Source organism: Prionailurus viverrinus, chromosome E3 (genome assembly GCF_022837055.1).
Source record: "Prionailurus viverrinus isolate Anna chromosome E3, UM_Priviv_1.0, whole genome shotgun sequence".
In the NCBI taxonomy this organism is placed as follows: Eukaryota; Metazoa; Chordata; class Mammalia; order Carnivora; family Felidae; genus Prionailurus; species Prionailurus viverrinus.
Window position 1 is genome coordinate 18,424,847 of NC_062576.1, and position 1,118,606 is coordinate 19,543,452.

Genomic DNA, 1,118,606 nt, shown 5'->3' on the forward strand with positions numbered 1-1,118,606 from the left:
GCATCCAACTCTTGATTTTGGTTCAGGTCATGATCCCAGGGTCATGGGACTGAGCCCCTCATCAGGCTCTGTGCTGAGCATGGAGATTAGGATTCTTTCTATCTCTCTCCCTCTGCTGCACTCCCCCCACTCCCACCAGCCCTCTCTCTCTCTCAAAAAAAAAAAGAAAAGAAAAGAAAAGAAAAGAAAAAAGGAAAAAAAACTAAAAAAAATAGCTAAGTTGATCCATTTTTCCATTTATAGTTTCTGGTATTTGCCTTACTTTAGAAAGTATCTCATTCCAAGTTTGCAAATATTCTTTTTTCCAATAGGTGTATCATGCATACGTGTGTGTGTGCTTGTATGTATGTATTACATGTAGCTGTTGACCAGCTGAACACCATGGGCAAGCTTCCTAACATTGCTAAGCCTTGGCTTTCTCATCGTAAAGTAGGGATAATGCTGATTTGCTTTTGCTATTGATAAGTTTGAACTAGATAACTTTTGAAGGCCATTAAATGCTTGACCCACTTAGAAGTTATTCAGAAAAGGGTAGCTATTGTTATTTTATATTATGGTATTATCTATTATGGTATTTAACATTTTAGCATAATTCTTTGTGTATCTGTCTCTTTTAGTAAGGATTTTCATTGGTAGGAAATGTGGCTTCCTCAGTGCCTAACCAAGTACCTGGCATTTAACAGGTGTTCAAATGTTTGTTGAATGAATGAATGAGTTGATTGAATAGGTGAATAACACAAGATAAAATCAAGAAGTAAAAGAGAAAGAAGGGCTAATTTTATCAAGCAGTCCTGATATGAAATTAAACACTAAACTGAAGTCAAACTAGGGTAGAAGGAAACTTATTAAATTTGTAGGGTCTCCTGTCCGAGGATAGGCTCCAACAGAACTGAGTTTCTGCTGATTGAAACTGCAAATGTTCAGGTAAAAGCGCATTTTTCGAGGGAGAACTTCCATTGGCGGATTTTACTTTCTAGGAAGTCAGGGATCCACCATTGTATTCCCCGCCTGGAGAATAGTGCCTGGCCGCTCAGAGATGTTTACTGAATGAATATCTGACTGAATGAAAGCTTGCATCAGATTTTCAAAGCGGCCTGTGACTCCATAAAGTTTTAGAGCTCAATAATATAGAAGGAAAAAAATCAAACAGATCCCTAAGAGCTTTTACCTGGGCCAGAGCTCGGAGAGGAATCTATCATTATGGAGTGATGGAGGAACCCCTCCCTCGATTCCTTTCAAAGGAATGGGTGGTTTCCCTTCTCAATTGGCTTTCTGATTCTCACATTTGTAGATTCTTACATTTGTATTCAGGCTTGAATCATAAGCCAACTTCTGCCTCCCACTATCTGTGTGACCCTGGTTAAATTATTGAAGCTGTCTAGGACCAGTTTTCCCCAGTAACACTCACCTTAAGGGCCTGATGAGTGGATTACCAAACCAGAATTTAGCTATAATGCTGATGGATTACATTGCACAACCAATTGTGTGTCTTCTTGGGCTACCCCCGCCCCAACTTTTTTTTTTTTTTTTTCTGTGTAAGACATTTGTTTACATCCATTTACCCTGATTCTCAGGCCTTGAGGCAGTTCAATGCTTTAACCAGTTTGCCTCTACTGGTCCGTAGAATTGGTTGATTGGACTACATAAGTAAATATTAATTATGGTCATTTACAAGAACTGCTGTCCAAACATTCCCTGTTGCTCTGCAGTACAAGAATAATAAAGGGAAATTCACATTTGTTGACTTCCTATTGTGTACCACCCTGGGCACTTTCATGCCTTATCTTATAACCCTGCAAATTAGACTTGTCATTAAGTAGAAACATTGACAAAGTTTTTGCTATATGGATACTAATTTTGTGCCTGGACCCCAGTAGACACTAAAATATAATTCTTGACTAAATAAACTTTCTTTTATCTTTTAACCTAAATTTCACAACCATTCAGCATGGGCAGATGTGCTCCCAACCTTAAAATGAAACCAAAAATTGGTGAGTTCTCAGTGAAATTGGCCTGTAAGAAGCTGTTTTCAAGGGGTGCCTGTGTGGTTCAGTGGGTTAAGCATCTGACTCTGGCTCACAATCTCACAGTTCATGAGTTCGAGCCCCACGTCGGGCTCTGTGCTGACAGCTCAGAGCCTGGAGCCTGCTTCAGATTCTGGGTCTCCCTCCCTCTCTGCCCCTCCTCTGCTTGTATTCTCTCTCTCTCAAAAATAAGTAATAAGTAAACATTAAAATATTTTTTAAAAACCCAACAAGCTGTTTTCAATACATTAGTCAGTAAATATTTATTGAGTAAATACTGTACTCAAACTATGAAAACTGGGGCTTGTGAGAGCATACAATTCGAAGAACTGTGGTAGAGGCTGGGGAGACAAAACTGAGACTAGGGAAAGGTGACCTCACTGGCTCCAACGGGGCTGGGTGTGGCTGAGAGTCAGATGGGCAGAGACTTTTACAGGTTTTCAGGAGAGATCCCTTGGCAGGATCTAGCAAGGAGGATTTGGTGAGAAAGGACTAGATTCGGTGTTGGGACACTTGGGCTCTAGTTCTGGCTGAGGTTTAACTGGTTGGGAGACTTGGGGCAAGTCCCTTAACCTCTCCAGACATCAGTTTAGCACCCGGAAAATAAAGTGGAAGTGGGGGTGGTTATTGTGGAACTTGCTCAGTTATTGAGTGCCTTCCGATTCTTAGATTTTAAAATTCTCTGTCGGCCACACTTCTTTTTCCTGTGAGAAGAAAATACTTCCTATGCTTGGAATTTCAATTAAGTTGATCAATGGATTCGTCACTCACTATACTCTACGAGACTGTGCCATAAATTCACTCACACACACACACACACACACACACACACACCCCAAGGTTTTTTTTTTTTTTTAATTATGTTTGTGGCAAAATATACATAACATACATATTTACCATCTTAACCTTTTTTTTCTTTTTTTGAGAGAGAGAGAGAGAGAGAGAGAGAGAGAGAGAGCGCACATGCATGAGCTGGGGGTTGGGGAAGAAGAGACAGAGGTGGGGGTAGAGAGAGAGAATCTTAAGCAGGCTCCATGCTAGGGGCTCAATTCCACAACCCTGGGATCGTGACTTGAGCGGAAATCAAGAGTTAGATGCTCAACTGAATGAGCTGCCCAGGGGCCCTCCATCTTAACCATTTCTGTGCATCTTTAAGTGCAGAAATCCAGTAGTGTGAAGTATATTCATTACCATCATCCACCTCCAGAATTCTTTTCATCTTGCAAAACTGAAACTCTGTACCCATTAAACAGTAACTCCCCATTCCCATTTCCACACCCCCCCCCCCAGCTCCCGGTAACCACCATTCTACTTTCTTTCTCTGTGAATTTGACTACTCTACTACCTTAAATCGATGGAATCATACAGTATTTGCCTTTTTGTGACTGGCTTATTTCACTCAGCATAATGCCCTCAAGGTTCATCCAGGTTGTAGCATGTATCAGAACTTCCTTCCTTTTAAAGACTGAAAAATATTTCACTGTATGTATATACCATATTTTATCTATCCATTCATCTGTTGATGGACCCTTGGGTTGCTTCCACCTTTTAGCCCTTGTGAACAATGCTGCTATGAACATGGGTATACAAATATCTCTTAGAGATTTTGCTTTCAATTCTTTGGGGGTATATACCCCAAAATTAGACTTGCTGGATAATATGGTAATTCTATTTTTTAAAGATTTTATTTTTATTTATTTAAGATGTTTCTTTTGGAGAGAGAGATGGCTCGAGCAGGGGAGGGGCAGAGAGAGAGGGAGACCAAGGATGTGAAGCAGGCTCCTCCCTGTCAGTGCAGAGCCCAATGTAGGGCTCAAACTCACAAACCGTGAGATCATGACCTGAGCTGAAGTCAAACACTTAACTGACTGAGACACCTAGGCACCCCAAGGCTTTTTTTTTTTAAGTAATCTCTACACCCAACATGGGGCTCAAACTCACAACCCCAAGATCAAGAGCCAGCCAAGCACCTCTGGTAATTCTATTGTTAATTTCATTTTTCAAGTTTATTTACTTTTGACAGAGACAGAGTACCAGCATGAGCTGGGGAGGGGCAGAGAGAGGGAAACACAGAATCTGAAGCAGGCTCCAGGCTCCAAGCTGTCAGCACAGAGCCTGACACAGGGCTTGAACTCACCAACTGTGAGATCATGACCTGGGCTGAAGTCGGACGCTTAACTGACTGAGCCACCCAGGGGCCCCTATTTTTAATTTTTTGAAGAGCCACCATTCTGTTTTCTGTACTGGTTGTACCATTTTAAATTCCCACCCACAGCACAAAAGCATTCCAATTTCTCCTCTTGCTAACACTTATTTTCCCTTCTTCCTCTTTTTTTTTTTTTTTAATAGTGCCCATACTAATTGCTGTGAGGTGTATCTAATTGTGGTTTTCATTTGCATTTCCCTAATGATCAGTAATGTTTAGTATTTTTTCATGGGCCTATTGGCCATTTGTATATCGTTGGAGAAACATCTTCAAGTCCTTTGCCTATTTTTTAAACCAGGGTTTTTGTGGTGGTTGTGTTGAGCCGTAAGAGCTCTTTATATATTCTGGATATTATTTAGTCTTTAGCAAATACGTGATTTGCAAATACTTCCTCCCATTCAGTGGGTTGCTTTTCACTCTCTTGTGTCCTTTGATGTACAAAAGTTTAAAAAACATTTTTAAAGTTTATTTCTTCTGAGAGAGAGAGAGTGAGGGGGGGGGGGGGGGGGGGAATTCCAAGCAGGCTCTGTGCTGACAGTGTGGAGCCTGAGAACTCATCAACCATGAGATCATGACCTGAGCTGAAACCAAGAGCTGGATGCTTAACCAGCTAAGCCATGCAGGCGCCCCCAGAAGTTTTAAATTCTGATGTAGTCCGATTCATCTTTTCTTTCATTGTCTGTGCTTTTGGTGTCATATCCAAGAAATCGTTGCCAAATCCAAGGTCACGAAGATTTCCTCATGTTTTCTTCTAAGAGTTTTATAGTTTCAGCTCTTACATTTAGTTCTTTGGTGCATTTTGAATTAACTTTTACATACGGTGTAAGGTTAAGGGTTTAACATGTGGGTCTCTAGTCTTCCCAACACCATTTGTTGAGAAGACTAGCTTTTCCTCCTCATTGAATGGTCTTTGCACCCTTGTTGAATATTATTTTACGATTTAGGAAAGGGTTTGGGGCTATAAACTTTTGGGAAGCGGGGTGGTACAGGAATGACATGGTCTCTGTCTTAACAGAGCGTCAGGAGAGTTGAATATTAAGATTTTGCTTCACGGAGCATTTATTTGTCGAGTGCACTTGCACTCAGTGCATACCGGGCCCATGTTTTCCCACACTTTGCCTCTTCAGCTTCCCATCCAACCAGTGAGGTAGGTAGGATGAACCCCCACCCCCTTTTTTTTTTAATGTTTATTTATTTTTGAGAGAGAGAGAGAGAGAGACCCAGTACGAGCAGGGGAGGGGTAGAGAGAGAAGTAGACACAGGATCTGAAGCAGGCTCCAGGCTCTGAGCTGTCGGCACAGAGCCCGATGTGGGGCTCGAACTCACAAACCGTGCGATCATGAAGTCGGACACTTAACCGACTGAGCCACCCAGGCACCCCAGGATGAACCCCTTTAACAAACTCGGCTCCCCAAAAGAGCACGGTTATGGCTTATGCAGAGGCAGGCACAAAGTTAGGATTTGAATCCACGGTTCTTGGCTCCATGCGTCTCGCTATTTCAGGTGTTCTCATCTCTAAAATCTGGGCAGAAGTGAAATAAGACAGTCTTTATTGAGCAGCCCTGCAGCTATCCTACGCATTAAGGAGTCGCTAAAACCACAGTCCAAGCGTGAAGTGTAGACGTTACGTCCGCAGAGAAGAGCCGAACCCAAACAGCCCAGAAGGCCAGAGTCCTAGGATTGGAGTCCCGCCCCCGGGCGGACCCCAAATTCTTACCCGGAACCTGGGCGCGGCTGGGCTGTGCGACTGGCGCGGGTGGGGGACCAACAACAGAAAAATGCCCGCGACCGGATTGTCGTTGAAATGCCCCACAGTGTCTCCGGAGTGAGGCTTTCCAGTTCTAACAACGTCCCTGGAGTCAGCGCCTTTGCCTCTCTCCCTGTCACTCAGCTACCGCGGGGTAGTTTCTTCTCCGTTGCCCCTTCCTTACCTTTCCTCTTGGTACGCCCCCGCCCAGTCTGGGAGAGGCCGGGCGGCCGCCCGCGTGGCCACTGCGCATGCGAATCCCACGGCGAGGGTGGGGGTGGGTGAGTGGGAGCACGGACCCCGCCCCTTCGCTGCTCCACGCGTGACGTCGCGGGGGGCGCCGGCCTCCGCCCGGCTCCGAGCGGTGAGAGCTAGCGGCAGGCGGAACCGACGCCGCAAGACCGGGAAAGGGATGTTGCGGGTGTTGAGTTCATGCAGGAGGGGCTTGGGGCGGGGGGAGGGGAGGCCCAGGGGCACCACCAGCCGCTGACCTCAGGCTCTGCCCTCCCCCTTCGCGCTTCCTCCCTCTTTCCAGATGTGTCGGGACGGGAGGCAGGGCAGGGGCTGGGCCTTTGGGACACCTGTATTTCCCTGGAGCCTTCCTTCTCCCCCCACCCAATATGTTTATCCCGTCTTCCAGATGTTCCTTTTCATAATACTGTTGCTTCTTGCTTGGCAAAGGGCACTCTCTCTACCTGGAAGCAGAAAACGGGTTTCAGACCTTGGCCCTGCCCCTCCTCTGTTAAAGTCCCCGAACCTCAGTTTCCACCACAGTGTTTTTTGCTTTGCTTCACCTAGTTTTAAAGATCATTATGACACAGAGAAACAGAAAGAAAATGGACATTTGTTGCGTCCCTGCAAGGCCCAAGTACTGTGCAAACTGCTTTATTTGTCACATTTAGTCCTCATTATTTGGTGTTCTTAGAACCACCCTTCACCCTCCTTCCCTTCACAGATCCTTAAGCTCACAAAGGTTAACAGATTTTTCTCACATAGCCAGTGAGTGGCAGAGGAGGCTTCAGACTGAACAGTTTTTGCTCCAAAGTGGAGTTCTTTTCATCAGACACTTCCTTTGTCTAGGCTATTGGCTGGAATTGTTCTTCAGCCAAACCCTAACCCCAGAACAGCTGCTTCCTCAATTTCTCCCCTTGAGAACTCTCCATTTGGGTTCCGTTTTCGAGCACAGTGTGCTCTACTTTGCTTCTGCATTGATCACATCAGAAATGAAATACAGCAGACATTTTTTGAGTGGTGCAGGGGGATGAATACTTGGAGTCAAGAGCCTTGGGTTCTTGTCCTGGCTCTGCCACTATTGGCCGTGGAGCCTTGAGCAAGTCCCCTGTCTTTTCAGTGCTTTAGCTTCCCTTTGAATAAAAATGGGTAAGTGCCTTCTGACTCTCAGGCTCTTGTCCAGTTCTTCCTTCCTGTCCTCCAGCAGGCTCTCCGTGGAGGCCCGGACCCCTCTCCTCCCCATGGGCAGCTGCCAGGCAGGGCACAACCTGCATCTCTGTCTCGCCCACCACCCACCTCTGGTCTGTGCCACTTTGATCCTGCTGCTTCTTGGCCTTTCAGGCCTGGGCCTTGGCAGCTTCCTCCTCACCCACAGGACTGGCCTGCGCAGCCCTGACATCCCTCAGGTGAGTACCTTCATCCTTTCCATACAGGTCTGCTCATGCTGCTAATGTCTCACCTCTCACCTTTCTTTTGCACACAGGACTGGGTCTCTTTCCTGAGATCTTTTGGCCAGCTGACCCTGTGCCCTGTGAATGGGACAGCCGCACGGAAGTCGCGTGGATCTCACGTTGTAGGCTTACTGACCACCTTGAGCTTCGGAGATGGTCCAGACAGGAACAAGACCCAGACATTCGAAACCCAGGTCCTGGGTAGTCATATTGGATTGAAAGGTGAGATCAAGGAGGAATAGGGGTTGGGCATCAGAACACTTAGGGGTGGGCCCTGTCTCTGACCTCCCCAACCTGGTGACCTTGGGCATATCCCTTGGCCTTAGTCACTTCTGCTGTAGTAAGGGCTAGATACTTTCAGTGAACAAGTGTTTTCTTTCTCCCCTTCCGGCTCTGAGGTGGGTTTGTTTGTTTGTTTGTTTGTTTGTTTTTAAGAGAGTGAATATGAGTGGGGGCGGGGGAGGGGGGGAGAGAGGGAGAGAGAGAGAGAGAGAGAGAGAGAGAAAGAGAAAGAAATTCCTAAGTAGGCTCTGACACAGAGAGTGCAGAGCCTGACATGGGGCTCAATCCCATGACCTTGGGATCATGACCTAAGCTGAAATCAAATCAGACAAAGCCATCCAGGTGCCCCTGAGGTTTTTTGGTTCCATCCTTGGAGGTGTAATGAGATGGGGTAGATTTGACCTAATGTTTTTTCTCATCCTTCTTGATCTCTACCGCTTTCTCCTATTGGAGGCTACCTTCTTTCTCCTCGGGGATATTCAAGAAGCATGTCCTCCTTCAATTAAGCAAGTGTCCTAAGTTTCTCTTTTGTTCTTACCACAGCTCTATGTGCTGTGGACGATACAGAAAAAAATTAGGCATCTCCATTCCCACAGAGCTTAGAGTCATCTGGGAAAATGATAAGAGAGAGAGCGAGAGCGAGAGCGAGTGTGTCAGTTTATTCCTGCATGAGATTTGGCCTCAAGTTCCTTGTCTGAAACTGGGGAGATGAAAAGGGAGGAGAGAAAGGTGGAACTGTCTGGCTTCTGAGGTCCTTTTCGACACTATCATTCTAAGCATCTCTTGTGAATTACATATGTAGCTGAGTGTGTCGCAGGAGGAGGTCTCTTATGTCCAGGTATACATATGTGTGATCAAAGGATGAGAATAAAGGCAGGTGTCTGATATATACAGACTTGGGGTGATTTTTCCTGTGCTTTTTATTTTCTAAATATATATACGAGAGCTTTGTTGAGATATGATCACATACCATAAAATTCACACATTTAAAATGTACAATTAAATGGCTTTTCACATACTCACAAAAGTGGGCAACTCTCACCACTGTCAATTTTAGAACATTTTCATTGCCTCCAAAAGAAATCCTAAACCCATTATCAGTCACTCCCCTTTTCCTCCTAACCTCCCAGACACAGGCAACTACTAATCTTGCTTTTTCTGTAGATTTGCGTACTGAACATTTCATACAATATGTGGTCTTTTGTGACTGCTTCTTTCAACCAGCATGTTTTCAAGGTTCATCCATGTCGTAGCACTTGCCAGTGCTTCATGTTTTTATTGCCGAATAGCGCTCAGTGTATGAATAGTCCATCTTTCATTTATCCATTCGCCAGTTCGTTGACATTTGGATTGTTCCTACTTTTTTACTATTATGAACAATGCCGCCATGAACATTCTCATACAAGATTTTGTGTGATCATACCTTTTCATTTCTCTTGAGGAAAATGAAATACTAAGGAGTGGAGTTGCTGGATCATACGGTAACTCTCTGTTTAATCTTTTTTTTTTTTAATGTTAATTTTTATTAGAGAGAGAGAGAGCGCGCGCATGAGCAAGGGAGGGGCAAAGAGAGAGGGAGAGAGAGAATCCCAGGCAGGTTCCATTCTCAGCTTGGAGGCCAACACAGGACTTGATTTCACAACTCTGTGATCATGACCTTAGCTGAAATCAAGAGTCAGACACTTAACTGATTGAGCCACCCAGGTGTTCCCATTAAATCTTTTGAGGAGCTTCCAGGCTGTTTTACAGCAGTGAATGAGAATTCCAATTTCTCCACGTCCTCACCAACATTTGTTATTGTCGGTCTTTTTTATTCCAACCATCCTAGGCAGTGGGAAATAGTATCTCGCTGTGGTTCTGATTGGCACGGCTAATGATACTGAACGTCTTTTTTTCATGCACTTATTTGTCTATCTCCTTTGGAGAAATGTTTATTTGGAGTTTGTGAAAAAATAATTGGATAATTTGTCTTATAATTATTGACTTCTAAGAGTTCTTTTTTAAAAATTTTTTTAATGTTTATTTATTTTTGAGAGAGACAGAGACAGAATGCGAGTGGATTAGGGGCAGAGAGAGAGGGAGACACAGAATCCGAAGCAGGCTCCAGGCTCTGAGCTGTCAGCACAGAGCCCGACGCGGGGCTCGAACTCACAAGCTGTGAGATCGTGACCTGAGCCGAAGTCGGACGCTCAACCGACTGAGCCACCCAGGTGCCCCTATAAGAGTTCTTTATATTTTCTGGATACAAGTCTCTTATCTGAGGTATGATTTGCAAATATTTTCTCCCATTCTCTGGGTTGTCTTTTCATTTTGTGGATGGTGTTCTTTGAAGCACGAAGGTTTTAATTTTGATGAAATCCAGTTTATCAATTTTTTCTTTTGTTGCTTGTGCTTTTAGTGTGTTGGTTTAGCAGGCTTTGCCTAACTCAAGCTCACTAAGATTTACTTGTATATTTTCTACTAAAATTTTGTAGTTTTGACTTTACACTTAGCTCTATGATCCATTTTTGAGTTAATTTTTGTGAATGATGTGAGGATGGGATCCAACTTCATTGTTTGCAAGTGGCTATTCAGTTGTCCCAATATGTTTTGTTGAAAAGACTATTCTTTCGTACTGAATAATTTTGGCACCCTTATTGAAAACCAGCTGAGCATGGATGTATATATGAATTTATTGCTGGACTCTGAGTTCTATTCCATTGATCCGTATGTCTATCCTTATGCTAGCACCACACTCTTTTAATTACTGTAGCTTTGTATTAAGTTTGAAATCTGAAAATGTGAGTCTTCAGGGTGCCTGGGTGGCTCAGTCAGTTGAGCATCCAACTTCGGCTCAGGTCACGATCTCACAGTCTGTGAGTTCGAGCCCCATGTGAGGCTCTGTGCTGACAGCTCAGAGCCTGGAGCCTGCTTCAGATTCTGTGCCTCCCTCTATCTCTGCCCCCCCGCCTCAAGTTCTGTCTCTCTCTGTTTCTGAAAAATGAATAAACCTTAAAAAAAAAAGAAAATGTGAGTCCTTAACTTTGTTCTTCTTTTTAAAAATTGTCATTATTCCAGATTCCTTTAATTACTATATGAATTTTAGGATCAACTTCTCCAGTTCTGTTTTTGCAAACAAGCCCTTGTTCTTTTTATAATGGTTAGAACCAGAATAATATCATGAGAGATTACTCTGGACAAAAATAAAATGTAACCCACCTATGATTGCATCACCTAAGTAATAATTATTGAGCACCTATTATGTAGCAAGCATGGGGAATATAGAGATGTATAAGACCCGGGTCCTCACTCCAAGCTGCTTACAGTCTAGCAAGGATACAGACATGAACAGAAGTAAATACCTTTCTTTCTTTTCTTTCCTTTTAATTTTTATTTGAGAAGGAGCTAAAGCATGTGCACAAGTTGGGGAGGGGCAGAGGGAGAGAAAGAATCTCAAGCAGATTCCCTGCTGAGCCAAGTTGGGGCTCAATCCCACCACCCTGGGATCACGACCTGAGCTGATATCAAGAGTCAGATGCTCAACCCACTGAGCCACCCAGCCTCCCCTAAGTAAATACCTTTCAATGTATGTAGTAGCTCACAAGATACAGTGGAATAGTTAGGAGCCTGCCAAGCAGGGATAGTGAAAACAGGCTTTTCCAAGGATTCAGTGCCTGAGCTGGCTTGAGGGAGGTTTAGGGCTTTGCTCTTCCAGCCAGAGGGACAAGCACATACAAAAGTATGCAGATGGGGACCGTAATGGCATGTTTGAGAACTTCAAGGGGTTCATTTTGGTGCAGGGGAAGGAGTGTTGAGTGAGTGGCAACAGATGGACTGGAGAGAGCAGACAGAATCCTATGGAAGGTCTTATGTGCCAAGCCCAGGTAGTTGAACTTTAGTACGTTGGGCAAACTCACAATTTTAGGCAGAAAAATAGTAGGGTTTTGTTGTTGTTCTTTTAAAAGATCACAGTCTGTTGGCTGATTGTCTGGTAGGAATGCGCCCAGATGGAGGAGGACCAGTTAGGAGGTGGTTGCAATAGAAAGATGATGAGAAGGGGCACCTGGCTGGCTCAATTGGTGGAGTCTGCGGCTCTTGATCTAGGGGTTGTGCGTTCAAGCCCCATGATGGGTGTAGAGATTACTTAAAAAAAATTAAATAAAATCTTTTTTTTTAACATTTATTTATTTTGGGGAGATAGAGCGAGAGAGAAGCAGAGAGAGGGGGAGACACAAAATCCAAAGCAGGCTCCAGACTCTGAGCTGTCAGCACAGACCCTGATGCGGGGCTCAAACTCATGAACCGTGAGATCATGACCTAGCCAAAGTCAGATGCTTAACCGACTGAGCCACCCAGGCACCCCTAAATAAAATCTTTGGAAAAAAAAAAAGAAGATGATAAGAAAAACTGAGCTAAAACAATGCTGTGAAAAACCGGGACTGATCTAAGAGACATTGGCAGTGTGGGATTGACAGGACTTTAGTAATTAATTTGATCTGGAAAACACTGAAAAAGGGGCATTCTCTTAGCAAATTTTACATGTACATTTCTCAGTTCTCATTATGATATATGTACTGGTTTCTATTTCTCTTTTTTCTCCTTATGACATCATTCTTTTTTCTTACTGCCCAGCCTGAATGTTATTATTTTAATGGATGTAAGGTGATCCATTAAGTGGCTAGGCCATCACTTGTAATGCTTTTCCTAGTGTTAAACATCTCTACTGTTTCTTATTTTTTGGCATTTTTTGTGAAATCACAATAAACATCTTGGTATACGTGGCATTTTTCTTTTGAATCCTTACCTTAGGATTAGTTTCTACAAGTGGTATGACTGAGTCCAAGGGTATGGACCTTTTTTTAATGGACAAATTCATTTTGTTGTGGATTTAGAGCACATAGAAGTATACAAAGCAGGTGTAAAAATCTTCCTTGCCTCAGGGTGCTTGATGGCTCAGTTGGTTAAGTGACTGACTTCGGCTCAAGTTATGATCTCACAGATCGTGGGTTTGAGCCCCCCATCGGGCTGTATGCTGTCAGCATGGAGCCTGCTTCATATTCTCCATCTCCCTCTCTCTCTGTTCCTCCCTTGTGTCCCCCCACCCCCTACTCTCTCTCTATCAGAAAAACAAAACAAAAAATCCTCCTCATCTCCCCTGCACAGTCCACAGTTTGATGGGCATCTTCCTAGTCCCTCTCTGTACCCATTTGAAATTATGATAGAAACAGCCAAATTGTATTTTTCTGAAAGGTGTCACTCATTAAAACTGCCCATTTCCCCAAATCTTCAGCAATTCTTATTATTATCAGTCTTTTTAATTTTTACCAATTTAATGAGCAAAGGAATTACCTGATTGTTTTAATTTACTTTCTCCCGATTATTAGTGAGGTTGAACATCTTTTGGTTTATTGGCCATTTTTGTGCCTCCGTGAATTTCCTGTTCATATCCTTTGCCCATTTTACTTTTATTTGTCTTGCGGTTTTGTGGGGGGGGAAAAAAAGAAAAAAATGGTTTACTTTTATCTTCTTGATTTTTAGAAGATCCTTTTACATTCTGTATAGTAAACCTTTTTGCCAGTTAAACATAGGTATTTTCATCCATTCTGTTACTTTTTTTAAGTTCTCTTTCACTGTAGAGAAGTCTTTAACTGTTATGAGTTGTTTATTGCTCTCATTCTTTACTCAGGCTTTTAGGTCTTGTGTCTTTTTTAGGAAGGACTTCCTCACTTTAAAATTAGAAAATAGGGGCGCCTGGGTGGCTTAGTCGGTTGAGCGTCCGACTTCAGCTCAGGTCACAATCTCGCGGTCCGTGAGTTCGAGCCCCGCGTCGGGCTCTGGGCTGATGGCTCAGAGCCTGGAGCCTGCTTCCGATTCTGTGTCTCCCTCTCTCTCTGCCCCTCCCCCATTCATGCTCTGTCTCTCCCTGTCTCAAAAATAAATAAAAAACGTTAAAAAAAATTAAAAAAAAAAAGTTGGAAAGTTTAAAAATAAATAAATAAAATAAAATAAAATAAGAAAATATTCTTCTGTATTTTCTTTGGGTTTTGTTTTGTTTAGTTTGTTAGTATAGGTCTTTAGCACATCTGGGCTTTATTTTATAGTGTGAGATGAGTCTAACTTTTTTTTTTTTTCCACAAATGGAAATCGTTCCAAATTCACTGACTAAATAGGCCATCCTTTTCCCGCTAATTTGAAATGGGGTGTGAACCTTTCAATGGATTTTGGTACCTAGTAGAAAGCTACTTTCTTAAAAAGGACAAACTAGTTTATACAGACTGACATTGGCAATGTGTATCTGCCCCAGTTTCACTGCAGCTTTGTGAGTACTGGTATGATTACTTTATTGATTGTAAGCTGACTTAATTTTTTGTTTATATTGGTACACAGTTATTGTCATTTCTCAATGACATGATGATGGCACATAGAGTACTTTATTGAATAGCCTCAATGCCCAAACACCTGGTACTGTAGGAAGCCTTAGAAATGAATGTAAGTCTGAAGATGGATGGCTTCCAACCCACCCTCCATTTTCTTCCAACCCCTCTCCTGTGTCTCTCATAGGATCCTCTGCAACAGAGCTGGTCCTCATTACAGCCAGGGTGACCGCAGAGAGGACCCCAGGAACCTGCCTGTATTTTAGTGCTGCCCCAGGAATCCTGCCCGCCAGCCAGCCCCCCATATCCTGCTCAGAGGAGGGAGCAGGAAATGCCACCTTGAATTCTAGGATGGCTGAGGAGTGTGTCAGGGTCTGGAGCCACGAAGGCCTTGTGCTCACCAAGCTGCTCACGTCGGTAAGAACCTCAGGTTGTTGGGGTTTCATAGACTGCCGTGCTGAACGCTGTGTCTTGAAGGCTTCTGGAGGCAGTTTTACCTAACAGAAAAAGGCATAGGGCCCTATAATTCTGCCTCAGAGGGGGTGTGACCTTGAGCAAGCATCTGAGCCTCTCTGAGTTGTAAAAATGGAAACATCATCTGTAAAATGGAAAACATAATATTATCTCCTGATTCCAACAAATAAAGATGAATGAGAATTAATGTCAAGTGCTCAGGACAATGCCTGGTACATAACAGAGATTTGGATAAACGACAGCTATTACTATTAACTTGTCTTTAAACAGAATAAAGGAATTTGGAAGCTGTAAGAAGGGGCAGAATGGGCTAATTGCTATCATAGAGATGTGAGCAAAGTGTTATTCAGACATGGAGTAAGGAGCAATTAACCCTAACTTGAACATTTATGGAGAGTGCTTCACAGAGAAGGTGGCATTTAAGAAAGGGAATTGTGTACAGTAGTTTATAATGTACCAAGTGCTTTCAAGTTCATTATCTCATTTGATCTTAAAATAGCCTTTTGAGGTAGCTGTTATTATCCCATTTTACAGATGAGGAAACAGGCTTAGAGGGAGCGAATTGCCCAAGGCCACACAACTGGTTAAGTGGCAGACACAGGATTGCAACCCCTGCCTTCTGACTGTAGTCCCAGGCTTTGTCTGCCCTTTCACGGTGACCCTTGAAGAGGAGGAAGATGTGGATAGAGAATGCAATAGAGGGGATTCAGGAGAGGGGGAACGCATTTCAGGCAAAAGGACCGGCACAAACACAGGCCTAGAGATTGAAAAGTGCTCGGCCTTCGAGGGCACTCCATGCTGAGGGGCTTAGGAATGACTGAGGGGAAGAGACAGAAGGGATGCAGAGGCCTGATTATGAGGTACCGTGATGCCAGGCTAAAATGCTACAACTTGACACTGTAGGCCAGGGGGTCCAGTGGTGCTGTGTGGGAGGAGAGAGACCAGTTAGGAGGCTGCTGTGTACTCCTTCCTCACACTTGCAAGGACCCTGGTGAGGAACATCACCTGGGAGTTTAGAACCAGAGAAAATACTTGTTTCCAGACCTGGCCCTACTTGAACATCTTTAAAATGTGGATAGTAGTGGACTTGCCTACCTCTTGGAGACATTGTGGGATTTCACATAAATGGCTGGGCAAGAAAGCAGTTTGTAGACCATCGAGACAATTAGCTTATACAGAAATTACATTTTCTCTTTGGGTTCTCCTTCTCTCCTGGATGTAGAGAGCCCTCTCCCCCATGGGGGCTTCTCTCTGTAGTTCTTGGCCTGGGGATAAGATGTCTTCCCAGGGGAAGATTCTCCACCCTCCCTCTCTCATTCATGCCTCCTTCCCTTCCTGTGCCCATCCCTAGGAGGAGCTGGCTCTGTGTGGCTCCAGACTGTTTGTTTTGGGCTCCTTCCTGCTTCTCTTCTGTGGCCTTCTCTGCTGTCTCACTGCTGTGTGCTTTCACCCGCGCCGGGAATCCCACTGGTCTAGAACCCGGCTCTGAGGGCGCTGGCCTAGTTCCCAACTTGTTCTCAGGTAAGGTTCTTTGCCCCAGTCCTGTGGGAGTAGGGGATGGAGTAGGGGTGGCAATTATAACTGAGATAGAGTCATTCCTTAATAATATGGTTTGGTTTTATTTTTGAACTTTATGTAGATGGAATCCCATGCATTCTTTTGTGACTGACTTCTTTCAGTTAACATTCTGATTTTTAAGATTTCATGCATAGCTGTAGTTCACCTCCAAGTTTTTTGGTAACAGTGGGAGTCAAGAGGGTTCAAATTTGATGATGCATCCTGGATGCGAATTAGGGTTGTCTTGCTTTTGTCCTGACATCCTGATACCCATTTTTATGATGCAGCTTTTGTAAAACTCAAATTGAACAGCTCAAAAGGATTGGTGATGCCCATTTACTAGGCACATACTTTGTGCCCGAGCATTTTACATACACCTCTTTTCCATCAGCCTTCACTGCATTTAGAAAAAGTTGATTCTGCTAACAGGATCTTTGGAGGAACACACCTCACAAAGGTAGCAGTGGGTGGGGGACATATTGGCTAACCATTTCATGTGTCAGCTCATTAAAGAAAAAATTTTTTCTGTAAACAAGTCTCACTCTGTCAGATGGATCTCACATAATATGCAAGTTACCTATTGTGCAGCCAACTCTTAAACTATTCTCAGCTTCAACAACTGGCTGCTGTGCCCTAGGAAATAACCTGGGGAGAAGCGGCAACTGCCCAAGCCCAGGGAGGGGCTCTGGCCAAAGGAACTGGATTGCTGAAAATCAACCTTGCTTATTTTGCTCAGGGCTAGACTTCACTGCCCTATCCATCTGCCTGGGATGGGAGATGGTGGAACTCTCTTAGCCTTTCTTAGATCTGAGTGGACTGGGAAAGGAAGCCTCTCTGGCTCCTGGCAGATCCTGGGGTCCTGAAGTTATGCACCCCAGTCAAGATAAGTGCTTGTACCTATCTCTAGCTGCCATTGCCTCTGCTCCTTACTTTGCAGCCATCCCAGAGCTTCCCCCAAGGGCCCTGTGATCTGCCCTGGTTTTTAATTTTCTTTTTCTCCAGGTGTGAATCAACTTCTCTGGCCTTTGTTCTGAGTTCGAAGAGATGTTACAAAAAATGGAGAGCTGGAATGTGGGGGGAAATAAAAGGCTTTTTTGCCCAATGTCGCCCAGGGTGTTTATTGGGGATTGGATGGAGGTGGGAATTTCAGGGCAGACAGGTTTGGGGGACTTTACCTTGTTGAATCTTCAGTTTGGGATAGAGGCTGGCAAAGGGCGTGGATTACTGCAGCTCTATCCTCCTTTTGCCTTTGGAAAACACCTTTTGATCGCAGCTCTGCCACTTTATGTCTTGTTTTCTTGTATGAAATAAGGTTGATAGTTCCCACTAGTTGATAGAATTAGGTGGGTATGGTCATGGAGATGCTCTGACATAAAGGCTTTGTGACCTTGGGCAGGTCATGCAATTGTGAGATGCCTGCTTCCCGAAGGGATTTGACAGACTGAGTTTTCCTAGCAGATTCCTCGAACTTAGGAGCCCACGTCCTGGCTGTATGGTTACTAACCAGAGCAGTCCATTTTCCCGCCTTTTCCGAGCCCAGCAAGCCTCCCTCCCTTGCCCCTCCCAACAGCTACCCTACACGCAGGCGCAGATCACGGCTTCTTCTTTCCTTCCACTTGCGCCCCCTCAAAGCTTCCCCTAGCAACAAGCTCGGGCTCTGCGCTGAGGAGGAGCGAACGCATGCGCCGAAGCCCTCTCCACCGCCAGTTGTCGGACTGCGCGCTGAGCTCCTCCCCCTTCAAGCCTAGCCCTTCTCCCCGCCTCCTTCCATCCCAGGGTCCGCGTGGCGGGGCGCGCGCGCACTCCGGCTTGGTGGCTGCACATCTCCCTGGCCGCGGCAGTAAGGATAGAGGGGCGGGGCTATTCACTTAGGGCTCCGCCCCCTTTGGCCCGGCGTCCCCACCGCGCCTGCGCGCTCCCGCCCGGTCTCCATCTTGGAATTGGGAGGAAGAGAGAGAGGGAGACCGGGACGAGACCGGGGCTGTGGTGCGGAGAGAGGCTGAGGCTGAGAAGAGGAGAGGGAGAGAAGGCGCGGGGACCGCCCATAGCTACAGTCTTTCAGCTGCCCTCAGGAGAGGAAGGGGGAAAGGGAGGAGACCGGGGCGGGAGTGAGGGCTGTCACCCTCGGACCCCGGCGTGAGAGGGGCCGTGCGGCCGGACGTCCTCGGGGTGGGCCCCCTGTCGGTGGCCGAAGACCTGGGGCTCAGGCCCTTCCGTCGTGAATTTCCGGGCTTGACTCCTCGCTTCTCAAATATCCGGGTATCAGCCCCTCAGATCCCACATATCCAGGACTCGGGTCCTAACCTCTCTAAACCTGGGGCTCCGTTTCATAGGATTTCAAATATCGGGTTCAGGTCCCTGCGTGCACCAGTATCCGGGGTTCATTCCCCACGCGTTCAGGTATCAAATTCAGCCTCCGTTCGTTCAAATATCTGGGGTTCAGACCCCACAATCAGAAATCCGGGATTCAGCAACTGTCGCCCTCGCGGAGGAGGAGGACTGGACCGCGAGGTCAGATCAGGTTGTCACCCCCTCCCCTCCAGGGGAGGCTTCCCGGGCCCGCCCCTCAGGAAGGGCGAAAGCCGAGGAAGAGGTGGCAAGGGGAAAGGTCTCCTTGCCCCTCTCCCTGCTTGGCAGAGCCGCTGGAGGACCCCAGGAGGAGGCGGAAGCGCTGGGGCACCATAGTGACCCCTACCAGGTGAGACGGGGTGCAGGGGCGCGGGTCCCTGTGTCTAGCATTGAGAAGAAAGCGTGCTCCTTTTTGAGGAACTGGGCCTGGGTAGGCCCTCTCCTCAGGATGAAGCCCAGTGGGCCAGTGGTCAGCCTCTGGCTAGCCGTGCCTTCTGCTGCCACCTTGTTCCTCTTCCTTCATAATATCTGTTTCATGGGGGACCTCAGGTGACAGGGTCTTTGATGTCATGGGGGTCACGCCCTAAGTTGCTTGAGCTAATTAGATGGGTTTGCACTCTTTTGCTCTTCTCCCATGTTCACTTTGTCCCTCACAGCTACCTGTTCTCCATTATACCTCTTTCTCCTGATTGCTCTGGGGTGTTGATTCCCTTGCCTCTGATCTCTATGATGGGTCCACTTAGCTTTTTTTTTTTAGGCATGATCTGGTTGGATTTCTTGTCCTTTGAAGGAAGTGTGTGTGTGCATTTGTGTTTGGGGATGCCTGGCAATATTTTCCCCCACCTGTATTGTTACCTTCCAACCTCCTGCTGATGGTGATACATTTGTCAAGCGGTCTGTCATTTACAAGTGTTTTATATCTGTTCTCTCATGTGACACCCCCCCCATTCACCCTGTGGGGGCCTCTTTTATTGCCGTCTTCCCATTTTACAGTTGAGAATATTGAGGCTCAGAGAGGTTGCTCAAGGTCACACAGTAGCAGAATCAGGATTTGAACCCAGGTTCTTGATGAAGTTTTGCCCCTGCTCCATACCTGTCTCTTGCCGTCTCTTCTTGGCCAGGGGTCCAAAGGGGAATGAGTTGGGGTGAGATAGAAGAATGGGGGGTGGGGTGGGGAGAAGAGCTTCCTTTTTAGGAGGACTGTACTCAGAAGCTTTCCCTGATGGGAAGCTCTGGCTCCTGTCTTCTGTCTCATGGATTTTTCTCCCTACTGTGACCTTCATCTCTACCCTGATTCCAGTCTTTGGTCTAGGTTCCTGAGAGGGTTCTGTCTTTTGACAAATGATAGCCATAGTGGTGTCTCTTCACAGTTAAAGCCAAGCTGCTGGGGTAGGATGATCCCCAAAGTCTTAAGTCCTTTTTGTGGTGACCCTGGAGGCAGGGAAGGAAAAATCCATATGCTGAGTGTCTGCATAGTGTTCTTAAGGATGAGATGTCATTAAAAATCTCACAACAGTCCTATGCTGTAATCCGTTTTACTGAAGAGAAGACCAAGCATAAGGAACTTACTCAAAACCCTGTTGCTGTATGTTGTCGATGAGGTGTACTGTTAGTGTAGTTTAGGGACAGACAGACTTGGGTTTCCCCATCTGCAGAATGGTGATAACATTGTCCCTTGAGAAGGTGGCTGTGATTTAGCACAGACCTTGGTAATTGCTCAAATGTTCATTATTTGAGGAAGAGGCCCCGTGTGATATTTTGTTGGCATCCTTACATGTGGCCTATGGTCCTGGGTTGACATTCTGGGCTGGGTGCTGGTAAAGAGGTCAAGAAGATTCCTTTGGCAAGTTGTGAGCACCTGCCTTTGTGTGTGGGTGTGTGGTGGGGGTGAGGGGTGCTTGGCAGGGTTGCTGGCAGGAGAATGGAGAAGGGGGCCGATTCTGAGCAGCTTGGGAGCTGCTGAGGGCTTGGCTGAGGGCAATCAATCAATCTCCTAGGCTATTCTGAGCCCTCTGCACCCTGGGGGCCCACCGGAGAGTCAGGCTTACTTCTTGCCCTCCAGCTTCCAGTTGGGCTGAGACAAAATTAACAACACAACAGGAAACAAGGCCCGACAGAATATAATTACATGCTAAATTGTTAGGTGCTTTAAAGGAGCTAGAACTCTGCCCTAGGAGTCCAGCTCTGCTGAAGGCTCTTTTGTGCCTAAATTCCAACAAGTGCTTAGCCAGGAGCTTGGCCTGGCATTCCCTGGGGAAAAGGGGCGGGGTCCTTGGCTACCAGGTACTGCAGGCTCTTTCTCTGGGTGTTTGGCTGGGTGCTCTAGGAGCTCTCCCCAAAGGCTGAAGTGGTCAAGGGAGGCTTCCTGCAGGAGGGGGCTAAGAGAGTAATAAGCACACAGGCCTGACTGGAGAGAAGGTCCTCTTCTCTGACCTTGAAGAAGTCCTCCTTCCTTTCTATGCCTCAGTCACCTCATCTGTGAAATGGTGATCACTATCCTGCCCTGCTTGTTTCATATCGCTGTTTTAAAAACAGTGGTAGAGGACCAGCTTTGGATGTCACTTAACCTTTCTGAGCCTGTTTCCTCGTTGCAAGATAAGGGTACCCCGATAGTAATACCTCACAAGGTTGTGGCAAGGGTTGAATGAGAGAGATGCATGTAAGGTGCTTACTGTACATGCTCAATAAATGTTATTTGTACACCACAAATGTCCTGTACCTGTGTGTGATGCATATGCAATTGGACTGGTCAAGTAAGACAACCCAGGTCACAGAGAGGTCCCCAAAGCCAGCCACCATTTCTGTCCCTGTCCTTCCCATCCTCCCTGCCACAATGTCCCTAGCTCTTTTTGAGAGCAAGTCTTCTGGCCCTTCTGGGCCAATACCCACTTCTAACAATGGCCGGATTTCCACTACCTCCGGCCTGGCCGTTTCCTGCTCTCTTCCAGGGTGTGAGAGGTTGAGGGAGGAGGGGGCCTCGACGCCAAGGGGAACAGGAAGGTGCCTGGAAATATTTGGGGTATGGGACTTGTGGGACAGGACACTTGGGAATCTGGGGTTCTGTCTAGGAGGTGGGATCTTTTATTCTTGAGGGGAGAAGTAGGGGGGTTGTAGGGAAATGGATCTGGCTGAGGGGGGTGGTGAGGATGCTTAGCTCTCAGTCTTCCTAGCAGTTTTAGGGACTCCAGGGACCCGGCCCCCGTGCTCTGGTTGCTAGGGCAACTTCATTTTTTTGGAGCTTTGATGTTGTTCCTAATCTCCCCCCTGCCCTTCCTCAGCGGTGCCTCCCCCTCATCAGGGAACTAGGGGAGGAGAAGGCAGAAATTTGAGGGGTCCCTGCCTCTCTCTGAGTGTCTCATCTTCGCTGTAAGGGTCCCCTCTTCATTCTCCAGGTCAGGCCCCACTCTCAGGGCCCCCAGGGGCCATCATGCCAGCTGGGGGCCGGGCCGGGAGCCTGAAGGACCCTGATGTGGCTGAGCTCTTCTTCAAGGATGACCCTGAAAAGCTCTTCTCTGATCTCCGGGAAATTGGCCATGGCAGCTTTGGAGCCGTGTACTTTGTAAGTTGGGGCTTAGGAAAATGGGGTAGGGATGGGCACTGCATTCTTCTTCCCCCTGTGGACCTCCAAGCCTCCTTCTGTGCTGCCGTACCACACCAGCCTTTCCCGCCCTCTCCTTTTGGGCCAAAAAATCTTCCTGCTGCCCAGTTCTCACCAAGGGCTTTCACCAGCTTCTGGTCTGGTCTTCTAGGCCCGAGATGTCCGGAATAGTGAGGTGGTGGCCATCAAGAAGATGTCCTATAGTGGGAAGCAGTCAAATGAGGTGGGTCAGGTTTGACAAGAATGGTAAGGGACAGAGCAGGGGACCCCAGGCTCAATGTGCGGGCTGAGTAAACCTCTTCTCCCCTGACCTCCTCTCAGAAGTGGCAGGACATCATCAAGGAGGTGCGGTTCCTGCAGAAGCTCCGGCACCCCAATACCATTCAGTACCGGGGCTGTTACCTGAGGGAGCACACGGCTTGGGTGAGCTAGCCCACTGAATCTGGCCTGATCTTTGCCCCCATCCTTGTCCTGGTCCAGTCTCTTAGTGGGCCCTGTTCCAGGTGCCATTATGGGGACCTTGGAAGGGAGGAAGTCTCTCCCAACCTCTTTAGTCCTCAGGCAAACCCATGGACAACAATGTCTCCAGAAAGAGAGGCTGGTTTGAAGAGAGTCATAAACTGTTAGTAGTTGGAAAGGGGCATATGGGCTGGAGGAAATGGAGATATAATGGGGCTTTGAAAGGATTCAGATGGGAGTTGTGGTATCTTGTCTCCCCTTCCTAGGGGAGGCCCTGACTAGGAACTCTCCCACCACCACCACCATGTTTTCTCAGTTGTCCTTCCTCTTTGTCTTCACCCTGGAGGTAATGCCTGAGTGAAGGATAGGCAGAGAAGCTCTCTGTTTGGATCTCTGCCCAAGAGAGGTGGGCCAGGGGTGACCAGATGTGCTTATCTCTGACCCTTCACCCTTTCTTAGCTGGTGATGGAGTATTGCCTGGGCTCAGCTTCTGACCTTCTAGAAGGTAAGTGGCTCTTTGGCCAACAAGTGGGAGAAGTGAGAAGAGCAAAGAAGCTGTTGGGAAAGGGATCAGGGGAGCTTGTTCCAGCCCCACCCTTGGGCTCCCTCAGTTTGATGTTTTTCCCTCACTCCCCAGTGCACAAGAAGCCCCTTCAGGAGGTGGAGATTGCAGCTGTGACCCATGGGGCCCTTCAGGGCCTGGCTTACCTGCACTCCCACAACATGATCCATAGGTACAAGGAACATTGACAATGGCTGGGAGGGGGTGCGCTCTACACCACTTATTCAGCTGGGCTGCAGCCTTCTTGGAAACCTGGTGCTAAAGCCCCTTGCCCAGCCTTCCTGAGATGTATGCCTCATCCTTGTGCTTCATCTCCGGCAGGGATGTGAAGGCTGGAAACATCTTGCTATCAGAGCCAGGCTTGGTGAAGCTAGGGGACTTCGGCTCTGCATCTATCATGGCACCCGCCAACTCCTTTGTGGGCACCCCGTACTGGTGAGTGGGATGGTGGTGAGTGGAGGGAGCCCCTAGGATGTTGGGAGCAATAGTTGGCAGAGTCTGGGCAGGTGATAAGCCTCTTTCTCCTGACCATTCTCCCAGGATGGCTCCAGAGGTGATCCTCGCAATGGATGAGGGGCAGTACGATGGCAAAGTGGATGTCTGGTCCTTGGGGATAACCTGCATCGAGCTGGGTAAGGACGACATCCTCTGTTTCTTCATCCTCTTTTCTCTCCACTGCTTTCTCTTTCTCTGTCTCTTTCCATCCCCATACCATTTCATCCTCAGGCCTCCAAGCTCCTGTCCATTTTGACTGTACCCTTGACCCCCAAGTCAGGCAGCTGTCAAATCCTGCCAGTTCTTAGACCTAAGGATATCAGAGCATTCTTTTCCTGTCCACTACTCTAGTTTTACTTTTTTTTTTTGAGTGCTAGCTTTGTACCACGCTATGCTAGCAGGTTTTGGGGGTATAGCAATGAATGAGGTTCTTGGCCTTGTGGAACTTACATTCCAGTTGGGGAAACAGATGTGTTTTCTTTTACTGGGACAGAAGCTGAATGGAGGTTACAGGAGCAGTACAACCATAAAGCAAGAGACTTGATCTATTTCAGGGGCTAAGGAATATCTTACAGCAGATATCTAAGCAGAACCATAAAGTAGATAATAGCTGTTTGAAAGACTATAGGGAAGAGCATTCCAGATAGGTAAGAGCAGGCATGCGGAGCTGAGACTGGCTTCAGTTGTTTGAAATATTGCCGGTAATGCCATGTAAAGAGCAGTGAATGATAAGGCCAGAGAGTAAGGCTCACGTGAGTTCATGAGGCCTTGAAGCCTGTCCGGGTTCTCGTCTCTGCCAGCCTATGCTACTGAAATTAACTATTAGTGAGGTAATGTTTGTAAAGCCTCCAACACAGTGCCCGGCACAGACAGTTGCCCAAGAAAAGAGATGCTGTTAGTCTCTCTTATCAACAACTTCCTGCCATGATCTTTCCTACCTCCAGTCTCTTCTTCCCTCCAGTCTCTCTTATGTCAGAGAGATCTGCCCTAGCCGGGTGCTGTTGCTTCGCTCCCCTCCTCAGAGCCATCAGTGCTCCCCATTCCCTTCAAGACCTATGCCATCCCTGTGCTTCCTTCCACCAAGCTAAAAGCCCCGCTTTCTGAAAGTTGGCTCTCACCTTTGTAAGCTCCACACCCTGAGTGTGTCATGAACTTTTCCACTTTCTTAACTTGGTTTGTATTTTGTCTTCTGCCCGAAGTCCGAGATTTGGACACGCCCTTTCCCTCCATGTCCACATATGTGCATTTGTCACTCGAGACCACAGCTGGGCAGGTGATGCAAATACATTGGAACAAGCCAGGTAGAAGAAAAATATAGAGCTGTCCATTTTATTCCTACTTTTTGGTAGAGATGTGGATGCCGAGAAATATTTCTCTGTTACTGAAAGGAAACCACCAGTCCTGGTTATAAGCAGATAGTGCGTATCAAAGAAGTAATGTGAAAAAGATTATGGCAAACTGGAGACTGCTATTGCTTTGCTCTAGCCCATCGTTATGCGTGAGCGTCGGCTCCTTTTCACCACATCTAAGTTTTTAGAAGAAACCGGACATTTCGGTTATTATTACTAAATTGCTAAGTTGGAATGTAATTTAAAAATTGCTATTTGGGCCAAAAACATAACAAAACATTTGTCTGGGCCTCGAGGAACTCCTGGCTTGCAACTTCTAATCTAAGGCCCAGCTCCAATATCCCTTTTTCCAAAAGACCTGCCCTTAATCCCCTGCACACCTACCAGCTTGAGAACCCACATGCACTCCCAGCTTCCCAACCATTTTTCTGTCTCCCTCTTGTAACTTGATAGTACTTGTTGAGTTTTACTTAATCTTTCCTGTTAGGCTAGAGGTTCCTTGAGGACAGAGCCTGTCTCTTGTTTTTCCTTATCTTTCCCTTAACACTTAGCAAGTTTTTTGCTCTTACTTGGCACCTAATAGAATGTTAGTTGGGCTGATAACTGCTTCTTTCTGCCTTTGATCTCTATTCCATTGTGTACAGGGGAGAGGATGGGTGTTACATTTTATGGAGGAAATTAATTGAGATGATGAGAATTGCTCAGGGCCATACAGCAAGGAAGTCAGGGAGCTGGGGTGTGAACCCAAATCCTCTGATTTCCATTCCACTCCTCTGCCCATCTGCCACCTCTCACCTTCTCCCTGTTCACCTTTCTCTGTAGCGGAACGGAAACCACCGCTGTTTAACATGAATGCGATGAGTGCCTTATACCACATTGCACAGAACGAGTCCCCCGTGCTCCAGTCAGGACACTGGTGAGGACTGGGATTCCTGGGCCCAGGGGTTAGGCCATAGGGTAAGGCTGCCTGGCTTATGGCCTCCCCCCCTTCCTCATCCTCCCATGACTTCTAGGTCTGAGTACTTCCGGAATTTTGTTGACTCCTGTCTTCAGAAAATCCCTCAAGACAGACCAACCTCAGAGGTTCTTCTGAAGGTAAGGGCTCACTGGCCTAGCATTCTCCTAGAACCGTTGCCTGTTAGAACCACAAAACCCTTCAGTGAAATTAGTGATTTCCCAGCTCTTCCTCCACCAAGAACTTCATGTATGAATTCCCACCTGCATTCCCAGTGCCCAATGGACTCTGTGTTTTGCAAGATTTTGTCTACCAGACTGTCTTTATTTATTAAGTAATAATTTGTTTTCCCATCTTTTGTTAATCAAAGACGTATATAATTGCCAGCCAGAGCTTCTGGTCTGCGTGCGATAACCAGGGTTACCACACTGATCTGATGTAATTCAAGCCAAAAGCCTGGGTAGCCTTGTCATGGGTAAATGTATGATTTCCCTTAGGTGTGTTTTGAGATATCAAAAGTAGAGGGGCCCCCATTCCCTTCACAGATCCGTGGGGCCTAAGGAGCCCTAGTTGGGAACTGATGTAGACAGTCTAGTTTGACCTACTTGTTTTGTAATTGTGGGATACCTTATGAAATCCAGAGAGGCCTCATGACATGTCCAGGGGCACACAGCATGTTGATAGAGGACCTGGACTAGAATCCAGATCTCCTGACTGTTCTTGTCTGTCAGCTGTGCTTGGAGGAACAGGAGCCTGTCTGGGGAGGGGTGATTGGGTGGTGAAAATATGGGGGTAGGGCTTACCTAGCACAAGGCCAGCATCAGCTCCTGGTGGGCATGGGCCCCAGGGAAGTTCCTCAGGCCAGAGGGAGTGTCAGGGCCCATGGGATATTTGGGGTGGGGGTAGGTGCTCTGCAGCAGGCCTCAGTGTTCTCTCCCCTCAGCACCGCTTTGTGCTCCGGGAGCGGCCACCCACAGTCATCATGGACCTGATCCAGAGGACCAAGGATGCCGTGCGGGAGCTGGACAATTTGCAGTACCGAAAGATGAAGAAGATACTGTTCCAAGAAGCACCCAATGGCCCTGGTGCTGAAGCCCCAGAGGAGGAGGAGGTGACCCAGCTTACCCTGCCACCCTTTTTTCCCCACTGTGTTTTGCTTGCCTCCTAGCAGCTGCTTGGCTCACCTTCCTTCTCCTTCCTCCTGCCCTCTGTCTCCCTGTGCTATCTCCATATACATACCCCTTATCCTTCCCCTTCCCTGCCCAACAGCCTGCGCCCTGTCCACAGGAGGCCGAGCCCTACATGCACCGGGCTGGGACGCTGACCAGTCTAGAGAGTAGCCACTCAGTGCCAAGCATGTCCATCAGCGCCTCCAGCCAGAGCAGTTCAGTCAATAGCCTAGCTGATGCCTCGGACAACGAGGAGGAAGAAGAGGAGGAGGAAGAGGAAGAGGAGGAAGAGGAAGGCCCTGAACCCCGAGAGATGGCCATGATGCAAGAAGGGGAGCATACAGTTACCTCCCATAGTTCCATCATCCACCGACTGCCGGTACGCAGCTCACCCTCAGGAGGCCTGATGGTGACAAGGCCGAGCCCCAGCTCTCCCTCCCAAGTGTGATTGCTCCTCCTCTAAGTCAGACTGGGTCTCCAGGGATCTCCTCTTGGGCCCAGTGGCCTCTGAACCTTGGGCATCCCTTTCACCTTCCCTTCCTCTAGGGTTCTGACGACTTGTATGATGACCCCTACCAGCCGGAGATGACCCCAGGTCCTCTCCAGCCACCCGCAGCCCCAGCTCCCACCTCTACCACCTCTTCTGCCCGCCGCCGGGCCTACTGCCGCAACAGGGATCACTTTGCCACCATCCGTACTGCCTCCCTGGTAAGTGTAGCCATCCTCCCTCAGCCTGGATGCCCCAAACTCTTAAGTCCAGAGATGATTTGTTTTTCCCCTCTGGCACTGGATTAAGTTCAGATTCCGCTCTCACTTTTTGTTGCCGTCTTTCACTTTCTCCTCTCCTTGACCCTCTCCATTCTCTTCTCCCAACGGACTGTTTTGGTCACATTGCCCGATGTGGGTATTCCTAGTTTGATAAACTCTTCCTCCGTTTTCATGGCTAGGCTTAAGTAGCATGTCCTGGGGTGCCTTCCCAGGCTCTTGACCAGCCAGGTGTATCACATCCCTGTGCTGTGGTGCTTCTAAATGACATTATGATAGGTGTGCTGGATTTTATGCTCCTGGAGGGCAGGAATAGTGGCCAGTGTCTGCCTCATACCATGATTGGCTCTCAGGCTCACACACATGCCTGAGTATTTCATCCTTCCAGCTCCTCTGGAGAGAGAGGGTATGATCCCAGTTGAGAGATGAGGCAGTGGTGACTCAGACATTCTGCTTGTCCAAGGCACTTGCCGAAACACCTTTGGTGGTTTTCAGATTCTCAAATTAAGCAAGACTGGTTTTCCTAAGATCAAGTCATGGTAATGTTTTTCTCAGTTCACAGGAAAAGATGGGTAGACTTTTCATAAAACACAGTCTTTCATCCATACTTTGAGTAAACCTTTAGATTTCATTCTTGCTTAGTTGCAAACACCAACATTAATTCCGTTATGGGCCAGTGATTGGTCTAGTATATTCTTATGGGACAGCTCTTCAGATCCTGTGATGCTTAGTGCTTTGTTGTACTGTGTAGAGAGGTCCAGGGTTTCCTGGACCTGACTTCCGGTCCCTGATTTCCAGGGACTTGGCCACCTGGACTAGTTGGAGTTGTGCCCACTTGACAATGGGACCTGAGCTCCAAACCTCAGATGTGGACATCCAGGCCCAGTGTTCTTGATACTCCCAACATCTCAGGGCCCAGATCCCAGCTGCATACCTGGGCTGTAATGAGTCCTCAGTGTTTGCTGAAGGGGAAGAAAAACAGTGTTTGTTAGTTCAGAGTGTTCTAGACACTATGCATGTATCAGGCGTAATCTCCACAGCTTTCTATAAGGAGGTGGTATTGTCCCATTTAGCAGATAAGGGAACTGAGGCTAGTGTCATTAACTTGCTTGAGGTTACCTGGTTAGTAAGTGACCAAGCTGGGGGTTGGGCCCAGGTATGTTTGACTTTGAACTAACCTGAATTGTTGCCACTTTTGCATCGGGCCCTGCGCGCGGCACCTTTTATCGACTCATTCAGTGATATCAGCGTGTGAAATAGACTGTATCTCCATCATCCAGTGGAGGTGGCAGACTCAGAGGGGCTACGTGTGATGAAGGCACCAAATGAGAACCGAACCCATGAGTCTGAAATCCGTGTTCACCAATAGAGCATGAAAACCGTGTTAGTAATGAGATGAGGCCAGGACTGAGCCCCACTTCTCATCCTCTGTCCTGCCCCAGGTCAGCCGTCAGATCCAGGAGCATGAGCAGGACTCAGCCCTGCGGGAGCAGCTGAGTGGCTATAAGCGGATGCGACGACAGCACCAGAAACAGCTGCTGGCCTTGGAGTCACGGCTGAGGGGTGAACGTGAGGAGCATAGCGCACGGCTACAGCGGGAGCTTGAGGCACAGCGGGCCGGCTTTGGGGCTGAGGCAGAAAAACTGTCCCGGCGGCACCAGGCCATTGGTGAGAAGGAGGCACGAGCCGCCCAGGCCGAGGAGCGAAAGTTCCAGCAGCACATCCTTGGGCAGCAGAAGAAAGAGCTAGCGGCCCTGCTGGAGGCACAGAAGCGAACCTACAAACTTCGGAAGGAGCAGCTAAAGGAGGTGAGGTGGGGCTGCAGCAACGGACAGGGCCTGTGTGGTGGGTGAGGTGCCCTGACTCCCTGCCCTCCCCATGGCCTTGCCCAGGAGCTCCAGGAGAACCCCAGCACACCCAAGCGGGAGAAGGCCGAGTGGCTTCTGCGGCAGAAGGAGCAACTCCAGCAGTGCCAGGCAGAGGAGGAGGCGGGGCTGCTGCGGCGACAGCGTCAGTACTTTGAGCTTCAGTGTCGCCAGTATAAGCGCAAGATGCTGCTGGCCCGTCACAGCCTGGACCAGGACCTGCTGCGGGAGGTAGGCCACCCCACCCTCCATCCCCCTCCCCACAGCACAGGCACCTATTTTTCCCTCTACCCTCTTTCATGCTGTGGTTTGGCTTCTCTTCCACACCCCTTGTTTCCTCGTGCCTGTCACCCTGCTAGAGCTCCCTGGGCTTCCATTCCCAGGCCAGCCAGCAGCTTGGCTCCTTTACACCCCTCAGCTCCCCATGCTCAGCTCCCTCTGCCAGGGAGTTCTGGGGCTCTCTTGACACCAACAAGGCTTCCTGACTGAGCTCTGGGCCCTGCCTCCCTTCTGCCTCAGGATTTGAACAAGAAGCAGACCCAGAAGGACTTGGAGTGTGCGTTGCTGCTGCGGCAGCATGAGGCCACGCGAGAGCTGGAGCTACGGCAGCTCCAGGCTGTCCAGCGCACACGGGCCGAACTCACCCGCCTGCAGCACCAGACAGAGCTGGGCAACCAGCTGGAGTACAACAAGCGGCGTGAGCAAGAGTTGCGGCAGAAGCATGCAGCCCAGGTTCGCCAGCAGCCCAAGAGCCTCAAAGTACGTGCAGGCCAGCGTCCCCCGGGCCTCCCGCTCCCCATTCCTGGGGCTCTGGGACCACCCAGCACAGGCACCCCTAGAGAAGAGCAGCCCTGTTCATCTGGCCAGGAGGCAGTCCTGAACCAAAGAATTCTGGGAGAGGAGGAGGAGGAGGAAGCAGTTCCAGAGAGAAGGATTCTGGGAAAGGAAGGGGCTACCCTGGAGCCAGAGGAACAGAGGATATTGGGGGAAGAATCAGGAACCCCTATTCCCAACCCACAAAAACATAGTTTGATTGATGAGGAAGGTTGGGGTCTGCCTGAGGAGGAGATAGAAGAGCTTAGGGTCCCATCCCTGGCGCCCCAAGAGAGGAGCATTGTGGGCCAGGAGGCAGCTGGGGAATGGAGGTTATGGGAGAAGCAGGACGGGAGCCTCCTGGATGAGGAATTTGAGCTTGGCTGGATCCCGGGCCCAGCGCTGACCCCAGTCCCCGAGGAAGATGAGGAAGAGGAAGAGGGGGCGCCAATTAGGACCCCGAGGGATCCTGGAGATGGCTGTCCCTCACCAGACATCCCCCCTGAACCCCCTCCAACACGTCTGAGGCATGGCCCTATTAGCCAGCTCCCTGGACTCCTGTCCCATGGCCTCCTGGCTGGCCTCTCCTTTGCAGTGGGATCCTCCTCTGGCCTCCTGCCCCTGCTACTTCTGCTGCTGCTCCCACTGCTGGCAGCCCAGGGTGGGGGTGGCCTGCAGGCAGCGCTCCTGGCCCTTGAGGTCGGGCTGGTGGGCCTGGGGGCCTCCTACCTACTTCTTTGTACAGCTCTGCACCTGCCCCCCAGTCTGTTCCTCCTCCTGGCCCAGGGCACTGCACTGGGGGCTGTCCTGGGTTTGAGCTGGCGCCGTGGCCTTATGGGTGTCCCTCTGGGCCTTGGGGCTGCCTGGCTCCTAGCCTGGCCAGGCCTGGCTCTACCTCTGGCAGCTCTGGCAGCTGGGGGCAAATGGGTGCGGCAGCAGGGCCCCCGGATGCGCCGGGGCATCTCTCGACTCTGGCTGCGGGCTCTGCTGCGCCTGTCGCCTGTGGCCTTTTGTGCCCTACAGGGCTGCGGAGCTGTGGGGGACCGAGGCCTATTTGCACTCTACCCCAAGACCAACAAGGATGGCTTCCGCAGCCGTCTGCCCGTTCCTGGGCCCCGGCGGGGTAATCCCCGCACTGCCCGACACCCGCTAGCCCTGTTGGCGAGGTTTTGGACCCTGTGCAAGGGCTGGAACTGGCGCCTGGCACGGGCCAGCCAGGGTTTAGCCTCCCACTTGCCCCCTTGGGCTATCCACACACTGGCCAGCTGGGGCCTGCTCCGAGGTGAGAGGCCCAGCCGTATCCCCCGGCTGCTGCCCCGTAGCCAACGCCGGCTAGTGCCCTCTGCCTCTCGCCAATCAGCGCCCGGGACTCTAATTGGGCGGCGATCCCGACCCCGCCAGTCCCGGGCCCTGCCTCCTTGGAGGTAACCGACTAGCTCTTCCCCTGCCCGAATCTTAGAGCATCGAGCACTTTATTTCCCACTACTCAGTGATGTTTCTCCAGTTCCAGTCCTCTCCTCCCTTTCACCCCTCCCTCCTTAGTACACTTCCCCACCTCAGCCCAGTCCTTTGGACCTCTAGACAGGCAGCCTCCTCCACCAGGAGTCCGGAAGTTACACTTTGTGTTCTCCTGACACTCCTCCCCACCCTAAGTTATTGCTGTTCTCCCACTGTGTGTGTGCTCATCCTCACCCTCATCAACTCAGGCCTGGGGCCAGGGGTGGCAGTGGGTGGGAAGTCATGTTTTTTTTTTCTCTCTTTGATTTTGTTTTTCTGTCTCCCTTCCAACCTGTCCCCTTTCCCCCACCAAAAAAAGAAAAAGACAAACACAAATAAAATATCTGAGCGGAACTGTACCTTTGGCCCAGGCTGCCTCTGTCTGCTTTGTCCTGCCGCCTAGCCTCCCCGGTATGCCCCCAGTCTGGACCCTTGGCCCCCAGTTCCATGACCTCTTCACCCCCATCTACGTTATCTTAACCCCTTTCACTCCTCAGCCTCATCCTCTCTGCCTTCATAGCTTCGTTGCACCATGACCACCACCAGCTCAGAGGTCTGGGCCCCTGTTGAGCTTCCACAGAACTTCTTGGCCCCACAGCTCCCCTGTTGGTGGGTTCTTTTCCAGAGAGTGTCCTTAGGTTCCGGGACCTTTTGTCCTTATAACCTGCCTTTTGTCCCAGCCCCTTCCCTATGTGGTTCCCTTCTGGGAACTGAATATCTCCCCTGGCATTAATTAGGCTTTACCCTAGAGGGCTTGGGGAAGGGACTGCAAACTACAGTAGGGGGTGGTGAGTTTGGGGGGCCAGGCAGAGAGTGGGGCATGGAAATGGGGTTGGTTGTGGGCTTGGAGTGGGAGCTGAGTGTCTAAGGGGCTGGGCTGGGACGTGGAGATCTGGTCAGGGTAGCAGCTGCTGGCCCATTGAACCTGTCAGGCCCTTTCTGGCCACCTCCTTTGCCCCTTTCCCTTACGTGGCCCTAGATGGGGCCACCCCATCTTATCCATTTCTCAGCTCGGAGCTTATCCTCCTTCCCTCCCTCCCACCCTAAGGTGTTGAACCTGGGACTTTCTCTGTCTTTCCTTAGCTGTGTCGCTCTCTTCCATGGGTGTGTTATGTGACTTGATTTTCTCACTCTTGTGCACGTTCTGTATCTGCTCACTTGGTTTCTGTCTCTGGGTTGTATTTCCTCTGTCTTTGCATGGTCAGAGCTTCTTGTGTGTACTCCGTACCCTAAAGATTCTCAGTTCTCTGTCCACGAATTCTCCTGCTGTTTCTTGTGTTTTCTACCCAACCCTGAACATGCTCTTGGAACATGCTCTTGTTTACTTGTATCTCTTGCCCATTGAGAATCTTCCTGATCTCTCTTCAGCACAATCCCATCTCTCCATGTCTGTCTGTATACAGCTCCCCCCGCCCCCTCTGTCTAACATGTTTTCTGTTTCTCTCCCTCTCCCTGTCTCTGCTTCTGTCTCCTCTCCTCCTCTCTCTCTTCTCCCCTTCTCCCCTGGTTGTTCCTCCTCCTCCTCCTCCTCCTCTCCTCCTCCTCCTCCTCCTCTCCCTTGCCCCCATCTCCCCTTGGTCCGTCCACTGCATAGTCTAAGGAGCTGCAGATCAAGAAGCAGTTCCAGGAGACGTGTAAGATCCAGACTCGGCAGTACAAGGCCCTGCGGGCACACTTGCTGGAGACCACACCCAAAGCTCAGCACAAGAGCCTCCTTAAGCGGCTCAAGGAAGAACAGACCCGCAAGCTGGCGATTCTAGCCGAGCAGTATGACCAGTCCATCTCAGAGATGCTCAGCTCGCAGGCGGTGAGGCCTGGGGTCCAGGGAGGGAGCGTGGTGGAGGCTGGCCTTTGTATTCCCGCCTTGGTTATGGGAAGTTGGAAGTGGGGGAGTGCGGGGAAAGATGGGGCTTTTGTTCTTGGGGGAAACTTGGATACTCTCCCACTGTTAGTATTCTCCACAATGGTTTTTTTTTATCTCTCTTGAGTATTTTCTTAAGGTCTTGACAAAGCCAGCCTGACTACTCTACCAAGAACCACCAAGGAAAGAGTGGCTATAATTGTTTCCTGGGCCTGAGTTAGTTTAATGTGTGAACAGGGAGCAAATCAAAATGATCGTGGCCCTTGGGCCGATTTACCCAGACTTCTGAGGATTTTGAAGATTGCTGTTCTAAAAGTGATCACACAACAACACTGGAATGGGCCAATTAAAAAATACCCATAGCGTAAAAAGTGACAGTGCCCCTATTCATTGCCATTCTCTCACCCAATCCCATTCTCTGACCCAATCTCAGTTAACTGTTAATAATTGTATTTTAGGTTTTTTCCCTATGCATATTTGAAAGATTACACAAAATTGTAAACAAAAGTAGGATTGTGTTGTACATACTGCTCTCTTCTTTTTCCACCTAGTATTTCTTGGACATTTTTCCATGTCAGTACACCTATCTCATTTTTTAAACAGTGTAGAATTTTCCATGGTATGGACGTACCATAATTTATTTAACCCATCCCTTATTGGTGGACATTTAGGTTGTTTCCAGTATTTTGCTATCACAACGCTTCAGTGAACACCTTCGAGCACATGTGCAAGTATACCTGGGGGATAAATTCCTGGAAGTGTAATTGCTGTGTCACAGGGTATGGCGACCTTTCATTTTGATAGATGTTGAGACTGGCTGCTTCTTGAAACCTTAGGGCCCAGGCCTACCTGGGGCAGGGGAGGATTGCGGGGGTGGGGGAGGAGGCCCCTAAAATTAGTTCTCCCTGTTTGCCAGCTACGGCTTGATGAGACCCAGGAGGCAGAATTCCAGGCCCTTCGGCAGCAGCTGCAGCAGGAGCTGGAGCTGCTAAACGCCTACCAGAGCAAGATCAAGATCCGCACCGAGAGCCAGCATGAGCGGGAGCTGCGGGAGCTGGAGCAGAGGGTAGCTCTGAGGCGGGCGCTGCTGGAGCAGCGGGTAAGGGGGCTCTGGCACCAAGAGGCGCTGGGGAGGGCAGGCTCCCCACCTCCTGCCCCTGGATGCGCTAACCTCTTTTCTGGGTGTCCCAGGTGGAAGAGGAGCTGCTGGCCTTGCAGACAGGGCGCTCCGAGCGAATCCGGAGTTTGCTCGAGCGGCAGGCCCGTGAGATCGAGGCTTTCGATGCTGAGAGCATGAGGCTGGGCTTCTCCAGTATGGCTCTGGGGGGCATCCCAGCCGAGGCTGCTGCACAGGGCTATCCTGCTCCACCTCCTGCCCCTGCCTGGCCCTCCCGTCCTGTTCCCCGGTCAGGGGCACACTGGAGCCATGGCCCTCCTCCACCGGGCATGCCCCCCCCAGCCTGGCGTCAGCCCTCTCTGCTGGCTCCTCCGGGTCCCCCAAACTGGCTGGGGCCCCCCACACAGAGTGGGACACCTCGTGGTGGAGCCCTGCTGCTGCTAAGAAACAGCCCTCAGCCCCTGCGGCGGGCAGCCTCAGGGGGCAGTGGCAGCGACAACGTGGGCCCACCTGCTGCTGCAGTGCCTGGGCCTCTGAGCCGTAGCACCAGTGTCGCTTCCCACATCCTCAATGGTTCCTCCCACTTCTATTCCTGAAGTGCAGGGTGGATGAGCAGATGAATGGGGCAGGGGCAGGGGCAGGGGTGGGTGGAGCCGGTTCCTGGAGGGCTGTAAGCTTGAGGTCCACCCACAGGTGGGGGACAGGATGTTGGCTCCAGCTCCCCTTAGACCTCCTCATCTCATGAGCTTCTTGGGCTGGCCAGTGGCCCAGGGCCAGCTTGGGCCTCGGTGCCTCAAGGCTGACCAGGAGCCCTTGCCTCCCCACCATGGTGCCAGGGTCTCTCTCCATCACAGCCTTGGGAAAGGAGGGAGATGTGCGTGTCAAATATTCATCTGGTCCCCTGGGGGAGGGGAAGGGTGGGTCTAGATATATTATATTCAGAGAACTATACTACCCCCTGTAATGGGGCCATGGACTGGGGATGCCAGGCCCCCCAGACCTGAGGTGTGGCAGAGCAGGTCTGGGTGGGGAGAACAGAAGGAAAAGGCCTTCCTAGGAAAGGATCAGGATGTTGTCTTGGGGTCAGGATGCCTGGTCTCTCCATTCCCCTGTTGCTGTCTGATGTCCTGTGCCGTTTTGTCCTTTATCTTTTTTCTTTTTCTTTTTTTTCTTTCTTTCTTTTTTTTTTTTTTTTTTTTTTTTATTGAGATCAGAGCTGGGGCAGGGGAACAAGGGAAGGACCTTGGAAGGGGCTGCTTCCAGACCTGGGGGCAGTCGTGGGAACCCCTCCCAGCTATGGGGTTGGCACAGAGCCCCACAGCAAGCTTTTAATAAACTGTTGGTTATTCTAACAGACCCCAGGACTCACCCTTTCTGTCTAAAGTGTGTATTAAGGACCGTTCATGGGAGGTGATAGTGTCATTTGTATTTAAAAAGAGAATTTATTGGGATGTGTAACTAAAAATTTCAGTGATTTTAATGACTTCGGGTAGGACTGGATCCACAACTTTAAAGGAGGTCATCCATCTCCTGACTTCTGCTTCCCTTTGTTTTGACTTCAAAGATTTCAAAAGGTTCGCTTCACACCAGGCTCCTGGCAGCTCCAAGCCTGTATCTTCATAGCAATCTCAACAGCAAGAATGCCAGCAAAGTCCTAAAGTGACTTCATTGGCTCAGTCTGTAGCCAGAGGCCTGGGGTACTCCTGACCAGGTCTACACCCTGTACCCACCCCTTAAAGGCTAAAAGAATTGGCTCAGGGACTAAATGGCTGTTTCCAGGGGGAAAAGGAAGACGTATACACCAGCTGTCCCCAAGTTCTAAAATTATGTTCCTCACATTCTTCTTAAGGCCAGTTACTCAGACCTTCCTCCCAAGTAGGCATTAGGTTTGATAGCTAAAAGCGTGATGATAATGAGGGCCCTGCTGGTCAGGCTGGAGGAAGAAGGGTAGGAGCCACCCTCTTCTCTGATAGAGCCTGGTGGCAGATTGGATGGCAGGGTCTGGAGGCTGGGACTTCCTTTGGAGAACCTGAGGGAAATGAAAGGGAATGGGGTGGGGTAGGGAGGCAATGGCTACTCATCTTCCTGGCCCATGGTATAGGGGTAAGAGAGGGGACCGGTTTTTTGTTTCACTATTTTTTAAGTTTATTTATTCATTTTGAGAGAAAGAATCTAAAGCAGGCTTTGTTCTGTCAGCACAGAGCCCTACATGGGGCTCAATCCCATGAATCATGAGATCATGACCTGAGCCCAAACCGAGAGTTAGTCACTTAATCTTATTTAAGTAATCTCTACACTTCGAACTCAATGACCCCGAGATCAAGAGTTGCTCCTCCCAACTAAGCCAGGCACCCCCCGAGTGGGGACCAGTTTTGACCAAGTGATTCAAACAACTCCTTTATTGAGTCTTAAAAAATAATCCCTGTAAACACCTTAAACTGAGAACGTGAAGCTGAGAAGTAGGATCCCAACAATTTGTGTCCTTGAAGAAAGTCCTCTGAAGAAAGCGGCTTCTGCTCTGCAGGCACAGATTGGAGTGGGGGGTTGGCGGGCAGCATATCTGCTTTCTACAAGTGGAAAGCCTCCTGGGAAAGGTGAGCTCAGTTACTCTCCCCATCACTGCTGATGATGCCACGCATATGTGACCAATCTGGGGGTGGGGGGCGGGGCTGTTCATCCTCTGAGCCCAAAGTCCGGCGGTATAGCTCCCCTGGGGGATCTGCTTCTCCTGAAGGGTTCCAAGCTGTGCGTCTGCGTGGCCGACCTAGATTGGGAGGCAGGAAAAGCAGGAGATCAGTTGTCTGAGAAAACCCTAGCCCCACCTCTTGGGGAGTGGAAGGCAATCCCTCACCTGAACCACTGATGATGTTGGTAATGTCCAAGGAGGCTACCTCAGCCGCCTCCTCCCGCTGCTCCTTCAGGGCCCGACACTTCTCTAAGGAAGGATTGCCTGGGGCAGAAGAGGCTCATGATCCTCTCTTCCCCAGCAGCCAAGGCCCTCTCCCACAGCCTCCAGGGCACACCCGGCCTCACCCTTCATGCCCAGGGCTTCCAGCTCTGCCCGGAGGACGCTGAGGCGCTCCTTGTGTGAGCGGCAGGGGCCCAGAAGCTTCTTGTAGTTTCGATGGGCACCACAGGCCCGAATGTAGCGCTTTAGCCTCATCACGGCTGGGTGGTCCTCACCACGGCGACCGGAGCCAGCCTGGCAAGGAAAAACAGCAGCTGAAGGCCAAACCTTCAGAGTTTGAGACGAGGTCTCCGTCTTCCCTAAAGGTGGCCTCCCAGCCCATCTTCACCCTCACCTTCCTGCCTTTGGACTGCGGACTGCCATCTGTGGAAGAGGAGGAGGAGCTTCGTGCCCGGCCTTTCCTGGAGCTTTTCTTGGAAGAGCGGTTCCCCCTCTCCCCCTTAGGGCTATCCTCTGCCTCACTGTCACTCACCTCCCTCTCTGAGTCACTCGCCTCACCACTGATACCGCCCGCTTTGGCTGTCTTTCCAGCACCTTCAGCAGTTGGTTTCACCTTTCTCCAACTGTCTTCCCCATCCTCACTGCTTCCACTCTGCCTTTTCCCACCTTTCTGCGGGGTCCTGTCCTTGCTCTTTCTCTGCACCAGGGGCTCTTCATCTCCCCCGCTGTTATCCCCACTGCCTGCTGCTGCTTTTTCCTCTTCTTCCTCTGTTTCCCCCAAGTCTCCTAGTAGCCTGGCTGCCCTGCTTTTCTGCTCGCAGCTCCTCTCCTCCCAAGCTGACTTTTTCCCTCCACTGCCCCGGGCTCCAGTTTTCCAATCCTTTTCCTCTTTCTCTCTGTTCTCTTTCTTCTTGGCTATGGTGTCTTCCTCCTCACTGTCCTTTGCACTTTCCTGGTGGCTTTCAGCACCTTTCTTTCCCTCCGCCTTCTTTCTTGTCCTCTGGGCAGGTTCCTCCTCACTGTCCTCACTCTCTTCCCTGGCCAGCTTCCTACTGGCTGAGGTTTTGCCCGGTGCCTGCTTATTCTTTGTCACAGGTTTCTTCCCAATCCTGCCTCTGGACTCCTCCTCGTCCCCTTCCTCATCTTCCTCACTGCTCTCTTCCTTTGAGACCTTACTTGTTCTGGCAGAGCCCTCTTCCTCCTCCCCACTGCTCTCCTTCACCTCCCTCTCTAATCCAGTCTTTGCAGCCAGGTCCCTCTGCTGTTCCTCATCACTGCTCTCCTCAACTGCTTTCCTTGAGGCTCGCTTTGGACTCTCCTCCTCTGCTGAACTGACTTCTGCTGCCATCCCATTCTTTGCTGAGAGGCCAAAACAGTCTGGACTGGAGGCTGCAGAGCTGGGCTCTGGAATATGGAGAGAAAAGAAGGTTGGGATGGGTTCCTCCTGTCCCTTCTCCCTCCACTTGGGATTGGTTACCTCTGACAGATGGAGGGAAGGGCAACAGAAAACACAGCTATCAATCGGTCCACCCTATTCCTGGTTCCTGACTCACTGGCCTCGTACCCTCATCTAATGCTTTGGGATATAATGCATGCACGATACTTTTTGAATGAACCAACTATACAAAAGTCACTAACCTGACTCCGAATCGAAACGGAACCTTTTTCTCCCAGGGCCACTGCTGGGGGTGGGAGGCCTCTTAGCCTTCTTGGCAAGATCTGGCCTCTCTTCCCTGGCACCTGCTTCATCCACCTGCGTGGGCGCAAGAGGTCAAAACGTGTAGGAAGGTTGTGTTCCCTACGCCATCCCAGGCCCCTCCTCCTCAGCAACAAACCCCGCCTCCCGCGGCCCAGGCTCGCGCCCACACCTGCACTTTCAGCAGCTCCTTCTCCACCAGCCGCTTTAGTGCTTGCTTCTCGTCGGGTTCCAGGTGGTCGCGGCCCGCGTGAGCCAAGAACCTCCGCCGCACTATGGAGTGCGTGAGCGTGCTGCGGAGACATGTGTCAAGACGGAGTCCCCGTCCCGCCCCTGCCCTTTCCAACCCCAATTCCAGTCTCTAGTGCACCTGAGGTCCGGGCGGCCTCGGAAGAAGCTACGGATGAACTCCTGCATCTCGTTCTCCCGCGCCATTTTGCTCCACCTGGGATTGGTGGCTCCCGCCTTTTTTTCTTCTCGGCCTCCGTCACCGCGTTTGACAGGAGCTTGCGCACTCGGGAGGGTCGTGACGCGGTGAGGGGAGGGACGGTTGGGGGTCGGTGGCGGGTCGCTTGGACCGAGAACTTTGCCAGACAAAACTTGTTTTCCTCGGGTAGTTGGAGGGTCTCGCGGCTCCTTTTCTTAGGACCAATCGTTTTTTCAAGTTCTCGTTAGAAACCGACTGGGCGCCCGCAACCTTTGGGTGTAACGTAATCAACCTGCGACACTGCCTCCTCTCGTGGTCACAGGCCCTAGCTAGGCGACTGTGATTTCGAAAGACAGATGGAAAAGGATATCCTCGCCTGAAAACTAAGAATCCCTGGAGGCAAGTCTTGCGGCTTCTGATTGCTAAGCACATCTGGAACCAGTAAACGTGCCTCCGTCGTCCGCCATCTTTATGACCTCATCGCGTCGCTGCGACGCCATCTTCAGCGTAGTCCCTGGAAGCAACGTTCCTTTCCCGGTGTTCCCTAAGAGGGCAGCCCCTGTGTTTAAGATTCCTGGGCGCAGGGTACGCCGGGAGTTGTAGTCCCAGCGGACACAGCCTTGCGAAGTCTCCGGAAGTGGAGGCGTGAGAAGCCGGGCTGAGCAGGCTCCGGGTAGCGGGACGCCCGACTCCTGCTGGGGCACTGCTCCCGGGGCAGGTCATGAACGGGCCGGCGGACGGCGAAGTGGACTACAAGAAGAAGTACCGGAACCTGAAGCGGAAGCTCAAGTTCCTCATCTACGTGAGTGCCGGCGTGAGAGGTTGTGGGGGGTGAGGCCTGGAGTCTGTAGGACCTCAGTTTACCCACGTGTAAAGGGGAGTGGAGTGAGCTGTCCCCAGGTCCCGGGCGTCTTTACGGGTGGCCGTTGGCTCAGCGCCCCACCTTGCCTGTGATACAGGAACACGAGTGCTTCCAGGAGGAACTGAGGAAGGCGCAGAGGAAGTTGCTGAAGGTGTCCCGGGATAAGAGGTGGGACACGGTGGGGGTGGGGGAGTGGGGGGAAGGGGAATGCCTGCGGGTGATATGGCTCCTGTGGATCTACATTCGGACCCTGTCCTTGGAATTAGGCCACAAATGCATGGCGCCTTCCTTGGGGCTGTTGCAAGGATCCAACGGGCCGACTGGACAGGACAGGGTTCCGGGAGAATGTTACTGGGATGGCAACAAACACTCTTGTTCTCCCCGCCTCTTCCCTTAGTTTCCTCCTAGACCGACTTCTGCAGTACGAGAACGTGGATGAAGATTCTTCTGGTGAGCAAGGTCATGAAAAATTGTTGGAGGACATGGCTCCTGGCACTTCAGCAAGCCTCCTGGGCCCCTCCTTTTAGGCTGCGGAGGCTGGTAAAAACCTCCGGTGGTTCTTAAATCTATCGGTTATCCTTCACTCAAGCATTTATTGCTTTGCACAGGGGATACAGTGGAATTCGCATTCTGGTTGAGGGTGATAGGAAAGCAAAGCAGCTAGGGTCTCAGATGTGAAAGGAATAAAATCAGGGTTGTATGGTAGTGATTGGAGCAGAGCAGGGGTTGATAAGCTTTTTCTGTAAAGGACCAGGTAATAAATAGTTCACGTTTTGCAGAGCTGTTGCAGCTACCCAGTTCTGCTGTGTTGGTGCAAAAATAGCCAGAGGTGATCTGTAAATAAATGAGCTTGGATGTGTTTCAATAAAACTGTATTTATTGACACTGAAATTTGAATTTCATGTAATTTTCACATGTCATAAATAGCATTTTTTTTTATCCCTGCCCCCAGCCATTTGAAAATGTAAAAGCCATTCTTAGTTTGCAGACCGTGTAAAAGCAGGTGACAGGGAGCGTCAACAGTGCTCAAGAAAAGCCTTTTTCAGGAAGTAATATTTGAGCTGAGACCGAGATAAGAAGCAGAAATCAATCTTGGAAAGATAGAAGGGAGAGATTTTCAGGTGGAAGAAATGACAAAGGCAGAGGGAAGAACAGACCAGGCTGTCTGGAGAGCAGCAGGGCTGAAGCATGTAGTGTTTCCAGACTTTGTTTTGAGCGTGGGACTCATTACATCAGACCAGGTCCCTCCGTGCATACTTACTTATAAAACAATTTAATGAAAAAACAATGTTAAGATCATTGTATACAATTTGTTCTGTTGGTGTGTAGACTTTTTTCTTTCTTTCTTTCTTTCTTTCTTTCTTTTTTTTTTTTTTTAAAAACTTAATGCTGGTTGCAAACCAATCAATTGACTTGATGACCCCACTAATGGATTGAGACCCACAGTTTGAAAAAGTACAAAGGTGGGCATTTGTGGTCCCGTTCCAGGGTCCGGTCCATGTAACTCATTTGAAATACGGTCACCTCTTCCCCATGGTGCCTTTAAACACTGGTCTGGAGCAGGGGTGGTCAAGCAACAGTCAACGAGGCTGTTTGCTTTTCTAAGTAACGTTTTATTGGAACACACGACGCCCATTTGTTTATGTATGATAGGATGGCGGATGATGCGTGAGATCAGAGAAACAGGCAGGAGCCAGCTCGTGTAGGTCAAGGCAAAACGTTTGGCTTTTTATTGTTTCTCATTGTCTATCTACTCCTTTCCTGAGATCTTCCAGTTAGTTTGCTGTTTGAGGGGGGACTTCGGGACAGGAGCTATGAGAAAACCAGCAAGTTCACGGTCACAGTGGAGTGAATCTGAGGGGTGACAGCCACAGCTGTCAGCCACCACTCCTATCCGGGAAAAGCCCACAGTCTGGTCAGGGAGACACCCACACACGACACATCTTAGCACAGTGTGAGGAAAACCATGACAAGTGAGAGTAGCGAGTTGTGGGAGAGCCCGCAATTAACTGAGCCTGAAGGATTCCAGAAGGATTCTTCCCAGAGAGGTAGCATTTAATCCGCTTCCTAAAGGATCTCTCTGAGCAGGGAAATTGGGAACAGCATATGATCACTGGCCTCGGGTTTTTTTGTTTCTTAAGTTTATTTCGTGTGAGAGGTGGGGAGGGACAGAGAGAGAGCCCCAAGCAGGTTCCACACTGTTAGCGCAGAGCCCAATGTGGGGGCTCGAACTCACAGACTGAGACCATGACCCAAGCTGAAGTTGTCCGCCTAACCAACTGAGCCACACAGGTGCCCCTGTCAGTTATTTGGAAGTGAACCATGGGCCTTCGAGGTGAAGTACAGAACCGAGAGATGAATTTCTTTTTGAGAACATAGGTGGGCATGATGTGGATAGTACAATTTGGTTGGGAGACCAGAAAGGTAGGTTGATACCAGATTAAGAAGCACTCCGAGTGCTTGCAGGCAGTGGGGAACGTCACCAGGAAGGCCGTGATCGACTTTACCTTTAGATCATTCTGGAATTGAAGTACTCAGTGGGTGGAGGGAGAGGTGAGATCACTTAGAGGTGATTTTGATGGTGGCCCGACCTAATAAAGGCCAGTGGTCTAAAGTGGTCAAGGAGTCAGAGATGTGGGTTCAAGTCCCAGCTCTACACTTTGCTCTCTGAGCCACAGTGGCCTCCTATGGAAAATGGATGTGATGCCCTCAACTTCCTCCTTGGTTGGTTATGAAGACAGGGAGTAACAGTGACCCAGAACACTCTTTCAGAGCCTGGCACACAGTTAAGTGCTTGACAGATGTGTTATGATGGAGTCCAGGCAGGAAGTCCATTGTCAAGGACGTTTCAGGAAGCTGGAGAGGCTGTGGGCCTCCCAGCATAGCATGTATGTGCCATCTGGGGAGTCAGGTTCCCTGGGGCCCTTCCATAGAGTTGAGATTGCACCTCTCTGAGGTAGACTGGAACCCCCCTCCCCCCCGCTGCCCCACTGATCAGCCCTCCCCCCTCACAGACTCAGATGCCACTGCATCTTCAGATAACAGCGAGACAGAGGGAACACCCAAGTTGTCGGACACGCCAGCCCCCAAGAGGTGAGAAGAAGCCATCGTTCTTCTCTGGGGGTGGAGGGTAGGGGGGGTACCTGGGCTTCCTAGCTGCTTCTGACCAGCCCCCTCCCCTGTCCTTTCTCCAGGAAGAGAAGCCCTCCACTGGGGGGTGTCCCCTCCCCCTCCAGCCTCTCCCTGCCTCCTTCAACAGGGTTTCCCCTTCAGGCCTCGGGGGCCCCCTCCCCATACCTGAGCTCGGTGAGTTGGGGTCAAGGGTGGGAAGTATAAGTGAGATGCCTGGGAAGAAGGTGGGCATCGTTTGGGCAGATGGGCTTCATGAGGGGTGAGGCCGGCCCAGCCCTGGGGGCGTCTGTCTGGGTGTGACCAGCAAGCGTTCCTTGGAGGGGTGTGAGTCGGGGCTGCCCGCTTCTCTCTGGCGTAGGAATGGGGGACAGACGTGACTGAGGAGAGCAGAGCTCAGGACAAAGTCCTGCTGCTGTCCCCTCCCCTTCTGTTCTCAGGAGCCACACTCATCACCATCTCTTGTTTTTCCATTCTTCCTCCTGTTTGCGTTTCTTCCCTTCACCCCCCACCCCATCCACTCCATTTCCCATCTCCATCCCCTTGACTCCTGCCTGCAGCTGGCTTCCCCCACCTACCCCCCATTCCCTTCCGACTACCTGGCCCTGCAGCTGCCCGAGCCCAGCCCCCTGAGGCCCAAGCGGGAGAAACGGCCCCGCCTGCCCCGGAAACTCAAGGTACCCTGATTGGGGAATGTTAGGGAGGGGCCAGGATGGCAGCAGGACAGCCAGCTGAGGGAGGCTCAAGACAGGGGCTGGGGCCTGTCCAAAAACTTCCAGGGATTGATTTAGGGCTGCTGGGGGCCCAACCCAGGGCCAGGCGCCGAGGGCCAGGTCAGAGAAGTGCTGGCCCATAGGCTTGGTGAGGAGAAAAATGAGGGGTAGGACCAGCCTTGTGGGACTCAGAGTGAAGACTCCTGGAGGCCAGTCTCGTTTTTCATAGCTGTTCTGTGATGCCAGGCAGTCCCAGGGGACAGGCAAAGTCAAGGCTGCACCAGTTAAAAACCACGTGACCGTGAGCAGGTCTCTCTGACCCTCTAGATCTCCAGTTTTGCGTCTGTAAATGAATGAGTGATGAACAAGGGTTTCTGGAGCACCAGCTATGTACCAGGTACTGTCTTAGGTGCTGCAGATGCAGTAGTAAACAAAAGAGACAAGAAATCCCTGTTCTAGCAAGAGCGGGGGAAAATGGACCCGATAAATCGGTGCCAGTGCTAAGACATGGACCCAGGTGAAGAGCATGGGAAACTCCAGGGTAGATAGGAGCTGATACTTATGGGGGTCTGGTCTGGGACGGTATTCGGTCAGAGGCTTAAAAGAAAGGAGAACCAGCCATGCAGCTCTCTGGGAAAGTGTTCCAGGGAGAACAGGCAGCGCGAAGGCCCCGTGGAGGGTGGGTGTTTGGCTTGTTCAGGGACCAGGAAGGAGGTCGGTGTGGTCGGAGGCAAAGGAGGGGTAGGTGGGAGAGTGAGTAGATCAGAGAAATAACCAAGGGGCAGGATTGTGGAGAGCTTTCTGGGTATCGTAAAGATTTTACTTGTGCTGCGAATAAAGCGGGGAGCCATGGTAGAAGGTCGGGCAGAGAGGAATCTGCTCCAGTTTACGTGGTTCGCTGCTGTGTGGAGAGTGGACTGGGGAGGGGCTGGGTCAGGATGGATGTGGGGAGACCTCCGGGGAGGCTCCTGCGGGGAAGCGGGTAGAGCCGCTGAGAAGTGGCTGCTGGATCGATTTCAAAGATTGAGCCATGGGAAGACCAGCACGGCCTGTGGGAGAGAGCAAAGGCAAGGGCGAGTCCAGGGTGTGGGTCCCGAGCCAGGGAAGAAGTGGGCTAGCCTTTCTCTGGGACCAGGAGATCTGGGAGGAGCAGCTTTGGGAGGGAAAACGAGTTTGGTTGTGGATGCATCAAGATGTTGGCTGGAAATGCCAGCCAGACAACAGAGGAACGTGAGCCTGGGGCTCGTGGGTGCGCGTTTTGAAGTCATCAGCGTGGAGGCGGGCGCGATTATTGGGTGAGAACGTGGATGGAGAACAGAAGAGGCCTGAGCACTGAGCCCCAGGAGAGATGGGGCACAGAGGACACAGTGCCCTCCCAGCTCTGAATCCAAGTGGAATTCAGACTGGGCAGGACAGCTTTCAAAGTGGGTAGACTATAGACACAAGGCCCTGGAGCCAGGAGCAAACTGAAAGGTCGCTTTGTGGCGATTAGGAGTGTGGGTTTTGGAGTTCACATCTCAGCTGTGTCTCTTACTCCTTCGGTGACCTTGGGTCTTGAGCCTGAGAAATGGGTAGATAATGCGTGATAATGCTGGCCCTTCGATCTCCTTGGCAGGGATTTTGCTTCTCGTCTGTAGGGCAGGATGGTGGAGAAAGCAGGGGTCAGCGAAGCCTGGAGCGGATGGGTAGGGGTGTGGCATGGCGGTTTGACGCTTTCTAAAGTGCTGGGTCCTGAAGAGCTAAGTTCTGATCATACCAGCACGAGAAGGTTGGTTGAGAGAGGGGCTGGGATCTGTTGCTGTGGTGGAGGAAGGGATAAGTCGGGGAAGGCCTCCAAGAAGAGGTCATGTTTGGGCCCAGGGAAAGTGAGATTTGGAAATTTGCAGGCTGAGCAGGAGTAGAAGGAAGACGAGAGACATGGTGAGAATATTGTTTGGGCTGACGCAGGAGTGAGAAGAGAGAAGGACGTCGGAAGGAAAGACAGGGTGAGGTGGGGCCGCAGAAGGCCTGGGTATCCAGAGCCAGGATGTCCTATTAAGGGGTGGGGGTCACTGAACTTTCTGGTGACTTCGTCTGAGGAGACAAGAGACAGGCACAAAGACAGGAACAGGTTAGTTAGGAGCCTGGGCCTCAGTCAGACAGAGTGGGTTTGAGTCCCAGGTCCTCCAGGCACCCACCTTGTGACATTGAGCAAGTCATTTGCCCCTCTGAGCCTCGACTTTCTTCTCTGTTCAGTGGGGTTAGTGTAGGATAAAATGAGTTAAAGAAGAGAAAACACGTAGCCCAGTGCGTGGTCCCTGGTAAGCTGTGGGTAAACAGGAGTGCTCTCGGTCACACAGAGGCAGCCGTTGAGTAAGGCCAAGCAGGTGTGGGCTGTGGGGACGAGGGTGGGGATCCAGTGGTGGCAGCCAGAGGAGGGAGGCTTCCTCATGGAGCTGGGCCTCCTGTCTATCACTGGTCCCAGCAGACTCTTGTACCTGGAGGCACCGACCAGGAGGTAAAAGCCACCGCCACCCCAAGGACAGCAGCCTGAGGGCTGAAGGTGTGAAAGCAATCCCAGGGACCACCGTAAAGACACATATAAGCGCTTCCTGCCACCCCGACCTGGGGCCAGATGGGACACACTGCCCACTGGGGTCCCAGGAGCCCTGTGCCTTAAAAGTCTCCCTTTGCAAGTCTCAGATTCCTCCTCTGGCCCATGACCTCCCCTCCCTTCGAGGGTGTTCGGAGTGGTCAGAGACTGTTAATGGAAATCACCTGGCACAGAGCAGGTGCTCAGTTTGTGCCCACAGGCAAAGGGTGAGACCCCCCCCCCCCCCCCCCCAGAGCTCTCTGTGGGGAGGACATCCGGCGACGGTGAGGCTGGAGGGTCGGGCAGGACAGAGGCCACTTCTCAGCCTCAGAGGACAAAGCAGGACTTTCGGTAAATAGAAAAAGGCACTCCAGGTGGAGGGACCGGCCTGTTCTCAGGCACGCCTTACCACCTGTCCCAAGGGCAGCGAGGAGCCTTTCCCTTGTGTGGAGGAGTGACGTGCTCAGGTTTGTGTTTTAGAGAGCTCACTCTGGCTGCAGTGTGGAGGAAGAGCTGGCTCTGGGAGAGGCTGAAGGCAGGGAGTCCAGTTAGGAGGCTGGGACCGTAGCCCAGGTGAGCTGTGAGAGGAGGGCCTGGCCTGGGCCAGCGGCTGCGGGTATCCCAAGGAGGGGCCCATCCAAGATATAAGAGGTAGAAACCTCCCGCTGGGGGTGGGGGGGTGCAGAGACCTTGGACACCCTCCACCTAACCAGTGAGTCCCGAAGTAAGAGGGAGGAGAGGAGGCCAGTGCTGGCAAAGTGGGGTCTGGGGTGCCCAGAGGTGGGCGGGCAGGCAGGTACCGGAGGCTGACTCTGACCGGCTGTGAGTGCCAACACAGGGGCAGCCAAGGTGCCTCCCTGGAGAGGGCAGGGCCAGGCCTTCCCCTCCTGGTTTCTGTAAGACCCCTCACCACCACCACCCTCATCACCGCCTCCATCACCACCCCTCACCTCCAGGCACTTGCTGGTTCGAGGCTCAAGGGGCTGAGGTGGGGCAGGCCCCTGATTCCAGCATTGGCCGGCCCGGCTGTGTCCACTACCCCTTGGATGAATCTTTGCCCCCTTCCCCATCCCCCAGAACTGCCTTAGGAGGCACTGCCAGCCCCCTGGATTCCAGTGCCTCCCTGACAAGCCCACCCTGTGTTTCTTCCCCCTGCTGCAGATGGCCGTGGGACCCCCTGACTGCCCTGTGGGAGGGCCGCTGACTTTCCCAGGCCGGGGTTCTGGGGCTGGGGTGGGGGCAGCCCTGGCCCCACTGCCGCCCCCCAAGATGCCTCCCCCCACGATCCTCAGCGCCGTCCCTCGGCAGATGTTCAGCGACGCGGGCAGCGGGGACGATGCCCTGGACGGGGATGATGACCTGGTGATTGACATCCCGGAGTGACACCCCCACCCCCACCCCCGGCCAAGCCCTTGCCCCGTGCCCAATGCCAGCACACACGAGCCCCCGGCTTCCGCAGAGACGTTTATTGACGCCCAGTTGCCATGCTGCGGCCACTGACACAATCAGAAAAGGCGTAAACATGCACGAACGTCCCCTGGAAGGTGGGTCCCCACTGGGGAGGGCACAGGCCCTGCCCTCACATCCCAGCCCCATCCAGGGGACAGTTATTTAAATGAGTGGCCAGGAGCACTGCCACCTCTCCGAGAGGCAGAGACCTTGCGGTGGCCCCCCACTTAAAAGGGCAGCTGTACAGGGCTAGGTTGGTTGGTTGGTTGGTTGGTTTTTAACGAAGATTCTGTATTAAAGGAGTGGCTCTTTTTTGTTTTTCGTCCTCTTTTTTGGAAACATTCTCCTCCTCCAAACCCCCCCCAATCCGACCTCCTCCCTGCGGGCCGAGGGGGACGGGGCAGCCTGGAGAGGCAGGAGAGAGGAGCGCAGCCCCCTGCAGGTGTGCACAGGATGGGTGTTTGCATATTTGCGTAGTAGCGAGTCAGGCAGGAGGAAGTTTGCATATGTGAATATAGATCTCCACGGTCCCTCACGAGAAGACAGACCCACAGTCACGCAGACTCTCACAAAATAAGACAGGTAGTGGGGGGCGGGGCTTCCACCCCGTGTAAACGTGCAACACACTCGTGCGAAGGTTGGGTACTGGACCTGGCCCCGGGGGAGGGGGGGGCCCTGTGCTGGGCAGGTGTGGTCCCGCTCAGGCCGAGGGCAGAGCCCCGGCCGCAGGGGGCAGCTCGCTGGTGAGGGTGTGCCAGCGTTCCAGGGCTGCGTCCGGCTGCTGCAGACAGTCACGCCAATGCTTCCGGGCCTCTCCCCGAGCCCCAGGCCCCAGGGACACGCCACCTGGGAAGCAGGGAGAGGCAGGCAAAAGCAGGGCCCATCTCACTGCGGGTCTGCGCCCCCCCACCCCCATCAGCGCCACCCGGCAGGCTTCCCTCCTCACCGATGAAGTCGTTCGATTTGCCGATGTCATAGTCCCAGACTGTGACTTCCAGAGTCTTGCTGGCCAGAGCAGAGAGCTCCATCTCATAGAAGAAGTCCTGGGGCAGAGCAGGCCACATCTTCCCTGAGGCCCTGGCCCCTGTCCCGAGCCCCAGCCCCCCTTGATTTCTGAGCCCTGCCCCACTTACCTCGTTAAATTCTGGATTGAGAGTCTTCTTCTTCACACACGTTTTATGCTTGGATTTTTTATCCACGTCAGGCCTCAGGTACCTGCCGAGGAGGGGGTGGCGGAGGAGTGGGGAGGTCAGGGGCAGGTGAGGCCCCGGGGGAGGATGGGGCAGAGGTCAGGCTCCCTGGGGAGGGAGGGGTGGGCTCACGTCTTGACGTAGGGGTCGGAGTAGCCGTTGACGTCCATGGCGGCCAAGTGGGCGCAGCGCACGATGCCCACCAGCAGCCCCCGGCGCCGAGAGCTGTAGCTGAGACTCAGCAGGATGCGCCCACGCTCTTCCAGCAGCCCGGAGCCCTGCTCTGCCTGTTCCAGCTGTGGGGCAGATGCAGGGGTCAGCCTGCATCCTCACCACCCCCCACCCAGGTGTGGTCCCTGTGAGGTGCCTCACCTCCTTCAGGTAACAGGAGATGCCCCTCAGCGCTGCTGACATGGAGGAGGGTGAAGCCAGCTGAGGGGGCAGAGAGAAGGTTCTGGAAACCGGCCTCCCCAGGGCCCGCTCCCCCCACCCGGCACCCCACAGCCCCACACAGACCGGGACCTGGCGCTCAAGGCAGATGTTAAAATGTTTCTTCTGTGAAGGCTTGAGGCGGCGGAGGGGTACTCTGATCTCCCCAATGAATTCATTGTGGCTCAGCTTGTCCTCGTCACAGACGGAGATCCTGGCAGGGAACTGCAGGGTCAGGGCCCCCTGGCGTACCTGAACCTGCTCCAGTGTGGGGAGAAGGGTCCTCCGACCAAACTCTGAGCACCTGAAGCCAGTGCTGGCTGTACCCTAAATACTCTGCGCCTCGCCTGTCTCACGGGCCGTGTGGTGAGCACCAGGCCCGGAGCTTGAGAAGGGTGCTTTGATTTGCTCTGTTCCTCCACCCCTCCCTTTCCAGCTGCCCAGGCCATCCCCGGTCCATCAGGACCTGCGCCGCCACTGTAGGAAGCCCTCCCGGATCTTGAGGCCCACTACCCTCCACTGCCTCCACTCAAGAGCCTGGGGACAGGATCCAACTGAATGTGCCCAGGGCATGCACTGGTGGATGTGGGTCACAGGTTCAGTATGTGAGGGCTAGAAGGGCCTTGAGCAGCCTTGCGCAGCGGGACAAGGATCCCACACCTCCTCTGACGCTCGTGTCCTTTTCTGCATGGAGCCGGGGAACCAGCCTGGGAGGAATACGGGAGCCCAGCCATGAAGCAATGGTTGCTTTTAGTTCCATGCGTCCCCTTCTGCAGCCCCCTGCACTTTCTTTTGTCCTGATGCTCTTGAGGAGCTATGTCACGTAGGGATATTTATACCCCAGCTCTGCCACTTGCTGGCCACCTATGTGACCTTGGACAAGTCACTTAAGCTCCCTCTACCTCAATTCCCACTCCCATAATGAGTACCTACCTCCCAGAACTATTGGGATCAAGGGAAATAAATGTAAAGACGCATAGCCCAGGGCTGGGAGCACTAGTGAGCACTCAGTTATTGGGCCTAATTCTCTCCCATCTGAAAGATGGGCCAGCCTTCCTGGAGTCAGGTCTGTCCTTCCCTCCAGTCTGCCTCACAGCCAACATCAGGGCGATCTCCAAAACACAACCCTGACTGTGCGCCTGCCCCAGTACAAACCTTCCCCTGGTTTCCCAATTTGCCAAGAGCGCCGATAAAGGTCTCCCAAGCCTGGGTTTTGCTGCCCTTCACTCAGGTCGGGGACTACACCCCCCACAGCTCCCTCTCCTGGGCTGATGGAGCAGGTTTCCTGTCCTGATGGATGTTAGGGAGACACAGGCAACAGCATGGTTGCTACACAGGTCTGACTTGTCAGGGGCTCGGAGGAGGGGTCTCGGTGACCAGAGAAAGCTTCCAGGAAGAGGCACAGCCTACATTTTGAGTGGGATTTAGTCTGGCCAAGAGAGAGGAAGCAGGGAGCACTTTCCATGGAAGAGACACAACAGGCAAAGGTCAGGAGCATAGAACCTGACCACTCCGAAGACAGCAGTCCTCTGTTGGAGCAGCAGTAGGAGGAGATATTTGGGGAACAGGAATGCCAGGGAAACCTCTGACCTACTGCCAAAGGGGATGGGGAGCCCGTGATTGTTCTTGAGCATCTGAGAGGCACTTAATGGGAGGCAGATCAACCAAAGAAGGTGCCAATGACAGCTGTCCCAGAGGACAACTGAGATGGAATCCTTGGTAACAGGGAGAATGGAGCGCTCACCTGAGCACCTTGTGGGTGATGTCATCATCCGTGATCCCACTGTACGTCAGATCTTCATTCCACACGGGATTCAGCGTGTTCCTCTGAGTCTTAGTTTTTAGCTTATTGGCCTGAGGTGTGGGGGCAAACGTTCTCAGGACATGTCCCCCTGACCCGTGGAGGCTGAAGGTAGGGGAAGGTTGGGGGCAGACCCACAGGCCGAGTCAGGCTAGGGGAGGAAGGAGGACGTTACCTTGCAGGCTCCAGGCAGCAGGTGCAGCTTGACGTAGGGGTCGGCCAGGCCATTGAAATCCATGGGCTTGAGGCCCTGCAGGGGAGCGGAGGGAAGAGGGCTGTAGGCTCCCAGCCCTCCCTCTCTCCCTCCCTCCCTCCCTCTGCAGAGTGGTTGTGGAGAGTCAAGAAGAAGGGTGCTGGGGGATAGGGGGAGGAAGAAGGAGAAGGGATCCAGCCCAGGGAAGGAAAGGTGGAAAGTCACCCCTCCCAGGGTGCGAGGCAAACAGGGCCAGGGCTTGGGGGCGGGGAGAACCCACCTTGGCCCTGAGGATACTACAGTGCAGAGTGCAGGAGGCCTGGTCGTAGAGAAGGTCAAACTCCAGCATGCCCAGGGCGGCTGCAGAAGAGGGAAGAGTCAGTGTGTGAAGACAGGTGTGTGAGACCGGTGGGCAGACGGGCTGTTGTGCTGGCGGTGAAGGTGTGTGCCCGGCTGTGTCTGTCAGCCTGCGAGTGTGTGCGCGCATCTGGGTCCCTGGCTGGGCCGTGACTGGGGCTGTGTGGGTGGTTGAGTGTCTCAGCAGAAATATTGAATATTGAGCCTTGCTGAAACTGTAGCCTCCACACTGACTGCAGCCGTGGTGGGCCCGCCTCCCCCAACGCGCCCAGCAGGGCCCCAGCCCCTTTCCACAGCCCTGAGGTGGTCCCCCACCCCACCCCACCCCACCCCCTGTTAGCCCCAGGGCCCTTCAAGCCCCCAGACTCACTGGTATCATCCGAGTCGTAGCTGTCCACCTCGGCTCCCTCCTCGGGCGTGGTGGCCCCAAGGAGGGCTGCAGGGGGGGCCAGGGCCAGGGGGGCCAGACGAGCAGGGGCCTCCCTGAAATCCCTGCCCCCGCCTTCGGGTCCTGGTCCCCGGCGGGGGAAGTAGTCAGAGATCTGCCGGATGGGCCGGATGGGCCCGGGGCACACGTTGATGGCCATGTGCTCCTGGATGTTGATGGTCATGCGGTCGCCCCTGCGGCCCCTCATGCAGCACCCTTGGCTGCGGGAGGGAGGTCCAGGAGAGCATGAGCCCAAGACGGACTCCTCATACCTGCTGGCTGCTGGCTGAGGGCCAGGCGGCAACCTCCCCAGTTGGTGGGGCCCTCACCGGCCTCCCTTCCCAGGTGTCCAGGGAGAGGGTGGCCTGTGCCAGCTGGTGGGCAGGCAGGAGGCCTGGACCCTCCAGACCCCAAGCTTTGCTCTTCAGGGGCTGGCCTGCCAGCCCTCCCCCCCACCCCATAAGTCCTGGCGCCACCTCAGCCATGCCCACATGCCTTTGGATTGTCCCTATGTCATCTTCCCAGCTCCTGCCCCTCCTCCTGGTCGGCCGTCTGCCCCCCCACCCCACCCCTGGGCTCTGCCTGCTGGGAAGCAGCCCCACAGGCCCCCTCCTCTATCTCTCTTAAGCTCTGTCCATCCCTCTGCACCAGGCGCTCCTCTGGACCGGGTGTCACCTTCCCTCTAGGCTTTCATTGCCCACTGCCCCTTCATTCAGCCCCAGGACCTGCCTGCCTGCCTGCTTGGTACCACCCCCCCCCAACCCTGCAGCCCAACCCCGGGACCCCTGCCTCCGATGCCTCCTCCTGAGACTGGCTCTCCAAAGAGGAGCCAGAAATTGCAGCCTCCGGGGAGCTAAACACCCCATCGGCACAGAAGCTAACACACACGCTCGCTGTCACCCTCACGCCCCCCGGCGGCCCAGCCCTCTGCACCTGTGTCTCTGCCTCCAACAGGTGCCCAAGCACTGGGGGGATGGCGGGTACAGGCTGGGCGGTGGCAGCCGGCGATTCCCGGGGCGGCCAGCGAGAAGAGCGCGGAGTCCGGTGGTGAGAGCCGAGAGGGAGGGAGGGAGAGCAGGAGAAAGTGCGAGGAGGAGGGGGTGAGCGAGGTGGAGGCGAGGAAGCAGCCGGCGCAGGCGGCGGGGGGCGGGGAGGGGCGGCCGGAGGCTGGGGAGGGGGCGGGACTCTCCCGCCGGCGTCCGCCGGGCACACTTAGGGGAGCACGCGAGTGCACACACACACACGGGCACTCCCGCGCACACGCCTGCGCCCACGTGTGCACGCTCGCACACATGCACAAACCCACCCCGGAGAACTTCGCATGCACACACTCGGAGACACACGGGCTCCCTGCGCCACCGGGAACCGGCAGCGAGAATTGCCCGGTGTTCCCCAACTCCCCGGGGACCCGGGCCTCCGCCCCCGCCCCCGCCCCCGCGCCGGGCCCGCGGCCCTCTCTGCCCTGTGGTCTCCTCGTTTCCAGGCCGGGTCTGCGGGGCCCGACCACCCGCCTGGTTGCCATGGCGACGCCCGCTCCTCCTCCCCCTTCCCCCCCCCCAGTAGCTTCACGCCCCTCCCCCACGGAGAGCGTGTCGGGGAGGGAGTAGGTAATCAGGCCCCCCCCATCCCCAGACCCGTAGGGGCGGGGCTTACAGTTCCGCAGTGACCCAGGGGTGGGCAGGGGGAGGGGATCTGATCCGCCCGCGGTCTCTGGCCTGGGATCTGGGGGTCCCCGAGCCAGGCTTGGGGAGCCTCACCGTCTGAGGGAGGAAACAGGTCCGAGCCTCTTCTCTGTTGCCGTTCAGGCGTCTCTCCTTGTGGCCCACCCTAGCCTCTGAGGGCCGGGGTCCCCTTCTCAGGGATGGCATCTCCCTTGGGGATCCACCCTCCCTCACCCCACCCCCTGCCATCTCCGATTCTGTCCGTCAGGCGGGAAGGGCCGTCCGGCTTCGCTCTGAATGCCCCTGAGCCTTGCAGTTCAGCTCCACACCAGCCTGCCATTTCCCACCTGAACCCTGCCATCTGCCTGTCAAACTCCAGCCTGAGATCTTTGCTCTTCTTTGCCCTGAACTCGCCATCCCCCAACCCCACCCGCGCCATCCCTGCCCAAGACTGAGTCCTCAGAGTTCTCACAGTGGCCGTCAAGGCCTTCCAGCCCAAGACCCTGGCTTCTCCCATCTTGTCACCTCCGTGACCTTTGACTGGCTGGCAGGAATGTTCTTGCAGTTCCTAGAACACACCTGGATCCCTGAGGTCTCTCGACCTTTGCTCACAGGACCTCCACTGCCTGGAAGACCTTCCCTTCCTTCAGGGGTCACCCTGGGTCACCTCTTCCTTGGAGCCTTTCTGGAGCACCCCCACCACACCCCCTAGCTCCCAATGTGCTATCTTAGACTCAGTTCTCACCACCCTGGTTTGTCATGTCTCCCCCACCCCCCACCAGGGAATGCCATGGAGGCCGCCCCAAGCAGGCCTAGCACTAAATTGGCCTCCGTAAGTATTGTGATTTTAAAGTAAGAGAAACGTGGCTGCACAGTCATGTGAATATACTCAACAGTACTCAACCGTATGCCTGCAAATGCTTAAGACGGAAATATTGTTGGGGTGCCTGGCTGGCTCGGTAGGTCATCCAACTCTTGATCTCGGGGTCGTGAGATTGAGCCCCATGCTGCGCATGGAGTCTACTTCAAAAAAGAAAGAAAGAAAGAAAGAAATACCGTTATGTGTATTTTTTTAACGCACGATTTTTTTTTTAATGAGAGAAAAGCAAAGTCAAACCACACTGAGATAGCACTTAGCACCTACCAGATGACAAAACTCAAAGCATCTGTTAACACACAACGTGTGCAACGCTGTGGGTAAATGGGCACCCCCATCTGCGGAGGCCATTCTGACGGTGGATACCAAGATGACGAATACACAGACTCTTCCACCCAGAGATTCCGCTTCTAGAATTTTATCCTATAGATAAATCCTAGAATTTATCCTCATGCTGGCCCATGAGCAAAACCGTTGGAGTTCAGGATTATTAACCACAGCGCGTTTACAACAGCAAAAGACTGGAAGCAACCTAAGTGTCCACAGGCAGGGGATTCATTCAATCAGGGATGACACAATTTCATACGATGAAATAGTATGCAGCCAGGACAAAGAAAGAGGCCCCTGTGCTTGTACTTGTAGAGTCATCATGCGGTCTCAAGTTAACTTAAAGTAAGGTGCAAGGCAGCACGTACAGAATGAGGAGAAGAGAGTTCATATATGTTTGTTTATGTGTGCCTAACTTATCTTTGGAAGGCTGCCCAAGAAAGTGGTAACTACATTGACCTCTGAGATTGCTGCGAGGGAGGTTTGGGCAGGAATAGGAAAGACTTACTTTCCATCCTTTGTACCTTTTGAATTTTGTACCGTGCACATATCCTGCCTATTCAAAAGAATACATTAAAATAATATGTATTTAGGGGCGCCTGGGTGGCTCAGTCGGTTGAGCGGCCGACTTCGGCTCAGGTCATGATTTCACACTCCGTGAGTTCGAGCCCCGCGTCGGGCTCTGTGCTGACAGCTCAGAGCCTGGAGCCTGTTTCAGATTCTGTGTCTCCCTCTCTCTGACCCTCCCCCATTCATGCTCTGTCTCTCTCTGTCTCAAAAATAAATAAACGTTAAAAAATATTAAAATAATATGTATTTAAAGGCAACCATCAGGCTTCCTTCAGGGATGTCCAGGATCAGAGAGGAAGTAGGACTCGGAGACCCTGTCCAGGACCAGAGCCGGCAGGTTTGGAGCGAGGCAGATCTGGGTCTGCGTGAGAGGAGGGGCAAGCTGGACAAGAAGCCAGCGGTCCTGCCTCCTCCACTGTGGCCCCTTTTCACAGCTTAGCTCAGGCCCAGAAGCCCAGCTACACAAAGCCTTATTGGAGGAAACAGGGATAAAGCTGGAGCTCAAGCCAATAGCAGGGGAAATGGCAGACAGTGCTGAGCCCCGGCATGTTCACAGGTGGAAAGGTTCTCTTCCATCCATTTAGCCGATAAATATTTATGGAACACCTACTGTATACTCTGGTGACAACTGTGACCAAGATCAATGATCTCTAGCTTCACGGCCTTGTAGGGGAGGCAGACAAAGAGACACCTCCAGTGCAGTGAGATTGATGCGGTGACGGGAGATGGTCAAAAGGCCGTGGGAGTTCCCTTCCCAGGGGAAGTGTTTTCTCAGCTGAGACCCGGGAGATAGGAGAAGTCGGCCGGTTCAAGTGCAAGGGCAAGCGTGTCGTAGGCACAGGCGTGTGCAAAGGGTGGCATGTGCCAAGGGAGGGAGGTCGCGGCAAGAGCTGAGGTGGGGAGGTGGACAGGGCTGGGCAAGAGCCTTGCAGGTCAGGGTAAGAAGTTCATAATTCACTAGGCATCACGGGAAGCCATTGGAGGGCTTTAAGTGGTGGGTCCGAGTGTTCTGGTTTGTTCTCCCTGAGGGAAGAGTGAACAGAGAGAAGTCAACCAGTCTACAGGCTGTTGAAATACCAGAGGAGGCATGGGGTTGACAGTGGGCAGCAGCGGAGGGGGAGGGAAGTGGGCGAACTTGAGATTCATGTTGGAAAATTGAGCCAACAGGTCCTGATGATGGCTTTGTCAGGAGGTGGGGGGGGGGGGGGAGGGAGGGAGGGAGGGAGGGGTTGACCTGACTCCTGGGTGTTTGTGTGGAGCAGAGCATCTAGATGAACAATGAGACCATTCACAGCGTTGGAAAACAGGAGCCAGTTTGTGATAGGAGAACCAAGAACTCCACTTGGGATCTATTGAGTTCGAGATGGTTTTGGACGTACAGAGACACGAAGCAGGAAGTTGGGTAGAGGAGGCTGGAGCCCAGAGGAGAGGACTAGGCTGGAAATATACATTTGTGAGTCACCAGCATATAGATGGTATTTAAAGCCATGAGACTGAATGAGATCACCTAGGGAGAGAGAATATAGACAGGAAGGAGAAGGTCCAAGGCTGAGCTGGCTGGAGAAGGAGGAACCCTGAAAACTGGTGAGGCAGGGACAGGCACACCCTGCTGAGAGACAGACAGAATGGACAGAGGAAGTAACCTTTAGATTTGGCAAGTTAAAGGGTCATTTGTAGACTTGGCAAAAGTGGCCTCAGTGGAGTGTTGGGGACCAAACCAGGTTGGGAGGGGTTGAAGAATACATTAAAGGTGAGGGAATGGAGACAGCGAGTGTAGACAGCCCCGAGGGGTTGTCCGTCTATACTCTGAGTTCTCGCCCCTGTGATCCCTGAGGTCAGAGACCATCCCCTGGCGATTTCTACTGAAGCCATACATGGAGCCCAGCACATAGCAGGAGCTCAATACATGTACCTAATGACTGGATGAATAAATGAACGGATAATTCACTGCCTGTGTCTAAAGGGCCTTTCCTGGTAGAGAGGACAGCTGTATCCTTTTGGGGCAATTGAGAAAACTGTAAGATCCACGCCAATGGCCAAAGGCTCTGGACCCCTTCTCCCAGCTAAACGAGGGAAAGGATGGGGAGCAGTTGCACACAGGCCTGGGGTGGGAACCCTGCTCCACCCCCCCCACTCCTCCCCCCAGCCATCCCCCTGCTCCTCCCATGCCTGTGACTTTGGGGAGAGAAGTGAAGGGGAAACAGTCCCACAGGAGGTCCCATAGATGTTAGTCTGCCTCTTCCCCCCTCCCCCCCCCCCCCCCCATTTTCTTCTCTCTGGGCTTTATGGTTTAGGAAATAGAAGTTGAGCACGGCAAGGACCTCCCAAGACTAAGGGGAGGAGAATAGATGGGTAGACCCTGAGCGCAAGAAAGATGAGGGGTGGGGATCCAGTGGAGGGGGGTGCCTCCATCGTAGGGCAGAGGACGTCCCAACCCACCACAGACCCATGCCTGGTGTGGGGGTAAGTCCTGGAACTGCCACTGTCAGAGATTGTTGAACAGGCAATTGTGTAGTCGGAACTGAGGAGACCCTGAAGTGTCCTTGGGCTTGAGTGGGGCGGGACACATCTGTGACAGACAGGCCCACCTGCCAATCCGAGGGGAGCTAACTCTTAGAGGCTGAGACGGGCCTGCAGGACGGAAAGTGGCTGTTGGGAAGTGACAAATAAAAAGCAGGGACTGGAAACGGGAAATGGGAGGGCCCTTGGGGGAGCCCACCCAGAGAGCGGAGCCTACGAGGGCTCTGTGGGTGACCAAGAGACCCGCGTCGAGATGGGCGGGGGGAGGGGGGGCGGGGGGGTTCCTCTGACAAACCTCGCGCCTGCAGTACCTTTTCCTGCAGCACCTGCGGGAAGAGGCGGGAGGAGGGCTTGGAAGGGCTGGAGCCGGGCCATCCCGGGTGGGAGGGAAACAGACAAACGTGGACGCCGCTGCCACCTAGTGGTACAAGCCTGTTATTTCTCTTGGCTGCCAACCCCAGGGTCTTCCTCAACGGACCCCTAAGAGATCCCTAGGCCCTTGAATTTGGTGACACAAGGCAAAGGGGAGCGTCCGAGAGAAAGATGCACACCCCTGGGAAGTGTGCATTGCCTACATTGCTTTCTTTGCTCCTCTTTGTCCCTTTTCTGTATAATGCAGGCAGGCTTGCTGTGATGGGTAAGTAAGTCATCTGTGTTAAGCGGTGGATCCAGGGGTAACTGGAGGTGTTTATCCCTGCCCTCCCTCCAGGAAGAACTGGCTGCCACACACAAATGCACCTCTTCTTCGTCCCAGCTTCCAGTACTTTCTCCCCTCAACCCGGAGTTCCTGATCAGAATGGCTCCAGGCTGTGACATCACAGAGCCCCCACCCCTGTCACAGGAGGAGAGGAGTCATGAGGCTGTGGCTGTGGGCTTGGGTGTGGGTGTGGCTGCTGGGGCTGGGGGCCATAGAAACAGGTGGGAAGCTGTCCCGGGAGCCGCGGGAAGGAGAAAGTCTTGGGGGTTAAAGGGCCAGTCTGCCCGAGGAGCTGGGTGGCCAAGGCTGGGCCTTCCTCTTGCCCTCCACATTTCTCTCCATCCAGCATGGGCCTTCTCATGGAGAGCTCAGTTGATCCTTGAGAGGTTCCTGGAACAAAACCAAGCCCCTCCATAGCCACACTAAGGCCGTGTGGCCTGACAGGGTCCTGGGTTGGCGTCAGCTTCTTGGGGTAGAGGGCATGGGTCTGCTGGATTCTTGAGGTAGACTTTGCTCCCTAGCACCCAGCCCACAGAGGGCCAACACCTTGACCCGGGGAGCAGAATCTGTGCTCTTCCTGGACAGACCTGACTTCTTTGATTACCCGGACTCAGACCAAGCCAGGCTCCTGGCCGTGGCCCGGTTTATTGGAGAGAAACCCGTCATCTTTGTTAACTCAGGTATGAACCAGCTTGAGACGGCCTCCTTCCTTGCCGGGGTCTGGAGAAGAGCTGCCCTTGGCCCTCCAATTGGAGGTGAGTCCAGGGTCCCCATCTCCCCCTTCTTGTCTAACAGGATACAACTCTGAGTTCTTCTATCACATCCTAGTGGGTGCTCTGGTAGTGGCCTTCCTCTTCCTCCTTTTCCAGTTCTGCACACACATGTAAGCCCCCCCCCACCCCCGGCCCCTACCGGCCTCCCGCCCCACCCCAGCTTTCCTTGGGAGAGGCTGAAGGACCCCAAAGCCTAGGGAGGCAGGGCGTGGCCTCCCACTTCTGATCTCATACCCCATAGGAGCTGCCAAAAAGGGGCCTAAGGAGCCGGACAAGGGCCTTGCACTCTGCCCTGAGTGCCCAAACCTGCCCTCCTTTCCCGCTGATGAATAAAAGTCTGCTTTTTTCTTCCCTGACTGCTCGGTAGCCATCCAGGGGGTCCTGCCCCGTCCTGTGGTCATCTGTGCTTTCTGTCCCCAGACCCCCCCCACCCTTCCCAGCACCAAAGAACTGGGTGAAGAGGGCCTTGGTGGCGTTCACGCAGATCGTCTTTATTAGCGGTCTGTAAAGCACCTCCCAGGGTCCCCTGACCCCAGACTGGAGGAAGCCTTGAGAGGTCTGTAGCACCAGGGACATGCCAGGGCCCGAGGGCAAGATGTGCAGCCTAATGGGGAAGGGACTGGGTGCCCCTCGCCCGCCCCCGGGGTTGCTCAGCACTGGGAAGGTTGGGGGGTAGCAGCCACCTCCCTCCCCCCATCCCTACAAACTAGTATGAATTTGGGCGAATAAATAAAATAAATAAGTTTCCTTAGGCTGGCCTTCCCTAGGGAGGAGCAGTGGAGGCAGCTAGCCCCAAGCGAGGCCTGGGGTGGGGGTGGGGGGGATAGTTAGGGTGTCCCCTCCCTCCCAGATGGTGGGGAACCGAGAGGAGTCTGCAGCAGGGGGGCTGGGATGGCCTTGACAGCAGGGCCTCCCCCACATTCTCCGAGTCCTGGTCCCCTTGAGTCAGTCTCCCCACGGCCCTCTAGCCCTCAGTGGATAGGAAGTGATGCCCCCTTCCTCTGGTCCTTTGCTCCCCCCAGAGCCCCAGGGTTGGTGACGGGAGAAGGGGGGCCGCGCAGGAAGGGGCTTGCTACCCTCAGCTCAGGCACTGCTGGGAGAAGAGGTTCCCCCTCCCTGCCTTCCTTTTCACCTGGTCCCTGACCCTCTGCCCCTGAGGGCTGATGTCCCGCCCCTCGGCCCCTTCAGAGTCCATCTGTCAGTCCCCGGGCTGTCAGGGCAAGAGGCCCCTGGCTCCCACCCCTTGCCCAGCGGCCCCAGAGCCCCGTCCCCAAGGGGTGGGATGGGGAGGGTCCCCCGGCCCCACCCTCAGTCTTGGGTCTGACAAGGGGAGGGCGGAGGGGAGCCCCGGGGCCTGAAGAGGCGGCAGGCCCCGCGGCAGATGAGGAAGAACCAGTAGAGCTGGGGGGCCAGCAGCAGCGCGGCGCCCAGGTTGACGTGGGCCGGGATGGCGAGGGGCACGGCGAGCAGCGGCAGGCCGGCGTGCCGCCCGTAGGCCCAGTACAGGTAGGGGAAGAGCAGCACCCGGCAGCAGAGAAAGCTGATCAGCATCAGGGCCCCGTTCACCTTGTGCAGCAGAGTGTGCTGCCGCTTGTACTGCGGGCGGGCAGGGGGCAGAGTGAGCGGGGCGAGGGGCTCCACCCTCGGCCCACTGCCCCCACTCAGCCCCCCAGAGCCCTGCCTCCCCCGACCCCAGCCTGTAGCCCCTCCCAGGTTTGCCCTCCCGTGGGGCCCGCTACACCCTCAGGTACCCTCTCACCTGGATGAGGATCTTGCCAAGGCAGACGAAGGGGGTGCTGATCTCAGCCATCAGCAAGCAGCCTAGAAAGAAATCTCCCTTGCCCTGACGCCACACCTGCGAGGAGAGGAAGGAAATAGCTTGGCCTCACCCTGGACTCCCTCCCTGTCTCCTCTTGGCCACTTGCGGAGATGCTTGACCCTGAAAGTCTGAACACGTGCGTATAGCGGCAAAGCTGCGAGCATCACTCACTGTATCCCTCCAACCGTCATCCTGCAGGTGAGATCGCTCACCCTTATATCACAGATGAGGAAACTGAGGCTCAGAGACATGCAGCCACAGGTCCCAAGCACCACGGCTGGGCATGTCCAGCCCAGGCCAGGCTGACCCCATACCCTCACGCCGTTTGGGGCCGGTCTGGTGCTCGGGAAACCCTCTGTGGAGACTCTCCCGAACCTGTCCTGCTATTGAGACCCGGCCACAGGGCTTCCCCGGTTCCCACTGGCATGAGCGGGACAGGAGACCCTGGCTTTCTACACCCCGACTCACCACCGACAGCGGGAAGCATACGAGCACCATGACGGCGTGGTGGAGCACCATGAGGAACTCCTTGTGCAGGTAGCCGCGTGCCACGGCCCAGGTGCTGCCTGGGGCTCTGGCCCCCCCTTCGTCCCCTCCGTGCCCCTTGACCTGGTGCTTGTGCCAGTGACAGAGGAACATGGCGTAGATGTCATAGATGAAGTAGGGCACTGCAAATTGCGTGTAGGCAGAGGAAAGCCAGTGTCTGTTGGGCAGAGAGAGAGAGAGAGAGAGAGAGATCAAAGAGGAAAGGAGAGGGACAGAGCAGCCACCAGGTGCCACAGTCAGCACTGGACGTGCCACATGAGTCAGATCTCAAGTGATATTCACAACAACCCTGAGGCGAGAGTGGACTCTCGAGTTACATGACGGAACCCAAGGGTAGAGGGCAAGAAACTGGCCCAAGGTCACACCGTCACACCGCTGGTAGGTAGTAGTGCTGGAATTCAAACCCAGACTGTCTGATCTCAGAGCCCACCCATTTTTCATATTCATTCATTCATTCATTCATTCATTCTTCTCTCTCTCTTTCTGCAATATGGTAGGCAAGAAAAGGGAAAAGATACCCAAAGACAGCCACAGACCATAGGGCAGTGTGAGAGTGAGAAAGCAAGTTCCAGCAAGATATGAGAGACAGCTGAGGTTAGGACAAATAACGGCAGAAGAGGCAAGAGCAGTGGAGAGGGATCATAGTGGCCGACATCCATTGACTGCTTATTACAAGCAGGCGCTGTCCTAATAGCTAAAACCCTTCACATACACAGACTTACTCCCTCCCCACAAAAAACTTCATACAAAGTAGGTATGGTTATCACCCCCATTTCAAAGACGACGAAACTGAGAGATTAGGTAACTTGGCCAAGGAATAACCATGAGAGAAGTCTGGTTTCACAGCCTTCACCTACAGCCCCACTGTCTCTAGAAGATTCGAGACAGGTGTCACAGACGGGCCTTTGCTAGGGATTTGGTGGTGCTTTCAGTGCTGGTTGTTCCGCCTGAATGTGGTCCAACCTCTTGTTTTTTCAGGTACAGCCAAGCACTAAGGCGAACACGCTGAGCGAAAGGAGCCAAGAGCAGAGAAAGTTCTGTGTACTTTGGGAGTAAACAAAAATGAAAAGTGCATGAATGTGCAACATTGCATTTTTCTTCTTGACTCAGCATGTTGGACACTGTCTCTTCAATCCTGTAGCCCTGTGGCAGCTCTGAGGTGGGAGTGGGAGATCAGGGAGGTAGGGCCCTGGGAACTCGCCCAGCAAGGCAGAGGGATGAAAGCAAAGTCAGCCAGAGTGATGCAGAACGAGAGTGGAGACAAAATATGAAGAGCTGCTGAAGGGAGAAGGGGAATGAGGCCGGGGGAGGGGGGGGGGCGGGGAACGGGGGGCGGTAGCGCAGCGAAGGATGGGGTGAGATGAAAACAGAAAACAGAATGCAAGCCCTGGGCCAGACTGGCCTGGAGGAGGACAGGCAGCCCAAACTGTCCCAAGAGAAGTTACAGTGGGAGTGGCTGGGAGAGCTGGCCCCAGGAGCTGAGTGGCTTGTGGGGAGGGAGGACCAGGACCGGCGCTGCACCCTGAAGAGTTAAGCCCATCCCCACCCTCTCAGCAGTTAGGTGCTCAGAAGTAGGAACAGCTGTTGTCCCCGCATTAACCCTGATCTTGGACACCCACCTGAGGATTAAAGGGGGAGGGACGAGAACAGACCTGAGTTGGGGGAAGGAAACGTAAGAGCCGAAAGGTGACCTCTGTGTGAGGAGGCGAGAGCAGGATAAGCCTGGGAATCCAGGCTCATCTTAGACCCAGGGGTGGGGAAGAAGCGAAGAGGGCAAGAGGAACCCAAGTCACCAAGATGTGAAGGAAGACTTAAACACCCACTGTGCGGCAGCCAGAATTGCTCTAGGCATTTGACACACAGCTCAGTTCCTCCTCATGGCAGCGCTTCCCGGAAGGGATGTACCTCACCCCACAGATAAGGGAACTCGTCTGTAGAGAAAGAGGGGCACGCCAGGTCAGGGTCATCCAGACAACGTTCCTGTGGCCCCAGAGTCACCAGAGAAGGGGGTCAGGGCCAGAAGTCAGGCGTGGGGGGTCTTCAGCGCCCTCCCAGGCAATTCTGCAGCAGCCCGTGGGTCGCCTGGAGCCGGCCCGTCAGCACCACGGACAGGGCCCCTCTCCTTCCTCTGGCCGCCCCACCTCCTCAGGCCTGGGCTTTTTTGGCAAGCACCGGGCACTGCAGCAGCTACCAGTGCCAAATTTGGGCCTCTTCACCCTTCTCCTCCCCCTCCCCCACTGCCTAACCATTAGTGGCCTTGTCTCTGTCATCTCTCTCCTCTGGACTGGACACCTGGGTTCTGGGAGGAGGTGAGGGGTGAGCCCAGCATGAGGAGGAAGGCACCCCATGTGGGTGCTGGTTAGAAAAGGGGTCTGAGGGATGTAAGGGTGGGAAGAAGTCGGGAGGGAAGGACACACAGGACCTACTAGTATGAGGGTATGAGAGGCCGGGAAGCCTAGGGGCTGCTTTGACAATCCTTTCTGATCGCCACTCCTTCTCCTCCTAGTTCTGACCTTTAAGGACAGGACAAGGATAAATTTATCCCTGGGTGTTGAGTTGCAGCTAACGCAGTTAACTTGCTCAGTCCCAAGTGAAGGGCTCGGGGACCATTGAATGAGTCCCGTAGAAGACCTGGGGTACTCGGGAGTCACACGCACACACAGGCTGCTGGAAACTTGGGCAAAGGCGGTCTCATGGCACTTACTGGTCATCAATGATGTGCTTGCAGGAGGTGGAGACGATGTAGCCAGCTGTGGAGGCCATGACGGCTTGGACAGAGGACACTAGCCTAGGGCGAAAGAGGGAGCCATGGTAGACAAAGGAGACGCAGATCTCAGTTTCTCCTCTTTACTGTCCACTTACTGCGCTTTGGACTCAGGTCACCTCTCGGGCCACTCTCTGCCCATCTCTGCCTGAGGCTGGCTTGCCCAGGGCTTCCCCCAGCCTCAGGCTAGGGGACTTGCCCAGCTGCTACTCCTCAGTCCACCCAACTCCTCACTGCCATCTTCCTTCCCTCAGTTGTGGACACTGAGTCGCCCTCTTCTCATGACCAGGGAGGTCATCTTGAGGTGAGACGGTGCTGATAACAAGGTCTCTTCCCAGGGAGAGGCAGGAAAGGGACAGCACTGGATGGCAAGGGGGAGCCCTGGGCCTGTTCTTGCAACATTCAGCCACCCAGTCATGCCACTCATCACCTGGCCCCTCAGTGACCTCAAGTTCCCCCTGGCCACTTTCCCACTCACTCTTTGAGTGCCCCCGTGCTCCCCTCCTCAACTCGGGCCCTTATTCTGGGGTTGTACTGAGTTGAACCATTCACTCCTCTGTCCCTTGTGCCCTCAAACATATGCCCTGAACAACAAATACACAGCTCTCTGCCCCTTGCCGCCTTCCCTATATCTTAGAGGAATGTTTCAGTCACACGCTGGCCCTGTTTTGGAGGCTGGGAGGGTGAGTGGGGGAAAGGAAGGAAAAGCAGTCTGGATACTAGTAGACCAGATGGCTGGGTTTGGACGAGGTCTCCTGGGACGGCGAGTAAGGCAGTGAGGGAGGAAGGAAGCTTGGAGATAAAGCCCACCAATCACTTCAGGAACCCCCAATCCCCCATGAGCCAAGGGTCCAGGGAAGGATGGGATCCCTTCCACCCCCATAATGCTTGAGGAGGGGAGAGGGGCTGAGACGAAGGGAGGCAGTTTACCTGGCTGAGACAATGACCGCGTCGGCCTCCTCCCAGCGCAGCTGGGGCAGCCGCTGGAGCGTGTTCTTGGAGAGGAGGAAGAGACCGGGGAACACCACCCCCCCAGCCACCATTGGGGTCAGCATGGTGGCTCAGGCCTCAGGCAGGGAAGCGAGAGGCCGTGAGGGGGCAGGGAGGCCGAGCTGAAGGGAGTTCGAGGTGGAGAAGGGACACCAAACCAGGGAAGGAGAGAGAAAAAGAAAAAGGGGCACAAAGGGGACAGGGCGGGGACGGGATGGGGCAGGCGAGTCAGACCAGAGGAAGGGAGAATGGGAGTTAGATGAGACTGGGGAAATGGGGAGAGGCTGGGGAGAAGGAGGATCTGGGAAAGGGAGCGGGAGGAAGCTGGCCAGAGGGCTGGAAGCGAGACGGGAGGAGAGGACTTGGTCAGAGGACAGAGAGGGAGAGGGTACCGGAGGAGGAGGATGCGGGTGGGGGAGGGGAGGGAGAGAAGAGGCAGGTGGGGAGGGGGGGCTTACGTGGAGAGGCTGGGAGGACCCGAGAAGGCGGGGTGGGACTGTGGTGCCAGCCCTGAGAGGGAGGGAGAGAGAGGGAGGGAGGGAGGTGGGAGGGAGGGAGACAGAGGAGTGGCCGGGCAAGTGGTCAGCGGTCAGCACTGCTCTCCTGCCTCTCGCTGCTGCCACGGTCCCCGCTGCCCGGCCCCAGAGGCTGCACGGGGCATTATAGAGAGTTCGTGCCCAGCCCCCTGCCCCCTCGGAGGGGAGGGGGAGGGGGAGGGGGAGTCACCAGCTTGGGGAGGGCGGGGGAGGGGTGGGGAATGATGGCACCGACCAGACACCAAGAAACCGGACCTGCAGCGCGTCTCCCATGCAGCTCTGAGCCACAGCAGCGGCTGCGACAGAGATGGGGGGAGCAGAGAAAGAGGGAGGGGGAGGCCCTTAAAGAGACAGCAGCTGCGGCGCAGGGGGCTGCTGGGGACAAGGGCCAGGGGAGGGTCAGCTCTCCTCTTGGGGAGGAAGGTGGCCCTGGGCTCCCTGGCTAGCTGGGAGGGGGCTCTGAGCCGTCAGATGGGGGCTCGACCCTGTTTCCCACCAGTACATTTGCAAATGCCTACCATTTCTTCCGCTGCCAATGCCTCCCGACACTTGTCCCTCAGTGACCACCTGGGGTCCCAGTTTAGGGGTGTCCCTCCAGCAAAGAGAAAAAGAGGATTCCCTGGAGGAGGGAGCAAGACAAAGTGGTGCATCTTGCTGTCTCTGAAGGATGAGTTTAAGGACGCATGGGAATAAAAACACCTCAACACAGCATCCTTTCAGGCTCTGAGACCCCCCGCCCCCCGCCAACAACACATCCTTCATTCCAATGGGAAGAAGAAAATTCTAGGTATACATGAGGTGTCTCCTGACTGCTGCAAGACTGCCCTGTAATCTTGTCTAACTATCGTAATAGCACCGAGGTGACAGCACTTATCCCCTTTTTACAGGTCAAAAAATGGTCCTGAAGCCTTCAGTGGCCCTCCCCAAGGTCCCATAGCTAAGAAGAGGCAGCAACCTTCTCGTGCTGGGTGTCAGAGTGGCTGCAGGGTTTGAAGAAGAACACCTGCCTCTCTGAAAACCCACCTGGAGCACAAGGACGCCCTGCCGCTGTCCTTCAGGCTGCCTGGCCTCTCCTGGCCTCCCCTAAGCACTGGTCACTGTGCTTTTTCTTCAGGTTTATCATCTTCCTGGCTCCCCTTCGTCTGCGACTTCACAGAACAGCCCAGTTTCCCAGAAAAGGACCTCAAGGATTAGCTGGTTCGAGCCCCTCATTCAAGCACAAGGAAATCAAGGCCCAGTGATTTGTGTGTCCAAAGCCCAGCTGGAACCCTCTGAGCGGCTTCTCACCCTTTCGTGCTGCCTTCCTGGAAGTTGGCCTTCCTGGCCTGCACCCAACTGTCCTACGGACTTCTGCACGATGTGGGGCCTGTACCCACACCATACTTTCGTTTCCAGGCCTGCCCTAAGGTGCACCTCAATTAGCAGCCCTAAGATTTGCTTTTGCCTGTCCTCAGACCATTCCATTTCCTCCCCAAAAGAGAGGCAAAGGGCTGGATTTGCAATTTTATGCTGCCCTCTAGTGGCACGAGGAAGGAACAGATCCTGAGAGGTCTCTGGCCTTAGGCAGAAGTTGGGGACAATTTAGAGACAATAGTGGACCCAGCTTCCTGACTCCAGGGCTTCCCTTCAGGGGGAAAAGAACCCAACTTTTTTTTTAAGTTTATTTATTTATCTTGAGAGAGGGAAAGAGAGCAGGGGGAGGGTCAGAGAGAGGGGAAGAGAGATTCCTAAGCAGGCTCAGCACTATCAGCACAGAGACAGATGTGGGGCTCGATCCCATGAACTGCGAGATCATGACCTGAGCTGAAATCAAGGGTCGGAGTCTTAACCGACCGAGCCACCCAGATGCCCCAGAACCCAACTTCTTGAGTGTTCACTGTGTGCTGGGCATGAGGCAAGGTGATTTATGTTCATTCTTATGTTTGATAGACAAGAAACAGGTTTAGAGATTTAAGAAACAAAAGACAAAAAAACCTGAGCAAGATAACACAGCTACGAAAACTGGCAAAACTGGATAGCTCCAAAGGCAAAGAGTAAAGCCACTGAGTCTGGGGGAGGATGGGCACCATCCTGGGGGATGGTAGGGCACCATAACTACTGGATTGAGCACGGCAAACTTGGCCAAGTTGTGGCTTCTCTGCAGATGACATGAATTACAGCAGGCAGAGACACTTTTCTGTCCTCCAAGAATTCACCTAGACACCCAAGTGAATTCTGCCTTCTGCCGGCTCTCTCTCCTACCTAAGTTTCCATGATAGGTCACATGTACATTAAGCTGTGTCAAACAGGTCAAAAATTTGCAGTGTAAGGGCCCCAATCCAGCCCACAGGCATGCTTTGTTCGGCTAGTATAGAGTTGCCAATACAGAATTTTCTGAAATTCCAAGTTATGTGTCAGTGTTTGAAAATTAGGAGATTTCCCACCAAAGCTCAACTTCCTTTAGGAAAGAATCCAAAGGCCAGACGACATGGAGCCCACGTTCTAGGTCCATACTATCTGGCTGGAGCTGAGCAGCCGCTGCCCCATTTGATGAGCTCACCAGTCCTCACGGAGCCTGTGGCCTTCGTGTGACTTGCAGGAGTCTGCAGCCCCGACTTCGGAGACAGGAACTCAACCGACTCAACTCAACCCAACATCTCCACAAGGACTGGATGGTGGGTGTTCTTAGTAAGCCCGTTTACAAGTGAGGGCTCTGAAGTTCAGAGAGGTGAAATGACTTGCGAAAGATCCCAGAGCCAGGTTTTTTTTTTTTTTTTTGACTCATCTCCCCTGGTGCGCGTGCACGCGCACACGCACGCACGCACACGCACACGCACGCACACGCACGTGCGCACGCGCGCATACTGGGCTTCTGCTCTCACCACTGACTCTTCCTGAAAGCAGGGGATCAGCTCCACCAGCCCTGGCCCCAGGAAGGGTGCCCTCACTCTGTCCTCTTACTTGGACGCCACCAAAACAGCCTCTGGTCTCTCCATCCGCAGGTGGGAGTGGTTCTGCAGGCCCCAGCAGAGGACAGTGAAGCTCAGTGGGAAGAAAATGCAGCCCAGTACAAAGAGCAGGGGCATGCCTGTTGGGGAGGGGGTAGAGAAGGTGAGAAAAGGTGACCATGAGAACGCCTCAGCACGGTTGGCGTCCCTCAGCCCCAGACCCCCCTTTCACCCCAATCACTCAACAGCCCATGGGATCCACCCATCTGTAAGCACCAAAAACCACCAGGCATCTCTCTTCCCTAATCTCTTTGGGACCTTTACTGCTCTTTAAATGTCCCTCATCCAGGGCAATTGGACATCCTTTTTTCCTAATTTTTTTTTTTTTTTTTATCAACCTGTTCCAACAATTTCAAGCAGTTTCCCTGTCACCCTCGAAGCTGGTCTATACCTCCCAGTCCATCTCACACCTTAAAATTTCTTCTCTTCATCCTCAACCCTAAGGATGTGCCTGCTCTTTCTTAACTCTACCCCGTCCCATCTTCTGCCCCATCCCCAAGCTCTTCGGGTCACCTCTCCCTTCTCCTAGGTCCTCACCTCTGAGGGGACGAGGTGGAGGCTACGGAGGAAGGCTGATGATTCTCATCAGCGCCCGGAATTCAGAAAAAGGAAAGAGGGTGTTCACATCGTAAAGATATTGGAATTTTAAAACTAACCTTTTTAAAAAAAAAGAAAGAGGAAGGCCAAAGCATTATCCCATTGACAAAGGGGGAAAAAAATCAAGAAACAACAGAATCCCTGAAAACAGACGTATTTACATATATGTTATTTTTGTCTGGAAAAGCCTCCCCTCCCGTCCACTCCAGGGAGGGGAGGGGTGGAGAAAGCCCAGGGGGGAATGCAGGGAGTTGGGGCCGCCATCCTGCATCCCTTAGGCAGCAGTGAGGGGACCTTCTTTTAGGATACAAGGAAAGTGTCAAACTGCAAGGGCACGAGGCTGAGGCGGCTCTGCTCTGGGGAGGCAGTTGCAGAGGGCGGGAACTTCCCTCCCATTGGTGGACTGGTGGGCGGTTTAGACCATGCTATCCTCCCATTGGCCCACTCTTGACACCTGTGCCCTATCATATGCTTGCTGGCAGCGGGTGGACTGTGGGGCCTTCTAAGGCAGAACTGACCGATTAGAACTGGCCATGGCTCAGTGGACAGCTACATTTCCCCCAGAGCTAAAAGAGGAGTAAGGAAAGGGGAGGGAGAAGATAACACCCTAAGTAGTCGTGGCTTTAAAAGGCAGTACAGTATAGGATAAGAGTTAAGATGGCAATTTCTAGGCTGGGACCATCTGGGCTTCACATTCAGGCTCCGTGTATAATAAAAGAAACATACTGTATGAATCCACTTGGATGAAATTCAAAACAGGCAGAATATCTTCAGTGAAAAATCAGAACAGCACTTAACTTGGTGGGAGGTATTGATGAGAGGGGACCCCAGCGGGCCTTCTGAGAGATTAGGAATACCCTTATGTTGATCACGAGTGTATACATGGATAAACACGTCCAAGGCATACCCTTAAAATGGTGTGCGCTTTATTTAAATTAAGCTGGAATTTTATTTTATTTTATTTTATTTTATTTTATTTTACTTTATTTTTTTATTTTGAGTGTGTGCAAGCACATGTGAGAGGGAGAGGAGTAGAGGGAGAGAGAGAGAGAGAGAGAGAGAGAGAGAGAGGGAGAAAAAGAGAGAGAATCCCAAGCAGTCTCCCCAAGCAGTCTCCCTGACTCGGGGCTTGATCCCATGCCCCTGGGATTATGACCTGAGCCGAAATCAAGAGTTCCACGCTTAACTGACCAAGCCACCCAGTCGTCCCTGGAATTTTAAAAATGCTAAACAAATTTAGGCTCTCCCATTCCCTGAATGATTGTGGGTCAATTTCTGTGGGTCAATTCTTCATTTGTGGGATAATAATAATTCCAGTTTGTTAAATGCTACTTATATGGCATTTACTATGGGCCAGACACTGATCTGGGCTCTTAAAAATATCAGCTCATTTCCTCATCAACAAAGGAACAGCTTTATGAGTTGTTTTCTATTGTGTCTACTTTACAGAGGCACAGACAGGTTTGGTACCTTGTCCAGAGTTACACAGGACGTGAACAAAGTAGGATTTTTAAAATCTTATTTTCTGAATGCATTGGTCTCTATAATGTTAAGCCGATATAGAAAACCCATAAACTCATTTTCCTAAAGGAACTGCAAGATTAAAAAAAAATAACTTCACGCCAGTCACAGTTTCAGAACTTATCTCTGTTAATGGTTCTTGCTTCCTTAGCTACTCCGTCGGTGGAGTGTACAACTCCTGATCTGGGGGTTGTAAATTGGAGCCCCACGGGGGTGTAGAGATTACTTAAAAATAAAACCCTTAAAAAAAAAAAAAGTTAAGAATTTTTTTTTTTTTCCCTCAAGAACCTATTGCTGTCCCCTTGGGGGCGATATTACCCCTGTTGAAATGCATTAGGGCCATCACACCAACTCGTGTTCTGAGCCACCTTTACACACACCATCTCAACATCAGTGAAATAGTATTAGTCTCATTGCACACCTGAATACTGCGAGAAGCTATATTAATTATCGAAGTTTGAAATGCCTGGTAAGTGGATGGGGAATCCAGAGACCTGCGGAGATCCTAGCTTAGCCACTTAATTATCTTCTCCAAAACTTTGCTTCCTCACATGGAAAATGGTGGGGTCGGTGCAAAGAAATTTTGTCTAAACCTCGGGGTTTTGTCGGTTTGTCTGTTTGTTTGTTTTTGCCCTATTTAACCTAACAGCAAACATTTACACAGCCTACATATCAGGCACCCATCGGTGCCCTTTACATACACTAATATAATCCTTGCAATAACATAAGGAGGAGATGCCGTTATCACTTCCCTTTACAGAGGAGGGAGTTGAGTGAGGCACAGAGAGGTTGCAAGACTTGCTCAAGGTCACATCGGCAGTTAAGTGGCATAGCTGGGATTTGAACCTAGTTAGTCTAATTTCCAGAGGACCTGCTTTTAACCATGTACTTTAAAGGGAAACGTCTTCTCACTACCGAAAATAGAAAACCAATATCACTTGTAAATAGAAGGTAACAAAAAATAAATGAAATGAAAAACAAACAAACTCATTCTAACCTTCTAGCTCGATATTTTCACCTGCTCGGAATTCTGAGCCGGAGGCCTACCCCTCTCTCTCTGTTAAAGACAAGACATGGCGAGATAAGCCCGGAGAGAGAGGTGTTAAAGGGCTTCTGGCAGCAAAACGAGACTTGCTCCTGGAATAATCAGAAGCGTCGAAAAGGAGTTGGAAAGAGAAGAGCTCGCGCGCTCGCTCTCTTGCCGAGGGGCGCAGCGTGGGAAATAAACCCGAGATGGGACGCATTCCACACACCGTGGTCCTTCGCCTGGGCCTTCTAGGAGTGCCTGAACTTCCCGGAGGAGGACAGCGCCGGCCAGTTCCGCGCAGGGGTGCGGCCCCTGCCCACGCGCCTCCTCGGACAGCGCCTGCCGAGAGGGACGGCGTGGGTGGCGCTCCCCGGGTGCCAGGCTCGCGGGACCCGCTCTCCCGGCCCAGCGTGCTTCCTCAGGTGAGTCTCTCGCCCCCGCGCGGTCCTCACACACCCGTCACACAATTCACCCGGGGCCTGGAGTTTACCGTTTCCTGCTACTTCAGGCTCCCGCGACGGCCCTGGGAGCTGTGCAGGTGTGATATCATCGAAGGCTGTGAATAAGTAAACAATAAGCAGCCAGAAGTGGCCTGTTTCCCACATGATACCCGGGGAAGGGTCCAATTCCCCCTACCCGTGCTCTGGAAAGAGTCCCGCCCAGCGGGCCAGAACATTTATTATTTAGTGCTTTTATTGTGCCTGTCCCAGGCTAGGTACTGCTCTGAGCAAGTCCAGTCCCCCCCTTTATCTGTGCGATAGAAAAAGCTGAGGGGCACAACAGGGGCATTGGGAGTGAGAAAACCAAGAGTCTAGCCAGGCTTTTTTTTTTTTTTTTTTTTTTTTCCTCCCATAGATGGGCTGTGTGACCTTGGTCAAGTGTCAGAACCTCTCTGAGCCTCAGTCGTACACACACAAAGTCCCATTGCCCGGGCTCAAATCCTAGTTCTGTCACTCAGTAGCCAGGAGAAGTTGTGCAAGTGACTCATCTCCTCTTAGGATGAGGACAGGGCCAGGAGCAGGGCTGCTAGGATTAGGGCATGAGAAGGGTCTAAAGCACAGCTCCTATGTGGTGCCTTGTAAGTACTGTGATATTCATTCCTAGTTGTTCCGGTTATATATTTTTAAATTCTTTTTTTAATGTTTATTTTTGAGAGACGGGGGGAGGGGAGGGGCAGAGAGAGAGAGAGAGACAGAGAATCCCGAGCAGGCTCTGTGCTGTTAGCACAGAACCGGATGCGGGGCTTGAACTCACGAACTGTGAGATCATGACCTGAGCCAGAATCAGGGTTCGGAGGCCTAACTGACTGAGCCACTCAGGCACCCCTCATGAGCCCTTATTCTATGCCAGGTAGTCTACATACCTTTCCTTCGACCATCACAAACCCTCTGAGGCTGTTAGGTGATCCCCGCTTTCCAGATGAGGAAGACTGAGGCACAATGAGGTCGACTGACTTGCCCAGGGTCACTGAGACACACGGTGGCAGACCTAGAATTCAAACCTAGATCTTGCCTGGCCTAAAATTCTTTTCCAACCAGGTCAGGATTCTTTTCTATCTCTACAATGGAAATAATGATTGCTGCCACTCAGGTCTGCTGTTAGGATTCAGGAAGATAAAGTCTGGGAAGAGGCCTTGACTAATGGCTGCTCTCGCTCTGGTTACCTCAACTTCTTATTCCCCCAGGGTACCTACTTGAGCAAAGGCCTTCAATTTTCCTGAGAAGGAGGCTGAGGACCTCCTCTTAGTCTCTGCGAGGCAATATTGTCTGATGTCCACAGGAGGGGCTGAAAGTCCAAGATCAGAATCAGAGCTGCCAGATTCCGTTCCCACGCCCGAGCCCAGGCCCGCCCAGGCTTCCTTCATCTCCTGGGTGTTCAGTGGGTCTCAGGTCTCCCGCCCAGCCCATGACCACTGAGAGTACATCGTCTTTTTGTCTCCTTCCCAGGGGCAGAGCAAAACTCCATGCGATCATATCTGACACCCCCAGCTTTGAACTTCAGGGAGAAGGAGACCTTATGGCTATTTGACTATTCTGAAGTCATTTTCTCCCTGCCTCCAATAGGGAGGGCAGAGGTGGCCTTGGCAGAGTGGGGTGCCTACATCACCCATCTTATTGGTTGGTCTTACGGCGAGCAGGCCCGGTGCACTGTCCACCATCCTGCATAATGTATGAGCCCCTGGTAGGAACAGAATACCATCGGCAGTGAGTCTGACCACTGCAGGCCACGGACGTGTCCAGAAGCCTTGCCAAGGCTGACGTCTCTCTTGGCAGGAAATGAACAGAGGGCGGGAGTGGGTGTCACCTGAGACTTTTCCTGGGGCTGGGGTGGGGACGGGCCTCATCTTGGGCCTTGGGGTTTTGCAAAGAAGATGGGGCAGACAAGAAGACAGTCCCAAGAAGGCAATCTGCCCCTGACTTAGAATCAGCAATGTGACATTGGGGACAGCTAACCCCCTGTCTTCTGGGCTTGAAGCTCCCACTGAGAGGGCTGGGGAGGGCGGGGGGGGGGGGGGGGAGGGTGGTGCTGGGCGGGACTCTGTCAGTGTGGTTGAAGGTGAGAAGGGAGATTTGGGAACCAGGGACACAGACCCTGGTGATTTCTGTGGCTGTCTTGTGGTGCAGGAGATCCCCAGGGGCAGCAGTGTGGCAAGGTACTTCGGGGTGGACAACGTGGACAAAAGTAGGTACACGGTGGCACTGCTTTCAGGGGAACATGCCCAGATACAGTAATCATGGAGGAAGTCTGTGGCCTCCATGGGGGAGGCGTGCTTCCGTGAGTGTCCACGAGCGCAAGCATTGTTTGCGTAGAACCAGAAAGGTCGGGAATGAAAAGTGGGAGGCCCGAGTGGCTTGAGAGCCAAAGGAGGTAGGGCATCTGGATAACAACACTTCATTGTTGGATGGCATTGGATTTGATTCATTCACAGAATCAGTGAGTACTCACTCGAGGCCCCCAAGACCACAGGAACTGCCAGGGCTTGGGATATGGGGATGAATCAGACCCAGGCACTCGCCGTCTAACCGGGGAGCAAAGTGGAGAATTCAAATAGCTTGTCATCAGTGCTGGGACAGCGGTGCATATATGGTGCTATAAGCAGCCACCTCCCCGTGAAGTTGGCAAGAAGACCTCCCTGAGGCAGAGGCTGGAAGGATGAGGGAACTCTTCAGAGGGAAACAGGGGAAGGGTGTTCTAGGCAGAGGGAACAGCATCTGCAAATGTGTGGAGCTGTGAGACCCTCTGCACTGGTTCAGGAAACTTGAACAGGTCCTACGGTAGAAATTTGGAAGAATGATTACATATTGTTATTTAGTTATGGTTTTACAGATTATCTGATTCCCCTCCCCTAGTAGAATGTAAGCAACATGAGGGCAGGAAATTTGTCAGCTTTATTCTCTGCTAGAGTCCCAGAGCCTAGATATGCTGTGAATGAACAAACGGAAGACAAAAGGGGCCCAGGGTGGATGATGTTGTCAGCTAAGCACTTGGGCTTTATCCTGGAGTCGGCTGGGGAGCCTCCGGAGGTTTAAAATAGAAAAGGGACATGGTCTGGGGTGCCTGGGTGTCTCAGTCAGTTAAGCGTCCGACTCTTGATTTCCCTGCAGGTCAAGATGTCACCGCTCATGAGTTTGAGCCACGCATCAGGCTCTCTGTTGTTAGCACGGAGCCCGGCTGGGATCCTGTCCCCTCTCTCTTTGTCCCTCCTCCACTCATTCTCTCTCTCCCTCTTTCTCAGAATAAATAAACTTTAAAAAAGAGACAAAAGACCTTTTTTTTTATTTTTTTAATGTTTATTTTTATATTTGAGAGAGAGAGAGAGAGAGAGAGAGCACAGGCAGGGGAGGGGCAGAGAGAGAAAGAGACCCTGAGACAGAACCCAAAGCAGGCTCCAAGCTGTCAGGAGAGAGCCCGACTGGAGGCTCGAACCCAGAGCCATGAGATCATGACCTGGGCCGAAGCCTGACGCTTAACCAACTGAGCCCCCCAGCCCCCCGGAAAAGGGACAAGATCTGATGTGGGTGGGAGGAAATCACTCTGACAATTATGTGAAGGTTAAAGAGGCCCGCTGAAGTCTTAAATTAGGACACTGTCAATAGAAATGGGTGCGGCCAAGTTGGGGAAAAAAAAAAAAAAAAAAAGAATAGCGGTATACAGTTAACAAGTAGCTTTGATTTTTACAACATCCCCGTAAGGCAGGCGTTTCCCGGTTTTACAGACTCAGCGAGGCTCAGTGACTTGGCCGAAGTCACACAGCACGCTGCTGGTGTAGCCCCGGGTGTCAGTCTTTTCTTTGCAGCGCCGCCGGACGCCGCACAAGATGGGGGTCCGACTGCGGCAGGTGGCAGCGGGAAATCGCCACTTCCGTTCAGTAACGGCGGGAAAACCTGGTCGACCACGGCTACGAGGAGCTGGTGACCGCAGAAGATCTGGCCGGGGAAGAACGGCTGGGAGAAGGAATTTGGGTCTCGGCGGCCGCCGTAGGAGCGGCGCTCGGATCCCCATGGCAACGGCAAGAAGCAGCGGGAGCTTCTGGGCGGTGCTGCCGCCGCGGCGGATTGGATGAGCGCGGCGCGGAATCCGTGAACTGCCCGCGGCCCCGCGGGTGCAGGTGGTTGGGGACCAGCGGACGGAGGGGGCCCGGGTGTGGGGACAGTCAAGGGTGTGGCCAGGGCCAGGCTGGGGCCTGCGAGGGGGGCGCCGCCCCGAATCCCCCGGACCCCCGACCCCACTGTCCCGACCAGTAGCCATCGTTCGGCCTCAGTTTCTCCAAACTGGGCGGGGGGTATCGGGCACCCCAGTCCAATGGCCCCTCTCAGCCTCTGAGACCCAGGACTTTCTCTCCTCTGCAGCTCCTGGACTGACCGGCGCTGTCCTGCCCCATGGACGTGAGTCCTAGGCCCCTTACCCTTTCCCGGAGGGACCCCCTAAGTGCCTTAAACTCGCCCTGACTTTGCCTGCCTTCGAGCCCGGACTGGACAGGGGGCTCTGTACCCAACGTAGACCCTTCGAGCTCCGGAGGAGAGCTGTGAGACAGTGCCGGGAATAGACTTCCCACGGAGCGCACATTCCCGCGCTTCTTGGCAAGATGAGATGCTTGCCAAGTAATCAAGGAGAAGAGGCATCCCAGGCTGGAGGAGCAGCTCGGGCAGAGCCTCGGGGGTGGGAGAGAGGGTAGGCGTTTGGGGAGCTGCTGGGACTTCGGTATGGCTGGAGTGGAGAGGAGGAGGGAGGCTGAGGTGGGCAGGGCTAGCTCGGGGCTTTGTCACCAAGATAAGAAGTTTGGACTGAGTCACTGGGAGCCATTGAAGGACTGGAAGGAAAGGACAGATACACAACACAGCTGGGATGGGAAGGGGCAGAATTGCGGGTTGTGAGACAGTCAGCGGCCAGTAATGTGGCCTAAGGGACAGTAAAGTAGTACAGAGGAATCAGAGACAATAGATATGTTATGGAGAGGCATTCTGAGAGGAAGAGCAACACATCTTGGAACATTCTAGAATGATCAACAGGTACCGATGGTGCTGAAACGGGGGCGACAGAGGAAGGTCACATTTGGGGAACAGGATAATGTAGTCCCAATGACTCTCTCCCCAGCATCTGATGGCTGTTCCTCCCCTCTTCCCAGCCACCTCCGGTGTCCCTCCTGGTATTTTTGCCTTCCTGCAGCCCCTCCCACCTCCTTGTCACCCCTTCCTCCTGTGCTTGTCCAGGCCTCCTCTAGCCCGTGGAACCCAACCCCGGCTCCCGTCAGCAGTCCCTCCCTGCTGCTCCCCATCCCCGCCATCGTCTTCATCGCTGTGGGCATCTATTTGTTGCTGCTCGGTGTAGTGCTGCTGACGAGACACTGCCTGCTGGTGAGGGGCCTGGTGGAGGCTGAAGGGTGGGCTCTGGGGAAGAGGAGGCGGTCAGTCGGTGCCCTCATCTGCAGGCCCTTACTCTGAGGCTCCTTTGCCATTTAGTCCCCGCATCTGTACCTATCACGGTCCCTCCTTTCCTGTCCCCCCCCCCCCCCCCCCCCCCCCCCCCCCCGCATGCCACCTGGCCCGCATCCTGAGTCCTTTCCATCTCCTAGGCCCAGGGCTGCTGCACGGACTGCAGCTCCCCCTGCAGGAAGCAAGGCGCTTCCCGGCCCCAGGACTGTTGCTGGACCTGTGCGGAAGCCTGCGACTTCCCTCTGCCCAGCCCTGCCCGCTGCCTGGATGCCTGCTGCCCCCAGCCCACCGAAGCTGTGAGTTCTTGTCCTGTCCCTGGCTCCCCGAGCCCCGACCTGGGCGCGCTCTGTGCGTTTTTGTGTTGTTGTTGTTCAACAACGTTGATTGCTGAGCACCTGCTTTAGGCCAGGCCCCGTTCAGGATCCTGGCTCAGTGGGAGACAGCCCAAGACACCATATACAGCACATCACATACTTTTCTGGTGCTGAAAACTACTTTGAGAGAAGAAAATAGGGCGGCAGCTGGAGAAAGGTGAGTACCATGTAGGGCACACAATGGCTTCCGAAAACGGAAATATAAACGACCCCTCTCACCGCTCCTTCTGTTCACTGAGTGAGCACTACATTCCAGACAGTGTGCCACTTTTACTGGCATTATTATTTTCTCAGCAACCCTGAGAGCTGGGTATTTTTTAAACATTTATTTATTTTTGAGAGAGAGAGAGAGAGAGAACGAGTAGGGGAGGGGCAGAAAGAGCCGGAGACACAGAATCCGAAGCAGGCTCTAGGATCCGAGCTGTCAGCACAGAGCCCGACATGGGGCTCGAACTCACGGACTGCAAGATCATGACCTGAGCCGAAGTGAGATGCTCAACTGAGCCACCCAGGTGCCCCTGGGTATTATTTTTAATGTTTATTTATTTTGAGAGAGAGAGAATCCCAAGCAGGCTCTGCATTGTCAGCACAGACCCTGACGTGGGGCTCGATCTCATGAATCATGAAATCATGACTTAGCTGAAATCAAGAGTCAGACGCTTAAACGACTAAGCCACCCAGGCGCCCCAAGAGCGCTGGGTATTTTTTAAAAAGCTATATAGTACTGATTATGAAAAGCATTGATTACAGTGTGCGTGTCGAAAAACATAGAAAGTACAAGTCACTTTATAAACCAGCTCCATAACCAAGGTTGCTACATTTTGTGTACATCCCTCATATACTAATATGCAGTACTATTCCTGCTATATTATGCCATTATTTGGTAAAGATGGGGTCATACCACACATACTGTTTCATCACAACTGCTACTTGCCCTTTTTACCTGGACATCACACCTTGACCCCCTAGCTATGCCTGTGTGTGTAGATAGTTAAGTATTTTTATCCTGTTTTTGCAGGGGGACAAGTTGCCTCCAGGAGGTTCGGTCAGAGTCTTGCAGAGCAAATCGCTCCATTGTGTGTTGAAACAGAATCCTCAGGGAGGAGCCTTGCTCCCAGAGGCCAGGCCATTTTTGCCTTTGTGGGTTTTACGATGTTAAATGTAACTGACCACCTTCCTATTTGGGGCTCAGATTTAGACAGCAAAGCTCTTGCCTTTGAAGTGGTGACCTTCCCCAGGAGGAAAGAGGGAGGATAAAAGACCCAGCAAATTCCTAACTTGTGCGGACCTTAGTTGGTTAAATTCCTGGGAGAAGTTGTGAGTTTTGAAATAAATTATGAGGCAAGGGGCTCTCCTTCAAATAATCTGCTTTTGGTTTCTGAGGGGTAGCCGGGAGAGGAGCCCAGGACTGGGGGTAAGAGGGCAAAGGGGAAAACGAAGACCCAGGGTCCTAAAAACTCCTATTTTATAGGAAATGCTGAATTACAAAGTGATTTCTGGCCCCCTCTCCTGGCGCGGGGGGGGGGGGGGGGGTGGGGGGGTGGGTGGGGGGAGGGAGGTTGCCCTTTGCCCCTTCTGTCAGTCTGGGCCTTTCCTCCCTGGTCAGACCCGTGAGGATGGAGTGAGGAATTCTGGACCTGGAGACCTCAGGGCCTGATCTTTCCGGCTTCAGCCAGAGCCAGGAAGGAAGGATTCTAGAATGACACAGAGCAGGGCGGATCATTCTGTCCTTGAGCCGTCTCTGTACGAAGTATAGTAAAGTGTCTGTTCTTCAGTTTCCTTATAGTAACAAGGACCACAAATATTACAAAGCTCTTGCCTACTTTATAGCTGTCTGAAACTGAGGCTTACAGAGGCTTGAGTGAGTCACCTGAGGCCTAGGCCAGGACACAAACCCAGGTGTCTTTTCCTTTCTGGGACAAACCTGCCTGCTCTGCTTCTTTCACAAGCACGTGGCAAGGATCTCATTCATTCACTCATTCATTTATTCATTCACTTATGTATTCACCTACCAAAGATTTATGGAGTCACTGTTGAAGCCCTGTGCCAGGCCCTAGGGGCTCAGCAAAACAAGCTGGACACGGTCCCGGCCGCACAGGGCTTCTATTCGAATGAAGGGCAGAGAAGAAAAAGTAGGCAGTTATGCTAGACCATGAGAAATGAAGTCATACAGCGCAGTGGTTGGTTCTCAGCCCTGTGTGTGATCAGAGGCACATATGAGACATAGAAAACCACGCGTCCAGGCCCCACACTCAGTAGGTCTGGGATGGGATTGGAGTTTGTGAATCAAAAAAAATTTTTTTAAATGTTTGTTTATTTTTGAGAGAGAGAGAGAGTGCGAACAGGGGAGGGGCGGAGAGGGGGACAGATGATGTGAAGCAGGCTCTGCGCTGACAGCAGAGAGCCCGACGTGAGGCTCGAACACATGAACCGTGAGATCATGACCTGAGCCAAAGTCAGACTGCTCAACCGATTGAGCCACCCAAGTGCCCTGGATTTCGTGCATTTTTAACAAATTAATTAATTAATTAAACAAACCCTGGGGCACATCAGGGTTAAGAACTATTGCTCAGGGCAGTGCCTGGGTGGCTCAGTCTGTTGGGCGGCCGACTCTTGATCTTGGTTCAGTTCTTTTTTTTTTTTTTTAATGTTTATTTTATTTATTTTTTTAAATGTTTATTTATTTTTGAGAGAGAGAGACAGAATGCGAGTGGAGGAGAGCCAGAGATAGAGGGAGACACAGAAGCCGAAGCAGGCTCCGGGCTCCGAGCTCCGAGCTGTAGGCACAGAGCCCAACACGGGGCTCGAACTCTCAGACCACGAGATCACGACCTGCGGCAAAGTCGGCACGCCCCCCTCCCCCCACCCCTGCCCCCGGTTTGCCTCCATGCTGGGCACGGAGCCTATTTAAAAACCTGGGGGAGAGAACGGGGACAAGAATATCTGCCTGCCATTGAGTGTTCACTGTGTACCAGGCATTGTCCTTGCCGCCATGAGCCTATGAAGGAGGCACATTTGGATGAGAAAACTGAGGCTCGAAACATGAATTAGCCAAACCTGGGCCTGAATTCGATTCACATCCGGGCCTGAGCTCTAACCACTAAAGATGGCTGGCCTTCCCAAAATCAAAGTGAGAGAAATCGAAGCGGAAAGAGCCTAACACACAAGGGTTAACGGTCTTGTGGCATTCTTGCCTAATGTACTGAAGTAGCAGATTCCTTCGAGAAGCCACATGGCTGCTTGTGAGAGTCGAGAAATCCATTAGACAGTTATAAATGACTAGCCGTAAACCCTTCCAGTGGACAGAGCCCAGAAATACTTTTCATACCCTCTCCTCTGAGCTGATGGCAACGGAGCGTCTCTCAGCCACCAGTCCTGTGTAGGGAGTGACGGTGTGGTCCTCCAAAACCCCACAGAGCCCGCTTCATGCCCAGACTGGGAGTCCCCAGGGAGGCCCCAAACCACCCCAGCATCAAACACAAGGGAACCACTTCAATCTCCCTTCCACCATGACACCTCTAGCCTCCTTCTTGAGAGACAATTCTGCTGGCACTACACCAGCCCAGTTCAGACCCCTGTCCTTGCAGCAGGCAGATCCCCTCCCCTCACCGCAGCCCCTACTGATATCTGATCTCACCAGTCATCTGACACCGCACCCCCAAACCTCAGCTGTTTGAAAGGTCATTCCCCTATTCCTGGCTTGGCCTGGTGTCTGATTGAGCTGTGCAACTGTGACTGTCACTAGCTCTGCCTCAGGCCTCCAGGAGCCAATCTCCTGTCACATCCTGGGTGTGTCCCACCCCAGCCACTTGGCCTGACTCCAGTCCATGCGTGAAGCAGTCACAGATCACCCTTGTCACAGGGCAGGAAGGGAGACATAGGACAGTTCTCCGTTCTTGTCACTAAGGACATGCTGTTCCTAGTTCCCAAGAGACAGACCCTTCTGATTTCCTTGAAGCCCTCTTCTTTCTTCTTTGCCCAAAGAGGGGGAAATGATTTGATTTATCCACTCATTCAACATTCATTTGTTTCTCACATACCTACTGAGCGCGAGTACCCGTGCTAGGCCAGTGGTGACATGAGATAAACTGTCCCTGTCCCAGCAGACCCAGAAAGAAGCTGGTATTCCTGGCATTGGTGTTGAGGGGTATCCCCCTCTCTAAGCCTCCATTGCCTCTTTTGTAAAGAGGCCCCCTGTGCAAGGTTCTGATACATAAAAGAGAGGTGACTCTGTGTGAAACACTAAAAAATTTTCTTAGATCTGTACGTTACCATTCTCAAAGACAATTGAGATTTTTTAAAAGTCATTCATGAATACAGTCTGTGCCTTGCGTGGAGTAGGCGCTCAGAAATGATGAACGAGATCCTGCAATCTGGTCTCATGCCAAGGAAGAAATTCACAAAACCAAGTCATTTTCATCATGGACAGAAAATGTGTGCTTTCCCCGGTCTCCTGGCTTGGAATTGAATGAGGCCACAAGGATATAGTAGAATCATCTTGGAGCTGAACATTGGGACTTAATCAAACAGGACTATTTGGTCCTCAGTCTCCTTGTCTATTAAACAGGAAGAAGGAAAGAACCGCCTGAACTCAGTTGTTTGGAACACTGCCTCCTTGCTGATTTAATAGCACAGGGAATTGATTTGTTCCCAAGAATGGTAGACGGTACCCTCTGTTCCACTGGGCAAATGGGACTCTCCAGGCCTCTCTGTTCCCTTCTCCCCTGAGAGGGAAACAGCGTAGGGCACTGGTCACCCTTCCTCCTGCCCACCGCCCTCACCCCTTTCTCCTCTCCCTCAGGGTTGGGCCTCTCGCTGCCCTCGCTGCTGCCCACTCTGCGACTGTGCCTGTGCGTGCCAACTTCCTGACTGCCAGAGCCTCAACTGTCTCTGCTTTGAGATCAAGCTCCGATGAGGACCCGGAGTCCTTGCCCTTTGGGGAGCGGCCAACCTCCTGGGCCCACATGTCCCTTTCCCTGAGGGGCGACTGGACACCCTTCTCTAGGCCACAAATGGCCTGCCCAGCTCATCAGCCCGGGAACCAGCTGTGGAGAGCCTGGCATCCTGCAGAGCAGGACTCAGAGAGCCCTTGGCCCGCTGGACTGCAACCCCTTTGGGGGGCCAGGAGGGAGAGGGGCTAGTGCTCTGGCAGGTGCCCCTCCCCGCCTCTCCTCCTCCCCACATAAACTGTTAAAATTGAAGGTGAGGGTGGGAGACACTACTCACCACAGACCACATTATGGGACAAACTTGAGCCTTGAGCGTCAGGATATAGGGGTACCACAACCACACCTTGTCCACGGACTCTTGGTTATTTTGAGGTGAGTGTAGTGCCTGCAGCTGCTCTCCCGCCAAAAGCTTGGTCTCCTGAGAATCACAACAGCCATCATCAGGGCCCAGAGGGGAGGGGGTTGAGAAGGAGGCAGAGAGGGCCACAGATCTGAGTCCCCTTTCCTCTCCTTCCCTCCCCACAGATCCCTGGCAAAGACTGATTTCTCTTGACAACCTTTGAGGGCCTCGGGCTGGATTTCCAAGGAAGAAATTTCCTCAGATGGACGGGTGAGTGGGCAGGGGCCCTCCCCCTGTCCCCCAACTAGGGCAGGCCCAGCGCTTCCTCCCCCTTCTCTCACTTTAGGCCCCACGCTGGCCTGAATGTCAGGGGCTTCAGGTTTCCCTAAATATAGGACCCTGCCAGGGGATCCGTGGCAAGGAAAGGGCAGGGGTCACCGGAGAAGGTTGGGGACATTGGCTGGGGGGGAGGGCAGGAGCTGCCTTATAACCCAGCCCAGAAGCGGCCTGGCTCACTCGCTGCTGACCAGGCTCTGCCCGCTCCTTCAGCCTCCTCGCAGGTGGGCGCCAGCAGGACGCCGCAGGGTTGGGGTTGGGCCTAAGGGGTCCAGATTAGGAGGGGAGGCTTGGCTGGTAGGATGAGGGACTCGGAATGTATCTGGGGGCCGACCGGCTAGGGACAGGTTTGAGTCTGGAGGGGGAAGTCAGGTCCCAGGGAGACGTTTGCGCGGGGACTCTGGCGCTGCATCTCCAGACTCGCTGGGGCGAGCGGCGGCCGGCCGGTTCCGCCGCAGTCTGGCTGTGGATGGCGGCGGAGGCCGCAGGCGGGTCTGCGCCGGCCCGGGCGGAGAGGGCGTGCGCACGCACGGCGAGGCCGGTCCCCCGCGGCCGCGAGCCCGACCCGACCCGGGCAGCTGGGGCGCCTACACCGGCGCGGGCGGGCCACCCGGAACGGCTGCCGCCCGGCCTCCGCCCCCCCGCCAGCCCCGCCGCCCTGTCGTGTTCCTCCCGGGGCAGCCACTCGCCGCCCTTTCCCCCCGCCGCTCTTCCGCCTGGGCTGGTGACCCAGGGAGGGGCGGCCCCGCGCGCCAGAGCCCGCAAGTCGAGCCTGCAGGCGAGGCCGGCAGACGCCCAACCTCCGGGTTCTGTCACAGTGTGACACACGCTGCATCAGCGCAGGCCGGAAGCTGGGGCTGCCCCGCGGCCGCGCGGCTGGGCCTAGACCGGGAGGCTGAGCCTCCGTCCTTTCAGGCTCTTGCACCCACTTGCCCCCACCTCCCTTCCCATCTCCTCCGGGGCCCCTAATCGGCTGAGTCACGGCTCCCCAGAACGCGCCAACTGGGGGGAGAAGGGAGACGGCGGGTGGGGGGGTGGAGAGCCCAGGCGACCCGAAGGATGTGGCCCGAGTCACGTCCTAGGGGGCCGGGGGGTGAGGGGGGGGGGGCAGGGATCGTGTTCTCGTAGCGCTGGCCCCGCCCAAGCGCCGCCTCCGGGCTTCGCCTTTCGGGGGCGGCCTCTCCACCGTTCCTCTCCTGCAATTGGACGCCAGCGCTCTCCCGGCCCCCTTCAAGGGAAAAAACCCGGCGGAGGCTGGCGCGGTGCCTTTATAAGCCCGGCGCCACCTCCCTGCTTCCCGCCCCCTGCGCCGCCCCCTCCGGAGCTGAGTAGGCTGCGTTCCGCTTGGAACGCGCCGCAGAACCAGGGTGCTGGTGACGACTGCCGCGTTCGCTCCCTCAGTCCGCTCGCCGGCCCGTCGCCCTCCACCGCCGCACCCCGCAAACCCGCCCCCTCCCGTGCCAGGTGAGCTCCCCTCGCCGTGTGCGAAGGTCAGGGACCCTGGAGAAGGATCCTGGGGGCAGTGGCCGGTCGGGTCGGAGCCCACCCCCATTCCCCCGTCCCAGCATCTCCCCCCGCCCCACTACCTCCCACATACATGCTCCCAGCCCGGACTCCTCAACCCTCTTCAGCTTGAGTTTCCTTGGTTTGCTGCGCAATGCAGCGACTACGCGCGCTGAGTCATGGCGGAGGAGGAAGCAGGACGAGATGAAGGGCCATTCCTTTTCTCCTTTTCTTGCTGGGATCCCAGGTGCAAAGGATTACGGCCCCTTGGCCTCTGCGGTGATCCTAAGAGGCAGCGAGGGGGTGGGGGCCAGCTCGTATACTCTCAGGGCTTCCGAAAGCGTGGTTGGTCCCTGCCCAGGGAGGTGGGACCCCCCTGGCGAGGAGGGGAAACCCCTTGGAGGCGCGTGCTGCTCAGTTAACACTTTCCGTGCCTTTACTTATCTGGTGACCTTGATTGTGAGCCTGGAACAGCTGCAGCCGTGCGGGCAGACAGGAGCATTTTCAGGGGAAGGGGTGGGGCCGCTCGCCTCTCTACAATTCTCTTACCCTGTATGAGCAATGGGATCGGTAAACCTTACCCCGTTCCTCCCCCTTGGGCTGGGCTTCCTCTGCTGCCCTTTCCTGGGCTTCCCGTTACCCTCCTGCCCTTTTTTCTAACACCCTTTTCCTAAGGCCCTCCCCCAACCCTGGGAGGAGAAGCTTGACCTTGGGATGTCCTTGAGGCTTTGGAGCCTGGGCGGGCCCTGGAATCTTGGGTGGATCCCGTACAGCAGTCAGAAGATCTGGGTTCTAGTCTCAGCTCTGGCCCTTGGTTTCTGTGGGACTTGAAGCCCAGAGCTTTCCCTTCTCTGGGTCCTTCTGTTGGGCCCTCTGCCTGATGTGCGACCTCTAAATTCTAAAATACTCCGGTTCGGTTCTGCTTCTAGGCAAGGTGACCCCATGGCAGAGCGCAAGCCAGAAGGGTCCAGCTTCTACATGACCTGTCTTTCCATGTCTCTGGCCTATTGCTTTACCACAGATGCCAGTACGCAACCCCACCCTAAGGTGGGAAACACCCAGCAACAAACAAAGTGAGGGAAGGTACAGGAGGCAGGCCTAGTACAGGGAAGTTGGGTGTAGGGGAGGCTTGGGCACAGGAAGTGCCCCAAGACCTGCCCAGTGTGGACTAGGGGAGGTAGGGAACCTTTGTCCTGACCTCCAGGCAAGGGGCCCTGCTTGTGGGGAGACCATGGGAAGACCCAGCTAACCATTCCTCCCCTGTCTGCCTCCTTTGGCCAGGAACTGACCGGCACCATGCCCTACCAATACCCAGCGCTGACCCCAGAGCAGAAGAAGGAGCTCTCTGACATCGCTCACCGCATTGTGGCTCCGGGCAAGGGCATCCTGGCTGCAGATGAGTCCACTGGTACGGGCAGGACACAGTGGGAGGAGGGCCCAGGGTTGAGGGTGACAGGCTGATCCTCTTATTTTTATACGATGTCCCCTCCTAGGGAGCATTGCCAAGCGGCTGCAGTCCATCGGCACCGAGAACACCGAGGAGAACCGGCGTTTCTACCGCCAGCTGCTGCTGACTGCCGACGACCGTGTGAATCCCTGCATTGGGGGTGTCATCCTCTTCCATGAGACACTGTACCAGAAGACAGACGATGGCCGCCCCTTCCCCCAAGTCATCAAATCCAAGGGCGGTGTTGTGGGCATCAAGGTGAGGGGGCTGGGTCTCAGGATATGAGATGGATCTCGGGGAAAGAAATCAGAGTGGCAGGCCGGGGTGGGGGTGGACATTGGGTTGGGAGCCTGGAGACGTGAGTGGAGTCTGCCCCAGGCCACCTCCGAAGCATGTGTGAGAAAAGCCAGAAACGTATGGGAACTGCTTGGCTTCTTTTTCTTTTCTTTTTTTAATATTTTAGTTAAGTAATCTCTATACCCGGTGTGGGGCTCGAACTCACAACCCCAAGATCGAGAGTCACGTGCTCCCCCGACTGAGCCAGCCAGGTACCCCTGCTTGGCACTTTTCATCCTCGTAACTCCAAGAGCAAGGCGTTCCCCTTGTACAGACTAAGACCCAGAAGCTCCAGGCAGTGAAGTGTTTGGCTCGCAGAGTTAGTAAGTGGTGGCAGTCCAGGCTTTGTCCAGTAACCTCCCCGTGTATTTTCCTTCCTAGGCCCAGGTATTGTAACTAACTGAAAACATTTGTAAACCGTGAGGTATCACTTAAGATTAAGTAAAGTGAGGGGCAGAGTGGAGTACTAGAGGTCACTCCTCCTATCTTATGTTGTTGCTGCCCCCCCCCCACCCCAACAGGTGGACAAGGGCGTGGTACCCCTGGCAGGAACGAACGGGGAGACTACCACCCAAGGTGAGGACCGTTGCCTGCCCTACGGACTGACTCACCCAGGCCACCAGCCCTCTGGGTGCCGAGGTTGAGTGGGGAGCCGCCTGCCCCCTCCTCTGCTGTGCTCTGACGATTCTGTTCCCTCTCCAGGGCTGGATGGGCTGTCTGAGCGCTGTGCCCAGTACAAGAAGGACGGAGCCGACTTTGCCAAGTGGCGCTGTGTGCTGAAGATTGGGGAACACACCCCCTCAGCCCTTGCCATCATGGAAAACGCCAACGTGCTGGCCCGTTATGCCAGCATCTGCCAGCAGGTGGGCCTCCAGTTCCCCAGCAGGCCACCTCCCACCTCATTTGGTTCCAGAGTGTCAGCTAGCCTGCCACCCATCTGCCAGGATACGTACCTCCCCCAGCGCAGTTGTTCTGGATCTTCCCCAAGCATCAGGCTCGGGCCTGTGGAGGACACTCGGGGGCTCTGTGAGCAGAGGGGCAGAATAGGGATTGTGTGGGTGTCTTGGAGGAGATGCCTATTCCCTACAGTCTGCTGAGGGCCGTGAGGCCATGAGTCGCTGTCACCATGGCATGGAGATAAGATCTTGGCTGATAGCTGTGGAGAGCTATGGGTGGGCTTCAGCTTAGAAGGCCTCATGGCCACCCTGTCCCTCACCCCACAGAATGGCATCGTGCCCATCGTGGAGCCCGAGATCCTCCCTGATGGGGACCATGACTTGAAGCGCTGTCAGTATGTAACCGAGAAGGTAAGTTCCCTGCCTGCCTGGGCAGTATGGTGGATAGGCGACTGGGCGAAGGGCTGTAGGACTGACCCCTGTTCCCCCTGCCTCCCCCGCCTCGATCACAACCGACTTTGGCCCTGCTCTGCTCTAGGTGCTGGCTGCTGTCTACAAGGCTCTGAGTGACCACCACATCTACCTGGAAGGCACTTTGCTGAAGCCCAATATGGTAACCCCAGGCCACGCCTGCACCCATAAATACTCTCATGAGGAGATTGCCATGGCAACGGTCACAGCTCTGCGCCGCACGGTGCCCCCCGCTGTCACTGGTGAGACCCACGTCCTCATCTTGACCTCTGGGAGGTAGATGAACTGTGCCCACAATCTTTACGCCCATTTGGTCTGACTTCCAGCTCAGCTTCTAGGGGCTCCTACCAAGCCCTGAGTCTCTGACTATATCTGCTTCCCCCCCTTCACCCCTTGTTCTACAGGGATCACCTTCCTGTCTGGAGGCCAGAGTGAGGAGGAGGCATCCATCAACCTCAACGCCATCAACAAATGCCCCCTGCTGAAGCCGTGGGCCCTGACCTTCTCCTATGGCCGAGCCCTGCAGGCTTCTGCCCTGAAGGCCTGGGGTGGAAAGAAGGAGAACCTGAAGGCTGCCCAGGAGGAGTATGTCAAGCGAGCCCTGGTAAGGATGGGGGCAAGAGGCGGGCGGGGTGCCGGGGCGGACGGGATTCTGATGAGACCTCACTCTGGCTCCTCTCCCCTCTTAGGCCAACAGCCTCGCTTGCCAAGGAAAGTACACCCCAAGTGGTCAGGCTGGGGCCGCAGCCAGCGAGTCTCTCTTCATCTCTAACCATGCCTACTAAGCGGAGGTGTCCTAAGGCTGCCCCCTCAACACTCCAGGCCCCGTCCCCTCCCACACTCACTCTGGAGGAGGGGACTTCACCCAGGGCTCCAGGCTGCTCTTTCCCATCACTTTTGCCTCCCATGTGACATTGGTGTGTGGTGTTGTCTGTATATGCTAACTCCACTGCTCTTTCCAGCCCACTGCCAATAAACATCTATTTAAGGGGGAGTGTGCCGTCCGTGTCTGGTGTTCAGGACCGGGGAGGGCCAGGGGAGGTGGCAGAGCCTAGGAGAAGAAAGATCCCTTGTTTCCTATTCTTCCTTCCTGGGCAGGAGAAAAGTGAATGGGTTGGGAGAGGACCTTCCTGCTTTGTTTTATGCTTGCCCAGGGCTTCAAGAAGAGAGCTCGTGACATTTTCTCCCTACCATCAAGCTCCCCATCCGCTTTTACCAGCAGCACCTGATAAGGCTCACGGTGGGGGGGAGTATGTGTTAGGCTCAGTCTCACTTTTAGACCCAGAACTCCCAGGTGCACAAGGCCCCTGTGACAAAAACAGCCACTAACCTAAGCCAACATTTCCTGAGTGGTATGAGCCAGGTGACAACGACATGACACCACGCAAGTGATCTGTATGAGTGGGTGTTGTTATTCCCATCTCCCGCTTAAGTCCGTGCTGCCTGAGGTTGCACTTTCTTGATGAAGACAAGATTATTAATGCCTATGTCCTTAATCTGTACTGTTGAGCTTGTCTGTTTTCCCATCTCAACAGGAGATGGGATTAGAACTGGTTTCTTAATTAATCTTCCTTGGACCATGGAACCGCCTGAAGAACCTGGAATTTATTCCAACAACCCCCTCAACAACACAGATTGTTCAGCCCCCTCAACAACACAGGGCGCAGGTTCCAGGTTAAGAACTGGGCCAAAGTAGCTGCTGCGTTCCGTGAAGCCAGAATGAAGGCCCCGTACTTAACGCCTCTGCCACACCTTGAACCCTTTCCCAGTCACCCAGGTTGGGCTGTAGCAGTAACTGCATCAGGTCTCTTGAGCTGTTAAAGGCCCTAGTTCTAACCAGGGATCTTAGTGAGTCCTGCCACTTCCTGAATTTCCCTCTGGGCCCTTGACTGTCTGAGCTCCCTTCTGGAGGGAAAAAAATAACGTTGACTTTTGTGATCTCTCTGGACCTACTGAATTCCTGTAGTGATGTGCATAGAACTGACTTAACCTAGGACTTTTTAGGAGTTTAAGACCTTGGTCATTTCCTTCAGTGCACATCTGCATCTATTACCTACATACAAAACCAACCCCACTCCCAGTGCCTCTCTCAACTTTGGCCTCGCTTCTGTGCCTAGCCTCACTCAATACTCTGAAACAAAGTGTTAAGGAAAGCAAATAAAAATTGAAGGGCAACAGAAGATAGCAAAAAGGAGTTTTCAAAAGGGAGCAGCATGTGCAAAGTCTCAGACACCAAGTATGCTCACAGACCAGTCACTTCCCCAAATACCAGTGGCGGGGGTGGGGGGTGGGGGGTGGGCTTTTTATACTAACGGTGAATTCCAGAACGTGTGATAGGTGGAGATACTAGAACTAATTCCTTAAAAAAAAAAAAAAAGGAATAAAACTTGCAGGCAACAGGAAGCAACTGAGGGGTGTTGGGGGTGGGGTACTGTTCTGGAATTGGGGAGGTCATTTTGACTGAGGCCCAGACTCGGTGTGGGCAAGGTGGACTCCTGCCTCTAACTTCGGAGGTCCTCTACGGCAGAGATTTCTCTGGGGCCACGGAAAGAGATTTGGACAGGATTCTTCCAGCCCCTGAACAAATGTTTAGGTATGCCTACTGTGCCAGGCCTCGTTCTAAGCACCAGGGCTGCAAGGGTGACCCTCAGGGATGGGTAGGCCGACTCAAACAGGTAAATAAAAGCGTGTCACAAAATTACACGGCGGCCCCGCGGCTCAGCTTGCTTCCCTAACGGAGATGGGAGTGGGGCGGACTGAGGCGTCCATCAGCTCGCAAGAGGCGGGTCCACCGGGCCCCCGGTGACCTCCGCCCGCGCGCTGCCCACATCCGCTTCCTTCGGCTCATCCCCACTCCTCTGCTCCGGGAGGTGGGGGTAAGGGCGCGGCGCGCGAGGGGGAAGGTGTGTATGACGCCACATCCGGCGCGCGGCGGAACTGATCTCCCTTTGCTTCCGCGGCGGGGCCGGAAGTAGAAGCGGCGGTGGCGGCGGCCCAAAGCGGAGGGAAGGAGGAAGGCAGGCAGGGAGTCCGGGAGCCGGAGCCGGAGTCGCGGCGGCGGTAATAGGCTGAGACCCCTCTAGGCCACCGTCCCGAGCGCGGGATCGCGGGGTTCGGCGGGAGTTAGCGGGGAGCGGCCAGGGCCGTGGGACGCTGGGGGTCCCGGGGCCGATGTGAGGGGAGGTGGGGGTGGGGGGGGCCGGGCCGGCTCCAGAATTTAGTTGCCTCCCCCCCCACCCCACCCCCCCCGCTCCCCCTACGGACGCTCTGATCCACGGACTCGTCTTCTCGTTCCTCAGGAGACCCCTGTGCGGTGCGGAGGGGGCGGCGGCCCCGGCTCTGACCCGCGCCGGGGGCGGGTGGTGGGCCATGGCGGAGATCAGCGACCTGGACCGGCAGATCGAGCAACTGCGGCGCTGCGAGCTCATCAAAGAGAGCGAAGTCAAGGCCCTGTGCGCTAAGGCCAGGTGAGCCTGGTGGCCCCGCTGCCCGAGGGGGTTCCGGTCTGGGGCAAAGCCAGTGAGAACTTGGGGCCTGGATCATCCTGGCATCTTTCCCAGAGAGGAGCAGAATAGGGCCACTTCCCTCGAGCAACCAGCCTGTTGGGAGAAGACAGACCTGGATAAAGACACCGAAAGTATGAAGTGACGCGTTTTCAGTGGTGTTAGAGAGTCATAAGATACTTAGGAAGCTCACGGAAACAACTTTACCTGCCGGAGGAACAGAGGTTTCTTGGAGGAACTGAACTTTGGGGATAAGCCCAACCCTTGAGTTCTGTGGGAAGTAGGATGATGTAGTGGTTAGGAGCTCAGGCTTTGGAATGTGATGGTTCTAGGTTGGGAGGTGAGCTCTGCCACTTACCGGCTGTGTTGGTGATCTTGAGGTCCCTGACAGTTTCTTCATTTGTAGACTGGGGATAATAGTACTTACTAAGATGGCTGTGACGAGTCAGTAAGTTGGTGCGTGGGGTGGGCTTAGCATAGTTCCTTGGTACAACGTAAGTGCTCACTAATCCTTAGGTGTTACTGTTGTTACCGTGTAGGAAGAGGGCATTGCTGATATGGACTGAAGTCATCAGGGAAGGCTTCTAAGAGAAGGTGGCCTGGAAGGATGAAAATCATTTGGCTGGCTGATGGGAGCAGGGCCAGGGAGGAAGGACATTCGTAGTAGGATGAGGGCGGGAGTGGAGGCCCCGAGATGTGTGGGCACCAGCAAGGAGACCACTTAAACCTGCCTCCCCTAAGGTACTGTTTGCAGCTTGCACCGTGCCGGAGAATTGTAGGGAAAGAGCCAGGAGAACCACCGTACGTTTGTTGAACAGCAGGCCCACGGTTCCACAACAGGCCTCGTACTGGCAAGGAACTTCCGTCTTCCTCACAGCAGTTTTGTGAGGTCAGGACTATTTGCTCCATTTAACGTGACTCCTGGAGGCCTGATGACTTGACTGAGGTCACCCAGAGAGAACGTGGCGGGGCTAGGTTCTGAACTTGTGGCTCTCAGACTTTTGCTTGGTTTTACTTCACACAGACAGACTCATAGCAGTGAGACGAGGCCTGTTTGGTGAACAGGCAAGGCCCTTTTTTGTCTGTGACTGTGTTTTGCCGTTTGAAGAAAATTTCCCTGACTGGAAGAGCCCCAAGATGTTTTTAGTCATCCCTGTTCTCTCTGTCTTGAGTGGCATTTTTAGGAACTTAAACCAACTGTTGCCTGGCACTGTTCTTTTTCCTGTTAGACTCATCTTGCCCAGAGGGCCTGAATTGATTTGGTGGTGAGGATAGCTAATGCTCAAATAGCACGGTGGAGTTTTCAGAATAACAGAGAGGTAATTTATTCCGTCTCCATTGCTCTTGGCAGCAGCCCTGTGGCTTCGTCAGGTCAAGCGTGAGTGTTTCACAGAAGAGGAAACTGAGTCTCTGAAAAGATAATGTCTTGCCTGCAGTTTCACAGCTCGTTGGAGGGGAGGTTCATTTTGGATCCAGATCTTTCACTGTACTCCATGCTCATTGACAGCCAAGCAGAGACACTTAAACTGTGTACAAAGCACTGGGGAGCTATAGAGGACTGAGGAGTGGGAGAGTCCCATCCAGCCGAAACTGAGAAGGGCCTGGGAGGTACTGGGCTGAGGCCCAAGTTGGCCAGTATTATCTTGGGCCCATTCTGAAGGGGGAACAACTCTTGCACCTGGCCATGGCCTCCTGGAGACCCACCAGGGGCCCAGCCAAGGCTGAAAGTGTCAGGAACCTCCCTTTGCTCACAGGGTACATAGTCTCAAACCCTTGGAACTAGAGAGGCCTCAAGGCCGTTCCCCTTAATCTTGTGGGCTACAGAGGTCTGCCCCTCTGTGTGTGGACTGAACTCAGTCCTACTAAAAATACCAGTACAGGAAAAGAGCAGAGGGTTTGAATCCGGTGGTTTTCAATATGAGTCCCAGCTTCGTCACCTATAAACGATGTAATCCTGGTCAAGTCTCTCCATCTCTCCAAGTCTTTGAAGTCCTTACGGAGCTCAGATGAGATTCTGCATCTGTAGGGACAGGGGCTGGCACTTTGGCAGGCATTTTCTAAAGGTAGCATTCGTTGTGGAAGTAAAGGTGGGCGGGTGTGACCCCTGAGAGGGCGGATGATGTGCTGTGAGTGACAGAGCTGGGCTTGGAGGCTGGGCCCGGAATCTGTGGATGAGGCCGGCACAGATTCATAGGAGATTGGGCTCCTGAGTTCAGTTCATTCACTCTCCAGCTTCGTGACCGTGATCCTGCCCCCTTTTTTCTCTAAGCCTTGGTTTTTCTGTCGAGGAGGGAAAGAACCTCCCCGAGTCCATTGGGGAGGTCATCATAAGCAGTTGGTGTGGAACAGTGCTTCACGCCAGATGCGTTCCTAGCGGGAGGGCCTGGTTGTTGGATGGCCGCTCGATCACTGCCAGTGCCTTCCCCTGAACGTCCCCCCATTCCCAGAAAGCCAAGCAAACGCACTTCCCTCAAGCCACCTTTTTCATAGAGAGCATCTTCAGGGCCATAGGTGAAAGCATCCGTTCTCGGAGCTCAGGGAGCTGCTTGTCTCCTAGGAGGAGGCTGGCAGAAAAAGGCCAGTGCCTGGGCACCCCCCACACCAGAGTAGCTAGGTGGCAGCGCCAGGCTGCCTGAATTATATCCCACCTGTATGACCGTGGCCAGTTTATTCGCCTGAGCAGTGGGTGTCACCACAGTGCCCGCCTTGGGGGGTGGCCGTTGGGTTTGTGTCATCGACACCAAGCTCTTACTACGGTCCTGGGGTGTGGCGTGAACTGGAGCGGTCACTGCTGCCATCATCACCAAGGGTGAAATCTGGAAACGTGGCACCGCTTACTTCGCTGTGTGTGTGTAGCTGACAGAGTGGTTTCACGTCACGCGCTCTCGAGTAGTAGTAGACTTCACTGCAGGGAGGAACGAAAGAACAAAGTTGTCGCTCCCTCTAAGTAAGGCAAAAGCGCATCACTTTGATGGTGTGTTTGATCACTGGGTGCCTTTGGACAGTCTGGGGAAAGCCTCCGTGACGGGCGGAGAGGAGGCTCAGCCGGGGGCACGGTCTCGGAGCGCTCCAGGCCAAGGGAGCAGCATGAGCAGAGAGCTCTCTGCGTGGAGAGCGGGTCTGTTCTCTGGAGCGAGCACTGGATGTGTGAAAGAGGGCAACAGGGAGGGTCAGGGCTTGAAAGGCCACTGTCTCCTTGGAAAGGCTTTGAATGCCGCAGCAAGAGTTTGGGCTCTGGCCTCTTGGCCTTGGGGAGGCCTGCAGTCAGCCCATCCTGGGGATATTGCACACCTCACTCCTGCCCCCTAGAGGTTCAAGGCCCACCTCAGATCCTCCCTTCCAAAAGATGAGGAACTGGGCTGGGCTGAGCTGGGCTGGCCTGGCTGTGGTGACCCTGGTCTTCTCCTGTCCCCAGAGAGATCTTGGTAGAGGAGAGCAACGTACAGAGGGTGGACTCGCCAGTCACAGTGAGTACCGCGTGGCCTTCCAGAGCCTAGGCACATGGCCGTTCCCCTTAATCTTGTGGGCTACAGAGGTCTGCCCCTCATCCCTGAGAGCCCGGAAAGTCCCGTGTATCCCTCTCCCATCTTCAAGGGAGCTTTGCTATACGAAATGGATGTTACGGGAAGGGTCTTTTGAGCCGATGGGGGGATACTCTTGGTCAGGGCAGAAGGACTCTGAATCTGGTGAGTGATTCTACCCCACGCGTTTCTGTGTATTCTGTGTCATTAGTAGCTTTATTCCGGGTTCCTTGAGGGAAACACGGAGAGGAAGGGGCCAGGTCCTCCAGAAGCTACAGGCCTAGCTCGAGAGACCTAGTTTTAGCTCTTGCCCACAGAACAGCTGGCACTCAGTGCGGGATGGGGGGTGATTCCAGAGCAGACGAAGTCCGGGTAGGAGAGTAGATTGGTGGCCCTGAGAAGTTGAGGTTTCGCTGGGAGCGATAAGGAGCTACTAAAGCACTGGGTGTTCTGAAGGCCAGCCCCTGGAGGCGGAGGCTCTCCGGCTGTGCGAGTTCCGACCCAGCTCTGCTCACTTCCTAGGTATGCGGCGACATCCACGGGCAATTCTATGACCTCAAGGAGCTGTTCAGAGTGAGTGTGGGGAGACTCTGGGACAGGTGACCTGGGGGGTGACTGGAAGACCCCTTTAATTGAGAGTGGAAGCTTTGACTTGGGTGAGTGAGAGGCCTCCTGTTTGGTGGGCCCTCTGTGAAAGAAGGGCCTCAAGTTGACCGGCACATGGGCTGCCACGGCGGGGGACAGGTGAGGATCGAGCAAACCCTTCTCCCCCCGCTCCTCCCTCCCCAGGTGGGTGGCGACGTCCCTGAGACCAACTACCTCTTCATGGGGGACTTTGTGGATCGTGGTTTCTACAGCGTCGAAACGTTCCTCCTGCTGCTGGCACTTAAGGTGGGAACCTGGGCTTCCGGTGCCCACACCCGGGCCGCCTCCGGCCTGACCTGTGTCCTTCCTGCCCTCGTCTCCTTCTCCATCCACCCCCAGCTCTGAGCCGTCCTGCTGGTGTTCAGCTTGCCCGGGGATGGGCAGAGCAGCTTTCCTTGGCTCGGGGCATCTGATGGGGTTCCTGGAGGAGAAGGCGGAGCTGCGCCATTGGAGGGGAGGGAATAGAGGCTCCCCGTGCTCGGAAAGTGGCAGGGTGTTGAGTTCACCTGGGTGCGGTATCCGTTGGTAGGCCAGATGACAGAGCACCTGAGGGTCTCGGTAAGGACTTAGTGGTGAAAGGGGAACCGATAGGTTGTAGTTGATGGGGAGGGGTCAGCCTCAAATCCCCTAGAGGAGGGACCAGGGCCTGTGAGGTTGGCAAGAGATGGCATGACTCTGGGCCGGGGTAGTGGTGAGGTGACAGGGTGGGCAGGTATGAGGAGATCTGGGAAGGGCCGGTGGGGCTGTGAGGGAGGGACAGAGCCCAGCCCCCAGCCCTGGATCGGTGGCCCCCTCCAGGTTCGCTACCCTGACCGAATCACCCTGATCCGGGGCAACCACGAAAGCCGCCAGATCACCCAGGTCTACGGCTTCTACGACGAGTGTCTGCGCAAATATGGCTCGGTGACCGTGTGGCGCTACTGCACTGAGATCTTTGACTACCTCAGCCTGTCGGCCATCATCGATGGCAAGGTGGGCCGGCTACCCCTCCCGCGGGGATCGGACTCACGGGGGAAGAGGCGCTGGGCTTAGCCGGCCTTCACTCCTTTCATGTCCCCCTGTAGATCTTCTGCGTGCATGGGGGCCTCTCCCCGTCTATCCAGACCCTGGACCAGATCCGGACGATTGACCGAAAGCAAGAAGTGCCCCATGACGGGCCCATGTGTGACCTGCTCTGGTCTGACCCTGAAGGTGAGGGCAGGCAGGCAGGGCAGGGTGGCTCTACCCTTAGTGTGGCAGGAGACTGAGGGGGTCTTGTAGCTAAAGCAAGCGCCTTGAAGAGACAGGCCAGGCGGGCTTAGGGAAGAGCAGAGTGGAGCTGGTCTTCACTGGTGTCTGCACTTGGCCGGCTTGCCCCCTGGCACCCTCAGAGAGGAGGAGGAGGAGTGTGGGCAGCTGGTGCTCGTGAGCTCGGAGAGGGGATGGGTGTGTATTTCATCGCTCAGAGGCTTGTTTGGGACGAAATCATTGGCCCCCTGAACCTGAAGGGGCTTCTGCAGAGTTCACACTCCGAGAACGACGGCCCCACGAACGTCCCTCATTTTGTGGGGTTCCCCAGCTGGTACAGAGCAGAGCCAAGACTGAACGCTGAGTCTCCCAAGTACCAGTCCAGAGCTCCTGCTGTAACACGCACAGCCTCCGCCCCCTCACTGCCGTGCCCGCCTGCCTGGCCACTGCTCCCAGGGCGGCCAGGACAGCCCTTGTTGTCACCTGCTGGACCAGTGTGGTCATTATAAGTGTCTTCTCTCGCTTTTGTGTGCACCTGTTTGGCCTGTAAGTCACATGGTCACTCTGGTTATGGGGTAGCTCCAACCGTCAGAAAATTCTTTCTCCTTTGGAGCTGATTTTCTCCAGCATTTGCTGTCCTGTCTCCAGGATACCCCAGAACACAGGCCGTGTGCTCTGGCCCCGTGGGGCTTGATTGAGAGAGGGGGACAGGATGGTCTCTTTCGAAGGGCGGTGGGCACCAGAGAAACCTCGAGGACACCCTCTCCCCCCATCCCTACCTTCCTTTGCCTCAGACACAACAGGCTGGGGCGTGAGCCCCCGTGGGGCTGGCTACCTGTTTGGCAGTGACGTGGTGGCCCAGTTTAATGCAGCCAACGACATTGACATGATCTGTCGCGCCCACCAACTGGTGATGGAAGGTTATAAGTGGCACTTCAATGAGACTGTGCTCACTGTGTGGTCGGCTCCCAACTACTGCTACCGGTGAGCTGCCTGGGCCAGGGAGTGGGGGTGGGGGTGGGGGCCTGGGCTGACCCACTCCTCTCACACCACTGCCCTCCGCTTCTAGCTGTGGGAATGTGGCAGCCATCTTGGAGCTAGATGAGCATCTCCAGAAAGATTTCATCATCTTCGAGGCTGCGCCCCAGGAGACCCGGGGCATCCCCTCCAAGAAACCCGTGGCCGATTACTTCCTGTGATCCCTCCAGCCCCTCTGGCCCTCGGACCACTGTGACTCTGCCCTCTTCTCCAGACGGAGGCTGGGCGTTGGGGGGTTGTCTCGGCTCTGCTCTCCCCCCAGAGAGGGCACTTCGAGGGTGAGGACTTTCTCTGGAGATGCTTGGAGCTTCCGCTCCATGCTCCTCTCCTTTCTCCCCACTTGAACCATGATGTTTCCAATAATTTTTTGTTTTTCTTTTTTCCTTTTTTTTTTTTTTGTTTGTTTTTAGATAAAAAAATTTTGAGAGAAAGAAAAATTCTAATAAAAGGAGAAAAATGGTCTTTGGGTTTGTGTCAGACTCGATTGGTATTGAGCAGCGATGCCGGCCTTGGGGCCTGGGGTAGACCTGAGGACCTTGACTGCCCCAGAGCCTCCTGGTCTGCATCCAGTGACAGTGACTTCTGGGAAGGCTTCCGCCGTGCCAGGCAGAGGGCTGGGTTCTCAGAAGCAGCCTTACTTAATTCTCAAAACAGGGAGGGTCAGGACATTCACGTTTCCCCACTTCCCTGAAGAGGAAACAGCACCAAAGCCGGTTGATTTACATGCACGAGGTCATGCAGCTGGAAACTGGCAAGTGTAAATTGGGGCTCGGGTCTCCCCACAAAACCTTTGCTCACCCAGCCCTGCCCAGGGCTAAACACCATTAGCCAATGTTTCCAGAGCACTGAGGTCTTTTTTGAGTTTTATTAACAAAAATACTCTGGTCCTGAGAACAAACTGGTGTGGGTTGTCCTGGGGCGAGGGGGTAGAACTTGCAGAGCCCAAGGCTGAGGCCCAGGAGGAGGGGGTGCTGGGCAGTGGCCCCATTTGGCCAGGCAGAGCCTCCCTCCATTCACACCGAGGTGAGAGCCTGGAAGGGGAAGCTGGCCCCAGCTGGACTCCCAGCAGCTTAGCCAGAGCTTTGAAGCCAGGGTGGGTGGGAGTGAAATCAAAGTGTGAAGTGGGGTGGGGGAGGCCCCCCCGGGCCGCCATTTGGTGTGGGGGATGGGGCCAGTGGAAGTGATGGGGCTGCAGGCCTGGGGGAAGGGTGGCGGAGGTCTGGGACCGAGGACAGGGAGGGAGGCAGAGGGGCCCAGCAAGAGCTCAGTACATAGGTTTGGAGCCCATGTCCAGGTAAGCCCCAGGGCCGGGGTAGGGAAGGGGGAAGGGGCCCCCCTGGAGGAAGTGCGAGGCGAAGGGGGCTGGGGGTGCAGCTGCTGGGTATCCTGAGCCCCCGGGCCCAGGCTGCAGCTCCAGGAATGCGGCCGAGTAGGGGGCCGGGCGCCCTGAGTCCGCAGCCTCAGGGAAGCTGGGGTTCCTGAAGTAAAGAGGAGGTGTCAGGACAGGACGCAGGGCTCCCCGACCTGAAACAGCCCGACTCTGCGCCCTCGTCCCACTCGCCTGGTTGGAAGGTGACTGGGAGCCCCGTGGAAAGCGGCAGGGTGCAGAAGGTAGGCTTCGGCACTGGAGCCGCCACACGGAGGAGCCGGGGCCTGGACCGCTTCGCGGGGGGCTGGGGCCTGCTCGGGATCTGACTCACGGACATCCCCCCCCAGTGTGGAATCACAGGGGCCCCCTGGTGCATCTGGGGAAGGCAGAAGAGAGAGGTCGGGCTAAGGAGGAACAGCATCTGAGGACCGGCCCCCATCGCTATTGAGACTACGCTCACCTCCACTCCCATAGGTCTCTGTGGCCACTGGCTCTGGGCCCCTCAGTTTCCTCTTCACACGGGCATCTCGCTCCCTAGAGGACAGTGACGATGATGATGATGATGATGATAGTGGTGATGATGATGATGGTAATAATGGCACTTACCAGGTGCCAGGGCTTTCACCCTCCCAGGGCCCTTGTTAGGGAGGTGCCATTATTATACCCATTTTACAGATGAAGGAACTCAAGGCCAGAGAATTAAGGGACTAGAAAGGGCAAAGTATCTCCCACTTAAACCTTGCCAGTGGTTTCCTATTGCCTTCATTGCATTTGGGAAACTCCTTCCCAAGCTAGAAGGCCAGGGCGTGGGCTGAGGCCACCTCCCCATCACCGGCTGCCTGGCAGCCATCCTCTGGAATCCTCTCGTCTGCCCCTGCTCACCTGTTCAGCTCATCCCTGGCTCAGTTCACGCTCTTGTCTCACGTCCTCAAGGAAGTCCTCCGACTTCCCCCGGCACTACACCACCACCCTCATAGCATCTGTCAACTGTTCTGCTGTATATTTGTTAGGGTGACCCTTTGATTAACGGCTGTCTCTTCTGCCTGACTGTACACCCCTTGAGGGCAAAGAACAGCTCGACTGAGAGAGCTCCACTCAGAACAGAAGCCAAAGTCCTAAATCAACCTTCACTGTCCAACAAAGCCTGGCTCCTCTTCGCCTCTCACTTGCCTCTTCGCCTCTTCCACTCCAGCCGCACCGCAGGTGTGCTCCTACCTCAGGGCCCTCGCCCATGCTGTTCCCACTTCTTGGCACGCTGTGCCTCAGATATCCACTTCCTTCAGGACTTTTTCCTCCCATACTTCCTTCAGGACCTGGAACAGGCTTCTAATCTAATAAATACCCCACTCCAGTCTTTCCTGTCTTCCTTTCTTTCTTTCCTCTTCAGAACTTCTCCCTAACACATTATATTTTACTTATTTCTCATGTTTACTTGTCTACCCTGCCCACTAGAGTGTCAGTCCCATAAGGGCAGGGGCTTCATTTCTTTTCTTCATGATGGATCTCCGGTGCCTGGAACTGTGCCCGGCACACAGCAGGTGCTAAGACAAGTATCTGTGGGATCATCGAGCGAATAAGTGTTTTTCCTTACTGTTGTGTTCCTGGCTTCCAGCACAGTGCCAGACACACAGTGGGCCGTCCATAGACGTTTGCTGAAGGAAGGAGTGAATGAATGAGCAATGCCCACCTCTTACAGTTTCTGCCATTCTCCCGGAAGCCCTTGGCAAAGGGATTGGCTGCGATCTTCAGTTGTGTGATCTGGGGACACACATGCGGAGTCAGAGCTCCCACGGCCTGGGTGGGGCCCCCCACCCCCTCCAGCAGGGTCACTTACCCGCGGGTTCTGATAGGCTGTCACAGAGATGAATGTGGTCTCGGGGAAGCGGAAGGAGGCAACGCCCCCCCAGTGTTGGCTGCAAAGCTGGGCTGCCCGCACCAGGTGTATGCGGGGCTGGTACTTGTGCATGGAGTGCAAGATCAGCTGAGAGGGAAGAAACGAGATGACTCCCCACCCGGGGTCCCACCCCCAACCCCCAGCCTGTCCCAGCCAGGGCCTCACATGGCCATGGGGGTCCAGCGTGCTGTTGGTGAGCTTGACACGATGGAAAGACACGGGCTGCCGCATCCAGTGGGCACCGGTGGCAGGAGAGTCAGGGTGAATGTAGACGCGGTCAGGCAGGCGGGGCTCGGCCTTGCCACTGGGCTCCCAGCGCCGGCCCTGCCAGCGGTAGCGAGCCCCATCCACTGGAACCACATCCAGGAGAAACAGGTAGCGGGCCTCGGGGTCCAGCCCAGTGACTGATATTCGGCAAGCAGGGAACATGCGCCTGGACAGGGGAGGGGATGGGAGAGGCCTGGCGCGACCCGCCAGCCAGGGGTGGGCGCAGCCACCACCGGCGCTCACCCGGTTTCGTCAGAGAAACGTTGAGAGAGGTGGAATTAGAATCCAGAGGGCAGGGTCTTTGAGCCGGAAGTGACGGGACAGACAGGTGATCTGACCGGGGTCACACAGATTAGGAGCAGAGCCAGACTCTGGACTCCTAAGCCCTCAAACTCCATCTGCAGAAGCAGTGGTGACACGCTTCTGTCCCTAAAGTCTTGCCAAGAGCCTACTGCTCCCCACTCTGGTCTCCTCACCTAGTCTCCAGCACCACAGTCTACACTGCTGGACACACCTGCTTCAGGAAAACAGTGTCCTGCCTTCAGCGGGACCGAGGACTTACCACGCTCAGGCCCGAGCTCCTGGCTCACAGGCCACACGCCATGCCTCCAGGGCGACCCCAGACCTAAGTCACATACTGACCCTGATCCTGGCCAGATTTCTCTGAATGCTGGTCACTGGCTGGCCCTTGACCCCAATCGTAGTCTGAACCCTGGCTCCAGTCACAGACTGACCCCTGATCTGGGCCACATATGAATTATACTATAACCCAGCCAGACTTTCTGACCCAGGCCCAGACTGACCTAGGACCCTTGCCGTAGGTTGGTCCTTAAACCAGCTACAGACTCCACAGACTGACCCTTGACCTTTGCCACAGCATGACCCCTGATCCTGCCGTAGAGTAACCTGTGACCCAGGCCACAATCACACCCTGAACTTAGGCAGCGCTCTAGACCCTCTAGGAACCCCCAAACCTAGCCCCTTCACCAGGAACTCTGCCTTTCCCAAAAGACCCCCACCAGGAGCACACTGGGCCCTTTGACCCTGGCCCAGCCCCTCACCTCCCAGCTTTGGTGATGATCATCTCTGTTCCCACGGAATTGAACTCTTTCCACAGCTCCCGGTTCTCCAGGCTCAGGCTGACTCCAGGGAGCGAATGAAGGGCGTCTGGGGCTGGGGGGGCCGGCTCAGTGCCCAGGGCTGGGGGCAGCGGGGGCAGGGGTGGGGGAGCGGCCAAGGTGCAGGGAGCAGCCTCAATCCCGGAGAGGAAGCAATCCAACTTGGGAGTGTCCAGATCTGGAGATGGGGGAGGAATGAGAGCCAGCAGAGGGCCACAGCCCCCCACGGCCTCTACACCGGAGCTGGCCCCCATGCTCACCAGGGTAGCGGTAGCCCTCTGCCAGAGCAGGCGGGAAGCTGGAATCTGCTCCCGGCTGGGGGGGCCCAAGGCGGTAGCCTGTCCCCAGGGAGGGGTACAACTCTCGTGGATGGTACATGGAGTAGTCCTGTCTGGCCTCAGGTCACGCTGCCTAGAGTCCCCGGGTGCTGAGAGATGCCCCCTTTATAGCTCACAGCTCAGCCCCTTCCAGACCCAGGATCACAGCCCCTCCCCTATTTGGGGCCCTGGAGTGGGGCTGGGTGGAGACCCCTGGGGCCTGGAAGGGGTCCAAGAGGGGGCCGGATACCTGGGTACCCTCCCCTTCTCTCCCCCCACCCCAGGCTTCATTAGCCCCGACCCCCTGCCCCCTCATTACATAATTAACTCCTCGGCCTGATTGATCCCCGGGGCTCGACAGGGACGCAGTTTGGCGCTTCCGGCCAGCTGGTCCCCGTTCCCACGGGGGGAGCCCCGGCTAGGGATAAGCTACTGAGGGGCGGGGCCTGGACCCTGGGATGGAGTCCATAGAGTCCCGGGGCAGACCTTGGCGCCCCACACTTTTCTAGCAGGTGACCCCCACCCCCTCCATCCCCCTTCACTTGGAGGCCAGAGCTTGGAAGGGATGAAGCATGACCTGAGGGAAAGAGCAGGGCTGGAGGGACGCGGCCTGAGCTTATTGTCACGCGGGGCACTGGGGACCTCGAGGACTCCGCAGCCGAGGCCTGAACCCTGTAGTCCTTCCTGCTTCCCATTCTGAAAAACCTCCACCCTCCGCCGAGTCTCCGAGGTGCCGAAGCACCCACCGCTCGACAGCCACTGACGGCTGGCGCCTGGGTTTCCCAGAAGGTCCCGCGCTGGGGAACCCTCGGAACTACGCTTCCCAGCAGGCGCAGCGCCGAGACTCGGTGCGGAGGAGACGGACGGACGCGGCTGGGGCCGCTGGAAGTTGTAGTGGCGGCGAGAGGGGCGGTGAAGCCGGCTGCGCGGTTGCCTCCCAGGAGAGCTCGCCCCTAGGCGGCGGCAAAACGCTAAAGCTGAGAAGGCGCAGATCAGCCGAGGTCAAGGCCTAGGGAGCCAGAGTGGGCTCGGGAATCTGCACGGACAGTGAGATCGGTCCCGGGTCTCAGATGGCTGAGTCTCCGGAGGGCAGGCTCCCGGCTTTGACCGCAGTGCCTACTCCATGCCTTGTGGGGGCCCAGAAAAGAACAGGTCGACGGAGGAAGGAATCTGCATTTGAGTCCCCCTTTCCCGGATTCCACGTGAGCCTGGGGCTGTCTCCACTCCATTGTTTTATTATGTACAAACGCTACAGAACAAGGGGAGCAGACACGCGTGGGGTAAAAGGGGCCCGGTGGGAGAAGTTCACAGGGCAGACGGTGCACTGGGGCCAGGAGAGCAGCACACAGGCCATATCTATAGGGCAGGCGGGGCAGGAAGGGGTTAAAAACGAGATCCAAGCCAGCCAGATCGCAGGGAAGTGCGGGGGTGTCGTCCTCCTTCTGAGCTCCCCCCAAGGTCACAGTGCATGCAATAAAATATATGTACAGGAGCTGGATCCGTCCTCTGCAGGAGCCCTGAGGGTCCAGAGCTCCCTTCTCGTGGAGGGAAGCCAGTGGCGCCCCCTGGCGGTCAGGCCGGGCTCGAGCCACATGCGGCAGGAGCAGGGGTCAGTCCCAGCCGTTGTCTTTGATCATGTGGTTGAGTTCAATGATGTACTTCCCCTCTTTGTACTTCTGGCTGCTCTCGAAGGCCTGTTCCTGAAAAGAGGGGAGAGGACGGCATCTCTGGAGCAAGGGCTTTCCCAAAAGGGATCGGGTTGGGGAATAGATATGACTGGCCCCATTTTACATATAAGGAAACTGTCATGCAGAGAAGCCAAACCACCTGCCCACAAGACACACAGCTGGTAAATGACAGAGCCAGGTTTCTCACTAATGGGACAGACAGAGCTCTCTGAATCACCGGTACTTTTTAAGTACTAATGTTGGCTCCAACAGAGAGGATATGGAAGTTTCTAAAAGATCCGGGGATTACAAACTGGTAGCCTGAAGGGCAATTTTGGCCTACGCAGGTGTTTCATTTGGCCATCAGAGAGTTTAGTAAAAATAACTTAAAAATACTAGGATATAGGCAGGCCATGCTTACTCCAGTTTGCTACAGACCCTCCTCCCCCACTACCCCAGATCTATGGTGCCTCTTTTGCAGACCCACAGTATGCGCTTGGCCCTGCAAACCCTTGAGTTTTTGACATCTGGATTAGGCCATCTCTTTATTTTACAGAGGTCCAGAGAGGCCGAGCCACCTGTCCGGGGACACAAAGCACAAATCTGTGGCAAGGCCAGGCGTGAACTCACATGAGGGCGGGATGCCTGCCTCTGCTGGGGGCATCCACCTCTCAGAGGCACCAAAACTCCAAGTGAAGCCTGAGGAACCAACCATGTCCCCTACAGTTGCCCCTACAGAGCATCTTTTTTTGCTGCATCTAATCTGATCCCCATGACAATTTTGGGTGCCAGGTGGTGGCTTCATCCTCCACAGCCAGATAAGGAAATGAGACTCAGGTAGTGAAATCAGACCCCGGATAGCAGCTGTGGCCATGAGGGCAGGGAAAAGGAAGCTCATGGACCCAAGTTCCATGTCACTGTGGGGTCTGGGGCAACTTCTCTGAACCTCTGAATGACAATGGAAGCCAGTGGCCGAGGATCTGGAGTTAAAAACAGACAGACAACAAAACACGCAACCAGGATTCTGGTACCTGTTCTGTTCCTTACCCGTGGTGTGACCTTGGGAAAGTTACCTACCATCTCTGGGCCTTCCTTTCTTCTGTAAAGTGGAGATAATTACAGACTCTGCCCACAGGATTGTTGTAACAATGAAATGAGATAACATATGCCAAGCACATAACAGTGCGTGGCACGTAAGCATTCAATAAATGGTCGGTCATTCTGCTGATCGCCTCATCTCTAAAATGGGACGCATGTGCACGTGAGGGATGGGTGGAGAGAAAAATTCTAAAAGCCCTTGCAAGATGTGACAGAAGAGGGCATGGTCAGGGGATGAAAAGACAGTCTGACTTGAGTGAGCTGGGCCTGTACGCTCCGGAAGGTTACCAGATGACTGCTTGTGAGGAGGAGGGGAAGTGAGGTTGGGTCAAAGGCTTGCCTGGGGTCAGGGGTCACGGACTCACATATTTCCAGCCCAAAGTCGTCTTGCAGTTCTCGCAGTGGATGTCAGCCACAGCATGGAGGCCTGTCAGCAGTACCCGTTCCTCGGCTGGCCCGCAGCCCACGTTCACCCTGCAGGGACATGGGGGCAGTCCCAGGGAGGGTCCCGCCATCACAAAGCCCCCCGCTAGCTTGTATCCAACTGTGTCTGTTCTTAGCATCCAAGAGAAGGGCGATCACATCAGCTTCCAACCTGAATCAGGGGACTCTGGGAGTCTCAGCACGATGCCAGGGGTCACAGGTCACAACAGAGGTCAGGGAAAGAAAGAAGGGGGACCAAATACTCACACAGAGTTGAAGAGGTAGGCACGCCCCTGACTGCCCTGGAAGGACTAAAGGGTGGAGGGAGAAAGGAAGGGAGTCAGGGCCATTGGTGGGAGAGCTGCCAGGTAGCCCCTCTCGCCTCCAACTGGGACCTGGTTACCTTGGAGATGAGGTCGTCGTGGTTGGCCAGGTGAGCGCGGCAGTGGGCACAGCTATACCTCCGGTGACAATCATCCAAGTAGGCCTGAAACGTCTTGGGCTTTGAAATACGCACCATGGCGGGGGCCGGGGGCAGTGGCCCCACCCGGGGAGCGGCCCACGGGGAGCAGAGGGAGCCCAGTGCCTGCCGGGGAGGGAGTGGGCTGTCAGGACCAGGGCCACACATACGCGGGCACACCCAGGGCCATGGGGACTCTCTCCGTCACACTTGGCTGCTGTCTCCTCTCCCCAGAGGCAGCAGCTTCTCCAGGGGCCGGAACCGGCTCAGTTTTGACTCACTGAGGAGGCCTCAAGTTGCATCACGGGGAAACTGAGGCTTGGAGAAGCCTGAGGTGAGTCACGCATCTAATTCCGGCCTCACCCCTGCGGACCTGGCAGTTGAAGCTGGAGGAAGGGGCTCTGGCATGGATGAGCTGTCAGTTCTCATTTAGGGGGAGTATGGAGGGGTTAGGAGCTGGAGGGTCCTTAGGACCTCACCTGAACTGCCAAGGGCGGGGCGGGGCGGGGTGGGGGGTTAGCAGCTCCACTTGAGGTACAAGGGAGTTCACCTGGGGAGAGGGTCCCTCACCTGGAAGAGGCAGAGGCCCTCACTGAAGGTGGAGGGTCACCTAGGAGGGGAGGGGCTCTTACCTGGGGCGGGGGGGTGGGGGGCGCAGAGGCCCTGTCTATGCCGAGGGGCTCTTACCTGCATCGCGGAGCCTTACCTGAGACCCCGGGGCTCACCTGGGGCGCGGGGGTGGGGGGCGGACGCCGGGGGAAGGGGGCAGTCCTCGCTGGCGGGGCGGGGGCTCGGGGCGACGCGCAGCCCTGACGATGCGGGCCTCACCTCGCCTGGGCGCGCGGGGGCCCGGTCCGCCGAGGTGGCCTGGCCTGGGAGTGGGGGGCGCTCCTGGTGGGCGCCGTCCCCCCCGGCCCGGGTTCGCAGCCGCCGCGACTTGTTTACACCGAGACCAGCTGCTGCCGCCGCTGCGGCGGGAGGGGGAGGGGGCCGGCCTCTGGTCCCGGCGGCCGCCGTGGCCAATCGGCGCGCCGCATGCAAATGAGGGGGCGCGTCACACCGCGGCCAGCGCAGGCCTCGGCTGCCCTTCCCCCTGCTCCGGGCTCCGGCCGGCCCGGAAATGCGGCTGCGGCCCGCAAGCCAGCCAGACAGCCCCGCGGCCCGGGTCTCGTCGCCCTTCTGGCCTCCCGCGGTCCTTGAAGGGGCGAGGATCTGCGGTGCCAGACCTGGCTCGGGGTTAGGTGTCTGGACGCACGTCCCCGGGGAGATAATAGCCATAATTATCTGCATTTAACCACCCGGTGCCCCACTCTCTTAATCCCCGCAGCAATCCTATGAGGCAGCTTTTGTTCCCCATTTTACGGGGAACAGAGGTCAAAGAGGTCTAGCTACGCTCCCGAGGTTATCCAGCCGGGAAGAGGCAAAGTTGGAATTCTCACTTTGGTCCGATTCCACCGTCTTTGCCATAGCACCCGGGACAGGCTCCTGGAACGGAAGAGCTAACGGTGCCCGTCCGTCTGTGTTAGATCTCTGGGAGCCGGAGCCTGGGAACAAGCCAGTTCCTACTGCTGAGCATCACCTCTTCCAGGCAGCCTCCTCTGATGCCCCTGCCTCTGCAGGCTGAGTTAGGTGTCTGCTGTGGGCTTCTCACGTGACTCTGAACGGGAAAATGTGTGCGTCTGCCCTAGGAGACTTGTCTTGTTCCCTGCAGTGGCCCCAGTACGTAGCCTGGTCTAGAGTAGTCAACAAAGGTTTGTGAAACATGTGATTCGTTCAATGCATAAGGTTCTAGGGTTGGAGAGGGTTGAGGAGTTTGGGGAACTTCTGGAGTAGATCTGGAAGTGAAGGTTGGGAAGGCTGAAGCAGCAGATGAGCAAACCCTAAACTCAGCCTCTGAGGCCATGTCCACCATCTGCGGCGCCATGAGCGGATGAAGTCCCTTGTCCTGTGCCTGTGTCTTAAGGCTCTTCATAGCCTCAAGAGAATGGAACCTGTGGCCCCGAAGGGGCAGGAGCCTTGCTCCTTCCTGCAAGGGACATTCCTGAGGAGAGTGGAGGCCAGGCTGGCACAGGGTGTGGCATTACTGGGCCTGGAATGTGGTGGAACCAGTGGGTCAAGGTGGTTAGGGCCCCAGACTCTGGCCCTAGGCTGGCCTCTTCTGCCCTAAGTTGCCCTCTGCAGTCTGCTAGGACCTCCTCCCACCCATGCCCCCCAAACACCACCACATGACTGAAAAGAAAATATTTATTGAAGAAGAGAAATAGAGGAGAGGGTGAGGGCCTCCGGGCTGTTAGGACGCCTGGGCAGCTCCTCCATGGTTGTCCAGGTAGTGCCTCAGGGCTGTGGGATAATCTGTCATGACGCCACTGGCCCCCAGGCCATAGGCCACTTCAAAATCCGACTCTTCATTAAGGCACCAAAAGACCACCTGCGTGGGGAGGGAGGGGCTCATAGTTTCAAACAACTTTACCTGGAGTTTCCCCTTGAATCCAGATGGTGGGAGCTCTCCTCCTCTGCGGAGACCTCCCGGCAGTGGGATGCTGGAGTGGATTGTTAGTCCGGATTTTTTTGCAAACTGGTTATTAAACACAGCCATTATTAAATATTAAATTGTATAAACGTGTAATTCAATAAATTACTTTAAAAACGAAGGTAATAAATACTCAAAACTCATCACTTCCTAATGATTTTACTACATTTTACTGTTACCTACGCTCTGGCGGTTGTGCGCATCTGCTGAATGTGTAAGGTGGAAATAGTACCCAACTCTGTGCTCAGTGACTTCATGTTGGTGGCCTGAAATCGGACAAGGTGAGAGGATGCACACCCAGGGAAATAAATCGTCTATTGCTCAAATCAGAGCATTTTGTTCCCCCTCCCCTGGAAAGCCGGCTGTGAGGTCTCCAGGCCTGCCCGAATCTGCTGCTGCTCTGTGTCTGTCCTGCCTCCTGAATCCTCTCTCGTGGGCATGGCGGTAGGTAGAGATGGTGTCTGTACCCTGGGCAAGTCACTGGACCTTTCGGTTTCTTAACGTGACAAATGGGAACGATGGGCCAACCTCCAGAGTTGTGGTGAAGGCCCACGGAGTGGAGGCGCTGTGGAGGTGCTAATCTGAAAGAGGCGCGTCCTCCCCATGCCTCACTCACCCCCACCTCCGGGCTGTGGAGTGCTGCTGGCCCGTCAGCCAGCTGGTCCACCCATCCCACTGCTGACGCCTCAGCCCAGGACCAGTCAGCGGCGGCATCTGCCTCCTGAGATTCTCTGCTCCTACCCTGGCGCCCATGATCGCTTCTCCACATCGTGGCCAGAGTGACCCTTAATCAGACTCCACTGGATCAGGTCTCTGCCCTGCTTCAGGCCCTCCAAAGCTTCCCGTCCTCCAGGCTGAAGTCCAGGTTCCCTACTGAGGTTCACAGGCCGCCTGCCTCAGCCTCGGCCGCCTCCTCCAGCTCCCCTCGCCCCACGCCGCGGCCTGGTGGAACCTCTCTCAGCTCCTCCTCCTCCTGCCGTGGCCTCTTGCTCCCCGCAGCTTTCCCACAGGCTGAGCCTGCCTGAGATGCTCTCCTTTCCCCCTCCGTGCGAGCCAGCTCCTCATTTCTTCCAGAGGGCCTCCTGTGACCCCACAGACCACAGTGCTGTTTCCTTTCTGTCCACTTTGGTGCCTGTGAGTGCCCGTTTCCTTCCTCTGCCCCTGATTTGACTCCCTGCTCCACCCCTGGTACCACAGTGCCTGGAATGTAGTCCATTCTCAACAAAGGTTTGCTAGTTAAATGATCAAAGTGGATGCTCAGGGGAGGGGCCGGGCCGGTTTTTTTTCCCCAGCCCCACTCACCCCCTCCTCAGGAATCAGGACAGTAGGTTCAATGCAGCATCATGGCGATAATGGCTACACTTGTCAAGCCATTACTAAGTACCAGTTAAATGTACCATCACCCCCATTTCACAAATCAAGAGACTGAGACTCCGAAGGTGACCTGCCCAGGGGACCCAGTTAGTCGGTAGCAGAGCTGTTCACTGGAACGCTGTGCTAGGCCCACACTGTGAATCACCCACTTGCTGAGGGCGTGGAGGTCAAGCCTCACCTGCACTCCTCGCTGCTCCAGGTGGTGGATCAGACTTCTCCTCATGATTAACCTAGTGGGGAGAGGGTGGCAAAGGCCACGATGAGAGGGGACTAAGAAGGGCAGTGGCAGGTCTCCACGGGGACACGCCATCCAGCATCCTCACCCCCTCACCATTTGGAAATCACAGCTGCCAGCTGGTTCAGCCCAGAGCAGGAAAATGGGAAGTAGGTCCTGCAGAGAGGTGGAATCATGATCAGCCCCCTGCGTCTCACTCTGTCACAGGAGTGGGGTGGTAGTGACCCCTGACCGGTGTTACCCTGGCGCCTCTAGAAGCCCATATGAAAAAGTCACCTGTTGTTTAGTGAGATTCTTCTATGTGCACATCTGTGCCTCCATACTTTGAGAGTGTGCCCTCCCTCGCTGTTGTACAGAGGAGGAAACTCAGTTTTGGAGAGCTAAAGTGACTTGCCCAAGGTGTCGCAGCAAATCTGTGGTGGGGTCAGGGCCAAGACCAGAACCCAGCTTGATTCTCAAGCTAGATGCACAATCTAAAGGTCCCCTGGTTGGGCCCGACCAGCTTCTTGTGACCAGACAATACTCCAGTGAGTCGGCTACTTGCCCATGATTGGCCCGCTCCAGGGATGACTTTAGAGGCCCTTTGCAATGTCCCAGCACAGGTTTTGGGGTCAGACCCAGGCAAACCCAGGCCCTGCGCTTCTAGCTGTGTGGCCTTGAGCAAATTACAGAACCTCTCTGAGCCTCAGATTCTCCATGGGTACTGAGGGGGCGGTGTCATGATTCTAGTACCTTCTGGGTTGCCACAGATAAAGCTCTAACCAACCAAAGGATGTGAAAACACTTTGCAAACACTGTATGAGAAGGTCTGTACACAAAGTTTGGTAGTCTAATGATGTCTTTGTAGCAAGAGATTGTGGGGGCTGGCTGAGAGCTTCCCTCAGGATAACATAGGGGGGAAGGAAGCCTAAGAGCTGCCACAGAGTTCTCAGAAAGGGAAGGGAGGGGCCAGGCTTCAGAGTTGGTGAAGTATCCAAATTTCTGATACTTTACCCAGCTGTTACTTTGTTAATCCCACTCTCCCAGCAGGAAAAAACTTGCTTTTCCTTTTGAGAATCAGAGAATACTATAATTGATTGATATCTGTCTCCCGGCCAGACTATAAGCTCACCGAGGGCCTTACTCCACTCACACTGGGTTTATTTACTAGTGTCACTGTGCCCAGAACAGAGGAGACATTCAATAAATATTTGTTGGATGAAATGGATGAATACATGAATACTCTGTCCTCAAACCCATCCACATCAACACACATTTGCATAGAATTTCAAAGGGTTCGAAGAGGAAGCCTCCTGGCTCCTCAGTATTCATGAATGCTCCTGAAAATCCTTCTCTTCAGGGGACCCTGGGGGGATCTCCTTGAGGGTGGCCAGGGAGCTGGGGACCCCATGTAGTGGGGCTTGAAGTGGGGGGAGTCTATTTGAGGACAAAAGCATCTGGGGGCCTGGGGGAGGATGTAGAAGGCAGGCAGGGACCTTGCAGGTACCTATTGATGATGGTGGGCAGGAAGCAGAAGAAAAACCTCTCCGGGATGGATGCAAAGGGCAGCAACCCCAGGTAATAGAGCAGTAACAACCAGATAGCTCGGCCGATGGTGAAGGAGAACGGCATCTCGGGGTTCTGGGAGGCAAGGGGAAGGGAGAAGAGGGTCAGTCTGCTCCCAGGAAAGCAGAAAGGGGACTTGGGCTGCAGGGGAAACAGCGCTGGACATTCAGGAAGGTCCACCACCTGCGGGATCGGAGCTGTATGTCGGCCCAGCGTTCAGGCCTGACCGCACCCTCTGGGTCTCCAGCAGCAATGCCTGTGCTCCCCCTGTCCCCACCCCTCTCCTCTCGGCATCCTACCCTTTGAGACTCTGCTCAGGGCTGGTTCCTCCACAACACCCCACACCTGTCCAGCCTAGGCCCCTGGAGCCTCCAGCGCCTGGGAGAAGGGGCCGCTGGAGCAGGGAGGGAGCAGGGACTCACAGCAGCCCTGCACTTCTTCATGACCGAGCTCTTCTCCGTGGCCCAGACGGTGATTTCATTTCGGTCAAAGTGCCTCACCAGGCCTGCTATCTGGGAGGAGGAGAAGGAAGAGGTGAAGGGGAGTCAGGCCTCTCTCCAGCCCCAGGTCCCTTCCCACCCCAGCCCCGCAGCAGCACCACCTTGTTAATGAGCTCTTCGTTTTCCTCTTTGATCTCCACGCTCATGGGCATCCGAGGGAACCTCTGGAACACGTCCTCCAGACTCACCATGTGCCGGTCCGACCCGTGTGCAAAGCGACCTGGGTGGGTTGTGGCAAGAGGGATCAGAGGGGGATGGGCGGGGTGGGAGCCCAGGGGGAGGGGGACGAGTCCCAGAGGAGAAGGGAGGGCAGGAGGTTGAGGCCAGGACCCCACTCGTGAGGTCACACTCTCACCTGGTGAGAAGTAGACCTCCAGCTCCTCCTTGTAGAGGGGCAGCTCCTGGGGAGAAGAGGGAGCATGTCACCAGGGGGCACGCGTGGAGGCACCGTGGCTCTCTGGGTAGAGTGGGGCGGGGGCTGGGGCAAGGCCCACCTCAAAGTCCAGGCTGCTCACGTCCCTGTTCACGCCTGACTGGCGGGACAGGTTCTGGTCGTGAGATACCACCACCACGCCATCTCGTGTCAACTGGCAGTCAAGTTCCAGGAAGTCTGATCGCTGGGCCAGGGAGCTGTGGGAGTGAAGGTCAGTGCGGAGAGGCCCGGGGGAAGGAACAGGACAAACCACAGGACAGCGGGGAGGTTTAGGGGAGCGTGGGCCAGAGTTCACGGCAGGATGGGCAGGCTGTACACTGCACACCTCCAGAGGGCCCCGGTCACTCAGACTAGGAAGTGAGTGGCGCCTCCTGGTGTCTCGCAGCTCACAGCTGGCAGGTGCACTCACTTCTCCATGGCCTCCATGGTGTTCTCCAGTAGTTCTCCAGATCCTGTGTGGGGCAGCTGGGTGGGTCCCAGGAGCCTGGCCTCCCTCCTCTCCCCTCACCCCTGCCTCTTCTTCCCCCTTCCACGTCCTTCCCTGCCGTCCTGCTCTCCTACCTCAGGCTCTGCCCTCTTCCTGACAGCTCGCCGCCTGGACCTCCCCCACTGCCGTCCACCCTTGCTGGCACCTTGCTGTCCTTACTCCACCCTCAGCAGTCACCATCACCATCCTCCCGCCCAACCGCCGCCCAGCGTACCTGCTCGGTGGGCCCCCAGGCGTGGCAGGAAGACTGGAGCCCAGGGTGTGTGCAGCAGGCGAGGCCGGCGCAGGAAGAAGATGGACAGCATGGCATAGCTGCCCAGGGCGGGCAGGGCGTAGGACAGCAGAGAGCTCATGGTCACGCTGCCTCTCTGGGCTCCCGCTGCCACACACTCGGCTGCTCCTGATGGACTGTGCTGCCTCTGCTGATTGCCTGGCCAGCGTAGGCTGGCTCCACTGCTGGTAGCCACCACACCCCTGGGACCTGCTGAGCCGGCTCTTGGCCTGGGGCCAGGCTGCAGGGCTCAGCCGGGGAGGGGGTACAGGCAGGAGAGGTGCCCGGCAGCTCTGGCTCTCACGCCTCTAGATCCTCCACGGACCCCAGCACCCCTCTCTCCTCGGCCATGCTAGGGAAACAGCCCCCACCCCCACCCCAAGCGCTGGGTCTGCTACAACCTTCCCCCCTCCCATGGGTGCTGGTGGCCGGGGTATACAGCACACCACCCCTTGCCATTTCCAGAGAATCCAGGGGTGTGTAGGATGTCCCTGAGTCACCCCCGAATCACCCCAGCCAGCGAGATGGGAGGCCATTTGGGAGGGGAGAGGACAGTGACTAAGGGGAAAATTGACCCCACTCTGTCCAGGAGTCTGGCGCTCCTCACACTCCCATCTTCAACCCTGGCCACCCGGGGAGCCAAGGAGCATCAGGACTGGGGAAAGCCACCCCGCTGGGAAGGGGCTGGGCAGGCGAGTCAGTCCTCAAAGTAATGGTTAGGGTAGGGCATCGGCGGATACAGACAGAGCCAGGGCCATCATATACACGTTTCTATCTTTATATATTAGATACAGGCACAGGGGTGGGCAGGGGCACCAGGCTCTCCTCGTGCCCCCAGCCCCACTTCTGTTCGCCCACACACACAGGCAGCAGGGGGTGTTAGATGTGGCAGCTTTGGGGGAGGGGGTTTCGGCCTGGGCCCTGCTCCTCAGGGATACTAGCCCTTGAGCCTCAGGAATATTCCTTCGGGGGAAAATGGGGCGGGGTTTTAGTGGGTCAGGGCTTGCCCTGAGTCCCTTACTCAGCGTCCCCCATCCCCTCACTGCCCTTCAGGAGGTCCTGGGACAGCCAGAGCCCTTCCATTCCAGAACTACCAGAGACTGGGATAGCCGGGGTAGACAAAGGCAAGCTGCAGAGGGTAGTTTGCGTGGGGGGCCACCTAAGCCCCTCAGGTCCTGGGAGGGACAGGGGGGTGGGGCGGAGGGAACCTTGGCCTGCCTGAAGCAGGAGGCCAGAGCAAAATCAGGGAAGGTGGCCAGGCCCGCCCTCCGCCCTGACCCGGTCTGCCGGGGGGGTCTGGGCGGGGCACAGTGTCCATTTTCTAACAGTCCAGCAGGGGAGGGGCAGGCAGGAGGCAGGGCCTAAACAGAAAGGCAGGCAGGAAAGGAGCCATTAGCACCCACCAGATGACCTGCCAGAGCCCTGACCTCAAGTCCCCTCATTTGTTCCTCACGGCTGACTGGGATGTGTCTTGTTTTCCTTGACTGCGAACGAGGATAACATCGGTGCCTATCTCAAGGGACAGCCGGAGGGCTGAATGCGTTAATACACATAAGCCTCTCGGACCAATGATTAGTGCCCTATGTTTGCTCTCGTCATCAGGGCTCTCCCCAGGAAACTGAGGCACTGACAAGTGAGGTATCTTGCACAACATCACACAGCTCTTACTAAGGGGCAGGGCTGGAATTTGAGCCCAGGTGTGTGTGCCTTCCTTCCACCAAGCTGCGGCTGGCGGGAAAGGTGGAAAGGAGACTCGAGGAAGGAGCCCTGCGTGGGTGGTGAGCAAACCACTGACCCGGGCACCAGGTGTGAGGAAGCCTGGCATCTGGGTCAGGCCGGGTGCTGGCTCCTCCCAAAGCAATTACTGCCCCACCTGCCTCTCTGCCCATACCGGGAGAGCCGAACTCTGGCTGTCCCTCAGATGGGAGAGAGGGGCCTGAGGTCCCTGAGGGGGCTGGAGGGTGCAGGGTGTTGCCCGGGGGGGAGACTTTGGGACTAGGGGAAAGGAAGATGGATGTAAAGAACCTGTGGCCCCCAGGTCTGTGGCCCGGGCAGGCTCTAGCCTTTCTGTGGCCACCATGCACACGCCTCATTGGCGTGAACAAGCTTGTGACTATATGGAGGCGTGCCGGGAGCACTGGCGTAGGCTGAATCTGTGCGTGGGCTGTGGGGAGCACTCACCAGGCCTCAAACTGCAGAGGTGTCTGTCCAGTTTAGGGGGCCTCCAGTGCCCCAGGCTGGAAGCGGGCCGTCTCCTGGAAGATGAGCTCCTTCAGCCGCTCCTTGGGTAGATCATCCAGCTCCATGTCGAAGGTGAAAGGCTCCTCGGCCACTGGCTGGGGTAGTAAAGAAGTCAGGCCCAGGCCGGGTACTGAGGGTCGCCTACCCATCCATCTACCCACCAGCCCTGTTGCTGGTGGCTGGCCCACCTCATCCGTTGGGTCGTAGTACTGCTCCAGGTAGGGGTGAGCCAGTGCTTCCTCCACTGTGATCCGTTTGTTGGGGTTAAAGGTCAACATCCGGTCTAGCAGATCAAGGGCTAGGTAAGGGCAAGAGTCAGGGGTCAAAAGGGAGGCTGGAAGAGTTCCCAGAAGCATTGCTTTGCTTCTCATGCCCAGGTTTCTGTCTACTCAGCCAGGGGCTTGGCTCATGTTCCCTCCTCTGCACTGTGTGTTTACCCCATACCGACCCCCACGTCTCTCTCACCTTTGGCATCTGACTTGGGAAAAAGCTTGGCCCAGGCCACCTTGGTCTTGGAGGGCAGAGACTGTAGGTAGTTTCGGGCCTTCATGTTGATGATACAATTCAAGTCCTCCTGGGATGGGGAGCCCAGGATCCCTGTGGGTAAGGCAGGTGCCTTTTTGAGAGTTCTCCTCTCCCTTCTGGGAACAGAAACTAGAGAAACTAGAGTCCCCACCATCGAGCTCTAGGCCCTGACAGTTAATCTCTCAGCCAATACTATGGTGATGAAGGGCAAGGGATCTGGATTTGGGCAGTCGTTATGTTCAAATTCTGATGTTAGCACTTCCTAAGTGTGGGGTGTAGCCTTGCTTTTCCCATCTATCGAATGGGGATAGTACCTGTATCTCATCGAAATACTGTGAGATGCTGTAGGGGCTCCACATGTGGTGGTACCTGGACTATAAAGAAACGTCACCTCCCACTAATCTCCCCCCACCCCCACTCAGCTGGCCAGGCCCCCCTCACCCAGAATGTGGTTGAGCTGGTCCAGGTAGTGCTTGCCAGGGAAGATGGGCCTGTTGGAGAGCATCTCAGCCAGAATGCAGCCCACAGACCAGATGTCGATGGACTTGGTGTAGCCCTGGGGAGGAGGAGAAAGTAGTGGGCTCCTAGGCCAGCTTCAGCAGGGCCCTGCTATTTGGGCCAAGCCACGACTCCAGTCTAGACTTAATACCAGCCACGGAGGCAGAGGGCACAGGCCTGGAGGAGTTAATGCTCAGCCTCTTTCCAGAGCCTAAGCACCAGAGTCATGTGACTAGGCCTGGGGGCAGACTTCCTGTATCTAGGGGTCATGCCTGGCTCAGAGGTGGCTCTAGAGCTCTCTGGAACCTGGTCCCTTTCCTTCAGGCACGGGTGGCCCCTTTACCTTGGAGTTAAGCATGATTTCTGGAGCCCGGTACCAGCGTGTGGCCACATATTCTGTCAGGAAGCCAGTGTGGTCATGCTCAGGATCGGCAATCCGGGCCAGGCCAAAATCACAGATCTGGAAGCCAACCCAGGCTGCTAAGCTCGGTGCCTAAGGCCTCCAAGGCCCAAGAGGTCACCTCACCACGCCTCTGCCCACAATGTTCCCTTTGCTTGCGACGTTCTACTCAAGCGGGCCGGAATGGCCGCCTGGAAGCCCCAGACCCACGGGAAGAAGGGACAGGTACCTAATCCTCTGACCTTAAGGTCGCAGGTGGTGTTGATGAGCAGGTTAGAGGGCTTTAAATCCCGGTGGAGCACGTTGGCTGAGTGGATATACTTGAGGCCCCGCAGGATCTGGTAGAGGAAGTAGCAAATGTGGTCGTTGCTCAGCTGCTGGCTTTTGAGCAACTTGTACAGGTCTGTCTCCATCAGGTCCTGCACAATGTAGCTGAAGATGGCACCGGAGACCCCCCACGTGGGGGCAGCAGGAGACACTTGGTTAAGAAGAACAGGCTCTGGTGACTAGGCTCTACGTCCCCTTCCAGCTAGGACTCGAAAGATCTGCCAGCCCTTATCACGAGCTGGACAAGGCCCAGACTCAGCAGTTGGGCTCGGGCCCCCTGCCGCATCTCAGCTGGGAGCGCTGAGCAGAAGTATTTCAATTCTGTAGCCTCAGTTTCCCTCCTGGGAAAACGGGGATAACACACTGCAGGAGGCGGGAGAGCTTCACAGTCAAGAGCAATGCTCTGGAGTTGTCCTGCCGGTGTCTGAGACCCCCACGCCACTGCTCATTGGCCTTATGACCTCACCCTGGCTGCACCTCTAATTCCTTATCTGTAAAATAGGGGAAAGAACGGTTCTTCAGAGAGTCGTTATGAAGATTCCGCGAGATGACCCTCAGGACTGTCTTTTAGAATCAGCCTCAAAAGGGCCTTCTGAAAACGTGTGGCTCAATCCTGCTGTTTTAAGAGACAAAGAGGCCCAGCAAGATGCAGTGCCTGATTTAAGGTCACACAGCAAGCTGGGGGTGACTGTGGAGGTTTCCTGCCCACAGCTTGTGGTGGGGGCTGCAGACAGTGCAGCGCAAATCCCCACATTTGAGTGGGGAACTGGGACTAACCGGGGGTGGGCTGGGTGGGGAGAGGTGATGGGTGCTACAAGCTGCTAACAACAGAGCCTGGCAGGAAGTGGACAGCGAGCTAGGAAAGCAATGTGGGGGTGGGGGGAAGGGCAACAAAGGCAAGGCTGTCCCTCCCTGGGCAAAGTGCAAGTCCACAGGTGACTGGGGTGCGGCTCTGAGCAGGAAGTCCCAGAGAAAGAAGGACAGTTCTCATCTGGGGGAGGGTAGGAGGCAGCAAGGGTAGCACTTGATTTTAGGCTTTCTGAGGCTCAGTTTCCTCATCTTTGAAATGGAGCTGATGACCCATCTCAGACAGCAGTTGGGAGGTAGAACAAGAAATGTCAAAGTACTGGGGATGCACTGCACTTGACTCATAGTAGGCCCTCAAAAAAGGGGCAGTTCTCTTCCTTCCTGCCTTCCTTCCCGTCTGAGGACCCAGAGAGAAAAGAATCATCGTCTGTTAAACAAGAACTGACTGTGGGCAGAGGCCGGATCACGTCACAGAACTGCAGATGTCAAAAGACAAAGCTCCCATAGAGCCCAGCCCTCCCCTCCCTCCCCTCCAAATGAGGCAGAGCATGGAGAACAGACTTGCCCAAGGCCACACAGCCTGTCTGCGGCAGGCAGGCCAGGATCCACCTCGGGCCTCCCAGTCGTCTTACACTCTGTGGCCTCTTTTCTGCTGGCAAGTTTCATTCACTGGGTTTGTTTTGGAGTGTGGCAGGGAAGAAGGAAACAGAAAGAAAGCCAACGTTCTCCCAGCCCAGCTCTGAGGCCATGCCTGGCCAGCCATCTGGCCAAGGTGAAGGATACACATCCCTCATGGCTTCCAGGGTGGGCGCCCGCAGAATGTCCCGGATGCCAATGACGTTCTCATGGTGGAAGCGCAGCAAGATCTGGATCTCCCGCAGTGTGCGCTGGCAATAGGTCTGATGCTCGAAGGGGCTGATTTTCTTGATGGCCACGCGAGTCTTGCGCACGTGGTCATAAGCTGAGCTGAGGGGGCCAGAGAGATGCTGTCGGTGTGGCCTTACATAGGGGGCGTCCAGGCCTGGGGGCCCCACCCAGGCCTGAGCAGGGAGGGGAGGGAGCAAGAGAGGATTCTGGCCAAGTCATAAACAATGCTGGTTCCTTCCTGCTGTGAAGGCCTGGGATCTCCAGGGAGAAAGCTGGGGACCAGCCAGGCAGCCCTTCAGTGACTTCACAAACAGAGGAAGAGACTGACCGCTCACTGACTTCCCCTTGCCTCAATCCTGTCCATTCTAGTTGCCCTGACCTCTCATCCTCCCCTATCCAGGATGGGCTCCCTCAACCCAAGACAGGTCCAGGGGGTGGGACGTGAGTGGAGGATGTACAGTGAGGCACACACAGTGAGAAGGAGGGAGTCATAGGAGAGACCGGAAAGAAGGGCTGAGACAGACACGGGTGTTAGGGCGAGGCACCTGGGCAGGAGAGCTCTTCCCAGATGAACAAAGGCCCAGAGCACACAGTGGGGATGAGAGAGCTCACAGATCCCTCCTAAAAGTTGCAAGCGGGCACTCCTGGACCCCTCATGGCTCACTGGGCCCCTGGCCCCAGGCCCAAAGGCCTGCCCCACCCTGTCCAGCCCTGAGCTCCGCTCTTCTCTCCCAAACTCTTTGGCAGGCCTTACTGGGAGAATCCAAGGCATCCTCTCCCCAGAGTAGGGTCCTTCGCTCGCTCTTCGCTGACGATATCACCTCCCCAAGAATACTTAGTTTCTCCGCCTCTCCCCGAGTCCGTAGGGTCCCCGAGGGCCCCACAGCTCCCCCACGTACACTCAGATGCCCCTCCCCTCACAACGGAACGGGCGCTTCTGCGGCCTCCAAGCCCCCTCCCATTAGAACGTACGCAGCGCCGCTCCCCCAGAAAGCAGCCCAAGGCCCCCTCCGTGGGACTCCCCCCAGCCTCCCGAAAGCCCCCGCCTCCTCAGGACCCTGGGAGTCTCCCCGGCCCAGAAGGCCCTCGGCATCCCTCCCGGTCCCCCATCCTCAGGAGCCCCCTCCTCCCGGAACGCCCCCTCACCTGACCATGCCGTACGCGCCCTCGCCGATGTACTGCAGCTGCGTGTAGCGCGGGCCCACGTCGAACGGCTGCCCCTTCACTACCTCCACCTCCCCCGAGACCCCCGGGCCGACCCCATCAGCTCCCCCGGGCTCCCCGCCCCCGCCCCCCTGAGCCGCCGCCGCCGCCATCTCCACTCCTCCCCTCCCGCCGGCCCGCCCGCCTCCCCCCGGCGGCCCCGCCCGAGGCCCCGCCCCTTCCCGCCCGCCCTGCCACCCGCGGAGCCGCGCGCACCAGGCCCCGCCCCCGCGCGCCCCCGCGCCCGCCACGTGACCTGCGCCCGAGCGCGCCCGGCTCACCCCCTGCTCCGCGTTGGTCCAGCGACCCCCGCCGCTCCGGCTGCTCCAGGCAGTCTAGGGGCTCCCGGGGGCCGTCTGGACACGTCCTGAGGCCTCCCGTCGAACGCGGAGCAGCCGGCAGGTCCGCCCGGTGACCTTCCCCAGAGCCACCCTGCGAGTGTACACGGGCCCGGGGACCGGGACAGAGTCGCCTGGCCCTGCCAGCTCTGCTGCAGCCTGGGGCTCGAGATAGAACCTTAAGGGAACCCTCCCCAGAGCTCTGGAGGGTGGCCTCCCCGAGCCAGGCTTCTTCACGGATGTGGCCTGCCTTTCACAGACGAGGTCATTGAATGACGCCTGAGCCGGGTCTGGTCACTGGGAGCCCGTCAGACGACTGACCGCTGGAGAACCCAGGGGCCCAGGCTCCCAGCCTGACGGCGTACTGACCGAGGCCTGCGGGAGTGGGCTAGGAACTTGGCCTCTCCCAGCAACCGGCCAGTGCCGGAAGTGAGGACAGATAACCTCAGCCCACCTTTACGTGGAACTGCCGCAGAAAGTCACAAAAGCTGCGTGCGGTGTTGGTTAGGTTTGGTTAAAACACACTATCAGCCTTTTCCCCAAAACAGCAAAAGAGATAAGCTTTGTTGTCGTTGGACTTGACAAAACCGGGATCCTGTCAAGATCAGCTTTTGATTTGGTACCAGACTTTGTAGTTTACACCATACTTTGACCACTTGAGTTTCTTCCACAGGACAACCCCACACTACAGGTGTCCACCGAGTTTCTTAGCAGGATGAGCAGGGACCACTTCTGCCTTGCTCTTTACTGTACTGCCCCTCCCTTGTGGGGCACTCAGATATTCAAAGCTTTTTGACCGGATGAATCAAATTTTACACATGGGGAATCTGAGTTGGGGAGTTGAGACTCAAAATGGTATCTTCTGACGCAGAAGCAGAGGCTCTTTTTTATTCCTTCCTATCTCCCAGAATCATAGACTTAAAACCAAAGAAAGGACCACCATGTCCACCCCCCTCACTTCACAGAAAAGATGTGAGCTGAAACTTCACAAAACACATCTCTCAGGCCTCAGAAAGTAATCACGTTGGGTTTTTTTTTAATCCTTTAGAAGCTGGGAGTAGATCCTTATATGCATTACAGATCAAGAGACCAAATGGAACAGTAATTATGCTTCTGAAATGGCTCATAATTAGATCTACAGCCAGGCACTGTAGTGCAGATTAATGAGACTCAGTTGCTGCTTCCCAATAGCCCAGGAGTCGGTGAAGGTTTAAGAGATGCTAATTAGATCAATGTTTGGGGGAGGTTTTTGTTTTTTGTTTTTTGTTTTGTAGTTATACATTTGATAAGCTATTGCATAGCACTGTGTGCAAAGCTCTGAGCTAGGCACTGTGGTTGATGAAAGGTTACTATATAGCTGTGAATTCGTGGTTAAGAGCAAGAGCTCTCTGGATTTCCTGGGTTAGAATCCCGTCTTTACTCGCTGTGTGATCCTGGGCAGATTACTCCCTGGCTTCTCTACCCAAAGAGTTCCTAATCTATTGAAGAGACAAGATGCACATACATAAATCAGTGAAATGCAAGATAGATGGATATAATATATGGTGTGGGAGCTCAACGGTGGGAGAGATCACTTTTTTCTAGAGAAGTAAGAAGGGAGTTAAGGGGGAGGTACATTTACATTCTTGAAAAAGAAGTACGGTTTCAGAAGGTCAGGATAGAGGGAAGGCGTCAAGAAGGAGCTGCATGTGCCCTGACATATAGGCAGGAGCTGATTTGTCCAGTGTGGCCGCAGTATAAAGGACTGAAGGGAGTTCAGGCTGGAGAGGTAGGTTGGGGCCAGACTGAGGAAGGCTTTGGATTCAGGCAGGGAGTTTGGATGTTACTCAGTAAGCAGTAAAAGCCTTTTGCCAGATCATTTTGCAACTGTGGGAGAATATAATGACTCAGAGAAAACACCATGGAGCCAGGTTTCCTGAGTGGGACTGGCTTTCCCGGCAGAGGAAAGGCTGGTGCATCGGGAGGGGGTGTCTGCCCCATCAAGCGGTATCGGAGAGTGTCTTTTTAAGGAGGGTGACTGAAATCCCCCTCTAGTGGCCGAGGTTGGTACTTCCTTGGGATTTCTTGGTCTATTTCATAGATTGGTATCTGACTAATAAAGACTGAACAGCTATTCTGCTGCAGGCACTTTAATGTACTTTATCTTCTGTCCTCCTCACAGAAGCCGTATGAAGCAGATACTCTGAACGTTTAAAAGGAACACAAACCCAGAAGCTTACTGAACTACTGATCTGGAAGGAGCTTTAGGAATAATTTTCTCCATCAGACAGTTCATTACCTCACAGCTCACTGCACTGTTAGAGGTTTTCTAACGACTGCCGCATATATGGCTTAGTTCTAGCCTCTGAATCTACCCAGACCAGGTCTTTTTTTTTAAGTTTATTTATTTATTTTGAGAGAGTGAGAGAGTGCAAGCTGGGGAGAGGGACAGAGAGAGAGAGGGAGACTGAGGATCCGAAGAGGACTGTGCAGTGACAGCAGAGAGCCCGATGTGGGGCTCAGACTCATGAACCATAAGATCATGACCTGAGCTAAAACCGAGAGTGAGAAACTTAACCGAATGAGCCACCCGGCGCCCCTACCCAGATTAAATGTTAAACCAGTCCTTATTTGTGTTGTTAAGGTCCCAAGACAGGCCAGTGGGTAATTTGCGAGGGAGTAACATTTGAAGAGCGTTATTGAACATTAATTAACGAGGGAGTAACATCTGAAGAGCACCAGTGAATGTTCCCATTTCTACCAACTCAACCAGTTAGCACAATCCAAGAAGGCAGCCAGTGTTCAGGAATAGGAGTCAAAACACATTTAATAATTTATGAAGATTTAAGAACTAGGGTTTTTTTTTAACCCCCAAAACCTCTGATAGAATTTTCTTGTTTGTTTCGACACTTCTTCATATCTCCGAGATGAACTGTACTCAAACATCCCTCCTCTGGCATAAGCATTCTGCAGATGATTATCCCTTCTCTGAAATCTTTGTGGTCAGCACTGCCTGCCCCACTGGGCTCCTTCCTCGACAGTGTCACCCTTGGTCACATCATACTCCTGTGCTGTCAACTTTCTCCTTTATGGAAACGTCTGTCCTTAGCATCGTCTTTGCCCTTAATCCCAGTTGCAAAGTTTCAGCGTTTGCTGGACGGCTTCACCTGGAGGCTTGCTGGTACTTAAAATTCAGCACATCCTGTGAAATGTGCCCTTTCTACTTCAAACCTGCTTGCCTTCCAGATTGTGCTTGTGGCGGTGAGTAGGGCCACAATGCTCTCAGCGTTGAACCCAGATATTGTCTCCTTTTTCCACTCCTCTCCGTATCCAGCCAAGTCCTTGCCAATTTATTACCATCGGCGTTCCCAAGGCCATCGCCTCTACTGTTGATCAAACTCAAATTTCATATTTTAATTTTTTTACTTTTTAACTTTTTAGATGTTTTCAGAACTTACCAAAAAGCGGCAAAAATAGTTCAAAGAATTTCCGCATACCCTTCATCAATGCTCTGCAAATGTTAAGTGTCAATAAACACAATACGATTATTTTTTTTTAGCACAATCCAATTATTAAAATCAAGACATTAACATCAGTAGAGTTAACCTATAGATTTATTTATTTTTTTTCAGATTTTGCCAATTGTCCCACTAACCTCCGTTTTCTGGTTCAGGATCCAATTTAGGATCACATGTTGCATTTAGTTGTTATGACTCCTTCATTTCCTTTAATCTAACAGTTCCTTAGCCTTTTGTTTTGTTTTACGTTTATTTATTTATTGTGGGGGAGAGAAAGTGTGAGCGGAGGAGGAGCAGAGAGAGAGAGAATCCTAAGCAGGTTCCAAACTGTCAGTACAGAGCCTGACGCAGGGCTTGAACTCACGAACCTCGAGATCATGACCTGAGCTGAAATCAAGAGTGGGAAGCTTAACTGACTGAGCCACCCAGGGGCTCCCAGTTCCTTAGTCTTTACTATTATATTGTCCTATTACTATTGTATTGATTTAGTCTCCTTTCGTCAGCCCTTATAAGGTTTGTATCAAGCAGGAATCTTCCATGCTTTTTTTTTTTTTTTTTTTTGAAAGAGTGAGGGGCACCTGGGTGGCTCAGTCGGTTAAGTGTCCGACTTCGGCTCAGGTCATGATCTCAAGGTTGGTGGGTTCGAGCCCCGCGTTGGGCTCTGGGCTGACAGCTCAGAGCCCGGAGCCGGCTTCGGATTCTGTGTCTCCCTCTCTCCCTGCCCCTCCCCCACTCTCACTTTGTCTCACTCTGTCTCTCAAAAATAAATAAATGTAATAAAAAAATAAACAAATGTAATAAAAAAATAAACAAATGTAATAAAAAAATTGAAAAGAAAAGAAAGAGTGGGCATGGTGGGGGAGAGGAAGAGAGAATCCCAAGCAGACTCTGCACTGTCAGCACAGAACCCAACTCGGAGCTCGAACCCATGAACCATAAGATCATGACCTGAGCCAAAATCAAGACTTAGAGGCTTAACCGACCGAGCCACCCAGGCATCCCATGCAGGAATCTTTCAGTAACAAGAGGTCAAAGACCCAGCTCAAACCAACTTAAACAAGAGAGGGAATTTATTAGCTTACTGAAAAGTTTAAAGGTAGATATTAAGGTGCATTTGGCTCAGGGACTCAATATCATTCAGATTTGGGTCCCAGCCCTAAGCTCTGCTTTCTTCTGAATTGATTCCTGTCTCAGGTGGTTCCTCTCATGGCATCAAGAATGCCAGCAGTTCTAGATTTATGTCTGATTTTTTCCCCCAGTAACTCCAGCAGAGGGAAAAGGTGACCTCTCTCTGTCTCCTTGTACCAAAAACTTCAGATTTGACTCCCATTGGTTATTGGTTCTGCTTGGAGGCTGTACAAATCCCTGAACCAAGGGGCGCCTGGGTGGCTCAGACAGTTAAGCCTCCGACTTCAGCTCAGGTCATGATCTTATGGTTTGTGGGTTTGAGCCCCATGTCGGGCTCTGTGCTGACAACTTGGAGCCTGGAGCCTGCTTCTGATTCTGTGTCTCCCTCTCTCTGCCCCTCCCCTGCTCATGCTCTGTCTCTCAAAAATAAATAAATGTTAAAAAAAAAAAATCCCTGAACCAATCAGTGTGGAACTGAGGGTTTAGCTATCTCTACTTGTGTCACCTGAACTAGGCTGGGGAAGGGATGGGTTTCCCACAGCAAACTGGGGTCCTAGGGGTGTCTGGGTGGCTCAGTCGGTTAAGCGTCCAACTTTGGCTCAGGTCATGATCTCGCGGTCCGTGGGTTCGAGCCCCGTGTCGGGCTCTGTGCTGACAGCTCAGCGCCTGGAGCCTGCTTCGGATTCTGTGTCTCCTTCTCTCTCTGCCCCTCTCCTGCTCATGCTCTCTCTCTCTCTCCCTCAATAATAAATGTTTAAGAACATTTAATAAAAAAGAAAATTGGGGCCCTAGCCCCAGAAAGTGCTGACCAGGCAGAACAGCAGTGTTCATTACAATGTTCCTCATTAGAAATTCTTAATTCTTCCCATTAACTATCAAATAACGTCCAAATTCCTTTACCAACATCTAAGACCCTACTTACTTTGATCCAAATCTATTTTTCCGGGCTCACTTCCTAGATGAACCTTTTGCTCTGGCCAAACTGGACTTCTCACTGGCATACATCCCTGCTTCTGTACCTCCGCTCATGCTGCTATTTTGGATTCTCCTTAGGTGGCATGGGTTTTTCAGTAAAAGAAATCCTTTCCAGTTCCAGAATTAGCTCAAATACCACCCTCTTATGAGATGCTGCACCTGCCACACCTGTACGTGCTGTATCTATACTTCTTATGTCTTGGGGCAAACGTCAGCTTTGCATTCTATTTCCTTATGTACTCACCCTGCCCTCCCTACTAAGTTGTAAAATTTCCAGAAGGCCACAATGCTAGTGTCCCTATTTTTATTTTAAATGTTTACATTAAACAATTTTTTTAATGTTTATTTATTTTTGAGAGAGAGAGATAGTGGTGGTGGAGGAGGGACAGAGAGAGAGAGGGAGACACAGAATCCAAAGCAGGCTCCGGGCTCTGAGCTGTCAGCACAGAGCCCCACGCAGGGCTCGAACCCACCAGCCATGAGACCATGACCCGAGCCGAAGTCTGACACCTAACCGACTGAGCCACCCAGGCCCCCCTGGTGTCTTTATTTTTAAACTCTCTCTAGTATCAAGTAGTGTTTTGTACTCAATAGATATTTGTTGGATGAGGGACCTGAATATCTATGGTGCATATTAAACCTTTCATCAGCTGGGATGGCGCTTTTCTGGATGAGTGCAGGGTTGACTCTGTTCCTGTTAAAATGCAGCATCCAAAATAGAATACCATTTTCTATATGTAGCCTGACCAGTGGGAGTGCGGCAGGAGTATTGCTTCCCTTGCATTGGACCAATATTTTATCTACCTCCACACAGTGACTCTCCCTGAACCCCCAGTCTGAAATATATGCTGTTTATAAGCCTCCCTCACGGTGTTCTTTTCTTGCGTGGAACTTATCACAATTTGTTCTTGCCGATCCCTTTGCGAGGTGACGGAGGGCAATGACTGTAAGTGTGGGGGCTGCAAGGTTCCTTTTCTTCCTGCTTCTGCGAATTTACTTCCCAGAACTGTGGAGAAATGAGGTTAGCTCCAGAAGCTTGAGTTCTATTATTTCAACACACTTTTATTGAGTTCCTTTGTGCCAGGGGGCAATGGCTACATTGGAGGGGGAACCTGCGTGCCTCCCGAGGGGCTCGCACGAACCTTGTGAGGTAGATGTCGACCTTTTGCTCAAGACCACACATGGGATAAGTGTCAGGCCTGGGACTCAAACCCGTGTCCCTCTGACTCCAGGATGGAGGCTTCAAATGGTGGCCCAAGGCCATATTCAGCTCGCAGATGCATATTGCGTGGCCCATGTCATTTTGCTTTCTTTTAATCTGAACCAAAGCAAGGAGCGCCTGGGTGGCTCAGTCAGTTAGGCATCCGACTCTTGGTTTCAGCTCAGGCCGTGATCTTACGGTTCGTGAGTTCGAGCCCGACGGTGGGCTCTCTGCCCCTCCTCAACTCATGCTGTCTCTGTCTCTCTTGAATAAATGAGACAAAACAAGCCCAAAAAGTCCTGAAAAGCAAAACAAAAATACACATTCTGGAATCAGACTGCCTGAGTTTGAACCCGCTCACCACGTAGTGGTTTAACTTCTTCCTCAGTTTTGTCACCTGGAAAAGAGGATACAGTACTTACTTCATAGGGATGCTGAGACTGAAACACTTTTACGTATGAACTTTTTGAAACCTTAGTTTTATCAAATGCAAATTTGGGATGATAAAATTGATGCTGTCTACTTCACCAAGTTGGGAGGTACAGTAATAATATTTTGGACATATTTGAATATGCAGGTCTCCAAACCGCAAAGGATATTCCCATGTTACACGTCTCTGTGCCCCCTCATGGGATTCTCTCTCTCCATCTCTTTTAGGATTGCTTTTTGCATGATCTTTTTCCATTCAGTTACTTTCAACTTATTTGTATCTTTCTGTTTTATTTGTTTTTTGTTTGTTTGTTTGTTTTAGAGAGAGAGAGAGGGCACAAGTTAGTGAGGGACAGAGAGAGGGAGAGAGAGAGAGAGAGAAGCAGGGCTCACCTGAAACGGGGCTTGAGCTCACCCAATGTGGGACTGGAACTCCCGAGAGATCATGACCTGAGTCAGAGCCCCCCAGGTGCCCTCAACCTATTTGTATCTTTTAATCTAAATTTCCCTTATTGTTTTATTTTGCATTGAGTACATATTGTCATATATCATTTTTTTCTATAATTTTTTTTTACTGATTTTTCATTTACTTTCTTTTTTTTTATTGTTTTTTTTTTTTTAATTTTTTTTTTCAACGTTTATTTATTTCTGGGACAGAGAGAGACAGAGCATGAGCGGGGGAGGGGCAGAGAGAGAGGGAGACACAGAATCGGAAACAGGCTCCAGGCTCCGAGCCATCAGCCCAGAGCCCGACGCGGGGCTCGAACTCACGGACCGCGAGATCATGACCTGGCTGAAGTCGGACGCTCAACCGACTGCGCCACCCAGGCGCCCCTTTCATTTACTTTCTTAATGGTTGCTTTAGGGCTTACCATATGCATATTAACTAATCAGAATCTACTTTGAATTTATGCCAACTTAATTCCATGGGGATATAGAATGTTACTCCTATGTCACTCTATTCCCCCTTCCCGTTTTTATGCTGTTAGTGTTAACACATATCACTACATGTTTCAAACCTGACAATACATTGTTATACATTTTTATCATTTTATGTCATTTTAAAAGCTGAGAAAAGAAAGAACAAGTATATATTTAGCATTTCCTTTTGTTTGTTTTTTTTTTTCTTTTAAGTAGGCTCCAACACCCAGCAGGAAGCTCAATACAGGGCTTGAACTCACCACCCTGAGATCAAGACCTGAGCTGTGGTCAAAAGAAAGGTGCTTAACCAACTGAGCCACCCAGGCACCATTTTATTTAGAATTCCTTATATTTATTCCACCATTTCTGGTTCTCTTAGTTTGTTTCTGTGGGTTCGCGTTACCATCTGGCATAATTTACTTACACCGATACAACTTTCATCCCACCCACCTTCTTTGAGATGTTGTTGTCAAATATATTTTTATGTGTTTTTATATATACATTTGTATATGTTATAGACCCAACAACACAATTATACGCATATTGTTTTATACTATTGCTTTTAAAATCATTTAAGAGAAGAAAACAAAAATATGCATTCGTACTGACATAATGACATAATCACCTTAATTGGTACTTTTGTTTTTTGTGTGTGTGGATTTGAATTTCTGTCTGGGTTTACTTGCATTCGGCCTGATATATTTCTTAGTATTTCTTGTAAGGCAGGTCTGCTAACAAATTTTCTCAGTTTTGTTTATCTGATAATATCTTAATTTTTATAAAAGTTTTAAAAGTTTTTTATTTATTTTGAGAGAGAGAGAGAGAGAGAGCAAGTAGGGGAGAGGCAAAGAGATAGAATCCAGGGTAGGCTCCACACTGTCAGTGCAGAGCCAAATGCAGGGCTTGAACTCATGAGCCATGGGACCATGACCTGAGCCAAAGTCAGATGCTTAACCTATCGAGCCACCCATTTTACCTTCATTTGTGAAAGATAGTTTTGCTGGATATAAGATTTATTGGTTGATTCTTTTTCTTTCAGTACAGTTGATCCTTATTATTCACAGATTCTCTATTTGAGAATTGCTTACTTACTAAATTTTATTGCGCGTGCTCCCAGCTGAGGTTGAACAGAGTGATGCTCTGCCCTCTTATTTCAGCTCTTATAATAAACAAGTGTCCCTGTCGTGGTCTAGTTAGTGCCATGATTTTGCATTTCTGTGCATTTTATTGGTGTATTCACTGTTTAAATATTTCCCAAAATAGTGTTGAAGTGCTGTCCAATGTTCCTACATGCAAGAAGGCCATAATGTGCCTTAGGAGAAAAATACACGTGCTAGAGGAGGTTCATTCAGGCATGAATTATAGTGCGGTTGGCCGTGAGTTTAACGTTAGTGAATCAATAATATATATTAAATAAGGTGTCTTTAAGCAGAAACACACATAAAACAAGGTTATACAAACTTTGAAAAACATGAGTTTGAACTACACAAGTCCATTTGCACATGGAATTTTTTTCAATAAATAGATTAGAAAATTTTTTGAAGATTGAAATTTACAATATAAGAAAACTCGTAGATGTCCAGCTTTAGCTGAGGTCACGATCTTGCATTCATGGGTTTGAGCCCTGTGTTGGGCTCTGTGCTGACAGCTCAGAGCCTGGATCCTGCTTCAGATTCTGTGTCTCCTTCTGTATCTTCAGATTCTGTGTCTCTGCCCCATCCCTGCTAGTGCTCTGTCTCTCTTGGTCTCTCAAAAAAATAAAATAAATGTTAAAAAAATTAAAAAATAAAAACACATAGATAAACCATGTAGCCTAGAAATGCCAAACAATTAAGAAAAAGTTAGGTGTTGTAAGAATATAGTATAATACATGTAACATATAAAATATGTGTTATTTATATTATTGGTAAAGCATCTGGTCAACAGTAGGCTTCCCAGTAAAGTTTTGGAGGAGTCAAAAGTTATACATAGATTTTTGACTCTATGGGAGATTGGCATCCCAACATCTGTGCTGTTCAAGGGTCAACCTTATATTGATCAGTTGACAAAAATATTGTGACCAGAGGCTGGCATGAACTTAACCTTGTATTTCCTCCTAAGAACAGCGATTTAGTATTTGCTAACTCAGTGTTTGCAGTGACTTTATAGAATATAACTACCATGAACAATGGGACTCAACTGTACTTTGAATATGTCATCCTACTGCCTCTGGCCTCCATCATTTTGGATAAGAAGTCAGTTGTTAATCTTATTGTAGATGCTTTGCATGTGATGATTTTTTTTTTCTCTTAATGTTTCCAAGACTTTCTCTTTGTCTTTCAGTGCTCTTACTGTAATGTTTCTGGGTGTGGATCTCTTTGTACTTATCGGTACATACATCGGAGTTCATTGAGCTTCATATTTTAGCAAATTTGGAAAGTGTTTAACCAAGTTTTCTTCAACTTTTTTTCTGTTCTTTTCTCCTGTCCTCTGGTACTCTTATTACATCTATGCTGGTATTCTTTTTTCTTTCTGATGTTTATTTATGTATCTTGAGACAGAGAGAGAGAGAGAGAGAGAGAGAGAGAGAGAGAGAGAGAAAGAGAGAACATGCAGGGGAGGGGCTGAGAGAGAGAAGGGGAGAGAGAGAATCCCAAGCAGGCTCTGAGCTTCCAGCATGGAGCCCAACACAGGGCTCAATCTCACAAACTGGAGATCACTACTTGAGCCGAAATCAAGAGTTGGATGCTCAACCAACTGAGCCACCCAGGCGCCCCTATATTGGTATTCTTGAAGATGTCTCACTTTTCTCTGAGACTCCGTTCATTTTTCTTCATTTCATTTTCTCTCTGTTCTCTGGATTCCATAATCTCTATCTATTTATCTTCAAGTCTTCTGATTCTTCTGCCAGTCCAGACCTACTGTTGAGTAATGAATTTTCCCTTTTGATTAGTGTACTTTTCAACTCCAGAATTTTTATTGTTAAAAAATAATACTTTCTACCTCTTTATTGATATTCTCTATTTGATGAGATATTGTCGCCATGCCTTCCTTTGTTTCTTTAAGCATGGCTTTCTTTTGTTCTTTGAACATTTTTAGAAGGGCTACACTGAAGTCTGTTAAATCTGACATTTGGTTCCTCTCTCAGTCAGTGTCTGTAACCTGATCTTTTGCTTGTGTATGGGTCACGCTTTTCTCTTTCTTTGCATGTCTCATAATTTTTGTTGAAAACTGGACATTTTACGTAGTACATCGTAGCAACTCTGAATACCGATTCCCTTCTCCCTGCCTGGGTATTGTTTTTGTTGTTGTTTGCTTGTTTGTTTGTTCCCTGACTTGACTCCACTATTTTGGTTAGGCATATTCCCCACCCCCAGTGGGAAACATTTGGTTTTGCTTCTCAGAGGGCATAGCCTTGGGCAAGTGCGCAGTCACTTTGGGATGATAGTAATTGTAGCAGGCTCTCTTTGATGGTGTCTTTCCCTGACTTCTCTGTTAAGCTGTCCTCTTCGTGTGGTATCACACACTAACAGTTAGGCTCCACTAATTACTGACTGATGGCTCTAGTGTTTGTGACAGTGCCCTGGGGCATATATTACATAGCATTCCGACCCAATTAAATTGGGGAGGGGTAAATTTGAGGCTGGTCTTTGAAGTTTGTCTTGACCTCAGGAGGGTTTTTCTTAGCAGTCTCTTTCCCAGGTTCTCTCTGGAGGATTAAATAGCCTATGGTTTAGCCTAGTGGGGAGCTATTGGCTTGGTTTTGTTTTTGAGCGTGCCCTTAGGCTTGAACTTTCACATACCTTGTCTCAAATAAAGTCAGTTCCTTTGTAGAAAGTCTCAGGTGTCTTTTCTTATGGACTGCCTGTCCCCTGGACGATGAGAAATGCTGAAAGCTTTCTCCTCCTTGTGAGATATGATAAGACTTGATTGGGAGCTTACGGGAGAGGGAACTGTATCTTTTTTTTTTTTTTTTGAAGATTTAATTTTTTTTAATGTTTATTTTTGACAGAGAGAGACAGACAGAGCATGAGCGGGGGAGGGGCAGAAAGAAAGGGAGACACAGAATCCGAAGCAGGCTCCAGGCTCTGCACTGTCAGCACAGAGCCCGACACGGGGCTAGAACTCACAGACCGCAAGATCATGACCCGAGCCGAAGTCGGAAGCTCAACCGACTGAGCCACTCAGGCGCCTCTTTTTGAAGATTTTAAAGTAATCTCTACACCCAGTGTGTACGACCCTGAGATCAAGAGTCACATACCCCACTAACTGAAACTGCCGGGCACTCTGGGAATCTCTTTTTGACTACACGGACTCAAAATGGAGTTTCCCTCGAGCTGAGCTGGGGACAGAGAGGGTGAGAAGCAGGGAGGGAATTGGTTGTGGCTCCTATGCTGCAGACTCTCCCTATTTTAAGTTGTAGGAGGTTTCCTTAAATAAATGGGTCTTCATTGGCTATATGTCATTAGGACAATTTCCAGAGATTTTATTTTATTTTAATTTAATTTAATTTAATTTAATTTAATTTTAATTTTAACCAGCTTTGTTTTGGGGGGTATTGGGTATACAGAGCTCCTCACATCATCTCAAAACTTTGATCTCCCCCAGGTTTTATTTCTTTTTCTATGTTAATTTTTTTTGAGAGAGAGAGACAGTGTGAGCAAGGGAGGGGCAGAGAGAGAGAGAGAGAGAAAGAGAGAGAGTCACAGATCCAAAGCAGGTTCCAGACTCTGAGCTGTCAGCACAGAGCCCAATGAGGGATTCAAACCCACAAACCTTGAGATCATGACCTGAGCCAAAGTTGGACGCTTAACCAACTGAACCACCCAGGCACCCCTCCCCCAGGTTTTCTTTTTAAGCTTTTTGGTTAGTCTATTGTTTGTCCTAACAGTTGTCCACTAACTTAGGCACCTGCAAAGTAAAACACTTGTCTGTAAATGCTTTCAGCAAATTACCCCTAGGGAGAAGTTTTTTCATTCTGAGCAAGCTCCAACTCCAAATATAGCTGGCCTCGTTAAGTGTAATCTTCCAAGGAACCACAAGACAGTGCCAATAATGACGTTTCTTTGGGAGTAAGACCCAGAAAGAGGTCTGGCTCTGTACTGTTTTCTTCATTGACTGCCAGGTTGCATTGGGGATGTGGTCTGTTTTTCAAGGTTGTAACAGAGCTGGAGAGTGGGGGATAGGACTAGGGCAAGTTAAAACGTCACAAAGTTCACTGTCCTTACTAAGATTCAGCCATTTTTCTTTAATGAGCATTCCTCAAGTGGCTGTAGGCCTTTGGTTACTTTCCAGAGTTCTGAAGAAATTGATTCTGGCAATTTTTGTGGGCTTTTTCATTGCTTTTATGTAGGTAGGAGTGAGTTTGCACAGGTCCTTTCTTTGCTATTTTTGATGACACCACCAAGATGAACATTTAATTAATGTTAATGTTCAAACTACTATAGATTCACTAAATTCTTGTGCTTGTGCTCAGGTTTCTTTATCTGATCTGCAACGATGTCCTGAAAGATTGTGTTTATTCCTTGAAATCAAGGCAGAAAATCAAAGGATACAAAAATGCTAATTCGAAGGAGCACAGGCATCCCAATGTTTATAGCAACACTATCAACAATAACCAAATTATGGAAAGAGCCCAAATGTCCATCGACTGATGAATGGATAAAGAAGATGTGGTATATAGATAAACACACACACACACACACACACACACACACACACACTGGAATGCTACTCAGTGATGAAAAAGAATGAAACCTTGCCATTTGCAACATGGATAGAACTGGAAGGTATTATGCTGAATGAAATAAGTCAGCCAGAGAATAACAAATACCATGATTTCACTCATACGTGGAAGTTAAGAAACACAACAGATGAACGCAGGGGAAGGGAAGGAAAAATAAGATAAAAACAGAGAGGGAGGCAAACCATAAGAGACCCTTTTTTTCCCTTTTTAAATTTTTTTAATTTACATGCAAATTAGTTAGCTATAATGCAACAATGATTCCAGGAGTAGATTCCTTAATGCCCCTTACTCATTTAGCCCATCCCCCCTCCCACAACCCCTCCAGGAACCCTCTCTTTGTTCTCCATATTTAGGAGTCTCTTCTGTTTTGTCCCTCTCCCTGGTTTTATATTATTTTTGTTTTCCTTCCCTTATGTTCATCTGTTCTGTGTCTTAAAGTCCTCATATGAGTGAAGTCATATGACATTTGTCTTTCTCTGACTAATTTCGCTTAGCATGATACACTCTAGTTCCATCCATGTAGTTGCAAATGGCAAGATTTCATTCTTTTTGATTGCCAAGTAATACTCCATTGTATATACATACCACATCTTCTTTATCCATTCATCCATCAATGGACATTTGGGCTCTTTCCATACTTTGGCTGTTGATAGTGCTGCTATGGACATGGGGGTGCATGTGTCCCTTCGAAACAGCATCCCTGTATCCCTTGGATAAATACATACTAGTGCAATTGCTGGGTGGTAGGGTAGTTCTATTTTTAATTTTTTGAGGAACCTCTACACTGTTTTCCAGAGTGGCTGCACCAGTTTGCATTCCCACCAACAATGCAAAAGAGATCCTCGTTCTCTGCATCCACACCAACATCTGTTGTTGCCTGAGTTGTTAATGTTAGCCATTCTGACATGTGTGAAGTGGTATCTCATTGTGGTTTTGATTTGTATTTCCCTGATGATGAGCGATGTTGAGCATTTTTTCATGTGTCAGTTGGCCATCTGGAAGTCCTCTTTGGAGAAGTGCCTATTCTTGTCTTTTGCCCATTTCTTCACTGGATTATTTGGTTTTTGGGTGTTGAGTTTGATAAGTTCTTTATAGATTTCGGATACTAACCCTTTAACTGATATGTCATTTGCAAATATCTTCTCCCATTCTGTCGGTTGCCTTTTAGTTTTGCTGATTGTTTCCTTGGCTGTGCAGAAGCTTTTTATTTTGATGAGGTCCCAGTAATTCATTTTTGGTTTTGTTTCCTTTGCCTCCAGAGACGTGGTGAGTAAGAAGTTGCTGTGGCCAAGATCAAAGAGGTTTTTGCTTGCTTTCTCCTCGAGGATTTTGATGGCTTCCTGTCTTACATGTAGGTCTGCCATCCATTTTGAGTTTATTTTTGTGTCTGGTGTAAGAAAGTGGTCCAGGTTCATTCTTCTGCATGTCGCTGTCCAGTTTTCCCGGCACCACTTGCCGAAGAGACTGTCTTTATTCCATTGGCTATTCTTTCCGGCTTTGTCAAAGATTAGTTGGCCATATGTTTGTGGGCCCATTTCTGGGTCCAATTCTGTTCCATTGATCTGAGTATCTGTTTTTATGCCAGTACCATACTGTCTTGATGATTACAGCTTTGTAGTATAGCTTAAAGTCCAGGATTGTGATGCCTCCAGCTTTGGTTTTCTTTTCAAGATTGCTTTGGCTATTCGGGGTCTTTTCTGGTTCCACACAAATTTTAAGATTATTTGTTCTAGCTCTGTGAAGAATGCTGGTGTTATTTTGATAGGGATTGCATTGAATATGTAGATTGCCTTGGGTAGTATTGACATTTTAACAATATTTGTCCTTCCTATCCAGGAGCATGGAATTTTTTCCCATTTTTTGGTGGCTTCTTCAATTTCTTTCACAAGCTTTCTATAGTTTTCAGTGTATAGATTTTTCACCTCTTTGGTTAGATTTATTCCTAGGTATTTTATGGGTTTTGGTGCAATTGTAAATGGGATCGATTCCTTGATTTCTCTTTCTGTTGCTTCATTGTTGGTGTATAGGAATGCAACCGATTTCTGTGCATTGGCTTTATATCCTGCAACTTTGCTGAATTTAAGGATCAGGTCTAGCAGTTTTTTGCTAGAATCTTTTGTGCTTTCCATACAGAGTATCATGTCAAATGCGAAGAGTGAAAGTTTGACCTCCTCCTGGCTGATTTGGATGCCTTTTCTTTGTGTTGTCTTCTTTCTGAAGCGAAGACTTCCAATAGTATGTTGAATAACCGTGGCGAGAGTGGACATCCCTGTCTTGTTCCTGACCTTAGGGGGAAAGCTCTCAGTTTTTCCCCACTGAGGATGATATTAGCGATGGGTCTTTCATGTATGGCTTTTATGATCTTGAGGTATGATACTTCTATCACTACTTTCTTGAGGGTTTTTATCAAGAAAGGATGCTGTATTTTGTCAAATGCTTTCTCTGCATCTATTGAGAGGATCATATGGCTCTAGTCCTTTCTTTTTTTTTTAAATTTTTTTTCAACGTTTATTTATTTTTTGGGACAGAGAGAGACAGAGCATGAACGGGGGAGGGGCAGAGAGAGAGGGAGACACAGAATCGGAAACAGGCTCCAGGCTCTGAGCCATCAGCCCAGAGCCCGACGCGGGGCTCGAACTCCCGGACCGCGAGATCGTGACCTGGCTGAAGTCGGACGCTTAGCCGACTGCGCCACCCAGGCGCCCCATCTAGTCCTTTCTTTTACTGATGTGATGAATCACATTGATTGTTTTGCGGATATTGAACCAGCCCTGCATCCCAGGTATAAATCCCACTTGGTTGTGGTGAATAATTTTTTATAATGTATTGTTGGATCTGGTTGGCTAATATCCTGTTGAGGATTTTTGCACCCATGTTCATCAGGGAAATTGGTCTTTAGTTCTCCTTTGTAGTGGGGTCTCTGTCTGGTTTTGGAATCAAGGTAATGTTGGCTTCATGGAAAGAGTTTGGAAGTTTTCCTTCCATTTCTGTTTGTTGGAACAGTTTCAAGAGAATAGGTGTTAACTCTTCTTTAAATGTTTGGTGGCATTCCCCTGGAAATCCATCTGGCCCTGGACTCTTGTTTTTTGGAGAGATTTTTGATTACCAATTCAATTTCTTTACCGGTTATGGAAAACCACAAGAGACTCTTAAGCATGAAGAACAAAGTGAGGGTTGCTGGAGGGGAGGGAGGTGGGGGGAGGGGTTACATGGGTGATGGGCATTAAGGAGGGCACTTGTTGGGATGACCACTGGGTATCATATATAAGAGACGAATCACTGGGTTTTACTCCTGAAGACAAGACTGTGTTGTAGATTAACTAACTTGGATTTAAATAAAAGTTAATTAAAGGAAAAAAAAAGGCAAGTGAAGTCCTAAAGGTTCCCCTGTCTCACAATGTTGTAACCTTATTGTAACACTGAAAAAGGGAAGTGAGTACTCCTCACTGCTTCTGCCACTTGGTGTTCACAAATTATTGGAAAGAATGTCGCATCCAGAACCTTGTCAGGGTGATTAATACCAACATAATCAGTGAACCATCTTACCAATTACTTTTGAAAATGTCTTGACAGTCAGAATATTTGCCCGTCCCCAGTCCTCTTCCTATTTTCCAAAAGGTCTCAGAGTTTGTCTGCAATGTTTCCAAAACCGTATCTTTCTTTCCTCATTGTGGGGGATGTACTGCATCCAAATCTGAGTCTCGAACATTTCAATTGAGTTAATGTTCTCTTATCATTCTTCACTTCTTTGGGGCTTCATTTTCCTCCTCACTACAACTTTGGACAATGTTAATATTGAGCATCATTCTCCTTATAAAGACAAGCCAAATGAGAGTTGAAAAGTTCTGCTTTCTCTTGGTCATCTGTTAATATTACACCATCTACCCTAAGCCATGGGCCCATTTCTTCCTTCTTCTTGCTCCAAATATAGCTATAAAAACCCTTTTTTTGTTGTTGTCTATAGCATGTTTCACAACCTCAGCTGATTCTGCGTTATGGCCATCCGGACACTAGTCTTACAGGTTTATACCAGCCTTCTGTGTTTATTCACACGGTTCATTCCCCACCCCCCCCCATGTTATACTGTATCTCACACAGTTTTGGCTACATAGATATTCCCAGGTGGCATCACTGTAACTATGTAAATGCTATCCACAGCTGAACCATGTAGAAGAAGGTGGTTCTTCTGTCCTTTCTCATAGAGTCTCCTATGCAGCCACCCTTGTCCCTTTAAATGCTCCCTCACTGCTTCCTCATCAAGATCTAAAAGGGATGAAGGGGTGACGATTTTTCTTTGGGGGAGATGAATATTCTTAAAATGATCATTAAAACCTCACATATTAATTTAGTATTGGAATATAAAGAAAAAGATTTAGTACATGTAGTAATTGTTCATTAATATAGCCATCGACGCCTCATTCATGCACTTATGCATAAACTAGCCATGCAACTTTTTCCCTTGGCTTTTGTTTCTTTATTACGGCGTAACAAATCATCACAGGGTTTAGTGGCATAAAAATGACTTCTTTTTTTAAATACTCACTGATTCTGTGGGTCAGGAATTTGGAAAAGGCATTTATCAGGAAAAGCTTGACTCTGTTCCGCAATGTCCAGCCTCAGCTCCTTGACCTGAACAGCAGGGGGCGACTCTAACAGCCAGGGTTTGGAGAGCGACGGCTGGAGGACCCCCTTCCAAGATGGCTTCTTGACTTGTCTGCCACCTGGACAGGGACTGTCAACTGTAGTACCAATGGCTGTCCTTACTAGCCTGGTTATGGCAGGGGAGCTGGACTTCTTCCCCGGGAGTTCCGGACTCCAGGAACGAGCATTCCAGTGAGCAAGGTGAAAACTGCATGGCCTTTAAAGTCTCCTTGGAAGTCTCATAGCATTTCTTCCACCACACTCTGTTTTAATTGCAGCAGTCACGGTCTGCCCAGAGGAAGGGGAAGGACCTTGGCCACACCTATGTTAGGAGTGTCAAAGGATTTATGGCTCAGAAGAACTGCTCAGCCAACCCACAGAATTGTAAGCCAAATAAAACAGTATTGCTTTAAGCCATTAAAAAAAAAAATTATAGCCCAGTTTTAAACATGCTTCAACTTTACAAATAATTATTTATAAAGGTCAGGTATATGTCCCTGGCTGGATGGTGGCCAAACCAGTGACCAGAAATATTTATTTTATTTTATTTTATTATTTTTTAAAGAATTTTTTTATATTTATTTATTTTTAGAGAGAGAAAAAGAGAGAGCACACAAACGGGGGAGGGGCAGAGAGAAGGAGGGACAAAATCCCAAGCAGGGTCTACACCATCAGAGCAGAGCCTGAAATGAGGTTTGAACTCACAAACTGTGAGATCATGACCTGGGCCGAGATCCAGAGTTGGACTCTTAACCGACTGCACCACCCAGGTGCCCCAGAAATATTTACTTTAAACATTTATCCTTTTGATCAATGAAGCCATCTTTGCATAAAAAAATAAATGTATGCTTCTTATAAAAACTCAGACGTGTGGAAAGTGAGAAAATTCTCCATCTCAATTTGGTTTCTTTCTTTCTTTCTTTTCCAAAGTTACATATGCACCTGTTTAGGAATGCTGTGTGGCTTATTATAAAAACCAGGGTCCTCTATCCTTCGTTTCCTGTTCCCCAGAAGCACCACATTCAACCCCTTTGGCGGATTCCTTTGTATTCTCTATATATATAAGTAGTGTGCTCATTTGCTGCTTCTTGATTTTTTTGGTTTTGGGCATTATCGGTGATCATTTTGAAAGTTGAGACTTTAACTCTTTCATCTTTTCTAAACTTCCGGTCTTCAGCATCTCCCCCACCCCCCATGTTACTCTATCGCACACGGTTTTGGCTACGTAGATATTCCCAGTTTGCAACACTGTAACTATGTAAATGCTATCCACAGCGCTGAACCATGTAGTTACTTTTCTTTTCCTGCACTTCTTGTCTGCCCCCCCCCAACTTTCCCTGCCACTAAGTTAATAATTACGTCCTGTTCTTATTGTTTGTTTGCATTGTACCAACAACACTAATTCAATCTTAAATTCTGCTTTGAGGTGTAAATATCTCATGACGTTCAAGCACATTAGATTTCTATTGGTTTTATTTTCTAAAAAATACCCCTACGCAGCCTTCTGACCTGCTTCCAGCTGGGGTGGTTATTCTCCAGGCTTGCTGCATAGCGGGTCCTTGAGAACTCTAATCACCACCTGCTGAGACTTCATTCATGGTTTTCTTGAGTTGGATCCCTGCTTTTCTGGATTCCATATCTTCCCCTTTCTTGCCTCATCCCTTGTTTTGGTGACTACATTCTCTAATACTTTAATAAGTAAGAGTGCATTTTGGAGACTTGGTTGTCTAAAAATGTCTTTATTTTACTTTCATACTTAATAGCTTGGGTAGAGAATTCAAGATTGGAAATCATTTGTCCTTAGCATTAAAAACAATTTTTTATAGTGCTTATTTATTTTTGAGAAAGAGAGAGAGAGCATGTGCGTGAGTTGGGGAGGAGCAGAGAGAGAGAGGGAGACACAGAATCCGAAGCAGGCTCCAGGCTCTGAGCAGTCAGCACAGAGACTGACGGGCTTGAACCCACAAACTGCGAGATCATGACCTGAGCCAAAACTGGATGCTTAACTGACTGAGCCACCCAGGCACCCCTGTCCAGCTATGTCTTCTGTTGTCAGCTTTGAGAAATCCAGTTTCATTCTGGTTCATGACTTTTAGAAAATGGTTTTGTCTCTCTGGAAGCATGTGGGGGTCTTCTCCAGCCCCAGTGTTCAAAATTTCCTGGTCTCAGGGCACCTGGCTGGCTCAATCGGTAAGCATGCAACTCTTAATCTCGGGGACTTGAGTTTGAGACCCACAATGGGTGTAAAGATTACTCAACAAACAAACAAACGAACAACAAACAAACGAACAAATTTCTTGGTCTGGATCTGTTTCCCTTCACTGTGTTGGGTCCCACCAGTCTGGAAATTCATTTCCTACATATTTTTTCTTTATTTTTTTTAATAGTAGAAATGTGTACTAAGAAAGCCTATCACTTAGGGGCACCTGGGTGGCTCAGTCGGTTAAGCGTCCGATTTCAGCTCAGGTCATGACCTCAAGGTCTGTGGGTTCCAGCCCCGCATCGGGCTCTGTGCTGACTGCACAGAGCCTGGAGCCTGCTTTGGATTCTGTGTCTCTCTCTCTCTCTACCTCTCCCCCGCTCATGCTCTGTCTCTCGCTCTCTTAAAAATAAACATTAAAAGAAAGAAGAAAGAAAGAAAGAAAGAAAGAAAGAAAGAAAGCCTATCACCTAGATCAAGACGTGAAAGATTGCCAGCATCCCCAGAAGCCCAGTCTCAAAACCCAGATGGGTCCCTCCCCTGGGGGTCTAGTGACCATCATGACTGTTTTGATGACCATCTTCTTGCTTCTCTTGGTAGGTTTTCCTCCCATGGATAGATCTCTAAGCAATCAGTTTAGTTCCACCTGCTTGGGACTTTATAAGAATGAACTACACGTAACATAAAATTGACCACCTCAGCCATCTCCAAGTGTAGAGTTCAGTGGTGTTACGTACATTCACATTGTTGGGCAGCCCATCTCCAGAACTCCTTTCATCTTCCCCAACCAAAACTGTACCCATTAAACAACTCTCCCTTCCCTTGTCCCCCCCCCCCCCCAGCCCCTAGCAGCCACCATTCAACTCCCTGTCTCTGAATTTGACTGCTCATATAAGTGAGTCACATAGTGTTTGCCTTTTTGTGACTGGCTTATTTCCCTTAGCATAAGGTCCTTGAGGCTCATCATTGTTGTAGGATGTGTCGAATTTCCTTCCTTCATAAGGCAGAATAATTCATTGTGTGTGTGTGTGTGTGTGTGTGTATCATATTTTGTTTACCCACTCAAGCAGTTGGTCTCTGTTCCTTGTGTATTGCATGCTTTCTCAAATGTCTGGTGAATCCTGGGGGTCTGTTCATTCTTAATCGTGGGACAGTTACAAGGCCAGCTGAAAGCTCTACACACGTGGGCAGGCTTCTCCCGTGGCCTTCATCGCAGGGACCCAGCCGGCCAGATCCTCTCCCGAAAGTTCTTCCAACTTCCTCCTGCCTGAAGGTGTGTCCTTTGTGGCTTCTGCAAAGAAAATCCGTTGACTTATTTTTTCCACTGCCAGCTCCAGATGCTGCTTTCTGGGTTCTAGTAAACCAATTACCACACGTCCATCTATTAACTGGCTTTGAAAATCGTGTCCCTACAGCCTTCCCTCCCAATCCCATGGTGGCTGTAGATTTCTGGCATTGAAAACATCTTCTTACTGCCATGTTCATTATCGGGCCAGAGCAGAGGTAAATACCTGTGTTGAACACACCATTTTTCTTTTTTTCTTTTTTTTTTTAAATTTTTTTCAACGTTTATTGATTTTTGAGACAGAGAGAGACAGAGAATGAACGGGGGAGGGGCAGAGAGAGAGGGAGACACAGAATTGGAAGCAGGCTGCAGGCTCTGAGCGGTCAGCACAGAGCCCGCCGCGGGGCTCGAACTCACGGACCGTGAGATCATGACCCGAGCCGAAGTCGGATGCCTAACCGACCGAGCCACCCAGGCGCCCCGAACACACCATTTTTAATCTGAAGCGTTCCAGTTTTTAACAGGAAATCTTTTCTTTTCTTTTTTTTTTTTTTTTAATTTTTTTTCAACGTTTATTTATTTTTGGGACAGAGAGAGACAGAGAATGAACGGGGGAGGGGCAGAGAGAGAGGGAGACACAGAATCGGAAACAGGCTCCAGGCTCTGAGCCATCAGCCCAGAGCCCGACGCGGGGCTCGAACTCCCGGACCGCGAGATCGTGACCTGGCTGAAGTCGGTCGCTTAACCGACTGCGCCACCCAGGCGCCCCCAGGAAATCTTTTCTTGAAGTATAAGATAGACATCCGGTTTGTTTGCGGGAAGTTGTCTGATTCTTAAGAAATTATTTAGGAGTTCAGAAGAGAAATAGCTTCATGGAAAAACCGGGATTTCGGGGATGCGGGTGGGGTTTGATTAGGTAGGAGGAAGTGATGAGAAAACCAAATGCAGAAGACAGTGTATTTGCCTGAAGTGAAGGGGTCAAGAATTAGAGCTGTGTGTTGAAGAATCGACAGAGCAAATTATGAAGAAATCCCGAAGGCTTGGATAACAAGATTGGATTTTCTGCCAGGAGAGAGTATTCTGTCATGTTACTCAGCTTCAGGGTGTTGCAGGAAAACATTCACACATTTGAATGTTGATGAGGGCATTTACAAAAATAGGCAAAATGTGACCATTTGTACCGTTTCCCGATAAGCTCCCCAGTTGGTGTTACTGATGTCATATGATTGCACCCGGTATAGTGTGGGTGAAAAAGTAGAGGTTCAGGATGTCAGGATCGTACCTGATGTTGGAGCATTGGAAGTGGGTTTGAAGGAAAAGGAAAAGGTTACCAAGGGCTCCGCGGTGCTGGAGACGCAAATGTGAAACTCCTTTGCCAAGACGTGCGGTCACCTTTAGGTTCCACGATGGATTCGAGGTGGAACTTATCTGGCGCTCGTTTATTGAAAAGAGGAGATGGGACCAAGTGTAGAAAACAAAAGGATTTATCATCCTCAACAATCAGCGGAGGCTGATGGTGAACCTTTTGAACATTTGCCTGTAAATGTGCATGCTGTCATGTTATAACACAATTTTAATTTCAAGTCAAAGCACAAGGTTTTCTTCCCTTGCTCAGCGGACAGATCTTTACAGGAAAAAGCAAGCTGTACGCGAGAAAAAGCATGTGCCAATTCTGCTTGAACCAACAGATGGAATTAATGGTTGTGTGGGTCCTTTTAGCATTACTCAGCGTCAGCATTGTCCCTTAATCTTTCGTGTGTTTCCTGGGTTCGGGCTTGGTTTCGAGGTGTTTTACAAACGTTGTGAACCCTGCCATCCCTCATCAGTGTCAAAAGGACGAAGTAGAAAGTGTGCAGGTAGCAACAAATAATTGTAAGTCGTAAGAAAATGGGGAGGGGTCATGCGTACATGAGATGAATTTCTCCCCAATAGAAGTCCATCCCGAAAAACAAAGATCTCATTATGCAACCCGAAGAAATGTGTCATTGAAGTTAATCGTCAAGAAAAGAGGAAAGGTGATGGCCGAACGCCACCAAGGCCTATTAGCTTGATGTTAGTTCAGGAAGCTTACAGGCTCCCAAGTTCCTTCTGACACGGACAGCATCCAAATCCAAATCCAGGTGGCAAGAGTGGATGTGTGTAGCTGCGAGGAGGTCACTCTGACACTGAGATAAAGGGGGAGGAGGTTTTCTTCTGCCGCGGATGTCAACAGCAGTGTTCTAGAAAATATCTGCAAGGAGGGGACAGCTGGGTGGCTCAGGTGGTTAAACGTCTGGCTCTTGATTTCTACTGAGGTCATGATCTCACTGTTCATGGGATCGAGTCCTGTGTTGGGCTTCTTGCTGACAGTGTGCAGAGCCTGCTTGGGATTCTCTCTCTGCCCCTCCCCCACGAGTGCACGCTTTCTCTTTCTCAAAATAAATAAACATAAAAAAAAAACATCTGGAAAGAGGGTAAGAGGAGCTTGTTTTAGAGTTTGAGGACTAACACATAGTTCTGTTTCATGAAAATGTATCTAGGCAACACAAGCCCAACCCCCGCTTACCTCCTTACGAATAAAGGGACATGTGAATAGCACTTCAGGATCTAGCCTATTTCTAGTTTAATGAGCTTCTTTAAAAAAAAATTTTTTTTTTAATGTTTATTTTTGAGAGAGAGACAGAGAGTGAGCAGGGGAGGAACAGAGAGAGAGGGAGACACAGAATCCGAAGCAGGCTTCAGGCACAGAGCTGTCAGCACAGAGCTGGATGTGGGGCTTGAACTCATGAACTGTGAGATCATGACCTGAGCGCAAGTTGGATGCTTAACTGACTGAACCCCCCAGATGCCCCTCTAGACGAATGAGCTTCTTAGTTACCAAAACTTCTTCTTCCAAATGGGACATGTAAATAATATTTATTGAGACTCCATTGTGTACAGGGCACCTGGGGAAGCAAAGGTAAGACTTGATCCTGTCCCAAAGGAAGTTACACCCTAAGTGGGGAATACATGTATGTAAATGGTTCATTGTAATACTTTATAAGTGTAGTTATACACTATATTATTATTATTATTATTATTAATTATACTGTAGTATCATGCTGGAAATATCCAGAGGGTGCCACGGAACACAGGAGAGTCTTCCTGGAACGGGTGATGCTTGAGTGTAGACCCACAGAATGAGAAAGGCATACCAGGGAAAAGGGAGGTGAGAGGTAGCAGAGGGCTTTCAGGTGGATATATAACCTCTGGCTGAGTGACTCAGGGGTTAGGTTGCGGAGGGCCATCGGTGCTCCATTAAGGAGTTTAGACTCTATTTGGTTTTAGGCAGTAAAGGTCATGAAGGTTTGAAATGGGGTCCGCCTTCAGATTTATTGTTTAGGTATCGTATTCGTTTTCTATTGCTGCCCTAACCAGTTACTACAAACTCAGAGACTTAACACGAATTTATTGCCACGCAAATTCTGTCGTTCAGCAGTCAAGGTTGGCTCCACTGGTTTCTCCGCTCTGGGATTCACCAGGCTGAAATCAAGGTACTGGCCGGCCGGACTCGGGAGGCTCTGTGAAGAATCTGCTCATTCAGGTAGTCGACGGCATCTAGTTCGTTGTGGTTGTAGTATGGCCGTGGCTCCCGTTTCCTGGCTGCTGTCTGCTGTGGGCCACCCTCTGCTCCCAGAGACCTCACTCCTGCGCTCGCACACAGCCCTCCAGCCCAGAGCCTGCAGCACCACGTGGAACCTCTGACTTCCCCTTGTGCCTCATCTCTCTGGCTGCCAGCTGGGAAAGTTCTCTGCTTTTACAGGTTCATATGATTAGATTGGGCTCTCCTGAATAATCCAAGATAATCTCCCTATTTTAAGGTCTGCAGACTTGGTTACATTTGCCAAGTCCTTTTACCTATGTAAGATAACATATTCACAGGTTCCAGTGGTTAGGTGTGGACCTCCCTGAAGGGGCATTATCCACGTGGACATCCCTGAAGGGGCATTATTCTGTGGCTTCTATAGGGCAGAGTTTCTCTCACACCCATGTTGTGCCCCAGCACCTGGTTTTCCTCCTATCTCCCTGGCTGCTTTAAAAAACAAAAACAGGGGTGCCGGGGTGGCTCAGTCAGTTCAGCGTCTCACTTGGGCTCAGGTCATGATTTCGAGGGTCAGGAGTTCAAGCCCCGCGTCGGGCTCTGTGCGGACAGCTCAGAGCCTGGAGCTTGTTTCGGATTCTGTGTCTCCCTTTCTCTCTGCCCCTCCCCCACTCACGCTCTGTCTGTCTGTCTGTCTCTCTCTCAAAAATAAATAAAAACATTTAAAAAAATAAAAAGCAAAAACAAAAAATCAGCTTCATTGAGGTATAATTTATGTCCACCCATTTTATGTGTTCAATTTAATGACTTTTAGCAAATTCATGGGAGTCATGTGACCATTATGACAATCTGCTTTTAGAACATTTTCATCTCCTCAAAAAGATTTCCCATACCTTTTCCAGCCCATCAGCTTTCTCTTTTTATTCTCTTGCTTAGGCGCATCTTCCCTTGAATGCTTATGTTGGCCAGGACTTTTTTGGCTGTCTGGGAAATACCTACACTTAGGATATTCTTTACCAGGTGGGCAGGAATACACATTAAGCTGCTGACATTGCACTTGAAGCTAACATTGTATGTCAAGTATAAAAACAAAAATGTTTCCAAAATCTATAAAGAACTTAGCAAACTCAACATCCAAAACACAAATAATCCAGTAAAGAAATGGGCAAAAGACATGAACAGACAGTTTTCTAAAGAAGACATCCAGATGGCAAACAGACACATGAAAAAATGTTCAGCATCACTCATCATCAGAGAAATACAAATCCAAACCACAATGAGATACCACCTCACACCTGTCAGAATGGCTAGCGTTAACAACTCAGGCAACAACAGATGTTGGCGAGGATGCGGAGAAAAAGGAACCCTTTTGCATTGCTGGTAGGAATGTAAACTGGTGTAGCCACTCTGGAAAACAGTATGGAGGTTCCTCAAAAAATTAAAAATAGAACTACCCTACCACCCAGCAATTGAACTACTAGGCATTTATCCAAGGGATACAGGTGTGCTGTTTCGAAGGGACACATGCACCCCCATGTTCATAGCAGCACGATCGACAATAGCCAAAGTATGGAAAGAGCCCAAATGTCCATTGGTGGATGAATGGATAAAGAAGATGTGGTATGTATATACAATGGAGTATCACTCGGCAATCAAAAAGAATAAAATCTTGCCCTTTGCAACTACGTGGATGGAACTAGAGTGTATTATGCTAAGCAAAATTAGTCAGAGAAAGACAAATATCATATGACTTCACTCATATGTGGAATTTAAGATACAAAACAGATGAACACAAGGGAAGGGAAGCAAAAGTAATATAAAAACAGGAAGGGGGACAAAACATAAGAGACTCTTAAGAACAAACTGAGGGTTGCTGGAGGGGTTGTGGGTGGGGGGATGGGCTAAATGGGTAAGGGGCACTAAGGAAGACACTTGTTGGGATGAGTAGTGGGTGTTATCCATAGGGGATGATGAATCACTGGAATCTACTCCTGAAGTCATTATTGCACTATATGCTAACTACCTTGGATGTAAATTTAAAAAATAAAAAGAAATAATTTTTTTCTCTTTTTTAGACAAAAAAATTGTTGACATTTGTTACCTCGGGGTAATGAGAATGCAGGGTTGGCAATGGAAGGATTAACTTTTTCTGTTTTTTTTTTTAAGTTTATTTATTTATTTTGAGAGAGAGCGCAAGTGGGGGAGGAACAGAGAGGGAGAGAGAGAACCCCAAGCAAGCTCTGTGCTGTCAGCGCAGTGCCTGATGTGGGGCCCGAACTCACAAACTGTGAGATCATGACCTGAGTGGAAATCAAGATTCGGACACTTAACTGACTGAGCTGCCCAGCCACCCCTAACTTTTTCTGTATTTATTGTTGAGGATTTAATATACAATGAGCATGTATTGCTTTTAAGATGAAAAGTTCTGGGGCCCCTGGGTGGCTCAGTTGGCTGAGCAACCGACTTCAGCTCAGGTCATGATCTCGCGGTTTGTGGGTGCGAGCCCCACGTTGGGCTCTGTGTTGACAGCTCGGAGCCTGGAGCCTGCTTCCGATTCTGTGCCTCCCCCCTTCTCTGCCCCTCCCCTGCTCACGCTCTGTGTCTCTCTCTCAATAGTAAGTAAACGTTAAAAAAAAATTTAAGTGGTAACAAAATAAATTGACAGCAGGAGAGCTCTTATCTCTTTCATTGAATGACAGGAAAACACAGCATTAAGGAACATTTTAGTTCCTTAAAATGGGGAACAGAGTAAGGCCACATGTAGTCTTAAAAAAAAAACAGTTTTATTGAAATACAATACATAGTATATAAAGTTTACCTTTTTAAAGTTCAGGCGACTAGGTGACTCAGTCAGTTAAGCATCTGACTCTTGATTTCAGCTAAGGTCATGACCTTACAGTTGGTGGATCAAGCCCCGCGCGAGGCCCTGTGCTGAGAGCTCGGAGCCTGCTTCAGATTCTCTCTCTCCCTCTCTCTCTGCCCCTCCACTGCTCATGTGCTCTCTCTCTCTCTCTCGCTCTCTCTCTTAAAATAAATAAACTTTAAAAAGTTCAGTGGTTTTGTTCTTCACTACATTCACAAAGTTGTGTATCAATCACGACTACCTAATTCCAGATTTTTATCACTCCAAGAGAAACCCCACACTCATTAGCAGTCATTCCCCGACTCCTTCTTACACCCCGCATCTCTGGAAACCATGAATCTAATTTTTGTCTCTAAAGATTTGCCTATTCCAGACAAGACACAAGTGAAGTTTTTTTAAACCTGATTAGTAATTTCTGGAGTCTATTTTTACAGATGGCTTTTCTTATCAGCAATATGAAAGGGATTTAAAACATAGTACCTGACCCCCAAAAAGTTATTTTAGGTTCAACTGATCTATTTCAGTTTCTATTTAATTAAAGCCAATTTGTTATTAGACACCTAGGGGACGTCACTACTACCAATCTTATAGAAATAAAAAGAATTATGAAGGAATACTATGAACACCTGTATGCCAATACATTAGATATCTTAGACGGAATGGATAAAGTCCTCGAAAGACAAAAACTGGCAAATTTCAAAAAGAAATCGAAAATCTGAATAGATCTATAACAAGCAAAGAAATTGAACTGGTAACCAAAAAACTTCCCACATACAAATAGAAACTCAGGTCCAAATGGCTTCACTGGTGAATTTGAACAGACATTTAAAGAGGAATGAATACCATTTCTTCATAAACTCTTCCCAAAAATAGAAGATGAGGGAGTACTTGCCAACTTTTTCTATGAGGCCAGTATTACCCTGTTACTGAAATTAGACAAAGACGTCAAACAAAAAAACACACCAAAAACTATACATCAATATTGCTTATGAATTTAGAGGTGAAAATCCCAACAAATACTAGCAAACGGAATCCAGCAAGTATAAAAAGGATAATAGACCATGACCACGTGAGGTGTATCTCAGCGATGCAAGGTTGGTTTAACATCTGAAAATAAATTGATGTCACAGACCACATTATTAGAATGAAGGAAAAAACCTACATAATCGTCTTAATATATGCAGAAAAAGCCTTTGCCAAAATCCAATACCTTCTCATGATAAAAACAGGCAACAAACTAAAGATAAAAGGGAACTTCCTCTACCTGATAAACGACATCTACAAAAATCCTACAACCAACACCATACTCAATGGTGAACGTTCAGGAACAAGACGGGGATGTCTACTCTTGCCACTTCTGTTTGATATTGTACTGGATATTCTAGCCAGGGAAATTAGGCAAGAAAATGAATTAAAGGCATACAGACTGGAAAGGAAGTAATAAAACTACCTCTATCTGCAGATGACATTATCTTGTATGTAGAAAATGCTAAGGTATCCACTAAAAATTAGAACTACACCACTAATCATCAGGGAAATGCAAATCAAAACCACAGTGAGGCATCACTGCACACCTGTTAGGATGGTTATTATAAAAAAAAATAAAATAAAACTGGAAATAACAAGTGTTGATGAGGGTGTGGAAAGATTAGAACCCTTGTGCACTCTTGGGGGGAATGTAAAATGGTGCAGCCACTATGAAAACAGTATGAAAGTTCCTCGAAAAAAATAGAATGACTATATGATCTAGCAGTCTGACTTCTGGGTATTTATCCAAAAAGAATTTAAATCAGGAAATTGAAGAGATATTTGCACACCCAACTCCACTGCAGCATTATTCACAATAGCCAAGATCTGGAAACAACCTGAGTGTCCACTGATGGATGAAACGGGGTGGGGGTGGGGGGCGGGAAATGTGGTATATACACACAGTGGAATATTATTCAGCCATGAAAAAGAAAATTCTGTCATATGCTACAACATGGGGGAACCTTGAGGGCATTACATAAAGTGAAACCAGTCATAAAAAGACAAATACTGCATGATTCTACTAGATGAGCTGTCTAAAGTAGTCAAATTCATAGAAACAAAAGGGCTGAGGAGAGGAGGAAATAGGGAGTTATTATTAGATGGGTATTAAATTTCAGTGATCCAAGATAAAAAGAGATTTGTGGTACAACCCTGTGTTTATAGTTAACAATACTGTACTATACACTTAAAAATTGTTGACAGTAGGTCTCATGTTAATGTTTTTCACTATTGTAAAAAAATTGGGGGTTGCCTGGGTGGTTCAGTCAGTTAAGTGCCTGACTCCTGGTACCAGCTCAGGTCATGATCTCGTGGTTGAGGGATCAAGCCCTGTGTCGGGCTCTGTGCTGAGTGTGGAGCCTGCTTGGGATTCTCTCTCGTTCTTTTCTGCCCCCTCCCACTTACATGTGCACGTGCACTCTCTTTCTGTCTCTCAAAATAAGTAAATAAACATTAAAAGTTAGTTAAAAATTAATAAAAATTAAAAAAACTAATTAATGGGTCGGTCCAAAGTTGTAGGATGCAAGGTCAATATGTAAAAATCAATTATAATATGGTCACTTGCAATGAATGATCCAAAAGGAAATTAAGGAAACAATCAATTTATAATAGCACCATTACTCAGCCATCAAAAATAAGGAAATCTTGTCATTTGTAAGGACATGGATGGAGCTAGAGTATAAATACTAAGTGAAATAAGTCAGTCAGAGAAAGACAAATGCCATATAATTTCACTCATATGTGGAATTCGAGAAGAAAAAAACCAGATGAACATATGGGAAGGGGGAAAAGAGAGAGGGAAACAAACCACAGGAGACTCTTAATGATAGAGAAAAAAAACTGAGGGTTGATGGATGGAGGCGGGTGGGAGATGGCCTAGATAAGTGATGGGTATTAAGGAGGGCACTTGCTATGATGAGCACTGGGTGTTGTATGTAAGTGATGAATCACTGAATTCTACTCCTGAAACCAATATTGCACTGTATGTGAACTAACTAAAATTCAAATTTAAAAAAAAAGGAAAAAAAGAATAATGTAATTGAAAAGAAATTTAACAGAAGAAATACAAAACATATACTCTCAAAACTTCAAATAATTGTTGAAAGATATTGAAGAAGATCTAAATAAAGGGAAAGACACTTCATGCTCACGGATAAGAAGACGTAACATTGTTAAATCGATTTACAGATTAAACACAATCCCTATGTGTTTAACACCCACCCCAGTGGGTTTTTAAAATAGAAATTGGCAGGTGCATTCCAAAATTCATATGGGAGCTTAGCAGTCCTAGAATAGCCAAAATAATCTTGAAAAAAAAAAAACAAATTTTGAGGACTCACACTTACCAATTTCAAGACTCACTACCAAGTTACAATAAGCAAGACAGTGTAGTACTGGCATAAAGATAGGCACATGGATCAATGGAAGAGAATATAGAGTCCAGAAATGAACCCATATATCTATGGTCAATTGACTTTTCACAAGGCTGCCAAGACAATACAATGGGAAAAATACTGTCATTGAACAAATGGTTCTAGCATAACTGTAGACACACATGCAAAAGAATGAATTTGAGCTCCTTACCTCACACCATATACAAAAACTACAAATCAATCAAAAGCCTAAATGTAAAAGCTAAAACTATAAAACTCTTGGAGGAAAATATAGGGATAAGTCTTCATGGCCTTGAATTTGGCAGTGGTTTCTTAGATATGTCACCAAAAGCATAAGCAACAAAATAAAAAAAAAATACATTGGACTTCATCAAAATTAAAAATTTTGTTCTTCAAAGGACACCATCAAGAAAGTGAAAAAACAACTCACAGAATAGAAAACGTTTGCAAATCATACATCTTATATAGGACTTATATCCAAAACATATAAAAAACTTACAATTCAGTATTTAAAAGACAACCCAATTGAAAATGGACAAAAGATCTGAACAGACACTACTACAAAGAAAATATACAAGTGGCCAATAACACATGAAAAGATGCTCAACATCATTAGTCATTAGGGAAATGCACATAAAAAGCACAATAAGATTCCATTCATACTTACTAAGGTGGTTATAATAAAAGAGTTGAATAATAATATGTTTTAGGGGCACATGGGTGGCTCAGTCAGTTGGGCATCTGACTCTTGATTTTGGCTTAGGTCATGATTGCATGTGGTTCATGGGATCAAGCCCTGCATTGGGCTCTGCGCTGACAGTGCAAAGCCTGCTTGGGATTCTCTCTTTCTTTTTCTCTCTCTTCCCCTCCCTTGCTCATGCAAGTGCTCTCTCTCTCTCTCTCTCTCTCAAATAAAACAAAAAAATAAAATAAAATAAAATAAGAAAAAAATAACAAGTTTTGGAAGGTAGGGATCACCAGTCTATCTTTTTTGTGAGCAAGGAAGTCTTTACATGAAGCCACCCCTAATGACTTCTTCTGGTCTCATTGGCCAGTTTGAGACTAACGATCATTTCTGAACCAATGAGGTTCAGCATGAAGAATAGAATTTCCATGATTGAATTAGACTCATTGTTTGGAGTGGAATGGAGGTTTAGGTAGGCAACCATCATAGCACCACTATAGACTTCCAAAGGGAATTCTGGTTCCTATTACTGGAGTATAGAATGGATGATGACCAGGCAAAAAAACAGATGTCTACGGCACCATCAGAAACAGCTGGGATGTGGTGAGAAAAACTTATATACTGGACTCTGCTCCTAACTTATTGGGTGATTTTAGAGATTACTTCACTCTTTAGCCCTGTTTCTTCAAATGGAATTATTCTTTCTAGCTTTTAAATAGCCCTGCTACTGAATATATATATATATCTCCACATAGCATATACATAGCTATATATATATATATATATATAGCAATATAGCCTTCTAGCAATAAAAAAAGGCACACATGCTTTTCTGCAACTCTGATAACAACATAAGAGCAACTTTTGTAAATACCACTCAAAATCTCTTTACCCTAATATTTATGTGCCGTGAGACTCCTATAGCATCAGAAACGTAGATGATTCATTGACAATAGCCACCTAAATCATGCAGTTTAGTCTGTGTTTTTGCCTGCCAAGGACTATTCTTTCTTCCGCTCTGATTTTACTTTGGGAAAAATTTTGTTCAGACTCTGTCCAACTGGTCTCTGGGTCTTGGTTTCGTCACCCATAAAAAGAGGCAGCTGGGCAAAGATCCCTTCTAGTGTTGGTGTCCCAAGATTCCATCGCAGAGCCCCTAAGGGAGGCTACAGGAGGAATCTGTATCACTTGGAGAGACCCTCCCTGGGGCTGACAAAGCTTTGGGATAAAACCCCTCTCTAGAGCTAACGTGCGGTGAATTTGGTTTGTCAATTCCAAAATGGAAGTTGATTCGTGGTGGGTCTGGTTCTTGGAAAATGCAGCAAGGTGGAAATAAATCAAGCAGGAGTCTTCTTTGCTGAATGTCCTTTGTTTTATGTACATATCACTTCTGCTTTTCAGATCAGTCAAACCAGGCCCCTGAGCCTAGCTAGCAGGCTATCTCACTTGACTCTGAGAACAGAAGAGCCTGGAATGTACCCAGCTTCAGGCACAATTAGATTGAGGGGCTCAGCACGGTCACTGAATCAACCTGTATCTTTTTCTTTCCTCACCTTTCACTCCCACTTGGTTTTCCTTTGTTGGCCTCATTCTCAGGAAGGCTTTCCTCTCATAGTGACAGAAATGGCTCCAGAAAAAGACCCAAGGCTGACATTGATTGGGTCTACTGGACCAGCCATAATGGACAGGCACAAAACCTAAGATCCACCAACCCACCCCATGAAGTGGATTCTATTCTGAAGAGTAAAGGAGGAATCTTGAAATGGGGTTGACATGTCAGATCTGTGCATTAGGAGCCTGGTTAAGGGACAGGGATCGGGGGCAATGGAGGAGACTGGAATTGAGATTTGCTAGCAGGCTCTTGGAATCATTCTGGGCAGAAGCGAGGAGGGGTTGAACTGGGGTAATGGCAATCGGATGGAGGAGGGACCGAGCAGGAAATCAAATGGGTGAAGGTAGAGTGTGCGTGAGTTGGTGGTTGGTTAGCAGTATTGGGAAAGGAAGGAGGATTTTATTGAATGCCAGCTGCGTGTTGGGCCTGTGCTGGGGAAATAAAACAATCTGGTGGAAGAGTCAGACCTGTAAACAATTATTATGCAATATACAAATTGCCATGATAGAGGAATGCACCAGGGGTCACTAGCATGGGGGGGGGGGGGAAGAAATCACTCTGGGAGGGGCTGTGTGGTGTTAGGGAAGGCTTCACAGACAAGGGAATTTTGACCCGAGTCTCTTTTATTTTTTATTTAAAAACAATTTTTTTAATGTTTATTTTTGAGAGAGAGAGGGGAGACAGATCGCGAGTCAGGGCAGGGCAGAGAGAGAGGGAGACACAGAATCCGAAGCAGGCTCCAGGCTCCAGGCTTTCAGCACAGGGCCCAACGCGGGGCTCAAACTCATGAACTGTGAGATCGTGACCTGGGCTGCAGTCAGAGGCTTAACCGACTGAGCCACCCAGGTTCCCCTAACCTGAGTCTTAAAGGATAAGTAAGGCACATAAGAGTTTGGTAGCAAACGTGGAATAAGAGATTTCAGGCCTATGCCAAGGGCAAAGAAGAGAGTCCAAAAAAATTGTTGCCCAGGAAAACCACATTCAAACTAAAGACACATTTAGTTTTGTTCATATAATATTTTTAGAAATTTTTGAATTAGTTGCCAACATTGAAAGATCTGGAGCTTTCCTATAAAAATACATAAATCTAACTTGTCTTGAAAAACCAGAAGGTTTATGGGCACTTGGGTGGCTCAGTCGGGTAAGCATCCGACTTCAGCTCAGGTCGTGATCTCACGGTTCATGGGTTCGAGCCCAGCATCTGGCTCTGTGCTGACGGCTCAGATTCTGTGTCTCCCTCTCTCTCTGCCCCTCCCCCCCTCTCAAAAATAAACATTTGGGGCACCTGGGTGGTGCCCAGTTAAGTTAAGCAGTGAACTTAAGCATCCAAGTTCAGCTCAGTTAAGCATCCAAGTTCAGCTCGGGTCACGATCTCACAGCTCATGGGTTCGAGTCCTGCATCAGGGTCTATGATGACAGCTCAGAGCCTGCTTCAGATTCTGTGTCTCCCTCTCTCCGTACCTCCCCCACTTGCGTTCTTTCTTTCTCTAAATAAATAAATACATAAATAAATAAATAAGGAAGGAAGGAAGGAAGGAAGGAAGACCAGAAGGTTTAGCTCAGCGTCTGAATTCCCTTGTGGTAGAAAGGTCAAGTGCAGCCACACCCCCTCCATTCCCTATCGTAATTCACCTGGCCCTTATCAACTATTCATCTTACCTGCCCAGTCCTCTGCATCCGATTAAGGATGACTGCAAGCTCTTTGTCACTCTCCGCATCAAAATGAGTTAGGGACGCCTGGGTGGCTCAGTCAGTTGAGGATCTGACTTCAGCTCAGGTCATATCTCGCAGTTCATGAGTTTGAGCCCTGCGTCGGGCTCTGTGCTGACAGCTTGGAGCCTGGAGCCTGCTTCAGATTCTGTGTCTCCCTCTCTCTCTGCCCCTCCCCTGCTCACGCTCTGTCTCTGTCTCTCAAAAATAAATAAACATTAAAAAAAGATTAAAATTTAAAAAAAAAGAACCAAAAGGAGGAGTTAATTTCCTCTCCCCTGGAATCTGGACTGGTCGTGTGACTGCTCACCCAGTAGAATGTAGTAGAAAGACCCCGTGTCAATCATGGGCTTACCATCTTGGAGGGCTCTCTCTTGGCACACTCCCTCTCAAAACCTTAGAATAAAGAGAGATAAAGAAGTGGTTGTAGTTTGGGACTAGTTTACCCTGCAACAGGTAACTGGACCAGCCACCTGCTCTCCTCCCCTTGTAGACATCCGAGGGTCCAGCCTCCGGACCGGAGGAGGGAGGCAGCATGTCATCATGAACAGCAAGGCCGGAAGGGGAAGATCAGGAAGGGCTTTGTACATCGTGCTGGGGGAGTTTCAACTTTTTTTGCTTGAGGAGATGGTAGCGTTTTGTAAGGTAGGCATATTATGACCAGGAAGGTGACTCTAGCAATGGCATAAGAGAGCGGACAGTCACTAGACAGGGAGCTAGGGCGATGGCCCAAGCAACACAACTCAGGCCACGGTGCTGGGCACGGAGGGAAAGGGAGAGATTCAAGGTCAAGACTTCCTCCTCTGGGAGGCCCTCCCTTGAGGTGCTAACAGGTCGAGCCGGGGAGTCGTCAGTCAGAACCAGGGAGCACAGGCGGCAAGTTTGGGCCACAAAGACAGATGGGGGCGGGGGGGGGGCGTCAACATTTGTAGTTGAAGCCGCAGACATGGATGCGATGGGGTGGGGAGTTTGGGAGCGAGGAGAAGCAGCCAAGTCCTGGGAGCATCTTGCAAGTTGAGCAAAGGGAGCCGCTCTGCAGGGGGTCGAGAGAGAAACCTGCAGAGCAAAGCAGAGAAGCAGGAGGGGGACCCCAAGGCAAGAGTCCAGAGGGAGGGAGTAGTCAGTGGCATCAGCTTGGCGGCCTCACCACCAAAACGTCTGATTTCACGATCAGGAGGGCATCGGTGGCCTTGGCGAGGGCGAGGCGATGTCTGGTGGTGGGAACCGCAGCCAGTCTCACGTAGGTGCCAGAGTAGGAGATGAGGAAGTGGAGGCCGTGAGTGTAAACAGCTCTGTCAAGAAACTTGATGGTGAAGGGTAAGAATGAGATAGGGAAGTGGTTTAGAGGTTGCCAAGTTGAGAGAGCTTCCCCCCCGCCCCCCAGAGGCACAGGGGACTTAAGCCCGTTGGTACACGGCGAAGAGAGAAGGTTGGTGGAGAGTAGGACTCGGCTGTGCGGGAGAAAGAGGGACCGAGTGAGGTCACTAGGGCAAAGGGAAGGAATGCGTCCCAAGGAGGAGGACTCAGCCTTGGGCCCAAGTGGGACGTCTGTGTGATTACAGTGTCTGGCTGGTCAGAGGAAGTGGAGGTGCTGTCGCTGGTGGGATGGGAGCGGAGGGTTCAGAAGAGTTCTCACCTCTTTTCCCCATACAATAGGAGCGGCGATCATCTCGAGGAAGGCCGCCTGGGCAGATGGTCGGCAAGAAGCGACTGGCAAGGTTAACTTAGGCCAGAGCCTGTGGCCACGGCGCCCTTAGAGCCTCCTGCTTAAGGTCAGGGTTGGTTCTCCGATGTGGGTTAGAGCTGAGCCTGGAGGCAGTTGGAGGACCACAGCCGAGAGAAGGCCTGGGGGGCCACAGGGGCAGGGGCCAGGCTACCGGAGTAACGCCCTGCAAATGAGGCCCCACCACTTCTTTGCTTAGAGACTTGTGTGTGCTTCCCCTGGTCATTTTTTTTTTTAATGTTTATTCATTTACTTTTGAGAGCGAGAGGGAGGGACAGAGAGAGAGGGAGAGACCCCCCTTTTTTTTAATGTTTATTCATTTACTTTTGAGAGCGAGAGGGAGGGGCAGAGAGAGAGGGAGAGACCCCCACGCTGACGGTGCAGAGCCCCACGTGGGGCTCGATCTCACAAACCATGAGATCATGACCTGAGCCGAAATCAAGCGTCAGATGCTTAACCCACGGAGCCACCCAGGCGCCCTGCTTCTCTTTGTCTTGGCAGCAAACTCCTCGAGAAGTCATGAGTTGAGGACCCTCCGGATCTGCTTCTTGCGGATCTTCCCAGCTTCACCACCTTCCCCTTGACCCCAAGCCCCCAAGGCTCCAGCCATGGCCAAGAGCTCCACTCCAGTTTGTCAACCCACCGGCCTTGAGGGGTTGGATTTGAATGCCACTTTGTGTGCTCTTGGGTGGGTCACTTATCTCCTCTGAGCCTCGATTTCATCATTTGGAAAAGAGGGACAGCAAAACACCTGACAGGGTTCCCGAGACTCCTCAGGGACAGAATGTTAGTGCTGCACGGGGGACCTAGTACTGCTTGGAGCAGTCGGGACTCTGGGTTGTAAGTGACAGAACCGAATATAAAAAATCTCCTGCGGTTGATTTGTTTCTATCAGGATCCACGGGACAGCCCAGATATTACAGTTGATTGATGTTTTCAAAAATCTCTTATACCGTTTCCCCTCCTTTTCTTTGAATGCCATTCATTTGTTGAATGACAAATAACCTGGTTTATTTGTCCCATAGGGTTTTCACACATTTCTAGATTCACACATTTTCACATGCAGATTTATGTCATTGCACCCCCCATGGTGTCATTTACCCTGGTTTTCTATCCCTCCCCCCTCCCCCCCCTCCCCCCCCCCCCCCCCCCCCCAGTATTTCATACAAACTAACTGTTAGATCTAGGGAATCGAGTAGATCCAATAGTGAGGTTAAGATTGACTGCTGAAGTCCTTTTTTTTTTTTTTTTAATTTTTTTTTCAACATTTATTTATTTTTGGGACAGAGAGAGACAGAGCATGAACGGGGGAGGGGCAGAGAGAGAGGGAGACACAGAATCGGAAACAGGCTCCAGGCTCTGAGCCATCAGCCCAGAGCCCGACGCGGGGCTCGAACTCACGGACCGCGAGATCGTGACCTGGCTGAAGTCGGACGCTTAACCGACTGCGCCACCCAGGCGCCCCTGAAGTCCTTTTTTTAATGTAATCATGTAAACGTGAACATAACTTGGGCATTAGATTGCGTTAAGAAATTATTGCTAGCTTTTTAAAGGTGTAATTGTGTATTACATGATGGTATTGTGCTTAGGTGGAGTGAAAATCCTTATCTGGCATACAGGAACGTGGATGGATTGCAACACACTATGCTCAATGAAAAAAGTCAGACCCATACTGTATGATTGCATTTGCGTGGAACATTCCAGGACAGGCGAAACTACTCCAGACTGATAAAGAGCAGATCAGTGGTTCCTTGGGGCTGAGGGTGAGGATTAATTGTAGAAGGATATGAGCCAGCTTTTAGGGGAGATGGAAGTATTTCACATCTTGATTATGGTGCCTATTACTTGGGCATATACATTTGTCAAAACTAATTGAATCATGCCTTTTAAAAGGAATGTGTTTCATTGTATGGAAAGAAAGACGTATTTTATTGTAAATAAAAGCGATTTTAGAAGGAAAGAAAGCATTCTAGGATAAGAAGAATCCATTCAAAATGGTTACAAAACTATAATACACCTATAATATACCTATACTTATAATATACTATATAATATAAACTATTATATACCTATGGCAGAGAGAGAGAGAGGGAGACACAGAATCCGAAGCAGACTCCAGGCTCCGAGCTGTCAGCACAGAGCCCGACGCGGGGCTCGAACCCACGAACCACAAGATCATGACCTGAGCCGAAGTCGGACGCTCAACCGACTGAGCCACCCGGGCACCCCTGAAATACTTAAGTTTTTATTTAAGTATTGAAATGCTATGACGTCTTGGATTTGTTTTAATAGACAAATATGTCTATTTGTTTAATAGACAAGACAATAATGTGGAAGAAGAAATGAATCAATACTGGGTACCTGTTAATAATTGTGAAAGCTGGGTGATGGGTACGTGTTCTAGAAAGTGAGCAGTGCTGTGTACCTTTTAGCGGTTAGGAACTATCACTCTGCTTGGGCAGCAGGACATGCAAAGCTACGGTTCTCCAGGTCTGTCCGACTCCATCATGCTCTACAGTCTCTTTAGGGCCGTCCTGTCTCTCTCAGAGTGGGTGTACCCATCAGGACCTCTTTCCGTTGTAAGTGTCAGAAATCCGACTCAGACTTATTGGCTTATGTGGAGAAAGGAACCTATGCCTTATGTGACAGAAAGGTTAAGGGGTTCAGGCACAGCTCGATCCAGGTACTCAAATGACGCCAAGAACATGTTAGTCTTCATATCTTGCTTCTGGAGGTGTCTGTGTGGGCTGATTCGGGCCAGCTTTTCCTATACGGTGACAAGATGGTCACTGCTAGTGCCGGGCTTATAGCCTATTGGCTTACTGACCCCCAGTGGAAAGTGGGCTCTTTTTGCCAGCAGCTCCGACGCGTCTGCTTCTGATCACATGGCCTTGAATCCAGCGGCCCTCCCTGAACCAATCAGAAAAGATTGCTTTGACTGGGGAGCTGTGGCCCTGTGCCCACCTCGGACCCCCTCTTGAAGTTTAGAGACTGCCAGTGTGGAAAGGTTGGTTCCCCAAAGGAAAAGGACGCTAAGAGGCTGGGCCAGAAGCACGCCACAGGCACACTGTCCCAACGCCCCTCTCAGGGAGCCGTCTGCCCCTCCTTAGGTACACGAGGAGCCTCGCGGCAGGGCCTTCACCACCCACCACTGGACTGCCTCTCGGGCTTGCGTTCCCCGGACACCTGCTTCCCCGTAGCTGGTGCCACTGGCCTCACATCTGTCATCTGCGGCAGCCCCATACCTGTCCGTCCCACCACACGCCGCACACCTGCTGGGATGTGCAAGCGGCATCTGCGGTTCCCAGCCTGTCCCTCTGTAGGCCTGTCAGGCTCTCGCTTCCGGGGGCCATGGTCTTCAGGCCTCTGGCCAGTCCACTTGTCTCCTGCCGGGAAGCGGGGCACTCCAGGGCCGAAGGCAAAGTGTGCCTGGGTCCTCCGTAAAAGGGAGGTGGTATCTGTGTTATAGGGATGAAACGATTTCCTCAGGATGGACGGATGGGTTTCCTATGCTAAGGATGTAACATATTTATAGTGTTGAGACAGCGCCTGGCACACAGTAGGCGCACAGTAAATGCTGGCTGTTATTCTCCTCACTTCGGGTGGAGACGACCCGTGGCAGTCCCCGAGCATCCCCGTCCAGTCCGGTCCAGGCCAGCCCAGTGGCAGGCTCTCAGGTACAACACCACCCATAGGTTTCTACAATTTAATAATGTGTAGAACACTTTTACGAGTTTTGTCTCATTGGAGCCTTACACCTCTGTGAAGAGGGCAGGTCGCACGGTCTTTGTCCCCCATTTGCAGACGGAGAAACTGAGGTTGTCAGAGGTCAGACCTCATGCCCGAGATCGTGCCGCCAGTCCTTGGTGGAGGTGGGATTTGACCCAGTCCCTCGAGGAATCACATCACTGGGCCTTTGCTCGGCTGCCCCTCAGCCCACAAGGCCTCCTCCAGTCATGCCTCTTGGCCCCCCTCCCACCTTCTCAGGCCCAGCCCGGTGCCCTGAAAATAGTAAAAATGATAAGAGCCCACACTTCTTAACCACTTGTATCTCTCGGGACGAAGTGCATAAGGCTTTGCTTTCCCCATAACCTCTTGAGCTGGGTATGAGTCTTACAGAGGGGAGAAACTGGGGCTGAAGGAAGTGAAATAAGCCTGCCCGGGATCACTCAGCAGGGGCAGCCAGGAGCCCAACTCAGAGAGCAGTCTGACTCTGGGGAAGGCTTCTCGTACCCTCTGCAGCCTCCATGATCCCTTCTCTGAGTCCAAGGATGACAGTGGACTCCCCCTTCCTCTTGAGCAGGAAGTCGGGCTTCTTCCTCTGCTTAGCATCCTTGGAGCCGTCGTTCGTTCGCTCCCCTCCCTCCAACAGGCTGAGAGCTCTCTGCGGGGCAGGCACCTGACCCTCCCTGACTCATTCACCTCTGCAACCCCGGGCACGAAGAAGCCTCCGTGATGCCAGAGTATCTCATTCGTTCTCCGCGAGGCAGGCGGGGCGGAGGCGCTCCCGGATGAAGACACGAGAAGCGAGAGGTGGTGACCCTCCCGAGGCCACCGTTTGTAAGTGCAGGAGCCTGGACGAGCCCCTCCCCCTCCATTCCTTGTCTGGCGGGGGCGGGGGTGGGGTGGGGGGGTTGCGGAAGGCAGCTCAGCCTTAGCTGGGGGTGGGCGGTGGGGGGTGGGGGCTGATGGGCGCTTCTACGAACGCCAGGGACAGGATGGTGAGTGGGCTGGGAGCGGACTGAGGGAGGGAAGAAGGAACAGGGTATTTTTGCATTTTGACATTACAAAAGCGCCCATGAGATTGTCAGCGACTGGCCGGCAGCATCTGTTTGGGTTCGGAATTGGCAGGCGAGGCCGAGCTGGGCGGAGGGAGGGCGGCCGCGGGCGGGGGGCGGGGGGGGGGAGGGGGGCGGTGCCTCCGCCCGGAGAAGGGCTATCCCCTTTAAGAGCTCCGCCCAAAGGGGCGCTGCCACCCCGAAGGAGGCGGGCAGCCGCCGCTTCTCATTCATTGTCTTGACAAGAGCATCCTCAGCGGGCAGTCTCTGGCTCCGCCGGCTCCTTCCTCCTCCTCCTCCTCCTCCTCCTCCTCCTCCTCTCCCTCCTCCATTTGGGGGTGGGTCACTCATCTCTCAGCGGCAGGTAAGCCTGGGTCCCCGGGCAAGGGACTAGGCATCCCTGCCCCGGGCCACCTGTGGGGCCGGCGTCAGCTTGGCGGAAGCCGGCTGTGGGGGCGGCCGGGCTGTCGCGCGCCGCCCGGGGGTGGGAGAGAGCCCACCGTCCGCGCCGCCGTGGAGGGGACTGGCCCCGGGGGTGGGCGTGCGTGGGAAGGCCCATCCGCGTGTCCCAGGGCGCTGTGAGCAGGCCAGGGTGAGGGACCACCGCAGCCAAGATGGAGGTGGGGGAGCCGGGTGCCTGACGCTCCCCGGAACGGGCATCGGGGGTGGGGGTGGGGACAGGGTGGGGTGCGCCGAGCAGCTGCCCTGAGCCTGGAGACAGGAAGGGGTTGAGAGCAAAACAAGAAAAGACCAAGTTCCCCTTTCCGCGGTTTCTGGGCCTGGTACCTGCGGTGGGGGAGGAGGCAGGGTGGGGCGCCGGCTTCCTGTCCCCCAACCTCGGTTTTGGGGCTCCCCTCTCCCCAGGCCCAGGTCTCTCACCTGGGACTGATCCCCCTGTGTCCAGACTGCTCCTTCTCACAATGCTCCTCACCTGCTCTCTGGGCAGGTGGCCCTGGAGCCTCCTGGAACCTCCCAGGCCAGGCCGGGGGGTGGGGGGGGGGTGGGGGTGCCTGGGTGAGAAGGGGTGAAGCTGGGCGGGTGGAGTGGAGGCCTGGCAGGGCGCCCTCTGAGCCGGCAGCGTGGCCCCGCGGCTCAGCAGGAAGGTGATGCAGGTGGGCGTCAGGATGGGGTCTGGAACCTGGGGAGCCAGAGGCAGTCCCCTTGGCTTTAATCGCTCTCCGCCCAGCCATGGTGGGGGAACCGTCTTCACTGGACCTCAGAGAAGTCAGCGCCGCCTCTCCCTGTGGATAGTTTCAGTGCAGGTGGAGACAGTATTTAAGGGCACCTGCTTAGGCAGACTCTAGAAGCAGAGGTGTGGGAAGGAGATAGTAGGACCCAAGCCATCTGCCTGTTTCTGGTGTCCAGAGACCTGTTGGGGAAGCTGTCTTGACCCCAAGGACCTGCCTCCCAGGCAGGCCCGCACGCTGCTTCCCTGTGTCTGTGGAGCCCGGTGCCAGCAGGCGATGGGGGGCCAGCCCTGTCCCTGCCTTCAGGAAGCTCCCCATGTAGGTGTGAAGGATGTGAGGCCTGGCCGCTGTGACTGAGCGAACCCACCCTCCAGGCTATCTACACTGAAGCCCCCAGAGTGTGGGAGTGAGGCCTCAGAGAGGAAGGGCTGTGTCCATCAGCGGTCGACAAATCGACACTTGGTGCTACCCCACACCAGGCTCTGCCCTAGAGGCTGAGGGTACAGACGTGAGGCCTGGGGTGGGTAGAGAAGGTTGGCCTTGCAGGTTAGCCGGGGGGTGGGGTGGGGGGGTGGGGTGAGAAGGGGTGAGGAAGGCGAGCATGAGGGCAACAGGATGGCAGTTATGGTGGAGGGGGCAGGGAGCCCAGGGAGATGAATTAGCTGAGACCTTAAAGGCCAGGCGGAGGGGTGTTCTGGGGGGCACAGAGGACACTCTAAGGTCAGAGTTGACCTGAAGCTCCCTTCAAAGCCCTCAAACCCCACGTTCCCCGCCCCCCAGGATGAGCCGGCAGGTGGTCCGCTCCAGCAAGTTCCGCCACGTGTTTGGACAGCCAGCCAAGGCCGACCAGTGCTATGAGGACGTGCGCGTCTCACAGACCACCTGGGACAGTGGCTTTTGTGCTGTCAACCCCAAGTTCGTTGCCCTGATCTGTGAGGCCAGCGGGGGAGGGGCCTTCCTGGTGCTGTCCCTGGGCAAGGTGAGCCCCTGGAGCAGCAGTGTTCCACTTGAGGGGGCCTCTGGCCATCCAGTGGCCCCTTGGGGGTCCTGATGGCTGTCGCTAAGCCTCCCCGGGCTGCAGCGTTGTCATCTGTAAAACTGAGCTGGGCCACATGAGCCTTACGCCTCCTCCAGCTCCTACATGTAGTGGTCGCATGGAAACTGGAGCTCAGATGACACCAGAAAGGTCACACGGCGAGTCCTGCAGACCCAGGGCCTGGTCTCCCAAGCCTGATGCCCCTGTGGAGCACAGAGAGGGCTCCGTGGGGAGAGGGGAGACCCAGCAGTGCTCTCAGGGTAGGGGTGGCTCTGGGCCTGGGCCTGCTTGAGCCCTGGCCCCCCCCTGCTGCAGGCAGGGAGGATGTAAGAGGCCCTCTCTCCTCCCCCAAACCTGCCTTTCCTCTGGTCCTGCTCACAGCCACCCCCATCCGCTCTGCTGACCCCCACCCCCAGCACACTCCTGTGCTCTTGGGGGGTGAGACAGGAAGGGGAGATCGGCCCTAAGATGTTACCTTAAAAGGGCCGATGGAAGCAGAGAGAAGAGGAAGTGGTTATGGGGTGAGAGCTGGGTGCGCTCTTCACACAGGAAGCCTTGCCGAGGCAGCAGCCGTCCCCGGAAGCAGCCGTTTCCAAACCTCTGCTCCTGCCTGGGGCCAATTATGACGGCCTTTCCTGGTCCCTGTCCTTTTGGAAGGACCCATCTCCATCCCCATCCCCACACTTCCTTGGGGAACCTTAATCTTAATGCAACCTCCCTTCCCTAGAGCCTTGGCCTGTCATCCCCTGGAAGCTTCACTCAGGGAAGGGGGCGGGGGCCAGCCCCAGGGCATAGGTGAGATGTCAGGACCTTGGCCAGGGTCTAACACTAAGGCAGGACCAGCGGCCGGTGTGGCATCCCCTTCCTGCACTACTTGTGGCCAGCCCTTCTGAGCTGCCCGGACAGGGACCCCACTGCCTTCCTCTGTGCCTCTCTGAAAGGGTCTGGGGAGGTTGGATCAGGTTTGGAGAGCAAAAACACCTCCCTCAGAATCCTGCTGTGCTCTCTAGACTGGACGTGTGGACAAGAACGCGCCCATGGTCTGCGGCCACACAGCCCCGGTGCTGGACATCGCCTGGTGCCCGCACAATGATAATGTCATTGCCAGTGGCTCTGAGGATTGCACAGTCATGGTGAGTGGGGGGGGGGGGGGGACACGGGGGCCGGGAGAGCTCCAGCACCAGATCTGATATTTGGAGCCCCCAAGTCTCACTTGCCCCCTCTCTGCAGGTGTGGGAGATCCCTGATGGGGGCCTGACGCTGCCCCTGAGGGAGCCTGTCGTCACCCTGGAGGGCCACACCAAGCGCGTGGGCATCGTGGCCTGGCACCCCACAGCCCAGAATGTGCTGCTCAGTGCAGGTGCCTGGGGGAAGAGGAGGGGTGGGCTGGTCACGTGACAGCGAGGCTCGTGGCTTCTGACAGTGGGGATATCACCCAGGTTGCGACAACGTGATCCTGGTGTGGGACGTGGGCACCGGGGCGGCTGTGCTGACGCTCGGCTCGGACGTGCACCCGGACACAATCTACAGTGTGGACTGGAGCCGAGATGGCGCGCTCATTTGCACCTCCTGCCGCGACAAGCGCGTGCGCATCATCGAGCCCCGCAAAGGCACTGTTGTAGCTGTGAGTTGCCATGTATCGTGCCCCTTGACCCTAGGACATTTACCCTTGTACACACCACCAGCCGGGTCCCTAGATGCTGCCCTCCCTTGCTCTCACCTGGAGTCTGGTCATTAGGATGAGTGTGCGGGTACTGACTGACCACCTCCCTTTCCTTCCAGGAGAAGGACCGTCCCCATGAGGGGACCCGGCCTGTGCGCGCCGTGTTTGTATCTGATGGGAAGATCCTGACCACAGGCTTCAGCCGCATGAGTGAGCGGCAGGTGGCGCTGTGGGACACGGTGAGTGCCGGGTGGGGAGCGGCGATCAGGCAGGACTGGAGGCTTAGTCCCCGCCCTGCCACTTGCATGATCCCACACAGCCATGGGCCTCAGTTTACCCTCTGTGGGATGGAGGTTTCCGCTGGTTGTTCTGTGAGGGCCTTCCCCGAGTCCCTGCCCGGTGGGCTTCACAGGCCTGACTTGGACCAGCTCCTTGTTCCCTGTCTCACCCATCTCTACAGAAACACCTGGAGGAGCCACTGTCCCTGCAGGAACTGGACACGAGCAGTGGCGTCCTGCTGCCCTTCTTTGACCCCGACACCAACATAGTCTACCTCTGTGGCAAGGTGTCCCAGTCGGGCAGCGGCTCGTGGAGGGAGGAGGGGGGTCTGGGGCGGGGGGCGGGGGTGGATCTTGGAGAGGACCAGGCAAGAGGGATCTGTCGGTGCTGATCCCAGGGTTTGCACGCGCCACCTGCAGGGTGACAGCTCCATCCGGTACTTCGAGATCACTTCCGAGGCCCCATATCTGCACTATCTCTCCATGTTCAGTTCCAAGGAGTCCCAGCGGGGCATGGGCTACATGCCCAAACGCGGCCTGGAGGTGAACAAGTGTGAGATTGCCAGGTGACTGACCCCTGCCCCTGCCCCGAGCATGCTCCCTGGGCTGTGCTGACCCCGTGCCGACCTTGGATTCCAGCCGCCCCCATGCCGCAGGCGCTGCTCACCTTCTCGTTTCCACAGATTCTACAAGCTGCACGAGCGGAGGTGTGAGCCCATTGCCATGACAGTGCCTAGAAAGGTGATGCTCCCATGTCCCTTCCTGGGCTGCGGGCCAGGCACTGACCTCACACACTTGCTGTGTGGTGGTGGTGTGGCCCAAGCACTCACTTACCCAGCCTTGGCCTTGCCCACAGTCGGACCTGTTCCAGGAGGACCTTTACCCACCCACCGCGGGGCCTGACGCTGCCCTCACGGCTGAGGAGTGGCTGAAGGGCCAGGATGCCGGGCCCCTCCTCATTTCCCTCAAGGATGGCTATGTGCCCCCAAAGAGCCGGGAGCTGAGGGTCAACCGGGGCCTGGACACCGGGCGCAGAAAGGCAGCACCAGAGGCCGGTGGTACCCCCAGCTCGGTGAGAAGTGGACGGGAACCTGGGAGGCAGGACGAGAAGACCTATAGGGCAGGGGCTGCTACTGATAGATGGAGTCATTGTCCCCGTGGAAGGTGGCTGGTGTTTGGGCCCCCTCACACTCACAACGTTGGGGATCCTTTGGGGGCCGGGAGTGGGTGATCCTGAGGCCTCAGAAAACAGGTTTCAAGCTTATTGGCCTGCAGCTGTCTGGGCAGCAACCAGCTGAGAGACAGAAGGGCCAGGCCCTGGGGCTCTTGGTAGGGGGGTGGGGGGCTGCCAGGGTCAGGGGAGCCCGGGATGGAGCTGGGACTCACGCAACGATGGGTCCCCCAGGACGCCATACACCGGCTGGAGGAGGAAATGAAGAAGCTCCAGGCCACCGTGCAGGAGCTACAGAAGCGCTTGGAGAGTCTGGAGGAGACAGTCCAGGCCAAGTAGAGGACCTGAGGGCCTCAGCTGGGGCCACAGCATCACCTCCCTCCCTTCCAGTCGTACCCTTCTCCCCAGGCCACGATGGCAGATAAAAAATAAAATGGCTTTATTTTCTGGTACCTCTCAGACTCTGATGGCCACCTGAATGCTGGGTCTGCTGAAATGACCTGCCCTTGAGCTTCCCCCTCAGTTACCTTGTGAGATTGGCCCATAGCAGGAGCCGGGGAATGCCTCCAAATACCCTAGACCACAGGAACAGGCCTTGGTGGGTGGGAGCCCCCATGCTGATGTGGGCTGCGAGCCTACTCTTTTCCAGCTCCTTCGCAGAGCTGGCAGGGTCTGAGCCGCTCAAGACCCTTGCCACGGTTACTCAGGATTTGTCTTTTCTAGTCAACCACAACAACACACCACCTTACTGTCAGTATCAGTATGGCTGGTGGGGAACTGAAACTGACGTGACACTTACACAGCACTGACATGACATCTTTCAAACTGCAAGCTTGAGGGAGCAAAATCAGGGGATCTTTTGTGAGGAAAAAGCTTAGAACTCAACCCTGTTTTACAGGTGAGGAAACTGAGGCACAGAGCAGGAGAGAGGGGCTTGCTGAAGGCAGATCTGGAGGCATGAGCTGTCTCTCCTTCTGGTCCCCAGCCTTCCCTGCGGTGCTGCTGCCTCTCAACCCCTTTCTCCGGTTCCCAGCAGATCCTCCCCGGACAGAAGAGACCCGTTAGGCCCTATCGAGTGGGGGCTTACACGTGGGTTTCTGATGCCCACCTTAGTGGGCGACCTCAAGCTAGGGCGCGGTTATGAGGGATGGCTGTCCTGGCCACAGCAGAGCTTTCTTCATCCCACACAGGGAGCCCAGCAAGGACCCAGCGCCTCATCCACAGTCCCCGCCCTTTCTTCAGCTACCTAGTTAGACAGGCAGCTGATAAGACATCCCTGTCCATCCATTTGGGTCTCAATCCCTTTGCAAGCCATGTGACCCTGGGCAAGTCACTTCCCTCCAGGCCTCAGCTGCTCTCTAAAGTGGGGAGGGTTGTTAGCAAGGCAGCTCTGTGAACGTAATGGGTGGATCCAATCAGGGGTGTGATAAAGAGAGAATCAGAAAATCTGGAACCTGGGCCCCTGAAAGTGACGTTCCTTCCGAGCCTCTCCTGCACAAGGGGGATGATGCGCCCTGCTGGCAAAGTAGGCTTGAGTACTCTGAGTCACTAGTTCCCCTCCTGGCCCGAGGGATCTGGAAAAGTTCGGGAAAGGATTACAGAAACCCAGAAGGGTTAACCGTCACCACCAGGACTTCTAGCTTTACCAGCCCATTCTCCCTCTGATAGGAAAGAGGCAGGTATGAGGAAGGATGGAGGTTACTTAGGGGCCTAGAAATTGGCCCTGAAAACACAGGGAACAGAGTGACGGGAGGCTTGAAAACCGCAATCCTTCGCTCCTGAAGGGCCCTGGTCCCATCTGGGTTACCTGCTACCCACCTGGGTCCTGGGGACCTCATCTGTGCCAGGCCTTATCAACCCTGGCACCTGTGTTTAAGATTGATACTAGGGGCACCACGTACCCCAATCTGATGGCTCAGATGGCTTTATTTTCCCTTAACTCTATCCCAGCTCCTGTCCACAGCTCCATTCCTGAAGGCCTCATGGTCTCTCCAGGAGCAGTTGTGGCCACATCGAGCCCTGGGCTAACGGGGTCACTGGACTTTCTCCAGTGGGCCAGAAAGCATCAACGTTCCAGGTGTTGGGGAGACCCTGCTGTGGTACCACATGCTGTGAGGCTACCAAGGGCTGGGTAACCTGCAGGGAGGTGTGGAATCCTCCATCCACCTCTGACACTGGGGTGATGTTGAGGAGCGGGGGAGGTCTGTTACGTTGGCCAGTGTCCTGAAACTCTGGGTACTTTTTCATCTGTGCGCCTTGAAAACTGGCAGAGGGCAGGAGCCCCCAGTAACGGCCGATGAATAGGAGCAGTATTTCTAGGGCTCTACCAAGACTTACAGAGAAGGTTTGTGTGGCCTGCCCTGGAAGAGACTTCATTTTATAGGTGGGGGCACAGAGGCCTATGGATCTACTTAAGAAAGCAACAGAGCTCACAAGAAAGGAAACAAACTGAAAGTCTGTTGAGGTACAAAGTCTGTTGCCCTTAAGACTTTGCTTCCTGCCTTCCATTTATAACCAAGAATAAAACGACCAAGAAATAGAAACAAAAAAAAAAATGAGACTAAAAAAAAAGAACAATAAAATTAACAATAAGAGGTAGAGCGGTATCTTAGGCTAGTATGCAGTATGTAGTTCAGATTTCAAACTTAAAAATTGATGCTAAGAGTATCGGATTGATTTTTGCAATTGCATTTAAGTACGTTGTATGTATGTGTACGTGTGCATACGTTACATATATGTGTTTAATGTATAAATATGTGTGTGTGTGTACATATATACACACACACGCACACACAGATATCATTTAAGCAACTGAAGTGTCGGGGGAGGGATCCAAATCCAGGTGGGTAAATAGGTTTGAAAAGCAATAGAATGAAATTTTCTACAAGGTTCCGCAGCTTGAGGGACTGACCTTCACCTCAGTCTGTAAAGCAGTGCCTTCCGCAGGCGGTCATTATGAGGGTTGTAGGCGTTCCGTTCCTATCGGTCAAGCATCTGGAATGATGCCTGGCATTGTAGTCAGCTCTCAGGAGTGTGGATAGAAGTAAAATGAACCTGGCCTTGATCCTCACTGGCTGGGAGAGCGCGGAGGGCCCCTGCCCTTTCCTTCAGGTGAAGAAATCCCTGGCGGAGAGCATGTCACCCCCTTCCTGTTGCAGGTGGTACTCATGCCTATAGGGCAGAGTCAGTAAATGCTCTCGAGTGAGTAGGCGGTTGGCCCAGATCAGTGTTTCCCACGGAAGGAATGTGAAATGACTAGGTGGCACACAGATGTTTGAAATTTTAATAGTTAGGTATTTATTGTAGCCTGTGTTAGAAGAAACTCCCAGGTAGCACGTCAGACCCGAGTACTAAAAAAAAGCGAGTTGATTTAAAGAAATGTTACGCTGAACAGGTGGTATGTGAATGTCATGAAAATTTCAAAAGCAATAGGGATTGACCGAAGACTGCGAAATAGGTCTTCCCAAATCTGAGATTTTTGATGCTTTGGGTTTTAAACAAAGTCAGGATACACAAAGAGAGGGGCTATTTTCTGGGTTTGGGCAACAGAGGACTGTGGTGGGGACAGACAGACAGACAGCAGCACTAGGTGCACAGCGTCAGTGTAGAGGCGACCACTGTTCACCTTTTGGTGCCTACTCTGGGAAGTCTCGATATGTATACTGTACACGTATGTATATTCACGTGTACGTGGATGTACGCATTCATCTAACAGAATTGGGAACATTCTGTACGTAGAATTCTGTAGCTTGCTTTGTTCACCTGATAGCGTAACCCCAGGTTCAGTGTTCTTACACCGAAACCTTGTTGTGTTCATTCTTGACTATTTCCTTAGGGTAAAATCCTAGAAGTGGGATTGCTTGGTCATCGCGTAAATAGAACTCTTCAGCTTTGAGTACCAGCAGCCGAAGTGCCTCGTGGCATGGCAGTGACAGTTTACAGTTCTGGCGGCTCAGGTGCCCTCTTTCTCATCCTCACCAAAGCCGGGTTCTATTAAGCGGTTTTGTGGCTGATTTGATAGCAGATTTACTGCTTGCTGTTTCTGCTTTCATTTTGCATTTTTGGGTTTCTTTATTTTGTATATTCAGTGGTCACTTGGCTCTTCGGTGAACTGCCCATTTTTGGCCTTTCTTCTGGGATATTAGGAATTTTTTCCTTACTGATTTGTAAGTTCTTTATGTTTTAAGGATGTTACTCTGTGATGTCACAGGTACTTTCCATCGCTTAATATTTGCCTCTTATGTTTGCTTATGATATCTAAGCTTACTGTTGCTCATGTGGTGAAGGCAATACTGTATTTGATCCATGCTGTGACACACGTTCTTCCGTCTTTGCCATCAGCTGTGATTTATTCTCGATGTGTCCCGCGGTCACTGCCAAGTCGTGTTAGAGTTGTCATTACCTGTGCAAGTGGATGTGGTCATTGTTGCTTGCGGCATGGCCGGAGGACTACAGCGTCAGCTCTTGGGTGCTTCTGGCCACGTGCCTTTTAAGGGCCATTTGCAGAAGGAGCACAAATCCTGATGCTGTTGGAGAACCATCCATTGATCCCTCCTGATGAGATCGAGAAAGGCTCAGTAACAAAACCTGCACCGGAGGGTCGGTAGCGTGGAAGGAAATCTTGGAGAGGATGACGGTGATCTCTTGGGGATGCAGCCTTGCCAATGCCCTTGGCGGCCCGAAGGTCCATATTGTGTGGAAACTCACAGATACCCCAAAAGGGAAGCCTTAACCCTCTTATTGCATTCATCCATTCCCTTTCAATCCGTTTAAATAAGCACAAAAGGGCTTTTGCCGGAGCGTCTGGCGGCTCAGGCAACAGAGCGTGCAACTCTGGATGTGGTTGTGAGTTCAGGCCCCACGTTGCACACAGAGCCTACTGGAAAACTAATTAAACAAACAAGTAAACGGGCTTTTTCCAACAAGCACAAAATTAAAATTGTAAGCAATAAGAAAAACATTAAGCTAACTAACTGGCAGTGTTTCTTCTTTCTTTTTTCAGTCTTATAATTGATAATGTCTTAGATGAAATATGGCATATAGTTCATGGAGAAAAAGTTTAAAACATAGAGATAAATTAAAACACACACACACACACACACACACCAGAAATCGCCAGTTCCCTAGTACTCGTCTGTAGATACGCACATACACGTGTTCACGGGCACGTTGGCTACATAGGTTTTTGGCCTAACATTTTTCCCTTCACGGTGTCTTGAATATCTTGGCATGTCTGATCCTTGTAGTTCATGTCTGAGATGACCGGTTAGCGTTTCCTTGTGTGGATCCACCATGTTCAGCTGGGCTCCCAGGGGTGACAGAATTCTAAGCTCTGAACCAGGTTGCCCATCTCCCTTTGGAACTCCCCATCAGCAGTGCCCACTAGTTCTTTGACCCTTAGTCTTCTTAGCAGTGCTCTGTAAATCTTCTCGTGTTAGCCACTCTGAAGGGCAGATCAGTGACATCCTTTTCCTCCCAGAAACCACGGGCAGTCTTCTAGATCTGGAGACCGGAAGGAGACGCGTGTTGGAAACATTAGGAAGCGGGAGTCGTAAGGACTCGTGACCGGATACGTTTGTGTTCTGTCCCCACCTGTTACGTTTGTGCACCTCGCCGTGGTTTGGGGCCGCTGCACGTGGCTGCAGAGGTCTCTCCCTGGCTCCCACCACCCGCCTCTCTAGTTTCTCCTGTTTCTCCGCTGTTCTCCAGCCTCCCTACCGACTTTGTGACTGGAACATTCCAAGGCGGTTCCTGTCCAGAGCATTTCTGTCTGCTCTTCCTCCTGTCTAGAACGCCTTTTGCACAGCTTTCTCCAGTTGTGTAAGGACCCAACTCAGCCCATTCCCTTTTCAGAGAGGCTTTCCCTCTCACATTCTCTAACGTAGGTCCATCCGTCCTCCATGCTGTTGTCCTTCATCTGTCACAAGCCCTTCCTTCTCTTTGTGTCTGGTTCACTACCGTATCCCCAATGGCTGGCACGTAGCAGACCCTCACCAAAGATGGCTTGACGGAATCAGTAGTATTAACTTGACGGAGAATACGGTTGAGAGGAGGGGAAACCTCTCCTTGTCATCCAGAGGAGGGCGGTAGTAAGTCCAACGCAGAGCTTGCGGAGGGGGGCGACTCGATCAGCTCTTCGGCAGGTAGGGCTGCTGGGCATTGGAGTGAGTGCCTTCTTTGTGGTGCATAGTCAGGCAGTGGCTTGGTGTTGTTGAAGGATTCTGGCATCGGATGTCAGGGTTGACCAGGTCAGTTCCAAGGCCGCCTCCAACCCTTAGGTCCATGTTTGATGTTCGCATCACTAGTCTGTGGTTCTTGGACTGCAGATACGGCCTTTACCACTAGATGGCACTAGGTGATTCCTTTGAGGCCGGGGCTCCTCAAATCCGCCAACAGTGAGAACAGCATCTTCTTTTTTTACTTATTGAAGTATAGTCGACATACAATGTGACATACAATGTGCACACATTTCAGGCGTGCAACAGAGTGATTTGACAAATCTACATATCACTCAGCACTCACCACGGTTAGGTGTCCTCACATCTGTCACCGTACTGTTATAACAGTATTATCGACTGGATTCCCTATATTCCACTTTTCATCTTTGTGCGTTACTTACAGGACTGGAAGTTTGTACCTCTTAAGCCCTCCTTGCCTATTCTGTCCATCCCCCCGCCCCCTCTGGCAACCACCACCTTGTTCTCTGTGTTTCAGAGTCGATTTTGGTTGTTCGGAGAACAGACTTTTCATTGCATTTTACCCCAAACACCCACTTCAACAAAAGCTTCACAAAACCGTCTTAACTCTTACAGTGTGGAATGCATACTGATATTTTCTTTTTTTTTAAATTTTTTTTTAACCTTTATTTTTTTGAGATAGAGACAGAGCATGAACGGGGGAGGGTCAGAGAGAGGGAGACACAGAATCTGAAACAGGCTCCAGGCTCTGAGCTGTCAGCACAGAGCCCGACGCGGGACTCGAACTCACGGACCGTGAGATCATGACCTGAGCCAAAGTCGGCTGCCTAACCGACTGAGCCACCCAGGTGCCCCTGATATTTTCTATTTCACTCTATTCGACTGCATTTTCACAGATGAAGACTTGCAAACTACTACACTGATTTTATTATACGGATGGGTCATAATTCATCGTTTGAAAAGCACCGTTTTAGACAGCTGAGCCTGTTCACCCTTGGAAAACTTGGACAGTCTGGGCCCGTAGCGAATCGTGTCCCTTAATGAGTACTTTGTGCATTTCCGTGCTGACTTGCTGCCTCGAGAAGCCAAAAGTATGTGCTTCCTTATGTGTGTGTGTGTGTGTGTGTGTGTGTGTGTGCGCGCGTGTGCAGCTGTGTGAACGTGGACATGAGAGAGACTGGGGGGGATAGGTTTGTACAGGATTAGCACCGACCACAGTCAAGGCAGCGGTAAGCCTTGTCAGTGGACGTAAAGAGAAGGTATCATATCTGCCTCTGGGAGCTCAGACTCTAGCTGGGTAACAGTCACTCACCCCTTCCCCTCTCCACTTGTTCATCAAGAAACACGGAAATGAGCTCATACACTCAGGATATCGCTTAGGATGCTTCAGGGTGTAGCAGGTAACAGAAGCCTGACTCCGTTTGGTTTAAGCCATAAAGACATTTGGAAACTCTCAAAATGTCTGTGGAGAGGTAGAGCGGGGTGCAGGCCCACAGGGGCTCGGCCTTAAGGATCCAGGTTTCTCCCATTACGTGTCCTTGTCCTAAGGCTGGTTCCACTCATGGTTGCCAGAAGACCTTAAGTGGTCATTGGGGTTTCAGATCCCTGGCTTAGAACACTAGAGCTTTGATTCCCTGTCGTGTGGCCTGAGGAGAGGTTAGGTTACTGTAGCATTTTCCAGGTTGTAGTGCATGCCAGAGAGGGTAAGCTACAACGGCAAAATTTTCTAGGTTGTAGCTGTTCTGTTTGTTTGTTCCTGGTTTTCCCTTTTACTCCTTAAGGGACGTGAAATGACAGAGCCGGGGGAAATACTTAGGGAGTCATTAGTGAGTTTGACAAAACAATTCTAGATCTTTCCTGTGGATCCAGAACTTCTGGTTGAGTAGGGTTGTCTGAATAGTCCTGGCCAGCGAGTTTGCCGAGTGAATGAACGGTTGCACGTCTTCTGGGTGAGGGACGAGGTGAGGTTATATGCTCTCCAGGGTCCTGGGAGAGGAATTAGCAGTCAGAATAAAGAGAGGTGACACATGGCCGCCGTGGGAAGGGTGAGAGGAGTGTAAGTGAGCACCTCGGCGGATGGCTGAGTCTGTTTACATGTGTAACGGAGTGCTAAATGGGAGTGTGTTGGCCTTGTGAAGTAGATGGTTTCCCTCCTTGACCTGGTTCCCGAGAACCTGAATCCAGTGACGTCTACTCACCTGCCTCCTTTTTATCCCTTCCAGGTTTGCGGTAAACATTGGCTACTGGCATGACCCTTACATCCAGCATTTGGTAAGACTGTCTAAGGAGAGGAAGGCCCCCGAAATTAACAGATGCAAGTGATCCCCTCCCTTCTCACTATTCCCTCATCAGCTGAGAGGCCTGGGGTTTTAGGGATTCATTCGTTTTTCTTTTTTTTACACAGTACAAATTTATTATCTTACAGTTCTGAAGGTCAGAAGTCAAACATGGGTCTCACTAGGCTAACATCAAAGTGTCATCAGGGCCGTTTCTTTTGGAGGCCATAGGGGAGAGCCTATTTCCTTTTCTTGTCTACCTTCTAGAAACCACCTACATTCCATGGAAGATGGCCCCTTCTCCATTGCAAAGCCAGCAGTGTAACAGAGGGATTCGTTCTGAACATGAGAGTTCCAGCGTTCCTTCTCTCCGGTAGTATATGAAAGTGCTTACTTCCCAACATCCTCACCAACACAGTGCATCATGAAACTTTTCATCTGTGTTAATCCGATCCATGAAACATGGTGTCTTACAGTAATTTTATTTTAGATTCCTCTTATTTTGGGGTGAAGTTGAAGATCATTATGATTATTTCTTTAATATCTGTTTTAAATGTTTATTTTGAGAGAGAGCGAGCGAGCGAGAGTTCACTTGCTTGCAAGCAGGGAGGGACAGAGAGAGAGAGGGAGAAAGAGAGAGAATCTCAAGCAGGCTCCATGCTGTCAGCACAGAGCCCGATGTGGGGCTCAAACCCTTGAACCGTGAGATCATGACCTGAGCTGAAATCAGGATTCGGACACTTGCTTAGCCCACTGAGCCACCCAGGTGCCCCAAGATCATTTTTATATGTTGAAGAGCCATTTATATGTCTTTTACTGTGAACTGTCTGTTCATGGAAGGAATGACTTTTTTTGGCCTTATTAAAGTGATAGTAACCGTGTTAGGCTGTACAACTCATTTCTATCAAGGCAGTGAAAGGATTTGAGGCAGGAGGGTGACTTAGTCTCAGCCAGATTGAGAAATTGGCCAAATGACCATCGTTCTTGTGGGTGCAGGGCATCTTGGCCCTAAAGACGGATCCTATGGGTAGTTTCAATGAGAAATGCAAAGAAATTTTAAAGTGGTGCTTCCTGAGAATAAGGACATGGTACTTACTTTGAGCTGAGGGTGAAACCAGGCATCAGTAAGATTGGACAAGGCCTGGCTAAGAGGCCTTAAGCCTCCCTCCCGCACTCTTGAGGACACTTTCCTAACAGACGCTGCAGAGGCAGGGCCCCACCATGGTGCCCTGGGTGCTGGGGGCCATGGGCAGCAGGTCAGCCCTACGGCCTTCTTCCTCTCCCTGGGTTGGCATCGCTAGACTAGGCCCCATAGTAGGAGAGTGCTTCCGAAACAGCGTGTGGGGAGCATTTTTAAAATTTTTCCAATGTCCAGTCCGTTGTGGGTGATACTCTGTAACCCACGGTAAAAAGGATTTACTAGAAAAGTAAAATGGAAGAGACATGTAACGTTTACTTATTTTTGAGACAGAGAGAGAGACAGAGCATGAACAGGGGAGGGTCAGAGAGAGAGGGAGACACAGAATCTGAAACAGACTTCAGGCTCTGAGCTGTCAGCACGGAGCCTGACAGGGGGCTCGAACTCACAGCCTGTGAGATCATGACCTGAGTCAAAGTCGGACGCTTTACCGACTGAGCCACCCAGGCGCCCCAAAAGAGACATGTAAAAAGACAAGCTCAAATTATTTACTAGTAGAATCCATAGACACGAAATCCCTATGTCAAATTGCAGTAAGTGTCTAAATGCCACTCACATTTTGTTCTTAAAGTAGTAATACTGTAAGCAGAAGGGCTTTAGAACACAGATCAATTTCATCTTCCTTTCACCCTCTTTTATTTCTTGTCTCCTCGGTTCCAGCTTCCCACGCCAGAGCTTCACAAGTCGGTTTATTAGGCACCATTTGCCTGTGCACCGCCCCCCGCCCAACCCCGCCTGTGATGTTTTACAAACATCGAGGCTCTAACCCGCACAGGATGGACACGAAGGGAGCACGGTAAGAAATATGGCTGTCTTTGCTTTGACATTTATCTGCCCCATTTCCTGACCCCAGAATACTTTCCAGACAGTCTCCCAATTTTGAGTTTCAGCCGAATTCTGAGTAGCTCTCACTTAGCCACAAAAAGACACATTTCTAAGAGGGACATTTAGATCCCATGTTTTCATGTAAAATAGTTTTCTTTCATATGTGGAATTAGGGGGCGTTGCGGTTTCCTTAAGGTAGTTGATCCAACCATTAGATAGATTGTGCTTCTTTTGGTTCACATGGCTTTAAAAAAAAAAAAAAGGAAGAGAATTTGAAAGTCGTTACTTCTCCCATAAGGTCTATGGATAACCTAAACCGCGACCCCTGAAGAAGGGCAGAAGGGTTGCCTTTTGTCCTCCTGGTGTGGTGAACTTGGCAAGGCTTATTTCCATCATCACCGAGTCATGGCTTGTCTCTGTCTCTCTCTCAGGATACGTTGCTCGCGTCCATGGCGTCAGTCAGCTGATAAAGGCATTTCTACGGAAGACAGAATGTCCCTGTCAGATTCTAAATCTTGGGGCTGGGATGGATACCAGCTTCTGGAGACTCAAGGTAAATTAAAAAATACCGCCCCCTTGTTTCCCCAATTGTTTACTTTTGTGAAGGTTCCCACCGGGTTCAAAAATGTCAGGGGCGCCTTGGTGACTCTGTCGGTTGAGCACCCGACCCTTGACTGCGGTTCAGGTCACGATCTCTCGGTTTGTGGGTTCAGGCCCCGCGTTGGGCTCTGTGCTGACGGCACAGAGGCTGCTTGGGATTCTGTCACTCTCTCACTCTCCCTCTCTCTCTGCCCTTCCCCCATCTCTCTCTCCAAATAAGTCAATAAACATTTTTTTAAACGCTAGAAATCTATTCAAAAGGAATGCGGTGACTGCCTGTCTCGCGTCCCTGTCCCCATCTGCTTGCACCTGCTGTGCCACCACTGTCAGCCACGTACGTGATGTCACCAGGGCCCTAGATATGTACCTTGCTTCTGAGCTCCTGCTGTTACAAACAGGGCTTTCGATCAGAATCCTTGTATACATTCTCTGCGTGTGTGCAAGAGCCCTGCCAGTGGAGTAGCTGAGACCAGGGGCCCGTGCATTTGCCGTTTTGACGACAACAAAAGACTTCACTGTCGTCGTGACGGTGTCTTCAGTATAGCTTGGAGATTTGCAAGGCTGGGTGATGGTAGCATGACACATAGCCCTTTTAAGTTTATTTATTCATTTGGAGAGAGAGAGAGAGAGAGAGAGAGAGAGAGAATCCTAAGTGGGGCTTAGATGCGGGGCCTGTCCCACGGAGCACGAGACCGTGACCCAAGCCGAAATCCAGAGTCAGAGCCCAACTGCCTGAGCCATCCAGGTGCCCCTCCATTCTCTGATTTGGTCCCTCACCTCCTTCGTTAGGGTTCAAGAGCAGGTATCATTACACTCCCTCACAGAAGAGGAAATGGGTCCAGTCAGTGGCAGAATCAGGACCACAGGCCTGGTCTTTGATTCCGGGCTGGAATTGTAGCACCAAACCTTTTCTCTACAACGATCTCACTGATTGCGTTTTCTTTTTTGTAGGTTTGTACAGATCTCTCTTGGTTCTTCTGTCAGGTCGGTCATGTGGCAGTCGTGGGTACGTGCATTTCCCCAGATTCTTGCAGGAGTACACCAAGATAAACTAGAGCGTGTGGGCCTAATGCGACCTGAGTGTGTATTTTGTCCCTCATCAGCTCACCCGATGAGGTCTTTGGTCATCGGTGCCCCCAGCCTCTCTCTCACTGAGGCCAGAAATCAGTGGCCTCAGCACAGCCTTAGTATTAACCGGTTGCCTCTGCATTCTTCATTCAGGATAAGATAGCTAACGTTTCTGAAGGGCGTGCACATCCATGACCTTGGGAATGAACATGAGCGCTCTGCAGGTGGGGGGAGGGGGTTACCCAGATGGGGCAAGGCGGGCTCCGAGAGCTTGTGCCGTCCCCAGGTCGGACAGCCAGTGGCACTGGAGCTTCCATGCTCCAAACGACGGACTGCAGTTCGTCCACGTCCAGATTCCCTCCTTGTTCTCTCCAGAGAGCCCTGCAGCTGCTCGGGGGTGGGGTGGGGGTGGGGGACTCTTTGCTATAGGTCGGCGGTGCCTCTGGGCCTCAGAGACCACGGTGTGGTGGAAGGAACTGGAAGAGAATGCAGTGGCAGAAGGTGTGCAGTGTGAACAGAAGCCACGGGAGAAACTCCTCCTTTGGGCTTGACACCCTTTTCAACGTGGTCCCGTGGTTTGCTTTCTCCCCCCGCCGTGTAGGTGGGTTAATCATTACTAAATCTGAGATTTTTATTTCTGAGCACGGTACACTGAAGCTCATGTGGCCCTTCCAAGAAAAAGGTTATCTGTGAGGAGCGAGGAAGGAGAATAGTGCAGGCTCTGAAACATTTGGTGGAGTTTTTTCGTTTTGATAATGACATTAGTCGAAAGGGTTTTAAAAAATCTAAGTTTCTTTTTAGAAAAATGATGCTCGTTTGCTCTTTGGAGCAGGAGCTGAACGGGCCAAATTTAGGCTGCCACCTATGTTGGTAAATAAAGTTTTACTGCGACACAGCCAACTCCCAGTTCCTTCCATCTTCCCTATGGCTGCTTTAGCCCTACGGCGGCAGAGTGGAGAAGTCACAGCAGAGACCGTCTGGCCTGCAAAGGCTAGAGTACTGGCTGTTGACAGCACGTTCGCTGATCCCTGTTTTTGAGCTCTGTGTGCTTCTGTAAAAGAGGAGGGGAAATCTCGTCGGCTAGTCTTGTTGTCTCGGGCACCTTCCACCTGGGAGGGTCCCCTGGCTGCACCAGCAGAGGCTTGGCTGTGGGTCACAGGCTTTTGGCTGCCGCTGTGTGTGAGCTCGTTCTGTATGACGTCAGGCCCCAAGACCATTGGGACAGTTGAAGCCTCCCACCTTCAAGCAGCGGGTGAGAGTAGGGTGCAGGAAAGCCAGGACAACCCCAGACAAAGAATAAAGGGTGAGTGACACCCTTTAAGGGACCTCAGCTTCTTGGTGTCTCTTGAATCCTATTTCCACACGGCCAGAGGATCAAGGACGCAGGGGGTCAGTCTCAATATGGCAGCCTGTGCAGCGGTCGGCCACGTTGGATCTCCTTTGAGCCTACGGGATACTCTTCGTCACGGTTGTCCCCGGCTGCCCTCCGGTAGCTATCCACGGTCCTGGTTGCCTTCCATGCCTCCTGTGACGTGCGAGCTACTGGCGAGTGGAGTGTCGGAAGGGCTCAGGGAATGCCAGAATACAAAGTTGAAGCCTCATGTCCCACAGCCATTTGTTGCCCCTTTCCCAAAGGCAAGAAAGAAGATGTCTGTTCCTTAAAAGCTCCAGGTGTGCCTTTTGGAAGCTTTCCCTCCATGGTGACCCCTTAATCGGCATTCTTAAGAGGGCAAGTAGCTGATGAGTGGGCAAGCTGTTTAGAAAGTCAGAAGTCCTAGACGAGCTACAGGATCGTATGCTGTCCTTCATTTGCTTTTGTTCTCCAGGCCTCGAATTTTAGCGTGTCCTTAACTTCATATCGTCTGAGTGAAATCCTTAGAGGGTGTTCTGGAATTTCCTAGCAAAAGTCATCTTCTGGTATGCTCTAAACGTTTCCTCCAAATACCTTCGGACAGCTTTTTACCCGGCCCTGCCCTACACACGGGCAGGGGAGCGCGGCAGCACCGAGAGAGAACGGTTGAGATCGGTGAGCGTGTCTCTTCTGATGGGTCAGGAGACTGTCTTTGTCTCTGTCTTCCTGTCTCCCCCTTCCTCCCTCCCCCTCTGTCCCCCAGACCAGATCCCCTGAGATTTTCCAAGGGCTGAGGGGTAGCTGGCTCTCACAGTTCTGACACTTGCCCTTAAGGTCACCTCCTACTGGAAAATGCTTGCTGGTGATTGCAGCCCCCCACTCCCCCGCCAACATGCTGTCTTGGGGGGCCGCTCCCTCTCTGTCCCTGCTGTCCATCGCTCGTTACTGTGCACGTAAATGGTGTTCTGCGCAGTTGCTCAAGTCAGAAAGAGGGGTGTCATCCTCACCCCAGCTCTTCCTTAATCCCGGCCCACACCTGTGAGGCCCACCACCGGGTTCTGGGCACCAACCATTGTCTTTTTCTTGGTCTTTCTTTCCACTTTAAGTAAGCGGCTCTGTACTTGTGGAATGTAAGTACAGGTGGATACGGAGGCGTTAGAAGAGCGCTTTGGGGGGGCGCCGGGCAGGTCACCAGGTTGTGGAGCGCCTTGTTTCTTTCCCCAAGCGTCAGGGGCGTCGGGAGCTGCTGCAGGCAACACGCAGGGTGTCGCTGAGAGTCCAGACAGCGGTGTCCTTACAGTGTGTGCAGTTGGCGAGCTGAGGAGGAGAGAATGCGTTCGTGAATACGCATCGGGGCTGAGGGACTGGTTGGACGTGACAGAGAATGTGCTAGGATGGCCAGGGGGCCAAGGGGAGACCAGTCCGGGGATGCAGAAGGGGGAGCAGGGTCGTGTGTGTGTGTGTGTGTGTGTGTGCGCGCGCGCGCGTCTGCCACGTTTTACTGCAGCCCTCAGTAAAGACAAATGTACACCCCAGGCCAAGACCTAATTCTAAGTACCCTTGTCAATAAGGTTTTTAAGTTTATTTATTTAACTTGAGAGAGAGAACGCATGGGGGAAGGGCAGAGAGAGAAGGGGACAGAAGATCCAAAGTGGGCCCTGGCCCCTACGTGGGGCTCAAAGTCACGAGCCGTGAGATCATGACCTGAGCCAATGTCAGACACTTAACCGACGGAGCCACCTCGGCGCCCTGTCCCCGTGACAGTCAATGATAAAGGCACACACGTGGCACTTACTAAGGCAGGCCCTGTTCTGAGTGTCCCTTGTGTGTCCTTATTTCCTCATTACTCCTCACAACCCCGTGAGGTGCTGTCCCTGTCTCTGCTTCGCAGAGGAGGGAAACTTGGCCCAGGGAGTGGAGTGACTTTGGGGCCTCGCAGCAGACAGGCGGTGGAGCTGGGATTCGAACCCCCGTCCCCTGCTCCAGAGCACCTGCCCTTTACCACCCGCTGTATCGTCCCCTCACAGAAAAAAGTAAACGTGTCACAAAACAGTACTCATCCCCACTGTGTGCGATGCTACGGGATATTTGCTGTTTTATTCCATTTTATCCCTCAAATGCTGGTCAGCATTGGTGTCCTGACCCTCTCTGATTCATCTCGATCTGCTTTTTGGAAAATTCTGTCAGGTCCTACTCCCCCAGCGCCTCCACATACCCCCACCTCCATCCCAGGCACTGCTCCCCCAGTTCAGGCTCCCCGTGACTTCTTCCCTGGACAGCTGTGAACCCCTGACTCCTGTCTTCCATCCAGTCCCCACGCGGAGACCACAGTCATCTGGAAAATACATCTCTGCCCATATCGTTCCTGGATGTCAAACCCTTAAGTGCCCTGATGCTCTTCGGGGCCTAGTACTCGCTCGGTACATGAAGGTGGTCAGTAAATGTAGGAGTGAAAACATAATTCTAAAGCTTACTGCGTGTTTTTCCTCAGGATTGAGATCTTCTCCCAAGTAAATATTGTGAAGTGGACTTTCCCGTGAGAGTCACGAGAAAGCTGCACAGCATCAAGTGAGTATGGCTTTGACCACAGGAGAGAGCCCGGTAGGATTCAGGGGCAGCGTTCAGGAGGTGGCCGGTCTGAACGCCAGACACCTCATTTTAGGGGACTCTTCTCTTTCACCCCCTTCCCACTTTCCTTCTGGCCCCAAGATCCCCATTCCAAACTGTCTTCAAAATGAAATATCCCCTCCCTTGCAACTCTTCTGTCCATTAACGTAATTCTCTGAACACTTAATAGAAATGACCTATAGTGGTTTAATTTTAATCTGAAATTTAAAAAAGTGTTTTAATGTTTAATTTATTTTTGAGAGAGAGAGAGGGGGAGACAGAGTATGAGTGGGGGAGAGGCACAGAGAGAGAGAGAGAGAGAGAGAGACAGAATCCAAAGCAGGGCCCAGGCTCCAAGCTGTCAGCACAGAGTCCGATGTGGGGCTCGAACTCATGAACCGTGAGATCATGACCTGAGCCAAAGTTGGACACTTAACCGAGTGAGCCAACCAGGCGCTCCGATAATCTGAATTTTTACGTGTGCTCCGGCTACTTCTGTACCTCCAGAGCATAGAAAGGGGCCTGGCTCAGAGCAGATGTGTAGTAAATAGCGTTTGAATGAATAATGGGAGGCCAAATTGGCCATTTACTATATATGAGATAGTATGGGGGCCACCCTGAGTCCATGTTTTAAGAATTCTGCAGTTATAGATGACGAGTTTGTGAATCTTTGCTGAGAGCTTTTGGAGCACCATGTGAAATGCTTCACTCAGATGATCTCATTCAGCCCTCAGAGCCGACTCGGGAATGACATGCTTTTATTAGCAGTTGAGGAAACCAAAGCCCAAAGAAGTTAAGCTAATTTCCATAAGGTTACCTGTTGACAAAGGGGTAGAGCTGAAATTTAAACCCCGACCTCAAGCCCAAGGTCAGATTTTCTCAGTGGTTTTTCACGTATACTTCTTCCCCTTCTTTTTAAATTAGTCATTTAAACAAAATCTTAAGTCTTACATTGAAAAAAAGTTTTAGTAAACATTAAAACTTTCACCTTGTCCTTTAAAGATGTGTAATTCCCACAAGCTAGAAATAGTTTTCAAGTTTTGTTTTTTTTTTCTAACTTACCCTATGGAAACAAGTTTTCCCCTTTTCCAAATACAAGATTATATTACACGGAATGTGCATTTTATCTAAAAAAAATTTTTTTTTAGTATTTATTTATTTTTGAGAGAGGGAGACAGAGTACAAGCTGGGGAGGGGCACAGAGACAGGGAGACACAGAATCCGAAGCAAGCTCCAGGCTCTGAGCTGTCAGCACAGAGCTCAACGCAGGGCTCAAACTCACGAGCTGTGTGCGAGGTCATGACCTGAGCCAAACGAAGTTGGATGCTCGACTGACCACCCAGGCGCCCCACGTAGTGTGCATTTGAGATGCGCTATGGCATCTGACGCTGTGCAGCCACAGAATACGACCTAGCTTGTTAGGACACCAAGTCAAATAAGAGCAGGTGGGCTCTCACTTAAGCCTAGAGGAGGTTTCTGGGGTGAAAGATGTGTGTATGGTGGTTGCGATACTGAAATCGGCTCTCTGCTGTCTAATTTTTTGCACATTCTGGAGGAGAGCATAGTCATCACAGAAATGTACTGAACGTCAGGTCTGAGTAGGAATCGGTTTGTTTAGTTGTCTGTGATTAATAATGGTTAAAATTTTTAATTGAGTGAGCAGAAGCAGGAAACGAGAGATGGCTTGGAAAACACTGGAACGTTTGGAAACATATCGCTAGCCTATCTTTTTTTTTTTTTTTTCAACGTTTTTTTATTTATTTTTGGGACAGAGAGAGACAGAACATGAACGGGGGAGGGGCAGAGAGAGAGGGAGACACAGAATCGGAAACAGGCTCCAGGCTCTGAGCCATCAGCCCAGAGCCTGACACGGGGCTCGAACTCACAGACCACGAGATCGTGACCAAGCTGAAGTCGGACGCTTAACCGACTGCGCCACCCAGGCGCCCCTCGCTAGCCTATCTTTGGCGATTTCTACGTCTTGAGTGTTTCATGATCAGTTTGTGACTTGACATCAGGTTCGGAGTGTAATGCTTACTGACCTACTCTGACAGCTGACCCACTGAATTTTTCATGTGTGTGCCTAGGGTCAGACGTGATTAAGCAGCAGGCCCTCTGGAGTCGCCCTTGCTTTGAGCAGTAGCGGTAACTATTGGCCATTTCGGTAGTGGGTGTTTGCGTTTTTTCACTAACTAAGCTACTTGACTCCTTTCTCTCTCTTTCCCATCTTCCCATAGACACAAGCCTTTCTTATTACAATCCATTATAGAATTACATTCAGAGGACACACTGCAAATTGGCAAGTACCCTTAACCTAAGTAATACAGTATGGGCTACCTCTCTGCTTTTCTCCCCCTTTCTTTTTAAAGATGGTGTGTGTGTGTGTGTGTGTGTGTGTGAGCCTGCACGTCTGAGTCTGCGCGTGTGTGCACATGAGGTCACAGGGTGTATACTTCTGCATCACATTTACTGTGAAGGAACTTGAAACAATTTTTTGTATGGCCCCTCTTAGATGTCCATAGGTCCCAATCTTAAATCTTTTGAAAAACATTTCAGTGAGTTGCAAACATTTCAATATAGGAGCTTTTTCCCGAACATCTTTTCCTTGGAAAAATCCAGTCCGGCAGCCTCAGACCCTGACTCCTACATGGCTGCTTCGCTGAGAGGGAATGCACATCCCGACCACTGTTGTCTCGTACCTGACCCGCTTCACCTGTTACGTTAGGTCCTTGGCCCCGGGGTTCAGTTTTTCCCCGTAAGTTTTCAGTATGAGTGTTTCCAACAACTCTTTCCTCCCCTCTGAGCCTTTAAAACTAAGATCACAAACACTCTTCCAGAATGTTCCATTGTGTTCAGTGTGTGTCTGACAGAGAAGTTCAAGGGGCTTATTAATAATTCAGGTCAGAAAACATGCTCAGAGAGGATGGCCTTAGATGGTGGGCACAGATAACACAGGAAACGTCAGGCAACTAGACAGGCCTCTACACCAGCACAGTGCCCTCGTCACGCTCCTAGCGAACAGACTCCCACAGAAACGAATATCTCCTCCATCCTTTGTTTCCCTCGTACAAATTTTGAGTAGAAACTCCTCAGGCTTTGCCGTTGGCTGGCACATCTGCTTTCTCTACATTGTAGCCGTCATACTTTTCTGTGTATTTGGTTAATATTTGCGTCAGAAGGATTAGCTGTAATGAAAGGGTTAGCCCTTTGCGTTGCCTTCGACCCATCAGTGTAGAAACAGGTCAAGTAGAAAGTAAAGACCCTGCGTAATCTCTCCCCCCACCACGATAACCACCGTGCAGGGTGTTTTCTCCTGTGGATGGACAGTGTACCTAGAGGCAGGTAAATATCACGCCTAAGAAAATACACATGTGAATAGAATCCCGTGCCCGGCCCGCAAAAGGTTCAGTCAATTTTTGTTGAAGGAATGTATGCGTATATTGAATAAATAAATATATACGATGTAGATCAACATGCATTTGTTGAAAGAGTGAATCTATACTTCTATAAATAAATAAATACAGTTTTATGTATAATTTTAGTAAAGCGAATCATTTACACGTACTGTTTTGAAACTTGTTCTTCGTGCATCCTAGTGAATCACGGCTGTCTTCATGTTGCCATATTAGATCTACCTCGTTACTTCTGGTGACTTCGTAGTACTCCTCTGCATGGAAATTCCATTTTACTTAACGTATTCGCTACTGATGGTCCTTTAGATTGCCGCCTTCTTTATGGTTTCCTGTGAAACAGTTTTGTAGAAAGCCTAGTTATATGTGCATATTTGCAGGAATTGCCGGTTCAAAAAATTGTACCTTATGAATTCTAATAGCTACTGCCAAGCCGTGCTTCAAGACCCTTTCGACTCATTTGTATTTTCACTAGAGTAGATGAGGGTTCTCTTTCTCTACACCCTCACTAACACTGGCTACTACCATTTTAAAAAATTCCTGTCTGCCAAATCTATGAATTAAAAAATTTTTTGTAACTTTTTTTGTTTGTTTTAAATTTTTTATAACTTTGAACGTGCTAGTGAAACGGAGTACCCTTCCTTCCTTCTGTTGGCCTGTGGGATTTCTTTGTAAATTTCCTTTGCTCATATATTTTCCAGTTGCGTTGTTTCATTTTCTTTTCAATTTATAGGAATCCTTTACAACATAAAGCAGTGTTCTTTGATGTAAATCCCTCGTCAACTGTTGATTGGCAGATTTCTTTCTTAGCCTTTCACTTGGTTTTTAACTCTGGGTTTGTGTCTCGTGTAGGCAAATTTTCTAGTCCTGGCCTGGATAGGTTTTGATCTTGCCATCATACTGGGAGAGGGACAGTTGAAATAATAATTAATGAAAATACACGTGAGTGAAAATTTGAGAAAAGTGATAGGCGATGATAACACTGACACATTTTCATTGAAAAATTGCCCTATTTCATTAAACCTTTGAGGCTGTGATTGCAAGAATCGCACTATTTATTTACCGTCAGGAAAGAAAAGGTGCTGATAAGTTAAACCGAAACGTTATTGACTGATGCATCCTCATTTCAGAAATGTGAAACTGAGAAAAAATACGCATCTTGAAATTGATCATTTCTTAAAGCTGAAATATGCATGAGGTGAAACTTAAAAGTATCTAAATGGGCACACAATGAAAAGTCAGTCCGAATGAGTAAATCAAGGGGGACGTCTGGGTGGCTCAGTCAGTCAAATGGCCAAGTCTTGATTTGGGCTCAGGTCAGGATCTCACAGTTCATGAGTTTGAGCCCTGCACTGGACTCTGTGCTATTAGCACAGAGCTTGGGATTCTTTCTCTCCCTCTTTCTCCACCCTTACTCCACTCTCCCTCCCTCCCCCCCCCCCATCTCTCAAAATAAATAAGTAAATGAACCTCCACGTACCCATCACTGAACTTTTAACTGTGGCCAATTTCATCCGTACCAGTGGTTCTAAAAGTGTAGTCCTGGACTAGTGACATCACCACTGCGGAGCATTTGTTGGAAATACAGATGTCTAGCTTTTGAAAGAGTTTGAGAAAATGTCTACTTCTGGAAGATCTGCTACATCAGAAACCCGGGGGGTAGAAGCCATCAGTCTGTTTTAACAAGCCCGCCAGGTGATTCTGATGACTGCCAAAGCTCCAGAACCACTATAGAAACCATGCTGTCCGATCTCTGTGGGAGTATTGTCAAGCAAATGTTATCATTGTATCTGTAAATACTTTAGAAGCTATTTTCTTTTAAACATAGTGTCTCACAAATTGGCACGACATTTAGAGAGTGGCCAGCCGATCGGTACCAATAAATAGGTCACCCTTTGACCTCCTAATTCTACTCCTAGAGACCTACTTAACCGGACAGGTGCTTCATGAGGTCTATACAAAGATGCTCATCGCACTGCCTCAGATGGAGAAAATTTGGAGATACCACAGGCCTAATCGTGAGGGCTCGGCTGAGTAAGTCGTTTTATCCACTGATGGAATGCTGGGAAATCATTACAGACGATGATGTCATCGATATTACTGTTAAGTAGGAAAAGCAGTTTTCAAAAGAAGAATTGGCCCTGTTTTCTTTTTCCTGTGTGATGTGTGTGTACGTATTTGTGTGACAGAAAACGTGCTTATGTTGTGTGTATGGGTTTATGTTGTATGTATAGAAGAAAGACTGGAACGTTCTATACGAAAACATTACTAGTTGGACGATGTGATTTTCGTTCATTCCACCCTCCTCCTTCCTGACTTTTTTTTCCTTTTTGCGGTGGGACATGTATTTCTGTATTGGAGAAAAAATAATTTAATTTTGAAAAAAAGATCCATTGAAATGATCAACTCTGGATGAATTTCTGTTGAAATGATAATCGCTTTCCAGATGGACACCTGTGGATTCAAAGAGCTATGCCATTATTGGAGCAGATCTCCGAGATTTACCTGAACTCGAAGAGAAGCTAAAGAAATGCAACATGAATCTACAGTGAGATCTTGTTTTAACCTGTTACGCGTTTGTGATTTCATGCGAATGCGAAATAAGGTCAGCTGAAAGTGCAGCATGAGACCCGTGTTCCGTTTTTAATTCTGAAATGTTTATCACTTCATGGCTATGAGGGAGGTTTTCTAAGTTTTTGAGAGGCAATGTTTCTCCTGTTTTCACATCAGAATCACGTGTATTGCTTTTATAACGTACCGATGCCTAATACCATAAAGTTTGAGAGAAGATAATTATATGTATAGAAGCCTATAACTGCAGGGTGCCTGGGTGGCTCAGTTGGTTAAGTGTCCAACTCTTGATTTCCGCTCAGGTCATGATCTCACGATTGATGAGATCCAGCCCCATGTCAGGCTTTGCGCTGACAGCTTGGAGATTATATTAAGTATGCGTGTGAAAGCAGTTGAACAGCAAGTGGCACATAAACTATAATCTGTAGATTATTACAGTTGCAGTGGTAACCAGCAGCAACCTGCTGCGAACGTAGAAACACACCATTTGGGCAAACGTGCTAAATAGCCAGGGAAATAATCACTTACAAATCAGGAGAGCTCTTGGGATGCCTGCGTGGCTCAGTTGGTTAAGCATCCAACTTCTGATTTCGGCTCAGGTACTGATGTCCTGGTTCATGAGATTGAGCCCCACATTGGGCTCTGTGCTGACAGAGCCTGCTTGGAATTCTCCCTCCCTTTCTGCTCCTCCCCTGCTTGCCCTCTGTCTCTCTCAAAATAAGTAAATAAACTTTATTTTTTTATTTTTTTTTCAACGTTTTTTATTTATTTTTGGGACAGAGAGAGACAGAGCATGAACGGGGGAGGGGCAGAGAGAGAGGGAGACACAGAATCGGAAACAGGCTCCAGGCTCCGAGCCATCAGCCCAGAGCCTGACGCGGGGCTTGAACTCCCGGACCGCGAGATCGTGACCTGGCTGAAGTCGGACGCTCAACCGACTGCGCCACCCAGGCGCCCCAGAAGTAAATAAACTTTAAAAAAAATTAATCAGGGGAGCTCTTGATAGGCAAGTTTGCCTCACTTATGGAGATCTACAAAATGCATAAGGAACAGCGGCTAACACAAGTATTAGAATTACATCCATAATTCTCTAGGGTTCATTTGTGCTGTGTTTTCCTCCGTGGGCTGTTTTTGCTTCGCTTAGACTTCTCTTCTGAAAAGTATCAATCCTGTTTTTAATATTGGCGAAGCTACCTCTTAACTACACTGTAAACGTGTTTCACTTTTCATTTTCAAATAATTCAAATTTGTAAAAAAAAAGTTGCAAAAACTGTACAGGAAATTCCCACGTGTCCTTCTCCACCTGGCTTCCCCCCATGTGGTAATACCGTATGTAATAGTCGGTGCCTTTTGCATTAAAAAGGTTTTTGGAGGGTCACGTGGGTAGCTCAGTCGGTTAAGCATCCGACTTCAGCTCAGTTCATGGTCTCGTGGTTCGTGGGTTCGAGCCCTGCGTCAGGCTCTGTGCTGACAGCTTGGAGCCTGGAGGCCTGGAGCCTGCTTCAGATCCTGTGTCTCCCTCTCTCTCTGCCCCTCCCCTGCTTGTGCTCTGTCTCTCAAAAATAAATAAACATTAAAAAATTTTTTTTAATCAATAAAAACGTTTTCGGAACTGTTTTTCTCTAATTACCAACCTATTGAGGTTTTGAAACTTTTTTTTCCACTCACTCACTTTTTCTAATCGTTCCTATTGATATAATCTCGGGTTTTAGGCTTAGTTTAAAAAAAAAATTGCTTACTTTAAACTTCCTTTTAATGTTTTTCTTTCTGATTTTCAACTTCATCTGCAACTTGGACTTCATTGTCTATCCTCTGGATTTAGTTCTCTCATTCTTTGTACCATGACCCAGTTGGGTCCAGAGAGCATTGGTAGATATATACATATATATGTGTGTGTGTATTTGTATACACATACATATATTTTTATTTTAGAGAGAGAGAAAGAGAGCATGTGCAAGTCAGGGAGAGGGGTAGAAGAAACGAGAGAGAGAGAGATAAGATCCCAAGCAGGCTGCATGCTCAGCATGCAGCGCAACACAGGGCTCAATCCCATAACCCTGGGATCATGACCTGAGCCGAAATCCAGAGTCAGATGCTCAACTGACTGAGGTACCCAGGCGCACCTGGATATATATTTTTAATTTCTTTTAGTGTTTATTTATTTTTGAGAGAGAGTGCGAGCACGAGCCGTGGAGGAGCAGAGAGAAAGGGAGACACGGAATCCGAAGCAGGCTCCAGGCTCTGAGCGGTGAGCAGAGCCCGATGTGGGGCTCGAACCCATGGACTGTGAGATTATGACTTGAGCTGAAGTTGGATGCTTAACCGACTGAGCCACCCGGGCACCCCTGGATGTATATTTTTAAGTCACTTGAGTTATACCACATTTCCTTGTCAAAAAAAGAAAAAAAAAAAAAGGAAATCCTGATAAACAGTAACAGTGGATAGTTGGGACTGTCAGGTCAAAGCCAGCAGCATTTGTGGGTAGCCTTTCTCTCTGGTGATCATGAGTCCAGGCACTGAGTCTAGCTGCATGGGTTACATTCTGACACTAGCGTACACGATGTTCTTTCCAGCAAATTTCTTGGGTATTTTCAGTTCAGACAATTTACTTGTTTTGAAATTCCCCGCCAATACAAATAGGCAAAAATAACCTACTTGCTTTGTGAGAAAACTAGCAACCAGCCATGAGGAACAGCAGCGTAAAGGGGCAGAGAAGGAGGAGGACAGTAAAGGAGTCAGAAGGAGCAGGAATAAATCAGCAGAGCTCACATAATTTAGGGCTGCCTGTGCTCCCTTCCAACATGTAAAGCTTTTAGAGATTTCTGTAGGAGTTGATTGCTTTTCCTCTTTCGTAATTTGTTCGTTACTCCGGGTCTGGTAACTCAGACCGCATACTAGTGTGTCATTTGCTGAAGATGGTTGGTGTTGTTTTTAATTCTTGATGATAAAACTCTGTGTAAGAAGAATTAGATTCTGTTGAAGGGACAGCAGTATTTCTGCATTTTATCAGTCAGCTTTTGACGTGTACCAAAATCTCTGCAGCCTCAGCGGTCTCGAACAACTCACAATTCAGAGCAGTTCACAAGTTGCTCGGGATTGTGTGAGTTGACCATTTGGACTGGGCTTAGCTGGGCGGTTCTTCCACTGGAGCCGGCTGCCGCTGAGGTTCCCTGGGGTTCACTCCTGTAGCTGAGATCCCCTGGGGTTCCCTCCTATGCGGATGCCTCATTCTCACGCACAGGGCCTCCCCTCCGATAGCAAGCCAGCTTGGGTTCATTGCCACACTGGTTCAGGCTTCTGAGCAAGAGGGCAAGGGCCAGCGTGCAAGTGATTTTCAGCTTCCGCTTGCGTCGTGTTTGCTACTGTTGTGTTGGCCACAGCAAGTTACAGGCCTAACCCAGATTCCAGGGGAAGGGAACTAGACTACCTCGGAGCAAGGGGTCTGCAGGGCCACCCTGTCACCATGTGCGGGCATGCCGGGGGAGAATTTGGAGCAAGCCAGACAAAACCTTGCTCAGTGCTCACGTTGTTACGGTCTGAAACTTTGGGTCACAACAGGGCTCTCCACCTCTTAACGCCCTGATAGTTGACGCGCTATTCGGGGCTTCTCCTCTTCCTGCGGCGTGCACCCCAGGGTTTTCCTGCCCTGCCAGCACCATCCGTGGCTGCCGTTAGAGTCCCGATTTGATGAATACATACTTATGTGCCTTTTTCTTCTCTGAAGTTGCCAACACTACTGATAACGGAACGAGTGCTGGTTTACATGACTCCGGAGCAGTCGGCCAACCTTCTCAAGTGGGCAGCTAACGGTTTTGAGACAGCTATGTTCATAAACCATGAACAGGTAAAAGGAAGCTCAAGACCTCTGCGTGCTGTATGCGTTCGCGTGCTGGCTAACCCTGAGCAACCTCAGTATAAATTTCCACTCACTCTTTTCCTTCCACCTCTGGCCACACACACATCTCCTTTTTAATCGATTCTAGCAATTCCCAGCGTTCCTGATTTCTTAACTTCCTGCAAACTCGCAGCCAGGGTTTTTGGAACTTCTCTCTTGGTCTTTACAAAAACTTTGTAAAGTTCACATTTACCGTTGTATTAATTACAGAGTCATAGATCGCGATGGAAGGAATTTTGGCTAACATATGGGTGTCAGGGTAGCGAACCCTGATCCCTTCCGAGGCAGGCAGGTGATGCAGTGGGGGAAGTTGGCCAGGTGTAAGGCAGACAGGAGTGCTGGGGACTCTGGTGAACTACAGTTCACCCCTGCTCAGTGCCACCTTGTTCCAATGTGGACATGGGAGCCTGGAGTTGAGAGCCCCCAATTTTTCAGGAGAAGTTACAGTGTAGAATTTTACTGTAAAATTCCTAATTTGTAAGATCCCCGAGTTTGGCCCGCTGGTTGCCTGTTTTTCTCCTCTGATCTGGTGGGAAGAGTTCTGTTTTAGAGCTTTGGAAATACTCAGCGTGGGTCCGAGTCCTGGCCCTGGCTCTTATGATTGGCCGGGTGCCCTTAGGCAGAATTGTAGGGTGGTTGGGAGTCCATGCTCTGGAGGTAGATTGCCTAGCTGTGTGACCTGGACAAGTTTCATAACCTCTCCGTGCCGTCTCTTTATCAGGAAAATGAGAATAATAACAGTCTCGACGTTAATAGGGTGTAGTGAGGAGTAAGCGAGTTAATTTGTACAGGAGCGTTTTCAGGATTGCCCGGCTGCTGAGCAGGTTATTAGCTGTTATTTGGATCTTTCTGAGCCCCAGGTCCTTGTTTTTGTTTTCAATTTGTTTTTAAAGTTCTCTACTTATTTTGAGAGAGAGCATGAGCAGGGAAGGAGCGGGGTGGGGGTGGGGGTGGGGGTGGGTGGAGAGAATCCCAAGCAGGCTCTGCGCTGGCAGCCTGGAGCCTGACGCGGGGCTTGATCCCACGAACTGTGAGATCATGACTTGAGCCGAAATATGGGTGGGATGGACGCTCAAGTAACTGAACCACCCCGGTGCCCCCGCCAGGGCTTTGTTTCTAAAGGGATAACTTCTCTGGACTATTATGGGAGTTCATGAGATGATGTGTAGTGGGGGGGGGCACGTGACTGAATACGTGGTGGCTAATTTCATTTTAAGTTTATTGATTTTATTTTTTTCATCTCATTTTATTTTTAAATTCCATTACGGATGAGAGCAGTAAAGGCTTCGCCCCGTGTCACATAATTATGGACAGATCTAAGGCTAGACCTTGGTTGACTTTCTCACCCCTTCATGCTCCAGGCCACATTCCCGTAGAGGTGGTTCTCGGTGGAGTTTTCTTCCTTCCCTCTGTGTAACTGGGGGCATTCCTCAGACTCAGTCTTCAGTCCTGGTGAGTGGACATAGTGGTAGCTGGCCTCATCTGGCTTCTGTAAGTCCGGGGAATCTGTCTTTGCTTGCAGGATACCAGGACTGGGGAAAATGAATTCTGCTTGCTTTCTTTTTTAAATTTATCTTATTTTTTTTAGCGTTTGTTTATTTTTGAGAGAGAGAGAGAGAGGGTGCGAGCAGGGCAGGGATAGAGGGAGAGGGAGACACAGGATCTGAAACAGGCTCCAGGCTCTGAACCGTCAGCACAGAGCCCGACGCGGGGCTCAAACTCACGAACTGTGAGATCGTGACCTGAGCCGAAGTCGGCCGCTTAACCGACTGAGCCACGTAGGTGCCCCTGAATTCTGCTTTGTTTTCACACATTGTGGGTGTTCACCCTGCTCTGTTCACCTTGTTTCATTCGTGCATTCTCTTATTCAACATCATATAGCAATGGTGGATGAAGTGAATCTTGACCACGGACCCAGTCACTTGGGAGCAAGCCTGGGGATGTGTCCGTTTTCACTTAATTCAGCAATTTCCTAACAAATGCAAACCATCAGCCTCCTCAGGTGTACTAATTGCTCACATGCTTTCCGTGATTCCTAATCAGTATTTTAAAATGACAGAAACCACATGAATGATGAAAAAAAAATTTTTTTTAATATTTATTTATTTTTTAGAGAGAGAGCGAGCAGGGGAGGGGTAGAGAGACAGAATCCCAAACAGGTTCCCTGCTGTCAGCACAGAGCCCAGTGCGGGGCTCAAACCCACAAACTGTGAGATCATGACCTGAGCCAAAAATCAAGAGTCGGTGGCTTACCGACCGAGGCGCCCTGAGTGATGCAGATTTCAGTACTGATATAATAAGGGTAGCGAACTTGTAGAAGTTGCTTGCTATATAGCAGGCACCTTCCATGAGTGTGACCTGTATTAACCGACTTGTCACAGTAACCGGGATGTGGCGGGTGTGGCCGGTGAGGGGACCGAAGCACAGAGGGATTGGACAGCTTGCTGCCCACGGCCGCACGGCCTCACGGCTGGTAAGTTTCAGGCCAGGATTCAGACCCAGGCAGGAAGACGACGGAGCAGGTGCTCACAGGCACCCAGTGTGACCATCCGTGCCACGTAAGCCTCACACGTCCACGGAGAGAGAGTGATGCTGCTTCTTGCCTGCCACCGTTGTCACAGGAGCTCTGGGAATCATTTCGTATAGTAAACTGTTGACGTTTTGGGACAAAGTAATAATAGTGCGCAGTGTATCACGTACGTTTTGTGACATTTGTGCGTATAGATACGTTAATGGTTTTTTTGAAGTGGTAAATGGGGGGCACATGGGTGGCTCAGTCAGCTAAGCATCTGGTTTTGGCTCAGGTCATGATCTCACGGCTCATGAGTTCGAGCCCCACGTCGATCTCTGGGCTCACAGGTCGGAGCCTGGAGAGCCTGCTTCGGATTCTGTGGTTCCCTCTCTCCCTGCCCCTCCCCTCATTCATGCTCTGTCTCTCTCGAAAACGAATAAACGTTGTAAGAAGGGGGTTTTAAGTGGTTTCTCATTAGATAAGTAACACCACATGCAAAACTTCAAAAAAACAATCAAATAGTACAAAAGGGTATGCAGGGAAAGGTAAGTCTCTCTTCTACCCCGGACCTTAGTGAGTCCTCCAACCTGGGAAGCAACACTGCCAGATTCCAGAATTATTCTGTGCATATGTAAATGTAGCTAGAGATTTTTTTTTCTTAAGGGCAGACAGGAGCATGTTATGCACATCCCTCTGTACTGTACTTTTCGAGAGTCTGTTATCTGAGAATCTTTCCACATCTGTATCTGTGTCTGTATGTGTGTCTACATCTGTACCTACCTCTACTTGGATGTCCTCTTGCTGTTTTCATGGCAATGCAATATTTCATTAAACGACCATGCCACAGCTGCTTTAACCCCAGCGGATGGGCATGTGAGTCCTTTCCGTCACAGGGCCCGTTACACATCATGCTGCGGAGTAAACCCTCTTGCACCTGGCGTGCACGTGGGAGTCTACCTGTGGAGCAGCCGGTCAGTGGTCTGACCGGCTCCCAGGCCGAGCGCACACCGCCTGGTTGCCCCGCAGGGGGCGGCAGCAGACGACGCTCTCGTCGGCCCTGCGTGCCGTGCCTGCCCCCAACTCCGCTGACTGCACTGGCTATTAGCAAACATCGGCCTTGACGGCTCAGAAACAGAATACTGTTGTCTGATTTTGCGTATTCGAGGAGCCCTTCTGGCATTGCCCAGCCTCCTCTTTCCCTTCCCAGGTGAACACGGACGACCGGTTTGGACAGATCGCGATCGAAAACCTGCGGAGGCGACAGTGTGACCTGGCGGGAGTGGAGACCCGCAAGCCGTTAAGAGTCACAGGTCGGAGAGCAGGGCGGGGACATCCTTTGGTACCCTTAACCCCCCAGGGAAGGGCACACTCCCTTCTCAGATCAGAGAATGTGAGAAGCCCTGTCGAGTGCCCACCTGTACAGGCAGCTGGGGTTCCACGTGGCCCACTGGTTCGTCACGCTAAAGAAGTCCAAGACCTGGGCCGCCGTCTTGGTTTGGAAAATACACATTCACATTTCCCATACCCTATTATTCCAAGTTTTCAGTATGCATATTTTCAAACAACATGAAAGTAGAGGGCACGGTAGGACGAAAACCCATGTCCCATCAGCCAACTTTGGTGAGTCACATCTTTCAATATTGTTTTATTTATCCCCATTTTTCGTCGGTGTTGTCACTGGAATATTTTAAGGCACTTCCAGAGAGTATAGCATTATCCCCATAAATACTTGCATGGAATAACCAGTAAGCATTTTCTTCCCCCACCCCGGGATAATGGTAACATCATTATTGAACCTCACACATCAGCCGAAACTCCTCCGTAGCACCTACTCCACAGTCCGTGTTTGGATTTCCCCAGTTGTTTCAAAAAAAAAAAAAACAGAAAAAAATTCTATAGGTGGTGTGTTTGAAACAGGATCCAAACACGGTCCAAACTTTGTACTTGACACGTCCCTTACGTTTCTTAGAATCTGTAATAGAGACTTTAAATATCTTTTATTTATTGTTTTTTAGTTTCTTTGGTTTTTTCTTTTTTTTTGCTGAAGAGACACCACCCACCCCTGCCCCTATTAAATAGGTGAGATATGTCACCTTACCCCTCGAACGCATTCAAACACTCTTGCTCACGGAGGAGTTCCTTCCTTTATTTCTCTTTAAATATACATTAGTGACTTCTCTCCCATGATAACAATGCATGTTCGGTGTAGAAAATTGGAAAAGATAAAGAAGAAAGATGGGGGCTGGGACGGGCTTTTGAAAAAGGAGTCATCTGAGACAAGTTCTCGTGTGCTCCAAGAGTGCCTTGGATTTGTGCAACAGTGCCTCGTACCTTGCCTTTTCTCTCCGCTGCACATTCTAGAAAGAACGGCTCCTGTCGAATGGGTGGGAAACAGCATCAGCCGTCGACGTGATGGAAGCGTACAGCAGACTGCCTCAGGCTGAAGCGAGCAGGTGCGGACTGGCGGGAGTTTAGTTTCACGGCGAACAATTCTGATTGATTAAAGGCATAACTGTCTTCAATGTAAACACAAACACAAAACAAACCTCAAGCCTCCAACCCTCACTAGATATATTTTGAACCATGTTAATCTGCTAATACAGGCTAAACCATAGCACCTTGAGAGGAACTCATTAGCCACTAACGGAGATAGAGTTTGTGCCCGAGCAGGTTATTTTGGTCAAAACGAGCAGTCACAACTGTCGCACGCACTCCCAGAGCACCCTGTGCGGTGGCAATTCTGCACAATCCCTGTGTTTTGGAGGAGGGAGATGACATTGCCCAAGGGCTTCTGAGGGGGAAAAGTCTGCCTGCAGATTTTTTCTTTGAACTTATTTTTATTTTCAGAGAGAGCACGCGAGTGGGGAAGGGGCAGCGAGAGAGGGAGGGAGGGAGAGAATCCCAAGCCGGCTCTATGATGTCAGTGCAGAGCCCGAGGTGAGGGCCTTGAACCCATGAACTGTGAGGTCGTGACCTGAGCCAAAATCAAGAGCCGGACGCTTAACCGACCGAGCCACCCAGGCGCCTCTTTGTGTGTATATTTTAAAGCTTCTATTTAAATGCTCTTTTGAAAAAAATCATACAAGCACATGATAAAACAAAACAGAAGACGACAGTGTGGAGTACAAAGACCAACCCTTCCATCCTGCTCCCCTCACCACGAGCCTACCACCTTCTCTCAAGAGACAAGTGCCCTTGCCTGTGTCTTCCAGAAGTGAGCTATGCATGTGGAAGCACGTATGTCCCCCACTTGCTCTTTACGTAGATAGCAGCGCACTCTGCACGTTATTTACTCTACAGTTTGCTTTTCGAATTCCACGGTGAGCCATAGAGACTGTTCCAGGTCGGTGCACACAGACCCATCGCGTTCTTTCAGATAGCTGCATATCCTCCAGTTGTGTGAGTGCGCCGTAACCTCTTGAACCCAGCTCTCCTCGGTTACAGCTATGATGCAGCTGTGAGGCTGCAGTCAATATTCTGGAATGTACATCTTTGTACATACAGGGTAAACTCTTAAAGGCAGAACTGCTGAGTGAAAGGGTGTACATTTTAAATGCGGGGTGGGGGAGGCACCTGGCTGGCTCAGTCGGTAGAGCATGCAACTGACTCTGGATCTCAGGGTCGTGAGTTCAAGCCCCACATTGGGTGTGGGGCCTAGTTGAAAAAAAAAAAAAAAAAAAGGAGGGCGCCTGGGTGGCTCTGTCAGTTAAGCATCTGACTTCGGCTCAGGTCACGATCTTGCGGTCCATGAGTTTGAGCCCTGCATCAGGCTCTCTGCTGACTGAGGGGGAAGTGGGGGGGGGGGGGGGGTAAGCATCTGCATGATGAAACAAGGCGTTCCTTGAAACTGGCAAACTCTTGAGGCCCCCGTGGATGTTCTAAGAAAGGACAGGAGCAGACAGTTGCCACCTGCCTCCTGTGGGAATTCTGCAGTCCTCAAACTGCCTGCAGGGCTTGGGGCTTCAAGGGTTCAAGGAGGTTGTGCATATTTATTACTAACGTGGGATGTGGGAGAGAGAACACTGATGTGAAACCTAGTCTAGTTAAAGGTTATCGAGCCCAAGCAACATTTCTGAAAGTCTGAAAGTGAAGCTGAAATATACGATAAAAGCCAATGAGGAAATATTACTAAGAATAAGATTGTCAGGGTTCCTGGGTGGCTCAGTTGGTTAAGTGTCCAGTTTTGGCTCAGCTCATGAATTCACGGTTCAGGAGTTCAAGCCCCATATTGGGCTGTGTGCTGGCAGCTCAGAGCCCGGAGCCTGCTTCAGATTCTGTGTCTCCCGCTCTCTCTGCTCCTCCCCTGCTCACATTCTCTCTCTCTCTCTCTCTCTCTCTCTCTCTCAAAAATAAAATAAACATTAAAAAGAAAAATGAAAAAAAAATGAATATGATTATCTAATAATTCTTAAAAAAAAAAAAAACCCTCCTACTCTTAATAAAAACTTCTGGTCCTTAAAAAGAACAACAACAACAAAAAAACGTGCTCTCAGAATCTTCTACCTGCAGGTGGCTGTCATAATTTAGAAGGATGTTCTGACATGGGCTGGCATGGCACCATTTTTCTAAGCTATGCCAGCTCCTGTCTGTGGGAAGAGACAGAAAGTCACCCGGGAGCAGACTGCTGGTCTTCAGGGGCTCAGGTGAAAAGACCTGCCGAAGGTCATGGAACGAGAAGCAAGGACACAAGCAAGGAGGCTTAAGAGAAACCTCAGTGCAGAAGGGTTCTGTCTTTCCCGGCGTGCTGTGGGGTGGGCGGAGACGGAACGGGGTTGAGGCCGAGTGAAGGGATGTGTACAAAGGGTCCCAGGCCTTCTGGAAGAAACCCCCAGCCCCAAAGTTAGGGAAGCCTGTGAGAGACGAAGTGCGGTGGCCCCGGCCGAGGTCCCTGCAGGAAATATCCCTCCTGCAGGGCAGAAAAGTCCAGGCTGGTAACAGGCCACCTCAGGGCCTCAGGGTGGTTCTGACAGGTCTGGTCACCGTCACTGAGACGCTAAGTCCTTCAGGAGCCAACTCAGCCCAGAAGTGGAGGATGATAGCATGAGAGGCAAGAAGTGGAAACTCTAGGCTGTTGCTGGCAGGGCCTGTCCCATCAAGGACACCGTCACAGCAGCGAGCGACAGGCCCGCACGCAGCCTGCCCGGGACCCGTGACCAGGCTGCAGTGCCGGTGGACCGGCCAGGCCAGCCAGCGCCTCCCCCACCCCACCCCGACACCTGGCACTTGAAAGCAGGACAGCCCCATCTGAACTTCACAACATGACACCGAAGTTCCAGATCCCCTTTTCATCACCGTGCAACCCAACTGCTTTTCTTTCCTGCTCGGGACCAGGCCGATCAGTCTCATCGTGTCTCAGATCATACATACAGACGTACGGACACAGATCTGCTTCAGTTCTCGCCGATGAGGCTTTGTTTTGTTTTCCTCTTTAAGCAAAGCACTTTAAGAAGATTTTATTTTGTTACCTGTAACAGATCTTCACTGAGGACTTCTGTTTTCTCAGCTCTGTGGGGAAAAATGAAAAGCTCAGAGTCAGAAATCCACAAATGCAAAGGAACTCGTGAAATTTAATAATTACTATCCCAGAGTTTAAAACAACACAGCTAGGGACGGACGCCTGGGTGGCTCGGTGGGTTGAGCGCTCAACTCTTGACTTCAGCTCAGGTCATGATCCAGGGTCGTGGGATCAAACCCCACGTCGGGCTCTGTGTGCAGGGTGGCGCCTGCTTGGGGTTCTCTCTGTCTCCCTCGGTCCCTGTCTCCCCCCGTTCCCCGCTTGTATATGCATGCTCTCTCTCTCTAAAACAGAAAAATAAAAAATAAACAAAACAGGCAGAAATGAATGATAACGTGGGGAGAAATTCCACCAATGTTGACATCAGAGGGCTCCTTGAGCAAAACCAAAGAAAAAAACCAGCAAACAAATGTCTGCAAAGAATAGCAACCCCACACAAGAACAAAGCCTCAAGACCAGGGGCTCCCAGACCTGGGCGTGTATAGAATCACGAGGGTGGGGAGTGTGCGGATTTAAAATGCCAGTTTCCAGGCCTCACCTCTGTTCAAAAGCAGGTCTGGAATAAGATCCTGCTTCTTTATTATTTTTTTTTATTTTTATTAAAAAAAAATTTTTTTTTCAACGTGTATGTATTTTTGGGACAGAGAGAGACAGAGTATGAACAGGGGAGGGGCAGAGAGAGAGGGAGACACAGAATCGGAAACAGGCTCCAGGCTCTGAGCCATCAGCCCAGAGCCTGACGCGGGGCTCGAACTCCCGGACCGCGAGATCGTGACCTGGCTGAAGTCGGACGCTTAACTGAGTGCGCCACCCAGGCGCCCCAAGATCCTGCTTCTTTAAGAGGCCCTCTCCTCCCAGAATTCCACGGCCGAGACCCACAGGCCACCCCTGGAGAAAAGACTGCTCTAGAGGCGCCTCGCTGGCTCAGTCAGTAGAATGTGCAACTCTAGATCTGGGGGTCATGAGTTTGAGCCCCACATTGGGCATGGAGCCTACTTAAAATACATTAAATAAATAAATAAATAAATAAATAAATAAATAAAGACCGCTGTAGAGAAGCTGAACCTTCAGTTCCTAAAACGATCATTTCTGAGCTTGACAGCCTTACTGAAACAAGTTTGTCACAAATCCAGGAACGTGATTCAATACTACACACACAAATAGTAACAACTGAGTATTCCTTCCTTCAGGCATCTCATCTTTACTTTAAAAAGAAACAAAGTATCAAAGTATTTTCACAGCTTTCTCCCACTCATGCTTTCCAATTATTATTAGCTAGGTAGACCTTTCCAGAAAGCCGACCTGGCGGCCATCGATCGGCAGAGGAACAGCCTGAATTGCTCGAGCCTCAGTTGCCAGATCACGGTACTTTCCGAGGACTCCTCTGCAGCCCAAAGGGGCAGCACTGTTGCTGTACGTAATACCCAGAATGATGGCACTCGAGGTGCCATAGTGGGACTTCTGGTTCAAACAGTGATTTAAGTCGAGTCATTGGACACCCCTGTAATCAAGTCATTTGATTACAAAGCAAATCAATGTATTATTTATCCTTTTTTTCATTTTACCAACTAGACCCTTTGCTTTCAAGTTAGAGGTACTTTACCTAAAAAGGTATCTGGAGACTGAAATCTATGTGGAACATATTATATGAAAATGTTAACATACAGCTTGAAAATAAGTGGACACTATGTTTCCCGCCTTTATGGACACTCAGCCACATATTACACTGATAAAATTAATTTTAGAAAGATATCCAATATCTCTTCTTAATCAGATTTATTTCTGGGCTTTCTAGTCTGTTCCATTTATGTATCGTTTTTATGCCAATACCATCCTATTTTGATGACTACTGCTTTGTAATATACAGCCGACCCTTGACCAACATAGGAGTTAGGGGTGTTGACCCTGTGCAGTGAAAACTTGGCACGTAACTTTTAACTCCCTGATAATTTAACTACTAGTAGCTACTGTTGACCAGAAACGTCACTGAGAACATAAATAGTTGGTTAATATGTATTGTATGTTATGTGCATTGTTTAATGTATTCTTACAATAAAGAAAGTTAGAAAATGTAATTACTGGGGCGCCTGGGTAGCTCAGTCGGTTGAGCGGCCGACTTCAGCTCAGGTCATGATCTCACGGTCCGTGAGTTCAAGCCCCACATCGGGCTCCGTGCTGACAGCTCGGAGCCTGGAACCTGTTTCGGATTCTGTGTCTCCCTCTCTCTGACCCTCCCCCGTTCATGCTCTGTCTCTCTCTGTCTCAAAAATAAACGTTAAAAAAAAAGTTTTTTTTTAAATTAAAATAAAAAATAAAAAAAAATGTAATTACTTTTTAAACTTTTTTAATGTTTATTTACTTTTGAGAGAGAGAGAGAGAGAGAGAGAGAGAGAGCGCGCGCAGGTGAGGGACAGAGAGAGGGAGACAGAATCCAAACCAGGCTTCAGACTCTGAGCTGTTAGCACAGAGCCCAATGCAGGGCTCAAACTCACGAACTGCGAGACCATGACCTGAGTCGAAGTTGGACGCTTAACCGACTGAGCCAGCCAGGCACCCCTAGAAAGAAAATGTTATTAAGCAAATTGTATGGAAGAGAAAATACATCTACAGTATTGTACTGTAAAAAATCTGCATATACGTGGGCCCATGCAATTCAAACCCACGTTGTTCAAGGATCAAGGAGTTTGAAATCGCGAAGTGTGACGCCTCCAGCCTCGTTCTTCTAGCTCAGGATTGCTTTTGCTGTTTCAGTCGTTTGTGGTTCCATGTGGATTTGACAATTGTTTTTCTTTTTTTGTGAAGAACGCCATTAGACTTTTGATAGGAACTGTACTGAAACTGTAGACAGCTTTGGGTAGTATGGAGGTTTTAATAACATTAAGTCGTCTAAACCATGAATACAGGCTATCTGGGAAGATTACTTTTCGTGACGAATCATGAGTCTGGAAAGTAACATACAAATTGGGGGGGCTCCTTCACACTGAGATACCCCCATTGGTCTATGCTGTCCCCACCTTAATTTTAGGGAACCACCATGGTCCCTACCTCCCCCGATATGTGCTCCAAATGACTCGATCTTTCTCATCACTGTGTCTGGTCCAAGGCTCAGCCCAGCAGCCCTTTCTATGCTGAACTGTTTGGGAGTGTTCATCTTTACCAGACAATTTGCCAGTAGAATTTTGACCCAGGGAAAGTCTAGCAATTACTCAGAATACTGGCCACGGTGCCCATTCAAAGAGTCTATTAGCCACAGAAACTTGGTTTTTACTGAGATGTGATTTTTTTTTTAAGTTTACTTAGTTATTTTGAGAGAGACAGGGAGAGTGTGACTAGGGGAGGGGCAGAGAGAGAGGGAGAATCCCAAGCAGGCTCCTCGAGATCAGTGCACAGACTCTGATGCAGGGCTCAATCTCACAATCTGAACCACGAGATCATGACCTGAGCTGAAATCAAGAGTTGGGACACTCAACCGACTGAGCCACCCCGGCGCCCCTGAGATGTGATTTCTGATCAGATTTTAAAAATTCATGAATAAAGAAAACAGGGAGAGCAATATGTTAAGCTTATCAAGGCACCTAGAGACAACACAAGCCAACGAGTAAAAAAAAAAAACACTTGCTAAATCAGATTGTTTTCAATCAGACATTTTGCTCCACAGACCTAAACTTTTTGTATACGGGTCTTTTTTCAGCTTCGTCAGAGCCTTCTTTGTGTCCAATGTTCTGTGCTTGAAAACACACTTGAATGTTTCCTGTCTGTAACTGGGAAAACGACACAAAGCAGGAAAGCACTTCCGGCTCACCATTTTACTCTGGGGTTTGTTTTTTCCTATGCAAGCCACTGTGCAATCTCACTAGTCATTCCAACAAGGCTTACATAGGGCAGGATTGTTAAATTTTTTACTTTTTGGTAAAACATTAACTTTTTCCCTTGTAATCCCCAAAACCTACAAGCGGCAGGGCCGTGCAGGCCTTGATGTCTTTCCCGGTTCCCTTGACTGGTTGTGGTAATGGCCAGCCTTTCAGTCGTGCCTAACGGGAGTCTCACTCTTACTGGGCCAGAAGAAAATGGAAACGCCCCCAACCTGAAGCAGTTCCACTTACCCGGAAAGACACAGATGCTTACGCTAGGGCACAGGGTCAAAGGAAAATCTCCAACTGGCGTGACAATTTCCAACTCTAATTGTGGACTGATTTCTGGAGAAGTTTCTGCCATCGGTACACTCAGATGCCCAACGCCACTAATGTGAAACACCACCCTGTTTCCCAGGATACAGACTACTGCACGTGGGCTGCGTCCACCTGCATAACGCACGTATTATGGGACCGTGGAAACAAATGCTCAAGTCCACACCTTCAATGCATGCTGTGATCTGCCAAGCACTGTGCATGACTGACCTCTTTCCTGCGAGCCAGACAGATCCACGGGGGCAGAGACCAAGTCTATCTCGGCCATCACTGCCCCCTTCCCCGGAGCACCCGGCTTGCCATGGCCACCTGCCTGCCACACCATTGCGGGTGCTTCGTAAATACACACTGAATGCATTAATGAAAAAGCAAACGGCTGTCCCAACAATAGAGAATGGTTTGAAAAAAAGGTCTTTGTAGATTTCAACAGAGGTAGCAAGAAAAAAATTCAATAGCAGTAGGCAGAAAAGCAGACGTGTGCGTAGAATTGCCTTCCACAGTAAAATCCAAAGCGACTAAAATTAAAACATGATAGTGCCTTCCAAAGCTAATGTGGTGTCTTTTTTTTTTAATGAAAAAAACACAGCAAGTAAACTACCCATATTACCAGGGGTCAGCAAACTATGGCCCACAGATCCAATCTAACTCACTGCCTATTTTTGTATGGCAAGCTAATGGTTTTTACTTTAAAATGGCTGGGGGTGGGGGAAAGAAACTCCAAAGAGGAACATAAGTTCGATGCGCGAGGACGATACGAAAAAAAAAAAAAAAGTGAGACATGGAGAGAATTTTTAATAAACTGATTTGAAATGCTGGTTACCTGCAAATATTTAAGTGCATGTTTGAGAAAGAATATAAACTATGACCAATCAATTGAGGCGTCTCAATACGGTCTACAGGGCAAAGACATACATGGTCACGGACTGCAATGAAATTTATATTCGCAGGGAAATGACAGCGGCCAGATGCATTCTGCCGGGAACCAGATTTTGAGCAACGCTGTCCTCTCCTGGTACAAGCCTTTACAAAACCCACTTGAGCCTCTGTGCCCAGTCTGGACACACTCGTCTGATTTCACAGTGAGCCAGGGAACTACTGGGTGACTTTTTCCTGTTCTGTCTCATTAGATTAGCTGTCTTCTTAAATTTCTGGGCAGTGACCTGAAGTCTACCTAACTGGATTTTAAAAGTAAAGGAACCCTATGACACTTTATAAAAATGAAACAATTTGTTACACATTCCAAAAGTAGTTTTAAAAGACTTAAAAGAGGGTTTATAGACTTCTAAAGGCAAAGTATGGGAAAAGAAAACCAGAAGACCCCCGCATAACACTGAAAAGGAAAAGGGTAGTTTTCAGAGGGAAAATGATCAAAGTATTTTGGTAACAGGATGGGTGAAATATACCTAATACCTATTTGTATATACTTAACACATATACCTACATACATATTTGCCTTCATATTTATAGCTTTCCTAAGATTAATACCATTTACTTTTTACCTTAAACAAGGATAACAAAACCCTGATGGCTCTTAACTGAATCTCTATATTATTATTTGAATTCCAGTCAATAAGATGAAAGGTTATATTCTCAGATAAACGGAATTGGGTTTTATTGTCTTCCTACGCACGTAAGCTTATCCCACAGCTTTTTGTTTGGTCAGTTGGCCTTTTTCCCCCTCTGGCACACGAAATGGAATCTAGTTGCTGTCCCTGCTGTAACCATGTGCTCCACCAACAATTTCTGCTCGTGGCAAAGTCGGAAGGAAGCTCGCTGCCGGGGACACTGTGCAAGTCCCTGCAGTGGTCTCCCCAGGGGAGTCATTTAGATAGGAAACCTGCTTGGGCCTGAGGGCAGCTGAGTTTGACATTTCAAAATGTACTGAAGCAGGCAGAAATATGTGAGACATATTTTGTAAAGGATCTCAATGCGGACAAAGCATGTGGAGCTAAATCCTATCGGGGAGGGGGGGTGGTTCTGGGATGGGGATTCAGTATACTGCCACAGCCGGGCAAGAAGTCAGGTGGAGGCGAAAGGCCATACATAAAAAAATGTAAAGCAGAAGTGCCAAAGGCAAGGCCACACGAATTCAGGGCTCGGCTCTGACTCGGTGCCGCCGTGGCCACCGGCAGGGAGGCACTCCGCATCTTAAGCCAGGTTGTGCAAGCTCTTTTCCAAATGCTTCTCCAAAAGTCAGCACATTTGGACTTTGAAAAGCACGTTTCCATAAAAAGCGGGTTATAAATGATCATTAAGCTCTCAGTCCAGGACCCGTTGGGCTTACGGCTTATCTGAAGTGCTGATTACGCCTACAGCTTATCTAAAAGGCAGTCCTTGTAGGCGCCTATTGATTTCTCTGAGCCACTGTGAATCTAGGCAACAGTAGTAAAAAAAAAAAAAAAAAAAAAAAAAATCCAAGAGGTAACAGCGATTCTCAACCATAGCTACACATTATAATCCTGGGGGCTTTAAAAATACTACAGGTGATTCCATTTTTTTTTTTTTTAATATTCATTTTTGAGAGACAGAGAGACAGAACACGAGCAGGGGAGGGGCAGAGAGAGAGGGAGACACAGGATCCGAAGCAGGCTCCAGGCTCCGATCTGTCAGCACACAGCCCGACGCGGGGCTCGATCTCACTAACGGTGAGAGTGTGACCCGAGCCAAAGTTGGAGTTTAACTGACTAAGCCACCCAGCCACCCCCAGATGATTCCATTTGTATGAAATGGCCAGAAAAATCAAATCTACAGAGGCAGAAAGCAGATTAGTGTTAACTGAGGGCAGGGGTGGAACTGGGCACTGACTCTAAAATGGCCTAAGGGATCTCATCGGGGTGAGAGAACTTTTGTAAAATCAGACTGTGGTGACGGTCACACGATGCTGTCGGTTTGCTAAGAAATCACTGAGTTTTGGGGGCGCCTGGGTGGCTCAGTCAGTTAAGCGTCTGACTGCGTTCGGCTCAGGTCATGATGTTGCAGTTCGTGAGCTCAAGCCCCACATCAGGCTCCATGCCGACAGCTCAGAGCCTGGAGCCTGCTTCGGATTCTGTGTCTTCCCCTCTCTCTGTTCCTCCCCTGCCTGCACGCTGTCTGTCTGTCTCTCTCTCTGTCTCAAAAATAAACATAAACATTAAAAAAGGAAAAGAAAGAAAGAAATCACCGAGTGTTGCACTTAAAACATTCAAATTCTATGACATCCCAAGGTGGTTTCAGAAAGATTAATACCCGGGCCCCAAGCCGGAATGACCGAATGGAACCTCTGGGGGTAGGGCCGGGCATTCTGTTGTAAAGCTTCCCCGGCCATTCCAAAGTACGGCGAGGGTTGAGAACCCCCGAGGGAGGAGGGTCAGAGGACCGAAGCTGGCAGGTGGCGCGGTAATCACCAGGACGCGACAGAAGGAGGGTCCAGCAGTAAATGGCTGGCAGTAGCAAAAACAGAGGGGCTCCCATAGAACGGGCCGCGGCCGCACCCTTGCTGGGTCAGTACTGCCTGGAACGGGGTCTGATGTGTGTGACTCACAACCGAGCTCACGCTCCTGCCTTTGCAGGCTGAGTGATAAGAACCCGACGGCTGGCGGACTCTTAAGGTTCACCGCAGGCAAAGAAGGAGACGGAATGCGGTACGAGCTGAGTCAGGGCTCTGGGGTCAGACAGATCTGACTTGGGAGTCCCAGTGCTGTTGCTTGGTCGCTGCAAATGAGTGCCCATGCCTTCCACAGTCAAATGGGAACGATGGTCATAATAATGCCACCACCACAGTGATCGTTTAGCGACGCCATTCATCTCCTTCGGCTCATTAACGTGGTCCCGGGTGAGGGTTCACGGAGCGTCAGCTGTCCGGAGCAGTACGACAGACGACCGCCACCTTCAGATAACCCCCAAGCGAAGTCTTATCCGTGGAAGGCTTCTGCAGTGACCAAGCGTTCTAGCTTCTCCCAGAAGTTACGGCCGAGTGCAGGCCACACAAAGGTAAAACCACAACAGAAGCGGGCAGCCCGTTCAACTACAACAAAGAGTTGGCTGGGGTCACACTGCGTGGGCTGGAGGCCCCCAAAGACAATCACAGGCACGTAACGCACAGAAACTCAGAGACCTAGTACGTGGTGAGTTAGCAAAAACCCTTCATCGAAGGATCAACGTCTCAGTCCTCTGTGCCTGTCGCCGCTGGGAATGAGACTATACAAATGCCAGCCCTGGTGGTTCTCAGGTGTGCCTTCCCAGAGGGCCAAAGAACTCTCTGGACAGAAACCATCTTAGGATGACCTTGCTATGAGATGTGGAGATCTTTATTCATTCAGCCGGTATTCGTGGAGCCCTCTCTAAATGTCAAGAACTGGGGAGGCTAGAAGGAGAGAAATGAGCCGCAGTCCCCACCCTTGGGAGCTAAAAAGAAAGACAGAAATGTAAAGAACCAACTTTGTTCCAAGTTTCTGGGAGCAGAGAGAGAAGCAGAATGGATTGTGTGGCCAGGGAAGGCTTTACAGGGAAGCAGCCTAAGCAGACCCCAACAGGATGGGAGAGGGAATGCGCAAAGGGTCCTACACTAGGGCACAGAAGCAGAGGAGAGGGGGGCCTGGCTGAAAAGAACCAAGAACCAGGAACCAAGGGGCAACAGGGAGCCACTGATGGTTTCTCTGTCCTGGAGTGGCATCAGATTTGAGTTTCAGAATGAAAATTCGGACACTGGAGGACAGGCCAAAGGTAGGAGAGTATTTGAGGGCCTCTGCAGTTATTCAGGGAGTGAACAAGAACACAGGCAGGAAGCCCTCCCAGTCCGATCTGGGCCGATGCCATGCTGCTATTTTTTTTTTTTAATTTTTTTTTTCAACGTTTTTAATTTATTTTTGGGACAGAGAGAAACAGAGCATGAACGGGGGAGGGGCAGAGAGAGAGGGAGACACAGCATCGGAAACAGGCTCCAGGCTCCGAGCCATCAGCCCAGAGCCTGACGCGGGGCTCGAACTCACGGACCGCGAGATCGTGACCTGGCTGAAGTCGGACGCTTAACCGACTGCGCCACCCAGGCGCCCCCCATGCTGCTATTTTAAAAGAGATGGTAGGACTGAGTCACTGACTATAAACCATCAACTTGAAAAACGCTTTAAAAAGTTCAAAGAAAACCTATAAAATGTGGAGGTCTCTCTGATCAGGAAATAAATCAGAATAGAAGCTAGAATTCATGGACATGACTCAGGTAATCACCCAGCTTTCCAGGACTAGATTAAGCTTGCATTCGTACATTCCTCTCTGTTATGAAAGCACTTTGGCATAATTCTTTCATTTTATTCTCTTACACGTACCCTTATGGGGCAATTTTTATCCCTATCTCACGGGTGTGGAAACTGGGGCAGCCACCCGTTAAATAAATGACATGGGAACCGAAGCCTCTGGACCCTCAGGAAGAGCAGTTTTAAGGTCCCTGACCAAAGCGGACTCTCTCCTCATTTGTTTTCACGCCAGATTCTGGTCCCAGCTCCACCACCAACTAACCTTAGGCTCTAAAAATACAACTCGTGACATTCCTGTACCTCACTTTATTTACGTTTGCATCAACCATCTCATGCAACTTTTAAGAGATTGCAACAAAACAGAATATTTGTGAGAAAAGAGAATATTTGAAACCTTCAAAGCTGTGCTTTGCAAATGTACGGTCGTATCTGTATAAACAACAATAAATGCTACATATTTTTCAAGGCATGCAAGGCAGAGAATTTGGAATAACTGTGGATCCTCTAAGTATCTAGGAGGAGAACACAATGCAGATGTAGCCCAGAAAGTTCCATGATCAGCATGGTGCAGAAAATGAAGGGAAAACATGTTCACCTGGAAAACTGGGGTGCGGTTCTTTGGCTGGATGACGGCGAGATTCTGGGTGGACAACACCATAAGTCTTCACTTGCCCTTTTTTAAAGGTCAAAGAAAAGAGTGTTCCAACACCGTGGCTTGATGGAGGGAAGGATGCTATTGATGACTCAAAACAGAACGCGAATTTTTTTTTTTTTTTAGCCTTAAAAAGAGGCTTTTCCCCCAAAGGATATTCAGAATGATGAAATGGTCCCGGAGTGGAACAGTACGGCCCATCGCTGCACTCGACCCCACAGGGTGTCATGCATACTTTGCCGCTAACCTTTTCACTCAGTCAGTCACTGAGCAAATATGTGTTGGAGTCCCTTCCATGAGCCATCGCGGCCCCTGCGCTGACTGGGCACAAGGGCTGTCAAGGAAAGTAAGCGATTATGCTCCAGCGCAGTGAGTGAGGCACAGGGCCTCCGAGAGGAGAGGGCTGTCGTCACCACCATCACAGCTAACTAACGTTTCCTGAGCTCATACTATGTGCTTGGCACTGGTCCAGGTGCTTCGTAAGAGGTAATCCCCTTGACATTGGCGGTAACATCCAGGGGGTAATAAGTATCGTTACCTCCACGTTAGGTAGGAGGAAACGGAGGCACTGAAAAGTGATGTGCCCCGCTCCAGGTTTCACGGGAGGGCGCTGAGTCTGGGCAGTTTTGCTCCCGAGATCCCGTTCTTCGCCTCTGTGTTCCGAGTGCTTTGCACGTGGGGACCCACTGAATCCTCAAGATAACTAAGCCATCGATGCTATCACCATACCCATTCTGGAGATGAGAAACCTAGACGCAGAGATGATGATAACTTACCAAAGGTTAGAGGTGATGGGAGGGCATCTGATGCAGGCCTGAGACAGCAGGAAGGTTTTCTGAAACTGGTGATGGCTCTTGAGACCTACTCCGTGAGCTGGATGTAGAAGCTTGGGTGCTGAGGAAGGGTATGTGAAGGCAGTGAGGACGGAGGTGGGAAAGAGAGCGCGGGAAGAACACACGCAAGGCGATAACGGGGGTGGGAGAACCCCGGGCCCTGGAACCCCTCTTAAGGCTTGGGTGCGTGGGGCCTGCTGGAGCCTGAGGGGGAGCGGGAGGTCAGGGCCGCCCACCACGGAAGGAGGGCAAGGCACAGCTGACGACACCCCCGACCCTGGGACCATCCGAGGCTCAGACAGGCAGAGCCTGCTGAAGAGCGGTGGCAACGACCGAGAGGAGGAGCGGTCCCTGCCGGCCTCTGCACCTCAAAATGAGTATCGGGCACTGGTCCACTACCGTAGGGAGGGCACGAGAGCTGAGGAGAGTTCTAGCTCTCCTGAGGCAGGCACACAAGTCCTACTAAGTTTGGGGGTAAGGCAGGACAACCGAGATAAACAAGAGCCGCCAAAGGAGACATTTCCATCCGACCCTCAAATAAGCGGAAGCCTGTGGCGAACTGAATGCGCCCAGAGCCACAGCAGAGCCCAGACTCCTGAATCAACAGACTAGCAGAGCTGAGTGCCTGCACGAACAGCCTGACACAAGAGGTGTGCCACTCTCAGTGTCCACACGTGGCTAGTGTCCCGCCAAAACTCACCACAGGAGAAAAATAGAAACCATGCATTATCAGGACCCACAGTCAATGGAACTAGATCCAAAGACGGCCAAGATGTTGGGATTCTTTTGCAGGAACTCAATTACGGTAAGTACCTTAGAGCATCTAGTGAAAAAGGCAGGCCGAATGAGTAGATGAGGGGTTTCATCAGAGGTTTGGAAGTTGAAAGAAATTATCCAAACCAGGGGCACCCGGGTGTCTCAAGCCAGTTAAGCGTCTGACTTTGGCTCAGGTCATGATCTCGCAGTTTGTGGGTTTGAGCCCCGCATCGGGCTCTGTGCTGACAGCTCGGAGCCTGAAGCCCGCTTGGGATTCTGTGTTTCCCTCTGTCTCTCTCTGTCTCTGTCTCTGTCTCTCTCTCTGCCGCTTCCCCGCTCGTGCTCTGTCTCTCTCAAAGATAAATAAAAACATTAAAATTTTTTTTTTAAATGACCCAAATGAAAATACAGAGAGGAAGAAATTGGAACAATATCCAAGAACAGTGGGGCAGAGAACTACTGAATACCCAGTGGCTGGAAAGTATCCAAATTTAATGAACAATACCAATCCACTTATTCAGAACTCCCAGAACTCCAAGCAGGATAAACACAGAGAACAACACACCTAAAAGGATCAAGGTTGAAGTGTTGAGAAAGAGAAAGAGAAAATCTTGAAGGCAGACAGAAAAAAAAAAAAAAAAAAAAAGAGGCACTTAACCTGCAGGGGAGCGACACAGGAGTGACGGCTGACTCATCATCAGAAACACTAGGACCAAGTGACAATCGAGTGGCATTTTAAAGTGCTGAAGGAAGAAAAAACGAACAATCCAGTCAACCTGCAATTGCACACCAAATGCCAATATTTCAAAGATGAAGACAAAACTAGTAACGTTTTTATAAGTAATCTCTACAGCCGATGTGGGGCTCGAACTCACGACCCCAAGATCAAGAGTCGCGTGCTCTACCAACTGAGCCAGCCAGGCAACCCTAAAATCATGACATGTATCAAAGAGACAAAGGCTAAAGAGACCTCATCTCCTGAAGACCTCACCACGGCACGGTCGTGCGGAGGGGAGGGAGAGGGAGGCGGAGAAGGAAAGAATTTAGGCATCTGCCAGCTATACTGGACCAGTCCGGGTGGGGATAGCTCTTAGGGAAGGATGATGCCAGCGCTGCCTCGTCATGGCCGTCTACAGTGCCGGTCAAAGGAGGGCTGTGAGACTGCACCCAGGCACCCTGGGAAAGAGAACCAGACAGACTGACAGTGACGACAGAAGGATGTACCAAACAGTCCAACTACGGATGTTTTTTTTTCCCCCAGGCTAAATGTTATTCTTGATGTCACGCCTTAAGCTTCACTGTGCGGGCACATGAGGCACAAGAAGTGTTTGTTAGAGATTTCTCTACTTTCTAGTAAAGTATTAGGAGAGTTTAGCATAAAGAGAAGACTGGCAACTTTCAGCTTGCAGCTTTTAACTTCTTAGGTCTCTGACATCTTGGGAGAATAAGGAAAAGTTCTGGTTGCAAGTCGGCTTGGCAATTTACAGTTAACTATTTCCCAGCCTTGACACTTTTGACATTTTGGTCTAAATAAGTCCTTCCTGTGGGCTGTCCAGAACACTGTAGAATGTTAACAGCATCCCTGGCCCTTACACGCTTAAAACCCAGTGGCAACATGTCCCCCTCTCCCCAGCAGGGACAAGCACAACCATCTGGAGACACAGCCAGATCAGGGGGCGAGGAGGACGGCAAAACTGCTTCCGGTTAAGAACCACTGGGATAAAAAAAAAAATCTTTAGGGCTGCCAGGAAGGCTAAAAGATAGCAGTCTTTTTGTGTGAAAGTCAACGTAACTCAGTCACATTAATAGGACGGGAGGCTTGCAGGAAGAGGAGGGACGCTGCTCTGACTGTGTAATGGCCTGTTTTATGAGTGCTATTCCCGACGATGTCCATTTGGGGGAGTCCTATATCCTGAGAAATGAAAGAACACAGAAACTTGCTTCACTGCTTTTCCAAAGACCGTTTCTTTGCTTAGTGTCCTAGGACTTTTTATGAACTGGTGACAGATTTTTTAATTGCCAAGAACTCTGTACCTTTTTCTCAGTAGCTTTTTTATTTTTATTTATTTATTTATTTTTAATGGGATATACGAGCCTTTCTGAGGATTTTCTTACATCCTATTGTCCTGCCTTGGACAATGAGCGAACAAATAAAACAGCCCCAGGGCTGCTTCTTAATCAGTCATCTGGGACTTTTTCTGAGTGGCTTTTAGTATCATCTTTTCTAATTCCCAGATTTTTTTTTTTTTTTTAAATACCTAACATTTCAGTGGACTGTAATGAGAGAGAAGAAATACACACGTGTTCACCCGGTCACCCGAAACGAAAATGTCTCCCAGAATGTCTCAAGTTCACAAGAGAATTTTCCTACCCTGGATAATTTCAGGAACCTACTGGTGGAGACAAGCTGTTGTGCTATAGCATATTACTATGGTAGTTGTGTTCCTAAGGATTTATGAAAAATCCCAAATTATTCGGTCAACGCCTACAAAGTCAGGAGGGAAAACAGAACGAAGCACGTTCAACTGGCACCGGAAATTCAATGGCATCACTGGGCAAAGCGTCCCATTCCATCTGGATATCACTTGAACGGGCGCTGGTCTTTTCTCATCACGCTCTTAGCAGCATGAACACCTCACACAAGTTTACCTCCTTTGCCACCCACAACCCAGAAGAACAGAAAAATACTCCTGAAAGTGTGAGTTCAGAAGGTGCTGGCCCCTTGTGGGCGGGTGAGGTGGCTAAGACAGACAGCCCAGAGCACATCTGCTGCGGGTCAAAGCCCCGTCCACCACCTAAAAGCCGCGTAAGTGTGAGCGGGTTACTTCGTGTCTCCGTGCCCCCGTTTCCTCGTCCGAAAAGTGGAGACGTTAAGAATTTCCAACTTCCAGAACTGAGTGGATTACAAGAGATGATATACGCAACGAGCTAATTCCTAGAAAGCTCAAAATGTGGTCTTTGTTGTTATGACGTTAAGTGGCTGAGAGTGTAGACTCTGCAGACAGACTTGCTGGTTCTGTGACCTGGGACAACCTAACTGAAGCTCTCTGGGCCTCTGCTTTCTCACCTGTAAAAGGGGATAATACAGCACCGATTGTGGTATTAAATGAGTCAACCAAGACTAGCACTTGGGAAAAGGCCTGGCAGATGGGAAGCACCCAAACACACGAAAGCTAGCAGTGTTACAATTATTTTCTTTGGAAGGATCTTCCTGGCAGCAGTGTGGAAGGTGCGTGGAGGGCTGGGGAGGGAAGACACACTGGTGCGCAGGGAAACTGAGGAGTTGAGAATGAAGAGACCGGAGGGAGAATGGCAGATCCAAGTGAGAATAAGGAGCCCCCCACCCCCCACCCCCCGCCCTAAAGCAGCGGAGAAGGAGGGGAGGCGACAGAGAGCTATTACAAAGATACAACACGCAGGACTTGGTGACGTGGCGTGGATGGAGAGGGAGAAGGAATCCCCTAGAATGGCCACCACGTTTCCACGCTGAGTGACCGGCTAGACAGCGAGGCTCTTCAACTGTGGAGAAAATCTGGGAGCCTCTGAGGTTGGGGTCAACACGGTCAGCTCCGGAAATGCCGGATTTAAGGGGTCGATTGAGCGTGCAGTGGAGACGTCCGGTGTGTTTCTTGCTATGAGGTTCCGAAGCACAGCAGAGGCGCCCGGAAAGGAAACTCAGAGCGTGTTAGCAGGAGCAGCAAAAAACACTGCTTTGGGGGAGTTTGCTCGGAACGCAGATCTGGGGAGAAGACGAAGGCTAAGCACAGAAGCCTTAGGGGCAACGCAGCGCAAGAGCAGCCCAAGAGCAGAGAGCAGCAGGGAGGCCGGGGAAGAAGCCCAAGAAGCCGGGAGTGTGGGCCACCAGAGCAAGGATGAAGGACCGGCCGAGAATGCAGAGTGTGGCAGGGAGGGCAGGAAGGTGTGAGGGCGGTGGCTCCCGGGAGCCAAGACGCAGGGCGCCGAGCGCACACAGAGAAGCAAAGGCACGTGAAGAGAGACGCGAGCCGTCGCAAACCTGAACATCGCGAGTGGCAGAAAAGAGCCAGTGGAGAGAGGGAAGCTGGAAATGCAGAGTGGCCAGAGGAAGGCCGAGGAGGGAAGCCCCCGGGGAGGGCGAGAGCGGTGTGCGAGCGGGAGGTAATGACCTTGACGGCAGGGAAGGTGGCGGCAGCAGGTCTTCTCTGGGAACTGGGAGGCAGGTCATCAGGCCCAGGAGAGTGGGTGTGTCTGCAGAAGGGGTGGAGTAGGTTTGAGGGAAGTAAAAGTCTGGCAAGAAGGCTTAGGAAAACGGGACGGGAAACTGCGCCAAGGGCTGGAAGGCAGCCTTTAAAGCCCAGCTGAGCTTGGAGGCCGTGACAGTTGGGCCGGCCTGACCCTCCACGTGAGACGATCTTTCTGGACCACGCCCTGCATCCCAGGTACAGGCGCCAAGAAGCCCCAGATGAACGAGCCTGGCTGTGGCTCTGCGCAACAGGTGAAGGAAAGAGGCCGGCTGGACAGACGGCTGGAAGGGATGTGAAAGACACCCTCTGTGACTGACTGAGGGCAGAGAAGGAAAGGGACCCAGCAAAGCACAGAGGGGGACTGTTCAGGAAAGGAATCCAAAAAGACAAGAGACTGGAGGATGAGGTGGACGATTTGGGTTCCAATTTGAGAAATGGTTCTTAAAACGCCAAGGCACATTTCTTTCTGGAAAGGAATGCCAGTTTATATTCCCACCTGTGTATGGCTGTATGACGGCCTTCGTCAGTTCTCCCAAGACAGCAACATATCATCATTTTGAGCTGTGCCAGTTTAGTAAGTGAAAAATGCAGTCTCAGAGCTTTGGGTTTCTTCGGTGAGTTACAATTTTGAAATGAGTCTTATATACTTACTGGTCATCTGTATTGCATCTGTGAGCATTCTGTTCATGGCATTTGCTCACTATAGTGTGCTTTTTTGAGTGAGTGAGAGAGTGAGAGAGAGAGAGAGAGAGAGAGAGAGACAGGTTAGTGTAGGAGAGGGGCAGAGGGAAAGAGATAGAGAGCAGGAGGGAGGGAGGGACTGAGGAAGGGAGGGAGGGACTGAGGAAGGGAGGGAGGGAGGAAGAGGAAGAGAGAGAGAGAGAGAGAGAGAGAGAGAAAATCTTAAGCAGGTTCCATGCTCAGTGTGGGGCCCAACATGGGACTTGATCCCATGACCTTGGCATCATGACCTGAGCTGAAATCAAGAGTCAGACGCTCGACCAACTGAGCCACCCGGGTGCCCCCGTCGTGCACTTCTTTCAACTGATCGATAACACAGCTTTATACATTAAAGAATTTAATGCTCCGCTGTGGCTGCTCCTGTTTCCACCCAGTCATTGGCCATAATTTTAATTATGAGACAGGCAGACAGAAGTTTAATTCCTGTGTCGTTAAGTTTATAATGGTGGTTTTATTTGCGTGGTTATCTTTTATTGTTCATTCTCTGTACTTTTATGCCAGAGCGTGAAGAACTTTCCATCTTTTCCTCCGTTCTGGGTTCTGGGTTTTCACTTGAAACTCTTCATCCATTTGGAATCGACTTTGGCCCCTAATGGTGAGGTACAATCTACCCCGCCTACTTTTTCCAGTGCTAACCTGTTGTTTCATACTGTTTCCTCCCTGTCTTCCGACGCCTCCTTACCTCATGCCGCCTTCTTAAATCTCCCAGGGCCGGTTCCCAGGTGGTAGCAGGAACCCCGTCTCACCAGCGTGGGAGCGCAGCCGGGAGGCTCAGGCGGCCAAGGTCAGACAGAGAGCCGGGGGACCACACGGACTCAAGTCCAGTTACTCTTTACTAGACTCCAGCTGCCCCACAGGAGTCTTCGTTTTCTTAAGCCCTCACCTAAAAGCTTTGAAAACATTATGGAACGGACTCACTATCAAAAGAAGCCGATTATTCAGGGAAAGTAATTTCATGTGATCGCCAGATCTCATCGTGGAGAATACCCCATCTCAGCTTTTCTGGGGAAGGCTCTCACAGACGTCAAGTGTGTGTTCTGGAGAACAGCGGAACACCACCCACCTACACCGGAGGTAGACACCTGTAAACAGCGCTTCTCCACAGATGTGTTTCTAGCGTGGGGGCCGTGACTACACATCTCTCCAGGAACTAGCCCGGGGTTCTTGGCCTTGGGCTTGAAGGGGTCTGTGGAGTCCGTGAAATTCTCTGCCAATCTGTGTGTGTGGATTTTTTTCGCGGGTGAAGAGGCCGTCAGAACCTCCATGTAACATCTACAGGGAGCAAGGTTTCTATTCCTAAAGACTGTTCTAAGAGTCAAAGGCTGCAGTTAAGTCCACTGCCCTGTGACCTGCTGATCACTTCTTTAGAAGTTATATTAACATATGTTGCCGGGGCGCCTGGGTGGCTCAGTCAATTAAGCATCCGACGTCAGCTCCTGTCACGATCTCGCGATCTGTAGGTTTGAGCCCCGTGGTGGGCTCTGTGCTGACAGCTCAGAGCCCGGAGCCTGCTTCGGATTCTGTGTCTCCCTGTCTCTCTGCCCCTCCCCTGCTCACATTTTCTCTCTCTCTCTCAAAAATAAAAACCTTTTAAAAATTAAAACTAACGAAACAAATAAAAACCTATTGCCACATAGGCTGCATTTCAAATTTCTCTACCAGTTCCTTCCTCAGTCCAAGTGCACTGTGATTGTTTTCTCCATACGGTTAGGCTACCTCAATTCAGTATTCTGCCTTTAAGCCACACGCCTGCCAATCTTATGACTGAGCCTTGGAACAAAGGCTCAAACATCAGACACACTACAAGGTGTGTGGCTCCAAAAGCAGAGGCAAAATGCTTGTAGATTTCCACTGCGAACCACTCAGATGAGGACATTCGCATTTAAACACGAGTTCACCTGACCACATTTCTGGAACGCCTAATTAGGGTGAAATCACACGCCCTTTAGACAATATTGCTATAAACAATTATACAGCTACACATTATTTTCGAGTCTAACCAATTAAATGAGGGATGAAAAAGAAACTGCTGAAAGACAAGGAAAAGGAGAAATAAAAACATAGATAATACATACGTAGAAATTCAAAGAAGTCACAAAAATGATCAGCTATGACTAATTTAGCACATCTTTATTTAGTACATAAAGATATAGACAGACATGAACATCACTCACGTTTGCCAACTGAACTAATCAGGCACTCTTCCAACGACAACAGAGCCCTCAGGAAGCACGGAATACCTTTGTGTGTAGAAAGAGACGTGCCAGGCTCATGGGAAAGGACATCAATCCTCCCCAAAGTTTAGTTCACAGATATGCCAGGCCATCAATGCCTGGGATTTACTTATTTTTGGGTCTCAGGACCCACCCCATAGCAGGGACCCACTAAATATATGGATTAATGTGCTCTCGACAATCATAGAATCACAATCCTAGTGTTGTGATCACAATCATAGAATTTTTCTAGGAACTAGAAACGATACCAAAATTCACTTCTACACAGAAATGGGAGACAGCAACTGAAAAAGGAAAGCCAAAGGAGCCCAGCTCTGCCAGAGTGAGAACACATTACACATCCACAGTTATTATTGGCACAGTGTGGTGTCGGTGCACACAAACACACCCACCCGAAGCCACGTGTCAATGAAAACAAAGTCAACAGAAAGTCGAGGCAGGTGTGAGAATTCTATGGTTCAAAAAAGAGAAGCGTGTGAAACGAACGGAAAAGCGAATAATCACTGCGTCACCGATTTCAATAAATAACATCCAGACATAACCCGAATCACGCCAACCCCTCCCTTCTTCGCCCCTAAAGCCACGGTGCTCAATAGTTTCTCACGTCAGTCCCATGCCATTGTCCTGCTCTGGGGGCCATCACCTCTCCCTTAGGCTGCTGCGATCGCTTCCTGCTTCCTGACTCGTCTTTCCCTCGTGTCCCTTCCCCTTCGTCCACAGTCCTGGCTCACCTGCCACCACAGGACACCTCCTCAATCACCAGCTTGGCTTCCTCAACCTTCTGCACATATGGGCTCCCCCAATTCTACTGCAGTGGTCCTCAAACCACGATCCCCCAAAACTGGCCCGGAAGCTTTCGAACAATGGTCCTCCACCGATGAGCACAAAGGCCGATCGATACCGCCCGTCTCTAAAAGTTGACGTCCACGGTCACAGGTGTTCGTGTGTTTTAGTCCAGCCATCTTGGGGTTGTCTGAGGAACGTTACACATCCTAGCGTGTCCAAGAAGGTAAAAGCCGTGAGAGTAGTGAAAAGGTTCTAAGGGGAGATGAACAAGCATGATGCAAATTAAGGAAATGATACGCTTCACCGTGAGAAATGACGCCTCCACCGATTTTCCCATACAAATATGGGACACGTTCATTTCAACCTTAGCAGAAAAAATTAAAAATTGTCTACTTTGGGGAAAGATGGCTGTCAGTGTTTATTAAGCAAAGAAAATAAGGGTACACTGGTTTTAAACCTTGCTTACTAATGTTGATTTATTTTGAGAGAAGAGAGAGAGAGAACAAGTTGGGGAGGGGTTGAGAGAGGGAGAGAGAGGATCCTAAGCAGGCTTCAAGCTATCAGCGCAGAGCCTGACACGGGACGGGGCTCGAACCCATGAACCGTGGGATCATGACCTGAGCCGAAATCAAGAGCTGGTTACTTAACTATGAGCCACTTAAGTCCCCTGACTTTAGAGCTTCAAAGCTTTTAAGAACCAACTTACTCTATCTATTGGATGGAAACGCATCCAGAGGCTTGTGAATTTAACCACCACAATTGCTCTGGACTTAAGAACATATGGATCTACAAACAGCCATTAGTTCACTACCTCATTGGAAAATAAGAGCTGGACAGACTTTTCCCACTGCCGGCAATCAGACAGTGTCGCCTTGTTCCAATGTATAGTAAACAAACAAGCAAACAAACAAAACATGAAGTTAAAGGACAAAATGGTCAGTGGGTTAGGTTTCCCCCGAGAATTTTTCTTCTCCCTGGGAATCGTCTACCACCCATCACCCCTACCTTCCTGTTCTCAAGATTATTCAAGTGTCACATGTCAGAGAAGGCTTCACGGAACCCTGGGCACGTCTCAGCGACCCCATGGCAGCGCCCACGCTACATCTATCCTGCACCCACCGTACCCAGTGAAGTAGAAGTACTTTCGTGTATTTCCCCAAGGTACCGATGCGCATGGGTTCGAGTGGCCAGTCCTGTCTATGCATCAGAGTATCCAGCGACCAGGTGAAGTCCAAGCTGGTAGACTTATAAATGGAGCTGGTCATTGCTTAGAAGAATTTCTGTGCAGTTCTGAACGTTTATTTTCATTTGAGTACCTTGTCACTCAGTCTACCGCTTATACTATAAACTCTTTAGGAGGCAGAAATTTAACGAACCCATTCAGAAACGATAGAAAAACTGCTAATGAAACATGAATGGAGAGATCAAGTGGACAACTAGGCCCAAGTATCTCTGATAAGGCAGACACGTAAAAAAGAGAACTGTGAGAAAGGACAGAGAGAAACATGCTGGGACCAATCAAAAGGAAGGAGTCTAGGCAAGTAATTAATAAGGTGTAATTCACAGGGAATAGCAAGACGTCAGAAACGAGTCTTAAAACCTGGAGAGAGCTGAGATGAACTTAATATTGTTTTCGTGTCACTGGCTACAAAGAGGCTCCTCCTATTCAAAAGCAGTTTCTTCTATAATCCACAGGGTCGGTCGGATTTTCAACAGAATCCGCTTTATTTTCTGACTCTCGTATCAAACCTGTACCTAGTCGTGAATGTGTTCCCTCAAGATTCTGTCACTGCACTCATTACGTGATGTACCTGAGGAGAAGAATGTGAACTTGTTTACCTTGTCATGTGTAAATAAATCAAGGTGTGGCATTCCTACTTCCTAAGGCCTGCTGGAACAAGTACAACCGGCTGTATTCAAATTATCTGCTTGTAGGTCTCTCGCCCCACTCCAATTCCTAGGAAGCCGTTATCTTTTTAACCCCAGCATTTGACAGGTTCTCAGCAGACAGGTGTTGAACCGAACCAGGTGATTAAAAAACGAAATTGACAACTGGCAATTAAATGACCAAATAACACATATAGAAAACTCATCAAGAAATACAAATATGGGACACATTCATTTCAACCTTAACAGAAAAAATTAAAATAGGTCAATTTTTTAGAAGACAGCATCTACAAGTCAGCACAGCGTGACGGTGAAACGTGACATTCATCATATCACGCACGGTGACATACGATCCAGTGTAAATTATTTGCCGCACCGTAACTCAATGCCAGCACTATCGTTTCGAAGACAATTTAGCAACACTAGGACGACATAAAATGTCCTACGAACGTCATGATTTCATCAGAAGAAAATAATTTAGAGAGAAATAGCTATGACCATTAAAATTTGGATTGGCCATGTCAGACCAAAGTGGAAGCCCAGTGTCCCACGTATGGATAAAATCCAGCTCAAGCTAACTAAGCCAGTTGGAAGACAATTGTGAGTCCAGGTTAAAAAAAAAAAACAAAAAACAATTCAAACCGTAAGAGACTCTTAAATACGGACAACAAACTGAGAGTTGATGGGGGGTTGGGGGTGGGGAGAGGAAAGCGGGTGATGGGCCTTGAGGAGTGCACCTGTTGGGATGAACACTGGGTGTTGTATGGAAACCAATTTGACAGTACATTTCATTAAAAAAAAAAAGAAGAAAGAAAAAACCCCGCAAGTTTGAACTAATAACTAAGGCCACCGAGAGGCAGAGACCAAGTCAGAGACGGTCCAGAGGCAGAGCTGCCAGATGGCAGGGAGAGCCTGGATATAAAGAAGATGGAGGAGAAAGAGGGGGATCGCAGGTGACAGAGGAGATGCGGTTCCGGCATTCAGTGCGCCAGGGCGGGTGTCCACAAACTCTTCCTGCAAAGGGCCAGGCGGTAAATAGCATGGGCTCCGTGGGCCATACAGTCACCGTGAGATCTGCTTGACTGTGCTGCTGCAGTGCGTGGCTGTGATCCAATGACCCTTTTTCACAAAACAGGCAGTGGGCAGGATTTGGCCTACAGGCCAGAGGTTGCTGACCCACGGCCTAAGGAATACAGGGAAAGAAGGCCAATTTGAGGATGCAGTTCATGAGCTGAATTTCAGCAGGACTTTTAAACAGAGAAGTTCAAGACAAAGATCAATCTAGAGATGAAGAGATTCCAGGACTAGAGACATAAAATTAAGGAGCACCCAGAGGGGTTCAGTCGGTTAAGCATCTGACTCTTGATCTCGGCTCAGGTCACGATCTCCCGGTTTGTGAGTTTGAGCCTCGCGTCAGGCTCCGCCCTCACAGCGTGGAGCCTGCTTGGGATTCTCTTTTCCTCTCTCTCTGACCCTTCCCTGCTTGTGTGCGCTCCCTCTGTCTCTCTCTCTCTCCCAAAATAAATAAACTCAAAAAAAAAAAAAAAGACATCAAGTTGAAAGTCATCAGCCGTGTGGCGGTAGGTATAGGGATAGGACCAGGGATACGGTCTGAGAGGACAGAAGATGAGGCACACCTCCCAGTCCAAATACGGGGGCGGACATGCAATGGCACTTCAGATCACTGTGGCCCTGGAAAGACAGGGACATTATAATCTAACCCCCCTTAACTCAAACTTTTTAAAAAAGGGGGTCCTATTTTGACTTGGAGTTCTCAATCCCTTTTCCAAAATAAATAACGTTAAACTTTCAAATTCATAGATGAGAACGAAAACTTCCCACTGGCTAGAAAATAAGGCAGTGCTCCAGTGTTTTTTTCTTTTGAAATATTTTACACTCCAAAATTATATAATAGGGGGTATAGCTCAGGGGTAGAGCATCTGACTGCAAAATTATGTGACATATACGTAAAGCACAACGAATAATGATAAAGCAAATGTCCCATCCCCATCTCAAGAAAGCGTTCACTACCAAAACACCACGGTCCAACTTTTCATTCGGTAAGAATCAGTCTCGCAGCTAGAGGTCAGAGCAGGCAGCCCAAGGCCAGATGAAGCTTGCAGATAGATTTTCTCTGGCCTACGTCCAGCGGTTTCTTTTCTTTTCCTTTTTCATTGCTGATATTTAAGTATCAATAAACTTCACACAAAAAAATCACCGTTCTGGAGTATCCTTAAAAATGAGAAGGTGGGTGTTCAAGCACCCACATTCACCATGTCAACAGGTAGCTAGACTTGCCAAGAGCAAGCAAGCCCGTGCAATGAGCTAGTTTTGCTATTCCTCGCCTCTTCTACTGCCCTACAATTACCTTCCCTTCGCTTATTAATTTTACCTGCCTAGCACTTGAGTCTGTGACCCCTAGTTACAGAACATCATTGTGGTTTCTCACTTTCTGGAGTAAGGGGGCATTACCTAGAGTGAAAGGCAAAACAAAACAAAACAAAACAAAACAAAACACAAAAAACCATCTCAGACTCTCTCAATAGGAGCATTACTGCTGACTAAACCAGCTCCATAACCCCTTATCCATCACTTTGAAATCTAAAAAACAAGGTTTTTGGGTAACTTATTTGGTAACAAACTTGACCTGAACTAACATGAAGCCATTTACAATCTTTAAGTGTTCCATATAGCATGAAGTACCTTTATATTTTCACTCTAGAAATATTCACATATTCAACAAAGGGCTGCTGACCCACACCATGGATTATACAGTAACAGCATATGTACATTTTAACTTTTCTAAAATCTGAAAAAGGGGCGCCTGGGTGGCTCCGTGGATTAAGCGTCCGACTTCGGCTCGGGTCATGATCTCGAGGTCCGTGAGTTCGAGCCCGGCGTCTGGCCCTGTCCTGACAGCTCAGAGCCTGGGAAGGGGGCAGGGTGGGGGGGTGAGGCCTGGGGAAAGCTTGGGTCCAGACCCCAGAGGACGATGCTCAGCGGGGCCGGGACAATGGGCGGCGGGGACCCGCGCTGGTGGGGGGTGGGGGGGGGCGGGACCCGGGAGGCCGGCCCGCCCCGCTGTTCCCGGGGGCTTGGGCAGCGGCTCCGAGCTGGGCGCCTGGCCGCTGCGTGGCGCAGGCTTCGTCCCTGGCCCGCAGTGGACCCGGTGTGGAGCGGGCGGGCGGCCGGGCCGGAGCACGGGGCCCCGCGGGGCAGCGGGCCCGCCCCAGCCCGGGACACGACCCCGACCCCCGGTCCCCGACAGGCACGCTGCCGGCCGGCCCGGCAGGGCTCACTCACCTGCCCACGGTCTGGTTGGCGAGCTGCATCGTGCGGTTCAAGGGCAGCGGCAGCGGCGGCCCGCGGGGCTCGGACCTGGCGCGGCTACATCGCTTCCGGGCCGAGGCGGCAGTGGCGGCGGCGGCTGCTGCTGCGCCTGCTGCAGGGGCTGAGTGGCGGCGGCTGCGCCGGCTGCGGTGCAACTGCGGCGGCTGCTGCGCCTGCTGCGGGGGCTGAGCGGCGGCTGCCGCGGCGACTGCGGCCGCGACAGCGGCGGCGGCGGCTGCTGCGGCTGAGCGGCGGCTGCTGCTGCGACGGCTGTGGCGGCGGGTGAGCGGCAGCGGCTGCTCCGGCTGTGGCTGCTACTGCGGCTGCCGCCGCGGCTGAGCGGCGGCGGCTACGCCGGTTGCGGCTGCTACTGCGGTGGCTGCGGCGGCTGAGCGGCGGTTGCTGCTGCGCCTGCTGCTGCGCCGGCTGCGGCTGCTACTGCGGCTGCGGTGGCGGCTGAGCGGCGGCGGCTGCGCCGGCCGCGGGTGCTACTGTGGCGGGTGCGGCGACTGAGCTGCTGCTGCGCCGACTGCGGCTGCTACCGCGGCTGCTGCGGCGGCTGAGAGGCGGCGGCGGCAGCTGCTATGGCTGCTGAGGCGGCTCCGGGCCGGAGCCCCACCCTCGCCGCGTGACTTCCAGTGCCGCCCTCTGCCAGGCTCAGGCGCCGCGCGCGGTCTGACCCCGCCGCCCTAGCCCCGGCCGCCCCCCCACCCTGGCTGCCCCGCAGACGCATGGAGCCCCCCCCCCCCCCACCCCGTCCAGGCGCCGCCTGGGTCCCGACTCCCGACCCCTGCTAGGCGGGGCACCGGTGGGTGGGGGCAGCAGGCGCCAGCGGCGTGACCCTGCGATCCTGGCGGCCGGGAACAGCCACACCCGGGCTTGGGGCGCTCTGGGCACGGGGCGGGACCCGCGAGGGGGGCTGGGGGGCGATGGTGGGAGACGCGAGGGGTTGGGTAGGCGGTTGCCTCCGGATGCCCCCTTTAGGACTGTGCGGACGCGCGGGTGTAGACCTGTTTCTACCTCCTAGGTGGATGGGTGCTGGCACTGTGCACATTTCATGTCAATTACAAGAAATTGTTACCTGGAAACCACAAGCTGCAGAGCGCTGTGTGCTTTGATTGGACTTCCCGGGAAAGTCCAAGGCGAGAGGCATTTTCCCCCGCAGGTGCTCACAGGTACCTGGGGACCCCCAGGGATGGCCGCGGGGCAGTGGGGGGAGGGTAAGGGATGGGAGGTCGTGGGCAGGGCTCTCGCGGACCCTAGCAGCCCCGCGTGCGGTGTGGCGTTGCCTAGAAACGCCTGATTGTGATTTGATTATTAGCCTCGCGCAGGCCTCCCTCTGGAGACAGTTAGCGGGACTGTCCGACTGCGCTGGACGCTTTTTGCCGAGCGGACCAGGTCAGTTCTGTGACCCGCAGCGATGTCCTTTTCGTTTGGTGGCCTGGGCCATTCCCTAGAGCAAGTGGGTGGCAGTGTGGCTTCCTTCACTGACCGCATCTCGGAGGTCATCAAAGATGTGCGGGTGGAGGGAACCGACAAGGTGGGAGAAGGACCTGACTCTGACCGAAAAGAGAGTCAAGTGAGTCGGGAAACCTTAAGATCGGAGAATCAGAGACTTAAAAGTCTTTGTAGTCACCTGGAAGAGAAGTATGAAGCCTCGGAGCTTCAAATAAAGCGGCAGACTCTTAGCTACCGACATCAGCTGCAACAGAAAGAGGTAGAAATGAAACTTCTTAAAGTGAGACACATAGGGCTCAAGAACCAGTTGCTGGAGCTCCAATCAGCCCTTCAATCCACCACAGCGTCACCTTCCTTGGGTTACGGTATCAACTACTTTGCGTCAGCTTCCCCGGGGGATGACCTGGACTTTGCTGACCTCATTTGGTCACAACAAGAAATAAGCAGACTGTCAAATGAAGTTTTAAGACTGGAGGCTGAAGTTAGCCATCGGAAGCATTTGTCCCAGACTTCAGCACCGGGAGCGAATAGCGCCGAGCAAAATGAAATCTACAAACTGCAGGTTACCATCAGGGAACTCGAACAGAATCGACAGGAGGCAATTGATGACCATCAACTTGAAAAGGCAGTACTGCAGAACGTCTATCAACAGACACTGGCAGAGATACGTCGCAGGTACCATCAAAAGTCAAGAGGCTATGAAAAAAGAATCAAAGAACTGGAAAATCTGTTAGAGAAGGACGACTCTGGACTCAGAGCAGCTGATGAGTCTGTCATTGAGCATATGCAAAACACCATTCAAGTGCTACAGACTGAAAAAGCGGAGTCTACCAGGAAAATTGAAGAACTTGAGGACACCGTCAAAGACATCAATAGCAAATTATCTTCGGTAGAAAGTGAGAGAGACGCTTTAAGGAGAGAATGGGACCGGATACATGAGGAAAAGAAAGAGAGGATTGAAGAATGGGAATCGCAGCCTTCCGTGTTGAGGCAAAGTGATACAGTGACGGAAAAGGAAAGAGTTCTTTCCGAGAGTACAGCGGTGGAAGAAGCGTCTGGACTGCGGCAAGTGCTGTCCGATGCGGAAAAGGAGATGACGCCACGGTGTAGCTCAACCCAGGGTGACAATCTCATTGGAGACGATCTGAAACTTGAAGAGCCACTCTACGTTTTAGAACAAGAAAACTCATTAGGTCACGGACGGGAAGCACTTCAACTGGCACTTTGGAAAGTGAGCCATGAGCAGGAAGTGATTGAACGTACGGCTCCAGGAGGTGTGAATTTGGATTCAGAAGGAGAGCATTTAAGACGTGACTTGGAGGCCGACGGACAAAAATCCACTCAGGGTAGGGCCGAGAAGGAACTCCCAACAGCAGAGCTGGGGGACTTCGATGGACAGAAACAAACCACACAGCCCAGGGTTTGGATGAAAGGTCAGCTATCAGAACCACAAAATGAAGGCAACGGCATCAACGGCAACGTGGAACACGATCTCAATGATGAAAAGAGAGCTTGTCCATGTGAAGAGGAGCAAATGGACAGAGCTAAAGACTTAGATGCGCAAAACGAAGAATCACCTCAAAGTCAACTGGCTGTTAATGATTTGCATCGGTCAGATCCGTCGCAAACACATACTTTAAACATCCCGAAGGAGAACGTTGAACTTAAGGAACATATTAAACAAGACGAGGAGGAATCTGCTAGAGCTGAGAAGGAGCCAGCACAGTCTCTTAATCAAGACTCTGACAATACTGTTGAAGATGACTCACTTCCACGGAGGGAAACGACGGTTAGAAAGTTGCAGCAAAGCCTTTCAGAAATGGAAGAGCTGAATGGCAATTTAAAGAAAGCTGCTTGCAATCTCAAGGTGGAAAATGGAAAGTTGGTTTTGGAGCTTGAAGACGTAAGACGTCGGCTGGAAGAAACTACTGTCTGTAACCGTAAGAATTCTCTGGAAACAAAATCTATTACGCGGGCCTTAAAAATAGAAAAAGGACAGTTAATCGTAAAATTGTGCCGGGCTGAAAAGAAGCTGTTGGAGGAAACAGCCAGGTATGAGCAAGCTATTAAAGAACTGACCAACACGTATCACTTGTCTAAGTCCTCCTCCCACTTAGAGCAGGAGTGTTTAATTCAACGCAGTCAAGAGAAAGACGATGAAATACTACAACTCAAAAAGAGTGTTGAGCAGATGGATGCCGACCATAGAGACACTAAGGAAATGCTCTCCTCTGCTCTGGAGGAGCATAAGCGATTGACACAACTTATTAAAGAGAAAGAAATCTGTATTGAAAAACTTGAGAGAAGGCCAGAGCTCCAGGAGCTATTAGAGAAGTACGTCCAAGTCGTAAGAGAAAACGAAATTTTACAGCAAACCGTGGAGGAGCAAGACGTTCGTCTTGCATCCGCCAGAGAAGAAAATGAATTTCTGCAAGACGAATTGGAGTGTCTGAGAGAACACAGCCAAACCGTACCTGTGGTCGACCCGCAAACGCAAGACTGTATCATGGAACTAGAATCCGAGGTGTATCAGCTGAATGTAGAAAGAGTCTGTCTGGTAGACGAAATCAAACAACAACAAAAGATCATTGAGGATCAACGCCAGGCTAAGCTGCAATGGCTTCGTTCTTTACAAGACCAGAAACGGAAGGTAGATGATCTAACACACCAGCATGAGCAAATGAACATTCAACACGCTCAGCTCCTTTTAGCGAAAGATGAGGAGATTAAGATTTTGCAGAACACAATAGAGGAAATGAAAGCCCAGATCCTTCAAAAACCCAGCACATTCCTACAAAACATTCTGATGTTTCTCAAGTAACAACGATTCAGCATCTTCCTGTAGAAAAACGGAAGTGAAAAGCATGATTTACCTGAAGCTGAAACTGAAAGATTAAGTAAAAGGAACAAAAGGCCAAGAGTTGGAGATTAAAAATAAAAAAAAAGAAAAAAAAGAAAAGAATTGGAGATTAAACTCCTCACTGAAAAGAACATCTGATTAACTGAACAGACTGAACACCCATCCAAAGAGGAGACTGGTAAACTAACTCAGATTATCCGGCAAAAAGATGTGGAGAGAGACGACCGCCCCAGCAGGACGTCTGTGGCTTCCTACAACCAGAATGTGGCAAACCTTCAGCAGCAATTGCAAGGTATGCTTTGGAAAGAGAACAAGTATTAGCTGCCTTACAGGAGAACTAGGGAAAACAGCAATCTGAACAGAGAGTACCACAAAATGACAGATAGAATGGTTGCCAAAGAAGCATATCTCATGAAGCTGTAAGATGAAAATATTCACTAGAATCGAGTCTAGCGACCAGGACGTGTTTAGAGACACGATTCAGAATTTGTCACACGTTATTCAAGAAAAAGACACTGAAGTGGATGCATTAAGGCAGAAATGTCAGGCTTTATTGGCAATTTTGCCAACATCCGGCACTGCTGATGAGGTGACAGGTGTCAGTATCGATGGGGTCAAGGAGCTTCTACAGGAACGGGACAAATTAAAACAGCAGGTTAAGATCATGGAAGAATGGAAATAGCACCTGATGACTTCGGTACGAAATACGAAGCGGGAGTCACCCCAGCTTCAGAAACCTCTTCAACAACTTCAGCCGAGGGTTCTGACAGTGACAATAATCCTAGACTACAGATGACCTGTATTGGCCTGGTCCAGAGTCACGAAGGAAACGAAATCAAACGAAAAAAATTCCGAGACAGGACTGACACAAATGCAGCTCAGCACCGCGGAGCTCTGCAATGGCAAGGATCTGCTTTTAGGGAAATTCGCCATCATTTCGTTCCAGCCCTCCACCGAATCATCCGAGTCAGCAGGCTCTCTTAAGGCAATTAAGTCTGACGTATCGAGTGAGTCTTCTCGATTGCTCCATTAGGAGGCAGATGAGCTCAGAAAGTCAATGCAGGAAAAAAGATGCCACAATGAGAACCCTCCAGGACGATAACCAGAGATTGTCTGCTTCGACTGCTGCCCCTTCAGAACTGGAAAGAAAACAACACGAACACCCCGACTCGGAGATCAAGCAGCTCAAGGAGAAGCGAGATGTTTTACCAAACTTACTTCAGGAAACACAGCTCCTGTTTTCCCAAAGCAGAAAACGTGATGAATTGCTTCCCCTGAACGAGACTTTCACCGGCGACGTGGGTGAAAAGGAACTATTGAGGCAGGCAGTAACAAATCTGAAGGAGGCTGAGTACTGGCTTTAGAAAAAGTACCACCATGTCTTAAAACTACCCTTGGATCCACACCCAGAAACACAGACGGGATTTCCCAAGCCACGGCCACTGCTGTGTCTCTGATTAACCCACCTGGACCGGAAACGGATGGGGGTGGGCATCATCTTCTAAATGCTGTGACTGACACTTTACCCACGTAAACACCATTAATACTGTCACCTGGGAAGAGGACTGACCTGGCCAAAGACCTTTCAAAGCAATACAGGATTCTTAAGCCAGAGAGGAGACAGTACTTGAAAGAAACCAAGTCACTATGCGTGTGTACCTTATCACAAAATGGCCTTTTGCGAAATGTAATAGATTTATAGTTTTGGTTTAACTTAAATAAAAATATTCTTAATATTTGAAGAGACTGTCTCTTAAGGACTGCAGAGGTATTCACCAAACTGAAAACAGTGGCTACTTGTGGGGCACCTGGGTGGCTCAGTCGGTTGAGCGTCCGAAAAAGAGCTCAGGTCTATAGGCAGGAGGGAGCAGGAAGAAGAAAGTAAAAAAAAGGTGGGTTGGTTATTGCAAGGTTCCTTTCCTTTAGGGGATGTAAGGGGCTTATCATGCAGATGACCTGACTCATGATGATCAGGCTAGTCAACGGTTTAAGGTTCCCTTTCTGGGAGAGCCAAAAGTGTAATTACGTTAAGTCTTAGTTTGGTGGAGTGGGACTTAGCATAAGCGACTCCAGTTTGGGTATGCTGTCTTGTCTTTAACACTCTCAAGGTGGGAAGAACCAGCACTGGAAAGGCTCGCCCAGTTGCCACTAGAGAAGGAGGGGCATCTGCTTCAGAGCTCTGCACTAAAGCACCTGGCTCTGCACTAAAGCACCCCTAAAGCACCAGGGGTCAAGTGGGGCCTTAAGTACAGTCTACGCTTTCCTTACAAAGCACATTCCCTGGTTCAGGGCTGAATGTGCCAGGGGAAAGAGACACATTTTCCTCCAAGAAGGAGCCCTCCCATTGCCAAGCTGTGTGGCCAAGGGGTTGTGTCTACCCAGAGGGGGCACATCTTGCAAATCCACTCAAAGGCATTATAGAAGCTAGCAGCAAGCCTGAGCTGTACCACCCCTGCACTGCTGTGGCCCTGAAAGGGCGGGCCTACGCCAGGCGACTCCATCTTGTTCTGTGTCCTTCACCTTGACCACACCTCCTCCCCTCGACTCCATCTTGTTCTGTGTCCTTCACCTTGACCACACCTCCTCCCCTTGAGTAAACCCTCCCTCACCTGCCGGACCCTTCCCCAGGACCCCTCCCCAGCCAATCGGCTGAGGCCATAGCCATTACCTCACCAACTGCCCCCAGGTCCCAATAAAACCTTTGTCCTTTTGAAACTCGCTCTCTGGGGAGCCTGGGTGGCTCAGTCGGTTAAGCGTCCGACTTCAGCCAGGTCACGATCTCGCGGTCCGGGAGTTCGAGCCCCGCGTCGGGCTCTGGGCTGACGGCTCAGAGCCTGGAGCCTGTTTCCGATTCTGTGTCTCCCTCTCTCTCTGCCCCTCCCCCATTCATGCTCTGTCTCTCTCTGTCCCAAAAATAAATAAACGTTGAAAAAAAAATTTAAAAAACAAACAAACAAAAAAAAAGAAACTCGCTCTCTTTCCCTGGTATCTCACCGCTGCGTCGGTGCAGGTAGGGGATTGAGCTCGAGCTAGCTCGAATAAAGGCTCTTTGCTTTTGCATCGGACTCGGCTCCCTAGTGGTCTTTGGGGATCACGAATTCTGGGCATAACATTTGGGGGCTCGGCCCGGGATCCCCAAGACCCCCAAGGGACCCCCGACCCGGAGAGCCTGACTGGCCACGGTTAGTGTCTGTTTGTTCTGTCTTTTCTGTGTGAGCTCATTTCTGGAATTCTGGTAGTGCCCGACGCGGTCTAAGTGGACGCACCGGAGGACCACGGGCCGGGAGTTTCGGAAGACGTTCCGATTCTCCCTTCTGGAGGGACGTGGAATCCCCTCATCTGTTTCGGAGGGACGTGGAATCCCCTCAAAGGTCTGAGACGAGGCGGGTCGCTCCCGCTGGTCGGCGTGAGGCCGTCGTCTTTGGAGGGACGTGGAATCCCCTCATCGGTTTTGGAGGGACATGGAATCCCCTCAAAAGCTAGCTTTCCGTTTTGCTTCCATGGAGTTGGAAGACTTTGTAGGGGCCCTCTGTTTGTCTGTTTTTGGGTTTCTCTGTTTTGCTCTGTGGACTTACTGGACGGACGTTATGGGACAGACTCAGACTACTCCTCTAAGTATTATGATTGATCACTTTAAGGATGTGAGGGGAAGAGCTAACAACCTCAGTGTGGAAGTCCGAAAGGGTCGGTTGCAGTTTTTTTGTTCAAGCGAGTGGCCAACTTTCAATGTCGGATGGCCACCAGAGGGGACCTTCGACCTCCCTACCATCCACTGAGTCAGGAATATCATCTCTCAGCCTAAGACGGGCCATCTTGATCAGCTCCCTTACATTATCACTTGGCAGGACCTTGTAGAAGCCCCACCCTCTTGGCTTAAGCCCTTCCTAACCCTGATCCCTCCGGAGCCAAAACCCATTCTTGCTTTGCAGGAGACAGAGAAGAGGAAACGTCTTACCCAGCCTTCAGCACCCCTCTACCCTGTCCTACAGGGGGGTACTGAAGAAGAATTAATTTTTCCTCCCCCATATAACCCCTCTAGGATGCCGGAAGAACACCATCCTCCCCCTCCGGGGCAGGCAGACGCTGTTCCGAGAGCGGGAGGCGGAAACACTCCAGGGGGAAGCCCGCCCTTTACCAGACAAAGGGCTCAGAGGGAGCAATCCCCCTCCGCCGCTGACTCTACTATTCTGCCCCTGCGAGCCACCGGACCCCCAGACGCGGAGGGGAATCAGCCCCATCACTATTGGCCTTTCGCCACTAGTGACCTCTACAATTGGAAAGCTCAGAATCCTAAGTTTTCCGAGAAACCGGCAGGGCTTATTGATTTATTAGACTCTGTTCTTTTTACCCATCAGCCCACGTGGGATGATTGCCAGCAGCTTTTGCAGGTCCTGTTCACGACTGAAGAAAGAGAAAGAATCCTCAATGGGGCCCGAAAACTAGTTCCGGGCGCAGACGGGAATCCCAACCAGGCTCAGATAGATGCCTCCTTCCCCTTAACTCGGCCCCAGTGGGATTTCAACACGGCAGAAGGTAAGGAGAGGCTCCGGGTCTACCGCCAGACTCTAATGGGGGGTCTCCGAATGGCTGCTAGAAAGCCAACCAATTTGGCCAAGGTAGGAAATGTACAACAGGGAAAAGATGAATCTCCGGCTGCCTTTTTAGAAAGGATCATGGAGGCATTCCGTACCTATACCCCCATGGATCCAGAGGCTCCGGAAAGCAAGGCAGCTGTTATCATGGCCTTTGTAAACCAATCGGCCGCAGACATTAGGAGAAAATTACAGAAAATAGATAGACTAGGAGAAAAAAGTCTGCAGGACTTACTGGTGGTAGCCGAAAAGGTATATAATAACCGGGAGCCTCCTGAGGACAAGCAGGCTCGCGCCATGGCGGCTGCCAGCAGTAAGCAGACTCGAGACCTGGCCAGAATACTGCTAGCTACCACTGCTGACTTCCCCGAGGAACGAGACCGCCGTCTCTGGCAGCTGGCAGACGACGCAAGAAAAGGTAAAGGAACCACCAAGAGGGGGAAGCAGAGGCTGCAGAAGGATCAGTGCGCATACTGCAAGGAGATAGGGCATTGGGCCTGAGATTGTCCGAAAAGGGCCGGCGGGAAGGGAAGCAAGGCTGATCGAGTAAAAGTCCTAGAGCTGGATGAACTAAGTGATTAGGGGAGTCAGGGTTCGGACCCTCTCCCCGAACCCAGGGTAACTCTTAAAGTGGAGGGGACCCCTATTGACTTCCTTGTCGACACCGGAGCACAACATTTGGTCCTCCTCACCCCGCAAGGAAAACTAGCTAGCAAGAAGTCCTGGGTACAAGGGGCAACTGGTATGAGCCAGTATTCATGGACTACCCGAAGAACAGTCGATTTGGGAACGGGCCGGGTATCCCACTCCTTTATGGTAATACCAGAATGCCCCTACCCGCTGTTAGGACGGGACTTACTGACCAAGATTGGAGCTCAGATAACTTTCAGACAAGGGGGGCCTCAGGTCACCGATGGCAAGGGCCACCCCATCCAGGTCCTGACCATGAAACTGGAGGATGAATACCTCCTCCACCAGGAGGCGCTCCCGAGAGAGGATAATATAGACAGATGGCTACAAGAATTCCCCTCGGTTTGGGCAGAGACAGGGGGGATGGGACTAGCCGCTCACAGGACCCCAGTCCTGGTAGAGCTCAAGCCAGGAGAGAGTCCGGTAAGGATCAAACAATACCCCATGTCTCAGGAGGCCCGGAAGGGGATCCAGCCACACATCCGGAGACTACGAAGCCTAGGGGTACTAGTTCCTTGCCAGTCTGCCTGGAACACCCCCTTACTGCCGGTCAAAAAGCCTCACACAAATGACTACCGACCGGTACAAGACCTCCGGGAAGTAAATAAGAGGGTCGCGGACATACACCCAACTGTTCCCAACCCATATACTCTCTTGAGCTCCTTAGTGCCCTCCAGGGTCTGGTATACTGTACTAGATTTAAAGGACGCCTTCTTCAGTCTGCCGCTGGCACCCCAGAGCCAACCCTTGTTCGCCTTCGAGTGGCATGATCCGGAGGAGGGCTACAGTGGACAACTCACCTGGACACGGCTACCTCAGGGATTCAAAAATTCACCCACCATCTTCGACGAGGCACTACACGAGGACCTGGGTGAGTACAGAAGGGAGCACCCTGGCCTCACCCTTCTACAGTATGTAGATGACATCCTGATTGCTGCCGACACTGCCAAAGACTGTGAGCGAGGGACCCAGGACCTGCTGGCTACCCTGGGGGCCTTAGGATACCGCGCATCCACGAAGAAGGCTCAGATACGCAGGGAGAGGGTAAGTTACCTGGGATATATCCTGGAGGGCGGACAGCGGCGGTTATCAGAAGCCAGAAAAGAAACTGTCCTAAAGATCCCTACTCCCACCTCCCGAAGAGAAGTGAGGGAATTCCTAGGATCAGCCGGCTACTGCCGCCTCTGGGTTCCAGGTTTTGCTGAGATCGCCAGGCCCCTATATGAAGCTACCAAAGAGGGGAAAACATTTAAATGGGCTGAAAAAGAAGAAACTGCCTTTAATCAGTTAAAAAGGGCCCTCCTAAGTGCCCCAGCCCTGGGCCTACCGGACATTACGAAGCCCTTCCACCTCTTTGTAGACGAGCATAAGGGAATAGCAAAAGGAGTTCTAACTCAAGCCTTAGGCCCCTGGAACCGTCCAGTGGCTTACCTGTCTAAGAAACTAGACCCAGTGGCTGCCGGCTGGCCGCCATGCCTAAGAATTATTGCAGCGACAGCACTCCTAGTCAAGGATGCAGACAAACTGACCCTAGGACAGGAGATCTGGATCACGACCCCACACGCCATTGAAGGGGTCCTGAAACAGCCTCCAGATAGATGGATGAGCAATACACGTATGCCTCATTACCAGAGCCTCCTACTCAACCCTCCACGAGTGCGGTTCCACCCCAGTGCAGCCCTCAATCCTGCAACCCTGCTGCCCGACCCTGACCCAGGTGCTCCATTACATGACTGTGCGGGAATCCTGGAACAAGTACATGGATTCCGGACGGACCTGACCGACCGGCCCCTCCCCGATGCCGAGGCTACTTGGTTCACTGATGGCAGCAGCTTTGTGCGAGGCGGACACAGGTATGCGGGTGCAGCGGTGGTCACCGAAACCGACACCGTATGGGCGGAGGCTCTACCCTCCGGAACGTCAGCCCAGCGAGCAGAGCTCATAGCCCTCACCAAGGCGCTGATGCTGGGAGCTGGAAAACGGCTCAACATCTACACAGACAGCCGTTATGCATTTGCCACAGCTCATATTCATGGGGCAATTTATCAGGAGAGGGGGTTACTGACGGCAGAAGGACGGACTATAAAAAATAAGCAGGAGATACTTGACCTGCTTACGGCCTTATGGCTTCCTGCCAAGCTAGCCATTATCCACTGCCAAGGGCACCAAAAAGCTGATAACCCAGTAGCTAGAGGTAATCGAAAGGCTGACCAGGCAGCCAAGGCAGTAGCCCTTACTCCAGTCCCCACCATGACCATACAACTACCAGACCCGGGAGACCCAGTTTTACCAGACCAGCCCAAGTACTCCCAGGAGGAATGACAGCGGATCAAGAAACTCCCCATGGCCCAGGAGATAAAGGGATGGTGGTATACACCTAACAAGGAGCTCGTGTTGCCAGACCGGCTCGGAGTCTCAATATTAGAGCACATGCATCGGTCTACTCACATGGGGGCCCAAAAATTAAAAGACTTAATCCGACAGGCCGGAATTAAGATTCACCAACGGGACACCAAAATAGGGCAAGTTGTATCTGCCTGCAAGACCTGCCAACTCACCAACGCGAGGGCCACATCAAATAAAAAAGGAACCAGGCTCAGAGGCACCAGACCGGGAGCCCAATGGGAAGTCGACTTCACTGAAGTCAAACCAGGAAAGTATGGTTTTAAATATCTTTTAGTATTTACAGACACCTTCTCTGGCTGGGTGGAGGCATACCCAACCAAGCATGAAACGGCTCAGACGGTGGCTAAGAAGCTACTAGAAGACATCTTACCCAGGTATGGTTTTCCTGCCCTGGTAGGATCAGACAATGGACCAGCTTTTATCTCGCAGGTAACACAGGCAGTAGCCAAGGCGGTGGGGGCAAACTGGAAATTACATTGTGCTTATAGGCCCCAGAGCTCAGGACAGGTAGAAAGAATGAATAGAACCCTAAAAGAGACCCTTACCAAATTAACCATGGAGACTGGCGGGAACTGGGTGACTCTCCTACCGTACGCCCTTTACCGGGTTAGAAACTCTCCTTACACTCTGGGTTTTACTCCCTACGAGATCATGTTTGGCAGGCTACCCCCTGTTATTCCCAGCCTTCGAGCTGAACTTATTGCTGAGTTTAAAGATCAAGAACTTTTTCTTTCCTTGAGCGGGCTCCAGAGGGTGCACGAGGACATTTGGCCGCGCCTCCGTGCCATCTACGAGGCTGGCCCGATCCCGACACCTCATCAGTACAGGCCGGGAGACTGGGTCTACGTCAAGAGGCACCACCGAGAGACTCTCGAGCCGCGCTGGAAGGGACACTACATCGTGGTGTTGACAACCCCCACCGCTCTCAAGGTAGACGGCATCGCGACCTGGGTCCATCACACTCACGCCCAGCCAGCGGACCCCTCCTCGATCCGGAAGGACTTCGTCACACGATGGGCCATCAGTCGGGACCAACACAACCTGCTCAAGCTCAAGCTACAGCGCATTCGACCCACCTAATATTGGTAACTCTGTTATCTCTGCTTGTCATTGCTCATACGCCCCCCCAAAACATCACCTGGCAGATCACAGACACCAGCTCGGGGACAATACTTAATCAGACCTCCCAGAGCCACCCCAGGGACACTTCCTTCCCAGAACTTTGCGTAAACCTCCAGACTCTGTTCTCCTTGTCACCATAAATGCAGCCGGTCCCATGATTGGGTCCGTAACCTACATGGCAAGGGGGGAATGAAAGGGCGGGCCTACGCCAGCCGACACCATCTTGTTCTGTGTCCTTCACCTTGACCACACCTCCTCCCCTGGACTCCATCTTCTTCTGTGTCCTTCACCTTGACCACACCTCCTCCCCTTGAGTAAACCCTCCCTCACCTGCCGGACCCTTCCCCAGGACCCCTCACCAGCCAATCGGCTGAGGCCATAGCCATTACCTCACCAACTGCCCCCAGGTCCCAATAAAACCTTTGTCCTTTTGAAACTCGCTCTCTTTCCCTGGTATCTCACCGCTGCGTCGGTGCAGGTAGGGGATTGAGCTCGAGCTAGCTCGAATAAAGGCTCTTTGCTTTTGCATCGGACTCGGCTCCCTAGTGGTCTTTGGGGATCACGAATTCTGGGCATAACAGCCCCACCGATCTCTACTACCCCTCAGAACATGGAGGACAGGTTCCTATGGATCCCATCCCCGAATCAGGCTTACCCTGACAGGTCACCTGAAGAGCAACCTTTTGTTCATTATGAATCACAAATCATTTCTGAAATAGGAAGCTGCCTAAAGGCTGGCATGAGCTCCCCGTGAACTGCTGTGGATGTTCAGGGACATCTTTGGGCAGAATACCAAGCCTCGCAGCAGTCGGCCCCTGTTCAATTAAGAGAACAGAGGACTGATAAATGTTCGGTTTACTTGCATCCCCTCAAATATCCAACACGAGGGAGAGAAGAATCTCATACATTCTGAAGTAACTTAAACTCATTAACATTGAAAAAAAGAAAGAAGGGAAGAAAGCATTCTGCAGCAATGAGCTGACACAGAGAACAGGGATTTGGTGACGTCACACAACAAGCCAAAGATGTGGCTCAGAAATGACAGGAACCCACTCGGGATACTTAAAAGTATGACCGCTCAGCTAGCTAGCTAACCAACTAACCAGACAGGCAAACCAGGACCAGGAGATCAGTCTCAAACACCCTGTGAAGTGAGGATGGACGGTTGAGTTCTGTTCTCAATGTGAAACCCGAATGAATTATCCTGGAGGAGGGAGAACTGCTATCAATTAAACAAACAATATGCTGATAAAAGAGCTGTGTGATGATAACCATTAAGCACATTTATTCAGATGCTGTACACACATTTCATGCCCTCTGTTCAAGACATAGGCTCCTCATCTGTCACAGTCACACACACATGATGTACGTACTTGCTCTGATGCCAGCAGATACAAAGCCCCTCTCCCTCGGCACGCACACCACTCACCCGAGACCACCCAGGGAAAGGGCCTCCACACGCCGACCGCACGTGCACCTTCATCCATTCCCCCGCCTCAGAGCCACACGTACCAGTCGCCAGCCTCTTCATGCCTAGCAAGATGATGGAACGTTCTGCAAAGCTGGTGGGGTCACTCTACTCCTCAGGAAGGTGCCACCTCCTGTGGCCTTGTGTGGCCCCTGGCTTGGGTCATGGCACTGCAAGCACTGCTCTGCTCCCCCTTAGGGTGTAAGGACCCTGTTGACCTGAGGCTCCAGGTTGGCCATCCACAAGTCAGTACCTGGGATCTATCCTAGGCTGTGAGGACCCGGGGAAGACACAGGAAGACACCCACTTCTGTCCTCTGGGAAGTCCTGCTGCTCTGTTCTCTGTGAAACAGAGAGTTATAAATGCAGAAGGAACCAGCCAGACTGGGGATATAAACAAGGGCAGCAGGCTGGGTGGCCCCCCGTGAATGAAGCCCTAGGCCCCATTTCAAGAAGACAGATGCTGCCCAAGCCCTAGATTAGAAGAGAAGCTAGAAATAGGATTTTCAAAGGAACGCTCCTCATTAAAAAAAAATGCTATCAGGACACATGGGTGGCCGTCAGCTGAGTGTCTGACTTCGGCTCAGCTCATGATCTCAATGGGGATGGGTTTGAGCCCCACATCAGGCTCTGTGCTGACAGCCCAGAGCCTGAAGCCTGCTTTGGATTCTGTGTCTCCTTCTCTCTCTCTGCCTATCCTCTACTCACGATCTGTCTAAGAAAGAAAGGAAGGAAGGAAGGAAGGAAGGAAGGAAGGAAGGAAGGAAGGAAGGAATAAAGAAAGATGTTGAAATGAAAAAAAAAAATAAATTTTAGAAATGCTATCAAATTCTTTAAATCTCCCCTTTTCCAAGATAAAACAAATCTATTTGCAACTTGGTCTGTTGTCCCAAATATCTGGTGAATCATAGCTTTTGCTGTACTTGAGGATGCTGTTTTGGTTAATCTTCATCATTAACAGCTCTTCTGGTCATTGCACGTGGGCGAAAACTTCATGGTCACGATGTTTCTGATGGGGCTTTCCACACATGACGACTGTCTTGGACCTCAGCACAGAAATAAGTTTCATGCTAACCTGTGCTCCTTCCAGAGTTGTCTTTTTCTCTACCCCCAGTGTACCCACCTGTACCCTGGACTCACCGCACTGACCTCTGCACTGACCTCATGGTAACACAGATGTTGAGGAACGATGGGGCCTTTTACACTTTACAGGATCTGTTGATTGTCATCCACCCAAAGAACCTTCTCAAACATTTGTAATACAGAAGGTCCAAAGAAGAGCTTGACGGGTTCGGGGAATTTCTAAGGAAGGTGGCCTTCTTAAGTTCCCAAAAGCCTTCTAGGGTGGCATTTGCTTTTTCTGTTCACAATACAGTTCTCAGTTTATTGGGCTGAAATACTGCCCAGACTCTGACGTCGGACCCATTTCTGAGGTGGACTTAACCGAAGTAAAGGCTGGCATGGAAGGTGTAATTTCAAAGCATTCATTTACAATGAGAAATACAATTGTTCATTCAAGCCCAATGGCCAGCACCATCTTTACTGTAGAGAAAGCCACATGGGAAGCCAAACTATAACTAAAAGTTTGCCGATGGGGGGAAAAAATGAATTTGATTCACCTCAAACGGAGTAGCCACGCTGAGTCTGGCCAGAAGCCAGGGTCTCTGGCTTCTCATTCATCTGCTAAATGTCACCATGCGTTCTCAAGAGAAAGAATACTCTAGGCAAAATCACACTTTGTACCGAAAGGCTTTTGTCCCAAATCTAAACCGTGTGGCCCATTTTAGAGGCAGGCCAAGGTCCTACTCCAGGGTAAGCAATTCTTCCTCCCTGGCCTCTTCTCTCACATTTACTGCTTGATTTCGGGGCTCGTGGAACACCCAGAGACACAGCGCTCAAGTTCCCCTTCAGAAGAAGCAAACTGCCGTGGCAAGAATATGAATCACTGACAGCCTCCATCTGGCAGCTCCTCCCAGGTACTTAGATTTGAACCAAGGTAACGCTTTGTGTGGGTTGGTCCTTGGCCAAGACTGAGAAGTATGGCAGTACTAGGGGCTGGTCATTTCTGCCCAGTGCAGGACTCCTCTAATGGGCAACCTGGGCTCTGGAGCACCCTCTACTCTGGAAGTCCCCTGGGATTCTGGACATTCTGGACAAGAGACGGGAACTCCTTGAGAGGAACAAGACATCGAGAGGACCCAAGGAAGAGGTGACCTGGGCTTGCCTCTCTATAGCCCCAGAAGGATGTGCCGGCGCCTTGGCTGCAAAGACTCAGACCTCAGTGATGAATAGTATCTTTATTCCAAAGTCCTCTGCTGGGATTGTGGTGTCCTGAGCAGGTATTTTTCCAGTTTCAGTGAAGCAATTCCTTCAAGAAACAGTCTAATGGTATTTCCAAATCCTCCAAGCTGGGTAACCAGGGGGATTTTATGAGACATATTTATTCTACAATCCAGCATCTCACAAGACATCCAGAAGCTTCTTGTAAGCTGCCTCTCCTGCCTGCCTCCCAGGCAGAATTCTCACGTTGCTTCTCAGACATGAAAAATAAAATGAAAAAGCTCCTGTTGTGCAGGATGAAACCGTCTGAGCTGAAAGGTTCCTGCTTCCACCCCAGCCAGTTGGTAGACATGCCTGTCTTCCACCTCCGTCCTGTCTGTGTAAGTCCCCTTGTGGCTGGGAGCCTTTCTCTGCCGTGGTCAACCCGACTTTAGTCTGCAAGGCCGAGGCCGTGGTTGAAATGTAACACAAAACTACCCTACTTCTATTTTCATTTCTATCAGACCTTTCTAATGATTCCTTCTTGAACTGACGCTTAAATGGCTAAAGACTGATCATAATAGAACATTTAATTGTTGACTTGTCTAACTCTCTCAGCCCTAATGAACTATTGTGTTTTCACTGAGCAGCTTACATGGTGTTTTCTTCCTGTCACTGAAGAGAGCAAGGGGGCTGAGGCAGAATTCAGATGAGCCCATGCTCACTTGGTGTTCTCATCCTAGTCATTTTCCATCCGACAGCGAGGAACAGAGCCCTCTGGAGGGAGAATCACAGAGTTCTGGGGAACAAGCTTTCGGACATGATCACATGCAGGTCCTCAGAGAGGAAGAAGGCGGCTGAACAGGAGTTACCAGAGACCATGTCACCCTGTTGGGATTCCTAGACGGGGTGCAGGCTCTGCGTGTTAAAGGCTGGTGTTGGAGCCACTCCAGTTACCTTTCTTCTCACAACCCCTTCTCACTGCCTATGGTGTCACCTCCGTGCCATCCCCCGGGTGCCCACCACCCTCCCCTGTCACCAGATCATTCCAGAAGCCTCTTGACTGACCCGTGTTTATCCCAGCTTCACTACAGTCTGCTTCCAGCACAGCAGCAAGAGGTCTTTCATGTCCCTCTCCATCTGAGGACCCTCCAGTGGCTCCCAGCTCACTTAGAGGAAAGCCAGGGTTCTGACCACAGCCTCCACCCCCACTGTTCCCTCTAACGTCGCCTCTTAGCGCTCACCCTTTGCTTGTTCAGCTCCAGCACTACTGACCTCGTACCTCAGATATTCTTCACACGCTTCCTCTTTAGGGCTTTTCACTTGCCATCCCCTCTACTGGAACAGAACTCTCCTGGAAACCTGCGGGGTTCACTCCCTCATACCTTTACCCAAATGTCATCATTCAATGGGGCCTCTACCCCTTACATACTCCCTAGCCTCCATCTCTGTCTTCTTTTTCTCCATAGACTTTACTACTGACACACACTTTAGTTCACCTACTGATTTTGTTTACTGTTGATCCACCTGACTGGGATCTTAGCTCTAGGAGGGCAAGGATCTTCCTCTGTTGTTTTCACTGCTGAATCGTCAGTGCCTAGAAAAATGTCCAGCACTAATTAGGTGTGCAAAGACATATTTTTTTGAGTGACTAGAGTTCATAAATCAATGTAAACATGCATAAATGAATGAACAGGCATTCATTTCTGGCCACGAATGCCAACGGCCAGAGTCTACTCTAGGCCAGAAGCCTGGACGTATCTGCACTTTGCATCCTAGGATTCTGGGCATAAAGAAATCTTCCAATGGGAGACGGCGATGCTAAAGGCAGAGTGAGATCCAGAGCTCAGAATGAGCCCCAGCCTTCCAGCCAGAAGCGCTGATTTAAGCCTAGGGCAACATGATGGAGGAGGAGGGGATGTGAACCTGAGTTCAAAAAGGCCCTGCTTCACAGCATGAGAAGGGACAAGTGGACTCAAGGAGCTTCCCTGGAGGCATCAGATAAAGACAGTCCGGTGAGTGGAGGAGGCATCACTGTGAACACCCCTTGAGTCTGGGGATGCTCTGGGAGCCTGGGGATGGTTTTGGCTGTTAGAGCCCAGAACAATCCAGGACAATTTTCCAGAAGGAGAAGAGGGGACGTTGGCTACCTAGGACCATGTCCTTTGTATAGGACCGATTCAATAGAATCGTGGGGCCAAGGACAATGACTGAGACACATCCCTCTCCGAAGGCTTCTGGAGAGGGGAGTTCCATTTATCCCCTGTTCGCCAAGTCTGGGGTTTCAAACTTCTTACAAAAAAGTAGTATTTCTCCATGAGACTTCGACATTTGAGAACCTCAGTCAGTTCAACCCAACACTTATGTATTCATCAAATTTTCAAGGTACGCACATTTTACATTCTGACAGTTGTGTCAATCCGCCCACCAGAAAGTGTGTACCGATTTATATTGTCTGTTTCTCACGCCTTACATTGAGTATCTCTTTCTACCTGCTTTGAGGGGAATCCTATTTCCCAGAGACTTGTCTGCTTGATTTATCCTTCCAAAGTTCTGGTCCTTGATTTGATTCATCAATTCCACAGACTTTTTGCTTTGTGATTAATGGAGGCTCGTATCTTTATTAATTTCTTCCACCACTTTTTATTTTGCTGTTCATTTTCTAGCTTAGTTTGAATTCTTCATCCAATTATTCTCAATCTTCCAACGTTTTAAGCGTATTTATGTTAGCAGTATCAGCTTTAGATGAGGAATTTTTACTAAGAATAACTTTAGTCCCATCCCCGTATGTATTTGTATACAGTGGTCTCATCATCTTAAATGTCTAGTCTGTCTTTTCAGTATTGATTTCCATTTTGACAGAGAAGCTATTTTTTATTTTGTTTAACTTCCAGATGGCTATCATTTATCTTCATTTAGGCACAGTCTTGCTATTAATGGGATCAGGAAATCGAGTTTGTAAAATTTTCATTTGGGGATTGGTTGTGGATTTCTTTGCCTGTGTATGTACATTGGATCAGTCAGGATGGGTTAGGTTAAGCTGCAATGAACAACTAAATATTCTCAGTGCCTTAACTACCATGGGTAAGCTGGGTGTTCTTCTCATCATGTCCATTTAAGGACTGGAGAGGATAGAGGCTCCACTTTGACAACTGCTTCCATGATCACAGGGGCAAAGAAAAGAGAACCTGGCTCTTAAAGCCACTTCTGTGTTCATTTCATTGGCCGAAGGAAGTTCAGATGCCAAGGTTCCACACAGCATGGATGTCTTAACCTCCCAAGGGAGGAGGACTGAGTATTTGTGAATAAACATTCTATCATATGCATTCAACAGATACTTATAAAAGACTGTGGAGACACCTCCTGCTATATACCAGAATTTGTCATAGACTTTGGAATCCTAGCAGATATTGTCAGTTGATGTCCTGCCACCCCTTCTCATCCCTGACCCTCCTGTTATCATCCACTTTCCAGCCAGAGGAGGCCATGTGACCCAGATGTAAGTGGAAGTTGGTGAGGTTCCTAGGAAAGCTTTTTTTTTTTTTTTTTTTGCTTTTTTCTTTTTCTTTTTTAAGCTTTTGTTTTTCTGATGTTGGTGCTGCCTGGTCTTCTTCCTCCTTCTTCCTGTCTTGAGTGCTAATGTTGAGAAAGGCCAAGAGAATGCCAGAAACATTTGCCTTGACATTGTTGAGCATCTAAACCAATGTCAGCAGCTGCCTACTCACAGATTTCTCATATGAAGAAAAAGGTAGCCTCGTGTTTGTATAAACCACTGTGGTTGGGTTTCTTGTTACTTGCATCTGAAAGCATTTCTGAGTCATAATCGAATTCAGCATGTAAACAAGACAATTCCCATCTTCAGTGAGAAATAATCCATTAGCAGTATTGTTATGAAATTATAGAAAATACGTTCATTGGTCTCTGCCCCCAGTTCCTGCACACAACTCCCAAAAGCCTTGTAATTTCCTAACCCATCAGAGCACTAAGAGCTTCTTTTGTTCCAATATTTGAGATTTGATCCCAGTTCCTGACACAGTTCCTAAATTCCCCGGAATTTCCTGGGTGATAGCAGTGCCTTTTGTTCTAATGAGAAAACTCTGGATGGGCTAATGGGTGGCCCCTGGATGGGGGCTGGTTACTAGAGAGACCGTGATTAGAAGCTGGGGATTTTCAGCCCTACCACCTCTCTCTGTGCCTTGCCCCTCCGACCATTCTCCACAGAGGAAAGAGGGATGAAAACGAGTCAATAGTTGTTCATGCCAACGTGATGAAGTCTCCATAAAAATCCAATGGCACAGGGTTTGGAGAACTTCCGTGCTGGTGAACAGGGTTGGTGAACCCTCCCAGAACTTGCCCCATGTATCTCTTCATCTGGACAGTCCTCTGTACGCTCTACCACACATCATCTTTGTCAATGTAAATCAGTGTTTCTCTCAGTCCTGTGAGCTGTTCTAGCAAGTAACCGAATTCAAAACGGGGGTGGTGGTGGTCATGGGAACCTCTGACTAGCAACCAGGTCAACATAAAATGTGGGTAATCTGAGGACCTACCACTTGGAAATGGCATCTGAAGTGGGGGGCAGTCTCGTGGGACCGGGCCCTTAACCTATGGGTTCTGTGCTACTCCTGTTAGGGTCGGAATTGAATTGAATTGTAAGATACCCAGCTGGTATCATGGAGAATTGCTTGGTACCAGGGGGCGGGAGGGGAACACGACACATCTGGTGTTAGAAGTGTTGTGAGTGTGGTCGTTGTGTGAGAGTAAAGGAGAGAGTCACAAGAAGAGTGCGTTTTTCCTCCTCATCTGTGGACAGCTGAAAAGAATGCTAAATATGTATTCTAGATATGTAAAAGAATTTATACGGTCCCAGATGATCAAAGGTGTTCAAATATGTGCTAGGAGACAAAGTAAGATTGTCAAAATGTTGAGAATCGTTGCACAAAGAATCTATTTTTTCCCAACACATAGTTTTCTCAATTGTTATAGGTGCAACGACCACACTAACAATTACTTAGCCAACTCTAATTTTCACTGGTATCAGTGACTCACCACTGTTATTTTTACAACAGCTTTATGGAAACTAGAATTCACATACCATATAATTGACCAATTTAAAATGTACCTAGTTCTTAGTATATCTGCAGAGTTGAGCAACTATCCCCACAATCTATTTCAGGGTGTTGGCATCACTCCAACAAGAAACTCTATATCCTCTCAGGAGAACTCCTTATTTCCTCCCCACCTCCCCCAACCCCGCTTGCCCCTCCTCCATCCCACTTCTGCCCACAGCCCTAGGCACCCACTGATCTCTTTTCTGTTTCCACGGATTGACCTCTTCTGGACATTTCATATACGTGGAATGATACACACATCAGGTGGTCGTTCAAGATGAGCTCCGCCCACTTACATGTTCTCACAGTTCGTCCGTGTTGTAGCACACATCGGCCCTTCGTTTCTTTTACTCCCAGTTATTCCATTGGATGAGTACAGCACATTTCTTCATCCATTCGCTGGACGTTGCAGTTTTTTCCTTTTTTTCTATGATGAATAATGCTGCTACAAACATTCACGTACAAGTTTTTGTTTGAACACCTGTTTTTCATTCTTTGGGGGTATATACCTGTGAGTGAAATTACTGGATGTTTAACTTTTTGAGGAACTTCCAGGCTGTCTTCCTAAGTGGCTGCACCCTTTTACATTTCTACCAACAGCGCATCACATTCCTATTTCTCCTATCCTCTCCAATGCTTGTTATCATCTGCGTTTTTTATTGTAGCCATTCTAGGAAGTGTAAAGTGGTATCCTGTTGAGGGTTGGATTTGCATTTCCCTGATGACTAACAATGTCGACATCTTTTCACATGTTTATTGGCCATGGGTGTATCTTCTTAGACTGAGTTTTTTGCCCACTTTTTCCATTTTTTAAAAAATGTTTTATTTATTTTTGAGAGAGTCAGAGAGAGAGAGAGAGACAGAGATAGAGAGAGACACAGAAGCTAAAGCAGGGTCCAGGCTTTGAGCTGTTAGCACAGAGACAGATGTGGGGCTTGAGCCCACAAACCGTGAAATCACGACCTGAGCCAAAGTTGGACGTTTAACTGACTGAGCCACCCAGGCATCCCTTTTGCCCATTCTTTTTTTTTTTTATTTCAAAAAAAAATTTTTTTTCACCGTTTATTTTTGGGACAGAGAGAGACAGAGCATGAACGGGCTAGGGGCAGAGAGAGAGGGAGACACAGAATCGGAAACAGGCTCCAGGCTCTGAGCCATCAGCCCAGAGCCCGACGCGGGGCTCGAACTCACGGACTGCGAGATCGTGACCTGGCTCAAGTCGGACGCTTAACCGACTGTGCCACCCAGGAGCCTCCCCTTTGCCCATTCTTAAATTGAGTTATTTGTTTTTGTGTTTTTGAGTTGTAAGAGTTCTGTATCTATATTAGTACAAGTTTCTTGTCAGAAATATGATTTGCAAAAATTATCCCCCATTCTATGGGTTGTCTTTTCACTTTTCAACTATGTCCTTTAAAGCACAAACGTTTTTTAATGTTTACTTATTTTGAGAGAGAGTGAGAGAGAGAGTGCATGAGTGGGGGCAGGAGCAGAGACAGAGGGAGAGAATCCCAAGCAGGCTCCATGCTGTCAGCATAGAGCCCGACGTGGGGCTTGATCTCACGAACTGTGGGATCATGACCTGAACCGAAATCAAGAAATGCTTAACTGACTGAGCCAGCCAGGCACCCCAAAGCCCAAAATTTTTAAATTTTGATAATGTCAATTACCTGTTTTTTTCCTTCTGCTGTGTTTTTGGTGTCAAGGCCACAGAGATTTACATCTATGCTTTCTTCTAAGAATTTAATAGTGTTAGCACTTAACATTTAGGTCTTTGGTCCATTTTGAGTTCATTTTTACCTATGGTGTGAGGTAGAAGTTCAACTTCATTCTTTTGCATGCAATATCCAGTTGTCCCCACACTGTTGAAAAGACTGTTCTTTCTCCCATTGGGTTGTCTGGATGCCTTTGTTGAAAATCAATTGGCTCTAAATATGATGGTACATTTCTAGATTTTCAATTCTATCCCATTAATCAACATGTCTTTCCTTACACTAATACCACACTATCTCGATTACTGTAGCTTTCCAAGAAGTTTTTAAGTCAGGAAGGGTGAGTTCTCCAACTCTGTCCTTCTCTTATAAGATCTGCTTTGGCTATTTTGGGTTCCATAAATTCCCATATGAATTTTAGCATCAGCCTGTCAGTTTCTGCAAAGAAGCCAGCTGTGGTTTTGATCAGGATTTCATTGAATCTGTAGATCAATGGGAGAAGTGCTGCCATCTTAACAACATCGTCTTCCAATCCAGGAGTCTGTTTATTTAAATCTTGTTTCATTTCCTTCAATAATGTTTTATAGTTTTAGTGTACAAGTTTTGAATCTCTTTTTTAGTTAAATGTAATTAGTATTTTATCTTTTGATGCTGTTGCAAATGCAATTGTTTTTTCTTTGGGGGGGGGTTAGGTTTATTAATTTATTTTGAGAGTGAGAGTGCGTGAGTGGGGGGAATGCAGAGAGAGAGAATCCCAAGCAGGCTTAGCATTGTATGTGCAGAGCCCAACGCAGGGCTCCAACTCAAGAACCAGGAGATCATGACCTGAGCTGGTCTATAGCCTGGCCCCCTGAGGCTTGGAGTTGAACAACGAAATTGAACAAAACTAAGCAAAACGTTGGGGGGGGGGGGGGGGGGGTTGGTGAACGAAAGTGTAAAAAGCAAACATAGAAACCTCAAGGGGAAGTAAAAGTGTTTTCAGACACACACAGAAAAGGAGTGTCCCCACGTGCTCTGGCCAAACCAAACGCCCCCTTTTACTCAACTGTTGAAAACAAAGAAGAAGAAAAAGCGATGAAAAAGTCACACTTTCATACCCCTTCTCGGAAGAAACAGTCAGCGGGGACAGGACGGCTCACTGCCCTGAAAGACCTTGAAAGATTTACCCCAGATAACACAGCACACCATGATCAACCTCCAGAGGCTCTCAAAACCACTACAAACTCCGGTCTCTTCTGTCATTTCATCATCGATCGTTTCCTGTCAAGCATTGAAGCCATACCAGAAAACCTGGACAAGGATTTGCTCCCCATACCAAAGTGAGAAAAGCTGTTTGGAAAGCCCCCCCCCTTTTTGTTTTTCCATTTGCCCAAGGCCTTTCCACAATTCTTTCCTCCCGGTTCCAAATGTCTACAGGTCAAGAACTTGAGCAGTCCGGTCCACAGGGGCCACGGTTGGGAGACGGCACACCCTCCAAAGTCCCTCCAAGGGAGTCCCGAGTCTCCCTAAGCGGCTCCGATGGGCTCTGATCACCCCTTCCTTATTTACTGCCATCAGGCACTTGGAGGTGGACAGTCGGTGGGCAGCGGCCGGGCGACCCGGAAAGGCTGAGAATGCCGCCCCCCAGAGCACCGCGCCCGCCCGGCCTCGGGCACACCATTTAGCCGAGTTTTCACCCAAGGCAAAGCCCCGGGAGAGGGGGGGAGGCCCGGGGAAAGCTTGGGGCCAGACCCCAGAGGACGACGCTCAGCAGGGCCGGGACAATGGGCGGCGGGGACCCGCGCGGGGGGCGTCCCGGGAGGCCGGCCGCCCCGCCGTTCCCGGGGACTCGGGCGGCGGCCCCGAGCTGGACGCCTGGCCGCGGCGTGGCGCAGGCCTGGTCCCTGCCCCGAAGCGGACACGGCGCGGAGCGGGCAGCCAGCCCAAGCACGGGGCCCTGCGGGGCAGCGGGCCCGCCCTGGCGCGGGCCACGACCCCGACCCCTGGTCCCCGGCCCGCGTGCTCCCGGCCGGCCCGGCACGGCTCACTCACCTGCCCACGGTCTGCTTGGCGAGCTGCTTCTTGCGGTTCAAGGGCAGCGGCAGCGGCGGCCGCGGGGCTCGGGCCTGGAGCGGCTACAACGCTTCCGGGTTGAGGCGGCGGCGGCCGTTACTGCGGCTGCTGCAGGGGCTGAGCGGGTTAGGGTTAGGGTTAGGGTTGAGCGGCGGATGCCGCGGCGACTGCGGCGGCGCCGGCGGCAGTTGCGCTGGCTGCAGCTACTACTGCGGCTGCTTCGGCGGCTGAGCGGCGGCGGCGGCTGTGCTGGCTGCGGCTGCTACTGCGGCTGCTGCGGGGGCGGAGCGGCGGCGGCGGCTGCGACTGCGGCTGCACTGGCTGCGGCTACTACTGCGGCTGCTGCGGCGGCGGGGGCTGTGCCTGTTGCTGCTCCTGCGGCTGCTGCGTCGGCGCCGGCTGCGCCTGCTGCTGTGGCTGCTGCTACGGCAGCAGCGGCTGCGCCTCCTGCGGCTGCTACTGCGGCGGCTGAACGGCAGCCTCGGCGGTGGCGGTCACTGCGGCTACTACTGCGGCTGCTGCGGCGCCTGAGCGGCGGCGGCGGCTGCGGCTGCTACTGCGGCGGCTGCGGCGGCTCAGCGGCGGCGGCGGTTGCGGCTGCTACGGCGGCTGAGTGGCGTCTGTGGCGGTGGCAGCTGCGCCGGGTGCGGCTACTACTGCGGCTGTGGCTGCTAGGGCGGCTGAGCGGCGTCTGTGGCGACGTCGGGGGCTGCTGCTCCCGGGCCGGAGCCCAGCCCTCGCCGTGTCACTTCCAGCGGCGCTGCCCGCCGGGGGCCGCGCGGGGCCGGGCTGGCAGAGGAGCGCCGGGCTCGGGCGCGGCCTGGCCCCGCCGCCTGAGTCCCCTCCGCCCACCCACCTCCTCCCCCCACAGCAACCCGAGCCACTCCGCAGAGCGCGCAGAGCCCCGCGTCCCGGCGCCACCGCGGGTCCCGACTCCCGGGCCCCGGCTAGGCCGTGCACCGGTGGGAGGGGGCGGCGGTTCGTGATCTCGCGGTTCCTGAGTTTTAGCTCCGCGCTGGGATCTGTGGTGAAGGCTCGGAGCCTGGAGCCTACTTCGGATTCTGTGTCCCCCTCTCTCTCTGCCCCACCCCTGCTTGTGCTGTCTTTCAAAAATGAATAAACGTAACAAAAAATTTAGCGACGCCTGGGTGGCTCCGTCGGTTGAGCGTCCAACTTGGGCTCAGGTCATGATCTCGCAGTTTGTGAGTTTGAGCCCCGCGTCGGGCTCTGTGCAGACAGCTGGAAGCCTGGAGCCTGCTTCAGATCCTGTGTCTCCCTCTCTCTCTTGCTCTCTCTGCCCCTTCCCCGCCCATGCTCTGTCTCTGTCTCTTAAAAATAAATGTTAATAAAAATACTTTTTAATTTAAAAAAACAGTGGCTACTTTTTTTTTTGCAATAATTTTTTGATGTTTATTTTTCTTGTTTGAGAGTGAAAATGGGGGAGGGGCAGAGAGAGAGAGAGAGAGAGAGAGAGAGAGAGGGAGGGGGGACCTGAAGCAGGTTCTGCGCTGACACAGGCGGGGCTTGAACTCCAGAGCTGAGAGGTCACGAGCCACAAGATCACAAGGCACGAGATCACAACCTGAGCCAAAGTCAGATGCTTACACTGACCGAGCCACCAAGGCACCCCAAAACAGTGGTTACTTGTGACCAGGGTAGACATTGGTGGGTTTGGAGGCTGTGGCCAAAGGAAGACATACACGTACATTTGTCTCTATGGGAGGAGAGTATTCTCCAACCGCTTTGTTTGGGTGGAGGCCCACTCAATGTGGTCTGCTTTACAAGTAACAGCATAAATGGGCTGAAGTAAAATCAACAACAAGGAATATGTTGCCTCCAGAACCCCCAAAATACGGAAAGATTGGAGACTTGTATGTCCTCAACAAACCTGTCCAACAAATGTCCTCACGGTAGGATGTCATACCTGTGCTCCCGGAGAAAGATGGGTAAGTTAAGATCCTGCCTGCAAAGATGACATGTGATAGCAGAAGGGTTTGGGTGCCCTGTGCATAACAAGGTAAAACATGTCCCCTTCAAGGTCAAGGGAAAGGTGGCCGACAGGACATTGAAATCGGCGCTGAACAGAACCTATTAGCCAAATCTATAAGAAAGAGCAAACTATTCACCGTCTTTTAAATCTGTTGGGATCCCAGGTGTTTTAAGGGTAGCAGGGTTTATACGGATAGAACTATAACTGAAAACAGTGGCTACTTATGGGGCACCTGGCTGGCTCAGTCGGTTGAGCGTCCCACTTCGGCTCGGGTCACGATCTCGCGGTCCGTGAGTTCGAGCCCCGCGTCGGGCCCTGTGCTGACGGCTCAGATCCTGGAGCCCGTTTCGGATTCTGTGTCTCCCTCTCTCTGACCCTCCCCCGTTCATGCTCTGTCTCTCTCTGTCTCAAAAATCAATAAACGTAAAAAAAAAAAAAGAAATAAAAAAAAAATACAATAAAATCTGAAAACGTCTGAATTCCAAAACTCATCTGGTCCCTAGGGTTTTGGAAAAAGGACCGTGGGCCTGCTGTACTTTTCACATCCACGTTTAAGACAATAGACACACACGGCAGGGAGGAGTGTAATAATATTTGTACATGGATCTACACTTGATTGATTACGATGGCCTCTACCTACATTTGAGAAACAGAAACAGAATCATAAAGGCCAGACATCTCCAGTCCGACAAGACTGCCTGGTGTGCATACTGACTCTGGGACCCTACACCATATACCCATGTCCAATCTCGGGGGCAGTGGGCTGTCGCGGACACACTGGGAACCACGACCACAGACATCGTTTCCACTTAGAATAACATGCTGCCTTCACGTGTAAACCAACGCCATAAGGCCACACGTGAGCACATCTGTTTAGGGTTCATTTTGGTTCAGCGAACCACGGGCTTTCTTCACTCACCTATAAACAACCCTGTTTGATTTCACAGTAGGTAATACAGTGGATGACCAGGCCACGGAAGCTCGGATTCAGAAGTCGTGGGGAGAACACATTCCTTTCCTCCTCTGCTCTATGCAGAGGCTGGACGGGTTCCACTCAGACTGAAGCGAACCAAGCACAGCCACCTCCCCTGGAAAAGGCGGAGGAAGTCAGGGCGTGGAATAGGTGGCGGGTGGAGGGAGAATGTTACCGCTGATAGAGCGAGGACACTGTTTGCGAGGCCGAACACAGAAAGGGCCGTCTCGCGGAAGGGAGACAGATGCGTCGTGGCAGCAGAGGACTCCCCTGGGACTCACGGGCAGAGATGCCTCGGACTCACATTGCCCCTAACGGAACGGGCTACCTCTCGAGGTAGAGACTCTGCTGCTCCTGGAGAAGGTAGATAGAGACCTGTGAGCGGGGTGGGTCCGCAAGGAACGTACCACAGCAGGACAAGCCAGGTAGGGACCCGGGCACACTGGACGGTCGATGCCCCACCCAGACGAGACAGCACCTACGCAGCTGCAGCTACGACCACGTGTACTCGCGTCGCGAGGGCGCGATGCCAGGCTTCGCTAGGTCTTGCAAGATTTGAGAAGAAGCTGGAAGTCCAGGTTTCCACGTGAAAACTCCCAAGTGTTCAGTATGGCCCAATGATTGTCATCAAGACTTCCACACGTAAGAAATAGACCAAACAGAACACATCTTCACCCTGCAGGCAAACATCACCCATCTTGGGTTTTCACGATTCACATATCCAGCATCTCAAAGGACTCGACCAGGCTTTCCCAACCTCACCACTCTTGACATTTGGGACCAGATGATTCTGTGCGGCGAGGCTGTCCTGGGCGGTGTAGGCTGGTCAGCAGCATCCCCGGCCTGTGTCGCCAGATGCCAGGAGCACCCCACGCCCGAGCCAAGTCACGACAAAAACAAAAACGTCTCCGGCCATTGCCAAATGTCCCCCAGGGGGCCATCCCTGGCGGGAGCCCCTGCACTAGAGCAACATCCAACTCTCAACTTCCAGGATTCTGTGGAAGCGTCGTCACACAGAATTCTAACACGGGGTTTCTTAAAGAAAGAGTTGCCTGGGTGAAGTGAGGATTTCTCCCTGCTTTGGAGGCAGAACCCTGGTTTCTGATGAACGGCAGCGCTCTCGTTAACTAGCCCGATGACCTCTTTGAGTCCTCGCTTCCTCATCATTAAACCAGGAATCCATAACATCACCTCTGGGAGTTGCTGTGGACAAGGCAGTGAGAGACTTGACTCAAAAGCATCTAGCCCAGCAAGTCAGCAAGCACCAAAGACATTTCATCCACAGGAACCCTTCCCTGGCGGGCAGCCGGCCCGGTCTCTACAGTCGGAAACACACGGGATCCGGAGTCACACCCCGGGGCCCAAGTCCTGCCTCGGCCACTCGCTGGCCGGGCAGACAACGGCAGGTCATTTTTCCTCTCTCTAAACCAGAAATGATAACAAGCACCAGTAGGTGAGACCAGGCCAGGTGGTTCGGTACAGCGCTTGGGAAACCAAACCAGGAGAGAAGTACTGATGATGGCTACTCTCGGATCTCTGAAACGTTTCTGTAAAGGAAAGGACGAGCTCGTCGACACATCCAAGAACTGAGAAGGTAGTAATGGGAGGGTGGGGCGCAGGAGGAAAAAGAGAAAAATCAGCGCAGGAATCTTCACCTCCCCAACCTTTTCCACAAGCAACTGCCCACTGGTGACCCACAGACCGAATCTGGCCACAGATGTGTTTTGTTTAGTCCCGCTCAGGGTCCTGGTGGTCGTTTTCAATTGGCATTCAATGCCACCTCATCTTCATGAAAATCCAGATTTGAGGCCTTTCTCAACAACTCCAAAGGTCGGGCCCGACAGCGGGCCCATATTCTCACCTGGCCCTTTGGTAAGACAGGCGCCGTCGGGTCCCCCACGGCCCTCACCTGGTCCAAGTCGCTCTTATTTTCTTCTTATTAGCCTGGCCCCCTGAGGCTTGGAGTTTGCAACCCTGACTTATCTAAAGGCTACTATCTAGGAGAACATTCAGGCCTCCAGGGAGAGCTTCCATCTTGGCAGAAGCCGACACCCAAAGAGACACTCCCTTCCAGAGCCTCACCCGCATAGTCAACTCTGCTATTAGGCCCCAGATCCCTGTCCTCCTGGACTCATCGACCTCACAACCAAATGCGCAAGTTCCCCACCTTGGTGCACCCCTGCCTCCACACCCTCCACGCCAACTGCCATCCGCAGCTACTGGCTTCTCTGCGTCAGGGATTTCCAAAAAGCTCTTTCTTTCCTTTTAGCAGGACTAGAAAAGACCACACTTCCTGCCTCCTGCTGGTAAGAACACCCCGGTTATCTTGCGGGGGAGGGGGCTCAGCACCCTCCCATTCTAGGCCCCTGTGGCTTGCGTGGGGCTGACTCCATTGCCATGTCCAGGGAAAGGCAACTGACCCCATCAGATACCTTCAGAGTCTATCCTGGGGCTCTGGCCACAGTGAAAGGTATTCTTTGTCCCTCTGGGACTTGAACTGAAGACGTTGGAAGCCGGGGGGTGGAGGGGTCGGGGTGGGGGGGCGATTCCTGCTTATCGACACAGCTTCCCTAAAGAGTGGAACCCCTGGAGCCAGCCCTGGCTGCAACTATATTGCTTTTGGACTCTTTTCCTCACATAGGAGCCAATCAAATTTTCAGCTTGGCTTATAACAATTCCAGTTGGTCTGGTTTTGTGGTTTTTTTTCTTTTTTCCTCATTGAGACAGGGAGCGGGGAAGGGGCAGAGACAGAGAAGATCCCAAGCAGGCTCCCCGCCATTGGCACACAGCTTCATCCCAGGAAGTGTGAGATCATGACCTGAGCTGAAATCAAGAGCCGGATCCTCAGCCAACCGAGCCACCCAGGCGCCCCTCGAGGTGGCTTGACTGACAATCAAAAGAGACCTACGCGGCACCTGGGTGGCTCACTGGGTCAAGTGTCTGACTTCGGCTCCGGTCACCATCTCTCGGTTCGTGGGTTTGAGGCCCGCGTCAGGCTCTGTGCTGACAGCTCGGAGCCTGGAGTCTGCTTCGGGTTCTGTGTTTCCCTCTCTCTCTGCCTCTCCCCCGCTCCTGTTCTGTCTACCCTCTCACTCAAAAATAAATATTTACCAAAAAAAAATTTTTTTTAATCAAACAAAAAAAAAGGGACCTACTCAATACAACAGAAGTTTGAAAGAAGTGTTGAAAGATAGAGGGGAAAGCCTCTGGTCAAATTTTCTCCTGTGTTTTTTTGTTTGTTGTGTTGTGTTACCTCTCTCCTTCCAATAAGAGTAGAGTTTCACTTAGTGTGTCAGCCATCCCTCTGTAAGGACTTACCTCGTGGTACATAATCATTTTTGCTTGCCTATCTCTTCCACACGTCTGTGGAGCCCCTTCAGGGCAGAAGCTGCGTTTGTATTCACTTGGATTCTTTTCTACTTTCCACAACGGCACATAATTTGGGCTCAATAAGGGTCTCTTGCACGGATGAATCAGCCATCCTAATTCTCTTCTTTGGGACACCCCACTCAAGAGACCACTGCATCATCCTCGCGCCTGTGATACACAAACCATCTCCCGAAACAGATTCATGCACCCATTGTCCACACACTGCATCATGAGAACTCAACTTCTTCTAGCCGTTACGAATTCTCCCACACGTCCATCCCACAGAACCTCACTGTGGGGTGACTCACGAGGTCCTCATTGTTGGGAAGAGAATACTTCCTCGCAAGACACCACTCAGAACTCTATGCATCCATCACAGACACAATGGGCGAGCCACTCACACACAGAATATCACTCCTGGCTGCGGGGGGTGGGGGGGGGGGAGGTAACTTCTCTGCTTTCTACCTTTCCTCTTGACCCAAATACCCCCCAAATCCCAATCCTGATGCCTACGCCAATAACACACAATTACAATTCTAGGCTCTCTCTTGCCTCCGTTTTTCCTCCCTAGTCCTTCGTAATTCTTGACGTGCAAAAAATACAAACTTGTCGAGGGAATCAACAGCAGTAAAGCCAAAGCTTCCCCAGGAAACAGTTTTGGCTCTGGGAGCAGAAATTGCCACACCCCTGACAGCTCCGTAACAGCTGCTGCTTCCACTGGCATCTAGCAATAAAGATTTTCAAACAGAGTCAAAGGTCAGGGCCAGAATTAACAATCCTACCACGAATCACTATTTATCCAGCTTTCATGTTCCCATTCTTGGGCTCACACCACCGGAGCGAGCTGGTAAGAACTAGATGTGTGCTGGATTGACAAATGTTTATGGAGAATCGACCCTAGGACAGGAGCCACAGCAGAGCTGGCCAAGGAAACAGAAAGATGGCAAGGACTCTCAAGGCGTTCAGTCTAATGGAGAATACTAACAAGTAAACAGGCGTTGCATTATAGAAAAGCAGGCGCTATGTGGACGTATGTAAGTGGCCAGGAGAGGGACTCCCCATCCACGTTGGAGCATCAGAGAAGGTCTTTTAGAGGCAGTGACCTTTGCCTGGACACCTAAAGAATGAGTAGGAGGCAGGTATAGGGCAGGTGAGGCGAAAGGAGCTTTGGAGACTTCCAGGCAGAGGCTAACAGGGAAGAAGGTTCGGCGGCCTCTGGCAACCGAAAGGAGCCACATACGGCTGTAATTCGGAAGCGCGAAGAGAGAAGCTGCTACGGAGGAAGCCGGAGCCAAAGAGACCCTGAGTGGCTTGATAGCTTGAAACGTCTCACAACTTTGTGCAAAAAGAGCAAACGCCCCTTTCCTCATGAGATGTGCAAACTGGCCAGAACGACAATGTGACAGATGGGTCTTGATAGTCACTAAATACTGATTTCACAATGCATGTTACTGAGAATGCTGGGGTGGGGGGAGGAGGAGACAACTCCTAAGGAGTTATCTTGTAACTCATTCACAGATGCCTGCTTGAAGCTTTGGGCCCCACGACTATTCCGTCTGCCTTCCCCTTGGCACTCGTTATTTCTATCATTTTCCTACAAATGACAGAAAAGTAGGCACCGCTAGGCTGTAGGGACAGGGATCCACTCTGGAAACAGGATAAGCGCACACGAAGATAACAGGGTGGGGGTAGCAACGAAATTGAAAACTGAGCAAAAGGTTGGGGGGGGAACGAAAGTGTAAAAAGCAAACATAGAAAGCTCAAGGGGAGGTAAAAGTGTTTTCAGACACACACAGAAAAGGAGTGTCCCCACGTGCTCTGGCCAAACCAAACGCCCCCTTTTACTCAACTGTTGAAAACAAAGAAGAAGAAAAAGCAATGAAAAAGTCACACTTTCATACCCCTTCTCGGAGGAAACAGTCAGCGGGGACAGGACGGCTCACTGCCCTGAAAGACCTTGAAAGATTTACCCCAGATAACACAGCACACCATGATCAACCTCCAGAGGCTCTCAAAACCACTACAAACTCCGGTCTCTTCTGTCATTTCATCATCGATCGCTTCCTGTCAAGCATTGAAGCCATACCAGAGAAACCTGGACAAGGATTTGCTCCCCAATCCAAAGTGAGAAAAGCTGTTTGGAAAGCCCCCCACCTCTTTTTGTTTTTCCATTTGCCCAAGGCCTTTCCACAATTCTTTCCTCCCGGTTCCAAATGTCTACAGGTGAAGAACTTGAGCAGTCCGGTCCACAGGGGCCACGGTTGGGAGACGGCACACCCTCCAAAGTCCCTCCAAGGGAGTCCCGAGTCTCCCTAAGCGGCTCCGATGGGCTCTGATCGCCCCTTACTTATTTACTGCCATCAGGCACTTGGAGGTGGACGGTCGGTCGGCAGCGGCCGGGCGACCCGGAAAGGCTGAGAATGCCGCCCCCCAGAGCACCGCGCCCGCCAGGCCTCGGGCACACTTCGCCCAAGGCAAAGCCCCGGGAGAGGGGGGGAGGCCCGGGGAAAGCTTGGGGCCAGACCCCAGAGGACGACGCTCAGCGGGGCCGGGACAATGGGCGGCGGGGACCCACGCGGCGGGCGTCCCGGGAGGCCGGCCCGCCCCACTGTTCCCGGGAGCTCGGGCGGCGGCCCGAGCTGGCCGCCTGGCCGCGGCGTGGCGCAGCCCTCGTCCCTGGCCCGCAGCGGACCCGGCGCGGAGCGGGCGGACGGCCGGGCCGGAGCGCGGGGCCCCGCGGGGCAGCCGGCCCGCCCCGGCCCGGCCCGCGCCCAGACCCCGACCCCAGGTCTCCGGCCCGCGCGCTCCCGCCCGGCACGGCTCACTCACCTGCCCACGGTCTGTTTCCTGCGGTTTAACTGCCTCTTCACGGCGGCCGCGCCAGCTGCGGCCCGCGGGTCTCGGACTGTGCAGCTCGGGGGACGGCCTGGCGGGACTACATTGCTTCCCGGCCGCCGGCAGCAGTGGAGGCGATGGCGGCTGCTCCGGGGCCGGAGCCCATCCCTCTCCGCCGGGTCACTTCCAGCGGCGCCACCAGCCGGGGGGCCGCGTTTGAAGTGTTTCTTCATGGCGGCGGCCGCGGCGGCCCGCGGGGCTCGGGCCGGGGAGGTCGGGGGACTGCCTGGCGCAGATACATCGCTTGCCGGCGGAGACAGCGTAGGCGGCGGCGGCGGCGACGGCGGCGGCAGCGGAGGCTCCTCCTCCTCCCCCTCCCGGGCCGGAACATCGCCCTGGCTGACGCGGGGGACGGCCTGGCGGAGGTTCGTCGCTTCCAGCCGAGGCGGCGGCGGAGGCGGCGACAGCGGCGGCGGCGGCCGCGGCGGCTCCTCCTCTTCCTCCTCCTCCTCTTCCTCCACCTCCTTCTCCTCCCAGGCCGGAGCAATTATGCCACAGGGGTCTAGATACTTGAGGGTGTAGTGAGGGCAGTATCGTGAGCAGAGACATGTATTAAACACCTGGAAGCACGAGGCTCGAGTGTATTTATTCATTCGTTCCACAGAAATTATTGAGCGTATCCGTTGTGCCAAAGCCTTCTTTTTTGAATGGTTGGTGGGTATTCAGTTATTGGGAACACATGATGAATAGGACTGACGTGGCGTCTGATGGCAGCACCACCTCGTCGGAAAAGACAGGAAGCAAATAATTCCCCGTGAAATACACAATTACGGTTTTGTGTTGAGTGCTGAGAAATACGGCATGCCATTCGAGTTTGTAATTTAGGCAATAATGTTGAAGCTGAGATCACAAGGCCGAATGCAAAACGGGGATATAGGAGGGTGTTGGGGCAGAGCAGGGGAGTGCGAACTGTTAAAGGAATGGGTAGAATGCCCTTGAAGCTGGGGCCACTAGGGAATGTAGGTGGGGAATGCCAAGGTTTTGGGTTAAGGCTCGCACTTTTTGTAGGTTCTTGGAGACTAAGCATAGTGATTTAAAACATGGACCTCGGGGCCAGGCTCTGTCAAGCTGATCCTAGCTCTGCCGCTAAACCATTCTGCATCAAGTTTCTTGATCGGGCTCTGCTTCTGATGCTGCGTCTCCCTCTCTTTCTGCCCCTCTCCTGCTCATGCTGTGTCTCTTTCTCTCAAAAAATAAATAAATGTTTAAAAAAAATTAAGAAAGAAAGAAAGAAAGAAACCACAGATGCTCATGTCCTACTCTAGACTCACGGAATCAGAATCTGCTGGGATAGGTCCTGGGCTATAAAGACTGGGCGTGTTTCCCATCTGGACGCATTTCATTGAAGCTTCTTTTGCACTGGCCTTTCCCTCATCTGAAAAAAACACGCAAAAAGATTGTGAGAATCTGTAAGTTAGTGTTTTAAGACATGTTGTAGGTCTCTCTCCTTCAAGATCCGTGATATCTTCACCGTAATGTGTTAAACCCTTCAATCTTGTCAAAAGGATCACGTTATTAAACAGGGATTCCTTGCGTGAACCGTGGGCTGTCTGTCTCTGAGTTTTGAAGTGGGGGGATAACAATGGTAACCCGCCTTCGGGATGTGAGGATTCAATGAGATCGCAGACACGAGGCAGTTAGCACGGATCTGGCACAGCATGAAGCCTTCAATAAATTGTTACTACTGGTTTTGATTTCCCTCCATTCCGAACACTGTTTGGTTGAAGTTACTGAATATGTCATCCCTGTGGATCAGGCTGGTTCCCCCCGCCTCAGGTTACGGCCATAACAGCCCTAATTTAACACAGGAGCCAGTTAGCTTCCCAGGACTCGTGCGGTTCTGTTACTTGCCTTGCAGGTTGTTCCCTCCTTCCTTTCAGAGCCCTCCCAGGGATAGTGGTGATGTGAACGGTGTCAGACGGCTGTCGGCGGGATTAAATGTGGCGCGCTCCCCACAGTGCCTGGCACGTGGCAGGGGTCGAAGACTGGTGGTTATTATCAGCACTGTCCCAGTTGTCATCGTCAGTGCCGTGACCATCAGCATGGGCCTGTGCTCTCAGTCCTGCGGTCCTACAGTGAGAACTCTTCTGAGCGGACATTCTGGGCTTATGCTTAAAAATTCCATGGGATTCCGCAGGTATTTTTCCAGCGCTTACTGTGATCGCTAACTCTCATCTCCCCTCTCCTTGTCTTCTCCGTCCTGTGCTGCCCGCCCAAGGCAGTTCCCTCTGTTGTTTACCCCTGACCCCCTCTCCCCAGACCCTCCCTGTGTCCTGGGAAATTCCCACTCCTTAATCGCCAGCCTCGTCTCTTTCCTCAGCCTCTCCTTAGCCATCTCTTCCCTCTCTTTGCTTTGACCCTGGTCCTTCCCCGGGGATATCCTTTTTTGAAGTCCTCTCAGATGGTGCCTCTGTTTTCTCTAACCCCGGGGTATGAGATTTCAGGATCGGGGGTGCAAGATTTGTGTCCTTGTTCTTTGACCCCCCCCCAACCCCCCGTTTGTTTGAGATCCATGGTCCCCACGTGCAGCATCCTCTCTTCCTCCTCATTACTGTTTTCTCCTGGTTATTCACCTGATTCGTGGACGTCTTGGGTGCCTGGCCCACAGTCCTCCTGTCTGTCTCGACCTTCTTGCCATCAGCCGAGTCGGCTTCACGGTGCGTGTGGAGGAACCAGGCTACGCACAGGGCACTCGTTTTCTGGAACGCCCCGTCTCTAGTGATCACCTCTTCTCATCCATGTCTGTCACCATCGCCGCGGTGGCACCCTGCGTTTCCGCCCTGGTGCCGCGCCGCCTTATGCGTGAGCAGCGCGGCCTCTCTCCACCCCTGATCTCTGCTTTCCACCTTGCTTGGTCAGTTATTTCTGCTATGTCCTCAGGGTGTTTTTCCTTAGGACCTGAGGGGTTTGGGTGTTTTTTTTTTTTTCCTGTCCTTTTGATGCCCTCTAGGCTGGTATCTCTGAGTAGAGCTTAGAGTTTCCCCTGAGATGGCCCCCTGAGAAGGACAACGGTGGGCACAGACTTGTAGGAGGCGAGGGAGGGAGACCTGTGGATGTCTCTGGAAATGGTGTCCCAGGCAGAGAGCAGGCAGGGTAGGAAGCCCCATGGAGGGAGCAGGCCTGACTTGTTCCAGGAAGGACCAGGCCAGCATGAGGGAGAAGGAGGAGGGCTGAAGGGGTCTTAGGGACTTGTGGTGGTGTCCGATGGAGACTTTTGAACCGAAGAACGAGGTGACCTGACTTGGGTTTTAATGGGATCACTCTAGCTTCTCTGTTGAGAGCAGCCTGTAGGGAGCAAGAACGGAAGCAGGGAGATCAGTTCATAGGCTGATGGAATATTCCAAGACAGAGGTGCTGCTGTCTTGGGTCAGGATGGGAGCACTGGAAGGGCTGAGAATCGCCCAGATTCTGGGTACGTTTTGAAGGAGGAGGTGATGGGATGTGTTGACAGATCGGATGTGGGTGAGGCCAGTGAGTGAAAGAAGAAGCCAAGCCCTCTGGCTCATCTCAGATGTGGCTCCCACCAGGAGGCCCCTGACACTTGCACACCAGGCCCAGCCCCTTCCGTGTTCTCTGTGCGTGTCCTTGGCGGTGGTCAGTCTGGCTGCGGCGTAGGCGTAGTGTTGAACGTTTGTCTCCCCCCGCGAGAAGAAAGGTGCGGGGAATGACCGTGTCTGCCTTAGCCACGTGCCCGCTAGACCCATTTCTCAGGCGGCAAAGTGACGAGGAACTGAATGCCGATGCTCAGGGTTGCACTTCCTGATGAGGTCTCAACATTCTGCTGTTCTGTTTCACTGGATTTCAGTGGTCTGTCTGTCTTAGAAACCAGGCCAGGGGCTGTAAGACTGAAATCCTGTTGTAAAAATTACACAAGTTAATCTGATTTCAACCGAATCCAAAAATGTCCCCCTTGAGGTGCAGGTGGGTCACAGGATCACCTCCCTGGAGAGGCGGCATTTTCCCAAGGGCCTAGGCCTTTCCAGCACACGGATTGCATCTTTGCAGCTGTGCCCAGAGAGCAGCGCTTGAGAGATTGATCTGAATATTTGAAGGTGGGGGCTGCTGCTTTCCATCCTCCGAGAAGATGTGTCACTTTAGAATTGGAATATTCTGGTGAGGATAAATTAGCTGCCCAACTTGCCCATCAGGAAGGTCCCGTAAATCGTGGATTTTCTGCAACCCTCTCCTCATGTTTTCAAAAAAGGAACACGGGGGCCTTGGTGGCGCAGTCGGTTAAGCGTCCGACTTCAGCCAGGTCACGATCTCGCGGTCCGTGAGTTCGAGCCCCGCGTCGGGCTCTGGGCTGATGGCTTGGAGCCTGGAGCCTGTTTCCGATTCTGTGTCTCCCTCTCTCTCTGCCCCTCGCCCGTTCATGCTCTGTCTCTCTGTCCCAAAAATAAATAAACGTTGAAAAAAAGAAAAAAAGGAACAAATTAAATTTTGGAAAATATCTATGAAAAACAATGATTTCACATCTAGAATACTAATTTTTTTTTAATGATTATGTTTTTAAGATTTTTTAATTTTTTAAACATTATTATTATTATTGATGTTTATTTATTTTTGAGGGGGGAGGTGGAGGAGCAGAGAGAGAGAGGGTGAGAGAGGCTCCATGCCATCTACGTGGAGCCCAGTGTGGGGCTCGGTCCCACAAACCATGAGATCGTGACCTGAGCCAAAATCAAGAGCCAGGCGCTTAACTAACTGAGCCACTCATGTGCCCCTAAGATTTTATTTATTTATTTTTTGTTATTTTTTTTAACGCTTATTTATTTTGAGAGAGAGCGTGAGCGAGCGAGCGAGCGAGCGGGCGAGTGTGTGCACGCCGGGTTGAGGAGGGTGGCAGAGAGAGGGGGGGAAAGAAAGAATCCCCAACGGGCTCCATTCTGTCAGTGCAGAGCCTCATGCGGGGCTTGATCTCACAAAATGTGAGATCATGACCTGAGCTGATGTCAAGAGTCAGATGCTTAACTGACTGAGCCACCCAGATTCCCCCCCCCGCACCCCCAAGGTTTTGTTTTTAAGTAGTCTCTACACCCGATGTGGAGCTCAAACTCACAACCCTGAGGTCAAGAATCACATACTCTTTGAGCCAGCCAGGTGCCCCTTAATGGTTAATTTGTTAAAGGGCCAAAGTGAGTACTTTTCCCCAACTCATTAGTCTAATTTGAATATACTGTACATATAATTTTTTGTCTCCTTTTTTTGTTGTTGTTGTAATGGCTGAACAGTATTCTACAATGTGGTTTTAGTTTATGGGACTGTTCTTCTGTCCATTATTTGGGTAGCTCTGATTTTGCTCTTAAAACGGGGCTGCGATAAACATCTTTGCATGTGCGTTTCAGGTTTCCAGTGAGATGGATTTCAGGGGAGAAGCCTTTGCAAAGTGGTCCTTGAAAGAGGTTGTGTCCGTTTCTGTTCTCATGGGAAAAGAGATGCTAAACACAGAGTATTCTCAGTCTCTTAAATTGTTTGTCAGCTCGCAGGTGGATAATACCTCTTAAAATGTTTTATTTTATTTAAAAAACTTTTTTAGTATACTCACTAGTAAGACTGAGTATTTTTATTTTAAAAAATTTTATGTTTATTTTTGAGAGAGTGAGAGAGAGAGAGAGCAAGCGGGGATGGGGCAGAGAGAGGGAGAGAGAGGATCCGAAGCAGGCTCTGTGCTATTGGCACAGAGCCTGACGCGGGGCTGGAACTCACAAACTGTGAGATCATGACCTGAGGCGAAGCCAGACGTTCAACCGCCTGAGCCACCCTGGTGTCCTAAGACTGAGCATTTTTAGCTCTTCACTATCTCTGATATTTTTTTACAGGACGCCTTTCTCCTTATATTTTCCTAACTGGGTTTTTGGTTTTTTGTTTCATTTATGTTTTTATTGGTCTGTAAGAACTTGTCATATGTATGGTAGTAGTCCTTTGCCTACGTATGTGTTCCATTATTTTCTCTCAAACTGTTGCTTGTCTTTAAGTTTGGCTTGTACCATACGTTTCATGATGCAGAAATTCTGACTCTTTATGGTGCCAAATCTGACAGTCTAACTTTATGGCTTGGGGCTTTTGGGTAACGTGTTATGAGACCATTTTCATTCACTGCATTTTCAAAAGAAAAGCACTTGTATGGTTTTGGCTTCTATTGCTTAGAGCATTCATCTATCTTTATAATTTTGTATGTTAGAAGTTAGCAGTTTTTGTTCCTACACTGTCCGTTGATGGTCTGTATCCTCCATTGATTTGAAATATCACTTACATACTAAATTCTTATGTATACTTTATCACAGCAATGCGTAGATCATTCTTGACTTCCAGGCGGAATTGCTTTTTTCATTTCGATGCCTAAACATTTTCACTTGCGAAGTGTTAGTCGTGACTTGCCAAGAGCTCCTCTAGCTTGGGGTAAAACAGGGTTGTATCAGGGACTAGCACAATCTCCTTAGTTCATTTGAGCAGCTGTGCTCCAGGAAGAAAGAAAAGAAAGCGATACTAACCAAAGCATGTGTTTGAGTCCGTGGAAGCAATAGCTTTTCAGGGAGTCCCACCCTGTAGACTTCCACATACTTCTCATTGGCCAGAATTGGGCAGGTGACCTCACCCCTAGCTGCAAGAAAGTGTGGGAGGGGAGGATTTCTCACGGGGCAGATTGATACCTCAAACAAAATGGGGGTAAGGAGGAAGGGGTAAGTGGATATTGAATGGGGAACTGGGAGGGTCAGCTATATCGCTCATCTTTCTTGTTCTTCAGAATTTCCCCAGGTATTCTTAAGAGACAGAGGGAGAGGGGAAGGAAGAAAATGGAGGTGGGAGAGCAGGGGTGAGAGGGTGATGATTTATAAAATAAAATGCTCAGGTCTTTAGTGTTCAGTTTGATGAGTCTTAACAAGCGTATATGGTTGACTCTTGAACAACATGGGTTTGAACTGCACTTATATGTGGTTTTTTCGATAAATGCAGTACGGTACTCTAAACGTATTTTCGTTTTGATTTTCTTAATATTTTCTTTCTTTTTAATGCTTATTTATTTTTGAGAGAGACAGCGTGCACGAGCAAGGGAGAGGCAGAGAGAGGGAGAAAGAGGATCCAAAGTGGGTTCCACACGGACCGCAGAATGCCCGATGCGGGGCTCGAATCCATGAACTATGAGATCGTGCCCTGAGCTAAAGTCAGACACTTAACCAACTGAGCCACCCAGGTGCCCCTCTTAATATTTTCTTTAGCCTACTTTATTGAAAGAATACAATATATAATAAATCTAACGTACGAAATACATGTTAATCAACTGTTAAGACTTCTGGTCAACAGTAGTCAATTTGTAGTGAAGTGTTTGGGGAATCGAAAGTTATATTCAAAGTTTTGATTGCACAGGAGGTTGACACCCCAACCCCTGTGTTGTTCAAGAGTCAACGGTGTATCTGTGTACCACCGCCCAAAACAAGATATAAAATATATCTGAAACTCTAGAAACTTCCCTTGTTACATCTTTCTAAATAGTCTCCTTACCCTCACCAGTCATCTTCTGGTTTCGAAATCTGTGGTAGATTAGATTTGCCTGTTTTCGAATGTCATAGAAATAGGGTCATACAGTATGTATTCTTTTGTCTTCATTCACTCAACTGTGTTCCTTGAGATTCATCCATGTTGTTTGCGTTATCAAAGGGAAAGCCAGGGGCGCCTGGGGGGCTTGGTCACTTGAGCTTTTGACTCTTGATTCCGGCTCAGGACATGATCTCACGGTTTGTGGGATTGAGCCCCATGTCTGGCTCTGCATTGACAGTGTAGAGCCTGCTTAGGATTCTCTCTCTCTCTCTGTCTCTCTCTCTCTCTGTCTTCCCCACCCCCTGCTCCTCCTCTGCGTGTGCATCCACGCACACACACAGTCTCTCAAAATAAATAAACATTAAAAAAATTTTTTAAAGATAAAGCCAGATAGTAGTTCACGTGGTGAGGACAGAGTTTAATCAGTAATTAACTATTCCAATAAGGAAAAGAGTCCAGAGTGAATGAAATTCAACTTCAATTTGTACAGAGGAGATTTTAAAGAGAGAATGAGGGAGTAAAGTTGGGGGTGAATAAAATCAGAAGTAAAAAATTACAAAAGCCAGAAAAGGTATTGGTTCATGTGAAACCACCTGGATTTGCTCACTGGGAGACAGGGACCTGATCTTTCAGTGTTGGCTAGAAAAAGCAATGGATGCTTTGGGCAGCCTTGAGTTTTCTCGGGCAGGCACTAAGGGGTACCGGAATCATCCTAGGGGTGGAGCCTTGAGCTGTTAAAGTCTTCATTAGTGTTTGTTCGAGTCTCTATACAGTAAGTCAAGGGTGAAGCCTAGTTGAGAAGAGGGCTCGAGGAACCTGGCTAGAGTTTGGTCAAGGAAAGAGTCTTTGTCAGTGTAAAGTAGTTTGCTCCTATACATGTATGAATACACCATAATTTGTTCGTGCGTTCTCCAATGATAGGACATTTGAGTTGTATCGAAGTTTTTGGTCATTGCAAATAGGCTACAAGGGACGTTCTTATACATGTCTTCAATTTCTCTCAAACAAACGTCTAGGAATAGAATTGCTTAGTCACAGGGTGGGTATATATTTAACTGCTAGACTAATTTCCAAAGTGGTTTATCGCTTTGCACTTCCCACCAGCAATATATTGAAACTCCAGTTGCTCAACATCCTTGTTAGCATTCTGTATTGTCAGTGAGGGTGAAAGAGCATCTCGTTATGGGTTTAAATTGCATTTCCCTGGTGACTAATGATCTTAGGCATCTTTTTGTGTGCTTATTGGACATTCCTACATCTTTCGTGAACTGTCTGTTCAAGTCTTTTGCCCATTTTTGTTGTTAATGGTTTTTGGTTTGGACTCATTGGAATTTATTCTATATTCTGGATAGGAATTCTTTGTCAGATAGATATATTGTACGTATACATACATGGGTAGGAAAATTCAAATTGAAAACATTGCCAATAGCATCCAAAAACCTAAAGTGGGTAGGAATGATTATAATGAAAGACGCAAAACACCTTTACACAGAAAACCGTAAAACATTGTTGAGAGGAATTCAAGAAGACTGAAGTAAATGGGAGATACACTTTGTTCATGCATTGGAAGATTTGATGTTTTGAGATTCCTGTTCTCCCTGACTTGATCCGTGGAATCAGTGCAATCACCGTCAAAAATCCTAGCCATCTTTCTTTTTTTTTTTAGAAGAAATTAAGAGATTGTTTCGAAAATGTATATGGAAACGTGAAGGGTCTTGAATAGCCAAAAAAGTCTTCAAACGAAGAGCAGAGTTGAAGAACTTAAACTGCTTTAATACTGCTTAATTTGAAGACTTGCAGTAAAGCCACAGCAATCAAAGTCTTTGGCATAGAGATAGATCAGTGACACAGAATAAAGAGTCCCAAGAAATAGACCAAACACAAGTACTGTTGGTTGATCTTCACCTAGATTGTCAAGCCAATTCAGTGGGCGAAAGGGACGTCTTTTTAATGACTAATTCTGGGTAAAGTGGAAATTCAAGTGGAAACAAAATGGACCTTAGCCCCTACCTCGTTCTGTACACATTAATTTGGGATGGATCGTAAACCGAAATATAAAAGCTAGAACCATAAATCTTTTAGATGAAACCATGAGAGCATATGTTGACAACCTTGAGGTAGGCAAATGTTTTGGATACAGAACCAAAAAAAGCACTAGTTACAAAGGAAAAATGGATGCACTGAGAAAATGAACGGGCAAGACAGACTGGGAGAAAATATTCAGACTACATGTGCTTAAGTGTTTTATTTTTTCCAAAAGAACTTTAGCATTATTCAGGCCCATGACATCCTGTTACTCTATTCTGTATTCACTGGGTTTTTTGTTTGCTTAAGTCAGATATGAGACACTGTACCATGGGAACTTTCTGATTGACTTCTCCTACTTAACTCACCCTCTTGTGAATGTTGGTTCCTTTTTCATAAATGCCTTGCCCATTAGTCAATGAGTACTTACACTGAAGGCACTAGATTTTAGATCCTATTCATCCTTGTAAAGTCATTGGGTGTTAGCTGAAGCCAAAAGGCAATACCAGTAGCCTCTGTTGGGAAGAAACGATAGCGTGTGAGTTAATTGAGGCTCAGTTTTGTTTTCTTTTCTTTTGTTTTTACCTGATTCAACACTTAAGGCCTTGCGGATCTACTTAAGAAAGCAACAGAGCTCACAAGAAAGGAAACAAACTGAAAGTCTGTTGAGGTACAAAGTCTGTTGCCCTTAAGACTTTGCTTCCTGCCTTCCATTTATAACCAAGAATAAAACTACCAAGAAATAGAAACAAAAAAAAAAAATGAGACTAAAAAAAAGAACAATAACATTAACAATAAGAGGTAGAGCAGTATCTTAGGCTAGTATGCAGTATGTAGTTCAGATTTCAAACTTAAAAATTGATGCTAAGAGTATCGGATTGATTTTTGCAATTGCATTTAAGTACGTTGTATGTATGTGTACGTGTGCATACGTTACATATATGTGTTTAATGTATAAATATGTGTGTGTGTGTGTGTGTGTGTGTGTGTACGTATATACACACACACGCACACACAGATATCATTTAAGCAACTGAAGTGTCGGGGGAGGGATCCAAATCCAGGTTGGGAAATAGGTTTGAAAAGCAATAGAATGAAGTTTTCTACAAGGTTCCGCAGCTTGAGGGACCGACCTTCACCTCAGTCTGTAAAGCAGTGCCTCCCGCAGGGGGTCATTATGAGGGTTGTAGGCGTTCCGTTCCTATCGGTCAAGCATCTGGAATGATGCCTGGCATTGTAGTCAGCTCTCAGGAGTGTGGATAGAAGTAAAATGAACCTGGCCTTGATCCTCACTGGCTGGGAGAGCGCGGAGGGCCCCTGCCCTTTCCTTCAGGTGAAGAAATCCCTGGCGGAGAGCATGTCACCCCCTTCCTGTTGCAGGTGGTACTCATGCCTATAGGGCAGAGTCAGTAAATGCTCTTGAGTGAGTAGGCGGTTGGCCCAGATCAGTGTTTCCCACGGAAGGAATGTGAAATGACTAGGTGGCACACAGATGTTTGAAATTTTAATAGTTAGGTATTTATTGTAGCCTGTGTTAGAAGAAAATCCCAGGTAGCACGTCAGACCCGAGTACTAAAAAAAAGCGAGTTGATTTAAAGAAATGTTACACTGAACAGGGGGTATGCGAATGTCATGAAAATTTCAAAAGCAATAGGGATTGACCGAAGACTGCGAAATAGGTCTTCCCAATTCTGAGATTTTTGATGCTTTGGGTTTTAAACAAAGTCAGGATACACAAAGAGAGGGGCTATTTTCTGGGTTTGGGCAACAGAGGACTGTGGTGGGGACAGACAGACAGACAGCAGCACTAGGTGCACAGCGTCAGTGTAGACGCGACCACTGTTCACCTTTTGGTGCCTACTCTGGGAAGTCTCGATATGTATACTGTACACGTATGTATATTCACGTGTACGTGAATGTACGCTTTCATCTAACAGAATTGGGAACATTCTGTACGTAGAATTCTGTAGCTTGCTTTGTTCACCTGATAGCGTAACCCCACGTTCAGTGTTCTTACCGAAACCTTTTTGTGTTCATTCTTGACTATTTCCTTAGGGTAAAAGCCTAGAAGTGGGATTGCTTGGTCATCGCGTAAATAGAACTCTTCAGCTTTGAGTACCAGCAGCCGAAGTGCCTCGTGGCATGGCGGTGACAGTTTACAGTTCTGGTGGCTCAGGTGCCCTCTTTCTCATCCTCACCAAAGCCGGGTTCTATTAAGTGGTTTTGTGGCTGATTTGATAGCAGATTTACTGCTTGCTGTTTCTGCTTTCATTTTGCATTTTTGGGTTTCTTTATTTCGTATATTCAGTGATCACTTGGCTCTTTGGTGAACTGCCCATTTTTGGCCTTTCTTCTGGGATATTAGGAATTTTTTCCTTACTGATTTATAAGTTCTTTATGTTTTAAGGATGTTACTCTGTGATGTCACAGGTACTTTTCATCGCTTAATATTTGCCTCTTATGTTTGCTTATGATATCTAAGCTTACTGTTGCTCATGTGGTGAAGGCAATACTGTATTTGATCCATGCTGTGCCACACGTTCTTCCGTCTTTGCCATCAGCTGTGATTTATTCTCGATGTGTCCCGCGGTCACTGCCAAGTCGTAGTTAGAGTTGTCATTACCTGTGCAAGTGGATGTGGTCATTGTTGCTTGCGGCATGGCCAGAGGACTACACCGTCAGCTCTTGGGTGCTTCTGGCCACGTGCCTTTTAAGGGCCATTTGCAGAAGGAGCACAAATCCTGATGCTGTTGGAGAACCATCCATTGATCCCTCCTGATGAGATCGAGAAAGGCTCAGTAACAAAACCTGCACCGGAGGGTCGGTAGCGTGGAAGGAAATCTTGGAGAGGATGACGGTGATCTCTTGGGGATGCAGCCTTGCCAATGCCCTTGGCGGCCCGAAGGTCCATATTGTGTGGAAACTCACAGATACCCCAAAAGGGAAGCCTTAACCCTCTTATTGCATTCATCCATTCCCTTTCAATCCGTTTAAATAAGCACAAAAGGGCTTTTGCCGGAGCGTCTGGCGGCTCAGTCAACAGAGCGTGCAACTCTGGATGTGGTTGTGAGTTCAGGCCCCACGTTACACACAGAGCCTCCTTGAAAACTAATTAAACAAACAAGTAAACGGGCTTTTTCCAACAAGCACAAAATTAAAATTGTAAGCAATAAGAAAAACATTAAGCTAACTAACTGGCAGTGTTTCTTCTTTCTTTTTTCAGTCTTATAATTGATAATGTCTTAGATGAAACATGGCATATAGTTCATGGAGAAAAATTTTAAAACATAGAGATAAATTAAAACACACACACACACACACACACCCCAGAAATCGCCAGTTCCCTAGTACTCGTCTGTAGATACGCACATACACGTGTTCACGGGCACGTTGGCTACATAGGTTTTTGGCCTAACATTTTTCCCTTCACGGTGTCTTGAACATCTTGGCATGTCTGATCCTTGTAGTTCATGTCTGAGATGACCGGTTAGTGTTTCCTTGTGTGGATCCACCATGTTCAGCTGGGCTCCCAGGGGTGACAGAATTCTAAGCTCTGAACCAGGTTGCCCATCTCCCTTTGGAACTCCCCATCAGCAGTGCCCGCTACTTCTTTGACCCTTAGTCTTCTTAGCAGTGCTCTGTAAATCTTCTCATGTTAGCCACTCTGAAGGGCAGATCAGTGACATCCTTTTCCTCCCAGAAACCACGGGCAGTCTTCTAGATCTGGAGACCGGAAGGAGACGCGTGTTGGAAACATTAGGAAGCGGGAGTCGTAAGGACTCGTGACCGGATACGTTTGTGTTCTGTCCCCACCTGTTACGTTTGTGCACCTCGCCGTGCTTTGGGGCCGCTGCACGTGGCTGCAGAGGTCTCTCCCTGGCTCCCACCACCCGCCTCTCTAGTTTCTCCTGTTTCTCCGCTGTTCTCCAGCCTCCCTACCGACTTTGTGACTGGAACATTCCAAGGCGGTTCCTGTCCAGAGCATTTCTGTCTGCTCTTCCTCCTGTCTAGAACGCCTTTTGCACAGCTTTCTCCAGTTGTGTAAGGACCCAACTCAGCCCATTCCCTTTTCAGAGAGGCTTTCCCTCTCACATTCTCTAACGTAGGCCCATCCGTCCTCCATGCTGTTGTCCTTCATCTGTCACAAGCCCTTCCTTCTCTTTGTGTCTGGTTCACTACCGTATCCCCAATGGCTGGCACGTAGCCGACCCTCACCAAAGATGGCTTGACGGAATCAATAGTATTAACTTGACGGAGAATATGGTTGAGAGGAGGGGAAACCGCTCCTTGTCGTCCAGAGGAGGGCGGTAGTAAGTCCAACGCAGAGCTTGCGGAGGGGGGCAACTCGATCAGCTTTTCGGCAGGTAGGGCTGCTGGGCATTGGAGTGAGTGCCTTCTTTGTGGTGCATAGTCAGGCAGTGGCTTGGTGTTGTTGAAGGATTCTGGCATCGGATGTCAGGGTTGACCAGGTCAGTTCCAAGGCCGCCTCCAACCCTTAGGTCCATGTTTGATGTTCGCATCACTAGTCTGTGGTTCTTGGACTGCAGATACGGCCTTTACCACTAGATGGCACTAGGTGATTCCTTTGAGGCCGGGGCTCCTCAAATCCGCCAACAGTGAGAACAGCATCTTCTCTCTTTTTTTACTTATTGAAGTATAGTCGACATACAATGTGACATTAATTTCAGGCGTGCAACAGAGTGATTTGACAAATCTACATATCACTCAGCACTCACCACGGTTAGGTGTCGTCACATCTGTCACCGTACTGTTATAACAGCATTATCGACTGGATTCCCTATATTCCACTTTTCATCTTTGTGCGTTACTTATAGGACTGGAAGTTTGTACCTCTTAAGCCCTCTTTGCCTATTCTGTCCATCCCCCCGCCCCCTCTGGCAACCACCACCTTGTTCTCTGTGTTTCAGAGTCGATTTTGGTTGTTCAGAGAACAGACTTTTCATTGCATTTTACCCCAAACACCCACTTCAACAAAAGCTTCACAAAACCGTCTTAACTCTTACAGTGTGGAATGCATACTGATATTTTCTTTTTTTAAAAATTTTTTTTAACCTTTATTTTTTTGAGATAGAGAGAGACAGAGCATGAACGGGGGAGGGTCAGAGAGAGGGAGACACAGAATCTGAAACAGGCTCCAGGCTCTGAGCTGTCAGCACAGAGCCCGACGCGGGACTCGAACTCACGGACCGTGAGATCATGACCTGAGCCAAAGTCGGCTGCCTAACCGACTGAGCCACCCAGGTGCCCCTGATATTTTCTATTTCACTCTATTCGACTGCATTTTCACAGATGAAGACTTGCAAACTACTACACTGATTTTATTATACGGATGGGTCATAATTCATCGTTTGAAAAGCACCGTTGTAGACAGCTGAGCCTGTTCACCCTTGGAAAACTTGGACAGTCTGGGCCCGTAGCGAATCGTGTCCCTTAATGAGTACTTTGTGCATTTCCGTGCTGACTTGCTGCCTCGAGAAGCCAAAAGTATGTGCTTCCTTATGTGTGTGTGTGTGTGTGTGTGTGTGTGTGTGTGTGCGCAGATGCATGAACGTGGACATGAGAGAGACTGGGGGGGATAGGTTTGTACAGGATTAGCACCGACCACAGTCAAGGCAGCGGTAAGCCTTGTCAGTGGACGTAAACAGAAGATATCATATCTGCCTCTGGGAGCTCAGACTCTAGCTGGGTAACAGTCACTCACCCCTTCCCCTCTCCGCTTGTTCATCAAGAAACACGGAAATGAGCTCATACACTCAGGATATCGCTTAGGATGCTTCAGGGTGTAGCAGGTAACAGAAGCCTGACTCCGTTTGGTTTAAGTGATAAAGACTTTTGGAAATTCTCAAAATGTCTGTGGAGAGGTAGAGCGGGGTGCAGGCCCACAAGGGCTCGGCCTTAAGGATCCAGGTTTCTCCCATTACGTGTCCTTGTCCTAAGGCTGGTTCCACTCACGGTTGCCAGAAGACCTTAAGTGGTCTTTGGGGTTTCAGATCCCTGGCTTAGAACACTAGAGCTTTGATTCCCTGTCGTGTGGCCTGGGGAGAGGTTAGGTTACTGTAGCATTTTCCAGGTTGTAGTGCATGCCAGAGAGGGTAAGCTACAATGGCATTTTCTAGGTTGTAGCTGTTCTGTTTGTTTGTTCCTGGCTTTCCCTTTTACTCCTTAAGGGACGTGAAATGACAGAGCTGGGGGAAATACTTAGGGAGTCATTATCGAGTTTGACAAAACAATTCTAGATCTTTCCTGTGGACCCAGAACTTCTGGTTGAGTAGGGTTGTCTGAATAGTTCTGGCCAGCGAGTTTGCTGAGTGAATGAACGGTTGCACGTCTTCTGGGTGAGGGACGAGGTGAGGTTATATGCTCTCCAGGGTCCTGGGAAAGGAATTAGCAGTCAGAATAAAGAGAGGTGACCCATGGCCACCGTGGGAAGGGTGAGAGGAGTGTAAGTGAGCACCTCGGCAGATGGCTGAGTCTGTTTACATGTGTAACGGAGTGCTAAACGGGAGTGTGTTGGCCTTGTGAAGTAGATGGTTTTCCTCCTTGACCTGGTTCCCGAGAACCTGAATCCACTGACGTCTACTCACCTGCCTCCTTTTTATCCCTTCCAGGTTTGCAGTGAGCATTGGCTACTGGCATGACCCTTACATCCAGCATTTGGTAAGACTGTCTAAGGAGAGGAAGGCCCCCGAAATTAACAGAGGCAAGTGACCCCCTCCCTTCTCACTATTCCCTCATCAGCAGAGAGGCCTGGGCTTTCAGGGATTCATTTGTTTTTCTTTTTTTTACACAATACAAATTTATTATCTTACAGTTCTGAAGGTCAGAAGTCAAACATGGGTCTCACTAGGCTAACATCAAAGTGTCATCAGGGCCGTTTCTTTTGGAGGCCATAGGGGAGAGTCTATTTCCTTTTCTTGTCTACCTTCTAGAAACCACCTACATTCCATGGAAGATGGCCCCTTCTCCATTGCAAAGCCAGCAGTGTAACAGAGGGATTCGTTCTTAACATGAGAGTTCCAGTGTTCCTTCTCTCCGGTAGTATATGAAAGTGCTTACTTCCCAACATCCTCACCAACACAGTGCATTATGAAACTTTTCATCTGGGTTAATCTGATCCATGAAACATGGTGTCTTACAGTAATTTTATTTTAGATTCCTCTTATTTTGGGGTGAAGTTGAAGATCATTATGATTATTTTTTTAATATCTTTCTTAAATGTTTATTTTGAGAGAGAGCGAGCGAGCGAGAGTTCACTTGCAAGCAGGGAGGGACAGAGAGAGAGAGGGAGAAAGAGAGAGAATCTCAAGCAGGCTCCATGCTGTCAGCACAGAGCCCGATGTGGGGCTCAAACCCTTGAACCGTGAGATCATGACCTGAGCTGAAATCAGGATTCGGACACTTGCTTAGCCCACTGAGCCACCCAGGTGCCCCAAGATCATTTTTATATGTTGAAGAGCCATTTATATGTCTTTTACTGTGAACTGTCTGTTCATGGAAGGAATGACTTTTTTTGGCCTTGTCAAAGTGATAGTAACCGTGTTAGGCTGTACAACTCATTTCTATCAAGGCAGTGAAAGGATTTGCGGCAGGAAGGTGACTTAGTCTCAGCCAGATTGAGAAATTGGCCAAATGACCATCGTTCTTGTGGGTGCAGGGCATCTTGGCCCTAAAGACGGATCCTATGGGTAGTTTCAATGAGAAATGCAAAGAAATTTTAAAGTGGTGCTTCCTGAGAATAAGGACATGGTACTTACTTTGAGCTGAGGGTGAAACCAGGCATCAGTAAGATTGGACAAGGCCTGGCTAAGAGGCCTTAAGCCTCCCTCCCGCACTCTTGAGGACACTTTCCTAACAGACGCTGCAGAGGCAGGGCCCCACCATGGTGCCCTGGGTGCTGGGGGCCATGGGCAGCAGGTCAGCCCTCCGGCCTTCCTTCTTCCTCTCCCTGGGTTGGCATCGCTAGACTAGGCCCCATAGTAGGAGAGTGCTTCCGAAACAGCGTGTGGGGAGCATTTTTAAAATTTTTCCAATGTCCAGTCCGTTGTGGGTGATACTCTGTAACCCACGGGAAAAAGGATTTACTAGAAAAGTAAAATGGAAGAGACATGTAACGTTTACTTATTTTTGAGACAGAGAGAGAGACAGAGCATGAACAAGGGAGGGTCAGAGAGAGAGGGAGACACAGAATCTGAAACAGACTTCAGGCTCTGAGCTGTCAGCACGGAGCCTGACAGGGGGCTCGAACTCACAGCCTGTGAGATCATGACCTGAGTCAAAGTCGGACGCTTTACCGACTGAGCCACCCAGGCGCCCCAAAAGAGACATGTAAAAAGACAAGCTCAAATTATTTACTAGTAGAATCCATAGACACGAAATCCCTATGTCAAATTGCAGTAAGTGTCTAAATGCCACTCACATTTTGTTCTTAAAGTAGTAATACTGTAAGCAGAAGGGCTTTAGAACACAGATCAATTTCATCTTCCTTTCACCCTCTTTTATTTCTTGTCTCCTCGGTTCCAGCTTCCCACGCCAGAGCTTCACAAGTCGGTTTATTAGGCACCATTTGCCTGTGCACCGCCCCCCGCCCAACCCCGCCTGTGATGTTTTACAAACATCGAGGCTCTAACCCGCACAGGATGGACACGAAGGGAGCACGGTAAGAAATATGGCTGTCTTTGCTTTGACATTTATCTGCCCCATTTCCTGACCCCAGAATACTTTCCAGACGGTCTCCCAATTTTGAGTTTCAGCCGAATTCTGAGTAGCTCTCACTTAGCCACAAAAAGACACATTTCTAAGAGGGACATTTAGATCCCATGTTTTCATGTAAAATAGTTTTCTTTCATATGTAGAATTAGGGGGCGTTGCGGTTTCCTTAAGGTAGTTGATCCAACCATTAGATAGATTGTGCTTCTTTTGGTTCACATGGCTTTAAAAAAAAAAAAAAGGAAGAGAATTTGAAAGTCGTTACTTCTCCCATAAGGTCTATGGATAACCTAAACCGCGACCCCTGAAGAAGGGCAGAAGGGTTGCCTTTTGTCCTCCTGGTGTGGTGAACTTGGCAAGGCTTATTTCCATCATCACCGAGTCATGGCTTGTCTCTGTCTCTCTCTCAGGATACGTTGCTCGCGTCCATGGCGTCAGTCAGCTGATAAAGGCATTTCTACGGAAGACAGAATGTCCCTGTCAGATTCTAAATCTTGGGGCTGGGATGGGTACCAGCTTCTGGAGACTCAAGGTAAATTAAAAAATACCGCCCCCTTGTTTCCCCAATTGTTTACTTTTGTGAAGGTTCCCACCGGGTTCAAAAATGTCAGGGGCGCCTTGGTGACTCTGTCGGTTGAGCACCCGACCCTTGACTGCGGTTCAGGTCACGATCTCTCGGTTTGTGGGTTCAGGCCCCGCGTTGGGCTCTGTGCTGACGGCACAGAGGCTGCTTGGGATTCTGTCACTCTCTCACTCTCCCTCTCTCTCTGCCCTTCCCCCATCTCTCTCTCCAAATAAGTCAATAAACATTTTTTTAAACGCTAGAAATCTATTCAAAAGGAATGCGGTGACTGCCTGTCTCGCGTCCCTGTCCCCATCTGCTTGCACCTGCTGTGCCACCACTGTCAGCCACGTACGTGATGTCACCAGGGCCCTAGATATGTACCTTGCTTCTGAGCTCCTGCTGTTACAAACAGGGCTTTCGATCAGAATCCTTGTATACATTCTCTGCGTGTGTGCAAGAGCCCTGCCAGTGGAGTAGCTGAGACCAGGGGCCCGTGCATTTGCCGTTTTGACGACAACAAAAGACTTCACTGTCGTCGTGACGGTGTCTTCAGTATAGCTTGGAGATTTGCAAGGCTGGGTGATGGTAGCATGACACATAGCCCTTTTAAGTTTATTTATTCATTTGGAGAGAGAGAGAGAGAGAGAGAGAGAGAGAGAGAGAATCCTAAGTGGGGCTTAGATGCGGGGCCTGTCCCACGGAGCACGAGACCGTGACCCAAGCCGAAATCCAGAGTCAGAGCCCAACTGCCTGAGCCATCCAGGTGCCCCTCCATTCTCTGATTTGGTCCCTCACCTCCTTTGTTAGGGTTCAAGAGCAGGTATCATTACACTCCCTCACAGAAGAGGAAATGGGTCCAGTCAGTGGCAGAATCAGGACCACAGGCCTGGTCTTTGATTCCGGGCTGGAATTGTAGCACCAAACCTTTTCTCTACAACGATCTCACTGATTGCGTTTTCTTTTTTGTAGGTTTGTACAGATCTCTCTTGGTTCTTCTGTCAGGTCGGTCATGTGGCAGTCATGGGTACGTGCATTTCCCCAGATTCTTGCAGGAGTACACCAAGATAAACTAGAGCGTGTGGGCCTAATGCGACCTGAGTGTGTATTTTGTCCCTCATCAGCTCACCCGATGAGGTCTTTGGTCATCGGTGCCCCCAGCCTCTCTCTCACTGAGGCCAGAAATCAGTGGCCTCAGCACAGCCTTAGTATTAACCGGTTGCCTCTGCATTCTTCATTCAGGATAAGATAGCTAACGTTTCTGAAGGGCGTGCACATCCATGACCTTGGGAATGAACATGAGCGCTCTGCAGGTGGGGGGAGGGGGTTACCCAGATGGGGCAAGGCGGGCTCCGAGAGCTTGTGCCGTCCCCAGGTCGGACAGCCAGTGGCACTGGAGCTTCCATGCTCCAAACGACGGACTGCAGTTCGTCCACGTCCAGATTCCCTCCTTGTTCTCTCCAGAGAGCCCTGCAGCTGCTCGGGGGTGGGGTGGGGGTGGGGGACTCTTTGCTATAGGTCGGCGGTGCCTCTGGGCCTCAGAGACCACGGTGTGGTGGAAGGAACTGGAAGAGAATGCAGTGGCAGAAGGTGTGCAGTGTGAACAGAAGCCACGGGAGAAACTCCTCCTTTGGGCTTGACACCCTTTTCAACGTGGTCCCGTGGTTTGCTTTCTCCCCCCGCCGTGTAGGTGGGTTAATCATTACTAAATCTGAGATTTTTATTTCTGAGCACGGTACACTGAAGCTCATGTGGCCCTTCCAAGAAAAAGGTTATCTGTGAGGAGCGAGGAAGGAGAATAGTGCAGGCTCTGAAACATTTGGTGGAGTTTTTTCGTTTTGATAATGACATTAGTCGAAAGGGTTTTAAAAAATCTAAGTTTCTTTTTAGAAAAATGATGCTCGTTTGCTCTTTGGAGCAGGAGCTGAACGGGCCAAATTTAGGCTGCCACCTATGTTGGTAAATAAAGTTTTACTGCGACACAGCCAACTCCCAGTTCCTTCCATCTTCCCTATGGCTGCTTTAGCCCTACGGCGGCAGAGTGGAGAAGTCACAGCAGAGACCGTCTGGCCTGCAAAGGCTAGAGTACTGGCTGTTGACAGCACGTTCGCTGATCCCTGTTTTTGAGCTCTGTGTGCTTCTGTAAAAGAGGAGGGGAAATCTCGTCGGCTAGTCTTGTTGTCTCGGGCACCTTCCACCTGGGAGGGTCCCCTGGCTGCACCAGCAGAGGCTTGGCTGTGGGTCACAGGCTTTTGGCTGCCGCTGTGTGTGAGCTCGTTCTGTATGACGTCAGGCCCCAAGACCATTGGGACAGTTGAAGCCTCCCACCTTCAAGCAGCGGGTGAGAGTAGGGTGCAGGAAAGCCAGGACAACCCCAGACAAAGAATAAAGGGTGAGTGACACCCTTTAAGGGACCTCAGCTTCTTGGTGTCTCTTGAATCCTATTTCCACACGGCCAGAGGATCAAGGACGCAGGGGGTCAGTCTCAATATGGCAGCCTGTGCAGCGGTCGGCCACGTTGGATCTCCTTTGAGCCTACGGGATACTCTTCGTCACGGTTGTCCCCGGCTGCCCTCCGGTAGCTATCCACGGTCCTGGTTGCCTTCCATGCCTCCTGTGACGTGCGAGCTACTGGCGAGTGGAGTGTCGGAAGGGCTCAGGGACTGCCAGAATACAAAGTTGAAGCCTCATGTCCCACAGCCATTTGTTGCCCCTTTCCCAAAGGCAAGAAAGAAGATGTCTGTTCCTTAAAAGCTCCAGGTGTGCCTTTTGGAAGCTTTCCCTCCATGGTGACCCCTTAATCGGCATTCTTAAGAGGGCAAGTAGCTGATGAGTGGGCAAGCTGTTTAGAAAGTCAGAAGTCCTAGACGAGCTACAGGATCGTATGCTGTCCTTCATTTGCTTTTGTTCTCCAGGCCTCGAATTTTAGCGTGTCCTTAACTTCATATCGTCTGAGTGAAATCCTTAGAGGGTGTTCTGGAATTTCCTAGCAAAAGTCATCTTCTGGTATGCTCTAAACGTTTCCTCCAAATACCTTCGGATAGCTTTTTACCCGGCCCTGCCCTACACACGGGCAGGGGAGCGCGGCAGCACCGAGAGAGAACGGTTGAGATCGGTGAGCGTGTCTCTTCTGATGGGTCAGGAGACTGTCTTTGTCTCTGTCTTCCTGTCTCCCCCTTCCTCCCTCCCCCTCTGTCCCCCAGACCAGATCCCCTGAGATTTTCCAAGGGCTGAGGGGTAGCTGGCTCTCACAGTTCTGACACTTGCCCTTAAGGTCACCTCCTACTGGAAAATGCTTGCTGGTGATTGCAGCCCCCCACTCCCCCGCCAACATGCTGTCTTGGGGGGCCGCTCCCTCTCTGTCCCTGCTGTCCATCGCTCGTTACTGTGCACGTAAATGGTGTTCTGCGCAGTTGCTCAAGTCAGAAAGAGGGGTGTCATCCTCACCCCAGCTCTTCCTTAATCCCGGCCCACACCTGTGAGGCCCACCACCGGGTTCTGGGCACCAACCATTGTCTTTTTCTTGGTCTTTCTTTCCACTTTAAGTAAGCGGCTCTGTACTTGTGGAATGTAAGTACAGGTGGATACGGAGGCGTTAGAAGAGCGCTTTGGGGGGGCGCCGGGCAGGTCACCAGGTTGTGGAGCGCCTTGTTTCTTTCCCCAAGCGTCAGGGGCGTCGGGAGCTGCTGCAGGCAACACGCAGGGTGTCGCTGAGAGTCCAGACAGCGGTGTCCTTACAGTGTGTGCAGTTGGCGAGCTGAGGAGGAGAGAATGCATTCGTGAATACGCATCGGGGCTGAGGGATTAGTTGGACGTGACAGAGAATGTGCTAGGATGGCCAGGGGGCCAAGCGGAGACCAGGCCGGGGATGCAGAAGAGGGAGCAGGGTCGTGTGTGTGTGCGCGCGCGCGTCTGCCACGCTTTTTTACTGCAGCCCTCAGTAAAGATAAATGTACACCCCAGGCCAAGACCTAATTCTAAGTACCCTTGTCAATAAGGTTTTTAAGTTTATTTATTTAACTTGAGAGAGAGAACCCGTGGGGGAAGGGCAGAGAGAGAAGGGGACAGAAGATCCAAAGCGGGCCCTGGCTCCTACGTGGGGCTCAAACTCACGAGCCGTGAGATCATGACCTGAGCCAATGTCAGACACTTAACCGACGGAGCCACCTCGGCGCCCTGTCCCCGTGACAGTCAATGATAAAGGCACACACGTGGCACTTACTAAGGCAGGCCCTGTTCTGAGTGTCCCTTGTGTGTCCTTATTTCCTCATTACTCCTCACAACCCCGTGAGGTGCTGTCCCTGTCTCTGCTTCGCAGAGGAGGGAAACTTGGCCCAGGGAGTGGAGTGACTTTGGGGCCTCGCAGCAGACAGGCGGTGGAGCTGGGATTCGAACCCCCGTCCCCTGCTCCAGAGCACCTGCCCTTTACCACCCGCTGTATCGTCCCCTCACAGAAAAAAGTAAACGTGTCACAAAACAGTACTCATCCCCACTGTGTGCGATGCTACGGGATATTTGCTGTTTTATTCCATTTTATCCCTCAAATGCTGGTCAGCATTGGTGTCCTGACCCTCTCTGATTCATCTCGATCTGCTTTTTGGAAAATTCTGTCAGGTCCTACTCCCCCAGCGCCTCCACATACCCCCACCTCCATCCCAGGCACTGCTCCCCCAGTTCAGGCTCCCCGTGACTTCTTCCCTGGACAGCTGTGAACCCCTGACTCCTGTCTTCCATCCAGTCCCCACGCGGAGACCACAGTCATCTGGAAAATACATCTCTGCCCATATCGTTCCTGGATGTCAAACCCTTAAGTGCCCTGATGCTCTTCGGGGCCTAGTACTCGCTCGGTACATGAAGGTGGTCAGTAAATGTAGGAGTGAAAACATAATTCTAAAGCTTACTGCGTGTTTTTCCTCAGGATTGAGATCTTCTCCCAAGTAAATATTGTGAAGTGGACTTTCCCGTGAGAGTCACGAGAAAGCTGCACAGCATCAAGTGAGTATGGCTTTGACCACAGGAGAGAGCCCGGTAGGATTCAGGGGCAGCGTTCAGGAGGTGGCCAGTCTGAACGCCAGACACCTCATTTTAGGGGACTCTTCTCTTTCACCCCCTTCCCACTTTCCTTCTGGCCCCAAGATCCCCATTCCAAACTGTCTTCAAAATGAAATATCCCCTCCCTTGCAACTCTTCTGTCCATTAACGTAATTCTCTGAACACTTAATAGAAATGACCTATAGTGGTTTAATTTTAATCTGAAATTTAAAAAAGTGTTTTAATGTTTAATTTATTTTTGAGAGAGAGAGAGGGGGAGACAGAGTATGAGTGGGGGAGAGGCACAGAGAGAGAGAGAGAGAGAGAGAGACAGAATCCAAAGCAGGGCCCAGGCTCCAAGCTGTCAGCACAGAGTCCGATGTGGGGCTCGAACTCATGAACCGTGAGATCATGACCTGAGCCAAAGTTGGACACTTAACCGAGTGAGCCAACCAGGCGCTCCGATAATCTGAATTTTTACGTGTGCTCCGGCTACTTCTGTACCTCCAGAGCATAGAAAGGGGCCTGGCTAAGAGCAGATGTGTAGTAAATAGCGTTTGAATGAATAATGGGAGGCCAAATTGGCCATTTACTATATATGAGATAGTATGGGGGCCACCCTGAGTCCATGTTTTAAGAATTCTGCAGTTATAGATGACGAGTTTGTGAATCTTTGCTGAGAGCTTTTGGAGCACCATGTGAAATGCTTCACTCAGATGATCTCATTCAGCCCTCAGAGCCGACTCGGGAATGACATGCTTTTATTAGCAGTTGAGGAAACCAAAGCCCAAAGAAGTTAAGCTAATTTCCATAAGGTTACCTGTTGACAAAGGGGTAGAGCTGAAATTTAAACCCCGACCTCAAGCCCAAGGTCAGATTTTCTCAGTGGTTTTTCACGTATACTTCTTCCCCTTCTTTTTAAATTAGTCATTTAAACAAAATCTTAAGTCTTACATTGAAAAAAAGTTTTAGTAAACATTAAAACTTTCACCTTGTCCTTTAAAGATGTGTAATTCCCACAAGCTAGAAATAGTTTTCAAGTTTTGTTTTTTTTTTTCTAACTTACCCTATGGAAACAAGTTTTCCCCTTTTCCAAATACAAGATTATATTACACGGAATGTGCATTTTATCTAAAAAAATTTTTTTTTAGTATTTATTTATTTTTGAGAGAGGGAGACAGAGTACAAGCTGGGGAGGGGCACAGAGACAGGGAGACACAGAATCCGAAGCAAGCTCCAGGCTCTGAGCTGTCAGCACAGAGCTCAACGCAGGGCTCAAACTCACGAGCTGTGTGCGAGGTCATGACCTGAGCCAAACGAAGTTGGATGCTCGACTGACCACCCAGGCGCCCCACGTAGTGTGCATTTGAGATGCGCTATGGCATCTGACGCTGTGCAGCCACAGAATACGACCTAGCTTGTTAGGACACCAAGTCAAATAAGAGCAGGTGGGCTCTCACTTAAGCCTAGAGGAGGTTTCTGGGGTGAAAGATGTGTGTATGGTGGTTGCGATACTGAAATCGGCTCTCTGCTGTCTAATTTTTTGCACATTCTGGAGGAGAGCATAGTCATCACAGAAATGTACTGAACGTCAGGTCTGAGTAGGAATCGGTTTCTTTAGTTGTCTGTGATTAATAATGGTTAAAATTTTTAATTGAGTGAGCAGAAGCAGGAAACGAGAGATGGCTTGGAACACACTGGAACGTTTGGAAACATATCGCTAGCCTATCTTTTTTTTTTTTCAACGTTATTTTATTTATTTTTGGGACAGAGAGAGACAGAACATGAACGGGGGAGGGGCAGAGAGAGAGGGAGACACAGAATCGGAAACAGGCTCCAGGCTCTGAGCCATCAGCCCAGAGCCTGACACGGGGCTCGAACTCACAGACCACGAGATCGTGACCAAGCTGAAGTCGGACGCTTAACCGACTGCGCCACCCAGGCGCCCCTCGCTAGCCTATCTTTGGCGATTTCTACGTCTTGAGTGTTTCATGATCAGTTTGTGACTTGACATCAGGTTCGGAGTGTAATGCTTACTGACCTACTCTGACAGCTGACCCACTGAATTTTTCATGTGTGTGCCTAGGGTCAGACGTGATTAAGCAGCAGGCCCTCTGGAGTCGCCCTTGCTTTGAGCAGTAGCGGTACCTATTGGCCATTTCGGTAGTGGGTGTTTGCGTTTTTTCACTAACTAAGCTACTTGACTCCTTTCTCTCTCTTTCCCATCTTCCCATAGACACAAGCCTTTCTTATTACAATCCATTATAGAATTACATTCAGAGGACACACTGCAAATTGGCAAGTACCCTTAACCTAAGTAATACAGTATGGGCTACGTCTCTGCTTTTCTCCCCCTTTCTTTTTAAAGATGGTGTGTGTGTGTGTGTGTGTGTGTGTGTGTGAGCCTGCGCGTCTGAGTCTGCGCGTGTGTGCACATGAGGTCACAGGGTGTATACTTCTGCATCACATTTACTGTGAAGGAACTTGAAACAATTTTTTGTATGGCCCCTCTTAGATGTCCATAGGTCCCAATCTTAAATCTTTTGAAAAACATTTCAGTGAGTTGCAAATATTTCAATATAGGAGCTTTTTCCCGAACATCTTTTCCTTGGAAAAATCCAGTCCGGCAGCCTCAGACCCTGACTCCTACATGGCTGCTTCGCTGAGAGGGAATGCACATCCCGACCACTGTTGTCTCGTACCTGACCCGCTTCACCTGTTACGTTAGGTCCTTGGCCCCGGGGTTCAGTTTTTCCCCGTAAGTTTTCAGTATGAGTGTTTCCAACAACTCTTTCCTCCCCTCTGAGCCTTTAAAACTAAGATCACAAACACTCTTCCAGAATGTTCCATTGTGTTCAGTGTGTGTCTGACAGAGAAGTTCAAGGGGCTTATTAATAATTCAGGTCAGAAAACATGCTCAGAGAGGATGGCCTTAGATGGTGGGCACAGATAACACAGGAAACGTCAGGCAACTAGACAGGCCTCTACACCAGCACAGTGCCCTCGTCACGCTCCTAGCGAACAGACTCCCACAGAAACGAATATCTCCTCCATCCTTTGTTTCCCTCGTACAAATTTTGAGTAGAACCTCCTCAGGCTTTGCCGTTGGCTGGCACATCTGCTTTCTCTACATTGTAGCCGTCATACTTTTCTGTGTATTTGGTTAATATTTGCGTCAGAAGGATTAGCTGTAATGAAAGGGTTAGCCCTTTGCGTTGCCTTCGACCCATCAGTGTAGAAACAGGTCAAGTAGAAAGTAAAGACCCTGCGTAATCTCTCCCCCCACCACGATAACCACCGTGCAGGGTGTTTTCTCCTGTGGATGGACAGTGTACCTAGAGGCAGGTAAATATCACGCCTAAGAAAATACACATGTGAATAGAATCCCGTGCCCGGCCCGCAAAAGGTTCAGTCAATTTTTGTTGAAGGAATGTATGCGTATATTGAATAAATAAATATATATGATGTAGATCAACATGCATTTGTTGAAAGAGTGAATCTATACTTCTATAAATAAATAAATACAGTTTTATGTATAATTTTAGTAAAGCGGATCATTTACACGTACTGTTTTGAAACTTGTTCTTCGTGCATCCTAGTGAATCACGGCTGTCTTCATGTTGCCATATTAGATCTACCTCGTTACTTCTGGTGACTTCGTAGTACTCCTCTGCATGGAAATTCCATTTTACTTAACGTATTCGCTACTGATGGTCCTTTAGATTGCCGCCTTCTTTATGGTTTCCTGTGAAACAGTTTTGTAGAAAGCCTAGTTATATGTGCATATTTGCAGGAATTGCCGGTTCAAAAAATTGTACCTTATGAATTCTAATAGCTACTGCCAAGCCGTGCTTCAAGACCCTTTCGACTCATTTGTATTTTCACTAGAGTAGATGAGGGTTCTCTTTCTCTACACCCTCGCTAACACTGGCTACTACCATTTTAAAAAATTCCTGTCTGCCAAATCTATGAATTAAAAAATTTTTTGTAACTTTTTTTGTTTGTGTAAATTTTTTATAACTTTGAACGTGCTAGTGAAACGGAGTACCCTTCCTTCCTTCTGTTGGCCTGTGGGATTTCTTTGTAAATTTCCTTTGCTCATATAGTTTCCAGTTGCGTTTTCATTTCTTTTCAATTTATAGGAATCCTTTACAACATAAAGCAATGTTCTTTGATATAAATCCCTCGTCAACTGTTGATTGGCAGATTTCTTTCCTAGCTTTTCACTTGGTTTTTAACTCTGGGTTTGTGTCTTGTGTAGGCAAATTTTCTAGTCCTGGCCTGGATAGTTTTTGATCTTGCCATCATACTGGGAGAGGGACAGTTGAAATAAAAATTAATGAAAATACAAATGTGAGTGAAAATTTGAGAAAAGTGATAGGCGATGATAACACTGACACATTTTCATTGAAAAATTGCCCTATTTCATTAAACCTTTGAGGCTGTGATTGCAAGAATCGCACTATTTATTTACCGTCAGGAAAGAAAAGGTGCTGATAAGTTAAACCGAAACGTTATTGACTGATGCATCCTCATTTCAGAAATGTGAAACTGAGAAAAAATACGCATCTTGAAATTGATCATTTCTTAAAGCTGAAATATGCATGAGGTGAAACTTAAAAGTATCTAAATGGGCACACAATGAAAAGTCAGTCCGAATGAGTAAATCAAGGGGGACGTCTGGGTGGCTCAGTCAGTCAAATGGCCAAGTCTTGATTTGGGCTCAGGTCAGGATCTCACAGTTCATGAGTCTGAGCCCTGCACTGGACTCTGTGCTATTAGCACAGAGGCTGCTTGGGATTCTTTCTCTCCCTCTTTCTCCACCCTTCCCCTGCTCTCCCTCCTCCCCCCACCTCTCAAAATAAATAAAGTAAATGAACCTCCATGTACCCATCACTCAACTTTTAACTGTGGCCAATTTCATCCGTACCAGTGGTTCTAAAAGTGTAGTCCTGGACTAGTGACATCACCACTGCGGAGCATTTGTTGGAAATACAGATGTCTAGCTTTTGAAAGAGTTTGAGAAAATGTCTACTTCTGGAAGATCTGCTACATCAGAAACCCGGGGGGTAGAAGCCATCAGTCTGTTTTAACAAGCCCGCCAGGTGATTCTGATGACTGCCAAAGCTCCAGAACCACTATAGAAACCATGCTGTCCGATCTCTGTGGGAGTATTGTCAAGCAAATGTTACCATTGTATCTGTAAATACTTTAGAAGCTATTTTCTTTTAAACATAGTGTCTCACAAATTGGCACGACATTTAGAGAGTGGCCAGCCGATCGGTACCAATACTTAAATAGGTCACCCTTTGACCTCCTAATTCTACTCCTAGAGACCTACTTAACCGGACAGGTGCTTCATGAGGTCTATACAAAGATGCTCATCGCACTGCCTCAGATGGAGAAAATTTGGAGATACCACAGGCCTAATCGTGAGGGCTCGGCTGAGTAAGTCGTTTTATCCACTGATGGAATGCTGGGAAATCATTACAGACGATGATGTCATCGATATTACTGTTAAGTAGGAAAAGCAGTTTTCAAAAGAAGAATTGGCCCTGTTTTCTTTTTCCTGTGTGATGTGTGTGTACGTATTTGTGTGACAGAAAACGTGCTTATGTTGTGTGTATGGGTTTATGTTGTATGTATAGAAGAAAGACTGGAACGTTCTATACGAAAACATTACTAGTTGGACGATGTGATTTTCGTTCATTCCACCCTCCTCCTTCCTGACTTTTTTTTCCTTTTTGCGGTGGGACATGTATTTCTGTATTGGAGAAAAAATAATTTAATTTTGAAAAAAAGATCCATTGAAATGATCAACTCTGGATGAATTTCTGTTGAAATGATAATCGCTTTCCAGATGGACACCTGTGGATTCAAAGAGCTATGCCATTATTGGAGCAGATCTCCGAGATTTACCTGAACTCGAAGAGAAGCTAAAGAAATGCAACATGAATCTACAGTGAGATCTTGTTTTAACCTGTTACGCGTTTGTGATTTCATGCGAATGCGAAATAAGGTCAGCTGAAAGTGCAGCATGAGACCCGTGTTCCGTTTTTAATTCTGAAATGTTTATCACTTCATGGCTATGAGGGAGGTTTTCTAAGTTTTTGAGAGGCAATGTTTCTCCTGTTTTCACATCAGAATCACGTGTATTGCTTTTATAACGTACCGATGCCTAATACCATAAAGTTTGAGAGAAGATAATTATATGTATAGAAGCCTATAACTGCAGGGTGCCTGGGTGGCTCAGTTGGTTAAGTGTCCAACTCTTGATTTCCGCTCAGGTCATGATCTCACGATTGATGAGATCCAGCCCCATGTCAGGCTTTGCGCTGACAGCTTGGAGATTATATTAAGTATGCGTGTGAAAGCAGTTGAACAGCAAGTGGCACATAAACTATAATCTGTAGATTATTACAGTTGCAGTGGTAACCAGCAGCAACCTGCTGCGAACGTAGAAACACACCATTTGGGCAAACGTGCTAAATAGCCAGGGAAATAATCACTTACAAATCAGGAGAGCTCTTGGGATGCCTGCGTGGCTCAGTTGGTTAAGCATCCAACTTCTGATTTCGGCTCAGGTACTGATGTCCTGGTTCATGAGATTGAGCCCCACATTGGGCTCTGTGCTGACAGAGCCTGCTTGGAATTCTCCCTCCCTTTCTGCTCCTCCCCTGCTTGCCCTCTGTCTCTCTCAAAATAAGTAAATAAACTTTATTTTTTTATTTTTTTTTCAACGTTTTTTATTTATTTTTGGGACAGAGAGAGACAGAGCATGAACGGGGGAGGGGCAGAGAGAGAGGGAGACACAGAATCGGAAACAGGCTCCAGGCTCCGAGCCATCAGCCCAGAGCCTGACGCGGGGCTTGAACTCCCGGACCGCGAGATCGTGACCTGGCTGAAGTCGGACGCTCAACCGACTGCGCCACCCAGGCGCCCCAGAAGTAAATAAACTTTAAAAAAAATTAATCAGGGGAGCTCTTGATAGGCAAGTTTGCCTCACTTATGGAGATCTACAAAATGCATAAGGAACAGCGGCTAACACAAGTATTAGAATTACATCCATAATTCTCTAGGGTTCATTTGTGCTGTGTTTTCCTCCGTGGGCTGTTTTTGCTTCGCTTAGACTTCTCTTCTGAAAAGTATCAATCCTGTTTTTAATATTGGCGAAGCTACCTCTTAACTACACTGTAAACGTGTTTCACTTTTCATTTTCAAATAATTCAAATTTGTAAAAAAAAAGTTGCAAAAACTGTACAGGAAATTCCCACGTGTCCTTCTCCACCTGGCTTCCCCCCATGTGGTAATACCGTATGTAATAGTCGGTGCCTTTTGCATTAAAAAGGTTTTTGGAGGGTCACGTGGGTAGCTCAGTCGGTTAAGCATCCGACTTCAGCTCAGTTCATGGTCTCGTGGTTCGTGGGTTCGAGCCCTGCGTCAGGCTCTGTGCTGACAGCTTGGAGCCTGGAGGCCTGGAGCCTGCTTCAGATCCTGTGTCTCCCTCTCTCTCTGCCCCTCCCCTGCTTGTGCTCTGTCTCTCAAAAATAAATAAACATTAAAAAATTTTTTTAAATCAATAAAAACGTTTTCGGAACTGTTTTTCTCTAATTACCAACCTATTGAGGTTTTGAAACTTTTTTTTCCACTCACTCACTTTTTCTAATCGTTCCTATTGATATAATCTCGGGTTTTAGGCTTAGTTTAAAAAAAAAATTGCTTACTTTAAACTTCCTTTTAATGTTTTTCTTTCTGATTTTCAACTTCATCTGCAACTTGGACTTCATTGTCTATCCTCTGGATTTAGTTCTCTCATTCTTTGTACCATGACCCAGTTGGGTCCAGAGAGCATTGGTAGATATATACATATATATGTGTGTGTGTATTTGTATACACATACATATATTTTTATTTTAGAGAGAGAGAAAGAGAGCATGTGCAAGTCAGGGAGAGGGGTAGAAGAAACGAGAGAGAGAGAGATAAGATCCCAAGCAGGCTGCATGCTCAGCATGCAGCGCAACACAGGGCTCAATCCCATAACCCTGGGATCATGACCTGAGCCGAAATCCAGAGTCAGATGCTCAACTGACTGAGGTACCCAGGCGCACCTGGATATATATTTTTAATTTCTTTTAGTGTTTATTTATTTTTGAGAGAGAGTGCGAGCACGAGCCGTGGAGGAGCAGAGAGAAAGGGAGACACGGAATCCGAAGCAGGCTCCAGGCTCTGAGCGGTGAGCAGAGCCCGATGTGGGGCTCGAACCCATGGACTGTGAGATTATGACTTGAGCTGAAGTTGGATGCTTAACCGACTGAGCCACCCGGGCACCCCTGGATGTATATTTTTAAGTCACTTGAGTTATACCACATTTCCTTGTCAAAAAAAGAAAAAAAAAAAAAGGAAATCCTGATAAACAGTAACAGTGGATAGTTGGGACTGTCAGGTCAAAGCCAGCAGCATTTGTGGGTAGCCTTTCTCTCTGGTGATCATGAGTCCAGGCACTGAGTCTAGCTGCATGGGTTACATTCTGACACTAGCGTACACGATGTTCTTTCCAGCAAATTTCTTGGGTATTTTCAGTTCAGACAATTTACTTGTTTTGAAATTCCCCGCCAATACAAATAGGCAAAAATAACCTACTTGCTTTGTGAGAAAACTAGCAACCAGCCATGAGGAACAGCAGCGTAAAGGGGCAGAGAAGGAGGAGGACAGTAAAGGAGTCAGAAGGAGCAGGAATAAATCAGCAGAGCTCACATAATTTAGGGCTGCCTGTGCTCCCTTCCAACATGTAAGGCTTTTAGAGATTTCTGTAGGAGTTGATTGCTTTTCCTCTTTCGTAATTTGTTCGTTACTCCGGGTCTGGTAACTCAGACCGCATACTAGTGTGTCATTTGCTGAAGATGGTTGGTGTTGTTTTTAATTCTTGATGATAAAACTCTGTGTAAGAAGAATTAGATTCTGTTGAAGGGACAGCAGTATTTCTGCATTTTATCAGTCAGCTTTTGACGTGTACCAAAATCTCTGCAGCCTCAGCGGTCTCGAACAACTCACAATTCAGAGCAGTTCACAAGTTGCTCGGGATTGTGTGAGTTGACCATTTGGACTGGGCTTAGCTGGGCGGTTCTTCCACTGGAGCCGGCTGCCGCTGAGGTTCCCTGGGGTTCACTCCTGTAGCTGAGATCCCCTGGGGTTCCCTCCTATGCGGATGCCTCATTCTCACGCACAGGGCCTCCCCTCCGATAGCAAGCCAGCTTGGGTTCATTGCCACACTGGTTCAGGCTTCTGAGCAAGAGGGCAAGGGCCAGCGTGCAAGTGATTTTCAGCTTCCGCTTGCGTCGTGTTTGCTACTGTTGTGTTGGCCACAGCAAGTTACAGGCCTAACCCAGATTCCAGGGGAAGGGAACTAGACTACCTCGGAGCAAGGGGTCTGCAGGGCCACCCTGTCACCATGTGCGGGCATGCCGGGGGAGAATTTGGAGCAAGCCAGACAAAACCTTGCTCAGTGCTCACGTTGTTACGGTCTGAAACTTTGGGTCACAACAGGGCTCTCCACCTCTTAACGCCCTGATAGTTGACGCGCTATTCGGGGCTTCTCCTCTTCCTGCGGCGTGCACCCCAGGGTTTTCCTGCCCTGCCAGCACCATCCGTGGCTGCCGTTAGAGTCCCGATTTGATGAATACATACTTATGTGCCTTTTTCTTCTCTGAAGTTGCCAACACTGCTGATAACGGAACGAGTGCTGGTTTACATGACTCCGGAGCAGTCGGCCAACCTTCTCAAGTGGGCAGCTAACGGTTTTGAGACAGCTATGTTCATAAACCATGAACAGGTAAAAGGAAGCTCAAGACCTCTGCGTGCTGTATGCGTTCGCGTGCTGGCTAACCCTGAGCAACCTCAGTATAAATTTCCACTCACTCTTTTCCTTCCACCTCTGGCCACACACACATCTCCTTTTTAATCGATTCTAGCAATTCCCAGCGTTCCTGATTTCTTAACTTCCTGCAAACTCGCAGCCAGGGTTTTTGGAACTTCTCTCTTGGTCTTTACAAAAACTTTGTAAAGTTCACATTTACCGTTGTATTAATTACAGAGTCATAGATCGCGATGGAAGGAATTTTGGCTAACATATGGGTGTCAGGGTAGCGAACCCTGATCCCTTCCGAGGCAGGCAGGTGATGCAGTGGGGGAAGTTGGCCAGGTGTAAGGCAGACAGGAGTGCTGGGGACTCTGGTGAACTACAGTTCACCCCTGCTCAGTGCCACCTTGTTCCAATGTGGACATGGGAGCCTGGAGTTGAGAGCCCCCAATTTTTCAGGAGAAGTTACAGTGTAGAATTTTACTGTAAAATTCCTAATTTGTAAGATCCCCGAGTTTGGCCCGCTGGTTGCCTGTTTTTCTCCTCTGATCTGGTGGGAAGAGTTCTGTTTTAGAGCTTTGGAAATACTCAGCGTGGGTCCGAGTCCTGGCCCTGGCTCTTATGATTGGCCGGGTGCCCTTAGGCAGAATTGTAGGGTGGTTGGGAGTCCATGCTCTGGAGGTAGATTGCCTAGCTGTGTGACCTGGACAAGTTTCATAACCTCTCCGTGCCGTCTCTTTATCAGGAAAATGAGAATAATAACAGTCTCGACGTTAATAGGGTGTAGTGAGGAGTAAGCGAGTTAATTTGTACAGGAGCGTTTTCAGGATTGCCCGGCTGCTGAGCAGGTTATTAGCTGTTATTTGGATCTTTCTGAGCCCCAGGTCCTTGTTTTTGTTTTCAATTTGTTTTTAAAGTTCTCTACTTATTTTGAGAGAGAGCATGAGCAGGGAAGGAGCGGGGTGGGGGTGGGGGTGGGGGTGGGTGGAGAGAATCCCAAGCAGGCTCTGCGCTGGCAGCCTGGAGCCTGACGCGGGGCTTGATCCCACGAACTGTGAGATCATGACTTGAGCCGAAATATGGGTGGGATGGACGCTCAAGTAACTGAACCACCCCGGTGCCCCCGCCAGGGCTTTGTTTCTAAAGGGATAACTTCTCTGGACTATTATGGGAGTTCATGAGATGATGTGTAGTGGGGGGGGGCACGTGACTGAATACGTGGTGGCTAATTTCATTTTAAGTTTATTGATTTTATTTTTTTCATCTCATTTTATTTTTAAATTCCATTACGGATGAGAGCAGTAAAGGCTTCGCCCCGTGTCACATAATTATGGACAGATCTAAGGCTAGACCTTGGTTGACTTTCTCACCCCTTCATGCTCCAGGCCACATTCCCGTAGAGGTGGTTCTCGGTGGAGTTTTCTTCCTTCCCTCTGTGTAACTGGGGGCATTCCTCAGACTCAGTCTTCAGTCCTGGTGAGTGGACATAGTGGTAGCTGGCCTCATCTGGCTTCTGTAAGTCCGGGGAATCTGTCTTTGCTTGCAGGATACCAGGACTGGGGAAAATGAATTCTGCTTGCTTTCTTTTTTAAATTTATCTTATTTTTTTTAGCGTTTGTTTATTTTTGAGAGAGAGAGAGAGAGGGTGCGAGCAGGGCAGGGATAGAGGGAGAGGGAGACACAGGATCTGAAACAGGCTCCAGGCTCTGAACCGTCAGCACAGAGCCCGACGCGGGGCTCAAACTCACGAACTGTGAGATCGTGACCTGAGCCGAAGTCGGCCGCTTAACCGACTGAGCCACGTAGGTGCCCCTGAATTCTGCTTTGTTTTCACACATTGTGGGTGTTCACCCTGCTCTGTTCACCTTGTTTCATTCGTGCATTCTCTTATTCAACATCATATAGCAATGGTGGATAAAGTGAATCTTGACCACGGACCCAGTCACTTGGGAGCAAGCCTGGGGATGTGTCCGTTTTTACTTAATTCAGCAATATCCTAACAAATGCAAACCATCAGCCTCCTCAGGTGTACTAATTGCTCCCATGCCTTCCGTGATTTCTAATCAGTATTTTAAAATGACAAAAACCATATGAATGATGAAAAAAAATTTTTTTTTAATATTTATTTATTTTTTAGAGAGCGAGCGAGCAGGGGAGGGGTAGAGACACAGAATCCCAAGCAGGTTCCATGCTGTCAGCACAGAGCCCAGTGCGGGGCTCAAACCCACAAACTGTGAGATCATGACCTGAGCCAAAAATCAAGAGTCGGTGGCTTACCGACCGAGGTGCCCTGAGTGATGCAGATTTCAGTACTGATATAATAAGGGTAGCCAACTTGTAGAAGTTGCTTGCTATATAGCAGGCACCTTCCATGAGTGTGACCTGTATTAACCGACTTGTCACAGTAACCGGGGTGTGGCGGGTGTGGCCGGTGAGGGGACCGAAGCACAGAGGGATTGGACAACTTGCTGCCCACGGCCGCACGGCCTCACGGCTGGTAAGTTTCAGGCCAGGATTAAGACCCAGGCAGGAAGACGACGGAGCAGGTGCTCACAGGCACCCAGTGTGACCATCCGTGCCACGTAAGCCTCACACGTCCACCGAGAGAGAGGGATGCTGCTTCTTGCCTGCCACCGTTGTCACAGGAGCTCTGGGAATCATTTCGTCTAGTAAACTGTTGACGTTTTGGGACAAAATAAGAATAGTGCGCAGTGTATTACGTACGTTTTGTGACATTTGTGCGTATAGATACGTTAATGGTTTTTTTGAAGTGGTAAATGGGGGGCACATGGGTGGCTCAGTCAGCTAAGCATCTGGTTTTGGCTCAGGTCATGATCTCACGACTCATGAGTTCGAGCCTCACGTCGATCTCTGGGCTCACAGCTCGGAGCCTGGAGCCTGCTTCGGATTCTGTGGTTCCCTCTCTCCCTGCCCCTCCCCTCGTTCATGCTCTGTCTCTCTCGAAAACGAATAAACATTGTAAGAAGGGGGTTTTAAGTGGTTTCTCATTAGATAAGTAACACCACAAGCAAAACTTCAAAAAAAAAATCAAATAGTACAAGGGTATGCAGGGAAAGGTAAGTCTCTCTTCTACACTGGACCTTAGTGAGTCCTCCAACCTGGGAAGCAACACTGCCAGATTCCAGAATTATTCTGTGCATATATAAATGTAGCTAGAGATTTTTTTTTTTTCAACGTTTATTTATTTTTGGGAGAGAGAGACAGAGAGCAGGAACGGGCGAGGGGCAGAGAGAGAGGGAGACACAGAATCGGAAACAGGCTCCAGGCTCTGAGCCATCAGCCCAGAGCCTGACGCGGGGCTCGAACTCCCGGACCGCAAGATCGTGACCTGGCTGAAGTCGGACGCTTAACCGACTGCGCCACCCAGGTGCCCCGAGATTTTTTTTTTCTTAAGGGCAGACAGGAGCATGTTATGCACATCCCTCTGTACTGTACTTTTCGACAGTCTGTTATCTGAGAATCATTCCACATCTGTATCTGTGTCTGTATGTGTGTCCACATCTGTACCTACCTCTTCTTGGATGTCCTCTTGCTGTTTTCATGGCAATGCAATATTTCATTAAACGACCATGCCACAGCTGCTTTAACCCCAGCGGATGGGCATGTGAGTCCTTTCCGTCATAGGGCCCGTTACACATCATACTGCGGAGTAAACCCTCTTGCACCTGGTGTGCACGTGGGAGTCTACCTGTGGAGCAGCCGGTCAGTGGTCTGACCAGCTCCCAGGCCGAGCGCAAACTGCCCGGTTGCCCCGCAAGGGTGGCAGCAGACGACGCTCTCATCGGCCCTGCGTGCCGTGCCTGCACCCGACTCCGCTGACTGCACTGGCTATTAGCGAACATCGGCCTTGACGGCTCAGAAACAGAATACTGTTGTCTGATTTTGCGTATTCGAGAAGCCCTTCTGGCATTGCCCAGCCTCCTCTTTCCCTTCCCAGGTGAACACGGACGACCGGTTCGGACAGATCGCGATCGAAAACCTGCGGAGGCGACAGTGTGACCTGGTGGGAGTGGAGACCCGCAAGCCGTTAAGAGTCACAGGTCGGAGAGCAGGGCGGGGACATCCTTTGGTACCCTTAACCCCCCAGGGAAGGGCACACTCCCTTCTCAGATCAGAGAATGTGAGAAGCCCTGTCGAGTGCCCACCTGAACAGGCAGCTGAGGTTCCACGTGGCCCACTGGTTCGTCACGCTAAAGAAGTCCAAGACCTGGGCCGCCGTCTTGGTTTGGAAAATACACATTCACATTTCCCATACCCTATTATTCCAAGTTTTCAGTATGCATATTTTCAAACAACATGAAAGTAGAGGGCACGGTAGGACGAAAACCCATGTCCCATCAGCCAACTTTGGTGAGTCACATCTTTCAATATTGTTTTATTTATCCCCATTTCTCGTCAGTGTGGTCACTGGAATATTTTAAGGCACATCCAGAGAGTATAGCATTACCCCCATAAATACTTCCATGTGAATCTCCTACCAGTAAGCATTTTCTTCCCCCACCCCGGGATAATGGGAACATCATTATTGAACCTCACACATCAGCCGAAACTCCTCCATAGCACCTACTCCACAGTCCGTGTTTGGATTTCCCCAGTTGTTTACAAAAAAAAAAACAGAAAAAAATTCTATAGGTGGTGTGTTTGAAACAGGATCCAAACACAGTCCAAACTTTGTACTTGACACATCCCTTACGTTTCTTAGAATCTGTAATAGAGACTTTAAATATCTTTTATTTATTGTTTTTTAGTTTGTTTGGTTTTTTCTTTTTTTTTGCTGAAGAGACACCACCCACCCCTGCCCCCATTAAATAGGTGAGCTATGTCACCTTACCCCTCGAACGCATTCAAACACTCTTGCTCACGGAGGAGTTCCTTCCTTTATTTCTCTTTAAATATACATTAGTGACTTCTCTCCCATGATAACAATGCATGTTCGGTGTAGAAAATTGGAAAAGATAAAGAAGAAAGATGGGGGCTGGGACGGGCTTTTGAAAAAGGAGTCATCTGAGACAAGTTCTCATGTGCTCCAAGAGTGCCTTGGATTTGTGCAACAGTGCCTCGTACCTTGCCTATTCTCTCCGCTGCACATTCTAGAAAGAACGGCTCCTGTCGAATGGGTGGGAAACAGCATCAGCCGTCGACGTGATGGAAGCGTACAGCAGACTGCCTCAGGCTGAAGCGAGCAGGTGCGGACTGGCGGGAGTTTAGTTTCACGGCGAACAATTCTGATTGATTAAAGGCATAACTGTCTTTAATGTAAACACAAACACAAAACAAACCTCAAGCCTCCAACCCTCACTAGATATATTTTGAACCATGTTAATCTGCTAATACAGGCTAAACCATAGCACCTTGAGAGGAACTCATTAGCCACTAACGGAGATAGAGTTTGTGCCCGAGCAGGTTATTTTGGTCAAAACGAGCAGTCACAACTGTCGCACGCACTCCCAGAGCACCCTGTGCGGTGGCAATTCTGCACAATCCCTGTGTTTTGGAGGAGGGAGATGACATTGCCCAAGGGCTTCTGAGGGGGAAAAGTCTGCCTGCAGATTTTTTCTTTGATTTTATTTTTATTTTATGAGAGAGTGCGCGAGTGGGGAAGGGGCAGCGAGAGAGGGAGGGAGGGAGAGAATCCCAAGCCGGCTCTATGATGTCTGTGCAGAGTCCGAGGTGAGGGCCTTGAACCCATGAACTGTGAGGTCGTGACCTGAGCCAAAATCAAGAGCCGGACGCTTAACTGACCGAGCCACCCAGGCGCCTCTTTGTGTGTATATTTTAAAGCTTCTATTTAAATGCTCTTTTGAGGGGCGCCTGGGTGGCGCAGTCGGTTAGGCGTCCGACTTCAGCCAGGTCACGATCTCGCGGTCTGTGAGTTCGAGCCCCGCGTCAGGCTCTGGGCTGATGGCTCGGAGCCTGGAGCCTGTTTCCGATTCGGTGTCTCCCTCTCTCTCTGCCCCTCCCCCGTTCATGCTCTGTCTCTCTCTGTCCCAAAAATAAATAAAAAACGTTGAAAAAAAAAAATTAAAAAAAAAAATGCTCTTTTGAAAAAACTCATACAAGCACATGATAAAACAAAACAGAAGACAGTGTGGAGTACAAAGACCAACCCTTCCATCCTGCTCCCCTCACCACGAGTCTACCACCTTCTCTCAAGAGACAAGTGCCCTTGCCTGTGTCTTCCAGAAGTGAGCTATGCATGTGGAGCACGTATGTCCCCCACTTGCTCTTTACGTAGATAGCAGCGCACTCTGCACGTTATTTACTCTACAGTTTGCTTTTCGAATTCCACAGTGAGCCATAGAGACTGTTCCAGGTCGGTGCACACAGACCCATCGCGTTCTTTCAGATAGCTGCATATCCTCCAGTTGTGTGAGTGTGCCCTAACCTCTTGAACCCAGCTCTCCTCGGTTACAGCTATGATGCAGCTGTGAGGCTGCAGTCAATATTCTGGAATGTACATCTTTGTACATACAGGGTAAACTCTTAAAGGCAGAACTACTGAGTGAAAGGGTGTACATTGTAAATGCGGGGTGGGGGAGGCACCTGGCTGGCTCAGTCGGTAGAGCATGCAACTGACTCTGGATCTCAGGGTCGTGAGTTCAAGCCCCACATTGGGTGTGGGGCCTACTTGGAAAAAAAAAAAAAAAAAAAGGAGGGCGCCTGGGTGGCTCTGTCAGTTAAGCATCTGACTTCGGCTCAGGTCACGATCTTGCGGTCCATGAGTTTGAGCCCTGCATCAGGCTCTCTGCTGACTGAGGGGGAAGTGGGGGGGGGGGGGGGGGTAAGCATCTGCATGATGAAACAAGGCGTTCCTTGAAACTGGCAAACTCTTGAGGCCCCCGTGGATGTTCTAAGAAAGGACAGGAGCAGACAGTTGCCACCTGCCTCCTGTGGGAATTCTGCAGTCCTCAAACTGCCTGCAAGGCTTGGGGCTTCAAGGGTTCAAGGAGGTTGTGCATATTTAGTACTAACGTGGGATGTGGGAGAGAGAACACTGATGTGAAACCTAGTCTAGTTAAAGGTTATCGAGCCCAAGCAACATTTCTGAAAGTCTGAAAGTGAAGCTGAAATATACGATAAAAGCCAATGAGGAAATATTACTAAGAATAAGACTGTCAGGGCTCCTGGGTGGCTCAGTTGGTTAAGTGTCCAGTTTTGGCTCAGCTCATGAATTCACGGTTCAGGAGTTCAAGCCCCATATTGGGCTGTGTGCTGGCAGCTCAGAGCCTGGAGCCTGCTTCAGATTCTGTGTCTCCCTCTCTCTCTGCTCCTCCCCTGCTCACATTCTCTCTCTCTCTCTCTCTCTCAAAAATAAAATAAACATTAAAAAGAAAAATTAAAAAAAATGAATATGATTAATAATTCTTAAAAAAAAAAAACCCTCCTACTCTTAATAAAAATTTCTGGTCCCCAAAAAGAACAACAACAAAAAAAACGTGCTCTCAGAATCTTCTACCTGCAGGTGGCTGTCATAATTTAGAAGGATGTTCTGACATGGGCTGGCATGGCACCATTTTTCTAAGCTATGCCAGCTCCTGTCTGTGGGAAGAGACAGAAAGTCACCCGGGAGCAGACTGCTGGTCTTCAGGGGCTCAGGTGAAAAGACCTGCCGAAGGTCATGGAACGAGAAGCAAGGACACAAGCAAGGAGGCTTAAGAGAAACCTCAGTGCAGAAGGGTTCTGTCTTTCCCGGCGTGCTGTGGGGTGGGCGGAGACGGAACGGGGTTGAGGCCGAGTGAAGGGATGTGTACAAAGGGTCCCAGGCCTTCTGGAAGAAACCCCCAGCCCCAAAGTTAGGGAAGCCTGTGAGAGACGAAGTGCAGTGGCCCCGGCCGAGGTCCCTGCAGGAAATATCCCTCCTGCAGGGCAGAAAAGTCCAGGCTGGTAACAGGCCACCTCAGGGCCTCAGGGTGGTTCTGACAGGTCTGGTCACCGTCACTGAGACTCTAAGTCCTTCAGGAGCCAACTCAGCCCAGAAGTGGAGGATGATAGCATGAGAGGCAAGAAGTGGAAACTCTAGGCTGTTGCTGGCAGGGCCTGTCCCATCAAGGACACCGTCACAGCAGCGAGCGACAGGCCCGCACGCAGCCTGCCCGGGACCCGTGACCAGGCTGCAGTGCCGGTGGACCGGCCAGGCCAGCCAGCGCCTCCCCCACCCCACCCCGACACCTGGCACTTGAAAGCAGGACAGCCCCATCTGAACTTCACAACATGACACCGAAGTTCCAGATCCCCTTTTCATCACCGTGCAACCCAACTGCTTTTCTTTCCTGCTCGGGACCAGGCCGATCAGTCTCATCGTGTCTCAGATCATACATACAGACGTACGGACACAGATCTGCTTCAGTTCTCGCCGATGAGGCTTTGTTTTGTTTTCCTCTTTAAGCAAAGCACTTTAAGAAGATTTTATTTTGTTACCTGTAACAGATCTTCACTGAGGACTTCTGTTTTCTCAGCTCTGTGGGGAAAAATGAAAAGCTCAGAGTCAGAAATCCAGAAATGCAAAGGAACTCGTGAAATTTAATAGTTACTATCCCAGAGTTTAAAACAACACAGCTAGGGACGGACGCCTGGGTGGCTCGGTGGGTTGAGCGCTCAACTCTTGACTTCAGCTCAGGTCATGATCCAGGGTCGTGGGATCAAACCCCACGTCGGGCTCTGTGTGCAGGGTGGCGTCTGCTTGGGGTTCTCTCTGTCTCCCTCGGTCCCTGTCTCCCCCCGTTCCCCGCTTGTGTATGCATGCTCTCTCTCTCTAAAACAAAAAAATAAAAAATAAACAAAACAGGCAGAAATGAATGATAACGTGGGGAGAAATTCCACCAATGTTGACATCAGAGGGCTCCTTGACCAAAACCAAAGAAAAAAACCAGCAAACAAATGTCTGCAAAGAATAGCAACCCCACACAAGAACAAAGCCTCAAGACCAGGGGCTCCCAGACCTGGGCGTGTATAGAATCACGAGGGTGGGGAGTGTGCGGATTTAACATGCCAGTTTCCAGGCCTCACCTCTGTTCAAAAGCAGGTCTGGAACAAGATCCTGCTTCTTTATTATTTTTTTTTATTTTTATTAAAAAAATTTTTTTTTTCAACGTTTATGTATTTTTGGGACAGAGAGAGACAGAGTATGAACAGGGGAAGGGCAGAGAGAGAGGGAGACACAGAATCGGAAACAGGCTCCAGGCTATGAGCCATCAGCCCAGAGCCTGACGCGGGGCTCGAACTCCCGGACCGCGAGATCGTGACCTGGCTGAAGTCGGACGCTTAACTGACTGCGCCACCCAGGCGCCCCAAGATCCTGCTTCTTTAAGAGGCCCTCTCCTCCCAGAATTCCATGGCCGAGACCCACAGGCCACCCCTGGAGAAAAGACTGCTCTAGAGGCGCCTCGCTGGCTCAGTCAGTAGAATGTGCAACTCTAGATCTGGGGGTCATGAGTTTGAGCCCCACATTGGGCATGGAGCCTACTTAAAATACATTAAAAAAATAAATAAAGACCGCTGTAGAGAAGCTGAACCTTCAGTTCCTAAAACGATCATTTCTGAGCTTGACAGCCTTACTGAAACGAGTTTGTCACAAATCCAGGAACGTGATTCAATACTACACACACAAATAGTAACAACTGAGTATTCCTTCCTTCAGGCATCTCATCTTTACTTTAAAAAGAAACAAAGTATCAAAGTATTTTCACAGCTCTCTCCCACTCATGCTTTCCAATTATTATTAGCTAGGTAGACCTTTCCAGAAAGCCGACCTGGCGGCCATCGATCGGCAGAGGAACAGCCTGAGTTGCTCGAGCCTCAGTTGCCAGATCACGGTACTTTCCGAGGACTCCTCTGCAGCCCAAAGGGGCAGCACTGTTGCTGTACGTAATACCCAGAATGATGGCACTCGAGGTGCCATAGTGGGACTTCTGGTTCAACCAGTGATTTAAGTCGAGTCATTGGACACCCCTGTAATCAAGTCATTTGATTAGAAAGCAAATCAATGTATTTATTATCCTTTTTTTCATTTTACCAACTAGACCCTTTGCTTTCAATATAGAGGTACTTTACCTAAAAAGGTATCTGGAGACTGAAATCTATGTGGAACATATTATACGAAAATGTTAACATACAGCTTGAAAATAAGTGGACACTATGTTTCCCGCCTTTATGGACACTCAGCCACATATTACACTGATAAAATTAATTTTAGAAAGAGATCCAATATCTCTTCTTAATCAGATTTATTTCTGGGCTTTCTAGTCTGTTCCATTTATGTATCTTTTTTATGCCAATACCATCCTATTTTGATGACTACTGCTTTGTAATATACAGCCGATCCTTGACCAATATAGGAGTTAGGGGTGTTGACCCTGTGCAGTGAAAACTTGGCACATAACTTTTAACTCCCTGAAAATTTAACTACTAGTAGCTACTGTTGACCACAAACATCACTGAGAACATAAATAGTTGGTTAATATGTATTGTATGTTATGTGCATTGTTTAATGTATTCTTACAATAAAGAAAGTTAGAAAATGTAATTACTGGGGCGCCTGGGTAGCTCAGTCGGTTGAGCGGCCGACTTCAGCTCAGGTCATGATCTCGCGGTCCGTGAGTTCAAGCCCCACATCGGGCTCCGTGCTGACAGCTCGGAGCCTGGAACCTGTTTCGGATTCTGTGTCTCCCTCTCTCTGACCCTCCCCCGTTCATGCTCTGTCTCTCTCTGTCTCAAAAATAAATAAACGTTAAAAAAAATGTTTTTTTTAATTAAAATAAAAAATTTAAAAAAATGTAATTACTTTTTAAACTTTTTTAATGTTTATTTACTTTTGAGAGAGAGAGAGAGAGAGAGAGAGAGAGAGAGAGAGAGCGCAGGTGAGGGACAGAGAGAGGGAGACAGAATCCAAACCAGGCTTCAGACTCTGAGCTGTTAGCACAGAGCCCAATGCGGGGCTCGAACTCACGAACTGCGAGACCATGACCTGAGTCGAAGTTGGACGCTTAACCGACTGAGCCAGCCAGGCACCCCTAGAAAGAAAATGTTATTAAGCAAATTGTATGGAAGAGAAAATACATCTACAGTATTGTACTGTAAAAAATCTGCATATACGTGGGCCCATGCAATTCAAACCCACGTTGTTCAAGGATCAAGGAGTTTGAAATCGGGAAGTGTGACGCCTCCAGCCTCGTTCTTCTAGCTCAGGATTGCTTTTGCTGTTTCAGTCGTTTGTGGTTCCATGTGGATTTGACAATTGTTTTTCTTTTTTTGTGAAGAACACCATTAGAATTTTGATAGGAACTGTACTGAAACTGTATAGACAGCTTTGGGTAGTATGGAGGTTTTAATAACATTACGTCGTCTAAACCATGAATACAGGCTATCTGGGAAGATTACTTTTCCTGACGAATCATGAGTCTGGAATGTAACATACAAATTGGGGGGGCTCCTTCACACTGAGATACCCCCATTGGTCTATGCTGTCCCCACCTTAATTTTAGGGAACCACCATGGTCCCTACCTCCCCGGATATGTGCTCCAAATGACTCGATCTTTCTCATCACTGTGTCTGGTCCAAGGCTCAGCCCAGCAGCCCTTTCTATGCTGAACTGTTTGGGAGTGTTCATCTTTACCAGACAATTTGCCAGTAGAATTTTGACCCAGGGAAAGTCTAGCAATTACTCAGAATACCGGCCACGGTGCCCATTCAAAGAGTCTATTAGCCACAGAAACTTGGTTTTTACTGAGATGTGATTTTTTTTTAAGTTTACTTATTTATTTTGAGAGAGACAGGGAGAGTGTGACTAGGGGAGGGGCAGAGAGAGAGGGAGAATCCCAAGCAGGCTCCTCGAGATCAGTGCACAGACTCTGATGCAGGGCTCAATCTCACAATCTGAACCGCGAGATCATGACCTGAGCTGAAATCAAGAGTTGGGACACTCAACCGACGGAGCCACCCCGGCGCCCCTGAGATGTGATTTGTGATCAGATTTAAAAAATTCATGATAAAGCAAAGAGGGAGAGCAACATGTTAAGCTTATCAAGGCGCCTAGAGACAACGCAAGCCAACGAGTAAAAAAAAACACTTGCTAAATCAGATTGTTTTCAATCAGACATTTTGCTCCACAGACCTAAACTTTTTGTATACGGGTCTTTTTTCTGCTTCGTCAGAGCCTTCTTTGTGTCCAATGTTCTGTGCTTGAAAACGCACTTGAATGTTTCCTGTCTGTAACTGGGAAAACGACACAAAGCAGGAAAGCACTTCCGGCTCACCATTTTACTCTGGGGTTTGTTTTTTCCTATGCAAGCCACTGTGCAATCTCACTAGTCATTCCAACAAGGCTTACATAGGGCAGGCTTTTTAAATTTATTACTTTTTGGTAAAGCATTAACTTTTTCCCTTGTAATCCCCAAAACCTACAAGTGGCAGGGCCGTGCAGGCCTTGATGTCTTCCCCGGTTCCCTTGACTGGTTGTGGTAATGGCCAGCCTTTCAGTCGTGCCTAACGGGAGTCTCACTCTTACTGGGCCAGAAGAAAATGGAAACGCCCCCAACCTGAAGCAGTTCCACTTACCCGGAAAGACACAGATGCTTACGCTAGGGCACAGGGTCAAAGGAAAATCTCCAACTGGCGTGACAATTTCCAACTCTAATTGTGGACTGATTTCTGGAGAAGTTTCTGCCATCGGTACACTCAGATGCCCAACGCCACTAATGTGAAACACCACCCTGTTTCCCAGGATACAGACTACTGCACGTGGGCCGCGTCCACCCGCATAACGCACGTATTATGGGACCGTGGAAACAAATGCTCAAGTCCACACCTTCAATGCATGCTGTGATCTGCCAAGCACTGTGCATGACTGACCTCTTCCCTGCGAGCCAGACAGATCCACGGGAGCAGAGACCAAGTCTATCTCGGCCATCACTGCCCCCTTCCCCGGAGCACCCGGCTTGCCATGGCCACCTGCCTGCCACACCATTGCGGGTGCTTCGTAAATACACACTGAATGCATTAATGAAAAAGCAAACGGCTGTCCCAACAATAGAGAATGGTTTGAAAAAAAGGTCTTTGTAGACTTCAACAGAGGTAGCAAGAAAAAAATTCAATAGCAGTAGGCAGAAAAGCAGACGTGTGCGTAGAATTGCCTTCCACAGTAAAATCCACAGCGACTAAAATTAAAACATGATAGTGCCTTCCAAAGCTAATGTTGTTGTTTTTTTTTTAATGAAAAAAATACAGCAAGTAAACTACCCATATTACCAGGGGTCAGCGAACTATGGCCCACAGATCCAATCTAGCTCACTGCCTATTTTTGTATGGCAAGCTAATGGTTTTTACTTTAAAATGGCTGGGGGTGGGGGAAAGAAACTCCAAAGAGGAACATACGTACGATGCGCAAGGACGATACGAAATTCGAGTTTCGGTGTGCACAAATCAAGTGTGACTGGAGCACAGCCAGGCTGATACGTTTGTGCATCATCTATGGCTGCTTTCACACCACAACGGCAGGGTGGCGTTACTGCGACAGAGACCAGACGGCCTGTGGAGCTCAAAATATTTCCTCTCTGGCTGCCTCCCAACCAGGCTGCCAACCCCGGCTGCACACCAGTGATCCTCACGGGGTGTGGTGCAAACCTCGCAAGGAGGCTTTCTGGAGTCACTTTGAGGACTGGTACGTGAAGCCGGTCTGGAGGCGTGTAGCCGGCCTCCTCCGAAGTCCCGCCTCACGTTTGAGAAGCTGCTGCTAAAATGAACGGGGGCGGCTGACTCTGATGATACAGTCCAAATGTGAGGCACAGCCCGATGCTGGTGACGTTGGTGACGGGCGGAAATCAGAAGTGATGTCTCTCCTCCCCCTACCCACCTCCACCCACTCCCCTCCCCAAAACCCACTGAACTATTGTAACTATTGTTCTCTTCCCGATCCTTACCGACACACCAACGTCAGGACAAGGTCTAAATAAATACAACCGCCTGGGTCAGGCGTCGGCTCAGGTCACGATCTCACGGTCCGTGAGTTTGAGCCCCGCATCGGGCTCTGGGCTGATGGCCCAGAGCCTGGAGCCTGGTTCCGATTCTGTGTCTCCCTCTCTCTCTGCTCCTCCCCCGTTCATGCTCTGTCTCTCTCTGTCTCAAAAATAAATAAACATTAAAAAAAAATTAAAAAAAAAAAAAAAAGAAAAGAAAAATACTACAGGTGATTCCATTTTTTTTTTTTTAATATTTATTTTTGAGAGACACAGAGACAGAACACAAGCAGGGGAGGGGCAGAGAGAGAGGGAGACACAGGATCCGAAGCAAGCTCCAGGCTCCAATCTGTCAGCACAGAGCCCGACGCGGGGCTCGATCTCACTAACGGTGAGAGTGTGACCCGAGCCAAAGTTGGAGTTTAACTGACTGAGCCACCCAGCCACCCCCAGATGACTCCATTTGTATGAAATGGCCAGAAAAAGCGAATCTACAGAGGCAGAAAGCAGATTAGTGTTAACTGAGGGCAGGGATGGAACTGGGCACTGACTCTAAAATGGCCTAAGGGATCTCATCGGGGTGAGAGAACTTTTGTAAAATCAGACTGTGGTGACGGTCACACGATGCTGTCGGTTTGCTAAGAAATCACTGAGTTTTGGGGGCGCCTGGGTGGCTCAGTCAGTTAAGCGTCTGACTGCGTTCGGCTCAGGTCATGATCTCGCAGTTCGTGAGCTCAAGCCCCCATCAGGCTCCATGCCGACAGCTCAGAGCCTGGAGCCTGCTTCGGATTCTGTGTCTTCCTCTCTCTCTGTTCCTCCCCTGCCTGCACACTGTCTGTCTGTCTGTCTCTCTCTCTGTCTCAAAAATAAACATAAACATTAAAAAAGGAAAAGAAAGAAAGAAATCACCGAGTGTTGCACTTAAAACGTGCAAATTCTATGACATACCAAGGTGGTTTCAGAAAGATTAATACCCGGGCCCCAAGCCGGAATGACCGAATGGAACCTCTGGGGGTAGGGCCGGGCATTCTGTTGTAAAGCTTCCCCGGCCATTCCAAAGTATGGCGAGGGTTGAGAACCCCCGAGGGAGGAGGGTCAGAGGACCGAAGCTGGCAGGTGGCGCGGTAATCACCAGGACGCGACAGAAAGAGGGTCCAGCAGTAAATGGCTGGCAGTAGCAAAAACAGAGGGGCTCCCATAGAACGGGCCGCGGCCGCACCCTTGCTGGGTCAGTACTGCCTGGAACGGGGTCTGATGTGTGTGACTCACAACCGAGCTCACGCTCCTGCCTTTGCAGGCTGAGTGATAAGAACCCGACGGCTGGCGGACTCTTAAGGTTCACCGCAGGCAAAGAAGGAGACGGAATGCGGTACGAGCTGAGTCAGGGCTCTGGGGTCAGACAGATCTGACTTGGGAGTCCCAGTGCTGTTGCTTGGTCGCTGCAAATGAGTGCCCATGCCTTCCACAGTCAAATGGGAACGATGGTCATAATAATGCCACCACCACAGTGATCGTTTAGCGACGCCATTCATCTCCTTCGGCTCATTAACGTGGTCCCGGGTGAGGGTTCACGGAGCGTCAGCTGTCCGGAGCAGTACGACAGACGACCGCCACCTTCAGATAACCCCCAAGCGAAGTCTTATCCGTGGAAGGCTTCTGCAGTGACCAAGCGTTCTAGCTTCTCCCAGAAGTTACGGCCGAGTGCAGGCCACACAAAGATAAAACCACAACAGAAGCGGGCAGCCCGTTCAACTACAACAAAGAGTTGGCTGTGGTCACACTGCGTGGGCTGGAGGCCCCCAAAGACAATCACAGGCATGTAACGCACAGAAACTCAGAGACCTAGTACGTGGTGAGTTAGCACAAACCCTTCATCGAAGGATCAACGTCTCAGTCCTCTGTGCCTGACGCCGCTGGGAATGAGGCTATACACATGCCAGCCCTGGTGGTTCTCAGGTGTGCCTTCCCAGAGGGCCAAAGAACTCTCTGGACAGAAACCATCTTACGATGACCTTGCTATGAGATGTGGAGATCTTCATTCATTCAGCCGGTATTTGTGGAGCCCTCTCTAAATGTCAAGAACTGGGGAGGCTAGAAGGAGAGAAATGAGCCGCAGTCCCCACCCTTGGGAGCTAAAAGGAAAGACAGAAATGTAAAGAACCAACTTTGTTCCGAGTTTCTGGGAGCAGAGAGAGAAGCAGAATGGATTGTGTGGCCAGGGAAGGCTTTACAGGGAAGCAGCCTAAGCAGACCCCAACAGGATGGGAGAGGGAATGCGCAAAGGGTCCTACACTAGGGCACAGAAGCAGAGGAGAGGGGGGCCTGGCTGAAAAGAACCAAGAACCAGGAACCAAGGGGCAACAGGGAGCCATTGATGGTTTCTCTGTCCTGGAGTGGCATCAGATTTGAGTTTCAGAATGAAAATTCGGACACTGGAGGACAGGCCAAAGGTAGGAGAGCATTCGCGGGCCTCTGCAGTTATTCAGGGAGTGAACAAGAACACAGGCAGGAAGCCCTCCCAGTCCGATCTGGGCCGATGCCATGCTGCTATTTTAAAAGAGATGGTAGGACCGACTCACTGACTATAAACCATCAACTTGAAAAACGCTTTAAAAAGTTCAAGGAAAACCTATAAAATGTGGAGGTCTCTCTGATCAGGAAATAAATCAGAATAGAAGCTAGAATTCATGGACATGACTCAGGTAATCACCCAGCTTTCCAGGACTAGATTAAGCTTGCATTCGTACATTCCTCTCTGTTATGAAAGCACTTTGGCATAATTCTTTCATTTTATTCTCTTACACGTACTCTTATGGGGCAATTTTTATCCCTATCTCACGGGTGTGGAAACTGGGGCAGCCACCCGTTAAATAAATGACATGGGAACCGAAGCCTCTGGACCCTCAGGAAGAGCAGTTTTAAGGTCCCTGACCAAAGCGGACTCTCTCCTCATTTGTTTTCACGCCAGATTCTGGTCCCAGCTCCACCACAAACTAACCTTGGGCTCTAAAAATACAACTCGTGACATTCCTGTACCTCACTTTATTTACGTTTGCATCAACCATCTCATGCAACTTTTAAGAGATTGCAACAAAACAGAATATTTGTGAGAAAAGAGAATATTTGAAACCTTCAAAGCTGTGCTTTGCAAATGTACGGTCGTATCTGTATAAACAACAATAAATGCTACATATTTTTCAAGGCATGCAAGGCAGAGAATTTGGAATAACTGTGGATCCTCTAAGTGTCTAGGAGGAGAACACAATGCAGATGTAGCCCAGAAAGTTCCATGATCAGCGTGGTGCAGAAAATGAAGGGAAAACATGTTCACCTGGAAAACTGGGGTGAGGCTCTTTGGCTGGATGACGGCGAGATTCTGGGTGGACAACACCATAAGTCTTCACTTGCCCTTTTTTAAAGGTCAAAGAAAAGAGTGTTCCAACACCGTGGCTTGATGGAGGGAAGGACGCTATTGATGACTCAAAACAGAATGCGAATTTTTTTTTTTTACCCTTAAAAAGAGGCTTTTCCCCCAGAGGATATTCAGAATGATGAAATGGTCCCGGAGTGGAACAGTACGGCCCATCGCTGCACTCGACCCCACAGGGTGTCATGCATACTTTGCCGCTAACCTTTTCACTCAGTCAGTCACTGAGCAAATATGTGTTGGAGTCCCTTCCATGAGCCATCGCGGCCCCTGCGCTGACTGGGCACAAGGGCTGTCAAGGAAAGTAAGCGATTATGCTCCAGCGCAGTGAGTGAGGCACAGGGCCTCCGAGAGGAGAGGGCTGTCGTCACCACCATCACAGCTAACTAACGTTTCCTGAGCTCATACTATGTGCTTGGCACTGGTCCAGGTGCTTCGTAAGAGGTAATCCCCTTGACATTGGCGGTAACATCCAGGGGGTAAGTATTGTTACCTCCACGTTAGGTAGGAGGAAACGGAGGCACTGAAAAGTGATGTGACCCGCTCCAGGTTTCACGGGAGGGCGCTGAGTCTGGGCAGTTTTGCTCCCGAGATCCCGTTCTTCGCCTCTGTGTTCCGAGTGCTTTGCACGTGGGGACCCACTGAATCCTCAAGATAACTAAGCCATCGATGCTATCACCATACCCATTCTGGAGATGAGAAACCTAGACGCAGAGATGATGATAACTTACCAAAGGTTAGAGGTGATGGGAGGGCATCTGATGCAGGCCTGAGACAGCAGGAAGGTTTTCTGAAACTGGTGATGGCTCTTGAGACCTACTCCGTGAGCTGGATGTAGAAGCTTGGGTGCTGAGGAAGGGTATGTGAAGGCAGTGAGGACGGAGGTGGGAAAGAGAGCGCGGGAAGAACACACGCAAGGCGATAACGGGGGTGGGAGAACCCCGGGCCCTGGAACCCCTCTTAAGGCTTGGGTGCGTGGGGCCTGCTGGAGCCTGAGGGGGAGCGGGAGGTCAGGGCCGCCCACCACGGAAGGAGGGCAAGGCACAGCTGACGACACCCCCGACCCTGGGACCATCCGAGGCTCAGACAGGCAGAGCCTGCTGAAGAGCGGTGGCAACGACCGAGAGGAGGAGCGGTCCCTGCCGGCCTCTGCACCTCAAAATGAGTATCGGGCACTGGTCCACTACCGTAGGGAGGGCACGAGAGCTGAGGAGAGTTCTAGCTCTCCTGAGGCAGGCACACAAGTCCTACTAAGTTTGGGGGTAAGGCAGGACAACCGAGATAAACAAGAGCCGCCAAAGGAGACATTTCCATCCGACCCTCAAATAAGCGGAAGCCTGTGGCGAACTGAATGCGCCCAGAGCCACAGCAGAGCCCAGACTCCTGAATCGACAGACTAGCAGAGCTGAGTGCCTGCACGAACAGCCTGACACAAGAGGTGTGGCACTCTCAGTGTCCACACGTGGCTAGTGTCCCGCCAAAACTCACCACAGGAGAAAAATAGAAACCATGCATTATCAGGACCCACAGTCAATGGAACTAGATCCAAAGACGGCCAAGATGTTGGGATTCTTTTGCAGGAACTCAATTACGGTAAGTACCTTAGAGCATCTAGTGAAAAAGGCAGGCCGAATGAGTAGATGAGGGGTTTCATCAGAGGTTTGGAAGTTGAAAGAAATTATCCAAACCAGGGGCACCCGGGTGTCTCAAGCCAGTTAAGCGTCTGACTTTGGCTCAGGTCATGATCTCGCAGTTTGTGGGTTTGAGCCCCGCATCGGGCTCTGTGCTGACAGCTCGGAGCCTGAAGCCCGCTTGGGATTCTGTGTTTCCCTCTGTCTCTCTCTGTCTCTGTCTCTGTCTCTCTCTCTGCCGCTTCCCCGCTCGTGCTCTGTCTCTCTCAAAGATAAATAAAAACATTAAAATTTTTTTTTAAAATGACCCAAATGAAAATACAGAGAGGAAGAAATTGGAACAATATCCAAGAACAGTGGGGCAGAGAACTACTGAATACCCAGTGGCTGGAAAGTATCCAAATTTAATGAACAATACCAATCCACTTATTCAGAACTCCCAGAACTCCAAGCAGGATAAACACAGAGAACAACACACCTAAAAGGATCAAGGTTGAAGTGTTGAGAAAGAGAAAGAGAAAATCTTGAAGGCAGACAGAAAAAAAAAAAAAAAAAAAAAGAGGCACTTAACCTGCAGGGGAGCGACACAGGAGTGACGGCTGACTCATCATCAGAAACACTAGGACCCAGTGACAATCGAGTGGCATTTTAAAGTGCTGAAGGAAGAAAAAACGAACAATCCAGTCAACCTGCAATTGCACACCAAATGCCAATATTTCAAAGATGAAGACAAAACTAGTAACGTTTTTGTAAGTAATCTCTACAGCCGATGTGGGGCTCGAACTCACGACCCCAAGATCAAGAGTCGCGTGCTCTACCAACTGAGCCAGCCAGGCAACCCTAAAATCATGACATGTATCAAAGAGACAAAGGCTAAAGAGACCTCATCTCCTGAAGACCTCACCACGGCACGGTCGTGCGGAGGGGAGGGAGAGGGAGGCGGAGAAGGAAAGAATTTAGGCATCTGCCAGCTATACTGGACCAGTCCGGGTGGGGATAGCTCTTAGGGAAGGATGATGCCAGCGCTGCCTCGTCATGGCCGTCTACAGTGCCGGTCAAAGGAGGGCTGTGAGACTGCACCCAGGCACCCTGGGAAAGAGAACCAGACAGACTGACAGTGACGACAGAAGGATGTACCAAACAGTCCAACTACGGATGTTTTTTTTTCCCCCAGGCTAAATGTTATTCTTGATGTCACGCCTTAAGCTTCACTGTGCGGGCACATGAGGCACAAGAAGTGTTTGTTAGAGATTTCTCTACTTTCTAGTAAAGTATTAGGAGAGTTTAGCATAAAGAGAAGACTGGCAACTTTCAGCTTGCAGCTTTTAACTTCTTAGGTCTCTGACATCTTGGGAGAATAAGGAAAAGTTCTGGTTGCAAGTCGGCTTGGCAATTTACAGTTAACTATTTCCCAGCCTTGACACTTTTGACATTTTGGTCTAAATAAGTCCTTCCTGTGGGCTGTCCAGAACACTGTAGAATGTTAACAGCATCCCTGGCCCTTACACGCTTAAAACCCAGTGGCAACATGTCCCCCTCTCCCCAGCAGGGACAAGCACAACCATCTGGAGACACAGCCAGATCAGGGGGCGAGGAGGACGGCAAAACTGCTTCCGGTTAAGAACCACTGGGATAAAAAAAAAAATCTTTAGGGCTGCCAGGAAGGCTAAAAGATAGCAGTCTTTTTGTGTGAAAGTCAACGTAACTCAGTCACATTAATAGGACGGGAGGCTTGCAGGAAGAGGAGGGACGCTGCTCTGACTGTGTAATGGCCTGTTTTATGAGTGCTATTCCCGACGATGTCCATTTGGGGGAGTCCTATATCCTGAGAAATGAAAGAACACAGAAACTTGCTTCACTGCTTTTCCAAAGACCGTTTCTTTGCTTAGTGTCCTAGGACTTTTTATGAACTGGTGACAGATTTTTTAATTGCCAAGAACTCTGTACCTTTTTCTCAGTAGCTTTTTTATTTTTATTTATTTATTTATTTTTAATGGGATATACGAGCCTTTCTGAGGATTTTCTTACATCCTATTGTCCTGCCTTGGACAATGAGCGAACAAATAAAACAGCCCCAGGGCTGCTTCTTAATCAGTCATCTGGGACTTTTTCTGAGTGGCTTTTAGTATCATCTTTTCTAATTCCCAGATTTTTTTTTTTTTTTTAAATACCTAACATTTCAGTGGACTGTAATGAGAGAGAAGAAATACACACGTGTTCACCCGGTCACCCGAAACGAAAATGTCTCCCAGAATGTCTCAAGTTCACAAGAGAATTTTCCTACCCTGGATAATTTCAGGAACCTACTGGTGGAGACAAGCTGTTGTGCTATAGCATATTACTATGGTAGTTGTGTTCCTAAGGATTTATGAAAAATCCCAAATTATTCGGTCAACGCCTACAAAGTCAGGAGGGAAAACAGAACGAAGCACGTTCAACTGGCACCGGAAATTCAATGGCATCACTGGGCAAAGCGTCCCATTCCATCTGGATATCACTTGAACGGGCGCTGGTCTTTTCTCATCACGCTCTTAGCAGCATGAACACCTCACACAAGTTTACCTCCTTTGCCACCCACAACCCAGAAGAACAGAAAAATACTCCTGAAAGTGTGAGTTCAGAAGGTGCTGGCCCCTTGTGGGCGGGTGAGGTGGCTAAGACTGACAGCCCAGAGCACATCTGCTGCGGGTCAAAGCCCCGTCCACCACCTAAAAGCCGCGTAAGCGTGAGCGGGTTACTTCGTGTCTCCGTGCCCCCGTTTCCTCGTCCGAAAAGTGGAGACGTTAAGAATTTCCAACTTCCAGAACTGAGTGGATTACAAGAGATGATATACGCAACGAGCTAATTCCTAGAAAGCTCAAAATGTGGTCTTTGTTGTTATGACGTTAAGTGGCTGAGAGTGTAGACTCTGCAGACAGACTTGCTGGTTCTGTGACCTGGGACAACCTAACTGAAGCTCTCTGGGCCTCTGCTTTCTCACCTGTAAAAGGGGATAATACAGCACCGATTGTGGTATTAAATGAGTCAACCAAGACTAGCACTTGGGAAAAGGCCTGGCAGATGGGAAGCACCCAAACACACGAAAGCTAGCAGTGTTACAATTATTTTCTTTGGAAGGATCTTCCTGGCAGCAGTGTGGAAGGTGCGTGGAGGGCTGGGGAGGGAAGACACACTGGTGCGCAGGGAAACTGAGGAGTTGAGAATGAAGAGACCGGAGGGAGAATGGCAGATCCAAGTGAGAATAAGGAGCCCCCCACCCCCCACCCCCCGCCCTAAAGCAGCGGAGAAGGAGGGGAGGCGACAGAGAGCTATTACAAAGATACAACACGCAGGACTTGGTGACGTGGCGTGGATGGAGAGGGAGAAGGAATCCCCTAGAATGGCCACCACGTTTCCACGCTGAGTGACCGGCTAGACAGCGAGGCTCTTCAACTGTGGAGAAAATCTGGGAGCCTCTGAGGTTGGGGTCAACACGGTCAGCTCCGGAAATGCCGGATTTAAGGGGTCGATTGAGCGTGCAGTGGAGACGTCCGGTGTGTTTCTTGCTATGAGGTTCCGAAGCACAGCAGAGGCGCCCGGAAAGGAAACTCAGAGCGTGTTAGCAGGAGCAGCAAAAAACACTGCTTTGGGGGAGTTTTCTCGGAACGCAGATCTGGGGAGAAGACGAAGGCTAAGCACAGAAGCCTTAGGGGCAACGCAGCGCAAGAGCAGCCCAAGAGCAGAGAGCAGCAGGGAGGCCGGGGAAGAAGCCCAAGAAGCCGGGAGTGTGGGCCACCAGAGCAAGGATGAAGGACCGGCCGAGAATGCAGAGTGTGGCAGGGAGGGCAGGAAGGTGTGAGGGCGGTGGCTCCCGGGAGCCAAGACGCAGGGCGCCGAGCGCACACAGAGAAGCAAAGGCACGTGAAGAGAGACGCGAGCCGTCGCAAACCTGAACATCGCGAGTGGCAGAAAAGAGCCAGTGGAGAGAGGGAAGCTGGAAATGCAGAGTGGCCAGAGGAAGGCCGAGGAGGGAAGCCCCCGGGGAGGGCGAGAGCGGTGTGCGAGCGGGAGGTAATGACCTTGACGGCAGGGAAGGTGGCGGCAGCAGGTCTTCTCTGGGAACTGGGAGGCAGGTCATCAGGCCCAGGAGAGTGGGTGTGTCTGCAGAAGGGGTGGAGTAGGTTTGAGGGAAGTAAAAGTCTGGCAAGAAGGCTTAGGAAAACGGGACGGGAAACTGCGCCAAGGGCTGGAAGGCAGCCTTTAAAGCCCAGCTGAGCTTGGAGGCCGTGACAGTTGGGCCGGCCTGACCCTCCACGTGAGACGATCTTTCTGGACCACGCCCTGCATCCCAGGTACAGGCGCCAAGAAGCCCCAGATGAACGAGCCTGGCTGTGGCTCTGCGCGACAGGTGAAGGAAAGAGGCCGGCTGGACAGACGGCTGGAAGGGATGTGAAAGACACCCTCTGTGACTGACTGAGGGCAGAGAAGGAAAGGGACCCAGCAAAGCACAGAGGGGGACTGTTCAGGAAAGGAATCCAAAAAGACAAGAGACTGGAGGATGAGGTGGACGATTTGGGTTCCAATTTGAGAAATGGTTCTTAAAACGCCAAGGCACATTTCTTTCTGGAAAGGAATGCCAGTTTATATTCCCACCTGTGTATGGCTGTATGACGGCCTTCGTCAGTTCTCCCAAGACAGCAACATATCATCATTTTGAGCTGTGCCAGTTTAGTAAGTGAAAAATGCAGTCTCAGAGCTTTGGGTTTCTTCGGTGAGTTACAATTTTGAAATGAGTCTTATATACTTACTGGTCATCTGTATTGCATCTGTGAGCATTCTGTTCATGGCATTTGCTCACTATAGTGTGCTTTTTTGAGTGAGTGAGAGAGAGAGAGAGAGAGAGAGAGACAGGTTAGTGTAGGAGAGGGGCAGAGGGAAAGAGATAGAGAGCAGGAGGGAGGGAGGGACTGAGGAAGGGAGGGAGGGACTGAGGAAGGGAGGGAGGGAGGAAGAGGAAGAGAGAGAGAGAGAGAGAGAGAGAGAGAAAATCTTAAGCAGGTTCCATGCTCAGTGTGGGGCCCAACATGGGACTTGATCCCATGACCTTGGCATCATGACCTGAGCTGAAATCAAGAGTCAGACGCTCGACCAACTGAGCCACCCGGGTGCCCCCGTCGTGCACTTCTTTCAACTGATCGATAACACAGCTTTATACATTAAAGAATTTAATGCTCCGCTGTGGCTGCTCCTGTTTCCACCCAGTCATTGGCCATAATTTTAATTATGAGACAGGCAGACAGAAGTTTAATTCCTGTGTCGTTAAGTTTATAATGGTGGTTTTATTTGCGTGGTTATCTTTTATTGTTCATTCTCTGTACTTTTATGCCAGAGCGTGAAGAACTTTCCATCTTTTCCTCCGTTCTGGGTTCTGGGTTTTCACTTGAAACTCTTCATCCATTTGGAATCGACTTTGGCCCCTAATGGTGAGGTACAATCTACCCCGCCTACTTTTTCCAGTGCTAACCTGTTGTTTCATACTGTTTCCTCCCTGTCTTCCGACGCCTCCTTACCTCATGCCGCCTTCTTAAATCTCCCAGGGCCGGTTCCCAGGTGGTAGCAGGAACCCCGTCTCACCAGCGTGGGAGCGCAGCCGGGAGGCTCAGGCGGCCAAGGTCAGACAGAGAGCCGGGGGACCACACGGACTCAAGTCCAGTTACTCTTTACTAGACTCCAGCTGCCCCACAGGAGTCTTCGTTTTCTTAAGCCCTCACCTAAAAGCTTTGAAAACATTATGGAACGGACTCACTATCAAAAGAAGCCGATTATTCAGGGAAAGTAATTTCATGTGATCGCCAGATCTCATCGTGGAGAATACCCCATCTCAGCTTTTCTGGGGAAGGCTCTCACAGACGTCAAGTGTGTGTTCTGGAGAACAGCGGAACACCACCCACCTACACCGGAGGTAGACACCTGTAAACAGCGCTTCTCCACAGATGTGTTTCTAGCGTGGGGGCCGTGACTACACATCTCTCCAGGAACTAGCCCGGGGTTCTTGGCCTTGGGCTTGAAGGGGTCTGTGGAGTCCGTGAAATTCTCTGCCAATCTGTGTGTGTGGATTTTTTTCGCGGGTGAAGAGGCCGTCAGAACCTCCATGTAACATCTACAGGGAGCAAGGTTTCTATTCCTAAAGACTGTTCTAAGAGTCAAAGGCTGCAGTTAAGTCCACTGCCCTGTGACCTGCTGATCACTTCTTTAGAAGTTATATTAACATATGTTGCCGGGGCGCCTGGGTGGCTCAGTCAATTAAGCATCCGACGTCAGCTCCTGTCACGATCTCGCGATCTGTAGGTTTGAGCCCCGTGGTGGGCTCTGTGCTGACAGCTCAGAGCCCGGAGCCTGCTTCGGATTCTGTGTCTCCCTGTCTCTCTGCCCCTCCCCTGCTCACATTTTCTCTCTCTCTCTCAAAAATAAAAACCTTTTAAAAATTAAAACTAACGAAACAAATAAAAACCTATTGCCACATAGGCTGCATTTCAAATTTCTCTACCAGTTCCTTCCTCAGTCCAAGTGCACTGTGATTGTTTTCTCCATACGGTTAGGCTACCTCAATTCAGTATTCTGCCTTTAAGCCACACGCCTGCCAATCTTATGACTGAGCCTTGGAACAAAGGCTCAAACATCAGACACACTACAAGGTGTGTGGCTCCAAAAGCAGAGGCAAAATGCTTGTAGATTTCCACTGCGAACCACTCAGATGAGGACATTCGCATTTAAACACGAGTTCACCTGACCACATTTCTGGAACGCCTAATTAGGGTGAAATCACACGCCCTTTAGACAATATTGCTATAAACAATTATACAGCTACACATTATTTTCGAGTCTAACCAATTAAATGAGGGATGAAAAAGAAACTGCTGAAAGACAAGGAAAAGGAGAAATAAAAACATAGATAATACATACGTAGAAATTCAAAGAAGTCACAAAAATGATCAGCTATGACTAATTTAGCACATCTTTATTTAGTACATAAAGATATAGACAGACATGAACATCACTCACGTTTGCCAACTGAACTAATCAGGCACTCTTCCAACGACAACAGAGCCCTCAGGAAGCACGGAATACCTTTGTGTGTAGAAAGAGACGTGCCAGGCTCATGGGAAAGGACATCAATCCTCCCCAAAGTTTAGTTCACAGATATGCCAGGCCATCAATGCCTGGGATTTACTTATTTTTGGGTCTCAGGACCCACCCCATAGCAGGGACCCACTAAATATATGGATTAATGTGCTCTCGACAATCATAGAATCACAATCCTAGTGTTGTGATCACAATCATAGAATTTTTCTAGGAACTAGAAACGATACCAAAATTCACTTCTACACAGAAATGGGAGACAGCAACTGAAAAAGGAAAGCCAAAGGAGCCCAGCTCTGCCAGAGTGAGAACACATTACACATCCACAGTTATTATTGGCACAGTGTGGTGTCGGTGCACACAAACACACCCACCCGAAGCCACGTGTCAATGAAAACAAAGTCAACAGAAAGTCGAGGCAGGTGTGAGAATTCTATGGTTCAAAAAAGAGAAGCGTGTGAAACGAACGGAAAAGCGAATAATCACTGCGTCACCGATTTCAATAAATAACATCCAGACATAACCCGAATCACGCCAACCCCTCCCTTCTTCGCCCCTAAAGCCACGGTGCTCAATAGTTTCTCACGTCAGTCCCATGCCATTGTCCTGCTCTGGGGGCCATCACCTCTCCCTTAGGCTGCTGCGATCGCTTCCTGCTTCCTGACTCGTCTTTCCCTCGTGTCCCTTCCCCTTCGTCCACAGTCCTGGCTCACCTGCCACCACAGGACACCTCCTCAATCACCAGCTTGGCTTCCTCAACCTTCTGCACATATGGGCTCCCCCAATTCTACTGCAGTGGTCCTCAAACCACGATCCCCCAAAACTGGCCCGGAAGCTTTCGAACAATGGTCCTCCACCGATGAGCACAAAGGCCGATCGATACCGCCCGTCTCTAAAAGTTGACGTCCACGGTCACAGGTGTTCGTGTGTTTTAGTCCAGCCATCTTGGGGTTGTCTGAGGAACGTTACACATCCTAGCGTGTCCAAGAAGGTAAAAGCCGTGAGAGTAGTGAAAAGGTTCTAAGGGGAGATGAACAAGCATGATGCAAATTAAGGAAATGATACGCTTCACCGTGAGAGATGACGCCTCCACCGATTTTCCCATACAAATATGGGACACGTTCATTTCAACCTTAGCAGAAAAAATTAAAAATTGTCTACTTTGGGGAAAGATGGCTGTCAGTGTTTATTAAGCAAAGAAAATAAGGGTACACTGGTTTTAAACCTTGCTTACTAATGTTGATTTATTTTGAGAGAAGAGAGAGAGAGAACAAGTTGGGGAGGGGTTGAGAGAGGGAGAGAGAGGATCCTAAGCAGGCTTCAAGCTATCAGCGCAGAGCCTGACACGGGACGGGGCTCGAACCCATGAACCGTGGGATCATGACCTGAGCCGAAATCAAGAGCTGGTTACTTAACTATGAGCCACTTAAGTCCCCTGACTTTAGAGCTTCAAAGCTTTTAAGAACCAACTTACTCTATCTATTGGATGGAAACGCATCCAGAGGCTTGTGAATTTAACCACCACAATTGCTCTGGACTTAAGAACATATGGATCTACAAACAGCCATTAGTTCACTACCTCATTGGAAAATAAGAGCTGGACAGACTTTTCCCACTGCCGGCAATCAGACAGTGTCGCCTTGTTCCAATGTATAGTAAACAAACAAGCAAACAAACAAAACATGAAGTTAAAGGACAAAATGGTCAGTGGGTTAGGTTTCCCCCGAGAATTTTTCTTCTCCCTGGGAATCGTCTACCACCCATCACCCCTACCTTCCTGTTCTCAAGATTATTCAAGTGTCACATGTCAGAGAAGGCTTCACGGAACCCTGGGCACGTCTCAGCGACCCCATGGCAGCGCCCACGCTACATCTATCCTGCACCCACCGTACCCAGTGAAGTAGAAGTACTTTCGTGTATTTCCCCAAGGTACCGATGCGCATGGGTTCGAGTGGCCAGTCCTGTCTATGCATCAGAGTATCCAGCGACCACGTGAAGTCCAAGCTGGTAGACTTATAAATGGAGCTGGTCATTGCTTAGAAGAATTTCTGTGCAGTTCTGAACGTTTATTTTCATTTGAGTACCTTGTCACTCAGTCTACCGCTTATACTATAAACTCTTTAGGAGGCAGAAATTTAACGAACCCATTCAGAAACGATAGAAAAACTGCTAATGAAACATGAATGGAGAGATCAAGTGGACAACTAGGCCCAAGTATCTCTGATAAGGCAGACACGTAAAAAAGAGAACTGTGAGAAAGGACAGAGAGAAACATGCTGGGACCAATCAAAAGGAAGGAGTCTAGGCAAGTAATTAATAAGGTGTAATTCACAGGGAATAGCAAGACGTCAGAAACGAGTCTTAAAACCTGGAGAGAGCTGAGATGAACTTAATATTGTTTTCGTGTCACTGGCTACAAAGAGGCTCCTCCTATTCAAAAGCAGTTTCTTCTATAATCCACAGGGTCGGTCGGATTTTCAACAGAATCCGCTTTATTTTCTGACTCTCGTATCAAACCTGTACCTAGTCGTGAATGTGTTCCCTCAAGATTCTGTCACTGCACTCATTACGTGATGTACCTGAGGAGAAGAATGTGAACTTGTTTACCTTGTCATGTGTAAATAAATCAAGGTGTGGCATTCCTACTTCCTAAGGCCTGCTGGAACAAGTACAACCGGCTGTATTCAAATTATCTGCTTGTAGGTCTCTCGCCCCACTCCAATTCCTAGGAAGCCGTTATCTTTTTAACCCCAGCATTTGACAGGTTCTCAGCAGACAGGTGTTGAACCGAACCAGGTGATTAAAAAACGAAATTGACAACTGGCAATTAAATGACCAAATAACACATATAGAAAACTCATCAAGAAATACAAATATGGGACACATTCATTTCAACCTTAACAGAAAAAATTAAAATAGGTCAATTTTTTAGAAGACAGCATCTACAAGTCAGCACAGCGTGACGGTGAAACGTGACATTCATCATATCACGCACGGTGACATACGATCCAGTGTAAATTATTTGCCGCACCGTAACTCAATGCCAGCACTATCGTTTCGAAGACAATTTAGCAACACTAGGACGACATAAAATGTCCTACGAACGTCATGATTTCATCAGAAGAAAACAATTTAGAGAGAAATAGCTATGACCATTAAAATTTGGATTGGCCATGTCAGACCAAAGTGGAAGCCCAGTGTCCCACGTATGGATAAAATCCAGCTCAAGCTAACTAAGCCAGTTGGAAGACAATTGTGAGTCCAGGTTAAAAAAAAAAAACAAAAAACAATTCAAACCGTAAGAGACTCTTAAATACGGACAACAAACTGAGAGTTGATGGGGGGTTGGGGGTGGGGAGAGGAAAGCGGGTGATGGGCCTTGAGGAGTGCACCTGTTGGGATGAACACTGGGTGTTGTATGGAAACCAATTTGACAGTACATTTCATCAAAAAAAAGAAGAAGAAAGAAAAAACCCCGCAAGCTTGAACTAACTAAGGCCACCGAGAGGCAGAGACCAAGTCAGAGACGGTCCAGAGGGAGAGCTGCCAGATGGCAGGGAGAGCCTGGATATAAAGATGATGGAGGAGAAAGAGGGGGATCGCAGGTGACAGAGGAGATGCGGTTCCGGCATTCAGTGCGCCAGGGCGGGTGTCCACAAACTCTTCCTGCAAAGGGCCAGGCGGTAAATAGCATGGGCTCCGTGGGCCATACAGTCACCGTGAGATCTGCTTGACTGTGCTGCTGCAGTGCGTGGCTGTGATCCAATGACCCTTTTTCACAAAACAGGCAGTGGGCAGGATTTGGCCTACAGGCCAGAGGTTGCTGACCCACGGCCTAAGGAATACAGGGAAAGAAGGCCAATTTGAGGATGCAGTTCATGAGCTGAATTTCAGCAGGACTTTTAAACAGAGAAGTTCAAGACAAAGACCAATCTAGAGATGAAGAGATTCCAGGACTAGAGACATAAAATTAAGGAGCACCCAGAGGGGTTCAGTCGGTTAAGCATCTGACTCTTGATCTCGGCTCAGGTCACGATCTCCCGGTTTGTGAGTTTGAGCCTCGCGTCAGGCTCCGCCCTCACAGCGTGGAGCCTGCTTGGGATTCTCTTTTCCTCTCTCTCTGACCCTTCCCTGCTTGTGTGCGCTCCCTCTGTCTCTCTCTCTCTCTCTCCCAAAATAAATAAACTCAAAAAAAAAAAAAAAAAAAGATATCAAGTTGAAAGTCATCAGCCGTGTGGCGGTAGGTATAGGGATAGGACCAGGGATACGGTCTGAGAGGACAGAAGATGAGGCACACCTCCCAGTCCAAATACGGGGGCGGACATGCAATGGCACTTCAGATCACTGTGGCCCTGGAAAGACAGGGACATTATAATCTAACCCCCCTTAACTCAAACTTTTTAAAAAAGAGGGTCCTATTTTGACTTGGAGTTCTCAATCCCTTTTCCAAAATAAATAACGTTAAACTTTCAAATTCATAGATGAGAACGAAAACTTCCCACTGGCTAGAAAATAAGGCAGTGCTCCAGTGTTTTTTTCTTTTGAAATATTTTACACTCCAAAATTATATAATAGGGGGTATAGCTCAGGGGTAGAGCATCTGACTGCAAAATTATGTGACATATACGTAAAGCACAACGAATAATGATAAAGCAAATGTCCCATCCCCATCTCAAGAAAGCGTTCACTACCAAAACACCACGGTCCAACTTTTCATTCGGTAAGAATCAGTCTCGCAGCTAGAGGTCAGAGCAGGCAGCCCAAGGCCAGATGAAGCTTGCAGATAGATTTTCTCTGGCCTACGTCCAGCGGTTTCTTTTCTTTTCCTTTTTCATTGCTGATATTTAAGTATCAATAAACTTCACACAAAAAAATCACCGTTCTGGAGTATCCTTAAAAATGAGAAGGTGGGTGTTCAAGCACCCACATTCACCATGTCAACAGGTAGCTAGACTTGCCAAGAGCAAGCAAGCCCGTGCAATGAGCTAGTTTTGCTATTCCTCGCCTCTTCTACTGCCCTACAATTACCTTCCCTTCGCTTATTAATTTTACCTGCCTAGCACTTGAGTCTGTGACCCCTAGTTACAGAACATCATTGTGGTTTCTCACTTTCTGGAGTAAGGGGGCATTACCTAGAGTGAAAGGCAAAACAAAACAAAACAAAACAAAACAAAACACAAAAAACCATCTCAGACTCTCTCAATAGGAGCATTACTGCTGACTAAACCAGCTCCATAACCCCTTATCCATCACTTTGAAATCTAAAAAACAAGGTTTTTGGGTAACTTATTTGGTAACAAACTTGACCTGAACTAACATGAAGCCATTTACAATCTTTAAGTGTTCCATATAGCATGAAGTACCTTTATATTTTCACTCTAGAAATATTCACATATTCAACAAAGGGCTGCTGACCCACACCATGGATTATACAGTAACAGCATATGTACATTTTAACTTTTCTAAAATCTGAAAAAGGGGCGCCTGGGTGGCTCCGTGGATTAAGCGTCCGACTTCGGCTCGGGTCATGATCTCGAGGTCCGTGAGTTCGAGCCCGGCGTCTGGCCCTGTGCTGACAGCTCAGAGCCTGGGAAGGGGGCAGGGTGGGGGGGTGAGGCCTGGGGAAAGCTTGGGTCCAGACCCCAGAGGACGATGCTCAGCGGGGCCGGGACAATGGGCGGCGGGGACCCGCGCTGGTGGGGGGTGGGGGGGGGCGGGACCCGGGAGGCCGGCCCGCCCCGCTGTTCCCGGGGGCTTGGGCAGCGGCTCCGAGCTGGGCGCCTGGCCGCTGCGTGGCGCAGGCTTCGTCCCTGGCACGCAGTGGACCCGGTGTGGAGCGGGCGGGCGGCCGGGCCGGAGCACGGGGCCCCGCGGGGCAGCGGGCCCGCCCCAGCCCGGGACACGACCCCGACCCCCGGTCCCCGACAGGCACGCTGCCGGCCGGCCCGGCAGGGCTCACTCACCTGCCCACGGTCTGGTTGGCGAGCTGCATCGGGCGGTTCAAGGGCAGCGGCAGCGGCGGCCCGCGGGGCTCGGACCTGGCGCGGCTACATCGCTTCCGGGCCGAGGCGGCAGCGGCGGCGGCGGCTGCTGCTGCGCCTGCTGCAGGGGCTGAGTGGCGGCGGCTGCGCCGGCTGCGGTGCAACTGCGGCGGCTGCTGCGGCTGAGCGGCGGCTGCTGCTGCGCCTGCTGCGGGGGCTGAGCGGCGACTGCGGCGGCGACAGCGGCGGCGGCGGCTGCTGCGGCTGAGCGGCGGCTGCTGCTGCGACGGCTGTGGCGGCGGGTGAGCGGCAGCGGCTGCTCCGGCTGTGGCTGCTACTGCGGCTGCCGCCGCGGCTGAGCGGCGGCGGCTACGCCGGTTGCGGCTGCTACTGCGGTGGCTGCGGCGGCTGAGCGGCGGTTGCTGCTGCGCCTGCTGCTGCGCCGGCTGCGGCTGCTACTGCGGCTGCGGTGGCGGCTGAGCGGCGGCGGCTGCGCCGGCCGCGGGTGCTACTGTGGCGGGTGCGGCGACTGAGCTGCTGCTGCGCCGACTGCGGCTGCTACCGCGGCTGCTGCGGCGGCTGAGAGGCGGCGGCGGCAGCTGCTATGGCGGCTGAGGCGGCTCCGGGCCGGAGCCCCACCCTCGCCGCGTGACTTCCAGTGCCGCCCTCTGCCAGGCTCAGGCGCCGCGCGCGGTCTGACCCCGCCGCCCTAGCCCCGGCCGCCCCCCCACCCTGGCTGCCCCGCAGACGCATGGAGCCCCCCCCCCCCACCCCGTCCAGGCGCCGCCTGGGTCCCGACTCCCGACCCCTGCTAGGCGGGGCACCGGTGGGTGGGGGCAGCAGGCGCCAGCGGCGTGACCCTGCGATCCTGGCGGCCGGGAACAGCCACACCCGGGCTTGGGGCGCTCTGGGCACGGGGCGGGACCCGCGAGGGGGGCTGGGGGGCGATGGTGGGAGACGCGAGGGGTTGGGTAGGCGGTTGCCTCCGGATGCCCCCTTTAGGACTGTGCGGACGCGCGGGTGTAGACCTGTTTCTACCTCCTAGGTGGATGGGTGCTGGCACTGTGCACATTTCATGTCAATTACAAGAAATTGTTACCTGGAAACCACAAGCTGCAGAGCGCTGTGTGCTTTGATTGGACTTCCCGGGAAAGTCCAAGGCGAGAGGCATTTTCCCCCGCAGGTGCTCACAGGTACCTGGGGACCCCCAGGGATGGCCGCGGGGCAGTGGGGGGAGGGTAAGGGATGGGAGGTCGTGGGCAGGGCTCTCGCGGACCCTAGCAGCCCCGCGTGCGGTGTGGCGTTGCCTAGAAACGCCTGATTGTGATTTGATTATTAGCCTCGCGCAGGCCTCCCTCTGGAGACAGTTAGCGGGACTGTCCGACTGCGCTGGACGCTTTTTGCCGAGCGGACCAGGTCAGTTCTGTGACCCGCAGCGATGTCCTTTTCGTTTGGTGGCCTGGGCCATTCCCTAGAGCAAGTGGGTGGCAGTGTGGCTTCCTTCACTGACCGCATCTCGGAGGTCATCAAAGATGTGCGGGTGGAGGGAACCGACAAGGTGGGAGAAGGACCTGACTCTGACCGAAAAGAGAGTCAAGTGAGTCGGGAAACCTTAAGATCGGAGAATCAGAGACTTAAAAGTCTTTGTAGTCACCTGGAAGAGAAGTATGAAGCCTCGGAGCTTCAAATAAAGCGGCAGACTCTTAGCTACCGACATCAGCTGCAACAGAAAGAGGTAGAAATGAAACTTCTTAAAGTGAGACAGATAGGGCTCAAGAACCAGTTGCTGGAGCTCCAATCAGCCCTTCAATCCACCACAGCGTCACCTTCCTTGGGTTACGGTATCAACTACTTTGCGTCAGCTTCCCCGGGGGATGACCTGGACTTTGCTGACCTCATTTGGTCACAACAAGAAATAAGCAGACTGTCAAATGAAGTTTTAAGACTGGAGGCTGAAGTTAGCCATCGGAAGCATTTGTCCCAGACTTCAGCACCGGGAGCGAATAGCGCCGAGCAAAATGAAATCTACAAACTGCAGGTTACCATCAGGGAACTCGAACAGAATCGACAGGAGGCAATTGATGACCATCAACTTGAAAAGGCAGTACTGCAGAACGTCTATCAACAGACACTGGCAGAGATACGTCGCAGGTACCATCAAAAGTCAAGAGGCTATGAAAAAAGAATCAAAGAACTGGAAAATCTGTTAGAGAAGGACCACTCTGGACTCAGAGCAGCTGATGAGTCTGTCATTGAGCATATGCAAAACACCATTCAAGTGCTACAGACTGAAAAAGCGGAGTCTACCAGGAAAATTGAAGAACTTGAGGACACCGTCAAAGACATCAATAGCAAATTATCTTCGGTAGAAAGTGAGAGAGACGCTTTAAGGAGAGAATGGGACCGGATACATGAGGAAAAGAAAGAGAGGATTGAAGAATGGGAATCGCAGCCTTCCGTGTTGAGGCAAAGTGATACAGTGACGGAAAAGGAAAGAGTTCTTTCCGAGAGTACAGCGGTGGAAGAAGCGTCTGGACTGCGGCAAGTGCTGTCCGATGCGGAAAAGGAGATGACGCCACGGTGTAGCTTAACCCAGGGTGACAATCTCATTGGAGACGATCTGAAACTTGAAGAGCCACTCTACGTTTTAGAACAAGAAAACTCATTAGGTCACGGACGGGAAGCACTTCAACTGGCACTTTGGAAAGTGAGCCATGAGCAGGAAGTGATTGAACGTACGGCTCCAGGAGGTGTGAATTTGGATTCAGAAGGAGAGCATTTAAGACGTGACTTGGAGGCCGACGGACAAAAATCCACTCAGGGTAGGGCCGAGAAGGAACTCCCAACAGCAGAGCTGGGGGACTTCGATGGACAGAAACAAACCACACAGCCCAGGGTTTGGATGAAAGGTCAGCTATCAGAACCACAAAATGAAGGCAACGGCATCAACGGCAACGTGGAACACGATCTCAATGATGAAAAGAGAGCTTGTCCATGTGAAGAGGAGCAAATGGACAGAGCTAAAGACTTAGATGCGCAAAACGAAGAATCACCTCAAAGTCAACTGGCTGTTAATGATTTGCATCGGTCAGATCCGTCGCAAACACATACTTTAAACATCCCGAAGGAGAACGTTGAACTTAAGGAACATATTAAACAAGACGAGGAGGAATCTGCTAGAGCTGAGAAGGAGCCAGCACAGTCTTTTAATCAAGACTCTGACAATACTGTTGAAGATGACTCACTTCCACGGAGGGAAACGACGGTTAGAAAGTTGCAGCAAAGCCTTTCAGAAATGGAAGAGCTGAATGGCAATTTAAAGAAAGCTGCTTGCAATCTCAAGGTGGAAAATGGAAAGTTGGTTTTGGAGCTTGAAGACGTAAGACGTCGGCTGGAAGAAACTACTGTCTGTAACCGTAAGAATTCTCTGGAAACAAAATCTATTACGCGGGCCTTAAAAATAGAAAAAGGACAGTTAATCGTAAAATTGTGCCGGGCTGAAAAGAAGCTGTTGGAGGAAACAGCCAGGTATGAGCAAGCTATTAAAGAACTGACCAACACGTATCACTTGTCTAAGTCCTCCTCCCACTTAGAGCAGGAGTGTTTAATTCAACGCAGTCAAGAGAAAGACGATGAAATACTACAACTCAAAAAGAGTGTTGAGCAGATGGATGCCGACCATAGAGACACTAAGGAAATGCTCTCCTCTGCTCTGGAGGAGCATAAGCGATTGACACAACTTATTAAAGAGAAAGAAATCTGTATTGAAAAACTTGAGAGAAGGCCAGAGCTCCAGGAGCTATTAGAGAAGTACGTCCAAGTCGTAAGAGAAAACGAAATTTTACAGCAAACCGTGGAGGAGCAAGACGTTCGTCTTGCATCCACCAGAGAAGAAAATGAATTTCTGCAAGACGAATTGGAGTGTCTGAGAGAACACAGCCAAACCGTACCTGTGGTCGACCCGCAAACGCAAGACTGTATCATGGAACTAGAATCCGAGGTGTATCAGCTGAATGTAGAAAGAGTCTGTCTGGTAGACGAAATCAAACAACAACAAAAGATCATTGAGGATCAACGCCAGGCTAAGCTGCAATGGCTTCGTTCTTTACAAGACCAGAAACGGAAGGTAGATGATCTAACACACCAGCATGAGCAAATGAACATTCAACACGCTCAGCTCCTTTTAGCGAAAGATGAGGAGATTAAGATTTTGCAGAACACAATAGAGGAAATGAAAGCCCAGATCCTTCAAAAACCCAGCACATTCCTACAAAACATTCTGATGTTTCTCAAGTAACAACGATTCAGCATCTTCCTGTAGAAAAACGGAAGTGAAAAGCATGATTTACCTGAAGCTGAAACTGAAAGATTAAGTAAAAGGAACAAAAGGCCAAGAATTGGAGATTAAAAATTAAAAAAAGAAATAAAAGAAAGAAAAGAAAAGAATTGGAGATTAAACTCCTCACTGAAAAGAACATCTGATTAACTGAACAGACTGAACACCCATCCAAAGAGGAGACTGGTAAACTAACTCAGATTATCCGGCAAAAAGATGTGGAGAGAGACGACCGCCCCAGCAGGACGTCTGTGGCTTCCTACAACCAGAATGTGGCAAACCTTCAGCAGCAATTGCAAGGTATGCTTTGGAAAGAGAACAAGTATTAGCTGCCTTACAGGAGAACTAGGGAAAACAGCAATCTGAACAGAGAGTACCACAAAATGACAGATAGAATGGTTGCCAAAGAAGCATATCTCATGAAGCTGTAAGAGGAAAATATTCACTAGAATCGAGTCTAGCGACCAGGACGTGTTTAGAGAAACGATTCAGAATTTGTCACACGTTATTCAAGAAAAAGACACTGGAGTGGATGCATTAAGGCAGGAATGTCAGGCTTTATTGGCAATTTTGCCAAACTCACCGTGACAATAATCCTAGACTACAGATGACCTGTACTGGCCTGGTCCAGAGTCACGAAGGAAACGAAATCAAACGAAAAAAATTCCGAAACAGGACTGACACAAATGCAGCTCAGCACCGCGGAGCTCTGCAATGGCAAGGATCTGCTTTTAGGGAAATTCGCCATCATTTCGTTCCAGCCCTCCACCGAATCATCCGAGTCAGCAGGCTCTCCTAAGGCAATTAAGTCTGACGTATCGAGTGAGTCTTCTCGATTGCTCCATCAAGAGGTAGAGGAGCTCAGAGAGTCAAAGCAGGAAAAAAGATGCCACAATGAGAACCCTCCAGGACGATAACCAGACACTGTCTGCTTCGACTGCTGCCCCTTCAGAACTGGAAAGAAAACAACACGAACACCCCGATTCGGAGATCAAGCAGCTCAAGGAGAAGCGAGATGTTTTACCAAACTTACTTCAGGAAACACAGCTCCTGTTTTCCCAAAGCAGAAAACGCGATGAATTGCTTCCCCTGAACGAGAATTTCACCGGCGACGTGGGTGAAAAGGAACTATTGAGGCAGGCAGTAACAAATCTGAAGGAGGCTGAGTACTGGCTTTAGGAAAAGTACCACCATGTCTTAAAACTATCCTTGGATCCACACCCAGAAACACAGACGGGATTTCCCAAGCCACGGCCACTGCTGTGTCTCTGATTAACCCACCTGGACCGGAAACGGATGGGGGTGGGCATCATCTTCTAAATGCTGTGACTGACACTTTACCCACGTACGACACCATTAATACTGTCACCTGGGAAGAGGACTGACCTGGCCAAAGACCTTTCAAAGCAATACAGGATTCTTAAGCCAGAGAGGAGACAGTATTTGAAAGAAACCGAGTCACTATGCGTGTGTACCTTTTCACTAAATGGCCTTTTGCGAAATGTAATAGATTTATAGTTTTGGTTTAAGTTAAATAAAAATATTCTTAATATTTGAAGAGACTGTCTTTTAAGGACTGCAGAGGTATTCACCAAACTGAAAACAGTGGCTACTTGTGGGGCACCTGGGTGGCTCAGTCGGTTGAGCGTCCGAAAAAGAGCTCAGGTCTATAGGCAGGAGGGAGCAGGAAGAAGGAAGTAAAAAAAAGGTGGGTTGGTTATTGCAAGGTTCCTTTCCTTTAGGGGATGTAAGGGGCTTATCATGCAGATGACCTGACTCATGATGATCAGGCCAGTCAACGGTTTAAGGTTCCCTATCTGGGAGAGCCAAAACTGTAATTACGTGAAGCCTCAGTTTGGTGGAGTGGGACTTAGCATAAGCGACTCCAGTTTGGGTATGCTGTCTTGTCTTTAACACTCTCAAGGTGGAAAGAACCAGCACTGGAAAGGCTCGCCCAGTTGCCACTAGAGAAGGAGGGGCATCTGCTTCAGGGCTCTGCACTAAAGCACCCCTAAAGCACCAGGGGTCAAGTGGGGCCTTAAGTACAGTCTACGCTTTCCTCACCAAAGCACATTCCCTGGTTCAGGGCTGAATGTGCCAGGGGAAAGAGACACATTCTCCTCCAAGAAGGAGCCCTCCCATTGCCAAGCTTGTGTGGCCAAGGGGTTGTGTCTACCCAGAGGGGGCACATCTTGCAAATCCACTCAAAGGCATTATAGAAGCTAGCAGCAAGCCTGAGCTGTACCACCCCTGCACTGCTGTGGCCCCTCCGATCTCTACGACCCCTCAGAACATGGAGGACAGGTTCCTATGGACCCCATCCCCGAATCAGGCTTACCCTGACAGGTCACCTGAAGAGCAACCTTTGGTTCATTATGAATCACAAATCATTTCCAAAATAGGAAGCTGCCTAAAGGCTGGCATGAGCTCCCCGTGAACTGCTGTAGGAGGCAGATGGTTGCCAATTAAGGTAGGACTCGGCCATCATGGATTCAGCAGGGCTTTAAACGGGGTGCCTCAAACAGGCTTTGTTCACGCGCCGAGAGGCTCCAGCTCTAAATGCCGAGGCACCTTCGCCCTGGCCTGTCCTTGTTGTTTCCAGAGCTGACAGAAGCCCAGCTGTGGATGTTCAGGGACATCTTTGGGCAGAATACCAAGCCTCACCGCAGTCGGCCCCTGTTCAATTAAGAGAAGAGAGGACTGATAAATGTTCGGTTTATTTGCATCCCCTCAAATATCCAACACGAGGGAGAGAAGAATCTCATACATTCTGAAGTAACTTAAACTCATTAACATTGAAAAAAAGAAAGAAGGGAAGAAAGCATTCTGCAGCAATGAGCTGACACAGAGAACAGGGATTTGGTGATGTCACACAACAAGCCAAAGATGTGGCTCAGAAAAGACAGGAAACCCACTCGGGATACTTAAAAGTATGACCGCTCAGCTAGCTAGCTAACCAACTAACCAGACAGGCAAACCAGGACCAGGAGATCAGTCTCAAACACCCTGTGAAGTGAGGATGGACGGTTGAGTTCTGTTCTCAATGTGAAACCCGAATGAATTATCCTGGAGGAGGGAGAACTGCTATCAATTAAACAAACAATATGCGATAAAAGAGCTGTGTGATGATAACCATTAAGCACATTCCTTCAGATGCTGTACACACATTTCATGCCCTCTGTTCAAGACATAGGCTCCTCATCTGTCACAGTCACACACACATGATGTACGTACTTGCTCTGATGCCAGCAGATCCCTCGGCACGCACACCACTCACCAGAGACCACCCAGGGAAAGGGCCTCCACACGCCGACCGCACGTGCACCTTCATCCATTCCCCTGCCTCAGAGCCACACGTACCAGTTGCCAGCCTCTTCATGCCTAGCAAGATGATGGAACGTTCTGCAAAGCTGGTGGGGTCACTCTACTCCTCAGGAAGGTGCCACCTCCTGTGGCCTTGTGTGGCCCCTGGCTTGGGTCATGGCACTGCAAGCACTGCTCTGCTCCCCCTAAGGGTGTAAGGACCCTGTTGACCTGAAGCTCCAGGTTGGCCATCCACAAGTCAGTACCTGTGATCTATCCTAGGCTGTGAGGACCCGGGGAAGACACAGGAAGACACCCACTTCTGTCCTCTGGGAAGTCCTGCTGCTCTGTTCTCTGTGAAACAGAGAGTTATAAATGCAGAAGGAACCAGCCAGACTGGGGATATAAACAAGGGCAGCTGGCTGGGTGGCCCCCCGTGAATGAAGCCCTAGGCCCCATTTCAAGAAGACAGATGCTGCCCAAGCCCTAGATTAGAAGAGAAGCTAGAAATAGGATTTTCAAAGGAACGCTCCTCATTGAAAAAAAATACTATCAGGACACATGGGTGGCCGTCAGCTGAGCGTCTGACTTCGGCTCAGCTCATGATCTCAATGGGGATGGGTTCGAGCCCCACATCAGGCTCTGTGCTGACAGCCCAGAGCCTGAAGCCTGCTTTGGATTCTGTGTCTCCCTCTCTCTCTCTCTGCCTATCCTCTACTCACGATCTGTCTCTCAAATAAATAAATAAATAAATAAGTAAATAAATAAATAAATAAATAAGATGTTGAAATGAAAAAAAAAATAAATTTTAGAAATGCTATCAAATTCTTTAAATCTCCCCTTTTCCAAGATAAAACAAATCTATTTGCAACTTGGTCTGTTGTCCCAAATATCTGGTGAATCATAGCTTTTGCTGTACTTGAGGATGCTGTTTTGGTTAATCTTCATCATCAACAGCTCTTCTGGTCATTGCACGTGTGCGAAAACTTCACGGTCACGATGTTTCTGATGGGGCTTTCCACACATGACAACTGTCTTGGACCTCAGCACAGAAATAAGTTTCATGCTAACCTGTGCTCCTTCCAGAGTTGTCTTTTTCTCTACCCCCAGTGTACCCACCTGTACCCTGGACTCACCGCACTGACCTCTGCACTGACCTCACGGTAACACAGATGTTGAGGAACGATGGGGCCTTTTACACTTTACAGGATCTGTTGATTGTCATCCACCCAAAGAACCTTCTCAAACACTTGTAATACAGAAGGTCCAAAGAAGAGCTTGACGGGTTCGGGGAATTTCTAAGGAAGGTGGCCTTCTTAAGTTCCCAAAAGCCTTCTAGGGTGGCATTTGCTTTTTCTGTTCACAATACGGTTCTCAGTTTATTGGGCTGAAATACTGTCCAGACTCTGACGTCGGACCCATTTCTGAGGTGGACTTAACCGAAGTAAAGGCTGGCATGGAAGGTGTAATTTCAAAGCATTCATTTACAATGAGAAATACAATTGTTCATTCAAGCCCAATGGCCAGCACCATCTTTACTGTAGAGAAAGCCACATGGGAAGCCAAACTATAACTAAAAGTTTGCCGATGGGGGGAAAAAATGAATTTGATTCACCTCAAACGGAGTAGCCACGCTGATTCTGGCAGAAGCCAGGGCCTCTGGATTCTCATTCATCTGCTAAATGTCACCATGCGTTCTCAAGAGAAAGAATACTCTAGGCAAAATCACACTTTGTACCGAAAGGCTTTTGTCCCAAATCTAAACCGTGTGGCCCATTTTAGAGGCAGGCCAAGGTCCTACTCCAGGGTAAGCAATTCTTCCTCCCTGGCCTCTTCTCTCACATTTACTGCTTGATTTGGGGGCTTGTGGAAGACCCAGAGACACAGCGCTCAAGTTCCCCTTCAGAAGAAGCAAACTGCCGTGGCAAGACTATGAATCACTGACAGCCTCCACCTGGCAGCTCCTCCCAGGTACTTAGATTTGAACCAAGGTAACGCTTTGTGTGGGTTGGTCCTTGGCCAAGACTGAGAAGTATGGCAGTACTAGGGGCTGGTCATTTCTGCCCAGTGCAGGACTCCTCTAATGGGCAACCTGGGCTCTGGAGCACCCTCTACTCTGGAAGTCCCCTGGGATTCTGGACATTCTGGACAAGAGACGGGAACTCCTTGAGAGGAACAAGACATCGAGAGGACCCAAGGAAGAGGTGACCTGGGCTTGCCTCTCTATAGCCCCAGAAGGATGTGCCGGCGCCTTGGCTGCAAAGACTCAGACCTCAGTGATGAATAGTATCTTTATTCCAAAGTCCTCTGCTGGGATTGTGGTGTCCTGAGCAGGTATTTTTCCAGTTTCAGTGAAGCAATTCCTTCAAGAAACAGTCTAATGGTATTTCCAAATGCTCCAAGCTGGGTAACCAGGGGGATTTTATGAGACATATTTATTCTACAATCCAGCATCTCACAAGACATCCAGAAGCTTCTTGTAAGCTGCCTCTCCTGCCTGCCTCCCAGGCAGAATTCTCACGTTGCTTCTCAGACGTGAAAAATAAAATGAAAAAGCTCCTGTTGTGCAGGATGAAACCTTCTGAGCTGAAAGGTTCCTGCTTCCACCCCAGCCAGTTGGTAGACATGCCTGTCTTCCACCTCCTTCCTGTCTAAGTCCCCTTGTGGCTGGGAGCCTTTCTCTGCCATGGTCAACCCGACTTTAGATCTACAAGGCCCAGGCCGTGGTTGAAATGTAACACAAAACTACCCTACTTCTATTTTCATTTCTATTAGACCTTTCTAATGATTCCTTCTTGAACTGACGCTTAAATGGCTAAAGACTGATCATAATAGAACATTTAATTGTTGACTTGTCTAACTCTCTCAGCCCCAATGAACTATTGTGTTTTCACTGAGCAGCTTACATGGTGTTTTCTTCCTGTCACTGAAGAGAGCAAGGGGGCTGAGGCAGAATTCAGATGAGCCCATGCTCACTTGGTGTTCTCATCCTAGTCATTTTCCATCCGACAGCGAGGAACAGAGCCCTCTGGAGGGAGAATCACAGAGTTCTGGGGAACAAGCTTTCCGACATGATCACATGCAGGTCCTCAGAGAGGAAGAAGGCGGCTGAAGAGGAGTTACCAGAGACCATGTCACCCTGTTGGGATTCCTAGACGGGGTGCAGGCTCTGCGTGTTAAAGGCTGGTGTTGGAGCCACTCCAGTTACCTTTCTTCACACACCCCCTTCTCACTGCCTATGGTGTCACCTCCGTGCCATCCCCCGGGTGCCCACCACCCTCCCCTGTCACCAGATCATTCCAGAAGCCTCTTGACTGACCCGTGTTTATCCCAGCTTCACTACAGTCTGCTTCCAGCACAGCAGCAAGAGGTCTTTCATGTCCCTCTCCATCTGAGGACCCTCCAGTGGCTCCCAGCTCACTTAGAGGAAAGCCAGGGTTCTGACCACAGCCTCCACCCCCACTGTTCCCTCTAACGTCGCCTCTTAGCGCTCACCCTTTGCTTGTTCAGCTCCAGCACTACTGACCTCGTACCTCAGATATTCTTCACACGCTTCCTCTTTAGGGCTTTTCACTTGCCATCCCCTCTACTGGAACAGAACTCTCCTGGAAACCTGCGGGGTTCACTCCCTCATACCTTTATCCAAATGTCATCATTCAATGGGGCCTCTACCCCTTACATACTCCCTGGCCTCCATCTCTGTCTTCTTTTTCTCCATAGACTTTACTACTGACACACACTTTAGTTCACCTACTGATTTTGTTTACTGTTGATCCACCTGACTGGGATCTTAGCTCTAGGAGGGCAAGGATCTTCCTCTGTTGTTTTCACTGCTGAATCGTCAGTGCCTAGAAAAATGTCCAGCACTAATAAGGTGTGCAAAGACATATTTTCTTGAGTGACTAGAGTACATAAATCAATGTAAACATGCATAAATGAATGAACAGGCATTCATTTCTGGCCACGAATCCCAACGGCCAGAGTCTACTCTAGGCCAGAAGCCTGGACGTATCTGCACTTTGCATTCTAGGATTCTGGGCATAAAGAAATCTTCCAATGGGAGACGGCGATGCTAAAGGCAGAGTGAGATCCAGAGCTCAGAATGAGCCCCAGCCTTCCAGCCAGAAGCGCTGATTTAAGCCTAGGGCAACATGATGGAGGAGGAGGGGATGTGAACCTGAGTTCAAAAAGGCCCTGCTTCACAGCATGAGAAGGGACAAGTGGACTCAAGGAGCTTCCCTGGAGGCATCAGATAAAGACAGTCCGGTGAGTGGAGGAGGCATCACTGTGAACACCCCTTGAGTCTGGGGATGCTCTGGGAGCCTGGGGATGGTTTTGGCTGTTAGAGCCCAGAACAATCCAGGACAATTTTCCAGAAGGAGAAGAGGGGACGTTGGCTACCTAGGACCATGTCCTTTGTATAGGACCGATTCATAGAATCGTGGGGCCAAGGTCAATGACTGAGACACATCCCTCTCCGAAGGCTTCTGGAGAGGGGAGTTCCATTTATCCCCTGTTCGCCAAGTCTGGGGTTTCAAACTTCTTAGAAAACAGTAGTATTTCTCCATGAGACTTTGACATTTGAGAACCTCAGTCAGTTCAACCTAACACTTATGTATTCATCAAATTTTCAAGGTACGCACATTTTACATTTTGACAGTTGTGTCAATCCGCCCACCAGAAATAGTGTACCGATTTATATTGTCTGTTTCTCACGCCTTACATTGAGTATCTATCTCTTTCTACCTGCTTTGAGGGGAATCCTATTTCCCAGAGACTTGTCTACTTGATTTATCCTTCCAAAGTTCTGGTCCTTGATTTGATTCATCAATTTCACAGACTTTTTGCTTTGTGATTAATGGAGGCTCGTATCTTTATTAATTTCTTCCACCACTTTTTATTTTGCTGTTCATTTTCTAGCTTAGTTTGAATTCTTCATCCAATTATTCTCAATCTTCCAACGTTTTAAGCGTATTTATGTTAGCAGTATCAGCTTTAGATGAGGAATTTTTACTAAGAATAACTTTAGTCCCATCCCCGTATGTATTTGTATACAGTGGTCTCATCATCTTAAATGTCTAGTCTGTCTTTTCAGTATTGATTTCCACTTTGACAGACGAGCTATTTTTTATTTTGTTTAACTTCCAGATGGCTATCATTTATCTTCATTTAGGCACAGTCTTGCTATTAATGAGATCAGGAAATAGAGTTTGTAAAATTTTCATTTGCGGATTGGTTGTGGATTTCTTTGCCTGGTACGTACATTGTATCAGTCAGGATGGGTTAGGTTAAGCTGCAGTTAACAACTAAATATTCTAGGGCCTTAACTCACATGGGTAAGCTGGGTGTTCTTCTCATCATGTCCATTTAAGGACTGGAGAGGATAGAGGCTCCACTTTGACACCTGCTTCCATGATCACAGGGGCAAAGAAAAGAGAACCTGGCTCTTAAAGCCACTTCTGTGTTCATTTCATTGGCCGAAGGAAGTTCAGATGCCAAGGTTCCACACAGCATGGATGTCTTAACCTCCCAAGGGAGGAGGACTGAGTATTTGTGAATAAACATCCTATCATATGCATTCAACAGATACTTACAAAAGACTGTGGAGACACCTCCTGCTATATACCAGAATTTGTCATAGACTTTGGAATCCTAGCAGATATTGTCAGTTGATGTCCTGCCTCCCCTTCTCATCCCTGACCCTCCTGTTATCATCCACTTTCCAGCCAGAGGAGGCCATGTGACCCAGATGTAAGTGGAAGTTGGTGAGGTTCCTAGGAAAGCTTTTTTTTTTTTTTTTTTTTTTTTTTTTTGCTTTTTTCTTTTTCTTTTTTAAGCTTTTGTTTTCCTGATGTTGGTGCTGCCTGGTCTTCTTCCTCCTTCTTCCTGTCTTGAGTGCTAATGTTGAGAAAGGCCAAGAGAATGCCAGAAACATTTGCCTTGACATTGTTGAGCATCTGAACCAAGGTCAGCAGCTGCCTACTCACAGATTTCTCATATGAAGAAAAAGGTACCCTCGTGTTTGTATAAACCACTGTGGTTGGGTTTCTTGTTACTTGCATCTGAAAGCATTTCTGAGTCATAATCGAATTCAGCATGTAAACAAGACAATTCCCATCTTCAGTGAGTATTAATCCATTAGAAGTATTGTTATGAAATTATAGAAAATACGTTCATTGGTCTCTGCCCCCAGTTCCTGCACACAACTCCCAAAAGCCTTGTAATTTCCTAACCCATCAGAGCACTAAGAGCTTCTTTTGTTCCAATATTTGAGATTTGATCCCAGTTCCTGACACAGTTCCTAAATTCCCCGGATTTCCTGGGTGATAGCAGTGCATTTTGTTCTAATGAGAAAACTCTGGATGGGCTAGTGGGTGGCCCCTGGATGGGGGCTGGTTACTAGAGAGACCGTGATTAGAAGGTGGGGATTTTCAGCCCTACCACCTCTCTCTGTGCCTTGCCCCTCCGACCATTCTCCACAGAGGAAAGAGGGATGAAACGAGTCAATAGTTGTTCATGCCAACGTGATGAAGTCTCCATAAAAATCCAATGGCACAGGGTTTGGGGAACTTCCATGTTGGTGAACAGGGTTGGTGAACCCTTCCAGAACTTGCCCCATGTATCTCTTCATCTGGAGAGTCCTCTGTATGCTCTACCACACATCATCTTTGTCAAAGTAAATCAGTGTTTCTCTCAGTCCTGTGAGCTGTTCTACCAAGTAACCGAATTCAAAACGGGGGTGGTGGTGGTCATGGGAACCTCTGACTAGCCACCGGGTCTACAGAAATTGTGGGTAATCTGAGGACCTACCACTTGGAAATGGCATCTGAAGTGGGGGACAGTCTCGTGGGACCGGGCCCTTAACCTATGGGTTCTGTGCTACTCCTGTTAGGGTCAGAATTGAATTGAATTGTAAGATACCCAGCTGGTATCATGGAGAATTGCTTGGTACCAGGGGGCGGGAGGGGAACACGACACATCTGGTGTTAGAAGTGTTGTGAGTGTGGTCGTTGTGTGAGAGTAAAGGAGAGAGTCACAAGAAGAGTGCATTTTTCCTCCTCATCTGTGGACAGCTGAAAAGAATGCTAAATATGTATTCTAAATATGTAAAAGAATTTATACGGTCCCAGATGATCAAAGGTGTTCAAATATGTGCTAGGAGACAAAGTAAGATTGTCAAAATGTTGAGAATCGTTGCACAAAAAATCTATTTTTTCCCAACACATAGTTTTCTCAATTGTTATAGGTGCAACGACCACACTAACAATTACTTAGCCAACTCTAATTTTCACTGGTATCAGTGGCTCACCACTGTTATTTTTACAACAGCTTTATGGAAACTAGAATTCACATACCATATAATTGACCAATTTAAAATGTACCTAGTTCTTAGTATATCTGCAGAGTTGAGCAACTATCCCCACAATCTATTTTAGGGCGTTGGCATCACTCCAACAAGAAGCTCTATACCCTCTCAGGAGAACTCCTTATTTCCTCCCCACCTCCCCCAACCCCGCTTGCCCCTCCTCCATCCCACTTCTGCCCACAGCCCTAGGCACCCACTGATCTCTTTTCTGTTTCCACGGACTGACCTCTTCTGGACATTTCATACACGTGGAATGATACACACATCAGGTGGTCGTTCAAGATGAGCTCCGCCCACTTACACGTTCTCCCAGTTCGTCCGTGTTGTAGCACACATCGGCCCTTCGTTTCTTTTACTCCCAGTTATTCCATTGGATGAGTACAGCACATTTCTTCATCCATTCGCTGGACGTTGCAGTTTTTTCCTTTTTTTCTATGATGAATAATGCTGCTACAAACATTCATGTACAAGTTTTTGTTTGAACACCTGTTTTTGATTCTTTGGGGGTATATACCTGTGAGTGAAATTACTGGATGTGTAACTTTTTGAGGAACTTCCAGGCTGTCTTCCTAAGTGGCTGCACCCTTTTACATTTCTACCAACAGCGCATCACATTCCTATTTCTCCTATCCTCTCCAATGCTTGTTATCATCTGTCTTTTTTATTGTAGCCATTCTAGGAAGTGTAAAGTGGTATCCTGTTGAGGGTTGGATTTGCATTTCCCTGATGACTAACAATGTCGACATCTTTTCACATGTTTATTGGCCATGGGTGTATCTTCTTAGACTGAGTTTTTTGCCCACTTTTTCCATTTTTTAAAAAATGTTTTATTTTTGAGAGTCAGAGAGAGAGAGAGAGAGAGAGAGAGAGAGAGAGAGAGAGAGGCAGAGATAGAGAGAGACACAGAAGCTCAAGCAGGGTCCAGGCTTTGAGCTGTTAGCACAGAGACAGAGGTGGGGCTTGAGCCCACAAACCGTGAAATCACGACCTGAGCCAAAGTTGGACGTTTATCTGACTGAGCCACCCAGGTATCCCTTTTGCCCATTCTTAAATTGAGTTATTTGTTTTTGCGTTTTTGAGTTGTAAGAGTTCTGTATCTATATTAGTACAAGTTTCTTGTCAGAAATATGATTTGCAAACATTATCTCCCATTCTATGGGTTGTCTTTTCACTTTTCAACTATGTCCTTTAAAGCACAAACATTTTTTAATGTTTACTTATTTTGAGAGAGTGTGAGAGAGTGCATGAGTGGGGGCAGGAGCAGAGACAGAGGGAGAGAATCCCAAGCAGGCTCCATGCTGTCAGCATAGAGCCTGACGTGGGGCTTGATCTCACGAACTGTGGGATCATGACCTGAACCGAAATCAAGAAATGCTTAACTGACTGAGCCAGCCAGGCACCCCAAAGCCCAAAATTTTTAAATTTTGATAATGTCAATTACCTGTTTTTTTCCTTCTGCTGTGTTTTTGGTGTCAAGGCCACAGAGATTTACATCTATGCTTTCTTCTAAGAATTTAATAGTGTTAGCACTTAACATTTAGGTCTTTGGTCCATTTTGAGTTCATTTTTACCTATGGTGTGAGGTAGAAGTTCAACTTCATTCTTTTGCATGCAATATCCAGTTGTCCCCACACTGTTGAAAAGACTGTTCTTTCTCCCATTGGGTTGTCTGGATGCCTTTGTTGAAAATCAATTGGCTCTAAATATGATGGTACATTTCTAGATTTTCAATTCTATCCCATTAATCAACATGTCTTTCCTTACACTAATACCACACTATCTCGATTACTGTGGCTTTCCAAGAAGTTTTTAAGTCAGGAAGGGTGAGTTCTCCAACTTTGTCTTTCTCTTATAAGATCTGCTTTGGCTATTTTGGGTTCCATAAATTCCCATATGAATTTTAGCATCAGCCTGTCAGTTTCTGCAAAGAAGCCAGCTGTGGTTTTGATAAACATTTCATTGAATCTGTAGATCAATGGGAGAAATGCTGCCATCTTAACAACATAGTCTTCCAATCCATGAGTCTGTTTATTTAAATCTTGTTTAATTTCCTTCAATAATGTTTTATAGTTTTAGTGTACAAGTTTTGAATCTCTTTTTTAGTTAAATGTAATTAGTATTTTATATTTTGATGCTGTTGCAAATGCAATTGTTTTTTTTTTGGGGGGGGGGGTTAGGTTTATTAATTTATTTTGAGAGTGAGAGTGCGTGAGTGGGGGGAATGCAGAGAGAGAGAATCCCAAGCAGGCTTAGCATTGTATGCGCAGAGCTCAACGCAGGGCTCGAACTCAAGAACCAGGAGATCATGACCTGAGCTGGTCTATAGCCTGGCGCCCTGAGGCTTGGAGTTGAACAACGAAATTGAACAAAACTAAGCAAAACGTTGGGGGAGGGGGGGGGGGAATGAAAGTGTAAAAAGCAAAGATAGAAAGCTCAAGGGGAGGTAAAAGTGTTTTCAGACACACACAGAAAAGGAGTGTCCCCACGTGCTCTGGCCAAACCAAACGCCCCCTTTTACTCAACTGTTGAAAACAAAGAAGAAGAAAAAGCGATGAAAAAGTCACACTTTCATACGCCTTCTCGGAAGAAACAGTCAGCGGGGACAGGACGGCTCACTGGCCTGAAAGACCTTGAAAGATTTACCCCAGATAACACAGCACACCATGATCAACCTCCAGAGGCTCTCAAAACCACTACAAACTCCGGTCTCTTCTGTCATTTCATCATCGATCGCTTCCTGTCAAGCATTAAAGCCATACCAGAGAAACCTGGACAAGGATTTGCTCCCCAATCCAAAGTGAGAAAAGCTGTTTGGAAAGCCCCCCCTCTTTTTGTTTTTCCATTTGCCCAAGGCCTTTCCACAATTCTTTCCTCCCGGTTCCAAATGTCTACAGGTCAAGAACTTGAGCAGTCCGGTCCACAGGGGCCACGGTTGGGAGACGGCACACCCTCCAAAGTCCCTCCAAGGGAGTCCCGAGTCTCCCTAAGCGGCTCCGATGGGCTCTGATCGCCCCTTCCTTATTTACTGCCATCAGGCACTTGGAGGTGGACGGTTGGTGGGCAGCGGCCGGGCGACCCGGAAAGGCTGAGAATGCCGCCCCCCAGAGCACCGCGCCCGCCAGGCCTCGGGCACACTTCGCCCAAGGCAAAGCCCCGGGAGAGGGGGGGAGGCCCGGGGAAAGCTTGGGGCCAGACCCCAGAGGACGACGCTCAGCGGGGCCGGGACAATGGGCGGCGGGGACACGCGCGCGGGGGGCGTCCCGGGAGGCCGGCCCGCCCCGCCGTTCCCGGGGGCTCGGGGGGCGGCGGCCCCGAACTGGCCGCCTGGCCGCTGCGTGGCGCAGCCCTGGTCCCTGACCCGCAGCGGACCCAGCGCGGAGCGGGCGGGCGGCCGGGCGGGCAGCCGGGCCGGAGCGCTGGGCCCCGCGGGGCAGCGGGCCCGCCCCGGCGCGGGCCACGACCGACCCCTGGTCCCCGGCCCGCGTGCTCCCGGCCGGCCTGGCACGGCTCACTCACCTGCCCACGGTCTGCTTGGCGAGCTGCTTCTTGCGGTTCAAGGGCAGCGGCAGCGACGGCCGCGGGGCTCGGGCCTGGAGCGGCTACATCGCTTCCGGGTTGAGGCGGCGGCGGCAGCTGCTACTGCGGCTGCTGCGGGGGCTGAGCGGCGGCGGCGGCTGCGACTGCGGCTGATCTGGCTGCGGTTACTACTGCGGCTGCTGCGGCGGCGGGGGCTGTGCCTGCTGCTGCTCCTGCGACTGCTGCCGGCGCCGGCTGCGCCTGCAGCTGTGGCTGCTGCTGCTACGGCAGCAGCGGCTGCGCCTCCTGCGGCTGCTACTGCGGCGGCTGAGCGGCAGCCTCGGCGGTGGCGGTGACTGCGGCTACTACTGCGGCGGCTCAACGGCGGCGGTGGTTGCGGCTGCTACGGCGGCTGAGTGGCCTCTGTGGTGGCGGCAGCTGCGCCGGGTGCGGCTACTACTGCGGCTGCTGCCGCGGCTGAGCGGCTGCGGCGGCTGTGGCTGCTAGGGCGGCTGAGCGGCGTCTGTGGGGACGTCGGGGGCTGCTGCTCCCGGGCCGGAGCCCATCCCTCGCCGTGTCACTTCCAGCGGCGCCGCCCGCCGGGGGCCGCACGGGGCCGGGCTGGCAGAGGAGCGCCGGGCTCGGGCGCGGCCTGGCCCCCGCCGCCTGAGCACCCTCCGCCCACCCCCCCCCACCCCCCCCGACCCCCCCCAACCCCCCCCGCAACCCGAGCCACTCCGCAGAGCGGGCGGAGCCCCGCGTCCCGGCGCCACTGCGGGTCCCGACGCCCGCCCCCCCGGCTAGGCCGTGCACCGGTGGGAGGGGGAGGCGGTTCGTGATCTCGCGGTTCCTGAGTTTTAGCTCCGCGCTGGGCTCTGTGCTGACGGCTCGGAGCCTGGAGCCTGCTTCGGATTCTGTGTCCCCCTCTCTCTCTGCCCCACCCCTGCTTGTGCTTTCTTTCAAAAATGAATAAAGGTAACAAAAAATTTAGAGGCGCCTGGGTGGCTCCGTCGGTTGAGCGTCCAACTTGGGCTCAGGTCATGATCTCGCAGTTTGTGAGTTTGAGCCCCGCGTCGGGCTCTGTGGAGACAGCTGGAAGCCTGGAGCCTGCTTCAGATCCTGTGTCTCCCTCTCTCTCTTGCTCTCTCTGCCCCTTTCCCGCCCATGCTCTGTCTCTGTCTCTTAAAAATAAATGTTAATAAAAATACTTTTTAATTTAAAAAAACAGTGGCTACTTTTTTTTTTTGCAATAATTTTTTGATGTTTATTTATCTTGTTTGAGAGTGAAAATGGGGGAGGGGCGCAGAGAGAGAGAGAGAGAGAGAGAGAGAGAGGGAGGGGGGACCTGAAGCAGGTTCTGCGCTGACACAGGCGGGGCTTGAACTCCAGAGCTGAGAGGTCACGAGCCACAAGATCACAAGGCACGAGATCACAACCTGAGCCAAAGTCAGATGCTTACACTGACCGAGCCACCAAGGCACCCCAAAACAGTGGTTACTTGTGACCAGGGTAGACATTGGTGGGTTTGGAGGCTGTGGCCAAAGGAAGACATACACGTACATTTGTCTCTATGGGAGGAGAGTATTCTCCAACCGCTTTGTTTGGGTGGAGGCCCACTCAATGTGGTCTGCTTTACAAGTAACAGCATAAATGGGCTGAAGTAAAATCAACAACAAGGAATATGTTGCCTCCAGAACCCCCAAAATACGGAAAGATTGGAGACTTGTATGTCCTCAACAAACCTGTCCAACAAATGTCCTCACGATAGGATGTCAGACATGCGAGGTCATACCTGTGCTCCCGGTAAGTTAAGATCCTGCCTGCAAAGATGACATGTGATAACAGAAGGGTTTGGGTGCCCTGTGCATAACAAGGTAAAACATGTCCCCTTCAAGGTCAAGGGAAAGGTGGCCGACAGGACATTGAAATCGGCGCTGAAAAGAACGTATTAGCCAAATCTATAAGAAAGAGCAAACTATTTACCGTCTCTAAATTTGTTGGGATCCCAGGTTTTTTAAGGGTAGCAGGGTTTATACGGATAGAACTATAACTGAAAACAGTGGCTACTTATGGGGCACCTGGCTGGCTCAGTCGGTTGAGCGTCCCACTTCGGCTCGGGTCACGATCTCGCGGTCCGTGAGTTCGAGCCCTGCGTCGGGCCCTGTGCTGACGGCTCAGATCCTGGAGCCTGTTTCGGATTCTGTCTCCCTCTCTCTGACCCTCCCCCGTTCATGCTCTGTCTCTCTCTGTCTCAAAAATAAATAAACGTAAAAAAAAAATAAGAAATAAAAAAAAAATACAATAAAATCTGAAAACGTCTGAATTCCAAAACTCATCTGGCCCCTAGGGTTTTGGAAAAAGGACCGTGGGCCTGCTGTACTTTTCACATCCACGTTTAAGACAATAGACACACACGGCAGGTAGGAGTGTAATAATATTTGTACATGGATCTACACTTGATTGATTACGATGGCCTCTGCCTACATTTGAGAAACAGAAACAGAATCATAAAGGCCAAACATCTCCAGTCTGACAAGACTGCCTGGTGTGCATACTGACTCTGGGACCCTACACCATATACCCATGTCCAATCTCGGGGGGAGGGGGCTGCCGCGGACACACTGGGAACCACGACCACAGACATCGTTTCCTCTTAGAATGACATGCTGCCTTCACGTGTAAAACCAACGCCATAAGGCCACACGTGAGCACATCTGTTTAGGGTTCATTTTGGTTCAGTGAACCACGGGCTTTCTTCACTCACCTATAAACAACCCTGTTTGATTTCACAGTAGGTAAATACAGTGGATGACCAGGCCACGGAAGCTCGGATTCAGAAGTCGTGGGGAGAACACTTTCCTTTCCTCCTCTGCTCTATGCAGAGGCTGGACGGGATCCACTCAGACTGAAGCGAACCAAGCACAGCCACCTCCCCTGGAAAAGGCGGAGGAAGTCAGGGCGTGGAATAGGTGGGGGGGGGGGGTGGGGGTGGGGGTGGGGGGAGAATGTTACCGCTGATAGAGCGAGGACACGGTTTGCGAGGCCGAACACAGAAAGGGCCGTCTCGCGGAAGGGAGACAGATGCGTCGTGGCAGCAGAGGACTCCCCTGGGACTCACGGGCAGAGATGCCTCGGACTCAGGTTGCCCCTAACGGAACGGGCTACCTCGCGAGGTAGAGACTCTGCTGCTCCTGGAGAAGGTCGATAGAGACCTGTGAGCGGGGTGGGTCCGCAAGGAACGTACCACAGCAGGACAAGCCAGGTAGGGACCCGGGCACACTGGACGGTCGATGCCCCACCCAGACAAGACAGCACCTACGCAGCTGCAGCTACGACCACGTGTACTCGCGTCGCGAGGGCGCGATGCCAGGCTTCGCTAGGTCTTGCATGATTTGAGAAGAAGCTGGAAGTCCAGGTTTCCACGTGAGAACTCCCAAGTGTTCAGTATGGCCCAATGATTGTCATCAAGACTTCCACACGTAAGAAACAGACCAAACAGAACACATCTTCACTCTGCAGGCAAACATCACCCATCTTGGGTTTTCACGATTCACATATCCAGCATCTCAAAGGACTCGACCAGGCTTTCCCAACCTCACCACTCTTGACATTTGGGACCAGATGATTCTGTGCGGCGAGGCTGTCCTGGGCGGTGTAGGCTGGTCAGCAGCATCCCCGGCCTGTGTCGCCAGATGCCAGGAGCACCCCACGCCCGAGCCAAGTCACGACAAAAACAAAAACGTCTCCGGCCATTGCCAAATGTCCCCCAGGGGGCCATCCCTGGCGGGAGCCCCTGGACTAGAGCAACATCCAACTCTCAGCTTCCAGGATTCTGTGGAAGCGTCGTCACACAGAATTCTAACACGGGGTTTCTTAAAGAAAGAGTTGCCTGGGTGAAGTGAGGACTTCTCCCTGCTTTGGAGGCAGAACCCTGGTTTCTGATGAACGGCAGCGCTCTCGTTAACTAGCCCGATGACCTCTTGGAGTCCTCGCTTCCTCATCATTAAATCAGGAATCCATAACATCACCTCTGGCAGTTGCTGTGGACAAGGCAGTGAGAGACTTGACTCAAAAGCATCTAGCCCAGCAAGTCAGCAAGCACCAAAGACATTTCATCCACAGGAACCCTTCCCTGGCGGGCAGCCGGCCCGGTCTCTACAGTCGGAAACACACGGGGTCCGGAGTCACACCCCGGGCCCCAAGTCCTGCCTCGGCCACTCGCTGGCCGGGCAGACAACGGCAGGTCATTTTTCCTCTCTCTAAACCAGAAATGATAACAAGCACCAGTAGGTGAGACCAGGCCAGGTGGTTCGGTACAGCGCTTGGGAAACCAAACCAGGAGAGAAGTACTGATGATCGCTACTCTCGGATCTCTGAAACGTTTCTGTAAAGGAAAGGACGAGCTCGTCGACACATCCAAGAACTGAGAAGGTAGTAATGGGAGGGTGGGGCGCAGGAGGAAAAAGAGAAAAATCATCACAGGAATCTTCACCTCCCCAACCTTTTCCACAAGCAACTGCCCACTGGTGACCCACAGACCGAATCTGGCCACAGATGTGTTTTGTTTAGTCCCGCTCAGGGTCCTGGTGGTCGTTTTCAATTGGCATTCAATGCCACCTCATCTTCATGAAAATCCAGATTTGAGGCCTTTCTCAACAACTCCAAAGGTCGGGCCCGACAGCGGGCCCATATTGTCACGCGGCCCTTTGGTAAGACAGGTGCCGTCGGGTCCCCCACGGCCCTCACCTGGTCCAAGTCGCTCTTATTTTCTTCTTATTAGCCTGGCCCCCTGAGGCTTGGAGTGTGCAACCCTGACTTACCTAAAGGCTACTATCTAGGAGAACATTCAGGCCTCCAGGGAGAGCTTCCCTCTTGGCAGAAGCCGACATCCAAAGAGACACTCCCTTCCAGAGCCTCAGCCCGTAGTCAACTCTGCTATCAGGCCCCCAGATCCCTGTCCTCCTGGACTCATCGACCTCACAACCAAATGCGCAAGTTCCCCACCTTGGTGCACCCCTGCCTCCACACCCTCCACGCCAACTGCCATCCGCAGCTACTGGCTTCTCTGCGTCAGGGATTTCCAAAAAGCTCTTTCTTTCCTTTTAGCAGGACTAGAAAAGACCACACTTCCTGCCTCCTGCTGGTAAGAACACCCCGGTTATCTTGCGGGGGAGGGGGCTCAGCACCCTCCCATTCTAGGCCCCTGTGGCTTGCGTGGGGCTGACTCCATTGCCATGTCCAGGGAAAGGCCACTGACCCCATCAGATACCTTCAGAGTCAATCCTGGGGCTCTGGCCACAGTGAAAGGTATTCTTTGTCCCTCTGGGACTTGAACTGAAGACGTTGGAAGCCGGGGGGTGGAGGGGTCGGGGTGGGGGGGCGATTCCTGCTTATCGACACAGCTTCCCTAAAGAGTGGAACCCCTGGAGCCAGCCCTGGCTGCAACTATATTGCTTTTGGACTCTTTTCCTCACATAGGAGCCAATCAAATTCGCAGCTTGGCTTATAACAATTCCAGTTGGTCTGGTTTTGTGTGGTTTTTTTTTTTTTTCCCGTCATTGAGACAGAGAGCGGGGAAGGGGCAGAGACAGAGAAGATCCCAAGCAGGCTCCCCGCCATTGGCACACAGCTTCATCCCAGGAAGTGTGAGATCATGACCTGAGCTGAAATCAAGAGCCGGATCCTCAGCCAACCGAGCCACCCAGGCGCCCCTCGAGGTGGCTTGACTGACAATCAAAAGAGACCTACGCGGCACCTGGGTGGCTCACTGGGTCAAGTGTCTGACTTCGGCTCCGGTCACCATCTCTCGGTTCGTGGGTTTGAGGCCCGTGTCAGGCTCTGTGCTGACAGCTCGGAGCCTGGAGCCTGCTTCGGGTTCTGTGTTTCCCTCTCTCTCTGCCTCTCCCCCGCTCCTGTTCTGTCTACCCTCTCTCTCAAAAATAAATATTTACAAAAAAAAAATTTTTTTTAATCAAACAAAAAAAAAGGGACCTACTCAATACAACAGAAGTTTGAAAGAAGTGTTGAAAGATAGAGGGGAAAGCCTCTGGTCAAATTTTCTCCTCTTTTTTTTTTTGTTTTGTTGTGTTGTGTTACCTCTCACCTTCCAGTAAGAGTAGAGTTTCACTTAGTGTGTCAGCCATCCCTCTGTAAGGACTTACCTCGTGGTACATAATCATTTTTGCTTGCCTAACTCTTCCACACGTCTGTGGAGCCCCTTCAGGGCAGAAGCCGCGTTTGTATTCACTTGGATTCTTTTCTGCTTTCAACAATGGCACATAATTGGGGCTCCGTAAGTGTCTCTTGAACAGATGAATCAGCCATCCTAATTCTCTTCTTTGGGACACCCCACTCAAGAGACCACTGCATCATCCTCGCGCCTGTGATACACAAACCATCTCCCGAAACAGACTCATGCACCCATTGTCCACAAACTGCATCATGAGAACTCAACTTCTTCTAGCCGTTGCGAATTCTCCCACACGTCCATCCCACAGAACCTCACTGTGGGGTGACTCACGAGGTCCTCATTGTTGGGAAGAGAATACTTCCTCGCAAGACACCACTCAGAACTCTATGCATCCATCACAGACACAATGGGCGAGCCACTCACACACAGAATATCACTCCTGGCTGCGGCGGGCGGTGGGGGGGGTGGGGGGGGGCAGGTAACTTCTCTGCTTTCTACCTTTCCTCTTGACCCAAATACCCCCCAAATCCCAATCCTGATGCCTACGCCAATAACACACAATTACAATTCTAGGCTCTCTCTTGCCTCCGTTTTTCCTCCCTAGTCCTTCGTAATTCTTGACGTGCAAAAAATACAAACTTATCGAGGGAATCAACAGCAGTAAAGCCAAAGCTTCCCCAGGAAACAGTTTTGGCTCTGGGAGCAGAAATTGCCACACCCCTAACAGCTCCGTAACAGCTGCTGCTTCCACTGGCATCTAGCAATAAAGATTTTCAAACAGAGTCAAAGCTCAGGGCCAGAATTAACAATCCTACCACGAATCACTATTTATCCAGCTTTCATGTTCCCATTCTTGGGCTCACACCACCGGAGCGAGCTGGTAAGAACTAGATGTGTGCTGGATTGACAAATGTTTATGGAGAATCGACCCTAGGACAGGAGCCACAGCAGAGCTGGCCAAGGAAACAGAAAGATGGCACGGAGAATGGAGGCGTTCAGTCTAATGGAGAATATTTACAAGTAAACAGGCGTTGCATTATAGAAAAGCAGGCGCTATGTGGACGTATGTAAGTGGCCAGGAGAGGGACTCCCCATCCACGTTGGAGCATCAGAGAAGGTCTATTAGAGGCAGTGACCTTTGCCTGGACACCTAAAGAATGAGTAGGAGGCAGGTATAGGGCAGGTGAGGCGAAAGGAGCTTTGGAGACTTCCAGGCAGAGGCTAACAGGGAAGAAGGTTCGGCGGCCTCTGGCAACCGAAAGGAGCCACATACGGCTGCAATTCGGAAGCGCGAAGAGAGAAGCTGCTACGGAGGAAGCCGGAGCCGAAGAGACCCTGAGTGGCTTGATAGCTTGAAACGTCTCACAACTTTGTGCAAAAAGAGCAAACGCCCCTTTCCTCATGAGATGTGCAAACTGGCCAGAACGACAATGTGACAGATGGGTCTTGATAGTCACTAAATACTGATTTCACAATGCATGTTACTGAGAATGCTGGGGTGGGGGGTGGGGGAGGAGGAGACAACTCCTAAGGAGTTATCTTGTAACTCATTCACAGATGCCTGCTTGAAGCTTTGGGCCCCACGACTATTCCATCTGCCTTCCCGTTGGCACTCCTTATTTCTATCATTTTCCTACAGATGACAGAAAAGTAGGCACCGCTAGGCTGTAGGGACAGGGATCCACTCTGGAAACAGGATAAGCGCACACGAAGATAACAGGATGGGGGTAGCAACGAAATTGAACAAAACTAAGCAAAACGTTGGGGGGCGGGGAACGAAACTGTAAAAAGCAAATATAGAAAGCTCAAGGGGAGGTAAAAGTGTTTTCAGACACACACAGAAAAGGAGCGTCCCCACGTGCTCTGGCCAAACCAAACACCCCCTTTTACTCAACTGTTGAAAACAAAGAAGAAGAAAAAGCGATGAAAAAGTCACACTTTCATACCCCTTCTCGGAAGAAACAGTCAGCGGGGACAGGACGGCTCACTGCCCTGAAAGACCTTGAAAGATTTACCCCAGATAACACAGCACACCATGATCAACCTCCAGAGGCTCTCAAAACCACTACAAACTCCGGTCTCTTCTGTCATTTCATCATCGATCGCTTCCTCTCAAGCATTAAAGCCCTACCAGAGAAACCTGGACAAGGATTTGCTCCCCAATCCAAAGTGAGAAAAGCTGTTTCGAAAGCCCCCCCCCTCTTTTTGCTTTTCCATTTGCCAAAGGCCTTTCCACTATTCTTTCCTCCCGGTTCCAAATGTCTACAGGTCAAGAACTTGAGCAGTCCGGTCCACAGGGGCCACGGTTGGGAGACGGCACACCCTCCAAAGTCCCTCCAAGGGACTCCCGAGTCTCCCTAAGCGGCTCCGATGGGCTCTGATCGCCCCTTCCTTATTTACTGCCATCAGGCACTTGGAGGTGGACGGTCGGTGGGCAAAGGCCGGGCGACCCGGAAAGGCTGAGAATGCCGCCCCCCAGAGCACCGCGCCCGCCCGGCCTCGGGCACACCAGTTAGCCGAGTTTTCGCCCAAGGGAAAGCCCCGGGATAGGGGGGGGGAGGCCCGGGGAAAGCTTGGGGCCAGACCCCAGAGGACGACGCTCAGCGGGGCCGGGACAATGGGCGGCGGGGACCCGCGCGGGGGGCGTCCCGGGAGGCCGGCCGCCCCGCCGTTCCCGGGGGCTCGGGCGGAGGCCCCGAATTGGCCGCCTGGCCGCTGCGTGGGGCAGCCCTGGTCCCTGACCCGCAGCGGACCCGGCGCGGAGCGGGCGGGCGGCCGGGCCGGAGCGCGGGGCCCCGCGGGGCAGCGGGCCCGCCCCGCCCCGGCCCGGGCCACGACCCCGACCCCTGCGCCCCGACCCGCGCGCTCCCGGCCGGCCCGGCACGGCTCACTCACCTGCCCACGGTCTGGTTGGCGAGCTGCTTCGTGCGGTTCAAGGGCAGCGGTAGCGGCGGCCCGCGGGGCTCCGGCCTGGCGCGGCTACATCGCTTCCGGGCCGAGGCCGCGGCGGCTGCTGCTGCTGCGCCTGCTGCGGCGGCTGTGGCTGCTGCTGCGGGGGCTGAGCGGTGGCTACGGCGGCGACCGCGGCGGTGGCGGCGGCTGCTCCGGCTGTGGCTGCTAACTGCGGCTGCTGCCGCGGCTGAGCGGCGTCTGCGGCGGCGGCGTCTGAGGCGGCGGCTCGTGCTTCAGGACCGGGTCGGAGCCCCGCCCTCGCCGCGTCACTTCCAGCGGCGCCGCCCGCCGGGGGTCGCGCGGGGCCGGGCTGGCAGACGAGCGCCAGGCTCCCGCCCCCCAACCCTGGCCGCTTCGCCGAGCGCACCGAGTCCCGCTCCTGGCGCCGCCGCGGGTCCCGACTCCCGCCCCGGCCAGGCGGAGCACCGGTGGGACTGGGCGGCGGTTCGTGATCTCGCAGTTCCTGAGTTTTAGCTGGCGGTGGGCTCTGTGCTGACGGCTCGGAGTCTGGAGCCTGCTTCGGATTGTGTCCCCCTCTCTCTCCGCCCCACCCCTGCTTGTGCTCTGTCTCATACAAACACACTACTTACAAACAAACTACAAACACACTACTTACCTAGAAAATGTTTTAGAAGGCCAGTATAAAATATGTAACGAATGTCTTCGGTATGTGTAATAATGAAACGCAGGTGAACCACCCCAACTTGAGAAATGATTGAAGGGCCTAAGTAACCCTTCCCTTCCAGTGTTGTATCCTCTCCACTGTCTAAAGGTCACAAGTGTGGTGATTCCTGTCTCCCTCCCTCCCCCGCCATTCCTTTATTTTTCTGTTGAGTGTTTTATCATATATATGTATCTCTTAACATCCGTTTTGCTTGGTTTGGACTTTATAAAAGTGTTACATCCCTTCTTTCACTGAATATTATGTCCTTAAATTCAGCCATTGACGCTTGTAACTGGCAGCTCTGGTGCCATTTACACTGCCATGTCTGTCACCATCGCCGCGGTGGCACCCTGCGTTTCCGCCCTGGTGCCGCGCCGCCTTATGCGTGAGCAGCGCGGCCTCTCTCGACCCCTGATCTCTGCTTTCCACCTTGCTTGGTCAGTTATTTCTGCTATGTCCTCAGGGTGTTTTTCCTTAGGACCTGAGGGATTTGGTTTTTTGGTTGTTTTTTTTTTTTTTCTGTCCTTTTGATGCCCTCTAGGCTGGTATCTCTGAGTAGAGCTTAGAGTTTCCCCTGAGATGGCCCCCTGAGAAGGACAATGGTGGGGACAGACTTGTAGGAGGCGAGGGAGGGAGCCCTGTGGATGTCTCTGGAAACGGTGTCCCAGGCAGAGAGCAGGCAGGGTAGGAAGCCCCATGGAGGGAGCAGGCCTGACTTGTTCCAGGAAGGACCAGGCCAGCATGAGGGAGAAGGAGGAGGGCTGAAGGGGTCTTAGGGACTTGTGGTGGTGTCCGATGGAGACTTTTGAACCGAAGAACGAGGTGACCTGACTTGGGTTTTAATGGGATCACTCTAGCTTCTCTGTTGAGAGCAGCCTGTAGGGAGCAAGGACGGAAGCAGGGAGATCAGTTCATAGGCTGATGGAATATTCCAAGACAGAGGTGCTGCTGTCTTGGGTCAGGATGGGAGCATTGGAAGGGCTGAGAATCGCCCAGATTCTGGGTACGTTTTGAAGGAGGAGGTGATGGGATGTGTTCACAGATCGGATGTGGGTGAGGCCAGTGAGCGAAAGAAGCCAAGCCCTCTGGCTCATCTCAGATGCGGCTCCCACCAGGAGGCCCCTGACACCTGCACACCAGGCCCAGCCCCTTCCGTGTTCTCTGTGCGTGTCCTTGGCGGTGGTCAGTCCGGCTGCGGCGTAGGCGTAGTGTTGAACGTTTGTCTCCCCCCGCGAGAAGAAAGGTGCGGGGAATGACCGTGTCTGCCTTAGCCACGTGCCCGCTAGACCCATTTCTCAGGCGGCAAAGTGACGAGGAACTGAATGCCGATGCTCAGGGTTGCACTTCCTGATGAGGTCTCAACATTCTGCTGTTCTGTTTCACTGGATTTCAGTGGTCTGTCTGTTTTAGAAACCAGGCCAGGGGCTGTAAGACTGAAATCCTGTTGTAAAAATTACACAAGTTAATCTGATTTCAACCGAATCCAAAAATGTCCCCCTTGAGGTGCAGGTGGGTCACAGGATCACCTCCCTGGAGAGGCGGCATTTTCCCAAGGGCCTAGGCCTTTCCAGCACACGGATTGCATCTTTGCAGCCGTGTCCAGAGAGCAGCGCTTGAGAGATTGATCTGAATATTTGAAGGTGGGGGCTGCTGCTTTCCATCCTCAGAGAAGATGTGTCACTTTAGAATTGGAATATTCTGGTGAGGATAAATTAGCTGCCCAACTTGCCCATCAGGAAGGTCCCGTAAATCGTGGATTTTCTGCAACCCTCTCCTCATGTTTTCAAAAAAGGAACAAATTAAATTTTGGAAAATATCGGGGCGCCTGGGTGGCGCAGTCGGTTAAGCGTCCGACTTCAGCCAGGTCACGATCTCGCGGTCCGGGTATTCGAGCCCCGCGTCAGGCTCTGGGCTGATGGCTTGGAGCCTGGAGCCTGTTTCCGATTCTGTGTCTCCCTCTCTCTCTGCCCCTCCCCCGTTCATGCTCTGTCTCTCTCTGTCCCAAAAAATAAAATAAACGTTGAAAAAAAAATTTTTTTTAATTTGGAAAATATCTATGAAAAACAATGATTTCACATCTGGAATACTAATTTTTTTTTAATGATTATGTTTTTAAGATTTTTTAATTTTTTAAACATTATTATTATTATTGATGTTTATTTATTTTTGAGGGGGGAGGTGGAGGAGCAGAGAGAGGGAGGGTGAGAGAGGCTCCATGCCATCTACGTGGAGCCCAGTGTGGGGCTCGGTCCCACAAACCATGAGATCGTGACCTGAGCCAAAATCAAGAGCCAGGCGCTTAACCAACGGAGCCACTCATGTGCCCTTAAGATTTTATTTATTTATTTTTGTTATTTTTTTAACGCTTATTTATTTTGAGAGAGAGCGTGCGCGAGCGGGCGAGTGTGTGCACGCTGGGTTGAGGAGGGTGGCAGAGAGAGAGAGGGAAAGAAAGAATCCCAAACGGGCTCCATTCTGTCAGTGCAGAGCCTCATGCGGGGCTTGATCTCACAAAATGTGAGATCATGACCTGAGCTGATATCAAGAGTCAGATGCTTAACTGACTGAGCCACCCAGATTCCCCCCCCCCCCGCACCCCCAAGATTTTGTTTTTAAGTAGTCTCTACACCCGACGTGGAGCTCAAACTCACAACCCTGAGGTCAAGAATCACATACTCTTTGAGCCAGCCAGGTGCCCCTTAATGGTTAATTTGTTAAAGGACCAAAGTGAGTACTTTTCCCCAACTCATTAGTCTAATTTGAATATACTGTACATATAATTTTTTGTCTCCTTTTTTTGTTGTTGTTGTAATGGCTGAACAGTATTCTACAATGTGGTTTTAGTTTATGTGACTGTTCTTCTGTTCATTATTTGGGTACCTATGATTTTGCTCTTAAAACGGGCTGCGATAAACATCTTTGCATGTGCGTTTCAGTTTTCCAATGAGATGGATTTCAGGGGAGAAGCCTTTGCAAAGTGGTCCTCGAAAGAGGTTGTGTCCGTTTCTGTTCTCATGGGAAAAGAGATGCTAAACACAGAGTATTCTCAGTCTCTTAAATTGTTTGTCAGCTCGCAGGTGGATAATACCTCTTAAAATGTTTTATTTTATTTAAAAAACTTTTTTAGTATACTCACTAGTAAGACTGAGTATTCTTATTTAAAAAAATTTTATGTTTACTTTTGAGAGAGTGAGAGAGAGAGAGCAAGCGGGGATGGGGCAGAGAGAAGGAGACAGAGGATCCGAAGCAGGCTCTGTGCTATTGGCACAGAGCCTGACGCGGGGCTCGAACTCACAAACTGTGAGATCATGACCTGAGGCGAAGCCAGATGTTTAACCGCCTGAGCCACCCTGGTGTCCTAAGACTGAGCATTTTTAGTTCTTCACTATCTCTGATATTTTTTTACATGACACCTTTCTCCTTATATTTTCCTAACTGGGTTTTTGGTTTTTTGTTTCATTTATGTTTTTATTGGTCTGTAAGAACTTGTCATATGTATGGTAGTAGTCCTTTGCCTACGTATGTGTTCCATTATTTTCTCCCAAACTGTTGCTTGTCTTTAAGTTTGGCTTGTACCGTACATTTCATGATGCAGAAATTCTGACTTTTATGGTGCCAAATCTGACAGTCTACCTTTATGGCTTGGGGCTTTTGGGTAACGTGTTATGAGACCATTTTCATTCACTGCCTTTTCTTTTAGCACTTGTATGGTTTTGGCTTCTATTGCTTCGAGCATTCATCTATCTTTATAATTTTGTATGTTATAAGTTAGCACTTTTTGTTCCTACATTGTCCGTTGATGGTCTGTATCCTCCATTGATTTGAAATATCACTTACATACTAAATTCTTATGTGTACTTTAGCACAGCAATGCGTAGATCATTCTTGACTTCCAGTCGGAATTGCTTTTTTCATTTCGATGCCTAAACATTTTCACTTGCGAAGTGTTAGTCGTGACTTGCCAAGAGCTCCTCTAGCTTGGGGTAAAACAGGGTTGTATCAGGGACTAGCACAATCTCCTTAGTTCATTTGAGCAGCTGTGCTCCAGGAAGAAAGAAAAGAAAGCGATACTAACCAAAGCATGTGTTTGAGTCCGTGGAAGCAATAGCTTTCAGGGAGTCCCACCCTGTAGACTTCTACATACTTCTCATTGGCCAGAATTGGGCAGGTGACCTCACCCCTAGCTGCAAGAAAGTGTGGGAGGGGAGGATTTCTCACGGGGCAGATTGATACCTCAAACAAAATGGGGGTAAGGAGGAAGGGGTAAGTGGATATTGAATGGGGAACTGGGAGGGTCAGCTATATCGCTCATCTTTCTTGTTCTTCAGAATTTCCCCAGGTATTCTTAAGAGACAGAGGGAGAGGGGAAGGAAGAAAATGGAGGTGGGAGAGCAGGGGTGAGAGGGTGATGATTTATAAAATAAAATGCTCAGGTCTTTAGTGTTCAGTTTGATGAGTCTTAACAAGCGTATATGGTTGACTCTTGAACAACATGGGTTTGAACTGCACTTATATGTGGTTTTTTCGATAAATGCAGTACGGTACTCTAAACGTATTTTCGTTTTGATTTTCTTAATATTTTCTTTCTTTTTAATGCTTATTTATTTTTGAGAGAGACAGCGTGCACGAGCAAGGGAGAGGCAGAGAGAGGGAGAAAGAGGATCCAAAGTGGGTTCCACACGGACCGCAGAATGCCCGATGCGGGGCTCGAATCCATGAACTATGAGATCGTGCCCTGAGCTAAAGTCAGACACTTAACCAACTGAGCCACCCAGGTGCCCCTCTTAATATTTTCTTTAGCCTACTTTATTGAAAGAATACAATATATAATAAATCTAACGTACGAAATACATGTTAATCAACTGTTAAGACTTCTGGTCAACAGTAGTCAATTTGTAGTGAAGTGTTTGGGGAATCGAAAGTTATATTCAAAGTTTTGATTGCACAGGAGGTTGACACCCCAACCCCTGTGTTGTTCAAGAGTCAACGGTGTATCTGTGTACCACCGCCCAAAACAAGATATAAAATATATCTGAAACTCTAGAAACTTCCCTTGTTACATCTTTCTAAATAGTCTCCTTACCCTCACCAGTCATCTTCTGGTTTCGAAATCTGTGGTAGATTAGATTTGCCTGTTTTCGAATGTCATAGAAATGGGGTCATACAGTATGTATTCTTTTGTCTTCTTTCACTCAACTGTGTTCCTTGAGATTCATCCATGTTGTTTGCGTTATCAAAGGGAAAGCCAGGGGCGCCTGGGGGGCTTGGTCACTTGAGCTTTTGACTCTTGATTCCGGCTCAGGACATGATCTCACGGTTTGTAGGATTGAGCCCCATGTCTGGCTCTGCATTGACAGTGTAGAGCCTGCTTAGGATTCTCTCTCTCTCTCTCTTTCTCTCTCTCTCTCTGTCTTCCCCACCCCCTGCTCCTCCTCTGCGTGTGCATCCACGCACACACACAGTCTCTCAAAATAAATAAACATTAAAAAAATTTTTTAAAGATAAAGCCAGATAGTAGTTCACGTGGTGAGGACAGAGTTTAATCAGTAATTAACTATTCCAATAAGGAAAAGAGTCCAGAGTGAATGAAATTCAACTTCAATTTGTACAGAGGAGATTTTAAAGAGAGAATGAGGGAGTAAAGTTGGGGGTGAATAAAATCAGAAGTAAAAAATTACAAAAGCCAGAAAAGGTATTGGTTCATGTGAAACCACCTGGATTTGCTCACTGGGAGACAGGGACCTGATCTTTCAGTGTTGGCTAGAAAAAGCAATGGATGCTTTGGGCAGCCTTGAGTTTTCTCGGGCAGGCACTAAGGGGTACCGGAATCATCCTAGGGGTGGAGCCTTGAGCTGTTAAAGTCTTCATTAGTGTTTGTTCGAGTCTCTATACAGTAAGTCAAGGGTGAAGCCTAGTTGAGAAGAGGGCTCGAGGAACCTGGCTAGAGTTTGGTCAAGGAAAGAGTCTTTGTCAGTGTAAAGTAGTTTGTTCCTATACATGTATGAATACACCATAATTTGTTCGTGCGTTCTCCAATGATAGGACATTTGAGTTGTATCGAAGTTTTTGGTCATTGCAAATAGGCTACAAGGGACGTTCTTATACATGTCTTCAATTTCTCTCAAACAAACGTCTAGGAATAGAATTGCTTAGTCACAGGGTGGGTATATATTTAACTGCTAGACTAATTTCCAAAGTGGTTTATCGCTTTGCACTTCCCACCAGCAATATATTGAAACTCCAGTTGCTCAACATCCTTGTTAGCATTCTGTATTGTCAGTGAGGGTGAAAGAGCATCTCGTTATGGGTTTAAATTGCATTTCCCTGGTGACTAATGATCTTAGGCATCTTTTTGTGTGCTTATTGGACATTCCTACATCTTTCGTGAACTGTCTGTTCAAGTCTTTTGCCCATTTTTGTTGTTAATGGTTTTTGGTTTGGACTCATTGGAGTTTATTCTATATTCTGGATAGGAATTCTTTGTCAGATAGATATATTGTACGTATACATACATGGGTAGGAAAATTCAAATTGAAAACATTGCCAATAGCATCCAAAAACCTAAAGTGGGTAGGAATGATTATAATGAAAGACGCAAAACACCTTTACACAGAAATCCGTAAAACATTGTTGAGAGGAATTCAAGAAGACTGAAGTAAATGGGAGATACACTTTGTTCATGCATTGGAAGATTTGATGTTTTGAGATTCCTGTTCTCCCTGACTTGATCCGTGGAATCAGTGCAATCACCGTCAAAAATCCTAGCCATCTTTCTTTTTTTTTTAGAAGAAATTAAGAGATTGTTTCGAAAATGTATATGGAAACGTGAAGGGTCTTGAATAGCCAAAAAAGTCTTCAAACGAAGAGCAGAGTTGAAGAACTTAAACTGCTTTAATACTGCTTAATTTGAAGACTTGCAGTAAAGCCACAGCAATCAAAGTCTTTGGCATAGAGATAGATCAGTGACACAGAATAAAGAGTCCCAAGAAATAGACCAAACACAAGTACTGTTGGTTGATCTTCACCTAGATTGTCAAGCCAATTCAGTGGGCGAAAGGGACGTCTTTTTAATGACTAATTCTGGGTAAAGTGGAAATTCAAGTGGAAACAAAATGGACCTTAGCCCCTACCTCGTTCTGTACACATTAATTTGGGATGGATCGTAAACCGAAATATAAAAGCTAGAACCATAAATCTTTTAGATGAAACCATGAGAGCATATGTTGACAACCTTGAGGTAGGCAAATGTTTTGGATACAGAACCAAAAAAAGCACTAGTTACAAAGGAAAAATGGATGCACTGAGAAAATGAACGGGCAAGACAGACTGGGAGAAAATATTCAGACTACATGTGCTTAAGTGTTTTATTTTTTCCAAAAGAACTTTAGCATTATTCAGGCCCATGACATCCTGTTACTCTATTCTGTATTCACTGGGTTTTTTGTTTGCTTAAGTCAGATATGAGACACTGTACCATGGGAACTTTCTGATTGACTTCTCCTACTTAACTCACCCTCTTGTGAATGTTGGTTCCTTTTTCATAAATGCCTTGCCCACTAGTCAATGAGTACTTACACTGAAGGCACTAGATTTTAGATCCTATTCATCCTTGTAAAGTCATTGGGTGTTAGCTGAAGCCAAAAGGCAATACCAGTAGCCTCTGTTGGGAAGAAACGATAGCGTGTGAGTTAATTGAGGCTCAGTTTTGTTTTCTTTTCTTTTGTTTTTACCTGATTCAACACTTAAGGCCTTGCGGATCTACTTAAGAAAGCAACAGAGCTCACAAGAAAGGAAACAAACTGAAAGTCTGTTGAGGTACAAAGTCTGTTGCCCTTAAGACTTTGCTTCCTGCCTTCCATTTATAACCAAGAATAAAACTACCAAGAAATAGAAACAAAAAAAAAAATGAGACTAAAAAAAAGAACAATAACATTAACAATAAGAGGTAGAGCAGTATCTTAGGCTAGTATGCAGTATGTAGTTCAGATTTCAAACTTAAAAATTGATGCTAAGAGTATCGGATTGATTTTTGCAATTGCATTTAAGTACGTTGTATGTATGTGTACGTGTGCATACGTTACATATATGTGTTTAATGTATAAATATGTGTGTGTGTGTGTGTGTGTGTGTACGTATATACACACACACGCACACACAGATATCATTTAAGCAACTGAAGTGTCGGGGGAGGGATCCAAATCCAGGTTGGGAAATAGGTTTGAAAAGCAATAGAATGAAGTTTTCTACAAGGTTCCGCAGCTTGAGGGACCGACCTTCACCTCAGTCTGTAAAGCAGTGCCTCCCGCGGGGGGTCATTATGAGGGTTGTAGGCGTTCCGTTCCTATCGGTCAAGCATCTGGAATGATGCCTGGCATTGTAGTCAGCTCTCAGGAGTGTGGATAGAAGTAAAATGAACCTGGCCTTGATCCTCACTGGCTGGGAGAGCGCGGAGGGCCCCTGCCCTTTCCTTCAGGTGAAGAAATCCCTGGCGGAGAGCATGTCACCCCCTTCCTGTTGCAGGTGGTACTCATGCCTATAGGGCAGAGTCAGTAAATGCTCTCGAGTGAGTAGGCGGTTGGCCCAGATCAGTGTTTCCCACGGAAGGAATGTGAAATGACTAGGTGGCACACAGATGTTTGAAATTTTAATAGTTAGGTATTTATTGTAGCCTGTGTTAGAAGAAAATCCCAGGTAGCACGTCAGACCCGAGTACTAAAAAAAAGCGAGTTGATTTAAAGAAATGTTACACTGAACAGGGGGTATGCGAATGTCATGAAAATTTCAAAAGCAATAGGGATTGACCGAAGACTGCGAAATAGGTCTTCCCAATTCTGAGATTTTTGATGCTTTGGGTTTTAAACAAAGTCAGGATACACAAAGAGAGGGGCTATTTTCTGGGTTTGGGCAACAGAGGACTGTGGTGGGGACAGACAGACAGACAGCAGCACTAGGTGCACAGCGTCAGTGTAGACGCGACCACTGTTCACCTTTTGGTGCCTACTCTGGGAAGTCTCGATATGTATACTGTACACGTATGTATATTCACGTGTACGTGAATGTACGCTTTCATCTAACAGAATTGGGAACATTCTGTACGTAGAATTCTGTAGCTTGCTTTGTTCACCTGATAGCGTAACCCCACGTTCAGTGTTCTTACCGAAACCTTTTTGTGTTCATTCTTGACTATTTCCTTAGGGTAAAAGCCTAGAAGTGGGATTGCTTGGTCATCGCGTAAATAGAACTCTTCAGCTTTGAGTACCAGCAGCCGAAGTGCCTCGTGGCATGGCGGTGACAGTTTACAGTTCTGGTGGCTCAGGTGCCCTCTTTCTCATCCTCACCAAAGCCGGGTTCTATTAAGTGGTTTTGTGGCTGATTTGATAGCAGATTTACTGCTTGCTGTTTCTGCTTTCATTTTGCATTTTTGGGTTTCTTTATTTCGTATATTCAGTGATCACTTGGCTCTTTGGTGAACTGCCCATTTTTGGCCTTTCTTCTGGGATATTAGGAATTTTTTCCTTACTGATTTATAAGTTCTTTATGTTTTAAGGATGTTACTCTGTGATGTCACAGGTACTTTTCATCGCTTAATATTTGCCTCTTATGTTTGCTTATGATATCTAAGCTTACTGTTGCTCATGTGGTGAAGGCAATACTGTATTTGATCCATGCTGTGCCACACGTTCTTCCGTCTTTGCCATCAGCTGTGATTTATTCTCGATGTGTCCCGCGGTCACTGCCAAGTCGTAGTTAGAGTTGTCATTACCTGTGCAAGTGGATGTGGTCATTGTTGCTTGCGGCATGGCCAGAGGACTACACCGTCAGCTCTTGGGTGCTTCTGGCCACGTGCCTTTTAAGGGCCATTTGCAGAAGGAGCACAAATCCTGATGCTGTTGGAGAACCATCCATTGATCCCTCCTGATGAGATCGAGAAAGGCTCAGTAACAAAACCTGCACCGGAGGGTCGGTAGCGTGGAAGGAAATCTTGGAGAGGATGACGGTGATCTCTTGGGGATGCAGCCTTGCCAATGCCCTTGGCGGCCCGAAGGTCCATATTGTGTGGAAACTCACAGATACCCCAAAAGGGAAGCCTTAACCCTCTTATTGCATTCATCCATTCCCTTTCAATCCGTTTAAATAAGCACAAAAGGGCTTTTGCCGGAGCGTCTGGCGGCTCAGTCAACAGAGCGTGCAACTCTGGATGTGGTTGTGAGTTCAGGCCCCACGTTACACACAGAGCCTCCTTGAAAACTAATTAAACAAACAAGTAAACGGGCTTTTTCCAACAAGCACAAAATTAAAATTGTAAGCAATAAGAAAAACATTAAGCTAACTAACTGGCAGTGTTTCTTCTTTCTTTTTTCAGTCTTATAATTGATAATGTCTTAGATGAAACATGGCATATAGTTCATGGAGAAAAAGTTTAAAACATAGAGATAAATTAAAACACACACACACACACACACACACACACACACACCAGAAATCGCCAGTTCCCTAGTACTCGTCTGTAGATACGCACATACACGTGTTCACGGGCACGTTGGCTACATAGGTTTTTGGCCTAACATTTTTCCCTTCACGGTGTCTTGAACATATTGGCATGTCTGATCCTTGTAGTTCATGTCTGAGATGACCGGTTAGTGTTTCCTTGTGTGGATCCACCATGTTCAGCTGGGCTCCCAGGGGTGACAGAATTCTAAGCTCTGAACCAGGTTGCCCATCTCCCTTTGGAACTCCCCATCAGCAGTGCCCGCTACTTCTTTGACCCTTAGTCTTCTTAGCAGTGCTCTGTAAATCTTCTCATGTTAGCCACTCTGAAGGGCAGATCAGTGACATCCTTTTCCTCCCAGAAACCACGGGCAGTCTTCTAGATCTGGAGACCGGAAGGAGACGCGTGTTGGAAACATTAGGAAGCGGGAGTCGTAAGGACTCGTGACCGGATACGTTTGTGTTCTGTCCCCACCTGTTACGTTTGTGCACCTCGCCGTGCTTTGGGGCCGCTGCACGTGGCTGCAGAGGTCTCTCCCTGGCTCCCACCACCCGCCTCTCTAGTTTCTCCTGTTTCTCCGCTGTTCTCCAGCCTCCCTACCGACTTTGTGACTGGAACATTCCAAGGCGGTTCCTGTCCAGAGCATTTCTGTCTGCTCTTCCTCCTGTCTAGAACACCTTTTGCACAGCTTTCTCCAGTTGTGTAAGGACCCAACTCAGCCCATTCCCTTTTCAGAGAGGCTTTCCCTCTCACATTCTCTAACGTAGGTCCATCCGTCCTCCATGCTGTTGTCCTTCATCTGTCACAAGCCCTTCCTTCTCTTTGTGTCTGGTTCACTACCGTATCCCCAATGGCTGGCACGTAGCAGACCCTCACCAAAGATGGCTTGACGGAATCAATAGTATTAACTTGACGGAGAATACGGTTGAGAGGAGGGGAAACCTCTCCTTGTCGTCCAGAGGAGGGCGGTAGTAAGTCCAACGCAGAGCTTGGGGAGGGGGGCAACTCGATCAGCTTTTCGGCAGGTAGGGCTGCTGGGCATTGGAGTGAGTGCCTTCTTTGTGGTGCATAGTCAGGCAGTGGCTTGGTGTTGTTGAAGGATTCTGGCATCGGATGTCAGGGTTGACCAGGTCAGTTCCAAGGCCGCCTCCAACCCTTAGGTCCCTGTTTGATGTTCGCATCACTAGTCTGTGGTTCTTGGACTGCAGATACGGCCTTGACCACTAGATGGCACTAGGTGATTCCTTTGAGGCCGGGGCTCCTCAAATCCGCCAACAGTGAGAACAGCATCTTCTCTCTTTTTTTACTTATTGAAGTATAGTCGACATACAATGTGACATTAATTTCAGGCGTGCAACAGAGTGATTTGACAAATCTACGTATCACTCAGCACTCACCACGGTTAGGTGTCGTCACATCTGTCACCGTTCTGTTATAACAGTATTATCGACTGGATTCCCTATATTCCACTTTTCATCTTTGTGCGTTACTTATAGGACTGGAAGTGTGTACCTCTTAAGCCCTCTTTGCCTATTTTGTCCATCCCCCCGCCCCCTCTGGCAACCACCACCTTAGTCTCTGTGTTTCAGAGTCGATTTTGGTTGTTCAGAGAACAGACTTTTCATTGCACTTTACCCCAAACACCCACTTCAACAAAAGCTTCACAAAACCGTCTTAACTCTTACAGTGTGGAATGCATACTGATATTTTCTTTTTTTTTTAATTTTTTTAACCTTTATTTTTTTGAGATAGAGAGAGACAGAGCATGAACGGGGGAGGGTCAGAGAGAGGGAGACACAGAATCTGAAACAGGCTCCAGGCTCTGAGCTGTCAGCACAGAGCCCGACGCGGGACTCGAACTCACGGACCGCGAGATCATGACCTGAGCCAAAGTCGGCTGATTAACTGACTGAGCCACCCAGGTACCCCTGATATTTTGTATTTCACTCTATTCGACTGCATTTTCACAGATGAAGACTTGCAAACTACTACACTGATTTTATTATACGGATGGGTCATAATTCATCGTTTGAAAAGCACCATTTTAGACAGCTGAGCCTGTTCACCCTTGGAAAACTTGGACAGTCTGGGCCCGTAGCGAATCGTGTCCCTTAATGAGTACTTTGTGCATTTCCGTGCTGACTTGCTGCCTCGAGAAGCCAAAAGTATGTGCTTCCTTATGTGTGTGTGTGTGTGTGTGTGTGTGTGTGTGCGCGCGCGTGTGCAGCTGTGTGAACGTGGACATGAGAGAGACTGGGGGGGATAGGTTTGTACAGGATTAGCACCGACCACAGTCAAGGCAGCGGTAAGCCTTGTCAGTGGACGTAAAGAGAAGGTATCATATCTGCCTCTGGGAGCTCAGACTCTAGCTGGGTAACAGTCACTCACCCCTTCCCCTCTCCGCTTGTTCATCAAGAAACACGGAAATGAGCTCATACACTCAGGATATCGCTTAGGATGCTTCAGGGTGTAGCAGGTAACAGAAGCCTGACTCCGTTTGGTTTAAGCCATAAAGACATTTGGAAACTCTCAAAATGTCTGTGGAGAGGTAGAGCGGGGTGCAGGCCCACAGGGGCTCGGCCTTAAGGATCCAGGTTTCTCCCATTACGTGTCCTTGTCCTAAGGCTGGTTCCACTCATGGTTGCCAGAAGACCTTAAGTGGTCATTGGGGTTTCAGATCCCTGGCTTAGAACACTAGAGCTTTGATTCCCTGTCGTGTGGCCTGAGGAGAGGTTAGGTTACTGTAGCATTTTCCAGGTTGTAGTGCATGCCAGAGAGGGTAAGCTACAACGGCAAAATTTTCTAGGTTGTAGCTGTTCTGTTTGTTTGTTCCTGGTTTTCCCTTTTACTCCTTAAGGGACGTGAAATGACAGAGCCGGGGGAAATACTTAGGGAGTCATTAGTGAGTTTGACAAAACAATTCTAGATCTTTCCTGTGGACCCAGAACTTCTGGTTGAGTAGGGTTGTCTGAATAGTCCTGGCCAGCGAGTTTGCCGAGTGAATAAACGGTTGCACGTCTTCTGGGTGAGGGACGAGGTGAGGTTATATGCTCTCCAGGGTCCTGGGAGAGGAATTAGCAGTCAGAATAAAGAGAGGTGACACATGGCCGCCGTGGGAAGGGTGAGAGGAGTGTAAGTGAGCACCTCGGCGGATGGCTGAGTCTGTTTACATGTGTAACGGAGTGCTAAATGGGAGTGTGTTGGCCTTGTGAAGTAGATGGTTTCCCTCCTTGACCTGGTTCCCGAGAACCTGAATCCACTGACGTCTACTCACCTGCCTCCTTTTTATCCCTTCCAGGTTTGCGGTAAACATTGGCTACTGGCATGACCCTTACATCCAGCATTTGGTAAGACTGTCTAAGGAGAGGAAGGCCCCCGAAATTAACAGATGCAAGTGATCCCCTCCCTTCTCACTATTCCCTCATCAGCTGAGAGGCCTGGGGTTTTAGGGATTCATTCGTTTTTCTTTTTTTTACACAGTACAAATTTATTATCTTACAGTTCTGAAGGTCAGAAGTCAAACATGGGTCTCACTAGGCTAACATCAAAGTGTCATCAGGGCCGTTTCTTTTGGAGGCCATAGGGGAGAGCCTATTTCCTTTTCTTGTCTACCTTCTAGAAACCACCTACATTCCATGGAAGATGACCCCTTCTCCATTGCAAAGCCAGCAGTGTAACAGAGGGATTCGTTCTGAACATGAGAGTTCCAGCGTTCCTTCTCTCCGGTAGTATATGAAAGTGCTTACTTCCCAACATCCTCACCAACACAGTGCATCATGAAACTTTTCATCTGTGTTAATCCGATCCATGAAACATGGTGTCTTACAGTAATTTTATTTTAGATTCCTCTTATTTTGGGGTGAAGTTGAAGATCATTATGATTATTTCTTTAATATCTGTTTTAAATGTTTATTTTGAGAGAGAGCGAGCGAGCGAGAGTTCACTTGCTCGCAAGCAGGGAGGGACAGAGAGAGAGAGGGAGAAAGAGAGAGAATCTCAAGCAGGCTCCATGCTGTCAGCACAGAGCCCGATGTGGGACTCAAACCCTTGAACCGTGAGATCATGACCTGAGCTGAAATCAGGATTCGGACACTTGCTTAGCCCACTGAGCCACCCAGGTGCCCCAAGATCATTTTTATATGTTGAAGAGCCATTTATATGTCTTTTACTGTAAACTGTCTGTTCATGGAAGGAATGACTTTTTTTGGCCTTATTAAAGTGATAGTAACCGTGTTAGGCTGTACAACTCATTTCTATCAAGGCAGTGAAAGGATTTGAGGCAGGAGGGTGACTTAGTCTCAGCCAGATTGAGAAATTGGCCAAATGACCATCGTTCTTGTGGGTGCAGGGCATCTTGGCCCTAAAGACGGATCCTATGGGTAGTTTCAATGAGAAATGCAAAGAAATTTTAAAGTGGTGCTTCCTGAGAATAAGGACATGGTACTTACTTTGAGCTGAGGGTGAAACCAGGCATCAGTAAGATTGGACAAGGCCTGGCTAAGAGGCCTTAAGCCTCCCTCCCGCACTCTTGAGGACACTTTCCTAACAGACGCTGCAGAGGCAGGGCCCCACCATGGTGCCCTGGGTGCTGGGGGCCATGGGCAGCAGGTCAGCCCTACGGCCTTCTTCCTCTCCCTGGGTTGGCATCGCTAGACTAGGCCCCATAGGAGGAGAGTGCTTCCGAAACAGCGTGTGGGGAGCATTTTTAAAATTTTTCCAATGTCCAGTCCGTTGTGGGTGATACTCTGTAACCCACGGTAAAAAGGATTTACTAGAAAAGTAAAATGGAAGAGACATGTAACGTTTACTTATTTTTGAGACAGAGAGAGAGACAGAGCATGAACAGGGGAGGGTCAGAGAGAGAGGGAGACACAGAATCTGAAACAGACTTCAGGCTCTGAGCTGTCAGCACGGAGCCTGACAGGGGGCTCGAACTCACAGCCTGTGAGATCATGACCTGAGTCAAAGTCGGACGCTTTACCGACTGAGCCACCCAGGCGCCCCAAAAGAGACATGTAAAAAGACAAGCTCAAATTATTTACTAGTAGAATCCATAGCCACGAAATCCCTATGTCAAATTGCAGTAAGTGTCTAAATGCCACTCACATTTTGTTCTTAAAGTAGTAATACTGTAAGCAGAAGGGCTTTAGAACACAGATCAATTTCATCTTCCTTTCACCCTCTTTTATTTCTTGTCTCCTCGGTTCCAGCTTCCCACGCCAGAGCTTCACAAGTCGGTTTATTAGGCACCATTTGCCTGTGCACCGCCCCCCGCCCAACCCCGCCTGTGATGTTTTACAAACATCGAGGCTCTAACCCGCACAGGATGGACACGAAGGGAGCACGGTAAGAAATATGGCTGTCTTTGCTTTGACATTTATCTGCCCCATTTCCTGACCCCAGAATACTTTCCAGACGGTCTCCCAATTTTGAGTTTCAGCCGAATTCTGAGTAGCTCTCACTTAGCCACAAAAAGACACATTTCTAAGAGGGACATTTAGATCCCATGTTTTCATGTAAAATAGTTTTCTTTCATATGTAGAATTAGGGGGCGTTGCAGTTTCCTTAAGGTAGTTGATCCAACCATTAGATAGATTGTGCTTCTTTTGGTTCACATGGCTTTAAAAAAAAAAAAAAGGAAGAGAATTTGAAAGTCGTTACTTCTCCCATAAGGTCTATGGATAACCTAAACCGCGACCCCTGAAGAAGGGCAGAAGGGTTGCCTTTTGTCCTCCTGGTGTGGTGAACTTGGCAAGGCTTATTTCCATCATCACCGAGTCATGGCTTGTCTCTGTCTCTCTCTCAGGATACGTTGCTCGCGTCCATGGCGTCAGTCAGCTGATAAAGGCATTTCTACGGAAGACAGAATGTCCCTGTCAGATTCTAAATCTTGGGGCTGGGATGGGTACCAGCTTCTGGAGACTCAAGGTAAATTAAAAAATACCGCCCCCTTGTTTCCCCAATTGTTTACTTTTGTGAAGGTTCCCACCGGGTTCAAAAATGTCAGGGGCGCCTTGGTGACTCTGTCGGTTGAGCACCCGACCCTTGACTGCGGTTCAGGTCACGATCTCTCGGTTTGTGGGTTCAGGCCCCGCGTTGGGCTCTGTGCTGACGGCACAGAGGCTGCTTGGGATTCTGTCACTCTCTCACTCTCCCTCTCTCTCTGCCCTTCCCCCATCTCTCTCTCCAAATAAGTCAATAAACATTTTTTTAAACGCTAGAAATCTATTCAAAAGGAATGCGGTGACTGCCTGTCTCGCGTCCCTGTCCCCATCTGCTTGCACCTGCTGTGCCACCACTGTCAGCCACGTACGTGATGTCACCAGGGCCCTAGATATGTACCTTGCTTCTGAGCTCCTGCTGTTACAAACAGGGCTTTCGATCAGAATCCTTGTATACATTCTCTGCGTGTGTGCAAGAGCCCTGCCAGTGGAGTAGCTGAGACCAGGGGCCCGTGCATTTGCCGTTTTGACGACAACAAAAGACTTCACTGTCGTCGTGACGGTGTCTTCAGTATAGCTTGGAGATTTGCAAGGCTGGGTGATGGTAGCATGACACATAGCCCTTTTAAGTTTATTTATTCATTTGGAGAGAGAGAGAGAGAGAGAGAGAGAGAGAGAGAGAGAATCCTAAGTGGGGCTTAGATGCGGGGCCTGTCCCACGGAGCACGAGACCGTGACCCAAGCCGAAATCCAGAGTCAGAGCCCAACTGCCTGAGCCATCCAGGTGCCCCTCCATTCTCTGATTTGGTCCCTCACCTCCTTCGTTAGGGTTCAAGAGCAGGTATCATTACACTCCCTCACAGAAGAGGAAATGGGTCCAGTCAGTGGCAGAATCAGGACCACAGGCCTGGTCTTTGATTCCGGGCTGGAATTGTAGCACCAAACCTTTTCTCTACAACGATCTCACTGATTGCGTTTTCTTTTTTGTAGGTTTGTACAGATCTCTCTTGGTTCTTCTGTCAGGTCGGTCATGTGGCAGTCGTGGGTACGTGCATTTCCCCAGATTCTTGCAGGAGTACACCAAGATAAACTAGAGCGTGTGGGCCTAATGCGACCTGAGTGTGTATTTTGTCCCTCATCAGCTCACCCGATGAGGTCTTTGGTCATCGGTGCCCCCAGCCTCTCTCTCACTGAGGCCAGAAATCAGTGGCCTCAGCACAGCCTTAGTATTAACCGGTTGCCTCTGCATTCTTCATTCAGGATAAGATAGCTAACGTTTCTGAAGGGCGTGCACATCCATGACCTTGGGAATGAACATGAGCGCTCTGCAGGTGGGGGGAGGGGGTTACCCAGATGGGGCAAGGCGGGCTCCGAGAGCTTGTGCCGTCCCCAGGTCGGACAGCCAGTGGCACTGGAGCTTCCATGCTCCAAACGACGGACTGCAGTTCGTCCACGTCCAGATTCCCTCCTTGTTCTCTCCAGAGAGCCCTGCAGCTGCTCGGGGGTGGGGTGGGGGTGGGGGACTCTTTGCTATAGGTCGGCGGTGCCTCTGGGCCTCAGAGACCACGGTGTGGTGGAAGGAACTGGAAGAGAATGCAGTGGCAGAAGGTGTGCAGTGTGAACAGAAGCCACGGGAGAAACTCCTCCTTTGGGCTTGACACCCTTTTCAACGTGGTCCCGTGGTTTGCTTTCTCCCCCCGCCGTGTAGGTGGGTTAATCATTACTAAATCTGAGATTTTTATTTCTGAGCACGGTACACTGAAGCTCATGTGGCCCTTCCAAGAAAAAGGTTATCTGTGAGGAGCGAGGAAGGAGAATAGTGCAGGCTCTGAAACATTTGGTGGAGTTTTTTCGTTTTGATAATGACATTAGTCGAAAGGGTTTTAAAAAATCTAAGTTTCTTTTTAGAAAAATGATGCTCGTTTGCTCTTTGGAGCAGGAGCTGAACGGGCCAAATTTAGGCTGCCACCTATGTTGGTAAATAAAGTTTTACTGCGACACAGCCAACTCCCAGTTCCTTCCATCTTCCCTATGGCTGCTTTAGCCCTACGGCGGCAGAGTGGAGAAGTCACAGCAGAGACCGTCTGGCCTGCAAAGGCTAGAGTACTGGCTGTTGACAGCACGTTCGCTGATCCCTGTTTTTGAGCTCTGTGTGCTTCTGTAAAAGAGGAGGGGAAATCTCGTCGGCTAGTCTTGTTGTCTCGGGCACCTTCCACCTGGGAGGGTCCCCTGGCTGCACCAGCAGAGGCTTGGCTGTGGGTCACAGGCTTTTGGCTGCCGCTGTGTGTGAGCTCGTTCTGTATGACGTCAGGCCCCAAGACCATTGGGACAGTTGAAGCCTCCCACCTTCAAGCAGCGGGTGAGAGTAGGGTGCAGGAAAGCCAGGACAACCCCAGACAAAGAATAAAGGGTGAGTGACACCCTTTAAGGGACCTCAGCTTCTTGGTGTCTCTTGAATCCTATTTCCACACGGCCAGAGGATCAAGGACGCAGGGGGTCAGTCTCAATATGGCAGCCTGTGCAGCGGTCGGCCACGTTGGATCTCCTTTGAGCCTACGGGATACTCTTCGTCACGGTTGTCCCCGGCTGCCCTCCGGTAGCTATCCACGGTCCTGGTTGCCTTCCATGCCTCCTGTGACGTGCGAGCTACTGGCGAGTGGAGTGTCGGAAGGGCTCAGGGAATGCCAGAATACAAAGTTGAAGCCTCATGTCCCACAGCCATTTGTTGCCCCTTTCCCAAAGGCAAGAAAGAAGATGTCTGTTCCTTAAAAGCTCCAGGTGTGCCTTTTGGAAGCTTTCCCTCCATGGTGACCCCTTAATCGGCATTCTTAAGAGGGCAAGTAGCTGATGAGTGGGCAAGCTGTTTAGAAAGTCAGAAGTCCTAGACGAGCTACAGGATCGTATGCTGTCCTTCATTTGCTTTTGTTCTCCAGGCCTCGAATTTTAGCGTGTCCTTAACTTCATATCGTCTGAGTGAAATCCTTAGAGGGTGTTCTGGAATTTCCTAGCAAAAGTCATCTTCTGGTATGCTCTAAACGTTTCCTCCAAATACCTTCGGACAGCTTTTTACCCGGCGCTGCCCTACACACGGGCAGGGGAGCGCGGCAGCACCGAGAGAGAACGGTTGAGATCGGTGAGCGTGTCTCTTCTGATGGGTCAGGAGACTGTCTTTGTCTCTGTCTTCCTGTCTCCCCCTTCCTCCCTCCCCCTCTGTCCCCCAGACCAGATCCCCTGAGATTTTCCAAGGGCTGAGGGGTAGCTGGCTCTCACAGTTCTGACACTTGCCCTTAAGGTCACCTCCTACTGGAAAATGCTTGCTGGTGATTGCAGCCCCCCACTCCCCCGCCAACATGCTGTCTTGGGGGGCCGCTCCCTCTCTGTCCCTGCTGTCCATCGCTCGTTACTGTGCACGTAAATGGTGTTCTGCGCAGTTGCTCAAGTCAGAAAGAGGGGTGTCATCCTCACCCCAGCTCTTCCTTAATCCCGGCCCACACCTGTGAGGCCCACCACCGGGTTCTGGGCACCAACCATTGTCTTTTTCTTGGTCTTTCTTTCCACTTTAAGTAAGCGGCTCTGTACTTGTGGAATGTAAGTACAGGTGGATACGGAGGCGTTAGAAGAGCGCTTTGGGGGGGCGCCGGGCAGGTCACCAGGTTGTGGAGCGCCTTGTTTCTTTCCCCAAGCGTCAGGGGCGTCGGGAGCTGCTGCAGGCAACACGCAGGGTGTCGCTGAGAGTCCAGACAGCGGTGTCCTTACAGTGTGTGCAGTTGGCGAGCTGAGGAGGAGAGAATGCGTTCGTGAATACGCATCGGGGCTGAGGGACTGGTTGGACGTGACAGAGAATGTGCTAGGATGGCCAGGGGGCCAAGGGGAGACCAGTCCGGGGATGCAGAAGGGGGAGCAGGGTCGTGTGTGTGTGTGTGTGTGTGTGTGCGCGCGCGCGCGCGCGTCTGCCACGTTTTACTGCAGCCCTCAGTAAAGACAAATGTACACCCCAGGCCAAGACCTAATTCTAAGTACCCTTGTCAATAAGGTTTTTAAGTTTATTTATTTAACTTGAGAGAGAGAACCCATGGGGGAAGGGCAGAGAGAGAAGGGGACAGAAGATCCAAAGTGGGCCCTGGCCCCTACGTGGGGCTCAAAGTCACGAGCCGTGAGATCATGACCTGAGCCAATGTCAGACACTTAACCGACGGAGCCACCTCGGCGCCCTGTCCCCGTGACAGTCAATGATAAAGGCACACACGTGGCACTTACTAAGGCAGGCCCTGTTCTGAGTGTCCCTTGTGTGTCCTTATTTCCTCATTACTCCTCACAACCCCGTGAGGTGCTGTCCCTGTCTCTGCTTCGCAGAGGAGGGAAACTTGGCCCAGGGAGTGGAGTGACTTTGGGGCCTCGCAGCAGACAGGCGGTGGAGCTGGGATTCGAACCCCCGTCCCCTGCTCCAGAGCACCTGCCCTTTACCACCCGCTGTATCGTCCCCTCACAGAAAAAAGTAAACGTGTCACAAAACAGTACTCATCCCCACTGTGTGCGATGCTACGGGATATTTGCTGTTTTATTCCATTTTATCCCTCAAATGCTGGTCAGCATTGGTGTCCTGACCCTCTCTGATTCATCTCGATCTGCTTTTTGGAAAATTCTGTCAGGTCCTACTCCCCCAGCGCCTCCACATACCCCCACCTCCATCCCAGGCACTGCTCCCCCAGTTCAGGCTCCCCGTGACTTCTTCCCTGGACAGCTGTGAACCCCTGACTCCTGTCTTCCATCCAGTCCCCACGCGGAGACCACAGTCATCTGGAAAATACATCTCTGCCCATATCGTTCCTGGATGTCAAACCCTTAAGTGCCCTGATGCTCTTCGGGGCCTAGTACTCGCTCGGTACATGAAGGTGGTCAGTAAATGTAGGAGTGAAAACATAATTCTAAAGCTTACTGCGTGTTTTTCCTCAGGATTGAGATCTTCTCCCAAGTAAATATTGTGAAGTGGACTTTCCCGTGAGAGTCACGAGAAAGCTGCACAGCATCAAGTGAGTATGGCTTTGACCACAGGAGAGAGCCCGGTAGGATTCAGGGGCAGCGTTCAGGAGGTGGCCAGTCTGAACGCCAGACACCTCATTTTAGGGGACTCTTCTCTTTCACCCCCTTCCCACTTTCCTTCTGGCCCCAAGATCCCCATTCCAAACTGTCTTCAAAATGAAATATCCCCTCCCTTGCAACTCTTCTGTCCATTAACGTAATTCTCTGAACACTTAATAGAAATGACCTATAGTGGTTTAATTTTAATCTGAAATTTAAAAAAGTGTTTTAATGTTTAATTTATTTTTGAGAGAGAGAGAGGGGGAGACAGAGTATGAGTGGGGGAGAGGCACAGAGAGAGAGAGAGAGAGAGAGAGAGACAGAATCCAAAGCAGGGCCCAGGCTCCAAGCTGTCAGCACAGAGTCCGATGTGGGGCTCGAACTCATGAACCGTGAGATCATGACCTGAGCCAAAGTTGGACACTTAACCGAGTGAGCCAACCAGGCGCTCCGATAATCTGAATTTTTACGTGTGCTCCGGCTACTTCTGTACCTCCAGAGCATAGAAAGGGGCCTGGCTCAGAGCAGATGTGTAGTAAATAGCGTTTGAATGAATAATGGGAGGCCAAATTGGCCATTTACTATATATGAGATAGTATGGGGGCCACCCTGAGTCCATGTTTTAAGAATTCTGCAGTTATAGATGACGAGTTTGTGAATCTTTGCTGAGAGCTTTTGGAGCACCATGTGAAATGCTTCACTCAGATGATCTCATTCAGCCCTCAGAGCCGACTCGGGAATGACATGCTTTTATTAGCAGTTGAGGAAACCAAAGCCCAAAGAAGTTAAGCTAATTTCCATAAGGTTACCTGTTGACAAAGGGGTAGAGCTGAAATTTAAACCCCGACCTCAAGCCCAAGGTCAGATTTTCTCAGTGGTTTTTCACGTATACTTCTTCCCCTTCTTTTTAAATTAGTCATTTAAACAAAATCTTAAGTCTTACATTGAAAAAAAGTTTTAGTAAACATTAAAACTTTCACCTTGTCCTTTAAAGACGTGTAATTCCCACAAGCTAGAAATAGTTTTCAAGTTTTGTTTTTTTTTTCTAACTTACCCTATGGAAACAAGTTTTCCCCTTTTCCAAATACAAGATTATATTACACGGAATGTGCATTTTATCTAAAAAAAATTTTTTTTTAGTATTTATTTATTTTTGAGAGAGGGAGACAGAGTACAAGCTGGGGAGGGGCACAGAGACAGGGAGACACAGAATCCGAAGCAAGCTCCAGGCTCTGAGCTGTCAGCACAGAGCTCAACGCAGGGCTCAAACTCACGAGCTGTGTGCGAGGTCATGACCTGAGCCAAACGAAGTTGGATGCTCGACTGACCACCCAGGCGCCCCACGTAGTGTGCATTTGAGATGCGCTATGGCATCTGACGCTGTGCAGCCACAGAATACGACCTAGCTTGTTAGGACACCAAGTCAAATAAGAGCAGGTGGGCTCTCACTTAAGCCTAGAGGAGGTTTCTGGGGTGAAAGATGTGTGTATGGTGGTTGCGATACTGAAATCGGCTCTCTGCTGTCTAATTTTTTGCACATTCTGGAGGAGAGCATAGTCATCACAGAAATGTACTGAACGTCAGGTCTGAGTAGGAATCGGTTTGTTTAGTTGTCTGTGATTAATAATGGTTAAAATTTTTAATTGAGTGAGCAGAAGCAGGAAACGAGAGATGGCTTGGAAAACACTGGAACGTTTGGAAACATATCGCTAGCCTATCTTTTTTTTTTTTTTCAACGTTTTTTTATTTATTTTTGGGACAGAGAGAGACAGAACATGAACGGGGGAGGGGCAGAGAGAGAGGGAGACACAGAATCGGAAACAGGCTCCAGGCTCTGAGCCATCAGCCCAGAGCCTGACACGGGGCTCGAACTCACAGACCACGAGATCGTGACCAAGCTGAAGTCGGACGCTTAACCGACTGCGCCACCCAGGCGCCCCTCGCTAGCCTATCTTTGGCGATTTCTACGTCTTGAGTGTTTCATGATCAGTTTGTGACTTGACATCAGGTTCGGAGTGTAATGCTTACTGACCTACTCTGACAGCTGACCCACTGAATTTTTCATGTGTGTGCCTAGGGTCAGACGTGATTAAGCAGCAGGCCCTCTGGAGTCGCCCTTGCTTTGAGCAGTAGCGGTATCTATTGGCCATTTCGGTAGTGGGTGTTTGCGTTTTTTCACTAACTAAGCTACTTGACTCCTTTCTCTCTCTTTCCCATCTTCCCATAGACACAAGCCTTTCTTATTACAATCCATTATAGAATTACATTCAGAGGACACACTGCAAATTGGCAAGTACCCTTAACCTAAGTAATACAGTATGGGCTACCTCTCTGCTTTTCTCCCCCTTTCTTTTTAAAGATGGTGTGTGTGTGTGTGTGTGTGTGTGTGTGTGAGCCTGCACGTCTGAGTCTGCGCGTGTGTGCACATGAGGTCACAGGGTGTATACTTCTGCATCACATTTACTGTGAAGGAACTTGAAACAATTTTTTGTATGGCCCCTCTTAGATGTCCATAGGTCCCAATCTTAAATCTTTTGAAAAACATTTCAGTGAGTTGCAAACATTTCAATATAGGAGCTTTTTCCCGAACATCTTTTCCTTGGAAAAATCCAGTCCGGCAGCCTCAGACCCTGACTCCTACATGGCTGCTTCGCTGAGAGGGAATGCACATCCCGACCACTGTTGTCTCGTACCTGACCCGCTTCACCTGTTACGTTAGGTCCTTGGCCCCGGGGTTCAGTTTTTCCCCGTAAGTTTTCAGTATGAGTGTTTCCAACAACTCTTTCCTCCCCTCTGAGCCTTTAAAACTAAGATCACAAACACTCTTCCAGAATGTTCCATTGTGTTCAGTGTGTGTCTGACAGAGAAGTTCAAGGGGCTTATTAATAATTCAGGTCAGAAAACATGCTCAGAGAGGATGGCCTTAGATGGTGGGCACAGATAACACAGGAAACGTCAGGCAACTAGACAGGCCTCTACACCAGCACAGTGCCCTCGTCACGCTCCTAGCGAACAGACTCCCACAGAAACGAATATCTCCTCCATCCTTTGTTTCCCTCGTACAAATTTTGAGTAGAACCTCCTCAGGCTTTGCCGTTGGCTGGCACATCTGCTTTCTCTACATTGTAGCCGTCATACTTTTCTGTGTATTTGGTTAATATTTGCGTCAGAAGGATTAGCTGTAATGAAAGGGTTAGCCCTTTGCGTTGCCTTCGACCCATCAGTGTAGAAACAGGTCAAGTAGAAAGTAAAGACCCTGCGTAATCTCTCCCCCCACCACGATAACCACCGTGCAGGGTGTTTTCTCCTGTGGATGGACAGTGTACCTAGAGGCAGGTAAATATCACGCCTAAGAAAATACACATGTGAATAGAATCCCGTGCCCGGCCCGCAAAAGGTTCAGTCAATTTTTGTTGAAGGAATGTATGCGTATATTGAATAAATAAATATATACGATGTAGATCAACATGCATTTGTTGAAAGAGTGAATCTATACTTCTATAAATAAATAAATACAGTTTTATGTATAATTTTAGTAAAGCGAATCATTTACACGTACTGTTTTGAAACTTGTTCTTCGTGCATCCTAGTGAATCACGGCTGTCTTCATGTTGCCATATTAGATCTACCTCGTTACTTCTGGTGACTTCGTAGTACTCCTCTGCATGGAAATTCCATTTTACTTAACGTATTCGCTACTGATGGTCCTTTAGATTGCCGCCTTCTTTATGGTTTCCTGTGAAACAGTTTTGTAGAAAGCCTAGTTATATGTGCATATTTGCAGGAATTGCCGGTTCAAAAAATTGTACCTTATGAATTCTAATAGCTACTGCCAAGCCGTGCTTCAAGACCCTTTCGACTCATTTGTATTTTCACTAGAGTAGATGAGGGTTCTCTTTCTCTACACCCTCACTAACACTGGCTACTACCATTTTAAAAAATTCCTGTCTGCCAAATCTATGAATTAAAAAATTTTTTGTAACTTTTTTTGTTTGTTTTAAATTTTTTATAACTTTGAACGTGCTAGTGAAACGGAGTACCCTTCCTTCCTTCTGTTGGCCTGTGGGATTTCTTTGTAAATTTCCTTTGCTCATATATTTTCCAGTTGCGTTGTTTCATTTTCTTTTCAATTTATAGGAATCCTTTACAACATAAAGCAGTGTTCTTTGATGTAAATCCCTCGTCAACTGTTGATTGGCAGATTTCTTTCTTAGCCTTTCACTTGGTTTTTAACTCTGGGTTTGTGTCTCGTGTAGGCAAATTTTCTAGTCCTGGCCTGGATAGGTTTTGATCTTGCCATCATACTGGGAGAGGGACAGTTGAAATAATAATTAATGAAAATACACGTGAGTGAAAATTTGAGAAAAGTGATAGGCGATGATAACACTGACACATTTTCATTGAAAAATTGCCCTATTTCATTAAACCTTTGAGGCTGTGATTGCAAGAATCGCACTATTTATTTACCGTCAGGAAAGAAAAGGTGCTGATAAGTTAAACCGAAACGTTATTGACTGATGCATCCTCATTTCAGAAATGTGAAACTGAGAAAAAATACGCATCTTGAAATTGATCATTTCTTAAAGCTGAAATATGCATGAGGTGAAACTTAAAAGTATCTAAATGGGCACACAATGAAAAGTCAGTCCGAATGAGTAAATCAAGGGGGACGTCTGGGTGGCTCAGTCAGTCAAATGGCCAAGTCTTGATTTGGGCTCAGGTCAGGATCTCACAGTTCATGAGTTTGAGCCCTGCACTGGACTCTGTGCTATTAGCACAGAGCTTGGGATTCTTTCTCTCCCTCTTTCTCCACCCTTACTCCACTCTCCCTCCCTCCCCCCCCCCATCTCTCAAAATAAATAAGTAAATGAACCTCCACGTACCCATCACTGAACTTTTAACTGTGGCCAATTTCATCCGTACCAGTGGTTCTAAAAGTGTAGTCCTGGACTAGTGACATCACCACTGCGGAGCATTTGTTGGAAATACAGATGTCTAGCTTTTGAAAGAGTTTGAGAAAATGTCTACTTCTGGAAGATCTGCTACATCAGAAACCCGGGGGGTAGAAGCCATCAGTCTGTTTTAACAAGCCCGCCAGGTGATTCTGATGACTGCCAAAGCTCCAGAACCACTATAGAAACCATGCTGTCCGATCTCTGTGGGAGTATTGTCAAGCAAATGTTATCATTGTATCTGTAAATACTTTAGAAGCTATTTTCTTTTAAACATAGTGTCTCACAAATTGGCACGACATTTAGAGAGTGGCCAGCCGATCGGTACCAATAAATAGGTCACCCTTTGACCTCCTAATTCTACTCCTAGAGACCTACTTAACCGGACAGGTGCTTCATGAGGTCTATACAAAGATGCTCATCGCACTGCCTCAGATGGAGAAAATTTGGAGATACCACAGGCCTAATCGTGAGGGCTCGGCTGAGTAAGTCGTTTTATCCACTGATGGAATGCTGGGAAATCATTACAGACGATGATGTCATCGATATTACTGTTAAGTAGGAAAAGCAGTTTTCAAAAGAAGAATTGGCCCTGTTTTCTTTTTCCTGTGTGATGTGTGTGTACGTATTTGTGTGACAGAAAACGTGCTTATGTTGTGTGTATGGGTTTATGTTGTATGTATAGAAGAAAGACTGGAACGTTCTATACGAAAACATTACTAGTTGGACGATGTGATTTTCGTTCATTCCACCCTCCTCCTTCCTGACTTTTTTTTCCTTTTTGCGGTGGGACATGTATTTCTGTATTGGAGAAAAAATAATTTAATTTTGAAAAAAAGATCCATTGAAATGATCAACTCTGGATGAATTTCTGTTGAAATGATAATCGCTTTCCAGATGGACACCTGTGGATTCAAAGAGCTATGCCATTATTGGAGCAGATCTCCGAGATTTACCTGAACTCGAAGAGAAGCTAAAGAAATGCAACATGAATCTACAGTGAGATCTTGTTTTAACCTGTTACGCGTTTGTGATTTCATGCGAATGCGAAATAAGGTCAGCTGAAAGTGCAGCATGAGACCCGTGTTCCGTTTTTAATTCTGAAATGTTTATCACTTCATGGCTATGAGGGAGGTTTTCTAAGTTTTTGAGAGGCAATGTTTCTCCTGTTTTCACATCAGAATCACGTGTATTGCTTTTATAACGTACCGATGCCTAATACCATAAAGTTTGAGAGAAGATAATTATATGTATAGAAGCCTATAACTGCAGGGTGCCTGGGTGGCTCAGTTGGTTAAGTGTCCAACTCTTGATTTCCGCTCAGGTCATGATCTCACGATTGATGAGATCCAGCCCCATGTCAGGCTTTGCGCTGACAGCTTGGAGATTATATTAAGTATGCGTGTGAAAGCAGTTGAACAGCAAGTGGCACATAAACTATAATCTGTAGATTATTACAGTTGCAGTGGTAACCAGCAGCAACCTGCTGCGAACGTAGAAACACACCATTTGGGCAAACGTGCTAAATAGCCAGGGAAATAATCACTTACAAATCAGGAGAGCTCTTGGGATGCCTGCGTGGCTCAGTTGGTTAAGCATCCAACTTCTGATTTCGGCTCAGGTACTGATGTCCTGGTTCATGAGATTGAGCCCCACATTGGGCTCTGTGCTGACAGAGCCTGCTTGGAATTCTCCCTCCCTTTCTGCTCCTCCCCTGCTTGCCCTCTGTCTCTCTCAAAATAAGTAAATAAACTTTATTTTTTTATTTTTTTTTCAACGTTTTTTATTTATTTTTGGGACAGAGAGAGACAGAGCATGAACGGGGGAGGGGCAGAGAGAGAGGGAGACACAGAATCGGAAACAGGCTCCAGGCTCCGAGCCATCAGCCCAGAGCCTGACGCGGGGCTTGAACTCCCGGACCGCGAGATCGTGACCTGGCTGAAGTCGGACGCTCAACCGACTGCGCCACCCAGGCGCCCCAGAAGTAAATAAACTTTAAAAAAAATTAATCAGGGGAGCTCTTGATAGGCAAGTTTGCCTCACTTATGGAGATCTACAAAATGCATAAGGAACAGCGGCTAACACAAGTATTAGAATTACATCCATAATTCTCTAGGGTTCATTTGTGCTGTGTTTTCCTCCGTGGGCTGTTTTTGCTTCGCTTAGACTTCTCTTCTGAAAAGTATCAATCCTGTTTTTAATATTGGCGAAGCTACCTCTTAACTACACTGTAAACGTGTTTCACTTTTCATTTTCAAATAATTCAAATTTGTAAAAAAAAAGTTGCAAAAACTGTACAGGAAATTCCCACGTGTCCTTCTCCACCTGGCTTCCCCCCATGTGGTAATACCGTATGTAATAGTCGGTGCCTTTTGCATTAAAAAGGTTTTTGGAGGGTCACGTGGGTAGCTCAGTCGGTTAAGCATCCGACTTCAGCTCAGTTCATGGTCTCGTGGTTCGTGGGTTCGAGCCCTGCGTCAGGCTCTGTGCTGACAGCTTGGAGCCTGGAGGCCTGGAGCCTGCTTCAGATCCTGTGTCTCCCTCTCTCTCTGCCCCTCCCCTGCTTGTGCTCTGTCTCTCAAAAATAAATAAACATTAAAAAATTTTTTTAAATCAATAAAAACGTTTTCGGAACTGTTTTTCTCTAATTACCAACCTATTGAGGTTTTGAAACTTTTTTTTCCACTCACTCACTTTTTCTAATCGTTCCTATTGATATAATCTCGGGTTTTAGGCTTAGTTTAAAAAAAAAATTGCTTACTTTAAACTTCCTTTTAATGTTTTTCTTTCTGATTTTCAACTTCATCTGCAACTTGGACTTCATTGTCTATCCTCTGGATTTAGTTCTCTCATTCTTTGTACCATGACCCAGTTGGGTCCAGAGAGCATTGGTAGATATATACATATATATGTGTGTGTGTATTTGTATACACATACATATATTTTTATTTTAGAGAGAGAGAAAGAGAGCATGTGCAAGTCAGGGAGAGGGGTAGAAGAAACGAGAGAGAGAGAGATAAGATCCCAAGCAGGCTGCATGCTCAGCATGCAGCGCAACACAGGGCTCAATCCCATAACCCTGGGATCATGACCTGAGCCGAAATCCAGAGTCAGATGCTCAACTGACTGAGGTACCCAGGCGCACCTGGATATATATTTTTAATTTCTTTTAGTGTTTATTTATTTTTGAGAGAGAGTGCGAGCACGAGCCGTGGAGGAGCAGAGAGAAAGGGAGACACGGAATCCGAAGCAGGCTCCAGGCTCTGAGCGGTGAGCAGAGCCCGATGTGGGGCTCGAACCCATGGACTGTGAGATTATGACTTGAGCTGAAGTTGGATGCTTAACCGACTGAGCCACCCGGGCACCCCTGGATGTATATTTTTAAGTCACTTGAGTTATACCACATTTCCTTGTCAAAAAAAGAAAAAAAAAAAAAAGGAAATCCTGATAAACAGTAACAGTGGATAGTTGGGACTGTCAGGTCAAAGCCAGCAGCATTTGTGGGTAGCCTTTCTCTCTGGTGATCATGAGTCCAGGCACTGAGTCTAGCTGCATGGGTTACATTCTGACACTAGCGTACACGATGTTCTTTCCAGCAAATTTCTTGGGTATTTTCAGTTCAGACAATTTACTTGTTTTGAAATTCCCCGCCAATACAAATAGGCAAAAATAACCTACTTGCTTTGTGAGAAAACTAGCAACCAGCCATGAGGAACAGCAGCGTAAAGGGGCAGAGAAGGAGGAGGACAGTAAAGGAGTCAGAAGGAGCAGGAATAAATCAGCAGAGCTCACATAATTTAGGGCTGCCTGTGCTCCCTTCCAACATGTAAGGCTTTTAGAGATTTCTGTAGGAGTTGATTGCTTTTCCTCTTTCGTAATTTGTTCGTTACTCCGGGTCTGGTAACTCAGACCGCATACTAGTGTGTCATTTGCTGAAGATGGTTGGTGTTGTTTTTAATTCTTGATGATAAAACTCTGTGTAAGAAGAATTAGATTCTGTTGAAGGGACAGCAGTATTTCTGCATTTTATCAGTCAGCTTTTGACGTGTACCAAAATCTCTGCAGCCTCAGCGGTCTCGAACAACTCACAATTCAGAGCAGTTCACAAGTTGCTCGGGATTGTGTGAGTTGACCATTTGGACTGGGCTTAGCTGGGCGGTTCTTCCACTGGAGCCGGCTGCCGCTGAGGTTCCCTGGGGTTCACTCCTGTAGCTGAGATCCCCTGGGGTTCCCTCCTATGCGGATGCCTCATTCTCACGCACAGGGCCTCCCCTCCGATAGCAAGCCAGCTTGGGTTCATTGCCACACTGGTTCAGGCTTCTGAGCAAGAGGGCAAGGGCCAGCGTGCAAGTGATTTTCAGCTTCCGCTTGCGTCGTGTTTGCTACTGTTGTGTTGGCCACAGCAAGTTACAGGCCTAACCCAGATTCCAGGGGAAGGGAACTAGACTACCTCGGAGCAAGGGGTCTGCAGGGCCACCCTGTCACCATGTGCGGGCATGCCGGGGGAGAATTTGGAGCAAGCCAGACAAAACCTTGCTCAGTGCTCACGTTGTTACGGTCTGAAACTTTGGGTCACAACAGGGCTCTCCACCTCTTAACGCCCTGATAGTTGACGCGCTATTCGGGGCTTCTCCTCTTCCTGCGGCGTGCACCCCAGGGTTTTCCTGCCCTGCCAGCACCATCCGTGGCTGCCGTTAGAGTCCCGATTTGATGAATACATACTTATGTGCCTTTTTCTTCTCTGAAGTTGCCAACACTGCTGATAACGGAACGAGTGCTGGTTTACATGACTCCGGAGCAGTCGGCCAACCTTCTCAAGTGGGCAGCTAACGGTTTTGAGACAGCTATGTTCATAAACCATGAACAGGTAAAAGGAAGCTCAAGACCTCTGCGTGCTGTATGCGTTCGCGTGCTGGCTAACCCTGAGCAACCTCAGTATAAATTTCCACTCACTCTTTTCCTTCCACCTCTGGCCACACACACATCTCCTTTTTAATCGATTCTAGCAATTCCCAGCGTTCCTGATTTCTTAACTTCCTGCAAACTCGCAGCCAGGGTTTTTGGAACTTCTCTCTTGGTCTTTACAAAAACTTTGTAAAGTTCACATTTACCGTTGTATTAATTACAGAGTCATAGATCGCGATGGAAGGAATTTTGGCTAACATATGGGTGTCAGGGTAGCGAACCCTGATCCCTTCCGAGGCAGGCAGGTGATGCAGTGGGGGAAGTTGGCCAGGTGTAAGGCAGACAGGAGTGCTGGGGACTCTGGTGAACTACAGTTCACCCCTGCTCAGTGCCACCTTGTTCCAATGTGGACATGGGAGCCTGGAGTTGAGAGCCCCCAATTTTTCAGGAGAAGTTACAGTGTAGAATTTTACTGTAAAATTCCTAATTTGTAAGATCCCCGAGTTTGGCCCGCTGGTTGCCTGTTTTTCTCCTCTGATCTGGTGGGAAGAGTTCTGTTTTAGAGCTTTGGAAATACTCAGCGTGGGTCCGAGTCCTGGCCCTGGCTCTTATGATTGGCCGGGTGCCCTTAGGCAGAATTGTAGGGTGGTTGGGAGTCCATGCTCTGGAGGTAGATTGCCTAGCTGTGTGACCTGGACAAGTTTCATAACCTCTCCGTGCCGTCTCTTTATCAGGAAAATGAGAATAATAACAGTCTCGACGTTAATAGGGTGTAGTGAGGAGTAAGCGAGTTAATTTGTACAGGAGCGTTTTCAGGATTGCCCGGCTGCTGAGCAGGTTATTAGCTGTTATTTGGATCTTTCTGAGCCCCAGGTCCTTGTTTTTGTTTTCAATTTGTTTTTAAAGTTCTCTACTTATTTTGAGAGAGAGCATGAGCAGGGAAGGAGCGGGGTGGGGGTGGGGGTGGGGGTGGGTGGAGAGAATCCCAAGCAGGCTCTGCGCTGGCAGCCTGGAGCCTGACGCGGGGCTTGATCCCACGAACTGTGAGATCATGACTTGAGCCGAAATATGGGTGGGATGGACGCTCAAGTAACTGAACCACCCCGGTGCCCCCGCCAGGGCTTTGTTTCTAAAGGGATAACTTCTCTGGACTATTATGGGAGTTCATGAGATGATGTGTAGTGGGGGGGGGCACGTGACTGAATACGTGGTGGCTAATTTCATTTTAAGTTTATTGATTTTATTTTTTTCATCTCATTTTATTTTTAAATTCCATTACGGATGAGAGCAGTAAAGGCTTCGCCCCGTGTCACATAATTATGGACAGATCTAAGGCTAGACCTTGGTTGACTTTCTCACCCCTTCATGCTCCAGGCCACATTCCCGTAGAGGTGGTTCTCGGTGGAGTTTTCTTCCTTCCCTCTGTGTAACTGGGGGCATTCCTCAGACTCAGTCTTCAGTCCTGGTGAGTGGACATAGTGGTAGCTGGCCTCATCTGGCTTCTGTAAGTCCGGGGAATCTGTCTTTGCTTGCAGGATACCAGGACTGGGGAAAATGAATTCTGCTTGCTTTCTTTTTTAAATTTATCTTATTTTTTTTAGCGTTTGTTTATTTTTGAGAGAGAGAGAGAGAGGGTGCGAGCAGGGCAGGGATAGAGGGAGAGGGAGACACAGGATCTGAAACAGGCTCCAGGCTCTGAACCGTCAGCACAGAGCCCGACGCGGGGCTCAAACTCACGAACTGTGAGATCGTGACCTGAGCCGAAGTCGGCCGCTTAACCGACTGAGCCACGTAGGTGCCCCTGAATTCTGCTTTGTTTTCACACATTGTGGGTGTTCACCCTGCTCTGTTCACCTTGTTTCATTCGTGCATTCTCTTATTCAACATCATATAGCAATGGTGGATAAAGTGAATCTTGACCACGGACCCAGTCACTTGGGAGCAAGCCTGGGGATGTGTCCGTTTTTACTTAATTCAGCAATATCCTAACAAATGCAAACCATCAGCCTCCTCAGGTGTACTAATTGCTCCCATGCCTTCCGTGATTTCTAATCAGTATTTTAAAATGACAAAAACCATATGAATGATGAAAAAAAATTTTTTTTTAATATTTATTTATTTTTTAGAGAGCGAGCGAGCAGGGGAGGGGTAGAGACACAGAATCCCAAGCAGGTTCCATGCTGTCAGCACAGAGCCCAGTGCGGGGCTCAAACCCACAAACTGTGAGATCATGACCTGAGCCAAAAATCAAGAGTCGGTGGCTTACCGACCGAGGTGCCCTGAGTGATGCAGATTTCAGTACTGATATAATAAGGGTAGCCAACTTGTAGAAGTTGCTTGCTATATAGCAGGCACCTTCCATGAGTGTGACCTGTATTAACCGACTTGTCACAGTAACCGGGGTGTGGCGGGTGTGGCCGGTGAGGGGACCGAAGCACAGAGGGATTGGACAACTTGCTGCCCACGGCCGCACGGCCTCACGGCTGGTAAGTTTCAGGCCAGGATTCAGACCCAGGCAGGAAGACGACGGAGCAGGTGCTCACAGGCACCCAGTGTGACCATCCGTGCCACGTAAGCCTCACACGTCCACCGAGAGAGAGGGATGCTGCTTCTTGCCTGCCACCGTTGTCACAGGAGCTCTGGGAATCATTTCGTCTAGTAAACTGTTGACGTTTTGGGACAAAATAAGAATAGTGCGCAGTGTATTACGTACGTTTTGTGACATTTGTGCGTATAGATACGTTAATGGTTTTTTTGAAGTGGTAAATGGGGGGCACATGGGTGGCTCAGTCAGCTAAGCATCTGGTTTTGGCTCAGGTCATGATCTCACGACTCATGAGTTCGAGCCTCACGTCGATCTCTGGGCTCACAGCTCGGAGCCTGGAGCCTGCTTCGGATTCTGTGGTTCCCTCTCTCCCTGCCCCTCCCCTCGTTCATGCTCTGTCTCTCTCGAAAACGAATAAACATTGTAAGAAGGGGGTTTTAAGTGGTTTCTCATTAGATAAGTAACACCACAAGCAAAACTTCAAAAAAAAAATCAAATAGTACAAGGGTATGCAGGGAAAGGTAAGTCTCTCTTCTACACTGGACCTTAGTGAGTCCTCCAACCTGGGAAGCAACACTGCCAGATTCCAGAATTATTCTGTGCATATATAAATGTAGCTAGAGATTTTTTTTTTTTCAACGTTTATTTATTTTTGGGAGAGAGAGACAGAGAGCAGGAACGGGCGAGGGGCAGAGAGAGAGGGAGACACAGAATCGGAAACAGGCTCCAGGCTCTGAGCCATCAGCCCAGAGCCTGACGCGGGGCTCGAACTCCCGGACCGCAAGATCGTGACCTGGCTGAAGTCGGACGCTTAACCGACTGCGCCACCCAGGTGCCCCGAGATTTTTTTTTTCTTAAGGGCAGACAGGAGCATGTTATGCACATCCCTCTGTACTGTACTTTTCGACAGTCTGTTATCTGAGAATCATTCCACATCTGTATCTGTGTCTGTATGTGTGTCCACATCTGTACCTACCTCTACTTGGATGTCCTCTTGCTGTTTTCATGGCAATGCAATATTTCATTAAACGACCATGCCACAGCTGCTTTAACCCCAGCGGATGGGCATGTGAGTCCTTTCCGTCATAGGGCCCGTTACACATCATACTGCGGAGTAAACCCTCTTGCACCTGGTGTGCACGTGGGAGTCTACCTGTGGAGCAGCCGGTCAGTGGTCTGACCAGCTCCCAGGCCGAGCGCAAACTGCCCGGTTGCCCCGCAAGGGTGGCAGCAGACGACGCTCTCATCGGCCCTGCGTGCCGTGCCTGCACCCGACTCCGCTGACTGCACTGGCTATTAGCAAACATCGGCCTTGACGGCTCAGAAACAGAATACTGTTGTCTGATTTTGCGTATTCGAGAAGCCCTTCTGGCATTGCCCAGCCTCCTCTTTCCCTTCCCAGGTGAACACGGACGACCGGTTCGGACAGATCGCGATCGAAAACCTGCGGAGGCGACAGTGTGACCTGGCGGGAGTGGAGACCCGCAAGCCGTTAAGAGTCACGGGTCGGAGAGCAGGGCGGGGACATCCTTTGGTACCCTTAACCCCCCAGGGAAGGGCACACTCCCTTCTCAGATCAGAGAATGTGAGAAGCCCTGTCGAGTGCCCACCTGAACAGGCAGCTGAGGTTCCACGTGGCCCACTGGTTCGTCACGCTAAAGAAGTCCAAGACCTGGGCCGCCGTCTTGGTTTGGAAAATACACATTCACATTTCCCATACCCTATTATTCCAAGTTTTCAGTATGCATATTTTCAAACAACATGAAAGTAGAGGGCACGGTAGGACGAAAACCCATGTCCCATCAGCCAACTTTGGTGAGTCACATCTTTCAATATTGTTTTATTTATCCCCATTTCTCGTCAGTGTGGTCACTGGAATATTTTAAGGCACATCCAGAGAGTATAGCATTACCCCCATAAATACTTCCATGTGAATCTCCTACCAGTAAGCATTTTCTTCCCCCACCCCGGGATAATGGGAACATCATTATTGAACCTCACACATCAGCCGAAACTCCTCCATAGCACCTACTCCACAGTCCGTGTTTGGATTTCCCCAGTTGTTTAAAAAAAAAAAAACAGAAAAAAATTCTATAGGTGGTGTGTTTGAAACAGGATCCAAACACGGTCCAAACTTTGTACTTGACACATCCCTTACGTTTCTTAGAATCTGTAATAGAGACTTTAAATATCTTTTATTTATTGTTTTTTAGTTTGTTTGGTTTTTTCTTTTTTTTTGCTGAAGAGACACCACCCACCCCTGCCCCCATTAAATAGGTGAGCTATGTCACCTTACCCCTCGAACGCATTCAAACACTCTTGCTCACGGAGGAGTTCCTTCCTTTATTTCTCTTTAAATATACATTAGTGACTTCTCTCCCATGATAACAATGCATGTTCGGTGTAGAAAATTGGAAAAGATAAAGAAGAAAGATGGGGGCTGGGACGGGCTTTTGAAAAAGGAGTCATCTGAGACAAGTTCTCATGTGCTCCAAGAGTGCCTTGGATTTGTGCAACAGTGCCTCGTACCTTGCCTATTCTCTCCGCTGCACATTCTAGAAAGAACGGCTCCTGTCGAATGGGTGGGAAACAGCATCAGCCGTCGACGTGATGGAAGCGTACAGCAGACTGCCTCAGGCTGAAGCGAGCAGGTGCGGACTGGCGGGAGTTTAGTTTCACGGCGAACAATTCTGATTGATTAAAGGCATAACTGTCTTTAATGTAAACACAAACACAAAACAAACCTCAAGCCTCCAACCCTCACTAGATATATTTTGAACCATGTTAATCTGCTAATACAGGCTAAACCATAGCACCTTGAGAGGAACTCATTAGCCACTAACGGAGATAGAGTTTGTGCCCGAGCAGGTTATTTTGGTCAAAACGAGCAGTCACAACTGTCGCACGCACTCCCAGAGCACCCTGTGCGGTGGCAATTCTGCACAATCCCTGTGTTTTGGAGGAGGGAGATGACATTGCCCAAGGGCTTCTGAGGGGGAAAAGTCTGCCTGCAGATTTTTTCTTTGATTTTATTTTTATTTTATGAGAGAGTGCGCGAGTGGGGAAGGGGCAGCGAGAGAGGGAGGGAGGGAGAGAATCCCAAGCCGGCTCTATGATGTCTGTGCAGAGTCCGAGGTGAGGGCCTTGAACCCATGAACTGTGAGGTCGTGACCTGAGCCAAAATCAAGAGCCGGACGCTTAACTGACCGAGCCACCCAGGCGCCTCTTTGTGTGTATATTTTAAAGCTTCTATTTAAATGCTCTTTTGAGGGGCGCCTGGGTGGCGCAGTCGGTTAGGCGTCCGACTTCAGCCAGGTCACGATCTCGCGGTCTGTGAGTTCGAGCCCCGCGTCAGGCTCTGGGCTGATGGCTCGGAGCCTGGAGCCTGTTTCCGATTCGGTGTCTCCCTCTCTCTCTGCCCCTCCCCCGTTCATGCTCTGTCTCTCTCTGTCCCAAAAATAAATAAAAAACGTTGAAAAAAAAAAATTAAAAAAAAAAATGCTCTTTTGAAAAAACTCATACAAGCACATGATAAAACAAAACAGAAGACGACAGTGTGGAGTACAAAGACCAACCCTTCCATCCTGCTCCCCTCACCACGAGTCTACCACCTTCTCTCAAGAGACAAGTGCCCTTGCCTGTGTCTTCCAGAAGTGAGCTATGCATGTGGAGCACGTATGTCCCCCACTTGCTCTTTACGTAGATAGCAGCGCACTCTGCACGTTATTTACTCTACAGTTTGCTTTTCGAATTCCACAGTGAGCCATAGAGACTGTTCCAGGTCGGTGCACACAGACCCATCGCGTTCTTTCAGATAGCTGCATATCCTCCAGTTGTGTGAGTGCGCCCTAACCTCTTGAACCCAGCTCTCCTCGGTTACAGCTATGATGCAGCTGTGAGGCTGCAGTCAATATTCTGGAATGTACATCTTTGTACATACAGGGTAAACTCTTAAAGGCAGAACTACTGAGTGAAAGGGTGTACATTGTAAATGCGGGGTGGGGGGGGCACCTGGCTGGCTCAGTCGGTAGAGCATGCAACTGACTCTGGATCTCAGGGTCGTGAGTTCAAGCCCCACATTGGGTGTGGGGCCTACTTGGAAAAAAAAAAAAAAAAAAAAGGAGGGCGCCTGGGTGGCTCTGTCAGTTAAGCATCTGACTTCGGCTCAGGTCACGATCTTGCGGTCCATGAGTTTGAGCCCTGCATCAGGCTCTCTGCTGACTGAGGGGGAAGTGGGGGGGGGGGGGGGGTAAGCATCTGCATGATGAAACAAGGCGTTCCTTGAAACTGGCAAACTCTTGAGGCCCCCGTGGATGTTCTAAGAAAGGACAGGAGCAGACAGTTGCCACCTGCCTCCTGTGGGAATTCTGCAGTCCTCAAACTGCCTGCAAGGCTTGGGGCTTCAAGGGTTCAAGGAGGTTGTGCATATTTAGTACTAACGTGGGATGTGGGAGAGAGAACACTGATGTGAAACCTAGTCTAGTTAAAGGTTATCGAGCCCAAGCAACATTTCTGAAAGTCTGAAAGTGAAGCTGAAATATACGATAAAAGCCAATGAGGAAATATTACTAAGAATAAGACTGTCAGGGCTCCTGGGTGGCTCAGTTGGTTAAGTGTCCAGTTTTGGCTCAGCTCATGAATTCACGGTTCAGGAGTTCAAGCCCCATATTGGGCTGTGTGCTGGCAGCTCAGAGCCTGGAGCCTGCTTCAGATTCTGTGTCTCCCTCTCTCTCTGCTCCTCCCCTGCTCACATTCTCTCTCTCTCTCTCTCTCTCTCAAAAATAAAATAAACATTAAAAAGAAAAATTAAAAAAAAATGAATATGATTAATAATTCTTAAAAAAAAAAAACCCTCCTACTCTTAATAAAAATTTCTGGTCCCCAAAAAGAACAACAACAAAAAAAACGTGCTCTCAGAATCTTCTACCTGCAGGTGGCTGTCATAATTTAGAAGGATGTTCTGACATGGGCTGGCATGGCACCATTTTTCTAAGCTATGCCAGCTCCTGTCTGTGGGAAGAGACAGAAAGTCACCCGGGAGCAGACTGCTGGTCTTCAGGGGCTCAGGTGAAAAGACCTGCCGAAGGTCATGGAACGAGAAGCAAGGACACAAGCAAGGAGGCTTAAGAGAAACCTCAGTGCAGAAGGGTTCTGTCTTTCCCGGCGTGCTGTGGGGTGGGCGGAGACGGAACGGGGTTGAGGCCGAGTGAAGGGATGTGTACAAAGGGTCCCAGGCCTTCTGGAAGAAACCCCCAGCCCCAAAGTTAGGGAAGCCTGTGAGAGACGAAGTGCGGTGGCCCCGGCCGAGGTCCCTGCAGGAAATATCCCTCCTGCAGGGCAGAAAAGTCCAGGCTGGTAACAGGCCACCTCAGGGCCTCAGGGTGGTTCTGACAGGTCTGGTCACCGTCACTGAGACTCTAAGTCCTTCAGGAGCCAACTCAGCCCAGAAGTGGAGGATGATAGCATGAGAGGCAAGAAGTGGAAACTCTAGGCTGTTGCTGGCAGGGCCTGTCCCATCAAGGACACCGTCACAGCAGCGAGCGACAGGCCCGCAGCCTGCCAGGGACCCGTGACCAGGCTGCAGTGCCGGTGGACCGGCCAGGCCAGCCAGCGCCTCCCCCACCCCACCCCGACACCTGGCACTTGAAAGCAGGACAGCCCCATCTGAACTTCACAACATGACACCGAAGTTCCAGATCCCCTTTTCATCACCGTGCAACCCAACTGCTTTTCTTTCCTGCTCGGGACCAGGCCGATCAGTCTCATCGTGTCTCAGATCATACATACAGACGTACGGACACAGATCTGCTTCAGTTCTCGCCGATGAGGCTTTGTTTTGTTTTCCTCTTTAAGCAAAGCACTTTAAGAAGATTTTATTTTGTTACCTGTAACAGATCTTCACTGAGGACTTCTGTTTTCTCAGCTCTGTGGGGAAAAATGAAAAGCTCAGAGTCAGAAATCCAGAAATGCAAAGGAACTCGTGAAATTTAATAGTTACTATCCCAGAGTTTAAAACAACACAGCTAGGGACGGACGCCTGGGTGGCTCGGTGGGTTGAGCGCTCAACTCTTGACTTCAGCTCAGGTCATGATCCAGGGTCGTGGGATCAAACCCCACGTCGGGCTCTGTGTGCAGGGTGGCGTCTGCTTGGGGTTCTCTCTGTCTCCCTCGGTCCCTGTCTCCCCCCGTTCCCCGCTTGTGTATGCATGCTCTCTCTCTCTAAAACAAAAAAATAAAAACTAAACAAAACAGGCAGAAATGAATGATAACGTGGGGAGAAATTCCACCAATGTTGACATCAGAGGGCTCCTTGACCAAAACCAAAGAAAAAAACCAGCAAACAAATGTCTGCAAAGAATAGCAACCCCACACAAGAACAAAGCCTCAAGACCAGGGGCTCCCAGACCTGGGCGTGTATAGAATCACGAGGGTGGGGAGTGTGCGGATTTAACATGCCAGTTTCCAGGCCTCACCTCTGTTCAAAAGCAGGTCTGGAACAAGATCCTGCTTCTTTATTATTTTTTTTTATTTTTATTAAAAAAATTTTTTTTTTCAACGTTTATGTATTTTTGGGACAGAGAGAGACAGAGTATGAACAGGGGAAGGGCAGAGAGAGAGGGAGACACAGAATCGGAAACAGGCTCCAGGCTATGAGCCATCAGCCCAGAGCCTGACGCGGGGCTCGAACTCCCGGACCGCGAGATCGTGACCTGGCTGAAGTCGGACGCTTAACTGACTGCGCCACCCAGGCGCCCCAAGATCCTGCTTCTTTAAGAGGCCCTCTCCTCCCAGAATTCCATGGCCGAGACCCACAGGCCACCCCTGGAGAAAAGACTGCTCTAGAGGCGCCTCGCTGGCTCAGTCAGTAGAATGTGCAACTCTAGATCTGGGGGTCATGAGTTTGAGCCCCACATTGGGCATGGAGCCTACTTAAAATACATTAAAAAAATAAATAAAGACCGCTGTAGAGAAGCTGAACCTTCAGTTCCTAAAACGATCATTTCTGAGCTTGACAGCCTTACTGAAACAAGTTTGTCACAAATCCAGGAACGTGATTCAATACTACACACACAAATAGTAACAACTGAGTATTCCTTCCTTCAGGCATCTCATCTTTACTTTAAAAAGAAACAAAGTATCAAAGTATTTTCACAGCTCTCTCCCACTCATGCTTTCCAATTATTATTAGCTAGGTAGACCTTTCCAGAAAGCCGACCTGGCGGCCATCGATCGGCAGAGGAACAGCCTGAGTTGCTCGAGCCTCAGTTGCCAGATCACGGTACTTTCCGAGGACTCCTCTGCAGCCCAAAGGGGCAGCACTGTTGCTGTACGTAATACCCAGAATGATGGCACTCGAGGTGCCATAGTGGGACTTCTGGTTCAACCAGTGATTTAAGTCGAGTCATTGGACACCCCTGTAATCAAGTCATTTGATTAGAAAGCAAATCAATGTATTTATTATCCTTTTTTTCATTTTACCAACTAGACCCTTTGCTTTCAATATAGAGGTACTTTACCTAAAAAGGTATCTGGAGACTGAAATCTATGTGGAACATATTATACGAAAATGTTAACATACAGCTTGAAAATAAGTGGACACTATGTTTCCCGCCTTTATGGACACTCAGCCACATATTACACTGATAAAATTAATTTTAGAAAGAGATCCAATATCTCTTCTTAATCAGATTTATTTCTGGGCTTTCTAGTCTGTTCCATTTATGTATCTTTTTTATGCCAATACCATCCTATTTTGATGACTACTGCTTTGTAATATACAGCCGATCCTTGACCAATATAGGAGTTAGGGGTGTTGACCCTGTGCAGTGAAAACTTGGCACATAACTTTTAACTCCCTGAAAATTTAACTACTAGTAGCTACTGTTGACCACAAACATCACTGAGAACATAAATAGTTGGTTAATATGTATTGTATGTTATGTGCATTGTTTCATGTATTCTTACAATAAAGAAAGTTAGAAAATGTAATTACTGGGGCGCCTGGGTAGCTCAGTCGGTTGAGCGGCCGACTTCAGCTCAGGTCATGATCTCGCGGTCCGTGAGTTCAAGCCCCACATCGGGCTCCGTGCTGACAGCTCGGAGCCTGGAACCTGTTTCGGATTCTGTGTCTCCCTCTCTCTGACCCTCCCCCGTTCATGCTCTGTCTCTCTCTGTCTCAAAAATAAATAAACGTTAAAAAAAATGTTTTTTTTAATTAAAATAAAAAATTTAAAAAAATGTAATTACTTTTTAAACTTTTTTAATGTTTATTTACTTTTGAGAGAGAGAGAGAGAGAGAGAGAGAGAGAGAGAGAGAGAGCGCAGGTGAGGGACAGAGAGAGGGAGACAGAATCCAAACCAGGCTTCAGACTCTGAGCTGTTAGCACAGAGCCCAATGCGGGGCTCGAACTCACGAACTGCGAGACCATGACCTGAGTCGAAGTTGGACGCTTAACCGACTGAGCCAGCCAGGCACCCCTAGAAAGAAAATGTTATTAAGCAAATTGTATGGAAGAGAAAATACATCTACAGTATTGTACTGTAAAAAATCTGCATATACGTGGGCCCATGCAATTCAAACCCACGTTGTTCAAGGATCAAGGAGTTTGAAATCGGGAAGTGTGACGCCTCCAGCCTCGTTCTTCTAGCTCAGGATTGCTTTTGCTGTTTCAGTCGTTTGTGGTTCCATGTGGATTTGACAATTGTTTTTCTTTTTTTGTGAAGAACACCATTAGAATTTTGATAGGAACTGTACTGAAACTGTATAGACAGCTTTGGGTAGTATGGAGGTTTTAATAACATTACGTCGTCTAAACCATGAATACAGGCTATCTGGGAAGATTACTTTTCCTGACGAATCATGAGTCTGGAATGTAACATACAAATTGGGGGGGCTCCTTCACACTGAGATACCCCCATTGGTCTATGCTGTCCCCACCTTAATTTTAGGGAACCACCATGGTCCCTACCTCCCCGGATATGTGCTCCAAATGACTCGATCTTTCTCATCACTGTGTCTGGTCCAAGGCTCAGCCCAGCAGCCCTTTCTATGCTGAACTGTTTGGGAGTGTTCATCTTTACCAGACAATTTGCCAGTAGAATTTTGACCCAGGGAAAGTCTAGCAATTACTCAGAATACCGGCCACGGTGCCCATTCAAAGAGTCTATTAGCCACAGAAACTTGGTTTTTACTGAGATGTGATTTTTTTTTAAGTTTACTTATTTATTTTGAGAGAGACAGGGAGAGTGTGACTAGGGGAGGGGCAGAGAGAGAGGGAGAATCCCAAGCAGGCTCCTCGAGATCAGTGCACAGACTCTGATGCAGGGCTCAATCTCACAATCTGAACCGCGAGATCATGACCTGAGCTGAAATCAAGAGTTGGGACACTCAACCGACGGAGCCACCCCGGCGCCCCTGAGATGTGATTTGTGATCAGATTTAAAAAATTCATGATAAAGCAAAGAGGGAGAGCAACATGTTAAGCTTATCAAGGCGCCTAGAGACAACGCAAGCCAACGAGTAAAAAAAAACACTTGCTAAATCAGATTGTTTTCAATCAGACATTTTGCTCCACAGACCTAAACTTTTTGTATACGGGTCTTTTTTCTGCTTCGTCAGAGCCTTCTTTGTGTCCAATGTTCTGTGCTTGAAAACGCACTTGAATGTTTCCTGTCTGTAACTGGGAAAACGACACAAAGCAGGAAAGCACTTCCGGCTCACCATTTTACTCTGGGGTTTGTTTTTTCCTATGCAAGCCACTGTGCAATCTCACTAGTCATTCCAACAAGGCTTACATAGGGCAGGCTTTTTAAATTTATTACTTTTTGGTAAAGCATTAACTTTTTCCCTTGTAATCCCCAAAACCTACAAGTGGCAGGGCCGTGCAGGCCTTGATGTCTTCCCCGGTTCCCTTGACTGGTTGTGGTAATGGCCAGCCTTTCAGTCGTGCCTAACGGGAGTCTCACTCTTACTGGGCCAGAAGAAAATGGAAACGCCCCCAACCTGAAGCAGTTCCACTTACCCGGAAAGACACAGATGCTTACGCTAGGGCACAGGGTCAAAGGAAAATCTCCAACTGGCGTGACAATTTCCAACTCTAATTGTGGACTGATTTCTGGAGAAGTTTCTGCCATCGGTACACTCAGATGCCCAACGCCACTAATGTGAAACACCACCCTGTTTCCCAGGATACAGACTACTGCACGTGGGCCGCGTCCACCCGCATAACGCACGTATTATGGGACCGTGGAAACAAATGCTCAAGTCCACACCTTCAATGCATGCTGTGATCTGCCAAGCACTGTGCATGACTGACCTCTTCCCTGCGAGCCAGACAGATCCACGGGAGCAGAGACCAAGTCTATCTCGGCCATCACTGCCCCCTTCCCCGGAGCACCCGGCTTGCCATGGCCACCTGCCTGCCACACCATTGCGGGTGCTTCGTAAATACACACTGAATGCATTAATGAAAAAGCAAACGGCTGTCCCAACAATAGAGAATGGTTTGAAAAAAAGGTCTTTGTAGACTTCAACAGAGGTAGCAAGAAAAAAATTCAATAGCAGTAGGCAGAAAAGCAGACGTGTGCGTAGAATTGCCTTCCACAGTAAAATCCACAGCGACTAAAATTAAAACATGATAGTGCCTTCCAAAGCTAATGTTGTTGTTTTTTTTTTAATGAAAAAAATACAGCAAGTAAACTACCCATATTACCAGGGGTCAGCGAACTATGGCCCACAGATCCAATCTAGCTCACTGCCTATTTTTGTATGGCAAGCTAATGGTTTTTACTTTAAAATGGCTGGGGGTGGGGGAAAGAAACTCCAAAGAGGAACATACGTACGATGCGCAAGGACGATACGAAATTCGAGTTTCGGTGTGCACAAATCAAGTGTGACTGGAGCACAGCCAGGCTGATACGTTTCTGCATCATCTATGGCTGCTTTCACACCACAACGGCAGGGTGGCGTTACTGCGACAGAGACCAGACGGCCTGTGGAGCTCAAAATATTTCCTCTCTGGCTGCCTCCCAACCAGGCTGCCAACCCCGGCTGCACACCAGTGATCCTCACGGGGTGTGGTGCAAACCTCGCAAGGAGGCTTTCTGGAGTCACTTTGAGGACTGGTACGTGAAGCCGGTCTGGAGGCGTGTAGCCGGCCTCCTCCGAAGTCCCGCCTCACGTTTGAGAAGCTGCTGCTAAAATGAACGGGGGCGGCTGACTCTGATGATACAGTCCAAATGTGAGGCACAGCCCGATGCTGGTGACGTTGGTGACGGGCGGAAATCAGAAGTGATGTCTCTCCTCCCCCTACCCACCTCCACCCACTCCCCTCCCCAAAACCCACTGAACTATTGTAACTATTGTTCTCTTCCCGATCCTTACCGACACACCAACGTCAGGACAAGGTCTAAATAAATACAACCGCCTGGGTCAGGCGTCGGCTCAGGTCACGATCTCACGGTCCGTGAGTTTGAGCCCCGCATCGGGCTCTGGGCTGATGGCCCAGAGCCTGGAGCCTGGTTCCGATTCTGTGTCTCCCTCTCTCTCTGCTCCTCCCCCGTTCATGCTCTGTCTCTCTCTGTCTCAAAAATAAATAAACATTAAAAAAAAATTAAAAAAAAAAAAAGAAAAGAAAAGAAAAATACTACAGGTGATTCCATTTTTTTTTTTTTAATATTTATTTTTGAGAGACACAGAGACAGAACACAAGCAGGGGAGGGGCAGAGAGAGAGGGAGACACAGGATCCGAAGCAAGCTCCAGGCTCCAATCTGTCAGCACAGAGCCCGACGCGGGGCTCGATCTCACTAACGGTGAGAGTGTGACCCGAGCCAAAGTTGGAGTTTAACTGACTGAGCCACCCAGCCACCCCCAGATGACTCCATTTGTATGAAATGGCCAGAAAAAGCGAATCTACAGAGGCAGAAAGCAGATTAGTGTTAACTGAGGGCAGGGGTGGAACTGGGCACTGACTCTAAAATGGCCTAAGGGATCTCATCGGGGTGAGAGAACTTTTGTAAAATCAGACTGTGGTGACGGTCACACGATGCTGTCGGTTTGCTAAGAAATCACTGAGTTTTGGGGGCGCCTGGGTGGCTCAGTCAGTTAAGCGTCTGACTGCGTTCGGCTCAGGTCATGATCTCGCAGTTCGTGAGCTCAAGCCCCCATCAGGCTCCATGCCGACAGCTCAGAGCCTGGAGCCTGCTTCGGATTCTGTGTCTTCCTCTCTCTCTGTTCCTCCCCTGCCTGCACACTGTCTGTCTGTCTGTCTCTCTCTCTGTCTCAAAAATAAACATAAACATTAAAAAAGGAAAAGAAAGAAAGAAATCACCGAGTGTTGCACTTAAAACGTGCAAATTCTATGACATACCAAGGTGGTTTCAGAAAGATTAATACCCGGGCCCCAAGCCGGAATGACCGAATGGAACCTCTGGGGGTAGGGCCGGGCATTCTGTTGTAAAGCTTCCCCGGCCATTCCAAAGTATGGCGAGGGTTGAGAACCCCCGAGGGAGGAGGGTCAGAGGACCGAAGCTGGCAGGTGGCGCGGTAATCACCAGGACGCGACAGAAAGAGGGTCCAGCAGTAAATGGCTGGCAGTAGCAAAAACAGAGGGGCTCCCATAGAACGGGCCGCGGCCGCACCCTTGCTGGGTCAGTACTGCCTGGAACGGGGTCTGATGTGTGTGACTCACAACCGAGCTCACGCTCCTGCCTTTGCAGGCTGAGTGATAAGAACCCGACGGCTGGCGGACTCTTAAGGTTCACCGCAGGCAAAGAAGGAGACGGAATGCGGTACGAGCTGAGTCAGGGCTCTGGGGTCAGACAGATCTGACTTGGGAGTCCCAGTGCTGTTGCTTGGTCGCTGCAAATGAGTGCCCATGCCTTCCACAGTCAAATGGGAACGATGGTCATAATAATGCCACCACCACAGTGATCGTTTAGCGACGCCATTCATCTCCTTCGGCTCATTAACGTGGTCCCGGGTGAGGGTTCACGGAGCGTCAGCTGTCCGGAGCAGTACGACAGACGACCGCCACCTTCAGATAACCCCCAAGCGAAGTCTTATCCGTGGAAGGCTTCTGCAGTGACCAAGCGTTCTAGCTTCTCCCAGAAGTTACGGCCGAGTGCAGGCCACACAAAGATAAAACCACAACAGAAGCGGGCAGCCCGTTCAACTACAACAAAGAGTTGGCTGTGGTCACACTGCGTGGGCTGGAGGCCCCCAAAGACAATCACAGGCATGTAACGCACAGAAACTCAGAGACCTAGTACGTGGTGAGTTAGCACAAACCCTTCATCGAAGGATCAACGTCTCAGTCCTCTGTGCCTGACGCCGCTGGGAATGAGGCTATACACATGCCAGCCCTGGTGGTTCTCAGGTGTGCCTTCCCAGAGGGCCAAAGAACTCTCTGGACAGAAACCATCTTACGATGACCTTGCTATGAGATGTGGAGATCTTCATTCATTCAGCCGGTATTTGTGGAGCCCTCTCTAAATGTCAAGAACTGGGGAGGCTAGAAGGAGAGAAATGAGCCGCAGTCCCCACCCTTGGGAGCTAAAAGGAAAGACAGAAATGTAAAGAACCAACTTTGTTCCGAGTTTCTGGGAGCAGAGAGAGAAGCAGAATGGATTGTGTGGCCAGGGAAGGCTTTACAGGGAAGCAGCCTAAGCAGACCCCAACAGGATGGGAGAGGGAATGCGCAAAGGGTCCTACACTAGGGCACAGAAGCAGAGGAGAGGGGGGCCTGGCTGAAAAGAACCAAGAACCAGGAACCAAGGGGCAACAGGGAGCCATTGATGGTTTCTCTGTCCTGGAGTGGCATCAGATTTGAGTTTCAGAATGAAAATTCGGACACTGGAGGACAGGCCAAAGGTAGGAGAGCATTCGCGGGCCTCTGCAGTTATTCAGGGAGTGAACAAGAACACAGGCAGGAAGCCTTCCCAGTCCGATCTGGGCCGATGCCATGCTGCTATTTTAAAAGAGATGGTAGGACCGACTCACTGACTATAAACCATCAACTTGAAAAACGCTTTAAAAAGTTCAAAGAAAACCTATAAAATGTGGAGGTCTCTCTGATCAGGAAATAAATCAGAATAGAAGCTAGAATTCATGGACATGACTCAGGTAATCACCCAGCTTTCCAGGACTAGATTAAGCTTGCATTCGTACATTCCTCTCTGTTATGAAAGCACTTTGGCATAATTCTTTCATTTTATTCTCTTACACGTACCCTTATGGGGCAATTTTTATCCCTATCTCACGGGTGTGGAAACTGGGGCAGCCACCCGTTAAATAAATGACATGGGAACCGAAGCCTCTGGACCCTCAGGAAGAGCAGTTTTAAGGTCCCTGACCAAAGCGGACTCTCTCCTCATTTGTTTTCACGCCAGATTCTGGTCCCAGCTCCACCACCAACTAACCTTAGGCTCTAAAAATACAACTCGTGACATTCCTGTACCTCACTTTATTTACGTTTGCATCAACCATCTCATGCAACTTTTAAGAGATTGCAACAAAACAGAATATTTGTGAGAAAAGAGAATATTTGAAACCTTCAAAGCTGTGCTTTGCAAATGTACGGTCGTATCTGTATAAACAACAATAAATGCTACATATTTTTCAAGGCATGCAAGGCAGAGAATTTGGAATAACTGTGGATCCTCTAAGTGTCTAGGAGGAGAACACAATGCAGATGTAGCCCAGAAAGTTCCATGATCAGCGTGGTGCAGAAAATGAAGGGAAAACATGTTCACCTGGAAAACTGGGGTGAGGCTCTTTGGCTGGATGACGGCGAGATTCTGGGTGGACAACACCATAAGTCTTCACTTGCCCTTTTTTAAAGGTCAAAGAAAAGAGTGTTCCAACACCGTGGCTTGATGGAGGGAAGGACGCTATTGATGACTCAAAACAGAATGCGAATTTTTTTTTTTTACCCTTAAAAAGAGGCTTTTCCCCCAGAGGATATTCAGAATGATGAAATGGTCCCGGAGTGGAACAGTACGGCCCATCGCTGCACTCGACCCCACAGGGTGTCATGCATACTTTGCCGCTAACCTTTTCACTCAGTCAGTCACTGAGCAAATATGTGTTGGAGTCCCTTCCATGAGCCATCGCGGCCCCTGCGCTGACTGGGCACAAGGGCTGTCAAGGAAAGTAAGCGATTATGCTCCAGCGCAGTGAGTGAGGCACAGGGCCTCCGAGAGGAGAGGGCTGTCGTCACCACCATCACAGCTAACTAACGTTTACTGAGCTCATACTATGTGCTTGGCACTGGTCCAGGTGCTTCGTAAGAGGTAATCCCCTTGACATTGGCGGTAACATCCAGGGGGTAATAAGTATCGTTACCTCCACGTTAGGTAGGAGGAAACGGAGGCACTGAAAAGTGATGTGACCCGCTCCAGGTTTCACGGGAGGGCGCTGAGTCTGGGCAGTTTTGCTCCCGAGATCCCGTTCTTCGCCTCTGTGTTCCGAGTGCTTTGCACGTGGGGACCCACTGAATCCTCAAGATAACTAAGCCATCGATGCTATCACCATACCCATTCTGGAGATGAGAAACCTAGACGCAGAGATGATGATAACTTACCAAAGGTTAGAGGTGATGGGAGGGCATCTGATGCAGGCCTGAGACAGCAGGAAGGTTTTCTGAAACTGGTGATGGCTCTTGAGACCTACTCCGTGAGCTGGATGTAGAAGCTTGGGTGCTGAGGAAGGGTATGTGAAGGCAGTGAGGACGGAGGTGGGAAAGAGAGCGCGGGAAGAACACACGCAAGGCGATAACGGGGGTGGGAGAACCCCGGGCCCTGGAACCCCTCTTAAGGCTTGGGTGCGTGGGGCCTGCTGGAGCCTGAGGGGGAGCGGGAGGTCAGGGCCGCCCACCACGGAAGGAGGGCAAGGCACAGCTGACGACACCCCCGACCCTGGGACCATCCGAGGCTCAGACAGGCAGAGCCTGCTGAAGAGCGGTGGCAACGACCGAGAGGAGGAGCGGTCCCTGCCGGCCTCTGCACCTCAAAATGAGTATCGGGCACTGGTCCACTACCGTAGGGAGGGCACGAGAGCTGAGGAGAGTTCTAGCTCTCCTGAGGCAGGCACACAAGTCCTACTAAGTTTGGGGGTAAGGCAGGACAACCGAGATAAACAAGAGCCGCCAAAGGAGACATTTCCATCCGACCCTCAAATAAGCGGAAGCCTGTGGCGAACTGAATGCGCCCAGAGCCACAGCAGAGCCCAGACTCCTGAATCAACAGACTAGCAGAGCTGAGTGCCTGCACGAACAGCCTGACACAAGAGGTGTGGCACTCTCAGTGTCCACACGTGGCTAGTGTCCCGCCAAAACTCACCACAGGAGAAAAATAGAAACCATGCATTATCAGGACCCACAGTCAATGGAACTAGATCCAAAGACGGCCAAGATGTTGGGATTCTTTTGCAGGAACTCAATTACGGTAAGTACCTTAGAGCATCTAGTGAAAAAGGCAGGCCGAATGAGTAGATGAGGGGTTTCATCAGAGGTTTGGAAGTTGAAAGAAATTATCCAAACCAGGGGCACCCGGGTGTCTCAAGCCAGTTAAGCGTCTGACTTTGGCTCAGGTCATGATCTCGCAGTTTGTGGGTTTGAGCCCCGCATCGGGCTCTGTGCTGACAGCTCGGAGCCTGAAGCCCGCTTGCGATTCTGTGTTTCCCTCTGTCTCTCTCTGTCTCTGTCTCTGTCTCTCTCTCTGCCGCTTCCCCGCTCGTGCTCTGTCTCTCTCAAAGATAAATAAAAACATTAAAATTTTTTTTTAAAATGACCCAAATGAAAATACAGAGAGGAAGAAATTGGAACAATATCCAAGAACAGTGGGGCAGAGAACTACTGAATACCCAGTGGCTGGAAAGTATCCAAATTTAATGAACAATACCAATCCACTTATTCAGAACTCCCAGAACTCCAAGCAGGATAAACACAGAGAACAACACACCTAAAAGGATCAAGGTTGAAGTGTTGAGAAAGAGAAAGAGAAAATCTTGAAGGCAGACAGAAAAAAAAAAAAAAAAAAAAGAGGCACTTAACCTGCAGGGGAGCGACACAGGAGTGACGGCTGACTCATCATCAGAAACACTAGGACCCAGTGACAATCGAGTGGCATTTTAAAGTGCTGAAGGAAGAAAAAACGAACAATCCAGTCAACCTGCAATTGCACACCAAATGCCAATATTTCAAAGATGAAGACAAAACTAGTAACGTTTTTGTAAGTAATCTCTACAGCCGATGTGGGGCTCGAACTCACGACCCCAAGATCAAGAGTCGCGTGCTCTACCAACTGAGCCAGCCAGGCAACCCTAAAATCATGACATGTATCAAAGAGACAAAGGCTAAAGAGACCTCATCTCCTGAAGACCTCACCACGGCACGGTCGTGCGGAGGGGAGGGAGAGGGAGGCGGAGAAGGAAAGAATTTAGGCATCTGCCAGCTATACTGGACCAGTCCGGGTGGGGATAGCTCTTAGGGAAGGATGATGCCAGCGCTGCCTCGTCATGGCCGTCTACAGTGCCGGTCAAAGGAGGGCTGTGAGACTGCACCCAGGCACCCTGGGAAAGAGAACCAGACAGACTGACAGTGACGACAGAAGGATGTACCAAACAGTCCAACTACGGATGTTTTTTTTTCCCCCAGGCTAAATGTTATTCTTGATGTCACGCCTTAAGCTTCACTGTGCGGGCACATGAGGCACAAGAAGTGTTTGTTAGAGATTTCTCTACTTTCTAGTAAAGTATTAGGAGAGTTTAGCATAAAGAGAAGACTGGCAACTTTCAGCTTGCAGCTTTTAACTTCTTAGGTCTCTGACATCTTGGGAGAATAAGGAAAAGTTCTGGTTGCAAGTCGGCTTGGCAATTTACAGTTAACTATTTCCCAGCCTTGACACTTTTGACATTTTGGTCTAAATAAGTCCTTCCTGTGGGCTGTCCAGAACACTGTAGAATGTTAACAGCATCCCTGGCCCTTACACGCTTAAAACCCAGTGGCAACATGTCCCCCTCTCCCCAGCAGGGACAAGCACAACCATCTGGAGACACAGCCAGATCAGGGGGCGAGGAGGACGGCAAAACTGCTTCCGGTTAAGAACCACTGGGATAAAAAAAAAAATCTTTAGGGCTGCCAGGAAGGCTAAAAGATAGCAGTCTTTTTGTGTGAAAGTCAACGTAACTCAGTCACATTAATAGGACGGGAGGCTTGCAGGAAGAGGAGGGACGCTGCTCTGACTGTGTAATGGCCTGTTTTATGAGTGCTATTCCCGACGATGTCCATTTGGGGGAGTCCTATATCCTGAGAAATGAAAGAACACAGAAACTTGCTTCACTGCTTTTCCAAAGACCGTTTCTTTGCTTAGTGTCCTAGGACTTTTTATGAACTGGTGACAGATTTTTTAATTGCCAAGAACTCTGTACCTTTTTCTCAGTAGCTTTTTTATTTTTATTTATTTATTTATTTTTAATGGGATATACGAGCCTTTCTGAGGATTTTCTTACATCCTATTGTCCTGCCTTGGACAATGAGCGAACAAATAAAACAGCCCCAGGGCTGCTTCTTAATCAGTCATCTGGGACTTTTTCTGAGTGGCTTTTAGTATCATCTTTTCTAATTCCCAGATTTTTTTTCTTTTTTTAAATACCTAACATTTCAGTGGACTGTAATGAGAGAGAAGAAATACACACGTGTTCACCCGGTCACCCGAAACGAAAATGTCTCCCAGAATGTCTCAAGTTCACAAGAGAATTTTCCTACCCTGGATAATTTCAGGAACCTACTGGTGGAGACAAGCTGTTGTGCTATAGCATATTACTATGGTAGTTGTGTTCCTAAGGATTTATGAAAAATCCCAAATTATTCGGTCAACGCCTACAAAGTCAGGAGGGAAAACAGAACGAAGCACGTTCAACTGGCACCGGAAATTCAATGGCATCACTGGGCAAAGCGTCCCATTCCATCTGGATATCACTTGAACGGGCGCTGGTCTTTTCTCATCACGCTCTTAGCAGCATGAACACCTCACACAAGTTTACCTCCTTTGCCACCCACAACCCAGAAGAACAGAAAAATACTCCTGAAAGTGTGAGTTCAGAAGGTGCTGGCCCCTTGTGGGCGGGTGAGGTGGCTAAGACAGACAGCCCAGAGCACATCTGCTGCGGGTCAAAGCCCCGTCCACCACCTAAAAGCCGCGTAAGTGTGAGCGGGTTACTTCGTGTCTCCGTGCCCCCGTTTCCTCGTCCGAAAAGTGGAGACGTTAAGAATTTCCAACTTCCAGAACTGAGTGGATTACAAGAGATGATATACGCAACGAGCTAATTCCTAGAAAGCTCAAAATGTGGTCTTTGTTGTTATGACGTTAAGTGGCTGAGAGTGTAGACTCTGCAGACAGACTTGCTGGTTCTGTGACCTGGGACAACCTAACTGAAGCTCTCTGGGCCTCTGCTTTCTCACCTGTAAAAGGGGATAATACAGCACCGATTGTGGTATTAAATGAGTCAACCAAGACTAGCACTTGGGAAAAGGCCTGGCAGATGGGAAGCACCCAAACACACGAAAGCTAGCAGTGTTACAATTATTTTCTTTGGAAGGATCTTCCTGGCAGCAGTGTGGAAGGTGCGTGGAGGGCTGGGGAGGGAAGACACACTGGTGCGCAGGGAAACTGAGGAGTTGAGAATGAAGAGACCGGAGGGAGAATGGCAGATCCAAGTGAGAATAAGGAGCCCCCCACCCCCCACCCCCCGCCCTAAAGCAGCGGAGAAGGAGGGGAGGCGACAGAGAGCTATTACAAAGATACAACACGCAGGACTTGGTGACGTGGCGTGGATGGAGAGGGAGAAGGAATCCCCTAGAATGGCCACCACGTTTCCACGCTGAGTGACCGGCTAGACAGCGAGGCTCTTCAACTGTGGAGAAAATCTGGGAGCCTCTGAGGTTGGGGTCAACACGGTCAGCTCCGGAAATGCCGGATTTAAGGGGTCGATTGAGCGTGCAGTGGAGACGTCCGGTGTGTTTCTTGCTATGAGGTTCCGAAGCACAGCAGAGGCGCCCGGAAAGGAAACTCAGAGCGTGTTAGCAGGAGCAGCAAAAAACACTGCTTTGGGGGAGTTTGCTCGGAACGCAGATCTGGGGAGAAGACGAAGGCTAAGCACAGAAGCCTTAGGGGCAACGCAGCGCAAGAGCAGCCCAAGAGCAGAGAGCAGCAGGGAGGCCGGGGAAGAAGCCCAAGAAGCCGGGAGTGTGGGCCACCAGAGCAAGGATGAAGGACCGGCCGAGAATGCAGAGTGTGGCAGGGAGGGCAGGAAGGTGTGAGGGCGGTGGCTCCCGGGAGCCAAGACGCAGGGCGCCGAGCGCACACAGAGAAGCAAAGGCACGTGAAGAGAGACGCGAGCCGTCGCAAACCTGAACATCGCGAGTGGCAGAAAAGAGCCAGTGGAGAGAGGGAAGCTGGAAATGCAGAGTGGCCAGAGGAAGGCCGAGGAGGGAAGCCCCCGGGGAGGGCGAGAGCGGTGTGCGAGCGGGAGGTAATGACCTTGACGGCAGGGAAGGTGGCGGCAGCAGGTCTTCTCTGGGAACTGGGAGGCAGGTCATCAGGCCCAGGAGAGTGGGTGTGTCTGCAGAAGGGGTGGAGTAGGTTTGAGGGAAGTAAAAGTCTGGCAAGAAGGCTTAGGAAAACGGGACGGGAAACTGCGCCAAGGGCTGGAAGGCAGCCTTTAAAGCCCAGCTGAGCTTGGAGGCCGTGACAGTTGGGCCGGCCTGACCCTCCACGTGAGACGATCTTTCTGGACCACGCCCTGCATCCCAGGTACAGGCGCCAAGAAGCCCCAGATGAACGAGCCTGGCTGTGGCTCTGCGCGACAGGTGAAGGAAAGAGGCCGGCTGGACAGACGGCTGGAAGGGATGTGAAAGACACCCTCTGTGACTGACTGAGGGCAGAGAAGGAAAGGGACCCAGCAAAGCACAGAGGGGGACTGTTCAGGAAAGGAATCCAAAAAGACAAGAGACTGGAGGATGAGGTGGACGATTTGGGTTCCAATTTGAGAAATGGTTCTTAAAACGCCAAGGCACATTTCTTTCTGGAAAGGAATGCCAGTTTATATTCCCACCTGTGTATGGCTGTATGACGGCCTTCGTCAGTTCTCCCAAGACAGCAACATATCATCATTTTGAGCTGTGCCAGTTTAGTAAGTGAAAAATGCAGTCTCAGAGCTTTGGGTTTCTTCGGTGAGTTACAATTTTGAAATGAGTCTTATATACTTACTGGTCATCTGTATTGCATCTGTGAGCATTCTGTTCATGGCATTTGCTCACTATAGTGTGCTTTTTTGAGTGAGTGAGAGAGTGAGAGAGAGAGAGAGAGAGAGAGAGAGACAGGTTAGTGTAGGAGAGGGGCAGAGGGAAAGAGATAGAGAGCAGGAGGGAGGGAGGGACTGAGGAAGGGAGGGAGGGACTGAGGAAGGGAGGGAGGGAGGAAGAGGAAGAGAGAGAGAGAGAGAGAGAGAGAGAGAAAATCTTAAGCAGGTTCCATGCTCAGTGTGGGGCCCAACATGGGACTTGATCCCATGACCTTGGCATCATGACCTGAGCTGAAATCAAGAGTCAGACGCTCGACCAACTGAGCCACCCGGGTGCCCCCGTCGTGCACTTCTTTCAACTGATCGATAACACAGCTTTATACATTAAAGAATTTAATGCTCCGCTGTGGCTGCTCCTGTTTCCACCCAGTCATTGGCCATAATTTTAATTATGAGACAGGCAGACAGAAGTTTAATTCCTGTGTCGTTAAGTTTATAATGGTGGTTTTATTTGCGTGGTTATCTTTTATTGTTCATTCTCTGTACTTTTATGCCAGAGCGTGAAGAACTTTCCATCTTTTCCTCCGTTCTGGGTTCTGGGTTTTCACTTGAAACTCTTCATCCATTTGGAATCGACTTTGGCCCCTAATGGTGAGGTACAATCTACCCCGCCTACTTTTTCCAGTGCTAACCTGTTGTTTCATACTGTTTCCTCCCTGTCTTCCGACGCCTCCTTACCTCATGCCGCCTTCTTAAATCTCCCAGGGCCGGTTCCCAGGTGGTAGCAGGAACCCCGTCTCACCAGCGTGGGAGCGCAGCCGGGAGGCTCAGGCGGCCAAGGTCAGACAGAGAGCCGGGGGACCACACGGACTCAAGTCCAGTTACTCTTTACTAGACTCCAGCTGCCCCACAGGAGTCTTCGTTTTCTTAAGCCCTCACCTAAAAGCTTTGAAAACATTATGGAACGGACTCACTATCAAAAGAAGCCGATTATTCAGGGAAAGTAATTTCATGTGATCGCCAGATCTCATCGTGGAGAATACCCCATCTCAGCTTTTCTGGGGAAGGCTCTCACAGACGTCAAGTGTGTGTTCTGGAGAACAGCGGAACACCACCCACCTACACCGGAGGTAGACACCTGTAAACAGCGCTTCTCCACAGATGTGTTTCTAGCGTGGGGGCCGTGACTACACATCTCTCCAGGAACTAGCCCGGGGTTCTTGGCCTTGGGCTTGAAGGGGTCTGTGGAGTCCGTGAAATTCTCTGCCAATCTGTGTGTGTGGATTTTTTTCGCGGGTGAAGAGGCCGTCAGAACCTCCATGTAACATCTACAGGGAGCAAGGTTTCTATTCCTAAAGACTGTTCTAAGAGTCAAAGGCTGCAGTTAAGTCCACTGCCCTGTGACCTGCTGATCACTTCTTTAGAAGTTATATTAACATATGTTGCCGGGGCGCCTGGGTGGCTCAGTCAATTAAGCATCCGACGTCAGCTCCTGTCACGATCTCGCGATCTGTAGGTTTGAGCCCCGTGGTGGGCTCTGTGCTGACAGCTCAGAGCCCGGAGCCTGCTTCGGATTCTGTGTCTCCCTGTCTCTCTGCCCCTCCCCTGCTCACATTTTCTCTCTCTCTCTCAAAAATAAAAACCTTTTAAAAATTAAAACTAACGAAACAAATAAAAACCTATTGCCACATAGGCTGCATTTCAAATTTCTCTACCAGTTCCTTCCTCAGTCCAAGTGCACTGTGATTGTTTTCTCCATACGGTTAGGCTACCTCAATTCAGTATTCTGCCTTTAAGCCACACGCCTGCCAATCTTATGACTGAGCCTTGGAACAAAGGCTCAAACATCAGACACACTACAAGGTGTGTGGCTCCAAAAGCAGAGGCAAAATGCTTGTAGATTTCCACTGCGAACCACTCAGATGAGGACATTCGCATTTAAACACGAGTTCACCTGACCACATTTCTGGAACGCCTAATTAGGGTGAAATCACACGCCCTTTAGACAATATTGCTATAAACAATTATACAGCTACACATTATTTTCGAGTCTAACCAATTAAATGAGGGATGAAAAAGAAACTGCTGAAAGACAAGGAAAAGGAGAAATAAAAACATAGATAATACATACGTAGAAATTCAAAGAAGTCACAAAAATGATCAGCTATGACTAATTTAGCACATCTTTATTTAGTACATAAAGATATAGACAGACATGAACATCACTCACGTTTGCCAACTGAACTAATCAGGCACTCTTCCAACGACAACAGAGCCCTCAGGAAGCACGGAATACCTTTGTGTGTAGAAAGAGACGTGCCAGGCTCATGGGAAAGGACATCAATCCTCCCCAAAGTTTAGTTCACAGATATGCCAGGCCATCAATGCCTGGGATTTACTTATTTTTGGGTCTCAGGACCCACCCCATAGCAGGGACCCACTAAATATATGGATTAATGTGCTCTCGACAATCATAGAATCACAATCCTAGTGTTGTGATCACAATCATAGAATTTTTCTAGGAACTAGAAACGATACCAAAATTCACTTCTACACAGAAATGGGAGACAGCAACTGAAAAAGGAAAGCCAAAGGAGCCCAGCTCTGCCAGAGTGAGAACACATTACACATCCACAGTTATTATTGGCACAGTGTGGTGTCGGTGCACACAAACACACCCACCCGAAGCCACGTGTCAATGAAAACAAAGTCAACAGAAAGTCGAGGCAGGTGTGAGAATTCTATGGTTCAAAAAAGAGAAGCGTGTGAAACGAACGGAAAAGCGAATAATCACTGCGTCACCGATTTCAATAAATAACATCCAGACATAACCCGAATCACGCCAACCCCTCCCTTCTTCGCCCCTAAAGCCACGGTGCTCAATAGTTTCTCACGTCAGTCCCATGCCATTGTCCTGCTCTGGGGGCCATCACCTCTCCCTTAGGCTGCTGCGATCGCTTCCTGCTTCCTGACTCGTCTTTCCCTCGTGTCCCTTCCCCTTCGTCCACAGTCCTGGCTCACCTGCCACCACAGGACACCTCCTCAATCACCAGCTTGGCTTCCTCAACCTTCTGCACATATGGGCTCCCCCAATTCTACTGCAGTGGTCCTCAAACCACGATCCCCCAAAACTGGCCCGGAAGCTTTCGAACAATGGTCCTCCACCGATGAGCACAAAGGCCGATCGATACCGCCCGTCTCTAAAAGTTGACGTCCACGGTCACAGGTGTTCGTGTGTTTTAGTCCAGCCATCTTGGGGTTGTCTGAGGAACGTTACACATCCTAGCGTGTCCAAGAAGGTAAAAGCCGTGAGAGTAGTGAAAAGGTTCTAAGGGGAGATGAACAAGCATGATGCAAATTAAGGAAATGATACGCTTCACCGTGAGAAATGACGCCTCCACCGATTTTCCCATACAAATATGGGACACGTTCATTTCAACCTTAGCAGAAAAAATTAAAAATTGTCTACTTTGGGGAAAGATGGCTGTCAGTGTTTATTAAGCAAAGAAAATAAGGGTACACTGGTTTTAAACCTTGCTTACTAATGTTGATTTATTTTGAGAGAAGAGAGAGAGAGAACAAGTTGGGGAGGGGTTGAGAGAGGGAGAGAGAGGATCCTAAGCAGGCTTCAAGCTATCAGCGCAGAGCCTGACACGGGACGGGGCTCGAACCCATGAACCGTGGGATCATGACCTGAGCCGAAATCAAGAGCTGGTTACTTAACTATGAGCCACTTAAGTCCCCTGACTTTAGAGCTTCAAAGCTTTTAAGAACCAACTTACTCTATCTATTGGATGGAAACGCATCCAGAGGCTTGTGAATTTAACCACCACAATTGCTCTGGACTTAAGAACATATGGATCTACAAACAGCCATTAGTTCACTACCTCATTGGAAAATAAGAGCTGGACAGACTTTTCCCACTGCCGGCAATCAGACAGTGTCGCCTTGTTCCAATGTATAGTAAACAAACAAGCAAACAAACAAAACATGAAGTTAAAGGACAAAATGGTCAGTGGGTTAGGTTTCCCCCGAGAATTTTTCTTCTCCCTGGGAATCGTCTACCACCCATCACCCCTACCTTCCTGTTCTCAAGATTATTCAAGTGTCACATGTCAGAGAAGGCTTCACGGAACCCTGGGCACGTCTCAGCGACCCCATGGCAGCGCCCACGCTACATCTATCCTGCACCCACCGTACCCAGTGAAGTAGAAGTACTTTCGTGTATTTCCCCAAGGTACCGATGCGCATGGGTTCGAGTGGCCAGTCCTGTCTATGCATCAGAGTATCCAGCGACCACGTGAAGTCCAAGCTGGTAGACTTATAAATGGAGCTGGTCATTGCTTAGAAGAATTTCTGTGCAGTTCTGAACGTTTATTTTCATTTGAGTACCTTGTCACTCAGTCTACCGCTTATACTATAAACTCTTTAGGAGGCAGAAATTTAACGAACCCATTCAGAAACGATAGAAAAACTGCTAATGAAACATGAATGGAGAGATCAAGTGGACAACTAGGCCCAAGTATCTCTGATAAGGCAGACACGTAAAAAAGAGAACTGTGAGAAAGGACAGAGAGAAACATGCTGGGACCAATCAAAAGGAAGGAGTCTAGGCAAGTAATTAATAAGGTGTAATTCACAGGGAATAGCAAGACGTCAGAAACGAGTCTTAAAACCTGGAGAGAGCTGAGATGAACTTAATATTGTTTTCGTGTCACTGGCTACAAAGAGGCTCCTCCTATTCAAAAGCAGTTTCTTCTATAATCCACAGGGTCGGTCGGATTTTCAACAGAATCCGCTTTATTTTCTGACTCTCGTATCAAACCTGTACCTAGTCGTGAATGTGTTCCCTCAAGATTCTGTCACTGCACTCATTACGTGATGTACCTGAGGAGAAGAATGTGAACTTGTTTACCTTGTCATGTGTAAATAAATCAAGGTGTGGCATTCCTACTTCCTAAGGCCTGCTGGAACAAGTACAACCGGCTGTATTCAAATTATCTGCTTGTAGGTCTCTCGCCCCACTCCAATTCCTAGGAAGCCGTTATCTTTTTAACCCCAGCATTTGACAGGTTCTCAGCAGACAGGTGTTGAACCGAACCAGGTGATTAAAAAACGAAATTGACAACTGGCAATTAAATGACCAAATAACACATATAGAAAACTCATCAAGAAATACAAATATGGGACACATTCATTTCAACCTTAACAGAAAAAATTAAAATAGGTCAATTTTTTAGAAGACAGCATCTACAAGTCAGCACAGCGTGACGGTGAAACGTGACATTCATCATATCACGCACGGTGACATACGATCCAGTGTAAATTATTTGCCGCACCGTAACTCAATGCCAGCACTATCGTTTCGAAGACAATTTAGCAACACTAGGACGACATAAAATGTCCTACGAACGTCATGATTTCATCAGAAGAAAACAATTTAGAGAGAAATAGCTATGACCATTAAAATTTGGATTGGCCATGTCAGACCAAAGTGGAAGCCCAGTGTCCCACGTATGGATAAAATCCAGCTCAAGCTAACTAAGCCAGTTGGAAGACAATTGTGAGTCCAGGTTAAAAAAAAAAAACAAAAAACAATTCAAACCGTAAGAGACTCTTAAATACGGACAACAAACTGAGAGTTGATGGGGGGTTGGGGGTGGGGAGAGGAAAGCGGGTGATGGGCCTTGAGGAGTGCACCTGTTGGGATGAACACTGGGTGTTGTATGGAAACCAATTTGACAGTACATTTCATCAAAAAAAAGAAGAAGAAAGAAAAAACCCCGCAAGCTTGAACTAACTAAGGCCACCGAGAGGCAGAGACCAAGTCAGAGACGGTCCAGAGGGAGAGCTGCCAGATGGCAGGGAGAGCCTGGATATAAAGATGATGGAGGAGAAAGAGGGGGATCGCAGGTGACAGAGGAGATGCGGTTCCGGCATTCAGTGCGCCAGGGCGGGTGTCCACAAACTCTTCCTGCAAAGGGCCAGGCGGTAAATAGCATGGGCTCCGTGGGCCATACAGTCACCGTGAGATCTGCTTGACTGTGCTGCTGCAGTGCGTGGCTGTGATCCAATGACCCTTTTTCACAAAACAGGCAGTGGGCAGGATTTGGCCTACAGGCCAGAGGTTGCTGACCCACGGCCTAAGGAATACAGGGAAAGAAGGCCAATTTGAGGATGCAGTTCATGAGCTGAATTTCAGCAGGACTTTTAAACAGAGAAGTTCAAGACAAAGACCAATCTAGAGATGAAGAGATTCCAGGACTAGAGACATAAAATTAAGGAGCACCCAGAGGGGTTCAGTCGGTTAAGCATCTGACTCTTGATCTCGGCTCAGGTCACGATCTCCCGGTTTGTGAGTTTGAGCCTCGCGTCAGGCTCCGCCCTCACAGCGTGGAGCCTGCTTGGGATTCTCTTTTCCTCTCTCTCTGACCCTTCCCTGCTTGTGTGCGCTCCCTCTGTCTCTCTCTCTCTCTCTCCCAAAATAAATAAACTCAAAAAAAAAAAAAAAAAAAGACATCAAGTTGAAAGTCATCAGCCGTGTGGCGGTAGGTATGGGGATAGGACCAGGGATACGGTCTGAGAGGACAGAAGATGAGGCACACCTCCCAGTCCAAATACGGGGGCGGACATGCAATGGCACTTCAGATCACTGTGTCCCTGGAAAGACAGGGACATTATAATCTAACCCCCCTTAACTCAAACTTTTTAAAAAAGAGGGTCCTATTTTGACTTGGAGTTCTCAATCCCTTTTCCAAAATAAATAACGTTAAACTTTCAAATTCATAGATGAGAACGAAAACTTCCCACTGGCTAGAAAATAAGGCAGTGCTCCAGTGTTTTTTTCTTTTGAAATATTTTACACTCCAAAATTATATAATAGGGGGTATAGCTCAGGGGTAGAGCATCTGACTGCAAAATTATGTGACATATACGTAAAGCACAACGAATAATGATAAAGCAAATGTCCCATCCCCATCTCAAGAAAGCGTTCACTACCAAAACACCACGGTCCAACTTTTCATTCGGTAAGAATCAGTCTCGCAGCTAGAGGTCAGAGCAGGCAGCCCAAGGCCAGATGAAGCTTGCAGATAGATTTTCTCTGGCCTACGTCCAGCGGTTTCTTTTCTTTTCCTTTTTCATTGCTGATATTTAAGTATCAATAAACTTCACACAAAAAAATCACCGTTCTGGAGTATCCTTAAAAATGAGAAGGTGGGTGTTCCTGCACCCACATTCACCATGTCAACAGGTAGCTAGACTTGCCAAGAGCAAGCAAGCCCGTGCAATGAGCTAGTTTTGCTATTCCTCGCCTCTTCTACTGCCCTACAATTACCTTCCCTTCGCTTATTAATTTTACCTGCCTAGCACTTGAGTCTGTGACCCCTAGTTACAGAACATCATTGTGGTTTCTCACTTTCTGGAGTAAGGGGGCATTACCTAGAGTGAAAGGCAAAACAAAACAAAACAAAACAAAACACAAAAAACCATCTCAGACTCTCTCAATAGGAGCATTACTGCTGACTAAACCAGCTCCATAACCCCTTATCCATCACTTTGAAATCTAAAAAACAAGGTTTTTGGGTAACTTATTTGGTAACAAACTTGACCTGAACTAACATGAAGCCATTTACAATCTTTAAGTGTTCCATATAGCATGAAGTACCTTTATATTTTCACTCTAGAAATATTCACATATTCAACAAAGGGCTGCTGACCCACACCATGGATTCTACAGTAACAGCATATGTACATTTTAACTTTTCTAAAATCTGAAAAAGGGGCGCCTGGGTGGCTCCGTGGATTAAGCGTCCGACTTCGGCTCGGGTCATGATCTCGAGGTCCGTGAGTTCGAGCCCGGCGTCTGGCCCTGTGCTGACAGCTCAGAGCCTGGGAAGGGGGCAGGGTGGGGGGGTGAGGCCTGGGGAAAGCTTGGGTCCAGACCCCAGAGGACGATGCTCAGCGGGGCCGGGACAATGGGCGGCGGGGACCCGCGCTGGTGGGGGGTGGGGGGGGGCGGGACCCGGGAGGCCGGCCCGCCCCGCTGTTCCCGGGGGCTTGGGCAGCGGCTCCGAGCTGGGCGCCTGGCCACTGCGTGGCGCAGGCTTCGTCCCTGGCACGCAGTGGACCCGGTGTGGAGCGGGCGGGCGGCCGGGCCGGAGCACGGGGCCCCGCGGGGCAGCGGGCCCGCCCCAGCCCGGGACACGACCCCGACCCCCGGTCCCCGACAGGCACGCTGCCGGCCGGCCCGGCAGGGCTCACTCACCTGCCCACGGTCTGGTTGGCGAGCTGCATCGGGCGGTTCAAGGGCAGCGGCAGCGGCGGCCCGCGGGGCTCGGACCTGGCGCGGCTACATCGCTTCCGGGCCGAGGCGGCAGCGGCGGCGGCGGCTGCTGCTGCGCCTGCTGCAGGGGCTGAGTGGCGGCGGCTGCGCCGGCTGCGGTGCAACTGCGGCGGCTGCTGCGGCTGAGCGGCGGCTGCTGCTGCGCCTGCTGCGGGGGCTGAGCGGCGGCTGCCGCGGCGACTGCGGCCGCGACAGCGGCGGCGGCGGCTGCTGCGGCTGAGCGGCGGCTGCTGCTGCGACGGCTGTGGCGGCGGGTGAGCGGCAGCGGCTGCTCCGGCTGTGGCTGCTACTGCGGCTGCCGCCGCGGCTGAGCGGCGGCGGCTACGCCGGTTGCGGCTGCTACTGCGGTGGCTGCGGCGGCTGAGCGGCGGTTGCTGCTGCGCCTGCTGCTGCGCCGGCTGCGGCTGCTACTGCGGCTGCGGTGGCGGCTGAGCGGCGGCGGCTGCGCCGGCCGCGGGTGCTACTGTGGCGGGTGCGGCGACTGAGCTGCTGCTGCGCCGACTGCGGCTGCTACCGCGGCTGCTGCGGCGGCTGAGAGGCGGCGGCGGCAGCTGCTATGGCGGCTGAGGCGGCTCCGGGCCGGAGCCCCACCCTCGCCGCGTGACTTCCAGTGCCGCCCTCTGCCAGGCTCAGGCGCCGCGCGCGGTCTGACCCCGCCGCCCTAGCCCCGGCCGCCCCCCCACCCTGGCTGCCCCGCAGACGCATGGAGCCCCCCCCCCCCCCACCCCGTCCAGGCGCCGCCTGGGTCCCGACTCCCGACCCCTGCTAGGCGGGGCACCGGTGGGTGGGGGCAGCAGGCGCCAGCGGCGTGACCCTGCGATCCTGGCGGTCGGGAACAGCCACACCCGGGCTTGGGGCGCTCTGGGCACGGGGCGGGACCCGCGAGGGGGGCTGGGGGGCGATGGTGGGAGACGCGAGGGGTTGGGTAGGCGGTTGCCTCCGGATGCCCCCTTTAGGACTGTGCGGACGCGCGGGTGTAGACCTGTTTCTACCTCCTAGGTGGATGGGTGCTGGCACTGTGCACATTTCATGTCAATTACAAGAAATTGTTACCTGGAAACCACAAGCTGCAGAGCGCTGTGTGCTTTGATTGGACTTCCCGGGAAAGTCCAAGGCGAGAGGCATTTTCCCCCGCAGGTGCTCACAGGTACCTGGGGACCCCCAGGGATGGCCGCGGGGCAGTGGGGGGAGGGTAAGGGATGGGAGGTCGTGGGCAGGGCTCTCGCGGACCCTAGCAGCCCCGCGTGCGGTGTGGCGTTGCCTAGAAACGCCTGATTGTGATTTGATTATTAGCCTCGCGCAGGCCTCCCTCTGGAGACAGTTAGCGGGACTGTCCGACTGCGCTGGACGCTTTTTGCCGAGCGGACCAGGTCAGTTCTGTGACCCGCAGCGATGTCCTTTTCGTTTGGTGGCCTGGGCCATTCCCTAGAGCAAGTGGGTGGCAGTGTGGCTTCCTTCACTGACCGCATCTCGGAGGTCATCAAAGATGTGCGGGTGGAGGGAACCGACAAGGTGGGAGAAGGACCTGACTCTGACCGAAAAGAGAGTCAAGTGAGTCGGGAAACCTTAAGATCGGAGAATCAGAGACTTAAAAGTCTTTGTAGTCACCTGGAAGAGAAGTATGAAGCCTCGGAGCTTCAAATAAAGCGGCAGACTCTTAGCTACCGACATCAGCTGCAACAGAAAGAGGTAGAAATGAAACTTCTTAAAGTGAGACAGATAGGGCTCAAGAACCAGTTGCTGGAGCTCCAATCAGCCCTTCAATCCACCACAGCGTCACCTTCCTTGGGTTACGGTATCAACTACTTTGCGTCAGCTTCCCCGGGGGATGACCTGGACTTTGCTGACCTCATTTGGTCACAACAAGAAATAAGCAGACTGTCAAATGAAGTTTTAAGACTGGAGGCTGAAGTTAGCCATCGGAAGCATTTGTCCCAGACTTCAGCACCGGGAGCGAATAGCGCCGAGCAAAATGAAATCTACAAACTGCAGGTTACCATCAGGGAACTCGAACAGAATCGACAGGAGGCAATTGATGACCATCAACTTGAAAAGGCAGTACTGCAGAACGTCTATCAACAGACACTGGCAGAGATACGTCGCAGGTACCATCAAAAGTCAAGAGGCTATGAAAAAAGAATCAAAGAACTGGAAAATCTGTTAGAGAAGGACGACTCTGGACTCAGAGCAGCTGATGAGTCTGTCATTGAGCATATGCAAAACACCATTCAAGTGCTACAGACTGAAAAAGCGGAGTCTACCAGGAAAATTGAAGAACTTGAGGACACCGTCAAAGACATCAATAGCAAATTATCTTCGGTAGAAAGTGAGAGAGACGCTTTAAGGAGAGAATGGGACCGGATACATGAGGAAAAGAAAGAGAGGATTGAAGAATGGGAATCGCAGCCTTCCGTGTTGAGGCAAAGTGATACAGTGACGGAAAAGGAAAGAGTTCTTTCCGAGAGTACAGCGGTGGAAGAAGCGTCTGGACTGCGGCAAGTGCTGTCCGATGCGGAAAAGGAGATGACGCCACGGTGTAGCTTAACCCAGGGTGACAATCTCATTGGAGACGATCTGAAACTTGAAGAGCCACTCTACGTTTTAGAACAAGAAAACTCATTAGGTCACGGACGGGAAGCACTTCAACTGGCACTTTGGAAAGTGAGCCATGAGCAGGAAGTGATTGAACGTACGGCTCCAGGAGGTGTGAATTTGGATTCAGAAGGAGAGCATTTAAGACGTGACTTGGAGGCCGACGGACAAAAATCCACTCAGGGTAGGGCCGAGAAGGAACTCCCAACAGCAGAGCTGGGGGACTTCGATGGACAGAAACAAACCACACAGCCCAGGGTTTGGATGAAAGGTCAGCTATCAGAACCACAAAATGAAGGCAACGGCATCAACGGCAACGTGGAACACGATCTCAATGATGAAAAGAGAGCTTGTCCATGTGAAGAGGAGCAAATGGACAGAGCTAAAGACTTAGATGCGCAAAACGAAGAATCACCTCAAAGTCAACTGGCTGTTAATGATTTGCATCGGTCAGATCCGTCGCAAACACATACTTTAAACATCCCGAAGGAGAACGTTGAACTTAAGGAACATATTAAACAAGACGAGGAGGAATCTGCTAGAGCTGAGAAGGAGCCAGCACAGTCTCTTAATCAAGACTCTGACAATACTGTTGAAGATGACTCACTTCCACGGAGGGAAACGACGGTTAGAAAGTTGCAGCAAAGCCTTTCAGAAATGGAAGAGCTGAATGGCAATTTAAAGAAAGCTGCTTGCAATCTCAAGGTGGAAAATGGAAAGTTGGTTTTGGAGCTTGAAGACGTAAGACGTCGGCTGGAAGAAACTACTGTCTGTAACCGTAAGAATTCTCTGGAAACAAAATCTATTACGCGGGCCTTAAAAATAGAAAAAGGACAGTTAATCGTAAAATTGTGCCGGGCTGAAAAGAAGCTGTTGGAGGAAACAGCCAGGTATGAGCAAGCTATTAAAGAACTGACCAACACGTATCACTTGTCTAAGTCCTCCTCCCACTTAGAGCAGGAGTGTTTAATTCAACGCAGTCAAGAGAAAGACGATGAAATACTACAACTCAAAAAGAGTGTTGAGCAGATGGATGCCGACCATAGAGACACTAAGGAAATGCTCTCCTCTGCTCTGGAGGAGCATAAGCGATTGACACAACTTATTAAAGAGAAAGAAATCTGTATTGAAAAACTTGAGAGAAGGCCAGAGCTCCAGGAGCTATTAGAGAAGTACGTCCAAGTCGTAAGAGAAAACGAAATTTTACAGCAAACCGTGGAGGAGCAAGACGTTCGTCTTGCATCCACCAGAGAAGAAAATGAATTTCTGCAAGACGAATTGGAGTGTCTGAGAGAACACAGCCAAACCGTACCTGTGGTCGACCCGCAAACGCAAGACTGTATCATGGAACTAGAATCCGAGGTGTATCAGCTGAATGTAGAAAGAGTCTGTCTGGTAGACGAAATCAAACAACAACAAAAGATCATTGAGGATCAACGCCAGGCTAAGCTGCAATGGCTTCGTTCTTTACAAGACCAGAAACGGAAGGTAGATGATCTAACACACCAGCATGAGCAAATGAACATTCAACACGCTCAGCTCCTTTTAGCGAAAGATGAGGAGATTAAGATTTTGCAGAACACAATAGAGGAAATGAAAGCCCAGATCCTTCAAAAACCCAGCACATTCCTACAAAACATTCTGATGTTTCTCAAGTAACAACGATTCAGCATCTTCCTGTAGAAAAACGGAAGTGAAAAGCATGATTTACCTGAAGCTGAAACTGAAAGATTAAGTAAAAGGAACAAAAGGCCAAGAATTGGAGATTAAAAATTAAAAAAAGAAATAAAAGAAAGAAAAGAAAAGAATTGGAGATTAAACTCCTCACTGAAAAGAACATCTGATTAACTGAACAGACTGAACACCCATCCAAAGAGGAGACTGGTAAACTAACTCAGATTATCCGGCAAAAAGATGTGGAGAGAGACGACCGCCCCAGCAGGACGTCTGTGGCTTCCTACAACCAGAATGTGGCAAACCTTCAGCAGCAATTGCAAGGTATGCTTTGGAAAGAGAACAAGTATTAGCTGCCTTACAGGAGAACTAGGGAAAACAGCAATCTGAACAGAGAGTACCACAAAATGACAGATAGAATGGTTGCCAAAGAAGCATATCTCATGAAGCTGTAAGAGGAAAATATTCACTAGAATTGAGTCTAGCGACCAGGACGTGTTTAGAGAAACGATTCAGAATTTGTCACACGTTATTCAAGAAAAAGACACTGGAGTGGATGCATTAAGGCAGGAATGTCAGGCTTTATTGGCAATTTTGCCAAACTCACCGTGACAATAATCCTAGACTACAGATGACCTGTACTGGCCTGGTCCAGAGTCACGAAGGAAACGAAATCAAACGAAAAAAATTCCGAAACAGGACTGACACAAATGCAGCTCAGCACCGCGGAGCTCTGCAATGGCAAGGATCTGCTTTTAGGGAAATTCGCCATCATTTCGTTCCAGCCCTCCACCGAATCATCCGAGTCAGCAGGCTCTCCTAAGGCAATTAAGTCTGACGTATCGAGTGAGTCTTCTCGATTGCTCCATCAAGAGGTAGAGGAGCTCAGAGAGTCAAAGCAGGAAAAAAGATGCCACAATGAGAACCCTCCAGGACGATAACCAGACACTGTCTGCTTCGACTGCTGCCCCTTCAGAACTGGAAAGAAAACAACACGAACACCCCGATTCGGAGATCAAGCAGCTCAAGGAGAAGCGAGATGTTTTACCAAACTTACTTCAGGAAACACAGCTCCTGTTTTCCCAAAGCAGAAAACGCGATGAATTGCTTCCCCTGAACGAGAATTTCACCGGCGACGTGGGTGAAAAGGAACTATTGAGGCAGGCAGTAACAAATCTGAAGGAGGCTGAGTACTGGCTTTAGGAAAAGTACCACCATGTCTTAAAACTATCCTTGGATCCACACCCAGAAACACAGACGGGATTTCCCAAGCCACGGCCACTGCTGTGTCTCTGATTAACCCACCTGGACCGGAAACGGATGGGGGTGGGCATCATCTTCTAAATGCTGTGACTGACACTTTACCCACGTACGACACCATTAATACTGTCACCTGGGAAGAGGACTGACCTGGCCAAAGACCTTTCAAAGCAATACAGGATTCTTAAGCCAGAGAGGAGACAGTATTTGAAAGAAACCGAGTCACTATGCATGTGTACCTTTTCACTAAATGGCCTTTTGCGAAATGTAATAGATTTATAGTTTTGGTTTAAGTTAAATAAAAATATTCTTAATATTTGAAGAGACTGTCTTTTAAGGACTGCAGAGGTATTCACCAAACTGAAAACAGTGGCTACTTGTGGGGCACCTGGGTGGCTCAGTCGGTTGAGCGTCCGAAAAAGAGCTCAGGTCTATAGGCAGGAGGGAGCAGGAAGAAGGAAGTAAAAAAAAGGTGGGTTGGTTATTGCAAGGTTCCTTTCCTTTAGGGGATGTAAGGGGCTTATCATGCAGATGACCTGACTCATGATGATCAGGCCAGTCAACGGTTTAAGGTTCCCTATCTGGGAGAGCCAAAACTGTAATTACGTGAAGCCTCAGTTTGGTGGAGTGGGACTTAGCATAAGCGACTCCAGTTTGGGTATGCTGTCTTGTCTTTAACACTCTCAAGGTGGAAAGAACCAGCACTGGAAAGGCTCGCCCAGTTGCCACTAGAGAAGGAGGGGCATCTGCTTCAGGGCTCTGCACTAAAGCACCCCTAAAGCACCAGGGGTCAAGTGGGGCCTTAAGTACAGTCTACGCTTTCCTCACCAAAGCACATTCCCTGGTTCAGGGCTGAATGTGCCAGGGGAAAGAGACACATTCTCCTCCAAGAAGGAGCCCTCCCATTGCCAAGCTTGTGTGGCCAAGGGGTTGTGTCTACCCAGAGGGGGCACATCTTGCAAATCCACTCAAAGGCATTATAGAAGCTAGCAGCAAGCCTGAGCTGTACCACCCCTGCACTGCTGTGGCCCCTCCGATCTCTACGACCCCTCAGAACATGGAGGACAGGTTCCTATGGACCCCATCCCCGAATCAGGCTTACCCTGACAGGTCACCTGAAGAGCAACCTTTGGTTCATTATGAATCACAAATCATTTCCAAAATAGGAAGCTGCCTAAAGGCTGGCATGAGCTCCCCGTGAACTGCTGTAGGAGGCAGATGGTTGCCAATTAAGGTAGGACTCGGCCATCATGGATTCAGCAGGGCTTTAAACGGGGTGCCTCAAACAGGCTTTGTTCACGCGCCGAGAGGCTCCAGCTCTAAATGCCGAGGCACCTTCGCCCTGGCCTGTCCTTGTTGTTTCCAGAGCTGACAGAAGCCCAGCTGTGGATGTTCAGGGACATCTTTGGGCAGAATACCAAGCCTCACCGCAGTCGGCCCCTGTTCAATTAAGAGAAGAGAGGACTGATAAATGTTCGGTTTATTTGCATCCCCTCAAATATCCAACACGAGGGAGAGAAGAATCTCATACATTCTGAAGTAACTTAAACTCATTAACATTGAAAAAAAGAAAGAAGGGAAGAAAGCATTCTGCAGCAATGAGCTGACACAGAGAACAGGGATTTGGTGATGTCACACAACAAGCCAAAGATGTGGCTCAGAAAAGACAGGAAACCCACTCGGGATACTTAAAAGTATGACCGCTCAGCTAGCTAGCTAACCAACTAACCAGACAGGCAAACCAGGACCAGGAGATCAGTCTCAAACACCCTGTGAAGTGAGGATGGACGGTTGAGTTCTGTTCTCAATGTGAAACCCGAATGAATTATCCTGGAGGAGGGAGAACTGCTATCAATTAAACAAACAATATGCGATAAAAGAGCTGTGTGATGATAACCATTAAGCACATTCCTTCAGATGCTGTACACACATTTCATGCCCTCTGTTCAAGACATAGGCTCCTCATCTGTCACAGTCACACACACATGATGTACGTACTTGCTCTGATGCCAGCAGATCCCTCGGCACGCACACCACTCACCAGAGACCACCCAGGGAAAGGGCCTCCACACGCCGACCGCACGTGCACCTTCATCCATTCCCCTGCCTCAGAGCCACACGTACCAGTTGCCAGCCTCTTCATGCCTAGCAAGATGATGGAACGTTCTGCAAAGCTGGTGGGGTCACTCTACTCCTCAGGAAGGTGCCACCTCCTGTGGCCTTGTGTGGCCCCTGGCTTGGGTCATGGCACTGCAAGCACTGCTCTGCTCCCCCTAAGGGTGTAAGGACCCTGTTGACCTGAAGCTCCAGGTTGGCCATCCACAAGTCAGTACCTGTGATCTATCCTAGGCTGTGAGGACCCGGGGAAGACACAGGAAGACACCCACTTCTGTCCTCTGGGAAGTCCTGCTGCTCTGTTCTCTGTGAAACAGAGAGTTATAAATGCAGAAGGAACCAGCCAGACTGGGGATATAAACAAGGGCAGCTGGCTGGGTGGCCCCCCGTGAATGAAGCCCTAGGCCCCATTTCAAGAAGACAGATGCTGCCCAAGCCCTAGATTAGAAGAGAAGCTAGAAATAGGATTTTCAAAGGAACGCTCCTCATTGAAAAAAAATACTATCAGGACACATGGGTGGCCGTCAGCTGAGCGTCTGACTTCGGCTCAGCTCATGATCTCAATGGGGATGGGTTCGAGCCCCACATCAGGCTCTGTGCTGACAGCCCAGAGCCTGAAGCCTGCTTTGGATTCTGTGTCTCCCTCTCTCTCTCTCTGCCTATCCTCTACTCACGATCTGTCTCTCAAATAAATAAATAAATAAGTAAATAAATAAATAAATAAATAAGATGTTGAAATGAAAAAAAAAATAAATTTTAGAAATGCTATCAAATTCTTTAAATCTCCCCTTTTCCAAGATAAAACAAATCTATTTGCAACTTGGTCTGTTGTCCCAAATATCTGGTGAATCATAGCTTTTGCTGTACTTGAGGATGCTGTTTTGGTTAATCTTCATCATCAACAGCTCTTCTGGTCATTGCACGTGTGCGAAAACTTCACGGTCACGATGTTTCTGATGGGGCTTTCCACACATGACAACTGTCTTGGACCTCAGCACAGAAATAAGTTTCATGCTAACCTGTGCTCCTTCCAGAGTTGTCTTTTTCTCTACCCCCAGTGTACCCACCTGTACCCTGGACTCACCGCACTGACCTCTGCACTGACCTCACGGTAACACAGATGTTGAGGAACGATGGGGCCTTTTACACTTTACAGGATCTGTTGATTGTCATCCACCCAAAGAACCTTCTCAAACACTTGTAATACAGAAGGTCCAAAGAAGAGCTTGACGGGTTCGGGGAATTTCTAAGGAAGGTGGCCTTCTTAAGTTCCCAAAAGCCTTCTAGGGTGGCATTTGCTTTTTCTGTTCACAATACGGTTCTCAGTTTATTGGGCTGAAATACTGTCCAGACTCTGACGTCGGACCCATTTCTGAGGTGGACTTAACCGAAGTAAAGGCTGGCATGGAAGGTGTAATTTCAAAGCATTCATTTACAATGAGAAATACAATTGTTCATTCAAGCCCAATGGCCAGCACCATCTTTACTGTAGAGAAAGCCACATGGGAAGCCAAACTATAACTAAAAGTTTGCCGATGGGGGGAAAAAATGAATTTGATTCACCTCAAACGGAGTAGCCACGCTGATTCTGGCAGAAGCCAGGGCCTCTGGATTCTCATTCATCTGCTAAATGTCACCATGCGTTCTCAAGAGAAAGAATACTCTAGGCAAAATCACACTTTGTACCGAAAGGCTTTTGTCCCAAATCTAAACCGTGTGGCCCATTTTAGAGGCAGGCCAAGGTCCTACTCCAGGGTAAGCAATTCTTCCTCCCTGGCCTCTTCTCTCACATTTACTGCTTGATTTGGGGGCTTGTGGAAGACCCAGAGACACAGCGCTCAAGTTCCCCTTCAGAAGAAGCAAACTGCCGTGGCAAGACTATGAATCACTGACAGCCTCCACCTGGCAGCTCCTCCCAGGTACTTAGATTTGAACCAAGGTAACGCTTTGTGTGGGTTGGTCCTTGGCCAAGACTGAGAAGTATGGCAGTACTAGGGGCTGGTCATTTCTGCCCAGTGCAGGACTCCTCTAATGGGCAACCTGGGCTCTGGAGCACCCTCTACTCTGGAAGTCCCCTGGGATTCTGGACATTCTGGACAAGAGACGGGAACTCCTTGAGAGGAACAAGACATCGAGAGGACCCAAGGAAGAGGTGACCTGGGCTTGCCTCTCTATAGCCCCAGAAGGATGTGCCGGCGCCTTGGCTGCAAAGACTCAGACCTCAGTGATGAATAGTATCTTTATTCCAAAGTCCTCTGCTGGGATTGTGGTGTCCTGAGCAGGTATTTTTCCAGTTTCAGTGAAGCAATTCCTTCAAGAAACAGTCTAATGGTATTTCCAAATCCTCCAAGCTGGGTAACCAGGGGGATTTTATGAGACATATTTATTCTACAATCCAGCATCTCACAAGACATCCAGAAGCTTCTTGTAAGCTGCCTCTCCTGCCTGCCTCCCAGGCAGAATTCTCACGTTGCTTCTCAGACGTGAAAAATAAAATGAAAAAGCTCCTGTTGTGCAGGATGAAACCTTCTGAGCTGAAAGGTTCCTGCTTCCACCCCAGCCAGTTGGTAGACATGCCTGTCTTCCACCTCCTTCCTGTCTAAGTCCCCTTGTGGCTGGGAGCCTTTCTCTGCCATGGTCAACCCGACTTTAGATCTACAAGGCCCAGGCCGTGGTTGAAATGTAACACAAAACTACCCTACTTCTATTTTCATTTCTATTAGACCTTTCTAATGATTCCTTCTTGAACTGACGCTTAAATGGCTAAAGACTGATCATAATAGAACATTTAATTGTTGACTTGTCTAACTCTCTCAGCCCCAATGAACTATTGTGTTTTCACTGAGCAGCTTACATGGTGTTTTCTTCCTGTCACTGAAGAGAGCAAGGGGGCTGAGGCAGAATTCAGATGAGCCCATGCTCACTTGGTGTTCTCATCCTAGTCATTTTCCATCCGACAGCGAGGAACAGAGCCCTCTGGAGGGAGAATCACAGAGTTCTGGGGAACAAGCTTTCCGACATGATCACATGCAGGTCCTCAGAGAGGAAGAAGGCGGCTGAAGAGGAGTTACCAGAGACCATGTCACCCTGTTGGGATTCCTAGACGGGGTGCAGGCTCTGCGTGTTAAAGGCTGGTGTTGGAGCCACTCCAGTTACCTTTCTTCACACACCCCCTTCTCACTGCCTATGGTGTCACCTCCGTGCCATCCCCCGGGTGCCCACCACCCTCCCCTGTCACCAGATCATTCCAGAAGCCTCTTGACTGACCCGTGTTTATCCCAGCTTCACTACAGTCTGCTTCCAGCACAGCAGCAAGAGGTCTTTCATGTCCCTCTCCATCTGAGGACCCTCCAGTGGCTCCCAGCTCACTTAGAGGAAAGCCAGGGTTCTGACCACAGCCTCCACCCCCACTGTTCCCTCTAACGTCGCCTCTTAGCGCTCACCCTTTGCTTGTTCAGCTCCAGCACTACTGACCTCGTACCTCAGATATTCTTCACACGCTTCCTCTTTAGGGCTTTTCACTTGCCATCCCCTCTACTGGAACAGAACTCTCCTGGAAACCTGCGGGGTTCACTCCCTCATACCTTTATCCAAATGTCATCATTCAATGGGGCCTCTACCCCTTACATACTCCCTGGCCTCCATCTCTGTCTTCTTTTTCTCCATAGACTTTACTACTGACACACACTTTAGTTCACCTACTGATTTTGTTTACTGTTGATCCACCTGACTGGGATCTTAGCTCTAGGAGGGCAAGGATCTTCCTCTGTTGTTTTCACTGCTGAATCGTCAGTGCCTAGAAAAATGTCCAGCACTAATAAGGTGTGCAAAGACATATTTTCTTGAGTGACTAGAGTACATAAATCAATGTAAACATGCATAAATGAATGAACAGGCATTCATTTCTGGCCACGAATCCCAACGGCCAGAGTCTACTCTAGGCCAGAAGCCTGGACGTATCTGCACTTTGCATTCTAGGATTCTGGGCATAAAGAAATCTTCCAATGGGAGACGGCGATGCTAAAGGCAGAGTGAGATCCAGAGCTCAGAATGAGCCCCAGCCTTCCAGCCAGAAGCGCTGATTTAAGCCTAGGGCAACATGATGGAGGAGGAGGGGATGTGAACCTGAGTTCAAAAAGGCCCTGCTTCACAGCATGAGAAGGGACAAGTGGACTCAAGGAGCTTCCCTGGAGGCATCAGATAAAGACAGTCCGGTGAGTGGAGGAGGCATCACTGTGAACACCCCTTGAGTCTGGGGATGCTCTGGGAGCCTGGGGATGGTTTTGGCTGTTAGAGCCCAGAACAATCCAGGACAATTTTCCAGAAGGAGAAGAGGGGACGTTGGCTACCTAGGACCATGTCCTTTGTATAGGACCGATTCATAGAATCGTGGGGCCAAGGTCAATGACTGAGACACATCCCTCTCCGAAGGCTTCTGGAGAGGGGAGTTCCATTTATCCCCTGTTCGCCAAGTCTGGGGTTTCAAACTTCTTAGAAAACAGTAGTATTTCTCCATGAGACTTTGACATTTGAGAACCTCAGTCAGTTCAACCTAACACTTATGTATTCATCAAATTTTCAAGGTACGCACATTTTACATTTTGACAGTTGTGTCAATCCGCCCACCAGAAATAGTGTACCGATTTATATTGTCTGTTTCTCACGCCTTACATTGAGTATCTATCTCTTTCTACCTGCTTTGAGGGGAATCCTATTTCCCAGAGACTTGTCTACTTGATTTATCCTTCCAAAGTTCTGGTCCTTGATTTGATTCATCAATTTCACAGACTTTTTGCTTTGTGATTAATGGAGGCTCGTATCTTTATTAATTTCTTCCACCACTTTTTATTTTGCTGTTCATTTTCTAGCTTAGTTTGAATTCTTCATCCAATTATTCTCAATCTTCCAACGTTTTAAGCGTATTTATGTTAGCAGTATCAGCTTTAGATGAGGAATTTTTACTAAGAATAACTTTAGTCCCATCCCCGTATGTATTTGTATACAGTGGTCTCATCATCTTAAATGTCTAGTCTGTCTTTTCAGTATTGATTTCCACTTTGACAGACGAGCTATTTTTTATTTTGTTTAACTTCCAGATGGCTATCATTTATCTTCATTTAGGCACAGTCTTGCTATTAATGAGATCAGGAAATAGAGTTTGTAAAATTTTCATTTGCGGATTGGTTGTGGATTTCTTTGCCTGGTACGTACATTGTATCAGTCAGGATGGGTTAGGTTAAGCTGCAGTTAACAACTAAATATTCTAGGGCCTTAACTCACATGGGTAAGCTGGGTGTTCTTCTCATCATGTCCATTTAAGGACTGGAGAGGATAGAGGCTCCACTTTGACACCTGCTTCCATGATCACAGGGGCAAAGAAAAGAGAACCTGGCTCTTAAAGCCACTTCTGTGTTCATTTCATTGGCCGAAGGAAGTTCAGATGCCAAGGTTCCACACAGCATGGATGTCTTAACCTCCCAAGGGAGGAGGACTGAGTATTTGTGAATAAACATCCTATCATATGCATTCAACAGATACTTACAAAAGACTGTGGAGACACCTCCTGCTATATACCAGAATTTGTCATAGACTTTGGAATCCTAGCAGATATTGTCAGTTGATGTCCTGCCTCCCCTTCTCATCCCTGACCCTCCTGTTATCATCCACTTTCCAGCCAGAGGAGGCCATGTGACCCAGATGTAAGTGGAAGTTGGTGAGGTTCCTAGGAAAGCTTTTTTTTTTTTTTTTTTTTTTTTTTTTGCTTTTTTCTTTTTCTTTTTTAAGCTTTTGTTTTCCTGATGTTGGTGCTGCCTGGTCTTCTTCCTCCTTCTTCCTGTCTTGAGTGCTAATGTTGAGAAAGGCCAAGAGAATGCCAGAAACATTTGCCTTGACATTGTTGAGCATCTGAACCAAGGTCAGCAGCTGCCTACTCACAGATTTCTCATATGAAGAAAAAGGTACCCTCGTGTTTGTATAAACCACTGTGGTTGGGTTTCTTGTTACTTGCATCTGAAAGCATTTCTGAGTCATAATCGAATTCAGCATGTAAACAAGACAATTCCCATCTTCAGTGAGTATTAATCCATTAGAAGTATTGTTATGAAATTATAGAAAATACGTTCATTGGTCTCTGCCCCCAGTTCCTGCACACAACTCCCAAAAGCCTTGTAATTTCCTAACCGATCAGAGCACTAAGAGCTTCTTTTGTTCCAATATTTGAGATTTGATCCCAGTTCCTGACACAGTTCCTAAATTCCCCGGATTTCCTGGGTGATAGCAGTGCATTTTGTTCTAATGAGAAAACTCTGGATGGGCTAGTGGGTGGCCCCTGGATGGGGGCTGGTTACTAGAGAGACCGTGATTAGAAGGTGGGGATTTTCAGCCCTACCACCTCTCTCTGTGCCTTGCCCCTCCGACCATTCTCCACAGAGGAAAGAGGGATGAAACGAGTCAATAGTTGTTCATGCAAACGTGATGAAGTCTCCATAAAAATCCAATGGCACAGGGTTTGGGGAACTTCCATGTTGGTGAACAGGGTTGGTGAACCCTTCCAGAACTTGCCCCATGTATCTCTTCATCTGGAGAGTCCTCTGTATGCTCTACCACACATCATCTTTGTCAAAGTAAATCAGTGTTTCTCTCAGTCCTGTGAGCTGTTCTACCAAGTAACCGAATTCAAAACGGGGGTGGTGGTAGTCATGGGAACCTCTGACTAGCCACCGGGTCTACAGAAATTGTGGGTAATCTGAGGACCTACCACTTGGAAATGGCATCTGAAGTGGGGGACAGTCTCGTGGGACCGGGCCCTTAACCTATGGGTTCTGTGCTACTCCTGTTAGGGTCAGAATTGAATTGAATTGTAAGATACCCAGCTGGTATCATGGAGAATTGCTTGGTACCAGGGGGCGGGAGGGGAACACGACACATCTGGTGTTAGAAGTGTTGTGAGTGTGGTCGTTGTGTGAGAGTAAAGGAGAGAGTCACAAGAAGAGTGCATTTTTCCTCCTCATCTGTGGACAGCTGAAAAGAATGCTAAATATGTATTCTAAATATGTAAAAGAATTTATACGGTCCCAGATGATCAAAGGTGTTCAAATATGTGCTAGGAGACAAAGTAAGATTGTCAAAATGTTGAGAATCGTTGCACAAAAAATCTATTTTTTCCCAACACATAGTTTTCTCAATTGTTATAGGTGCAACGACCACACTAACAATTACTTAGCCAACTCTAATTTTCACTGGTATCAGTGGCTCACCACTGTTATTTTTACAACAGCTTTATGGAAACTAGAATTCACATACCATATAATTGACCAATTTAAAATGTACCTAGTTCTTAGTATATCTGCAGAGTTGAGCAACTATCCCCACAATCTATTTTAGGGCGTTGGCATCACTCCAACAAGAAGCTCTATACCCTCTCAGGAGAACTCCTTATTTCCTCCCCACCTCCCCCAACCCCGCTTGCCCCTCCTCCATCCCACTTCTGCCCACAGCCCTAGGCACCCACTGATCTCTTTTCTGTTTCCACGGACTGACCTCTTCTGGACATTTCATACACGTGGAATGATACACACATCAGGTGGTCGTTCAAGATGAGCTCCGCCCACTTACACGTTCTCCCAGTTCGTCCGTGTTGTAGCACACATCGGCCCTTCGTTTCTTTTACTCCCAGTTATTCCATTGGATGAGTACAGCACATTTCTTCATCCATTCGCTGGACGTTGCAGTTTTTTCCTTTTTTTCTATGATGAATAATGCTGCTACAAACATTCATGTACAAGTTTTTGTTTGAACACCTGTTTTTGATTCTTTGGGGGTATATACCTGTGAGTGAAATTACTGGATGTGTAACTTTTTGAGGAACTTCCAGGCTGTCTTCCTAAGTGGCTGCACCCTTTTACATTTCTACCAACAGCGCATCACATTCCTATTTCTCCTATCCTCTCCAATGCTTGTTATCATCTGTCTTTTTTATTGTAGCCATTCTAGGAAGTGTAAAGTGGTATCCTGTTGAGGGTTGGATTTGCATTTCCCTGATGACTAACAATGTCGACATCTTTTCACATGTTTATTGGCCATGGGTGTATCTTCTTAGACTGAGTTTTTTGCCCACTTTTTCCATTTTTTAAAAAATGTTTTATTTTTGAGAGTCAGAGAGAGAGAGAGAGAGAGAGAGAGAGAGAGAGAGAGAGGCAGAGATAGAGAGAGACACAGAAGCTCAAGCAGGGTCCAGGCTTTGAGCTGTTAGCACAGAGACAGAGGTGGGGCTTGAGCCCACAAACCGTGAAATCACGACCTGAGCCAAAGTTGGACGTTTATCTGACTGAGCCACCCAGGTATCCCTTTTGCCCATTCTTAAATTGAGTTATTTGTTTTTGCGTTTTTGAGTTGTAAGAGTTCTGTATCTATATTAGTACAAGTTTCTTGTCAGAAATATGATTTGCAAACATTATCTCCCATTCTATGGGTTGTCTTTTCACTTTTCAACTATGTCCTTTAAAGCACAAACATTTTTTAATGTTTACTTATTTTGAGAGAGTGTGAGAGAGTGCATGAGTGGGGGCAGGAGCAGAGACAGAGGGAGAGAATCCCAAGCAGGCTCCATGCTGTCAGCATAGAGCCTGACGTGGGGCTTGATCTCACGAACTGTGGGATCATGACCTGAACCGAAATCAAGAAATGCTTAACTGACTGAGCCAGCCAGGCACCCCAAAGCCCAAAATTTTTAAATTTTGATAATGTCAATTACCTGTTTTTTTCCTTCTGCTGTGTTTTTGGTGTCAAGGCCACAGAGATTTACATCTATGCTTTCTTCTAAGAATTTAATAGTGTTAGCACTTAACATTTAGGTCTTTGGTCCATTTTGAGTTCATTTTTACCTATGGTGTGAGGTAGAAGTTCAACTTCATTCTTTTGCATGCAATATCCAGTTGTCCCCACACTGTTGAAAAGACTGTTCTTTCTCCCATTGGGTTGTCTGGATGCCTTTGTTGAAAATCAATTGGCTCTAAATATGATGGTACATTTCTAGATTTTCAATTCTATCCCATTAATCAACATGTCTTTCCTTACACTAATACCACACTATCTCGATTACTGTGGCTTTCCAAGAAGTTTTTAAGTCAGGAAGGGTGAGTTCTCCAACTTTGTCTTTCTCTTATAAGATCTGCTTTGGCTATTTTGGGTTCCATAAATTCCCATATGAATTTTAGCATCAGCCTGTCAGTTTCTGCAAAGAAGCCAGCTGTGGTTTTGATAAACATTTCATTGAATCTGTAGATCAATGGGAGAAATGCTGCCATCTTAACAACATAGTCTTCCAATCCATGAGTCTGTTTATTTAAATCTTGTTTAATTTCCTTCAATAATGTTTTATAGTTTTAGTGTACAAGTTTTGAATCTCTTTTTTAGTTAAATGTAATTAGTATTTTATATTTTGATGCTGTTGCAAATGCAATTGTTTTTTTTTGGGGGGGGGGTTAGGTTTATTAATTTATTTTGAGAGTGAGAGTGCGTGAGTGGGGGGAATGCAGAGAGAGAGAATCCCAAGCAGGCTTAGCATTGTATGCGCAGAGCTCAACGCAGGGCTCGAACTCAAGAACCAGGAGATCATGACCTGAGCTGGTCTATAGCCTGGCGCCCTGAGGCTTGGAGTTGAACAACGAAATTGAACAAAACTAAGCAAAACGTTGGGGGAGGGGGGGGGGAATGAAAGTGTAAAAAGCAAAGATAGAAAGCTCAAGGGGAAGTAAAAGTGTTTTCAGACACACACAGAAAAGGAGTGTCCCCACGTGCTCTGGCCAAACCAAACGCCCCCTTTTACTCAACTGTTGAAAACAAAGAAGAAGAAAAAGCGATGAAAAAGTCACACTTTCATACGCCTTCTCGGAAGAAACAGTCAGCGGGGACAGGACGGCTCACTGGCCTGAAAGACCTTGAAAGATTTACCCCAGATAACACAGCACACCATGATCAACCTCCAGAAGCTCTCAAAACCACTACAAACTCCGGTCTCTTCTGTCATTTCATCATCGATCGCTTCCTGTCAAGCATTAAAGCCATACCAGAGAAACCTGGACAAGGATTTGCTCCCCAATCCAAAGTGAGAAAAGCTGTTTGGAAAGCCCCCCCTCTTTTTGTTTTTCCATTTGCCCAAGGCCTTTCCACAATTCTTTCCTCCCGGTTCCAAATGTCTACAGGTCAAGAACTTGAGCAGTCCGGTCCACAGGGGCCACGGTTGGGAGACGGCACACCCTCCAAAGTCCCTCCAAGGGAGTCCCGAGTCTCCCTAAGCGGCTCCGATGGGCTCTGATCGCCCCTTCCTTATTTACTGCCATCAGGCACTTGGAGGTGGACGGTTGGTGGGCAGCGGCCGGGCGACCCGGAAAGGCTGAGAATGCCGCCCCCCAGAGCACCGCGCCCGCCAGGCCTCGGGCACACTTCGCCCAAGGCAAAGCCCCGGGAGAGGGGGGGAGGCCCGGGGAAAGCTTGGGGCCAGACCCCAGAGGACGACGCTCAGCGGGGCCGGGACAATGGGCGGCGGGGACACGCGCGCGGGGGGCGTCCCAGGAGGCCGGCCCGCCCCGCCGTTCCCGGGGGCTCGGGGGGCGGCGGCCCCGAACTGGCCGCCTGGCCGCTGCGTGGCGCAGCCCTGGTCCCTGACCCGCAGCGGACCCAGCGCGGAGCGGGCGGGCGGCCGGGCGGGCAGCCGGGCCGGAGCGCTGGGCCCCGCGGGGCAGCGGGCCCGCCCCGGCGCGGGCCACGACCGACCCCTGGTCCCCGGCCCGCGTGCTCCCGGCCGGCCTGGCACGGCTCACTCACCTGCCCACGGTCTGCTTGGCGAGCTGCTTCTTGCGGTTCAAGGGCAGCGGCAGCGGCGGCCGCGGGGCTCGGGCCTGGAGCGGCTACATCGCTTCCGGGTTGAGGCGGCGGCGGCAGCTGCTACTGCGGCTGCTGCGGGGGCTGAGCGGCGGCGGCGGCTGCGACTGCGGCTGATCTGGCTGCGGTTACTATTGCGGCTGCTGCGGCGGCGGGGGCTGTGCCTGCTGCTGCTCCTGCGACTGCTGCCGGCGCCGGCTGCGCCTGCTGCTGTGGCTGCTGCTGCTACGGCAGCAGCGGCTGCGCCTCCTGCGGCTGCTACTGCGGCGGCTGAGCGGCAGCCTCGGCGGTGGCAGTGACTGCGGCTACTACTGCGGCGGCTCAACGGCGGCGGTGGTTGCGGCTGCTACGGCGGCTGAGTGGCGTCTGTGGTGGCGGCAGCTGCGCCGGGTGCGGCTACTACTGCGGCTGCTGCCGCGGCTGAGCGGCTGCGGCGGCTGTGGCTGCTAGGGCGGCTGAGCGGCGTCTGTGGGGACGTCGGGGGCTGCTGCTCCCGGGCCGGAGCCCATCCCTCGCCGTGTCACTTCCAGCGGCGCCGCCCGCCGGGGGCCGCACGGGGCCGGGCTGGCAGAGGAGCGCCGGGCTCGGGCGCGGCCTGGCCCCCGCCGCCTGAGCACCCTCCGCCCACCCCCCCCACCCCCCCCAACCCCCCCCCCCGCAACCCGAGCCACTCCGCAGAGCGGGCGGAGCCCCGCGTCCCGGCGCCACTGCGGGTCCCGACGCCCGCCCCCCCGGCTAGGCGGTGCACCGGTGGGAGGGGGAGGCGGTTCGTGATCTCGCGGTTCCTGAGTTTTAGCTCCGCGCTGGGCTCTGTGCTGACGGCTCGGAGCCTGGAGCCTGCTTCGGATTCTGTGTCCCCCTCTCTCTCTGCCCCACCCCTGCTTGTGCTTTCTTTCAAAAATGAATAAAGGTAACAAAAAATTTAGAGGCGCCTGGGTGGCTCCGTCGGTTGAGCGTCCAACTTGGGCTCAGGTCATGATCTCGCAGTTTGTGAGTTTGAGCCCCGCGTCGGGCTCTGTGGAGACAGCTGGAAGCCTGGAGCCTGCTTCAGATCCTGTGTCTCCCTCTCTCTCTTGCTCTCTCTGCCCCTTTCCCGCCCATGCTCTGTCTCTGTCTCTTAAAAATAAATGTTAATAAAAATACTTTTTAATTTAAAAAAACAGTGGCTACTTTTTTTTTTTGCAATAATTTTTTGATGTTTATTTATCTTGTTTGAGAGTGAAAATGGGGGAGGGGCGCAGAGAGAGAGAGAGAGAGAGAGAGAGAGAGGGAGGGGGGACCTGAAGCAGGTTCTGCGCTGACACAGGCGGGGCTTGAACTCCAGAGCTGAGAGGTCACGAGCCACAAGATCACAAGGCACGAGATCACAACCTGAGCCAAAGTCAGATGCTTACACTGACCGAGCCACCAAGGCACCCCAAAACAGTGGTTACTTGTGACCAGGGTAGACATTGGTGGGTTTGGAGGCTGTGGCCAAAGGAAGACATACACGTACATTTGTCTCTATGGGAGGAGAGTATTCTCCAACCGCTTTGTTTGGGTGGAGGCCCACTCAATGTGGTCTGCTTTACAAGTAACAGCATAAATGGGCTGAAGTAAAATCAACAACAAGGAATATGTTGCCTCCAGAACCCCCAAAATACGGAAAGATTGGAGACTTGTATGTCCTCAACAAACCTGTCCAACAAATGTCCTCACGATAGGATGTCAGACATGCGAGGTCATACCTGTGCTCCCGGTAAGTTAAGATCCTGCCTGCAAAGATGACATGTGATAACAGAAGGGTTTGGGTGCCCTGTGCATAACAAGGTAAAACATGTCCCCTTCAAGGTCAAGGGAAAGGTGGCCGACAGGACATTGAAATCGGCGCTGAAAAGAACGTATTAGCCAAATCTATAAGAAAGAGCAAACTATTTACCGTCTCTAAATTTGTTGGGATCCCAGGTTTTTTAAGGGTAGCAGGGTTTATACGGATAGAACTATAACTGAAAACAGTGGCTACTTATGGGGCACCTGGCTGGCTCAGTCGGTTGAGCGTCCCACTTCGGCTCGGGTCACGATCTCGCGGTCCGTGAGTTCGAGCCCTGCGTCGGGCCCTGTGCTGACGGCTCAGATCCTGGAGCCTGTTTCGGATTCTGTCTCCCTCTCTCTGACCCTCCCCCGTTCATGCTCTGTCTCTCTCTGTCTCAAAAATAAATAAACGTAAAAAAAAAATAAGAAATAAAAAAAAAATACAATAAAATCTGAAAACGTCTGAATTCCAAAACTCATCTGGCCCCTAGGGTTTTGGAAAAAGGACCGTGGGCCTGCTGTACTTTTCACATCCACGTTTAAGACAATAGACACACACGGCAGGTAGGAGTGTAATAATATTTGTACATGGATCTACACTTGATTGATTACGATGGCCTCTGCCTACATTTGAGAAACAGAAACAGAATCATAAAGGCCAAACATCTCCAGTCTGACAAGACTGCCTGGTGTGCATACTGACTCTGGGACCCTACACCATATACCCATGTCCAATCTCGGGGGGAGGGGGCTGCCGCGGACACACTGGGAACCACGACCACAGACATCGTTTCCTCTTAGAATGACATGCTGCCTTCACGTGTAAAACCAACGCCATAAGGCCACACGTGAGCACATCTGTTTAGGGTTCATTTTGGTTCAGTGAACCACGGGCTTTCTTCACTCACCTATAAACAACCCTGTTTGATTTCACAGTAGGTAAATACAGTGGATGACCAGGCCACGGAAGCTCGGATTCAGAAGTCGTGGGGAGAACACTTTCCTTTCCTCCTCTGCTCTATGCAGAGGCTGGACGGGATCCACTCAGACTGAAGCGAACCAAGCACAGCCACCTCCCCTGGAAAAGGCGGAGGAAGTCAGGGCGTGGAATAGGTGGGGGGGGGGGGGGTGGGGGGTGGGGGGAGAATGTTACCGCTGATAGAGCGAGGACACGGTTTGCGAGGCCGAACACAGAAAGGGCCGTCTCGCGGAAGGGAGACAGATGCGTCGTGGCAGCAGAGGACTCCCCTGGGACTCACGGGCAGAGATGCCTCGGACTCAGGTTGCCCCTAACGGAACGGGCTACCTCGCGAGGTAGAGACTCTGCTGCTCCTGGAGAAGGTCGATAGAGACCTGTGAGCGGGGTGGGTCCGCAAGGAACGTACCACAGCAGGACAAGCCAGGTAGGGACCCGGGCACACTGGACGGTCGATGCCCCACCCAGACGAGACAGCACCTACGCAGCTGCAGCTACGACCACGTGTACTCGCGTCGCGAGGGCGCGATGCCAGGCTTCGCTAGGTCTTGCATGATTTGAGAAGAAGCTGGAAGTCCAGGTTTCCACGTGAGAACTCCCAAGTGTTCAGTATGGCCCAATGATTGTCATCAAGACTTCCACACGTAAGAAACAGACCAAACAGAACACATCTTCACTCTGCAGGCAAACATCACCCATCTTGGGTTTTCACGATTCACATATCCAGCATCTCAAAGGACTCGACCAGGCTTTCCCAACCTCACCACTCTTGACATTTGGGACCAGATGATTCTGTGCGGCGAGGCTGTCCTGGGCGGTGTAGGCTGGTCAGCAGCATCCCCGGCCTGTGTCGCCAGATGCCAGGAGCACCCCACGCCCGAGCCAAGTCACGACAAAAACAAAAACGTCTCCGGCCATTGCCAAATGTCCCCCAGGGGGCCATCCCTGGCGGGAGCCCCTGGACTAGAGCAACATCCAACTCTCAGCTTCCAGGATTCTGTGGAAGCGTCGTCACACAGAATTCTAACACGGGGTTTCTTAAAGAAAGAGTTGCCTGGGTGAAGTGAGGACTTCTCCCTGCTTTGGAGGCAGAACCCTGGTTTCTGATGAACGGCAGCGCTCTCGTTAACTAGCCCGATGACCTCTTGGAGTCCTCGCTTCCTCATCATTAAATCAGGAATCCATAACATCACCTCTGGCAGTTGCTGTGGACAAGGCAGTGAGAGACTTGACTCAAAAGCATCTAGCCCAGCAAGTCAGCAAGCACCAAAGACATTTCATCCACAGGAACCCTTCCCTGGCGGGCAGCCGGCCCGGTCTCTACAGTCGGAAACACACGGGGTCCGGAGTCACACCCCGGGCCCCAAGTCCTGCCTCGGCCACTCGCTGGCCGGGCAGACAACGGCAGGTCATTTTTCCTCTCTCTAAACCAGAAATGATAACAAGCACCAGTAGGTGAGACCAGGCCAGGTGGTTCGGTACAGCGCTTGGGAAACCAAACCAGGAGAGAAGTACTGATGATGGCTACTCTCGGATCTCTGAAACGTTTCTGTAAAGGAAAGGACGAGCTCGTCGACACATCCAAGAACTGAGAAGGTAGTAATGGGAGGGTGGGGCGCAGGAGGAAAAAGAGAAAAATCATCACAGGAATCTTCACCTCCCCAACCTTTTCCACAAGCAACTGCCCACTGGTGACCCACAGACCGAATCTGGCCACAGATGTGTTTTGTTTAGTCCCGCTCAGGGTCCTGGTGGTCGTTTTCAATTGGCATTCAATGCCACCTCATCTTCATGAAAATCCAGATTTGAGGCCTTTCTCAACAACTCCAAAGGTCGGGCCCGACAGCGGGCCCATATTCTCACGCGGCCCTTTGGTAAGACAGGTGCCGTCGGGTCCCCCACGGCCCTCACCTGGTCCAAGTCGCTCTTATTTTCTTCTTATTAGCCTGGCCCCCTGAGGCTTGGAGTGTGCAACCCTGACTTACCTAAAGGCTACTATCTAGGAGAACATTCAGGCCTCCAGGGAGAGCTTCCCTCTTGGCAGAAGCCAACATCCAAAGAGACACTCCCTTCCAGAGCCTCAGCCCGTAGTCAACTCTGCTATCAGGCCCCCAGATCCCTGTCCTCCTGGACTCATCGACCTCACAACCAAATGCGCAAGTTCCCCACCTTGGTGCACCCCTGCCTCCACACCCTCCACGCCAACTGCCATCCGCAGCTACTGGCTTCTCTGCGTCAGGGATTTCCAAAAAGCTCTTTCTTTCCTTTTAGCAGGACTAGAAAAGACCACACTTCCTGCCTCCTGCTGGTAAGAACACTCCGGTTATCTTGCGGGGGAGGGGGCTCAGCACCCTCCCATTCTAGGCCCCTGTGGCTTGCGTGGGGCTGACTCCATTGCCATGTCCAGGGAAAGGCCACTGACCCCATCAGATACCTTCAGAGTCAATCCTGGGGCTCTGGCCACAGTGAAAGGTATTCTTTGTCCCTCTGGGACTTGAACTGAAGACGTTGGAAGCCGGGGGGTGGAGGGGTCGGGGTGGGAGGGCGATTCCTGCTTATCGACACAGCTTCCCTAAAGAGTGGAACCCCTGGAGCCAGCCCTGGCTGCAACTATATTGCTTTTGGACTCTTTTCCTCACATAGGAGCCAATGAAATTCGCAGCTTGGCTTATAACAATTCCAGTTGGTCTGGTTTTGTGTGGTTTTTTTTTTTTTTCCCGTCATTGAGACAGAGAGCGGGGAAGGGGCAGAGACAGAGAAGATCCCAAGCAGGCTCCCCGCCATTGGCACACAGCTTCATCCCAGGAAGTGTGAGATCATGACCTGAGCTGAAATCAAGAGCCGGATCCTCAGCCAACCGAGCCACCCAGGCGCCCCTCGAGGTGGCTTGACTGACAATCAAAAGAGACCTACGCGGCAACTGGGTGGCTCACTGGGTCAAGTGTCTGACTTCGGCTCCGGTCACCATCTCTCGGTTCGTGGGTTTGAGGCCCGTGTCAGGCTCTGTGCTGACAGCTCGGAGCCTGGAGCCTGCTTCGGGTTCTGTGTTTCCCTCTCTCTCTGCCTCTCCCCCGCTCCTGTTCTGTCTGCCCTCTCTCTCAAAAATAAATATTTACCAAAAAAAAATTTTTTTTAATCAAACAAAAAAAAAGGGACCTACTCAATACAACAGAAGTTTGAAAGAAGTGTTGAAAGATAGAGGGGAAAGCCTCTGGTCAAATTTTCTCCTCTTTGTTTTTTTGTTTTGTTGTGTTGTGTTACCTCTCACCTTCCAATAAGAGTAGAGTTTCACTTAGTGTGTCAGCCATCCCTCTGTAAGGACTTACCTCGTGGTACATAATCATTTTTGCTTGCCTAACTCTTCCACACGTCTGTGGAGCCCCTTCAGGGCAGAAGCCGCGTTTGTATTCACTTGGATTCTTTTCTGCTTTCAACAATGGCACATAATTTGGGCTCCGTAAGTGTCTCTTGAACAGATGAATCAGCCATCCTAATTCTCTTCTTTGGGACACCCCACTCAAAAGACCACTGCATCATGAGAACTCAACTTCTTCTAGCCGTTGCGAATTCTCCCACACGTCCATCCCACAGAACCTCACTGTGGGGTGACTCACGAGGTCCTCATTGTTGGGAAGAGAATACTTCCTCGCAAGACACCACTCCGAACTCTATGCATCCATCACAGACACAATGGGCGAGCCACTCACACACAGAATATCACTCCTGGCTGCGGCGGGCGGTGGGGGGGGTGGGGGGGGGGAGGTAACTTCTCTGCTTTCTACCTTTCCTCTTGACCCAAATACCCCCCAAATCCCAATCCTGATGCCTACGCCAATAACACACAATTACAATTCTAGGCTCTCTCTTGCCTCCGTTTTTCCTCCCTAGTCCTTCGTAATTCTTGACGTGCAAAAAATACAAACTTATCGAGGGAATCAACAGCAGTAAAGCCAAAGCTTCCCCAGGAAACAGTTTTGGCTCTGGGAGCATAAATTGCCACACCCCTAACAGCTCCGTAACAGCTGCTGCTTCCACTGGCATCTAGCAATAAAGATTTTCAAACAGAGTCAAAGCTCAGGGCCAGAATTAACAATCCTACCACGAATCACTATTTATCCAGCTTTCATGTTCCCATTCTTGGGCTCACACCACCGGAGCGAGCTGGTAAGAACTAGATGTGTGCTGGATTGACAAATGTTTATGGAGAATCGACCCTAGGACAGGAGCCACAGCAGAGCTGGCCAAGGAAACAGAAAGATGGCACGGAGAATGGAGGCGTTCAGTCTAATGGAGAATACTTACAAGTAAACAGGCGTTGCATTATAGAAAAGCAGGCGCTATGTGGACGTATGTAAGTGGCCAGGAGAGGGACTCCCCATCCACGTTGGAGCATCAGAGAAGGTCTATTAGAGGCAGTGACCTTTGCCTGGACACCTAAAGAATGAGTAGGAGGCAGGTATAGGGCAGGTGAGGCGAAAGGAGCTTTGGAGACTTCCAGGCAGAGGCTAACAGGGAAGAAGGTTCGGCGGCCTCTGGCAACCGAAAGGAGCCACATACGGCTGCAATTCGGAAGCGCGAAGAGAGAAGCTGCTACGGAGGAAGCCGGAGCCGAAGAGACCCTGAGTGGCTTGATAGCTTGAAACGTCTCACAACTTTGTGCAAAAAGAGCAAACGCCCCTTTCCTCATGAGATGTGCAAACTGGCCAGAACGACAATGTGACAGATGGGTCTTGATAGTCACTAAATACTGATTTCACAATGCATGTTACTGAGAATGCTGGGGTGGGGGGTGGGGGAGGAGGAGACAACTCCTAAGGAGTTATCTTGTAACTCATTCACAGATGCCTGCTTGAAGCTTTGGGCCCCACGACTATTCCGTCTGCCTTCCCGTTGGCACTCCTTATTTCTATCATTTTCCTACAGATGACAGAAAAGTAGGCACCGCTAGGCTGTAGGGACAGGGATCCACTCTGGAAACAGGATAAGCGCACACGAAGATAACAGGATGGGGGTAGCAACGAAATTGAACAAAACTAAGCAAAACGTTGGGGGGCGGGGAACGAAACTGTAAAAAGCAAATATAGAAAGCTCAAGGGGAGGTAAAAGTGTTTTCAGACACACACAGAAAAGGAGCGTCCCCACGTGCTCTGGCCAAACCAAACGCCCCCTTTTACTCAACTGTTGAAAACAAAGAAGAAGAAAAAGCGATGAAAAAGTCACACTTTCATACCCCTTCTCGGAAGAAACAGTCAGCGGGGACAGGACGGCTCACTGCCCTGAAAGACCTTGAAAGATTTACCCCAGATAACACAGCACACCATGATCAACCTCCAGAGGCTCTCAAAACCACTACAAACTCCGGTCTCTTCTGTCATTTCATCATCGATCGCTTCCTGTCAAGCATTAAAGCCCTACCAGAGAAACCTGGACAAGGATTTGCTCCCCAATCCAAAGTGAGAAAAGCTGTTTCGAAAGCCCCCCCCCTCTTTTTGCTTTTCCATTTGCCAAAGGCCTTTCCACTATTCTTTCCTCCCGGTTCCAAATGTCTACAGGTCAAGAACTTGAGCAGTCCGGTCCACAGGGGCCACGGTTGGGAGACGGCACACCCTCCAAAGTCCCTCCAAGGGACTCCCGAGTCTCCCTAAGCGGCTCCGATGGGCTCTGATCGCCCCTTCCTTATTTACTGCCATCAGGCACTTGGAGGTGGACGGTCGGTGGGCAAAGGCCGGGCGACCCGGAAAGGCTGAGAATGCCGCCCCCCAGAGCACCGCGCCCGCCCGGCCTCGGGCACACCAGTTAGCCGAGTTTTCGCCCAAGGGAAAGCCCCGGGATAGGGGGGGGGAGGCCCGGGGAAAGCTTGGGGCCAGACCCCAGAGGACGACGCTCAGCGGGGCCGGGACAATGGGCGGCGGGGACCCGCGCGGGGGGCGTCCCGGGAGGCCGGCCGCCCCGCCGTTCCCGGGGGCTCGGGCGGAGGCCCCGAATTGGCCGCCTGGCCGCTGCGTGGGGCAGCCCTGGTCCCTGACCCGCAGCGGACCCGGCGCGGAGCGGGCGGGCGGCCGGGCCGGAGCGCGGGGCCCCGCGGGGCAGCGGGCCCGCCCCGCCCCGGCCCGGGCCACGACCCCGACCCCTGCGCCCCGACCCGCGCGCTCCCGGCCGGCCCGGCACGGCTCACTCACCTGCCCACGGTCTGGTTGGCGAGCTGCTTCGTGCGGTTCAAGGGCAGCGGTAGCGGCGGCCCGCGGGGCTCCGGCCTGGCGCGGCTACATCGCTTCCGGGCCGAGGCCGCGGCGGCTGCTGCTGCTGCGCCTGCTGCGGCGGCTGTGGCTGCTGCTGCGGGGGCTGAGCGGTGGCTACGGCGGCGACCGCGGCGGTGGCGGCGGCTGCTCCGGCTGTGGCTGCTAACTGCGGCTGCTGCCGCGGCTGAGCGGCGTCTGCGGCGGCGGCGTCTGAGGCGGCGGCTCGTGCTTCAGGACCGGGTCGGAGCCCCGCCCTCGCCGCGTCACTTCCAGCGGCGCCGCCCGCCGGGGGTCGCGCGGGGCCGGGCTGGCAGACGAGCGCCAGGCTCGGGCAAGGCGCGCCGCCTGGCCCCCGCCCCCCAACCCTGGCCGCTTCGCCGAGCGCACCGAGTCCCGCTCCTGGCGCCGCCGCGGGTCCCGACTCCCGCCCCGGCCAGGCGGAGCACCGGTGGGACTGGGCGGCGGTTCGTGATCTCGCAGTTCCTGAGTTTTAGCTGGCGGTGGGCTCTGTGCTGACGGCTCGGAGTCTGGAGCCTGCTTCGGATTGTGTCCCCCTCTCTCTCCGCCCCACCCCTGCTTGTGCTCTGTCTCATACAAACACACTACTTACAAACAAACTACAAACACACTACTTACCTAGAAAATGTTTTAGAAGGCCAGTATAAAATATGTAACGAATGTCTTCGGTATGTGTAATAATGAAACGCAGGTGAACCACCCCAACTTGAGAAATGATTGAAGGGCCTAAGTAACCCTTCCCTTCCAGTGTTGTATCCTCTCCACTGTCTAAAGGTCACAAGTGTGGTGATTCCTGTCTCCCTCCCTCCCCCGCCATTCCTTTATTTTTCTGTTGAGTGTTTTATCATATATATGTATCTCTTAACATCCGTTTTGCTTGGTTTGGACTTTATAAAAGTGTTACATCCCTTCTTTCACTGAATATTATGTCCTTAAATTCAGCCATTGACGCTTGTAACTGGCAGCTCTGGTGCCATTTACACTGCCATGTCTGTCACCATCGCCGCGGTGGCACCCTGCGTTTCCGCCCTGGTGCCGCGCCGCCTTATGCGTGAGCAGCGCGGCCTCTCTCGACCCCTGATCTCTGCTTTCCACCTTGCTTGGTCAGTTATTTCTGCTATGTCCTCAGGGTGTTTTTCCTTAGGACCTGAGGGATTTGGTTTTTTGGTTGTTTTTTTTTTTTTTCTGTCCTTTTGATGCCCTCTAGGCTGGTATCTCTGAGTAGAGCTTAGAGTTTCCCCTGAGATGGCCCCCTGAGAAGGACAATGGTGGGGACAGACTTGTAGGAGGCGAGGGAGGGAGCCCTGTGGATGTCTCTGGAAACGGTGTCCCAGGCAGAGAGCAGGCAGGGTAGGAAGCCCCGTGGAGGGAGCAGGCCTGACTTGTTCCAGGAAGGACCAGGCCAGCATGAGGGAGAAGGAGGAGGGCTGAAGGGGTCTTAGGGACTTGTGGTGGTGTCCGATGGAGACTTTTGAACCGAAGAACGAGGTGACCTGACTTGGGTTTTAATGGGATCACTCTAGCTTCTCTGTTGAGAGCAGCCTGTAGGGAGCAAGGACGGAAGCAGGGAGATCAGTTCATAGGCTGATGGAATATTCCAAGACAGAGGTGCTGCTGTCTTGGGTCAGGATGGGAGCATTGGAAGGGCTGAGAATCGCCCAGATTCTGGGTACGTTTTGAAGGAGGAGGTGATGGGATGTGTTCACAGATCGGATGTGGGTGAGGCCAGTGAGCGAAAGAAGCCAAGCCCTCTGGCTCATCTCAGATGCGGCTCCCACCAGGAGGCCCCTGACACCTGCACACCAGGCCCAGCCCCTTCCGTGTTCTCTGTGCGTGTCCTTGGCGGTGGTCAGTCCGGCTGCGGCGTAGGCGTAGTGTTGAACGTTTGTCTCCCCCCGCGAGAAGAAAGGTGCGGGGAATGACCGTGTCTGCCTTAGCCACGTGCCCGCTAGACCCATTTCTCAGGCGGCAAAGTGACGAGGAACTGAATGCCGATGCTCAGGGTTGCACTTCCTGATGAGGTCTCAACATTCTGCTGTTCTGTTTCACTGGATTTCAGTGGTCTGTCTGTTTTAGAAACCAGGCCAGGGGCTGTAAGACTGAAATCCTGTTGTAAAAATTACACAAGTTAATCTGATTTCAACCGAATCCAAAAATGTCCCCCTTGAGGTGCAGGTGGGTCACAGGATCACCTCCCTGGAGAGGCGGCATTTTCCCAAGGGCCTAGGCCTTTCCAGCACACGGATTGCATCTTTGCAGCCGTGCCCAGAGAGCAGCGCTTGAGAGATTGATCTGAATATTTGAAGGTGGGGGCTGCTGCTTTCCATCCTCAGAGAAGATGTGTCACTTTAGAATTGGAATATTCTGGTGAGGATAAATTAGCTGCCCAACTTGCCCATCAGGAAGGTCCCGTAAATCGTGGATTTTCTGCAACCCTCTCCTCATGTTTTCAAAAAAGGAACAAATTAAATTTTGGAAAATATCGGGGCGCCTGGGTGGCGCAGTCGGTTAAGCGTCCGACTTCAGCCAGGTCACGATCTCGCGGTCCGGGTATTCGAGCCCCGCGTCAGGCTCTGGGCTGATGGCTTGGAGCCTGGAGCCTGTTTCCGATTCTGTGTCTCCCTCTCTCTCTGCCCCTCCCCCGTTCATGCTCTGTCTCTCTCTGTCCCAAAAAATAAAATAAACGTTGAAAAAAAAATTTTTTTTAATTTGGAAAATATCTATGAAAAACAATGATTTCACATCTGGAATACTAATTTTTTTTTAATGATTATGTTTTTAAGATTTTTTAATTTTTTAAACATTATTATTATTATTGATGTTTATTTATTTTTGAGGGGGGAGGTGGAGGAGCAGAGAGAGGGAGGGTGAGAGAGGCTCCATGCCATCTACGTGGAGCCCAGTGTGGGGCTCGGTCCCACAAACCATGAGATCGTGACCTGAGCCAAAATCAAGAGCCAGGCGCTTAACCAACGGAGCCACTCATGTGCCCTTAAGATTTTATTTATTTATTTTTGTTATTTTTTTAACGCTTATTTATTTTGAGAGAGAGCGTGCGCGAGCGGGCGAGTGTGTGCACGCTGGGTTGAGGAGGGTGGCAGAGAGAGAGAGGGAAAGAAAGAATCCCAAACGGGCTCCATTCTGTCAGTGCAGAGCCTCATGCGGGGCTTGATCTCACAAAATGTGAGATCATGACCTGAGCTGATATCAAGAGTCAGATGCTTAACTGACTGAGCCACCCAGATTCCCCCCCCCCCGCACCCCCAAGATTTTGTTTTTAAGTAGTCTCTACACCCGACGTGGAGCTCAAACTCACAACCCTGAGGTCAAGAATCACATACTCTTTGAGCCAGCCAGGTGCCCCTTAATGGTTAATTTGTTAAAGGACCAAAGTGAGTACTTTTCCCCAACTCATTAGTCTAATTTGAATATACTGTACATATAATTTTTTGTCTCCTTTTTTTGTTGTTGTTGTAATGGCTGAACAGTATTCTACAATGTGGTTTTAGTTTATGTGACTGTTCTTCTGTTCATTATTTGGGTACCTATGATTTTGCTCTTAAAACGGGCTGCGATAAACATCTTTGCATGTGCGTTTCAGTTTTCCAATGAGATGGATTTCAGGGGAGAAGCCTTTGCAAAGTGGTCCTCGAAAGAGGTTGTGTCCGTTTCTGTTCTCATGGGAAAAGAGATGCTAAACACAGAGTATTCTCAGTCTCTTAAATTGTTTGTCAGCTCGCAGGTGGATAATACCTCTTAAAATGTTTTATTTTATTTAAAAAACTTTTTTAGTATACTCACTAGTAAGACTGAGTATTCTTATTTTAAAAAATTTTATGTTTACTTTTGAGAGAGTGAGAGAGAGAGAGCAAGCGGGGATGGGGCAGAGAGAAGGAGACAGAGGATCCGAAGCAGGCTCTGTGCTATTGGCACAGAGCCTGACGCGGGGCTCGAACTCACAAACTGTGAGATCATGACCTGAGGCGAAGCCAGATGTTTAACCGCCTGAGCCACCCTGGTGTCCTAAGACTGAGCATTTTTAGTTCTTCACTATCTCTGATATTTTTTTACATGACACCTTTCTCCTTATATTTTCCTAACTGGGTTTTTGGTTTTTTGTTTCATTTATGTTTTTATTGGTCTGTAAGAACTTGTCATATGTATGGTAGTAGTCCTTTGCCTACGTATGTGTTCCATTATTTTCTCCCAAACTGTTGCTTGTCTTTAAGTTTGGCTTGTACCGTACATTTCATGATGCAGAAATTCTGACTTTTATGGTGCCAAATCTGACAGTCTACCTTTATGGCTTGGGGCTTTTGGGTAACGTGTTATGAGACCATTTTCATTCACTGCCTTTTCTTTTAGCACTTGTATGGTTTTGGCTTCTATTGCTTCGAGCATTCATCTATCTTTATAATTTTGTATGTTATAAGTTAGCACTTTTTGTTCCTACATTGTCCGTTGATGGTCTGTATCCTCCATTGATTTGAAATATCACTTACATACTAAATTCTTATGTGTACTTTAGCACAGCAATGCGTAGATCATTCTTGACTTCCAGTCGGAATTGCTTTTTTCATTTCGATGCCTAAACATTTTCACTTGCGAAGTGTTAGTCGTGACTTGCCAAGAGCTCCTCTAGCTTGGGGTAAAACAGGGTTGTATCAGGGACTAGCACAATCTCCTTAGTTCATTTGAGCAGCTGTGCTCCAGGAAGAAAGAAAAGAAAGCGATACTAACCAAAGCATGTGTTTGAGTCCGTGGAAGCAATAGCTTTCAGGGAGTCCCACCCTGTAGACTTCTACATACTTCTCATTGGCCAGAATTGGGCAGGTGACCTCACCCCTAGCTAAGAAAGTGTGGGAGGGGAGGATTTCTCACGGGGCAGATTGATACCTCAAACAAAATGGGGGTAAGGAGGAAGGGGTAAGTGGATATTGAATGGGGAACTGGGAGGGTCAGCTATATCGCTCATCTTTCTTGTTCTTCAGAATTTCCCCAGGTATTCTTAAGAGACAGAGGGAGAGGGGAAGGAAGAAAATGGAGGTGGGAGAGCAGGGGTGAGAGGGTGATGATTTATAAAATAAAATGCTCAGGTCTTTAGTGTTCAGTTTGATGAGTCTTAACAAGCGTATATGGTTGACTCTTGAACAACATGGGTTTGAACTGCACTTATATGTGGTTTTTTCGATAAATGCAGTACGGTACTCTAAACGTATTTTCGTTTTGATTTTCTTAATATTTTCTTTCTTTTTAATGCTTATTTATTTTTGAGAGAGACAGCGTGCACGAGCAAGGGAGAGGCAGAGAGAGGGAGAAAGAGGATCCAAAGTGGGTTCCACACGGACCGCAGAATGCCCGATGCGGGGCTCGAATCCATGAACTATGAGATCGTGCCCTGAGCTAAAGTCAGACACTTAACCAACTGAGCCACCCAGGTGCCCCTCTTAATATTTTCTTTAGCCTACTTTATTGAAAGAATACAATATATAATAAATCTAACGTACGAAATACATGTTAATCAACTGTTAAGACTTCTGGTCAACAGTAGTCAATTTGTAGTGAAGTGTTTGGGGAATCGAAAGTTATATTCAAAGTTTTGATTGCACAGGAGGTTGACACCCCAACCCCTGTGTTGTTCAAGAGTCAACGGTGTATCTGTGTACCACCGCCCAAAACAAGATATAAAATATATCTGAAACTCTAGAAACTTCCCTTGTTACATCTTTCTAAATAGTCTCCTTACCCTCACCAGTCATCTTCTGGTTTCGAAATCTGTGGTAGATTAGATTTGCCTGTTTTCGAATGTCATAGAAATGGGGTCATACAGTATGTATTCTTTTGTCTTCTTTCACTCAACTGTGTTCCTTGAGATTCATCCATGTTGTTTGCGTTATCAAAGGGAAAGCCAGGGGCGCCTGGGGGGCTTGGTCACTTGAGCTTTTGACTCTTGATTCCGGCTCAGGACATGATCTCACGGTTTGTAGGATTGAGCCCCATGTCTGGCTCTGCATTGACAGTGTAGAGCCTGCTTAGGATTCTCTCTCTCTCTCTCTTTCTCTCTCTCTCTCTGTCTTCCCCACCCCCTGCTCCTCCTCTGCGTGTGCATCCACGCACACACACAGTCTCTCAAAATAAATAAACATTAAAAAAATTTTTTAAAGATAAAGCCAGATAGTAGTTCACGTGGTGAGGACAGAGTTTAATCAGTAATTAACTATTCCAATAAGGAAAAGAGTCCAGAGTGAATGAAATTCAACTTCAATTTGTACAGAGGAGATTTTAAAGAGAGAATGAGGGAGTAAAGTTGGGGGTGAATAAAATCAGAAGTAAAAAATTACAAAAGCCAGAAAAGGTATTGGTTCATGTGAAACCACCTGGATTTGCTCACTGGGAGACAGGGACCTGATCTTTCAGTGTTGGCTAGAAAAAGCAATGGATGCTTTGGGCAGCCTTGAGTTTTCTCGGGCAGGCACTAAGGGGTACCGGAATCATCCTAGGGGTGGAGCCTTGAGCTGTTAAAGTCTTCATTAGTGTTTGTTCGAGTCTCTATACAGTAAGTCAAGGGTGAAGCCTAGTTGAGAAGAGGGCTCGAGGAACCTGGCTAGAGTTTGGTCAAGGAAAGAGTCTTTGTCAGTGTAAAGTAGTTTGTTCCTATACATGTATGAATACACCATAATTTGTTCGTGCGTTCTCCAATGATAGGACATTTGAGTTGTATCGAAGTTTTTGGTCATTGCAAATAGGCTACAAGGGACGTTCTTATACATGTCTTCAATTTCTCTCAAACAAACGTCTAGGAATAGAATTGCTTAGTCACAGGGTGGGTATATATTTAACTGCTAGACTAATTTCCAAAGTGGTTTATCGCTTTGCACTTCCCACCAGCAATATATTGAAACTCCAGTTGCTCAACATCCTTGTTAGCATTCTGTATTGTCAGTGAGGGTGAAAGAGCATCTCGTTATGGGTTTAAATTGCATTTCCCTGGTGACTAATGATCTTAGGCATCTTTTTGTGTGCTTATTGGACATTCCTACATCTTTCGTGAACTGTCTGTTCAAGTCTTTTGCCCATTTTTGTTGTTAATGGTTTTTGGTTTGGACTCATTGGAGTTTATTCTATATTCTGGATAGGAATTCTTTGTCAGATAGATATATTGTACGTATACATACATGGGTAGGAAAATTCAAATTGAAAACATTGCCAATAGCATCCAAAAACCTAAAGTGGGTAGGAATGATTATAATGAAAGACGCAAAACACCTTTACACAGAAAACCGTAAAACATTGTTGAGAGGAATTCAAGAAGACTGAAGTAAATGGGAGATACACTTTGTTCATGCATTGGAAGATTTGATGTTTTGAGATTCCTGTTCTCCCTGACTTGATCCGTGGAATCAGTGCAATCACCGTCAAAAATCCTAGCCATCTTTCTTTTTTTTTTAGAAGAAATTAAGAGATTGTTTCGAAAATGTATATGGAAACGTGAAGGGTCTTGAATAGCCAAAAAAGTCTTCAAACGAAGAGCAGAGTTGAAGAACTTAAACTGCTTTAATACTGCTTAATTTGAAGACTTGCAGTAAAGCCACAGCAATCAAAGTCTTTGGCATAGAGATAGATCAGTGACACAGAATAAAGAGTCCCAAGAAATAGACCAAACACAAGTACTGTTGGTTGATCTTCACCTAGATTGTCAAGCCAATTCAGTGGGCGAAAGGGACGTCTTTTTAATGACTAATTCTGGGTAAAGTGGAAATTCAAGTGGAAACAAAATGGACCTTAGCCCCTACCTCGTTCTGTACACATTAATTTGGGATGGATCGTAAACCGAAATATAAAAGCTAGAACCATAAATCTTTTAGATGAAACCATGAGAGCATATGTTGACAACCTTGAGGTAGGCAAATGTTTTGGATACAGAACCAAAAAAAGCACTAGTTACAAAGGAAAAATGGATGCACTGAGAAAATGAACGGGCAAGACAGACTGGGAGAAAATATTCAGACTACATGTGCTTAAGTGTTTTATTTTTTCCAAAAGAACTTTAGCATTATTCAGGCCCATGACATCCTGTTACTCTATTCTGTATTCACTGGGTTTTTTGTTTGCTTAAGTCAGATATGAGACACTGTACCATGGGAACTTTCTGATTGACTTCTCCTACTTAACTCACCCTCTTGTGAATGTTGGTTCCTTTTTCATAAATGCCTTGCCCACTAGTCAATGAGTACTTACACTGAAGGCACTAGATTTTAGATCCTATTCATCCTTGTAAAGTCATTGGGTGTTAGCTGAAGCCAAAAGGCAATACCAGTAGCCTCTGTTGGGAAGAAACGATAGCGTGTGAGTTAATTGAGGCTCAGTTTTGTTTTCTTTTCTTTTGTTTTTACCTGATTCAACACTTAAGGCCTTGCGGATCTACTTAAGAAAGCAACAGAGCTCACAAGAAAGGAAACAAACTGAAAGTCTGTTGAGGTACAAAGTCTGTTGCCCTTAAGACTTTGCTTCCTGCCTTCCATTTATAACCAAGAATAAAACTACCAAGAAATAGAAACAAAAAAAAAAATGAGACTAAAAAAAAGAACAATAACATTAACAATAAGAGGTAGAGCAGTATCTTAGGCTAGTATGCAGTATGTAGTTCAGATTTCAAACTTAAAAATTGATGCTAAGAGTATCGGATTGATTTTTGCAATTGCATTTAAGTACGTTGTATGTATGTGTACGTGTGCATACGTTACATATATGTGTTTAATGTATAAATATGTGTGTGTGTGTGTGTGTGTGTGTACGTATATACACACACACGCACACACAGATATCATTTAAGCAACTGAAGTGTCGGGGGAGGGATCCAAATCCAGGTTGGGAAATAGGTTTGAAAAGCAATAGAATGAAGTTTTCTACAAGGTTCCGCAGCTTGAGGGACCGACCTTCACCTCAGTCTGTAAAGCAGTGCCTCCCACGGGGGGTCATTATGAGGGTTGTAGGCGTTCCGTTCCTATCGGTCAAGCATCTGGAATGATGCCTGGCATTGTAGTCAGCTCTCAGGAGTGTGGATAGAAGTAAAATGAACCTGGCCTTGATCCTCACTGGCTGGGAGAGCGCGGAGGGCCCCTGCCCTTTCCTTCAGGTGAAGAAATCCCTGGCGGAGAGCATGTCACCCCCTTCCTGTTGCAGGTGGTACTCATGCCTATAGGGCAGAGTCAGTAAATGCTCTTGAGTGAGTAGGCAGTTGGCCCAGATCAGTGTTTCCCACGGAAGGAATGTGAAATGACTAGGTGGCACACAGATGTTTGAAATTTTAATAGTTAGGTATTTATTGTAGCCTGTGTTAGAAGAAAATCCCAGGTAGCACGTCAGACCCGAGTACTAAAAAAAAGCGAGTTGATTTAAAGAAATGTTACACTGAACAGGGGGTATGCGAATGTCATGAAAATTTCAAAAGCAATAGGGATTGACCGAAGACTGCGAAATAGGTCTTCCCAATTCTGAGATTTTTGATGCTTTGGGTTTTAAACAAAGTCAGGATACACAAAGAGAGGGGCTATTTTCTGGGTTTGGGCAACAGAGGACTGTGGTGGGGACAGACAGACAGACAGCAGCACTAGGTGCACAGCGTCAGTGTAGACGCGACCACTGTTCACCTTTTGGTGCCTACTCTGGGAAGTCTCGATATGTATACTGTACACGTATGTATATTCACGTGTACGTGAATGTACGCTTTCATCTAACAGAATTGGGAACATTCTGTACGTAGAATTCTGTAGCTTGCTTTGTTCACCTGATAGCGTAACCCCACGTTCAGTGTTCTTACCGAAACCTTTTTGTGTTCATTCTTGACTATTTCCTTAGGGTAAAAGCCTAGAAGTGGGATTGCTTGGTCATCGCGTAAATAGAACTCTTCAGCTTTGAGTACCAGCAGCCGAAGTGCCTCGTGGCATGGCGGTGACAGTTTACAGTTCTGGTGGCTCAGGTGCCCTCTTTCTCATCCTCACCAAAGCCGGGTTCTATTAAGTGGTTTTGTGGCTGATTTGATAGCAGATTTACTGCTTGCTGTTTCTGCTTTCATTTTGCATTTTTGGGTTTCTTTATTTCGTATATTCAGTGATCACTTGGCTCTTTGGTGAACTGCCCATTTTTGGCCTTTCTTCTGGGATATTAGGAATTTTTTCCTTACTGATTTATAAGTTCTTTATGTTTTAAGGATGTTACTCTGTGATGTCACAGGTACTTTTCATCGCTTAATATTTGCCTCTTATGTTTGCTTATGATATCTAAGCTTACTGTTGCTCATGTGGTGAAGGCAATACTGTATTTGATCCATGCTGTGCCACACGTTCTTCCGTCTTTGCCATCAGCTGTGATTTATTCTCGATGTGTCCCGCGGTCACTGCCAAGTCGTAGTTAGAGTTGTCATTACCTGTGCAAGTGGATGTGGTCATTGTTGCTTGCGGCATGGCCAGAGGACTACACCGTCAGCTCTTGGGTGCTTCTGGCCACGTGCCTTTTAAGGGCCATTTGCAGAAGGAGCACAAATCCTGATGCTGTTGGAGAACCATCCATTGATCCCTCCTGATGAGATCGAGAAAGGCTCAGTAACAAAACCTGCACCGGAGGGTCGGTAGCGTGGAAGGAAATCTTGGAGAGGATGACGGTGATCTCTTGGGGATGCAGCCTTGCCAATGCCCTTGGCGGCCCGAAGGTCCATATTGTGTGGAAACTCACAGATACCCCAAAAGGGAAGCCTTAACCCTCTTATTGCATTCATCCATTCCCTTTCAATCCGTTTAAATAAGCACAAAAGGGCTTTTGCCGGAGCGTCTGGCGGCTCAGTCAACAGAGCGTGCAACTCTGGATGTGGTTGTGAGTTCAGGCCCCACGTTACACACAGAGCCTCCTTGAAAACTAATTAAACAAACAAGTAAACGGGCTTTTTCCAACAAGCACAAAATTAAAATTGTAAGCAATAAGAAAAACATTAAGCTAACTAACTGGCAGTGTTTCTTCTTTCTTTTTTCAGTCTTATAATTGATAATGTCTTAGATGAAACATGGCATATAGTTCATGGAGAAAAAGTTTAAAACATAGAGATAAATTAAAACACACACACACACACACACACACACACACACCAGAAATCGCCAGTTCCCTAGTACTCGTCTGTAGATACGCACATACACGTGTTCACGGGCACGTTGGCTACATAGGTTTTTGGCCTAACATTTTTCCCTTCACGGTGTCTTGAACATCTTGGCATGTCTGATCCTTGTAGTTCATGTCTGAGATGACCGGTTAGTGTTTCCTTGTGTGGATCCACCATGTTCAGCTGGGCTCCCAGGGGTGACAGAATTCTAAGCTCTGAACCAGGTTGCCCATCTCCCTTTGGAACTCCCCATCAGCAGTGCCCGCTACTTCTTTGACCCTTAGTCTTCTTAGCAGTGCTCTGTAAATCTTCTCATGTTAGCCACTCTGAAGGGCAGATCAGTGACATCCTTTTCCTCCCAGAAACCACGGGCAGTCTTCTAGATCTGGAGACCGGAAGGAGACGCGTGTTGGAAACATTAGGAAGCGGGAGTCGTAAGGACTCGTGACCGGATACGTTTGTGTTCTGTCCCCACCTGTTACGTTTGTGCACCTCGCCGTGCTTTGGGGCCGCTGCACGTGGCTGCAGAGGTCTCTCCCTGGCTCCCACCACCCGCCTCTCTAGTTTCTCCTGTTTCTCCGCTGTTCTCCAGCCTCCCTACCGACTTTGTGACTGGAACATTCCAAGGCGGTTCCTGTCCAGAGCATTTCTGTCTGCTCTTCCTCCTGTCTAGAACGCCTTTTGCACAGCTTTCTCCAGTTGTGTAAGGACCCAACTCAGCCCATTCCCTTTTCAGAGAGGCTTTCCCTCTCACATTCTCTAACGTAGGTCCATCCGTCCTCCATGCTGTTGTCCTTCATCTGTCACAAGCCCTTCCTTCTCTTTGTGTCTGGTTCACTACCGTATCCCCAATGGCTGGCACGTAGCAGACCCTCACCAAAGATGGCTTGACGGAATCAATAGTATTAACTTGACGGAGAATACGGTTGAGAGGAGGGGAAACCTCTCCTTGTCATCCAGAGGAGGGCGGTAGTAAGTCCAACGCAGAGCTTGCGGAGGGGGGCAACTCGATCAGCTTTTCGGCAGGTAGGGCTGCTGGGCATTGGAGTGAGTGCCTTCTTTGTGGTGCATAGTCAGGCAGTGGCTTGGTGTTGTTGAAGGATTCTGGCATCGGATGTCAGGGTTGACCAGGTCAGTTCCAAGGCCGCCTCCAACCCTTAGGTCCATGTTTGATGTTCGCATCACTAGTCTGTGGTTCTTGGACTGCAGATACGGCCTTGACCACTAGATGGCACTAGGTGATTCCTTTGAGGCCGGGGCTCCTCAAATCCGCCAACAGTGAGAACAGCATCTTCTCTCTTTTTTTACTTATTGAAGTATAGTCGACATACAATGTGACATTAATTTCAGGCGTGCAACAGAGTGATTTGACAAATCTACGTATCACTCAGCACTCACCACGGTTAGGTGTCGTCACATCTGTCACCGTACTGTTATAACAGTATTATCGACTGGATTCCCTATATTCCACTTTTCATCTTTGTGCGTTACTTATAGGACTGGAAGTGTGTACCTCTTAAGCCCTCCTTGCCTATTTTGTCCATCCCCCCGCCCCCTCTGGCAACCACCACCTTAGTCTCTGTGTTTCAGAGTCGATTTTGGTTGTTCAGAGAACAGACTTTTCATTGCACTTTACCCCAAACACCCACTTCAACAAAAGCTTCACAAAACCGTCTTAACTCTTACAGTGTGGAATGCATACTGATATTTTCTTTTTTTTTAAATTTTTTTAACCTTTATTTTTTTGAGATAGAGAGAGACAGAGCATGAACGGGGGAGGGTCAGAGAGAGGGAGACACAGAATCTGAAACAGGCTCCAGGCTCTGAGCTGTCAGCACAGAGCCCGACGCGGGACTCGAACTCACGGACCGCGAGATCATGACCTGAGCCAAAGTCGGCTGCCTAACCGACTGAGCCACCCAGGTGCCCCTGATATTTTCTATTTCACTCTATTCGACTGCATTTTCACAGATGAAGACTTGCAAACTACTACACTGATTTTATTATACGGATGGGTCATAATTCATCGTTTGAAAAGCACCATTTTAGACAGCTGAGCCTGTTCACCCTTGGAAAACTTGGACAGTCTGGGCCCGTAGCGAATCGTGTCCCTTAATGAGTACTTTGTGCATTTCCGTGCTGACTTGCTGCCTCGAGAAGCCAAAAGTATGTGCTTCCTTATGTGTGTGTGTGTGTGTGTGTGTGTGTGCGCGCGCGCGCGTGTGCAGCTGTGTGAACGTGGACATGAGAGAGACTGGGGGGGATAGGTTTGTACAGGATTAGCACCGACCACAGTCAAGGCAGCGGTAAGCCTTGTCAGTGGACGTAAAGAGAAGGTATCATATCTGCCTCTGGGAGCTCAGACTCTAGCTGGGTAACAGTCACTCACCCCTTCCCCTCTCCGCTTGTTCATCAAGAAACACGGAAATGAGCTCATACACTCAGGATATCGCTTAGGATGCTTCAGGGTGTAGCAGGTAACAGAAGCCTGACTCCGTTTGGTTTAAGCCATAAAGACATTTGGAAACTCTCAAAATGTCTGTGGAGAGGTAGAGCGGGGTGCAGGCCCACAGGGGCTCGGCCTTAAGGATCCAGGTTTCTCCCATTACGTGTCCTTGTCCTAAGGCTGGTTCCACTCATGGTTGCCAGAAGACCTTAAGTGGTCATTGGGGTTTCAGATCCCTGGCTTAGAACACTAGAGCTTTGATTCCCTGTCGTGTGGCCTGAGGAGAGGTTAGGTTACTGTAGCATTTTCCAGGTTGTAGTGCATGCCAGAGAGGGTAAGCTACAACGGCAAAATTTTCTAGGTTGTAGCTGTTCTGTTTGTTTGTTCCTGGTTTTCCCTTTTACTCCTTAAGGGACGTGAAATGACAGAGCCGGGGGAAATACTTAGGGAGTCATTAGTGAGTTTGACAAAACAATTCTAGATCTTTCCTGTGGACCCAGAACTTCTGGTTGAGTAGGGTTGTCTGAATAGTCCTGGCCAGCGAGTTTGCCGAGTGAATAAACGGTTGCACGTCTTCTGGGTGAGGGACGAGGTGAGGTTATATGCTCTCCAGGGTCCTGGGAGAGGAATTAGCAGTCAGAATAAAGAGAGGTGACACATGGCCGCCGTGGGAAGGGTGAGAGGAGTGTAAGTGAGCACCTCGGCGGATGGCTGAGTCTGTTTACATGTGTAACGGAGTGCTAAATGGGAGTGTGTTGGCCTTGTGAAGTAGATGGTTTCCCTCCTTGACCTGGTTCCCGAGAACCTGAATCCACTGACGTCTACTCACCTGCCTCCTTTTTATCCCTTCCAGGTTTGCGGTAAACATTGGCTACTGGCATGACCCTTACATCCAGCATTTGGTAAGACTGTCTAAGGAGAGGAAGGCCCCCGAAATTAACAGATGCAAGTGATCCCCTCCCTTCTCACTATTCCCTCATCAGCTGAGAGGCCTGGGGTTTTAGGGATTCATTCGTTTTTCTTTTTTTTACACAGTACAAATTTATTATCTTACAGTTCTGAAGGTCAGAAGTCAAACATGGGTCTCACTAGGCTAACATCAAAGTGTCATCAGGGCCGTTTCTTTTGGAGGCCATAGGGGAGAGCCTATTTCCTTTTCTTGTCTACCTTCTAGAAACCACCTACATTCCATGGAAGATGACCCCTTCTCCATTGCAAAGCCAGCAGTGTAACAGAGGGATTCGTTCTGAACATGAGAGTTCCAGCGTTCCTTCTCTCCGGTAGTATATGAAAGTGCTTACTTCCCAACATCCTCACCAACACAGTGCATCATGAAACTTTTCATCTGTGTTAATCCGATCCATGAAACATGGTGTCTTACAGTAATTTTATTTTAGATTCCTCTTATTTTGGGGTGAAGTTGAAGATCATTATGATTATTTCTTTAATATCTGTTTTAAATGTTTATTTTGAGAGAGAGCGAGCGAGCGAGCGAGCGAGAGTTCACTTGCTCGCAAGCAGGGAGGGACAGAGAGAGAGAGGGAGAAAGAGAGAGAATCTCAAGCAGGCTCCATGCTGTCAGCACAGAGCCCGATGTGGGACTCAAACCCTTGAACCGTGAGATCATGACCTGAGCTGAAATCAGGATTCGGACACTTGCTTAGCCCACTGAGCCACCCAGGTGCCCCAAGATCATTTTTATATGTTGAAGAGCCATTTATATGTCTTTTACTGTAAACTGTCTGTTCATGGAAGGAATGACTTTTTTTGGCCTTATTAAAGTGATAGTAACCGTGTTAGGCTGTACAACTCATTTCTATCAAGGCAGTGAAAGGATTTGAGGCAGGAGGGTGACTTAGTCTCAGCCAGATTGAGAAATTGGCCAAATGACCATCGTTCTTGTGGGTGCAGGGCATCTTGGCCCTAAAGACGGATCCTATGGGTAGTTTCAATGAGAAATGCAAAGAAATTTTAAAGTGGTGCTTCCTGAGAATAAGGACATGGTACTTACTTTGAGCTGAGGGTGAAACCAGGCATCAGTAAGATTGGACAAGGCCTGGCTAAGAGGCCTTAAGCCTCCCTCCCGCACTCTTGAGGACACTTTCCTAACAGACGCTGCAGAGGCAGGGCCCCACCATGGTGCCCTGGGTGCTGGGGGCCCTGGGCAGCAGGTCAGCCCTCCGGCCTTCCTTCTTCCTCTCCCTGGGTTGGCATCGCTAGACTAGGCCCCATAGGAGGAGAGTGCTTCCGAAACAGCGTGTGGGGAGCATTTTAAAAATTTTTCCAATGTCCAGTCCGTTGTGGGTGATACTCTGTAACCCACGGGAAAAAGGATTTACTAGAAAAGTAAAATGGAAGAGACATGTAACGTTTACTTATTTTTGAGACAGAGAGAGAGACAGAGCATGAACAAGGGAGGGTCAGAGAGAGAGGGAGACACAGAATCTGAAACAGACTTCAGGCTCTGAGCTGTCAGCACGGAGCCTGACAGGGGGCTCGAACTCACAGCCTGTGAGATCATGACCTGAGTCGAAGTCGGACGCTTTACCGACTGAGCCACCCAGGCGCCCCAAAAGAGACATGTAAAAAGACAAGCTCAAATTATTTACTAGTAGAATCCATAGACACGAAATCCCTATGTCAAATTGCAGTAAGTGTCTAAATGCCACTCACATTTTGTTCTTAAAGTAGTAATACTGTAAGCAGAAGGGCTTTAGAACACAGATCAATTTCATCTTCCTTTCACCCTCTTTTATTTCTTGTCTCCTCGGTTCCAGCTTCCCACGCCAGAGCTTCACAAGTCGGTTTATTAGGCACCATTTGCCTGTGCACCGCCCCCCGCCCAACCCCGCCTGTGATGTTTTACAAACATCGAGGCTCTAACCCGCACAGGATGGACACGAAGGGAGCACGGTAAGAAATATGGCTGTCTTTGCTTTGACATTTATCTGCCCCATTTCCTGACCCCAGAATACTTTCCAGACGGTCTCCCAATTTTGAGTTTCAGCCGAATTCTGAGTAGCTCTCACTTAGCCACAAAAAGACACATTTCTAAGAGGGACATTTAGATCCCATGTTTTCATGTAAAATAGTTTTCTTTCATATGTAGAATTAGGGGGCGTTGCGGTTTCCTTAAGGTAGTTGATCCAACCATTAGATAGATTGTGCTTCTTTTGGTTCACATGGCTTTAAAAAAAAAAAAAAGGAAGAGAATTTGAAAGTCGTTACTTCTCCCATAAGGTCTATGGATAACCTAAACCGCGACCCCTGAAGAAGGGCAGAAGGGTTGCCTTTTGTCCTCCTGGTGTGGTGAACTTGGCAAGGCTTATTTCCATCATCACCGAGTCATGGCTTGTCTCTGTCTCTCTCTCAGGATACGTTGCTCGCGTCCATGGCGTCAGTCAGCTGATAAAGGCATTTCTACGGAAGACAGAATGTCCCTGTCAGATTCTAAATCTTGGGGCTGGGATGGGTACCAGCTTCTGGAGACTCAAGGTAAATTAAAAAATACCGCCCCCTTGTTTCCCCAATTGTTTACTTTTGTGAAGGTTCCCACCGGGTTCAAAAATGTCAGGGGCGCCTTGGTGACTCTGTCGGTTGAGCACCCGACCCTTGACTGCGGTTCAGGTCACGATCTCTCGGTTTGTGGGTTCAGGCCCCGCGTTGGGCTCTGTGCTGACGGCACAGAGGCTGCTTGGGATTCTGTCACTCTCTCACTCTCCCTCTCTCTCTGCCCTTCCCCCATCTCTCTCTCCAAATAAGTCAATAAACATTTTTTTAAACGCTAGAAATCTATTCAAAAGGAATGCGGTGACTGCCTGTCTCGCGTCCCTGTCCCCATCTGCTTGCACCTGCTGTGCCACCACTGTCAGCCACGTACGTGATGTCACCAGGGCCCTAGATATGTACCTTGCTTCTGAGCTCCTGCTGTTACAAACAGGGCTTTCGATCAGAATCCTTGTATACATTCTCTGCGTGTGTGCAAGAGCCCTGCCAGTGGAGTAGCTGAGACCAGGGGCCCGTGCATTTGCCGTTTTGACGACAACAAAAGACTTCACTGTCGTCGTGACGGTGTCTTCAGTATAGCTTGGAGATTTGCAAGGCTGGGTGATGGTAGCATGACACATAGCCCTTTTAAGTTTATTTATTCATTTGGAGAGAGAGAGAGAGAGAGAGAGAGAGAGAGAGAGAGAATCCTAAGTGGGGCTTAGATGCGGGGCCTGTCCCACGGAGCACGAGACCGTGACCCAAGCCGAAATCCAGAGTCAGAGCCCAACTGCCTGAGCCATCCAGGTGCCCCTCCATTCTCTGATTTGGTCCCTCACCTCCTTCGTTAGGGTTCAAGAGCAGGTATCATTACACTCCCTCACAGAAGAGGAAATGGGTCCAGTCAGTGGCAGAATCAGGACCACAGGCCTGGTCTTTGATTCCGGGCTGGAATTGTAGCACCAAACCTTTTCTCTACAACGATCTCACTGATTGCGTTTTCTTTTTTGTAGGTTTGTACAGATCTCTCTTGGTTCTTCTGTCAGGTCGGTCATGTGGCAGTCGTGGGTACGTGCATTTCCCCAGATTCTTGCAGGAGTACACCAAGATAAACTAGAGCGTGTGGGCCTAATGCGACCTGAGTGTGTATTTTGTCCCTCATCAGCTCACCCGATGAGGTCTTTGGTCATCGGTGCCCCCAGCCTCTCTCTCACTGAGGCCAGAAATCAGTGGCCTCAGCACAGCCTTAGTATTAACCGGTTGCCTCTGCATTCTTCATTCAGGATAAGATAGCTAACGTTTCTGAAGGGCGTGCACATCCATGACCTTGGGAATGAACATGAGCGCTCTGCAGGTGGGGGGAGGGGGTTACCCAGATGGGGCAAGGCGGGCTCCGAGAGCTTGTGCCGTCCCCAGGTCGGACAGCCAGTGGCACTGGAGCTTCCATGCTCCAAACGACGGACTGCAGTTCGTCCACGTCCAGATTCCCTCCTTGTTCTCTCCAGAGAGCCCTGCAGCTGCTCGGGGGTGGGGTGGGGGTGGGGGACTCTTTGCTATAGGTCGGCGGTGCCTCTGGGCCTCAGAGACCACGGTGTGGTGGAAGGAACTGGAAGAGAATGCAGTGGCAGAAGGTGTGCAGTGTGAACAGAAGCCACGGGAGAAACTCCTCCTTTGGGCTTGACACCCTTTTCAACGTGGTCCCGTGGTTTGCTTTCTCCCCCCGCCGTGTAGGTGGGTTAATCATTACTAAATCTGAGATTTTTATTTCTGAGCACGGTACACTGAAGCTCATGTGGCCCTTCCAAGAAAAAGGTTATCTGTGAGGAGCGAGGAAGGAGAATAGTGCAGGCTCTGAAACATTTGGTGGAGTTTTTTCGTTTTGATAATGACATTAGTCGAAAGGGTTTTAAAAAATCTAAGTTTCTTTTTAGAAAAATGATGCTCGTTTGCTCTTTGGAGCAGGAGCTGAACGGGCCAAATTTAGGCTGCCACCTATGTTGGTAAATAAAGTTTTACTGCGACACAGCCAACTCCCAGTTCCTTCCATCTTCCCTATGGCTGCTTTAGCCCTACGGCGGCAGAGTGGAGAAGTCACAGCAGAGACCGTCTGGCCTGCAAAGGCTAGAGTACTGGCTGTTGACAGCACGTTCGCTGATCCCTGTTTTTGAGCTCTGTGTGCTTCTGTAAAAGAGGAGGGGAAATCTCGTCGGCTAGTCTTGTTGTCTCGGGCACCTTCCACCTGGGAGGGTCCCCTGGCTGCACCAGCAGAGGCTTGGCTGTGGGTCACAGGCTTTTGGCTGCCGCTGTGTGTGAGCTCGTTCTGTATGACGTCAGGCCCCAAGACCATTGGGACAGTTGAAGCCTCCCACCTTCAAGCAGCGGGTGAGAGTAGGGTGCAGGAAAGCCAGGACAACCCCAGACAAAGAATAAAGGGTGAGTGACGCCCTTTAAGGGACCTCAGCTTCTTGGTGTCTCTTGAATCCTATTTCCACACGGCCAGAGGATCAAGGACGCAGGGGGTCAGTCTCAATATGGCAGCCTGTGCAGCGGTCGGCCACGTTGGATCTCCTTTGAGCCTACGGGATACTCTTCGTCACGGTTGTCCCCGGCTGCCCTCCGGTAGCTATCCACGGTCCTGGTTGCCTTCCATGCCTCCTGTGACGTGCGAGCTACTGGCGAGTGGAGTGTCGGAAGGGCTCAGGGACTGCCAGAATACAAAGTTGAAGCCTCATGTCCCACAGCCATTTGTTGCCCCTTTCCCAAAGGCAAGAAAGAAGATGTCTGTTCCTTAAAAGCTCCAGGTGTGCCTTTTGGAAGCTTTCCCTCCATGGTGACCCCTTAATCGGCATTCTTAAGAGGGCAAGTAGCTGATGAGTGGGCAAGCTGTTTAGAAAGTCAGAAGTCCTAGACGAGCTACAGGATCGTATGCTGTCCTTCATTTGCTTTTGTTCTCCAGGCCTCGAATTTTAGCGTGTCCTTAACTTCATATCGTCTGAGTGAAATCCTTAGAGGGTGTTCTGGAATTTCCTAGCAAAAGTCATCTTCTGGTATGCTCTAAACGTTTCCTCCAAATACCTTCGGATAGCTTTTTACCCGGCCCTGCCCTACACACGGGCAGGGGAGCGCGGCAGCACCGAGAGAGAACGGTTGAGATCGGTGAGCGTGTCTCTTCTGATGGGTCAGGAGACTGTCTTTGTCTCTGTCTTCCTGTCTCCCCCTTCCTCCCTCCCCCTCTGTCCCCCAGACCAGATCCCCTGAGATTTTCCAAGGGCTGAGGGGTAGCTGGCTCTCACAGTTCTGACACTTGCCCTTAAGGTCACCTCCTACTGGAAAATGCTTGCTGGTGATTGCAGCCCCCCACTCCCCCGCCAACATGCTGTCTTGGGGGGCCGCTCCCTCTCTGTCCCTGCTGTCCATCGCTCGTTACTGTGCACGTAAATGGTGTTCTGCGCAGTTGCTCAAGTCAGAAAGAGGGGTGTCATCCTCACCCCAGCTCTTCCTTAATCCCGGCCCACACCTGTGAGGCCCACCACCGGGTTCTGGGCACCAACCATTGTCTTTTTCTTGGTCTTTCTTTCCACTTTAAGTAAGCGGCTCTGTACTTGTGGAATGTAAGTACAGGTGGATACGGAGGCGTTAGAAGAGCGCTTTGGGGGGGCGCCGGGCAGGTCACCAGGTTGTGGAGCGCCTTGTTTCTTTCCCCAAGCGTCAGGGGCGTCGGGAGCTGCTGCAGGCAACACGCAGGGTGTCGCTGAGAGTCCAGACAGCGGTGTCCTTACAGTGTGTGCAGTTGGCGAGCTGAGGAGGAGAGAATGCGTTCGTGAATACGCATCGGGGCTGAGGGATTAGTTGGACGTGACAGAGAATGTGCTAGGATGGCCAGGGGGCCAAGCGGAGACCAGGCCGGGGATGCAGAAGAGGGAGCAGGGTCGTGTGTGTGTGCGCGCGCGCGTCTGCCACGCTTTTTTACTGCAGCCCTCAGTAAAGATAAATGTACACCCCAGGCCAAGACCTAATTCTAAGTACCCTTGTCAATAAGGTTTTTAAGTTTATTTATTTAACTTGAGAGAGAGAACCCGTGGGGGAAGGGCAGAGAGAGAAGGGGACAGAAGATCCAAAGCGGGCCCTGGCTCCTACGTGGGGCTCAAACTCACGAGCCGTGAGATCATGACCTGAGCCAATGTCAGACACTTAACCGACGGAGCCACCTCGGCGCCCTGTCCCCGTGACAGTCAATGATAAAGGCACACACGTGGCACTTACTAAGGCAGGCCCTGTTCTGAGTGTCCCTTGTGTGTCCTTATTTCCTCATTACTCCTCACAACCCCGTGAGGTGCTGTCCCTGTCTCTGCTTCGCAGAGGAGGGAAACTTGGCCCAGGGAGTGGAGTGACTTTGGGGCCTCGCAGCAGACAGGCGGTGGAGCTGGGATTCGAACCCCCGTCCCCTGCTCCAGAGCACCTGCCCTTTACCACCCGCTGTATCGTCCCCTCACAGAAAAAAGTAAACGTGTCACAAAACAGTACTCATCCCCACTGTGTGCGATGCTACGGGATATTTGCTGTTTTATTCCATTTTATCCCTCAAATGCTGGTCAGCATTGGTGTCCTGACCCTCTCTGATTCATCTCGATCTGCTTTTTGGAAAATTCTGTCAGGTCCTACTCCCCCAGCGCCTCCACATACCCCCACCTCCATCCCAGGCACTGCTCCCCCAGTTCAGGCTCCCCGTGACTTCTTCCCTGGACAGCTGTGAACCCCTGACTCCTGTCTTCCATCCAGTCCCCACGCGGAGACCACAGTCATCTGGAAAATACATCTCTGCCCATATCGTTCCTGGATGTCAAACCCTTAAGTGCCCTGATGCTCTTCGGGGCCTAGTACTCGCTCGGTACATGAAGGTGGTCAGTAAATGTAGGAGTGAAAACATAATTCTAAAGCTTACTGCGTGTTTTTCCTCAGGATTGAGATCTTCTCCCAAGTAAATATTGTGAAGTGGACTTTCCCGTGAGAGTCACGAGAAAGCTGCACAGCATCAAGTGAGTATGGCTTTGACCACAGGAGAGAGCCCGGTAGGATTCAGGGGCAGCGTTCAGGAGGTGGCCAGTCTGAACGCCAGACACCTCATTTTAGGGGACTCTTCTCTTTCACCCCCTTCCCACTTTCCTTCTGGCCCCAAGATCCCCATTCCAAACTGTCTTCAAAATGAAATATCCCCTCCCTTGCAACTCTTCTGTCCATTAACGTAATTCTCTGAACACTTAATAGAAATGACCTATAGTGGTTTAATTTTAATCTGAAATTTAAAAAAGTGTTTTAATGTTTAATTTATTTTTGAGAGAGAGAGAGGGGGAGACAGAGTATGAGTGGGGGAGAGGCACAGAGAGAGAGAGAGAGAGAGAGAGAGACAGAATCCAAAGCAGGGCCCAGGCTCCAAGCTGTCAGCACAGAGTCCGATGTGGGGCTCGAACTCATGAACCGTGAGATCATGACCTGAGCCAAAGTTGGACACTTAACCGAGTGAGCCAACCAGGCGCTCCGATAATCTGAATTTTTACGTGTGCTCCGGCTACTTCTGTACCTCCAGAGCATAGAAAGGGGCCTGGCTCAGAGCAGATGTGTAGTAAATAGCGTTTGAATGAATAATGGGAGGCCAAATTGGCCATTTACTATATATGAGATAGTATGGGGGCCACCCTGAGTCCATGTTTTAAGAATTCTGCAGTTATAGATGACGAGTTTGTGAATCTTTGCTGAGAGCTTTTGGAGCACCATGTGAAATGCTTCACTCAGATGATCTCATTCAGCCCTCAGAGCCGACTCGGGAATGACATGCTTTTATTAGCAGTTGAGGAAACCAAAGCCCAAAGAAGTTAAGCTAATTTCCATAAGGTTACCTGTTGACAAAGGGGTAGAGCTGAAATTTAAACCCCGACCTCAAGCCCAAGGTCAGATTTTCTCAGTGGTTTTTCACGTATACTTCTTCCCCTTCTTTTTAAATTAGTCATTTAAACAAAATCTTAAGTCTTACATTGAAAAAAAGTTTTAGTAAACATTAAAACTTTCACCTTGTCCTTTAAAGATGTGTAATTCCCACAAGCTAGAAATAGTTTTCAAGTTTTGTTTTTTTTTTTCTAACTTACCCTATGGAAACAAGTTTTCCCCTTTTCCAAATACAAGATTATATTACACGGAATGTGCATTTTATCTAAAAAAATTTTTTTTTAGTATTTATTTATTTTTGAGAGAGGGAGACAGAGTACAAGCTGGGGAGGGGCACAGAGACAGGGAGACACAGAATCCGAAGCAAGCTCCAGGCTCTGAGCTGTCAGCACAGAGCTCAACGCAGGGCTCAAACTCACGAGCTGTGTGCGAGGTCATGACCTGAGCCAAACGAAGTTGGATGCTCGACTGACCACCCAGGCGCCCCACGTAGTGTGCATTTGAGATGCGCTATGGCATCTGACGCTGTGCAGCCACAGAATACGACCTAGCTTGTTAGGACACCAAGTCAAATAAGAGCAGGTGGGCTCTCACTTAAGCCTAGAGGAGGTTTCTGGGGTGAAAGATGTGTGTATGGTGGTTGCGATACTGAAATCGGCTCTCTGCTGTCTAATTTTTTGCACATTCTGGAGGAGAGCATAGTCATCACAGAAATGTACTGAACGTCAGGTCTGAGTAGGAATCGGTTTCTTTAGTTGTCTGTGATTAATAATGGTTAAAATTTTTAATTGAGTGAGCAGAAGCAGGAAACGAGAGATGGCTTGGAACACACTGGAACGTTTGGAAACATATCGCTAGCCTATCTTTTTTTTTTTTCAACGTTATTTTATTTATTTTTGGGACAGAGAGAGACAGAACATGAACGGGGGAGGGGCAGAGAGAGAGGGAGACACAGAATCGGAAACAGGCTCCAGGCTCTGAGCCATCAGCCCAGAGCCTGACACGGGGCTCGAACTCACAGACCACGAGATCGTGACCAAGCTGAAGTCGGACGCTTAACCGACTGCGCCACCCAGGCGCCCCTCGCTAGCCTATCTTTGGCGATTTCTACGTCTTGAGTGTTTCATGATCAGTTTGTGACTTGACATCAGGTTCGGAGTGTAATGCTTACTGACCTACTCTGACAGCTGACCCACTGAATTTTTCATGTGTGTGCCTAGGGTCAGACGTGATTAAGCAGCAGGCCCTCTGGAGTCGCCCTTGCTTTGAGCAGTAGCGGTACCTATTGGCCATTTCGGTAGTGGGTGTTTGCGTTTTTTCACTAACTAAGCTACTTGACTCCTTTCTCTCTCTTTCCCATCTTCCCATAGACACAAGCCTTTCTTATTACAATCCATTATAGAATTACATTCAGAGGACACACTGCAAATTGGCAAGTACCCTTAACCTAAGTAATACAGTATGGGCTACGTCTCTGCTTTTCTCCCCCTTTCTTTTTAAAGATGGTGTGTGTGTGTGTGTGTGTGTGTGTGTGTGTGAGCCTGCGCGTCTGAGTCTGCGCGTGTGTGCACATGAGGTCACAGGGTGTATACTTCTGCATCACATTTACTGTGAAGGAACTTGAAACAATTTTTTGTATGGCCCCTCTTAGATGTCCATAGGTCCCAATCTTAAATCTTTTGAAAAACATTTCAGTGAGTTGCAAATATTTCAATATAGGAGCTTTTTCCCGAACATCTTTTCCTTGGAAAAATCCAGTCCGGCAGCCTCAGACCCTGACTCCTACATGGCTGCTTCGCTGAGAGGGAATGCACATCCCGACCACTGTTGTCTCGTACCTGACCCGCTTCACCTGTTACGTTAGGTCCTTGGCCCCGGGGTTCAGTTTTTCCCCGTAAGTTTTCAGTATGAGTGTTTCCAACAACTCTTTCCTCCCCTCTGAGCCTTTAAAACTAAGATCACAAACACTCTTCCAGAATGTTCCATTGTGTTCAGTGTGTGTCTGACAGAGAAGTTCAAGGGGCTTATTAATAATTCAGGTCAGAAAACATGCTCAGAGAGGATGGCCTTAGATGGTGGGCACAGATAACACAGGAAACGTCAGGCAACTAGACAGGCCTCTACACCAGCACAGTGCCCTCGTCACGCTCCTAGCGAACAGACTCCCACAGAAACGAATATCTCCTCCATCCTTTGTTTCCCTCGTACAAATTTTGAGTAGAACCTCCTCAGGCTTTGCCGTTGGCTGGCACATCTGCTTTCTCTACATTGTAGCCGTCATACTTTTCTGTGTATTTGGTTAATATTTGCGTCAGAAGGATTAGCTGTAATGAAAGGGTTAGCCCTTTGCGTTGCCTTCGACCCATCAGTGTAGAAACAGGTCAAGTAGAAAGTAAAGACCCTGCGTAATCTCTCCCCCCACCACGATAACCACCGTGCAGGGTGTTTTCTCCTGTGGATGGACAGTGTACCTAGAGGCAGGTAAATATCACGCCTAAGAAAATACACATGTGAATAGAATCCCGTGCCCGGCCCGCAAAAGGTTCAGTCAATTTTTGTTGAAGGAATGTATGCGTATATTGAATAAATAAATATATATGATGTAGATCAACATGCATTTGTTGAAAGAGTGAATCTATACTTCTATAAATAAATAAATACAGTTTTATGTATAATTTTAGTAAAGCGGATCATTTACACGTACTGTTTTGAAACTTGTTCTTCGTGCATCCTAGTGAATCACGGCTGTCTTCATGTTGCCATATTAGATCTACCTCGTTACTTCTGGTGACTTCGTAGTACTCCTCTGCATGGAAATTCCATTTTACTTAACGTATTCGCTACTGATGGTCCTTTAGATTGCCGCCTTCTTTATGGTTTCCTGTGAAACAGTTTTGTAGAAAGCCTAGTTATATGTGCATATTTGCAGGAATTGCCGGTTCAAAAAATTGTACCTTATGAATTCTAATAGCTACTGCCAAGCCGTGCTTCAAGACCCTTTCGACTCATTTGTATTTTCACTAGAGTAGATGAGGGTTCTCTTTCTCTACACCCTCGCTAACACTGGCTACTACCATTTTAAAAAATTCCTGTCTGCCAAATCTATGAATTAAAAAATTTTTTGTAACTTTTTTTGTTTGTGTAAATTTTTTATAACTTTGAACGTGCTAGTGAAACGGAGTACCCTTCCTTCCTTCTGTTGGCCTGTGGGATTTCTTTGTAAATTTCCTTTGCTCATATAGTTTCCAGTTGCGTTTTCATTTCTTTTCAATTTATAGGAATCCTTTACAACATAAAGCAATGTTCTTTGATATAAATCCCTCGTCAACTGTTGATTGGCAGATTTCTTTCCTAGCTTTTCACTTGGTTTTTAACTCTGGGTTTGTGTCTTGTGTAGGCAAATTTTCTAGTCCTGGCCTGGATAGTTTTTGATCTTGCCATCATACTGGGAGAGGGACAGTTGAAATAAAAATTAATGAAAATACAAATGTGAGTGAAAATTTGAGAAAAGTGATAGGCGATGATAACACTGACACATTTTCATTGAAAAATTGCCCTATTTCATTAAACCTTTGAGGCTGTGATTGCAAGAATCGCACTATTTATTTACCGTCAGGAAAGAAAAGGTGCTGATAAGTTAAACCGAAACGTTATTGACTGATGCATCCTCATTTCAGAAATGTGAAACTGAGAAAAAATACGCATCTTGAAATTGATCATTTCTTAAAGCTGAAATATGCATGAGGTGAAACTTAAAAGTATCTAAATGGGCACACAATGAAAAGTCAGTCCGAATGAGTAAATCAAGGGGGACGTCTGGGTGGCTCAGTCAGTCAAATGGCCAAGTCTTGATTTGGGCTCAGGTCAGGATCTCACAGTTCATGAGTCTGAGCCCTGCACTGGACTCTGTGCTATTAGCACAGAGGCTGCTTGGGATTCTTTCTCTCCCTCTTTCTCCACCCTTCCCCTGCTCTCCCTCCTCCCCCCACCTCTCAAAATAAATAAAGTAAATGAACCTCCATGTACCCATCACTCAACTTTTAACTGTGGCCAATTTCATCCGTACCAGTGGTTCTAAAAGTGTAGTCCTGGACTAGTGACATCACCACTGCGGAGCATTTGTTGGAAATACAGATGTCTAGCTTTTGAAAGAGTTTGAGAAAATGTCTACTTCTGGAAGATCTGCTACATCAGAAACCCGGGGGGTAGAAGCCATCAGTCTGTTTTAACAAGCCCGCCAGGTGATTCTGATGACTGCCAAAGCTCCAGAACCACTATAGAAACCATGCTGTCCGATCTCTGTGGGAGTATTGTCAAGCAAATGTTACCATTGTATCTGTAAATACTTTAGAAGCTATTTTCTTTTAAACATAGTGTCTCACAAATTGGCACGACATTTAGAGAGTGGCCAGCCGATCGGTACCAATACTTAAATAGGTCACCCTTTGACCTCCTAATTCTACTCCTAGAGACCTACTTAACCGGACAGGTGCTTCATGAGGTCTATACAAAGATGCTCATCGCACTGCCTCAGATGGAGAAAATTTGGAGATACCACAGGCCTAATCGTGAGGGCTCGGCTGAGTAAGTCGTTTTATCCACTGATGGAATGCTGGGAAATCATTACAGACGATGATGTCATCGATATTACTGTTAAGTAGGAAAAGCAGTTTTCAAAAGAAGAATTGGCCCTGTTTTCTTTTTCCTGTGTGATGTGTGTGTACGTATTTGTGTGACAGAAAACGTGCTTATGTTGTGTGTATGGGTTTATGTTGTATGTATAGAAGAAAGACTGGAACGTTCTATACGAAAACATTACTAGTTGGACGATGTGATTTTCGTTCATTCCACCCTCCTCCTTCCTGACTTTTTTTTCCTTTTTGCGGTGGGACATGTATTTCTGTATTGGAGAAAAAATAATTTAATTTTGAAAAAAAGATCCATTGAAATGATCAACTCTGGATGAATTTCTGTTGAAATGATAATCGCTTTCCAGATGGACACCTGTGGATTCAAAGAGCTATGCCATTATTGGAGCAGATCTCCGAGATTTACCTGAACTCGAAGAGAAGCTAAAGAAATGCAACATGAATCTACAGTGAGATCTTGTTTTAACCTGTTACGCGTTTGTGATTTCATGCGAATGCGAAATAAGGTCAGCTGAAAGTGCAGCATGAGACCCGTGTTCCGTTTTTAATTCTGAAATGTTTATCACTTCATGGCTATGAGGGAGGTTTTCTAAGTTTTTGAGAGGCAATGTTTCTCCTGTTTTCACATCAGAATCACGTGTATTGCTTTTATAACGTACCGATGCCTAATACCATAAAGTTTGAGAGAAGATAATTATATGTATAGAAGCCTATAACTGCAGGGTGCCTGGGTGGCTCAGTTGGTTAAGTGTCCAACTCTTGATTTCCGCTCAGGTCATGATCTCACGATTGATGAGATCCAGCCCCATGTCAGGCTTTGCGCTGACAGCTTGGAGATTATATTAAGTATGCGTGTGAAAGCAGTTGAACAGCAAGTGGCACATAAACTATAATCTGTAGATTATTACAGTTGCAGTGGTAACCAGCAGCAACCTGCTGCGAACGTAGAAACACACCATTTGGGCAAACGTGCTAAATAGCCAGGGAAATAATCACTTACAAATCAGGAGAGCTCTTGGGATGCCTGCGTGGCTCAGTTGGTTAAGCATCCAACTTCTGATTTCGGCTCAGGTACTGATGTCCTGGTTCATGAGATTGAGCCCCACATTGGGCTCTGTGCTGACAGAGCCTGCTTGGAATTCTCCCTCCCTTTCTGCTCCTCCCCTGCTTGCCCTCTGTCTCTCTCAAAATAAGTAAATAAACTTTATTTTTTTATTTTTTTTTCAACGTTTTTTATTTATTTTTGGGACAGAGAGAGACAGAGCATGAACGGGGGAGGGGCAGAGAGAGAGGGAGACACAGAATCGGAAACAGGCTCCAGGCTCCGAGCCATCAGCCCAGAGCCTGACGCGGGGCTTGAACTCCCGGACCGCGAGATCGTGACCTGGCTGAAGTCGGACGCTCAACCGACTGCGCCACCCAGGCGCCCCAGAAGTAAATAAACTTTAAAAAAAATTAATCAGGGGAGCTCTTGATAGGCAAGTTTGCCTCACTTATGGAGATCTACAAAATGCATAAGGAACAGCGGCTAACACAAGTATTAGAATTACATCCATAATTCTCTAGGGTTCATTTGTGCTGTGTTTTCCTCCGTGGGCTGTTTTTGCTTCGCTTAGACTTCTCTTCTGAAAAGTATCAATCCTGTTTTTAATATTGGCGAAGCTACCTCTTAACTACACTGTAAACGTGTTTCACTTTTCATTTTCAAATAATTCAAATTTGTAAAAAAAAAGTTGCAAAAACTGTACAGGAAATTCCCACGTGTCCTTCTCCACCTGGCTTCCCCCCATGTGGTAATACCGTATGTAATAGTCGGTGCCTTTTGCATTAAAAAGGTTTTTGGAGGGTCACGTGGGTAGCTCAGTCGGTTAAGCATCCGACTTCAGCTCAGTTCATGGTCTCGTGGTTCGTGGGTTCGAGCCCTGCGTCAGGCTCTGTGCTGACAGCTTGGAGCCTGGAGGCCTGGAGCCTGCTTCAGATCCTGTGTCTCCCTCTCTCTCTGCCCCTCCCCTGCTTGTGCTCTGTCTCTCAAAAATAAATAAACATTAAAAAATTTTTTTAAATCAATAAAAACGTTTTCGGAACTGTTTTTCTCTAATTACCAACCTATTGAGGTTTTGAAACTTTTTTTTCCACTCACTCACTTTTTCTAATCGTTCCTATTGATATAATCTCGGGTTTTAGGCTTAGTTTAAAAAAAAAATTGCTTACTTTAAACTTCCTTTTAATGTTTTTCTTTCTGATTTTCAACTTCATCTGCAACTTGGACTTCATTGTCTATCCTCTGGATTTAGTTCTCTCATTCTTTGTACCATGACCCAGTTGGGTCCAGAGAGCATTGGTAGATATATACATATATATGTGTGTGTGTATTTGTATACACATACATATATTTTTATTTTAGAGAGAGAGAAAGAGAGCATGTGCAAGTCAGGGAGAGGGGTAGAAGAAACGAGAGAGAGAGAGATAAGATCCCAAGCAGGCTGCATGCTCAGCATGCAGCGCAACACAGGGCTCAATCCCATAACCCTGGGATCATGACCTGAGCCGAAATCCAGAGTCAGATGCTCAACTGACTGAGGTACCCAGGCGCACCTGGATATATATTTTTAATTTCTTTTAGTGTTTATTTATTTTTGAGAGAGAGTGCGAGCACGAGCCGTGGAGGAGCAGAGAGAAAGGGAGACACGGAATCCGAAGCAGGCTCCAGGCTCTGAGCGGTGAGCAGAGCCCGATGTGGGGCTCGAACCCATGGACTGTGAGATTATGACTTGAGCTGAAGTTGGATGCTTAACCGACTGAGCCACCCGGGCACCCCTGGATGTATATTTTTAAGTCACTTGAGTTATACCACATTTCCTTGTCAAAAAAAGAAAAAAAAAAAAAGGAAATCCTGATAAACAGTAACAGTGGATAGTTGGGACTGTCAGGTCAAAGCCAGCAGCATTTGTGGGTAGCCTTTCTCTCTGGTGATCATGAGTCCAGGCACTGAGTCTAGCTGCATGGGTTACATTCTGACACTAGCGTACACGATGTTCTTTCCAGCAAATTTCTTGGGTATTTTCAGTTCAGACAATTTACTTGTTTTGAAATTCCCCGCCAATACAAATAGGCAAAAATAACCTACTTGCTTTGTGAGAAAACTAGCAACCAGCCATGAGGAACAGCAGCGTAAAGGGGCAGAGAAGGAGGAGGACAGTAAAGGAGTCAGAAGGAGCAGGAATAAATCAGCAGAGCTCACATAATTTAGGGCTGCCTGTGCTCCCTTCCAACATGTAAAGCTTTTAGAGATTTCTGTAGGAGTTGATTGCTTTTCCTCTTTCGTAATTTGTTCGTTACTCCGGGTCTGGTAACTCAGACCGCATACTAGTGTGTCATTTGCTGAAGATGGTTGGTGTTGTTTTTAATTCTTGATGATAAAACTCTGTGTAAGAAGAATTAGATTCTGTTGAAGGGACAGCAGTATTTCTGCATTTTATCAGTCAGCTTTTGACGTGTACCAAAATCTCTGCAGCCTCAGCGGTCTCGAACAACTCACAATTCAGAGCAGTTCACAAGTTGCTCGGGATTGTGTGAGTTGACCATTTGGACTGGGCTTAGCTGGGCGGTTCTTCCACTGGAGCCGGCTGCCGCTGAGGTTCCCTGGGGTTCACTCCTGTAGCTGAGATCCCCTGGGGTTCCCTCCTATGCGGATGCCTCATTCTCACGCACAGGGCCTCCCCTCCGATAGCAAGCCAGCTTGGGTTCATTGCCACACTGGTTCAGGCTTCTGAGCAAGAGGGCAAGGGCCAGCGTGCAAGTGATTTTCAGCTTCCGCTTGTGTCGTGTTTGCTACTGTTGTGTTGGCCACAGCAAGTTACAGGCCTAACCCAGATTCCAGGGGAAGGGAACTAGACTACCTCGGAGCAAGGGGTCTGCAGGGCCACCCTGTCACCATGTGCGGGCATGCCGGGGGAGAATTTGGAGCAAGCCAGACAAAACCTTGCTCAGTGCTCACGTTGTTACGGTCTGAAACTTTGGGTCACAACAGGGCTCTCCACCTCTTAACGCCCTGATAGTTGACGCGCTATTCGGGGCTTCTCCTCTTCCTGCGGCGTGCACCCCAGGGTTTTCCTGCCCTGCCAGCACCATCCGTGGCTGCCGTTAGAGTCCCGATTTGATGAATACATACTTATGTGCCTTTTTCTTCTCTGAAGTTGCCAACACTGCTGATAACGGAACGAGTGCTGGTTTACATGACTCCGGAGCAGTCGGCCAACCTTCTCAAGTGGGCAGCTAACGGTTTTGAGACAGCTATGTTCATAAACCATGAACAGGTAAAAGGAAGCTCAAGACCTCTGCGTGCTGTATGCGTTCGCGTGCTGGCTAACCCTGAGCAACCTCAGTATAAATTTCCACTCACTCTTTTCCTTCCACCTCTGGCCACACACACATCTCCTTTTTAATCGATTCTAGCAATTCCCAGCGTTCCTGATTTCTTAACTTCCTGCAAACTCGCAGCCAGGGTTTTTGGAACTTCTCTCTTGGTCTTTACAAAAACTTTGTAAAGTTCACATTTACCGTTGTATTAATTACAGAGTCATAGATCGCGATGGAAGGAATTTTGGCTAACATATGGGTGTCAGGGTAGCGAACCCTGATCCCTTCCGAGGCAGGCAGGTGATGCAGTGGGGGAAGTTGGCCAGGTGTAAGGCAGACAGGAGTGCTGGGGACTCTGGTGAACTACAGTTCACCCCTGCTCAGTGCCACCTTGTTCCAATGTGGACATGGGAGCCTGGAGTTGAGAGCCCCCAATTTTTCAGGAGAAGTTACAGTGTAGAATTTTACTGTAAAATTCCTAATTTGTAAGATCCCCGAGTTTGGCCCGCTGGTTGCCTGTTTTTCTCCTCTGATCTGGTGGGAAGAGTTCTGTTTTAGAGCTTTGGAAATACTCAGCGTGGGTCCGAGTCCTGGCCCTGGCTCTTATGATTGGCCGGGTGCCCTTAGGCAGAATTGTAGGGTGGTTGGGAGTCCATGCTCTGGAGGTAGATTGCCTAGCTGTGTGACCTGGACAAGTTTCATAACCTCTCCGTGCCGTCTCTTTATCAGGAAAATGAGAATAATAACAGTCTCGACGTTAATAGGGTGTAGTGAGGAGTAAGCGAGTTAATTTGTACAGGAGCGTTTTCAGGATTGCCCGGCTGCTGAGCAGGTTATTAGCTGTTATTTGGATCTTTCTGAGCCCCAGGTCCTTGTTTTTGTTTTCAATTTGTTTTTAAAGTTCTCTACTTATTTTGAGAGAGAGCATGAGCAGGGAAGGAGCGGGGTGGGGGTGGGGGTGGGGGTGGGTGGAGAGAATCCCAAGCAGGCTCTGCGCTGGCAGCCTGGAGCCTGACGCGGGGCTTGATCCCACGAACTGTGAGATCATGACTTGAGCCGAAATATGGGTGGGATGGACGCTCAAGTAACTGAACCACCCCGGTGCCCCCGCCAGGGCTTTGTTTCTAAAGGGATAACTTCTCTGGACTATTATGGGAGTTCATGAGATGATGTGTAGTGGGGGGGGGCACGTGACTGAATACGTGGTGGCTAATTTCATTTTAAGTTTATTGATTTTATTTTTTTCATCTCATTTTATTTTTAAATTCCATTACGGATGAGAGCAGTAAAGGCTTCGCCCCGTGTCACATAATTATGGACAGATCTAAGGCTAGACCTTGGTTGACTTTCTCACCCCTTCATGCTCCAGGCCACATTCCCGTAGAGGTGGTTCTCGGTGGAGTTTTCTTCCTTCCCTCTGTGTAACTGGGGGCATTCCTCAGACTCAGTCTTCAGTCCTGGTGAGTGGACATAGTGGTAGCTGGCCTCATCTGGCTTCTGTAAGTCCGGGGAATCTGTCTTTGCTTGCAGGATACCAGGACTGGGGAAAATGAATTCTGCTTGCTTTCTTTTTTAAATTTATCTTATTTTTTTTAGCGTTTGTTTATTTTTGAGAGAGAGAGAGAGAGGGTGCGAGCAGGGCAGGGATAGAGGGAGAGGGAGACACAGGATCTGAAACAGGCTCCAGGCTCTGAACCGTCAGCACAGAGCCCGACGCGGGGCTCAAACTCACGAACTGTGAGATCGTGACCTGAGCCGAAGTCGGCCGCTTAACCGACTGAGCCACGTAGGTGCCCCTGAATTCTGCTTTGTTTTCACACATTGTGGGTGTTCACCCTGCTCTGTTCACCTTGTTTCATTCGTGCATTCTCTTATTCAACATCATATAGCAATGGTGGATAAAGTGAATCTTGACCACGGACCCAGTCACTTGGGAGCAAGCCTGGGGATGTGTCCGTTTTTACTTAATTCAGCAATATCCTAACAAATGCAAACCATCAGCCTCCTCAGGTGTACTAATTGCTCCCATGCCTTCCGTGATTTCTAATCAGTATTTTAAAATGACAAAAACCATATGAATGATGAAAAAAAATTTTTTTTTAATATTTATTTATTTTTTAGAGAGCGAGCGAGCAGGGGAGGGGTAGAGACACAGAATCCCAAGCAGGTTCCATGCTGTCAGCACAGAGCCCAGTGCGGGGCTCAAACCCACAAACTGTGAGATCATGACCTGAGCCAAAAATCAAGAGTCGGTGGCTTACCGACCGAGGTGCCCTGAGTGATGCAGATTTCAGTACTGATATAATAAGGGTAGCCAACTTGTAGAAGTTGCTTGCTATATAGCAGGCACCTTCCATGAGTGTGACCTGTATTAACCGACTTGTCACAGTAACCGGGGTGTGGCGGGTGTGGCCGGTGAGGGGACCGAAGCACAGAGGGATTGGACAACTTGCTGCCCACGGCCGCACGGCCTCACGGCTGGTAAGTTTCAGGCCAGGATTCAGACCCAGGCAGGAAGACGACGGAGCAGGTGCTCACAGGCACCCAGTGTGACCATCCGTGCCACGTAAGCCTCACACGTCCACCGAGAGAGAGGGATGCTGCTTCTTGCCTGCCACCGTTGTCACAGGAGCTCTGGGAATCATTTCGTCTAGTAAACTGTTGACGTTTTGGGACAAAATAAGAATAGTGCGCAGTGTATTACGTACGTTTTGTGACATTTGTGCGTATAGATACGTTAATGGTTTTTTTGAAGTGGTAAATGGGGGGCACATGGGTGGCTCAGTCAGCTAAGCATCTGGTTTTGGCTCAGGTCATGATCTCACGACTCATGAGTTCGAGCCTCACGTCGATCTCTGGGCTCACAGCTCGGAGCCTGGAGCCTGCTTCGGATTCTGTGGTTCCCTCTCTCCCTGCCCCTCCCCTCGTTCATGCTCTGTCTCTCTCGAAAACGAATAAACATTGTAAGAAGGGGGTTTTAAGTGGTTTCTCATTAGATAAGTAACACCACAAGCAAAACTTCAAAAAAAAAATCAAATAGTACAAGGGTATGCAGGGAAAGGTAAGTCTCTCTTCTACACTGGACCTTAGTGAGTCCTCCAACCTGGGAAGCAACACTGCCAGATTCCAGAATTATTCTGTGCATATATAAATGTAGCTAGAGATTTTTTTTTTTTCAACGTTTATTTATTTTTGGGAGAGAGAGACAGAGAGCAGGAACGGGCGAGGGGCAGAGAGAGAGGGAGACACAGAATCGGAAACAGGCTCCAGGCTCTGAGCCATCAGCCCAGAGCCTGACGCGGGGCTCGAACTCCCGGACCGCAAGATCGTGACCTGGCTGAAGTCGGACGCTTAACCGACTGCGCCACCCAGGTGCCCCGAGATTTTTTTTTTCTTAAGGGCAGACAGGAGCATGTTATGCACATCCCTCTGTACTGTACTTTTCGACAGTCTGTTATCTGAGAATCATTCCACATCTGTATCTGTGTCTGTATGTGTGTCCACATCTGTACCTACCTCTTCTTGGATGTCCTCTTGCTGTTTTCATGGCAATGCAATATTTCATTAAACGACCATGCCACAGCTGCTTTAACCCCAGCGGATGGGCATGTGAGTCCTTTCCGTCATAGGGCCCGTTACACATCATACTGCGGAGTAAACCCTCTTGCACCTGGTGTGCACGTGGGAGTCTACCTGTGGAGCAGCCGGTCAGTGGTCTGACCAGCTCCCAGGCCGAGCGCAAACTGCCCGGTTGCCCCGCAAGGGTGGCAGCAGACGACGCTCTCATCGGCCCTGCGTGCCGTGCCTGCACCCGACTCCGCTGACTGCACTGGCTATTAGCAAACATCGGCCTTGACGGCTCAGAAACAGAATACTGTTGTCTGATTTTGCGTATTCGAGAAGCCCTTCTGGCATTGCCCAGCCTCCTCTTTCCCTTCCCAGGTGAACACGGACGACCGGTTCGGACAGATCGCGATCGAAAACCTGCGGAGGCGACAGTGTGACCTGGCGGGAGTGGAGACCCGCAAGCCGTTAAGAGTCACGGGTCGGAGAGCAGGGCGGGGACATCCTTTGGTACCCTTAACCCCCCAGGGAAGGGCACACTCCCTTCTCAGATCAGAGAATGTGAGAAGCCCTGTCGAGTGCCCACCTGAACAGGCAGCTGAGGTTCCACGTGGCCCACTGGTTCGTCACGCTAAAGAAGTCCAAGACCTGGGCCGCCGTCTTGGTTTGGAAAATACACATTCACATTTCCCATACCCTATTATTCCAAGTTTTCAGTATGCATATTTTCAAACAACATGAAAGTAGAGGGCACGGTAGGACGAAAACCCATGTCCCATCAGCCAACTTTGGTGAGTCACATCTTTCAATATTGTTTTATTTATCCCCATTTCTCGTCAGTGTGGTCACTGGAATATTTTAAGGCACATCCAGAGAGTATAGCATTACCCCCATAAATACTTCCATGTGAATCTCCTACCAGTAAGCATTTTCTTCCCCCACCCCGGGATAATGGGAACATCATTATTGAACCTCACACATCAGCCGAAACTCCTCCATAGCACCTACTCCACAGTCCGTGTTTGGATTTCCCCAGTTGTTTACAAAAAAAAAAACAGAAAAAAATTCTATAGGTGGTGTGTTTGAAACAGGATCCAAACACGGTCCAAACTTTGTACTTGACACATCCCTTACGTTTCTTAGAATCTGTAATAGAGACTTTAAATATCTTTTATTTATTGTTTTTTAGTTTCTTTGGTTTTTTCTTTTTTTTTGCTGAAGAGACACCACCCACCCCTGCCCCCATTAAATAGGTGAGCTATGTCACCTTACCCCTCGAACGCATTCAAACACTCTTGCTCACGGAGGAGTTCCTTCCTTTATTTCTCTTTAAATATACATTAGTGACTTCTCTCCCATGATAACAATGCATGTTCGGTGTAGAAAATTGGAAAAGATAAAGAAGAAAGATGGGGGCTGGGACGGGCTTTTGAAAAAGGAGTCATCTGAGACAAGTTCTCATGTGCTCCAAGAGTGCCTTGGATTTGTGCAACAGTGCCTCGTACCTTGCCTATTCTCTCCGCTGCACATTCTAGAAAGAACGGCTCCTGTCGAATGGGTGGGAAACAGCATCAGCCGTCGACGTGATGGAAGCGTACAGCAGACTGCCTCAGGCTGAAGCGAGCAGGTGCGGACTGGCGGGAGTTTAGTTTCACGGCGAACAATTCTGATTGATTAAAGGCATAACTGTCTTTAATGTAAACACAAACACAAAACAAACCTCAAGCCTCCAACCCTCACTAGATATATTTTGAACCATGTTAATCTGCTAATACAGGCTAAACCATAGCACCTTGAGAGGAACTCATTAGCCACTAACGGAGATAGAGTTTGTGCCCGAGCAGGTTATTTTGGTCAAAACGAGCAGTCACAACTGTCGCACGCACTCCCAGAGCACCCTGTGCGGTGGCAATTCTGCACAATCCCTGTGTTTTGGAGGAGGGAGATGACATTGCCCAAGGGCTTCTGAGGGGGAAAAGTCTGCCTGCAGATTTTTTCTTTGATTTTATTTTTATTTTATGAGAGAGTGCGCGAGTGGGGAAGGGGCAGCGAGAGAGGGAGGGAGGGAGAGAATCCCAAGCCGGCTCTATGATGTCTGTGCAGAGTCCGAGGTGAGGGCCTTGAACCCATGAACTGTGAGGTCGTGACCTGAGCCAAAATCAAGAGCCGGACGCTTAACTGACCGAGCCACCCAGGCGCCTCTTTGTGTGTATATTTTAAAGCTTCTATTTAAATGCTCTTTTGAGGGGCGCCTGGGTGGCGCAGTCGGTTAGGCGTCCGACTTCAGCCAGGTCACGATCTCGCGGTCTGTGAGTTCGAGCCCCGCGTCAGGCTCTGGGCTGATGGCTCGGAGCCTGGAGCCTGTTTCCGATTCGGTGTCTCCCTCTCTCTCTGCCCCTCCCCCGTTCATGCTCTGTCTCTCTCTGTCCCAAAAATAAAAAACGTTGAAAAAAAAAAATTAAAAAAAAAAATGCTCTTTTGAAAAAACTCATACAAGCACATGATAAAACAAAACAGAAGACGACAGTGTGGAGTACAAAGACCAACCCTTCCATCCTGCTCCCCTCACCACGAGTCTACCACCTTCTCTCAAGAGACAAGTGCCCTTGCCTGTGTCTTCCAGAAGTGAGCTATGCATGTGGAGCACGTATGTCCCCCACTTGCTCTTTACGTAGATAGCAGCGCACTCTGCACGTTATTTACTCTACAGTTTGCTTTTCGAATTCCACAGTGAGCCATAGAGACTGTTCCAGGTCGGTGCACACAGACCCATCGCGTTCTTTCAGATAGCTGCATATCCTCCAGTTGTGTGAGTGTGCCCTAACCTCTTGAACCCAGCTCTCCTCGGTTACAGCTATGATGCAGCTGTGAGGCTGCAGTCAATATTCTGGAATGTACATCTTTGTACATACAGGGTAAACTCTTAAAGGCAGAACTACTGAGTGAAAGGGTGTACATTGTAAATGCGGGGTGGGGGGGGCACCTGGCTGGCTCAGTCGGTAGAGCATGCAACTGACTCTGGATCTCAGGGTCGTGAGTTCAAGCCCCACATTGGGTGTGGGGCCTACTTGGAAAAAAAAAAAAAAAAAAAAGGAGGGCGCCTGGGTGGCTCTGTCAGTTAAGCATCTGACTTCGGCTCAGGTCACGATCTTGCGGTCCATGAGTTTGAGCCCTGCATCAGGCTCTCTGCTGACTGAGGGGGAAGTGGGGGGGGGGGGGGGGGTAAGCATCTGCATGATGAAACAAGGCGTTCCTTGAAACTGGCAAACTCTTGAGGCCCCCGTGGATGTTCTAAGAAAGGACAGGAGCAGACAGTTGCCACCTGCCTCCTGTGGGAATTCTGCAGTCCTCAAACTGCCTGCAAGGCTTGGGGCTTCAAGGGTTCAAGGAGGTTGTGCATATTTAGTACTAACGTGGGATGTGGGAGAGAGAACACTGATGTGAAACCTAGTCTAGTTAAAGGTTATCGAGCCCAAGCAACATTTCTGAAAGTCTGAAAGTGAAGCTGAAATATACGATAAAAGCCAATGAGGAAATATTACTAAGAATAAGACTGTCAGGGCTCCTGGGTGGCTCAGTTGGTTAAGTGTCCAGTTTTGGCTCAGCTCATGAATTCACGGTTCAGGAGTTCAAGCCCCATATTGGGCTGTGTGCTGGCAGCTCAGAGCCTGGAGCCTGCTTCAGATTCTGTGTCTCCCTCTCTCTCTGCTCCTCCCCTGCTCACATTCTCTCTCTCTCTCTCTCTCTCAAAAATAAAATAAACATTAAAAAGAAAAATTAAAAAAAATGAATATGATTAATAATTCTTAAAAAAAAAAAACCCTCCTACTCTTAATAAAAATTTCTGGTCCCCAAAAAGAACAACAACAAAAAAAACGTGCTCTCAGAATCTTCTACCTGCAGGTGGCTGTCATAATTTAGAAGGATGTTCTGACATGGGCTGGCATGGCACCATTTTTCTAAGCTATGCCAGCTCCTGTCTGTGGGAAGAGACAGAAAGTCACCCGGGAGCAGACTGCTGGTCTTCAGGGGCTCAGGTGAAAAGACCTGCCGAAGGTCATGGAACGAGAAGCAAGGACACAAGCAAGGAGGCTTAAGAGAAACCTCAGTGCAGAAGGGTTCTGTCTTTCCCGGCGTGCTGTGGGGTGGGCGGAGACGGAACGGGGTTGAGGCCGAGTGAAGGGATGTGTACAAAGGGTCCCAGGCCTTCTGGAAGAAACCCCCAGCCCCAAAGTTAGGGAAGCCTGTGAGAGACGAAGTGCGGTGGCCCCGGCCGAGGTCCCTGCAGGAAATATCCCTCCTGCAGGGCAGAAAAGTCCAGGCTGGTAACAGGCCACCTCAGGGCCTCAGGGTGGTTCTGACAGGTCTGGTCACCGTCACTGAGACGCTAAGTCCTTCAGGAGCCAACTCAGCCCAGAAGTGGAGGATGATAGCATGAGAGGCAAGAAGTGGAAACTCTAGGCTGTTGCTGGCAGGGCCTGTCCCATCAAGGACACCGTCACAGCAGCGAGCGACAGGCCCGCAGCCTGCCAGGGACCCGTGACCAGGCTGCAGTGCCGGTGGACCGGCCAGGCCAGCCAGCGCCTCCCCCACCCCACCCCGACACCTGGCACTTGAAAGCAGGACAGCCCCATCTGAACTTCACAACATGACACCGAAGTTCCAGATCCCCTTTTCATCACCGTGCAACCCAACTGCTTTTCTTTCCTGCTCGGGACCAGGCCGATCAGTCTCATCGTGTCTCAGATCATACATACAGACGTACGGACACAGATCTGCTTCAGTTCTCGCCGATGAGGCTTTGTTTTGTTTTCCTCTTTAAGCAAAGCACTTTAAGAAGATTTTATTTTGTTACCTGTAACAGATCTTCACTGAGGACTTCTGTTTTCTCAGCTCTGTGGGGAAAAATGAAAAGCTCAGAGTCAGAAATCCAGAAATGCAAAGGAACTCGTGAAATTTAATAGTTACTATCCCAGAGTTTAAAACAACACAGCTAGGGACGGACGCCTGGGTGGCTCGGTGGGTTGAGCGCTCAACTCTTGACTTCAGCTCAGGTCATGATCCAGGGTCGTGGGATCAAACCCCACGTCGGGCTCTGTGTGCAGGGTGGCGTCTGCTTGGGGTTCTCTCTGTCTCCCTCGGTCCCTGTCTCCCCCCGTTCCCCGCTTGTGTATGCATGCTCTCTCTCTCTAAAACAAAAAAATAAAAAATAAACAAAACAGGCAGAAATGAATGATAACGTGGGGAGAAATTCCACCAATGTTGACATCAGAGGGCTCCTTGACCAAAACCAAAGAAAAAAACCAGCAAACAAATGTCTGCAAAGAATAGCAACCCCACACAAGAACAAAGCCTCAAGACCAGGGGCTCCCAGACCTGGGCGTGTATAGAATCACGAGGGTGGGGAGTGTGCGGATTTAACATGCCAGTTTCCAGGCCTCACCTCTGTTCAAAAGCAGGTCTGGAACAAGATCCTGCTTCTTTATTATTTTTTTTTATTTTTATTAAAAAAATTTTTTTTTTCAACGTTTATGTATTTTTGGGACAGAGAGAGACAGAGTATGAACAGGGGAAGGGCAGAGAGAGAGGGAGACACAGAATCGGAAACAGGCTCCAGGCTATGAGCCATCAGCCCAGAGCCTGACGCGGGGCTCGAACTCCCGGACCGCGAGATCGTGACCTGGCTGAAGTCGGACGCTTAACTGACTGCGCCACCCAGGCGCCCCAAGATCCTGCTTCTTTAAGAGGCCCTCTCCTCCCAGAATTCCATGGCCGAGACCCACAGGCCACCCCTGGAGAAAAGACTGCTCTAGAGGCGCCTCGCTGGCTCAGTCAGTAGAATGTGCAACTCTAGATCTGGGGGTCATGAGTTTGAGCCCCACATTGGGCATGGAGCCTACTTAAAATACATTAAAAAAATAAATAAAGACCGCTGTAGAGAAGCTGAACCTTCAGTTCCTAAAACGATCATTTCTGAGCTTGACAGCCTTACTGAAACGAGTTTGTCACAAATCCAGGAACGTGATTCAATACTACACACACAAATAGTAACAACTGAGTATTCCTTCCTTCAGGCATCTCATCTTTACTTTAAAAAGAAACAAAGTATCAAAGTATTTTCACAGCTCTCTCCCACTCATGCTTTCCAATTATTATTAGCTAGGTAGACCTTTCCAGAAAGCCGACCTGGCGGCCATCGATCGGCAGAGGAACAGCCTGAGTTGCTCGAGCCTCAGTTGCCAGATCACGGTACTTTCCGAGGACTCCTCTGCAGCCCAAAGGGGCAGCACTGTTGCTGTACGTAATACCCAGAATGATGGCACTCGAGGTGCCATAGTGGGACTTCTGGTTCAACCAGTGATTTAAGTCGAGTCATTGGACACCCCTGTAATCAAGTCATTTGATTAGAAAGCAAATCAATGTATTTATTATCCTTTTTTTCATTTTACCAACTAGACCCTTTGCTTTCAATATAGAGGTACTTTACCTAAAAAGGTATCTGGAGACTGAAATCTATGTGGAACATATTATACGAAAATGTTAACATACAGCTTGAAAATAAGTGGACACTATGTTTCCCGCCTTTATGGACACTCAGCCACATATTACACTGATAAAATTAATTTTAGAAAGAGATCCAATATCTCTTCTTAATCAGATTTATTTCTGGGCTTTCTAGTCTGTTCCATTTATGTATCTTTTTTATGCCAACACCATCCTATTTTGATGACTACTGCTTTGTAATATACAGCCGATCCTTGACCAATATAGGAGTTAGGGGTGTTGACCCTGTGCAGTGAAAACTTGGCACATAACTTTTAACTCCCTGAAAATTTAACTACTAGTAGCTACTGTCGACCACAAACATCACTGAGAACATAAATAGTTGGTTAATATGTATTGTATGTTATGTGCATTGTTTCATGTATTCTTACAATAAAGAAAGTTAGAAAATGTAATTACTGGGGCGCCTGGGTAGCTCAGTCGGTTGAGCGGCCGACTTCAGCTCAGGTCATGATCTCGCGGTCCGTGAGTTCAAGCCCCACATCGGGCTCCGTGCTGACAGCTCGGAGCCTGGAACCTGTTTCGGATTCTGTGTCTCCCTCTCTCTGACCCTCCCCCGTTCATGCTCTGTCTCTCTCTGTCTCAAAAATAAATAAACGTTAAAAAAAATGTTGTTTTTAATTAAAATAAAAAATTTAAAAAAATGTAATTACTTTTTAAACTTTTTTAATGTTTATTTACTTTTGAGAGAGAGAGAGAGAGAGAGAGAGAGAGAGAGAGCGCAGGTGAGGGACAGAGAGAGGGAGACAGAATCCAAACCAGGCTTCAGACTCTGAGCTGTTAGCACAGAGCCCAATGCGGGGCTCGAACTCACGAACTGCGAGACCATGACCTGAGTCGAAGTTGGACGCTTAACCGACTGAGCCAGCCAGGCACCCCTAGAAAGAAAATGTTATTAAGCAAATTGTATGGAAGAGAAAATACATCTACAGTATTGTACTGTAAAAAATCTGCATATACGTGGGCCCATGCAATTCAAACCCACGTTGTTCAAGGATCAAGGAGTTTGAAATCGGGAAGTGTGACGCCTCCAGCCTCGTTCTTCTAGCTCAGGATTGCTTTTGCTGTTTCAGTCGTTTGTGGTTCCATGTGGATTTGACAATTGTTTTTCTTTTTTTGTGAAGAACACCATTAGAATTTTGATAGGAACTGTACTGAAACTGTATAGACAGCTTTGGGTAGTATGGAGGTTTTAATAACATTACGTCGTCTAAACCATGAATACAGGCTATCTGGGAAGATTACTTTTCCTGACGAATCATGAGTCTGGAATGTAACATACAAATTGGGGGGGCTCCTTCACACTGAGATACCCCCATTGGTCTATGCTGTCCCCACCTTAATTTTAGGGAACCACCATGGTCCCTACCTCCCCGGATATGTGCTCCAAATGACTCGATCTTTCTCATCACTGTGTCTGGTCCAAGGCTCAGCCCAGCAGCCCTTTCTATGCTGAACTGTTTGGGAGTGTTCATCTTTACCAGACAATTTGCCAGTAGAATTTTGACCCAGGGAAAGTCTAGCAATTACTCAGAATACCGGCCACGGTGCCCATTCAAAGAGTCTATTAGCCACAGAAACTTGGTTTTTACTGAGATGTGATTTTTTTTTAAGTTTACTTATTTATTTTGAGAGAGACAGGGAGAGTGTGACTAGGGGAGGGGCAGAGAGAGAGGGAGAATCCCAAGCAGGCTCCTCGAGATCAGTGCACAGACTCTGATGCAGGGCTCAATCTCACAATCTGAACCGCGAGATCATGACCTGAGCTGAAATCAAGAGTTGGGACACTCAACCGACGGAGCCACCCCGGCGCCCCTGAGATGTGATTTGTGATCAGATTTAAAAAATTCATGATAAAGCAAAGAGGGAGAGCAACATGTTAAGCTTATCAAGGCGCCTAGAGACAACGCAAGCCAACGAGTAAAAAAAAACACTTGCTAAATCAGATTGTTTTCAATCAGACATTTTGCTCCACAGACCTAAACTTTTTGTATACGGGTCTTTTTTCTGCTTCGTCAGAGCCTTCTTTGTGTCCAATGTTCTGTGCTTGAAAACGCACTTGAATGTTTCCTGTCTGTAACTGGGAAAACGACACAAAGCAGGAAAGCACTTCCGGCTCACCATTTTACTCTGGGGTTTGTTTTTTCCTATGCAAGCCACTGTGCAATCTCACTAGTCATTCCAACAAGGCTTACATAGGGCAGGCTTTTTAAATTTATTACTTTTTGGTAAAGCATTAACTTTTTCCCTTGTAATCCCCAAAACCTACAAGTGGCAGGGCCGTGCAGGCCTTGATGTCTTCCCCGGTTCCCTTGACTGGTTGTGGTAATGGCCAGCCTTTCAGTCGTGCCTAACGGGAGTCTCACTCTTACTGGGCCAGAAGAAAATGGAAACGCCCCCAACCTGAAGCAGTTCCACTTACCCGGAAAGACACAGATGCTTACGCTAGGGCACAGGGTCAAAGGAAAATCTCCAACTGGCGTGACAATTTCCAACTCTAATTGTGGACTGATTTCTGGAGAAGTTTCTGCCATCGGTACACTCAGATGCCCAACGCCACTAATGTGAAACACCACCCTGTTTCCCAGGATACAGACTACTGCACGTGGGCCGCGTCCACCCGCATAACGCACGTATTATGGGACCGTGGAAACAAATGCTCAAGTCCACACCTTCAATGCATGCTGTGATCTGCCAAGCACTGTGCATGACTGACCTCTTCCCTGCGAGCCAGACAGATCCACGGGAGCAGAGACCAAGTCTATCTCGGCCATCACTGCCCCCTTCCCCGGAGCACCCGGCTTGCCATGGCCACCTGCCTGCCACACCATTGCGGGTGCTTCGTAAATACACACTGAATGCATTAATGAAAAAGCAAACGGCTGTCCCAACAATAGAGAATGGTTTGAAAAAAAGGTCTTTGTAGACTTCAACAGAGGTAGCAAGAAAAAAATTCAATAGCAGTAGGCAGAAAAGCAGACGTGTGCGTAGAATTGCCTTCCACAGTAAAATCCACAGCGACTAAAATTAAAACATGATAGTGCCTTCCAAAGCTAATGTTGTTGTTTTTTTTTTAATGAAAAAAATACAGCAAGTAAACTACCCATATTACCAGGGGTCAGCGAACTATGGCCCACAGATCCAATCTAGCTCACTGCCTATTTTTGTATGGCAAGCTAATGGTTTTTACTTTAAAATGGCTGGGGGTGGGGGAAAGAAACTCCAAAGAGGAACATACGTACGATGCGCAAGGACGATACGAAATTCGAGTTTCGGTGTGCACAAATCAAGTGTGACTGGAGCACAGCCAGGCTGATACGTTTGTGCATCATCTATGGCTGCTTTCACACCACAACGGCAGGGTGGCGTTACTGCGACAGAGACCAGACGGCCTGTGGAGCTCAAAATATTTCCTCTCTGGCTGCCTCCCAACCAGGCTGCCAACCCCGGCTGCACACCAGTGATCCTCACGGGGTGTGGTGCAAACCTCGCAAGGAGGCTTTCTGGAGTCACTTTGAGGACTGGTACGTGAAGCCGGTCTGGAGGCGTGTAGCCGGCCTCCTCCGAAGTCCCGCCTCACGTTTGAGAAGCTGCTGCTAAAATGAACGGGGGCGGCTGACTCTGATGATACAGTCCAAATGTGAGGCACAGCCCGATGCTGGTGACGTTGGTGACGGGCGGAAATCAGAAGTGATGTCTCTCCTCCCCCTACCCACCTCCACCCACTCCCCTCCCCAAAACCCACTGAACTATTGTAACTATTGTTCTCTTCCCGATCCTTACCGACACACCAACGTCAGGACAAGGTCTAAATAAATACAACCGCCTGGGTCAGGCGTCGGCTCAGGTCACGATCTCACGGTCCGTGAGTTTGAGCCCCGCATCGGGCTCTGGGCTGATGGCCCAGAGCCTGGAGCCTGGTTCCGATTCTGTGTCTCCCTCTCTCTCTGCTCCTCCCCCGTTCATGCTCTGTCTCTCTCTGTCTCAAAAATAAATAAACATTAAAAAAAAATTAAAAAAAAAAAAAGAAAAGAAAAGAAAAATACTACAGGTGATTCCATTTTTTTTTTTTTAATATTTATTTTTGAGAGACACAGAGACAGAACACAAGCAGGGGAGGGGCAGAGAGAGAGGGAGACACAGGATCCGAAGCAAGCTCCAGGCTCCAATCTGTCAGCACAGAGCCCGACGCGGGGCTCGATCTCACTAACGGTGAGAGTGTGACCCGAGCCAAAGTTGGAGTTTAACTGACTGAGCCACCCAGCCACCCCCAGATGACTCCATTTGTATGAAATGGCCAGAAAAAGCGAATCTACAGAGGCAGAAAGCAGATTAGTGTTAACTGAGGGCAGGGGTGGAACTGGGCACTGACTCTAAAATGGCCTAAGGGATCTCATCGGGGTGAGAGAACTTTTGTAAAATCAGACTGTGGTGACGGTCACACGATGCTGTCGGTTTGCTAAGAAATCACTGAGTTTTGGGGGCGCCTGGGTGGCTCAGTCAGTTAAGCGTCTGACTGCGTTCGGCTCAGGTCATGATCTCGCAGTTCGTGAGCTCAAGCCCCCATCAGGCTCCATGCCGACAGCTCAGAGCCTGGAGCCTGCTTCGGATTCTGTGTCTTCCTCTCTCTCTGTTCCTCCCCTGCCTGCACACTGTCTGTCTGTCTGTCTCTCTCTCTGTCTCAAAAATAAACATAAACATTAAAAAAGGAAAAGAAAGAAAGAAATCACCGAGTGTTGCACTTAAAACGTGCAAATTCTATGACATACCAAGGTGGTTTCAGAAAGATTAATACCCGGGCCCCAAGCCGGAATGACCGAATGGAACCTCTGGGGGTAGGGCCGGGCATTCTGTTGTAAAGCTTCCCCGGCCATTCCAAAGTATGGCGAGGGTTGAGAACCCCCGAGGGAGGAGGGTCAGAGGACCGAAGCTGGCAGGTGGCGCGGTAATCACCAGGACGCGACAGAAAGAGGGTCCAGCAGTAAATGGCTGGCAGTAGCAAAAACAGAGGGGCTCCCATAGAACGGGCCGCGGCCGCACCCTTGCTGGGTCAGTACTGCCTGGAACGGGGTCTGATGTGTGTGACTCACAACCGAGCTCACGCTCCTGCCTTTGCAGGCTGAGTGATAAGAACCCGACGGCTGGCGGACTCTTAAGGTTCACCGCAGGCAAAGAAGGAGACGGAATGCGGTACGAGCTGAGTCAGGGCTCTGGGGTCAGACAGATCTGACTTGGGAGTCCCAGTGCTGTTGCTTGGTCGCTGCAAATGAGTGCCCATGCCTTCCACAGTCAAATGGGAACGATGGTCATAATAATGCCACCACCACAGTGATCGTTTAGCGACGCCATTCATCTCCTTCGGCTCATTAACGTGGTCCCGGGTGAGGGTTCACGGAGCGTCAGCTGTCCGGAGCAGTACGACAGACGACCGCCACCTTCAGATAACCCCCAAGCGAAGTCTTATCCGTGGAAGGCTTCTGCAGTGACCAAGCGTTCTAGCTTCTCCCAGAAGTTACGGCCGAGTGCAGGCCACACAAAGATAAAACCACAACAGAAGCGGGCAGCCCGTTCAACTACAACAAAGAGTTGGCTGTGGTCACACTGCGTGGGCTGGAGGCCCCCAAAGACAATCACAGGCATGTAACGCACAGAAACTCAGAGACCTAGTACGTGGTGAGTTAGCACAAACCCTTCATCGAAGGATCAACGTCTCAGTCCTCTGTGCCTGACGCCGCTGGGAATGAGGCTATACACATGCCAGCCCTGGTGGTTCTCAGGTGTGCCTTCCCAGAGGGCCAAAGAACTCTCTGGACAGAAACCATCTTACGATGACCTTGCTATGAGATGTGGAGATCTTCATTCATTCAGCCGGTATTTGTGGAGCCCTCTCTAAATGTCAAGAACTGGGGAGGCTAGAAGGAGAGAAATGAGCCGCAGTCCCCACCCTTGGGAGCTAAAAGGAAAGACAGAAATGTAAAGAACCAACTTTGTTCCGAGTTTCTGGGAGCAGAGAGAGAAGCAGAATGGATTGTGTGGCCAGGGAAGGCTTTACAGGGAAGCAGCCTAAGCAGACCCCAACAGGATGGGAGAGGGAATGCGCAAAGGGTCCTACACTAGGGCACAGAAGCAGAGGAGAGGGGGGCCTGGCTGAAAAGAACCAAGAACCAGGAACCAAGGGGCAACAGGGAGCCATTGATGGTTTCTCTGTCCTGGAGTGGCATCAGATTTGAGTTTCAGAATGAAAATTCGGACACTGGAGGACAGGCCAAAGGTAGGAGAGCATTCGCGGGCCTCTGCAGTTATTCAGGGAGTGAACAAGAACACAGGCAGGAAGCCTTCCCAGTCCGATCTGGGCCGATGCCATGCTGCTATTTTAAAAGAGATGGTAGGACCGACTCACTGACTATAAACCATCAACTTGAAAAACGCTTTAAAAAGTTCAAGGAAAACCTATAAAATGTGGAGGTCTCTCTGATCAGGAAATAAATCAGAATAGAAGCTAGAATTCATGGACATGACTCAGGTAATCACCCAGCTTTCCAGGACTAGATTAAGCTTGCATTCGTACATTCCTCTCTGTTATGAAAGCACTTTGGCATAATTATTTCATTTTATTCTCTTACACGTACTCTTATGGGGCAATTTTTATCCCTATCTCACGGGTGTGGAAACTGGGGCAGCCACCCGTTAAATAAATGACATGGGAACCGAAGCCTCTGGACCCTCAGGAAGAGCAGTTTTAAGGTCCCTGACCAAAGCGGACTCTCTCCTCATTTGTTTTCACGCCAGATTCTGGTCCCAGCTCCACCACCAACTAACCTTGGGCTCTAAAAATACAACTCGTGACATTCCTGTACCTCACTTTATTTACGTTTGCATCAACCATCTCATGCAACTTTTAAGAGATTGCAACAAAACAGAATATTTGTGAGAAAAGAGAATATTTGAAACCTTCAAAGCTGTGCTTTGCAAATGTACGGTCGTATCTGTATAAACAACAATAAATGCTACATATTTTTCAAGGCATGCAAGGCAGAGAATTTGGAATAACTGTGGATCCTCTAAGTGTCTAGGAGGAGAACACAATGCAGATGTAGCCCAGAAAGTTCCATGATCAGCGTGGTGCAGAAAATGAAGGGAAAACATGTTCACCTGGAAAACTGGGGTGAGGCTCTTTGGCTGGATGACGGCGAGATTCTGGGTGGACAACACCATAAGTCTTCACTTGCCCTTTTTTAAAGGTCAAAGAAAAGAGTGTTCCAACACCGTGGCTTGATGGAGGGAAGGACGCTATTGATGACTCAAAACAGAACGCGAATTTTTTTTTTTTTTAGCCTTAAAAAGAGGCTTTTCCCCCAGAGGATATTCAGAATGATGAAATGGTCCCGGAGTGGAACAGTACGGCCCATCGCTGCACTCGACCCCACAGGGTGTCATGCATACTTTGCCGCTAACCTTTTCACTCAGTCAGTCACTGAGCAAATATGTGTTGGAGTCCCTTCCATGAGCCATCGCGGCCCCTGCGCTGACTGGGCACAAGGGCTGTCAAGGAAAGTAAGCGATTATGCTCCAGCGCAGTGAGTGAGGCACAGGGCCTCCGAGAGGAGAGGGCTGTCGTCACCACCATCACAGCTAACTAACGTTTCCTGAGCTCATACTATGTGCTTGGCACTGGTCCAGGTGCTTCGTAAGAGTTAATCCCCTTGACATTGGCGGTAACATCCAGGGGGTAAGTATTGTTACCTCCACGTTAGGTAGGAGGAAACGGAGGCACTGAAAAGTGATGTGACCCGCTCCAGGTTTCACGGGAGGGCGCTGAGTCTGGGCAGTTTTGCTCCCGAGATCCCGTTCTTCGCCTCTGTGTTCCGAGTGCTTTGCACGTGGGGACCCACTGAATCCTCAAGATAACTAAGCCATCGATGCTATCACCATACCCATTCTGGAGATGAGAAACCTAGACGCAGAGATGATGATAACTTACCAAAGGTTAGAGGTGATGGGAGGGCATCTGATGCAGGCCTGAGACAGCAGGAAGGTTTTCTGAAACTGGTGATGGCTCTTGAGACCTACTCCGTGAGCTGGATGTAGAAGCTTGGGTGCTGAGGAAGGGTATGTGAAGGCAGTGAGGACGGAGGTGGGAAAGAGAGCGCGGGAAGAACACACGCAAGGCGATAACGGGGGTGGGAGAACCCCGGGCCCTGGAACCCCTCTTAAGGCTTGGGTGCGTGGGGCCTGCTGGAGCCTGAGGGGGAGCGGGAGGTCAGGGCCGCCCACCACGGAAGGAGGGCAAGGCACAGCTGACGACACCCCCGACCCTGGGACCATCCGAGGCTCAGACAGGCAGAGCCTGCTGAAGAGCGGTGGCAACGACCGAGAGGAGGAGCGGTCCCTGCCGGCCTCTGCACCTCAAAATGAGTATCGGGCACTGGTCCACTACCGTAGGGAGGGCACGAGAGCTGAGGAGAGTTCTAGCTCTCCTGAGGCAGGCACACAAGTCCTACTAAGTTTGGGGGTAAGGCAGGACAACCGAGATAAACAAGAGCCGCCAAAGGAGACATTTCCATCCGACCCTCAAATAAGCGGAAGCCTGTGGCGAACTGAATGCGCCCAGAGCCACAGCAGAGCCCAGACTCCTGAATCGACAGACTAGCAGAGCTGAGTGCCTGCACGAACAGCCTGACACAAGAGGTGTGGCACTCTCAGTGTCCACACGTGGCTAGTGTCCCGCCAAAACTCACCACAGGAGAAAAATAGAAACCATGCATTATCAGGACCCACAGTCAATGGAACTAGATCCAAAGACGGCCAAGATGTTGGGATTCTTTTGCAGGAACTCAATTACGGTAAGTACCTTAGAGCATCTAGTGAAAAAGGCAGGCCGAATGAGTAGATGAGGGGTTTCATCAGAGGTTTGGAAGTTGAAAGAAATTATCCAAACCAGGGGCACCCGGGTGTCTCAAGCCAGTTAAGCGTCTGACTTTGGCTCAGGTCATGATCTCGCAGTTTGTGGGTTTGAGCCCCGCATCGGGCTCTGTGCTGACAGCTCGGAGCCTGAAGCCTGCTTGGGATTCTGTGTTTCCCTCTGTCTCTCTCTGTCTCTGTCTCTGTCTCTCTCTCTGCCGCTTCCCCGCTCGTGCTCTGTCTCTCTCAAAGATAAATAAAAACATTAAAATTTTTTTTTAAAATGACCCAAATGAAAATACAGAGAGGAAGAAATTGGAACAATATCCAAGAACAGTGGGGCAGAGAACTACTGAATACCCAGTGGCTGGAAAGTATCCAAATTTAATGAACAATACCAATCCACTTATTCAGAACTCCCAGAACTCCAAGCAGGATAAACACAGAGAACAACACACCTAAAAGGATCAAGGTTGAAGTGTTGAGAAAGAGAAAGAGAAAATCTTGAAGGCAGACAGAAAAAAAAAAAAAAAAAAAAGAGGCACTTAACCTGCAGGGGAGCGACACAGGAGTGACGGCTGACTCATCATCAGAAACACTAGGACCCAGTGACAATCGAGTGGCATTTTAAAGTGCTGAAGGAAGAAAAAACGAACAATCCAGTCAACCTGCAATTGCACACCAAATGCCAATATTTCAAAGATGAAGACAAAACTAGTAACGTTTTTGTAAGTAATCTCTACAGCCGATGTGGGGCTCGAACTCACGACCCCAAGATCAAGAGTCGCGTGCTCTACCAACTGAGCCAGCCAGGCAACCCTAAAATCATGACATGTATCAAAGAGACAAAGGCTAAAGAGACCTCATCTCCTGAAGACCTCACCACGGCACGGTCGTGCGGAGGGGAGGGAGAGGGAGGCGGAGAAGGAAAGAATTTAGGCATCTGCCAGCTATACTGGACCAGTCCGGGTGGGGATAGCTCTTAGGGAAGGATGATGCCAGCGCTGCCTCGTCATGGCCGTCTACAGTGCCGGTCAAAGGAGGGCTGTGAGACTGCACCCAGGCACCCTGGGAAAGAGAACCAGACAGACTGACAGTGACGACAGAAGGATGTACCAAACAGTCCAACTACGGATGTTTTTTTTTCCCCCAGGCTAAATGTTATTCTTGATGTCACGCCTTAAGCTTCACTGTGCGGGCACATGAGGCACAAGAAGTGTTTGTTAGAGATTTCTCTACTTTCTAGTAAAGTATTAGGAGAGTTTAGCATAAAGAGAAGACTGGCAACTTTCAGCTTGCAGCTTTTAACTTCTTAGGTCTCTGACATCTTGGGAGAATAAGGAAAAGTTCTGGTTGCAAGTCGGCTTGGCAATTTACAGTTAACTATTTCCCAGCCTTGACACTTTTGACATTTTGGTCTAAATAAGTCCTTCCTGTGGGCTGTCCAGAACACTGTAGAATGTTAACAGCATCCCTGGCCCTTACACGCTTAAAACCCAGTGGCAACATGTCCCCCTCTCCCCAGCAGGGACAAGCACAACCATCTGGAGACACAGCCAGATCAGGGGGCGAGGAGGACGGCAAAACTGCTTCCGGTTAAGAACCACTGGGATAAAAAAAAAAATCTTTAGGGCTGCCAGGAAGGCTAAAAGATAGCAGTCTTTTTGTGTGAAAGTCAACGTAACTCAGTCACATTAATAGGACGGGAGGCTTGCAGGAAGAGGAGGGACGCTGCTCTGACTGTGTAATGGCCTGTTTTATGAGTGCTATTCCCGACGATGTCCATTTGGGGGAGTCCTATATCCTGAGAAATGAAAGAACACAGAAACTTGCTTCACTGCTTTTCCAAAGACCGTTTCTTTGCTTAGTGTCCTAGGACTTTTTATGAACTGGTGACAGATTTTTTAATTGCCAAGAACTCTGTACCTTTTTCTCAGTAGCTTTTTTATTTTTATTTATTTATTTATTTTTAATGGGATATACGAGCCTTTCTGAGGATTTTCTTACATCCTATTGTCCTGCCTTGGACAATGAGCGAACAAATAAAACAGCCCCAGGGCTGCTTCTTAATCAGTCATCTGGGACTTTTTCTGAGTGGCTTTTAGTATCATCTTTTCTAATTCCCAGATTTTTTTTCTTTTTTTAAATACCTAACATTTCAGTGGACTGTAATGAGAGAGAAGAAATACACACGTGTTCACCCGGTCACCCGAAACGAAAATGTCTCCCAGAATGTCTCAAGTTCACAAGAGAATTTTCCTACCCTGGATAATTTCAGGAACCTACTGGTGGAGACAAGCTGTTGTGCTATAGCATATTACTATGGTAGTTGTGTTCCTAAGGATTTATGAAAAATCCCAAATTATTCGGTCAACGCCTACAAAGTCAGGAGGGAAAACAGAACGAAGCACGTTCAACTGGCACCGGAAATTCAATGGCATCACTGGGCAAAGCGTCCCATTCCATCTGGATATCACTTGAACGGGCGCTGGTCTTTTCTCATCACGCTCTTAGCAGCATGAACACCTCACACAAGTTTACCTCCTTTGCCACCCACAACCCAGAAGAACAGAAAAATACTCCTGAAAGTGTGAGTTCAGAAGGTGCTGGCCCCTTGTGGGCGGGTGAGGTGGCTAAGACTGACAGCCCAGAGCACATCTGCTGCGGGTCAAAGCCCCGTCCACCACCTAAAAGCCGCGTAAGCGTGAGCGGGTTACTTCGTGTCTCCGTGCCCCCGTTTCCTCGTCCGAAAAGTGGAGACGTTAAGAATTTCCAACTTCCAGAACTGAGTGGATTACAAGAGATGATATACGCAACGAGCTAATTCCTAGAAAGCTCAAAATGTGGTCTTTGTTGTTATGACGTTAAGTGGCTGAGAGTGTAGACTCTGCAGACAGACTTGCTGGTTCTGTGACCTGGGACAACCTAACTGAAGCTCTCTGGGCCTCTGCTTTCTCACCTGTAAAAGGGGATAATACAGCACCGATTGTGGTATTAAATGAGTCAACCAAGACTAGCACTTGGGAAAAGGCCTGGCAGATGGGAAGCACCCAAACACACGAAAGCTAGCAGTGTTACAATTATTTTCTTTGGAAGGATCTTCCTGGCAGCAGTGTGGAAGGTGCGTGGAGGGCTGGGGAGGGAAGACACACTGGTGCGCAGGGAAACTGAGGAGTTGAGAATGAAGAGACCGGAGGGAGAATGGCAGATCCAAGTGAGAATAAGGAGCCCCCCACCCCCCACCCCCCGCCCTAAAGCAGCGGAGAAGGAGGGGAGGCGACAGAGAGCTATTACAAAGATACAACACGCAGGACTTGGTGACGTGGCGTGGATGGAGAGGGAGAAGGAATCCCCTAGAATGGCCACCACGTTTCCACGCTGAGTGACCGGCTAGACAGCGAGGCTCTTCAACTGTGGAGAAAATCTGGGAGCCTCTGAGGTTGGGGTCAACACGGTCAGCTCCGGAAATGCCGGATTTAAGGGGTCGATTGAGCGTGCAGTGGAGACGTCCGGTGTGTTTCTTGCTATGAGGTTCCGAAGCACAGCAGAGGCGCCCGGAAAGGAAACTCAGAGCGTGTTAGCAGGAGCAGCAAAAAACACTGCTTTGGGGGAGTTTTCTCGGAACGCAGATCTGGGGAGAAGACGAAGGCTAAGCACAGAAGCCTTAGGGGCAACGCAGCGCAAGAGCAGCCCAAGAGCAGAGAGCAGCAGGGAGGCCGGGGAAGAAGCCCAAGAAGCCGGGAGTGTGGGCCACCAGAGCAAGGATGAAGGACCGGCCGAGAATGCAGAGTGTGGCAGGGAGGGCAGGAAGGTGTGAGGGCGGTGGCTCCCGGGAGCCAAGACGCAGGGCGCCGAGCGCACACAGAGAAGCAAAGGCACGTGAAGAGAGACGCGAGCCGTCGCAAACCTGAACATCGCGAGTGGCAGAAAAGAGCCAGTGGAGAGAGGGAAGCTGGAAATGCAGAGTGGCCAGAGGAAGGCCGAGGAGGGAAGCCCCCGGGGAGGGCGAGAGCGGTGTGCGAGCGGGAGGTAATGACCTTGACGGCAGGGAAGGTGGCGGCAGCAGGTCTTCTCTGGGAACTGGGAGGCAGGTCATCAGGCCCAGGAGAGTGGGTGTGTCTGCAGAAGGGGTGGAGTAGGTTTGAGGGAAGTAAAAGTCTGGCAAGAAGGCTTAGGAAAACGGGACGGGAAACTGCGCCAAGGGCTGGAAGGCAGCCTTTAAAGCCCAGCTGAGCTTGGAGGCCGTGACAGTTGGGCCGGCCTGACCCTCCACGTGAGACGATCTTTCTGGACCACGCCCTGCATCCCAGGTACAGGCGCCAAGAAGCCCCAGATGAACGAGCCTGGCTGTGGCTCTGCGCAACAGGTGAAGGAAAGAGGCCGGCTGGACAGACGGCTGGAAGGGATGTGAAAGACACCCTCTGTGACTGACTGAGGGCAGAGAAGGAAAGGGACCCAGCAAAGCACAGAGGGGGACTGTTCAGGAAAGGAATCCAAAAAGACAAGAGACTGGAGGATGAGGTGGACGATTTGGGTTCCAATTTGAGAAATGGTTCTTAAAACGCCAAGGCACATTTCTTTCTGGAAAGGAATGCCAGTTTATATTCCCACCTGTGTATGGCTGTATGACGGCCTTCGTCAGTTCTCCCAAGACAGCAACATATCATCATTTTGAGCTGTGCCAGTTTAGTAAGTGAAAAATGCAGTCTCAGAGCTTTGGGTTTCTTCGGTGAGTTACAATTTTGAAATGAGTCTTATATACTTACTGGTCATCTGTATTGCATCTGTGAGCATTCTGTTCATGGCATTTGCTCACTATAGTGTGCTTTTTTGAGTGAGTGAGAGAGAGAGAGAGAGAGAGAGAGACAGGTTAGTGTAGGAGAGGGGCAGAGGGAAAGAGATAGAGAGCAGGAGGGAGGGAGGGACTGAGGAAGGGAGGGAGGGACTGAGGAAGGGAGGGAGGGAGGAAGAGGAAGAGAGAGAGAGAGAGAGAGAGAGAGAGAAAATCTTAAGCAGGTTCCATGCTCAGTGTGGGGCCCAACATGGGACTTGATCCCATGACCTTGGCATCATGACCTGAGCTGAAATCAAGAGTCAGACGCTCGACCAACTGAGCCACCCGGGTGCCCCCGTCGTGCACTTCTTTCAACTGATCGATAACACAGCTTTATACATTAAAGAATTTAATGCTCCGCTGTGGCTGCTCCTGTTTCCACCCAGTCATTGGCCATAATTTTAATTATGAGACAGGCAGACAGAAGTTTAATTCCTGTGTCGTTAAGTTTATAATGGTGGTTTTATTTGCGTGGTTATCTTTTATTGTTCATTCTCTGTACTTTTATGCCAGAGCGTGAAGAACTTTCCATCTTTTCCTCCGTTCTGGGTTCTGGGTTTTCACTTGAAACTCTTCATCCATTTGGAATCGACTTTGGCCCCTAATGGTGAGGTACAATCTACCCCGCCTACTTTTTCCAGTGCTAACCTGTTGTTTCATACTGTTTCCTCCCTGTCTTCCGACGCCTCCTTACCTCATGCCGCCTTCTTAAATCTCCCAGGGCCGGTTCCCAGGTGGTAGCAGGAACCCCGTCTCACCAGCGTGGGAGCGCAGCCGGGAGGCTCAGGCGGCCAAGGTCAGACAGAGAGCCGGGGGACCACACGGACTCAAGTCCAGTTACTCTTTACTAGACTCCAGCTGCCCCACAGGAGTCTTCGTTTTCTTAAGCCCTCACCTAAAAGCTTTGAAAACATTATGGAACGGACTCACTATCAAAAGAAGCCGATTATTCAGGGAAAGTAATTTCATGTGATCGCCAGATCTCATCGTGGAGAATACCCCATCTCAGCTTTTCTGGGGAAGGCTCTCACAGACGTCAAGTGTGTGTTCTGGAGAACAGCGGAACACCACCCACCTACACCGGAGGTAGACACCTGTAAACAGCGCTTCTCCACAGATGTGTTTCTAGCGTGGGGGCCGTGACTACACATCTCTCCAGGAACTAGCCCGGGGTTCTTGGCCTTGGGCTTGAAGGGGTCTGTGGAGTCCGTGAAATTCTCTGCCAATCTGTGTGTGTGGATTTTTTTCGCGGGTGAAGAGGCCGTCAGAACCTCCATGTAACATCTACAGGGAGCAAGGTTTCTATTCCTAAAGACTGTTCTAAGAGTCAAAGGCTGCAGTTAAGTCCACTGCCCTGTGACCTGCTGATCACTTCTTTAGAAGTTATATTAACATATGTTGCCGGGGCGCCTGGGTGGCTCAGTCAATTAAGCATCCGACGTCAGCTCCTGTCACGATCTCGCGATCTGTAGGTTTGAGCCCCGTGGTGGGCTCTGTGCTGACAGCTCAGAGCCCGGAGCCTGCTTCGGATTCTGTGTCTCCCTGTCTCTCTGCCCCTCCCCTGCTCACATTTTCTCTCTCTCTCTCAAAAATAAAAACCTTTTAAAAATTAAAACTAACGAAACAAATAAAAACCTATTGCCACATAGGCTGCATTTCAAATTTCTCTACCAGTTCCTTCCTCAGTCCAAGTGCACTGTGATTGTTTTCTCCATACGGTTAGGCTACCTCAATTCAGTATTCTGCCTTTAAGCCACACGCCTGCCAATCTTATGACTGAGCCTTGGAACAAAGGCTCAAACATCAGACACACTACAAGGTGTGTGGCTCCAAAAGCAGAGGCAAAATGCTTGTAGATTTCCACTGCGAACCACTCAGATGAGGACATTCGCATTTAAACACGAGTTCACCTGACCACATTTCTGGAACGCCTAATTAGGGTGAAATCACACGCCCTTTAGACAATATTGCTATAAACAATTATACAGCTACACATTATTTTCGAGTCTAACCAATTAAATGAGGGATGAAAAAGAAACTGCTGAAAGACAAGGAAAAGGAGAAATAAAAACATAGATAATACATACGTAGAAATTCAAAGAAGTCACAAAAATGATCAGCTATGACTAATTTAGCACATCTTTATTTAGTACATAAAGATATAGACAGACATGAACATCACTCACGTTTGCCAACTGAACTAATCAGGCACTCTTCCAACGACAACAGAGCCCTCAGGAAGCACGGAATACCTTTGTGTGTAGAAAGAGACGTGCCAGGCTCATGGGAAAGGACATCAATCCTCCCCAAAGTTTAGTTCACAGATATGCCAGGCCATCAATGCCTGGGATTTACTTATTTTTGGGTCTCAGGACCCACCCCATAGCAGGGACCCACTAAATATATGGATTAATGTGCTCTCGACAATCATAGAATCACAATCCTAGTGTTGTGATCACAATCATAGAATTTTTCTAGGAACTAGAAACGATACCAAAATTCACTTCTACACAGAAATGGGAGACAGCAACTGAAAAAGGAAAGCCAAAGGAGCCCAGCTCTGCCAGAGTGAGAACACATTACACATCCACAGTTATTATTGGCACAGTGTGGTGTCGGTGCACACAAACACACCCACCCGAAGCCACGTGTCAATGAAAACAAAGTCAACAGAAAGTCGAGGCAGGTGTGAGAATTCTATGGTTCAAAAAAGAGAAGCGTGTGAAACGAACGGAAAAGCGAATAATCACTGCGTCACCGATTTCAATAAATAACATCCAGACATAACCCGAATCACGCCAACCCCTCCCTTCTTCGCCCCTAAAGCCACGGTGCTCAATAGTTTCTCACGTCAGTCCCATGCCATTGTCCTGCTCTGGGGGCCATCACCTCTCCCTTAGGCTGCTGCGATCGCTTCCTGCTTCCTGACTCGTCTTTCCCTCATGTCCCTTCCCCTTCGTCCACAGTCCTGGCTCACCTGCCACCACAGGACACCTCCTCAATCACCAGCTTGGCTTCCTCAACCTTCTGCACATATGGGCTCCCCCAATTCTACTGCAGTGGTCCTCAAACCACGATCCCCCAAAACTGGCCCGGAAGCTTTCGAACAATGGTCCTCCACCGATGAGCACAAAGGCCGATCGATACCGCCCGTCTCTAAAAGTTGACGTCCACGGTCACAGGTGTTCGTGTGTTTTAGTCCAGCCATCTTGGGGTTGTCTGAGGAACGTTACACATCCTAGCGTGTCCAAGAAGGTAAAAGCCGTGAGAGTAGTGAAAAGGTTCTAAGGGGAGATGAACAAGCATGATGCAAATTAAGGAAATGATACGCTTCACCGTGAGAAATGACGCCTCCACCGATTTTCCCATACAAATATGGGACACGTTCATTTCAACCTTAGCAGAAAAAATTAAAAATTGTCTACTTTGGGGAAAGATGGCTGTCAGTGTTTATTAAGCAAAGAAAATAAGGGTACACTGGTTTTAAACCTTGCTTACTAATGTTGATTTATTTTGAGAGAAGAGAGAGAGAGAACAAGTTGGGGAGGGGTTGAGAGAGGGAGAGAGAGGATCCTAAGCAGGCTTCAAGCTATCAGCGCAGAGCCTGACACGGGACGGGGCTCGAACCCATGAACCGTGGGATCATGACCTGAGCCGAAATCAAGAGCTGGTTACTTAACTATGAGCCACTTAAGTCCCCTGACTTTAGAGCTTCAAAGCTTTTAAGAACCAACTTACTCTATCTATTGGATGGAAACGCATCCAGAGGCTTGTGAATTTAACCACCACAATTGCTCTGGACTTAAGAACATATGGATCTACAAACAGCCATTAGTTCACTATCTCATTGGAAAATAAGAGCTGGACAGACTTTTCCCACTGCCGGCAATCAGACAGTGTCGCCTTTTTCCAATATATAGTAAACAAACAAGCAAACAAACAAAACATGAAGTTAAAGGACAAAATGGTCAGTGGGTTAGGTTTCCCCCGAGAATTTTTCTTCTCCCTGGGAATCGTCTACCACCCATCACCCCTACCTTCCTGTTCTCAAGATTATTCAAGTGTCACATGTCAGAGAAGGCTTCACGGAACCCTGGGCACGTCTCAGCGACCCCATGGCAGCGCCCACGCTACATCTATCCTGCACCCACCGTACCCAGTGAAGTAGAAGTACTTTCGTGTATTTCCCCAAGGTACCGATGCGCATGGGTTCGAGTGGCCAGTCCTGTCTATGCATCAGAGTATCCAGCGACCACGTGAAGTCCAAGCTGATAGACTTATAAATGGAGCTGGTCATTGCTTAGAAGAATTTCTGTGCAGTTCTGAACGTTTATTTTCATTTGAGTACCTTGTCACTCAGTCTACCGCTTATACTATAAACTCTTTAGGAGGCAGAAATTTAACGAACCCATTCAGAAACGATAGAAAAACTGCTAATGAAACATGAATGGAGAGATCAAGTGGACAACTAGGCCCAAGTATCTCTGATAAGGCAGACACGTAAAAAAAGAACTGTGAGAAAGGACAGAGAGAAACATGCTGGGACCAATCAAAAGGAAGGAGTCTAGGCAAGTAATTAATAAGCTGAAATTCACAGGGAATAGCAAGACTTCAGAAACGAGTCTTAAAACCTGGAGAGAGCTGACATGAACTTAATATTGTTTTCGTGTCACTGGCTACAAAGAGGCTCCTCCTATTCAAAAGCAGTTTCTTCTATAATCCACAGGGTCGGTCGGATTTTCAACAGAATCCGCTTTATTTTCTGACTCTCGTATCAAACCTGTACCTAGTCGTGAATGTGTTCCCTCAAGATTCTGTCACTGCACTCATTACGTGATGTACCTGAGGAGAAGAATGTGAACTTGTTTACCTTGTCATGTGTAAATAAATCAAGGTGTGGCATTCCTACTTCCTAAGGCCTGCTGGAACAAGTACAACCGGCTGTATTCAAATTATCTGCTTGTAGGTCTCTCGCCCCACTCCAATTCCTAGGAAGCCGTTATCTTTTTAACCCCAGCATTTGACAGGTTCTCAGCAGACAGGTGTTGAACCGAACCAGGTGATTAAAAAACGAAATTGACAACTGGCAATTAAATGACCAAATAACACATATAGAAAACTCATCAAGAAATACAAATATGGGACACATTCATTTCAACCTTAACAGAAAAAATTAAAATAGGTCAATTTTTTAGAAGACAGCATCTACAAGTCAGCACAGCGTGACGGTGAAACGTGACATTCATCATATCACGCACGGTGACATACGATCCAGTGTAAATTATTTGCCGCACCGTAACTCAATGCCAGCACTATCGTTTCGAAGACAATTTAGCAACACTAGGACGACATAAAATGTCCTACGAACGTCATGATTTCATCAGAAGAAAATAATTTAGAGAGAAATAGCTATGACCATTAAAATTTGGATTGGCCATGTCAGACCAAAGTGGAAGCCCAGTGTCCCACGTATGGATAAAATCCAGCTCAAGCTAACTAAGCCAGTTGGAAGACAATTGTGAGTCCAGGTTAAAAAAAAAAAACAAAAAACAATTCAAACCGTAAGAGACTCTTAAATACGGACAACAAACTGAGAGTTGATGGGGGGTTGGGGGTGGGGAGAGGAAAGCGGGTGATGGGCCTTGAGGAGTGCACCTGTTGGGATGAACACTGGGTGTTGTATGGAAACCAATTTGACAGTACATTTCATTAAAAAAAAAAAGAAGAAAGAAAAAACCCCGCAAGTTTGAACTAATAACTAAGGCCACCGAGAGGCAGAGACCAAGTCAGAGACGGTCCAGAGGCAGAGCTGCCAGATGGCAGGGAGAGCCTGGATATAAAGAAGATGGAGGAGAAAGAGGGGGATCGCAGGTGACAGAGGAGATGCGGTTCCGGCATTCAGTGCGCCAGGGCGGGTGTCCACAAACTCTTCCTGCAAAGGGCCAGGCGGTAAATAGCATGGGCTCCGTGGGCCATACAGTCACCGTGAGATCTGCTTGACTGTGCTGCTGCAGTGCGTGGCTGTGATCCAATGACCCTTTTTCACAAAACAGGCAGTGGGCAGGATTTGGCCTACAGGCCAGAGGTTGCTGACCCACGGCCTAAGGAATACAGGGAAAGAAGGCCAATTTGAGGATGCAGTTCATGAGCTGAATTTCAGCAGGACTTTTAAACAGAGAAGTTCAAGACAAAGATCAATCTAGAGATGAAGAGATTCCAGGACTAGAGACATAAAATTAAGGAGCACCCAGAGGGGTTCAGTCGGTTAAGCATCTGACTCTTGATCTCGGCTCAGGTCACGATCTCCCGGTTTGTGAGTTTGAGCCTCGCGTCAGGCTCCGCCCTCACAGCGTGGAGCCTGCTTGGGATTCTCTTTTCCTCTCTCTCTGACCCTTCCCTGCTTGTGTGCGCTCCCTCTGTCTCTCTCTCTCTCCCAAAATAAATAAACTCAAAAAAAAAAAAAAAGACATCAAGTTGAAAGTCATCAGCCGTGTGGCGGTAGGTATAGGGATAGGACCAGGGATACGGTCTGAGAGGACAGAAGATGAGGCACACCTCCCAGTCCAAATACGGGGGCGGACATGCAATGGCACTTCAGATCACTGTGTCCCTGGAAAGACAGGGACATTATAATCTAACCCCCCTTAACTCAAACTTTTTAAAAAAGAGGGTCCTATTTTGACTTGGAGTTCTCAATCCCTTTTCCAAAATAAATAACGTTAAACTTTCAAATTCATAGATGAGAACGAAAACTTCCCACTGGCTAGAAAATAAGGCAGTGCTCCAGTGTTTTTTTCTTTTGAAATATTTTACACTCCAAAATTATATAATAGGGGGTATAGCTCAGGGGTAGAGCATCTGACTGCAAAATTATGTGACATATACGTAAAGCACAACGAATAATGATAAAGCAAATGTCCCATCCCCATCTCAAGAAAGCGTTCACTACCAAAACACCACGGTCCAACTTTTCATTCGGTAAGAATCAGTCTCGCAGCTAGAGGTCAGAGCAGGCAGCCCAAGGCTAGATGAAGCTTGCAGATAGATTTTCTCTGGCCTACGTCCAGCGGTTTCTTTTCTTTTCCTTTTTCATTGCTGATATTTAAGTATCAATAAACTTCACACAAAAAAATCACCGTTCTGGAGTATCCTTAAAAATGAGAAGGTGGGTGTTCAAGCACCCACATTCACCATGTCAACAGGTAGCTAGACTTGCCAAGAGCAAGCAAGCCCGTGCAATGAGCTAGTTTTGCTATTCCTCGCCTCTTCTACTGCCCTACAATTACCTTCCCTTCGCTTATTAATTTTACCTGCCTAGCACTTGAGTCTGTGACCCCTAGTTACAGAACATCATTGTGGTTTCTCACTTTCTGGAGTAAGGGGGCATTACCTAGAGTGAAAGGCAAAACAAAACAAAACAAAACAAAACAAAACACAAAAAACCATCTCAGACTCTCTCAATAGGAGCATTACTGCTGACTAAACCAGCTCCATAACCCCTTATCCATCACTTTGAAATCTAAAAAACAAGGTTTTTGGGTAACTTATTTGGTAACAAACTTGACCTGAACTAACATGAAGCCATTTACAATCTTTAAGTGTTCCATATAGCATGAAGTACCTTTATATTTTCACTCTAGAAATATTCACATATTCAACAAAGGGCTGCTGACCCACACCATGGATTATACAGTAACAGCATATGTACATTTTAACTTTTCTAAAATCTGAAAAAGGGGCGCCTGGGTGGCTCCGTGGATTAAGCGTCCGACTTCGGCTCGGGTCATGATCTCGAGGTCCGTGAGTTCGAGCCCGGCGTCTGGCCCTGTGCTGACAGCTCAGAGCCTGGGAAGGGGGCAGGGTGGGGGGGTGAGGCCTGGGGAAAGCTTGGGTCCAGACCCCAGAGGACGATGCTCAGCGGGGCCGGGACAATGGGCGGCGGGGACCCGCGCTGGTGGGGGGTGGGGGGGGGCGGGACCCGGGAGGCCGGCCCGCCCCGCTGTTCCCGGGGGCTTGGGCAGCGGCTCCGAGCTGGGCGCCTGGCCGCTGCGTGGCGCAGGCTTCGTCCCTGGCCCGCAGTGGACCCGGTGTGGAGCGGGCGGGCGGCCGGGCCGGAGCACGGGGCCCCGCGGGGCAGCGGGCCCGCCCCAGCCCGGGACACGACCCCGACCCCCGGTCCCCGACAGGCACGCTGCCGGCCGGCCCGGCAGGGCTCACTCACCTGCCCACGGTCTGGTTGGCGAGCTGCATCGTGCGGTTCAAGGGCAGCGGCAGCGGCGGCCCGCGGGGCTCGGACCTGGCGCGGCTACATCGCTTCCGGGCCGAGGCGGCAGCGGCGGCGGCGGCTGCTGCTGCGCCTGCTGCAGGGGCTGAGTGGCGGCGGCTGCGCCGGCTGCGGTGCAACTGCGGCGGCTGCTGCGGCTGAGCGGCGGCTGCTGCTGCGCCTGCTGCGGGGGCTGAGCGGCGGCTGCCGCGGCGACTGCGGCCGCGACAGCGGCGGCGGCGGCTGCTGCGGCTGAGCGGCGGCTGCTGCTGCGACGGCTGTGGCGGCGGGTGAGCGGCAGCGGCTGCTCCGGCTGTGGCTGCTACTGCGGCTGCCGCCGCGGCTGAGCGGCGGCGGCTACGCCGGTTGCGGCTGCTACTGCGGTGGCTGCGGCGGCTGAGCGGCGGTTGCTGCTGCGCCTGCTGCTGCGCCGGCTGCGGCTGCTACTGCGGCTGCGGTGGCGGCTGAGCGGCGGCGGCTGCGCCGGCCGCGGGTGCTACTGTGGCGGGTGCGGCGACTGAGCTGCTGCTGCGCCGACTGCGGCTGCTACCGCGGCTGCTGCGGCGGCTGAGAGGCAGCGGCGGCGGCAGCTGCTATGGCGGCTGAGGCGGCTCCGGGCCGGAGCCCCACCCTCGCCGCGTGACTTCCAGTGCCGCCCTCTGCCAGGCTCAGGCGCCGCGCGCGGTCTGACCCCGCCGCCCTAGCCCCGGCCGCCCCCCCACCCTGGCTGCCCCGCAGACGCATGGAGCCCCCCCCCCCACCCCGTCCAGGCGCCGCCTGGGTCCCGACTCCCGACCCCTGCTAGGCGGGGCACCGGTGGGTGGGGGCAGCAGGCGCCAGCGGCGTGACCCTGCGATCCTGGCGGCCGGGAACAGCCACACCCGGGCTTGGGGCGCTCTGGGCACGGGGCGGGACCCGCGAGGGGGGCTGGGGGGCGATGGTGGGAGACGCGAGGGGTTGGGTAGGCGGTTGCCTCCGGATGCCCCCTTTAGGACTGTGCGGACGCGCGGGTGTAGACCTGTTTCTACCTCCTAGGTGGATGGGTGCTGGCACTGTGCACATTTCATGTCAATTACAAGAAATTGTTACCTGGAAACCACAAGCTGCAGAGCGCTGTGTGCTTTGATTGGACTTCCCGGGAAAGTCCAAGGCGAGAGGCATTTTCCCCCGCAGGTGCTCACAGGTACCTGGGGACCCCCAGGGATGGCCGCGGGGCAGTGGGGGGAGGGTAAGGGATGGGAGGTCGTGGGCAGGGCTCTCGCGGACCCTAGCAGCCCCGCGTGCGGTGTGGCGTTGCCTAGAAACGCCTGATTGTGATTTGATTATTAGCCTCGCGCAGGCCTCCCTCTGGAGACAGTTAGCGGGACTGTCCGACTGCGCTGGACGCTTTTTGCCGAGCGGACCAGGTCAGTTCTGTGACCCGCAGCGATGTCCTTTTCGTTTGGTGGCCTGGGCCATTCCCTAGAGCAAGTGGGTGGCAGTGTGGCTTCCTTCACTGACCGCATCTCGGAGGTCATCAAAGATGTGCGGGTGGAGGGAACCGACAAGGTGGGAGAAGGACCTGACTCTGACCGAAAAGAGAGTCAAGTGAGTCGGGAAACCTTAAGATCGGAGAATCAGAGACTTAAAAGTCTTTGTAGTCACCTGGAAGAGAAGTATGAAGCCTCGGAGCTTCAAATAAAGCGGCAGACTCTTAGCTACCGACATCAGCTGCAACAGAAAGAGGTAGAAATGAAACTTCTTAAAGTGAGACACATAGGGCTCAAGAACCAGTTGCTGGAGCTCCAATCAGCCCTTCAATCCACCACAGCGTCACCTTCCTTGGGTTACGGTATCAACTACTTTGCGTCAGCTTCCCCGGGGGATGACCTGGACTTTGCTGACCTCATTTGGTCACAACAAGAAATAAGCAGACTGTCAAATGAAGTTTTAAGACTGGAGGCTGAAGTTAGCCATCGGAAGCATTTGTCCCAGACTTCAGCACCGGGAGCGAATAGCGCCGAGCAAAATGAAATCTACAAACTGCAGGTTACCATCAGGGAACTCGAACAGAATCGACAGGAGGCAATTGATGACCATCAACTTGAAAAGGCAGTACTGCAGAACGTCTATCAACAGACACTGGCAGAGATACGTCGCAGGTACCATCAAAAGTCAAGAGGCTATGAAAAAAGAATCAAAGAACTGGAAAATCTGTTAGAGAAGGACGACTCTGGACTCAGAGCAGCTGATGAGTCTGTCATTGAGCATATGCAAAACACCATTCAAGTGCTACAGACTGAAAAAGCGGAGTCTACCAGGAAAATTGAAGAACTTGAGGACACCGTCAAAGACATCAATAGCAAATTATCTTCGGTAGAAAGTGAGAGAGACGCTTTAAGGAGAGAATGGGACCGGATACATGAGGAAAAGAAAGAGAGGATTGAAGAATGGGAATCGCAGCCTTCCGTGTTGAGGCAAAGTGATACAGTGACGGAAAAGGAAAGAGTTCTTTCCGAGAGTACAGCGGTGGAAGAAGCGTCTGGACTGCGGCAAGTGCTGTCCGATGCGGAAAAGGAGATGACGCCACGGTGTAGCTCAACCCAGGGTGACAATCTCATTGGAGACGATCTGAAACTTGAAGAGCCACTCTACGTTTTAGAACAAGAAAACTCATTAGGTCAAGGACAAGGACGGGAAGCACTTCAACTGGCACTTTGGAAAGTGAGCCATGAGCAGGAAGTGATTGAACGTACGGCTCCAGGAGGTGTGAATTTGGATTCAGAAGGAGAGCATTTAAGACGTGACTTGGAGGCCGACGGACAAAAATCCACTCAGGGTAGGGCCGAGAAGGAACTCCCAACAGCAGAGCTGGGGGACTTCGATGGACAGAAACAAACCACACAGCCCAGGGTTTGGATGAAAGGTCAGCTATCAGAACCACAAAATGAAGGCAACGGCATCAACGGCAACGTGGAACACGATCTTAATGATGAAAAGAGAGCTTGTCCATGTGAAGAGGAGCAAATGGACATAGCTAAAGACTTAGATGCGCAAAACGAAGAATCACCTCAAAGTCAACTGGCTGTTAATGATTTGCATCGGTCAGATCCGTCGCAAACACATACTTTAAACATCCCGAAGGAGAACGTTGAACTTAAGGAACATATTAAACAAGACGAGGAGGAATCTGCTAGAGCTGAGAAGGAGCCAGCACAGTCTCTTAATCAAGACTCTGACAATACTGTTGAAGATGACTCACTTCCAGGGAGGGAAACGACGGTTAGAAAGTTGCAGCAAAGCCTTTCAGAAATGGAAGAGCTGAATGGCAATTTAAAGAAAGCTGCTTGCAATCTCAAGGTGGAAAATGGAAAGTTGGTTTTGGAGCTTGAAGACGTAAGACGTCGGCTGGAAGAAACTACTGTCTGTAACCGTAAGAATTCTCTGGAAACAAAATCTATTACGCGGGCCTTAAAAATAGAAAAAGGACAGTTAATCGTAAAATTGTGCCGGGCTGAAAAGAAGCTGTTGGAGGAAACAGCCAGGTATGAGCAAGCTATTAAAGAACTGACCAACACGTATCACTTGTCTAAGTCCTCCTCCCACTTAGAGCAGGAGTGTTTAATTCAACGCAGTCAAGAGAAAGACGATGAAATACTACAACTCAAAAAGAGTGTTGAGCAGATGGATGCCGACCATAGAGACACTAAGGAAATGCTCTCCTCTGCTCTGGAGGAGCATAAGCGATTGACACAACTTATTAAAGAGAAAGAAATCTGTATTGAAAAACTTGAGAGAAGGCCAGAGCTCCAGGAGCTATTAGAGAAGTACGTCCAAGTCGTAAGAGAAAACGAAATTTTACAGCAAACCGTGGAGGAGCAAGACGTTCGTCTTGCATCCACCAGAGAAGAAAATGAATTTCTGCAAGACGAATTGGAGTGTCTGAGAGAACACAGCCAAACCGTACCTGTGGTCGACCCGCAAACGCAAGACTGTATCATGGAACTAGAATCCGAGGTGTATCAGCTGAATGTAGAAAGAGTCTGTCTGGTAGACGAAATCAAACAACAACAAAAGATCATTGAGGATCAACGCCAGGCTAAGCTGCAATGGCTTCGTTCTTTACAAGACCAGAAACGGAAGGTAGATGATCTAACACACCAGCATGAGCAAATGAACATTCAACACGCTCAGCTCCTTTTAGCGAAAGATGAGGAGATTAAGATTTTGCAGAACACAGTAGAGCAAATGAAAGCCCAGATCCTTCAAAAACCCAGCACATTCCTACAAAACATTCTGATGTTTCTCAAGTAACAACGATTCAGCATCTTCCTGTAGAAAAACGGAAGTGAAAAGCATGATTTACCTGAAGCTGAAACTGAAAGATTAAGTAAAAGGAACAAAAGGCCAAGAGTTGGAGATTAAAAATAAAAAAAAAGAAAAGAATTGGAGATTAAACTCCTCACTGAAAAGAACATCTGATTAACTGAACAGACTGAACACCCATCCAAAGAGGAGACTGGTAAACTAACTCAGATTATCCGGCAAAAAGATGTGGAGAGAGACGACCGCCCCAGCAGGACGTCTGTGGCTTCCTACAACCAGAATGTGGCAAACCTTCAGCAGCAATTGCAAGGTATGCTTTGGAAAGAGAACAAGTATTAGCTGCCTTACAGGAGAACTAGGGAAAACAGCAATCTGAACAGAGAGTACCACAAAATGACAGATAGAATGGTTGCCAAAGAAGCATATCTCATGAAGCTGTAAGATGAAAATATTCACTAGAATCGAGTCTAGCGACCAGGACGTGTTTAGAGACACGATTCAGAATTTGTCACACGTTATTCAAGAAAAAGACACTGAAGTGGATGCATTAAGGCAGAAATGTCAGGCTTTATTGGCAATTTTGCCAACATCCGGCACTGCTGATGAGGTGACAGGTGTCAGTATCGATGGGGTCAAGGAGCTTCTACAGGAACGGGACAAATTAAAACAGCAGGTTAAGATCATGGAAGAATGGAAATAGCACCTGATGACTTCGGTACGAAATACGAAGCGGGAGTCACCCCAGCTTCAGAAACCTCTTCAACAACTTCAGCCGAGGGTTCTGACAGTGACAATAATCCTAGACTACAGATGACCTGTACTGGCCTGGTCCAGAGTCACGAAGGAAACGAAATCAAACGAAAAAAATTCAGAAACAGGACTGACACAAATGCAGCTCAGCACCGCGGAGCTCTGCAATGGCAAGGATCTGCTTTTAGGGAAATTCGCCATCATTTCGTTCCAGCCCTCCACCGAATCATCCGAGTCAGCAGGCTCTCCTAAGGCAATTAAGTCTGACGTATCGAGTGAGTCTTCTCGATTGCTCCATCAAGAGGTAGAGGAGCTCAGAGAGTCAAAGCAGGAAAAAAGATGCCACAATGAGAACCCTCCAGGACGATAACCAGACACTGTCTGCTTCGACTGCTGCCCCTTCAGAACTGGAAAGAAAACAACACGAACACCCCGATTCGGAGATCAAGCAGCTCAAGGAGAAGCGAGATGTTTTACCAAACTTGCTTCAGGAAACACAGCTCCTGTTTTCCCAAAGCAGAAAACGCGATGAATTGCTTCCCCTGAACGAGAATTTCACCGGCGACGTGGGTGAAAAGGAACTATTGAGGCAGGCAGTAACAAATCTGAAGGAGGCTGAGTACTGGCTTTAGGAAAAGTACCACCATGTCTTAAAACTATCCTTGGATCCACACCCAGAAACACAGACGGGATTTCCCAAGCCACGGCCACTGCTGTGTCTCTGATTAACCCACCTGGACCGGAAACGGATGGGGGTGGGCATCATCTTCTAAATGCTGTGACTGACACTTTACCCACGTACGACACCATTAATACTGTCACCTGGGAAGAGGACTGACCTGGCCAAAGACCTTTCAAAGCAATACAGGATTCTTAAGCCAGAGAGGAGACAGTATTTGAAAGAAACCGAGTCACTATGCGTGTGTACCTTTTCACTAAATGGCCTTTTGCGAAATGTAATAGATTTATAGTTTTGGTTTAAGTTAAATAAAAATATTCTTAATATTTGAAGAGACTGTCTTTTAAGGACTGCAGAGGTATTCACCAAACTGAAAACAGTGGCTACTTGTGGGGCACCTGGGTGGCTCAGTCGGTTGAGCGTCCGAAAAAGAGCTCAGGTCTATAGGCAGGAGGGAGCAGGAAGAAGGAAGTAAAAAAAAGGTGGGTTGGTTATTGCAAGGTTCCTTTCCTTTAGGGGATGTAAGGGGCTTATCATGCAGATGACCTGACTCATGATGATCAGGCCAGTCAACGGTTTAAGGTTCCCTATCTGGGAGAGCCAAAACTGTAATTACGTGAAGCCTCAGTTTGGTGGAGTGGGACTTAGCATAAGCGACTCCAGTTTGGGTATGCTGTCTTGTCTTTAACACTCTCAAGGTGGAAAGAACCAGCACTGGAAAGGCTCGCCCAGTTGCCACTAGAGAAGGAGGGGCATCTGCTTCAGGGCTCTGCACTAAAGCACCCCTAAAGCACCAGGGGTCAAGTGGGGCCTTAAGTACAGTCTACGCTTTCCTCACCAAAGCACATTCCCTGGTTCAGGGCTGAATGTGCCAGGGGAAAGAGACACATTCTCCTCCAAGAAGGAGCCCTCCCATTGCCAAGCTTGTGTGGCCAAGGGGTTGTGTCTACCCAGAGGGGGCACATCTTGCAAATCCACTCAAAGGCATTATAGAAGCTAGCAGCAAGCCTGAGCTGTACCACCCCTGCACTGCTGTGGCCCCTCCGATCTCTACGACCCCTCAGAACATGGAGGACAGGTTCCTATGGACCCCATCCCCGAATCAGGCTTACCCTGACAGGTCACCTGAAGAGCAACCTTTGGTTCATTATGAATCACAAATCATTTCCAAAATAGGAAGCTGCCTAAAGGCTGGCATGAGCTCCCCGTGAACTGCTGTAGGAGGCAGATGGTTGCCAATTAAGGTAGGACTCGGCCATCATGGATTCAGCAGGGCTTTAAACGGGGTGCCTCAAACAGGCTTTGTTCACGCGCCGAGAGGCTCCAGCTCTAAATGCCGAGGCACCTTCGCCCTGGCCTGTCCTTGTTGTTTCCAGAGCTGACAGAAGCCCAGCTGTGGATGTTCAGGGACATCTTTGGGCAGAATACCAAGCCTCACCGCAGTCGGCCCCTGTTCAATTAAGAGAAGAGAGGACTGATAAATGTTCGGTTTATTTGCATCCCCTCAAATATCCAACACGAGGGAGAGAAGAATCTCATACATTCTGAAGTAACTTAAACTCATTAACATTGAAAAAAAGAAAGAAGGGAAGAAAGCATTCTGCAGCAATGAGCTGACACAGAGAACAGGGATTTGGTGATGTCACACAACAAGCCAAAGATGTGGCTCAGAAAAGACAGGAAACCCACTCGGGATACTTAAAAGTATGACCGCTCAGCTAGCTAGCTAACCAACTAACCAGACAGGCAAACCAGGACCAGGAGATCAGTCTCAAACACCCTGTGAAGTGAGGATGGACGGTTGAGTTCTGTTCTCAATGTGAAACCCGAATGAATTATCCTGGAGGAGGGAGAACTGCTATCAATTAAACAAACAATATGCGATAAAAGAGCTGTGTGATGATAACCATTAAGCACATTCCTTCAGATGCTGTACACACATTTCATGCCCTCTGTTCAAGACATAGGCTCCTCATCTGTCACAGTCACACACACATGATGTACGTACTTGCTCTGATGCCAGCAGATCCCTCGGCACGCACACCACTCACCAGAGACCACCCAGGGAAAGGGCCTCCACACGCCGACCGCACGTGCACCTTCATCCATTCCCCTGCCTCAGAGCCACACGTACCAGTTGCCAGCCTCTTCATGCCTAGCAAGATGATGGAACGTTCTGCAAAGCTGGTGGGGTCACTCTACTCCTCAGGAAGGTGCCACCTCCTGTGGCCTTGTGTGGCCCCTGGCTTGGGTCATGGCACTGCAAGCACTGCTCTGCTCCCCCTAAGGGTGTAAGGACCCTGTTGACCTGAAGCTCCAGGTTGGCCATCCACAAGTCAGTACCTGTGATCTATCCTAGGCTGTGAGGACCCGGGGAAGACACAGGAAGACACCCACTTCTGTCCTCTGGGAAGTCCTGCTGCTCTGTTCTCTGTGAAACAGAGAGTTATAAATGCAGAAGGAACCAGCCAGACTGGGGATATAAACAAGGGCAGCTGGCTGGGTGGCCCCCCGTGAATGAAGCCCTAGGCCCCATTTCAAGAAGACAGATGCTGCCCAAGCCCTAGATTAGAAGAGAAGCTAGAAATAGGATTTTCAAAGGAACGCTCCTCATTGAAAAAAAATACTATCAGGACACATGGGTGGCCGTCAGCTGAGCGTCTGACTTCGGCTCAGCTCATGATCTCAATGGGGATGGGTTCGAGCCCCACATCAGGCTCTGTGCTGACAGCCCAGAGCCTGAAGCCTGCTTTGGATTCTGTGTCTCCCTCTCTCTCTCTCTGCCTATCCTCTACTCACGATCTGTCTCTCAAATAAATAAATAAATAAGTAAATAAATAAATAAATAAATAAGATGTTGAAATGAAAAAAAAAATAAATTTTAGAAATGCTATCAAATTCTTTAAATCTCCCCTTTTCCAAGATAAAACAAATCTATTTGCAACTTGGTCTGTTGTCCCAAATATCTGGTGAATCATAGCTTTTGCTGTACTTGAGGATGCTGTTTTGGTTAATCTTCATCATCAACAGCTCTTCTGGTCATTGCACGTGTGCGAAAACTTCACGGTCACGATGTTTCTGATGGGGCTTTCCACACATGACAACTGTCTTGGACCTCAGCACAGAAATAAGTTTCATGCTAACCTGTGCTCCTTCCAGAGTTGTCTTTTTCTCTACCCCCAGTGTACCCACCTGTACCCTGGACTCACCGCACTGACCTCTGCACTGACCTCACGGTAACACAGATGTTGAGGAACGATGGGGCCTTTTACACTTTACAGGATCTGTTGATTGTCATCCACCCAAAGAACCTTCTCAAACACTTGTAATACAGAAGGTCCAAAGAAGAGCTTGACGGGTTCGGGGAATTTCTAAGGAAGGTGGCCTTCTTAAGTTCCCAAAAGCCTTCTAGGGTGGCATTTGCTTTTTCTGTTCACAATACGGTTCTCAGTTTATTGGGCTGAAATACTGTCCAGACTCTGACGTCGGACCCATTTCTGAGGTGGACTTAACCGAAGTAAAGGCTGGCATGGAAGGTGTAATTTCAAAGCATTCATTTACAATGAGAAATACAATTGTTCATTCAAGCCCAATGGCCAGCACCATCTTTACTGTAGAGAAAGCCACATGGGAAGCCAAACTATAACTAAAAGTTTGCCGATGGGGGGAAAAAATGAATTTGATTCACCTCAAACGGAGTAGCCACGCTGATTCTGGCAGAAGCCAGGGCCTCTGGATTCTCATTCATCTGCTAAATGTCACCATGCGTTCTCAAGAGAAAGAATACTCTAGGCAAAATCACACTTTGTACCGAAAGGCTTTTGTCCCAAATCTAAACCGTGTGGCCCATTTTAGAGGCAGGCCAAGGTCCTACTCCAGGGTAAGCAATTCTTCCTCCCTGGCCTCTTCTCTCACATTTACTGCTTGATTTGGGGGCTTGTGGAAGACCCAGAGACACAGCGCTCAAGTTCCCCTTCAGAAGAAGCAAACTGCCGTGGCAAGACTATGAATCACTGACAGCCTCCACCTGGCAGCTCCTCCCAGGTACTTAGATTTGAACCAAGGTAACGCTTTGTGTGGGTTGGTCCTTGGCCAAGACTGAGAAGTATGGCAGTACTAGGGGCTGGTCATTTCTGCCCAGTGCAGGACTCCTCTAATGGGCAACCTGGGCTCTGGAGCACCCTCTACTCTGGAAGTCCCCTGGGATTCTGGACATTCTGGACAAGAGACGGGAACTCCTTGAGAGGAACAAGACATCGAGAGGACCCAAGGAAGAGGTGACCTGGGCTTGCCTCTCTATAGCCCCAGAAGGATGTGCCGGCGCCTTGGCTGCAAAGACTCAGACCTCAGTGATGAATAGTATCTTTATTCCAAAGTCCTCTGCTGGGATTGTGGTGTCCTGAGCAGGTATTTTTCCAGTTTCAGTGAAGCAATTCCTTCAAGAAACAGTCTAATGGTATTTCCAAATGCTCCAAGCTGGGTAACCAGGGGGATTTTATGAGACATATTTATTCTACAATCCAGCATCTCACAAGACATCCAGAAGCTTCTTGTAAGCTGCCTCTCCTGCCTGCCTCCCAGGCAGAATTCTCACGTTGCTTCTCAGACGTGAAAAATAAAATGAAAAAGCTCCTGTTGTGCAGGATGAAACCTTCTGAGCTGAAAGGTTCCTGCTTCCACCCCAGCCAGTTGGTAGACATGCCTGTCTTCCACCTCCTTCCTGTCTAAGTCCCCTTGTGGCTGGGAGCCTTTCTCTGCCATGGTCAACCCGACTTTAGATCTACAAGGCCCAGGCCGTGGTTGAAATGTAACACAAAACTACCCTACTTCTATTTTCATTTCTATTAGACCTTTCTAATGATTCCTTCTTGAACTGACGCTTAAATGGCTAAAGACTGATCATAATAGAACATTTAATTGTTGACTTGTCTAACTCTCTCAGCCCCAATGAACTATTGTGTTTTCACTGAGCAGCTTACATGGTGTTTTCTTCCTGTCACTGAAGAGAGCAAGGGGGCTGAGGCAGAATTCAGATGAGCCCATGCTCACTTGGTGTTCTCATCCTAGTCATTTTCCATCCGACAGCGAGGAACAGAGCCCTCTGGAGGGAGAATCACAGAGTTCTGGGGAACAAGCTTTCCGACATGATCACATGCAGGTCCTCAGAGAGGAAGAAGGCGGCTGAAGAGGAGTTACCAGAGACCATGTCACCCTGTTGGGATTCCTAGACGGGGTGCAGGCTCTGCGTGTTAAAGGCTGGTGTTGGAGCCACTCCAGTTACCTTTCTTCACACACCCCCTTCTCACTGCCTATGGTGTCACCTCCGTGCCATCCCCCGGGTGCCCACCACCCTCCCCTGTCACCAGATCATTCCAGAAGCCTCTTGACTGACCCGTGTTTATCCCAGCTTCACTACAGTCTGCTTCCAGCACAGCAGCAAGAGGTCTTTCATGTCCCTCTCCATCTGAGGACCCTCCAGTGGCTCCCAGCTCACTTAGAGGAAAGCCAGGGTTCTGACCACAGCCTCCACCCCCACTGTTCCCTCTAACGTCGCCTCTTAGCGCTCACCCTTTGCTTGTTCAGCTCCAGCACTACTGACCTCGTACCTCAGATATTCTTCACACGCTTCCTCTTTAGGGCTTTTCACTTGCCATCCCCTCTACTGGAACAGAACTCTCCTGGAAACCTGCGGGGTTCACTCCCTCATACCTTTATCCAAATGTCATCATTCAATGGGGCCTCTACCCCTTACATACTCCCTGGCCTCCATCTCTGTCTTCTTTTTCTCCATAGACTTTACTACTGACACACACTTTAGTTCACCTACTGATTTTGTTTACTGTTGATCCACCTGACTGGGATCTTAGCTCTAGGAGGGCAAGGATCTTCCTCTGTTGTTTTCACTGCTGAATCGTCAGTGCCTAGAAAAATGTCCAGCACTAATAAGGTGTGCAAAGACATATTTTCTTGAGTGACTAGAGTACATAAATCAATGTAAACATGCATAAATGAATGAACAGGCATTCATTTCTGGCCACGAATCCCAACGGCCAGAGTCTACTCTAGGCCAGAAGCCTGGACGTATCTGCACTTTGCATTCTAGGATTCTGGGCATAAAGAAATCTTCCAATGGGAGACGGCGATGCTAAAGGCAGAGTGAGATCCAGAGCTCAGAATGAGCCCCAGCCTTCCAGCCAGAAGCGCTGATTTAAGCCTAGGGCAACATGATGGAGGAGGAGGGGATGTGAACCTGAGTTCAAAAAGGCCCTGCTTCACAGCATGAGAAGGGACAAGTGGACTCAAGGAGCTTCCCTGGAGGCATCAGATAAAGACAGTCCGGTGAGTGGAGGAGGCATCACTGTGAACACCCCTTGAGTCTGGGGATGCTCTGGGAGCCTGGGGATGGTTTTGGCTGTTAGAGCCCAGAACAATCCAGGACAATTTTCCAGAAGGAGAAGAGGGGACGTTGGCTACCTAGGACCATGTCCTTTGTATAGGACCGATTCATAGAATCGTGGGGCCAAGGTCAATGACTGAGACACATCCCTCTCCGAAGGCTTCTGGAGAGGGGAGTTCCATTTATCCCCTGTTCGCCAAGTCTGGGGTTTCAAACTTCTTAGAAAACAGTAGTATTTCTCCATGAGACTTTGACATTTGAGAACCTCAGTCAGTTCAACCTAACACTTATGTATTCATCAAATTTTCAAGGTACGCACATTTTACATTTTGACAGTTGTGTCAATCCGCCCACCAGAAATAGTGTACCGATTTATATTGTCTGTTTCTCACGCCTTACATTGAGTATCTATCTCTTTCTACCTGCTTTGAGGGGAATCCTATTTCCCAGAGACTTGTCTACTTGATTTATCCTTCCAAAGTTCTGGTCCTTGATTTGATTCATCAATTTCACAGACTTTTTGCTTTGTGATTAATGGAGGCTCGTATCTTTATTAATTTCTTCCACCACTTTTTATTTTGCTGTTCATTTTCTAGCTTAGTTTGAATTCTTCATCCAATTATTCTCAATCTTCCAACGTTTTAAGCGTATTTATGTTAGCAGTATCAGCTTTAGATGAGGAATTTTTACTAAGAATAACTTTAGTCCCATCCCCGTATGTATTTGTATACAGTGGTCTCATCATCTTAAATGTCTAGTCTGTCTTTTCAGTATTGATTTCCACTTTGACAGACGAGCTATTTTTTATTTTGTTTAACTTCCAGATGGCTATCATTTATCTTCATTTAGGCACAGTCTTGCTATTAATGAGATCAGGAAATAGAGTTTGTAAAATTTTCATTTGCGGATTGGTTGTGGATTTCTTTGCCTGGTACGTACATTGTATCAGTCAGGATGGGTTAGGTTAAGCTGCAGTTAACAACTAAATATTCTAGGGCCTTAACTCACATGGGTAAGCTGGGTGTTCTTCTCATCATGTCCATTTAAGGACTGGAGAGGATAGAGGCTCCACTTTGACACCTGCTTCCATGATCACAGGGGCAAAGAAAAGAGAACCTGGCTCTTAAAGCCACTTCTGTGTTCATTTCATTGGCCGAAGGAAGTTCAGATGCCAAGGTTCCACACAGCATGGATGTCTTAACCTCCCAAGGGAGGAGGACTGAGTATTTGTGAATAAACATCCTATCATATGCATTCAACAGATACTTACAAAAGACTGTGGAGACACCTCCTGCTATATACCAGAATTTGTCATAGACTTTGGAATCCTAGCAGATATTGTCAGTTGATGTCCTGCCTCCCCTTCTCATCCCTGACCCTCCTGTTATCATCCACTTTCCAGCCAGAGGAGGCCATGTGACCCAGATGTAAGTGGAAGTTGGTGAGGTTCCTAGGAAAGCTTTTTTTTTTTTGCTTTTTTCTTTTTCTTTTTTAAGCTTTTGTTTTCCTGATGTTGGTGCTGCCTGGTCTTCTTCCTCCTTCTTCCTGTCTTGAGTGCTAATGTTGAGAAAGGCCAAGAGAATGCCAGAAACATTTGCCTTGACATTGTTGAGCATCTGAACCAAGGTCAGCAGCTGCCTACTCACAGATTTCTCATATGAAGAAAAAGGTACCCTCGTGTTTGTATAAACCACTGTGGTTGGGTTTCTTGTTACTTGCATCTGAAAGCATTTCTGAGTCATAATCGAATTCAGCATGTAAACAAGACAATTCCCATCTTCAGTGAGTATTAATCCATTAGAAGTATTGTTATGAAATTATAGAAAATACGTTCATTGGTCTCTGCCCCCAGTTCCTGCACACAACTCCCAAAAGCCTTGTAATTTCCTAACCGATCAGAGCACTAAGAGCTTCTTTTGTTCCAATATTTGAGATTTGATCCCAGTTCCTGACACAGTTCCTAAATTCCCCGGATTTCCTGGGTGATAGCAGTGCATTTTGTTCTAATGAGAAAACTCTGGATGGGCTAGTGGGTGGCCCCTGGATGGGGGCTGGTTACTAGAGAGACCGTGATTAGAAGCTGGGGATTTTCAGCCCTACCACCTCTCTCTGTGCCTTGCCCCTCCGACCATTCTCCACAGAGGAAAGAGGGATGAAACGAGTCAATAGTTGTTCATGCCAACGTGATGAAGTCTCCATAAAAATCCAATGGCACAGGGTTTGGGGAACTTCCATGTTGGTGAACAGGGTTGGTGAACCCTTCCAGAACTTGCCCCATGTATCTCTTCATCTGGAGAGTCCTCTGTATGCTCTACCACACATCATCTTTGTCAAAGTAAATCAGTGTTTCTCTCAGTCCTGTGAGCTGTTCTACCAAGTAACCGAATTCAAAACGGGGGTGGTGGTGGTCATGGGAACCTCTGACTAGCCACCGGGTCTACAGAAATTGTGGGTAATCTGAGGACCTACCACTTGGAAATGGCATCTGAAGTGGGGGACAGTCTCGTGGGACCGGGCCCTTAACCTATGGGTTCTGTGCTACTCCTGTTAGGGTCAGAATTGAATTGAATTGTAAGATACCCAGCTGGTATCATGGAGAATTGCTTGGTACCAGGGGGCGGGAGGGGAACACGACACATCTGGTGTTAGAAGTGTTGTGAGTGTGGTCGTTGTGTGAGAGTAAAGGAGAGAGTCACAAGAAGAGTGCATTTTTCCTCCTCATCTGTGGACAGCTGAAAAGAATGCTAAATATGTATTCTAAATATGTAAAAGAATTTATACGGTCCCAGATGATCAAAGGTGTTCAAATATGTGCTAGGAGACAAAGTAAGATTGTCAAAATGTTGAGAATCGTTGCACAAAAAATCTATTTTTTCCCAACACATAGTTTTCTCAATTGTTATAGGTGCAACGACCACACTAACAATTACTTAGCCAACTCTAATTTTCACTGGTATCAGTGGCTCACCACTGTTATTTTTACAACAGCTTTATGGAAACTAGAATTCACATACCATATAATTGACCAATTTAAAATGTACCTAGTTCTTAGTATATCTGCAGAGTTGAGCAACTATCCCCACAATCTATTTTAGGGCGTTGGCATCACTCCAACAAGAAGCTCTATACCCTCTCAGGAGAACTCCTTATTTCCTCCCCACCTCCCCCAACCCCGCTTGCCCCTCCTCCATCCCACTTCTGCCCACAGCCCTAGGCACCCACTGATCTCTTTTCTGTTTCCACGGACTGACCTCTTCTGGACATTTCATACACGTGGAATGATACACACATCAGGTGGTCGTTCAAGATGAGCTCCGCCCACTTACACGTTCTCCCAGTTCGTCCGTGTTGTAGCACACATCGGCCCTTCGTTTCTTTTACTCCCAGTTATTCCATTGGATGAGTACAGCACATTTCTTCATCCATTCGCTGGACGTTGCAGTTTTTTCCTTTTTTTCTATGATGAATAATGCTGCTACAAACATTCATGTACAAGTTTTTGTTTGAACACCTGTTTTTGATTCTTTGGGGGTATATACCTGTGAGTGAAATTACTGGATGTGTAACTTTTTGAGGAACTTCCAGGCTGTCTTCCTAAGTGGCTGCACCCTTTTACATTTCTACCAACAGCGCATCACATTCCTATTTCTCCTATCCTCTCCAATGCTTGTTATCATCTGTCTTTTTTATTGTAGCCATTCTAGGAAGTGTAAAGTGGTATCCTGTTGAGGGTTGGATTTGCATTTCCCTGATGACTAACAATGTCGACATCTTTTCACATGTTTATTGGCCATGGGTGTATCTTCTTAGACTGAGTTTTTTGCCCACTTTTTCCATTTTTTAAAAAATGTTTTATTTTTGAGAGTCAGAGAGAGAGAGAGAGAGAGAGAGAGAGAGAGAGAGAGAGAGAGGCAGAGATAGAGAGAGACACAGAAGCTCAAGCAGGGTCCAGGCTTTGAGCTGTTAGCACAGAGACAGAGGTGGGGCTTGAGCCCACAAACCGTGAAATCACGACCTGAGCCAAAGTTGGACGTTTATCTGACTGAGCCACCCAGGTATCCCTTTTGCCCATTCTTAAATTGAGTTATTTGTTTTTGCGTTTTTGAGTTGTAAGAGTTCTGTATCTATATTAGTACAAGTTTCTTGTCAGAAATATGATTTGCAAACATTATCTCCCATTCTATGGGTTGTCTTTTCACTTTTCAACTATGTCCTTTAAAGCACAAACATTTTTTAATGTTTACTTATTTTGAGAGAGTGTGAGAGAGTGCATGAGTGGGGGCAGGAGCAGAGACAGAGGGAGAGAATCCCAAGCAGGCTCCATGCTGTCAGCATAGAGCCTGACGTGGGGCTTGATCTCACGAACTGTGGGATCATGACCTGAACCGAAATCAAGAAATGCTTAACTGACTGAGCCAGCCAGGCACCCCAAAGCCCAAAATTTTTAAATTTTGATAATGTCAATTACCTGTTTTTTTCCTTCTGCTGTGTTTTTGGTGTCAAGGCCACAGAGATTTACATCTATGCTTTCTTCTAAGAATTTAATAGTGTTAGCACTTAACATTTAGGTCTTTGGTCCATTTTGAGTTCATTTTTACCTATGGTGTGAGGTAGAAGTTCAACTTCATTCTTTTGCATACAATATCCAGTTGTCCCCACACTGTTGAAAAGACTGTTCTTTCTCCCATTGGGTTGTCTGGATGCCTTTGTTGAAAATCAATTGGCTCTAAATATGATGGTACATTTCTAGATTTTCAATTCTATCCCATTAATCAACATGTCTTTCCTTACACTAATACCACACTATCTCGATTACTGTGGCTTTCCAAGAAGTTTTTAAGTCAGGAAGGGTGAGTTCTCCAACTTTGTCTTTCTCTTATAAGATCTGCTTTGGCTATTTTGGGTTCCATAAATTCCCATATGAATTTTAGCATCAGCCTGTCAGTTTCTGCAAAGAAGCCAGCTGTGGTTTTGATAAACATTTCATTGAATCTGTAGATCAATGGGAGAAATGCTGCCATCTTAACAACATAGTCTTCCAATCCATGAGTCTGTTTATTTAAATCTTGTTTAATTTCCTTCAATAATGTTTTATAGTTTTAGTGTACAAGTTTTGAATCTCTTTTTTAGTTAAATGTAATTAGTATTTTATATTTTGATGCTGTTGCAAATGCAATTGTTTTTTTTTGGGGGGGGGGTTAGGTTTATTAATTTATTTTGAGAGTGAGAGTGCGTGAGTGGGGGGAATGCAGAGAGAGAGAATCCCAAGCAGGCTTAGCATTGTATGCGCAGAGCTCAACGCAGGGCTCGAACTCAAGAACCAGGAGATCATGACCTGAGCTGGTCTATAGCCTGGCGCCCTGAGGCTTGGAGTTGAACAACGAAATTGAACAAAACTAAGCAAAACGTTGGGGGAGGGGGGGGGGGAATGAAAGTGTAAAAAGCAAAGATAGAAAGCTCAAGGGGAAGTAAAAGTGTTTTCAGACACACACAGAAAAGGAGTGTCCCCACGTGCTCTGGCCAAACCAAACGCCCCCTTTTACTCAACTGTTGAAAACAAAGAAGAAGAAAAAGCGATGAAAAAGTCACACTTTCATACCCCTTCTCGGAAGAAACAGTCAGCGGGGACAGGACGGCTCACTGCCCTGAAAGACCTTGAAAGATTTACCCCAGATAACACAGCACACCATGATCAACCTCCAGAGGCTCTCAAAACCACTACAAACTCCGGTCTCTTCTGTCATTTCATCATCGATCGCTTCCTGTCAAGCATTAAAGCCATACCAGAGAAACCTGGACAAGGATTTGCTCCCCAATCCAAAGTGAGAAAAGCTGTTTGGAAAGCCCCCCCTCTTTTTGTTTTTCCATTTGCCCAAGGCCTTTCCACAATTCTTTCCTCCCGGTTCCAAATGTCTACAGGTCAAGAACTTGAGCAGTCCGGTCCACAGGGGCCACGGTTGGGAGACGGCACACCCTCCAAAGTCCCTCCAAGGGAGTCCCGAGTCTCCCTAAGCCGCTCCGATGGGCTCTGATCGCCCCTTCCTTATTTACTGCCATCAGGCACTTGGAGGTGGACGGTTGGTGGGCAGCGGCCGGGCGACCCGGAAAGGCTGAGAATGCCGCCCCCCAGAGCACCGCGCCCGCCAGGCCTCGGGCACACTTCGCCCAAGGCAAAGCCCCGGGAGAGGGGGGGAGGCCCGGGGAAAGCTTGGGGCCAGACCCCAGAGGACGACGCTCAGCGGGGCCGGGACAATGGGCGGCGGGGACACGCGCGCGGGGGGCGTCCCAGGAGGCCGGCCCGCCCCGCCGTTCCCGGGGGCTCGGGGGGCGGCGGCCCCGAACTGGCCGCCTGGCCGCTGCGTGGCGCAGCCCTGGTCCCTGACCCGCAGCGGACCCAGCGCGGAGCGGGCGGGGCGGCCGGGCGGGCAGCCGGGCCGGAGCGCTGGGCCCCGCGGGGCAGCGGGCCCGCCCCGGCGCGGGCCACGACCGACCCCTGGTCCCCGGCCCGCGTGCTCCCGGCCGGCCTGGCACGGCTCACTCACCTGCCCACGGTCTGCTTGGCGAGCTGCTTCTTGCGGTTCAAGGGCAGCGGCAGCGACGGCCGCGGGGCTCGGGCCTGGAGCGGCTACATCGCTTCCGGGTTGAGGCGGCGGCGGCAGCTGCTACTGCGGCTGCTGCGGGGGCTGAGCGGCGGCGGCGGCTGCGACTGCGGCTGATCTGGCTGCGGTTACTACTGCGGCTGCTGCGGCGGCGGGGGCTGTGCCTGCTGCTGCTCCTGCGACTGCTGCCGGCGCCGGCTGCGCCTGCTGCTGTGGCTGCTGCTGCTACGGCAGCAGCGGCTGCGCCTCCTGCGGCTGCTACTGCGGCGGCTGAGCGGCAGCCTCGGCGGTGGCGGTGACTGCGGCTACTACTGCGGCGGCTCAACGGCGGCGGTGGTTGCGGCTGCTACGGCGGCTGAGTGGCGTCTGTGGTGGCGGCAGCTGCGCCGGGTGCGGCTACTACTGCGGCTGCTACCGCGGCTGAGCGGCTGCGGCGGCTGTGGCTGCTAGGGCGGCTGAGCGGCGTCTGTGGGGACGTCGGGGGCTGCTGCTCCCGGGCCGGAGCCCATCCCTCGCCGTGTCACTTCCAGCGGCGCCGCCCGCCGGGGGCCGCACGGGGCCGGGCTGGCAGAGGAGCGCCGGGCTCGGGCGCGGCCTGGCCCCCGCCGCCTGAGCACCCTCCCCCCACCCCCCCCCCACTCCCCCCCAACCCCCCCCCGCAACCCGAGCCACTCCGCAGAGCGGGCGGAGCCCCGCGTCCCGGCGCCACTGCGGGTCCCGACGCCCGCCCCCCCCGGCTAGGCCGTGCACCGGTGGGAGGGGGAGGCGGTTCGTGATCTCGCGGTTCCTGAGTTTTAGCTCCGCGCTGGGCTCTGTGCTGACGGCTCGGAGCCTGGAGCCTGCTTCGGATTCTGTGTCCCCCTCTCTCTCTGCCCCACCCCTGCTTGTGCTTTCTTTCAAAAATGAATAAAGGTAACAAAAAATTTAGAGGCGCCTGGGTGGCTCCGTCGGTTGAGCGTCCAACTTGGGCTCAGGTCATGATCTCGCAGTTTGTGAGTTTGAGCCCCGCGTCGGGCTCTGTGGAGACAGCTGGAAGCCTGGAGCCTGCTTCAGATCCTGTGTCTCCCTCTCTCTCTTGCTCTCTCTGCCCCTTTCCCGCCCATGCTCTGTCTCTGTCTCTTAAAAATAAATGTTAATAAAAATACTTTTTAATTTAAAAAAACAGTGGCTACTTTTTTTTTTTGCAATAATTTTTTGATGTTTATTTATCTTGTTTGAGAGTGAAAATGGGGGAGGGGCGCAGAGAGAGAGAGAGAGAGAGAGAGAGAGAGGGAGGGGGGACCTGAAGCAGGTTCTGCGCTGACACAGGCGGGGCTTGAACTCCAGAGCTGAGAGGTCACGAGCCACAAGATCACAAGGCACGAGATCACAACCTGAGCCAAAGTCAGATGCTTACACTGACCGAGCCACCAAGGCACCCCAAAACAGTGGTTACTTGTGACCAGGGTAGACATTGGTGGGTTTGGAGGCTGTGGCCAAAGGAAGACATACACGTACATTTGTCTCTATGGGAGGAGAGTATTCTCCAACCGCTTTGTTTGGGTGGAGGCCCACTCAATGTGGTCTGCTTTACAAGTAACAGCATAAATGGGCTGAAGTAAAATCAACAACAAGGAATATGTTGCCTCCAGAACCCCCAAAATACGGAAAGATTGGAGACTTGTATGTCCTCAACAAACCTGTCCAACAAATGTCCTCACGATAGGATGTCAGACATGCGAGGTCATACCTGTGCTCCCGGTAAGTTAAGATCCTGCCTGCAAAGATGACATGTGATAACAGAAGGGTTTGGGTGCCCTGTGCATAACAAGGTAAAACATGTCCCCTTCAAGGTCAAGGGAAAGGTGGCCGACAGGACATTGAAATCGGCGCTGAAAAGAACGTATTAGCCAAATCTATAAGAAAGAGCAAACTATTTACCGTCTCTAAATTTGTTGGGATCCCAGGTTTTTTAAGGGTAGCAGGGTTTATACGGATAGAACTATAACTGAAAACAGTGGCTACTTATGGGGCACCTGGCTGGCTCAGTCGGTTGAGCGTCCCACTTCGGCTCGGGTCACGATCTCGCGGTCCGTGAGTTCGAGCCCTGCGTCGGGCCCTGTGCTGACGGCTCAGATCCTGGAGCCTGTTTCGGATTCTGTCTCCCTCTCTCTGACCCTCCCCCGTTCATGCTCTGTCTCTCTCTGTCTCAAAAATAAATAAACGTAAAAAAAAAATAAGAAATAAAAAAAAAATACAATAAAATCTGAAAACGTCTGAATTCCAAAACTCATCTGGCCCCTAGGGTTTTGGAAAAAGGACCGTGGGCCTGCTGTACTTTTCACATCCACGTTTAAGACAATAGACACACACGGCAGGTAGGAGTGTAATAATATTTGTACATGGATCTACACTTGATTGATTACGATGGCCTCTGCCTACATTTGAGAAACAGAAACAGAATCATAAAGGCCAAACATCTCCAGTCTGACAAGACTGCCTGGTGTGCATACTGACTCTGGGACCCTACACCATATACCCATGTCCAATCTCGGGGGGAGGGGGCTGCCGCGGACACACTGGGAACCACGACCACAGACATCGTTTCCTCTTAGAATGACATGCTGCCTTCACGTGTAAAACCAACGCCATAAGGCCACACGTGAGCACATCTGTTTAGGGTTCATTTTGGTTCAGTGAACCACGGGCTTTCTTCACTCACCTATAAACAACCCTGTTTGATTTCACAGTAGGTAAATACAGTGGATGACCAGGCCACGGAAGCTCGGATTCAGAAGTCGTGGGGAGAACACTTTCCTTTCCTCCTCTGCTCTATGCAGAGGCTGGACGGGATCCACTCAGACTGAAGCGAACCAAGCACAGCCACCTCCCCTGGAAAAGGCGGAGGAAGTCAGGGCGTGGAATAGGTGGGGGGGGGGGGGGTGGGGGGTGGGGGGAGAATGTTACCGCTGATAGAGCGAGGACACGGTTTGCGAGGCCGAACACAGAAAGGGCCGTCTCGCGGAAGGGAGACAGATGCGTCGTGGCAGCAGAGGACTCCCCTGGGACTCACGGGCAGAGATGCCTCGGACTCAGGTTGCCCCTAACGGAACGGGCTACCTCGCGAGGTAGAGACTCTGCTGCTCCTGGAGAAGGTCGATAGAGACCTGTGAGCGGGGTGGGTCCGCAAGGAACGTACCACAGCAGGACAAGCCAGGTAGGGACCCGGGCACACTGGACGGTCGATGCCCCACCCAGACGAGACAGCACCTACGCAGCTGCAGCTACGACCACGTGTACTCGCGTCGCGAGGGCGCGATGCCAGGCTTCGCTAGGTCTTGCATGATTTGAGAAGAAGCTGGAAGTCCAGGTTTCCACGTGAGAACTCCCAAGTGTTCAGTATGGCCCAATGATTGTCATCAAGACTTCCACACGTAAGAAACAGACCAAACAGAACACATCTTCACTCTGCAGGCAAACATCACCCATCTTGGGTTTTCACGATTCACATATCCAGCATCTCAAAGGACTCGACCAGGCTTTCCCAACCTCACCACTCTTGACATTTGGGACCAGATGATTCTGTGCGGCGAGGCTGTCCTGGGCGGTGTAGGCTGGTCAGCAGCATCCCCGGCCTGTGTCGCCAGATGCCAGGAGCACCCCACGCCCGAGCCAAGTCACGACAAAAACAAAAACGTCTCCGGCCATTGCCAAATGTCCCCCAGGGGGCCATCCCTGGCGGGAGCCCCTGGACTAGAGCAACATCCAACTCTCAGCTTCCAGGATTCTGTGGAAGCGTCGTCACACAGAATTCTAACACGGGGTTTCTTAAAGAAAGAGTTGCCTGGGTGAAGTGAGGACTTCTCCCTGCTTTGGAGGCAGAACCCTGGTTTCTGATGAACGGCAGCGCTCTCGTTAACTAGCCCGATGACCTCTTGGAGTCCTCGCTTCCTCATCATTAAATCAGGAATCCATAACATCACCTCTGGCAGTTGCTGTGGACAAGGCAGTGAGAGACTTGACTCAAAAGCATCTAGCCCAGCAAGTCAGCAAGCACCAAAGACATTTCATCCACAGGAACCCTTCCCTGGCGGGCAGCCGGCCCGGTCTCTACAGTCGGAAACACACGGGGTCCGGAGTCACACCCCGGGCCCCAAGTCCTGCCTCGGCCACTCGCTGGCCGGGCAGACAACGGCAGGTCATTTTTCCTCTCTCTAAACCAGAAATGATAACAAGCACCAGTAGGTGAGACCAGGCCAGGTGGTTCGGTACAGCGCTTGGGAAACCAAACCAGGAGAGAAGTACTGATGATCGCTACTCTCGGATCTCTGAAACGTTTCTGTAAAGGAAAGGACGAGCTCGTCGACACATCCAAGAACTGAGAAGGTAGTAATGGGAGGGTGGGGCGCAGGAGGAAAAAGAGAAAAATCATCACAGGAATCTTCACCTCCCCAACCTTTTCCACAAGCAACTGCCCACTGGTGACCCACAGACCGAATCTGGCCACAGATGTGTTTTGTTTAGTCCCGCTCAGGGTCCTGGTGGTCGTTTTCAATTGGCATTCAATGCCACCTCATCTTCATGAAAATCCAGATTTGAGGCCTTTCTCAACAACTCCAAAGGTCGGGCCCGACAGCGGGCCCATATTCTCACGCGGCCCTTTGGTAAGACAGGTGCCGTCGGGTCCCCCACGGCCCTCACCTGGTCCAAGTCGCTCTTATTTTCTTCTTATTAGCCTGGCCCCCTGAGGCTTGGAGTGTGCAACCCTGACTTACCTAAAGGCTACTATCTAGGAGAACATTCAGGCCTCCAGGGAGAGCTTCCCTCTTGGCAGAAGCCGACATCCAAAGAGACACTCCCTTCCAGAGCCTCAGCCCGTAGTCAACTCTGCTATCAGGCCCCCAGATCCCTGTCCTCCTGGACTCATCGACCTCACAACCAAATGCGCAAGTTCCCCACCTTGGTGCACCCCTGCCTCCACACCCTCCACGCCAACTGCCATCCGCAGCTACTGGCTTCTCTGCGTCAGGGATTTCCAAAAAGCTCTTTCTTTCCTTTTAGCAGGACTAGAAAAGACCACACTTCCTGCCTCCTGCTGGTAAGAACACCCCGGTTATCTTGCGGGGGAGGGGGCTCAGCACCCTCCCATTCTAGGCCCCTGTGGCTTGCGTGGGGCTGACTCCATTGCCATGTCCAGGGAAAGGCCACTGACCCCATCAGATACCTTCAGAGTCAATCCTGGGGCTCTGGCCACAGTGAAAGGTATTCTTTGTCCCTCTGGGACTTGAACTGAAGACGTTGGAAGCCGGGGGGTGGAGGGGTCGGGGTGGGGGGGCGATTCCTGCTTATCGACACAGCTTCCCTAAAGAGTGGAACCCCTGGAGCCAGCCCTGGCTGCAACTATATTGCTTTTGGACTCTTTTCCTCACATAGGAGCCAATAATTCGCAGCTTGGCTTATAACAATTCCAGTTGGTCTGGTTTTGTGTGGTTTTTTTTTTTTTTCCCGTCATTGAGACAGAGAGCGGGGAAGGGGCAGAGACAGAGAAGATCCCAAGCAGGCTCCCCGCCATTGGCACACAGCTTCATCCCAGGAAGTGTGAGATCATGACCTGAGCTGAAATCAAGAGCCGGATCCTCAGCCAACCGAGCCACCCAGGCGCCCCTCGAGGTGGCTTGACTGACAATCAAAAGAGACCTACGCGGCACCTGGGTGGCTCACTGGGTCAAGTGTCTGACTTCGGCTCCGGTCACCATCTCTCGGTTCGTGGGTTTGAGGCCCGTGTCAGGCTCTGTGCTGACAGCTCGGAGCCTGGAGCCTGCTTCGGGTTCTGTGTTTCCCTCTCTCTCTGCCTCTCCCCCGCTCCTGTTCTGTCTACCCTCTCTCTCAAAAATAAATATTTACAAAAAAAAAATTTTTTTTAATCAAACAAAAAAAAAGGGACCTACTCAATACAACAGAAGTTTGAAAGAAGTGTTGAAAGATAGAGGGGAAAGCCTCTGGTCAAATTTTCTCCTCTTTTTTTTTTTGTTTTGTTGTGTTGTGTTACCTCTCACCTTCCAGTAAGAGTAGAGTTTCACTTAGTGTGTCAGCCATCCCTCTGTAAGGACTTACCTCGTGGTACATAATCATTTTTGCTTGCCTAACTCTTCCACACGTCTGTGGAGCCCCTTCAGGGCAGAAGCCGCGTTTGTATTCACTTGGATTCTTTTCTGCTTTCAACAATGGCACATAATTGGGGCTCCGTAAGTGTCTCTTGAACAGATGAATCAGCCATCCTAATTCTCTTCTTTGGGACACCCCACTCAAGAGACCACTGCATCATGAGAACTCAACTTCTTCTAGCCGTTGCGAATTCTCCCACACGTCCATCCCACAGAACCTCACTGTGGGGTGACTCATGAGGTCCTCATTGTTGGGAAGAGAATACTTCCTCGCAAGACACCACTCAGAACTCTATGCATCCATCACAGACACAATGGGCGAGCCACTCACACACAGAATATCACTCCTGGCTGCGGCGGGCGGGGGGGGGGGGGGGGAGGTAACTTCTCTGCTTTCTACCTTTCCTCTTGACCCAAATACCCCCCAAATCCCAATCCTGATGCCTACGCCAATAACACACAATTACAATTCTAGGCTCTCTCTTGCCTCCGTTTTTCCTCCCTAGTCCTTCGTAATTCTTGACGTGCAAAAAATACAAACTTATCGAGGGAATCAACAGCAGTAAAGCCAAAGCTTCCCCAGGAAACAGTTTTGGCTCTGGGAGCAGAAATTGCCACACCCCTAACAGCTCCGTAACAGCTGCTGCTTCCACTGGCATCTAGCAATAAAGATTTTCAAACAGAGTCAAAGCTCAGGGCCAGAATTAACAATCCTACCACGAATCACTATTTATCCAGCTTTCATGTTCCTATTCTTGGGCTCACACCACCGGAGCGAGCTGGTAAGAACTAGATGTGTGCTGGATTGACAAATGTTTATGGAGAATCGACCCTAGGACAGGAGCCACAGCAGAGCTGGCCAAGGAAACAGAAAGATGGCACGGAGAATGGAGGCGTTCAGTCTAATGGAGAATACTTACAAGTAAACAGGCGTTGCATTATAGAAAAGCAGGCGCTATGTGGACGTATGTAAGTGGCCAGGAGAGGGACTCCCCATCCACGTTGGAGCATCAGAGAAGGTCTATTAGAGGCAGTGACCTTTGCCTGGACACCTAAAGAATGAGTAGGAGGCAGGTATAGGGCAGGTGAGGCGAAAGGAGCTTTGGAGACTTCCAGGCAGAGGCTAACAGGGAAGAAGGTTCGGCGGCCTCTGGCAACCGAAAGGAGCCACATACGGCTGCAATTCGGAAGCGCGAAGAGAGAAGCTGCTACGGAGGAAGCCGGAGCCGAAGAGACCCTGAGTGGCTTGATAGCTTGAAACGTCTCACAACTTTGTGCAAAAAGAGCAAACGCCCCTTTCCTCATGAGATGTGCAAACTGGCCAGAACGACAATGTGACAGATGGGTCTTGATAGTCACTAAATACTGATTTCACAATGCATGTTACTGAGAATGCTGGGGTGGGGGGTGGGGGAGGAGGAGACAACTCCTAAGGAGTTATCTTGTAACTCATTCACAGATGCCTGCTTGAAGCTTTGGGCCCCACGACTATTCCGTCTGCCTTCCCGTTGGCACTCCTTATTTCTATCATTTTCCTACAGATGACAGAAAAGTAGGCACCGCTAGGCTGTAGGGACAGGGATCCACTCTGGAAACAGGATAAGCGCACACGAAGATAACAGGATGGGGGTAGCAACGAAATTGAACAAAACTAAGCAAAACGTTGGGGGGCGGGGAACGAAACTGTAAAAAGCAAATATAGAAAGCTCAAGGGGAGGTAAAAGTGTTTTCAGACACACACAGAAAAGGAGCGTCCCCACGTGCTCTGGCCAAACCAAACGCCCCCTTTTACTCAACTGTTGAAAACAAAGAAGAAGAAAAAGCGATGAAAAAGTCACACTTTCATACCCCTTCTCGGAAGAAACAGTCAGCGGGGACAGGACGGCTCACTGCCCTGAAAGACCTTGAAAGATTTACCCCAGATAACACAGCACACCATGATCAACCTCCAGAGGCTCTCAAAACCACTACAAACTCCGGTCTCTTCTGTCATTTCATCATCGATCGCTTCCTGTCAAGCATTAAAGCCATACCAGAGAAACCTGGACAAGGATTTGCTCCCCAATCCAAAGTGAGAAAAGCTGTTTGGAAAGCCCCCCCTCTTTTTGTTTTTCCATTTGCCCAAGGCCTTTCCACAATTCTTTCCTCCCGGTTCCAAATGTCTACAGGTCAAGAACTTGAGCAGTCCGGTCCACAGGGGCCACGGTTGGGAGACGGCACACCCTCCAAAGTCCCTCCAAGGGAGTCCCGAGTCTCCCTAAGCCGCTCCGATGGGCTCTGATCGCCCCTTCCTTATTCACTGCCATCAGGCACTTGGAGGTGGACGGTCTGTGGGCAGCGGCCGACGACCGGAAAGGCTGAGAATGCCGCCCCCCAGAGCACCGCGCCCGCCCGGCCTCGGGCACACTTCGCCCAAGGCAAAGCCCCGGGAGAGGGGGGGAGGCCCGGGGAAAGCTTGGGGCCAGACCCCAGAGGACGACGCTCAGCGGGGCCGGGACAATGGGCGGCGGGGACCCGCGCGGGGGGTGTCCCGGGAGGCCGGCCGCCCCGCCGTTCCCGGGGGCTCGGGCGGCGGCCCTGAGCTGGCCGCCTGGCCGCGGCGTGGCGCAGCCCTGGTCCCTGGCCTGAAGCGGACACGGCGCGGAGCGCCCGAGCGCGGGGCCCCGCGGCCAGCGGGCCCGCCCCGGCGCGGGCCACGACCCCGACCCCTGGTCCCCGGCCCGCGTGCTCCCGGCCGGCCTGGCACAGCTCACTCACCTGCCCACGGTCTGCTTGGCGAGCTGCTTCTTGCGGTTCAAGGGCAGCGACAGCGGCGGCCGCGGGGCTCGGGCCTGGAGCGGCTACATCGCTTCCGGGTCGAGGCGGCTGCTGCGGGGGCTGAGCGGCGGCTGCCGTGGCGACTGCGGCGGCGCCGGCGGCGCCTGCGCTGGCTGCAGCTACTACTGCGGCTGCTTCAGCGGCTGAGCGGCGGCGGCGGCTGTGCCGGCTGCGGCTGCTACTGCGGCTGCTGCGTCGGCGCCGGCTGCGCCTGCTGCTGTGGCTGCTGCTGCTACGGCAGCAGCGGCTGCGCCTCCTGCGGCTGCTACTGCGGCGGCTGAGCGGCAGCCTCGGCGGTGGCGGTGACTGCGGCTACTACTGCGGCGGCTGCGGCGGCTCAACGGCGGCGGCGGTTGCGGCTGCTACGGCGGCTGAGTGGCGTCTGTGGCGGCGGCAGCTGCGCCGGGTGCGGCTACTACTGCGGCTGCTGCCGCGGCTGAGCGGCCGCGGCGGCTGTGGCTGCTAGGGCGGCTGAGCGGCGTCTGTGGCGACGTCGGGGGCTGCTGCTCCCGGGCCGGAGCCCATCCCTCGCCGTGTCACTTCCAGCGGCGCCGCCCGCCGGGGGCCGCACGGGGCCGAGCTGGCAGAGGAGCGCCGGGCTCAGGCGCGGCCTGACCCCGCCGCCTGAGCCCCCTCCGCCCCCCCCCCCAACCCCCGCAACCCGAGCCACTCCACAGAGCGGGCGGAGCCCCGCGTCCCGGCGCCACTGCGGGTCCCGACGCCCGCCCCCCGGCTAGGCGGTGCACCGGTGGGAGGGGGAGGCGGTTCGTGATCTCGCGGTTCCTGAGTTTTAGCTCCGCGCTGGGCTCTGTGCTGACGGCTCGGAGCCTGGAGCCCGCTTCGGATTCTGTGTTCCCCCCTCTCTCTGCCCCACCCCTGCTTGTGCTGTCTTTCAAAAATGAATAAAGGTAACAAAAAATTTAGAGGCGCCTGGGTGGCTCCGTCGGTTGAGCGTCCAACTTGGGCTCAGGTCATGATCTCGCAGTTTGTGAGTTTGAGCCCCGCGTCGGGCTCTGTGGAGACAGCTGGAAGCCTGGAGCCTGCTTCAGATCCTGTGTCTCCCTCTCTCTCTTGCTCTCTCTGCCCCTTCCCCGCCCATGCTCTGTCTCTGTCTCTTAAAAATAAATGTTAATAAAAATACTTTTTAATTTAAAAAAACAGTGGCTACTTTTTTTTTTGCAATAATTTTTTGATGTTTATTTATCTTGTTTGAGAGTGAAAATGGGGGAGGGGCGCAGAGAGACAGAGAGAGAGAGAGAGAGAGAGAGAGAGAGAGAGAGAGAGAGGGAGGGGGGACCTGAAGCAGGTTCTGCGCTGACACAGGCGGGGCTTGAACTCCAGAGCTGAGAGGTCACGAGCCACAAGATCACAAGGCACGAGATCACAACCTGAGCCAAAGTCAGATGCTTACACTGACCGAGCCACCAAGGCACCCCAAAACAGTGGTTACTTGTGACCAGGGTAGACATTGGTGGGTTTGGAGGCTGTGGCCAAAGGAAGACATACACGTACATTTGTCTCTATGGGAGGAGAGTATTCTCCAACCGCTTTGTTTGGGTGGAGGCCCACTCAATGTGGTCTGCTTTACAAGTAACAGCATAAATGGGCTGAAGTAAAATCAACAACAAGGAATATGTTGCCTCCAGAACCCCCAAAATACGGAAAGATTGGAGACTTGTATGTCCTCAACAAACCTGTCCAACAAATGTCCTCACGATAGGATGTCAGACATGCGAGGTCATACCTGTGCTCCCGGTAAGTTAAGATCCTGCCTGCAAAGATGACATGTGATAACAGAAGGGTTTGGGTGCCCTGTGCATAACAAGGTAAAACATGTCCCCTTCAAGGTCAAGGGAAAGGTGGCCGACAGGACATTGAAATCGGCGCTGAAAAGAACGTATTAGCCAAATCTATAAGAAAGAGCAAACTATTTACCGTCTCTAAATTTGTTGGGATCCCAGGTTTTTTAAGGGTAGCAGGGTTTATACGGATAGAACTATAACTGAAAACAGTGGCTACTTATGGGGCACCTGGCTGGCTCAGTCGGTTGAGCGTCCCACTTCGGCTCGGGTCACGATCTCGCGGTCCGTGAGTTCGAGCCCTGCGTCGGGCCCTGTGCTGACGGCTCAGATCCTGGAGCCTGTTTCGGATTCTGTCTCCCTCTCTCTGACCCTCCCCCGTTCATGCTCTGTCTCTCTCTGTCTCAAAAATAAATAAACGTAAAAAAAAAATAAGAAATAAAAAAAAAATACAATAAAATCTGAAAACGTCTGAATTCCAAAACTCATCTGGCCCCTAGGGTTTTGGAAAAAGGACCGTGGGCCTGCTGTACTTTTCACATCCACGTTTAAGACAATAGACACACACGGCAGGTAGGAGTGTAATAATATTTGTACATGGATCTACACTTGATTGATTACGATGGCCTCTGCCTACATTTGAGAAACAGAAACAGAATCATAAAGGCCAAACATCTCCAGTCTGACAAGACTGCCTGGTGTGCATACTGACTCTGGGACCCTACACCATATACCCATGTCCAATCTCGGGGGGAGGGGGCTGCCGCGGACACACTGGGAACCACGACCACAGACATCGTTTCCTCTTAGAATGACATGCTGCCTTCACGTGTAAAACCAACGCCATAAGGCCACACGTGAGCACATCTGTTTAGGGTTCGTTTTGGTTCAGTGAACCACGGGCTTTCTTCACTCACCTATAAACAACCCTGTTTGATTTCACAGTAGGTAAATACAGTGGATGACCAGGCCACGGAAGCTCGGATTCAGAAGTCGTGGGGAGAACACTTTCCTTTCCTCCTCTGCTCTATGCAGAGGCTGGACGGGATCCACTCAGACTGAAGCGAACCAAGCACAGCCACCTCCCCTGGAAAAGGCGGAGGAAGTCAGGGCGTGGAATAGGTGGGGGGGGTGGGGGGTGGGGGGAGAATGTTACCGCTGATAGAGCGAGGACACGGTTTGCGAGGCCGAACACAGAAAGGGCCGTCTCGCGGAAGGGAGACAGATGCGTCGTGGCAGCAGAGGACTCCCCTGGGACTCACGGGCAGAGATGCCTCGGACTCAGGTTGCCCCTAACGGAACGGGCTACCTCGCGAGGTAGAGACTCTGCTGCTCCTGGAGAAGGTCGATAGAGACCTGTGAGCGGGGTGGGTCCGCAAGGAACGTACCACAGCAGGACAAGCCAGGTAGGGACCCGGGCACACTGGACGGTCGATGCCCCACCCAGACGAGACAGCACCTACGCAGCTGCAGCTACGACCACGTGTACTCGCGTCGCGAGGGCGCGATGCCAGGCTTCGCTAGGTCTTGCATGATTTGAGAAGAAGCTGGAAGTCCAGGTTTCCACGTGAGAACTCCCAAGTGTTCAGTATGGCCCAATGATTGTCATCAAGACTTCCACACGTAAGAAACAGACCAAACAGAACACATCTTCACTCTGCAGGCAAACATCACCCATCTTGGGTTTTCACGATTCACATATCCAGCATCTCAAAGGACTCGACCAGGCTTTCCCAACCTCACCACTCTTGACATTTGGGACCAGATGATTCTGTGCGGCGAGGCTGTCCTGGGCGGTGTAGGCTGGTCAGCAGCATCCCCGGCCTGTGTCGCCAGATGCCAGGAGCACCCCACGCCCGAGCCAAGTCACGACAAAAACAAAAACGTCTCCGGCCATTGCCAAATGTCCCCCAGGGGGCCATCCCTGGCAGGAGCCCCTGGACTAGAGCAACATCCAACTCTCAGCTTCCAGGATTCTGTGGAAGCGTCGTCACACAGAATTCTAACACGGGGTTTCTTAAAGAAAGAGTTGCCTGGGTGAAGTGAGGACTTCTCCCTGCTTTGGAGGCAGAACCCTGGTTTCTGATGAACGGCAGCGCTCTCGTTAACTAGCCCGATGACCTCTTGGAGTCCTCGCTTCCTCATCATTAAATCAGGAATCCATAACATCACCTCTGGCAGTTGCTGTGGACAAGGCAGTGAGAGACTTGACTCAAAAGCATCTAGCCCAGCAAGTCAGCAAGCACCAAAGACATTTCATCCACAGGAACCCTTCCCTGGCGGGCAGCCGGCCCGGTCTCTACAGTCGGAAACACACGGGGTCCGGAGTCACACCCCGGGCCCCAAGTCCTGCCTCGGCCACTCGCTGGCCGGGCAGACAACGGCAGGTCATTTTTCCTCTCTCTAAACCAGAAATGATAACAAGCACCAGTAGGTGAGACCAGGCCAGGTGGTTCGGTACAGCGCTTGGGAAACCAAACCAGGAGAGAAGTACTGATGATCGCTACTCTCGGATCTCTGAAACGTTTCTGTAAAGGAAAGGACGAGCTCGTCGACACATCCAAGAACTGAGAAGGTAGTAATGGGAGGGTGGGGCGCAGGAGGAAAAAGAGAAAAATCATCACAGGAATCTTCACCTCCCCAACCTTTTCCACAAGCAACTGCCCACTGGTGACCCACAGACCGAATCTGGCCACAGATGTGTTTTGTTTAGTCCCGCTCAGGGTCCTGGTGGTCGTTTTCAATTGGCATTCAATGCCACCTCATCTTCATGAAAATCCAGATTTGAGGCCTTTCTCAACAACTCCAAAGGTCGGGCCCGACAGCGGGCCCATATTGTCACGCGGCCCTTTGGTAAGACAGGTGCCGTCGGGTCCCCCACGGCCCTCACCTGGTCCAAGTCGCTCTTATTTTCTTCTTATTAGCCTGGCCCCCTGAGGCTTGGAGTGTGCAACCCTGACTTACCTAAAGGCTACTATCTAGGAGAACATTCAGGCCTCCAGGGAGAGCTTCCCTCTTGGCAGAAGCCGACATCCAAAGAGACACTCCCTTCCAGAGCCTCAGCCCGTAGTCAACTCTGCTATCAGGCCCCCAGATCCCTGTCCTCCTGGACTCATCGACCTCACAACCAAATGCGCAAGTTCCCCACCTTGGTGCACCCCTGCCTCCACACCCTCCACGCCAACTGCCATCCGCAGCTACTGGCTTCTCTGCGTCAGGGATTTCCAAAAAGCTCTTTCTTTCCTTTTAGCAGGACTAGAAAAGACCACACTTCCTGCCTCCTGCTGGTAAGAACACCCCGGTTATCTTGCGGGGGAGGGGGCTCAGCACCCTCCCATTCTAGGCCCCTGTGGCTTGCGTGGGGCTGACTCCATTGCCATGTCCAGGGAAAGGCCACTGACCCCATCAGATACCTTCAGAGTCAATCCTGGGGCTCTGGCCACAGTGAAAGGTATTCTTTGTCCCTCTGGGACTTGAACTGAAGACGTTGGAAGCCGGGGGGTGGAGGGGTCGGGGTGGGGGGGCGATTCCTGCTTATCGACACAGCTTCCCTAAAGAGTGGAACCCCTGGAGCCAGCCCTGGCTGCAACTATATTGCTTTTGGACTCTTTTCCTCACATAGGAGCCAATCAAATTCGCAGCTTGGCTTATAACAATTCCAGTTGGTCTGGTTTTGTGTGGTTTTTTTTTTTTTTCCCGTCATTGAGACAGAGAGCGGGGAAGGGGCAGAGACAGAGAAGATCCCAAGCAGGCTCCCCGCCATTGGCACACAGCTTCATCCCAGGAAGTGTGAGATCATGACCTGAGCTGAAATCAAGAGCCGGATCCTCAGCCAACCGAGCCACCCAGGCGCCCCTCGAGGTGGCTTGACTGACAATCAAAAGAGACCTACGCGGCACCTGGGTGGCTCACTGGGTCAAGTGTCTGACTTCGGCTCCGGTCACCATCTCTCGGTTCGTGGGTTTGAGGCCCGTGTCAGGCTCTGTGCTGACAGCTCGGAGCCTGGAGCCTGCTTCGGGTTCTGTGTTTCCCTCTCTCTCTGCCTCTCCCCCGCTCCTGTTCTGTCTACCCTCTCTCTCAAAAATAAATATTTACAAAAAAAAAATTTTTTTTAATCAAACAAAAAAAAAGGGACCTACTCAATACAACAGAAGTTTGAAAGAAGTGTTGAAAGATAGAGGGGAAAGCCTCTGGTCAAATTTTCTCCTCTTTTTTTTTTTGTTTTGTTGTGTTGTGTTACCTCTCACCTTCCAGTAAGAGTAGAGTTTCACTTAGTGTGTCAGCCATCCCTCTGTAAGGACTTACCTCGTGGTACATAATCATTTTTGCTTGCCTAACTCTTCCACACGTCTGTGGAGCCCCTTCAGGGCAGAAGCCGCGTTTGTATTCACTTGGATTCTTTTCTGCTTTCAACAATGGCACATAATTGGGGCTCCGTAAGTGTCTCTTGAACAGATGAATCAGCCATCCTAATTCTCTTCTTTGGGACACCCCACTCAAGAGACCACTGCATCATGAGAACTCAACTTCTTCTAGCCGTTGCGAATTCTCCCACACGTCCATCCCACAGAACCTCACTGTGGGGTGACTCATGAGGTCCTCATTGTTGGGAAGAGAATACTTCCTCGCAAGACACCACTCAGAACTCTATGCATCCATCACAGACACAATGGGCGAGCCACTCACACACAGAATATCACTCCTGGCTGCGGCGGGCGGTGGGGGGGGTGGGGGGGGGCAGGTAACTTCTCTGCTTTCTACCTTTCCTCTTGACCCAAATACCCCCCAAATCCCAATCCTGATGCCTACGCCAATAACACACAATTACAATTCTAGGCTCTCTCTTGCCTCCGTTTTTCCTCCCTAGTCCTTCGTAATTCTTGACGTGCAAAAAATACAAACTTATCGAGGGAATCAACAGCAGTAAAGCCAAAGCTTCCCCAGGAAACAGTTTTGGCTCTGGGAGCAGAAATTGCCACACCCCTAACAGCTCCGTAACAGCTGCTGCTTCCACTGGCATCTAGCAATAAAGATTTTCAAACAGAGTCAAAGCTCAGGGCCAGAATTAACAATCCTACCACGAATCACTATTTATCCAGCTTTCATGTTCCCATTCTTGGGCTCACACCACCGGAGCGAGCTGGTAAGAACTAGATGTGTGCTGGATTGACAAATGTTTATGGAGAATCGACCCTAGGACAGGAGCCACAGCAGAGCTGGCCAAGGAAACAGAAAGATGGCACGGAGAATGGAGGCGTTCAGTCTAATGGAGAATATTTACAAGTAAACAGGCGTTGCATTATAGAAAAGCAGGCGCTATGTGGACGTATGTAAGTGGCCAGGAGAGGGACTCCCCATCCACGTTGGAGCATCAGAGAAGGTCTATTAGAGGCAGTGACCTTTGCCTGGACACCTAAAGAATGAGTAGGAGGCAGGTATAGGGCAGGTGAGGCGAAAGGAGCTTTGGAGACTTCCAGGCAGAGGCTAACAGGGAAGAAGGTTCGGCGGCCTCTGGCAACCGAAAGGAGCCACATACGGCTGCAATTCGGAAGCGCGAAGAGAGAAGCTGCTACGGAGGAAGCCGGAGCCGAAGAGACCCTGAGTGGCTTGATAGCTTGAAACGTCTCACAACTTTGTGCAAAAAGAGCAAACGCCCCTTTCCTCATGAGATGTGCAAACTGGCCAGAACGACAATGTGACAGATGGGTCTTGATAGTCACTAAATACTGATTTCACAATGCATGTTACTGAGAATGCTGGGGTGGGGGGTGGGGGAGGAGGAGACAACTCCTAAGGAGTTATCTTGTAACTCATTCACAGATGCCTGCTTGAAGCTTTGGGCCCCACGACTATTCCGTCTGCCTTCCCGTTGGCACTCCTTATTTCTATCATTTTCCTACAGATGACAGAAAAGTAGGCACCGCTAGGCTGTAGGGACAGGGATCCACTCTGGAAACAGGATAAGCGCACACGAAGATAACAGGATGGGGGTAGCAACGAAATTGAACAAAACTAAGCAAAACGTTGGGGGGCGGGGAACGAAACTGTAAAAAGCAAATATAGAAAGCTCAAGGGGAGGTAAAAGTGTTTTCAGACACACACAGAAAAGGAGCGTCCCCACGTGCTCTGGCCAAACCAAACACCCCCTTTTACTCAACTGTTGAAAACAAAGAAGAAGAAAAAGCGATGAAAAAGTCACACTTTCATACCCCTTCTCGGAAGAAACAGTCAGCGGGGACAGGACGGCTCACTGCCCTGAAAGACCTTGAAAGATTTACCCCAGATAACACAGCACACCATGATCAACCTCCAGAGGCTCTCAAAACCACTACAAACTCCGGTCTCTTCTGTCATTTCATCATCGATCGCTTCCTCTCAAGCATTAAAGCCCTACCAGAGAAACCTGGACAAGGATTTGCTCCCCAATCCAAAGTGAGAAAAGCTGTTTCGAAAGCCCCCCCCCTCTTTTTGCTTTTCCATTTGCCAAAGGCCTTTCCACTATTCTTTCCTCCCGGTTCCAAATGTCTACAGGTCAAGAACTTGAGCAGTCCGGTCCACAGGGGCCACGGTTGGGAGACGGCACACCCTCCAAAGTCCCTCCAAGGGACTCCCGAGTCTCCCTAAGCGGCTCCGATGGGCTCTGATCGCCCCTTCCTTATTTACTGCCATCAGGCACTTGGAGGTGGACGGTCGGTGGGCAAAGGCCGGGCGACCCGGAAAGGCTGAGAATGCCGCCCCCCAGAGCACCGCGCCCGCCCGGCCTCGGGCACACCAGTTAGCCGAGTTTTCGCCCAAGGGAAAGCCCCGGGATAGGGGGGGGGAGGCCCGGGGAAAGCTTGGGGCCAGACCCCAGAGGACGACGCTCAGCGGGGCCGGGACAATGGGCGGCGGGGACCCGCGCGGGGGGCGTCCCGGGAGGCCGGCCGCCCCGCCGTTCCCGGGGGCTCGGGCGGAGGCCCCGAATTGGCCGCCTGGCCGCTGCGTGGGGCAGCCCTGGTCCCTGACCCGCAGCGGACCCGGCGCGGAGCGGGCGGGCGGCCGGGCCGGAGCGCGGGGCCCCGCGGGGCAGCGGGCCCGCCCCGCCCCGGCCCGGGCCACGACCCCGACCCCTGCGCCCCGACCCGCGCGCTCCCGGCCGGCCCGGCACGGCTCACTCACCTGCCCACGGTCTGGTTGGCGAGCTGCTTCGTGCGGTTCAAGGGCAGCGGTAGCGGCGGCCCGCGGGGCTCCGGCCTGGCGCGGCTACATCGCTTCCGGGCCGAGGCCGCGGCGGCTGCTGCTGCTGCGCCTGCTGCGGCGGCTGTGGCTGCTGCTGCGGGGGCTGAGCGGTGGCTACGGCGGCGACCGCGGCGGTGGCGGCGGCTGCTCCGGCTGTGGCTGCTAACTGCGGCTGCTGCCGCGGCTGAGCGGCGTCTGCGGCGGCGGCGTCTGAGGCGGCGGCTCGTGCTTCAGGACCGGGTCGGAGCCCCGCCCTCGCCGCGTCACTTCCAGCGGCGCCGCCCGCCGGGGGTCGCGCGGGGCCGGGCTGGCAGACGAGCGCCAGGCTCCCGCCCCCCAACCCTGGCCGCTTCGCCGAGCGCACCGAGTCCCGCTCCTGGCGCCGCCGCGGGTCCCGACTCCCGCCCCGGCCAGGCGGAGCACCGGTGGGACTGGGCGGCGGTTCGTGATCTCGCAGTTCCTGAGTTTTAGCTGGCGGTGGGCTCTGTGCTGACGGCTCGGAGTCTGGAGCCTGCTTCGGATTGTGTCCCCCTCTCTCTCCGCCCCACCCCTGCTTGTGCTCTGTCTCATACAAACACACTACTTACAAACAAACTACAAACACACTACTTACCTAGAAAATGTTTTAGAAGGCCAGTATAAAATATGTAACGAATGTCTTCGGTATGTGTAATAATGAAACGCAGGTGAACCACCCCAACTTGAGAAATGATTGAAGGGCCTAAGTAACCCTTCCCTTCCAGTGTTGTATCCTCTCCACTGTCTAAAGGTCACAAGTGTGGTGATTCCTGTCTCCCTCCCTCCCCCGCCATTCCTTTATTTTTCTGTTGAGTGTTTTATCATATATATGTATCTCTTAACATCCGTTTTGCTTGGTTTGGACTTTATAAAAGTGTTACATCCCTTCTTTCACTGAATATTATGTCCTTAAATTCAGCCATTGACGCTTGTAACTGGCAGCTCTGGTGCCATTTACACTGCCATGTCTGTCACCATCGCCGCGGTGGCACCCTGCGTTTCCGCCCTGGTGCCGCGCCGCCTTATGCGTGAGCAGCGCGGCCTCTCTCGACCCCTGATCTCTGCTTTCCACCTTGCTTGGTCAGTTATTTCTGCTATGTCCTCAGGGTGTTTTTCCTTAGGACCTGAGGGATTTGGTTTTTTGGTTGTTTTTTTTTTTTTTCTGTCCTTTTGATGCCCTCTAGGCTGGTATCTCTGAGTAGAGCTTAGAGTTTCCCCTGAGATGGCCCCCTGAGAAGGACAATGGTGGGGACAGACTTGTAGGAGGCGAGGGAGGGAGCCCTGTGGATGTCTCTGGAAACGGTGTCCCAGGCAGAGAGCAGGCAGGGTAGGAAGCCCCATGGAGGGAGCAGGCCTGACTTGTTCCAGGAAGGACCAGGCCAGCATGAGGGAGAAGGAGGAGGGCTGAAGGGGTCTTAGGGACTTGTGGTGGTGTCCGATGGAGACTTTTGAACCGAAGAACGAGGTGACCTGACTTGGGTTTTAATGGGATCACTCTAGCTTCTCTGTTGAGAGCAGCCTGTAGGGAGCAAGGACGGAAGCAGGGAGATCAGTTCATAGGCTGATGGAATATTCCAAGACAGAGGTGCTGCTGTCTTGGGTCAGGATGGGAGCATTGGAAGGGCTGAGAATCGCCCAGATTCTGGGTACGTTTTGAAGGAGGAGGTGATGGGATGTGTTCACAGATCGGATGTGGGTGAGGCCAGTGAGCGAAAGAAGCCAAGCCCTCTGGCTCATCTCAGATGCGGCTCCCACCAGGAGGCCCCTGACACCTGCACACCAGGCCCAGCCCCTTCCGTGTTCTCTGTGCGTGTCCTTGGCGGTGGTCAGTCCGGCTGCGGCGTAGGCGTAGTGTTGAACGTTTGTCTCCCCCCGCGAGAAGAAAGGTGCGGGGAATGACCGTGTCTGCCTTAGCCACGTGCCCGCTAGACCCATTTCTCAGGCGGCAAAGTGACGAGGAACTGAATGCCGATGCTCAGGGTTGCACTTCCTGATGAGGTCTCAACATTCTGCTGTTCTGTTTCACTGGATTTCAGTGGTCTGTCTGTTTTAGAAACCAGGCCAGGGGCTGTAAGACTGAAATCCTGTTGTAAAAATTACACAAGTTAATCTGATTTCAACCGAATCCAAAAATGTCCCCCTTGAGGTGCAGGTGGGTCACAGGATCACCTCCCTGGAGAGGCGGCATTTTCCCAAGGGCCTAGGCCTTTCCAGCACACGGATTGCATCTTTGCAGCCGTGTCCAGAGAGCAGCGCTTGAGAGATTGATCTGAATATTTGAAGGTGGGGGCTGCTGCTTTCCATCCTCAGAGAAGATGTGTCACTTTAGAATTGGAATATTCTGGTGAGGATAAATTAGCTGCCCAACTTGCCCATCAGGAAGGTCCCGTAAATCGTGGATTTTCTGCAACCCTCTCCTCATGTTTTCAAAAAAGGAACAAATTAAATTTTGGAAAATATCGGGGCGCCTGGGTGGCGCAGTCGGTTAAGCGTCCGACTTCAGCCAGGTCACGATCTCGCGGTCCGGGTATTCGAGCCCCGCGTCAGGCTCTGGGCTGATGGCTTGGAGCCTGGAGCCTGTTTCCGATTCTGTGTCTCCCTCTCTCTCTGCCCCTCCCCCGTTCATGCTCTGTCTCTCTCTGTCCCAAAAAATAAAATAAACGTTGAAAAAAAAATTTTTTTTAATTTGGAAAATATCTATGAAAAACAATGATTTCACATCTGGAATACTAATTTTTTTTTAATGATTATGTTTTTAAGATTTTTTAATTTTTTAAACATTATTATTATTATTGATGTTTATTTATTTTTGAGGGGGGAGGTGGAGGAGCAGAGAGAGGGAGGGTGAGAGAGGCTCCATGCCATCTACGTGGAGCCCAGTGTGGGGCTCGGTCCCACAAACCATGAGATCGTGACCTGAGCCAAAATCAAGAGCCAGGCGCTTAACCAACGGAGCCACTCATGTGCCCTTAAGATTTTATTTATTTATTTTTGTTATTTTTTTAACGCTTATTTATTTTGAGAGAGAGCGTGCGCGAGCGGGCGAGTGTGTGCACGCTGGGTTGAGGAGGGTGGCAGAGAGAGAGAGGGAAAGAAAGAATCCCAAACGGGCTCCATTCTGTCAGTGCAGAGCCTCATGCGGGGCTTGATCTCACAAAATGTGAGATCATGACCTGAGCTGATATCAAGAGTCAGATGCTTAACTGACTGAGCCACCCAGATTCCCCGCCCCCCCCGCACCCCCAAGATTTTGTTTTTAAGTAGTCTCTACACCCGACGTGGAGCTCAAACTCACAACCCTGAGGTCAAGAATCACATACTCTTTGAGCCAGCCAGGTGCCCCTTAATGGTTAATTTGTTAAAGGACCAAAGTGAGTACTTTTCCCCAACTCATTAGTCTAATTTGAATATACTGTACATATAATTTTTTGTCTCCTTTTTTTGTTGTTGTTGTAATGGCTGAACAGTATTCTACAATGTGGTTTTAGTTTATGTGACTGTTCTTCTGTTCATTATTTGGGTACCTATGATTTTGCTCTTAAAACGGGCTGCGATAAACATCTTTGCATGTGCGTTTCAGTTTTCCAATGAGATGGATTTCAGGGGAGAAGCCTTTGCAAAGTGGTCCTCGAAAGAGGTTGTGTCCGTTTCTGTTCTCATGGGAAAAGAGATGCTAAACACAGAGTATTCTCAGTCTCTTAAATTGTTTGTCAGCTCGCAGGTGGATAATACCTCTTAAAATGTTTTATTTTATTTAAAAAACTTTTTTAGTATACTCACTAGTAAGACTGAGTATTCTTATTTAAAAAAATTTTATGTTTACTTTTGAGAGAGTGAGAGAGAGAGAGCAAGCGGGGATGGGGCAGAGAGAAGGAGACAGAGGATCCGAAGCAGGCTCTGTGCTATTGGCACAGAGCCTGACGCGGGGCTCGAACTCACAAACTGTGAGATCATGACCTGAGGCGAAGCCAGATGTTTAACCGCCTGAGCCACCCTGGTGTCCTAAGACTGAGCATTTTTAGTTCTTCACTATCTCTGATATTTTTTTACATGACACCTTTCTCCTTATATTTTCCTAACTGGGTTTTTGGTTTTTTGTTTCATTTATGTTTTTATTGGTCTGTAAGAACTTGTCATATGTATGGTAGTAGTCCTTTGCCTACGTATGTGTTCCATTATTTTCTCCCAAACTGTTGCTTGTCTTTAAGTTTGGCTTGTACCGTACATTTCATGATGCAGAAATTCTGACTTTTATGGTGCCAAATCTGACAGTCTACCTTTATGGCTTGGGGCTTTTGGGTAACGTGTTATGAGACCATTTTCATTCACTGCCTTTTCTTTTAGCACTTGTATGGTTTTGGCTTCTATTGCTTCGAGCATTCATCTATCTTTATAATTTTGTATGTTATAAGTTAGCACTTTTTGTTCCTACATTGTCCGTTGATGGTCTGTATCCTCCATTGATTTGAAATATCACTTACATACTAAATTCTTATGTGTACTTTAGCACAGCAATGCGTAGATCATTCTTGACTTCCAGTCGGAATTGCTTTTTTCATTTCGATGCCTAAACATTTTCACTTGCGAAGTGTTAGTCGTGACTTGCCAAGAGCTCCTCTAGCTTGGGGTAAAACAGGGTTGTATCAGGGACTAGCACAATCTCCTTAGTTCATTTGAGCAGCTGTGCTCCAGGAAGAAAGAAAAGAAAGCGATACTAACCAAAGCATGTGTTTGAGTCCGTGGAAGCAATAGCTTTCAGGGAGTCCCACCCTGTAGACTTCTACATACTTCTCATTGGCCAGAATTGGGCAGGTGACCTCACCCCTAGCTGCAAGAAAGTGTGGGAGGGGAGGATTTCTCACGGGGCAGATTGATACCTCAAACAAAATGGGGGTAAGGAGGAAGGGGTAAGTGGATATTGAATGGGGAACTGGGAGGGTCAGCTATATCGCTCATCTTTCTTGTTCTTCAGAATTTCCCCAGGTATTCTTAAGAGACAGAGGGAGAGGGGAAGGAAGAAAATGGAGGTGGGAGAGCAGGGGTGAGAGGGTGATGATTTATAAAATAAAATGCTCAGGTCTTTAGTGTTCAGTTTGATGAGTCTTAACAAGCGTATATGGTTGACTCTTGAACAACATGGGTTTGAACTGCACTTATATGTGGTTTTTTCGATAAATGCAGTACGGTACTCTAAACGTATTTTCGTTTTGATTTTCTTAATATTTTCTTTCTTTTTAATGCTTATTTATTTTTGAGAGAGACAGCGTGCACGAGCAAGGGAGAGGCAGAGAGAGGGAGAAAGAGGATCCAAAGTGGGTTCCACACGGACCGCAGAATGCCCGATGCGGGGCTCGAATCCATGAACTATGAGATCGTGCCCTGAGCTAAAGTCAGACACTTAACCAACTGAGCCACCCAGGTGCCCCTCTTAATATTTTCTTTAGCCTACTTTATTGAAAGAATACAATATATAATAAATCTAACGTACGAAATACATGTTAATCAACTGTTAAGACTTCTGGTCAACAGTAGTCAATTTGTAGTGAAGTGTTTGGGGAATCGAAAGTTATATTCAAAGTTTTGATTGCACAGGAGGTTGACACCCCAACCCCTGTGTTGTTCAAGAGTCAACGGTGTATCTGTGTACCACCGCCCAAAACAAGATATAAAATATATCTGAAACTCTAGAAACTTCCCTTGTTACATCTTTCTAAATAGTCTCCTTACCCTCACCAGTCATCTTCTGGTTTCGAAATCTGTGGTAGATTAGATTTGCCTGTTTTCGAATGTCATAGAAATGGGGTCATACAGTATGTATTCTTTTGTCTTCTTTCACTCAACTGTGTTCCTTGAGATTCATCCATGTTGTTTGCGTTATCAAAGGGAAAGCCAGGGGCGCCTGGGGGGCTTGGTCACTTGAGCTTTTGACTCTTGATTCCGGCTCAGGACATGATCTCACGGTTTGTAGGATTGAGCCCCATGTCTGGCTCTGCATTGACAGTGTAGAGCCTGCTTAGGATTCTCTCTCTCTCTCTCTTTCTCTCTCTCTCTCTGTCTTCCCCACCCCCTGCTCCTCCTCTGCGTGTGCATCCACGCACACACACAGTCTCTCAAAATAAATAAACATTAAAAAAATTTTTTAAAGATAAAGCCAGATAGTAGTTCACGTGGTGAGGACAGAGTTTAATCAGTAATTAACTATTCCAATAAGGAAAAGAGTCCAGAGTGAATGAAATTCAACTTCAATTTGTACAGAGGAGATTTTAAAGAGAGAATGAGGGAGTAAAGTTGGGGGTGAATAAAATCAGAAGTAAAAAATTACAAAAGCCAGAAAAGGTATTGGTTCATGTGAAACCACCTGGATTTGCTCACTGGGAGACAGGGACCTGATCTTTCAGTGTTGGCTAGAAAAAGCAATGGATGCTTTGGGCAGCCTTGAGTTTTCTCGGGCAGGCACTAAGGGGTACCGGAATCATCCTAGGGGTGGAGCCTTGAGCTGTTAAAGTCTTCATTAGTGTTTGTTCGAGTCTCTATACAGTAAGTCAAGGGTGAAGCCTAGTTGAGAAGAGGGCTCGAGGAACCTGGCTAGAGTTTGGTCAAGGAAAGAGTCTTTGTCAGTGTAAAGTAGTTTGTTCCTATACATGTATGAATACACCATAATTTGTTCGTGCGTTCTCCAATGATAGGACATTTGAGTTGTATCGAAGTTTTTGGTCATTGCAAATAGGCTACAAGGGACGTTCTTATACATGTCTTCAATTTCTCTCAAACAAACGTCTAGGAATAGAATTGCTTAGTCACAGGGTGGGTATATATTTAACTGCTAGACTAATTTCCAAAGTGGTTTATCGCTTTGCACTTCCCACCAGCAATATATTGAAACTCCAGTTGCTCAACATCCTTGTTAGCATTCTGTATTGTCAGTGAGGGTGAAAGAGCATCTCGTTATGGGTTTAAATTGCATTTCCCTGGTGACTAATGATCTTAGGCATCTTTTTGTGTGCTTATTGGACATTCCTACATCTTTCGTGAACTGTCTGTTCAAGTCTTTTGCCCATTTTTGTTGTTAATGGTTTTTGGTTTGGACTCATTGGAGTTTATTCTATATTCTGGATAGGAATTCTTTGTCAGATAGATATATTGTACGTATACATACATGGGTAGGAAAATTCAAATTGAAAACATTGCCAATAGCATCCAAAAACCTAAAGTGGGTAGGAATGATTATAATGAAAGACGCAAAACACCTTTACACAGAAATCCGTAAAACATTGTTGAGAGGAATTCAAGAAGACTGAAGTAAATGGGAGATACACTTTGTTCATGCATTGGAAGATTTGATGTTTTGAGATTCCTGTTCTCCCTGACTTGATCCGTGGAATCAGTGCAATCACCGTCAAAAATCCTAGCCATCTTTCTTTTTTTTTTAGAAGAAATTAAGAGATTGTTTCGAAAATGTATATGGAAACGTGAAGGGTCTTGAATAGCCAAAAAAGTCTTCAAACGAAGAGCAGAGTTGAAGAACTTAAACTGCTTTAATACTGCTTAATTTGAAGACTTGCAGTAAAGCCACAGCAATCAAAGTCTTTGGCATAGAGATAGATCAGTGACACAGAATAAAGAGTCCCAAGAAATAGACCAAACACAAGTACTGTTGGTTGATCTTCACCTAGATTGTCAAGCCAATTCAGTGGGCGAAAGGGACGTCTTTTTAATGACTAATTCTGGGTAAAGTGGAAATTCAAGTGGAAACAAAATGGACCTTAGCCCCTACCTCGTTCTGTACACATTAATTTGGGATGGATCGTAAACCGAAATATAAAAGCTAGAACCATAAATCTTTTAGATGAAACCATGAGAGCATATGTTGACAACCTTGAGGTAGGCAAATGTTTTGGATACAGAACCAAAAAAAGCACTAGTTACAAAGGAAAAATGGATGCACTGAGAAAATGAACGGGCAAGACAGACTGGGAGAAAATATTCAGACTACATGTGCTTAAGTGTTTTATTTTTTCCAAAAGAACTTTAGCATTATTCAGGCCCATGACATCCTGTTACTCTATTCTGTATTCACTGGGTTTTTTGTTTGCTTAAGTCAGATATGAGACACTGTACCATGGGAACTTTCTGATTGACTTCTCCTACTTAACTCACCCTCTTGTGAATGTTGGTTCCTTTTTCATAAATGCCTTGCCCACTAGTCAATGAGTACTTACACTGAAGGCACTAGATTTTAGATCCTATTCATCCTTGTAAAGTCATTGGGTGTTAGCTGAAGCCAAAAGGCAATACCAGTAGCCTCTGTTGGGAAGAAACGATAGCGTGTGAGTTAATTGAGGCTCAGTTTTGTTTTCTTTTCTTTTGTTTTTACCTGATTCAACACTTAAGGCCTTGCGGATCTACTTAAGAAAGCAACAGAGCTCACAAGAAAGGAAACAAACTGAAAGTCTGTTGAGGTACAAAGTCTGTTGCCCTTAAGACTTTGCTTCCTGCCTTCCATTTATAACCAAGAATAAAACTACCAAGAAATAGAAACAAAAAAAAAAATGAGACTAAAAAAAAGAACAATAACATTAACAATAAGAGGTAGAGCAGTATCTTAGGCTAGTATGCAGTATGTAGTTCAGATTTCAAACTTAAAAATTGATGCTAAGAGTATCGGATTGATTTTTGCAATTGCATTTAAGTACGTTGTATGTATGTGTACGTGTGCATACGTTACATATATGTGTTTAATGTATAAATATGTGTGTGTGTGTGTGTGTGTGTGTACGTATATACACACACACGCACACACAGATATCATTTAAGCAACTGAAGTGTCGGGGGAGGGATCCAAATCCAGGTTGGGAAATAGGTTTGAAAAGCAATAGAATGAAGTTTTCTACAAGGTTCCGCAGCTTGAGGGACCGACCTTCACCTCAGTCTGTAAAGCAGTGCCTCCCGCAGGGGGTCATTATGAGGGTTGTAGGCGTTCCGTTCCTATCGGTCAAGCATCTGGAATGATGCCTGGCATTGTAGTCAGCTCTCAGGAGTGTGGATAGAAGTAAAATGAACCTGGCCTTGATCCTCACTGGCTGGGAGAGCGCGGAGGGCCCCTGCCCTTTCCTTCAGGTGAAGAAATCCCTGGCGGAGAGCATGTCACCCCCTTCCTGTTGCAGGTGGTACTCATGCCTATAGGGCAGAGTCAGTAAATGCTCTCGAGTGAGTAGGCGGTTGGCCCAGATCAGTGTTTCCCACGGAAGGAATGTGAAATGACTAGGTGGCACACAGATGTTTGAAATTTTAATAGTTAGGTATTTATTGTAGCCTGTGTTAGAAGAAAATCCCAGGTAGCACGTCAGACCCGAGTACTAAAAAAAAGCGAGTTGATTTAAAGAAATGTTACACTGAACAGGGGGTATGCGAATGTCATGAAAATTTCAAAAGCAATAGGGATTGACCGAAGACTGCGAAATAGGTCTTCCCAATTCTGAGATTTTTGATGCTTTGGGTTTTAAACAAAGTCAGGATACACAAAGAGAGGGGCTATTTTCTGGGTTTGGGCAACAGAGGACTGTGGTGGGGACAGACAGACAGACAGCAGCACTAGGTGCACAGCGTCAGTGTAGACGCGACCACTGTTCACCTTTTGGTGCCTACTCTGGGAAGTCTCGATATGTATACTGTACACGTATGTATATTCACGTGTACGTGAATGTACGCTTTCATCTAACAGAATTGGGAACATTCTGTACGTAGAATTCTGTAGCTTGCTTTGTTCACCTGATAGCGTAACCCCACGTTCAGTGTTCTTACCGAAACCTTTTTGTGTTCATTCTTGACTATTTCCTTAGGGTAAAAGCCTAGAAGTGGGATTGCTTGGTCATCGCGTAAATAGAACTCTTCAGCTTTGAGTACCAGCAGCCGAAGTGCCTCGTGGCATGGCGGTGACAGTTTACAGTTCTGGTGGCTCAGGTGCCCTCTTTCTCATCCTCACCAAAGCCGGGTTCTATTAAGTGGTTTTGTGGCTGATTTGATAGCAGATTTACTGCTTGCTGTTTCTGCTTTCATTTTGCATTTTTGGGTTTCTTTATTTCGTATATTCAGTGATCACTTGGCTCTTTGGTGAACTGCCCATTTTTGGCCTTTCTTCTGGGATATTAGGAATTTTTTCCTTACTGATTTATAAGTTCTTTATGTTTTAAGGATGTTACTCTGTGATGTCACAGGTACTTTTCATCGCTTAATATTTGCCTCTTATGTTTGCTTATGATATCTAAGCTTACTGTTGCTCATGTGGTGAAGGCAATACTGTATTTGATCCATGCTGTGCCACACGTTCTTCCGTCTTTGCCATCAGCTGTGATTTATTCTCGATGTGTCCCGCGGTCACTGCCAAGTCGTAGTTAGAGTTGTCATTACCTGTGCAAGTGGATGTGGTCATTGTTGCTTGCGGCATGGCCAGAGGACTACACCGTCAGCTCTTGGGTGCTTCTGGCCACGTGCCTTTTAAGGGCCATTTGCAGAAGGAGCACAAATCCTGATGCTGTTGGAGAACCATCCATTGATCCCTCCTGATGAGATCGAGAAAGGCTCAGTAACAAAACCTGCACCGGAGGGTCGGTAGCGTGGAAGGAAATCTTGGAGAGGATGACGGTGATCTCTTGGGGATGCAGCCTTGCCAATGCCCTTGGCGGCCCGAAGGTCCATATTGTGTGGAAACTCACAGATACCCCAAAAGGGAAGCCTTAACCCTCTTATTGCATTCATCCATTCCCTTTCAATCCGTTTAAATAAGCACAAAAGGGCTTTTGCCGGAGCGTCTGGCGGCTCAGTCAACAGAGCGTGCAACTCTGGATGTGGTTGTGAGTTCAGGCCCCACGTTACACACAGAGCCTCCTTGAAAACTAATTAAACAAACAAGTAAACGGGCTTTTTCCAACAAGCACAAAATTAAAATTGTAAGCAATAAGAAAAACATTAAGCTAACTAACTGGCAGTGTTTCTTCTTTCTTTTTTCAGTCTTATAATTGATAATGTCTTAGATGAAACATGGCATATAGTTCATGGAGAAAAAGTTTAAAACATAGAGATAAATTAAAACACACACACACACACACACACACACACACACACCAGAAATCGCCAGTTCCCTAGTACTCGTCTGTAGATACGCACATACACGTGTTCACGGGCACGTTGGCTACATAGGTTTTTGGCCTAACATTTTTCCCTTCACGGTGTCTTGAACATATTGGCATGTCTGATCCTTGTAGTTCATGTCTGAGATGACCGGTTAGTGTTTCCTTGTGTGGATCCACCATGTTCAGCTGGGCTCCCAGGGGTGACAGAATTCTAAGCTCTGAACCAGGTTGCCCATCTCCCTTTGGAACTCCCCATCAGCAGTGCCCGCTACTTCTTTGACCCTTAGTCTTCTTAGCAGTGCTCTGTAAATCTTCTCATGTTAGCCACTCTGAAGGGCAGATCAGTGACATCCTTTTCCTCCCAGAAACCACGGGCAGTCTTCTAGATCTGGAGACCGGAAGGAGACGCGTGTTGGAAACATTAGGAAGCGGGAGTCGTAAGGACTCGTGACCGGATACGTTTGTGTTCTGTCCCCACCTGTTACGTTTGTGCACCTCGCCGTGCTTTGGGGCCGCTGCACGTGGCTGCAGAGGTCTCTCCCTGGCTCCCACCACCCGCCTCTCTAGTTTCTCCTGTTTCTCCGCTGTTCTCCAGCCTCCCTACCGACTTTGTGACTGGAACATTCCAAGGCGGTTCCTGTCCAGAGCATTTCTGTCTGCTCTTCCTCCTGTCTAGAACACCTTTTGCACAGCTTTCTCCAGTTGTGTAAGGACCCAACTCAGCCCATTCCCTTTTCAGAGAGGCTTTCCCTCTCACATTCTCTAACGTAGGTCCATCCGTCCTCCATGCTGTTGTCCTTCATCTGTCACAAGCCCTTCCTTCTCTTTGTGTCTGGTTCACTACCGTATCCCCAATGGCTGGCACGTAGCAGACCCTCACCAAAGATGGCTTGACGGAATCAATAGTATTAACTTGACGGAGAATACGGTTGAGAGGAGGGGAAACCTCTCCTTGTCATCCAGAGGAGGGCGGTAGTAAGTCCAACGCAGAGCTTGGGGAGGGGGGCAACTCGATCAGCTTTTCGGCAGGTAGGGCTGCTGGGCATTGGAGTGAGTGCCTTCTTTGTGGTGCATAGTCAGGCAGTGGCTTGGTGTTGTTGAAGGATTCTGGCATCGGATGTCAGGGTTGACCAGGTCAGTTCCAAGGCCGCCTCCAACCCTTAGGTCCCTGTTTGATGTTCGCATCACTAGTCTGTGGTTCTTGGACTGCAGATACGGCCTTGACCACTAGATGGCACTAGGTGATTCCTTTGAGGCCGGGGCTCCTCAAATCCGCCAACAGTGAGAACAGCATCTTCTCTCTTTTTTTACTTATTGAAGTATAGTCGACATACAATGTGACATTAATTTCAGGCGTGCAACAGAGTGATTTGACAAATCTACGTATCACTCAGCACTCACCACGGTTAGGTGTCGTCACATCTGTCACCGTTCTGTTATAACAGTATTATCGACTGGATTCCCTATATTCCACTTTTCATCTTTGTGCGTTACTTATAGGACTGGAAGTGTGTACCTCTTAAGCCCTCTTTGCCTATTTTGTCCATCCCCCCGCCCCCTCTGGCAACCACCACCTTAGTCTCTGTGTTTCAGAGTCGATTTTGGTTGTTCAGAGAACAGACTTTTCATTGCACTTTACCCCAAACACCCACTTCAACAAAAGCTTCACAAAACCGTCTTAACTCTTACAGTGTGGAATGCATACTGATATTTTCTTTTTTTTTTAATTTTTTTAACCTTTATTTTTTTGAGATAGAGAGAGACAGAGCATGAACGGGGGAGGGTCAGAGAGAGGGAGACACAGAATCTGAAACAGGCTCCAGGCTCTGAGCTGTCAGCACAGAGCCCGACGCGGGACTCGAACTCACGGACCGCGAGATCATGACCTGAGCCAAAGTCGGCTGATTAACTGACTGAGCCACCCAGGTACCCCTGATATTTTGTATTTCACTCTATTCGACTGCATTTTCACAGATGAAGACTTGCAAACTACTACACTGATTTTATTATACGGATGGGTCATAATTCATCGTTTGAAAAGCACCATTTTAGACAGCTGAGCCTGTTCACCCTTGGAAAACTTGGACAGTCTGGGCCCGTAGCGAATCGTGTCCCTTAATGAGTACTTTGTGCATTTCCGTGCTGACTTGCTGCCTCGAGAAGCCAAAAGTATGTGCTTCCTTATGTGTGTGTGTGTGTGTGTGTGTGTGTGTGTGCGCGCGCGTGTGCAGCTGTGTGAACGTGGACATGAGAGAGACTGGGGGGGATAGGTTTGTACAGGATTAGCACCGACCACAGTCAAGGCAGCGGTAAGCCTTGTCAGTGGACGTAAAGAGAAGGTATCATATCTGCCTCTGGGAGCTCAGACTCTAGCTGGGTAACAGTCACTCACCCCTTCCCCTCTCCGCTTGTTCATCAAGAAACACGGAAATGAGCTCATACACTCAGGATATCGCTTAGGATGCTTCAGGGTGTAGCAGGTAACAGAAGCCTGACTCCGTTTGGTTTAAGCCATAAAGACATTTGGAAACTCTCAAAATGTCTGTGGAGAGGTAGAGCGGGGTGCAGGCCCACAGGGGCTCGGCCTTAAGGATCCAGGTTTCTCCCATTACGTGTCCTTGTCCTAAGGCTGGTTCCACTCATGGTTGCCAGAAGACCTTAAGTGGTCATTGGGGTTTCAGATCCCTGGCTTAGAACACTAGAGCTTTGATTCCCTGTCGTGTGGCCTGAGGAGAGGTTAGGTTACTGTAGCATTTTCCAGGTTGTAGTGCATGCCAGAGAGGGTAAGCTACAACGGCAAAATTTTCTAGGTTGTAGCTGTTCTGTTTGTTTGTTCCTGGTTTTCCCTTTTACTCCTTAAGGGACGTGAAATGACAGAGCCGGGGGAAATACTTAGGGAGTCATTAGTGAGTTTGACAAAACAATTCTAGATCTTTCCTGTGGACCCAGAACTTCTGGTTGAGTAGGGTTGTCTGAATAGTCCTGGCCAGCGAGTTTGCCGAGTGAATAAACGGTTGCACGTCTTCTGGGTGAGGGACGAGGTGAGGTTATATGCTCTCCAGGGTCCTGGGAGAGGAATTAGCAGTCAGAATAAAGAGAGGTGACACATGGCCGCCGTGGGAAGGGTGAGAGGAGTGTAAGTGAGCACCTCGGCGGATGGCTGAGTCTGTTTACATGTGTAACGGAGTGCTAAATGGGAGTGTGTTGGCCTTGTGAAGTAGATGGTTTCCCTCCTTGACCTGGTTCCCGAGAACCTGAATCCACTGACGTCTACTCACCTGCCTCCTTTTTATCCCTTCCAGGTTTGCGGTAAACATTGGCTACTGGCATGACCCTTACATCCAGCATTTGGTAAGACTGTCTAAGGAGAGGAAGGCCCCCGAAATTAACAGATGCAAGTGATCCCCTCCCTTCTCACTATTCCCTCATCAGCTGAGAGGCCTGGGGTTTTAGGGATTCATTCGTTTTTCTTTTTTTTACACAGTACAAATTTATTATCTTACAGTTCTGAAGGTCAGAAGTCAAACATGGGTCTCACTAGGCTAACATCAAAGTGTCATCAGGGCCGTTTCTTTTGGAGGCCATAGGGGAGAGCCTATTTCCTTTTCTTGTCTACCTTCTAGAAACCACCTACATTCCATGGAAGATGACCCCTTCTCCATTGCAAAGCCAGCAGTGTAACAGAGGGATTCGTTCTGAACATGAGAGTTCCAGCGTTCCTTCTCTCCGGTAGTATATGAAAGTGCTTACTTCCCAACATCCTCACCAACACAGTGCATCATGAAACTTTTCATCTGTGTTAATCCGATCCATGAAACATGGTGTCTTACAGTAATTTTATTTTAGATTCCTCTTATTTTGGGGTGAAGTTGAAGATCATTATGATTATTTCTTTAATATCTGTTTTAAATGTTTATTTTGAGAGAGAGCGAGCGAGCGAGAGTTCACTTGCTCGCAAGCAGGGAGGGACAGAGAGAGAGAGGGAGAAAGAGAGAGAATCTCAAGCAGGCTCCATGCTGTCAGCACAGAGCCCGATGTGGGACTCAAACCCTTGAACCGTGAGATCATGACCTGAGCTGAAATCAGGATTCGGACACTTGCTTAGCCCACTGAGCCACCCAGGTGCCCCAAGATCATTTTTATATGTTGAAGAGCCATTTATATGTCTTTTACTGTAAACTGTCTGTTCATGGAAGGAATGACTTTTTTTGGCCTTATTAAAGTGATAGTAACCGTGTTAGGCTGTACAACTCATTTCTATCAAGGCAGTGAAAGGATTTGAGGCAGGAGGGTGACTTAGTCTCAGCCAGATTGAGAAATTGGCCAAATGACCATCGTTCTTGTGGGTGCAGGGCATCTTGGCCCTAAAGACGGATCCTATGGGTAGTTTCAATGAGAAATGCAAAGAAATTTTAAAGTGGTGCTTCCTGAGAATAAGGACATGGTACTTACTTTGAGCTGAGGGTGAAACCAGGCATCAGTAAGATTGGACAAGGCCTGGCTAAGAGGCCTTAAGCCTCCCTCCCGCACTCTTGAGGACACTTTCCTAACAGACGCTGCAGAGGCAGGGCCCCACCATGGTGCCCTGGGTGCTGGGGGCCATGGGCAGCAGGTCAGCCCTACGGCCTTCTTCCTCTCCCTGGGTTGGCATCGCTAGACTAGGCCCCATAGGAGGAGAGTGCTTCCGAAACAGCGTGTGGGGAGCATTTTTAAAATTTTTCCAATGTCCAGTCCGTTGTGGGTGATACTCTGTAACCCACGGTAAAAAGGATTTACTAGAAAAGTAAAATGGAAGAGACATGTAACGTTTACTTATTTTTGAGACAGAGAGAGAGACAGAGCATGAACAGGGGAGGGTCAGAGAGAGAGGGAGACACAGAATCTGAAACAGACTTCAGGCTCTGAGCTGTCAGCACGGAGCCTGACAGGGGGCTCGAACTCACAGCCTGTGAGATCATGACCTGAGTCGAAGTCGGACGCTTTACCGACTGAGCCACCCAGGCGCCCCAAAAGAGACATGTAAAAAGACAAGCTCAAATTATTTACTAGTAGAATCCATAGCCACGAAATCCCTATGTCAAATTGCAGTAAGTGTCTAAATGCCACTCACATTTTGTTCTTAAAGTAGTAATACTGTAAGCAGAAGGGCTTTAGAACACAGATCAATTTCATCTTCCTTTCACCCTCTTTTATTTCTTGTCTCCTCGGTTCCAGCTTCCCACGCCAGAGCTTCACAAGTCGGTTTATTAGGCACCATTTGCCTGTGCACCGCCCCCCGCCCAACCCCGCCTGTGATGTTTTACAAACATCGAGGCTCTAACCCGCACAGGATGGACACGAAGGGAGCACGGTAAGAAATATGGCTGTCTTTGCTTTGACATTTATCTGCCCCATTTCCTGACCCCAGAATACTTTCCAGACGGTCTCCCAATTTTGAGTTTCAGCCGAATTCTGAGTAGCTCTCACTTAGCCACAAAAAGACACATTTCTAAGAGGGACATTTAGATCCCATGTTTTCATGTAAAATAGTTTTCTTTCATATGTAGAATTAGGGGGCGTTGCGGTTTCCTTAAGGTAGTTGATCCAACCATTAGATAGATTGTGCTTCTTTTGGTTCACATGGCTTTAAAAAAAAAAAAAAGGAAGAGAATTTGAAAGTCGTTACTTCTCCCATAAGGTCTATGGATAACCTAAACCGCGACCCCTGAAGAAGGGCAGAAGGGTTGCCTTTTGTCCTCCTGGTGTGGTGAACTTGGCAAGGCTTATTTCCATCATCACCGAGTCATGGCTTGTCTCTGTCTCTCTCTCAGGATACGTTGCTCGCGTCCATGGCGTCAGTCAGCTGATAAAGGCATTTCTACGGAAGACAGAATGTCCCTGTCAGATTCTAAATCTTGGGGCTGGGATGGGTACCAGCTTCTGGAGACTCAAGGTAAATTAAAAAATACCGCCCCCTTGTTTCCCCAATTGTTTACTTTTGTGAAGGTTCCCACCGGGTTCAAAAATGTCAGGGGCGCCTTGGTGACTCTGTCGGTTGAGCACCCGACCCTTGACTGCGGTTCAGGTCACGATCTCTCGGTTTGTGGGTTCAGGCCCCGCGTTGGGCTCTGTGCTGACGGCACAGAGGCTGCTTGGGATTCTGTCACTCTCTCACTCTCCCTCTCTCTCTGCCCTTCCCCCATCTCTCTCTCCAAATAAGTCAATAAACATTTTTTTAAACGCTAGAAATCTATTCAAAAGGAATGCGGTGACTGCCTGTCTCGCGTCCCTGTCCCCATCTGCTTGCACCTGCTGTGCCACCACTGTCAGCCACGTACGTGATGTCACCAGGGCCCTAGATATGTACCTTGCTTCTGAGCTCCTGCTGTTACAAACAGGGCTTTCGATCAGAATCCTTGTATACATTCTCTGCGTGTGTGCAAGAGCCCTGCCAGTGGAGTAGCTGAGACCAGGGGCCCGTGCATTTGCCGTTTTGACGACAACAAAAGACTTCACTGTCGTCGTGACGGTGTCTTCAGTATAGCTTGGAGATTTGCAAGGCTGGGTGATGGTAGCATGACACATAGCCCTTTTAAGTTTATTTATTCATTTGGAGAGAGAGAGAGAGAGAGAGAGAGAGAGAGAGAGAATCCTAAGTGGGGCTTAGATGCGGGGCCTGTCCCACGGAGCACGAGACCGTGACCCAAGCCGAAATCCAGAGTCAGAGCCCAACTGCCTGAGCCATCCAGGTGCCCCTCCATTCTCTGATTTGGTCCCTCACCTCCTTCGTTAGGGTTCAAGAGCAGGTATCATTACACTCCCTCACAGAAGAGGAAATGGGTCCAGTCAGTGGCAGAATCAGGACCACAGGCCTGGTCTTTGATTCCGGGCTGGAATTGTAGCACCAAACCTTTTCTCTACAACGATCTCACTGATTGCGTTTTCTTTTTTGTAGGTTTGTACAGATCTCTCTTGGTTCTTCTGTCAGGTCGGTCATGTGGCAGTCGTGGGTACGTGCATTTCCCCAGATTCTTGCAGGAGTACACCAAGATAAACTAGAGCGTGTGGGCCTAATGCGACCTGAGTGTGTATTTTGTCCCTCATCAGCTCACCCGATGAGGTCTTTGGTCATCGGTGCCCCCAGCCTCTCTCTCACTGAGGCCAGAAATCAGTGGCCTCAGCACAGCCTTAGTATTAACCGGTTGCCTCTGCATTCTTCATTCAGGATAAGATAGCTAACGTTTCTGAAGGGCGTGCACATCCATGACCTTGGGAATGAACATGAGCGCTCTGCAGGTGGGGGGAGGGGGTTACCCAGATGGGGCAAGGCGGGCTCCGAGAGCTTGTGCCGTCCCCAGGTCGGACAGCCAGTGGCACTGGAGCTTCCATGCTCCAAACGACGGACTGCAGTTCGTCCACGTCCAGATTCCCTCCTTGTTCTCTCCAGAGAGCCCTGCAGCTGCTCGGGGGTGGGGTGGGGGTGGGGGACTCTTTGCTATAGGTCGGCGGTGCCTCTGGGCCTCAGAGACCACGGTGTGGTGGAAGGAACTGGAAGAGAATGCAGTGGCAGAAGGTGTGCAGTGTGAACAGAAGCCACGGGAGAAACTCCTCCTTTGGGCTTGACACCCTTTTCAACGTGGTCCCGTGGTTTGCTTTCTCCCCCCGCCGTGTAGGTGGGTTAATCATTACTAAATCTGAGATTTTTATTTCTGAGCACGGTACACTGAAGCTCATGTGGCCCTTCCAAGAAAAAGGTTATCTGTGAGGAGCGAGGAAGGAGAATAGTGCAGGCTCTGAAACATTTGGTGGAGTTTTTTCGTTTTGATAATGACATTAGTCGAAAGGGTTTTAAAAAATCTAAGTTTCTTTTTAGAAAAATGATGCTCGTTTGCTCTTTGGAGCAGGAGCTGAACGGGCCAAATTTAGGCTGCCACCTATGTTGGTAAATAAAGTTTTACTGCGACACAGCCAACTCCCAGTTCCTTCCATCTTCCCTATGGCTGCTTTAGCCCTACGGCGGCAGAGTGGAGAAGTCACAGCAGAGACCGTCTGGCCTGCAAAGGCTAGAGTACTGGCTGTTGACAGCACGTTCGCTGATCCCTGTTTTTGAGCTCTGTGTGCTTCTGTAAAAGAGGAGGGGAAATCTCGTCGGCTAGTCTTGTTGTCTCGGGCACCTTCCACCTGGGAGGGTCCCCTGGCTGCACCAGCAGAGGCTTGGCTGTGGGTCACAGGCTTTTGGCTGCCGCTGTGTGTGAGCTCGTTCTGTATGACGTCAGGCCCCAAGACCATTGGGACAGTTGAAGCCTCCCACCTTCAAGCAGCGGGTGAGAGTAGGGTGCAGGAAAGCCAGGACAACCCCAGACAAAGAATAAAGGGTGAGTGACACCCTTTAAGGGACCTCAGCTTCTTGGTGTCTCTTGAATCCTATTTCCACACGGCCAGAGGATCAAGGACGCAGGGGGTCAGTCTCAATATGGCAGCCTGTGCAGCGGTCGGCCACGTTGGATCTCCTTTGAGCCTACGGGATACTCTTCGTCACGGTTGTCCCCGGCTGCCCTCCGGTAGCTATCCACGGTCCTGGTTGCCTTCCATGCCTCCTGTGACGTGCGAGCTACTGGCGAGTGGAGTGTCGGAAGGGCTCAGGGACTGCCAGAATACAAAGTTGAAGCCTCATGTCCCACAGCCATTTGTTGCCCCTTTCCCAAAGGCAAGAAAGAAGATGTCTGTTCCTTAAAAGCTCCAGGTGTGCCTTTTGGAAGCTTTCCCTCCATGGTGACCCCTTAATCGGCATTCTTAAGAGGGCAAGTAGCTGATGAGTGGGCAAGCTGTTTAGAAAGTCAGAAGTCCTAGACGAGCTACAGGATCGTATGCTGTCCTTCATTTGCTTTTGTTCTCCAGGCCTCGAATTTTAGCGTGTCCTTAACTTCATATCGTCTGAGTGAAATCCTTAGAGGGTGTTCTGGAATTTCCTAGCAAAAGTCATCTTCTGGTATGCTCTAAACGTTTCCTCCAAATACCTTCGGATAGCTTTTTACCCGGCCCTGCCCTACACACGGGCAGGGGAGCGCGGCAGCACCGAGAGAGAACGGTTGAGATCGGTGAGCGTGTCTCTTCTGATGGGTCAGGAGACTGTCTTTGTCTCTGTCTTCCTGTCTCCCCCTTCCTCCCTCCCCCTCTGTCCCCCAGACCAGATCCCCTGAGATTTTCCAAGGGCTGAGGGGTAGCTGGCTCTCACAGTTCTGACACTTGCCCTTAAGGTCACCTCCTACTGGAAAATGCTTGCTGGTGATTGCAGCCCCCCACTCCCCCGCCAACATGCTGTCTTGGGGGGCCGCTCCCTCTCTGTCCCTGCTGTCCATCGCTCGTTACTGTGCACGTAAATGGTGTTCTGCGCAGTTGCTCAAGTCAGAAAGAGGGGTGTCATCCTCACCCCAGCTCTTCCTTAATCCCGGCCCACACCTGTGAGGCCCACCACCGGGTTCTGGGCACCAACCATTGTCTTTTTCTTGGTCTTTCTTTCCACTTTAAGTAAGCGGCTCTGTACTTGTGGAATGTAAGTACAGGTGGATACGGAGGCGTTAGAAGAGCGCTTTGGGGGGGCGCCGGGCAGGTCACCAGGTTGTGGAGCGCCTTGTTTCTTTCCCCAAGCGTCAGGGGCGTCGGGAGCTGCTGCAGGCAACACGCAGGGTGTCGCTGAGAGTCCAGACAGCGGTGTCCTTACAGTGTGTGCAGTTGGCGAGCTGAGGAGGAGAGAATGCGTTCGTGAATACGCATCGGGGCTGAGGGACTGGTTGGACGTGACAGAGAATGTGCTAGGATGGCCAGGGGGCCAAGGGGAGACCAATCCGGGGATGCAGAAGGGGGAGCAGGGTCGTGTGTGTGTGTGTGTGTGTGTGTGTGTGTGCGCGCGCGCGCGTCTGCCACGTTTTACTGCAGCCCTCAGTAAAGACAAATGTACACCCCAGGCCAAGACCTAATTCTAAGTACCCTTGTCAATAAGGTTTTTAAGTTTATTTATTTAACTTGAGAGAGAGAACCCATGGGGGAAGGGCAGAGAGAGAAGGGGACAGAAGATCCAAAGTGGGCCCTGGCCCCTACGTGGGGCTCAAAGTCACTAGCCGTGAGATCATGACCTGAGCCAATGTCAGACACTTAACCGACGGAGCCACCTCGGCGCCCTGTCCCCGTGACAGTCAATGATAAAGGCACACACGTGGCACTTACTAAGGCAGGCCCTGTTCTGAGTGTCCCTTGTGTGTCCTTATTTCCTCATTACTCCTCACAACCCCGTGAGGTGCTGTCCCTGTCTCTGCTTCGCAGAGGAGGGAAACTTGGCCCAGGGAGTGGAGTGACTTTGGGGCCTCGCAGCAGACAGGCGGTGGAGCTGGGATTCGAACCCCCGTCCCCTGCTCCAGAGCACCTGCCCTTTACCACCCGCTGTATCGTCCCCTCACAGAAAAAAGTAAACGTGTCACAAAACAGTACTCATCCCCACTGTGTGCGATGCTACGGGATATTTGCTGTTTTATTCCATTTTATCCCTCAAATGCTGGTCAGCATTGGTGTCCTGACCCTCTCTGATTCATCTCGATCTGCTTTTTGGAAAATTCTGTCAGGTCCTACTCCCCCAGCGCCTCCACATACCCCCACCTCCATCCCAGGCACTGCTCCCCCAGTTCAGGCTCCCCGTGACTTCTTCCCTGGACAGCTGTGAACCCCTGACTCCTGTCTTCCATCCAGTCCCCACGCGGAGACCACAGTCATCTGGAAAATACATCTCTGCCCATATCGTTCCTGGATGTCAAACCCTTAAGTGCCCTGATGCTCTTCGGGGCCTAGTACTCGCTCGGTACATGAAGGTGGTCAGTAAATGTAGGAGTGAAAACATAATTCTAAAGCTTACTGCGTGTTTTTCCTCAGGATTGAGATCTTCTCCCAAGTAAATATTGTGAAGTGGACTTTCCCGTGAGAGTCACGAGAAAGCTGCACAGCATCAAGTGAGTATGGCTTTGACCACAGGAGAGAGCCCGGTAGGATTCAGGGGCAGCGTTCAGGAGGTGGCCAGTCTGAACGCCAGACACCTCATTTTAGGGGACTCTTCTCTTTCACCCCCTTCCCACTTTCCTTCTGGCCCCAAGATCCCCATTCCAAACTGTCTTCAAAATGAAATATCCCCTCCCTTGCAACTCTTCTGTCCATTAACGTAATTCTCTGAACACTTAATAGAAATGACCTATAGTGGTTTAATTTTAATCTGAAATTTAAAAAAGTGTTTTAATGTTTAATTTATTTTTGAGAGAGAGAGAGGGGGAGACAGAGTATGAGTGGGGGAGAGGCACAGAGAGAGAGAGAGAGAGAGAGAGAGACAGAATCCAAAGCAGGGCCCAGGCTCCAAGCTGTCAGCACAGAGTCCGATGTGGGGCTCGAACTCATGAACCGTGAGATCATGACCTGAGCCAAAGTTGGACACTTAACCGAGTGAGCCAACCAGGCGCTCCGATAATCTGAATTTTTACGTGTGCTCCGGCTACTTCTGTACCTCCAGAGCATAGAAAGGGGCCTGGCTCAGAGCAGATGTGTAGTAAATAGCGTTTGAATGAATAATGGGAGGCCAAATTGGCCATTTACTATATATGAGATAGTATGGGGGCCACCCTGAGTCCATGTTTTAAGAATTCTGCAGTTATAGATGACGAGTTTGTGAATCTTTGCTGAGAGCTTTTGGAGCACCATGTGAAATGCTTCACTCAGATGATCTCATTCAGCCCTCAGAGCCGACTCGGGAATGACATGCTTTTATTAGCAGTTGAGGAAACCAAAGCCCAAAGAAGTTAAGCTAATTTCCATAAGGTTACCTGTTGACAAAGGGGTAGAGCTGAAATTTAAACCCCGACCTCAAGCCCAAGGTCAGATTTTCTCAGTGGTTTTTCACGTATACTTCTTCCCCTTCTTTTTAAATTAGTCATTTAAACAAAATCTTAAGTCTTACATTGAAAAAAAGTTTTAGTAAACATTAAAACTTTCACCTTGTCCTTTAAAGATGTGTAATTCCCACAAGCTAGAAATAGTTTTCAAGTTTTGTTTTTTTTTTCTAACTTACCCTATGGAAACAAGTTTTCCCCTTTTCCAAATACAAGATTATATTACACGGAATGTGCATTTTATCTAAAAAAAATTTTTTTTTAGTATTTATTTATTTTTGAGAGAGGGAGACAGAGTACAAGCTGGGGAGGGGCACAGAGACAGGGAGACACAGAATCCGAAGCAAGCTCCAGGCTCTGAGCTGTCAGCACAGAGCTCAACGCAGGGCTCAAACTCACGAGCTGTGTGCGAGGTCATGACCTGAGCCAAACGAAGTTGGATGCTCGACTGACCACCCAGGCGCCCCACGTAGTGTGCATTTGAGATGCGCTATGGCATCTGACGCTGTGCAGCCACAGAATACGACCTAGCTTGTTAGGACACCAAGTCAAATAAGAGCAGGTGGGCTCTCACTTAAGCCTAGAGGAGGTTTCTGGGGTGAAAGATGTGTGTATGGTGGTTGCGATACTGAAATCGGCTCTCTGCTGTCTAATTTTTTGCACATTCTGGAGGAGAGCATAGTCATCACAGAAATGTACTGAACGTCAGGTCTGAGTAGGAATCGGTTTGTTTAGTTGTCTGTGATTAATAATGGTTAAAATTTTTAATTGAGTGAGCAGAAGCAGGAAACGAGAGATGGCTTGGAAAACACTGGAACGTTTGGAAACATATCGCTAGCCTATCTTTTTTTTTTTTTTCAACGTTTTTTTATTTATTTTTGGGACAGAGAGAGACAGAACATGAACGGGGGAGGGGCAGAGAGAGAGGGAGACACAGAATCGGAAACAGGCTCCAGGCTCTGAGCCATCAGCCCAGAGCCTGACACGGGGCTCGAACTCACAGACCACGAGATCGTGACCAAGCTGAAGTCGGACGCTTAACCGACTGCGCCACCCAGGCGCCCCTCGCTAGCCTATCTTTGGCGATTTCTACGTCTTGAGTGTTTCATGATCAGTTTGTGACTTGACATCAGGTTCGGAGTGTAATGCTTACTGACCTACTCTGACAGCTGACCCACTGAATTTTTCATGTGTGTGCCTAGGGTCAGACGTGATTAAGCAGCAGGCCCTCTGGAGTCGCCCTTGCTTTGAGCAGTAGCGGTATCTATTGGCCATTTCGGTAGTGGGTGTTTGCGTTTTTTCACTAACTAAGCTACTTGACTCCTTTCTCTCTCTTTCCCATCTTCCCATAGACACAAGCCTTTCTTATTACAATCCATTATAGAATTACATTCAGAGGACACACTGCAAATTGGCAAGTACCCTTAACCTAAGTAATACAGTATGGGCTACCTCTCTGCTTTTCTCCCCCTTTCTTTTTAAAGATGGTGTGTGTGTGTGTGTGTGTGTGTGTGAGCCTGCACGTCTGAGTCTGCGCGTGTGTGCACATGAGGTCACAGGGTGTATACTTCTGCATCACATTTACTGTGAAGGAACTTGAAACAATTTTTTGTATGGCCCCTCTTAGATGTCCATAGGTCCCAATCTTAAATCTTTTGAAAAACATTTCAGTGAGTTGCAAACATTTCAATATAGGAGCTTTTTCCCGAACATCTTTTCCTTGGAAAAATCCAGTCCGGCAGCCTCAGACCCTGACTCCTACATGGCTGCTTCGCTGAGAGGGAATGCACATCCCGACCACTGTTGTCTCGTACCTGACCCGCTTCACCTGTTACGTTAGGTCCTTGGCCCCGGGGTTCAGTTTTTCCCCGTAAGTTTTCAGTATGAGTGTTTCCAACAACTCTTTCCTCCCCTCTGAGCCTTTAAAACTAAGATCACAAACACTCTTCCAGAATGTTCCATTGTGTTCAGTGTGTGTCTGACAGAGAAGTTCAAGGGGCTTATTAATAATTCAGGTCAGAAAACATGCTCAGAGAGGATGGCCTTAGATGGTGGGCACAGATAACACAGGAAACGTCAGGCAACTAGACAGGCCTCTACACCAGCACAGTGCCCTCGTCACGCTCCTAGCGAACAGACTCCCACAGAAACGAATATCTCCTCCATCCTTTGTTTCCCTCGTACAAATTTTGAGTAGAACCTCCTCAGGCTTTGCCGTTGGCTGGCACATCTGCTTTCTCTACATTGTAGCCGTCATACTTTTCTGTGTATTTGGTTAATATTTGCGTCAGAAGGATTAGCTGTAATGAAAGGGTTAGCCCTTTGCGTTGCCTTCGACCCATCAGTGTAGAAACAGGTCAAGTAGAAAGTAAAGACCCTGCGTAATCTCTCCCCCCACCACGATAACCACCGTGCAGGGTGTTTTCTCCTGTGGATGGACAGTGTACCTAGAGGCAGGTAAATATCACGCCTAAGAAAATACACATGTGAATAGAATCCCGTGCCCGGCCCGCAAAAGGTTCAGTCAATTTTTGTTGAAGGAATGTATGCGTATATTGAATAAATAAATATATACGATGTAGATCAACATGCATTTGTTGAAAGAGTGAATCTATACTTCTATAAATAAATAAATACAGTTTTATGTATAATTTTAGTAAAGCGAATCATTTACACGTACTGTTTTGAAACTTGTTCTTCGTGCATCCTAGTGAATCACGGCTGTCTTCATGTTGCCATATTAGATCTACCTCGTTACTTCTGGTGACTTCGTAGTACTCCTCTGCATGGAAATTCCATTTTACTTAACGTATTCGCTACTGATGGTCCTTTAGATTGCCGCCTTCTTTATGGTTTCCTGTGAAACAGTTTTGTAGAAAGCCTAGTTATATGTGCATATTTGCAGGAATTGCCGGTTCAAAAAATTGTACCTTATGAATTCTAATAGCTACTGCCAAGCCGTGCTTCAAGACCCTTTCGACTCATTTGTATTTTCACTAGAGTAGATGAGGGTTCTCTTTCTCTACACCCTCACTAACACTGGCTACTACCATTTTAAAAAATTCCTGTCTGCCAAATCTATGAATTAAAAAATTTTTTGTAACTTTTTTTGTTTGTTTTAAATTTTTTATAACTTTGAACGTGCTAGTGAAACGGAGTACCCTTCCTTCCTTCTGTTGGCCTGTGGGATTTCTTTGTAAATTTCCTTTGCTCATATATTTTCCAGTTGCGTTGTTTCATTTTCTTTTCAATTTATAGGAATCCTTTACAACATAAAGCAGTGTTCTTTGATGTAAATCCCTCGTCAACTGTTGATTGGCAGATTTCTTTCTTAGCCTTTCACTTGGTTTTTAACTCTGGGTTTGTGTCTCGTGTAGGCAAATTTTCTAGTCCTGGCCTGGATAGGTTTTGATCTTGCCATCATACTGGGAGAGGGACAGTTGAAATAATAATTAATGAAAATACACGTGAGTGAAAATTTGAGAAAAGTGATAGGCGATGATAACACTGACACATTTTCATTGAAAAATTGCCCTATTTCATTAAACCTTTGAGGCTGTGATTGCAAGAATCGCACTATTTATTTACCGTCAGGAAAGAAAAGGTGCTGATAAGTTAAACCGAAACGTTATTGACTGATGCATCCTCATTTCAGAAATGTGAAACTGAGAAAAAATACGCATCTTGAAATTGATCATTTCTTAAAGCTGAAATATGCATGAGGTGAAACTTAAAAGTATCTAAATGGGCACACAATGAAAAGTCAGTCCGAATGAGTAAATCAAGGGGGACGTCTGGGTGGCTCAGTCAGTCAAATGGCCAAGTCTTGATTTGGGCTCAGGTCAGGATCTCACAGTTCATGAGTTTGAGCCCTGCACTGGACTCTGTGCTATTAGCACAGAGCTTGGGATTCTTTCTCTCCCTCTTTCTCCACCCTTACTCCACTCTCCCTCCCTCCCCCCCCCCATCTCTCAAAATAAATAAGTAAATGAACCTCCACGTACCCATCACTGAACTTTTAACTGTGGCCAATTTCATCCGTACCAGTGGTTCTAAAAGTGTAGTCCTGGACTAGTGACATCACCACTGCGGAGCATTTGTTGGAAATACAGATGTCTAGCTTTTGAAAGAGTTTGAGAAAATGTCTACTTCTGGAAGATCTGCTACATCAGAAACCCGGGGGGTAGAAGCCATCAGTCTGTTTTAACAAGCCCGCCAGGTGATTCTGATGACTGCCAAAGCTCCAGAACCACTATAGAAACCATGCTGTCCGATCTCTGTGGGAGTATTGTCAAGCAAATGTTATCATTGTATCTGTAAATACTTTAGAAGCTATTTTCTTTTAAACATAGTGTCTCACAAATTGGCACGACATTTAGAGAGTGGCCAGCCGATCGGTACCAATAAATAGGTCACCCTTTGACCTCCTAATTCTACTCCTAGAGACCTACTTAACCGGACAGGTGCTTCATGAGGTCTATACAAAGATGCTCATCGCACTGCCTCAGATGGAGAAAATTTGGAGATACCACAGGCCTAATCGTGAGGGCTCGGCTGAGTAAGTCGTTTTATCCACTGATGGAATGCTGGGAAATCATTACAGACGATGATGTCATCGATATTACTGTTAAGTAGGAAAAGCAGTTTTCAAAAGAAGAATTGGCCCTGTTTTCTTTTTCCTGTGTGATGTGTGTGTACGTATTTGTGTGACAGAAAACGTGCTTATGTTGTGTGTATGGGTTTATGTTGTATGTATAGAAGAAAGACTGGAACGTTCTATACGAAAACATTACTAGTTGGACGATGTGATTTTCGTTCATTCCACCCTCCTCCTTCCTGACTTTTTTTTCCTTTTTGCGGTGGGACATGTATTTCTGTATTGGAGAAAAAATAATTTAATTTTGAAAAAAAGATCCATTGAAATGATCAACTCTGGATGAATTTCTGTTGAAATGATAATCGCTTTCCAGATGGACACCTGTGGATTCAAAGAGCTATGCCATTATTGGAGCAGATCTCCGAGATTTACCTGAACTCGAAGAGAAGCTAAAGAAATGCAACATGAATCTACAGTGAGATCTTGTTTTAACCTGTTACGCGTTTGTGATTTCATGCGAATGCGAAATAAGGTCAGCTGAAAGTGCAGCATGAGACCCGTGTTCCGTTTTTAATTCTGAAATGTTTATCACTTCATGGCTATGAGGGAGGTTTTCTAAGTTTTTGAGAGGCAATGTTTCTCCTGTTTTCACATCAGAATCACGTGTATTGCTTTTATAACGTACCGATGCCTAATACCATAAAGTTTGAGAGAAGATAATTATATGTATAGAAGCCTATAACTGCAGGGTGCCTGGGTGGCTCAGTTGGTTAAGTGTCCAACTCTTGATTTCCGCTCAGGTCATGATCTCACGATTGATGAGATCCAGCCCCATGTCAGGCTTTGCGCTGACAGCTTGGAGATTATATTAAGTATGCGTGTGAAAGCAGTTGAACAGCAAGTGGCACATAAACTATAATCTGTAGATTATTACAGTTGCAGTGGTAACCAGCAGCAACCTGCTGCGAACGTAGAAACACACCATTTGGGCAAACGTGCTAAATAGCCAGGGAAATAATCACTTACAAATCAGGAGAGCTCTTGGGATGCCTGCGTGGCTCAGTTGGTTAAGCATCCAACTTCTGATTTCGGCTCAGGTACTGATGTCCTGGTTCATGAGATTGAGCCCCACATTGGGCTCTGTGCTGACAGAGCCTGCTTGGAATTCTCCCTCCCTTTCTGCTCCTCCCCTGCTTGCCCTCTGTCTCTCTCAAAATAAGTAAATAAACTTTATTTTTTTATTTTTTTTTCAACGTTTTTTATTTATTTTTGGGACAGAGAGAGACAGAGCATGAACGGGGGAGGGGCAGAGAGAGAGGGAGACACAGAATCGGAAACAGGCTCCAGGCTCCGAGCCATCAGCCCAGAGCCTGACGCGGGGCTTGAACTCCCGGACCGCGAGATCGTGACCTGGCTGAAGTCGGACGCTCAACCGACTGCGCCACCCAGGCGCCCCAGAAGTAAATAAACTTTAAAAAAAATTAATCAGGGGAGCTCTTGATAGGCAAGTTTGCCTCACTTATGGAGATCTACAAAATGCATAAGGAACAGCGGCTAACACAAGTATTAGAATTACATCCATAATTCTCTAGGGTTCATTTGTGCTGTGTTTTCCTCCGTGGGCTGTTTTTGCTTCGCTTAGACTTCTCTTCTGAAAAGTATCAATCCTGTTTTTAATATTGGCGAAGCTACCTCTTAACTACACTGTAAACGTGTTTCACTTTTCATTTTCAAATAATTCAAATTTGTAAAAAAAAAGTTGCAAAAACTGTACAGGAAATTCCCACGTGTCCTTCTCCACCTGGCTTCCCCCCATGTGGTAATACCGTATGTAATAGTCGGTGCCTTTTGCATTAAAAAGGTTTTTGGAGGGTCACGTGGGTAGCTCAGTCGGTTAAGCATCCGACTTCAGCTCAGTTCATGGTCTCGTGGTTCGTGGGTTCGAGCCCTGCGTCAGGCTCTGTGCTGACAGCTTGGAGCCTGGAGGCCTGGAGCCTGCTTCAGATCCTGTGTCTCCCTCTCTCTCTGCCCCTCCCCTGCTTGTGCTCTGTCTCTCAAAAATAAATAAACATTAAAAAATTTTTTTAAATCAATAAAAACGTTTTCGGAACTGTTTTTCTCTAATTACCAACCTATTGAGGTTTTGAAACTTTTTTTTCCACTCACTCACTTTTTCTAATCGTTCCTATTGATATAATCTCGGGTTTTAGGCTTAGTTTAAAAAAAAAATTGCTTACTTTAAACTTCCTTTTAATGTTTTTCTTTCTGATTTTCAACTTCATCTGCAACTTGGACTTCATTGTCTATCCTCTGGATTTAGTTCTCTCATTCTTTGTACCATGACCCAGTTGGGTCCAGAGAGCATTGGTAGATATATACATATATATGTGTGTGTGTATTTGTATACACATACATATATTTTTATTTTAGAGAGAGAGAAAGAGAGCATGTGCAAGTCAGGGAGAGGGGTAGAAGAAACGAGAGAGAGAGAGATAAGATCCCAAGCAGGCTGCATGCTCAGCATGCAGCGCAACACAGGGCTCAATCCCATAACCCTGGGATCATGACCTGAGCCGAAATCCAGAGTCAGATGCTCAACTGACTGAGGTACCCAGGCGCACCTGGATATATATTTTTAATTTCTTTTAGTGTTTATTTATTTTTGAGAGAGAGTGCGAGCACGAGCCGTGGAGGAGCAGAGAGAAAGGGAGACACGGAATCCGAAGCAGGCTCCAGGCTCTGAGCGGTGAGCAGAGCCCGATGTGGGGCTCGAACCCATGGACTGTGAGATTATGACTTGAGCTGAAGTTGGATGCTTAACCGACTGAGCCACCCGGGCACCCCTGGATGTATATTTTTAAGTCACTTGAGTTATACCACATTTCCTTGTCAAAAAAAGAAAAAAAAAAAAAGGAAATCCTGATAAACAGTAACAGTGGATAGTTGGGACTGTCAGGTCAAAGCCAGCAGCATTTGTGGGTAGCCTTTCTCTCTGGTGATCATGAGTCCAGGCACTGAGTCTAGCTGCATGGGTTACATTCTGACACTAGCGTACACGATGTTCTTTCCAGCAAATTTCTTGGGTATTTTCAGTTCAGACAATTTACTTGTTTTGAAATTCCCCGCCAATACAAATAGGCAAAAATAACCTACTTGCTTTGTGAGAAAACTAGCAACCAGCCATGAGGAACAGCAGCGTAAAGGGGCAGAGAAGGAGGAGGACAGTAAAGGAGTCAGAAGGAGCAGGAATAAATCAGCAGAGCTCACATAATTTAGGGCTGCCTGTGCTCCCTTCCAACATGTAAAGCTTTTAGAGATTTCTGTAGGAGTTGATTGCTTTTCCTCTTTCGTAATTTGTTCGTTACTCCGGGTCTGGTAACTCAGACCGCATACTAGTGTGTCATTTGCTGAAGATGGTTGGTGTTGTTTTTAATTCTTGATGATAAAACTCTGTGTAAGAAGAATTAGATTCTGTTGAAGGGACAGCAGTATTTCTGCATTTTATCAGTCAGCTTTTGACGTGTACCAAAATCTCTGCAGCCTCAGCGGTCTCGAACAACTCACAATTCAGAGCAGTTCACAAGTTGCTCGGGATTGTGTGAGTTGACCATTTGGACTGGGCTTAGCTGGGCGGTTCTTCCACTGGAGCCGGCTGCCGCTGAGGTTCCCTGGGGTTCACTCCTGTAGCTGAGATCCCCTGGGGTTCCCTCCTATGCGGATGCCTCATTCTCACGCACAGGGCCTCCCCTCCGATAGCAAGCCAGCTTGGGTTCATTGCCACACTGGTTCAGGCTTCTGAGCAAGAGGGCAAGGGCCAGCGTGCAAGTGATTTTCAGCTTCCGCTTGCGTCGTGTTTGCTACTGTTGTGTTGGCCACAGCAAGTTACAGGCCTAACCCAGATTCCAGGGGAAGGGAACTAGACTACCTCGGAGCAAGGGGTCTGCAGGGCCACCCTGTCACCATGTGCGGGCATGCCGGGGGAGAATTTGGAGCAAGCCAGACAAAACCTTGCTCAGTGCTCACGTTGTTACGGTCTGAAACTTTGGGTCACAACAGGGCTCTCCACCTCTTAACGCCCTGATAGTTGACGCGCTATTCGGGGCTTCTCCTCTTCCTGCGGCGTGCACCCCAGGGTTTTCCTGCCCTGCCAGCACCATCCGTGGCTGCCGTTAGAGTCCCGATTTGATGAATACATACTTATGTGCCTTTTTCTTCTCTGAAGTTGCCAACACTGCTGATAACGGAACGAGTGCTGGTTTACATGACTCCGGAGCAGTCGGCCAACCTTCTCAAGTGGGCAGCTAACGGTTTTGAGACAGCTATGTTCATAAACCATGAACAGGTAAAAGGAAGCTCAAGACCTCTGCGTGCTGTATGCGTTCGCGTGCTGGCTAACCCTGAGCAACCTCAGTATAAATTTCCACTCACTCTTTTCCTTCCACCTCTGGCCACACACACATCTCCTTTTTAATCGATTCTAGCAATTCCCAGCGTTCCTGATTTCTTAACTTCCTGCAAACTCGCAGCCAGGGTTTTTGGAACTTCTCTCTTGGTCTTTACAAAAACTTTGTAAAGTTCACATTTACCGTTGTATTAATTACAGAGTCATAGATCGCGATGGAAGGAATTTTGGCTAACATATGGGTGTCAGGGTAGCGAACCCTGATCCCTTCCGAGGCAGGCAGGTGATGCAGTGGGGGAAGTTGGCCAGGTGTAAGGCAGACAGGAGTGCTGGGGACTCTGGTGAACTACAGTTCACCCCTGCTCAGTGCCACCTTGTTCCAATGTGGACATGGGAGCCTGGAGTTGAGAGCCCCCAATTTTTCAGGAGAAGTTACAGTGTAGAATTTTACTGTAAAATTCCTAATTTGTAAGATCCCCGAGTTTGGCCCGCTGGTTGCCTGTTTTTCTCCTCTGATCTGGTGGGAAGAGTTCTGTTTTAGAGCTTTGGAAATACTCAGCGTGGGTCCGAGTCCTGGCCCTGGCTCTTATGATTGGCCGGGTGCCCTTAGGCAGAATTGTAGGGTGGTTGGGAGTCCATGCTCTGGAGGTAGATTGCCTAGCTGTGTGACCTGGACAAGTTTCATAACCTCTCCGTGCCGTCTCTTTATCAGGAAAATGAGAATAATAACAGTCTCGACGTTAATAGGGTGTAGTGAGGAGTAAGCGAGTTAATTTGTACAGGAGCGTTTTCAGGATTGCCCGGCTGCTGAGCAGGTTATTAGCTGTTATTTGGATCTTTCTGAGCCCCAGGTCCTTGTTTTTGTTTTCAATTTGTTTTTAAAGTTCTCTACTTATTTTGAGAGAGAGCATGAGCAGGGAAGGAGCGGGGTGGGGGTGGGGGTGGGGGTGGGTGGAGAGAATCCCAAGCAGGCTCTGCGCTGGCAGCCTGGAGCCTGACGCGGGGCTTGATCCCACGAACTGTGAGATCATGACTTGAGCCGAAATATGGGTGGGATGGACGCTCAAGTAACTGAACCACCCCGGTGCCCCCGCCAGGGCTTTGTTTCTAAAGGGATAACTTCTCTGGACTATTATGGGAGTTCATGAGATGATGTGTAGTGGGGGGGGGCACGTGACTGAATACGTGGTGGCTAATTTCATTTTAAGTTTATTGATTTTATTTTTTTCATCTCATTTTATTTTTAAATTCCATTACGGATGAGAGCAGTAAAGGCTTCGCCCCGTGTCACATAATTATGGACAGATCTAAGGCTAGACCTTGGTTGACTTTCTCACCCCTTCATGCTCCAGGCCACATTCCCGTAGAGGTGGTTCTCGGTGGAGTTTTCTTCCTTCCCTCTGTGTAACTGGGGGCATTCCTCAGACTCAGTCTTCAGTCCTGGTGAGTGGACATAGTGGTAGCTGGCCTCATCTGGCTTCTGTAAGTCCGGGGAATCTGTCTTTGCTTGCAGGATACCAGGACTGGGGAAAATGAATTCTGCTTGCTTTCTTTTTTAAATTTATCTTATTTTTTTTAGCGTTTGTTTATTTTTGAGAGAGAGAGAGAGAGGGTGCGAGCAGGGCAGGGATAGAGGGAGAGGGAGACACAGGATCTGAAACAGGCTCCAGGCTCTGAACCGTCAGCACAGAGCCCGACGCGGGGCTCAAACTCACGAACTGTGAGATCGTGACCTGAGCCGAAGTCGGCCGCTTAACCGACTGAGCCACGTAGGTGCCCCTGAATTCTGCTTTGTTTTCACACATTGTGGGTGTTCACCCTGCTCTGTTCACCTTGTTTCATTCGTGCATTCTCTTATTCAACATCATATAGCAATGGTGGATAAAGTGAATCTTGACCACGGACCCAGTCACTTGGGAGCAAGCCTGGGGATGTGTCCGTTTTTACTTAATTCAGCAATATCCTAACAAATGCAAACCATCAGCCTCCTCAGGTGTACTAATTGCTCCCATGCCTTCCGTGATTTCTAATCAGTATTTTAAAATGACAAAAACCATATGAATGATGAAAAAAAATTTTTTTTTAATATTTATTTATTTTTTAGAGAGCGAGCGAGCAGGGGAGGGGTAGAGACACAGAATCCCAAGCAGGTTCCATGCTGTCAGCACAGAGCCCAGTGCGGGGCTCAAACCCACAAACTGTGAGATCATGACCTGAGCCAAAAATCAAGAGTCGGTGGCTTACCGACCGAGGTGCCCTGAGTGATGCAGATTTCAGTACTGATATAATAAGGGTAGCCAACTTGTAGAAGTTGCTTGCTATATAGCAGGCACCTTCCATGAGTGTGACCTGTATTAACCGACTTGTCACAGTAACCGGGGTGTGGCGGGTGTGGCCGGTGAGGGGACCGAAGCACAGAGGGATTGGACAACTTGCTGCCCACGGCCGCACGGCCTCACGGCTGGTAAGTTTCAGGCCAGGATTCAGACCCAGGCAGGAAGACGACGGAGCAGGTGCTCACAGGCACCCAGTGTGACCATCCGTGCCACGTAAGCCTCACACGTCCACCGAGAGAGAGGGATGCTGCTTCTTGCCTGCCACCGTTGTCACAGGAGCTCTGGGAATCATTTCGTCTAGTAAACTGTTGACGTTTTGGGACAAAATAAGAATAGTGCGCAGTGTATTACGTACGTTTTGTGACATTTGTGCGTATAGATACGTTAATGGTTTTTTTGAAGTGGTAAATGGGGGGCACATGGGTGGCTCAGTCAGCTAAGCATCTGGTTTTGGCTCAGGTCATGATCTCACGACTCATGAGTTCGAGCCTCACGTCGATCTCTGGGCTCACAGCTCGGAGCCTGGAGCCTGCTTCGGATTCTGTGGTTCCCTCTCTCCCTGCCCCTCCCCTCGTTCATGCTCTGTCTCTCTCGAAAACGAATAAACATTGTAAGAAGGGGGTTTTAAGTGGTTTCTCATTAGATAAGTAACACCACAAGCAAAACTTCAAAAAAAAAATCAAATAGTACAAGGGTATGCAGGGAAAGGTAAGTCTCTCTTCTACACTGGACCTTAGTGAGTCCTCCAACCTGGGAAGCAACACTGCCAGATTCCAGAATTATTCTGTGCATATATAAATGTAGCTAGAGATTTTTTTTTTTTCAACGTTTATTTATTTTTGGGAGAGAGAGACAGAGAGCAGGAACGGGCGAGGGGCAGAGAGAGAGGGAGACACAGAATCGGAAACAGGCTCCAGGCTCTGAGCCATCAGCCCAGAGCCTGACGCGGGGCTCGAACTCCCGGACCGCAAGATCGTGACCTGGCTGAAGTCGGACGCTTAACCGACTGCGCCACCCAGGTGCCCCGAGATTTTTTTTTTCTTAAGGGCAGACAGGAGCATGTTATGCACATCCCTCTGTACTGTACTTTTCGACAGTCTGTTATCTGAGAATCATTCCACATCTGTATCTGTGTCTGTATGTGTGTCCACATCTGTACCTACCTCTACTTGGATGTCCTCTTGCTGTTTTCATGGCAATGCAATATTTCATTAAACGACCATGCCACAGCTGCTTTAACCCCAGCGGATGGGCATGTGAGTCCTTTCCGTCATAGGGCCCGTTACACATCATACTGCGGAGTAAACCCTCTTGCACCTGGTGTGCACGTGGGAGTCTACCTGTGGAGCAGCCGGTCAGTGGTCTGACCAGCTCCCAGGCCGAGCGCAAACTGCCCGGTTGCCCCGCAAGGGTGGCAGCAGACGACGCTCTCATCGGCCCTGCGTGCCGTGCCTGCACCCGACTCCGCTGACTGCACTGGCTATTAGCAAACATCGGCCTTGACGGCTCAGAAACAGAATACTGTTGTCTGATTTTGCGTATTCGAGAAGCCCTTCTGGCATTGCCCAGCCTCCTCTTTCCCTTCCCAGGTGAACACGGACGACCGGTTCGGACAGATCGCGATCGAAAACCTGCGGAGGCGACAGTGTGACCTGGCGGGAGTGGAGACCCGCAAGCCGTTAAGAGTCACAGGTCGGAGAGCAGGGCGGGGACATCCTTTGGTACCCTTAACCCCCCAGGGAAGGGCACACTCCCTTCTCAGATCAGAGAATGTGAGAAGCCCTGTCGAGTGCCCACCTGAACAGGCAGCTGAGGTTCCACGTGGCCCACTGGTTCGTCACGCTAAAGAAGTCCAAGACCTGGGCCGCCGTCTTGGTTTGGAAAATACACATTCACATTTCCCATACCCTATTATTCCAAGTTTTCAGTATGCATATTTTCAAACAACATGAAAGTAGAGGGCACGGTAGGACGAAAACCCATGTCCCATCAGCCAACTTTGGTGAGTCACATCTTTCAATATTGTTTTATTTATCCCCATTTCTCGTCAGTGTGGTCACTGGAATATTTTAAGGCACATCCAGAGAGTATAGCATTACCCCCATAAATACTTCCATGTGAATCTCCTACCAGTAAGCATTTTCTTCCCCCACCCCGGGATAATGGGAACATCATTATTGAACCTCACACATCAGCCGAAACTCCTCCATAGCACCTACTCCACAGTCCGTGTTTGGATTTCCCCAGTTGTTTAAAAAAAAAAAAACAGAAAAAAATTCTATAGGTGGTGTGTTTGAAACAGGATCCAAACACGGTCCAAACTTTGTACTTGACACGTCCCTTACATTTCTTAGAATCTGTAATAGAGACTTTAAATATCTTTTATTTATTGTTTTTTAGTTTGTTTGGTTTTTTCTTTTTTTTTTGCTGAAGAGACACCACCCACCCCTGCCCCCATTAAATAGGTGAGCTATGTCACCTTACCCCTCGAACGCATTCAAACACTCTTGCTCACGGAGGAGTTCCTTCCTTTATTTCTCTTTAAATATACATTAGTGACTTCTCTCCCATGATAACAATGCATGTTCGGTGTAGAAAATTGGAAAAGATAAAGAAGAAAGATGGGGGCTGGGACGGGCTTTTGAAAAAGGAGTCATCTGAGACAAGTTCTCATGTGCTCCAAGAGTGCCTTGGATTTGTGCAACAGTGCCTCGTACCTTGCCTATTCTCTCCGCTGCACATTCTAGAAAGAACGGCTCCTGTCGAATGGGTGGGAAACAGCATCAGCCGTCGACGTGATGGAAGCGTACAGCAGACTGCCTCAGGCTGAAGCGAGCAGGTGCGGACTGGCGGGAGTTTAGTTTCACGGCGAACAATTCTGATTGATTAAAGGCATAACTGTCTTTAATGTAAACACAAACACAAAACAAACCTCAAGCCTCCAACCCTCACTAGATATATTTTGAACCATGTTAATCTGCTAATACAGGCTAAACCATAGCACCTTGAGAGGAACTCATTAGCCACTAACGGAGATAGAGTTTGTGCCCGAGCAGGTTATTTTGGTCAAAACGAGCAGTCACAACTGTCGCACGCACTCCCAGAGCACCCTGTGCGGTGGCAATTCTGCACAATCCCTGTGTTTTGGAGGAGGGAGATGACATTGCCCAAGGGCTTCTGAGGGGGAAAAGTCTGCCTGCAGATTTTTTCTTTGATTTTATTTTTATTTTATGAGAGAGTGCGCGAGTGGGGAAGGGGCAGCGAGAGAGGGAGGGAGGGAGAGAATCCCAAGCCGGCTCTATGATGTCTGTGCAGAGTCCGAGGTGAGGGCCTTGAACCCATGAACTGTGAGGTCGTGACCTGAGCCAAAATCAAGAGCCGGACGCTTAACTGACCGAGCCACCCAGGCGCCTCTTTGTGTGTATATTTTAAAGCTTCTATTTAAATGCTCTTTTGAGGGGCGCCTGGGTGGCGCAGTCGGTTAGGCGTCCGACTTCAGCCAGGTCACGATCTCGCGGTCTGTGAGTTCGAGCCCCGCGTCAGGCTCTGGGCTGATGGCTCGGAGCCTGGAGCCTGTTTCCGATTCGGTGTCTCCCTCTCTCTCTGCCCCTCCCCCGTTCATGCTCTGTCTCTCTCTGTCCCAAAAATAAATAAAAAACGTTGAAAAAAAAAATTAAAAAAAAAAATGCTCTTTTGAAAAAACTCATACAAGCACATGATAAAACAAAACAGAAGACGACAGTGTGGAGTACAAAGACCAACCCTTCCATCCTGCTCCCCTCACCACGAGTCTACCACCTTCTCTCAAGAGACAAGTGCCCTTGCCTGTGTCTTCCAGAAGTGAGCTATGCATGTGGAGCACGTATGTCCCCCACTTGCTCTTTACGTAGATAGCAGCGCACTCTGCACGTTATTTACTCTACAGTTTGCTTTTCGAATTCCACAGTGAGCCATAGAGACTGTTCCAGGTCGGTGCACACAGACCCATCGCGTTCTTTCAGATAGCTGCATATCCTCCAGTTGTGTGAGTGCGCCCTAACCTCTTGAACCCAGCTCTCCTCGGTTACAGCTATGATGCAGCTGTGAGGCTGCAGTCAATATTCTGGAATGTACATCTTTGTACATACAGGGTAAACTCTTAAAGGCAGAACTACTGAGTGAAAGGGTGTACATTGTAAATGCGGGGTGGGGGGGGCACCTGGCTGGCTCAGTCGGTAGAGCATGCAACTGACTCTGGATCTCAGGGTCGTGAGTTCAAGCCCCACATTGGGTGTGGGGCCTACTTGGAAAAAAAAAAAAAAAAAAAAGGAGGGCGCCTGGGTGGCTCTGTCAGTTAAGCATCTGACTTCGGCTCAGGTCACGATCTTGCGGTCCATGAGTTTGAGCCCTGCATCAGGCTCTCTGCTGACTGAGGGGGAAGTGGGGGGGGGGGGGGGGGGTAAGCATCTGCATGATGAAACAAGGCGTTCCTTGAAACTGGCAAACTCTTGAGGCCCCCGTGGATGTTCTAAGAAAGGACAGGAGCAGACAGTTGCCACCTGCCTCCTGTGGGAATTCTGCAGTCCTCAAACTGCCTGCAAGGCTTGGGGCTTCAAGGGTTCAAGGAGGTTGTGCATATTTAGTACTAACGTGGGATGTGGGAGAGAGAACACTGATGTGAAACCTAGTCTAGTTAAAGGTTATCGAGCCCAAGCAACATTTCTGAAAGTCTGAAAGTGAAGCTGAAATATACGATAAAAGCCAATGAGGAAATATTACTAAGAATAAGACTGTCAGGGCTCCTGGGTGGCTCAGTTGGTTAAGTGTCCAGTTTTGGCTCAGCTCATGAATTCACGGTTCAGGAGTTCAAGCCCCATATTGGGCTGTGTGCTGGCAGCTCAGAGCCTGGAGCCTGCTTCAGATTCTGTGTCTCCCTCTCTCTCTGCTCCTCCCCTGCTCACATTCTCTCTCTCTCTCTCTCTCTCAAAAATAAAATAAACATTAAAAAGAAAAATTAAAAAAAAATGAATATGATTAATAATTCTTAAAAAAAAAAAACCCTCCTACTCTTAATAAAAATTTCTGGTCCCCAAAAAGAACAACAACAAAAAAAACGTGCTCTCAGAATCTTCTACCTGCAGGTGGCTGTCATAATTTAGAAGGATGTTCTGACATGGGCTGGCATGGCACCATTTTTCTAAGCTATGCCAGCTCCTGTCTGTGGGAAGAGACAGAAAGTCACCCGGGAGCAGACTGCTGGTCTTCAGGGGCTCAGGTGAAAAGACCTGCCGAAGGTCATGGAACGAGAAGCAAGGACACAAGCAAGGAGGCTTAAGAGAAACCTCAGTGCAGAAGGGTTCTGTCTTTCCCGGCGTGCTGTGGGGTGGGCGGAGACGGAACGGGGTTGAGGCCGAGTGAAGGGATGTGTACAAAGGGTCCCAGGCCTTCTGGAAGAAACCCCCAGCCCCAAAGTTAGGGAAGCCTGTGAGAGACGAAGTGCGGTGGCCCCGGCCGAGGTCCCTGCAGGAAATATCCCTCCTGCAGGGCAGAAAAGTCCAGGCTGGTAACAGGCCACCTCAGGGCCTCAGGGTGGTTCTGACAGGTCTGGTCACCGTCACTGAGACTCTAAGTCCTTCAGGAGCCAACTCAGCCCAGAAGTGGAGGATGATAGCATGAGAGGCAAGAAGTGGAAACTCTAGGCTGTTGCTGGCAGGGCCTGTCCCATCAAGGACACCGTCACAGCAGCGAGCGACAGGCCCGCAGCCTGCCAGGGACCCGTGACCAGGCTGCAGTGCCGGTGGACCGGCCAGGCCAGCCAGCGCCTCCCCCACCCCACCCCGACACCTGGCACTTGAAAGCAGGACAGCCCCATCTGAACTTCACAACATGACACCGAAGTTCCAGATCCCCTTTTCATCACCGTGCAACCCAACTGCTTTTCTTTCCTGCTCGGGACCAGGCCGATCAGTCTCATCGTGTCTCAGATCATACATACAGACGTACGGACACAGATCTGCTTCAGTTCTCGCCGATGAGGCTTTGTTTTGTTTTCCTCTTTAAGCAAAGCACTTTAAGAAGATTTTATTTTGTTACCTGTAACAGATCTTCACTGAGGACTTCTGTTTTCTCAGCTCTGTGGGGAAAAATGAAAAGCTCAGAGTCAGAAATCCAGAAATGCAAAGGAACTCGTGAAATTTAATAATTACTATCCCAGAGTTTAAAACAACACAGCTAGGGACGGACGCCTGGGTGGCTCGGTGGGTTGAGCGCTCAACTCTTGACTTCAGCTCAGGTCATGATCCAGGGTCGTGGGATCAAACCCCACGTCGGGCTCTGTGTGCAGGGTGGCGTCTGCTTGGGGTTCTCTCTGTCTCCCTCGGTCCCTGTCTCCCCCCGTTCCCCGCTTGTGTATGCATGCTCTCTCTCTCTAAAACAAAAAAATAAAAAATAAACAAAACAGGCAGAAATGAATGATAACGTGGGGAGAAATTCCACCAACGTTGACATCAGAGGGCTCCTTGACCAAAACCAAAGAAAAAAACCAGCAAACAAATGTCTGCAAAGAATAGCAACCCCACACAAGAACAAAGCCTCAAGACCAGGGGCTCCCAGACCTGGGCGTGTATAGAATCACGAGGGTGGGGAGTGTGCGGATTTAAAATGCCAGTTTCCAGGCCTCACCTCTGTTCAAAAGCAGGTCTGGAACAAGATCCTGCTTCTTTATTATTTTTTTTTATTTTTATTAAAAAAATTTTTTTTTTCAACGTTTATGTATTTTTGGGACAGAGAGAGACAGAGTATGAACAGGGGAAGGGCAGAGAGAGAGGGAGACACAGAATCGGAAACAGGCTCCAGGCTATGAGCCATCAGCCCAGAGCCTGACGCGGGGCTCGAACTCCCGGACCGCGAGATCGTGACCTGGCTGAAGTCGGACGCTTAACTGACTGCGCCACCCAGGCGCCCCAAGATCCTGCTTCTTTAAGAGGCCCTCTCCTCCCAGAATTCCATGGCCGAGACCCACAGGCCACCCCTGGAGAAAAGACTGCTCTAGAGGCGCCTCGCTGGCTCAGTCAGTAGAATGTGCAACTCTAGATCTGGGGGTCATGAGTTTGAGCCCCACATTGGGCATGGAGCCTACTTAAAATACATTAAAAAAATAAATAAAGACCGCTGTAGAGAAGCTGAACCTTCAGTTCCTAAAACGATCATTTCTGAGCTTGACAGCCTTACTGAAACAAGTTTGTCACAAATCCAGGAACGTGATTCAATACTACACACACAAATAGTAACAACTGAGTATTCCTTCCTTCAGGCATCTCATCTTTACTTTAAAAAGAAACAAAGTATCAAAGTATTTTCACAGCTCTCTCCCACTCATGCTTTCCAATTATTATTAGCTAGGTAGACCTTTCCAGAAAGCCGACCTGGCGGCCATCGATCGGCAGAGGAACAGCCTGAGTTGCTCGAGCCTCAGTTGCCAGATCACGGTACTTTCCGAGGACTCCTCTGCAGCCCAAAGGGGCAGCACTGTTGCTGTACGTAATACCCAGAATGATGGCACTCGAGGTGCCATAGTGGGACTTCTGGTTCAACCAGTGATTTAAGTCGAGTCATTGGACACCCCTGTAATCAAGTCATTTGATTAGAAAGCAAATCAATGTATTTATTATCCTTTTTTTCATTTTACCAACTAGACCCTTTGCTTTCAATATAGAGGTACTTTACCTAAAAAGGTATCTGGAGACTGAAATCTATGTGGAACATATTATACGAAAATGTTAACATACAGCTTGAAAATAAGTGGACACTATGTTTCCCGCCTTTATGGACACTCAGCCACATATTACACTGATAAAATTAATTTTAGAAAGAGATCCAATATCTCTTCTTAATCAGATTTATTTCTGGGCTTTCTAGTCTGTTCCATTTATGTATCTTTTTTATGCCAATACCATCCTATTTTGATGACTACTGCTTTGTAATATACAGCCGATCCTTGACCAATATAGGAGTTAGGGGTGTTGACCCTGTGCAGTGAAAACTTGGCACATAACTTTTAACTCCCTGAAAATTTAACTACTAGTAGCTACTGTTGACCACAAACATCACTGAGAACATAAATAGTTGGTTAATATGTATTGTATGTTATGTGCATTGTTTAATGTATTCTTACAATAAAGAAAGTTAGAAAATGTAATTACTGGGGCGCCTGGGTAGCTCAGTCGGTTGAGCGGCCGACTTCAGCTCAGGTCATGATCTCGCGGTCCGTGAGTTCAAGCCCCACATCGGGCTCCGTGCTGACAGCTCGGAGCCTGGAACCTGTTTCGGATTCTGTGTCTCCCTCTCTCTGACCCTCCCCCGTTCATGCTCTGTCTCTCTCTGTCTCAAAAATAAATAAACGTTAAAAAAAATGTTTTTTTTAATTAAAATAAAAAATTTAAAAAAATGTAATTACTTTTTAAACTTTTTTAATGTTTATTTACTTTTGAGAGAGAGAGAGAGAGAGAGAGAGAGAGAGAGAGAGAGAGCGCAGGTGAGGGACAGAGAGAGGGAGACAGAATCCAAACCAGGCTTCAGACTCTGAGCTGTTAGCACAGAGCCCAATGCGGGGCTCGAACTCACGAACTGCGAGACCATGACCTGAGTCGAAGTTGGACGCTTAACCGACTGAGCCAGCCAGGCACCCCTAGAAAGAAAATGTTATTAAGCAAATTGTATGGAAGAGAAAATACATCTACAGTATTGTACTGTAAAAAATCTGCATATACGTGGGCCCATGCAATTCAAACCCACGTTGTTCAAGGATCAAGGAGTTTGAAATCGGGAAGTGTGACGCCTCCAGCCTCGTTCTTCTAGCTCAGGATTGCTTTTGCTGTTTCAGTCGTTTGTGGTTCCATGTGGATTTGACAATTGTTTTTCTTTTTTTGTGAAGAACACCATTAGAATTTTGATAGGAACTGTACTGAAACTGTATAGACAGCTTTGGGTAGTATGGAGGTTTTAATAACATTACGTCGTCTAAACCATGAATACAGGCTATCTGGGAAGATTACTTTTCCTGACGAATCATGAGTCTGGAATGTAACATACAAATTGGGGGGGCTCCTTCACACTGAGATACCCCCATTGGTCTATGCTGTCCCCACCTTAATTTTAGGGAACCACCATGGTCCCTACCTCCCCGGATATGTGCTCCAAATGACTCGATCTTTCTCATCACTGTGTCTGGTCCAAGGCTCAGCCCAGCAGCCCTTTCTATGCTGAACTGTTTGGGAGTGTTCATCTTTACCAGACAATTTGCCAGTAGAATTTTGACCCAGGGAAAGTCTAGCAATTACTCAGAATACCGGCCACGGTGCCCATTCAAAGAGTCTATTAGCCACAGAAACTTGGTTTTTACTGAGATGTGATTTTTTTTTAAGTTTACTTATTTATTTTGAGAGAGACAGGGAGAGTGTGACTAGGGGAGGGGCAGAGAGAGAGGGAGAATCCCAAGCAGGCTCCTCGAGATCAGTGCACAGACTCTGATGCAGGGCTCAATCTCACAATCTGAACCGCGAGATCATGACCTGAGCTGAAATCAAGAGTTGGGACACTCAACCGACGGAGCCACCCCGGCGCCCCTGAGATGTGATTTGTGATCAGATTTAAAAAATTCATGATAAAGCAAAGAGGGAGAGCAACATGTTAAGCTTATCAAGGCGCCTAGAGACAACGCAAGCCAACGAGTAAAAAAAAACACTTGCTAAATCAGATTGTTTTCAATCAGACATTTTGCTCCACAGACCTAAACTTTTTGTATACGGGTCTTTTTTCTGCTTCGTCAGAGCCTTCTTTGTGTCCAATGTTCTGTGCTTGAAAACGCACTTGAATGTTTCCTGTCTGTAACTGGGAAAACGACACAAAGCAGGAAAGCACTTCCGGCTCACCTTTTTACTCTGGGGTTTGTTTTTTCCTATGCAAGCCACTGTGCAATCTCACTAGTCATTCCAACAAGGCTTACATAGGGCAGGCTTTTTAAATTTATTACTTTTTGGTAAAGCATTAACTTTTTCCCTTGTAATCCCCAAAACCTACAAGTGGCAGGGCCGTGCAGGCCTTGATGTCTTCCCCGGTTCCCTTGACTGGTTGTGGTAATGGCCAGCCTTTCAGTCGTGCCTAACGGGAGTCTCACTCTTACTGGGCCAGAAGAAAATGGAAACGCCCCCAACCTGAAGCAGTTCCACTTACCCGGAAAGACACAGATGCTTACGCTAGGGCACAGGGTCAAAGGAAAATCTCCAACTGGCGTGACAATTTCCAACTCTAATTGTGGACTGATTTCTGGAGAAGTTTCTGCCATCGGTACACTCAGATGCCCAACGCCACTAATGTGAAACACCACCCTGTTTCCCAGGATACAGACTACTGCACGTGGGCCGCGTCCACCCGCATAACGCACGTATTATGGGACCGTGGAAACAAATGCTCAAGTCCACACCTTCAATGCATGCTGTGATCTGCCAAGCACTGTGCATGACTGACCTCTTCCCTGCGAGCCAGACAGATCCACGGGAGCAGAGACCAAGTCTATCTCGGCCATCACTGCCCCCTTCCCCGGAGCACCCGGCTTGCCATGGCCACCTGCCTGCCACACCATTGCGGGTGCTTCGTAAATACACACTGAATGCATTAATGAAAAAGCAAACGGCTGTCCCAACAATAGAGAATGGTTTGAAAAAAAGGTCTTTGTAGACTTCAACAGAGGTAGCAAGAAAAAAATTCAATAGCAGTAGGCAGAAAAGCAGACGTGTGCGTAGAATTGCCTTCCACAGTAAAATCCACAGCGACTAAAATTAAAACATGATAGTGCCTTCCAAAGCTAATGTTGTTGTTTTTTTTTTAATGAAAAAAATACAGCAAGTAAACTACCCATATTACCAGGGGTCAGCGAACTATGGCCCACAGATCCAATCTAGCTCACTGCCTATTTTTGTATGGCAAGCTAATGGTTTTTACTTTAAAATGGCTGGGGGTGGGGGAAAGAAACTCCAAAGAGGAACATACGTACGATGCGCAAGGACGATACGAAATTCAAGTTTCGGTGTGCACAAATCAAGTGTGACTGGAGCACAGCCAGGCTGATACGTTTCTGCATCATCTATGGCTGCTTTCACACCACAACGGCAGGGTGGCGTTACTGCGACAGAGACCAGACGGCCTGTGGAGCTCAAAATATTTCCTCTCTGGCTGCCTCCCAACCAGGCTGCCAACCCCGGCTGCACACCAGTGATCCTCACGGGGTGTGGTGCAAACCTCGCAAGGAGGCTTTCTGGAGTCACTTTGAGGACTGGTACGTGAAGCCGGTCTGGAGGCGTGTAGCCGGCCTCCTCCGAAGTCCCGCCTCACGTTTGAGAAGCTGCTGCTAAAATGAACGGGGGCGGCTGACTCTGATGATACAGTCCAAATGTGAGGCACAGCCCGATGCTGGTGACGTTGGTGACGGGCGGAAATCAGAAGTGATGTCTCTCCTCCCCCTACCCACCTCCACCCACTCCCCTCCCCAAAACCCACTGAACTATTGTAACTATTGTTCTCTTCCCGATCCTTACCGACACACCAACGTCAGGACAAGGTCTAAATAAATACAACCGCCTGGGTCAGGCGTCGGCTCAGGTCACGATCTCACGGTCCGTGAGTTTGAGCCCCGCATCGGGCTCTGGGCTGATGGCCCAGAGCCTGGAGCCTGGTTCCGATTCTGTGTCTCCCTCTCTCTCTGCTCCTCCCCCGTTCATGCTCTGTCTCTCTCTGTCTCAAAAATAAATAAACATTAAAAAAAAATTAAAAAAAAAAAAAAAAAGAAAAGAAAAATACTACAGGTGATTCCATTTTTTTTTTTTTAATATTTATTTTTGAGAGACACAGAGACAGAACACAAGCAGGGGAGGGGCAGAGAGAGAGGGAGACACAGGATCCGAAGCAAGCTCCAGGCTCCAATCTGTCAGCACAGAGCCCGACGCGGGGCTCGATCTCACTAACGGTGAGAGTGTGACCCGAGCCAAAGTTGGAGTTTAACTGACTGAGCCACCCAGCCACCCCCAGATGACTCCATTTGTATGAAATGGCCAGAAAAAGCGAATCTACAGAGGCAGAAAGCAGATTAGTGTTAACTGAGGGCAGGGGTGGAACTGGGCACTGACTCTAAAATGGCCTAAGGGATCTCATCGGGGTGAGAGAACTTTTGTAAAATCAGACTGTGGTGACGGTCACACGATGCTGTCGGTTTGCTAAGAAATCACTGAGTTTTGGGGGCGCCTGGGTGGCTCAGTCAGTTAAGCGTCTGACTGCGTTCGGCTCAGGTCATGATCTCGCAGTTCGTGAGCTCAAGCCCCCATCAGGCTCCATGCCGACAGCTCAGAGCCTGGAGCCTGCTTCGGATTCTGTGTCTTCCTCTCTCTCTGTTCCTCCCCTGCCTGCACACTGTCTGTCTGTCTGTCTCTCTCTCTGTCTCAAAAATAAACATAAACATTAAAAAAGGAAAAGAAAGAAAGAAATCACCGAGTGTTGCACTTAAAACGTGCAAATTCTATGACATCCCAAGGTGGTTTCAGAAAGATTAATACCCGGGCCCCAAGCCGGAATGACCGAATGGAACCTCTGGGGGTAGGGCCGGGCATTCTGTTGTAAAGCTTCCCCGGCCATTCCAAAGTATGGCGAGGGTTGAGAACCCCCGAGGGAGGAGGGTCAGAGGACCGAAGCTGGCAGGTGGCGCGGTAATCACCAGGACGCGACAGAAAGAGGGTCCAGCAGTAAATGGCTGGCAGTAGCAAAAACAGAGGGGCTCCCATAGAACGGGCCGCGGCCGCACCCTTGCTGGGTCAGTACTGCCTGGAACGGGGTCTGATGTGTGTGACTCACAACCGAGCTCACGCTCCTGCCTTTGCAGGCTGAGTGATAAGAACCCGACGGCTGGCGGACTCTTAAGGTTCACCGCAGGCAAAGAAGGAGACGGAATGCGGTACGAGCTGAGTCAGGGCTCTGGGGTCAGACAGATCTGACTTGGGAGTCCCAGTGCTGTTGCTTGGTCGCTGCAAATGAGTGCCCATGCCTTCCACAGTCAAATGGGAACGATGGTCATAATAATGCCACCACCACAGTGATCGTTTAGCGACGCCATTCATCTCCTTCGGCTCATTAACGTGGTCCCGGGTGAGGGTTCACGGAGCGTCAGCTGTCCGGAGCAGTACGACAGACGACCGCCACCTTCAGATAACCCCCAAGCGAAGTCTTATCCGTGGAAGGCTTCTGCAGTGACCAAGCGTTCTAGCTTCTCCCAGAAGTTACGGCCGAGTGCAGGCCACACAAAGATAAAACCACAACAGAAGCGGGCAGCCCGTTCAACTACAACAAAGAGTTGGCTGTGGTCACACTGCGTGGGCTGGAGGCCCCCAAAGACAATCACAGGCATGTAACGCACAGAAACTCAGAGACCTAGTACGTGGTGAGTTAGCACAAACCCTTCATCGAAGGATCAACGTCTCAGTCCTCTGTGCCTGACGCCGCTGGGAATGAGGCTATACACATGCCAGCCCTGGTGGTTCTCAGGTGTGCCTTCCCAGAGGGCCAAAGAACTCTCTGGACAGAAACCATCTTACGATGACCTTGCTATGAGATGTGGAGATCTTCATTCATTCAGCCGGTATTTGTGGAGCCCTCTCTAAATGTCAAGAACTGGGGAGGCTAGAAGGAGAGAAATGAGCCGCAGTCCCCACCCTTGGGAGCTAAAAGGAAAGACAGAAATGTAAAGAACCAACTTTGTTCCGAGTTTCTGGGAGCAGAGAGAGAAGCAGAATGGATTGTGTGGCCAGGGAAGGCTTTACAGGGAAGCAGCCTAAGCAGACCCCAACAGGATGGGAGAGGGAATGCGCAAAGGGTCCTACACTAGGGCACAGAAGCAGAGGAGAGGGGGGCCTGGCTGAAAAGAACCAAGAACCAGGAACCAAGGGGCAACAGGGAGCCATTGATGGTTTCTCTGTCCTGGAGTGGCATCAGATTTGAGTTTCAGAATGAAAATTCGGACACTGGAGGACAGGCCAAAGGTAGGAGAGCATTCGCGGGCCTCTGCAGTTATTCAGGGAGTGAACAAGAACACAGGCAGGAAGCCCTCCCAGTCCGATCTGGGCCGATGCCATGCTGCTATTTTAAAAGAGACGGTAGGACCGACTCACTGACTATAAACCATCAACTTGAAAAACGCTTTAAAAAGTTCAAGGAAAACCTATAAAATGTGGAGGTCTCTCTGATCAGGAAATAAATCAGAATAGAAGCTAGAATTCATGGACATGACTCAGGTAATCACCCAGCTTTCCAGGACTAGATTAAGCTTGCATTCGTACATTCCTCTCTGTTATGAAAGCACTTTGGCATAATTATTTCATTTTATTCTCTTACACGTACTCTTATGGGGCAATTTTTATCCCTATCTCACGGGTGTGGAAACTGGGGCAGCCACCCGTTAAATAAATGACATGGGAACCGAAGCCTCTGGACCCTCAGGAAGAGCAGTTTTAAGGTCCCTGACCAAAGCGGACTCTCTCCTCATTTGTTTTCACGCCAGATTCTGGTCCCAGCTCCACCACAAACTAACCTTGGGCTCTAAAAATACAACTCGTGACATTCCTGTACCTCACTTTATTTACGTTTGCATCAACCATCTCATGCAACTTTTAAGAGATTGCAACAAAACAGAATATTTGTGAGAAAAGAGAATATTTGAAACCTTCAAAGCTGTGCTTTGCAAATGTACGGTCGTATCTGTATAAACAACAATAAATGCTACATATTTTTCAAGGCATGCAAGGCAGAGAATTTGGAATAACTGTGGATCCTCTAAGTGTCTAGGAGGAGAACACAATGCAGATGTAGCCCAGAAAGTTCCATGATCAGCGTGGTGCAGAAAATGAAGGGAAAACATGTTCACCTGGAAAACTGGGGTGAGGCTCTTTGGCTGGATGACGGCGAGATTCTGGGTGGACAACACCATAAGTCTTCACTTGCCCTTTTTTAAAGGTCAAAGAAAAGAGTGTTCCAACACCGTGGCTTGATGGAGGGAAGGACGCTATTGATGACTCAAAACAGAACGCGAATTTTTTTTTTTTTTAGCCTTAAAAAGAGGCTTTTCCCCCAAAGGATATTCAGAATGATGAAATGGTCCCGGAGTGGAACAGTACGGCCCATCGCTGCACTCGACCCCACAGGGTGTCATGCATACTTTGCCGCTAACCTTTTCACTCAGTCAGTCACTGAGCAAATATGTGTTGGAGTCCCTTCCATGAGCCATCGCGGCCCCTGCGCTGACTGGGCACAAGGGCTGTCAAGGAAAGTAAGCGATTATGCTCCAGCGCAGTGAGTGAGGCACAGGGCCTCCGAGAGGAGAGGGCTGTCGTCACCACCATCACAGCTAACTAACGTTTACTGAGCTCATACTATGTGCTTGGCACTGGTCCAGGTGCTTCGTAAGAGGTAATCCCCTTGACATTGGCGGTAACATCCAGGGGGTAATAAGTATCGTTACCTCCACGTTAGGTAGGAGGAAACGGAGGCACTGAAAAGTGATGTGACCCGCTCCAGGTTTCACGGGAGGGCGCTGAGTCTGGGCAGTTTTGCTCCCGAGATCCCGTTCTTCGCCTCTGTGTTCCGAGTGCTTTGCACGTGGGGACCCACTGAATCCTCAAGATAACTAAGCCATCGATGCTATCACCATACCCATTCTGGAGATGAGAAACCTAGACGCAGAGATGATGATAACTTACCAAAGGTTAGAGGTGATGGGAGGGCATCTGATGCAGGCCTGAGACAGCAGGAAGGTTTTCTGAAACTGGTGATGGCTCTTGAGACCTACTCCGTGAGCTGGATGTAGAAGCTTGGGTGCTGAGGAAGGGTATGTGAAGGCAGTGAGGACGGAGGTGGGAAAGAGAGCGCGGGAAGAACACACGCAAGGCGATAACGGGGGTGGGAGAACCCCGGGCCCTGGAACCCCTCTTAAGGCTTGGGTGCGTGGGGCCTGCTGGAGCCTGAGGGGGAGCGGGAGGTCAGGGCCGCCCACCACGGAAGGAGGGCAAGGCACAGCTGACGACACCCCCGACCCTGGGACCATCCGAGGCTCAGACAGGCAGAGCCTGCTGAAGAGCGGTGGCAACGACCGAGAGGAGGAGCGGTCCCTGCCGGCCTCTGCACCTCAAAATGAGTATCGGGCACTGGTCCACTACCGTAGGGAGGGCACGAGAGCTGAGGAGAGTTCTAGCTCTCCTGAGGCAGGCACACAAGTCCTACTAAGTTTGGGGGTAAGGCAGGACAACCGAGATAAACAAGAGCCGCCAAAGGAGACATTTCCATCCGACCCTCAAATAAGCGGAAGCCTGTGGCGAACTGAATGCGCCCAGAGCCACAGCAGAGCCCAGACTCCTGAATCAACAGACTAGCAGAGCTGAGTGCCTGCACGAACAGCCTGACACAAGAGGTGTGCCACTCTCAGTGTCCACACGTGGCTAGTGTCCCGCCAAAACTCACCACAGGAGAAAAATAGAAACCATGCATTATCAGGACCCACAGTCAATGGAACTAGATCCAAAGACGGCCAAGATGTTGGGATTCTTTTGCAGGAACTCAATTACGGTAAGTACCTTAGAGCATCTAGTGAAAAAGGCAGGCCGAATGAGTAGATGAGGGGTTTCATCAGAGGTTTGGAAGTTGAAAGAAATTATCCAAACCAGGGGCACCCGGGTGTCTCAAGCCAGTTAAGCGTCTGACTTTGGCTCAGGTCATGATCTCGCAGTTTGTGGGTTTGAGCCCCGCATCGGGCTCTGTGCTGACAGCTCGGAGCCTGAAGCCCGCTTGGGATTCTGTGTTTCCCTCTGTCTCTCTCTGTCTCTGTCTCTGTCTCTCTCTCTGCCGCTTCCCCGCTCGTGCTCTGTCTCTCTCAAAGATAAATAAAAACATTAAAATTTTTTTTTAAAATGACCCAAATGAAAATACAGAGAGGAAGAAATTGGAACAATATCCAAGAACAGTGGGGCAGAGAACTACTGAATACCCAGTGGCTGGAAAGTATCCAAATTTAATGAACAATACCAATCCACTTATTCAGAACTCCCAGAACTCCAAGCAGGATAAACACAGAGAACAACACACCTAAAAGGATCAAGGTTGAAGTGTTGAGAAAGAGAAAGAGAAAATCTTGAAGGCAGACAGAAAAAAAAAAAAAAAAAAAAAGAGGCACTTAACCTGCAGGGGAGCGACACAGGAATGACGGCTGACTCATCATCAGAAACACTAGGACCAAGTGACAATCGAGTGGCATTTTAAAGTGCTAAAGGAAGAAAAAACGAACAATCCAGTCAACCTGCAATTGCACACCAAATGCCAATATTTCAAAGATGAAGACAAAACTAGTAACGTTTTTATAAGTAATCTCTACAGCCGATGTGGGGCTCGAACTCACGACCCCAAGATCAAGAGTCGCGTGCTCTACCAACTGAGCCAGCCAGGCAACCCTAAAATCATGACATGTATCAAAGAGACAAAGGCTAAAGAGACCTCATCTCCTGAAGACCTCACCACGGCACGGTCGTGCGGAGGGGAGGGAGAGGGAGGCGGAGAAGGAAAGAATTTAGGCATCTGCCAGCTATACTGGACCAGTCCGGGTGGGGATAGCTCTTAGGGAAGGATGATGCCAGCGCTGCCTCGTCATGGCCGTCTACAGTGCCGGTCAAAGGAGGGCTGTGAGACTGCACCCAGGCACCCTGGGAAAGAGAACCAGACAGACTGACAGTGACGACAGAAGGATGTACCAAACAGTCCAACTACGGATGTTTTTTTTTCCCCCAGGCTAAATGTTATTCTTGATGTCACGCCTTAAGCTTCACTGTGCGGGCACATGAGGCACAAGAAGTGTTTGTTAGAGATTTCTCTACTTTCTAGTAAAGTATTAGGAGAGTTTAGCATAAAGAGAAGACTGGCAACTTTCAGCTTGCAGCTTTTAACTTCTTAGGTCTCTGACATCTTGGGAGAATAAGGAAAAGTTCTGGTTGCAAGTCGGCTTGGCAATTTACAGTTAACTATTTCCCAGCCTTGACACTTTTGACATTTTGGTCTAAATAAGTCCTTCCTGTGGGCTGTCCAGAACACTGTAGAATGTTAACAGCATCCCTGGCCCTTACACGCTTAAAACCCAGTGGCAACATGTCCCCCTCTCCCCAGCAGGGACAAGCACAACCATCTGGAGACACAGCCAGATCAGGGGGCGAGGAGGACGGCAAAACTGCTTCCGGTTAAGAACCACTGGGATAAAAAAAAAAATCTTTAGGGCTGCCAGGAAGGCTAAAAGATAGCAGTCTTTTTGTGTGAAAGTCAACGTAACTCAGTCACATTAATAGGACGGGAGGCTTGCAGGAAGAGGAGGGACGCTGCTCTGACTGTGTAATGGCCTGTTTTATGAGTGCTATTCCCGACGATGTCCATTTGGGGGAGTCCTATATCCTGAGAAATGAAAGAACACAGAAACTTGCTTCACTGCTTTTCCAAAGACCGTTTCTTTGCTTAGTGTCCTAGGACTTTTTATGAACTGGTGACAGATTTTTTAATTGCCAAGAACTCTGTACCTTTTTCTCAGTAGCTTTTTTATTTTTATTTATTTATTTATTTTTAATGGGATATACGAGCCTTTCTGAGGATTTTCTTACATCCTATTGTCCTGCCTTGGACAATGAGCGAACAAATAAAACAGCCCCAGGGCTGCTTCTTAATCAGTCATCTGGGACTTTTTCTGAGTGGCTTTTAGTATCATCTTTTCTAATTCCCAGATTTTTTTTTTTTTTTAAATACCTAACATTTCAGTGGACTGTAATGAGAGAGAAGAAATACACACGTGTTCACCCGGTCACCCGAAACGAAAATGTCTCCCAGAATGTCTCAAGTTCACAAGAGAATTTTCCTACCCTGGATAATTTCAGGAACCTACTGGTGGAGACAAGCTGTTGTGCTATAGCATATTACTATGGTAGTTGTGTTCCTAAGGATTTATGAAAAATCCCAAATTATTCGGTCAACGCCTACAAAGTCAGGAGGGAAAACAGAACGAAGCACGTTCAACTGGCACCGGAAATTCAATGGCATCACTGGGCAAAGCGTCCCATTCCATCTGGATATCACTTGAACGGGCGCTGGTCTTTTCTCATCACGCTCTTAGCAGCATGAACACCTCACACAAGTTTACCTCCTTTGCCACCCACAACCCAGAAGAACAGAAAAATACTCCTGAAAGTGTGAGTTCAGAAGGTGCTGGCCCCTTGTGGGCGGGTGAGGTGGCTAAGACTGACAGCCCAGAGCACATCTGCTGCGGGTCAAAGCCCCGTCCACCACCTAAAAGCCGCGTAAGTGTGAGCGGGTTACTTCGTGTCTCCGTGCCCCCGTTTCCTCGTCCGAAAAGTGGAGACGTTAAGAATTTCCAACTTCCAGAACTGAGTGGATTACAAGAGATGATATACGCAACGAGCTAATTCCTAGAAAGCTCAAAATGTGGTCTTTGTTGTTATGACGTTAAGTGGCTGAGAGTGTAGACTCTGCAGACAGACTTGCTGGTTCTGTGACCTGGGACAACCTAACTGAAGCTCTCTGGGCCTCTGCTTTCTCACCTGTAAAAGGGGATAATACAGCACCGATTGTGGTATTAAATGAGTCAACCAAGACTAGCACTTGGGAAAAGGCCTGGCAGATGGGAAGCACCCAAACACACGAAAGCTAGCAGTGTTACAATTATTTTCTTTGGAAGGATCTTCCTGGCAGCAGTGTGGAAGGTGCGTGGAGGGCTGGGGAGGGAAGACACACTGGTGCGCAGGGAAACTGAGGAGTTGAGAATGAAGAGACCGGAGGGAGAATGGCAGATCCAAGTGAGAATAAGGAGCCCCCCACCCCCCACCCCCCGCCCTAAAGCAGCGGAGAAGGAGGGGAGGCGACAGAGAGCTATTACAAAGATACAACACGCAGGACTTGGTGACGTGGCGTGGATGGAGAGGGAGAAGGAATCCCCTAGAATGGCCACCACGTTTCCACGCTGAGTGACCGGCTAGACAGCGAGGCTCTTCAACTGTGGAGAAAATCTGGGAGCCTCTGAGGTTGGGGTCAACACGGTCAGCTCCGGAAATGCCGGATTTAAGGGGTCGATTGAGCGTGCAGTGGAGACGTCCGGTGTGTTTCTTGCTATGAGGTTCCGAAGCACAGCAGAGGCGCCCGGAAAGGAAACTCAGAGCGTGTTAGCAGGAGCAGCAAAAAACACTGCTTTGGGGGAGTTTGCTCGGAACGCAGATCTGGGGAGAAGACGAAGGCTAAGCACAGAAGCCTTAGGGGCAACGCAGCGCAAGAGCAGCCCAAGAGCAGAGAGCAGCAGGGAGGCCGGGGAAGAAGCCCAAGAAGCCGGGAGTGTGGGCCACCAGAGCAAGGATGAAGGACCGGCCGAGAATGCAGAGTGTGGCAGGGAGGGCAGGAAGGTGTGAGGGCGGTGGCTCCCGGGAGCCAAGACGCAGGGCGCCGAGCGCACACAGAGAAGCAAAGGCACGTGAAGAGAGACGCGAGCCGTCGCAAACCTGAACATCGCGAGTGGCAGAAAAGAGCCAGTGGAGAGAGGGAAGCTGGAAATGCAGAGTGGCCAGAGGAAGGCCGAGGAGGGAAGCCCCCGGGGAGGGCGAGAGCGGTGTGCGAGCGGGAGGTAATGACCTTGACGGCAGGGAAGGTGGCGGCAGCAGGTCTTCTCTGGGAACTGGGAGGCAGGTCATCAGGCCCAGGAGAGTGGGTGTGTCTGCAGAAGGGGTGGAGTAGGTTTGAGGGAAGTAAAAGTCTGGCAACAAGGCTTAGGAAAACGGGACGGGAAACTGCGCCAAGGGCTGGAAGGCAGCCTTTAAAGCCCAGCTGAGCTTGGAGGCCGTGACAGTTGGGCCGGCCTGACCCTCCACGTGAGACGATCTTTCTGGACCACGCCCTGCATCCCAGGTACAGGCGCCAAGAAGCCCCAGATGAACGAGCCTGGCTGTGGCTCTGCGCAACAGGTGAAGGAAAGAGGCCGGCTGGACAGACGGCTGGAAGGGATGTGAAAGACACCCTCTGTGACTGACTGAGGGCAGAGAAGGAAAGGGACCCAGCAAAGCACAGAGGGGGACTGTTCAGGAAAGGAATCCAAAAAGACAAGAGACTGGAGGATGAGGTGGACGATTTGGGTTCCAATTTGAGAAATGGTTCTTAAAACGCCAAGGCACATTTCTTTCTGGAAAGGAATGCCAGTTTATATTCCCACCTGTGTATGGCTGTATGACGGCCTTCGTCAGTTCTCCCAAGACAGCAACATATCATCATTTTGAGCTGTGCCAGTTTAGTAAGTGAAAAATGCAGTCTCAGAGCTTTGGGTTTCTTCGGTGAGTTACAATTTTGAAATGAGTCTTATATACTTACTGGTCATCTGTATTGCATCTGTGAGCATTCTGTTCATGGCATTTGCTCACTATAGTGTGCTTTTTTGAGTGAGTGAGAGAGTGAGAGAGAGAGAGAGAGAGAGAGAGAGAGACAGGTTAGTGTAGGAGAGGGGCAGAGGGAAAGAGATAGAGAGCAGGAGGGAGGGAGGGACTGAGGAAGGGAGGGAGGGACTGAGGAAGGGAGGGAGGGAGGAAGAGGAAGAGAGAGAGAGAGAGAGAGAGAGAAAATCTTAAGCAGGTTCCATGCTCAGTGTGGGGCCCAACATGGGACTTGATCCCATGACCTTGGCATCATGACCTGAGCTGAAATCAAGAGTCAGACGCTCGACCAACTGAGCCACCCGGGTGCCCCCGTCGTGCACTTCTTTCAACTGATCGATAACACAGCTTTATACATTAAAGAATTTAATGCTCCGCTGTGGCTGCTCCTGTTTCCACCCAGTCATTGGCCATAATTTTAATTATGAGACAGGCAGACAGAAGTTTAATTCCTGTGTCGTTAAGTTTATAATGGTGGTTTTATTTGCGTGGTTATCTTTTATTGTTCATTCTCTGTACTTTTATGCCAGAGCGTGAAGAACTTTCCATCTTTTCCTCCGTTCTGGGTTCTGGGTTTTCACTTGAAACTCTTCATCCATTTGGAATCCACTTTGGCCCCTAATGGTGAGGTACAATCTACCCCGCCTACTTTTTCCAGTGCTAACCTGTTGTTTCATACTGTTTCCTCCCTGTCTTCCGACGCCTCCTTACCTCATGCCGCCTTCTTAAATCTCCCAGGGCCGGTTCCCAGGTGGTAGCAGGAACCCCGTCTCACCAGCGTGGGAGCGCAGCCGGGAGGCTCAGGCGGCCAAGGTCAGACAGAGAGCCGGGGGACCACACGGACTCAAGTCCAGTTACTCTTTACTAGACTCCAGCTGCCCCACAGGAGTCTTCGTTTTCTTAAGCCCTCACCTAAAAGCTTTGAAAACATTATGGAACGGACTCACTATCAAAAGAAGCCGATTATTCAGGGAAAGTAATTTCATGTGATCGCCAGATCTCATCGTGGAGAATACCCCATCTCAGCTTTTCTGGGGAAGGCTCTCACAGACGTCAAGTGTGTGTTCTGGAGAACAGCGGAACACCACCCACCTACACCGGAGGTAGACACCTGTAAACAGCGCTTCTCCACAGATGTGTTTCTAGCGTGGGGGCCGTGACTACACATCTCTCCAGGAACTAGCCCGGGGTTCTTGGCCTTGGGCTTGAAGGGGTCTGTGGAGTCCGTGAAATTCTCTGCCAATCTGTGTGTGTGGATTTTTTTCGCGGGTGAAGAGGCCGTCAGAACCTCCATGTAACATCTACAGGGAGCAAGGTTTCTATTCCTAAAGACTGTTCTAAGAGTCAAAGGCTGCAGTTAAGTCCACTGCCCTGTGACCTGCTGATCACTTCTTTAGAAGTTATATTAACATATGTTGCCGGGGCGCCTGGGTGGCTCAGTCAATTAAGCATCCGACGTCAGCTCCTGTCACGATCTCGCGATCTGTAGGTTTGAGCCCCGTGGTGGGCTCTGTGCTGACAGCTCAGAGCCCGGAGCCTGCTTCGGATTCTGTGTCTCCCTGTCTCTCTGCCCCTCCCCTGCTCACATTTTCTCTCTCTCTCTCAAAAATAAAAACCTTTTAAAAATTAAAACTAACGAAACAAATAAAAACCTATTGCCACATAGGCTGCATTTCAAATTTCTCTACCAGTTCCTTCCTCAGTCCAAGTGCACTGTGATTGTTTTCTCCATACGGTTAGGCTACCTCAATTCAGTATTCTGCCTTTAAGCCACACGCCTGCCAATCTTATGACTGAGCCTTGGAACAAAGGCTCAAACATCAGACACACTACAAGGTGTGTGGCTCCAAAAGCAGAGGCAAAATGCTTGTAGATTTCCACTGCGAACCACTCAGATGAGGACATTCGCATTTAAACACGAGTTCACCTGACCACATTTCTGGAACGCCTAATTAGGGTGAAATCACACGCCCTTTAGACAATATTGCTATAAACAATTATACAGCTACACATTATTTTCGAGTCTAACCAATTAAATGAGGGATGAAAAAGAAACTGCTGAAAGACAAGGAAAAGGAGAAATAAAAACATAGATAATACATACGTAGAAATTCAAAGAAGTCACAAAAATGATCAGCTATGACTAATTTAGCACATCTTTATTTAGTACATAAAGATATAGACAGACATGAACATCACTCACGTTTGCCAACTGAACTAATCAGGCACTCTTCCAACGACAACAGAGCCCTCAGGAAGCACGGAATACCTTTGTGTGTAGAAAGAGACGTGCCAGGCTCATGGGAAAGGACATCAATCCTCCCCAAAGTTTAGTTCACAGATATGCCAGGCCATCAATGCCTGGGATTTACTTATTTTTGGGTCTCAGGACCCACCCCATAGCAGGGACCCACTAAATATATGGATTAATGTGCTCTCGACAATCATAGAATCACAATCCTAGTGTTGTGATCACAATCATAGAATTTTTCTAGGAACTAGAAACGATACCAAAATTCACTTCTACACAGAAATGGGAGACAGCAACTGAAAAAGGAAAGCCAAAGGAGCCCAGCTCTGCCAGAGTGAGAACACATTACACATCCACAGTTATTATTGGCACAGTGTGGTGTCGGTGCACACAAACACACCCACCCGAAGCCACGTGTCAATGAAAACAAAGTCAACAGAAAGTCGAGGCAGGTGTGAGAATTCTATGGTTCAAAAAAGAGAAGCGTGTGAAACGAACGGAAAAGCGAATAATCACTGCGTCACCGATTTCAATAAATAACATCCAGACATAACCCGAATCACGCCAACCCCTCCCTTCTTCGCCCCTAAAGCCACGGTGCTCAATAGTTTCTCACGTCAGTCCCATGCCATTGTCCTGCTCTGGGGGCCATCACCTCTCCCTTAGGCTGCTGCGATCGCTTCCTGCTTCCTGACTCGTCTTTCCCTCGTGTCCCTTCCCCTTCGTCCACAGTCCTGGCTCACCTGCCACCACAGGACACCTCCTCAATCACCAGCTTGGCTTCCTCAACCTTCTGCACATATGGGCTCCCCCAATTCTACTGCAGTGGTCCTCAAACCACGATCCCCCAAAACTGGCCCGGAAGCTTTCGAACAATGGTCCTCCACCGATGAGCACAAAGGCCGATCGATACCGCCCGTCTCTAAAAGTTGACGTCCACGGTCACAGGTGTTCGTGTGTTTTAGTCCAGCCATCTTGGGGTTGTCTGAGGAACGTTACACATCCTAGCGTGTCCAAGAAGGTAAAAGCCGTGAGAGTAGTGAAAAGGTTCTAAGGGGAGATGAACAAGCATGATGCAAATTAAGGAAATGATACGCTTCACCGTGAGAAATGACGCCTCCACCGATTTTCCCATACAAATATGGGACACGTTCATTTCAACCTTAGCAGAAAAAATTAAAAATTGTCTACTTTGGGGAAAGATGGCTGTCAGTGTTTATTAAGCAAAGAAAATAAGGGTACACTGGTTTTAAACCTTGCTTACTAATGTTGATTTATTTTGAGAGAAGAGAGAGAGAGAACAAGTTGGGGAGGGGTTGAGAGAGGGAGAGAGAGGATCCTAAGCAGGCTTCAAGCTATCAGCGCAGAGCCTGACACGGGACGGGGCTCGAACCCATGAACCGTGGGATCATGACCTGAGCCGAAATCAAGAGCTGGTTACTTAACTATGAGCCACTTAAGTCCCCTGACTTTAGAGCTTCAAAGCTTTTAAGAACCAACTTACTCTATCTATTGGATGGAAACGCATCCAGAGGCTTGTGAATTTAACCACCACAATTGCTCTGGACTTAAGAACATATGGATCTACAAACAGCCATTAGTTCACTACCTCATTGGAAAATAAGAGCTGGACAGACTTTTCCCACTGCCGGCAATCAGACAGTGTCGCCTTGTTCCAATGTATAGTAAACAAACAAGCAAACAAACAAAACATGAAGTTAAAGGACAAAATGGTCAGTGGGTTAGGTTTCCCCCGAGAATTTTTCTTCTCCCTGGGAATCGTCTACCACCCATCACCCCTACCTTCCTGTTCTCAAGATTATTCAAGTGTCACATGTCAGAGAAGGCTTCACGGACCCCTGGGCACGTCTCAGCGACCCCATGGCAGCGCCCACGCTACATCTATCCTGCACCCACCGTACCCAGTGAAGTAGAAGTACTTTCGTGTATTTCCCCAAGGTACCGATGCGCATGGGTTCGAGTGGCCAGTCCTGTCTATGCAACAGAGTATCCAGCGACCACGTGAAGTCCAAGCTGATAGACTTATAAATGGAGCTGGTCATTGCTTAGAAGAATTTCTGTGCAGTTCTGAACGTTTATTTTCATTTGAGTACCTTGTCACTCAGTCTACCGCTTATACTATAAACTCTTTAGGAGGCAGAAATTTAACGAACCCATTCAGAAACGATAGAAAAACTGCTAATGAAACATGAATGGAGAGATCAAGTGGACAACTAGGCCCAAGTATCTCTGATAAGGCAGACACGTAAAAAAGAGAACTGTGAGAAAGGACAGAGAGAAACATGCTGGGACCAATCAAAAGGAAGGAGTCTAGGCAAGTAATTAATAAGGTGTAATTCACAGGGAATAGCAAGACGTCAGAAACGAGTCTTAAAACCTGGAGAGAGCTGAGATGAACTTAATATTGTTTTCGTGTCACTGGCTACAAAGAGGCTCCTCCTATTCAAAAGCAGTTTCTTCTATAATCCACAGGGTCGGTCGGATTTTCAACAGAATCCGCTTTATTTTCTGACTCTCGTATCAAACCTGTACCTAGTCGTGAATGTGTTCCCTCAAGATTCTGTCACTGCACTCATTACGTGATGTACCTGAGGAGAAGAATGTGAACTTGTTTACCTTGTCATGTGTAAATAAATCAAGGTGTGGCATTCCTACTTCCTAAGGCCTGCTGGAACAAGTACAACCGGCTGTATTCAAATTATCTGCTTGTAGGTCTCTCGCCCCACTCCAATTCCTAGGAAGCCGTTATCTTTTTAACCCCAGCATTTGACAGGTTCTCAGCAGACAGGTGTTGAACCGAACCAGGTGATTAAAAAACGAAATTGACAACTGGCAATTAAATGACCAAATAACACATATAGAAAACTCATCAAGAAATACAAATATGGGACACATTCATTTCAACCTTAACAGAAAAAATTAAAATAGGTCAATTTTTTAGAAGACAGCATCTACAAGTCAGCACAGCGTGACGGTGAAACGTGACATTCATCATATCACGCACGGTGACATACGATCCAGTGTAAATTATTTGCCGCACCGTAACTCAATGCCAGCACTATCGTTTCGAAGACAATTTAGCAACACTAGGACGACATAAAATGTCCTACGAACGTCATGATTTCATCAGAAGAAAATAATTTAGAGAGAAATAGCTATGACCATTAAAATTTGGATTGGCCATGTCAGACCAAAGTGGAAGCCCAGTGTCCCACGTATGGATAAAATCCAGCTCAAGCTAACTAAGCCAGTTGGAAGACAATTGTGAGTCCAGGTTAAAAAAAAAAAACAAAAAACAATTCAAACCGTAAGAGACTCTTAAATACGGACAACAAACTGAGAGTTGATGGGGGGTTGGGGGTGGGGAGAGGAAAGCGGGTGATGGGCCTTGAGGAGTGCACCTGTTGGGATGAACACTGGGTGTTGTATGGAAACCAATTTGACAGTACATTTCATTAAAAAAAAAAAGAAGAAAGAAAAAACCCCGCAAGTTTGAACTAATAACTAAGGCCACCGAGAGGCAGAGACCAAGTCAGAGACGGTCCAGAGGCAGAGCTGCCAGATGGCAGGGAGAGCCTGGATATAAAGAAGATGGAGGAGAAAGAGGGGGATCGCAGGTGACAGAGGAGATGCGGTTCCGGCATTCAGTGCGCCAGGGCGGGTGTCCACAAACTCTTCCTGCAAAGGGCCAGGCGGTAAATAGCATGGGCTCCGTGGGCCATACAGTCACCGTGAGATCTGCTTGACTGTGCTGCTGCAGTGCGTGGCTGTGATCCAATGACCCTTTTTCACAAAACAGGCAGTGGGCAGGATTTGGCCTACAGGCCAGAGGTTGCTGACCCACGGCCTAAGGAATACAGGGAAAGAAGGCCAATTTGAGGATGCAGTTCATGAGCTGAATTTCAGCAGGACTTTTAAACAGAGAAGTTCAAGACAAAGATCAATCTAGAGATGAAGAGATTCCAGGACTAGAGACATAAAATTAAGGAGCACCCAGAGGGGTTCAGTCGGTTAAGCATCTGACTCTTGATCTCGGCTCAGGTCACGATCTCCCGGTTTGTGAGTTTGAGCCTCGCGTCAGGCTCCGCCCTCACAGCGTGGAGCCTGCTTGGGATTCTCTTTTCCTCTCTCTCTGACCCTTCCCTGCTTGTGTGCGCTCCCTCTGTCTCTCTCTCTCTCTCTCCCAAAATAAATAAACTCAAAAAAAAAAAAAAAGACATCAAGTTGAAAGTCATCAGCCGTGTGGCGGTAGGTATAGGGATAGGACCAGGGATACGGTCTGAGAGGACAGAAGATGAGGCACACCTCCCAGTCCAAATACGGGGGCGGACATGCAATGGCACTTCAGATCACTGTGGCCCTGGAAAGACAGGGACATTATAATCTAACCCCCCTTAACTCAAACTTTTTAAAAAAGAGGGTCCTATTTTGACTTGGAGTTCTCAATCCCTTTTCCAAAATAAATAACGTTAAACTTTCAAATTCATAGATGAGAACGAAAACTTCCCACTGGCTAGAAAATAAGGCAGTGCTCCAGTGTTTTTTTCTTTTGAAATATTTTACACTCCAAAATTATATAATAGGGGGTATAGCTCAGGGGTAGAGCATCTGACTGCAAAATTATGTGACATATACGTAAAGCACAACGAATAATGATAAAGCAAATGTCCCATCCCCATCTCAAGAAAGCGTTCACTACCAAAACACCACGGTCCAACTTTTCATTCGGTAAGAATCAGTCTCGCAGCTAGAGGTCAGAGCAGGCAGCCCAAGGCCAGATGAAGCTTGCAGATAGATTTTCTCTGGCCTACGTCCAGCGGTTTCTTTTCTTTTCCTTTTTCATTGCTGATATTTAAGTATCAATAAACTTCACACAAAAAAATCACCGTTCTGGAGTATCCTTAAAAATGAGAAGGTGGGTGTTCAAGCACCCACATTCACCATGTCAACAGGTAGCTAGACTTGCCAAGAGCAAGCAAGCCCGTGCAATGAGCTAGTTTTGCTATTCCTCGCCTCTTCTACTGCCCTACAATTACCTTCCCTTCGCTTATTAATTTTACCTGCCTAGCACTTGAGTCTGTGACCCCTAGTTACAGAACATCATTGTGGTTTCTCACTTTCTGGAGTAAGGGGGCATTACCTAGAGTGAAAGGCAAAACAAAACAAAACAAAACAAAACAAAACACAAAAAACCATCTCAGACTCTCTCAATAGGAGCATTACTGCTGACTAAACCAGCTCCATAACCCCTTATCCATCACTTTGAAATCTAAAAAACAAGGTTTTTGGGTAACTTATTTGGTAACAAACTTGACCTGAACTAACATGAAGCCATTTACAATCTTTAAGTGTTCCATATAGCATGAAGTACCTTTATATTTTCACTCTAGAAATATTCACATATTCAACAAAGGGCTGCTGACCCACACCATGGATTATACAGTAACAGCATATGTACATTTTAACTTTTCTAAAATCTGAAAAAGGGGCGCCTGGGTGGCTCCGTGGATTAAGCGTCCGACTTCGGCTCGGGTCATGATCTCGAGGTCCGTGAGTTCGAGCCCGGCGTCTGGCCCTGTGCTGACAGCTCAGAGCCTGGGAAGGGGGCAGGGTGGGGGGGTGAGGCCTGGGGAAAGCTTGGGTCCAGACCCCAGAGGACGATGCTCAGCGGGGCCGGGACAATGGGCGGCGGGGACCCGCGCTGGTGGGGGGTGGGGGGGGGCGGGACCCGGGAGGCCGGCCCGCCCCGCTGTTCCCGGGGGCTTGGGCAGCGGCTCCGAGCTGGGCGCCTGGCCGCTGCGTGGCGCAGGCTTCGTCCCTGGCCCGCAGTGGACCCGGTGTGGAGCGGGCGGGCGGCCGGGCCGGAGCACGGGGCCCCGCGGGGCAGCGGGCCCGCCCCAGCCCGGGACACGACCCCGACCCCCGGTCCCCGACAGGCACGCTGCCGGCCGGCCCGGCAGGGCTCACTCACCTGCCCACGGTCTGGTTGGCGAGCTGCATCGTGCGGTTCAAGGGCAGCGGCAGCGGCGGCCCGCGGGGCTCGGACCTGGCGCGGCTACATCGCTTCCGGGCCGAGGCGGCAGCGGCGGCGGCGGCTGCTGCTGCGCCTGCTGCAGGGGCTGAGTGGCGGCGGCTGCGCCGGCTGCGGTGCAACTGCGGCGGCTGCTGCGGCTGAGCGGCGGCTGCTGCTGCGCCTGCTGCGGGGGCTGAGCGGCGGCTGCCGCGGCGACTGCGGCCGCGACAGCGGCGGCGGCGGCTGCTGCGGCTGAGCGGCGGCTGCTGCTGCGACGGCTGTGGCGGCGGGTGAGCGGCAGCGGCTGCTCCGGCTGTGGCTGCTACTGCGGCTGCCGCCGCGGCTGAGCGGCGGCGGCTACGCCGGTTGCGGCTGCTACTGCGGTGGCTGCGGCGGCTGAGCGGCGGTTGCTGCTGCGCCTGCTGCTGCGCCGGCTGCGGCTGCTACTGCGGCTGCGGTGGCGGCTGAGCGGCGGCGGCTGCGCCGGCCGCGGGTGCTACTGTGGCGGGTGCGGCGACTGAGCTGCTGCTGCGCCGACTGCGGCTGCTACCGCGGCTGCTGCGGCGGCTGAGAGGCGGCGGCGGCGGCAGCTGCTATGGCGGCTGAGGCGGCTCCGGGCCGGAGCCCCACCCTCGCCGCGTGACTTCCAGTGCCGCCCTCTGCCAGGCTCAGGCGCCGCGCGCGGTCTGACCCCGCCGCCCTAGCCCCGGCCGCCCCCCCACCCTGGCTGCCCCGCAGACGCATGGAGCCCCCCCCCCCCCCACCCCGTCCAGGCGCCGCCTGGGTCCCGACTCCCGACCCCTGCTAGGCGGGGCACCGGTGGGTGGGGGCAGCAGGCGCCAGCGGCGTGACCCTGCGATCCTGGCGGCCGGGAACAGCCACACCCGGGCTTGGGGCGCTCTGGGCACGGGGCGGGACCCGCGAGGGGGGCTGGGGGGCGATGGTGGGAGACGCGAGGGGTTGGGTAGGCGGTTGCCTCCGGATGCCCCCTTTAGGACTGTGCGGACGCGCGGGTGTAGACCTGTTTCTACCTCCTAGGTGGATGGGTGCTGGCACTGTGCACATTTCATGTCAATTACAAGAAATTGTTACCTGGAAACCACAAGCTGCAGAGCGCTGTGTGCTTTGATTGGACTTCCCGGGAAAGTCCAAGGCGAGAGGCATTTTCCCCCGCAGGTGCTCACAGGTACCTGGGGACCCCCAGGGATGGCCGCGGGGCAGTGGGGGGAGGGTAAGGGATGGGAGGTCGTGGGCAGGGCTCTCGCGGACCCTAGCAGCCCCGCGTGCGGTGTGGCGTTGCCTAGAAACGCCTGATTGTGATTTGATTATTAGCCTCGCGCAGGCCTCCCTCTGGAGACAGTTAGCGGGACTGTCCGACTGCGCTGGACGCTTTTTGCCGAGCGGACCAGGTCAGTTCTGTGACCCGCAGCGATGTCCTTTTCGTTTGGTGGCCTGGGCCATTCCCTAGAGCAAGTGGGTGGCAGTGTGGCTTCCTTCACTGACCGCATCTCGGAGGTCATCAAAGATGTGCGGGTGGAGGGAACCGACAAGGTGGGAGAAGGACCTGACTCTGACCGAAAAGAGAGTCAAGTGAGTCGGGAAACCTTAAGATCGGAGAATCAGAGACTTAAAAGTCTTTGTAGTCACCTGGAAGAGAAGTATGAAGCCTCGGAGCTTCAAATAAAGCGGCAGACTCTTAGCTACCGACATCAGCTGCAACAGAAAGAGGTAGAAATGAAACTTCTTAAAGTGAGACACATAGGGCTCAAGAACCAGTTGCTGGAGCTCCAATCAGCCCTTCAATCCACCACAGCGTCACCTTCCTTGGGTTACGGTATCAACTACTTTGCGTCAGCTTCCCCGGGGGATGACCTGGACTTTGCTGACCTCATTTGGTCACAACAAGAAATAAGCAGACTGTCAAATGAAGTTTTAAGACTGGAGGCTGAAGTTAGCCATCGGAAGCATTTGTCCCAGACTTCAGCACCGGGAGCGAATAGCGCCGAGCAAAATGAAATCTACAAACTGCAGGTTACCATCAGGGAACTCGAACAGAATCGACAGGAGGCAATTGATGACCATCAACTTGAAAAGGCAGTACTGCAGAACGTCTATCAACAGACACTGGCAGAGATACGTCGCAGGTACCATCAAAAGTCAAGAGGCTATGAAAAAAGAATCAAAGAACTGGAAAATCTGTTAGAGAAGGACGACTCTGGACTCAGAGCAGCTGATGAGTCTGTCATTGAGCATATGCAAAACACCATTCAAGTGCTACAGACTGAAAAAGCGGAGTCTACCAGGAAAATTGAAGAACTTGAGGACACCGTCAAAGACATCAATAGCAAATTATCTTCGGTAGAAAGTGAGAGAGACGCTTTAAGGAGAGAATGGGACCGGATACATGAGGAAAAGAAAGAGAGGATTGAAGAATGGGAATCGCAGCCTTCCGTGTTGAGGCAAAGTGATACAGTGACGGAAAAGGAAAGAGTTCTTTCCGAGAGTACAGCGGTGGAAGAAGCGTCTGGACTGCGGCAAGTGCTGTCCGATGCGGAAAAGGAGATGACGCCACGGTGTAGCTTAACCCAGGGTGACAATCTCATTGGAGACGATCTGAAACTTGAAGAGCGAGTCTACGTTTTAGAACAAGAAAACTCATTAGGTCACGGACGGGAAGCACTTCAACTGGCACTTTGGAAAGTGAGCCATGAGCAGGAAGTCATTGAACGTACGGCTCCAGGAGGTGTGAATTTGGATTCAGAAGGAGAGCATTTAAGACGTGACTTGGAGGCCGACGGACAAAAATCCACTCAGGGTAGGGCCGAGAAGGAACTCCCAACAGCAGAGCTGGGGGACTTCGATGGACAGAAACAAACCACACAGCCCAGGGTTTGGATGAAAGGTCAGCTATCAGAACCACAAAATGAAGGCAACGGCATCAACGGCAACGTGGAACACGATCTCAATGATGAAAAGAGAGCTTGTCCATGTGAAGAGGAGCAAATGGACAGAGCTAAAGACTTAGATGCGCAAAACGAAGAATCACCTCAAAGTCAACTGGCTGTTAATGATTTGCATCGGTCAGATCCGTCGCAAACACATACTTTAAACATCCCGAAGGAGAACGTTGAACTTAAGGAACATATTAAACAAGACGAGGAGGAATCTGCTAGAGCTGAGAAGGAGCCAGCACAGTCTCTTAATCAAGACTCTGACAATACTGTTGAAGATGACTCACTTCCAGGGAGGGAAACGACGGTTAGAAAGTTGCAGCAAAGCCTTTCAGAAATGGAAGAGCTGAATGGCAATTTAAAGAAAGCTGCTTGCAATCTCAAGGTGGAAAATGGAAAGTTGGTTTTGGAGCTTGAAGACGTAAGACGTCGGCTGGAAGAAACTACTGTCTGTAACCGTAAGAATTCTCTGGAAACAAAATCTATTACGCGGGCCTTAAAAATAGAAAAAGGACAGTTAATCGTAAAATTGTGCCGGGCTGAAAAGAAGCTGTTGGAGGAAACAGCCAGGTATGAGCAAGCTATTAAAGAACTGACCAACACGTATCACTTGTCTAAGTCCTCCTCCCACTTAGAGCAGGAGTGTTTAATTCAACGCAGTCAAGAGAAAGACGATGAAATACTACAACTCAAAAAGAGTGTTGAGCAGATGGATGCCGACCATAGAGACACTAAGGAAATGCTCTCCTCTGCTCTGGAGGAGCATAAGCGATTGACACAACTTATTAAAGAGAAAGAAATCTGTATTGAAAAACTTGAGAGAAGGCCAGAGCTCCAGGAGCTATTAGAGAAGTACGTCCAAGTCGTAAGAGAAAACGAAATTTTACAGCAAACCGTGGAGGAGCAAGACGTTCGTCTTGCATCCACCAGAGAAGAAAATGAATTTCTGCAAGACGAATTGGAGTGTCTGAGAGAACACAGCCAAACCGTACCTGTGGTCGACCCGCAAACGCAAGACTGTATCATGGAACTAGAATCCGAGGTGTATCAGCTGAATGTAGAAAGAGTCTGTCTGGTAGACGAAATCAAACAACAACAAAAGATCATTGAGGATCAACGCCAGGCTAAGCTGCAATGGCTTCGTTCTTTACAAGACCAGAAACGGAAGGTAGATGATCTAACACACCAGCATGAGCAAATGAACATTCAACACGCTCAGCTCCTTTTAGCGAAAGATGAGGAGATTAAGATTTTGCAGAACACAATAGAGGAAACGAAAGCCCAGATCCTTCAAAAACCCAGCACATTCCTACAAAACATTCTGATGTTTCTCAAGTAACAACGATTCAGCATCTTCCTGTAGAAAAACGGAAGTGAAAAGCATGATTTACCTGAAGCTGAAACTGAAAGATTAAGTAAAAGGAACAAAAGGCCAAGAATTGGAGATTAAAAATTAAAAAAAGAAAGAAAAGAAAGAAAAGAAAAGAATTGGAGATTAAACTCCTCACTGAAAAGAACATCTGATTAACTGAACAGACTGAACACCCATCCAAAGAGGAGACTGGTAAACTAACTCAGATTATCCGGCAAAAAGATGTGGAGAGAGACGACCGCCCCAGCAGGACGTCTGTGGCTTCCTACAACCAGAATGTGGCAAACCTTCAGCAGCAATTGCAAGGTATGCTTTGGAAAGAGAACAAGTATTAGCTGCCTTACAGGAGAACTAGGGAAAACAGCAATCTGAACAGAGAGTACCACAAAATGACAGATAGAATGGTTGCCAAAGAAGCATATCTCATGAAGCTGTAAGAGGAAAATATTCACTAGAATTGAGTCTAGCGACCAGGACGTGTTTAGAGAAACGATTCAGAATTTGTCACACGTTATTCAAGAAAAAGACACTGGAGTGGATGCATTAAGGCAGGAATGTCAGGCTTTATTGGCAATTTTGCCAAACTCACCGTGACAATAATCCTAGACTACAGATGACCTGTACTGGCCTGGTCCAGAGTCACGAAGGAAACGAAATCAAACGAAAAAAATTCCGAAACAGGACTGACACAAATGCAGCTCAGCACCGCGGAGCTCTGCAATGGCAAGGATCTGCTTTTAGGGAAATTCGCCATCATTTCGTTCCAGCCCTCCACCGAATCATCCGAGTCAGCAGGCTCTCCTAAGGCAATTAAGTCTGACGTATCGAGTGAGTCTTCTCGATTGCTCCATCAAGAGGTAGAGGAGCTCAGAGAGTCAAAGCAGGAAAAAAGATGCCACAATGAGAACCCTCCAGGACGATAACCAGACACTGTCTGCTTCGACTGCTGCCCCTTCAGAACTGGAAAGAAAACAACACGAACACCCCGATTCGGAGATCAAGCAGCTCAAGGAGAAGCGAGATGTTTTACCAAACTTACTTCAGGAAACACAGCTCCTGTTTTCCCAAAGCAGAAAACGCGATGAATTGCTTCCCCTGAACGAGAATTTCACCGGCGACGTGGGTGAAAAGGAACTATTGAGGCAGGCAGTAACAAATCTGAAGGAGGCTGAGTACTGGCTTTAGGAAAAGTACCACCATGTCTTAAAACTATCCTTGGATCCACACCCAGAAACACAGACGGGATTTCCCAAGCCACGGCCACTGCTGTGTCTCTGATTAACCCACCTGGACCGGAAACGGATGGGGGTGGGCATCATCTTCTAAATGCTGTGACTGACACTTTACCCACGTACGACACCATTAATACTGTCACCTGGGAAGAGGACTGACCTGGCCAAAGACCTTTCAAAGCAATACAGGATTCTTAAGCCAGAGAGGAGACAGTATTTGAAAGAAACCGAGTCACTATGCGTGTGTACCTTTTCACTAAATGGCCTTTTGCGAAATGTAATAGATTTATAGTTTTGGTTTAAGTTAAATAAAAATATTCTTAATATTTGAAGAGACTGTCTTTTAAGGACTGCAGAGGTATTCACCAAACTGAAAACAGTGGCTACTTGTGGGGCACCTGGGTGGCTCAGTCGGTTGAGCGTCCGAAAAAGAGCTCAGGTCTATAGGCAGGAGGGAGCAGGAAGAAGGAAGTAAAAAAAAGGTGGGTTGGTTATTGCAAGGTTCCTTTCCTTTAGGGGATGTAAGGGGCTTATCATGCAGATGACCTGACTCATGATGATCAGGCCAGTCAACGGTTTAAGGTTCCCTATCTGGGAGAGCCAAAACTGTAATTACGTGAAGCCTCAGTTTGGTGGAGTGGGACTTAGCATAAGCGACTCCAGTTTGGGTATGCTGTCTTGTCTTTAACACTCTCAAGGTGGAAAGAACCAGCACTGGAAAGGCTCGCCCAGTTGCCACTAGAGAAGGAGGGGCATCTGCTTCAGGGCTCTGCACTAAAGCACCCCTAAAGCACCAGGGGTCAAGTGGGGCCTTAAGTACAGTCTACGCTTTCCTCACCAAAGCACATTCCCTGGTTCAGGGCTGAATGTGCCAGGGGAAAGAGACACATTCTCCTCCAAGAAGGAGCCCTCCCATTGCCAAGCTTGTGTGGCCAAGGGGTTGTGTCTACCCAGAGGGGGCACATCTTGCAAATCCACTCAAAGGCATTATAGAAGCTAGCAGCAAGCCTGAGCTGTACCACCCCTGCACTGCTGTGGCCCTGAAAGGGCGGGCCTACGCCAGGCGACTCCATCTTGTTCTGTGTCCTTCACCTTGACCACACCTCCTCCCCTCGACTCCATCTTGTTCTGTGTCCTTCACCTTGACCACACCTCCTCCCCTTGAGTAAACCCTCCCTCACCTGCCGGACCCTTCCCCAGGACCCCTCCCCAGCCAATCGGCTGAGGCCATAGCCATTACCTCACCAACTGCCCCCAGGTCCCAATAAAACCTTTGTCCTTTTGAAACTCGCTCTCTGGGGAGCCTGGGTGGCTCAGTCGGTTAAGCGTCCGACTTCAGCCAGGTCACGATCTCGCGGTCCGGGAGTTCGAGCCCCGCGTCGGGCTCTGGGCTGACGGCTCAGAGCCTGGAGCCTGTTTCCGATTCTGTGTCTCCCTCTCTCTCTGCCCCTCCCCCATTCATGCTCTGTCTCTCTCTGTCCCAAAAATAAATAAACGTTGAAAAAAAAATTTAAAAAACAAACAAACAAAAAAAAAGAAACTCGCTCTCTTTCCCTGGTATCTCACCGCTGCGTCGGTGCAGGTAGGGGATTGAGCTCGAGCTAGCTCGAATAAAGGCTCTTTGCTTTTGCATCGGACTCGGCTCCCTAGTGGTCTTTGGGGATCACGAATTCTGGGCATAACATTTGGGGGCTCGGCCCGGGATCCCCAAGACCCCCAAGGGACCCCCGACCCGGAGAGCCTGACTGGCCACGGTTAGTGTCTGTTTGTTCTGTCTTTTCTGTGTGAGCTCATTTCTGGAATTCTGGTAGTGCCCGACGCGGTCTAAGTGGACGCACCGGAGGACCACGGGCCGGGAGTTTCGGAAGACGTTCCGATTCTCCCTTCTGGAGGGACGTGGAATCCCCTCATCTGTTTCGGAGGGACGTGGAATCCCCTCAAAGGTCTGAGACGAGGCGGGTCGCTCCCGCTGGTCGGCGTGAGGCCGTCGTCTTTGGAGGGACGTGGAATCCCCTCATCGGTTTTGGAGGGACATGGAATCCCCTCAAAAGCTAGCTTTCCGTTTTGCTTCCATGGAGTTGGAAGACTTTGTAGGGGCCCTCTGTTTGTCTGTTTTTGGGTTTCTCTGTTTTGCTCTGTGGACTTACTGGACGGACGTTATGGGACAGACTCAGACTACTCCTCTAAGTATTATGATTGATCACTTTAAGGATGTGAGGGGAAGAGCTAACAACCTCAGTGTGGAAGTCCGAAAGGGTCGGTTGCAGTTTTTTTGTTCAAGCGAGTGGCCAACTTTCAATGTCGGATGGCCACCAGAGGGGACCTTCGACCTCCCTACCATCCACTGAGTCAGGAATATCATCTCTCAGCCTAAGACGGGCCATCTTGATCAGCTCCCTTACATTATCACTTGGCAGGACCTTGTAGAAGCCCCACCCTCTTGGCTTAAGCCCTTCCTAACCCTGATCCCTCCGGAGCCAAAACCCATTCTTGCTTTGCAGGAGACAGAGAAGAGGAAACGTCTTACCCAGCCTTCAGCACCCCTCTACCCTGTCCTACAGGGGGGTACTGAAGAAGAATTAATTTTTCCTCCCCCATATAACCCCTCTAGGATGCCGGAAGAACACCATCCTCCCCCTCCGGGGCAGGCAGACGCTGTTCCGAGAGCGGGAGGCGGAAACACTCCAGGGGGAAGCCCGCCCTTTACCAGACAAAGGGCTCAGAGGGAGCAATCCCCCTCCGCCGCTGACTCTACTATTCTGCCCCTGCGAGCCACCGGACCCCCAGACGCGGAGGGGAATCAGCCCCATCACTATTGGCCTTTCGCCACTAGTGACCTCTACAATTGGAAAGCTCAGAATCCTAAGTTTTCCGAGAAACCGGCAGGGCTTATTGATTTATTAGACTCTGTTCTTTTTACCCATCAGCCCACGTGGGATGATTGCCAGCAGCTTTTGCAGGTCCTGTTCACGACTGAAGAAAGAGAAAGAATCCTCAATGGGGCCCGAAAACTAGTTCCGGGCGCAGACGGGAATCCCAACCAGGCTCAGATAGATGCCTCCTTCCCCTTAACTCGGCCCCAGTGGGATTTCAACACGGCAGAAGGTAAGGAGAGGCTCCGGGTCTACCGCCAGACTCTAATGGGGGGTCTCCGAATGGCTGCTAGAAAGCCAACCAATTTGGCCAAGGTAGGAAATGTACAACAGGGAAAAGATGAATCTCCGGCTGCCTTTTTAGAAAGGATCATGGAGGCATTCCGTACCTATACCCCCATGGATCCAGAGGCTCCGGAAAGCAAGGCAGCTGTTATCATGGCCTTTGTAAACCAATCGGCCGCAGACATTAGGAGAAAATTACAGAAAATAGATAGACTAGGAGAAAAAAGTCTGCAGGACTTACTGGTGGTAGCCGAAAAGGTATATAATAACCGGGAGCCTCCTGAGGACAAGCAGGCTCGCGCCATGGCGGCTGCCAGCAGTAAGCAGACTCGAGACCTGGCCAGAATACTGCTAGCTACCACTGCTGACTTCCCCGAGGAACGAGACCGCCGTCTCCGGCAGCTGGCAGACGACGCAAGAAAAGGTAAAGGAACCACCAAGAGGGGGAAGCAGAGGCTGCAGAAGGATCAGTGCGCATACTGCAAGGAGATAGGGCATTGGGCCTGAGATTGTCCGAAAAGGGCCGGCGGGAAGGGAAGCAAGGCTGATCGAGTAAAAGTCCTAGAGCTGGATGAACTAAGTGATTAGGGGAGTCAGGGTTCGGACCCTCTCCCCGAACCCAGGGTAACTCTTAAAGTGGAGGGGACCCCTATTGACTTCCTTGTCGACACCGGAGCACAACATTTGGTCCTCCTCACCCCGCAAGGAAAACTAGCTAGCAAGAAGTCCTGGGTACAAGGGGCAACTGGTATGAGCCAGTATTCATGGACTACCCGAAGAACAGTCGATTTGGGAACGGGCCGGGTATCCCACTCCTTTATGGTAATACCAGAATGCCCCTACCCGCTGTTAGGACGGGACTTACTGACCAAGATTGGAGCTCAGATAACTTTCAGACAAGGGGGGCCTCAGGTCACCGATGGCAAGGGCCACCCCATCCAGGTCCTGACCATGAAACTGGAGGATGAATACCTCCTCCACCAGGAGGCGCTCCCGAGAGAGGATAATATAGACAGATGGCTACAAGAATTCCCCTCGGTTTGGGCAGAGACAGGGGGGATGGGACTAGCCGCTCACAGGACCCCAGTCCTGGTAGAGCTCAAGCCAGGAGAGAGTCCGGTAAGGATCAAACAATACCCCATGTCTCAGGAGGCCCGGAAGGGGATCCAGCCACACATCCGGAGACTACGAAGCCTAGGGGTACTAGTTCCTTGCCAGTCTGCCTGGAACACCCCCTTACTGCCGGTCAAAAAGCCTCACACAAATGACTACCGACCGGTACAAGACCTCCGGGAAGTAAATAAGAGGGTCGCGGACATACACCCAACTGTTCCCAACCCATATACTCTCTTGAGCTCCTTAGTGCCCTCCAGGGTCTGGTATACTGTACTAGATTTAAAGGACGCCTTCTTCAGTCTGCCGCTGGCACCCCAGAGCCAACCCTTGTTCGCCTTCGAGTGGCATGATCCGGAGGAGGGCTACAGTGGACAACTCACCTGGACACGGCTACCTCAGGGATTCAAAAATTCACCCACCATCTTCGACGAGGCACTACACGAGGACCTGGGTGAGTACAGAAGGGAGCACCCTGGCCTCACCCTTCTACAGTATGTAGATGACATCCTGATTGCTGCCGACACTGCCAAAGACTGTGAGCGAGGGACCCAGGACCTGCTGGCTACCCTGGGGGCCTTAGGATACCGCGCATCCACGAAGAAGGCTCAGATACGCAGGGAGAGGGTAAGTTACCTGGGATATATCCTGGAGGGCGGACAGCGGCGGTTATCAGAAGCCAGAAAAGAAACTGTCCTAAAGATCCCTACTCCCACCTCCCGAAGAGAAGTGAGGGAATTCCTAGGATCAGCCGGCTACTGCCGCCTCTGGGTTCCAGGTTTTGCTGAGATCGCCAGGCCCCTATATGAAGCTACCAAAGAGGGGAAAACATTTAAATGGGCTGAAAAAGAAGAAACTGCCTTTAATCAGTTAAAAAGGGCCCTCCTAAGTGCCCCAGCCCTGGGCCTACCGGACATTACGAAGCCCTTCCACCTCTTTGTAGACGAGCATAAGGGAATAGCAAAAGGAGTTCTAACTCAAGCCTTAGGCCCCTGGAACCGTCCAGTGGCTTACCTGTCTAAGAAACTAGACCCAGTGGCTGCCGGCTGGCCGCCATGCCTAAGAATTATTGCAGCGACAGCACTCCTAGTCAAGGATGCAGACAAACTGACCCTAGGACAGGAGATCTGGATCACGACCCCACACGCCATTGAAGGGGTCCTGAAACAGCCTCCAGATAGATGGATGAGCAATACACGTATGCCTCATTACCAGAGCCTCCTACTCAACCCTCCACGAGTGCGGTTCCACCCCAGTGCAGCCCTCAATCCTGCAACCCTGCTGCCCAACCCTGACCCAGGTGCTCCATTACATGACTGTGCGGGAATCCTGGAACAAGTACATGGATTCCGGACGGACCTGACCGACCGGCCCCTCCCCGATGCCGAGGCTACTTGGTTCACTGATGGCAGCAGCTTTGTGCGAGGCGGACACAGGTATGCGGGTGCAGCGGTGGTCACCGAAACCGACACCGTATGGGCGGAGGCTCTACCCTCCGGAACGTCAGCCCAGCGAGCAGAGCTCATAGCCCTCACCAAGGCGCTGATGCTGGGAGCTGGAAAACGGCTCAACATCTACACAGACAGCCGTTATGCATTTGCCACAGCTCATATTCATGGGGCAATTTATCAGGAGAGGGGGTTACTGACGGCAGAAGGACGGACTATAAAAAATAAGCAGGAGATACTTGACCTGCTTACGGCCTTATGGCTTCCTGCCAAGCTAGCCATTATCCACTGCCAAGGGCACCAAAAAGCTGATAACCCAGTAGCTAGAGGTAATCGAAAGGCTGACCAGGCAGCCAAGGCAGTAGCCCTTACTCCAGTCCCCACCATGACCATACAACTACCAGACCCGGGAGACCCAGTTTTACCAGACCAGCCCAAGTACTCCCAGGAGGAATGACAGCGGATCAAGAAACTCCCCATGGCCCAGGAGATAAAGGGATGGTGGTATACACCTAACAAGGAGCTCGTGTTGCCAGACCGGCTCGGAGTCTCAATATTAGAGCACATGCATCGGTCTACTCACATGGGGGCCCAAAAATTAAAAGACTTAATCCGACAGGCCGGAATTAAGATTCACCAACGGGACACCAAAATAGGGCAAGTTGTATCTGCCTGCAAGACCTGCCAACTCACCAACGCGAGGGCCACATCAAATAAAAAAGGAACCAGGCTCAGAGGCACCAGACCGGGAGCCCAATGGGAAGTCGACTTCACTGAAGTCAAACCAGGAAAGTATGGTTTTAAATATCTTTTAGTATTTACAGACACCTTCTCTGGCTGGGTGGAGGCATACCCAACCAAGCATGAAACGGCTCAGACGGTGGCTAAGAAGCTACTAGAAGACATCTTACCCAGGTATGGTTTTCCTGCCCTGGTAGGATCAGACAATGGACCAGCTTTTATCTCGCAGGTAACACAGGCAGTAGCCAAGGCGGTGGGGGCAAACTGGAAATTACATTGTGCTTATAGGCCCCAGAGCTCAGGACAGGTAGAAAGAATGAATAGAACCCTAAAAGAGACCCTTACCAAATTAACCATGGAGACTGGCGGGAACTGGGTGACTCTCCTACCGTACGCCCTTTACCGGGTTAGAAACTCTCCTTACACTCTGGGTTTTACTCCCTACGAGATCATGTTTGGCAGGCTACCCCCTGTTATTCCCAGCCTTCGAGCTGAACTTATTGCTGAGTTTAAAGATCAAGAACTTTTTCTTTCCTTGAGCGGGCTCCAGAGGGTGCACGAGGACATTTGGCCGCGCCTCCGTGCCATCTACGAGGCTGGCCCGATCCCGACACCTCATCAGTACAGGCCGGGAGACTGGGTCTACGTCAAGAGGCACCACCGAGAGACTCTCGAGCCGCGCTGGAAGGGACACTACATCGTGGTGTTGACAACCCCCACCGCTCTCAAGGTAGACGGCATCGCGACCTGGGTCCATCACACTCACGCCCAGCCAGCGGACCCCTCCTCGATCCGGAAGGACTTCGTCACACGATGGGCCATCAGTCGGGACCAACACAACCTGCTCAAGCTCAAGCTACAGCGCATTCGACCCACCTAATATTGGTAACTCTGTTATCTCTGCTTGTCATTGCTCATACGCCCCCCCAAAACATCACCTGGCAGATCACAGACACCAGCTCGGGGACAATACTTAATCAGACCTCCCAGAGCCACCCCAGGGACACTTCCTTCCCAGAACTTTGCGTAAACCTCCAGACTCTGTTCTCCTTGTCACCATAAATGCAGCCGGTCCCATGATTGGGTCCGTAACCTACATGGCAAGGGGGGAATGAAAGGGCGGGCCTACGCCAGCCGACACCATCTTGTTCTGTGTCCTTCACCTTGACCACACCTCCTCCCCTGGACTCCATCTTCTTCTGTGTCCTTCACCTTGACCACACCTCCTCCCCTTGAGTAAACCCTCCCTCACCTGCCGGACCCTTCCCCAGGACCCCTCACCAGCCAATCGGCTGAGGCCATAGCCATTACCTCACCAACTGCCCCCAGGTCCCAATAAAACCTTTGTCCTTTTGAAACTCGCTCTCTTTCCCTGGTATCTCACCGCTGCGTCGGTGCAGGTAGGGGATTGAGCTCGAGCTAGCTCGAATAAAGGCTCTTTGCTTTTGCATCGGACTCGGCTCCCTAGTGGTCTTTGGGGATCACGAATTCTGGGCATAACAGCCCCACCGATCTCTACTACCCCTCAGAACATGGAGGACAGGTTCCTATGGATCCCATCCCCGAATCAGGCTTACCCTGACAGGTCACCTGAAGAGCAACCTTTTGTTCATTATGAATCACAAATCATTTCTGAAATAGGAAGCTGCCTAAAGGCTGGCATGAGCTCCCCGTGAACTGCTGTGGATGTTCAGGGACATCTTTGGGCAGAATACCAAGCCTCGCAGCAGTCGGCCCCTGTTCAATTAAGAGAACAGAGGACTGATAAATGTTCGGTTTACTTGCATCCCCTCAAATATCCAACACGAGGGAGAGAAGAATCTCATACATTCTGAAGTAACTTAAACTCATTAACATTGAAAAAAAGAAAGAAGGGAAGAAAGCATTCTGCAGCAATGAGCTGACACAGAGAACAGGGATTTGGTGACGTCACACAACAAGCCAAAGATGTGGCTCAGAAATGACAGGAACCCACTCGGGATACTTAAAAGTATGACCGCTCAGCTAGCTAGCTAACCAACTAACCAGACAGGCAAACCAGGACCAGGAGATCAGTCTCAAACACCCTGTGAAGTGAGGATGGACGGTTGAGTTCTGTTCTCAATGTGAAACCCGAATGAATTATCCTGGAGGAGGGAGAACTGCTATCAATTAAACAAACAATATGCTGATAAAAGAGCTGTGTGATGATAACCATTAAGCACATTTATTCAGATGCTGTACACACATTTCATGCCCTCTGTTCAAGACATAGGCTCCTCATCTGTCACAGTCACACACACATGATGTACGTACTTGCTCTGATGCCAGCAGATACAAAGCCCCTCTCCCTCGGCACGCACACCACTCACCCGAGACCACCCAGGGAAAGGGCCTCCACACGCCGACCGCACGTGCACCTTCATCCATTCCCCCGCCTCAGAGCCACACGTACCAGTCGCCAGCCTCTTCATGCCTAGCAAGATGATGGAACGTTCTGCAAAGCTGGTGGGGTCACTCTACTCCTCAGGAAGGTGCCACCTCCTGTGGCCTTGTGTGGCCCCTGGCTTGGGTCATGGCACTGCAAGCACTGCTCTGCTCCCCCTTAGGGTGTAAGGACCCTGTTGACCTGAGGCTCCAGGTTGGCCATCCACAAGTCAGTACCTGGGATCTATCCTAGGCTGTGAGGACCCGGGGAAGACACAGGAAGACACCCACTTCTGTCCTCTGGGAAGTCCTGCTGCTCTGTTCTCTGTGAAACAGAGAGTTATAAATGCAGAAGGAACCAGCCAGACTGGGGATATAAACAAGGGCAGCAGGCTGGGTGGCCCCCCGTGAATGAAGCCCTAGGCCCCATTTCAAGAAGACAGATGCTGCCCAAGCCCTAGATTAGAAGAGAAGCTAGAAATAGGATTTTCAAAGGAACGCTCCTCATTAAAAAAAAATGCTATCAGGACACATGGGTGGCCGTCAGCTGAGCGTCTGACTTCGGCTCAGCTCATGATCTCAATGGGGATGGGTTTGAGCCCCACATCAGGCTCTGTGCTGACAGCCCAGAGCCTGAAGCCTGCTTTGGATTCTGTGTCTCCTTCTCTCTCTCTGCCTATCCTCTACTCACGATCTGTCTAAGAAAGAAAGAAAGGAAGGAAGGAAGGAAGGAAGGAAGGAAGGAATAAAGAAAGATGTTGAAATGAAAAAAAAAAATAAATTTTAGAAATGCTATCAAATTCTTTAAATCTCCCCTTTTCCAAGATAAAACAAATCTATTTGCAACTTGGTCTGTTGTCCCAAATATCTGGTGAATCATAGCTTTTGCTGTACTTGAGGATGCTGTTTTGGTTAATCTTCATCATTAACAGCTCTTCTGGTCATTGCACGTGGGCGAAAACTTCATGGTCACGATGTTTCTGATGGGGCTTTCCACACATGACGACTGTCTTGGACCTCAGCACAGAAATAAGTTTCATGCTAACCTGTGCTCCTTCCAGAGTTGTCTTTTTCTCTACCCCCAGTGTACCCACCTGTACCCTGGACTCACCGCACTGACCTCTGCACTGACCTCATGGTAACACAGATGTTGAGGAACGATGGGGCCTTTTACACTTTACAGGATCTGTTGATTGTCATCCACCCAAAGAACCTTCTCAAACATTTGTAATACAGAAGGTCCAAAGAAGAGCTTGACGGGTTCGGGGAATTTCTAAGGAAGGTGGCCTTCTTAAGTTCCCAAAAGCCTTCTAGGGTGGCATTTGCTTTTTCTGTTCACAATACAGTTCTCAGTTTATTGGGCTGAAATACTGCCCAGACTCTGACGTCGGACCCATTTCTGAGGTGGACTTAACCGAAGTAAAGGCTGGCATGGAAGGTGTAATTTCAAAGCATTCATTTACAATGAGAAATACAATTGTTCATTCAAGCCCAATGGCCAGCACCATCTTTACTGTAGAGAAAGCCACATGGGAAGCCAAACTATAACTAAAAGTTTGCCGATGGGGGGAAAAAATGAATTTGATTCACCTCAAACGGAGTAGCCACGCTGAGTCTGGCCAGAAGCCAGGGTCTCTGGCTTCTCATTCATCTGCTAAATGTCACCATGCGTTCTCAAGAGAAAGAATACTCTAGGCAAAATCACACTTTGTACCGAAAGGCTTTTGTCCCAAATCTAAACCGTGTGGCCCATTTTAGAGGCAGGCCAAGGTCCTACTCCAGGGTAAGCAATTCTTCCTCCCTGGCCTCTTCTCTCACATTTACTGCTTGATTTCGGGGCTCGTGGAACACCCAGAGACACAGCGCTCAAGTTCCCCTTCAGAAGAAGCAAACTGCCGTGGCAAGAATATGAATCACTGACAGCCTCCATCTGGCAGCTCCTCCCAGGTACTTAGATTTGAACCAAGGTAACGCTTTGTGTGGGTTGGTCCTTGGCCAAGACTGAGAAGTATGGCAGTACTAGGGGCTGGTCATTTCTGCCCAGTGCAGGACTCCTCTAATGGGCAACCTGGGCTCTGGAGCACCCTCTACTCTGGAAGTCCCCTGGGATTCTGGACATTCTGGACAAGAGACGGGAACTCCTTGAGAGGAACAAGACATCGAGAGGACCCAAGGAAGAGGTGACCTGGGCTTGCCTCTCTATAGCCCCAGAAGGATGTGCCGGCGCCTTGGCTGCAAAGACTCAGACCTCAGTGATGAATAGTATCTTTATTCCAAAGTCCTCTGCTGGGATTGTGGTGTCCTGAGCAGGTATTTTTCCAGTTTCAGTAGCCAGGGTCTCTGGCTTCTCATTCATCTGCTAAATGTCACCATGCGTTCTCAAGAGAAAGAATACTCTAGGCAAAATCACACTTTGTACCGAAAGGCTTTTGTCCCAAATCTAAACCGTGTGGCCCATTTTAGAGGCAGGCCAAGGTCCTACTCCAGGGTAAGCAATTCTTCCTCCCTGGCCTCTTCTCTCACATTTACTGCTTGATTTCGGGGCTCGTGGAACACCCAGAGACACAGCGCTCAAGTTCCCCTTCAGAAGAAGCAAACTGCCGTGGCAAGAATATGAATCACTGACAGCCTCCATCTGGCAGCTCCTCCCAGGTACTTAGATTTGAACCAAGGTAACGCTTTGTGTGGGTTGGTCCTTGGCCAAGACTGAGAAGTATGGCAGTACTAGGGGCTGGTCATTTCTGCCCAGTGCAGGACTCCTCTAATGGGCAACCTGGGCTCTGGAGCACCCTCTACTCTGGAAGTCCCCTGGGATTCTGGACATTCTGGACAAGAGACGGGAACTCCTTGAGAGGAACAAGACATCGAGAGGACCCAAGGAAGAGGTGACCTGGGCTTGCCTCTCTATAGCCCCAGAAGGATGTGCCGGCGCCTTGGCTGCAAAGACTCAGACCTCAGTGATGAATAGTATCTTTATTCCAAAGTCCTCTGCTGGGATTGTGGTGTCCTGAGCAGGTATTTTTCCAGTTTCAGTGAAGCAATTCCTTCAAGAAACAGTCTAATGGTATTTCCAAATCCTCCAAGCTGGGTAACCAGGGGGATTTTATGAGACATATTTATTCTACAATCCAGCATCTCACAAGACATCCAGAAGCTTCTTGTAAGCTGCCTCTCCTGCCTGCCTCCCAGGCAGAATTCTCACGTTGCTTCTCAGACATGAAAAATAAAATGAAAAAGCTCCTGTTGTGCAGGATGAAACCGTCTGAGCTGAAAGGTTCCTGCTTCCACCCCAGCCAGTTGGTAGACATGCCTGTCTTCCACCTCCGTCCTGTCTGTGTAAGTCCCCTTGTGGCTGGGAGCCTTTCTCTGCCGTGGTCAACCCGACTTTAGTCTGCAAGGCCGAGGCCGTGGTTGAAATGTAACACAAAACTACCCTACTTCTATTTTCATTTCTATCAGACCTTTCTAATGATTCCTTCTTGAACTGACGCTTAAATGGCTAAAGACTGATCATAATAGAACATTTAATTGTTGACTTGTCTAACTCTCTCAGCCCTAATGAACTATTGTGTTTTCACTGAGCAGCTTACATGGTGTTTTCTTCCTGTCACTGAAGAGAGCAAGGGGGCTGAGGCAGAATTCAGATGAGCCCATGCTCACTTGGTGTTCTCATCCTAGTCATTTTCCATCCGACAGCGAGGAACAGAGCCCTCTGGAGGGAGAATCACAGAGTTCTGGGGAACAAGCTTTCGGACATGATCACATGCAGGTCCTCAGAGAGGAAGAAGGCGGCTGAACAGGAGTTACCAGAGACCATGTCACCCTGTTGGGATTCCTAGACGGGGTGCAGGCTCTGCGTGTTAAAGGCTGGTGTTGGAGCCACTCCAGTTACCTTTCTTCTCACAACCCCTTCTCACTGCCTATGGTGTCACCTCCGTGCCATCCCCCGGGTGCCCACCACCCTCCCCTGTCACCAGATCATTCCAGAAGCCTCTTGACTGACCCGTGTTTATCCCAGCTTCACTACAGTCTGCTTCCAGCACAGCAGCAAGAGGTCTTTCATGTCCCTCTCCATCTGAGGACCCTCCAGTGGCTCCCAGCTCACTTACAGGAAAGCCAGGGTTCTGACCACAGCCTCCACCCCCACTGTTCCCTCTAACGTCGCCTCTTAGCGCTCACCCTTTGCTTGTTCAGCTCCAGCACTACTGACCTCCTACCTCAGATATTCTTCACACGCTTCCTCTTTAGGGCTTTTCACTTGCCATCCCCTCTACTGGAACAGAACTCTCCTGGAAACCTGCGGGGTTCACTCCCTCATACCTTTACCCAAATGTCATCATTCAATGGGGCCTCTACCCCTTACATACTCCCTAGCCTCCATCTCTGTCTTCTTTTTCTCCATAGACTTTACTACTGACACACACTTTAGTTCACCTACTGATTTTGTTTACTGTTGATCCACCTGACTGGGATCTTAGCTCTAGGAGGGCAAGGATCTTCCTCTGTTGTTTTCACTGCTGAATCGTCAGTGCCTAGAAAAATGTCCAGCACTAATTAGGTGTGCAAAGACATATTTTTTTGAGTGACTAGAGTTCATAAATCAATGTAAACATGCATAAATGAATGAACAGGCATTCATTTCTGGCCACGAATGCCAACGGCCAGAGTCTACTCTAGGCCAGAAGCCTGGACGTATCTGCACTTTGCATCCTAGGATTCTGGGCATAAAGAAATCTTCCAATGGGAGACGGCGATGCTAAAGGCAGAGTGAGATCCAGAGCTCAGAATGAGCCCCAGCCTTCCAGCCAGAAGCGCTGATTTAAGCCTAGGGCAACATGATGGAGGAGGAGGGGATGTGAACCTGAGTTCAAAAAGGCCCTGCTTCACAGCATGAGAAGGGACAAGTGGACTCAAGGAGCTTCCCTGGAGGCATCAGATAAAGACAGTCCGGTGAGTGGAGGAGGCATCACTGTGAACACCCCTTGAGTCTGGGGATGCTCTGGGAGCCTGGGGATGGTTTTGGCTGTTAGAGCCCAGAACAATCCAGGACAATTTTCCAGAAGGAGAAGAGGGGACGTTGGCTACCTAGGACCATGTCCTTTGTATAGGACCGATTCAATAGAATCGTGGGGCCAAGGACAATGACTGAGACACATCCCTCTCCGAAGGCTTCTGGAGAGGGGAGTTCCATTTATCCCCTGTTCGCCAAGTCTGGGGTTTCAAACTTCTTACAAAAAAGTAGTATTTCTCCATGAGACTTCGACATTTGAGAACCTCAGTCAGTTCAACCCAACACTTATGTATTCATCAAATTTTCAAGGTACGCACATTTTACATTCTGACAGTTGTGTCAATCCGCCCACCAGAAAGTGTGTACCGATTTATATTGTCTGTTTCTCACGCCTTACATTGAGTATCTCTTTCTACCTGCTTTGAGGGGAATCCTATTTCCCAGAGACTTGTCTGCTTGATTTATCCTTCCAAAGTTCTGGTCCTTGATTTGATTCATCAATTCCACAGACTTTTTGCTTTGTGATTAATGGAGGCTCGTATCTTTATTAATTTCTTCCACCACTTTTTATTTTGCTGTTCATTTTCTAGCTTAGTTTGAATTCTTCATCCAATTATTCTCAATCTTCCAACGTTTTAAGCGTATTTATGTTAGCAGTATCAGCTTTAGATGAGGAATTTTTACTAAGAATAACTTTAGTCCCATCCCCGTATGTATTTGTATACAGTGGTCTCATCATCTTAAATGTCTAGTCTGTCTTTTCAGTATTGATTTCCATTTTGACAGAGAAGCTATTTTTTATTTTGTTTAACTTCCAGATGGCTATCATTTATCTTCATTTAGGCACAGTCTTGCTATTAATGGGATCAGGAAATCGAGTTTGTAAAATTTTCATTTGGGGATTGGTTGTGGATTTCTTTGCCTGTGTATGTACATTGGATCAGTCAGGATGGGTTAGGTTAAGCTGCAATGAACAACTAAATATTCTCAGTGCCTTAACTACCATGGGTAAGCTGGGTGTTCTTCTCATCATGTCCATTTAAGGACTGGAGAGGATAGAGGCTCCACTTTGACAACTGCTTCCATGATCACAGGGGCAAAGAAAAGAGAACCTGGCTCTTAAAGCCACTTCTGTGTTCATTTCATTGGCCGAAGGAAGTTCAGATGCCAAGGTTCCACACAGCATGGATGTCTTAACCTCCCAAGGGAGGAGGACTGAGTATTTGTGAATAAACATTCTATCATATGCATTCAACAGATACTTATAAAAGACTGTGGAGACACCTCCTGCTATATACCAGAATTTGTCATAGACTTTGGAATCCTAGCAGATATTGTCAGTTGATGTCCTGCCACCCCTTCTCATCCCTGACCCTCCTGTTATCATCCACTTTCCAGCCAGAGGAGGCCATGTGACCCAGATGTAAGTGGAAGTTGGTGAGGTTCCTAGGAAAGCTTTTTTTTTTTTTTTTTTTTGCTTTTTTCTTTTTCTTTTTTAAGCTTTTGTTTTTCTGATGTTGGTGCTGCCTGGTCTTCTTCCTCCTTCTTCCTGTCTTGAGTGCTAATGTTGAGAAAGGCCAAGAGAATGCCAGAAACATTTGCCTTGACATTGTTGAGCATCTAAACCAATGTCAGCAGCTGCCTACTCACAGATTTCTCATATGAAGAAAAAGGTAGCCTCGTGTTTGTATAAACCACTGTGGTTGGGTTTCTTGTTACTTGCATCTGAAAGCATTTCTGAGTCATAATCGAATTCAGCATGTAAACAAGACAATTCCCATCTTCAGTGAGAAATAATCCATTAGCAGTATTGTTATGAAATTATAGAAAATACGTTCATTGGTCTCTGCCCCCAGTTCCTGCACACAACTCCCAAAAGCCTTGTAATTTCCTAACCCATCAGAGCACTAAGAGCTTCTTTTGTTCCAATATTTGAGATTTGATCCCAGTTCCTGACACAGTTCCTAAATTCCCCGGAATTTCCTGGGTGATAGCAGTGCCTTTTGTTCTAATGAGAAAACTCTGGATGGGCTAATGGGTGGCCCCTGGATGGGGGCTGGTTACTAGAGAGACCGTGATTAGAAGCTGGGGATTTTCAGCCCTACCACCTCTCTCTGTGCCTTGCCCCTCCGACCATTCTCCACAGAGGAAAGAGGGATGAAAACGAGTCAATAGTTGTTCATGCCAACGTGATGAAGTCTCCATAAAAATCCAATGGCACAGGGTTTGGAGAACTTCCGTGCTGGTGAACAGGGTTGGTGAACCCTCCCAGAACTTGCCCCATGTATCTCTTCATCTGGACAGTCCTCTGTACGCTCTACCACACATCATCTTTGTCAATGTAAATCAGTGTTTCTCTCAGTCCTGTGAGCTGTTCTAGCAAGTAACCGAATTCAAAACGGGGGTGGTGGTGGTCATGGGAACCTCTGACTAGCAACCAGGTCAACATAAAATGTGGGTAATCTGAGGACCTACCACTTGGAAATGGCATCTGAAGTGGGGGGCAGTCTCGTGGGACCGGGCCCTTAACCTATGGGTTCTGTGCTACTCCTGTTAGGGTCGGAATTGAATTGAATTGTAAGATACCCAGCTGGTATCATGGAGAATTGCTTGGTACCAGGGGGCGGGAGGGGAACACGACACATCTGGTGTTAGAAGTGTTGTGAGTGTGGTCGTTGTGTGAGAGTAAAGGAGAGAGTCACAAGAAGAGTGCGTTTTTCCTCCTCATCTGTGGACAGCTGAAAAGAATGCTAAATATGTATTCTAGATATGTAAAAGAATTTATACGGTCCCAGATGATCAAAGGTGTTCAAATATGTGCTAGGAGACAAAGTAAGATTGTCAAAATGTTGAGAATCGTTGCACAAAGAATCTATTTTTTCCCAACACATAGTTTTCTCAATTGTTATAGGTGCAACGACCACACTAACAATTACTTAGCCAACTCTAATTTTCACTGGTATCAGTGACTCACCACTGTTATTTTTACAACAGCTTTATGGAAACTAGAATTCACATACCATATAATTGACCAATTTAAAATGTACCTAGTTCTTAGTATATCTGCAGAGTTGAGCAACTATCCCCACAATCTATTTCAGGGTGTTGGCATCACTCCAACAAGAAACTCTATATCCTCTCAGGAGAACTCCTTATTTCCTCCCCACCTCCCCCAACCCCGCTTGCCCCTCCTCCATCCCACTTCTGCCCACAGCCCTAGGCACCCACTGATCTCTTTTCTGTTTCCACGGATTGACCTCTTCTGGACATTTCATATACGTGGAATGATACACACATCAGGTGGTCGTTCAAGATGAGCTCCGCCCACTTACATGTTCTCACAGTTCGTCCGTGTTGTAGCACACATCGGCCCTTCGTTTCTTTTACTCCCAGTTATTCCATTGGATGAGTACAGCACATTTCTTCATCCATTCGCTGGACGTTGCAGTTTTTTCCTTTTTTTCTATGATGAATAATGCTGCTACAAACATTCACGTACAAGTTTTTGTTTGAACACCTGTTTTTCATTCTTTGGGGGTATATACCTGTGAGTGAAATTACTGGATGTTTAACTTTTTGAGGAACTTCCAGGCTGTCTTCCTAAGTGGCTGCACCCTTTTACATTTCTACCAACAGCGCATCACATTCCTATTTCTCCTATCCTCTCCAATGCTTGTTATCATCTGCGTTTTTTATTGTAGCCATTCTAGGAAGTGTAAAGTGGTATCCTGTTGAGGGTTGGATTTGCATTTCCCTGATGACTAACAATGTCGACATCTTTTCACATGTTTATTGGCCATGGGTGTATCTTCTTAGACTGAGTTTTTTGCCCACTTTTTCCATTTTTTAAAAAATGTTTTATTTATTTTTGAGAGAGTCAGAGAGAGAGAGAGAGAGACAGAGATAGAGAGAGACACAGAAGCTAAAGCAGGGTCCAGGCTTTGAGCTGTTAGCACAGAGACAGATGTGGGGCTTGAGCCCACAAACCGTGAAATCACGACCTGAGCCAAAGTTGGACGTTTAACTGACTGAGCCACCCAGGCATCCCTTTTGCCCATTCTTTTTTTTTTTTATTTCAAAAAAAAATTTTTTTTCACCGTTTATTTTTGGGACAGAGAGAGACAGAGCATGAACGGGCTAGGGGCAGAGAGAGAGGGAGACACAGAATCGGAAACAGGCTCCAGGCTCTGAGCCATCAGCCCAGAGCCCGACGCGGGGCTCGAACTCACGGACTGCGAGATCGTGACCTGGCTCAAGTCGGACGCTTAACCGACTGTGCCACCCAGGAGCCTCCCCTTTGCCCATTCTTAAATTGAGTTATTTGTTTTTGTGTTTTTGAGTTGTAAGAGTTCTGTATCTATATTAGTACAAGTTTCTTGTCAGAAATATGATTTGCAAAAATTATCCCCCATTCTATGGGTTGTCTTTTCACTTTTCAACTATGTCCTTTAAAGCACAAACGTTTTTTAATGTTTACTTATTTTGAGAGAGAGTGAGAGAGAGAGTGCATGAGTGGGGGCAGGAGCAGAGACAGAGGGAGAGAATCCCAAGCAGGCTCCATGCTGTCAGCATAGAGCCCGACGTGGGGCTTGATCTCACGAACTGTGGGATCATGACCTGAACCGAAATCAAGAAATGCTTAACTGACTGAGCCAGCCAGGCACCCCAAAGCCCAAAATTTTTAAATTTTGATAATGTCAATTACCTGTTTTTTTCCTTCTGCTGTGTTTTTGGTGTCAAGGCCACAGAGATTTACATCTATGCTTTCTTCTAAGAATTTAATAGTGTTAGCACTTAACATTTAGGTCTTTGGTCCATTTTGAGTTCATTTTTACCTATGGTGTGAGGTAGAAGTTCAACTTCATTCTTTTGCATGCAATATCCAGTTGTCCCCACACTGTTGAAAAGACTGTTCTTTCTCCCATTGGGTTGTCTGGATGCCTTTGTTGAAAATCAATTGGCTATAAATATGATGGTACATTTCTAGATTTTCAATTCTATCCCATTAATCAACATGTCTTTCCTTACACTAATACCACACTATCTCGATTACTGTAGCTTTCCAAGAAGTTTTTAAGTCAGGAAGGGTGAGTTCTCCAACTCTGTCCTTCTCTTATAAGATCTGCTTTGGCTATTTTGGGTTCCATAAATTCCCATATGAATTTTAGCATCAGCCTGTCAGTTTCTGCAAAGAAGCCAGCTGTGGTTTTGATCAGGATTTCATTGAATCTGTAGATCAATGGGAGAAGTGCTGCCATCTTAACAACATCGTCTTCCAATCCAGGAGTCTGTTTATTTAAATCTTGTTTCATTTCCTTCAATAATGTTTTATAGTTTTAGTGTACAAGTTTTGAATCTCTTTTTTAGTTAAATGTAATTAGTATTTTATCTTTTGATGCTGTTGCAAATGCAATTGTTTTTTCTTTGGGGGGGGGTTAGGTTTATTAATTTATTTTGAGAGTGAGAGTGCGTGAGTGGGGGGAATGCAGAGAGAGAGAATCCCAAGCAGGCTTAGCATTGTATGTGCAGAGCCCAACGCAGGGCTCCAACTCAAGAACCAGGAGATCATGACCTGAGCTGGTCTATAGCCTGGCCCCCTGAGGCTTGGAGTTGAACAACGAAATTGAACAAAACTAAGCAAAACGTTGGGGGGGGGGGGGGGGTTGGTGAACGAAAGTGTAAAAAGCAAACATAGAAACCTCAAGGGGAAGTAAAAGTGTTTTCAGACACACACAGAAAAGGAGTGTCCCCACGTGCTCTGGCCAAACCAAACGCCCCCTTTTACTCAACTGTTGAAAACAAAGAAGAAGAAAAAGCGATGAAAAAGTCACACTTTCATACCCCTTCTCGGAAGAAACAGTCAACGGGGACAGGACGGCTCACTGCCCTGAAAGACCTTGAAAGATTTACCCCAGATAACACAGCACACCATGATCAACCTCCAGAGGCTCTCAAAACCACTACAAACTCCGGTCTCTTCTGTCATTTCATCATCGATCGTTTCCTGTCAAGCATTGAAGCCATACCAGAAAACCTGGACAAGGATTTGCTCCCCATACCAAAGTGAGAAAAGCTGTTTGGAAAGCCCCCCCCCTTTTTGTTTTTCCATTTGCCCAAGGCCTTTCCACAATTCTTTCCTCCCGGTTCCAAATGTCTACAGGTCAAGAACTTGAGCAGTCCGGTCCACAGGGGCCACGGTTGGGAGACGGCACACCCTCCAAAGTCCCTCCAAGGGAGTCCCGAGTCTCCCTAAGCGGCTCCGATGGGCTCTGATCACCCCTTCCTTATTTACTGCCATCAGGCACTTGGAGGTGGACAGTCGGTGGGCAGCGGCCGGGCGACCCGGAAAGGCTGAGAATGCCGCCCCCCAGAGCACCGCGCCCGCCCGGCCTCGGGCACACCATTTAGCCGAGTTTTCACCCAAGGCAAAGCCCCGGGAGAGGGGGGGAGGCCCGGGGAAAGCTTGGGGCCAGACCCCAGAGGACGACGCTCAGCAGGGCCGGGACAATGGGCGGCGGGGACCCGCGCGGGGGGCGTCCCGGGAGGCCGGCCGCCCCGCCGTTCCCGGGGACTCGGGCGGCGGCCCCGAGCTGGACGCCTGGCCGCGGCGTGGCGCAGGCCTGGTCCCTGCCCCGAAGCGGACACGGCGCGGAGCGGGCAGCCAGCCCAAGCACGGGGCCCTGCGGGGCAGCGGGCCCGCCCTGGCGCGGGCCACGACCCCGACCCCTGGTCCCCGGCCCGCGTGCTCCCGGCCGGCCCGGCACGGCTCACTCACCTGCCCACGGTCTGCTTGGCGAGCTGCTTCTTGCGGTTCAAGGGCAGCGGCAGCGGCGGCCGCGGGGCTCGGGCCTGGAGCGGCTACAACGCTTCCGGGTTGAGGCGGCGGCGGCCGTTACTGCGGCTGCTGCAGGGGCTGAGCGGGTTAGGGTTAGGGTTAGGGTTGAGCGGCGGATGCCGCGGCGACTGCGGCGGCGCCGGCGGCAGTTGCGCTGGCTGCAGCTACTACTGCGGCTGCTTCGGCGGCTGAGCGGCGGCGGCGGCTGTGCTGGCTGCGGCTGCTACTGCGGCTGCTGTGGGGGCGGAGCGGCGGCGGCGGCTGCGACTGCGGCTGCACTGGCTGCGGCTACTACTGCGGCTGCTGCGGCGGCGGGGGCTGTGCCTGTTGCTGCTCCTGCGGCTGCTGCGTCGGCGCCGGCTGCGCCTGCTGCTGTGGCTGCTGCTACGGCAGCAGCGGCTGCGCCTCCTGCGGCTGCTACTGCGGCGGCTGAACGGCAGCCTCGGCGGTGGCGGTCACTGCGGCTACTACTGCGGCTGCTGCGGCGCCTGAGCGGCGGCGGCGGCTGCGGCTGCTACTGCGGCGGCTGCGGCGGCTCAGCGGCGGCGGCGGTTGCGGCTGCTACGGCGGCTGAGTGGCGTCTGTGGCGGTGGCAGCTGCGCCGGGTGCGGCTACTACTGCGGCTGTGGCTGCTAGGGCGGCTGAGCGGCGTCTGTGGCGACGTCGGGGGCTGCTGCTCCCGGGCCGGAGCCCAGCCCTCGCCGTGTCACTTCCAGCGGCGCTGCCCGCCGGGGGCCGCGCGGGGCCGGGCTGGCAGAGGAGCGCCGGGCTCGGGCGCGGCCTGGCCCCGCCGCCTGAGTCCCCTCCGCCCACCCACCTCCTCCCCCCACAGCAACCCGAGCCACTCCGCAGAGCGCGCAGAGCCCCGCGTCCCGGCGCCACCGCGGGTCCCGACTCCCGGGCCCCGGCTAGGCCGTGCACCGGTGGGAGGGGGCGGCGGTTCGTGATCTCGCGGTTCCTGAGTTTTAGCTCCGCGCTGGGATCTGTGGTGAAGGCTCGGAGCCTGGAGCCTACTTCGGATTCTGTGTCCCCCTCTCTCTCTGCCCCACCCCTGCTTGTGCTGTCTTTCAAAAATGAATAAACGTAACAAAAAATTTAGCGACGCCTGGGTGGCTCCGTCGGTTGAGCGTCCAACTTGGGCTCAGGTCATGATCTCGCAGTTTGTGAGTTTGAGCCCCGCGTCGGGCTCTGTGCAGACAGCTGGAAGCCTGGAGCCTGCTTCAGATCCTGTGTCTCCCTCTCTCTCTTGCTCTCTCTGCCCCTTCCCCGCCCATGCTCTGTCTCTGTCTCTTAAAAATAAATGTTAATAAAAATACTTTTTAATTTAAAAAAACAGTGGCTACTTTTTTTTTTGCAATAATTTTTTGATGTTTATTTTTCTTGTTTGAGAGTGAAAATGGGGGAGGGGCAGAGAGAGAGAGAGAGAGAGAGAGAGAGAGAGAGAGGGAGGGGGGACCTGAAGCAGGTTCTGCGCTGACACAGGCGGGGCTTGAACTCCAGAGCTGAGAGGTCACGAGCCACAAGATCACAAGGCACGAGATCACAACCTGAGCCAAAGTCAGATGCTTACACTGACCGAGCCACCAAGGCACCCCAAAACAGTGGTTACTTGTGACCAGGGTAGACATTGGTGGGTTTGGAGGCTGTGGCCAAAGGAAGACATACACGTACATTTGTCTCTATGGGAGGAGAGTATTCTCCAACCGCTTTGTTTGGGTGGAGGCCCACTCAATGTGGTCTGCTTTACAAGTAACAGCATAAATGGGCTGAAGTAAAATCAACAACAAGGAATATGTTGCCTCCAGAACCCCCAAAATACGGAAAGATTGGAGACTTGTATGTCCTCAACAAACGTGTCCAACAAATGTCCTCACGGTAGGATGTCATACCTGTGCTCCCGGAGAAAGATGGGTAAGTTAAGATCCTGCCTGCAAAGATGACATGTGATAGCAGAAGGGTTTGGGTGCCCTGTGCATAACAAGGTAAAACATGTCCCCTTCAAGGTCAAGGGAAAGGTGGCCGACAGGACATTGAAATCGGCGCTGAACAGAACCTATTAGCCAAATCTATAAGAAAGAGCAAACTATTCACCGTCTTTTAAATCTGTTGGGATCCCAGGTGTTTTAAGGGTAGCAGGGTTTATACGGATAGAACTATAACTGAAAACAGTGGCTACTTATGGGGCACCTGGCTGGCTCAGTCGGTTGAGCGTCCCACTTCGGCTCGGGTCACGATCTCGCGGTCCGTGAGTTCGAGCCCCGCGTCGGGCCCTGTGCTGACGGCTCAGATCCTGGAGCCCGTTTCGGATTCTGTGTCTCCCTCTCTCTGACCCTCCCCCGTTCATGCTCTGTCTCTCTCTGTCTCAAAAATCAATAAACGTAAAAAAAAAAAAAGAAATTAAAAAAAAATACAATAAAATCTGAAAACGTCTGAATTCCAAAACTCATCTGGTCCCTAGGGTTTTGGAAAAAGGACCGTGGGCCTGCTGTACTTTTCACATCCACGTTTAAGACAATAGACACACACGGCAGGGAGGAGTGTAATAATATTTGTACATGGATCTACACTTGATTGATTACGATGGCCTCTACCTACATTTGAGAAACAGAAACAGAATCATAAAGGCCAGACATCTCCAGTCCGACAAGACTGCCTGGTGTGCATACTGACTCTGGGACCCTACACCATATACCCATGTCCAATCTCGGGGGCAGTGGGCTGTCGCGGACACACTGGGAACCACGACCACAGACATCGTTTCCACTTAGAATAACATGCTGCCTTCACGTGTAAACCAACGCCATAAGGCCACACGTGAGCACATCTGTTTAGGGTTCATTTTGGTTCAGCGAACCACGGGCTTTCTTCACTCACCTATAAACAACCCTGTTTGATTTCACAGTAGGTAATACAGTGGATGACCAGGCCACGGAAGCTCGGATTCAGAAGTCGTGGGGAGAACACATTCCTTTCCTCCTCTGCTCTATGCAGAGGCTGGACGGGTTCCACTCAGACTGAAGCGAACCAAGCACAGCCACCTCCCCTGGAAAAGGCGGAGGAAGTCAGGGCGTGGAATAGGTGGCGGGTGGAGGGAGAATGTTACCGCTGATAGAGCGAGGACACTGTTTGCGAGGCCGAACACAGAAAGGGCCGTCTCGCGGAAGGGAGACAGATGCGTCGTGGCAGCAGAGGACTCCCCTGGGACTCACGGGCAGAGATGCCTCGGACTCACATTGCCCCTAACGGAACGGGCTACCTCTCGAGGTAGAGACTCTGCTGCTCCTGGAGAAGGTAGATAGAGACCTGTGAGCGGGGTGGGTCCGCAAGGAACGTACCACAGCAGGACAAGCCAGGTAGGGACCCGGGCACACTGGACGGTCGATGCCCCACCCAGACGAGACAGCACCTACGCAGCTGCAGCTACGACCACGTGTACTCGCGTCGCGAGGGCGCGATGCCAGGCTTCGCTAGGTCTTGCAAGATTTGAGAAGAAGCTGGAAGTCCAGGTTTCCACGTGAAAACTCCCAAGTGTTCAGTATGGCCCAATGATTGTCATCAAGACTTCCACACGTAAGAAATAGACCAAACAGAACACATCTTCACCCTGCAGGCAAACATCACCCATCTTGGGTTTTCACGATTCACATATCCAGCATCTCAAAGGACTCGACCAGGCTTTCCCAACCTCACCACTCTTGACATTTGGGACCAGATGATTCTGTGCGGCGAGGCTGTCCTGGGCGGTGTAGGCTGGTCAGCAGCATCCCCGGCCTGTGTCGCCAGATGCCAGGAGCACCCCACGCCCGAGCCAAGTCACGACAAAAACAAAAACGTCTCCGGCCATTGCCAAATGTCCCCCAGGGGGCCATCCCTGGCGGGAGCCCCTGCACTAGAGCAACATCCAACTCTCAACTTCCAGGATTCTGTGGAAGCGTCGTCACACAGAATTCTAACACGGGGTTTCTTAAAGAAAGAGTTGCCTGGGTGAAGTGAGGATTTCTCCCTGCTTTGGAGGCAGAACCCTGGTTTCTGATGAACGGCAGCGCTCTCGTTAACTAGCCCGATGACCTCTTTGAGTCCTCGCTTCCTCATCATTAAACCAGGAATCCATAACATCACCTCTGGGAGTTGCTGTGGACAAGGCAGTGAGAGACTTGACTCAAAAGCATCTAGCCCAGCAAGTCAGCAAGCACCAAAGACATTTCATCCACAGGAACCCTTCCCTGGCGGGCAGCCGGCCCGGTCTCTACAGTCGGAAACACACGGGATCCGGAGTCACACCCCGGGGCCCAAGTCCTGCCTCGGCCACTCGCTGGCCGGGCAGACAACGGCAGGTCATTTTTCCTCTCTCTAAACCAGAAATGATAACAAGCACCAGTAGGTGAGACCAGGCCAGGTGGTTCGGTACAGCGCTTGGGAAACCAAACCAGGAGAGAAGTACTGATGATGGCTACTCTCGGATCTCTGAAACGTTTCTGTAAAGGAAAGGACGAGCTCGTCGACACATCCAAGAACTGAGAAGGTAGTAATGGGAGGGTGGGGCGCAGGAGGAAAAAGAGAAAAATCAGCGCAGGAATCTTCACCTCCCCAACCTTTTCCACAAGCAACTGCCCACTGGTGACCCACAGACCGAATCTGGCCACAGATGTGTTTTGTTTAGTCCCGCTCAGGGTCCTGGTGGTCGTTTTCAATTGGCATTCAATGCCACCTCATCTTCATGAAAATCCAGATTTGAGGCCTTTCTCAACAACTCCAAAGGTCGGGCCCGACAGCGGGCCCATATTCTCACCTGGCCCTTTGGTAAGACAGGCGCCGTCGGGTCCCCCACGGCCCTCACCTGGTCCAAGTCGCTCTTATTTTCTTCTTATTAGCCTGGCCCCCTGAGGCTTGGAGTTTGCAACCCTGACTTATCTAAAGGCTACTATCTAGGAGAACATTCAGGCCTCCAGGGAGAGCTTCCATCTTGGCAGAAGCCGACACCCAAAGAGACACTCCCTTCCAGAGCCTCACCCGCATAGTCAACTCTGCTATTAGGCCCCAGATCCCTGTCCTCCTGGACTCATCGACCTCACAACCAAATGCGCAAGTTCCCCACCTTGGTGCACCCCTGCCTCCACACCCTCCACGCCAACTGCCATCCGCAGCTACTGGCTTCTCTGCGTCAGGGATTTCCAAAAAGCTCTTTCTTTCCTTTTAGCAGGACTAGAAAAGACCACACTTCCTGCCTCCTGCTGGTAAGAACACCCCGGTTATCTTGCGGGGGAGGGGGCTCAGCACCCTCCCATTCTAGGCCCCTGTGGCTTGCGTGGGGCTGACTCCATTGCCATGTCCAGGGAAAGGCAACTGACCCCATCAGATACCTTCAGAGTCAATCCTGGGGCTCTGGCCACAGTGAAAGGTATTCTTTGTCCCTCTGGGACTTGAACTGAAGACGTTGGAAGCCGGGGGGTGGAGGGGTCGGGGTGGGGGGGCGATTCCTGCTTATCGACACAGCTTCCCTAAAGAGTGGAACCCCTGGAGCCAGCCCTGGCTGCAACTATATTGCTTTTGGACTCTTTTCCTCACATAGGAGCCAATCAAATTTTCAGCTTGGCTTATAACAATTCCAGTTGGTCTGGTTTTGTGGTTTTTTTTCTTTTTTCCTCATTGAGACAGGGAGCGGGGAAGGGGCAGAGACAGAGAAGATCCCAAGCAGGCTCCCCGCCATTGGCACACAGCTTCATCCCAGGAAGTGTGAGATCATGACCTGAGCTGAAATCAAGAGCCGGATCCTCAGCCAACCGAGCCACCCAGGCGCCCCTCGAGGTGGCTTGACTGACAATCAAAAGAGACCTACGCGGCACCTGGGTGGCTCACTGGGTCAAGTGTCTGACTTCGGCTCCGGTCACCATCTCTCGGTTCGTGGGTTTGAGGCCCGCGTCAGGCTCTGTGCTGACAGCTCGGAGCCTGGAGTCTGCTTCGGGTTCTGTGTTTCCCTCTCTCTCTGCCTCTCCCCCGCTCCTGTTCTGTCTACCCTCTCACTCAAAAATAAATATTTACCAAAAAAAAATTTTTTTTAATCAAACAAAAAAAAAGGGACCTACTCAATACAACAGAAGTTTGAAAGAAGTGTTGAAAGATAGAGGGGAAAGCCTCTGGTCAAATTTTCTCCTGTGTTTTTTTGTTTGTTGTGTTGTGTTACCTCTCTCCTTCCAATAAGAGTAGAGTTTCACTTAGTGTGTCAGCCATCCCTCTGTAAGGACTTACCTCGTGGTACATAATCATTTTTGCTTGCCTATCTCTTCCACACGTCTGTGGAGCCCCTTCAGGGCAGAAGCTGCGTTTGTATTCACTTGGATTCTTTTCTACTTTCCACAACGGCACATAATTTGGGCTCAATAAGGGTCTCTTGCACGGATGAATCAGCCATCCTAATTCTCTTCTTTGGGACACCCCACTCAAGAGACCACTGCATCATCCTCGCGCCTGTGATACACAAACCATCTCCCGAAACAGATTCATGCACCCATTGTCCACACACTGCATCATGAGAACTCAACTTCTTCTAGCCGTTACGAATTCTCCCACACGTCCATCCCACAGAACCTCACTGTGGGGTGACTCACGAGGTCCTCATTGTTGGGAAGAGAATACTTCCTCGCAAGACACCACTCAGAACTCTATGCATCCATCACAGACACAATGGGCGAGCCACTCACACACAGAATATCACTCCTGGCTGCGGGGGGTGGGGGGGGGGGAGGTAACTTCTCTGCTTTCTACCTTTCCTCTTGACCCAAATACCCCCCAAATCCCAATCCTGATGCCTACGCCAATAACACACAATTACAATTCTAGGCTCTCTCTTGCCTCCGTTTTTCCTCCCTAGTCCTTCGTAATTCTTGACGTGCAAAAAATACAAACTTGTCGAGGGAATCAACAGCAGTAAAGCCAAAGCTTCCCCAGGAAACAGTTTTGGCTCTGGGAGCAGAAATTGCCACACCCCTGACAGCTCCGTAACAGCTGCTGCTTCCACTGGCATCTAGCAATAAAGATTTTCAAACAGAGTCAAAGGTCAGGGCCAGAATTAACAATCCTACCACGAATCACTATTTATCCAGCTTTCATGTTCCCATTCTTGGGCTCACACCACCGGAGCGAGCTGGTAAGAACTAGATGTGTGCTGGATTGACAAATGTTTATGGAGAATCGACCCTAGGACAGGAGCCACAGCAGAGCTGGCCAAGGAAACAGAAAGATGGCAAGGACTCTCAAGGCGTTCAGTCTAATGGAGAATACTAACAAGTAAACAGGCGTTGCATTATAGAAAAGCAGGCGCTATGTGGACGTATGTAAGTGGCCAGGAGAGGGACTCCCCATCCACGTTGGAGCATCAGAGAAGGTCTTTTAGAGGCAGTGACCTTTGCCTGGACACCTAAAGAATGAGTAGGAGGCAGGTATAGGGCAGGTGAGGCGAAAGGAGCTTTGGAGACTTCCAGGCAGAGGCTAACAGGGAAGAAGGTTCGGCGGCCTCTGGCAACCGAAAGGAGCCACATACGGCTGTAATTCGGAAGCGCGAAGAGAGAAGCTGCTACGGAGGAAGCCGGAGCCAAAGAGACCCTGAGTGGCTTGATAGCTTGAAACGTCTCACAACTTTGTGCAAAAAGAGCAAACGCCCCTTTCCTCATGAGATGTGCAAACTGGCCAGAACGACAATGTGACAGATGGGTCTTGATAGTCACTAAATACTGATTTCACAATGCATGTTACTGAGAATGCTGGGGTGGGGGGAGGAGGAGACAACTCCTAAGGAGTTATCTTGTAACTCATTCACAGATGCCTGCTTGAAGCTTTGGGCCCCACGACTATTCCGTCTGCCTTCCCCTTGGCACTCGTTATTTCTATCATTTTCCTACAAATGACAGAAAAGTAGGCACCGCTAGGCTGTAGGGACAGGGATCCACTCTGGAAACAGGATAAGCGCACACGAAGATAACAGGGTGGGGGTAGCAACGAAATTGAAAACTGAGCAAAAGGTTGGGGGGGGAACGAAAGTGTAAAAAGCAAACATAGAAAGCTCAAGGGGAGGTAAAAGTGTTTTCAGACACACACAGAAAAGGAGTGTCCCCACGTGCTCTGGCCAAACCAAACGCCCCCTTTTACTCAACTGTTGAAAACAAAGAAGAAGAAAAAGCAATGAAAAAGTCACACTTTCATACCCCTTCTCGGAGGAAACAGTCAGCGGGGACAGGACGGCTCACTGCCCTGAAAGACCTTGAAAGATTTACCCCAGATAACACAGCACACCATGATCAACCTCCAGAGGCTCTCAAAACCACTACAAACTCCGGTCTCTTCTGTCATTTCATCATCGATCGCTTCCTGTCAAGCATTGAAGCCATACCAGAGAAACCTGGACAAGGATTTGCTCCCCAATCCAAAGTGAGAAAAGCTGTTTGGAAAGCCCCCCACCTCTTTTTGTTTTTCCATTTGCCCAAGGCCTTTCCACAATTCTTTCCTCCCGGTTCCAAATGTCTACAGGTGAAGAACTTGAGCAGTCCGGTCCACAGGGGCCACGGTTGGGAGACGGCACACCCTCCAAAGTCCCTGCAAGGGAGTCCCGAGTCTCCCTAAGCGGCTCCGATGGGCTCTGATCGCCCCTTACTTATTTACTGCCATCAGGCACTTGGAGGTGGACGGTCGGTCGGCAGCGGCCGGGCGACCCGGAAAGGCTGAGAATGCCGCCCCCCAGAGCACCGCGCCCGCCAGGCCTCGGGCACACTTCGCCCAAGGCAAAGCCCCGGGAGAGGGGGGGAGGCCCGGGGAAAGCTTGGGGCCAGACCCCAGAGGACGACGCTCAGCGGGGCCGGGACAATGGGCGGCGGGGACCCACGCGGCGGGCGTCCCGGGAGGCCGGCCCGCCCCACTGTTCCCGGGAGCTCGGGCGGCGGCCCGAGCTGGCCGCCTGGCCGCGGCGTGGCGCAGCCCTCGTCCCTGGCCCGCAGCGGACCCGGCGCGGAGCGGGCGGACGGCCGGGCCGGAGCGCGGGGCCCCGCGGGGCAGCCGGCCCGCCCCGGCCCGGCCCGCGCCCAGACCCCGACCCCAGGTCTCCGGCCCGCGCGCTCCCGCCCGGCACGGCTCACTCACCTGCCCACGGTCTGTTTCCTGCGGTTTAACTGCCTCTTCACGGCGGCCGCGCCAGCTGCGGCCCGCGGGTCTCGGACTGTGCAGCTCGGGGGACGGCCTGGCGGGACTACATTGCTTCCCGGCCGCCGGCAGCAGTGGAGGCGATGGCGGCTGCTCCGGGGCCGGAGCCCATCCCTCTCCGCCGGGTCACTTCCAGCGGCGCCACCAGCCGGGGGGCCGCGTTTGAAGTGTTTCTTCATGGCGGCGGCCGCGGCGGCCCGCGGGGCTCGGGCCGGGGAGGTCGGGGGACTGCCTGGCGCAGATACATCGCTTGCCGGCGGAGACAGCGTAGGCGGCGGCGGCGGCGACGGCGGCGGCAGCGGAGGCTCCTCCTCCTCCCCCTCCCGGGCCGGAACATCGCCCTGGCTGACGCGGGGGACGGCCTGGCGGAGGTTCGTCGCTTCCAGCCGAGGCGGCGGCGGAGGCGGCGACAGCGGCGGCGGCGGCCGCGGCGGCTCCTCCTCTTCCTCCTCCTCCTCTTCCTCCACCTCCTTCTCCTCCCAGGCCGGAGCAATTATGCCACAGGGGTCTAGATACTTGAGGGTGTAGTGAGGGCAGTATCGTGAGCAGAGACATGTATTAAACACCTGGAAGCACGAGGCTCGAGTGTATTTATTCATTCGTTCCACAGAAATTATTGAGCGTATCCGTTGTGCCAAAGCCTTCTTTTTTGAATGGTTGGTGGGTATTCAGTTATTGGGAACACATGATGAATAGGACTGACGTGGCGTCTGATGGCAGCACCACCTCGTCGGAAAAGACAGGAAGCAAATAATTCCCCGTGAAATACACAATTACGGTTTTGTGTTGAGTGCTGAGAAATACGGCATGCCATTCGAGTTTGTAATTTAGGCAATAATGTTGAAGCTGAGATCACAAGGCCGAATGCAAAACGGGGATATAGGAGGGTGTTGGGGCAGAGCAGGGGAGTGCGAACTGTTAAAGGAATGGGTAGAATGCCCTTGAAGCTGGGGCCACTAGGGAATGTAGGTGGGGAATGCCAAGGTTTTGGGTTAAGGCTCGCACTTTTTGTAGGTTCTTGGAGACTAAGCATAGTGATTTAAAACATGGACCTCGGGGCCAGGCTCTGTCAAGCTGATCCTAGCTCTGCCGCTAAACCATTCTGCATCAAGTTTCTTGATCGGGCTCTGCTTCTGATGCTGCGTCTCCCTCTCTTTCTGCCCCTCTCCTGCTCATGCTGTGTCTCTTTCTCTCAAAAAATAAATAAATGTTTAAAAAAAATTAAGAAAGAAAGAAAGAAAGAAACCACAGATGCTCATGTCCTACTCTAGACTCACGGAATCAGAATCTGCTGGGATAGGTCCTGGGCTATAAAGACTGGGCGTGTTTCCCATCTGGACGCATTTCATTGAAGCTTCTTTTGCACTGGCCTTTCCCTCATCTGAAAAAAACACGCAAAAAGATTGTGAGAATCTGTAAGTTAGTGTTTTAAGACATGTTGTAGGTCTCTCTCCTTCAAGATCCGTGATATCTTCACCGTAATGTGTTAAACCCTTCAATCTTGTCAAAAGGATCACGTTATTAAACAGGGATTCCTTGCGTGAACCGTGGGCTGTCTGTCTCTGAGTTTTGAAGTGGGGGGATAACAATGGTAACCCGCCTTCGGGATGTGAGGATTCAATGAGATCGCAGACACGAGGCAGTTAGCACGGATCTGGCACAGCATGAAGCCTTCAATAAATTGTTACTACTGGTTTTGATTTCCCTCCATTCCGAACACTGTTTGGTTGAAGTTACTGAATATGTCATCCCTGTGGATCAGGCTGGTTCCCCCCGCCTCAGGTTACGGCCATAACAGCCCTAATTTAACACAGGAGCCAGTTAGCTTCCCAGGACTCGTGCGGTTCTGTTACTTGCCTTGCAGGTTGTTCCCTCCTTCCTTTCAGAGCCCTCCCGGGGATAGTGGTGATGTGAACGGTGTCAGACGGCTGTCGGCGGGATTAAATGTGGCGCGCTCCCCACAGTGCCTGGCACGTGGCAGGGGTCGAAGACTGGTGGTTATTATCAGCACTGTCCCAGTTGTCATCGTCAGTGCCGTGACCATCAGCATGGGCCTGTGCTCTCAGTCCTGCGGTCCTACAGTGAGAACTCTTCTGAGCGGACATTCTGGGCTTATGCTTAAAAATTCCATGGGATTCCGCAGGTATTTTTCCAGCGCTTACTGTGATCGCTAACTCTCATCTCCCCTCTCCTTGTCTTCTCCGTCCTGTGCTGCCCGCCCAAGGCAGTTCCCTCTGTTGTTTACCCCTGACCCCCTCTCCCCAGACCCTCCCTGTGTCCTGGGAAATTCCCACTCCTTAATCGCCAGCCTCGTCTCTTTCCTCAGCCTCTCCTTAGCCATCTCTTCCCTCTCTTTGCTTTGACCCTGGTCCTTCCCCGGGGATATCCTTTTTTGAAGTCCTCTCAGATGGTGCCTCTGTTTTCTCTAACCCCGGGGTATGAGATTTCAGGATCGGGGGTGCAAGATTTGTGTCCTTGTTCTTTGACCCCCCCCCCAACCCCCCGTTTGTTTGAGATCCATGGTCCCCACGTGCAGCATCCTCTCTTCCTCCTCATTACTGTTTTCTCCTGGTTATTCACCTGATTCGTGGACGTCTTGGGTGCCTGGCCCACAGTCCTCCTGTCTGTCTCGACCTTCTTGCCATCAGCCGAGTCGGCTTCACGGTGCGTGTGGAGGAACCAGGCTACGCACAGGGCACTCGTTTTCTGGAACGCCCCGTCTCTAGTGATCACCTCTTCTCATCCATGTCTGTCACCATCGCCGCGGTGGCACCCTGCGTTTCCGCCCTGGTGCCGCGCCGCCTTATGCGTGAGCAGCGCGGCCTCTCTCCACCCCTGATCTCTGCTTTCCACCTTGCTTGGTCAGTTATTTCTGCTATGTCCTCAGGGTGTTTTTCCTTAGGACCTGAGGGGTTTGGGTGTTTTTTTTTTTTTTTTCCTGTCCTTTTGATGCCCTCTAGGCTGGTATCTCTGAGTAGAGCTTAGAGTTTCCCCTGAGATGGCCCCCTGAGAAGGACAACGGTGGGCACAGACTTGTAGGAGGCGAGGGAGGGAGACCTGTGGATGTCTCTGGAAATGGTGTCCCAGGCAGAGAGCAGGCAGGGTAGGAAGCCCCATGGAGGGAGCAGGCCTGACTTGTTCCAGGAAGGACCAGGCCAGCATGAGGGAGAAGGAGGAGGGCTGAAGGGGTCTTAGGGACTTGTGGTGGTGTCCGATGGAGAATTTTGAACCGAAGAACGAGGTGACCTGACTTGGGTTTTAATGGGATCACTCTAGCTTCTCTGTTGAGAGCAGCCTGTAGGGAGCAAGAACGGAAGCAGGGAGATCAGTTCATAGGCTGATGGAATATTCCAAGACAGAGGTGCTGCTGTCTTGGGTCAGGATGGGAGCACTGGAAGGGCTGAGAATCGCCCAGATTCTGGGTACGTTTTGAAGGAGGAGGTGATGGGATGTGTTGACAGATCGGATGTGGGTGAGGCCAGTGAGTGAAAGAAGAAGCCAAGCCCTCTGGCTCATCTCAGATGTGGCTCCCACCAGGAGGCCCCTGACACTTGCACACCAGGCCCAGCCCCTTCCGTGTTCTCTGTGCGTGTCCTTGGCGGTGGTCAGTCCGGCTGCGGCGTAGGCGTAGTGTTGAACGTTTGTCTCCCCCCGCGAGAAGAAAGGTGCGGGGAATGACCGTGTCTGCCTTAGCCACGTGCCCGCTAGACCCATTTCTCAGGCGGCAAAGTGACGAGGAACTGAATGCCGATGCTCAGGGTTGCACTTCCTGATGAGGTCTCAACATTCTGCTGTTCTGTTTCACTGGATTTCAGTGGTCTGTCTGTCTTAGAAACCAGGCCAGGGGCTGTAAGACTGAAATCCTGTTGTAAAAATTACACAAGTTAATCTGATTTCAACCGAATCCAAAAATGTCCCCCTTGAGGTGCAGGTGGGTCACAGGATCACCTCCCTGGAGAGGCGGCATTTTCCCAAGGGCCTAGGCCTTTCCAGCACACGGATTGCATCTTTGCAGCTGTGCCCAGAGAGCAGCGCTTGAGAGATTGATCTGAATATTTGAAGGTGGGGGCTGCTGCTTTCCATCCTCAGAGAAGATGTGTCACTTTAGAATTGGAATATTCTGGTGAGGATAAATTAGCTGCCCAACTTGCCCATCAGGAAGGTCCCGTAAATCGTGGATTTTCTGCAACCCTCTCCTCATGTTTTCAAAAAAGGAACACGGGGGCCTTGGTGGCGCAGTCGGTTAAGCGTCCGACTTCAGCCAGGTCACGATCTCGCGGTCCGTGAGTTCGAGCCCCGCGTCGGGCTCTGGGCTGATGGCTTGGAGCCTGGAGCCTGTTTCCGATTCTGTGTCTCCCTCTCTCTCTGCCCCTCGCCCGTTCATGCTCTGTCTCTCTGTCCCAAAAATAAATAAACGTTGAAAAAAAGAAAAAAAGGAACAAATTAAATTTTGGAAAATATCTATGAAAAACAATGATTTCACATCTAGAATACTAATTTTTTTTTAATGATTATGTTTTTAAGATTTTTTAATTTTTTAAACATTATTATTATTATTGATGTTTATTTATTTTTGAGGGGGGAGGTGGAGGAGCAGAGAGAGAGAGGGTGAGAGAGGCTCCATGCCATCTACGTGGAGCCCAGTGTGGGGCTCGGTCCCACAAACCATGAGATCGTGACCTGAGCCAAAATCAAGAGCCAGGCGCTTAACTAACTGAGCCACTCATGTGCCCCTAAGATTTTATTTATTTATTTTTTGTTATTTTTTTTAACGCTTATTTATTTTGAGAGAGAGCGTGAGCGAGCGAGCGAGCGAGCGGGCGAGTGTGTGCACGCCGGGTTGAGGAGGGTGGCAGAGAGAGGGGGGGAAAGAAAGAATCCCCAACGGGCTCCATTCTGTCAGTGCAGAGCCTCATGCGGGGCTTGATCTCACAAAATGTGAGATCATGACCTGAGCTGATGTCAAGAGTCAGATGCTTAACTGACTGAGCCACCCAGATTCCCCCCCCCCGCACCCCCAAGATTTTGTTTTTAAGTAGTCTCTACACCCGATGTGGAGCTCAAACTCACAACCCTGAGGTCAAGAATCACATACTCTTTGAGCCAGCCAGGTGCCCCTTAATGGTTAATTTGTTAAAGGGCCAAAGTGAGTACTTTTCCCCAACTCATTAGTCTAATTTGAATATACTGTACATATAATTTTTTGTCTCCTTTTTTTGTTGTTGTTGTAATGGCTGAACAGTATTCTACAATGTGGTTTTAGTTTATGGGACTGTTCTTCTGTTCATTATTTGGGTAGCTCTGATTTTGCTCTTAAAACGGGGCTGCGATAAACATCTTTGCATGTGCGTTTCAGGTTTCCAGTGAGATGGATTTCAGGGGAGAAGCCTTTGCAAAGTGGTCCTTGAAAGAGGTTGTGTCCGTTTCTGTTCTCATGGGAAAAGAGATGCTAAACACAGAGTATTCTCAGTCTCTTAAATTGTTTGTCAGCTCGCAGGTGGATAATACCTCTTAAAATGTTTTATTTTATTTAAAAAACTTTTTTAGTATACTCACTAGTAAGACTGAGTATTTTTATTTTAAAAAATTTTATGTTTATTTTTGAGAGAGTGAGAGAGAGAGAGAGCAAGCGGGGATGGGGCAGAGAGAGGGAGAGAGAGGATCCGAAGCAGGCTCTGTGCTATTGGCACAGAGCCTGACGCGGGGCTGGAACTCACAAACTGTGAGATCATGACCTGAGGCGAAGCCAGACGTTCAACCGCCTGAGCCACCCTGGTGTCCTAAGACTGAGCATTTTTAGCTCTTCACTATCTCTGATATTTTTTTACAGGACGCCTTTCTCCTTATATTTTCCTAACTGGGTTTTTGGTTTTTTGTTTCATTTATGTTTTTATTGGTCTGTAAGAACTTGTCATATGTATGGTAGTAGTCCTTTGCCTACGTATGTGTTCCATTATTTTCTCTCAAACTGTTGCTTGTCTTTAAGTTTGGCTTGTACCATACGTTTCATGATGCAGAAATTCTGACTCTTTATGGTGCCAAATCTGACAGTCTAACTTTATGGCTTGGGGCTTTTGGGTAACGTGTTATGAGACCATTTTCATTCACTGCCTTTTCAAAAGAAAAGCACTTGTATGGTTTTGGCTTCTATTGCTTAGAGCATTCATCTATCTTTATAATTTTGTATGTTAGAAGTTAGCAGTTTTTGTTCCTACACTGTCCGTTGATGGTCTGTATCCTCCATTGATTTGAAATATCACTTACATACTAAATTCTTATGTATACTTTATCACAGCAATGCGTAGATCATTCTTGACTTCCAGGCGGAATTGCTTTTTTCATTTCGATGCCTAAACATTTTCACTTGCGAAGTGTTAGTCGTGACTTGCCAAGAGCTCCTCTAGCTTGGGGTAAAACAGGGTTGTATCAGGGACTAGCACAATCTCCTTAGTTCATTTGAGCAGCTGTGCTCCAGGAAGAAAGAAAAGAAAGCGATACTAACCAAAGCATGTGTTTGAGTCCGTGGAAGCAATAGCTTTCAGGGAGTCCCACCCTGTAGACTTCCACATACTTCTCATTGGCCAGAATTGGGCAGGTGACCTCACCCCTAGCTGCAAGAAAGTGTGGGAGGGGAGGATTTCTCACGGGGCAGATTGATACCTCAAACAAAATGGGGGTAAGGAGGAAGGGGTAAGTGGATATTGAATGGGGAACTGGGAGGGTCAGCTATATCGCTTATCTTTCTTGTTCTTCAGAATTTCCCCAGGTATTCTTAAGAGACAGAGGGAGAGGGGAAGGAAGAAAATGGAGGTGGGAGAGCAGGGGTGAGAGGGTGATGATTTATAAAATAAAATGCTCAGGTCTTTAGTGTTCAGTTTGATGAGTCTTAACAAGCGTATATGGTTGACTCTTGAACAACATGGGTTTGAACTGCACTTATATGTGGTTTTTTCGATAAATGCAGTACGGTACTCTAAACGTATTTTCGTTTTGATTTTCTTAATATTTTCTTTCTTTTTAATGCTTATTTATTTTTGAGAGAGACAGCGTGCACGAGCAAGGGAGAGGCAGAGAGAGGGAGAAAGAGGATCCAAAGTGGGTTCCACACGGACCGCAGAATGCCCGATGCGGGGCTCGAATCCATGAACTATGAGATCGTGCCCTGAGCTAAAGTCAGACACTTAACCAACTGAGCCACCCAGGTGCCCCTCTTAATATTTTCTTTAGCCTACTTTATTGAAAGAATACAATATATAATAAATCTAACGTACGAAATACATGTTAATCAACTGTTAAGACTTCTGGTCAACAGTAGTCAATTTGTAGTGAAGTGTTTGGGGAATCGAAAGTTATATTCAAAGTTTTGATTGCACAGGAGGTTGACACCCCAACCCCTGTGTTGTTCAAGAGTCAACGGTGTATCTGTGTACCACCGCCCAAAACAAGATATAAAATATATCTGAAACTCTAGAAACTTCCCTTGTTACATCTTTCTAAATAGTCTCCTTACCCTCACCAGTCATCTTCTGGTTTCGAAATCTGTGGTAGATTAGATTTGCCTGTTTTCGAATGTCATAGAAATGGGGTCATACAGTATGTATTCTTTTGTCTTCTTTCACTCAACTGTGTTCCTTGAGATTCATCCATGTTGTTTGCGTTATCAAAGGGAAAGCCAGGGGCGCCTGGGGGGCTTGGTCACTTGAGCTTTTGACTCTTGATTCCGGCTCAGGACATGATCTCACGGTTTGTAGGATTGAGCCCCATGTCTGGCTCTGCATTGACAGTGTAGAGCCTGCTTAGGATTCTCTCTCTCTCTCTCTCTCTCTCTCTCTCTGTCTTCCCCACCCCCTGCTCCTCCTCTGCGTGTGCATCCACGCACACACACAGTCTCTCAAAATAAATAAACATTAAAAAAATTTTTTAAAGATAAAGCCAGATAGTAGTTCACGTGGTGAGGACAGAGTTTAATCAGTAATTAACTATTCCAATAAGGAAAAGAGTCCAGAGTGAATGAAATTCAACTTCAATTTGTACAGAGGAGATTTTAAAGAGAGAATGAGGGAGTAAAGTTGGGGGTGAATAAAATCAGAAGTAAAAAATTACAAAAGCCAGAAAAGGTATTGGTTCATGTGAAACCACCTGGATTTGCTCACTGGGAGACAGGGACCTGATCTTTCAGTGTTGGCTAGAAAAAGCAATGGATGCTTTGGGCAGCCTTGAGTTTTCTCGGGCAGGCACTAAGGGGTACCGGAATCATCCTAGGGGTGGAGCCTTGAGCTGTTAAAGTCTTCATTAGTGTTTGTTCGAGTCTCTATACAGTAAGTCAAGGGTGAAGCCTAGTTGAGAAGAGGGCTCGAGGAACCTGGCTAGAGTTTGGTCAAGGAAAGAGTCTTTGTCAGTGTAAAGTAGTTTGCTCCTATACATGTATGAATACACCATAATTTGTTCGTGCGTTCTCCAATGATAGGACATTTGAGTTGTATCGAAGTTTTTGGTCATTGCAAATAGGCTACAAGGGACGTTCTTATACATGTCTTCAATTTCTCTCAAACAAACGTCTAGGAATAGAATTGCTTAGTCACAGGGTGGGTATATATTTAACTGCTAGACTAATTTCCAAAGTGGTTTATCGCTTTGCACTTCCCACCAGCAATATATTGAAACTCCAGTTGCTCAACATCCTTGTTAGCATTCTGTATTGTCAGTGAGGGTGAAAGAGCATCTCGTTATGGGTTTAAATTGCATTTCCCTGGTGACTAATGATCTTAGGCATCTTTTTGTGTGCTTATTGGACATTCCTACATCTTTCGTGAACTGTCTGTTCAAGTCTTTTGCCCATTTTTGTTGTTAATGGTTTTTGGTTTGGACTCATTGGAGTTTATTCTATATTCTGGATAGGAATTCTTTGTCAGATAGATATATTGTACGTATACATACATGGGTAGGAAAATTCAAATTGAAAACATTGCCAATAGCATCCAAAAACCTAAAGTGGGTAGGAATGATTATAATGAAAGACGCAAAACACCTTTACACAGAAAACCGTAAAACATTGTTGAGAGGAATTCAAGAAGACTGAAGTAAATGGGAGATACACTTTGTTCATGCATTGGAAGATTTGATGTTTTGAGATTCCTGTTCTCCCTGACTTGATCCGTGGAATCAGTGCAATCACCGTCAAAAATCCTAGCCATCTTTCTTTTTTTTTTAGAAGAAATTAAGAGATTGTTTCGAAAATGTATATGGAAACGTGAAGGGTCTTGAATAGCCAAAAAAGTCTTCAAACGAAGAGCAGAGTTGAAGAACTTAAACTGCTTTAATACTGCTTAATTTGAAGACTTGCAGTAAAGCCACAGCAATCAAAGTCTTTGGCATAGAGATAGATCAGTGACACAGAATAAAGAGTCCCAAGAAATAGACCAAACACAAGTACTGTTGGTTGATCTTCACCTAGATTGTCAAGCCAATTCAGTGGGCGAAAGGGACGTCTTTTTAATGACTAATTCTGGGTAAAGTGGAAATTCAAGTGGAAACAAAATGGACCTTAGCCCCTACCTCGTTCTGTACACATTAATTTGGGATGGATCGTAAACCGAAATATAAAAGCTAGAACCATAAATCTTTTAGATGAAACCATGAGAGCATATGTTGACAACCTTGAGGTAGGCAAATGTTTTGGATACAGAACCAAAAAAAGCACTAGTTACAAAGGAAAAATGGATGCACTGAGAAAATGAACGGGCAAGACAGACTGGGAGAAAATATTCAGACTACATGTGCTTAAGTGTTTTATTTTTTCCAAAAGAACTTTAGCATTATTCAGGCCCATGACATCCTGTTACTCTATTCTGTATTCACTGGGTTTTTTGTTTGCTTAAGTCAGATATGAGACACTGTACCATGGGAACTTTCTGATTGACTTCTCCTACTTAACTCACCCTCTTGTGAATGTTGGTTCCTTTTTCATAAATGCCTTGCCCACTAGTCAATGAGTACTTACACTGAAGGCACTAGATTTTAGATCCTATTCATCCTTGTAAAGTCATTGGGTGTTAGCTGAAGCCAAAAGGCAATACCAGTAGCCTCTGTTGGGAAGAAACGATAGCGTGTGAGTTAATTGAGGCTCAGTTTTGTTTTCTTTTCTTTTGTTTTTACCTGATTCAACACTTAAGGCCTTGCGGATCTACTTAAGAAAGCAACAGAGCTCACAAGAAAGGAAACAAACTGAAAGTCTGTTGAGGTACAAAGTCTGTTGCCCTTAAGACTTTGCTTCCTGCCTTCCATTTATAACCAAGAATAAAACTACCAAGAAATAGAAACAAAAAAAAAAATGAGACTAAAAAAAAGAACAATAACATTAACAATAAGAGGTAGAGCAGTATCTTAGGCTAGTATGCAGTATGTAGTTCAGATTTCAAACTTAAAAATTGATGCTAAGAGTATCGGATTGATTTTTGCAATTGCATTTAAGTACGTTGTATGTATGTGTACGTGTGCATACGTTACATATATGTGTTTAATGTATAAATATGTGTGTGTGTGTGTGTGTGTGTGTACGTATATACACACACACGCACACACAGATATCATTTAAGCAACTGAAGTGTCGGGGGAGGGATCCAAATCCAGGTTGGGAAATAGGTTTGAAAAGCAATAGAATGAAGTTTTCTACAAGGTTCCGCAGCTTGAGGGACCGACCTTCACCTCAGTCTGTAAAGCAGTGCCTCCCGCAGGGGGTCATTATGAGGGTTGTAGGCGTTCCGTTCCTATCGGTCAAGCATCTGGAATGATGCCTGGCATTGTAGTCAGCTCTCAGGAGTGTGGATAGAAGTAAAATGAACCTGGCCTTGATCCTCACTGGCTGGGAGAGCGCGGAGGGCCCCTGCCCTTTCCTTCAGGTGAAGAAATCCCTGGCGGAGAGCATGTCACCCCCTTCCTGTTGCAGGTGGTACTCATGCCTATAGGGCAGAGTCAGTAAATGCTCTTGAGTGAGTAGGCGGTTGGCCCAGATCAGTGTTTCCCACGGAAGGAATGTGAAATGACTAGGTGGCACACAGATGTTTGAAATTTTAATAGTTAGGTATTTATTGTAGCCTGTGTTAGAAGAAAATCCCAGGTAGCACGTCAGACCCGAGTACTAAAAAAAAGCGAGTTGATTTAAAGAAATGTTACACTGAACAGGGGGTATGCGAATGTCATGAAAATTTCAAAAGCAATAGGGATTGACCGAAGACTGCGAAATAGGTCTTCCCAATTCTGAGATTTTTGATGCTTTGGGTTTTAAACAAAGTCAGGATACACAAAGAGAGGGGCTATTTTCTGGGTTTGGGCAACAGAGGACTGTGGTGGGGACAGACAGACAGACAGCAGCACTAGGTGCACAGCGTCAGTGTAGACGCGACCACTGTTCACCTTTTGGTGCCTACTCTGGGAAGTCTCGATATGTATACTGTACACGTATGTATATTCACGTGTACGTGAATGTACGCTTTCATCTAACAGAATTGGGAACATTCTGTACGTAGAATTCTGTAGCTTGCTTTGTTCACCTGATAGCGTAACCCCACGTTCAGTGTTCTTACCGAAACCTTTTTGTGTTCATTCTTGACTATTTCCTTAGGGTAAAAGCCTAGAAGTGGGATTGCTTGGTCATCGCGTAAATAGAACTCTTCAGCTTTGAGTACCAGCAGCCGAAGTGCCTCGTGGCATGGCGGTGACAGTTTACAGTTCTGGTGGCTCAGGTGCCCTCTTTCTCATCCTCACCAAAGCCGGGTTCTATTAAGTGGTTTTGTGGCTGATTTGATAGCAGATTTACTGCTTGCTGTTTCTGCTTTCATTTTGCATTTTTGGGTTTCTTTATTTCGTATATTCAGTGATCACTTGGCTCTTTGGTGAACTGCCCATTTTTGGCCTTTCTTCTGGGATATTAGGAATTTTTTCCTTACTGATTTATAAGTTCTTTATGTTTTAAGGATGTTACTCTGTGATGTCACAGGTACTTTTCATCGCTTAATATTTGCCTCTTATGTTTGCTTATGATATCTAAGCTTACTGTTGCTCATGTGAAGGCAATACTGTATTTGATCCATGCTGTGCCACACGTTCTTCCGTCTTTGCCATCAGCTGTGATTTATTCTCGATGTGTCCCGCGGTCACTGCCAAGTCGTAGTTAGAGTTGTCATTACCTGTGCAAGTGGATGTGGTCATTGTTGCTTGCGGCATGGCCAGAGGACTACACCGTCAGCTCTTGGGTGCTTCTGGCCACGTGCCTTTTAAGGGCCATTTGCAGAAGGAGCACAAATCCTGATGCTGTTGGAGAACCATCCATTGATCCCTCCTGATGAGATCGAGAAAGGCTCAGTAACAAAACCTGCACCGGAGGGTCGGTAGCGTGGAAGGAAATCTTGGAGAGGATGACGGTGATCTCTTGGGGATGCAGCCTTGCCAATGCCCTTGGCGGCCCGAAGGTCCATATTGTGTGGAAACTCACAGATACCCCAAAAGGGAAGCCTTAACCCTCTTATTGCATTCATCCATTCCCTTTCAATCCGTTTAAATAAGCACAAAAGGGCTTTTGCCGGAGCGTCTGGCGGCTCAGTCAACAGAGCGTGCAACTCTGGATGTGGTTGTGAGTTCAGGCCCCACGTTACACACAGAGCCTCCTTGAAAACTAATTAAACAAACAAGTAAACGGGCTTTTTCCAACAAGCACAAAATTAAAATTGTAAGCAATAAGAAAAACATTAAGCTAACTAACTGGCAGTGTTTCTTCTTTCTTTTTTCAGTCTTATAATTGATAATGTCTTAGATGAAACATGGCATATAGTTCATGGAGAAAAAGTTTAAAACATAGAGATAAATTAAAACACACACACACACACACACACACACACACACCAGAAATCGCCAGTTCCCTAGTACTCGTCTGTAGATACGCACATACACGTGTTCACGGGCACGTTGGCTACATAGGTTTTTGGCCTAACATTTTTCCCTTCACGGTGTCTTGAACATCTTGGCATGTCTGATCCTTGTAGTTCATGTCTGAGATGACCGGTTAGTGTTTCCTTGTGTGGATCCACCATGTTCAGCTGGGCTCCCAGGGGTGACAGAATTCTAAGCTCTGAACCAGGTTGCCCATCTCCCTTTGGAACTCCCCATCAGCAGTGCCCGCTACTTCTTTGACCCTTAGTCTTCTTAGCAGTGCTCTGTAAATCTTCTCATGTTAGCCACTCTGAAGGGCAGATCAGTGACATCCTTTTCCTCCCAGAAACCACGGGCAGTCTTCTAGATCTGGAGACCGGAAGGAGACGCGTGTTGGAAACATTAGGAAGCGGGAGTCGTAAGGACTCGTGACCGGATACGTTTGTGTTCTGTCCCCACCTGTTACGTTTGTGCACCTCGCCGTGCTTTGGGGCCGCTGCACGTGGCTGCAGAGGTCTCTCCCTGGCTCCCACCACCCGCCTCTCTAGTTTCTCCTGTTTCTCCGCTGTTCTCCAGCCTCCCTACCGACTTTGTGACTGGAACATTCCAAGGCGGTTCCTGTCCAGAGCATTTCTGTCTGCTCTTCCTCCTGTCTAGAACACCTTTTGCACAGCTTTCTCCAGTTGTGTAAGGACCCAACTCAGCCCATTCCCTTTTCAGAGAGGCTTTCCCTCTCACATTCTCTAACGTAGGTCCATCCGTCCTCCATGCTGTTGTCCTTCATCTGTCACAAGCCCTTCCTTCTCTTTGTGTCTGGTTCACTACCGTATCCCCAATGGCTGGCACGTAGCAGACCCTCACCAAAGATGGCTTGACGGAATCAATAGTATTAACTTGACGGAGAATACGGTTGAGAGGAGGGGAAACCTCTCCTTGTCATCCAGAGGAGGGCGGTAGTAAGTCCAACGCAGAGCTTGCGGAGGGGGGCAACTCGATCAGCTTTTCGGCAGGTAGGGCTGCTGGGCATTGGAGTGAGTGCCTTCTTTGTGGTGCATAGTCAGGCAGTGGCTTGGTGTTGTTGAAGGATTCTGGCATCGGATGTCAGGGTTGACCAGGTCAGTTCCAAGGCCGCCTCCAACCCTTAGGTCCATGTTTGATGTTCGCATCACTAGTCTGTGGTTCTTGGACTGCAGATACGGCCTTGACCACTAGATGGCACTAGGTGATTCCTTTGAGGCCGGGGCTCCTCAAATCCGCCAACAGTGAGAACAGCATCTTCTCTCTTTTTTTACTTATTGAAGTATAGTCGACATACAATGTGACATTAATTTCAGGCGTGCAACAGAGTGATTTGACAAATCTACGTATCACTCAGCACTCACCACGGTTAGGTGTCGTCACATCTGTCACCGTACTGTTATAACAGTATTATCGACTGGATTCCCTATATTCCACTTTTCATCTTTGTGCGTTACTTATAGGACTGGAAGTGTGTACCTCTTAAGCCCTCCTTGCCTATTTTGTCCATCCCCCCGCCCCCTCTGGCAACCACCACCTTAGTCTCTGTGTTTCAGAGTCGATTTTGGTTGTTCAGAGAACAGACTTTTCATTGCATTTTACCCCAAACACCCACTTCAACAAAAGCTTCACAAAACCGTCTTAACTCTTACAGTGTGGAATGCATACTGATATTTTCTTTTTTTAAAAATTTTTTTTAACCTTTATTTTTTTGAGATAGAGAGAGACAGAGCATGAACGGGGGAGGGTCAGAGAGAGGGAGACACAGAATCTGAAACAGGCTCCAGGCTCTGAGCTGTCAGCACAGAGCCCGACGCGGGACTCGAACTCACGGACCGCGAGATCATGACCTGAGCCAAAGTCGGCTGATTAACTGACTGAGCCACCCAGGTACCCCTGATATTTTGTATTTCACTCTATTCGACTGCATTTTCACAGATGAAGACTTGCAAACTACTACACTGATTTTATTATACGGATGGGTCATAATTCATCGTTTGAAAAGCACCATTTTAGACAGCTGAGCCTGTTCACCCTTGGAAAACTTGGACAGTCTGGGCCCGTAGCGAATCGTGTCCCTTAATGAGTACTTTGTGCATTTCCGTGCTGACTTGCTGCCTCGAGAAGCCAAAAGTATGTGCTTCCTTATGTGTGTGTGTGTGTGTGTGTGTGTGTGTGCGCGCGCGTGTGCAGCTGTGTGAACGTGGACATGAGAGAGACTGGGGGGGATAGGTTTGTACAGGATTAGCACCGACCACAGTCAAGGCAGCGGTAAGCCTTGTCAGTGGACGTAAAGAGAAGGTATCATATCTGCCTCTGGGAGCTCAGACTCTAGCTGGGTAACAGTCACTCACCCCTTCCCCTCTCCGCTTGTTCATCAAGAAACACGGAAATGAGCTCATACACTCAGGATATCGCTTAGGATGCTTCAGGGTGTAGCAGGTAACAGAAGCCTGACTCCGTTTGGTTTAAGCCATAAAGACATTTGGAAACTCTCAAAATGTCTGTGGAGAGGTAGAGCGGGGTGCAGGCCCACAGGGGCTCGGCCTTAAGGATCCAGGTTTCTCCCATTACGTGTCCTTGTCCTAAGGCTGGTTCCACTCATGGTTGCCAGAAGACCTTAAGTGGTCATTGGGGTTTCAGATCCCTGGCTTAGAACACTAGAGCTTTGATTCCCTGTCGTGTGGCCTGAGGAGAGGTTAGGTTACTGTAGCATTTTCCAGGTTGTAGTGCATGCCAGAGAGGGTAAGCTACAACGGCAAAATTTTCTAGGTTGTAGCTGTTCTGTTTGTTTGTTCCTGGTTTTCCCTTTTACTCCTTAAGGGACGTGAAATGACAGAGCCGGGGGAAATACTTAGGGAGTCATTAGTGAGTTTGACAAAACAATTCTAGATCTTTCCTGTGGACCCAGAACTTCTGGTTGAGTAGGGTTGTCTGAATAGTCCTGGCCAGCGAGTTTGCCGAGTGAATAAACGGTTGCACGTCTTCTGGGTGAGGGACGAGGTGAGGTTATATGCTCTCCAGGGTCCTGGGAGAGGAATTAGCAGTCAGAATAAAGAGAGGTGACACATGGCCGCCGTGGGAAGGGTGAGAGGAGTGTAAGTGAGCACCTCGGCGGATGGCTGAGTCTGTTTACATGTGTAACGGAGTGCTAAATGGGAGTGTGTTGGCCTTGTGAAGTAGATGGTTTCCCTCCTTGACCTGGTTCCCGAGAACCTGAATCCACTGACGTCTACTCACCTGCCTCCTTTTTATCCCTTCCAGGTTTGCGGTAAACATTGGCTACTGGCATGACCCTTACATCCAGCATTTGGTAAGACTGTCTAAGGAGAGGAAGGCCCCCGAAATTAACAGATGCAAGTGATCCCCTCCCTTCTCACTATTCCCTCATCAGCAGAGAGGCCTGGGGTTTTAGGGATTCATTCGTTTTTCTTTTTTTTACACAGTACAAATTTATTATCTTACAGTTCTGAAGGTCAGAAGTCAAACATGGGTCTCACTAGGCTAACATCAAAGTGTCATCAGGGCCGTTTCTTTTGGAGGCCATAGGGGAGAGCCTATTTCCTTTTCTTGTCTACCTTCTAGAAACCACCTACATTCCATGGAAGATGACCCCTTCTCCATTGCAAAGCCAGCAGTGTAACAGAGGGATTCGTTCTGAACATGAGAGTTCCAGCGTTCCTTCTCTCCGGTAGTATATGAAAGTGCTTACTTCCCAACATCCTCACCAACACAGTGCATCATGAAACTTTTCATCTGTGTTAATCCGATCCATGAAACATGGTGTCTTACAGTAATTTTATTTTAGATTCCTCTTATTTTGGGGTGAAGTTGAAGATCATTATGATTATTTCTTTAATATCTGTTTTAAATGTTTATTTTGAGAGAGAGCGAGCGAGCGAGCGAGAGTTCACTTGCTCGCAAGCAGGGAGGGACAGAGAGAGAGAGGGAGAAAGAGAGAGAATCTCAAGCAGGCTCCATGCTGTCAGCACAGAGCCCGATGTGGGACTCAAACCCTTGAACCGTGAGATCATGACCTGAGCTGAAATCAGGATTCGGACACTTGCTTAGCCCACTGAGCCACCCAGGTGCCCCAAGATCATTTTTATATGTTGAAGAGCCATTTATATGTCTTTTACTGTAAACTGTCTGTTCATGGAAGGAATGACTTTTTTTGGCCTTATTAAAGTGATAGTAACCGTGTTAGGCTGTACAACTCATTTCTATCAAGGCAGTGAAAGGATTTGAGGCAGGAGGGTGACTTAGTCTCAGCCAGATTGAGAAATTGGCCAAATGACCATCGTTCTTGTGGGTGCAGGGCATCTTGGCCCTAAAGACGGATCCTATGGGTAGTTTCAATGAGAAATGCAAAGAAATTTTAAAGTGGTGCTTCCTGAGAATAAGGACATGGTACTTACTTTGAGCTGAGGGTGAAACCAGGCATCAGTAAGATTGGACAAGGCCTGGCTAAGAGGCCTTAAGCCTCCCTCCCGCACTCTTGAGGACACTTTCCTAACAGACGCTGCAGAGGCAGGGCCCCACCATGGTGCCCTGGGTGCTGGGGGCCATGGGCAGCAGGTCAGCCCTCCGGCCTTCTTCCTCTCCCTGGGTTGGCATCGCTAGACTAGGCCCCATAGTAGGAGAGTGCTTCCGAAACAGCGTGTGGGGAGCATTTTAAAAATTTTTCCAATGTCCAGTCCGTTGTGGGTGATACTCTGTAACCCACGGTAAAAAGGATTTACTAGAAAAGTAAAATGGAAGAGACATGTAACGTTTACTTATTTTTGAGACAGAGAGAGAGACAGAGCATGAACAAGGGAGGGTCAGAGAGAGAGGGAGACACAGAATCTGAAACAGACTTCAGGCTCTGAGCTGTCAGCACGGAGCCTGACAGGGGGCTCGAACTCACAGCCTGTGAGATCATGACCTGAGTCAAAGTCGGACGCTTTACCGACTGAGCCACCCAGGCGCCCCAAAAGAGACATGTAAAAAGACAAGCTCAAATTATTTACTAGTAGAATCCATAGACACGAAATCCCTATGTCAAATTGCAGTAAGTGTCTAAATGCCACTCACATTTTGTTCTTAAAGTAGTAATACTGTAAGCAGAAGGGCTTTAGAACACAGATCAATTTCATCTTCCTTTCACCCTCTTTTATTTCTTGTCTCCTCGGTTCCAGCTTCCCACGCCAGAGCTTCACAAGTCGGTTTATTAGGCACCATTTGCCTGTGCACCGCCCCCCGCCCAACCCCGCCTGTGATGTTTTACAAACATCGAGGCTCTAACCCGCACAGGATGGACACGAAGGGAGCACGGTAAGAAATATGGCTGTCTTTGCTTTGACATTTATCTGCCCCATTTCCTGACCCCAGAATACTTTCCAGACGGTCTCCCAATTTTGAGTTTCAGCCGAATTCTGAGTAGCTCTCACTTAGCCACAAAAAGACACATTTCTAAGAGGGACATTTAGATCCCATGTTTTCATGTAAAATAGTTTTCTTTCATATGTAGAATTAGGGGGCGTTGCGGTTTCCTTAAGGTAGTTGATCCAACCATTAGATAGATTGTGCTTCTTTTGGTTCACATGGCTTTAAAAAAAAAAAAAAGGAAGAGAATTTGAAAGTCGTTACTTCTCCCATAAGGTCTATGGATAACCTAAACCGCGACCCCTGAAGAAGGGCAGAAGGGTTGCCTTTTGTCCTCCTGGTGTGGTGAACTTGGCAAGGCTTATTTCCATCATCACCGAGTCATGGCTTGTCTCTGTCTCTCTCTCAGGATACGTTGCTCGCGTCCATGGCGTCAGTCAGCTGATAAAGGCATTTCTACGGAAGACAGAATGTCCCTGTCAGATTCTAAATCTTGGGGCTGGGATGGGTACCAGCTTCTGGAGACTCAAGGTAAATTAAAAAATACCGCCCCCTTGTTTCCCCAATTGTTTACTTTTGTGAAGGTTCCCACCGGGTTCAAAAATGTCAGGGGCGCCTTGGTGACTCTGTCGGTTGAGCACCCGACCCTTGACTGCGGTTCAGGTCACGATCTCTCGGTTTGTGGGTTCAGGCCCCGCGTTGGGCTCTGTGCTGACGGCACAGAGGCTGCTTGGGATTCTGTCACTCTCTCACTCTCCCTCTCTCTCTGCCCTTCCCCCATCTCTCTCTCCAAATAAGTCAATAAACATTTTTTTAAACGCTAGAAATCTATTCAAAAGGAATGCGGTGACTGCCTGTCTCGCGTCCCTGTCCCCATCTGCTTGCACCTGCTGTGCCACCACTGTCAGCCACGTACGTGATGTCACCAGGGCCCTAGATATGTACCTTGCTTCTGAGCTCCTGCTGTTACAAACAGGGCTTTCGATCAGAATCCTTGTATACATTCTCTGCGTGTGTGCAAGAGCCCTGCCAGTGGAGTAGCTGAGACCAGGGGCCCGTGCATTTGCCGTTTTGACGACAACAAAAGACTTCACTGTCGTCGTGACGGTGTCTTCAGTATAGCTTGGAGATTTGCAAGGCTGGGTGATGGTAGCATGACACATAGCCCTTTTAAGTTTATTTATTCATTTGGAGAGAGAGAGAGAGAGAGAGAGAGAGAGAATCCTAAGTGGGGCTTAGATGCGGGGCCTGTCCCACGGAGCACGAGACCGTGACCCAAGCCGAAATCCAGAGTCAGAGCCCAACTGCCTGAGCCATCCAGGTGCCCCTCCATTCTCTGATTTGGTCCCTCACCTCCTTCGTTAGGGTTCAAGAGCAGGTATCATTACACTCCCTCACAGAAGAGGAAATGGGTCCAGTCAGTGGCAGAATCAGGACCACAGGCCTGGTCTTTGATTCCGGGCTGGAATTGTAGCACCAAACCTTTTCTCTACAACGATCTCACTGATTGCGTTTTCTTTTTTGTAGGTTTGTACAGATCTCTCTTGGTTCTTCTGTCAGGTCGGTCATGTGGCAGTCGTGGGTACGTGCATTTCCCCAGATTCTTGCAGGAGTACACCAAGATAAACTAGAGCGTGTGGGCCTAATGCGACCTGAGTGTGTATTTTGTCCCTCATCAGCTCACCCGATGAGGTCTTTGGTCATCGGTGCCCCCAGCCTCTCTCTCACTGAGGCCAGAAATCAGTGGCCTCAGCACAGCCTTAGTATTAACCGGTTGCCTCTGCATTCTTCATTCAGGATAAGATAGCTAACGTTTCTGAAGGGCGTGCACATCCATGACCTTGGGAATGAACATGAGCGCTCTGCAGGTGGGGGGAGGGGGTTACCCAGATGGGGCAAGGCGGGCTCCGAGAGCTTGTGCCGTCCCCAGGTCGGACAGCCAGTGGCACTGGAGCTTCCATGCTCCAAACGACGGACTGCAGTTCGTCCACGTCCAGATTCCCTCCTTGTTCTCTCCAGAGAGCCCTGCAGCTGCTCGGGGGTGGGGTGGGGGTGGGGGACTCTTTGCTATAGGTCGGCGGTGCCTCTGGGCCTCAGAGACCACGGTGTGGTGGAAGGAACTGGAAGAGAATGCAGTGGCAGAAGGTGTGCAGTGTGAACAGAAGCCACGGGAGAAACTCCTCCTTTGGGCTTGACACCCTTTTCAACGTGGTCCCGTGGTTTGCTTTCTCCCCCCGCCGTGTAGGTGGGTTAATCATTACTAAATCTGAGATTTTTATTTCTGAGCACGGTACACTGAAGCTCATGTGGCCCTTCCAAGAAAAAGGTTATCTGTGAGGAGCGAGGAAGGAGAATAGTGCAGGCTCTGAAACATTTGGTGGAGTTTTTTCGTTTTGATAATGACATTAGTCGAAAGGGTTTTAAAAAATCTGAGTTTCTTTTTAGAAAAATGATGCTCGTTTGCTCTTTGGAGCAGGAGCTGAACGGGCCAAATTTAGGCTGCCACCTATGTTGGTAAATAAAGTTTTACTGCGACACAGCCAACTCCCAGTTCCTTCCATCTTCCCTATGGCTGCTTTAGCCCTACGGCGGCAGAGTGGAGAAGTCACAGCAGAGACCGTCTGGCCTGCAAAGGCTAGAGTACTGGCTGTTGACAGCACGTTCGCTGATCCCTGTTTTTGAGCTCTGTGTGCTTCTGTAAAAGAGGAGGGGAAATCTCGTCGGCTAGTCTTGTTGTCTCGGGCACCTTCCACCTGGGAGGGTCCCCTGGCTGCACCAGCAGAGGCTTGGCTGTGGGTCACAGGCTTTTGGCTGCCGCTGTGTGTGAGCTCGTTCTGTATGACGTCAGGCCCCAAGACCATTGGGACAGTTGAAGCCTCCCACCTTCAAGCAGCGGGTGAGAGTAGGGTGCAGGAAAGCCAGGACAACCCCAGACAAAGAATAAAGGGTGAGTGACACCCTTTAAGGGACCTCAGCTTCTTGGTGTCTCTTGAATCCTATTTCCACACGGCCAGAGGATCAAGGACGCAGGGGGTCAGTCTCAATATGGCAGCCTGTGCAGCGGTCGGCCACGTTGGATCTCCTTTGAGCCTACGGGATACTCTTCGTCACGGTTGTCCCCGGCTGCCCTCCGGTAGCTATCCACGGTCCTGGTTGCCTTCCATGCCTCCTGTGACGTGCGAGCTACTGGCGAGTGGAGTGTCGGAAGGGCTCAGGGACTGCCAGAATACAAAGTTGAAGCCTCATGTCCCACAGCCATTTGTTGCCCCTTTCCCAAAGGCAAGAAAGAAGATGTCTGTTCCTTAAAAGCTCCAGGTGTGCCTTTTGGAAGCTTTCCCTCCATGGTGACCCCTTAATCGGCATTCTTAAGAGGGCAAGTAGCTGATGAGTGGGCAAGCTGTTTAGAAAGTCAGAAGTCCTAGACGAGCTACAGGATCGTATGCTGTCCTTCATTTGCTTTTGTTCTCCAGGCCTCGAATTTTAGCGTGTCCTTAACTTCATATCGTCTGAGTGAAATCCTTAGAGGGTGTTCTGGAATTTCCTAGCAAAAGTCATCTTCTGGTATGCTCTAAACGTTTCCTCCAAATACCTTCGGATAGCTTTTTACCCGGCCCTGCCCTACACACGGGCAGGGGAGCGCGGCAGCACCGAGAGAGAACGGTTGAGATCGGTGAGCGTGTCTCTTCTGATGGGTCAGGAGACTGTCTTTGTCTCTGTCTTCCTGTCTCCCCCTTCCTCCCTCCCCCTCTGTCCCCCAGACCAGATCCCCTGAGATTTTCCAAGGGCTGAGGGGTAGCTGGCTCTCACAGTTCTGACACTTGCCCTTAAGGTCACCTCCTACTGGAAAATGCTTGCTGGTGATTGCAGCCCCCCACTCCCCCGCCAACATGCTGTCTTGGGGGGCCGCTCCCTCTCTGTCCCTGCTGTCCATCGCTCGTTACTGTGCACGTAAATGGTGTTCTGCGCAGTTGCTCAAGTCAGAAAGAGGGGTGTCATCCTCACCCCAGCTCTTCCTTAATCCCGGCCCACACCTGTGAGGCCCACCACCGGGTTCTGGGCACCAACCATTGTCTTTTTCTTGGTCTTTCTTTCCACTTTAAGTAAGCGGCTCTGTACTTGTGGAATGTAAGTACAGGTGGATACGGAGGCGTTAGAAGAGCGCTTTGGGGGGGCGCCGGGCAGGTCACCAGGTTGTGGAGCGCCTTGTTTCTTTCCCCAAGCGTCAGGGGCGTCGGGAGCTGCTGCAGGCAACACGCAGGGTGTCGCTGAGAGTCCAGACAGCGGTGTCCTTACAGTGTGTGCAGTTGGCGAGCTGAGGAGGAGAGAATGCATTCGTGAATACGCATCGGGGCTGAGGGATTAGTTGGACGTGACAGAGAATGTGCTAGGATGGCCAGGGGGCCAAGCGGAGACCAGGCCGGGGATGCAGAAGAGGGAGCAGGGTCGTGTGTGTGTGCGCGCGCGCGTCTGCCACGCTTTTTTACTGCAGCCCTCAGTAAAGATAAATGTACACCCCAGGCCAAGACCTAATTCTAAGTACCCTTGTCAATAAGGTTTTTAAGTTTATTTATTTAACTTGAGAGAGAGAACCCGTGGGGGAAGGGCAGAGAGAGAAGGGGACAGAAGATCCAAAGCGGGCCCTGGCTCCTACGTGGGGCTCAAACTCACGAGCCGTGAGATCATGACCTGAGCCAATGTCAGACACTTAACCGACGGAGCCACCTCGGCGCCCTGTCCCCGTGACAGTCAATGATAAAGGCACACACGTGGCACTTACTAAGGCAGGCCCTGTTCTGAGTGTCCCTTGTGTGTCCTTATTTCCTCATTACTCCTCACAACCCCGTGAGGTGCTGTCCCTGTCTCTGCTTCGCAGAGGAGGGAAACTTGGCCCAGGGAGTGGAGTGACTTTGGGGCCTCGCAGCAGACAGGCGGTGGAGCTGGGATTCGAACCCCCGTCCCCTGCTCCAGAGCACCTGCCCTTTACCACCCGCTGTATCGTCCCCTCACAGAAAAAAGTAAACGTGTCACAAAACAGTACTCATCCCCACTGTGTGCGATGCTACGGGATATTTGCTGTTTTATTCCATTTTATCCCTCAAATGCTGGTCAGCATTGGTGTCCTGACCCTCTCTGATTCATCTCGATCTGCTTTTTGGAAAATTCTGTCAGGTCCTACTCCCCCAGCGCCTCCACATACCCCCACCTCCATCCCAGGCACTGCTCCCCCAGTTCAGGCTCCCCGTGACTTCTTCCCTGGACAGCTGTGAACCCCTGACTCCTGTCTTCCATCCAGTCCCCACGCGGAGACCACAGTCATCTGGAAAATACATCTCTGCCCATATCGTTCCTGGATGTCAAACCCTTAAGTGCCCTGATGCTCTTCGGGGCCTAGTACTCGCTCGGTACATGAAGGTGGTCAGTAAATGTAGGAGTGAAAACATAATTCTAAAGCTTACTGCGTGTTTTTCCTCAGGATTGAGATCTTCTCCCAAGTAAATATTGTGAAGTGGACTTTCCCGTGAGAGTCACGAGAAAGCTGCACAGCATCAAGTGAGTATGGCTTTGACCACAGGAGAGAGCCCGGTAGGATTCAGGGGCAGCGTTCAGGAGGTGGCCAGTCTGAACGCCAGACACCTCATTTTAGGGGACTCTTCTCTTTCACCCCCTTCCCACTTTCCTTCTGGCCCCAAGATCCCCATTCCAAACTGTCTTCAAAATGAAATATCCCCTCCCTTGCAACTCTTCTGTCCATTAACGTAATTCTCTGAACACTTAATAGAAATGACCTATAGTGGTTTAATTTTAATCTGAAATTTAAAAAAGTGTTTTAATGTTTAATTTATTTTTGAGAGAGAGAGAGGGGGAGACAGAGTATGAGTGGGGGAGAGGCACAGAGAGAGAGAGAGAGAGAGAGAGACAGAATCCAAAGCAGGGCCCAGGCTCCAAGCTGTCAGCACAGAGTCCGATGTGGGGCTCGAACTCATGAACCGTGAGATCATGACCTGAGCCAAAGTTGGACACTTAACCGAGTGAGCCAACCAGGCGCTCCGATAATCTGAATTTTTACGTGTGCTCCGGCTACTTCTGTACCTCCAGAGCATAGAAAGGGGCCTGGCTAAGAGCAGATGTGTAGTAAATAGCGTTTGAATGAATAATGGGAGGCCAAATTGGCCATTTACTATATATGAGATAGTATGGGGGCCACCCTGAGTCCATGTTTTAAGAATTCTGCAGTTATAGATGACGAGTTTGTGAATCTTTGCTGAGAGCTTTTGGAGCACCATGTGAAATGCTTCACTCAGATGATCTCATTCAGCCCTCAGAGCCGACTCGGGAATGACATGCTTTTATTAGCAGTTGAGGAAACCAAAGCCCAAAGAAGTTAAGCTAATTTCCATAAGGTTTCCTGTTGACAAAGGGGTAGAGCTGAAATTTAAACCCCGACCTCAAGCCCAAGGTCAGATTTTCTCAGTGGTTTTTCACGTATACTTCTTCCCCTTCTTTTTAAATTAGTCATTTAAACAAAATCTTAAGTCTTACATTGAAAAAAAGTTTTAGTAAACATTAAAACTTTCACCTTGTCCTTTAAAGATGTGTAATTCCCACAAGCTAGAAATAGTTTTCAAGTTTTGTTTTTTTTTTTCTAACTTACCCTATGGAAACAAGTTTTCCCCTTTTCCAAATACAAGATTATATTACACGGAATGTGCATTTTATCTAAAAAAATTTTTTTTTAGTATTTATTTATTTTTGAGAGAGGGAGACAGAGTACAAGCTGGGGAGGGGCACAGAGACAGGGAGACACAGAATCCGAAGCAAGCTCCAGGCTCTGAGCTGTCAGCACAGAGCTCAACGCAGGGCTCAAACTCACGAGCTGTGTGCGAGGTCATGACCTGAGCCAAACGAAGTTGGATGCTCGACTGACCACCCAGGCGCCCCACGTAGTGTGCATTTGAGATGCGCTATGGCATCTGACGCTGTGCAGCCACAGAATACGACCTAGCTTGTTAGGACACCAAGTCAAATAAGAGCAGGTGGGCTCTCACTTAAGCCTAGAGGAGGTTTCTGGGGTGAAAGATGTGTGTATGGTGGTTGCGATACTGAAATCGGCTCTCTGCTGTCTAATTTTTTGCACATTCTGGAGGAGAGCATAGTCATCACAGAAATGTACTGAACGTCAGGTCTGAGTAGGAATCGGTTTCTTTAGTTGTCTGTGATTAATAATGGTTAAAATTTTTAATTGAGTGAGCAGAAGCAGGAAACGAGAGATGGCTTGGAACACACTGGAACGTTTGGAAACATATCGCTAGCCTATCTTTTTTTTTTTTCAACGTTATTTTATTTATTTTTGGGACAGAGAGAGACAGAACATGAACGGGGGAGGGGCAGAGAGAGAGGGAGACACAGAATCGGAAACAGGCTCCAGGCTCTGAGCCATCAGCCCAGAGCCTGACACGGGGCTCGAACTCACAGACCACGAGATCGTGACCAAGCTGAAGTCGGACGCTTAACCGACTGCGCCACCCAGGCGCCCCTCGCTAGCCTATCTTTGGCGATTTCTACGTCTTGAGTGTTTCATGATCAGTTTGTGACTTGACATCAGGTTCGGAGTGTAATGCTTACTGACCTACTCTGACAGCTGACCCACTGAATTTTTCATGTGTGTGCCTAGGGTCAGACGTGATTAAGCAGCAGGCCCTCTGGAGTCGCCCTTGCTTTGAGCAGTAGCGGTACCTATTGGCCATTTCGGTAGTGGGTGTTTGCGTTTTTTCACTAACTAAGCTACTTGACTCCTTTCTCTCTCTTTCCCATCTTCCCATAGACACAAGCCTTTCTTATTACAATCCATTATAGAATTACATTCAGAGGACACACTGCAAATTGGCAAGTACCCTTAACCTAAGTAATACAGTATGGGCTACGTCTCTGCTTTTCTCCCCCTTTCTTTTTAAAGATGGTGTGTGTGTGTGTGTGTGTGTGTGTGTGTGTGAGCCTGCGCGTCTGAGTCTGCGCGTGTGTGCACATGAGGTCACAGGGTGTATACTTCTGCATCACATTTACTGTGAAGGAACTTGAAACAATTTTTTGTATGGCCCCTCTTAGATGTCCATAGGTCCCAATCTTAAATCTTTTGAAAAACATTTCAGTGAGTTGCAAATATTTCAATATAGGAGCTTTTTCCCGAACATCTTTTCCTTGGAAAAATCCAGTCCGGCAGCCTCAGACCCTGACTCCTACATGGCTGCTTCGCTGAGAGGGAATGCACATCCCGACCACTGTTGTCTCGTACCTGACCCGCTTCACCTGTTACGTTAGGTCCTTGGCCCCGGGGTTCAGTTTTTCCCCGTAAGTTTTCAGTATGAGTGTTTCCAACAACTCTTTCCTCCCCTCTGAGCCTTTAAAACTAAGATCACAAACACTCTTCCAGAATGTTCCATTGTGTTCAGTGTGTGTCTGACAGAGAAGTTCAAGGGGCTTATTAATAATTCAGGTCAGAAAACATGCTCAGAGAGGATGGCCTTAGATGGTGGGCACAGATAACACAGGAAATGTCAGGCAACTAGACAGGCCTCTACACCAGCACAGTGCCCTCGTCACGCTCCTAGCGAACAGACTCCCACAGAAACGAATATCTCCTCCATCCTTTGTTTCCCTCGTACAAATTTTGAGTAGAACCTCCTCAGGCTTTGCCGTTGGCTGGCACATCTGCTTTCTCTACATTGTAGCCGTCATACTTTTCTGTGTATTTGGTTAATATTTGCGTCAGAAGGATTAGCTGTAATGAAAGGGTTAGCCCTTTGCGTTGCCTTCGACCCATCAGTGTAGAAACAGGTCAAGTAGAAAGTAAAGACCCTGCGTAATCTCTCCCCCCACCACGATAACCACCGTGCAGGGTGTTTTCTCCTGTGGATGGACAGTGTACCTAGAGGCAGGTAAATATCACGCCTAAGAAAATACACATGTGAATAGAATCCCGTGCCCGGCCCGCAAAAGGTTCAGTCAATTTTTGTTGAAGGAATGTATGCGTATATTGAATAAATAAATATATATGATGTAGATCAACATGCATTTGTTGAAAGAGTGAATCTATACTTCTATAAATAAATAAATACAGTTTTATGTATAATTTTAGTAAAGCGGATCATTTACACGTACTGTTTTGAAACTTGTTCTTCGTGCATCCTAGTGAATCACGGCTGTCTTCATGTTGCCATATTAGATCTACCTCGTTACTTCTGGTGACTTCGTAGTACTCCTCTGCATGGAAATTCCATTTTACTTAACGTATTCGCTACTGATGGTCCTTTAGATTGCCGCCTTCTTTATGGTTTCCTGTGAAACAGTTTTGTAGAAAGCCTAGTTATATGTGCATATTTGCAGGAATTGCCGGTTCAAAAAATTGTACCTTATGAATTCTAATAGCTACTGCCAAGCCGTGCTTCAAGACCCTTTCGACTCATTTGTATTTTCACTAGAGTAGATGAGGGTTCTCTTTCTCTACACCCTCGCTAACACTGGCTACTACCATTTTAAAAAATTCCTGTCTGCCAAATCTATGAATTAAAAAATTTTTTGTAACTTTTTTTGTTTGTGTAAATTTTTTATAACTTTGAACGTGCTAGTGAAACGGAGTACCCTTCCTTCCTTCTGTTGGCCTGTGGGATTTCTTTGTAAATTTCCTTTGCTCATATAGTTTCCAGTTGCGTTTTCATTTCTTTTCAATTTATAGGAATCCTTTACAACATAAAGCAATGTTCTTTGATATAAATCCCTCGTCAACTGTTGATTGGCAGATTTCTTTCCTAGCTTTTCACTTGGTTTTTAACTCTGGGTTTGTGTCTTGTGTAGGCAAATTTTCTAGTCCTGGCCTGGATAGTTTTTGATCTTGCCATCATACTGGGAGAGGGACAGTTGAAATAATAATTAATGAAAATACAAATGTGAGTGAAAATTTGAGAAAAGTGATAGGCGATGATAACACTGACACATTTTCATTGAAAAATTGCCCTATTTCATTAAACCTTTGAGGCTGTGATTGCAAGAATCGCACTATTTATTTACCGTCAGGAAAGAAAAGGTGCTGATAAGTTAAACCGAAACGTTATTGACTGATGCATCCTCATTTCAGAAATGTGAAACTGAGAAAAAATACGCATCTTGAAATTGATCATTTCTTAAAGCTGAAATATGCATGAGGTGAAACTTAAAAGTATCTAAATGGGCACACAATGAAAAGTCAGTCCGAATGAGTAAATCAAGGGGGACGTCTGGGTGGCTCAGTCAGTCAAATGGCCAAGTCTTGATTTGGGCTCAGGTCAGGATCTCACAGTTCATGAGTCTGAGCCCTGCACTGGACTCTGTGCTATTAGCACAGAGGCTGCTTGGGATTCTTTCTCTCCCTCTTTCTCCACCCTTCCCCTGCTCTCCCTCCTCCCCCCACCTCTCAAAATAAATAAAGTAAATGAACCTCCATGTACCCATCACTCAACTTTTAACTGTGGCCAATTTCATCCGTACCAGTGGTTCTAAAAGTGTAGTCCTGGACTAGTGACATCACCACTGCGGAGCATTTGTTGGAAATACAGATGTCTAGCTTTTGAAAGAGTTTGAGAAAATGTCTACTTCTGGAAGATCTGCTACATCAGAAACCCGGGGGGTAGAAGCCATCAGTCTGTTTTAACAAGCCCGCCAGGTGATTCTGATGACTGCCAAAGCTCCAGAACCACTATAGAAACCATGCTGTCCGATCTCTGTGGGAGTATTGTCAAGCAAATGTTACCATTGTATCTGTAAATACTTTAGAAGCTATTTTCTTTTAAACATAGTGTCTCACAAATTGGCACGACATTTAGAGAGTGGCCAGCCGATCGGTACCAATACTTAAATAGGTCACCCTTTGACCTCCTAATTCTACTCCTAGAGACCTACTTAACCGGACAGGTGCTTCATGAGGTCTATACAAAGATGCTCATCGCACTGCCTCAGATGGAGAAAATTTGGAGATACCACAGGCCTAATCGTGAGGGCTCGGCTGAGTAAGTCGTTTTATCCACTGATGGAATGCTGGGAAATCATTACAGACGATGATGTCATCGATATTACTGTTAAGTAGGAAAAGCAGTTTTCAAAAGAAGAATTGGCCCTGTTTTCTTTTTCCTGTGTGATGTGTGTGTACGTATTTGTGTGACAGAAAACGTGCTTATGTTGTGTGTATGGGTTTATGTTGTATGTATAGAAGAAAGACTGGAACGTTCTATACGAAAACATTACTAGTTGGACGATGTGATTTTCGTTCATTCCACCCTCCTCCTTCCTGACTTTTTTTTCCTTTTTGCGGTGGGACATGTATTTCTGTATTGGAGAAAAAATAATTTAATTTTGAAAAAAAGATCCATTGAAATGATCAACTCTGGATGAATTTCTGTTGAAATGATAATCGCTTTCCAGATGGACACCTGTGGATTCAAAGAGCTATGCCATTATTGGAGCAGATCTCCGAGATTTACCTGAACTCGAAGAGAAGCTAAAGAAATGCAACATGAATCTACAGTGAGATCTTGTTTTAACCTGTTACGCGTTTGTGATTTCATGCGAATGCGAAATAAGGTCAGCTGAAAGTGCAGCATGAGACCCGTGTTCCGTTTTTAATTCTGAAATGTTTATCACTTCATGGCTATGAGGGAGGTTTTCTAAGTTTTTGAGAGGCAATGTTTCTCCTGTTTTCACATCAGAATCACGTGTATTGCTTTTATAACGTACCGATGCCTAATACCATAAAGTTTGAGAGAAGATAATTATATGTATAGAAGCCTATAACTGCAGGGTGCCTGGGTGGCTCAGTTGGTTAAGTGTCCAACTCTTGATTTCCGCTCAGGTCATGATCTCACGATTGATGAGATCCAGCCCCATGTCAGGCTTTGCGCTGACAGCTTGGAGATTATATTAAGTATGCGTGTGAAAGCAGTTGAACAGCAAGTGGCACATAAACTATAATCTGTAGATTATTACAGTTGCAGTGGTAACCAGCAGCAACCTGCTGCGAACGTAGAAACACACCATTTGGGCAAACGTGCTAAATAGCCAGGGAAATAATCACTTACAAATCAGGAGAGCTCTTGGGATGCCTGCGTGGCTCAGTTGGTTAAGCATCCAACTTCTGATTTCGGCTCAGGTACTGATGTCCTGGTTCATGAGATTGAGCCCCACATTGGGCTCTGTGCTGACAGAGCCTGCTTGGAATTCTCCCTCCCTTTCTGCTCCTCCCCTGCTTGCCCTCTGTCTCTCTCAAAATAAGTAAATAAACTTTATTTTTTTATTTTTTTTTCAACGTTTTTTATTTATTTTTGGGACAGAGAGAGACAGAGCATGAACGGGGGAGGGGCAGAGAGAGAGGGAGACACAGAATCGGAAACAGGCTCCAGGCTCCGAGCCATCAGCCCAGAGCCTGACGCGGGGCTTGAACTCCCGGACCGCGAGATCGTGACCTGGCTGAAGTCGGACGCTCAACCGACTGCGCCACCCAGGCCCCCCGGAAGTAAATAAACTTTAAAAAAAATTAATCAGGGGAGCTCTTGATAGGCAAGTTTGCCTCACTTATGGAGATCTACAAAATGCATAAGGAACAGCGGCTAACACAAGTATTAGAATTACATCCATAATTCTCTAGGGTTCATTTGTGCTGTGTTTTCCTCCGTGGGCTGTTTTTGCTTCGCTTAGACTTCTCTTCTGAAAAGTATCAATCCTGTTTTTAATATTGGCGAAGCTACCTCTTAACTACACTGTAAACGTGTTTCACTTTTCATTTTCAAATAATTCAAATTTGTAAAAAAAAAGTTGCAAAAACTGTACAGGAAATTCCCACGTGTCCTTCTCCACCTGGCTTCCCCCCATGTGGTAATACCGTATGTAATAGTCGGTGCCTTTTGCATTAAAAAGGTTTTTGGAGGGTCACGTGGGTAGCTCAGTCGGTTAAGCATCCGACTTCAGCTCAGTTCATGGTCTCGTGGTTCGTGGGTTCGAGCCCTGCGTCAGGCTCTGTGCTGACAGCTTGGAGCCTGGAGGCCTGGAGCCTGCTTCAGATCCTGTGTCTCCCTCTCTCTCTGCCCCTCCCCTGCTTGTGCTCTGTCTCTCAAAAATAAATAAACATTAAAAATTTTTTTTAAATCAATAAAAACGTTTTCGGAACTGTTTTTCTCTAATTACCAACCTATTGAGGTTTTGAAACTTTTTTTTCCACTCACTCACTTTTTCTAATCGTTCCTATTGATATAATCTCGGGTTTTAGGCTTAGTTTAAAAAAAAAATTGCTTACTTTAAACTTCCTTTTAATGTTTTTCTTTCTGATTTTCAACTTCATCTGCAACTTGGACTTCATTGTCTATCCTCTGGATTTAGTTCTCTCATTCTTTGTACCATGACCCAGTTGGGTCCAGAGAGCATTGGTAGATATATACATATATATGTGTGTGTGTATTTGTATACACATACATATATTTTTATTTTAGAGAGAGAGAAAGAGAGCATGTGCAAGTCAGGGAGAGGGGTAGAAGAAACGAGAGAGAGAGAGATAAGATCCCAAGCAGGCTGCATGCTCAGCATGCAGCGCAACACAGGGCTCAATCCCATAACCCTGGGATCATGACCTGAGCCGAAATCCAGAGTCAGATGCTCAACTGACTGAGGTACCCAGGCGCACCTGGATATATATTTTTAATTTCTTTTAGTGTTTATTTATTTTTGAGAGAGAGTGCGAGCACGAGCCGTGGAGGAGCAGAGAGAAAGGGAGACACGGAATCCGAAGCAGGCTCCAGGCTCTGAGCGGTGAGCAGAGCCCGATGTGGGGCTCGAACCCATGGACTGTGAGATTATGACTTGAGCTGAAGTTGGATGCTTAACCGACTGAGCCACCCGGGCACCCCTGGATGTATATTTTTAAGTCACTTGAGTTATACCACATTTCCTTGTCAAAAAAAGAAAAAAAAAAAAAGGAAATCCTGATAAACAGTAACAGTGGATAGTTGGGACTGTCAGGTCAAAGCCAGCAGCATTTGTGGGTAGCCTTTCTCTCTGGCGATCATGAGTCCAGGCACTGAGTCTAGCTGCATGGGTTACATTCTGACACTAGCGTACACGATGTTCTTTCCAGCAAATTTCTTGGGTATTTTCAGTTCAGACAATTTACTTGTTTTGAAATTCCCCGCCAATACAAATAGGCAAAAATAACCTACTTGCTTTGTGAGAAAACTAGCAACCAGCCATGAGGAACAGCAGCGTAAAGGGGCAGAGAAGGAGGAGGACAGTAAAGGAGTCAGAAGGAGCAGGAATAAATCAGCAGAGCTCACATAATTTAGGGCTGCCTGTGCTCCCTTCCAACATGTAAAGCTTTTAGAGATTTCTGTAGGAGTTGATTGCTTTTCCTCTTTCGTAATTTGTTCGTTACTCCGGGTCTGGTAACTCAGACCGCATACTAGTGTGTCATTTGCTGAAGATGGTTGGTGTTGTTTTTAATTCTTGATGATAAAACTCTGTGTAAGAAGAATTAGATTCTGTTGAAGGGACAGCAGTATTTCTGCATTTTATCAGTCAGCTTTTGACGTGTACCAAAATCTCTGCAGCCTCAGCGGTCTCGAACAACTCACAATTCAGAGCAGTTCACAAGTTGCTCGGGATTGTGTGAGTTGACCATTTGGACTGGGCTTAGCTGGGCGGTTCTTCCACTGGAGCCGGCTGCCGCTGAGGTTCCCTGGGGTTCACTCCTGTAGCTGAGATCCCCTGGGGTTCCCTCCTATGCGGATGCCTCATTCTCACGCACAGGGCCTCCCCTCCGATAGCAAGCCAGCTTGGGTTCATTGCCACACTGGTTCAGGCTTCTGAGCAAGAGGGCAAGGGCCAGCGTGCAAGTGATTTTCAGCTTCCGCTTGCGTCGTGTTTGCTACTGTTGTGTTGGCCACAGCAAGTTACAGGCCTAACCCAGATTCCAGGGGAAGGGAACTAGACTACCTCGGAGCAAGGGGTCTGCAGGGCCACCCTGTCACCATGTGCGGGCATGCCGGGGGAGAATTTGGAGCAAGCCAGACAAAACCTTGCTCAGTGCTCACGTTGTTACGGTCTGAAACTTTGGGTCACAACAGGGCTCTCCACCTCTTAACGCCCTGATAGTTGACGCGCTATTCGGGGCTTCTCCTCTTCCTGCGGCGTGCACCCCAGGGTTTTCCTGCCCTGCCAGCACCATCCGTGGCTGCCGTTAGAGTCCCGATTTGATGAATACATACTTATGTGCCTTTTTCTTCTCTGAAGTTGCCAACACTGCTGATAACGGAACGAGTGCTGGTTTACATGACTCCGGAGCAGTCGGCCAACCTTCTCAAGTGGGCAGCTAACGGTTTTGAGACAGCTATGTTCATAAACCATGAACAGGTAAAAGGAAGCTCAAGACCTCTGCGTGCTGTATGCGTTCGCGTGCTGGCTAACCCTGAGCAACCTCAGTATAAATTTCCACTCACTCTTTTCCTTCCACCTCTGGCCACACACACATCTCCTTTTTAATCGATTCTAGCAATTCCCAGCGTTCCTGATTTCTTAACTTCCTGCAAACTCGCAGCCAGGGTTTTTGGAACTTCTCTCTTGGTCTTTACAAAAACTTTGTAAAGTTCACATTTACCGTTGTATTAATTACAGAGTCATAGATCGCGATGGAAGGAATTTTGGCTAACATATGGGTGTCAGGGTAGCGAACCCTGATCCCTTCCGAGGCAGGCAGGTGATGCAGTGGGGGAAGTTGGCCAGGTGTAAGGCAGACAGGAGTGCTGGGGACTCTGGTGAACTACAGTTCACCCCTGCTCAGTGCCACCTTGTTCCAATGTGGACATGGGAGCCTGGAGTTGAGAGCCCCCAATTTTTCAGGAGAAGTTACAGTGTAGAATTTTACTGTAAAATTCCTAATTTGTAAGATCCCCGAGTTTGGCCCGCTGGTTGCCTGTTTTTCTCCTCTGATCTGGTGGGAAGAGTTCTGTTTTAGAGCTTTGGAAATACTCAGCGTGGGTCCGAGTCCTGGCCCTGGCTCTTATGATTGGCCGGGTGCCCTTAGGCAGAATTGTAGGGTGGTTGGGAGTCCATGCTCTGGAGGTAGATTGCCTAGCTGTGTGACCTGGACAAGTTTCATAACCTCTCCGTGCCGTCTCTTTATCAGGAAAATGAGAATAATAACAGTCTCGACGTTAATAGGGTGTAGTGAGGAGTAAGCGAGTTAATTTGTACAGGAGCGTTTTCAGGATTGCCCGGCTGCTGAGCAGGTTATTAGCTGTTATTTGGATCTTTCTGAGCCCCAGGTCCTTGTTTTTGTTTTCAATTTGTTTTTAAAGTTCTCTACTTATTTTGAGAGAGAGCATGAGCAGGGAAGGAGCGGGGTGGGGGTGGGGGTGGGGGTGGGTGGAGAGAATCCCAAGCAGGCTCTGCGCTGGCAGCCTGGAGCCTGACGCGGGGCTTGATCCCACGAACTGTGAGATCATGACTTGAGCCGAAATATGGGTGGGATGGACGCTCAAGTAACTGAACCACCCCGGTGCCCCCGCCAGGGCTTTGTTTCTAAAGGGATAACTTCTCTGGACTATTATGGGAGTTCATGAGATGATGTGTAGTGGGGGGGGGCACGTGACTGAATACGTGGTGGCTAATTTCATTTTAAGTTTATTGATTTTATTTTTTTCATCTCATTTTATTTTTAAATTCCATTACGGATGAGAGCAGTAAAGGCTTCGCCCCGTGTCACATAATTATGGACAGATCTAAGGCTAGACCTTGGTTGACTTTCTCACCCCTTCATGCTCCAGGCCACATTCCCGTAGAGGTGGTTCTCGGTGGAGTTTTCTTCCTTCCCTCTGTGTAACTGGGGGCATTCCTCAGACTCAGTCTTCAGTCCTGGTGAGTGGACATAGTGGTAGCTGGCCTCATCTGGCTTCTGTAAGTCCGGGGAATCTGTCTTTGCTTGCAGGATACCAGGACTGGGGAAAATGAATTCTGCTTGCTTTCTTTTTTAAATTTATCTTATTTTTTTTAGCGTTTGTTTATTTTTGAGAGAGAGAGAGAGAGGGTGCGAGCAGGGCAGGGATAGAGGGAGAGGGAGACACAGGATCTGAAACAGGCTCCAGGCTCTGAACCGTCAGCACAGAGCCCGACGCGGGGCTCAAACTCACGAACTGTGAGATCGTGACCTGAGCCGAAGTCGGCCGCTTAACCGACTGAGCCACGTAGGTGCCCCTGAATTCTGCTTTGTTTTCACACATTGTGGGTGTTCACCCTGCTCTGTTCACCTTGTTTCATTCGTGCATTCTCTTATTCAACATCATATAGCAATGGTGGATAAAGTGAATCTTGACCACGGACCCAGTCACTTGGGAGCAAGCCTGGGGATGTGTCCGTTTTTACTTAATTCAGCAATATCCTAACAAATGCAAACCATCAGCCTCCTCAGGTGTACTAATTGCTCCCATGCCTTCCGTGATTTCTAATCAGTATTTTAAAATGACAAAAACCATATGAATGATGAAAAAAAATTTTTTTTTAATATTTATTTATTTTTTAGAGAGCGAGCGAGCAGGGGAGGGGTAGAGACACAGAATCCCAAGCAGGTTCCATGCTGTCAGCACAGAGCCCAGTGCGGGGCTCAAACCCACAAACTGTGAGATCATGACCTGAGCCAAAAATCAAGAGTCGGTGGCTTACCGACCGAGGTGCCCTGAGTGATGCAGATTTCAGTACTGATATAATAAGGGTAGCCAACTTGTAGAAGTTGCTTGCTATATAGCAGGCACCTTCCATGAGTGTGACCTGTATTAACCGACTTGTCACAGTAACCGGGGTGTGGCGGGTGTGGCCGGTGAGGGGACCGAAGCACAGAGGGATTGGACAACTTGCTGCCCACGGCCGCACGGCCTCACGGCTGGTAAGTTTCAGGCCAGGATTCAGACCCAGGCAGGAAGACGACGGAGCAGGTGCTCACAGGCACCCAGTGTGACCATCCGTGCCACGTAAGCCTCACACGTCCACCGAGAGAGAGGGATGCTGCTTCTTGCCTGCCACCGTTGTCACAGGAGCTCTGGGAATCATTTCGTCTAGTAAACTGTTGACGTTTTGGGACAAAATAAGAATAGTGCGCAGTGTATTACGTACGTTTTGTGACATTTGTGCGTATAGATACGTTAATGGTTTTTTTGAAGTGGTAAATGGGGGGCACATGGGTGGCTCAGTCAGCTAAGCATCTGGTTTTGGCTCAGGTCATGATCTCACGACTCATGAGTTCGAGCCTCACGTCGATCTCTGGGCTCACAGCTCGGAGCCTGGAGCCTGCTTCGGATTCTGTGGTTCCCTCTCTCCCTGCCCCTCCCCTCGTTCATGCTCTGTCTCTCTCGAAAACGAATAAACATTGTAAGAAGGGGGTTTTAAGTGGTTTCTCATTAGATAAGTAACACCACAAGCAAAACTTCAAAAAAAAAATCAAATAGTACAAGGGTATGCAGGGAAAGGTAAGTCTCTCTTCTACACTGGACCTTAGTGAGTCCTCCAACCTGGGAAGCAACACTGCCAGATTCCAGAATTATTCTGTGCATATATAAATGTAGCTAGAGATTTTTTTTTTTTCAACGTTTATTTATTTTTGGGAGAGAGAGACAGAGAGCAGGAACGGGCGAGGGGCAGAGAGAGAGGGAGACACAGAATCGGAAACAGGCTCCAGGCTCTGAGCCATCAGCCCAGAGCCTGACGCGGGGCTCGAACTCCCGGACCGCAAGATCGTGACCTGGCTGAAGTCGGACGCTTAACCGACTGCGCCACCCAGGTGCCCCGAGATTTTTTTTTTCTTAAGGGCAGACAGGAGCATGTTATGCACATCCCTCTGTACTGTACTTTTCGACAGTCTGTTATCTGAGAATCATTCCACATCTGTATCTGTGTCTGTATGTGTGTCCACATCTGTACCTACCTCTACTTGGATGTCCTCTTGCTGTTTTCATGGCAATGCAATATTTCATTAAACGACCATGCCACAGCTGCTTTAACCCCAGCGGATGGGCATGTGAGTCCTTTCCGTCATAGGGCCCGTTACACATCATACTGCGGAGTAAACCCTCTTGCACCTGGTGTGCACGTGGGAGTCTACCTGTGGAGCAGCCGGTCAGTGGTCTGACCGGATCCCAGGCCGAGCGCAAACTGCCCGGTTGCCCCGCAAGGGTGGCAGCAGACGACGCTCTCATCGGCCCTGCGTGCCGTGCCTGCACCCGACTCCGCTGACTGCACTGGCTATTAGCAAACATCGGCCTTGACGGCTCAGAAACAGAATACTGTTGTCTGATTTTGCGTATTCGAGAAGCCCTTCTGGCATTGCCCAGCCTCCTCTTTCCCTTCCCAGGTGAACACGGACGACCGGTTCGGACAGATCGCGATCGAAAACCTGCGGAGGCGACAGTGTGACCTGGCGGGAGTGGAGACCCGCAAGCCGTTAAGAGTCACAGGTCGGAGAGCAGGGCGGGGACATCCTTTGGTACCCTTAACCCCCCAGGGAAGGGCACACTCCCTTCTCAGATCAGAGAATGTGAGAAGCCCTGTCGAGTGCCCACCTGAACAGGCAGCTGAGGTTCCACGTGGCCCACTGGTTCGTCACGCTAAAGAAGTCCAAGACCTGGGCCGCCGTCTTGGTTTGGAAAATACACATTCACATTTCCCATACCCTATTATTCCAAGTTTTCAGTATGCATATTTTCAAACAACATGAAGGTAGAGGGCACGGTAGGACGAAAACCCATGTCCCATCAGCCAACTTTGGTGAGTCACATCTTTCAATATTGTTTTATTTATCCCCATTTCTCGTCAGTGTGGTCACTGGAATATTTTAAGGCACATCCAGAGAGTATAGCATTACCCCCATAAATACTTCCATGTGAATCTCCTACCAGTAAGCATTTTCTTCCCCCACCCCGGGATAATGGGAACATCATTATTGAACCTCACACATCAGCCGAAACTCCTCCATAGCACCTACTCCACAGTCCGTGTTTGGATTTCCCCAGTTGTTTAAAAAAAAAAAAACAGAAAAAAATTCTATAGGTGGTGTGTTTGAAACAGGATCCAAACACGGTCCAAACTTTGTACTTGACACATCCCTTACGTTTCTTAGAATCTGTAATAGAGACTTTAAATATCTTTTATTTATTGTTTTTTAGTTTGTTTGGTTTTTTCTTTTTTTTTGCTGAAGAGACACCACCCACCCCTGCCCCCATTAAATAGGTGAGCTATGTCACCTTACCCCTCGAACGCATTCAAACACTCTTGCTCACGGAGGAGTTCCTTCCTTTATTTCTCTTTAAATATACATTAGTGACTTCTCTCCCATGATAACAATGCATGTTCGGTGTAGAAAATTGGAAAAGATAAAGAAGAAAGATGGGGGCTGGGACGGGCTTTTGAAAAAGGAGTCATCTGAGACAAGTTCTCATGTGCTCCAAGAGTGCCTTGGATTTGTGCAACAGTGCCTCGTACCTTGCCTATTCTCTCCGCTGCACATTCTAGAAAGAACGGCTCCTGTCGAATGGGTGGGAAACAGCATCAGCCGTCGACGTGATGGAAGCGTACAGCAGACTGCCTCAGGCTGAAGCGAGCAGGTGCGGACTGGCGGGAGTTTAGTTTCACGGCGAACAATTCTGATTGATTAAAGGCATAACTGTCTTTAATGTAAACACAAACACAAAACAAACCTCAAGCCTCCAACCCTCACTAGATATATTTTGAACCATGTTAATCTGCTAATACAGGCTAAACCATAGCACCTTGAGAGGAACTCATTAGCCACTAACGGAGATAGAGTTTGTGCCCGAGCAGGTTATTTTGGTCAAAACGAGCAGTCACAACTGTCGCACGCACTCCCAGAGCACCCTGTGCGGTGGCAATTCTGCACAATCCCTGTGTTTTGGAGGAGGGAGATGACATTGCCCAAGGGCTTCTGAGGGGGAAAAGTCTGCCTGCAGATTTTTTCTTTGATTTTATTTTTATTTTATGAGAGAGTGCGCGAGTGGGGAAGGGGCAGCGAGAGAGGGAGGGAGGGAGAGAATCCCAAGCCGGCTCTATGATGTCTGTGCAGAGTCCGAGGTGAGGGCCTTGAACCCATGAACTGTGAGGTCGTGACCTGAGCCAAAATCAAGAGCCGGACGCTTAACTGACCGAGCCACCCAGGCGCCTCTTTGTGTGTATATTTTAAAGCTTCTATTTAAATGCTCTTTTGAGGGGCGCCTGGGTGGCGCAGTCGGTTAGGCGTCCGACTTCAGCCAGGTCACGATCTCGCGGTCTGTGAGTTCGAGCCCCGCGTCAGGCTCTGGGCTGATGGCTCGGAGCCTGGAGCCTGTTTCCGATTCGGTGTCTCCCTCTCTCTCTGCCCCTCCCCCGTTCATGCTCTGTCTCTCTCTGTCCCAAAAATAAATAAAAAACGTTGAAAAAAAAAAATTAAAAAAAAAAATGCTCTTTTGAAAAAACTCATACAAGCACATGATAAAACAAAACAGAAGACGACAGTGTGGAGTACAAAGACCAACCCTTCCATCCTGCTCCCCTCACCACGAGTCTACCACCTTCTCTCAAGAGACAAGTGCCCTTGCCTGTGTCTTCCAGAAGTGAGCTATGCATGTGGAGCACGTATGTCCCCCACTTGCTCTTTACGTAGATAGCAGCGCACTCTGCACGTTATTTACTCTACAGTTTGCTTTTCGAATTCCACAGTGAGCCATAGAGACTGTTCCAGGTCGGTGCACACAGACCCATCGCGTTCTTTCAGATAGCTGCATATCCTCCAGTTGTGTGAGTGCGCCCTAACCTCTTGAACCCAGCTCTCCTCGGTTACAGCTATGATGCAGCTGTGAGGCTGCAGTCAATATTCTGGAATGTACATCTTTGTACATACAGGGTAAACTCTTAAAGGCAGAACTACTGAGTGAAAGGGTGTACATTGTAAATGCGGGGTGGGGGGGGCACCTGGCTGGCTCAGTCGGTAGAGCATGCAACTGACTCTGGATCTCAGGGTCGTGAGTTCAAGCCCCACATTGGGTGTGGGGCCTACTTGGAAAAAAAAAAAAAAAAAAAAGGAGGGCGCCTGGGTGGCTCTGTCAGTTAAGCATCTGACTTCGGCTCAGGTCACGATCTTGCGGTCCATGAGTTTGAGCCCTGCATCAGGCTCTCTGCTGACTGAGGGGGAAGTGGGGGGGGGGGGGGGTAAGCATCTGCATGATGAAACAAGGCGTTCCTTGAAACTGGCAAACTCTTGAGGCCCCCGTGGATGTTCTAAGAAAGGACAGGAGCAGACAGTTGCCACCTGCCTCCTGTGGGAATTCTGCAGTCCTCAAACTGCCTGCAAGGCTTGGGGCTTCAAGGGTTCAAGGAGGTTGTGCATATTTAGTACTAACGTGGGATGTGGGAGAGAGAACACTGATGTGAAACCTAGTCTAGTTAAAGGTTATCGAGCCCAAGCAACATTTCTGAAAGTCTGAAAGTGAAGCTGAAATATACGATAAAAGCCAATGAGGAAATATTACTAAGAATAAGACTGTCAGGGCTCCTGGGTGGCTCAGTTGGTTAAGTGTCCAGTTTTGGCTCAGCTCATGAATTCACGGTTCAGGAGTTCAAGCCCCATATTGGGCTGTGTGCTGGCAGCTCAGAGCCTGGAGCCTGCTTCAGATTCTGTGTCTCCCTCTCTCTCTGCTCCTCCCCTGCTCACATTCTCTCTCTCTCTCTCTCTCTCAAAAATAAAATAAACATTAAAAAGAAAAATTAAAAAAAATGAATATGATTAATAATTCTTAAAAAAAAAAAACCCTCCTACTCTTAATAAAAATTTCTGGTCCCCAAAAAGAACAACAACAAAAAAAACGTGCTCTCAGAATCTTCTACCTGCAGGTGGCTGTCATAATTTAGAAGGATGTTCTGACATGGGCTGGCATGGCACCATTTTTCTAAGCTATGCCAGCTCCTGTCTGTGGGAAGAGACAGAAAGTCACCCGGGAGCAGACTGCTGGTCTTCAGGGGCTCAGGTGAAAAGACCTGCCGAAGGTCATGGAACGAGAAGCAAGGACACAAGCAAGGAGGCTTAAGAGAAACCTCAGTGCAGAAGGGTTCTGTCTTTCCCGGCGTGCTGTGGGGTGGGCGGAGACGGAACGGGGTTGAGGCCGAGTGAAGGGATGTGTACAAAGGGTCCCAGGCCTTCTGGAAGAAACCCCCAGCCCCAAAGTTAGGGAAGCCTGTGAGAGACGAAGTGCGGTGGCCCCGGCCGAGGTCCCTGCAGGAAATATCCCTCCTGCAGGGCAGAAAAGTCCAGGCTGGTAACAGGCCACCTCAGGGCCTCAGGGTGGTTCTGACAGGTCTGGTCACCGTCACTGAGACGCTAAGTCCTTCAGGAGCCAACTCAGCCCAGAAGTGGAGGATGATAGCATGAGAGGCAAGAAGTGGAAACTCTAGGCTGTTGCTGGCAGGGCCTGTCCCATCAAGGACACCGTCACAGCAGCGAGCGACAGGCCCGCAGCCTGCCCGGGACCCGTGACCAGGCTGCAGTGCCGGTGGACCGGCCAGGCCAGCCAGCGCCTCCCCCACCCCACCCCGACACCTGGCACTTGAAAGCAGGACAGCCCCATCTGAACTTCACAACATGACACCGAAGTTCCAGATCCCCTTTTCATCACCGTGCAACCCAACTGCTTTTCTTTCCTGCTCGGGACCAGGCCGATCAGTCTCATCGTGTCTCAGATCATACATACAGACGTATGGACACAGATCTGCTTCAGTTCTCGCCGATGAGGCTTTGTTTTGTTTTCCTCTTTAAGCAAAGCACTTTAAGAAGATTTTATTTTGTTACCTGTAACAGATCTTCACTGAGGACTTCTGTTTTCTCAGCTCTGTGGGGAAAAATGAAAAGCTCAGAGTCAGAAATCCAGAAATGCAAAGGAACTCGTGAAATTTAATAGTTACTATCCCAGAGTTTAAAACAACACAGCTAGGGACGGACGCCTGGGTGGCTCGGTGGGTTGAGCGCTCAACTCTTGACTTCAGCTCAGGTCATGATCCAGGGTCGTGGGATCAAACCCCACGTCGGGCTCTGTGTGCAGGGTGGCGTCTGCTTGGGGTTCTCTCTGTCTCCCTCGGTCCCTGTCTCCCCCCGTTCCCCGCTTGTGTATGCATGCTCTCTCTCTCTAAAACAAAAAAATAAAAAATAAACAAAACAGGCAGAAATGAATGATAACGTGGGGAGAAATTCCACCAATGTTGACATCAGAGGGCTCCTTGACCAAAACCAAAGAAAAAAACCAGCAAACAAATGTCTGCAAAGAATAGCAACCCCACACAAGAACAAAGCCTCAAGACCAGGGGCTCCCAGACCTGGGCGTGTATAGAATCACGAGGGTGGGGAGTGTGCGGATTTAACATGCCAGTTTCCAGGCCTCACCTCTGTTCAAAAGCAGGTCTGGAACAAGATCCTGCTTCTTTATTATTTTTTTTTATTTTTATTAAAAAAATTTTTTTTTTCAACGTTTATGTATTTTTGGGACAGAGAGAGACAGAGTATGAACAGGGGAAGGGCAGAGAGAGAGGGAGACACAGAATCGGAAACAGGCTCCAGGCTATGAGCCATCAGCCCAGAGCCTGACGCGGGGCTCGAACTCCCGGACCGCGAGATCGTGACCTGGCTGAAGTCGGACGCTTAACTGACTGCGCCACCCAGGCGCCCCAAGATCCTGCTTCTTTAAGAGGCCCTCTCCTCCCAGAATTCCATGGCCGAGACCCACAGGCCACCCCTGGAGAAAAGACTGCTCTAGAGGCGCCTCGCTGGCTCAGTCAGTAGAATGTGCAACTCTAGATCTGGGGGTCATGAGTTTGAGCCCCACATTGGGCATGGAGCCTACTTAAAATACATTAAAAAAATAAATAAAGACCGCTGTAGAGAAGCTGAACCTTCAGTTCCTAAAACGATCATTTCTGAGCTTGACAGCCTTACTGAAACGAGTTTGTCACAAATCCAGGAACGTGATTCAATACTACACACACAAATAGTAACAACTGAGTATTCCTTCCTTCAGGCATCTCATCTTTACTTTAAAAAGAAACAAAGTATCAAAGTATTTTCACAGCTCTCTCCCACTCATGCTTTCCAATTATTATTAGCTAGGTAGACCTTTCCAGAAAGCCGACCTGGCGGCCATCGATCGGCAGAGGAACAGCCTGAGTTGCTCGAGCCTCAGTTGCCAGATCACGGTACTTTCCGAGGACTCCTCTGCAGCCCAAAGGGGCAGCACTGTTGCTGTACGTAATACCCAGAATGATGGCACTCGAGGTGCCATAGTGGGACTTCTGGTTCAACCAGTGATTTAAGTCGAGTCATTGGACACCCCTGTAATCAAGTCATTTGATTAGAAAGCAAATCAATGTATTTATTATCCTTTTTTTCATTTTACCAACTAGACCCTTTGCTTTCAATATAGAGGTACTTTACCTAAAAAGGTATCTGGAGACTGAAATCTATGTGGAACATATTATACGAAAATGTTAACATACAGCTTGAAAATAAGTGGACACTATGTTTCCCGCCTTTATGGACACTCAGCCACATATTACACTGATAAAATTAATTTTAGAAAGAGATCCAATATCTCTTCTTAATCAGATTTATTTCTGGGCTTTCTAGTCTGTTCCATTTATGTATCTTTTTTATGCCAATACCATCCTATTTTGATGACTACTGCTTTGTAATATACAGCCGATCCTTGACCAATATAGGAGTTAGGGGTGTTGACCCTGTGCAGTGAAAACTTGGCACGTAACTTTTAACTCCCTGAAAATTTAACTACTAGTAGCTACTGTCGACCACAAACATCACTGAGAACATAAATAGTTGGTTAATATGTATTGTATGTTATGTGCATTGTTTCATGTATTCTTACAATAAAGAAAGTTAGAAAATGTAATTACTGGGGCGCCTGGGTAGCTCAGTCGGTTGAGCGGCCGACTTCAGCTCAGGTCATGATCTCGCGGTCCGTGAGTTCAAGCCCCACATCGGGCTCCGTGCTGACAGCTCGGAGCCTGGAACCTGTTTCGGATTCTGTGTCTCCCTCTCTCTGACCCTCCCCCGTTCATGCTCTGTCTCTCTCTGTCTCAAAAATAAATAAACGTTAAAAAAAATGTTTTTTTTAATTAAAATAAAAAATTTAAAAAAATGTAATTACTTTTTAAACTTTTTTAATGTTTATTTACTTTTGAGAGAGAGAGAGAGAGAGAGAGAGAGAGAGAGAGCGCAGGTGAGGGACAGAGAGAGGGAGACAGAATCCAAACCAGGCTTCAGACTCTGAGCTGTTAGCACAGAGCCCAATGCGGGGCTCGAACTCACGAACTGCGAGACCATGACCTGAGTCGAAGTTGGACGCTTAACCGACTGAGCCAGCCAGGCACCCCTAGAAAGAAAATGTTATTAAGCAAATTGTATGGAAGAGAAAATACATCTACAGTATTGTACTGTAAAAAATCTGCATATACGTGGGCCCATGCAATTCAAACCCACGTTGTTCAAGGATCAAGGAGTTTGAAATCGGGAAGTGTGACGCCTCCAGCCTCGTTCTTCTAGCTCAGGATTGCTTTTGCTGTTTCAGTCGTTTGTGGTTCCATGTGGATTTGACAATTGTTTTTCTTTTTTTGTGAAGAACACCATTAGAATTTTGATAGGAACTGTACTGAAACTGTATAGACAGCTTTGGGTAGTATGGAGGTTTTAATAACATTACGTCGTCTAAACCATGAATACAGGCTATCTGGGAAGATTACTTTTCCTGACGAATCATGAGTCTGGAATGTAACATACAAATTGGGGGGGCTCCTTCACACTGAGATACCCCCATTGGTCTATGCTGTCCCCACCTTAATTTTAGGGAACCACCATGGTCCCTACCTCCCCGGATATGTGCTCCAAATGACTCGATCTTTCTCATCACTGTGTCTGGTCCAAGGCTCAGCCCAGCAGCCCTTTCTATGCTGAACTGTTTGGGAGTGTTCATCTTTACCAGACAATTTGCCAGTAGAATTTTGACCCAGGGAAAGTCTAGCAATTACTCAGAATACCGGCCACGGTGCCCATTCAAAGAGTCTATTAGCCACAGAAACTTGGTTTTTACTGAGATGTGATTTTTTTTTAAGTTTACTTATTTATTTTGAGAGAGACAGGGAGAGTGTGACTAGGGGAGGGGCAGAGAGAGAGGGAGAATCCCAAGCAGGCTCCTCGAGATCAGTGCACAGACTCTGATGCAGGGCTCAATCTCACAATCTGAACCGCGAGATCATGACCTGAGCTGAAATCAAGAGTTGGGACACTCAACCGACGGAGCCACCCCGGCGCCCCTGAGATGTGATTTGTGATCAGATTTAAAAAATTCATGATAAAGCAAAGAGGGAGAGCAACATGTTAAGCTTATCAAGGCGCCTAGAGACAACGCAAGCCAACGAGTAAAAAAAAACACTTGCTAAATCAGATTGTTTTCAATCAGACATTTTGCTCCACAGACCTAAACTTTTTGTATACGGGTCTTTTTTCTGCTTCGTCAGAGCCTTCTTTGTGTCCAATGTTCTGTGCTTGAAAACGCACTTGAATGTTTCCTGTCTGTAACTGGGAAAACGACACAAAGCAGGAAAGCACTTCCGGCTCACCATTTTACTCTGGGGTTTGTTTTTTCCTATGCAAGCCACTGTGCAATCTCACTAGTCATTCCAACAAGGCTTACATAGGGCAGGCTTTTTAAATTTATTACTTTTTGGTAAAGCATTAACTTTTTCCCTTGTAATCCCCAAAACCTACAAGTGGCAGGGCCGTGCAGGCCTTGATGTCTTCCCCGGTTCCCTTGACTGGTTGTGGTAATGGCCAGCCTTTCAGTCGTGCCTAACGGGAGTCTCACTCTTACTGGGCCAGAAGAAAATGGAAACGCCCCCAACCTGAAGCAGTTCCACTTACCCGGAAAGACACAGATGCTTACGCTAGGGCACAGGGTCAAAGGAAAATCTCCAACTGGCGTGACAATTTCCAACTCTAATTGTGGACTGATTTCTGGAGAAGTTTCTGCCATCGGTACACTCAGATGCCCAACGCCACTAATGTGAAACACCACCCTGTTTCCCAGGATACAGACTACTGCACGTGGGCCGCGTCCACCCGCATAACGCACGTATTATGGGACCGTGGAAACAAATGCTCAAGTCCACACCTTCAATGCATGCTGTGATCTGCCAAGCACTGTGCATGACTGACCTCTTCCCTGCGAGCCAGACAGATCCACGGGAGCAGAGACCAAGTCTATCTCGGCCATCACTGCCCCCTTCCCCGGAGCACCCGGCTTGCCATGGCCACCTGCCTGCCACACCATTGCGGGTGCTTCGTAAATACACACTGAATGCATTAATGAAAAAGCAAACGGCTGTCCCAACAATAGAGAATGGTTTGAAAAAAAGGTCTTTGTAGACTTCAACAGAGGTAGCAAGAAAAAAATTCAATAGCAGTAGGCAGAAAAGCAGACGTGTGCGTAGAATTGCCTTCCACAGTAAAATCCACAGCGACTAAAATTAAAACATGATAGTGCCTTCCAAAGCTAATGTTGTTGTTTTTTTTTTAATGAAAAAAATACAGCAAGTAAACTACCCATATTACCAGGGGTCAGCGAACTATGGCCCACAGATCCAATCTAGCTCACTGCCTATTTTTGTATGGCAAGCTAATGGTTTTTACTTTAAAATGGCTGGGGGTGGGGGAAAGAAACTCCAAAGAGGAACATACGTACGATGCGCAAGGACGATACGAAATTCGAGTTTCGGTGTGCACAAATCAAGTGTGACTGGAGCACAGCCAGGCTGATACGTTTCTGCATCATCTATGGCTGCTTTCACACCACAACGGCAGGGTGGCGTTACTGCGACAGAGACCAGACGGCCTGTGGAGCTCAAAATATTTCCTCTCTGGCTGCCTCCCAACCAGGCTGCCAACCCCGGCTGCACACCAGTGATCCTCACGGGGTGTGGTGCAAACCTCGCAAGGAGGCTTTCTGGAGTCACTTTGAGGACTGGTACGTGAAGCCGGTCTGGAGGCGTGTAGCCGGCCTCCTCCGAAGTCCCGCCTCACGTTTGAGAAGCTGCTGCTAAAATGAACGGGGGCGGCTGACTCTGATGATACAGTCCAAATGTGAGGCACAGCCCGATGCTGGTGACGTTGGTGACGGGCGGAAATCAGAAGTGATGTCTCTCCTCCCCCTACCCACCTCCACCCACTCCCCTCCCCAAAACCCACTGAACTATTGTAACTATTGTTCTCTTCCCGATCCTTACCGACACACCAACGTCAGGACAAGGTCTAAATAAATACAACCGCCTGGGTCAGGCGTCGGCTCAGGTCACGATCTCACGGTCCGTGAGTTTGAGCCCCGCATCGGGCTCTGGGCTGATGGCCCAGAGCCTGGAGCCTGGTTCCGATTCTGTGTCTCCCTCTCTCTCTGCTCCTCCCCCGTTCATGCTCTGTCTCTCTCTGTCTCAAAAATAAATAAACATTAAAAAAAAATTAAAAAAAAAAAAAAAAGAAAAGAAAAATACTACAGGTGATTCCATTTTTTTTTTTTTAATATTTATTTTTGAGAGACACAGAGACAGAACACAAGCAGGGGAGGGGCAGAGAGAGAGGGAGACACAGGATCCGAAGCAAGCTCCAGGCTCCAATCTGTCAGCACAGAGCCCGACGCGGGGCTCGATCTCACTAACGGTGAGAGTGTGACCCGAGCCAAAGTTGGAGTTTAACTGACTGAGCCACCCAGCCACCCCCAGATGACTCCATTTGTATGAAATGGCCAGAAAAAGCGAATCTACAGAGGCAGAAAGCAGATTAGTGTTAACTGAGGGCAGGGGTGGAACTGGGCACTGACTCTAAAATGGCCTAAGGGATCTCATCGGGGTGAGAGAACTTTTGTAAAATCAGACTGTGGTGACGGTCACACGATGCTGTCGGTTTGCTAAGAAATCACTGAGTTTTGGGGGCGCCTGGGTGGCTCAGTCAGTTAAGCGTCTGACTGCGTTCGGCTCAGGTCATGATCTCGCAGTTCGTGAGCTCAAGCCCCCATCAGGCTCCATGCCGACAGCTCAGAGCCTGGAGCCTGCTTCGGATTCTGTGTCTTCCTCTCTCTCTGTTCCTCCCCTGCCTGCACACTGTCTGTCTGTCTGTCTCTCTCTCTGTCTCAAAAATAAACATAAACATTAAAAAAGGAAAAGAAAGAAAGAAATCACCGAGTGTTGCACTTAAAACGTGCAAATTCTATGACATACCAAGGTGGTTTCAGAAAGATTAATACCCGGGCCCCAAGCCGGAATGACCGAATGGAACCTCTGGGGGTAGGGCCGGGCATTCTGTTGTAAAGCTTCCCCGGCCATTCCAAAGTAGGGCGAGGGTTGAGAACCCCCGAGGGAGGAGGGTCAGAGGACCCAAGCTGGCAGGTGGCGCGGTAATCACCAGGACGCGACAGAAAGAGGGTCCAGCAGTAAATGGCTGGCAGTAGCAAAAACAGAGGGGCTCCCATAGAACGGGCCGCGGCCGCACCCTTGCTGGGTCAGTACTGCCTGGAACGGGGTCTGATGTGTGTGACTCACAACCGAGCTCACGCTCCTGCCTTTGCAGGCTGAGTGATAAGAACCCGACGGCTGGCGGACTCTTAAGGTTCACCGCAGGCAAAGAAGGAGATGGAATGCGGTACGAGCTGAGTCAGGGCTCTGGGGTCAGACAGATCTGACTTGGGAGTCCCAGTGCTGTTGCTTGGTCGCTGCAAATGAGTGCCCATGCCTTCCACAGTCAAATGGGAACGATGGTCATAATAATGCCACCACCACAGTGATCGTTTAGCGACGCCATTCATCTCCTTCGGCTCATTAATGTGGTCCCGAGTGAGGGTTCACGGAGCGTCAGCTGTCCGGAGCAGTACGACAGATGACCGCCACCTTCAGATAACCCCCAAGCGAAGTCTTATCCGTGGAAGGCTTCTGCAGTGACCAAGCGTTCTAGCTTCTCCCAGAAGTTACGGCCGAGTGCAGGCCACACAAAGATAAAACCACAACAGAAGCGGGCAGCCCGATCAACTACAACAAAGAGTTGGCTGGGGTCACACTCCGTGGGCTGGAGGCCCCCAAAGACAATCACAGGCACGTAACGCACAGAAAGTCAGAGACCTAGTACGTGGTGAGTTAGCAAAAACCCTTCATCGAAGGATCAACGTCTCAGTCCTCTCTGCCTGTCGCCACTGGGAATGAGACTATACAAATGCCAGCCCTGGTGGTTCTCAGGTGTGCCTTCCCAGAGGGCCAAAGAACTCTCTGGACAGAAACCATCTTACGATGACCTTGCTATGAGATGTGGAGATCTTCATTCATTCATCCAGTATTCGTGGAGCCCTCTCTAAATGTCAAGAACTGGGGAGGCTAGAAGGAGAGAAATGAGCCGCAGTCCCCACCCTTGGGAGCTAAAAGGAAAGACAGAAATGTAAAGAACCAACTTTGTTCCGAGTTTCTGGGAGCAGAGAGAGAAGCAGAATGGATTGTGTGGCCAGGGAAGGCTTTACAGGGAAGCAGCCTAAGCAGACCCCAACAGGATGGGAGAGGGAATGCGCAAAGGGTCCTACACTAGGGCACAGAAGCAGAGGAGAGGGGGGCCTGGCTGAAAAGAACCAAGAACCAGGAACCAAGGGGCAACAGGGAGCCATTGATGGTTTCTCTGTCCTGGAGTGGCATCAGATTTGAGTTTCAGAATGAAAATTCGGACACTGGAGGACAGGCCAAAGGTAGGAGAGCATTGGAGGGCCTCTGCAGTTATTCAGGGAGTGAACAAGAAAACAGGCATGAAGCCCTACCAGCCCGATCGGGCCGATGCCATGCTGCTATTTTAAAAGAAATGGTAGGACTGACTCTCTGACTATAAACCATCAACTTGAAAAACGCTTTAAAAAGTTCAAGGAAAACCTATAAAATGTGGAGGTCTCTCTCATCAGGAAATAAATCAGAATAGAAGCTAGAATTCATGGACCATAACTCAGGTAATCACCCAGCTTTCCAGGACTAGATTAAGCTTGCATTCGTACATTCCTCTCTGTTATGAAAGTACTTTGGCATAATTATTTCATTTTATTCTCTTACACGTACTCTTATGGGGCAATTTTTATCCCTATCTCACGGGTGTGGAAACTGGGGCAGCCACCCGTTAAATAAATGACATGGGAACCGAAGCCTCTGGACCCTCAGGAAGAGCAGTTTTAAGGTCCCTGACCAAAGCGGACTCTCTCCTCATTTGTTTTCACGCCAGATTCTGGTCCCAGCTCCACCACAAACTAACCTTGGGCTCTAAAAATACAACTCGTGACATTCCTGTACCTCACTTTATTTACGTTTGCATCAACCATCTCATGCAACTTTTAAGAGATTGCAACAAAACAGAATATTTGTGAGAAAAGAGAATATTTGAAACCTTCAAAGCTGTGCTTTGCAAATGTACGGTCGTATCTGTATAAACAACAATAAATGCTACATATTTTTCAAGGCATGCAAGGCAGAGAATTTGGAATAACTGTGGATCCTCTAAGTGTCTAGGAGGAGAACACAATGCAGATGTAGCCCAGAAAGTTCCATGATCAGCGTGGTGCAGAAAATGAAGGGAAAACATGTTCACCTGGAAAACTGGGGTGAGGCTCTTTGGCTGGATGACGGCGAGATTCTGGGTGGACAACACCATAAGTCTTCACTTGCCCTTTTTTAAAGGTCAAAGAAAAGAGTGTTCCAACACCGTGGCTTGATGGAGGGAAGGACGCTATTGATGACTCAAAACAGAATGCGAATTTTTTTTTTTTACCCTTAAAAAGAGGCTTTTCCCCCAGAGGATATTCAGAATGATGAAATGGTCCCGGAGTGGAACAGTACGGCCCATCGCTGCACTCGACCCCACAGGGTGTCATGCATACTTTGCCGCTAACCTTTTCACTCAGTCAGTCACTGAGCAAATATGTGTTGGAGTCCCTTCCATGAGCCATCGCGGCCCCTGCGCTGACTGGGCACAAGGGCTGTCAAGGAAAGTAAGCGATTATGCTCCAGCGCAGTGAGTGAGGCACAGGGCCTCCGAGAGGAGAGGGCTGTCGTCACCACCATCACAGCTAACTAACGTTTCCTGAGCTCATACTATGTGCTTGGCACTGGTCCAGGTGCTTCGTAAGAGTTAATCCCCTTGACATTGGCGGTAACATCCAGGGGGTAAGTATTGTTACCTCCACGTTAGGTAGGAGGAAACGGAGGCACTGAAAAGTGATGTGACCCGCTCCAGGTTTCACGGGAGGGCGCTGAGTCTGGGCAGTTTTGCTCCCGAGATCCCGTTCTTCGCCTCTGTGTTCCGAGTGCTTTGCACGTGGGGACCCACTGAATCCTCAAGATAACTAAGCCATCGATGCTATCACCATACCCATTCTGGAGATGAGAAACCTAGACGCAGAGATGATGATAACTTACCAAAGGTTAGAGGTGATGGGAGGGCATCTGATGCAGGCCTGAGACAGCAGGAAGGTTTTCTGAAACTGGTGATGGCTCTTGAGACCTACTCCGTGAGCTGGATGTAGAAGCTTGGGTGCTGAGGAAGGGTATGTGAAGGCAGTGAGGACGGAGGTGGGAAAGAGAGCGCGGGAAGAACACACGCAAGGCGATAACGGGGGTGGGAGAACCCCGGGCCCTGGAACCCCTCTTAAGGCTTGGGTGCGTGGGGCCTGCTGGAGCCTGAGGGGGAGCGGGAGGTCAGGGCCGCCCACCACGGAAGGAGGGCAAGGCACAGCTGACGACACCCCCGACCCTGGGACCATCCGAGGCTCAGACAGGCAGAGCCTGCTGAAGAGCGGTGGCAACGACCGAGAGGAGGAGCGGTCCCTGCCGGCCTCTGCACCTCAAAATGAGTATCGGGCACTGGTCCACTACCGTAGGGAGGGCACGAGAGCTGAGGAGAGTTCTAGCTCTCCTGAGGCAGGCACACAAGTCCTACTAAGTTTGGGGGTAAGGCAGGACAACCGAGATAAACAAGAGCCGCCAAAGGAGACATTTCCATCCGACCCTCAAATAAGCGGAAGCCTGTGGCGAACTGAATGCGCCCAGAGCCACAGCAGAGCCCAGACTCCTGAATCAACAGACTAGCAGAGCTGAGTGCCTGCACGAACAGCCTGACACAAGAGGTGTGGCACTCTCAGTGTCCACACGTGGCTAGTGTCCCGCCAAAACTCACCACAGGAGAAAAATAGAAACCATGCATTATCAGGACCCACAGTCAATGGAACTAGATCCAAAGACGGCCAAGATGTTGGGATTCTTTTGCAGGAACTCAATTACGGTAAGTACCTTAGAGCATCTAGTGAAAAAGGCAGGCCGAATGAGTAGATGAGGGGTTTCATCAGAGGTTTGGAAGTTGAAAGAAATTATCCAAACCAGGGGCACCCGGGTGTCTCAAGCCAGTTAAGCGTCTGACTTTGGCTCAGGTCATGATCTCGCAGTTTGTGGGTTTGAGCCCCGCATCGGGCTCTGTGCTGACAGCTCGGAGCCTGAAGCCCGCTTGGGATTCTGTGTTTCCCTCTGTCTCTCTCTGTCTCTGTCTCTGTCTCTCTCTCTGCCGCTTCCCCGCTCGTGCTCTGTCTCTCTCAAAGATAAATAAAAACATTAAAATTTTTTTTTAAAATGACCCAAATGAAAATACAGAGAGGAAGAAATTGGAACAATATCCAAGAACAGTGGGGCAGAGAACTACTGAATACCCAGTGGCTGGAAAGTATCCAAATTTAATGAACAATACCAATCCACTTATTCAGAACTCCCAGAACTCCAAGCAGGATAAACACAGAGAACAACACACCTAAAAGGATCAAGGTTGAAGTGTTGAGAAAGAGAAAGAGAAAATCTTGAAGGCAGACAGAAAAAAAAAAAAAAAAAAAAAGAGGCACTTAACCTGCAGGGGAGCGACACAGGAGTGACGGCTGACTCATCATCAGAAACACTAGGACCCAGTGACAATCGAGTGGCATTTTAAAGTGCTGAAGGAAGAAAAAACGAACAATCCAGTCAACCTGCAATTGCACACCAAATGCCAATATTTCAAAGATGAAGACAAAACTAGTAACGTTTTTGTAAGTAATCTCTACAGCCGATGTGGGGCTCGAACTCACGACCCCAAGATCAAGAGTCGCGTGCTCTACCAACTGAGCCAGCCAGGCAACCCTAAAATCATGACATGTATCAAAGAGACAAAGGCTAAAGAGACCTCATCTCCTGAAGACCTCACCACGGCACGGTCGTGCGGAGGGGAGGGAGAGGGAGGCGGAGAAGGAAAGAATTTAGGCATCTGCCAGCTATACTGGACCAGTCCGGGTGGGGATAGCTCTTAGGGAAGGATGATGCCAGCGCTGCCTCGTCATGGCCGTCTACAGTGCCGGTCAAAGGAGGGCTGTGAGACTGCACCCAGGCACCCTGGGAAAGAGAACCAGACAGACTGACAGTGACGACAGAAGGATGTACCAAACAGTCCAACTACGGATGTTTTTTTTTCCCCCAGGCTAAATGTTATTCTTGATGTCACGCCTTAAGCTTCACTGTGCGGGCACATGAGGCACAAGAAGTGTTTGTTAGAGATTTCTCTACTTTCTAGTAAAGTATTAGGAGAGTTTAGCATAAAGAGAAGACTGGCAACTTTCAGCTTGCAGCTTTTAACTTCTTAGGTCTCTGACATCTTGGGAGAATAAGGAAAAGTTCTGGTTGCAAGTCGGCTTGGCAATTTACAGTTAACTATTTCCCAGCCTTGACACTTTTGACATTTTGGTCTAAATAAGTCCTTCCTGTGGGCTGTCCAGAACACTGTAGAATGTTAACAGCATCCCTGGCCCTTACACGCTTAAAACCCAGTGGCAACATGTCCCCCTCTCCCCAGCAGGGACAAGCACAACCATCTGGAGACACAGCCAGATCAGGGGGCGAGGAGGACGGCAAAACTGCTTCCGGTTAAGAACCACTGGGATAAAAAAAAAAATCTTTAGGGCTGCCAGGAAGGCTAAAAGATAGCAGTCTTTTTGTGTGAAAGTCAACGTAACTCAGTCACATTAATAGGACGGGAGGCTTGCAGGAAGAGGAGGGACGCTGCTCTGACTGTGTAATGGCCTGTTTTATGAGTGCTATTCCCGACGATGTCCATTTGGGGGAGTCCTATATCCTGAGAAATGAAAGAACACAGAAACTTGCTTCACTGCTTTTCCAAAGACCGTTTCTTTGCTTAGTGTCCTAGGACTTTTTATGAACTGGTGACAGATTTTTTAATTGCCAAGAACTCTGTACCTTTTTCTCAGTAGCTTTTTTATTTTTATTTATTTATTTATTTTTAATGGGATATACGAGCCTTTCTGAGGATTTTCTTACATCCTATTGTCCTGCCTTGGACAATGAGCGAACAAATAAAACAGCCCCAGGGCTGCTTCTTAATCAGTCATCTGGGACTTTTTCTGAGTGGCTTTTAGTATCATCTTTTCTAATTCCCAGATTTTTTTTTTTTTTTTAAATACCTAACATTTCAGTGGACTGTAATGAGAGAGAAGAAATACACACGTGTTCACCCGGTCACCCGAAACGAAAATGTCTCCCAGAATGTCTCAAGTTCACAAGAGAATTTTCCTACCCTGGATAATTTCAGGAACCTACTGGTGGAGACAAGCTGTTGTGCTATAGCATATTACTATGGTAGTTGTGTTCCTAAGGATTTATGAAAAATCCCAAATTATTCGGTCAACGCCTACAAAGTCAGGAGGGAAAACAGAACGAAGCACGTTCAACTGGCACCGGAAATTCAATGGCATCACTGGGCAAAGCGTCCCATTCCATCTGGATATCACTTGAACGGGCGCTGGTCTTTTCTCATCACGCTCTTAGCAGCATGAACACCTCACACAAGTTTACCTCCTTTGCCACCCACAACCCAGAAGAACAGAAAAATACTCCTGAAAGTGTGAGTTCAGAAGGTGCTGGCCCCTTGTGGGCGGGTGAGGTGGCTAAGACTGACAGCCCAGAGCACATCTGCTGCGGGTCAAAGCCCCGTCCACCACCTAAAAGCCGCGTAAGCGTGAGCGGGTTACTTCGTGTCTCCGTGCCCCCGTTTCCTCGTCCGAAAAGTGGAGACGTTAAGAATTTCCAACTTCCAGAACTGAGTGGATTACAAGAGATGATATACGCAACGAGCTAATTCCTAGAAAGCTCAAAATGTGGTCTTTGTTGTTATGACGTTAAGTGGCTGAGAGTGTAGACTCTGCAGACAGACTTGCTGGTTCTGTGACCTGGGACAACCTAACTGAAGCTCTCTGGGCCTCTGCTTTCTCACCTGTAAAAGGGGATAATACAGCACCGATTGTGGTATTAAATGAGTCAACCAAGACTAGCACTTGGGAAAAGGCCTGGCAGATGGGAAGCACCCAAACACACGAAAGCTAGCAGTGTTACAATTATTTTCTTTGGAAGGATCTTCCTGGCAGCAGTGTGGAAGGTGCGTGGAGGGCTGGGGAGGGAAGACACACTGGTGCGCAGGGAAACTGAGGAGTTGAGAATGAAGAGACCGGAGGGAGAATGGCAGATCCAAGTGAGAATAAGGAGCCCCCCACCCCCCACCCCCCGCCCTAAAGCAGCGGAGAAGGAGGGGAGGCGACAGAGAGCTATTACAAAGATACAACACGCAGGACTTGGTGACGTGGCGTGGATGGAGAGGGAGAAGGAATCCCCTAGAATGGCCACCACGTTTCCACGCTGAGTGACCGGCTAGACAGCGAGGCTCTTCAACTGCGGAGAAAATCTGGGAGCCTCTGAGGTTGGGGTCAACACGGTCAGCTCCGGAAATGCCGGATTTAAGGGGTCGATTGAGCGTGCAGTGGAGACGTCCGGTGTGTTTCTTGCTATGAGGTTCCGAAGCACAGCAGAGGCGCCCGGAAAGGAAACTCAGAGCGTGTTAGCAGGAGCAGCAAAAAACACTGCTTTGGGGGAGTTTGCTCGGAACGCAGATCTGGGGAGAAGACGAAGGCTAAGCACAGAAGCCTTAGGGGCAACGCAGCGCAAGAGCAGCCCAAGAGCAGAGAGCAGCAGGGAGGCCGGGGAAGAAGCCCAAGAAGCCGGGAGTGTGGGCCACCAGAGCAAGGATGAAGGACCGGCCGAGAATGCAGAGTGTGGCAGGGAGGGCAGGAAGGTGTGAGGGCGGTGGCTCCCGGGAGCCAAGACGCAGGGCGCCGAGCGCACACAGAGAAGCAAAGGCACGTGAAGAGAGACGCGAGCCGTCGCAAACCTGAACATCGCGAGTGGCAGAAAAGAGCCAGTGGAGAGAGGGAAGCTGGAAATGCAGAGTGGCCAGAGGAAGGCCGAGGAGGGAAGCCCCCGGGGAGGGCGAGAGCGGTGTGCGAGCGGGAGGTAATGACCTTGACGGCAGGGAAGGTGGCGGCAGCAGGTCTTCTCTGGGAACTGGGAGGCAGGTCATCAGGCCCAGGAGAGTGGGTGTGTCTGCAGAAGGGGTGGAGTAGGTTTGAGGGAAGTAAAAGTCTGGCAAGAAGGCTTAGGAAAACGGGACGGGAAACTGCGCCAAGGGCTGGAAGGCAGCCTTTAAAGCCCAGCTGAGCTTGGAGGCCGTGACAGTTGGGCCGGCCTGACCCTCCACGTGAGACGATCTTTCTGGACCACGCCCTGCATCCCAGGTACAGGCGCCAAGAAGCCCCAGATGAACGAGCCTGGCTGTGGCTCTGCGCGACAGGTGAAGGAAAGAGGCCGGCTGGACAGACGGCTGGAAGGGATGTGAAAGACACCCTCTGTGACTGACTGAGGGCAGAGAAGGAAAGGGACCCAGCAAAGCACAGAGGGGGACTGTTCAGGAAAGGAATCCAAAAAGACAAGAGACTGGAGGATGAGGTGGACGATTTGGGTTCCAATTTGAGAAATGGTTCTTAAAACGCCAAGGCACATTTCTTTCTGGAAAGGAATGCCAGTTTATATTCCCACCTGTGTATGGCTGTATGACGGCCTTCGTCAGTTCTCCCAAGACAGCAACATATCATCATTTTGAGCTGTGCCAGTTTAGTAAGTGAAAAATGCAGTCTCAGAGCTTTGGGTTTCTTCGGTGAGTTACAATTTTGAAATGAGTCTTATATACTTACTGGTCATCTGTATTGCATCTGTGAGCATTCTGTTCATGGCATTTGCTCACTATAGTGTGCTTTTTTGAGTGAGTGAGAGAGTGAGAGAGAGAGAGAGAGAGAGAGAGAGACAGGTTAGTGTAGGAGAGGGGCAGAGGGAAAGAGATAGAGAGCAGGAGGGAGGGAGGGACTGAGGAAGGGAGGGAGGGACTGAGGAAGGGAGGGAGGGAGGAAGAGGAAGAGAGAGAGAGAGAGAGAGAGAGAAAATCTTAAGCAGGTTCCATGCTCAGTGTGGGGCCCAACATGGGACTTGATCCCATGACCTTGGCATCATGACCTGAGCTGAAATCAAGAGTCAGACGCTCGACCAACTGAGCCACCCGGGTGCCCCCGTCGTGCACTTCTTTCAACTGATCGATAACACAGCTTTATACATTAAAGAATTTAATGCTCCGCTGTGGCTGCTCCTGTTTCCACCCAGTCATTGGCCATAATTTTAATTATGAGACAGGCAGACAGAAGTTTAATTCCTGTGTCGTTAAGTTTATAATGGTGGTTTTATTTGCGTGGTTATCTTTTATTGTTCATTCTCTGTACTTTTATGCCAGAGCGTGAAGAACTTTCCATCTTTTCCTCCGTTCTGGGTTCTGGGTTTTCACTTGAAACTCTTCATCCATTTGGAATCGACTTTGGCCCCTAATGGTGAGGTACAATCTACCCCGCCTACTTTTTCCAGTGCTAACCTGTTGTTTCATACTGTTTCCTCCCTGTCTTCCGACGCCTCCTTACCTCATGCCGCCTTCTTAAATCTCCCAGGGCCGGTTCCCAGGTGGTAGCAGGAACCCCGTCTCACCAGCGTGGGAGCGCAGCCGGGAGGCTCAGGCGGCCAAGGTCAGACAGAGAGCCGGGGGACCACACGGACTCAAGTCCAGTTACTCTTTACTAGACTCCAGCTGCCCCACAGGAGTCTTCGTTTTCTTAAGCCCTCACCTAAAAGCTTTGAAAACATTATGGAACGGACTCACTATCAAAAGAAGCCGATTATTCAGGGAAAGTAATTTCATGTGATCGCCAGATCTCATCGTGGAGAATACCCCATCTCAGCTTTTCTGGGGAAGGCTCTCACAGACGTCAAGTGTGTGTTCTGGAGAACAGCGGAACACCACCCACCTACACCGGAGGTAGACACCTGTAAACAGCGCTTCTCCACAGATGTGTTTCTAGCGTGGGGGCCGTGACTACACATCTCTCCAGGAACTAGCCCGGGGTTCTTGGCCTTGGGCTTGAAGGGGTCTGTGGAGTCCGTGAAATTCTCTGCCAATCTGTGTGTGTGGATTTTTTTCGCGGGTGAAGAGGCCGTCAGAACCTCCATGTAACATCTACAGGGAGCAAGGTTTCTATTCCTAAAGACTGTTCTAAGAGTCAAAGGCTGCAGTTAAGTCCACTGCCCTGTGACCTGCTGATCACTTCTTTAGAAGTTATATTAACATATGTTGCCGGGGCGCCTGGGTGGCTCAGTCAATTAAGCATCCGACGTCAGCTCCTGTCACGATCTCGCGATCTGTAGGTTTGAGCCCCGTGGTGGGCTCTGTGCTGACAGCTCAGAGCCCGGAGCCTGCTTCGGATTCTGTGTCTCCCTGTCTCTCTGCCCCTCCCCTGCTCACATTTTCTCTCTCTCTCTCAAAAATAAAAACCTTTTAAAAATTAAAACTAACGAAACAAATAAAAACCTATTGCCACATAGGCTGCATTTCAAATTTCTCTACCAGTTCCTTCCTCAGTCCAAGTGCACTGTGATTGTTTTCTCCATACGGTTAGGCTACCTCAATTCAGTATTCTGCCTTTAAGCCACACGCCTGCCAATCTTATGACTGAGCCTTGGAACAAAGGCTCAAACATCAGACACACTACAAGGTGTGTGGCTCCAAAAGCAGAGGCAAAATGCTTGTAGATTTCCACTGCGAACCACTCAGATGAGGACATTCGCATTTAAACACGAGTTCACCTGACCACATTTCTGGAACGCCTAATTAGGGTGAAATCACACGCCCTTTAGACAATATTGCTATAAACAATTATACAGCTACACATTATTTTCGAGTCTAACCAATTAAATGAGGGATGAAAAAGAAACTGCTGAAAGACAAGGAAAAGGAGAAATAAAAACATAGATAATACATACGTAGAAATTCAAAGAAGTCACAAAAATGATCAGCTATGACTAATTTAGCACATCTTTATTTAGTACATAAAGATATAGACAGACATGAACATCACTCACGTTTGCCAACTGAACTAATCAGGCACTCTTCCAACGACAACAGAGCCCTCAGGAAGCACGGAATACCTTTGTGTGTAGAAAGAGACGTGCCAGGCTCATGGGAAAGGACATCAATCCTCCCCAAAGTTTAGTTCACAGATATGCCAGGCCATCAATGCCTGGGATTTACTTATTTTTGGGTCTCAGGACCCACCCCATAGCAGGGACCCACTAAATATATGGATTAATGTGCTCTCGACAATCATAGAATCACAATCCTAGTGTTGTGATCACAATCATAGAATTTTTCTAGGAACTAGAAACGATACCAAAATTCACTTCTACACAGAAATGGGAGACAGCAACTGAAAAAGGAAAGCCAAAGGAGCCCAGCTCTGCCAGAGTGAGAACACATTACACATCCACAGTTATTATTGGCACAGTGTGGTGTCGGTGCACACAAACACACCCACCCGAAGCCACGTGTCAATGAAAACAAAGTCAACAGAAAGTCGAGGCAGGTGTGAGAATTCTATGGTTCAAAAAAGAGAAGCGTGTGAAACGAACGGAAAAGCGAATAATCACTGCGTCACCGATTTCAATAAATAACATCCAGACATAACCCGAATCACGCCAACCCCTCCCTTCTTCGCCCCTAAAGCCACGGTGCTCAATAGTTTCTCACGTCAGTCCCATGCCATTGTCCTGCTCTGGGGGCCATCACCTCTCCCTTAGGCTGCTGCGATCGCTTCCTGCTTCCTGACTCGTCTTTCCCTCGTGTCCCTTCCCCTTCGTCCACAGTCCTGGCTCACCTGCCACCACAGGACACCTCCTCAATCACCAGCTTGGCTTCCTCAACCTTCTGCACATATGGGCTCCCCCAATTCTACTGCAGTGGTCCTCAAACCACGATCCCCCAAAACTGGCCCGGAAGCTTTCGAACAATGGTCCTCCACCGATGAGCACAAAGGCCGATCGATACCGCCCGTCTCTAAAAGTTGACGTCCACGGTCACAGGTGTTCGTGTGTTTTAGTCCAGCCATCTTGGGGTTGTCTGAGGAACGTTACACATCCTAGCGTGTCCAAGAAGGTAAAAGCCGTGAGAGTAGTGAAAAGGTTCTAAGGGGAGATGAACAAGCATGATGCAAATTAAGGAAATGATACGCTTCACCGTGAGAGATGACGCCTCCACCGATTTTCCCATACAAATATGGGACACGTTCATTTCAACCTTAGCAGAAAAAATTAAAAATTGTCTACTTTGGGGAAAGATGGCTGTCAGTGTTTATTAAGCAAAGAAAATAAGGGTACACTGGTTTTAAACCTTGCTTACTAATGTTGATTTATTTTGAGAGAAGAGAGAGAGAGAACAAGTTGGGGAGGGGTTGAGAGAGGGAGAGAGAGGATCCTAAGCAGGCTTCAAGCTATCAGCGCAGAGCCTGACACGGGACGGGGCTCGAACCCATGAACCGTGGGATCATGACCTGAGCCGAAATCAAGAGCTGGTTACTTAACTATGAGCCACTTAAGTCCCCTGACTTTAGAGCTTCAAAGCTTTTAAGAACCAACTTACTCTATCTATTGGATGGAAATGCATCCAGAGGCTTGTGAATTTAACCACCACAATTGCTCTGGACTTAAGAACATATGGATCTACAAACAGCCATTAGTTCACTACCTCATTGGAAAATAAGAGCTGGACAGACTTTTCCCACTGCCGGCAATCAGACAGTGTCGCCTTGTTCCAATGTATAGTAAACAAACAAGCAAACAAACAAAACATGAAGTTAAAGGACAAAATGGTCAGTGGGTTAGGTTTCCCCCGAGAATTTTTCTTCTCCCTGGGAATCGTCTACCACCCATCACCCCTACCTTCCTGTTCTCAAGATTATTCAAGTGTCACATGTCAGAGAAGGCTTCACGGACCCCTGGGCACGTCTCAGCGACCCCATGGCAGCGCCCACGCTACATCTATCCTGCACCCACCGTACCCAGTGAAGTAGAAGTACTTTCGTGTATTTCCCCAAGGTACCGATGCGCATGGGTTCGAGTGGCCAGTCCTGTCTATGCATCAGAGTATCCAGCGACCAGGTGAAGTCCAAGCTGGTAGACTTATAAATGGAGCTGGTCATTGCTTAGAAGAATTTCTGTGCAGTTCTGAACGTTTATTTTCATTTGAGTACCTTGTCACTCAGTCTACCGCTTATACTATAAACTCTTTAGGAGGCAGAAATTTAACGAACCCATTCAGAAACGATAGAAAAACTGCTAATGAAACATGAATGGAGAGATCAAGTGGACAACTAGGCCCAAGTATCTCTGATAAGGCAGACACGTAAAAAAGAGAACTGTGAGAAAGGACAGAGAGAAACATGCTGGGACCAATCAAAAGGAAGGAGTCTAGGCAAGTAATTAATAAGGTGTAATTCACAGGGAATAGCAAGACGTCAGAAACGAGTCTTAAAACCTGGAGAGAGCTGAGATGAACTTAATATTGTTTTCGTGTCACTGGCTACAAAGAGGCTCCTCCTATTCAAAAGCAGTTTCTTCTATAATCCACAGGGTCGGTCGGATTTTCAACAGAATCCGCTTTATTTTCTGACTCTCGTATCAAACCTGTACCTAGTCGTGAATGTGTTCCCTCAAGATTCTGTCACTGCACTCATTACGTGATGTACCTGAGGAGAAGAATGTGAACTTGTTTACCTTGTCATGTGTAAATAAATCAAGGTGTGGCATTCCTACTTCCTAAGGCCTGCTGGAACAAGTACAACCGGCTGTATTCAAATTATCTGCTTGTAGGTCTCTCGCCCCACTCCAATTCCTAGGAAGCCGTTATCTTTTTAACCCCAGCATTTGACAGGTTCTCAGCAGACAGGTGTTGAACCGAACCAGGTGATTAAAAAACGAAATTGACAACTGGCAATTAAATGACCAAATAACACATATAGAAAACTCATCAAGAAATACAAATATGGGACACATTCATTTCAACCTTAACAGAAAAAATTAAAATAGGTCAATTTTTTAGAAGACAGCATCTACAAGTCAGCACAGCGTGACGGTGAAACGTGACATTCATCATATCACGCACGGTGACATACGATCCAGTGTAAATTATTTGCCGCACCGTAACTCAATGCCAGCACTATCGTTTCGAAGACAATTTAGCAACACTAGGACGACATAAAATGTCCTACGAACGTCATGATTTCATCAGAAGAAAACAATTTAGAGAGAAATAGCTATGACCATTAAAATTTGGATTGGCCATGTCAGACCAAAGTGGAAGCCCAGTGTCCCACGTATGGATAAAATCCAGCTCAAGCTAACTAAGCCAGTTGGAAGACAATTGTGAGTCCAGGTTAAAAAAAAAAAACAAAAAACAATTCAAACCGTAAGAGACTCTTAAATACGGACAACAAACTGAGAGTTGATGGGGGGTTGGGGGTGGGGAGAGGAAAGCGGGTGATGGGCCTTGAGGAGTGCACCTGTTGGGATGAACACTGGGTGTTGTATGGAAACCAATTTGACAGTACATTTCATCAAAAAAAAGAAGAAGAAAGAAAAAACCCCGCAAGCTTGAACTAACTAAGGCCACCGAGAGGCAGAGACCAAGTCAGAGACGGTCCAGAGGGAGAGCTGCCAGATGGCAGGGAGAGCCTGGATATAAAGATGATGGAGGAGAAAGAGGGGGATCGCAGGTGACAGAGGAGATGCGGTTCCGGCATTCAGTGCGCCAGGGCGGGTGTCCACAAACTCTTCCTGCAAAGGGCCAGGCGGTAAATAGCATGGGCTCCGTGGGCCATACAGTCACCGTGAGATCTGCTTGACTGTGCTGCTGCAGTGCGTGGCTGTGATCCAATGACCCTTTTTCACAAAACAGGCAGTGGGCAGGATTTGGCCTACAGGCCAGAGGTTGCTGACCCACGGCCTAAGGAATACAGGGAAAGAAGGCCAATTTGAGGATGCAGTTCATGAGCTGAATTTCAGCAGGACTTTTAAACAGAGAAGTTCAAGACAAAGACCAATCTAGAGATGAAGAGATTCCAGGACTAGAGACATAAAATTAAGGAGCACCCAGAGGGGTTCAGTCGGTTAAGCATCTGACTCTTGATCTCGGCTCAGGTCACGATCTCCCGGTTTGTGAGTTTGAGCCTCGCGTCAGGCTCCGCCCTCACAGCGTGGAGCCTGCTTGGGATTCTCTTTTCCTCTCTCTCTGACCCTTCCCTGCTTGTGTGCGCTCCCTCTGTCTCTCTCTCTCTCTCTCCCAAAATAAATAAACTCAAAAAAAAAAAAAAAAAAAAGATATCAAGTTGAAAGTCATCAGCCGTGTGGCGGTAGGTATAGGGATAGGACCAGGGATACGGTCTGAGAGGACAGAAGATGAGGCACACCTCCCAGTCCAAATACGGGGGCGGACATGCAATGGCACTTCAGATCACTGTGTCCCTGGAAAGACAGGGACATTATAATCTAACCCCCCTTAACTCAAACTTTTTAAAAAAGAGGGTCCTATTTTGACTTGGAGTTCTCAATCCCTTTTCCAAAATAAATAACGTTAAACTTTCAAATTCATAGATGAGAACGAAAACTTCCCACTGGCTAGAAAATAAGGCAGTGCTCCAGTGTTTTTTTCTTTTGAAATATTTTACACTCCAAAATTATATAATAGGGGGTATAGCTCAGGGGTAGAGCATCTGACTGCAAAATTATGTGACATATACGTAAAGCACAACGAATAATGATAAAGCAAATGTCCCATCCCCATCTCAAGAAAGCGTTCACTACCAAAACACCACGGTCCAACTTTTCATTCGGTAAGAATCAGTCTCGCAGCTAGAGGTCAGAGCAGGCAGCCCAAGGCCAGATGAAGCTTGCAGATAGATTTTCTCTGGCCTACGTCCAGCGGTTTCTTTTCTTTTCCTTTTTCATTGCTGATATTTAAGTATCAATAAACTTCACACAAAAAAATCACCGTTCTGGAGTATCCTTAAAAATGAGAAGGTGGGTGTTCCTGCACCCACATTCACCATGTCAACAGGTAGCTAGACTTGCCAAGAGCAAGCAAGCCCGTGCAATGAGCTAGTTTTGCTATTCCTCGCCTCTTCTACTGCCCTACAATTACCTTCCCTTCGCTTATTAATTTTACCTGCCTAGCACTTGAGTCTGTGACCCCTAGTTACAGAACATCATTGTGGTTTCTCACTTTCTGGAGTAAGGGGGCATTACCTAGAGTGAAAGGCAAAACAAAACAAAACAAAACAAAACAAAACAAAACACAAAAAACCATCTCAGACTCTCTCAATAGGAGCATTACTGCTGACTAAACCAGCTCCATAACCCCTTATCCATCACTTTGAAATCTAAAAAACAAGGTTTTTGGGTAACTTATTTGGTAACAAACTTGACCTGAACTAACATGAAGCCATTTACAATCTTTAAGTGTTCCATATAGCATGAAGTACCTTTATATTTTCACTCTAGAAATATTCACATATTCAACAAAGGGCTGCTGACCCACACCATGGATTCTACAGTAACAGCATATGTACATTTTAACTTTTCTAAAATCTGAAAAAGGGGCGCCTGGGTGGCTCCGTGGATTAAGCGTCCGACTTCGGCTCGGGTCATGATCTCGAGGTCCGTGAGTTCGAGCCCGGCGTCTGGCCCTGTGCTGACAGCTCAGAGCCTGGGAAGGGGGCAGGGTGGGGGGGTGAGGCCTGGGGAAAGCTTGGGTCCAGACCCCAGAGGACGATGCTCAGCGGGGCCGGGACAATGGGCGGCGGGGACCCGCGCTGGTGGGGGGTGGGGGGGGGCGGGACCCGGGAGGCCGGCCCGCCCCGCTGTTCCCGGGGGCTTGGGCAGCGGCTCCGAGCTGGGCGCCTGGCCACTGCGTGGCGCAGGCTTCGTCCCTGGCACGCAGTGGACCCGGTGTGGAGCGGGCGGGCGGCCGGGCCGGAGCACGGGGCCCCGCGGGGCAGCGGGCCCGCCCCAGCCCGGGACACGACCCCGACCCCCGGTCCCCGACAGGCACGCTGCCGGCCGGCCCGGCAGGGCTCACTCACCTGCCCACGGTCTGGTTGGCGAGCTGCATCGGGCGGTTCAAGGGCAGCGGCAGCGGCGGCCCGCGGGGCTCGGACCTGGCGCGGCTACATCGCTTCCGGGCCGAGGCGGCAGCGGCGGCGGCGGCTGCTGCTGCGCCTGCTGCAGGGGCTGAGTGGCGGCGGCTGCGCCGGCTGCGGTGCAACTGCGGCGGCTGCTGCGGCTGAGCGGCGGCTGCTGCTGCGCCTGCTGCGGGGGCTGAGCGGCGGCTGCCGCGGCGACTGCGGCGGCGACAGCGGCGGCGGCGGCTGCTGCGGCTGAGCGGCGGCTGCTGCTGCGACGGCTGTGGCGGTGGGTGAGCGGCAGCGGCTGCTCCGGCTGTGGCTGCTACTGCGGCTGCCGCCGCGGCTGAGCGGCGGCGGCTACGCCGGTTGCGGCTGCTACTGCGGTGGCTGCGGCGGCTGAGCGGCGGTTGCTGCTGCGCCTGCTGCTGCGCCGGCTGCGGCTGCTACTGCGGCTGCGGTGGCGGCTGAGCGGCGGCGGCTGCGCCGGCCGCGGGTGCTACTGTGGCGGGTGCGGCGACTGAGCTGCTGCTGCGCCGACTGCGGCTGCTACCGCGGCTGCTGCGGCGGCTGAGAGGCGGCGGCGGCAGCTGCTATGGCGGCTGAGGCGGCTCCGGGCCGGAGCCCCACCCTCGCCGCGTGACTTCCAGTGCCGCCCTCTGCCAGGCTCAGGCGCCGCGCGCGGTCTGACCCCGCCGCCCTAGCCCCGGCCGCCCCCCCACCCTGGCTGCCCCGCAGACGCATGGAGCCCCCCCCCCCCCCACCCCGTCCAGGCGCCGCCTGGGTCCCGACTCCCGACCCCTGCTAGGCGGGGCACCGGTGGGTGGGGGCAGCAGGCGCCAGCGGCGTGACCCTGCGATCCTGGCGGTCGGGAACAGCCACACCCGGGCTTGGGGCGCTCTGGGCACGGGGCGGGACCCGCGAGGGGGGCTGGGGGGCGATGGTGGGAGACGCGAGGGGTTGGGTAGGCGGTTGCCTCCGGATGCCCCCTTTAGGACTGTGCGGACGCGCGGGTGTAGACCTGTTTCTACCTCCTAGGTGGATGGGTGCTGGCACTGTGCACATTTCATGTCAATTACAAGAAATTGTTACCTGGAAACCACAAGCTGCAGAGCGCTGTGTGCTTTGATTGGACTTCCCGGGAAAGTCCAAGGCGAGAGGCATTTTCCCCCGCAGGTGCTCACAGGTACCTGGGGACCCCCAGGGATGGCCGCGGGGCAGTGGGGGGAGGGTAAGGGATGGGAGGTCGTGGGCAGGGCTCTCGCGGACCCTAGCAGCCCCGCGTGCGGTGTGGCGTTGCCTAGAAACGCCTGATTGTGATTTGATATTTAGCCTCGCGCAGGCCTCCCTCTGGAGACAGTTAGCGGGACTGTCCGACTGCGCTGGACGCTTTTTGCCGAGCGGACCAGGTCAGTTCTGTGACCCGCAGCGATGTCCTTTTCGTTTGGTGGCCTGGGCCATTCCCTAGAGCAAGTGGGTGGCAGTGTGGCTTCCTTCACTGACCGCATCTCGGAGGTCATCAAAGATGTGCGGGTGGAGGGAACCGACAAGGTGGGAGAAGGACCTGACTCTGACCGAAAAGAGAGTCAAGTGAGTCGGGAAACCTTAAGATCGGAGAATCAGAGACTTAAAAGTCTTTGTAGTCACCTGGAAGAGAAGTATGAAGCCTCGGAGCTTCAAATAAAGCGGCAGACTCTTAGCTACCGACATCAGCTGCAACAGAAAGAGGTAGAAATGAAACTTCTTAAAGTGAGACACATAGGGCTCAAGAACCAGTTGCTGGAGCTCCAATCAGCCCTTCAATCCACCACAGCGTCACCTTCCTTGGGTTACGGTATCAACTACTTTGCGTCAGCTTCCCCGGGGGATGACCTGGACTTTGCTGACCTCATTTGGTCACAACAAGAAATAAGCAGACTGTCAAATGAAGTTTTAAGACTGGAGGCTGAAGTTAGCCATCGGAAGCATTTGTCCCAGACTTCAGCACCGGGAGCGAATAGCGCCGAGCAAAATGAAATCTACAAACTGCAGGTTACCATCAGGGAACTCGAACAGAATCGACAGGAGGCAATTGATGACCATCAACTTGAAAAGGCAGTACTGCAGAACGTCTATCAACAGACACTGGCAGAGATACGTCGCAGGTACCATCAAAAGTCAAGAGGCTATGAAAAAAGAATCAAAGAACTGGAAAATCTGTTAGAGAAGGACGACTCTGGACTCAGAGCAGCTGATGAGTCTGTCATTGAGCATATGCAAAACACCATTCAAGTGCTACAGACTGAAAAAGCAGAGTCTACCAGGAAAATTGAAGAACTTGAGGACACCGTCAAAGACATCAATAGCAAATTATCTTCGGTAGAAAGTGAGAGAGACGCTTTAAGGAGAGAATGGGACCGGATACATGAGGAAAAGAAAGAGAGGATTGAAGAATGGGAATCGCAGCCTTCCGTGTTGAGGCAAAGTGATACAGTGACGGAAAAGGAAAGAGTTCTTTCCGAGAGTACAGCGGTGGAAGAAGCGTCTGGACTGCGGCAAGTGCTGTCCGATGCGGAAAAGGAGATGACGCCACGGTGTAGCTTAACCCAGGGTGACAATCTCATTGGAGACGATCTGAAACTTGAAGAGCCACTCTACGTTTTAGAACAAGAAAACTCATTAGGTCACGGACGGGAAGCACTTCAACTGGCACTTTGGAAAGTGAGCCATGAGCAGGAAGTCATTGAACGTACGGCTCCAGGAGGTGTGAATTTGGATTCAGAAGGAGAGCATTTAAGACGTGACTTGGAGGCCGACGGACAAAAATCCACTCAGGGTAGGGCCGAGAAGGAACTCCCAACAGCAGAGCTGGGGGACTTCGATGGACAGAAACAAACCACACAGCCCAGGGTTTGGATGAAAGGTCAGCTATCAGAACCACAAAATGAAGGCAACGGCATCAACGGCAACGTGGAACACGATCTCAATGATGAAAAGAGAGCTTGTCCATGTGAAGAGGAGCAAATGGACAGAGCTAAAGACTTAGATGCGCAAAACGAAGAATCACCTCAAAGTCAACTGGCTGTTAATGATTTGCATCGGTCAGATCCGTCGCAAACACATACTTTAAACATCCCGAAGGAGAACGTTGAACTTAAGGAACATATTAAACAAGACGAGGAGGAATCTGCTAGAGCTGAGAAGGAGCCAGCACAGTCTCTTAATCAAGACTCTGACAATACTGTTGAAGATGACTCACTTCCACGGAGGGAAACGACGGTTAGAAAGTTGCAGCAAAGCCTTTCAGAAATGGAAGAGCTGAATGGCAATTTAAAGAAAGCTGCTTGCAATCTCAAGGTGGAAAATGGAAAGTTGGTTTTGGAGCTTGAAGACGTAAGACGTCGGCTGGAAGAAACTACTGTCTGTAACCGTAAGAATTCTCTGGAAACAAAATCTATTACGCGGGCCTTAAAAATAGAAAAAGGACAGTTAATCGTAAAATTGTGCCGGGCTGAAAAGAAGCTGTTGGAGGAAACAGCCAGGTATGAGCAAGCTATTAAAGAACTGACCAACACGTATCACTTGTCTAAGTCCTCCTCCCACTTAGAGCAGGAGTGTTTAATTCAACGCAGTCAAGAGAAAGACGATGAAATACTACAACTCAAAAAGAGTGTTGAGCAGATGGATGCCGACCATAGAGACACTAAGGAAATGCTCTCCTCTGCTCTGGAGGAGCATAAGCGATTGACACAACTTATTAAAGAGAAAGAAATCTGTATTGAAAAACTTGAGAGAAGGCCAGAGCTCCAGGAGCTATTAGAGAAGTACGTCCAAGTCGTAAGAGAAAACGAAATTTTACAGCAAACCGTGGAGGAGCAAGACGTTCGTCTTGCATCCACCAGAGAAGAAAATGAATTTCTGCAAGACGAATTGGAGTGTCTGAGAGAACACAGCCAAACCGTACCTGTGGTCGACCCGCAAACGCAAGACTGTATCATGGAACTAGAATCCGAGGTGTATCAGCTGAATGTAGAAAGAGTCTGTCTGGTAGACGAAATCAAACAACAACAAAAGATCATTGAGGATCAACGCCAGGCTAAGCTGCAATGGCTTCGTTCTTTACAAGACCAGAAACGGAAGGTAGATGATCTAACACACCAGCATGAGCAAATGAACATTCAACACGCTCAGCTCCTTTTAGCGAAAGATGAGGAGATTAAGATTTTGCAGAACACAGTAGAGCAAATGAAAGCCCAGATCCTTCAAAAACCCAGCACATTCCTACAAAACATTCTGATGTTTCTCAAGTAACAACGATTCAGCATCTTCCTGTAGAAAAACGGAAGTGAAAAGCATGATTTACCTGAAGCTGAAACTGAAAGATTAAGTAAAAGGAACAAAAGGCCAAGAATTGGAGATTAAAAATTAAAAAAAGAAATAAAAGAAAGAAAAGAAAAGAATTGGAGATTAAACTCCTCACTGAAAAGAACATCTGATTAACTGAACAGACTGAACACCCATCCAAAGAGGAGACTGGTAAACTAACTCAGATTATCCGGCAAAAAGATGTGGAGAGAGACGACCGCCCCAGCAGGACGTCTGTGGCTTCCTACAACCAGAATGTGGCAAACCTTCAGCAGCAATTGCAAGGTATGCTTTGGAAAGAGAACAAGTATTAGCTGCCTTACAGGAGAACTAGGGAAAACAGCAATCTGAACAGAGAGTACCACAAAATGACAGATAGAATGGTTGCCAAAGAAGCATATCTCATGAAGCTGTAAGAGGAAAATATTCACTAGAATTGAGTCTAGCGACCAGGACGTGTTTAGAGAAACGATTCAGAATTTGTCACACGTTATTCAAGAAAAAGACACTGGAGTGGATGCATTAAGGCAGGAATGTCAGGCTTTATTGGCAATTTTGCCAAACTCACCGTGACAATAATCCTAGACTACAGATGACCTGTACTGGCCTGGTCCAGAGTCACGAAGGAAACGAAATCAAACGAAAAAAATTCCGAAACAGGACTGACACAAATGCAGCTCAGCACCGCGGAGCTCTGCAATGGCAAGGATCTGCTTTTAGGGAAATTCGCCATCATTTCGTTCCAGCCCTCCACCGAATCATCCGAGTCAGCAGGCTCTCCTAAGGCAATTAAGTCTGACGTATCGAGTGAGTCTTCTCGATTGCTCCATCAAGAGGTAGAGGAGCTCAGAGAGTCAAAGCAGGAAAAAAGATGCCACAATGAGAACCCTCCAGGACGATAACCAGACACTGTCTGCTTCGACTGCTGCCCCTTCAGAACTGGAAAGAAAACAACACGAACACCCCGATTCGGAGATCAAGCAGCTCAAGGAGAAGCGAGATGTTTTACCAAACTTACTTCAGGAAACACAGCTCCTGTTTTCCCAAAGCAGAAAACGCGATGAATTGCTTCCCCTGAACGAGAATTTCACCGGCGACGTGGGTGAAAAGGAACTATTGAGGCAGGCAGTAACAAATCTGAAGGAGGCTGAGTACTGGCTTTAGGAAAAGTACCACCATGTCTTAAAACTATCCTTGGATCCACACCCAGAAACACAGACGGGATTTCCCAAGCCACGGCCACTGCTGTGTCTCTGATTAACCCACCTGGACCGGAAACGGATGGGGGTGGGCATCATCTTCTAAATGCTGTGACTGACACTTTACCCACGTACGACACCATTAATACTGTCACCTGGGAAGAGGACTGACCTGGCCAAAGACCTTTCAAAGCAATACAGGATTCTTAAGCCAGAGAGGAGACAGTATTTGAAAGAAACCGAGTCACTATGCGTGTGTACCTTTTCACTAAATGGCCTTTTGCGAAATGTAATAGATTTATAGTTTTGGTTTAAGTTAAATAAAAATATTCTTAATATTTGAAGAGACTGTCTTTTAAGGACTGCAGAGGTATTCACCAAACTGAAAACAGTGGCTACTTGTGGGGCACCTGGGTGGCTCAGTCGGTTGAGCGTCCGAAAAAGAGCTCAGGTCTATAGGCAGGAGGGAGCAGGAAGAAGGAAGTAAAAAAAAGGTGGGTTGGTTATTGCAAGGTTCCTTTCCTTTAGGGGATGTAAGGGGCTTATCATGCAGATGACCTGACTCATGATGATCAGGCCAGTCAACGGTTTAAGGTTCCCTATCTGGGAGAGCCAAAACTGTAATTACGTGAAGCCTCAGTTTGGTGGAGTGGGACTTAGCATAAGCGACTCCAGTTTGGGTATGCTGTCTTGTCTTTAACACTCTCAAGGTGGAAAGAACCAGCACTGGAAAGGCTCGCCCAGTTGCCACTAGAGAAGGAGGGGCATCTGCTTCAGGGCTCTGCACTAAAGCACCCCTAAAGCACCAGGGGTCAAGTGGGGCCTTAAGTACAGTCTACGCTTTCCTCACCAAAGCACATTCCCTGGTTCAGGGCTGAATGTGCCAGGGGAAAGAGACACATTCTCCTCCAAGAAGGAGCCCTCCCATTGCCAAGCTTGTGTGGCCAAGGGGTTGTGTCTACCCAGAGGGGGCACATCTTGCAAATCCACTCAAAGGCATTATAGAAGCTAGCAGCAAGCCTGAGCTGTACCACCCCTGCACTGCTGTGGCCCCTCCGATCTCTACGACCCCTCAGAACATGGAGGACAGGTTCCTATGGACCCCATCCCCGAATCAGGCTTACCCTGACAGGTCACCTGAAGAGCAACCTTTGGTTCATTATGAATCACAAATCATTTCCAAAATAGGAAGCTGCCTAAAGGCTGGCATGAGCTCCCCGTGAACTGCTGTAGGAGGCAGATGGTTGCCAATTAAGGTAGGACTCGGCCATCATGGATTCAGCAGGGCTTTAAACGGGGTGCCTCAAACAGGCTTTGTTCACGCGCCGAGAGGCTCCAGCTCTAAATGCCGAGGCACCTTCGCCCTGGCCTGTCCTTGTTGTTTCCAGAGCTGACAGAAGCCCAGCTGTGGATGTTCAGGGACATCTTTGGGCAGAATACCAAGCCTCACCGCAGTCGGCCCCTGTTCAATTAAGAGAAGAGAGGACTGATAAATGTTCGGTTTATTTGCATCCCCTCAAATATCCAACACGAGGGAGAGAAGAATCTCATACATTCTGAAGTAACTTAAACTCATTAACATTGAAAAAAAGAAAGAAGGGAAGAAAGCATTCTGCAGCAATGAGCTGACACAGAGAACAGGGATTTGGTGATGTCACACAACAAGCCAAAGATGTGGCTCAGAAAAGACAGGAAACCCACTCGGGATACTTAAAAGTATGACCGCTCAGCTAGCTAGCTAACCAACTAACCAGACAGGCAAACCAGGACCAGGAGATCAGTCTCAAACACCCTGTGAAGTGAGGATGGACGGTTGAGTTCTGTTCTCAATGTGAAACCCGAATGAATTATCCTGGAGGAGGGAGAACTGCTATCAATTAAACAAACAATATGCGATAAAAGAGCTGTGTGATGATAACCATTAAGCACATTCCTTCAGATGCTGTACACACATTTCATGCCCTCTGTTCAAGACATAGGCTCCTCATCTGTCACAGTCACACACACATGATGTACGTACTTGCTCTGATGCCAGCAGATCCCTCGGCACGCACACCACTCACCAGAGACCACCCAGGGAAAGGGCCTCCACACGCCGACCGCACGTGCACCTTCATCCATTCCCCTGCCTCAGAGCCACACGTACCAGTTGCCAGCCTCTTCATGCCTAGCAAGATGATGGAACGTTCTGCAAAGCTGGTGGGGTCACTCTACTCCTCAGGAAGGTGCCACCTCCTGTGGCCTTGTGTGGCCCCTGGCTTGGGTCATGGCACTGCAAGCACTGCTCTGCTCCCCCTAAGGGTGTAAGGACCCTGTTGACCTGAAGCTCCAGGTTGGCCATCCACAAGTCAGTACCTGTGATCTATCCTAGGCTGTGAGGACCCGGGGAAGACACAGGAAGACACCCACTTCTGTCCTCTGGGAAGTCCTGCTGCTCTGTTCTCTGTGAAACAGAGAGTTATAAATGCAGAAGGAACCAGCCAGACTGGGGATATAAACAAGGGCAGCTGGCTGGGTGGCCCCCCGTGAATGAAGCCCTAGGCCCCATTTCAAGAAGACAGATGCTGCCCAAGCCCTAGATTAGAAGAGAAGCTAGAAATAGGATTTTCAAAGGAACGCTCCTCATTGAAAAAAAATACTATCAGGACACATGGGTGGCCGTCAGCTGAGCGTCTGACTTCGGCTCAGCTCATGATCTCAATGGGGATGGGTTCGAGCCCCACATCAGGCTCTGTGCTGACAGCCCAGAGCCTGAAGCCTGCTTTGGATTCTGTGTCTCCCTCTCTCTCTCTCTGCCTATCCTCTACTCACGATCTGTCTCTCAAATAAATAAATAAATAAGTAAATAAATAAATAAATAAATAAGATGTTGAAATGAAAAAAAAAATAAATTTTAGAAATGCTATCAAATTCTTTAAATCTCCCCTTTTCCAAGATAAAACAAATCTATTTGCAACTTGGTCTGTTGTCCCAAATATCTGGTGAATCATAGCTTTTGCTGTACTTGAGGATGCTGTTTTGGTTAATCTTCATCATCAACAGCTCTTCTGGTCATTGCACGTGTGCGAAAACTTCACGGTCACGATGTTTCTGATGGGGCTTTCCACACATGACAACTGTCTTGGACCTCAGCACAGAAATAAGTTTCATGCTAACCTGTGCTCCTTCCAGAGTTGTCTTTTTCTCTACCCCCAGTGTACCCACCTGTACCCTGGACTCACCGCACTGACCTCTGCACTGACCTCACGGTAACACAGATGTTGAGGAACGATGGGGCCTTTTACACTTTACAGGATCTGTTGATTGTCATCCACCCAAAGAACCTTCTCAAACACTTGTAATACAGAAGGTCCAAAGAAGAGCTTGACGGGTTCGGGGAATTTCTAAGGAAGGTGGCCTTCTTAAGTTCCCAAAAGCCTTCTAGGGTGGCATTTGCTTTTTCTGTTCACAATACGGTTCTCAGTTTATTGGGCTGAAATACTGTCCAGACTCTGACGTCGGACCCATTTCTGAGGTGGACTTAACCGAAGTAAAGGCTGGCATGGAAGGTGTAATTTCAAAGCATTCATTTACAATGAGAAATACAATTGTTCATTCAAGCCCAATGGCCAGCACCATCTTTACTGTAGAGAAAGCCACATGGGAAGCCAAACTATAACTAAAAGTTTGCCGATGGGGGGAAAAAATGAATTTGATTCACCTCAAACGGAGTAGCCACGCTGATTCTGGCAGAAGCCAGGGCCTCTGGATTCTCATTCATCTGCTAAATGTCACCATGCGTTCTCAAGAGAAAGAATACTCTAGGCAAAATCACACTTTGTACCGAAAGGCTTTTGTCCCAAATCTAAACCGTGTGGCCCATTTTAGAGGCAGGCCAAGGTCCTACTCCAGGGTAAGCAATTCTTCCTCCCTGGCCTCTTCTCTCACATTTACTGCTTGATTTGGGGGCTTGTGGAAGACCCAGAGACACAGCGCTCAAGTTCCCCTTCAGAAGAAGCAAACTGCCGTGGCAAGACTATGAATCACTGACAGCCTCCACCTGGCAGCTCCTCCCAGGTACTTAGATTTGAACCAAGGTAACGCTTTGTGTGGGTTGGTCCTTGGCCAAGACTGAGAAGTATGGCAGTACTAGGGGCTGGTCATTTCTGCCCAGTGCAGGACTCCTCTAATGGGCAACCTGGGCTCTGGAGCACCCTCTACTCTGGAAGTCCCCTGGGATTCTGGACATTCTGGACAAGAGACGGGAACTCCTTGAGAGGAACAAGACATCGAGAGGACCCAAGGAAGAGGTGACCTGGGCTTGCCTCTCTATAGCCCCAGAAGGATGTGCCGGCGCCTTGGCTGCAAAGACTCAGACCTCAGTGATGAATAGTATCTTTATTCCAAAGTCCTCTGCTGGGATTGTGGTGTCCTGAGCAGGTATTTTTCCAGTTTCAGTGAAGCAATTCCTTCAAGAAACAGTCTAATGGTATTTCCAAATCCTCCAAGCTGGGTAACCAGGGGGATTTTATGAGACATATTTATTCTACAATCCAGCATCTCACAAGACATCCAGAAGCTTCTTGTAAGCTGCCTCTCCTGCCTGCCTCCCAGGCAGAATTCTCACGTTGCTTCTCAGACGTGAAAAATAAAATGAAAAAGCTCCTGTTGTGCAGGATGAAACCTTCTGAGCTGAAAGGTTCCTGCTTCCACCCCAGCCAGTTGGTAGACATGCCTGTCTTCCACCTCCGTCCTGTCTGTGTAAGTCCCCTTGTGGCTGGGAGCCTTTCTCTGCCGTGGTCAACCCGACTTTAGTCTGCAAGGCCGAGGCCGTGGTTGAAATGTAACACAAAACTACCCTACTTCTATTTTCATTTCTATCAGACCTTTCTAATGATTCCTTCTTGAACTGACGCTTAAATGGCTAAAGACTGATCATAATAGAACATTTAATTGTTGACTTGTCTAACTCTCTCAGCCCTAATGAACTATTGTGTTTTCACTGAGCAGCTTACATGGTGTTTTCTTCCTGTCACTGAAGAGAGCAAGGGGGCTGAGGCAGAATTCAGATGAGCCCATGCTCACTTGGTGTTCTCATCCTAGTCATTTTCCATCCGACAGCGAGGAACAGAGCCCTCTGGAGGGAGAATCACAGAGTTCTGGGGAACAAGCTTTCGGACATGATCACATGCAGGTCCTCAGAGAGGAAGAAGGCGGCTGAACAGGAGTTACCAGAGACCATGTCACCCTGTTGGGATTCCTAGACGGGGTGCAGGCTCTGCGTGTTAAAGGCTGGTGTTGGAGCCACTCCAGTTACCTTTCTTCACACACCCCCTTCTCACTGCCTATGGTGTCACCTCCGTGCCATCCCCCGGGTGCCCACCACCCTCCCCTGTCACCAGATCATTCCAGAAGCCTCTTGACTGACCCGTGTTTATCCCAGCTTCACTACAGTCTGCTTCCAGCACAGCAGCAAGAGGTCTTTCATGTCCCTCTCCATCTGAGGACCCTCCAGTGGCTCCCAGCTCACTTAGAGGAAAGCCAGGGTTCTGACCACAGCCTCCACCCCCACTGTTCCCTCTAACGTCGCCTCTTAGCGCTCACCCTTTGCTTGTTCAGCTCCAGCACTACTGACCTCCTACCTCAGATATTCTTCACACGCTTCCTCTTTAGGGCTTTTCACTTGCCATCCCCTCTACTGGAACAGAACTCTCCTGGAAACCTGCGGGGTTCACTCCCTCATACTTTATCCAAATGTCATCATTCAATGGGGCCTCTACCCCTTACATACTCCCTGGCCTCCATCTCTGTCTTCTTTTTCTCCATAGACTTTACTACTGACACACACTTTAGTTCACCTACTGATTTTGTTTACTGTTGATCCACCTGACTGGGATCTTAGCTCTAGGAGGGCAAGGATCTTCCTCTGTTGTTTTCACTGCTGAATCGTCAGTGCCTAGAAAAATGTCCAGCACTAATTAGGTGTGCAAAGACGTATTTTTTTGAGTGACTAGAGTTCATAAATCAATGTAAACATGCATAAATGAATGAACAGGCATTCATTTCTGGCCACGAATCCCAACGGCCAGAGTCTACTCTAGGCCAGAAGCCTGGACGTATCTGCACTTTGCATCCTAGGATTCTGGGCATAAAGAAATCTTCCAATGGGAGACGGCGATGCTAAAGGCAGAGTGAGATCCAGAGCTCAGAATGAGCCCCAGCCTTCCAGCCAGAAGCGCTGATTTAAGCCTAGGGCAACATGATGGAGGAGGAGGGGATGTGAACCTGAGTTCAAAAAGGCCCTGCTTCACAGCATGAGAAGGGACAAGTGGACTCAAGGAGCTTCCCTGGAGGCATCACATAAAGACAGTCCGGTGAGTGGAGGAGGCATCACTGTGAACACCCCTTGAGTCTGGGGATGCTCTGGGAGCCTGGGGATGGTTTTGGCTGTTAGAGCCCAGAACAATCCAGGACAATTTTCCAGAAGGAGAAGAGGGGACGTTGGCTACCTAGGACCATGTCCTTTGTATAGGACCGATTCAATAGAATCGTGGGGCCAAGGACAATGACTGAGACACATCCCTCTCCGAAGGCTTCTGGAGAGGGGAGTTCCATTTATCCCCTGTTCGCCAAGTCTGGGGTTTCAAACTTCTTACAAAAAAGTAGTATTTCTCCATGAGACTTCGACATTTGAGAACCTCAGTCAGTTCAACCCAACACTTATGTATTCATCAAATTTTCAAGGTACGCACATTTTACATTCTGACAGTTGTGTCAATCCGCCCACCAGAAAGTGTGTACCGATTTATATTGTCTGTTTCTCACGCCTTACATTGAGTATCTCTTTCTACCTGCTTTGAGGGGAATCCTATTTCCCAGAGACTTGTCTGCTTCATTTATCCTTCCAAAGTTCTGGTCCTTGATTTGATTCATCAATTCCACAGACTTTTTGCTTTGTGATTAATGGAGGCTCGTATCTTTATTAATTTCTTCCACCACTTTTTATTTTGCTGTTCATTTTCTAGCTTAGTTTGAATTCTTCATCCAATTATTCTCAATCTTCCAACGTTTTAAGCGTATTTATGTTAGCAGTATCAGCTTTAGATGAGGAATTTTTACTAAGAATAACTTTAGTCCCATCCCCGTATGTATTTGTATACAGTGGTCTCATCATCTTAAATGTCTAGTCTGTCTTTTCAGTATTGATTTCCATTTTGACAGAGAAGCTATTTTTTATTTTGTTTAACTTCCAGATGGCTATCATTTATCTTCATTTAGGCACAGTCTTGCTATTAATGGGATCAGGAAATCGAGTTTGTAAAATTTTCATTTGGGGATTGGTTGTGGATTTCTTTGCCTGTGTATGTACATTGGATCAGTCAGGATGGGTTAGGTTAAGCTGCAATGAACAACTAAATATTCTCAGTGCCTTAACTCACATGGGTAAGCTGGGTGTTCTTCTCATCATGTCCATTTAAGGACTGGAGAGGATAGAGGCTCCACTTTGACAACTGCTTCCATGATCACAGGGGCAAAGAAAAGAGAACCTGGCTCTTAAAGCCACTTCTGTGTTCATTTCATTGGCCGAAGGAAGTTCAGATGCCAAGGTTCCACACAGCATGGACGTCTTAACCTCCCAAGGGAGGAGGACTGAGTATTTGTGAATAAACATTCTATCATATGCATTCAACAGATACTTATAAAAGACTGTGGAGACACCTCCTGCTATATACCAGAATTTGTCATAGACTTTGGAATCCTAGCAGATATTGTCAGTTGATGTCCTGCCACCCCTTCTCATCCCTGACCCTCCTGTTATCATCCACTTTCCAGCCAGAGGAGGCCATGTGACCCAGATGTAAGTGGAAGTTGGTGAGGTTCCTAGGAAAGCTTTTTTTTTTTTTTTTTTTTTTTTTGCTTTTTTCTTTTTCTTTTTTAAGCTTTTGTTTTTCTGATGTTGGTGCTGCCTGGTCTTCTTCCTCCTTCTTCCTGTCTTGAGTGCTAATGTTGAGAAAGGCCAAGAGAATGCCAGAAACATTTGCCTTGACATTGTTGAGCATCTAAACCAATGTCAGCAGCTGCCTACTCACAGATTTCTCATATGAAGAAAAAGGTACCCTCGTGTTTGTATAAACCACTGTGGTTGGGTTTCTTGTTACTTGCATCTGAAAGCATTTCTGAGTCATAATCGAATTCAGCATGTAAACAAGACAATTCCCATCTTCAGTGAGAAATAATCCATTAGCAGTATTGTTATGAAATTATAGAAAATACGTTCATTGGTCTCTGCCCCCAGTTCCTGCACACAACTCCCAAAAGCCTTGTAATTTCCTAACCGATCAGAGCACTAAGAGCTTCTTTTGTTCCAATATTTGAGATTTGATCCCAGTTCCTGACACAGTTCCTAAATTCCCCGGAATTTCCTGGGTGATAGCAGTGCCTTTTGTTCTAATGAGAAAACTCTGGATGGGCTAATGGGTGGCCCCTGGATGGGGGCTGGTTACTAGAGAGACCGTGATTAGAAGATGGGGATTTTCAGCCCTACCACCTCTCTCTGTGCCTTGCCCCTCCGACCATTCTCCACAGAGGAAAGAGGGATGAAAACGAGTCAATAGTTGTTCATGCCAACGTGATGAAGTCTCCATAAAAATCCAATGGCACAGGGTTTGGAGAACTTCCGTGCTGGTGAACAGGGTTGGTGAACCCTCCCAGAACTTGCCCCATGTATCTCTTCATCTGGACAGTCCTCTGTACGCTCTACCACACATCATCTTTGTCAATGTAAATCAGTGTTTCTCTCAGTCCTGTGAGCTGTTCTAGCAAGTAACCGAATTCAAAACGGGGGTGGTGGTGGTCATGGGAACCTCTGACTAGCAACCAGGTCAACAGAAATTGTGGGTAATCTGAGGACCTACCACTTGGAAATGGCATCTGAAGTGGGGGGCAGTCTCGTGGGACCGGGCCCTTAACCTATGGGTTCTGTGCTACTCCTGTTAGGGTCGGAATTGAATTGAATTGTAAGATACCCAGCTGGTATCATGGAGAATTGCTTGGTACCAGGGGGCGGGAGGGGAACACGACACATCTGGTGTTAGAAGTGTTGTGAGTGTGGTCGTCGTGTGAGAGTAAAGGAGAGAGTCACAAGAAGAGTGCGTTTTTCCTCCTCATCTGTGGACAGCTGAAAAGAATGCTAAATATGTATTCTAGATATGTAAAAGAATTTATACGGTCCCAGATGATCAAAGGTGTTCAAATATGTGCTAGGAGACAAAGTAAGATTGTCAAAATGTTGAGAATCGTTGCACAAAGAATCTATTTTTTCCCAACACATAGTTTTCTCAATTGTTATAGGTGCAACGACCACACTAACAATTACTTAGCCAACTCTAATTTTCACTGGTATCAGTGACTCACCACTGTTATTTTTACAACAGCTTTATGGAAACTAGAATTCACATACCATATAATTGACCAATTTAAAATGTACCTAGTTCTTAGTATATCTGCAGAGTTGAGCAACTATCCCCACAATCTATTTCAGGGTGTTGGCATCACTCCAACAAGAAACTCTATATCCTCTCAGGAGAACTCCTTATTTCCTCCCCACCTCCCCCAACCCCGCTTGCCCCTCCTCCATCCCACTTCTGCCCACAGCCCTAGGCACCCACTGATCTCTTTTCTGTTTCCACGGATTGACCTCTTCTGGACATTTCATATACGTGGAATGATACACACATCAGGTGGTCGTTCAAGATGAGCTCCGCCCACTTACATGTTCTCCCAGTTCGTCCGTGTTGTAGCACACATCGGCCCTTCGTTTCTTTTACTCCCAGTTATTCCATTGGATGAGTACAGCACATTTCTTCATCCATTCGCTGGACGTTGCATTTTTTTCCTTTTTTTCTATGATGAATAATGCTGCTACAAACATTCACGTACAAGTTTTTGTTTGAACACCTGTTTTTCATTCTTTGGGGGTATATACCTGTGAGTGAAATTACTGGATGTTTAACTTTTTGAGGAACTTCCAGGCTGTTTTCCTAAGTGGCTGCACCCTTTTACATTTCTACCAACAGCGCATCACATTCCTATTTCTCCTATCCTCTCCAATGCTTGTTATCATCTGTGTTTTTTATTGTAGCCATTCTAGGAAGTGTAAAGTGGTATCCTGTTGAGGGTTGGATTTGCATTTCCCTGATGACTAACAATGTCGACATCTTTTCACATGTTTATTGGCCATGGGTGTATCTTCTTAGACTGAGTTTTTTGCCCACTTTTTCCATTTTTTAAAAAATGTTTTCTTTATTTTTGAGAGAGTCAGAGAGAGAGAGAGAGACAGAGATAGAGAGAGACACAGAAGCTAAAGCAGGGTCCAGGCTTTGAGCTGTTAGCACAGAGACAGATGTGGGGCTTGAGCCCACAAACCGTGAAATCACGACCTGAGCCAAAGTTGGACGTTTAACTGACTGAGCCACCCAGGCATCCCTTTTGCCCATTCTTTTTTTTTTTTTATTTCAAAAAAAAATTTTTTTTCACCGTTTATTTTTGGGACAGAGAGAGACAGAGCATGAACGGGCTAGGGGCAGAGAGAGAGGGAGACACAGAATCGGAAACAGGCTCCAGGCTCTGAGCCATCAGCCCAGAGCCCGACGCGGGGCTCGAACTCACGGACTGCGAGATCGTGACCTGGCTCAAGTCGGACGCTTAACCGACTGTGCCACCCAGGAGCCTCCCCTTTGCCCATTCTTAAATTGAGTTATTTGTTTTTGTGTTTTTGAGTTGTAAGAGTTCTGTATCTATATTAGTACAAGTTTCTTGTCAGAAATATGATTTGCAAAAATTATCCCCCATTCTATGGGTTGTCTTTTCACTTTTCAACTATGTCCTTTAAAGCACAAACGTTTTTTAATGTTTACTTATTTTGAGAGAGAGTGAGAGAGAGAGTGCATGAGTGGGGGCAGGAGCAGAGACAGAGGGAGAGAATCCCAAGCAGGCTCCATGCTGTCAGCATAGAGCCCGACGTGGGGCTTGATCTCACGAACTGTGGGATCATGACCTGAACCGAAATCAAGAAATGCTTAACTGACTGAGCCAGCCAGGCACCCCAAAGCCCAAAATTTTTAAATTTTGATAATGTCAATTACCTGTTTTTTTCCTTCTGCTGTGTTTTTGGTGTCAAGGCCACAGAGATTTACATCTATGCTTTCTTCTAAGAATTTAATAGTGTTAGCACTTAACATTTAGGTCTTTGGTCCATTTTGAGTTCATTTTTACCTATGGTGTGAGGTAGAAGTTCAACTTCATTCTTTTGCATGCAATATCCAGTTGTCCCCACACTGTTGAAAAGACTGTTCTTTCTCCCATTGGGTTGTCTGGATGCCTTTGTTGAAAATCAATTGGCTATAAATATGATGGTACATTTCTAGATTTTCAATTCTATCCCATTAATCAACATGTCTTTCCTTACACTAATACCACACTATCTCGATTACTGTAGCTTTCCAAGAAGTTTTTAAGTCAGGAAGGGTGAGTTCTCCAACTCTGTCCTTCTCTTATAAGATCTGCTTTGGCTATTTTGGGTTCCATAAATTCCCATATGAATTTTAGCATCAGCCTGTCAGTTTCTGCAAAGAAGCCAGCTGTGGTTTTGATCAGGATTTCATTGAATCTGTAGATCAATGGGAGAAGTGCTGCCATCTTAACAACATCGTCTTCCAATCCAGGAGTCTGTTTATTTAAATCTTGTTTCATTTCCTTCAATAATGTTTTATAGTTTTAGTGTACAAGTTTTGAATCTCTTTTTTAGTTAAATGTAATTAGTATTTTATCTTTTGATGCTGTTGCAAATGCAATTGTTTTTTCTTTGGGGGGGGTTAGGTTTATTAATTTATTTTGAGAGTGAGAGTGCGTGAGTGGGGGGAATGCAGAGAGAGAGAATCCCAAGCAGGCTTAGCATTGTATGTGCAGAGCCCAACGCAGGGCTCCAACTCAAGAACCAGGAGATCATGACCTGAGCTGGTCTATAGCCTGGCCCCCTGAGGCTTGGAGTTGAACAACGAAATTGAACAAAACTAAGCAAAACGTTGGGGGGGGGGGGGGTTGGTGAACGAAAGTGTAAAAAGCAAACATAGAAACCTCAAGGGGAAGTAAAAGTGTTTTCAGACACACACAGAAAAGGAGTGTCCCCACGTGCTCTGGCCAAACCAAACGCCCCCTTTTACTCAACTGTTGAAAACAAAGAAGAAGAAAAAGCGATGAAAAAGTCACACTTTCATACCCCTTCTCGGAAGAAACAGTCAGCGGGGACAGGACGGCTCACTGCCCTGAAAGACCTTGAAAGATTTACCCCAGATAACACAGCACACCATGATCAACCTCCAGAGGCTCTCAAAACCACTACAAACTCCGGTCTCTTCTGTCATTTCATCATCGATCGCTTCCTGTCAAGCATTGAAGCCATACCAGAGAAACCTGGACAAGGATTTGCTCCCCATACCAAAGTGAGAAAAGCTGTTTGGAAAGCCCCCCCCTCTTTTTGTTTTTCCATTTGCCCAAGGCCTTTCCACAATTCTTTCCTCCCGGTTCCAAATGTCTACAGGTCAAGAACTTGAGCAGTCCGGTCCACAGGGGCCACGGTTGGGAGACGGCACACCCTCCAAAGTCCCTCCAAGGGAGTCCCGAGTCTCCCTAAGCGGCTCCGATGGGCTCTGATCACCCCTTCCTTATTTACTGCCATCAGGCACTTGGAGGTGGACGGTCGGTGGGCAGCGGCCGGGCGACCCGGAAAGGCTGAGAATGCCGCCCCCCAGAGCACCGCGCCCGCCCGGCCTCGGGCACACCATTTAGCCGAGTTTTCACCCAAGGCAAAGCCCCGGGAGAGGGGGGGAGGCCCGGGGAAAGCTTGGGGCCAGACCCCAGAGGACGACGCTCAGCAGGGCCGGGACAATGGGCGGCGGGGACCCGCGCGGGGGGCGTCCCGGGAGGCCGGCCGCCCCGCCATTCCCGGGGGCTCGGGCGGCGGCCCCGAGCTGGACGCCTGGCCGCGGCGTGGCGCAGGCCTGGTCCCTGCCCCGAAGCGGACACGGCGCGGAGCGGGCAGCCAGCCCAAGCACGGGGCCCTGCGGGGCAGCGGGCCCGCCCTGGCGCGGGCCACGACCCCGACCCCTGGTCCCCGGCCCGCGTGCTCCCGGCCGGCCCGGCACGGCTCACTCACCTGCCCACGGTCTGCTTGGCGAGCTGCTTCTTGCGGTTCAAGGGCAGCGGCAGCGGCGGCCGCGGGGCTCGGGCCTGGAGCGGCTACAACGTTTCCGGGTTGAGGCGGCGGCGGCCGTTACTGCGGCTGCTGCAGGGGCTGAGCGGGTTAGGGTTAGGGTTAGGGTTGAGCGGCGGCTGCCGCGGCGACTGCGGCGGCGCCGGCGGCAGTTGCACTGGCTGCAGCTACTACTGCGGCTGCTTCGGCGGCTGAGCGGCGGCGGCGGCTGTGCTGGCTGCGGCTGCTACTGCGGCTGCTGCGGGGGCGGAGCGGCGGCGGCGGCTGCGACTGCGGCTGCACTGGCTGCGGCTACTACTGCGGCTGCTGCGGCGGCGGGGGCTGTGCCTGTTGCTGCTCCTGCGGCTGCTGCGTCGGCGCCGGCTGCGCCTGCTGCTGTGGCTGCTGCTACGGCAGCAGCGGCTGCGCCTCCTGCGGCTGCTACTGCGGCGGCTGAACGGCAGCCTCGGCGGTGGCGGTCACTGCGGCTACTACTGCGGCTGCCGCGGCGCCTGAGCGGCGGCGGCGGCTGCGGCTGCTACTGCGGCGGCTGCGGCGGCTCAGCGGCGGCGGCGGTTGCGGCTGCTACGGCGGCTGAGTGGCGTCTGTGGCGGTGGCAGCTGCGCCGGGTGCGGCTACTACTGCGGCTGCTGCCGCGGCTGAGCGGCCGCGGCGGCTGTGGCTGCTAGGGCGGCTGAGCGGCGTCTGTGGCGACGTCGGGGGCTGCTGCTCCCGGGCCGGAGCCCAGCCCTCGCCGTGTCACTTCCAGCGGCGCCGCCCGCTGGGGGCCGCGCGGGGCCGGGCTGGCAGAGGAGCGCTGGGCTCGGGCGCGGCCTGGCCCCGCCGCCTGAGTCCCCTCCGCCCACCCACCTCCTCCCCCCACAGCAACCCGAGCCACTCCGCAGAGCGCGCAGAGCCCCGCGTCCCGGCGCCACTGCGGGTCCCGACTCCCGGGCCCCGGCTAGGCCGGGCACCGGTGGGAGGGGGCGGCGGTTCGTGATCTCGCGGTTCCTGAGTTTTAGCTCCGCGCTGGGCTCTGTGGTGAAGGCTCGGAGCCTGGAGCCTACTTCGGATTCTGTGTCCCCCTCTCTCTCTGCCCCACCCCTGCTTGTGCTGTCTTTCAAAAATGAATAAACGTAACAAAAAATTTAGCGACGCCTGGGTGGCTCCGTCGGTTGAGCGTCCAACTTGGGCTCAGGTCATGATCTCGCAGTTTGTGAGTTTGAGCCCCGCGTCGGGCTCTGTGCAGACAGCTGGAAGCCTGGAGCCTGCTTCAGATCCTGTGTCTCCCTCTCTCTCTTGCTCTCTCTGCCCCTTCCCCGCCCATGCTCTGTCTCTGTCTCTTAAAAATAAATGTTAATAAAAATACTTTTTAATTTAAAAAAACAGTGGCTACTTTTTTTTTTGCAATAATTTTTTGATATTTATTTATCTTGTTTGAGAGTGAAAATGGGGGAGGGGCGCAGAGAGAGAGAGAGAGAGAGAGAGAGAGGGAGGACCTGAAGCAGGTTCTGCGCTGACACAGGCGGGGCTTGAACTCCAAGAGCTGAGAGGTCAGGAGCCACAAGATCACAAGGCACGAGACCACAACCTGAGCCAAAGTCAGATGCTTACACTGACGGAGCCACCAAGGCACCCCAAAACAGTGGTTACCTCTGACCAGGGTAGACATTGGTGGGTTTGGAGGCTGTGGCCAAAGGAAGACATACACGTACATTTGTCTCTATGGGAGGAGAGTATTCTCCAACCGCTTTGTTTGGGTGGAGGCCCACTCAATGTGGTCTGCTTTACAAGTAACAGCATAAATGGGCTGAAGTAAAATAAACAACAAGGAATATGTTGCCTCCAGAACCCCCAAAATACGGAAAGATTGGAGACTTGTATGTCCTCAACAAACGTGTCCAACAAATGTCCTCACGGTAGGATGTCATACCTGTGCTCCCGGAGAAAGATAGGTAAGTTAAGATCCTGCCTGCAAAGATGACATGTGATAGCAGAAGGGTTTGGGTGCCCTGTGCATAACAAGGTAAAACATGTCCCCTTCAAGGTCAAGGGAAAGGTGGCCGAGAGGACATTGAAATCGGCGCTGAACAGAACCTATTAGCCAAATCTATAAGAAAGAGTAAACTATTTATCGTCTTTAAATCTGTTGGGATCCCAGGTGTTTTAAGGGTAGCAGGGTTTATTTATACGGATAGAACTATAACTGAAAACAGTGGCTACTTATGGGGCACCTGGCTGGCTCAGTCGGTTGAGCGTCCCACTTCGGCTCGGGTCACGATCTCGCGGTCCGTGAGTTCGAGCCCCGCGTCGGGCCCTGTGCTGACGGCTCAGAGCCTGGAGCCCGTTTCGGATTCTGTGTCTCCCTCTCTCTGACCCTCCCCCGTTCATGCTCTGTCTCTCTCTGTCTCAAAAATAAATAAACGTAAAAAAAAAATAAGAAATAAAAAAAAAATACAATAAAATCTGAAAACGTCTGAATTCCAAAACTCATCTGGCCCCTAGGGTTTTGGAAAAACGACCGTGGGCCTGCTGTACTTTTCACATCCACGTTTAAGACAATAGACACACACGGCAGGTAGGAGTGTAATATTTGCACGTGAATCTACACTTGATTGATTACGATGGCCTCTGCCTACATTTGAGAAACAGAAACAGAATCATAAAGGCCAGACATCTCCAGTCCGACAAGACTGCCTGGTGTGCATACTGACTCTGGGACCCTACACCATACACTCATGTCCAATCTCGGGGGCAGGGGGCTGCCGCGGACACACTGGGAACCACGACCACAGACATCGTTTCCTCTTAGAATGACATGCTGCCTTCACGTGTAAAACCAACGCCATAAGGCCACACGTGAGCACATCTGTTTAGGGTTCATTTTGGTTCAGCGAACCACGGGCTTTCTTCACTCACCTATAAACAACCCTGTTTGATTTCACAGTAGGTAATACAGTGGATGACCAGGCCACGGAAGCTCGGATTCAGAAGTCGTGGGGAGAACACATTCCTTTCCTCCTCTGCTCTATGCAGAGGCTGGACGGGTTCCACTCAGACTGAAGCGAACCAAGCACAGCCACCTCCCCTGGAAAAGGTGGAGGAAGTCAGGGCGTGGAATAGGTGGGGGGGGGGGGGAGAATGTTACCGCTGATAGAGCGAGGACACGGTTTGCGAGGCCGAACACAGAAAGGGCCGTCTCGCGGAAGGGAGACAGATGCGTCGTGGCAGCAGAGGACTCCCCTGGGACTCACGGGCAGAGATGCCTCGGACTCACATTGCCCCTAACGGAACGGGCTACCTCGCGAGGTAGAGACTCTGCTGCTCCTGGAGAAGGTCGATAGAGACCTGTGAGCCGGGTGGGTCCGCAACGAACGTACCACAGCAGGACAAGCCAGCTAGGGACCCGGGCACACTGGACGGTCGATGCCCCACCCAGACGAGACAGCACCTACGCAGCTGCAGCTACGACCACGTGTACTCGCGTCGCGAGGGCGCGACGCCAGGCTTCGCTAGGTCTTGCAAGATTTGAGAAGAAGCTGGAAGTCCAGGTTTCCACGTGAAAACTCCCAAGTGTTCAGTATGGCCCAATGATTGTCATCAAGACTTCCACACGTAAGAAATAGACCAAACAGAACACATCTTCACCCTGCAGGCAAACATAACCCATCTTGGGTTTTCACGATTCACATATCCAGCATCTCAAAGGACTCGACCAGGCTTTCCCAACCTCACCACTCTTGACATTTGGGACCAGATGATTCTGTGTGGCGAGGCTGTCCTGGGCGGTGTAGGCTGGTCAGCAGCATCCCCGGCCTGTGTCGCCAGATGCCAGGAGCACCCCACGCCCGAGCCAAGTCACGACAAAAACAAAAACGTCTCCGTCCATTGCCAAATGTCCCCCAGGGGGCCATCCCTGGCGGAAGCCCCTGCACTAGAGCAACATCCAACTCTCAGCTTCCAGGATTCTGTGGAAGCGTCGTCACACAGAATTCTAACACGGGGTTTCTTAAAGAAAGAGTTGCCTGGGTGAAGTGAGGACTTCTCCCTGCTTTGGAGGCAGAACCCTGGTTTCTGATGAACGGCAGCGCTCTCGTTAACTAGCCCGATGACCTCTTTGAGTCCTCGCTTCCTCATCATTAAACCAGGAATCCATAACATCACCTCTGGGAGTTGCTGTGGACAAGGCAGTGAGAGACTTGACTCAAAAGCATCTAGCCCAGCAAGTCAGCAAGCACCAAAGACATTTCATCCACAGGAACCCTTCCCTGGCGGGCAGCCGGCCCGGTGTCTACAGTCGGAAACACACGGGATCCGGAGTCACACCCCGGGGCCCAAGTCCTGCCTCGGCCACTCGCTGGCCGGGCAGACAACGGCAGGTCATTTTTCCTCTCTCTAAACCAGAAATGATAACAAGCACCAGTAGGTGAGACCAGGCCAGGTGGTTCGGTACAGCGCTTGGGAAACCAAACCAGGAGAGAAGTAGTGATGATGGCTACTCTCGGATCTCTGAAACGTTTCTGTAAAGGAAAGGACGAGCTCGTCGACACATCCAAGAACTGAGAAGGTAGTAATGGGAGGGTGGGGCGCAGGAGGAAAAAGAGAAAAATCAGCGCAGGAATCTTCACCTCCCCAACCTTTTCCACAAGCAACTGTCCACTCGTGACCCACAGACCGAATCTGGCCACAGATGTGTTTTGTTTAGTCCCGCTCAGGGTCCTGGTGGTCGTTTTCAATTGGCATTCAATGCCACCTCATCTTCATGAAAATCCAGACTTGAGGCCTTTCTCAACAACTCCAAAGGTCGGGCCCGACAGCGGGCCCATATTCTCACGCGGCCCTTTGGTAAGACAGGCGCCGTCGGGTCCCCCACGGCCCTCACCTGGTCGAAGTCGCTCTTATTTTCTTCTTATTAGCCTGGCCCCCTGAGGCTTGGAGTTTGCAACCCTTACTTATCTAAAGGCTACTATCTAGGAGAACATTCAGGCCTCCAGGGAGAGCTTCCATCTTGGCAGAAGCCGACACCCAAAGAGACACTCCCTTCCAGAGCCTCACCCCCGTAGTCAACTCTGCTATTAGGCCCCAGATCCCTGTCCTCCTGGACTCATCGACCTCACAACCAAATGCTCAAGTTCCCCACCTTGGTGCACCCCTGCCTCCACACCCTCCACGCCAACTGCCATGCGCAGCTACTGGCTTCTCTGCGTCAGGGATTTCCAAAAAGCTTTCTTTCCTTTTAGCAGGACTAGAAAACACCACACTTCCTGCCTCCTGCTGGTAAGAACACCCCGGTTATCTTGTGGGGGAGGGGGCTCACACCTTCCCATTCTAGGCCCCTGTGGCTTGGGTGGGGCTGACTCCATTGCCATGTCCGGGGAAAGGCAACTGACCCCATCAGATACCTTCAGAGTCAATCCTGGGGCTCTGGCCACAGTGAAAGGTATTCTTTGTCCCTCTGGGACTTGAACTGAAGACGTTGGAAGCCGGGGGGTGGAGGGGTCGGGGTGGGGGGGCGATTCCTGCTTATCGACAGAGCTTCCCTAAAGAGTGGAACCCCTGGAGCCAGCCCTGGCTGCAACTATATTGCTTTTGGACTCTTTTCCTCACATAGGAGCCAATCAAATTCGCAGCTTGGCTTATAACAGTTCCAGTTGGTCTGGTTTTGTGGTTTTTTTTCTTTTTTCCTCATTGAGACAGAGAGCGGGGAAGGGGCAGAGACAGAGAAGATCCCAAGCAGGCTCCCCGCCATTGGCACACAGCTTCATCCCAGGAAGTGTGAGATCATGACCTGAGCTGAAATCAAGAGCCGGATCCTCAGCCAACCGAGCCACCCAGGCGCCCCTCGAGGTGGCTTGACTGACAATCAAAAGAGACCTACGCGGCACCTGGGTGGCTCACTGGGTCAAGTGTCTGACTTCGGCTCCGGTCACCATCTCTCGGTTCGTGGGTTTGAGGCCCGCGTCAGGCTCTGTGCTGACAGCTCGGAGCCTGGAGCCTGCTTCGGGTTCTGTGTTTCCCTCTCTCTCTGCCTCTCCCCCGCTCCTGTTCTGTCTACCCTCTCACTCAAAAATAAATATTTACCAAAAAAAATTTTTTTTTAATCAAACAAAAAAAAAGGGACCTACTCAATACAACAGAAGTTTGAAAGAAGTGTTGAAAGATAGAGGGGAAAGCCTCTGGTCAAATTTTCTCCTGTGTTTTTTTGTTTGTTGTGTTGTGTTACCTCTCTCCTTCCAATAAGAGTAGAGTTTCACTTAGTGTGTCAGCCATCCGTCTGTAAGGACTTACCTCGTGGTACATAATCATTTTTGCTTGCCTATCTCTTCCACAAGTCTGTGGAGCCCCTTCAGGGCAGAAGCTGCGTTTGTATTCACTTGGATTCTTTTCTACTTTCCACAACGGCACATAATTTGGGCTCAGTAAGGGTCTCTTGCACGGATGAATCAGCCATCCTAATTCTCTTCTTTGGGACACCCCACTCAAGAGACCACTGCATCATCCTCGCGCCTGTGATACACAAACCATCTCCCGAAACAGACTCATGCACCCATTGTCCACAAACTGCATCATGAGAACTCAACTTCTTCTAGCTGTTACGAATTCTCCCACACGTCCATCCCACAGAACCTCACTGTGGGGTGACTCACGAGGTCCTCATTGTTGGGAAGAGAATACTTCCACGCAAGACACCACTCAGAACTCTATGCATCCATCACAGACACAATGGGCGAGCCACTCACACACAGAATATCACTCCTGGCTGCGGGGGGTGGGGGGGGGAGGTAACTTCTCTGCTTTCTACCTTTCCTCTTGACCCAAATACCCCCCAAATCCCAATCCTGATGCCTACGCCAATAACACACAATTACAATTCTAGGCTCTCTCTTGCCTCCGTTTTTCCTCCCTAGTCCTTCGTAATTCTTGACGTGCAAAAAATACAAACTTGTCGAGGGAATCAACAGCAGTAAAGCCAAAGCCTCCCCAGGAAACAGTTTTGGCTCGGGGAGCAGAAATTGCCACACCCCTAACAGCTCCGTAACAGCTGCTGCTTCCACTGGCATCTAGCAATAAAGATTTTCAAACAGAGTCAAAGGTCAGGGCCAGAATTAACAATCCTACCACGAATCACTATTTATCCAGCTTTCATGTTCCCATTCTTGGGCTCACACCACCGGAGCGAGCTGGTAAGAACTAGATGTGTGCTGGATTGACAAATGTTTATGGAGAATCGACCCTAGGACAGGAGCCACAGCAGAGCTGGCCAAGGAAACAGAAAGATGGCAAGGACTCTCAAGGCGTTCAGTCTAATGGAGAATACTAACAAGTAAACAGGCGTTGCATTATAGAAAAGCAGGCGCTATGTGGACGTATGTAAGTGGCCAGGAGAGGGACTCCCCATCCACGTTGGAGCATCAGAGAAGGTCTTTTAGAGGCAGTGACCTTTGCCTGGACACCTAAAGAATGAGTAGGAGGCAGGTATAGGGCAGGTGAGGCGAAAGGAGCTTTGGAGACTTCCAGGCAGAGGCTAACAGGGAAGAAGGTTCGGCGGCCTCTGGCAACCGAAAGGAGCCACATACGGCTGTAATTCGGAAGCGCGAAGAGAGAAGCTGCTACGGAGGAAGCCGGAGCCAAAGAGACCCTGAGTGGCTTGATAGCTTGAAACGTCTCACAACTTTGTGCAAAAAGAGCAAACGCCCCTTTCCTCATGAGATGTGCAAACTGGCCAGAACGACAATGTGACAGATGGGTCTTGATAGTCACTAAATACTGATTTCACAATGCATGTTACTGAGAATGCTGGGGTGGGGGGAGGAGGAGACAACTCCTAAGGAGTTATCTTGTAACTCATTCACAGATGCCTGCTTGAAGCTTTGGGCCCCACGACTATTCCGTCTGCCTTCCCCTTGGCACTCGTTATTTCTATCATTTTCCTACAAATGACAGAAAAGTAGGCACCGCTAGGCTGTAGGGACAGGGATCCACTCTGGAAACAGGATAAGCGCACACGAAGATAACAGGGTGGGGGTAGCAACGAAATTGAAAACTGAGCAAAAGGTTGGGGGGGGAACGAAAGTGTAAAAAGCAAACATAGAAAGCTCAAGGGGAGGTAAAAGTGTTTTCAGACACACACAGAAAAGGAGTGTCCCCACGTGCTCTGGCCAAACCAAACGCCCCCTTTTACTCAACTGTTGAAAACAAAGAAGAAGAAAAAGCAATGAAAAAGTCACACTTTCATACCCCTTCTCGGAGGAAACAGTCAGCGGGGACAGGACGGCTCACTGCCCTGAAAGACCTTGAAAGATTTACCCCAGATAACACAGCACACCATGATCAACCTCCAGAGGCTCTCAAAACCACTACAAACTCCGGTCTCTTCTGTCATTTCATCATCGATCGCTTCCTGTCAAGCATTGAAGCCATACCAGAGAAACCTGGACAAGGATTTGCTCCCCAATCCAAAGTGAGAAAAGCTGTTTGGAAAGCCCCCCACCTCTTTTTGTTTTTCCATTTGCCCAAGGCCTTTCCACAATTCTTTCCTCCCGGTTCCAAATGTCTACAGGTGAAGAACTTGAGCAGTCCGGTCCACAGGGGCCACGGTTGGGAGACGGCACACCCTCCAAAGTCCCTCCAAGGGAGTCCCGAGTCTCCCTAAGCGGCTCCGATGGGCTCTGATCGCCCCTTACTTATTTACTGCCATCAGGCACTTGGAGGTGGACGGTCGGTCGGCAGCGGCCGGGCGACCCGGAAAGGCTGAGAATGCCGCCCCCCAGAGCACCGCGCCCGCCAGGCCTCGGGCACACTTCGCCCAAGGCAAAGCCCCGGGAGAGGGGGGGAGGCCCGGGGAAAGCTTGGGGCCAGACCCCAGAGGACGACGCTCAGCGGGGCCGGGACAATGGGCGGCGGGGACCCACGCGGCGGGCGTCCCGGGAGGCCGGCCCGCCCCACTGTTCCCGGGAGCTCGGGCGGCGGCCCGAGCTGGCCGCCTGGCCGCGGCGTGGCGCAGCCCTCGTCCCTGGCCCGCAGCGGACCCGGCGCGGAGCGGGCGGACGGCCGGGCCGGAGCGCGGGGCCCCGCGGGGCAGCCGGCCCGCCCCGGCCCGGCCCGCGCCCAGACCCCGACCCCAGGTCTCCGGCCCGCGCGCTCCCGCCCGGCACGGCTCACTCACCTGCCCACGGTCTGTTTCCTGCGGTTTAACTGCCTCTTCACGGCGGCCGCGCCAGCTGCGGCCCGCGGGTCTCGGACTGTGCAGCTCGGGGGACGGCCTGGCGGGACTACATTGCTTCCCGGCCGCCGGCAGCAGTGGAGGCGATGGCGGCTGCTCCGGGGCCGGAGCCCATCCCTCTCCGCCGGGTCACTTCCAGCGGCGCCACCAGCCGGGGGGCCGCGTTTGAAGTGTTTCTTCATGGCGGCGGCCGCGGCGGCCCGCGGGGCTCGGGCCGGGGAGGTCGGGGGACTGCCTGGCGCAGATACATCGCTTGCCGGCGGAGACAGCGTAGGCGGCGGCGGCGGCGACGGCGGCGGCAGCGGAGGCTCCTCCTCCTCCCCCTCCCGGGCCGGAACATCGCCCTGGCTGACGCGGGGGACGGCCTGGCGGAGGTTCGTCGCTTCCAGCCGAGGCGGCGGCGGAGGCGGCGACAGCGGCGGCGGCGGCCGCGGCGGCTCCTCCTCTTCCTCCTCCTCCTCTTCCTCCACCTCCTTCTCCTCCCAGGCCGGAGCAATTATGCCACAGGGGTCTAGATACTTGAGGGTGTAGTGAGGGCAGTATCGTGAGCAGAGACATGTATTAAACACCTGGAAGCACGAGGCTCGAGTGTATTTATTCATTCGTTCCACAGAAATTATTGAGCGTATCCGTTGTGCCAAAGCCTTCTTTTTTGAATGGTTGGTGGGTATTCAGTTATTGGGAACACATGATGAATAGGACTGACGTGGCGTCTGATGGCAGCACCACCTCGTCGGAAAAGACAGGAAGCAAATAATTCCCCGTGAAATACACAATTACGGTTTTGTGTTGAGTGCTGAGAAATACGGCATGCCATTCGAGTTTGTAATTTAGGCAATAATGTTGAAGCTGAGATCACAAGGCCGAATGCAAAACGGGGATATAGGAGGGTGTTGGGGCAGAGCAGGGGAGTGCGAACTGTTAAAGGAATGGGTAGAATGCCCTTGAAGCTGGGGCCACTAGGGAATGTAGGTGGGGAATGCCAAGGTTTTGGGTTAAGGCTCGCACTTTTTGTAGGTTCTTGGAGACTAAGCATAGTGATTTAAAACATGGACCTCGGGGCCAGGCTCTGTCAAGCTGATCCTAGCTCTGCCGCTAAACCATTCTGCATCAAGTTTCTTGATCGGGCTCTGCTTCTGATGCTGCGTCTCCCTCTCTTTCTGCCCCTCTCCTGCTCATGCTGTGTCTCTTTCTCTCAAAAAATAAATAAATGTTTAAAAAAAATTAAGAAAGAAAGAAAGAAAGAAACCACAGATGCTCATGTCCTACTCTAGACTCACGGAATCAGAATCTGCTGGGATAGGTCCTGGGCTATAAAGACTGGGCGTGTTTCCCATCTGGACGCATTTCATTGAAGCTTCTTTTGCACTGGCCTTTCCCTCATCTGAAAAAAACACGCAAAAAGATTGTGAGAATCTGTAAGTTAGTGTTTTAAGACATGTTGTAGGTCTCTCTCCTTCAAGATCCGTGATATCTTCACCGTAATGTGTTAAACCCTTCAATCTTGTCAAAAGGATCACGTTATTAAACAGGGATTCCTTGCGTGAACCGTGGGCTGTCTGTCTCTGAGTTTTGAAGTGGGGGGATAACAATGGTAACCCGCCTTCGGGATGTGAGGATTCAATGAGATCGCAGACACGAGGCAGTTAGCACGGATCTGGCACAGCATGAAGCCTTCAATAAATTGTTACTACTGGTTTTGATTTCCCTCCATTCCGAACACTGTTTGGTTGAAGTTACTGAATATGTCATCCCTGTGGATCAGGCTGGTTCCCCCCGCCTCAGGTTACGGCCATAACAGCCCTAATTTAACACAGGAGCCAGTTAGCTTCCCAGGACTCGTGCGGTTCTGTTACTTGCCTTGCAGGTTGTTCCCTCCTTCCTTTCAGAGCCCTCCCGGGGATAGTGGTGATGTGAACGGTGTCAGACGGCTGTCGGCGGGATTAAATGTGGCGCGCTCCCCACAGTGCCTGGCACGTGGCAGGGGTCGAAGACTGGTGGTTATTATCAGCACTGTCCCAGTTGTCATCGTCAGTGCCGTGACCATCAGCATGGGCCTGTGCTCTCAGTCCTGCGGTCCTACAGTGAGAACTCTTCTGAGCGGACATTCTGGGCTTATGCTTAAAAATTCCATGGGATTCCGCAGGTATTTTTCCAGCGCTTACTGTGATCGCTAACTCTCATCTCCCCTCTCCTTGTCTTCTCCGTCCTGTGCTGCCCGCCCAAGGCAGTTCCCTCTGTTGTTTACCCCTGACCCCCTCTCCCCAGACCCTCCCTGTGTCCTGGGAAATTCCCACTCCTTAATCGCCAGCCTCGTCTCTTTCCTCAGCCTCTCCTTAGCCATCTCTTCCCTCTCTTTGCTTTGACCCTGGTCCTTCCCCGGGGATATCCTTTTTTGAAGTCCTCTCAGATGGTGCCTCTGTTTTCTCTAACCCCGGGGTATGAGATTTCAGGATCGGGGGTGCAAGATTTGTGTCCTTGTTCTTTGACCCCCCCCCCAACCCCCCGTTTGTTTGAGATCCATGGTCCCCACGTGCAGCATCCTCTCTTCCTCCTCATTACTGTTTTCTCCTGGTTATTCACCTGATTCGTGGACGTCTTGGGTGCCTGGCCCACAGTCCTCCTGTCTGTCTCGACCTTCTTGCCATCAGCCGAGTCGGCTTCACGGTGCGTGTGGAGGACCCAGGCTACGCACAGGGCACTCGTTTTCTGGAACGCCCGTCTGTAGTGATCACCTCTTCTCATCCATGTCTGTCACCATCGCCGCGGTGGCACCCTGCGTTTCCGCCCTGGTGCCGCGCCGCCTTATGCGTGAGCAGCGCGGCCTCTCTCGACCCCTGATCTCTGCTTTCCACCTTGCTTGGTCAGTTATTTCTGCTATGTCCTCAGGGTGTTTTTCCTTAGGACCTGAGGGGTTTGGGTGTTTTTTTTTTTTTCCTGTCCTTTTGATGCCCTCTAGGCTGGTATCTCTGAGTAGAGCTTAGAGTTTCCCCTGAGATGGCCCCCTGAGAAGGACAACGGTGGGCACAGACTTGTAGGAGGCGAGGGAGGGAGACCTGTGGATGTCTCTGGAAATGGTGTCCCAGGCAGAGAGCAGGCAGGGTAGGAAGCCCCATGGAGGGAGCAGGCCTGACTTGTTCCAGGAAGGACCAGGCCAGCATGAGGGAGAAGGAGGAGGGCTGAAGGGGTCTTAGGGACTTGTGGTGGTGTCCGATGGAGAATTTTGAACCGAAGAACGAGGTGACCTGACTTGGGTTTTAATGGGATCACTCTAGCTTCTCTGTTGAGAGCAGCCTGTAGGGAGCAAGAACGGAAGCAGGGAGATCAGTTCATAGGCTGATGGAATATTCCAAGACAGAGGTGCTGCTGTCTTGGGTCAGGATGGGAGCACTGGAAGGGCTGAGAATCGCCCAGATTCTGGGTACGTTTTGAAGGAGGAGGTGATGGGATGTGTTGACAGATCGGATGTGGGTGAGGCCAGTGAGTGAAAGAAGAAGCCAAGCCCTCTGGCTCATCTCAGATGTGGCTCCCACCAGGAGGCCCCTGACACTTGCACACCAGGCCCAGCCCCTTCCGTGTTCTCTGTGCGTGTCCTTGGCGGTGGTCAGTCCGGCTGCGGCGTAGGCGTAGTGTTGAACGTTTGTCTCCCCCCGCGAGAAGAAAGGTGCGGGGAATGACCGTGTCTGCCTTAGCCACGTGCCCGCTAGACCCATTTCTCAGGCGGCAAAGTGACGAGGAACTGAATGCCGATGCTCAGGGTTGCACTTCCTGATGAGGTCTCAACATTCTGCTGTTCTGTTTCACTGGATTTCAGTGGTCTGTCTGTCTTAGAAACCAGGCCAGGGGTTGTAAGACTGAAATCCTGTTGTAAAAATTACACAAGTTAATCTGATTTCAACCGAATCCAAAAATGTCCCCCTTGAGGTGCAGGTGGGTCACAGGATCACCTCCCTGGAGAGGCGGCATTTTCCCAAGGGCCTAGGCCTTTCCAGCACACGGATTGCATCTTTGCAGCCATGCCCAGAGAGCAGCGCTTGAGAGATTGATCTGAATATTTGAAGGTGGGGGCTGCTGCTTTCCATCCTCAGAGAAGATGTGTCACTTTAGAATTGGAATATTCTGGTGAGGATAAATTAGCTGCCCAACTTGCCCATCAGGAAGGTCCCGTAAATCGTGGATTTTCTGCAACCCTCTCCTCATGTTTTCAAAAAAGGAACAAATTAAATTTTGGAAAATATCTATGAAAAACAATGATTTCACATCTAGATTACTAATTTTTTTTAATGATTATGTTTTTAAGATTTTTTAATTTTTTAAACATTATTATTATTATTGGTATTTATTTATTTTTGAGGGGGGAGGTGGAGGAGCAGAGAGAGAGAGGGTGAGAGAGGCTCCATGCCATCTACGTGGAGCCCAGTGTGGGGCGCGGTCCCACAAACCATGAGATCGTGACCTGAGCCAAAATCAAGAGCCAGGCGCTTAACTAACGGAGCCACTCATGTGCCCCTAAGATTTTATTTATTTATTTTTTGTTATTTTTTTAACGCTTATTTATTTTGAGAGAGAGCATGAGCGAGCGAGCGAGCGAGCGGGCGAGTGTGTGCACGCCGGGTTGAGGAGGGTGGCAGAGAGAGAGGGGGAAAGAAAGAATCCCAAACGGGCTCCATTCTGTCAGTGCAGAGCCTCATGCGGGGCTTGATCTCACAAAATGTGAGATCATGACCTGAGCTGATGTCAAGAGTCAGATGCTTAACTGACTGAGCCACCCAGATTCCCCCCACCCCCGCACCCCCAAGATTTTGTTTTTAAGTAGTCTCTACACCCGATGTGGAGCTCAAACTCACAACCCTGAGGTCAAGAATCACATACTCTTTGAGCCAGCCAGGTGCCCCTTAATGGTTAATTTGTTAAAGGGCCAAAGTGAGTACTTTTCCCCAACTCATTAGTCTAATTTGAATATACTGTAAATATAATTTTTTGTCTCCTTTTTTTGTTGTTGTTGTAATGGCTGAACAGTATTCTACAATGTGGTTTTAGTTTATGGGACTGTTCTTCTGTTCATTATTTGGGTAGCTCTGATTTTGCTCTTAAAACGGGGCTGCGATAAACATCTTTGCATGTGCGTTTCAGGTTTCCAGTGAGATGGATTTCAGGGGAGAAGCCTTTGCAAAGTGGTCCTCGAAAGAGGTTGTGTCCGTTTCTGTTCTCATGGGAAAAGAGATGCTAAACACAGAGTATTCTCAGTCTCTTAAATTGTTTGTCAGCTGGCAGGTGGATAATACCTCTTAAAATGTTTTATTTTATTTAAAAAACTTTTTTAGTATACTCACTAGTAAGACTGAGTATTTTTATTTAAAAAAATTTTATGTTTATTTTTGAGAGAGTGAGAGAGAGAGAGAGCAAGCGGGGATGGGGCAGAGAGAGGGAGAGAGAGGATCCGAAGCAGGCTCTGTGCTATTGGCACAGAGCCTGACGCGGGGCTGGAACTCACAAACTGTGAGATCATGACCTGAGGCGAAGCCAGACGTTCAACCCCCTGAGCCACCCTGGCGTCCTAAGACTGAGCATTTTTAGTTCTTCACTATCTCTGATATTTTTTTACAGGACGCCTTTCTCCTTATATTTTCCTAACTGGGTTTTTGGTTTTTTGTTTCATTTATGTTTTTATTGGTCTGTAAGAACTTGTCATATGTATGGTAGTAGTCCTTTGCCTACGTATGTGTTCCATTATTTTCTCTCAAACTGTTGCTTGTCTTTAAGTTTGGCTTGTACCGTACGTTTCATGATGCAGAAATTCTGAGTCTTTATGGTGCCAAATCTGACAGTCTACCTTTATGGCTTGGGGCTTTTGGGTAACGTGTTATGAGAACATTTTCATTCACTGCCTTTTCAAAAGAAAAACACTTGTATGGTTTTGGCTTCTATTGCTTAGAGCATTCATCTATCTTTATAATTTTGTATGTTAGAAGTTAGCAGTTTTTGTTCCTACACTGTCCGTTGATGGTCTGTATCCTCCATTGATTTGAAATATCACTTACATACTAAATTCTTATGTGTACTTTATCACAGCAATGCGTAGATCATTCTTGACTTCCAGTCGGAATTGCTTTTTTCATTTCGATGCCTAAACATTTTCACTTGCGAAGTGTTAGTCGTGACTTGCCAAGAGCTCCTCTAGCTTGGGGTAAAACAGGGTTGTATCAGGGACTAGCACAATCTCCTTAGTTCATTTGAGCAGCTGTGCTCCAGGAAGAAAGAAAAGAAAGCGATACTAACCAAAGCATGTGTTTGAGTCCGTGAAAGCAATAGCTTTCAGGGAGTCCCACCCTGTAGACTTCTACATACTTCTCATTGGCCAGAATTGGGCAGGTGACCTCACCCCTAGCTGCAAGAAAGTGTGGGAGGGGAGGATTTCTCACGGGGCAGATTGATACCTCAAACAAAATGGGGGTAAGGAGGAAGGGGTAAGTGTATATTGAATGGGGAACTGGGAGGGTCAGCTATATCGCTCATCTTTCTTGTTCTTCAGAATTTCCCCAGGTATTCTTAAGAGACAGAGGGAGAGGGGAAGGAAGAAAATGGAGGTGGGAGAGCAGGGGTGAGAGGGTGATGATTTATAAAATAAAATGCTCAGGTCTTTAGTGTTCAGTTTGATGAGTCTTCACAAGCGTATATGGTTGACTCTTGAACAACATGGGTTTGAACTGCACTTATATGTGGTTTTTTCTATAAATGCAGTACAGCACTCTAAACGTATTTTCGTTTTGATTTTCTTAATATTTTCTTTTTTTTTAATGCTTATTTATTTTTGAGAGAGAGAGCATGCACGAGCAAGGGAGAGGCAGAGAGAGGGAGAAAGAGGATCCAAAGTGGGTTCCACACTGACCGCAGAATGCCCAATGCGGGGCTCGAGTCCATGAACTATGAGATCGTGCCCTGAGCTAAAGTCAGACACTTAACCAACTGAGCCACCCAGGTGCTCCTCTTAATATTTTCTTTAGCCTACTTATTGAAAGAATACAATGTATAATAAATCTAACGTACGAAATACATGTTAATCAACTGTTAAGACTTCTGGTCAACAGTAGTCAATTTGTAGTGAAGTTTTTGGGGAATCGAAAGTTATATTCAAAGTTTTGATTGCACAGGAGGTTGACACCCCAACCCCTGTGTTGTTCAAGAGTCAACGGTGTATCTGTGTACCACCGCCCAAAACAAGATATAAAATATATCTGAAACTCTAGAAACTTCCCTTGTTACATCTTTCTAAATAGTCTCCTTACCCTCACCAGTCATCTTCTGGTTTCGAAATCTGTGGTAGATTAGATTTGCCTGTTTTCGAATGTCATAGAAATGGGGTCATACAGTACGTATTCTTTTGTCTTCTTTCACTCAACTGTGTTCCTTGAGATTCATGCATGTTGTTTGCGTTATCAAAGGGAAAGCCAGGGGCGCCTGGGGGGCTTGGTCACTTGAGCACCTGACTCTTGATTCCGGCTCAGGACATGATCTCACGGTTTGTGGGATTGAGCCCCATGTCTGGCTCTGCATTGACAGTGTAGAGCCTGCTTAGGATTCCCTCTCTCTCTCTCTCTCTCTGTCTTCCCCACCCCCTGCTCCTCCTCTGCATATGCATCCACGCACACACACAGCCTCTCTAAATAAATAAACATTAAAAAAATTGTTTTAAAGATAAAGCCAGATACTAGTTCACGTGGTGAGGACAGAGGTTAATCAGTAATTAACTATTCCAATAAGGAAAACAGTCCAGAGTGAATGAAATTCAACTTCAATTTGTACAGAGGAGATTTTAAAGAGAGAATGAGGGAGTAAAGTTGGGGGTGAATAAAATCAGAAGTAAAAAATTACAAAAGCCAGAAAAGGTATTGGTTCATGTGAAACCACCTGGATTTGCTCACTGGGAGACAGGGACCTGATCTTTCAGTGTTGGCTAGAAGAAACAATGGATGCTTTTGGCAGCCTTGAGTTTTCTCGGGCAGGCACTAAGGGGTACCGGAATCATCCTAGGGGTGGAGCCTTGAGCTGTTAAAGTCTTCATTAGCGTTTGTTCGAGTCTCTATATAGTAAGTCAAGGTTGAAGCCTAGTTGAGAAGAGGGCTCGAGGAACCTGGCTAGAGTTTGGTCAAGGAAAGAGTCTTTGTCAGTGTAAAGTAGTTTGTTCCTATACATGTATGAATACACCATGATTTGTTCGTGCGTTCTCCAATGATAGGACATTTGAGTTGTATCGAAGTTTTTGGTCATTGCAAATAGGCTACAAGGGACGTTCTTATACAAGTCTTCCATTTCTCTCAAACAAACGTCTAGGAATAGAATTGCTTAGTCACAGGGTGGGTATATATTTAACTGCTAATTTCCAAAGTGGTTTATCGCTTTGCACTTCCCACCAGCAATATATTGAAACTCCAGTTGCTCAACATCCTTGTTAACATTCTGTATTGTCACTGAGGGTGAAAGAGCATCTCGTTATGGGTTTAAATTGCATTTCCCTGGTGACTAATGATCTTAGGCATCTTTTTGTGTGCTTATTGGACATTCCTACATCTTCGTGAACTGTCTGTTCAAGTCTTTTGCCCATTTTTGTTGTTAATGGTTTTTGGTTTAGACTCATTGGAGTTTATTCTATATTCTGGATAGGAATTCTTTGTCAGATAGATATATTGTACAAGTACATACATGGGTAGGAAAATTAAAATTGAAAATATTGACAATAGCATCCAAAAACCTAAACTGGGTAGGAATAAATATGAAAGACACAAAACACCTTTACACAGAAAACCGTAAAACGTTGTCGAGAGAAATTCAAGAAGACTGAAATAAGTGGGGGATATGCTTTGTTCATGCATTGGAAGATTTGATGTTTTGAGATTCCTTTTCTCCCTGACTTGATCCGTGGAATCAGTGCAATCACCGTCAAAATCCTAGCCATCTTTTTTTTTTTAGAAGAAATTAACAGATTGTTTCGAAAATGTATATGGAAACGTGAAGGGTCTTGAATAGCCAAAAACGTCTTCAAACGAAGAGTAGAGTTGAAGAACTTAAACTGCTTAATACTGCTTAATTTGAAGACTTGCAGTAAAGCCACAGCAATCAAAGTCTTTGGCATAAAGACAGATCAATGACACAGAATAAAGAGTCCAAGAAATAGACCAAACACAAGTACTGTTGGTTGATCTTCACCTAGATTGTCAAGCCAATTCAGTGGGCGAAAGGGACGTCTTTTTAATGACTAATTCTGGGTAAAGTGGAAATTCAAGTGGAAACAAAATGGACCTTAGCCCCTACCTCGTTCTGTACACATTAATTTGGGATGCACCATAAACTGAAATATAAAGGCTAGAACCATAAATCTTTTAGATGAATCCATGAGAGCATATGTTGACAACCTTGAGGTAGGCAAATGTTTTGGATACAGAACAAAAAAAAAAGCACTAATTAGAAAGGAGAAATGGATGCACTGAGAAAATGAACGGGCAAGACAGACTGGGAGAAAATATTCAGACTACATGTGCTTAAATGTTTTATTTTTTCCAAAAGAACTTCAGCATTATTCAGGCCCATGACATCCTGTTACTATATTCTGTATTAACTGGGCTTTTTGTTTGCTTAAGTCAGATATGAGACATTGTACCATGGGAACTTTGATTGACTTCTACTTAACTCACCCTCTTGTGAATGTTGGTTCCTTTTTCATAAATGCCTTGCCCACTAGTCAGTGAGTACTTACAGTGGAGGCAGTAGATTTTAGATCATATTAATCCTTGTAAAGTAATTGGGTGTTAGCTGAAGCCAAAAGGCAATACCAGTAGCCTCTGTTGGGAAGAAACGATAGTGTGTGAGTTAATTGAGGCTCAGTTTTGTTTTGTTTTGTTTTGTTTTATCTGATTCAACACTTAAGGCCTTGTAGATGTGTGAAAGACTTGTCCAAAGTAAGACAATGGAGAGTGGGGGTGGGGTGGGGCAGGGAGAAACCAGGCTCTAGATTAAAGCTCAGCATCTTTCCCACCCTCCCCCCCACAACACGCTGACACAGAAGCTGGCCCTGATTCATAATTTAGTGGCTGTGCAGGCCTAGGTCTCTTTATTTCTGCTGCTCACGGGTCCACTGCTCTGGGGTCAGAGTTTTCTGCTCAAAGGCATGGATGTGCAGAAGCTCTTCTGCTAGGCACGTGTTCACCAGCCTGGGGGAAAGATGGGGTTAGGAAACGGTAGGTGGAGGCCTGAGTCGCGATCCCAGAATGTAGGGTGATCAGGGAGACTGGAGGTGTCTCCCAGGTTGTGTCCCCAGGACGTGCGGACCAAAGAGGAAGAGGGCCTAAGTGTCAATACAGGGGCCATGAAGGCGGCATCCTTGGGGTCGTGGTTCACCGTGCGGGGCCGCTCTGGTGGGGGTTAGGGAGTTAGGTTGAGGGGAGTGGCCAGGGTTGTGGTCCCGGCGCTGGGGTCGCGCTGAATGAAGGGCTCCCGGGGCCTCACCGGTGTCTTTGAAGCAGCGGCTTCCCCTCGAACTTGGCCGACACCACCAGGACTCGGAAGCTGGACGCGCAACGGTTGGGAGTCGTGTCCTCGACTTCCTATGGGGAACAACGGTGTGGGGAGTATGAAACCCGCCCCTCAGGTCCTCTTTCCCCTTCGTTGGGCGAATCTAGACCGCTCAACTCACCACGTGCTCTGCCTCAAGGTCCCGCTGCAGCTTCTCCCGGAGGTACTCGGCGCTGAGTTCCATTGCGGCAGCCCAGAAGGGGCGGCAGCCCAGCGGGGATGGAATCCCAGCTCCCACGTAGCCACACCGCTTCCGCCCTTACCGACGCCACTTCCGTCAGAGTCTCGACTTCCGCCCTTACTAAGGCGTTTGTAAACCCGGCACTTCCGCCCTCACGCAAGTCCAGCTTTCCAACAGTCCTAGGTTTCCGCGCTTACCATCAGCCAGCCAATCAGAGTCAGCCCAAGGACCGAATCGGGCGCTAATAAGTGCCCGCCGCCTGCACAGCATCCCGGGTCCCGTGGGCCGGTTTGGACACCCTAGCACCAGTCAGTCAGGAGAGGGTGCGCGAATCTGCATTGCCGTGGCCTCTAGGGTATCTCGGGATCGCCTCCAAACGCTTTTTCCGAGACAGGCATCTTGCGGCCCTGGCAACTCAGTCCTCCCTAAGGTCATAGGCCACAGCAATCAACCCACAAGTCCCGATGGGCCCTGGGGGGGACGCGGCGAGGCCCGGGCGCTTCTTCGGCGTCTATCTGCTCTACTGCCTGAACCCTCGGCACCGGGGTCGCGTCTACGTGGGGTTCACCGTCAACCCTACTCGTAGGGTCCAGCAGCACAACGGGGGCCGCAAGAAAGGAGGGGCCTGGCGGACCAGCGGGCGCGGGCCCTGGTAAGAGGGAGTGGATTGCTGTCTGGAGCAGGGCTTCCAGGGAGAGGCGAGGCTCTGAGGAGAGGCCTGCCGAGAGGGGCGGGGCCAAGCCAGTGACAGTGGGCGGAGCCGGTGCGGTGGCTGAGAGCAGGGCCGGGATGCGAGTTCCTGGTGCAATGCCACCAAGGGTGGAGGAGCACGGTGGGGAGGCGGAGCCCTGTGAAACTCGGCTGTGGGACTAAGAGGCAGGGATTGAGTGAGAAGAGGACTGAGGATCTAGGGTTGGTCCGGTGACAGCGGCTGATGAACAAGGCTGGGGTTGTATCAGAGAGAGTCTGCAAGGGAGAGGACAGAGGGAGGGCAGGAGGCGGGGCCTGTGCTGGAGGCGGGGCCAGAGGTTGGCAGGTGTGAGAGGATGCACCTTCGCGAAGGGGGCGGGGCCTCGCGGACTAGGTTTGAAGCCTGGCATGAGGACTTCACTCTCAGGTAGGACTGGGGGTGAATCATGGGGAGGGGGTTCAGCTTGACGCGGGGTGAGGCGGGGGGCTCACAGGCCGGCCCTCGTTCTTTTCCCCAGGGCGATGGTGCTTATCGTGCACGGCTTCCCTTCCGCCGTGGCCGCCCTTAGGGTAAGAAAGGAGACGGGGACGGTGGGAGAATGGGCTGGGGCTTCGGGCCTTCCCCTGGCGGCCCCCTTCCTGGGGCGTCCCTGAAGCCCCTACTCTCCGCCCGCAGTTCGAGTGGGCCTGGCAGCACCCGCAAGCCTCACGCCGCCTGGCTCACGTGGGCCCGCGCCTGCGCAGCGAGGCCGCCTTCGCTTTCCACCTGCGCGTGCTGGCGCACATGCTGCGCGTGCCGCCTTGGGTGCGCCTCCCGCTCACCGTGTGCTGGCTGCGCGCCGACTTCCGATGTGACCTCTGCCCACCGCCACCGCCGCACATGCCGCTGACCTTTGGGCCTCCGCCGCCCCGCGCCGCGGCCCCGAAGCGCCGTGCCGGACCCTTAGCTGACCTGGAGTCCGAGCCTGACCAAGATGCCGAGGCCTGCTGCGCCCTGTGCGCGCGCTCCTTCCAGGTGAGCGGCTCCACCTGGCCTTCAGGGTTCAGACGACTTGGGATCCAGCTGTTTATTGAGGGACCGGGCAGCCCACTAACACCTTTTGCCCTCGTTTCTCAAATGGGGATGAGCCTACTCGCTGCCATTCCTCAGAATCAGTACCCTCCTGCTCAGGGCCTGTGCCTTTCCCCTTTGACTGTAAGGCTCTTCCCTAGACTTTCGGTCTTTATAAAGTGCCACCTTCCCCTTCTCCATGAAGTCTTCCTCGGCTCTCCATCTAAAACTGCAATTCTTTCTTGTACACTTCCTTGCCTTTTTTTTTTTTTTTTTTAACCTAAACACTTATTGTTTAACATGCTAGGTGTTTTATTCATCTTGTCAGTTTCTCCCACCGCCCATACAAGGCCAGGTCTTGTTCACTGCTGTAGAAAAGGGTCCGGGAAAACAGACAATACATATTTAACAGATTAACTGAAAGGATGGGCCTGACTTCTTCGGAGCTCTCAGGAAATGTAAATTGAGTACCTGCCATTCAGAGATTAAGTGACCTACCTGAGGTCGGTTAGCTGGAAGAACTATAGATGTGGCTGCAGTGGCCGTGCTGTTTATATAATCACTGCCCATGGGGCGGCCGGGTGGCTCAGTTGGTCAGGCGTCCGACTTCAGCTCAGGTCATGATCTCGCGGTTTGTGAGTTCCAGCCCGGCGTTGGGCTCTGTGCTGATAGCTCGGAGCCTGGAGCCTGCTTCGGATTCTGTGTCTCTCCGTCTGTCAGCCCCTCCCCTGCTCATGCTCTGTGTCTGTCTCTCAATAATAAACGTTAAAAAAATTTTAAAAATATATAATCACTGCTCATGCTGAGAGGAAACTGATTAGCTTGGCCTCTGTGGGCAAGTGCTGTAACCTCTCCGTGCTTCAGTTTCATCTATAAAATGCAAATAGCAGTAGTATGTGCCTCACAGGATTGTTTAATGCAAAGCCCCTGGAACAGTATCTGGTCCATAGAAATTCTGAGTGTTTAGCTACATCATTCCTCCCGCTTTTCTCTCTTACCTGCCTACCACCTCTGACAGGATGAAGAGGGCCCCCTGTGCTGCCCCCACCCTGGCTGCCGCCTCAGGGCCCACGTGATCTGCCTTGCAGAGGAGTTCCTGGAGAAGGAGCCAGGGCAGCTTCTGCCCCTAGAGGGTCAATGCCCTGGGTGAGTCCAGCACCCCTGCCCCAGCCTGGCCTACCTTTGGGAAGATGGTGTCGGTTGTCCAAGTCCAGGCCCAGGGCAGCTGAGTCCTTATCTTGGCACTCAGGGCCTAGCCTGGAAGAGGCTTGTGATCCTGACTGTGTCTCCTACCAACTGCACCCCTTGGTAGCTGTAAGAACTCACTGCTGTGGGGAGACCTGATCTGGCTGTGCCAGATGGGCACCGAGGAGGAAGAAGAGAACTTGGAATTAGAAGAGGTGAGAGGTGGCTCACCATCCACACAGGCCACAGCCTCCCCCCTCCCCCGCCCCACCCCCCCAAGGCTGCCTTTGACCGGTCCTCTTGTTTCCACAGGAACACTGGACAGACATGCTGGAGACCTGATCCTCCGCCCACTGCTTGTTTGTGCCACTCCTGTGGGTCTGGGCGGTTTTTACTTGAGCACAATAAAGAGTCTTGAGTTAACGGAACTTCCTGTTGTTTGCTGGGGGCTGGAGGCAGAGGCCCTGCCAATCACTGGGGCCTGAAGAGAAGAGCAGAGGCAGGGAGAGGCTGCTGGCCTGTGTGGATGAGCCTCTCCTCTTTCTGGAGGCCCGGGTGCCTCAGCTGTCCCTAGCACGCTTCTGACATCACACAGTGCTTTGCTTGCGGGACACACTCTTGACTCAGAGCCCATCCAAATCCAGTGCCCAGCTTGACTCTGGACTTTAATACAAATAGGAAGGACAGAGGCCAAGAGTGCGGTGGAAGGGGGAGGGGGATACTCTACCCCCATGGGGCCCCGTGGCTCTCTAAGCCCCAACTCCTTCTTGTCTGTGTCTGCAGAGCCCCTTCAGACCCAGTGAGAGAAAAGCACCTTCTGGGGGCCATGGTTCTTTTACCAACCATGAATGAATCTCCATGAAATCCCTTGGGAATCATGAAGCTGGACTCACTCCCAGGGTTATTAGACTCCGTATTCTTCCCCCCTTTTCTGCTCCACCCCAGACTCTGTCACGCTGCCCACCCACTTTGCTCTGTACTGGCCTTGCTGTCAGAGGTCAAGAGTAACAGTTTTTAGAATCCCTGGGCTGCTGGGGGCCTGTGTGCCACCCCCGGCCTGAACCTTTGGCATCTCCAAGACTGGCCTGCCAGGAAGGTGAGTGACCCTGCTCACAGGAGTGTCCCATTTTTCCTCTCTACCCTGCCCCCTCTCAACTGGCTGGATCCATTAGAAAAAGCTGTTGGTTGGCCCGCCCTCCAGGGGTGGAGTTAGGAAGGCAGGTCAGGAGCCAGGATTACAGCTTGAAAAAACCCCCAAAAGACAAAAATGAAAGCTTACTGGGCCCTCTTGTCTAGATTCACTCTTATTTTCTGCATGCTAAACCCATATCTTGGATTTTCGGGTCAGTCTAAGCTTGGCTCTGGCTAAGGTGCTGAGGAGGGGAGCACAGGGGGGCCCTCCCACTCTAAACTCCACCCTTTCCTTCCTGGAGGACGGCCAGATCCCAGTGCTAGCTCCAGAGACCTCCCACTTTGGACTTAGAAACGCTTCAGCTCAGAAAGCAGTTCTGTATTCCCCACAACTGCACGCAGTAAGCCACAGCACAAAGGAGCCACAAGGCCAAGATCCAGAGAGGTGCGGTGAGTGCTGGGGTGGGCTGGGCTGGGCCAGACCTCCCTCACTTGGCGTCGCTAGCTCCTCTCTCTCCAGATCCTCTCTCTCTGCTGCTGCCTCTGATGGCATGGCATCCTTGTGCTTTCCCTCGGGAAAGCAGTCTGCCAACCGCAACCCGGTCCGAAACCCCCTTCCGTGATTCCTCTCTTTTGCTCATCTACATCTCAGACTTTAGCCCCTAAAAGAAGCTCAGTTGCTCAGCTGGCTGTGTTTATCTCCGAGCCAAGATGGAGTGTGGTTGGACAAGTGGGGTCACAGGCTGGCCTTTGGGATGTTTCCACATGTGAGGGGCCCAAGGAGCTCCAGGGGACGACAGGGCGAGGAGGCCAGTGCAGTAGGCCAGGGGCTGAAGCAGGAAGTAGTGTGAAAAAGAAAACAGGCGGGGACTTAGGACAGGCAGCCTCTAGAGTAGTTTTCTCAAGTGCACACTGGAATCTGGAGAGCTTCCCAAAAACTGGGATTGGGCCCCCAGAGTGATTTAACTGGTTTGGGGTGTGGCCCCAAGCTCTGGGATTTTTCAGGCCCTTCAGGTGAAGGTGCAGCCGGCGTTGTGACCCTCTCTGCAGGTTACGTGTGGCTTTGGACCCCAGCCCCCGCCGCTCGCTAGCCTTGTGAGTGGGGGCAAGTCACCCAGCCTTCAGTCCCTTATCTTAAAGCAAAGGTTTCAGTAGATGGCATGTTGTGATGTTAAGGGAAGTAGGCTGCACTCTGGCCCCTGACGCAGCGGCATGGAGCTGGTCCCGGACACCTCACGCCCGCCACTGCAGTACGTGAAGGGGATCCCTCTCATCAAGTACTTTGCCGAGGCACTGGGGCCACTGCAGAACTTCCAGGCCCGGTCCGATGACCTGCTTATCAGCACCTACCCCAAATCTGGTAAGTGATGAGGGCCACCCACCCCTCTCCTGGGCCACAAGTCCCGCGTTGGGCCAGCAGGGGGCCACCCGCAGCCCTGTCTGCCTCCTCTTTCCCTGCTCTCCAGGCACCACCTGGGTGAGCGAGATCCTGGACATGATCTACCAAGGTGGCGATCTGGAGAAGTGTCGCAGGGCCCCCGTCTTTATCCGGGTACCCTTCCTTGAGTTCAAGGCTCCAGGGATTCCCACAGGTGTGCAGTAGGGCTCTAGGGCCACGTGGAACGGAGGGAGGAGGCAGGACTGGGCTCTAGCTCGGCAGACCTTTCCCCGCCCACGGCACAGGTATGGAGGTTCTGAAAGACACACCGGCCCCACGAATCATCAAGACGCACTTGCCCCTGGCCCTGCTCCCTCAGACCCTGCTGGATCAGAAGGTCAAGGTGAGTGGCAGAGGAAGCCATCCCAGTTTTGGTCCTGAGAGGAAGGTCTCATCTTAAGGGGGGAGGCTGTCTGCCCCATCCTGTGGTAGAAGTCGGTGAAAGTGAGCCTCCTCTGTGCAGAGCTGTGAAAGGCAGTCTTCTCTGCAGGCCTCCCCAGGCCCGCAGAGGAGGGGGCTGGTGACAGTGGGGCATGCCTGGTTCCAAATCTGGGTGTGGCACACTGAGGGGATTAGATTAGCATCAAATAGGGTTCCGGGGACACAAACAAGTCAGCCTCTAAGCCAGTTTCCCCTCTGGTCAGACCAGGGATAACTTCCCTCACAGGGATGCTGTGAAAGGTGGAACATCCAGTGCCTGGCTCACTGTGTGGTGATGATGCGTGGGTGTGTGTGTGTGGGGGGGGGGTCGTCTGCCCCTCCAGGTGGTCTATGTTGCCCGCAACGCAAAGGATGTGGCTGTCTCCTATTACCACTTCTACCGCATGGCCAAGGTGCACCCTGACCCTGACACCTGGGACAGCTTCCTGGAGAAGTTCATGGCTGGAGAAGGTGGGGCTCAATCTGGAGGAAGGAGTGGGGTGGAGCTGAGCAGCGGTCAGTCAAAACTAATGCCAGCTCTGTGTCCCTGCCCCTGCCCTCTCCCCAGTGTCCTACGGGTCCTGGTATCAGCACGTGCGGGAGTGGTGGGAGCTGAGTCATACCCACCCTGTTCTCTACCTCTTCTATGAGGACATGAAAGAGGTGAGGTCACCTGCTGCCACTTCTCTCCAGAGAGCCAAGAAGCCCACAGGGACCTGCCGAGGCCCTCTCAGCCACCTTCCCCATGGCAGCCCCCACGTCAGTCCCCGGGACCCCCCCCAGCCCGCCTTCCCGCCCGGGACATGGAGCTGCGGTGCCACCCGGGGGGCAACACTGTAGGGCTTGTCTCAGACCGGAGCGACACCTCGCCACCCACTGGCCATTTGCTGCTGCTGTTCTCCCTGGGGCCAGAGTTCTGAGAGACGACTGTCCCTGCCCTCACCTGTCCCTGCCCTCACCCGTTGGGACCCAGGCAGAGCTTGTTACAGGGTCACAGGGCGGTGGCAGTTAATGTGCCTCCAGGGAAGGCAGGCCCAAGGAGCTGGGGCTGGGAGGGCCGGAAGCGGAAGCGGCCAGGTCCCCCAAGGGGTTGGGAGGCCCCCTTTTGTTCGCTCAATGAGCGATCCCAACCTCTACTGAAGAGCCCCTCTGCTGCTCCAGAACCCTAAAAGGGAAATTCAGAAGATCCTGGAGTTTGTGGGGCGCACCCTGCCAGAGGAGACCGTGGATCTCATCACCCAGCAAACGTCTTTCAAGGAGATGAAGAAGAACCCCATGGCTAACTACACCACCATACCCCCTGACATCATGGATCACAGCGTTTCGGCCTTCATGAGGAAAGGTGAGCGCCCGGACGGCTGGCCGGGCGGGGAGGCAAGCGTGGAAGCAGAGCGAGAGCTGCCCGAGCCACCCGGGGCCGCCTCTGCCGCCAGGACGCACAGCCACGCTGCCCTTCTTCCTCGTGCCCACAGGCGTCGCGGGGGACTGGAAGACCACCTTCACCGTGGCCCAGAACGAGCGCTTTGACGCCCACTATGCAGAGAAGATGGCGGGCTGCAGCCTCCGCTTCCGCACGCACCTGTGAGTGGTGCTCCCCGAGGCACGCCCGCGGCCCCGCTGCTGTGACCCGGCCTGACCCCGGGGTCGAGAATAAAATTCCGTTTGTGTTAACACCCTGAGTCTCTAATGCGAGCAAAGAGCAAACCTCAACTGAAACTAAATGCCTGCTGGGACCAGATGCGGCCATCTCCTCCGCGGCCTCCAATTCCCCAACTTGTCCTGTCTGGAGGAGGGGGAGAAGGGCCTGGAAAAGCAAAGCCAAGGAGACATGGGCAAAGGGGAACAATATTTATTTGATCACAAAATCTTCTGTTGCACTCCCCTGTGAGGACGGCAGGAGATTTGGAGTCTGCCAGCCCACTTCACTTTTTCTTGGGCTCCTTACAAGCCACCACGTACCTCTGGGCCACATTGAGGGGAGGGGAGTAACCATCCGCATAGGAGGTGTCTTCAAACAGGACTGAATAGTCATCCTGGGGCTGCAGTAGGGGGCAGACAGGAGGGGCTGGTCAGAGACCCCCAGACGAGGCCCTGTGCCGAGAATGAGCAGAACCTCTGGGGCTCCCAGCCTCTCCTGTCCCCAACCTTGCTCAAAAAGTCTAGATGTTTGAACCTAATCCCTGCTAGGACGGAGTTCTTTTCTCAGCAACAAAGAGCAAGCAGGAGGGAGACTTACTGTCTATATGGGGAGATCCTACATAGAGGATCTGGTGCCTTTTGAGGACCCTCTGTTAAGGGGATCAAGAAAAACCCAGAGGGCAGCAGGCAGGAATCCTGGAGGAAGAGGGGAGAAGGGCCTTTCCCCCACCATGAGGTGAAGGGTGACCAGCATGAGGGAGCGCAGCCGGGGACGGAGAAAGGGCCCCGGCACGGGCCTTCCCATCTCAGGGCTGCCTGTCGAAATGCGCAGGTGAGGTGAGACTAGGGGACTCGTGGGTCACATTCCACTCAGGGCCTGCTGGGACTCTGAAGGTGGGAGAGGGGTTGGCTGGCACTGCCGTAGGGGGCAGGGCCGGAGGGCAGCTGCGGGGAAGTGTGAGCAGGAGACAGGGCAACGCACGGGACCCTCCTAGCTCAGAGAGGCTAGAGGAGGTGGTCAGGAGGGGAGGGAGGTGGACGGTGACCCCATGACCCATGGGGTCAGCCCAGTCGTCGTGTCCTGTGCGGTCTCTCCCGTGGGGGCTGCTTACCCGTTGTGGGGGCGTGTGGATCAGGGCACGGTAGAAGCAGGTGGTCTGGGGATACAGGGCCAGTACGAGCTGCTCCTTCTGAAATAAGGCTTCAGGGTCCGTCTCGGGGTTGGCCTTCCACTGGGGCAGTGGGATGATGCGCCGCCGGCTCAGGGTATGTCTCCTGGGGGATGGGGGGCTTAGGTCAACCCGCGGCCAGGCGGGGGCTCCTTCCCAGCAGCTTCCATGGTCCCGCCCTGACCAGCACACTCACTCTTTGCCTTCTTCGTCGATGTCATCTACCTCATACCTGGCGAACAAAAGGAAAACGGTGGATGCAGGGAGGTGCGCCAAGTCGGGGAGCCACGAGCGGGGCAGGGAAGGGCCCAAGGAGCCTGCTCCACACACCGTCCCCGTCCCCACAGGCACCCCGAGGGAAGCCCTTCTCCCATCCTGCACGTGGGGGAGGGGCAGCCGCACAGGTGTAACGGGAGCACAGACGGAGGCGTGGGTGTCGACTCACTTGTTGGTGGCATGGCTGTAGCTGACCACCTCGGCCAGGATCCACTGCTCGTCCCCATCCACAGCCTTTACCCGGGCAGCCACCTTGTCTCCAGGTTTGGCCACGTAGTCGCCAGAGGCTGGAATGGCCCCACAGAGGGGCGGGGGCCTGAGGGTGGGACAAGGTGTTAGGTCCAGCCCCTCCCACTTATCAGCTCCCTCCACCCCGGGGCCTGCCCTCACTTGTCACCAGGCTTCCCGATCCACAGGGGCAGGGTCATGGCCGACTGCTGCAGCAGGGTCATCAGCACCCCCCTGCGCATGGTCTTCCGAGGGGGCTCCGAGTCATTGTACAGGCCCGCAATCTTGGCCGCTGTGGGAAGGAAGCGAGCCCCTGAGGCACCGGGGACAGGGCGCCTCCCCCAGGCCCACCCGTGCACTGAGCTGCCAGTGGAGCTCGGCCTGGAACCCCAGCTCCCGAGTTAGCAGCAAGGGCCCAGATGGGATCCCGGCCCCTTCCGCCAGATGCCCACGGAGAAACACTTGCGGACTACTCTCACGGACCGGTGAGGTGTCGGGTCAGGGGGGTCCCTTGGTGTGAAGGACGAAAGAGGGCAAAAAGGGGGGCTTCTGAGATGCTGGTCACATCAGATGTTCAGTCAGTGAAAATTTCACAGAGCTGTGTGTACAATTAGGTGTGCTTTTCTACTATTAGAATGTGCTGTTATTCCACATAAAGGTAAAAGAACTTTAGGTTCCTTAGTCAGACCCTTGGCCTCCTCAGGCATGGCGCCACACACCCAGTCAACCTCACACGGACCCCGCTGGCGGTGTGACACGTTTGACGGGGGAGGCGACTGCCTGCTGTGGGCTCACGGTAAGAGAGGTGGGAGAGCCGGGGCGGCCTGAAGGGATCTGGAAGCCAGCACCTGTGTAAACTCCATCCTAGAACGGCCCTCACAGAGCAGCCAGGGTTTACGACAGAAAGAAGTGCGAGTGGAGGTAGCGGGAAGGAGGCACCTGCCCAGGCCCAAGAGGAAGGGAGACGAGCACGGGTGGGGGGATGAAACCTTCCAGGTCTGCACAGGGACGCTGGGGAGCCCCTGCCTCTGAGCAGGGGAGCGTCTCCATTCCCTCCCAGACCCGGGCTGCACAGATGCGCTCCCCCCATCGGAAGTCCACGGAACGAGCACACAGGGCTGAGGCTGCAGGGAGCCGTGGCTGCTGCTCTCAGAAGCCTCACTCAGCCTGGTCAAGACGCATCTCTGACTCACCGATCCGCCTTTCCTCCAACAGAGACTTGATTTCTGCTATCTTATCTAGAGCTTTCCGGAGGATACTGAGGGTGGGGAGAAGGGAGAGAAGGCGTCAGGATGAAGCACAAAGCACAGACTTCCGTCTCTGCTTACAGCAGCGTGAGTAACTCAGATCAACCCTACTGCCAAAAACTATAAACCCTAAGTGCTTATTTATTTATTTCTTAATGTTTATTTTTGACAGAGAGAGAGGGAGGAGAGGAGACAGAGTGTGAGTGGGGGAGGGGCAGAGAGAGAGGGAGACACAGAATCACAAGCAGGCTCCAGGCTCCGAGCGGTCAGCACAGAGCCCGACGCGGGGCTCGAACTCATGAACTGTGAGATCATGGACCTGAGCCAAAGACGGACGCTTAACTGACTGAGCCACCCAGGCACCCCTATTTATTTGGTTTGGTTTGTTTATTTATTTTAATTTTAAGTAATCTCTACACCCAACGTGGGTCGGGGGTCAAACCTCCAATCCCAAGATCAAGAGTCACATGTTCCACTGACTGAGCCAGCCAGGCACCCGTGTTTTTTTAATTTTAAAAGCATAAAAGAATCGTTAAGGTAGTGAGAGGAAGCAGGCCAAAGAATCCAAGAGAATCGCAGAGAGGCAAGCAAAGCAGAGAGAACTGCATCTGACAAAGCCTGAAGAAAGCATGTTACAGGTCTGGCTGCTTTGAACAGTCTGGAGATTCGCAGGGTGGAAGTTAAGGCTCGGGGTCTGCCCACGCTGGGACGTGTAAAAGGAGACACTCCAGAGGATTGTGGGGAGTCCTCTCAGCTCAGAGCAGGGGTATGGGTAGAAGGAATCTGTCTCCGAAAGGCCACAGCCCCAGTAAACCTCTGGAGTTAACTTACGGGGTTCCAGAGTGGTTGGGGCCCAGGCAATCCAGCAGACTGAACACAGTTCTCGCTGGAGGAAGATTTCTTTATCCTAGATCTTGAGGACTCTTCCCCAAAAAGCATTTCAATAGGACTAAGCAGCACAGACTCCATTTTGGGTCATTTATTCTCCTCTCCCATAGCTATTCCTCTAGTAAACCTTTAGTAAATGCCCCTGTAGTTCTGAAGGCCTTCATTTAGCAGGAGGGAGACAAATAAGGACACAGCACGATACAGCCTCGCAGCTGTGTCCTGCTGGGTCCCAGGCTCTCGTGGAGCTTGTCAGGCAGATGGAGTGGGGCAGTCCAAAGCAGGGAGGGGTGGACATGTCACCTGATATGCCTGCAGCATCACAGTTCAGCGCGGCAGGCACAGGACACAGGGAGGGCTCAGCCAGGGCCACTGCAGGCCGGGAGCACTGGGACACAGGGCAGTCAGGCACCAGGACAGGAGGGGAGTAAAAGCCAGGAGGCCAAAGGGAACCTGGGAGTCTGACCATTGCTGCTGGGCCTGTCTGAAGAACACAGCTCTATGCAGTATGTCCTAAACTGTACTCTGTGAGACATTAATGGAGTGGGTCTCAACCACATCAGAATCCCCTGGGGAGCTTTAAGAAAAAGAATCCCAATTGTTGTGAACAAGAACCATAAACAGATGCCAAATCTAAGAGACAGCTTGACCTGGAATATTCACATAATCTCGATGATCTCCCATAAGAGACTTACTAACTACACAATGGAAAACGGCCATAACCCTGGAAAAAAGTGGACGAGACCTCCTTCCTATGGAACAGGTCAAGACTAGAGCGCCATCTCTGGTCTGCAGCCTGGAACAACATCTACGCCGCAAGCGCCCGCAGCCAACGGTCAGCACCTGGTGCGGAAGGACCGTCCTCAGACCACAAATCATTCTCTCCTCTGGGAACCTGCCATGTTAGCCTGGGAGTCATTCAGGCCCTTGGGAAGCTAACCTACACCTCTGCCTGCGCCAGCCGAGCCGGGGCTAAAACCATCTTCCCCAGCCGGAACTCGGGGTGGTGGGAAGCCACTGTCTGTGGCCAAAGTATCACTGAGGACCCCATCCCTCCCACTCTTGCAGAAGGCCTTTTGCACTAAGGCTAGAAAATAATTTGTTCCTGCCTGGGAATGGCTGCCTATTTCTGGAAAGTGAAATCTTTGATCTTGTTGCCCTCTGACCTCTGCAGCCAGTGTGCAACCTCAAGCCCTTTAAAAAAAAAAAAGAAAAAAAAAAAAAAGGAAAAAAAAAAAAAGAAAAAAAAAAAAAAGAAAAAAAAAAAAAAGAAAAAAAAAAAAAAGAAATTGTTAAATGAAGACACAGGCACTTTTCCATTTTCTGCAAGCAGGAGGATGAAACCCAGCCGGGGGGCAGGAAAGAGCATGTGGAGGAAAGAGCAGCAGCATGTTAAGGAGTCAGCTAGCGGCGTGTCACGGGACTAACTCCTGACGCCGGCTCTTGGCGCCTCTTCACTTTCCTGAGGGCTTTAATTAATCTGCTTGGAGATGTATGGGTGGAGGAGAGTGTCGCGGGAACACACCGTGACATGTGTTCCCCACCCAGACTCCCAGACTCGGAGCCTCCCACAGGCAGGGTGGCACTTCGCCCCCTCATGTGCTCCTGGGCCCAGCACGGCACCCGGTGCTGACAAGGACTCAGAGTCTAGTGAATAAATGTATGAACTTTTGACAGTCTGAAAAGTAAAGTGGCAGAACTGCAAGAGGCTGGGCCCTGAAATTAGGAAATAAGCTTCTAAGTGTTTAACTCCCAGTGGGTCAATGGGAGAGAGGAGCCCACACCAGACTGGTTTCTGAAGCAGTCACTTTCCCAGCAGTTAAGCTTGGAAGGGCCATTTGCCTTTTACTCTCTAATGTGCGTGTCCCTCTAACTCATGCCAGCCCAACTCCAGTGCAGGTGAGCGGGAAAGGGCCTGACTATGGCCAGATGACAAACTTGCACATCAGGGAGAAGAGGCGGTGGGGAAGGGTGGGCTGGAAGGCCGGCTGGCGGTCAGAACGCTCCGTGCCTCCCCCTGGCCGGTGCCTCCCCCTGCCTAAGTCAGCCCCACCCTTTGTTCTCCTCCCCGGACCAGCACAGGGAGCCCAGCTGGTGCCTCTAAGCTAAAAAAAACCCTGGGATCTTCACCTTCCCCTGTCCCAAATGATTCCAATTTTATTTTTTTTAATTTTTTAAAAACGTTTTTATTTATTTTTGACACACAGAGAGACAGAGCATGAGCAGGGGAGGTGCAGAGAGAGAGGGAGACACAGAATCCGAAGCAGGCTCCAGGCTGTGAGCTGTCAGCACAGAGCCCGATGCAGGACTTGAACCCAGAAACCGTGAGATCATGACCTGAGTTGAAGTCGGACGCCCAACCGACTGAGCCACCCAGGCGCCCCTGATTCCCCTAATTTTATTTCAGAATCTGCCCTTGAACCCACTCTTGCTTCTCCATCCCCACAGCCACTGTCTTGGCTCAATCCCATCACCACCTCTTGCCTGATCTCCTCACTGGCTCTGAATCTCACCCAGTCTACCGTCCACACAGCAGCCAGAGGTTTCTCTCCTTTTACATCCTCACTGGCTCCCTGTGGCCTCCAGGATAAAACCCAGTTCCTGGAAGCCCTCCACATGCTGCCTTGCCCTTCCCAGCCACACAGGACTGGTTCTCAGTCCCCCAGTGCGCATGTCCAGCGGGCACTCTTTTTTTTTTTTTTTTTTAATTTTTTTTTCAACGTTTATTCATTTTTTGGGGACAGAGAGAGACAGAGCATGAACGGGGGAGGGGCAGAGAGAGAGGGAGACACAGAATCAGAAACAGGCTCCAGGCTCCGAGCCATCAGCCCAGAGCCCGACACGGGGCTCGAACTCACGGACCGCGAGATCGTGACCTGGCTGAAGTCGGACGCCCAACCGACTGCGCCACCCAGGCGCCCCCAGCGGGCACTCTTCCACAGCCTCCACACACTGTCCCCTCTGCCGTGTCCACCTGCTGACCCCTACTTCAAGTCTCTCCTCCTCCCCGCGGCCATCCCAGGCCTGCAGGCACAGTGAGCCCACCTCTGCTGGCCCATCAACCACACTGTCCTGTAACTCTTTTCTTAGGGTGCCTCTCCTTTCCGGACCGTTTGCCCTTGAAGGCAGGGTCTTTGCTATCCTCATGTCTCTATATGTGGATGGCCAGCACCAGACACAGGTGCCAGCAAAGGTTTGTAAAACAAAGATGACAGCAAGTGACGAAAATCTGGGACCATGAGCACAAGGCAGTGTGCTCATGAAGAGCCTGATGGGAGGAGAGGAAGATCTGGAACCACTAGAAATGTTTAGGGTGCTGGCCATCACCACATGTGCAGGCCAGTATTTAACGGAGCCCATAACTCATTAGTGAGTTGTGAAATTAATTTCCTGGGTAACAACCAGCATTTAAAAAAAACAGAACAGAGGATACCTGGCTGGCTCAGCCGTAAGAGCATGCAACTCTCGATCTTTGGGTCATGAGCTTGAGCCCCACACAGTGGATGTAGAGATTACTTAAAACAAAACAACACACACACACACACACACACACACACACACACACACACACACAAAGACATAGTAACAGTACAAACTATTTCTTGTTCCAATTCTATGATATATGTGCATATAAAATAAATGTGAGAAGACAATCATTAAACCATTCTAGCATGGTATCCAAGAAATATGGACTTTGGGTCTAAAGTTGGGCTCCCCCACTTACTAGTTGTATGTCTTTTAGCAGATTATGGAACCCCTTGTGTCTTAGTTTCCTCATCTGTAAAATGGTGGCTCTGAGCATTGAGATAAATACATAAAGTACTTGGAATAATGCCTGGCACAGTAAGGCCAATAGGAGTCTTTATTAATATTATTAACATGATGATTATGTATTTAATATTATTATTATTAAGCCACAACAGAAAATGTATTTCCTACCACAGGTAATGATCAGAAGTTTGAAAAACACTGGTCTTAGGCACTATATATACAACCGTCTCATATGCTGACAATTCTGTAGATGGTTATTATCCCCATTGTAATGATGGAGCAACTGAATCTCGACGGAAGGGCCTGCTCAAAAGGTCACTGTGGCTGGTAAATGGCAGTGCTGGGGTCTGGTCCCCACCTCACTGCCATCTATAAAACAGCAGGGCTATTGGGAAAGAGAGGTCCAAAAGTGGGCTCTAGGGAAGGCAAGCCCCCAGGGACAGCCTGGGGAGTGGGAATCTGCTTATCCGTGGCAGGAAAGGCAGCTGGGGCTGTGGTTTGTAGGCTTCTGGAGCCCAGCACACGGGCGGGGAAGGAGAGATGAGGGCAGGGCGGTGGGACAGTACTCACTTGCACTCCGCCTCCGCATCGGCCTTGGCGGTTGTATAGAGCCCACGCAGCTTTGTCCGGTAATAGGGAGAGACTGCAAAGTGAACAGAGAAAGAGGCGTGGGCAAGGGGCAGCTGGTGGTCACGTGGCCCTGCTTCCAGTACACCCAAATCAGACTTCCGGAGGCTTACAGAGGCCACGGGCCAGGGTGTGAGCTTTATTGGGTCAGAAGTGCTCTCTGAGGCAGATGCCCATGTTCGACGAGTTCACATTTTCATATGGTACAGATCACATCATTACATGTCAGGAGAGGACTTTCTAATCTCTGCCATCGCATGACAGAAAATACGTGTCAGCACAGAGGAAGACAGACAACAACTCTCAAAGCTGCTCAGGGTTGGAAAGCACCAACCCAGGAGGCTGAGCATGAGAGCCGCTGGGGCATGTGCATTGCACGCGAGGGAAGCTCTATCTAGAAAACACCAGCCTACTGGGGATGCTTGTGTGCCCAAAGGGGTTCCCCTGGATGCAGCCTCATTTCACTGACGTCCCAGTCCCTAGAATTGGGGGATTTTAAGGCTCCTTAGTGCTAAGTCATCTGCTGTTTCCTGGGTCACCATATATCACACAGCCTAAGGGAAAACTGTCCCTCTGGCTAAGGAGCGGTTCATTTCGGGTTGTGTAGGTACATGCAAAAATCCTGTCCAAATCCTGTCCGACACTAGTAACAGTCAGGTTCCCTGTCTCGGCCCACACCCCTTTCTCCTGTGAGCCCAGCTACTTACTCTTGTTCTCTGTCTGCATCCGCTCATGGGTCTTCTGGATGTTCACTAAGTTGTGTTCGCTCCGTGAACGCTCTTCCTGCAAGGGTGAGGTCAACAGGCATGAGGCCGGCCCTTTATCCTGCTGTGGCACCCCGCATCCCAGGCCAGAGGCCCCAGAAATATTTATACCGGCATCTCCTGACCCTTACTTTTCAGGTTACATCCCACTACAAAAGACTTCATTTGGGAAGGAATTTCCGGGAACCGCTCCCTTCTGGGCCACATGACTGTGTGGTGCATGGCTCCCAGGAGATGGGTCCCTGTGTAACTATAAACCTGGATGACCGAATGCTTGGAGAGGACCCTGATTATAATGGACCAAAGTATAGCAGCGGCACATCCAATAGGCCGTGCACAAACACACACCACTCTTATTTTTGTGAATGAAAAGATATCTTTTTAAATGGAAAAACATGGCTTTCTGATAGGATTAAAGCAGCAGGCATCTCATGGTGGGTCCAAATTCCCCTGGGGAACCTTCTTGCCCTGAGGTGAAGAAGGTTTGGAGAGGCCATTTGATACATTCAGGCTAAAATACATCTACGTGTGGCCACCATACATCCAGTATAGGGCACCCAGCATTTTGGAGTACGAAATAGGTCTCCTCACTGCACCCAGGCCAGTAGACAACAATGGCAACAAAATGCGTGCTGGAGAAAGTACACTGGCCCACAGACAGAAAGGGTTTTAGGGGAGACGGGTGCTAGTGTGCGCCTTATGGGACAATTGAATACACTTTTATTTATTTATTTATTTATTTTTAATTTTTTTTTTCAACGTTTATTTATTTTTGGGACAGAGAGAGACAGAGCATGAACAGGGGAGGGTCAGAGAGAGAGGGAGACAAGAATCGGAACAGGAAACAGGCTCCAGGCTCTGAGCCATCAGCCCAGAGCCCGACGTGGGGCTCGAACTCACGGACCGCGAGATCGCGACCTGGCTGAAGTCGGACGCTTAACCGACTGCGCCACCCAGGTGCCCCGTATACACTTTTAAGGAGAAGTGGCATTCAGGGGCGCCTGGGTGGCGCAGTCGGTTAAGCGTCCGACTTCAGCCAGGTCGCGATCTCGCGGTCCGTGAGTTCGAGCCCCGCGTCGGGCTCTGGGCTGTTGGCTCAGAGCCTGGAGCCTGCTTCTGATTCTGTGTCTCCCTCTCTCTCTGCCCCTCCCCCGTTCATGCTCTGTCTCTCTCTGTCCCAAAAATAAATAAACGTTGAAAAAAAAAAAATTAAAAAAAAAAAAAAAAGGAGAAGTGGCATTCAGAGGAAGACTGATTAGTAAAATGAACAGACTAAGGTGAGTTCTCTGGTAGGAGGAAGACAAGGAGTGTGTGTCCACCTGGAAAGATGAGGAGGAGTTAGTGTATTGGGCCAGGTCAATCCAACAGATAGTGCTGGATAATTCATGGACCCTTGTGTTGTTGGGAAAGGTTTGCCATCCTGCCCCTCAGGGCCTCTTGGCTATTTTAATCTAGACGGGGGCTGCGCACCCATGGGGCAATGGCCCTCCATTCTAGCCACTGAGCTCCAAGGACACACCTAGGGGAAGCACGGGTTTCTAAACCTGTGGCGGCCCTTCTAGGGCACCTGTACAGGGCTTTTATAATTTATATTGATGCACCATGACTACCTTGATCCAAGAACAGATCAAAATAAGACATCCTGAGGTACAGCTGGCAGAGGTAGGGCTGTTACTTTGAGTATCGCTTAGGTCCTTCCCATAGGGAGGAGGTGAGCCCCGCTGTACAAGGGCACACAATGAAAACCAGTCTCTTTACAAGCCTGTGAGCTGCAACAGGGTGACTGGCTTTGTCACCAGAACCCAGAAATAACTGAATCGTGACCAACCGTAATAAAGCAAATATTGTAAAGTATACTTTTATTGTCCAGGACAGTATCTAGTTAAGTAAGATATCTAGTAAGTGGGCAAGGCCAATTCCGGTGGGAAGGCATAAGAAATAAGTCTATAATTCTTACTAACTTGTTCTATAATGAAACTGAATTCTACCATGACCATAGTTCAACAGTGTACCACCCTGGTATCGCCAGTAAAACTCAACTGCCTTACGTAAAGAAGTCATATGATAATTCTGGTACCAGTGCCCAAAGGAACAGTTCAACACAAACGTATTATAAGGCACAAACAGGAGTGGATGAAGGGGCGAAATGGGTAACCAAATTAGTATAAAAATATGAAAGTGTATGTAATGGCTCAATAGGACAGGCTGTTTCTTGAAGTCTATCCCGACCCCACACCGGCTCCTCCAAATGTTAGGCATACTCGTGTTGACACTGCTGCTATAGCTGATGTAGAAATGCTGTATTAAATGTAGATGCTCCAATATCATTTCGCTCTAAGGGAGCCTAGGCCAAGGGCTGGGGACGGGGGGCTGTGCCGGAAAAGTTGAACTCAACAGGCCTGTGTTTTCAGATCCTGCACATTCCAAAAAAGTTTTGGCCCTGACCAGCTCCTGGGAGAGAACCTCTGCCTGCACTCCTGGAATATCCTGCCCAGTAAGAGTATCTGTGTTCAGCTGAGATAAGAGGGTGGAGGGAAAAGAAGAATGGCCATAATGGGTACAGGGCATTTTTGTCAGATGATGTCAACATTCTGAAATTGATCGTGGTGATGGTTGCACAACTCTGTAAATACACCAAAACCACTGGAATCGGACACTTGGAACTAGTGAACCAGATCTCAATATAGCTGTCATTAAACAGAAAGAATCACAAAATCCTGCCCCTGATAGAAAATCCAGCAGGAAGGGTAGTAATACCCCCACATTCTCGTTCTTAAAACGCATTCTTCACATCACCTGGGCTCCTGCACGTCCAATCTCTCTGAACACAACCCTCCCCACCCCCCACCCCTGCCCCTGCCCCTGCCACTCACATGCTGCCCTCCAGGAGCCAAGGGCTGCAGCTTTTTACCTGGGTTTGTTTGATCAGCTGATGGAGCTCCGTGAGAAGTTCTGCAATGCGGGAATCAGCAGACACCAGGGCCATTGCATACGGAGTGCCTGGGGTGGAGAGGAATAGGAGAGAACCCTGTTAGTGGCTGTTACGGGTTCATCGTGTCCTCCAAAAGGTATGTTGAAGCTCAGAATGTCAAATGATGACCTTGTACCAGAACATACTAAGACTACAGGAATTTCATATAATTTCTAGAACAGTTACAGCATTTACCCAAACAACATAACCTTTATCATCATCTCCATGATACAACTTCCCAAGTAGCTTACCATACCAAATAAACCAGCCTAATCAGTCAAAAAGACTTTATTTAGAGTTTGAATCTTGCGAAGTTTCATGGTACATGCCTAAACAGGATCATAGATCACTATAAAACTCCATATTTAACTAACCAAGCTGACAATAAGAGATCATTTGAATCTTAGTCATGATTACATACAAAGTTCTTTTCAAAGATTTGCCTTGACAAACCTTCTACAACTTTCTTTTTCACTCAGGCTTTGTCCTAAGCCTTCTCTCTCTAAATAGTCTCATTTTAGGACAAAATTACTTTATTTTTCCTCTCAAGAAAATGTATTCTCATTTCTTGTATCTTCCTAACACATTTCCCACTTTCCTACATACAGAGTTGAGTCTCTTGTTAAGCATGCTTTGTTGAAAGATTGTGCTATGGGAAAACATGTTTTTAGAAATTATGAACTATATTCATAAATTTGCCAATCTAAAGAATTCTGGTGTAGCAGACAGTTCACAATTGGTTACTACTTCATGTTCACTGGAAACTAAGGTTTCTAAGTTAAAATTCTATTAAACATAATTAAGGCTGATGGAAATGATGAGGAAAGCAACCTTGTCAGTTTCTCCACAATAAGAAGCCAAAAACACAAACCTATGTTCAGAAAACAATGCTTTAGGTATTTTACCTTATTTAGAAAGGTTATGGATATCCAATGAATTCAATCCAATTTATCATTTAACTTAGCAAAACTTTAAAACTTTCAGGTTACTGGGGCACCTGGGTGGCTCAACCGGTTAAGCATCCAACTTTGGCTCAGGTCAGGATCTCATGGTTTATGAGTTTGAGCCCCACACTGGGGCTGACAGCTTAGAGCCTGGAACCTGCTTTGGATTCTCTGACTCCCTCTCTCTCTGCCCCTCCCCTGCTTGCATGGGTACTCTCTCTCTCAAAAATAAATAAACATAAAAAAAAATTCATGCTACAAAAGATCTTGAAAGCCATTTAAAGTTTTACCTAGAAACCTTTTCATTTATTCAACCTACCTACTTGTTTGTAACCATTACCCATGAAAGCTTTATGAGACAGTTCATGAGATCGAGCCCCACCTCAGGCTCTGTGCTGACAGCACAGAGCCTGCTTGGGATCCTCTCTCTCTCAAAATAAATAAACTTAAAAACAATAAACAAACTTAAATTGACTTTACATCAAAATATGTTGCACCTGTGCCCACTAAAAGTCAATCAATCTGCTCCGCACCATCCATGTTACTTGGGGTACCTGTGGGGAAATCTGAGGGGTGGTTTAAGTCCAAGGGAACCGTTAGGCCCCTTCTTGCTGACCTGGGAGGTGTTTCAGTTTGAACCTCATAAGGAGGTGGCCCAACAGCTTGGAGTGCTCTCCGCTCCTTGACACTGAGAGTAGGACCAGAAACCACTGGTGCCACAGGCACTGAGGAGGGTGCAGGAACCTGTTAGGTAAGCCTTGCCTAGGGTGGAGGGTGGTGCAGAAACAGGAGAGGGAGGAGGAGGCAGAAGAGGCGAGGTGCTGCCTGCAAGGCTGGAGGCGATAAACGCCCAAACAGAAGAAAGAGACTCCCGGTCACCAGACAGAAGAACAGATGAACATTTTCTTTCCCCCAACAAAATGTGAAAAAAGACAGTCTAGTCTGGCCAGACAATACAGGGAACCCCCTTGAAACAAAAAACAAAAGGAGTTTCAAAAGCTGCTTGGGAATATTCCTTAAAGTCCTCATCCCGAGGAAGACCTATAACAGACAATTGGCTCTGTTTATCACAGCCATTAACCTGGAGACGAAGGAGGGAGACGCCTCCACGTACAAGGATCAGGCGACATTCATCCAGGTCTCTCGAGACAGATTTCAGATCTGACACACAAAAGCAGCAGCAAAGAGGAGACGAGTAACTCAGTAAAAAGGGGAGGGGGGGGCTGTACAGGATCCTGGCAGCAACCTGTTTACAAAGAGACAAGGTGGGTGGGCACACAGAACAGGACAGAACACAGGCTTGTGGCGGATTAACAGAAGTACAAGGCCTAAGGCAGGTGAGCTGATGGTGGATTGAGGAGTGGAGGAGGTGGGTGTTCTCAGGGCCCCTAAAAGAGCATGGACAGATCAGGGTTTGGGTACAGATCCGTAAAAGCCTGACCATATGGGATTTCAGTCCATTTTTCTGGTCAGACTTCCCCATCCTTTAGTTTATACTGAGGCCGACAATGTTACAAAGAAGCCGACGTGGGAAGGAAGCATACAAGGTGCCAGGGTCAAACTGGTTCTAGTTTCTCAAGATGCATCTCAAGGCGGGGTGGGATGGGATCAAGGATTTAGAGGAAAGAAAGTTGACAGTCTCCTGGGCTAGAGGCGTCCCTGCTGAACCCCAAGAGCGCCACCTTGGAGAGTCTGGGCCCTGGGACATCTCCCTAGAACCATCACACTATCATCCTGATGCAGGTGGGCATCCCCAACCTGCTGCCCTCTTTGGCCTAGCGTGCCCCCCAAGAGGGAACCCCTGCCCATCCTTCCTTTCAATCAACATGCGTGTCCTTGGGAGAGACAGGAGAAGTCTCCCCTGTACTGAGATATAATCTGGCATACTGGAATTTTTTGTTTCCTTTTGAGGCCTTTCCCCAGGGAGATCAGAGAGAGAGAGCAGAACAAAGAGTGACTAAGCAACTGTCCAGCACAAGGAAGGTGAGAACCTCACCGATGAAGACGGTCACTCGACCTGTTGTTACCCTGTCCCTTCATGGCTGCCAAAGGTGTTGCCGTGTGAACTGGGGAGACCCCGATCCCTGGAGCCTTGACCCAGCCAGACCTAAAGCGGATGCTGAAGGTTCTTGGTCTTGTCTCAGGAAGGAGCTCAGGACAGACATGCAGCACAGCAGATGAGTAAAAGAAGTGGGGAGGGAAAGGTTATTAAAGTGAAAAAGACACTCTCGAGATATGAGAGCAGGCAAGCTCGAGAGAGTGAGCTGCACGCCCTGGCACTTGGGTTTCTATCTTTTATTGGCAGTGTTAACTAGGGGGCAGTATTTATTCTTTGGGGTGGGGAGTAGGGTTCGGCACTTTTTCTTTAAATCCAAATTAACTCCATTGTGTTAGGAGACAGGGAATCCTCTGGGACTGAAGAAGCGGATCCCATCCATAGTTACATTAACTAAGAGTCCTTGACCAAAATCTCCCTCGGCTTCTGAATGGCATCCTATCAGGAACACTGCTGAAGCTTCCTGGGGTTCAGGGCGGCAGGAGGCACCCTCCCCTGACTGCTCTGACACCCCTGTACTACTTGAGGAGGGATGTGGGCCTCCCTCCACTTCCCCTATTGCACCCTAACCTGCAGTAGGTGCGGGGAGATGGACTGAAATGCCGCAACCATTGAGGCTGCCTCTTTCCATTTTGGGGGAGTCGGTAGGCTTGGTGACCAATAATGATACCCTTCGTAAGCCTCTGGATCTAGCAGTAATGGATGGGGTGGAGGTCCTGGCCTTTGTTTAGAAGGGGCAGCCATTTCACATCGAATTACGCATGAGATATCTAAGGTACCTTTACCCCGAGAGCAGGACCAAGAACACCAAACAGTCGATGGGGAAGGTCAAATGAGAGACATGAAAAGATGGCAGTGTGGAACTCCTACCTAACCCGGGCAACTTTCTCATGAGTTTCAGCCGTGATCCAGTCCCAAGGGAGGGGTCCCCTGTTGGGTGAGTGCCCCAAATGGGAACAGCTCCCACCTGTCCCTTTCGGGAAGCACACAAGATGTATCTTGAATTTTATACTCATTGAGGGATCACACTGGTCTATTTAGGGGGTCTGAAGATTGGCAGCCACCCTAATGACATGTATGGCCATCCCAAGCCCAAGAAGAATACAAACATTATAAAAAACAGCAAAACAGGAGCTCCCGGGTGGCTCTGTCAGTTAAGTGTCTGACTTCGGCTCAGGTCATGATCTCATGGCTCCTGAGTTTGAGCCCTGCGTCAGGCTGTGTGCAGACAGTTCAGAGCCTGAAGCTACTTCGGATTCTGTGTCTCCCTCTCTCTCTCTCTCTCTCTCTCTCTCTCTGCCCTCCCCTGCTCACACTCTGTCTCTCTCAGTCCCCAAAATAAACAAACACTAAAAAAAAATAAATAAATTAGCCAGTAAAACAGGGAGAGCCTGATTTCTGACCAACGCTGTTACGGCCAAGGTACCAGTGTCCAGCTGAGGGGCAGAAGTTTGTCCCTCCCTGTAGTGTAGCCACAGGCACAGGTTCTCTCCTGAGCACTTGGACAAGGCACATTCTGGAGAGTCATACTATTCAGGACATCTCCGAAAAAGAACAAGTAAGAAACAAATACTGGGGGTAAAGAAGACTTACCAAGCTGCACTGAAGCTCCTGAATTTCTTTCATCACTGTCCCCATACAGGCTACCAAAAATTATGTGGGGGTTGAGGCCAACAGTAAAGAAAGAATTCTTGAGCCGCTGACAGTGCAACTTACTAAGTGTATTTAAGTAGCATGGGAACCCGACCCATGGGCAGAAGGTGCTGTACTTTTGCTGTGTGAGGCTGGTGGTTATATATACTCAGTAATCAGAGGGAAGGAGGCATGCTGGGAATATCAGATTACCAAAATTTCTTTGAATTTCTTTGAATGTCTACTCGTAAAACTACTTTTGCAAGATTCCTTTGTCATTCAGTTCGATATTAACTATTGGAGATATAGAGGCAGTCGCGAGACCCTTACAGAATGTAGTAACCGGCATGTATTTGATCTGTATCAAAACTATGCAGGCTTTAGGTCAGCTTCCTGGATAAGGGTAAACATCTTCCTGCTTCTGTCCCTCATCATTTTCAGTGCAATCCCAGCTGGCTTCTTTGCAGAAATTAACAAGCTCATCCTAAAATCCATTTGGTAACTCAAGGGATCGAGAATAGACAAAACAATCTCGAATATAAAGATGTTTTCCCAATTACAAAATGCACTACACAAAGCTATAGCAATCAAGGCGATGCAGTACTGGCATAAGGATAGACCTATCGATCAATGACACAGAATCGAGAGACCAGAAATAAACCCTCATACCTACGGTCAATTAATTTCCAACCAGGGTGCCAAGACAACTAGAATAGTCTTTTTGACAAACAGTACTGGGACAACTAGGTATCCATATGTAAAAGAATGAATTTCGACCCCTTCCTCAGACCATATACAAAAATGATCTGGGGCACTTAGGTGGCTCAGTCGGTTAAGCATCTGACTTCAGCTCAGGTCATGATCTCATAGTTCATGAGTTCGAGCCCCGCATCAGGCTCTCCGCTATTGGCACGGAGCCTGCTTTGGATCCTATGTCCCCCTCTCTCTCTGCCCCTCCCCACTTGTTCTCTTTCTCTCAATAAATAAACTTAAAAAAGATCTGAATAGACAGTTCTCCAAAGAAGATATATAAATGGCCAAAAAGCACATGAAAAGATACTCAGTATCACTAGCCATCAAGAAAATACAAATCAAAACCACAAGGAGGTATCATTTCACATTAAAAAGAGACATAACAAGTGTTGGTGAGGATGTGGAGAAATCCTACGAATGGAGGAAAGTGGTATTGTTCACACAAAGGCAGATATGATTCAACAATAAAAGGAACGAAGTATGACACATACTACAACACAGGTGAACCTTGAAAACCTTATGCTAAGTAAAAGAAGCCACACACGACCGACTGCATTACCTACTGTACGATTCCATTTAGATGAAATATCATCTAGGTAAATCCACAGAAAATGGCGGCGGGGGGGGGGGGGGGCGGGAGTGTGGTTAGGGGGAAAGGGACTGTTAATGAGTACAGGGCTTTTTAGCCAGGGGATGACCACGTTCTAAAACTGATTGTGGTGACAGCTGCACAACTCTGAATATACTGAAATTCACTGAGTTGTTAATTTTAGATAGATATACCTCCCCACGCCCAGCCACCAGCCTCAGGTAAACACTAATCTATTTGTTTCTATAGATTTTTTTAAAATTTTTTAAAAATGTTTATTTATTTTTGACAGAGAGAGACAGAGACAGAGACAGAGACAGAGCATGAGTGGGGGAGGGGCAGAGAGAGAGGGAGACACAGAATCCGAAACAGGCTCCAGGCTCTGAGCTGTCAGCACAGAGTCTGACACGGGGCTTAAACTCACGGACAGCGAAATCACAACCTGAGCTGAAGTTGGACACTCAACCGACTGAACCATCCAGGCGCCCCTCTATAGATTTTCCTATTGTGCACTTCATTTATTCTCATTGTTGAATAATATTCCTCTGCTTGCATACACCAGACTTTGTGTATTAATCCATCAACTGATAGACATTTGGGTTGTGTTCACTTTTGGCTAATGAGAATAACACTGTTATGAACAGTCGTGGACAAGCTTTCCTGTGGACATGTTTCCATTTTCTCGGTCTATACCCAGGAGTGGAACTGCTGGGTTGTATGGTAACTCTAGGTTCAACCTTTTGAGGAGCTGCCAGACGGTTTCCAAAGTGGGCGCACCATTTTACATTCTCAGCAGCAAAGCACCAGGGTTCCGATATCCCTACATCTGCAGCAGTGCGTGTAACTGTCTTTCTGATCACAGCCCTCCTAGTGGGGTTGAAAAGTTAACTAGCAGTTTTGATTTGCATTTCCCCCATGGCTAATGATGCCGAACGTGTTTTCACCTGTTTATTAGCCATTTGTGTCTCTGCTCTGGAGAACTGCCCTTTACCCATTTTTATTGGGTTGTCTTTATTTTTGTCTTTGAAATACATTTTTAAATGTCTACACAGTCCAATTTATCTATTTTTCCTGATTGCTTGGGACACAAGACACATTTTCCCACATGCAACACTATTTTTTACCACCACAGCTTTACATAATACATTTTAATACAGGGAAGAACATGTCCCTTAAAAAAAAAAAAGTCCAGCTGCATTAGCTAGAATCGCATGAAATAATGGATCTCGAGTTTAGAGAGTTTAGAGATTAGAAGCGTACAAACTTGAGAATGATCAGCATGAAGGAACTGATCTGCTGAGAGAGAAAAGAGGAAGGAGAAAGACCCCCCCAGTGAGCTACAACAAAGGTGAAGGTGTGGACGGAAGGAGAGTGGAAAGATCCCAAGGAGGATGGATTCGCGTGGAAAAGAGTTGTTCTCTCCCGCTAAGTAAAGCAGGAACCCTGGGTGGAGCCACCTGCCGTGGACCTGCCCACACCGGTGCACGGTAAAATTGGGGCGAGCCCCACAACCAGACGGGTGCATCTGACTTTACGCTGTGCCACCACAAACACCGGCGGCAGGTGTGCCCCCAATGCTGTCCCGTAAATCGGTGTCGTTCCCGGCAAGTCTGTCTGACATTTCAACCTTTCTCTCTCTTTCAATGTTTTTGCTGCTGCCCTCAGACCCGGGTCTGAGCCCCCCTAGCTGAAGTCCCAAGTTCCCACTCTGGTCAGAAGAGAAGCCAGAGACCCTGTTCCCACCATGAACAGGACAAGCTAAGTGCAGCAGCACCGGTCACCTCTGCACTTAGTGAAGAGCAACCCGTCATCTGTGCTCTGAATCCCATCTCCTCTCGGCCGGCTGACGCCCCTTTCCTACGCCGTATGGCACACGAGCATACTTTAGGAGAGCCCATCTTAAAAATTAAATATGTAAGAGCTTCCAAACCCCACACTCCCCTCCAGCTCCCCACCTCGTCTCTTCACGGCAAAACTTCAGAAGTGGTCCAAGCCCGTGCTTCTAGTCCTCGCCCCCATTTGACTTCGCAACCCACTTCAGTCTAGCTTCCGTCCTCCCCAGCCCAGCGATGATGCTCTCGGGAGAACCAGGAACCGCACAGGTCAAAGAATTAGATCCTTCCCCTGTCTGCATCCGCTGGACACAGGTGCCCACTGCCTCTTCCCCTGGCGTCAGGGCCTCCCTCCTGCGTGGTCAGCCTCCACTCCTCTCCTGCACCGGCCTCTCGCCGGCCTGTCCTGCAAATGCTGGCGCTCCTTGGGGCTCGAGCCTGGCCGCCGCCGTATACACTTCCAGGTCTCTCCCCCACCCCACCCTGCCCTGGCCGCCACCCCATCCACCTGCCCCCAGATGTTACAGGAAAGGACTCGGGAGTGGTCTCAGTCAGGACTTTACTAGGACCTCAGGAAACAGGCAATGGGAGAGACAGGAGCCACCATGCAGGAGAAGCACATGTACACAACTACCTCCTGCCAGAGCTGTGGCACCAGAGAGGGTGGAGGCCTGAGGGGAAGGCAGTGTGGATGCGGGGTGGGGGGGTGGGGGGGCTTCGGGTGGGAAAATGGGAGTACGCTGGCTGAGGGGCTTCTAGAAGCATGCTGAGAACAAGACCAAGGGCCAGAGAACAGGGCTGCATCTGAAGAAGACACGGGCAGTTGAGGGACGGGATCCGGCCCTGAGATACACACAGTGGCAGCCCTCATTATTTGCGAACATTCCTTCCAGCCTAGCCCATCATCATTTTCGAACATTCCTTCCAGCCCGTCCCATCTACAAACACTCGACATGGAGGTCCCTTCCACCACCCCTCCCCTCCAGAGACGCTGAAGGGCATGCCCTTCCCCCAAAGCTTACACTTGCAAGGATCAGCTCAAGCCTGGTCTTGCCTGACTGTCCCTAAATAAGCCAAACGTGTCTCCTGTTGGACTCTTCCTATCTAGACTTTCCAACCTACCTTTATAAACTGGCTTTTCTTCCCCAACCAGACTGGGAGCTCCTCAGGCAAGAACAAACACCTCTGCTTTCATCAGCAATCCCCTCACATCAATAACCACCACTGGTAAGTTGTGTCAAGGACTTGGCAAGAACTTGATAATAATTCTACCTGACACACCACCTCTCTCCTGCCCTGACCCTCTCCCCACCCCCCGCCCCCGCAGTAAGGTCCACTGTGAACTTCCCACATCAACTCTCCCAAACTTTGTTGTTAAGCAAAGGCTTCTTCCCTCGTATTATCAACTATGAGCCACATGGCACCAACTCCCAAATCTACCTCCAGCCCCCACAGCTTCCCCAAGATTCAGAACCTTATTTTCATGCCGGCTGGACAGCCCTACCAGAGAAGACCCCAAATCCCTATGCCTGACACAGACATTCCTTGTATGAGTCTCTCCTATACGCTAGAAATTTTCTACTATTTCAGAAAGATTTTAAATCAATTTGTCCAGAAACCATTCTAAAATACTGGTGATGGCTGTACAAATCAGTGAAACAACAACAACAAACCAACAATGAATCGTGCACTTTGGGTGAATTGTATGGTATGTGAATTATAGCTCAATAGAACTTAAAAAAAAAAACAAACAAAACCTGTATGTCGAAAACCCAACTCATCCCTCCCTACCCACTCCACCCCTAAAACTCCTGTGTGCTAGCTCGCTCCTTCCCTGCCGGCATGTCCAGAAGCCACTCAGCTGCCTGTGCTGAAAACAGCTGTTTTCAAACCACCTTCTCCCTCAATCCCCTGTCCAATCGGTCACCGCTCCTGTTGACTCACTGCCCCCTTCTTAGCCTTCAGTCACTGTTTCCCACCACACCAATGGCCTCCCGGTAACTTACACAGCACCCCCTTCTGCATTTTCCTCTCCATCAAATCCACCCTCGACACGGCCGCGGCACCACCCATCTGAAAGACAAGCGTGGCCATGTTCCCCTGCCAAACGCTTTCAACCCGCGCCTCCAGGGCACATCAAGTCCTTACCCACAACACAGACTCGACGGAAGAGGCCTCCATCCCTGGCCCCCCATTCCTATCTCCTCTCGTTACCCTGCCTGCCTCACACTTCATACTCCAGACACTTCACACTCCTGCTTTTGACCACACACCATGTCACATTTCTTATCCCCATGCTGTTCCCTCCATCTGGGATATGCTTCCTGCAAGCAGGACATCCCTAATCCTCGGCCCAATTTAACTACTTACTCTCTAGGATCTGGCTCATATACCATCTCCCTTCACCAGCCATGGTCAGAATCCTGTCTCCTAGGCTGACTTGTCACCTTTCTCTGTGGCCTCGAATTATCCTGTGCATCTCTCTACCATACATAGTGCCTATCAAATCATATTCAAATTCTCTTTGTGTGTTTTTGTCTCCTCTCTTGAGGGTGGGGATCACTAGATCCTCGATACCTAGCACAGGGCTCCACACGTACCCACGGTCCTCATTTTCTATTCCCATTCACACCTCAGCCCGACACAGCATGGCTCCTCCCGCCCAGTCCCCAGTGATCTCCTGTTAGCTCCTGGACCTTTCTGCTGCCCTGCACACCTGACCACATGCTGCTTCTCAAAGCTTGGCTGAGCTTCCAGGCCTGCGGTCCCTCCTATTTCTCCAACCACCCTGTGCGGTCCTTTTGCTGCCCCCTCCTCCAACCCACAGGACGGCTACTCCAGGACCCCCCTCTCAGTCTCTAAGCTCCCTGGGTAGCTCATCTGCTGTAAGGCCCCATATTCTGAAACTTCCAGATTCCTCCATCAACCCTGACCCCTCGCCAAGGTTCCCAGCTCAGATTTTGAGCTGCCAGCTGAGGGCCCGAGATGCCCCTCAGACAACTCACACTTCCTGCTCTGCTCTGCCTTCCAGATGTGATTTGATGGCACCCATCGCTGCCCAGCCAGCCTCCCAGGCCTCGCATCTCAGAGGCATCCACTCCTCCTTCTTGGCCATCTGCAACCCCACATCTCCCTGATCCACCCCATTCCATTCCTAGGGATTTTGCCTCAGAAATTTCTCCCAAACCCGGCCCCTCCCTTCCACCCCACCTGTCACTGTCTTAGTTGGGGCTCTCATCACATTATCACAATATCACCCATTGCTGTGCCTCACTGTGGCTGGACACAAAGCCTGTTCCTCTTAAGGAAAAAACAAAACAAAACCTTTAACATATGCACAGAATAAAAAAAAATTCAAATGATTCCAGAAGTACAATGAAATCTCCTACCTCTAGAAGTAACCCCTACTGTTTCTTGGGTATTTCTCCAGAGGTATCCTATGCATACACAGGAAAAAAAGTATGTATCTCAGAAAACCTTTTGCAAATGGAAGATGCAGAGACAGACACACACACACACACACACACACACACACACACACACACACACACGATGGAGCTTGAAACTTTCAGCACACTGAAATTTGAAAGCTGACCCACGTGGTCTGGAGGGGAAGAAGGAGGTCAAAGAGCAAAGCAGTCAGGGCCTAATCTTGCAACCAGCAAGCAGCAGTGGGGGGTGGGCCCCGTTTTTGGAGACCTTTGGCCTCCGACACTCAGCCCCTGTACCAATCATCGGGATCCCCTCACGTATAAATGGTGACTGGTAGTTTTTAAAATGCTTTCGCCTCCCCTCATTTCTATCCAGTGTGAAACACTGTGAAGTGCTGAGATGGAGAACAGCATTCCGGAGGGTCGCCTTGTCCGCTGGGTAGTGCCCCGCCCGGGAAAAGCTCATCTCTCGATTATACAACGAACGACGGCTTTCTCTGGAACCAGTCACCTCTGCAAGTGGACCATCAAGCTTTTCCACTACCCGGATGCCCCTTCCCCCCAAACCTAACAGACAAATGCCAGCATGTTCTTCCTGCTCAAATGCCCTCTCTTCTTTGAGGCACTCCTTAACCACTCAGCAGTGAGGAACGCCCCTGGGCCCCAGAGCACTCTGGCCACACCTCTCTTTCCATTTTTTCCTAATTTAGCAGACAAAAAAATAGTATAAGAATTATTAAAGAATTATTAAAGTAAACCTCAGCAACCTAAATGATTTTCATTTTGTGTGCCGCTCCCTGTACATGCAATATAACTGCAATCAGAGTGCACTTGCTCTTGTAAAACTGTTTTCTATTTGTGTAGGAGCCCACTTCTAGGATTTCTAGCCCCTTAAGTACAAGAACTGAGTGTTAGTCATCTCTGTGCCTTGGCACCCGAAACAAAGCCTAGAACATAGGAGGGCTTGGCAGCTGTTTATCAGAAACTATTCTGGTAAACGCGGGAAGAGGCAAACAGCATTCCCGCATGCCCAAACGCATCAAGTCACAAAAAGAAATGAAATACGCCACCAACAAGTCATCAGAGAAATGAACGGCCATGCATATTTTAGGAGCATTCCAAGGAGGGGAAAGGGGACAGAACAGGGAACATTAAGTTCTCATGAGGCCTTTTACTCACCCCGTGGGCACTCCTTAACCTTTCTGAGTCTCCATAAAGACCAGAGCACCCACTGGAGGATTAACAACACAAGTAAGGTCCAGACAGTGCCTGGGACAACACACACACTTAGTGGACATGAGTTTCCCCCTCTCTGTCCGCAGATGTGGCTCAGGGAACTGCCAGGAAAAAACAGGGACTATGCTAAGTCGAGCAAAGCAGTCAAAGGCACAAGCAAAAGAAAACACTGATGCATCCCGAGCCTGAGGGGAGCGGCTCTGAGCAGATGGCCCGCACAAAGACCACACCATGGAGGAGTGCTCTCCTGTGTGAGCTCTGCCTGCTGGGTGGCGCCTTGCTTGGGAAAACCACCTCATTTTATGATTTTACAACAAACTCCCACTAACTGGATCCAGTCGGTTGTGAACTTGGACTTCCCCAGAAAACATCTGCAACACCAGAGCCTGTGGGAACCAAGCACCGGGCACTGGAACTTGGCTGAAAGGCCAGAGCTCCCAGCTGGGAGGACATGGCTTTGAGCCCAAGCTGCCTGTTATCAGAGTCCAAAGGCCCCAGCTGATCTATCACTGTTCTTAACCCTGGGAGGCCAGGCAATCCCTGCAAGGTTTCAGGCATTCTTCTGAATTCTGAGGCAAGGCCCAACACTATACACTTTTTGGCTCCTAGCACTCTCTTCTTCCAACCGGTTTAGAAGCCACAACTTCCTCGGCGCCTGGGTGGCTCAGTTGTTGAATATCTCGCTCTTGAATTGGGCTTAGGTCATGATTCCAGGGTCATACGATCAAGCCCCAGGTCAGACCCATGCTGAGCGCAGAGCCTGCTTAAGATTCTCTCTCTCTCCCTCTGTTCCTCTATCCTGCTCATGCTCTTAAAAAAAAAAAAAAAAAAAAGCCCCACCTTCTATTTCTACCCAGAGGGAACCACCATTCTGACATTTTTCACTATCGATTAGTTACACCTGTTCTAGAATTTCACTGAAATGTAATCATGCCATCCACCATCTTTAGGGTCCGGATTCTCTCAACATGTTTTTGAGATTCATCGGTGGTGGTATGTTTATCAGGAGTCTGTTTCTTTCCACTGCCCAGCAGCATTCTCCTGTGTGAAAAACCCTGTTTCTTTAACCAGCCCTCGCTTTGGTGGCACCTGGGTGATTCCCAGTTCGGGGCCACTGTGAATAAAACTGCCACGAGCAGTCACATGTGAGTCTTTTTTCGGACATATGTTCATTTCTCTTAAGTGCTTAGGTCTGAGGTGGATACTTAATTTTACAGGAAACCGCCAGACCAGACCCTGTTCCTGAGAAGGTGTACCGGCTTCCCACCAACAACATATGGAAGTTTTAGTTGCTCTACATGCCCGATGACAGACAGTGTTGTTGTTTTCATTTTATTTAAGAAAATTTAGCCATTCTAGCTAGTGTGAAGTGGTTTTCCATTGTGGGTTTAATTTAGACTTCTCTGGTGACCACTGATGCTGAGCACCTTCCCATGTGCTTATATGGCTTCCTTTACATGTTCAATTCAGCGGCCTTTTAGTATATTCAAAAGGTTGTGCCACCATCACCGCGACCTAATTTCAGAATTATTTTCAGGACCCCCAAAGCCTGTACACCCCAAAAACCTGTCCCCATCAGCAGTCACTCCCCTTAGCCACTGGCAACTGTTTATTCTACTTTCTGACTTTACAGACCTGCCTGTTCTAGATGCTTCATAGAAACAAAATCACACACTATGTGGCCTTTGGGGACTGGCTTCTTTCACTTAGCACAATATTTTCAAGGTTCATTCCTGCTATACATGTGTATTTCATTCCTTTTATGGCTGAATAATACCCCACTGGTATGGATTTTGTTTTTCCATTCATCGGTGGGTGGGACATTTAGGTAAAATGACTTTTATATCAAGAATCTGGGGGACACCTGGGGGGCTCAGTCAGTTGAGCATCCGACTTCGGCTCAGGTCATGATCTCGCAGTTCACGAATTGGAGCCCCGCATCAGGCTCTGTGCTGGCAGACAGCTCAGAGCCTGGAGCCTGCTTCGGATTCTGTGTCTCCCTCTCCCTCTGCCCCTCCCTGCTTGCACTCTGTCTGTCTCTCTCTTTCTCAAAAATAAACAAACATAAAAAAAAACCGGAACTCCCTCTGCGTGGCTATCTTTTCAAGATGAGTATCACGTAACAAGACATTGAGAACACCTCATCAGTGCCACTCCCTTCTGGGGGTCAGCTCCTGCTCCACTGACTCCAGTTAGCGGGTTTTTGTTTTGTTTTAATTTGTACGAGTTATGGTCATCGTCTGTGAGAGGGCTGGCCTGATCTGAGCTCCTCCATCATTACTGGAAGCAACCTCTCAGTGTATGCCCATCACCTTTTCTCTCCATTTTGGTAACAGTACTCCCAATTTCTCCTTCGAGAAAATGTCCTTCACCTTGGCTCCAAGATGGGTATATGACCTGGGCCCACAAGAGTATTCCACTCTTTCTGACTGCCATGACTAGCTCAGGAAGAGGAATGTGACCTAAGTCTGGCCCAAATCAATTTAAGAGCTTTTGCTGGGGCGCGCCTGAGTGACTCAGTCGGTTAAGCATCCAACTTCGGCTCAGGTCATGATCTCACGGTTCATGGGTTCGAGCCCCATGTTGGGCTCTGTGCTGACAGCTTGGAGCCTTGAGCCTGCTTCGGAATCTGTGACTCTCACTCTCTCTCTCTCTCTCTCTCTCTCTCTCTGCCCCTGCCCCCCTAGTGCTCTGTCTCTCAAAAAAATAAATGTTTGAAAAAATTTTAAAAAACTGTTTTAATTAAAATTAGACAGAAATTAGGGGGAAAAAAGATCTTTTGCTGGAAGCTATCTGAAAAGAGATACCTTCTTGCAGTTGGTTGTTAACAGAGTAGCAGGGAAGCCTGGAACTGATGGAGGCTTTTGCCTGTCTGAGACAGAAGTCAACATGGAGAAAAGTGGAGCTGAAAGACATTAAAAGAAAAAAAAAATGCCTGGTGACATAACTTAGGTTTCGGGATATAACTGTGCCTGAGGCTGGTATACCCAGGACTTTTCAGTTAGAGTCTAATGGATACTACTTTTCTCCTTGGACTAGTTTGGGTTAGCTTTTTGTTATCTGCAACTGAGAAGCCTAATAGGTAATTATAGGGACAAAGAACGTGTTAACCGCTAACCACTCAGTCTAAACCTGTTCTCTAGCACCTTGTCTAGAAGCCAAGGCCTCATACCAACAAATCCAAACATTCTATACTTAAACCACTCTAACATCAATCCCACAGGGCTTAAGACAGAGCTTTGTTCTGAATCAAAGGGAAGGCAGGCATCTGACCCTACCCTCAGATCCCATACTCTCAATGTAGCCACGCTCAACAACAATCTACATTCATCAATTGGTTTGAAAAAATTAAGGAGATGCGGATTTCTTTCCCCTACTACCTACCATGCTTCTAGACCAGAGCTTACATACATCATTCTCATTGAAACCTAACAATCGCCTAAGCACACCCTCTCTATAGCTGGGGAACCTGAAGTTCAGAGTGGTTAAATTATGCTCGGTAACTCAGGAAATAACAGGTAGTTACAAAACTGCAAACTCTAAAATCTATGTTCTCCCTCCCAATTTCAAACTTTGTAAGGACTTCGGCTTATTCATTAGCAAAAGAGATCATGAAGTAAGACCATTTCGTCTACTAGAAACTGTCAATCAACTGTTATTAAGATTGCACTGAAAGAGGGGCGCCTGGGTGGCGCAGTCGGTTAAGCGTCCGACTTCAGCCAGGTCACGATCTCGCGGTCCGTGGGTTCAAGCCCCGCGTCGGGCTCTGGGCTGATGGCTCAGAGCTGGAGCCTGTTTCCGATTCTGTGTCTCCCTCTCTCTCTGCCCCTCCCCCGTTCATGCTCTGTCTCTCTCTGTCCCAAAAATAAATAAAAAACGTTGAAAAAAAATTAAAAAAAAAAAAAAAGACTGCACTGAAAGAGTCACCAATAGGATGGCGATTCATAGTGGCACCTGATAAACATAAAGGTAACAATTGTGGGAAATAAGTTTAGAAATTCCCTGGGCTTGCACCAGTGGGTTAACAAGGCATAAAGAATTACAAAGCCATAGGATGCTCTTACCCAAGCTTGAGTAGACAAGATTAGGCCCCCAGAATAGAGTAGGAGAGGGGCAAAGGCCCCCAGAATAGACGTGGTAGGAGGGGGCAAAGGCCCCTAGAATAGAGAGGGGGGCAAAGGCCCCCAACACAAAGGTATATGAAGTAAGCAAGATTAGGTATTCAGGGCAAAAGTGCCCCCCAATTTAGTACTATAGCAGTAAAGCTGCTTTCACAGGAGGGAAGGACCAAGTTAAGTAAACAGGTAAATAGGGCTATAGACCTCTGCTGCTGTGGGTGAAGCAGCTCAGAGCAGAGCTGATTAGCAAAAGAAAAGGTGCCTTGTTAACCCTGAGGTTATTTCCCCTATCTGCCTTATCCCCTAGGCTAGCTAAGATAAACAGACATTGTCCCTCCTGTCTGCCATTAACAACCATCTGCCCATCTGCCTGGCGCCAGGATTGACCCAAACCTCAAACACCGTGTATCTTCAAAACCCCCTTTCCCTCATGCCCATGAATTAATGTTCACAGATTCACTGTCTCTTTGTGCATGCCCATCACGTTTGTAAGCCTTCTGATCTTAATAAATACGGAGCAAGGACCCTTATTCGGGGTCTTGTCTTTTCGCAGACATTAGCCATCTCTTGCTTTTAATCCTGCGTCTGCTCTCTTGCTGGCCAAGAGAGAACTTTAGATTTAGAATCTACGACAAACACTGACAGCTATTCCTTACTGAATACCTACTATGAGCTAAGCACTTTTATGTAGATGACTCCATCTAAACTGCTCTTCATTTAACACTGTGGAAACAGGAGTCTTGGAGAAATCAGTGACTTTACTGAAGTCACACAAGTAATAAGTGGAAGAGGTGGGATTCAAATCCAGATCTGTCTGACTCTATGACCTAAGCCTTAAGGCTCATGATCAACATCCCAAACCTATTGGTATAATGTTCAACAAAGTAGCTTCCCCTCCACAGATAGAGTGACCACAAATCCTGAAGTGATGTATACTGGGTATTTTTTCCAATGCAAATGATATAGGATCCTATAGAAGATTCATTTTTAAAACACTTGTAAGACTCTTTGTACACAAATTTAGAAATGAGGTTTAAAAGGCTGACTTACTACATGCCCCTGTTTCCAGCTCCAGAAAGCTGGGTCACTAAAACTATGAATTCTAATGGACCTACCCACTGAGAGCAGGGTGCCTCGTGCTGGGCCAGGTATTTATAAAACACACACTGTGGTTTACAAAACACTTCTTTTTTTAAGATTTTTTTAAAAGTCTGTTTATTTAAGCAATCTCTACACCCAACGTGGGGCTTGAACTCACGACCCCGAGGTCAAGAGTCACACACTCCACCAACTGAGCCAGCCAGGTGCCCCGACAAAACACTTTCAAGGCACCACTTCAGATCCTGGACAGCCAGCCCCTCTCAAACAGCAATACCATACAGCAACTGCAGTAAGCAATTCCAGTGTCCCCATCCCAAGCAAGCACAGACTTTCATGCTTCAGGTCCTTTAATCCTTTCCCTACCTCTCCGTGGGTCTCAAATTTGCTCGTCTTTCAGGTGCAAATCAAATGGCAGCCAAGTTAATACTTTCACGGCAGTACTTGCCAACATTTCTCACACCACAGCATACACAGAACATAGTATTTATGATGTTATTTGTGTCCTCGTGTAAAAGAACAAAGCTGCTTGCAGCCAGAAGAGAATGGCAGGGGGATCTGGCTGTCCCAGGCCCTGCTCAGGTGCCCTGATGCCAAAGGCAATCAAAATTTCCAAAGCACAGTACACAAATTTCTGTTCTTGCACCTGTCACACACGCACGAGACACTTGCATTAACTTGTCTCTCCTGCAGACCACAAACTCTCAGAAGACAGAGAAGCAGGTGTATTCGTCCCTATATTCCCAGCAACTGCACAGGGCCTGGCACCTACTAAGTCTTCAAAATAGATATGGGAGCTGAATCCTGGAAATCTCTTAAAACAGTCTTTCAGCTTAGAAGCATGCACCAATTCTGAAGCTGGGTTAGTCAATACCTTCTCTCCAATCCCAGAAAAAATAGTTCCTATAAACATACTCTAAGAAAGACAATCTACTCCCACTTATGGAGAAGAGGTACTTTTTCTCTATAAATTAATTCATTCAATAATTTGTTAAATACTGCTGTGCCAGGCATGAGGAACATACAGCAGTGAATGAGGCAGAGTCCCTGCCTTGCTGTACAAAACTTACAGTCCAGAAAGGAACACAGACATTAAACAAATAGTCCCATATACTTATTTGTAGGTGAAAGTTAAAAGGGACATAGAGATGGGGCGCCTGGGAGGCTCAGTTGGTTAAGGAACAACTCTTGATATTGGCTCGGGTCATGATCTCATGGTTCGTGGGATTGAATCCTGTCGGGCTCCATGCTTGGGATTCTTTCTCTCTGTCCCTCCCCGGCTTGCATGCACATGTGCACTCTCTCAAAATAAATACATAAACATTAAAAAAAAATTTTTTTTAAATAAAAGGGACATAGAGGACAGAGTAGATACACAGATAAATTTGAATAAACAATGACAGGGATGTCGAAGAACCGAAAACACAAATTCTCAGGCAAAAAGGACAAAGTGCCAAAGAGAATAATCTACAATTAGACACCCAATAGTGAAACTTCAAAGCCTCAAGGGCAAATACATGATAATATACTGGAGAAGGAAAGGGGAGGGGGACAAACTACACCAAGAATAACTCAGTGTTTGGCATGAGCAACTGGAAGAATGGCCAGACAGGTTAAGGTACGAGAAGGGTAAAACTTAAAATGTCAGTTTTGTACATGTTTGAGATGCCGATTTGACATTTTAAGAGATATCATTTGAGAGGTGACTATAAGAATCTGGAGTTCAAGGTAGAGCACTGGGCTGCAGATAGAAATTTGAGAGCACAACACACAGTATTTATATTTAAAGCCTTGAAATTGATAGCTCCTAGGAAGTGACCACGGAGAAGAGATCCAGGATGAGGCCTGGGGGCGGTGTAATCATTAGAGATAAGGAAGAGGAACAAGAAATCAGCAGAGGAGAAGCCAGAGAGCTGAGGCTACAGACGTGGCTATTGCACAAATCAAATGAAGAACGTGCTTCAAGAAGGGGCAACGATGAACTGCATCAAAAATTGCTACGGGAGTGCGAACGAAGTTAAAACTGAATTTGGCGACGTTGCGATCATTGGTGGCTTTGACAAAGTGCTATTTCAGTGGAATGGGGGGGGCCTAGACTGGAGGGGGTTCTCAAGAGACCTGGAGATGAGATGTCAGCTACAGACTGAAGCCCTAGGCTGTAAACGGGCGCAGACAGATGAGCAGACAACTGGAAGTCTCTGGAGGGCGAATGAAGTCATCTCCTTAAGGGGGGAGCATCCTTGGCTGCTGTCTTCCCTCACCTGGGCTGAGTACCCCGCCTCCGCCGCCTTAGCGCCCCGCACCGCGCGCGCCAGCTTTCAGCGAGCGCACGCGCAAACTCAAACACCGCCGGCCCTCCCTCCTCCAGCCCCGCCTCTCCCCGCCCAGGGCGCGTGCGCACCGCCCCTCGAAAGCCGCCTCGGCAAGGCCCGGGAGTAGGGACGCACCGGGGACCCTAACCCTCCGCTCCCGCCATTTCCCGGGGGCCCCAGACCGCGACCCAGCCCCACCTGCCAAGCCACGAACGGAGTAAGCACGTCGCGCTGGAAATTACGACGGCAGGAGCGGACGCGTCCCTCGAATGCTTTTCAAAGCGTTAGGTAACGCCCTTACGTTCGAAGATTCGCGGCACGTCAAGAGCCACACACGCTGTTTTCCTTTTATGAGCTAGTCGCAGCGCGAACCCCTTCACGCATGCGCCGTCCTTCCCGTGTGACGTGCCGCGCTGCTCCTTGGGAAATGTAGTTTTTACTTTGTCACCCTAGTCCGGAGTCAGCCGTTGGACCTTATTTTAACAAACTAAGGCCTTTGTCTGTTTTCAGTAGCCTCTCATTCCCCAAAGCCTCTATAAGATAATAATAAAAAAAAAAAATTTGTGTGTGTGAAAGCACAGGTTGCCCCAAAAGATAAATTCTATTTTAAAAAGTTTGAATAAATTAAAACAAACAGATCCTTAGACCCAGAAATTGCCCTTTCAGGGAGTCTTCTCAGGAACCTGTTAAGGACGTGAGTAAATGTTTAACTATATTGGTTTACATACCAGTATCTTATAACTTCTTACATAACCCCTGCCAAAGTTCAGAAGTACATTTTATGTCGTTTGATTATTTGATACACTTGCCAGCCCAATAAGGTTAAGATCATCTGTTTTGTTCACCTATGTGTTCCCAGTACCTAGCACATTCCTAGTACCTATGAGGGCGCATAGTAGGCCCTCAATATTTTCGTGTGCACTTAGAAGGATCGCAGACTTCAACACAAACTGTTTCAGCCCCAAATTAATGCATCATTCCCCCCCCACCCCCATCAAGCTTCTTTTTGATTTTGTGATCTCTGTCTCAATGATGATGGCATGACCATCTATCCAGTCTCAGCCCTATATCCTGCATTTTATGAAGCTAATGCTGGCAAGGATATCACAAATTTTGCGTTTGTGGAGGTCTCAAGAGCTGTTTCTCCTGAATGTCAAATACTGACCTTAGTTGCTCCTCAGAAGAGATTTGGAGCTCACAATTGTTTGTTTGTTTGTTTGTTTGTTTGTTTGTTTGTTTGAATTTATCTTTAATCTCCTATACTACTGTCAAACGACAGAAATTCAACTGAGTAACTTAGAAGGTCAAATTGGCTTTATTGAAACAGTTCGTGAATTGGGCAGCATCCCACCCACCGAGCTGAAGAAAAGGAAAGGTTTTTGAAGTGGAGAGGGAGCAGAAAAAAAGGATATTATTAGCAAAGAATACATTGTTTTGGGCAAGGTCACCCCTCCTGAGGGGAATAGAAGGGATCTATCAGTAAATTTCCTAGTGCTGACCAAGAAATTCCATGTAGCTTGGTTAAATAATAAATAATAACAGTTCACATTGTTGGGGACTTACTATGTACCAGGTGCTGTTAATATGTTTTGTATGTTTCATTCATAAAACATACTCCATACACTTATCGTCTTCACTACTTGCACCCTCGTCTGAGGGGTCTCTACTCCTCGTTCAACAACTGCAAGAGCTTTTTATTTGTTTATTCCCAGATGTGGAGGTTGGGTCACTCATTACTCGCTTTATGACAGACTACAATCACTGGGCTCAGTACACCCTCTCTCTTGTTTTCTCTGTTTATGACCTTTATCTCTTCTCCACTCCTCCTCCCTTCCCCAGCGTGTGTGTGTCTTTACAAAACACGCGTGTTGGGGCGCCTGGGTGGCGCAGTCGGTTAAGCGTCCGACTTCAGCCAGGTCACGATCTCGCCGTCCGGGAGTTCGAGCCCCGCGTCGGGCTCTGGGCTGATGGCTCAGAGCCTGGAGCCTGTTTCCGATTCCGTGTCTCCCTCTCTCTCTGCCCCTCCCCCGTTCATGCTCTGTCTCTCTCTGTCCCAAAAATAAATAAACGTTGAAAAAAAATTAATAAATAAATAAATAAAAAATAAACAAAACACGCGTGTTGTTTAGGGTGCATGTATTTTTAATTTGCTTAAATGGTATTGTGCTATAAACCTCAGTTTCTTATTTTTTCCACTCCGCCCTGTACTTTTAAGATTTGTCCTTGTTGTTGTGTGTGCCTGTTACTTAGAATAACTGTGCAGTCTTTCTCAATGGACATCCACATTGTAGTTATCTGGACCCGTGGTGATGGACATTTAAATCGCCTCCAACTACTGGCTACGGCAGACAACCAGCCTCATGCCTGTCCTCTAGCGGCCAACGTGAGGATTTTTCTGGGAAGTATAACTGCCCAATGAGACTGGTAATAGCCCCTTAAATTGTCTGCCCTCACACATTCTGGCCAGAGCACTCTTCTTAAAACACAAAGCTGTGCGTGAACTGGCACCTGGGTCTCCCGCCCCATCACCTTCTCTCCCAGCCCTCTCCACCTCGCTCTCTCCTTCAGCGTCTCCACTTCTTTAGGACTTTCATACCTGCCATGTCCCTCCTCCCTCCTCTGGAGCATATTTCCCTGCCCTATTTACCTCCAAATCTCCTACTCAACTTCAGGTCTCCCTGACCGGGCCAAATCCCTCTGTCACGATCCCTCGAGAGCCCCATGTAGTAGACCTCCTGCAATTGTGACCATAACACAATAACACAATCGTACAGTTGTTTGTGGCATAATTTGATTTATGTCTGTCCTACCTCTCACTCCTTAGATTATAAGCCCCGTGAAGGCTGGGCTCATACCTGTTTATGTTCATCACCGTATCTTTAGCACACAGCCTTGTGCCTGGCAGATAACAAAAACATTTGTTAGATGAAAGAGAAAATGAAGGTGTTATCTCTGCTTTGGGGAGGGCCATTGAGGGGGCGGTGTCTTGGTGGGGTGACTGCTAGAGAATTTGGTCCTCAGGTCTGCAGGACCAGAAATTCCATGTTGTGAGCAACCTCTCAGGGTAGACTCACACCGATGCAGTTCAAAAGGAACCGATGCCGGGGCGCCTGGGTGGCGCAGTCGGTTGAGCGTCCGACTTCAGCCAGGTCACGATCTTGTGGTCCGTGAGTTCGAGCCCCGCGTCAGGCTCTGGGTGGATGGCTCGGAGCCTGGAGCCTGTTTCCGATTCTGTGTCTCCCTCTCTCTCTGCCCCTCCCCCGTTCATGCTCTGTCTCTCTCTGTCCCAAAAATAAAATAAAAAATGTTAAAAAAAAAAAAAAAAAAAAAAGGAACCGATGTACAAACCAGAGCCCACTGATTTAGAAATGTGGTGCTGACCAGAGCACTCACTTTGCCTGGACAGCACCATTCCTTCCTGTGAGAAAGGCACAGTGTGGCAAAGAAAACTGGGCCCTTCTGGTCTCTGAGTCCCTTTGCGTCAGAGCATCACATCTGAAATCTTTTCCAAAAAGCCTTGAAAAGTCACAGGGATCTTGACTGAAGGCCTCTTTAGGTCATGCGGAGGGAGTTACATTAGCATGACTTCCTAACAATCCCTTTACAAATCCCTTTCTTCACAGAGTTCCACTGCTGAGGACGGGGCTCCTACTCTCCCTCCTTTTTGCTTTCTTCCTGCTCAGAACTGACTCTGTGCATGGGTGCTTCCGGCGCCTTCTATGGAAAGCCAGCTACCCATTTCTCACCTTGTCCCTATCCATGCCTACCCATAACCCACTTGAACAAAACAAAAAAGGCTTGAATCCCACGCCCATCTTCTTAGTGCAGACGATAGAACTAACTAGAGGTCATATGATCCCCAGACATGGCTGGACTGACCAGGGAACAACATACAAATCCAGGCCCAAGAGATAGAAATGCTTGCTTACTATTCAAAGGAACGTGAAGAAATACAGCCCAACTGCGTGTATGCACCTACAAGTAGTCCGAGCACATACAGGCAGCTAACCAGCACTATCCTGAACACGTAAGCACCAGATGCAGCTCACGAAATCTGTGACACACAGAACAAAGATATTTTTCAGATTCCAAGTCCCTCAAAAGGTGGAACAAACTTTTGACCTCCCTGGGACCGGACAAAGCAACACCAGAACCAACTAAGGAACAACTGTTAACATGACTTCATGGGCTTCTAATCAACAGCATCTACCTTCTCAGAAGATCCCTGACCCAAATTTTGCCCTGAAAAACCCTCACTTGTAAGCCATCGGGGCATTTTGAGCATTAGCTCCTCGTTCTTCTGGATGGCACCACACCAATAAATACCCTATCTTCCTTCACTGCAAAAGCTCGGTGTCAGTTTTTACTGGCTTGCTGTGCATCGGGTGAATGAATTCTCACCGGGTTTGGTTACAGGCTCTTCCTTTGGATCTGACCTCCCATGGCAGGCAGGTGGGGCAAATTCTAACTCTACACTTACTGCTTTTCCTCCCCAACACATACAAAAGAAGCCGTAGCATGACCAGAAGGTGGCATAGTGTGTACGGAACCCAAGGCGGGAAGGGGATACAATACATTAACTCTTAAAAATTGCCTTTATCTCCTCCCCTACCCCACTGCCGCTCCTAAAATAGGTAGACATTGTATGGAGTATTACTCAGCAATCAAAAAGAATGAAATCTTGCCATTTGCAACAACATGGATGGAACTAGAGTGTATTATGCTAAGCAAAATTAGTCAGAAAAAGACAAATATCATATGACTTCGCTCATATGTGGAATTTAAGATACAAAACAGATGAACATAACGGAAGGGAAGCAAAAATAACATAAGCACAGGGAGCGGGGGCAAAACTTAAGAGACTCTTATGGCTGGGAGGTGGGCTAAATGGGTGAGGAGCATTAAGGAGGACTCTTGATGGGATGAGCACTGGGGGTTATATGTAGGGGACGAATCAGGGGATCCTACTCCTGAAATCATTATTGCACTATATGCTAACTAACTTGGATATAAATTTTTAAAAAGAAATAAAATAAAATATAAAATAAAATAAAAAATAAAGTAAAATTAAATTGAATCAAAAATGGGTATACGCGGTAGAAAGTCAAACATTGCAGAGATCTAGAATCTGGAATGGAAAAAGTACAAATTCTCCATGATCCCTTTCTAGGGTATGACCACTCCCGAAGAGTGTGATGACATCCCATCCCCTAGCCTCTCCCCCTTTCTTTGTTCAGTAACTGCAATAATTTTGCTTACGAAAATAAGATTGGCTTGGGGCTCTCTTTCTCTGGGGTGGGGGGAAGCCACTCCTCAAAGCACGGGAACTTCTGTAACCTGGGACAGCCGAGAGCAGGGCTGGGGAGGAGGGCTGGTGGGCGGGGGGCCAGATTCTGCCCCTGAAGAGTACTGGGCTCTACAGACATTCCCCATCCCCTACCACCACCCACTCAAACTGCAAGGCTATGATCTTCACTATTTGAAAATCGTATTTGAATAGATTTTCCTCTGTAAGTATGGAATGATGTATCAGATTGAATGAGCCAACAAGCAAATGCTCAAAGATCTCCCTGATGGACCCCCAGGATTCTCTCGACATTCCTCAGGCTGGATGCCGCCTTTAAAGACCAGGGCTTCTACAGGGGATCCCCAGAGCACATTACCATCCAGGAGTGGTCAGACAGAAAGTCAGCTAGATCACATGACACCTGGATTGGAATTTATACAGTCAAGGATGGCTATCCTATCCAGGAAACCTTCACCAGGAATTACAAGGTGATGCTGTCCGCCCAGTGTTTTGACATCCAGCTGGACATTAAAGACCTCTGTGTGTCTACCCCACCAAGAAGGTGCCAGAGTACCCAGCAGAGAAGGTAAGCCCGCGAATGCAGAAGTGACAGCACTGGACATCAGACGCCACGGCCACGGTGGGAAATGGATTTGAGACTTGAAGAGACAGGGCTCTTCGCTGGAGGTAAATACCGTCATCTTACGAAGATAAACATAGTTGTGAGTTCTTCGTATGTCTGTAATTTTGACTACTCAAGCCATGTTTACAAAATGAAACAGAATGGAGAACATATGGTAACATGAGATGAATAGATAGCTAATATGGATACTTCGGCTAGTTCTGAAATCCACTTGGTCCTGTTTTTTACGTGTGTGTAGGTGCATAGTAGGTGCCCCGGCATACGAAGGGCGAAGGTGTTGGCTGTGGCAGGGAGGCGTATTGTACTATTGACATTGTTGAGGATTGATGGTGATAATAAAAAGTACGTGATTTGGGTCAGTTTACAGACAGCGACCCCTTTAGTGTCAGAATGCTGACATTGGCCCCTCCTACCAAAGCGATCCCTTTTAAAGTCCCTTCCAGATTTGGGGCACCTGGGTGGCTCAACTGAGCCACTCGGTTGAGTGTCCGACTTCAGCTCAGGTCATGATCCCATGGTTCATGGGTTCAAGGCCCGCATCAGGCTCTGTGCTGACAGTTCAGAGCCTGGAGCCTGCTTCAGATTCTGTGTCTCCCTCTCTCTCTGTCTCTCTGCCCCTCCCCCACTTGCTCTCTCTCTCTCTCTCTCTCTCTCTCTCTCTCTCAAAAATAAATAAACATTTAGGGGCGCCTGGGTGGCGCAGTCAGTTAAGCGTCCGACTTCGGCCAGGTCACGATCTCGCAGTCCGTGACTTCGAGCCCCGCGTCGGGCTCTGGGCTGATGGCTCAGAGCCTGGAGCCTGTTTCCGATTCTGTGTCTCCCTCTCTCTCTGCCCCTCCCCCGTTCATGCTCTGTCTCTCTCTGTCCCAAAAATAAATAAACGTTGAAAAAAAAATTAAAAAAAAAACAAAATAAATAAACATTTTTAAAAAACTAATAAATATTTGGTTGCATTAAAAAAAATCCCTTCCAGATTTAAGAGTTCTATGGCATGACCCAATTCATATAGAAATTTTGGCGTAACTAGAAGTCTGTACTATTCCTCTAAAGAGACATTTTAAGGGGCACCTGGGTGGCTCAGTTGGTTGAGCGTCCGACTTCAGCTCAGATCATATATCTCACACTCCGTGAGTTCCAACCCCGCGTCGGGCTCTGTGCTGACAGCTCAGAGCCTGGAGCCTGCTTCAGATTCTGTGTCTCCTCCTCTCTCTCTGCCCCTCCCCTGCTCATGCTCTGTCCCTCTGTGTCTCAAAAATAAATAAAAATTTTTAAAAAATTTTTAAAAAGACAAGAATAAAAAAGAGCACTGAACTGTGAGACGGGAGACTCTCATCTAATAAATCCAGGACCAGAATTCCCTTGTGCTCTAGCTCCTTTGGCTAACTAAATGCACTGTGCTTCCCTTCACTTTGGCCTTCCTGGGAAACTGACCTGGTCTCTCTGACTTCCTAGGTTAGCTCACACGTGAGTTTTTCTGGGAGTTGCTCACAAGCCTGGGTTAGGTGCATGGTGCAGCCTGAAGGTGCTTTTGTCACACCACTTATTACGCTGGGTGGTAACATCCTGCTTATTGGACACTATCATCCACCAGCCTGTGAGCCCCTTGGATACGGGTACCGTGTTCTGTTCACTTCTATATCCCAGCACCAAGCAAGTGCCTGGCGTATGATTGGTGCCCTAGACGTTTGTAGAATAGTGAATGCTAGCCTGTCATGCCCTTCCTTCCTCCTCTGGTAAAGGGGTTGGGTTCACTGATTTCTAGGGAGTGTTCCAGGAATAGAATTTATCACTCTAGACTCATTCAAGATTGTTTTAACTGACCATCCATCTTCTTTATTTACCAGAGGAAGTGTGATACCTATTTTATGCTGAAAACAATGTATTACACACAGTTACTTATATTATTTCAAAAACTGTAATATAAGGGGCGTCTGGGTGGCTCAGTCGGTTAGGTGTCTAACTTCAGCTCAGGCCATGATCTTGCGGCTCAAGAGTTTGAGCCCCATGCCGGGTTCTGTGCTGACAGCTCAGAGCCTGGAGTCTGCTTCAGATTCTGTCTCCCTCTCTCTGCCCCTCCCCCGCTCAGGCTCTCTGTCTTTCTCTCTTAAAAATAAATAAAAACACCTGCACCCCGATGTTTATAGCAGCACTCTCAACAATAGCCAAAGTATGGAAAGAGCCCAAATGTCCATCGATGGATGAATGGATAAAGAAGATGTGGTATCTATATATACAATGAAGTCTTACTTGGCAGTCAAAAAGAATGAAATCTTGCCATTTGCAACTACGTGGATGGAACTGGAGGGTATGATGCTAAGTGAAATTGGTCAGTCAGAGAAAGACAAATATCATATGACTTCACTCATATGAAGACTTTAAGACACAGAACAGATGAACACAAGGGAAGGGAAGCAAAAATCATATAAAAACAAGGAGGGGGACAAAACATAAAAGACTCTTAAATACTGAGAACAGAGCGTTACTGGAGGGGTTGTGGGAGGGAGGATGGGCTAAATGGGGAAGGGGCACTAAGGAATCTACTCCTGAAATCATTGTTACACTGTATGCTAACTTGGACGTAAATTTTAAAAAAATAAATTAAATAAAAAAAGAAATATTTGGAAAAATAAATAAGTAAATAAATAAAAAAATTAAACAGCGTAATGTAAAAGTTAGGATTATAGTACACATAATGTTCTGCAACTTGTTTTTCTCATTCATGACGACTTTCTCATCAGAGCCAGAGACATAACTTATTGTTGTTTTTTTAACGTTTATTCATTATTGAGAGAGAGACAGAGACAGAGCATGAGCAGGGGAGGGGCAGAGAGAGGGGGGAGACACAGAATCGGAAGCAGGCTCCAGGCTCCCAGCCGTCAGCACAGAGCCCGACGCGGGGCTCGAACTCACAAACCGTGAGATCGTGACCTGAGCCGAAGTCGGATGCCCAACCGCCTGAGCCACCCAGGCACCCCCGTAGCTTATTGTTTTTAAAGGCTACGGAGTATTTCGCCAAAGAATGCTGATCGGTCACCTTCTGTTGGATGCTTAGCTTGTTTCCAGCTTTTCACTATTACAAACAAGGCCATTTCCGCAGGAGCATTTCCTCAGGAGACTCTGTAAGTGGAACTACAATATCACGGCATATTTAACATTCTGAACAGCGTTGCCAAACTGCCCATGGAGAGAACGCACCCACTTGTCTTCAAGGTGATGGTAGTGCACAGCCAAGAATAATTGCAAGTCAGCTGCCGGGTTTGGGGGTGTCTCTGGACCTGCTGCTATAAAGTCAGGCAGACCCATTTTATTTCACCACATTTAGGTTTCTTCGTCTCTTTGGTACCCAGGGATGCCACCAGCCCAGCTTGATTACGTTATCTGCCTTCAGCCTGGGAATCTCCAGATCCTTTGAGCCAAAAACACCTGCACATCCTTTGGGCTGTCCACGCTTTCCTGACTTGGCCAGTTTAACTCGTGGAGTTGGATGTGTTTTGGTGTCTTTCTCATTTTTTTTTTTTTTTAATTTTGAGAGAGAGAGAGAGTATGAATGGAGGAAGGGCAGAGAGAGAGAGGGAGAGAGGAAATCCCAAGCACGCTCCACAGTGTCAGGGCAGAGCCCGATGCTGGGCTCGATTCTACGAACCGTGAGAGCATGACCTGAGCAGAAATCAAGACTTGGATGCTTAATTGACCGAGCCACCCAGGCACCCCTCTTTCTCAGTCATTTTTGTTCAGGGTTCACTGCCTCTAGGAAACCTGCTGTGATCCTCTCCTAACTGTCCCCCACCCTCCTCACTCCCATTGGGTTGGGTACCTTCCTGAGAGCTCCCCAGCGCCCCTGGGGTTTACTCTGGGTTACGTGCAGATCACACTGGGTTGTAATAGGTGTGCCTGGCCATCTCCTGGAATGTCACGAAGGTACAGTCATACATAGAAAGAAAATAAACTTCCTCTTGGCCGATTACACGTATTTACCTGGAGACTAGAGAATGGGAAAACACACTTCAACTTTTCCCACTGAGTCACCTTCTGGGCCCTACAGGTCCATGCCATGGGTTCCCAAAAGTCCCTTCTCTCCTGGCCACCCTCCCTCTGTCTGCCCTGCTCCCCTGGGGTCTGGGCTTTCTTCTAATAGCACCTGCAGGATCAAGGCCAGGAAACGTTCCTCCCTGGCTCCACGGAGAACGGTCACACTGTCTTCACAGTCTTCTGTGGGACTAGGGTTGGGGCTCTCAGTTCCCCCAGAGCACAGCACCAAGAAGCTGAAAAACCCACCGACCTTAAAAGAGCTTTGCGGATTCAACTGATCATGTATTGAGCACTGACTGTGTTCCAGGGACCGGGGCTACAACAAGATAGATGAGATTCCTGCCTTCGTGAATGACGATAATAATAACAGCTCACATGTATTGACCACTTACTCTGTTCTGGGCATTGTTCTGTGCCTTTTAATCCTTCTAACAATCCCACCAGGTAGGTATCATCGTTAAGCTCATCTTACAGATGAGGAAACTGAGACACAGAGAGGCTAAATAACTTCTCTCAGGGCACAAAACTAACAGGTACAAGAACCAAGCTTTGGACCCAAGCAGAGCCTACTCCTTTAGCCACTAACTGAACCAAACCAGGATTGCATTCGAGTGGGGACATATCACGTAGAAGGAAACAAAGAAAAAGGGATATTTCCATCAGTGATCTCTATGGGGAAAGTACAATAAAATGAGGGTCATGGGGTAAAAATGGGGAATCCTTAGCACCCAGCCTGGTCCAAAGCAAGTCCTAATCATTCGAGGGGAAGGGAGGAGGGACAGGGAGGGCGGAAGGAAGGAATCCCTGACAGGTGCTTCCCTAGGCACGGCCGCCAAAAGCTTGGCAGTGTTTGGCCAGCCGTGCTGATCTAGAACCAGGCTGGAACTGGGGTCAGGTAGACCTCGGGAGGGATCCTTCACCACTCACCAGCCGTGTGACCTTGAGCAAGTTGCTCTCAGAGCTTCAATTTCCCTTCTCCAAAGATCGGAGGAAATAGCGATACACTGTGCCGGCTCAGGACAAAGGCCTGTCGCACCTAGTGGTTCTGTCACCATCTTCCCCGTGCAGCTGAGCCGATGGAAAGTCAGAAGGGAGCCCAGGATCTCGCAGCTCGTACAGGGGCCTGGGCAGCTCGGGAATTTGGAGGGTGGGGGGTGTTCTTGGTAGTGACCACGACAGGGTGCAGACATTTGTCCTGCTAGACAGTCATGAAGCTAAAATGCTCCTTTACGAGGACGTGAGGCTAGAACGTACTCCATCACATGCAGTGGTGAAGTCTCCTGCCTCGTAGGAACCGCGTATTTCCTCATTGTCTCCACCTTAATTTGCCTGCGTGTGGCATCTTGGTTTAAGGTTATTTTCCTCTGCCCCTGATCATCTGGTCTGTTAGTATTCATGCGAAGGAAAAATTCTTCCCCTGTCCTTCAGAAGCTTCCAGCTGGACTAAGAATTGAATGGACACGAGACAGATAAACAACAGGAAAAAGCGAAGTTTTATTATGCACGCGTGGGGCCCCCCGTCATGAAATTGAGACCTAACAAAAATGACCAAAGCAGGCAGTTTTTATCCTTTTCGACGAAGAGACTATAAATCCATGAGGAACTGAAAGGAGAAAGAGAACTTAACTTGGGGAGCTTTAATTTGTAAGCAATTCTAAACAGATTTTGGGCTGGGATAGGAAATGAGTAAAAAAATCACGGACGTCTTGGCTCTAAATCTCCTATGTCTGGTGATCAGAGTGTCTCTTTACCTCCTTAACTTTCACCTGGGAGATTTATTTCCTGCTCTCGGCGACTGAGGAGGGTCTGCCCTTCTCACCACAGGTTGTCTCTGAAGTAACTTTTATTTAAAATAACCAATATAGGGGCGCCTGGGTGGCGCAGTCGGTTAAGCGTCCGACTTCAGCCAGGTCACGATCTCGCGGTCCGTGAGTTCGAGCCCCGCGTCGGGCTCTGGGCTGATGGCTCGGAGCCTGGAGCCTGTTTCCGATTCTGTGTCTCCCTCTCTCTCTGCCCCTCCCCCGTTCATGCTCTGTCTCTCTCTGTCCCAAAAATAAATAAACGTTGAAAAAAAAATTTTTTTTTAAATAAATAAATTAATTAATTAAATAAAATAACCGATATGCTAGGGGTGCCTGGGTGGCTTCGTTGGTTACGCATTTGACTCTTGGTTTCAGCTCAGGTCATGAGCTCACCGTTCGTGGGTTCGAGCCCCGCATCGGGCTCTGCACTGACCGTGTGGGCCTGCTTGGGATTCTCTCTCTCCCTTTCTCTCTGCCTCTCCGCCCCTCTCTCTCTCAACAATAAACATTGAAAAAATAAAATAAAATAAAATAGCCAATATGCTGAAGCGGCACATTGTGGGGCGGCCTGCCCTCGGTCCGTCTGTGATTGTCCCAAGCTCTGTTTTATTCAGGTGACCTCACTTTCATTTCCTGGATGTTCAGGAATTCACATATCAACCAAACCTGAAAAACAAAAACTAAAGTTAATTCTGGCTCGGGCTAGGGAGAAACGGGAGCAGAAGTGCCTCTTCGTGTTAAACACAGAACGAGACTGGGTTATTACAGGGTTTTGGGGGAGGTAAAATTTAGGCAGCACTGAGAGGGAACGGTGTTTGAATGGGCTCACAGCAAGGTGGGCAAGTGAGCAGAGAATTTAAACACCTGGCTAAGCCCGAGAAGGTCCTCAGCGCCGGCCCTGGGATTTGGCACATAAACCCCAGGGAAAGTGTGAGTGGGCCACCCCGGGTGTGGCCCTCTCTGGGTCAGCTCAACCCACACGAGCAGATCCCTTCAGGCAAGTGTGGAACATTCCATCTTCACGCATTTCTTATCTGAATCCCTTCCCTTCGTTCATATTAAGTAGGCCCAAATGCCTGTTTACTCCGCAATGTCTTCTCCCTCAGCATTTCCATGGTTTGAAAGACATTTTTGCAGCATAAGTGGGTTTCCCTTCACGTCGCCTTCCCATTACGGTGACGGCATCATTGAGTTGTTTGGAAATTGTGCGAATAACTCATAGGGAAGCTAAGACCGTAGGAGCGTGCCAGGCACTGTCGCAAGTGTCCTTCCCTGAGGTGTCTCATTCGATTCTCTCACCAACCCTGTGAAGTCAATGCAATGATTATCATCTTCATTTGTACAGAGGAGAAAACCGAGGCACAGAGAGGTTAAGTGACTTGTCTGGGGTCACCCAGGAAGTAGTGGACCAGAGGTTTGAACCCAGGGCAGCTGGCTCCAGAATCTGCACCCTGTTGGGTGAGGGAAACTACCTAGGGACCCACTCCATCACCACACACCCCCCCCTTCCTAGCTCGGGATATGAAGGGGGCTTTCCAGATGTTTCTTATCAAAAAGGGGTGTTGGGTGTGTTCGGGGTGAGAACAGCTGACCTATTTCATGGAGTGTTCTTCATAATCTGCCACCAGGGTCCTGCGTCTAAGGCAGAATTGGGATGGGGTCAGCTGTGTGGCAGGGGGCAGGAGACGGACAGGAAGGAGTCGGCCAGGTGAGGCCCTCCGATCCCCACTGGCCATGATCCCAAGGATTGTTTATGCTCAGACTCTGCCTCTTTCCTCCTCCTCCCTGAGGGGCGGGGATCTCCTCTGTGGAAAAATACCCAGCTGGGCGAGCCCCAGTGAGAGGGAGGAGGCGAGGGGAAGGGGCTGGGACTCACAGGACCGACTCTTTTCCCCTCTCGTGATTGCTGTTTACTGGGTCGGGTTCTGGGAAAGGGCCAGATTGCATCAGACAGGGCCTGGGGAGGACACGTGGCCTTATAAGTTGGGGCCCGTGAACAGGGAGGTGTCAGGAAACCAGACACAAACAAAGCGTTGGGAGACGGCAGGGAGACAGCAAGGGAAAGTCAGGTGTGATGGCCACCTGCCCGCAAGCAGCCAGCCCGGCCCAGCAGCCCCCAGGTCCGGAGGACGAAGACCTCAGCCTGGATGAGTATGACCTCTATAACCTGGCTCCTTCTTACCTGGGTAAGGTCTGGCCCGGTCACCTTCCTGGTCCCTTACCTTCTACCCCCCCCCCCACTAGGATTCCTCCTTGGACTCCTCCCCACCCCCCACCCTTCTCTAACCTGTTCCCTTGACCCCTCCAGTCACCCCTTCCAACCCCTCTTCCCCTTAGCGCTGTCCTGCTCAGCCCTGGGACCTCACATGCCCCTAGAATTTGGGGGCAACAACAGATCATGGGGGCCCCTCATTTCACAGATGGGGAGACAGGGGTTACAAGTGCCCCAAAGCTATATGGTGACCACTCTCCAGTCTGCTTCCTCCAACCCATGCTCTTTCCACCCCGCACTCCCAACCCCCTGCCTCTCCTTGGATGTATCAGGCCTCCGTCCACCTCACCTCGGCCTCTTGACCGGTTCCCAGGAGCAGGAGGTCGGAAAGGTCGCAGCAAGAGAGAAGCTGCCGCCAACACCAACCGCCCCAGCCCCGGTGGCCACGAGAGGAAGCTGGTGACCAAGCTTCAGAACACGGAGCGGAAAAAGCGAGGGGCACGGTCTTGAGGCAGAGCTGGAGGTAAAGAGTCAGGGGTAGACGTCCCTCTGCCTCCAAAGGACATGCCTGAATGTGTGTGGTCAGGTGGGGAGCAAGGTTCCAAGACCTGTCGTCTCGGGGTGCCTGGGTGGCTCAGTCAGTTGGGTGTCTGACTTCAGCTCAGGTCACGGTCTCGCAGTTCACGAGTTCAAACCCCTCGTCGGGCTCCGTGCTGACAGCTCAGAACCTGGAGCCTGCTTCGGGTTCTGTGTCTCCTTCTCTCTCTGCCCCTCCCCTGCTCACACTCTGTCTCTCTCCCTCTCTCAAAAATAAACATTAAAAAATTAAAAAAGGAAAAAAAAGAACGATTGTCTCAACATAGAATAAAATGAGACACACATCAGACTCTGAGTTTCCTGGTGGCCAGAGCAAAAGGGGAAACACAGAATCTTTGCAACTGGAGGGAAATTTGGTTTACGGAGAGGGTAACAGAGGCCCAGAGAGGATAGGGTCCTTCTCCGGAGACCCAGAGCAAGTGACCGGGAGAGGAAGAGTTAGAACCCAGAATTAGAACTGTCACTCTCTTTCCTTGCCCCAGATGAGGCTACAGCACGGATACCACACAGCGATGGAGACAGGACTGCGGAGAATTGGCACCTGGGGGAGGGATCCAGGCCTGCCTGCCCTCCCACTCCACCCCGGGACTTACCCTACCTGACTAGGCTCTGAGGGGCCACCAAGCCCCAGAAAAAGGACAAGCTAGGGGTGGGGAGCAAGACGAAGGGAATGGAGAGGCAGCGTCACGAAAGGTACCCCCCACCCCGAAGGAAAGACACCAAAGAAGCTGGAACCCCTTAAGGGTGGCAAGGACAATAAACAAAATTCAGCAGTTGCAGCTTGTGTGTGGAATTTTGTCCCCCCTCCCTCTGTGTGGTTTTGTTTGTTTCTTGTCCCTGCCTGCGTATGTCTGCCTCTGCATGAACCAACAAGAATGGTTTTTGTCTTGGGTTATATGTGTCTGGGAGAGGGCGTCCCCGGTTTGGTAGGGACGGGTAGAGGCCAGCCTGGCTGCTTTTGTTTTATTTTGGTGCGCAGAGGTTTTGGCAAATGTGCCTCTGTGGTCTCTTAGGAAATGCACGGAAATGTCCTGTTTCCTTGTCATGCTGCCTGTGAAAGAAGCCCCCTCCCCAGACCCTCCCCAGCTCCTCTCCCTTTTCAGAATAAACAATCTTACTGATCATGTCATTTTCATATAAAACCACCTTTGGAAGTGACTGTTCTTTATGGTGCCGTCTGCAAAACGGAGAACACCGAGATTTAGAACATGAAGGGACTTGCCCCAGGTTACTCGGGGCTGCTGTACTGAAGTCTCAAAACGGGATAGAAAGTTCTCTCTCTGTCACGTAGCAGCTCCAACAGTCAGTACTCTTGGGCTAAAATGACAACTTGACCACGTCAGGGATTCCAGCTACTTTGAACTCATTGTTCCGCCACGCTCCAAACATGGCTTCCACTTTGGGGTCCACACTCGCTGCTTCGGCGTCTGCCACCAATCAGATCTGCATCTCAACCCGTGGAAAGGGAGTGGGGGAAGCCACACCAATTCATTTTGAAGACCATGACCTAAAAGTAGAATACGTTACATCTGGCCAGAATTTAATCGCATGGCCACGCCCAACTACTGGAGAGGTTGGGAGACATAGTATTCAGGTGCTTAGCCACGCGTTCGCCAAAACTTGGGGAGGGCGGGGGTGTGAATACTGGGCAAAAAACTGGCAAGAAACATTTTCCACCGGCAGACTCAGCACAAGGCAGCGGGGTGGGGTGGGGAGAAAAGCCCTAGGTCTGGTCAAGGGCAAAGCATTTTTCTTTTTCTCCTGCCCTTCCACATAAGCCCTAGGCTGCACAACTTGGAGGCAATTGTTCTTAGTTAGGGACCTAGGAATATGAACAGAAGAAGGCCTCAGCTCAGCACAGATCTGGTGTGTCAGCTTTAGAAAATCATGGCAACAGCCCCCAGGTAATTGGGCTTCTACTCTGTGACAGGTGTTTTACAGGCACTGTTCCATTTAACCCTTACACTAATCCAATAGGCATAATGTTACTTGATCCTATTTTACAGACCAGAAAACCGAGGTTAAGAGAAGTTAAGTAATTTGCCCAAAGTCACACAGCCACAACTTGGAGGAGCTGGGATTTTGAACTTAGGTCCGTCTAATTTTTGAAGCCCGGGTCTTTCCCTTTTCACTATATGCCTGAGGATAACCTGTACGACAATGTGGAATCCTAGATGTTAGTTCATTTCTGGTCAATTACTCCTCCTTCTGGGCCTGTTTCTTTTCCTGTCAAAAGGTCTACTTCAAAGGAGAAAGCAAAGGCTGCAAAGCGCTGTGTCTGTGGCCGAACGTGGCCACTCCCTGTCTTCTGGGTCCTTTGACACTTTGCCAGGAGGCCCCATATGCTCCCCTCACTCCTGGCCTGTGATTGGCCCTCCCTGGCCTCGCCCTACCTTGGCACAAACTCTGCCTGGGAGGCCTTTACGTGGCTGTTCCGGGAACCAGATAATTCTTGGAATTACTGAATGTTTGGATCTGAAAGGATCCTGGATGTTAGAGCCCCACTCTGCCCTTCGCGGAAGGGAAAATCAAGGCCTGATGGGGCAGGGGCTAAAACTCATACGAAGACTGGGGATGCAGTCAGGACAAGAACCTGTTCTTGACTCTACCTGTCCAGAACACCCCTCTACTGTTCCACCCACTTTTTACCCCCCCTTTTTTTTGGTCCCCTAGTTGCATGTAATGTCTTTCTCCTTAGTTTCTAGGGGTCCTCCTGAGAACAGAGGGATGACTGACTTCTATTTCCCCTTGGGAGCTTGCGGAAGTTTCCCCACCAGGTTGCCACAATTCTAAGGATTCCCAGCTCCTTGCCGAGAATCTGGAAACTCACTACGGGGTTTGCTTCACCAACACCTAGTCCTCTTCTGCCCACTCAGCTCTCAGGGCTGTGTATTTTTTCCAATTTCAAAAGCACCCAAAGTTGATTTTAAGTGGCACTCCTTAAAGGTAATGCCAGTACTAGGAAGAGTCATGGCCACCATCATTGATGGTCTGCCTGAGGCTTTTCCCCGCCTCATCTTTCACACAGCACTTTCTTGATTTCTGCCCTACGTGCATTTAGGCTGTACCATTGTTTGCCTAGAATTTTTCAAATTACCTCCTTACCTTTTCTTTTTTTCTTTTTATTTATTTATTTATTTTTTTTTCAATGTTTGTTTATTTTTGGGACAGAGAGAGACAGAGCATGAACGGGGGAGGGGCAGAGAGAGAGGGAGACACAGAATCGGAAACAGGCTCCAGGCTCCGAGCCATCAGCCCAGAGCCCGACGCGGGGCTCGAACCCACGGACCGCGAGATCGTGACCTGGCTGAAGTCGGACGCTTAACCGACTGCGCCACCCAGGCGCCCCCCTCCTTACCTTTTCCACTCAAACGCACTTTAAAAGGAGACTACATCACCACCCAAACTGGAAAACCACAATCACTTGTCATAACTCGAAGATCGTAGAAAGACACCTAATATCACTTCTTTCAGTCCACCTGCGCACACCTCGGATGACCTTGTGTGCTAAGGGTCACGGGCGTTCACACTCGGAGAAACACGGGTTGTTTCGGAGCCAGACACTCCGCCAGGTGCTCTGCATACATGGGAGAAGGCCGCCTTGTAATCACCCGGTCGCAGGTGCGTTAAAGACACGGCTGCCTGGCTTCCCCTCCCAGAGAGTCTGATTTCGTTGGTCCGAGGTGGAGGCCGGGCCTTGGGAGTTGGGAGAGTGAGTCTAACGTGCAGTGAAGCGTGAAGGCGTCAGGTGCACGGGGCTTTTGTCTCACACTGCACTTAACAAATAGGGTCCATCACTGCAAGCGCTCCCAAGCCACATGCCCTCCTTACCGTGGGGCCTTGCCACCCTCCTATCGAATGGGAGACAGGGGACTGTGCTCCTTTTGAACGTGGGGGGAACTTTGCTCTCTGGGGTTCTTGGAGCGCAGTCACCCTGCTGCAAGAAAGTCTGAAGCGACACACGTGGAGACACGACATGGAAAGGCCACGTGCTGATGTCATTCTGGTCTTCAGCCCCGCAGAAGTCCCAGCTGAAAGCCATCCTCCGGATCCAGACGCGTGAGCGAAGGGAACCCGCTGACGATTTCCAGCCCCAGCCGCCGTGTCACCTCTGGCATCTGAGTCTTCCCGGATGAGGCCCAACAACATATTGGGGTGCCAGAGACAAGCCATCTCTAATTCCCCACCCACGGACGCAGCGTGTGACCAAACGGTCATTTCACAGCCTGACGTTTGGGGATGGTTTGTTACATGGCAATAGTGACTGGAACAGCCTCAGGGTCCCCTGGGCCCAAGTCCAGATCCCATCTGCAAGTGGGGCTCGAACTCACAAATCGTGAGATCATGACCTGAGCCGAAGTCAGACGCTCATCCGACTGAGCCTCCCCGGCGCCCCAGTTTATCCTGCACCTTAATTTCCACATCTGTAGACAGGAGATGAAAAGTACACCCACCCCCCCGGAATGGTTTTGAGGAGGAAATGGAGTCTCTCAAGCACTTAGCAGGGCACCTGACCCAGAACAAGACCTTAAGGAAACGGCAGAGAAGCAGACACAATGGGCTCTGGACCCAGACTCTGTGGGTTCAAGTCCCTGCTCCCTCATCCTCTGTGTGACCTTGGGCTGCTTACCTGACCTTTCTAGTCTCAGTTTCCCCACGTGTAAAATAGGAATTCCAGATAACATTAAGCACGGGGTCCTTGCTGCGATTAAGCAAGGAAGTGTTGCAAAGTGCATAGTAAGCAGCATGTAAGTGCTTGATTAAAACAGTGACCCGGAGACAGAGTTCCGGCGCGCAAGAAATGCAATCTATTGTTTAAGTTGATACACAGTGCTCCTTTTCTGCTGGCAGCAGGTGTCTGGTGGGGTCAGTTTGCCCTCCTTTCTCTCCTTTCTCCAGGGTTGATCAGGAGCAGAGCTGGGAAGGGGCGTGGAATGCTCGAGGCCTCAACATCCCCTTGGTACATTGCCATCTGCCACCGTGTCCCTGCCACGGCCCTTCCTGTCCTTTCTTTTTTTATCTTAATGTTTATTTATTTATTTTGCGAGAGAGCGAGCACAAGCAGGGGAGAGGCAGAGAGAGATAATCCCAAGCAGGCTCCACGCTGTCAGCACAGAGCCCCATGAGGGGCTCAAACTCATGAACCATGAGATCACAACCTTAGCTAAAATCAAGAGTCAGATGCTTAACTGACTGAGCCACCAGGCACCCCCTTGTCCTTTCCGTTTGCTGTTTACGATCAACCCTCACAGCCCTGCTCTTTGTGTGCTCCGGGCCACCTCCCACACCTGGGGGCAGGGATACATCTGGGGCCTGTCCTCCACTGGAAAAGGGGCACAGTCCCTTCCATCCTCAGATCTCTCCATACCGTTCAAAACGGGCGTGGCCTGGACTCTGTGGGGACAAGCCAGTTCTAACTTCTCCTCCTTTCCTTTTCAAATTGCTTCCCTTCTTCCCTGACTTGGGGAGTACCTTAAAGTTGGCCCCACCCCCACCCCATCCACCTTGCTATTCGGGTCGCTGCGATCCTCTGTGCCTTCAGTCCCCCACGGCTGTTGAACTAAAAATGAAACCGTACTGACATCCCTTCGCCGTAGCAATGAAAGCCACATGGCCCTCACTGACTTACCAGGAATGGGATGAGCATCAAAGGAGATGTGGGGAAACTCCACCTTGGTTTGTGTACAAAAATTGCACGGTGATGGGTGGTAACCCGTGATCACTGGTGGGCGATCACTCTGTAGTGCATACCAACGTCGAATTATCACGTTACACCTGAAACTTACATGTTCTACACCAACTTGACTTCAATAATAAAGCATAAAAATATTATTCAACCACAGCAATTATTATTTTTTTTAATATATATATTTTTAAGATTTATTTATTTATATTTGAGAGAGGGAGCGTGAGGGGGGGGGGGGAGGGGCAGAGAGAGAAGGAGACAGAATCCCAAGCAGGCTCCACACTGTCTGCACAGAGCCGGATGCGGGGCTCAAACTCACAAACATGAGATCATGACCTGAGCCGAAACCAAGAGTCGGACGCCCAACCAACGGAGCCACCCAGGTGCCCCGCATGGTAATTATTATTATCACACTTTGGCAAATGCCAAAATCCTGTGGGAGGGCAAAGGCCTGGGTTATGGGTTCACTGGCAGTCACAGGCTGAGCTGGGAGTAGACTCGGTGTGCTGATTCCCACATCCAAACTTTCCAGAGAGCTCTGTGGCCTTCAGGGAGTGCCAGGCTGGAGAAAGCAAAGAAGGAAGAACAACCCATCCCCAGAGTCCCTGAGCAAGCAGTCTGCCCCACACAGGGGTACCTTTCCCCAGGGGCCAGACACTACGCCCAGGTCTCTGACAACTAGAAGCACTTCCTTTTCTGTGTAAAAGAAGGTACACTTTTCTTTTTTCTTTTTTATAATTTTTTTAATGTTTATTTATCTTTGACAGAGTGAGACAGAGCATGAGCGGGGGAGGGGCAGAGAGAGAGAGGGAGACACAGGATCTGAAGCAGGCTCCAGGCTCTGAGCTGTCATCACAGAGCCTGACGCGGGGCTCGAACCCACGAACCTCGAGACCATGACCTGAGCTGAATCCAACGCTCGACCGACTGAGCCACCCAGGCGTCCCTATACTTTGCTTTTCTGATTACAAAAGCAGTGAATGCTGTGGAATCAGAAGATGAGCACCATCCCCTTGGGTTCAGTCCTCCTGACTGAACACATCCTCCCTCTAACTTTTGCCTTACATTTGAGTTATAAAATTGAAGTTCATTTGTAATCATTTCACGGAATGCTTACACCAGCTCTGTGCAGGCTTATCCTGTTCTCTCTTTTCTGGAGAACTGGTTTGGAGAAGTTTTGTTGGAGTGTGTGTGTGTGTGTGTGTGTGTGTGTGTGTTTTACTGTTTGAGGAAATAATCATTTATTCCTTCGACACATATTTATGGAGCCAGGGAATATTCTAGAAGCTATGAGTACAACAGTAAACCAGTTCTCTTCTCATGGAGCTCACATTCCAGTGGGGACAAACAATAAAAGTGAACAAACAAAAGAATTTCAGCAGGGTGTGTGCAATTTAAAATGCCTCAGTTGCAGGGGGGCACCTGGGTGGCTCAGTCGGTTGAGCGTCCCACTTCGGCTCAGGCCATGATCTCGTGGTCCATGAGTTTGAGCCCTGGGTCAGGCTCTGTGTTGACAGCTCAGAGCCCGGAGCCTGCTTTCGGATTCTGTGTCTTCCTCTCTTTCTGCCCCTCCCCACTCATGCTCTGTCTCTCTGTCTCTCTCTCGCTGTCCGTCAAAAATAAATAAACATTAAAAAAAAATAAAACACGCCTTGGTTAGGGAAAGCCTCACTGAGACGTGAGGGCCTTTAAGTGAAGACCAGAAGGAAGTTAGGGAGTCATTTGTGCTGAAATTCCTCTTTATTAAAAGAGCACATAGTACCCATCTAACATACTATGCATTTTGCTTACTAATTTATTGTCTGGGGTTAGGGGAGGTGACCGCTGGCAGCCAAGAAGCCCGAAGCACTAAGGGCAGGGGCTCAGTGACCAGAGGCAGAAGGCAGGGCCTGGGCTGGGTGACCTAAGTGTCCTCTCTTCTGCTTTCGCTGACCCCTCCTCCCCTAAGTCTGGTGCTTTGGGCCCCTCCGTGGAGCAGGTGCACTGCCCTGGGGAGTCTCCTAAAGGTGTTCTGGGGACGCCCTCTCCGTCACCATCCTCCTTAACATGCTTCCCCACTGCCCATTTGACACAGTCCATATTCTTGAGTGTGGTGTTCAGACCCCAACCACCCGCGCCTCAGGCTAAGTTCTTCTTCAGGGCTGGTCAAGTAGGTGCACAATAAACATTCGCGGACGAGTATGTCAGGACTAGTCTCGCTTCACAGCGCTCTTTTTACTGGGGACGTTTCTCCTCCCGCCCCGTCCTGTCAGAATCCTACTAATTCCCAACAATCAGTGTTGCCTTCCAGAGTTTTCCCCCGTCTGATCGCCCGGCGGAGTTGACCCACCCCACAACCTCACCGGGCAAATATAGTCCTCACCCCCATTTTGCAGATGCAGAAACCGAGGCTGAAAAGGAACGCAATTCGCTAGGTCTGGGTCAGAGATTCTCACCTGCAGGAAGCTTCCTCTGTTTCTCACGAGAACCACCCTCTCCTCACCCCGAACCCCATGCTCCTCTGTACCTCCTGCTGCACTCTGGCCTATTTTAGGGCTGTGTTGACATCTGCTCCCCCTTGAATGAGAACGGTGTTGGAGTCAGTATATCTGCTGCTTCTATAGGAGTTGTCTGGGCCTGCCCTGCTCTCCTCCTCTGGGACCGGGCGGTCAGTTGGATTCTGGGGCTCAGACCAGCAAGGACAGCGGTGAGGGCACGAGGTCATGACCAGCAATCTCTGCGAGAGGGTCCTGGGAGCAGGGCTGGTCTATCACCTGCAGAGGAGAGTGTGAGCCAGGATGGGGGTCCGGGAGGTGGAAGGGGCGGGGCCTGACATAGCTGTGACCTCTGACCTCTACTCCAGCTTCCCCTCTGGCAGCAAGGGCCCTGTCTCCCTTGGGAGACACCCCCACCCCTCTGCTCCTGAGGGTTTCCTGGTATTTATAGAAAGCTTGGAGTGCATATTCCTACTCCCGGACAGGTGAGAGGTTCTGGACTTTGGGGGAATGGCCATGAGATTCCTGGTGGGATGTGTGGAGCCCCGGCGAGGGGGGGGTGGCTGGGAGGCTCCCTGGGTCCCACCCTCTTTTATTTGCCCCTCTCCTCTGCCCTCTTTCAGCATCACTGTTTCCTGCATTCTTCTGGCTGTTCATCACAGTCACCCTGGCAAAATCCTGGGTGCAAGGGAACACGGAGAGGACCCTAGGGTGGGGGGGCCGGGCCAGTAGGGCTCCTGGCACTTTCAGTGAATGCAGGAGGGATCATCTCTTTGTCAAGATTGAACCCTGGGGCGCCTAGGTGGCTCAGTGGGTTAAGCATCCGGCTTTGGCTCAGGCCACGATCTCACGGTTTGTGAGTTTGAGCCCCGCGTCGGGTTCCACACTGACCGTCCAAAGCCTGCTTGGAATTCTCTCTCTCTCTCTCTCTCTCTCTCTCTCTCTCTCTCTCCCCGCCCCCCCCCCATGCTCTCTCTCTGCCCCTTTCCCACTTGCATCTGTGCTCACGCTCTCTCTCTCAAAAATAAATAAATAAATAAATAACCTTAAAAAAAAAAAAAAAAGTTCGAACCCTGGCACCATTTGGAGAGGAGGCCTCAGGGGTAGGCCTCTTGCTATCTTTTGCTCCTGAGCAGGGTTTCTGTTTTCTGGCCCCTCTTCCTGTCTGTGTCCTCCGCAATTAGAGGCCGTTGGTGCCAGTGATCAGGAGCATGAACTGCCACGGCTGTAGTGGAATTGAAATTTGCTAAGAGACTTGGGGCGCCTGGGTGGCGCAGTCGGTTAAGCGTCCGACTTCAGCCAGGTCACGATCTCGCGGTCCGTGAGTTCAAGCCCCGCGTCAGGCTCTGGGCTGATGGCTCAGAGCCTGGAGCCTGTTTCCGATTCTGTGTCTCCCTTTCTCTCTGCCCCTCCCCCGTTCATGCTCTGTCTCTCTCTCTCCCAAAAATAAATAAACGTTGAAATTTGCTAAGAGACTATAACTTAAATGTTCTCACCAAAAAAAAGGGGGGGTTGGGATACGAGGTGATGGATTGTTCATTAACGCCAAGGGAGAAACACATTCACGGTGTTTACACGTATCAGATCAGCACCTCGTACACTTAGCTTATAATTTTATTTGTCAATTAGACTTCCATAAGGGGGGGGGAAGGATGTGGCCTCTCAAACTGTTCTGTTTTGATTCAAATTTCAGTCCTGCTACTGTTGTGTTATCAACCTTGGTTTCCTCATCCGTAAACTGGATTGTTTTGAGAAATATACGAGTTTGGGTGTGTAAAGCCATTAGAGCGATGTCTGATGTATAGAGAAGGTTCAAAATGCTAACCGCTCTGCTAGGCAGTATAGTATAAGTGGTTAAGAAGACCAGAGGTCCAGGGTTCAAGTCCCAGAGCTGCAGCTCGCTTACTAGCTGGGTAACCTTGGGCACAAAGCCTTAACCCCTCTGGGCCTCAGTTTCCTCTTCATATAATGAATATAAATAATAATACCTCCAGCATAGGGATTCCATGAGCCAGTAGTTGAAAAGTACCTGGGCACATAGAAGCATTTGATTACATTTTATATCACTTTAATTTGTATAATTTTATAATTATAATATAATTTTAACTTCATTCCATTCAGTATAAGTTCCGTGAAGGCAGAACGTTCCATTGGCCCCATTCACTGCTGAACTCAAATATCTAGAACAATGCCCGGACATACCGAGTTGGCGCTCGGTAAATATTGACCAAGCATCTACTCTGTTTTCACGTTGTCCTTTCTATCTGAAACGCTCTCTCCACTGGCTTCTAACAGAGGGCTCTTTCTACTACACGATGTATTTGCCTTTACCCTTTAACAAAAATCTGGTCTGTGATTTTTGACATTGGAAATCCATTGTGAAGGTGGCTCAAAGCAGGGGAGGGGAAACACAGCTCCAAATAGCTTAAGCAGAAAAGAAGAGGGGCACCTGGGTGCCTCAGTCGGTTAAATGTCCAACTTCGGCTCAGCTCATGATCTCGCGGTTCGTGGGTTCAAGCCCCACATCAGGCTGTGTGACAGCTCAGAGCCTGGAGCCTGCTTCGGATTCCGTGTCTCCTCTCTTTCTGCCCCTCCTCCTCCCCCACTCACCCTCTCTCTCAAAAATAAATAAACATTAAAAAATATATTTTTTTTAGAGATTCACTCACGAAACTAAACTTTTCAAAGTAATCGCTTCAGGAAGAGCTGGATCCAGGAGCTCGAAGTAACTTGTAAGACCCTTGTCTCCCTCTCTGGCTCTCAGCTCTACTTTCCAAAGTCAGTTCCAGACGGAGGCAGGGTCTTCCCTCACGGCAGCCAACAGCAGGTTCAAGTTCACATCCTGCCTGTTTAGTCACAGCTGCAGACCGTGGGAAGGATCACCAGGGCTTTGTAAGCCATTCAGAGGGTTTTGCTTTCACTGAGTGGAATGAGAAGCCACGGGGACCCGTAAGGCCAGGATCAAAACTGAGGCAGGAGCAAGAAAAGTGGGTGGGTTGTATATATTCTTTTGTATGAATCAGATAAGACATAAAACTATAAGCAGTGGGTGCATACCATTCCGGGGGAGCCACCTGGGGGTTTCACATGCAGTGGGCCGGACGAGTGAGGGGCACGGCAGCCACGGGTGGCTGAGACCCCGCAGAGGCTGCGGGGTGACAGCTCTGGGTGGGGCGTAGGGCCTGGTGTCAGCCTCCGAGCTTAGGGCCGCCGGAGGCCTGGTGTGTGCTCGGGCCTGCGCCCCTCCCTCAGACACCTGGCGTGACCCGTCCGGGGGCTCAGCCCAGGGTCTGTCTCCATTCCAGGTCTTCTTCATAGACAGGATGAAGCCTCCCCTGGCCTGGGAGGTGAGTCCCACCCACTGGCTCTCATTCATATTTGAGGCTGTCCACACCGTGGCCCAGGGCCCAGTTGGCTGGCTCCCGGCGATTTCTGTTTCTGGCCCGAATTCTGCCCTGACGCATGTTTCTGGGTCACTAGGTCCCCTCTGCCTGTGCCCTCACCACTCACAGCCCCAGCCGTCCCTAATTCGTAAGATGTGACTGCAGCCTTTTCTGTTCCTTACCCTCTTCTTCCCACTTTCCTTCCACCTTTTTTCGTCCGTGGAGGGCAACCATGCCTTGTATTTATTAATGACAACTAACATTTCTTTCCTTATACCTGTTGTCTTACCACATGCCAGGCCCTGTTCCAACCTCTTGGTAAATAATAGCTCATTGAATCATCTAAACAGTCTTAGGAGTTTGTATTATTTGCCTCATGTTATAGCTGGCAAAGCAGGCACAGAGAGGTGAAGTAACTTGCCTAAGATCACACAGCTACTCAGTGGGAGCCGTTTATGTGCGTAATCGTCACCGCAGTCCCATCCGACGAATAAGTAGCCTCCCCACCTAGTAGATGAGCCAAGAACAGGGGGATTTCAGGCCTCGCCAAAGGTCGTACTTGACCAAAGGAAGTACAGGGGCTGTGAAAGCAGCGTAGGACTGACTCCCAAGTGGGGCCCTGACCCGTGACCCCCTATGTCTCCCAAGTTCACCTCCATGTCTGAGCTGGGAGGTGGGCAGGCCTGGGAACGCAAGCCTCATCTTACAAATGGAGAAACTGAAGCCAAGAGTGTTTGGGCCGCTCTCTTTCAAGAGGGTACACTTGATGGGGGAAGGGCTAGCAGGGCCGGGACTTGAACCGGGACTTTTTACCCCCAGGCCGGTGATTTTTCCTCGACAGCCCTGCCTCCTGGGTTTCAAACTCTTCCTTCCTGGCACTCCACAGAGCTGGTGTCCCACCTTCTCCCCGCACCCTGCGTGGCTCAGTCTTCCCGCCCCTGCATTCCTGCGTCAGTCACGCACACAGAACGCCCCGCGATAAGTATCTCATCACTAGTGCGTCCCCCACCCCCACCCCTTTGTCTCAGCCCTCCCTAGGTGTCTGCCATGGCCTTGAGGCCTTTTTTCTCTCTTACAGGGAAAAAAGAGATGGGATCGAAGGAGAGAAGCCCTTTCCCCTTGCCAGACTCCCCCGCCCCAGGTCGGGAGTCGCATAGGAGACTAGAGGCAGCCCCCAGGGTCGGTGGGAAGGGGCGTGGCGAGGGCATGCTGCAGAAAGAATGACTGACCCTTGGTGTGGTGTGGGGTGCACGTGTACAACAGGAGAGAAGTCAGGTGATGGGGGCTGGGGCTCTGGGATGTTCCACCTCCACGCCCAGGGGGGAAGGGGTGGGCCCTGTGCCTGGGCTCAGGGTCTCACCACCTGTGTTTGGGAGACTCCGAGGTGTGGCCCCAGCTCCAGACTGGCCCCACCTCCCCCCAGCCTTCCTGCCTTCAGCGAAGCCCAGCTTGATTTAACCGAGGGGTTAGTTCCAAGTCTCGGAGTTGACATCAGAGGGCCCAGGGATTCCCCTCACCAGCCCGAGCTGAAAACAAGGGACTTGAGTTCCAGGCTTCGCCCTGTCACTGATCTGCTGTGTCGACTCTGAATCGAGACTTCCCCTCCCTGATTCCATCCTGATGTCACATCTGAAGCTTCTAACTTCTACTTCCTGGGCGCAGGATTCCCATGCAACCCCATGGAGTGTCCCGTGGGGTCAGAGCTCTAACGGGGTACTTGGGAAATGATCAGAAATGTGGCGGATGGCTCTTTTCTCTCTCTTTTAAATCATCTAGGTTTTAATTTCCCTACGTAATAATAGGGGCAGCATTTGAAAACTGCTACTGCTTCTCAATGAGGAACCTGAGGTCCGGAGCTGGCCAGTGACTCACCTGAGGTCACCAGAAGTGTCAGCTACACCCTGGAGTCCATAGAGCTCCGGGATCTTGGTTTCCTTTCCAGCAGTTCTCAGCCTTCACCACATCCCTTCGATTTCCTGCTGCTCCCAGCCCAAGCCTCAGCTCAGCAGCCAAGATCCATTCGTGGCAACTGAGGCCCAGGTAGACAGAGACAGGCTCAGGCCCATCCTCCAAGGATATAGACAGAGGCTGCCCCCCCCCCCCCCCCACGCCCCGCCACCACCCCGCACCTCTCCTCATCGGCCCTCTGGTTTCTTGGCAAGGCTCTGCCAAGATCATCAGCCCAGGGCCGTGGCCAGCAGCCCAGAAAACCCCATTTCCATCCTTCAGTACCTGTCTGGAGCCTTGGCAGAGTCCGGGAAGGCTGACAGCAAGAGCTCAGGGCTCGGCAGTGGGTCCCAGACCTCCCGCTCTAGGAGGGCAACTGACAGGGCGCCAGGCGTGAGTAGAACCTGCATTAGGCACTGTGATAAAAGACAGATTTGTTTGCTGATTGGCTAAGAAGCTGCTATTGTTAGCTACGGGGGATATATCAGTGCACATAACTGGCAAACATTCCCACCCTTGGGGAGCTCGCGCTCTAGTGCATAGAGAGAGACAAAAAAGAGAGAGAGAAAATGTTAACTATTTTTAAGGGTGTTTTCTCTTTTTTGAGAGACAGAGACAGAGACAGCACAAGTGGGGAGGGGCAGAGAGAGAGAGAGAGAGAGAATATCCCAAGCAGGCCCCATACTGCCAGCGCAGAGCTTGCTGTGGGGCTCGAACCCATGAAGCCGTGAGATCGTGACCTGAGCCGAAAGCAAGTGTCGGACACTTAACCGAATGAGTCACCCAGGAGGTCAAAAATGTTAGATATTTTTAAATGTTATGGAGAAATAGAATGCAGGGAAAGGGATAGAAAGTGTATGTAAGAGACACAGGCAAATAATTAAAGTGAACAGTTATTAAAGATAACGTCTTCAAACTATGATTACATGGGATTTCTGGAATTTAATGAAGGGAATCTATAAAAAAATAAGAAAAAAATAATAATGAACAATTTAAAGTTTACTCTCTGAGGGGCACCTGGGTGGCTCAGTCAGTTGAGCATCCAACATCGGCTTGGGTCATGATATCCCGGTTCGTGGGTTCGAGCCCCACATTGGACTCCTTGCTGACAACTTGGAGCCTGGAGCCTGCTTCAGATTCTGTGTCTCCCTCTCTCTCTACCCCTCCCCCGCTCATACTCTGTCGCTCTCTCTCTCTCTCTCAAAAATAAATAAAAACATTATACAATTTTTAAAGGGTATAAATAAATAAAGTTTACTCTCTGAAATGAAGACAAAAATAAAGATGTTCACCGTCACATCTAATTAACATGGTAATAAAATACCCAGCTAGAAAAAACAAGGCCACACAAATAATGTGTACTTTTTAAAGGTATAAAATCTGGAAAAGGCACCACTTGCCCTTTATAACCAGGAACAAAGTAGGACAAACTACAAATTAATGATCTTGAACTCATGAAGGCGCTGAGGTCACAGGGCTAAGAACGGACCTCACATTCAGAATAGGACAGATCCCTTCGGTCAGCAATAGAACGTTTATTTGCTTAGGACGGACACTGACCAATACCATATACACTGACGAAAATATTAATCTAAAATTTTGTTTTAACGAAACCCACTGCAAATAAAAATAGATTAAAAATGAGTATGTTCAAAAAAAAAAAAAAAAAAAAGATAAGCTATAGGGGCGCCTGGGTGGCGCAGTCGGTTAAGCGTCCGACTTCAGCCAGGTCACGATCTCGCGGTCCGTGAGTTCGAGCCCCGCGTCGGGCTCTGGGCTGATGGCTCAGAGCCTGGAGCCTGTTTCCGATTCTGTGTCTCCCTCTCTCTCTGCCCCTCCCCCGTTCATGCTCTGTGTCTCTCTGTCCGAAAAATAAATAAACATTGAAAAAAAAAAAAAATTAAAAAAAAAAAAAAAAAAAAGATAAGCTATGTAAACGCCAATCAAAAAGAGCAGGACCGGTTGAATTAATTTAAAAAAAAAAAAAGTAAGCTTCAGGGAAAAAGAAGGAATATTATCAGGGAGAAAGAGAGACATTACATTCTGATAAAAGGGTCAGCTCTTCAAAAAGGCATCACAGTCCTAGGGGTGTATCTGCCTAAATAACAGCGCCTCAAAGCAGTTGAGAGAAACCGATGCATCTAAAAGGGAAAATGGATAGATCCACAGTTACAGTTGGAAATTGCAACATTGCTTTCTAGAACAAAGAAAAGAGAAAGTGCCAGGGACCGGGCTGCATATTTTAATAGGGTAGTCAGTGAGGACTCCATCTGAGAAGGTGACGTTTGAGCGGGGATCGAAAGAAGAGAGTGGGCTTTGCAGATATCTGGAAGAAGAGCCTTCCAGGCAGAAGGGACAGCAAGCGCAAAGGCCCTGAGGCAGGAGCATGCATGCCTGGCAATGAGGGAGCCGGGATGGCTGGAGTGGTATGAACGAGGATAGAATAAGCAAGAGAAATAAAAATGAAACGTCTGTTGGAGACAGGATGTATGGCAGGAAGGAATGAGCTATTCAGGGGAGGAAGCCCGTGACAAGGGGTAGGTTCAGAAAAGGTTGAGGAGAGGGAACTCCAGAGAAGGCAGTGGGACATTCTAGGCAAAGAGAGGAGCGTGTGCAAAGGCAAGCGAGTCTGAGGTGGTTCATCATGTCCAAGCATGGAGCTCCAGTTGCCAGAGCAGAAATAGGGCAGCGGCCAGGAATGAGGCTGTGGGAGTCAGCTGCAGCCAGCTCGAGAAGGGCAGAGACGCAACAAGAGACAGGAGGTCTTGAAGAACCATCAGAGAAGGTCGGGAGGATCAGGAGGTTGTGGTGAGAGAGCGGGTGATGGGGTTCGAGGTTCGAGAGGTACGGCAGTTCTGGGTACCGGCAAAGGGTGGGGAGTGGTTGCATCAGAGGGTGAGTGGGGTGGCATGCCTCCAGGGTGGCCGCAGGACTTGGGGATGGGAGGAAGACCGACCAGGGCCTGCGTCTGTCCTCACGATCAGTCTCAGGATGTTTGGGACCCCCCACAGTGGGGAGCCTCAGCTGCGTGGGATGTGGGAGAGTGAGCTGTCACCACTGGGGGACGCGGCAAGCGAAACCCGTCTGGGCTAGGCAGGTGCCAGCCGCTCTTCCTTTTCCTTCTCCTCCAAGCAGCCCTCTGGGATTGCTCCCCGAAATGTACTGGTACTTCCCTGGCAGTTGGTTCCAGGCGGCCCCGATGGGCAGGGCCTGTGTAGAGCCGAGGAGGCAGACTACAGGAAGGGAAAGCCCCCATGGTTTCTGTCTCACTGCAGGGACCCAACAGGGAAACCCCACGGATCCCAAAAGGAAAGTGGGCCTCGGGGAAGACCAAGAAACCCCCATCGTGTCCCTGAAGATGGAAAATCCAGGGTGGGGTGAAGGGTGGAACCGTGCTGGAAGGGAGACCTATCGTTGAGTCAGCCCAGCCCTGACAGCCATCCACAGAGCAGAAACACACAGGGCAGGATTACTCTGGGACCTGGCTGAGCCCCATCCTGACCTCACACAACCCCAACCTGGTGAGCCCTGACCCTGGTCATCGAGGGAGCTCTTATCCCAGCCCAGGCCTGAGCCCTGACCTGAGTCACAGGCTCTGTCAGAAGCTCGGCCACAGCCTGAGCTCTGGGCCCAATCTGGACTGAGGTCTAAGCTCAACCCCGATGGGTCCCAAGCAGAGCCTCCGGGTCATTGACGGCTCTGACCCCAAACACAGACAGAGCTAGGATGTTGGTCCTAGACAAAGTTCTAGCCCAAGTCCGGCCCTAGTAGACCAAGTCCTGATCATGGTTACAGACTGAGATCTAATCCCAGATCTTACTCTGGCCAAAGACAGAGCCCTCGGCCCATTCTCACCTGCCCTGCCCCTGCCTGTAGACTGAGCCCTGCCCCTACCCGGACTGGGCCCCCACTGCTCCACACAAACCCCCCCTCCCAGCCCCCCCAGCGACTTCCCCGCTTCCTTCGCACTCCCTCATTCAGCCATCTGGTAAACCAGAAAAGAGTAAGATGACTCAAAACCCCAAGTCCTCTCCAATGGGCAATCCCCTTACCTGGCCGTCCATCTTTTGCCAGACAGTGAGCTGGTGATGGCATAGGATGATGATGACAGAGCAGAGGAACAGGAGGGGTTGAGGGTCCAGGACCCATCACCAGCCCCTAGAGCAGTGACTTACCCGGGAGAGGGGATGCGAGGGGAGGAAACGTCCTAGGAGCTCAGCGGGGGGTCCGGAGCTTGGATTGACCGAAACCCTAGCTTCCCGCCACCCCCTCCACCCCCCCTGCTGCACCTCCCGCCCCCTCTGGGAAGGGAAATGACATTTCCCCATTTCAGCAAGGGGTGGTGAGGAGGGAAGACTGAGCGCAAAGCCGAAAGTACAAGCAGGACGGAAAGTGAAACCGGCGCAGCCCCCAGTATAAGACCCCTGCCCGGGAGATGGCTGGCCACACAGGCTGGGCCCCGCCATGGGCCAGATGGCAGGCGACCTTGGCTGGCGTGAGTTTGAGGCCAGGGCTGGGGGGCGGAGGGGGTGGCAAGCTTGGCTGAGACTGGGCAGGGGGTGGGAGGGCTTGACTGGTGTGGATGGGGGCCGGGGGCCGAGGGACAGCTAGTGGGTCAAGACTAAGGATACAGGATACAGTCGACCGGAGGATAGGAATGAGGCTGGCGTGAATGAGGGTGATGGTTTGATCAGGGCTGGGCAGCGGATGGGAAGCCTTGACCGGCCCGGATGGGGAGAGGCGGGCAGCCAGTTGGACCAGGACCAGGACCAGGAGTTTGGCTGGAGCGGCTGAGCGGGGACGGGACAGTTTGGCTGAGAACCGGGGCTGGGAGAGGAAGAAGGGCGGGAGGAGTGGGCTGGAGTGGGCTGGAGTGTGGGGCGGGGGCCAAGGCGGCGGCGGCCTAACTGGGTCAAGGGTCTATAGCTTGGAAGGAGGTCCAATCCACAGTGGACCTCAAGGACACAGAGACACAGAAGGAAGAGCAGATGGTAGGGCCATAGTAGGGACCAAGGGCTGGAGAACGGGTAGAGAGCCAGAGCCAAGGAGCTGGGATTGCGTGCAGAGCGTAGGGAGAAGCCAAGGGAAGGGTCTGGGGTCCCAGAGCTCAGACAGGAAGCCCTGGGAAGTGGCCCAGCTCGATTTGGGGTGGCAATATCCACCAGAGCCTGGGGTACTCACTTTCCCTCAACACAGAGCTGAGAAGAACCCCACTCTGCCTGAAGTCCCTGGGATGTGGTCCCTAAACCAGGGAGCCTGGATGCTAGGGGTCCCAGGGACCACCCACCACCTCTAGAAGTACCTTGGCCGGTGAAGGACCCAGAAGCTCTCCTTCACCTTTACGTACAGGACATTTCGGGAAGCAGAGCCCAGGGGTTAGAAATCAAGAATGGACAAGGGAGAAGCATGGAGAGGAGGGTGAGCGGGAACAGACAGACTTACAGCTTAGTTTTGGTTTGTGTTTCGAGGAGAATTGTGTAACTCCATGATTGCTAGATTTCCTCTCCCTGATGGAGAAACCACCGAACCCTGGCCTCTTCCCAGACCCCCCACCCTAGGGCCCCTCTCTCTTCTGTCCAGGAAACATAGGCCGGAAATACTTTCAGAAACCAGCTGGCCTGACTACCCCATTTTACGGATGGGAACCTGAGGCACAGAGATAAGAGGCGACTCATCTCATCCAGGGAAGGACCTGGACGAGAGACAGAGGTTATGCCTCCCATCCCAGGCCCCCTTCCTCCCCCTGGCACCCCCTGTTCTTCTGACACTGCAGAGTGACCCATCGGCCTCGGTGGTGGCTGGGCCAATCTGTCCTTCTGACTCTCCGAGGTAGAGTCTCCAGCACTGCCCGCCCACCCCTGGGGCTCCAGTTCAGGCCATCAGAGCCGCCTGGCTAAGCCCCAGGAATCTTCGGCAGAACAGAGTGCCCACTCCAGGGGAGGTGGCTGCCTCGTCTGAGTTCCCTGCGGGGGAAGCACGCAGGATCTGCATTTGGGCAGATCTGGAATCCAGTCCTGGTTCCCTCCCCCTCTCGCCACGCCACCCTGGGCTAGTCAGCCTCACATTTTCCTCATCTGCAAAATGCACGGATAATAGCCCCCAGGCTGCCACATACCGTTGAGCGGTTGGTTCACCGAAAAAGACACTTAGCCAAGGGAGTTAGTGAGGGGCCGAGATGGAGCCTGAGATCTGCTTGCAAATGTGGGCCTTCTGTGCAAGGCCGTGTCCGCCTCGGAGAAGGGGTACCTTCCTTTCGTTCAGACAGAGATGCCGTATGGTGTCCTCGATAGCTTCCATGTTATTAGTGGCCTTGCGGGGTCAGCAAAATGGCACACGGGCTTTGCCTACAGCACAGGCTCAGAAGGGGCATGTTGAGTTCTTCTCGAGCTTTCCCCCCACCTGGCCCACCATCTCCCCCCTCTCTCCAGGGCTCAGCCTCTTGTTGCTCTCCTTGCTCCTGGCTCGTGCTGGTGTTTGGGGATTCCCGAGGCCGCCAGGGAGGCCCCCCCTGAGCCTGCAGGAGCTGCGCAGGGAGTTCAAGGTCAGCCTGCATCTCGCCAGGAAGCTGTTCTCCGAGGTTCGGACCCAGGCCCACCGCTTTGTGAGTCTCTCTCTGATGCAGCTGGCTTTGGGGACGGGCGAATCCCCAATCCCTCTGCCCCCCCCCCCCGACTAACAGATCTTGCCCCACAGGCTGAATCTCACCTGCCAGGAGTGAGCCTGGACCTCCTGCCCCTGGGAGATCGGCTCCCCAATGTCTCCCTGACCTTCCAGGCCTGGCACAGCCTCTCTGTGAGTTGGGGGCCGGTGGGGTGGGGCAGGAGAGCTGGCAGCAAGGCTGGGCTGGTGATGAAGTGATGAAGTGATGAGGTGATGGTGATGGTGATGAAGTTAGGGGATTGAATGGAAAATGGATTTGGGGATGAATGGAGGAATTGGATCCGGATGAGGCTTGGCATGTCGCCGGATATAAAGATCCAGCTGGAATAAAGAAGTCATGTCAGAACGAGGCTGCACATACGGAGGAGGGATGGCGTGGGATTAGTGTGGGAAGGAGGTTGGAGACAGGATAAAAACACAAGTGAAGCCATGGACGTGAAACGGAGGGGGGCGCCTGGGTGGCTCAGCCGGTTAAGCGTCCAACTCTTGATCTCGGCTCAGGTCACGACCTCACGGTTCCTGAGATGGAGCCCCCAGTCTGCTGTTAGCACAGAGTCTGCTTAGGGTTCCCTCTCCCTCTCTCTCTCTGTCCCTCCCTCCCCCCCCCCAAATAAACTTAAAAAAAAAAAGGAAAGGAACATGAAAGGCGATGGTAGGGAAGAGGATAGAGTGGGGTTGTGGAGAGAGAGTGATAGGACAGTGGAGATGGGCTTAGGTTTGATCCTCAGCCTGCAAGCCTTTCCTGACTCCCTCCCTTCCCTCCCGCAGGACCCAGAACGACTCTGCTTCCTCTTCATGACACTTCGCCCCTTCCACGCCCTGTTGGGAAGCCTGGGAAGCCAGGGGGGCTGGACGAGCTCAGAGAAGATAGAGCTATGGACCATGAGGTTGGACCTCCGGGATTTGCAGCGGCATCTCCACTTTCAGGTAGAGTGTTCACCCCCCTCCCGAACTCCCAGAGACCAACACATAACATTGAGGCTCATGGGCCCCCTTTTTCAAACACTCCCTGACCGCAGGTTGGGTAAGCTTGGAAGGAGATGCTGTAGATCCTCTGAGTGTGTGTGTGTGTGTGTGTGTGTGTGTGTGCAGGCCCTGGCTCTGCCCCCCCGAATCTCTGCCTCCTCTTGATGTCTTGATCCAAACAGCTCTGAAGCACCCGGAACAGCTGCTGGCATTAGCAGGCCCTACAGCAAAGCTCGGTCCCTTCTCCCTTAGCCCCTAACGTCACCAGATCCTCCCGAATATCTCCAAGGGAAACAGGTGTTTTATCCTTAATAAAATGTAAGCAGCATGAAAACTGGCTGTCCCACCTTGCTGCCCACTCCGGACCCCCAAATGACCCTCGAGAGGAGAACTTTGGGCATCCCACACGCCCAGGGCGATCCTGGGATCGTGTGCCCGCCCCGGGCGCGGCATCTGGCTCGGTGACTTCCATTTTCTCGAATCAAAAAATCAGGCAGGACACGTGAGACGATGACATAATGGAAGGTCTAGAGTAGGGGCTGTCCAGGGAAATCATGACCTCGTGGCATCTGATGTCATTCTATTACCACTGGGCACCTAAAGGAACAAGGGTTTGCTCGGGGTCTCCGCTTGGCCACTGTCTGACCCGTGGGCCTCTCCTCACAGGTGCTGGCTGCGGGACTCAACCTCCCCGAGGAGGAAGATGACGAGGAGAGGAAGGAGCTGCTCCCAGGGGCTCCGAGTGGCCTCTCACGGGTGTCAGGGCAGCCGTCCTGGCCCCAGCTCCTCTATTCCTACCAGCTGCTGCACTCCTTGGAGCTCGTCTTAGCTCGGGCCATAAGGGACTTGCTCTTACTCTCCCAAGCCGGAAACCCAGCCCCGGCCTCGGGGTTCCTATTCGGCTCCCGGCCCTGATGGGGTGACCACTCAGCCCCTTCCCTTAGCCCTTCATTCAGTTCGGGCCAACGGGACAGCCTCCAGCTCGTCTGCCTTAAACAGGGCAAGACTCCACCGGCCTCCCACCCCAACCCCCACCCAATAACTTAAGGCCCCTCCAGGCCCTGCCGGATATTTATTTCTTGGATATTTATTTATTGTTTAGGAAAATGATGGTTTATTTATTGTTTCAGAGCCGGCTAGTTGTCCCCGGGCTAGGCCACCGTGCGGGGTGCCGAATAAAGCACTGTCATCCTCTCTCAGCCTCGGCTTCTTTTCCCAGAAGGGGTGCCTGACGCCAAAGGACAAAAGGGTCTGGGGGGGGGGGGGTCTGTAGTCTCTGGCCACCCTGGACCCCTCTCTGCTCCTAAATTTCTGGGGCTCCTGGCCCACCTTCCCCCAGACTGGCTTGCTGGGCTGGTGGCTGCCACAGTAACCTGCAGAGCCGTGAGTTTTTCAAAGCTCAAGGCCACTGATCCATCTCCCATCAACCTCTGGTTGCAGATGGAGGTCCAGAGGGCCTCCTGACCCCTCTCCTCCGGGCTAGCGCCCACCCCGCGGAGCTTTGGGTTCCCACTGCACTGCCCTCTGGAGGCCTGGGTGGGGACCGGAGAGGTCAGGGAGGGAAGGCCGTGAGGAGAACTGTCCCGTCCCCTCGGTCCTGCAGACAGCAGAGATGCGCCGGAGGCGTGATCAGGACGGGCCGTGAGGGGCCCGCTCCCAGCGGGCCAGGGGTTGGGGGGGCGTGTCCATCAGCCACATTGCAGTCAGACTCCTCCAGTTCACACTTCTCGAGGATGTCTGCCTCTGTCTGCTCCAAGCTTGACACAGCAAGAAACCAAGGCCCAGAGGGTGGAAAAGGGTGTGTCCAAAGTGGCGGAGGGAGATAGGCCGAGCAGGATTTGGTGGATCCTTCTGACGCTCATTCAGGGCCCGGCTCCCAGGGGCTCGGGGCGCTCACTGGGGTTTGGGCCGGCCCAGTCGGGCCTGCAGTTCCTGCATCATGCCGAGGTGGGCAAGGCCAAACCTGCAGGTGGAGACGGGCTGTGGGAGCTGGTCTCCACGTGTCCACGGCCTCCTCCCCACCCCGGCCGAGCCACGTCGCCCTCTGCTTACCCGTGTCCCAGGGGCCTTCTCCTGGCTGGCAGTGGGGTCCCTTCAGGCCTTGGGGGGCTTGCCTCCGGGGGTTCCTCTGGCTGGAGAAGTCTCTGCTCGGGGGCTGACGGCTCTTCCTCAGGGGGGGGGGCTGGGAGGCTCCTCCTGCCGCTCAGGGGCAGGGGTCCGTCGGAAAGAGGGCCGGGAGCGACGCTGGGAGGAGCTTCGAGACAGGAGTACACGGCTCCGCGAGACAGAGACGTCCAGGCGAGACCCAGGAAGCAGGGCCTGCAGGGACAGGGGCACCGAGTACCAAGGGGCTGGCTTCGATATTCTGCTCTGTCCAGCCCCGGACCCTGGCTGGAGCCCTCACCTCACTCCAGCTGCCGTGAGCATCCCCTCCGGTACTTGCTGCCGTCTCCCCACGTGGCCCAGGCTCCTGGTATGTTGACTGGTCCTCCTGGCCCTGGATGTCCTCCGGGCCTTCTGGAACAATCTCCTCGGCCTCTGCCCTCTGGTCTTCAGTCACCTCAACACCCTCCACGTCAAGGGGCCTCTGTGCCTCTTCCTCAGGGTGGAGGTCCACACGCTGCCCCTCACCGCCTTGCCCCTGCTCCTTTAACTGCCATCCCGCAGCAGCCTCCTGTTCCCACGGCGGCGTCTGCCCTCCTGGGAGCCCCTCAGCCTCTACCGTGGTGGCCGTGGCGCCCTCTGCCCTCGCCACCTGGGAACCCCAGGTAAAGCTGTCCATCCCACAGCTTCCCTCTGCCACTGCAGATTCCTTGACCTCTGCGCACTCTCCCCAGGGCTCACCGTCTCTGGCCTCAAAAGCCTCTTCTGGGCCCCCTCTGCTATTTACCTCCATGTCTGCTGAGCCCTCCAGGCCAAACTCTGGCCCCCCTCGGGTTTTTTCCCACGCAGCCTCCACCAGCTCCTCTCCTCCCCCAGCCTCCTGCCTCCCTTCTGATTCCCAAGCTTCCCCAGCCTCTCTTTTGGGCCCTCCCCCAGGCACAGCAGCCCTCCCATCGGCCTTGTCCCCCGCTATCTCAGCGGCCAAAGAACTGACCCCTATGTCCTCGCTGTCCTGGAGGCTCAGAGCCGCCTCCTCCAGCCCCCAGACTCCGCTGGATGTCGTGTCTGCCCTGCAGGGCACCGTGGCCTCTGCCTCCTCATCCTCGGTGTCTCGGGCATCTGACTCCCCCAGTGCCCGACCTGCCCCTGCCCCTGCACTGAACCTTCCACCTGGCTCCTGGCTCTGTGCTCCGCGGGCCTCTCCCTCCTCTGCTCCACACCCTGCTTCCTCGGCTTTCTTCCACTCCCCACCTGCCTCCAGGACATCTGGGAGTGCAGACTCTTGGCCTCCCTCGGCCTCCTCGGCCTCCTCTGATGCCTGGCTTCCTACAGCCTCCTCCTCCCCCTCTTCAGCATCTGCTTTTTCTTTGTGGGAATCCCCTCCCTCCAAGTCCCTCCTCTGGGCTTCAGTCCCAGAGGCACCAGGCTTTCCATACCCCAGGTTTCTGGGGTATTCCTCCGGGCTCCTTTCTGTCTCCTCTTTGTTCAGGGCTGGAATGCCCCGGGGCTCTTCCTCTTCCCCCAGTCCTTCCTCAGGCTGCTCTGTTGGGGTCTGGGGGGCGGCCATCAGCTCAGGGTCCTGGCCTTCGGTGACCTCGTGCTCAAGGCCACTGCCCTCCAACGCCAGCCCTTCTCCACCTGTCCGAGCCTCCCCCTCGCTCTTCTCCCCCCTGCACTCCTTCTCAAGGCTGGCCTCCGGGGTTGCCTCCAAGCCAGCATCGCCTTCAGCCTCGTTTGCCACTTTGTTCTTGGGCAACTCAGCCTCGGCGATCCAGCAACTCTCTGCCTCCTCTTTGGCCTTCTCTGCCTGCACCACCTCCTCCAGACCAAGGGCAACAGTCCTGTTCACCGAGGCTTGCCTCCCCTCGGCCTCTTCCCCGTCCCGATCTGCCTGGACCTCAAACCCTTCTCCCTCCCCCTCTGACCCCTGGCCTCCTGCAGACTCCCTCCCTGCCAGCTGGTCCTTCACTGCTTCCTCCACACCCTCAGTTCCTAGAGCCTGGCTCTGTTTGGGGGAAACACTCATCTCAGCCTTTCTCTTCTCATCCACCTCCTCCTCCTGGTCTTCCCTGGTGGCCTCCTCTATTGCCCAGGTCCTCCCAGTGCCCTCTGAGATCCTTTCTCCGGAGACTACTCCCCCATATTCTGGCTCCCTGGCTCCCGAGAGGTTACCTTCCTTCCCAACTGAGGTTGTCCCGGCCTCTGCCCTGCCTAAAGTTATCCCGGCCTCCTCCTCCCTGCCTGAGGTTGTCCCGGCCTCCTCCTCCCTGCCTGAGGTTGTCCCGGCCTCCTCCTCCCTGCCTGAGGTTGTCCCGGCTTCCTTCTCTCCCCCTGAGGTTGTCCCAGCCTCTGCCTCCCTGCCTGAGGCTGTCCCAGCCTCCTCCTTTCCCCCTGAGGTTGTCCCGGCCTCCTCCTCCCTGCCTGAGGTTGTCCCAGCCTCCTCCTCCCCGCCTGAGGTTGTCTCTGCCTCCTCCTCCTCCCTGTCTGAGGCTGTCCCAGCCTCCTCCTTTCCCCCTGAGGTTGTCCCGGCCTCCTCCTCCCTGCCTGAGGTTGTCTCTGCCTCCTCCTCCTCCCTGTCTGAGGTTGTCCCGGCCTCCTCCTCTCCCCCTGATGTTGTCCCGGCCTCCTCCTCCCTACCTGAGGTTGTCCCACCCTCCTCCTCCCTGCCTGAGGTTGTCCCTGCCTCCTCCTCCTCCCTGTCTGAGGTTGTCCCGGCCTCCTCCTCTCCCCCTGAGGTTATCCCAGCCTCTTCCTCCCTGCCTGAGGCTGTCCCAGCCTCCTCCTCTCCCCCTGAGGTTGTTCCGGCCTCCTCCTCCCTGCCTGAGGTTGTCTCTGCCTCCTCCTCCTCCCTGTCTGAGGTTGTCCCGGCCTCCTCCTCCCTGCCTGAGGTTGTCCTGGCCTCCTCCTCCTCCCTGCCTGAGGTTGTCCCGGCCTCCTCCTCCCTGCCTGAGGTTGTCCCAGCCTCCTTCTCCCTGCCTGAGGTTGTCCCGGCCTCCTCCTCCCTTCCTGAGGTTGTCCTGGCCTCCTCCTCTCCACCTGAGGTTGTCTCTGCCTCCTCCCTGCCTGAGGCTGTCCTGGCCTCCTCCTCCCTGCCTGAGGTTGTCCCAGCCTCAGATTCTGTCCCTGACTCCCGTGTTTTCTCTACCCTTGTGCTTTGGCTACCCCGTAGGACCACCATCACCTCTCCTTCCTTCCCAGTCTCTTTGGCCCTAGGCGCCTGGATCTCCTCTGCAACTGCCTCCTTGAACACCTGCTCTAATGACTCCCTGCTGTCCCCTGCTACCTTCCCCTCAGGCTCCCTCTGCCAGGTCCACTCTGACTCCGCCTTTCCGGCCACCCCTGGTTTCCCTTCCCTGATCTCTTCCGCCTCCTCCTCCTGTTCCCAGGTTCTCCGTGTCTCCTCTCTGTTCACTTCCTGCTCATTGGGCCCTCGACTCTCCTGGGTTTGGCTGCCGTTGCCTCGACCAGCCTTAGACCCTGCCTCAAACGTCTTTTTGGCCTCTAAGTGGGCACTTGGCTCCTGGCACCTGGCAGCCCTGGCTGCTTCCCAGGCCCCAGTGAGCTGCCTGTTTGCTTGAGACCGATGGGAGCTGCCTTCTTCCCAATCCCAGGTCTGTTTTGTAGCTGAACTTCCCTCCTGGTACCTTCCAGCCTCTCTAGGCTCTCTCAGCCCTCCACCCTCCTTGCTTTGGCTGCCTCCGAGGCCCTCAAGGGCCTCCTGGGCTCCCTTCTCTTCAGTCTCCTCTGGCCTTCCTGCAGCCACCTCCCCCAGTTCCTCAGCTGCCCTTGCCTCCCTCCTCTCTACAGTGGGGACCTCATCGCCCATAAGGTAGGAGACAAAGGTGCTGAGGGAATCCTGGAAGAGAAGGGGCAGGGGGACAAAGGCATTAAGGGGAGATCCAGCCTTCTTAGAACTGTTTAGGATGGGACCCTGCCCCAGAGGAACTCAGATACAGAAGAGGGGTTCTGGGATCTGGAAGGAGAAAGAGAACTGTATCTGCAGAAGGAAAAGGAAAGGGCTAGATTAGGGGTAGGGATGTATCTGTGGAGGTGGGGTATTGAAATCCAGAAACAATCAGGCTAGGAGGCTACCTGAGCCTGGGAAAGGAATCTCAAGTCTTGAGGAGAGTCTCAAAGGGTGGAGGGAAGGGGGGGGGGGCCCAGGGAGCAGGGCGAAAGTCTCTGGCATCTCCTTGCCCCTCTCACCAATGCCCCCCTCAAGGCCTGATGCAGCCCAGGGAGATGGAGCCGGAGGAAATCCATCCTGTCTGTCTCTGTGTGTCCAGAAAGCCGACAAATGACCGTCCCCACCCACTGAGACAAGCCAGTCTTCCCCGGGGCCCAGGACACTTCCTCTTCCCCTAAGTCTGCCTGACGCATCCCCTCCCCAGGCCCTGCCCACCCTCTGCGGTGCCCACAGCAGCTTCCAGTCCTGGCTGGGAAATCGGTGTGCATCACCTGGGGGGGGCTCAGGTGCATAGTTGGAGCTGAAGGGCAAGGGAAGGGAGGCCATAAAGCAAAACGGAGGAGCAGGAGACCTCAGAATTGGGGAGGGGGGAGGGGGCCGTGGCAACTGCAGCTTAAATGACTCAGGTCTTGTATTCACACCTCAGCCATTTCCGTCTCCCCCACAAGCCACAGCCACTCTGTGAGAGGAAGCTGGGGTTTGTGGTTCCTGTTTTGCCTAGGGACAAGGAGTAGGAGTGAAGAGGGGTTGGTAAGAGCTCTGGCTTCTCATTTCAGGGTCATTAATGCTTCCCTAAGGGGAAGAAGGGGCCGGGCTGGTGGCTCCAATGTCCATTCCCTCATCTGTAGTCATTCTTGCAAAACAAAACTTGGCTAAGCTTTGTATTGTGGTTATTTGTGTCTACCTCTCAACCTCTTGTGAGTTCCTTGAAGGCAGAGGCCATGTATGACACGTTGCTGAGTTTCTAGGGCACCACAAGGGTAGTAGGACACCATATTTCATTGGTTGAGTGACCTGGGAAGCAGCCCAAGAGGCCACATTTCAAACAGCAGTCTGAGGACTTGGTGGTGAGAAAGAGCTGGTAGAGGTGGGCACCAGCTGGTGGAAGCCCATAGAAGGGATTAGCAGGGGAAGGACTCCATGAAGAAAATTCAGGATGCTGCTTAACTACCTAGAGAAAGGTAAGAGAATAATCACTCCTTATTTGGGACTATGTGAAGTGACTTTGATCTACATCTCTTCCCCTAATCCCCACCTTCTAAATCTCCAATTAAAGGGACTAGATGAGATCACAGAATCAGAATCTTGGACCTTATTACTCGTCAGGTCTAAGTATCCTCGATGCAGGCAGGAATTCTGCCAGCAGCCTGCTCAGCCAAACACACCTGCCTCTGGTGCTCTATTTCCTATTGCTAAAAAGGTCTCTAAGGTCACGTTTAGGTCTCACTTTGCGTCTTCACCAGCAATTTTCCTTTTTTGTTTTCTCATCTGTAAAGCGAGGGGGGGGGGGGGGAGGCGGGACTATTTCTGTGATCATCTTCAGTTCTAGGATAATTTGGGGAAAGGGATCTCTTTAATGCTTTGGATATTGCCAATAGGTAGAAATCCTCTTTGATGAGTGTTATCTTTACTTTCAGTTCCGAAGCAATCTAAGGGCAACAGATAAGAATAAGGATGCCCGAAACTGGCTGTCTTTGTTCCCGGCCAGAAACAGTGAAGCGAGTAACCCGGTGGCCATATTTATTTCTGGCAATTGAAGGTCGCGAGAGGAGCTGAAGCCGCTCGCTGCCATGCCTAGTGCTGGCAGGATACGGTCAAGACCTTGCGCCCCGCTAGTCTAATGTCGTGGCTCTTCTTTGCTGATCCTACCCGCTCTAGTTTTAAACCAGCGGTTCCAGGGTTCTCCCGGCCTCTCTCTGTCCCCCGCCCCGAGGCTGGGAAGGCCCAAAGCGAAGACAGAGAGAGGACCCGGAAGTTGTGGTGACCTCCAAAAGCACGTGATGAGGGACCCGCTGGTGTTGTCACGTGAGCCGCCCACCTGCGGTACCTCGGGGCCGAACTTGCAGCTGCTCTTAAAGGTACAGACCGCAGAGCCCCCTGCTTTGAAGGGGGGCGGGGGCAGAGTCCAATGGGTGGGACGTGGTGGGGTGTGCGAGGGCGCGAGATGGAGCCCGGGGTAACGTGGTGGGTCGCCGGGCGCGAGTGCGGCGGAGAAGCCGTAGCCGGGACCGGCAGTGGGGCGTTGATCCTTCTCATCTGTCGCAGACCCTCATCCGCCGGGTCAGAGCCAAGCCTGGACTCTCGCTGACTTTGAACCCTTCGCGGGATCTGAACTTGATGCCATGGGAGGCTGTGCGGGCTCGCGGCGGCGCCTTTTGGATTCCGAGGGTGCGTATTCCTACGCGCCCTCCTGAGAGTGACAGCCTCTGTCCCCACCAGACTCGGGCCTCGGGCGCTGGCTCGGCCCCGGGAGGAGCCCCGTGGGGCCTTCGTGCACCTGCGAGTGGGGTGGAGGTCATGCTCGCTTCTTCTCGCCTTCCCAGGGGAGGAGACCGCCCCCGAACCTCGGCCCCGTCTGTTAGACCGTCAGGGAGCCCTTTGGAAGAACGCGATGGGTTTCTGGTGAGTGGCCCGAAGAGTTCAGCAGAAGTAAAAATGCGGTGGGAAGAGGGGAAGCAACAGGAAGAAAGAGCTGAGGAGGAAAAAATTGAGCTCTGAAAAAGGAGCTGAATTCACAAATATTTACTGAGCCAGTTGGTTTGCCCAAGGCAGCTGGTAAAGTTCCCAGACTTTATTCATTTACTTACCACCTTCTTATTTTGGCCAGATCCTCATTTCACCTGTAGGACTACTTCGTGTTTTACTTCAAGCAAGTCAGGCTTTAGATTTGTAAATGCATGTGTTTCTTTAAAGAAAACTTTAAATCACTACTCTAGACGGAAAGCCAGTATTTCTCCCAATGCATGTTTTAAAAAGCACATGCCTGCTTTTTAAACGATCGTCCACCTACCTCCCTGGAATCATTCCAATATTGAGCTCTGGGAAATGCTTCTAGCACTAACCTGACCATCGAGGGCTTGGGTGGCACACTGGGTTGGAAGTGACTTCCCACGTGACTCTGGAAGAGTCTCGTAACCTCTCTGAACCTCGGTTTCACAGCAGCAAGATGAGAACGGTAGTACCACTTTGTAGGCTTGTGGAAGGAGGCACGTGAACTCTCTGGCTCTTGGCCCAGTTCCTTTCCCATCACTGAGCGTGGCTCTGGGAAATGAGACTAAGCAAAAAAGATTCTTCATGGGTCATAAAGGACTTTGGTATTATCTTGTTTTCATCCCTGCAGCCCCCTGCGAGGCAGTGAGAAGAGAAACTTGTATCCTCATTTACCCATGAGGAGACCAAGGCCACTCAAGTAGGAAGCAGCAGGTTTGGGATCTGAACGTGATCCTTCCGAGCTTCAAGCTCCGGGATCTTTCTACTGTCCCACAGCACGTCAGAGACTGTGGATCAGTGGATGAGAATAGTCCCAGGAACTGAATCATGGTGGAAGCTTGGAGGAGACAGGCATCAAGGACGACTTCCTTCTCTTCCTGGGAGAGATAAGATGTGGACCCAAGTCTGCCTCCCAAAGCCAGTTATTTCTAGCCCTAACATTGAATGGAGATGGGGGGGGGGGGGGGCTAGTGACAGAGAAAAACAAGGGAGCTGACTGAAGGCCACAGGAAGGGGAGATTTGGTGCTAGGACTGTGGGTAGATTGTAAGCCTGGAGGGAGGCTGGGATCTGTTCTTCTGTGTCAGTTATATCTCAATAAAACTGAAGAAACAAAAGGTCTATAATGCTCACTCCAGGCTCCTGGGCCTTTGCAACAACTTTTCCTATGTGGTGATGCTCAGCGCCGCCCATGACATCCTTAGCCACCAGAGGGCATCCGGGAACCAAAGCCATGTAAGTAACCCTCTCTATCACCGCCACCATATTTAGTCATTATGGGAAGATGAAGAACTCAGCCTAGGGCAGGGGCCCCTTTGAAAAACTCCGGGAATGGGGTAGCCAAGGGTTGGGGCAAGAGGACTAAAGTTCCCAATCTCCCAGACCTCAGAGTGAGAAGGGTTTTTAAGAATCAACTGGTGCCAGGTGTCCAAACTCAAATTTTGGCTGGGTGGGGCCCTGGTAGGGTTTTTTTAACCCCAGCACTGAACATTTTAGGCTGGAGAATTCTCTGTTGTGGGGCTTTCTGTGCATTGTAGGGTGTTTAGCAACATCCCTGGCGTCTACCCATTAGATACCAGTAGCATACCCCCCCTGCCCCCCCAGTTCTCCAGTTGAGACAAGAATGTCCCCAGACATTGCCAAATGTTCCCTGGGGGCTATAATCACCTCCCGTTGAGACCCTCTTGTCTATGATGAGCGAGGGGATGCACGCCAAAGGCCAGCAGCCACCTCCTTACAGGCCCCACAGGGAATTCGGTCCAAGATCAGCTTTTCTGGAAACCCAAATCTTTAAAAATGAAAGCTCCTGAATGTGTTACCCAAGTAGAGCCCATTTACAGGGCCATCTTTGGCCTTTGGGTCCTTAGTTTAAGGTTTCCACGGCCCCCTCACCCTGCCTGTTGTGCACATAGAAAAAGCCAGGTCCCAAGAGTACAGTGCGGAGCCAAAGCCATCCTTCAAGTTAGGGCTGAGCTGGGACTGGAGTCGGGCCCTTTTGGTGTCTCCTCTTGCCTCCCTGGGTAAAAGACTCTTCTCTTTTATCAGGTAGACCCAGACCCAGCGCCCACCACCCGCAATAGTTCATCCCGATTTGACTGCAACTCTGTCTCCACGGCTGTGAGTACCCATCTGGTCTCCTCCTGCCCCGCACCCCCACCCCCAGCACCCAGCTGCGACTGTCGTGATTATAATAATCAAGACCATTTACTGAGCCTTTTCTGTGTGTGGCCTATATTGGCTCATTTAATGCACACAGCAGTGCTACGAGCTAGGCGCTATAACCATCCCCCATTTTCCAGATGAGGAAACTGAAACTCGGAGAGTGTGAATGTCTTGTTGACTCCTAGCTAAGGAGCAGCAGAGCTGGGACTCGAACCCAGAGCTGTCTGACTTCAGGGCCTGTGTTTGCAGCGGGTCGACCCGGCTGGTGTGTGTCTTCCCTTGGCCACTTTGTTGGGAGGTTTGTGCCTGGGACCATCTGGGGTCTCAATGTGTTCTCCCGTTCCAGGCGGTGCTCCTGGCCGACATCCTCCCCACCCTCGTCATCAAATTGCTGGCCCCTCTTGGTCTTCATCTGTTGCCCTACAGGTCCGGGTGGGGGTGGTGGGAGGAAGGGCAGGTGGGATCTGAGAGTGGGGAGGCCAGGAGGGCTGAGACGGCCGGAGGGCTGGGGAGTTGCGGGCGGAAGCTAACCCTCTTCTTCTCTCGCTACCTCTCCCCCTCAGCCCCCGGGTGCTCGTCAGTGGGATTTGTTCTGCGGGAAGCTTCATCCTGGTTGCCTTTTCTCATTCAGTGGGGACCAGCCTGTGTGGTGAGTGTGAGGTTTTGTGTCAGGTGGGGAACCCAGAGGAACCGAAACTGAGCATCGTAGGGTAGTCTCCCCAGCTTCCCCGAGGAAAAGGATTGTTTGTGTAACCCTCAGAAGCCTGCCAGGACTGTCATAGGCAGGAGAGGGGGGATGAGGTCGTTTTGGAGGGGTTGGGGGGTGGGGAGATAGGAGGGACTGGATGGAATACCGGGAGCTCAAGACGAGCAGTCACCAAGACTCCATGACGGCTGAGGCATCAGAGATGAGTTCTTGCTCCGGAGTTGATAACTGGGTGGATGGAGGTACCATTCCCTGTGAGAGGATGTGCGGGGGAGCGGGTTGGTTCTACTCCAGGTCTGAAGCCCGCCTGCCCAAGGGATCTGTTTTTAGCTCTGCTGAGCTGATGCAGAGGAGGCCCTGGCCAGACACCTCAGGGGACCGGAGATATCAGGGAGGCTGGGTGTGGTCACTGCCATGCTTCTCCCCCCCCTCCCCCCGCCCAGGTGTGGTCTTGGCCAGCATCTCGTCAGGTCTGGGGGAGGTCACCTTCCTCTCGCTCACTGCCTTCTACCCCAGGTAAGCAGGCAGAGCAGGGAGTCGGGGAGAGGACCTCCCGGTGCTGGCTTTGGTCCTTCCTCAACCCTTGTGTTCCTCTCAGGGCCGTGATCTCCTGGTGGTCCTCAGGAACCGGGGGAGCAGGGCTGCTGGGAGCGTTGTCCTACCTGGGCCTCACCCAGGCTGGCCTCTCCCCCCAGCACACCCTGCTGTCCATGCTGGGTATCCCCGCCCTGCTGCTGGCCAGGTAGGCTGCCTGGGCTGGGAGGGTGATGGGTTAGGGGAGAGAACTAGACCCTGCTCCCAGTCTTCCGATCCTGGCCGCCTTGTAAAGAGGGGATGTGGATTCTGGACTCTGATGGACCTGGTTTGAGTTCTGGAGCCGCCACTTGCTAGCGGTGTAGTGTGGGGCAAGGTGTTTCACCTCTCTGGCCCTCGGTTTCCCCATATCTTTTTTTTTTTTTAATTTTTTAAATGTTTACTTGTTTTTTGAGAGAGAGACAAAGAGAGAGAGAGACAGAGCACAAGGTGGGGAGGGGCAGAGAAAGAGGGAGACACAGAATCGAAAGGAGGCTCCAGGCTCCGAGCTGTCAGCACAGAGCCTGAGGCGGGGCTCGAACTCACGAGCCGTGAGATCGTGACGTGAGCCCAAGTCAGATGCTTAACCAGCTGAGCCATCCAGGCGCCCCAGTTTCCCCATATCTTAAATGGCGGTAGTTCTCCTTGTGTCCTCATGAGGTGATGTGTGTGACGCCTCTGGTACAGTGTGGATCCCAAGATGATTTGCGGGGGGCGGGGTGGGGGGGACGCTTACTTGATTAATTTTGAGTGTATTAGGAAAAAAATGTAAACTAGCCAATCCAACCTGTTATCCACATATTAATGCTTAGAACAAGGCCACGTAGAAAAAGGGAATCAATTTAAAGGAAAATAACAAGCAAAAAAAAAAAATTGTATATAGGAGGAGTGTAGATATGGCAAATTAGAAGTGACGGAAATTTGAAAAGTTGAATGAATGCGTAACACACGGTAGCTAGAGCGATCATCTCTGGCACGGGATGAGGGGCTGTGGCAATGATGGGGTGGAGGGGGTGGTGCCCTGGAAGGGAGTTGCCTCTCTGGTCTTACCTTCATCCCACCCGCTCCTAGCTATTTCTTTTTGCTCACATCTCCCGAGCCCCAGGACCCTGGAGGAGAGGAAGAGGCAGAGACATCAGCCCGGCAGCCCCTGATAAACAGCGAGGCCCCCGAGGCGAAGCCAGGTAAGAGACGCAGAGCCGTCACTGTCTCTCTCTCTCGCTGGGTTTTAGCCTTTGCTGTCTACAGTGGACCCAGTCGGGAAGGGGGGGGAGTGGATGTGCTGGTTACGGTAAGAATCATTTGCGTTCATCTATTCAAGAAGTGCTCTCATTGAGCACTTGGCTGGGGGTACCAGGTGACTGACATAGGAAAGGGGGGAGATTCATGAAGAAGCAGCTGAATCGGAAATGTGTTGTTTTCAAGCATTGGTAAGTGCTGGCCGGACATAAAGCGGTTTTGCTGCTGGGAACCAGGGGGAAACAGAGAAGGGTCCTGCGTAGAGAAGGTGGTCCGGAAGGCCTTTTTGAGGCAGTGTCCTTGGGCTGAAATTTCAATGACCGGGTGTCAGCCTTATGGATGTCGGGGTGAACAGGTTGCAGGCAGAGGGAGCAGCAAATTCTAAAACCCTGTGGTGGGAATGAGCTTGGATGTTCAAGAAACAGGAGGGACCAGCTTGGCTGGGATGGAGTGTGTAGCCTTTGAGCTGTATACATGAGCCGTGAAGACGTCTCACCGGTTTCTTCTTTTTCTTTCTTTCTTTCTTTCTTTCTTTCTTTCTTTCTTCCTTCCTTCCTTCCTTCCTTCCTTTCTTCCTTCCTTCCTTCCTTCCTTCCTTTCTTTTTAAGCAGTGGTAAAACAGAGCTAACGTGAAGTTTACCGATTTCACCATTTTTTTATGTTTATTTTTGAGAGGGGGAGAGGGAGACAGAGCACAAGCAGGGGAGGGGCAGGGAGAGGAAGAGACACAGAATCGGAAGCAGGCTCCAGGCTCCGAGCTGTCCGCGCAGCTCAATTTGACCATTTTGAATTGTACAGTCCGGTGGCAATTGTACAGTACAGGCGCCCCTCAATTTGACCATTTTGAATTGTACAGTCTGGTGGCATTTAAGCGCGCTCAGTGAGCGTGAGCGTGCTTGGTTCTTGCACACCAGCACCCTCTGCCGAGTCAACGTGCCAGCCTCACCTGCCCTTCTCTCCCTGTTCCCCTGCAGACTCCAGCTCGAACCTCTCCCTTCAGGAAAGGTGGACCGTGTTCAAGGTATGGATGGTGGCGGGTCCCCCGTGGCCAGTGCCCGCCTGCCAGCCTGCCACTTACAGCTTCTGACCCTTCCAGGGCCTGCTGTGGTACATCGTCCCCTTGGTCCTGGTCTACTTTGCGGAGTATTTCATCAATCAGGGGCTTGTGAGTGAGGGCTGCTGGGAGGGGGGGGAGTAGCAACGGAGGCGGGGCCCCACGTGTCTCTGACCGTCTGCCCTGTCCGCTCTCTGCTGCAGTTTGAGCTCCTGTTCTTCCGGAACACATCCTTGACTCACGCTCAGCAGTACCGCTGGTAAGAAGGGCGAGGGTGTGGCGGCAGGACGGGCAGGGGGCTGGGGGTGGCGCCCGGAAGGGCTTCCTCCTACTCCCTGCCTCCACCGAAGGTACCAGATGCTCTACCAGGCCGGCGTCTTTGTGTCCCGCTCTTCTCTCCGCTGCTGTCGAATCCGCTTCACGTGGGTCCTGGCCCTGCTGCAGGTACCGAGCCCGGCCCTCCCTCTGTTCCCACCGTAGCTCCCGGCTTCCCAGACCCCAGGCTTCCCTCCCTCAGCAGGAATTATTTATTGCCACCATCAGGTTCTGGGCCCGGGGGACAGAAGGCCAGCAGGGCTCCGGCTCTGCGTAAAACACGTGGCCTCGGCAGCCTGGCAAACCTGGGTGCAAATCCCAGCTTGTGTACTCTGTAGCTGGGTGACTTAGGGCCGGTCTCTACACCAGCCTGAGCCTAGAGCGCCTCCTCTATAAATCGGGTGTGGCCAACACCTACTTGTCAGGGCAGTCGTAGGAAATAGAGGTGAGAGGAAGAAGAAGACAATGAGATTTTGTATTCTGTTTTAACCCATCAGAAGCACTCACTTAATGGCTATTTCCACAAGCCTCGTGCAGAGACACAGGGTTTCAAATAACGTTTCTAAGGATAAAAAAAAATGTACCATTCTTTTATTCTGGATGGTTCATTGTAATAGAATCGGTGATGTCGTAGTCAACAGGCTATTGACCTCAAGGCTGGCGAGCAAATTGTGACTTCCCACAGCAGAAGTGTTACAGCGTTAAGTGCACAAACACCATCCACTCCCAACGGTCTAAGCCAAGTAGCTTCACATAACCAGCCTTCGCTGTTTCAAGGTCATGTGTCTACAGCCCCTGGAGGTAACTCGTTTTCAAGGTCATGTGTCTACAGCCCCTGGAGGTAACTCTCAAACTACATCTTTGGTTAACACAGGAAAGTCCCTTTTAATAAGCTGAGCTCCTGCCTCGGATAACGAGATATAGGGCAAGTGAAGATTTTGCACTTCCGGGTTATGACGCCGCCATGTGAATGGCCTCCAGCTTTCTTCTCTGTTGGTCTGAGCAGTACTGCGAACCCAGGGCTATGTACCCCCGAAGTGCCAAAGCACTGCGTCAACAATTCTGAACTCAGTAGATGCCACTGAAATGGGTGGCTTGCGATTTTAGCTGTCCTTTTTTTTTTTTTTTAAAGTGTATTTATTTACTTATTTTGAGAGAGAGTGAGTGTGCACGCGCCAGTGAGCAGGGGAGGGGCAGAGAGAGAGGGAGACACAGAATCTGAAGCAGGCTCTGGGCTCTGAGCGGTCACCCCAGAGCCCGATGTAGGGCTCGAACCCATGAACTATGAGATCATGACCTGAGCTGAAGTCGGATGCTCAACCGACGGAGCTACCCAGGCGCCCCTACTGGGTGTGTTCTTTTACGTGCAGGTCTCTGAGCTTACCTCAGACTTCATGAATGAGAACCTCTGAGGGCAAGGTCTATGTGGGTCACCACACCCCCAGGTGTATGTACATCAACCTTGTGAGCTGCCACGGTGGCCTACCCACTGGGGAGGCAACCTTGTGTGCTCAGACCTGGGGCACTGGGGATCCTCTGAAGGACTGGAGCACACAGGAGGGACCTACCCCCTTGGGTGGGGTCGGAGAAGCTTCGTAAGAGAACTGAGAACACTTTAGCCAGAGTTTCTCAACCTCGGCACTGTTGACGTTTGGGGCTGGACCATCCTTTGTCGTGGGGCCGTTCCTGCCCTGCAGGGGGCTGGGCCTCTGCCTACTCCGTCCCCACTGGTGACAGCCGAGAACATCTTTACATATTGCCAAATGTCCCCTGGGTGGCAAAATCACACCCGGTTGAGAACTGCTGGTGCATGTGTAGCCTCAGTCTGGTAAAATGGGGGGCGGGGGGAGGGGAGCGTGCCCTTGGGAGGAGGGCGCTGGGGTGGGAGGGGTCCTGATCCAAGCTGAGCCATGAACACTGGTGGCTAGGAGACCCCAAGTGAGGGGAAGGTGGAATAGCGCTCCAGGCGGCAGGAGTGACAGGACCAAAGGTGAGGTGGGGGAGAGACCTACGAGGTCTCGGGTGCTGGGACGGGACAGAGAGCAGGCTTACCCCGGATCTCAGGGTCTGGTAGGCCAGCTGGGTGCTGGGATGTGATCCAGGCCTGTCAGCCCTCTCAGCATCTCTCAGAACCGGGGGCCACTGGATGGGGTCGCAGCCTCCCTGCCCGCCGCCGGTCCCAGGCTCAGCCCTCCCCTCCCCTGCATCCATAGTGCTTCAACCTGGCCTTCCTGCTGGTGGACGTGTGGTTGAGCTTCCTGCCCAGCATCTACCTCGTCTTCCTGATCATTCTGTATGAGGGACTCCTGGGCGGTGCTGCCTATGTGAACACCTTCCACAACATTGCGCTAGAGGTCAGCACCAGCTGGCTGAGGGTTGTGGGTAGCCTCGCTGGGGAAGGCCAGGGCAGGGGTGTCTAGGACTGAAGCCTCACCCCTGCTTTCTGCCCTCTCCAGACGAGTGATGAGCACCGGGAATTTGCCATGGCGGCCGCCTGTATCTCCGACACCTTGGGCATCTCCCTGTCAGGGCTCCTGGCCCTGCCTCTGCACGACTTCCTTTGTCATCTGTCTTGACACTCTGGCTTCTTGGAGCACCGGTCACACTAATCTGGGCCTGCGCTGACAGGCGGGCAAGTCAGGCCGCGGGCCCACAGCCCAGAGCTCATTCCCAGAGCTCCGCCCCAGGCTTCCCTGCACGGCTGGGGTGCAGAGAAGCACCGAGGTTCCGTTCCCCCTTGAGCTGGGGGGAGCCGTTTTCTCCCACTCCCAGGCTGGCCTTGGGGGGTTTCTTCACGGCATTATGTCCTTGGAATAAATGCCTATTTTGTCAATTGATTCCTGTGCCATTTTTTCTGGTTGAAAAAAAATGTTTCTTTTATTACAGAAGTAATATAAACCCACTTTGGAATGTAGGCAGGAGAGCATAAAGAAAGCATTTCAGCAGATTTCTACTTCATCTTTGAGGCCTTATTCATTCATTCATTCATTCATTCATTCACTGTACGGGGCCATATATATACATTTCCCCCCAACCTGTAAGTTTTCAAGCCTACAGGGAGGTTGAGAGAATTCGTATTCATGTAGGCATGGTTCCACAGTAAACCTTTTGCTAGAATTACTTTATCCCATATGTAACACTCCATGCAAATCAGCCTATCTTATCTTTGTGACATATTTCAAAGTAGGAGGCTGACTTTAATATATTTCTCCTATGTTTCTAAGATTTTATTTTATTTTTTAAAGTTTATTTTAAGAAAGAGGGAGAGAGAGGAAGAGTGGGGGAAGGGCAGAGAGAGAGGGAGAGAGAGGCTCCCAAGCAGGCTCCACCAGCACAGGGCCTGACACAGGGTTCAATCTCATGAACCGGGAGATCATGACCAGAGCCAAAATCAAGAGTCGAACATTTAACCAACTGAGCCATCCAGGCGTCCCAAGATTTTATTTTAATTTTTTTTTAACGTTTATTTATTTTTGAGACAGAGAGAGACAGAGCATGAACGGGGGAGGGTCAGAGAGAGGGAGACACAGAATCTGAAACAGGTTCCAGGCTCTGAGCTGTCAGCACAGAGCCCAACGCGGGGCTCGAACTCACAGACCGCGAGATCATGACGGGAGCCGAAGTCGGCCGCTTAACCGACTGAGCCACCCAGGCACCCCCAAGATTTTATTTTAAAGTGATCTCTTTTTTTTTTTTTTTTTTTTAATTTTTTTTTTTTCAACGTTTATTTATTTTTGGGACAGAGAGAGACAGAGCATGAACGGGGGAGGGGCAGAGAGAGAGGGAGACACAGAATCGGAAGCAGGCTCCAGGCTCTGGGCCATCATCAGCCCAGAGCCTGACGCGGGGCTCGAACTCACGGACCGCGAGATCGTGACCTGGCTGAAGTCGGACGCTTAACCGACTGCGCCACCCAGGCGCCCCTAAAGTGATCTCTATAGCCGACGTGGTGTTCGAACCTACAACCCTGAGATCGAGAGTTGCATGCTTTGCAGACTGAGCCAGCCAGGTGCCCCCAATACACTTCCCTCTAAACACATCAGCATGCAGGTGCGCCTGGGTGGCTCAGTCAGTTAAGCATCTAACTCTTGATTTTGGCTCAGGTCTAATCTCACAGTTTGTGGGATCAGCCCCCATGTCGGGCTCCATGCTGACAGCATGGAGGCTGCTTGGGATCTTCTCTCTCCCTCTTTCTCTGCCCCTCCCCTGCTCTCTCTCTCTCTCTCTCACTCAAAATAAATAAATAAACATTAAACGCTCCAGCATGCACATTAGCTAGAATCTAGTATTTTTGTACAGCCCTTTTTTTAGGTATAATTTTTATACACTAAAATGCATAAATCATATCTTTTTTTCAATGTTTACTTATTTTTGAAACAGAGACAGAGCATGAACGGGGGAGGGTCAGAGAGAGAGAGGGAGACACAGAATCCAAATCAGACTCCAGGCTCTGAGCTGTCAGCACAGAGCCAGACGGGGGCTTGAACTCATGGGACTTGAGATCGTGACCTGAGCCGAAGTTGGATGCTTTATTGACTGAGCCACCCAGGCGCCCCTGCATAAATCATATATTTTTTAAAAAATTTTAGGGGCTTCTGGGTGGCTCAGTAGGTTGAACACCTGACTTCGGCTCAGGTCATGATCTCACAGTGTGTGGGTTCAAGCCCCACGTCAGGCTCTGTGTTGACAGCAGGTAGCCTGCTTCAGATTCGCTGTCTCTCTCTCTCTCTCTCTCTGCCCCTCCCCCCACCTCATTAAAATTTTTTTGATGCTTATTTATTTTGAGAGAGAGAGATAGCAAGCAAGGGAGGGGCAAAGAGAGGGAGAGAGAATACCAAGCAGGCTGTGCACTGTCAGCGTGGGCGCCAACTCCCACACACACGTGAGATCATGACCTGAGCTGAAGTCGGATGCTTAACCGACTGAGCCATCCAGGCGTCCCCGTCGAGTGCTTTTATTCACTTAGTATTTCTTTTAATTAAGTGACAAGATAAATTTTTAAAAGGAAGCTTGATGCTACTCTTGGAATCATGAGTTTGAAATGCTAGTTACATGCTTTCTTCTACACCCCATTAAAATAAACGCAGACAGTCCCTGACTCATGAGGGTTTCACTTACAATTTTCCGACTTTACAATGGTGTGAACGTGAGAGCCAGTCAGTAGAAGCTCTACTTGGAACTTGGAATTTTGATCTTTTCCCGGGCTGGCGATACATGGTGCTATCCTCTCGTGACGCGGGGCAGTGGCGGCCATCCGCGGCTCCCAGTCAGCCACGCGATCGCCGGGGTCAACGACAGACTCACCTACAACCCTTGTGTTCCTGTACAACCATTTTGTCACTTTCAGTGCGGTATTCAATCAATCACATGAGGTATTCCACACTCTATTGTAAAATAGATGTTGCGTTCGATGACTTGGCCCCACCGCAGGCTGGGATAGGTGTTCTGAACACATTTCAGGTAGGCTTGGCTAAGCCATGATGTTCAGTAGGTTGGGTGTATCACATGCATTTTCAAATTAAAATAGTTTCAACTTAATGGGTTCATCACAACAGAACCCCGTCCTCAGTCGAGGAAGACCTACCGGTACATAACTCTCGGAGTTCAAAGTGAACATCCAAGTACGCTCTGAGACCATCCCATCACTACGTGTGATGTTTGGGGCCCACGCTCAGCGAAACGTGGGCATGATGGTTAATAGCGTGGGCTTTGCAGGGAGAGAAGCCCGGTCTGCGGGCTCCAGCTCCACCATTCGCTAACTCACGATCTCGGGCAATTACCTTCATCTCTGCACTTCCGTTTACTGATTTGTCCAATGGGAATAACAGAAGTTCCAACCCCTCGTAATATGGTTGTGGAAATGACATGACCTCATGGGAAGGCAGAGTCAGCACTCAGTACATGTTAGCTTTGATCCTGCCACAGTTGGAATCCTGCCTCTCCTGTTACACTGCATTGTGCCAGTGGTTCTCACACTTTAGTGTGCTCCAAAGGGCTAGTGAAATACGGATTGCTGGGCCCACCCCCAGGGCTCTGATTGAGGAAGTGTGGGGTGGGGACCAAGAATATGCATTTCTATCATACATGTAGGTAATGCTGATGCTGTTGTTCTTGGGGCCACACTTTTTTTTTAAGTTTATTTGAGACAGAGAGAGAGAGAGCAGGGGAGGGGCCCAGAGGGAGGGGAACAGGGCATCTGAAGGGAGGCTTTGTGCCAACAGCAGACAGCCTGATGCGGGGCTCGAACTCACCATGAGATCATGACCTGAGTTGAAGTCAGACGCTTAACCCACTGAACCATCCAGGTGCCCCTTTAAAACATTTTTTTTTTCAACGTTTATTTATTTTTGGGACAGAGAGAGACAGAGCATGAACGGGGGAGGGGCAGAGAAAGAGCGAGACACAGAATCGGAAACAGGCTCCAGGCTCCGAGCCATCAGCCCAGAGCCTGACGCGGGGCTCGAACTCCCGGACCGCGAGATCGTGACCTGGCTGAAGTCGGACGCTTAACCGACTGTGCCACCCAGGCGCCCCAAACATTTTTTTTTAAATAGGACTTCCCTCAGCCTCCTTTTCAGTTCAACAAATTTATGAGTTTGTTCTTCAGGCCAGGAACTTTTTAGATAGAAAAATATGTTTCATTTTGACGGGTCCGTAGTATTCCATCACTGTGGCTCTTTACAGCTCATTTAATTGTTCTATTAATGTTGGCCATTTGTCTTGTCTCCATTTATTATTATTATTATTATTATTAAAATAACCCTTTTACATTAGATTTTTCTGTATGTAACAGTATTTCTCTGGGGTAGATTCTCTTTTTTTTTTTTTTTTAATTTTTTTTTTTTCAACGTTTATTTATTTCTGGGACAGAGAGAGACAGAGCATGAATGGTGGAGGGGCAGAGAGAGAGGGAGACACAGGATCGGAAACAGGCTCCAGGTTCTGAGCCATCAGCCCAGAGCCCGACGCGGGGCTCGAACTCACGGACCGCGAGATCGTGACCTGGCTGAAGTCGGACGCTTAACCGACTGCGCCACCCAGGGGCCCCTGGGGTAGATTCTCAAAAGCGAAACGTGAAGGATGCGCGTTCTTTGAGGGCTGATACGTAACCACATAATTTTCTGAAAGGTGTTTTGTTTCCCCAGTGTAGTGCACCCGCAAAGTGTGTGTGCTTCACAGCACCCTCCACAGCACTGGGTATAATCATTTTTGATCATTTGCTAAGTGAGTGGAAACGTATCCAATCTGGATTATCTAAACGTTTCTAACAGCTTTACTGAGATATACATTGCTTCACGTAACCGTATACTGTAATCGGTTTTCTGTATAATCAAAGATAAGTATGCCCCGTATTACAGTCAACTCTAGAACACCTTTATCACCCCATAAAGGAATCCTGTACTCGGTAGCTGTCACGCCCTACCCTTCCATCCCCACCCTACCCCCACCAGCCCTAAGAAACTTCCAGTCTACTTCCTGTCTCTATAGATTTCCCTATTCTGGGCATTTTGTGTGAATGGAATCACATAACATGTGGCCCCGGTGACTGGCTTCTTTCTCTTAGCATAATATTCTTAAGGGTCACCCATGTTGTAACATGGATCAGTATCTTATTCCTTTTTATGGCCGAATAATATTATTTCATTGTGTGGACATACAATGCTTTGTTTATCCACGTGTCCATTGATGGAAATCCAGCGTGTTTCCTTTTTTTAATTTTAATTTTTTGCTACTATGAACAATGCTGCTCTAAGCATTTGTGTCAAGTGTGTGTGCGTGTGTGTGTTTATTTTTGAAAGAGAGAGAGAGAGAGTGGGAGACACAGAATCGGAAGCAGGCTCCAGGCTCTGAGCTGTCAACACAGAGCCCGATGCGGGGCTCGAACTCACAGACCGCGAGATCATGACCTGAGCCGAGGTCAGACGCCCAACCGACTGAGCCACCCAGGCGCCCTACTGGGTCAAGTTTTTGAGCACACATATGTTTTCATTTCTCTTGAGTAACAGGGACTATAACACTGTAGGTCGTTTGGCAACTCTGTTTAATTCATGACCGAACTGCCAGCCTGTTACCCAAAGTGACTATACCATTTTACGTTCCACCAGTAACGCGTGAGGGTTCTGATTCTCCACATCCTCACCAATATTTACTCTTTTCCTGTTTTGTTTGTTTTTTTGTTCTTTGTTTTACTATAGCCTCCTAGTGGGTGTGAAATGGTGTCTCATTGAGGTTTTGATGTGCATTTCCCTAATGGCTAAGGATTTTGAGCATCTTTTAATGTACTTATTGGTCATTTGTATATGTTCTTTGGAGAAAAAAGTCCTTTGCCCATTTAAAAAAATGTTTGAGTTGTAAAAGTTCTTTATGTATTGGGGCGCCTGGGTGGCTCAATCGGTTAAGCAGCCGACTTCGGCTCAGGTCACGATCTCGCGGTCCGTGAGATCGAGCCCCGCGTCGGGCCCTGTGCTGACGGCTCAGAGCCTGGAGCCTGTTGCGAATTCTGTGTCTCCCTCTCTCTGACCCTCCCCCGTTCATGCTCTGTCTCTCTCTGTCTCAAAAAATAAATAAACGTTAAAAAAAATTTTTTTTAAGTTCTTTATGTATCTTAGATACAAATTCTTTATCAGAGGCAGGATTTTCAAATGTTTTCTCCTCTTCTGTGTGTTACTTTTTTTTACCTTTTTGATGATGTCTTTGGTGCACAACAGTTTTGAATTTTGATGAAGCCAAATTTATCTATTTTTCCTTTGGCTGCTTGGACTTTTGGTGAAATAGTTAAGAAAGCATTGCCAAAGCTACAGTCAAGAAGAATTATCCCTGTGTTTGTTTGTTTTTTTAAGTTTATTTATTTTTGAGATGGAGGGGGGGAGGGTCAGAAGGAGAGAGAGAGAGAGACAGAGAGAGAGAGAGAATTCCAAACAGGCTCTGCACTGTCAGCGTGGAGCTCAACTTGGGGCTTGAACTCACAAACCGTGAAATCATGACCTGAGCCAAATCAAGAGTCAGATGCTTAACTGACTGAGCGATCCAGGCGCCCCTCCCTATTTCTTTTTAAAAGTTGTATCGTTTTGTCTCTTACATTTAAGTCTTTCGTCCATTTTGAGTTCTTATTTGCATGTCATGTGAGGTAAGGGTATGCCCAGAAAAGAGTTAACGTAGCAGGCCCAAAGGACTAACCTTGTAAAAGGCTGCTTGCAAGGTTGGCCTGTGGTTGGAGTTTGCGAACTTAGGTTTCAAGAGGATTCCCATCATTAATTGCTACCAGGGGCACACACTTCTTAAAAGGCTTGTACAAACACTATGGGTTCTGCTGAGCACTCGATTTCCTTCTAGAAGTTTGGAATTTCCCTAGTTGGCAACATTTCATAGGTGTTGTCACAATTCATTGCTGGGAGAATTAAATATGTGTTTTCACCAGGACAAGACTCTTGGAATCTTGTGTCTGGTTGCCCTGGACTTCATTCCATGTGTCTTTCTTTTCCCTTTGCTGATTTTTGGCTTGTTTCCTTTCAGCCGTGAGTATGACTATATGCTGAGTCCTATGAGTCTTCCTAGTGAATCATTGAACTTGAGGATGGTCTTGGGGACCCCTAACACGGGGCCCAACTTCATCCTTTTGCATGTGGATATCCAGGTGTCCCAACGCCATTTATTGAAAAGATTCCCAGGGCACATGGGTGGCTCAGTCAGTTAAGCGTCTGACTTAGGTTCAGGTCATGATCTCACAGTTTGGGGGTTCGAGCTCCATGTCGGGCTCTGTGCTGACAGCTCAGAGCCTGGAGCCTGCTTCGGATTCTGTGTCTCCCTTCTCTCTTTGCTCCTCCCCCACTCACACCCTATCTCTCCCTGTCTCAAAAATAAGTAAGCATTTAAAAAAATGTTTTTAAAGAAAAAAAAGATTCCCTATTGATTTTGTCTTGATTACTGTGGTTTTGTAGAGAGTTTTTGAAATAGGGAGGTGTGAATCCCCTAACGTTGTTCTTCTTTTTCAAAAACGTTTTATGAATCTCTGCATAGAAACCAACTTGCGATTTTGATAGGGATTGCACTGAACCCGTTGATCAGTTTGGGGAGTATTGCCAACTTAACAATATTAACTGTTTGGATCCATGAACATGGGATGCATTTCCTCTTATTTAGAACTTTATTTTCTTTCCACAATGCTTTCTAATTTCAAAGTATACATTTTGCACTTCTTTTGTTAAATTTATTTCTAAGTATTTTCTTCTTTCTCGGTGCTTTTGTGAGTGAAATTGTTTTCCTAGTTTCCTTTGGGGATTGGCCTCTACAAACGTATAAAAATACAATTGCTTTTCGTCTTTTGCTCTTTTAGCCTCCAACCTTGCTGAACTCAACATTACTTCCAACAGTTTTTGGTGAATTCCTTAGGATTTTCTATATACGAGGTCTGCAAACCTATCTAATCTGTCCTTTATGTAATTTTTTGCCTAACTGCCCTGGCTAGAACCTCTAGCACAACGTGGAAGAGAAGTGGTAAGGGTAGACTTCCTTGTCTTATTCCTGATTTTAGGGGGAAAGCTTTCAATCTTTCATCATTAAGTATGATGTTAGCTGTGGATTTTTTGTAGATGTCCTATAGATCATATTGAGGAAGTTCCCTTCTGTTCCTACTTTGTAAAGTGTTTCTATCATGAAGATGTTTTGCATCTTGTCAAATGCTCTTTTTTTCACATCTATTGAGATGATCGTGTGGTTTTTGTCTTTTATTGATATGGTGTATTACATGGATTCATTTTTTCTTTAATGTGTATTTATTTATTTTGAGAGAGAGAAAGAGAGTGAGTAGGGGAGGAGCAGAGAGAGACAGAGTCACAAGCAGGCTCCATACTTTCAGCGCAGAGCCCGATGAGGGGCTTGAAGCTAAGAATTGTGAGATCGTGACCTGAGCCAAAATCAAGAGTCAGATGTTTAACTGACTGAGCCACCCAGGTGCACCTACACTAATTCATTTTCATATGTTAACCCAAATTTGTATTCCTTTTTAAAAAATATTTTAATGTTCATTTGTTTCTGAGAGAGAGCATGAGATGGGGAGGGGCAGAGAGAGAGGTAGACACAGAATCTAAAACAGGCTCCAGGCTCTAAGCTGTCAGCACAGAGCTGTCCCGGGGCTCGAACCCACACATTGAGAGATCTGAGCTGAAGTCATTCGCCCAGTTGACTGAGCCACCCAGGCGCCCCCCTCACAACTTCGTATTCCTAATAAATCTCACTCGGTCACAGTTTGTATATTAGATTTTCTAGTGTTTTGTTGAGGATTTTGTGTCTCTATTTATAAGAGATATTAGTCTATAATTTTCTTATGTCATTTTTTCCTAGTTTTTGGTATCAGGGTGACGCTGACTTCATTTAATGAGTTGGGAAGTATTCTTTTTTCTGTTTTTTGGAAGAGTTTGTGAAGAACTACTATTAATTCTTTAAGTAGTTGCAGAATTAACCAGTGAAACCATGTGGATCTGGGCTTTTCTCTGTGGGAAGTTTTTGCTACGTGTGTTTTTAAGCACTTGAAATGTAGCTAGTATGACTGAAAAACTGGACTTCTAATTTCATTTAATATAGAACAAGCCACAGATGGCTGTTGTTGACCATATTGGACAAAAGAGGTCTTGCTTGGACAGTGGTTCTCACTGGGGTGATACTGCCCCCTGTCGTCATTTTGGAAGCTTGTGGGGGTTTTGAATCTCACTGTGAATGAAGGCAGGGCCCTTACAGGGTGAGGGCCAAGCCATCCTGCTATGTGTAATATCGTCCTGCATGAAGAATAATTTTCCTATACCCAAGTGGCCTGTCAGTGTCCCTGCTAGACATCTAACAATACGTGCCAAAAATCTAACTTCATTTTACATGTAAACTCAAGATATATCTTGCTTGATGGGGCGCCTGGGTGGCTCAGTCAGTTGAGCGTCTGACTTCGGCTCAGGTCACGATCTCACTGTCCATGAGTTCAAGCCCTGCGTTGGGCTCTGTGCTGACAGCTTGGAGCCTGGAGCCTGCTTCAGATTCTGTGTCTCCCTCTCTCACCGTCCCTCCCCCGCTCACGCTCTCTCTCTGTCTCTCTCTGTCAAAGATAAACATTTAAAAAATTTTTTTAAGATATATCTTGCTTGCTGTTAATCTGCACCAAATTTTCCAGGAATTCAACTATTATTTACATTGCAGGAAGACTGTGTTTTGTTTTCTTTGGATCTCTCCCAAGAGCTGCTCACTATATTTGGAAAATCCCCTCACTTAAAGGCATCCCTTATAGTAAAACCTATAAGGCTGCACCGTAGCTGCCTCGTTCACTGTGATTCTAAATATATGTCAAAAGCCTGAGTATATGTATGGAAACCAATTTGACAATAAATTTCATATATTGAAAAAAAAAAGGCTGAGTATATATACACATACCTCTTTCAAATTATCAAATATAAAGAAAAAAGTTCAACATTTGTTCATATTATAATTGTCTTCTCATAAATCCAAACTATGTCATTGCAAGTAGGTGTAAATCTCTAACTCTTTCCTTATATCTTCTAGGGAAATCACACCTTAACATTTGCATATTTAAGTACTTCCTTCTTTTTCTTTTAATGTTTATTTATTTATTTTTGAATGAGAGAGAGAAAGAGAGGGGTGTGTGAGCGGGGGAGGGACAGAGAAAGAGGGAGACAGAGAATCCCAAGCAGGCTCCAAACTGTCAGTACAGAGCTCTTTTGGGGCTTGAACCCATGAACCACAAGATCATGACCTGAGCCAAAATCAGAGATTGGACGCTTTAATGACCGAACCACCCGGGCACCCCTTAAGTACATATTTAAACTTTTTAAAATGTTTATTTATTTTGAGAAAGAGAGAGACAGAGTGAATGAGAGAGAGGGAGACACAGAATCCGAAGCAGGCTCCAGGCTCTAAGCTGTCAGCACAGAGCCTGACGCGGGCCTCAAACCCACGAACCGAGAGATCATGACCTGAGCCAACTGAGCCACCCAGGTACCCCTTAAGCACATATTTCAAATAGAGTTTATTTGTCTTTTTCTCCTTTATAAATACAGTTCAAGTATAGCAGTATTTACTCAAGCTGAATATACATTTACTCTATGGTTCAGCTATGGGCTATCTCACCAAAGAAGGTACGTATTAATGTCCACAAAAAGAGTTGTATAAAAATGTTGATAAAAGCTTTGCTCATAATAGCCCCAGAGTGGGAACAACCCAAACCAACAGGAGAATTAATACGTTATGGCCTAGTTACACAATTGGAGAGCAACGACCAGTATGTAACAACATGGATGAATCTCACAGATTCACTCACTTCTGAAAGAGGCCAGACACAAAAAAGGACATACATTATAATTCTATGTATATGAGGCTCAAGGACAGGAAAGACTAACACGATGGTAGAAGTGAAACTAACAAGTTGGTGCACTTACTTGTATGTATGTTGCCTTGCCTTTCAATAGTAATCGTAAGAAGGACACATTATTGAACACATACTACATGAAATGCATTGAGGGAGGAGCACCTGGGTGACTCAGCGGGCTAAGCATCCGACTTTGGCTCAGATCATGATCTCATGGTTCATGGGTTCGGGCCCCGCATCGGGCTCTGTGCTGACAGTTTGGAGCCTAGAGCCTGCTTTGGATTCCGTGTCTCCCTCTCTCTCTGCCCCTCCCTGACTTGTGCGTGCTCTCTCTCTCTCTCTCTTAAAAGTAAAAAAATATTTTTGAAAATGAGAAAAAAGAAAAAAGAAATGCATTGCAAGAGATACTAAAATGTATTAAAGATACTATAGCCCTGGGTGCCTCGGTGGCTCAGTCAGTTAAGTATCTGACTTTGGCTCAGGTCATGATCTTGCCGTTTGTGAGTTTGAGTCTCGCATGGAGTCTCACATCAAGTCTCGCATTGGGTAAGCACGAGCCCTGCTTCTGGTGAACGTGAGCCCCACTTTGGGTGTGCCACTCTTCCCTCTCTGTCTGTCTTTCTCTCTGTCCCCTGCCCCTTGTGGGAGTCTCTCTCCGCCCTTGCTCACTTGAGCCCTCTGTCTCAATTAAAAAAAAAAAAAAAAAAAGAGGGACGCCCGGGTGGCTCAGTCGGTTAAGCGTCCGACTTCAACTCAGGTCATGATCTCACGGTTTGTGAGTTCAAGCCCCGTGTCAGGTTCTGTGCTGACAGCTCAGAGCCTGGAGCCTGCTTCGGATTCTGTGTCTCTGCCTCTCCCATGCTCATGCTCTGTGTCTCTCTCTGTCTGTCTCTCAGTAATAAATAAATGTTAAAAACATTTTTTTGAAAAAGATATTATTCCTGTCTTCAAGGAGTTCAGGAGCTATTTGGGAAAATAAAACACACACAAAGTAAAAAAAAAAAATTGTATGTGTCAGAAGTTTACGGTGTCCATGAATTTCATAAAGTGTCTCAAGATAATTGTCTTAAGGGGCGCCTGGATGGCTTAGTCGGCTAAGTGTCTGACTTCAGCCCAGGTCACGGTCTTAACTGTCTGTGGATTCAAGCCCACGTAGGGTTCTGTGCTGACAGCTCAGAGCCTGGAGCCTGCTTCAGATTCTGTGTCTCCCTCCCTCTCTTTCTGACCCTCCCCCATGTGTGCTCCGTATCTATCTCTCTCTCTCAAAAATAAATAAAACATTACCAAAAAAAAAAATTTTTTTTAAGATATTTGTTTTAAAAATGGGGCACCGGATCCACCAGAACTGAGGCCTCCACGGCTGGAGGGAGTGAGAGAGAGCGTGGTACCTAGGATTCAGTCCCAGAGAGCAGTCTTAAGGCAACCCCCCCCCCCCATCGCCATGCTCAGTCCTGTCTCCTCTCAGTCTGCTCCCCTCTTACAATTATAATGTATCTCACTTTACCAACAATGAAGCAACAGAAAGAGAAATCAAGGAATCGATCCCATTTACAATTGCACCAAACACCATAAAATACCTAGGAATAAATCTAACAAAAGAGGTGAAAAATCTATACACTAAAAGATATAGAAAGAAATTGAAGAAGACACAAAAAAATGGAAAAAGATTCCAAGCTCCTGGATAGGAAGAATAAAAATTGTTAAAATGTCAATACTACCCAAAGCAATCTACAGATTCAATGCAATCGCTATCAGAATATCACCAGCATTCTTCACAGATCCAGAACAAACAATCCTAAAATTTGCAAGGAACTAGAAAAGACCCTGAATAGCCAAAGCAATCTTGGAAAAGAAAACCAAAGCAGGAGGCATCACAATCCCGGCCTTCAAGCTGTATTACAAAGCTGTGATCATCAAGACAGTATGGTACAGGCACAAGAACGGACACTCAGTTCAATGGAACAGTATAGAGAACCCAGAAATGGACCCACAAATGTATGGCCAACTAATCTTTGACAAAGCAGGAAAGAACATCCAATGGAATAAAGACAGTCTCTTCAGCAAGTGGTGCTGGGAAAACTGGACGGTGACATGCGGAAGAATGAACCTGGACCCCTTTCTTACACCAGACACAAAAATAAACTCAAAACAGATGAAAGACCTAAAGGTAAGACAGGAAGCCATCCAAATCCTCGAGGAGAAAGCAGGCAAAAACCTCTTTGATCTTGGCCGCAGCAACTTCTCACTCAACACGTCTCCAGAGGCAAAGGAAACAAAAGCAAAAATGAACTACTGGGACCTCATCAAAATAAAAAGCTTCTGTACAGCGAAGGAAACAATCAGCAAAACTAAAAGGGAACTAACAGAATGGGAGACGACGTTTGCAAATGACGTATCAGAAAAAGGGTTAGTATCCAAAATCTATAAAGAACTTATCAAACTCAACACCCAAAAACAAATAATCCGGTGAAGAAATGGGCAAAAGACATGAATAGACACTTCTCCAGAGAAGACATCCAGATGACCAACCGACACGTAAAAAAATGCTCACCATCACTCATCATCAGGGAAATACAAATCAAAACCACAATGAGATACCACCTCACATCTGTCATAATGGCTAACATTAACAACGCAGGCAACAACAGATGTTGGCGAGGATGCGGAGACAGAGGATCTCTTTTGCATTGCTGGTGGGAATGCAAAGTGGTGCAGCCACTCTGGAAAACAGTATGGAGGCTCCTCAAAAAATTAAATAGAACTACCCCACCACTCAGCAATTGCACTACTAGGCATTTATCCAAGGGATACAGGTGTCCTGTTTCAAAGGGACACATGCACCCCCATGTTTATAGCAGCACTATCAATAATAGCCCAAGTATGGAAAGAGCCCAAATGTCTGTTGATGGATGAATGGATGAAGAAGATGTGGTATATATATACAATGGAGTATTGCTCGGCAATCCAAAAGAATGAAATCTTGACATTTGCAGCTATGTGGAATGGAACTAAAGGGTATTATGCTAAGTGAAATTAGCTAGTCAGAGAAAGACAAATACCATATGACTTCACTCATATGAGGACTTTAAGACACAGAACAGATGAACATAAGGGAAGGGAAGCAAAAATCATATAAAAACAGGGAGGAGGACAAAACAGAAGAGACTCACAAATATGGGGAACAAACTGAGGGTTCCTGGAGGGGTTGTGGGACGTGGGGGATGGCCTAAATGGGTAAGAGGCATTAAGGAATCTACTCCTGAAATCATTGCTGCACTAGATGCTAACTTGGATGTGAATTTGAAAAAATAAAATTAAAAGGAAAATAATGTATCCCGCTTTGCTCAACATTACAAAGAAAAACAATGTATCCAGAAGAGTCTTCTGTGGCCTCCGAATTAGAGGATCTGTCACTAGCTGAGCCATCACCTGCATTTTCAGAGTCTTGGTTTTCTCATCTGTAGAATGAGGTTAGTAGTAACTGCTTTTCCTGCCTACCTACAAGTTTGTCACGAGTTTCAAATGCCTCTGTGCGTTTGAAATTGCTGTTCAAATGCCAGTGACGACTAACACCTTTCGGCTTGCCGGTTGCATTATTACAGGCCTTCAGAGAGAAGCAATCTGCCGAGGGGTGTGTGATGCCCACATGAACTGTACGCACCAGACTGATCAAAGCTCTGCCAGGGTGTGCTTGCTGCTCTGCCACCATCAAGGAGCCCATCAAAATCTAGGCATTGACAAAATTCACCTATTAAAAACGCCCATGTTACGCTTGGCTCCAGTTACGAGGCCTCACTGTGCCCTTAAAGGAAGAAATTCTCAGGTTTTCTTTACTCTGCTGACCTCATTCCCATCCATCCTATTGAGAAGACCAAGTTTTGTTTGTTTTTTTTTTAACTCACAAATTGTAAGGATCTTGCTCTAAAACAGAAAGCTCTCAACAGTTCTGAAGGCCGTGAAGGAATCTTTGGGTTGGAATACAGGCTAGCCATGATCTTGGGCAAGTCACTTGGCCTCCTGCCTAGGCGTCACCATCCGCTTCTCTAAAGGGTTGTTGTGGGGGCATCTGGGTGGTTCAGTCGGTTGGGCGTCCGACTTCGGCTCAGGTCATGATCTCACAGTCTGTGAGTTCGAGCCCCATGTCAGGCTCCATGCTGACAGCTCAGAGCCTGGAGCCTACTTCAGATTCTGTGTCTCCCTCTCTCTCTGCCCCTCCCCTACTCGCTCTCTGTCTCTGTCTCTCTCTCTCAAAAATAAATAAACTTAGGGGCGCCTGGGTGGCGCAGTCGGTTAAGCGTCCGACTTCAGCCAGGTCACGATCTCGCAGTCGTGAGTTTGAACCCCGCATCGGGCTCTGGGCTGATGGCTCAGAGCCTGGAGCCTGTTTCCGATTCTGTGTCTCCCTCTCTCTCTGCCCCTCCCCCGTTCATGCTCTGTCTCTCTCTGTCTCAAAAATAAATAAACGTTAAAAAAAAAATTTTTTTTAAATAAATAAATAAATAAACGTGGAAAAAATTCTATTTATTTTATTTATTTATTTTTATTTATTTAAAAAAATTTTTTAATATATGAAATTTATTGTCAAATTGGTTTCCATACAACACCCAGTGCTCATCCCAAACGATGCCCTCTTCAATGCCCATCACCTACCCTCCCCCCCTCCCACCCCTCATCAACCCTGTTTGTTCTCAGTTTTTTAATTTTTTTTTCAACGTTTTTTATTTATTTTTGGGACAGAGAGAGACAGAGCATGAACGGGGGAGGGGCAGAGAGAGAGGGAGACACAGAATCGGAAACAGGCTCCAGGCTCTGAGCCATCAGCCCAGAGCCCGACGCGGGGCTCGAACTCCCGGACCGCGAGATCGTGACCTGGCTGAAGTCGGACGTTTAACCGACTGCGCCGCCCAGGCGCCCCTGTTCTCAGTTTTTAAGAGTCTCTTATGCTTTGGCTCTCTCCCACTCTAACCTCTTTTTTTTTCTTTCCTTCCCCTCCCCCACGGGTTTCTGTTAAGTTTCTCAGGATCCACATAAGAGTGAACACATACGGTATCTGTCTTTCTCTGTATGGCTCCTCTCACTTAGCATCACACTCTCCAGTAACACGGAAAAAATTTTACAAAGAGCTGCAAAATATACGAATAATGAAATAAGATACAGAAAAGCACAAAAATGTGCTAATGATTTGTGTAAGAAAAAAGGAGGGGCTATATCTCTTCCATCTCTCTACTGATATACCTCTCTGTATAAATATTCGTACATAAAAAGATACAGATATGTGTGTATGCATATTATAAGGATTATATTGATAAGATCTATCAGAAATCTTGCTATCTACACATCCTTATTGATATAACCCATATACATACCCATACACACATATATCTATCTGCATTCTTTCAGGTATCTTAGCTATATACAGACAAAGAAAATGTGGACGAGGAACACTGTAAACTGATAATTGTGTTTGCCTCTGGGGAGAGAAGCTGAGCGTCAGTGGTGGGAAAGAGATTTCTTCTTCCTCTATAGTCTCCTGTGTCATTTACATTTGTTTTAAAGTAGCCTTCACGCTCAGCACCGAGTCCAACATGGGGCTTGAACTCACACCCAACCGTGAGATCAAGACCTGGGCTGAGATCAGAGTCGGATGCTTAACCGACCGAGCCACCCAGGCGCCCCTGTATCATTTACGTTGTGTGAATTAATTAACGTAATTACATTCTGTAATCATGCACACATATTATTAAGAGAAAGACCGTCCATGTGAAAGGGTTTGACACACACTAAGCGCCTTAAAGGTATTTGTGGATGTGAATCTTATTCATTAAGACTTCTATTTACCTAGGAGCTCCTGAGTGTGTTTTTATTTAAAAAAAAAAAATAACAAAAGCTGCATCCAATGTGGCATATTAAGTTGTGACAACCCTGGATGGGTTGTGGGTCCATAGATGTTCACTAGAGTACTCTTTATTCTTGTCTCTATGTTTGAAATATTTTATAATAAAAAATAAAATTTCATAAAATAAATGATTAATAAATAATGGATCATATTAGTAATTTATTAATAATAAATAATAAAATAAGTGGTGAATAAATAAATTCAATAAAATAAATTAATAAAATAAATTTTATTGGGGCGCCTGGGTGGCTCAGTCGGTTAAGCGTCCGACTTCGGTTCAGGTCATGATCTTGCAGTCCGTGGGTTCGAGCCCCGCGTTGGGCTCTGCGCTGACAGCTCAGAGCCTGGAGCCTGCTTCAGATTCTGTGTCTCCCTCTCTCTCTGCCCCTCCCTTGCTCATGCTCTGTCTTTCTCTGTCTCAAAAATAAACAAAAACATTAAAATTTTTTAATTTAAAAATAAAAAATAAATTTTATTAATAAAATTTAATAAAATCTACTACCCTGCTGGGTAGTAACTGGAGGCGAATGGAAGAACAGACTTTAGAGGTGGGGTGGGGGGGCTCTGGTCATGTTCTGGTTTTGATGTGAGTGCTGGCTCTATAAGTCTGCTCACTTTACGAAAATTCATCAAGCTGTATCTGTCACTCATCTGAACCTATGTTACACTCCAAAAAAAAGTTTACTAAAAAAACCCTTTCCTGTTAAATTGAAATTTTTCATAATCACTTAGTAAAAGATTGGTTTAAAAAAAATTGAGTATGAGATGATTTTTTTGCAAATTATCAGGGTCTGGGGAGTAACAGGAAGCCACGCTAAAATCAGTAGCTTTCCTTTAGTGTGAATTTGCATTTCTTCATCCTAACTGACATTGATCTTTATCTCACCCAACCTCCTTCACCCTTTACCTTGGGCTCCCTTGGCAATTTCAATGCATTCTTTTTCTGTTCTGGGAGGTGATGAAGTTGATGTCGGAATCAAATGGACCTGCGGGGAGAGAAGGAAGGAGAGAGGAAAAGAGAGAGAGAGAGGGAGATGGGAAGAACAGAGATGACTGGCCAAGATGTGCAGAGAGGCCCTGCCACATTCTAATCCCAGTATACCAGTCGCTAAATGTGCCCGAGCTTTCCTGTTTCTGGGATTTTCATAGTCTTTTCCCTACCCAAAGTGGCCTCCTTCTTTCCCTTCAGTCTGCTGCTAATTCCCACTTTTTTCAGAGGAGCACTGTGCTTTCAATGCTAAACACGGGCCCAGACATGCAGCAAATACTGAATGAATGAAACTACCTTTAAAAATGGAAGACAGTCCCTGTGGTGGTAAAACCCCTGATGATGGTTTCTTCAATCCACCCGGGTTTAAATCCACAGGACTAGAAGGACCTGAATGATCTGGTATGGTCCATATCTAAACTATTAATGCCTGATCACTTTGCTGATAGCACACTGGCATTCTCTTTACTCCCAGAACCTGGCCTCAGGACGTTTGCACTTGCTGTGTCTCTTTCCTAGAAGAAGAGTTAGAAATGCTCTTTCCTTGAAAGACCTTCTGCATGGCTTCCTTCTTTTTGTCATTTGGATCTCAACTCAAACGTCACCTCTTCAAAGAGGCCCTGACCTTCCTATCCAAAACAACTTTCCCACCTAACCGGCTACTTTAATATCTTTATGGTGCTTATTACTATCTGAAATTATGTTTACTTGTTAATTTATGCCACTCCACTAGACTGAGTTCCTTGGGAAGTTAGGGACCATTTCTGTCTTGTTCACTGAACACTGCTGGCTCATGATAAATGCTTGATAAATACGTGTTTGTGTTATAATGAGTGAATACTAGCTAATTATTACATGCTTATTTTGTACAAGGCACTGCCCTAAATGCTTCACATATACGAAGCCATTTAACTCTCATGCAACCCCATGAGGTAGGTGCTATCATTGTCATTTTACAGTTTGGGGAGAAGGAAACACAGAGAGATCAGGAAATTTGCCTAAATTCACACAAAACGGTGGAGCTAGGATTTGAATCCAAAGTCTGATTCGAAGTTTGCTCTAAGCCTAGCTCCAAAACCTAGCAGCTCATCAGTATTACGTAGGCACTTTAAAAAAGTAAACTCCCGGCCCTGAAATTACGATTCCGCAGGAGGTGGGTGAGGATGTATCTGAGTAACAAAACGTGACGACATCGCGCAGTACGCTGTGAGACTCTTGAGGAACCGCCTTGCCTGCCAAGGGGACGTCAGGCCGGTCTCCGCCCCTGAGTGGCGCGAAGACCACTGGGAATTGTAGTCGCCGGTGTAGTTCAGCAGCATCTCCTGGAAGTGACGTAGCGTCCCGCCTTCCCTCTCTTTCCGTTTCCGCTGTGCCGACTGCGCAGTGTGACTCCCGAGTTGCGACGGTGTGTTTTTCTTGGGCCTTGTGCTTTGAGGAGGGGTCGCGGGTCGGGGTACTTGCGGGGACAGTGAGAAGTGGGGGTCCAGAGGTGACGACCCCAGTCCTTTCTTGTGGCCTGTGACTCCGGCTTTCCCCACAGGTCCCGCTGCGCCCGCCGCAGCCTCTCAGCCCGTCGCCATGTCGCGGTTTTTCACCACCGGTTCGGACAGCGAGTCCGAGTCCTCCCTGTCAGGGGAGGAGCTCGTCACCAAACCCGTCGGGGGCAACTACGGCAAACAGTGAGTGGGGGGATTGCGCGGGGGTGACCAGTCGGGGCGTGCGGCGTTCGGCAGGCTCCGCACGGCTGCGTATGTGGGAGAGGTGGGAGGTCGGGAGGGGAGGTGGGAGCGAGAGCGAGTTCTCGAGAGTTCGAGGAACCAGAGCAGTAGTGTTGGCGGGACAGCCTTCATGCTTCGGGGTGCTGTGAATTGTGTACCACCCACCGGGTACAAAGGATAGAGTCAGAGGTTTCCCACTGGCTGGGTCTGTTGCATCAGCTTCCTAACTGGCTTATATGTCCACAGCCTCTGTACCACCTCTCCTCTGCTCGGCATGGGACTCCAACAAAAGTCGTAGTTATTCTGACCGCTAAAAAACCCTGTTCTCAAAAAGAAATCCAGAATGCTCGTTTGGTATTTCAGAGCTGCTTGATGTGGCTCTGAAGCCCAGCCACCTGGCGTTGTGGGCTGGTTCATAAACATCTATTTAAAGATCTATTGTTTTCCTTTTTTTTCGGGGGGGGGGGTGTTCTCTTAAATACCCTTTCCCTATCTCTGCGAATTAAAATTCTTTGCATCTTTTGCAACAGTGGAACGTTGTTTCTCCAACTTCCTTCCCACACGTGTCACCTTCACGATTTTTATATCCCTGTGCGGTTTGAAAACACATACACGTACCCATGTGTACCTACCTGCATGCGATTTTATATTATTGCCGCAATCGGAAAACCAATATGACTTCTAACATAGAAAATAATTGGAAAGGTTAATAAAATGGAAGGAAAAGAATGGAAGTGTGTTGCCAGCTGAATGCTGTCTGTGGTCTTATTAAAGAAAAGCGCTGGTAATGGAGATGTTAAAGCCATTAGGACTTTAACCTTGCCGTTGGCCTCTCACACTCTGGGAAACATTGCTTTCTGTGATCTAATTCAAATACCACCTTCTTAAAGCCATTTCCTTTCATTCTAGTTGTGGTACCTTTTGTGTGTGTGTCTATGCTTAGTTAGTTGTGTCTTCATGTAATAAGTTTTCTGACCCTGTGAATAAGCACCTTTATTTTTTTTTCTTTTATTTTTTTTTTAATTTTTTTTTTCAACGTTTATTTATTTTTGGGACAGAGAGAGACAGAGCATGAACGGGGGAGGGGCAGAGAGAGAGGGAGACACAGCATCGGAAACAGGCTCCAGGCTCCGAGCCATCAGCCCAGAGCCCGACGCGGGGCTCGAACTCCCGGACCGTGAGATCGTGACCTGGCTGAAGTCGGACGCTTAACCGACTGCGCCACCCAGGCGCCCCAAGCACCTTTATTTTTGAGAGGATGGGGATGGTCGTTTTTGTAGGTGCAACAGTGACAAAAGGGCATTCTTGAAGTAGGCTTCAATAACGGAGTTTTATATGATCAAGTTTTGAAGAGGAAGAGTCAAGGATGAGTGTGGTATGATGGCTTGAATAATTCCATTTTTTCTGTCCCGTCTGAGAAGGGAACTGGAGATCGCTTGAAAAGACTGGATCCAGGAAGGGAAGTTAGTGATCTCTGTTGTTTCAAACAGGCCATTGTTGCTCAGTGAGGATGAGGAAGATACCAAGAGAGTTGTCCGAAGTGCCAAGGACAAAAGGTGAGGCCAGGGGGAGGCCGGGTGCTGGGGAGTCTCTGCAGCAGTGGTGGCTTTTCTGGTGTTGGTGGGCATGTCCAGTGTGATTTTGGGCTCCCGATCTAGGTTTGAGGAGCTGACCAACCTCATCCGAACCATCCGTAATGCCATGAAGATCCGGGATGTTACCAAGTGCCTGGAAGAGTTTGAGCTCCTGGGGAAAGCATATGGGAAGGCTAAGAGCATCGTGGACAAGGAGGGTGTCCCCCGGTTCTACATCCGCATCCTGGCTGACCTGGAGGACTATCTTAATGAGGTGTGATTCCTGTGGGTAAGGGTGGATCCAGAGGGTATCGTGGTCCTAGGACCTGCTCCTAACCCACTTCCAGGGATCCTGTCGCCTCTTGGTTGTTTGCTGTGTGTACGGTACTTCCTAGAACATAAGAAACGGGGGGATGAAGCGAGGAGAGGGACCTTTTTCGGCCAAGTATCTTAATCGTATTTGTTTTTATGTTGTTTATTTGTGGTTTCTCTTCTTTTGGTGGTAATACACAAAGGATCTGTTTTTAAAAAATAACAAATACGGTTGGTAAGCAGTACAGACGGTGTACAGATAGTAAAACTCATAGTGGTGTGCTGAAGCCTGGAGTTTAAGAAGATACCGCTTAGTCATAGCCCCCTCTTCCCCCTTCTGCCCTCTTCTTTCCTTTAGCTGTGGGAAGATAAGGAAGGGAAGAAGAAGATGAACAAGAACAACGCCAAGGCCCTGAGCACCCTGCGTCAGAAGATCCGAAAATACAACCGAGATTTTGAGTCCCATATTACAAATTATAAGCAGGTAGGGGTGCTGGAGGCAGACCTTCTGCCCTGTGGGGACGGTGACTCCACGAGTGAGACATAAACGTTTGCAAACGGAAGGTGTGACTAGAGAAGGAATCAGGTCACGACTCTCTGGGGTGAGGGGGTAGGCCGGGGTGGTGCTTGGCAGGCCTCGTGAATTATCCTCTCGTTTCCCTTTGTCAAGAACCCTGAACAGTCTGCAGATGAAGATGCTGAGAAGAATGAGGAGGATTCAGAAGGTGAGAGGGGACCCCCTTATTGCAGGCGGTTAGAGGCCCAGAGCTAGGGCTTCCCTCGGCCTGGCTTCTTCGCTGCCCTCAGCTTTGCTCTTGACCATCCGGCTCTCTCCTCGCTCCTCTGCCACCAGCCTCTTCGGATGAGGATGAGGATGAGGATGGAGTCAGCGCTGCAGCTTTCCTAAAGAAGAAACCAGAAGCCCCTTCTGGAGACAGTCGCAAGTTCCTCAAAAAAATGGAGGTAAGAGCTAGGGTGAGACTACGAAGGGTGATTTGCCTCCTGTGGACCGTTCTTGGGTTTTTGGGGAGAAGACTCCCAGAACCCTAGGGCTGGGAGGGGTGGGGTTAGTAGAGTCCGGTTTGGGAACAGGCTTCCCCTTGGATTAGAGTGCTGAGCGACCTGGGACAGAGAGAACAGAATAGATTCGGGGCCCAGCTCTGCCCCTGGGGAGCTGTGTGTCCCTGGAGCAAGCCAGCCCTTCGCTCTGGGCCTTGGTGGTCCAGTCCAGCTCCTAATATGCCGATTCACAAATGACCACTCGTGTTCTGCTCCTGAGAGACTCTGGAACGTGTGTCAGCTGGCAGAGCGGGTCGGCCAGTCGGCCTCCTCATCATCTTCCTGCCGATTCTCTTGTTTCTGTAAGGATGAAGATGAGGACTCGGAAGATTCAGAGGATGATGAAGATTGGGACACGGGTTCCACATCTTCTGATTCAGACTCAGAAGAGGAAGAAGGAAAACAGACCGTGCTGGCCTCAAGATTCCTTAAGAAGTAAGAAAAGTAGTGGTGCTTCAGGCGACAGTGGGGAGGGTGTGAAAGCCTGGCGTCATCTTGAAGGCTGTTGCTTTTTCCACGGAATCCTTGCGGGTTGTTCAGGCCAGCGGGGGGACCTCGGGATCAAGTGTGTTGGGTGGCTAAGGGCACAAAGCTAATGTGTCTCACGAGATTGACGATGGGATTTGAAAGCCCCGGAGGCAAATATTTAACCGGGACATGACTCCCCGCGTGTGGACTGAGTGTGAATCTCTTTCTGGCACCAACTAGCCATGTCTGCGATACTAGACAAGCTCCTTAACCTTTCCAGTTTCTCTCATCTAAAATGAGGGTTACTTGACCCTGCCTCAGAACGATGACATAGGGAAGTGGCTGAGCCCGGGGCCAGCACACGGCACTGCCACTCTGACCCCTCTCCCTGAGAACGTCGTAGTGTGTAAAACAGAGACCGCAGCAAGTCTTCCTGAACTTGGCCGGGACCGTCTTGGAATGGGGAAGGAGTCTGGTTTGGATTCTGGTTCCAGCCCTTAGTCCTGTGGTAGCTGTCAACTTTGCTACGTCACTGAACCTCCATAGGCTTCTGTTCATTCCTCTGAGGTCAAGGTGAAGAGCTGCCCCTGTGCACCTGGCAGGGGTCCAGTGTGGAGCTCACTGGTAACAGTGTTGCTTTCTTATAGGAACTGTTGCTGTTCTTGGGATTTGCTCTGCATTCAGAAGTTAGGGTTGTGTTGCTTTAGGAGGTAGTGAGTTCCCTGACACTATAGAGGACCAGGCACAGGCTAGTCTTGGAAGCATTTTTTATTCTGTGCTCCCCTTGACTGGTCAAGTCCAGTGAGCATGTGTGTCTGATACGCGTTTACGCACAACACTTCTGACACCATCCGTGTGGGGTTTTTTTTCTTCACACCTTCCACTTTCTCCAACTGTCCGGACACCAGCGTGGTGGTCAACATGCAGTTCGGTTCTGAAACTACCCAGAGTTAACTGCAGACCCCACAAGACTGCCCCCATCTCAGACACCAGTGACAAGTCCAAGTTTGGCTCCTGGACTTCTGACCAACCAGCTGTAAATTCAGTTTCCACAACCCCCTCCTCAGTTGAGAATTTGCTAGAACAGCCCAAAGAACTTGGGAAAGCACTTTACCTGCTATTGCCCATTTATTTTAGAGGGGACAACTCAGGAACAGCCGGTTGGAAGAGATGCATAGGGCAGAGTATGGGAGAGCAGGCACAGAGCTCCCGTTCCCTCTGGGTGCCCCTCGTTCCTGGTACCTTGATACATTCACCAACCAGGGAGCTTTCTAGACTTCATCATTTAGGGATTTTGGTGGAGGTTTCATTACCTTAGCATGATGGATTAAGTCATTGATGTCAGTCTCTCCAGCCCTTCTTCCCATCTTAGTGGTCATGGTGGGGCTGAACATTCCAAAACCCCAATCATGCCGTCATCTTTCTGGCAACCAGCCCCCCTCCCTTTCCCTGGGCAACCACTGATTTGCTTTCTATCCCTAGAAAAGTTCGCGTTTTCTAGACTTTTACATAAATGGAATCACAGTATGTTACTTGATTGGGAGGGATTTGGCTTCTTTCACTCAGAATAATTATTTTGAGATTAAATTCATTCTTTTACTTCTCACTTTTTTCTACTTTTTAACCCATTTCTAGATTGTCTTTTTCTTCTCAGTTTGTTTCTCTACTGGCTTGGGAGTTACATCCTATCCTTTTGGAGATTACCCTTGATGCGTATTTTTTTAAACATGAAATTTTATTTTGTATACCTAGCCCAAAAAACACCTAAAATTAGATTTAGTTAAAATTCCAGTTGACAGAGGTCGGGTTAACTATAGGATCCTCAGAGGTCTTTGACATTGAGTTTGACTTCATAATGTCAAAGCATAATCCAGAGACATTGTTTTACTTGTATCACAAGACCAATTAAAAAAGTTTTTTTTCCATTTTTAATGTTTATTTTTAATTTTGAGAGAGAGAGAGAGCACGAGCATAGGAGGGGCAGAGAGAGAGACACACACAGAATCCAAAACAGGCTCCAGACTCTGAGCTGTCAGCACAGAGCCCGATGCAGGGCTCGAACCCACAAACTGAGATCGTGACCTAAGCCAAAGTCGGACACTCAACCAACTGAGCCACCCAGGCACCCACACAAGACCAGTTTTTAAGATTGACTTCCAACCAAGAAAAAGAAAAAGATCTAAATAAGAAAAAGGAACAAGGAGAAAGACAAAAACCACAGATGATATGGAACAGTGAATTCTGATTGCATGTATTTTCTCATTAACTAAGCCAACCAGCATTAGTGTTAGTTGTTAATGGGTTTTCTAGAAGCATGATAGTTTTTCCATAATGTTTGCAGGATCCTTTTTCACCATCTCCGTAGTAAGCCAGTCTATATACCCTTTTCCTCAGAATCTCTCAGCTTTGTTTTTTTTTTTCAATGTCTTAAATTTATTTATTTTGAAAGAAAGAACATGAGTGTGTGAAAGAGGGGGAGGGACAGAGAGAAAGGGAGAGCAGGCTTCATGCTCAGTGCTCCAGCTCACTTGGGGCTCTGTGTCACAACTGAGAGATCCTCACCTGAGCCGAAATCAGGAGTTGGACGCTTAACCAACTGAGCCACCCAGTTACCCGTCAGCTTTCGTTTGTCTGATTAAAACAAGCATATAAAGGAATGGATTTAATCTCAAGAGTTTGTCTCTTCTTCATGAGACGTTGTCTCTTAATGTCTAGCGACATTAAGGCACCTGGATATTAGATAGTGGCTTTGGGCAGAAAATATGAGGACAATCAAAGATATTATAAGAAACACAAGAGTCTATGTTTTATAAAGAAGCAGCTCTGAATTTTTTTTTTTTAAGTTTGAGAGAGCGGGGGGGGGGGGGGGGGGGCGGAGAGAGAGAGAATTCAAGCAGACTCTGCACTTTCAACACCAAGCCTGACATGGGGCTCAAACCCATGAGTCATGAGATCATGACCTGAGCCAAAATGACGCTTAATGGACTGAGCTACCCAGGCACCCCAGTTTAGTGAACTTTTTCTTTTTAATATTTATTTTAAGAGAGCATGTACACTCTTGCATGTGTGAGTGGGGCAGGGGGAGAGAGAGAATCCCAAGCAGACTCCACACTTAGTGTGGAGCCCATGCGGGGCTTGATCTTACGACCACAAGGTCATGACCTGAGCTGATACCAAGAGTCAGATGTTTAACCAACTGAGCCATCCAGGTGTCCCCCAGTATAGTGAACTTTTAAAATCAAATATCTTTTTTTTTCTTTTTTCCTCATGTGGCTTCTTTTCTTTTTCTATTATTTATTTTCTGAGAGCACGTGAGACGGGGAAGGGGTGGGGAAAGAGAGAGAAAGAATGAATCCCAAGCAGGCTCCATGCTTAGCATGGGGCTGGATGCAGGACTCGATCGCTTAATCCTGGGATCATGACCTGAGCTAAAATCAAGAGTTGGACGCTGAACCGACTGAATCACCCAGGCGCCCCACAAGTGGCTTTTTCCTTCCTTCCTTTCTTTCTTTCTTTTTCTTTCTTTCTTTCTTTCTTTCTTTCTTTCTTTCTTTCTTTCTTTCTTTCTTCTTCTTTCTCTTTCTTTCTTTCTTTCTTTCTTTCTTTCTTTCTTTCTTTTTGAGAGACAGACTGAGCACGAGTGGGGGAGGGGCAGAGAGACAGAATCACAGACAGAGACACAGAATCCAAAGCAGGCTCCAGGCTCTGAGCTGTCAGCACAGAGCCTGATGTGGGTCTCAAACCCACAAACTGTGAGATCATGACCTGAGTCAAAGTTGGGCGCTCAACCAACTGAGCCAACCAGGTGCCCTCGCTTTTCTCTTAATTGATTTATTTTTCAGAGTATTTGTCCAGGTACAATAAGATGTTATTCGTTGCACGTTTTTATTATAGTCTTGACTTTATTATGGTATTTATTTAGGGTTAATTAATTCTTAGCTAAGGAAATTAATATGAGGTTGGGGCTAAAATGTGTATTTAATTTGCTGTATGGACCACATTAGAGGTAAATGACAGATTATACAGTAATGTTTCTGAATTTATAATTGGGGTAGGAATTCTTAAGTACAGACTAATGAAATCTAATGTCTTAAATCCCTTCTGATAAATTGCCAAGTTAGACTTTTTTTTTTTTCCATTCATTCCACAAATATTTATTGACTACCTGCCATGTTAGATGTATTGGTTCACAACAACCTTGGGAGTTCTGAGGGTGAAATCTGAAACCAGTCTCTGTACATGGAGGACAGGGAAAGACCAAGGAAAGAGGCAGGTGATTCCAGGTTGGTATGTGGCAGGTTTAATAAGCAAAGGGACTCATATACAAGACTTCTCTTGGGAGGCTACGAGACTACTGTTATCTCCGCACCTGCCCACCTGAATCATAAAAAAGTATAGATAGAGGTCTTAACGTGATAATGTCACATATACAGTCCAGATGGTCTTAACATATCACTCACAAGGTTGCATTCTGGAAACGGCCCCCAAAGTGGGAATGGTGGGCAGAATGTACGTTGCAAGGACAGGGGAGAGGGTAAGGAGCTTCCTGTTGCCTGTGTCCAGCTCAAGGGTTAACTGGCAGTCTTATCCTTTTGATGACCTTCCAACAGTGAGCTATCAAGATTTTTTTGAAATTTAGATAATACTTAATTGTCAAAAGGTTAGCAGCGGAGAAAAAAGGCAAAAAAGATTAACATATCTTTAGTTTTGGGGCACCTGGGTGGCTCAGTCAGTTAAGTGTCGGACTTTGGCTCAGGTCATGATCTCGTGGTTTGTGAGTTCAAGCCCCTCATCAGGCTTTCTGCTCTCAGGACAGAGTCTGCTTCAGATCCTGTCTCTCTCTCTCTCAAAAATAATAAACGTTAAACAAACACATCTTTAGTCTCTTGGCCATGTGTTTAAGTAGAAGTGTATTTGGTGACGCTCTTTTGCAACAGTAGCTTGTCTCTGTTGGATGTATAACTGAGAGCATAAGCATTAGTTTTCTGGTAATTTCTAACAACATGTGAATATACTAGTGTTATCTGTCATAGTAGAGAGGTCAAACCAAGTTTTAGTCTTTCAGTTAGAATTTCGTAAGGTGAGAAGGGGTGCCTGGTTGGCTCAATCGGAGTGTGCCACTGTTGACCTCAGGGTTGTGAGTTCGAGCCCCATGTTGGGTATAGAGATTACTTAAAAATAAAATCTTAAAAAAGAAATTTTTTTTCATAGGGTAAGAGTTCGTTGTGTTTTTGAAGTATAAATCCCAACACCCTCAGGGTTAGGAGTAAAACTTTAGGCTGAGAAAGATGAAGGTCTTTGGAAGTTTAAGCTGCATTGGTTTTTAAATAGCATTAGGTTTTTTGATCTTCTCAGAGCTTTAGAGTTGATATGACCAAGAGATTTCAGTTTAATGAACATACTTTGCATGTTTGCAAAGTATTTTACCTATAAAGTGAGCTTTTATCATTAGTATGGCAGTAGTATGGAGAGAAAACGAACAAACTGTTGTTAAGAGTTCTGGCATACATCCTTTGTCAAGGGGAAAAGTTTTTCCAGCTGGCAAGTATATAAACTATTTCTAAAATATATTCAGACCTTTTAAACAATTCAAATGAAATTTATTTTTATTTTTTATTAATTTTTTTAATGTTTATTTTTGAGAGAGGGCAAGTGGGGGAGGGGCAGAGAGAGGGGAACAGAGGATCCCAAGCAGGCTCTGCACTGACACCAGCAAGCCTGATACAGAGATGAAACTCATGAACCTCGAGATCATGACCTGAGCCGAAGTTGGACACTCAATCGACTAAACCACCCAGGTGCCCCAAAATTTATTTTTAGATGTCTAAATGGCAGTTGATGGGGTGCCTGGATGGCTCAGTTGGTTGAAAATACGACTGTTAATTTCAGCGCAGGTCACGATCCTAGGGTTGTAGGATCAAGCCCCGTATTGGCGTGGAGCCTGCTTAAGATTCTCTCTCTCCTTCTGCTCCTCTCCCCTGCTTGTGTGCCCTCTCTGTCGATAATTTGACTATCTTTTGAGACTGGAAAGATTTTTTTGTTAGTATCTATGTAAAGTTTGTGATAACTTTTCTCTGATTTGGGGTTTGTATTTCATTAGATAAGTATTAAAGCCTGGAGATGGTGGGGTGCCTGGGTGGCTCAGTCGGTTGAGCGTCCGACTTCGGCTCGGGTCACGATCTCGCAGCTCGTGAGTTCGAGCCCCGCGTCAGGCTCTGGGCTGATGGCTCAGAGCCTGGAGCCTGCTTCCGATTCTGTGTCTCCCTCTCTCTCTGCCCCTCCCCCATTCATGCTCTGTCTCTCTCTGTCTCAAAAATAAATAAACATTAAAAAAAAAATTAAAAAAAAAGAAAGCCTGGAGATGGTTTCAGACACCAAGTGGCTTAAGACCACTTTGGGGTAGCCACTGATCTTTTTCACTTTTGTGGGAGAATTTTCTTGTCTTACACTATTGTTTTTTAAATTCAGAACTTAGGTTAATTGTCATAAGCAGGGAGCAGACAGTCTAGGAACAGCAGTTTTTTTACACTAAGTTCAAACTGATTAGTTGGTGGCTGGTGAAAAGATCAGTCTGGATAGAGCAACTAGTATTAAAAGACAGCTACATAGCTTATCAATATAGGTTTTTCTGGAAAACCTGAGAGGTTAGCTATGGGACAACATGGCAGGCTGCTTTTGTGTCTCCCATGGCTGAGTGGGCCCCTCTACCTCATTAGACCAGGCCACACTGTTTCCGCCATAAGAGTTTCTTAGTGGGTGGGATATGGTGACAGACCTTGGTAAGTGGCCTGTCAAGTTCACAAGCTTGATAGTCCTTGCTTTGGTTATGGTTACGGTTAACTCAGGCTCATTCTCACAGATTGTAACTTGAACCCAGGGCTGGATGGAGGGAAAGGGGAAGTTCATGGGAAGAAGCAGCCTCAGAGGTGGACTGGGACTGATCTTTCACCTTCTCCCATGTCTCCTGGCAGGGCCCCTACCACCGAGGAGGACAAGAAGGCAGCCGAGAAGAAACGAGAGGACAAAGCCAAGAAGAAGCACGATAGGAAATCTAAGCGCCTGGATGAGGAGGAGGAGGACAATGACGGCGGAGAGTGGGAAAGGGTCCGGGGGGGTGTGCCCCTTGTTAAGGTGAGGACGGTAGTATCAAGATGAATTGGGAAATGGTTTGGTAGAGCATACAGCTGTCTCCCCGCCCCACTCAGGGCTTGGGAGAAAAGTTAGGGCGAGAATGATGGGACATGTGTTGCCTAGGAGAAACCAAAAATGTTTGCCAAGGGAACTGAGATCACCCATGCTGTTGTCATCAAGAAACTGAATGAGATCCTACAGGCACGAGGCAAGAAGGGAACTGATCGGTAAGATTCACGGGCCTGGACTGGGAATGCTCTTTTTCTTTAAGACACAGGTAGAGATTAGTGGGGAAATAGTGCTGTTTTGGGAAGATCTGTATGTGGCTATAGTTGAAGGAATGGTATACGTGGAACTTACCGGTCCATTTTCTGCTATTGACTCTCTCTTTGATCTTAAACCAGTCACTTAACCTTTGGGGATTGTTTGCTCATCTGTAAAACGGAAATGATGCTCTCTTTAGTTATTTGGTGCCTAAAGAGGATGGCGGATTGTTAGTGTTACTGCTGCTTCTGTTTGGAATTTATAAAGGAGAAGCAAGGACGTGGGTGGTGAGGTTAGGGGGTTAGTGGGAATGACACTGCCTTGCTTGTTGGCAGAGGGCACATTGCGTGACAGGAGGAGGGTTTTGATTTGTCTCCGATGCCTCACCCACCTGTGCTCCCCTCCAGCGCAGCCCAGATTGAGCTGCTACAGCTGCTCGTTCAGATTGCATCTGAAAACAACCTGGGAGAGGGTGTCATAGTCAAGATCAAGTTCAATATCATCGCCTCTCTCTATGACTACAACCCAAACCTGGCCACGTACATGAAGGTGAGGGCAATGAAGAACCATCACAGAGCTGAGCTGGTGGGTTGGGGGTGTGGGGTGCCTAGTGTCTTAAAACTCGAGGGCTGTGGAAGCAGTCTTGGTAGTTGAAGGCCCCGTGGATTCCTGGTGAAGGAGCTCTTGGGAGGCCTCCGTTTCTTCCACCTTCCCACCTCTGACTGCCGTCTGATCTCTTGCAGCCTGAGATGTGGCAGAAGTGCCTAGACTGCATCAATGAGCTCATGGACATCCTGTTTGCAAACCCCAACATCTTTGTTGGAGAGAACATTCTGGAAGAGAGTGAGAACCTGCACAATGTTGACCAGGTAAAGAGAGAAATTGGAGGCTGATTGGAGGTGTATGTTTTTTCCTTGGGAAGGCTCAGTGGAGACAGGAGGGTTGAAGTCTGGCACTGAGATCTGGGCTAATTTATTTGCTCCTCCCCTACCTCCTTTTCAGCCACTGCGTGTCCGTGGCTGTATCCTAACCCTGGTGGAACGAATGGATGAAGAATTTACCAAAATAATGCAAAATACTGATCCTCACTCCCAAGGTGAGCCGGGGCAAGCGTGGGCATCAGTTAGAGGAAAGATGTAGGGAATAAACAAAGGATTATATTAGCAGAGTGCCTGGGGAGCCAGCCCTTACTTAGCCCAGCATTCACACACACGACCTGGGAAGATGCTAGGCCCCACCCCCATCACTTCTGATTCAGTAGATCTGGGGAAGGGGCTCCAAATTTTGCATTTCTTACATGTTCCCAGGTGATGCTGCTGTCTGGGGACTACACTTTGAAAATCCTTGGGGTCTTGCCTCAGTTCACTTTGCTTAGCTTGGATCCAGAGGCATTTGGGTTGGGGGAAATGCAGGACACTTACTCCGTGAAATTGTAGCGTGCCCACATGTCCCCTGGGTCAGGCGTGTAGTGATGAACAAGTCAGCCGGAAGCCTTTCAGGCGCATGGAGCTTACGTTTTGGTGCTGGAGAAAGGAGAAAGCCATTTCTGTAAGTAAATAAATGAGACAGTTCTAGATCATGGCTGGAGAAGGCGACAGAAAGCAGGGGCCGTCGGCATGGGGAGAGGTTCATCGGAAGAGCACACCCGACGGGAATGGAAAGCGACTTCGGTGTGTCCAGGGAGGGGATGGTGTTTTCAGGGCACCGTGAGGAGACTTTGCTGATGGGCGCAGAAACCACATAGAGCTAACTGGGTTGGTCGGGGACACACGATTAGGAAAGGCGGGTGCCTGGCTGAGATGAGGGACGCCCTCCTTTCCAGAGTACGTGGAGCACCTGAAGGACGAGGCGCAGGTGTGTGCCATCATTGAGCGTGTGCAGCGCTACCTGGAGGAGAAGGGCACCACTGAGGAGATCTGTCGCATCTATCTGAGGCGCATCCTCCACACCTACTACAAGTTTGACTACAAGGCCCATCAGCGGCAGCTTACCCCCCCTGAGGGCTCCTCGAAGGTGAGTCTTAGCAGCCAGGTCACAGCGGGAGGGAAGTGCCTGTCAGGACTTCCTGGCAGATCTGTTCCCTGGGAATTCTCTGGGGTGGAGCAGGGAGGGAGACTTGGAGGGACTAGACGGAGGCTGCACGGCGTCTCACCTTTGATCGCGGAGGCCTGAGCCATTGTCTCTACGGTACTTTTCTTTCAACGACATCCCACCCCTCCCCCCAGTCTGAGCAAGACCAGGCAGAAAACGAGGGCGAGGACTCCGCTGTGCTGATGGAGAGGCTGTGCAAGTACATCTATGCCAAGGACCGCACAGACCGTATCCGCACGTGCGCCATCCTCTGCCATATCTACCACCACGCTCTGCACTCCCGCTGGTACCAGGCCCGCGACCTCATGCTCATGAGCCACCTGCAGGACAACATTCAGCATGCGGACCCGCCAGTACAGGTAGGATGGGAAAGAGGCGTTCTGGCCCCGGTGGCAAAGGGAAGACCAGGCCAGGCCCCTGTCTGGAGGCAGAATGGCTCGGCCAGGTTAGTCACCTCTCTGGCTGGTGAAGACGTGAGCGGGCGCTTGGTCCTTCCCAGATGCCAGCATTCTCTGATCCCCCTGCACATTAGCATATTGTTTCCTGTTCTGACACCACTGGAGTCCTCTGGGGTGGAGCTTTGGGTTCAGCTAACATTTTTCATCCCTACTGCGTGTCTGGTTCAGAGCATTAGGAGAGCTCTTATTTTAATAGGAGGAGAACGGTAGCGAGTTGTTAAACTGAGGAAAGACGGGACCCAGATGCAGGGTGATGTGTTAGGACCTCTACGCGTGTGGCAGGAGTGGGGGACGTTTTCACACAGGAGTGCGGTTTCATCTAGGTGCAGATCCTGTAAGTGCGTATTTGAAACAGTGAAGCAGTATTGACGTGGTGAATCCATGGTGAACCCGAGGGGTGGCGGTTTTTAAACAGCGCTTCCATTTGTTCTCTTTTATTCCAGCGTATGAATTTATCACAAGTTCTTGATGTGTTTTCTTCTCGGTAGATGCCTCGTCTGTTTCCAGTATGGGGCTATTATAAAGAAGCTGTTATGAGCATTTAGAAGCCTTTGTGTGGTTGTATGTTTTCTCCTGGGTAAATGGTTAAGAGTAGAATTGCTGGGTGCTAGTTTAGATGTGTGTCCAGTCATTAGAAACCCAAAAGTGCCGACGCCACTTTACACTCCTGCCGTAATGTGTGAATATTATAGTCCTTGACCATATTTGGCATTTTCAGTCTTAATATAAGCCACGTTGGTCGTTATGTGGTAGTATCTCATTATGGCACTGAATTGTATCTCCCTCATAACCTGAAGTTGAGTACTTTTTCATGTTTATTGGTTCTTTGTCTTTTTTTTTTTTTTTAACTTTTGTTTATGTTTGAGAGAGAGTGTGCACGTGCGCATGCAAGAAGGGGTTGGGGACAGAGAGAGAGGGAGACAGAGGATCCAAAGTAGGCTCTGCTCTGACAGCACAGAACCCAAAGCAGGAGTCAGTTCAAACCATGAGATCATGACCTGAGCCAAAGTCGGACGCTTAACCGACTGAGCCACCCTGGTGCCCCTCTTTATGTCTCTTCTTTTGTGAAATGTCTGGTCACCCCTCCCCTATCCTCCATTTTGAAGATTGGATTGTTCCATTTTTTTATTATTGGATACCAGTCCTTTGTCATATAAATGTTTTCCAAATATTTTGTTCCTGTCTGTGGTCTGCCTGTTCATTTTTAACACCATGTCTTGTGGTGTAGTCTAATTTATCAGGGTTTTTTTAATGCTTACTACTTTCGGGATCCTATCTAATGAAATCTTTGCAGTTCATGAAGATACTTTTTTTTTTTTTTAAAGTTCTTAAAAGTCTTAGCTTTCACGTTTAGATCTATGATTTTGATATATGGTATGAAGTTAGTTAATATATTTTTGTTTTGTTTCCTTCATTCATCTCTGTCCTTAGGCCAGTCCCACACTGTCTTGATTCCTCTGCCTGTAGAGTAAGTCTCCCAAGTCAGGTAGTAGGAGTCTTCCCACTTTGTTCTTTTTTAAGATGCTTTGAGGATTCTGTGACCTTTGCATTTCTACATAAATCTTCAAATTCTCTTGTCAGTTTCCACAAAAATGCCTGCTGGAATTTTATGGAATCTGTAAATGAATTTTGAGAGGACTGACATCTTAACAACATTGAACCTTTGGATCTAAACACTTTATCTTTTTGTTTTATTTGTTTCTGCAGTGTTCTGTGGATTTCACTGTAGATGCATTACACATCTTCTAAGAAACTATTCCTGAATGTTACGAGTTTCAGTGCTGTGTAAATGGACGTGTTTTTTTATCTCAGTTTCTAATTGCTAATTAACTACTTGTATATAAAAAAAACGATTCATTTTTGTATTTTGGCCTTGAATGCATCTGTTGGGCTAAATTCACTTATTTGGTTTAGCATTCAATAGATCATCCTTAAGATTTTCTGCTAAAGCACTCATGTCATGTACATGTAGACAGTTTTATTACTATGTCAGTCTTTAGGACTTTCCTTTTTTATTTCTTGCCATGGTGTGGTAACTCAAATTTCCAGTACTTAGTGCTGAGTAGAAGTACTGAGAGCAAGCACCTTGTCTTGCCCCCAGCCTTAGGGGAGCAGTCAGCATTTTACCACTGAGTGTGATGTTAGCAGTAGCATTTTTGTAGGTACATTTTCTCAGATTGAGGAAGTTCTTTTCTGATTCTAGCTGACCCAAGAATTTTTGTCCTAAATAGATGTTGAATTGTGTCCAGAGCTTTTTCTGCATCTGCTGAAATGATGCAATGATTTCTCCTTTATTGTGTTCATAGGGTGAGTAACCATGGTTTTAGATTTTTGTATCAGCTTTTCATTCCAGAGATACATCCCCATTGATCATGATATATTATGTCATTCATCTATTGCTGCATTTTGTTTGCTAATATTTTTTCAGGCTCTTTGTATCTGTGTTCATGACTGATACTGACCTGTATATTTCTGTTGTTATAATAAAGAGTTTATCTGCCCCCACCCCCAAAAATCTGCACCACCTGAAATCTTCCCGTCTTAATTAGTGGCAAGTCCATATTTTCAGTTGCCTAGGCCAGAAGCCTCGGAGTCGCTAATTCTTATTTTTCTCTCATGTGCCACGTCTCATTCCCCAGCCGTTCCTGTTCAGAGTCCATACCTGACCACTCATTACTTCCATCGCTCCCCTCTGGCCTGAGCCACTGTCATCTTCCTGGTGTCTGCTTCTGCTCTTACTTCCCTTCCCTTCCCTACAGCAGCCAGGGTTAACCTCGTTAAGTCAGATTATACCACTTGTTTTCTCAGAACCTTCCCATCCTTAACGTGGCTTCCAGGGCCGTGTGCTCGCCTATCCAATTTATGCTCACATCTTTACTGGCTCGGGCTGAATCACACTCCTTGTTCCTTGAGCGCACCTGGCACAGTTCTTCCATAAAGCCTTTGCATTGACTTTTCCTTTTTTTCTAGAATACTCTTCTCCTAGATATCTGCATGACTTTTTCTATCAGGTTTCTATTTAAACTTTACCTTCAAAATGAGGCCTTCCCTGGTTATCCTACAGAAAAATTGTGAGTTCCTACCAGCACTGCCACCACCCAGACTCCCTTCTTAACTCTCTCTTCTGTTTAATTTTTCTCCTTGGCATGAGTCACTGTCTGCATCCTGTGGTTATTTTGTCCTCCATACCCTTATCCCTAGAACATAAGCTCCGTGGAAGGATAGCGACTCGCGTGTTTTGCTCCCTGTCCCGGCCCACAGCCCGGTGCCCGGCACCAGTGGGTGCTCAATGTAGATCTCTTGAACAGATGAACAGCTTGCCTCATGGTTGTCGCTTCTGAGTGCATTGCCCTTTGTCCCCAGATCCTGTACAACCGCACCATGGTGCAGCTGGGCATATGTGCTTTCCGCCAAGGCCTGACCAAGGACGCTCACAACGCCCTGCTGGACATTCAGTCAAGCGGCCGGGCCAAGGAGCTTCTGGGCCAGGGTCTGCTGCTGCGCAGCCTGCAGGAGCGCAACCAGGAGCAGGAGAAGGTGGAGCGGCGCCGGCAGGTGCCCTTCCACCTGCACATCAACCTGGAGCTGCTGGAGTGCGTGTATCTGGTGTCTGCCATGCTCCTGGAGATCCCTTACATGGCTGCCCACGAGAGTGATGCTCGCCGGCGCATGATCAGCAAGCAGTTCCATCACCAGCTGCGCGTGGGCGAGCGGCAGCCCTTGCTGGGTGAGTGTGGGGCTCTGCATTGCCGCAGACTGCCCTGATCGGGCCCTCGCTTCCCCTTTATTCAGAGGATTACGAGAAGCTAAAGGGAATAACTTTCACCCGAGATGATTCTGTCTGATGGAATGATCTCTCCACGTGTAACCTAGAAGTGTTCCTTTTACTCAATAGTCTCTGCAGTCTCTTGCTGTGGGATATGGTGTCTTAGCTTACAGATTAAGCTCCTTATTTCCTGTCATTCTTCTCTTTAGTTGATGTTTCCCAGCATTATCTTTTTTTTTTTTTTTTTTTTTAAGTAGGCTCCACGCCCAGCGTGGGGCCAGTGTGGGGCTTGAATTCATGACCCTCAGATCAAGACCTGAGCTGAGGTCAAGAGTTGGACTCTTAACCATCTGAGCCACCCAAGCACCCCCTCAGCATTATCTTTTTACCAAATTTATGATGTTATACACCCCCAGTACCTTCCAGAGTTCTTCATTGTCTATGGAATAAAGTCCAGCCTCCTTAACTAAGTTAAACTCTCCATGACCTGACTCCAATGATATTTTTTATTTAACACAAACTTACATAGTACCTTTTTTCTGCCTGGCACTGTTTTAAGTATTTTCCAAATAACGATACTGTTTTATAAGTAATACATTTAATTGTCGTTAGTAATAATCGTGTGATATGGGTACCATTATTAACTTGTTTTTTCTTGAGGCATGGGGGTTAAGTCACTTACCCAAGGTTAACACAGCTGATATGTGTCTCTCTGATCTATCTTTTTTTCCCATTTTTCCTTTTGTGCATGTTATTTTCTACCAACCAACTAGACCTTTGGCATTTGAAAATCTAACATTGGCTCCTTTGATCACTTGAAGGTCTGATCGATCAGTCCAGGGGTTGAATGGGTTGTGATTTCACTGGGAAAGGAATGGTGCCCTTCTGGTGGGGTTGGTGCCTGAAGACTTGGTGAGGGACCAAGCTTACTGTCCACAGCCACAGCCCCTCGGTTCTGTCCTCTACTGGTTGTGTTAACTGCTGGTGCCCCTTTTACAAATTTTGTCTGCCTTGTGTAGTGAAACTTTGTTTTCTTTTAATTGGAAAATTTATAGTGAAAGTCTGTTTCCAGCATCACTTACGGCTCTCTGGTTCACTACAGTCCCTGCCTCTCTATTACTGTCTAAAACCAAAAGGCGGTTTCTGTCTCCGCTCTGCACTACTGTTCGTTTTGTAGAGAAATACTCTTTGAACCTCTAACTTTGCCTCTTTTAAAAGTCACAGAGTAGAAGCTGACCAGAAGTGTGTTCTCTTAGCCTTATTCATACATTTCTCTTTGGGGCTGATCTGTTTTACCTTTGAGCTTGCTGTCTGTTCCAGGTTCTGCCATGTTCATGTTTCTTCATACCTACCATCCATTTCCAGTCTTAAGAGTTTTTGCACTTGCCTGTCAACTCGAAATTCCTGTGACTCTTGTTTGCCACGTTTTCTCTTCCTGGCTTGTCTTTAAGGAAAAATTAGCTGAACGGCGTGATATACAGATCCGTTCAAAATCATGAGGGTAGTATAAGAAGGAATGAAGTTTGGTAACTGTTTTTCCAGCTGAGACATTAGAAATTGTTTTAGGTCAAGAAACCTCCTAAGAACCTGATGAAAGCTGGGGACCTTCCCCTGGGAGGATGTACATGAGGATAGGCGCAACAATTTGCCAACATTTTCAAGGCGCTCACCAGTCCTGACGCTGTCATAAACTGATTTAGTCCAAATAAACGTATTCTGATGTTAAGTGATTTCTGCCATCACACGGCTATTTAATGGGGAGCTGGGAGAGTCCCAGTCTGGTTGTTTGCTCTCTTGTCCAGTGTTCCTCCTCGAATAGTGCCCAAGGCGGGAGCTATGTTGCCAAGCTTCCCTAAGCCCTGCCTCATTCCCAACCTTTCAGGTCCCCCTGAGTCAATGAGGGAACATGTGGTGGCTGCCTCCAAAGCTATGAAGATGGGCGACTGGAAGACCTGCCACAGTTTCATCATCAATGAAAAGATGAATGGCAAAGTGTGGGACCTTTTCCCCGAGGCTGACAAAGTCCGAACCATGCTGGTTAGGTGAGCGGAAAGGAAGGCCATGGTGGGTGGGGAAGACAAGACTGGTTGGTCTCCCTTCAGTGGAGATGGTCCCCCTTTCTCCCTTCTCCCCACAGGAAGATCCAGGAAGAGTCACTGCGGACCTACCTCTTCACCTACAGCAGTGTCTATGACTCCATCAGGTAGGATGGGCCCCGAGGAGGTACAGGGGGCCCAGCTTCGTTGTCAAAGCTCCTAATTGCTCCCTGCTTCCTGCCTTGCTTCTCTACAGCATGGAGACCCTGTCTGACATGTTTGAACTGGACCTGCCCACCGTGCACTCCATCATCAGCAAGATGATCATTAACGAGGAGTTGATGGTAAGGGCCAGGGTGATAAATGGGCAGGCAGGTGGAGTCATGGGGAGTTCGGAGTGGAGATCTCCAGTCAGCTTGGAGACCTGTGTCGTGTCCGTTCTCTCTCTCCCTCCCATCAGGCCTCCCTGGACCAGCCGACGCAGACCGTGGTGATGCACCGCACCGAGCCCACCGCCCAACAGAACCTGGCTCTGCAGCTGGCCGAGAAGCTGGGCAGCCTGGTGGAAAATAATGAGCGGGTGTTTGACCACAAGCAGGGGACCTACGGTGGCTACTTCCGAGGTAAGTGGTTCTGTTTCTCTGCTCTCCCAGGGTGCTGGCCCCCTTCCTGCCTCTTCACTGTCATTCACCTCCTCCCCCGTCCTGCAGACCAGAAGGACGGCTACCGCAAAAACGAGGGCTACATGCGCCGGGGTGGCTACCGCCAGCAGCAGTCTCAGACAGCCTACTGATCACTTCCTCTGTTCCTGTGGCCTCACCCATTCAACCCCGAAGTCCTCGACCACACTCTGACTTATTAAAGTTCTGTTTCGAGTTGTTACGGTTCCTGTTGTCTGCATGTCGCCACAGAGGTGGGTTGGACATGTTCATTTGCTAATTGTATTTCTGCGCCTTCCGCCACATAATAGGCACGAGGCTCAGGACGCAGAGGTGACTTGTGCATGTCGCTGACTTCAGAGCTTGCTGCTCTTTGACGTTTGACAGAAAGTGGTAATAACGTGTGAAAAGTTCCTTTTTTTTTTAACGTTTGTTTATTTTTGAGAGCGAGAGAGACAGAGCACGAGCAGGAGGGGCAGAGAGAGGGAGACACAGAATCGGAAGCAGGCTCCAGGCTCTGAGCTGTCAGCACAGAGCCCAACACGGGGCTTGAACCCACGAACCGCGAGACCATGACCTGAGCCGAAGTCGGAGGCTTAACCAACCGAGCCACCCAGGTGCCCATGTGATAAGTTTTAACGGGGGTATGAAAGGCAGTGGGTGTGCCGAATAGGATGTAGTGATGGTTGGACCTTGGTGGGGGTTGGGTGGTGGTTCCCCAGGCAGGGAAAAGGGAGAGTTAGTGTAGACCTGTATGAAGTATGGTCTTGGGACCAGTGTGGGTCCGCAGTTAACCTGTCTGCGATGAGACAGGGATCGTAATTAAGAGTCCGCACGGAGAAACATGCCACCTCTGTGACATCTAAATAGGTGATCGTTTTTCTAATTTATTTGTATTGGGTTTTCAAAAGTATCGGTCCACAGGAAATCTGAAAATTCTGTTTAGTGCTCCACCCCCACATTTGAGAAGCACTGATGGAGGGAAAGGAGAAGGAGCAAGTGCAAAGAATTGGGAGGAGCACAGGAACAGTGTGGTTGGCATAAAGCGTGCATGGATATGTGCAGGAGATAGGATGGGACTCCACCTGGTGGGGACTGAATGCTTTGGACTTTTGGAAACAAAATACATGAATGGACCCGCTCTTAAGAAGGTAATGGAGCAGCATTATAGACTGGAATTGGAGACCAGAGAGCCAATCAAAAAGTAAAAAGCGTCTGTAGCCAGAGTGTTTGGGATCTGAGCTGAGGGAGGGGCCGAGGAGGGAAGTACGGAACAAGCTGGGGTTTCTGTGACCTGCTGAGAGTGGGAGTCGTAGGGGTCAGGAATGAAAGGTCCTCCTGGCTGGGAATAAATAGATCTAAAAAGGCCATTAACAAGAAGTACTTAGGGAATTCTTTGTGTTCAGGGGTATACAAACAGCAGGGTATGTAAAGTGGACTGAATGTGGTTAGATGTTAAAATGTTGTGTTTGAGACACATTTGGAACATAAAGCAGTTGGATATTAAGAGGTTGGATTGCATATTAATTAGACTGTGAGCTAAGCTGCTGTAACAAAGGGATTCCAGAACAGTGATTCAAACAGAGTAGTTTATTTCCCATGCACAGAGGGTTAAGCAGCTGTGTTCCACAAGATTATCTAGGGACCCAGAGTCCCACTGTCATATTGCAACGCCAGCCCCACATCTTTGTTCAAACCAGCAGAGGGGAGAAGACGAAGTAGTGGGCCTGGATATTGCACTCATCCCTTTGGCTAGAACTTAAGTCTCACATTCTTATTCTGTCCCTGTGTGGAAAACTAAAATCCCTATGGCTGAATGGTTGTGGGCTCATTCCAACCTGGGAGGGTTCTATTACTTGGGGAGAGGGGTTCTATTACTAAAAGGAGAAAGTGGACACTGGGGGATAATTATTAGTCTATTGCAGAAGGAGAAGAGATACGGAAGTGAGTGCTTTGTAAATGCTTATCAGAAGTGTGGGCCGTGGGTAACATTTGTCAGAGACAACATTATTGACTGCTTCTGTGCTGGTGTTTTACGTGCCTCATTTCGTTTAGTCCTTTTAGAATAATTCTGTTCTTTCCATTTTATAGAGGGGGAAACAGGGCCAAAACAGGTTAAGTGAGATCCCATAACTAGGAAGTGAGGGAAACAGATGCACAACAAGGTAACCTGATTGCGTGAGCCTGGCTTTTAACCATTGTACTTAGTGCTAATTATGTTTCTGGAATGCGCAGCATAGAGGGTAGGGCTAAAGACTGAACTATCAGGATAGGAGTGATAGATGAAAGGGAAGCCAGAGAGAGGAGTGGCCCCAGAGGTGGAACCAGGGAGGAGAGGCAACGGAAAGGCTGAAGAGCCTATGCATCTCTGGGCTATGCTGCCTTGTGCTGAATGTGGTCGCTTTAGCATTCCTTAGCAAAAGGTGGAGGAGCCATTCATTACATGCTTGGTTCCAAGGGGTACCTTTCATCTTCTAGTCTATGAGTGGTAACCATCAAACGTTGTTGTCAAAGCCTTTTCTATCCAGGGCTTGATGATTTCAGCTTTGCAAGCCACATATGACCAGTCACATACAGCCTTGCTGCTTTTTAGCAACTCTTTAGAATTTAAAATCCATCCTTGGCTGGTTGTACAAAAAGAATCCACAGACTGCGTTTGCCCCAATCACTGCCCTAGATACAAAGTGATTGGTGCCCCCTAGAATTGTATGACAGAGCATGACTGACTGAGGCCTATAAAATGTTGCGCATTGTTTTACCTCAGCTCTGGCATTTGGAGAGAAGAAAAAGAAATGACCTCTCCCAAAGCACACCCTTCAGTTTCTGTGAAAAACTCAAATCCACAAGTTTTTCTCAAAAGAAAATTTTCAAAGTGTTTTTTTAAAAATACCTGAAACAGTAGCTTTTTGTAAGCAAAACAGAACATTTCATATTTACAAAGAATTTCCAAAAAAAATTATTTTCAATGTTTATTTTTGAGAGAGAGAGAGAGAGATCATGGGATCGAGAGTGGGGGAGGGGCAGAGAGACGGAGACACAGAATCCGAAGCAGGCTCCAGGCTCTGAGGTGTCAGCACAGAGCCCAGTGTGGGGCTTGAACCCACGGACCGTGAGATCATGACCTGAACCCAAGTCAGACGCTCAACCAACTGAGCCACCCAGGCCTCCAAGATTTATAAATAATTTTCAAAAGAAACCTAATTGAATTTGAGCACTTCAGATGAAATACAGCAGTTTTTGTAAAAAAAAAAAAAAAAAAAAAAAAAAAGCCTCAGAGGCACAAAATCTTGAAAGTATCTTCCCAGCCATGTTTAAATACATTTAATTGAAAAAAGATAGTGTTTGGAAAACAGACTCTGAAGTAACTTCCCAACAGGAGTTTGACCAGTAATTAATATCTGAAGTCTAGTAATTATTGTATAAATGAGCTCAGATTCAAAAGTTCACAAAATTGATCTCTCAAGGTCACTTAATTGTACAAATCACGCCATTAACAATAGTCTTTTAGGAAAACAAGATCAGATTCAGGAGTTTTCAAAACTAACTTCCAAGGAGTTTGAACAGATTTAGAGGATAGAAAATTTCTGTGTTAAACTTGAAAAAATCATCTCAAAAACATGTTCAAATCTGGATAGAGTAAAAATGAAGCCATTTTTGAATATTAAACCCAGTTTCATAGATTCACAAAACTAACTTTGTATATGAACTTAAGCACATGGAGCTGGAGATTGCTGTCGTGGTAAAAGTGAGATGAAATTCATGCATTCTCCACTGTTCCCCCCAACATCAATTTGAGCAGAGTTAGATGGAAAACAACAGTTATAGACTTGTGAAATTGTGTGAAAGCACAGGCTCCTGAGTTCTCCAAAGTTTGCTTCCCAGCTTCTGATGCTAGTCAAGAGCTAAACCCGCTAGACCCAATCTCCCACTGATTACAACTAAAAATGGGGAAAAGATACAAAAAGAGTTACTTAAGGACTCTAAAAGATAAAAGCAGGCGGATCGGGGAGGAGAGTCAAAACTTAAGTAGTGCATACAGAGGTGAATTTCCTGGTGTTTTCCCTTTTTTGTGGCTTTTGCCTCTGAGCTCAGGCTACAGAAACCCCAAAGGGACCCATCTTAGCTGTGGCCACAGAACCAGGAAAGGGCAACCTGTGACTAGAAAACATAAAATCCCATTTCTTTTTTCTTTTTTCCTTCCTCTGGCCTTCCCACAAGCACAAATAAAAGTTGCAAGGCTGTAGCAGTTTGGCTCTGGTAGTTAAAACTTCTAAGGTAGAGGACCCAGGAAAAGGGGACAGTGGTCCCATTTTCTTCTTCTTCTTTTTTGTTTTTTTTTAACGTTTATTCATTTTTGAGAGAGAGGGAGAGAGTGTGAACGGCAGAGGGGCAGAGAGAGAGGGAGACACAGAATTCGAAGGAGGCTCCAGGCTCTGAGCTATCAGCACAGAACCTGATGAGGGGCTCAGACTCACAAATCGCGAGATCATGACCTGAGCTGAAGTAAGATGCTTAACCGACTGAGCCACCCAGGTACCCCCATTTTATTCTTCTCTTCCTGTTTTGGCCTAAAGGTGCTCCTGTCATCTGTAGTAGTGGCACCAGCAGTTAAAACTGCGAAAGAACCCTGCCTTTCTGACTGAGATTCAATTGCCTGCTAAAAATTCATGAGGGGATTTTAACAGAACCTAGTCTCACAACATAATAAAAAATGTTCTGGATGCAATCTAGAATTATTCATCATATGACCAGTTTTCAAGGGAAAAGGCTATTGACAGATGCCAACCGATAACAAAACCTGTAAAGCACCTACTGTAACATTATTGCATGAAACAAACTTTCAGTGAACGAAAAGGTAGATCTTCATATATCATCGGTAAAATACAAGCAAATGAAATCCAACAGCTTATTACAAGGATTCTGCACCATGACCAAATGCATTTATTGTAGAAATGCAAGAAGGGTGATTGAACATAAGGAAATCTGTGCAGAGGGGCCTGGGTGGCTCAGTCTATTGAGCGTACAACTTCGGCTCAGGTTATGATCTCACGGTTTGTGGGTTTGAGGCCCCGCATCAGGCTCTGTGCTGACAACTCAGAGCCTGGGCCTGCTTAGGATTCTGTGTCTCCCGCTTTCTGCCCTTCCCCCACTCGTGTGAGCGCACGCATGCTCTCTCTCTCTCTCTCTCTCTCAAAAATAAACATTAAGTTTTAAAAAACGTGTAATATACCACATTAATAGAACAAAGGAAAAATTTGTCAGCTCAATTGATGCAGAAAAGGCATTTGACAAAACCAAGTGCCCTCTCATGATAAAATACTGGAAAAGTAGGAACAAAAGGAACTTACTTGATATTGATAAGAGCATTTGTGAAAACCTGACGGCTAATGTGCTTAGTGATGAAAAACAAAGTACCCCCCCCCCAAGATCAGGAAAAAGACAAGGAAGTTCTCTTTCAACATAGTACTAAAAGTTTGAGCCAAAGTAGTTGGACAAGAAAAAGAAATAAAAAGCATCCAGTCTTCAAAGGCAGAAAGAAATAAAATCTCTATTCACAGACATGATCCTGTATATAGAAAAACCCAAAGACTCCATACGAGAGCTACTAGAACAGACATTCAGCCAAATTACGGAGTACAAATTGTTCATGCATCATCGGACACTATCAGGATGAAAGGCAGTCCACAGAGTGGGAGAAAATATTTGCAAATTCTGCTTGGTTAAGAGTTAATACCTAGAATTTATGAAGAACTAAAACCCAACAACAAAACTTGATTTTAAAATGGTCAAAGGGGGGCGCCTGGGTGGCGCAGTCGGTTAAGCGTCCGACTTCAGCCAGGTCACGATCTCGCGGTCCGTGAGTTCGAGCCCCGCTTCGGGCTCTGAGCTGATGGCTCAGAGCCTGGAGCCTGTTTCCGATTCTGTGTCTCCCTCCCTCTCTGCCCCTCCCCCGTTCATGCTCTGTCTCTCTCTGTCCCAAAAATAAATAAACGTTAAAATGGTCAAAGGAACTTGAAGATATTTTCCCAAAGATATCCAAATGACCAACAGGCACATGAAACATTAACCATTAAGGTAGTGCACATCGAAACCACAGTGAGGTACCACTTAACACCCATTGGCACAGCTATTATGAAATAGAAAATAAATGTTGATGAGGATGTGGGGAGATTGAAATCCTTGTACATTGCTGGTAGGAGTGTAAAATGGTGTGGCTGCTGTGGATAACTTGGTGGTTCCTCCAAAAGCTAAACAGAATTAGCATGTTACCCATCGGTTCCATCTGTTACATGCCCAGAAGAACTGAAAACAGGAACTTAACACAGGACAGAAGGTACCACGTGGAGAATGTAGTCAGTGGTGTTGTAAGAGTGTTGTATGGTGACAGATGTAGCTACGCGTGTGAGTACAGCATAACTGTTGAGTTGTGGAATCACTGTGTTGTACATCTGAAACTAACATAGCATTGTATGTCAACTACACTTCAATAATAGAAAGAAAATAGGGACTTAAGCTGATAACCTGTACACCAGTGTTCATTGCAGCCTTGTTCACAAGAGCCAAAAGATGGAAGCAACCCAAGTGTCCATCAGCAGAGAACTGGATAGACAAACTGATGTATACATGAAATGCAATACTGGTCAGCCTTAAAAAGGAATAAGGTTCTAATACATTCTACAACATGGATAGAACACGGTAAATGAGCCAGACAAAGGAAGCGTATACATTGAATGATTCTACTTCTGTGAGGCATCTGGAGTGGGCAAGTTCACAGAGGCAGAAAGTGGAATGGAGATTACCAGAGGCTGGGGCACAGGGAAATGGAAAGTCATTTCTCGTGGTTACACAGTTTCAGTTTTAGGTAAAGTTTGGGAAGTAGATTGTAATGGTTCTGCAACATTGTGGGCGTACTTAAATACCACTGAGTTGTGCATGTAAAAATGGTTAAAAATTACCACTATGCACCGGTTTGAATTACCAAAACCCGGAACAGACACCACCAAATGCTGGCAAGGGTGTAGACCAACAGGAAATCTTACTCATTGATGGTGGGAATGCAAAATAGTACAACCACTTTGAGAGACACTTGGGCGGTTTCTCACAAAACTAAACATACTCTTACCATGCCAGCCAGCAGTCATACTCCTTGGTATTTACCTGAAAGAGTTGAAAATTTACATCTACACAAAAACTTGCACAAATTTACATCTACACAAAAACTATAAACTTGGATGTTTATAGTAACTTTATTTGTAACTGCCAAAACTTGGAAACCACCATGTCCTTTGTAAGGTGAATGGATAAATAGACTGGTATATCCAGACCCTGGAGTAGTATTCAGTGCTAAAATCACCAAGCCATGGAAAGACATGGAGGAGGGGTGCCCTGGGTGGCTCAGTCCATTGAGTGTCTGACTCTTAATTTCTTCGGCTCGGGTCATGACCCCAGAGTCGTGGAATCAAGCCCCTTTTTGGGCTCTGCACTGGGTGTGAAGCCTGATTAGGGTTCTGTGTCTCTCTGTCTCTCCCTCTCTGTCTCTCTGTCTCTCTCTTCCCCCTCTCCCCCACTTTCTCTCCCTCTTTCTCTAAAATAAAATTAAGAAAAGACCTGGAGGAAACTTAAATGCATTTTCCTAAGTGGAAGAGGCCAGTCTGAAAAGGCTGCATGTTGTTTGATCCCAACTGTTTGACATTTTGTAAAAGGCAAAACTATGGAGACGGTGAAAAAATCCGTGGTTGCCAAGGATTAGGGAGGAGGGATGCACAGGTGGTGCACAAAGGTATTTTTAGGGCAGTGAAATTACTACATGATACTATAATGGATACATGCCATTAAATTTTTGTCCAAACCCATAGAACGTATAACTAGAGTGAACCCCAGTGTAAATTGTGGACCTTGGGTGATGATGTATCAATGTAGGTTCATCAGGTATAACAAATACACCATTCTGGTGGGAGACATTGATAATGAGGGAGGCCGTATGTAAGTGGGAACAAGGGGGATATATGGGATATCCCTTTTTTCTGCACATCTTTGCTGTGAACTTTAAAAAAAGTATTTTTTAATGGTAAATTTCATCTTCTGTGTATTATACCACAGTAAAATAGAAAATGAACAGAGACCTAACTATAAAAAAAAAAACTTATAAAACTATGGAAGAGGGGCACATGGATGTCTCCGTCGTTTGAGCATCCAACTTCAGTTCACTTCATGATCTCACAGTTCGTGAATTTGAGCCCACATCAGACTTGCTGCTGTCAGCCTATCAGCTCAGAGCCCACTTCAGGTCCTCTGTCCCCTCCTTTCGGCCCCTCCCCCGCTTGTGCTCTCCCCAAAATAAATATTTTAAAAAACAAAATTTTTAAAAATAAAACTATTAGAATCCTGAAGGAAATCTTTGTGGCCATGAGTTAATTAAGCAAATACTTATTAGATATAACACCAAAAGCATAATTCATAAAAGAGCGAAAATAAAGGTAAATTGGATCTGATCAAAATTGAGAAATTCTGTTCTTTAAAAGTCACCGTTAAGAGAGAATGAGAAGACAAGCTACAGACTGGGAGACATTTGCAAATCACATGTCTGAAAAAAGACTTGTATCCAGAATATATAGAGTTTAAAAACTCTATAAGAAAACAGCCCAATTTTAAAATGGATAAAAGAGAGGGGTGCCTGGGTACCTCAGTCAGTTAAAGATCTAACTCTTGATCTCAGTTCAGGTCTTTTTTTTTTTTTAATCTTTATTTGTTTTTGAGGGAGAAGAGTGTGAGCAGGGGAGGGGCAGAGAGGGAGACACAGAATCCAAAGCAGGCTCCAGGGTCTGAGCTGTTGGCACAGAGCCTGAGAGCGGGGCTCGAACCCACGAGCCGTGAGATCATGACCCAAGCTGAAGTCGATGCTCAACTGACTGAGCCACCTAGGCGCCGCAGTCTTGGTTCAGGTCTTGATCTCAGGGTCATGAGTTCAAGCACTGTGTTGGACTCCGCGCTGTTCGTGAAGCCAACTTAAAAATAAATGGGTAGGGAAGCAAAAGTAATATAAAAACAGAGGGACAAAACATAAGAGACTCTTAATATAGAGAACAAACAGGATTGCTGGAGGCGGTGTAGGAGGGGGGGATGGGATAAATGGGTAAGGGGATTAAGGAATCTACTCCTGAAATCATTGTTGCGCCATGTGCTAACTAACTTGGATGTAAACTTTAAAAAATAAATTATAGAAAGAAAAAAATGGGTAAAAGATTTGAACAGACCACCAAAGACGATACTATATTAATCGCCAATAAGCACATTAGAAGGAGACTCAGTATCATTAGTTTTAGGGAAATGAAAAAACCACAAGATGCCACACTACACACCTATTAGAATGTCTGAAATTAAACAGATTGATATCCTAAGCGCTGGAAAGGATGTGGAGGAACTGGAACTCTCATATGTTGTTGGCAGGAATGTAAAATGGCGTAGCCAGTCTGGAAAGCAGTCTGACACTTTCTTACAAAGCTAAACATATAGCTACCCTATGGACAGAGGTCTCAAGAGATTTAAAACATTGAAGACACCCATGTGTAATACTCTCCATGCCTTGTTTGCCTTTCCTGGACTTGTGACAACCCTGTGGATGGGAAGGGCAGAGGTGTGGCAGGGCCAGATCCTGGCTTGGGTTCCCCTTTTACCACTTCTGCACGTGTGATCTGGGGCAGATTTCTCCCAACCTCTCTGAGCTTCACTTTCTTCAGTACCACGGCAACATCACCGGCACACTGTAAGATTTAACAAGAACTATGATAAGAGCACCAGGGTGGCTCAGTCGGTTGAGTATTGGACTTGGGCTCAGGTCATGATCTCGCGGTTCGTGGGTTCGAGCCCCAGGTTGCGCTTTGCACTGACGTTGTGGAGCCTGCTTAGGATTCTGTTTCCTTCTCTCTGCCCCTCCCCAACCTCTCAAAAATAAATATTAAAAAAAATTAACAAGAGCTGTGATAGTACGGTTTATAAAAAGCCATTTAAGTATGAAATGTTATGCTACGTTGTCATGAACATCAGGAAGTTTTAACTGCTTGAGGTCACACAGCTAATGCAAAAGAAACATGATGTTAGAAATTGAAGGGACTTTCAGGATGTTGTGGTCGTCTTCCCACATCTGCCAGATGAGGACACGAAAACACAGCAAGAGAAAGTGATTTTCCCGAGGTATTTTGCCTCCCTGACTCCCACCAGTGTTCTCTCCATGACCTCTCCTCTTTAGTGTAGGAAAGAAACTCAGTCCCAAGAAGCTCTCTTCATGTTGCCCGTTCTGGATGCCTCTCCTGGACACTGCCACAATTCCTGAACATGGGTTGCCAACCCCCAGAAAACAAACACGAAGTTTCCTAGGCCTGGCCTTGCCACATCTTAGCCTCAGAAACGAATTCTGGAGCCTGAGAAAAAATGGCCACCATATTTGGAATAGGAAGTCCAAACCTTTGTTCCAAAGACTAGGTCAGGCAGAGGGAAAAGGCTGTGGCCAGTTAAAAGCTAAGAGTTTGGAGGACAAATGTCACACCCCTGCTGGAGTTCAGTCTAGGCTCTGGGGCTGCCAGAGGTATGGAGGGTGTTTAGGAAGGGCATGCAGTCTGCAGGTATGGAAGACCCCCCACTAACCTACACATGCATCCTGAGTGATAGTTGAGTGGAAAACATTTTTTCCCCTGACCTTCAAGTCACTCTTGCTTATTGTAGGAAACATGGAAAATACTAGAAAGTATGGAGACAAATCGCTTGTAACTTGCATACATATTCTACTACCCAGAGGTTATAAGCACCGTTAACATTTTGGTGTCTTTTTTCTGGTGTGTGTATTAGTTTATTACCAAATTGGAATAATTCTCTTTCCATATATATAGAATATAGAGAGTGAGTGTGTGTGTGTGTGTGTGTGTTCACTTTGTATTGCTTTAGTGTTTTGTTCTTCGTGGACATAATATGAACTTTTTTTTGAGAGAGAGCACAAGCGAGTGGGGGAGGGGCAGAGAGGGGGACAGGATCGGAAGTGGGCTCTGCCCTGACAGCAGTGAGCCAGATGTGGGGCTCAAACTCACAAACCACGAGATCATGACCTGAGCCAAGGTCAGACGCTCAACCAACTGAGCCACCCAGGTGCCCCCCCCCCCCCCCCTATTTTTTAAAATTCTAACTAATCCTCTGTTTGGGGAGGTAAGAGGGCATAGTAGCCAAAGGACAGGACTTAAGTCATCTGGGTTCAAATTCCAACTCCTTCCCTTATAAGATACTGCCCTTGGGCAAATCACTTTCCCTCTTTTTTTTTAAGTTTATTTTGAGAAAGAGAAAGAGCAGGGGAGGGGCGGAGAGAGAGGGAGAGAGAGAATCTCAAGCAGGCTCTGTACTGTCAGCGCAGAGCCCAGTGTGGGGCTTGATCCCATGAACCGTAAGATCCATGACCTGAGCCGAAACTCAACCGACTGAGCCATCCAGGCACCCCAAATCACTTCCCCTCTTAAGCCTCAGCTTCTTCATCTGTACAAGAATCATACCTGTCTATTGGGATCGCTGTGTAATATAAATGAGATGGCATACCTTGCGTGAGTCCAGTCTAAGAGTGAAGCGTTGGCAGGGACAGTGGTATTTCACACCTTCAGGAGCATCCAGTGCTGAGATAGAGGCCCTCATGGGAAGGAGGCAATTACGTGGCTATTGCAACTGGCCATTCACATTCATAAACGCTTGTAGAGCCCCTACAGGTGCAAAGTCTCAGCCAGAGGTGCAGTGTAACCCAACAGTGACCAGGTGGCTCTGTGCCATGGGTTCACAGCCTAAGTAAGCGGGGAGAAGGCAGAGACCTTGTCGCAGAGGCGGGAACCAACCTGCCCTTCTCAGATCTCACTTTCCTCATCTCTCAGGTGAAGAGAATACTTTTCAACATGCAGGAACAAAAACTTCGTGTTCAAAATGTTCCATTAAACTGATCAATTTTTTTTTTTTTTTTTACTTTACAAGAAATTGAGATGAAAAACATCAAGTAGCCATTTAAAGCAAGGAATTCAGTGGCGTTTAGTATATTCACAATGTGAATCTGTATCTAGTTTTAAAATGCTGCCATCGCACCAAAGTAAAGTCCCTTATCCGTTAAGCAGTTTCTCACCATATTTCCTACCCCCCCCCCCCAACCCTGCAGTCTGTCCTTATTCTGTCTTTATGGATTTATCTCTTCTGGACCCTTCATATCCCTTTGTGACTGGCTTCTTTTGCTTCACATATTTTGGAGGTTCATCCACATTGCGTGTGCCAGAACTGCATTCCTTTTTGTGGCTGAATAATATTCCATTTATTACAAATATTCCAGAACTCATTTATCCATTTATTCACTGATAAACATTTGGGCTGTTTCCACCTTATATTATCTAATTTTTAGCATTATCTCTTTTTATCCTCACCAAAACCCATTTTTTTAATGTTTATTGTTGAGAGAGAGAGTGAATGGGGCAGGGGCCGAGAGAGAGGGGGACAGAGGATCTGAAACAGGCTCTGCGCTGACAGCAATGAGCCCAATGGGGGCTTGAACTCATGAACCACGAGATCATGACCTGAGCCAAAGTCAGATGCTCAACCCACTGAGCCACTCAGGCACCCCAAAAGCCATTTTTTAAAGGGGAAACCAAGGCTCAAAGTCACGTGACTTGCCCAGGGTTCCCCAGGGACCTAGAGAGGGAGCCAGATGGGCTGAGACCCAGGACTGGCCTCTGCACTTCATTATCATGTCATGGCAAGGTCTGAGTTTTTGATGAACCGATGAAAGTGTGGCCTGGGTAATGAGAGACATTTGACCAAGGAAGGTTTTCTGGAGTGTGTGGCATCTGAACTACACTCCCTTTGAGGGAGAGATAGAACCCCTCCCTCCAGGTCTGCTGAGCCCCCGTACTCCAGGTCCCCAGGCCAGCAGGTGGCGTGGATCAGCAAGAGGTACACACATGAGTCTTGTTGACCTCTAGAGAGGAGTCACTGGGTCTTTCTAGGGAGAGTTCTGACCTGGCTACTGGAATTTCTGCTCTGAGTCACATATAAGAAACCTTGTTTCCTTGAGACCTGAGGTAACCACCTTTGGGATTGGTGTTTCACTTCCCAATCAGTGTCTTAGTGGAGTCAGGGGAGAGACATTCCTTTATCCTGGCCTAGGGATCACAACTCAGTGCCCACTGGGACCATTCATGAGGAAGTAACGCAACAGAACAAGATAAATGAGAAAGGGCAACTGATGTGTTGACGGAGAATGTGACAAACTGGAGAGTGTATGCCCTGTCTCGGGAGTCAGCCCCTCAACATAGGTCTGGTGTTGCCAGAGCTGGTTTTTTCAAGGGAAGCAGAAATCTAGATTTTATTGTGACATCTTCTGATCGCAATATGTTGGATTTTTATAAAGCATTTTGCTGATGAATAAATTTTGTAGGACAAACAAAACATTCGTTGGCTAGTTTGGTTCTGGGGCTCTTGGTTTGTGAATTCTGCTGCCATCATGTAATTACTGTCAAGCATTCAACCACAATTTATCGAGGCTTTAGGTCTTTGTGGAAGGAAGGCACTGGGGAGAAATTCAGTGAATGTAATTCATTTAAATATGGACTGTGCACTGTCTCTGTGTTAGTCCCTGATCTGGGCCCTCTGGACACATATGAACAAGGACTTTATGCTCAAGAGACCAGGGGAAGCAAGGGCCACCTCTGTGCTCTAGAGAACATACCTGCAGTCAGAATATGTGAGAAAGGGACTTCCAGGACAATCCAGATGATCCCCTCTTTGGGACTCTGGATGCCTTCAGATCCAACCACCAGGCGCCAATTCCCCTCAAGTTTGAGGGCATAAAAGGGCATATTTTGTTGCCTTTGAGAAATCCTTGAGCTAGTTTCTGTTTTCATCCTGCAGGCCATCTTTATTTTTCCAGGAGGTGGTATTCTCTCACAGAGTCCAAGGCCCACTCTTCTAAAAGCAGCAAAAGGCCATATGACAGCAGCTTCTGCTTTAACCAATCCATTCTGCCCTCACAGCCCTTCTCAGTCTTCCCCACCAGCAAGGCCTCACATTCTCCACACTCTAAAAACAGAATCCCTGAGAAGCTTTAACAACATACTGTAGGGGTGCCTAGCCGGGCCAGCCAGTAGAGTGTGTGACTCTTGATCTCAGGGCCATTAGTTCAAGCCCCACGTTGGGCATGGAGCCTATGAGAGAAAAAGAAAAAGGAAAGAAAAAGAAAAAAAAAAAAAAGAAAAGAGGAAGAAAGAAGGCAAAAAAACAGACACTCGGATCAATGGAACAGAATAGAGAACCCAGAAATGGACCCACAAATGTATGGCCAACTAATCTTTGACCAAGCAGGAGAGAATATCCAGTGGAATAAAGACAGTCTCTTCAGCAAATGGTGCTGGGAAAACTGAACAGTGACATGCAAAAAAATGAACCTGGACCACTTTCTTACACTATACACAAAAATAAACTCAAAATGGATGAAAGACCTAAATGTAAGACAGGAAGCCACCAAAATCCTAGAGGAGAGGCAGGCAAAAAACCTCTTTGACTTTGGCTTCAGCATCTTCTTATTCAAAGTGTCTCCAGAGGCAAGGGAAACAAAAGCGAAAATGAACTATTGGGACCTCATCAAGATAAAAAGCTTCTGCACAGTGAAGGAAACAATAGGCAAAACTAAAAGACAACCAACAGAATGGGAGAAGATATTTGCAAATGACATATCAGATAAAGGGTTAGTATCCAAAATCTATAAAGAACTTATGAAACTCAACACCCAAGAAACAATCTATTGAAGAAATGGGCAAAAGACATGAATAGACACTTTTCCAAAGACATCCAGATGGCTAACAGACACATGAAAAAATACTCCATATCACTCATCATCAGGGAAATACAAACCAAAACCACAATGAGATACCACCTCACACCTGTCAGAATGGCTAACAATAACAACCCAGGCAACAACAGATGTTGGCAAGGATGTGGAGAAAGAGGATCTCTTTTGCATTGTTGGTGGGAATGCAAGCTGGTGCAGCCACTCTGGGAAACAGTATGGAGGTTCCTCAAAAAATTAAAACTAGAACTACCCTATGACCCAGCCATTGCACTATTAGGTATTTATCCAAGGGATAGAGGTGTGCTGTTTCGAAGGGGCACATGCATCCCGATGTTTATAGCAGCGCTATCAACAATAGCCAAAGTATGGAAAGAGCCCAAATGTCCATCAATGGATGAATGGATAAAGAAGATGTGGTATATATACAATGGAGCATTACTCAGCAATCAAAAAGAATGAAATCTTGCCATTTGCAACTACATGGATGGAACTAGAGGGTATTATGCTAAGCAAAATTAGTCAGAGAAAGACAAATATCATATGACTTCACTCATATGAGGACTTTAAGATACAAAAAAGATGAACATAAGGGAAGGGAAGCAGAAATAATATAAAAACAAGGAGGGGGACAAAACATAAGAGACTTTTACAGAGAATAAACTGAGTTGCTGGAGGGGCTGTGGGTGGGGAGATGGGCTAAATGGGTAAGGGGCATTAAGGAAGACACTTGTTGGGAGGAGCACTGGGTGTTATCCATAGGGGATGAATCACTGGAATCTACTGCTGAAGTCATTATTGCACTATATGCTAACTAACTTGGATGTAAATGAATATATATATATATATATATATATATATTTACACACACACACATATATACATATATATATATATGAAAGAAAAGGAGGGAGGGAAGGAAGAAAATAAGTCAAAATATATTAAAAAATAAATTCAAATAAATAATAAAATGAAAACATACTGATGATCCAACTGTATCCTGTTTTTGAGAGATCTACTTAGATTCAAAGACACAAACAGGTTGAAAGTAAAAGAAGATACGCAATGCAGAACAAAGCTGGAGTGACTGACTCTACTAATGTCAGGCAAAATACACTTTAAGAAAAAAATTGGGAGGCGACTGGGTGCCTCAGTCGTTTAAGCATCCGACTGTGGCTTAGGTCATGATCTCACAGTTCATGAGTTCGAGCCCCATGTCAGGCTCTGTATTGACAGTTCAGAGCCTGGAGCCTGCTTCAGATTCTGTGTCTCTGTCTCTTTTTGCCCCTCCCCCACTCTCTCTCTCTCTCTCTCTCTCTCTCGAACAAATAAACATTAAAAATTCAAAAAAAAAGGAAAATTGTTACTACAGACAAGGGTGTTTTTATAATGATAAGAGGGTCATCCATTAGGAAGACCTAACAGTTAAAAAACATACAAGCACCTAATGTTAGAGCCCTCAAATACATGAAGCAAAAATTAATAGAACTGAAGAGAGATACAGGCAGCTCAACAGTAATAGTTGAAGACTTCAGTACCCTACTTTCAACAACGTATGTGATAACTAGGCAGAAGATTAACATGGAGATAGAGGACTTGAACAACACTATAAACCAACTGAACCTAAGCATTTGTAGAACACTCCATCCAACAATAGCAGAATAAACCTTCTTAAGTACTCTTAGATCATTCTCCATGTAAGAACATAGAGTAAGCCATGAAAGAAATCTCAATAAATTTAAGAAGATTGAAATCACACAAAGTATGTTCTCCAACTATAATGGAATTAGATCAGAGATTAAGAACAGAAGGAATTTTGAGAAATTCACAAGTATGTAGAAATTAAACAATACACTCCTAAAACTATCAATGGGTCAAATTTAAAATCACAAAGAAAATTGGAAAGTACTTTGAAGTGAATGAAAGCAAAAATACAACATGCCAAAACTTAGGGAAATCATCTTACTCAGGCTTTAGAGGGAAATTTATAGTGGTAAACATCTATATTTTTAAAAAAGAAGAAAGATCTTGCATCTATAATCTAAACTTCTACCTTAAAGAACTAGAAAAATAGACTGAAGGCAAGCAGAGGAAGAAAATAAGAAAGACGAGCGGAAGTAAATGAAACCAAGAATAGAGAAAATGAGTGAAACTGAACGTTGATCCTTTGAAAAATCCACAAAGTTGACAAACCGTTAGATTGATTGACCAAGAAAAAAAGAGAGGGCTCAAATTATAAAGCAAGTACAAAAGAAGAGACATCACTACCAGAAGAACAGAAATAAAAAGATTATAAGGGACTACTATAAACAGCTGTATACCAACAAATCAGGTAACCTAGATGAAAGGAACAAATTCCTAGAACACAAACTACTGAAACTAAGTCAAGAAGAAATACAAAATCTGAATAGATCTATAACAAGTAAAGACATTGAATTAGTAATTTTAAAAAACTTAACACAAGGAAAAGCCCAGGCCACATGACTTCATTATGAATTCCACCAAACATTTAAAGAATTAACATGAGGGGCGCCTGGGTGGCCCAGTCGTTTGGGTGTCTGACTTCGGCTCAGGTCATGATCTCGCAGTTGACAGGTTTGAACCCTACATCGGGCTCTGTGCTGACAGCTCAGAGCCTGGAGCCTGCTTCAGATTCTGTGTCTCCCTCTCTCTCTGCCCCTTCCCTGCTCATGCTCTGTCTCTCTCTGTCTCAAAAATAAATAAACATTAAAAAAAATTAAAGAATTAACATGAATCCTTCACATGCTCTTCAAAAATTGAAAGAGGGAGGAAGACAACAGAATAGCAAACACCAGGAATCCATCTTCCCACTAGACAGCAGTTGTACTGGCAGAGTCTGTCTGATGTGACTATTTTAGAACTGGAGTCTATCGAAGGCTTGCAATTCCAGGGGGAAGTGTTGGGTAGTATTTAATTTCAATCCATTTCAGCTCCTACCTTGATAGCAGCTGCCCAACCCCCAATCCTGTTGCAGGCAATGGTGCACATGTTCTTGGAACAACTCACACGCAGCTTGTGGAAGCCAGGTTGGGCAGTCCTGTCCTTCAAATAAAGGGGTATCTGTGTTCTCGTCACTGATTGCTGCTTCTAATCATAGAGCTGCACACCCAGAGGCAGGCAGCCTTTGATGCGTGTACACACACACACACACACACACACACACACACACAATCACTGTTGCCAGTCCCTCTCCCTCTGGCTGAAGTGAGTTGTAGGGGTACCTTTCAAAGCAAAGGTACCCTTTCTTCCCTTTTATTTTTGTCTTCTTCTTCTTTTGGGAGCCAGACATTAAAGACTAGGATATCCAAAACCAACCATGTATACAGGGAAATTAGAGAGTCATCACACATGCCCAGAGAAAGGTGTAGACTCAGAAAAGACCTGAAGAGACCTTAGGTTTACAATTCAGTCTAATCTTCAGCGCAGAGACAGCCTATGGGATGCAAAAAGCAAAAAATAGCAAACTCTAGGAAAGAAGAGTCTGATTTGTAGTTGACAGCTTGGAGCCTGGAGCCTGCATCGGATTCTGTGCCTCCTCTCTCTCTCTGCCCCTCCACCACTCACGCTCTGTCTCTCTGTCACCCTCTCTCAAAAATAAATAAGCATTGAAAAACAAACAAACGTTTAAAAAAAAGTAACAAAAGTATGGCCCATTCATAGGGGAAAAGAAACCAATAGAAACTGTCCCTGAGAAAGACCAGATAGAAGACCTACTAGACAAAGACTTTAAAACAGCTGTCTTAAAGATGCTCAGAGAATCAAAGAGAGACATGGGAAAGTTAAAAAAAAAAAAAGGTACGAACAAAATGTAAATGTCAATAAAAAGATAGGTTTAAAATGAAACTAAAAAGAAATTCTGGAGCTGAAAATTACATACCTAAAATGAAAAATTCGCTAGAGGGTTTCAAGCATAGATTTGAACAGAAACATAATCATCAAACTTGAAGACAGGACACTTGAAATTGTCCAGTCTAAGGGACAGAAAGAAAAAAGATTGAAGTGAACAGAGTCTCAGGGTTCTGTGGGTCAGCCATGATCAAGCAGACCAACATATGTGTTGTCAGAGCCTCATAAGCAGACCAGGGAAAGAGGCACAGAGATTATTTGAAGAAATAATGGATGAAAACTTGACAAATACCAGACTAAATAGTCTTTAAATTTTAAAAGAACACAAGAGACAAAGAAGGATATTATATATTAATAAAAGGGCTAATACAGAAAAAAAATGTAATAAATATAAACATTTACACACCTGATAGGCGATCAAAATATATAAAGTAAAAACGGACAGAATTGAAGGGGAAAATAGACAATTCCACAAGAGTTGGATACTTAAATATTCCACTCTCAGTAATGGATAGAACAACCAGACAAAAGATAGGTAAGAACACAGAGGACTTGAACAACACAATAATCCACCTACATCTAGCAAATATATACAGAACATTCTACTCCACAAAACAGAGTACACATTCTTCTCAAGTGCACATGGCACATTCTCCAGAATAGACCAACGTTATGCCACAAATTAAATCTCAATAGATTAAAAATTTTTTTTTAATATTTACTTTTTATAGAGAGAGACAGAGCATGAGTGGGGGAGGGGCAGAGAGAGAGGGAGACAGAATCTGGAGCAGGCTTCAGGCTCTGAGCTGGCAGCACGGAACCTGATGCAGAGCTCAAACTCTGAACTGCGAGATCATGACCTGAGCCAAAGTCGGACACCCAACCAACTGAGCCACCCAGACGCCCCTAGAATTTTCAATACCATGTTGATTAGAAGTGGCATAAGCAGGGGTGCCTGGGTGGCGCAGTCGGTTAAGCGTCCGACTTCAGCCAGGTCACGATCTCGCGGTCCGTGAGTTCGAGCCCCGCGTCAGGCTCTGGGCTGATGGCTCGGAGCCTGGAGCCTGTTTCCGATTCTGTGTCTCCCTCTCTCTCTGCCCCTTCCCCGTTCATGCTCTGTCTCTCTCTGTCCCAAAAATAAATAAACGTTGAAAAAAAAAAAAAAAAAGAAGTGGCATAAGCAGGCATCCTTGCTTTATCCCTGACTGTAGAAGAAAAGCTTTCCATCTTTCACCCTTGACTGTGTTGTTCTCTGTGGGTTTTTCATATATGGCTTTTATTATATTAAAGTAGTTTCCTTTTATTCCTAGTTTGGGAACTATTTTTATCATGGAAGAGTGTTGAATTTTTTCAGATGCTTTCTGTGCATCAATTGAGAACAGAGCTCATGCTGTTTCTCTTTCTCTCTCAAAAATAAGTAAACATTAAAAAAAAAAAAATTCTAGCCAGAGCAATTAGTCAAGAAAAATAAAGGTATCTAAACTGAAGAAGTAAAATTATCTCTATTTGCAGATGACATGATCTTATATGTGGAAAACCCTAAAGATCACACACACACACACACACACACACACACACACGAGTTTAAGCTAATAAACACAGATAATAAACCAATTCAGCAAAGTTGGAGGATACAAACTCAACACACAAAAATCAGTTGTGTCTCAGGGCTCCTGAGTGGCTCAGTCTGTTAAGCGTCTGACTTTGGCTCAGGTCATGATCTCACAGCGTGTGAGTTCAAGCCCCACGTCAGGCTCTGTCCTGAAAGCTTAGAGCCTGGAGCCTGCTTTGGGTTCTGTGTCTCCCTCTCTCTCTGCCCCACCCCCGCTCACACTCTACCTCTCTCTCCTTCAAAAATAAATAAACATTTAAAAATTTTAATTAAAAAAAATCAGTTGTGTCTCTAGACACTAACAATGAACAATTCAGAAAAGAAATTAAGAAAACAATTTCCTCGGGTTGCCTGGGTGGCTCAGTCTGGTGGAGCATCCAACTCTTGGTTTTCGCTCAGGCCATGATCTCACGGTTCGTGAGAATGAGCCCCGCGTTGGGTTCTGCACTGACAGTACAGAGGCTGCTTGGGATTCTCTCTCTCCCTTTCTCTCTGCCCCCCACCCCTGTTCTCTCTCTCTCTCTCTCTCTCTCTCTCTCAAAATAAATAAATAAACACTTTTTTAAAAAAGAAAGAAAAAACTCATTTAAAAATAGTAAAAAATAAAACAAAACCAGAAAATAATGTGTTGGAAAGGATGTGGAGAAATTGGAACACTCAGGCATTGCTAGTGGGAATGTACCATGGTTCCACCACTGTGGACAAGAGTATGGCAGTTCCTTAGAAAATTAGACATAGTTACTGTATGATCTAGCAATTCCATTTCTACGTATATGCCCCCAGAAATGCAGGCTCTCAACGAGACCTTTGTACATCCATGTTCATAGCAGCATTATTCACATTAGGCAAAATGTAAACAACCCAGGTGCCTAGAGGTGCATGAGTAGATAAGCAATGTATATTGTATATTCAATGAAATATTATCCAGCCAGAAGAAGGAAGCAAATTCTGACAGATGCTACAACATGAATTGAACCTTGAGGTTATTATAGTAAGTGAAATAAGGCAGTCATAAAAAGACATACACTATATGATTCCACTTATATTAGGTATTAGAATGTTCAAATTCATAGAGACAGGTGGTGGCCAGGGGCTGGAGGGAAGGGGAGAATGGGAACTGATTGCTTAATGGGTACAGAGTTTCAGTTTTGCAGCATGAAAAGAGTTCTAGAGAGGATGGTGGTGATAGTTGCACACCGATTAATTTTTTTAATGTTTATTTATTTTTGAGACAGAGGGAAACAGAGCGCGAGTGGGGGAGGGGCAGGGAGAGAGGGAGACACAGAATCTGAAACAGGCTCCAGGCTCTAAGCTGTCAGCACAGAGCCCGATGTGGGGCTCGAACCCACCAACCGTGAGATCATGACCTGAGCCAAAGTCGGACGCTTAACTGACTGAGCCACCCAGGTGCCCCAACTGCACACCGATTAAAAACGATTAAGATGGTTTAAAAAGGGAAATACACTTTCTCACTTATGCTGAGACCAGTATTACCCTGATACCAAAACTAGACACAGACAATCACGAGAAAACTACACACCAATATCCTTATTGATATAGATGCAAAAATCCTCAAAAAATATTAGCAAACAGAATCCAGCAGCACTTAAAAAGGATTATATTCTACTCCAACATGTAAAAAGCTTGGAATTATCACTTCAATCTCACAAGAACAACAAAAAAAGCTGAACAGGGCACCTGGGTGGCTCAGTCGTTAAGCATCTGACTTCGGCTGAAGTCATGATCTCACGGTTCGTGAGTTCAAGTCCAGCTTCGGGTAAGACACAAGCCCCATTTTGGGTGAGCCCCACTTCTCTCTCTCTCTCTCTCTCTCTCTCTCTCTCTCGGGATTCTCTTTCTCTGCCTGTCACTCACTTGGGCTCTCTCTTACTCTAAAAAAAAAAAAAGAAAGAAAGAAAGAAAAGAAATAAAGTTGAACAAACAAAAAATGAAGAACCATTTTTAGATGCATCAGAGAATGGAAGTCGCAAGGCAAAGCAACAGTCTGAAAACTGAAAAGACAGGCAATACAGAGAATCCCTGTTTACCAGGTGCAGAAGGAATTGGAACCAGGAACCGGTAGGAAAACACACTGCAATCTGTGAGCCTGTAGAGGATGAAGAGGGACTAGTATGAGGGTTAAAAACTCCCAGGGACTCAGTCTTAGGGGACCCTCACACTATTGACTTTTACCTCCAGGAGCCCACCACTTTCTCATAATGAAGATTGGAGAAAAATATCCTCGTGGAGGGGAAAAAATAACTAGTTCCAGGGCATTCTGTTCTCTATCTGTCCTCAAGGGAAGCTACTTTATCAGAGCCTAACCTGTATGGGGAAGGGGCACATCCACCCCCAGCCCTCTCTAGCTATGCTGTCTCATTTAAGAAGGGGAAAAAGCTGGGAAGCATTTGTAAATATCACATTCCAGGGGCACAGATCCACTAAAATACTGTGGTATTTACAAATCACAGGATTATAGATTGCTTTCCCCTCCCCGCCCCCCCCCATTCCTTGCCACCACATCAAGAAGATTCCCATACAATAACAGAGGATTATAGTTGAAAGAACTGTACGGGCTAGACTCTATCAAAGACGGAGTTTCAGGGAGCCTGGGGGGCTCAGTGGGTTAACCGTCTGACTTCAGCTCAGGTCATGATCTCGCAGTTTGTGGGTTTGAGCCCCACGTCAGGCTCTGTGCTGACAACTCAGAGCCTGGAGCCTCCTTCGAATTCTGTGTCTCCCTCTCTGCTCCTCCCCCGCTCGAGCACTGTCTCTCTCTCTCTCTCTCTCTCTCTCTCTCTCTCTCTCTCTCTTTCTCTCAAAAATAAACATTATTTTAAATTCTTGAATAACATTTATTTATATTTAAAAAATTTTTAATGTTTATTTATTTTTGAGAGAGAGAGAGTTCAAGTGAGGGAGGAGCAGAGAGAGAGGGAGACACAGAATCCGAAGCAGGCTCCAGGGTCTGAGCTGTAAGCAGAGAGCCAGACGTGGGGCTCGAACTCATGAACAGTGAGATCATGACCCGAGCTGAAGTCAGAAGCTTAACTGACTGAGCCACCCAGGTGATCCTAGACCAGGTTTTTAAAATAACTATAATACGCTAGGAGCTCTAATGGGAAAGGTAGACAACATCCAAGATCAGTAACATAAGCAGAAAGATTAAAATTCTAAGGAAGAATCAAGACAAAATACTAGAAAGCAAAAATACTTAACAGCAATGAAGAATGTCTTTGATGGACTCATTGGTAAATGGGACACAACTGAGGAAAGAATCAGTGAAATTAGCAATATGTTAGTAGAAGCCTCCCAAACAAATGTGAACATAAAAAATAATGGAAAAAAAAAAAAAAGAAAGAAAGAAATAGGCTATCCAAGAACTCTGGGACAATCCCAAAAGGTGTAACATACATATAATGGGAATACCGGAAGGAGAAGAAAGAAAGGAGCAGAAGAAATATTTGATTAATGGCTGAGAAGTTTCCAAAATTAATGAAACACCAAACCACAGATCCAGGAAGCTCAGAGAACAACCACCAGGATAAGTCTCAAAAATTCTACACCTAGACGTATCATATTCAAACTGCAGAAAACTAAAGACAAAGAGAAAATCTTGCAGAAAGCCAGAGGAAATAAAACACCTTGCATATAGAGGAACGAGAATAAATATTACATGAGACCTTTTTTTTTTCACAAACATGTAAGCAAGAAGAGAGGGGAGTAAAATATTTAAAGCACCAAAAGAAATAAAACCTCTACAATTCTATATCCAGTAAAATTATCTTTCAAAAATGAGGGGGAAACAAAGATTTTCCTCAAACAAAAACTGAGACAATTTTGTAACCAGTAGACCTGTTTGCAAGAAAGGTTAAAAGAAGTGTTTTAAAGAAAAGGAAATGATATAGGTCAGAAACTCAGATCTACATTAAAAAAAAAAAAAGAGTGTTAGAGAAACAATGCATGAAGGTAAAATAAAACCTTTATATTTCTTATTTTTAATTTATCTAATAAGTAACTTTTTGCTCTAAATGGTAATAGCAATCAGGTGTTGGATGATGACAGCTACAGAAATTGAATGTTACAAGGGATGGAAGGGAGGAATACTGTAAGATATTTGACTGTCCATGAAGGAATATATTTAAAAATGAGCCGATGGGGCGCCTGGATGGCTCAGCCAGTTAAGTGTCTGACTTCAGCTCAGGTCATGATCCCACAGTTCATGGGTTCGAGCCCCTCATCTGGCTCTGTGCTGACAGCTTAGAGCCTGCTTGGGATTCTCTCTTCTCTGCCCCACCTCCACTTGCGCTCTTTCTCTCTCTCAAAAATAAATAAACATTTTTTTAAATGAACCTAGATTAGTTGCAACTATATACGCAAACTCTAGGGAGATCCTAATACCAAAACCAGATAAAGACAATATGAGAAAGGAAAACTATAGGTTAATATCTCCATGAACATGGATGCAGATATCCTCACCCAAATATTAGCACATTGAATCCATCAGTGTTTACAAAGAATTTACACATAATGACCAAGGAGGATTTATTCCAGAGATTCAAGCCAGAGTCAACATTCAAAAATTAATTAATGTAATCCATCACATCAACAGGATAAAGAAGAAATACAAGATTCTATCAATAGCTACAGGAAAAGCATTCCACAAAATCCAACACCTACGCATGATTAAAAAAAAAATTCTCAGCAGATCAGGGATACAGGAGAACAAAATCTATAACTAACAGCATACTCAATGGTGATAAAGTAGGTGATTTCCTTTTTAAGACTTGGAATAAGGCAAGGATGTCCCTTCTCACCACTAGTATTCAACATTCTTACTCCTAGTGCAGTAAGACAAGACAAGAAAGGTGCGCAGATTGGTAAGGAGGAAACAAACTATCTTGGTTGCAGACGACATGATTGTCTACATAGAAAATCCCAGAAAATTAACCGTAAACTCCTAGATAAAACACGGATATCTCCTCTTACCCCTTCTATTAAAACTCGAGTTTCTAGCCAGGACAAGTAGGTGAGTTTGAGAAGGATTGGTGTTAGTTCTTCTATAAATGTTTGGCAGAATTCACCACCGAGGCCATCTGGCCCAGGGCTTTTCTTTGCTGGGAGGTTTTTGCTTACTGATTCAATCTCATTGTCTACAGGTCCATTCAGATTTGCTCTTCCTTCATTTTTGGTAGATTGTGTGTTCCTAAGAATTTGTCCATGTCATCTAGCTTATCCCACGTGTTGGCATGCGGTTGTTCATAGCATATTCTCTTTACTCTGAAGGGTTTGAAATCGGAATACTGAACTGATTGTAACTGGTGCTGGCTCCTTCTCCCTCTTCTTCACAATTCTGTCTCTTCTCCCTATCTCTTACTCTCTACTTTTCATTTTTCAGCCTTTCTCGCTCTTCACACCTCTTCAACCTGTCTCTTTTTCCTTCTTTCTCCTGACTCATTATTTCCTCCTTCCCATTCAGCTTTGTAGCTTCCCATTCAGCTTTGTAGCTTACAAAGCTACATTCATGAGTCCTTGGGGGCCTCTCTGTGCTGCATATGTGTCCCTTCAGTAGAAGGAACATCATTGGTCTGGTTACTCCAGATACACTGTCATGTCCCATATGGCCTACACATTATGGCCTAATTTCTGGAGAAGGAGGAGAACAGTAGTAATGAGGCGTCCCCCCAGGTTCTATTTTCAAGGCAACACTTCCCTATTGATACTCAGAATGCAGTAAGCTTTTAGGTCTTTCTCTTCATTGCCCTCAACTTCCACATAACCCTATCTCTTCCTGAGTTGTCTGCATCTGAGATGAAAGATGTTCCAGACAAATGGATGGGAATGTTTGTAATAATAATCCATCTTTCCTTTTCATATTCCTCTGGCTGTGCCCCCATCTCCCCACCACCCCCACCATCTCTCTCCTCCCAATCCAGCTATCTTCAAGGGAGAATACCACTCTTCTCTGACACTTCGAAGATTTCTATGCAGTAGGGGGCCTTCAGGCCTGGTGGCTGTGGGGTAGGAAGGAACAGCCAAGGGTGATCAGCACTGGATTCCCCACACAGACCTGGAAAGCACCTTTGACCTGGAGCTGCTCTAAGCCTGATTCTACAGCCCTAAGATCAAGGGCCTGACTTTTTACCTGTCACGTGGTCCACCCAGCCATAGGACATCCCGGCAGCAGCTACTATGGTTAAAGTTCAGAGAAAGTGCAAAGCAGTTCAGTGAAATGGCAGAAGAGGTCAAAGAAGATATGAAAAGGCCAACGAAGAGGTCACAGAAGATAAAGAACATGGAAAGGAGGGAGACAGAAGACGGTCTGGGTGAGATGTTTGCACGATAACTTCTTTACTTACAATTTCTCATTCTCCGGTGGTCTGTAAACATGAGCGGTCAAGATTGTAAACTGTCAAGTATCCTTTCAGCTCTGATGCCAGCTCTAGCTTCCATCATTTCCTTCCTTTGCTTTATTGCCAAATGTACAGAGAATACACCACTCATTGAACACTTAATGCTCACCAGACACTTTCCTTGTAGCAGTGGTTCTCAAATTTGTGTGTGTGTCAGGACAAATATATATATATATATATATATATATATATATATATATATATAGGCTTCATGCTCAACACGGGGCTTGAACTCACAACCCTGAAATCAAGACTTGGATGCTCTACTGACTGAGCCAGCCAAGTGCTCCAAGGATACCTTTATACTCTTATTAAGGAACCCGAACAAACTTCAGGTTATGTAGTTTATCATGTAGCCATGATGTTCATCCCGCTGGAGATTAAAATGAAGATTTAGGGGCGCCTGGGTGGCGCAGTCGGTTAAGCGTCCGACTTCAGCCAGGTCACGATCTCGCGGTCCAGCAGTTCGAGCCCCGCGTCGGGCTCTGGGCTGATGGCTCGGAGCCTGGAGCCTGTTTCCGATTCTGTGTCTCCCTCTCTCTCTGCCCCTCCCCCGTTCATGCTCTGTCTCTCTCTGTCCCAAAAATAAATAAACGTTGAAAAAAAAATTTTTTTTAAATGAAGATTTAAATGTTAGTCTCTCATTTAAAAATGCCAATAACAAACTACATTAACATAAATACCGTGGCCTTAAATGAAAAGACAATGTTTTCCAAAAGAAAAAAACCAAATTTACAGAGAAGGAAAGTTTGTTCTACATTTTTGTAAATCTCTTTCATGTCTGACCTGACCGGAAGAAAGGTGGCTTCTCATAACTGCTTCTGCATTCAGTATGGCTTGATGCATTGTTTTGGTTGAAATATACAAAGAAATCCAGCCTCATGCAAATATATAGCTGGAAAAAGGAAGACTATTTTTCAGATACTTATGGATATACTTTTTTGATACTACACCAAAAGTTGACAGAGTTGGGTTGTTTTAAGATTCGTTAAAAATGTGGAATGTGGGGGGCGCCTGGGGGGCGCAGTCGGTTAAGCCTCCGACTTCAGCCAGGTCACGATCTCGCGGTCCGTGAGTTCGAGCCTCGCGTTGGGCTCTGGGCTGATGGCTCGGAGCCTGGAGCCTGTTTCCGATTCTGTGTCTCCCTCTCTCTCTGTCCCTTCCCCGTTCATGCTCTGTCCCAAAAATAAATAAACGTTGAAAAAAAAATTTTTTTTTAATGTGGAATGTGAAATCATATCAATGAATATATCCTACTCTGTTATATGAAATTCCAGTGGTCTGTCTTTACCACCCATCTCATTGGGAAAAAAATCTTAATGTATTGAGAAGCTGTCAGGATCTTGATTACAGGCGTAAGTTTTCAAAAATTATATATTTTCATTTAAAAGGTAGAATTTTATCACTGGCAACAAACATTGTCAGTTTTTTCTCTTGGCGTGACCGGCTTACTTAATTCATTTTTGTAAAACGTCTGCTAGAGATGACATAACACTATATATAAAAAACACTAAAATCTCCACTAAAAAACTACTAAAACTGATCAATGAACTCAGTAACACAAGATACAAAATCAATATACAGAAAGCTATTACATCTCTATACACTAATGATGAAGTACCGGAAAGAGAGATTAATAAAACAATCCCATTCACAATTGCACCAAAAATAATAAGATACCTAGGGATTAAACAAGGAAGTGAAATACCTGTATTCTGAAAGCTCTGAAACACTGATGAAACAAATTGAAGATAATACAAACAAATGGGAAGATATTCCTTGCTCAGTGATCGGAAGAACGGATATTGTTAAAATGTCCATACTACCCAAATCAATCTACAGATTTAATGCAACGCATTGCCAACAGCATTTTTCACAGAACTAGAACAAATCCTAAAATATGTACGGAACCACAAAATACCCCGAATAGCAAAAACAATCTCGAAAAAGAACAAATCTGGAGGTTCCCCAATCCCAGATTTTGAGACACCCTACAAAGCTGTAGTAATCAAAACAGCATGGTACTGGCGCAAAAAATAGACACATAGATCAATGAAACAGGATAGAGAGTCCAGAAATAAACTCATGATTACATGATCAATAAATCTATGGCCAAAGAGGCAAGAATACGCAATGAGATGTTCTCTTCAATTAGTGGTGTTGGGAAAACTGAACAGCTACATGCAAAAGAATAAAACTGGACCACTTTCTTACAGCATGCAGAAAAATAAACTCAAAATGGATTGAAGACATAAATGTGAGACCTGAAACCATAAAAATCCTAGAAGAGAGCACAGGCAATAATTTGTCTGACATCGGCCATAGCAACATTTTTCCAAACGTGTCTCCTCAGGCAAGGGAAATAAAAGCAAAATAAACTGTTGGGACTTCATTAAAATAAAAAGCTTCTGCACAGCAAAGGAAACAATCAACAAAACAAAAAGACAACCTACCGAGTGGGAGAAGATATTTGCAGTGATATCTCTGATAAGGGGTTAACATCCAAAATATATAACAACTGTAGAACTCAACACCCCAGAAGCAAAAAATCCAGTTAAGAAATGGGCAGAAGACATGAACAGACATTTCTCCAAAGACATCCTGATGACCACCAGACACATGAAAAGATGCTCAACATCACTCATCATCAGGGAAATGCAAATTAAAACCACAATGAGATATCACTTCACACCTGTCAGACCAGCTAAAATGAAAAACGCAAGAAACAACAAATGTTGTCAAGGATGTGGGGGGAAAAAAAAGGGAACCCTCCTGCACTATTGGCTGGGAATACGAACTGTTGCAGCCACTGTGAAAAACATTAAGGACCTTCCTCAAAAAATTAAAAAATGAAATGACCCTATGATCCAGTAATTGCACTACTGGCCATTTACCCAAAGAATACAAAAACACTAATTCGAAAAGATATATGCACCCCTGTGTTTATTGCAGCATTATTTACAATAGCCAAATTATGGAAGCAAGCCAAGTGTCCATCAATAGATGAATGGATAAAGAAGATGCAGTATGTGTATGTATGTGTGTGTGTGTGTGTATACATATACATATATAACGGAATATTACTCAGCCATAAAAAAGAATGAAATCTTAAAAAAAAACAAAAAGAACGAAATCTTTTGTAACAACATGAATGGATCTAGAGAGTATAATGCTAAGTGAAATAAGTCAGTCAGAGAAAGATAAATACCATATCATTTCACTCATATGTGGAATTTAAGAAACAAAACAAATGAACGAAGAAAAAAAAGAGAGAACCAAAAAGCAGACTCTTAAACACAGGAAACAACCTGGTGGTTACCAGAGTGGAGGTGGATTGGGGCTTGAAGGAAATAAGCAAAGGGGATTAAGAGCACACTTACTGTGATAAGCACTGAGTAACATATAGAACTGCTGAATCACTACATTTTGCACCTGAAACTAATACAACGTTGTATGTTAACTATACTGGAATAAAATAAAATAAAATAAAATAAAGCCTGCCAATACCCAAATCTGAATAAAAATAATTTGTTCTTCATTCTAATGAGTGAACATAGTACTCCATAAAAAATGACTAGCACAACTCACAACCCCATCTCACAAGTGTCTTTCCTTGAGATAACCATTGTTTGTTCCGCATCATAAGTACTTTATCTGAACTCCTCATTTTGACATGCAGAATATTAAAAAGATATAAATTCAAGGGTGGAGATTTAATAAAATCGATAGTTTTTGCTGCTCCAACAGCATTCTTAAGTGAAACAGTCTTTCTTTTTTTCATTTTTTAAATGTTTATTTATTTTTGAGAGAGAAAGAGACAGAGTGCCAGCTGGGGAGGGAGAGAGACAGAGGGAGACACAGAATCCAGGCTCCAGGCTCTGAGCTGTCAGCACAGAGCCCGACGTGGGACTCGAACTCACGAACAGTGAGATTGTGACCAGAGCGGAAGTCTGATGTTTAGCCGAACGAGCCCCCCAGGTGCCCCTGTCCTTTTTTTTTTTTTTTTTTTAACTCTACGTCCGTACTGGTGAAAAGTACAACGACTATCAAGCACAGTATGCCAGTTACCAGTTTATTGCCTCTTAGTTGCTTTGCTTGCTTCTGGAATTGGAACTGGTAAACATTTCGGCTTGCCAGTAGAGGGCGGTAGAGGAACACTGTGGGAAGAAGGGGCTTTTCGTGTTTCTTCTACGGGTTTTGTTTGGTCTTTTTGGTTTGTTTTTCTCTGCTGACCGTGGCAGGCAGCGCCGCACTGGACACCCGGTGACATTCAGCTTCCAGCTTGCCAATCCCACTTGGTGGTTCCCTGCCTGACAGCCTCAGCACACCGGCACTTGGGTGCATGGGTTTCCTGTTTACAGTTCCCCGGCCACCAGCCTCCACTGACTGGCTACGGACCCGCAAACTTCTCCTCACCAACCATCGTCCTGCAGTCAGATCTCTCCAATAAGGTCTGCATCCCAGCTTTGCGCCGGGCAGCCCCTTTTTAAGTTTGTTACTTTCTTGGGTACTCTCCCTATGCTAACTTTTTAGAGTTCTTTTTTATTTGTACTTAGCAGCAATGCCATGTAAATAGCTCATCATCCGTTGTGTTAAAACTTCCCTGTTCAAATTACTGTTTCTGCCTCCTGACTGAATCCTGACCGATACAGAATTAGTACCAAGAGAGGGGCGCCTGGGGGGCTCAGTCGGTTGAGCGTCCGACTTCAGCTCAGGTCACGATCTTGCGGTCCGGGAGTTCGAGTCCCGCGTCAGGCTCTGGGCTGATGGCTCAGAGCCCGGAGCCTGCTTCCGATTCTGTGTCTCCCTCTCTCTCTGCCCCTTCCCCGTTCATGCTCTGTCTCTCTCTGTCTCAAAACTAAATAAATGTTAAAAAAAAATAAATTAAAAAAATAAAAAAATAAAACGGGAGATAGGATATTAGTAATCCATGGCGTACAGTGGTGTCACAATTAATCAAACTGTCACCTGTGGCTTCTTTGATGAGTGACTCAGGCATGTATTTTGGGAGCCCACGTGGCTGTTGGACTGGACGGTCACATCAGTAATGATAACTATGAGATATGTAGTGCGCAGTGGGTTCTTCAAAGTGCACTGTCCGCTTACGGAGGGAAAATGACAAATTCAGGTCCTTTCACGCTCAGATCCCTGCCACGGTCTCGCAACCAGAGAGCTTCCATACGGCCCTAAAATGACTATAGTTCTTCTAGCCCCGGGGCTGATTTTGCTTAAAATCCAAAATAAAAATTGCCTGGAGGATTTCTGCTTCCAACGAAGATGAAGTAGCAAGGACCAGAGTTACCCTCTCAGAAAGAAATTAAATTCTTTTTTTCAAAGAGGACCCAATCATCTATGTATAGGGGCCAATGAAATCTGCATAAAGTGCTACAAGAACCAATAAGTGAGTGTAGCAAGGTTGTAGACCACAAGACCAACGTAAAACAATCTGTGGTATTTCTTTTTTTTTAATTTTTAATGTTTATTTCTTTTTGAGAGAGAGAGAGAGAGAGCGTGAGCAAGGGAGGGAGGGCAGAGAGAGGGAGACACAGAATCCGAAGCAGGCTCCAGGCTCCGAGCTGTCAGCACAGAGCCTGATGTGGGGCTCGAACTTGCAAACCATGAGATCGTGACCTGAGCCGACGTCGGATGCTTAACCAACAGAGCCACCCAGGTGGCTTGTACGTCTTGTACGTCTATATTGTAGCAACAAACAGTTGACATTTTTAAAAAAACATTTTCAAAAGTACCAAAAATGAAATGCTTAGGGCTAAACTTAACAAAAGATGTGAAAGGCGTGTAACACTGAAAACTACAAAGTATGTCTGAGAGAAATGACAGATAAACCATCTCGACAAAGAGAGAGCCCTCCTTTGTTCATTGATTGGAAGACTCAATATTGTTAAGACAACAATTCTTCTGGAACTGGTCTATGCAATCTCAAACTAAATCCCAACAGACTTTTTTTGGCGGGGGGGGGGGGGGTAGAAATTAACAAGCTATTTCTAAAATGTATATGGAAACGCAAAGGACCTAGAGAATAGTCAAAACAACTCTGAAAAAAGAACAAAGTAGAGGGCTACCACTATAACAATCTCAAGTCTTATTATAAAGCTACAGTAATCAAAACCAGTGTAGTCTCATAAAGACAAATTGATCAGTGAAACAGCATAGGAAATGCAGACATAAACACGCACATATATGGACAACTGACTTTTGACAAAGGCACTAAAGTAATACAATGGAGAAAGGGTATCTTTTCAACAAGTGGTGCTAGATTAATTATTTATCCGTATCCCCCCCCAATACTTTGATCCATATCTCATTCCATATACAAAAAGTACCTCAATTCGGCTTCTGTGTCCCCATCTATCTCTGTCCCTCCCCTGCTCACACTCTGTTTCTCTCTCAACAATAAATAAACATTAAAAAAAAAAAAAGATAAGGGGCACCTGGGTGGCTCAGTCGGTTGCGCGACCGACTTCGGCTGGGGTCATGATCTCACGGCTGGTGAGTTCAAGCCCCACATTGGGCTCTGTGCTGACAGGTCAGAGCCTGGAGCCTGCTTCCGATTCTGTGTCTCCCTCTCTGCCCCTAACCAACTTGCATTCTGTCTCTGTCTCTCTCAAAAATAAATAAACATTAAAAAAATTGTAAACTGGGGCGCCTGGGTGGCTCAGTCGGTTAAGCGTCCGACTTCAGCCCGGGTCACGATCTCGCGGTCCATGAGTTCCAGCCCCGCGTCAGGCTCTGGGCTGATGGCTCGGAGCCTGGAGCCTACTTCTGATTCTGTCTCCCTCTCTCTCTGCCCCTCCCCCATTCATGCTGTGTCTCTCTCTGTCTCAAAAATAAATAAACGTTAAAAAAAGAAATTAAAAAAAATTTTTAAACATAATAAGATAAAAACTCAAAATCAAAGATTTTAATGTAAAATCTAAAACTATAAAACTTCCAAGGAAAAAAAAAACAGGAAAAAAATCCTTGTGACTTTCAATTAAGGCAAAGACTTCTTAGATTCAACATCAAAAGGACAATCCATGAAAGAAAAAAATTATAAAGACATTCTTTAAAAAAAATTTGTTTAATGTTTATTTTTATGAAAGAGAGAAAGACAGAGGCTAGCGGGGGAGGGGCAGAGAGAGAGGGAGACACAGAATCCAAAGCGGGCGCCAGGCTCTGAGCTGTCAGCACAGAGCCCAATGCGGGGCTCGAACTCACAGACCAAGAGATCATGACCTGCACCAAAGTTGGACGCTTAGCTGACTGAGCCACCCAGGCACCCCAAATTTATTTTATTAAAAAAATTTTTTGGGGGGGCGCCTGGGTGACGCAGTCAGTTAAGCGTCCGACTTCAGCCAGGTCACGATTTCGCGGTCCGGGAGTTTGAGCCCCGCGTCAGGCTCTGGGCTGATGGCTCAGAGCCTGGAGCCTGTTTCCGATTCTGTGTCTCACTCTCTCTCTCTCTGCCCCTCCCCCGTTCATGCTCTGTCTCTCTCTGTCCCAAAAATAAATAAATGTTGAAAAAAAATTTTTTATTTTTTTTATGTTTTATTTATTTTTGAGACAGAGAGAGCAGAGCACAAGCAGGGGAGGGGCAGAGAGAGAGAGAGAGACACAGAATCCGAAGCAGGCTCCAGGCTCTGAGCCGTCAGCACAGAGCCCGACGCGGGGCTCAAACTGGGGACCAGCAGGATCATGACTTGAGGTGAAGTCGGACACGTAACCGAGTGAGCCACCCAGGCGCCCCTCGAATAACTAAAATTTAAAGGCCGATCATATCAAGCATCAACAAGAATGTGGAACGACTGGAGCTGTGAGTAGATACGGTTTGGCAGTTTCTTACAAAGTGAACATACACATCCCGTGTGACCCAGCCATTCTGATTTTAGGTATGTATCTTATACTAGGGTCTTATACCAACACAAGTATAGTAAAATGTTAATGAGAGAACCTTGTTTGTGGGTATTCAGATGTTCGCTATAAATTCCTTTCGGTCATTTTGTATTTTTGGAATTTTTCATGATGAATTTTTTGGGGGGGGGAATGACTAGGACGGTGGGTTTGAATGGCTTCTTTTTGAGATATACGATATACTGAGGATGTAAGCGGACACTTGACTATGTAAGCATGAAGTTCAAGGTACAGATTATAGCTTGAGATATACATTTGTGATTCGTTACTGCTTATTTTTTCTTAGTGTTTATTTCTTTTTGAGAGCCAGAGAGCAAGCAGGGGAGGGGCAGGGAGAGAGGGAGACACAGAATCGGAAGCAGGCTCCAGGCTCCGAGCTGTCAGCACAGAGCCCGACACAGGGCTCGAACCCACGAACTGCGAGATTGTGACCTGAGCCGAAGTCGGACGCTCAGCCGACTGAGCCACCCAGGCGCCCCGATTCATTTGTGTTTAGATCAGGGGTTGGCAAACTACAGACTGTAAGCCAAATCTAGCTTCCTGCCTGCTTTTGTATGGTTGTGAACTAAGAATGATTTGTGCAGTTTTAACTGGTTGGAAAAAAGCAAAATAAGAATGACATGTGAAAATCGTGAAATTCAAATGTCAGGGTCTATCAAGTTTATAAGAATACACACACACACACACACACACACACACACATTAGTTTATTTATTGTCTATTGCTCCTGTTGAGCTACAATAGTTTAATTAAATAATTGGGAAAGAGACTAGAGTGTTCTGGCACTCTTGTCACTTCCAGCTGCTCCTAGAGGTGCTGCAAGTCACAGTGGCACAGTTTAATGTGACAAGGGTTTCCAGTGCCATACTGTGATTTTTCTTCAAAAACTTACCAGTTCAAGTCAAAATAAGAAAAAAGGTGGCACTCAAGTATAGATTATTTTGTTCCTGAATTAGGTGGCAACGCATTGTGTTTATGGTTTAGTGACTCTGCAGGGGTGCTAGAACACAATTCACATTGACCTTGGGATGCCGGGATGGCTCAGGCGGTTAAGTGGCCGACTGTCGATTTCAGCTTCGGTCAAGGATCTGACGGTCGTGAGATAGAGCCCCACGTTCCCTTGGGCTCCACACTGGGCTTGGAGCCTGCTTCAGATTCCCTCTCTCTGCTCTTCCCCTGCTTACATGCAAACGCGTGCTTCCTCTCTCTCACTCGCTCTCTCAAAAACAAAACAAAAACAAAAAACAAAAAAAACAAACCAAAAGAACAATGCACATTGACTTCTCAGATCAGGTACTCATCATACTCGTCATAATATTCCTAACTCACAGAGAAGCAATAGTTAGGGGGAACAAAAGAAAACTTAAAGTAGCTTTTAGCAGAATTTACAATAAAAAATAAAAAATAAAAAATACAGAAGACTACAACCACAGTTTCCAAGTAGTTTATTCATTAAATCATATTTGATGACAAAAATAGCCAAAGAAAAATAGCCAGAGAAAATAAACTTGTTTTGAGACTATTAGCCATTAAGTGAGAAGAGTTGCTCAAAGAGTTAGAAAATTGAAGGCAACATAATAACAATTAAAAAACAAGACAGGGGCTCCTGGGTGGCTTGGTCGGTTAAGTGTCTGACTTCAGCTCAGATCCATGAGTTCGAGTCCCACATCGGGCTCTGTGCCGACAGCTCGGAGCCTGGAGACTGCTTTGGATTCTGTGTCTCCCTCTCTCTCTGCCCCTTCCCCACTCAGGCTCTGCCTCTCTCTCTCAAAAATAAATAAACATTAAAAATGTTTAAAAAAAAACCAACAAGACAAACGATTTCAAGTGGTTCTTCCAGACGTTTAATGACTTAGTAGATGTTACCAATACTACTTAGTTGGTGTTGTTTAGTTGAGGAATCAGTGGTGAGTTGGAAGTGATTCAAGGATTAGCTTCTATGAATAATCTGGGTGGAATAACAGGTAAACATATTTTTAAAGAAATTGAGGAAACGCTAATTCATTACAAACCGAAGTGGAACCTGCTAAGATGTGTTACCACGAATGCTGATAAAAATACACGTGGAGTTGAAAAGGTCTTCGTCAAACAAATTTACAAACCTTGTGATAATGAAGGGTGTTTAAAGCCTGTAATTATTAATTGTATTATTCATCAGTAGATACTTTGCAGAAATTATTTGAATCTACTACATGAATTTCATTTGTTCTTGTGGACTTAACCATTATAAATTTTTGTTAGAAGTAGAAGCTGAATGTTCTGACTTACCCTACCACATAGCAATTTGATGTCTTAGTACCAAAGTTCTACTGGGGTGTTTTGAGCTCAGGGTTTAAAAAAACTTTTTTGTAATGTTTATTTATTTTTGAGACAGAGAGACAGAGTGCGAGTCAGGGAGGGGCAGAGAGAGAGGGAGACACAGACTCTCAAGCAGGCTTCAGGTTCTGGAGTTCACAGACTCCAACACAGGGTTCAAACCCACGAACTGTGAGATCTTGACCTGAGCCGAAATCTAGTGCTTAACTGACTTAGCCACCCAGGCGCCCCTGAACTCAAGGTTTAGATTGAAATGTTTCTGAATGAGAAGACCCACTCCAGCCATTACTGTCAAACACTGAATGGCCTTGGTAACTAGCTTTTGTTGCAGACTTGACAAGGTTTCTTAATGAACTCGACCTAAAATTATAAGGCAAAATAGCACCTATATACATAACTTATATTGCTGTGAAGTAATTTTGATAATATTGTTTGAATTACAACTAATGTCAAGCTGCTTTATACACATGATGTAAAAAGTAAAAAGTAAAAAAGATCTCCATGCCCACATACATTTGTAGTAGCTTTATTTTCCAAACTCAAACTACAATTCCAGCAGCATTTTTAGGACTTCAAAACAAATACAAAGCAAGTTTCCATATTTCAAAATCCACTTGTGTGATTGAGGCAATTCCACTTAACCTTCAGTTGGAAGTGATCAAACTCCAGTGTGGTGAAATGCTAAACAGCAAATAGCCGATGAACACTCTAATAGGATTCTATAATTGTTTTTCAAATGATGAATATGATGAAGTATAATCATATACTTATGAATTGACATCTGTATTTGGCAACATCTAATCTCCACGTCCATCATGGGGCCCAGTCCAGGGCTTGAACTCATGACCCTGAGATCAAGACCTGAGCCAAGATCAAGAGTCAGACATTTAACCAATGGAGCCACCCAGGGGCCCCAGTGTGGAAGACATTTTTTAACCTTGTGTTACAAATCAGATTTAACAGATAAATGTTTGTGATAGATTTTGATGAGAGGGAACACTAAGTCTGAACATCAATTAAATAAAATGTTATAGAAACTTCTTTTCATTAGTAGATTTGTATTACAAAAGTTGGACTCAATTATTGTTCTCTTAATCTCACAAATAAAATTTTTTTCTCTCTTGCTATACAAGTACCTATATAATATCTTCATTTTTGCCTGTTGTCCACATCTAAAATATTTACTACTGGCCCTTTACAGAAAATGTTTGCCGACTCCTATTCTAGAAAACGCAAATAATCTGTAGTGACAGAAAGCAGATCAGTGGTTTCTTGGGGATGGGGGGTTGTGGAGAGGGGCAGGTGGGAGAGATTACAAAGGGTCACGAGGAAACTTTTGGAGTAATGAATGTGTTCACTATTTCTGCTGTGGTGATGGTCTCACAGGTATATGAATATGTCAAAATATATCAAAATTTTCACTTGGTATGTGTTCAGTATGTTGTATTTTACTTATGGATTAATTAAGCTGGTTTTAAAATGAATTCTGTGGGGTGGCTGGGTGGCTCAGTTGGTTGCGCATCCGACTTCGGCTCAGATCATGATCTTGCAGTTCGTGGGTTTGAGCCCCGCGTCAGGCTCTGTGCTGACAGCTCAGAGCCTGGAGCCTGCTTTGGATTCTGCCTATGTGTGTCTCTCTCTCTGCCCCTCCCCCATCTGTGGGCTCGTTTTATTTTCTCTCTCTCTCCCTCTCTCTCTCTCAAAAATAAGTAAATAAACATTAAAAAAAATTTTTTTAATTTTTTTTTCAACGTTTTTTTTTTGGGGACAGAGAGAGACAGAGCATGAACGGGGGAGGGGCAGAGAGAGAGGGAGACACAGAATCAGAAACAGGCTCCAGGCTCTGAGCCATCAGCCCAGAGCCTGACGCGGGGCTCGAACTCACGGACCGTGAGATGGTGACCTGGCTGAAGTCGGACGCTTAACCGACTGCGCCACCCAGGCGCCCCTAAAAAAATTTTTTTTAAAACGAATTCTGTGAGTTAATGAATTACAATAACAGTTAAATTCCCAGTCTTACAAGTTTCTTATGTGAAATTCTGGACACTGATTGTGAAAGAATGTGATCCTAGGGTACCTGGGTGGCTCAGTCGGTTAAGCATCTGACTTCTGCTCAGGTCATGATCTCATGGTTTGTGGGTTCAAGCCCCACGTTGGACTCTGCTGACAGCTCAGAACCTGGAGCCTACTTCGGATCTATGTCTCCCTCTCTCTTCCCCTCCCCTGCTTATGCTCTGTCTCTCTCTCAAAAATAAACATTTAAAAAAATTTTAATAAAAATAAAAAAATTAAAAAAATGGGATCCTGAAACCTGGAATAGGAACGTCTTATTGAACCATGATGAAGCTGAAAATCAGTTTTCTGAGTGCTTGCCAGTAGAGGTATCTTGCCTTCCAATATCTGGGGAGATTATTGAAAACTCCATGATAACCTCACCTGGGACAGATTCCTTGGAAGAAGATGTTCATCCTCCTTAAAACAGTCACACGATTTGCAACTACGTGGATGGAACTGGAGGGCATTATGCTGAGCGAAATTAGTCAGAGAAAGGGGCGCCTGGGTGGCACAGTCGGTTAAGCGTCCGACTTCAGCCAGGTCACGATCTCGCGGTCCGTGAGTTCAAGCCCCGCATCGGGCTCTGGGCTGATGGCTCAGAGCCTGGAGCCTGTTTCCGATTCTGTGTCTCCCTCTCTCTCTGCCCCTCCCCCGTTCATGCTCTGTCTCTCTCTGTCCCAAAAATAAATAAACGTTGAAAAAAAAAATTTGAGAAATTAGTCAGAGAAAGACAAATATCATATGACTTCACTCATATAAGGACTTTAAGACACAGAACAGATGAACACAAGGGAAGGGAAACAAAAATCATATAAAAACAGGGAGGGGGCCAAACATAAGAGACTCTTTTTTTTTAATTTTTTTTTAACGTTTATTTATTTTTGAGACAGAGAGAGACAGAGCATGAACGGGGGAGGGTCAGAGAGAGGGAGACACAGAATCTGAAACAGGCTCCAGGCTCTGAGCTGTAAGCACAGAGCCGGGCGCGGGGCTTGAACTCACGGACCGCGAGATCATGACCTGAGCCGAAGTCGGCCGCTTAACCGACTGAGCCACCCAGGAGCCCCAAGAGACTCTTAAATATGGGGAACAAACAGAGGGTTACTGGAGGGGGTGTGGGAGGGGGGATGGGCTAAATGGGGAAGGGGCACTAAGGAATCTACTCCTGAAATCATTGTTGCACTCTATGCTAATTTGGATGTAAATTTTAAAAAATAAAATTAAAAAAAATCATAGAAATGTAAGAAAAAAAATGTTATCAAAGATTATTTCCCGGGGCGCCTGGGTGGCTCAGTCGGTTGAGCCTCCGACTTCGGCTCAGGTCATGATCTCATGGTTTCATGGGTTCGAGCCCCACGTCAGGCTGTGCACTGGCAGCATGGAGCCTGCTGGGATTCTCTCTCTCTCTCCCTTACCACCTTGTGCTGTCTCTGTGTCTCTCAAAATAAGTTTAGTTTTTTTTTAAACTAAACTTAAAAAAAAATTTTTTTTTAAACCATCACAACCCCTTCTTGATGCCATTAGACCCATAATAAGGGTCAGATTTCAGTGAGTCCAGAGGATTTAGGTGCACACTATAGCTTAGGAGGAAATAACTTACACAGTAAAAGGACAAGACTTGACCAAGACATATCAGCAAACACCTGGAGAATATGTATGGAAGGGGATCCTAAGGATATTGGGCCAAGTTGAGCAAAATAGAGCACTAGGTTGGGTCAAATTCTTTGATGTGGGTGCACTTACTAGAGAGTCTGGAGATGTGTCGACTCATGCAGATGGAAGTGGTCCTAACAGTTTACTTGGTAAGCTGACTGAAATTTAAACTCAGCACTGGCCTACCGTAATGGAGTTGGGATGCCCGAGCTCCCTTCATAATGTGGAATAAAGAATCCAAAGGCTTAGCGAGATAGGAGTATCAGAGTAGACTTATCATGTGCAATCAACATACCTCCCTCCTAACCGCATTCCACGAAAATTCCTAGAAGATATTTCCTTCACTAAGGCATTGAGAAATACACTGGTGAGGAAAGTGCCTGCATCACTGAAAAATCTCTGTTGTTGCTCTGTGTTTGTGTAAGCCAGGTATTCCATAGAGGATTCACCACACAATGGGTTTATCACGTGGGCTCCCTGATTTCGGTGAGGACAGGAACCTGAAGTAGCAGAGGCTATAGACAGTATATTTCCACCAAAGGTATGATGGGTACATCTGCTGTAAAGGGCAGCAGGGACATGCTAGTAATCAGAAGACTTTGGCCCACAGCAATCTTTGGCAGTGGGCTGATTGGTCACCATGTTCTTAAGAACCAAAGGATGAGCAGCCTACTAAAAAGTTGTTTGATCTGTGTAACAGAAAAAAAAAATCTTGCTCTGGTAGCCAAGAAATCTAACTTGAGTCACTACATTGGGAAGCCACAGTCTCTCTCCCAGTTTCTAGACCTAAGTCAGCATAGACTCAGAGTACCTTGATTAAAAGGGAGATTACATCTCCTTGAGAAAGGAACTGTGGAGGTTTGTTGGAGTAACTGTGTATTAGGGGAAAGAAAATACCCAGACCTTTTGAGAATTACTAGATACTGGCTCTGAATTGATGCTAATTCCTTGGGGGATCCAATGGTGCTATGGCCCACCAATCAAGGTAGGGGCTGAAGGTGGTCAGGTAATAGATGGATTCTTAGCTCAAGTCCAACTCACAAGGGGATCAGCTGATCCACGGCCTCAACCTGTGGTTATTTCCAAGTTCCTGAGAGTATACTTTTCTTTTATCTTTGTGAGGTATTTTTTTTCATTGAGTTTTTAATTTTAATTCCAGTACAGTTAACATACAGTGTTCTGTTAGTTTCAGGTGTACCATAGAGTGATTTAACAGTTTCATACCTCAACCTGTGCGCATCACCACAAGTGCACTCCTTAATCCCCATCACCCATCCCACCACCCCTCTCCCTTCTGGTAACCATCAGTTTGTTCTCTATAGTTAAGGGTCTGTTACTCGGTTTGTCTCTGTCTCTCTCTTTTTCCCTCTATTCATTTGTTTTGATTCTTAAATTCCACATATTAGTGAAACTATATGGTATTTATCTTTCTCTGTCGTATTTCACTTGGCATTATACTCTCTAGTTGTGTCCATGTTGTTGCAATGGCAAGATTTCATTGTTTTATGGCTGAATAATATTTCTGTGTGTGTGTGTGTGTGTGTGTGTGTGTGTGTACCACATCTTCTGTATCCCTTCATCTATCAATGGACACTTGGGCTGCTTCCATAATTTGGCTGATGTAAATAATGCTGCAATAAATGTAGGGGTGCACATATCCCTTTGAATTGGTGTTTCGTATTTTCTGCGTAAACACCTTGTAGCGCGATTACTGGACCATAGAGTAGCTCTATGTTTAAATTTTTGAGAAGGTTCCTTAATATTTTCCACAGTGGCTGTACCAGTTTGTATTCCAATCAATAGTACAGGAGGGTTCCTTTTTCTCAACATCCTCACCAACATTTGTTGTTTCTTGTGGTTTTGATTTTAGCCATTCTGACAGGTGTGAGGTGATAATGTCATTGTGGTTTTGATTTGCGTATCCCTGATGATAAGTCATGTTGAGCATCTTTTCATGTGTCTGTTGGCCATCTGGATATTTCCTTTGGAGAATTGTCTGTTCATGTCTCCTGCCCATTTTCTAATTGGGTTATTTGTTTGGGGGCTGTTGAGTCTATCAGTTCTTTATATATTTTGCGTACTAACCCTTTATTGGATATGTTATTGGCAAATATCTTCTTCCATTCAGTAGATTGCCTGTTAGGAGTTTTTTGTTTTTGCTTTTTCACCTTATAGTTTTGTTGATTGTTTCCTTTGCTGTGAAGAAGCTTTTTATTTTGAGGAAGTCCCAACAGTTCATTTTTGCTTTTATTTCCCTTGCCTGAAGAAACATCTAGAAAAATGTTGCTATGGCCAATGTCAGAGAAATTACTGCCTGTGCTCTCTTCTAGGATTTTTATAGTTCCAGATCTCACATTTACGTCTTTAATTCATTTTGAGTTTATTTTTGTGTGTGGTGAAAGCGGTCCAGTTTCATTCTTCTGCATGTTGTACAGTTTTCCCAACACCATTTGTTGAAGAACTATCTTTTTCCCACTGGACATTCCGTCTTGCTTTGTCAAATATCAATTGATCTTATAACTGTGGGTTTATTTCTGGGTTTTCTATTCTGTTCCATTGACCTATGTGCCTATTGTGGTGCCAATACCATACAGACTTGATTACTACAGATTTGTGATATAACTCAAAGTCTGGAATTGTGATCCCTCCAGTTTTGTTTCTCTTGTTCAAGATTCCTTGAGCTGTTTGGGGTCTTTTGCGGTTCCATACAAATTTTAGGATTGTCTGTTCTAGTTCTGTGAAAAATGCTGTTGGTGTTTTCATAGGGAGTTCATTAAATCTGTAGATGGCTTTGGGTAATACAGACATTTTAACAATATTTGTTCTTTCGATCCATGAGCATGGGCTATCTTTCCATTTCTCTGTGTCATCTTCAAATTCTTTCATCAGTGTTTTATAGTTTTCAGAGTGCAGGCCTTTCACCTCTTTGGGTAAGTTTATTCCTGCTATTTTTTTTTAATTATTGGTGCAATTGTAAACGGGATTGTTTTCTTAATGTCTCCTTCTGCTGCTTCATTATTAGCGTATAGAAATGCAACAGATTTCTGTACATGTATTTTGTTCCCTGTGACTTTACTGAATGAATTGATCAGTTCTAGTGGTTTTTTGGTGGAGTCTTTTCTATATATAGTATCATGTCATCTGCAAATAGTGAAAGTTTTACTTCAATTTGGATGTCCTTTATTTCTTTTTGCTGTCTGATTGCCATGGCTGAGACTACTAAAGTACTACGCTGAATAAAAGGGATGAGAGTGGACATCCTTGTCTTGTTCCTGACCTTAGGAGAAAAATTCTGTTCACTGTGGGTTTTTCATATATGGCCTTTATTATGTTAGGTACATTCCCTCTAGACCTACCTTGTTAAGGGTTTTTATCATGAATGGATGTTGTACTTTGCCCAGTGCTTTTTCTGCACTTATTGAAATGATCATATTGTTTGTATCCTTTCTCTTATTGATGTGATGTATCATGTTGATTGATCTGTGAGTACTGAACCACCTTGCATCCTGGGAATAAATGTACTTGATCATGGCATATAGTTTTTTTAATGTGCTGTTGGATTTGGTTTGCTAGTATTTTCTTGAGGAGTTTTGCATCCATGTTCATCAGAGACATTGACATTGCAGTTCTCTTTTTTCGTGGTGTCTTTATTTGGGTTTGGTATCAGGCTAATACTGGCCTCGTAGAATGAATTTGGAAGTTTTTCTTCCTCTTCTGTTTTTTGGAATAGTTTGTGAAGCATAGGCATTAACTCTTCTTTAAATGGTTGGTGGGATTAACCTGTGAAGCCATCTAGTCCTGGGGTTTTGTTTGTTGGGAGTTTTTTTGATTACTGATTCAACTTCATTGCTGGTAGTCAGTCTGTTCAAATTTTCCATTTATTCCTGATCCAGTTTTGGTAATTTATGTTTCCAAGAATTCATCTATTTCTTCTAGGTTGGTCAATGTGTTGGCATATAAGTTTTCATAATATTCTCTTATAATTGTATTTCTGAGAAATTGTGGTGTTGGTTATTTTTCTTCTTTCATTTGTGATTTTGTTTGTTTGAGTCCTCTCTCTCTCTTTCTCTTTTTCTCTGTCTGATAAGTCTGGCTAGGGGGTTATCAATTTTGTTGATCTTGTCAAAGAACAGCTCCTGGGTGTTCTATTGATCTGTTCTATTGTGGGTGTTTTTGTTTGTTTTTATATCATTTATTTCTGCTCTAATCTTTATTATTTTCTTCCTTCTGCTGGTTTTGGGTTTTGTTGTTATCGTCATTGTCATCGTTCTTCTTCTTCTTCTTCTTCTTCTTCTTCTTCTTCTTCTTCTTCCTCCTCCTCCTCCTCCTCCTCCTCCTCGTCCTCCTCTTCCTCCTCCTCCTCCTCCTTCTCCTTTAGGTGTAAGGTTAGGTTGTTTATTTGAGATTTTTCTTGCTTCTCGAAGTAGGACTGTATTGCCATAAACTTCCCTCTTAGAATCACTTTTGCTACATCCAAAAGATTTTTGGACCATTATGCTTTCATTTTCATTTGTTTCCATGTAATTTTTTTATTTATTCTTTGATTTCTTGGTTGACCCATTCATTGCTTAGTAACGTGTTATTTAAACTCCACGGATTTGTGCTCTTTCCAGACCTTTTGTCTTGTGGTTGACTTCTAGTTTCATAGTGTTGTGGTCAGAAAATATGCATGGTATGACTTTGATCTTTTTGATTCGTTAAGACTTGTTTTGTGGCCTAGCATGTGATCTATTCTGGAGAACGTTCCATGTCAAGATCTCTGGCAATCCTAGAACACAACCCTACCGGCAGAAGTTGATTGGAACTGAGAAGCAGGTATCTCATTCATTCATTCATTCATTCATTATTTCTTTATTTAACATGTTTATTTTTGAGAGAGAGAGAGCTCACATGCACATGCATAACCTGGGGAGGGGCACAGAAAGAGGAGGACAGAAGATCTAAAGCAGGCTCTGTGCTATCAGCAGGGAGCCCAGTGCAGGGCTCAAACTCATGAACCGTGAGATCATGACTGAGCCAAAGTCAAAGGCTTAACTGACTGAGCCACTCAGGGACCCCTTTTAGAGACAGCACATGCTGTCCAGTTTGTCACGGTGCCTCCTTGCTTCACTCTTTTTTATTACCAGCTTTCTCATGTAGGCATTTGAATTTGGTACCCTTCGTCTATTCTGACCTCTCCTTTTAGACAGAGACTGCGGCCTCAGAGGTCCAATCACTTGCTGTAGTCGGTAGACTTAGTAAAAGACAAAGGCAGAGCTAGAATTCTTCTCTTCTGGGCCATATCCTGTTAGGCCTGTATTGTTTCTGCTACCAGATGCTGCCTCTTCTTGAAAAACATTTTGGCATTTATGGGGGAAGAGTGTCCTTGTAGGATGTGTGTTGGGGAGATAGAGTCGAATTTTCATCATAAGGAACATCTCATCTCGTTGCCCGAGCCACTCTCTGACATGTCTTAAGTGAGGAATATGCCCTCACTGTTTTGTATGAATGGAGTCCTAGTATCATTTGAGCCTCAAACTGGGACTACTTCTCAGATACACGCGGATAAAATGCCGTGAACACTGGTATAGTGCCTAAGGGTATTCCTGAGAACGGAAAACTCCTCGCTTAATTCATCAATGAGTTTGTGGATGTTTAGTAGATATAATTACGTGGTTTACTCACTCCTTTCCCTAACTTTAGGGGTGTTACAATGACATTTACTTATTTATATGTAAATTCTTTATTTTGAACATAATTTCAAACTTACAAGGAAGTTGAAAGGCTACTACAACGAACTTCAGTATGAAGTTTACCCGGAATGGGGCCCCTGGCTGGCTCAGTCAGAACATGCAACTCTTGATCTTGGGGTTGTGAGTTTGAGCCTCACATTGGGTGTAGAGATTACTTAAACATAAAATCTTAAAATAAACAAAAAAGAAAAATAAAGCTTATCCAGATCCACTAGTTAACATTGTGCCATATTTGCTTCATCATTTTTTTCTGTGTGAACATAAAGAAAATACATACACATAATTTGAACCAGTTGCAAGCAGGTTGGATATATCATATTCCTTTACCCCATAGAATACTTAAGTGCATATTTACTAAGAATATACTTTTACACATCTACAATAGTTATCACATTCAGGAAATTATCCTGGATGTATTATGCAGTCTATATTACAAATGTGTCCATTTTCTCCATGTCTTTTATAGCAGTTTTTTTTTTCTTCCTGGATCTAGGCCAGGATCTAGTTCATTTTTTTTTAATGTTTATTTATTTTTGACAGAGAGCGCGCGTGCGCATGAGTGGGGGAGGGGCAGAGAGAGAGGGAGACAGAGAATCTGAAGCAGGTTCCAGGCTCTGAGCTGTCCGCACAGAGCCCGACATGGGGCTTGAATTCACAGACCACGAGATCATGACCTGAGCCGAAGTCGTATGCTCAACCGACTGAGTCACCCAGGCGCCCCTCTAGTTCATTTATTGTTAGTCATTTTAGCCTTCTTTAACCTGGAACAGTTCCTCAACCTTTCTTTGTCTTTCATGCCATGGAACAGTTTGGAAGAATACAGTCTTGCTATTTCTCCTGTATGTTTCTTTTTGTGTGTGTATGCATGTATATTTATACCTATTAACAGTATGGATGTATGGATTCCTCTTTTATTCAATGGGTTATAACCTATTACTATACTTCTATATTGTGGATCCTCAAACTGTGTCAGGTTTGGCCTCTTCACGATGGTTCCTATGTCCCTTTAATGCCCTAATACTTTTTTTAGTACTTACTTCCTGGCACAACAAAATATTCCAAACTCCCTTGGTATCTTCCTTGCTCCTCCCCAAGCTGGAATCAGGAAGGAAGCTTCAAAGGGCCCTGGGCCCTGGGATCTTTCTGTGGAATATTTAGAGGCCAAGATCTGGGAACTAGGTATGTGTAAATCAGTCAATCTATCATCTATTTTTCCCCCATAAATCTTATACTGATATTTCTTGTTCTGATCCAGCCCCACTAAAGTTTTGCTCACTTCTTTCCTTCCATATTTGCTTTTCCCTACTTCCGCATGATAATCCTCCTTCTCAGCAATGTCTGTTTACTTGCATATTCAATCCCCATACCCCAGGTAATTTCAGAATTGCTATGCCACTATCACTATAGCAAACCTACTAAGAAGAACTTAAGGTTTGCAGTTCTTTTTTCTGTAGGCAGAAAGTGCCTGAAAGTTACTTGAATTAGTTCTATTTCTCCTCTTTCAGTGGGTCACGTTCACTCATCTAAAATAGAGTTGGGATCGTTTATTTATGTCTATATTCTGATTTTAGCTACCGTCCATCTCTGTTGATTTCACTTTTTGAAGAGGTCGACCATTAGGGGCGCCTGGCTGGCTCAGTTGATGAAGTATGAGACTTTTGATCTCAGGGTTGTGAGTTCAAGCCCCACGTTGGGTGTAGAGCTTACATTAAAAAAAAAAAAATTGGGGCACCTGGGTGGCTCAGCCGGTTAAGCATCCAACTCTTGATTTTGGCCCAGGTCATGAACTCATGATGGAGCCCCTCGTCAGGCTCCATACTGAGCGTGGAGCCTGCTTAGGATTCTCTTTCTCTGCCTGTTCTCTGCTCATGCTTTCTTCTGCCTCTCTCTCTCAACGTAAACTTAAGAAAGAAAAGTTTTAAAAAAAGAAAGTGTTGACCATTAAACATGATTTGAAAAGTCCAAGTTATATAAAAAGGTATACTCAAAGAAGTGTCTTCCTCTCTCCAGAGCTCTGTTGTTTTCCTTTAAAAAAAAATTTTTTTTAATGCTTATTTATTTTTGAGGGAGAGAGACAGAGTGTGAGCGGTGGAGGGGCAGAGAGAGAGGGAGACACAGAATCTGAAGCAGGCTCTGGGCTCTGAGCTATCAGCATGGAGCCCAACATGGGTCTTGAACTCACAAACCGCCAGATAGCGACTTAAGCCAACGTCGGAAGCTTAACCACCCACGCGCCCTCTGTTGTTTCCTTCCACAAGAACATAAACAACAACCCAGGAACCCTCATTAGGTAACCGATTTTATTAGTTTGGGGGTTATACTTTTTGTGCTTTCCTTTGCAAAAATTTGCAGATACATTTGTTTCTTTATTTTCCCTTCTGTGAAGAGGTAGCACAGACTATAAACTTTGCTTTCTTCCTGGAAATCATTCCATATCAAATCACAGTGATATAATTTCTAAATTTCATATAGTAAGACAACGTTCCATTCATTTACCAAATAATTTGAGTGACTGTGTGCCAGCCACTGAGCTAGACATAAAAGATAGGGCAATGAATAAATATAGTCCCTGCCCTTTATAACCTCGGGGTCCGTATAAGCAAAACCATGCCAGTACTCTGGGAGCCTGAAGGAGTGAGTCGGTAACAGGCTGTTCAAAAGAATGGACACCTGAGCTTGACGAACGAGAAGGTAGGTGAAGAAACAGCACAAGTAAAGGAAGAGTTGGAAAAGAGCAAAGTGTATCGTGAAAATGGGAGTTTCATGAGGCTAAAACTTAGAACTTGCTAGGGGCACCTGGGTGGCGCAGTCGGTTAAGCGTCCGACTTCAGCCAGGTCACGATCTCGCCGTCTGTGAGTTCCAGACCATGTCGGGCTCTGGGCTGATGGCTCAGAGCCTGGAGCCTGTTTCTGATTCTGTGTCTCCCTCTCTCTCTGCCCCTCCCCCGTTCATGGTCTGTCTCTCTCTGTCCCAAAAATAAATAAAAAATAAACGTTGGGGAAAAAAATTAAAAAAATAAAAACTTCTTTAATTTTGTATTCCTGCCACGTTGACGTTTTATCTCATCACATCCTATTCCCCTTGCCTAGCAATTCATCACCCAACGCTGGATTCAGTGTAACTCCTATCTGTGCTCATACGCTTCACCTGATAGATCTCATCTAATTGTCTGGGTCTACAACTAGCTTAAACTCCTTGAAGACACGAAGCGGTCAAATTACAGTTGTATCCAGTGCATCCAGCCTAATGTCCTAATGCCCAACTGATTTTGAATGGATGAAGCCTGGCTTCATCGCAGAGGTGAGTATCAAGAATTTTGAATTAGAATTTGACCTTCAAACATTCTCTCCGTCACTACAGTTTAAGGGTTCATTCTAGGGCACGGAGAACCCATTTAGGTTTTAAATCACTTACGTTTAAAATACTTCAGGATTTAGCATACATTTATCTACAGCATGCTGAGTGTCTATCAGTCTTTTATTTAAAGCAGACAAGGTCAAGAATAGCTCCTCAAGAAGCCCACCACCAAACCCCCGAAGAGGGGCAGTCGCTAGTCTATACCCGGGATTTCTTTGCACTTAGACTCCGCCCACGAGCGCCCAAATGGCGGAAGAACTGCACGCTACGTCGTGACATCTCACACAAATGCGGAGGCATCCTGACGCTACGCCACCGGCGTGGGCGGGGCGGCCGGCTCTTCCTTCCTCTCGGCTACTTCGGCTCCTCCCCTAGCGCTTCACACGCTCATTGTGAAGCGACAGCGGGCATCAAACCCTAGGGCTGTTTGAGACCTAGGGATTCTAAATCTTTGGCGCGCGTGAGCGCCCGCGCTGCTCCTTCCCCACTCCAAAGGCTAGGGGTGCGAGATTCGCCTTTTTCTCTCCTCTCCCGCCCGGAGCCAACCGCCCCGGTGCGCGCGGACCTCTCGCGCCGCCGTTCCCTCCTGCCCGCCCCTCCCCCTTCGGGAGCTCCCGCCCGCGCGCTCCTCCTCTTTCCCCGGCGACGCGCACGCGCGCCAGGCCGGCTCGCGCCCTCTCGCTTTCCTCCGGCCCGCGGGACCCCCCTCCCCTTCCGCCTCGCGGCGCTTCCTCGAGCCGCGGTCGTCTCTGTCCACCCCCGACACCGCGGGGCTCCCCCCGCCCGCCAACGGCGGGTCCCCAGCTTCCCAATCCCCTTCGCTTCCCGCGCTCTCCGGCGGGGGCCTAGCCCCAGCCTCCTCTCTCCCTCCCTTCCCCCTAATTCCCCTTCCGGACGCTGCCATCATGTTGAAGCCTCAGCCGCCACAACAGACCTCCCAGCCCCAGCAGCCGCCCCCCACGCAACAGGCCGTGGCCCGCCGGCCTCCCGGGGGCACCAGCCCTCCCAACGGCGGCCTCCCGGGGCCCCTGGCCTCCACCTCGGCTCCCCCAGGGCCTCCCGCGGCCGCTACTCCCTGCTTGGGGCCTGCAGCAGCCGCCGGGAGCGGGCTCCGCCGGGGAGCCGAGGGCATTTTGGCGCCGCAGCCGCCGCCGCCGCAGCAACATCAGGAAAGGCCAGGGGCAGCGGCTATCGGCAGCGCCAGGTGAGGAGGGGTGGGTTTCCGGGCGCTGGAGGCTAAGCTGCGGGGCGGCGGCGGCCGCTCGGCTCCGGCCCAGCGGCCGGCACCCGAGGACACCGCGCGTGGCGGGTACCTAGCCTGGCCACCTTTGAGAGGCGCCCGGGGAAAGTGAGGAATTCCCGTGAGGCTGGGGGTGGGCCCCCTCAGGTCCTAACAGGTCAGAGGGAAGGGGTCCCCGGGCGGCCACCGGGACATTTAAGGGCCGTGCTCAGCTCTCAGAGCCTAGTCGGGGCTCGGGGCTCGGGCCTTAAGGGCAGGCGGGGCGCATCCCGCCAGCGCCGTCAGAACGAGGAGTTGGGGGGGTGAAGAGGTGATCGGGGTCCCCGGCTCCATTACCACGAAGGGTCTCGCGGTCCCCGGCTTCAGCCAATGGGGAGTCAGCTGCGGGAAGGGGTCCCCGGCCGTAGCCAATGGAGGGGGGCGCGCGGCCCACAGTTTGGCCAATGGGGAGGGAGGGACTTGGGAGCGGGTTGCTACCACCTCCTTCCCGGTCTGGCCAGTAGGAGGGGAGCGGGGTGGGCGGGGGAACGGAAGGAGGGACAACTGGGAGGACTGCGGGCAGGGAACCTCCAGCGCGCGCGCGCTCTTCCCGTACGTGCGCGCGGATGCTCTGTCTTATGACCCGGGCATTCGTGAGCCGCGGGTAACCTACAGGGCAGGGTTTGGGAGTGTGCGTGGCGGGGTTCGCCTGGTGTTCATGGATGAGCGGCGGGCAACCCACTCGGCTGCTTCTGCGTGTGGGTTAATGGACTTGAGAGTGGCGGTACACGCAGGCGCAGTGGGTTCTGGCCGCGGAGGGGGGATTTTGGAAGCCCGTGGGCTTTAATGCGCAGGCGCAGGCCGGGCGAGGCCTCCCGGTGGATGGCTTTTGCGGCTGCGCTGTCCCCCAGCCCCGCCAACGGCCCCCTCATCGCCCTCCTCAACCGCCGGTTACATCAGCCAGCGAAGAGCAGGGTTACCGGGCGATCAGTGACCCCTCCCAGAGTGGGTAATATTGAATGAGTAAAAGAGGTCGAGAGGAGGGTGGGTCCTAAAAGGAGTACCCTCCTCCCAGAGTTTGGGGCGTAGGGCTGGTGAAAATGATTGTCTTTTCTGTTTTGAGAGGTAACGTGCGTAAACTGGGTAGTTCTGAATCTGCTTTCACTTGTATGTTTGGGGTGGATTCTTGGTTAACGATTACTGTAGCGTTTTGGGGGGAAGCCTGTAGTCCTGGCCCCTTGGAGGTGAGAAGGTTGTGTTGAATTGACAACCATTGCTGATTGAGGTCTGTTTTAGTGGCATTTGGAGGAAATGTGTTTACTGGCTTTTACTGTCTATGCCTTTCTTCCTCTGTAAGGTGAGAGTTTGAAAATCTTGTTAATTGGTTTGTAGTCTAAATAGGCATGTTCACAGGGTATGTGATTGTCGGATACCACGGTCTTTGAAATAAATCGTATAAGAGGGATTAAACACTTTTAACTAGTTTTTTGTTTCCTCTCATAGGGGACAAAGCACAGGAAAGGGCCCCCCACAGTCACCGGTGAGTGCCTCCTCAACACACACACCCCAAAGTACAGAGGTACATGTGGGCATATGGGACAGATTAGGTGCACAAATAGTTGGGCTCAGAATAAGAAGTGATGTGAGGGGAGTGTGGATATTCAGAAGGAAGGGGAGGTGTCAAGTGTCTGTTTCTTCTGTGTTACTGACAGGTGTTCGAGGGTGTTTACAGCAATTCCAGAATGCTGCATTTTCTTACAGCTGTTGTGGTAAGTGGGTTCCTAGCCCGTAGGTTGTTTGAGGGATGTAGTACGCCAGTTTGCTGGAGACACTCTTCTTATTCCTCTGTTCCAGGGCTCCACTTGTGATGTGAAGGTGAAGAATGGTACCACGTATGAAGGTATCTTCAAGACTCTGAGCTCAAAGGTTAGTGGGCTCAAATTAGCTTATTTTTGCAGTGGCATGTAAGGAGAATGAAATAGACTCACTGAAGATGTGAGTTGAGTGGTGTTGGACAGGCTTGTGGTGTGTGCTACTCATTTCTCTAGGCCTGTACCAGAGTAGTGCTGGAAGCACTAAAAAAATGTGGATTGGAAAATTGAGGGCTGGGTACTTTAGTGTTAAAATACTAGTCCTGTGGCTAATGTTCAGAAGACTATTTGTGTGACTGTGGTGTTGGAAAAAGGTTAGAAAGGGTAGGAGAAAAATAGTCCTGTTTTGACCATCACATTTCTTGCTATTGACCCTTTACTGTTGGGAAATGGGATTTTTATAGTTTGAACTAGCCGTGGATGCTGTACACCGGAAAGCATCTGAGCCAGCAGGTGGCCCTTGTCGGGAAGACATTGTGGATACCATGGTGTTTAAGCCAAGTGATGTCATGCTTGTCCACTTCCGAAATGTTGACTTCAATTATGCTACTAAAGGTACCGTGTCGAGTTTTTATGCCAGACCCACTCTTTGAGTAGAGGGCATAGAGCAGTTACGTAAGGACTTGTTCTTCTTCTTCCCCCTTTACAAACATCTTTTTTTTTGAGGAGGATGGCCAGATTTTTCTTTCTGAAACTGTATCTCGATACCTAAGATGCAGTGGGATGAATTCCGGCCTGTGGTGTAGGTCTTCACGTTTCCCTTGCTTTGCTTTTAACTCCTTGCTTCTTTTGGACAGTTAAGATGTGGCTTGTTATGCTGCATCCACCCTCACCCGCCTCTGACACACGCAAACTTTTCTTTGCTCCTGAACTACTCATTGGGGGCAGGGGGTGTTGGAAGAAGGCCGTGAAGTATCTCTTGACTCCTGATCTTCAACTCTGCCCCCACAGACAAGTTTACGGATTCAGCCATTGCCATGAACTCAAAAGTGAATGGGGAGCACAAAGAGAAGGTGCTTCAGCGCTGGGAAGGGGGTGACAGCAACAGTGATGACTATGACCTCGAGTCTGACATGGTACGGTCCCCTTCCCTGAGAACCCGAGAGCCGGGTCACTCTACTGTCTGAGTGTGGGTTGTTGACTGTGATGTCGTAGAACCAAGAGTTGCTTCTGGGGAAGGGGAGAAAAATCTCTTACTGTTGCCTGTTGTTGGCAGTCCGATTCCAAATGGAAAGGTACAGAAAATAAAACAAAAATACCTGTTCTCCCAACATCTGCGATTGACAACTATTAACGTTTGCTTGAAGGTGTTTTTTTTTTTTCCTAATTAACAAAGTACAGACAAGATCGAGGACCGTGTGGACCCATGTCCCTTCCAAAAACAAGCACTACTATGAATCACTTAAAATTCCTCATGAGTTAAGGCATTATGATGCTATAGTTAATCCATACAAGAATTTTCTTTCCCTTTCTGTTGTTCCTGAATTATTTCATGTTTGAGTTATTTCATGACCTGCTCAGTGCTGTTAGTGATTTTGTCTTATTCTGTTTATATACGTATACATGGATATATATACAACAGAATGTATTTTTTTTTCTTTACTGGTTGGTGTTTTGACTCGTTATCTTGTTGTTAGAAATAGTGCCTTACAGGGGCACTTGGGTGGCTCAGTCAGTTAAGCGTCTGACTTCGGTTCAGGTCATAATCTCACAGTTCATGCGTTCGAGCCCCGCATAGGGCTCTGTGCTGATAGAGCCTGGAGCCTGCTTCAGATTTTGTGTCTCCCCTTTTCTCTTTGTCCCTCCCCTGTTCGGGCTTTGTCTCTCTCTGTCTTTCAAAAAAAAAAAAATAGTGCCTTGCTGAACTTTAGAACATGTGTCCCCATGCACGTACGCTAAATTTTTCTGGGACGTTAACGTGGTAAGGGATTTGTTAGGTCCTGTAAGACCTTGGTTTTACTAGTTGTTAGCAGTTTGTCCTACAATTGCTAGTACTAGTTGATATTCCTGCCAGCCTTGTTTCTATTTTCCATGCCTGGTTTGGTCAGATCTTTGTTTTTTTCAGCCTGGTGGAGGAGAATGACAGGTCATTGTTGCTTTCCTTGTTGGGTTTTAAAACATTCTCCTTCCTTCCCACCTTAGTCCAACGGATGGGACCCCAATGAAATGTTCAAGTTCAACGAGGAGAACTATGGTGTGAAGACCACCTATGATAGCAGTCTTTCTTCTTATACGTGAGTGTCTTGGTACTTCCTAGATGATGCAGTTTGAGGCCTAGGGTCGTGGCATTTGTTCATTCTTTTCTGGGTATCTAGGATGTCCTCTCCCCACTCCTAATCTGTCTTGTATATTGTCCCCTCAAAATACCAGGCCATCTCGTTGGTAGAATTAACTGCTCTTTTGTCCGTTTATCCATGCTTTTCTTCTAGAACTTAAAACATACTGATATGTGCGTGTAAATACTCCTCAGGTTCAGAGATAGACCTTGTTGCTCTGCCTGGGACCTAGTAGATGCCCATTAAATATGTTGAGTTGTTGAAGGGATTAAACATCCACACGCCTGAACTGTGGTGATAGGACCGATAGAAACGTTTTTCCTTTTTCTTCTCTTGTCCCCTGGCACTGGGGTGGTGGTGATCTGTGGTGGTCCTCTTAGGGTGCCCTTGGAGAAGGACAACTCGGAAGAGTTTCGTCAGCGGGAGCTGCGTGCGGCCCAATTGGCTCGAGAGATTGAATCAAGCCCCCAGTACCGCCTGCGGATCGCCATGGAGAACGATGATGGGCGCACTGAGGAAGAGAAGCACAGTGCAGTCCAACGGCAGGGTTCAGGGCGGGAGAGCCCCAGCCTGGCATCCAGGTGATTGCTGGGGGCGGCCTGGTCTCTTTGGGGCTCTGTACGGGCTAGGGCTGGGGCCAAGAGCTTTGTACACTCCTTTCTAAGTTTCACAGCCATGTAAGATACAGGTTAGTACGTAGTTTTCCCCAATTTTCAGGTGTAAGAGTGAGGCCTAGAGCAGATAAGTAATTTGTTCAAGGTAACAAAGATTAAAGCTTGTGGGTTTAGGGAGGAAAAAATGAGTTTGATTCCCCTTTTTTGCTCTGCAGGTTAATCCATTTGTAGGTCTTATTCTTCCCTTCATGCAAATGAAATCAGAGTGTACATGACGTCCAGTAACAGTAACCTGTGAAAGCTGTACCTTGAACTATAACGTGATGCTATTTTTCTCATAGGTCAGGATGGTAGAATGTGGAGCTTTGGCCAGGTTGGTCAGGTCAGGGATTGGCACATCATAAGACCACAAGCCTTATAGCCACAGAACATTTAACTAGAACAGATTTTCAGGTGGGGCAGTGCAAAAAGCCGGAGCCAGGCAGGGTATGTGTGTGTATACATGTACACGTGTGTTTTGGGAGGGAAAACTTCATTTTTCCAAAATGTGTGGGCTTTATGACTAATCGACCTTACTTGAACTCTCTCCCCTAGGGAGGGAAAGTATATCCCTCTACCCCAACGAGTTCGGGAAGGTCCCCGGGGAGGAGTTCGATGCAGTAGTTCCCGGGGTGGCCGCCCTGGCCTTAGCTCTTTGCCACCTCGTGGCCCTCACCATCTTGACAATAGCAGCCCCAGCCCAGGTTCTGAGACACGTGGTATCAATGGAGGTGAGTTAAGCGGGCTTTGGGGGGCAGGGGGCGGTGGTAGGGAAGCCGATAGGAAGGAAGTGGGAAGGAGAATTGAAAGGATAGGTGGGTTGGAAGGGTGATGCGTTGGTGATAATGTAATAGCAGATACTCTGCCTCTTTTTTCCCCATCTTAAAAAAAAAAAAAAAAAAAAATAGGCCCTTCCCGCATGTCCCCTAAGGCACAGCGGCCTCTGAGAGGTGGTGCCAAGACTGTGTCTTCACCCAGCAGTAGGCCCTCTGGAGAAGCTTCTGTTCCACCTCCTCCTGCAGGTAAAATTTCAGCAGTGTTATATGAAGAAATAAAAATTTGTGGGGGATGTAAATGTCAGTTGGAAAGCTGGGTTGGGAGACCGTTCCCAGATGAAAGAGATGTTTTGGGGGTTTTGAGTTTATGCTTTTTAGAAAAGAAATTTGTTTCCCTCCCGTAGAAATACCAATGTAGCAATCCATGGTTTGTGTTTGGTTGTCAGATGTCTTTTGTTTAAATTAGTTGTCAGGGTGACTGGTTGGCTCAGAGGAGCATGTGACTCTTGATCTCAGGGTTGTGAGTTCAAGCCCCACATTGGGCATAGAGCTTACTTTAAAAAACAACAGTAACAAACTTTTAAGTTAACATTTTACTTGTTTTTAAAAATGTTTAATATGAGAGAGAGCATGCTCAGGGGAGGGGAGAAAAGAGAGAGAGAAATATCCCAAGCAGACTCTGAGCTGTCAGCATGGAGCCAAATTCAGGGGCCCAGTCTCACAAACCATGAGATCATGACCTGAGCCAAAATCAAGAGTCTGGCCACTTAACTGACTGAGCCACCCAGGTGTCCCAGTTGTCAGCACTTTAAGACAGGAGAAATAGAAAATTTTCAACTTCTTTGGAAATACAGAAAGTTCTGCACAGTGAGTCTGCTCCTGTAAAACATTCTAATCTTTTATGGTGCCCAGGAATCTGTTTTACCTGATTAGGTTACCTGCCTTGCTCTTCTAGGAATTTAGGTTTGACCTTGCATATTAAAGGAAAAGGGGTGGGGGCGCCTGGGTGGCTCAGTTGGTTGAGCATCTGACATCACCTCAGGTCATGATCTCCTAGCTCTTGAGTTCAAGCCCCTCATCCAGCTCTGGGCTGACAGCTCAGAGTCCGGATCCAGTTCTGCCTTTCTCTCTCTCTCTCTCTCTCTCTCTCTCTCTCTCTCTCCCTCTCTCCCTCTCTCCCTCTCTCCCTCTCTCCCTCTCCCTCTCCCTCTCCCTCTCACTGCCCCTCCCCTGCTCATGCTCTGTCTCTCTCTCCAAAAATAAACAAACATTACAAATAATTTTTAAAAAAACAGATAAACTTGATTTGGTGTTTCTAGTAGGTTCCCTATGCCCATTGTGTACTGACCAGTAACCATCGTACAGCTTTCCCTTTTCTTCCAGTGGGCCGGATGTATCCCCCACGCTCTCCCAAGTCGGCTGCCCCTGCCCCAATCTCGGCTTCCTGTCCTGAGCCCCCCATTGGCTCAGCAGTACCAACCTCTTCAGCTTCCATCCCTGTGACATCATCAGTTGTGGATCCTGGAGTAGGCTCCATTTCCCCAGCTTCTCCAAAGATCTCATTGGCCCCCACAGATGGTAAGAGCCACATGGTTGAGGGCTTGTGGACAATGTGAAGTGTGGTTCTGGACAGAAGGACCTTCAGGCATGTGTCTCTTCTTTCTCAGTAAAAGAACTTCCAGCCAAGGAACCTGGGAGAACTCTGGAATCCCAGGAGCTGTCCCGGATAGCTGGGAAAGGTGAGGATTTCCACCCCCACCCCCCACCCCCCGCTGAGGTCTAAGTGTCCTTTTAATTAGGAGAGCACCTCAGTTAGTACCAAGAGTTTTGTTGGGGTTTGGGAAACAGTAGCTTGTCAGTCATGTGATCCTAATTTGTTCTATAGAACTCTCAAGCCTTTTTTTTTTTTTTTTTCTTGTTTTCTTTGTCCTTTGGGCTACTGGCATTGTAGCCACCTTGAAAAAAGAAATGCGTATTTTTTCCTTTTTCACTGTTTTTCATAGTCCCTGGCCTTCAGAATGAACAGAAACGCTTTCAACTGGAAGAATTGAGAAAGTTTGGGGCCCAGTTTAAGGTGAGAGGAGTATGGGAGTGAGCGAGGGTGTAAGGATGGAGGGAGGGTGAGGGGGCTTATAGAAGAGGCACAGGACTAGGTGGAATAGAAGAGATGAGACCAAGCAAGAAGGAAGGAAGGAAGGAAGCCACGCCTGGGGTCTGGACGAGCTGTCTGGGCACTGTATGTGTGCTTTTCTCCTTCCAGCTGCAGTCCAGTAGCTCCCCTGAGACCAGCCTGGATCCTTTTCCTCCCCGGATCTTAAAGGAGGAGGCCAAAGGGAAAGAGAAGGAGGTTGATGGTCTATTGACTTCAGAGCCAATGGGGTCCCCAGTCTCCTCCAAGACAGAGTCCGTATCGGATAAGGAGGACAAAGCACCCCTGCCGCCGGCAGGAGCCACCGAGGGGCCAGAGCAGCCCCCGCCACCTTGCCCAAGCCAGACTGGCAGCCCCCCGGTGGGCCTCATCAAGGGAGACGACAAGGATGAGGGCCCTGTTGCCGAGTGAGTAGGATGGGGAGCTGGGCAGGTGTCGGGGGAGATGAGCAAACTGTGAAGATTGACTTTGTTTTTCTCTCACAGACAAGTGAAGAAGTCCACGCTGAACCCCAATGCCAAGGAATTTAATCCCACAAAGCCTCTGCTGTCTGTGGTGAGATGGAATGGGCGAAGGTGGACTGGTTTCTCTGAGGGAGGCTTGGGAGTGGGGAGAGAGAGCATGGGGAGAGAGGTCGTGAAAGTAGGGCTGCTCTAGGGCAAACGTGTCAGGGTTGGGGGCGAGGGGTCAGGATATGTGTGGCAGGTTTTTATGTGTTTAGGGTTTAGCTCAGGGAGTATGTGTGTTGGGCTAGTTCTGAACATAGGTTTCATTCAGATCCCTGATTTTGGCTTGAATGACAAGCCATTTAACTTTTTGGCTTTTGTTTCCTCACCTGTATTTTGAGAATACTCGTCTCAGGGGGTTCAGCGTGAGGCTTAAGCAAGATGAAGGGTAGAGTGTATCTGGCGTGCAGCGCTCCGTTACTGTTATAAGCCCAGGAGGGGCATACAGAGATCAAAATGCACGCATCCTCTGTTGTCTCTTACTACAGAATAAATCCACCAGTACCCCGACTTCTCCGGGGCCCCGGACTCACTCAACTCCTTCCATCCCGGTGCTCACAGCAGGCCAGAGTGGGCTCTATAGCCCCCAGTACATTTCCTACATACCTCAGATCCACATGGGACCAGCTGTTCAGGTAAGAGGAGAGACCGAGTGAGTCTAGGCTAAGAGGCTTGGCTGGGCTGGTGAGGACCGGGTCAGGCCGTTCTGGGCATTTGTTAGCAAGCTGTTCAGCCTCATTTGTATCCTTGTTCGTAGGCACCTCAGATGTATCCATATCCTGTATCCAATTCCGTGCCTGGACAGCAGGGCAAGTACCGGGGAGCAAAAGGTGAGCAGAGTTGGCAGGGCTGCTCCGGCGGCAGGGGGGTGGTGCTGCCTCGTTGCCTCCTGGCAGATGGAACTTAAGCTTGGCGTTCTCTCCCTTTCCCCAGGCTCCCTGCCCCCGCAGCGCTCGGACCAACACCAGCCAGCCTCAGCCCCTCCGATGATGCAGGCCGCCGCCGCCGCTGGCCCCCCTCTTGTGGCTGCCACACCGTACTCTTCCTACATCCCCTACACCCCGCAGCAGTTCCCGGGCCAGCCTGCCATGATGCAGCCAATGGCCCACTACCCCTCGCAGGTAAATGAGGCACGGGAGGGAGACGGGAGTACAGAGCTGAGGGTCACTCGGGTCTCGGTCCTGGCTCCGGCAGGACCCGTAGCAAAGCACTGGTACTCTCTAAAGCGCAGGTAAAACGGCGTCTCCTTGCTTGCTCCCTTGTGAACGTTAAACAAGGTGGTTGCGGCAAAGCCGGAGTCGTGCCGTGTACGGGTTATCGGGCAGCGCGACATGCCCACCGCTCCTCTCTTGTCCTTCCAGCCGGTGTTCGCCCCCATGCTTCAGAGCAACCCACGCATGCTGACGTCGGGGAGCCATCCCCAGGCCATTGTGTCGTCCTCCACCCCTCAGTACCCTTCTGCAGAGCAGCCCACCCCCCAAGCCCTGTATGGTGAGTTCTGTGCCCTTCCGGAAGACTGCTCCTTAGCCCTCTCCGGTGTGCTTGGCGCTGATCCCTTCCCTCTTTCCTGCTGTAGCCACCGTTCACCAGTCCTATCCACACCATGCTACGCAGCTCCATGCCCACCAGCCGCAGCCGGCCACCACGCCTACTGGGAGCCAGCCGCAGTCCCAGCATGCGGCCCCCAGTCCCGTCCAGGTGCCTGCCATGGGGGATCCGAGTGGTTGGGGCAGGAGTGGGCGGCTGGAGGAGGGGGATGGAGCCGGGGGCTCATTCCCTTCGGGCATGGTCGGGAGTCGGGGGGGGGGGGGGGGTAGGCCTGGTACCCGAGGAGTGGGGTGGCACTCACCCTTCTCCTCCCCCTAACACCCTAACAGCACCAGGCGGGGCAGGCCCCACACCTGGGCAGTGGACAGCCACAGCAGAATCTGTACCACCCAGGGGCCCTGACAGGCACGCCGCCTTCTCTGCCACCGGGACCTTCTGCCCAGTCCCCTCAGAGCAGCTTCCCCCAGCCAGCCGCTGTGTATGCCATCCATGCCCACCAGCAGCTGCCCCACGGCTTCACCAACATGGCCCATGTTACCCAGGTAAGAGCCCAAGGGACTTGCTTTCTATGGGTCTGTTTTGCCATCAGGACCCGGGTCCTGGGGCTATCCTGCTGCCCCTTTCCTCAGTGGTCTGAACACCAGGCTTCTCGGAGCCTGTGTGTAGCTTCTGGGGTGCTCCCAGCTGGGATTTTTTGTTGTTGTTTTCTGCAGGCCCATGTCCAAACTGGAATCACAGCAGCCCCGCCCCCTCACCCTGGGGCTCCCCACCCGCCCCAGGTGATGCTGCTGCACCCACCCCAGAGCCATGGGGGCCCCCCCCAAGGCGCGGTGCCCCAGAGTGGGGTGCCTGCACTCTCAGCTTCCACACCCTCACCCTACCCCTACATCGGACACCCCCAAGGTGAGCAGCCTGGCCAGGCGCCTGGATTTCCAGGAGGAGCCGATGACAGGATTCGTGAGTTCTCGTTAGCTGGGGGAATTTGGCATGGAAGAGCTGATGGGCTGCAGGTGGGGCAGGATGCACGGGTTCTGGGAGGGGAGTGAGGGGTCTTGGAGGCAGGGCTGTCCCACAGGGCGCCCGCCGACCTGCACCTGTCTGTGAAGTATGTAGGGTGGGCAGAAGCCACAGTCGCCGCCGCCAGGGGCTTGCTCCTGGCTCTGTCCTTTGCTTCCCTCCGTCCTCGCTCAGTTGTGATCCAGCAGCCCCCCTCCCCACTGCCTCCCCAGCTCTCAGTGACCCCGACTGTCTCCTGACTTAGCCGAGGTAAGGTCAGCGCAGCAGACAGGGCCAGGCTGGGGTGTGGGGGGCTGAGCTGGGCACACGAGTAAGGGCTCTGGCTCACTGGGAAACAGCGATTGATCTGTGCTTCTGACAGCCCCATGAGACACCTTGAGGAGGCCGCTCCTACCCACACACTCCCCCCACACCCCACACTGGACGGCATTGGATGAAGGGACAGCTGCTTGGGTTCTAATGCTCCTGCTCTCTTCTCTTTCCCCTCCAACCAGTTCAATCTCATCCCTCCCAGCAGCTCCCCTTCCACCCCCCGGGGAACTGAAGATTGTCCTGGCCGCGACCTGAGACCTCCATGAGTGGAGGGAAGAGTGATCTATGTCTCTTCCCCCAGCAGCTCGGACCAGTCCCAGCCCCCCAAACCCCCCTTTACCCCCGGGGGAGCTGGGGAATTCCTGCCAAGCACCTTGAAGGGGGGGGCGGGGCTCGAAGTGGGCAGGGCCAGGGTCCAGCGGGGGTGGGGGGTTCCTGCTCTGCCCCTGCCCATCCCCACCCCATCTTGCCCTCCCATCCTCTCATCTATCCCCCGCTGGAGACGGAAGATCTTTTATTTTCTATTATTTATAACCTCAGACTTGGGCCCCCCTGTTTCTTTCTTCCCCATTAACTTGAGTGACCGGCGTGAGAGACAGACAGACAGACAGATGCCCTACAAGGATGGTTGGACAAGGACTTTTACTTTTTATTACATAAAAATATTAAAAAAAAAATTAAAAAAAATAAAATTTTAAACTAACTTAACCTGCCTGTGGTTTCCTCTGGAAAAAAGAGTAAGATAGCAGCTGTCAAGTCTTAGGTGTCATGAGGTGGCTCCCAGCAGTGGGTGGGGACAGCATAGCAGTACAGTCTGTGGGTGCTGGTCCTTCTGCCTCTCACTGCCACACGTCACCCAGCCTCCCGGGGACTGTTCTCTCATGTTGATGTTGGCCTTGTCTTGAGATTTCAGGTTTGTATGTAGGTTTTAAGTTCACGTTTCTAAAAGGTTAGAATGTGTGTGGCGGGGGGGAATCTCAGGCTCCACACCATCAGCACAGGGTTCAGTCTCCTGAACCATGAGATCGTGGTCTGAGCTGAAATCCCGAGTCCCAGTGCTCAACTGACTGAGCCACCCAGGCACCCATTTTAATTGAAAATCATTTCCTCAGAGCATCAGGGAGGTGGCACTAGTACTCGTGGGTAGGCAGGGGTGTTTCAGATGGGACCAAAGCCAGAGAAGGTGAGCTGAGGAGCAGGGCAGGAAAAGGATTACATACCAGGCTACAGATCCAGGGTGTGAGGGTAGGAAACCTGGTAGTTGGGGGGCATGATGTGGGTATATAGAGGTAAACAGAAAACAGATGTGCAGGGGTGGGGGTCCCCAGTGGAAGAGCTCTCTTAAGGGATGGCAATTGTGGTTGGGGGTGGGGCACTGATGGAAGAGGCAGCAGCAGAAAGCCAGATGAGCTCAGAATGTCTCCGGTGCAGATGGAGACCAGTCTCCGAAGTACCGAGATGGAATTGCTGTGGGTGCTGGGTGGTCCTCCCCAGGGAAGAGAACTTTGCTTCGTCCCACCAGGAATCCCGGGAAACCTTTCAGCCTTGCTCACTGACTAAAGCAAACCTGCCCTATCTTTGGACAGGACTTCTCGTGAAGTGCTTTTTGTTGCTGTCCTTTTCTTGAGCCCACTTCCGTGCTGTGAAGTCACAGGTTGGATGGTGACTCTCAAAACAGCTCTTAGGTTGGGCCTAAGAACCTCCCCACTCTGGAAGGCTGGTCAGTGCGGAACAGGCTCATTTGTCAGGAAGCAAGGCTAAAAGGTGCCCGTTAGTCCCTGTTGGGAGCTAACCTTTTTTGTTTGGGGTCAGCATCCTGGTCAGTCATTTCAAGTTTTCAAGCATTTTACTCCCCATTTATCTGGTAAAAAGTCCTCTCCTTAATTTTAAATCTCGGCACATGCTTTAAACCTTCATCTTTGAAGGTTTTAAAGTTCTACAATGAAACCTCCAATTGAAGATTGTCCTGTGTTTGGAATTGGTAATATGTAGTGGGGATAACCTATCAAGCACACAGACCAGTTCAGGGACCTCCTTAGGTGCTGGGTGTTGGTCCTGGAGGTGAGCTGCAGCGTCCAGTATCTTAGCGCTTAGACGAGGGCAGGTAGACATTAACAGCCTAGTAACTACTCCCCGGGCACGGGAGGTGTGTCTGGCACCTCAGCCGAACCTATGCTGCGTCTCCCCCAGGACAGCCAGCAGTATCCTGCCACAGCACTTTGCTAGACGATCCGACCCAATTCGCTAGACCAGCTTTCCTCCTCTCCTTATGTCCCAGTGGTTCGGACCACTTGAAAACGCAAAGCTTTTCCAAAACGGTACCACAGACGTGAACTGAAGGGCAGCACACGAGCTCATGTGTCCCAGGCTCCCTGTTTATACTCCTCCATCCTCTCCAACTTAGACCAAGGACACGAGAGACACAACCTCCCTATTCACAGAACAGTTTATTGACCTACCTCACCTGGCAGGCCGTGGGCCCCTCCTGACCAGGAGAAGTGTCCGTCTAGCTGCACTGCTAGGCAGCAGCCCATGCCCTGGGAAGGGGGCATCGAAGCAGGAGAGAACGCTGGCCAGTGCAGCCTCAAACTCGAGAGCCTAAGCAGAGTCCAGACTCAACTCCATTTGATGTTCTTGTCTTCCTCAGTCAGGGCCGACGTCTCCGTGACGAGGCCAGTGCCGATGGTCCGGTTGCCGTCTCGCAGGGTGAAACGCTGGCCCTTTTCTAAGATCATGGGCTGCCGCAAGATTAGGCTGAGCTTCAGGTCCTCCCCGGGCATGGCAAGCTCCTGGACAGGGCAGAGACAGGGTTCAGGCACGGCCCTCAGGGCACCTTTCCCCCAACTGCTGCCTACCAAGGTTAAAAGTTCCAGGAAATGGCAGCAGGGAGATCCTTTCTGGGGACAGCTTCACTCCAGCCACCAGCAGAGGTAAACATATTTGAAGACCAAAGGACTTGTGACCAGTGTTCCTAAGGTCCAATGTTGAAAGGAAACTAGGCCATGCAGGTTTCTTAGTCACAAGACTTCTCTGAGCTGTCATGCACAGTATATAATTCTTCAAGGGAGAATGCTTTTCTGGGAGATCTTTCTGTGGGTAAATGCTAGCATGGCTAAGTTCACCCAGGCAATACTAGATGAAGACAGACTTCTCCTAAACCCATTGGGTCAGACCCATCTATCACTAGCTTCATCTACAGCAGTCAAGGAAAAGTCACCCGTGTTGTCACATCTTTGGCACCACGAGTGAGGTAGAGCTGGTATGAAAAGTGTCTCTGCCACTCTTTCACGTTCCCTATGTGCACTATACCTTCCCTGGTGGCAAGATGACACGACAGGCCATGTCCCAAGTCAGAGAGAACATGACAGGCATAAAGTGAGACACAAAAGGCTTGTGGCGGCCACCCTCCTCCTTGCTGAGGATGTAAACCTGGAAGAGAGAGCAGCAAGGGTGAAGCTGTGCTTGGCTGGAAACACTGCCTCTTTGCAGAGGACAGTCTGGCTCAGTGATGCCCACCATCCCCTGGAGCCCTCACCTGTGCCTCCACCTTCTGGTGGGGTTGGATGGTCCCTGGCTTGGCCATGACCAAGCCACGCCTCAGGTCCTCCCGCTTCAAGCCTCGGACCAGGGCCCCAAGGTTGTCGCCTGCCTCTGCTCTCTCCAGGCTCTTGTGGAACATCTCAATGCCTAGGAAGGAGAAGAGACCAGGGAGGAGGATCAAGGACGAGGGAAGGCACCAAGGAGCTACAAGGGGAAATCGTGGAGCCAGCCCCCGGGGTCCCAAGGCATCTTTCCTGTACCTGTCACCACGGTCCGAATGTTCTTGCTATGTCCCAGGAACTCACACTCGTCTCCCTTCTTCAGAATGCCACGCTCTAGTGTACCTGTCACCACCGTGCCCCGGCCTGGGAAGAAACAGAACCCGACCTCAGGGACCAGGGGCCAGGCTACCACCAGAGAGGAGTGCAAGTGAACCCACGGTCCTCACCAGGAATAGAGTAAACGGACTCTACAGGCAGCAGGAAAGGCTTCTCTAGGTCCCGGGTGGGCACTGGGATGTAAGTGTCCACAGCATCCAGCAGCTTCTGCACAGACTTCAGGCCTAGCTCAGGGTCACGTTGCTATGCGGGGGAGGTGACAGGACTCAAATTTTCATTCTGCTTCTCCTTACTAAGAGACACTCCCCCGACTCCCAGCAGAGCTCCGGATGCCCCTCCAGCCCCATCCTTTGCCACCAGCAGCCCCTGCCTGAGCCCGCCTTCACCTCAAGGGCACAGAGGGCAGAGCCTACGATGACCGGGGTCTCCTCCCCTTTGTAGCCAAACTCAGTGAGCAGCTCCCGGATCTCCAGCTCAACCAGCTCCACCATCTCTGAGTCCTGGACGGCATCTGCTTTGTTTATATACACCACAACGTGCTCTACTCCAATCTGTGGACGGGAAACAGAGAGACATGGTGTCCTGAATGGACCAACTCCCCACTCTTCCTCTTTCCACCCCTCCCCAGGCTCTGAGTACCTGTCTGGCCAGCAATAAATGCTCTCGGGTCTGGGGCATAGGGCCGTCATTGGCCGCCACCACCAGGATGCAGCCGTCGAGGGGGGCGGTGCCTGTGATCATATTCTGGGTAGGAGAGGAAACAGCCTAGTTCAAGGACCTCCTCAGCTCCACGTCCATCTAGCCCAGCACAGCGGTTAGGAACTGAGGCCCACCTTTCTCTGCCATCTCCTTACCACCCACCTTGGAGTGGCCGTGCCCAGATATCTGTGACCTCAACCCACACACCTTGAATATCCTAACCTCCCCCACCAGTCCAACATTTTTCCTGGCAGGAGACAGCCCCTGGCCCCACACCCAGCAACTCTCTCACCTTCACATAATCTGCGTGACCCGGGCAGTCGGTGTGGGCATAGTGGCGGGCGGCAGTGCTATACTCCACGTGAGCTGCATTGATTGTGATTCCACGGGCTCGCTCTTCAGGGGCATTATCAATCTCTTCATATTTCTTAAACTTGGCTCCACCTCCCTCGGCTAAAACTAAGGGGAAGGAAGAGAATAAACCTCTCACGTAAAGTTCCAGGAGTAGAGGCAAGGCTCAAGCCACACCCCTGAATCTCCACCTACACAAAGGACGGTCTGGGGGAATAACACTTCCTTGACCCCCTCCCTCAGCTCCCGAGCAGAGGTAACTGGGGTCAGAAAGAAACGTTAAAAGGCCTCAAGGTCCAGCCCTGCGAATTCTCTAGGGTAAAAGCCTCTGCTTACAGAGCACCGGCCACGGCTAGAAAGAAGCCACTCGGGCTCCCCAACTTCTGCATCACAAACACTTTTGTGTGCAGGGGAAATGTGTTTCCTGCATCTTCCCGCCCACGGCTCGCCCAAGTTCTGGCCCCTGGGGCCACGCCACCTCCAACAGCACCTCCCCGGCTCCAGGTCCCGCCAGCAGAGAGGGCGCTGCCGGACGTCCCCAACCAACCCCGCTTACTTTTCGTGATGGCCGCGGTCAGTGTGGTCTTGCCGTGGTCCACATGGCCGATGGTGCCCACGTTCACATGGGGCTTGTCGCGCACGTAGGTCTTCTTGGCCTCCACGGCCAGGCCGCGGCACAAGCGGGGCAGTGCCGGGGCCTTCAGCGGCCGCAACAGACCCTGCAACAGCGGGGTCGGGCCGGTGCCGAGACCTGCCGGGGAAGAAGCTTGGAATCAGAGCGCGGGTCCGAGCCCGGCCACTCCGGACGACGCCCCAAGCGTCCCGGGCCGCCATCGCCTTCCCCGCCCCCTCACCGCTCAAGAGGGGCGTCGCGCGCAGCAGGGTGGTGGCCGCCATTGTGGTCGTACTCGCGCCCGGAGTACCCGGTCCAGGGCGCCCGCGCGTGCAGAAAGGAAAGGGCACGGGAGAGCGGAGGTCACTTCCGGCGGAAGTGAAGACAGGGAGGGCATGCCGCGGTCCCTCTAGCCTCCAGTTTTTATGGCCATCTCTACGACTTCCGGGCGTGGGACCAAAGGCGACGCCCGGAAGGTGCTGGTGTTTCGCGGGCGGGGAGGGAGGGAGACGGTTTCCACAAGGTTCGCGGACCTCGAACCTCGCGGACTGACGGGGCAACGCAGGTGTCTTTAGCGGCGCCGGGGACCGACGTGGAGCGTCCGGTCGCGCACCAGAGCCCCGCAGGCTCACGGGAGTTGTAGTTCCGGGTGGGGCGTGCTGTGTTTGCGCTGGTGGTGGGAGTCCCGTAGGGCTAGGCCGGGTCTGGAGCGAGGGTGCCTGCCTCCGGGAGGCGGAGGCGGCGGCGGCGGCGGCCCCGGCGCGGCTTGCTCGGGAACTGCCTGGCTCAAAGCCCCCTGGAGTCCGACCCACTGCGGGGGTCTGGCGAGAGATCTGGCGGCCCTTGAGCCGCCGCCGCCGCCGGAGGTAGGACCAGGCCCTGCGGCCAGGCGAAGAGAGGCGGGCCTGGGAGCCTTTCGCGGGTGGGGCGCAAGTGTGACACATCTCTCCGCCGAGTCTTTGTTTTCTTATCTGTAAAATGGGAACAGTAGGATCTACTTCATGGGGAGATTCTGACATCTGGCTCTGAGAAAATGAGCTGGACAGGAAGCAGGAAATACGGTCCAGGGGCCTCCAGGTCCCACAGTCCTTGACCCTCAAATCCCTGCCCGCCTGGGTCACACAGCTGGCGGGGACAGCTCTGCCGTCCACCCCTGAAGCCCCTCAGCAGGCCGGGAGCTAATTCCCTTGATTTTCGCCCCACCCACTCATCCAGTTTTACTAATGATACCAAGATTGAGGAACCGGCCTCAGGTGCCTGTAAGGGTAGCCTGTCATGTTCCTGCGGTATCCCTGGCACCTGACACAGGGCGGGGCACCCAGTGAGTGCCCAGTGAATTTCTGTTGACTGAGTGAGTGCAAGGCTAGCAAATGACCTTTAGCTTTCACATCTATCATCTCGTCACCTTGCAATGATAACAGCAGCTGCTTAACCCTGATTGATGTTTCCGAAACTCCTCAGATCCTAAGGCTCAGTTGACGGGTTTTGTTTCAAATAGATTTCCTAATTCCTCCCTGAAAGATTATGATTCAGGAGGGTCTCTGAGCACAGACGGGGAAACTCTTTATTTATAACACACAGCTTCCCCAGCTCAAAGGAGTTTGGGAAACTCAGAACGAGAGCTTTGTGTGGATCAGGCGTTGTGCAAATGCTTTGTATTGGTTCACATTCAGCATTCCCAGTGTTACCGCTTGTGGTGGAAGCCATTCTTTTCCCCCGCTTTACAGGTGAGAAAACTTGAGCCTCAGGGTGATTTAGGAACCCAATACCGCTCAACTCCAAGAAAAGTATGCACTTAACCACTGTACTGTCCTTTCACTGCCAATATACTTTTCAAATAAAATGAAGAACTTGCTAAGACATCTGTCCTGGCCCTCCAACCCATCACCTCCACTTAGGAAGGCCCGGGGCCGTCATTGAAAGAGCTTCTTTGCCTTTATCCTGTCTTTCATTCACTCCTCTCCTAGGAATGTCTCTTAAGACACTATTGGCCACTATCAGAATATGAGACTGGGGCGGGGAGGGGGGGGGGGTGGCATTTGAACGAATCCCTTCTATATTAGTTTATTTGAACATGTATTCGTTTGAAAAAAAAGGTAGCAAATACTGCGCTTAAAAAATGAGTCAACTTAAAAGCCAGTGTTGGTAAGTAATATGGGTGGCATAAATATATGGCAGAGTTGGGCGAATGCGGTGCACGAATGACTGAAATTTGAAAAATGCCACGCTTGGAAGAGGCCAGAGGGAGAAAACCTTTTGTCCCGCTGTTGACTGTAGCATCCTCTGCAATAGTTAGGAGTCTTGATTTACAGATAACAGAGTCTACGTTGGCTGGTTTGCACAGAAGGAGGACGTGTTTAAGGGTTTGGGGCAGCTTACAGAATCGTGGGACAGGCCGCAGCAACAGCTCCCTTACGGAACTTACGGAACCTGGTAAGACAGCTATTACTGCCACTGCCACCAAACTCTAAACGCCAGGACTGAGACTCGTCTGCGACACCTCCTGCTCATGGCACCAAAGCCACCTCTGCCTCAAGAAAGTGACCCGTCCGACTTCCCAACCCTCCTGCCCCCAAAGTCCGGCAGATTCAAAGCCCCACTTGAAGGTGTCTGGCCAGAGAAGCCTAGATCGTCATAGGTCAGTGTTCTTGTATCAGAGGAGTCTGAGAGATGTCGCCCGACTCTGATGGAGAGCAGGAGCGCGAGCACGGAATTTTCCCCAGATGTCCAGCCGTGCTCGTGAACAAGCTGAAGAGCAGAGTGAACACAGCTGTCCAGTACGGGCACATGGGAGCATGAGTCTGGTATAGCCACCGGATGAAGTAGGAATAGAGTGGGCTCAGACTTGCAGAGATGAGGAGAGCCAGCCACCTGGGAGTGTGCTCGTGAGTGGTGCCGAATGAAGGTGGAAGGCTGGCTGCCATAGAAAAACAGCATTGGGAGGAGGGGGCGGCGGGGACAGCGACAAAGGAAGTGGAAAACAATCAGGACTTCAGGAGGCTGTGAATTTGCGTAAAGAAAGTTTTTTCTCTTTCTGACTTGTCTTTTGTATGATAAAGAGAGAAACTGCATTCTTTGTGCAGAATGTTGAACTCTAAAAAGGCACGCTTGAAATCAAATGGCCTTCTGGGCCCCCCCTAGCAATCTATGCGTTGGAGCTCCTGCTTAACAGCATTTTTCCGTCTTCCTCCAGGCAGGGCCCTGATTTTGTTGAAGGTGGCCCTTCCCCGAGTTCCAGGAATAAATCCTGACAGGTCTGCTTCTGGTGGTCCTATTCTCCTTGCCAGGGGGGGTTGTTTAGGGGGTGACTTCTTTGGGGCCAGTGTTTGGTAAGAGGAATCTCCTTTGGGGGGCTTCCAGGGAAGCGTCCCTCTTTTTTTTTTTAATGCTTATTTTTATTTGTGAGGGACAATATGAGTGGGGCAGGGGCAGAAAGAGAGGGGGACCGAGAATCCGAAGCCGGCTCCAGGCTCTGAGCTATCACACAGAGCCCGACGCAGGGCTCGAAACCATGAACCATAAGATCATGACCTGAGCCGAAGTTGGACGCTCAACCGACTGAGCCACCCAGGCGCCCCAAGGGCCCCTCACTCTTAAGGAGACACCGAAGAGAGAGACCGCCATCTGACTCTGGGTGTTGCTGGGTCTGGGTGTGAAGCCTGGCACTACTCTGCCCTTCTTATTTCCGGTCAGTGATGAAGCCAAAATCCAGAAGAGGGCAAAAGGCAGAGGGTTTTAGATGACTCCTTGAGGTGTGGTGACTAATGTCCTTATTATTTAAGCCAGACTGTGTCAGAGTCGTCTGTTGTCTACATTCAAATACATCCTAACAGATAAGCTGTCTCACAGCATTTAATACCCTGAGGCCTAATTCTTGGTTTCCCCTCTCTGAGACTGAGTGGCCTGAGTAGGGCCAGGACTGGGCTTCCTTTATCTCTGTATCCTCTGCCTGGCCACTGTAGGCCTCTGAATGACTGCACTTGAACCATGGATGAGGCTTCTTCCAAGGGTGCCACCACGTGGTGCTACAAACATAACGTGTCCAAAACACGACCCTCCGCTCTCCCCAGGCTGTGTGCTTACACATCTGAATACACACAGCACCACTTGTCTTCCTTCCCCTCAGCCCCAACATCTAACCCGTTAACCCAGTCCTGCTGGTCATCTTTCCAAAACATACCTTGAAGGTGACCACTTTCTGTCTGTCTCCACCGTTGACACTGTGGTTCGGTCCAGAATCATCTGTCACCTAGGTTAGCTCACTGGCCTCTACAATGGGTCTCCCAGCTCCCGTGCCCCTCAATATCTGGCCAATCCACCCTCCACACAGCAGTCAGACCAGGCTTTAAAATGTGGATCAGGGGGTGCCCGGGGGGCTCAGTTGGTTAAGCGTCCCGACTCTTGGTTTCAGCTCCACGATCTCCCAGTTCGTGAGCTCGAGCCCTGGGTCAGGCTCTGTGCTGACAGCACAGAGCCTGCTTCGGATTCTCTCTCTCCCTCCGCACTTTCCCTGCTCGCACCCTTTCTCTCCCTCTCAAAAGAAATTAACATTTAAAAAAGATAATAAAATGTGAATCGGAAGGAGCACGTGGCTGGCTCAGTCAGTAGAGCACGTGACTTGATTTCATCTCACGGTCATGAGATCGAGGCCCACACGGTATAGAGTTTACTTTAAAAAATAGGGGCGCCTGGGTGGCTCAGTCGGTTAAGCGTCCGACTTCAGCTCAGGTCACGATCTCGCGGTCCGCGAGTTCGAGCCCCGCGTCAGGCTTTGGGCTGACGGCTCAGAGCCTGGAGCCTGCTTCCGATTCTGCATCTCCCTCTCTCTCTGCGCCTCCCCCGTTCATGCTGTGTCTCTCTCTGTCTCAAAAATAAATAAACGTTAAAAAAAATTTTTTTTTAATAAATAAATAAATAAATAAATAAATAAATAAAGGGGCGCCTGGGTGGCTCAGTCGGTTAAGCGGCCGACTTCGGCTCAGGTCATGATCTCTCGGTCCGTGAGTTCGAGCCCCGCGTCGGGCTCTGTGCTGACAGCTCAGAGCCTGGAGCCTGTTTCAGATTCTGTGTCTCCCTCTCTCTGACCCTCCCTCATTCATGCTTTGTCTTTCTCTGTCTCAAAAATAAACGTTAAAAAAAATTAAAAAATTTTTTAAATAAATTAAAAAAATAAAAAATAAATAAAAATAAAGATTCCCTTTGAAATGTATAAAGTTTAAATAAATAAAATGTGGATCAGAAATTAACCACCCCCCCTCCATGACTCCTTACAACACGTAGAACAAAATCCCAACCCGTAGTTTAAATGGCCAAATTGTATGGTGGGTGGATTATATATCAATAAAGCTGTTATAAAATTAATAATCCAAACTCCTCCCTGTGGCCCATCTCTTGGGCCTGTCTCCTGTGATTTCCCTCACCCTCTCTCCTGGCCTCACTGGCCATTCTTCTGTTCCACAGACCTCCCACGATTGTTTCTACCTCAGGCTCTTTGCAGTGGTTGTTTCCTCTTCCGGCAGCGTCCTTCCCTGTAGCTTTCCCCCCAGGCTATTTCTTCCATCATTAAGGTCCCCCTCAACTGTCACCTTTTCTTTATTTTTTTTTAATTTTTTTTAACGTTTATTTATTATTTTTTTTTCAACGTTTATTTATTTTTGGGACAGAGAGAGACAGAGCATGAACGGGGGGAGGGGCAGAGAGAGAGGGAGACACAGAATCGGAAACAGGCTCCAGGCTCTGAGCCATCAGCCCAGAGCCTGATGCGGGGCTCGAACTCACGCACCCCGAGATCGTGACCTGGCTGAAGTCGGACGCTTAACCGACTGCGCCACCCAGGCGCCCCAACGTTTATTTATTTTTGAGACAGAGAGAGACAAAGCATGAATGGGGGAGGGGCAGAGAGAGAGGGAGACACAGAATCGGAAGCAGCCTCCAGGCCCAGAGCCGTCAGCCCAGAGCCCGACGTGGGGCTCGAACTCACGGACCGCGAGATCGTGACCTGAGCTGAAGTCGGACGCTTAACCGACTGAGCCACCCAGGCGCCCCAACTGTCACCTTTTCTATCTAAAGTAGCCCCCAGCTCCCCTCTACATCAGTGGTCCTGTTTGGTTTTCTTCATAGCCCCTAAATATCTGAAATTATTTTCTCAGTTTGCCCGTTGGTTGGTTTGTGGGGTTGCTGTTGTTTTCCGTCTCACCAGGTCATGACAGTAAGAGCTGCTTTTTTACCCCAAGAAGAGTGCCTGACACGCAGGTGAAGAACCATTGGTTGAAGGAATTATGTGTTGAATTATTTCAGTTGAGCATTTGCGTTGGGCTTATTAAGGGTCCTGACGTTTTCAGTGGCAAGCAAGTTACGAATTCAAGTTCACGCTAAAGATAAAGGTGAGCCACTGCAACTTTTGAAGCTCTTGCTTTATTATCTATAAAATGGGGATGGAGTGATGAAGTTAAATTTTACGATCTCTAAGATTTCTTACAGCTGCAACCTCTAAAGGGAGCGTGGGGTCTGATGTCACTGAAATAAGTACTAGGCTAGCCAGCAACTCAGTGACAGATGGGGCACCAGGACCTAGAACTTTGTCCTAGTGCCATTCAACAGACCTATTGGAAGCTCAAGGGCATTCTTCAGTCTTCCCCACCGGCCAGCCTGGAAGTGCCTCCTCAGCGATCTCTTTGGACGTTCTCCTTGGTTCTAACCCCACTGTACTGCCCTGGCCAGGTCAGCACCAGCCTCCTCTCTGCTTCCAGTCACTACCCACCCCGCTCCTGGCCCTGGATTTCCCTCCAGACACCGAATTCTGATCACACCCCTGTCACTCAGATGCGACTGGAGACATTCCGGTCGCAGATGCTTTGTGCATGTCACACAAAAGCTACTGAGTAGAGGGCACTTCAGAGGCAGCCTAGCTGGGTTGGCTGTGCATGGCTTCCTCCAGGAGGCCGCCCCTTGAAGCGAGAAACTAGAAGGAGAAAGACTGGCGGAAGCGAGGGGAATGGTGCCTGTGGGTTCAGAGGCAGAGCCTAAGTGAAGCGAGAGTACTTGGTGTTGTCAAAATACCCTGGTTGAGCACAGTATGATGTGGAGGGGCAGGAGGTCCTGACCACAGCACCAAAACTGAAGTTGACATCCCAGGAAAGAGGACAAAATAGGAGAAATCCCCACCTCTTGGCGCCAGGGGGGCGCTAGGGTCAAGATGACCTCCAGAAGAATCCCTCAAGCCACCACTTCCCCTTCTGACAGAGACCCTAGCTTTCCTTTGAAGAGCCACACTCCGCAGTGCTCAGCCCATCCCAGTTTCAGACGACGGGTCCGTGATCCAGCGCTTTACCAATCAGCATCATCTACCCTTGTGATCACAAATGTTGGTTCAGGGTTAGCATTTTTCTTCCAACCCGAACTGGTGTGCTGAAGTTCAGTTCTGGCACTAACTCTGAACTAACTGACCCAAAGTTAATTCAAACCCCACAAGTAAGGGCTCCCTCCTCCACAAGAATGTCCCCGTTTGAGACGCCAGCTGCAAGCGGAGTCCCATCCGTCTTCACTTCTGACCAACCTGCTCCAGATGCGGGAGTTTCCCATGACCCCCCTCAGGTGTCATAATTTGCTAGAACAACTCACAGAGTGCAGGAAAACACTTACGATCACAGTTTTATAGTAAAGAATACAAATTAGCAACAGCCAGATGAAAAGATCACGTAGCGTGAGGTGAGGTCTGGGAGGGTCCACAGGCAGAGCTTGCGTGCCCTCCATGGAACCAGGGCATGCCACCCTCCCGGCACATCAATGTGGTCACCAACCAGGAAGCCCCATTGAGTTTCAGTGCCCAGAGTTTTTCATTTCATTTCTTAGACGTGATTGATGAAGTCCTCGCCATGTGACTGAACTCAATCTCCAGGGAAGGCAGGGGTCCAGCTGCCTCAAAATCCCAAACCTCTTGGGAGCCTGGCTGGCTCAGTCGGAAAAGCATGTGACTCTTGGTCTGGGGGAGGGGGAGTGAATTTGAGCCCCACGTTGGGTGTAGAGATTATTTACATAAATAAACGAACTTTTAAAAATCCCAAGCCTCTAATCCCAAAGTTAGTCTTTCTGGTGACCAGCTTAGTGCCTGAAGCTATCTAGGGGCTTGCCATCAGTTACCTCATTAGCAAAAACTCTGTGCCAGGGGGTGCCCGGGTGGCTCAGTCGGTTGAGCTCTTGATGTGGGCTCAGGTTATGATCTTGTGGTTCAGGAGTCCAAGCCCCGCGTCGGGCTCTGTGGAGCCTGCTTGGGATTCTGTCTCCTTCTCTCCCTACCTCTCTCTCTCTCTCTCCTTCTCTCCGTCTCTCTCATAAATAAACAAACAAATGTTTTTTAGAAATTAAAAAAAAAAGCTCCGTGCCGGGAAGCTGGGACAAAAACCAAATTCTTCACTATACAGCAGACAGTCGTTGGGTGGCCCAAGCTGAGCTGATGGGACTCAACCCTGTTGCGTTTACTGGAACCACTGGGAAAGCTATGATCTTTCCCCAGGACGATTGTTAAGCTAGTAGAAAGTACGCTTGGAGCTGCTGGTAGCCATCTGGCCACCCATGAGGGGACCGTCTGCCTAAGGATTAAGACAGTCCAGAGGAAAACAGAGCTAGGAGACTGAGACCAAGTTCAAATGGACGTTTATAAGAGCCTCTGGCTTCAGCCATGCCCGAAGTCATCCCACCTCTGATTTTTCAATTCTGTGAACCAGTAAGCTCCTCCTCTTTTCGTGCTGAGACCTTGACTTGGGGGGGGGGGGTGCTCTGTTACTGGTAGCTAAAAGCATCCTGAGGATCACATCCTCTGTTCCTGCGGAAGAAGTGCTTCTCCCTTTTATATGAATACTTTGGCTTAATGTGGGTCCTGGGTCCTACTGTTCTACCGTCCCCCAAACCTCACTCCAATTACTATCCTTTCTACTGGCTCCTCTCCCTTTAGACTTTCCATGTAATCAGGTCTCCCTCAGGACTCGGCTCTCCATATTCCTCCTCCTGTTTCTTCACCTTCACCTTCATTCCTCAATCCACCACCACCTGGCTTCTGCTTCTCCCACTTCCCTAAAATCCCTCTCACCGAAGTTGCTGAGCAGTCGCTAAGTTGCCGAGGGATAGAAGCAGAAAAATATTCACCTTCAGCCTAGAAGACTAACCTAAAGGCTGCAGGGTTCTGACAAGGATCAAATACGTGCTGGCTGCTACAGTCTTAAAGGGTCTCGTGACTGTCAGCACATCTCACCGATAGTTAATATTGAACCGAATGATAAGCACCAGAGAAATCTTGCGAAAGTGGTTTTACGAGTAGAAATTCGAAGAAAACATTTGTGATCTAATACTCCCTGCACACCCCCTTGAACACTAAGCATGTAAACACCACCGTCATACAGCAAAAGTGCAGATCTTTCTGCCCATGGGTCTTGTCCCCGTGCCAGAATAAAAGCACCTCTTTGCGTCAAAAACATCTCAAGAATTCTTTCGTGACCGTTTGTTCACGGCCACACGTCATTAGTCGTCAACGTTTTCTGTAGGAGACCATGTCAGGACCATGGATTCCTTTTTAATCGTTTGCCTGTGATGTGTCTGCCCAACTGCCCCCCCCCTCAACTTTGTTGTGTGGTTTCTCTCCCGAGAGTAAGAATGCCTTCTTTTTTTTTTTTTTTAATTTTTTTTTCAACGTTTATTTATTTTGGGGACAGAGAGAGACAGAGCATGAATGGGGGGAGGGGCAGAGAGAGAGGGAGACACAGAATCGGAAACAGGCTCCAGGCTCTGAGCCGTCAGCCCAGAGCCTGACGCGGGGCTCGAACTCACGGACCGCGAGATCGTGACCTGGCTGAAGTCGGACGCTTAACCGACTGCGCCACCCAGGCGCCCCAAGAATGCCTTCTTTTTCGGAGGAATGCCCTCAGGCCACTGGGGCTTCGCCTTGATAAATTGATGTCTCCAGGAGCATCCCTTTGTCAAAAGCTGAGGAACGTGGGTATAGGTCCCTTGTTTCTGGACAAATCTGAGGCATAACCTTCATCCAGAGCTCCCCTGCAGGATCAAGTTGAACTACTCTCTGCCTGAGGTCATACGTTTGCTTGGTTTCCTTTCCTTCCCTCTCCCGCTTCTCCCACTCTTAACTGGTTTCTTCTGGTAGCACTTTTTGACTAAATCACTTGCACACAAATCCTCCTCTCAAGGTGTGCTTCTGGGAAACGTGACCTAAGACATCATCTCTCGGCGCTTTCTACTCCCGTGTCGCTGCCTACCTGTTAAGTGCGGCTTGTTTTCCAGAATTAGGTCCGGGGCCCTATTCTCTCTACCGATATTGCCTGCACACGCTCACTGATGTCCGTGGCTTCAACCACGACTCACTTCTGATCGCCACCAAACTGCTTTATGCAGCTCACTGTAGCTCTATCTCTGCTGGACAGCTCCGCCTAGTTGTCCTTGACGGCTCCTGCACTGATACAGTCGTCATTACCTACATGTGGCTACCGTAATTAATTAAAACTTAAATTCCATTCCCTAGTCACACCGGCCACATTTCAAGTGCTCAATAGCTACACACGGCTAGTGGCTTCCACACTGGATAGTGTCGATACAGAACATCTGTCGTTGCAGAAAGTTTTATCGGACAACTGAGACATATTTCCAAACCTAACTCATCATCACTAGACCCCTGCCTTTCTGCATTCCTCAACTGTGCCTCTCTCCTAGAAACAGCGGGGAGAAACCTCAGAGACTACAGACACTGGAAACTACAGAGGAAGTGTGTGTAAGGGCTTCAGGGAGGAGGGAGGAATTGACATCTTCCTCCGAACTGGGAAGATGCATGGACAAAGACAGCAATGAAGACCTTAGCCAAGGCCACCTGCGGGCTGATGTCAGCTTGGTTAGAGCAGAGGCAGAGCTCGGGGAGTACAGCTGGCTAGGCAGGACCTTGCCCTCTACAACGAATTTTTCCAACTCCATCTGGCAGCCTCAGCCTTGAATAAACATTCTTGTGTGAGTCAGGGGATTTATCCATCTCCAGTCTCTTGTGTTCCGGGATGAGTATTTGATCCAAGCCAATCAGCTAAGGTCAGTTCTGGAAATTTGATTGCAAATCTCAGAAAAAGCAGCAACTCTACTTGAGTTGCTAAGCTATCAGGACTTAAGTTTGGAGCCAAAGAAAGCCATTTTACCACTGAGATAGGCCGGCCTGCGAGTGAGGCCAAGTGCACGGGGAAAGAAGAGCCTAGAGAAGAACCACAGGTTTCTCCTATCTTTTGGCTCTTTTATTCAACTGTCCCTGAAGAAGCTAGAGCCGCTCTTTTCAATCGCTTCAGCCAAGATTCCCCTATTGCTTAGGTAGGCCAGGTGGAGCTGGGTCAGTGAGAGACCTGAGATGACTGATCTCATTGTGCTCATGATTTCAACGGCTCTCTATACCTTAATGATTCCCCATTTCTGTGTCTGGTCTTTATGTCTCTCCTGAGCTCCAGACTGTATGTCCACTGTATGTCCACCTGCCCCCCGCGACGTCCCACAAGCATGTCCAAAGTGATGTCTTTATTTCTGCCCTTCATCTTTACTTCTCGTCTCAGATGGAGCCTCCTAGACCTCCAGTCTCTTTCCTCCGGGAAGCCAAGGTCGTTAAGTTCAGGCTCCGCCTCTTCTCGGGGCCTCAACCAAGGTCACCCGCGTCTTCCCTCGCCGGGCTCCGCGGGGGCGGTGTCTGCGAACCCCGCAGCCGCAGGGCCAGACGCTCTAGGCTGCGGCGGGCCTTGGAAAGGGCCTCCTCATCTCGCTGGTTTCCGGTACCCGGTGGCTACTCTAGCCTGCACCAGGGCCTCGAGACTCTATCCCCTAAGGTGGCTTCTCGTGGTTGACGCCTCTTCCTTTGTCCCGACTTTCCTTCGAGAGGCCGCCTGGTGGCATCCACCCCCTGCCCATGACTGCTTTTGGGGTCCCTTTTAGGAGCAAGCGGAGAAGCCCCTCAGCCGTCCGAGGGCCACCCCCCTCTGAGCACTCGATGGGTTTGCACGGACTAGGAAGGTGGCGGAACTGAGCGTATAGGTGCCCTTCCCTCTCGCAGCTCTTCTCTATGGTCGCTTCCTTCGGTGACGGGAAAAGGGGTCCCGGCGCCTGCGCAGAAGCGGCCTGGGAGCTAGTCGCGGAGTGCGGGGGGAGGGGCAGGGAGCGGGAGCTGCCGCCGCCGCCGGAGCTAACCGCGGGGACCGAGATGCAGGTGGGACCGGAACCGGAACCCCCCCTCTTCAAGTACCTCTTCCCTCGCCGCGACCCGGCCCCGGCGCCTGAGAGGAGCCCTGGGTGGGGGCGGGCGTGGGGGGTGGGGGCAGAGGCAGGAGGGGCGCTCGGCCCCGGAGAGTGCAGCAGACGGGGCTGGTCCCGAGGCGGCTGCGGCCCCGGGGAATGGGCGGGTCGAGGGTGTCCAGGGAGTAGGGTCGGGTCGGAGTGCATTGACCACCGGGCCCAGAGGGTCCGAGCCGGGAGCGGAGCCTGCACCCTCCACCACCCGCCCTTCGGGAAATTTCAGAACTGAGCCCAGAGGCAGGTGCACCGGGGGAATGTGTCTGAGGCTTGCTTGGCAGAAGAGAAACTGAGTCACCAGCTCAGGCGCCGCAGGGTCAGCGGGCCTGAAGGGGGCCGGGTCTGCCAGTGGTGCAGAGGGTTGGGCGGGCCTGTGTGAGCCGAGGTGGCCACTGCCTGGAGATCGCTCTCCCTGCTGCGTCTGCACCTCTTGGCTCGGTTCCCCTGTGCTCCATGACTCTTGCGTCTCCTGGCTTCTCGTTGGTTTGGAATTGTCCCTGTGGTTGGAGCCATCTGAATGTGTAGGATCTAGGCCAAGGAGGAAGGGGAGGGGTCGCTGGTTGTGGGTCTGAGCAGGAGTCTGAGGTTTGGGGAGACTTTCCTGAGCTGTCCTCCCCGCAGCCCTGGTGCCAGTCATCATCCAACGTAATATGGGGGAGGAACACTAACAAAGAGCCATGGGTTATAAATGCCAGGCCCAGCTCTGCCACTTGCTAGTTGTAAGAGCTTGGGAAGGCTCTTCCTTTCTCTGATTTCTCTCTTGGAAAAATTGGAACCCATAAAGATAGTAATAACGGGGCAGGCATTTATGGTGTGCTTGCTTTCTGCCAAGCCCTGACAGGTTCCGTTTGATTCTCCCCGCGAGTCTAGGAGTTAGGGATCATGAGCTCTGTTTTATAGATACACGCCCGCAGTTCCGAGAGGACATAGGGTCTGTTCAAGATCACGCAGCTAATAGGTGGCCGAGCTGGGATTTCATCCCAGGTCCAACTCCACGTCCCACAGCCTTAACCACCAGGCTCACCAGCCTTTAGGGCACCCTCCCCAGTGAAAGAAGAGGAAGTGAGAAACCCTAGGGCCCCAGCTCCCTGTTATGTTTTATTTACTTTGTGGCCAAGAAAGACTTGCCCTGACCCAACCCACAGTCTTCCCCCGCCTGGTGCTGCCTGGTGCTGCTGCTTCTGGGCCCCAGGCTGAAGGCACAAAGAACTGGGCTGTGGCCATTCCAAGCCCCTGTCACACCGTGCTGGGGTGCTGGGCCCTGGGGTCCGCTTTCAGGACAGTTCTGGTTTCAGTCCATCATCCATTCCGCCTCTTGACTGAGCAGACTCCCTCCCCAGAGCTGGACCTCAGGACGCGCGAGGCAGGGTCTCTAAGCGCTGCAGACCTAGCTCCCTGAGAGCTGGGGCAGGGAGGGGCTGTGACAGGCTGGTCCAGCCAGTCCCTGGGGGCGAGGACTATGCAGTGGGCAAAACCGTAGACTTGGAGTTCTGAGACTTCTCTGAGCTTCGGTTTCCTCACCTATTATCAAGGTTATTAAAGCCTGTTGCAGGGAAAGGTAAGAACACATGGGAAGCATGTGATAAACCTCGAAGGACCTGTTTTGGAGAAGGGAGGTGGTGTGAGTGGTAACGACTCCTTTTTAGAGGCAGGTGCTTTGCGGCCGCGTGTCGCTCCTGGAACCAGAACCAGGGGGAGTGGGTTGGGAAGGCAGTGGGGCAGGTGCACCTCCCTCCCCCCGGGGAGCCAGCTGAATGGGGTGTGTGGGGTGTGAGGCTCTGGGAAAGGGAAGGGAGGCGGTGTGGTGTGTTCCCCACTGCTTTCCGAGGAGTCCAGACCAGAGTGGGGAGTCCGCTCGGGGTGGGGCTCTGCCCCCAGTCCCACCTCAGCAGTGACTCGGTGTATGTGCCTCTCTTCCTTCTGCAGCTGCTGTCGCTCACCCCGTGTCTTCTGGCCGCTTCCCTCTTTGCTGCCCCTCCCCACAGGCTCCCCCTCTCCACCTCCTGGGGACCATCATGAATGGTGCCCCTTCCCCGGAGGACGGGGCCTCCCCCTCCCCTCCCCCTTTGCCACCACCCCCTCCCCCGAGTTGGCGGGAGTTCTGTGAGTCCCACGCCCGGGCTGCCGCCCTGGATTTTGCCCGCCGTTTTCGCCTCTACCTGGCCTCCCACCCCCAGTATGCAGGGCCCGGGGCTGAGGCTGCCTTCTCCCGCCGTTTTGCTGAGCTCTTCCTGCAGCATTTTGAAGCTGAGGTGGCCCGGGCCTCCGGCTCCCTCTCACCACCCATCCTGGCTCCCCTGAGTCCCGGTGTGGAGATCCCGCCACACGACCTGTCCCTTGAGAGCTGCAGGGTGGGCGGGCCCCTGGCTGTGCTGGGCCCTTCTCGATCATCTGAGGACCTGGCCGGCCCCCTCCCTTCCTCAGTCTCTTCCTCTTCTACGACCTCCTCGAAGCCGAAGCTAAAGAAACGCTTCTCTCTCCGCTCCGTGGGTCGCTCGGTCCGCGGTTCAGTCCGCGGCATCCTGCAGTGGCGGGGGACCGTTGACCCACCCTCCCCAGCTGGGCCCCTCGAGACCTCATCGGGCCCCCCAGTCCTGGGTGGAAACAGCAACTCCAACTCCTCTGGCGGGGCTGGGACCGTTGGCAGGGGACTGGTTAGTGATGGAACATCCCCCGGGGACAGATGGACTCACCGATTTGAGAGGCTGAGACTCAGTCGGGGCGGGGGGGCCTTGAAGGATGGAGCAGGGATGGTGCAGAGGGAAGAGCTGCTGAGTTTCATGGGGGCTGAAGAGGCAGCCCCGGACCCAGCCGGAGTGGGCCGGGGAGGAGGGGCAGCTGGGCCTACCTCAGGGGGAGGAGGGCAGCCTCAGTGGCAGAAGTGTCGCTTACTGCTTCGAAGTGAAGGAGAAGGAGGAGGAGGAAGCCGTCTGGAGTTCTTTGTACCGCCCAAGGTGAGGCCCCGAGGAGGGTGGGGAACCGAGGAGGGTGGGGAACCACCGGGAGCGGGGCGATTGAGCCACCGGAGTGGGACAGCCCACACGCGTAGCCCTGCTCGCTTTGGTTTCTAAAGCTCCTGACTCTGGGGTAGCAGCTGTGGGCAGGACCGCAAAAGTAGTGCTGTGGTCCTTTGTCTGACTCCCTTAGGGCTTGGGAGGAAAGATGGGTCTCTGGAGGGAAGTGAAAGGGGGTCCCTGCACACCGAAAGTTTGGCTCTTGCTTTCTTTCCCAACTTAGGCGTCTCGGCCTCGACTCAGCATTCCCTGCTCTACCATCACGGACGTGCGGACAACCACAGCCCTGGAGATGCCTGACCGGGAGAACACGTTTGTGGTTAAGGTAGGGGCTCTGGGCTCCTGCCCCCTCGGGGAGCGCTTGTTCTGGGGAGAAAGCTAGGACAGCACACTGAAACAAAGAACTTGGTGACAGGAGGTGCCTGTATGTTGCCCAGGGCCTCGAGAGTGTGTCTGGGGCAGTAGCCCCTCCGGGAGGAGGAAAGGGGGGGGAGGGTGTTCTTGTTGTCAGCAGGGGTGGCTAAGGGCCTCCGGACCTGGAAGTGGCCCGTGGGCCTCCTCTTGTCCCCATAGGTGGAAGGCCCCTCCGAGTACATCCTGGAGACAGTTGATGCTCTACATGTGAAGGCCTGGGTGTCTGACATCCAAGAATGCCTGAGCCCGGGGTGAGTGAGGAGCCTGACTGCTGTCACTGAGGGGACCCGGTGGGGGTGGGGAGCAGCCTTGGGGCTGTCACTGGTGAGTTGCCTCACAACACCATTTTCCCTGTCTCTGCAGACCCTGCCCCGCTACCAGTCCCCGCCCCATGACCCTCCCCCTGGCCCCTGGGACCTCATTCCTTACGAGGGAGAACACAGACAGCCTGGAGCTGCCCTGCCTCAATCACTCAGAGAGCCTGCCCAGCCAGGATCTGCTGCTGGGACCCAGCGAGAGCAATGACCGCCTGTCGCAGGGTAAGGGCGGAGCCTTAGAGCACTGTGAACTTCAGAACCCCACCGTGCCAGGCCCAGGCCCTCCGTCCCGACTCTACCGCACACCCCAGTCCCACCCCTTAGCCGTCTCTTGTCACCCACCGACTGCCCGTCCCTTGTCCCCGTACGTGCCACACCGCAGTTTGCCACTTAGAACCGTCGCCGTCGCCGCCTCGCACGAACCCCAGGCGAGCTCCCGTCCAGCCTTCCGTGTCCGGCCTTGTCTCCTTTTCCGTAAGCCTTGTGCAGATGTCCACTCTGGCTGGACATAGTGGTTCCCTTCTCTGAGCTCCCGGAACACTTCGTACACATCTTTGTTTTGTTCTTACCGTGCATCTCTGTACACGTGTCAACGGCACGAGATCTTCTCTCGACTCTGTGCTTCTTGGCCTGACTAAAGATGCACAGGCCCTACCCACACACAGGCACGCCCAAAGACATGCATCTGCCTGGCCCAGTTCACCTTTGTAGACTCCATTATACTCTCTCTCCTGCTCCTCTGTTCTGGGTGTGGGGTTCATGGTGCCTGGCTGTGATCACTGAGGAAACAAATGGATTAAAGAATGTTGGAGCTAGGGTGGACCTTACGAGTCATTAGGTCCAGTCTCCTCGTTTCCAGACCCCTCAGGCAGCTAAGACCAGGGAGGGGAAATGGCTTTTCTGAGGTCACCTGAGAGTCACTGACAAAGACGGGGACCACGCCGGTCCGCTTCCTGCACCACTACACCTGTCTTCTGAGCGCTGACAACGTACGCCGTTGCCGTAGGCTCAGGCCTGCCACCAGCAGACATTCAGCAATGCCCTGCTACCTCCCTGACCTTGTGCGAGGCTCTGGGGCAGGATAGGGGAGCCCGGAGATGCCTGAGACGAGCTTCTTGCCTTCCGTGGGCTCCCGGTCTAGTTGAGTTGACGGGCTCTCGCTCCCTCTGGAAAGCAGGACGCTAACACGGAGAGCCTGTACTTAGAGTTCTCTGAGCAGCACAGGCAGAGAGCTTCCCGGGAGCTCAGGGGAAGCGGAGAGTCGGGGAAGGTGGGATAGACAGGATACTACACAGAGGAGGTGAGAGGAAAGAACAGGGCTTGGAGGAGGAGGCAGAGGGCGAGAGCACAGCCCTGCGATGGGGGCGGGGGAGCCCTGGGCACATCGGACAGGATGCTCAGGCTAGCATGGAGGGCACAGGGACACGAGTTAACGTGAAGGCCAGGTCGCCTAGGTTGGGCAGATGGGTAGGAGGATCTCTGACGTCTCTGAGGGTTGGAGAGTTGGTCCTGAAGGCCGGAAAAGGACCCTATGTGATGCGAAAATCTCCGAGGGATTCTTCGCGACGCCCACCTCCGCGACAGTCGCTGTCATTTCAGCTGTCGATTCAGAGAAACTAGAGGTGCGTTGGACTCCAGGCCCTCCGGACGGTCCGTCTGTGGTGCCTCAGCAGGGCCTGAGGCAGAAGTCGGGAGCCGGAGGGGGAGAAGAGCAGCGGCCACCGCCGACAGAAGGACCCGGCATTCCGGCCGGCCGACCGTGCCGGTGCGCGCAGGACAGACTGGCTGGTGGCCGACCAGTCCTGGCAAAGAGTAGTTTCTCGGCTTCTCAACCTGGCCCTCCTCCCTTGTTTTCCAGGGGCTTACGGGGGCCTCTCAGACCGCCCCTCGGCGTCCATCTCCCCCAGCTCCGCCTCCATCGCCGCCTCCCATTTTGACTCCATGGAACTGCTTCCCCCAGAGTTGCCCCCCCGTATCCCCATCGAAGAGGGACCCCCAGCAGGCACAGCCCATCCCCTCTCAGCTCCCTACCCACCCCTGGACACTCCGGAGACGGCCACAGGTACCAGAGGTGAGAGTGTGTGTCTGCGTCCAGGCCCGGTTGCCCGCCCTCGGGAGACTCTCCTCTCGGGATCCTGAAGGATCTGACCCGGGGGAGGGAGGTGACGTGTGAGGGGAAAGCAAGGCTTTTCTTCTCCCAGGATGGGGGAGGCTTCCCTGACACCCCGGTTTCCCTCCCTCTCTCCTTCCTGAAGGATCATTCCTGTTCCAGGGGGAGTCAGAGGGAGGTGAAGGGGACCAGCCCCTCTCAGGGTATCCTTGGTTCCACGGGATGCTCTCTCGACTCAAGGCCGCCCAGCTAGTGCTGGCCGGAGGCACCGGCTCCCATGGCGTCTTCCTGGTACGTCAGAGTGAGACGAGACGGGGTGAATACGTCCTCACTTTCAACTTCCAGGGCAAGGCCAAGGTGAGTGAGGAAGAGGCCGTGCGGCACGCAGTGAGCCCGCGGGTGGAGCGGGGGAACGTGGCCGTGCAGGGGAGAGGGGCTCCCGCTTCACTCTGCTCATCCTGCCCTCAGCACCTGCGCCTGTCGCTGAACGAGGAGGGTCAGTGCCGGGTCCAGCACTTGTGGTTCCAGTCCATTTTCGATATGCTCGAGCATTTCCGAGTGCACCCCATCCCTCTGGAGTCTGGAGGCTCCAGTGACGTTGTTCTTGTCAGCTATGTCGTGTCCTCCCAGCGACAGCAGGGTGAGCAGAGCAGGTCTGCAGGGGAGGAGGTGCCCGTGCACCCAAGAAGCGAGGAGGTGTGTGTGCCAGCAAGACGGGGCGGGGGGCTGTGAGGAGGAGAGGCTTCGTTAGGGAGAGTAGGGCAGAGCAGGCTCCTGGGTGTTGGGCTTTCGGAGGGGAAGCAGGACACTGAGGACGTAGGGAGGCAGAGGTTCCTCACTGGAGCCGGGAGGAAGCAGAAGCTGGGCCGGTGCATCCCCATTCCATCAGACCCCTCTGTTCCATCATCTGTGTGTCTCTTGGATCGGTCCTCTCCAGTCTTGTCTTTGCCCTTTGTCACAATCTCACCTTGGGCCTGCCCTCCTGGGGGATGCTCGGTCTGATCCCCCCCCCCCTCCTCCCTCGATGTCTGACGTCCCTGTCTGATCTCTCCTTTTCCCCACCCCAACGTCCCATCTGTCCCCACGTTGCCCCTCCCCCTCCCCCAGGCCGGGAGCAGGCCGGGAGCCATGCAGGGGTGTGCGAGGGAGATCGATGCTACCCCGATGCCTCCTCCACCCTCATGCCCTTCGGAGCGAGTGACTGTGTGTAAGTGTGGTCCTCCTCTCACCGCCGCCCATGATCCATCTTCCATGGACGGGGGGGTTGCTCAGGAGACGGGATGTGGGGGAGATAGCACGTGGCTTCTGGGGGGATGAGTGCAGGGGAGGCCGCCGCAAGAGCTGGCCTCCCCTCCACAGTCTGTCTTCTTACCGTTCCTATCCAGAACCGAACACCTCCCATGACCCACCCCAGCCCCCTGAACCCCCTTCATGGACAGATCCCCCACATCCTGGGGCAGAAGAGGCGTCGGGGGCGCCAGAAGTGGCGGCAGCAGCAGCCGCAGCAGCCAAAGAGAGGCAAGAGAAAGAGAAAGCGGGCAGTGGAGGGGTCCAGGAAGAGCTGGTCCCCGTGGTTGAGCTGGTCCCCGTGGTTGAATTGGAAGAGGCCGTAGCACCAGGCACGGAGGCCCCGGGAGGCGCTGGATCTGGTGGGGACCCCGGGGCCACCCCAATGGTGCAGCTGCAGCAGTTACCACTAGGGGGCGATGGAGAAGAAGGGGGCCATCCCAGAGCCATTAATAACCAGTACTCCTTCGTGTGAGACACCCTACCCCGCTCTTTCTCCACTCTTCTTGCTCCCCAGCCCTTAGTTCATGAGATTGGGGCTGGGCAGGGATGTAGAGGAGCGGTAGGAATCCCCTCCCCATGTGCTTCCTGACCCTTGACGGCCAAGGGCATATATGTTGGTACAAGAAGAGGTTCAAGAGCCCTGTTAACTCCCCGGTTCGTACACTACAGGTGCCCCGTCCCCTGGGCAGGGGATTTGGGCTCCATTACCTCCCTGAGGGGCTCTTATGGTCAGCCCCACCCCTGGGGGCCTTTTCCCCATTAACCACCCCCCCAGCCCGAGGAAGGGTGAGGGGGAAGGGCTGTCCGTTATATTAAGGTGGTTGTTGTTGTTGTTTTAAACAAAATGGAGAAGCATAAATAAATAAAAGGGTTTATCTCAGTTCCGTCGTGATGGCTGTGGCCACTGTTTGCAGCGGGGGCTGGGGCAGGTGGGGCAGGAAAGCAGCCCACTCGGCGTTGCCCGCTCCAGAGCTGAGAGGCCAGAAGGCTGCGTCAGGTCAAGTCCCTGTTGCCCTCCAGCCCTGTGCCTTCGGCCCATTGCTCCTCCGTGGGCGGTCCTGTTTGTTGAGCGGTAAGTGCAGAGCCCAATAGTGCTTCTCGGGGGTTTGCGGCCAAGTTCTCTTAACGGGACCGGACAGTGAACAGCAGGATCGGCAACCTCCAAGGACCCTTCTTGCTCTAAGTTCTTCAGTTAAGGCTTCCCACCCGAGGGAGAAAGCAGGCAGAGGGAGATCGTGGGGGCGGGGTTGGGGCACAGTGGCCGTGTTGGGAGAGGTTGAATGTGGCAGCCACAGAGTCTGGCTGCAGAGGGGCCCAGGGCAGGCTGGCTGCTCCCCTTCTCGGGGCCAGGCTGGGAAGCTGGGGGGTAGATGACAGAGAGCACTGGCTTTCACTCCTAGCTTTTCCTCTCCTTTGCTGTTTGGCCTAGGCCAGGTGTTAGCCTCTCCAGGCCTCAGTATCCTCACCTGTAAAATGGGAAGTTTCGTTTGGGTTGGAGCTGCTGATACGATTTGCTTGGCCTGGATAGTGTTTCCACTTGTAGGGATTTCACCTACAAGTTCAGATGACTGGCTTCTCCAGAAAATCAGAAGATCCACCCTCACGTGCTCCTCCGCTCTCTTTCCACATCTGCTCCATCCCTACTGGCCCACTTCACTCACGTGGCCTTCCCAGCCCCGTGGGCAGGAGTTTGCAACCCCTTTCACTCCTTGCAGCGCCCCCATTAAACCCAGGCTCTGCTCTCTGAGCTGAATTGCAGCCATGGCTTTGCAGCCCTGTGGGTGGTGGGTGTCCACAAGGAGGGGCCGGGTTCCGAAGAATCCCGCCCTCTCCCCTCCTCACCTCCACCCAGCGCTGCCTCTCACCTTCCTTCCCCGGGGGAAGCAGGGAGCCTACGTTCTCACGCCCCTCAGCCACCGTTCCCCCACCTCCAGGAGGCCCTATCCATGCTTATGACCTTGCTATTCTGGGCCTTGCGTCCTGTTGGGAGATGGACAGGAGACAGCTGGGCTCACAGGCCACCCAGGCTGGGGGCTAGCTGGGGGAAGCCTGCTGGCTCTCCCAGTTTTGTCTAATCCCTGGGGCTCCCCCAAACCTTGGCCTCAGGAGACTGGGGATAGACTTGACCTTGCAAAGGAGGGGATGGTATGGACGTCTGGGTGCTGTATTCTGGAAAGTGAGGTGGTGAGTGAAGGCTGTGGCGCCCCAGGGTAAGCAGGACATGATCCCCTCCTAATCTAGCAGCAACTGGTGCTATGAGGCTCCCCCTCCCCCTAAACCCCGCCAGCGTCAGGAACCTGCCTTCTGAAGTGGGTGGGGGAGGGGGACAAGGAGCACCCCGCACTCCAGGACCTGCATGTCTTGGCTGGAAGAGCCTCAGAGACTGTTTCCCTCTAGCCTTGCTATAAGGATGGTTGAGCTGAAGTTTGGGACCGGTCAGGGAGTGGCCAGGCTCTCTGTCCCTGTCCTTCAGAACCGGGCCTCTCCCATTAGCTTCAGCCCTCATAGGAGGGGAGGCACACCCACAACCGTGGGCTTGGAGACCCCAGCGGGAGGGATCCAAGAGAACCAGTGCCTTCCCGGTCTGCACCCCCAGGCTCCCTGACGGCCAGCCTTTTGCAGCTCTTGTCGTGTGGCTCTCCCTCTCTGGCTTCAGCTTTCCCTCTGGGAAGCTGGGGGAGGTAGGAGTCACCTTAAAGGGCCCGGCTGGCAGCAGTGTCCTGTAAAGCCTTCCTCCCTTCGGCCTCCTGCTCTCAACTCCCTCGAAGCTGCGATCCCTCCAGTCTCCCCCCCCCCCCCCCCCTTCTCCATGTTTGGGCATTCCTGCTCCTTTAAGACTGTGCCCCTGTCACTTCTCCAGGTGGTGGCGGGGAGAAGCCAGAGAGCACCAAAAGGCTTGGCAGATGCTGAGCCTGATTCTGGCCTAAGAAGGTGGGTGCTGGGCCAGATGGAGGTGCCTGTGGATGTAACCCCACTGTCTGAGCCCCCATCCCCAGGTCACAGCTTAAGGGAGGGGTTTGTTAGAACCATGAAAAGGGGGACAGAAGGAGCACCGTGTCCTCAACTCACCCAGAAGTCCAGGCAGAGAAGGAGAAGTATGGGGGGCTAAATCCTTAAGTGCCCCCCACCCCTGCTGGCCAGCCCGCTCCCCCAAAGTGAGGCTTCCCTTTCCTTTGCTCGCCGTCTCCTCTGTCATTGTCTGCTTAGGAACTTGAGTGCCAGGGAGGGAAGCAGCCTGGAGAACCCTTTCAGTGGCCTGGACTGCTGACTGTCCATCTTAGGAAGCCGGAGGCCTAGACGCAGGAAGGACTTGAGGCTCCTTCTTCCCTTCCCTGACCTTCCGCTGCTACTCTCACTGAACCTCTCTCCTCTCTCCGCCCTCCTTTCCTCCCCTGCCCACAGCCCAGGCTACCCTCTGCTCCTCCAGCAGCTGCCCTGGGAGCAACCAAAAGACGCCCCCGTCCCGGAGCAGGGGTGGGGGTGGGGGGCTCAGAGCAGCTGCTTCTACGAGGAAGCTGACACCAAGGCCAGCCGCTCAGCAACAACTTGTGGCTTTGCACCCAGCCCTGGGCCCCCACCCACCTGGCTGCCGCATGCCAGCTCCCTGCTGTCCCTTTTCCCCATTGCTCCTCAGACTTCCCTCTGACCCGGGCAGCCCTGTCTGTTTCCCCAGCTCTGTTCTGTCCTTATTTCCCCTAGACCTGTCCCCATCGAGCTACCCCCTCCCCATTCCTTCCGTCTGGGACCTCTACCCTTTCCAGCTTCCCAGCCCCCTTCCCTTGACACCCCTTCCTCCCTCATGCCTCTTCCCGTGGGATGTGCCCGGCACCTGAGCAGCTCTGATCCTCTCTCCCCTGGAGGAGATACTTCAGGGTCGGGGGGAGTGCAGACCACACATCATCTGGGGTCTGCCATGTGAGCCCCTTGAATTAAAGAATACAGTGGGGGATGAGGTGACCCTCATTCCATGACTGGGGGTGACTCCCACCCCCAACCTGAAACATTTATCCCTCTCCCTCTGCCATCAGCACATTCTGTAGCCTCTTGGATTACCTGGCTGTCTGGGTATCCCATTTTCTTGGGGGGGGGGGATTCCCTATCAGGGATGGGGGGGCCCCCGAAGGCTACATTCCCAGAGGCTGAGTTAGAGCAATGGGGAGGGGGGGTAGTTTGGGGGAGAGACAGGCAGTCCTGGCTTTGCTCACCAGGGCTTGGACACTAAATCCCTTGTTGATGGCTGCAGCAACCCCTCCCGAGGGTAGGGTTACCATCTTCTGCCCTGTCCCCTTGACCCTCTCCCCTCCCTACTTCCCCTTGTCCCTCTAGAACCATTTCCTCTGGCCCCCAAAAGGATGTTGTCCCCCTCTCCAGTGCCCAGAAGGTTGGAGTATCTGCAGACTGGGTGAGGAAGAAGGAGACTGTCACAATAGAAACAGGTTGAGAGTGGGTGGAACGGGATGGGGGTCGGGGAAAGAGAAGGGTGGAGGCCTGAGGGTAGAAGTGGGGAAGAACTGGGGGCATGAGTTTGGAACAGGAAGTTCGCTACAACCAAGGAAGTCCAGGCAATTGGGGGAGGGGTCAGCAGAAGACAGAAAGTGAAGTCTTTCCCTGCCCCCCCCTTCCCTGGGGCTGGGGCCACCTTAGCTTCCCTCATGAGTGACATCTCAGGCTGCAGCCCCACGGTTCCCCCTCTGTCAGCAGAAATATCTCTCTTCTGACCCCTCCTGCCGGAGTCTTAGCCAGCCAATCCCTGATCTGGGCGGGGGGAGCCTGCCCCCCCCTACTCCCTCATAAGGACCAGCTGGGGGCTGGGGGGGTGGCCGGCTGCTGCAAGTGGGACGGGGGTCAGAGCTTCGTGGAGGGAAGAAAATCCTGGGGGGGGGCAGGAGAGAAAAAACAAGAAACCCAGACAAACAGGCAGTTGGACGCACTGAGGAAGACCCCCAAAGCGTGAGAACTCCCCAGAAGGAGCACACCGCCCCCTGGCCCCCAGGAAGGGAGCACAATGGAGGCTGCACACTCCAAGACCACAGAAGAATGTCTGGCCTATTTTGGGGTGAGCGAGACTACAGGCCTGACGCCGGACCAAGTGAAGCGGCACCTAGAGAAATACGGCCCCAATGGTAAGCGTCTCTTAGATGAAAGGCTGGTAACGCCCTCTTGCTCCCCCACAACACAGACATAGACACACACTCACACACTTAGACACACTGGAGTCTCTCCCTCCGGAGTACCTCAGGGAAGAGGTTGGCCATGGTCCGGTGACTGCAGGGGTTAAGAGGATACTGACAAAACAGGGTCCCTGAGGCTCAGACTTTTGGGAGGTTTTCTGGGATGACCTTGGTGAACCTCAGATGCCCTTTTGGTGACCTGATTCTCTTACCTTAGCCACAGAATCCTGGGTGGGGGGGGGCATCAGACTGAGCCCCAAATGAATGTGTCTTTTTCTTCTTTTTCCCTGGGTAGAGCTCCCTGCTGAGGAAGGTAAGTTACTGGAATCTCTGGACTCTCTTAATGACACTCCTCCCCACACCCCCCACTCCCTTCTCCCCACCTTCTCCCGACTGACTCCTGGGGCAAATACCCTCCCCAAAGGTTAAATAAAGGCTGGCTGGGGGCAGGAGTTTCCAGGTACTGTCTCTGTGAGGCCTCCAGCCCTTGAACAACCAACCACAACTTTGGGGAGCCTGTTTCTGGACTCCTGGCGAGCTCCCTCAGTCCTCTCAGTACCAAGCGGCTTGCCCATCACCCCCAGAACCTTCCTGCTTAGGCTGTGGAAATCAGGCCACTCTCAGCCCCTGGATCCCAGCCTGCACCTGGAGTCCCAGCCATTCATCCACCAGACCTTAACCGTGGGGGCCCCCTCCCCTGCCTCTTCTCCCAGGGAAGTCCCTGTGGGAGTTGGTGATAGAGCAGTTTGAAGACCTCCTGGTGCGGATCCTTCTCCTGGCCGCCTGCATTTCCTTCGTAAGTGTGGGAGGGCATCTGGGGCCGGCCGGGGTGTGGGTCGGGGATCTGGAGCATCCACGGGGCTGCGGGGGGTGGGGGGCGGAGGGGGGGGGGCTCCGGCCCCTCTGGTCCAAGCCCTCGGCATCCTGTTCCCCAAACCAGAGCCGAGGAAGGTATTGGGGGGGGGGGCGTGCTGATGCGCATACGCCTCGGTCCTCCCCACACCCCACAGGCAGGTTTTATTTTAAGCTTTAAGGGTGTTCTCGGCCAAAACACTGAAGCTAAGCCACCCCCGCAGCTTCAAGGGCTTCGAGGGCTCGGGTTACCCCTCCCAAACGCTGGGCTCCCCGGCTCAGGGCTCAGACACGGCTACGCTCAGGCCACCGCCGCTCCCGGCATGCCCCGGGGCGCACAGCCGCTCCACCAATCCCCGAGCCTCCTGGCCCCCTGCCCCGCCCTCTCGGCGCCGATTGGTCAGGGCAAAGACTCCCTCCCAGAGGCGGGAAAGAGCTGCTGGTGTGAGGGTGCCCCCAGATGTGCCAGAAGGCCCAGCCGGACCCCTTACCTGTCTCCGGGCTTCGCTGCCGGCCGCTGTCCAGACTGGGACTCCTGGGGCCCCCCTCCCCCCTTCACCCCGCTGGCCTGACCTTACTCGCCCTCGCCGGGCCCCTCCTAGCGGCAGGACCAACACCTGTCTGGCCCAGGAGCCCCCCTCGACACCGAGCACTCCAGCAGCTCATCTTTTAGAGTTTCTTCCTTAACATCTTAGTCCTGCCGGAAGACAAGACTGGGGGCCAAGATGTCTCCCTGTCCCCTGCTCTCCGTTATGGAGGCCCTGGAGGCCCCTGAGTACTAGCTGGCAGGGCCTCCCTTCTCCCTTCTCAGATTTGCTCCTTGACATTTGCCTGTAGCTGTTGCCCGGCAGTGGCAACAGCTGGGGTGGGGTGTGTACAGGAGGCCCCGTAACACTATCCCCCCTCCTGCTCCCTCATGAAATTGGAGCTTCCCTGCCTTGGGCTGTTGGGGAGGGCTGGCGGGGGGGGGGGGGGGGCAGCGTCCGCGAGGACCACAGGGTTTTCCCTGTGGAGTTTTGTCTCCCATGGGATGGATGTGGTTGTGGGGGGTCGCTGGCCTGGGTGTCCTGCTAGCTTTGTTTCCAGGCCAACAGCTCGGCCAGGGAAATCCGAAAGCATTCCCAGTTAAACCCCGAGCTGTACACGTCTACACCTGCACATTCCCGCTGCATAACAGCAGTGGCTGTGCCCCTGTGAGTCTGCACTTTGGAGCGCGTAGGACCTCAGACATGCGGGGCTGCGGTCCCCGCGTGATGCCCAGCCCTGTTGCCTCCTGCACACTTTCGCAGCCTCACTGCCTTTCTTTATGTGTTCAGGGGGGTATATCACCTGTTATTCTCCCTTCCCCTGCTCCCAGGTGCTGGCCTGGTTCGAAGAAGGTGAAGAAACCATCACTGCCTTTGTTGAACCCTTTGTCATCCTCTTGATCCTCATTGCCAATGCCATCGTGGGGGTTTGGCAGGTTAGCAGTGACCCCGCCTCAGTCCTTACATCCTGACACTAAACATGAAGCCATCCTCCCTCCCAGTCTCCTCCTCCTCCGTCACTTCCTCTGGGCTTGCCTTGTTCTCTGTTCCTAATGCCAGGTTTGGAAAGGGGATGGAGTGTGGGAAAGGGGGTGGGGGGGTGGGGAGACTGGTGTTCCCACTGTCACTTGCTGGCTGGATAACCCAGGCAAGTTCCTTCACCTCTCTCAGCCTCAGTTTCCTCATCCATAAAGTGGGGTTAACAATCCTGTCCCTCAGAGTTGTGGTGAAATGTACCAGGATGAGTGTGAAGTAGCCAGCCCCGTGCCTGGCATATAGTAGCAGCTCAATAAATGTAGTTTGATTTTCCTTCTTACCTTACCACCCTCTACTTTTCCTGCCCCTTGCTTTCAGATTTTCTTTGATTCTCTTTTCTTCTCTCCTCTGAACATCCTTACCTGTTTTCAGCCATAAGTGACAGTTTCCTCGACACACACACCTACCTTCACGTGGTAGGTGTGTCTTACTCCCCTATGCCAGAAGTCAGGGCTGCATAACCTGCTCTTCCTCTGTCCTGTCCCTGTTTCTCTGAGGACTCTGGCCCCTGCCCCTAATCCTCCCCGGCCAGTCCCCTCCCCTTCTACAACCTTCCTCCCTCTGATGACCCTCCTCTCCTCCACCCTGTCCCTCCAGGAGCGTAATGCAGAGAATGCCATTGAGGCTCTGAAGGAATATGAACCCGAGATGGGGAAAGTCTACCGGGCTGACCGCAAGACAGTACAGAGGATCAAGGCTCGGGACATTGTCCCCGGGGACATTGTGGAGGTGGCTGGTGAGTGATGGGAGTGAGTGGTCCAGGAAGGGAGGCCTTGCGTTCAAGACAGGGAGGATGTGTATGTTGAGGGTGGGGGCCGCTGATTCTGGTGTCCGGGAGGTAGCCAGGATGGTGGAACCTTTGCCTCTCCTTCCCAGACTCCTCAGGAGGTCACCCCAGGGCACTGTGGCCACAGCACCCCTCCCCGTCAGAGTCTCAGCAGGAACAGCCAGTCCTGTCCCTGACGCTCCAGGCGGACCCCTTGCTCCCCCTCCTCTCACCCAGCACTTGCAAGCAACAGGTGGAACCTAGTCCCTGCCAATGGCCCCGTCTCCACCCCCCTCCCGAAGCCTGGCTTCCCGCTCCTTCCACCCACCCCCAAGCTTGGTCAGCTTTAAATCTTGACCTCTCAGTGCCCTTGAGGCCTCTTGAAGGGGAAGGAGTGAGGGTAGAAGGGAGGAGGGGGGCCGAAGGCTCAAGCCCCCAACCATGTAAGGGAAACTCAGGGCCCAGCAGGGAGCACGGGACCTGGGAGGAGGGAGCTCAAGGAGGGGCCCCGCCTCTCCGGCGAGGGACACTTAATGCCTGACCAGGGAGGGGTGGGGGCCGGGTGGCTAAGATTACTGGGATTCTGCCCCCTTCAGCGGTTTTTATATTGGCCCCGCACAGGCCTTCCCACATCTCTAGGGCCCTGGCATAGGGGGATGGATCTAGGCCTCCTTCCTTCCACAAGACTCCCAAGTTGCCACCGTGGGCAACCTGGGGAGAGGGAGGGAGGGCGGGCTGAAGACCCCGCTGCGCCATTACAGGGCCGCCCTGCCACGGTGACAGTTTGGAGTCAGCGCCATGAACGTCTATAAATATCGCCGGGGCTTGGGTGACAGGGTGTCCCGCCCAACTCCGTGGCCACCGCCTCCCTCCTCCGTCAGCTTCCTCCGGCATAGGAGGAGGGACCCTAGAAACAGGGAAAGGGAAACAGCCCCGCGAACCCTGTCCCCAGTACCATCTGTGGGACCAGGCGGGATTAGCAGAGCCTCTGGGGGGTGATTAGCCTCCCCAGAGGCCCTGAAGTCCAGGGGGGCGTTACCCGCCTTGTCAGCCCACCCACGAGGTGGTTTCCCGTACTGACCCACCCCCGTGGATCTCCCGTGGCCTGCCCCCACGCTTGCTCGGCTTTCCCCAGCCCACCCCCTATTCCTTGTTTCCTGCAGACCTCCCCTGCTCTCCCATCATCTCCCCAGCTCACTCACCGAGGCTTCCTGCCTTCCCTCAGGTGCTCAGACCAGGGCCTGGCGGGTTTCTAACGTGCACGCAGTCGTGCGGCCTCCGCCAGGCCCTGCTGGACCTGCGCCCTCTGCCCCTGCGGCTCCTCCCTCTCCTCCTGCTTCTTCCCTTCTCCCCCTTCCCCCCTGCTCCAGCTTTTGTCCTGCTTGACACTGATTTTCTCAATCTCCATGTTTTCTCCGGTTTCTTGTTGTTCCCCTGCCCCGTGATTCCATGGCATTCTCTCCCCCGGATGCGCGTCCCTCAAGTTTACCGTTTTCTTCAGTTCTTTTCTTGCCCTTCTCTCCTCACTTTTCTCCCTCTTGTTTCCCTCTCTGTTTTGCTGTCCCGTTACACAACTGGACCATTCCTAATTTTCCTGTTGGCCACTCGGTGCACGTTATCCAGCACGTGCTATGTGCCAGGCAGTGCCCAGGGCCCACTCACGGGCTCACAGCCCCAGGGGGAGAAAAGCGACAAGGGGGCAATTGGAATGAATGTTGAGGGGGGCGGGGTGGTGCTTGCTAGGGCTTCAGCAACCCACACCAAGGGCCTGACACAAGCCCAGGGTGGGCACCCAGCCCTGGCGACCTGAAGGACGAGGTAAGGTAGTCAGACGAAGATTGGGCTTTTCTTGGGAAGGAAGAAAACTCCTTCCTCAACTGACTTCACTCTTGTCTGCTCTTCCCACAGTGGGCGACAAAGTGCCTGCAGATATCCGGATCCTGTCCATCAAATCCACCACCCTCCGGGTTGACCAGTCCATCCTGACGGGTCCGGGGGCCTGGGTGGGAGGATGCTTCATGCAGGGGCGGGGGGAGGATTTGATGAGGCGGGGAGCTGAGGGGACACACAGGGAGGAAATTCCAGGTGGATGACAGAGAACACCCAGCAACACGACCCACTCAGAGTGGCTCAGCTTTGTTCACTGTCGCAAGCCTGAAACAAGGGGTCATGGGAGAGGGCAGGATGTTTATGCTGATGGTCCACTCTCCAGATGGTCATTGACCCCGTCCTTCCTCATGGGCATTCAGACACCCAGAGAACTCTCCCGTTCCCTCAAAAGCCCCCAAGTGAGGAACCACAGATTCTAGGACATGACGGAGGGTCTGGATGGTTGAAACCACAGCTGCTTCTGTTTCTCCACTGGGAGAGGGAGGGTGAAGAGCCAGGGAGCTTTCCCTGTGGGCCAAAGAGGCAAGGATGGGCCGGCCCGGGGCAGCTCCCTGAGCCCCTGCCCAGTGGGGTGAGGGAGGCACGGTAGGGACGTCTCCTTCCCAAGAACGTGCTCTGTCGTTGACTGTGCACCTTCACATACGTCAGCTCGTTCGACGTTCGCCAGGACCCTGTTCCGAAGTCTATATATATATTGCCTCCATATTACAGAGGAACAGAGGTTAAGAGATCCCAGTTTATGCAGCATGTAAGTGGTTAAGCTGGGACTCAGGGCAACTTTTACTCTAAGTGCGATGGATTTCCCATCGCTTTTTCCAGAGTTCAGACTTCCCCCAGAACTGCTGCTCGGTCCTTACCAGGCCCTGTCCTGCCAAGCAGGGCGGGAGTTAGGGGCGGGAAGGATGGGAGAAGGACATGATGTCATCTGAAAACCCCTTGGCTCCTTCTCCACAGGCGAGTCCGTATCTGTCATCAAGCACACAGACCCTGTTCCTGACCCCCGAGCTGTCAACCAGGATAAGAAGAACATGCTTTTCTCGGTGAGCCATGCAGGGCCAGCTGTCGTGTGCTCAAGCCAGAGGCCCCGGTGTGGGAGGGACATGGCGGCATGAGAAGAGATGAGGCCCGCAGTTCGGAGGATGCAGCGTGAGGGTCTCCTCTCGCCTGATTCCTCGCCTCTCATTCACCCTCTCAGGGTACCAACATCGCAGCTGGCAAGGCCTTAGGCATCGTGGCCACTACTGGTGTGAGCACCGAGATTGGGAAGATCCGTGACCAGATGGCTGCCACGGAACAGGACAAAACCCCTCTGCAGCAGAAGCTGGATGAGTTTGGGGAGCAGCTCTCCAAGGTCATCTCCCTCATCTGTGTGGCCGTCTGGCTCATCAACATCGGCCATTTCAACGATCCCGTCCACGGCGGCTCCTGGCTGCGGGGTGCCATCTACTACTTTAAGATTGCCGTGGCCCTGGCTGTGGCCGCAATCCCAGAAGGTATGGCAAGCTCTCTCTCTCCTCCCATCTGCTAATCTAATCTGCAAAGACCCCTTTTCCAAGTAGGGTAACGTTTACAGGTTCCAGGGATCGGGACCTGATTGCCTTGGGAGCTATTATTCAGCCTACCACACAAGGTCTCCCTCTCTCCCCTGTCACTGAGTCCTCACTCCTTCCTCTTCCTCCCCACAGGCCTTCCTGCGGTCATCACCACCTGCCTGGCCTTGGGCACCCGGCGGATGGCAAAGAAAAATGCAATCGTGAGGAGCCTGCCCTCCGTGGAGACTCTGGGCTGCACCTCCGTCATCTGTTCCGACAAGACGGGCACCCTCACCACCAACCAGATGTCTGTCTGCAAGGTCAGGGAAGGGGGGGCAGCTCCCTCTCCGAAGACTGCCTTTGGGATGAAATGAGCCCTTCAAAGATGGGGTTACCCCTTCCTCACTGGCAGCTTCTCATTCTGGCCGGGGAAACAAATGCTCAGAGGGCAGGTAGAGTGTGATCGGCCAGCTGCGAAAAAGGCCGAGAGAGACCCCTCTGCTCACCCCACCTGCTAGAATGGTCCTCCATGGCCACACGAATCTTGAACAGCATTTCCCAGACCAGGGCTCTTAATCTTTTCTTTCTCTTTTCTCTTCTTTTCTTTTCCTTTCTTTCTTTTTTCTTTATTTTTTTGAGAAAGAGAGAGAGAGAGAGCGTGAGCAGGGGAGGGGCGGTGGGGGGGGGGGGATAGAGAGAGGGAAAGAAAGAGAATCCCAAGCAGGCTCTGCACTGTCAGTGTTCACGAACCACGAGATCATGACCTGAGCCGAAACCAAGAATCTGACGCTTTATCGATTGAGCCACCCGGGCTCCCCGGGCTCTTACTTTTTTCTGTACCTCAGTTGGAATGTGTGGCAGTATGGACAACAGTTGAAACGTAGAAAAGAAAATACATAGGGTTCTGTTTAAAAAAATGCATCGGGTTACAGGGAAACCGGTGATTGCAATTCAGTTACCAAAACATTTTAAAAACAAATTTGTGATTTGGTCACACACAGGCTTTGGAACTAACGCATTAAGTAGCAGGAAGCCGCGATGAGCAGAGATGCTATTGTGAGGGTTCTGCAGCAATGCAGCGTGATAGGAAAGTATCTGTGATCACACTGGTGGCAAAGGCACGGCTGTTGCTAATACTGATGTGGTCCATTGCCTGCATTCATAATTGGAAGGAAATGCTCAATGTCAGAAAATGAGAGGTTTTTTGTTTTTTGTTTTTTGTTTTGCCATCAAAGTTCACAGACCTCTTGGCAGAGGGTTGGGGTCGGGGGTCTCATTCATGGACCCCAGGCAGAGAACCCCGGCTCTAAGGAGGGTTCCAGGGGCTGGCATATCCAGGAAGAATAAATTGTTCTGAGAATCGAGGGCCGTGTGGTCAGGCGAGGACAGCTGTACCCTTAGCTCCTTTGGGGACACCCACATGCTTGCTGGCACTTGAAAGCCTTGGAGAACGCTGACCGTCAAGAGGGTGGATTCCGCTTTCTTTAACCCAGAGTTTTGCAAACTTGACCACAGAACCGCTTTATCTCGGAACTCGTCTTTAGCCCCATCCTTCCCCGCTGGCTATAGCTCAGAGCAGGCTTGCTCCTCTCTGGGACCTTCCAGAGCCCAGGCTTCAAAGCCAGACCGCAGGCTTCTGCAACTGGGCTCCTGTCCTGTTCCCTAAAAATGAATTGATTGCCCTCATTTGAAAGTCTGGAGATGGCACAGGAAGATAACCTGACTTTCTGGCTCTTCCTGCAAAACTGGAAGATCTGGCCGCAAGCACCTTTTACCGTGCAGGTCGCTTTTTATTAACTGATCTGAAGGAGCCTCCAGTGGTGGCCTGCAGAAACCAATGACTTATTTTGGGGCCACTAACGCTGAACCCGGAGAATGGTGGCAAGGGAGTACCAGGAGAGGGGAGGCAAGCAGCCAGGAGTCTCCCATTAGTCTGTGAGCATGGGACAGGGCACTGGCCTTCGGGGATGGTGACAGACCTCTGTGCGCCTGCCCTTCTCCCTGTAGATGTTTATTATCGACAAGGTGGACGGAAACATCTGTGTCCTGAACGAGTTCTCCATCACTGGTTCTACTTACGCTCCAGAAGGAGAGGTGTAAGTCCCCCCAAAGCTCTCCCCTGAGCTTCTCGCCACCCCCCAGACACACACCCTCCACTTCTCTCCCTGGGGCCCTGCCTCTAGTTTTGTCCTTCTTCTCGTCTCCTCTTCTGCCCCAACCTTGTTCTCTCTCCCACCTGGCCTCCGTGTCAGTCGCCGTGTCCCTGACTGTCCCTCGCCGCTTTCCCCACGTTCTCTCTGCATCTCAGTCCCTGTTCTTCTCTCCCTGTCTCTTTTCCTTCCTTCCTCCCTGCCCCGCTGCCAGCTTGAAGAATGATAAGCCAGTCCGCTCAGGGCAGTATGATGGGCTGGTGGAGTTGGCCACCATTTGTGCCCTCTGCAATGACTCCTCCTTGGACTTCAACGAGGTAACCTCTCCACGCCAGAGGCAGCCCCTCCACCCCCTTCCCACTGACTCAGGCCTCCTCAGCAGGCCGCAGGGGAAGGGCCTGCCTTGTCCCGAGGCCTGGCCTGGCCTGGGTGGAAGGGGGACGGCGGGCGCGAGAGGTGGGAGCGAGGGGCCGGGAGCGCAGGGCACCTACTTGCTCTTCCTCCTCTGTCCTCTCAGGCCAAAGGTGTTTACGAGAAGGTGGGTGAGGCAACAGAGACGGCGCTCACCACCCTGGTGGAGAAGATGAATGTGTTCAGCACAGACGTGAGGAGCCTCTCAAAAGTGGAGCGGGCCAACGCCTGCAACTCAGTGAGTCTGTGCGCTGCCTCCCGTGGGGTCCTCCTTCACCCCGGCTCGCACAGGCCGGGACCCAGGGAACCTCAGGACACAGAGGCCCCCGGTCCGGCCCGGCAGGGCCTTGTGCCCCATGCCGGGACCCCAGTCAGCACAAGCAGACGGCCTCTCCACAGCTTTCCTTGGCCAGGCTGGCTCTGGGTGGAACCTCCTGCCCCTGGACTTTCCACCGCCAACTGCAGCGCCCCTGGATGGCACTTCCTCCTGCGTGTCCCTAGGTGGAAGGGACGGAGCTGGGCACACAAAGCACAAGCCCTCCATCGCGGTGCTTCCCCTTGTCCAGATGAACAAACTCCATTCTATGGATTAATATTTACTTAATGTGTATATCAAGTTCCTCTTCTATATTATGTTTTCAGCATCGCTCATTCCTTTTTTTTTAAATGTTTATTTTTGAGAGAGAAAAATTATTTTTGAGAGAAATATATTTTTTTAATTTTTTTAAACGTTTATTTTTGAGAGACAGAGAGAGAGAGAGACAGAGAGCATGAGCAGGGGAGGGGCAGAGAGAGAGGGAGACACAGAATCCGAAGCAGGCTCCAGGCTCTGAGCTGTCAGCCCAGAGGCCGACGCAGGGCTCGAACCCACGGACTGTGAGATCATGACCTGAGCCGAAGTCGGACGCCCAACTGAAAGAGCCACCCAGGCACCCCTTGAAAGAAATATTTTTAAAATGTTTATTTATTTTTGCATGTGTGCGCAAGCAGGGGAGGGGCAGAGAGAGAGGGGACAGAGCATCTGAAGTGCGCTCTGCACTGACAGCAGAGAGCCTGACGCAGGGGCTCAAACTCACGACCGGTGAGATCGAACCTGAGCCAAAGTCGGACATTTAACCGACCCAGCCACCCAGGCGCCCCTCACTCATTCTTTTTTCCTGTTTTTTGTATTTGTAAAATGCTCATTGCTGCTTTAGTATAAGCATCAGCTTCTCTCTTATGTATTGTTACTGTCATTCCTGGTTTACTCTGAAGTGTCTATGATGCATCTGGTGAAAGAAGGCTCTCACTGATTTCGTGGAGTGCTTATTACAGCGTGCCAGGCTACTGGGTCTGCGTCGTCCGATGACATGTCTCTAGGAGCCCACGTGTAGTCATTTCCATTTGAATTAGTTAAGATTAAATAAAAGTAAAAACCCAGTTCTTCCCCTGCACTAGCCACATTTTCCATGCCCAATAACTGTGCTCAACTGTGCCGTGTTGGACGGGTCAGATTACAGAACATTCCCATCATCACGGAAAGTTCTACCAGATAGTGCCATCTTGTGCCCTCCTGTTTCTGCTGGGCTTTAAACTGGATGCTGTAAGAAGGTGGCCCCAGCAGCCTTGGAATTCTCTCCATTTGTGCCGTAGGTACCAGACCGAGACAGCAGTCTGAGACAGCCTGGGATCTGCTCTGACCTCCAGATCCTTTTTGACTGTGTTTTAAGAGGTCTGGGACTCTGCCCTTCAGGCACAACATCATCGTTCTGATTCCACCAGCCTCACGTCTGGCCTCTTCCTGTCTGTCTCCTCTCTCCCAGGTGATCCGCCAGCTAATGAAGAAGGAATTTACCCTGGAGTTCTCCCGAGACCGGAAGTCCATGTCTGTCTATTGCTCCCCGGCCAAATCCCGGGCTGCCGTGGGCAACAAGATGTTTGTCAAGGTCAGAAATCAGAATGTGCCTCGGTCCTCCTCTTCTTCCGAATCCCGAGGCCCTCTCCTATCCCTGCCCCCTGTCACTGTGCCCTGGAAGAAAGACAGTAGTCTCTGAGAGCCATTCTGGTCTCCTAGGGTGCCCCTGAGGGGGTCATCGACCGCTGCAACTACGTGCGAGTTGGCACCACCCGCGTGCCGATTACAGGGCCGGTGAAGGACAAGATCCTGTCCGTGATCAAGGAGTGGGGCACCGGCCGGGATACCCTGCGCTGCCTGGCCCTGGCCACCCGGGACACCCCCCCGAAGCGAGAGGAGATGATCCTGGATGACTCTGCCAGGTTCATGGAGTACGAGGTGAGCAGACGAAGCCTCCCGTCACCCCAGAGTCATCCGCCTCACCCCTGCACCGCCCCGGTCCTCTCCTACTTCGCACGGGCCCTAGAATCACAGGACAGGACCTAGAATCTGAAAGAACCTTAGGAACCCCCTAGTCCAGTACTACTTTGCTTGTGATCATGGACCCGTGTGAAGTGAGGCGTGGCGCTGGCAGCCAGAACAGAGAGCCACTCGGTCAGCGGGCATTCTCGGTTCTGCCGATGTGTTTCCAGAGTGAGGTATTCCTGATTCGAGAAGCAGGGCATAGACCTGAATTCTGGCGCAAGCGCCTTATCTTGCAGTGGACTGGCTCTCTCGATAGCACCAAAGTCCACGCCCTTCGTCTTCCAGACGGGACCCCTTGGCCCGGCAGGTAGCGTGGATTTGCTCAAAGCTGTAGACTGAGTGAGTGGCCCTCCTGAGGGCAGAAGCCACTGTCCTCTCAGCTCGAGTTCTTGCCCTGAAATGCACGCGGTCTGCCAGCGACGACGGGCCTGGCGGCATCAGGCCTGCAGGCGCACGTGTGAACAGGGAGGATCTCTGGCCCCTGGGCTTCTGAGGCCCCCCTGGGATTTACACACCGGGCCCAGGGTCAGCTTTCTCCCCATTTCCCCCTGAGCTTCCTCCCCGGCTCATTTTCCGAGTCCTTCCCCAACCCCGTCGCTCTCTGCTGTCTCCCCAGACGGACCTGACATTTGTCGGCGTGGTGGGCATGCTGGACCCGCCCCGCAAGGAGGTCACGGGCTCTATTCAGCTGTGCCGGGATGCCGGAATCCGAGTCATCATGATCACCGGGGACAACAAGGGCACAGCCATTGCCATCTGCCGACGAATCGGCATCTTTGGGGAGAACGAGGAGGTGGCCGACCGAGCCTACACCGGCCGGGAGTTTGACGACCTGCCCCTGGCGGAACAGCGGGAGGCCTGCCGTCGCGCCTGCTGCTTCGCCCGTGTGGAGCCCTCCCATAAGTCGAAGATCGTGGAGTATCTGCAGTCCTACGATGAGATCACGGCCATGGTGAGGGGACGGCAGGGCTGCGCGGCGGGGCCCACGTGCATGGGCGACGAGCAGTCTGCACAGAGTCCCCTGAGATGATGGTCTCGAGAGCTGGGGGCCCCGGGGGACTAAGCGGGGGCCCTGGCCAGATGCACAGGGGAGGGTCAACCCCGGAGGAGGGGTGTGTGCCAGGCTTCGCGTCCCACCTTCGCTTTCTCCCCTCAGACGGGTGATGGTGTCAACGATGCCCCTGCCCTGAAGAAGGCCGAGATCGGCATCGCCATGGGATCCGGCACCGCCGTGGCCAAGACCGCTTCCGAGATGGTGCTGGCCGACGACAACTTCTCCACCATCGTGGCTGCGGTGGAGGAGGGCCGCGCCATCTACAACAACATGAAGCAGTTCATCCGCTACCTCATCTCCTCCAACGTGGGCGAGGTGGTCTGGTGAGCGGCCAGGGAGGGCACCGCGGAGGAACCCAGGGCCGGGTGGGGGTGGGGGGCGACCCCAGGTCCGGAGGCAGGATGGACGTGTGACCCCCTCCTTCTGGCAGCATCTTCCTGACCGCCGCCTTAGGACTGCCTGAGGCCCTGATCCCTGTGCAGCTGCTGTGGGTGAACTTGGTGACTGACGGGCTCCCGGCCACAGCCCTGGGCTTCAACCCACCAGACCTGGACATCATGGACCGGCCTCCCCGGAGCCCCAAGGAGCCCCTCATCAGTGGCTGGCTCTTCTTCCGCTACATGGCAATCGGGGGTGAGCAGGACGGGACCCCACAATCCTTCCCAACCCTCCGGGACACCTGCTCCCTGATGCAGCCAACCCGAGGGGCCCTCTTCCTCAACCAGCTGTTCATGGCCAGGAGCCCTCCTGACGCCTCCCCTCTCCCGTCTCTATCACAGGCTACGTGGGTGCGGCCACTGTGGGAGCGGCTGCCTGGTGGTTCCTGTATGCAGATGACGGGCCTCACGTCACTTACAGCCAGCTGGTAGGGAGGACAGAGGCGGGAGGAGGGTGAGGAGCAAGAGGGTGGCGTGGAGGCTTCTGTGGGATCCCAGCTCCTCAATCCTCCCCCCGCAGACTCACTTCATGCAGTGCAACGAGGAAAACCCCGACTTTGAGGGCCTGGACTGCGAGGTCTTTGAGGCCCCCCAGCCCATGACCATGGCCTTGTCTGTGCTGGTTACCATTGAAATGTGCAACGCTCTCAACAGGTGGGGCCTGCCCACCCACCCCTGCCGCCTCCCACAGGCCACCGTGTCCTCCCTGTCCTCTCTCTGCTCACCACTGCTTTCTTCTGCCCCCCTCTGCCGCCACCCGGCCTCCGCCTCACAGCCTGTCTGAGAACCAGTCCCTTCTGCGGATGCCGCCCTGGGTGAACATCTGGCTGCTGGGCTCCATCTGCCTGTCCATGTCCCTGCACTTCCTCATCCTCTATGTCGACCCTCTGCCGGTGAGCCTCCTCCGCCAGGGACCTTGCTCTGCCCCTCAGGGAGCCTTCGTAGGCTGGGGCACTGACAGAGGAGGGCGTCAGGCCCGGGTGGTTCCTCCCGGGGTTCTGGGCTGTCCCCTCCCTCCCGAGGGCAGTGCTGGTCCTCACCACCCCCGCCTGCCCCTCCCCCGCCCCCTCCAGATGATCTTCAAGCTCCACCCCCGCCTGCCCCTCCCCCGCCCCCTCCAGATGATCTTCAAGCTCCGGGCCCTGGACTCCACCCAGTGGCTCATGGTCCTCAAGATCTCATTTCCAGTCATCCTGCTCGATGAGCTCCTCAAGTTCATTGCTCGGAACTACCTAGAGGGTAAGCCATGCCCCCCGCCTCGGCACCGTTCGCCCCTGGCCCCACACGGCCCCCCCCCCCCTTCTCAGCTGGGTGCTCTGGTCCCTTCCCCGGGCCCCCACTCCCCTGCACCTGTGCAGGCACCCGCAGCCCCCTTAGCCCTCTTGGCCCTCCGCGCCCGCCCCCGCCCTCCGTAACCGTCTCTCTGTCCTCTCTGGCCATAGGATAACCCGTTTCCCCCTCCTCCATCTCTTTGAACCGTGTCACAGGTATCGCCCCCCTCTCGCCCTCGCCCCTAGCTGCTGTGCCCCCCGCGCGTCCCCCTCTCCCCCTCGGTGGCGCCTGAGGTCACTTGCGCTCGCTGCTCCACCTGGAGCCCCTGCTGCCACTGCCGCTGCCACGCTTCCGGGGCCGGGCGGGCTGCTGCCCTCACTGTGAGGTCGGCGGCGCCCCGCCTCGGGCAGCACGGTGCGTGCTGGGCTGCGCTGCGCTGCGCTGGGCGCTGAGCTGTCTGCCCGGGCTACAGTGCTGGGGAGGAGTGGGCTCTGGGACACAGGTGAGTCCAGGGGGCTGGGGAGACCCTCCAGGTGAGTGTGCCAGGGGCCGGGGGACACAGAGCCCGGGAGGGACTTTTCCCCTCCTCTCCCACCCCCTGCCTCATCCTTCCCTTTCTCCTTCCAGATCCAGAAGATGAAAGAAGGAAGTAATCAGTCCTTTTTGCCCCTTCTTCCCCGCCCTGATAGTGACGCATCTTCAGGCAGAGCTGTGGCACAGACTCCCACGTGCCCTCCCCGTCCCCCCACCCCCAACGTTTTTCTGTTTATAAACACCATGGTCCCTTTCACTTTTCCAACCCCCTCAACACCCCACCTTCCCTCCCTCCTGCTCTTGGAAAACCTCCCCTCCCCAACCCCACGGGGCTTGCAGGGACAAGGCGACGGACTGAGCTGAGCTGCTTATTTATTGAAAATAAATGACAGAAAAGTCTGGCCTTGCCTCTGTGCACATCTTGGGGCCTGGGTTGGGCCCCTGGGGACAAGCATCTTAGTGTCATGCGGTCCAGAGAGCAGCTGCCCGTCCCGGGGTGCACGGGTGGAGGGACCCGCGGCCACGCGCCAGAGGCCCCCAGCTGCCGCTCACAGCTCGGCTGTGCGTCGGGGAAGCGATGTGGCTATTACTCTGGCTCAGGAGACAGCGGCAGGAGGACCAGGACCCAGGAGGCAGCATGGCAGCCAGGAGGCCGCAGGGCTAAGCCTGCACCTTTGGTTCCCGGAGGGGGCTGGGACTCCCACCCAGGTGTCATCCTTGGGGGCAGGAGGCCAGCCACCCCTGGGAGGAGGCGCTAGAGAGACAGGGAAGCGGCGGCCCCGGCACCTCAACCCTAGGCTTGGAGAGGATGAAGACACTATCCCGAGACCCCCGAAGCCCAGGCCTCTTGGTTCAGGAGTGGGGAAAGGCAGTCTCCCCCGGGGTGGGTGGGTGCTAGCCCCTCAGGTGTCCTTGATGTCCCTGATGTCCCTGAGGGGCGCCTCATCCACGATGCTGCGCACTTGCTCCAGACTCTCGGCCTGGCGGATCCGTTCTAGGCGCACCTGTGGGGTCCGGCGAGGCAGGAGAAGGGTGCTTGGCGGGGAAACGTAGCCCCCGCCCCACCTGCCAGCCCTCCAAGGGACGAGGGCCCGGGACCAGTATACCCAGGCGCCCCATCTTCCCAACCCACAGTGAAAGTGGGTCCAAGGGAAGAAATGGGTCCTGACAGAGTGGCCTGATGCAGCACGGGCTGGGCAGGTGGGGCTGACACAATATGCCACACGTGGCACGCCAGGCTCTGGGCCAAGGACTCCACGTGTCCAAAGACAGACGCGCACGGCCTTCAATTTCTTTTGAGCAATAACTCAGAGGAGAGGAGGACGCCGGCCTCGGGAAGAGGAAGGGAACTCCCCTAATTGGAAGGCTGTCCTCGCAGGATCTAGAACAAGCCACCTGGATCATGCCAGCCTGATGGGAAGGGGACACACTGTACCTGCAGGGCCTGGGACAGTCGTACAAAATCCCTCTGCACCTGTTCACTGGTCTCCAGCTCAGCCTGCAGCCGCAGCACCTTGGCCCTCTGTTCTGAGAGGAGGTCTGTGAGCTGGGCCTGGGGGGACAGGACGCAGAGCTGGGGCTGGCACCAGATGGGACGGCGTGCGGCCAAGGAAACAAGATGTCTGGACGGGGGTGCCCCTTCCACACCGTCCCTGACCCTGACCTCTTCTGTGAGGCCGGAGCCCGGTGGCTACCTCGGGGCCTTCCTGCCACCCGGCCTAAAGGCGACAGAAAGGGCGGGAGAGGCCGGTGGGGGTCTCCACGCTGCCGCCCCTCCCGCCGTCATGGAGTCTGGCCCCGGAGTCCAGCCTCACCTTGCTCTGTTCCTGCTGGATCCGCTCCATCTCCGTCCTCAGGCTGCACAGGGAGGCTGGGAAGTCAGGCAGGGGCCGGACGTCAGACCCGCACCCTCCCTGCCCTGCGCGCCCCCCCCCCCCCCCCCCGCCCGGCCAGGCTCCAGCCCATACTCACCCTCCATCACCTCTGCGTGGAAAGGAAAAAAGAGAGGTCAAGGCTTGTTCTTACGCGGTCTCCTCTCTCTCCCCAACTGGTGCCCGGGTGCTCCCCTGTGGGGAGGTCAGCCTCCCTGGGGGCGAGGCCGGGGCGGCTCCCCTCCTCCGCCCTCACCTGTCTCCTCCCGCTGCACCCTCAGCTGCCCCTCCAGGCTGGCCCTGGCCGCAGTCTCCTCCTCCAGCGCCTCCCGGAGCGTCACGATCTCAATCCGGAGGCGCTCAGCCTCGTGCTCCCGGGCCTGCTGCTGGGCCCGCGCCTCCTGCCTCGTGTGGTGCACCAGCTGCTGCAGCTCCTGCAAGGGAGGCCGGTCACCTGCCCGGCGGGCCGGAGGCCACAGGGGCCAGCAGCCCGACGGGGACGGGGCGGGGAAGGGGACAAAGGAACGGAGGGAGGGAACTGAAAAGGGGAAAGGACCCCCGTGGCCGCTCCCAAGGAGAGTGGACGGACAGAGCCGGCAGTGAACACGTTACAGCGGCCACACTGCCAGGGCTGGAGGGACCCGCCGGCACGGCGCTGAGGGCAGAAAGTTCCCGAAAATTGCCTAGAGCGGGACACCGTTTTGTAATGCTCAGAAAACAAAAGTTAGCACTGCGCTATTTGGACAGCCGCGCATGTAGCACAACAAAACTGATACCAAAAGAGAGCAAGAGAACGACAGGGGATCCACCAGGACCTCAGAGACACTGAGAGTCCCCCACAGTCCCATGGGGACACCCAGTTGTAGGATTACCCTTAGTTCAATCAAAGGTCAGGACGGCAGAAACAGAACCCAGGGGTTTATGGGGGCGCACGGAAGGAGACAGAGGCCGTAGCTCTCAGGGTGGGCAAGGGTTCCGGGTGACCTTCAGGTTCCTAATGAACTCGGTCCACAGAGCCACGCACAGGTCAACGAAGACAGCTTGGTAATAAACCAAGATGACGATGAATTCAGTTTTGTGGCTCTCACTTCAAAATAACAAACCAGGGGCGCCTGGGTGGCTCCGCCGGTCAAGCGTCCAATTCAGCTCAGGTCGTGATCTCACGGTTCGGGAGTTCGAGCCCCGCATCGGGCTCTGTGCTGACAGCTCGGAGCCTGGAGCCTGCTTCAGGTTCTGTGTCTCCCTCTCTCTCTGCCCTCCCCCACTCTGGCTCTGTCTCTCTCTCTCTCAAAAATAAACATTAAAAAACAAAAAAACAAAAAACAACAGTCACATCACTGCCTCCTTCACGTCAAGCGCTCTGCAAAGTCATCTTCTCTTTACACCGAGGCTGGGAAGGGGGGATGGTCCCAGGCCAATGCTCTGCTCTGCGTGGAGGATAAGGGCCAGCAGGGGGGCCCCCGGGCTGTCAGCACCCACACTCCCCTTACCGGCACCAAGCTGGGCAGTGACTCCTCGTGACCCTCATCCTGCTCCAGGCCCCGGGGGGCGGAAGACAGCGGCTGCTCGGCCCGGAGTCCTTGGTTTTCCTCAGTCAGCCGCTTTACCTCGTGGCTCAGGCACTTGTGTGATGTGGCCAGCTCTGCCTGGGGATGCATAGTCAGTAGGAGGGGATGAGGGGGACAGGGTGTCGCCAGAGCCCCGTGAGGCCAAACCCTGACCCCTCCTCCTGACACCCTCCGCCGCTGAGAAAGGAAGAAGCACCCTTTATTAAGTGCCTTTGACCCCCAAGCTTCTTATACACTCTTCTTTTAATTTTTTATTTTGAGAGAGCGTGAATGGGAAGGGGCAGAGAGAGACAGAGAGACAGGCAGACAGAATCCCAAGCAGGCTCCGCGCCATCAGCACAGAGCCCGATGTGGGGCTCGAACTCACAAACCGTGAGATCATGGCCAGAGCTGAAATCAGGAGTCAGATGCTCAACCGACCGAGCCACCCAGGCATCCCCTTTATACACCTGCCTCGGTGGCTTGGAGGTCACAAGTGGCGGGCCACCTCGAGTGTTTTACTTGGTCCGTACTTTTTTTTGGTTGTTTTTAAGCTTCAATTAGGTGCCAACTTTAGGGGCGCCTGGGTGGCTCAGTCGGTTAAGCGTCTGACTTCAGCTCGGGTCATGATCTTGCGGCTCATGGGTTCGAGCCCCCTGTCAAGCTCTGTGCTGACAGCTTGGAGCCTGGAGCCTGCTTCGGATTCTGTGTCTCCCTGTATCTCTGCCCTTCCCCCACTTGCGCATGCACGCGCGCTCTCTCTCTCTCTCTCTCAAAAACAAACGTTAAAAAAAATTTTTTTTAATTAGTTGTCAACTTTAAAAGTCAGGAGACAGCACGCAAATACCCAGGCTTCTGGCTTCTCTGGACACATCAGAAAACCTGGCAGCATCGAGCCCGCATTCCCACGTGGCTCCGGTCACAGACCCGAGGGGCAGCGGCGCCCTTTGCGGTCCTCTCGGCTCGGCCGCAGCGCGCCTTCCTGTCTACACCTGGCCCGGGAGAATCATGTACGTTTCCCGGCTGGACTCGGGGAGTATCCGGTTCTGCAAGCCTTGCTTTTAAGCCGCACGACTGTGCACGCCAGGTCCCACAATCTCGATTTCAAGGAGCCGAGGCAGAAGCTCCAAGCTTGTGGGGTCAGCTCAGGATCACCGAGCTGGTGCGTGGGGGGCCCCGTGCGAACGCAGAACCCTTGCTCTGACCGCAGCGCCCGGTGCCCTGGAAACCCTTCGCGCGCCCGACCGACACCAACTCCAGGGCACAGCCTGAGCTGCCGGGGGGGCGGGGAAGGACAGGTGTCTTGACCTTTCCACGTGCCCCTCTCGGCCAATCCCCGTCACACTCCTCTCCCTCGTGCCCGGCCCCCAGCCCTCACCATCTGCAGCTGAACCCGCTCCTGGGCCTGGCTCACGGTCCCCTGCAGGGTCCGCAGCAGCTGCTCTGAGTTCTGGACCTGGGCCAGGAGCACTTGCATCTGTGGGTGGAAGGAGGTGAGGGTGAGGTCGGGGCCAGGAGGCAGGCCGCCGCCGCCGGGGGCCCTGCTGGGGCTGCGGCAGAGCGGGACCCACCTGCTTGGCGCAGTCCTCGTTGCTCCGTCTCAGGCCCTCCTGCAGCTCGTCCCGCTCTCGGCTGATGCTCTCCAGGTCCTTCTGCAGCTGCCGGCCCTGCCACGGATGCCGGCCTGGGTCTCAGCCTCCGAGCGGAGGCCCGCCCTCCTCACCATGCCCCTCGGGCCTGCCTTCTACCTCTCAGTGGGGTGGGGTGGGGTGGGGGGGCATCTCTCAACCGGCCACCCTGCCTCTGTTGCCTGAGCCCCAGTTCGAGCTCCAGGGGTGGACACAGGGGGTGCCCGGGAGCATCCGGGGAAGGGGGAGGTGGATGCGAGCGCGTGGGCAGGCCGCTCCGCCCCCTCCACTCACCTCCATTTGCAGCTGCTCCCACTGGTTGTCCGGGACGAGCTGGTAACCAGGAGGGGGCAGGTAGATGCCCTCGGGGACCAGGGTGCCCGTGGACACCAGAGAGGCGGTCTCTTCCTGCTCGGGGCTCAGGCCCTGGCGGCTGCGGGGCAGGGACGTGCTGCCGGCCCCGCCACCGAGGGAGAAGGAAGAGATGGAAGCGCTATCGTCACAGTTGTGGGCGAAGGCTTCGGCCGCCGCGCCCCCGTCTCCACTCAGCTCCTCGAGAGGCTCCAGCGGGGGCGATGGGTCCCGGGACAGGGGCAGCAACTCCGTGGAGCCGTGTAAGGAAGGGGGAGGCCGGGGCCGTCTCTAGGGGAAGGGGCAGGGAAGAGGCTGGGGGGCCGGGGTCCTGCGGCGCCCCCTCTTCCCGCAGCAACCCCCCGGCCGCCCCCTCACCTGGATCTCTTGAATGAGCTCCTCTGCCCTGAGCAGTTTCGCCTTCAGCTCCTCAATCTCCTGCTCCATGGGCAGCACGATCTCCCGAAGCTTCTCCGAGTCCTCGTGGGCCTGGAGGAAGGGAGGTTGGGCAGCAGCCGTCCCCCTCCCGACTACTGGACCCCTAGGGTCTGTTCTGAGCCTTCTCTCCAAGCACATCAGCCCTTCTAATCCTCCCAAGAGGGTGCCGGGCCTCCCCGTTTTAAAGATAACACAGAGGCTCCGGGAGCTTATGCGACTTGCCCAGGTCACACGGCAGGTAAAGAAGCCAAAGTCGCGACTATCTTCCTGGTACCCACTCGCTCATTCTTTCCTTCCCCGACATCCATTTTCAGTTGTTTCTTTTATCACAGGAGCTTGCATTTATAGTTGGGCGCGTGCCCTAAATCCTACAACACCATCCACATTTCTCACCTTCCCTGTAACTAAGCGTGGCCACTCGACCAAGTTCCAGCAAAGGAGATGTAAACGCAAACTTCCAGGGCAACTCCTTAAAGGGAGAGGGTGGGCTTTTCTTTACTCCTCCCCCTCCTCCTCGACGGTTAGAATGTGGACATATGGCTGGCACTCCAGCAGTCATCTTGGGCCATGAGGCAATAAGCTACCTATGGCAAGACAGTAACCTAAAGGGAACTTGGGCTCCTAGTGACTTGTTGACCTGGCATCAGTCCTGGAATGTCTACCTGTGGACTGTAAGGAAAATAAATTTCCATCTTATTTAAGCCACTGCTGGTTTGGGTTTTCAAATTTCATCCTAACTAGTACGTCCTTTAGTCCCATCACGCCCGCATTGCTAGCAATTTCTTTTTGGTCTGCTTTCAGGTTTGGGATCCTGCTGAACCTGCACAGCCAACGCAATGGTCTCTGGCCATCCCTGAATGTCACACAGGCTCCTCTATCCAAGTACAGCCAAATCTGAACCACTCACGACAACGTTTCTCCTCCTCTGGGCGTTAGGTCACCTACCCAGCTGTCCAAGACTGAAATCTGCCGGTTACCCATCCTCTTCCAATCCATGCCATTTCTACCTCTTGAATCACTCAAAATCCTGTCTCAGGCAAGCTCAGCTTAACCCTCCAAATCCCTTGCGGGAACAGTTGCCACAGGCAGGGGAGGCCCGCGTGGCCCAAACTTAAAACACTTCGGTCCCATCTGAAGCCCGGGAGTATACGCTGTGCGGATGCCATGCGTTGGGTGGAGGACGGCAGGACGCAGGAGGCGGGCCGGGGCTGAACTGCCATGTCTCTAGGCCCCCTGTGCTTCTGTTCGCCGCACCAGGCCTCCACCCTGCAGAGCCCTCTCCCTCACCGCCCTGTGTAACTGCTCCCCAGCAACACTCGAGCGCGAGCAGCAGCCTCTGCCCGCAAGCCGTGCGTCACAAGCCTCCTTTCTTGGACTCCTATTTTGATCTTTGTCTTTCTACCCAGGCCGGTTACTACACTTCCCGAGCCTCAGTTTCCTCGTGCATGAAATGAGGGAACGATGTGAATTTGCTTTGAAAGATCAGCAAATCAGCTCCCACCCCCTGTTAATGACGCCAGTAGTAATGGGGGGGGGGGGCGATTTGCTTTAAAAGATCAGCAAATCAGCTCCCACCCCTGTTAATGACACCAGTAGTAATGGGGGAGGGGGGGCGATGCGCCATAGAGATTAAGAACAAAAACCAGACCGCCTAGACAAACATTTTAGAACCAGACTGCCTAGGTTTTGAAATTCCCACTCTGCTTTGTTTATGCGCATAACCTGGGGAGACCCACTGAACTCCTTCAAACCCCACCTTACTCATCTGTGAAATGGGTCTAACGGACCGCTCTTCCAGGGGAAAGACGGGGTCTGGCCCGCAGTTATCACGGTGCCCTGTGGATGAAAGCTGTCCTGAAGTGTCAGCTCCCTTCCGCCTACACGATCTCCTTCATTTTGGAAGTAAACAAACCTGGCCAGCCCTCCTGAAAGTGGCAGGGCCAGGACCTTGCCAAGTATGGAGCCAGTACATGCCACACCCAGAATTATGACGGGGTGCCCTGCTCCCAACGAGCTGCCCGACAATCCCTGTGCCCCGTGGTCACCTTGACTGCCTCAACATCTTTCCATATCCTGGGGCCGGGGGAGATCATCCCAACCTTTTCCATCTGCTTCTCCAAGGAGTCCAGGGGGTGAGCCCGGGACAGCAGCTGCTTCAGGCGCCCCAGCTCCCGCTCCTTCTCCTCACAGTCCTGCTGCTGCTGCTGCTTCAGAGAAGTGATCTGGGCTTCATAGCTGCTGATGGAGTCTGGAGGGGCAGGAAGGGCAGCGGAGAGGGAGGGTCAGAGGCCCTCCCTGGGGGTGAGGAGGGGGTGCTCTATCCCCGCCGCTCTCTGCGAGGCAATTCGCCGGAGCGATGGAGACTGTGGGCTCTGTGGACAGATGGGTCATGAGCCTCTGCGCCGGGGTCCTCTGCCGCAAAGTGGGGACACTACGATTACCCCGCTGGGTTATCAAGTGAAATGACACCTGGAAGGTGTTCAGCCCTCCTCCCGGTGCATAACAAATGCTGAAGACACGATATCTACTCCTGTTAATATGTACCAATAACGATCAACCTCCAACGACAGTAGTACGTTCTAACTCTGGACCAGACTCCGCGTGGGGCTCTGGAACTAGAGAAACGAATCGATCACAAACCCGGACGCCAGAAGCCCACGTTCCGACGGGGAAGGAAGCTGCGGAAATCGTGACAAAGCAGCGGGAGAACATCCCCAAGAGGACCGCTCCGGGGTTTGTGGATCCTAGAGCACGGAGCTCTTCACTCCGCCTGCCTGGCCACGAGAGGACACCAGCAGGTGGCGGAAAGAAGGACACATTAGCACAGCACCGGTGCAAGCAGAGGCTCAGAGGTGGGAAAGTAGATGGTGTATCGGGGGCACGGTGGGCATGTCGCAAGAGCTGGGGTGAAGGCTCCCGCAGAGACGTGCTGGAAAGCGGGGACAGGGTGGCAGGGGATGGCTCTTGAGACCGTGCACGCCCTACCAAGCAAGGGGTTCGGATTTACCCTACAGGTCAGTGGGAGGTAGAGGTGATGGTGGGTGGAACGGGGCCACTTTTTAATTTTTTTTTTTAAGCGTTTTTTATTTTTTTTAATTTTTTTAATTTTTATTTTTTTTTAATTTTTTTTTCAACGTTTTTTATTTATTTTGGGGACAGAGAGAGACAGAGCATGAACGGGGGAGGGGCAGAGAGAGAGGGAGACACAGAATCGGAAACAGGCTCCAGGCTCTGAGCCATCAGCCCAGAGCCCGACGCGGGGCTCGAACTCACGGACCGCGAGATCGTGACCTGGCTGAAGTCGGACACTTAACCGACGGCGCCACCCAGGCACCCCTTTAAGCGTTTTTTAAAAAGGCTTTTTAAAAACCTTTTATGTGAGGGGCGTCTGGGTGGCTCTGTCAGTTAAGCGTCCAACTTCGGCTCAGGCCATGATCTCACAGTTCGTGAGTTCGGGCCCCGCGTCGGGCTCTGTGCTGACAGCACGGAGCCTGCTTGGGATTCTCTCTCTCTGCCCCTCTCCGACAAAAAAAATAAACTTAAAAAAAAAAAAAAAAAAGTACTTAACTCAGAGCCTGGCCCACAGTAAGTGCTCAATAAACGTTAACTAGGATGATGATCGTGACCGTGACAACTACAGGTGTGCCCCACTTTTCAAAAGTTCCCATTCTACCACTTTGTTTTTACAATAATCCTACATTACTACCTGCTTTTACCAGGAGAAATCAAAGATTTTCACTTTTACAAAAAATAAACAAATAAAACAGACAAAAAGTGAAAACAGCGTGTAGTGTTTGTTTTACAGGGATCCGTGACGGAGGCAGCACGTATCCGGAGCAGCAAGAGTGGCCCCAGCAAGCTCCCAGGGCACTACAGTCAGCCTCTGGGGGCATCAAAGCTTCGAACTGTGTCTATGGTCATCCGTGCTTTTATCTCCATTTATTTTGTGCGTTCATCAGCCAAACGTCTCCTACGGTATCAGAAAAGCCTAAGAGGGGCTATTTTTTGGGTCTGGGACCACTCGAACAATTTTCCACGTCAATTAATGGTAATTGTTTCTTCACTTTACATGCTATTTTGGCTTAGAAAATTTTCATTGCAATGTTCTACTTTTACATAGTGGGGGAAACCTGTATTATCATATTTAGGACACACTTGGTTTCTCTTATACAGACAGGAAGTTTTATTTTTTATTTTTTATTGTTTTTAATGTTTGTTTATATTTGGGAGAGAGAGAGAGAGAGAGAGAGAGAGAGAGAGAGAGAGAGCATGAGTTGGGGAGGGGCAGAGAAAGGGAGACACAGAATCGGAAGCAGGCTCCAGGCTCTGAGCTGTCAGCACAGAGCCCGACACGGGGCTGGAACTCACAAACCGCGAGATTACGACCTGAGCCAAAGTTGGACACCCAACTGACTGAGCCACCCAGGCACCCCTCTTTTATTTTTTGCTTACTTATTTTTTTTAAACGTATTTATTTTAGTAATCCTATACCCAACGTGGGGTTCAAACAACCCTGAGACCAAGAGTCACATGTTCTAGGGCACCTGGAGGACTCGGGTGGTTAAGCATCTGATTCTTGGTATGGGCTCAGGTCATGAGCTCACAGTTCCTGCAATCAGATCGGGCCCTGCATTGGGCTCTGTGCTGAAAGCACGGAGCCTGCTTGCAATTCTCTGTCTCCTTCCCTCTCTGCCCCTCCCCAACTCGCTCTCTCTCTCTCCCAAAAGAAATAAATGAACTTCAAAAAAAAAAAAAGTCACATGTTCTACCAACTGAGTCAACCAGGTACCGTGGAAGTTTCTTTTATTATTATTATTTAAAAAAAAAATTTTTTTTTTCAACGTTTATTTATTTTTGGGACAGAGAGAGACAGAGCATGAACGGGGGAGGGGCAGAGAGAGAGGGAGACACAGGATCGGAAACAGGCTCCAGGCTCTGAGCCATCAGCCCAGAGCCTGACGCGGGGCTCGAACTCCCGGACCGCGAGATCGTGACCTGGCTGAAGTCGGACGCTTAACCGACTGCGCCACCCAGGCGCCCCTCTTTTATTATTTTTTTTAAAAAATTTTTGACGTTTACATTTCGAGAGAGAGAGAGCACAAAAAAAGGGGGACACAAAATCTGAAACAGGCTCCAGGCTCTGAGCTGTCAGCAGAGAGCCTGACATGGGGCTCAAACTCACGAACCATGCACGAGATCATGACCTGAGCTCAAGTCGGACGCTTAACCAACTGAGCCACCCAGGCACCCATCTAGGTATCATGGAAGTTTCTTTTAAAATAAACGTACTGGGGCGCCTGGGTGGCTTGGTCGGTTAAGCGTCCGACTTCGGCTCAGGTCATGATCTCACGGTCCATGGGTTCAAACCCCGCGTCGGGCTCTGTGCTGACAGCTCGGAGCCTGGAGCCTGTTTCAGATTCTGTGTCTCCCTCTCTCTGTGACCCTCCCCCATTCATGCTCTGTCTCTCTCTGTCTCAAAAATAAATAAATGTTAAAAAAAATTTTTTTAGGGGCGCCTGGGTGGCGCAGTCGGTTAAGCGTCCGACTTCAGCCAGGTCACGATCTCGCGGTCCGTGAGTTCGAGCCCCACGTCGGGCTCTGGGCTGATGGCTCAGAGCCTGGAGCCTGTTTCCGATTCTGTGTCTCCCTCTCTCTCTGCCCCTCCCCCGTTCATGCTCTGTCTCTCTCTGTCCCAAAAATAAATAAAAAACGTTGAAAAAAAAAATTAAAAAAAAAAATTTTTTTAAATAAACGTACGCATGGCGCCTGGGTGGCTCAATCAGTTAAGCATCTGACTCCTGATTTCAGCTCAGGTCATGATCTCATGTTTCGTGAATTCACGACCCATTGCTGTCAGTGTAGAGCCTGCTTGCGATCCTCTCTCTCCCTCTCTTTCTCTCTGTCCTTCCCCTGCTCTGGTTCCCTCTCTCTCTCAAAAAAAAATCAGCAAACCTAAATAAACGTATGCAAGTTTTTACAAAACGGTCTATCTAAAGAACGAATACTAAGTAGATGACAGAGTAGGTTGTATGAGACAGCCATGGCACACAGGTGCTATGTGGACGCCTGAAATGCAGGGAATACGGCCCCAGAGAAGTCTGGAGCCAGCAGTGGTTGTTAGAACAGGAAATGACTCGGTGAGATGGGAATTTTAGGAAGTTTACTCTGGAAGCCAATGTCAAGGCCAGACTATAGAGTCAGACCTGTGAGAAGGCCGGGGCACCATCCAGGGGAGCTGTCAAGAGCTTCACTCCAGCAGGGGCCACAGAAGCAGAGGGGTGGGACAGGGCTGGAGGCTATTTCAGAGACTCCGGACTCAGACTAGAGGAGAAGGCGGAAATAAGAACAGAGGCTGGCAGGGGTGCACGTGGGTGGCTCAGCCGGGTAAGCATCCAACTCCCGCTCGGGTCATGATCTCACGGTCCGTGAGTTCGAGCCTTGTGCCGCTCTGTGCTGACAGCTCAGAGCCTGGAGCCTGCTTTGGATTCTGTGTGCCCCCCCCTCTCTGCCCCTCCCCCACTCATGCTCTGTCTCACTCTGTCAAAAATAAATAAATGTTAAACAAAAATTTAAAAAAAAAAAGAACAGAGGCTGGAAGATCTGGGGCCCGGTGAGCTGGTGCATCTCAAGTACAGAGAATGGGAGGGAGGGAGGGAAGTCTGAACACGTGTGAGACAGTGCAAATGTAGCGGTGCTTGAGGAAGGAAGGAAACCGGAGGGTTAGACTCACAGAGACTGGGCCCAGAGAGGAGTCTGAAGCCCAGGGGCTTACATGAGGCCGGTTCCAGGAGCTGAAAAGTTGCTCATCTTCAGGGTTGACCAGGCATCGGTGAGGGACAAGAAATGACACCAGGCAAGGGTGCAGGCAGAGGCTCGGAGCTAAACTTAGTGAAGTCACAGAACTGCTTCTAGCACAGGCAGGACCTCTATCCAAATCAGAAAGGGGCACCCCTTCCTCTGGGCCCTTAGGCCTGTCCTGTGCTGGGCAGCCGTGCTAACCTACCGCACAGCTTATCTACCCCTTTCTTGTCATGCATTTCCCTCTTAGGGGGCCGCCAGGGAGTCTGGGAAGAGTCCCTGCCTCACCTTTCAGGATGGCCTGCAGAGAAGCCACCTCCTCTTGGCACTGCCGCTGCACTGCAGCCACAGCCTCCGCCTTCGTGCTCTCGCTCACCTCCGCCACAGCCTTCATGGTCTCCATTTCTGCCAGGGCGCCTGCCAGCTCCGCCCGAAGCCGGCCAAGCTCCTCTGACTCGGCCTCAACCTTCGCGCCCTCCTGGGAATGGGGGTCCGGCGCTGTGGAGGACAGGGGTCAACTTCTTTTCCCATCATTCCCATGTTCCCCATACCTCAGACTACGAAATCTGCAAGTCCTGCCACCTAGTCCCGCAGCCGCGATCCTCGCACCTTCGCCTGGCCCCGCCCCGCCCCCGACCCCGCCTCTTCCTCCGCCTCCTTCTCACCTCGTCGTGCCACGTGCTGCTTGGAGCCCCGCCCACCCCCCTTTTTTCCAGGCTAGATCCCTCCCTCCCAATGGCCCCGCCCCTCCCCTCCCCGAGCCCCACCTTTCACCTGCCACTGCCCCGCCAGACCACGCCCCCTCCTCTGGTGGCCGCAGGCCCCGCCCCCTCTCTCCCGGCGGCGTGGCCCCGCCCCTTTCTCCAGGCTCCCCTCACCACCCCGGTCCCCCGGCTCCGAGCTCGGCCCCGCCTCCGATTCCGTCGCCCCTCGCGTGCACGGACGCGCCCTCACGTACCGGCCCCCTGCTGCCGTCGCCGGCCATCCTCGCCCGCGACCGCCGGCGCAGCTGCCGCCATCGCCTCCGCGCAAACGGCGGGTTCCAGCACTCCCTGGTGACGGCGCTCACCCCTTCCGGGTCCCCTCGGCTGTTTCCGGATCCGCTCGGCTGTTTCCGGATCGGCCCCGGGCGCCAGGCCCAGGCCGCAGCTGGAGGTTGATTGCCGAGCCTGGGCCGAAGATTTCCGAGCCGGAGCCCGGCCGCGGCCCCAGGCCCCGCCCCTCCCCGCCTTCTTTCCTGGGCAGCGATGTTCGAGAAGGGCGCTTGTCCTTCAAACCCCGAAGTTCTTTCATCAAAGGTCTTCTGGCTTTTCCGCGTGACCTTGGAAACTCTGCTCAAGTTACACCTCCTCGGAGACGCCCGCCGGCCTCAGCCTAAAGAAGGCGAATCTCTCGGTGTCTCCCGAGTCCCGCAGCCAGCCCCTAGATGGGCCCCTGGTCCCCTGCTGCCGATGCCTGGCTTACGTTACAGCGAATTGTAATGTACCCCTGCCTGTACCTCCGCGGCAGGGCTGGGTCAGCTTAACTTTTCTGGGCGCCGGGGTCCCCTTATCCGTTGGAGAAGTCAGAACCTTCCACGTCTCCACCCCCACCTTGATACTCAACCATTAATCCCCCTTCTAATCCCCCTTCTCCCTGCCAGTGCCTCGCAAATCCCTCTCCTCCCTGGGCCACTGGCCTAAATCAAGGTCTCTTTATCTATGAACTTGGCCACCGGCGACCTGACATCTTCCCTTAGACGGTGACGGGTGACCGGCAGCTCAAACAAGTGCAGTATCCTGATTCCCATTCTCCCAAACCCGTTTCTCCCGCTGTGGAGTACATTCCAGGAGCCTCCAAGTCCTGGAAGCTCTACCTCCAAAGGACAATATTTCAGAAGGTCTCCCTTTTTCTTCAGCCCCACCACCTATCTCCCGAACTTCCACAATGCCTCCTAACTGTTCCCCTGTGTCGCCTTTTGGCTCCTTCAGTTAATTCTCAAAGCAATTAGAGTGATCTTTGCAAACCCGATATGTCATCCCTGTTTAAAATCTTCTAGACAATTACGATTTGAAAATGGGCAAAGGACAGGAATAGACATTTCGCTGAGGTCAGAGATGGGAAATCTATGCATGAAAAGATGTTCAACATCGTTAGCCATTAGGGAAATGCAAATTAAAACCACAAGGAGATAATCACTACACGCCTCCCAGGATGGCTTAATTTATTAAATTTAAAAAGAGTGATAATACCAAATGCAGGTACGTATATGGAAAAACTGTAGTTCTCTTATATTCCTGATGGGAAATGCAAACGGTGTAGCTTCTCTGGAAAAGAGTGTGATGGTTTCTGGGGTGCCTGACTGGCTCAGTTGGAAGAGCATGTGACTCTTGATCTTGGGGTCCCAAGCTCAAGCCCCATGTTGGGTGTAGAGATTAAACAAGCTTAAAAAAAAAAAAGTGTGACAGTTTTCTTTCTTTCTTTACTTTGAGAGAGAGTGGGGGAGGGACAGAGAGAGAGGGAGAGAGAATCCCAACCAGGCTTCACACTTCAGCGCAGAGCTCAATCCCACGAGCCTCGAGATCATGACCTGAGTTGAAATTGAATGGGACGCTCAACCAACTGAGCCGCCCAGGTGCCCCAGGAATATGACAGTTTCTAATGAGACTAAACATGATCTTATTTGAACACACCAAGCTGTTCCCCACCTCAGAAGACACCTCCTCAGTGAGGCCTTCCCTCACCATCCTGTCTCAAGTAGGTCCCTCTATCACCTGTCTGCCGTTAGATGATTTCTTACCATCTGAAATTGTTTATTGATTAACTTGTTTGTTACCTGTCCCCCTTTACCCTTCCAGGTCCCCAAAACTTGAATCAAAGCTCCACGAGGTTGGGAACTTTGTCTAGTCCCTTGCTATTTTGCCAGCACCTGGCACAGTACCTGATTTAGAAAACAAACAAAAAACACACATAGTTGGTGAATAAACAAATGAATGAACACTTTCCTTACTGATCTCTCTGGCTTCCCTCTCGCCTCCCCTCCACCCTGCAGCCAGGGGGAGTTTTAGAAAATGCCAATCTGGTCAGGTTAGGGGCTCCTGGCTGGCTCAGTGGGAGGAGTGTGAGACTCTTGATCTCGGGGTCATGAGTTTGAGTCCCAAGTTGGATATAGGGATTACTAAATAGGCAAACAAACAAACTTAAGAAAAAAAAATCTGGGGGCACCTAGGTGGCTCAGTTGGTTAAGCGTCTGACTCTTGGTTTCCGGCTTAGGTCATGATGTCGTGGTTCATGAGTTCGAGCTTTGCATTGGGCTCTGTGCTGAGCTCCCGTTGGGGTTTTTCTCTCTGTCTCTGTCTCTGTCTCTGTCTCTCTCTCAAAAATGAGTAAACTTAGGGGCGCCTGGGTGGCGCAGTCGGTTAAGTGTCCGACTTTAGCCAGGTCACGATCTTGCGGTCCGTGAGTTCGAGCCCCGCATCGGGCTCTGGGCTGATGGCTCAGAGCCTGGAACCTGTTTCCGATTCTGTGTCTCCCTCTCTCTCTCTGCCCCTCCCCCGTTCATGCTCTGTCTCTCTCTGTCCCAAAAATAAATAAACGTTGAAAAAAAAATTTTTTTAAAAATGAGTAAACTTAAAAAAAAAAGAGTATTTAAAAAAAATCAGGCCAGGTTAACTCCTGCTTATAAATCCCAAGCAGTTTACTGCCCTCAAATTCCCTCTGTGTGTGGCAGAGTATCTTGGGAAGGAAATGAAATGGGGACTATAAATAAGGCTCCAGTCAACTGTCAGGCTTGGATTTTATCCTGAGGCCCTGGGAGCCTTTGAAGGGTATTGAGCAGGAGGAGCACATGACTAATACCAAGGAAGTTCTTTCTGTGTAGAGTGTAGGTAAAGAGCAAAAGATAGAAGACAGCTCACAAAGGAGGCTATTGAGGGGCGCCTGGGTGGCGCAGTCGGTTAAGCATCCGACTTCAGCCAGGTCACGATCTCGCGGTCCGTGAGTTCGAGCCCCGCGTCGGGCTCTGGGCTGATGGCTCAGAGCCTGGAGCCTGTTTCCGATTCTGTGTCTCCCTCTCTCTCTGCCCCTCCCCCGTTCATGCTCTGTCTCTCTCTGTCCCAAAAATAAATAAACGTTGAAAAAAAAAATTAAAAAAAAAAAAACAAAAAAAACAAAGGAGGCTATTGAATTGGTTCTGGTTGGGAAGGGAAGAGCCCCCAAAGAGGAGGAAGTTGATTCTAGAAATACTTAGGATGAAAACGGACTAGCCCTGGTGACTGAGTGCATGAGAGAGAAGTGAAGAGAAAGTTTTCTTTTACTCTTCCTAATTTCCTTTTGTTGTTTTTGTCTTACCAGCAAAAAAACGGTTTACTTGGGAATAGCAGACAACTGCAATTCAGGATAAGCAAGGGACAGCAAAAACTATATGGTAGCCCAGCAAATACAGGAGAGGGATGTTATTTTATGGAGAAGAAGAAGTTGAGAGAATCACAACTGGGCGCCTGGGTGGCTCAGTTGGTTAAGTGTCGGACTCGGACTCCAGCTCAGGTCATGATCTCACGGTTCATGAGAGCCCCGCGTCAGGCTCTGTGCCGACAACTCCGAGCCTGGAGCCTGCTTCAGAATCTGTGACTCTCTCTCTGTCTCTGCCCCTCTCCCGCTCCCGCTCTCTGTCTCAAAAAATAAATAAGTGTTAAAAAAAAAAAAAAAGTTGGGAGGGGTTGTATTGAATGAAAATTCATTGGAGAAAAGCAAGAATTCAGGATGATAATGGTTTCTCTTTGGCTGAGTTGCAGGGATGGTCGATTTCTTGTAGGAGATGTAATGTACATCTTTTCCTGTTGGGGCCTGTGAGGATGATTCTCTCCTGTGGAGGGTTCTTCCCTTGGGTCTGTAATTGACAATGCTTCCTACAATAGAGGTAGAACGGTTATGGCGGGAGTGCTCCCCCTTCTGGCCTGGTTTCCCTTCATTCATTTTCACATTTTTATGCAACAGATACTTAATGAGCACCTACTAGATGCCAGGGAACAAGCCAGTAAAGATTCCTGTTGTTGAAGAGTGAACAGTCTGGGGCAGGAAGTAGTTGAGAGATTAACAAATAAACAAGCATATTTGGGAATTGGGGCAAACGGTGGGAAAAAAAATAAAACAGGGGTGTGAAATCAAAGGTACCTGGAGGGTCAGGGAAGGCCTCCTTGAGGAAATAACATTTGACCTGAGGCCTGAGGGATAAAAAGGAGCCAGTGAAGTGAAAAGCTGAGGAGCGATCAGGAAGGCAAGCAGCAGATGCAAAGACCTTGTTTGGAGCGAGGGACAGAGTAGTAGACGGTTGAGATGGGAAATGGAGGCAGGTGCAGCCTCACTCAGACTTTGGAGGCCATGGTGTGGAGTGTTTATTTTGGTGTGGAGTGTTTATTTTAGGTAGAGGAAACACCACTACAGTGTTCTTTTTTTATATATGTTTATTTATTTGGGGAGACAGAGAGCGCAGGGGAGGGGCAGAGAGAGAGAGAGGCTCCCAAAGCAGGCTCTGCACTGTCAGCGCAGAGTCAGACGCGAGGCTCGAACCCATGAACCGTGAGATCACAGCCTGAGCTGAAATCAAGAGTCAGATGTTTACCGGACTGAGCAGCCCCGTCCCTATGGTGTCCTGAGCGGGAAAGTGCAGGGGAGGCAGCTGGAGAGCTAGTGAGGAGCTAGCAAACGGAGCCTCCTCACCCTCTCGATTCCCCAATGCCCCACTCTTCCCCCTCCTAGCCACCCCAACCCGACCAAAGGGAAGTGGGGCCCTACCAGCTGGAGGGTCCCCTGGGGTTCGCCTGAAGCAAACAGGAAGCTGCCGCCCAGCGAGACGAGCCTGGGAACTGGCAACTGAGAAAGCAGGTCTCCTGGGTCCCTGGCCCCTTTCCCTGAGTGACTGTAGAGTGAAAGTGGAGACACAGCCACGTATGCAGAGAGACAGATAGCTGGAGGAAGAGGAAAGGAGGGGAGAGACGGGGTGGGAGTGGGGGCAGAAGAACAGATTTATTAAGAGTTAGGATTCCCGAGTTCTAGGGCTCCCTGTGTGATCTCAGGCAACACCCTGCCCTTTGGGGGCCTCAATTTCCCCATTTCTAAATGGGTTCCTTCCATAGCTGAAGCAGACAGGGGTTTCCCAAGTTCTTCCCCAGGAAGCAAAGGGGCACTGATCACCAGTCATCTCCCAGGACTGCTGTGCGGGAGCTGCAGTAGCAACCTGGCACTCGCCCTTGGCCGCTGGCTGATGCTGCCTCTCACTAACTGAGGGCCTACTATGCGCCAGGCGAAAAATGCTGCACGCATGCTGTCCTGTTGCCTCTTCACAAACGGGATTTTCATCGTGCTATCACTGTCCCCAGTTTACGGAGAAAGAAACTAAAGCTTAGATGAATGAAGGAACTTAGCCAAGTGGTAGACGGGGAGGATTCAAAGTCAAGTCTGCCAGATCCCAAAGTACGTGTGACGGGCCAGCTGTACAGAGTGGGAAGGAGGCCCAAGGCGTGTCGGCTGAATGAATGAATGGGGTATGTGTGTGAAGGGAAATGATTTAGAGCCTGAGGTTGAAGGAGGGAGGGGGAGAAGGAGGGAGCCCCTAAAACTGGAGCCACTTAATTCAACAAATATTTATTGGGTGCCGGCGATGTGCCAAGACTGTCCCAGGGCACTGCGCATTCAGTGGTGAGCAGGACCAAGTCTCTGCCTTGAGGGCTTATACTCTAGTGGGAGGAACAGAAAGGGATACACAAATAAGCTCATTTCACATGGTGCGAGGTGTCGGGATGAAAATAAAAGTGTGTCAGGGTAGAGACAGGTTTTGCGGGTCCGGAGGGGTGCCAAGGGAAGGGGACTGGAGGCGTGACCACCCCTTCCTCCCCGGGGGGTGTGGGGGGGGAACTGCCTGCCCGCCTGCCCGCCCCCACAGACACTCATGGTTCAGTGCCCCCCAGGCCCCCACCTGCCCCCAGCATCCACCGCGCGGCCAAGCTGGGTGCCCCGGGGAGTCTGGCCGCCATGCCACCTCCTCTTCTCCTCTTCTTCCTCCTCTTCCTCACCCCTGAGGGAGTCAGGCCCCAGAAAACACTGCTGGTGGAGGCTAAAGGTACGTCCAAAGGGTACAGATGGAAGGAGTTGGGGCTGGAAACTTGGGTCTGCCGGGATGCCCTTGACCAAGTAACTATCCTCCCTGGGCCTTCATTTTATTATCTGTAAAACTCAGAGAGGGGTCGGAAGGACTCTGAGCTCATCCACTTCCAGCTTGTGGATTCGCTGGGTTATCACCCAGTGCGAGGAATGAAGGGGGCTAAGAGTTCCTCTCTCTCTCTCTCTCTCTCTCTCTCTCCTCAGAGGGAGGCAAAGCTGAGCTGCCATGCCTCAAAGGTCCCTCAGATGGTCCCCCTGAGCAGCAGGCCTGGTTTCAGGGGGCTCAGTCAGAGCTGGACCCAGGTTCACAAGGCCTGGGCATCCAGAAGGGGCCCCTGGGCCTCCAGCTCCTCATCTTCAACGTCTCTGACCAGATGGGGGGCTTCTACGTGTGCCAGCTGGGGCCCCCTTCTGAGCAGGCCTGGCAGTCTGGCTGGACAGTCAGCGTGGAGGGCAGCGGTGAGGTCTGGGCTAGGGCAGGGAGGGGTGGATGAGAAGAGGGAGGCCCCACGGATGGAGGATGGTCCGGCAGTGAAGACAGATTTGCAGGGAGGGGTCGGAGGGTCTGCGGGACCGGCACGCAGCTAGTTTTAGGTGGCTCCTAAAAACTCCTGTGGCTTCGTGACTTCCACCCTGAGCTGTTCCAGATGTCTTTCACTCTTGTCTGTCTCTGAGTTCCCTTTCTCTCTCTGGCTCTCTCTGGGTCTTTGTCCCTCTCTGTCTCTCTTCCTCTCCTGGATGTGTCTGTATCTGGTTCTGGGTCTTTTCCCAGGGGAGCTGTTCCGCTGGAATGCTTCATACCTAAATGACCCAGGCTGTGGCCTGGGGAACAGGTCCTCAGAGGGCCCCAAGCCCTCTTCTGGTTACCCCACAAGCTCCCAGCTGTACGTGTGGGCCAAAGGCCACCCTGAGATCTGGGAGACAGACCCTGACTGTGCCTCGCCCAGGGGCGGTCTGAACCAGAGCCTCAACCAAGGTAAGGTGCTGGGGAGATGCCAGGGAGTGGGGGTGCCAGGGAGGCGAGATGGTGATTGGGACCCGGAGGGGTTGCAGGGAGGAGACCCCAAGGATTACACTTTCCTAGCCTTGGCTCTCCCTGCCCCAGACGTCACCGTGGCCCCTGGCTCCACATTCTGGCTGCCCTGTGAGGTGCCCCCTGCCTCCGTGGCCAGAGGCCCCATCTCCTGGACCCTCGTCCGCCCCAAGAAGCATAACATCTCATTGCTGCACTTAAACCTGAGGGAGGATGCCCCGGTCAGAGAGATGTGGGTCCTAGACACCCTCAGGGGAGGGGCTGTTCTGTTGCTGCCCCAGGCGACCGCTCAAGATGCCGGCACCTATCATTGTTACCATGGCAACATGACCATCGAGATGCAGCTGAAGGTCACTGCCCAGTCAGGTAGAGTTTCTCCCAATTGTGGGGCACCCGTGTGGGGCTACTGGGAAGAACTGGAAGCCAGTCAACCTTGGCGCCCCAACCTGAGAGCTAGTACCAGGCTCTTCCCAAACCCCAGCTTCCATACTGAACACTGATTCCATCTCCGTCCTCCCTTGTTTCCAAATCACGACTTTTCTGGGTCTTCTCTTCCTACTGGTTGCTCCTTCCCATAAGCTTTGACAGGGTCCTCCTTCCTCCCCAATCCTCACCGTTGGAGCTCTGAGGCCTCGTCTTACACCGTCAGCACCCTCTCGTCCTGGTCTACCCATTCTTCCTGTTTGCCCTCCTCTACTCCCATGGGTCCTTAGGCCACCGTGCCTTAGTGACTCGATTCTGGGCTCCATACACCTCACACCCAGCCATTTCCTGGAACTGCCATTTGATGTTCCACAGACACTGCAGGCTCAAAAGACACAAAGCCAAACCCCACGTCTTCCTGGAGTGTAGTCTTTTGGGTGTCCCTGTGTAAGTGAAGGGCACTACCACCTGCCCACAGGCCAAAGCCAGGAACCTGGGTATCTTTCCTTTTCCTCACCCATCCATCAACCCAGTCACAAGTGCTCTGCCCATTCTGTCCCCCTTAATACAATCCTCCTGTGGTACCCCAACCACAGTTCTCAAACTCAGCCTCAACTTTCACTCCCATCACACTGTGGCTTCCCGCCTCTAACCCTGTGAACTTGACTCTGTCCTTCACTATGAAAATGACTGTCCTTAACATGCTCCCCTTAATCCTAACATAGAGTCTAACTATAGTCATGGTTTGTTCAATAGATACTGCCCCAGGCCCCATGTCAGGCTCTGGGGCACAGTCTGTGACCTCAGAGGGAGGGAGAAGAGCTCTCCTTGTAGCTTGTGATTTTGAGGACCTGTGTCTTGCTCATGTTCCCAAGATTTACGGTCCTTTGAGGTCCCGAGGCTGGGAGGCAGGATGCCAGCCTGGGGCCCTCGTCTCATACCTGCTTCTCCCGATCAGTAAGACACTGGCTGCTGGAGGCTGGTGGCTGGAAAGTCCCTGTTGTGCCATTACTTTATCTGATCATCTGCCTGGGTTCCCTGGTGAGCTTTGTTCATCTTCGAAGAGGTGAGTCGTGTCCCCCAGCCCATCTGCCTAACCTACCCCATCTTCCTCAGGACAGCCAACACTGGCCAGTCTGACAACCAACCATCTTTCTCCCCTCGCATACCTTCCCCACAGGCCTCCAGTCCTGTCCCCAACTCCTCTAACCGCCCTCCAAAGTTACCGGGCCCCTTGGATTTTGAAGTCCCATCCCCTCCATGGACCCAAGTGGCCTCCCCGGTGCCCCGCAAAACTTCACCCTGCCTCCTCTGATCACTCCTCTTAACTCCCACCAGCCCTGATCCTCAGGAAGAAAAGAAAGCGAATGACCGATCCCACCAGAAGGTAACGATGCGAGCGCACCCGCAGCCTCCCATTCCTGCACTTTTGCTTTATGCTTTGCACTTACTGTTTCCTCTGCTCAGCACGTCTTTCCCCCTTCTCTACCGTTGAAATACTGCCCAAGCTTCAAAGCCCAGCTCCAAAGCTACCTCCTCTGTGAAGACCTCCTTGGAGTGATCCCAAACCCCTCAATAGGCTGTGCCAGAACACAGGAGCTAAACACAAGTGGCTACATCTTATCTTCCAAGGGCCTGGCCTCACTGTGCAACTCCTCTTCCTTCGCCAGGTTCTTCAAAGTGACGCCTTCCCCGGGAAGCGGGGCCCAGAATCAGTACGGGAACGTGCTCTCCCTTCCCACGCCCACCTCTGGGACGGGTAGGAGGCACCTCCCGCTCTCTGACTCCTAGAACCCCACCCATTTTCCCCGGTCACTCCAATCCCCTGAGGGCCCGGCCTTCCCGAGCTCCGAGCGCCGCCTTCAGGAAAAAGCCCGCCCCCGGGCGCGGGGTCCCGCCCAGATTGGAGCCCCGCCCCTAGCGCCGTGGCGGTACCCCAGGGCTAATAGCCCCGCCCCCAGGACGCGGGCCCCAAGGTCCAGTTCCGAGAGCCGCACCTCCGCGGAGTCGTAGGCCACGCCCCCTGCTGGCACAGCCTCCAGTGCCCCGCCGAGCCCGCAGCTTCCTCTCCTTTGCCCAGCCTCGCAGACCCTTAGCCTTGACCGCCCCCATCTCTTTTCTCCCGCCCCGTTACAACGTTCCTCCCGCCAGGACGCGCCCTAAGGTGGGCTGCAGGCCTGGGGGCCGCCGTCCAGTCGCACGGGAACCCGCGCAGCGACGTACAGGAGGTCGGAGCCGCGGGGCCCCGGAGCCCGCCACCAGCAGGTGATTGCGGGGCTGGGCACGGGTCCCCACGTGGAGCGTGTGGGAACGGTCTGTGTTAGGAAGAGTGGACCGGGGCCTGGAGGGGGGGGGGGGCGGGGGCTGTGACTCGGTTCCCACTTGTGTCCCCAAACCCCAGGCCCAGAAGAAGAGGAAGGAGAAGCCTATGAAGAGCCGGACAGTGAGGAGGGCTCCGAGTTCTACGAGAATGACTCCAACCTCGGGCAGGACCAGCTCTCCCAGGGTAAGACTGCGCTCCCCGCGGCTGCCCCACCTTCTCAGCGGCGGGCTCTGGGCCCTCGCTGGACCCCCTTCCTTCTCCACCAGATGGCAGCGGCTATGAGAACCCTGAGGACGACGCCCTGGGTCCCGGGGATGAAGACTCCTTCTCCAGCGGTCAGTTGGGGTCCTTGCGGGGCCTCAGCGACTTGGGAGGACCCAGAGGGCTGTGGCGCCCCTACAGGGCAGGAGTGGTCTCTGGAGTTCTCTTTTTTTCCTGCAGCAGCCGAGTCTTACGAGAATGAGGATGAAGAGCTGGCCCAGCCAGTCGCCAGGACAGCAGGTATGTGTGAGGATGGTCAGGGTAATGTGGGTGTGTGTGTGGAGGGGGTGACCTGGAGGCCAGCAGGAATAACTTCCTTCTTCCTTCTCTAGACTTCCTGAGCCCCCATGGGTCTGCCTGGGATCCCAGCAGGGAGGCAACCTCTCTTGGTGAGAAATGGCTAGGGACCCTCCTGCCTTGCCCACATTGGGTTGACCTGGCCTCAGCGCTGACTCCACACTCAACCTTGACCTTGACTCCGACCCCAGGCCTAATCCTGGTCTTAGATGGACTCCTAACCTTAACCTCCACCCCAATCCTGATCCCAGTATTTACCCCATCCCCAGCTGTGAACATCAGCTCTGATCCCAATCCGATTCCAGCCTGGATTTTGACCTCCACCTCACTGCAGCCCCAGCGCAAACGGCAGCTTTGACCCCAGTTGTCTCTACAACCTCCTCGTGACTGTGACTCTGACGTTGACTTCTTCCGGTTGGGTTCTTGACATGGATTATAATCTAATCCATACCTGACCGTAATCACTCCTTCCTAGTACCCACGGATCAAGCCTTCCACCTTCCTCTGCCTCTCAGATTCCCTCTGTATGTCAGGCCGCACTTCCCTTCCCCAAGCCCCCAGCATGGCGCTAGGCCTCCCTACTCTCCTGCCCACGCAGGGTCCCAGTCCTACGAGGATATGAGAGGGATCCTGTATGCAGCCCCCCAGCTCCGCTCCCTTCGGGCCCAGCCGGGTCCTAATCATGAGGAAGGTGGGTGCTTCTCCTGCTGTCCCTGCTGTCCTCTGAGACTTACCCCCTCCCAGTCTACTCTGTCTCCACCTGTACCTTACTCCTCCCGGTCCTAATCAGATGCAGACTCTTATGAGAACATGGACAATCCCAATGGGCCAGAGCCAGCATGGGGAGGAGGGGGCCGCATGGGCACCTGGAGCACTAGGTGATTCCTTCCAGGTGAGCTGGGAAATGCCCTCTAAGGAAGGGGGAGAAAGCGGGGGAGGAGTAGGGGTGGATGTGGTCCTCGGGGTGGGAGAGGGGAAAAGTTTCCCGAGGCCTGGGGTTCAGGGGAAGGGCTCCTGGAACCTCCTCGTCACCATTTCTTCTACATAGCCTGGGCCTCCTTAGGCCCCCGAGATCCACACTGGATTCTGAAATCTGGGACCCCAAGCAGACAGTGTCGACTTCTGGAGCAGCGTTGACTCGGATGTGTATATCTGTGTGTGTGAGCGCACGTGTGTGTGTGTGTGTGTGTGTGTGTGTGTGTGTGTGTACCAATGAAACTTTGGCTCCCTTTACTTACTCCAAATAAATTCAGTGACTTCTTCGAATCCTATGACGTAAATGCCCTTGTATGGGAGGGGGAGGGAAGGTGACGATGTGTGTACTCCCCTCTCGAATCCAGCAGAGGACGGAGAGCTGCATCCTGGGTACGATGGGGCCTTTTCCCTCCTGTGATTTGGCCTGCATCTGTTGCCCTCACTTGCCTGCCGCTCTCTTCATCCAGTTTAGCCACCATTCATTCAGCAGCTGGGGGTGCCCAGTGAAGAGAAAGCCATCCAGGAGTTGGCAGTCATCGCTGACATGTACTGAGCATCTCCTGGGGTGCCCGGGTGGCTCAGTTGGTTAAGCGTCAACTTCGGCTCAGGTCATGATCTCACGGTTCCTGAGTTCGAGCCCCGCACTGGGCTCTGAGCTGACAGCTGGAGCCTACTTCAGATCCTGTCTCCCTCTCTCTCTGACCCTCCCCTGACCGCACGCACGCTCTCTCTCTCAAAAATAAATAAACATTAAAAAAAATTTACTGAGCATCTCCTACGTTCCAACACCAGTTAACTCATTTAATCTTTAAAAGTATTTTTTTAACGTTTATTTATTTTTGAGAGAGCGTGTGCACCTGTGCGCACACACACGGCACACAAGTGGGGGAGGGACAGAGAGGGAGGCAGAGGAGCCCCGTGCCAGACTGGAGACCCAGTCCCTCCCCTGCTCCAGAAGGTCCAATGTGCTATAGAAGACTGACTAGAGTTTTCAGTACTTACACACTTTATTGCCAGAATTTCGCTTAATGTACCCGTTTTTTCTTCGCAATGCCCTGTTATTTCGAGACCGTCTTCCTTCTTTATCTCTCAACCTTTACAACTTACTTTCTGTGTGTTAACACTATTATTCTGTGCCATGCATTGTGCTAATAAGTGCTTTACAGGCAGCATCTCATTTTATCCTTACAACAATCCTTTGAGGGAGGGACGCTAAAATTATTCTGTTTACACCTGGGAAGCCTGAGTCATGGAGAAATTAAATACTTCCTGCTAACTGACCTTAGGTAACTTACTTAAGTTCAGGGACCCTCAGTTTCCCTGACTGTCTAATAGCATTAGGGAGGGGGCATGGTGTGGTTACCATTATCTGTATAATGGGTTGAATTTGCCCATGGTGATGTCAAGGTCTCTTTGACTTCTTCATGTTTCCCCTGAGCTTCCTGGGCCCCACTGCCTGGGGGCCATGCATCCCAGGGCCCGTGGGTGGATTTTTTTCTGTCTTCTGTGCCCAGCCCTTTCTCAGCTCCTGGTTTTGCGCAAGACACTCCGTTTCCTTTCTCTGCTGTCCCTGGGGCCTCAGCTTGACCTCTGTCCCCTTGTGGGTATGAAAACCCCAATCCTAGGGATCTCGGTGTCCCTGTGGAGTGCTAGACTTCAGCCACCTCTCAGCATTGTGGCTTTGATTTCCTTCTTTATTTCTAGCACCTGGAAGATTGTGTTGCTGTTGAGCTCAGATATCTATTTTAAAAAGAAGAAGAAGGCGTGCCTTGGTGGTTCAGTCACTTGAGCATCTGACTTTGGCTCAGGTCATGATCTCATGGTTCATTAGTTCGAGCCCCAAGTCAGGCTCTGTGCTGACAGCTCAGACCTGGAGCCTCCTTCAGATTCTGTGTCTCACCCTCTCTCTCTGACCCACCCAGCTCACACTCTGTCTTTCTTAAAAATAAACATCTAAAACAATTTTTTTAGGGGCGCCTGGGTGGTTCAGTTGGTTAAGTGGCCAACTTCAGCTCAGGTCATGATTTCACAGTTCATGAGTTTGAGCCCCACGTTAGGCTCTGCTGATAGCTCAGAACGTGGAGCCAGCTTCAGATTCTGTGTCTCCCTCTCTCTGCCCCTCCCCTGCTTGTGCTTTGTCTCTCTGTGTCTCTTAAAAAATGAATAAACATTAAATTTTTTTTAATAAATAAATTTTTTTTCAACGTTTATTTATTTTATTTTTGGGACAGAGAGAGACAGAACATGAACGGGGGAGGGGCAGAGAGAGAGGGAGACACAGAATCGGAAACAGGCTCCAGGCTCTGAGCCATCAGCCCAGAGCCCGACGCGGGGCTCGAACTCACGGACCGCGAGATCGTGACCTGGCTGAAGTCGGACGCTTAACCGACTGCGCCACCCAGGCGCCCCAAATTTTTTTTAATTAAAAAAAAAAAAGAAGAGGGGTGCCTGGCTGGCTTAGTCAGTAGAGGACGCAGCTCTTGATTACGGAGCCCCATGTCGGATGTAGAGATTACTTAAAATATTTAGGGGTGCCTGCGTGGCTCAGTCGGGTGAGTGTCCGACATCAGCTCAGGTCATGATCTCATGGTTCGTGAGTTCGAGCCTCACACTGGGCTTTGCGCTGATAGGGCAGAGCCTGCTTTGGATTCTCTGTCTCCGTCTCTCTCTGCCCCTTCCCTGCTCATGCTTTCTCAAAAATAAACATTAAAAAAATTAAAAACAAAATCTTCAAAATAAAAGCAAACTTCCTATATCTTGCATAGTATATGTTTGGAGTGTGGGAGGTGGGATATTACCTCCAGCATTACCTGGGGTTTCCATTTTGGAATGGAGTTTCTGTGGCCAAGAAAAAAATGCAAGAATAAGAAATCCAGATCTAGCTCAGCCTTCAAACACCCACCTTACCCTTCAGTCAAAAGAAGCTCTCCAAATCGCCATAATCCCCACCCTTCCCTATTACCTTTCATCCACCTGCTTCAGTCCATTGAACTTTCCTGCCTGTGCCTGAAGCATTCGAGCACGTGACTCCGGGTAAAAACGTCCTGCCTTCTCGAGGGCAAATCCATGCCGGGGTCTTCTCTGTGCCCCTGACACCTAGCCGGGAGATGGCAAAGATCAGGAGCTCCGGAAATAAGTGGGGGGAGGAGTGAAGGGACAACGCAGGAAGCCCTGGGATTCAGAGCGCACAGGCTGGAGCCGCTCCTGGGAAGTGTGGACAGAAGTTGGGAAACAGAGGAGTGCCACTTCCAGCCCAGTGCTCCAGAATTAGACCATCTGCTCTTTTTTCTTTTTCTTTTTCTTTTTCTTTTTTAACTTTTAAAATGTTTATTTTATTTATTTTGAGAGAGAGAGAGAGAGAGAGAAAGAGTGAGCGCAAGCAAGGGAGGGCCAGAGAGAGAGGGAGAGAGAGTGAATCCCAAGCAGTCTCCGTGCTCAGTGCAGAGCCTGACGCGGGGCTTGAACTCATGAACCTTGAGATCGTGACCTGAGCTGAAATCAATTTCAGATGCTTAACCGGCTTAGCCACCCAGGCACCCCCGGACTATCTGTTTTTGTTTTAAGTTCATTCATTTATTTAGAGATAGAGAAATAGAGCAGGGGAGGGGCAGAGAGGGAGCGAGACAGAGAATCCCAAGCAGGCTCTACGCTGTCAGCACCGAGCCTGACGGGAGGCTGGAACTCAGGAACCGTGAGATCATGACCTGAGCGCAAACCAAGAATGGGACACCCAACAGACTGAGCCACCCAGGTGTCCCCCCTCCTCTTTTTTTAAAGTGTCAGACTATCTGGGTTTGCACCCTAGCTCACCCCTCTCTAGCTGTGTGCTGTGGTTCGGAGGTCTGTAAAATAGGGGTGATTTTACCTACCTTAATGTGTCTTAGATGTAAAGCTCATGACGGTGATCTAGCAAGCACGCTGAATATTAGTTTATTATGATTCGGCATTTATTAGGGGCCTACCGTGTGCCCGGAGCCAGAGGGCACCAAGATCGTTTGCACGGAGGCTTCCTCCGGCGTAGGGCCTTGCCCAGGAGGAAGTCACACTCCAAAGCTTCTCCACATCCACAGGACCCAATTTTTTGGCAGGGGCTGGACCACTTATAGCTCTTGAACAAGGTTTGAGAAGAAGGAGGCTTGAGGGAAGTCCTCAGGTCTACCCTCTGCCTCCCTAGTTTGCAGTGGCCTCGAGGTGGGGCTCAAGGCTGGCCAAAGGGTTTCTGGTGCAATCTCTGTGCCCTCAGCCTGGCTACCAAGAGTGGTTGAAGATCTCCTGGGACTGCGAGGTCCTTGGAGTCCTGTCTACTGGGTCCAAGGTGCCTTTGTCCCCTGGTAGACAGCACCACCTGCTGGGTGTGTGTTTGTGTCTATACTTGTGTGTGCGGTGTGGCGCGGGTGAGGTGTCAGGGGCCATACGGTTGGAGGTGATGTGGGAGGTGTGAAGTGTCGCATGATGTCCAGGAGTTGCCAGTAAGGTAGATGTGTGGAGGATATGTAGCTCCCGAGGCGCACGATGCTGTCGGTGGGTGTGTTGATGTGAAAAAACAAAAATCTTCCAATGCAGAAACCCCCCCACCCAGGTGATAGAGACAGAAAACAGACTTTATTACTGGAAGCATTAAACCAGAATGGTACGTACATTACAGGTGTTAACCTTAAGAATAAAACCGTTGGGGCGCCCCGGGGGCTCCGTCGGGTGAGCGCCCGGCTTCGGCTCAGGTCATGATCTCACAGCTCGTGAGTTCGAGCCCCGCGTCAGGCTCTGTGCCGACAGCTCGGAGCCTGGAGCCTGCTTTGGATTCTGTGCCTCCGTCTCTCTCTGCCCCAACCCACTCGCATTCTGTCTCTGTCTCTCTCAAAAATAAATAAACATTAAAAAAAAAATTTTTTTTTTTAAAGAATAAAACTGTTAAGGGCGCTCATCCGACTCTTGGTTTTGGCGATGGTCATGATCTCAGGGTCATGGGAGCAAGCCCTGTGTTGGGCTACACACTGAATGTGGAACCTGCTTGTGATTTCCTCTCCCCCACTTCCTCTGTCTCTCACCCCTCCCTCGTGCTCATTCTCTCTCTCGGTCTGAAAAAATAAATTAAAAATGAGAGTAACAGTGTCAGTTATTTTTTCCCAGCAGAAATAGGTTTATTCAGGAATAGCAGAGAAATACTACTTAAGACTTGTACGCTCTGACAAAATTATACGTAAGGCTGGAGAGGAACCGCTGTTTTATAGAGGAAAAGAGGGGGCCTTGGGAGAATGGCTGTTATAAACAGAGTTCATTGGACTGAACTGGGGGTTCCAAGCATAGGGGCTTCTCATTGGCTGAGTTGTGCCAGTCTCACATTGACCCGGGCTCCTGCTGGGTGAGGAGAAAATCTCCTGCTGGGTAGGCTCTTGCCTCTTGCAAATACAACTTAAGTCTCTTGTTGGCTCTGGAAAAGGCTGTAAGGAGTGATAGGATATGAGAGCTCCCCCCCTCTGGCTTCCCAACTTCATTTTTTTTTTTTTTTTTTTTGTAAGCTCTGATGAGGGATAAAACAGAAAATGTTCAACTTTAGCCCGGAAGGCTGATCCAAAGCCTACATAATTCTGATGAGGCTCAAATACGTGCTGGCTGCTATATTCTTTTTTTTTTTTTTTTAGTTTATTTATTTTGAGAGAGAGCGTGAGTGAGCACACACGTGACCTGGGAAGGGGCAGAGAGAGAGAGAGAGAGAGAGAGGGAGAGAGAGAATCCTAAGCAGGCTCCACACTGTCAGCGAGTAGCCCCATGCTAGGCTCAAACTCATGAACCGTTAGATTATGACCTGAGCCGAAATCAAGACTTAGAAGCTTAACTGACTGAGCCACCCAGGTGTCCCACGGCTGCTACATTCTTAAAGGGTCTCATGACTGCCTGTACAACCTACCCATAGTTAATATCGAACTGAATGATAAGAGAAATCTTGAGAGGTTTATGAGTAGAAATTCAAAGAAAACATTTATGATCTAATACTTGCATGTCCCCTCCCTCTTGAGCATTAAGCATATAACCGCCCGCTTCATACAGCAAAAGTGCAGCTCTTTCTGCCCACGGGTCTTGTCCCCTGTATAATAAAGCACCTCTTTGCACCCAGAATATCTCAAGAATTCTTTTCTTGACCTGTAGGCTCATGGCCCCACATCAAGTTCTACGACCAACCGTGGGGCTTGAGCTCAGGACATGGAGATGGAGAGTCACGTGCTCTACCCACTAAGCTGGCTGATGTCCCCCAACTTCATTTTGAATAAGGTGTTTTTGTTGTTGTTGTTGTTGTTGTTGTTTTCCTTCAGTTTCACACAAGCAATTCTACAGGTAGCTAAGCAGGTACAACCCCTTGTCCTGTTTTCAAGATAAAAATTTCAAAATCCGCCGTCTTTAGTCCTGTCTAGTTCATCCTAACTTTATTATGGTTTATTGGCTTATATCCAGGGGAGAAACAAGCTTCTCGCCTGTTACTGACCTGAGGTAGTTTAGTATATCATAGCAAGGCCCCCACCAAAGTGAGGCTGTTAATCCCTCTCCCAGGAACTGGGAGATTTGGATCTATCATCTATCGTTAGGAGGTTTGCATTTCAAAAAGATGGCTTTCAGCCCCGGGAGTCCTGAGTTTTGAGACTTGCAAGAGGCTTATTTAGCCACAATAGAGATTTACAATCATTTTAAAAGGACGATGAAAGAAATTCTGAAACAAACGTGGGAGAGAGGGAAGTCACACCCCTTCTTTTCAACAGGGAGAATCAAGCCTCTCATTTTTCACTTGGATTTGTCCCACCAGGTGTTGTTTTCGAGGCGTGTTGTGCTTAGGTGTGTGCTGTGGGCGGGTGTTGCGCGAGGGCGTGTGTTGTGTTAACACTGCGCGTGAAGCCCGTCTGTGGGGGCAGTCGGGTGTGAGGGAGGGTATGTGTGATATGTGTGATGTGGGAGGTGGTTCAGAGTTGAGTGGCGTTGAAGTGCTGGGCCGGGGTGTGTACCGGGTGGGTTCTGCACGGAGCAGGGGCGCGTGTATCGGGGTGGCGATGAGTGGAATTAGCCCACAACGTAGTTGCGGGAAACGATAACGACGATAATGGAGAGGACTAAAGCTTGATTCCGCGGTTTCTAAAAATTCGGAGGCCGTCTTCCTTCACTTTGTAGTCGGAGGGCTTGAGGACTACAATTCCCAGGATGCCCCGCTCGCTCACCAACCAGGAACACGCGTCGATTTAATGGGCGGGCCCGGAGTGGGCTGGTCAGGAAGAGAGGCAGACGACCAATGGGCGAGCCGGAACGAATCGAAAGCCACGCTGATTGCGCCGAGGCTGATTGGAATCTTTGGCGCCTTGGTTTCAGTGGTGGATGCATGGTGGGCGGATGTAGCGACCAATGAGAAGGCGGGGAGGAGGAGCCAGGGGGTGTGGGCAGGGAGAGGTGTTGACTAGCAGACGGTTTACCCAATGAGGAGCGCAGGTCGCTGAAGGGGGCCGGGCGAGGCGTCTAGAGGCGGTGGACTGTGGTCGGCTGGTGTGTGCCATGGCGGAGCCGGTGAGGAAACGGGGCCGCCGATCCCGGGGCGGCGGTGTCGGCCGAGGGGCTCGCGGGTCCCGGGGCGGCCGGGGCCGGCGTCCTCGCGTCCCTCGGTCTCCAGGCCGGCCCACCCTGGACTCGGTGTTTGTGGACTTGGTCAGCGACAGCGACGAAGATATCCTGGAGGTCGCAACAACGCGCAGCGCTGCGGACTCGGTCGAAGTCCCTCACCCGGAGCCCCCAGTGCCGGCTGCCCCCCGGGACGACAGCGACAGTGACAGCGAAGGGGCGGACGCACCGCCCGCCGGAGCCCCGCGGGCCCCGGTCAGGCGGCGGCGGCGGCTGCTGCTGGATCCGGGGGAGGCACCGGTTGTTCCGGTGTACTCCGGGAAGGTGCAGCGCGGTCCCCGGGAGGGCTAACGCAGAAGGGCTGGGTCTAGGGACTGCTCAGATTAGGCTTCTGGGATTGGTCTTGGGGGACTAAACGGACGCGGGAGTTGGGGCCTTGGAAGCAGAGAGATGCAGGGTTCCTGAGGTTTCTGCAGTTTGGAGAGGTGAAGAGGTTTGGAGTGTGTTAGGAGTTTGGGATTCCCGGGAGCTGGAGTGTCAGAAGCAGAGAGAGGCTAAGGGGCCGGGATCCCTTATGCTTCTGAGAGGGGCTGGCAGGACCTGGGGCTGGGATTGGGGGCATGTTGGGTTTTGAGGTTGGGGCCCATTGCTAAGGATCCAGGAAGCTGGGGTCATGGAAGTTCAGAGAAGACTGGGGACTCCAGGAAGCTGGGTCCCCTGGTGGGAGGGTGAGTTAGGAAGCTGGGATTCCCCAGGATTCCAAGGTAGCAGGATGGCTGGCAACCTAGTAAGAGCGTAAAAGAAAAACTAATGCCTTAGGGAAAGGGCTTGTAGCAGTAAGGGTACTCTAATTTGGATCTTGTGGAAGCTGGGCTCCTAACTCGCCCAGAGAGGACTTGGACTTGAGAGCTGGAGGAGGGGATGGGTCATCCTGTTTCCCTTTCAGTAGAGGGGGGACTTGGGACTGATTCACTTTTGTCTTTACAGGTGAAAAGCAGCCTTCATCTCATCCCAGATCACCTGTCCCTCCTGAAACTCTGTCCTCCAGAAGCTGAGGAAGGTAGGGGCAGACTTCAGAGAGGAGCCCAGTGCTGGCCTCTCTGAGGAAGCTTTCTGGAGTTTACATCTCTACGGTTTATTATTATTCTTTTTAATGTTTATTTATTTTTAAGAGGGAGAGAGAGCGTGAGCAGGGGAGGGGCAGAGAGAGAGGGAGACACAGACTCCGAAGCAGGCTCCAGGCTCCGAGCTGTCAGCACAGAGCCCGACGCGGGGCTCGAACTCACAGAGCGTGAGATCATGACCTGAGCCGAAGTCGGACGCTTAACCGACTGAGCCACCCACGGACGCCAGAAATTCCCAGGCGCTCCTGCGGTTCATCTGTTTCCTGAGGCTCAAGGGAAAGGCATGACTCCTTCAACCTAGCCAGACAAAAGCTTCTGTCCTGAAATGAGATGAGTGTTCACCAGGAGGCACAGAAAGGGCCGTCAAACTGCCCTTCCCCCAACCTGATAGGCACAAGAGTGTGCTCATCTCCAGATTTCTAGGCCATCTCCAGAGATTCTGATTCTGTATTCCTGGGGGCAGGGGAGGAGGAGGGGTTGAGAATCTGTAACATTGTGGTACATCTGCAACAAGTTCCTTGGGAACACTCTGGAGCCAGCATGGTGTTCTTTGAATCTTATCAGAACTGGTCCTCCCTCAGTGATGTGATGTTTTGCGAACCACCCAAAGGCAGTGAATAGGAGTCAAGTTTAATGAGGAAGGGATCCAGTGGGCAAATGCAGACCTTGGGCCAGGCCTTCTGTACCGGGAGCAAGTATGGTAGGGTGATCAACAGCTGATTTAGGAACCAGCTGGCCTGGGTTTGAATCTCAGCTCTACCTTTTAGTAGCTGTGCGACCTTGTTTTGTCACCAGAAAACTAGGGGTAATAGTGGTCCTACGTCAGAGGATTTGGGTGAGAATTAATTAGAGAGTGTACATAAGGAGCTCTCTCTTGGGCTACATGTATGGTTAGGACGGTACCTGGAACGTAGTCGTGCAAAGGTACCTCTGTCCTTGCTGCTTCAAATGTAGGCCCAGGTGCGCCAGGCGTCTCCCGGGAGCTTGGCAGAAATGCAGAATCTCGTGTGTCTACCGGCTGCCACATTTATCGAGGACAGAGTGGCTCAGCCTTGACCTTACTGACATTTGCACTGAGTAATTCTTTGTGGGGACCCGTCCTGTGCATTGTAGGATGTGTAGCAGCATTGTGACCTCTACCCACCAGGGGCCAGCGTCACACACTCCGACTCCCTCCGCCTCCTCATCATGACAACAAAAATTGTCTCGAGACATTGCCACATATCCCTTGGGAGGCCAAATTGCCTCTGGTCGAGAACCACCGATCTAGGATGTATTATCACTGCTTTGTTTTTGCAGTGTTTATTTATATGGTTAATGATGATCTTTGGTTAATGGCAAACAAATGAAAAAAGAGCTTCTGTGTTCTAGAATAAACCTCTAGTTTCCTGTTATAAGGAGTTGTAGTTAAAATGAGTGATTAAAAAAAGATACTAAGTATTACGGGGATGTGACAAAATGTGGTAATCATGCTCACATGGAAGAAATTTGAGAAACGTGGGCTCAGAGGGCCTATACTGCTCCGTACCTCGTTCCCTCCCTGCGCCATGCCGCCTCCTGCCCCATACCTACGTGGTCTGTCTATGCCCATCCAATCCAGTACAGGAAGAAAATAAGAGGAACAATTAAAAAAAAAAAAAATCGTCCTTTGCCAACATCTGGTTTGAAGTTTGTTCTGTCACATACACGGCAGTATGTGCATGTGTCATAAGGAACGCGCGTGTATTGAGTAAATAACATATTTCCTAGATGGTGCGTATTTTATATGTGGGCGGCATGTGATCAAAAAAAGGAGATTAAGTTAATCATAACTTAGTTGGAGTGGCCCACCTTCCGATCGTCCCCACTTCCGTGCCGGCTCGTGCCTTAGCATGAGGTTCAGACACCTCCGCTCATCGTTTTCTGTGCACCAGGCATTTCCCTATGACTCCTGCCCCTTGAGCACTTCCCCAGCATTATTGTATGTGTGTGTGTGTGTGTGTGTGTGTGTGTGTGTGTGTGTGTTTCCTGGGACCCCTCAGTCTCCAGCTTTCTCAGGACCTTGTGAAGCCCTGACTTGCCTCTCCTTGGCCTCTCGCTGCCCTCTCTTAGCCAACCCCTTCCACTTGTCCTCCTTTGTTCCCAGAGGCCGATATGGCAGATTCTAGCAGTCCGCATGCTGAAGATGCCCCGTTTCCAGATTCGCCCTGGAAGAAGAAGCTGAGGAGTAGAGATGCAGAAGAGAAGACCAAGGAGGTGTTTCTGTGAGTGAGGCTGGGGCACTGGGACCCCAGGAGCAGAAGGGGAGCCGGAGGCGTGGGCTGAGGTGGGCAGGATCCTTGGGTGGCTCCTGAAAGGGTAAGGAGAAGGGACGGAGGGAGTCTTGAGGCTCAGGGAGGAATGAAGTTGTTTTTTTGTAAACATGTTTTTAAAGCTTATTTACTTATTTTAAGTAGGGGAGGGGCAGAGAGAGAGAGGGGAACAGAAGATCCGAAGTGGGCTCTGTGCCGACAGCGGACAGCCCTATGGGGGGCTCGAACTCACGAACTGGGAGATCATGACCTGAGTCGAAGTCGGACGCTTAGCCGACTGAGCCACCCAGGCGCCCCAAGGAAAGCAATTTACCTTAAAACTTAGGCATTTTCCTTGCTAATATTTGGGTCCCGTGGGTATAAAAATGATGGCTCAGGTTTTCTCTGACCTTACCTCCCCGTGTCCACAGGATGGCGTCACTGGAAGGTGTTCCCTCTTGATAATCCACTTCCCCGTGTTGGTGCCCAGGACCAAGGAGCTACCTCCTTGGTAGCTCAGGAGGAGACACATGGGACTGGGGTCCCTTCCTCTTCCTCCGTCCCAGCCCTCAATTCTCTTTGTAGGTTTCAAGACACCTCTCCTTTGTCTCCGCCTCCTCCGAGAACCAAAAGCAGGAAGCATACTCGGGCACTCCAGAAGTTAAGGTACCAAGGGCAGGGGGCTCGCCGGGGTAGAGAGGGGCGGTTTGGTGGGTGGCCCACCCTGGCTGACCCACCATCCTTCCTGCACCCCAGGGAGGTGAACAAACGCCTGCAAGATCTCCGTTCCTGCCTGAGTCCCAAGCAGCGCCAGGGCCAAGATCACCAGAACCAAGAGGATGAGGTGGTCCTAGTGGAGGGTCCCACCCTTCCATCGAGCCCCCGGCTCTTCCCACTGAAAATCAGGTGCCGGGCTGATGTGATCAGGTTGCCCATGAGGATGGTAAGTGCCTGAAGGGCCGTGGGAGAGGGGTCCCCAGAGCTGCCTGTGGGCGAGTGTGGTGTCAGGGCAGAAGGGACCGTGTCTTGCTTTCCCCATCCAGCCAGTGCCCTTCCAGGTTCCCCGCCGCCCCCCCCCCCCCCCCCCCATGTCTTGGGTTCGCTCTTCCCCTTGTCTCGATTGTCTTTCCCTCACTCTCTCTTCTCCAGCAAACTTCCCACCCACCCTTCAAGGCTCCACTTAAGCCTCCTGAGAAGCTTTGCTTGGTAGCCCCCTCCTCCGTTCCTTCCCTCGGACCCTGTGCTGCCCCTTGGTGCCTGCTTTTTTTTTTTTTAATTTTTTTTTTTAACATTTATTTATTTTTGAGACAGAGAAAGACAGAGCATGAACAGGGGGGGGGGGTCAGAGAGAGGGAGACACAGAATCTGAAACAGGCTCCAGGCTCCGAGCTGTCAGCACAGAGCCCGACGCGGGGCTCGAACTCACGGACCGTGAGATCATGACCTGAGCCAAAGTCGGCCGCCCAACCGACTGGGCCACCCAGGCGCCCCTGGTGCCTACTTTTAAACTGTGTTAGTCACAGATGTCACCCGTTCACTCTGAGCTCCCCCAGCTTCCTGGTGGAAACGACTATTTTTGTAGGGATGAGCCCAATTCCAAAACAAGAGTGACAACAGAAATAACCATTTATTGAGCAGCAGCGACGTGTCAGGCAAGCAGTGAAGCCAGGCCTTGCGAACACGCAGCCCATGGCTTTTATCGACGGCGCGTCTTACTTTTTTTTGTCCCGTGGACGCAGAATGCTTTTCAGACGTGCGTTCGTTGCCACCCACCTCAATGAGTGATTTCATCCAAAGGACCGGTTGCCTGGCTTCTCTTAAATAGAAAGGAGTAGTTGCACTGGCCTGTGCTCCCACACGGCACCCATCAGCCAGAGCTGGGGACGGCTGGCCTGTTAGAGGGGGCGTATGAGATCCAGTTTGCCGCATTCCCCACCCCTGCCCTTTTCCCTCCTAATCCACGGCTGCTTCATTTCTTTGTGTTACCTCCCCGAACCCCATATGGACGTGACTTTATTCTGTACTTTGCCAGGTAAATCTATGGGACTCCCAGCTGAGGAGCTCAGCGGGTAGCAAAGGCCAGAAACGTGGTGGGGGAGGGGGGGACGGGGCACGTCAGGAGGTGGCCTCCTTTGCTTCTTGTCCCCTCGCCAGTCGGAGCCCCTACAGAGTGTGGTGGACCACATGGCCACCCATCTCGGGGTGTCCCCAAGCAGGATCCTTTTGCTCTTCGGAGAGACAGAGCTGTCCCCTACTGCCACTCCCAGGACCCTAAAGCTTGGAGTGGCTGACATCATTGGTGAGAGGAAGGCAGGGAGGTGGAGCCTTGAGGAGGCTTTGGCCACAGGGAGGGGATAGAGGAAAAGGCCCAGAGGGGGCCCTGCTTCCAGTCCCCCCCCTTAAGCCTGGCTTCCCGATCCTGCCTCCCACAGACTGCGTGGTGCTAGCAAGTTCTCCGGAGACCTCAGGGATGTCCCGCCTGCTCCAGCTGCGGGTGCAGGGCAAGGAGAAACACCAGATGCTGGAAGTCTCGCTGTCTCCGGTGAGTGGGAGAGATGGCTGTCCGGGCCCCTCACCCTTTCCTCTGCCGACCGTGTCTCTCTGGTCAGTTACCAGCGGGTGGCTCCCCCCGAGTCCCGAGCAGTTTGGGTTCCTGCCCGTCCTAGAGAGTGGGGAGAGCCCACTGTTCAGCTTTGCTCCCCCTCGTGCTGGGAACCTCTGCTCTAGTCTCCCGACTCCTGCTTAAAATGGAAAGGACCCTTGGACGGTAACCAATGAAACAGAACAACAGCGCCAGGCTTCTGAGTGACAGTCCCCATGCTAGAGATAATTAACTTCCCAGTCAGGGTGTTGGTGAACTTCACGGTGACATTGCATGGAAACCACTGTCGTTGCCCTCATTTAACACATAGGGACACGGGTCTAGAGAGGCGGGATAATTTGCAGTGTCTGTTCCTGGGGCTGCTTGTAGCAAAACGCCACAAACCGGGTGGCTTAAAACAACCGTATTCTCACACGGTCCTAGAGGCCAGGAGTCGAAGCTGAGTGCTCAGCAGGGGCCGTGCTCTGAGGCTCCGGGCAGAAACGCTCCTTGCTTCTTCCTGACTGCTGGAGGTGGCCGCCGGTCCTGGGCACTCCTTGGCCTGCAGCTGCGCCCGCCCCCTCCCTCAGTGTCTGCCTCTGTCGTCACGGGGTGTCCTCCCTGTGTGTCTCTGCCTGTGTGTTTTCTTGCAAGGATGCCAGACGCTGGTACCCACCCTCAGCGAGTGTGCCCTTGACTTCACCTGATTACATCCGCAAAGGCCCTGTTTCCCATCTGGAAATGGGAAATGGTCACATTCACACTTACCAGGGCCCTTGCCCAAGGTCACACATGAGCCGAGTGGGAGAGCCTGGCCTGCAGCTCGGGCCATCCTCACTCTAGGATCTGGGCTGTCTTCTTCACTGCAACAGACGCCTCCGTTGGTAGGTGAGGAGCTTGGGGCTTGCAGAACCCACCGGACCCGGAGCCTGCAGCCTAAGCCTTAGCCTCTGTGGCCCGGTCCCCTAGAGAGGGACCCGGCTGTGCTAGCTTCTCTGTCCACTCGCCTTCCCCTCCGTGGGCTCTGACTTGATTTGTCCCCTTGTCCTCTCTGTCCTGAGTCCTCTGTCCATCTCTATAAGTTCTCAGCCCCTCTTTTCAAATTCTTTTTTTCTTAAGATTTTTTTTAATTAAAGATTTTTAATGTTTATTAATTTTTTATTAATTGTGAGGTTTTTTGTTTTTTTAATGCTTATTTATTTTTGAGGGAGAGAGAGAGCGAGAGACAGAGCATGAGCAGGAGAGGCAGAGCGGGAGACACAGAATCCAAAGCAGGCTCCAGGCTCCAAGCTGTCAGCACAGAACCTAGTGCGGGGCTCGAACTCACAAACCGTGAGACTGTGACCCAAGCCGAAGTCAGACGCTCATCCGACTGAGCCACCCAGGCAACCCGTTAAAGATTTTATTTTTCAACGTTTATTTATTTTTTGGGGGACAGAGAGAGACAGAGCATGAACGGGGGAGGGGCAGAGAGAGAGGGAGACACAGAATCGGAAACAGGCTCCAGGCTCTGAGCCATCAGCCCAGAGCCTGACGCGGGGCTCGAACTCGCGGACCGTGAGATCGTGACCTGGCTGAAGTCGGACGCTTAACCGACTGCGCCACCCAGGCGCCCCAGAGATTTTATTTTTAAGTCACCTCTACACCCAACATGAGGCTCAACCCCTTGAGCAAGCGTCACATGTTCTATTGACTGAGCCATCCAGGCACCCCCTCCCCTCCCCTCCACCCCATCTTTTCGAATTCTTACATCCGTTTTTTTCTTCTCTGTCCAGGATTCTCCTCTCAAGACCCTCATGTCCCGCTACGAGGAGGCCATGGGACTCTCAGGCCACAAGCTCTCCTTCTTCTTTGATGGGACAAAGCTTTCAGGCAAGGAGCTGCCCGCTGATCTGGGCATGGAATCTGGGGACCTCATCGAGGTCTGGGGCTGAAACCCCGCGCCCTGTTTTGACGTGCCGCCTGGACTTGGGGGAGGACAGCTGCCCCTTTTGGCCCTGTATGGGCTTATCTTTAAGCTGAAGCAAAATCTAGCAGCGAACTTTGACCCCCCTCTCCCGTTGACCCTGGTTTCAAGCCGTTAGTTACTTGGTTAGTTGTGTGGTTGGTCTTGCCGTCCTGGGTGGACTGTGGCTCCGCCCACTGGGTATGCTGCGTTCGCAGCCCCCCGGGACACGGGGAAGGTATCCCTCACTCCCACCGAGCCCCTTTCCTTCCTGGAAATGTTTTTCTGCAAATGTTTTTCTGCAAGTGCTCCTATTTAGAGCGAGTGGGAATAAACGAGGGGTGGGTGTGGATTCCAGGCCTGGGATGTCTGGGAGCTGCGACCAGCAGTGGCCCCAGGGGGCTAGCAGGTAAAGTTTGAGGCACCTACACGAGTGTGGTTCCCCGGCCTGCAGGAAGATAAATGGTCCAGGCCCCACACGCGCTCACTTAAGCCCAGGCAGACAGGGTCTAGTGGATCCTCAGCTTTGGATGTCTTCCTCACCCCAGGACCCTTTATAGGCACCTTCCTGAGGCACACACGTTGTTTAAGACATAATTGAACACCTCGAGCTCTTTTTGTTTGGATCTCCCGATGCTAGTCCACGAAAGGCTTCTCTGGTTTTACGGCTGTCTCTTCCCTGCTCATGCCAGCCTGAGCACCCATTCGAGTGTGCCGATCGCGCGTCTTTGAACACAAACGCATCCTCGTAAGACGCACTGATGTGTGTGTTGAATACACTTTTGCCACGTGCGGTAGCGCCGTGCTGTAGATCTCGTGCTGTTTCTTTCCTCGCTCAATACGTGGTGCTTATTCTACGTGGGATTCATCGCTCGAAGGGCTCGTTGGTGCTCCTCAGGGGGCCTCGGCCGCATCTTATACGTTCATGGGTCTCCTTCCGCGCTTGCGCGGCAGGTTCTCCAACATAAGCCCCCAGGATGGGATTACGGGGCGGACGGGTTCATTTCCCTGTGGTTCTACCAAATTTTTCTCCCGAACGGCCACGGAGCCTCCCCCTGGAGGGTCCCCGTTTCTCCTCATCCTCACCAGCTCTTGTTACTGCCCTGCTTTCCCACTTTTGCCAGCCCGTGGGGAGGAAAGTGGTGCCGTGTTTCGACGCACATCCATCCGCTCACCGGCACTTCGGGAATTTCTTCGCACGTGCCCCGCAGCCTTTCGGGCTCCCTTTCTGTGCGCTGCCGTGACCGCTGCCGACGGCTGGCGGACCGGCGCTCGTGCTTGATTCTTTAGGGGTGTCCTTCACCGAACAGAAATTCTCAGTTTGGATGTTACGTGCGTGAACTATTTTGTCGTATCATTTGTTGCTTTTTGATTTCTTATTTAAAAGTCGTTTAGATATTTTACATTTTCTGCTCTTGGCCCCTTAGTTTGCCCTTGCACGTTTCGGCCACTAAGTAGGGCCGAGGTCCAGCCGTCACACCCCGCGATGCACGTCGGCCGGCCTCTGTACTGTGTGGGCGAACATTTGTTCGCATCGGCTGATTCCGGGCTGTACCGGCTGCTGAATATTGAATATTACTTTTAAACGATTTGCATTCAACTTCGCCTATGAGATCCAGGTTTTATTTTCACCACAGAATGAGCCAGACTTCTCAGCGCTGTCTACTAATAAAGCCATTAATTTGTCACTGATACGTGGTATCATTCTGACAAAAGTATGTCACCTTCTAAAAACTGCTTTTGTTGGAATGTGGCATTCCTTTGACCTTATAATGTGAGAAAAATAGAAGCCTCTATAACATTGAAATAATCCACGATATGGCATAACTCATTTTTTTCAGATCTCATTTTGTCCATTAATACGTTTGGACACGTTAAAATTGTGTATTCGGCCTTAACAAAATAAACGGGAGTACATTCACCTTGCGTCTCCTTGAGGGTTTCTGTCTTTGTAACCCCCCCCCCCCAGGACCCCCCACTACAGCCCCTGTGACAGTCCATTAGTTGTCACCTTGCATCCATTGTTACTCCTTCCAGGGTAACAGAGACCCCGGTTTTTAGCAAAGCACGGAGACTTCAGAGGGCGGACAGCCAGCCTCCGTGGTAGCCAGCTGCCAGTTCAGGCTGGTGGGTGTAAGGGGGAGAGGGGCGCACCTCTCAGAACATTTCCCAAAGAGGGCGGCAGGAGCCCCTCTCCTTCGCTGTCTTCCTGCTGCTGGACGTAGAACAGCCCTGCGGACACGCGGCGACCTTGGGGAAAGAAGCGGTGCAGGCGGCCCAGGACATGGAGAGACGGAGCCAGGGCCCCAGCCTCTCTGCAGCGTCCTACCAGTCCTCCACTGCTGACCTCGGGGCTTTCCTGGGAGGGGGAGCTACTTCCGTCCTGCCTAAATCACTGCTATTTGAGGACTTCTGTCTCTGGTAACCCAGCCCAGTTCCAACCCCAGGATGTTGCCATTGCAACATTGTAGTGAGCCTGTTGGGGTCCCTGGCTGAGATTTTTCTCAGGTTTCTCTCCAGGAGTAGAATCACCGGTCACTGAACGTGTATCCTCCCGCCTGGTCTCTCTTCAGCAGTGCCAGGTTGCTGACCACAGTGACTGGACCTCTTTATGAATCCATTAGCAAGTGCTAGAAGATTCCGGTTTCTTCTTCCCCAGCCCTGAATCTGGGGAGGAGATGGGAACGACTACTTATTTTAAAAGAATTTGCATTTCTTCTATGTTGAGAGGTTATTCATCCTTTTGATCAAAGGGATTGATCGCTTCTCAGGTGGTCATTTTATTTTATTTTAAAATGTTATTTATTTTTATGGATTTTATGTATTATTTTTTAAAATAATTTTTAAAAGTTTATTTATTATTGAGAGAGAGAGAGAGAGAATAAGCTGGGGAGAAGCAGAGAGAGGGAGACACAGAATCTAAAGCAGGCTCCAGATTCTGAGCTTTCAGCACAGAGCCTGATATGGGGCTCGAACCCACAGACCTTAAGATCATGACCTGAGCCGAAGTCAGACACCTAACCAGTCAGCCACCTAGGTGTCCCTTAAGGATTTTATTTTTAAGGAATCTCTTACACCCAACATGGGTCTCTAACTCACAATCCGGAGATCAAGAGTCACACCCTCCACCAACTGAGCCAAACTGGCACCCCTATTTTCTTTTCTTTTTTTCTTTTCTTTTTTTTCTTTTTTAAAGATTTTAAGTGATCTCTGCACCCAATGTGAGGCTTGAACTTACAACCCCAATATCAAGAGTCCCATGCTCTTCCCACTGAGCCAGCCAGGTGGCCTGTCAGGTGGTCTTTCTGAACTCTCCCGAAAAAAAACAAAAACAAAGCCAACAAACAGGGGTGCCTGGGTGGCTCAGTAGGTTAAGCTTCTGACTTCGGCTCAGGGCACGACCTTGCAGTTCATGAGTTCAGGCTCCGCATTGGGCTCTGTGCCGACAGCTCCGAGCCTGGAGCCTACTTCGGATTCTGTGTCTCCCTCTCTCTCTGTCCCTCCCCAGTTCATGCTCTGTCTCTCTCTCTCAAAAATAAACATTAAAAAAAACAAAACACAAAAAAACCACAACACTCTCCTGATGAAAAACCTTCAAAACTGGGGTGCCTGGGTGGCTTAGTCAGTTAGGCACCCGACTTTGGCTCATGAGTTCGAGCCCTGACAGCTCAGGGCTCTGACAGCTCAGAGCCTGCAGCCTGCTTCGGATTTCTGTCTCTCTGTCTCTCTGCCCCTCCCCTGCTCACGCTCTGTCTCTCTCAAAAATAAATAAACGTTAGCAAATTTTTTTAAAAAAACACCTTCAAAATTGTAGTAGGCCCTTACTCGGTGTCACATGCGAAGCTTGGTACTTTTTGTGACCTCATTCATCCAAAGAGCACCTAGGAGGTAGGTGGTGGTATTATTCCCATTCTCCAGAAGAGAAACAGAAGCACAGATTAGTGAACCCGCCCCAAACCTCACAGCCACCGGGCGCAGAGCCAGATGGAAGGCCAGGTGGGCCTGATCTACGACAAGACCCGTGCTGCTCACGCTGGAACCTGCACACAAGTGAGCTGGGAAGCTTGTGGAAACACGTGGCGTCAGCAGTTCTGGGGTGCGGCCCGAGATGTTGCGGTTCTAATGAGCTCCTAGGGGTTGTGGCCGTGCTGGCCACACTTGGGGTAGCAGGATGCTGTTTTGCTTTTTTTTTTTTTCTATAGCCTCACAGCCTCCCATCTCCCCACCCCTGCCATTCCTTCCAGAAGCTCCCCCCCCCCCCCCCCGCCATGGGACTGGCCATGTCCTCTGTGTGTCCCCACCTCAGTCTGGAACAGGGGTCTGGCTCAGCGGACTCTTCCTGCCCATCGATCTCTTTCTCCGGTGCTAGACTGTAAGCTCCTTGAAAATAAATACCCTATCTTGTTCTTCTCAAACATCCCTAGCTTGGTGTCTGATGCCTAGTAGTTACCTGACAAATGTTTGTTGAATGAACAACTTCCTCATCGCACGAGCCAGAAACCCGTGTCACTCTGGACACCTCTTAACCCCCATATCCTCTCCGTCACCCACAGCTGCCTTAGGTGGCTAAGAGCGACTCACGTCCCTCCCTCCCACCGAGGCCTACAGCCCGGTCTCCTGCTGCAGCCGCCTGACAAGTTCTGCCGCCCCTTTGGCCCCCTCCAACCCAAGGACAGTGTAGCCAGTGTAGCCAGAAGGATCTTAAATGCCAATCCAATTTTAAAATGAAGGCAATGCTTAACGTGTCCTAGGCCCCAGGCCCAGCCTGGCCCCTGCCTGCTCCCTGGCCGGCCTCCCTCCCCTCACCGTCCTCCACGATGCCCTCCTTTCAGATTCTTGTGTCCATTATGCTTCCTTCTGTGGCCTTTGCACAAGCTTTCCACTGCCTGGAACTGTTTTTTCTCCCCTCTTAGGAAGTCAGTGTTTGCCACCCCCCCGTATCTGAGCTCAAGGATCACTTCCTCAGCAAGACTCTCAACCTCCCTGACCAGGCCAAATGCCCCTGTTAGCAAGTCCTTGTCATACCCATACACCTGTCTTTGTTATTTTATTTTATTTTATTTTATTTTATTTTATTTTATTTTATTTTATTTCATTTTATTTTATTTTATTTTATTTCATTTCATTTCATTTCATTTCATTTCATTTCATTTCATTTCTTGTTTATTTATTTATTATTTAGTTTACTTATTTATTTATTTGAGGAGAGGGGAAGAGAGAGAGGGAGAGAGAGAATCCCAAGCAGGCTCCGTGCTGTCAGCTTGGAGCCCAACGCAGGGCTTGAACCCACAAACTGTGAGATCATGACCTGAGCCGAAACCAAGAGTCAGACGCTTAACTGACTGAGCCACCCAGGTGCCCCCAGATGTCATTTTTTTGTGGCACTTGTCATAGGGGAACTTTTTTTTCCCCCAAGAAATTCCACATATATTTTCCAGACCAGTTTCCAAATCAGGTAGAGCAAAAAGTTGGGCTCCAGTTTAAACCAATAGACCTGTACAGACATGTTTATTTATCTGACCTAAAAGTAATTTTATTCCAGAAATCCATCAGATTGAAAAAGCCTGAGCCCAGAGATGAGCACAATGTTTTTTTCCATTTGGCAAAAACAATTAGCATAAAGATATTTCCCTTTATAACCAAAAAGTTTTATTTTCATTAATGTCCAGTGGTACTGTATTTGGATCACGGGCTTTTTTAAAAATAATTTTTAGGGGCGCCTGGGTGGCTCAGTCGGTTGAGCGTCCGACTTCGGCTCAGGGCATGATCTCGCGGTTTTGTGAGTTCCAGCCCCGCGTCGGGCTGTGTGCTGACAGCTTGGAGCCTGGAACCTGCTTCGGATTCTGTGTCTCCTTCTCTCTCTGCCCCCTCCCCCTCTTGTGCTGTGTCTCTATCAAAAATAAATGAATGTAAAAAAAAAGTTAAAATAAAATAATTTTTAACTTTATTGGAGTTTAATTTACATGCCTAACCATTCACTCACTTGAACTGTAAAGTTCATGAGTCTTAGTAGGTGTACACGGCCCGGAAATGGTTCCTCAGGCCATTTGCATAATCCCCTCTCCCTGACCCCATTGTATGAATGTCACCTGTTGGTGGTCGCTCGGGGCTTTTTCATTCTGGAGGCTATTATGAATAATGATTCTTCTAAAAAAATGTTTATTTTGAGGTGGGGGGAGGGGCAGAGAGAGAGAGGGAGAGAGAGAGAGAATCCTCAGCAGGCTCCATACCCGGCGCGGAGCCCAACGTGGGGCTCCATCCCACAACCACAAGATGGTGACCCAAGCCAAAATCAAGAGACAGACGCTCAACCGACTGAGCCACCCAGGGGCCCCAGTAATGCTTCTTATGTATATTTGCATACAGGGTGTTTTGTAGCGGCACGTTTTCAATTCTCCTAGGTGATCATCTCCGATGATACCTAGGAGTGGAGTAATGGGCAAATGTGTGTTTAATTTTGAAGGAAACTGCCGGTTTTCTAAAGTAGCTGTACTATTTGCATTCCTACAAGTACCGTGTGAGGGTCTTAGTTGCTCCATATCATTTCCGGTACTTGGTGTGATCAGTTTTTCTTTTTTTAAAAAGCTATTCTCACATAGTGATATTGTGGTCTTAATTTGTATTTTCCATAATGACTAACAATGTCATATACTTGTTGGCCATTCGTGTATCTCTTGTGAAAGTCTGTAGAAATCTATTGCCCATTTAAAAAATTGTGTTATTCTCTTTAGTTTTAAGCGTTGTTTATATATCGAGATATACGTCCCTTGTCAGATGCGTGCTTTGCAAATATTCTCTTTCACACTGTGGCTTGCCTTTTCACAGGTGCGATTTTACATATGTATGGATATCTGTCTCCTCCAGATCAGCCTCCTGAGGGTAGGGACTCAATCTGCCTTGTCTGACACCTGGCATAATGCCAGGAACATAGTAATGGTTTGTTGAGTAAATTCAGGGACCACAATCGGAAGTTCCTTTCTATCTCTTTCTTTCCCTTAGACCCTCAGGGGAGACCAGGCTTAAGGTTATAAAACATGAAATATCTCATGGGGTGTCACAAGTGAAGGGTATTTGTGACTCAAATGGTTTCTTCTTCTTCTTCTTCTTCTTCTTCTTCTTCTTCTTCTTCTTCTTCTTCTTCAAGTTTATTTATTTATTTAGAGAGAGAGCACAAGGAGGGGAGGGGCAGAGAAGAATCCCAAGCAAGTTCAGTGCTGTCAGCACAGAGCCCTATGCAGGGCTCAACCCCCTCCCAACCTGAAGATCATGACCTGAGCCGAAATCAAGCGTCCAATGCTTAACTGAGTGAGTCACCTAGGCGCCCCTTGCCTCAAATGTTTTCTTTTCCCTTTTTTTCAATTAGAATAATAAAGCTATTTTAATTACTATAAATCAGCATTTATGCCTAATATTTTCATTTTTGTCTCAGTGACCTATTCTCTTTTCTTTTTATTTATTTATTTATTTTTTTAAATTTACATCCAAATTAGTTAGCATATAGTGCAACAATGATTTCAGGAGTAGATTCCTTAATGCCCTTTACCCATTTAGCCAATCCCCCCCTCACAACCCCTCCAGTAACCCTCTGTTTGTTCTCCATATTTAAGAGTCTCTTATGTTTTTCCCCCTCCCTGTTTTTATATTATTTTTGCTTCCCTTCCCTTATGTTCATCTGTTTTGTATCTTAAAGTCCTCATATTAGTGAAGTCATATGATATTTGTCTTTCTCTGACTAATTTCGCTTAGCATAATACCCTCTAGTTCCATCCACATAGTTGCAAATGGCAAGATTTCATTCTTTTTGATTGCTGAGTAATACTCCACTCTGTGTGTGTGTGTGTGTGTGTGTGTGTGTGTGTACCACATCTTCTTTATCCATTCATCCATCAATGGACATTTGGGCTCTTTCCATACTTTGGCTATTGTTGATATGCTGCTATAAACATTGGGGTGCATGTGTCCCTTCGAAACAGCCTACCTGTATCTCTTGGATAAATACCTAGTAGTGCAATGGCTGGGTCATAGGGTAGTTCTATTTTTAATTTTTTGAGGAGCCTCCATACTGTTTTCCAGAGTGGCTGCACCAGTTTGCATTCCCACCAGCAATGCAAAAGAGATCCTCTGTCTCCGCATCCTCGCCAACATCTGTTGTTGCCTGAGTTGTTAATGTTAGCCATTATGACAGATGTGAGGTGGTATCTCATTGTGGTTTTGATTTGTATTTCCCTGATGATGAGTGATGGTGAGCATTTTTTCATGTGTCGGTTGGCCACCTGGATGTCTTCTCTGGAGAAGTGTCTATCCATGTCTTTTGCCCATTTCTTCTCTGGATTATTTGTTTTTTGGGTGTTGAGTTTGAGAAGTTCTTTATAGATTTTGGATACTCACCCTTTATCTGACATGTCATTTGCAAATATCTTCTCCCATTCTGTCGGTTGCCTGTTAGTTTTGCAGACTGTTTCCTTCGCCGTGCAGAAGCTTTTTATTTTGATGAGGTCCCAGTAGTTCATTTTTGCTTTTGTTTCCCTTGCCTCTGGAGACATGTTGAGTAAGAAGTTGCTGCGGCCACGGTCCGAAAGGTTTTTGCCTGCTTTCTCCTCAAGGATTTTGATGGCTTCCTGTTTTATATTGAGGTCTTTCATCCATGTTGAGTTTATTTTTATGTCTGGTGTAAGAAAGTGGTCCAGGTTCGGGGCGCCTGGGTGGCGCAGTCGGTTAAACATCCGACTTCAGCTCAGGTCACGATCTCGCGGTCCGTGAGTTCGAGCTCCGCGTCAGGCTCTGGGCTGATGGCTCGGAGCCTGTTTCCGATTCTGTGTCTCCCTCTCTCTCTGCCCCTCCCCCGTTCATGCTCTGTCTCTCTCTGTCCCAAAAATAAATAAAAACGTTGAAAAAAATTTTTTTAAAAAAGAAAGTGGTCCAGGTTCATTTTTCTGCACGTCGCCATCCAGTTTTCCCAGCACCACTTGCGGGAAAGACTGTCTTTGTTCCATTGGCTATTCTTTCCTGCTTTTTCAAAGATTAGTTGGCCATGCATTTGTGCGTCCATTTCTGGGTTCTCTATTCTGTGCCATTGATCTGAGTGGCTGTTTTTATGCCAGTACCATAGTGTCTTGATAATTACAGCTTTGTAATACAGCTTGAAGTCCGGGATTGTGATGCCTCCTGCTTTGGTTTTCTTTTTCAAGATTGCTTTGGCTATTCGGGGTCTTTTCTGGTTCCATACAAATTTTAGGATTGTTTGTTCTAGCTCTGTGAAGAATGCTGGTGTTATTTTGATAGGGATTGCATTGAATATGTAGATTGCTTTGGGTAGTATCAACATTTTAACAATATTTTTTCCTCCTATCCAGGAGCTTGGAATATTTTTCCATTTTTTGGTGTCTTCTTCAATGTCTTTCATAAGCTTTCTATAGTTTTCAGTGTATAGATTTTTACCTGCTTGGTTAGGTTTATTCCTAGGTATGCTTTTTGGTGCAATTGTAAATGGGATTGATTCCTTGATTTCTCTTTCTGTTGCTTCATTGTTGGTGTATAGGAATGCAACCGATTTCTGTGCATTAATTTTATATCCTGCAACTTTGCTGAATTGAAGGATCAGGTCTAGCAGTTTTTTGGTGGAATGTTTTGGGTTTTCCATATAGAGTATCATGTCGTCTACAAAGACTGAGGTCCCAGTCTTGGGACCTTGGGATGTCTTTTATTTCTTCGTGTTGTCTGATTGCTGAGGCTAAGACTTCCAATACTGTGTTGAATAACAGTGGTGAGAGTGGACATCCCTGTCTTGTTCCTGACCTTAGGGGAAAAGCTCTCAGTTTTTCCGCATTGAGGATGATATTAGTGTTGTGTCTTTCACATATGGCTTTTAGATCTCAAGGTATGATCCTTCTATCCCTACTTTCTTGAGGGGTTTTTTTTTTAATCAAGAAGGGATGCTATATTTTGTCAAATGCTTTCTCTCCATCTATTGAGAGGGTCATGTGGTTCTTGTCCTTTCTTTTATCGATGTGATGCATCACATTGATTGTTTTGCGGATATTGAACCAGCCCTGCATCCCAGGCATAAATCCCACTTGGTCGTGGTGAATAATTTTTTTAAATGTATTGTTGGATCCGGTTGGCTAATATCCTGTTGAGGATTTTTGCTTCCATGTTCATCAGGGAAATTGGTCTGTAGTTCTCCTCTGTAGTGGGGTCCCTGTTGGTTTTAGAATCCAGGTAATGTTGGCTTAATGGGAACAGTTTGGAAGTTTTCCTTCCATTTCTGTTTGTTGGAACAGTTTCGAGAGAATAGGTGTTAACTCTTCTTTAAATGTTTGGTAGAATTCTCCCGGAAAGCCATCTGGTGCTGGACTCTTGTTTTTTGGGAGATTTTCGATTACTAATGTGATTTCTTTACTGTTATGGATCTGTTCAAACTTTCTATTTCTTCCTGTTTCAGTTTTGATAGTTTATATGTTTCTAGGAATTTTTTCAGTTCTTCCAGATTGCCCATTTTACTGGTGTGCTCATAATATTCTTTTATTCTTGTTCTTATTTCTGCTGTGTTGGTTGTGATCTCTCCTCTCTCCTTCTTGATTTTATTTATTTGGGTCCTTTCCTTTTTCTTCTTGATCAAACTGGCTAGTGGTTTATCAATTTTGTTAATTCTTTCAAAGAACCAGCTTCTGGTTTCATTGATCTGTACTGGGGTTTTTTGGTTTCTGTATCATTGATTTCTGCTCTAATCTTTATGATTTCCTGTCTTCTGCTGGTTTTGGTCAAACGGTTTCTGATAAGACCTCTTGGGGACCCCATGCTCTGCCCATGAGACGCTAGAATTTCACAAGAGCTTAGAGGTCAGCTTGGAAGACAGGTCTTGAAGCTACATTTGCATGGAACTATATTAATGTTACATCGAGTGTACATTTATTACTGTAACTTGGAGACTGAGGCTGGGGGCACTGAAGAACCATGCCAAGCTATCCTTCGGTGCCAGGGCTCTGGTCTTTGAGTCCAGTCCCGCAGCTAGGAGAATCCCAGATGAGACCACCAGAGGGCGCAAGGGCTTCAGTCTTGGTTGAAGGTGGAAAAAACCAGATGAAGACGGGCGCTTAGGGTCTGGGACGCCTCTTTCAGTGTCTACCAAGGAAGCTCAGGAGTTTACAGACAGCTGGCGTGGGGAATTCAAAAGATAGGGCCGGGGATGCGGCGGGGGGCGGGGGGCGGTGTTCAACTTTCAACATTCCTTCCACACTTCCTGAGCATGTATGAAGCTCCAACCGGACTAATTGCCGAGACTGAAAACTGATCGTTGGGCTATCTAGAGATAAGCTACTTCCAGAACATTTTAAGATTCCATGATCTCGTTTCATCTCGTTTGATAAGAAGTGTGCCCGGTGGGAGCTGCAGATAAGGAAGCCGAGATTCCGAGGGTTGGGCGACTTCAGCGGTTCGCTGCGACTCCCTGGGGGAACGCACCCGGTGCGGCGCGGGTCTGGGGCCGTCCCCGGTTACCCCGGCGACCGGCCGGCAGTCACGTGACGGGGGAGCAGGCGGAGAAGCTGGAGAGGCGAGCAAGGTCTACTGCCGGGCTTCTGTAGTCCGGCGGCGGTCACGTGTCCAGGGCTCGCGGGAGGTGGAGTTGGCCCCCGGCTCCAGCGTCACATGACCGGCTCCGGGACAACATGGCGGCGGCCGTGGTGCAGCGGCGGGGCTGAGCGACAGCGATTGCAGTGGGCTCCTAACAGGGGTGAGGGGTGGCTTCAGCCTGGGCGGGGGAGGGGAGAGGGGCGCGGGGAGGGGTCCGGGCCCTGTTCAGCCTGCTCCCGTCCCCGACGTCGCTCGCGTTCCACTCGTCCTCTCCGCGCGCTGCGTCTCCCGGAACGGGGAGGCATGACAGGCAGGGCCTGGCTTCCATCCCAGCCGCGCTTTGTGCTTTCGGGCAAGCGCCTGCCGGTCTCTGGGCGCCCCTCCCTCGCCTGGGTTCCCTCCATCCTCTTTTCTCCAGCCTCCTCCCCTCGCAGGTGGGATCGTCGGTGGGACCGGAGCGCGGGCGGGCGAGGCCCCCCGGGACCATGTCCGGGTCCGACACCGCGCCCTTCCTCAGCCAGGCGGATGACACGGACGACGGGCCGGTGCCCGGCACCCCGGGGTTACCGGGGTCCATGGGGAACTCGAAGTCCGAGGATCCCGAGGTCCCGGACCGAGAGGGGCTGCAGCATATCACCGGCTTGTCTCCGGGCCATTCGGCTCTCATAGTGGCGGTGCTGTGCTACATCAACCTCCTCAACTACATGGACCGCTTCACCGTGGCTGGTACTGACTTCTGGGAGGAAGTCAGACTGGGGGAAGGGAAGGGGGTCCCGAAGGTGGGGCTGCCTCGTCGAGCCCATCTCGAGTCTTCTTCACAGGCGTCCTTCCAGACATTGAGCAGTTCTTCGACATCGGAGACAGCAGCTCCGGCCTCATCCAGACCGGTGAGTGGAGGCCCCTCCTGGGCACACGGCAGCTTTTCTTCCTTTTCTGCCCCAAATGGGGTTACATGCCGGCATGCCTGGGGCCTTAACAGAGGTAGAGAAGCCAGACTTAGAGGAGGAGATGGTCTTTATTTCTCTGTGGGTTGCCCTGTTCAGTTAGAACACCACATTTTATTTTATTTAAAAAAAAAATTTTTTTTAACGTTTATTTATTTTTGAGACAGAGAGAGACAGAGCAGGAACGGGGGAGGGGCAGAGAGAGAGGGAGACACAGAATCCGAAACAGGCTGCAGGCTCTGAGCGGTCAGCACAGAGCCCGACGTGGGGCTCGAACTCACGGACCATGAGATCATGACCTGAGCCGAAGTCGGACGCTTAACTGACCAAGCCACCCAGGCGCCCCAGAACACCACATTTTAAAAGGCAGTTTAGTGTAATGGTTAAGACAGACCTGGGTTTAAATCTCAGCTTTCCACTTAGTGTGATGGTAGGCAAGGCCCTCAACCTCTCTAAGCCTTACTTTTCCTTGGTGAGAAGGAAAGAGTAGCAACCCAGAACACCTCAGAGGGCTAATGTGAGAATCAGATGCGATGATTAATGCTGTAAAGTGCATGGTGCCGTGTCCGGAGGATGGTAGGCACCGAAAGATAGGGATGGAAGGCGGTGTCTGGAATGGGGAGAGTTGAGTTTTACTTGCTCAGAACGTTGTGGAAGAGGCAAAGCCAAGGCCAGATCCTCCTTTCCTTCCTTTTCCCCTTCCTTCGTTTCTCAAACATTTCTGAGCGCTTACTCTGTGCCAGGCCCTGGAGGAAGAGGCTGATAGCATACACAGAACTTGCCCGAGACCTTTTAGACCCATTGTCTCCTAATCCTTCCATCAGTCAAAGAACAGGTGGTGGTATCATTTTATAGAAGAAGCAGGTAGTAGTCGCTATGTTTTTATAGGGAAACTGAGGCTTAGAGAATTCGGCCTTGCCCAGAGTCACACAAATGAGAGCAGAGGAGGAGTTTGAAACAAGACCTCGAAGGGTTCTTTGCTCCACCCCAGGCCAGTAAGGACTGGGAAGTATTTAAGGCAAAGTCTAGAGGAATGAGAACAGGATCATAGGCCAAGGTCTGCAAAGCTTTGAATTGTCGAGTTAGAGAAGAAGCAAGTCTTTGTCCGCTCCATTCGCTTTTTCGTTCAACACGTGTTAATGAGCACCTTTTTTATGCAATGCCATGTGTTCCACGGTGGAAACACAGGAGTGGTCATTATAGGCAAGGTCCTTGTCTTCACGGAGCTGACATTCTACTGGGAATGAGCGGGCCACCGTCCTGAAAAACCTAAGCTGATAACGAGGTCATTTTCTGTAGGCTTATTTTGTAAAAGAAAACAGAGTGACTGTGATCAAGAGAGATTGGATATGTGGGGGTTGGGAAGATGTCTGAGCTGGAGCCTACAGGTTCTGTGAAGCTCAGGCGAGTGGAGAAACGTTCCCAGTAGAGAGGACAGTGGGTGCCAAAGGTCCTAAGACGGTGTTGAGCTTGGCAGTTGGGCCATTGGGATGCAGAGAAGGGAAAGTGGATGAGCATGAGGTTGGAGAGGTAGGGAGGGGTTAGATCAGATCGTGGGCCATGGTGTGGAGAGTGGATTTTGCTCTTGGCTGGATGGGAGTCAGCTGGGCCATCCATTCTACAGTGGAAGGTTTGAAAGATGCCAAAGAGGGGCCTGGACTTCTCTGGCAGGAAGCACTGATAGTTTCAGGGTTGGGAGTTATTCCTGAGCCCCCTTGCTCTCCCTGAGCTGGGGTCGGGGTGGGGAAGGGGTACCGGGGCTGGGCTGTGACTCTCTGCTTCTCCTCAGTGTTCATTTCCAGTTACATGGTGTTGGCACCTGTGTTTGGCTACCTGGGTGACAGGTACAATCGGAAGTATCTCATGTGCGGGGGCATTGCCTTCTGGTCCCTGGTGACACTGGGGTCGTCCTTCATCCCCAGAGAGGTGAGGCCCCATGCTGGCTCCTGTTTCTGCCCCACCCCCACCCCCCACCCATCAGTCTTTGCTGCCATTCTTTGGGGTCGTTGCAGACTGGGCCTGGGGAACTTATGCAGTTTCCTTGGTCCATGCCGTCTTCTCCTCCCTGCTTGCCTGAGTTAATCTGCCCACCCCATCTACTTCCCCTTTCTTCTAGAACACTCTTCTGTCATCCCCTTTCCCCCTAACCATTGACTGCTTACACTCCACACTTAAACACTCCCACTTCTATACCATGGAAAAGACCTTACCTGGACTGTCTGTCCTCTGTCTTCCTCTTCTGAGTCAGACTGCCCACAAGGTCCCCTTGACCGAGCTCCATCCTGGGTGAAGGAGCAGACAGGGAGAGGCTCTCACTTTGCTTGCACTTCCTCTCCTCCCACTCACCCCGGAACACTGCTGGCCAACCTACCCCCACCACTCCATTGCCAAAGTGACAGAAACCTTTTGGTTGCTAAATGTAGCTCCTGCTTCCTAATCCTGCTCTTGCTAGATCTCCTGGGAGCCTCTGGCTCTATTGACTCACTTCCTCCTTCCGGAAACTCTCTCCTAACTTCTGTGATGCCACTCTTGTGGTTTTCTTCCCGCCTCCTTGGCTGTCACTTCTTTGCTCCTTTGAAATCCCTTCTGTCTGTTCTTACTCTCTGCCCCTGGAACTCTGTCCTCAGCCCCGGGTACTGCATACTCTCCTTGGGTGATCATGCCCTGTCCTTAGCTTCAGGTGTCTTTGATAGACGAATAAACTTCCGCCTCAGATTATTATTCACGATTGGAGTGTCTTGGATGGTAGAAATTAAGATTTGTTCTACACCTGTCGGGGCACGAGATATTGAATAAAACTTGTATCGTCCCGTCGTGGTGATAGTTGTGTGAGCAAGTTATTGTTTTCCCCCTTTTCAGATGAGGAAACTGAGGCTCAGAGAGGTTAAGTTGCTTTCCCAAAGTCACAGCTAGTACGTAGTGGAGCCAGGATTCAAGCTCAGGTCTGTCCAGCTCAGGCCTCGCCCACCATCCCCGCCCCCTCTCCCGAGCCGGCTGGTGAAGGCGGGGTGCCACCTCCCCCATGTTTCGTTCCCCAGCAATTCTGGCTCCTCCTCCTGACCCGGGGCCTGGTGGGGGTCGGGGAGGCCAGTTACTCCACTATCGCGCCCACCCTCATCGCCGACCTCTTCGTGGCAGACCAGCGGAGTCGGATGCTTAGTGTGTTCTACTTTGCCATCCCGGTGGGCAGGTGCGTGGGCCTGGGGCCTGGGGGGGAGCACGGGAGGCAGGAGGGCCTGGCGTTGGGGCACGGCTGACCGGCTATCCCCTCTCCTCTCCCATCCCCTTTCCCCAGTGGTCTGGGTTACATTGCCGGCTCCAAAGTGAAAGATATGGCCGGGGACTGGCACTGGGCTCTGCGGGTGAGTTTGGACACAGCCTGGGGGAGGGTCAGCGACATTGTCACTGCTTCTCCCTTTCCTACCTTCAGACATCTCCTAACCCTAACCACCACCACCACCCCCCGCCTTTTAAGGCAGCGCTCACTCTGCCAAGCCTGTGGGAAGCCATGTGCAGACAGAACTCTTGGTTGTGGGTGGTAGCAGCTCACTGTAAAACTGTAAGCTCCCGGATGGGACTCTATTGGCTCTCATAGTGGAAAGCCCCAGGGTGAGCGTCAGGTAAAGCTGGATCCAGGACTCCCACTCTGTCCTAGGAGTTTGATCAACCTTTTTCTCAGTGCTGCTTTTCCTCTGTGTTAATTTCATTCTCAAGCAAGTGAAAGCTCCACGCATTTATCTTCCCATTTAGAAACCTCGCCACCCTGAATCCTTGAGCACTAAGTCCTGGATGGTGTCTGATTAGATGAGCACGGGTCACGTGCCTGCCACTAAACAATCACCGAGGCCAGGGAGGTTCACAGCACTCTTGTCGGCCAAGTCTGGGTTATAAGCCCTGCCCTGTTTGAACCACATGGACTGAGAGAAGTGGGGGGAGTAGTTTCCCAAAAGGAAACTGGGGTGCTGTTACCAAAGAGGGAGCAGTTAGGCTTGCAGAAGCAGGGGGCCCCTAGTGGCAGTTGCTCTGCCCTCCAAACGCACGTTCAGCTTCCTTGAGCACGTGGCTTACTGGGTGTTTGAGGTCTTGGGGCCTGAGTTGCCTTCACACACCCTCACTTTCTCCCATCCCAGGGGTGTGGAGGTGTCCCTGCCTGTCTGTGCCTGTCCTGAAGCCCACTCTTTCCCCAGGTGACACCAGGTCTAGGAGTGGTGGCTGTTCTGCTGCTGTTCCTGGTAGTCCGGGAGCCGCCACGGGGAGCTGTGGAACGCCACTCAGACTCACCACCCCTGAACCCCACCTCGTGGTGGGCAGATCTGAGGGCTCTGGCAAGGAAGTGAGTTTAGTTCCATTCTAACCCAACATCTGAGGCCCCCCAGGGAGGCCTCCGTATTTGTTCTGAGATTTACAGGAGCATGGTCTTTGTTTTCTGCCAGCTGGCCCTCCCCCAAAGCCAGGTCACCACTGCCCCCTTGTGGCAGATGCTTGAATTACAGGCCCAGATCCTGGGCGCCAAGACGGCTTCCACACCCGTCTCCTAACCTTACTTTAAAAGTAAGCCGGGGAGAGAGAGTAGAAGTCCCCTACCCTGGCACCTCAGTGGAGTCTGAGTTCCTTCTTCCCACCTGTCTTCAGTCCTAGTTTCATCCTCTCTTCCCTTGGCTTCACTGCTGTGGCCTTCGTCACGGGCTCCCTGGCTCTTTGGGCTCCTGCATTCTTGCTGCGTTCCCGTGTGGTCTTGGGGGAGACCCCACCCTGCCTTCCTGGAGACTCCTGCTCTTCCTCTGACAGGTACCCAGATGGGGGCTAGGCTAGGGGTAGCCTGCAGGTGGCAGGGGATGGAGCGGAGAGAGTCACTGATTCAGGGTCAGGCTACTTCTTCTCCCAGTCTCAGTTTTCCTGGCGGAGGAAACCGATGGTAGGATAATGCCTTCCTCTCAGAGCTCCGTGAACCATAGAGTACCTGGATAGACCTGGGGTCAGGGTGGCTGGGATGGAGCATCTTCTCCAGGCGGTGGGGGCGAGGCGAGGGGGCTTTGCAGGCAGAGGGACTGGCTCCCATGTCCCTCCCCCTGCCCCCAGCCTCATCTTTGGGCTCATCACCTGCCTGACCGGGGTCCTGGGTGTGGGCCTGGGCGTGGAGATCAGCCGCCGCCTCCGCCGTTCCAACCCCCGGGCTGACCCACTGGTCTGTGCTGCTGGCCTCCTGGGCTCCGCACCCTTCCTCTTCCTGTCCCTTGCCTGTGCTCGTGGTAGCATCGTGGCCACCTATGTGAGTAGCCAGCAGGTGTCAAAAGGGGTGTTGTGGGTCTGAGGTGGTGGGGCGGTGTGCCGGGGCAGGACTGGGGTTCATCAGCATAGTGGTTCAGAGACCACTTGAACCAGAAGGCCTGGTTTTGGACCGCAACTCTGGCTCTTCCCAGCTGTGTGACATTAGGCAAGTGAGTTAAACTCTCTGTGCTCAGTCTTAGCATCTGTAAAATGGGAATAAGAGCTTTGTCTCACAGGGGTGTCTCGAGGATTAAGTTGAATGAGTTACTACGTGGGCCTGGTCCAGGGTCGTGTGTTTGCTCTTGTTGCGACGAGACCAACCCCCCCTACCCTCCTCCATCTCCCCGCTTCCAATCCCCCCCCCCCCCCGCCCCACCAGATTTTCATCTTTATTGGAGAGACGCTGCTGTCCATGAACTGGGCCGTCGTGGCTGACATTCTGTTGGTGAGTAGGCAGGCCACTGCAGGATTAGCCCAGAGGCTGTTGGGAGCAAGGAGTGGGGGCGGAGGCCTCACTTGCCTTAATTGAGGCCTTCACCCCTTCTTCAAAACCCAGCCCCAGACTGAATTCAGAGTCAGCCCCAGATGGGCCTGGAGTCTGGGCATTCACCCCACTCACACCTCAGGGCCGGGGTTCACCTTTGACCTCAGCCTAGACTGAGCCTTGGCCCTGTCCTTGCCCTCTGCCTCCCACCCCCCTCCTCCCCAGTATGTGGTGATTCCCACGCGACGGTCCACTGCCGAGGCCTTCCAGATCGTGCTGTCCCACCTGCTGGGCGATGCTGGGAGCCCCTACCTCGTTGGCCTGGTGAGCACCGCCCCTTGGCTGGACCCGGGGTGGGGATCGGGGGACCCTGCGTTCCTGGCACTGTCTGACAGCCGTTGGCCTCAGCTTGAGCTGACTTACAAGGTCTGACCCAGCGGGGTGTTCGTGTGCTCTGCGCCCGGCGCCCCTCACCTCGGAGCCTCAGCCAGGCGGGCAGGACTTCGTTTTGGAAGATTCCGCAGCGAGGCCACGGGGCTGTCCCTGGTTCTCCAGACCACCCTTCTTTGCCAGCTCCCGACTCCTTTGTTCTTCCGCAGTCCGGGGGCTCCCTGTCCGTGACTCGTTCTCCTGGCTCTCCTTTCTCGTCTCCCTGCAGATCTCCGACCGCCTCCGCCGGAGCTGGCCCCCCTCCTTCTTGTCCGAGTTCCGAGCCCTGCAGTTCTCCCTCATGCTCTGCGCCTTCGTCGGCGCTCTGGGCGGGGCAGCCTTCCTGGGCACTGCCATTTTCATTGAGGGTGACCGCCGGCAGGCTCAGCTGCACGTGCAGGGTCAGTGGGGGCCTTCCCTTTGTCCATCCCTGACTCCTTGCCCAACTTCATGATACCCGTGCTTGTCCGTCCGTCCATCTGTCCGGACCTGGCTTCTCTCAGCCCACGGTTCTTCCCCCATCCTGCTTTGGGTCCGGCTGTCCAACGAGCTGACGCTCCACTGTGCCCGCAGCGCTGGTGGCTCTGCCGCCCCGTGTCCACTTCCCACCGCCCGTCTGTCCCCTCCCTGGCTTTGTGTCTTTCCGTCCATCCAGCCCTGGCTCTGACCCCTCCCTTGGCAGGTCTGCTGCGTGAGGCAGGGCCCACAGACGACCGGATCGTGGTACCCCGGCGAGGCCGCTCCACCCGCGTCCCCGTGTCCAGCGTGCTCATCTGAGGGGCCGTCGCTCGCCAGCGCGCATCCCTATCCCAGCTGGCCCTGGGCCCGCCCCAGAAGGTGCCCGGGCCCGAACCCTTGGACTGGCCCAGCTTCTAGGAACGGCCTCGGGCCGCGTTCCAGCTCCCATACACTACACAGGCAGCGGGCGGTCGGGGCAGGGGGGCGGTGGGTCCGGGAGGGGCCTTCCTCTCTCCTGGAGCAGCCCCAGGGGCTTGGTGCTATTTGTAACTGAATAAAATTTGTAGTCAGACCCCAAGTGCCTGCTCGAGTCTCTCTGGGCGGTAGTATCTCTGGCTGGCAGACCGCAGGGGATGCCCTCTAGCCCCAGGACTCCCGGGGCTAGAGGGTCACTCCTGTGGGGACCTTAGGCAAATCCCTGCTCTCCGGGGCCTGGCGAGCAGCAGTGTGGGGTGAGCGAGCTCAGTATGACCGTGAGTCAGAACCGTGGTTCCCCTAGAGCCCGCCCCCTCTTGGCAGGCCGGCCAGGGTGAGGTGGGGTGGGCACTGCCCTGTGCCCCTCAGCTCCCAGGGGCAGGGCCTCCCTCCTGGCTGCCTCCTTGAGCCACGGCTGTGGAGGCCGTGGCTGTGGGCTGGGCTGTCCGCGTCTTGCCCTTCTTCCCCTGGTAGGGCTCGCTCTGCGTCCTGGGGGCCAGCAGACCCCTCTCGAGGGCCTGCGGGTGGCCCCGCGGGCCTCCGCCTCCCCCTCCCCACCGGCTGGGTGGGGGTGGGAAGGGGGCGGGTGCAGCTGGCTGAGCCCGATGATTTCCTGCCCTCGCCCGGGCTCACCACAGCTTCCTGCCACAGGCGGGCAGGCGCTGAGGAGAAGCAGGCGCCTAGCCGAGCGGCAGGTAGGGCTGGGGCGCGCAGGGGCCGCGCCGCCGGGTGACTGGTGCCCCAGACTCCAGCCCGGACCCTGGCCGGACTGCGCAGGGAGCAGGGGTCTTGCACGGTCGGCGCTGACCCGCCCCCCCCCCCCCCCCCCCCCACTCAGCCCAGAAAGGGGAAGGGGCCAGTGAGTCCCCAAGGAGGGCGCGCTTGCCCCCCACCCACCCCACCCCCCCCCCGTCGGGCTTCCAGGCTGTGCCCACCCGTCTCCCGCATCCCTGCTGGCCTGGCCCTCACCCCTCCGCGGCTCGGCCCTTGAGGGGGTGAGCGGCGGGCAGCCGGGCCTGGTGCAAGCTCTCTCCCGCAGATGGAGGCGGTCGTCCTGATCCCCTACGTGCTGGGCCTCCTGCTGCTGCCGCTGCTGGCGGTGGTGCTGTGCGTGCGGTGCCGAGAGCTGCCAGGTGAGTGGGGGCTCGGCCCTCCTCTACCTCTCACTCCATCCCGACTGTCCCGAACTCTGCTTGCACGCGAGACCTGAGCCCCGTACTCCCAGCCTCTCCCCTCTTCACCCCGCTTCCTGCCTTACTGGCTTCTCTTCCCCAGGCTCCTATGACAATACGGCCTCTGACAGGTGAGTTGCCCGTCGACCCTAGGTGGCTCCCTCAGTGCCCTGTGTGGCCTCGGGGAGGGGAGGGGACTGGGATGGGAGCTGGGGTCTCTCCTGCCCCTTACCTATCTGTGTCTCTCCCCTGCCAGCTTGGCCCCAAGTAGCATCGTGATCAAACGCCCTCGTGAGTACATGGAGGGTCCTCTCCCTCGGGTGTAGGGGAGGGGGTCCCCTGGCGTGTGAGAGAAAGCGTGCCTCTGTTCAGGTTCCCCCCCACGGTGGCTGCCCACATGGCTTTGATCTGAGCTGGGGATAGGAAGGGAGATGGGTGTCCTCAGGCCGGTGCAGGGCCCAGGGGGTTCACAGAATTCGCCTGCCCTTTGAGGCCTCGATGAGTGTGGGGGCAAAATGTCTGGAGTCGTTCCTTGAGCTTGGTCTCGTGTCCTCAGCCACACTCGCCACCTGGACACCAGCCACCTCCTATCCTCCTGTTACCTCCTACCCACCCTTGAGCCAGCCGGACCTGCTTCCCATCCCGTGAGTAGCATCCTCCCCTCCAAATCCCCCTTTTTACCCCCTCGCCTCTGAGGATTGGGGATCTCTTTCCCTGTTGCAACCCCTCTTGGTCCAGTGCCCCATCTCAGCATGACTTCTGACCTTTGACTCCCAGGAGGTCCCCACAGCCCCCTGGGGGCTCCCACCGCATGCCATCTTCCCGGCAGGACTCAGATGGTGGTAAGTGTGGAGCAGGGCTCAGGGGGCTGGGGCTGGGCAGAGGACAGACCCCGTGTGAGCTGACTCAGCCTCCCTCTTGCTCTCTCTCTGAAGCCAACAGTGTGGCGAGCTACGAGAACGAGGGTGCGTCTGGGGCCCCAGGTGCCCTGGTTGCAGGGAGGCTGGGGCCTGGGCTGGGCCCTGCTGATCGCTGTGTCGTTACCTCAGAGCCCGCCTGTGAGGACGACGATGAAGATGAGGAGGAGGATTATCCCAACGAGGGCTACTTGTGAGTGGCCGGGTGGGGGGGTGGGAGCTCCAGCTGGGGGTCCTTACTCACCTGCCCCTTGACTTGTCCTCAGGGAGGTGCTTCCTGACAGCACGCCAGCAACAGGCACTGCTGTCCCACCGGCTCCCGCGCCCAGCAACCCCGGCCTCCGAGACAGCGCCTTCTCCAGTGAGTTGGCCATTTCTGACACTCTGCGTTGCGGCCCGTCTGCTCTTCCCTCTCCTGTTATTTCTTTGATGCTTGCTGCCCCTCTGCATTCTCTCTCCTCTCTTTCTAGAACACCTGTCCCTCAGGGCGGACTTCCACTCTGATCTGCTGGTTTCCTTACTTTTTCTATCCTCTTTTCTATTTCTTTGTCTTTCCCTTTTATCGTCTGTGAGATTTCTCCAACTTCACTATTCTTTGAGACTCTGTTCTTTTGTCTCTTATCTGAAAGCTCTTTTCTTGGCCTCTGGTGTTCCTTTTTCATAGCCTTCTGTTCTTGTTTCACAGAGACAATACCATCTTGTACATTTCTAAAGATATTGATTATAGATTGTCTTCTTTGAGGGTTTTTTGGAAGTTTTCTTCTGCTTCCGGCATCATTTTGGTTTCCTTTGAGCTGCTTTTCTCCCTTCGTGTTCGTCTCACGTTGCCTGTTAGAGGCTTCCTTCCATGTTTGGTGATCTTCCATTTTCTGTCGCTCTCCTCACTTTCCGTACCTGTTCCGGGCCATTCCTTCTACACCCTGGCTTCGTGAGCGAGCTCGATTCCCAACTCCCCACCTCCCCTGAGCTCATTTATTCATCCATCCCTCACTTACTCGCCGTGTTTACTGGGTGCCTCTGATAAAACAGCTCACGAGGTAGTGTCATGATAAAGGAGCTCAGCTTGTCAGGGACCTACTACGTGCCTTTCTGAGAGCATTTCGTGTATTAACTCATTAAACCTCAGGATCCCCAGGTGCTCTTGAGCCCATCTCTTCCCTTCCTGCACCTCGGTTGTCCTGACTGTACGACAGGAGGGACCACGTATCTCATAGACACTTGGCGGCCCCGTTCAGATATTCTCGGCTTTAGTTCTCACGGTGCTCCTGGGAGGTGGGTGCCGCCCCTCACCCTATTCTACAGATGAGAACACCGAGGCCCAGAGAGGCTAGGTAGCTTGTGTGAGGTTACACGACTGTCAGTGTGGGAGCTGGGTTTGCACCTGGGCTCTCTGGCTCCAAAGCCTGCCTCGTCCACGGCCTCGTGGAGAAACAGGTCCGCGTGAAGGGACAAGATAGGTGGGAGGCACCCGGGTGGCTCAGTCACTTAGGCGTCCGACTCTTGATCCCGTCTCAGGTCTTGATCTCGGGGTCGTGAGTTCAGGTCCCACGTTGGGCTCCGTGCTTGGTGGGGAGCCTACTTTAAGTAAATAAAAAAGGGCAAGATGGCGCCGATGGCTCCAGGTGCTGGAAGACACCAGGATGGAAGCGGGGGTCAGGGCAGGCCTGGCCGACGGGGCCAGTGGGGCGACAGCACCTCAGACTCGGCACCCCACAAGCGTTGTCTCACACGTGCCACCCAGCGCCATGGCTCCGAGCTGCCCTCTGCCCCTGCCCCCAGCCTGGCCGACATGCTGTCTGTTCTCCCCCATACTTCCACCCCCTCTCATCCGCTCTGGGCACGTTGCCCTACTTCTCGCCATCACCAGGGCCTCTGTGGGACCCTCTGGGGCTGGCTGCGGGGCGGCCTCTGGGGTCTGTGCTCGGGGCTCTGGGTGACAGTGCCGGGGGCCCTGCTTCTCCTGCAGTGGAGTCGGGGGAGGATTACGTGAACGTCCCCGAGAGCGAGGAGAGTGCAGACGTGTCTCTGGGTGAGTGGCCGGTGCCCCCTAGGGTCCCCCTTCCCTCCCCCACCCTCACCTGCTGTGGCCCTCTTTCTGAGTGTCCTGTTCTCTCACCCTCCACGTGGCCGTCCCCCCTTCTGATCTGTCCCCGCAGATGGGAGCCGGGAGTACGTGAATGTGTCCCAGGAGCTGCCACCCGTGGCTAGGAGCGAGCCTGGTGTGTGCTGGGATGCGGGGTGGCAGGAGCTTGGGGTAACGTGAAAGGTAACGTGCCCGGGGCAGGAGGGACGGTCTGTGAGCTTAAGACTGATCTCTTTCCCCTTCCAGCCATCCTGAGCTCCCGGAACGACGACGAGGAAGAGGGAGCTCCAGATTATGAGAATCTGCAGGGGCTTAACTGAGGGTCCGGTGAGAGGCCCTGCCCACCCTTCCGCGGCCCCTCAGCCCTATCCTCCGACTCCTTCGGGGACCCCTCGGACCCCCACTGACCTCCTGACATTGCAACCCCTCCCTCTCCCTGTCCTGTTGTTTCAGCGCGAGGCCATGCCTGTCCTCGAGCCAGCCTTGCTCGGGAGTGCCGAGCTGGGCAGCTGGCAGTGGCTCTGGGGGACCCTCCTAGGCACCCCACCCTGACTGCAGCCTGAGAACAGCCTGAGAATCTCCCCCCTAACTTATTGTCACTTTGGGGTCCAGTCTGTGTGCCCCCAACACTCTGCACCTTCTGACGCAGCCTGAGAATGAGCTACCCTGGCCCCGGCCCCATTCAGCGGCAGAATAAAGGCTGGTGTGGTCTGTAGCGCTCTTGCCCTTGGGGGGCCCGTGGGGGGCAGTCCGAGTGAGGGTGGGCTTGCCTGGGCGCCCGTGTGGGAGCTGTGTGCACGCACGTGTGTGTGTGTGTGTGTGTGTGTGTGTGTGTGTGTCTGGGGGTCTCCATCCCCCCTGGGCCGCCGTGCTCCTGAGGGTCCTCACCAGCCGTTGGGAGTGACCAAATGGTGCCTGGGGCATGGCGCTTCGGCGTGAGGCAAGTCCGACCCAGACTGGGCCTCCTGGGCTTCGAGGCTTCGATGCATCTCCCCCAACGCGATAGTCCACCGGACCCACGGCAGACGATGGCTGGGATGATGGGAGGGCAGGGCATGGGGAACCTTGGGTGCAGAGTGACCTTCGAGAGCAAGACTGCTTCCTGCCGGGCCTCATTTTCTCCATCTTTAGAGCAAGGGGGTGGACTTGACCCCAAGCAACTGAAAGGTAATGTGCGATGCAGCCTTTTCGGACTCGGGTGTGCAGATGTGCTCACCGGGGGGTCTTGCTAAAATGCAGATTCCGAATGAGTAGGTCTGGGATGGGGCCCGAGAGTCTGCATTTCAGAGAAACTACCAGATGCTTCTGATAGCGCTCTTCCGAGAACCAGACTTCGAGCACCTTCTGGTGGACGCCCTGGTCATTGTGATTGGCTCTGGTCTGGGCACGGGACGTAATCTGGGCCACCGAGGACCAGCCCTGGGACTTGGGCCGGAAAGTGACCGGAAGGAGAAGCTCTTTTTGCTCCATGGCAGTTGGTAAACTGGAAGAATATATTCCTGGCGCTACTTGGCGAGCCTGCCCAAGAACGAAGTCCACGTGGAGGAGAGAATGGCCTCGAGGTGGACAGGGTGTTGGAATCTCTGGGTCCAGTCACATCTGAAGCGAGACACCCCCCTCAGACTTCCCAGTTACATGGGCCAATAAATTACCCGTTGTCTTCACCCGGCTTGACTTGGGATTTCTGTTGCACACGCCAAAGTAGCCCTGAGCGACGCACACAGTTGTTGACGTCCTTTGTTGGCTCCAAAGGCAATAGTGACAGCTTCCCTTCAAGCATGCGCCATGTTTCCATGCTTCCCTCATTCGCTCGCTGCCGTTCCCCTGGGGTCAGTTCCTGTGGGTATCCCCATTCGCAGGTGAGGAAGCAGGCCCAGAGAGGAGAAGCGATTTGCCCAAAGGCACACAGCCAAAGTGGCAAGTCTGGGATTCGATCTGGGGCTGTTGGCCTCTGGAGTCACTGCTGCCAATGTCCTTGCTCTGGGTGTTGTGCAAAGGGTCGGCTGCTCTACAAGGGAAGCTTGTGAGAGGCCCGATTGGAGAAATGGGGGAGGGAGGCTTAGAGAGAGCGTTGGACAGGCTGGATGTCAACAGGGAGAGTTTATCTGGAGGAAATAGACGAGAAGAGGCACCTTTGTGCCTGGGCCAAGGAACAGAAAGTTTATCACAAAGGTATGCCGGTGCAAGCACCCTGGAGAACGATCTAGCAACATCAGTAAGGCTGAAGATGGTGTGTCCCTTTATCTAGCAAACTCTCGGGTATAAACCCAGAGCAGCTGGCACACGGGCTCAGGGGGCGGGCACCTGGGGCTCGGGGCAGCCTTGCAATGGCCAACAGCTGGCAACGGTAGGGGCCGTGACCAGGAGAATGGACAGGGCCTGTAGCCCAGTCACAGCACGGACGCCTCCCAGCAGGTGAAAATAAGTGCATTGGGGCAACACCAGTCAGCGCAGATATATATCACCAAGAGAATATGGAGTGAGAACCAGAAAACAAGTTCTTTTATTTGTATATAGAAAGTTGGAAACATGAAAACCGAAATATATGGTTCAGGGATACACAGCGTGTGCAAAACGGGCAAAGCAACGAGGAACACCAAGTTCAGGAGAGAGGCAACCGTGCGGCCAAGCGCAGGGAAGGGTCGGGAAGGCATTCGGGAAGGCCTCCGTGATAAGTGTAATGTCTTATTCTTAAGCGGAGTTGGGTACACAAGTGTTTGGGACAGGATTCTCTTAAGTGTTTGCATATCTAAGTGATTTTGTAATAAGAGAGACCGAGGCCTAAGGAGGGAATAAGTGGGGGCGGGAGGATAGGGCAGCTTTAAGAGGCAGTGAACGGGCTGAGAATTGCTGGTCGGTCTATGCCAAGGCGGGTGAGTTCCAGGCCTTAGCAGCAGCATGTGCAAAGGCCCTGAGGTGGGGGGGGGGGGGGGGCGCGGTGGGGAGGCTGTTGCATGAGAAGTGGTGGTGGGCTAGCCGAAGAAGTGGCAGGGGCAATGGAGAGGGGTGGTGGAATGAGATGTTTGGGAGGCCGAAGCAAGGGGCGTGGTGACAGGTTGTGCTGGGAGGCATGGGGACGTCCAAGGTGACTCCAGTCCTTGCCTTGGTGGATTGGGGGTAGGGGCATTCCCTGAAGCACTAAGCAGCTTCCCATTTTTGCCTCTTGGACCAGCGAGATTACATGGCTTTGCTTCCACCGGTCGACGAGCCAGCCAGGACAGAGTCAACGCAATGAGATCTACGGGGCTGGGGCTGGGGTATCTTTGCCCACTGGGGTGGCCGGTAGAAAGAATCCCTGCGGATGGAAGCTGGGAGCAGAAATAATTTTTTTTTTTCTTGTACAAGGCATTGACGGTGACTGCCACGGGAGCTTGGGCTCTTCGTGGTGTTCGGTGTTGTTTTCCCCAAAATGCACCATGTGGCCCATGAGTCCTGGGAGCAGCTTCTCAGGAAAGAATTCTGTGGTCGGGAGAGCCTGGGAAAAGTTGTCTCACGCTCCGTTGCAGAGACAAAATGCGCGTTAATAAGTTCATGGCTCAGGAGACATCCTGTGATAAGTATCTTTGTTTCTCTTTACCAAACCTGGTGTTTCCTGAACTTATTTGACTTCAGGGAGAAAAAAAAAAGTTATTATTAGCAATTCGCAGACCACCTTTTAACATCTATAGAGGACATCTTTTGTTTTCACCTTCCCCGCATGCTGCTTTCTTCCAAAGCCACCACCAGATTTGCATTGGAAATGTTTACAGGACTCAGGTGGGGGCCAAGCTTGGATGTGACTGTGACCCAGGATGGGCCAATCATTATAGCCCACCTTCTGGCCTCAGTAATTGGTTGATAGTGGAACACGTGACCCAATTCGGGCCAATGAGACACCTTCCTGAGACTTTTGGTTGGAACTCCTGGCAAAGAGAAGCTGTTTACCTATTGAGGGGGCCGCTGGGGGGATGCAGGCTTGCAACGTTTGCAGGCTTCTGCTTGGAGAGAGCATGCCGGTGAATGAAGGCACCACAGAGGAAAGCAGTGTGAACCAAATAGAAATAGAAATAGAAAAGTTGAGTTCTTGGGGCGCCTGGGTGGCTCGATGGGTTAAGCATCTGACTTCGGCTCAGGTCATGATCTTACCGCTCGTGAGTTTGAGCCCTGCATTGGGCTCTGTGCTGACAGCTCGGAGCCTGGAGCCTCCTTCGGATTCGTGTCTCCCTCTCTCTCTCTGCCCCTCCCCCAACTTGCACTCTGTCTCTCTCTCTCTCTCAAAAATAAATATGCATAAAAAAAATTAAAAAATAAAAAGAAAGTTGGGTTCTGATAGCCCACCTAAGCACCCGGATCAGTGGTCCTGAAGCCATTGATTGCTTCTTTTTAAAAACAATTTTTTAATGTTAATTTATTTTTGAGAGACAGAGCACAAGCAGGGGAGGGGCCGAGAGAGAGAAACACAGAATCAGAAGCAGGCTCCAGGCTCTGAGCTGTCAGCACAGTGACGACACGGGGCTCGAACTCCTGAACTGTGAGATTGTGACCTGAGCCAAAGTCGGATGTTTAACCGACTGAGCCGCCCAGGCGCCCCATGGATCTCACTTTTCAAAGCCTTCTTATTCCGGGGTCCGTAGCCCCAAAAGGTATCCCCGGAAGAAAAGGGAGGGGATCCCGGTCCCTGGTTGCCGAGAAACTCGGAAACAGGTGTGGCTGGGGTCAGAGGCCTAAATATTATCGCCAACTTCTTTCTCCTCAGCTCTCCTTTCTGTGTGGCCCGTAGCTTTCGTCTCCTTGTGTGGTCATGTGACAGGTCTAGCGGCTCCGGATACAGACACCGTGTGTTTCCACACATGCCTGGGGGGGCGGCGGGGCAGAGGTCCGAGCATCTCCAGCAAAAGCCCTACACTCCCTCTAACTGCCCTGGCTTGGGACACATGACTTCCGGAGCCAGTCGCTGGCCAGGAAGGTATCCCGTGCCGACCGGCTTAGGCCTGTGGTGTATACTCCACCCGCAATTCTGAGGTTCTGGAAATGAGAAGGCACCCAAGATTAGGGGCTATTGCTCCTAAGGGGGGACGGCTGTTGAGATGCATTTGTTCCACATTTATTGTGTGTGTGCCACACTCATTCTTCCAGTGAGTTTCACAACACGCCTAGTGTCTAAGGCCCCTCTTGTAGAAAAGGAAAAAAGTGGGGACGCCTGGGTGGCCCAGTCAGTTAAGCGTCCGACTTGGGCTCAGGCCATGATCTCAGAGCTCGTGAGTTTGAGCCCCGCGTCGGGCCCTGTGCTGACAGCTCAGAGCCTGGAGCCTGCTTCCGATTCTGTGTCTCCCTCTCTCTCTGCCCCTCCCCCACTCTCTCTCTCTCTCTCTTAAAAATAAACATTAAAAAAAAGAAAAAAAGAAAAAGAAAAGGAAAAAAGGTTCAGAGAGGTTAAGGATGTGCTTAAGGTCACACGGCAAATTCCAAAGTTATTTATGGAAGCGCAGCCTGCTCTGGGTGGGCGAAGGGAGGCGACGAACTGGTTAAAAGCACAAGAGGAGAAAACACAGAGGCAAACGAAAAAAGGCATTCCACAGAGAGTGGAATTAGGCTCTGCACAGGGACTTTTGCTCAAACTCGAGGGACTAAGGCTCTCTCTCTCTTCTGGGACTAGTCAACAGAGGACAGAGGAGCCTGGAGTGACCAGAGGCCACCAGGGGAAGGGCACCCACGAGAGAGAAGGCAGCACAGTGAGTGGTGCCAGGTCGAGGAGAAAGCTTCTTGGGAATGGGGGTTGAGGTCCTGGATCCGTCTGGGCCTGGAACTGGACCCACCCATGAAGTGTTCAGTTACTGGAGTTACTAACACCCTCCCTCACTTGGCTCAGCTCCAGCTGGACTTCTGTCGTTTGCAAACGAAAGGGCCCTGACTCATCGAGACAGGATGCTGTGGCGCTTCGACCTTCAACGGGCCCACTGTCAGCCACTTACGTGTGTCGTGCCCTGCCATGCACTCCACGTACGTTTGGTCCTTACTGTGACCCCGAGTAAGTTCTTATTGCCACCTTTGTACAAACGGGGAAACTGAGGCTCGGAGAGGGCACCGTGGCCAGACCCAGCAGGGCGCTGGCGCTCCCTCCCTGAGTGCCCAGGCAACCCCTGTTCCCGAGTGCCTCCTCTGTGCCCACCAGGTCCCTCCTCGGGCCTCTGTCCACCTCTGGCCCCGAGCGGGGTGGGCCACTCAGAACCCGCCCCGCCCCCCGCCGCCCCCGCCCCCGGCTGGGCATCTCCTGGGGCGGCGGGGACTCCAGGGCTGGGCCTGAGCACAGTCCTTCTTCTCAAGGACACAGGGCTTCGTAAACCCAGTGGGTGGACGCTTGGGGCACCTGTGGCGTCGTGGGGGCTCTGAGAAAGATGGGGAAGGGGAGGCCTCTGGTCTCCTTCCCCCAGGGCCCCTCTTGCCTGGGCCCGGCGGGGGGCGCCCCCCCTTCCCCTCCCCCCTGCACCTGCGCGGGCGGGCCCCTGAGCTTTCCTCACCTTCTCCCATCTGGCTCCCACACTCGCCAATTTCTTTCTGTTTCCGGATGCTCCCCAACACCCCGTGCCTCACACCCCAACCCTGATCGCCTCCCTCTCCCGCTTGCCGCTTTCAGTTTTGCCCTCAGCTCTGGGGCTCCTCTCTTGCCTCCTTTGGCTCTGTGTCTTTGGGGCGCCCCTCCCCTTCCTCTCTCTCTCCACCTCTGTCTGCCTCAATCTGTTTCTCCTCTGTCTTGGAATCTCTATCTCTCATCCGTCTCTCTGTCTCTGCGCGGCTCTCTGTCTCCGATAGTCTCTCTGTCTCTTTCCTCTCTGTGCCTCCGTCTGTCTCTCATCTCTCTGTGGTTCTCTGTCTCTCTCTGTGATCTCTCTCTTGTTCTCTGTCTCCCTCCTCCTCTCCCTGCCCCTCCCTCCCCACATCCTGAGTTGTCTTTGGGGAACCGGAAATTTGGGGGATCAAAGAGATACTGGGAGGCTCAGCTGCTGCCGCCTAGAGATAATGCGTGGGGGGGGGGGGCGCTGGGGCTGGATGGGGGTGGGGGAGCCCAGAATCCCCTGCGTCTTCCTCCTACCCTGGTGCACGCAGAGACAGGCAGAGGAATTATGTCCCCTCCCCGGGCCTTGGCTTCCCCTTCTGCGGAGTGGGTCCGATGAACCACCTCCCTCGTGGGGTTGGTGTGAGCGAGAAGAGAAGTTAATCGAGAAGTTAATCGAACAGCCTGGCCAGAGCAGGGGCTCAGGGAGATTGGGGATGAGGGACAGAAGCGAGGGCATGTGCAGGGGAGGCGGGGGGTGAGGCCGACTGGGACTGAGAGGGGCTGAGGGGAGCGTGGCTCCCAGGTGCTCCTGAGCCCGTCTTTTCCCCTCCCTGCACCTCATTCGTCATCCCCTCTGTACCACAGTGGGCTTCCGCGTTCAACACCTGCTTGGTGGCACTTTCTCTGCCACACGTCCTGTCTATACTCCCTGCTTGAACCCTCACAACACCCCTGCGAGGTGGGTACTGTTATTATTTTCCCGGTGGGGAAACTGAGGCACAGAGAAGTTGAATGGCCTGCCCCAGATCACGCAGCTGGGAACCCTCCGCGGGACAGGACTCTGAATTAGGCCGGTCGTGGCCCAAGTCTGGGGGTGCCGTATATGCGCCCATTTGAAACAGAGGCAGCGTTAACCAACCCCCCCCCCTCCCCACCTTAAATCCCGGGGAGAGAAAGGCATTTTCTTCTCAGTTCTGATTCTGGTTACAGAGAAAGGCTCTGTGGGACTGCGACATGTAGTTGCCTTTGAAATGACTTTCCTTGTAAAAAGGAAATCATTTTAAAGAAAAGTAACAAGAGACTTGGTTTGGGCAGTTTATGGATGTGGTAAGAGTCCTACATGTGGATTCGGAATCGAGTCTTAGGAACCCCAGAGGGACCGAGAACGCTTTCCTGGCTCTGCCGACGTCCCTCCCAGCCAGGCAGAGCTCTCAACCGCCTGCGCAAACCACGTGGCCAGTCAGCGGCGGATCTGGGACCCCAGCGGCCACCGCACGGGCTGTAGGGATGATCAAAGGGCCACCAGAGCCCCAGAGACCGTCCAGTCCTTCAGAGATCCTGGGAGCAAGCTGTAGAAAGTATCTGGGGCTGTCTGATTCAGAGACTCCGCAGATGGGGGGGCCAGGCCCAGAGGATCATGGGAGAGGGCCGAAGCAGGCTCAAAAGACCAGCAGGAAGTGAGGGGACGGTCCTGCCGAGCAGGTGCCCGCCGTGTCCAGACACACCCAGCCCAGGCAGCAAGCCATTGGCTTGAGCCCCAGCCGTCCTCCCCCGTCCCGGGCCTCATGCCCAAGAGGGGGGGAGGAGGTCCTCCCCGTAAAGGAAGTGAGCCCCCCCACCCCCCCAGCCACACATAGTAAGGGCCTCCAGACCCCTGACCCCGGAGCCAGGAGCCCCTCTCCTCCAGGCCTGACTTCTGCTCAGCCCTGCGCTTGCTTGGAGCTCCTTCCCCGCTCTGGGCCTCAGGACACCCCTCTGCCGAGTGGGGGTGATGGCGCCCAAGCAGTGGCTTTTAAATCACGCCAGGGGGCTAATTCAGAGATCCAGCAGCCAGTGGGTGTGTGGAGACAAATACGAGACTTTGAGGACCTCTGTCGACCCAGGCTTTCTCTAGGACGATACCGTTTCGCGTCCTGATGCGTTTTTTGCAGCCTGAAAGAGAGTGACACGTGTGAACTCACAAAACAAGTTTATGCTGATAAAAGACTGGGTTTTATCTGTTTCGTGCACACGGGGCTGCTGGTGGCACGCCAGCCATCCTCCCCGGCCGGCTCCTGAGTCAGGCCTTCCTGCTCTCGCCCCGCTGCGAGCCAGCCACGCAGGCCCCTGTCTCCAGGCCTTTGCACCACTCTCCCTCCTCCTGGAGCTCTCTCCCGTCCTCACAGGCCCCGGATCTTCTGACGCTGGGATCTCAGATGAAGTTCCCCTTCTCAGAGCCCTTCCGGTCTGCCCCATGTAATCTCGCGCCCTTCCCGTCACCCTGTATCCTGTAACCCCATGGAATTGGTAACGTGAGTGCTGATCCTTTCACGCATTCAGTGTCTGTCATCTGTTCCCTCTAGGCTGCGAGCTCCCCACTCATCTCTGTCACTCCGGGGCCTGGAGCTTGGCGTGCGGTCGGCGCCTGGGGAGTGTTGACTGAAGCAAGTAAGAGACAGCTCGAGCGGAGCATGTCAGGCCCCCCCCCCCCGCCCCCGTGATGAGCTCCCCAAGGTTCTTGCAGTCCCAGCAAAGGATACCTGCCCGACCCCCGGGGAAGCACTGTCTAAAGGAGAGATTGCAAACTGGCGGCCCACCGCAGTGTTTAATTTTTTTTTTTTTTATTGTGGTAAACACACACACACACACACACACAGAGACACGACACAAAATTCACCATCCAATCATTTCTCAGGGTACAGTCGAATAGCGTGAAGTGTATTCACATCGTTGGGCAACAGATCTCCAGAACGTTTTCTTCTTGCAAAACTCCAGCTCTGTACCCATTAAACAGCACCTCCCCGGGCCCCCCTCCCCCCAGCCCCTGGCAAACACCGTTCTATTTTCTGTTTCTGTGCATTTGAATACTTGACGTGCCTCGTATCACGGGAATCATATGCTATTTGTCTTTTTGTGACAGAAAGCTTAGCGTGTCCCCAAGGCTCATCCGTGTGGTGGCGCGTGACATGATTTCCTAACTTGTTAAGGCTGCATAATATCCCATTGAATATATATATATATATACACACACACACCACGTTTTCTTCATCCGTTCGTGCTTTCGTGGACTCGAAGCCCGCTTCTCCGTCTCGGCTATTGGGAACATAATGCTGATATGAACACGAATGTGCAAATGTCTCTTTGAGATTCTGTTTCCGTTCTTCCGGGTGTATGCCCAAAGTGGAATTGCTGGATCATTTAAAAAAAAAATTTTTTTTTTAAAACCTGCATGCTATTTTCCATAACAGCTGCACGATTTTACATTCCTACCGGCGGGGCGGAAGGGTTCCAATTCCTCTGCATCTTTGTCAACGCTTGTTATTTGCTATTTTTTTTAGAGCAGTCATCTTCGTGTCGATGAGGGGATAGCTCATTGTGGTTTTAATTTGCGTTTCCCTCATTATTAGTGATGTTGAGCGTCTTTTCATGTGCATGTCGGCCATGTGTATATTGTCTTTGGAGAAATGTCTGTTCAAATTCTTCGCCCATTTAAAAAAACCTAGTTGTTTTTTTTGTTGTTGAATTGTGGGAGCTCTTTATATATTCGGGATATTAACGCCTTTTCAGATGTATGATCTGCAAATATTTTCTCCCATTTTGTGTGTTGCCTTTCCACTGCTTTGATTTTGTCCTTTGATGCACAGAAGGTTTCATTTATTTATTTGTTATTTATTTATATTTTGAGAGACAGCACGAGTGAGGGAGGGACAGAGACCGAGTGAGAGAGAATCCCAAGCAGGTTCTGCACTGTCAGCGCAGAGCCTGATGCAGGGCTCGAGTTCAAGAACTGTGAGATCATGACCTGAGCTGAAACCAAGAGTCAGATGCTTAACTGACCGAGCCACCCAAGCTCCCCGATGCACAGAAGCTTTTTTTTTTTTTTAATGTTTATTCCTTTTTGAGAGAGAGAGAGAGAGAGTGAGTGAAGGAGGGGCAGAGAGAGAGAGGGAGACACAGAATCTGAAACAGACTTCAGGCTCTGAGCTGTCAGCACAGAACCTGATGCGGGGCTCGAACCCATGAACTGTGAGATCGCGACCTGAGCCGAAGTCGGACACTCAACCTACTGAGCCACCCAGGTGCCCTGATGCACAGAAGCTTTTAAGTTTGATGTAGTCCCATGCATTTGTTTGTGCTTTTGTTGCTAAGCCTTTTGCATCATATCCAAGAAATCATTGCTAAATCCGATGTCATGAAGCTTTTTTCATGTTTGTTTCCCTCTGCCTAGGATTTTTATAGCTTTAGGTCTTTTTTTAATGTTTCTTTGTTTTAATTTTATTTATTTTTGAGAGAGACAGAGTGTGAGTGGGGGAGGGGCAGAGAGAGAGGGAGACACAGAATCCGAAGCAGGCTCCACGCTCTGAGCGGTCAGCAGAGACGTGGGCCTCGAACTCCCGAACCTCGAGCTCACGACCAGAGCCGAAGTCGGATGCTTAAGCGACTGAGCCACCCAGGCGCCCCTAGTTTTAGGTGTTATAGTCGATCTTAATCCATTTTGAGTTATTATTTATTTATTTATTTATTTTACATGTGGCTATCCAGTTTCCCCAACACCAGTGTCTGTCTTTTTTTTTTTTTTTTAACGTTTATTGATTTTTGAGACAGAGAGAGACAGAGCATGGACGGGGGAGGGTCAGAGAGAGGGAGACACAGCATCGGAAACAGGCTCCAGGCTCCGAGCCATCAGCCTAGAGCCCGACGTGGGGCTCGAACTCACGGACCGCGAGATCGTGACCTGAGCTGAAGTCAGACCCTTAACCGACTGAGGCACCCAGGCGCCCCTATATGTCTGTCTTTATGCCAGCACCACACTGTTTTGATTAATGTAGCCTTGCAATAAGTTTTGAAATCGGGAAGTGTGAATCTTTGAACTTTGCTGTTCTTTTTCAAGATGATTTTGGCTATTCGGGGTCCCGTGAGAGTCCGTATGAATTTTATTTGTTAAAACATTATTTAACACATTTTTTAAAATGTTTATTCACTTTTGAGAGAGAGAGAGACAGAGAGACAGAGCAGGGAGAGAGGGAGACCCAGAAACCGAAGCAGGCTCCAGGCTCTGAGCTGTCCGTACAGAGCCCGATGTGGGGCTCGAACTCACAAACCAGGAGATCATGACCTGAGCTGAAGTCGGATGCTTAAGTGACTGAGCCACCCGGTGCCCCTCCAGAAATGGACACTTTAGATCGTTTCCAATAATTTACCAAAAAAAAAAAAAAAAGTTGCACTGAACAGTCTTATACATAAGTCATTTAGCATATGTGGGAGTATCTCTGTATAACGAATCCCTAGAAGCGGAGTCATTTGGTCAAAGTGAACAAGCATGTGTGATTCTGATAGATGTTGCCAAATTCCCCTTTGGGGGAGGGGGCCAGCCGACACCCCCACAAGCAATATCCGACAGGGCCTGTCTCCCCACATCCTTGCCAACTCAGAGTGCTATTGAACTCTTGAATTTCTTGCCCAACTGTCGGGTCAAAATTGGCATCCGAGTGCAGTTCTAATTTGCGTGGCTTTTGTCATGAAGAAGAGACAAAAGTCATCTGTATTTTCTGTGATCCCTTTGTGTCCATTGTCGTTTTTTCGAGTAGGTTTTTTTTTTTTTTCGTGTTTCTACCCAGGAACACTTTATATATTAGGAAAATCGAGTCTCTGTGGGTGATTTGAGGGAACAAATGTATTTTCCCGGTTTGGCTCTGTTTATACCCAAGCAAGCAAGCAAACACAAAGACCTCGGCAGTATAACATACACAGCAAAGCACCAGATCAGAAGCGTGCAGCTTGATGAATCGTCACCGAGGGGACCCACCTCTGTGACTTCTCGATCGCCGTTTTATCTCGCTGGGGCTTTTGCCTGGAGAAATTTTGTATTTTTACCTAGTGGTTTATGGTTTTCATCTAAATTTTCAGTGTGATTCAGTGTAAGGTGTGATCTCTGGCACAGCCGCTTATGTATTTATGTATGTATTTATTCGTTTATTATTATTATTATTATTATTTTTTCCCAGATGGCAAAGCCTCGTCCCGCTGCCGTTTAGTGAATACTCTGTATTTTCTTTGCTAGTCTGAAATGGTGCCACAGCCTCAGACTTCCCCTGGTCTGTGTTCTGGATTTTTCGGCTCCCTTTGCTAACGTCTGTCTGTTCTTGGGCCACGTCAGTTGGTGATCTCTGATTTGGGGACTTAGCGGATGCCTCTGTGCTGTGTGTTTGACACGTAAGCTGTAGCTGTTAACAGCTTGGACCCTCGAGCCCTCCGTTTGAATTACAGACTCGAGCAGCAAGGGACTTCATCGCTCTGCCTCCGTTTCTTCGTCTATAAAGTGGGGATAATAATAGTACCGACCTCCCAGGGTGGCTGGTAGGATTAAATAATTTAACGTACTATGTAAAGTGCCTAGAACAGTATCTGCTATATAATACCCTACTGTTACCCGGTTTGTTTGTATTATTTCAGGCCCCTTAAAATTTTTTTTTTATTTTACTTTTTTTTTAAATTACATTTCTTTATTTTTGAGGGGCGGAGAGAGAGGGAGACACGGAATCCGAAGCAGGCTCCAGGCTCCGAGCTGCCGGCACAGAGCCCGACACGGGGCTCGAACCCACGAACCGAGAGATCACGACCTGAGCCGAAGTCAGACACTCAACCGACTGAGCCACCCAGGCTCCCCATTTCACTTTTTTTTTTTTTTAAAGTAAGCTCTGCACCAGACGTGGGCCTTGAACTCACGACCCTGAGATCAAGAGTCACAGCCCCCACCGACTCAGCCAGCCAGGTGCCCCGAAGGCCACCTTTAATCCTCCCGTCAGCTCTGTGATGTGGAAAGGATCGCTGACCCTGTTTGTGGATGAAGAAACCGAGACTTGGAGCCGTGAACTGACTCGCCTGGGGCTTTGGGGGGCAGAGGCACCGGTTTTGACAGGGGCCTTCCCGTTCCTGCACCGCCTCGAGCGGCTCCCATGGGCGTAAGGGGCCTCCTTTTCCTCCCTCTCCCCCAGCCCAGCGGTGGCTGTGGCTGATCCTCAGAGAGGAAATGTCACCTGAGGCCCCGGCTGCAGGGGGATGGGATGAGGCTTCACCAGGCAGCCTCTGCAGCAGGTCCCGTGTGAAAAGGCCTAGGGGACCCGGGGTGGGGGTGGGGGTGGGGGGACTGGGGCCTCAACAGCTCAGTCCCTTCCTCCAGGGCCTACTCAGCCGCTGCAGGGAAGCCGGGTCTCCAAGGAGGCAGGCGCCTGCTCTGGGCATCCCCAGGGCCCTTGAAAGAGACCTCCAGTCTGCCATGCACCGCACGGGCTCTGTGACCGGACCTCTCTGGGCCTCGGCGCTCTCATCTGTGAGATGGGCCGGTCGCAGTGCATCTCAAAGCAGAGGATGGGGGCGCGGCCGCATGGCGCGGAGGGCTGATTTGTGGCGTCTTGTTCACTCGAGGCAGGCGGTGTGTTCTGTTTTCTGCCACCTCCCCGCCCCCCCCGCAACGCAGAGCCCAAACCTGCCAGTTCAAAGGCTTGTGCCAGGTGCGAGGCAGAAGGGACTGGGGAGGGAAGGCCAAGTGCGACCAGAGAGGAGAGGGGATGGGGAGAGAGCGTTGGAGTTGATGGAGGTTTTCCTCTCTACCTCTCCTCGAGGCTCGCCCCGCCCCGGGGTGAGGCTGGGCGGAGGGAGGGCGGAGGGAAGGGGTCCCCAAGGAGTTTGGAGCCTCTTTTTTTTTTTTAAGTTTATTTATTTGTTCAGAGAGAGAGAGAGAGGGAAGGAGGTGGGGAGGGGCAGAGAGAGGGAGAGAGGGAGAGAATCCCAAGCGAGCGCCTCACTGTCAGCACAGAGCCTGACGTGAGGCTCGAACCCACGAACTGTGAGCTCGTGACCTGAGCCGGAAGCAAGAGTTGGACACTTAACCGACTGAGCCACCCGTGTGCCCCGAGTTTGGTGGCTTTGAGGGAAAGGGGAGACCACAGCCCCTCCACGGCTGGATTTGCTAGGCACCCCCTAGTCGCACTGCCAGATTTGGCAAAATAAAAATTCCAGATCCAGGGGCGCCTGGGTGGCTCAGGTCGTGATCTCGCGGTTCGTGAGTTCGAGCCCCGCGTGGGGCTCTGCGCCGACCGCTCGGAGCCTGGAGCCTGCTTCCGATTCTGTCTCCCCCTCTCTGCCCCTCCCGTGTTCATGCTCTGTCTCTCAGCGATAAATAAATGTAAAAAAAAAAAAAAATTAAAAAAAAATTCCAGATCCAACATTTGGGACGTACTTGTACCAAAAACATTATTTGTTCGTTGTCTGAAATTCATATTGACCCAGTGTCCTGTGGTTTGTCCAGCCAGCTGCCCACAGGCATGGAGGGGACAGGGCAGAGAGAGAAAACGGGAGGACATCTGGAGGGGGGGGAAGGGGGTGGGGGTATTCTTTACATAGTGAAGAGCTTTCCAGAAGTTTTTGCAGGCTCCGACGGGGACACAGAAGGTAGCTGGGAGGAATGGCTGGCTGGTGCTGGCCACCAGGGAGGCTCGCTCTTCTCGGGGGTGATGTGACCTTGGAGCTGCGGGCTGGTGCCCAACTGGGCGTCGAGCAGGAGGCCTGAGGAACCACAGCGAGAGTGAACGTGAGGAAGCCTTGAAGCTAAAGGGAAACCACAGCACTCGGGTGGCCCCGCCACCGGGGCAGGTGGAAGGGGATGGGGGATGGGACTGAAGCGTCAACCAGCCTCAGCTCGGTCCAAACCTCCCCCAACCCCCACCTGTCTTATCACTGTAGCGGGCTCCTACTCACCCCTCATCGGCCCTGTGGGCCTGGGGTCCTCAGGCCAGCCCAGAGGCAAGCAAAGGGGGAAAACACCATGTCATACAACTCCTGGGACTCAGAGCCTTCAAAGTGACTGAAAAATCACCGGTTTGGACTGAATTTCCCCAAACGTATCTTGATTATGTTGTCAGAGGCAGTGGGGAGCCAGAGCCAGGAAAAAGATGTTCGATCGGTCGGAAAGTCAAGTTCTGTTTTCTTCTGCTCTTGGGTCCTGTGGACCGTCTGGCTTGCTCCACGCACACAGATCACCTGCTCCAGGAGCTGGAACAGGGCTTTGGGCGACAACTGGAAAGCCCAGGGCAGGGCAGGCAGGGGGAGGCACCCCAACAGGTGCTCCTTGTGACCCTGACCCTGAGGTCCCCCGGGGTGGGAAGTGAGAGCTGGCCAAGTGTTAACAGGAAGGCTGATATTTGCAGGGGATGCAGCTGTTTATTTTATTCTCAACAACCCTCATAATGGAGTATGGACTGTGGGCGGGCTCGAGTGCTCTCTAAACCCCAGTTCAGTTCATGCCCATAAGAGCCCTTGGAAGCAGGATGACTGTTATCTGCACGTGGCCAACAAGGGCACTGAGTTGCAGAGAGGTTAATTTAAATGGTTTGCCCAAGGTCACACATCCAGGAAGGGGCAGCTCCCAGGGCAGGCCAAGCCCAGCCTGACCACTCGGCAAGCGCCGGGCCCCAGCCCTCAGCACTGTTCATGGGCAGGAAGCTGGACCCTTGGCCAGCCATCCAGAACGTAGGATATGTGTTGAGACGTCCGGTAGGACAGGCCAGGTGCTGGGATCTGGGACGAGCACGGAAACAGGGCACCATTTCTGTTCTTGCAGAGCGCTGGGTCCAGATGGAGAGACAGACGCACTTACAACCCAGTGCACACAAATCAATGCTACGAAATGAGCCTCTTTAGTGAGCATTTACTGTGGCCACACCCTGCTGTACTCGAGACTTATCTCCTTATCCTTGCAAAAACCCCTTGAGGTAGCACTGGCCTCATTTTGTCGATGAGTGAAGTGAGGCTCAGGGAGATTCAGTAACTTGCCTAGTGTCACAGAAAGCAAGTGGCAAATTTGGGGCTCGTTAGGGGAAGTGTGGGGTTCAGCGGGGGGCACATCCCAGAGGGCTTCCCAGAGGAGGTGCCACTGCCCTTGAGTTGTCCAGGAGAGGGGATTGGTCCAGTAGAGAGAAGGAGGAGCGGGTTCCAAGCAAAGGAAACCACCTACAGAGGCCTGGAAGCTGACCGGCCTGGCAACCTGGGGTTGCTGCGTGTGGCCTGGCCAAGAGGTCACCTGTGCTGAGTAGAACTGGTCCCTTCCCCAGATGGTGGCCCCTGCTCGCCATTCTCAGGGGCTCTGGCTCAAGGTGCAGGACCGGGCCCAGGGCAGAGACTCAGCCTTGCCCAGCCCTTGGGACAGTGTCGGTGCTGGAATGCCCATCACGGAGGCGGTCCAGACTCCCTGCTCTGTCCTTTGCGGACTCTGTGGCCTTGGGCAAGTCACTTCCCCTCTCTGAGCCTGGGTTGCTTGAGCTATAAAATAGAGACAACAGTACCTCACGGGCTTTTATGAGGCTTCCATGTCTTAAAAGATACAAAGGGCTCAGAGCAGGGCCTGGCTGGAGTTAGCACTCTAGAAGTGCCAGCTGTCACTGGTTTTGAGACCATCCACCTGACAAATTCACTGCTTTCACTTGGGTTAAGGGAAGCCAGTAATGGTTATGGAGCCTAGTGGCCCCCAGTCACCCGGCCCCCAGCCCAGGACTCAGCCTTGCCGGTTCCACCACCAAACCCTCACCACCCCCGGGGCCTGAGTCCCAGTGGGGGAGGCACAGGTGCCTCTGGCTGGGGACAAGGAGATTCCTGGCAGTTGGGGGGAGGGGTGGGAACCAAGAGACGCGGTGACTAAGACGGGAACCCGAAATGCACTCACACAGAGAACTCCTCCAGCAGGTGGGTTCTTTCGGGCTCTGGTGAGTGACTCATGCGGGGGCAGGTACAGAAGGTGCTAAGGCCCAAGGGGTGTTGCTTATCCTTCCCAAGAAGCTGGTTGCACCGTGGGCTAGGGAGGGCTGGGGGCGCCTCCCAGGCTCTAGGGCTGGGGAATGGATAGGCCCTGTGACCGGGAGGCCTGGAGTCAGAAAGACCTGGGTTCAGATTCCAGCACGGTCATTTTGAAGCTGTGTGACCTTGGGCAAGGAACTTCCCCTCTCTGTGCCTCAGTTTCCTCTCCTGTAACATCAGGCCAATTCAATCCACCTCCTGGCACTAAAGCCTTCCTATCGTGCTTTGTTGGATCTTGGTGACTCCCCACCTCAAGGACCTGCAGGGGCTCCCCCTTGCCCACCTGACAGAGCAGGGCCTTCTTCTGTTAGGAGCTGGGGGGCACAGTTGCAGAATATCTGCAGACTCTGTGCAGCTTTTATCTTGTTCAAACCTCACACAAATCTGTCTTACAGCCACGAAAGCAGCCCCACACAGGTGCTCAAGTTGCCCAGGAACAGCCCTGGGTTTCAAAACTTCATGTATCCTCTCCGTCGCATACATAGCCTCGCCCAGTTAGTACAATGGTGGGAGGATGTGCCTGGGTGGCTCAGTCGGTTGAGAGAGTCCAGCTCTCGATTTCGGCTCAGGTCATGATCTCACGGTTTGTGAGTTCAAGCCCCGAGTCGGGCTCCACGCTGGCGGTGGGGAGCCTGCTTGGGATTCTCTCTCTCCCTCTCTCTCTGCCCCTCCTCTGCTCTCTCTGTCTCTCAAAATAAATAAATAAACATCTAAAGTAAATAAAGTGGCAGGCGTTTAAAGGCAGGTATGTGGTTATTACAAAGAAGAAAGGAGGGAAGGGGAGAAAACCAAAAATCACACTGTAGAGTCTCATCTGTGCCAGGTGACTTTCCCAGACAGTCTGGCCGGCTCCAGAATCGCCATTAAGGAAAGAAAGTGCAGTGGGTGCCCCCCCCCCCCTTAGCCAAGCTGAATCTTGGTGACCCAGACAAGTAAGTTACAAACCTCCCTTAATTCGGTTCCCCCTGTGTCCTAACTTACGTTTATGTTACATCCTGTTTTGTCTTGTCTTGTTACATGCCTTTTTTTGTATGCATAAAATTATTTGTAAAGGCACCAGGCCCTGATGATTTCAAAGACGAATTTAGCTAACCTTCTGATAGTTTAAACTGATAACAGCAAAGGTAATTCTGATGCTTCTTAAACGATTCTAGGTCACAGAAAAAGACAGAAACTCTTCCATTGATTGTATGGAGGCAGCGTGACCTTAACATAAAAACTTGAAAAGCAAATAAACCCACCAACACGTTTTAGCAAGAACAAGAAACACAAGCCAATAAAGCACAGACCCAACTCGCTCTGATTTTGACGCAAACATTCCAAATCAAATGCTAACAAATAGGGGCGCCTGGGTGGCTCAGTCTGGTAAATGTCCTACTTCAGCCCAGGTCTTGTCTCATGGTTCCTGAGTTCAAGCCCCGCATCGGGTTCACTGCTGTCAGCACAGAGCCCACTTCGGATCCTCTGTCCCCCCTCTCTTTCTGCCCCTCCCCCACTTGTGCTCTCTCTCTCTCAAAAATAGACATAAAAAAAAAAGAACAAATGCTAACCGATAAAATATGGCTGTATATCAAACGAATAACATACTTTGAGCAAACAGAGCTTACTTCAGGAATGCAGGACAGGTTCAATATCAAGTAATCGATCAACATACAATATCAAGTAACTGATCAACATAATTGTTTACACCACATTGAGAGAGGGTAACAGGGGCGCCTGGGTGGCTCAGTTGGTTGAGCGTCTGACTTCGGCTCAGGTCATGATCTCGCGGTCCGTGAGTTCAAGCCCCGCATCGGGCTGTGTGCTGACAGCTCAGAGCCTGGAGCCTGCTTCAGATTCTGTGTCTCCTTCTCTCTCTGCCCTCACCCCCCTCCACTCTGTCTCTCTCTCTCAAAAATAAACAAACATGAAAAAAAATTAAAAAAAAAAAAGAGAGAGGGTAACAATGTGATCATATCACTTCAATAGCTTTTTCTTTGAAAAAAAAAAAAAACTACTAACTAAAACAAATCAATTACTGAAGCATGATAAAGGTTCTTTGCCAAAACGAACAGCAAACATCATTCTAGATACTACAGCCATTTCCCTTAGAATCAAAACAAAACAGTGTTTTTGGAGGTTCTATCAAATACACCAGGATAAAAAACAAACAAACAAAAAACAGAAAAAGGAAAAGATTTCATTCACGTGTATATTATTAGGGGGATACATCTAACAGGGAAGGTGTAGGACCTCCATGAAGAAAAAAGGTGCTGAAGCATAAAGAAGAAAGAGCTAACGTCGGAACGTGGGAGGAGCCCCCACGTGTGATTCCGGTCAAAATGCCAGTGGGAGGGGCGCCTGCCTGGCTCAGTCGGTACAGCAGGTGGCGCTTGATCTCGGGGTCATGAGTTCGAGCCCCAGGTTGGGCATGGAGCTCACTTAAAAAAAAAAAAAAAAAAAAAGCCAATGGGGCCTTTTAAAAATGAAGTACACACCTACCTAACCTGAAGATGCTCCGCCTCATCAGAAACCAGAGAAAGGCAAATGAAAGTACCGATGAGTTAGCACTTTCTACTGAGAGGTAGGGAACAATGAATGGCTAGTGGGGTTTGGGGGGAGGCACTCCGTCATTTTTGCTGATGGAGAGGCAAACTCTTACCAGCTCTTTTAGAAGGAAATCTCGCAATATCCCATACAATTTGTTTGCAAGAACTTAAACAACAGTGTACTTCTTGTGCGCCCTTTATTAGCTTTCTCTCACAAAATGTGCCCACAAGAAAGTGAATCAAGTAAGAGAAACATAATTCGAGACACGAATAGGAACTCCAACATAGAAAAGAGGGAAAGGGACTCCTCGAGGAAATGAATGAGAGGGGACAGACCCCGGGAAGAAACCGCAACCGGTCTGGAGAGCAGTGGGTTTCTACTGGAGCAAGGCAGGGAGGGGGCTGGGCTCTAGCAGTTTTCTAGAAGGCTACATTTGGAAAGCACTTAAAACAAACCGAATCCCTTGGGAAACGATTTGACCAACGAGTGGAGAGATTGGGGTTGCGTTACTAAGGACATAGATGATTCTAAGCAAATGGAAAACAGAAAATTCCTAACAGCAGGAAAACGAAAGGTCGTGCAGAAAGGAAAGGTGATCAGAACATCTTACATGGCTAACGTAATAATAGGGAATAACCATGTTCGCTGAGATTCTTGGATGGACAGATTAATGTCTTCCATCGCATTTGGGAAGTTTTCAGCCATAATTTTCCACATTTTTCCCCCCGCCCCAGTAAGTTTTTGAAAGAGGATCATGGAGCAGATTTGCAAGCAGAAACAAAGTGAATGTCTACCCAAGCGACGGTTGAACGGGGTGTACTAATATCAGGCTGCAAAATGACATGGCAGAGGGCATGGGTACACCGAGGGTGCAGGGTTGCGGCCAAACGTTGCCCCCCGCCGCCATTATCCACAGGAGACTACCCCTTCTCAGCCAACTACTTCCAGTGGGGCTCTGCTTCCAGCCCTGGGGTGGTCATGTGACAAGGCCTCAGCCAATCAGAGAACTGCGTTGTGGCCATGCGATTGGATCAGCCATGGATGCAGGACCCAATCAGAACCAAGCAAGCTCAAGGTTGCCTGGGTGGCTCAGTCGGTTGAGCGTGGGACTCTCGGTTTCGGCTCCGGTCCTGATCTCGGGGTGTGTGGGTTCGAGTCACACCACAGGCTCTGTGCTGGTAGTGTGGGGGCTGCTTGGGATTCTCTGTCTCTGTCTCTTCCCCTCCCCTGCTCTCTCTCTCTCAAAGAGAAACTTGAAAAATTTCAAAAGAAAGAAGAATGAAGCAAGCACAGAGAAAGAACCAACTGGGATGGGCAGGGCTCACACATGCACTCCCGTTGGGCGGCGCTCTTGAGAGGCTGGAAACTGGCGGGGGGTGGGGGTGGGGGTGGGGGATGGGGGGTGGGGGGTGCTGGTGGCCATCCTGCACCACAAGGAGAGGAGAGGAGAAGTCTAGAAGAAGTCTACCCAGAAGAAGTAGATCAGTTGGGAGAGAGAAACCCATCGTGGTGTTGAAGTTGCTGCCTTTGCGTTACGCTGCACCTGAAGATTTTTTTTTGTTTTCGTTTTGTTTTGTTTTTTGGAGAGAGAGAGGACACAAGTGAGCGAGGGGCGGGGTGGGTGGGGCGGGGACAAGCTTCCAGAGAGAGAGAGAGAGAGAGAGAGGGACAGAGAAGCAGAGCTCACGCGATGCAGGGCTCGAGCTCACCAATGGTGAGCTCATGACCTGAGCTGAGGTCAGACGCTTAACCGAGGGAGCCACCCAGGCGCCCTGAGGTTGGTTCTATTTCGGGACTTCTCTTTTTCAAATCAGCCAGTTTGAGTTGGGTTTTCTGTTGTTTGGGACCACATGGGTCCTGGAGAATACTCTGGTAATCTCAGCTTCAGAAGGGAGCATCCAGCCCCAGAAGGGCTCAGTGGCTTCTCTTGATCAAGGTCACTCGTTGGTCAGGAGTTGCTGTTAAGGCAGGGCCTCATAGACATCAGTGGCTTCAGGGGTCTTACAGATTAGGTTTCTCTGGATATTAGTCAGGACTCCTTTATTATGCAGGCTGCAGACACCAGCCTCAAATGGATTTATGAGCATAGATTGGCTCATTAACCGCAAAACCCATTTATATCTAATTTCAGTCTTGGATCCTAGTGTTCAAATAATGTCCTCAGGTTCCCTTTCTCTTAATCTATTGGCCCTGCTCTGTATGGGTGTCCTGCTCAGACAGAATCTACCCAAGTGGTGGCAAAGATGGTTACCAGCAGCTCCAGCCTTTCCTCCCACAAACGTAGCACATCTTATGAGAACAAGAACATTTTAGGGGCGCCTGGCTGGCTCGGTCGGTTGGGCCTCCGACTTCGGCCCAGGTCACGATCTCGCGGTTCGTGGGTTCGAGCCCCGCGTCGGTCTCTGTGCTGACAGCTCGGAGCCTGGAGCCTGCTTCGGATTCTGTGTCTCCTTCTCTCTCTGCCCCTCCCCCGCTCACGCTCTGTCTCTCTCTCTCAAAAAGGAATAAACATTAAAAAAAAAAAAAGAAAAAGAATACTTTACCTAGTAATAGGTGTGGGAAAAGGCCAGGAGCTGCCTCACTTGGGTTGTATGTCCGTGCCTGAGCCAATTGCTGTGGTCGAGGAATGGAACGTGCTGGTTGACCAGACCTGGGTCATGTGGCCACCCCATGGGGCCAACAGGGGGAACCAGCCTGAACCATATGGATCAAGAACATGGAAGGAAAATTTGAGGTGCTGTCAACCAAAAGGGGGGGGTGAGTGGGTGCTGAACAGGCAAAAATAGCTGTCGCCCACTACCTTTTATATTAGTCCGAGTATCCCAAGGTCATTATCACAGCTGTAATTAAATAGACCCCAAACCCTCCCCCTTCTTCAGGCACCCTGTGTTTTCCTTTAACATCAAAATAGAACGACCTCAAGGGCACCTGGGTGGCTCCCTCGGTTAAGCCTCCGACTTGACTTTGGCTCAGGGCATGATCTCACAATTCGTGAGATCGAGTCCTGAGTTGGCCTCTGCGCTTGAGAGCTCAGGTCCTGCTTGGGATTCTCTCTCTCTCTTCTCTCTCTCTGCCCCTCCAGTGCATGCGTGCTTTCTCTCTTAAAATAAGTAAACTTAAAAAAAAAAAAAAGAAAGAAAGCGGTTTACCTTAAAAAAAAATAGCATGACTCGAGCCCTGTTACCACCTGTTAGGGACAACCGGGCCCCTCCATGATCTCCCTGAGGATCTCCAAGTCAGGGCTCACGGTCTCCTGAGTCGGGTCATGACCAGCCTACTTCTTTATTATTATTATTATTATTAGCTAATCTGAGGTATAATTGACAAATAAAACCTGTACATGCTTAAAATGTATGACTTCAGGTTTTGAAATATGTATACATTGTGAAATGATCACCACAGGCTAATATACGTATCGCCTCACAGTGTGTGTGTGTGTGTGTGTGTGTGTGTGTGTGTGTTTGTGTGTGGTGAGAACACTTAAGACATGTGCTCTGAGCAAATTTTGAGTATACGATACGGTGTTGTTAATTACGTGGCCTACTTTAAAAAAAAAACTTTTGTTAACGTTTATTTATTTTTGAGACAGAGAGAGAGCATGAACAGGGGACGGTCAGAGAGAGGGAGACACAGAATCTGAAACAGGCTCCAGGCTCTGAGCCGTCAGCACAGAGCCCGACGCGGGGCTCGAACTCACGGACCGCGAGATCATGACCTGAGCCGAAGTCGGCCGCTTAACCGACTGAGCCACCCAGGCGCCCCACGCGGCCTACTTCTTTGGCTGTCCCCGTACGCTCTTGGTCTCTGGAGTCGCCAGTCTCTTCTGCCCTTCTTTGGCTCCAAAGGAAAACCCCTGAATTTCTCCATTGCCCTCAAAGATCCAAAAACCAAGGCTGGGTGATGAACATTTTCCTCCCCCTCAACTGCCGGTACATAACTCTCAATTACTTTTCTTTCGCCCACATTTCCACCCCAAACCAGGCACTAGATGCGGGGAGGGAGGTGAGGCCCTACATTTCTGAGAGAGAGAGATGTTGTTTGGAGACTCTGTCGCTCAGTGACGTAAGCAAGCCGAGTGGGCATCGCGTGAAGGGGATGATGGGACGCTGAGGCTGCCTTTCTGGTACTTGTGTCGGCATGCTTAGCGGTCACTGGCCGGTAGCTGGGGAAGCTTGCGTAGCAGTTAAGGGGCATGTTGGGAAAAAACGGAATCGAGAACAAAATCCCTTCCCTTCTTTAAAAAAAAAAAAATTGAAAATGTTTATTTACCTTTCAGAGAGATAGAGAGACACAGTGTGAGCAGGGGAGGGGCAGAGAGAGAGGGAGACACAGATCCGAAGCAGGCTCCAGGCTCCGAGCTGTCAGCACAGAGCCCGGCATGGGGCTCGAACCCACGAACTGCGAGATCACGACCCGAGCGGAAGTCAGACGCTCAACCGACGGAGCCACCCAGGCGCCCCCATAATCCCTTCCCTCCTGAAGTTCAATGTTAGTGGAACCTTTCTGATGGACTGAGTCTAACCTGAAGACTATGGGCGGGAGAAGACACCAAGGGCCCTTGAGAAGGAACTCACCATGATCAAGGGGACGTTACCCACCCTACATGGAAAGGGTTGCAGGGGGTTGTCTTGTTTAAGATAGAGTGTGGGAGACGCTGGAAACCCTTCTGACCAAGTCCCTGTGGCCTTGACACAGGGGTTCATCAGTGATGCTAAGCAGCAGGACGAAGCAACAGCGGCAGAAAACCGAGGCCCCCTAGTGGTAAGTCCCGGCACTTCTCTGACTCTAGGGCAGTTAGAAGGTGATATTCGTACACCCACCGAGCCGAGCCGGGAAACAGGGCCACTGCTGGCATTTGTAGACTTCCCCTCCACCCCTTAATGATCCATTTTAAAGTGTTCTGTTAAGCCCCTAGGTATCCACCCTTAATCATTGCAGGGAAGCGGCAGATGTTTTGAAACGGCAGGGTTTTCCTTTAACATATCCTAGCTAAAATTCTTGGGTATGAGCCCTTACCCCTGTGATCTAGTCGGAGTAGATTTGTTTTTCTCTTTTCTTGCGGTTTTTCCTCTCTATTTTTTTTACATGGATAATTACGTAATCTAGTGGATGTCTAGTTTCCTCTTCAGCAAGTAAGCTTCAGGGCATAGGGATCGTTGGGCTTATTCATTGCTGGATCCTCGGCCCCTAAAACAGTATTGGGCATTCATTCATGAAGCTGACGGATCGCTGGGGAGTGTCTGTCCTGTGCCGCTAGGCATCGGGGGTGGAGAAGGGATAGCAGTTTGCCAAACACTGACGCCGTTCTTGTGGAACTTCTGTTCTAGTGGGCAGAGAACACGCTATCGTGAGCCGTGGTGGGTGCTCAGCGTGTCATGAGCAGGGTAAGGGGCTCCTGGCCCAGGCGGTTTCCTCTGATCCCTTGATATTTGAGCAGGGACCTGAAGGAAGGGAGGGAGGGGGCTCCGGGGAGATTTGGGAGAGTCCCCAAATCTACTCAGGTACAGGCCCTGAGGGGAGAGCATGCTGGGCCGTCCCAAGAGCCAGTGTGGCTGGGAGGCAGCACAGGGGAGGGGAGAGGGCATGGGGTGGGACTTTGGAGGCCACCCTAAGGACTACCCGGCCGTGCCCCACTGCCCAGAGAACTCTGAATGCTCTGGTTTCCGTCTTCAGTGGGCTCCCGACACCCCCAAACTTGATGAGCTTCTCAGTTACATACTTGCCCAGCACCCAGCCTTCTATGTGGGTCATGTCTGTCTCCACGACTCCATCGCTGGCTGCCTGAGGACAAGGACGCCATCTGTCCTGCTCACTGCTGTATCCCGGGTTCCTAGGAGGAAGCCCGGGACACAGAAGGTGCTCGGTAAATATTTGCTGGGTGGTGGCTGGGTGAAAGCAGCCTGCTCTGTTCCTCTGGGCTTTCGCTTCTATTTTCTGCCCAGTCTGAAGGGCTCCGAGCTGAAGGCGGACGCCAGGCCGGGGACAACTCACTGCCCCTTCCCTCCCAGAACCCGGTCCCTGTTCCCGTCGCCTTCAAGCCCTGGCCTGGACCTGCTCCAGGCCTGAGAGGCCCCAGGAGGCCTGAAGTAGTTGCCCTCAGACTCTGCAGACACCCCTTACCCCACTCAGAACATCTGTCGAGTTTGCAGTTCAAGAGTAATTCTGTGTGCCCTCTCCCTACTCCGTCCGTTTCTGAGACAAGACAGCCACCCAGTGGCAATTTTTCTAGGCTTTTGTTTATTTTATAGCAATTGTCATGATTAGAGAAGTAAATAACACATTTAAAAACCTTCTCAGGGCCAAAGGATGCCAGAATATTTACAAACACATGGGGGGGGGGGTGTGTGTGGCAAGACATGAGGGGCTGGGATTCCGCCCGGGCCCTGAGCCAGGCTTGGATGTTGATGCTAGCCACCAGGACTGTCCCACCGGCCACAGCACGGGCTCAGGGAGCAGTGGCAGCCGTGGGGCTCTGCTCAGTGGGGCTCTAGCTAACCTGCGGCCCCGCCTCCTGCCCAGGGGGCTCCCCACACCCCACAGGCCAGCTCAGAGGGGCCTCTGGGAAGCACCGAAGGACAGGGGCAGTATGGAGGCACAGGGGCTATGACAGAGACCGGGGATGACCCAGCCTGCCCAGGATGGGACGGACACGCTCACACACACACATACATACACACACACACACACACACACACCTTCACAGAAGAATCGCCAGGGGAAGATCTTTTGTGTGTTTTTCGTCTTCTAAGTCTGCGTGTCTACGGTGTTATTAATTTTTTGCTATTTGTTTCTTCGACAGTGACATAAACTGAGGTAAACATCTGTGACCAACACCTCTCCTAAGGGGCGAGGGGTCCCAACCCAACTAGCAGGTGGCAGCACAGGGCCCCGGCGGCCACGGAGCAGGCCGGGCTTCTTTGGCCCTGCTCCTGCGTGGGGCCATCGCTGCCTCTCTGTGCCTCCGCAAACAGGGGCTGGGCTACATAACTACGGTCCCCTTCCCGAGTCTAACATTCTAGATACTACGACGAGGGAGAAACTCCCAAAGAGGATCTTAACAGAGAAAGAGAGAGAGAGAGAGAGGGCACACGGCGAGGGACATCTACTTGGAATCTTGCTTCCTTGTTATTGCAGGAGAGACGGGGTGTCGAGAGGCCTAAGGCAAAAGGAGAAGTCGCGGCTGGGAGAGAGAGGTGGCCCGGATGGGCTCCAGGTGGGCCAGGGGCAGTGACGGGGGGCCTTCTCTGAAACTTGGCCCGTGGTGGGAGGAGGGTTTGCTACTTACCTGGCGTGTGGAGGGCCCCAGTGCCCACTGGAGAGATGGGTCTCGAGGAGGGCGGGCGCACCGAGGAGAGCGGGGCCAGGCCCTGGGGCAACCGCAGTTTGTAAACTGGACCCAGGCAGGGCAGGGGGACCTATAGCCCTTTTGCGCGATGGGAATGAGGGATGAGTGGAGAGGTGGGGGCTCCAGGCCAGAGGGTGGTCAGGCCCTCCCTGGCCAGCCCGGCTCATCAGAGAGCCCCCTCAGATGGCCTAGAACCCCAGTGGGACCCTGGCAGGTGCGGCCCGGGCTGGTGGACGGGACACGGTCAGGCAGAAGGAGCAGCCTCACCCCTGTAGAGGTTATTGCGGGGTCCCAGGCCTCCAGAGATGGCAGGGGTCATGGGGGAACACTGGGTGAGCTGGGGTGCCTGTTTTGCTGCCTGGGGGGCTGGAACCAGCCCGCAGGTGCCTCCCTGCCAGATTCCCTGAGGGGCGGGTGAAGCACAGGCCTGGACGCCCTCTGGCAGCTGCCTGGGGAGGGTCCTGGGGCAGACTGGTCTCCAGAGGCGTCTGGATGCAATCACCGAACACACAGGACTGCACGCGTACACGTCCACTCTACTCACACACCGCACGCACGCCTAGCCTACTCACACACACTCACCCCCCTCCTGTTCCCACGGACCCCCATTCTCACGCCCACAGCGGCATACTCCAGGACCGGGAACCTGGGGGACGCGGGGATGGGGACAACCCCAGGCTGACATGCTGGTCTCCGGCAGAAACCCGGGGGTATTCCTGGCACGAATCACCTCGCCGCCTGCCGGCAGCCCAGGCCACCGGGTCTGGGCTCGGGGAGCCAGGACCTAGGATCTGGGGTTCGCGGGCCTGGGCAGGTGCGGCCAGCAGGGGGAGCTGGGCCGGCCCTAGGCTCGGCGCTCACTCCCTTCGCCTTAGGGATGCGGTGGGGGGCGGGGGGAGGAGGGCAGCTGAGGCCCCGCCCCGGCAGCCCGTCAGTCACGAGGGAGTGGGACGCTCGCTGGGGAGGAGGGGGAGGGCTTCGAGAGCGCCACCTCTCAGGGGCTGTGCGGCTCCAGGCCAGTTGCCCTCCTCCTGTGCTCAGTGTCCTCATCCGGGGAACGGGTTGTGTGGGAGTCACTAGATTCTTCGGGTCCGTGCCTGTACACACACACTTTTGCAGCATCCAGACATTTGCTACATTTTGCCGAGGGCTTTTGGCCTCTTCCCTCCAGCCTCCCGGGAAAGGGGCAGGACGCAGGTGAGCAACGCCCCTGCCCTCAGCTCACCGCCTCCCCCACCCCCACCCCACCCGCAGCCAGTGTCCGGGGGCCCTACTCCCCTTCTCTGCCCCAACACTTCAGTCCCCTTATGTGCCCGGGGGCGTGGTGGCGCAGGGTAGGGTGGCCAGGAGGGCAGGACCAGGGGTGGGACTGCGGGACGATCTGCCAGGGGGTGCAAAGGGCCAGGAGCAACTAGGCAGGGTTCCAGGGTTCGGGGCGGTGTGGGGGAGTCTGCCCGCAAGCTCCCTTGCTCCTGGTGTCGGGGGACGGGGGAGGGGGCGCCTCTGAATCCTCGGGTCTGTGGGGCTCGGCTCCTGTGGGCCAAGTCCCTGCCCCACAGGCGGGGCGAGAGGTCTTTCGGTGGCTATCTCGGCGGCCCGCCGCGGACCCGGCGCCTGGGCCCGCCGTCCCGCCTAGCCTACCGCTACTCCCTCCTGCCGCCGCGGGGGCTGGTCGGATTTGCCGCGGCCGCCGCCAAGCCCCCCGTTTTGGCGCGGGCCCGGGGCGGCTCCCGGCGGCCCGGCCTGGTGCGAGCGCGGCGCCCCGGCCCGAGGGCGGCGGGGGCGGCTCAGACGCAGATCTCGATGGCCGTGGCCAGCACCACCTGCCCTTTGCTCTTGTCCGGGCGGCCGTCGGTCCTGCCGGGGGGGCCCGGGGGCGCCAGGCCGGCCTCGGGCACCGGCACGGGCACGGGCACCGGCACGGGCACGGGCACGGGCGCGGGCCCGACGGCGGGGGGCGCGGGCCGGGAGCCGCTGCCGCTCTCGGTCAGCACCGTCCGCTTGAGCGGCCCGGGCGCCTCGAGGCGCAGCGGCCCGGCGGCGGGCGGGCGGTCCCCGGCGGGCTTGCGCGCGCGGTGCGAGGGCCGGCGCCGCAGCTCGGACGTGAGCTCGTGCTTGAGGAAGCGGAAGACCTCCTTGGCCGGCCCGCGGCGCTCGGGCTCCAGGGCCAGCAGGCGCTGGAACATGCGCAGCGCGGGCTCGGTGAAGCGGCGCCACTGCGACGGCAGCCCGGGCAGGCGGCCCCGCTGCCAGCGCACGAACTCCTCGAAGAAGGCGTCCGCGCCCGACGCCGCCTCCCACGGGAAGTTGCCGGTGAGCACGCAGAAGATGAGCACGCCGAAGGCCCACACGTCCACGCCCGTGTCCACCGCGAAGCCGTCGGCGCGGCCCGCCTGGCACACCTCGGGCGCCGTGTACGGGATGGTGCCGCTGACCCGCTTCACGCGGCAGCCCACGCGGCGCGTCATGCCGAAGTCGGCCAGCTTCACGCGGCGGCACTCGCGGTCGAACAGCAGCACGTTCTCGGGCTTGATGTCGCGGTGCACCAGCTGCCGCCCGTGCATGAAGTCCAGCGCCAGCCCCAGCTGCTGCACGCAGCGCTTCACCGTGTCCTCGGGGAGTCCCACCTGGCGGGCCGGGGGTGGGGGTGGGGGTGGGGTGGGGTGGGGGGAGCCGCGCTCAGGGACGGCCGCCCCGCCGGGCCCTGCCAGGCCCCTCCCGCCGACCAGTCCCCACGGCCGCCCGCCCCCCGCCAGGCCCCGCCGGCCTCGCCCCGAGCTCCCGGTCGCATTCCCCGGGCTGCCGCCTGGGCCATGCCTCTCCCCTCCCCCACCTCACCGGGGCACCTCCTTCTCTCTCTCTGGCCCAGTCATTCTCATCCCGCACCCCCCCCCCCCCCACTGCAGCCACAGACCCGGGCCTGAGCGCCCACGGTGGGCCGGGTGCCCGTCCCGCGCTGTCTCAACCCCTCACAGCTGCCTTACGCCCACTTCCCTTATAGGGACATAAGGCTCTGAGAGGCCTTGCCACTCACCCCCTGAGCGCCAGAGCAGATTCATACCTGGCACCACCAGACGCAGAGCCGGGAGCCTGGGATTTTCTGCGCACTCCCTCCCACTCCGGGGCACCTCCTCTGGGAAGCCTCTGGTGGCCCCGCGGCCTCCTCTCCCCCCTCGTGCCCCCACTGTTCCTACGCAGCATCAGACAAGGCTGCCGAGGAGGGTGGTGTTGGACTTCATCCCAGGCCCCTGGCCGCTGCCTTCCCAGAGCCTGGCTCAGTCTGTCATCTGGCTTATTTCGCAGCGTCTGTTCCCCACGAGGAGGCGCGCAAGCCTTTATTCCTAGTGTATCCCCGGCCCTCCGGTGGCTGAGGTACAGAAGGGGCTCAGTAAATGCTTGTTGGCTAAATAAGTGGTCTGACTGCCCCCCGCCCCCCTCCTACTCTCCCCCTGCGGGGGTGGGAAGACATCTCCCCTCTCCCTGGGCCGCCACACCCAGTACCTGAGGAGGAATGATGTCGAACAGGTCCCCGGCAGGTGCGTACTCTTGGGCGAAGACGTAGCAGTCCTCGGTCTCAAAAACCACGTCAAAGACCTTGATGATGAAGGGGCTGGAGGAGAGGCTGCTGGTGATGCTCACCTCCCGCAGGAAGTTCTTCAGCTTGGTCTTGTTCTTGTTCACAAACTTCAGCGCCATTTTCGTGCCTGACGGGGCAGGAGCCACAGTGGTGAAGGCTCCTGTCCCCGCGCTCCCGCGCATGACGTTCCCAGGCCTGCCCGCACAGCCCGTCCCCGCCACGGGGCAGCGTGTGTCTGTCCTCCTCTTACTGGTAGCAAACTGAGACCCGGGGAGGGGAAAGGACTGGCCAAAGGCCAGGCAGCGAGTCGGGGGTCAGGCCGGGCCTCCTGCCCCAGCCTGCCGGCCTCGGTGAGGATGGCCTGCTGCTTCCTCCACTCTCCCCTCTCCTTCCTGACGTACAGGATCCTCCTTCACGTCTCGGTCTCCCCCCACGCTAGAACGTAGCCCCCGGAGCGCAGGAATCTGTCTCGCTCGTTGCTGTATCTCCAGTGCCTACAACAGTGTGGCGCACAGTAGGTGCTCAACACATGTTTGTTACGTGGCTAAGGAGGAATTAGACACTGAGAGGTGAGGGTCTGCAAGGCATAGGTCCCTGACTCTGCACTTGGGCAGCCATCTGTACCCACTGAGGGTGCAAAGCCGTGTGACGCACACGTGTCCACAGGGCCCTTACCTGTCACAGGGCCCTCTCTTCACTTCGCACTCACAACCCGCGCCTCATAATGACCCTGGGAGGTGGGCCAGCCCTAATGCTATCCTATTTTTAACAGAGGAGAAAACCTACGCACAGAGAGGTTAAGTCACTTGCCCAAGGTCACACAGAGAGCAAGTGGCAAAGGTCAGGCAACCCCATGTCCAGTGTTCCTCCCGCCGCTGTCAGTGGGCACAGAGCCCCCGCCCCCCACCCCAGGTGTGTGCAGCTGTGGGAGCTCACGAAGTCCCCGTCCCTGACTGGCTGCACGGGCACCGCTGTGAGGCTGTGCTGTGGGGAAGGCATCATGCTCGCGGGGAAGTGAGAAGATTCTGGAGCTGACTTCTGGGGTCTTGCCCTGACTCACAGCCTCTACAGCTGCATGAACTTAGCTGAGCGATGGGCCTCTGGGTCTCGGTGTCTTCATCTGAGAAATGGAGATGGCCACAGTGACCTCCCAGGGACATCTCCCACCCCTCCTGAAGCGTGGCGCCGTTTCCAAAGACGCACCCTTGGGCTCTGTCCACTCCGCTGGGGTCAACTACCCCCGATGGGCCAGTGATTCCGCAAACACCACTGCCAGCCCTGACTTCTCTCCTGAGCTCCCGATGTCCCGGGGTCATGCCCTTGGCCCCAAAGCAGCCCACCCTCCAGTCTGGGCCCCGGGCCCCGTCTCAGGTCTCCCTGGGCCGCTCAGGCTACATCTCTCCACCTGGACCACGAGCTCTGTCTGCCTGCTGACCCCTCAGCTCCGGAAGCGAACACCCACGAGCCCCAGGCAAGCCCCCACCCCCCGCCGCCCCCCAGCCTTCACACCCGCCGCCGGCAGATGCTCACCCGTGCCCTTGTAGGCCACCAGGTCGACCTTCCCATAGGTGCCCTTGCCCAGCTCCCGGACGAGTTCGTAGTGCTTGGTGACATCGCTAGCAGCCAGCGTGCGGAGGGTCAGTGCCTGCATATCTTCAGTGAGGAGCGGCACGCCTGCCCCCAGCCCAGGGGCGGTCCCCGGGCCACAGCAGGGCAGGGAGCGGGGTGGCTCGGGCTCCGGGCAGCCCACGCTCATCTTCTCCCTGTTGTGGGGGGCGCGGCACCAAATGTGACATCAAGCCAGGGCCCCCTGGCCCAGCCACCCGCTCCTTCCCGGGTACCTCGGGTCCCCGGATGCCAGGCTCAAGATGACCACACGGGGGCGACGAGCATCTATCCCCTTTCCCCAAGGCTTCAGGGCCAGGCCTGAGCCACACTCCCTGGAGACACGGTCCCTGCCCCCGCAGTCCCCACTCGGGTACCACTGGCCCGTCTGTCTCAGGCACTCAGACAAGACACACATGTTTACGTCACACAAAGACACTCCGTGTTCCAAGTTCACACGGCCGTTCCTGTCGGCAAATATTGATCACCACCTGCTGTTCGCCAGGGGCCTGCTGCTCAGAGCCCTGGGCCCGCATCACTAGCCCAACAGGTAAGAATCCCACCCTCGAGGGACTTAGGTTTTGGGGAGGAGACGGGCAATAAACATAGTGAACGTGTGAATTACACATTATGCTACAAGGTGTTACGGGCTTTTGAGAATGTAAGGCAAGGGTGGGGGGGAAGGTGCGGTCTCAGGGCAGGGGACACGGTAGCAAATTCCTCAGCCAAGCAGGCGCAGACAGAACTCTGGCGGGGTGGTGCAGATGTCCCCCCGCTCCCCCAACAGCCTTACGCCCCTCCCCCTCCCCCAGACAACACAACCCTGCTCAGGTATACGCGGCTACAGGTGGCGTCCCAGGCCCCACCTCCCTCCCACACCCGCTCCGCCCCAGACCCAAGGCAGAGCCCAGGCCCACAGAGACCCAACCCTCCCCTGCCTCACCCTCCACATTCACAGCCTGACTGACCCCTTCGGTATCCGCACAAGCTGCACCCACCCGTCAGAGGCACCGAGTTTGTCCCCAGACGGTGTTGGGGGGGCAGGGAGCTGCTTCGGGGAGAGTCCGGCGGGGGGGGGGGGCGGGTGAGAGTGAACGCCCACCTGGGGCCTGCATTTCTTGTCTGTCAAGTTGGCAGTGGGGGTGCTGGGAGCGAAGCTTCCAGGAGCAGGTGCGCACGTGTCTGTGCGTGTACCCGCAGGAGAGGCCGGCACCGAATCCTCCATAAGCTGAGCCCCGGGAGCCTGCCTCCTGGCGCACCTCCCCTTACTCCCTCCTACCTCCCATCCCAGGTGACTCACCCCACACTTCCCCCAGCCCCCACCCTTGCAAGACAGCCCAGGGGTCTTGGATAGCCGACCTGGAGCTAGCCACCCGGCTTTGAATCCAGCTCTGTCACCTGCTAGCTGGATGGCCTTGGGCAAGTTACTTCAGCCTCCCATGCCTCAATTTTCCATCTAGAAAAAGGACGCATTAGTGCCTTTTCTCTACGGGCTGCTCAGCCGTGGAGCGCTTGGTGCCTGGCACACGTAAGGGCTCTGTAAGTGCCCCGGAGTGGTGTCGTGCGTCCTGCGTCCCCTCCGGCTGAGCCGGCCACAGGCTGCTCTCGGGAGCCCCGCATCCTCACCCCGGCCCAGCCGCTCCCCTTCCAGGCCCAAACCCTCTTCTCCTCCTCTGCCTTCCCCTTCCCTCTTGGCACGACCCAGCCTCCCACTTCACACGGAGAGGAGGAACATCAGGAGGGAACTTCCTGGCCTCCCACGTCCTCCGGCTGGCTGGGGGAGCAGGGGGCCCTCCGCCCCTCCTCCGATTTGGCTCCTGCCCCCTCTGCTTCCTCAGGATCCTGCTCCCCCACTCAGCCCCCTTCCCCTCCATTCATGAGCAAGCCCTACTCCATAGAAGCTTCCCCCGCTGTAGGCACTGCCCTTCCTTCCCTAATTCCTTTGGTCTGAACGGATGCCAGGAGTCTGTCTGAAACGCCACACGAATGCCCTCAGTCTGCAGCCTGGATTAGCCCATTTCATAGACCCCCACGGGGGAGGGATGGCGCCAGGCCCACGGACACAGGGTCCTGCTGCCCCTACCTCTGCCAAGCTCCTTGTGCTGAACCCGACTGGGCCGTGGCACCTGTCACCCGGTCTCTGTGTGGTCCCAGCTCCAGCCAGACGGCACCCTGTTACTGTAGCCGCCGACTAGGCTAAAGTGGGCGGCATCTCCCCGTGGTGGTCTTTCCTTGCCTTCAGGGCTAGAGAGGGTCACTGGTCCCAACCTCTGCCAAATATCCCTCCCTGCCCCCCACCTCCCCGTGGGGAGAATTCCGAGTGAGGAAACCCAGGCGATCCGCTTTGAGGCAGCAGGGAGGGGTAAGGCTGTCTCTGGGTGAGCGTCCTCAGGCCCCCAGGGGGTCCGATGAGTACACACCCTCTTTGCCTTGAACTCTTCCCCCTGCCGGCCAGTGAGACGCTGGGCTGCTCTGCTGACCTACTTCTCTTGATGATTGTGGACTCCCCGAGGGCTGCCGCGCTGGGCAAGGCCATGGGCGTGCAGGCACATATACGCACCCGTGTGCAACGCTCCCACTTTGGGCTTTGGCCCTGCCAGCCCTTTGGGGCTGTTTCTACATCCTCTGGGAGGTTGACCGACTGGCAGCTGCAAGTTGCTAGAAGCTCTTTCTCCCCCTGTCCCCTCCTCCCTTGCCCGGGGGCTGTGGGGTACGTGGCTCATCCCTGCTGCTTTGGCCGCCGAGTTGCACTGCGCAGGCAGCTGTCTGGGTCGGGGGTGCAGCCACAGTGGGGTGGGTCTGGGTCCCACATTTGCCCCCTGCACTCCGGTTTAGCCCTTGCTTTGACCACCACCCTGCACTGCGTCTCTGTGGCTTCAGTGCCTCTCTGGAGTCTCCTCTGCCAGTCCCGCTGCCCGCCTTGATCTCCCCCTGCCCCACAGCCAATCTTCTCTTTATCCTCAGGCCCCACTCTTCCAGGAAGGCTTCTCTGCTGCCCCGGGTGCCGGGTCCTGCCTCTGCTGAGTCCCAGGATTCACATAGGGTCTGTGTGGCTCTCTCTGAGGGTTCCTGTTGAAGATCTTGGGGTGGTCTCCACTCTGTCCGCTGTCTGTCCCCATCAACAGGCCAAGAGCTCTCCGGGGGTAGTGGCTACTTTCTCCCAACCTTTCTTAGTTCCTAGGGCCCAGTTTTGGGGGTCCCCACTACTGGCCCCTCCCTCCTTCACAACCTCCCTCTCCCTTCAGGCCTGTTCTCTGCCAGCCGTCAGCAGGCGACAAGGAATTAATCCACACAGCCCTCCCCGTCGCTGCGTCATAGCCCCAGGTACACACTGCCTCTGACCCAGTTACGATGCATGTGACTTAAGAGGCACAGTGGGGAGCGAAAGAAACAGCATGGGCCTTGGGGCTCAGCAGGCTTGCCCTTGATCCTGCCCTGCGCCACTTTTTAGGTGGGTGACCTTGAGCGAGTCACTTGTCTGGGGAAAATAACAACAATGGCAATAGCAAGGAACTAACGCTGAAGTGGGGCTTACTACCTGCCGGGCCCTGGACTCAGGATGAGCTCATCTTATCTTCCCAATTCAACGGGTAGGTGTCATCATCACCCCCATTTTAGGGATGAGGAGAACGAGGCACAGAGAGCCTGAATAACTCGTCCAAGGTCATGCAGCTCGCGTTGGGACTGGCTCCAAAGCCGGTGCTCTGAACCAGTTTCCCCAAGTCAGAATGGTAGAGCATCTCACTCGGATGCCTTGGGATCCAAGTGGGGAAACCGAGGCCCAGGAGAGAGCAAAGCCTGAGCCGAAGACGCCCATGCATTCGCTCAGCTCCTGCTGGGAGGTGACCGAGTGGCAGGCACCGTCCAGGCGCTTCACGGGTATTAACTCACAGCAGTAGGTAGACCAGCAACTTCCTTCAGGCGGGGACTCCAGGCCAGAGAGTAAAGTAAGACACATCCGCCTCCCCGAGTGGTCGAGGGCACATACACCTGGCATCGGTGGGAACTTGACCTGAAACTATTTTGCCTTCATCACCATTGCCTCCGCTTGAAGGAGCGGCCGTGGACTCGGTGGCTGTGAACTTTCCAGCAGCAGGCGGTGGAGGCCCCTGGCTGGCCCCCTGTTCCTCCCATGTAGCCGGCCCTACTATCCACACTTCAACCAACTGTGCCATGCCGGGGGACCTCACGTGCCTTGCACCTCAAGTGTGTGTGTGTGTCCTCGCTGGCCCCGAGGGAGGCCCTTGGTTTCCGGTCTGTGTGGCTGAAGGCAGGTGGGTGTCACCCAGCCTTCCCGGCAGCAGTTGTGGCTCTGGCCCTGTGGGCTGGGTCTTCTGCCACACGCCGGGAGGGCTTCCCAAGCAAGAAACAAGACCGAACCGCCTACCACTTCCTGTTGGCAGGTGGCTTGAGCTGGGTGCCTCTCTTACGAAAACCATACCCAATGCACAACCCAACTCAGAGCTACTTTGGAGCCTGCCTTCCCTACCCTCCCCCACCACATGCAGACACACAGTGCCAGCTTGGCAAAATGTCACTTACTGAGTCCTCATAAGAACCCTGAGAAGAAGGGCAAGATGCTCCCTCTGTTTTTTTTTTTTTTTCTTAAAAACACAGCTATATTAGTACACACCACAAAATTTACCGGTAGTAGGCGTACGATTCAGTGATTTTAGCAAACGTCCGTTGCCGCAATCAAGTGCTGCTTTCTGTTTTATAGATGAAGAACCTAGGAGGTTGGTGATTTACTATGGTTCTGGAAAAGACAGCCACTGTCCACCAAAACTTTGTGTTCCCTCTTTTATAATACAGAGCTGCTGCTGGAGGGTGGCTGTCGGCAGGGTACTGCATTTCCTGCCTGCCTTGCATCCGGATGTGGCCATGTGACCAGTTTTCCCCAATGGAACGCGAGCAGCGATGATAGATGTGACTGTCTTTTAAGACTGGGAGGAGTTTCTCCATTCTCTCATCGGTCCTAAAAGACAGTGGAGCTACAAGACAGGAAGGAGGAGCCTGGGTGCCTGGCTGTAGGTCTCCTGGCCAAGAGGATTACCCACTCTGCATTTTATGGGAGCCAGGAGTGAATGGCTATTGTGTTAGGCTGCTGAGATACAGGGGCTTGCTTGTTACAGCGGCTAGCACTACTCTAATCCAAGAATTATGTAGCAAGGAGGCCAAAAAGGTATGATTTGAACCTCGGTTTGTCCACTTGCCTGGAGGATGGCCAGTCTCAAAAGAGAAGGGGGCCTGCGCTCACCCTGTCTCCTGGGAGGATAATAATACTGGCAAATGTTTATTGAGTGTTTCCATATGTCGGGTGCTGTGCTGACCACTATGGATTCAATCATTTAACAGTTACAAGCCTGGGCAGCAGGTTCTCCTATCATTACCCCATTTTACAGAAAGGACTACTGATACACTGGTGGGCTAACTAATTCGGATTTGAACTCAGGCGTCAGGCTTCAGGTCCCGTGCTCTCATGCACCGCGTCCTCTGAGGCTCCTGAAGGCAAACCCAAGCAAACAGCAACCTAAAATGAGACCGTTGTTACAGTCCCAACAGGGAGGACATGTGTCCTCCATCACTGGGGGAGAGAAGCAGAGAGTGGGGAGTTGGGGGCGGGAGGTGAGGTTGGACCAAGTGATATCAGCCAGGCCTTTCTTACTCTCACTCGGGGGGGGGGGTGTCTAAGATTCTCTGTCCCCATAGTACAGGCAAACCCCAAGAGTATCCTTAACAAAGCTCTGGCCTAGAAGGATTCCATCCGCAGACGATTGTTGCTGGGTGGGTCACCTCCTTGAGTTCGTCTTATTAAAAGCCGTGTGAAAAAAGCAGCCATAAGGCATTATTTCAGGTACTGAGTGGGGACAGGGAGCCTGCTTCACTCTGCTTCTATGTAAAGCGGGGTGGAGGCTCATTCCCCAAGCCTCCATGCCGAGCCAGCTCCCGATCCCCCCTGGCCCCCCTATCTGCCTCCAGGCTTCTGCCTCTGAGGCCTCCTTGTCCGTGTCAGACCCACTCCTTGTCTTGCTCAGGAATTTTCAGTGGCTTCTTAAGTCGGCCTGTGGTGCTTTTTTCCTGCTCAGCATGAATTTCCCTTTCTTCCGGGAATGGCCCCTCTCTCAGGCCACGTGGTTCAGTAAGGTGGTCTCCATCTTGGCTTAGGGGCAGGCCTGACCTGGGCCTAGCTGGCCAGCACATCCATCCCACCTGCCAGGTCATGTGACCGGTTCACAGATGAACCTGTGACCAAAGGGGGCCCACTGGGATCTAGCCCTGGGACTCTGGCTGCAGCTGTCGGGAAAGAGATGCCTCCTGATCCCTGGGATGCAAAGCTGGAAGACCTAGGTCTGGAGCTGCTGGGGGGCCAGCTTTGCCACCATGCGGGGAGCGCCTGCCTGAGAATCAAGCGACAGAGAAGAAAAGCAGAGCTGTAAGGTGGAGAGGTTTCTGATGACTCGGGGCACCTGGATCCAGGCATGACTAAAGGCAATTCTACTCCTGACCGTTTGTTTCATGCATCGATACATTTCCTTTCTGGCTTGAGCCACTTTGAGTCGAGTTTATGTAACTTGCAACCTTAAGCTTCCAGATAAGTATACCCGCTCGGGCCCGGGCACCACGTAGGGTGCTGGCACGGGGCGAGTAGGTTAGATAGAGTGAAGCATCGGGTAGAAGGTGTGAACCTACACTTCAGGAAGGCAGATAAAGTAAGGAGTCAGGTGACCAGAAGTCCGAAAAGCCAACGTCAGCACTCCAGCATTTCCAAGCAGGGCATGGCAGTGGGGGTCAGGGTGGGTTCCTGGAGGAGGTGACACACAAATGGGCTTTGAAGGGGGCTGACAATCCAGTAAGAAACCCAAGAGCTCCTTGAAAGCAAGCCTCATGCTTTAGTCACCTTGGTGTTCCTAGCACTTAGCCAGGGTGTGACAAATGGCAGGTGAGTAACGCTTTCCGTGTTGGGCAAGTTGTAAATTTGTGTCTCTTGGCTTTCCTGAACGTGACCCTGCAGGCACAGTTATTTCCTCGGGGGCTTGTGTGAGGTAGCATTGGCCCCGTTTTAGCGATGCAGAGACTGATGGCCAGAAAAGAAGAGTGATTTGCTCAAAATCGCACAGAAAGTCAGTGGCGGGGCGACACTAGAGGCCAAGGTGCAGGGTGAGGTGTGCTCTCCCCCCCAACAGCCAGGGCCCCAAGCTCAGCAGAGATGGGTGTGGCTGGGAGTGCCACCGGTGTGGACAGAGTGGCGGGAGGTATGAGGATAATGGTGATAGCGGCACAGGGGAAAGTGATGTAACTGCTAACACTAAGGATCCCTGTTGTGTGCCAAGGGCCTCACAAAAACTAACTCGTCTAAGCCTCCCAACATCCTACGACACAGGGACTGTACCTCACCCCAACTTACAGATGAGAAAACTGAGGCCCAGAGCAGTCATGTTACTTGATCAAGATCATCTGGTCAATGGCAGAGCTGGGATTCAAGTCCAGGCATTATCGCTCCAGTGTCCGAAAGCCTAACCACTGTTTCATTGACCCTAAATTGATATGGTACAGATTATCACTCATATTCTCAGCATGCCAATGCTTTGCATTGCTGCTGTCATCCAATCTTCACAGCAACCCCACTTTACAGATCGGGACACTGAGGCTCAGAGGGGGTCAGTAGCCTGCCTGAGGCCACTCAGCCGGTAAATTGCAGAGACCAGGACTGAACACTAAAGTTCCCCTGCTCCTCTCCTCTCCTCTCCTCTCCTCTCCTCTCCTCTCTCTGGCCCCAGCCTTCAGCACCACAGGTGAGGACAGCACCCAGGCGGGCCCAGTGCTAAGTGCAAGGTTAGGAGAGGCGGGAGCTGGGGAAGCAGGCAGGGTGGATGGACCACTGCAGACCTGGAACTCAGGCCTCCAGGGCTGGAAAAGGATGCATGGGTATACTGCCGCTGATTTAACCAGACCCCTAATGGGTTGTGTTCAACTTTTTTTGCTACTACAAACAATGAGAAGCCTGCACATAACTCATTTTGCTGTGTGCCGACGTGTCTGTAGGCTCAATTCTAGAAATGGGTTGCCAGGTTAAAGGGTGAGTGCGTTTGGGATTTCTGTAGAATGTTCGATTCCCCCAGAGGGCTGTGCCACTGGCCTTCCCCCAGCCGTGTAGGAGAGAGCTGCTTCTTGGTGGAGCAGGGCAGCGGCCACCAGCTCCTTCGCCCTCTCTGGGCTTCTGTATCAGAAATGTGGGGTGGTGGGGGGGGATACGAATAGGTTTCTCACTTGCTTGTTATTTGCATAAAGTAACTCTGGAATCAACATCAGACATTAATAAAGGTGCTTGACCACCCTTGGCACTCACTCCCACCTCCTCCTTCAGCTACTGCGGTAACCTCCTGTCTGGTCCCCCCACCTACCACAATCTATTCTTTTCTTTTTAAGCTTTTAAATGTTTTCATTTATTTTTGAGACACAGAGACAGAACATGAGCAGGGGAGGGGCAGAGAGAGAGGGAGACACAGAATCCGAAGCAGGCTCCAGACTCCCGAGCTGTCAGCACAGAGCCTGACGCGGGGCTTGAACTCACGGACCGTGAGATCATGACCTGAGCTGAAGTTGGACGCCCGACCGACTGAGCCACCCAGGCACCCCTACCATAATCTATTCTTGACCCAGCGGCCAGGGAGTCTGGCAGAGCCTACTCAGGTCGCATTGTTCCCACCATCAGCTCCCATTTCATTCCAAAGGCCTTACAAGGGGCCTCAACTTACCCCTCTGACCTGTCTCCTCCCTCCCTCTGCTCCACACACACTGGTCTCCCTGCTGTTCCCCCAAACGCGCCAGCTCCCGGCCTGGGGGCTGTTCTCTCTGCCCTTAGATGGCTCCGTGGCTCCGTTCTTCCAAGTTCTGCTCAGATGACGGCTTCTCAACCAGGGCTACTCTACTGCACTCCAGTTATCCTGCTCTAGCTGCCCCCAGGGGAGGGTATCACTCTCTAGCGTGTTATATAATTTACTGACTGGCTCTATCGATTGTGGCCGTCTCTCTTCCCCACCAGAACTTAAGCACTAGGAGGGCAGGGACTTTGTTGGGCTGGTTTTGTTCACTGCTGATCCCCCAGCAGCTAGCACAGTGCCTGCACATCACAGGCACTTCATCGATATTTGGTGAATGAAAGGATGCATGAATGCATACATCCCTGGGGAGAGGCGTGGGAACTGAGTGACCAGAGGCAGGGCAGGAATGAAACTTTTCACTAGGATTTCACAGTCCTCTTGGTTCTAGGGAGTAAAAGGAACTAGGCTCAGTTGGTGGTCGAGGCGAAGCCAAAGGAAAATGCAAGGGGAGGCCATGTGCATCCACCTAGGCTCAACAGCCCAGGGCTGGGATCCCCTGAGAGGGGCCAGAGGAGGGGTGGCCCCCGGGAGCCTCCTTGACACCCCACCCTGAGCAGAGCCCTCTCTCTGTCCCCACGGCAGGTGCCGTAGTCTGGCTCTCGGCTGTTCACCACCTTCCCTAGAGGCTGTCCTTGATCCTCTCATTTGTTTGCCCCACTGAAGAAATCTGTTCACACGTGGGTCCTCCTATCTGCTGCCAGAGAGTGGGGAGACCCAGAGCCTGGTCCCGCTGGCCCCAGAAAGAGGCCTATGGGGTGCTTGGAAAAGCATTTGCCCCTGCTGCTGCCCCCGAGGAGCTCTGGTCAGCCACCTGCCTTCCCTTCTCTTCAGTCTTCCAGTCTATGAAATGAGCTATTTAGTGGTTCTTATCCCTACATCGGTCACCGAAGTTTCACTACCCTCTCCTCTGAAAAAGTCCACAGCCACCCCATGCACACTTGTATGTACGACATCGGGGCGGGGGGGGGGGGGGTCAGAGCCCCAGGGAGCTCTCAAGAGACTCCAGATAAGGCCTCTCCCTCCCCTTGGCCTTTCAACACAAATATAAACTCTAGCAAACATTCTATTCTGGTCAAAAGGAGAAAGAGAAGAATATTCTCAAATCACTTCCTTGTCTTCCCCCTTGTGCAAATTCCAGCTCCATCCCTTCTTGCTGTGTGACCTGAGGCAGGTGGCGCCACTTTCCTAAGCCTCAGTTTGCCCGTCAAGAAAATGGGGCTGTGAATGCCCACCTTACGTGGTGGACCTCTGTAAGAATTAAACGGGCACTGGCTGGACAGAGGGGCCTGGGGCCGTGGTTCCGTCGTGGATTTGGCACAACCTTGCACCACCTTGGGTGAGACCACACTCTGACTTTGTCTCGGCTTTCTATGCTGGAAATGGGGGCTCTGCTAAATCTCACCCCCTGAACCCGCCTGAGCCAGAAGGGGCTTTAGAGGCCATCTGACCCAGGCTCCCCATTTCCCAGGTGAGGAGGCTGAGAGAAAGAGCTGGGACTTCAACAAGATCAAGCAGGCGAAACTGGAAACGACCTTCTGGCCACTGCCCTCCCCACTAGGGGCAGCCTAGGGTTCCCCTCGCTGCGAGGCTCGGCCTCAGCCTCCCCTCCCAGCTGGCGCAGTCTGCCCCTTCCCTGGGGCACATCCTTGGCGGTTATTAATAGCCTGTGACGCTGTCTGCCTGCAGCTGGTGCCCAGAGCTGGAACAGGCTCTCCCCTCCTTTTTGCCCTCCCGGCCGGACCCTGGGGGGAGGGGGGAGTCCTGGGCCTCACCCCTCCCCGCCTGCCTGAGGGCCCAGTCCCTGTGGCAGCCCCTGCGCGTGTGGGAGGTGAGCCCTGTTGCCTGGGTGAGGCGGGCGGCCCAGCACCCGGGGAGTTAGCAGGAGTGGAGGGCCGAGAGCTCAGAGGTGGCCTGCCACCGGCTAACTGGCCCGGGGCCCCGGGCTGGGTGTCCACCAGTGGAGAGGTGGTGACCACCGGAGAGACAGCAGGGTCTACACGGGGTGAAACGGGGATGTAGCCTAGCTCAGGAGACACATTCAGGCACCCCTGGGTAGGGCGGCCACCATTTCTCGTCACGGAACTCTGGGTAAGTCACTTGTTCTCTCTGTGCTTCTGCCTCCTCATCAGTAAAATGGGGGATAATATGGTACAAGTTAAAGTATTATTAACGTTTTATTTATTTTTGGGACAGAGAGAGACGGAGCATGAACGGGGGAGGGGCAGAGAGAGAGGGAGACACAGAATCGGAAGCAGGCTCCAGGCTCCGAGCCATCAGCCCAGAGCCCGACGCGGGGGCTCGAACTCACGGACCGCGAGATCGTGACCTGGCTGAAGTCGGACGCTCAACCGACTGCGCCACCCGGGCGCCCCACAAGTTAAAGTATTATTAAGAACAGCTAACATTGATGAGCCACTTAAAGTATAAGTTCTTTAGGTATATAAAGACTCATTTAAAACTCACAACAGGGGCGCCTGGGTGGCTCAGTTGGGCGCCTGGGTGGCTCAGTTGGTTAAGTGTCTGACTTTTGGTTTCAGCTCCGGTCATGATCTCCAGGTTCGTGAGTTCGAGCCCCGCAGCAGGCTCCACGCTGATGGTGCGCAGCCTGCCTAGGATTCTCTCTCTCTTTCTCTCTGCCCCTTCCCCACTCGCGCTCGCTCTCAAAATAAATAAATAAGCTTTAAAAAATTTAAAAAAACAAAAACAACTCGCAACAATCTTGGGAGAAGCTGTTAGTATTCCCATTTTGTCCCTTAGGCCTCAGGAAAACCGAGACTCAGAGGATGAAAGATTAGGTGACGTGTCCTGTGTCACAGAGCTAAGAAGTGGCTTAGAGAGGTCTGTCTGGCTCCAGAACACTCCATGAATACTTGTCGTCGAGCATCTACTATGTTCTGGGATCTGGAATACATTCATGAACCAAACGAACAGCCCTGCCCTCAAGGAGCTTATGTTCTAGTTTGGAGGCAGACAATCGTAAGGGTAGGTAAGAGATGTAGGTCAGAGGGCCTAAAGGGGAAAGCAAGGCAGGGAGAGGTGAGGGAATCTTGAGGGCGAGGGATGAGACTGTAGACACTGGGTGGTGACAAAAGGCCCCACTGACAGGACTGCAAGCATGTGGATACTGTGGCGAAAGCACTTCCTCGGCAGGGGCTCGGGGAGCAGTGGGGAGGCCAGCGTGGCTGCGGTGGTAGGGGCGAGGCACAGGTCTAGCAAAGAGTGACGATGCCGTGTGCAGGGTCTTGGGGGCCACGGCAAGGACCTGGCTTTCACTCTGTGAGATGCGCGCCGAACACCCGACTTGAGCAAACCCTTCCTGAAGCCAACCTGCGTGCCAGACTCTGGGAGGCCAAGAGACGCTACGACCCTGACCTCGCTTCCAGTTAAGAGACTTGGAGTCGAGCCCCCCACCGCCTTCCACCACTGTCCCAGGCGTGGGGCTGAGGAGGAAGGGGCGAGGGAAGTCTTCAAAGCTTCTGGGAAAGTTTCGTGGGCCTGCACTGCAGATGCCTCCATGGCCCCGTGTGAGCAGAGGTGTGGAAAGCGGAGCGATATGTCCAGAAATGCAGCCAGAGCCCAGGCTAGGTCCTGTCGGCTCCTTCTGGCTGGCCTTGCTCTGTGAATTGTGTGCGAATGGTCTCAAAGTGGGCAGGATGTTCCGTGAATCCTAGATGTGGAAGCGTGAATAAAGACCTTCACCTCTGAGCTTCCATTTTCTTTTCCCCTGTAAAAGTGGGGGCAACGTTCCCTCTCTGCTCAGGGCTTGTGGGGACTCACGTTCACAGCACGTCACAAACATTCATTCGCTTCATCCTCCCCATGACCCCAAAAGGCAGGCATTACCACCATCCCTTTTTGTAGGTGAGAGATCTCAGGCACAGAGAGGTTAAGCACCTTGCCCAAAGTCACACAGCAGGGTCTAGAGGTTGTGCTTTTCTCCACTAAAATATGTTAACTGGGGGCCTCGCCACCCCTCCTGGAGACACTTGGGAATCAGGGCTGGCAGGTAACCTGAGCCCTTGGGAAGGGAAGATCTCTCTGCAGGGCAGTGGGCCCCCGGCTAGAGAATGGGAAGCCTTCCTTCTATGATGGGGGAGTCGAACAGACCCAGGGGAGCTACTCTGGGGTGGAGATGTGTGCAGTCTCTCTGGGGCCTGACCAGGAGGAGGGGGGAGAAGGCTCTGTCTTGTCCAGTCCCCACACCCCTGTCCCTCAGGGCCATCCCAAAGATTGGAGGCAGTTGGAACATTCTCTGGCTAATGTCACAGGGACAGCAGGGGGAGGGGGGGGTCATTGCGGCTTCCTCTGGCCTGGCCCAGCTCATTTGCATACCCCGCAGGGTGTGGCAGAAGTGACAGAGCAAACACTTGAGTAGCATGCACTGTTAAAAGCGCTTCACTTGTAACAGGTTCCTCTAATCCTCCCCGTAACTCTAGGAGGTAGGAGGTTGGAGCTATTTTCACCCCTACACTACATCGGAAGGAACTGAGGCATGGGACAACTGTCTTGTCCAAGGTCACATGGCTAGGCAACGGTACAGGTGGGATTTGAACCCAAGGAGTTCGATGCCAGTTTCACCCAAACATTTGGTGGCTCATAGAGGTGGGGAGTCAAAATCCTCGCTCTGGGCTAATGTGGTGCTGTTCTCAGCACTAAATGAGAAAGCATGGTGCACTTGACGTTGAAAAATGTTCCACTGCTTCTTCCCAACCCTGATATCACACGGCTCCCCAAGTGGGGGCTGAGCTGGGAATCTGGACCTGCCCTGTCTCCAGACTGTAGCCAAACTATGTAAGGGCTCTAACTGGACCCTTCAGGCCCACTGCTGCTGCTTCCTGAGACCAGAAAGGGGGCTCAGGGGAGCAGGGGAGCGAGTTGGCGGTTTGGGTGAGACTCAGGATCTGTTGGAGAGGCTGGTCCTGGCTCTGGCCTGATGCCCAATCGCCGGGGGCAGAACGCCTTGGGAACTCAGTCAGCAAAAGCCCGACAGGTGCCTCACCTAGAGAGCAGAGGTGGGAAGGAAGACGGCCTCGACTACAGAACTATGGTCAAGCAGTCCTAGATCCCACCCCTTGCCACAGGTTCTGGAAAGGCCCTCATAGACTCTCAGTCTTGAACCCCACCCCATCCTGCCCGGACTCGTAGCAGGGCCATGCTTCATACTCTCAGGCACCACCGGCTCTCAAACACTCCCTTCCCCTTTCTCGGGGATAGCAGAAGCCCTGTGGTCTCCCCAGACTGGCTATGGGAAAACCAAGGCTGCATTATCACCAAGGCTTAGTCACCCACTTACCAATGCCCCTTTGAATATAAGAGTCAATAGTTACTGAGGACTTTTGACATGCCAGATCTCATCCTAGGCCCTCTCTTCATGCTTTAGCTCACTTAATCCCCCTGATGACCTTGAGGGAGATATCAACCTTGTTTTGCACATAAGTCAGTTGAAGCTCAGAGAGGATAAGAGACTCACTCAAGGTCACACAGCAGCTATGTGGGAAACCCTGGCCGAGTCCAGAGGCTGTGATCGTAACCATGGTGCTTTGCTATCTCCTTTGACCTCGGGCTTCTACAGACCTTCATCTAGGAAGACGGCACACTCCCTTCCAGGGCCATGCCCAGTGGCTGGAGCCCAGTGCTGGCCCCCAGCCCCTAGCCCCGCCACTTGGCAACACCCATTGGCTTCATTAATGTTTAGGGAATGTCAATAATTTTGAGGGACTCTTGCGTCTAGGCCCCCATCTCTCCTGCCTGACCAAAACTTAAAGCAGCTTGGACTCAGTCCTAGAAAGTTAGAGCAAGGAGTGAGCTTATAGCAGAGAGAACCTCTAGTCCAATTCCTCTGGACACCTGGGTAAACTGAGGCCCAGAGAGCAGTCCTCCCCCAAGAGTCCTCGGCAGTAGCTGGGCCTAAAGCCTTGGACTTTTGCTCCTGGAACAATTGAAAACAAGTTTTTGGTGGGTGAATCCTTCTAGCAAATGAACGGTCACAAGACAGAGCCTAGGGTAAAAGTGGGGCCAGGCTGGGATGCTGTGGCTAGAGGAATTCAAGTTCACTTCACCACTCAGCCCCGGAGGGACATTGCTCTGTGCAAGTTCTAACTTGACCACGAGGGAGGCAGGAAACACCCGCATGTGCAAAACACACACAGATGAAGGTCACCTGCTGAGCAAACATTTTCTGGCCTCCCCCTGGGCTGGCAAAGCCAGATGCCTACAGGAGGGGGTAGCAGGTCACATAAATGAGTAAGCAGGCCAGTTGAGGCCCTGGGGTGAGCTGGAGGGCAACTGCCCTAAAGAAGGTGGTGACTCTTCAGCTCTGGCCTGGGGTTGCCACACCATCGGAGTCTTTAAGAGGCTCCAAAAGTCAGTATTTGTATATGAAATTGTATGTATTTTTTTTTTTTTTAACACTGGTAACAAATGCAAACATGAGAAAAACACTGATTGGCTCAAGAAAATGCGTCTAGAAGCTGTATTTTCCAACAGGTGCTGTACAGCAGGCTGGGCTCTAGGATGAATACAGCCATTGCAACCCGGACAAGATAGACCCGGTTCTGTCTCCTGGAGCTCAACGTCTAGGTGTGGAGACAAGGTCTCACAGCACATGTAGACACGTGCCACTGTCTCCAAGCCGCCAAGCATCAACCAATCCAACCCAGCTCTGCACTCTCTCTCTGGCCAGGTCAGATCAAAAGGGGAGGTGGAGGCAGAAGGCTGTTCCTGAGCCAGTCTATGAAAGGACTTCTCAGGTTGAGGGAACAGCCCCCCAGTGGCGGGAGGGAGTCAGAGGACACCAGAAGTGTAAGAGGTGAGTGAGGAGTGAGGGCTGATGTTTGAGAGGTGGGTTAGGGCCTCAACACAAAGGGCTTGGTCCTGTGCTTTATTCCAGACTCAGTGGGGAGCCACTGCAGATTAGGGAGGAGGGGAGATCTTACTCCCCGTCCCCTCTGGCCTCTTGATGGTTTTCCCTAGGCACGGTGAGTCAAATCTCCGCAATTTAGCGTCAGGCTCCACTCCCTTGCCTGTGGGTCATATGATAAGGGCCCGGGTCTCCGGGGAACCCATTGGAAATGAACTCCTTCAGAGAGGGAGAAGACACACCTGGGTGCTCCTTGTGGCCCAACTGTGATCTATATACTGCAGAGTGAGTGGCTCACTCTCTGTCATTATCTCTGGGAGATGCCACGCGCTTGCCCAAGGTCACCCGGTCTTCAGAGCAGCTGGCCCCTCCACAGCTTGGGCTGAGGGGGTCTGGCCTCAACTGTCCTTGAATGTGCAGGAGGCGCTGCCGGAGGTCTGGCCTGAAGCATCCCAACCTCTTCTCCTGCTAGTCACATCCTCTCCCTTGGGTCAATGCCAGCAGCAGGTGGGGTGGGGGCACTTGGTATTGGGAACGGCGGAGAAGAGGGATCAGCCTCCAGGCTCAGGGCCCCCAAGAATGCAGCAGGATGAGGATCAGATGCTTCAGGTGTGGGGTCAGAACTGGTCAGCTGGACCTGACCAGGTCTACCTCCACTGGCCCAACAGAGAGTGGTCTGGGCAAACGAAGAGCAGCCCCAGGGTCTTACGACCAGAAAAGACCAGGAAAAGGGGATCAGGATGTCGTGGGGGAAAAACAAACACACAAACCCTTGACTCCGTTGCCTGGCACATCACAGACACTAGCTAGAGGTTTGTTGAATGAAGAAATGAACAAAGGAACTCCCAGTGGGGCTCCCTGTATATCAAGTCCTGCCTTCCTCAGCATCACTGCCTGCCTGCAGAGGGCTCAGAAAGAAGAGACTGGGGGAAACCCCAGCAGCCCAGAGTGTGTTTCCTCAGCACCGTCCAGCCCCTTCCCAGGATCTCTGATCCAGAATTTCAGGGTACAACATCCCCTGGGCCTCTCGTCTTCCCACGAGCTGCAGGGCCTGGGGTTCAGGACCTTACTGACAGCCAGGCTGGGCCCGGCTTTGTAGAGCCTGGAAAGCTAAAGCAAAAACCTAGAATGGTCCCTTGGCTGTCCAGGACACAATGATCCAACCTGAGGTTTGGCCCTGGGTATTATGGAGGTCAGGAGGAGAAGGCAGTCTTGGGTTTGCTGGCCCTAGGGCACATGGGGACAGAAAGGTGCCCTGACCTGAAATGGCTTCTTCGTCCAGACTACCTCTCTTCCCCAGAAATCAGTGCCTCACTTTGGAAAGAGCTTGCCCCCTCCTGCAAAACATACAAAGTATGGCTTGGGGGCGACCTTCCCTGTGGCCTGGGTGGGGGGCAATGGAGTCACAGAGAAAATATGGGATTCCCACCCATTCTCTCAAACACACCCCTTCCTTGCCCCCTCACAGACAAAGACACACACCCAAAGCCCAGGCCATCGCCCTAGGGCCACGCACCGCAGGCCCCCCTCACCTGTGGACATCCCCAAATCTCCTCCCAGGGGGACTCCGCTTGAAAACTCAGCCGGGCCTTGCGGGGAGGGGTATATATACTCCAAGGGCCGGGAGTCCAACAGCTCCAGGTTCACAGTCTTTTGCAGGGCGTGCGGGGAGGTGACTCTCCACCCTATTCCCTCCTCTCCGTGGCATAAGGGGCTCTGCCACTACTCCCCTGCGAGGTCGGGGAGCAGCGTCCAAACCCCAGGGCTAGGGGTGGGGGGTGGGGGAAGGGAGAGGAGGAGGGGGCGGCTCCTCCAGGCGAGACACAAAGAGACGTCCTTCAGCCTCGGCTCCATGGCGACGCTGGGGAGGGGGCAGTGCGCACCCAATACTTCCTTCCCCACCTGGAGGGCTAGGGACCTCGGCGGCCACTCACCTGGGCCCGGCTTACCTGGGCTGGGGCCGCGGGGACGCCGCGGCAGGGGGCCTGGGCGCCGTCTCGGTTTCCGTCAGCCCGGCCCGGGGGGGGGCTCAGGGCGCCACAACCATGGGCTGGGATGAGAAGGGCGCCGCGCGGGGCTCAGTCGCCTGGGTCCTGGAGCTTTGAGGGGGGCCCCGAGGCCTCTTGCTGGTGAGGGATAGCTCTTGCTGTCCTCGGTTCCCTAGATTTGGGGTTCCTGTGTACCGGAATTGGGGGGGGGGTCTAGGAACCCCCTGATCTAGGGACGTTCTGAGCTGAGTCTTCGTGTCTTGAGGTGTGGAGTTGTAATGACCGGGTTCTTGACAGGGGGTCCCAGCAATGCCGGAGGAGGGGGTCACTGCGTTCTAGGTCTTGGGGGGGGCCCGATTGAAGAGGGGGGAGTCTTAGCCGTACCGTAGGGAGGTCACTGTCTTCCGAATACGGAGGAAGTCTCCGCTTTCCCCAGCTGGGGAGTAGCTCTCTGTTGGATCTGGAAGGGGTCTCCCGCTTTCTTGGGGGTCTCTGGGTCCTGGATGTGGTGGAGGGGGATCCCCGCGCTCCCCGGCTGCGGGGGCTTGCAGAGTCCCGGCCACCGGCAGGAACTGGGAGGAAGCCCCTCAGCCGCTGGGGGGCTCCGTTGCCGCCGCTACGAGCAGCCCGGCTCTGCGGTCCCGGACCCCGGCCTGGTCCGGGCTCTGGCTGCGGCTCCGGCTCGCGATCCGCCCGGTTCTCGGGCCCCGGCCCCGGCGCCCGCCCGGGCAGCGCTCCATCGCTGCATCGCGGCTCCGCCCTCTGGCCCGCGCGCACCTGCCCGCCAGGCCCCGCGGCTCCGCCCTCCGGCTCGCGCGCCGCCGCCCGCCCCTTTGTCCGCCCTGCTTGGCGCGCGCTTTCGCGCACGCGCACTCCCCTCGGCGCGCGCTCTCCCTCCCGCCGCGCCCTCCCGCCGCGCGCCGCGGGGCGCAGATTCTCCCCGCGCCGAGGGAGCAGCGCGGCGCCCCCACCCCGCCTTCCGGCCGCGCTGGGTCCTAGCGCCCGTGGGCGCCCTCTCCACCTTCCCACCCCCGTGTTTTCTAGGTCAGAGCCCACGAGGGGGCAAGAACGAGGTTAGAGAGGACTCGAGGGAGTCTGAGAGGGTCACCTGGTCCAGCCTCCCGGGCCCTACGGGACCAGACTGCCCTAGACTGTCCCAGTCTGTTCTTGTAAGGCGGAGCATGTGTCTGTTTCAAGGAGGGAAGCAGCCAAGCTCTGCAATCGCGTGTGCATTCATTCATCCATTAGCCTGTCTGCCCATCCATCCATCCATCCATCCCTCCCTCCATCCTAGTTTGAGCCAGACTTCGGAGAGCTACCAGTCTACTCGGGGAAGAGGTCGTCAACTGGGGCCTCGGGGGCTGTGACCAGCCCAGGTAGGGTTTGCGACTCCCGCTGTGAACAGTCGGTGACTAGTCCTGGAATGCGGCTGATAAGCTCAGCGCTCACTGGAGAGAAAAGAAAGGGGATTCCGAACAGAGGGAGCAGTGTGTGCAAAGGCACGTGTGAAGGAGCATTATTTGATACTGGAAACTGGCTTGGAAGGAGGTGGGGTAGATGAGGTTGGCGATGAGATAGGGACCACTCGTCCCCCCACCCCCTCCCCCCCGCCCCGGGCCCTACTCCCTCTCTTACCCCATGGGTAAGAGCCACACTGTTTCATTAATGAGAAAGCCCCGACACACCTTCCATATTTCCTCTCTTTGTTCAGGCTGTTTCCTCCACCCAGCATGCTCTTCCCAAGCACCCTGTGTTTTAGATCTTTTGGAACAAGGGATGGTAGACTCAAGTACCTATGGGTCACAGAAATTAGTGACTGGGCTCAGGCGTCAGGTGACCGGAAGTGGGGGACACGAGGCAAACTGGAGCGTCATGGGCTTGTATGGACCGATGATTTTTCAAGAGAAGCAGGAAGTCCACATAGTGTCTTCCAGCTTTTCAATATTGGAAACTAATTCCCAAGTTTGGAACTACTGAATGGGCCAAACGGAACACACTTTGGGGTCAAATCTAGCCCAGGGGCCATCATTTTGCAACCTCTGCTCCTGAGAATATTGCCTCACTTCCCAGTGTTTTCCCCGCTCCTGCTTCTTTCTAGACTCTTTTGTTCTAGAATCCAAGTACTATGTGACCATCAGCTCTGCAAAATACAAGATGGATTGGGTTGCTCCTTTGCATAAAATTGCCAAGGACACCCCGTTACCTCCAGGGCGAAAAATCTAACCTCCTTATCCTGGTGTTTAAAGGCCGTAGACTTTGGGCCTCTACCCCTTTCTTTACTGAGGTCCCCTCTTCTCCATTAAGCCTTGAACTTAGCCTAGAATATGTGCTTTCTCATAGCGATGTGCCTTCATACGCTCGGTTTCCTTTGTTTAGAAACATTTCCCCCCTCTTTTTCGTTCTCTGAGCAAGTTATCCTCTGAGATATCTCTTCTATGTCTGCCTTTTCTCTCTCACCCCTCCCTGTCCTGCTAATGTTCCAGAGTTGCAACTCTCACTCTTTGTTCTACTCCTCTCCAAGTAAGGCCTTATTGACCCAAACTAAAGGAGGGGTTTGGGTTATGGGGCAGGCAGAAGCGGGGAGAGGAGAGGAGAAAGGAGAGGAAGGAAATGTGTTCCTGTGTCTAATAAACCGAGAGGAAACTGAGACCTAGAGAGGGGGTAGGAGCAGGATCTGGCCTCGCAATGCTCTCAACCACGGTTATTAAGGGTTATCAAGGCCACCTTCTGCAGAAGCCTTCCCCGATTCCTCACCTGGGGCATTTGATTACCTACAATTAGAAAATGTTTGCTAAGATGTATTGTGGGTATTCAAACCCCCTTCCCCAAACCCCCAAGCTCTGCAGGGTGAGAAGTCCTGGTCCCCAAAGGGGGGTACACTCTGACCAGGGGATACATCAAGGGTCTCATTAAAACTTAAGCTACGGCTGCTGCCAGGGTACTTTAGACCCCATGTGTTTGGAACTGACAGGCAAGAAGAACGAGTCACTTCTCTGGCAGTCAAAATCGACCCTGATCAATTACTAGAAGTTACTAGAAGTACCCCGATTAGTTACTGGAAGAAGGCAGGGCTGCTTTTACAAAGTGGGAGCCGGGAGAAATACATGTGGAGCCCAGTGAACCACTGGAGCGATCCCCTGGTTACGATAACCTAGAGTTTAGACCCTTCAGGACTGAAGGGTTGGGTCACAGCACCCGGTGATCCATCAAGACCAGGGAAGGTGATAGCTGAGAGTGTGGATAATTAAGAATGGAGAGTGAAGGGGGAAAGGACAGGTACCGGTTACCCGGTTCCGGCCCTGAGATCAAGTACAGGAAGGGGGGGAGGGGCTATACTTCACATCACTAACCACCCTCCTCACAGTTCCCATTTAGAAAGAGAGACTCGAGGCATCCACGGAGGAGCTGGGTGGCACAAGGCGGGGGATGTGGCAGCCATGAAAATGCACCATCCAGACCTCTCACTGCGGGGCTGGTGACTGCCCAGGGCAGCGGCGATGGGGTCTCTCCACAGTTCACAGAGGGGTCTCCACTTTACCTTCCTCTAGCTGGTCCCAGTCGATGACTGGGTGCCGCCAAGACACCAAAGCATCCAGCTCCTTAGAGACACAGAGCTTCCCTGATGGGCAACTAGGGATCGAGGACTTCCCACTGGCTCCATCAAAACTTTCTTAGCATTCTCATCCCACCTTCCTTCCTTCGATCCTCATTCCAAGCTTTGGATCTGTTGAGCCCGACGGTTCGCCCAGCCTCCTCCGGCTCCCTTCTGATTTTCCCGCCCAGGCGTTTTCCCCAGCAGGATGGATCACTTGCACATCTGACCCCGACTTGGCCCGCTTCTTAGAGGACTGAACCAACACAACCTATCTGAAGAGAGGAACTAAAATAGCTATGCCTAACGCTTCGGTCCCTTTTCCCTGACACCTGGGGATAATCCAGTCTTGCCAGCTCAAAGTTTTGCATCCACAGCATTGCGGCCCTTCCAGAGAGGGTCTTGGTGGGTATGATCTGGATAGCAGAACACAAAGATAAAACTCAGCTCTGATTTCCATAATAACACAGAAGAGACATCGGGAAACCCCATTTGGGCTTCCTCTGCCTGGGGCCCACACCCTCTTCGATGCTGGGGAGTCCTAATACTCCCGGGCAATCAGTTTGCTGCTCCCTGTTCATGGAAGCTCGTGAGGCCAGTGACTTCCCTTTGGTCGCCTCTTGTATTCACTGACGAATCACAAATCTCTGTTGTGGGGATCAGGGAAGGAGTCAAAACAGAGTCCCCGTCCTTTAGAATATATACCTCATGTTTCAAACTATACGAGTCTGGGTAACTCAACCGGCCGTACTGAAAGTGATCTGTTAAGATGATATGTCGGCCAGGGGCGCCTGGGTGGCTCAATTCGGTTAAGCGTCCGACTTCAGCTCAGGTCATGATCATGCGGTCCGTGAGTTGCAGCCCCGAGTCGGGCTCTGTGCTGACAGCTCAGAGCCTGGAGCCCGCTTCGAATTCTGTGTCTCCCTCCCTCGCTGTCCCTCCCCTGCTCACACTCTGTCTCTCTCTCAAAAATAAATAAAAACATTTTAAAAACCAGTGAGGGAAACCCCTTTATAGCATTCCTTGATAATCTTTTCTTTTTTTTTTAAATTTTTTTTTTCAACGTTTATTTATTTTTGGGACAGAGAGAGACAGAGCATGAATGGGGGAAGGGCAGAGAGAGGGAGACACAGAATCGGAAACAGGCTCCGGGCTCTGAGCCATCAGCCCAGAGCCCGACGCGGGGCTCGAACTCAGGGACCGCGAGATCGTGACCTGGCTGAAGTCGGACGCTTAACCGGCTGCGCCACCCAGGCGCCCCTGGAGCGGCTTTGAAGGGAATCCTCCTCCTTGTAGCTGAAAGCTTGCCAGCGAACATGAGAAAAATATCTCTAAAATCACGAGAGTGGTTGCTCCCGGAGATGGGATCCAGGAAATGGGACTGGGGTCGGGGTAGATAATGGGAATTCGTCTTTCTGTGTCATGTGTTTTCTTTCTTTCTTTCTTTCTTTTTTAAATTAAAAATATCTGACACAGGGGGCGCCTCGGTGACTCAGTTGGTTGGGCGTCTGACTCTTGGTTTCGGCTCAGGGTCGTGAGTTCGAGGCCCGCGTGAGGCTCTGTGCCGACAGCGCGGGCCTGCCTGGGATTCTCTCCCTCTCTGCCCCTCCCCCTCCCTCTCTCTGTCAAAACAAATATATAAACACTAATTTAATGTTTATTTAAAGCCAGATCCAGGAATGATCTAAAATGACCCCACCTCTAGGGGTGCCTGGGTGGCTCAGTCGGTTGAGCTTCCGACTTCGGCTCGGGTCATGATCTCACAGTCCGTGAGTTCGAGCCCCGCGTCGGGCTCTGTGCTGACAGCTCGGAGCCTGGAGCCTGTTTCGGATTCTGTGTCTCCCTCTCTCTCTCTGCCCCTTGCCTGCTCACACTCTGTCTCTATCTCCCAAAAATAAACAAACATTAAAAGAGTTAAAAAAAAAAAATGACCCCACCTCTCCGTCTCTGAGAAACACAGGACTGGGTAGTACGTTTCGCTCTCGGGCCCCCTGCCCCTCACACCTGTGGCACTCCTTAGGCCTGGATGTGGCCGTGAGTGTGGATGTGGAGTGCGGATCTGATACGTCCTCCCGTCCCCCCGCCCGTGTTTATTGCAGAGCATCAAGAAGCATCCTCTGGAATCCTCGGAACAGAAGCAGAGCTACTCAGAACCGCTTCAGTCCCAGCTCCTTCGTCGGGGATGGGTCACCAAAGCCATCCCCGGGAACGCAGGCCTTTGGAAGGAAACACGTGCTGTCTGGTGCACGTCCCCTGGGGTCTGGATTTAATGATGTCCTAGTTTGGGTTTCCCAGAAACGGACCCTGAGACAGGGATTTGAGAGGAAATAGTTTATTTGGTAGGTGATCTCAGGTAGGGGAGTGGAGAAGTGAGCCAGGGAGGCGAGTGCACACTGCGGGCGACAGGAAGGGAATCCCAAGGGGGAGGGGGCTCTCAGAGACCGTGTAGGATGTGCGCCTACACGCGTAGACCATGTATGATACTCCGGCCCCCCGTCAGGCATCAGTGAGAGCGGCTGCGGGGGATGCGAGCAGAGCAGGCCGGATCAGATAAGCCCCCCAGGAAAAGTAATGGGAATGCTGGGAAGTAGAAGTGGGGGAAGGCCCCAGAAAGACTGGATGGGGAGCCAGCCACGGCCAGCACTTACTGCCCCGGGTCCCGGGGCTGGCATGATGCTCATATCGCCAAGTGGAGTAGAACCCTCTTATCCGGCATCCTCTCTGCCCCATCTCTTAGCAACAGAACCTCAATTTTCCCTTGGGGACCCATTTTCCTCGACATACCCTTCCCTACGCACTAGGGGTTCTCGGGGGGGGGGGTGCCCACCTGTTCGGCTCTAGGAGGGGGCTTGCGACCCAGAGCCTACCAGTGTATTCCACCCCCCTGGCCATCCTGATCGTTTCCGAGATAGGCCTGTGCCCCAAGCCAGGCCAAGAGGATAGAACTCTCCTTCCGTTGAACTGTAGAGAGAGGGAGAGGTAGGTCTGGGGTTAGTACCACCGGGGAGGCTCAACCAGAGGATGAGGCCAAAACGGCAAACGGCAGAGCCAAGAGCTGAAGAGTCAAAACCCTCATGCCATCACCCGAGCCCCTGGATCTAGCCACACCCGAAGACTCCGGACTGTTCAGGTACGTAACCCACTAAAGTTCCTTTTGCGCTTAAGTCAGTGGGACTTGGGTCCCTGCCACTTACAACCCCAAGTTCTTTGCGCGGCGTATAAATGTGGGTTTCTAAAATGTTTACAAACGCAGGGGTAAATGAAAGATTCTGCCATCTGTCCCCGTACTCACTATTTCCTCAGCATCCAGGTTGTGAAAGGGAATTCTCAGAGGGCGTTCAGCCTCCCCAGGAGTAGGAGGTTCAGATCCTGGGAGTCCAGCTCGGGCTCCCTAAAGGCAACCGTTCCTAAGGCCACACGAGGAGCCGGGTAGGTTCACAGCTGAGCATGTGGGTGGGCTCCTGGGCTGCCACAGGGGGCCCCTTTCCCTTTAAGTTGCAGGAACCTCCGGGTTCTTGGCCAAACCATGGATGCAGTCATTCATTCATTCACCCTTGATAATAGGCACGAGGATAAATAGGTGAGTTACGCAGACAACCCTGGCCTTCAGGAGCTTTCGGCCTAGTGGGGGAGACACTGTTCCCATCACACCAATAAGTGGCAAATTCTAGCTGAGACCAGACTACCAACGAGAGACAAAGGTTGGGGCTTTCTGGAGGAAGGGACGGCTGCACTGGGATTGCCAGGGGCGAGCAGGCGCTTCGTAGGTAAAGGGTAGGCAAAGAGCCGTCTCGGCGTTCAGGCCCTTTCTCCCCACTTCCTGCCCACTTTTGGGTATCGACCCGCATCACCCCCACCCCCACCCCGGAGCTTGCTCAGTAACTCAGACACACTCTTCCTTTTTCCCACCTTCCAGAGCTCGTATCCCTCAACTCCAGGAAGTTCTGCTTTATGTCTAACCTGCATCCTCCCTGCTGCCAGCACAGCCTACTTTCTTTGCTTTGGTCCCAGGGGATGTGTGAAGGGCAGCTGAGCGCCTCTCCCCTAATGCTTTTCACTCGCCCCTCTTCTCAGGGATGCGTCTCTAGACACTAGGCATCTAGGGTATGTCAGGTCCTTCCACAAGGCTAGGCCTTCCCCCAGATGGGGAAACCGAGGCACAGGCCATAGGAATGGGATACTTCAATCTCTCCCAGGCCAAGGGCTCTGCCAGGCAGGTAGCCTCCAGGGAAGTTGCCAGGACTAGTCCTTCCCTGGCACTCCAGAGCCCGCCGGTCCTAGGGACACGGCCCCCTGGCCGTCCCATCCCTTCCTCCAGCCCCTGGCCCTCGGAGAACCTCTGTTCATCCCTGCCTGCCTATTTTCCAAGCACAGATTTGTGCCAGGCCAAGTCCTAAGCATCTGACACATAGGAACTCATTCAAAACTCACTGATAACCCTACAGTGTGGCTGCTGTCGTTACGTGTCTGAGACACAGGAAGGTGAGGAGCTTGTTGAAGTTCATACCCTACCTGGGACTCGAACCCCAGGCCGGGCTCCGGAGTCCAGGCCCCAAACCACCCTGCTGGCCAGCTGATCCATCTCAACCAAGCATCCTCACCTCCTCCTCTCCCCAGATTCCATTCCATCTCGTTCCCTTCTCCCTCCCTATCATGATTTCGCGATTTCTGATTTCTCTCTATTCCTGCCTGTGGGCTGCCGCCTGGGAGGGGCCTTGTCCTGGTGTCCTGGGACAACGGGGGGGGGGGGGGGGGGTTGGGAGGGGGGGGTGTGGGGAGGGACACGGGGCAGAGGTCTGGGTGGTCGAAGGGCCCCGGGGGGGCCACGCCCCAATCTATTTCCAGCTTCGTGGAGGCTCCGACTGAGCCTGAGCCGGGGTCTGGAGGAGGTGGGCAGGGTGGGAGCAGGAAGGGGCTGGGTGGAGCCAGGCCTGGAAGCCCTAATTAAGTCAGTTAATTAGGTGGGGAGGAGAAGCCTGTGGGAGTTAATGAGCTTGGCTAATTAAGTGGATCCTGGAGAATGGCTCAAATTCTGGTGGCTGGGGAGGGATGGGGGCTTAGGCAGGATGGAGGGAGGGGGAGTGGGATGCCTGGTGCCTCCCAGGTGTCACCAGGGTCTGTCTGCAGCCACCACCGGGGTCTGAGGCCACTACCGAGAACTTCAGTGACCATCGGGGTGTGCCACGCCCCCCCTCCCTTGCCCCCGCCACCAGGGACTGGTCTAAAGTTACCATCAAGGCCCAACAACCTCACCAAGGCCATATATACTATTGACATCTGGGCCTGAGGTCATTATCGAGGCCTGGTCCTGCGTCACCCGTCCCTTGGGGGTTCAAGCTAGGTTCCCTTTGAGCAGTTTGGGGGATGGGGACAGAAATTGAACCCTGACCCAGGAACCCTTCAGGGCAACCAACACAATCCCTGTGGTGGGTGGGGAGTCATGACTGCCACGCCCACATGCCAAGTTTAAGTCTGCAAAGCATTCCCGCTGTCACTGCCAGCAGGGAGAGCTGCAGGGCTCTTGTCCCAGCTCACAGATGTGGCAACTGAGGCCAGGGAAGAAGGAGCTTGCCCTGGCTCCTCCTCAGCCTCCTGCTCACGGTGCAGACCCGGGAGGCAGGGCCGTGGCGGGGGGGGGGGGGGGGGGGGGGTGGAGGGGAGGAAGAGGACAAGGGAATGTTCTCTTCCAGGCCTGGAGCCAGTCACCTGCTAGGCCACCAGCTGTTCCGGGAGCTTGGAGGCCTTCTCTTGCTTGAGCCCTGTTTCTCTCTGATTGTGGGGTCCTGAAACGCCACCACCAGGGATCCTGGGGCAGTGAGGTGTACCTGATACCAGGGCCGGCTACAGAATGTTCAGGAAGCAGAAAGAAAGCTTTTCCCTTCTACCCAGCTCGCGCGCGAGCTCTCTCTCTCTCTCTCTCTCTCTCAGCCTGTCATGGTGGTTTTTTATTTGCTATTTAAGGCCATGCTCCCTTGGGCGTGGGGATATGCGGGGGCCAGTGCAGACCCTCACAGGGGCCCAGGGCCACCCCGCTGCACACTTGGTGTGGAACCTGCCTGCACCCAGGCCCCTGCCCTACAAAGAGCAGCCCTGGTGACTGGGTGGGGGCAAGGAGTAGGGAGCTGGGAGCCCCCCCCCCCCCCCGCCCAGGGGGGTGTGGGAGGGTG

The 1,118,606-nt window shown here is 50.1% G+C and overlaps 38 protein-coding genes, 5 long non-coding RNA genes and 1 other non-coding gene across 165 annotated transcripts; 21 read left to right on the top strand and 23 right to left on the bottom strand.

The window, feature by feature from the left end:
• Window positions 1-6,188: 6,188 nt before the first annotated feature.
• TMEM219 (transmembrane protein 219) lies at window positions 6,189-17,427 on the top strand. 4 transcript variants are annotated; one of them, XM_047838021.1, is made up of 6 exons: window positions 6,189-6,341; window positions 7,416-7,614; window positions 7,692-7,881; window positions 14,482-14,711; window positions 16,120-16,289; window positions 17,328-17,427. In XM_047838021.1, exons 2-5 carry the CDS (start codon window positions 7,450-7,452, stop codon window positions 16,255-16,257), a joined length of 723 nt encoding a protein of 240 aa, XP_047693977.1. In that variant the 5' UTR covers window positions 6,189-6,341; window positions 7,416-7,449; the 3' UTR covers window positions 16,258-16,289; window positions 17,328-17,427. The 4 variants fall into 4 exon arrangements, with proteins under 4 accessions (XP_047693977.1, XP_047693978.1, XP_047693979.1 ...); XM_047838022.1 differs by having other exon boundaries at window positions 6,190-6,341; window positions 7,413-7,614; XM_047838023.1 differs by having other exon boundaries at window positions 6,250-6,387.
• Window positions 17,428-18,278: 851 nt separating this feature from the next.
• On the top strand, window positions 18,279-36,535 carry TAOK2 (TAO kinase 2). 7 transcript variants are annotated; one of them, XM_047838014.1, is made up of 19 exons: window positions 18,279-19,023; window positions 22,067-22,233; window positions 22,424-22,495; window positions 22,594-22,695; window positions 23,191-23,236; window positions 23,369-23,465; window positions 23,615-23,728; window positions 23,834-23,925; window positions 25,960-26,053; window positions 26,151-26,232; window positions 27,036-27,203; window positions 27,362-27,640; window positions 27,808-27,969; window positions 29,469-29,834; window positions 29,919-30,122; window positions 30,411-30,650; window positions 33,796-34,008; window positions 34,979-35,161; window positions 35,254-36,535. In XM_047838014.1, exons 2-19 carry the CDS (start codon window positions 22,102-22,104, stop codon window positions 35,773-35,775), a joined length of 3,168 nt encoding a protein of 1,055 aa, XP_047693970.1. In that variant the 5' UTR covers window positions 18,279-19,023; window positions 22,067-22,101; the 3' UTR covers window positions 35,776-36,535. The 7 variants fall into 7 exon arrangements, with proteins under 7 accessions (XP_047693970.1, XP_047693971.1, XP_047693975.1 ...); XM_047838015.1 differs by having other exon boundaries at window positions 27,380-27,640; XM_047838019.1 differs by lacking the exon at window positions 35,254-36,535 and adding an exon at window positions 34,734-34,841 and having other exon boundaries at window positions 34,979-35,119.
• Window positions 36,536-37,563: 1,028 nt separating this feature from the next.
• Window positions 37,564-40,289, bottom strand: HIRIP3 (HIRA interacting protein 3). The gene is made up of 7 exons (XM_047838862.1): window positions 40,154-40,289; window positions 39,956-40,076; window positions 39,726-39,840; window positions 38,482-39,491; window positions 38,213-38,381; window positions 38,031-38,129; window positions 37,564-37,943 (listed from the first exon to the last, which is right to left on the bottom strand). Exons 1-7 carry the CDS (start codon window positions 40,216-40,218, stop codon window positions 37,780-37,782), a joined length of 1,743 nt encoding a protein of 580 aa, XP_047694818.1. The 5' UTR covers window positions 40,219-40,289; the 3' UTR covers window positions 37,564-37,779.
• A 586-nt stretch (window positions 40,290-40,875) lies between these two features.
• On the top strand, window positions 40,876-49,250 carry INO80E (INO80 complex subunit E). 6 transcript variants are annotated; one of them, XM_047838869.1, is made up of 8 exons: window positions 40,876-41,012; window positions 41,170-41,240; window positions 41,470-41,522; window positions 44,087-44,165; window positions 44,243-44,378; window positions 44,762-44,878; window positions 47,967-48,059; window positions 48,648-48,783. In XM_047838869.1, the coding sequence occupies exons 1-7, from the start codon at window positions 40,932-40,934 to the stop codon at window positions 48,036-48,038; spliced, it is 609 nt and encodes a 202-aa protein (XP_047694825.1). In that variant the 5' UTR covers window positions 40,876-40,931; the 3' UTR covers window positions 48,039-48,059; window positions 48,648-48,783. The 6 variants fall into 6 exon arrangements, with proteins under 6 accessions (XP_047694825.1, XP_047694826.1, XP_047694821.1 ...); XM_047838870.1 differs by having other exon boundaries at window positions 44,267-44,378; XM_047838865.1 differs by lacking the exon at window positions 47,967-48,059 and having other exon boundaries at window positions 48,648-49,250.
• Window positions 49,251-49,388: 138 nt separating this feature from the next.
• Window positions 49,389-54,401, bottom strand: DOC2A (double C2 domain alpha). The gene is made up of 11 exons (XM_047838863.1): window positions 54,266-54,401; window positions 53,276-53,553; window positions 52,829-52,908; window positions 52,531-52,605; window positions 52,299-52,408; window positions 50,642-50,768; window positions 50,498-50,557; window positions 50,258-50,421; window positions 50,069-50,150; window positions 49,882-49,978; window positions 49,389-49,781 (listed from the first exon to the last, which is right to left on the bottom strand). Exons 2-11 carry the CDS (start codon window positions 53,538-53,540, stop codon window positions 49,636-49,638), a joined length of 1,206 nt encoding a protein of 401 aa, XP_047694819.1. The 5' UTR covers window positions 53,541-53,553; window positions 54,266-54,401; the 3' UTR covers window positions 49,389-49,635.
• Window positions 54,402-59,702: 5,301 nt separating this feature from the next.
• CE3H16orf92 (chromosome E3 C16orf92 homolog) lies at window positions 59,703-61,110 on the top strand. 2 transcript variants are annotated; one of them, XM_047837462.1, is made up of 4 exons: window positions 59,717-60,205; window positions 60,506-60,664; window positions 60,780-60,867; window positions 60,999-61,110. In XM_047837462.1, exons 1-4 carry the CDS (start codon window positions 60,142-60,144, stop codon window positions 61,018-61,020), a joined length of 333 nt encoding a protein of 110 aa, XP_047693418.1. In that variant the 5' UTR covers window positions 59,717-60,141; the 3' UTR covers window positions 61,021-61,110. The 2 variants fall into 2 exon arrangements, with proteins under 2 accessions (XP_047693417.1, XP_047693418.1); XM_047837461.1 differs by lacking the exon at window positions 60,780-60,867 and having other exon boundaries at window positions 59,703-60,205; window positions 60,506-60,739.
• A 279-nt stretch (window positions 61,111-61,389) lies between these two features.
• On the bottom strand, window positions 61,390-71,052 carry TLCD3B (TLC domain containing 3B). Of its 4 annotated transcripts, XM_047837460.1 has the most exons (6): window positions 70,937-71,052; window positions 70,353-70,479; window positions 65,827-65,910; window positions 63,045-63,279; window positions 62,517-62,612; window positions 61,390-62,353 (listed from the first exon to the last, which is right to left on the bottom strand). In XM_047837460.1, exons 2-6 carry the CDS (start codon window positions 70,475-70,477, stop codon window positions 62,066-62,068), a joined length of 828 nt encoding a protein of 275 aa, XP_047693416.1. In that variant the 5' UTR covers window positions 70,478-70,479; window positions 70,937-71,052; the 3' UTR covers window positions 61,390-62,065. The 4 variants fall into 4 exon arrangements, with proteins under 4 accessions (XP_047693416.1, XP_047693413.1, XP_047693414.1 ...); XM_047837457.1 differs by lacking the exon at window positions 70,937-71,052 and having other exon boundaries at window positions 70,353-70,493; XM_047837458.1 differs by lacking the exon at window positions 70,937-71,052 and having other exon boundaries at window positions 70,274-70,358.
• A 7,033-nt stretch (window positions 71,053-78,085) lies between these two features.
• LOC125154684 (keratin-associated protein 10-2) lies at window positions 78,086-85,101 on the top strand. Of its 2 annotated transcripts, XM_047839214.1 has the most exons (5): window positions 78,086-78,153; window positions 78,395-78,430; window positions 79,256-79,399; window positions 79,618-79,773; window positions 84,653-85,101. In XM_047839214.1, exons 2-5 carry the CDS (start codon window positions 78,425-78,427, stop codon window positions 84,764-84,766), a joined length of 420 nt encoding a protein of 139 aa, XP_047695170.1. In that variant the 5' UTR covers window positions 78,086-78,153; window positions 78,395-78,424; the 3' UTR covers window positions 84,767-85,101. The 2 variants fall into 2 exon arrangements, with proteins under 2 accessions (XP_047695170.1, XP_047695169.1); XM_047839213.1 differs by lacking the exon at window positions 78,086-78,153 and having other exon boundaries at window positions 78,208-78,430.
• A 1,661-nt stretch (window positions 85,102-86,762) lies between these two features.
• On the top strand, window positions 86,763-91,123 carry ALDOA (aldolase, fructose-bisphosphate A). Of its 3 annotated transcripts, XM_047839209.1 has the most exons (10): window positions 86,763-86,940; window positions 87,909-88,026; window positions 88,261-88,387; window positions 88,473-88,684; window positions 89,284-89,338; window positions 89,465-89,625; window positions 89,986-90,069; window positions 90,197-90,371; window positions 90,534-90,733; window positions 90,819-91,123. In XM_047839209.1, exons 2-10 carry the CDS (start codon window positions 87,922-87,924, stop codon window positions 90,912-90,914), a joined length of 1,215 nt encoding a protein of 404 aa, XP_047695165.1. In that variant the 5' UTR covers window positions 86,763-86,940; window positions 87,909-87,921; the 3' UTR covers window positions 90,915-91,123. The 3 variants fall into 3 exon arrangements, with proteins under 3 accessions (XP_047695165.1, XP_047695166.1, XP_047695167.1); XM_047839210.1 differs by lacking the exon at window positions 87,909-88,026; XM_047839211.1 differs by lacking the exon at window positions 86,763-86,940 and having other exon boundaries at window positions 87,941-88,062.
• A 1,921-nt stretch (window positions 91,124-93,044) lies between these two features.
• Window positions 93,045-100,501, top strand: PPP4C (protein phosphatase 4 catalytic subunit). Its single transcript, XM_047839162.1, has 9 exons — window positions 93,045-93,189; window positions 93,429-93,596; window positions 97,048-97,099; window positions 97,676-97,726; window positions 97,943-98,044; window positions 98,597-98,770; window positions 98,863-98,989; window positions 99,820-100,009; window positions 100,095-100,501. The coding sequence occupies exons 2-9, from the start codon at window positions 93,499-93,501 to the stop codon at window positions 100,222-100,224; spliced, it is 924 nt and encodes a 307-aa protein (XP_047695118.1). The 5' UTR covers window positions 93,045-93,189; window positions 93,429-93,498; the 3' UTR covers window positions 100,225-100,501.
• Window positions 100,502-100,938: 437 nt separating this feature from the next.
• TBX6 (T-box transcription factor 6) lies at window positions 100,939-105,807 on the bottom strand. Of its 2 annotated transcripts, XM_047839182.1 has the most exons (9): window positions 105,606-105,807; window positions 104,972-105,138; window positions 104,655-104,889; window positions 103,492-103,759; window positions 103,267-103,413; window positions 103,120-103,190; window positions 101,893-101,966; window positions 101,625-101,808; window positions 100,939-101,541 (listed from the first exon to the last, which is right to left on the bottom strand). In XM_047839182.1, the coding sequence occupies exons 2-9, from the start codon at window positions 105,087-105,089 to the stop codon at window positions 101,328-101,330; spliced, it is 1,311 nt and encodes a 436-aa protein (XP_047695138.1). In that variant the 5' UTR covers window positions 105,090-105,138; window positions 105,606-105,807; the 3' UTR covers window positions 100,939-101,327. The 2 variants fall into 2 exon arrangements, with proteins under 2 accessions (XP_047695138.1, XP_047695137.1); XM_047839181.1 differs by lacking the exon at window positions 105,606-105,807 and having other exon boundaries at window positions 104,972-105,287.
• Window positions 105,808-106,243: 436 nt separating this feature from the next.
• Window positions 106,244-109,969, bottom strand: YPEL3 (yippee like 3). 3 transcript variants are annotated; one of them, XM_047839183.1, is made up of 5 exons: window positions 109,505-109,969; window positions 108,620-108,802; window positions 108,484-108,527; window positions 108,159-108,267; window positions 106,244-106,728 (listed from the first exon to the last, which is right to left on the bottom strand). In XM_047839183.1, the coding sequence occupies exons 1-5, from the start codon at window positions 109,964-109,966 to the stop codon at window positions 106,639-106,641; spliced, it is 888 nt and encodes a 295-aa protein (XP_047695139.1). In that variant the 5' UTR covers window positions 109,967-109,969; the 3' UTR covers window positions 106,244-106,638. The 3 variants fall into 3 exon arrangements, with proteins under 3 accessions (XP_047695139.1, XP_047695142.1, XP_047695141.1); XM_047839186.1 differs by having other exon boundaries at window positions 109,402-109,647; XM_047839185.1 differs by having other exon boundaries at window positions 109,383-109,647.
• Window positions 109,970-110,906: 937 nt separating this feature from the next.
• GDPD3 (glycerophosphodiester phosphodiesterase domain containing 3) lies at window positions 110,907-116,664 on the bottom strand. 7 transcript variants are annotated; one of them, XR_007147819.1, is made up of 12 exons: window positions 115,995-116,664; window positions 115,703-115,745; window positions 115,355-115,490; window positions 115,216-115,261; window positions 114,962-115,080; window positions 114,783-114,872; window positions 114,302-114,435; window positions 112,912-112,971; window positions 112,759-112,810; window positions 111,390-111,472; window positions 111,147-111,251; window positions 110,907-111,016 (listed from the first exon to the last, which is right to left on the bottom strand). XR_007147819.1 is itself a non-coding variant. In XM_047838932.1 (11 exons), the coding sequence occupies exons 1-11, from the start codon at window positions 116,131-116,133 to the stop codon at window positions 111,011-111,013; spliced, it is 930 nt and encodes a 309-aa protein (XP_047694888.1). In that variant the 5' UTR covers window positions 116,134-116,664; the 3' UTR covers window positions 110,907-111,010. The 7 variants fall into 7 exon arrangements, 6 of the variants coding, with proteins under 6 accessions (XP_047694888.1, XP_047694887.1, XP_047694885.1 ...); XM_047838932.1 differs by lacking the exon at window positions 111,390-111,472; XM_047838933.1 differs by lacking the exon at window positions 110,907-111,016 and having other exon boundaries at window positions 111,088-111,251.
• Window positions 116,665-116,813: 149 nt separating this feature from the next.
• MAPK3 (mitogen-activated protein kinase 3) lies at window positions 116,814-123,032 on the bottom strand. 2 transcript variants are annotated; one of them, XM_047838928.1, is made up of 9 exons: window positions 122,863-123,032; window positions 121,633-121,815; window positions 119,958-120,147; window positions 119,659-119,775; window positions 119,259-119,373; window positions 118,758-118,889; window positions 118,481-118,590; window positions 118,233-118,387; window positions 116,814-117,412 (listed from the first exon to the last, which is right to left on the bottom strand). In XM_047838928.1, the coding sequence occupies exons 1-8, from the start codon at window positions 123,030-123,032 to the stop codon at window positions 118,265-118,267; spliced, it is 1,140 nt and encodes a 379-aa protein (XP_047694884.1). In that variant the 3' UTR covers window positions 116,814-117,412; window positions 118,233-118,264. The 2 variants fall into 2 exon arrangements, with proteins under 2 accessions (XP_047694884.1, XP_047694883.1); XM_047838927.1 differs by having other exon boundaries at window positions 118,233-118,590.
• A 42,336-nt stretch (window positions 123,033-165,368) lies between these two features.
• On the top strand, window positions 165,369-171,398 carry CORO1A (coronin 1A). Of its 3 annotated transcripts, XM_047839334.1 has the most exons (12): window positions 165,796-165,975; window positions 167,173-167,298; window positions 167,579-167,777; window positions 168,845-168,967; window positions 169,065-169,194; window positions 169,274-169,458; window positions 169,617-169,736; window positions 169,958-170,062; window positions 170,196-170,341; window positions 170,459-170,516; window positions 170,632-170,847; window positions 171,181-171,398. In XM_047839334.1, exons 3-12 carry the CDS (start codon window positions 167,580-167,582, stop codon window positions 171,283-171,285), a joined length of 1,386 nt encoding a protein of 461 aa, XP_047695290.1. In that variant the 5' UTR covers window positions 165,796-165,975; window positions 167,173-167,298; window position 167,579; the 3' UTR covers window positions 171,286-171,398. The 3 variants fall into 3 exon arrangements, with proteins under 3 accessions (XP_047695291.1, XP_047695290.1, XP_047695289.1); XM_047839335.1 differs by lacking the exons at window positions 165,796-165,975; window positions 167,173-167,298 and adding an exon at window positions 165,369-165,393; XM_047839333.1 differs by lacking the exon at window positions 167,173-167,298 and having other exon boundaries at window positions 165,797-165,975.
• Window positions 171,399-181,089: 9,691 nt separating this feature from the next.
• Window positions 181,090-701,647, bottom strand: LOC125154806 (uncharacterized). Its single transcript, XM_047839458.1, has 15 exons — window positions 701,625-701,647; window positions 692,766-692,805; window positions 689,414-689,574; window positions 591,395-591,434; window positions 588,040-588,200; window positions 490,527-490,566; window positions 487,177-487,337; window positions 398,772-398,811; window positions 395,416-395,576; window positions 306,958-306,997; window positions 303,604-303,764; window positions 204,922-204,961; window positions 201,788-201,968; window positions 190,634-190,810; window positions 181,090-181,920 (listed from the first exon to the last, which is right to left on the bottom strand). Exons 3-13 carry the CDS (start codon window positions 689,478-689,480, stop codon window positions 201,854-201,856), a joined length of 1,026 nt encoding a protein of 341 aa, XP_047695414.1. The 5' UTR covers window positions 689,481-689,574; window positions 692,766-692,805; window positions 701,625-701,647; the 3' UTR covers window positions 181,090-181,920; window positions 190,634-190,810; window positions 201,788-201,853.
• On the bottom strand, window positions 215,078-265,980 carry LOC125154812 (arp2/3 complex-activating protein rickA-like). 6 transcript variants are annotated; one of them, XM_047839478.1, is made up of 6 exons: window positions 264,716-265,975; window positions 255,534-255,671; window positions 244,469-244,765; window positions 244,052-244,160; window positions 243,612-243,771; window positions 235,608-235,997 (listed from the first exon to the last, which is right to left on the bottom strand). In XM_047839478.1, exons 1-2 carry the CDS (start codon window positions 265,372-265,374, stop codon window positions 255,617-255,619), a joined length of 714 nt encoding a protein of 237 aa, XP_047695434.1. In that variant the 5' UTR covers window positions 265,375-265,975; the 3' UTR covers window positions 235,608-235,997; window positions 243,612-243,771; window positions 244,052-244,160; window positions 244,469-244,765; window positions 255,534-255,616. The 6 variants fall into 6 exon arrangements, with proteins under 6 accessions (XP_047695432.1, XP_047695436.1, XP_047695435.1 ...); XM_047839476.1 differs by lacking the exons at window positions 235,608-235,997; window positions 243,612-243,771; window positions 244,052-244,160; window positions 244,469-244,765; window positions 255,534-255,671 and adding exons at window positions 215,078-215,372; window positions 215,815-215,932 and having other exon boundaries at window positions 264,716-265,980; XM_047839480.1 differs by lacking the exons at window positions 235,608-235,997; window positions 243,612-243,771; window positions 244,052-244,160; window positions 244,469-244,765 and adding an exon at window positions 230,017-230,319.
• LOC125154820 (uncharacterized) lies at window positions 351,359-356,943 on the bottom strand. Of its 2 annotated transcripts, XR_007147938.1 has the most exons (4): window positions 356,377-356,943; window positions 352,484-353,552; window positions 352,181-352,359; window positions 351,359-352,102 (listed from the first exon to the last, which is right to left on the bottom strand). It is a non-coding gene; the product is annotated as an uncharacterized LOC125154820 (long non-coding RNA). The 2 variants fall into 2 exon arrangements; XR_007147937.1 differs by lacking the exon at window positions 356,377-356,943 and having other exon boundaries at window positions 352,484-355,031.
• Window positions 466,263-469,579, bottom strand: LOC125154816 (uncharacterized). Its single transcript, XR_007147932.1, has 2 exons — window positions 467,999-469,579; window positions 466,263-467,093 (listed from the first exon to the last, which is right to left on the bottom strand). It is a non-coding gene; the product is annotated as an uncharacterized LOC125154816 (long non-coding RNA).
• LOC125154818 (uncharacterized) lies at window positions 535,091-542,083 on the bottom strand. Of its 3 annotated transcripts, none has more exons than XR_007147935.1 (3): window positions 541,864-542,083; window positions 535,910-536,937; window positions 535,091-535,834 (listed from the first exon to the last, which is right to left on the bottom strand). It is a non-coding gene; the product is annotated as an uncharacterized LOC125154818 (long non-coding RNA). The 3 variants fall into 3 exon arrangements; XR_007147936.1 differs by adding an exon at window positions 540,027-540,158 and having other exon boundaries at window positions 535,091-536,937; XR_007147934.1 differs by adding an exon at window positions 540,027-540,158 and having other exon boundaries at window positions 535,091-537,281.
• Window positions 542,090-651,779, bottom strand: LOC125154813 (arp2/3 complex-activating protein rickA-like). 13 transcript variants are annotated; one of them, XM_047839484.1, is made up of 6 exons: window positions 650,516-651,775; window positions 641,330-641,467; window positions 549,004-549,135; window positions 544,879-545,906; window positions 544,640-544,809; window positions 542,090-542,503 (listed from the first exon to the last, which is right to left on the bottom strand). In XM_047839484.1, exons 1-2 carry the CDS (start codon window positions 651,172-651,174, stop codon window positions 641,413-641,415), a joined length of 714 nt encoding a protein of 237 aa, XP_047695440.1. In that variant the 5' UTR covers window positions 651,175-651,775; the 3' UTR covers window positions 542,090-542,503; window positions 544,640-544,809; window positions 544,879-545,906; window positions 549,004-549,135; window positions 641,330-641,412. The 13 variants fall into 13 exon arrangements, 12 of the variants coding, with proteins under 12 accessions (XP_047695440.1, XP_047695441.1, XP_047695444.1 ...); XM_047839485.1 differs by lacking the exon at window positions 549,004-549,135; XM_047839488.1 differs by lacking the exon at window positions 544,879-545,906.
• Window positions 701,648-716,717: 15,070 nt separating the features above from the next.
• On the bottom strand, window positions 716,718-724,751 carry LOC125154817 (uncharacterized). Its single transcript, XR_007147933.1, has 3 exons — window positions 723,152-724,751; window positions 717,577-722,480; window positions 716,718-717,054 (listed from the first exon to the last, which is right to left on the bottom strand). It is a non-coding gene; the product is annotated as an uncharacterized LOC125154817 (long non-coding RNA).
• Window positions 724,752-738,747: 13,996 nt separating this feature from the next.
• On the bottom strand, window positions 738,748-745,673 carry LOC125154814 (arp2/3 complex-activating protein rickA-like). 2 transcript variants are annotated; one of them, XM_047839497.1, is made up of 2 exons: window positions 744,422-745,670; window positions 738,748-739,431 (listed from the first exon to the last, which is right to left on the bottom strand). In XM_047839497.1, the coding sequence occupies exons 1-2, from the start codon at window positions 745,078-745,080 to the stop codon at window positions 739,416-739,418; spliced, it is 675 nt and encodes a 224-aa protein (XP_047695453.1). In that variant the 5' UTR covers window positions 745,081-745,670; the 3' UTR covers window positions 738,748-739,415. The 2 variants fall into 2 exon arrangements, with proteins under 2 accessions (XP_047695453.1, XP_047695452.1); XM_047839496.1 differs by lacking the exon at window positions 738,748-739,431 and adding an exon at window positions 739,443-739,814 and having other exon boundaries at window positions 744,422-745,673.
• An 8,336-nt stretch (window positions 745,674-754,009) lies between these two features.
• On the bottom strand, window positions 754,010-755,386 carry BOLA2B (bolA family member 2B). Its single transcript, XM_047839498.1, has 3 exons — window positions 755,166-755,386; window positions 754,979-755,076; window positions 754,010-754,683 (listed from the first exon to the last, which is right to left on the bottom strand). Exons 1-3 carry the CDS (start codon window positions 755,226-755,228, stop codon window positions 754,584-754,586), a joined length of 261 nt encoding a protein of 86 aa, XP_047695454.1. The 5' UTR covers window positions 755,229-755,386; the 3' UTR covers window positions 754,010-754,583.
• On the top strand, window positions 755,375-758,574 carry SLX1A (SLX1 homolog A, structure-specific endonuclease subunit). Of its 4 annotated transcripts, none has more exons than XR_007147930.1 (6): window positions 755,390-755,877; window positions 756,434-756,485; window positions 756,592-756,930; window positions 757,985-758,112; window positions 758,216-758,366; window positions 758,464-758,574. XR_007147930.1 is itself a non-coding variant. In XM_047839461.1 (6 exons), the coding sequence occupies exons 1-6, from the start codon at window positions 755,690-755,692 to the stop codon at window positions 758,491-758,493; spliced, it is 825 nt and encodes a 274-aa protein (XP_047695417.1). In that variant the 5' UTR covers window positions 755,392-755,689; the 3' UTR covers window positions 758,494-758,574. The 4 variants fall into 4 exon arrangements, 3 of the variants coding, with proteins under 3 accessions (XP_047695416.1, XP_047695417.1, XP_047695418.1); XM_047839461.1 differs by having other exon boundaries at window positions 755,392-755,877; window positions 758,279-758,366; XM_047839460.1 differs by lacking the exons at window positions 757,985-758,112; window positions 758,216-758,366; window positions 758,464-758,574 and having other exon boundaries at window positions 755,375-755,877; window positions 756,592-757,976.
• Window positions 758,575-759,416: 842 nt separating this feature from the next.
• On the top strand, window positions 759,417-762,811 carry LOC125154810 (sulfotransferase 1A1). 6 transcript variants are annotated; one of them, XM_047839468.1, is made up of 8 exons: window positions 759,417-759,732; window positions 760,467-760,642; window positions 760,749-760,874; window positions 760,966-761,063; window positions 761,485-761,611; window positions 761,709-761,803; window positions 762,302-762,482; window positions 762,613-762,811. In XM_047839468.1, exons 2-8 carry the CDS (start codon window positions 760,495-760,497, stop codon window positions 762,723-762,725), a joined length of 888 nt encoding a protein of 295 aa, XP_047695424.1. In that variant the 5' UTR covers window positions 759,417-759,732; window positions 760,467-760,494; the 3' UTR covers window positions 762,726-762,811. The 6 variants fall into 6 exon arrangements, with proteins under 6 accessions (XP_047695424.1, XP_047695425.1, XP_047695420.1 ...); XM_047839469.1 differs by having other exon boundaries at window positions 759,417-759,727; XM_047839464.1 differs by having other exon boundaries at window positions 759,418-759,732; window positions 760,333-760,642.
• A 162-nt stretch (window positions 762,812-762,973) lies between these two features.
• SGF29 (SAGA complex associated factor 29) lies at window positions 762,974-795,077 on the bottom strand. 5 transcript variants are annotated; one of them, XM_047839471.1, is made up of 12 exons: window positions 794,916-795,077; window positions 789,997-790,094; window positions 785,912-785,959; window positions 774,657-774,745; window positions 771,689-771,764; window positions 770,925-770,997; window positions 765,645-765,709; window positions 764,614-764,743; window positions 764,393-764,539; window positions 764,144-764,179; window positions 763,891-764,053; window positions 762,974-763,179 (listed from the first exon to the last, which is right to left on the bottom strand). In XM_047839471.1, the coding sequence occupies exons 4-12, from the start codon at window positions 774,729-774,731 to the stop codon at window positions 763,063-763,065; spliced, it is 882 nt and encodes a 293-aa protein (XP_047695427.1). In that variant the 5' UTR covers window positions 774,732-774,745; window positions 785,912-785,959; window positions 789,997-790,094; window positions 794,916-795,077; the 3' UTR covers window positions 762,974-763,062. The 5 variants fall into 5 exon arrangements, with proteins under 5 accessions (XP_047695427.1, XP_047695430.1, XP_047695429.1 ...); XM_047839474.1 differs by lacking the exon at window positions 789,997-790,094; XM_047839473.1 differs by lacking the exon at window positions 785,912-785,959.
• Window positions 795,078-808,313: 13,236 nt separating this feature from the next.
• On the top strand, window positions 808,314-810,063 carry NUPR1 (nuclear protein 1, transcriptional regulator). Of its 2 annotated transcripts, XM_047839553.1 has the most exons (3): window positions 808,382-808,664; window positions 809,064-809,213; window positions 809,770-810,063. In XM_047839553.1, exons 1-2 carry the CDS (start codon window positions 808,553-808,555, stop codon window positions 809,198-809,200), a joined length of 249 nt encoding a protein of 82 aa, XP_047695509.1. In that variant the 5' UTR covers window positions 808,382-808,552; the 3' UTR covers window positions 809,201-809,213; window positions 809,770-810,063. The 2 variants fall into 2 exon arrangements, with proteins under 2 accessions (XP_047695511.1, XP_047695509.1); XM_047839555.1 differs by lacking the exon at window positions 809,770-810,063 and having other exon boundaries at window positions 808,314-808,664; window positions 809,023-809,165.
• Window positions 810,064-827,101: 17,038 nt separating this feature from the next.
• IL27 (interleukin 27) lies at window positions 827,102-831,597 on the top strand. Of its 3 annotated transcripts, none has more exons than XM_047838485.1 (5): window positions 827,102-827,272; window positions 829,206-829,378; window positions 829,471-829,569; window positions 830,206-830,364; window positions 831,070-831,597. In XM_047838485.1, the coding sequence occupies exons 1-5, from the start codon at window positions 827,242-827,244 to the stop codon at window positions 831,316-831,318; spliced, it is 711 nt and encodes a 236-aa protein (XP_047694441.1). In that variant the 5' UTR covers window positions 827,102-827,241; the 3' UTR covers window positions 831,319-831,597. The 3 variants fall into 3 exon arrangements, with proteins under 3 accessions (XP_047694441.1, XP_047694440.1, XP_047694438.1); XM_047838484.1 differs by having other exon boundaries at window positions 827,132-827,272; window positions 828,358-829,378; XM_047838482.1 differs by having other exon boundaries at window positions 827,244-827,272; window positions 827,974-829,378.
• Window positions 831,494-836,838, bottom strand: APOBR (apolipoprotein B receptor). The gene is given in 6 exon segments (XM_047838487.1): window positions 831,494-832,366; window positions 832,456-832,581; window positions 832,583-832,722; window positions 832,808-834,973; window positions 835,499-836,362; window positions 836,713-836,838. Coding segments are annotated over 6 exon segments (3,423 nt in total). The 5' UTR covers window positions 836,770-836,838; the 3' UTR covers window positions 831,494-832,296.
• Window positions 836,839-838,740: 1,902 nt separating this feature from the next.
• Window positions 838,741-848,068, top strand: CLN3 (CLN3 lysosomal/endosomal transmembrane protein, battenin). Of its 2 annotated transcripts, XM_047838480.1 has the most exons (15): window positions 838,741-838,861; window positions 839,017-839,095; window positions 840,321-840,417; window positions 841,228-841,299; window positions 841,691-841,770; window positions 841,908-841,993; window positions 842,494-842,566; window positions 842,649-842,792; window positions 843,695-843,807; window positions 844,837-844,883; window positions 844,959-845,027; window positions 845,120-845,175; window positions 845,267-845,360; window positions 847,445-847,585; window positions 847,688-848,068. In XM_047838480.1, the coding sequence occupies exons 1-15, from the start codon at window positions 838,816-838,818 to the stop codon at window positions 847,805-847,807; spliced, it is 1,317 nt and encodes a 438-aa protein (XP_047694436.1). In that variant the 5' UTR covers window positions 838,741-838,815; the 3' UTR covers window positions 847,808-848,068. The 2 variants fall into 2 exon arrangements, with proteins under 2 accessions (XP_047694436.1, XP_047694437.1); XM_047838481.1 differs by lacking the exons at window positions 847,445-847,585; window positions 847,688-848,068 and adding an exon at window positions 845,866-845,909.
• An 18,739-nt stretch (window positions 848,069-866,807) lies between these two features.
• LOC125154525 (eukaryotic translation initiation factor 3 subunit C) lies at window positions 866,808-887,233 on the top strand. The gene is made up of 21 exons (XM_047838936.1): window positions 866,808-866,883; window positions 867,019-867,157; window positions 868,687-868,752; window positions 868,855-869,044; window positions 869,441-869,566; window positions 869,753-869,807; window positions 869,936-870,045; window positions 870,449-870,576; window positions 877,581-877,740; window positions 877,864-877,967; window positions 878,412-878,553; window positions 878,748-878,873; window positions 879,007-879,100; window positions 879,827-880,017; window positions 880,230-880,454; window positions 883,917-884,280; window positions 886,202-886,361; window positions 886,457-886,522; window positions 886,612-886,699; window positions 886,816-886,978; window positions 887,066-887,233. The coding sequence occupies exons 2-21, from the start codon at window positions 867,057-867,059 to the stop codon at window positions 887,146-887,148; spliced, it is 2,742 nt and encodes a 913-aa protein (XP_047694892.1). The 5' UTR covers window positions 866,808-866,883; window positions 867,019-867,056; the 3' UTR covers window positions 887,149-887,233.
• A 2,860-nt stretch (window positions 887,234-890,093) lies between these two features.
• On the bottom strand, window positions 890,094-890,178 carry TRNAP-UGG (transfer RNA proline (anticodon UGG)). Its single transcript has one exon. It is a non-coding gene; the product is annotated as a tRNA-Pro (tRNA).
• A 46,989-nt stretch (window positions 890,179-937,167) lies between these two features.
• ATXN2L (ataxin 2 like) lies at window positions 937,168-949,811 on the top strand. Of its 26 annotated transcripts, none has more exons than XM_047838353.1 (24): window positions 937,172-937,980; window positions 939,499-939,535; window positions 939,708-939,764; window positions 939,850-939,921; window positions 940,271-940,421; window positions 940,818-940,942; window positions 942,009-942,100; window positions 942,523-942,723; window positions 943,351-943,526; window positions 943,704-943,817; window positions 944,937-945,149; window positions 945,239-945,310; window positions 945,575-945,645; window positions 945,832-946,127; window positions 946,206-946,275; window positions 946,715-946,861; window positions 946,984-947,056; window positions 947,160-947,347; window positions 947,588-947,717; window positions 947,803-947,924; window positions 948,104-948,316; window positions 948,488-948,731; window positions 948,881-949,040; window positions 949,286-949,811. In XM_047838353.1, the coding sequence occupies exons 1-23, from the start codon at window positions 937,682-937,684 to the stop codon at window positions 949,033-949,035; spliced, it is 3,318 nt and encodes a 1,105-aa protein (XP_047694309.1). In that variant the 5' UTR covers window positions 937,172-937,681; the 3' UTR covers window positions 949,036-949,040; window positions 949,286-949,811. The 26 variants fall into 26 exon arrangements, with proteins under 26 accessions (XP_047694333.1, XP_047694309.1, XP_047694310.1 ...); XM_047838354.1 differs by having other exon boundaries at window positions 949,309-949,811; XM_047838365.1 differs by having other exon boundaries at window positions 937,173-937,980; window positions 949,004-949,040.
• A 1,720-nt stretch (window positions 949,812-951,531) lies between these two features.
• TUFM (Tu translation elongation factor, mitochondrial) lies at window positions 951,532-955,588 on the bottom strand. Its single transcript, XM_047839232.1, has 10 exons — window positions 954,886-955,588; window positions 954,588-954,782; window positions 953,973-954,139; window positions 953,621-953,725; window positions 953,368-953,532; window positions 953,092-953,224; window positions 952,904-953,008; window positions 952,639-952,790; window positions 952,413-952,532; window positions 951,532-951,892 (listed from the first exon to the last, which is right to left on the bottom strand). The coding sequence occupies exons 1-10, from the start codon at window positions 955,586-955,588 to the stop codon at window positions 951,719-951,721; spliced, it is 2,019 nt and encodes a 672-aa protein (XP_047695188.1). The 3' UTR covers window positions 951,532-951,718.
• Window positions 955,589-966,509: 10,921 nt separating this feature from the next.
• SH2B1 (SH2B adaptor protein 1) lies at window positions 966,510-974,978 on the top strand. Of its 4 annotated transcripts, none has more exons than XM_047837727.1 (10): window positions 966,510-966,870; window positions 968,880-969,907; window positions 970,191-970,292; window positions 970,541-970,632; window positions 970,745-970,920; window positions 972,557-972,769; window positions 972,954-973,165; window positions 973,277-973,504; window positions 973,916-974,015; window positions 974,194-974,240. In XM_047837727.1, coding segments are annotated over exons 2-10 (2,064 nt in total). In that variant the 5' UTR covers window positions 966,510-966,870; window positions 968,880-968,968; the 3' UTR covers window positions 974,196-974,240. The 4 variants fall into 4 exon arrangements, with proteins under 4 accessions (XP_047693683.1, XP_047693684.1, XP_047693685.1 ...); XM_047837728.1 differs by lacking the exon at window positions 966,510-966,870 and adding an exon at window positions 966,966-968,511; XM_047837729.1 differs by lacking the exon at window positions 966,510-966,870 and having other exon boundaries at window positions 966,967-969,907; window positions 973,277-973,448.
• A 148-nt stretch (window positions 974,979-975,126) lies between these two features.
• On the bottom strand, window positions 975,127-980,466 carry LOC125154065 (uncharacterized). 2 transcript variants are annotated; one of them, XR_007147659.1, is made up of 3 exons: window positions 980,024-980,466; window positions 979,482-979,570; window positions 975,127-975,564 (listed from the first exon to the last, which is right to left on the bottom strand). It is a non-coding gene; the product is annotated as an uncharacterized LOC125154065 (long non-coding RNA). The 2 variants fall into 2 exon arrangements; XR_007147658.1 differs by having other exon boundaries at window positions 979,482-979,573.
• ATP2A1 (ATPase sarcoplasmic/endoplasmic reticulum Ca2+ transporting 1) lies at window positions 978,606-994,487 on the top strand. 4 transcript variants are annotated; one of them, XM_047837724.1, is made up of 23 exons: window positions 978,606-979,221; window positions 979,565-979,582; window positions 979,983-980,065; window positions 981,479-981,583; window positions 982,281-982,419; window positions 984,358-984,438; window positions 985,294-985,379; window positions 985,535-985,832; window positions 986,025-986,191; window positions 987,879-987,967; window positions 988,236-988,338; window positions 988,539-988,670; window positions 990,235-990,357; window positions 990,486-990,704; window positions 991,408-991,743; window positions 991,948-992,168; window positions 992,276-992,478; window positions 992,625-992,710; window positions 992,803-992,936; window positions 993,058-993,175; window positions 993,356-993,521; window positions 993,725-993,769; window positions 994,182-994,487. In XM_047837724.1, exons 1-22 carry the CDS (start codon window positions 979,104-979,106, stop codon window positions 993,727-993,729), a joined length of 3,030 nt encoding a protein of 1,009 aa, XP_047693680.1. In that variant the 5' UTR covers window positions 978,606-979,103; the 3' UTR covers window positions 993,730-993,769; window positions 994,182-994,487. The 4 variants fall into 4 exon arrangements, with proteins under 4 accessions (XP_047693680.1, XP_047693682.1, XP_047693679.1 ...); XM_047837726.1 differs by having other exon boundaries at window positions 993,404-993,521; XM_047837723.1 differs by lacking the exon at window positions 993,725-993,769.
• Window positions 994,444-1,007,826, bottom strand: RABEP2 (rabaptin, RAB GTPase binding effector protein 2). Its single transcript, XM_047837731.1, has 13 exons — window positions 1,007,680-1,007,826; window positions 1,007,010-1,007,219; window positions 1,002,023-1,002,171; window positions 999,864-999,974; window positions 999,429-999,776; window positions 999,078-999,173; window positions 998,885-998,983; window positions 997,450-997,605; window positions 996,216-996,393; window positions 996,060-996,071; window positions 995,903-995,958; window positions 995,524-995,640; window positions 994,444-995,092 (listed from the first exon to the last, which is right to left on the bottom strand). Exons 1-13 carry the CDS (start codon window positions 1,007,738-1,007,740, stop codon window positions 994,991-994,993), a joined length of 1,695 nt encoding a protein of 564 aa, XP_047693687.1. The 5' UTR covers window positions 1,007,741-1,007,826; the 3' UTR covers window positions 994,444-994,990.
• Window positions 1,007,827-1,013,575: 5,749 nt separating this feature from the next.
• Window positions 1,013,576-1,019,461, top strand: CD19 (CD19 molecule). 9 transcript variants are annotated; one of them, XM_047839375.1, is made up of 15 exons: window positions 1,013,581-1,013,817; window positions 1,014,063-1,014,317; window positions 1,014,631-1,014,834; window positions 1,014,943-1,015,257; window positions 1,016,273-1,016,380; window positions 1,016,653-1,016,701; window positions 1,016,985-1,017,073; window positions 1,017,466-1,017,579; window positions 1,017,716-1,017,820; window positions 1,017,904-1,017,972; window positions 1,018,082-1,018,138; window positions 1,018,231-1,018,287; window positions 1,018,671-1,018,886; window positions 1,018,986-1,019,087; window positions 1,019,244-1,019,461. In XM_047839375.1, exons 1-14 carry the CDS (start codon window positions 1,013,730-1,013,732, stop codon window positions 1,019,075-1,019,077), a joined length of 1,818 nt encoding a protein of 605 aa, XP_047695331.1. In that variant the 5' UTR covers window positions 1,013,581-1,013,729; the 3' UTR covers window positions 1,019,078-1,019,087; window positions 1,019,244-1,019,461. The 9 variants fall into 9 exon arrangements, with proteins under 9 accessions (XP_047695338.1, XP_047695331.1, XP_047695337.1 ...); XM_047839374.1 differs by having other exon boundaries at window positions 1,013,588-1,013,817; window positions 1,018,079-1,018,138; XM_047839378.1 differs by having other exon boundaries at window positions 1,013,590-1,013,817; window positions 1,018,794-1,018,886.
• A 7,148-nt stretch (window positions 1,019,462-1,026,609) lies between these two features.
• Window positions 1,026,610-1,036,602, top strand: NFATC2IP (nuclear factor of activated T cells 2 interacting protein). 2 transcript variants are annotated; one of them, XM_047839261.1, is made up of 8 exons: window positions 1,026,610-1,027,084; window positions 1,027,748-1,027,820; window positions 1,030,010-1,030,127; window positions 1,030,740-1,030,820; window positions 1,030,911-1,031,097; window positions 1,032,309-1,032,453; window positions 1,032,587-1,032,696; window positions 1,034,511-1,036,602. In XM_047839261.1, the coding sequence occupies exons 1-8, from the start codon at window positions 1,026,698-1,026,700 to the stop codon at window positions 1,034,667-1,034,669; spliced, it is 1,260 nt and encodes a 419-aa protein (XP_047695217.1). In that variant the 5' UTR covers window positions 1,026,610-1,026,697; the 3' UTR covers window positions 1,034,670-1,036,602. The 2 variants fall into 2 exon arrangements, with proteins under 2 accessions (XP_047695217.1, XP_047695218.1); XM_047839262.1 differs by having other exon boundaries at window positions 1,026,617-1,026,709.
• Window positions 1,036,603-1,046,259: 9,657 nt separating this feature from the next.
• Window positions 1,046,260-1,054,406, top strand: SPNS1 (SPNS lysolipid transporter 1, lysophospholipid). Of its 5 annotated transcripts, none has more exons than XM_047838783.1 (13): window positions 1,046,260-1,046,411; window positions 1,046,773-1,046,977; window positions 1,047,073-1,047,138; window positions 1,048,985-1,049,121; window positions 1,050,234-1,050,385; window positions 1,050,491-1,050,557; window positions 1,051,383-1,051,528; window positions 1,051,828-1,051,983; window positions 1,052,275-1,052,464; window positions 1,052,843-1,052,908; window positions 1,053,173-1,053,271; window positions 1,053,606-1,053,777; window positions 1,054,059-1,054,406. In XM_047838783.1, the coding sequence occupies exons 2-13, from the start codon at window positions 1,046,827-1,046,829 to the stop codon at window positions 1,054,151-1,054,153; spliced, it is 1,497 nt and encodes a 498-aa protein (XP_047694739.1). In that variant the 5' UTR covers window positions 1,046,260-1,046,411; window positions 1,046,773-1,046,826; the 3' UTR covers window positions 1,054,154-1,054,406. The 5 variants fall into 5 exon arrangements, with proteins under 5 accessions (XP_047694739.1, XP_047694737.1, XP_047694741.1 ...); XM_047838781.1 differs by having other exon boundaries at window positions 1,046,282-1,046,411; window positions 1,046,686-1,046,977; XM_047838782.1 differs by having other exon boundaries at window positions 1,046,320-1,046,411; window positions 1,046,670-1,046,977.
• A 144-nt stretch (window positions 1,054,407-1,054,550) lies between these two features.
• On the top strand, window positions 1,054,551-1,060,145 carry LAT (linker for activation of T cells). Of its 2 annotated transcripts, XM_047838787.1 has the most exons (13): window positions 1,054,551-1,055,004; window positions 1,055,349-1,055,442; window positions 1,055,585-1,055,612; window positions 1,055,738-1,055,772; window positions 1,056,038-1,056,125; window positions 1,056,259-1,056,323; window positions 1,056,417-1,056,446; window positions 1,056,531-1,056,591; window positions 1,056,665-1,056,759; window positions 1,058,365-1,058,427; window positions 1,058,555-1,058,617; window positions 1,058,728-1,058,808; window positions 1,058,935-1,060,145. In XM_047838787.1, the coding sequence occupies exons 1-12, from the start codon at window positions 1,054,915-1,054,917 to the stop codon at window positions 1,058,799-1,058,801; spliced, it is 786 nt and encodes a 261-aa protein (XP_047694743.1). In that variant the 5' UTR covers window positions 1,054,551-1,054,914; the 3' UTR covers window positions 1,058,802-1,058,808; window positions 1,058,935-1,060,145. The 2 variants fall into 2 exon arrangements, with proteins under 2 accessions (XP_047694743.1, XP_047694742.1); XM_047838786.1 differs by having other exon boundaries at window positions 1,056,417-1,056,591.
• Window positions 1,060,146-1,084,809: 24,664 nt separating this feature from the next.
• On the bottom strand, window positions 1,084,810-1,109,639 carry SBK1 (SH3 domain binding kinase 1). Of its 6 annotated transcripts, none has more exons than XM_047839100.1 (4): window positions 1,108,809-1,109,639; window positions 1,091,044-1,091,276; window positions 1,089,438-1,089,640; window positions 1,084,810-1,088,563 (listed from the first exon to the last, which is right to left on the bottom strand). In XM_047839100.1, exons 2-4 carry the CDS (start codon window positions 1,091,267-1,091,269, stop codon window positions 1,087,724-1,087,726), a joined length of 1,269 nt encoding a protein of 422 aa, XP_047695056.1. In that variant the 5' UTR covers window positions 1,091,270-1,091,276; window positions 1,108,809-1,109,639; the 3' UTR covers window positions 1,084,810-1,087,723. The 6 variants fall into 6 exon arrangements, with proteins under 6 accessions (XP_047695056.1, XP_047695057.1, XP_047695061.1 ...); XM_047839101.1 differs by having other exon boundaries at window positions 1,108,794-1,109,639; XM_047839105.1 differs by lacking the exon at window positions 1,108,809-1,109,639 and adding an exon at window positions 1,095,764-1,096,093.
• Window positions 1,109,640-1,118,606: the final 8,967 nt, after the last annotated feature.

What these genes read in the sequence shown, in the direction of transcription:
- ALDOA (XM_047839209.1), top strand. Translation starts at nt 87,922, where the DNA reads ATGGCAGAGCGCAAGCCAGAAGGGTCCAGCTTCTACATGACCTGTCTT. An exon ending in GTACGCAACCCCACCCTAAG is followed by an intron (nt 88,027 to 88,260) that starts GTGGGAAACACC and finishes TCCTTTGGCCAG; the next exon opens with GAACTGACCGGCACCATGCC. An exon ending in GGCTGCAGATGAGTCCACTG is followed by an intron (nt 88,388 to 88,472) that starts GTACGGGCAGGA and finishes GTCCCCTCCTAG; the next exon opens with GGAGCATTGCCAAGCGGCTG.
- CE3H16orf92 (XM_047837461.1), top strand. Translation starts at nt 60,142, where the DNA reads ATGAGGCTGTGGCTGTGGGCTTGGGTGTGGGTGTGGCTGCTGGGGCTG. An exon ending in GCTGGGGGCCATAGAAACAG is followed by an intron (nt 60,206 to 60,505) that starts GTGGGAAGCTGT and finishes TTTGCTCCCTAG; the next exon opens with CACCCAGCCCACAGAGGGCC. An exon ending in CCTTGGCCCTCCAATTGGAG is followed by an intron (nt 60,740 to 60,998) that starts GTGAGTCCAGGG and finishes CATACCCCATAG; the next exon opens with GAGCTGCCAAAAAGGGGCCT.
- PPP4C (XM_047839162.1), top strand. Translation starts at nt 93,499, where the DNA reads ATGGCGGAGATCAGCGACCTGGACCGGCAGATCGAGCAACTGCGGCGC. An exon ending in GGGTGGACTCGCCAGTCACA is followed by an intron (nt 97,100 to 97,675) that starts GTGAGTACCGCG and finishes CTCACTTCCTAG; the next exon opens with GTATGCGGCGACATCCACGG. An exon ending in GCTCTGGTCTGACCCTGAAG is followed by an intron (nt 98,990 to 99,819) that starts GTGAGGGCAGGC and finishes CCTTTGCCTCAG; the next exon opens with ACACAACAGGCTGGGGCGTG.
- IL27 (XM_047838484.1), top strand. Translation starts at nt 828,953, where the DNA reads ATGGAGCCTGAGATCTGCTTGCAAATGTGGGCCTTCTGTGCAAGGCCG. An exon ending in GGACCCAGGCCCACCGCTTT is followed by an intron (nt 829,379 to 829,470) that starts GTGAGTCTCTCT and finishes CTTGCCCCACAG; the next exon opens with GCTGAATCTCACCTGCCAGG. An exon ending in AGCGGCATCTCCACTTTCAG is followed by an intron (nt 830,365 to 831,069) that starts GTAGAGTGTTCA and finishes CTCTCCTCACAG; the next exon opens with GTGCTGGCTGCGGGACTCAA.
- MAPK3 (XM_047838927.1), bottom strand. Translation starts at nt 123,032, where the DNA reads ATGGCGGCGGCGGCGGCTCAGGGGGGCGGGGGCGGGGAGCCCGGGGGA. An exon ending in CCAGCTCAACCACATTCTGG is followed by an intron (nt 118,890 to 119,258) that starts GTGAGGGGGGCC and finishes CCTTACCCACAG; the next exon opens with GGATCCTGGGCTCCCCATCC. An exon ending in TCCCAAGTCAGATGCCAAAG is followed by an intron (nt 118,591 to 118,757) that starts GTGAGAGAGACG and finishes GCCCTTACCTAG; the next exon opens with CCCTTGATCTGCTAGACCGG.
- TUFM (XM_047839232.1), bottom strand. Translation starts at nt 955,588, where the DNA reads ATGTGTCACACTTGCGCCCCACCCGCGAAAGGCTCCCAGGCCCGCCTC. An exon ending in CGCGACGCCCCTCTTGAGCG is followed by an intron (nt 954,783 to 954,885) that starts GTGAGGGGGCGG and finishes CTTCCCCGGCAG; the next exon opens with GTCTCGGCACCGGCCCGACC. An exon ending in GACCGCGGCCATCACGAAAA is followed by an intron (nt 954,140 to 954,587) that starts GTAAGCGGGGTT and finishes CCTTCCCCTTAG; the next exon opens with TTTTAGCCGAGGGAGGTGGA.
- LOC125154525 (XM_047838936.1), top strand. Translation starts at nt 867,057, where the DNA reads ATGTCGCGGTTTTTCACCACCGGTTCGGACAGCGAGTCCGAGTCCTCC. An exon ending in CGAAGTGCCAAGGACAAAAG is followed by an intron (nt 868,753 to 868,854) that starts GTGAGGCCAGGG and finishes CTCCCGATCTAG; the next exon opens with GTTTGAGGAGCTGACCAACC. An exon ending in TGGAGGACTATCTTAATGAG is followed by an intron (nt 869,045 to 869,440) that starts GTGTGATTCCTG and finishes TCTTTCCTTTAG; the next exon opens with CTGTGGGAAGATAAGGAAGG.
- LOC125154813 (XM_047839483.1), bottom strand. Translation starts at nt 651,174, where the DNA reads ATGAATAAATACACTCGAGCCTCGTGCTTCCAGGTGTTTAATACATGT. An exon ending in AGGAAACAGACCGTGGGCAG is followed by an intron (nt 645,904 to 650,515) that starts GTGAGTGAGCCG and finishes CTACCTTCTCAG; the next exon opens with TTCTTGGATGTGTCGACGAG.
- SGF29 (XM_047839470.1), bottom strand. Translation starts at nt 774,731, where the DNA reads ATGGCCCTGGTGTCTGCTGATTCCCGCATTGCAGAACTTCTCACGGAG. An exon ending in AGCTGATCAAACAAACCCAG is followed by an intron (nt 771,765 to 774,656) that starts GTAAAAAGCTGC and finishes TCACCCTTGCAG; the next exon opens with GAAGAGCGTTCACGGAGCGA. An exon ending in TCCACACGCCCCCACAACGG is followed by an intron (nt 763,180 to 763,890) that starts GTAAGCAGCCCC and finishes CCCCTACTGCAG; the next exon opens with CCCCAGGATGACTATTCAGT.
- LOC125154814 (XM_047839496.1), bottom strand. Translation starts at nt 745,080, where the DNA reads ATGAATAAATACACTCGAGCCTCGTGCTTCCAGGTGTTTAATACATGT. An exon ending in AGGAAACAGACCGTGGGCAG is followed by an intron (nt 739,815 to 744,421) that starts GTGAGTGAGCCG and finishes CTACCTTCTCAG; the next exon opens with TTCTTGGATGTGTCGACGAG.
- LOC125154806 (XM_047839458.1), bottom strand. Translation starts at nt 689,480, where the DNA reads ATGCTGTTTCCCACCCATTCGACAGGAGCCGTTCTTTCTAGAATGTGC. An exon ending in TCAGTGAAGATCTGTTACAG is followed by an intron (nt 588,201 to 591,394) that starts GTAACAAAATAA and finishes TTAATCAATCAG; the next exon opens with AATTGTTCGCCGTGAAACTA. An exon ending in CAGCGGAGAGAATAGGCAAG is followed by an intron (nt 398,812 to 487,176) that starts GTACGAGGCACT and finishes TTTTCCCCACAG; the next exon opens with AGCTGAGAAAACAGAAGTCC.
- CD19 (XM_047839374.1), top strand. Translation starts at nt 1,013,730, where the DNA reads ATGCCACCTCCTCTTCTCCTCTTCTTCCTCCTCTTCCTCACCCCTGAG. An exon ending in AGTCAGCGTGGAGGGCAGCG is followed by an intron (nt 1,014,318 to 1,014,630) that starts GTGAGGTCTGGG and finishes GTCTTTTCCCAG; the next exon opens with GGGAGCTGTTCCGCTGGAAT. An exon ending in ATGACCGATCCCACCAGAAG is followed by an intron (nt 1,016,702 to 1,016,984) that starts GTAACGATGCGA and finishes TTCCTTCGCCAG; the next exon opens with GTTCTTCAAAGTGACGCCTT.
- SPNS1 (XM_047838781.1), top strand. Translation starts at nt 1,046,737, where the DNA reads ATGTCCGGGTCCGACACCGCGCCCTTCCTCAGCCAGGCGGATGACACG. An exon ending in ACTGGCACTGGGCTCTGCGG is followed by an intron (nt 1,050,558 to 1,051,382) that starts GTGAGTTTGGAC and finishes CTCTTTCCCCAG; the next exon opens with GTGACACCAGGTCTAGGAGT. An exon ending in CTGAGGGCTCTGGCAAGGAA is followed by an intron (nt 1,051,529 to 1,051,827) that starts GTGAGTTTAGTT and finishes ACCTGTCTTCAG; the next exon opens with TCCTAGTTTCATCCTCTCTT.
- CLN3 (XM_047838480.1), top strand. Translation starts at nt 838,816, where the DNA reads ATGGGAGGCTGTGCGGGCTCGCGGCGGCGCCTTTTGGATTCCGAGG. An exon ending in AGTGGGGACCAGCCTGTGTG is followed by an intron (nt 841,994 to 842,493) that starts GTGAGTGTGAGG and finishes CCCCCCGCCCAG; the next exon opens with GTGTGGTCTTGGCCAGCATC. An exon ending in CACGCTCAGCAGTACCGCTG is followed by an intron (nt 845,176 to 845,266) that starts GTAAGAAGGGCG and finishes CCTCCACCGAAG; the next exon opens with GTACCAGATGCTCTACCAGG.
- LOC125154812 (XM_047839476.1), bottom strand. Translation starts at nt 265,374, where the DNA reads ATGAATAAATACACTCGAGCCTCGTGCTTCCAGGTGTTTAATACATGT. An exon ending in AGGAAACAGACCGTGGGCAG is followed by an intron (nt 215,933 to 264,715) that starts GTGAGTGAGCCG and finishes ACCCTTCCTCAG; the next exon opens with CACCCAAGCTTCTACATCCA.
- LOC125154684 (XM_047839214.1), top strand. An exon ending in TGACGAGACACTGCCTGCTG is followed by an intron (nt 79,400 to 79,617) that starts GTGAGGGGCCTG and finishes TCCATCTCCTAG; the next exon opens with GCCCAGGGCTGCTGCACGGA. An exon ending in GCCCCCAGCCCACCGAAGCT is followed by an intron (nt 79,774 to 84,652) that starts GTGAGTTCTTGT and finishes CCTCTCCCTCAG; the next exon opens with GGTTGGGCCTCTCGCTGCCC.
- INO80E (XM_047838865.1), top strand. Translation starts at nt 40,932, where the DNA reads ATGAACGGGCCGGCGGACGGCGAAGTGGACTACAAGAAGAAGTACCGG. An exon ending in GACACGCCAGCCCCCAAGAG is followed by an intron (nt 44,166 to 44,242) that starts GTGAGAAGAAGC and finishes GCTTCTGACCAG; the next exon opens with CCCCCTCCCCTGTCCTTTCT. An exon ending in GCCTGCCCCGGAAACTCAAG is followed by an intron (nt 44,879 to 48,647) that starts GTACCCTGATTG and finishes CCCCTGCTGCAG; the next exon opens with ATGGCCGTGGGACCCCCTGA.
- TBX6 (XM_047839182.1), bottom strand. Translation starts at nt 105,089, where the DNA reads ATGTACCATCCACGAGAGTTGTACCCCTCCCTGGGGACAGGCTACCGC. An exon ending in AGAGGGCTACCGCTACCCTG is followed by an intron (nt 104,890 to 104,971) that starts GTGAGCATGGGG and finishes CCCCATCTCCAG; the next exon opens with ATCTGGACACTCCCAAGTTG. An exon ending in CAGCCTATCAGAACCCGCGG is followed by an intron (nt 103,191 to 103,266) that starts GTAAGTGACCCT and finishes GTGTGTCCCCAG; the next exon opens with ATCACACAACTGAAGATCGC.
- ATP2A1 (XM_047837723.1), top strand. Translation starts at nt 979,104, where the DNA reads ATGGAGGCTGCACACTCCAAGACCACAGAAGAATGTCTGGCCTATTTT. An exon ending in ACCAGATGTCTGTCTGCAAG is followed by an intron (nt 986,192 to 987,878) that starts GTCAGGGAAGGG and finishes TTCTCCCTGTAG; the next exon opens with ATGTTTATTATCGACAAGGT. An exon ending in GCAACAAGATGTTTGTCAAG is followed by an intron (nt 990,358 to 990,485) that starts GTCAGAAATCAG and finishes CTGGTCTCCTAG; the next exon opens with GGTGCCCCTGAGGGGGTCAT.
- CORO1A (XM_047839335.1), top strand. Translation starts at nt 167,580, where the DNA reads ATGAGCCGGCAGGTGGTCCGCTCCAGCAAGTTCCGCCACGTGTTTGGA. An exon ending in TGGTGCTGTCCCTGGGCAAG is followed by an intron (nt 167,778 to 168,844) that starts GTGAGCCCCTGG and finishes TGTGCTCTCTAG; the next exon opens with ACTGGACGTGTGGACAAGAA. An exon ending in CCATGACAGTGCCTAGAAAG is followed by an intron (nt 170,517 to 170,631) that starts GTGATGCTCCCA and finishes CCTTGCCCACAG; the next exon opens with TCGGACCTGTTCCAGGAGGA.
- SBK1 (XM_047839099.1), bottom strand. Translation starts at nt 1,092,343, where the DNA reads ATGGAGGATTCGGTGCCGGCCTCTCCTGCGGGTACACGCACAGACACG. An exon ending in AAACTCGGTGCCTCTGACGG is followed by an intron (nt 1,091,277 to 1,092,116) that starts GTGGGTGCAGCT and finishes CCCCCACAACAG; the next exon opens with GGAGAAGATGAGCGTGGGCT. An exon ending in TCGACATCATTCCTCCTCAG is followed by an intron (nt 1,088,564 to 1,089,437) that starts GTACTGGGTGTG and finishes CCGGCCCGCCAG; the next exon opens with GTGGGACTCCCCGAGGACAC.
- NFATC2IP (XM_047839261.1), top strand. Translation starts at nt 1,026,698, where the DNA reads ATGGCGGAGCCGGTGAGGAAACGGGGCCGCCGATCCCGGGGCGGCGGT. An exon ending in TCCTCCAGAAGCTGAGGAAG is followed by an intron (nt 1,027,821 to 1,030,009) that starts GTAGGGGCAGAC and finishes CTTTGTTCCCAG; the next exon opens with AGGCCGATATGGCAGATTCT. An exon ending in AAGACCAAGGAGGTGTTTCT is followed by an intron (nt 1,030,128 to 1,030,739) that starts GTGAGTGAGGCT and finishes TTCTCTTTGTAG; the next exon opens with GTTTCAAGACACCTCTCCTT.
- GDPD3 (XM_047838929.1), bottom strand. Translation starts at nt 116,133, where the DNA reads ATGAGCTCTCTGCTGTCCTACGCCCTGCCCGCCCTGGGCAGCTATGCC. An exon ending in CCTGGGGGCCCACCGAGCAG is followed by an intron (nt 115,746 to 115,994) that starts GTACGCTGGGCG and finishes TGCCCCACACAG; the next exon opens with GATCTGGAGAACTACTGGAG. An exon ending in GCAGCTGTGATTTCCAAATG is followed by an intron (nt 112,811 to 112,911) that starts GTGAGGGGGTGA and finishes TCTCCCCACTAG; the next exon opens with GTTAATCATGAGGAGAAGTC.
- LAT (XM_047838786.1), top strand. Translation starts at nt 1,054,915, where the DNA reads ATGATTTCCTGCCCTCGCCCGGGCTCACCACAGCTTCCTGCCACAGGC. An exon ending in CCGGACCTGCTTCCCATCCC is followed by an intron (nt 1,056,126 to 1,056,258) that starts GTGAGTAGCATC and finishes TTTGACTCCCAG; the next exon opens with GAGGTCCCCACAGCCCCCTG. An exon ending in TATCCCAACGAGGGCTACTT is followed by an intron (nt 1,056,592 to 1,056,664) that starts GTGAGTGGCCGG and finishes ACTTGTCCTCAG; the next exon opens with GGAGGTGCTTCCTGACAGCA.
- ATXN2L (XM_047838352.1), top strand. Translation starts at nt 937,682, where the DNA reads ATGTTGAAGCCTCAGCCGCCACAACAGACCTCCCAGCCCCAGCAGCCG. An exon ending in ATTTTCTTACAGCTGTTGTG is followed by an intron (nt 939,765 to 939,849) that starts GTAAGTGGGTTC and finishes CCTCTGTTCCAG; the next exon opens with GGCTCCACTTGTGATGTGAA. An exon ending in CACCCCCCAAGCCCTGTATG is followed by an intron (nt 947,718 to 947,802) that starts GTGAGTTCTGTG and finishes TTCCTGCTGTAG; the next exon opens with CCACCGTTCACCAGTCCTAT.
- TAOK2 (XM_047838012.1), top strand. Translation starts at nt 22,102, where the DNA reads ATGCCAGCTGGGGGCCGGGCCGGGAGCCTGAAGGACCCTGATGTGGCT. An exon ending in GATAACCTGCATCGAGCTGG is followed by an intron (nt 23,926 to 25,959) that starts GTAAGGACGACA and finishes CTTTCTCTGTAG; the next exon opens with CGGAACGGAAACCACCGCTG. An exon ending in GGAAGGAGCAGCTAAAGGAG is followed by an intron (nt 29,835 to 29,918) that starts GTGAGGTGGGGC and finishes GGCCTTGCCCAG; the next exon opens with GAGCTCCAGGAGAACCCCAG.
- NUPR1 (XM_047839553.1), top strand. Translation starts at nt 808,553, where the DNA reads ATGGCCACCTGCCCGCAAGCAGCCAGCCCGGCCCAGCAGCCCCCAGGT. An exon ending in CCTGGCTCCTTCTTACCTGG is followed by an intron (nt 808,665 to 809,063) that starts GTAAGGTCTGGC and finishes ACCGGTTCCCAG; the next exon opens with GAGCAGGAGGTCGGAAAGGT.
- SH2B1 (XM_047837730.1), top strand. Translation starts at nt 968,969, where the DNA reads ATGAATGGTGCCCCTTCCCCGGAGGACGGGGCCTCCCCCTCCCCTCCC. An exon ending in AGAACACGTTTGTGGTTAAG is followed by an intron (nt 970,293 to 970,540) that starts GTAGGGGCTCTG and finishes TTGTCCCCATAG; the next exon opens with GTGGAAGGCCCCTCCGAGTA. An exon ending in GACGGCCACAGGTACCAGAG is followed by an intron (nt 972,770 to 972,953) that starts GTGAGAGTGTGT and finishes TCCTTCCTGAAG; the next exon opens with GATCATTCCTGTTCCAGGGG.
- BOLA2B (XM_047839498.1), bottom strand. Translation starts at nt 755,228, where the DNA reads ATGGAACTCAGCGCCGAGTACCTCCGGGAGAAGCTGCAGCGGGACCTT. An exon ending in ACCTTGAGGCAGAGCACGTG is followed by an intron (nt 755,077 to 755,165) that starts GTGAGTTGAGCG and finishes TGTTCCCCATAG; the next exon opens with GAAGTCGAGGACACGACTCC. An exon ending in CCGCTGCTTCAAAGACACCG is followed by an intron (nt 754,684 to 754,978) that starts GTGAGGCCCCGG and finishes TCTTTCCCCCAG; the next exon opens with GCTGGTGAACACGTGCCTAG.
- LOC125154810 (XM_047839468.1), top strand. Translation starts at nt 760,495, where the DNA reads ATGGAGCTGGTCCCGGACACCTCACGCCCGCCACTGCAGTACGTGAAG. An exon ending in GAAGTTCATGGCTGGAGAAG is followed by an intron (nt 761,612 to 761,708) that starts GTGGGGCTCAAT and finishes CCCTCTCCCCAG; the next exon opens with TGTCCTACGGGTCCTGGTAT. An exon ending in TCTATGAGGACATGAAAGAG is followed by an intron (nt 761,804 to 762,301) that starts GTGAGGTCACCT and finishes CTGCTGCTCCAG; the next exon opens with AACCCTAAAAGGGAAATTCA.
- RABEP2 (XM_047837731.1), bottom strand. Translation starts at nt 1,007,740, where the DNA reads ATGGCGGCAGCTGCGCCGGCGGTCGCGGGCGAGGATGGCCGGCGACGG. An exon ending in TCTGCAGGCCATCCTGAAAG is followed by an intron (nt 1,002,172 to 1,007,009) that starts GTGAGGCAGGGA and finishes CTGCCCCTCCAG; the next exon opens with ACTCCATCAGCAGCTATGAA. An exon ending in ACGAGGACTGCGCCAAGCAG is followed by an intron (nt 998,984 to 999,077) that starts GTGGGTCCCGCT and finishes TTCCACCCACAG; the next exon opens with ATGCAAGTGCTCCTGGCCCA.
- DOC2A (XM_047838863.1), bottom strand. Translation starts at nt 53,540, where the DNA reads ATGAGGGGCCGCAGGGGCGACCGCATGACCATCAACATCCAGGAGCAC. An exon ending in GTAGTATCCTCAGGGCCAAG is followed by an intron (nt 52,606 to 52,828) that starts GTGGGTTCTCCC and finishes GCTCCCCTGCAG; the next exon opens with GGCCTCAAGCCCATGGATTT. An exon ending in ATCACCCACAAGGTGCTCAG is followed by an intron (nt 50,769 to 52,298) that starts GTGAGCGCTCCA and finishes GTTCCCTGCCAG; the next exon opens with GATCTCCGTCTGTGACGAGG.
- TMEM219 (XM_047838020.1), top strand. Translation starts at nt 7,354, where the DNA reads ATGGGTAAGTGCCTTCTGACTCTCAGGCTCTTGTCCAGTTCTTCCTTC. An exon ending in GCAGCCCTGACATCCCTCAG is followed by an intron (nt 7,615 to 7,691) that starts GTGAGTACCTTC and finishes TTTTGCACACAG; the next exon opens with GACTGGGTCTCTTTCCTGAG. An exon ending in TAGTCATATTGGATTGAAAG is followed by an intron (nt 7,882 to 14,481) that starts GTGAGATCAAGG and finishes TGTCTCTCATAG; the next exon opens with GATCCTCTGCAACAGAGCTG.
- HIRIP3 (XM_047838862.1), bottom strand. Translation starts at nt 40,218, where the DNA reads ATGGCGCGGGAGAACGAGATGCAGGAGTTCATCCGTAGCTTCTTCCGA. An exon ending in CGAGGCCGCCCGGACCTCAG is followed by an intron (nt 40,077 to 40,153) that starts GTGCACTAGAGA and finishes ATGTCTCCGCAG; the next exon opens with CACGCTCACGCACTCCATAG. An exon ending in CGCAGTCCAAAGGCAGGAAG is followed by an intron (nt 38,382 to 38,481) that starts GTGAGGGTGAAG and finishes TTTCCTTGCCAG; the next exon opens with GCTGGCTCCGGTCGCCGTGG.
- SLX1A (XM_047839460.1), top strand. Translation starts at nt 755,690, where the DNA reads ATGGGCCCTGGGGGGGACGCGGCGAGGCCCGGGCGCTTCTTCGGCGTC. An exon ending in ACCAGCGGGCGCGGGCCCTG is followed by an intron (nt 755,878 to 756,433) that starts GTAAGAGGGAGT and finishes TCTTTTCCCCAG; the next exon opens with GGCGATGGTGCTTATCGTGC. An exon ending in CCGCCGTGGCCGCCCTTAGG is followed by an intron (nt 756,486 to 756,591) that starts GTAAGAAAGGAG and finishes CTCCGCCCGCAG; the next exon opens with TTCGAGTGGGCCTGGCAGCA.
- TLCD3B (XM_047837460.1), bottom strand. Translation starts at nt 70,477, where the DNA reads ATGCCCCTGCTCTTTGTACTGGGCTGCATTTTCTTCCCACTGAGCTTC. An exon ending in GCTGTTTTGGTGGCGTCCAA is followed by an intron (nt 65,911 to 70,352) that starts GTAAGAGGACAG and finishes CTTTCGCCCTAG; the next exon opens with GCTAGTGTCCTCTGTCCAAG. An exon ending in AAGCACATCATTGATGACCA is followed by an intron (nt 63,280 to 65,826) that starts GTAAGTGCCATG and finishes TCTGCCCAACAG; the next exon opens with ACACTGGCTTTCCTCTGCCT.
- YPEL3 (XM_047839183.1), bottom strand. Translation starts at nt 109,966, where the DNA reads ATGCAGATAATTATGGCTATTATCTCCCCGGGGACGTGCGTCCAGACA. An exon ending in CCCCCGCGCGCCCAGGCGAG is followed by an intron (nt 108,803 to 109,504) that starts GTGAGGCCCGCA and finishes CCTCCCCGGCAG; the next exon opens with GCACTGGGCTCCCTCTGCTC. An exon ending in ACGACGACCTCATCTCCAAG is followed by an intron (nt 108,528 to 108,619) that starts GTAACCAGGTCC and finishes TCCACCCTTTAG; the next exon opens with TCCTTCCAGGGCAGTCAGGG.